The sequence below is a fragment of the Tauraco erythrolophus genome, chromosome 2, assembly GCF_009769465.1.
Source record: "Tauraco erythrolophus isolate bTauEry1 chromosome 2, bTauEry1.pri, whole genome shotgun sequence".
NCBI classification, from domain to species: domain Eukaryota; kingdom Metazoa; phylum Chordata; class Aves; order Musophagiformes; family Musophagidae; genus Tauraco; species Tauraco erythrolophus.
The window spans coordinates 11921979-13070334 of record NC_141466.1 but is presented as its reverse complement, the minus strand read 5'-3'; the positions used below and the strand labels follow the sequence as shown (position 1 = coordinate 13070334).

The 1148356-nt window shown below is 39.2% G+C and overlaps 3 protein-coding genes across 3 annotated transcripts; 2 read left to right on the top strand and 1 right to left on the bottom strand.

The window, feature by feature from the left end:
• Positions 1-66190: 66190 nt before the first annotated feature.
• TRDN (triadin) lies at positions 66191-271907 on the bottom strand. Its single transcript, XM_086632103.1, has 38 exons — positions 271703-271907; positions 264921-264962; positions 258464-258601; positions 256527-256553; positions 242396-242446; positions 234829-234888; positions 232069-232128; positions 230595-230654; positions 227945-228004; positions 226182-226376; positions 221333-221392; positions 202963-203034; positions 191257-191319; positions 190351-190413; positions 167123-167158; positions 164169-164222; positions 150697-150729; positions 150564-150596; positions 149342-149368; positions 142132-142179; positions 139138-139161; positions 136292-136342; positions 135732-135782; positions 130518-130568; positions 128711-128761; positions 128111-128161; positions 118407-118436; positions 105655-105681; positions 104543-104590; positions 99169-99213; positions 96516-96533; positions 93329-93376; positions 92420-92440; positions 88678-88704; positions 87238-87273; positions 86985-87029; positions 85968-86015; positions 66191-66333 (listed from the first exon to the last, which is right to left on the bottom strand). The coding sequence occupies exons 1-38, from the start codon at positions 271905-271907 to the stop codon at positions 66191-66193; spliced, it is 2202 nt and encodes a 733-aa protein (XP_086488229.1).
• Positions 271908-382299: 110392 nt separating this feature from the next.
• NKAIN2 (sodium/potassium transporting ATPase interacting 2) lies at positions 382300-959315 on the top strand. The gene is made up of 6 exons (XM_086632102.1): positions 382300-382353; positions 635148-635285; positions 690268-690348; positions 880918-881118; positions 940618-940678; positions 959230-959315. The coding sequence occupies exons 1-6, from the start codon at positions 382300-382302 to the stop codon at positions 959313-959315; spliced, it is 621 nt and encodes a 206-aa protein (XP_086488228.1).
• Positions 959316-1030854: 71539 nt separating this feature from the next.
• RNF217 (ring finger protein 217) lies at positions 1030855-1091203 on the top strand. The gene is made up of 6 exons (XM_086632101.1): positions 1030855-1031517; positions 1065912-1066145; positions 1073890-1074054; positions 1080691-1080892; positions 1088942-1089013; positions 1091130-1091203. The coding sequence occupies exons 1-6, from the start codon at positions 1030855-1030857 to the stop codon at positions 1091201-1091203; spliced, it is 1410 nt and encodes a 469-aa protein (XP_086488227.1).
• The last annotated feature ends 57153 nt before the right edge of the window (positions 1091204-1148356 follow it).

The window sequence follows — 1148356 nt, the reverse complement described above, 5'->3', positions numbered from 1 at the left end:
TGTGTGCTCACATGTGCACACATATACACACAGAGAAACACATACTGGACAAGGAAAAATATAAAAGCCAATTAAATGTTGTCCTTCTCATAGGAAGCCATATTGCAGCTAGTGTATTGACTGCTGTTTTTTTTTCTCTCTGCAATGCTCATGTAGTGTGCAAAGATAAGGAATATAAGAACTTGGAGATGCTGTCATCAGTCGAATATTTCCTAACTGTAGGAATTGATTTCCCAAATAACATTATGGCTTAGGATTGTGATTTAGCATAAACCATGTAGCATTGTGAAAAAGATAACAGATAAGCTGGAACCAACTCTTTGACAGCTTTGTTGTTTGGCTGTATGGATCTGTGAGGTTTCTTCCTTAACTTTTCATTTACAGTTCGCAAGTAACCTGGCTTATTGCCCTAACCTGGGTGTTGCGATGTGGGCCACATTGGAGTTACTTCTCTTGCGTTTTGGGTGCACATCAAGAATTTTTCCAGAACTCTGTTCTCCCTTGGAATGAGAAAATAGTCCTCTAAATACAGTGTAATAACTGATACTTGAAAGTAAAGCCTGTCAGCAGAGGTTAAAAGTTAATCACTGAATCCTGTGCACTGGGAGACAGGATACATATATATATTTTTACCAATCTCTGACATACAAGGTGACATTGTAGGACAAGTATATTTAATTGAAGGTTTATACAAGAAATCATACCTATTCAATGTACTTTTAGATATATTATAGATTGTATATTGAGACAATGTCATTATTAATATAGTAAAACTTTCCATAGAACAACAGCATCCCACTCCAAACAAGGGTTAATATGATTAAGTTGTAGTCAAACATTTCAGCCTATGTGTTTAGGACACTTTTGTTTTGGTTGTAATGTAACTGTATATATTGAACATGTGCCATAATAGAGAAATACATTTTACCTCAAAAGGGCAAGAGGTTTTGCTAGGAATTGGATAAATCAGCTGAAGTGTGGGGTCTGCGTCGTCGTCGTTGTGTGCTGGCTGATGTGTGTGCAGCCTGTTGTATGCTGGGGCAAGAATGTAATTTCTTATTAGGGCTTAACTCTTCAATGAGAGTGAGAAGACACAGGGTGCCCACCAAGACATCTGAATAGTTACAGGTATTGTAAGAGCATGTCCAGGCCATGCAGATTACGTAAGAATACACTGACCATATATACTGGAGGAGATAGCTCACAGCAACCCCACCTCTCAAGCGCCAGAGTTTGAAGAATTCCTTCCATCACTTCAGTGGTCACTGGAGTTTCAAAGTCACTGGTTGTAGGTCACCTCTCCTGGCCCAGGATGACTACAACTGTTAGATTTAGTAGGCTGGTATGAGTTAAGAGAGAGTGGAGAGTGAAATCTTGGAAGTATGTCATCTCAGAGTTTAGCTGTAACTCTTGTGGTGGCAGCTTTGGTGTTTCTCCGGGCCGAGACAATCCTGCCTCTTCCAGCATCACCCTTGATTAGCCCAGGCAGCACACAGATAGAGCTTTCCTACTTCACAGTTCATTAGCAGCACTGATAAATAGCTTATGCCCCAACATATGATCTCATTGCAGGAACTTGTCTGAACAAGTCATCGCCTTTCTGCTCTCCTGATTCTAATTTTCATGATACGTGTTACGAAATGCAGAGAAAAGATACGGAGCCTGAACATGTTTTCAGTCTGTCCTACAAGTCTTCAGTACTAGAAACTGTTGTAATACTACTTCTATGGTTTGAGAGACTTGAAAGATTGATGAATTCTCATATACTATTTTATTCAGTCCTATATTTCACATACCTTGTAACATCATGCTGAATAAGTGAGATGTGTCTCCAGGGTTTGTATTAAGTGCCATATTTGAATGTGTGCCCACACCTATGGTTAGTAGAATAATGTATTGCCATCAATCTGGTTTAAAAATCCTTTTCAGATTAACATCAGTAGAATTTTCTCCTTGTAAGAGCTTCAGGATTTAGCCAGTATTTCATATGTATGCAAACTGACACAGTGGTGATCAAAATCTTCATGGATGCTTTTGGACACATGGACCAAACCTTGGTGTAAATCAGCACAATGCTGATTTTAGAGTACACCAACCGTCTGGTCAGAAAATGCAAATGCATCTTACATACCCACGGAGCATCTTTGTAGGAAAATGTATCTGCTCAACTGTATGAAGCTCAAAATTTGTTTTGAAGCTTATACATTTATTTTGTTTGCAAATCCTTTATTTATGCACTTAGCTGTAATTTATGTAATGTTTTCTGATGCCTGATTTCAGCTTCAAGTTTATGAGTATTAATATATTTTTTCCAGAAAGTGAAAGTAGGATATAATTATAATTTTGTATAACTGGGACTTCATCTTTCACCAAGAACAAAACTACTTTTTTCAATAAGATCCTCACTGTTAAAGAGTTGGGTTGCAGGTCTTCTTGGCTGCAGCTTTTATTTTGCTGCAACCAATTCTGGCACTGGTAACTGCAGTTGTGACATTGGATAAGAATATGAAAATGGGTAAGAAAAATAATTATCTTTTACATGCTGTCAGTGGCAGCATGTAAAGGCATTTCTATTACATGTCAGGGTACATAAAGGGTTTACACCTTTCCCTTGCTTCTTGTATAAAATCTTTATAGGTAGATCAATTTTTAATAGATTAAATGTGGACTGAAAACTTTTTCCAATCTTTATTATCATAGGAACTGATGTCTAATTTTTATAGCTGAATTGAAGTGCTAAAAATAGAATTCAAATGCTTGGGAGGGATTCCTCTTAATTTCTTACCTTTGTTGTGTATTGGGTAGAATAAACCTTGTTGTAATTATGCATGCTGATATGCATAGAAAAATAATATCCTGCAATATGAGGAACTTAGTGGAAAAATTGGATACACCTATCCAAGCAACTAAGTGGAAAAAAAGAGGGGAGAAAAAAAAAAAAGTAAAAATTGGTAGGTTTAGACCTTTGGCAAGACCTAAAAATTTCCCCTTACATGATATCTCTTCCATGAAACAAATGTTTAAAAATATGTGGAAAAGTTATGGAAACTACCATGCCCAAAGCCTTCCTCCTGTAATTAGAGATTCAATAGTCTCTTGGCTTTATAAAAACAGGTAATCGGTCCCACTAAGCTCCAACAAATACACAGGCTCCCAATAGTTAGTAGTTGCAAAATAGCTTTAAGATGTCTTTACAGAAATGTAAATTTACTGTATAGCATATTTAAAAACATGTTTTATGCTCTGCAAACATGCTATGCCTAGTCGCAAAAGATATTTGCAGAGACATACACAAACTAAACACAGAATTAAAGATAATAGGATTAGAAGGGACCTGAAGAGGTCATTGGTATGTGAAGAAGCAGATTCTCATTAATGTCTCTCTTACAGAATTCTTTTAGCTCAATATCTTGCATGGAATGCTCTTTGTATTATTTAATCACAGTTACAGCAAAGCCTAAGCACATTACTTGACAAAATTGTAACCTGACAGTATTTTGTTCATGCCTTTTATTATTTACCCGTTCTGTTTGGGAAATTAAGGAGTTTGTCAAGCGTCATAAAAACTACCATTTAGAATTATCTGAGAAACACTTTGCAATAAGCTCTGATCATATCCCTATTACTATGTTGTTTCTGTTATTATCAGTGTATGTATTCAAGATTTTTGAAAAAGTCATGTTTGGAAGAGCATGGAAGAGAGAAAAAATTCAAAATCAGGCTGCGGGATTTTGTTTAGAATAGTAAAATAGGATTTGAGGCAGGGCTGAGTTTCTTTTTGATAATCTTTATTTGCTTATGGGGAACGTCTTGCTGAACTATGAACAGCATTGGCAACCAGGACAAATTTGGAAGATAAATATCAATGTGAAAGACAAGAGCAAAGGTCTCAAAGGATTGTACTGAAAAATCACTTAATCACATGACCAACTGTATCATGTCCTTCTAAAGAAACGCCTTTTGCAAGTAGCTTATGAGCATGCATTTGTGAGAACAGTACTTTTGTTCACAAAGTTCAAAGCACACTATGAAATGAAGAAAATAATAGTTATCCCATTTCTCAGGTAGCAAAACTGCAACACAGGCAGTTAGAGATGTTAAAATCGCAATGGAAGACGTACACATTGTGTTTACATATGGCAAAAATGACACTTTGATCACTCAGTCTGGTTTGAACTGCAGGAGAGAAAATAGTGTGTCCCTGTTTTGTGTGGGAAGAATGATTGTTGATTCAGTCATGCCTAGTTTCTTACAAACCTACCTAAACATTTTACCGTGAGACCTTTACAAACCAGGGGTGATCTGCTTTCCTGCGGAGTTAAATCTGAATGTACATTTTGCCATTTCTGCTGAAGAAATGGTAAAAAGGGGGTATGTCCTCCAAATGAAACGCCTTTCTTCCCTGTATAATTGATGGGAAAAAGGTAGTTTACTCTGAAGACCCTAAAAGGAAATCTTGGCTGCCCAGTAAAGAAGTCTGAACTTGATCAGGGAGGATCTCCTTTTGAGGGCCTTGAAAGATAGTTGTTTCCCATTAACTATACAAGGAACATCAGCATTTTAGTTAGAGGCATGCTTAAGTAACCATAAATGAAAGTGCATGCTGGTTAGATAAGGCCCCACATCCTGTATTGCCTTGTAACCTTGAGTGATCCTGTGTCAAGGGTCTGTATTTAGCACGTTGACTTGGACAAACCCTCGAGTCTGCATTTCAGCTTTCAGTCGTGTGGGAATTTTTTCCTATCAGCTTTTGGGATCTTAATTTGTTCCCTTCATATGGGTCCGTTGCCACAAAATGGCATTGACCTCTGTTGGATTGCACAATTTGCAAAGTGATTTTGTTGTTAAAAAATAACAGTTGGGCAGTGGCGAAGTTGAAGCATAGGTCATAAGCTCCCACTACTTTGTCACTTGTTCTCCAGTGTTTTGTGTGCGTAAACTGCTTTGATTGATAACACACATCAGACTCGCAGGATACAAGTTTAAAAAGACAGAAAAAAGAGAAGTTTCTGTAGTGAGTTCAAAATCTGAGTTGATGATATTGCTGTGGAATCGAAATGGAAGGAAAGCACTGCACACAGGTGAAATAGAGAGACCTCCAAGGGAAGATGCTGATGCTTCCTTATGGCACATGTTTTTGTTAAAACACTGACAAAGTATTTTGTCTACGGGGACCCCGGTCAGCCAGCTCTGCTGTTTCTGAATCAGTCACTTACAACAATTCCTCTCTAATAAAGGTGTGACAAAGCTTCCTTTTGCTGTTACCAGAGAACTGGCAGATCTGTCAATTTGCAGCAGACAAACGGCAGGGGTTAATTAGGATTTATATTTGATATGGAAATGCTGCTGTGATTCCTTAAAGAGGCTGTCGCATCATCGGCAGTGCACAGCAGTGCCTCAAGGCAGGCATCTCAAATCAGGCCCCTTGGTTAATACAAATTTAAGGGGAGAAAAAAGCAAGGGAAAAGATAATAGAAGATAATAAACCACAGTAATTAAAATAAAAACCAGAAGTAAGCCTGCAGTGGAAAGCCATATGAATGGCAAAAATGTTGTGAGTGAACTTGTATGAACACTTCCAAGTAGTGAATCAGTAGCCTACCTTGTGTCTCCCATCTACATTGTGAGCAGAGTTCCCATTTTTCACATGATCTACCCTGTCTGGCCATGGTGGAGTTTCCTAAATCTTTAGAAAACCCTGGAGTTACCATGTGGAATTGTAGGTGCAGTAGCTGAGCTTGTGAACATAGTTTAATGGATCAGTGCCTGCCACCAGATCCTCACCTGGAGATGAGCCCTGGGCTGACTCAGACCTGGGTACCAAAGGAATGTGGGAAATGCTGTGTCCTGCCTGGCTGAAGAAGTCATTCAGGGAGAGAAGGAAAGGAGCAGCACACCTGTAAGGAAAGGTGAGACACCTATGGAGAAAACAGTGACGGGCAGTTGAAGAGAACTGATCAATCATTTTAAGGTAATGGTGAGGGAGGCTTCCACCTGCTCTGTAATATAAGAGAGGACTTACAAACCCTACTGCACATCTGCCTTCAGAAAGGAGAGAGAACATCTTTCTCTCTTCCCAGCACCAACTTGGTTTCGATATATTTAAACCTGATGTATATGCCAGAGGTCTCTGCTGCTGCTGTTTCCACGGTGGCTCTTGAGATGTAGGTATCACGTAGCACGCGGGAACTCGAAAGCTGATGATGTTCACCAACCTGCCCATAGGAAGAGAAGGGAAGGATGTGTGCTGCAAGTCTCTGCTGCAGAGATGATTCCATGTGAGAACTCCGCGCTGCTGGGATTAAAGCTTGGCTTGCCCTGACGTCAGTGCGGGTGCCCACTCTGTGCAGAAGGCTGTGAGTGAAAGTGGTGTGGGAATCTGCCCTGCACACCTCGGTGTCGTGTGCTAATTATGCAGCCTTCCAGCTGCAGCCGGTGATCTGTGCCCTGTGTCTTTAAGCAGTTCTGCTGGTGATGTTAATTGTAGCCATGAGTCACTCAGAGTGGAGATGATGTAAAGGAAACTGACAACTTTAAGCATTATAGTTAACATCTAAAAATGTTAAATTGGTGATTGTTACACGTAGTGCCTAAGATTATGATAACTTAAAGCATTTCAGGGTTTGGTTGCATCGTATCTTTGATGGGCCTTAGCGTATAATCACTTTCCCTTAAATATGGTTTTCCCTGAGGTTCATGAGCATCTTTCACGCATCAGTGGCAGAATGAATTCAATAGTAGAAAATGTGATTGTAAAACTATGAATATATTCAGAGGGGCACATACAGAATACCTGACACTGTTTAAAAATAAATTGTTTTGCAGTTAACTTGTGTTCAACTGGACAATAATGTCTCTTTTAAATCGTTTGGTTCTCTAGCTCTTTCATCTTATGGACTGTTGTGTGAAATCTGTCCTACAAACCTTTCCCAGCTCTGCATCTTTTCTTCTCCTACTCCCTTGCATTCAATAGCATCCTGTCTTCTGTACGTACTTTATTCTATGAATAACTGGAGCAAACTGTAAAAAATCCCAGCACCCTGATAATCTGCAGACTGGAGCTTGAGGACTACTATTTTAAATATTTCCCTTATACAAATCTCTGGTAACAGGGTGAAATGGAAAATGAGAGCAACAGCTGACCTCATCAGAGAGGAGTACAAAAAAAGACTCTGGCTAGGAGTCCGCACAGGTGTAGATAGAGAATCATCTGAGACAACTCTTGTGGTTTAAGATGTTACCTTCCCCTGACTGTTAATTATTACTCTTCAGGTAGGGACTAATGCCCCAACATTTAAGCAACAACACATTATGGAAGTAATCCTGTCCCAGTAACAACTCACACTAACTCTGTTGATTCTGCACTCGTGCAAATGTAAAAGCACTCACATAATCTATTAATACAACTCTGTTATGAGAATGATGATTAACAGCTATTTGTGGTGACACCTGAAATTGCTAGATTGGCTATATGTGCCTTAAGGCTCTCGTGATCTGTAGTACTTGCGTAGCAGTAACCACTGAATAATTTTTTTTGGCATGCAATGATGTACTTTGGAGCCTTATGGAAAATACTATAGCACCGTATCAAAAATTAAAAAAAATAAATTACAGGAGTAATTTTGCAAACAGTGTTTGTATCCTCAGGATAAAATTTGTTTGTTTGTTTCTCAGTTCAGTACTGTTAGGACTCAGGGGGTCTGAGATTTGTAAAGCCAGGACAAGTCTATCAATCATGTTCTCTCTATGTATAGTTTCAATAACTACTCTCTTTTCACAACTTGTTGTCCATTTGAATTTTATTCTTCGACCTAGTAAGATGGTTACTTTTGGTCTGTTGTGTTCCAACCTAAAATCTGAAGATTAAACAACTTTGTGAAACATGTCACTATTTATATTGTGTATTTAAATATCATCAGTTCTCTGTGATCAATGGGCTGCTTTGGAGAGTACTACTACTTTAAATCATTGTTGGTTACTGAGGAAGAATGACATTATGTTAAATAAAATATGACCAAATGAAAATTAAAATACATATATATTTTTGTGTTTGTACATGGGAGTGTTTGTCTGGCTTGCTTGTGCTAAAATATGCATGGAGGGCATATTTTAATTGGATGAACTGTATTTCATTTTTATCAAAGTTTTGAAAGAAAAATGAGAAATAACTGAGTGGTGTATCAGCATGTACTTTTTTTTTTCTGGTAACACTGAATGTCTGTTTCCACCTAACAGTAAGTTTTAGAGAGCTAACATATTCCACGTTTACAATACTGTTGTGAGCTGTCACTTCTTGGAAGTCTGCAGGTCATGAATGTCCTCAGATGATGAACACGCAGAGATACAGCACAAGAAAAACTCATTTTCCCCTCAAAGATCTTTCCTACTCTACCACCTCTTAACTTCTTCTGTGCTGTGTTCCCTAGCATCATCTCATGTTCATTGACTTTTCTTTTGATGCCACATCAAGGAGAAGTGATATTAGCTGCTCGCAGAAATGCCCCTTTCTTCAGGGAAATGTTGCTGTTCTCGGAAGAGAGTAACTAGAGTAGGACAAAACAGGCTATGGAATGTGGAAGCAGTGCCTGCAGAATGACCATGTTTCATTCTCAATATTTATTTCCTGGGAGTGAGAGACTCAGTAAGCAATAGTCATGTGTTTATGTGCTTCTCTAATATCCTTTCTGTAGTACTCCTTGCGTTAGGCACAAGGACACTTATTCACATTTTCTGTACATTTTCTGTACATTTTCCATATCTTAACTTTGGCTTACACAAATTAAAAAAAAAACAATAGGCTGCAGTAGCTTTCTATTTCACCCATAATCTCAGTGGTATATTCAGATGCACTCCTTAATACCAATTCTACAAGGTATAGCTTCCCAAGAAGAAGGACAGATTTCTGAACTACCGCGTTGAAAAAAACCTGACGGTTTCTCATCTACATGGAAATGTAGTCCTTCAGCTCTCAGGTGCTCCATTGTTGAATGTGGTATATCAGCCATTGCTGCACAAGGGTGCGTTTCATCATTACAACTGTAACAACATAGTTATCAATACGTCTCTCTGCTCCCTTTGAAATCCCCTCGCTCACAACCCTCCTACTGAGCGGAATTACAGTCCCTGAAAAATGATGTGGTTTGCTGCAATACCTCACTACAGTGCTTTGAGCTACAACCACTATCCATTTGCCTGTTGCTAGGCTGCTTTCCGCTGAAAACTCTGTGATCCCAGCGTGTGCACGCATGTGTGTGGGTACAAATGTCTGCTTGTCTCCTCTCACCTCCCATTTTGGAGCACTTTTACCAGTGTCAGTTATCTTTGGCGAAAAGACAGGGGCCTCAAAATTCACATCTGGCTTGGCATGTGACAGCACAGTGTGACATGCTCAGGTTGGCTGGCCCTGGTGTAGGAGCTGGCTGGAGCATCCTGCATCTCGTGTGCTACTCCAGCACCTTCAGTTCCACCCAGAGGAGAGCAGGCTGAGGGCTGGAGGATCAAGTAGCGGACTTGCCTTTGGTCTGAGTGAACCAGGGTGCAATGGGGACCTACACTAGGGTTACACAGAGAGTTTAGACATGTAGTACCATAGAAGTAGGTATGTGGGCAGAGGAGAGCACTGCTTTTCGCTCGCTGACGGCAAGCAGAGCGAGCCCTTGCTGTTAGGCAGCAGCGTTTCTCTACGGGCAGGAGATCATACATGACTTCCAGCCAAATGTAACTCCCACCAGTTTGGAGGGCACAGTCAGCAGGATGTGCAGGAGTATCGGAGAATTGTCTGGGGAATTAGTTACCTATTATGCTACACAACTTTGGTGCAGCCTACAATAGCACTGGAATGGTGTAGGATGCAGGAGCGGATAGTGGAACTGGGAGCGGTGCTATTTGTTTCAATAGTACTGGTGGTGTTTACACAACTCTGTAAGTGTCTGTTGAGCGTAATATAAACATAGTAAGTGTTCACAAAGCTGAAAGCTCTCTATGACAGTAGAGAATAAAGTATTTCACCTCATTGCCTGCATAGGTCTTGACAGTGCTGGTTTCATTCTCAAGAGCCGAGTAGTGGGGAAATATAGCACTTGGCCTTCTAGACATCTACAGATGGTTGGCTGGTCAAAAGCGCTTCCAGTACCTGAACCCAGTCTGACAGTGTCCCTTCCCCTCTGGATAAATTACTAGGCTGTCAAGAAATCTTTCTTCCCTTCATCCATCAACTTAACTGTTGAAAACTCTGGAGATTAACAGCTGAGAAAGTGCCTATGTAGCAAAAATATGTCACACTGGTCAAAATGGAGAGAATATTTTTTTTTTACACTATCATTCTCTTCTATTCAGAGCTACAATTTTTAAACTTTTTTCTCTTGTGAAAAATTTAACACTGCCTCTTCCTAAATTTATAGAAAAAAAAGTTCCTATTCATGAAATTTCATTTAAATTTTATTTCCAGCAGTATTAATGCTAGAGGAATCAGTTAATTTTATGATTTAATATCAATGTTTTTCATTTCAGTCTCTGGAAATAAGGAATTTTTTTTAGCAGACATGTAATTTCTTCCTCATGAAGAAATGAAGTGGAATCAGACTGATCTTACCATATCTAGTTCCCAGAATCACTGCATAAAGGCTAAGCCCAGTGAAGAAGCTGTGGTTGAAATGCTGATCTTAATAAGAAAAAAAAATTTTTTTTTCCCTTTAGTTTGATGTATAAACTGAAACTTTATAAAATCTGAATATGAAATATAAAGCTTTTAATTAGTTTCTAAATTAACCCAATTTAATGTGAAAAATGACAACATATTCAACAGCTTTACAAATCTTTCTTCTTTTTTAATGCATACAAACTTTTACAGTTCAGATCAAGCTGCCAAAAAACAGCAATAAAATACTCTGAAATCTTAAAGTGCTCAGAATAAAGTATGAGGTACAACCATGTACCATACTATCAACCAGAAATTTTTTTGCTTTAAAGGCTTTACGTTGTTATTACTAAATCATTTTAATGCTTGTAAAACAAAGACTTCAAGGAGAAATAAATTGTCTTGTTTGCAGAAACAAACAAACAAACAAAACAAAACAAAACAGAAAAGAAACCTGGAACTTGCATACCACAGCTTATACTGATTTTTCTTGATTTAATTCCTCATAATGTGACTTTCTTTTCTTCTTTAAAAAAACTGTATCTATGGATCTCAGCCCACATGGTGCATCAGGAGGATCTCACCTGTAACTTGCACATTCTCCCTATTTAAGTGTTGTAAACCCTAATAGCTTCTTACAGTATCGTAGTGTCATTAAAACATTTGATATATTGCATGGTTTTGAAAAAGTTATAGACTAAACTCAATCATGAAATAAAGACACAGCACTGGAGAGAGTGTTTGGAAAAACCGTTGCAAAGACACCTGTCAGGTACGCAGTCTCTTCAAGAAGTATCGTTTGCAGTCACTTTAGGTCATGAAGGTCTTCAAACCCCAGAATTAAAGAAAGGGGAAAATTAATATATTTGCTAGTAATACCTGTAAATCAGCTGAATTAATAAGAGACCATGCTATGGAAAAGTGATTTTAGCCTACCATTAATTCTCACTGTGAGAAAACTGCCTCATTATAAGGCTTTAGTAAGATGCAGAGGCAACTGCAGTTGACTGTGGATTAATTAAAATTCAGACATTAACTGAGGTTGACCTCAAGTCATAATTCCTGTGAGTAACATCCTCCGCCACTTGTTGTTTTTGTGGATTATCTTGTGGAGGTTTTCAGGGAAAGTGGGAATGTGACCTACTACCATTGCTGCTTCTTATTTATAAGTTCTCTAAAGCTCGTTGTGTTTAAATTTCTCTGCTAATGCCCCTGCATTATGAAAGGAAGTAGGTGGATCTACTATATAGGAATTTCTTTAGTCTTCATTTATTGCCAGTTCCCTGCCTTCTGATTTTATAGATGTTGAGGTGGTTTTTGCTTTAGGGGCTTTTTTGGGGAAGATGGGGAGATGAGTCCTTTTTTTCTATTCCAAGGTAATTCATCAAATGATGTTTTCATAACCCTGCAGCTGCAGACATTTATTGTTGACTGTTTGATCCCCCCCAGTTTATTATTCAAAGATCGTCTGTTTGTAATGATTTTATATAAGCATCTCAGAAATGTGTAATGATGCCGATTTTCTGCCTAGTTTCCCTTTCCTAGAAGCACCTTATCAGTGCAATATAAAGCCCGAGATGACAGCAATTTACACCTCTGCAGAGACAATAAAATGCAAATAATGTGGTTTAGCTTGAGCATTTTTTCCTGGAAATAATTAGTTTTACCTTCTCATTATTTTCCCTTGTGCAAAAAAATATGCCCTAATAAGATGACTGCTGTGGTGGTGTTTGTTTTTTTTTTTATTTTTTTTCTTAAGTTCAGATAAGAATTTTTCTATCAAATGCCTATCACAGAAAGCTATCCATTTGTTGGATGCCACCTACGGAAGAGGTATCTGCCTGCTGCCCTTCATCACTGCTTGTTCGCAGAGTGACATTTGTGGGTTTCAGACGGCAGAAGTGAGTTTGTGTTATGGGCCAAGGTCACTAAGTGATGAGGGGCTGTAGAGGCCACATATGGCACAGCTCCTTGATTTGCATTTGAGATACCTCATTATAAACCTCTTCTTTATAAGTGGTACTTTGTATAGCTTTTAGTTTCTGTGGGATTTTTGTCACATAGCATCACTGAGCAAAAGTACTGCACCCTAGGGAGCAAAGTATTGGTGCTGTCGGAGAACTAATTTTGGGAAGGCAGAGAATGTAACTATCAGCTTTTCTGAGCTGAAAGAGTTTCCCAAAGGGACTTTTTATTTTGTGAGGAAAACTACCACAGGCTTGTAGCGTTACTGATATTGATTTTAATGTTCCAGTTTGCAGTCTTTATTTGCAAAAGCATTTTGATTAAAATGACATGTCTTTAATTTTCCTTCGCAAAATGGCTTTGATTTTAAAGATGATTTTATGACAATTTATAACATATAACTACAATTTTTTAAAAATCAAAACCACTGTTCTGATTATTAATATTAAATGACATCATTAATGAGTCTGAATTATTAACATTACACTTTTTGAAGGAAGTCTCAGGTCATGTTTTGTTCTCAGATCGTGTTTCATTCTGTGTCAGAATAAACTCAAATACCGAACTACCACAATTTCTCACAGAAAAGAAATTCTTAGATCGAAGCTGCTCTGTTGCTTGACTTCTGTCAAAATAAGTCATAGACAGCAAATATATATTGGTTCCTTTCATTTATTCACTCAAACAAGATTAAAGAGAATAAGAAGACACTGTAAGTCACTTACTTGCTGATTTACCGAACTTGAAAAATAATCAGATCATTAACTCCCATCTTAAAATGTAAGACTGGTCTTCTGATAAGTTTAGTTAATGCTTGCACCTGCTCTATAAATTTAAGCAACTCATCCCTCAGCTTTATTACCTCCATGACATCCACAGCACAGCAAGGTCCATAATTCCAGAACACTGATGATTGATGTCACCTGATTTGAATTCCTTACTGTAACCCAGCATCAGAGATAATCAGAAACTGCCTGCATCTGCACAATGAGGCAGGCAGGGTGGGGGGAGACTGTTTTAAGATTTTGAATTTTTCCATCATGAAGCTTTGCTTTCATTACTTGCCTGAGTAAGGCTGGTCAGAATTTGTCCAAGAAGCTGTTTCCTGCTGATGATTTTGGATATAGCAAAGTTGAAACACACTTTGGAATATTTCAGTCTTATCTACATTTTCAACGTAAATTTAAAACCAGTTTAAATATATTTATTTTGATACAATTTTTCTTTTGATGATATATTAATGGAAACAATGACATAAAATATTTCTGCTTTGATTTGAATATTTTATTTTATTGAAATTTTTGGGAGTTTTATACTTTGTTATAATTGGACACAAATAAATTTCAAAATCTATAAATTGTTCTGAGGAACAGAATTTCCTTTTTTTTTTTTTTGATTGAGTTAGCTTCTCTAGTTTACTGTAGGTGACTCTCAGAAAGGTCATGATTTGATTATTATATGCTCCAGTCCTTCAGAAGTATACGAATACATTAAAGGTTTTATTCTTTTTTTCCTTCCTCTTCAACTATCCCAAAATTTTTGCCTCATTCACTCTCACCTGAGGACAGTCAAAAAGACCTTTTTCTGAGGTGTGCATTAAATAAACAAGTTGGTGGTTTTCCATTTTTCCTTTCAAAATCTTGTAATTATTGGACATACTCTCTCAGAAGCACTTTCTAATGCATTAACCACATGTGAAAACAAACACATTTCTTGATACTGTGATAGACAAGGAACTCATGTATGCCAAGAAAGCAAAAATAACCACACCAGAGTGACAGGGCATGGGGAAGAGAGGAAAAACTTAGTGAAGATCCAGACCTGACAGTGATGTCAAGGAAGTAAACCATTAGGATAAACAGTGCTGTTCTCAGAGTGTTATTCCAGAGTGTAAGGGTTCCCTTTCCTTTCTGATCAACTGATAATCAGTTTACTTCAGCAGAGAGCACACCACATCGTGTTGCGTTACTTATAAAAAAAATTGTATCCCCTTTTCAGTCTTCTTGGCTGCCATCAGCAGTCACTTTAGAAAATGCAGTTCTGAGCTAGCTGGCACAGAGAGGATGTAATAAAACTAAAAGTTCACAGAGAGTGATAACATAGATGATGGAGTGGTATGTGTGCATGGAGAGTAAATGGGCTAGGACATTTCAGCTCTAAAAATAGTGGTGTTTGAGGCATGATGAAAGCCTTCAGACTTATGAGTGGCTTGGAGAAACTGAATAGCCTTTTTTTTTCTTTGTACAAGAGCCAAGAATCAGTACAAAAAATGATCAGACTGCACATTAAATTGAAAGAGGGCAGATTTTGATTAGATATAAGGAAGAAATTTTTCACTCAGAGGGTGGTGAGGCACTGGAACAGGTTGCCCAGAGAAGTTGTGGATGCTCCATCCCTGGAAGTGTTCAAGACCAGGTTGGATGAGGCTTTGGGCAACCTGGTGTAGTGGAGGGTTTCCCTGCCCATGGCAGGGGGGTTGGAACTAGATGATCGTTGAGGTCCCTTCCAACCCTAACCGTTCTATGATTCTATGATTCAAGATGCACAAGAGGAGTGAAGCTTCATGCGACTTCTGATTAAAACCTTTACCTCATTGCCGCAGAGCACTGTAGATGCTGAAAGCATATATGACTTCCAATAACATATTAATGAAAGAATTATTTATCTAGGGCCATTAAATGCAAAAAAAAACTATGGCAACTGGCTCAGGGAGATCTTGAGACAAGGGCTCCAAGTATTCTGACAGTTCACCAGGGGAGCATCAGTCCCTGCTTGCAGTATTCTCGTATCCTTCCTGGGCATCGGCTGCTGCCTGCTGTCAGAAACAGGACTAGGCGGACCTTCAGTCTTGCTAGTATACCTTTTCCTACTTTCACTAAAAATAGCTCACATGCTACAGATTTATACAGTGTCCCACACTGCAATGGATTTGAGATTTGCTTGTTAAAAGAGCTGTCATCTTCTGTGATTCTTCCAAGGCTGTTATGCTATAGGGGTGGGGAATTAATCTCACCCAGCTTTAGGCATCTATGTGTAAGGTAAGCACCTGGATCGCGATCAGTGGAGAAGAAAATTCATGGTTAGGGTCATCTCACCTAGGAGATGAGCTGTGTGCTATGGAGCCTGTTATTCTCTGTACAGGGAGTCAAACGACTGACTCCCATGTAGACACCTACACTTCAGTCGTTGAAATTTGTATATGTGAATCCCACTAGGTCTGGAACTAGATGATGGTCTAACTAGGAAAACTGAATGTTTTTTTCCCTGTTTTTGAAATCAGGAGATTTCTATTAGCAGGGTCATTGCCCTTGACTGGTGTCCACATTGAAGATAATGTGAGGGGAGAATTGGTAAGGAAGGGAAGTAAGCAGAGAGCTGTATCCTGGTTCTGCTTCCTCTCTCATGAAATAAATTGCTTAAAAATGGAGGAAATGTGGCTTTTTTTTTCAAAGAGAGATTGGTGTATTTTATACAATAATAGTGTAAGGGCAAGCCAGCTGTAATAGCTGTCCGGCATACAGACTTTAAACAGATTTGGAGTCCACAAAGGTGTTAAAGAGAGGCTTTGTTATCCAGAGTGATCCTTTATTTTCTTCTTGAGTGTAACATGTCTGCAGAAGATAAATAAGACTAAAAAAAATAATATTAATTGCTTTATTATTATGTAGTTCCTTTAAAATCACAGTTCTGCAATTGAAAGGGCTAGGACTGAGAAAAATGCATTTAAATCACTCCTGACTCTTAAAAGCTGCATTACAGAAATGATACTGCTCAAGAACGGTGTCAGACAGGAGGTGTACACATAGCAGGGCTTCTGAAGGGCAGCACTAGGAATGGTGGGCAACTATTACTTAGATTCAGAGGAACTGGACTGTATAGCTTCTGGGGGCTGAATTCATGCACGAGAGAATTATGTGCAGGTATATGACACATATAATTTTCAGTATTGTTTCTGTTTTCACAATAGATTTCATAGATTTCATAGATTTCTAGGTTGGAAAAGACCTTAGAGATCATCCAGTCCAACCGTCCCTAATCCTCATTAAACCATATCCCTAAGTAGTTCATCCACCCTTTTCTTAAACACATCCAAGGATGGGGACTCAACCATCTCCCTGGGCAGCCTATTCCAGTGGCTGACAACCCTTTCAGAGAAGAAATACTTCCTAACATCCAACCTGAATCTCCCCTGACTAAGCTTATGCCCATTTCCTCTTGTTCTATCTCCCATCACTAATGTAAAGAGCCCTTCCCCTACCTCCCCACCATCCCTTCTCAAGTATTTGTAGGCTGTAATCAGGTCTCCCCTCAGCCTCCTCTTCTCCAGGCTAAACAGCCCCAACTCCCTCAGCCTCTCTTCATAAGTTTTATTTTCCAGCCCCTTGACCAGTTTAGTCGCCCTTCTTTGGACTCGCTCCAGGAGCTCAATATCTCTCTTAAAGCGAGGGGCCCAAAACTGAACACAATATCTGGCCTTCTGCCCTATGGAAACTTGTTTGTTACCTGAATATTTCCTTATCATTGGAGAAAAACAGCTTCCCAAAGTCTGTCTGATTCAAAAATCCTAGGGTCCTGTGCTGGATCTAAGGACTTGTTGCCTATAAATCTGGACAACAGTTCTTCTGTGGTCAACTAAATATCGTCCGTGAAAAACTCACCCTCTATTCAAACAGCAATGAAGGCTCAAAGCCTTTCGCCTGGAGGCTTTACTCTAAGGTCTCCCTGTCCCTTTTGCTAAGGGGGCATCATCACCCAGAGATCCAAAGCTGTTGTAAGTGGTGTGGTTGGAACTTACCACACTTTTAAATTCTGAATTACTCTCTATTTTTCATAAAATGCAGGAAATCTTCAGAACGGGCAGTGCTTACACATCTAAGATTGCGGTTACTGTAATTTGGGTGATATCAAAATTTTAGACCTTTACTCTGAGCAATGACTCTGTGAATTCGAGCAGTGGCTGAACATTGGCTCAAGTGTGGACAGGGAATGGAGACACAGGTTGGATTCTTGGCCTACTGGTTCGCACAGGAAGGATTATTATTTGCTGCTTGCACTTGTCAGCGGAAAATATTTTTGCACTCGCTTGTTCCGTAATTTAAAAGGACAACTATCTTTATATGTGCAGGGCTTAAAGGAGGCAAAAGAGCAAAAGGGAACTGAGAGATGTCAGGAAAGCATTTAAATGTTAGGATACTTATCTCAGTGTGTGAGTTGGAGCTTTACTCTAATTCTGGAGGCTGCTCTCATTTGGTACGTCTGTAAGCACATCCCCACCCTTTGCCACAGGGTGTTGGAGGCAGCCGGAGCCCTTGCTAGCTGTGCAATCAGGCACAGGCATCTGGAGACGGACCAAGATGCCTATGGCTCTCCTTCAAAAGAGACAGGCTGCATATCCAGAGCCAAAGCCTGCCTGTTGCTGATATATCTGAATTTGGCTATTTTTCAGAATGAGAGTAGCATCAGAAGATTTGGGGGCCTGAAAACCGAGTGCAGCCAGGCAGTGTCTATTTCATTATTAAACGGGACTTTTGGAGGTCTGAGTTCATTTCAGAATGGCAGCTTGCTCCTCTTAGCAATTTAAAAACGCCTCCTTGCTGTCCTTTCATGAAGTGCCTGTGCTTGTAACACATCAAATAGCTCTTACCTTCCTGCAGACCTTCTTCTGGCTCCAGCCTTGCAATTGTCTATGCTTTTGAGTACATGTTGTGCCATTATGTCCTGTCACATTTCCATGGAGGGGTGGATGGCAACAATGATTACTATACAGGTTTGAACAATATTTTCTTGGTTTGTTATGAGAATTTTGTGGTAGGGCCACCTAAGGCTAATGAACAAAAAATAAATGGTGTCAGTAGCGGTTAAAAGGTAGTTTAAAGAATTCACAGCAGGAAAAGAAAATGCTGTACACAAACTAGTTTATAAATTTCAGACTTCCTTCTTAAACAGAAGCAGGTGGTAGCTTCCCTAGTGTGAATCCAAGACTTTTTTATTGGAAATCAATCATTCCTTCCATGGGAATCCATTAGAAACTGTTAATCATAGAAATCTATTATATCTCACTGGTAAGTTTTGCAGCAGTCTGATCTCCTGAACTTGTATTTACCAATGATTTAGGATGGCTGACATCTCTAAAAGACATTAATTAGCTGTACTCCTACTGTGTTTAAATTCCTGTATAAAGACATTGTATATTAATCATAGTTTTCCTCTGGGATTACGGAGAACAAACTTGGTATGTTTAGGAGCTAGCTTGGATTCATGCTAGAGGACTGAGCACATTATTCATCAATAAAAATGCAACTGTGCATATAAGGAGAGGAAGAATTTATAATAACAGCACAGCTTCAGATGGTTTTGCAGTTTCAGACCCTTCTTGAGCATGTCTGCATTATGTTCCCCATCCCTCATGACAGTAAAGTAGTTTTTTTCTGCACATTGCCTCTTGTATTGTCTCTCCAAAAAGGATTCAGGAGATGAGCAGGCTTCATCTTGAGTCTCCAGCTTGGATGGCATGGAGTTTCTTGAAGAAATGGGAAGGTATAGAGGACAACTCAAAACATTCATTTTAAAGAACAGTGGACACTTTACGTTCTTATATGTCTTTAGCTTTTACTGTGATTGTAACCTGCATGCACTTCTCTCTCTCCTTGGATGGGAAGGCAATGCACCATTCCAGCTGGGTGGAGAAGATCCTTCTCTTCTCCTGCCTGTTTTAGGAGGAGAACAAGAGTGTGTGCTTAGTGTAAAGGCATGTCCTTGCCTGCTTTCACACACAGGCAGATCAGATGTCAGATTTTTTTCTGATATGGACATGACCTGAAGTAATCTACCTGTCAGATCTAAGCATATAAGGGAGGATACAGTATTTGTCAAAATTTGATATTATAATACTTGCAAAGATATTTACTAAGACTCTCTTAATACGCGTGCAAGCAGAAAGCAGGTATACTTTTGGGCAAGTATCTAAAAGAAGTTTTTAAGACAGGATTTGGCCCTTGGGCATATAAGAGTATTAAGAGTATTAAGTTTATGTTTTAATTTAAAGGAAGAAAAGGCCATGTTAGTAGACTAACAAGATTAATATATCTTTGATGTATTTATGCATGAGTCTGAAATGCTAGTCTAAGCAATCTAAACTAGTTAATTGGGAAGTTTTAACATAAAAAGTCTTGTAAGAGACTCCTGTGTTTTCTAAGAAGCTTGCAACGTTACTCTTCGGCAAGGCTGTGACTTCAAGGACATTAAACAGTAGATGTATATTTAATAACTTATTATATTCTTAATAGAAATAATAGTTTATGCGTGCTTATTTCATCTATGTAATCTGAGGAAAATAACATGTTGAGGGAGAGGAATTTTTTATAGCATAAATCTGTAACTTGCATTTATCTTGTTTGTAGCAAGCAAAGAGGAACCTTGTGGTTTTAACTTTCTCACTGTTAAGAAGCTTATTTGAAGATGTATAATAAACTTTTACCTTATTGTTTTGCTATTTAAACATAAATATTTCTTTAAGAACATCAATAATGTGGTGTGTTTGAAAAGATTTTTCTTACTGAAAAAATGTAACTGATTTGTGTCTATCCAAAAGTCCTGAAACATGCAGCCATACGTCAAGCCCTGTTGACGAGATAAAGCTTGCATGTATTTTGATTGGAGTAAAGGATGCTTTTCCAGTTGTCATGTAATTGGCAAGTCAATTTCTGTTGACTAAATGCAGTGCATTTTTGGCCTCACTGTACAGCCATAGAAGAGTCAGGAGATTGAGCACATCCTCTAGGAAGGGCTATTAAATCATGTTTTTCACTGCACCTACTCAGGATCCACAGCCTGTGTCCTGCTGACAGGAACGATCTGCACCTTTTCTTTCAAAAACCCAAGAAGATCTTAGCCCTTAAAACTGCAACTGGGTTCCCTGCCTGCTCTTTGTGTACCAGGGTATTCGCAACAAAACCTCCTAAGAGTGAGGAGACTGAGGTTTGACCTGAGGAAATACACATTTCCCATCTCTGTTTTGTACACCCTCTCAGGCTCTGGGAAAACATGGATAAGGGTGTGAGTCAGAGGGAAAGGGGTTGCAAGCGTGGTAGTGCTGTGCTGCCCGGTGGTTACGGCACTCCCCTGCTCCTTAAACAACTCGTACACTTTACCCAATTGATGTTACACAAAGGCAGAACAGCGTGTGATGAGTGACAGGCAGTGAGCAAGGTTGCTGCTTGTGTGAGAAGGTGGTGACAATTCTTGGAAACTACTCCACTAGTATTCAGGTGTTGGCCTCACCAGTGCCACATACAGGAGTACACTCTTGTCCCCAACCTCTGCTCCACTATTTATGTACTTACAGTGACTTCATTAGCCCCCTTTCACCTCATCGTCACTCTGGAAGCTCATCCTGTGTGGTTCTCACTGAGCCCCTGCTCCATATGCAGTATTTAATTTCACAGGCGTAGCCCAGATGCTTTTGTCTAGAGATAGTTGGCATTTAAAAAGACCATTTGTTTGAGTGGACCCAGACTGACAAGTAGGATGTCTTCATCATTATTTGCTATTCTGGCAATCTATGTGTCATCCACACATTTTACCACTAGTGATATTGCGTATTATTTGAGAGCATTAATAAAACATTATTGAATTAATCCCTGCAAAGGGATCATCTTGTTAGAATATTCCTCGCTTCTGTACGACTCTCCATTGACAGCTGCATTTGGGCATCTGCCAATTATGAGTTCTTAATCCATTTAACGTGTTCTCTACTGGTTTGTAAGAGACTAATTTTATAATAAGACTCACGTGGTACTAAATCAAACACCTTCTAAAAGTCAAAATTTACCAATTCCTTTTGTCAAACAAGTTAGAAATCTCATCAAATAAATCCAAAGATATAGTCATCTTGGGGGCTGAGTTACAGAATCTGAATCAAAACATCTACTGAAGAGAAAAATACTTAAGTATTTCTTTAGGGTTAATTTCACTGAGGGAATTTAGAACTGAGAGCTTGAACTGTAACCCAGTGCAGCCTACTTTCAGGTAAGTTCATGAAAAGTGCATTAGTATCAAGTGTAGCATTTTCAGTGGAAGGCAATGAAGATATCTCTTCTTGCTCCTCTCTTGCTGGCAGTTTCCTCCCTGAATACCTTACTACTCAAATTCTTTATCATAGGTTGTGATAGAGGTCTTAGTACATTGTGCTTTTGTACAAAAGGAGTGAGGAACTTGGCCTGCAGTGCACACCCTCTGCTCCAGATCTACTTTTTTAAAAAAGCACTGGGTCTTCCTGATCTTCTGAAAGAAAGATGGCAGCTGCAGGAGAAGATAACTTTCCTAATGGAAAGAGATGTAACACAGGATATACTGTCTAAATTCTTCCCGCCTCTGCTTCCTTTCATCTCTGTTTCTGAATGATTAGTTTAGATGACTCCCAACTCAGCCTTTGTGCAAACCATTTTTAGGTACCTGAGAGGATATCTGCACAGACTGTTGCCTACTGATACGCATGTGCTCTGCCTCAACCTGGGCCTGATGAACGTAGTTCTCCACTGGCCAAGCTGCCATTTTAGCGTGGCACTCTGCTAGAGTCAATACACTTTTCCTCTTCAGAGGGAGCAACATTATATTGCACCTAGCAGCCCTTTCCCTTCCCAGCCCTAAGGCCTGAAGTGAAAATAATAAACTCTGGGCTGTTTGGGTGAAGGTGTCTTTTAGTACATCATTGTGTTTGTGGCTTAGATTATTAGTATTTGGTAATAGAAAGAAAATCTACCTTGAAAGTGTAATATGAGATCATTCAAACTAGTATCAACTTAAACATTTTTTTTATTTTTTTTTAATTTGTCTTACTTCAATAGGTGCCTACAAACTGAGAAAAGTAGCTGCACCAATCTTATAAATATTAGTAGGTCAGAAACAACTCTAAGGATGTTCCATACTAATAGTGATATTATGCAAAATAACAGCATGTGAAGAAAATAACATAGACTTTTGAAAACCATAATATTCTGTCTTTCCAGATCTATCCAGACATCTATATAAAAATTTTCAGATACCATAATTCCCTTGTACATGACATCAGTCAGTTTTATGAGCTTTAGGGTAATTTAACTGTGCAGGTGTTGAAAGATTTAGAGCTACTCTCAGCGAATTCCTTCAGGTAATCATTGTTACTACAGAAGATGGAAGGAAATGGGTTTAAATATAATGATCTTGACAAACTGGAGAAATGATCTAAAAAAACTAGGTTGCAGTTCAACGAAAATGAAAACAAAGACTACACTTAGATGAAAATAATACCAGCACACAAGACAGGAAAAATGCAACTAAGAAGTTCCCAATGAAAGGATCAAGAGTTTTATTATAAATAAAAATATAAATATAGCCATATGGGGTTAGGTCAAAGGTTCACCTAGCCAAGCATCTGTTTCTGACAGTGAACAACATTTCATGCTTAGAGAAGACTACAAGGAACAGGAAGGGCAGAGTGCCATGTCCCTTGATGCACTCTTTGCCCTTCTGGCACTCTGGATTAAGAGTTTACTGAAGCAGAGTCACATTTCCAACATCTTTTTTTTTAGTATACCTTAATGAATCTTCCATGGTTTGTTCAAAAACCTCTTGACCTATTCACATTTATGGCATCCAGATCATCCCGTGGCAAAACGTTCCACAATTTAATGGCGTATCACATAAATCCTTGCTTCCTTTTATGTTAAATCTGCTGCCTTTAATTTCATTATATGCCCTTATATATTATCAAAAATGATATATCAGTGTTCCTTATTTATGTTTTCCATTACACATTTATTTTTAATTTAAAAAAAAAATTTATAAATGTTGATTATGTCTTTCTAAATTTTAAGAAGGAACCTACCCTATGTAATTTGTCCTCAGAGGCCATCACATACTTCTGATAATTCTTGATAAACCTTGTCACGTTTATCGGTGCCTCTTCTGATTCTTTTTTACTAGTTTCTGATATCTGCTATATGATTTCTGATATGAAGTGACCAGAATGGCACACAGTATTTGAGACATAAATTCACAAGACATAAATTCAATGACCTTATGTAGTTTTCTGCCGTTTCCCTTTTTCTGTTTCCTTTTTCCTTTTTCCTGTTTCCCTTTTCCCCTTTCCCTTCCCTAATAGTTCCACATATTCTAATTGTTTTTGTGTTTGCTGTTGAGCACTGGGCTGACATTTTCAAAGAATTGTTCACAGTACCTCCAAAGTCTTATTTCTGAGTCATAAAATCTTATTGAAAGTCTGCTGCTGTACAGGTAGAATTGCAGTTACTTATGCTCATGGGATTCATTTTGCATTTATTGACTGAATTTCTCCTGGAATCTTTTCATGCTTTATCATGATGTCCTTCTGATATTTTCAGCCAGTTTAGCTATGACTAACCTGAATGTGGGAGCTAGTACTGCACCCCAGGTATTAGCCTGTCTCTGACTTAGAAGTGGATCTGTATCAGTCATTTGCCTCTGTGCACAGCCATTCAGAATATAAGTAAGTATGTGTGCAGATACCTGATTTGTGATTACTCAGCTGGCATTTATGCACATAAATCAGGCATCCACAAACATCTGTGTCTGTCTGTCACTGAAAATCTGGTCCTCAGTGAATTAAATGCCATCCTAGTTAAAAACACATCTTCATGCTGCACGAGCACTATGTGTATATAATACAATCTATGAGTCCCAGGACTGAAAGAAAAGTCAGTCATAAACTCTGCATATTGGTGCTATTGGTGCCAAATTCTTCTCAAAAGTTTAATAGATTGCAGTGGAATGGAGTCTGTAAACTGATTAATGACAGCAACAACATTGTGGCCTGATGGGATCTTCTATAGTTTTCAGACAAGGCTAAACTGGAAAAAAAAACGAAAACAAACAAAAAAACGTATGGACAGTGCTGCTGTGTATGTTCTTTGTAGATAAATGTGATTTCCCTTTGTTCAATCTTGTAAGTATTTTATAAAGAATTATTACAGAGCCTTCACCCAAAATACTAAAGGTAAGCAGAAAACTAGCAAAATAATTTTCAAAATGAGGTGTGCCCAATTAGGTGTGAGTTAGCTGAATGCCTGATTGCACACCCAATTGGTACATTAAATTTGTCATGGTTTCTTTTCAGTTTGGGTAATTGTGCATGCAAATGAACAGGTAGTCATGTAACCTGTAATTGCTGTAAGTAATTGACATATTTGCACCTATAATTACTTTCTTCATAACTGAAACTCAAAATTTTGACTACCTTAAGGTTCATCAAGAACATGAGCTTTGGTCTTTTCAGCAGGAAATGAAGTTCAATGATCCACTGACAAAACAGAGTTCACCTCACATTTGCCAGGAACATAACTCCACTCTTTCATTTTAAGCCCAAAGATGTGAAATTGTTCTGGTAAACTAATATATCTTTCTCTGGAATTAAGAAAAGTACAATTGGTTCCAAGTCACATAAAATAAATTATTTCAAAGCTGATAAAAGATGTTCTGCAGATCTGATTAAGAATTTAATCACTGTAGAATCACATGTTCTGATATTAGGAGATGTTTTGGAAATACTCTTATATGTATTAACACAACCTGCTTTCAGAAAAGACAAAAAAACTTGATACTGGTTCTTGTTAGTACTCCTGTATTCTGTCAGTGACTATGGATTATCTTAAAAAATACATTTAGATTCTTTTTCAGTTTGACATTATGACTATAAAACTAAAGATTGTCTTTGGAATATAATAACTTGACAGAAGTTTATTAAGAGTAGTAACTTTTAAATTCTTGTGTGTAGAATTTTGCTTTTGATAACTAAACAAATAAAATACTGTATTTACCTTAAGCACATACATTAAATATTCATTTGCAGAATGAACTAAATAAATATTATGAAATAATACTTTAAAGACTCAGAAATAATACTCAGAAAATTATTCAAAGGTAATAATGCTGAAGGACACTCTTTCAAATACCTTTTAAATTTCACTGCCGTGATTCAATATGACAGGAGACAAACCTCAAAGAGTCTACAGCAGCAGGAGTTTGTGACTTTGCTGTGATCATCTAACCTAATCCAGTTAGAAGGTCAAGTCTGGAAATCATAGTTCTAAGAATTAAAATGGGAGGATTTTTATACATTTACTGGAGCTCCATTGTTCTTTTCTGGTTGCAGCTATAAAGTAGGAAATGGGCATGAAACAAACCTATCATCAAAGGCCAGCCTGCAAATTACTCTTGAAGGCTGAGTGTACTGAAAATAACTTTTCTTCAATGCTATGCTTTTTCTGTAGTTAAACCAGCAGTAAATGATAGCAGCTTTGACTTCTGTACACTTATCCCTAATCTCATGTTGACTCTTTTATTCTCAGTAGAATTCAGTTGTCCTCAGGCCATAAAAAAACTTGCATTCTTATTCACAGTGAAGTTGGGACTTACTGTCATCACATCCTCTGACATCTCCTTTTGGACTGGAGAATTAGAGTCCTGACATGGAGTATATGATAATGAAGCTCTGGATTTTGCAGAATATTGTATGAGAAGTCAAAGTGTGATATGACATTGCTTCATGTGTCTCAAAACCAGCAGTGGGAAAGAAATTTCTCTTTCCCCTGAAAATGAGGACTACCTGTTGTCCTTATTTTTGATATTTGGACATTGCATTTAGACTAAAAATTCCTCTTCTACAGAAGTGTGTGGATATATATTGTATAACCTTCTTATTCAAACAAGCATTTTCCTTAATGGTTTTTATCTTTACAGTTAGTTACTCCCACCACAGTCATATGTTGTGGCAGAATAATACCGTTGTACAGGTGCCTCAGCAGATCTTCTAGGAAATTTGTTGATGTGGAAAGACAAGGTCAGCTACTTCTTTACATTGTCTCCTTTCAGTTCTACAGCAGTTGAAACCATGTTTTGATCTGTGGGGCCAGCGGGGCCGAGGCGCAGGCTGCCCAGGGAGGCTGTGCCAGCTCTGTCCAAGGGGTTTCCAGCTCCAAGGGGGCACAGTCTCGAGCAGCCCAGTCTGACCTTGGTGCTGAGCCTGCTGTGGCAGGGCTGGACCAGGACCTCCCGAGCTGCCCTACAACCTGAGCTGTTTGCGACCCTATGGCATGTTAGTGCTCTTTACCTTCACTTACTGTAGTATTCCCACTTTTTCACTGGTTTCAGACCACATCCCACTCGATAAAGATGAATTTAGGGACAAGACCACATTTGTTGCTTCCAGAATTGTCTATATTAGGAAGAAAGAATTAATCTGAAACATGAAGAACCAACAAGTTCAACGGTTCTGTGATTAAAACTTCACTTTACATGTGAAACGAAGGTTTTGTTATCAAGGGACAGATGAGATCTGTTTCTCTGCATCAAAAGAGATAGTCACTGGTATGAAGAAAAATTTACTCAGGGTTTTTAATTTGAAATCTGAGAAATTAAGAAACTGAATATTTGTCTGGTAATAAAATGATCGTTGAGTATTTCCCTCAGGTGGACACACCTTTATGAGGATGTCTGTGTAGACATTTTCAATGGACTGCAAAGAAGTTGATTCTGAAAAGGTTATGGAGGTCTTTTCTTTGTGTATTGGCATGCTTTTTGCCTCTAATGTTAGGCCTTTCCATGACTTCTCCTTTCCACTGTGGGCTACTACTCATGCAACCACCTGATAAGTCTTGCCCAGCAATGTCTTTACTTTACATTTCAAGAAAGTTGGCCCTTGTCGTACAAAAAAAAAAAAAGTTCAGCTGCACTACTGATAACAATAATAGGCAATATCAGCAAAAAAAAAAGACATTAGATACTAGAGATCACTTAACTCTACCTCATCTAGATTGGCACAACTATATGTGAGCTATAGGAAATATATCACTAGCTTCAGTTTCCTCAGCCATTGAACTGCTGTGTAAGGATATATGATAAAAAAAAATCATAAAGAAAAATTTCAGTTACAGTATTTACCAGAATCACTTTTGTACCAGCACTATTAATAGTGGAAGTGGTGTCAGGGACGGAAGCAGAGGGAAGGGGTGTGTGCCTGGACTAGTCAATGCAGACTTGCTCAGCAGACAATGGAATAAGCTATAATTCATTTATTCTCTTTCAGATACTTGATTTATAAATTGTACCATTTCTCTTTGACAATGCAGACATGTTCTCTGTTGATGAGAAAGGGATCCTGCAGTGACTTGCATCAGATATCCATTTAGTCAGCTGAATCCCCTCTTCCAGCCTCCTATTCTTGGAGGTTTGTGAGTAGCTCTACAAACTAAAATTTGTCTGCACAGATCACAAGTTATCTTTAAACCCTGGATGTTACTGCAGGTAATGGAGGTGTTCTTTGAAATACGTTAGCATGCTCTGCCAGCAGTGATTTTCCCACTGCAGAAAAGTCTATGCAGATTAAGGAATTTTCTCTCACAAAGAGCTTACAGAAACATTATTGGCATTTTATCCATTCCTTTTGTAAGGAAATGGGTCAAATAAAACTCAAATATTTGAAAGAGAGTCAGTTTTTTAGGGACATTTTGGACATGTTGCTATTTGTGTGTTCAGTACTTCACATTTGAACTGACACAGGGAGAAGTGAAGTGACAGGCATGGGTAACCTGGTCTCAATGCAGAATTGTTAATGGCAAGGCTGCTCTCATCTCCCATCATTTCCCTCTGCAGCTATAAGATGATGAGCACTTCTTAATAATTTTTGCCATAGGTCTTGTGATTTTTCTTTACCACACTAACATATCGTATAGGAACTGTACATGGATGTCAATGTTTTGAGAAAAATGGTTCAGCACAGAAGAGGATCCTTGTAGGTTTTGTTTACTTTTTTCACCACAGTAACATAGGATTGCTATATCAGATCAAACCACTGGCTCATCATATCTTGTAGTCTGCCTCTTGCCCTAGCTAGTATTTTAGGGTTAAAAAAGCAAGGAAAAAAAATCCCACAATGCCTGGATTCTCATGCAGTACTCTGAATCCAAGTTGGATATAGACAAGATTTCTTTCTGATCTCTTTTACAAGATATGTTTCCATTATCAAAGATTTTATTATCTGTTACTTCAGATATGTCATTGCTATAGTGATAGAATTCACTCTTTTCTTAAAACAAGTCCATAATATTTGACACAATATAAGGGACTTAAAAAAAATAAATCTACAAATCAATGTGAATCTGCAAGAGGTTTAATTAAGCACTAGTGGGGCAGATCAGAAATCACGATGCTCTTCCGTACAGAGAAAGACAGAAATAGAAAATACTTTATTATTATATTACTCCTTTCTTTCAAAAACAACCCATTGTTTTTATCTCTGATTCTCTGTTACTTGGTCAGGATCTTTTTTCTACAGCTAATATCATAGCGATTTGCTGAATCAAAATAACAGGTATCTGCTGAAGAGGATGTGAATGCATTATCATTATGCTGCTGACCTTTTGTCAAAGATGTAAATACATACTCCTCAAAGACAAAGAAGAATTGGGTGTAACATCAGGGTTTCTTTTGTAAAGTTTTCAGTTTACTGAAGATTTACATTTTTATTTACTATTGGTCCATGTAAAAAAATTTGCTATGCAGATGGAAGGCATCACTTCAACAGGCCTGTTTCTGTAGAAGCTGCAGCTACCATACTGATAATGGATAGCTGATTAATCAGCGAGCTGGCTGGAAACCTGTTTAGTTCAGCTTCCAGATCTCCCACAGACTTGCGTGACCTTGGGTAAATCACCCTTGCTAAATCCTTGCAGGAACATCTGTCATTTTATGCATTTCGCAACTCCTGTGCCCTGAGTAGGAAGCCATATAGCCCAGCTTTGTATGGCCTTCTTACTGATTTACTGTGGTAGGAACCGACCCTGCATTACTTAATGCTATACAGAGCAGGACCAGGGCTGGAATTTTGGCTCGGGGAATCACAGGGCAGCTCTGGTGGGAAGGAAGCTCTGGAGGTCATCTGATCCTACCTCCTGCATTGTTCACAGAGCTGAGCTGTTGTCAAAGTTATACCATTTCGCTCAGGAAAGCAAACCACTTGGCTGGTGAAATTTTGGAAATCTCTGAGGATGGAGCTTCCACAGCCTCTCTGGGCACCTGTTCCAATGCTTACCACTCTGATGGTGAAACTTTTTTCTGTTGCTGGAATTTGTGACCATTGCACCTCTGAGAAGAACTTGGGTTTGCCTTTTCTGTAACTTTAGGTTGTGGAAGATTGCATTTAGATTTCGCTCTTAGCTTTCCCTTCTCCAGGCTGAAAAAAATCTGTTCCTTCAGCCTTTCCCCGTGTACCACAAGCCCCTAACCATGCTACTGGCCCTCACCTCCTCACAAGTGCCAAGCGAAGCAGAAGAATCATTTTCCCCAGCTTGCTTACTGTACTCCTGTTAATGAAGCACAGCATGGTGTTCGCCTTCATCACTGCAAGGATGCGCTGTTGCCTCATGTGTAACTAGTTTCCTGCCATGATCCCCCTGGTTTTTCTGCAGAAGCTTTACCCAGCCAGTCAGGAGTCTGTACTGTTGCATGTATTTTTTCTACCCTGAGGCACTAAAATTTGTCTTTGTTGAAGTTTGAATTGTTGACTGCAACCTTAAGCTAGTTTTTGGTCCAGTAAGTGATTCATCCACCTTGTAGTCTAGTCTTCCAGTCCACATCCCCAAATCTTACAGGTATATTTTTAAAATTAGTTTTCTATATTCCTAGTCCCATTGTTAAAACTTAAAATTTTGCTTACTGAATGAATGAAAGTAAAAACACACAGGGTAAAGAAGTTTCCCCTTTTCATTTAGCAATAAAGAGGATTGATGTTAGTCCTTGAACATGCTGTCAAGCAGAAGCTGTTGTGGACAATGTCTTTAGCACAAATACTTCAATTTTATTGTAGGGAGAGAGGAATCCTGTGTCAAACTGACAGGGGAATAAATGGTGTCCACCTCAGTTAGTGCCAGGGGACACTAACAAGGGTGGACTATGACAGTTCTGATTGAGAGGATGACAGAGGAGTACTGAATATCTGCACAGGATGTCTAGTTCTGGGGACTCTAGGTATGAACATTTTGGCATGTCCTAAATGCAGGAAAATAATTATTCCACAAGCTGCAAGTGGATGCCAAAGATTAATTGTCCCAGCCATCTCATTCACTGTTCGCTCGCTGCCCTGCCTCCCTGTAGGTCAGTTATCATTTTGTGCAGCTTACTGGTTGTGCATTAAACTCCCAGAGGAATGATGCTAGCAGCAGTTAGCACATTCAATTTCCCTGAAGCAGGAACATTGAAAACATATACATGCAGTTCATTAAATTTTGTTCTCATTACAGTTCTATTAAGTATATTTATTTGACTTCTACTGCTATTTATCCTCTTTTCTCTGGAGTCATGCATTTACTGAAGTTAAGAATTAATGTTATCGATCAAATCAATTTTATGGATCAAATTTTCAGTGCTATTCCTACTATATATTTAATTCAGTAAGAGGTCTGACCTCTAAAATAAGTCAAACAAATTTAAGAGCAATGGACTGTTCACTCTAAATGAAAATTAAATATTTGCTGTAAATGAGTAATTTCAACACTATATGTACAATTTCTTGAGGGTGTTTCTATTTCTTCGTAATGGAGAAAGATTAGGTTTAGAGACTACAATGATGTATTTTTTCCTTTGTTAAGGAAAGCACTTAAAAACATCACTTTAGAAGAGGGAAGCAGAATATGTAAAAGCACAGCTGCCTGAAGGAAGAGGCAAAAGGAGACAACCATTAAGTAATTGGATTAACCTCTCTTTGGCCTTTTTCAGCTGAGTGAGTTTTATTTTGATAACATTCTGTTTTTTTTTTTCTTCCAGGTTTGCGTACAATGTAGAAGGTTTTCTCAAAAACTGAGAAAGAAATTGAAGCATGCATCTCAGAAAAAGTCCCTGACTGGGTAATAAAGTAATACATCCTTCAATAACTTGGAATCTGGAACAAGGTTGTCCCAGTAGCCATAACCTGAATAATACACAAATGGAGATATTGTTTTATATACATTTTCTTTCCAAATTGCAGCTGCAGGGATAACCTGGGGAGAAAATGAGAAAGAAAGTTTCTCTCATTTTACTTAAAAATGGATTTACTGAAGAAAAAATATCTTTCTTACATTAGAATAAAGAATCAAAATCTAAGGCTTTGAAAATATGGAAATCCAAAATGTCTTTGATTCAAATAAAATGTATTTTCCATTTTTTAAAAAAAATTTCACTGAGATCTAAAAAAAATTGGTTGTGCTTAAATTGACTGTATTTAGCTTAATTGAAAACCAAAGTTATTTCAAAGCAGGAAAGTGTAAGCTTTTTTTTGTTAGAAAAGATCAAAATAGTCAGTTTTGACAATTTTGAAAGTTAAACCCCCAGATATTTCCTTCTAATATCTTAGCCTATTGTACAGATATATAATTGAAAAATTCTCTAACAAACACATACATTTTGTAGCAGCTGTAGGAAGTGCTTATTTTTCTTACAGCCTCCATCTTAATTTATCTAGTTTCTGCATATTATGCCTGAGGAGAACTTCTGCAAGGTCACAATGCATTTTCCATTTCTGTGGATGAGGTATATCAGGGTTTCCTTTGTCTGCTCTGAACATCGGTCTGGTGTGAGAGAGGTCCAGCCCATGACCTTCAGCTGTGTCCATACAAAACACCCAACCTAACCATAGCAACTGCATCTATTATTGAGATAAGGACTGGTTTGGGGCCAAGGGCTGGCTGGCTGATATTTGATTTGAAAGAGACCACAATACTGGCTATGGGAAACAGCAGGACCAGATGGCAAAGATGATATTACTACTTTTGACTCAGAAGAGGTAAGTAGGAATAAAGTTGGTTCACTGCTGATATTAAAAAATCAGAGAGCTACTACAGAGGAAGGGATCTGGCTTCCCTCCTTGTCTTTCACCTTCATTTAACTAAGTAGTTGGGCTCATTTCTTGAAGTTATGCATTTGTGAGCTATTACTTTCAGCTCAGACTTTGCAATGAATTTTACTAAGGGCTGTGCTTTACAACCATCTGGAGACTGAAAGTGTAACAGAATTCAAGTCTCTGTTCATTAAGAGCACATCTTTCTGGAGTGCACACACGAATGTTTCTGTATTTGTACCATCTACACAGTAGGAAACAAATAGGATTTTGTTTAATTTGTTGGCCAGGGACCAACTTTGCTAAAGTATCTCCTCTCTCCTCAGGCCAATCTGTTATTGCTGTGGTCGAAAGGAGACACATCCACCCCTTGCCTCTGAACAGCCCAGTTGCACACAGAGGACACTGCATTCGGCTGCCTGCCTGGCAGACCCCTGCCTTCCAGGGGTGATGGGCAAGTTAAATGAAGCACAGCCTCTCTCCCTTGCTGAATTGCTACCTGATGCACTTTCACATGTCTTTCCAAACTCCTGGAGGATAGCTACAGCCCCACAAGCTTTGAAATAGTGTCAGGACAAACAGAGGTTGCACAAATACCTTGTCCGAGCATTTGGAATGTCAGAATTTATATGAAACTGGGATAGAAAGTGTCATTGTAATAACTACGAGTCCATTGTCCCGGTATCATGGGGATAACTACAGCATAAAATCTTTTTCATAAACGTGTCAAACTCCATCTTAAAACTAGTTAGGATTTTTTTCCCCTCTCACTATATGATCTCTGGAAGGACTGTTTCAGATCCTTATTCAGTTAAGGTTACTGATGTTGCCTTCTTTCAATTTTGGTTACCCATGGACTGTTGTTAAACAATTGTCCTCCTCACGTTTTCAGGGTCTTTAGAAGTTTGTGTGTTTAACACTGAAAGAATTTTTTGCATGGCTGCTTCTTTATATCTTTTACAGTTCAATCCCCTTCTTTGAGAAAATGCTCTTTTCATCACATAAAATGGTTTGAATCAAACTGATGTATTTTCCTTAGTTAAAAGATTTCTGCTTGAGTTGCCTGAGATGGGATTTCCATGAAAAGTTATAATTTTAGATCCAAAAGATTATAAAATATCTTGAGGTTCATGCCTCCTTTGTGACCTCACAGATTTAGGTATAACACTGAGCAAAGTTAATGAAATTTGCTAAAATTTTTCCACTCTGTAGATTTTCTGATGACACTTTATCCCCAGAAAATGTCACACTCTGGTTTTATGTTGAAGATCCAGTGCTGCACATAGTCTTCAAAGAAAACAGAATGGAAACAGCTCGTAGAGAAAAAAATAGTCCTAGAAGCCAAGTTTAAGATTTACAACTCCTTTCCCTCAGATTTTGTGTACAGAAGAAGCAAGAGAGTAACAATGTAATTAAAATGTCAGAAACATTATAAACAGCACTGTTTCAGACAATACGGTCTCCTATTGCCAAATCGCTGTTACACCTGCAGGAAATTGTACGAACTTGTGTGATGTCTTCCTTTTGTTGTGAAGCAGAGTCTGAGTATAAGCTGTAAAAAAATATTTCCTTATTCTTGTGATTAGTTATGAAGCAAAATCAGATGTAACCACCAATGTGTATAAAGACATACACTAAATAACCTTTCTTCTACTGTCCTTATGCTCTGCATGGAAGTGCTTTGATGTAGGGACAAGAACAGAGAGATCTCTGCCTCTCCCCTGGTTTGTTGCCCTGATGCATTAGGGAGTGAAAATGTGCAGTTTTAGATAAATGTGACCAAGCAGGATATTACCAGGCCCTTTTCCCTAAAGGTCTTTTGTAATGTGCTCTCCATATAATTTTCGCTCGACAGAACCAAGAACTGGAGGTTCTCGTTTAGAGCCCTGTGCATCACATATAGCCCAGATGCCAATGCTAACATTTCACTCTCCATCCTCTTTCACAATTTGGGCTGGAGAACGAATCACTGATGCACAAAGAGAATGAACTGGTCACTTGACAGGAACCAAACATAATTCTCTTTGGCACTCTTGACTACCCTAAATGTTCATTTTTCTTCCAGAATACTGCTACTGACATACACCTATGCTTCTCTCAAGCTAAAGATATCTCATTTCACACCTAAATACTAAGCAGCTAGAAGGTATAGAATAATCTTTACCCTGAGCCTTGACACTCGAGGCAATGGGTCATTTCACCTACTTTTGCTATTGCTGTGAATAAGGTTGAAAAAAAAGACTCCACAAGAAGCTAAGGAGCTGGAGGTTAAGATTTGATAGCTCGATGCTAGAAAGCAGCACAGAATTGTTTGGATGTTGAATGATTTATAAAGAATTTATGAGTTTTCATGAGGCAAGAGGAAAGAGTTTTTTTTTCAGGTAATGTCATACGTATAACACATTTTGGGAGAGAATAAAACAGAGGAAGATCCTTACCAAAATCCTGAGAAGTTCTCACTGGATTAAAATTGCTTGTTTTTTGGTTTTTTTTTTTTTTAATTCTCTCATCAGAAAAGAAAAAAGATACTTCACAGCTGATATCTCCCTAATTCTCCACTGTTTGAATTGATGTTTTTTACAATGTAGTCAGGATATTACTGGTTGAATAATTTATTTTTCAACAGAGGACACGAAGACACAGTGACCCCAGTTTTCACTTGTGAAAGGCTCTTAACAAATAACTGTTTTGAAATCAGTGCAGCACATAGGTGAGATGCCCTGGGTATGTTAATTATTTAAGTTAACTTTAATCATCTTTTCTCAGCAGGCTTAGCAATTTTAACGGTCTTTTTAAGGGAGACTGTGACAAATGTAGTGTCTCCTTTTCACGCTGAATAAGGTGCTGTTTTCTCTCATTTTGAAAATATTTTCTCTAGTTTCAGGAAGAGGAAAAGGATAGGTCTATATCTTAGAGAACTCAGATTGGATTTGGATCTCTTTACAGCTAAGAACTGAATAATACATGCCAGAAAAGATGTTCTGAAAATCCACTAAGAGGAAATTGACTTGAAAGATGTGACCAGGGTGAAAGAAATGCTTTTCTAGCAATTTATTTCCATGATCAAATTGCCTGTCCCTAGGAGCTGAAATCTTAATCATGCTAACAAATTTGGGTGAATTTCCAGCAAACAACAGATAGATTTTAATAGAGTAGGTGATGTATTTTGGGACAGGTGTTATTTACTGTTACAATTTTAAATCTGAAGCAAGTATGTATTCCAGTTAGGTCACTTAATATTTCAGATAAACAGCAGATGTTGATGTTAGGAGAAACAACGATGTCTAAATATGAATCCAGAAGCTGAACCCTTTTCTTTCCTTTAAGGAGTAGAGTGTTACCAAAAAAAAAGCATAATATTTGCTTTACAGCTTGCTCTTTCATCTACAGGGAGATGCATTAATATTTTCACCTAGATACGTTTTTTATGTATGTTCTTATAGCTGCATCATATGGATCATCAGTTCTCCAAACACTAATCCTCATTCTCATGCTTTTCAACTTCCAGATGATTAACTATCAGGTCATAGTCCCTTTGTGAACAACCTTCTACTCTATAGTCTTCAGTTTCATCCCTCCCTATTATTCCAATCTTGAAGATCATCTAGTTCTTTCTTATGCTGCTTGAATTGATAATGTTATTTTTCATTAGGTCTTATAAAAGTTTCATTATTACATTCCTAGTTATTTTGTTCTTCATGATGTTCTTTGGCAATCAAATTAATTTTGCTGAAGAACTTTCTCCTGAACCATCATTTCTGTAAATATACTTCCCAGCCTGACACTAATTTCTGATGGGTTACAAAAGAGATCTTTTTCCCACATGAAAAGCAATTATATTTTCTTTTTAGGTTCCGTCAAAGTCCTTTCTACTAGTGCAGGAATATTCGTAAGAAAAAAATTCAAGTCCTTAACACTAAAGATATCAGACATAAAGTCAAGTTAGTCTCTTTTTTATTTGGATAAACCACATGTTGAAACAATTGCATTATCCTGGGAATAAAGTTAGCATTCAGTCACTTATGTCTAGAACTTGAACTTGAAATTCACGCTGTGATTTATATTCTAATGTTTCATAAGCAGAGATATCAGCTAAAAAACCAAGCTGTTACAGTTACAGGTAGCACAATATTTGAGAAATCTTAGAAGGCAACATGTTGCATAAACATTTGTGTATTATATATTAAATATATGCTATACAGGACTTTTTTAAAAAGTAGCAATGATACTACTGGGATGACAGCTGGGAGTCATTTCACTACATACAAATTTACGGAAAGTAGCTAAAAGTAGCACAGGTTTAGTGCTTTAGCCCTGCTTTTTGAAATTTATCCTAGGGATAATTACACAATTCTATTTGATCCATTTTGGATTGCAAAAAAGTTTGTTTCATTCCAGGAATTATAGATAACATTGACTTATTTCCATTCCAAGTGAAATAGCTGGAAAATTAATTAAAGAAGAAATTCTGAATATTTACCTGAATTTGACTGGTAGGGACAAACCCACTAGGAGAGAGAAAAGGAGAATCATACTCTTCTAATATGTTAGAAGAATCTATCTAGAGAAATAATTTATTATTTTAATATTAGTTAAAATAGTTGTCCTTTAAATTAACTATTTTGTTCCTGCATTTCATGAGACTTATTGAATTTGACAAAGCTCTTGATGAGAAAGGTTTTTTTTTTTTGATCCAAGGGAGACTATCTCCTTATTTCCAGAGGCTGTAGAAAAAGGGAAGGCAGAAAGAGGAAGAGGGAAAAGTTAGAAAGAGGAATCAAAAAGACCTATTACCCTCCTAAATGCTGACATTTTCAATCTGAGAAAAATCATTGTGGGATAAATCTGTGCGGTGGGATAGCATGACATGACATTTGACATGTTTGGCATGTTCAAACGCTTTAATTTCAAATGAAATAAAAATAATATTTTAAACTCTAGATGATGGCTGATCAGCCAGCTTTGCTGATATTCACTAATTACCTATCACAAAATATAACATTAAAATAAATCCTCTGATATTAATTTCTTCATACTTAAGAAATGAACAGGCTTCTGTTCTAGTGATATAAAATTGTACCTTGAAAATAATCTTGGCATTGTTTATAGAAGAGAATTGTTTGTTCGGGCAAATACAATACCTCTGATGCTGATTGCACAGTGTCAATGCATTTCAGCATTTGAAGATGTTGTATTTGATTTCACCTCTATATTGGGTGGTAAAAGTAATTAGTAACTTGACTGAAGTCAGTGAAATATTTATGAAATGACTAAAAATGTTTCTAGTTTGAAAACATTTGTCCTTGAATGATGAGATATAGAAACTTTGTTTCTCCAGTTATTTCAGTGGGGTTATGCCGCTTCCATGTCAGCAAAACTCCATTGAGCTAGCCTGCAGGAGTCATTTTTAAAATTTGTCTTTATTAGAAAAATAGATGATTTTGGTACAGATTTTTGAATCTAGTATTCATATGGCCCTGTATGAAGGAAGACGTACTTCTTTTGTTAGCAATCAAATAGTACTACTTTTACATACTGTCTATTCATTGGTTTTAACATGATATCTGAGCTCAAAATTATGTTACATATTTCTCTGGATCCAGATCTTCCTGTGCTGTAATGTGAAAATTTGTTAGTTGAGAATTGTTTTCTTAAATAACAGCTCCTTGTATACTTTGTTTAACTTTTTTATTTTGTTGACAGACTCTATTTTTTTAACTGGATTTAGATTTGGCCTTGGAGTATTTTCAAAAACAAAGTTTATTGAAGAATGTGATAGTTTGATGTGTGGGGGGGTGTTCTGGTGGCAGGGGAGGGGATTTGCTCCCTGTGCCACCAGATCTGAGTCCCATCCCCCCCGGGGGAGGTTGAGCCAAGGCGGCGCCTCTGCGAATTGCCCTATTTAAGTTGGGACAAAGGGGCGGGAAAAGGCTTTTTGCTCAGGAGCGAGGAGAGAGCAGGAGGGCGCTGCCCTCGCTCCCGGCTCCCGGCCGAGCGGCCGCTCGGGCCCGGTGCCGGCGCCATGTGCTCAAGATGGCGCCGGGGGAGCCGCATGGGGGACTCGGTAAGCGCCCCATTCCCGGGGTGCCCGCCGGGCCGAGCTCCCCCAGAGAGGATTAAGAGCTAAGAGAAGACAACCACAACGACCGGGTCAGCAAAGATGGACCAGGAGGAGGTGTGCTGGAGCTGAGGCTTCCCTTGCAAATCGGTGTGAGATGGCAGGCGGCCCCCCTGCAGCCAGGGTGTACTCGGCGGAGCAGCGACCCACTCGTGGCCCGTGGAGAAACCCACGTCGGGAAGGAGATGCCTGAGCCCAGACGAGGTCGTGGAGCAGGGGATGCGCGACCAGGTACTGTTGATAATGGGGCATGGAATGCACGACGAGGTCGTGGAGGCATCTGGAGACCGTGGGACGACCCACGCCGACGCGAGTGGCAGCAGCTCCCTAAGAGGCCGAGACTGGTAAAGCCCGAACTGGTGCGATCCATGGGGAGGATTGCAATCCTGCGGGCAGGACTTACTTTGGAAAAGTTTGGGGACTTTTTCTTTGTGAGTAGGGGATCCACCGAAGCAAGGGAAAAATGGTGTAAAGACTCCTCCTCCTTTAAGAAAGGAGCGGCAGTGAACAACATGGATGAACTGACCTGTACTCCCCCATTCCCTGTCTCCCTGCGCCGCTGGGGGGAAGGCAGAGCCAGGAACGAAAGGAAAATAGGGGGTGGGGAGGTGTTGTTTTAAGGTCGGGCCTTGTTTTCTCTTTCTCCTCTCAAGTAACCGGTTTCGTTCCCTTTTGTCTTTTGTTTAGTAACTGTTAATAAATTGTTTTGTTTTTAAGAAGAAAGCCCGAGTCATGTTTTGCCCGAGACCATGTTGGTGGGTGCTCCCGCTCGGTTCTTGTCTCGACCCTCAGTCCAAAAAAAAAAACCACGACAAAGAAAAAGAATAATAGTAGTCTCCATAGAAGCAGTTCTTGCAAGCACTCAGAACATTAAGGCAAATTAGGAAAGACCATGATAGTTGTTACTTAGTAAGCCTGGGACACATCTGTGTTAGTATTCTAACCAGGAAGTGCTGTGTTTATCAGTGAAGTAAATATAACCGTCATTGTCTTTCACATTATGTCTTTCTCCATCACTGGTTTTGCCTGTTCCAGTCTTAGACTGGCAGACTTTTCAAAATCTAACAGTTCATTAAAGAAAAATCCCTGTTAGGCTCCATGCTCTATTGGAGAAGACATACTGTATGGGACATAAATACTGCCTCACATCCAGACAGGATGAGAGCTTGTTATTCAGCTCTTTCAGCATCGTTCATGAAGCTTCTGAAAATGAATTTGGTCTCAATTAAGAATTGTCTCAATCTGCTTTTTCAGGTCGGATCAACAGCTATAGAAATAGAGCTAATGGCTGCATGTCTCTACAAACTGTCAGTTTGCCACTCTCTGCTAAATAAGGTGCAGAAGAAGGTAAATGAGATATTGTTAAAAAGCACTCATCAACAGGAATTGTCTCAAGAAAATTTCAGAGGTGAAAGGCTCCTTTGACAAATAGCGGAGTTGGCTTCATTGTCCTAAATTAGAGGAGGGTTGTAATTTATTTATCATTAATTGACTAAAGAAAAGCGAATGCAAAGGTGATATGAATTAATGCAATTGGAATTTGGAAACTTACCAAATGCCCAAAATAAATGGCAGCATGTCAAAGGATAAGACATTTCCACTTCAATAATGTACAGGGAATCAGAGGTCACCCTCCTTAAAGAATTAAAAACTTAAACCATTCTGATGGGAAAACATGTGCCATGTCATAGATCAAGCCAAGTCATATCTGAACTTTACTTAGTATTGCATTACAGTTTTTAACAAAATATTCTAATCCAAAGAGAGCTATACATAGAAGACTGACAATGTGAAAGCGATGGGGTAAGAGTAATATATTATGTCAGCAAAACTTTCCAGTTTGGTGCAGAATCATTACTGAATGACAGGTCTGCAATCTTGATAGATAGGGCTTAGCTACTAGAAAACCTTCCATGAAACAGAGTTGTGTGAACGCTTGTCGTGGGTTAGGCTGAGTCCGTCAACCAAACCCACGCAGCTCTCCCAGTCCAGTAAAATGGAGAGGAGAGAAAAAATGTAATAAAAGAGCTGAGGATTGAGACAGGAACAGAGGAGCACCCATCAACCACGGTCCCGGGCAAAAGAGGCTTTTTCTTAATGCAAAACTATTTATTAACAGCTACCTAGAAAGAGAAAAGCACACAAAAACGGTTACTTAAGAGAATAACGAGAAAACAAGGCCAGGTCTTAAAACCAACACCACTCCCCCCCACCTTTGCCTCTTCTTCCCAGCTCTACCTCCTCCCCCCAGCGGCGCAGGGGGGCAGGGAATGGGGGAGTGCAGGTCAGTTCATTCCAAGTTGTTACTGCCGCTTCTCTTAAAGGAAAAGGAGTCCTTACACCATTGTCCCTTGCTCCAGCGGATCCCCTACTCACGGCGAAGGCGTGAATCCTGCCCGCTGGGGGGCAAATCCTTACCCCATCGGATTTGCCCCAAGTGCGGGCTTTACCAGTCCTGGGCTTTTAAGGAGCTGCAGCCACTCGCTCTGGCGTGGGTCATCAACAAACTTTAAATGTGCTCCGGCGTGGGTCGTCATGTCGACCTTAAATGCGTCTCCGTACAGACTCTGAATGCGTAAAATGCGTAAAATGCGTAAAATGCGTAAAATGCGTAAAATGCGTAAAATGCGTAAAATGCGTAAAATGCGTAAAATGCGTAAAAGTGTCTCTACCTGTGCCCATGATTCACAATAGTCTCAGGCTCAGGCATCTCTTTCCAACGTGGGTCATCCACTGGTTGCGAGTGGGTTTTCTGCTTGCTCCACCGAGGACTGTTTGTTAGAAGGGGCCGCTCACAAGGGGGACTCAGCCGCGGCACACGTTGTTCCGTTCCATCTTCACTGACCTCTTAGCTGTGTGGCCGTTTCTCTTAGATTTCAGTCCTGTCTGGGTGAACTCGGCCCGGTGGGCGCCCCGGCAGCGGGGCTCTCCCCGAGTTCCCCAAGTGGCTCCGCCGCCGCCATCCTCGACGGAGCGGGCACCGGCATGGAGCGAGCCCGGCCCGGGCCAGGCCAGGCCGCCGGCCCGGCCGGGAGCCGGGAGCGGGGGCCGTGCCCCCCTCTCCCCTCTCCTCACTCCTGGGCAAAGGCACACCTTTCCGGTTCCTTTGTCCGACGTAAATAGGGCAATTCGCAGAGGCGCCGATTGGCTCAAGCCCCGAGGGGGACGGGAGTCCGGTCTGATGGGCAGCTTGTGCCACCCGGACCTCCCCCCCCCCACTTCAAACCATAACAACGCTTTTTTGAGACCAGTTTCTTAAGGAAATGAGCTGATCAGACTTTATGTCTATTCATGTCTGTTTTCTTTATGCTTTTGTGAATTGTTAGGTAAATTTCAACCAAGTTTGGCAGAGGAGTTAGTTCTTACACTGAATTTCTTCCGGCAAATGTCACATGAAGTGGTACCTAGGTAGAGGAGAGGTGTCCATGTTGGTGCTTCTTTTTGTGGAAAAGCGCATGGAAATGGTAACAGTGATAAGCCAACCAAGTTGTGGTGCGCATCAGTATATCCTCAACAGACAGTATCTTGATCTGCCTCTTTGCTGAAAAAATGAAGTGTACCATGCAGTTAGGTGACAAGGGGAGAGCTCCTGACACTGTGGGAGTAGGCCATAAGGGTTTGGCAGGACATCCTGAGATATGGAAAGTTACAAGTGTGAAAGGGAACGACTATCATGGAGGTATACAGGGGATTCATTAATTCAGCTGCTGCAGAACAACACTAATTTTTGTGTCTTTTATTTATTTGTTCATTATGACATTAATGCTGCTTTCCTTTATGATCTCAAATATCTATCGCCTTCCTCTTTCTTAGTTGTGCATATGTGCAATGATATTAACTTTCTTTCCATATCTTGGAAATGCACAGACTATTTAAAAAAATGGTTTTGTTATTAATCTTCTGGGAAACATTAGTCCAGGTAAGTCTAATTAAAATAATAGGATAGTGTGCAAGGTCGATCTTGGCAAGGATGTGTCATGAAAATTTTATATGGAGAGAACTGATTTAGTTAATGTGTTGCTGGACTAGTGAAAAAGAAAGTCTGATGACAAAAGTGTTCTGAAAAGAATCTTGGCAATGGCAGTAAACCTTTCATGCTTGGAAGAAATAATGTGCAGCCTGATAGACTTAAGAATGCAGAAGAGTACAATCAGTACTGGAACGAGTGAATAAATTGTGTGGTGTATATCAAATATCAAATTTGATGTGAGACTTACAAAGTTCCAAAAAGCACACTGATGAATCATTAGTATTACTCTTTGAAAGGACCTGCTTAGGTTTATCTAGCACTTTTTGACTGTGATTATTCGTTCATCTACTTCTGCCTTGTAAATAAAAATACAGGTTATACAGTCTAAAAAGGAATTATTATCTTTGGGGACAAGTCAGGAACCTAATGTAGGTATCTAAGTTAGCTAAGTGGTCTGCCTAGGCTACCTCTCTAGTCCTTGGAGAGAGACAAACAGTTTCAGAAGGTGATTCAGGGCAATCAGAATCAACTTCTATCTTAGAAGTAATGGCTACATTAAATGTTTATACACGAATGGAGTAATATACCCCACTCTGGATGTATTTGGTGGGAGACAATCAGTGTAGGGTTCTAATTCCTTGCTGGTGCACTAGAAGATATCAAGGTAAAAAATAGTACAGCTGTTGCACTACTTCTTAATATATCTGATTCCTCATGGAGAGAAGGTGAGCCTGTTGTATTCTGGTTAAAAGGAAAAAAAGCGTTGCTGTGCCAGAGCCATATGAGAAGAAATAATCACTCACTATCTTATTTCTTCTTCAGATTCTGTCAGGGCTTCACTGCTAGCATCTCATGAACAAAGGTTGTTGAAATATATAGATCTTGTTGAGAGTTATTAGTTCATCTCTTCCACTGTGCAAGACTCAATACAGGAACATTACCTACACATGTGTATATTCAGGTGATCAGTCTTTTTTGGCTTCATGTGAATCTGTTGTTCTACAAAACATTTACCATCAGGAAATTTTCCCTGAGACTAACATTAAATTTGTACCAGATTCTAAGGGAGAGTTGACAAAAGCGCTTGATATGAATAAGCACAGCTAATCACTGACAGGCTGTTAAACATTTTGGAGCTTTGAACCAGGATTTTCCAGTAGAAGGGTCAAATGTAGACAGACTTAGCATTGCTCCAGGGGGCTAAAGCTGAAGACACTTCACTCTATCTGAGAACATCAAGATGAATCAGAAGACAAAATCATTTCACCTTGGAGTCTGCTAAAGAGGTGCTTTCCTCCTACAAATGAACATCCTTTTCCTGATAGCATGACAATGCTATCTGTCTTACCGAGGATGCTGGATTTTGGTTTTAGTATACATCTGTAATTGTCCAAATGTCCCCTCTAGCTAGAAATATTTTACTGATGAATAACCCTGGAGAAATGAGGATACACACTGATGACTCAGAAATTGCCCTAGCCAAGCTCTAAGACCAAGTCGACTTTAAACTTTAGGGAAAGGTGAATCTGTATGCAGAGCCAGCATGCACAGAAGAACCTTATCTTAATAGTATACTCTCTCATAGTAGCATAAATTAATCACCTAATATTAACAGATCAATCTCAATCCAGATATGTAGCTTTCAATTTAAAAAAACCTCTAATCTGGCAGTGCACTTTCCAGTGCCGAGCAGGGCGGTCTAACATAGTGCCTGCCCCATAAGCCATGGTAGGTACTGAATTGTAAAACCAATGTGTTCTACAGTGGAGCAGGTATAATTACTTGTAGGCTTCCCAATAGAAGCTAGGAATTTGACTATTCATAAAAGATTTGTTAATGCTATCAGTACATGTGGAAGTTTTACTAGTGATAATCAGCATAGTTATGGCATAGTTATATGCCGTGAGGACTTCCCTGTTGCAGTGTAACTGGTTGATTTTGGTTTAGACTTGATCTCTTTCTGAGAAACATGAGTCTATACCAGATAAGAAAGAGTACACTAAGAAAAGCGAAGATGGGAAAAGAGGGGAATAATGAGACATGGTCCTGGGCAACCGGCCCTACGTGGCCCTGATTGAGCAGGAGTGTTGGACCAGATGACCTCCAGAGATCCGTTCCAACCTCAGCCATTCTGTGATTCTGTGAATAGTCATTCAGTGTGCTTGTTTAACTCGTATTGTAGCTTATTTTGAGATAAGTCTCCTGTGCAAAAAAAGATGCTTAGGCTCATGGTGAAGGAGTAGTTACCGTAGGAAACAAAGGAAAAAACTCAAATATAGATATGCTTAGTAAAGCTTATCAGAAATAAATTGTACTTCATGAATATAACTTTTGCATAAATTTTATTTTCCTTGAAATATTTCAACAAAATTTTCTAATATTTTTCCTTGGTTTGTGTGAAGGAAAATGGGTTAAGAATGTGATCCATCCTATCCACTCCTTTAAAAAAGAAGGAGGGGAAGAAAGAGAAGGGGAAAGAAAAGAAAAGAGAGAAAGTAAAGCATTTCCTGAATGCTTAAAAACACTGAAGGACTGAAGTAAAGTGATGCTGAGCACCAGAATCACACCATGCACTGAAGTGCAGGTGAAAACCAGAAATCCTCCCTCTTCTGTTTGAGAGATCATATCCATCACCAAAAGGAAGCCATAGAAAGAAAGATTTTAATTGCTGCTGGAAGAATGATGGAACAGGAAACATATTTGTGAGGGTCATGAAACGTTTCACTGTGTTTTCATTTTGTTTAGACTTTTGTCTCAAAAATATTAGTATTCTTATTTTCGCAGAGGAAAGTAAAAAAGAATATGCTGATACCATTTGCCTCCTTGAAGAACACAGCAACTTCTGAATTCTCTTGATATACTGAATGTAAGACTACTGTTGCTAGTCTGTTCACACAACCACTTTTCCAATCAGCAGTATTTCCAAATATGGTGTAACTGTATACTTGGAGGCACATTTCATTGTCTTTATTATGATTGAAATGTTTGGTTTTCAAACACTGTTATTAACTCAACAATATTAATTTTAAACTCAGTGATATTTCTTCTGGGAAATTCAATCCTAGATGTATAGTCAGATTATGAAGGTGCTGTTGTCAGTGGTGGGTGGAAGTTGGATGTGTCTGCATATGCCACCAAGCTGGTGCAGAACAGAGTTTAACTGATGTTGCAAAGTTCGCTCGTTGGCTCACCAGGGCAAACTATTCCTTATTTCATTCACTGAAAGAGTAGAGATGGCCTTAAGGCACAAGGAGATTGAAACTGTACAAACTGCGGATGAACGGACCAAGAACGACAAGCAGTGGTACTGGCTTTTGTAATGTGGGCTTCTTTTCTTCAGGAAGTGAACTAGGAAAACAATTGTTTTCACAACTGGCTGCACTGTCATGTGGAAATAATGCTCAGCCAGTAGCAGTCAGGTCTGACTTAAAACCAGCTTTCAGTACTGAGTCTCGATATCCCAGTACTATTCATAGATTCATAGATTTCTAGGTTGGAAAAGACCTTAGGGATCATTGAGTCCAACCGTCCCTAATCCCCATTAAACCATATCCCTAAGTAGATCATCCACCCTATTCTTAAACACATCCAGGGATGGGGACTCAACCACCTCCCTGGGCAGCCTATTCCAGTGGCTGACAACCCTTTCAGAGAAGAAATACTTCCTAACATCCAGCCTGAATCTCCCCTGACTAAGCTTATACCTATTTCCTCTTGTTCTATCACCCATCTATTCCCTTGACCTCTACAGCTGTTTGACTATAAAATTTAGTCAACTAGCAACATGTTCCCTGAGCACCATGGTGTGGATAATGAATAGTTAAGTTTTCAACAATGGTCTGATGACAGGTTATTTTTTGCAGGAGATGAATTGTTCTATTGAATGGTTCTGTTCTGCTGCGCTCTTAGGCCTCATATCTCATCATTCCAACCTATACTGTTTATTTTCACAGACATAAACTTGCTAAATTGAAATACAAGTGTCAACTGTAGTCCATAATTTTTCACATGAATACTTTTTGTATCTGATTTTACCTAATCTGCTAGATAGATACAACAGCTCCCAGGATCCTCCATTTTGGTAGATGGTTGTTATTCTCCATTGTAATGTAGCTGTGCATTGACAATCTGTATGTTGACATTATTCATGCCCTCCTTGATGTTTCCAGACCTGACATATGCAACAAGGCTGCTGTATTTCAGCTTAGTGGCCTTATTGAAATCAAGCCTCTTGGGCACAGTCAAATTTTTGCAAAGAAGAAGTGTCTCTATGGCAATCACTTCTATAACGGAACCAGATGTTTCATTCTGAATTTTTCCAATAGACTGCCCATTCTTAGTGTTTATTGATAAGCAACGGTAACGAAGTAGGTGCTTTTTAATGAAGGGTCAAGCAGCATTACACATCCAGCATCACCTACTATGCTGGAATTTACGCAGTCCTCAGTACACTAACCATGCGTGCTAAAACCCTAATGTATGGTGACCTAAAGATTTATTTTCTAATACCAAGATATCTCCCTTTTTCTTCAGAACTGCAGATCTTCAGAACTCAGACACCAGTTCTCAAACAAACACCTGAACAACACCACCCTCACAGGAATCCGTGTTTTGGATCAATCATTTAAGTATTAGTGGAAAGTAACACAGAGATTTCTTGGCAAATTTTTGTAGATAAAGAAAATCGTATCAGCAAAAGACGTGCATGTTTAATGACACTTTTACTTTTATTCTTACCTCAATGAAACAAAGCAAACAAACATACCCCCTTTTCAACATTACTTTGCTGATGAATGACAACATAGAATTGGGCTCTTCAAGTTGAAAAAAAAGTATGATTGGAGCTATTAAAGAAGACCATGAAATCGGGAGTATCATAAAGGACAGAAATAAGAAATTACTGTACATTCCCTTCTAGTACACAAATGGAGGTAAATCAAATGAAACTAGAAAGTGACAGGTCCAAACAAACAAAAGGCTATGATTCTTCACGCAGCATGCTATTAAACAGTGGAGCCCATTCACTCCAAAACACTCTGGATGCTAATATTATACAGAGTTTGAAAAATGGTTAAACTCATGAAAGAAGATTTTGTTTAAGGTGGCTAATTGGAAAGACAACCCTAGTTCAGGAAATTTATTTCTACATGTCATTGAATTTCCAAGGAAAATATCATTATATATATGCCGTAATCTGGTACTATTTCCTAGGCATCTTCTGCCTGTGACAGACATTGATCTAAACAGAGCAAAAATATGTCCATTTTTCCGTTCCAGTGGAAAAATTGTCTGGTCTGGTTAAGAGATGTGCTGTTTTATCACCCTTGAAGAGACAGTGCTTTCTTTGCCCTGTCTTTGATGTGTATTGAGCAACTTTCCATAGCTAAGCGGTGAGGGAATGAGACAGAAAAAATGAAATCCTTCTGACTTCCCATTCAAGATTGTGTCTCCCAATTCAGTTGTTTTAGGGAAAGTGCGCAGTGAACACGACTCAACAGGAGACAACAGGATCGTGTACAGGAAATAATTTATTCAGAGTATGAAAAAAGAGATGGCAGCAAAATCCAAAAAGTCTTTGGTGCAAACATTTCACTGGAGAGATCTGAAGAGGAATTTAGTGTGATCATAGTGGCAAAGTGAATGAAGTTTGCCTCAGTATGTTGAATAGCAAAGAAACTGAAAAAGCAATGAAAAAGTAGGAAGTTAAAATGGGAGAAAATGCACTAGTCGAAGTTGGGAATGGTCAGAAAATGCCTAGTTTGTTTTGTTGCGGAATGGAGAAGAACCTGTAAATTTTAATAATATGGAAATAAAGACACATTACATCATAGATGCTGTATTGGAAGAAGAATTTATGGTGGTTGAAATGATAGTTAGCTAGATAGACCTTTTATTCTCCACCACAGAAAAAGGAAAAAATGACTTTCAATTTAATTCTTTAAATTGCCTCTTCTTTCTCTGTTGTCCTCAGAGCAATTACGTGCTTGGACATGTTCTTTGAGTCTCTGACTATCTCTTTATTAAAACACACACAAGGAGCAGAAACAAGGCAAAGACAACTTTTAGAGACAGGATGATGAAAAATTTAAGCCCTGAGCTTCACCCAGTGATAGAAGAACTCGTGTGTGATGTCGGCCCTTTTAGTGGTGCTGCAACTGAACGAACTGCAACACAGTTCACCATCAACCCTTCGCATACATGCTTCTTTGAATACACCCCATATGTGAAGTATGTATGGAGAGCCTCAGCAGGATTATATGTTGTCACAAAAATGAATGAGCGTATTAATGTCTACACATTAAAATTTTACATAGTAAAATCTTTCATTTATCACATGCTAAATGAAGCACAGAGAGTATCTGGAAATTATATGTCACTTGCCTGCTTTTTATTAATCAATTGGTGTTTCATCAGAACTGTTCCCTATCTGCAGCATAAAAATGTCAAATAAAAATGTTTTTTGATTTATTGAAGAAGTCTTATTAACTTGATTTCAGTTATAATTTCTCATTTAAGTGAACATTTCATTAATTTTATCAACAAGCTCAAGCACTAAAAATAGAAAACCTTTTAACACTATCACACTATATCTTTATTATGCCTTAATCACTTGGAAAAGGTACCTGCAAGGGAAACATTAAAATCACAAATGTATTTATCATGAATAACTGGAATTGCATTGTTTTTACTCTGTGTTTGTTTTCATTATGTCTTTTCTATGACAAAAATTGTCAACACATGTGATCTCAGTACAAATCCAAGTTTATCTGCAAAGAGCGAGGGAAAAAAACTATTGAAAAGTAAGAGGAAAAAACTGCATATGAAAAGAATGAAGAGAAAGATAAAACTTCAATTTTATTTTCCTATTTTCTGTTTATCAATGGTTCTCAATCTTTCTTTACAGCTTTTTCTTCTGAAATGCTTTAAAGGCTATAATTCATACAAAGAATAATATTTCCAATGTTAAAATATTTTAGAATGGAAAAGTCATTTAATCTGATAAAATAGCATATTTGAATAACTTGTAAATAAAGACTTGAGTAACATATTCAGTATCAGTAACATATTTGGTATTCCATTGGCAAAACTGCATAAATATAGTCTCCATGAATTCATAGTGGCATGGTGCAACGTTTTGGGGTGGGATGGTTGTTCAATTCCACAGACCCATTTAGAGTACACACACACATAATATGTGACCTTGCGTCTAATTGAGTTTCCTGAGGAAGTTGGTTCCTTCAGATCTCCTTTAAACATGCTTAAGAAATGTTGAAAAGAATGTCAACAGTAGGTAGCAATTGAGAGGTATAAGGGCTTATTCAGTACAAAAACATAAAATTCTGGGTTTTTTTTCGGTGTGATTTATTAGACTTTAATGTTTGCAGTATATATGCAGGGTTGAGTCCTGCGAGGACCTTCAGTGCTACTTTGTCTCCTGGAGCTGGATTTGGGTAAGTGAGCATGAAGTACCTGACACAGGTTTTGACATTTTTATGCTTTGTCAGATATGACATGATTTTTTATCATGTTGCAAAAAATCCTTATGTTCTAGATAGTTCTGTGGGGGTGGGGGCACTCAAGGAATATTGTCAAAACATTGCTCAGGGTTTGAGCTGGTTTATGGTCATGTTATTTGAATGCTACCTGGCTGCTGGTTATGGAGCTTTTTTTCATTCCTGAAGAGAAAACAGGAGAGAAATGGAAAGCAAGCTATTGTTTATAGGATCAGGGACTTAGCAGCCAGCCTTGGTACTCAGGTATGGCTTTTTCTTATTTGAGTCTGCAGTAACTCTGTTGCAAAAGTACATATTTTCAACATCTGTAAGCCCTTGTATTCTAACTCCCTCACCTCATTTAACAGAAAAAGACAAAGTCTACAAATTCAAGTTGTGCTTGCTCCACTTTTTGTTCACTAGATACAGTTAAGTAAATAGTGATGGCCTCTGCAAAGTGTCACCTCTTCACTTGGTGAGAAAAAAAATCTAATTAGAAAGTCTAGTGGAAACTTACTCTTGTGACATATAGGTGACACGAAATTAAAAGAGGAGAGGGAATGAGAAGAGAGAAATGACACTAATGTACCAAATCTAATATGAATATTTTTACTTTTGGCAACTAAAAACTGACAGAAATACAGAAAATACACTTTTTCCATACATCAAGATTATGGTCATATACCGAAAGTATGTCCATTCCTAGCTTTAGTATGAGGCACATAGCATCACAGTTATCATAGGTGAATCTCATACACCTTTAGCCTTATGGAAGCTAGAGATATCTGCTCTTAGCTAGTTAAAAATACAGCAAATGAGGAAAGATGCGTTCCCTTCATAGATGATTCATCCCACCTCTCAGATATTTATTGCAGAATAGGTGAACTGTCATCAGGAGTTACCAGTCTCTCTTCATTATTACAGACTTAACATAGGCAGAGCAACTACCTTAGGCTGGACACCTGACAAAACGGAGATAAAGTGAGACAAATTACCTTCAAAGTGTCCTTTGAGTGATACAGTTTTGTATTTACTTTGAGCATTAGCTGTTCTCATTTTCTATAGCAGATCATCTTCACTGCGACCTATTGGAAAATCAGAAATATAGTCTCAGAGCTTGTTCACAGTTTGCTTTATAGATTTATTCTCACAAAGTTTAAAGTTACAGAAATACATAATAGAGCTAAATTTTTTTCCCCCTTCCTCTATGAGTCTACAAATTAGTCCAGCTGCAGGAATCGTAAATAACAGGATTTAATTTCTAGATGTTGGTGCTACTCAACTCAAAGATTTTACCACTGAAGTGAGGTCTGAATAACCAGAAATAAGTTTAAGCTCATTGTTTTCAAAGATATTTGAAAATATGCTGTAGTATTGGATGTCAGAATGCAACTGTCTCGATGAAAACACCTCAAATGATGTTTCGGTAGCTGGTTAACTTTGGGTATATATACTTTCTTGGCATTTCAGAATTTATTGCTACACCAAGAAAAATGTTAAGGATATACACTAACTCAATCACAGCACATAGGGCTAGAATGGACGTGGTGAGGTGATCATCTGGGCCCCTAGGCAGGATCAGCTATAACAGTGTCACTGCTAACACGTGTTTATATAACATTTCTTTTAAAAGTTCTCAAAATTCTGTGGAGTCTACCAATTTTCCACTGATTAACTATCTTTACAACCACAAAGTGGTTTCTAATGTTTAACCAAAACCCTTAAGTATTTCTATTTTTTTCTGATAGTTGGAGTGTAGGGAGATAATCTAATCCTGTCTTTATTTCTGCAGTGAGAGGAGTACGCGCATTTTCTTCTTTTTATCCTCTCACATTGGAATTTTAGTCAGCAACCAGAATCACATTTGTTGAAGTACTACGCCATATAGAGCAGAAGGCATGGTGCCTACTCTGCAAGAAAAAAAGATTTTTTAATATATGAATATTTCTTTCACATAGAGAATTCCTAGTATTGTTATCTGTTATACTTTTGTAGACCACAAAGGCAGAAGTATTAAGCCCAGAGCTGTGGTTTGCAAGAAAATGTAATGGTTAAAAAGACTGAGCTGTTTTCTATTCTATCATGAGTGACTGGCAGAAGCAGGCAATAGAACAAATGTTTCATAGAATCCTGTGGAAGGCTGAAGCAGGAGCTGTGGGAAGGGAAAAAATTTTACTAGTGCGATATGAGACTCTGCACATCTCTTCCTACAACTTAGATAGAAGCTACTTCATTGTCTGATGGGATATTAGTGATATTTTTTTCTTTAACAAAAAAGAACAGAAGCATTATTTAATATTTGTTCCAACAGAAAAAAAAAATGAATGTATGAAGATGCCTTTGAATATATTAAAGAAGCAGAAAAGAGCAAAATTCATGAATTTTGGTATAAACAGTTTTCTGTCAGGCAAAGTTACGAGATTTGGGGCCTTCTTTTTTCCTTTCTTGTACTTTTGAGTGTATAATAGAAATTATTGCTTATTGAAATTGGACAAGGAGATAGAACTTGTTACACTTTTTTGTGGAATCCTACCTATTTTAAAGTTTTAAAATTAGAGAAGCTTAACAGTGGCAACTTTTGTCACTTTTCAGGTTAAGACAAATATTAGCACAGTAGTATACATTGAAGTCATGATCGTTAAAGATCAGACAACTTTAAAATTGAATTTTCATTATCATAGGATTTAATTATTAATATATATTATTACGATGTTAATGTTCACATTAAGAGGAGTGCCAAGCCCTGTGCAAATATATAGAAAATGATGGTTACTGATAGTGACAATTAAGAAAGCATCCAGCCTGGAGGAGTTCAGGAGCACTTTGCCTGGGTGCTCTGTTTGCCATGAGCTAAGGGTAACTACCCTGGCTCTGAAAAACTCATGAAGCAAATGACTCTCAGTCATCACCCACAGGATGAGTCCCATCTCCATAAATACTTTTAAGATTGTATCTGGTAGGTGAGGTAATTATTTGCCTGTGAGGTGCCAGCAGTTGGGTCCTCAGGAAGAGTCAAGGTTTCCAACACATCACAGAAGCAAGCCTTTGCTGTCTAGTAATTATCCAGCACACGATCATCAGTTTTCCAAAGAGGACCTGGATCACTCTGTAGAGAGGCAGTATTTATTTCTCCAGAGGAACTAACAAAATGGTTTGGGGTGATGTTTGTCCATCAGCAGAGGATGGTACAGACAGCTTGGAGTATTTCGGTGCTTGCCAGACACAGAGAGGGAAGGAAGACAGAAAGCTAGTTTTTCAGAGGGTCAGCAGCTTCAGCTACGTGGCTGCAGATTTAGGCTGGCAAGGCCAATTGATTTGATAATGGATTGATATCCATTGAAGCTATTACCAATAATTAGTATTATCAATAATTAATATTATCAATAATTAAACAAAAGCAGACACAGCCTGGTTCTGGTTTGCAAGGGAAATGGATTGAATTCTCTGTTCATAAAACTGAACATGAGCACTGTATGTCCAAAGATAGCTCCTCAGAAATACTTGCAAAATTGAATGCTAACATTCCAGGGAAGAATAGAAAATGCCTGAGGGTACCAAAATTTAACTTTGTAGCAGTGACCTTATGGTTTCTTGAGTTCCGTAACCTCCAAATATCCCAGGGCCTCATGTCCCTTAAGACTTTACTCTCATCTGCTTTCATTGTCCTCCTGCTTCTTATGGTCACCTCCATATGGTCATCCTTCCTGGGATGGTCACCTCCTTGCATATCTGGTCTCTCCTTTCAGCTGGAGAGGGGAAGAATGGAAGAAGGTCTTCCTCAGTAAGGAAAGACCCCACTAACTCTGTTGCACTCATGTTTGTGCCTTCAATCTCTCCTTCTCATGTATGTGATTTTCCACTCAATAGTTTGCCCCCAGGCCTCTTTCTCCCCAGTGATGGGGCTTGTTTGCATCTGTGTCTCATGCAGGTCTTCATGTTAAGAAAAATCTGATTTTCAGGGTCAAATACAACAATAATTGTGAAGCGATTTGTTCAGGTCTCTGCCTCCTGTGGGTCTTCAAAGTAAGAAAAATACAGTTTTGAGAGTCACATATAACAATAGATTGACATAGTTTCATCAGCATCAGTGGGAGAACATTAATGCAAACCATTACCAAAATGACAGCAGTTGTGTTTGTGAAGAGACGAGACAGGGTAGCACTGGAGACTGATACTTCTCGTAAATATGGACAGCATGGGAAAAAGAGAGTGCTTAACCTATAAACCTTTTGTAAGTTTGTCCAAAATGGACTTTAAACAGTTGTGCTTTATTCCAGCTTGAGTTATTAGACTTGATATAAAAGGCCATAAGATGAAATATAAAGGCTTATTTTGGCTTTAAATCCCATGAATTTACAAATGTGTGCTGAGGGAGTGCTTAGCTCTCTGTATGCATGTGTCCATAGGAGAACTTTTCAAGTGATTGGTATTTCAGCCATCAACAGATAAGATGTCATCCACAGTGTGGAAAGCATTAATTGCTAACATCTCAGAAGATATCATCTATGTAATCTGATTTTGAATTTAATTATCGATTGCTATTTTTTAAAAACAACTTTTACGGTTTATGAAAATGCTAAAGAAGGTCTTCCATACTATTATTCAGTGATCTTAGCAAGAGTATCAAACAGACTCCCAATTCAATTTAATTGATTTTCTTTCACTTAAAAGTTTTGGTTGAGATATTTATATGACAAAAGTAAAAGAACAGAAGTGACTGATTTGAAAATGAAACAGAAAACTTGCTTATACTGATAGTTCCATTACAAACCTAAAATACTTGTTTCCAGTCTAAAACTGTTTACATCTTAGCCAATGATTTTATTTTTACAGCATATTAATATTAGATAAAAAATGTTAGAGAATTTAACTAGATTTTGAGGCTCTAAAAATATGTATATATCTAAACAAAAGCAGAGAATGGTACAGTCTGGGAAGCAAAAGACTGACAATGGTTGCATGTGATAGAAGCCCTTTGTAGTAGATGCCTCCACATGAAGGGTGAAGGCTGTCAAATGGGGTCAAACTCAAACCATGTTAACAGCTCTATTGTTGCAATTTTTTTCAGAGAATTTATGATGTCAACTAAATTGCGGAAACTCTTTTTATTGCAGTGTGCCAATCACTACTGTCCATGATACAGCCACCCACTAAAACATAAATCTCTAAAATATTCCTATGAAAAATGTGAATTAGTCTCCCATACCTGGATTAATTTTACAATATTTCTGCTGTTGGTTACATGAACTTACCATTCTCACTAATTATAACCCACTGAAACTATAGGACATCAACAACAGTGCTATAAACTGGAAATACTGGACTATTTTTTCCTTAAATCATGAAGTTTCAGGCAAATTAGAGGCATGCTGTTGATTTTATTTTCTGGAAGCTGAAGCACCCAGATGTTTCATTTTCATGACATTTAACATTTAATGAATTCACTGTCATTGGTATTAACTTTCCAAGTGACTTTTCTGCTTTTGTTTTGAAAAGGAATATGTGAAAAAATGCTTTGGTACTTCAATTTCCTGTTCTACTTTTTAGGGAAGCTTCCAAAATGATTAGCTAAATGATCAATCATTTAAAAAAAACGGATTCAAGGTTGGATCTAAGTGTCCTTAAAAGTCTATAGAATTCTATTAACTTGTATTACTCGTGCCCAGAGATGATAAATAAATTGGCAAGGCATTCATGAGCAAAACATTCTTGACAATTAACTAAAAAGGAAAAAGATTTGCCTGATTTAAACAGTTAAGGTCTTAAAATCCGCTTAGAAAAGCAGATATTTTAATTAGTTTTTCTCTTTTACTTTTGTATTTTTTTTAAACATTTTTTGTGAATTTGAAAAGAACAGTTAATTTTGTTTGACTCACCACTCCAGCTTCCTTGTTCTAGTTTACTAATTTGATCTATCAGAGAACATGTCATTCCAATTGAAATGTCAGAGGTAGATAAGTGAGTATAGTGTACTTAAGTATGCACTCATATATTTATATATGACAGCAGAACACTGTATTGACTTCCACACTCTAAAAAAATCATAGGATCATAGAATGGTTTGGATTGGAAGGGACCTTAAAGATCATCTAGTTCCAACCCCCCTGCCATGGGCAGGGACACTTTCCACCACACCAGATTGCTCAAAGCCTCATCCAACCTGGTCTTGAATGCTTCCAGGGATGGGGCAGCCACAACTTCTCTGGGCAACCTGTTCCAGTGTTTCACCACCCTCATTGTAAAAGATTTCTCCCTTATATGTAATCAAAATCTACCCTCTCTCAGTTTAAAGCCATTGCTCCATATCCTATCACTACACGCCCTTGTAAAAAATTCCTCTCAAGCTTTCTTAGAGGCCCCCTTTAAGTACTGGAAGACTGTTATGAGATCACCCCGGAGCCTTCTCTTCTCCAGGCTGAACAACCCCAGGTCTCTCAGCCTGTCTTCATAGCAGAGGTGTTCCAGCCCTCAGACCATCTTTGTGACTGTTCTCTGGACTCGCTCCAACACCTCCATGTCCTTCTGATGTGGGAGCCCCAGAGCTGAATGCAGTATTCCAGGTAGAGTCTCATTAGAGCAGCGTAGAGGGGCAGAATCACCTCCCTCGACCTGCTGGCCACACTTCTTTGGATGCAGCCCAGGATACGGTTGGCTTTCTGGGCTGCTAGCGTGCATTGCTGGCTCCTGTTGAGCTTCTCATCAACCAACACCCCCAAATCCTTCTCCTCAGGGCTGCTCTCAATCCATTCTTCGCCCAGCCTGTACTTATGCTTGGGATTGCCCCCACCCACATGCAGGACTTTGCACTTGGCCTTGTTGAACTTCATGAGGTTCTCACAGGCCCACCTCTCCAGCCTGTCGAGGTCCTTCTGGATGGCATCCCTTCCCTCCAGCATGTCCGCAACACCACACAGCTTGGTGTCATCAGCAAACTTGCTGAGGGTGCACTCGAACCCACTGTCCATGTCACCGACAAAGATGTTAAATAGCATCAGCCCCAGTACTGACCCCTGAGGAACACCACTCATCACTGGTCTCTACTTGTACATCAAGATGTTGACCACAACTCTTTGAGTGTGCCCAGGTGGCCAAAAAGGCCAATGGGATACTGGCATGTATCAAGAATAGTGTGACCAGCAGGAGCAGGGAAGTGATCCTGCCCCTGTACTCGGCACTGGTGAGGCCGCACCTGGAATATTGTGTCCAGTTTTGGGCCCCTCGCTTTAAGAGAGATATTGAGCTCCAGGAGCGAGTCCAAAGAAGGGCAACTAAACTGGTCAAGGGGCTGGAAAATAAAACTTATGAGGAGCGGCTGAGGGAGTTGGGGCTGTTTAGCCTGGAGAAGAGGAGGCTGAGGGGAGACCTGATTACGGCCTACAAATACTTGAGAAAAGATGGTGGGGAGGTGGGGGAAGGGCTCTTTACATTAGTGATGGGTGATAGAACAAGAGGAAATGGGCATAAGCTTAGTCAGGGGAGATTCAGGTTGGATGTTAGGAAGTATTTCTTCTCTGAAAGGGTTGTCAGCCACTGGAATAAGCTGTCCAGGGAAGTGGTTGAGTCCCCATCCCTGGATGTGTTTAAGAATAGGGTGGATGAGCTACTTGAGGATATGGTTTAATGGGGATTAGGGATGGTTGGACTCGATGATCTCTAAGGTCTTTTCCAACCTAGAAATCTATGAAATCTATGAAATCTATGAGTGTGACCATTCAGCGAGTTCTTTATTCACTGAGTGATTCATCCTTCAAATCCATGTGTCTCCAATTTAGAAACAAGGACGTTATGTGGGAAAGTGTCAAATCATAGAATCATAGAATCATAGAATCATAGAATGGTTAGGGCTGGAAGGGACCTTCAAAGGTCATCTAGTCCAACTCCCCTGCAAGGAACAGGGATATCTCCAACTAGATCAGGTCGCTCAGGGCCTCGTCCAACCTGGCCTTGAATGTCTCCAGGGATGGAGCATCCACCACCTCTCTGGGCAACCTGTGTTCTACAACTCTCATGGTAAAAAATTTTTTCCTAATATCCAACCTGAATCTACCTCCCTCTATTTTAAAACCATTACCCCTTGTCCTATCACAACTGGCCCTGCTGAACAGCCTCTCCCCATCTTTCTTGTAGGCCCCCTTGAGGTACTGGAAGACTGCTATCAGGTCACCCCGGAGCCTCCTCTTCTCCAGGCTGAAGAGCCCCAACTCTTTCAGCCTGTCCTCATAGGAAAGGTGCTCCAGCCCTCTTATCATCTTCAATGCATCAAATGCATTGGTCAAATCTGTTGCTCTTCCCTTATCCATCAATGCTGTAACTCCATCATAGAAGGTCACCAAATTAGTCAGGCAGGATTTGCCCTTAGTGAAGCCATGTTGGTGGTCATCAATCACCTCTTTTTTTTTCCATGTACTTTAGCATAGTTTCCAGGAGGATCTGCTCCATGATATTGCCAGGCATGGAGGTGAGACTGACTGGCCTGTAGTTCCCCTGTCGTAGTTTTTGGACTGAGGGTCGAGACAAGAACCGAGAGGGAGCATCCCACCAACCATCGTCCCGGGCAAAACATGACTCAGGCTTTCTTTATAAAACAAAACAATTTATTAACAGTTACTTAACAGGAGACATGAGGGAACGAAACCGGTTACTTGAAAGGAGAAAAGAGAAAACAAGGCCAGATCTTAAAACAACAACCTCCCCACCCCCCTATTTTCTTCCATTCCTGGCTCTACCTCCCCCCCACGCGGCGCAGGGGGACAGGGAATGGGGGAGTGCAGGTCAGTTCATCCGTGTTGTTAACTGCCGCTCCTTTCTTAAAGGAGGAGGAGTCTTTACACCATTTTTCCCTTGCTTCGGTGGATCCCCTACTCACGAAGAAAAAAGTCCCCAAACTTTTCCAACCTGAGTCCTGCCCGCAGGATTGCAATCCTTCCCCATGGATTGTACCAGTTCGGGCTTTACCAGTCTCGGCCTCTTAGGGAGCTGCTGCCACTCGCGTCGGCGTGGGTCGTCCCACGGATTCCAGATGCCTCCACGACCTCGTCGTGCATTTCCATGCCCATTATTCACAGTACCTCGTCGTGCATCCCCTGCTCCACGACCTCTCCTGGGCTCAGGCATCTCTTCCCCGACGTGGGTTTCTCCATGGGCTGCAAGTGGGTCTCTGCTCCGCCAAGTACATCCTGGCTGCAGGGGGGCCGCCTGCCATCTTCACAAGATCTTAATCCTCTCTGGGGAAGCTCGGTGGGGCGGGCACCCCGGGAGCGGGGCGCTTCCCGAGTCCCCCATGCGGCTCCCCCGGCGCCATCTTGAGCACATGGCGCCGGCCCAGGCCCGAGCGGCCGCCCGTCCGGGAGCTGGGAGCGAGGGCAGCGCCCTCCGCCCCTCTCCTCGCTCCTGGGCAAAAGACCTTTTCCCGCCCCTTTGTCCCAACTTAAATAGGGCAATTCACAGAGGCGCCAATTTGGCGCAACACCCCGGGGGGGATGGGACTCAGATCTGGTGGCACAGGGAGCAAATCCCCTCCCCTGCCACCAGAACACCCCCCCACACATCAAACTATCACATCCCCGAGTCTTCTTTTTCTCTCTTTTCAAAAATGCGGATTATGTTTTCCCTTTTCCAGTCATTGGGAACTTTACCAGACTGCCCGACTTCCCAAATAATGAATAGCAGCTTAGCAACTTCATTCGCCAGTTCCCTCAGAGTCCATGGATGCATCTCATCGAGTCCCGTGGACTTGTGCACCTTCAGGTTCCTTAGATGGTCTCGAACCTGATCTTCTTCTACAGTGGGCAGTTCTTCATTCTCCCAGTCCTTGCCTTTGCCTTCTGGGACTTGGGCTGTGCAGCTGGAGCTCTTGCCAGTGAAGACTGAGGCAAAGAAGTCATTGAGAACCTCATTATTCCCCATACCCTGGGCAACCAGGTCTCCTGTTTCTTTCCAGAGAAGGCTCACGTTTTTCCCTAGGTCTCTTTTTATCACTGACATACCTATAGAAGCTTTTCTTGTTGCCCTTGATGTCCCTGGCCAGATTTAACTCTGTCAGGGCTTTAGTTTTCCTAATGTGATCTCTGGTTGCTTGGACGATTCCTCCCACACTACCTGTCCTTGATTCCACCCTCTATAGGCTTCCCTTTTGTGCCTGAGTTTGTCCAGGAGCTCCTTCTTCATCTATGCAGGCTTCCTGGCATTTTTGTCAGACTTCCTCTTTGTTGGGATGCACCACTCCTGAGCTTGGAGGAGGTGATCCTTGAATATTATCCAGCTTTCTTGGGCCCCTCTTCCCACCAGGGCTTTATCCCATGGTACTCTCCCAAGCAGATCCCTGAAGAGGCTGAAGTCTGCTCTCCTGAAATCCAGGACAGTGAGCTTGCTGAGCGCCCTCCTTGCTGCCCTAAGGATCCTGAGCTCCACTATTTCATGGTCACTAGCAGTGACCTTGCAGTGACTAGCAGTGACAAAATCACCAAACAGTAGTGATTTATCCAGATTTTCTCAAACCAAACTCACACCCGTTGACATCAAGGTCAAAGAGAGAACAGAGAGACTCAGTTGTTTTGAGAAAGGGTGGCCATATCACTTTAACAGGAAGATACGATTTTTACAGAGGCATATAGAAGGTTCTTATCAAGTTGTCTTCGTGTTGCCTTTTCTTCACTGAAATGCTACAGCTAAGCTCTAATCTAAGAGCATAGTACTCAAGACTACTCCTATGCATTGTTTATCATCTGAAAGAAGTAAAGCACAATAAATGTGCATTTATGTCTTTGTCATTCAGCTGGAAAGTGTGTTGGAGTGTTGGGATTAGCAGCTTTATTTTCCCATTTCTTCAATAGGGTCAAAACTGAGAAGATCATTTTGTAATGCCCCTCTGTAGAATATAAAAGCAGCTGATGAAAGTGTTTCTATTTACCCTTTGCCATAATTACCATTTTTCTGTTTGGTGATATGGTTTCAAATTATGTTTGCTTTTTCTGCTACCTGAAGCTTGGTGTGGGGTGGATGGGGGAATAAATGTATTTCTGAGCAAAATTTAGCACAAAAAATGATGAAACTTTAGAATTATAAAAGCAAATATCACACTTACCAGAAAGAAGCTGCTTATTACCTTCATTACTAACCATGTTCAGTTTTTTGCTGGTGCAGACACTAGACAATATTATCTCATACAGTTTCCTATTGATGACTGAGACAAAACCCAAAGGTTTAAGATATGGTCATGCTTAGTACCATTAGATATTCTGAGACAAAATTAAGAGAAAGTTTCAGGTAAAAACAAATCTGGAAAGAACTTTGCCTGTGGGCAGAGTATCCTTTCATCTATAGAAAATGAGACCACTTAGGTTTTTCTTAACACAGAACAAGAACTAAACCAAAGGGAACACAGGTGTCACATTGGTCATTTGAGCAAAGATGTATTTTTCCCTTTGAGAATAAGCAATTTATGAAAAGAAACAGGCTCAAAGTTGTAAACAGATTTTATCTAGTGAGTATTGGTAAAACAGAACCTCCTGTTGCCCTGTATGTAATAAAGGCGATATCTGGATAGTGCATTTTTTGCAATATATTTCAAAAGGAAGCATCACTGAGTAAATTAAATTTGTAGGCTTTTGGACGAGGCAAAATAAAATCAGGTTCTAAAAATTTTACTCATTTCTATCATATCATAATAAAAGAACTGAAAATTGAAGAAAACTCCTGAGAAGTATTCACAGCGATAGCTAACACAGGTCTTGAGATGCAAGTACTGCAGAACAGATTGTTGTGTGGAGGATGTATCACAGCAACGAGCATGCACAGAAATCCATAAAACAAGAGAAAAAACACAAAATGTCATGTTATTTCATTGTTTAATTAAAAGACTAAGACTTCTGTATTCAGAGGTACACTGTGTATAAGGAGGTTTTGCCCACGAGTGAATAACACAACTCAACTATTCGTCTAACTGGGAAATGCTGGAAAACTTCACTCAGGATAAATGGATGGTGTGAAAGCTAGATATCTAGTGACCTTCTCAGGTGTATAAATAATACATGCTTCATATTTTCCTTTGCTTTTGATTTTCTTCCTTCTGAAGAACTAAAACGTAGCAGAAATATCACTTTCTCAAAACAGAATCTTTAGCAAATTCTTCTTCTATGTGTAGTTTCTGCCTTGGAACCCTCATAAGACATTTGATATTTACTCTTATTTCATCAGTTACCAGCCCCTCACACCTTCACTTTCTCCTTCTCCCAGCACTATTCATATTATCCTTTTGCTTTTTTTCTTGGCTTCCAAAATCTTGAATCCTTGGAAAGAAGTGCTCCTAATGGTATGTAACTGTGGGCAATCAGCAGCTGGCTGTCTTCAATCCAAAGCAGCTTAAACAAACAGTGTTCTCCCTAAGGGAGTAAATCTTTAATTTCTCACTATACTGAGTGGATTATACAGTAGGATGCTGAAGTGAAAGTAAAGCATTAAGTAAGATAGGAACGGGAAGAGTCTTTCAGCTGCTCTCTTGAGTGCCTATGTCCTGGCAAATAAAGACATCTCTCTGAAATTGTGCTTACTGCACTTCTGGTATTGTGTTGGATTAAAGCAAAGTGTCATAGAGTTTTTCTGCAGGGAATTTGGCATCTAAACTAGACTCTACTAAGTAGTAGATGGCTGTGTATAGAAAGTCTAGCAGCGTAGTTCTAGAGTTTGGGATCAATGGGATAAATCTTTGCAGTGATGTAAAAGTTATGTAGGTTCTGTCTTGTGTTCTGAGTGGAGACCCTAAATGTGGGACAAATAGCAATTTGCTACCATTTAATAGGAGGTGTATAGGATCTGTGTAACAACCAGCCACGGTGGATTAGCCTTGACTAACAGCCAAACTCCCACCCAGCTGCTTCCTCACTTTTCCCCTCTGGGGAAGAGAATAGGAAAAATCGGAATGAGAAAGCTTGTGGGTTGAGATAAAGACAGGCAGGTGGATTACTAATTACTGTCTTGGACAAAGCAGACTCGGGGAAAAATAACTCATAAAAATGTAATTACTAATTTGGATAGTGGGAAACAGAAAGACAAACATTAAACCAATGTCTTTCCTTCATGCATCAGCTCACTTTTTTAGCAATTGCTGATATAGGCAAGCCATAGTTCCTATGCAGAGATAGGGGAGAAAAATTTCATCAATTTTGCTCTCTCTGTTTCTTGGTGGTCATTTTGCCAATTGTCTGGACTACAAGTTAGTCACTGGAGATTACAGATCTGTCTGTATTTGTTGGGCAGTTGTATTTTAAATAACAACTTTGATGAACATACCTGATTTTGGTACAGATACAGTCCTGTCTTGAGTGAGTGCAGCAACCATTTAGCTTTTTGTATGTCAGAGTGTAATCCATAAATTGTGTATAAAAACTAGATAAGTATTGCAAAAAGCTCATTAGAAATAAATACAATGCCAAATGTTTCGTTTTTGCAGCCTAATTATAAGAAATGCTGTGTCTTTATGTTCAGAAGATTTGTATATAATTAGCAAGGATAGAAAACTTACATATGTAAACCCAGAAAACTTACATATGTAAAGTCTTGTCCTTCACTTTTGGATTCACAGGAAAACATATCACAGCCACTGGAACAAGGTTTATATTCTTTATTTTCCAAAATGGATAACAATCAGCATATGATTTTGCAATATTTCAGACTAATTTGAGTAAAACCAAGCAATTCAAGTAATTTTGTTAGTTTCCAGGTGAATTTAAAGAGAAGAATGTTTGCCACTTTGAGAATGGACTTGTTTCTCCTGTTTTTCGAGGCAGTGACCGAGATAACAGTACTGAAATAACAGTAAATGACTGATTTTATATCACTTATTCAATGATATCAATGGTCTATATACTCAAAGCTTTTGGATATCTAATTGAAACATTATCAAAATGAGATCTGGAACATATTCTTGTCATCTCCCAACTCAAATGGGAAGAAAGGATCAAAGCTAACTATAATGAACAAAATTTATTTTGTCAGAAGAGGCTGAAAAAAATAATGGCTTATAGTATATTAAATTTTTGTCCTGATTATTTGAATTAGATAAAGTCTTGAATTAAATTAACTCATTTTCAGAAAGTTATAAACTCATTTTAAGAGAGCTTTCACAATAAAAACCTAGGGCACTAACATCCTTAATAATATATACAAAATCCGAAGCTGGGAAGGAAAAAAAATCACTATAAATACAAAAAGACCCACTGAAAGAAAATTAAAGATTGTCATTTTACCATAAATATTCTTCATTCACAACTCTGTCTCCAGAGCAGATTTCACAGTGACAGTGGAGGCATTCACCCATCAATAATACTTTTATCTACAGTGTGTTTCTATGTAGGAAGAGCTACTCTTAGGGCAGGACCTGTTCCTACCTCTTTGTCTAGATGACTTGTTGCAATGAGAGTTTTTGCAGCACAGACCCTGTGCAATACGAGAGTGCAATTACAACCAAGAACTCAGTTTGTGTAAGGCCAAGGCCGGTAATCAGAGAGTTCCAACCTGACCCAGCAGTGTAACAGCAAAACTTTCTGAATTGCATTAACCTGTCAAAGACTCAGTTGTCCAAAGCTTGTGAATGTCAATTATTTGATTAAGGTTGTCAGAGGGAGGCGATGGGGGAAGGGGCTGATGTTGTCTTGAACTATGCTAAAAATAAAAGATCTACTGGTGTGATCAGACTCTACATGTAGCTGGGTTGTACAAAGAGCATCACATTGCTTCACCAGGTAACTATATAACCAAGATCACTACTGTACATTTCACAGATTAAATGCAAAAATATAGTAAGGAAATACAAACAAATAGCAGCTTGCAAAAACGCATGATTATTTACATTGCCAGACGTACATACAATGGACATGCCAGTTTTCAGTCATGTACCTTCACATGGATCAAATGCCATCCCATCTCTTTCTTAAGGCAATAAATCCATTTTTTCTACAGAAATGCTCAAAAGAAGTTTGAGCATTGGCGTATCTACTTCCAGTTCTCATCTATAAGATATCAACAGTAGTGTGCTGCGAGGAAGTCCTTTCATTTCATCTAGTAAAATCTGCTACTGGAATTATTTCATATGCTCCTGTTTGTTTTTTTTAAATTTGATTTTGGTGTTTTATTTTTCTTTTGTTCACTGATATAAGATTACATCAAATTGGCATGTTTACCTATTGGAAATTTGGGTTGCTTTAGTTTCTTGAGTGGCATCTCACATCATAGCTTTTCATCTGACTTACAGTAATAGCAAATGGTTGGCTGGTGTATTCCCCATTTACATGATCTACACAGCAAGTCAAACTGATTTACCCACAGATGAAAAGTAAAAGTACTAAGATTATGTTATTTATTTCTTGGGACCTTCATGTTGGTAAAACACTGGTTCTCCTCACCTTTGCCATGTTGTTTCACTTTCTCCGCTCACTTTGGGCTTTAGAAAGTGAGGAGTTTGTATTTCACCAACAGGTAGGGCAAATAGAGCATGCTTTTACTGTTCAAGTTAAATAGACATATTCATCATTAACATGACTTGAGAAGTCAATGTACTGATAGCATATTGAACTGCTCAGAGCAAGTGTGAGCTTCAGGCTACACTGGTCAATGAGACATAAAAATAGCACCAGCCACAGAGCACATTTTCATGATTTAGTAAGGCTTTTTCCTGTCAGCAATTTGATGGAACATTAAGAAGAAATGATTTAGGATCGCAGGTAGTCTTGCAATCTTGCTGATATAAGAGCTATATTCAATCTTTCATTCTCTAGATAAGATTAAATGGAAAACAGACTCACTTCAATGCTGAGCAGGTAAAGAAAAACAAGGAGAGCAAAAGAGGCAGGAAAACACACACACTCACACGCACACGCTCACACACACAATCAGGCCAATGCTTTGTTAGCATTGCAGCCTTTCCTTGAGAAAGGGGGCACTTTTACATTTCTAGCTTTGTCAAACACAGTTTATTACTGCTTGTTTTGCCTCTGCCCCAATGGAAACATTTTCCAGGTGCATGTGTCCAGGTGGATCAAATTCTCGTAATGACAAGAACCACTGTAACTACTGTGGACCTCAGCAGAAAAGATAAAGTGCAAAATGTGAGCGATCACAGGACTCAGTCTCTCTACTGCCCTGGTTTCCTTGTCTTTCTCTTCGAAGTCTTTGAGTGAGTCTTTTCTTCCTTGTTTGAAGGGGGATTAGTGGGAAATTGCAGTCCAAATCCATTGGGTCCATTTAGGAAGACACATTGAAAGTAGCGGACAGGAGCTAGGGAAAAACAAGGAGGAGATGGTTAAAGTTTATGGCTTCCAAACTGGGGCCATGAGTCTATTCCACGTTCTTTCAGAAATCATCTGTATAATTTCATTCCCATTAAGTGAGTTATAACGACACAAATCTTTAGTATGATCAGAAGCCAGGTTCTACATATCAACAAGATTTTAGCTAAAAGGTTCAATGAGACATCTTTGTAACACAAGATTAGAAATTATTAACAAATTCACATATAAATCTATTACTTCTCTCGGTGTTACAGTCCTACTTCTCAGAATATTTGCATTTTGGGATAGTCCCCAAAATTCACACATATATTTTCTGATTTTATATTTCACAGTCACTTTCAGATACATTGAACAGCTCCAGAAGGACTCACATCTAATAGTGATAATGACATGTTTTATTAGGTTTCAAATGAATTGTCTTTTATTCTGAATAAAGGCATCATAAGTGACAGTACCTTTTTCCTAGTCTGTCATAAACAGGGAGCTTTTTTCCTTTTTAATTGTTGAGTATTAGCCCGTGTAGTCACACTTTTTATTATGTTTTAAAAGCTTTCAAGAACACATACTTTAGCACAGATGGAATTGACCTAAGTCAAAGCTCTCAATCCCTTCATCCCCTGTCTGTATTGAGACTGGATGTTGCCCAACCTATGTGCAGGACCTTGCACTTAGCCTTGTTGAACCTTATGATGTTCACATGGGCCCACTTCTTGAGCTTGTCCAGGTCTCCAGATGGCATCCCATCCCTCAGGTGTGTCAATCACACCACTCAGCTTGGTGTCATCTGCAAACTTGCTGAGGGTGCACTTGATTCCACTGTCTGTATAATTGATGAAGATATTAAACAGTACTGGTCTCAATACAGACCTCTGAGGGACACCACTTGTCACCAGTCTCCATCTGGACATCGAGTGGTGGACCACTACCCTCTGAATGTGACCATCCATCCAACCAATTCCTCATCCACTGAACAGTCCATCCATTGAATCTATATCTCTCTGATTTAGAGAGGAGGATGTTGTGGGGGACTGTGTTAAAGGCGTTATAGAATTCCAGTTAGATGACATCCATAGCTCTTCCCTTGTCCACTGATGCAGTCACTCCATCCTAGAAGGCCATTAAGTCAGTCATGTCGGACTTACCCTTGATGAAGCCATGCTGACTGTCTCGAATCACGTCCCTGTCCTCCATATGTCATAGCATAGCTTCTAGGAGGATATGTTCCATGATCTTGCCAGGAACAGAGACGAGGCTGACAAGTCTATAGTTCTCAGGATCCTCCTTTCTACCCTTTTTTTAAAAATGAGTGCAATGTTTCCCTTTTCCCAGTCATGACGGACTTCACCTGACTGCCATGACTTCTCAAATATCATGGAGAATGGCTTGGCAAATACTTCAGAAAATTCCCTCAGGACTCTCTGATGCATCTCATCAGATCCTGTAGACTTATATACATTCAGGTTCCTCAGGTCGTCATGAACCTGAGCTTACAGTGAGAGAGACTTTGCTCCCTCAGTCCCTGTCTTCCAATCTATCCACTCAAGAGGTGAGGGAAGAGAGTTTACCAGGGAAGACTGAAGCAAAAAAGTTGTTGAGTAGCTCAGCCTTCTCTTTGTCCGTTGTTATCAGTCTGCCAGTCTTGTACACTTTCTTTGACCTTCCTTTTCTGCCTGACATACCTGTAGAAGCCCTTCTTGTTATTCTTTACATCCCTTGTCAAGTTCAGCTCCTTGACCTTCCTGACCCTATCCCTACCCGGCCAGGCAGCGTCGCTATATTCTTCCCAAGATACCTGTTCCTGATTCCAATGGCTGTGCATTTCCTTCTCGCCCTTTCGTTTAATCAGCAACTTGTGGGAACTACGGCTGGTCCGCGGATCCCAGGACAGAAGATGAAGAAACTGGCCTTGTAGAAATTGCTGTGTACCCCTGCAGATCTGAAAACTCCCTGAACAGAAGTGGAAAACAACTTGCAGGTGCCTGGGAGAGCCAGGGAGCCATAAGATAAGGAGGAACTCTATGATAAGAGACTGGACTGTGTTTTTGCACTAATTGTGTAATGTAATGAATTTGGCTTAAGTTATGTAGAGTGCGTGATCACCAATCATGTATTAGGCTAAGGCGCGTGAACCGCTGTAGTTAACCAACCACCTAATTGCTTATGTTGCGTGCACTGTCAGAATTAGTATAAAGGCGTGCTGGAACTTGCAAGGGGGGATTAATTAATTATATAATAAATCAGTACTGCTTGAACCTGTGTATGTCATGTCCATCTCAACAGCGACATACAGCAACAGCAACTCTCAACTCAGCCATGCCGGTCTTTTGCCTTCCTTTCCTAATTTCTTACACCTAGGAATTGAGAGCTCTTGCACTCTACAGAAAGTGTTCTTAAAGATCTGGCAACTCTGTTCTGCACCCTTGTCCCTGAGGGCAGTTTCCCAGGGGGTCCTATTGACTAACTCCTTTAACAGATCTGGCAAGCAAGGTTCCAAATGTAGCTACAGAAAGAGGGCATTTTCAGGTTTTGGGTGATAGTCAAATGAAGACCTTTTCTGCTATACTGTCTTTTTAGATTGCTTTTTATTAATTCTCCCTTTACAAAATTACTAATTTATAAAATGAAATTTCATCAGCATGCCTGGCTGGGCTGGATCTTTTATATTTTACTTAATCAAGCAACCAGAGCTTTGAAGCAGACATATTGCAAATGTCTGCTGTATTTTTATTTATTTTTTATATATTTTCTGGAATCTCATATATTGTTTTTCTTCTTTATTGCTGATGAGATTCACACTTTTTGTAAACTGAATGATCTGTCTTTAACATATTCTAACTTGTTAAGCAGAACAAAGTCAGCTGCCCGTATAGTAAGTCTATGCAGGAGGAAATGGTTTCAGAACGACACTTTTTGCTTTGTACCTTTTCACGTTGCCCTTCTTAGACTGCTTTATTATGCTAACCTTAGCTGCAAAACATGCAGATAAAAACTTTATTCAGAAAACACCAACATCTTTGGAACTGAGTCTGTAACAGGATCTGCAACAGTGTTATGATACAAGCCACAGCCAGGAGAACAATTTGAATTTTGGCATGAAATAACTCATCCCATTCTGCCTTTGTAATTCCCACATTCAATGTGAATACAGAATGTGTCTTTTAAACTGAAGACGGTTCTCACTTTCAATGTATTGTCTCATATCTTCAGAACAAATGTTACCAAAAAAAAAAAACCACCAGTAGGAGAAAAATGTGTGATTTAGCACTAGATGTCTTTTGTCAGCTAAGCTGAGACAAAAAGAAGCTATCTATCTGGCCTTATGCTTTTGTTTAGGATGTCGTTTATGAGAATTCATATAATTACTTAAATTTCCTTATGAATATTACTGAGAAAACAAAAAAAAAGTCAATACTGGAAAAATATAGAAATGTGTTTTAAACAAATTGTAATTAATGCTGTTATGTAAGGACATCTGATACCTGAGACTCGTTTCTGAAAGGCTGGAGGGGGAGGATTTACTTTTTTGTTTTTCAGTTTGTGAAAGGAAAGGGCGCTTTCTTCCCTCACAAAAAGATAGAAATCTTTTAAATTATTTTTCATCTTTTAAAAAGATTTTTTGCCTGGATGGAGATCCATTTGGAGTACGAACAGCCAAGATGAGCTCCTGAAATCAGAGAAATAAAAAAACCTCCCTGGATTCAGGGTTTGTATGAAGCTGTTCAGGTCTGGTCAAGAGTGAACAGCTCTCCAATGCTCTCTCATTCCATAGCTATCCAATGAATTATACAAATATTCCTCAGAGCTTATGTGTGCTCTTGATTTCTAAGTGACATGCATCTCACACAGGTTTCAAGAAATGTGAGGAATATTGCAAAAGCACTCTCCTGGTGCTTTCAGTTCTTCAGCACAAAGGAGGAAGCCAGACTGTTGAGATCCCTTTGGATGGCAACATGACCCTCTCTGTGTATTAGCCACTCCCCTCAGTATTGTGTCATCTGCAGACTTGCTGGGGGGTACACTCTACTGCATTATCCAAATCATTAATGAAGATATTAAATAGAACCAACATTGACCTCTGGGTTATCCTGCTAGTTAATGGCCTCCAACTAGACTTCGTGCCACTGATCACCACCCTCTGGGCCTGACAGTTTTCAATCCACCTCACTGTCTGCTCATCCAGCCCATACTTCATCAGCTTCTCTATGAGGATCCTATGGGAGACAGTGTAAAAAGCCTTACTGATGTAAAGATAAGCAATATCCACTGCTGTCCCCTTGTCTACCAAGCCACTAATTTCTTCATAGGTTATCAGGTTGGCCAAGCATGACTTCCCTTTGTGAATCTGTGCTGAATATTCCTGATCACCTTGTCCTTCACGTAACTGGCAATTCTAGGGTTAGCTGCTTCATCACTTTCCCAGGGATCAAGGTGAGGTTTACCACTGTATAGTTCCTGGGTCCTTCTTGCCCTTTTTGAAGACAGGAGCAACATTTGCATTCTGCCAGTCCTCAAGCACCTCCCAATTGCTGTGATTGTTTAAAGATTATTAATTTTGTTTTGGTGATCTAGGTTAACATGTTCTAACTTGTTAAGCAAAACAAAGTCAGCTGCTCGTATAGTAAAAGTCAAGGTGCTGAGACACTGGAAAAGAGTGTGGCTTCCAATGTATTGATCCACAATTTCCAAAGAATGATAGGCTCTAGCTCCACTTAAGCAGGATGTCTGGTTTGGGAATTGATAATTCAGGGGCTAAAGAGGAGAAACAATTTTCATTTCCTCCTTTAGCTGTGTGTGGTCAAGTTGGGAAAATATTTAAACTCCAAGGATGTCCAAGCACCCTGTGATAATTTTCATGAAAGCTTCTCCTGGGTTAATATAATTTAGTATCATTATAAAGAAGACTACTTAGGTGTAGCTTTCTACCATTTAAAGTACCAAACTACCATTCAGGTGCCTACTCAAGCAATTAATGGGAGTTCTGCGTAAGGAATATAAAACTTATGGGGAGCGGCTAAGGGATTTGGGGCTGTTTAGCCTGGAGAAGAGGAGGCTGAGGGGAGACCTGATTACAGCCTACAAATACTTGAGAAGGGATGGTGGGGAGGTGGGGGAAGGGCTCTTTGCATTAGTGATGGGTGATAGGACAAGAGGAAATGGGCATAAGCTTAGTCAGGGGAGATTCAGGTTGGATGTTAGAAAGTATTTCTTCTCTGAAAGGGTTGTCAGCCACTGGAATAGGCTGCCCAGGGAGGTGGTTGAGTCCCCATCCCTGAATGTGTTTAAGAAGGGTGGATGAACTACTTAGGGATATGGTTTAATGGGGGATTAGGGACAGTTGGACTGGATGATCTCTAAGGTCTTTTCCAACCTAGAAATCTATGAATCTATGAATCTATGAATTATGGTGATCTAAACAAACAAACAAAAAGAATGATTTTTTCATTATAGTCTTTTTAAAAAAATAATCTTATAAGGAAAAGAGGTAGGAAATTTAGAAAGTTATAAAATTTATGAATCCTAAAGAATGTAAAAGTGTTCCTGTTTTTGTGTTACAACAGTTAAAATCTCATGTCTACAAGGCTCAGATAGCTGTTTTAAGGCAAGTCACCAAATAAAATATTCATTAAAAAGCAGTAGCTTTTAGCAATAGCAGTTTGGTTATTAGGGAAAAAATACAAGGAATGTGTGAGGGAATAATTTTATTACCAGTGTTTTCTAGTTTGAATCAAATTTCTTTACTTAGAGCCTTTCCTAATAGAATTAAACAATTCAACAAAGCGCAAAAATTCAGGCAATCATAGCATTAGAAACAACTGATTACTAATTACAATTACGTGGAAAATATTAAAAATTGCAGTAATTTCTTTCTGATTGTTTCTCAAGAATGTGCATGCTGTGTTTTTGTTCAGCATTCAAAACTGACCAAGCAAGAACAAAGAAAACTTGTTCCAATGACTGGGGAGCTGAACTTTTTTTCAGTTACTGAAGGACAAAGAAGAGAAGCAGGTATTTACCCCCTTGCTCTACTTCTGTCCCCATCAAAGAGTTTGAGTTCTTTCCCTTAACATTGCAGTAAAATTCTAGTGTGACACACTGACCAGAGAAACCAGAGAGACAGATGGGGAAGTGATGTGGAATCTTTCCTAAATATCACAAAATTTTGCCTCCACACTTTCTAACACAAATAGAAAGAATGAAGAATATTCAAGCCTCATTAGACTTGCTCCTTGTACCAAGCTATTTAAGAACAGTGTAATCTTAAATCATATGATTCTATGATATAAGTGTGGCCAGCTGGTCGAGGGAGGTGATTCTGCCCCTCTGGTCTCTCTTGTGAGACCCCATCTGGAGTACTGCGTTCAGCTCTGGGGACCCCAACACAAGAAAGACATGGACATGTTGGAGCAAGTCCAGAGGAGGGCCATAAAGATGATCTGAGGGCTGGAGCACCTCTCCTGTGAAGACAGGCTGAGAGAGTTGGAGTTGCTCAGCCTGGAGAAGAGAAGGCTCTAAGATGACCTTCTAGCATCCTTCCAGTACCTAAACGCACCTCCAAGAAAGCTGGAGAGGGACTTTTTACAAGGGCATGTAATGATAGGACAAGGGGCAATGGCTTTAAACTGAAAGAGGATAGATTTTGATTAGCTATTAGGACAAAATTTTTTACAATGAAGGTGGTGAAGCACTGGCACAGGTTGCCCAGAGAAGTTGTGGCTGCCCCATCCCTGGAAGCGTTCAAGGCCAGGTTGGATAGGGCTTTGAGCCACTTGATCTAGTGGCAGGTGTCCCTGCCAATGGCAGGGGGGTTGGGACTAGACGATCTTTAAGGTCCCTTCCAACCTAAACCATTCTGTGATTCTGTAAGTCTTTGTGCTTAGCGACACTGTGCAACTGACATTTAATTTAAACTCATTTCTCTGAAGAGCAAAGCGGAATGCAGAGGGCCTATGCAGAAGACCAAATACTGTTTCCTTAAACTCACAATATGGTCCATGTTTAGATACTGGCTATTCAAAACAACATGATTTACTTCAAAAATTATATTTTTTTTTTTTTTGATGAATCTTTTTCAACAACGTGTAGGCAGTAAAGACAAAAGAAGAAATTATCCTATGAGGATACTTATTTTACATCTTATTTTGTGTCTTGAATAAGGAAAGAAAATGGAGAATGGTTGGAAAGTAGCTTTCAAAGCTGTTTTCAAAGTGGCTGTGATACAATGCCATTAGCTGCACATCTTTGCAAACACAATCGAATTTTTCGTATCCATTTATCAGTTTTTTTTTCAGATAGTAAGTTATTTAATAAAAAAGTACTAAAGGTGTTTGAGTAGCAGAGTTAAACACTAGCAACAACATTGTTATTACAGCCATTAGAACTCAGATTGCATGTTCTCTTCAACAGCTCTTTTTCAAGCATCATGGGACTGCAAGGTCTGGAGAAGATGAAACAGTTATACTTTAAAAGTATAAAACCGCCTCATTTCAAAAATAATGCTCAATAGTGAGCAAAAAACACTCAGAAGATTGCTCCATTTCTTATGAGTGTGTGTGGTCCCAACTCACTCAGGAAAATTGCCAAATACATAGATTCATAGATTCATAGATTTCTAGGTTGGAAAAGACCTTAGAGATCATCGAGTCCAACCATCCCTAATCCCCATTAAACCATATCCTCAAGTAGCTCATCCACCCTATTCTTAAACACATCCAGGGATGGGGACTCAACCACTTCCCTGGGCAGCCTATTCCAGTGGCTGACAACCCTTTCAGAGAAGAAATACTTCCTAACATCCAACCTGAATCTCCCCTGACTAAGCTTATGCCCATTTCCTCTTGTTCTATCTCCCATCACTAATGTAAAGAGCCCTTCCCCTAACTCCCCACCATCTTTTCTCAAGTATTTATAGGCCGTAATCAGGTCTCCCCTCAGCCTCCTCTTCTCCAGGCTAAACAGCCCCAACTCCCTCAGCCGCTCCTCATAAGTTTTATTTTCCAGCCCCTTGACCAGTTTAGTTGCCCTTCTTTGGACTCGCTCCAGGAGCTCAATATCTCTCTTAAAGCGAGGGGCCCAAAACTGGACACAATATTCCAGGTGCGGCCTCACCAGTGCCGAGTACAGGGGCAGGATCACTTCCCTGCTCCTGCTGGTCACACTATTCTTGATACATGCCAGTATCCCATTGGCCTTTTTGGCCACCTGGGCACACTGCTGGCTCATATCAAGCCGGTAGTCAACCAACACCCCCAGGTCCTTTTCCGCCAGGCAGCTCTCCAGCCACTCCTCCCCGAGCCTATAGCGATGCTTGGGGTTTTTATACCCCAAGTGAAGGACTCTGCACTTGGCCTTATTAAAGCTCATGCCATTGGCCTCAGCCCAACGATCCAGTCTGTTCAAATCCCTCTGAAGGGCCTCCCTACCCTCGAGCAGATCGACACAGCCTCCCAGCTTGGTGTCGTCCGCAAATTTACTGAGGGTACATTCAATCCCCTCATCCAGGTCATTGATAAAGATGTTAAACAGAACTGGACCCAGCACTGAGCCCTGGGGAACCCCACTGGTGACCGGCCTCCAGCCGGATTTAGCCCCATTTACCACCACTCTTTGGGCCCGGCCATCCAGCCAGTTTTTAACCCAAAGGAGGGTGTGCCTATCCAGGCCAGCAGTTACCAGTTTCTCCACCAGAACACTATGAGAAACTGTATCAAAGGCTTTACTGAGGTCCAGGAAAACTACATCCACAGCCCTTCCCTCGTCAACCAGGCGGGTCACCCTGTCATAGAAGGTGATCAGGTTTGATTGGCAAGACCTGCCTTTCATAAACCCATGTTGACTGGGCCTGATCACCCGGTTAACCTGTATGTGCTCATTAATAGCACTCAAGATAACCTGTTCCATGACTTTGCCCGTCACCGAGGTCAGACTGACAGGCCTGTAGTTCCCCGGATCCTCCTTCCGCCCTTTTTTGTAAATGGGGGTAACATCCGCCAGCCTCCAGTCCAGCGGAACTTCCCCAGTGAGCCAAGACTGCCCAAAGATAATGGACAGGGGTTTGGCAATGACATCCGCCAGCTCTCTCAGGACTCTCGGGTGGATACCATCAGGCCCCATAGACTTGTGGGCATCCAGCCGAAGGAGCAGATCCTTGACCCGTTCCTCTTGGATCACAGGAGCTTCGATCTGCTCTCCCTCCCTGCACTCAGACACCGAAGGCCAGCTCACCTGGGAACTGCTGACCTTATTATTAAAGACTGAGGCAAAGAAGGCATTAAGGACCTCAGCCTTGTCTTCATCCCTAGTGACTAACGTACCCCCTGAGTCCAGTAGGGGCTGGAGGTGATCTTTAGCCCTCCTTTTGTTATTAATATATTTATAGAAAGACTTTTTGTTGTCCCTTACGGAGCAGGCTAGTCTAAGTTCCAATTGGGCTTTTGCCTCCCTGATTATCTCCCTACATGCCCTAACTTCCTCCCTGTATTGATTCCTGGATGCCTGCCCATTCTTCCAAGACTTGTAGACATCCCTTTTTCTTTTGAGATGTTCCCAAATCTCCTTTGTTATCCAAGCTGGTTTTCTACCCCGGCGGCTCGACTTCCAGCACACAGGGACAGCTCGCTCCTGTGCCTCCAGAATTTCCTTTTTGAATAGTAACCATCCCTCCTGCGCCCCCTTACCCTTGAGAGCTGTCTCCCATTGGACTTTGTTAACCAGACTTCTAAACAGCCCAAAGTCAGCTCGCCCAAAGTCCAGCTTGGCCGTTTTAGTGTTCCCTCTCCTAACTTCCCCTAGAATTGAGAATTCTATTATCTCGTGGTCACTAAGCCCCAGGCGTCCTCCAACCTTCACATCTCCCACAAGACCTTCTCTGTTCACAAACAGCAGGTCTAGGGGAGCTCCTTCTCTAGTCGGTTCACTAACCAGTTGTGAGAGGAAGTTGTCCTCCACACTCTGCAGGAACCGCCTAGACTGTTTCCTGACTGCCATGTTATACTTCCAACAGACATCAGGCAGGTTAAAGTCACCCATAAGGACAAGGGCTAGTGAGCGCGAGACTTCCCCCAGTTGTTTAAAGAATAGCTCATCAGTCTCACCGTCCTGATAGGGTGGCCTGTAGCAGATACCCACTACAATATCCGCCTTCATAGGCCCCTCTTTGATTTTCACCCACAGACATTCTACTAGGTCATCCCCAACATTTAACTCTAAACAGTTTAGATCTTCCCTTACATACAGGGCAACCCCACCACCCCTTCTACCTCTCCTATCCCTCCTGAAGAGTTTGTAGCCATCCATGGTAGCACTCCAGTTATACGAGTCAGTTATATCTCTCATATACATGAGAGATACCAACCTATATTGGTGTTTCAATCGGTGGGACAAAAATAGTATCAGTACAAAGTCAGTAGTACATGTCTTTACTAACACTTTCTTGGTATAAACTATGTTGCAAATGTACCGAATCAATAGTGGTAGAAGGTCACTCTGGTCATATTTAATGTCATTAGAGGAGAAAAAAATCCTCACAGTAAAATAATATATAAGATTCCACGAACAGAACTGGTTAAAGCCAGTTATGATTTGTTACTTATCAAAGTCAGTTCTCTTTTTGAAACATAACAACAAACTCAATGAATGAGAGGTTTATTTTAACAAAACCAATTTCTGCAATAAAAGGTTAAATTTATTATTTCTGTCTTTTAGCTTGATTGTGAGAGATGACACCTTACAACCATTTAAAGAAGCAAAAAATTCTGTATTTTGCTAAATGGCTCTTGCATTTTCTTGTGAGAAGACTTAATGGATAAATAAGCTGTATCTTTAGAGAAAACTGTTATTATTCCGTGTTATGGTCACTGCCCACAAACCATGTAACTCTCATATAAATGTGTGAATATCTCCAAAGCGTGACATTCCTCCAATATTCATTAAAAAATTGTTTTTGTTAAACAATAAAACTCTGCAAGATATAACAGTGCAACACGTATGTGGTAATACAGAGACTTCCAAAAAGCACAGCAATTGTCAGAGTAAACAGTTTACAATTTTGCTAACATTGAGTTTTCAAAGGAGTCTAGTAGTGTAATTATGTGTTTTATTAGTGAAACATAGGAGCAAGTGAATGAATTATTCAAGGAATTATATTTAAGAGGGATCAAAAATTAATGCAGGATTGATCCAAAGTCTATTAAAATCCACTGGATTTTTTCACAACCTGCGCTGGTAATTACATGAGACTACAGTGGTATTCGGTGGGCAGCAATACAGAATTGGATTTTATTGCTATTGCTTAATAAACAATCATAGAATCATAGAATCATAGAATGGTTAGGGTTGGAAGGGACTTTAAAGATGATCTAGTTCCAAACCCCCTGCCATGGGCAGGGAAAACCTCCACTACACCAGGTTGCCCAAAGCCTCATCCTACCTGGCCTTGAACACTTCCAGGGATGGGGCATCCACAACTTCTCTGGGCAACCTGTTCCAGTGCCTCACCACCCTCAATGTAAAGAATTTCTTTCTTATATCTAACCTAAATCTGCCCTCTTTCAGTTTAAATCCATTGCCCCACAATGACAGTGTCCTGATAGGAAGCACTGTGTGCCGATCATGTACTCTGGGCATGTTGACGTGACCTGGTCTCTGTCGACTCATTCCTATGGCCAGCATGTTCAGCTAATGTAATTACATCATAGTCCATTAAACTCATTGTTTCTAACAAACTGTCAGTCACTAAAAGATTGGTTTAAACTTCACATATTCATTTATGCACACAAAAAACCATATAAAACCAAAGAAGGTAAAAACAACCAAGGATCTTATGATGTTAACGAGAATGGATATCAACTACCTGATATTTATTCAGCTGTGAAGACACGGGATGGAGAGAGGCGGGGAGGAGAGCGGAGGACAAGAGCGGGAAGGGGAGAGGAGAGGGACAGTGAGTGATAAGGCAGTTAAGCAGCTAATGAGAATGAAGCTGGTGTTTGAATGATACAAGTGCTTTCTTCATTTCAGTTATCATTCTAACTGAAATCTTTATTAAAGAAAGGATTTTTTTTTTGATGTGTGTAGTATTATGTGTACTCATCTGTCTTCCTCAGTGAGAACTTTTCTGCTGGGAACAGCAGCACTTCTTTGAGACAGTAGAAACTCAAGAAGAGACCATACTTGAACTATGCTACTGACAAACTCCGATAGGCTCAAATTCATCCTGCTTAAAATCAGACACCAGAGGCACTACCTTCTGGATTTAGCTCTAGCCACATGACATGATGCTAGGAGGCAATTCAGATTTTAAAGGGATGAGTAGCTCATTGAGACGTTTCTCTCTCATTGACCATGGAACTTGTTCAAATATGCCCTTATTTAAGCACTTATGATTAGGAGGATGGAATCTATGCCTGTGTGCTACTTACGATGAAGGATGAAGCTAATTTAGAACGTCTTCCTCACTCTGAATTTACACAGTTCTAGGAATAAGGAAAATAGAAAGAGACTGTAGGACTTCAATAGGCTGGCTTCTTTAAAGTATTTGATAGCATCTGCTGTCAGTTCTCATCTCACTAATTAAGAAGTGCATCACATAATTATGATTTGTCCACTGGATTTGACTATACTAATGATAATCTGGAAACATGAACTCACTCCAACATCAGGATGCGTGTTTTCCAGCTGATAAACGTGTAATAATGTAATCTATGTTGATAAACAAGTAAGAGAGTTGCTCTGTCCTCTAAGCAATGTCCTGATTCAGCAAGAAGGAATACTACATTAGAAGAATTACTTTCCTAAAGTTCAAGAGGGATTTGAAGAAATGGCCATTCACCTGAAACAAAGAACTCAGAAAACAGCTGAAGAATTACAGTTTGTATAGAACTTTACTTTCATGAGATGTGTAATGGAAATACATAATATGTACTTTTATTTTCTTTTTTTTTCTTGCAGTGTGATTTAAGAAGATATACTTGTCAAACTAAAGAGCAAAACCAACTTAATGTGAAGCATTAAGATTCTGGATATTGATGTTACATTTGTGGTAAAATCATTCAGAGACTTATGGTGAGATATTTATATATTTTTTTTCATTTGGCTTGGCACAAATTTAGTATATATTTATGAATGCTTGGAGTCACTTAGTTTAATTTTAGCAAAATGTTTTGACCCACTTAAGAGGAAGAGAATGAAATAATTGTCCAACAGGCATAAATAACATTACTAATTGGATTCATTTTGCAGTTAGGCAAATCAGATTCTCATTACTGATTTTAATCCAGGATACTAAATAATATATTTTTTCATAGACTTTTTTCCATAGACTGTGACCCTCATATGTTGTTTAGTTAGACTAATTTATCTCTACATTTGTAGAAAAATAAATGTTTCTGTAATAATTTGCTAGGCAAACCAGTTTTAGGCTTAACACGAGAACTCTTCAATTCATTAATTAATTTAAAATAAACACAACTTTTGATTACCTTGTCCGTTGTCAAATTTTGCTTATCCTGTAACTCATGTTTTTGCCAAAGATCCTTTTTGCTTTATTTCTGCTACTTTGAATTTTACCTTAGTGTATTTCCTGATAGAATTTTGCTTGTTTCCTTTTGAATTGAATAACTATTCCAAGCTCAGAGGGTACATTATCAAGTGTAATGGGAGAGGTCCAATAATGTTTGTGGACCAATATTTAGAGTGGACTTCAGACACCTTGAACGAGATTTAGATCAAATGACAACACCTACATCGGAAGTCATGTTCACAAACCAGCTCTTCAATGACAATAGGAAATATCCTTCCACTATGGACTGCAAAGCTCTGCAGATATTAAACTTACTGCTGTAGACGTGCATGAGCCACAAGAGCTAGCTACATGCATTACTAGATACGCCTGATAGTATAAGAATTAGTCCAGATTTTTTTCTAAATTTTGCCCAGTATCCATTTTGAAGTATTTTATGTACAGAGGTTTCTGAAGCAGAAACAGACCTTTATATCATATAGATAAATCTTGTCTATTAACTTCCAGTACCAATGACTCTTATATGTATGCATCTGGAATTGTGCAAAAAATTAAAGAGGAACAGGCAGCTGGTAATAAACCCATATTATTCTGTACTTCAGTAGCCCTACTGCCCTCCTCAGAAGTGGAAGGTATAAAGTTGCATCTGTCCAGGTGAAGAGGGCTCTGAAAGAACATCAGCTAAATCCCTTGGAGAGAACACAATCAGTGCACAAGTATAGAGAAAATATCACCATCACCATCATTTTAAAAACAAAGCAATTACAGCTGCATTTTGTCAAGGGCCTGATGTTGCTGATGGATTATTGTACTCAAAGTATACCTAACAGAGAAGAATTGTTCATCAAGTCTCTGGATCCTTATGAAATTTTTATAGGAACTGTGCAGTCCGGTAGTGTTCCGTGTTTCAGAAACAGAGATGTAGGGGCCAAAATATTCTGTGCTTGCATGGGAAGGTGCCTTATAGATGTGGAATCCTTAAGCTTTATGGAACCTCTTTGATAGACTCTGGGACATTAAAATATTCTAAAATAATGTTTTGGGTCTGACCTTATATTTTGAACACTGGTTTTCACTCTTGGTTGGCAAAGACTGTCTCTGCTCGTTAATATTCATGATTTATCTCTTATGGATTTTAAATGAAAGTCTATTATGGGGTCTGTTAAGCATATTCATGCTTGTGGCACAGATAAGGTTTGCATAAGAAGAAGAAAAGGTTCTCAGTAATTTGAAGACTCTGCTAGTAAAGTTTAAATGCCATTAACATGTAGCTAATATTTAGATGCTACATAGAATTTGAACTGAATCAGCTCTTCTTCATCTGTTCTACGTGGACTGTCTTGCAAGCAGCCTTAGTGCACGGCTCATCCTGCTCTCACGCTGAACACCTGTACTGCAGAGTGATGAGCACCCTGGAAAATCTTAATGAATGAGAATACCCTGCATAGACACAGGACTTGTAAAGGAATGAGCACAGACCTTATATAAAAAATCCTGAAACTTCTCAGAGTACCAGTTCCTTCTATTATTTTCCAGCCAATGGCACACTCATGTCCAAAAGATACAAAATTAGTATTAGTGATTTATTGCTGAATTCTGGTGAGAAAAAAAAAAGAATCTCTACTATAAATTATTTCAAGGATGCTATTACTTTTTTCATTATTACTTTCAGAGACACAGCTGTTAACAGTTAATGGTCTTCATTACTCTATATATCTATTTTGAGAAAGGACATCATATCTTTTCTCCTCAGCATTTTTGTTCGGCTTCTTTGAACTAGTTGCGTTCAGATGGTCAGCTTCAGCAGTATGATCTTATGCAGCTGAAGCTCTGGAAAATACTGCTGGCAGAATACAAGAACCATCATACATCTGAGATACACAGACTGTCTGGGTAGCAAGGAGAGTAGAATATACTGTAATCTGCAGTTCATCACGTATCTATAGATGATAGCTACTTGTCCTGCAGTGGTGTAGTTCTTGCCTTCTCTTTTGAATATTGTGCATTATTTTTAAAGTAGTTCAATGTTTGTATTTTATAAAACAGTACTAATATGTTTCTGCTTAATGAAATTGACAAACCCTGCAACTTTAGAATAATGAAAAGAATTCTTCAAATTCTTCAGAAACAAGGAAAAAACAAAGCAAATTGTTCTCATTCTCTTTGAAAATAATGAACCATGGAAAAAATCTTACACATTGCACTGCTAGCAAGTTTATGTTCCCTCAGCACAGAGGAAACATCCTTGATGGTCCTTCAAATGGCTCTCATATCAAATCTCACATTAAACAGAACTTTCTGCTTTTGCAGATTTGGAGATCACCTTTGCATTGGTAAATACAATGAACCAATCACCACGTGCTAATACAGCCATACAATGAATTCATCCACTGGAGTTACTGGGGTTTTCATGTGGTGATCCCTACGTACCATTGAATACGTTTTGCTGGTAACATGATTAAATGATTCCTTTTTATGATAGAAAACATCTGAGAAACTCTATTGTTCACTATCACTGCAGAAGCAGAGGAAACATCGAGGTGAGAAATGTTTGGAATATTATTGTTTTGTTTATTTTTTTTTTCATAAAAGTGCTAGCATAGTATGATCATATAAATGGTGTTTCAACTTTCCTTAATGACAATTTCAGTTTTCCAAGAGGTACAACTTCTTTGACTAGACAGTAAGCATAGAAGTTCTCAGGTCCAAGAAAGTTTTAAACCTCTAAGAGTGTATGAGGGTAGATGCATGAATTATGTACCTATTTAATTTATGTGATTTCTCTTGACCTTGAGAATAATCCACATATTTCTCTAATTTGACAAATAAATTTATATGGGATTAGTATCAATCTCATTATTTCTCACTTTCATGCCCTTCCATCACAGTCTCTCTTTATTTCTGCCACATTTGCACATCTGTAGGCTTAGATAACTGCACAGTAAAAACATCAACCTCTTAGTTCAACTAACTGTATGACAAATGCAACACACATTGTTCCCTGAGTTTTCAACCATGTTTCAATCAGTTACAAGGTAATTGCAAGAAACATAATTAACTTGATTAATTTAGATTTTCATACACTAGTATAAGTCTTGAAACATACTGGAATTTATATAAAAGAAAAAAGCTGTTCATATAAAGGGTATGGTAGATAGTCCTCAGCACAGAGCTGATTTAGAACACTCCTCAAATTTTACTCCAAGAGTAAAAAAATCTGCTTCTGTGTGCTTGTAACTTTTGTTGAAAAAAACCCAGAGTTCCAATAGTTCCTCCCTTTTTTTTTTTTTGATGAGTAAGTTTTAGTCTGGATATAAGTGTCAATTTTGACATTTAGAACAGCAGAAAGAAGGGGAAAGAATTCTAAGTAATTGTTTGCAACTCTACAGAGGAGTGAAATTTAGTGCCTACTGTGCATATCACCTTTGTTTACGAAAGATAGAATACTGCTTAAAATTCTGTTTAAATGTGGAGCATTCTAAAATTGGAGATACATACAATTTTTTAAATTGCTTATTTTTCTTTATCTGACTGCTTTTTAATATCAGGGAAAGACTGAAGGGATCTGATCAAAATCTAAGAACACATTAATCTACTCTATTTAGCTTTTGAAAGCTGAAAGAAGATTTACTATTTAAATTTTTAGATTAGCTCAGAATGTGCAAATCCTTTTCTACTTCTGTCTATCAGCAAAAAGTATTAGCATTCGGTGCACAGGCGACAATGCACTGGCTTTATCCGCAAATAGGCAAAAGCTATCAAGTTCCAGCTCAAGTGTACATGACCTAGGATTTAGTCTCAACTTTTAAATTCTCAATTTGAGCAATACCAAAGAACAACATTGAAAAAGAGAAATCACTTTGATGTTCTTCTGGAAACCTTTCATCCATTGTCTGAACACTAACTTATTCTTTTCAGTGGACAAAGAATAGTTTGAAACTACTTACATCGTAAGTTCTGTTTGCAAAGCCGGTTATGAAGAACTGTTTGCACAGCGATGCTTATGATCTGAGAAACATCCAGTCAAGAATACTTGCACAATGATAATGTACAATTAAATTAACCAATCATAACAATTACTGTAAATGAAAGTCACAGTAACACAGTTTTTCAATGATGTAAGCTTTGCAGGAATGTCATGTGCAGGAGAAAGTCCACTGCCAGACAAGTTTCAGTAGGTTCCTGTTTTATACTGAATTTGGAATTTTGGTCCATAAAAGAATTCTTTTCTCTCTCGGCAAAAACTTTGGTTTAACTTACTGGTTATTTTTTATTATTAGCATTACTTGATCTATATGAATTCCATAGTAATAGAATAGTAATAACTTTTTGCTAGCATAGATTCTGCCTTCTGTATCTATCAGTTTACAACAGAATCACTAAGAGGAATTAATGTCTATATAGAAACATAGAAGCATGGAATTGTTTGAGTTGGAAGGGACCTTCAAGATCATCTAGTTCCAACCCACCTGCAGTGGTCAGGAGAACCCTCCACTACACCAAGTTGCTCAAAGCCTCATCCAACCTGGCCTTGAACACTTCCAGGGATGGGGCATCCACAACTTCTCTGGGCAACCTGTTCCAGTGCCTCACCACCCTCAGAGTGAAGAATTTCTTCCTTATGTCTTATCTAACTCTGCCCTCTTTCAGTTTAAATCCATTGCCCCTTGTCCTATCACTACCCATCCTTGTAAAAAGGTTTTTACTGTAAAAACTCTCCATTTTTCTTGTAGGCCCCCTTTATACTTCCATGAAAACTGTCATACAGCAAACATGTAAAAAGCCATGCAGTCAGCTTAAACATGTCTTAATAAAAATGTCTACAACCTTTGCCCTTGATTTTTGCTAGCAAAAAGGCATGTTTTCAACACATAATGGCTAACACATGATGTCTAACTCTATAACTCTGTGTTCCTGATTAAAAAAAGGTGGAAAAAAAGTACTAATTCTTATATGTTAATGTAGTTGCCTATATACAGCAGTCTTGTGAGCCATGTGTGCAAATATTTTCATACAAATACGCATGCTAACATGTGAATGCTTGATCTTAGCATTTCATTTGCTAATTCTCTTTTTTTGCTAATTTGCTCTTCTCTTCCTTGATGTCAGTTTCTTCTGTACTTGTTTTATACTTAACTACCTTTAATTCAAATATTTTAAGTTTATACATATGGATAAATAGATATTTCTAAATACATATATACATATAACTACATATATTTTACACACTTTATATCATGTATATAAGACTGTAAAGCATTCTACTTATAGTAAAAGATAAAAAAGTTGCGTACAACAGAACAGTCTGGATGATTAGAGGTGAAATTCTTTCCTCAGTAGTTTAAAAAAACAAAGTTGCACTGGGGGGATCCATATTAATATTTAGTTCATATTTGCGGTGTAAACCATTTACACCTCACAGATGAGATTAAAGACTTTGATCCTTGTCTGTCAGGAATCAGTGCAGTTCCACTGAAGTCATAGGGATTAAATTATATTACTCAAGGATCTGGAACATAATATTATTTTTACTGTAAACCAGGAAAAAACATGGAGATAACTGATAACACAATGCAGGGAGATTTCCTCCTAAGATACCTTACCTTTATTCACCTTTTTTGTTTATGTGGGGGGGGGTTAGGGTAGAAGGCACACTGTGATAGGAGACAATGTTTATTAATGTGAGAGAAAATAAGTTGAACATGCTTCTTCTTATGTGGTTTTGTTATAGAATAGATTTTCTATGAGGAGCATATGTTTGTAAGTAATGCACTGCCAAATTAATTACAGACCACTTGGTTTATAAAGTAATTAGCTGAATACATGTTTAAAAGTTTAGGAAGGTGGTGAAGCAATACCATTTGAGCAAATCATTCTCCACAGGAATAATATTTATGGATTTGATATACCTGGCTTGCCTCACATCTCGTTCCCTTGAGTGAGAATGAGACTTTAATGAGAGATGCGAAGATTGCAAGTGTGATCTCTTTCATACCCGTCCCGTCCTCCCCCCCCGACCCCCCCCCCCCAGTAACCAAAAACCGAAAAACAAAAAGGAAAATTTTGGAAAAAAAGTTCCTTTACGATAAAGGAAAATAATGTACCTGAGGTCAAGTTGTGATGTCGTGGAGCTTCTTTTACTGGTGGGATCCCTAGAGAACAAAACATAGGTGATAAATTAATCTTCAGTTTCAGGCCAAAATATTTAAATAAATTTTGGTAAGAAACATGCTAGCTTCTTGGAATCAATTCACAGATAGGAATCTCTATAAAGTAGATTTTTTTAACTGTGACTTTCCTCATAAATTATTTAAACATAGAAATTCTATGTCTAGTAAACCCATAGGAACAAACTAGATACTAGTTTAGCAAACTTGCACCAGTACTACTAACTAACTGTTACCCATTGAGGTTCCAGGACTTCAATATACAATGCTTACATACTAGTCCCTGTCTTTAACCAATGTAGAGAAGACATAAATGTCCTAGACCACTCAACAAATTAATGTAACTTATTACTCTTAATTGTCTTGAGAAGTATAGTAGAAACCATTACTATAGGTAAGCAATCAAGGCCGTATCCAACCGGTTAGTCAGAATCTAGGGGCCATGAAGTATATCTTATGTGTAAAATCGTTTCTTGTTATCAATGTAGTCATGCTCCAACATGAAGCTGGTGATCTGAAGCATCGCACAAGCTACGGTGGTGGACTTTGCACTGCCTCACTAGGGAGCATAAGAATAGACTGAGTGGGGGCTACTAGATCACCCATCTGTGGATACAGTGCTGGAGGACCCTGCAGACAGGCTAATGCTGTACCAGCCAGGGAGGGTCACAGGCAGGACACTGCTCCAGCCAGATTGGATGTGCTGATGTAATCCTTGACACTCATGTGCAAAGGAGCCATCAGACGTTCAATTACTGGGGATTTACACACGACTTCATCACTTTGACTGACTTGCACATATTTAGAAAGACTAACAAAGCTCCTTTTTCTAATCTCAAGAAAAAAACCTAATGTTTAATAATTTTTTTAATTTAATTAATTTAATTTAATGTTTTAATAATTTTTTTAACCAATTTTCATTGCTGTTTGCAGAGATTCTAATCCCTTTATTACCTTTGCTTTTTTCATCTTTCAGATGTTTCTTCTCAATAGTTTTTTCTAGCAAGGAAAAAGTAACACAGAACAAGGTTGGTAAATTGACTGAATTCTGAATAGATCAGTATATAGAATTTTCAAATAAAATTCTTTGAAAATTAACACAGATCTTTTAGGAGTTGTTTCAAATAGCAATGCATGCAAAGTTGTAATCTCATACTATTTTTATTGTGATCGTCTATATATATATGTACACACAGTAAATTCCTACCTTCTTTTTCCTTAGCTGTCTTTGTTTTTTTCATGGCTAGGAAGATTTGCAAGAAAACAACATTAAGTGACAGACATCAGAAATATGGGGCTCTTAGCATAAGTACATTGCACAAAGCTGATCGCTCTAGTAATTTCCCTGGAATAATAGCTGTGGTAAATGTGTCTCATGGCATGTATACATGAATCTAATATTACAACAGTGGCTGCTACCCTTAGTGCAGTAGCAGTTCTGGGCTTTCTGAACAGTCATTGGAAATTATCTGAATATTACTGTTTGCAGAATAGTCTGGAAACTCTTGATAAAGGCTTCAGGCACTTGAATTCTGTAACTCCCTAACTACTGTCAGAATTCTTTAATTATTGGTGGCCAAAATGCAGTAGGGAAAGATCCCTCTGCCTATTGCATGTTTCTTACCCTCTTTCCTGGAGCAATCTCAATTGTCTGAAACAAATAAACAAAAATCCCCTAAACACAGGATATGGAGCTAGATGGCCCCCTTACCTAAAGGGGGCCTACAGGAAAGCTGGAGAGGGACTTTTTACAAGGGTGTGTAGTGATAGGACAAGGGGCAACGGATTTAAACTGAAAGAGGGCAGATTTAGGTTAGATATAAGAAAGAAATTCTTTACATTGAAGGTGGTGAGGTGCTGGAACAGGTTGCCTAGAGAAGTTGTAGATGCCCCATCCCTGGCAGCGTTCAAGGCCAGGTTGGATGAGGCTTTGGGCAACCTGGTGTAGTTGAGGATTTCCCTGCCCATGGCAGGGGGGTTGGAACTAGATGATCTTTGAGGTCCCTTCCAACCCTAACCATTCTATGATTCTATAATTCTATGACCTTTGGAACCATCAAATGTGACCACTCTGAAGTCCTGCAGCAATAGATTCTGACTTATTTTATTTTATTTATTGCTCTGTAATTGTACATTCACTTAAGACGTGTTTTTTCCTTTTCAGCATCCTTTTCCCCAGCTCCCAAACACGGACTTTTGGTCTGTGACTCCAATCAGCAAGGCAGATTGAAATTAAGTAAGGTGTATTGCTTCAGGCTTCTGAGCCCAGTTCAGGATTCCCTGTTGACTACAGCAGAAAACTGCCAGGCTGCCTTTGAATTGTTCATTTTCGCTTCACATCACCCAATTAGTTGTAAGAACACTTTGTTTGGTGTCTTCTGGTGTTATCTGGCTAACAGCAGCTTGCTCAGTGCTGATCACCTGTGCCTAGTTCACCAAAACGTGCTGCAGAAGGTGAACAGTTAAAAATAACACAATCAGCTGATCAGAACAGTCTTTGGTAGAGAACTGCGTAGATGCAATGCTGTCAGTTTACCAACGCTGATCTACATCAGCATTGTTCATTGTTGATGAACAATATGTATTACTCAACACTGTTATGTTCACTAATTCGTTTGTAAGACTACCAGAGAAATATAATATTTACCTGCTGTTGGGATTTCACCTGTTGTCTCTCCAGGAAAATAATCAGAAATGAGGTGAGAGGAGGGAATGAAAAGAATATGAGATTCAGTAACATATTTTTTTCAAGGCAGGTAACCATTTAAATAGAGCTCTTCATCTGCAACTTTCTGCAGGATATTAATTTGCAAAGAAAGGTGTCTTAACAATGAGCACGTGTACAGAAATTCACACTGAAAGCTAAGAGTTCCACTCTTTGAAGTGCTATAATCCAGCATGCAATGGTTCCTGCAAATGCAAACACCATGCCAATCCAAGCTTTTCAGCAAGCAAATATTTAGAGTTCTTTTAAAATGTGCATTCAAGGTTATAGCTGACTATGCTGTTTTCAAAAAAATATATTAAGTTCGTTACCTCTCTTTTCTTATCATTCACACATCCCAGCCAAAGACTGACCCTGACCTTGAATAGCTGGCATTCACCTCTGTATAGCTTTTTCTACTGCATTATCAGTTTGCTTTGTCTTTTAAGAGTAAAAGCTCTGGAGAGCTGGAAAAATTTTGACTACATCTTTGCACAGCACCTAGCACAAAAGAAGCATATATTCTCATGCTATTTAATACCCATAATATTTAATGAAAATTGATCAATGCAATGAGATAGAAATTCCCTAGTATAAACCATCATTATTCTTTTTAAATCAAAGCAACTAATTAAATTGTGATTTGTAATCTAAGAATTTTTTACACATTGCTACTTCAATAGTCTCAGTTTTATTTTAGAACTCAATTTTAAGGCGCAAGAATAACCTCGCTAGCCAGGTAATACCTTTGTTTTTTGAACCTAGAGCTGGATAAAAAAGGAATGCTGACAAAACATTTCAGTCTCCTTTGATTGTATTATCTCTATATTTTCGTCATGCCAAGTTTTGGCTTCAGATGAAAACAAGGTTCTACAGCTCACACCAAGGTGAAAATGTTTCAGTCAATGCTTTTTCATCAGGAAGACTTAGCAATTAAATGTGGTTTTCACTAGGGCATCCCAGGAAACTTTCATTCAGGTCTTCTTTCATAAGGAGACTCATAAATGTCAGTGCTCAATACTGAGGCATCACAGGCATTCATCAAAGGCCAGTTTTGCTGCTAGTCAATGCTATCATGCTTAAATCCTTTAATGTTTACATGTTTGCTTATGATCACGCTCATAGCTGCTGAAAGCTGACACGTTACTCCATCACAACCCATGGATTAATACCTCTTCTCATTCTCACACACAAAAAAGATTTGCCTGAGGTACCAAATCTAGGAAAGAGGATCATGCCTTCACTTCGTAAATGAGGAGTTCCTTCTCTTGATTGCAAAACATGGTTTGGTATTACTTCTCGCTTGAGTAAAAAATGCCACCAGTTTTGTCCTCTGTTCAAGGTAATTTCTTACAACTTGAGAGTCTTTAGTCAGTATGCAGGGAATAAATTCTGAGTTTCATTACAATTTCAAATTTGATATGGGATCAATTTCTGTCAAAGACCCTACTGCATGGTAAAACAGAAATAGTGAAAAATAAGAGTTTACTAATTACTTTCATAATTGCATGGTAATTCACTTAGCAGGTTACTATAAAAATGTATTTGTTGTTAATTTGGGGACTTTTCAAACTCAACCTTGTATTTCTGTTTATAACCTGTCATTCATTTAATGATACAATCTCTTTACTGATTTAAATCCCATTTTCTTTTACAGTAAGACTGCACAGGGGGTAATGTGTGAATAAATTTGGCCCAGGAAAAGTGTATGGATTTATTTCACATTCCTACTAGACCTGAACTTCAAAATCAGTATTTTCTGCCCATGGCTACATCTTATGCTGAATCACATGATAGCTATGTTCACGTTACGGCAAGCATACTGGACACCTGGCTGAGAAATATATGAAGCAAAGCTCTACAGAGCTCTAGAAATAAAGAAGGCAGTGATCCAACTAAGTGTTCTTTGAGTGGAGAAAAGTAATTTCAAATAGATAGCTCTGGTGCTTAAAATCTTAAACTAGAGAAATTCAAGGATGGTTAGCTCAAAACAGGCAGTGTAAACTGAATTACTTTTGTATATGATCATAGGTCTGCTTGTTACAGTTTCTTCTTTTTTTCTTTTTCATTTTTTTTCTTTTCATTTTCTAAAGGCACTGTTAACCTTTATAATGATTTCAAGCAGCAGGATATAAGCTCAAGAATGTAGCACAAATACCCTTCTGCAAAGGTCAAGGGAAAATATCTTGACTGTTCCTTATATTCACAATATGCCAGGGTAGTATAGCTCTTGATAAAAAAGCATTGTAGACAGTGATTTTGAGTTAAAATTTTCCAATTGTAGAAAGTATGAGGAATTAGTCACTCAGATCTCTGATGGTTCTCTAATAGAAGAGTGCCATCAGTAGGTCTCAGATAAATCAGTGCAGAAGACACAAAATGTCAGTGAACAGATCCAGTGCACATAAGACTGAACAAATCTGAATAATGAAATCAAGTAGAGAAAAATTTACTTAAAATACTGACAAAAATGGAAATATATCCACCAATAGCTTCAGAGGAAATAATGATTTTGTAATGATGACTTGAGAACTGAACACTGCAATTCAGAATTGCAGGAGATCCTTCAGTGTTGGCACATTTCAGATGTTTCATGTTCCCACTTTCCCTTTGGAGCTGCGATTCAGAATATCAGTGTGTCTCGTGACAGGTATTTAAGAGCAAGTATTCATCTCATCTAACTTCAAGAACCTAATGTAGGAGGAGACTAATTTAGGAAGCTTAATGGAATCATTTTGCCTTGCCTTGTTGTCAGCTTCTGATATGGAGCAGGAAGAGGTCTGTGTCTCATGGGGCTTGGCCTTGGTTTTGGGTAGTCTTTACAGATTACTTTGCATCAGAATAACACATAGTTTGGTCTTTACGTGCCAGGCACAGTACAAAAAAACCCCATAAAGATCCTGTGCTAAAGAGGCTACAACTAATTCCCCTGTGAAGGTCCATACTTCCACATCTTCACAGTTCAAAGTATATGATGTAAACACCATCCTTCCGATTGTTGTTTGATCATGATCTGCAGTATGTAACATGCAACAACTTGTCACAATAAGCATAGATCTCGGTCTTTATCTGTTCAGAAGTTTTACTGACCTTAATAAGGACATTATCCAATGACTTCAGTGGAAGTCTTTGTTGTGCAAGAGATTCCCTTTGAATTCTTAAAACTCATCTAAAATGGAAATATTCCTTTCTCTTTAATTTAGTTTTTTATTATTAAAGTAGGGGAAAAAAAGCATATTGACACAAGGCCAAGAATGTGCTTAGCGAACTCATGAAATAAGTTATTTCGAAATGGTTAAAGAAGTAATGAAAAGATTATCTAATTCAGTTTTGTTACATGTCTTTTGTTATTTTTAAAAATCAATGTATTCGCATAAAAACAAATCATATGTCTACACTAAGCGAAAATTACCGGAGCATCAATTATGCTACTAGCGTAATTTCCTTTACTTTTATAAAAATCAAAAATTGCAAACAGAATTTGAGCGTTGCAGCTTCACAATATTAAGTTATAAATGTACTTAATGTTGATGTGTTCAGCTGTTAATAAGCAGACTGTGTACAAGAGTATCTGAAGAACAAGCAAAAAAATAGCATTAACAGGACATAACTGCAAAAATGTAAATTGAGACAACATGCATCTGAAAAGGTTTGTACTCCATAGGAAACAAGACATGATGCATACTTGCAGTGTTTTTCAGTTTGACTGGGAAGTAAAAAGAGGAAGGAAAAATGGTCAGAACAGTCAGGCGGAACATAACGTGGTTGTGGTGGAGAATGGCTTTATTTGCTTTATGTATTTTTTGCATATCAAAACATAATTTCTAGTAATCTCACAGTAATTAATAACAATCTAATGATGGATAATAATGGTAGGCATGTTCTCACCCTCACATGACAATTGCTGTGCTAGAGTTAAGGATGAATAATACCAACAGTAAGACTTCTAATTCTTCACTGATTTCCTTTCACTGAGAAGCATGGAGAAGACATTTTTTAAACACATGGTGATTGTTTCACAGTGAAAGTGAACAGTGCTGCTTCCTATAAATGCAGTAATCTTGCTCTGTCTTGTACAAGTGAGGCTGCATAGGAGCTATGATATGCAAAGAAATTTACCATAGAGAACAAATAGTGCCAGGTCATTATCTGAACAGTACATTGTATAATATCTTCTATGCAGGAAGACTGAACTGTTGTTGGTCCTGAGAAGTTGACTCATACTGTCGAGGTAGGCTGTGAAGTCCAAATAAATGGCAGATACTCACAAATAGATAGCAAAATGAAGCCATTTAAAGGAAGCACTTTCAGAAAATGGTTCAAATTCTTTGCTAGCGTAACTTTTTTAACATCGGTGGAATTACAGAAGAAGAAATTTGACCTTTGAGATATATATCTCATCAGAAAATGACTGCCAGCATCGCAAATACGTGCAGTGCTATTTTAACTACGGTATAACATGTCGAGGCCGTTCAATACAGCAAAATAGATCACAGAGTCAGATTTTTACTTTCGTGATATATAATTGTATTTTGCAATTTCTTCAAATAACAGTTTCAAAAGTAACAAATGCATAAAATGCAAGAGTGCCTACCTGGTTTTGTAGATGGAACATCTTTTTCATGTCTGAATGCTTCATGCTCTAGATAAAAGAAACAGCATAACAAAATTGCCATAGTGTTTCTAAGTCACGTGTTGCATTTTTTTTTTTATACTAAGAAGGATTGCATGTATATTTTACAGGAATAAACATTCATTTGCTCTTGCTTCATGCTGTTATTTTGGAAAAAAGCCACATGAGTAGTTACTAACAGATTATCCACTGAGGGATCTGCCACAAAATCACAAAGTTCAGTAGCACTGCACAGAGCTCCACATATATAGCCACTATTAATGTTGCTAAGAGTTTTATGCATGTGCTTTAAGGAAGAAAGTTAATAGGCTCCCCTCAATTTCTGAAATGTAATTTGTATCTACTCTCCATTTTTGTTATTTGAAAGGAGACTACAGAGCAAACCCAGCAAACATTCACTCAACCTGTATGTCAGATATACTTGAGCTGAATTCCCAAGTCTCAAACATGTCCTATTCCATACGAATAAATTATATCTCACTGTGGAAATTAGAGAACTAACACCGCTTGGTAGGCAATGCATACTTTACCACCACCCCCCCCCTTTCATTTCTATTTCGTAAATATTACTGGAAAAAAATGAGAATTTGTGCTAGGTAGCTGGAAATAGAAAAGATGAAGAAGCTTTGTTTTAAAAACAAAGTCTAGCAAGACATAATTTATACAAAAGTCACACCTGTTTAAAAGAAGTTCAAAAAACCCACACCACAAATCTCACAGCATAGTAGCAGCTATGCCAAATGCATGTAAATAGAGGCCACAATACATTTCAGAGCTGAGGAATCAATGGACAACAATTCTGGCTGTGTTTCCAGGTGATGTTTCCCACAGCTAAAAATCTGTGGGTTAGTTTCTTCTTGAGCAACAAGGACACAAACATGGGCTATAAAATAGAAAATGTTAAAACGGTGAGAAATCCCTTAAAAAAAGGGCAATACGCCTCAGCCCTTCTGCTACTTAGATGAATAATTAAACTCCTAGCAACTGTGATTTCAGGTGAAGATCTATATATATGCCAAGAAATGCCGAGATGAAGATGCGATAGGAAGTTTCAAATGGGAAACAGTCTTATGAAGTGTGACTTAAAACTTATGTCAGTGAAGAGTAATATTTTTCCCATATCTGGGCTTTTTTTGAACATAACATTATTTGAGGACTTAACTGAATATACATTTTTTTACTTTTGCAGTTTACCTTGCATGCTGAAGATACGAAAGATAGGAGGAGGCGGATTGGAGGCTGGCGGATGTTACCCCCATTTACAAAAAAGGGCGGAAGGAGGATCCGGGGAACTACAGGCCTGTCAGTCTGACCTCGGTGACGGGCAAAGTCATGGAACAGGTTATCTTGAGTGCTATTAATGAGCACATACAGGTTAACCGGGTGATCAGGCCCAGTCAACATGGGTTTATGAAAGGCAGGTCTTGCCAATCAAACCTGATCACCTTCTATGACAGGGTGACCCGCCTGGTTGACGAGGGAAGGGCTGTGGATGTAGTTTTCCTGGACCTCAGTAAAGCCTTTGATACAGTTTCTCATAGTGTTCTGGTGGAGAAACTGGTAACTGCTGGCCTGGATAGGCACACCCTCCTTTGGGTTAAAAACTGGCTGGATGGCCGGGCCCAAAGAGTGGTGGTAAATGGGGCTAAATCCGGCTGGAGGCCGGTCACCAGTGGGGTTCCCCAGGGCTCAGTGCTGGGTCCAGTTCTGTTTAACATCTTTATCAATGACCTGGATGAGGGGATTGAATGTACCCTCAGTAAATTTGCGGACGACACCAAGCTGGGAGGCTGTGTCGATCTGCTCGAGGGTAGGGAGGCCCTTCAGAGGGATTTGAACAGACTGGATCGTTGGGCTGAGGCCAATGGCATGAGCTTTAATAAGGCCAAGTGCAGAGTCCTTCACTTGGGGTATAAAAACCCCAAGCATCGCTATAGGCTCGGGGAGGAGTGGCTGGAGAGCTGCCTGGCGGAAAAGGACCTGGGGGTGTTGGTTGACTACCGGCTTGATATGAGCCAGCAGTGTGCCCAGGTGGCCAAAAAGGCCAATGGGATACTGGCGTGTATCAAGAATAGTGTGACCAGCAGGAGCAGGGAAGTGATCCTGCCCCTGTACTCGGCACTGGTGAGGCCGCACCTGGAATATTGTGTCCAGTTTTGGGCCCCTCGCTTTAAGAGAGATATTGAGCTCCTGGAGCGAGTCCAAAGAAGGGCAACTAAACTGGTCAAGGGGCTGGAAAATAAAACTTATGAGGAGCGGCTGAGGGAGTTGGGGCTGTTTAGCCTGGAGAAGAGGAGGCTGAGGGGAGACCTGATTACGGCCTATAAATACTTGAGAAAAGATGGTGGGGAGGTAGGGGAAGGGCTCTTTACATTAGTGATGGGAGATAGAACAAGAGGAAATGGGCATAAGCTTAGTCAGGGGAGATTCAGGTTGGATGTTAGGAAGTATTTCTTCTCTGAAAGGGTTGTCAGCCACTGGAATAAGCTGCCCAGGGAAGTGGTTGAGTCCCCATCCCTGGATGTGTTTAAGAATAGGGTGGATGAGCTACTTGAGGATATGGTTTAATGGGGATTAGGGATGGTTGGACTCGATGATCTCTAAGGTCTTTTCCAACCTAGAAATCTATGAATCTATGAATCTATGATATAGAAAGTTAACAAGCAGGCTGCTTGGTAAGTTAATGTATGGACTCTTTCTTCATTTCTTTTTGACTCAGAAAAGTTCTAGATGCAGTTATACTAAAATAATTTGTGATTAGGCAGAAAATGTGATGATGTCTTTCTTTTTCTCTTTTTAATACAGTAGGAGTATTTATTCATTCCAACTTATTGTTAACAGTAATTTTTAAAAAGCTTGTCACTCCTGTATTACTCTTTTTTGTTGTTGTTGAGACTTGTGATATGGGAAACACAGAATGAGTTGACTCCTGTACTGAAGCAATTTATTATGTTAAATGGACTTTTAAATAGCAATGACAAGACAACATGTTAAATGAAAGCAATGGAAGGCATGGTGATAAAGACACTGTAAATTTAAGCAAAACTAGAATTGCTTAGGGAGAGTTTCCGTATGTTAAAGTCAAGAAAAGCCACACATATCCAGCTATTTTACAGGATTTTTTCTGATCAAGGTAGGTGCCACGTACTTGCTGGCTTTGCCTGGACTACAGAAGACAAAAGAAGGTAAATTTTGATATTTAGATATAAAAAGAAATTCTACTTTTTTTTTTCTTTTTAATATTCAAATATTTTTTATGGCAATCAGTTCTTACTTGTTCTTAGCTTCCCCCACTCATGTAAAGATGTACAGCATTCAGGCCCCTAAAATGCAGGTGGGCTCTAACATGTTTAGACCTTTGCAACTCCCATTAGCTATCAGCTCCTGCTGAAACAATACAGTATCCTGTCATTTAGCACAGTAACACGTTTATGAATTCCAGGACCATTTCTCCCTGTGTAAAAGCGTAAATCAGAAATAGCTACAGACCAGTTGACAGATGACCGGAAATTTTGGGTGGGATCCGATTGATTTGCAACATTGAGAACACATTGGTCTACACTTTTAGTCAGGAGAGCACTATTCATCTCCAGAGGATAATTCACAGCGTTATAAAATGTTAGAGAAAGACGGGATGACTTACCCAGTGTTTGAAGTTGCCTGTTTCAAGCTTAACAGGTATTGATCTGTAAACTTACAAGTTATTTCTGTAGTGGCTTATGGTATGTTGACCAACTTGAAATGCTACATTTTTGGTTTGGTTCCAATGAACAGGAAAAAGGCTTGACAAGCACATGATTCTAACAAATCTTACAAAAAGTAGTCAAGGCATGATATTTCTGGTAGTTTTGTTTCCAACCACTGTTAAACCATAGTTTGAGCCTTCCGATTTTGATTGCAAACTAAGAATGAAACTTAGCCGACCCTAAAAACATAATCATGAATTCAGGTGTGAAAATCCTGTGAATTCAAAGATGTCACTTCTTCCTTCTCCAGTCTTGTTCGCCTATCAGTAATTGCCAGCTCATTAAAAGTTTAGGTTAGAAATATATTGAAGTAGTTTGCAGTAATTTCTCTAAATATATAAACAGAAACATAATTTATATGGTTTTGAACAAGCTACAGCAGTTTATGATCAGATAAAAACTATCAAACCAGTATTTTTATTGGATAAAGAGTGTTGTAAAACATCACTTCATAGTTAACCCATAGATTATCATGAGAGTTCTTACAAAATGCAATATAAACCCACAAATTAAATGAATGTTCACAATTAGAGACAGAACCATACTATTCTGTACATCCATTCTGCTACTGCAGTGAAGGAGAGACATATATGAAATAAGAATGCAAATGAGGAAATATCCAGCAACATTCAGCTTAAAACAAAACAACATTTTATTTTGCTGAAAATATTCATCATCATCATCGTCATCATTATCATCATATCAAATGAAAATCCATTGTTGGCATCATTGTCCAAGATTTGCCAATCTTTCATTTTATATTTGGATCAAGGCTACTCCCAACAGAAATCAAGAGATTGATATCTAGAAATATCTTTCAAAACAGCTTTGTGTAGATTGTCAATGATGATGAGAATGTTCTAACTCCTTGGGTGACCCTTCAGGGTTTCTATAACAGTCAATATTACTTTAATATTTTCTGTCAGCATTATTATTACAAAACCTACAAGGTCTGAGTCATAGAAAAGACCCAAAGACTCAGAGGTTAGTTCCAAAAACACTTTCCCCATGAGAAAGCCAGTTTAAGACCCATCCACGTTTCTGATCCAACTGGCGGCCCATTCCCCTCCATCACTCTCTATTTGGGCACTGGTTTCTGTGCTGTAAATTCAGTCGTTTGAAAGATCTGAGGTTGTGTGCTGGTTTTGGTTGGAATAGAGTTAATTTTCTTCATAGTAGCTAGAACAGGCTGTGTTTTGGATTTGTGATGAAAACAGTGTGGATAATGCAGAGGTGTTTTCATTATTACTGAGCAGTGCTTACACAGAGTCAAGGCCTTTTCTGCTTCTCACACCATCCCACCAGCGAGTAGGCTGGGAGTGCACAAGAAGTTGAGAGGACCATATGATGTCATGCTCAGCGTATAAAGCTGGGAGAAGAAGAAGGAGGCAGGGGGACATTCGAAGTTATGATGTTTTGTCTTCCCAAGTGACTGTTATGTGTGATGGAGCCCTGTGTTCCTGGAGATGGCTGAATGCCTGCCTGCCCATGGGAAGTCGTGAAGGAATTCCTTGTTTTGTTTTGCTTGAGTGTGTGGCTTTTGCTTTTCTTATTAAACTGCATTTATCTCAACCCACGAGTTTTCTCACTTCTAATTTTCTGATTCTCTCCCCCATCCCACTGAAGGGACTGAGGGAGCAGCAGTGTGGTGCTTAGTCACCAGATGGCGTTAAACGTGACAGGTTGAAAAAACCAAAGAGCAATGTTTTTTTTTGCAAAGACCTTACAAGGATATTTGGGATGATTTCAGAGATCTGATTTACAGCTACACTTCATTTCATTAGCCCAGCTCTGGCAGAGAGGCTGGAACAAGCAGCCCAAGAGCTGAAATATCTTAACCTGGCTTCGTCATTGGAAAGGCTTTTCTTAAAATGGTATCTGCAATCACCACACTGCTGGATCTGCTCTAATAAAGTGTTATCATTCACATATTTCAAAACGATGTAAAAAAAATGACTGCAGTGCAAATGTACTACATTAGATGAATACTGAATAGTGTTTAACACCCCCTCTCCCCCCTCCCCCATAAATCAGGAGAGAATGACTTGTTCATACCTGACTTCTCAGTGGGAGTTGTCTTTTGCTGTTTCATTTTGTTCTCTGTATTGTGAAAGCAGCATTAAAATTAGAAATTCAAACTATTAGCATAGGCGCATATAACTGGAAAATATTTCTATATGTGATATTATATATATAGATCACAATGACAAAATAAATTCTTGTCTTTAGCATCACTATCAGCTTTTAGGACTGTAAAACAGCACATAGACATTATGAGTTCTGACTGCATGGTGAGATCATACTCCACGGAAAAAATAAATTACTGGGCCTAATGTCTCAGCCACCAGAAAACAGCCACATACCTGTTAGCATCTTTTGGGCAGGCACTCAGGTGGAAACTGTATTCTAATAGTACAACTGTTACAACTTTGTGAACATCACCTTGCTAAGTGCTGAAGGTCAGCGTTTTGGTATCATACAACGCTGAGAACTTCTGCTCAGATACTACCTAACCACAAATACATATGGACTACATTCTGTGTGTCTGCATGTGTGTCTACATCCTGAAGATGAGAAAGGTACAGAGACCCTCAAGCACATGCTAACTCGTAGAGGCACCTCCACATGGAACAGTGTCAGTCTGAATGCCAGGTCATGCGACCTGCTACTGGACAAGTTTACCTAGATCCAGCTCTGGGTATCTGTCACAAAACCTTAGAGCACCCCTGAGCTTCTGCAAATCTCACAAGAAAAGCTGCCCAAGTTCACAACCTCTTAAGTCGCCTGTGGCTTTGCTCAGCACAGTTCTCAGATGGTGCGAACCCATGTCGACATCAGCCACCAGACCTGAGCTAGCTCTCCTCCAAGCAGGCTGGCAGACGAAGCTTCAGGCAGAGGTGGGACTACACTTTTGTGATCAGATGGTGTTTGTCTTAACTGCCCAATGGCCCAGTGAGGTGGGAATGACCATGTTTGTTTTCACATCTCTACTGTATCCACTTTGATTGACTTGAACTTCACCCTTCCTGATCCTTTCATAGCGCTGCTCCCATTTTGTCTCTTTTCCCATATCTGAATTTAAACTTCTAACTCCTTCCTTTCAACATTCACATACATCACTACTTTTCTTCTTAAATATGTTTAAGACACATTCAGAATGTATTTCCCCTTCCTTTCACTGATGGAAGCAGTTTACAGCCACATGCCTCTGGCCCCTTCTTTTTCCCCAAGATCTTTTCGACACATCAGATTGAAGCTGACACTGGCTGTGTGGAGATCAGGTCAGGCAGGAATGTCTTATCCCTGGAGCCATTCAACTCATCTGAGCTGTAGTTGGCTAGAAACCCTCCATGTAGTCAATCTGTGCATGCACAAAGCTGCTTTGCTCCTGAACAGGAGCTGTATTTCCAGCCTGGCAGCCAAATTTGTTCTTAAACAAGACAATGGAGGGAGGTACTGCAAGGGGAGGGGTGGCTAGAACCACCTGTGAACTGTCAGGTCTCCCGTTTACCTATCATTTTACCTATGCACCCTCAAACTGTCAGCCTCAAGAGTTGCTTCTCTTTTTTTGGGGCTATTTCTTTGGAACGCAAACATCCAATTTTATATGCTAAATCTTATAATCTGCACTCTGACCAAATATGTGAATAGTACAGTATTAGAAGAGCAGACTGTTGAGTGATCTCAACATATATGACATTTCCTTTGAATTTAGCAGGTAACTTCCAGGGCATTTTTTTTTTTTTTTCTGAGGGTAGAGAGCAGGTTTATCTTCTTCTCTATGCTGATTTCTTTTGAAATTAGCTCTCTAAAGTTTCCAGAGGTAAAAAGGCCTAAAGGACATAATGTTTCAAGAGATGGAGAAACAATCTCATTGCTGCACAGTCGATGTTTCTCATCCATAACATGGCAGCATCTAGAAAAGCAACAACGCAGTGTAAGTACGAACATGAAACATATGGCAATTATGGTTTGGGGTTTTTTTGGTTGAGTTTTTTTTTTTTTTTTTTTGGTTTGTTTCTGGAAGAAAATCAGTACTGAGTGGTGAGCAAATACAGGGAGGGATAAAGCTCCATGGTTACTGATCTTTTGTATTCTTTGGAAATAAAATATAACTCTGCATTGCTATGCTTTTCAGTTGTCATCTAGTAGGAGGCGATTTAATTTCTCTTCACTTGTATTAAGTTCAAGGTTTTTTTTTTCCCCTTACTCAGCTATTGTTATTGCCAGCTTCTTATGAAAGCAGAGAATTAAAAAATCTCATCTCCATTTCATGGCTGTCTTTGAAGCTAGAAATGTTTTTATAGCACAATCAGCAGCTTGAAGATGTAACTTGTTGAGAGAAAGTATCTTCTTTCTGCTCTTAGATGAGCTTCAGCATATTAACAGTGCATTTCACAAATTTAGATTGAGGTATTAAGTTTTCTTTGTTACAATACACACACACAAAAAACTTGCTGACTTTAAACATAGGCCCTGTACCATCCACTGGATTAATGACAAGTAAAGTTCAAAATATTTGGAACTTCTCTTTCTTTGGATATTATCCCTGCTCTTTTAAACACTAAATAGGATATTTTTGCTTTTTCTAATTCTGGTGAGAATTTACAGCAATGTTTGCTCTGTAACTCTAGGAGTCAGTCAAATAAGTCTGTGAGTGGATGGCATGTCTGATCTGTTAAAAAGTGTGGGATGGATTTTATTTTCAAAATTAATTCATTCTTGGAAACAAAGTGTCTTGGACAGGCCTGTGAACTTGCATGAATTTGGGAATAAAAGAGTAATTATTTGGTATTCATTCACCTACCTATTCTGCAACCTAACCACACAGTAAATATTGATCTACTGATTCCACTGGAGAATACCCTGACACATTTCCTGGCAGTATCCAGAAGGTGACTGTGTGGCTTTTTCTCTGAGTTTCTAGCCATTGGTTGTAATCAGAAGGAAAACTGAAAGACAAGATTATCAAAAATTAAGAACACGGTACTAGGGAACACACTTCAAGACATCAGGAAGCTTCGCAAAATCATTTTTGTTCACCAAATTCAGTACAAAGAAAAGCAGTGAAAAAAATCTGATGAGGATAATACTTAGCAATTTGGAAAGAACAGAAGAAATATTTCCAATTTCTCATGGACTTTTTGCTTACTATATCATGAGGAATCTGGCAAAAAAAAGAGACATTTTTATGACCTCATAAACTACAAAAAGTCCAAAATAGCTTTTTGTGAATATTTCAGAAAAATTCAGATTTTGTTCTGATTTTGAATAACCAAAGTTTAAAATTCTAAAATCTTCCTTGGAGAGAATTTCTCTCCTCTTCAGAGCTCTAGTCTTGCAGCAATACAAGCATTAATATTCATTTTTTCCCTGATGTATCTAATTTAAATGGAAAAATATAAAGGTGTAAACATTTCTCTGCGTATTGCAGGAAGTTTCAGAAGAATTACATCAGGAATGATTTATTTTTCTTTAGTTACTCTCACATACATACACAAAACACTTTTTAAATTAAACATTCTCCTACAGGATCAGTATATTTTCTAAAATTGTCTGTTTTTTCAGTTCTAAGTCTGAAGACGGGCAGCATAGGAACAATAGTTTGAAGCTACTCTGAATCAAAGTGAAAAAGGAGGCCACTGGTTTGTACAGAATGAGGCTTTTACAATTCGCTCTGTTAACTCAAGAGCACTCACTGGCACACAGCAGGAAGAAGCACTATTACCACCAGTGCTTGCAGATTAATACTTTCAGTCATCAACTGAAACTCAAAACACTCACTGCTCTCCAAAGCGACCATTAATCACCTGAGAAGAGATCTTTTATGCTAAAGGAAATTTAGCAAGCCTTTTTTTATATATATTTTTTTTTGTTCTTTTTTTTTTTTTTTTTTTTCCAAGCATTTAAATTCCAAAGCTTTTAGTCTGGAATATACTGTACTGTACTAGAGTAAGCTCCTAATCAGTCCAAAGTACCGGTTTGTGATATGATGCTTTGATATTTGTAAATGCCTCACGATTGAAATTGATTTTTGTGCTTCTGCCAGGATGACATCAGGCTGATTTTGCAGCAAGACTGATTTCATTTTGCAGGAAAGTTGAGTGGTTGTGACACTTCCCCGGGCAACCCACTGTTTGTCCACCACTGACCCCTCTCAGGATGCACAGACCTGGATAGGGTGGCTTCCTCGCTAGGACATTCCTGTCTTGGCTGAGCCCACCTGCACCCACCTGCTGCCTGAAGCTATCTGCTGGCTGTTAATACACAAAAAATGACAAGACAACACACACAAAAAAAGCTTGGCCTCTGTGTCTTTGAAGGCTGGCGTGAGAAACATTGCTTTTTTTCGCTGTTGACTCAAAACCAGCAGTACAACTTCACTAGATCAGCTACTCAAAGCTTGCAGGAAACCTCAAAATGACTATGGAAATACTTAGCTTACAAGTAGAATATTATGTTATAAAAACAAAAGAGAAAAATAGCAAATGCATAGGAGAAATTGTTTTCTTTAAAAAAAAATCAAGAAAAATAATGTAACGAAAAAAAGGCTGCCTGCTTATCATTGAACACATAACATCTTAAGTGGTTTATCCAATCATTTATACATGAGCACTTCATTTTTTTGAGAAGTTCGAAGAGGAGCACTGCCAGCAAAGATCGATGGAATGTTGATACCTGCTTTTCAGTGCCCACTGTGTCTGGAAAGACTACTCAGAAGCAATGTAAATGGAGCACCAATAGCTGAGTTTTCTTTGAGATTATCCTCTCAGTCTTGTTTCTTCGCACCAAAGCCAGCTGTGGGCCCCTGAGTTCCTTCCTCCTCAACAGGCATGATGAGCCACAAAGCCCCGGTTTGGAAGAGGGACCCCTGTCCTGCTCATGACAGCCAGTGGTTGCTGGTTATTACTTACAGTTTACCCGAGTGCATAGTCAGCCCAGGATTATTATTATTTTTTAAAAATCGTTCAGCTCCTGTTCTTCTGAGATTCAGAAACTAGAAGCTGCCCCTGTGCAGACTGTCATGTATCCAGTGAGATTGTAGCTCCTCCTTTTTGGGAACCAGACTCACTTCATGTAACAAACGGTTTACTGAAAAGGCTGAGATGGGGTAATTCCCAGTATTCTTTGATGTACTGAAAGGCAGTAAGAACTCCTTCCCCAAGCTCTGGAAAATGGGTTTTGCTAATGCTTTATTGGCCATACTGCGCTATGAGAGAGTCACAGGAACGATGATAATCTGTAAAAGCTGAGTCCTTTGAGCTAAATTTCACCCTCATTTTTGTTCCTTTCCCAAACTCTGAAAAAGCCAATGATACAAAACGAAGAAACAATGCCTAGCTCAAGAAAGTCTCTTAAGTTTTGCAAAGCACACATATCCCTATTGAGTGGAGCCTGGCGTAACTGGAAATTAAATTACCAAACCTACCTGGCTTAGTCTGAGAGATAGATTTTTCATGTTTAGCGCGTTCATGCTCTGCAAATCAGAAGAACCCTTACATTAGAAGGATTTTAATTTTTAGAAGATTTTAAAAAGATTCTCTTTATTATTTTAAAAGATGACTTTTCGTTACATATTCACACTAGACTGCAGAATAATTTTTGGGATAAATATCTTTTTTGAGAAAAGGCATTTAATTAATTTTTTCCCTAAAAAAAATAATGTTGAAGAAAATTTTTTAGTTTTTAATGTGGTTTAAAGAATCACAAAATTCAATTCTGTGTCTTTTAAAACTACCATAAAATTTCTGAAATTGTGAAATGCTTCTACTACAGATTTTGATTGCGATCACCTGTCTTTTATAGAGAGAATTTCTCCTTGATATTTAATATAGAAATCATGAGAATATTTTATTACAAAAGAAGTAGGGTTGTCCTGTATAGAATGGCAAATAAAAGTTCAGCATACTGTGAAAAGAAAAAATACCTTTCCATATTTCTGTTACCCTGAATCTCACACATATATTGTGAAGCAGTAGCAATAATAAATATTATACTCTATTAATATATAAGCTTTATGCAATTTTATGCTATTTAAAACCAGTGTGATATCCAAAAACCAACATTACAAGACAGAAAAAAAAAAGCTACGGCATTTCAGAGGAATGTTAAAAATGGGTTTCGGTCTGATTTATAGCAGCTATGCCTAAACTGTGTAGCAGGTGAGGGTTGCAGCATACCAAGAGATAAATCTCTTTATTGCTTGGATCAGTGCCCTAGCCAGAGAATTGCACAGACTCTTCCACATCTGTGTCCCCCTTGTTTTTTTGCCAGTGCAAAGCTGCAATGGAGGCAGAGAGCAGGGGTGGGTCTTATCTCAGCCTAAATTGGTAAATGGTCTACCTGCAAACCAGGACATGTGAAACACATCTGGTCCTGCATTACAGACAGAGTCATTAAAAACCAGTTTCATAAGTCAAAATTTCCTGTGAGCTTGCGTTGATGAATCCCATCTTAAGCTGCTAAAACTTGGACAACATAAAGAAATACCTTCATCCTAACAGCTGAAGTAATAACACTCTTTATCAACTTGATACTTACTGTGTTCATGAGGATTCTCTGAGGTAGCTAGAAGTAAAAAAAAAAAAGTGTGTTTTAATAATTTTGTGACTGTAACGCAAGGCAATGGATTTATTAATGACATTTGTAGATATGTAAAATAAATGTTCAGTGAAATCTATACTAAAATGTGAACAGTGAACATTTTCTTACTTACACTACCCATCCCAGACATTTAACTGGAACACTTAATTAAGGAACACAGGCACTCTAAATTTCTCATTTAGCTGACACTTAATACAAATACCCCTGGAAGGCTCTGCTCCTCCCTGGTGGGCTGAGTCATTCTCACCAGATAGTGACCATATATCAAACCTACCTTGCTAAGTGAGGTGCTCAGTTCCGTGCTCACCGAGAGACAGAGCAAGTTCAGACCATAAGATGCCCAACACTGGACAAAGCCAGACAAATAATTTGAAGTCGAGTGAGGAAATGACACCTAGGGCAGTCTAAGTGTGAGAGTCCCTGACAATTATGCCTGCCCTAGTGAGGTCAATGAATTTCAGTGAGACTCCAAGGAGCAGAAAGACATATTTGAAAACGTAATTAACATAATTAGGGCACATCCAACCCAAAGGATGTAGTATTTCAGTGTCACAGCTCCTAAACTTTGTGCCATTTCATTTTCTACTTTTTTTTTTTTTTTTCCAGAAAAAACAGATGAGATGGTAAAACTGAAAACTGAGCTAATACTTTACACGGACCTTAAAAGAACACTTCTCAGTTAAAGCGAGAGCTCAGGGAGCTGTACCCAATACCATTATTGGTTCTACAGAAGGAAATGAAATGCCAAGGCCTTGCCCACCAGCTGGATTTTTCTTCTTGATTTTTGCAAGGCAGCTGTTGTTTTTAAGAGAATAAAGACTTTACCACCTGCATGTAGCTGTGTGTGAAAGAGCATAATCCCACAGAGAGGTGCAGCAGTGCAGGGGATGAGTTGCCTCTGCAGGCTCAGCAAGACAAGCAATAATTCTGCTGCTGTGAGCTGCCGGGCTGTGATTCACTGAGCTCCCGAGCTCCCACTCGGGGCAAAAAGTAACTGCTGCGCAAGTGGGTTTTTGTTTTGCTTGTTTTCCCTGCAGTATAAAACTGCTCCCATTTTATATCCAGTCTCTATTTAATCCAAGTTGTTGCTGTGCATTTAAGGAGACAGCAACTGGAGATGGCGTGCAGAGCAAAGCAAAAATAATGGAACATTTATGGGAGTAATAAAGACTAAAGATACAAATTAAATGTATATACTTGCTCCTGAGTGAGAAATCAGAAATAAGAAACAGCAGAAAAACAAGGATCCTGTGACAAAGCCACATTCGTTATCTTCACGTGTGTGAGAAAACCTTCTTGCAAATTTAGGCTCAATTGTTTTGCCTAAACACCCCAAAATCCACAACAAATAATTCCCTAAACATGGTAAGCTTAGGTAAATTCCATTGTAACTGAACATCCATGTGATATGTCTGAAAATTAAAAAGGAAATTAATTATATATTTTGTCAAAAGACATGGTGAGATGTGCTCATCTAGCCATGAATTTCAATTTGCAAAAGGAAATTCATGGCAAATATCAAAAAAAACCTGAACTTCAGGGGCTGGTATAATGACTTACATAACTATCATAGAATATTTTGACACGTGACGCTTTCAGTGACCACTGAGAATGATCAGAGTTGAGCCGCATATGACAGTATTAATTTAAAGACTTCTTGCTGACACTGCTTAATGAATTTTAGAAACAAGCTTTTTTTATAGCATCCTTGTCTCAGATGTGCAATTTGTTTTAGAACACAAATATAAAAAAAACCCCACATTATGCATTAACCTTCTAGTGAAGTCAGTGCAGTTATTTCCCTTTTTCTGCTGGTGTATATAAGTCATGGAGAATGTTTGGGGGTTGGAACTCCATGATCTTTAAGGTCCCTTCCAACCCTAACCATTCTATGATTCTATGATTCTAATGTTTAAAGCAATAGGAACTCAGCCCAAATCTGGTCCCTCAAGTTTAGGAAGGTATCTGTGTTGCCCTTGTCCGTATTTTCTATAGAGGTATTAATTAGCCAAAATCTTATACTGTCATTATTCAGCCAGAGCCTGAACACTGAGATAATTTCTATCAGAGCTCTACCTAAAAGCCCAGCCTTCTCTTTTCTGGCGTAACACTCAGAGATATTTCTACTGTGTATTTTGATGAAATAATGAGGATTGTCTAAAGTTAAAAGTTTTTACAGGATGTGTTGGTTATTCTAAACATACCTATATTTTATTGGGAAAAAAAAAAACAACGTGAAATTTTGAGATGGTCTTTAGGCCATAAAAATTTATGTTTTACCAAATCTGCTAACTCTGATTTCTGTCCATTCAATATTAATCCTTCTATGTGCCATATTATCTTATCAAACTTGTAATCAAAATTACAGTAAAAGCTGAAAATGAAATCCCAAGACCCATTGTTTCATTTTTACAGTATCACAATTGTGTAGAACACAGATACCCTGATTTTTAGTCTACTTAGTGAAAATGGGAAGAAGATGAGAGCTAGTCAGTGACCTAGTCAGACTTTCCAGAATATTTAATGACGTATTCTATGATATTTAACCTAAAGGTTGAGAAAAAAACCCCTATATTCTGCTGCTCTCACTCATCTCATGTAGTATCTTGCACTAAAAGTAAAGCAGCTCTATTCAAATTTTGTATTTAAATAATATGTCTTTATACATTGCCTAGATAAGCTGTGAAACTCCATGCTGCAAAATGTGCAGATGTTGAAAATTTTCACGATTTTAAAAAGTGACTGGACAAATTGGAGAAAAATCTACCAAGTGCTTGTAAACATGAAGGTACAGTTTCTGGCTTAGGAACTTCCTAAGCAGAGATCGCGGAAGGTCGCAAAGGGATCTCTACGTGGCTGTTTCATTCTTGTACTCTTCCCCAGATGCTGGCTGGTTTGGACGTTGGTGGAGAGAGGGTGTTGGGTTAGACGAACTCTTCATCTCGCTTCAAACAACTCTTCTGATGTTACTAACTAACAGGACTACCTGTTGGGTAAATAACTGCTTGTTCTTCACAACGTTAGAAAATTTAGTCCTAAGTAAGTACTGTATCTTCATTTGTTTAACACTTAAACTATATTAGAGGAGGAAAAGGGTTAGATTCGGGTCTAATGAAAACAGATGGATCTTTGATGAAATACTTGAAGCTGCATAAGATCTGAACTGAATCAATGAAATTAATCTGGTTCTACCCTCAGCAAAAATGTTTTTGATTTTTTTTTGTGTCATTCTAAATTAAACTCTGTAACCAGGCTTGATAGTTATCTTACTGTTTCTCACATTCACTTCGAATTTTCTTTGACTCTTGCCTGCTATTCTGAATGCCAGAAGGGTATTAATTATATACAGCATATTTTTGTAAATCAGCTTCTGATATGGGTTCAGAAAATAAATCTTCTGGTTTATTGAACCATAAATTGCTGAGGCTAAAAGCAGAAAGTGCTTTTTGATTATAACATGTCTATTTTCCATCTGGATAACCATCATTTGCTGTTCAGACAGCAAATATATTTGTGAGTGTGCACACTCTGTAAGAAAAGAATATGTCACGCAGGAAAAGAAAGCAATGCCAGAGCTATTTGTTTTAGTGAAGAATAACAAAATAATAATACATGCTGTAGCTGAGAAAATTTTTCTAATTGGATAGTTACATGTGTATTCTAAATAAGAAAGGTACTTTCCATTAGGCTAAGTAAGAGCCTGGTTCATTTCTCATTAAAGAGAGCATAAAGACTCTTTAACAGGATTTGAATGAGCATTAGGTGAACACACCCATGACGTTAACCTGTAACAACATTATAGGTCAAAAGAAGAATCAAGATCAACAGGAGTCTTTTAAAGGAATTCTCAAGATTTGCTCCTTAACCTTCTGGTTTAGACATCATGATGAAGGATAAATCTTTGATTTCCTTATTCAAGCTAATTAAGTCCACTCTCCCTGAAAATGAACTCTAGACAAACTAACAATCCGACTCTTAGGCAAACTAATGGACATTCCTCCTTCAAAATTCAGTGGGAATACCGCAGTCTGCAAGAACATAAGATGCTACATCATTCTGCCTAATCATTGATGCGCTTTAAATTTAAGGTTGAATAAAATGGTTTTGTTCTAGTCAGTGTAAGGTTTTTCAGATTGTGGAGCAAATGTGTTATCAAAAAGTCAACCAAAATAAAGCATATTCTTTACACTGGGCCAGTTCAGAATGTCTCAGATAGTAACAAAACTCAGATGACAATAAAACTTTGGGAAAAAAAAGGGATTATTAGGATTTATCACTTTGTTCAAAAGCAGTTCCCCACCTTTGTGAAGTTGTTGTCTGTACTCTTTGTCATTCAATGGAAAAGTCAAATGTTCCCACAAGCGTTCTAGACCAGCAGACCCGATCCCTCGTATCTGCCTGTGTCCTACTCAAGTCCTACTGGCTGGCTGAGCAGCTGGCAGACTGATTGTGAGGGAAAAACAGTCTAATGAGCATACGTCTGAAAAAATGACTTTTCACAAAACAGATTAGCTGCAGCAAGCTTCCTGTAAAGAGAATGGCTTGTGACCACCCTGGCCCCTGCTCTAGGTTAGAAAATTGCCTTGACTGCGTATGGCCAATAGTTATCCTATGGATGGGTCAAAGTAAAGAAAGAAAGAAGAGTGTGGTGGTGGCACAAACAGAGGAAGTTGGTGTATGATCATATTAAAGTGCATGCTTGCAAGCCTTGTCCTTACAGGATTCCCTACACCATTCATTTCACATTTTTAGTTTACTAGCATTTTCCAGAGTATCTGTCCAGGTTTCTACACATTAAGGAAGTATTATCCCACAGGTAGGAAATACTTAGTGATTTACCTAAGGCTATCTGGAAGGTTTGCAAGGAAGCAGAGAACTTGAGCTTCCAGCTAGTGCTCTCACCCTTATTCACTATCAGGGAGCACTCATTTGCGACTGGACAGCACCACAGACTTCCTTGGACCACTGTTTCAGCAGGACTCTGGTGAGTAACGATGATAATAAGGTAAATGGTTAAGGCAAATCCTCCTAAAATGCCTTAGTTTGTCATGATAATTAATAAGTAACCACTGATGTTAGAGCCTATGGGACATTCACTTGCAATAAACTCATCTTTCTGTTGCCACTGTCCACCAAAAATCTGCCAGGCTGCTCTCACAGTTTCTTCCGCCTTATTTCCGTTACTAGAGCAGCCTGGTCCAAGATATCTGCCTTCATACAGTTAGCATGTTTGTGTCCTTGCTGTTTGATTTGCCGAACACCTCGGGGCTGTGTAGTGAAGAATGAGCTGACTCTTGGTTTTGGGGGATTTTGCTGTTGTTCTCTAGAACAACTTGTTTTTCAAGACTTATTTTTAACTAGCAGTTCAAGAGTACTTTATATAACTAGGTAAAACAAAAAATGGTACAGAAAGAGGAGGGAAGGTAGAAACTTTAGCATGGGGTAAATATAGTAGGAGTAGCAAAGAAGTACAGACATTTCCAACATTTTTTAATGGTTTTTAATGAGAGGAATTACTTCAACTTGAATCTGAGATGTATGCCTGTAGGGAGCATCAGTAATGATCCCAATCTTTCTCTGTTTCCCAGTTTGTCAGTTAAACAATAGAAATGCATTGGGAAATGTAAGTCTTGTTGAAACAGCAATCTTGTATGATAGCACTGAAAGCTAATATCTTTAAAGTACTATAAGTCTTAAAATCCCAGGAGGACAAATCTTCCATCGACGGAGCTGGAAAGAATAAAATTTCAGTCAAATGTAGATGAGGTACATGTGCTGCATTAATGCATTTCATCTTTAGGCACGTGTGGCGAAAGACCTGAAGAAGTTCCTCTCAATATCATCCTCGGCTTCTGACGTATTCATGTGCTCTTCCCTAAAATTGTGGGATGGGAACATACAGATGAAGGAGAATATGCTTAACAAGCTTTCACTTTTAGTAATATCAGTTTTACATTTGCATATAGCTAAGACAAAATATAGCCAAGCTCAGGCCATGCTTTATTGCAGCACAAATTATTGACTCGAAAAGGGTAACAGTGAAATCAGGCAGACTGAGGTATATAGGATGTTAGAGTGATGACATTTTTTCCTTAATATTGACTTTAGTTTATGCAAAAATAGTGTTATTCACCATTTTGTATAAACAATTGGAGTCAAAAGGAGAACCTCTTGCAGATGTTAATATTCATTAACATTTGAATCTTCAGTCTATTTTATAATGCTTGTTATTTGTGAAAGATGCCAATCGAACACCTTAGGTCCAGATTCCATGCAAATACTTCAAATATGAACTTCTTTGCTGAGCTCCTTCTTAACTATGACTGGATTTGTAAAAGTATAATCATGGCTGAATATGTATTTACATACGTTATTAAATAAATGTAAAATATTTGTCATTAAAAATAGAATAAGGTGACCTCACGAAAATCTAGAAGAGAAGAATTTTGGGTGATAGGTTAGTTGATATTAGGGGTGGATAACAAAAAAATAATCAGTTTTTGAAAAGGTGGACTTTTCCTTGTGTGCTACCCAAAGTAATACAAATTAAAGCGGAGGGCTAATGACTATCTTCTGGAGGAAGAACATCTTGAGCCATCTTCTTTCCTCTTGAAATGTTACTGATTTTGCTTTAATTACAACTTTATAAGAGCACATTTCTGAAAATGATGTCTGCATAGATAAAATAGAAATGTAGATTACCACTAGAAGAACTGTTAATTCTAGAATTGCATCTGAATAGAATACCTCTGATTATTTGTTTGCAGATATCTTTGCACAGAGCAATAAAATAATAGTTTAACCCAAGGGGAAATTTTTAGCCAATTAACCATGTGTTATATGGATATCCAGGTGTTTAAGCATATTATGTTGATTGACAGGTGAGAGTGTTGCTGACATGATAGCAATATACATGTATTACGTCTAACTTATAGTCACAACACAGCCCACCAAATATACAGATCACTCTTTCTTCAGAAATCACAGCTGTTTCATAATCATTAAAATACTGGTTTAACTGTTCCATTTATTGGTGGCAGGGGCTGAATAAATTATTGTTGTACTTTAAGGCAAGTAAACATGATTAACAGAAGTTGTAATCATAAACGCAATTGAAATGCTATGCCAGGTCTACCAATATGAATTGTTTTGTGGATTTGTGGTTACATAAGACATATGAAAAAGTATAATCTCAGTTTTGCCTTGAATGGATTACAAAGGAGCAAGCTATGACAAGGTTTAGAATAAATCCTGTTGAGAATAAAATTGTGGGTATTTTTTAGAAAACATTGATGCAAGTTAACATCATTAGTTTTACATGCCTCAACTATGGGTACACTGAAAACGAGGTGCTAGGGAGATAAACATGGAGTCTTTAGCTTAATGGTAAGAATTCTAGATTAAATATTTGCATTAGCTTGTCCACCTAAGTACAATGAGAGTGGATATTCAACCAGCTATTAAGATCTATAAATGAGTTGCTACTTTTTCTCACCGTTATTTGCTTTTGATGACAGATTCTTAAAAGAGAAAAATTAATTTAAGGTCCAAGATGGTTGTTAAAATAATTAACAACAAACTATCCTGATTTTCAGTGCCATTTATTTTCTATTTTTGTTACTAAACCTAAACTATGTTCCTTGTTATAGTGAAGTCAGAAATACAGGTATCTCCTGGGGGCAATACTTTGCATTCTGACAGATATGTACGACAGATGAAACACTCTCTGCAGATGCTTATTTCTCTCCATTAACTCTAAAGTGAGACTAGGGTGAATAGCTTCAACATAGATGACTAACTCCAGACATCTAAATTAGTATGAGTTAAAGTTTCTTAATGATTAAATTCATCTAAGGATCTAAAAAAGTTCTTTACATTTATGAATTCAGTGAAAAGTCTTGAGCCCACTATGCTCATCCTTCCTCTGCCTATTTTCTAGTTATATTGAGTGGATACTTTGGAGGATGTTTTCTGGTCGTGTCTTGTCTTAACTGAAATATCTGCAACACATAAAATACTTGAGCTGGGTCATTCAAGATCTGGCCATCACTTAACAGAGGTTGTACAAATCATTAAGTCTCACATAACACTGTGAAATGAATATAAATTATTTATACCCCCCAATATAGTTGAGACAAGGTAAACAGAGGTCAAGCAAATTTCAGCTAACTGATGTAGACTTTTCCATATTTCCTGCAAGTTCTCCGTTCATCAATATTCAAGGGATTTGTTGCTTCAACATGGGAAGTCAAAGCTCACCTATGTATGGCCAGTCATCTATTAAATGAAAAATATCTTTAGGCAGGCGTGCATTTACACTGAAGAATACCTTGCCTGCAGCTTAAGACTCCCGTAAAGTGTTCTTCAGTAAAACCATTTTCTTTCCTTCTTAATCTGATGCGGGAAGGCAATGTTGACCAACCACCTTGAAGATCCTTCGGGCTCCATCTTGTGGCTAATTCAATGACTGTTACCTCTTGAGAGGTGCCTACCTTTGACTACAGTTAAAAATAGCACTGCTAGTTTAAACAGCATAGTAGCATATGGCTGTATTATTTTCTCATACATAATACTGAATTTTTGACACTATTTTAAGAAAATGCTTTAAAAAGTATTTCTACATTTTTTTCTCTGTTTAGGAAGACATATTCTGTTAGGGGGCTACGTAATACATTTTGGAGTTATAGAATTAGGTAGTCTGCCTTCTTATCCTTTGAGACACATTAGAAAACTATTAATGCCCAGTTCTTTTTCAGTTTGGAAAGCATCTTGATTTTTATATACATTAAAAAGGGACGCTGCTGTGCCTTGGCCCGTTTATACCACACTCTGTATGCAGAGCAGCAGTTTCCAAGTGATGGATAGGGTACCGTTACCAGGAGTGATTGAAAGAAATTGTCCTTTACTGAATTGGCAAAAATATGTCAACTGGAGCTGGAATGTACATGCCTTATCGATTTTCCGCATTTGTTTGGTATTAGCTGCACTCAGACTATATGCAGTTTTTCACACCACGATTCGTTTATAGGGAAAAGGTCAAAATGTGACCCTGCATGCTCTCCTGTCAATTTATTATTGATGAAACTTGTCAGTTGAATGTGTTTTTTGGCTTTCTGAAAACTACAAACGAATTTAAGAGCAAGCTGCTGGAGTGATAATGTTGAAAATCAGAGCGGAAGTCATGTTACTGACAGGCAACCAGCTTCTGCATCTCACTAGCTTCCAAGTACTCATAACATCTAACTGCAGGAAGTCTGTATAGGAGATGAGTCTCAGAAGGCAACTACCCTGAGTCAGATGCGCTCTCTGACTTGCTCTCAGAAGCAAGACAGAGCTCTCTGTCATTCATTAGCTGTGGGGAGCCTGGAGAAACTGACTTGCTGGCAACTCAGGTTCGTGATTCATTGTAAGCAAAGTGTTTCTTACACGCATGTATGTGGAGGTGTAACACACAGGGATTATGTGATGGTTAAATCCTGTTTGGGTTCTCTAAAATCATAGAAGTAACAAATCTTCAGACAAGTTTTCCTAAGACTAACCTGGAGAAAGAACTTACTAAGCTTGTTAAGGTTGCTTCCTTGACACGTCCATCTCAGTCCATGCCTTTTTTAGTAAGAAATCAAAAAAGTATGGGAGCTATAAACTGAAATGAGAAATTCCATTTTATGCAGAACTAGGAAACCTTGAAATTGGCTTTAATATGGCTCCATTTCACATAAAGTGTTTTTGGAACTATGTCTAATTATGAAATATTTTTGGAAATATAAAATCACTGGTTTAATTTAATATATTCATGTTCCTTTCCTTTAAAAAGGGCACTTAAAACTGAAAAAGTACTGAAATATTTTGATATTAAAGCTCTGTTTATTGTTTTCTAGAGATGCCTTGAAGCTGATGAGGTTTATCTCATGTCACCAATACCTGGATCTATCATGATTTAGATGAATCGCTACTTGTGGTGCTTTGAATTATCAGCAAGACTTAAAAATTTTCATGTACTGGCAGCCAGATTTGCTCTTGAGGAGTTTTGGAGGTGCCTTTGTCATGCAAAGGGTTGCTACCTCTTGCCCTTTAGGAACTGACAACTTTTTGGACATTTCTATGACAGCTCCTCTGTCCCACACACATTGAAATAAGGCATAACATGATGCTGGAAGCTGAAGCTGACGATTTTCTAGGACTTTGGTCACAAAGTGTTAGAGAGCTAACCTTTTGAATAGAAATGGATAATGCATAAATTTTGTGCATAAATTGTGCCTTAAGGTTCCTGTAAGTATCACTCAAATTTGGAGAAATCAGTGAAATACGTAAGCTTTCTCCATCATAATTTATTTTTTTCTGTCTCTTTCCATCTCCTTCACATCTGATTTATGCTATGCACAGAAGGTATCTTTGATAGAATGTGTCATTACATCATCTTCTCTTTTTATGATGGCTTGTCACTGTATTATTCTTGTTTTTCTAGATGAGGGGTGTGTGCTTTAATAAGACAGAATAATTGGAGAAAACTATGTATACAGTACAGTGCATGTGTGCTGCATGATTCACATGAGAAATGATAAACTGGTATTTGAACTGTGCATGCTACTACCACAAGATATTTTTTTGGATAATGAGCCAGTTAATTTAGAGCACAGTCTGGCTACTTCTATTATTTTTGCAGCTGAGCAAAAAATACTGTCTCCTTAAACAAAACCAGCAAATATTGCTCCTTTTTATTGCCAGCCAGAGGAGTACACATGCAGCCCGGAGCAATTTTTGATGATAACAGCATAAGCAGAAATAAGTAAAATCTGATTATTTTGAGAGTGAGCTAGTAACATGCAATATTTTCTCTGTGGGGCCTGCAAAGAGTGTAAAGCTAGATGAGAAACCAGAGGGAGGTTTAGTGCAAAAACAAAGTTATGACATCAGAAGAACGATCAAAGCTGACTTTCAGTTCACACCTCCATGTTTCTGTGAAGCAGGTTGGTGGTAACCAGCAGGGTGAGGTACACCCTGCCCTGAGCCAGGTGCTTTAAAGTATCCTACCTATACTTGTTGGTAAAATCTTTTCAACAAATTAAGAAATCAGAGGAAGTGATTTTTTAGCAGAAAATATATAAAAAAGAAAATGAAATGGAAAAATTGACCCAAATTCAAAGAACGTTCATTAAAAATGCATGGTTTAATCAGTTTTGTTGGGGAAGATTATGGTTAAGGATGACAAAAATCCTAACCTGTGAAAAATGAACCAAGGGCAAGCAGTAGGTATTTCAAACAAATTCCCTCGATGTTCTTCTGTAGATGAATGGACCCATAACCTGTGGCAAGGCTGACAGAAGTAGCACCCTTAGCAATCACCTCACTCCTTTCTTTCCATTAGGGATGTAACAGTCCATGTGATAAATTCAAGGCTGTGAGCACAGCAGGCATTTTGATGTCTGAAAACCAATGGCTGTAAGCGTAGCTGCCAGTTTTCTGATTCTCCCTGCTTCGTGTGCTACCTTTCATGCCTCAGTTGTTGCAAATGAATCTTTGGACAAAACATCCTGCTTGATACCTATTAAGCGTGGTTGTTTTTGATAACGAAAATGAATTTTATTATTCTGTTAAACACATGAGGTGAAATTTTGGCTCCAGTGGAGTGAATGGGAATTTTGCCACTAACATCAACACAGCCAAGATTTCACTCATGAGCTGTTAAAACAGTTGAGGCTATCATTTTTCTTTCCAGTTCAGTTAACAGCTTGTATAGGGATAACAGAAAAAATAAGAAATTAGCAGATTTGAAAATGTCTTCATGTACAGACAGCAAAGGTTGGCTCCATTGTTCAACTACATGAATCACACAATTTTGAAACCTTTCAAAATGACAAAATACACTCCTCACTCCCCCATCAGTAAACTCCAGAAATAAAGAGCCATTTTTTTTTTATCAATTACTCAATATTAAATTTCAAATAATCCTCTGAAATCTATGGAAAAGTTCTGGAAATGTTCCAGATTTGGTTAGAAAGATATGGTTTATAAACACGTAATAAATAAAATTGAATAGGTTAAAGAAAAGTATCACCTTAGTGCTACTGCTTACTTTTTTTTGCAGTTGAAATAAAATTGACAAATTACAAAAAAAAAAAAAAGGTTCAAGTCAGCAAATCTTATTCCGAAAGACAACACTATAAATAGATATTTAGGGTCTGATAAATACAGTATATTTATTGTTAAACATTTAAAGTAATGTTTTAGGTTCTGATTCAGGGCACATTTTTCTACTAATCTATTAAAATACCAAAGAATGACTTCAGTCAAGCTTACATTCATGCTACACACATATCTGAGAAGAGGAAATCAAACGTCCCTAGGAAAGCACCTTCTGCAAAGGACAAACAAGCCAGGTCAGCATGCACGGAGCACTGCAAGTTTTGTTCTCTTTGACAAATCCTAATACAGTAACAAAAGCCTTTCATTTTCTTCCCAATCAGAATGATGAAGTGTCTGATAGTGGGCTGTGTTGGCCTGTGATAAAAAGGATCTAACAATGCTGGAAATGACAACTGTGTTATCACAGTAGGAATAGATAAAGCCAGCTGATGGTTGCACATGAGGTGGTGCATGTCATCGCAATTGTGTCACTGAATGAAAGAAACATTTCTCACAGTGGTCACAGCCTGAAAGACACTTCAGTCAAGGGAAAATAATTGATTTACCTTTCTTCTCCCCCTCTTTTTTCATCGCAGCTGAAATGGAAATAAAAATACTATATTTTCACAACTGAAGTTAATAACACGTAACATCAATAAAAATAATTCAAACAGATATATGTGAGCCTTTTGTGCACATACCTCAAAACATACATATATTATGCAATATAGGAATAGATTTCTTTGCCGGATGAAAAAAATAATGGTCAGAAAGATGAAGTATTTCCTCACAAACACCTAGCTCTGCTGTCGATGAGGGCAAATTCCAGCTTTCTAGACTCACACTTAACTCTAGTCACAAAGCCACGGTTCCTCTCAGACACTAATACTAGGAGATAGAGGTACAGAGTGAATATTTCAAAATCAACAATGAAGAAGGAGAATAGACTGGAATGGGAAAGCATGAAGAGGTAAGGGGAGGCTAGAGGGAGGTTATGAAGCATCATCTGTTTTAGACAAACATGGGGTTTTTTGCTATTAAAGCTGTAGAGGCACACAAATGTATAAAATAAGAAGTTAAAACCCACCTGAAGTCTTGTTCAGGTTTCTAAGCATTTGCCCAACACGGGGAATTATGAGACCTGATCATGCAGCAGTCCCACTTCCAAATCCCACAGCGTGAGTTTTGTGAGAAGGAAGATTGGACAGAGACAGGAAGGTAACAGCTGCCTATTCCCCAGTTTAAACAACCTGGAGTCTGTTCCCCAGAACAAGCTGTGCTGCGTGACACATTTTCAAACTCTGCTGATAGAATAAGAGTCCCCCAAAAGCTCAGCCTGGCATTCCAATAAAACATGGAATTTATCTGCAACGGGTACTGTGAAAACATATCAAAATTTTACTAAAAGGACTGAGATGTCTCAAATGGGAGGGTTACCTGCCTTTGCAGATGAGTGCTGCAATCCTGATGGAGCTGAGCTAAGCTCATACCTAAGTCCATTTGAAACCCATGCACTACCCATTCCCCAGCCTACATTTATAGGACTGAACCTTCTAAAAATGTAGTTACAAAGGTCACTTTATTTTGAAACACTTCTCCTAGAATTCGTGGTAGTAAGCCTCTGCCTTTAGGATATCATTCGCTGGCAAAAGATGACAGAGGAATTAAAATTCAGAGCCCTTAGTCCCTAGAAAAGAGTGGTTGGCACCAGGCTGCTGGTATGAAAGAACCTGATGTGGCACTGGAACTGGAAAGGAAAGAAGCAGAAGCAGAGCTCTGCCTTGCCTTTGGAGAACATGCCCTGCTGCAGGACAGAAATCAAGGGTCATCAGGGCAAAGGAGGGAGCAGACGCAGCCTCAGGTGTTTGCATTTTGGGTTCAGGTGCCTATCTCTGCCTCTTTAGTGTTCTTAAAATGAAAAGTCCTTTTATTTCAAACTCTTAGTACATTTGGATAAAACAGATCAAAAAGGAAAAGGTTAAACCTGAAATTACTGAAATGTTGTCTATCAATGGTCTGAAGCAAAAGAGGATTCTGATTTCAAAGATTTTTCAAGGTTTCTACCACTTTCTCTCCTTTGAGAGTAAAATACATTTTTAGTATCTCAGGAATGTACTTAGCAGTGGAAAAAAGGTTTCATACCTAGAACTAGTGAAAACCAGGCACAAGGTTTCCAGGGTCTGGTCCTCTTTGCAATCACCTTGCTTTCCCAGGTGATGTGCATGTAAAAGCTGTGAAGCATGCCTTTCACAAAACTGTCATTACAGCACATATATATTATGGTTTGTTTTGTTTTGTTTTGTTTTGTTTTGTTTTCCCCATAATCTGCTAAAGAAGCCTCAGTGGCTTTTGGCAGGCATGCTTACATTGCCCCTTGAAGTGTGTTGGAGGGATTTCCCAATCAGCAGAAATACCCAGTCTCAAGACTCTGAGACTCTGGGTATGGCTTACAAAGGAACATGCAGTGCACTTCTGGGCTCCTCCTGACTTCTGCCCTGCCAGCTTATGGGTTGTGGCTCACCAGGCTTCTGGTCCCAAGGCAAGCACAGAGCAAGGGCCATCCGTGCCTGCCACTGCGCTCACAACTAGCTGATTTCTGTTATTATGCTACTATATGCTGTTGTGACTTCGGTTTAAATTTTCACCTTGGTCACGATTTCTCACATGGAATGTACTGTAAATACTCAACAAATCTTAAGAGACAGAAGAGATTGCCTTCTGACTACTGTTGCCAATAGCATTGCTCTGATCAAATCCTATTATCCAAACTCAAAATGACAAGGAACAAATGAGAAAGAGCACAAACGCCATCATTTACATTGCTCTTTCAGAAGTTAAGAAACATGTTTGTAACTGAAATGCAGGAAAAAGATAGACAGATTAGCCAAGGAATGTGATCTGCAACTGATAAAAAGCCAGATTACCTGCTGAGAAAAATTGTGAGTAATATATTGTAGCTGGGCAGGGAAGGACATGAAATAATGTAGAATGAACAACTAGAAACTGTGATGCTCAGATATGAGAGATGCTCTTGGCTTTGTTCTTTTTTACTTTGATTATTTAGAGAAAGAACAAATTCTTAAGCCAACTTCTTTTTTTCCACTATATTGATGAGAGGTATCATCTTGTTCTTAAATTAGGAATTTGTACCTATAAACCTGTTCAAATAGGACTATATTAGCAGGTTTAAATCACAGTGACTTCAGTTAGCCACCTGTCTTTCTTTCCTAGACCTATCCAATCCAGTCATATATTTCCAGTTAATACAGGCATGATCCAGAGCAAAATATGTTTATCAAGGATACACATCTCATTTTCAGGGATCATGAATCCAGACTGACAACTGTGAGCACCACCATCTTTTATGGTTTGGGAATGGGAAAAATATCATGAAATGGACTCCCAGCAGACCTTGTTCAAAAATTTTTCAGTGGGATGAGAAATAAAGACAAATCTTTCCAGTGGTGGAAAGATCCAAAAAGTGTGGCCATGTAATAAGTATTTTCGAGGAGAGAAAAAAATAATTAAGATTCAGTATGATTGTACTGGTTTCAACTTGTATCAGAAACTTGAATGTAGATCACCAGCATCCTTTAATCCCATAGATAGTGATGGTTCTGAGGGACTTTTTCCTGAGCTGTTCAGCAAACAGAAACATTTCTGAAATCTTGAAAATATCTTGAAAACATAAAAAAAATCTTGAAAACACCATTTCCTACTCAACAATAACCTGTTCCCTGTAGCCTTATAACCCAGTAGTAGGCAGGATCAGATACTTAGATGAATAGTGTCAAAGAAGTTATTTCTTCTACAAAGTCTGCTGTTAAGCTTCTTGTAACAAGCAATAGGTTTCCATCCTGAGGCATGAAATTTAACTTCCCTTCTAAATTTACAATAATTAATTATGAAAATCTGGGCTATGAAAACTGGATTTCCAGATAAATATCCGCTTCCTCTGTGGTGTTTTTGAAGAGTCCTTGACTTAGAGTTGTAATTTTCAAACTTATCATGATCATACTAATTAATCTCAAAGGTAATCTGAATCATTCCTGTTTCTCCTTCTACAAGACTTTTGTTGCTCTTTCCTAGTCCTACGTCAGTGACCCATTGTCATATAAAGAGTTTTGTACTCAACACTCCAGACAAGATGCATCTCTGCTTTATGCAATAGCCTTAAAATACCATACGAATTTTTCCTAATGCATCTGTGTACAGAAGAAAGTTCTTCACTAATTTTTCTGTAGTAATACTTAGGTCCTTTCTTGAATTTATGTAGTAAATTCAGAGATAAATTCTTCTTTTATACTTTCCCCCCCTTTCGCGACACAAAATTCTCTTTGCCGTTATGCTGTCCATTCACCTTGTAAATTCAGTGTACCATAGCCCCTTCTGATCCTGAATTCTTTAACTAATTTGATGTCATCTGAAAATTTCATTACATTATTATTTCTATCTTTTCCTGTTAATTAAGGGATATAATTTGGGTCCGGACATGGAATCATAAACAATTATTCTGTAAAAGGGTTGCAAGATGAAAATGAATCAATTGCTCTCTATTTCCTAATCAGGTACTAATTTCCTTCAACACTATGCCTCTTAGGCAGCACTTATTTAGTTTCTGCAGTAATTGCTGTACTGGAACTTTCCAATGGCTTATTTAAGCCATCCCATAAAGGCCATGCTTATTACCTTATTAAGATGTTCAAAACACTTATTACTAAGACATGATTTTCTTTTGCAGAAACCATGCAGGACGGATCTCTTTCATGTGACACTTGTTTTTGTTTTGATTTTAATTGTGATTTCACCTATTTTCTGATTGATTTTTAAATCTCTGAATAACCCTGGAGTAATTTGAAATACTATGTTTACCTTGACACATTTTGAGGCAGACACTAACTGATTTGTCTGAAGTTGGTGGAAATTTTAACTAAGTTCTTACATTTCTTTTGGTTATAGGCATGTAAACTGTGGTAAAAACAAGATCAAATGCAGGCTTATTCCCCGCATCAGGTACTCTATGATAACTGTTCATATGCATGCTGTTACGCTGAAGTGAAAACCACCTCATGTAGGCAGCTACAGCAAAGCAGCCGGCATTCGCTAAGTTGGTACTGTTGGCCCATGTCCCCATACATTGTCCATCTGTTCATAGCTTGAGAAGAAGGTACCGTTTTAAAATATTTGAGAACCATAAAAAGTTATATTTCTCTCTCAGGTCTTCCTAACAGATATTTTATCTCTCTCATCCAGTCTTTTTGAGTTCAGAATTTCTCTTATCCATGTCAAGAGAAATTTTAATCATCTCAAGAAACCACAGTTAAAAGAACCAGTACAGTGGGCAATGAAGAGGAGAATTTAACCTTTAAATTGGTTGGAGTATCTGTGTTTAGAATGATTCTCAATCAGTAGCACGAAACACCTTTTCTGCCCTTTTCCTCATCTTGTCCAGGTTTTAATGAACAGGTTTGGAGAAACAACTTCTTATTCAATTATCTTCATACTTTTTATTATTAATAGGCAAGGAAGACGTTGCAGTCAAACTCCCCTGCATAACCTGAATATCTCTTTTGTCCTAATTTGTAAGACACAGCTGTCAGACCTACCAAGAAAAATTTAATTCACTAGATAACCCCTTAAAAGTTCACAGTGCTTTTATTACCGGCAATGTTTTAATGAGAATACACAAGCATATTGTCTAGAATGAAAGCAACAGAAGTGTGTAAACTCTGCTTCAGATTATCAGGATTCACACTGTATGGATTATCAGGAGACCTGTATAGTCACTGGGTAGAGGTGGTAAGAGAGTGGATATGTTCCTGAGCAAGACACTTTTTACTGTATGTGGAGTCTGGTCCAGCCTCTCATCGATAACTAAGGAAATACTGACGACTGGCATAAGTCTGACTTCTCCCATACCTGTATGAGTCCTTGAAACTTGGTATCTAACACATATGAGGATTAATTCAAGCACACTCCCAAAGATAGCCACAAATCTCTGTTTGAAAATATCACAAAAGGCCAAGGAGTGAGGCGGAGTTACCCAGATCTCTCTGTTGCATCAGAGGGTGCAAATCTCTCTCTGTCCATCTCGCTTTTCACAGAGAGTGCACAACGTACAAAGCATTTTTGCAGAGGTACAGTTTTTCTGGATCTGTGCAGAAAGAGTGCAATAGGGCCATAAAACGGCAATAAACTAGAGGGAGACTGGTTCTCTCAACTGTTGAGAAACACATTGACCCAGTAAGAGAGACCTGGTTTATGATCTCAAATATTATGTGAAAAAATAATATTATACAACAGATTTTTTTTTTTTTGCATAAACATGTATAAATAAAAAGCTGTAGACATACGTTCAGAGGACTTTTCAGAGTGCTACTATGGAGATCTGAGAGTCCTAGTATGTAGCAGTCTTTATCTCCAAGAAATACCTAAAATTTCAGTAGACATACTTTCATTTACAAACCTGTTTTGACTACTGAATGTATATTTCTACATATATATGCAGATACTAGTTACTCAGCTTGAATATTTTCCTTAAAAAAAAATAATAAAAAAATCAAGTATCAAACTATAAGGGCAACAATACACTTCATAGTTTGCCATAAAATATGCCTCATCTTGAATTTATGTAAGCTGCATTTTGGAACTAAAATTTTATCTCCTTCTTTTTATAAAATAATATGCGTATTATGTATGTTATTTCTGTGCTTTTTCTCTTATTTTCTAACGTCTATTGAAGATCTTTTACAGAGAAGTGCTCACTCACAATGGGAATTTTATACCTCCCACTATGACTCGGTCTTGGTATTTATATATCTATCATTATCTCACTGTTTGACTTTTAAAGCTCTGTTGTTTTCTTGAAGTATTTTTTATTGGCAATGTTCAGCAATGATGTTCTGTGATGGATGGACCATTTGAACTGGCTGATATTGCAATTTTTATGTGTCTAATATATCTACATTACATTTAGGTTCTCTATCACTCAGAATTTTCTATTGCAATTCTATATCCAGCTTTTATGAATTCGACTTTCACATTTCAAAAATGTGTTTACCTTAGCAAAGGGTTTACACTGTGGCTACTTTTATTAATGGAATTTACACTGGATTTGACAGATTTCTGTGAAGTGGCAAGTGCTGATCAAATCATTGCTGTTTCTCAAGGTGTTTTTTGGTTGGATAGTTTAAATGGAGATGTCCACTGAAGAAGGTCTCTGTGTACTCTCAGTTGGCTAAATAAAGTAACAGTGCTCATAAAGGTGACCTGCTGTTTGCACTTCTTTACAGGACAACGGCCACAAAATTTCTGGAACACTTTTCCCTAGAGAGGCTTTTCTCAAACTGTCTGCCTGATCTATGCGACATGTCACTTATCATTGTTAAGAAAGAGAGGTTTAGTGAAGCACAGCGTCCCACATGGATGCTTAAAGCCACTTTATGTAATGGGGTCACACTCTTCTGACAAAATGTCAATGTCTTGTCATACATATTCAGTGTCACCGAGTTAGTTGTATTTGCTTTTGGAAGTACTGCATTCATATGAATCCCAACAGCTAAGAAACGGCTTGTGAAGATCTGTCACATGGAACTGAAAGGACAGAAACAACTTTTAGAAACCTGCAGCTGCTGAGCTGAACTGTCTTCAAAGTCACCTTGTATAAGATTTGTTGTGTCATGAACTTTGGTGACTAGAAAATGACTGAATCCTATTGCAGACACTAAGGTGGCGTCACTCTACAGATGTATACAGCCTGAGAACTTCCCACTCAGGTTGCACTTTTCTTGCAGTCTTGCTCCAGGGGCCTTAAAGGATCTGCGGTCCTGCTCAGAACAGCCACTTTACAGACCTAACTAAGACACACAAGACTTAAGAAGAAGGTACTTGGACTGATCATGCGTCTGACAGCGTCTAATCCAAATATTTTAAGTTCTTATAGAGCCAGCTAGAGTCAAAGAGAAATGCTCTCACTGCTGTGAGATGTTAGCTGCTCTCAGTGAGCTGTGCAAGGAATCGAGTACATCCAGAGGTGACATTCAAGGCTATATACAAACCACTAGGAAAAACTGAAGTGAGTTTCCCATCTCACCTGGGAAGCTGGTAAAGGCTGTGCAGACTTGGCACTATTAGTCCCCACTAAATTATGGCATTGCTCATCCAAATATCCCGCTATTGCTAACAAAAACAATCAGTTCTAACTCAGACTTCATCCAAGCCATTGTTCTTTATCAGAATAATCACAGGTGTATCTAAAGTGACCTTGTACTGCAGTGGAGTTAAACTCAGCATACTCTGCACTAAACATTCAGGTCTTGGTTCTTGTGTTTTGACAAGCAGGAAACTATAAGATTGTAAGATGACACAAATCAAAACCTTTTACATCTCTTGCAGTGTTTTAATCTTTAGGTTAAAAAGTTAGTTCATGTGGAAAAATTCTGTGTGATATGAAAGTTTACTGGGAACTTAGCTCATATTTTCTATTGCTATAGTATAAGGAAAGTCTTGCATGTGTCCTATCAACTGCTATGCGAAGAAGACTTAATTTTATAAAACAAGAGATAGTGGAGTTAATCACTTCTGGGTACTGAGTTTCATTCTCAAAGACACTGAACATGAACAGCTTTATCTGCAGCCAGTGAAATACTACAATGTTTATTTAAACGTGTCCTTTCTTGAAAGAACTAAGTTTTGGAATTCGAAAGGTGTTATTCACTGGTTGTTTCACTGGCTGATCAAACTGAGTTAATTAAGTCCTTTTTAAATAACTATTTTTTGGTATATTTGGGTGGGTGTTTGACACTTCACTGAAGCTAATTCATTAGCAGTGCAGCTAAAAACTCTTACAGATATGTATTGCTGTTTTATAATATTTGATCTTTTGTAAGAAATAGTATTTTACTTTTATTATCACTTAAATGTAAATAAATCAGTCTCCAAACTGGAAATATTTATGGAGAACTGAAGGCAAAAATTAGATAAGAAACTCAATGGGAAGCTCAATAGTCAAATATGTAAGAACCTAATCAATGTGTAACTCTTCATTAAGCTACCTGTGTTTCACAGATATGTTTGCAAGAACCTAGCAGGAAGGTCATAGGCTTTGCTTGCCTGAAGCTCAAAATGAAAAAGCCAAGTTGTATTAAACCAATGATCAATATACAAAAAAATTCCTTGCACTTCAGCACTCCCTGTCTACTAAAGTAAACTAAAAGAAATGGTACAATAACGTATTCTTATTTTTCTAATATCCTTGACCTTGGCCTGACAATCCAGGTTTGTCTACTTTGACTACTTCAGAGAGTTTCAGATTATTTAAGCCCTAGTTCCTTTTGTAGTGTTTAAGACTTCACTTTGCTTCAGAATGATACAACTATGCAAAGTAATAGTTGATTTCTACTATTCTGCTATATACTACCTACATACACCATGTGAAATAACTACACTTAAAAACTTGAAAATGTTATTTTTCACAACTTCATCAGAGAAAATATTGCCTCATTATTTCTAGTGATCGTTAGGGAAAATCTAAATATAGGAAGTAATATTATTCAATTATCTGAAGTAGTTTTCAAAACTGACTGGAAGATTTTAAGATTAACTACTGTATTCCCATGGCTCAAAAGACTGTTATTAGCTAGCAAGTTATTACACATTTTTATCCATTTTAAATTATTTACACATTTAACCTGAGAGACTGCTTTCTAATGAGCAAGTAGTATTTAATCAGTATGCAAATAGTGTCAAAGTAAAACTAAGTTTTGTTTGAATTTAGTTGATATGAATAAATAAACCTGAAAGTAATTGGTTAATTATAATTACAGTTTTATCAGAGCCTAAAAATGCCTAGCATTTAAGAGGTACTATAAATTGTAATTGATTTTTATTTAATGGCTAGTGCTGATATTTCACTGAAAGAAAAGAAAGTAAAGCACAATCAAATAACGTGCTATTGAAGAAAAGTAAAATGCAATCTGAAATGACAAATGTAAATAGAAAGAATGAGATAAAATTTAGAAAGAAGAAAATGAGTTCTCATAACTTTGGGGTCTATAAAGTACCACTGCTACAACTTGCTTGCATAGCCCCATATGTATCTCTCATTTATCAGCCGGGTAAAAAGAATGTCCGGCAGAAAAGGATGCCATTCAAGGATATTTATGGATGGCTAAGTGAAGAAAGTAGGATTTTGTTTGAGAACACTTGCACAACGGATTTATTTTCTTGATTGAATCTTACAATAAGCCTCAGCTCAACTTAGGATCGTTACCTTTTTCCTTAGTCATAGTTGGGGCCTTCATTTCTTTTCCTTTTGAAGAGTCTGGAAAAGATATCAAACACAAAAAAGGAAGGAGAAAGTTAGTAATATAGGTATACATTGTGCCCAACAAACACGCATAACACCAGATCAACAAAATGTGCAAGAGATCAAGTGTTAAGAGTTAGAATTTCTGTTTACTTCAGTAAAAGACTTAAGATTTGAAAGCAAACCAAAAATAATTCCCACTAAATTAGTTTGCAAAGTTTCTGCAGTTCAAATCACGCGCTCATTTCTGTGCAGCTTATCATTTCGGCCTACTATGTGAATTCTGTTACTAATTCACTCAGAACAGACCAGCATTCCCACTGCAATATTGTCAGACAGCGGTTAAAGAACACTGCAATAAAGGTTATGATTTTATTATTTCTGAGATATATCAGATACTGGTCCTTTCAATATATCAGTTCTATTAAGTGAGAAGACCTAGGTCTAGTTCCTTTTCACCAAAAGCCTGTAATTCAAAATATATTGAAACTGAGCTGAGATACCAGCAGACCTTTTCATGAGGACGACTGGTTATTTCCCAACCATATAATGATAAGACATTACCCTTTTCCTTTAAGGCTGCTGGAGGCTTCACATCTTTTCTTTTACCCGTCTCTAGAAAGAAACATTTAACATTTATCACAAGTCGAGTTAGGGAAATAAAATGACACTTGAAAAGAAAGCAAGTCAAACAATTTGATATGCAGAGAGAAAAAAAGATGTGATAATTAAATGAGTTGAATAGTACGGAAATAAAGAACGGGACAAAACAATGAGGTCATTCATTTATCCTTTTAAACTTGGACATGCAAAATAATAAGCCTTCAATACATCATTAATTTCTTCACCTTTTGAGAAAACTGTTAAGCTGTCTCTCAAGTAGGCAATGAAGAATAATAACTTACAAAGAGGAAAGCAACTCTATAGAGCAGTTGGCATCAGTGGATTCTTCTTTTGCTGAACCCAAATAAAAAATTAATTCACTCTGACACAATTAAAATACCAGGAATACTGGTCTTTAAAGCCAGAGGCTGCTGATGAAGGTAAGTGGGAGTTTTCTTTATTCAGGAGCGACAAAAGGACCACTCATTCAAGAAACCATTATTCTTTTAATATCTAAGAGGCCATATGGGTATTGCTTGTGAAAAAGATTTAACTTCCAGCATATATATAGCCTTTTAAAATCATAGGCAAGCTGGGTATAAAGTAAGAGCAGAGCTCATCCTTCAAATGTACATTCATGTATTTTATGTCACAATGTATCTTTAATTTTTTATACCTTTAATTTTAATGCAGTATAGGAAAGGTATTAAAGGAGATGAGGAAAAACATTGATATGCTACTTCTTTCCTTCTTCTGTCCGACAAGACAGAACTCAAGGACAAAATAAAATCCAGCTGTGATCTTATTGCGATGCCCAGGTGAGACGCATGGATTGACAATAGCGAAAAAGAGGAGAATCCTGAGCCTCAAGTGGTGCCCTGGCTTCATTCCTCAGATTTTTCATAAGGAATAACACATTCCTCCCAGAAGTGCATCATTTTGCTGTATGTCTCTTCAGTACTCTGCACTATGCCAGCCATAGTTTGGACTGCATTGAATATCTCCAGCATCCAAAAAAAAAACGGGACTTTGTCACAATTTGTACCTCACATACGCCTTTATAGATCAGGAACCACGCACAGTTCTGCTAGCCTTTGCTGTTTCCCTTAAATTTTTTGAGCTGTTTCAGTACTCTCCAGAAAGTGAATCCTTTAATTCTTTGTAGTAATGTTCAATACACGTCACATTGCAACAAACAGAGTTTTCTCCAAATAGACACTATCAATCTCTGACCTCTGTGTGCACAGCTAGCAGGCCAACCTCCTGTACCTGAAAAGATTAGATATGTATGTGTCCATGTTGCCAGCAAATTAGGAAAAACCCCTGACTTGTATCAGTCACCTTCAAACACCCCTATCTGTCAGTAGCCTCAGCCAGGCTCTTTCGCAGTCAACCACATTCTTGAGCCATAGCCACATGGACCAGATTCAGTCTAGTTCCCAGCAGGAATTTCTCCACTATGGGATTTAGACAACTTGTTTTTGACAGACTAAAATCTAAAGGTGGTGTAAAAATACATTTTCATATTCCCCCAGGATGCAAATTAAAATCTCTGCATTTAAAAGAAGTCCAGGTAGTTACCAGGGATCCTGCTGGGGATCTGTACAGCACAAATGTTGTTAAAAAATATATCACGGATAAAATAATCTGAGCATAAACCAGGATGGGTTTGGTTTTTCATCCTCATATATTCCTACTCAAAAGCTGTTTCTAGCATTGAATAGCTGTTCTGATATTCAGTTCTGAATTTCTTAACTTCTTCACTTACCTTTTTCCTTTGACCCCTCTGGATTCTTGGGATTTTTTCCTTTCAGAGAATCTGTAGGGAGATAATTAAGTTTTTGAGATTTAGAAGATAGGGTTGCCGTTCTACACTTAAAAGAAAAACTACGAAATGTTTAAAAATTAAGACTAAAATTGTGAACATAAATTGATGCTACCTTGACCTGTCTTTACATCCTCTCTAGTGACCACCTTATATTTCTTAAGGAGCAATAATGTTAGGAGCAAATGCAAGAGTAGAAGTTACTATAGATCACTCTGTCTGTAGAGATCTCACAGAAGGGAGAAATTGGAAAAGAAAAGGGGAAAATGCGAAAAATGACACGGGATTAGAAATTATTAGGGCTTTACCCAAAACGTCGTGAAGATGGATAAGATTTTTCTGTTTTCTGTGATGGGCTGAAGCCTAATTTTTTTCCTTCAGTCCTTCAGGGAGCATGCATTCAGGGTCAGCAAGCACAGGAAGAACATACATTATGTTGTATAAATGAGTAATTTATTTATTTATTTATGTATTTTTAAGTAGTAGCCCCTTGACCTCTTAAGTGCATGTGCCAGGGAATATTATGAGGAAATTGTTTTTTCCAAAGTGAGGAAATAATTTCATAGGTTTATGAATGTTTGTGGTTTGAGTGAGAGAATATCACAGCTTGCAGGATGCTGAGTAGACCCAATTGCCCTCCATCTGACAGGATATAGCACTTAAGCATCTAGAAAAAACATACCATTTATTCCAAGTGAAAGCTAACCAAACCTTCTGTGTAACAGATAAAGCTAAAAGAAGTTCCTTTCCAAAATGAGTTTAACTCTGATCGTCCTTCTGGCTGCCATGGTACCAGGAAGCAATCCCACTTATCCATCTGGCTTTAAGCATGAGTTGTAACAGAAAAAGTTCACTTTGAGGGTGGCTGAAGCTGTTGGAGAAATCACACCATTCAGAGATAGGTACTTAAATTAGGAGCCTGGTCTTCACAGCAGCAGGTGGACTCCTTCAGGGGGTTGAGAGAAAACTTCCAGTGAGAAGACTGAAACCCTCTGAAGAAGACTCTGTGTTGACTATATAGGAAGCCTTGTGACAACAGCTACCCAACTTGACCATTTTACTCTTTGTGCACATTTGTGATCTCAGAGATCAGCAGTGACTGTTACAGCCACAGGCAGAAACCATTGCCTTTGGCCTTGTGGATCTGGCACTATATGCTCATGAGGTTTTTATTATCACCTGTATAGCAGGTCTCCTTGAGACTTCCTGCAATTACTAGCTCCTAAAGCAGTTTCAGCACTTTTGACTCTAACAGCTTTTGAATGCAGCTATCAGTGCAGGACACTTTCCGCTGTGTGCCAGCTTCCCCACCCTCTGAGCCAAGGCTACTGAGATCACTAGTCCTGTTTCCACGGAGCAGATTTTCGTCTTCAGGGGTTTAAACAGGGACTCACTGAAGAATTTTTGAACTTCTGCTCTTCTGCTGGTCCCAGAAAGGGAAATGCATAAAGCTGGCTTAAAGACAACATCCATCTTGCTGCTTCCCCCCTGCATCTTACTCCAGGGGTGACGCTGGGTCAGGTTAGGAAAATGTTATAGAAAGATGTAGCAGCAGCAGCATGTGAACTCTTCAGGATAAAGATCTAGTTCTCATGCAAATGATAACAACCAATAAATAGATGAGAATAGGAGAAAATATTAACTGAACAGTGATTGAGTCTCACAACATAACTTTCTACTTTAAAGAAAAAAAAATGTGTGTTATAAGTCACGATAAAAAATGCCACAGGTAAGATGCTATTTCATTTTACTTTTATTTTAAAGGAAGCATAAGCATTGCATAGCAAGCACAAATAAGCACATTTGTTTGTTTAATGACAATATGCTATTATGGATATGGCAAGAAAGAAATACACAATACTGACTTATTTCCCCTACCAATCTGTGCATAAAAATAAATAGGCTTATTATCCACACATAACTGACATAAGAAAAGATACAAAGATAACCCAAAACTGCAAAAGCAAATAAGAGGGAAACAAGAGCATTTGTTTGGAAAACAAATCATGGAACACAGGGTAAGAGTGAACTTACATTATCTATATAGCACAAATGCTGTCACTTTAATAACTCAGCATGGTGTAATTCTGGTGAATTTCTTACAAAAATTCAGTAAGGAGTTATATTTGATATATCATGAGCTTTTAGTGCCACTGTTAGAGAACTTGGATGAATGAGCTTCTAATCTGAATAACTAGGTAAGATATTTACCAAAAAAACACATGGCAAATTATACCTTAGTTTCAGTTACCTCACGTTATTTTACTATGCTTATGTCAACAGAAAACCAGCTTTTATATTCATTATTGTAAGTGGGCTTCTTTACTCTTCTTTATTTCAGGAAAAACTTGAGAAGCTAGTTATAAATTCAGAAGGAGTCTTGAGATGAGATGTCCTTTATCACAAGATAATGCAAAGTATATTCTTCCAGTGTTCTCCTTAATTACTGCTAGTAAAATTAGACTCTAAGATTGCAGACATTTTATTCACCTCATAAAATAGATAAGGTTACATTGTAAGGTTGTGATCTATAGAGAATCCCAGTGATAATTCAAAATTCAGGGATTTATTTTTCCTTTCTCTTCTTTAAATAAAACCACTATGCATCAGTTTATGAACAATAACCTGCTTTATGATAAGGTTTTTGGTCTGGACATCATCCTTGTTCATTGAAACTTAGCCCACTCTTCAAACAAAATGAGGTATGATGATGCCTTTTTTATAGCATAAGGTGCCAGGCAAACATTAATCATTACAAGTATTTAACACCTCATCTAGAATGTTCTTTTATTTAGTTTTACATGAATAGTAACAAACTCCCAAGAGACATAATTAGCATGTCTTAAAAATGCTCACGTCCCTGTGTCCTTCAATATATTTTTATTTGCCAGAAACACCCACTTCAAGAAACAGATTATAAGACATCAAGTTGCAAAGAGTGAAAAGAAGGCCCCAGTAACCTGGTCAACCTTTACAGAGGCCAACTGAGGAAGCTTGAAGAGGTGATGGAGAGGAGAAAGAGTGGCATGCAAATAAGACTTTGATTAATTAATGGGCTATATAGTGTGGGCAATATGGTGACTGAAATGAGGGATTTATAGTGCTAAATATATATTTATGTAGAAAAGTAATCCAGAATGCAATAGGGAAAGCACATATCCCAGAAAGACACCGAGATTTCAAAGGGTTTCTTCCACACAGTTTTATGTGTTCTTCCTATAGAGTCTTTGCTGCCAATATATTTTAAACTGAGCTATTCAGCTCGATAATCAGCACCTGCATTTTTAGACACAGGCACTGAACTGTGAAAGTTTGATGCTTGATATTGGAAATAGCAATGGCTGCATCAGCAAGTGTTCTCAGGATCTGGGGAGGCAGGCTTGGCTGGGCTGGCTATCAATGTTGCTGCAGTGGCTCAGCAGCCTGAGCTGCATTTACAGCTGTTTTCAGCATCGAGCAGAAGGTCGAGATCTTGCTGTTAGCAGCAGTAATGCATCAGGTGTACATAACTGTATTACATGGAGTAAAGAAAGTGGTGTGAAGCTCTAGTTGGTAATGCTTTGAGTAAAATGCTGGAATTTTTACAGAGATTTTGGCCTCGTTTTCTAAAACGCAGGAAATCTGATATAACATGGCCTGTACGTGATGTTTAAAATAAATTCCTGCCTATTCCTTTCTGAAGGCTGAGTGGAGAAGGTCTAACCTTCTCTGTCATGTTAGAAGGACCTGTTAATAAGAGATTGAAGTAGCTGACCTATTGAGCATGATCCCAGGAGATTAAAAGCAGCACCATGGCAGCACTCAGTGAAGGACAGGTTACAGAAGCTTGTTCAGGGCTGACAAACCCATTTTCATTGGTTCTAAAGAAACTCTTGACAAAATGGAAAAATGTTTTGGGTGTCCTCTCTCTTTCTTTGTCTCCTCTTTCCAGTAATACTTTGAAAGATGCAGCAGGCTGAGTGTACCTGCTCCGTGCAAAGGAGGAGGGTGCAGAGCTGTCACTCAAGTGCCTCTTCTCCCATCAGGAAACAACAGATTATAAGCAGTCTGAGGAGAGGGCCATGGGACCCCAGGAGAGTTTGGATATACAGTTCTGGTCCAGATAGTTAAGCTCATGTGAATGGGGCATGTGTACATTAGGAGTAGAATATACATAGAAGAACCATATGTGAACCACAGGATTTGCAGATTATTATAAATTAATTTTAATTTTTGTATAAATAAGTGCTTAATTAGTGATAATCAAATTAAACAACAGTGAGTGAATGGTTTCCAGGATTTTGAAAATATGTCTAGCAATAAGACTACTCCTTTTGTTTTAGATTTTTTTTCATCTTTCCATAATGCTTAAACTAAACTCTTCATTCAGTTCTTTGTTTGAAATAGCATATGACTGTAATTTAGAGTAAATATTAATATGTCTATCTATATGGTAGATCCTTTTATCCTGAGGAACCTAAAGAACATGTCAAGTAAGACTTATCCATAAATCACTTCTCCTTTCAAATACAGCTATCTCTAGATAAGAAGCAATAAGATGGGTAAAAAGCACCCAGCAAAATAATGGATTAAAGGAAATTCAGCTGACTAACCATCTACTCTGACCAAATTAAAAAAGACATGGAAACTATTTGATAAAAAATATTGAATAAAAGAAAGATTCACACCAACTGTCATGTTGCAGGTGGTTGACTGGATGAAGCTACAGGTTTTTAACTATAGCTCTTACAGAGTCCAGAAAACACATTACCCACTCATATGCTCATAAACTTTACTTTATTCCTATTATGTCCATAGATTTACGCAAGCATTCAGTTCAGACTTTGCTAACTGGCTCCTATTAAACACATTGCACTGTTCAGAAGAGGAAGCTCTTGCAAAAGTTCTTAACAATTACTGAGTGGTTTTGTGATATTTACTAAATTAATTTTGAGACTTCTAAACATTAATTAGCTCACCATATTCTATTCTGTTATGTCCTTTTCCCTCCTTTTTTTCCATGCTATAAATCTTGTAGAATATTTTAACCAATTAAATATTGATTGGTGAAGATTGGTGAAGAATGGGAAAGATTTATAAAGATTATTTTAAAATTAATATCTTCATTCTACTTTGTGTGGTTTTCAACAAGTTTTATATTCTATTGTGCATTCTTACCTTTATCTTTTAAAGCTGTAGGATTATTTCCTTCCTTTTCTTTGGCATGTTCTGTAAAAAAAAATTATTAATCTTCAAGGTAGAGTGATAAAAGGTTAACATCTAATACCTCTAGGATAACGATTGATAGAATAATTGGCGGTTTCTAACTGAGCCATGGTATCAATTAAATGTGTAGCACAAAACTGCTTTTCAACAGTTTTAGCATGCTCATAAAGTGAAACCACAATCTTTTCTGAAGTGTGATGAAGGAATAAAGATAACTCACAACTTATTTCACTTTGCAGTTTCTGATAATGAATGTTAACAAGTGTTCCTAAATTCTAAGTTTGTACTTCTAAGTCTTCATGCAGATGCTTCATATTGCCAAGGCTCTATTTGTGCTTCTGATCCAGGTAATGTCAATTAAGTTTTACAATAAATTCACTGAAATAGTATTATGCTTATAAATTCATAACTAAATTATACTGTAAAAAGAAAATGGCCAATGGGTTGCAAGATTTTTTTGTTGATGCAGATAGATCTTAGCGTTTATATACAATTTTGCCCTGCTGTGTTACCTTTGTCTTTTGTAGCAACTGGAGATTTCAATTGTTTCTCTTTTCCAGGATCTGTAAAAGAAAAATTCACACAGATAAAGTGATAGACAGAAGCCATAACTGAGTGAAACTATGAGATTTAAACACAAGAGAGTATGAAACATTGAGATCATACCAGAGACTATAACTGTATGTTGGAAGACATAGTGAAAAATGAAGTGATTGGGAGAGTTGTATGAAATTCATCTGTTCCTGTTCAGAGTTCAGTCCACAAAATATGTTTTATAGATTTAACTATGAAACCCATAAAATTTGCAAACTTCAGCTTAATGTGGGATAAGGATAGTTTTTCAACTTTCTTAACCAGAAATAGAGCTGGCTGTGGCCTGTCCATTCTTCCTGAGTAAGTCCAAGAGTCTCCTTATTGAAACTGTTCTTTTCTAAGGGTCAAATGTGTATCAAATTGAGAAAGCAACACAATAGAGACAAATAGGAGGATGAAGAGTTCTTTTTATCCTGCCTGCAGACAAGTAGTGAAGATGGCTAGGCCACACCATCCTTGATGGATACTGTATGAGGAATGGCAAGTCTCCTGTAAAAGGCCTAAGAAATAATTTGAACCAGATAGAAAGCAAGAATTCTGTTTCACACAAAATGTGAGATCATCATTCTGGGCTGATGAAAGCAAGGTTTCCAAAGCTTTTCACGTTTCCCAAAACAAGCTAGTCAGAAAGAATAGACTTGGATTTTGAATTCTTGCATGTTAAGTGAGTGTTTTAACCATCTGACTACTAGTTGCATTGTTTTATACATGTTATCTGACAAATGCTAATTTACAAGTATTTTCTGGAAAAAAAAAAAATGCAACATTCTCCATCAAATATTAAACAAAAAATGCTTTCTAGTGAGAAACTTGGCAGCAATTCAGTGCCAGAAGATCTTAAAGAAGTCTGTTAGAAGACCCTCACATATGAGAAGAGGTCAAGACTCCTAATGAGGAGGAGGTTGTGGTTAGCAGATAGATATGAAACTTTCAGTAGTAACAGTGTGTAGATGTAGTGATAATTGTTTACTGCCTTAAGCACATACAACTCAAAAATTTTTGCTTTTGTTATAAAAGCATGGAATATGTCCAACAGTAATTGATCATGTTATCAATACAGCTTCTTCTTCATGATTTAGTATTCGGCTCTGTGTAAGACAAACTGATTTCATGGGGAATCTGAATTGAAGGAATGCAGAAATAATAAAGTTTTATTTACAGTGGCAGTAACCATCAAGTGGAAAAACTTATTTATTGTTGACATTAAAATTTCTGTTCTGTTGGGGAAGATGTCAAGGGATAAATGTTTCATTATTTTTCTCTTTCTACACTCTGCTTTTAAAAAGGCAATACTTTCAGATGATATAATTTTTAAAGGAGAGTCTTGGGAAAGGAACTTGTTGAACAGAGTTAAAAGTGTGATTTTATTGTAATAGAGCTGTTTCTTTCCATTTTACTATGTCCCAGACGTCTGCTGCAGAAGCTACTCCTGCTTTCCTTCTTCTACCTTCAGATTTTGTACTCATCAGTTTATGACTCAGTCAGTAATTTTCCAACAATTTACTGCAGATGTCTGTGAAGCCTATAGAGTGGAACCAAGTATCTCTAATATTCCTAATAAAAAGTCAACATCAATTCTTAAATATTAAGTCAATGACAGAAATCTGTGCTAAAAGAAATAAAACTCAGTGAGAAGACTGAAAAACTTGTCCTTCTGTGCTCATGAGTTACAAAATATTCCCCAGAGATATTCCATGTTAGGCGCAATGTTCTCTACAAAAAAAAACAGTGGAAGAGTGGAAGACACAGACCTTTCTCTCTCTTTTTTTTTTTTTTTGGTGATTCACAATTCAAATAAAGATTTTATGTTTATTACAAGAATACATTTAACACAGCTAAATACTACACTATTATACATTTACCAAAACAAATCATTTAATGCACAATATAAACCCTTTACTCTCAGGAGTCTGTCTTTAAGAACTTAAAGTTGTTGTGCACCTCCATTATTAAGAACACAGTTACCAAAACTGTTGCAGAAGATGTTAGCTCAATGATGCATTTTGAAAAAAAAAGAACATTAAACAATTCGGAACTGAAAGCTTAAGTCATTACTTGACAAAACTGACTTCTAACAAACCTCATTTGTTATATCTGCAAACAAGGAGACTTTTGGGAAGGTGTTTCAGAGTCAGGTACCATCTCCAGGAGAAAAAGTAGTCTTTAGGATGGTGTGGCATGTGACACAGATGCTGCTAAAGGATTTAAAAAATGACTCAGGTCTGACTTGGAAATTGGAAATTAAAGTGTAAACAAACACCGACCATATTCTGTAGGACGGAACTTAGAGGACTGTTAGACAGTCTGCCATAACCTGGCAAAATGACAACCTGTAGCACAAATCCCATGACAAGAGCCTTGTGTTACTTGCTCTATATTGATTTGCAGTGTTAAGCTCATATTGACATCAGAATACATAGCTGAGACCTGTAGCAAGCCTAGTAAGTGTGGAGAGAATTTTGTGTGTAAAATAATAAGTATAAGCTTTATAAATAGGTTTTTCATACCGGCACTGCACAAGCCTCTACTTTTTCTCAAGGAGGAATATACAAGGTGAAATTTCTTTTACTTAAACAGACTAGAATTTCTCAACATATTCATTATTACTATTATGGGCTTTGTTTTATCAGTTTGAGTTTGTCTAATCAACCATAATCTACAATTCTGAGTTCCAGCATGAGCATATATTTTTTTTCCCTCATTTATAGATCTGACATTGCTTTATCAGTTATAGGGAGAAGCAATATGTAAAACTATAGCTTACTTCCTTGTTTCATCTTTGGTTTATCTGAGGAAAGAGAAGAGAGGGGAAGGAAAAGTGAAAAGAGAAAAGAAAAAGGAAATATTAGAATGCATGATCACGTAGGAAATTATTTTTAATACAATAAGCTAATGAAAATGTATTTAAATATGTGTTCTCCTTAAGTGCTTCAATATATCTCGAAAGTGATTGCAATCCCATTGTAGCTTGACAGTGTGTGTGAAAAAAGTTCATGATTCCCACCTAGTACCTTGCAGATGTGCAACCAAAGCATAAAAAAAACCCCGGTCTCATATGAGCTGCTTTAACTGATGGTAATTAATTCCTTCGTTAGTATTATTGGATATCACAAGAAAAAATTTTTGCCTTTTCCTCATTTCTTTTCTGTATTAATTCTCAATTATGTTAATAACACACAGTAACTTCCTGGCAACCACCTGACACTTTCTCATGTCATTTTACAAACAAATAGGACAAAGAGTTAAAGCACTACCTTTTTCCAGGCACTTCTGGCAATTCTCTACCTTCTTGCTCTCCTTTTAACAGTTGAAAATGTTACATGCAACTTTGCTTTACTACTAATGAAAGATTATTGAGCTGAAAGGTTACAACCTTTTAGCCCATTTCCAGACCGTAGGGATTTGAGGTCAAAGCTGCAACAGCACGTTTGGTCTCTAAACCCTTCAGGTGTGAAACAATGAACCCATGCCCTGATTGCTAAATAAAAAGGGCTGCCACACTCAAAATTTTTCTGCAAGTTTCCTTATATTTAGTGTTTTCTTTAAATTGCAAATCCTAGTTTTGATCAGGTCAGTCTGTCTAATTTTCCACATGTATCCTGGTGTACAGTAGCTAGCAGAGCGAATTACTCCATTTCAGTCTACAAGGCTAAAAAATCTCTTTCTCTTTTTTTTTTCTTTAAAAACTATTTCCTGTTGCATTCATACTTTCCTGATTGAGACAGTCCTCACTTTTCCTGAGCTTCCAGATACCTGGGATCAGTGAATTAGGTACCGTTTTCTCTTCACTCAAAACATAGCTCAGAGCTACTTCCTTTATCTTATTTGTTTTACTCTTCCATGAGAAATGTACATGCTAATATTCAAAAAACTTCCTGAGAGTTTTTTTTGATTCATTTGTCTTTGGGTGATCAATGTGTTGGCAGCAGCTCCGTACATGGAGGATGCAGAAATGAAAAGCAGAGGCAATTACTGTCTGAAAGCGTTGGTGTTCACTGCTGCTTCCTCAGCAGAGGAACTGAGCTGCTGCCAGTGCTTGAAAGAATCTGCAGAAACAGTTGCGATAGACATTACCTATTGCTCTTATTCCTCTGACTTGCAGAAACTAGATGGCTGCTGGCATGGGGAGACAGTGCTGCTGCTGGTCCTGACTGCTGTCATGGGAAATAGTTTGTCCCCCTTTTGAGCTCTCTGGGGATCACAACCAATGGTTTAGAAATCCCTCCTCAATGCCCACCATGTGAAACTATGGTTTGTACTGCTCATTCTGTGCTTTTCAGGGCACAGTTAAAATATTTCATAGATGAAGGCCCATCTAATGGTGGCACATTGTAGAAGGGACAAATCTTACAGCAAACATCACCTCATTGCTGCGTGAGACAGCCAAACAGAGGGGAAGCAGTGCAGATGGCTGGGGAAGCACTAGTGTGGCAATGGAAAATAGTGTGGAGATACTCAGACGAACCATGACCGAAACCTAGCCCGAGGCCCACCTAATTGTAAGATTTCCCATGGCAACTAAAAAGCAGGTGACAGGTGCTGCAGGGTGCCTGCACTGGCCTGAGTAATGTTGAGTAAAGCTGAAGCTGAGAAACTGGAGAAAAGAAAGGGATAACAGCTCAACTCACCAAAGCTACATTAATAAACATGTCTGACACCTATTCTAAAGGTTACGGGCAAGTTTGGAAAAACTCCGATACGACAAAACTGAAAGCGCCAAATTCATCATCAGAGCTCTAATTGCCAATTTGATCACGAGTAAATACAAAAGTCACCTTGGTAGACAGTAACAAACCACAACAGAGGATGTGTGACATATAAAGGAAGCCAGGGCTGATAAGCTTTGGGTATTTATGCTGGTGTTCTACTACTTTGCTCCTTACCATACTAACCTAAAAAAGTATGGATTGCTTTTAACAATGTACAAGAAGTAAGTAGGAAGGATATAATACTGAAAGTAACAATAATAATAAATATAAGTGTATGTAGTGGGAAAAGACACATCTTTATCTAGATGCTGTAAGGATCCAATCCTTCTCTTTTATCATCATCACTCAATGGCTTGAGCTTTGCTTTAGCCTGGGTGTAGACAGTCTCTTGGTGTTCCTGCTCTGGTTGGCTTGGGAAACTGTATGTAGACTTTGGGACCTTCTGAAGTACGTGCCATCACATGCTATCCTTGTATCCTTTCTTCTTCTGGTGTCCCCGTTCCCTGACATTTCTATTCATGCCACATCCACATCAATCCTAAGCTTTTTTCTACAAACAGCCACAAGATCTGGTCTCAAAAGCTTCTGAATTTCTCTGCAGTGGACCTTCGTGTCTCTTCATGGGGCTAATGTTTCTTTTGGGATAAGAAAGGCAGCTCAGCTGAGTTTAGGGGGCCTCTGCCCCTTTACCTCATTGCAAATCATTCTCTTAAGACTGAATAGTAAAGGCTGATCCCTGCCCAGGCCACAGTAGAGGAAGCCTCTTGCAGGATCTGTGGGACACAAAGTGCCAGCACAGGACTTTTAAGCTGAAGCGGGCTTTCTGCTCAGCTGAAGCTTTTAGGGGGAGTTTTGTGGAAGCAGGACAAAGCCAGTTTCCTGGTGGAAATTCCCTGTTGCTCTGATAAACACAGCAGAGCCCTGGCATATACTAGCAGAGTAATGGATTTAAAGGTTGCTGTCACCCAGCTGTGTGAATCTGAGGTTTTTGTTTCTGCACTATTGTTGTTTAAGAGAGATAATGTCAACATGCTTTGTTTTCTTTTTACCTTGCTCTGCTGCCTTCATTGCTTTTTCTTCCTTCTTTTCAGGTACTGCTGCAAAACAAAGATAAGGTTTAAGTAAGATTTCTAGACAGAAGTGTTGCTCCAACAGACAAAGCTTTTCTTAAATGCTTACAGATTACTTTGAGGCAAAGGATTTCAAAGATTTGCAACCATGAGATACCTTTTCCCCCTCCAATATATGGCTACATAATAAGTATTTTTTACCTATCTGAAAGAGAAAAGAGGAAGAGCAAACAGGAAACTTTTTTCTTTCAGAAAATAAATAGTGGCATTGTCTTCTAGATCTCTGGTGCAACAGAGGCTAAACTGCCGTGTGTATCATGCAACAGAGGAGAGAACACTTTGCCAGCCAGGCGAGGGTTCCCCACGTGAGCGTGGTTTTCTGTTTGCACCAGCAGAAACCTCCACTCTGCATCCCTGACACAGCAGAATATTTCCACATAGCCTTGATTTTGAGCAGGTAGTCAGTCCCAATGAGGGCAGTGGGCCACGGTCAGACTGTATATTACAGGCACTTAACTTAGCTCTTGTGAGAGTTGCAATTTCTGCGTGCAAGAGAGAGGAGTGAACCAACCCACTTGTGCCGCAGGGCTCCTGGGCGCTTACCGACGCCAGGGCAGGCAGCTGTAACAGCCCTGGTCAGGATGTCTGCACATACCCAGTTGATAATTTGTGAGATTTAGCTTGCACAGTTCCTAAATTGATTTGTACAGCTTGAGAGACAAGGGACAAAGATTATTCATTCATTGCTCCACACTAAGGATTAAATGATCTAAGAGGAGGAGGTGCAGGAAGCAATCCCTTCAGACTTTCCTATCTTAGGAAACATACATAAATATAAGTGTCTTTTAGAGTTTCTGACAATTTACGTGGCAGGTTTGGCAACGTACAAGATTTCCTGTAGATTGCTGAATATATTTAGGACAACATATATATTTTCTCATCTAATCAAATTATTCAGGATTAAGTCTTGAAAACATGTAAACACATTTGTTTAGCTATAAATGGCACTGCCAACGCTTCACTTGTGTAAAACCAAGCTTTTGCAGCCATCATTTATAGCTATTATGCTGAATGAGAAGTGTTGCTTTAATTCAGACAGGTATCCTCTTACAGTGTTTGAGACAAAAACGTGGCATCAAGAAAATAAGCTTCACTGTCATTGCCTAGTTTAAAAGTAGTGCAAAGAATAAAGCATAAATGGCAAGATACAAAGCAGAGGGTAAAAATTAATTTACATCAAATGACTGATAAGTATAGAAATGTCTTTACAGCTACAGTTATCAGCACATAACATCCCCTCAGCTTGTTATTTCAGCCTGTCAAGCGCAGAAATAATTTCAACACAATGTTTTATTACAACAAATCACACTTGTAAATTAAGAGCTTGGCTTTTGGAGACAAGGTAAATACTGTGCGTGGGTCATGTCCTGTTATCATTATTTATGTTGAGAAATTCAGGGAATTCAAAGGACCTATGAAGTGCCTCCAGGTGTGTTTACGGTTCTTGGTGAGATGTCCTGGTTGCCCCGCTGGGGCTGGGCTTGCAGCCCAGGCAGCAGGGAAGCCTTCTGAACCTGCTGGGCATGATGACCCAGGCAGCCCAGCTGAGTTAGTATGCTCAGTGGGCTGGAGGTTAAAAGCAGGCTCTTCTGTTCCCAGAAAGAAACCTTTCCTGAGATTCAGTGAAATGTCAGGTATGGACAGATGAACTGCTTCACGTTCACCAGTGGAATGGACCAACTCACACACATCAATCACTCCCCAGTTGTTTTTGTTTATCCCAGGACGCTGTGTGGGGGGTGAGCAGGTATTTCGAGCAAGCTCCATGAAAACAGTTAAATATTGCATCTCTGCACCTCAGTTACCTCAGGTAACTCATTTTATTGAAGATAATCTTCAGTTTGCCTGAAAATCAAGTCTAGGCTGAAAGGATGACAGACGGTATCCACAGAAAAAAAAAAAAGTGAGTACTCAGTTTCTATCCAAGTACCTAACTTTTTATTGGTGTTACTGGACACAGAGAAAGCCAAAGAGGAGCAAAGTCCTTAATATTTGTCATAAATCTCTGCTATTATCTTAATATTATCTTAATCAGCAGAGCTACTTAAATCAGCAATAAACTAGAAACCTACATGCCTAGATGAATCTAGGCATTGAGCCCTGCCACTGAGCAAACCAATATCACAGTGTTTCTAAAAATCTTGCTGAAGTGGTCAGCATCTTGAATAAGCTTATTTTAATATAGAAAAACAGGGTATGAAAAGGGGCACCAGAAACCAGTCCCATATGCATTCCTAAACGTATTTTTAGTATCTAAAGCTGCAAAAGCAGCTATGATAAGAGTAAAATGAATTATTGAGAACTGGTTTTTCCCCAAAAGCAAGTTTATCGTTCTTAGCTAAATTAAAGCAGGTTTTTTTTTGTTTAATTTCTGAAAACCAGAACACTGATAGGATAAAAATTAAAAGTATTTTCTAGATACTGGACTGCAGGGTAGAGGAGCAATACAGCTTTCTGAAAAGATCAGGAATTTAGAGTCATTAAATTCATGTCGCAGTGGTTGATCATGAGTGCAGTTATGATGAGGGAACCAGTCATGCTTGAGAAGTGTTAAGGACGCTATTTCAAAATAACAACTAGTACTATTAATCGTACTCTGGCTATTGGTGCATTCTCAGTAATGCTACAACGCTTCTGTGAGTGTTTGGAAAGAACTTGCTGAGACAGATCAGAGCTATAGTGACTTTTGGGAACTGCCAAGTAGCATCATCTGGACATGGCAGAGCGGTATCTGGAAGGACAAACAGGACATTGCATTATTCTCTTTGCTTTTTGAGAAGGGAGGTGTGAGTCACCTTGATGATGCTAAGAGGTCTTTCATCAACAAGGTAATAGATGTCATCTTAACAGTCTGTATAAATAGAAAGCCTGCACACAAAGAGTTGGTGTTTGGAAAAAGACTCCAAAGAAGGTTTTGTTTTGTTTGTAGTAGAACAGGGACAAGTTTTCTGAGTAGCTCGAGATTTCATCCACTCCACTCAGCATTTTCAAAGTTACTGTCACCTTCGATTTGCAGCCTCAAAGATGATCTATTTGTAAAAAATGCTCCCGTTGCAGGCGTTCCGGATTTGAAAAGCTGATCCTTTATCCATATGACTTAAATAGCATGGATATATTACAATTTTCTTCTCAGCAGAATGTCAGGTGTTAAAAAAAAACAACACAACAAAAACTCCCCAGAAAAACAAACCAAACCAAAATCCTGCCTGAAATAATACAAAATAAAATTAATGCACATAAAGGCAAAAGTAGAAATTTGTCAGGAATCCATATTTTCAGTAAATGCTAGTTCAAAAAATAGATTAAGTAAATGGAGTCTGGACTCTCGTTTATATTTTGGCATTTCTCAGAAAAACTCTTGACAACTTGGCATAATATAGATCAAATGGATGGTTTTAATTGTTTTCCTGATTCCATCATAAGCTTTTTGGAATCAAATGAGAAAGAGCTTAGCAGACATTGTTTTGTGCTGAAAGTAGCCAGGAGAGCAATTCAGCAGTCAAGTATTTCTGCAGTCTCAATAGTTGTAGGCTACAATCAAATTTGTCAGAATATTTTTATCACAAAAGAGTCAGGTTGCATAACTAGCATCCATATCAGCAATATGCATTCAAAAATGTCACTGGTTTTAAAGCTGTTTTGAGACGTTTGCTCGGTGTTAAGGAAAGCTAAAAGAAATCATTCTGACCGGAGACAACAAACACTTCACTCACTGAGCCCCGCGGTCGGAGGCAGGATCTCCTCATCGTGACATCACTAATACCAAGAAATGATGAACCCGAGAAGTGTCTATTATGATGTAGGAAATGTTCCAATTCCCTGCCATAGTGATATTACAGAGCCATTTGTGAAAGAATACAACAAAACTTCATATGACCTTGATAGTTGATCAGAAGTACAAGATAGTGGGAATGGCCCAGGCCTCCTTTTATGCCAGTAGATTGATTTTTTTAATTACCAAAGAGGAGAATTGTGTCAAAAGCCTTGCTAGCTTTCAGAAGGCGACTGTTTACCTTCCATGAATATGCTCAAACATTTTAAAATTTGCCAGCAGCTATTGAATGTTGGAAACCACATTGCACCCAGAGAGGTGCTAAGTCTAAATGGATTAATAGCAGAAAAATGGGAACGAGTAAATAAAAAGCAGCAATAAAGAACAAACAATACAGATTGAAAAGCAATGACTTTGTTCACATTTAGTGAAATGTATAGCTATTACTGACTAATAGAATTTGTCATAGTGAAAAATATATATTTAGAAGAAAATAACAGCATTCTTTTGTGATTCTTACTAAGAGGCAAAAAGAACAGCTGTGACATTTTAACATAAATACAATTTTCTCCCTCGAGTACAGACTATGTTTGAGTTTCAAAATTAGCAACATAAAGTTAAATTTAGATGACTTGTTAACAAGCAATTTTTCACAAATTGACTATTACTTCAGAGCTAACATCACCTATTTCTGTTTAATGGGGATTGGTGACTTATTAAAACAAAAGTCTTATTTACTTAAATACTGGAGAATAATTTTGGGTTCAACAGTAGGCTGATTCTATAGTAAAACCAAGATCACAGAGACCAGCGTTTTCAGTTCTGAGACTACTCTTTTGACAACAGGAAGTAACAGAATGATTCTTGTTTTATATAATAGAAACCTACAATGTTTATTTATCCTTAATGAACTGTGAACTTCCTACAAATTTTTATCAAGTGCCTCTTAATTCAATAATTGATAAGGAAGGGTTTGCTTCCATCCTGCAAAATGCCGGAGACATTATGAACACTTATTACATATACAAATGTTTGCTTCTTATCTAAATATATACACTATTCACTGGAAAGGCTACTCAGCAAGAAAAGATAGAGGTAAAAGCTCTGTTTTTTCCCAAACCCTGCTATTTCTGTTTGTAAACTTTACAAGTGACTTAAAACAACTTTTAATAAAAGGGTAAATATAATCAGTGGGAATAACAATTTCAAAAGGTTCAACATTTCCCAATAGTGGCCAAAGAAAACTTCAAGTTTGCAGAAAGGGACTTAAATCTGAACGAAACAACTGTTTCACTTCTTTTCAGACCCTGATGGACACAGGCTTGGCAGAAATGGATGTTGAAATGTTGACTTCCTATGCATAGTACAGAATTACAAAAGAAATATTTCTGTATGAAAAAGATTTGCACAGAAGCTTCAGGTAGTAGGGGAAAGCTTTATTCAATCACCCATAGCAGCCAGACTACCTTTATTTTCAGCTTTGGCTGTCTAGAATTTGCTAAAAATGCAAAAGCTTAACTGAACATACTGTTTTTTTCTTTAGTTTCTCTGTTTTGTCTGGTGGGAGTATAAAGAGAACAAATGCCCAAATTAGTCTGGTTTCTGTTTGCTCAATACAATTAGCTGCAGAGCAACGACAGCATTATGAATTTAGCCCATGAACCAGGGAACTTAAAAACATCCAATAAAGGGAATAATGTATCAGCTTTGATTTCCTTACATTAATCTCCACAGCTGCAATTCTGCAACCCTTCCTTACGCTCCAGAAGAGCACTCTACTGCCTTGCCATTCAGGCTGACTACTTGTGCCAGTATTTACTGGTTAATGTAAATGAGGCTTTGGAGATGAACTCTAAAGTAAAAGATGATGCTTGAATGATAGCAAAAAACCTGGAAATTCTGATTTCCCTGCCTTTGACTTGCGGTGGACAGCTTGGAGACCACAATTCACAAGTCTGAGCAGTTGATACACGCAGCCCCATTTGTTTGAAAGGGAACGCTTATAGAGCAAGGTGGTCATTGATATGAATAAAAATGGACTGAGAGTGAAGTGCAGTTTGCAATTTGCCATCCTATATTCCATTTGTGTCTAGGATACAACTGGCACCTGTAATGTTCTTGAAGGCAATTTGGAGCTAGTGTCTTGCATTGCTTATATGTAAAGAGTCAAACACTGCCATGAACAATTAACTATTTTGAATCATAGAATCATATAATGGTTAGAGTTGGAATGGACCTCAAAGATCATCTAGTTCCAAACCCCCTACCATGGGCAGGGAAACCCTCAACTACACCAGGTTGCTCAAAGCCTCATCCAACCTGGCCTTGAACACTTCCAGGGATGGGGCATCCACAACTTCTCTGGGCAACCTGCTCCAGTGCTTCACCACCCTCTGAGTGAAAAATTTCTTCCTTATATCTAATTGAAATCTCCCCTCTTTCAGTTTAAAGCCTTTGCCCCTTGTCCTATCAATACACACCCTTGTAAAAAGTCCCTCTCCAGCTTTCCTGTAGGCCCCCTTTAAGTACTGGAAAGCTGCTATAAGATCACCCCGGAGCCTTCTCTTCTCCCGGCTGAACAGCCCCAACTCTCTCAGCCTGTCTTCATAGCAGAAGCGTTCCAGCCCTCGGATCATCTTCGTGGCCCTCCTCTGGACCCATTCCAGCAGCTCCATGTCCTTCTTGTGTTGAGGACTCCAGAGCTGAACACAGTATTCCAGGTGGGGTCTCACGAGAGCAGAGTAGAGGGGCAGAATCACCTCCCTTGACCTGCTGGCCACGCTCCTTGCTCATCTTGAACCCTTTATGTTTCTCACCAGTTCCGGTTCCCTGTGCCTTCTGGAAAGGAGCAACCTTTGGGGCAAACACTGATGCTCCCACACCTCCCACCTTCTCCCATCAGCAGTTCTTTTATGAATGGAAGGCAAAAACTATTTCACTGCAAAACTTCCTGCACTCAGTGAAGAAAACATCTGTTCAGTCACTGGGTTTGTGCTGCAGCTGAACCAGCAAAAAGAGAAATATCACTCTTTGGTCATGTCTCTCTAGAAGATTGGTTGCTTCTCCTTCTTGCCTTTCACAAAAACCTTATGGCTTGAGTTACGGTTAGAAACGAAATTTGATATAGTTGGAGAATTACAGTTTGTTAGTCTATGGACAGCTCAGGGAAAAGACACCTATTCTCTAGAGGTGCTTTGAGGTGCTTCAGGGAAGGAGCCATTATAAATTAAAAGGTCCACTGTGTTTTACATAAGCCACACCTGTTAGCAGTTCTGTCACAAGAAGCTTTTTCATTAACGGTAGAGTTAACAGCAGCATTCTTCCATTTCAATTTTAAAAACAGATAAAGTTACCCACCTTTTGACTTCAGAGTTTCCACAGATGCTGTAAAATAAAACATTCCAGGAAACAAATTTTGCAAATGCATAAAGAAAGTAAGATTAATCCTAACACCTCTTCCCTTAGTCAATATGCTACCTATCCATGCAGAGCAGGTCTTCATTTATTTTTGTACAGAGAAAAACTGACACAAACATATGTTGCCTGTTTGGATAGTCTCATGACAGATGACTAATTGACCTGCAGATTAAAATCAATGGAAAACAAGGTCAATAGTTAAGTTATATATGGAGCTTCAATAGCTCCACTCTTTTCAGGTAATGAGAAGGAGAGAAAGAGTAAAAACACGTTTCAGAATAGGCACGTATCAAACATAGATGGAGGGTATGCTATAGAAATCTTATAATGGTTTTTTAGTTTATTGGAAACTCAAAGCACAGAACTCTTCTAGTATTGATACAGGAGAAGATCCACTTCCGAAAGTCTTCCTTGAACATATATTTTTGCAGTTTAATTTGTTTATTATTCTTTATAATTGCATTAACTAAATCCAAATTGATTGAACTACCTTTCTTCATTATTCACACATTTATTCTGTAGTACTGTGACAGGTTTTTATGCTATAAAAAAGGAGAGATTCATTTTTCTATAAATTGACTGTCTACTGTAGGTATTTTTTGCTCAGAATTTATATCTGAGAAAACAGAGTCATCTGATGAATGAGTCATCGAGCTTGACTGTAAAAGGAGTTGAAAATCTCTATGCTCTCCCAAATTTGGATAAACTGGAGAAGTAGATTCCAGTCAGGAATAAGAAGAGCATCTTGCTATAACAATAAAATGTGTGGATGCTTGGAATAAAAACGAACAAAAAAAACAACCTACGTTTTTCCTCCCCTCCACACTCTGAAACTCCTATTTTCTGTTTTCTTCTCCATCCATTTACTGTAACCTCCAAGCAGGCCCCCTTCCTTGAAAATATAAACCTTTTAAAAGTTGAAGTAAAAAATTTTGAGCCTCATTGTTCTTCTAGCAACATTTGATCAGATCTCAGTTCCAGAAGATAAAATGGCTGCGTATCTGTTCCACAGCCATTCATTTGCTTAAATAACTTTGATTAAACCAGCAAATCTTTATCTCTGGCTTTACTCTTTTTTTGTCCCTTTACCTAATCCTGTCTCAACTTAAAATCAAACCAGATAAATGAGACTCTAAAACGTACTGTCTTTCAGAGGTCTTACCATGTAGTTTTACTTCTTTCTTTGCTGTTTTGGCTGTAAAAACAAACAAACAAAAATGAAACATTGATTTCTGACATGAATTAATTTAAAACATTAAGATAGTTGAAGCGTAAGATAAAAAGAGAATATTCACCAGTTTCCATCATTTTTTCTTTCTTGTGTGGTTCTGAAAAAGAAAAAAATCAAGTATACTTTTCTCTTCTTACAATGCTTTGTTTAGTTGCCCTGGACAATCATTTTGAAGTTACTAGCAGTGGCTGGATGTGGCACATTCCTTTGGACTCTCAGTTCAGGTGAGCCCTTCCCTACTTTCCTGCATGTCAAAATAAAACCTTTGTAGTTGTCATCAGCCTCTTGAGGGGTTTTCACACTGTGCAAACAGGGTCAGATTAGCTGTTAACTATGGAAACCAAAGGATTTAACTCTTTGACTCTTAAGGTGCTAAAAGGAAACTCTAGCTACAATGCAGGTTAAAATATCTGCAGTTTTACTTCAGGGTGGTCAAAAGGGAGACCTGTGAAGCAGCCTTGTGTGCCTCGGGTCGTCTGTGGTAAGGTCCTTGTTTTAGTTCCCAGATACTGGAGAACGAGCAGAGTGTTTTGTCCCGCCACTGCCGCTCTACAGCCATGGGAGAAGAGGGAGGGGGTCCCGGCCAATTTTACATGAATACACAGCGTGCCAGGAGCCATGGCCCACAGGAGCTAATCACCAAAACAGGATCTGGGACTGAAGCTGTAAAAACTTCAGCCACGGTACCCTCTGGGATTCACAAATTTTTAAGGATAGTTTTTGTAACAGCCCTTTCCATCTTGCCAGGATGTCCTTCAAAACCCCTTCAGAGAGGGAGTAGGTGGCCTTCCAGGGGGAAGAGGGAGAGACGCAACGTGTCTCTCAGAAACCGAGTGTGATCTACCAGCCAAAGCTGACGTTCACAGCAGAAAAAAAATAGATAAGCTTTTGCTGTCTGCAGATGCTTTTAAAAAGCATATGGAAAAGCTCTGCTCTGCAGGTTTGGATCCACACAGGAAAATCACCTAAATTCAAGAGTATCTGAGCTGACTGATTACGAGAAAAAAGGCAGTTGCTATTAAATACATGCTCACTGCTTACCGGTATCTGATGATTATATTTTCTCCATGCTCATTATAGGATCTATTTGAATTAATGCTGTGGTATACAGTTGAGGAATATCAATGTTTAAACAGTTTCCACTCTAGAATCAAGATACAAAGTTCCATGTTCAAAGTGATTCTGAATGTTATACCCTCACTAATAGCAAGCATATCATTATATTTGATCTATCCTTGAATTGAATAAGCAAAAAAGAATGAGCACTGCCAATAGAAAATTAAATATCTTGATCAATAACATTGGAAGTGTTCAAGACCAGGTTGGATGAGGCTTTGGGCAACCTGGTGTAGTGGAGGGTTTCCCTGCCCACGGCAGGGGGGTTGGAACTAGATGATCGTTAAGGTCCCTTCCAACCCTAACCATTCTATGATTCTATGATTCTATTAATAGAAGTAATATTCACATTAAATATTAATTTATAATCAATATTAATACGAATGCACAGTGAACATCTAAAAGAGGAATACTCCACGGAGAGCTGTGAAAATAATCCATATAAGAAAGGGCAGACTGATCTGAAATATGAAAAAAACTCCACAACTGCTAAGTTTTAAACAAAATATGTCATTACTCCATGCTTCCACTACCAGTAAATTTATATCAAGCAATGTATATAGCTCTATCTGAAATAAAATATTTGTTTTTATCTGGGTTTTTAAATCTATTTGAGGAGCCAGCTTGTATATATTTTAAAGAAAAATGTAGTTTCTAAAATAGTGTCTTGCTCTGAGTTCTTAAAAAAAAATAAATTGGATTTCTACTTTTCTGTTTTTACTAAAAATATCGATGGAATTTCATTGCAATTTCATAAGCAATATCCTTCAGCCAAACGTACACTTTAAAGCATCTCGACTAGTTGACTGAAATCAGGGACCTTGCTTTAATATGGTTACATAAAGCACATTTTGATGTATTTATTATATAACACACACATATTTAAAATATCATAGGGGCTTTATAGTCGGATTGTATGTGAGAGGTGAGGTTCAGTAGAAAAGGTCAAGGAGCAGGCTGATGTGGTCAAAGCAATGAGCCAGGGATACGATTTTCCCAGTAATACGGAAAAGTGATGAAGCTAAAGAGTGAGTTGGCATTAAATAGATTATTGCCTGAATAAATGTTGCGTTTTCTTGATGGCATCCTACCTTGTGTGGCAACCTTAGTATAGGTGAAGAAGGAGAAATATGGCAAAAAGTGAGAGGACAGAAGTTTGGACCTCAGTAGTTTGGCTGACTCAATGCGCTTAATCATAAAAACAGCTGCAGCTTTGGTTTGTGTAGCCCAAGTGCTCTTCAGAGCATCCAATTTCATACAGATATTTTAGGACTCATTCTGTGAAATGAGAATTTTGATTGGTTTCGTGGGGTTTTCTGCTTTGCTATTGCTCAGGACAGCTTCTTGGAAACTGAAGGAAATGTAATTATGACTTTAGTGGTTCTGAGGCAATTATTTTCGCCTCTCATTCTAAGATCTGTCAGCTCTCATGAGATCAGGGAACAGTATGACATTAACAACACTCAGCAAGTGTTTTTGCAAAGTATAAAATTTTCCATTTATTTAGCTTTATTTCCTGTTTTTCAAAACTGCAAACATAAGGAAGTTCTATAGAGCTTCTTTTATAAAAGTTTAACTTCCAGAAGCATACGAAATAAGATCCTTTCCCATGAGAAAAATTAAAAAAATTAATAACACAGAATTTGACATCATGCATTTCTGAGGAAATCTCACCTGATATGAAATTTCAGCTGATTCCTGCTCTGATATTTTAATGGAATGATTAGAAACCTTTATCACATGAGCCATAAACTTCAGGAAACTTCAGACCTATATATTTTCTTTTTGCTAAAAGTTGTCATTGCTTGATCTCAATGCCTTTTTGTTTTTTTTTCTTGTTATTCTTTACTAAGAAGCAGTTAGTATGACACACGAAAGGACATTGTCAGCTGTAGACACATTAGGCATTTGCCATGACATTTGTCATTCTTTTTATATTTGAAAATTTCTGTATCTATCTGAGACTGTACAGCATGTTTTTATTCAGGAAACTTTTGCTGGTAATATATTATTTTTCTACCATGCATGGAATTGAGATTTGATTTATTTTGATGTTTCACCGCCGTTATAAGCTCTGATGCTTTGAACAAATGGCTTTTCTGAATAAAAATTGGCAAAGTTATGTATAACATGCCCACAAAACTATATAAATGTGTTTTCTGTTTCATTACTAATGACATACTCCTAGACATCCCTGGAGTAAGTGGGATACAGAAGAGAATCTGAACCTGCCTCTGCAGCTCTTCCCTAAGCCATGCTCTTCCTTAAAGCACAAACAGTGCTGAAAAGCATCTAGGCTCGCACATGTGGTGCCATCTTTACTGCCAGGATGGACAGTCACAAACCATGACCCTCTGCCATTTGCCAGGAGAGAACATTTGATATCACATCTTAATTTGTATAGCTGTGTGTGCACATATATGTGTGTGTGTGTGCATGCACCTGTGTTATCTCCTAACTCAGATAAAGTTTTCATGTCCAAGATATGTTCAGAAAAATAAAAATTGAATATGGAATCACATAGACAGGGAAAAGTTTAAATAAATGACATTTCAAGTGGATTTGTTGTTCTGTGATATGCACCACATGTTAAATAACCAACACCGTTCTGTTTGCACTCAGTAGCTGCATAAAAACGATACCACAAGTATTTCAGTGAAGCATACTGTTGTCATATTCCATGCAGTGTCTTGAATACTTAAATTCTTAGACAGCAGAAAGTTAGCCAGGTCTTACAGTCTTGTAATCCTGGTTTTATAGTCTATAAACCTGTCATTTCCCTTCTCAGACCTTCATATCATGTTGGTTAATTAAAACCAAATGAGACAGGGGTGATAAAGCTCTCTAAGATATTCTTTCATTAAGAATATTGTGAACATAAGCAGCTAGATACAGAAAAGATCCCTTTAGTCCCTTCTGTTGAAGGGAAAGGTTGCAATATGAGCTCAGTCACATTGTTAGACCTGAGATAATCAGCCTGAGAAAGTTTTGCATTAAACTAGATTTTTCCAGTTCTCCTGCTCCCGAGAAGAACTTGTTCTGTTATGTTTGACTGCACTGGTTCAATGTAAAAAAATTCACTGCCATCATACACTTTGATTTATAATGATAATGAACTGGAAAAATACATTTAGTTCTGGAATAAGAACACACCAAGGAAACTCTATACTTGTAAGATCATGTCACGCATATACCTGCTTTTCTACAAATGAACATCTTCTGAGGAGGATAGCAAACAGCTTTTCTAATGGATTTTTGTAAAGAAAAGGAAAGCAGATGACAGTTATCTGTATCAGTATCTTTGTATTAGAAATCTGCTACCATGTTGGGAAATGTTTAGGAAAAACATTGTGCAAAGAAAAGAAAGAAGTCCTGGATGAAACGCAAATGCTTTCACTCCAATCTATTGAGTCTGTAGCTTTTCTTCACAGGCAGAAAGCAATGGCACCAAAACTGAGGATGGAAGTCTTCACCACTGAGAAATGTCTCAGGATCCCCAAATAAGGTAGAAACCACCAAAAGTTTTAAAGAATTTATTGCAGAGGATTAAAGTTATACTGTCCTCTTTGGTGATTTTGCTTAACAAAATAAATAAATAAATATTTGTGAGGCAGGAGATGGAGGTATTGCATCATATCCAAACACTTGCTTTCACTAGTTGCCTTAGCTTCATATTAATACAGCTAGTTTCTTGTTTAATACAGTTTAATACAGCTCCTGTATAATTTTTTATGATTGATGCTCAGAGAGGAAGCAAGTATTAGGATAGACACCATCAAATTGACCAAGGTCCCTAATATTGGGTGGATGTGGTCAGTCCTCACCAAAGGCAAGCTAGACACTTGTGTTTTCAAAACCCTCCCACATAACCATATATGAATTTTACTATTAAAGTCGTTATCGGAAAGCGGCTAAACTAGTCATAGCTTGGTAAGCTCCTCTTTATCTTTTAAAGGAGTCAACAGACTCTGTCTTTCCCTCAGAAGGTGTACAGCACCCCCAAAAAATCTTGATGTTGATAACTTTAACAATACATGATCTTCTCTGTTATGTAGACATATTTGAATAAAGATTACTACAAACTTTCATTCAGTTGTAGTACACCTTTTCTGACTCATCAGCAAGCTAGATGGAAAAAAAAAGGAAAAAAAGAAGTGATCAAAATTCATTTAGCATTGTACCTAGGATGTGTATTTTAGAAAGTGGGGTCATTCTTAGATTTCAGATCTTTCTTTGAAGTTGATGGGATCTGTCCTCCCATACTTGAGTAGGCAGAAAGTCTATCATCTCTTTTAAGAATATCAGGTTGTATTAATTCAAGCAAGCGCCTTCTTTCCACAAGGCTCCAGTATAATTATAGTGAAGCTTAAAAACAAAGCTGTCTTAGAAAACAGATAGGTACTTTTTCCTCTCCAGAATCTGAAATGCTCTGTTAGTTTCTGAAAAAGTTGAGATAATCAAGAGAAAAAGAATCAGCATAAGGAGGAAGTAGAAAGAATGCAGATTTCTGATTTCTGTCCTGCCAGCGTTGCAAAACTCTACTCAGAGATAAAACACTCCCTGAGGACTCATATCACATGCAAATAAATCAGTTGCTCAAGTCAACAGTCTTGAAGCGTATACTTATGTAAATATAGAGTGTATTTGATCACTCTTAGGAGAACTAGACTTTCATCACTTTTGCCACATGAGAAGAGGAAGGTGTGGGTCTTCTGGTTTCCCATCAGAAGGAGCAGAACCAATACACAGTGTAGATGTATTCATAGACCACAGATGCTTAATTTCCCATTGGAATAAAAATATTTTTGATTTAGAATCCTTAAAAAGAAAATTAGGTTAATTCTACAATTCTGACTAGGGCACTGGCTGTGTTCAAAACTGATGTACCACCCTTGAAAAGGACTCTGAAATCCTTACATGTTATGAACAGAGCCTTGTGAAAAATCCATTCTTAATGCCTATCATTAGCACTAATTTGTTTTAAGAACAAATTAGCTTCACTAGTCTTAGAATGTCTGGCATGAGCATTCAGGTTAAGGCTCAGGTGGCAAAAAAAAGAAATTTATAAATATGTTGTGATTTTTTAAAGCAGAAAGATCTAGAAGATCTTCACTTGTAAAAAAACTTAACCCTCATTTCCTTTTAAATAGGGATCTGAGGAGTACTTCCAGCATTTTGAGAACTAAGATGACTAAGCTGATCAGGTGCAAGTATTTCCAATCAATCCCCAATGAGCAGAAGAACACTCTATTGGATTTGGAAAAATCCTGCATTGAACCACATCTGTTTGAACCAGGAGCACTCTAGGGAGGTATTTCTACATCACTTCAGGTGGAACTTCTGAAAGGAGGGCAAGCAACATGACAAATTAGTGAGTATGAGATCAGGTGCAGCAGTTACATGCTGGCTCACAGACCACAGCAAAGTGAAAGTAGTTAAGTTTTACTAATTGTCTCTCACTGTGAGGTGGAATGAGTCTTATTACTTTGTACCGATTTATGACGAGAGCATATCCACTGAGAGTGGTCATAGCTTGGATAGTGCTTGGCCATTACCACTTGCTCATGCTTTACTCTACCTTTTTTTGACAAGGAAAGGACATCTGCTTCAAGCTCTGTAACCCATTAAAAATATGAGTCTGGAACAGGTATTTCAGAAGAGAAAGAAAACTCTGAAGTAAGTGTCAGTTGTAGGTTTTGCCTGTCATTAGGCAAACACAATATACAGATTAAATTAGCTAATCCAGTAACAAAAACAACAGACTCTAAAAATTAATGCAATCAGATCCTAAAGGAATAAATTTAATTCAAAGTTAATAAACTTGGAACAGGACCTCTAACTGTAGCACCTGACTTAGAACTGGGTATTGATGTCTGTTAGCCCAGAGGAGTAGGGTAGAATGAGACAGGGAGCAAAAGCTTTGGTATATTTGGTCTCAGAGCACAAATCAAAGGATCATGTAGTTAAATATTTCTAAAGGCTTTTTTGAGTACCTTAATCAGGACAAGCAACTTCTTCAGAAGGTATTTGCAGAGGCAGCATCATGAAGGAGAACATTGACAGAAGGCACTAGGAGAAGTGTGCAGCTCAGGCAGTCAATAAAATGCTGAGAAGAGTCTACCATATGCCTGAAACAAACCCAGCAACCACTATTTCTGAAATAGGTAAAGCTTCAAACTTGGGCACTCCAAGCAGCTGGTATAGAAGAGAAAAAACTCAGATTATTTGTGGCACTCTGCAGACTAAAGTGTTATGGTGCATTGGTAATGACTTGTTTTGTACTTATGATACTGGACTGCAACTTCTTAGCGCAGAAACTTTCAAATCTGTAGTTGATGTAGACCTGTATGACAATGTGAGAAAATTCATATTTAAGAAACATCAAAGTGAAGCATATTGTGTTTCCGCTTGTTCTCTCTCTAAAACATAGCATTGTGATATTCAAGAACATCATAAATTGTAGATGTAATATAATCACATATGGTACAGAAGACTCTAGTCCACACCACTTCTTCCCTGAAAATCAAGTGCCATTTTCATAATGGTCTCAATGATCAAGATGGGGCCCTTTCTGGCAAAGCAAAGGTGATACCACTTCCAAAAGACTAATGCCTGGGAAGGTAATAATATACATAGTGTACGTGGTAGTCTGGATTCAACAAAGCTTAAGCATGCACTTAAATGCTTTGCTGAGGCAAAGTTGAGGATATGCTAAGTGCTTTGCTGAAATTGGGCCCAATTCTTGCCAAAAGCTTACTTAAATCATGAAACAACTTCATGACTATGAAAGATTGCCAGTGTCAGAACAGAACACCTTAAAATGCCTTTTCTGTAAAGAGTGGACACTTAAATAATCCTTTTAGCTCTGATTTGTATTTAAATAGCATTTAGTTTTGACCCTCTTTCATTGTCATTATTGTTACTTTCATGTGTTAAGTAATTTCCTTTCTGTAGTTAACTTGCTCCCCCTGCCTTGCTCTTAAAGTAATGCAATTTTTGTGTTAGTGATACACTGGACTGTAGCATTTAATAATATCTGGTAATAAAAAAGGAAACAAGACTGCATTTTTAGTTCAAGTATCTCCACAGTTCACTATGATGTGAAAGGGAGTATAGGAAATTATTTTAACTCTATATGATCCTGAAATAGAGGATAGCGTAAGGAACGTATAGACACAACAGTGGTATGCCAGGCTATGAGACTGGACATTTCAATATCCTAGCAAAAGTAGCAAAAATACCCTAAATTCTAGGCCATTTACTCAAAAAGATTTTCAAAATTGGTGAATAAAAACTGGATTTCAGATTAGAAAGCTTAGTGTAAAATAACCTATTTTATACTCCATATAAATAAATTCTCTATGTAAAGAATTCAAGGTTGTAAAGTAAAATCTTCTAACATTGGAAAATTCTTCCCCTTTGAGGGTGTATATTGTGACATAAGTCAAGAATTCATTCTTCCTTTCACATTCAGAGTTAGATAATGATCCATCTTACATAATCCTGTGGACATTTTAAGACCTAGTGTGCAATAGTTTCTTAGACTTGAGCTGGGATGAAAATGTCAGTAGGTTGGAATGATTTATGGAATTCGGCTCTATTCACATAACAGATTCTTGCAGATATTAAGAAGCAGCTGAGTGATGGACTACTGCAATAGCAGCAAGGTTTTGGCTGCTGAGGGTACAGTGCATTCCTGGCAGGTCAGGAGCAGAGGAGTCAGCTGCAAGGCTTCACTAAGTCTGTTGGAAGCTCTAGGTCTGTTGGACCAAGGCCCTGCTTCTCCTATCATTCTGCAGGTTGCTGGGTAATGAGATCAGATAATTTTTACCTGCTGTATAAAGAAAGGTAAACTTGTAACTCTTCCTTTAAAACCAGAAAGAAACTGAATAAGTCAGAGAAGAGATGATGTTTAACTTTGCAAAGAGTTAAGGTGGGAGAGAAGAAGAATTATGCTAACTTGGACTGAAAAGAAAGCCTCTGTGATTCAAAAGGACAACAGAATGATCCTGGATGTAAACCCAAGGACCCTGAGCAGCAGCAGTAATACGGGTACAGTTTCATTATTTTGTGTACTGTTGCATAAACACCTGCTACCTGAGTGAAAATTTATTCTGGAAGCAAGCTGCAAAGCCTATCCTTATGCATGCAATAAGTTACCCCTGTCATTTGTCCCTGAAGAGTTAAACTGTAAACCCAGAGAATAAACCTTGAGAATGTCCGTGCTTACATTATGAAAGAGTCTGAAAAGGTTAACTTCAGGGACTAGGAAACTGAACAGACTGTTACAGCTACCAGAGAATTTTCTTGGTAACACCTGTACCACAGAAATATGTGCAGAGATGTTAACCAGGGCAGTAACTGTTTAGAAAGAGAAATTTCCGGGCACACAGAGGCACTCAGACATAAGATCCTGAAGAGGCTGCAAGATGCCAAACTCTACTAGGGCCATGTCCACACACAATAAGAAAGAAAGAGGAAGAAACACTGTTCCTCTCCTTTTCCTCTTTCCAAAAGTACTTATATGGGGGTGTGTAACATACAGTTTACATTGGTTTTCGATGTGTCTTCTCTTGGGTGATATATCTACACAGGAAGAGAATAAGTAGGTGGACCAATGATGCAAGGGGTGTGATGTTGTGAGTAAAATACATCTTTGACATGTGACTTGAGAGAGCTACTTGACTGTGAGAAAACTGAGAAAGAATCGTTGACAATTTTGCCTGTTCCACTGTGTTGGTAAATTATTCAATAGACATGCTGAATTTTATTAATCTTTTCTAACATTTACATGATTTTAGCATTCTTTCTATGTACTTATGTCGTACATGTGATCGTTAAAAGACAACCAAAGAGCCCTACTCCTTAATAAACCTTTCCTCCATTTCAAAGTGTACCTGCTATCCCACAAATGTTGTGTTATTTCTTCCCTTTTTAGTAGAATAGCATTGGTTGTACCATGTGGCAAGTACAAAGATTCCTCCCTGCTGCCATTTTAGTTGCTGTTGTTCACCTTGAACCAAGAATTAAAATCATTTGTCTGTTTAGTAGATACTGCCCATTATCAGTAGAACCAGTAGTTCTTCCTGCATTAGGCAGAGTGATCCGAACCTCTTCAACAGATCCTCTGACCAGGTTTTTCAGTAGAGCCTGCGTGCTAATATTCTGTACTTACCTCATGAACTCATTTCCTAGATAGTGTTTGGTTTTTTTTTTTTTCTTTCTGCTGCTTACCAACAATGGAAAAATCAGAGGCATAATGAAATAACAGTAATTCTAGCACAACTGTCAGAGTTTGAGAGATTGGATGCAGTTGACATCTGAGCACTTAAAACTGGCTATTTGACTGTCATATTTCTTTAATTCTTTCTGGGTCTGAACTAATTTCATTGAATTTCAAGGGGGAAATGGTGCTCAAAAAGCATTTCTGTTATGAATCCAAAGAGACCAATGCATAAGATTTTTTTTGCATGTGTGTGGAGAGGAAGGGAAAAATTAGGCATTAAAAATCAGTAATTAGGCAGTTAAGTGACAGTACAAACTCTTTTAAGCATACTGTAAAATTAAATTAAAAATTGCAAGACCATACCAGGGAAATTCTAAGCTGCAATTAGGATTTAATTTTCACAGCGTTGAAAAGAGTTAGGTCTGATTTTTAAATCAGGCAAGTCATCGGGGAAAGCTCTGTCACCGGTGCCTAAAGAAGGTGCAGGAGCATTACCTACAGTGTGAGGTTATCCCACAAGAGGGGCTCACAGCCGAGCTTTTCCCATCCCTGACCCTAGCTATGGGAGCACGCGGTCGCGGTGGCGCCGAGGCTCCTTGCTGCCTGCTGAGGAACCGTCGCCCTTCTGCCAATTCGGTCGCCAGCGCTCCCTGTGTGCTTTGAACCTGTGCTCCCTTCCCTGCCCTGCGCCGCTGCGCGCTTGCTTCCCTCGCGGTGCCAATGCTGACCCAGCAAACTGACCAAGTCCCATCCTGCTGGCACAGCTGGGGAGGTGGTGCATCGTGGTGAAAGAAGAGGAAATGGCAGAAGGGTTTGGGAGGGGGACATGGTAAGACAGTGTAACTGAAGAAGACTAGCGTCATGAAATATCTTCAACTCTCGTTTCTCCTTTCGGAATAGCATAGCTTGCATATATCTGGGAAACTATTCTGCTTTGAAGCCAAACACTACGTTCTTCAGCCCAGCTTCAGATGGCGTATTCACTTTGAAAATCAAGTAACAGATATTCATTGAGGCTGGTTTCCTAGAGCAGCCATCAGTTTCCAGGCGCAGAAGCTCCCATAGACTTTCAAATTCAACATTCGCTTTGCTTTCTCCATATAAATATATGGAGATGAAAACAGTGCACAGTCTATTAGGAAGAGCTTTCTCCACCAATGACAGTAAGACCAGGAACATATGTGATGTAGGAGCACTGGAAGATGACCAGCTGTGCTCTCAGTCTGTTCAGTCTGTTAATAGGACTAAACCTTCAGCTTTAGGCATTCTGGGGTACAGGTTGTGATGTAATAAGATATGTAGAAGAAAATGAAATATGAAATTGAATAATGTATTTAATTTACTGTGCTAATAGGCAGCAGTCTAGTTATATGTTGCCAAACAAGCATATTTAATATTTTGCTATGATGAGTTATTCTGGGGGTAAATTAATTTTCAGAGAACAGTGCCATTTGGGGAGGGGAAACAAAAATGTAGAAGTCAAAGCCTACTGCTCTTTATCACTTTTAAGGAAAACTAGATATTTAGAAATGTGTCAGAACAGAAAAATTAATTCTATTTTTCCATAAGAAGCCATGCCAGTTTTTCCCCTTTTCTTCATCTTAAGCAGATTACTGTCATCACCATTCTTGCCAACAAGCAGACTCATTGGAATATTTTTCAAAAATTAATACAAATATTGGATGCAAGCAGGTGGAATGAATTAATTATAAGCATATGGTTCTAACATAACGATTTCTGCAGTGTACTGTCGAGACATCTAAGGGTCTAGATATACAACACACTTTGGCAACAAAGCTGCTTTAAGAAATCAGTTACATGGATATAAATGTTTGTGGCGCCAAACTTACTGAAATGATCCAGACTGAACACCCTGCCTCACAAACACACATTTCTAGGATAGTTTTTAGCTCTAAGCCACGGCAACGGTGTGGTTTATGCTGTTCTCCCAGTTGTGTTAGCAAACTGAACATAGAATCAAATAAACACCGCAGGCAGGGACTGGGACCATCCGTGGGGAAATGGCGCTTCGGCCAGCTTCCCACAATACAATGTACAGCTGTATAATATGTCCTATGATAACCTATATCTACTGTAATTCCAGGCTTCAAGTCTTTTTGCTGTAGAGGCAACTGCAAATGTTCCTGGCTTGCACTGATCCTTCACCAATTTCCAATCTCCCCTACTGATGTAAGTTAGTATTCCTTTATTTGGCAGAGGACATCTCTGAGACAGACCACCAAAAAGGTCTGAATTAGAGAAAGACAGCCAGAAAACAATCTTAAAGGAAAAAAAAAAGTAAATAAAAAGATCCCAGATCCACGTAGATCTACAGAGCCACATGCCATTAGCTGGAGGCAAGAAGCAGCAGAGGGACTGGGCTGACCACTCCTGCTACGCCAGCACCAGGCACAGCTCAATAGCACAGAACGTGGTGCATCATTGACCACCTTACTTTAGAGTAGAACAATATTATGATTTTATATAGATCACATTTTCATATTACAATTCCTAGGTTTTTTGGTCATCAATTCAAAATATTTTAAAACTACAAATGTCCTGAATATTTAGATTGTTATTCATTGTATTCAGTTTTATCAAATTGAGCAGAAATGTATCGTGGCATTTTTGAAGATGATTGTGAAGCAGAAGAGATGAGAAATCAATAAAAAGTAGTAGATTTTTACAATACAATCTAAATTCAGACATGGATTTGTGCCATTATTTTGTTTAAAAAAAAAGTTTGCTTGTCTTTTCAGTGCATATTTATGATTATCTAAAAGCTTCATTTTTGGAAAACCTGCTGTGAGATCAACACTTTGAAAAATAATATACACTTCTTAAAGGGCTCAAATACAGCTTCACATTGAAACTCGTTTCTGTAAATACTACTTTTTAAATCGATCTTTACACTCAGATTCATTTTTTGATCTTGAGCCCTGCAGAATGGCCCAATATGGCACCTCGTAGCTGCCATGGGAGGACAAGGAGCAACCATAACATTAAAGATCAGTGCAAAATGCTTTTGTTCTTAGCGAAGATTTCACAAACAAATTATCACAATAATTTAGAGCAAACAGAAAAAAAAAACCAAAACAGTGACTTTTGTATAATCCAGCAGATGGTGCTATGATGCAATAAACTAATTCAAGAATACAAGAAATCCACTGAATGTGAACATTTTACTCCCTTACCTGGTGGTGCTGCTTTTTTGGTGGCTGGTTTGGCTGCAGGAGCTTTTGCTGGCTCTTAAAAAAAGAGAACAAATTAAACCAATTACTACATAGCATTATATCTTTTAAAAAAAAGAGAAATCTGAGGAAAGGCTTCCAATGAGGTACAGTCTGAAGCAATTTTTTCCCTGAAGAGTTAGACAAAGAGATTACCCAAAGACGAAAGAGCTGAGATGCCTTCAATAAACTCAAAGGCATCAACAAAATAGCCAGCTGAAGGGCTAGTAATCTCCTGCCGTTAGGCACTGCATCACTTCTTTTAGCTTTTTCTGTCTAGTAATTCAGTATCTATTGGCAAAGCAGAGCGAAGCAGATATCTAGGAGTTTGGGCACAGCCTTGTATCTTCAGCAGCTATGGACCGAGAGACTCTGCATTTAATCTTACAGCTATGAGAGCTGAAGGTCCTGAACCAGGCTACGGCAGCTGGCGAGGATTCACTGCTGTGATTTCAACAGTGGTGCTTCTTGGGGTCCCACAGTTGTTCAGAGTGTCATCCTTTCCCCTGATCTGAGTCTCTCTCTCATGAGAAAAGGTGAAACCAGGCTACTTCTGTAAAGTACATTTACAAACATGGCTACACCAGGAGTCTCTCTCCATCCTGAGGAATGGAGGAGCATTAGGAGAAAAACTTCATGTTTGATTCTGCACTTGAAAAAGCAACTGCTGGGTTCTCCTAGCAGAGAAATAACCCCTCTTAGGCTGCTTAGCTGTAGTTTTTCTGTTCTTGGTCTTCTCATGAAACATTTGCACTATCATCTTTTTACCAAGGTGGGACATTTCCTTGCAGAATGAAGGTCCAAATGATGAAGGGTATGTGCATCCTCACCAGACTGGGAGAATCTCAGCCCTGGATAGGGGAACCTAATTAGCCTACTGGATTTATTTACTCTTTACTACTGTTATCCTCAGGAACTTAGTGCAGACTGTACTTAAACCACAACAATTTAAAAAATATCCATAAGCTAAACTCCATCGACTTTCATAATGGATTTTTTTTTATATCAACTAGAAGATCCTCTAACTTAAAATTCATATTTCTGTACTGTGAGAGGAAATAATTAATCATTATAATCACAATCTGAGTTACAGAATGCCAAAAAAATGTTAGTTAATCCTTCACATCTGTCACTGTGTTATTACAAAGAAAAAGAATATGGCTAAATCAGGAACGTAATTTTGAGTTCTTCCCCTCCAGTCTTTTGAGAAGTTCATAAAAGATGCATCAGATTGTCTTGTGAAACAGAATGAAAACAAAATATAGTTTGCATGTGTGGGATTGTTTCGTTTCCATCCATTTAAATGCCTGCAGCAGATAATTATATCCTAACTTAGTTATTATCGCAGTATTGTAATTACTTAGGGTGCTCACCCCTCCTTCAGGGAAATGTGTAGAAGACCTTGAAGAAGAATTTACTTAGTATTTCTTTCCCAAGTGCCTATTCTTGCAGAAGAAGTAAGAGATCCAACAAACATATTCCACAAGTGACAAAATGGACTTAATATAAAACTGCAAAACTCCTGCATTTATTCCCTTCTGAGTTCTCAGCTAGAACTTGCTGGCCAGTGAGACTTTTTTTTTACTTTTTGTTTGCAACATCTGTGAAAATGAATTAAGTTAGGGTTCTGTCTGTTCTACCAATATTTTTATTTTCATTTGAAATATTCAATTTCTGGGCAACTAAAATAATTTTAATTGAGGAAAAAAATTAAATTAAGGATATTTTGATGGAAAAAAAATTCTGTAATTTATTTATTTATTTAACTTTTCAGTAGCATTGAAACAAAAGTGCCAAATGTTTTATTGCAGGGCTAATGACTCTGCATCTTTATATGAACAATTTCAGTTGATAATTTCACCCTGCAAATTTCACTCATGCAATAAAGCTGTGAAGTTTTTCTGCAACAGCTGCTGGAGAGTTCTCCCATGAGAGGAGTCATGTGCCCAAATCAATAGATCTTTTAGACCTGCTTGCAAACAGGCAGTTATCTCACTAACAGGCTGTTACTTGTAGAGTAAGTCCATCAAATCTTTTGTTCAATGTTTTTGCAAAATTTGAGTAGAAATCAATGTATAAGCTTTTCTTGATTGCCAAAAGAAGTCTTTTAATAAATTCCTAAAAAACTGAGAATGGTAGGAGATGATTCTGCCATATGGGTCTGGAAAGACCATATATGGAGATGGGAATCAATGCATTCTTTAATCATGAATGTCAATGAGATTTCAAAGCCTCATAGTTTTCCTAATATTACTTATATACCATACTTTCAGAACAGAGATCTGAGCAAATGAAGTCTTACCAGTGAAAGTCTATTACTATCCTTACTGTGTTGAGGCATTGATGCTTGCAAATTTTTAAAAAAGGCAAGAATAAGAGTCCCCTTGTTAACAGTACCATGTTCTCAGAGCATTTTTTTGTTATTTATCCAGAAGAGCCCAGCCTCTACCTCTCTTCTGCCTCAGCAGTCTTTCTGAATCTAAGGTAACTAGATAGGTGGGCCCCTTGTTTTGCATTTGTGAAGATAAATTTGGTGGTCCTCAGCACGCTGGACTCCCAGTCGTCTCAGCCCTTTTGCCAAAATTGCTGCCTCTGAGAGCACATTCAGCTGAGATCTCATTTGACATTTCCTTCCCCATGAAACCTTTGTTTTTGAAGATAGTGATAGAAAAGAGGGGAAGGCAAAACTGTCAGTCACGAAGAGGAGTGTGGAATTAGAAGTAGGATAAGAATGGATTTAGAAAGTAGGAGAGAGCTGAAGTCTAAACATGTCATTTTTCAATTACAAACGGTGTAGCTACTTTCTTCTTTGTATTTTCAACAATTCAATTACTATTATTTTGGATTATTGAAACATGCTGTTTGAAACTATACGACATATAAAAGAGATCATAACCTATGGCACAGTAATTTCTTACTTTTGAGTTCTTTGGACGCAGCAGCTTCTTTTTTATCTGTAAGATAAAAAACACGTATATGCATAAAAACATAGTTAGGAAGGATATAGATAGACAGAAAACCACAGCGTGTGCTTTAGAGGTGATACAGCTTAGGTGATACAGCTTATTTGCTGCAAAGTGCATTTGAATGATGCAGTGGATCAGATCACTTCTGTTTGTTTCATAGCACAGTTGCACTAATTTAACCTTGAATGGAAATGCAACAAAACCTGTGTGAATTTGAACATTTTTCTTTAATTTTGGTGTAGTAATCTGTGAGATTCGACATGTGATTGAGTTACGGTGGCTTACATGTAGTAGCTGAGCCGTGGATGCTGACCACATGCATATTGTTGATTACAGAAGCTCAAGAGAATATGGTCTAGAAGCCTAAGAATAGAGACATGTAATGAAAGGAGTTATCTTCCCACGATTGTTGACAACCATACAACTGAGGCCTAGTTTGGAAAGCTCCGTATAACACCTAGCCAAAACTCCAGGTGCCATGTGTTTCCCACATGCCAAAACAAATGGAAGATTTACAGCTAAAGAGCAGAGAGAGAGAGTCTGAGTTGTCCCTCCAGTCCAGCCTGGAGGAAAGATACTTGCTTTTCCAAACTTTCCCCAATGTGCAGTTAAAGTTCAAGCTAATGCATTTCCTTCGTGTTTGTGAAAATTGGCACATGTGACTCTTGCCAAAACTGAGCCAACATGGAATAGCTCATGAATGCGGAGAAACTCAGTCAATCCTACGTATGGACCATGTAAAACAAGGCAAAATCTGTCCCTGCTTGATTTAAAGGAAGTTAAAATAACTTGGCTCTATCAAAACACCGCATGTCCAATGAGCCTATCAGACGGACTTAATTAAGCTGTTCAATCTCATCTTCAGTTAAGGTGGAATTTTTGTGCCACTTTTTTGTAAGACTTTTTCTGATGGCTGAGAGAAGATTCGGAATCTTTACTAAGCAGATGTAAATAGGCAGAAATTCTCAGTGAGAACTTCTCTCTCCATTATAATTCTTGCTGCTATTCTGCCTCAGGGCTTTTAGTGGGGTACAAAAATCAGCCATTTTTATAACCATATATAAGGCCTTACATAACTTTTTCACTAATCTCACCTGCACAACAAAGAAATGGTTCATGGAGGTTCTGTGAGACTGATAGTAAAGAGATGTATAGAGTAGTGGTAGAAGTTACTCCCCTGGGTTCCCATGAGGAAATGAACATCTTCTCTAGTAATCTATAGTGTGCTTAGAATACAGGCAGGATAATGCTTATGTCCACAACATTTATGAATGATAAATTAATTGTGCTCTTAAACACTAATACAAGAAATACTTTGGGGCAGAAGCTGCCAAAATAAGTAGCTTGCAAAACCAAAACTATCCCATTACTGGTAATAATACGATGTTGCTTCAGTTTCTCTTGCTTTCTAAATTGCTGTGAAGAAGTCGATATGAGATAAGGTAATGCAAATGACTGCCAAGTAGTCTAATAAAAAGTCTTGAAAAATTCAGAAGAAAATACATTTCTATTCGGGTGATGTGCTGCTCTGAACTGAAATGTTTCTAGGTTAATCCTCTGCTTCCACTAACTCTCTGTGAAAGCATGTTTTGCAGGCATTACTTCAAAGTATGATAATTACCACATTTAGATGAAATTAATCATGAGGCAGCTTTCAGCCACGTTATCTGGCTAAGGAGCCTATTGAAGCCTTCAAGAAGTGCCTATTAGTTGCCAGATATGGAAATTTTAAAAGGTGTATATTGCCGCGGTATGACTCATTTATCACAATAATCTTCTATTGCTGGAGGTTATAAAAAAATAAATAAATTGGCAGCATCATTTACAATAACAGACTGGATCTAAATAAAGCCCTCAAGTTCTTTCTTTCCTTTTTTTCATATAAGTCATCATTTGTTAGGACAACATATTTTAATACATTTTAGAGCCATAATTTATGTTAAAAGAATCAATGTGTTTTTCCATCATTTGAAGTACATAATGTGTAGTAAATTCTGAGTAAATATCTAGACAATTTTTTCAGTAAGAAAATCCTATAATTTGTGTTTTTTTAGTGTATTTTTGTTTTGTCGTGTTTTATTTTTTAAAAGCAGAAAAATTACCAATAGCTGATTCCGATAGCACATGTTGATATGAAAATGTAAACATTTTTACTCTTACGCTATTCTTTTCAAGTCAAAGTTTTCTAAAGCTGTACTTATGCAACGAGACTGGAGTGATTTACAGAAAATCCACTGATTGTTATCTGCCGCTGTTGTTTCACGTGGGCACCAGTGATACAGACAGGAGCAGTCTGAGGGGTATCACGAAGGATTACAGGGAAGGGTGACATTATAGTAAGGGTCTGCTACTGGCCACCTGACCAGGAAGACCGAGTGGATGAGGTGCTCTGATAGAGATCTCTAAGACAGATAGGAGCGCTGGTCCTCATGGCGGAGTTTAACCACACCGATATCTTTTCGAGGGACAACATAGCAGGGCATAAGCAATCCAGGAAGTTCCTGGAATATGTCGATGATAAATTCCTTCTCCAAGTGACAGAGCAACCAGTGAGGACAGGTGCTTCACTGGATCTTGTTCTCACCAACAAGGCGGGGGTGGTGGGGAACGTGAAGCTGAAGGGCAGCCTTGGCTGCAGTGATCATGAAATAGGAGTTCAAGATCCTTAGGGTGGTGAAAAGGGTGCAAAACAAGCTCACTACCCTGGATTTTAGGAGAGCAGACTTTGACCTCTTCAGGGATCTATTTGGTCGAGTACCATGGGATAAAGCACTGGAGGGAAGAGGGGACCAAGAAAGCTGATTAATATTCAAGGATCACCTCCTCCAATCTCAGGAGCAATGCATCTCAACAAAGAGGAAGTCGGGCAGAAACACCAGGAAGCCTGCATGGGTGAACAACAAGCTCCTGGACAAACTAAAGCACAAAAGCAAAGCCTACAAAGGGCAGAAGGAAGGAGAACCAGGGATCAAGTTAGGAAAGCTAAAGCCTTGATAGAATTAAATCTGGCCAGGGACATCAAGGGCAACAAGAAAAGCTTCTATAGGTATGTCAGTGATAAAAGGGAGACTAGGGAAAATGTTGTCCTTCTCCAGAAGGAAGCCAGAGACCTGGCTACCCAGGATATGGAGAGGGCTGAGGTACTTCACAACTTTTTTGCCTCAGTTTTCACCAGCAAGTGCTCCAGCTGCACCGTTCAAGTCACAGAAGGCAAAGGCAGAGACTGGGAGAATGAAGAACTGCTCACTGTAGGAGATCAGGTTTGAGAGCATCTAAGGAACCTGAATGTGCACAAGTCAATGGAACCTGATGAAATTCACCTGTGGGTCATGAGAGAACTGGCAGACGAGAATGCTGAGCCACTATTCATCATATTTGAGAAGTCGTGGCTTGCTGATGACACCAAGATGTATGGTGTTGTGGACACGCTGGAGGGAAGGGATGCCATCCAGAGGGACCTTGACAGGCTGGAGAGGTGGGCCTGTGAGAACCTCATGAAGTTCAACAAGGCCAAGTGAAAGGTCCTGCATGTGGGTTGGGGCAATCCCAAGCACAACTACAGGCTGGGTGGAGAATGGATTGAGAGCAGCCCTGAGAAAAAGGACTTGGGAGTGCTGGTGGATGAGAAGCTCAACATGAGCTGGCAACGTGCATTTGAAGACCAGAAAGCCAACCGTATCCTGGGCTGTATCAAAAGAAGCGTGGCCAGCAGGTTGAGGGAGGTGATTCTGCCTCTCTACTCTGCTCTTGTGAGACCCCACCTGCAATACTGCATTCAGCTCTGGAGTCCCCAGCACAAGAAGGACATGGAGCCATTGGAGCGAGTCCAGAGGAGGGCCACGAAGATGATCTGAGGGCTGGAGCACCTCTGCTGCAAAGACAGGCCGAGAGAGTTGGGGCCGTTGAGCCTGGAGATGAGAAGGCTCCGGGGTGATCTTACAGCAGTCTTCCAGTACTCGATTGGGGCCTACAGGAAAGCTGGAGAGGGACTTTTTACAAGGGTATGTAGTGATAAGACAAGGGGCAATGGATTTAAACTGAAAGAGGGGAGATTTCAATTAGATATAAGGAGGAAATTTTTCACTCAGAGGATGGTGAGGCACTGGAGCAGGTTGCCCAGAGAAGTTGTAGATGCCCCATCCCTGGAAGTGTTCAAGGCCAGGCTGGATGAGGCTTTGGGCAACCTGGTGTAGTGGAGGGTTCCCCTGCCCATGGCAGGGGTGTTGGAACTAGATGATCGTTGAGGTCCCTTCCAACCCTAAGCATTTTATGATTCTGTGAACTAAAAGGAAAATAATATCAAAAAATATTTGAATGAGTTATACTAGTGTAATTTAAGTCAACGAACATTTTTCCTCATTCATTCTTGTTTTGCACAGGTCTAGGATTTAACTTTTAAACTTTGGGAATGTGTTTGGGGAATGCAACATATCACAGCAGTTTTTTATAGTCATCATGTCTCTTTTTTAAAAAACAACAACAAGAAGCTCCCTGGCCTTTCAGTGGGCTGGTTATTCAGGTTAGTTAAGAAGAGGAATTTCCAGAAGTTACTTTTTTCCCAACATCGGTGTTAGGCAACATAGGAACATTATTGCACACACATCTTTGCCATTCAGCCTAGGAAGTATTATCTCCAGAGCTTCATGCTATTTTGTCTTTAAAAATTACATCTAAAGCCCTGCAACAGGAAAGGCAAATGTATGACATGAGAACGACGCCTACACTTCTTGGAAGCCATGTAACTTCATTAGGATCCATATAACACATGAACATTAGTCTGGGCCCTCTATCAGCCTTGATCAGTAGTACAGTCAAAAGCATTGTGACTGTCCTTGGTATTGGTGACAGAACTATTTGATACCCAACAACAGGGAATGCATTTTATTTTCAAGAAAAGCCCACTTCTACAACAATGTAAATCAATTAAAAAAACCCCTTTAGTAGACTTACTATAGGAGATAAGACTTCAAAATCTGATGCTTTTCGTACTTTGGTGCCTTATTTGAAGCAGTCAGTTTTTCAAAATTTGAGGACACGTTTGATATTCAGATCTTCTTAAAAGACTTGTTGTAAACCATCCAAATACTGAGCAATCTAAAGGTTTTGGATAACTGACAACCCTAGCCATGGGCTGTTTTTGAAAGCACCTGCAACAGGCTCTAACAGGCTAAGCGCCGTAGCTAACAAAATCATTTGTCAGCTATGGACGGCTGTGAAGCACCCTTTTATTTTTACAGTTATTCTCAGGAGATATTTGAAGACCTACTCTGGGATTTATTCTCAAAAAGTAAGCACAATTGTACAAGCTCTCCTTTTCCTAGGTGAATGAATGAGTTTTTCTTTTACTAACTCTTGAAAAAGATTAAAGTACAGCAAAACTTTTAAAAATTATTTTATTAAAAAACACCAAATATTTAAACAAACATGCTCTGACTTTGTTCTTATCTCTACAGGCTAAAAGGATCAATTCTGAATTCAAGCTAGGAATAAGCATTTGGCAGCCAGCACAGATGCATCTCAGTAGAACAGCAAAGCAATATTTTATTCTTTCACCTCTTTTTAGCACACAGCTCGATCTTTTCCTCAGGTCTCAATCAACATTCTTTTGAAGTAAACTAGCAGTACACAGTAACTGCAAAAGACATCTAAACTACACATGGGGCAAGAAAAAAAATAATCCCTCTAAGCTTATATAGTGCCTTTCATGCCGGTGAGTCCCTAGGAGGTTTGTAATAAGCCATTAGACAAGGATGCCCCAGTGCTTTAATACAGAGCGTGGTTGTTTGAGTTTAAACAAACTTCCATAACGGAATATTTCAAACGTTGCTCTGAAGTGAATTCTAGATCTGGGGTTCACAAAACTTTTACACCCTTTTTAGCAATGGATTTATAACACAGTGTACATTGTAGATCTTCAGTAGCTTCATACAACCTATAACTTTTATATAAAAAAAGAAGTTCTGGGAAATAAATGGGTCTCAAATTGTACTATTTTGAAAGGCTTCTCTATGCTTTTTCTTCCTAGAAATCTCACTGAAATATATATAGGTGTCTAAAAAGTCTTAAATTAAAAGTGTTATTCAGATAAATGAATATTTCAGATATAATATATCGGTAGCTCTGCTGATAATGCACTGTTTAAAACTCCTTTTAATATTGGAAGCATTATTTTATATATTGTATCCAAAACAACCTTTCTCTTTGGAAGCTTACCAAAGAACATGACGATAATATCAAGTTTATAAACAGAAACTAATTTCAACATCAGTCGGCAACCACAGTGTCTGAACTGAACAGTAGCTAATATCCTAATCAAACATTGTGTAACCCAATATCTAAGGTTAAGGATGCTAAGGATGCAAGGATTCCTCTGAACTGGCTGATATGGACTAAGCACCAAGACCCTGAGGAATTACTAGACGCCTCTGAAAGACATGATTCACTGAGTCAAAAACTAAAGTCAAATTTAAAATGTCAAGCAGTTACTAAAGGAGGAATTCTCATCCTAAACCTCAGCTAGCACTGATCATCTACCTTCTCTATATTTTAGCTGATGATCACATACTAGAATGGACTTAACCAGGCCTCACTGTTTGGCTAATGATATACATAGACCAACAGAAAATACGTAGCGTGATGAAGATATCTTGCACAATGTGACCATAGCTCTACCAGCTGACTCAAAGAAGAATGCTGCTAATAAGACTTACACAAATTTTCTGTCACTGCTTGGCTCTTACAATTTATTTTGACTTAATTATTCAATTCTTTTTGTAATTAAAAGCAGGAGAAAAAAAGAGGGCAGGAAAATAAAAGAAAATTCAAGAATTAGAGAGAATTGTGTTGAAAACCAAAACGGTATTTTCCAATGTCTTAATGTCAAAATTATGCTGTTCTCTAGGAAAAAAGGCTCTGGCTGTTATTACTGACCAAAGCACAATTGAGAGCATGATTTGGGAGCTTGATTCTGGCTTTGCAAATGTAATACAATAGCAGAGCTTTTAAGACAATGCACCTTCCATGTACGACAGCTAATGTTCCCTTTGCTGTCTTGAGCAAGAGTTCACAAGACTGAAAATAAAAATGATAGCAGGTGGCATTTGATGGCTGAGAATTTCCATCATGTGAATGAAAAACATAATTAAAGTCGCCTAGAGACCAATCTCAGTACAGTCTGGTCCCAAGCTAGCAGATGTACCAGAATTTAAAAACAATTTATTAAGTAGCAAGATTTGAACTTAATATGATTTACAGTGCTAGAAGAGCAAGACACCCCAGATAGCTGAGCATTATGAAAAATGAGCTGTTATTGAACATATAGTAACTAAAGAAGCATTTTCAAACCTTCTATTGAAAAATACTGTGGGCCAGCATTTATTTTTTCATTTACTTGGCGTTTTTAAGACTTATTTCCACAAAATAGTCTTGATTTCAACTAATATTCCAACATTGTGAGAAGTATTCAATTCTGAACTCTCTTTAAGAATTTGTCACTTATTTGCTTTTTATTTTACACTAACTGTGTGGCATCAACGAAGTAATTGTCATCTTATCAAATCTCAAATCTTTTGGGAGTGTTTTTTGTTTCGATTTCAGTTACTTCTGAAGCAGCAGATGCCCTTGTTTAGGGACATTTTATCAGAGTGTCTACACTTTCTATTGTAATGTCTCCATTTTGCAATTAACATTTAAACAAAACTCGTATTACGGGCAATTAAAACAACACTGTTTCTTCTTTTCAGTGGGCTTAAAATCTAGGAAGGCTCTGTCAAAGCTGCTCATACTAACGTAAGATTCGTTTTTTAATGTACTTTTCCCAAAACCTAAAATGTGACATTGGCATAAAAGAGCTGTTCAGAAATACTAACATTTCTCTCACATGGAAAATTCTGTGTTTGGACCAACACTTGGTTTTGTTCCCTGTCTTAATCACTGAGCATGATATTGCCATATGCTCTGTGACAACTACTGACAAAAACTCCTCTTGCCTTTCCAAAATATCATCTCTTGGTGAGCATGAGAAAGGCATCTCACTGCACCAATAAGGCTGAAAACGTGCACAAGGAAAAGCAAGGTATTGCATCACTACTGCTTCAGAGCTGTTCCCTGACCCATTGAGTGACAGCCATAAGCGCCTCAACCAGAGTTTAACAGGCTTCCTTTGAGAATAACTTGGGAATAACAGGAAAATTTATTGGCAGAGGCCAGAAAACCTGGAATTCCAGATTGCAGGTTTTGCATTTAAATCTCCCCAGGCTGTAGGACATGATGTGAGTGGAAACTGCAGATAATGTTACTATTGCTGGGTGAAAATAAGAGGAAGAGGAGCAAAATCAAGTTTCCTCAAGCAACATGGTACTACACCATATGAAACAATTCTCAAAAGGTACTTATAACCAATGTGGCGTATAAAGAGGTTTGAAGAATTTAGGACTATGAAAAATTAGCTAGCTAACTAACATTTTTCAGTTGTTTAGTACAATAGAATATTTGTGGTAGTAGTCTAAAATTTTAACAGATCATTTTTCACTGAAGATGGAAAAATATTCAAACCCTTCCTTTTACTCCTGGGAAGCGTGCCCTCTGTCCTCACCATAATATCTATTTCCTCCCCACTCACAGTAACAGGCTTTTTGATAATTTCTGAATTCCTTTGGTGTCTCCAAGTGCCTTCTGATCACCAGCCCTTGTGTGTGTTTCTTTCCCACTGCACTGTCTCCTCACACCGCTATGCCCATCACCATTTACAAAGGAGCTCTACATTCTGCGCAGCCACCGAGTGCCTGCAAGCCCTGAGTAGCACAGCATCAGAGGCAGGTAGCAGCCTAAAGCCCACAGAACTTTCCAGAAAGATGTGCGGCAATGAACATAGCTGAAATACTAAATGTTACCTCAAACAGTTTTCCCAAGATCATTAAAAAAGTTCACTCAATAGAGTTAAAAAATAAAGCAAGTAGGGAGGGAGGATGTGAACTAACAAGTGATTCAGCTACACTTGTAGTAAGAAACAGCCTGCGCTTTGGGAATGGCCAGTTTCAACTGTACCAATGATTCATGGTTCCACTAATTAGTGATTTCTCCTTTCGACTTTGTAATTGCTGAAATGGATTCAGTCCCCTTCATTGCTGAGCACGTGGAAACATGTTCCATTGCCTTCTGCATTCATCAGGAGTGGTTTAAAAAAGCAAAACTCCTGAGCACAATGTGAGATCACAGTCAGCCACACACAGGAAGCTGTAAGTGCACTTAATTACACAAGCTGCAGTCATTGAGGGAAAAGGTAATGCTTTGTGTGTGTAGCAAATGCAGGTCACACATTAATTCCTGAAATCTAAGAACAGATCTTTTCCTGGAATAAACTGTCATTTGAACTAGTGTAAATATTGTAACAGCTGAAAATTTTCTTCAACATTTTTTACCTTTTCTTGAGACAGCATGGGGGATGTACTCGCTACATTTTTCTTAAGAAAGCTCATCATCTATACTTTTTGAAATACAAAAGATTTTTTTAGAGTCAGGATAGGCTTTGTCAAGTGTATGTATGCTATGTGTCCTTGTGATATCTCTTTCTGTACTTCTCAACACATTTAAATATCTTTCTTTCTGTTGGATGGATGGATGTACAGATGATATCTGTAGACATTATCACTAGGGTGAAGATATTTTTTGTTTTGAACATAGACGCAGTCAGCATTCTCACTCTGTGAAAGGAAGATCTCGAATAATGTAATGTCCATCCGTTCATCTTTATAGGTGACACACTACTCTAATTACACTCCAGTAAGTGAAGCAAAATCTATGAGAGAGCAGCCTCATGCAGAACCTACTGCAATCAAGCTAAAAATCAATGCATTATAACCACAGCTATGTATGACTCTTCCGTTTAAGAACATCTGCCCATTCTATTATTCTAATCATTCAATAATGCTTCATCCAACTTAGTCTCTAAGAGTTACGTATGGCAAAGCCACAAAGCTGGCTCTGCTTTTTGAAAAACAGATCAAGAGAACAAGCATGGCCATTGGGAACATTTACTGAAAGGTTAAACAATTGTAACTAAGAGTGAAGTGTAAAGGATGCCCGATTATAAGTCAAGGATACCTCTGGTCTATGAACCTTTCTAGAAGAAAGACATCCAAGAGACTGAAGTATGCTTTCAAATAAGTGACATTGAAGTCTTTATCAGACATGTGTTCACTAAAATTTAGTAAAAGATTTTAAAACTTCATTTCAAGGTCAAGGGAAAATTTACTTTTTCTTTTTAAGCATGAAGCAAAAGAAAAGAAAGAAAATCAGCCTAATCCCAAACTCTGAAGATTCCTACTGACTTTATTAACTGTGCGTCAAGCCTTCAACTTGTCTATTGAGTGATAGCAGAAAATAGGTAGCACTGCGTAGGTATGTCATTGTAATCTGGCTGATGTGTCTGTGCATGGATGTTTCACATAGAATAATTATCCTAAGTATCAGGCCTGCTGACTCAGATGTAAATCTTATTTTGAGGGCACAGAAGTGTTTTCCTTCATTAAAAAGATTAACTTTGATTTGTTTGAGGCATAGGCATATTCTAATCCTGTTATTTCTGGATGTGACTGGAAAAATAAACATTACATTAATCCCCAGACCAACATAAACAGGATTGATGCAATAAATTAGATTCTTTAATTAAAACTATGCCACCCAGCTGCTTGCACAGCACAGGTACTTCATTCTACACATCTAAAAGTCCAAAGGCAAACTGATTATTTGGTTACCTGTGTGGACTTTAGATTGAATATGTATCACCTTCAAGCTTGATAATTTCTCGTATCACATTTCCCCAAGAAGTTATTTACAAGACTGACAATGCAACTTCAGAAGAGATTGCCTGTCAGACATCAAAATGAATCCTATGCTTTGCTCAAGGAAGGTTCTCTTGCCAACTCATCAAAAAGTGAATTTGTAGTACAAGCCCAAGCCTTCTTTCCTTTTCTCTGTATTAAAAGGTTGACATTTCTAATTCTTTGCCAACCAGATCTTACCACCACCATTCACCATTTGCCTCTTTCGTATCACTCCTAGCTTTTTGCAGTCAAAGATGGAAAAGAGCAAACACAAAGAAACAAGTCTGGGCTGAACAATACTCAGCACAGCCTCTAAAGCGCTCAACTTGCAGTAGTTAGCAAAGGAGCCACTGAAAGGTGCTTAAAACTCAGACAGTGAATATTCACCTTCTCTTCTAGAGCTTTGTTTGCACAACACATGGAGGCTAGCAAGGATGGGAAGGGAGACAGAGTTTTCTCTAAAACCGACTCAAATGAAAGAGGAGGTCAGTCTTCCACCTCAGAGTTGTCACATCAATTGCAATGGAGAGTTAGTCTTACGTTGAGCCATTTGTTCCTGCAAGGTGAGGGAGAGACAAGGGGGAGGCAGGGGAAGGCAGATCATGGAGCAGATCCTCCTGGCGACTATGCTAAGGCACATAGAAAATAAGGAGGTGATTGATGGCAGCCAACACGGCTTCACTAAGGGCAAATCCAGCCTGACTAATTTGGTGGCCTTCTATGATGAGGTTACGGCATTGATGGATAGGGGAAGAGCAACTGACATCGTCTACCTGGACTTATCCAAAGCATTTGATAATGTCCCACACGACATCCTTGTCTCTAAACTGGACAGACATGGATGGATGGACCACTCGATGGATAAGGAATTGGCTGGATGGTCGTACTCAAAGAGTTGTGGTCAACGGTTAAATGTCCACGTGGAGGCTTGTGACGAGTGGTGTTCCTCAGGGATCGGTACTGGGACCAGTGCTATTTAACATCTTTGTTGGAGACAAGGACAGAGAGATCGAGTGCACCCTCAGCAAGTTTGCAGATGACACCAAGTTGTGTGGTGTTGTGGACACGCTGGAGGGAAGGGATGCCATCCAGAGGGACCTAGACAGGCTGGAGAGGTGAGCCTGTGGGAACCTCATGAAGTTCAACAAGGCCAAGTGCAAGGTCCTGCACGTGGGTTGGGGCAATCCCAAGCACAAGTACAGGCTGGGCAGAGAATGGATTGAGAGCAGCCCTGAGGAAAAGGACTTGGGAGTGCTGGTGGATGAGAAGCTCAACATGATCCGGCAATGTGCGCTGGCAGCCCAGAAAGCAAATCGTATCCTGGGCTGTATCAAAAGAAGTGTGGCCAGCGGGTCGAGGGAAGTGATTCTGCCCCTCTACGCAGCTCTCGTGAGACCCCACTGGGAATACTGTGTTCAGCTCTGGAGTCTCCAACACAAGAAGAACATGGAGCTACTGGAACGAGTCCAGAGGAGGGCCACGAAGATGATCCGAGGGCTGGAACACCTCTGCTATCAAGACAGGCTGAGAGAGTTGGGGCTGTTCAGCCTGGAGAAGAGAAGGCTCCGGGTTGATCTTATAGCAGCTTTCCAGTACTTAAAGGGGGCCTACAGGAAAGCTGGAGAGGGACTTTTTACAAGGGCGTGTAGTGATAGGACAAGGGGCAATGGATTTAAACTGAAGAAGGGCAGATTTAAATTCGATATAAGGAAGAAATTTTTTTCATTGAGGGTGGTGAGGCAGTGGAACAGGTTGCCCAGAGAAGTTGTAGATGCCCCATCCCTGGAAGTGTTCAAGGCCGGGTTGGATGAGGCTTTGGGCAACCTGGTGTAGTGGAGGGTTTCCCTGCCCATGGCAGGGGGGTTGGAACTAGATGATCTTTGAGGTCCCTTCCAACCCTAACCATTCTATGATTCTATGATTCTATGATTCTATGAAAACTTGTTTCTGACGCCTTGCACGTCACCTCCCTTCTAGCTCTTGAACACCGAACCCTAATCATGTCCTGGAAGGACGTAAGAGTTTTGTTTGGTCTTGGTATAAATAACGTTACCATTCCCAGTTAAAGAACTCTTTCAACAGGCAATAAGGGACAATATTTCCAGAAACACCACAGTGACCCTGCAGCCTCTGTACTTTTTTCAAAAGTGGTAGAGGTGTTTAGGACCTCAGTTCTCACAGAAAATCAATGATGAGAGTTATGTGCCTGGCCTACTTTGACATGCTTGTAAATCCTACCAGGTGCCATGCTACATCTGGAGGCACCTAAATATCTTTGAAATCATATTGTCAATCACTGCTGACAATGGGGCATAGAATTCAAAGTCCACTGAGTACTTTGAAACTTTCAAGTGTAGGACATATTTAAGCTGCCTTTTGTCTTGTTTCAGGAGCAGACTCCCTTAACAGCCAGACACATGGAGACCATGGGAATTTCTTTTCTGCTGTGTTTGCATCTCTACTTGCTGTTTTTTTTTTGCCTTGTCACTATGACCTTGGTTTTATTCTATTTTTTTTTTTCCTGTTGGGGAAATACAACTTGATTTTTACTAAATAGCCATATCTGTCTCTGGATGATTTCTGGAAATATCAATTAGAAAAGCAGGCTTTCCTATTTTCCATGGAAGATTGAATACATAGAGGATGACTGTTAGTCATGTGTTCAGTTCACAAAGGCTTATAAAAATAATGCAGAAAGGAATTTCTGTTTGTCTCCAGCTGCATTTCTGCACTGACTCTCTACTGCATTCTCTTTTAGCTTACCACGAGGATCTCTGAGGTATACCTCCATAATGTTCAAGGCTAGAACACACCATCAGGTTATCATCTAGTCTGACATTTTGTTGTGAGAGACTCCTATATTTCAACCAGGCACCTTTTCAGCTGATGTGTATCTTCCATTAGGTAAACAATCATCTTCTGCAGACATCAGGGAAAGCAATATCCACCCTATGTTGTGGCAGTTTATCACTCTTAGTGTTAAGAACATGTACCTCATTTTCAGTCGGGATTCGGTTAGCTTCAGCTCCCAGTCATTCATTGTTGTTAAACTCTTCCTACTAGATTAAAAGGAGCTATAGCAGCTGTTTTTTTTTTTTTTTTTCTTTTTTCTGTGAAGGTACTTAGTATCCACAGTAACAAAGTCACCTTTTCTGAAGTGATGAATAGAATACTTTATTCCTCTCTGTGAAGTATATCCTTAATTTGTAAATAACTTGAGTGAGATTTTTCTCTTCTTTCTCCAATTTGGACACCATATCAACATGCAAGTTCCAGTCTCTCTAGTGCCTTGTACACAGGTGATGTGTGGCCATGGTTTGTGTTCCCTGTTGCAAGGTGTATAATTTCATGACTGTATGAAAAAATATCAACCTCAACTTGCCATTCACCTTGTTAGTTTTAAAGCTACTTTCCAGATGTAAATGTAAGTGGCAATATAACACAGGAGGCAGTAGGGAATTGAGCCCTGGGGTTAGAAAGACTATATTTGGGTGTCACAAGAGAATATAACTCTGAGTAATGGGATAAAATTAAGCAAGGGAAAATTTAGGCAGACTGGGATGAAATACTTCTTAACTGTGAGATCTATTAGGTTGTAGAATAATCTTCTGTGGGAATTGATGGAGGCCTAGTTACTTCAGACATTTAAAACTAAACTGGATAAAGCACTTGAAGATATTCTGTAAGGAATTATCCTGCATTGCCAGAGGGAAGGATTAGATGACCTAGTAGGTCATTTTCATCTCCACTTTCTGTGATTTTGTTGTACAAAACCCACAAACAGGAAATTGTTATCGAAGTCAAGAGATGCCTCTAAACCCTGTCTATATCAGAGAAAGAAGAGTGAATAACATCACCTGCTGGTAACTGTGTAGGAATCCTAATCCAGCATTTCTGTGGGTTAGTAAATACAACCAGTGCTAAGGGCTGGGTGCATAGCTTGTGTCTGAAAGCAGAAGCCTCTACTAATGCAAAAATGTCAGGAAACAGCAGGTGAGTTATGAATAGCATCCAGGAGAGGAGGAGTAGGAAAGAAAAAAATCAGGATGGGCCTGACATGCATAATAGTGTCATGAGCAAGTTATTAGTCAGAAATGAATCAGCCTGTAGTATGGGAGATGAAACCTGATGCTCCAGTCAGCCAGCTGGGAAAACTAGATGTTTTTTATAAGCTTTGATGTACGGGCATTGATTCATATAATGATATTACCAATTGAAATCACAGTCAAGATGAGACCAGAGCCAGGGTCTTTGCAAAAGGTTGTACAAATGCACAGCAAGCCAAGCCATGGCCCCTGCAGAAATGTACAAGTGGATGAACAGTCTAGCAGAGAAAGCTGTCAAGAGAATATTGATAAGTAATACCCTAGAGGAGGATCACACAGTTCTACGGTCTGTAACTTGATCTTCCTTTTCTTGGTGTGTATGCTTTAACACGATTTGTTTCTAAATATTCTTTCAACACATAACACACTGTGGTCCCTTAATTATTGCTCTTATACGTTCATTTGTCTGCATGAGGAATCACTAGGCAACTCATTGCTTATTATTTCTGTTACCTAGTTTTTACATTTGTCTCTCCTCCTTATGTCTCTAAACCTAGCTGCAAATACACGTGAATTAATAGGTTCCTATACTGGGTCTGGCTGGGATGGAGTTAATTTTCTTCATAGCAGCCTGTATAGTGCTGCATTTCTAATTTGTGGCTCATTCATTGTTAACGCACCAGTGTTTTGGCTATTGCTGAACAGTGCTTGAACAGCATCAAGGCTTTCTCTTCTTACCACTCTGCCTGCCCCCACCAAGCTGCGAAGAGGTTGGGAGGGGAAACAGCTGGACAGCTAACCCAAATTTGCCAAAGCGATATTCCTTACCATATAATGTCACATTCAGCAATAAAAACTGGGGGTAGAGGAAGAAGAGGGAAAGGGTGGCCGTTGCTCAGACTGGTAGGGCATTGGTCTGCTTGTGGGAGGTGATAAGCGATTGCTGTTGCATCACTTCCCTTTTTTTCCTCTTTCTTTCATTTATTAAACTGTCTTTGTCTTGGCCACGATGATGATCTGAAGGCTGGAGCACCTCTTCTATGAAGACAGCCTAAGATAGTCGGGGTTGTTCAGCCTGGAGAAGAGAAGGCTCCGAGATGATCTTATAGCAGCTTTCCAGTACTACAGGAAAACTGGAGAGGGACTTTTTACAAGGGTATATAGTGATAAGACAAGGGGTAATGGCTTTAAACTGAAAGAAGGGAAATTTTGGGTAGGTCCAAGGAAGAAGTTTTTTACAGTGAGGATGATGAGGCATCAGGGAACAGGTTGCCCAGAGAAGTTGTAGATGCCCCATCCCTGGAAGTGTTCAAGGCCAGGTTGGATGAGGCTTTGGGCAACCTGGTGTAGTGGAGGGTTTCCCTGCCCATGGCAGGGGAGTTGGAACTAGATGATCTTTGAGGTCCCTTCCAACCCTAACCATTCTATGATTCTATGATTCTATGATTTCTCTACTTTTGCTCTTCTTATTCTCTCCTTTGTCCCGTTGGTGGGTGGGGAGTGACAGAGCGGCTGTGTGGGTGATTAGCTGCTCACCGGGATCAACCCACTACAGTCTATATTTTATTTTTTTTAAAAAAAGCATAGAAACAGTCAGACAGGGTTTTACCCCTCAAAACTCTTACCTTCTACATGTTATAGCAGCCACTCTGAAAACAGGCCAAATGCACTATAACACATATATGTGCACCCCAGTTTCTCACCACTGCAGTTTTCACCTTTTCCTCATACTTTATCTAATAAGCCACAAGAAAAATCATGAATAAACATGCTTTGGTTTCTGTACGTGACCAGCCGCTTTCAAAATACCTTACGTTCTCTTGGTCTGGGGTCACAACTCCAGTTTTTCCTTGTAGGCAGCCTATATTGAAACAGCCTCTACATCCACATCTACATCAGGCCAGGTTGGATGGAGCCTTGAGTAGCCTGGTCTAGTTGAGAGGCGTCCCTACCCATGACATGGAGGTTGGATTAGATGATCTCTAAGGTCTCCTCCAGCCTATGCCATTCTATGATTCTATGATTGTGTGATTCTATGATCTCACTGGCCCTTGCAGATCATGCATTGGGGTTCTTCTGAAAGCACTCATCACCCTCGCATCTGCTGACATCTATCTTGTGACATCTCTCACATTAGGGAACATGAGACACATGGCAGTGCCCAGGCTGGGCTGCTAAAAACTGTCAGCACTTCAGTTATTTCCTAGCTGGAGATACACTCCTGGGAGTGGGCAGGGCAGAGTGAAGAGCTTCAAACTCTGCTCTTGAGATACAACAGAGACGTAAAAAAAAAAAAAAATGTTTTTTTTTTCTAAGTATAAACTTATGTCATAAGGTACATTTTAACTCACAGTTACTTTTCTAGCACTGCTGAAAGTACTGTCGTTCCAAAATGTTTCTTCTGAGAATGGTGTCACATTTGGATGACATTCTAACATCTTTCTAGCCATGAAAACAATAGGATAAGGAGCATATGAAAATAAGTAATAGGTTCATTATTTTGCTAGCAAACTCTTTAAATAGCTACATTTGAAAGCAAGTAACAAAAAAATCAGGCACATAAAATGAAATAAAAAAATAATTGACCACCAGGTGTCAGTAGTTGTTCTCTTATTGTAATGAAAGGATTACCATCAAGACTGCAAGGGTAACTGTTGAGTCAAGGAAGTCACAAAACTAAATGTATTTTTCATTGTTATTCAGACCAGGAATTCAAAAATGATCAGAGGAATTTGTCTTCCTGTCTGTATAGAACACAAGAAAGAACTCACTGTTAGTGTATAAAACAGTGTTTTCCCTCCATTTCTTATTAAATCATTTTTTTTTTTTTTTTTCAAATTACAAAGACTGGCCTTTGAAGCAAAGAAAGTACAGTTGGTGAAAATGGATCTGTGGTCAACTCATGCAAAGAGTCACTGGGGCCTGGTAGGTCTTGTTTGCTCTTGCCTGATCACCTCCACTCTGCCTACCTAGTACTGTAACATCCCTCCTTCAAAGCATTGTTAAGCATCACTGGATGACAGGGTAGCCAGAAGAACCTGGCTAACCTGGTTCTATGGCAGTCATAAGGTACTGGTTTCAATTTTTGCATCTAAGATTAACTTTTAGTTTATTTTTTCATGACTGCAGGGTGAGTTCTCTTGGTTGTTACAGTAACACTGCTAAAATGTGTCTCAGTGTTTGTAACTTAACCCCTCAGAGATTTTTCCTATTCAGGAGGCAAAGATTTACTTTGGTAGCTAAAGAGACATCATTGTTCCTCTTCTGTCCTAACACTGCCTGGTATGAAACATATGACACAGCATCATGCATCAGAGATATATCTTTATCATAGTCATATCTTTATCAATGATCTGGATGAGGGGATCGAGTGCACCCTCAGTTAGTTTGCAGATGACAACAATTTGGGCAGGAGTGTTGATCTGCTTGAGTGCAGGAAGGTTCAACAGAGGGATCTGGATGGGCTGGATCAATGGGCCAAGGCCAGCTGTATAAGGTTCAGCAAGACTGAGTGTCAGGTCCTGCACTTGGGTCACAACCACCCCATGCAATGCTACAGGCTTGGGCAAGAATAGTGGAAAGCTGCCCTGCAGAAAAGGACTGGGGGCATTGGTTGATAGCCAACTAAATATGAGCCAGCAGTGTGTTCAAGTGGCCAAAAAGGCCAATACCATCCTGGCTTGTGTCAAAAATAGCGTGACCAGCAGGACTAGGGAAGTGATCGTTCCCCTGCACTTGGCACTGGAGAGGCTGCGCCTCAAATACTGTGTTCAGTTTTGGGCCCCTCACTACAAGAAAGACATTGAGGTGCTGGAGCATGTCCAAAGAGGGCAACAAAGCTGGTGAAGGGTCTAGAGCACAAGTCTTATGAGGAGCGGCTGAGAGAACTGGAGTTGTTTAACCTGGAGAAAAGGAAACTCACAGGAGATCTTATCGCTCTCTACAACTAGCTGAAAGGAGGTTGTAGCGAGGTGGGTGTCAGTCTCTTCTCCCAGGTGACAAGTGATAGGACAAGAAATGGCCTCAAGTTGCTCTAGAGGAGGTTTAGATTGGATATTAGGAAAAATTTCTTCACCAAAAGCATTGTCAAGCACTGGAACAGGCTGCCCAGGGAAGTGGTTGACTCACCTGGAGGTATTAAAAAGATGTGTAGATGCGGCACTTAGGGATGTGGTTTAGTGGGACTTGGCAGTGTTAGGTTTACAGTTGGACTCGACAATCTTAGGTCTTTTCCAACCAAAATGATTCTATGATTCTTTGATTCTCTGGCTCTATGGTTCTATAATAGATGTGTCCACGACACTGGATGTGCAACTACTGCAGTTCAGCTTCCTGATTTAGACAGAGGCTGCAACGGTCCTTAGTGACGACTTGGATGCTTTGTTGGAAGCATGCATGTACCTACACAACAAAATACAAGTCCAATCATGCTCCCTGATCTGGGCTGAGTAGATCTGAACACCAAAACCTTGACTTGCTTTATCTCTACTGATTAGAACTGCTCAAGGAGGTACCCGGGTTTGACATCCTTAAAACATTTGTCATTGAGGGTCTGAGCCTAGGGATTCCTGAACACTTGCCCAGCTGATCAGGTCTTATGTTTTTAAACAAAAACATTTTATTCCTAAACATTGTTTGCATTAGTTGGTGCCTCTATTTTTTCTTTATGGAAATAATGAAAGCGTATAAAAGTTTGGGATCTTTAATCCAGCGAGCATTGGTTTGGCATTCAGAAGATATGCAAGCCTCATGGAAAACCGGCGTGGGTGACATCTCTATATCTGAATTTCCCTATGTGGAAAGTAGAGGAAAAGGCAATGACTAGCCTTCTAAAGTGTTTCTAAGATTTACTATGAAAAACTGCTGCACAAGACCTAGGTATTTTTATTACCATTATTATTTGAAATTATACAGCAATAAAAGGAAGGCAAGATCATCAATGACAGCTGAGCAGAGCTTTAATTGGAAAATGGTGTGATGATCCAGGCTGACATTTTCTTTGCTTTATAAGCTCATCTATAACCTGTGTCATTTGTTGTGAGAAACAAAACAAAGTGGGAAAAGAGCTTGCAGCAATCAAACTTAAAGACAAAGATTGCGTGTGAATAACAGGAAATTTTAGGAAAACTGGTACAAGAAGGAGCAGAGAAGCTCCAGACTATTGAGAAAGGGGCCATCAGGAAACAGTCTGCAAGCAAACATGAGTACCTGAAAACACCAATCTCTGCATATTCATGAAGGGCTGGGCATCAAAACTTTGAGAGGGTCCCTTTTGCAGCCAGATTGCAGGCTGGACCCCTCTGAGCCAATGTGTCCCAACCACTAGGAGCTTCGGGAGAGCTTGACAAAGGCTCTCTCTGCTGAGGCTCAGCAAGCTCCTTCGTGGGGATTTGGAGATGCAGCTCCTTCTTTATCCAGGGCAGCGCTGGATAGTTTTTCATAAAATGTTTTGAAGTGTGGCTGTGCCAGACCCTTGTGTCTGACAATTATGTTTGTTTAAGCAAGACCTCTGAGTTTGTAACAATGGAATTATCTATTTTTCAGGACAATTAACACAATGTTTTTGTATGAACTGAAGGTCAGAGGATTAATGTGGTTTTATCTACAATGCATTTCTAAAAGCTAATTAAGAATCATTCAGTTCACTCTGTACTAAAGACTGAGAACATTTCACATTAGATGACTCTTGCTCCTCTGCAGCAGCAGAGAGAGAGAGAGGCATGGAGGAAGAGAGGAACAGAGAAAGAGTGAGCTAGTGTGCAAATAAACAAATACATCACAGGGATGCAGTTAATGGAGAGCAATAAAAAATTCCATTCTGGTAACACTAGAGATAAAATTATCTCCTCGACAAAAGGGCTAATCTAAAATATTAACCAGCAAAAATATTCAGTATTTGCAATCACAAGCATTCCTTGTTAGAGGAAGAGAGATGAAGAGGAATAGAGGGAAGTGCTGTTCTTGGAGCATTCTTTTAGCCATGTTTTTATCACCTAGTGCTCATGGAGCTTCTCCTCCTCTCTTCCTCTTCAGTGCCTGACAGCCCGTACATGCCACTGTTCCTCTGTGGGGAAAGCCTGGTTAAGGGGCCTCTGGTCAGAGGTGAGTCTTCTGGGAAGAGGTGCACGAGGGTGAGGAGCAGCCAAGCAGCTGCTCCTGGCAGGAGGATCTGCCTGCTGGCACGGGGACGGGAGCGGGTGGCAGTGGGAAGCAGCGTGCCCCACGCGCACCGTGCCTTTGGGGACCACAAAGGTTGGGGGAGGCAAAATGAGGCACAAAACCAGAGGCGTCCAGAGGTAACGCAGGGATCTGAAAACCAGGGCCAGGAGTTTAATTTTTAATGCAGTGGCCTCTGCCTACCCTTTTAATGGGAAAAGGTAAGAAAATTGGAAGCTGTTCCTACACGCATGCTTTCGGATGCTTATCTACCCAGCTGATTCATATGCTCTGAGGTTCGTTTGCTGTGTCTGCCCAAAGTATGTAAACACTATCAGACGTTGAGGTGCCTCATTTCGAAACTGGGCTACGCACTACTATTCTGCTGATCAAATGTGGCAATTATTTCAGGCTTAAAACCTTTTAGGGATAACAATAGGTGCCGCCAATCAAAGCTAGAAAGTACACACGCATTCAAAGAGCAAGCCGAACGAGGAATAACAGCAACGTGTGTAACTAGAATACATTATGGATTACCATCCTCTTACACAAAGGCTGGTAAACTTCAAAACACAGCAACCTATGGAGCTAATAAAAGAGACAGAAATGTGTGAATGTCTCGGTTTCTCTAATTTGTGTCTTTCTAGCATTGGTAGGATGACTCACTGGATTTAGCAACAGCTTGTGAAGATGAACGTATTAATAACTTTATGCTGCAGCTCTGCCATAAAATGTAATCTTTTACAATTCTGTATTCTCAAGTGAAACGCAAGCTTAGAACTAGAATAAAATTAGAAAAGATATTTGAATTGTCAGCTTATGTTCTTTTTAAATCTGTGTTTATACATTTAAATATGCAATTTAACTTGGAAAAGAGAATTCCCTTTCATCCTCATTCCTTCCCCAGCGTGCCACTCCCTACTATAAAAGGCTGAAGCATATTTCAATATGGGGCTACCAGGAAAGCACTCCAGGATAGTCTATGCCATTCTGTGTGTTTTACATTGTACCGAACACAAATTAACTTTTTTTTTTCCCATCCATAAACACTTGAACAGGAAAGCTTATGTAGACCGTGTACGACTCAACGGCAAAGAAGCCAGGTGCATATTGAAATTTGCACATGTAATCCGCTATGTTAGTAAACAATGGGATACATATCCTTTCAGCTTTTGATAAAATTCAACAGATTTGAATAATTAGATAACAGAGCACAAGGCTTGCCTTAAGAACATAGTAACTATAGTCCTGAATCTTTCAATCCTCTTTTAAACCTTTCTCCATGGTTTTAGGCACTACTCTAGTCTACAGAAGGTTCATCTGAGTACTTGGTGACTTGTAGAAGGTTATATAGAAAGTGTCTGAAAAAACAACAAGTAGAATCAGTGTTTCTAAGTATTAAGATGATGACCAAACTACCAGACTGACCATTCTCCTTGATTTTAAACAGACTTGATTTTAATGAGAGTTTCACAGACTGTGTAACTTACTGGAGATATATTTGCGTTTGTGCATGAAACATATGTGTAAATTTACTGAAATAAAGGGAAAGAAAATTTATGACAATTTTAGTGTAGGCAAGACTCAAACATTAATTTGTAATTTTATTGAAAAATTTATCTATTTATGCTAAATAGCATGTAAAAAGAGATTAGGTTCAGGACATTCACTTTAAAAAAAAAATTTAAAAAGTATTTTCTGGGTGTGGATAAAATCTCAGAAAGATAACTATTTTCTACCATATTAAGTGGTTTGATATGTTGACGTTCCTATTTATTACTTACAAATGAGCCGAATTTGTGAAAAATTCTTGCAAGAATTGATGCACTTCATTCAGTCTTTCCATGCCATGTACCCTTTGAAACTATTTATGCTCTTGATTGATTTAGGGTATAAGAGAAAGCAGTGTTTCTATTGTTTTTGTAAAAATCTCAAGTTCACAGAATTGAGAATTACGTGTATTATATATGCACATATATATAATACACATAAAAGATTATATATAAAATATAATGAAGTCACATTACATTACAGCTTGGATTCTAAAGAGATAATGAATTATATACATCTCTATCTGAAATGCTTAAAACCTGAATGTGCTTACAATAAATAGTCAGATATCTACTGCAGATAATGACAGACTTGAATTTCTTACCTGTTTTTTTAATTTCAGGGACAGTGGTCTTCTCATGAACTTTCTCTTTTTTCCCTTCTTTTTCTAAGATTTAATTAAAGAAAGTAATTTGATATGCTAGAACTCTGAATTATACACTCAAATACGCAGTCAGCCAAGTCCTGGTGAGCATACACTGAAAAAAATGTGACTTATTTGGAAGTTTAGTTCAGATTATTCCCTTATAGTACTTGCACCCAACTAGCCACAGAGCAATCAGCTGAAAATTAAAATTAATCAGCATGCATCAACTGTGGATGATTTGGACCCTCAATAATTCATCAAAGGCTAGGCAAAAATCATCAGTGCATGAATGTGGTACCTTTTAGCCTAAGCTCCAGTAGGAATGAGATCATTAATAAATAACGAATGATATAAATATTTTCCCATGAAAACTAGACCTTAGTGGATTGTAGATGCTTCCAGTGAATGAATGATCCGAAATGCTATTTAGATGGATATCTAAGGCATTACAGTTTGGTCATGGCAAGTTTTGATTGTGATTCTATAAAAAAAAAATTTAACCCCCAACCTTCAGAAAGTGACATACCGTGAATTGAGTGATACCTCCCATGAGTTTTGTGCATGATAGTATCAGTATGTCCTGCTATACATAGAGACTCCATTAAATGATTAACAAGCCCATAGATGGTCACCCAACAGGACTTTTTATTTGTCGGGAAAGGAATCTAGAAAATATCTGACACTGAGCACATTAAGCATCAGATGTCGAAGAAGCAGTAATATGCAAATAGTGACTAAGCAACTAAGAGAAGGACAATACAGAGCCAGAAGCGCAGGATTAACCCAGCAAAAATCAATGGTTTTTGAGTCAGGAGTGGGAGTAAAAGCTGAATGAGGCCAATAAGAAACATTCCCAAACCTTACCTTTCTTCTTAGCTTCAGTCGTAGCCTTCTTTACATCAGTCTTTTTCTTTTCCTCTTTTCTCTCTAAAAAAAGAAATAAAAGTTCATCTAACTATTTTTATGTATAGATATTCATATATACTGGTATGTATGCATGTGTATCTATTTGGTACAGGAATCCTTGGCTAACTGTAATAGATTCTAGATACGGTCACTTATTCAGGAGTTTACTATCAGTAGCTCAGAAATACAGGTTAATACTCAGAGAGTGAATGTAGCACTAAAGATAGAACTGGAACCAGCACATACATCTGATAATTATTCCAGAAATAATGTCCATTAACATGGTGCAACTAAGAGATTGTTGTGGTGACAGTATCCATGTACTTGCTCTGCTGCTTTTTTAAAATCTGAATGACTGAATGGCAGCAAAACTTGCAAGTGATACTTGGGAATACGTGCAGAATGCCATGAAACGCCTGCCTATATGATATATCTTTATAACACTTTTTATGAACTGAACCTTTGAAACTGTCATTACACGACTTCTGTTATTCATAGAGAATTGCAGTTAAAGCGTCATCTACAAAAAAATATAACTTGTTCTTTTAAAAATATCTGCCTCAATTTTGTCAAGTAATTGGACAATGGTAGAAATAAGGATTTGTTAATTGTTTTTTTCACAAAAAGCTACAACAATTTAATTACTTATTCCAATAATATTATTAATTAGAAAATTGAGAGTACAGTAGAGGAAATGAGGAAGTTAGTAATTCCTAATTTTGATGGAGAAGAATACAAGAGTACAAGAATAGTTAATCTGAATGTTTTCTTTTTAACTGCTCATCCACAAAAAGCCAAATTTGTTACCTTCAGGTTGTGCTGCATGGCATTAGGTGTTGATGTAGCTAGTGGAACTATCGTTTTCTTTTTGTGATGTTTTACTGTTATGAATGTGGATAAGATACCAAGTTTTATTACCATACAAAATGGCACAAATACAGGACCATAGGCCTTTAAGTGAGAGTTTTTACTTGAAAAATATTTGAGATATAGGAATATATTCTGAAGCCAGCAGATCCAAGAAGCAAATATGCTATTATCTCTTGAATAAATTAACATGAAGATAAAATGAAGAAACTTACTTTTCACTTCTCTAGCTACCACAATAGACTTTTCTTCTGCATGAAAAAAAATAGAAACAGAGAATGAAAAAAATTAATTGAAATACTGCACAGCATGCTTCCTAAACCAAAATAAAATATGTGTATGTTTGACAGAAAAATTGCTATTTTCATAGAGTACATGAATTCTACAGTCTGTCCGTGGTCATTTCATAAAGTTATTTTGAGTCTCGTGGAGGCAATGTATTTACCAATATCCAGGATCTCCCTGAACCATACTTCTGCTGATTTTCTGACAGTAATGTTTAACATTAAGCATCCTTTTGACATGTTCCAGTTCTTTCTTGTTTTAAATAGATTTGTTCAATGTGTTTCCCTTGTTATTCTCTTGACAAAATGAAGCAGAAAATCCTTGCATGTGTTTTACAGGATGTTTCTCCCCCCAGTGCTTTGTGTGCTTAATTCTCCCTGCTGAAACCCTGAGCGTGCTGGACTTCAAACCTTCCTTTGTGTGGTGAGCGTGCGTTACGATGCTCAGCTTTCTTAACCACGTATAGAGCATCGGAGTAGTGCTCATCTTCCACAAGCTTGTTTGCAGCTTTATTCATTTTTATTTTTGAATATTCTTGTTATTGTCTATCTCTCGGGTTCTCAGGAGTGTCTCTCTCTGTGACATGCTGTTCCAGAGACTTACGATAGGGACCATGGCTGCCTCCTCAAAATGGAAGACTTCAGCCTCAGATTACACACAAGCTGTTCCACAGCTCTACTTTCCTGTGCCACCTATGACTTTTCAGTGTTTCGCTTTCACATGCAATGTACAACTCTTCTAATTTCTAAAAGGTCGTTTAGTTGTTTGCTTACTCTGCCTGATTTAACAGAAACTGTTAATCATATCAAGTCTATCAGTTACTGTCAGAAAAAAAGCTTCCTTCTAACTGTATTGCTTCCACCAGCATCTACTCCTAGTAACCAGAGACTGAAGTGCTGCTGGTACTTCTGTGATTTTCATTTTTTTCTGAGTGGCTCAGTTCTGGTGACACTGTTAACAACTCCTCTCTTGCAGTTAGCTTTTTTTTTTTTTTGCTTCCTTATACTTCTGGTCCTAGGTGATGCACAAGAGTAATTTGTAAGCCTAAGGTCCTTACAATCAACAAGATTCTCTTTAATCAGAGACACATTTCTGCCTGTGATGTGTAGCATGTAGCATGCTTTTGAGGCCTGAATAAGCCACATGAAATCTGCTCCAAGTTTCATAGCAAGGTTCAGAGCCATACGTGTCTTGAGAGCCAGTAGCTGAGACATAGAGCTTTGAGAAGTGGAACTTTGTGTGGAGGATGTACAGGAGGTAGCAGGAATTTTTGCTGCAAGTAGCCTAAAGCACAAGGAGATGACATCTCTGCCTACGGAGTTTTTATTGCTGTCATTCCATCAATTAATTCCACTGACGTAATTTTCTTCCATCAAGCTCTCAAGTTGCAGTATTCAGAGTGTCCAGGGAGCCTAGAGACATCTACATTTGTTATGAATTTTCTAGAGGATGATGACACAGAGGTATTAAAGGACTGTGGCCCCTATTTCCCGTTAGCACTGCCCAATGTAAGACGTGCACTCTTGATCAAGTCTGGGAAAACAATCACAGGGCTTCCATTTGCATCTCAGCTGCATCTAGCCTCATTCATGTCCCTTACAGCTGCTACTGACAAAAGTATATGTAAATGAGACTGATGGACTTGGTAAACGAGTATTATGGAAAGAGTTATTTGTGATTTAAGGAAGTAATCCCATTTCTTGAACAAATTTATTTCCTCTCAATTTGAGTAGCTCATATTTACGCTGTTGCATATTAAGTGTATATTTAACACCAGAAAAATTGCTATTTCTGAAGCAGTAAATGCAGTGGGTTTTCTCCAGATATGTACACAACTAAATTAAGAGGCAGAGAAAATAATTAAATAGGATCTTAGGCAGGTCTTTTGCACCATAAAGTATGAACCCCATCTGTTAATTGAAATTATATATTTTTTTTTTTTAGCAAGGAATAGTAGCAGGACAACAAATGTCCATGGATCAGCTGCATAAAGAGGGATCATAATATGCACAGTGGGTTACACAAGGAAACATAAGGTGTTTTTGATGATTCAGGGTTGACTATAATCATAGAATCATAGAATCATAGAATGGTTAGGGTTGGAAGCGACCTCAAAGATCATCTAGTTCCAACCCCCCTGCCATGGGCAGGGAAATCCTCCACTACACCAGGTTGCCCAAAGCTTCATCCAACCTGGCCTTGAACACTTCCAGGGATGGGGCATCCACAACCTCTCTGGGCAACCTGTTCCAGTACCTCACCACCCTCAATGTAAAGAATTTCTTTCTTATATCTAACCTAAATCTGCCCTCTTTCAGTTTAAATCCATACAGAATTAAAGTGCAATTGACTATTGAAAAATCTATTGCTGTTGTTACATTTTTTGATAACGTACTTAATGCTAATTTTGCATTAGGACCATTAGTCTTGAAACATATCTTTATGTAAAAGGTCTAAGAGATATGCATACAAAAAGACTTCACTTTCAAAAGCCTGCAATGCCTTCACAAGAATGAAAGAGGAATATATGCAGATGGCAGAGTACAAGATGACAGTATCAGTCAGCAAGACAAGCAACGGACTTTGCATTTAGTCAAGATTTTTTTCTGTAGGCTTTATGCAGAAGTGGAGCTTTCTGTAGTACGAGGAGGAAACCAGAAAGAATGAGAAGTGTGAATTAAAGCAGTGATGTACTACTGAATGGGAAATTCAGGTAAAAATATTTTCCTGGGGGGAAAAAAAGAAGCAGCACAGAATAGTTTTCCTGAGAAGTGACTAGAGCAAAGAGAACATCCCCAAAGCAAAGAAACATCTGAGATGGAATTACTTATTTCTCAATAAGTGTTGAGGGACTGAGGACACCAGTAGAAATCCAAGTAAGATTCAACAGAGACCAAGCAAGAGGTGTTTTGATCTGAATTGCCTTTACCAGCTTCAACAACGTCTTTGTGTTATTCTCATGGGACACCAACTAATTTTTGGACAACAGGGGGAGGGGAGATAACAGAAACATGCTAACAATGCCGCACTTGAAAACAGGCCTGGAAAGACCAATGTGATACTGTGCCAGTGCTGAGTGGAAGCTAAATTTAGGGATGCACAGGAGTTACTGGGCATAGTGTCATGGAAAAGCCGCCCAGGAACTGGAAAAGAAAGGTGCTCTAAGTTTCTTCTCCATGTTGTTCCAGATGCTCCATGTGTTTACGATGACACTGATTCTGGGAGGACTCATCAGCTCAACCGATCTCCTCTGAGAAACTGAGGTAAGGAGGGCAGCAAAATATAGCCACCAATACTTCCTGTGGAGAGGCATGGGCATGCGTATAACGAACACTAACTAGTGGGATCGAATGCCAGAAGTTTGGAGATGTTTTGGTTCAGATAAGCCTTCGAAAGTTCATATACTTACACAACGCTTATCTGCATTTATCTAAAATCCTGTTGTCAGGAAATCTCAGGAGAAAAGCTCTTGCAAGAGACTTTGGATATTGCCTAGCTTTGTGAAATACTACAACAGCTTTTCTTGCCTACTGATTCTGGTCCTGGCAGAATTGAGGAGCAGCAGAGATACATGTATACTCACTTACATACAAAATAGAACAAAACAAACTTTAATTTAGCTTTTCCTGAGCAATAATAATTTAAACTGAACATGAAAACTTTATTCCATTTTTTTGCAAGTGTCTCTGTACATTTAAGCTAACAATGGCCTAATATTAAAAGATCATTCCAAAAAAACCCAAGTTGTATTTTTAAAATTTATTTCCTTATTAATTTTGAAGAGATTATGGTTCTTTCTTTGTTTTAGTTGGTGACTGAAATCCTTGCCCTGCTGAATTCAATGGAAGTTTTACTGTTGATTTCCATGGGACCTGGATATCCTTTTAAATGTTAAAATAACTCATTACCTTTCAGGTTTTGGTGACTTTTCTTTCCCCTTTGCATGTTACTTAGGATGGAGACTGACAATGATTGGTCAGTTGCACTTTTGATTCTAAACAATTTCACACACATTTACACAATAAGACCCCTTTAGGGCTACAAACATTTTCAAGGGATTAAAAAAAGGCTAGGAAATTTTTTTACTTAGTTTAAGATGTCATGGAAACTCATACTTTAAAAATTAAATTTAAATTCCAAGTAAAAATTGACCTCAGCTGTCTCCTTGAAAAAAATTCCTTTCTGGGGTAAGTGTCCTTGTTGGTCCAGTTATTTTCTCTATGAGAAATAATTCTGTCTTGTCTCAGCTAAACTGCTGAAAAGTCAAGAAAGATCAAAGAAATCTAAATAATATTAATCTAAGGTTCTTAGAATTGCTTCTTTTCACACACACACACACACACACGCACACGCGTAGACACACACACTTATGTACTCTCTGTAACTTACAAGTGAGGCTTAGGCCAAAATTAAGTGCATTTTTTGCAAAGCTCTGTTTAAACCACACCATTTCATTTCAGTGGAGTAATGCAATACAATTTGTTGTCATATTGAGCAAGTAAAAGACTAATGAGACACACAGGTCATTAGAGATATAGCACACTCTGAAGTCCTAGGCAATCTCTCCAGCCTGATTTTGCTTCTTGAAACTGCTTCACTCTTTTCAAATCCCAATCTGAAAACTGTTTGACAGCTTTGAAGATTGCTTATGGAGACACTTTTGAGGTTTACAGAAAGTATGTGGTAACAGTATCATGCTTGAAATTCCTAGTGCTTTCATGCGACCCACATAAGTGTTCCTCATTTCTTCCTGTAGTGATTATAGGCTCCTTTTTCATGGCTCTGTTGAATTAAGCACCAAAACTGCTCATTAATAGCATGGGGCCATATGTTGCCCTCACTAAACAACACAGTGGGGAGCAAAGGAGTACAAATACCAGGGTAATGAAGCCAGAGCATGCATGCCAAGGGGAAAAAGAGAGGGCATGCCAACTTCCATGACAAGATCAGCAATAGAAACTCCATTGGACAATGGTCAATGGCAAATATAGTGCAAATATGATTATGATGAAGAATTAAATACCCAGGGGAATATTGACTTCTTATGGTATGACCTTCCCTAGCAAGAGTCAAACCAACACAGCTAAGGCAGCAAGGTTGGCTTTGTCTCTCCTTCTGACTGACATTCATACTAGGCAACACGAATTAACAGCATCACCAATTGTGTTGCCAGTGCTGGGAAGGGTTTTGATGATACTTTTTATGGGGCATGTTTTTGACCAAGAAAGTCTGAGGTTTAGGAAAATGGGATGACCAGGCTATGCAGTACCTCTTCTGCAAGCGTTTCCCTTTTCTTCCAAAAGAAACACGGAATTTCTTACTTTGAAAGCCCAGAGAACATTAAACTAGGTAAGCATTTTTCCTTTGCAAATGCTACATATGCAAAAGATTATTGCTTTTTTGTAACAGTCAAAAAACATTTAAAAAACCTTTTAATCTTCAGGGTTATTTGGTTTTGATTTATTGGGTAGATTTTATGTGAATATTTATCTTTCAATGCATAATCTAATATTGTAAATTAGATTATTATTATTAATAGTAATAATGAGAAAACAGTAACATGTCCAATGAAAATATACGTATACTTGTATACAGTTCTTCTACCTTCTAGTAAGCTTTCTTCCTAATGTCTGTTTAATTTTTTCTGTTTTATGCTAGAATACAAGTAGTACAGAAGAGCCTTATGTCATTAAGTAAAATGTCAAGGGCTTTTTGAAACAGTGAAGATTTAGGCTTTTTTTATCATAGCTAAATAATTAGCATTTACTGCTTAAATGTCTAATCTAAATCATTAAATAACTCACTTTGAAACCTTGTACTTATTATTTCCAAGTTTTTATTGTCTTTAGTACAGACTAATGGAGATGTAGGGCCCATATTTCTCAAAAAAAAATGGTTTTATATTGTATATACAGTACCCTATTAAAGCTATCTAAATTGTTTTTTCTAATAAACTAGATTAAAATCTAGTCCATTGTATTATGATGCTTCCAACAGAAACAGTTTTCTTATTTATTTTTATTTTCCTTTGGATTAAAATTTGTCAGAAAATGGATTTTCATCCAAAAATCAATTCAGTATTATTAAAAATGTTCTAAATTTGGAGAAAACTTAAAAATTCTGCATTTTTGAAAGTTTTCTGTTGTTTCTTGAATCACTATCTTTCAGTAGAAGGATTTCTTTCTTAAGGGTAATTGATTTTGTAGTACAAAAGAAAAAAAAGTTTTTTATAGAACAATCTGTGTACAGAAAATATGGCCATTGACAGACTGTACAGAGGCAGATTGATTTGTACAAGATTTGTACTCTTCTATACATCAAGGGCGCTTTGTCAAAATTTATATTGGCTTTAGTAATTTAGATACCCTTGGTTATGTCCCCTAATGTTATATTCATGAACTGAGATATAGACTAGAAATTCTTCTTAGGATAGTCAGATAGCATAGATTCTACACAGCAACAAAGATGGATGCAGATTTCTATTTCAATGCCAATCTAGCCTCCACAGGAGTTTTGGAGGATGTTAAACATATTTCACAGTAACTCACTGTACTGCATTCTGCAAAATCTGTAATTAGAGGATTCAAACAGTAATCTAGAGAAAATGTTTTTTTTTCCTTAGAGATCCTCCAAAGACATTACAGAGATTTTAAATTTTTCTTTTTTTTTTACCTCTTTTAATATCACAAATACCAGTAAGATGGCAAAGAACAGCCTGAATGCTTCAGTCAGAGGAAAGGGATATTCCAGAGCCCATCACAATCTATTAGCAGATCAGAATATTTATGTCGATGACTCTTCCGTGATAAATGCTCTCCCACTCAAAGATACAAGCACAGATTTCTAGGACAATACAACCTGGAAAATCATACTTAGATACAACGCTGTTGAAAGATTTTTTTGTGATGCAATGTTCTTCGAAGTGGTACAAAGCATGCTGTCTGAGATCATATGTAAGATGCATGAAGATGCCTTGCACTGAGAGAAGGGTTTTGTTACAGGCTTCTCACAAAGATGCTGTGATCTTGTGAGAAAGCAAAGGCACGCTATTCTGGAACAATTAGTACTAACAACTAGCTAAGCCTCTGAGCTTAGTTTCAACATTTCTTGTCTAACTGCACTGTCTTCCTGAGAGATTACCGTGCCATGTCAGAGAGCATAACATGGGGGGACAATCAGAAAGGAGAGTCCTTCTCAGGTGAATGGGGAAATGGAGGAAGCTAAAAGCACGTGAGCTGAGCAAAAAGCATCAAGTGTCCTGAGAGAGAGATTCACAGAGAATCAATGTACACTGCAGTGCAGTATTAGGATGTCAGTGGATAACAAGATATAAGAAAGCTAGAGTTAGAAGAGGTGGAGAAGATTACAGTCAGGGAAGAAGCATAATACAATCAAAGCTCAGAGAGCCATGGAGAACGGATCTGTTCAAACTACAGCCAGCACCAGCGTCCTCTCTAGGTGGCAGCATCAGAGTAACAGCCAAGCTGAGAGCACTGCTTCCAGGTCCTTATGAGAGCTCCAGAAAAAAATAAGACAAAGAATTTAAAATTAGTTATTTTACTTCATGGTAAAAAACAAGATTACCAAGCTTGGAATACAAATAGAAGTTAAGTATCAAGGTCCTTCTCTTCACAAATTCTCTTTCTCTCTTTCTCTTGTTTATTGTTATGGGATGTTTTGTTTTGTTTTGTTTTCTGTTCTGTTCTGTTCTGTTATCTTCTGTCGGTGACCTGAAACTTCGGACTCTTCAATGATCTTTGAGTGTAGGATCTCAAGACAGGAGTGCTTTTTGAAAAGGGTCAAATCACTGTGAAATACGCGAGCAATGATCTGTTCTTTTCCCTTCTGACTGGATGGGTATAAAGCATTTTGGTTTCTGCCCAGGAGACATCTGAAAAGTTCAATTCACATGCACGCGCTTCAATACAATTTATTGCATACTCCTAGAATATACTGAACAAAGTGGGATTGTCTTCCATAATCACCTCTTTTCCAAAAGATTTACTGTGGAGGTGAAGGAAGCAAAAATGGCAATGACAAGGCGAGAAAGGTTGAGATTTAATACATAGTAACAATATGCTGTTTTTCTAAGACCTCACGAATTCAGCAGAGCATAATTTCTACTGGGCATTGGATGCTGTCCAGGAAAAGCTTTATCTTTGAAAGTATCAAATCATCTAAAAATGTTAGAGACATCTGGCACATAGACGGCCACAGTTTTCATCTTTTCAGAAATCAAGAATGGACCAAGATTACCTAAGAAGGCCGTGGTGAAACAGGACAATAGCAAAAATATCTCAACCTAGAAAAAGAGCAAAATCTTTTTGGCTTTTACCAGCGGCATGGTTTTGTATCTGGTGTCTGAATATCACTGAGTTGGAAAGCCTAGGGACTAAATAGATTGGTTTCATAAATTATCTGTGTGACAACTGTTCTGTAACTTCCTACGGTTTTACGTTTTTTCAGAGCTGATTGCTTCTGTCAAAGGCTGGGCCAGTCCTTCCATGTTATATAAAGTACATTTCTCAATTAACAAATACTTGTACTTGTTCCATATTCTGAGAACTTATTATACTATCTTCAGCTATATTTATGATAAGAAGAATCTTTTGTTTCAATCTGTCCCCTCACCTGATCAGAGAGGTTTACTGAGGTACCCGCCACAAAGTTACGCAAGCATTAAGAATTTACAGACAGCTGTCTCTTCAACTGCCTCAGAGATTTGAAAATCTCTGCCTACTTCTCTCTTTCCCTTCTGACATTGTGCCAAATATTCCTATAAATTACTTAACTATTTTCCCCAGGGCTGAAATAAAGCTTCAGGGTCTAAGGTTCCTAAAGGTATATTTTCTGCGGCATATTTTCTCGCATGTGGAAACCACACAATAGCACAATATAACAGCTTTTAAAAGCAGCATTTTGCAAATCATTCTTCCTTCTTCATTTCCTCCAACACTCTTGCATGAACAGCATTGTATCCTAGTGACTGGCCTTGAGCCTTAAAGGGAGTTTAGTTGTATGATTCCGAGCAGATAATCTGCCCCCCAATTTGTTTGCCAAATGGGTGTCTAATTTACATTCACAATTACCTCAATTGCATGCATAAATGAGCTAATGAAACACACAAATGAGTAACTGGCCATAAATAGTAATTTTCATGTGCGATTGAAGTAATTGCATGCTCCTCATGATTTTGAAAATCAAGAACTTAATGTTAATTTTATGCTAGTTCATGTTGTATAACAGTTATATTTAAAGATTAAGTTTATCGCTCAGCAAATGCAGCAGTCTTTTTCTATTATGTCTTTTTTTCATTATGGCTAATTGGTGAATAACAGTGTCTAACACTGCAGGAACTTCTTTTTGCTGATAAGCACGGTTCAAACATTTCCTTAAAATAAGCAGGACTGCAAATCTATTTCTATACTATATTTTATCCCAATAACCACAGTTTTATACTTCTTTAAACAGTGTGTTTATAAAGAAATATTCATTTGAGGTAAAAGAGATTTTGGGGAAAGAGATAATAAGTCATGTAACTATTTTTATCCAAACGTTCCGATTCACTATAATCACATTACAGAAATATCTAATTAACTTAACTCTTTGTTTTAGTCACAGGTTCTGTCAAAATCTAACTCTCATTTTCTGTTTCCAAATGTAGGCAAATCTTATAGCTCTTGTTACTTATTCTGCTGCCATCCCATCTGTTTTTCTCTTAGATTGCAATTGCTTTCTGGATAACATAGAACTAAGACCTCTCTGAGAGAGATTAGCAAGAGCCATAGTGTGACTGAATGAGTCCGAAGCATTATATGAAAACTGGGGGACTATATATATACTATATATATAATTACCTGAAAAGACTCACGTGTTTTGTACTATTAAATTTTATATTGTAGAGACCAAGAATGTATATTGCAGTAGTAGTTGAAGTCATTGGACATAGTTCATTTTAAAATTAAAATGCATATTTCAACTATTTTACTGATATGATTAGACTGTAAACAATATAATTCAATTGCAAGAATTACGTTTTAATCTTCTGAAGGCAAGATCTGGCTTCATATTTTTCTTTCAGTGGTTTTAACAATAGGAATAAGGTTGATAAACGCAGAGCCAGAAATATTATGTTCATTATTGCAGATAATACAGAGAAATATGACTGAATAACAATAGCTGAAAGATTAATCCAAAGTATATTAAGAGGATAATGTTGATTATGTTTACAGTTAGATGACAATTCATGGCTGAACACCATCCAAAGCATTTTACAGATTGAGTCTCGATCCTGTAATCTATTTCACTCAGGAAATCCTCTGAGCCATCTGTGGGACTACTATAAGGAATATTTATGTCTTGTCATGCAAATATGATTGTACCTTTCATGTCCCAAGCCTAATCATTTGATCAGTTTTGCAATACAGGTTACATTTATAAACAAAATCCATTAGAACAGAGAGTCAAGTTAATGAGTAGAAGCCAATAAAGGAAGAAAAAACTCAAACTTGCCTTCAATAGCTGCTGGTTTCTTTCTTGGACTATGCTCTAGAAGAAGACGAGGTGGTGCCATTTCTTTATGTCCTGCACATAAGTATACAGGTTAAGAAGCATAGAAAGTGTATTCAGTAACAGGCTGAGTAGATTCACGGGGAGGCTGAGATCCCTTCAGAATTGTTCATGTTTAAAATATTATACTGTGCATAAAATCTATTACCTTCCAGACACCATAGGAAGGAAATGTATTTCTCAACAAATAAAGTAATTTATTTTTAAGAGATAAATTTTAAATCAATGAAGTTCAAGTGACTCAAGCATGTGCGGAAATGCTTCCAGTTCTATTTTTCTTCATTAGACTAAAAAACTCCGAAGAATAATACTGTGATAATAAGGTTACATATTCATGATACCTCTTCTACAGTAAAAGCTTATTTTCTTCTGTCAAACAAATGATCTTCCGTTGTTCCCTCAAGTCCACTTATTATGAACTTCATGAAACACCAGTAAAAATTATTATGTTTCTTATCCTTAAGGATTATTCTTAATTAGCCAATACTAACCAGGTCATGCACTGTAAACACTGACAAGGTTCTGATTCCAGCTGCTGACTGAAACACCTCTACTCTCTCAGTGTTGAACTATACTCTCAGAGTATTGAACTGGGACTTTCTGTACTGTCTTAGCTGATATGCAGATACCATACTTTATCCAAAATATTTTTCACTTAATTTCCCCAAAGATTCACAAACAGTTCTATTGCACTCTTATATTACTCGTGCTTCTTTTCTGGTTGTAACACCTGTTTTCAGTCTCCTTGTTTCCTTTTAATTTCTTTCTCTGACATTTATGCTCAGTAGCTATCATGTCATTGTCATTTGGAAAGCACAATTTGTTGTGAGCTGTGAAATAAAATTAAGTAGTTAAATATAATATTGATTCAGTCATATGCACCAGCATGTATTCACTGCACCGGAGTCCACATGCAATCAGGCTGTTAAATCTCTGCTCCAGCTCCACATCAGAAACTCAAAGCCATGCCTCATGCTTGGTGATACACTCAGAAGAGAAATTAAGATCCTAATGAGCCTTGGAAACTGCACCATCATACTTATCCCTCTCCTTTTACAAAAGTATGTATACTCCTGAGGAACGCATGAGAAAAATATCATCTTGAAGACCGCAGTGAAATTTGAGCACCACAATCTTAATGTTATTGCGTTTCGTCAGCATACGTACGATTGCAGGCAAATAATTTACAAGCATGTAGTTAAGTTCATCCGTCAATTTGTATAAAATATCACACATTGGAGCTGCTCAAACTTGACTCACATGCCTGAACCACTGACAAAGTGTTGACACATTGACAAAATCAATACATTGAAGGCACCCTGCAACAAATGGTAAAAACCTTGGATTTTACGTGTATTTCCTGTCTTGGCAATAGTCACAACTGGGTATTTACCAATATCATCATAGAATGACTCTAGCCTTAAAATGAATGGTAGGCAAACTTCACGAATCCAGATGTCTAGCCATGACTTTCCAAACACTTCTTGTCTTAAAAAAAAAAATCATCTGGAAATTGAAAACTAAGCTAACTAGATGCTGAGTACCATTTGTTGTCAACTAGAATAGAAATGTTATACCCAAAACCTCTGTCAAGATACAGAAACTTCATTCATTGAATTCCTAGTTCAGAATGAAAACAAAAACAGTATGAAAACTAATGGAGAAAGGTAAATAATTTTATTCTTTCTGCTAGCTTTGGTTAAATTCCTAGACTAAAATTCAGTTCTTTTTTTTTCTTTTCTTTGTTTTTGCCTAAACTAGATCCTCTATTCCTAGATGGAAAAAGTGATAAATTTTATAACTTGAACTAATTGTTTTGTGTGAAAGATGATAAAGGGCAGTGGCTCAGAACATTGAGTAGACCAGTAATGAAGAAGGATAGTCAATAATTTGAACTGCAGTGTGGTATCTACTGTGTGAGGCAGTGATCTAACACCTCTAGGTCAAAGTATAGGCTGGCCCCATTATCCTCCTGTTCTTTGCTGTAGCAGCAGTTTTCTAATGATTACACTAGTGTTAGTTAGTATAATGCCAGTGCGATACCACTTATCGCTAATGACTTGTCGAGTTCTATTTTATAGTTTTACAAGTTTTAAGCAAATCATTTATTTCATGCAAATTGACCACATGATCCAATACGAGAGTGTTTTAAGCACCAAAAGCTTAAGCTTCACAGATCAAAAACTTTCCCTTAGGCCAGAATGTTTGTTCTGAGCAGGTTCCCATCCACTCTGATAAAAAGCTTCTTTAATGTTTCCATGTGTTATTAAATGTCTCTCTATTCACTTTGATGGGAATGCAAAGGACAGTAGCTGAATAAATATTTTATCCATTCTTTTGATGAAATATGTTAAAGGGGATATCCTAAGTCAAATTTCTTTTCTCTCCCTTTTTCTTTCCTCTGTAAGTTATAAAGCACAAGTGGCTTTCTGCAGTACAGAGAACTCATAAATAAATGAGGAATTGGTCTCAGCAGATCAGACCATTAGGATTAATGGTGTCTACTATCTTGACTCCAGCAGTGGCCAGTTGGACACATATCCATGATGTAAATGAGAGGAAGGCAGGATGTTTTTAATGATCCCAGTGGACAATCAGATTAGTCCATGAATCATGAGAAGTCATTATCCAGATTGCCACTATTACTATTGGACATACAGTTATCTCGCTGCTTTAAAAACACAGTCATAGAAGAGCACTGAAATGTAATGTCTGCATATTTATTTGCTTCTCATTTCAAATGTAGACTTTATTTTTCTTGTACGAGATAAGCTGAAAAGGTTCATTTGACTCGATTTTGTGGTTTTGTTTTTGTTTTTTATTAGAGTTTGATTGCTCCAAAAGATGTAATTGAGAACACAGAAATGTGCATACATTTCTATGCCTAATCTGTCCATGCAGTTGTGCTACAGATACCTCCTTCATATGAGAAACCGTAAACAGTTATCTGACAACAAATTACAGCCGATGGAAACTGAAATAGTGAAATGTTTTGACTTTAAGCTCATGGGAATGTGCTCACCAGGAGAAAGAGTGTCATATTAAGATATGAGTAGCTTCCTCCACTGCCTGAAAGGAAAGAAATATGCTGCAAAGATGAGTAGAAGGCTTAAGACACTACATGGTAACATGAAAACTTCATTGAAAATAAGCTGCAGTCCTCAAGCTCTGTGAAACTTCTGTCATCAGTGTTTATTAAATCACTTGATATGTCATGAAGAAATTAATTCTGACTTGGTTTATGAATATTTTAGATTTTATATTACATGATAAGGAATACAAGACAAACTTTAATTACCTTACTTTTCTCAATCTAAGAAGTGTCTTTCGACATGTGTCAAAAATGTCATGTCTGAGTATAGAGGATAAATTGATTTCTTATGATAACAGTATATCATGTGGGTTTTCTTTCTTCCCTGATCTGCCCAGTTCAATTTGTCTGCAGTGACCTTAATTGACATAAAGTCTCTAAATTTATCTTTCTAAATCAAAACATCATAGGATAAAATAAAATACTTCTAAAATTATTCTAAAATTATTACTATTATTAAACAACTAAAGGTATTGTAGATGGCTGAATATTCCTATTTGATACGGGGAGAAATAATGCTGCCACAGAAAGCAATAGGTGCAAACTGTTCCTATGAATGCGCACTTCCTCACATCCATGTACCGGTTATCTGAACTCCAGGAATCCTACAATCCAACAGCACCAACACTTTGCTACAGTGTCTCTCAAACAGAGCAGCAAAATGTCTTCAGATAAATCTCGTTTTGCCCAGATGTGACATCTTTCCCTAATGATAGTAGAAATAATTGAAATAAAGTAAGTGTGCTCTTTGCAGAGTCATTTATTATGAAAAGTAAATTCAAATAAAATGTTTCAAGAAGTTTGGAACAAGACATGGATCAGCAGAATGAGGTAAGACTGCCAAATATAATTTTAGAGGATTGAAATCTTAATGGAGTCCCGTCGTTCTGTCCAGGCTTCCAATTTTGACATGTAAGTTCCTTGAAGTTAAAGATGCGCCTCTCCCTTGTTATCAGTCGTTACTTTTCAGACATTAGACTGTGTTTATTCTGAGGAAGGGTTTCTCTGCTTAGTACGTGCACGTGAAGAACTATGAGAAAACTCTTTTTCATTAAGAAAGAATAGCTGAGGATCAAGAGATGAGACTGTGTAACTGTTTTGAACAATGCAAATGCCCATTTTGCAGAAGGAATTAATCGAAATACAGGTGCCCTAAATAGAAAATCTTGTGAAAGAATACATCATAACACGATGGGTTTATGTACACTAGTAAATGAAATGGTGCCTGGGAATGTTACTGGGCTCTGAAATTCAGGCATACATATCCTGCAATATTTTTTTGAATAGCCACTAACAGTTTTGACCTGTACCAAGTAACAATTCCTTGGCTCAGTTCAGGAGTTAGCAAGGGCCAGGGACCACTCCCAATAGACAGCTTGGATGCCAGTGACCTGGTTTGACCTTGAGCAAGTGTAATGGATGCGGATCACTCTATGACAGAAGGAATCACGTTCGGAGATCAGTTGAGTATGATTTATGAATCTAGCTGTGGCCCACAAGTCTTAAAAGTGATAACAAAATTATGTAAAATGTAAAAAAAATAGTTTAAACAGGGTTTTTATGACCTATGTGGAACTCAATTTTTGACAGTAGCAGATGGAATTAATGGATAATAAAATGAGGTTTTTAAGGAGATCTATCCTAATAACCAACATATATTTTGCTTTTTTCAATTACACTCAGGATCTGGCTCTTTATTAAATGGATAATTGCTCAACATACAGTAAAAATCTCATTTTGCATGAGGTTGATATTACCTAAGGAAAAGCACTGTTACAGTATATGCAGCGATTACCAGTAGCAATACAATCCTTTGAATTTTCATATTCTCTTACACTGGTTATCAGTTACTATGATGATGCCTAAGAAAAGAAGAAAAGGAGAGATTACACAGATAATGTCCAATCTATTTGTAGGTTCTACTTGGGTTTAAAATGCATTAAAAATACTACAGATAATATTGGAGCTCTACATATTATCTAACATGTGTAAAGCATGTTACTGAAACATGCTCCTTCAACACACAGAAATCAAAATCAAGCCTATTATTAACACCCTAACAGCCTTGGGAGGCCATCCATCTACTGCAGAAGCAGTTGGTTAATCGTAAAAGTGTAGGAAGGATGGATACAGACTGATAATCTAAATGATTTTTATAACGGAATAGGGGGAAGGATTGAATTTCCCTTCTCAAGGCACCAAGGAAAAAGTAGCAGGAACTTGATAGTCTTCTGTTTTTAATGAGTGGAGATTTTCATTCATCCTTTGTTTTTGATGATGCATTCTTATTCATGTTTATATACATTTATACCTATATAATATATACTACATATCTGTGCATGCATGAGAACGTGTGTACATATGCATGCGCATATATACACAAATACATATAGACATTTATTTAGTGATGCTTCTAAACAGAAAATGCTTTCTCTAGCCCTACCTGATTTGGTAACTGAACAGGTGTGATATTCCATTGGTGTAGATTCCTGGAGATTGTGTGAACTTCAGTGAGTCACTCAGCCACCAAACCCAATTAAAGTCACAGCTGGGAGTTTATTTGATGTATTTTTCTTTTCCTGTGAGTTTGTATCTCACACAATGCAAGTGTGCACAATAAGTGTACAAATTAGGCAGACAAGAGAGGCATGGGTAGAACTATACGTGGAGTTTTTTTGGCTGCTTTAACCTACAGCTGATGCGATTGATTCCAATCAGTAATTTGTGCAACGCACCATAGCTGCACGACAGAGTCATGCAGTGAAATCCATTTACAACAATATATCTGTTGAGATTCTTTTCCAGAGGTTTTTACCACATTAAGGCTCCAGAATCCCTCTTTATCTCAATCCATATCTTGTGAAAGCTGTTCTAATTTTTGTGTTCAAAAGATTGAATTCATTAAGGAGTTAAAAGTTTTAACAGTTTCATCATTACACATTAAGAAGTCACACAGCCTTTCCTAATATTAAAAGAATATTGAACTGAAGAAATTAGAATTGAATTGAATTGTCTTCACTTCCTTCCATTATTTATCATGTGCTTTTAGCGGGGAAAAACAATTCTACATGTTATGTTTAGAAATATTAAAATACGGGTCTCAAAGATCTAAGTCCTAAGACAGTGAAAATGATGGGTTATTGTGTGAGAATTATGGGTTATTTTAGTTATTGCTACATACAGGAGTGCAAAAGGACTGTAAAAGCAGATTATAAAATGAAAAGACATATTCAGCCTTTCTTTCTCTCCCCAAATAACATTTAATAAATTGGTATCATATACAGTGATCTCTAGCATAATTAACATGAATATCGGGAGTTGGTATAGATGTATACTTTTCACAATATGAAGTATCCACAGGAAAATAATTAAAACAGAGAAAAGAAAACACGTCAATTAAATACTTGCTGCTAACAATTAAACAGAATGGAGGGGACAGATAAGCTGTTATGATGAAAGGCAATAAACACTGGCTATGCCATGGGATCACTGCTCAGTAATTTATGAGTTATTTGGATTTGATTTATCTGTACATAGCATCGTTTTAACTGTCATTAGTCCAACTACATCTCAGAAACATTTAGTGCTCATGTCAGAACGTCTAGCTAGACATTACTTCAAGAATGCTAAAACTTTGTAGTGTCTCCAAGAAACAGTCCATATGGCAGGTTTTGTTAAACAAAACCAGCCTAGCATTGATAAAATCAAATTACAGATACTATAATATCTCACAATTTGAGATATTTGTACATAATGAATATGTTTAATATAGAAATTACTAGAAGTCCAACTGAATCCAAATAGCTGTGACCACAAGTCAAGAAGTTTTTCACCTCTGTGAATCTTTTTACCAGAATGAGAGAAATAAGAAGTTAATGATTATGTCACCTACACTTCACAGTCACCTAAGAGGGTGAATCATTTTTCTGAAGTTAGAATTTCAATAATGCAGTTTGAAGTTAGAGGGAAAAGAGGTGCAGAGGTGTTGGCTACTTACTCCTGTTCCTCACTCCAACCGAAATCAATGAGAGCCAAGTATTAGGCACTGAGTACCTAATACCTTCGAAAGTTAGGCTCTACGTAACTAAGAAACTCAGTGAGTTTTCTCTTTCTTCTAAAAGTGCCATGGTCATAATGTTTTGGGAATTACAAAATGATGACATAGTGATAGTAAAAAAATAAATATTAAAATTCAAGGATAAAATTTACGCCCTTTAAAAAATATAGTGTTGTTAGATTCTGTGCAATACTGCTCAGTGGTTTCTACAGCAAGACAAAATACATGGCCTGAACTGTTTCAGGCTGAAACAATTTCATCTAAAGCTGCTGGTTTTGCATAAAGGGTAGGAAGAATTATGACAGATATTGGAACAAAAAATCTGTAATCCTGGAGATAATGATTACTTTAAACAAACCACATCTTGCTAACTTCTGCTGATTCTTTCCTTTTCCTTTTCTGAGGAAAGATCCTCTTTCCTATAAAGAGGCTATTTTCAAGACAAAGAATCATAGGATTCAGTGTCATGAGTTCTAACCCTAGTGCTCAAGGCCTTTTCTATGATTTTTGGGAAGCTGACTTAACTTATCATGCCTTTCTATTCCACCTATAAATGAGTATAAGAGAAATTTTCTTTAAAAAAAAAAGAAATGTTGTAAGCATATAGCAACTAAAAATTTCAAAGCTTAAATTTTATGAAAGTGGAAGCTGTAAAGACTGGGGCTTTGTTCTGATGCTAAAATTATTAAGGCTTCTTTCGTTTGGCACTTTTGCACAGGAAATGTCCTCCATATTTATTCAAGAAAATTTTTCCCTCTACATTTCTTCCTTTTCCCCCTTCTTTCACTCCCTAAATGCTATAGCAATGCTGTTATATAATTTTAAGTGTGCCACTTTTGGTTTCTTGGCTGAGCCAACAGCTGCTCCTAATAATACTATTCGAAATCTTTTAGAAAACTTGTTGTTTCAAGTGTTCGTTTGAACAAAATGCTTGCACGTTTCTAGCATACTTTTTGAATGTATGTAGGCTCTTTCTCAACCAGACATTTGAAAGTTAACTTTTAGACTGCTAAACCTAGATAAGTCACCCGAGGGATCCATTTACAGTCAATGGAGAGAAATTGGTACCTTCAAAGGGTGATTCATCTTTTCTATCTTAGACATCTTTTTTAGGATGAAATTGTCCTCTGGAGGCCTCCATTTCATACCATTGGCTATAAAGACAGCTAAAGGTTAAAGTTTGGCAATTAACTTTTGAGTAGCTAAGCGAGGTGCAATGAATTGCAAATATCTCATTTTGCAGTTCTACATAAAGATGACACTACATGTCACCAAAATATTCCAGAACTAAAATCAATAGCCATGCATGGTTTTTCAAACTGTGACTGCTGTCTAGTAACACAGTGCTCCCCAAAACCCCAGGAATTATATGAATTAATATCACATTTTGATGTCCAGCCTAACCAAATAAAACTAAAGACAAAAACCTTATTTAGGTTTAATGTGTGTGGACATCAAACGCCTTCTGAACTCTATGTGGTGTTTACTCTGACAGATAATACTGAGTGTATTCAAGGACAAAGAGAAACAAGAGGAAGAAAAGTGAAGTACCAGAGGGAAGAACAGCATTTCCTGATGAAGAAAAAATAAATTAATCTTGACTCATTCTAGGTATATGTCAGTAAGTTGCATGTCTTTTTTTTGACAAACCAGATACATGCAGAAAGCAAGTAGATGGTGAAAGAAAGAAGCGCCTGAACAGAGAGCAGTGAAAGGAATGGACCTGCCACAGCTAACCATCACAGTGGCTGTGGACTGGATGCAGAAGGAAGTGGGAAGTGGACATAAGCAAGGCAGGGAGAACACATGCTGCTTAAGCCACAGCTGAACATTCTTCTGTCCTCTGCATTGCATGTTCTTACAGCAGAAGAGGTGAGGGATTATTGCTAAACTGGAAATGCTTCATGATGGAAGCTACCTTGCCAAAGCATATGTAGATCCTGTCTATGCCCTTCTCATCTCTGTGGTATGGTGACTGGGTACCACTTCTGTTGTTAAAATGGACCTTCATGATTTTCCAGCAGAGACAACAGAGAATCTGTATTTGGATGAGGAGAGTAACTTCTCTCAGTCCTACAATGGAGCTAGAGGTTTTGCCTTATTAATGAAAAATTCAGAAGAAAACTGGAAGCCCTTCAATACATACTTTTCCTTCTTCATGATATTTCAGTGTATTCAGCATCAGAAGGTGTTTAAAGGCACATTTGCATAGATCTCAGCTATTTTCCTTTCTATTAAAGTTGAGAGATACCCATTTCATGGTGGTTAACTTCCCTGAGACAGTTTCAAGAGTATATTCTAAAGGTAATGGATTCATTAGGTCACTTAAAATCCTAGAAATATATATGTAAGTTAGAGATATATAACCTGCACTTATACAACTAGCTGAAGGAGTAGATCGTGGGTTGTCATGTCACAACAAAGAAAGATATTTGCTTGTAACCATGAAAGGTTTCTATTTTCCTGAAATGGTTGGCATTTAAGATGTAGGTGGTTGGCTTGGTTGGCTTAAGCAACTCCATGATGGCTTTTATGATTTCCCAGGCATTATGTAAGGAAATTAAGCAATTGCTTAAGCTTTTCAGAGACTATCAGGTTGATAAGTGTTTAAAATATAGATTCTATAGTGTTCAGTGTTACAACACTAAAATCTTTCTATAGGTCAAGCTTGTTCTCCAACATCAGAAAATGACAGAACCAAGAGGTATATATATGTGGATCCATGTGGAGAATCCTAAACTCTTTTTTACCAAACTACTTGCTAACAGGATGTTGCAGAGCAGATATTCCAACTTGTGAAACAAGTAAGTCAAGCCTTTTAGTGAGTCTCGATTTTAGCTACCTTAGCAACACAGAGAACAGTTGAAAGGGAAGGACTGAAGGAGACAAATTTTAAACAATCAACAAAAACTTTCTAAGTGTTGGAAATGGCTGAAACATTTTGCTTAAACTAATCTTTACTGGAAGAAGAATCTGTCATGGCAAGTTTTGAATCCTACCAGCTAAAGTTTGGCAGAGCTGTATGTAGCTGACTTTGATGATAGTATTTTCTACTAACATTGCTTATAATGCAATCTCAGCTCTATCGACAACTGTATCCCACCCCTTTAAATAACTAATCCTATGTGTGTTCGAAATAAAAGAACTGTCAGCAAAATCTGCAATATACATAACCATTGCCTGGGTTCTTCTGCCATATACTGAATTTTAAAAACTAATAAATCTGGGCTTGAAAAGGAGGCTTTTTCTTTTGGGAGTTGTGTTTTTCCCCATGCTTGAAGCCATCCAAATGCTAAGAAAGAAACATATGCTCTTATAGGCTGACATTTGGAACTTACGGTTTTTAGGTTTCTAAGTTGTTTCATTGCCAACTATGCTGCCTCAAAAACATGGATAAAAATACTTTTGGCTTAAATAATTTTCTGCAAATATTTTTCATATTGAATTAACTTCTGTCAATGATATTGAGTACTAAAGAAGGGTTGTGTAGCTCTATAATGTTTCCATTTCTTAACCTACTTGAAACACCATCGGTATTTGTTGTAATAATTCTAACTGGAAATCAATGATAACAAGAAGTCATTAATTGTAATAACTGTTTTACAAGGTCACTGCTTAAACTTGGTTTTACCTTTTTAATATGAAACTCCATTTGTTTATTATTAGCTCTCTTCTTTTGGCATTTAACTTTTGGCTTTACTTTCTAAATAGCTTACTTTCCAAAACTGAAGTGGTTGAGTCTTTTGATGATCCTCTGCAACATAATCAACTTTTCTCAGACATTTTTAATGAGTCTTTTGACATGACTCTTGATTTTGAAACTTGATTACTGAACTATATGAGATAGCAACAACAAAATATAATATAAGTGTGAGAACACTTTTGTTTGTCTAGTCTCCCTACCTTCACAGATTAGATTGATTTCCATTAAAATCAAGGATTTAGACTCATTTGCACAAGCAAAGTTTTAGGTTTTCTTTTGTTTCATGTAAGTCTGACTCCTCAGAGTAGCTTGCAGTGAACTAGCAAAGCGATCCTTTCCTCTCTGCAGAAGAATACCACACATTCCCTGGGTAGCTCCTTCTGAGAGAGTGAAAGTCATTTGAAATTTTTTTGGCAAAGTTACAATAATGTGCCATAAGAGTGTTGACAGATGCAGCTTTGTGTGCCAGCATCTGGCTCTGACTCATAGTGGGTTGATATAAACAGGGAATAATGGATAGCTGTTTTGCCTCTGTGGGATGGTGTCAGGATTGTGTGCTGATAATGTCCCCAGTAAGAGATCAGTGTCATTTCAGAGCTTGACCAAATAGACACAGCTTTTGGGGTGAGAGAGGAGTCACAGTCAAGAATCTCATTAAAATGACGTCAGTAGATGTCTTCTTATAGTTTCACATAACCGAATAGAAATGTAAAGAAACAATATTTAGACTTCAAATGACAGCTAAAACTATTGCAAGTGTTGCACATTGATAAATTAGTTAGAAATTTTTCAATAATTAAAACTTAATTTCCAGTTTCTCATACATATATTTAAAATTACTCTTCATTACTTTCCTTTCAGAGTGTTTGAAAACTAATCAGAACTCTTCCAGGCGATTAGTAGAGGAATAAATGGCCCTGTAGTTCAACCACCTCAAATTATGTCATCAGCAGAAATAAATGTGTTGACAAGTGTTTTATCATATGAACAATTCTTTTATAAACTGATGGACAATTAACTCTCAACTCGGAGTTAAATCCAGATGAGTCTCTGCAAATTTTGAGGTACAGTACTGCCCTCAGAGGGAGAAGACATGTTACTTCTTAGATACCTTCCCTATTTAAATAGTAAGACTGGAAAAGTTTCACAACTCCAAACTCTCCCTTCAATATTTCACTAAAAAAAAAATCTGGTTTGCCTGTTTTCTACTGTAGGTGAGAGGGCTATTGAGCAGGTAGCATCAGAAAACACGTCTCCATAGGAAAAAATAATATTCTCTAGTGTTCTCTCTCAAACACAAAAGCCTATAACTAGGTCCACAGTTTTTCATTCTAAATTTCTCCAAATGAGAAGCAAATAACATGTTATTTTCTTATTTATTATGACTGATTTTTTTAATTACACTTCATCAAATATATGCCCAGAGAAACTGCACTGGCATTAGAATTGTCCCCATGTAAATATAATGTAACAAGGTGAAAAGTGACACCCTGTCATTGATATATCCACAACACATCCTAGTCTTTAATCAAGTAGGAGTGGCACTTAAAAATATTTCAAGAGCCTAAAGCGTTTTGCTATCTGAACAGCAGAGCGCAAGTATTTAACTCCAGCGCTACGGCCCACCCACAACAAATACCGGCATTTTTACTTTCAAAATTAGGCACTTAATGTTCTCAATTTTTTTTTGCGGTAATATGCTTTGTGATCTTGCAATATCGATATGCTTTTATAACAGTATCTCCATAAATCTTTTTGGATATTAAATGGGAAGCATCATACTGACAATGTCTTGGAATTCTCTTACCACATTGTGTAATAACCATAGTTGTTGTTCTTTGGCTGAATACGTCTTGACAATGGAAAGAAGAGACAAGCCATGGAAGAGCATTGTAGACATGAAGGACATTTCAGTTTGTTTCTCTTTTCTGGGACCAAGCAGGCTACAGGGTTCCCTATGGACTCTTCCCACAATTTCCCTGAAATTCTTAACTATGTTTGTCATCCTGATGAATTTCTCCAAGGCAAATATTTTTTCAACAGTGTAAGATTAGCAAAATCATCTACATCATTTTGGCTTTTAGACCCTGGCATGGAAATATACAATAAACACATGAGGGTAAATTGATGAAAGGAAATGGTATGGCCACATTCATTTGCAGTCTAGCTGTTATTTGAAACAGTCATGTAACGATATAAGCTCCATAGGGTTATTGGGTGCTTCAGTGCAAAGATTTTAGATAGGTTAAATCAACAACAATATCACATCTGTGCTCCCACTGTCTTTGTTGGCAATTAGGTAACTGCAAAGATCATCCAGTAGTGAATCCAGTGTGCTGTGAAACACAAGTTGTTTAACCAAAACTAGAACACAGTAAAACTATGCACGTAAAATAAACTTCCAAGTGATCAAAACGAAAACAAAATCTGCCCATAACAATACACTATGCTTGTGAGAAACAAGGGTGCCACATTACGACCAAATACCCAGGATGCTTATCATGCTTAGTTCAGCTGTACGCAGCATGCACAACCACATGCTGGGGTGGGCATGCAAAACGACAGACATGCAAGAATCCACTTCAGGTAGCTGCAAAATAAAAAGGGCGTTTCATTGGAACGACTCCTTGGTCTGCCAGAGTAGTTCAAAAAATGTAAATGTAAAGTGAGATGACAAACATTGCAGTAAAGCAGGGGAGGAGTGGTAAAATGGGAGTATGGCACAGGGGGGATAAAATACAACAGATCCAGTTCACTTAAAGAACCATGTGCTACATGCTAAGAGTGACTAACTAGTGTCCCTGAAATCCATCCACATAGGTGAGGATTTCAAATGCTCTAAGGGCAAAAAAATAGTTATGAAAGTTAAGGTAAAGGTTTCTAATAAAATAGAACCTTTTCCCCTACCAGTGAAATATAAAAACATGAATAAAACCACTAGAAATATTAAAATTAAGGAATATCAAATAAATTATCAAATACATGGATTGGATTATATGGACACACTGGAGGGAAGGGATGCCATCCAGAGGGACCTTGGCAGGCTGGAGAGGTGGGCCTGTGAGAACCTCATGAAGTTCAACAAGGCCAAGAGCAAGGTCCTGCACGTGGGTCGGGGCAATCCCAAGCACAAATGCAGGCTGGGCAGAGAATGGATTGAGAGCAGCCCTGAGGAAAAGGACTTGGGAGTGCTGGTGGATGAGAAGCTCAACATGAGCCAGCAATGTGCGCTGGCAGCCCAAAAAGCCACCCGTATCCTGGGCTGCATCAAAAGAAGTGTGGCCAGCAGGTTGAGGGAGGTGATTCTGCCCGTCTGCTCTGCTCTCGTGAGACCCCACCTGGAATACTCAGCTCTGGAGTCCCCAACACAAGAAGGACATAGAGCTGCTGGAGCAGGTCCAGAGGAGGGCCACGAAGATGATCCGAGGGCTGGAACACCTCTGCTATGAAGGCAGGCTGAGATAGTTGGGGCTGTTCAGCCTGGAGAAGAGAAGGCTCCGGGGTGATCTTATTGTAGTTTCTGGTACTTAAAGGGGGCCTACAGGAAAGCTGGAGAGGGACTTTTTACAAGGGCGTGTAGTGATAGGACAAGGGGCAATGGATTTAAATTGAAAGAGGGGAGATTTAGATTAGATATAAGGAAGAAATTCTTCACTCTGAGGGTGGTGAGGCAGTGGAACAGGTTGCCCAGAGAAGTTGTAGATGCCCTATCCCTAAAAGTGTTCAAGGCCAGGTTGGATGAGGCTTTGGACAACCTGGTGTAGTTGAGGGTTTCCCTGCCCATGGCAGGGGGGTTGGAACTAGATGGTCTTTGAGGTCCCTTCCAACCCTAACCATTCTATGATTCTATGATAAGAATAAAGGTGCCAGTCAGAACCAATGTGTCTCAGCATGTCTTAGAATACAAGTATTCCTCTTTAGGTTTTACAGTTTTAGAAGTAAAATTTGGAAAATTAACCCTAGAAGAAAATGATATCAATTCTTCATTTACAGGCAACCAAAAGGAGCATGAAGCAATTTGGACAGAGCAATTTGTTAATGCTGAGACAGTACTGCCTGTACTTGGCTAAGAAACTTTAGTTCAGGGATAAATAAGCTCAGAAAATCTATCCTTTGGAGGAAAGGTGGTTCAGCAGTCCTTCTGAGAAACTGTCACCTATCACGTGCATGTTAGACAGAAAAGTAAAAAATATTCTCAGGCTCTATACTTCATCAGATAAAATCAGAAAGCAATTTTTTACACTGTATATAGTAGAGTTCCAGAGGGCTATACATGTCTCAGTAGAAGCCAGAGTAGGTCACTGTTGCAGTCATGATATTCATGGGATGGACTTAGAGTTTAGCAAAACCTTTTTATGGCTAAAACTCCACTGATACCTTTTGTAAAGGGCTGAGAACCTCAGGCACTTTTCTTTTATAAAAAGTAAAATAGAAGTCTCAGAAGTTAACTGATATTGATATAATTATTGTGATTTACAGGAAGATCTGCATGAAACTAGTCAGCGTTGGTGACAAATGCTGGCCCGAGAAAGAAGAAAACCAGCTGACGCTTCATGAAGCAGCTTAACAAGAACCCCCTCTTCAACGGTTTCCTATGAATTCACTGTGCACATTTTATGTACATTTCATTCATTTTTTAAAGCTAGGGCTGCAGTAACATGACAAAACTTTGAGTAAACGAGCAACATTGCAGCCTCATTTGTTAAAATCAACGCAAGAACATTAACTGATGTCCAATAGATTGTTTGGGCAACTGTAAAAATGTATCCATTGATATATTTTGAAAAGTGTATCTAATTAATGAAACTCAAGGATATGAGTTTTACTTTTAAATGTTTGGTCACTATAAAATGTGATCTTATATGGTCTGCTTTGCTATAAATTATTGCATAAAATTTATATGAACCTAAAATAATCTAATGTTGCCAGAATGAATACGATTTTTTCAATAATACAAATATTCAAAAAATACTATCAAAGACTAAATACTGAATGGTATTTTTATTATTGACATTATAAATCCATATATTGTGCCTAAGAAATCTAATGAGTAGGACACTGCTCTTATAAACTCAAGAAGACAGAAATTCATATTTGGTGTAAGTAATCCTACAAAAAGCCAATATACCTATGTGAAGGAATTTTCTAAGAGAAAAATGTGGGTTTTTTTCTCCTTCACAAATGATAATATTGTGATTGACAGAAATGATTTCTAGTTTGAAAGTATTGTGGTGTCAGGGTGACTGTAATTAAATCCCTTAGCTGAATGCATTTAGATGTCTTTGTTTGGACAATGCAATTTACCATAAAATATATAAACTGCAAAACGATAAAATATAGCAGATTTTAAAGCTAATTGGATATTAGGATTATTAAAGGAACTTAGTGTGCTGGTGTTTTCCCCACAATTATCTATTCAAGAAAATGAATTACAGTAATATTTCAGCTCACAAAGGCCAGTGTGAAATGAGCACATTGCCTGAGAAAGGCTTTAACAAACACTTACTGAGCAGTGTTTGGTGGCACTCTCCTTGATGATTTCTTTAAAGAACACAGAGCTGGGCATCCCTGGACTTTACCTTGCTTCTAAAAGACAGTCTGGATATTTCAGCATTGCCTTTCACAGCTTGTGAGTAAATTTAACTTGTGAGCATTTGACTTCAGATGTCAACAAATGACTTAGCAGTTCAAAAAGCAGTTGCTTTACAGGTGGAGCCATGGGTGGACTTTTGCAGACCCTAAGTTAAGGGGCTGTCCTCTTCCTTTTCACCTACAAATCAGATGATTTAAGCTGCCTTATGACTTATTTCCACCTTCTGGAGCCTCAAGTTTTCACCTGAGCAGTTCACCTGCAAGGCCAGCTGGCCACTCAATGACCACTGAACATTTTTCAGCTGTTCAACCTGTGATTTCTTAGCACAACTCTGTCACAGTACTCTGAAATGACACAAGGGAAACATTGGGTGACAAGAACAGACAGTCATATCTTTTATCTCCTGAAATTCAAGTAACTACAGACTTCCCTCTCTATCTCCTTGCTCTCCTTCATGATCTTCCCAGTTTCCTCTTAGCTGGAGAGATCAAAACTGAAAAGCAGTCTTCTCCAAAACTCCCTTCCCACAGCATGTCTGCTCTGCCTTGAAAGAGTGTCAAACAAACCAGGGAACCATCTGGAAAAAAGGGCTCTGACATGTCAAAGCTGCTTGCAAATGTCAGGAGAACTATAAGAGAGATCTTGAAGAGCTCCATGCAAGTTTCTGTGTTGTGATTTATTAATAGTACAGGCGCATAGAGCCAGAAACTGGGTGAATTATGTCAGGTACAGGGGGTTATTTTTAAAATGAAATTGTAACTGAAGGTCCCTGGAAGGTTTTACTAACCTTTCTCCCACTCTGAACTTAGACCAGTCCCTCTGTTTATAACTGGCCATCTTTAAAAGTCCTAGAGGCAATATAACACTTTACTCTTTTTTAATAGAAATCCCTGTCTCTCCACATCACTTGTTGAGCATAGGCCATACAAACTTCCTCCCTCCAAAATCCCATCCTTGTTCTTTCCCTCCACAAAATGTTGTGTCCTCCCTTTCCTCATTTTGAGAGTCTCTATTTCTCAGCTACATCCTTAGGACTTACCAGCTCTGACAACCTGGGAATATCAAGAGAGGACCTAAGCCACGAGATAGAGATAAGAAAACATTCAATTCAGAGAAGTACCAGTGGAGAGCTTCATGAGCAAATAACTGACTAAACCAAGCTTGTAAGGCTTAGTGTGTCCTTAAATATCCTATCCTTGACTCTTTTCATAAATATCATTGCTCATCATTCCTAGGATTACGTCCTCTCTATAGTATGTCCTCTTGTACTGGATTTCGGAAGGAAGAGTGTCCATCAAATAAGGTCAGGGTAGATTGATATAATGTTATGAGACGATGCTCAGTCATCATCAGTAGCTCTAGCTTCTTTTTGTGGCTAGGAATTAAGTATCTGTGTTAGAACAGATGAGCACGGAGATGTGGGAAGAGAGAAGATAAAGGTCAGAAGTGATGGATCAGATAATGTATTTTATATACTAAGGACAACAATGGCAGTTCTATTTTTGTAGCATTCTGAGGTTAAGGTTTGCTATTTGTGGGGAAAATAACCAATAAGCTAGTAACAATAAGCTCCTTCCTCTTGCATCTCAGCCAAAAAAAGCATAGAAGATTTTAGCAATTTCTATAGTCTTCTATTGACTCTACTTTTAACACAACCTTAATTTTAATTCATGCATTGTAGACAGAAAATTAAAAGCTTTAATAATACAGCCATTAGGTCTTATGCTTTATTAAGTCTATTTGCACACTCCTTGTTGCACTTGTGAGACCTTTCAGCAATTCAAAACACACTTTTAATACATGAAGGAGCAGAAACTCTCAGGAAAACACAAGAGTATTAGAACAGAGTGCAATGATGTAGGAAAGTACCTGGATAAAAATCGCCTTGTGCAAACATGTCAATCACATAGCGACAGAATGCATATTGATCTAACAGAGCAAAAAGGAAAAAAAGAGTAATGAAGAAAGTAAATTTAAAATATTGTTTCTATTTAACAGTGAAGACAAAGCTTGGCAATACAAAGACACATTTCAGGGATAGTCTTACTTATATGTTTGTTTTTTTTTCCTGGCCTTCAAGTTATTCACATGTTCAGAAAGAGACAATTTATTGTCCAGATCCAATTCAAGCCTCTCAGCCGAGAACTTCAGAGCTACCAGTGCCCCAGAGTTATCAACTGTCCTCTAGGCAGGCAGGGTGCAGGGTGCGCCCCGGCTCAGCGGAGCTCAGCCTCGATTTTGGCGTCGGTCCTCACCCCACACACAAGTACTGTGCAAACTGTTGCCTGGCCACTGGTCCCAAAGACTTTTTCTTCTCCTTGAAGATCCATTTCAAATAGTCGCAGCCAGGAGACAGAAAAATTCAATAAAATTTTATATCACAATATTTTGTTAATATTGTTTTAAGAGTATAATCAATATGTACATTTAGCGAATGGGAATATAAAGAGAACTCTGTGTACTTACACTCCAGTAGCAATGAGATTTTCCACAGTTTTATTTTTTCACTACAGAATTGTTTTCCAAAGACTAATTTTTACAAATATATATATATGTATATATTAAATCTGTATATATATATGTATTAAAACTATGCTATTTAGAAATTAAGTCTTATTAAGGCTTCTGAATATAAATGAAACTCTGATTTCAGAAAAGTTGATTGTCTGTTGATTTATCCTATACATAAGTGGAGTTGAAGGCCTTAATAAAATTTTCTAACGCTAAGAATGATGAAGAAAAGTTACCAATTGTAACCGAGTGCAAAAGAATTGCAATATTATTACTGAATTTTCTAGTTGGCCGGAAAAAATGCACGTTGTCCTGCTGGACTCTAAGGGACATTACCTTTAAACTAAATTCCAACTCTGGTTAGCTAAGTTTCTAACTGCCCTTGAGTTAACCATATTTATCCACCTGTGCTAGACTCTTCTACCACAGTTCCCAGGCTACAGAAGTTACATCTCTTCTTCTCTCCACCTCCTGTTGCACCTCTCTCCTACTCACCTTTAAAGCCACTTACTTTCTCTTTGCCAACTTCAAAACAAAATTATGCAGACTTTGGAATACTTAAAATTTAAAAAATGACATAGCTGTTATATTTAAATGCAAATGACATTCCCAAGTATATATCACTCATTGTATTATTTGCTTTTTTACATAGTTCACTGAAGCATCAGTACTAGTTGATGCTGATGCATTTATATGATTTCTTCTCTGTTAAGTCAACTGCCATAGAAGCTCTTGGGCAGAAAACTGTAGCTTACAAGTCATGATTTCCTATTCAGTTTTTTTTTTTTTCAGCAATTAGGAAAGGATTTACAAGCTCAGCAAATATCCCATTGTTTCTACTAGTCAATAGGAGCCCATACAGCTATTTCCTGTTTCTGAGATGGTGAGGGTAATGCCAGTCAGTATTGTAGAACCTGAGGCAAACCTTTCAGGGTGTACACAGGACTGTGGCTGTGAGCACCACTTTTAAAATCTTTAATAACTATTCATAGTAGTTTCTACTTTCATATTTAAGAATTCAAATTTATCATTCTGGCTGGCTCCAGCTTGGGATTCCATCCTCAAGGAATCTAAAGAATTTGGCTGCAATATCTGCCCTAAGTCTATATGCTAATTTTCTGAAAAAAGTAGCAACATGTGTGAAAAAACAAGTAGATACAGATCTGTACTCTCAGAAGGCCAAACTAAAGCCACTGACAGTGTTTGCACTGACATCAGCACACTTGCAAACAGGGCCTCAGTGAGTCCGTTTGTATCCATAATTAAAATAGACTAATGCCAATTATTTACCCAGAAAGCAAATGGCAGGGTACAGCTCTTGTGTACAAATCTGAGTTTTCCTTACCCGTCTTTGGCCAAAACCAGCTGTCTTCGTCCATGCTGCCCATTGGGAAGAGCCTCTGGACAGTTTTGGGGCATTGTATGGAACACCGCCAGATGGCATGGGACAAAACTATGTCAGGAGACACAAGCTGTATGGACAATCAATGGATAGAGCACAATCCTATGATGGTCCTATTTAGGTTATGATGCAGACATAGCCTGAGGGCCTAGCATCTTACACTATTTCATTGATATTAAAATAATTCCTTTTTTAAAAATAGTGATATCAATCAGGTTTAAAATAGGCTTTGGGTGTTCTGGTTTGGGTTTTTTTTACTCGTTTGGTTTGATTTTGGGGGTTTTTGGTTGGTTGGTTGGTTGGTTGTTTTTTTTTTAATAGAAATGTAATTTGAATAAACTTTTTAAAAAGCTTTAAGCTTGTTTGTACCTAAGAAGAAAGATTTTGTATTAGTCTTCTCATAGCATTTCTTTAGTAACTCAACCCCTGAAAAAATGGAATTTTTTAAAAAATGAAAGCAGAATGTTAAACACTGAATAACAAAAATAACATTTCTGTTGTATGTGAAATAATAAGGTGCACATCCCATTGAAGTTCATGGGAATTCTGCCAATCAGCAAAGATTGAAACAGAAGGAATTTTAAATGAATATGATTTTCCAAATGTCTCTTCATGGCTAAAAATTCATTTTAGTTTAATTCTCTTGTTAAAAAGAAAATTTCACACTATAGTTTTCACCTTATGACTCTGTATCAGTAGCACAGATCTTAATCCGAGTCCTAATAAATAATGCCAAAGTTTGGGACTAGATCCTTATTCATACAAACCGTCATTGATATTTCTGTCATTGGATCTCATCTGATTTACCTTCGGAGATGACCTATCTTTTTTAATTTTAATTTGATTAAGGTATGATGCTACAGCAGGGGCATCATAACAACCCTTCTGTGACTACTACTATATTTTTTTATATTGCTGCAGAAAAGCTGGCAGATCTACTCCCTTAAGCAAAGAAAAGTAAGGATTGCAAGATCAGGAAATCTTGGCAAAACTATATTGACTTCAAAATTGTGTTCACCCTGGGTGACAGTGGGACTGAAATATATAACTGAATTTTCTGAGAGTGTCCAGCTGGGAAGCAACGGCTTATGGTGGAAAAAGGAAGGATGAAAGTAGAAAAGGCAGCTTTCACAGAATGTGTGTAGCCCTATCTCCAGTGATAAGGGTGGTTTAAGAGGCTCCTTCCTTCCTCCACTCCAGCTGCTCATTCCACTTTCACCCACCACAATTCAGTGCACAGTCACACGGTCACGCTCTGAAGCAGACTTACAAAGTGATCTGTTCAAGTTTGATGCTAAGTTGGATCATTTTGCTAATATTTACCAGTTAAAGGGAGGAAAAAAAAAAAAAAACAAAAAAATATCCCCAACAAACAAACCACCACCACTCTCTATTGCTCTCTGTAATCTTTGACCTCTACTTACTTAAAATATTTTGCTGTCAGAGAGTAAAGTGCCTCATCTGCACACCATTGCTTTTTGATAACCTTATGCTGAACAGTATGGAGTAGATCCCACTGTGCACTGAAATTCTGTCAGAGCAAACAAAAACTGAAAGAGATTTGCACCTCCCAAGAGGAGCTCAACAATTTGCTGCACTTTCCCCTTGGTCACAGCAATCAGCATGAAAGATGCTGCTTTGATTTTATGCCTCAAAGGCTCCAATATTTCAAGTAAAACCAAAGTTAACTAGAATACAAATAAAAGTTAGAAAATACTGGTTCAGCAGACTATGCATGTCAGAAAAGAGGTTATGTCACAAAATCACTCAGATTTCTGGAAATGTATGATTTAGGCAACTCCTAAGGGGTCCAGAGCAGATGACTGAAATTCTGAGAGATTCTGCCCAGGCAGATTCAGATATCCAGGCAAGGACGGCTGCTTTGATGCTCAGGCATAATGATTCATCTGTGGTTATCACCTGAGAGGATCAGATAGGTGCCCCACGCAACGCTGAGCTGCCTCTATTAATGTCGGAATAATCCTGTACCTGCAGCGTGGCAATTCATATAGAGAGGCAGGTCATGCTGCCTTCATTCATACAGAATTGTACCTAACGCCATGGAATAGCCACAGGGAAATCAGAGAACCGGTCAGTGCAACTTGGGAGTGGAAGAACCCAGGCTGGCTCTAACAAAGAGGAGCATGTAGTCAACACCTCTGTTTGGTGTCGTTGTACGTTGATTCTTTGTTTTAGGACTTAGTTTCTTTCTTTCACCAGAGTAATGGCATTTCTTTCCTTTTTAGGAGAAATTTGAAAGCTGTTCGTATGAAATTACATCAGGCAGGTATATCATCATGTCATACAATACCTGACAACATGACAATGCCTCATATAATCTGATGTGATGCAAATTATTACACTTCCTTTCCTTTGCTACTTTCCTTATTGTTACTGAGGACGTATGTAGAGGTAGAAACAAAAATGTAATTCCCAACAGTCATTGGACAGTCTGTGTTACCCAAAATAACTTTAGTAGCCATACACGACATAATATTCTAATGAGCAAATCCATGAAATCTTAAGCCTATCTAAAGAGATATTGGTCCTTGGTAAAAAGAGATTTAAACTAAAATGAATCTTTAGCCATGACAAACAGTTAGAACACTCTGGTTATTTAGATTAAACTTCTTTTATTCTTAATAGCCTCCTTCTAGTGGTCTGAGACTTGTTTGGAACTTGTTTGTTCTGCACTTTTTTTTTCATGGGTAGACTTTGGTCCTTGCCAGCTTTAAATCTATTCCCTCTGCTGCTTCCATACTACCTTTTCAAGATCTTCATCTGTTTCCTCCTGGTTTTGTTTACCTTTCTTTTCCGATTTAGTTATAGTCTGAAGAGCTTTCTCCTCCTTAGCTTTTGGTTTGGCCTTTATTAGCCCAACTTCTGTTGTTTTAGTCTCTGCCTGCTTGAGCTTCTCAGTCGTCCTTGCTTCTCCTTTTCCATCCTTCACTTCCTTTTTAACTTTTGCTTCCACTTTAGTGCTCTTTACTTTCTTCTCCTCTGCAGGTAATAAAGAAAAAGCTTTCAGTGCCATTCATCCCCCCCAGAATAATCAATGCAATTTATTTTATCTTGTACGATTACTAATAAGTATTCCTTCATCATTAACACCTTGCTCAGATCTGATGAAAGATGTAATCCCCAAAGCCAGATAGACTTGGACAGAAATGTGAGATGCAAACAAGTTTTGTTCTGAGTCCTGTACCAAGTATTTGGCTGCTACTAAGGATAATAGGCTATGGCAAATAATATGCAATGTTTGTAATGACAATATGTTAGCTTTCATGGTATAAACTAGCGGGGCAATGCTGGTCATGAAAGAAACAAATATAGAAGGTACTTCCAGGCTAAATCTGAGTAACTTCAGGCTTCAGAGATCAGAGCTAAATTCTGTTGTAAGCTGTGTAGATGATTTAAAGTGCGTCTATTTGTAAGGGTTGCTTTTATGCACTGATTCTAGGTCTGTGCCCAAGAAGCCTCGAGTTCTCTATTCTCCCTCTACATCGATTCCCCGGGCTGAAAGATTAGTCTAAGACAGGCCTTGCAGCAGGGTGAGAAGGTTTCCAAGCAGAATTACTGAATTGCAAATATCAGTGACTGAAGCTACACAGAGGTTGGTGAGACCAGGAGTATTCCTTCTGCTCATATGTGTCAGCAGGTTTTTCTCATCTGAGATATGGGTGCTGACAATAGATGTCTTTCTAGTTAACTCCAGTAAAAAATGCAACAGTAGTTTAAAACACTGCTGAATATGATTTAAACTAATCTGTTCAGTGTGATGTTCACACTTCTGTTTTCTTCATAACTCTGAAGGTCATCATCCTTGAGGCAAAACTTGAATGCTACAAAATCCATCTTCTGCAAGGCTCTGGACTTCTATTTCAATTGAGCCATTGAGCTGACTAGATGGATTTTGTCAATATGTAAACCCAATAGTTCTACCTATTCTAAAACAGAATATAGATATTTTTATAAGGGACAATTCCTACTTTCAGAAAAATGCACTGTATGACCAAATATATTGCTGGCTAGTGAAGAAGGAATTTCCTTGACTAGTAATAGTGAGAGCGTGTATGTGAAATCACAGATAGGCTTTCTTCTTTTTCAGAGAAATGGTGATTCATACCTTTAATTTCCATCTTTGAAATTCCAACATGTTTTAAAAGGCATCATGCATAGAACTAGCCTCTGGATGTTTTAAAGACATTTTAATTTGAATTTTATTTTAATATCATTATAGTGTCATGTAGCAATAAGACAAGGGGCAGTGGCTTTAAACTGAAAGAGGGTAAATTTAAATTAGATATAAGGACGAAATTCTTCACTCAGAGGGTGGTGAGGCACTGGAACAGGTTGCCCAGAGAAGTTGTAGATGCCCCATCCCTGGAGGTGTTCAAGGCCAGGTTGGATGAGGCTTTGGGCAAACTGGTGTAGTGGAGGGTTTCCCTGCCCATGGCAGGGGGGCTGGAACTAGATGATCTTTCTAATCCTAACCATTCTATGATTCTATGATTCTATATTTTTAATGTAAATTCTGGTAAAAAAATGTAGTATAAATGAATAAATACCTTTGGGAGGAGGTTTCTTTTCAGCTTTTTCATGTCTTTCAGGTTTGTCTTTTTGAATCACTAGAAAAGAGTACAATTGCATATGAGGAAAACAAAATTGACAAAGAATGAGAAAATATTGCTAAAATACAACAACATCCCTGGAAGTTTCACATTTCTTCATTATTCCTGTTTTTTAATTTGCAAAAATCTTGCTTCTTTTTCTCGGATTTGCACACGTTGCGTTAAAAGCTTCAAAACATCTGTTGAGACTCACCTAACCAGAACTCAAGACAGTCACACAGATCTGAACCTTTGTAGAGAATGTTTATACTGCATGTTCCAGATGACGCAAAGTTGCTCTGCTCAAGCTCTGAGCAGATATGGGCTTGATCTTCTTGTGCTCCAGCCCACAGGAAGCTGTGCGGCTACGTTCATCTTACAGAAAGGTGTTTTTCTTAGCTTGGGTTCACTGTCGTACAAACACAGCCACAAGCCTGGTGCTCACTTCAGAGCCCAGCTTGAGTGAGTTCATGTCTGCACAGGATACACTATGTAAACAAGCACACTGCTATGTCCTAGAAAGGCTGTCAAAATTTCATGTGGAGACTTCTTCTATCTTTCCTCTCTTGGTTGTCATCCAGATGTATTGCCGGAACAAAACAACCTTGAGAGTTAATTATACTTCTTTCAAGTGATAACTATAAAATAGCAACATCCTCTCTAAATGAATTCCAACTTGATATTGCTGCCTACATGAGCCATGATTGATATTTAGACATGTTTTTCTGGGTTTTCTGGTTTGTTGGTTTTTTTTTTTTTTTTTTTTTTTTTTTTAAGATAGCAGTTTCTTAGATGTTGTCTTTAAATAGCATTCATAACACTGAAGCTTTCCGGAGCCTTTAACAGGGGCTGAAGAGGTACCCTAAGTCTTTTTATTGAGTGTAGAGAAAATCTCCTGACTGTGGGGGAAGCACCCATCTGATTTTCAGTACGCCTGCTCCCTGAAGTTGGCCTGGACCTGAGCATCCTCATTTCCTAGGGATTGCAAGTGGTTGAAATGGCCCCTCAGCACTGCTGGCAGCTGATCTGGTTTAGAGCAGACCTCGGACAAAAGAGAGGTGAGCCTGGCAATGGATAGCTCGCATCGCTGGCATAAATGTGCCTCAGGAAGTGCTAAAGGCAACGAGTGTCCTGGTGAACTCAGTCCACCCATAGGGACTCATGTGACATGGATCAACTCAAGAGAGGGCAGCTTGCCTATGTGTCACACCACAGCAGCAAATCTCCTTAGCTGCAAAGTGGCCAAATTCTTCATAAAATTTTCCAGTCTGTGACTGGAGTCATGGCTGCTATTAAATACATTAAAGCTCTAAGTGATTATTTGGTTAGCTAGCAGAAGATAAATGGGTAAACAGACTGGCTGCTCATTAGGAATATCTCAGTGATTCTTGGAAGTTATTTGCTTTTCAAATCTACACAGACACCATGAACATTTATTTTCTCCAGAATATTTCAGTGCGATTTCACTTTATTACAAAAATCTTACACTTTCAAGTTATAAACTGAAAGCAGAAAAAATGAACAACTATCCCTTTTAAAGAGAGACTGGACAATGTCTGCCTTTCTAAGTCTTTCAAGGCTTTGAGGCTTCACTCCTTCACTCCTGCTTTCTGTTTTATGTTTCTCCTTAGAGTGAGGTTAAGTCCAGTAGAGACTGGTTTGTACATTTGAATCTATATTGCCTGAAAAGATTCGAGTTAAACCTAATTAATTAATGTGCCCCATCATCATCAGATTAATCTGAATGCCATAACAGACTGATACTAAGACACATCACATAGGGTTTTTTTTCAAGAGTTGACTGAGTAGAAGTAAGAAGAGACAAAGACTGAAACCTAACTTCATTATAGAAATATCTGGCTTCCAAAAAGCAATGCCTTCAGAGCAAAAACATTCAAATGTCAAGCAATAATAAATATTAGTCCTTAAAAAATAGCATAACCGGGCAAGCTGATTGGATTTTTCAATTATTTTGTCCAAGTCATGGCTAAAGATGGAATTATCAGTCAAAATAATACTGAAAATCATCTTTCATACACAATATTGCTTCAGAATATATATGATAATTAGTAGATATGTAAATCTCAACCAAAGCCACTTCTGCTGTGAAGAACAGCACAAATCTTGTATTGAAATGAAAATGTTACTGCAAAAAAATAAAGGCAAGAAAATGAAAATCTATTTTTGGTTATAATGGAGGACCCAGACTGAGAGTTAGCAAACATTCTTGCATTAGGTCTGCGCCAGATTGAAAACTGATACAGAAGAGAAAGCTGCCTTTGCAGACAAATTACTGAATTCCGGTGTGGAGGAAAAGACATCAAAGAATGAAAATACAATAGTCACAGTCTTATTTCTTTAGCTGCACAAGAATGATTTTTAATTACCTCCATGCATCTAAACAAGATAACTAAGCAAGAAATACATGCCGAGCAAGATTGACTGAGGGGCTGATCAAGACCTGCTCAAGCAAAAGTGAGAGCACCCAAAAATGTACAGCATAGACTGTAAGAGATTAATACTTTAGATACTCATCTCCACACTGTCCCAAACTATAGCACTGCTAAAAATCTAAAACTGTACAACATCTAATGCTAATCTGCATTACCTTTAGAAGGTGCCTTCTTTTCATGTTTTTCTGGCTTTTCAGGTTTCTCTTTCTGAGTTGCTAGGAATAAACAACATTAATGGTTATTAAAAAAGAGAAATTGTTGCATTTTAAGTGAGAAAAGGAGAAAAAACATCAAGAAACACAACTAGACACCATGGGTAACCATCCAAAGAATCAGAAAGATTGATTCAGATGCTGCTGTCTGCTGGTGATGCCAAAAGACGTGATTTGGACTTTGAAACACTCTTCTACCATCCCTAAGGTCTCTGCCATTGGCTGAGGGAGGAATGGCCTTTATGGCACAACTGTAACCACATGAAAGAAGTTAGTCAAGAAGAGTCAGCTTATTTATGTTGTTTACTGGTTCATTTTGTTTTGTTTATACTGTTGTTTATTGGTTTATTTTGGTTTATTTTTATTTTTGAGCTTTCTTGTTTATTACTTTGGTTAATTTCTGAAGTATTTCCTGAACTCCACATAACAACTAACAGTTTTTCCAGCTATGAATGATTAAACGCCATAATTAATTACAAATCTAATTGCAATGGCATTATAACTAATGCTCTTTGGGGCTTTTTGTTTGCTTTTAATTTCCACTTTACAAATTGAAAGAAAGTACACTATAGTGACTAGGTTTCTAGCTCAGGTTTCAGAAGACACCTGAGTTGGGCAATAGTCACTCAGCGGTAGGTAGTCTGGAATATTCTCCTATGTGGCCTCTGCTTTACTGTTCTTTTGCTATTTATGTTTACACAGTAACTTGTCCACAGGTGTGCAGAACTGATAGTTGTATGTGCCCATATCCCCTGAGGTACCCTACAGGGACTAGGTGTGTGAAAACACTCAGCTGCCCATTTGACTCCAGTATATGAGTTTGTACTGAGAACACAAAAATGCATAAGCATTGCTATGCACTCTCCAGCTTTGTCTTGGTATTTCAGAAGAAAGTAAGAATTGTGGAAGATAAAGCAGTGCCAGATACCTATTTATTGCAAGTAACTACTTAAAGAATTAGTCCTGTCCTATTCAATGCCTATGCAACAACCCTAATCAGTATTGTATTTAAAATGTTATTGTTGTTGGTTTGTTTTTTTTTTTTTTTTCCCATATGGCCTGTCTCATTACATTTATTTACAGGTTGTCAGGTGTTTTTCCTGGATGACTGTATTCTCTTAGCAACCATACTTACTGTGAGTGTTGGAAATACTCTGAGTTTACTGGCAGATTGTATTAATCCAGAGTATAAAATATGTTATCTCCCTTCCTCAGAAAAAGACCACAAATATGCAGAAGGAATGCAAAATGTTACTCAGTCTGTATGTCTGCAAACCTTTATATGATCCCATGATTTTTATTCATAAAGTTCTACAACATTTTTTCCAATCAAGGGGATACATAAACAGAAATTGAGTAGACAATTAATTCTGGGGTACCTCAAAATATAAAATCAGTACTGACATTAAATCATTACCTGCATGCCTTTCCTTTTTTTCAGGTTTTTCTTGTCTTTCCAGTTTGTCTTTATGCATCACTAGGAAAGAAGAAATGTGTTCATACGTATTAAAAAAAAAAGTGGGAAAACTTAAGAATTAAAAATAATTCTGCCATGATGAACCTTAGCAGACAAAACGGCGAACTGTGTTACTCCTGAGCTACCTGTGAGTATCTGCACACATCAGACTACGTGACTGTGAGCAGACAACTCTGGCTAACAAATTACTGCTTGCCATCCAAGCCACGGTAGCATGCGTCAGCTATTTACTATGTTAACATCATTGCTTGCAATTATCTGTCCATTCTTGAAGAGAGATTTTCAGAAAACTGTCAAGGACTAGGGTCAGAGCTCACAGTAAACGCTGCTGCCTTCACTAGGAAGAGGACATCACCTGGGCCACCCCGTACTCTGTCGGGCAGAGGCTTGTAAAAACCCTGGAATCAATCCTGTAGCATAAGAGAGTCACATGCACAAATGACATATCTGTCACTTGCCAGCTGGCTCGAAATGGATAACCAGTAATGGATATGGATAGCTAGCAATGGATACAGATAGCTAGTGACGGGCATGAGCTGAGATCAGTCCCTGGCAATGACGATCTGAGCCATAATTAGATGCCCGGTACGTGCAAATTGAAAACTAACATTGTGACAGTAGAAACCGTATTATACTATCCACTCATTCACATAACATGTTCCACTCACTTTTCTTAGGATATTATGCAATAATTTTTCAGACAATGGGAAATATGCATGTGGATTTTAGAGCACTTCACAAAAATCAGCTGTGAAACTGCAAGCTAGCAGTTCCTAACTCATGTGGAGACTTCATCCCAGTTTAGTAAAACTCCCTTTGTCAAATACGAGAAAACAAGGAGGTTCTTTTACAGTACTGTGAATTCCATATCTAACTGCAAGCAAAAGAAGGGTAGGGAATATTCAAGGTCTCACATTTTTTTTTTTTAGCAATATAGTGATGAAATACATGAGAATGAGTTCCTGGCATGGCTGACTGAGTCACTTCTAAGTGACTGAGACACTCCTAATTATTGTCTATGTCATTAGATAACTTCCCTAAACTTCATCACAAAAGTTGATTAGAAATTAGAATAGGATGTTTACTCTCTCTGTTATCTAAATCTTGAAAAGGGAATGAATTTAAAGTAGAAAATAAGCAGCTAAAATATAGGGATGCAGTGAAGCTTTGAAGTCTCTCAGTCACACTACAATGAAACAGGTCTTAGAAAACACATGTATCCAAAATCCTAGTTTTATAATGTAATGTACAATCCGAAAACAATGCTTCTTAGTACTGTGAATACAGAGAATGTCTATATGCAGTAGTCTTTTAGTTGCAATTGCAGCAGTAGTTCACTAAATAAAACTAAGTCATATATTCACTTTAAGATCAAATACAGTTAGGTAGAATATTAATAGGAGTTATGAGAAGTTTAGGCATTACAATAATTCTTCTTCTTCATTGGTTATCTGAGATTAGCTGGTATAATTTTTTTCTGTTCTAAGAAACTTTAAAAGACATTAAATATTGTTCTCATATCAAATCAAACTGAAGAGTTTCCCAAGTTTTCCACAAAATAACAGGACACATCAATAACACATTCATGTTTTAATACGGGACATCACAGTCTTTGCTCTGTCATTTTTCCAAATCTCAGAAAAAATTTCTCTTGTTACCACCATTCCATTTTCTAGTAACAAATATTCATTCTCACAGAAACCTCAACTCATGTGCCTGCAGTTAACCTCTAGAGTCATCTTTCTGACTCAATGTATTTTGAATTATTGATATAAAATGGAAAAGCTCCAATCAGAGATCATTAGAAGGGCCTAGTCAAGCACAGATTTCAGGAAAGTGCACATTCACTTGGGTTGTGAGACTCGTGTTCTTGGTCTGAAATAAATCAGCCTTGGCTGGATACTGGGTCTTCCCTTTTTCGGGTGATTTATCATGTCCATTGGCCTACTTGCTCTTCCAGAATGAGTTTCTTCCTAAAGCCTGAGAATTCATTAATCACATTTTTATGTAAAGGACATGTTCTCAGAAGACTTAAAGTGTTTTGATAAGTGGGTATATTCCAACAAAATTATCTTTTGCCAAAAATTCCCTCAAAAGAGGCAAATTACATTGCAGCTTTTGGAACCCAGAGCTAACTCATGAGTTGTGGGTGGAGAGGAAGCAATATCGTGATTCTGACTCCTACTACAGATGGATCTGTAATTTGTTGTTGGCATACACCAACAGCAAATTAGTAAATCTTCTCTAACACCCTCTCCCCAATGTCTCTTAAATGAGCCTGGGGAAATATTTTTTTCTAAGGCAGGTCTCTGAAGCAGAATGCCTCCAGAGACTGTGCCCTGCATGTTATAGTTTACTCATTATGTTTTGCTCGGAAGTATTCCTAAAGACAAATTTTATGCTCGGATTTATTCAAGAAGAATAAAAAAGGCACCTATTTATGCTCTGTACATCTTTTACATAAGTTAATAATACAGTAAAAACTTATTCATTAATCTCTGAATATAATTTTAGCCTTTCTGCAGAGTGATGACTTCAAAGTGCTTTTAAAATCCTCACTCTCCTTCCAGCTGGCTTTCACAATACCTCCTCCATCCTTAAACATAATTGGGATTTACAAGAAGGGTTTAAGAGTCAATAAATTAGATTGTTTTGAACCACTGGTAAAAAGACAAAAACCATCAAATGCTGAATACATACCCTTTAGAGGTTCCTTCCTCTCAATTTTTTCTTGTTTCTCGGATTTGTCTCTGTGAATTACTAGGAAAAAAAAAACCAAAACCAAACCTAAACCACAATGAATCTATAATCTAGAGGTATTATGTATGCTTATTATTTCACTAAAGTAATTGAGCAAAAATATTTGTAAAATCAAATAATGGATTTTAGCTCTGGATCACAGGTACTAGATGAGGTATAGACCTTCTTAATGTCACTATTTAATTCCAGGTCCAAGAGAAATATTTTTCCTTGAATAAAGCTTCAGATGTTTGCGTCCAGTTCTGGAGCCCCCAACATAAGAAGGACATGGACCAGTTGGAGAGGGTCCAGAGGAGGGCCACGAAGATGATAAGAGGGCTGGAGCACCTTTCCTATGAGGACAGGCTGAAAGAGTTGGGGCTGTTCAGCCTGGAGAAGAGGAGGCTCCGGGGTGACCTTATAGCGGTCTTCCAGTACCTCAAGGGGGCCTACAGGAAAGATGGGGAGAGGCTGTTCAGGAGGGCCTGTTGTGATAGGACAAGGGGTAATGGTTTTAAAATAGAGGGAGGTAGATTCAGGTTGGATATTAGGAAAAAATTTTTTACCATGAGAGTTGTAGAGCACTGGAACAGGTTGCCCAGAGAGGTGGTGGATGCTCCATCCCTGGAGACATTCAAGGCCAGGTTGGACGAGGCCCTGAGCAACCTGATCTAGTTGGAGATATCCCTGTTCCTTGCAGGGGGGTTGGACTAGATGACCTTTGAAGGTCCCTTCCAGCCCTAACCATTCTATGATTCTATGATTCTATGTTAGACCATATTTTTGCAAAATAAGTGATTATTCAACAACCTTAATTTAATCTGTGGGATCTCTTTTGGTCCCATTACACAAGCACCCTGACTTTAAGATTTCTTACAGAGGATATTATTTTCAATCCTCGACAGCATTGCTTTCTATTCTTAACAAAAAATGGATAGCATATTTCTTTCCATGCTCTTTTTTTCTTTATTTTTAGCTGTTACTTCAGCCACAGGATGGACAAACGAAAAAACATCTCTTCTAATCAGAGGGTGACTTCAGGAAGAGCAGCTGTTCAAAACAACCAACTACACATCCTGCTAGAAGCAAGCAGGCAAACAGGAATCCTTATGGACTCTCTTGCCCACCCAACTTTCAGATCATATCTCCAGACAAGATTATATTCCACATCCGAATGATTTAGATAGACAAAAACATTCCTTGTCAACCTTTACTTCTAAAAGACTAGTGTTTGGCAATTTCAGGGGAAAAATATTTGCTTTGCAATATTGAAGTTTCTATCAACAAGTAAATGATAGAAAAAACACAACTATGATTAGAAGACAACTGTGAGCTTTATAAACAAGCACAGTAATGTTTTTGCATAGATTCATTTCACCAGCTTTGCAGTAAATGTAATTTCACAGAGGTGCAAGCATTTTTTTTTTGTTGGTTAAATATTTCCTCATTAAAAAATAGGTCCATGTCTTTAAGAAAAATCTTTCCAAACATACCTTAATTTCATTATGTCTTGTATGGGTTTGCACTATCCAAATACATTTCCAGTCATAACAGGTATATTAATGTTGATAGCAATTTGCAGTACAGTGGAAAGAGATAGAAGCAAGATTTTTCAAAGCCTTTAAGGAATGTGGACAGCCAATTTACACTAAAAATACAGGCTGTGAAGAGAGCAGCAGCACTAGCAGTGTATTGAATGTGGTACAGACTGTAACTCATTCTAGGACATCTAGCAGCATACCAAGGAAAAGCAGTCTCCTTTATCCCTGTACCGTGTAGAATTTAGACTGAATATTTCTGCAGAAATTGTGGCATGTGTTTACATCTTACATTTATATTAGCAGGTGCCAGCTCTATGCAAAGCACTTGACCCAGTGTGCTGTCTGTTTAGGATGGGGCAATAGCACAGTTTTGCAAACAATAGGTCTGCGATGGTCAATGGCAGTAAAACACAAGCTTCTACACAACAGACAAAAACCCTTGTAGTCTCTATGCCAAAAAATATAGCTGAACTATGCAGAACAGGCTGGCAATCAGAAAATTTGATTTTAGCCACAGAATATGTTACTTGTGTAAGGGAGACTGTTGTGGTTTTTTGTTGCCTTTTTTTTTTTTTTTTTTTTTTTCAGATTTACTCCAGTTTCTCCATAGCATCCCCCTATCTCATGCTTTGGGAAAAAATACAAAAAGAGCCTTAAACGACACTAACTGAATTGAGTGCCAGCAGACCTTAAAGCGCAGAAAAAAAATCTAATTTAAGGTTCCTTCATATCATCAGAACAGTACAAAGGGCTAAAATGCAAAGAAATATTAGTATTTGTGTGGATTCCAAGCTAAAAACATGGAAAAGGGATCAGTTGGTTCCTTCTTGAGAAATGAAAGTAATTTGATGTATCTGGGCAGGGAGCCTGGAACGTGGATAAGCAGAGACCAGGCTGGCATAAGCATAAGCTATTTTCCTTTTCCCAGTGATAGGCTGAAGTCTCTGGTTAGTCCAAGAGCCCTACCCTGAGTGTTGATATCCCCATAGCCTCAGAGCTTGCTAATCTCAGATTGGAATGTTTACCGTTACCTCTTACGGACACTGCCAGAGCTGTGGCTTCTGGGTACAACCTTACCCGGGAAGGGCAGGTGTTGCCAAAAATGAAAGGGTTCATGTTTCAGGGCTGTGATGACTGGCCATTTTTGACTCTTCTGTCACAGTGTCGCAGGGACACCTAAATCCACTGAAGCTTTTGATCTGACAAACTTAAATATGATCTTTCTTTTGCATATTATCTTTGTTTTTACCTCCTGAAATGTTTTCATGTTCAGCTTCATGTGTAGTCCTAAAACTCTGTCAGAGAAAATACTTCAGTGCCTAGAGTTCTTTCACAGATTTGGTCACTTGGTTGCCTATTTCTTTGTGAAGGGCTTGACACATGCTTTTTTTCAAGTCCACAGCACTTAGGTGCAAGCATCAGGTTTTAGAAAGTCAGCCCGGCCATACTGCTATGTTTCTGTGAAACAGACTAGAGTTAATATGATTTTCTTTTTTCCATATAATAAACAAAGAGTAAGCACATAAAAATGCTTTTAAGGCTACAAAGTCAAGCGCTCTTCAGCTGAAAAATGCTGGAAGCAAAACTGCTCATTCAGCTTTAATTCAACCATTTTATTGGCTGTATGACGCACTTTGTAATTAAAAGATCATCTCTTTTCTTTTTTTAATAGGATGCTGGATTCATCCAGATAAAATAAGAAGAATAATTAAAACTAGTTTTATGACAATTGTGTATGTGAAAATTTTCCCACAACTTAAAGACATTTTATTGGACTTCCTTGCGAATACCAAAAAACATAAGCTCAGAATGAACTCTTATTAGCATTGGAAAAAATGTAACACCCTAACCTAATTTTTGCTTTCCTCGATTTTGGAAATTGCTGAAATATTTTTATATGACTTTGAATGAAAATTCAGCCTGAGTTAAAAAGATGAGTGCAAAAAATTTTATCCTCAATGACTGGAATGTGGTAAACATAAATAATCTAAAAAAGGAATTCATAATGGAACATTTTAAGGTAATTTAACACTGTATTCCAAACATAATCATATAAGAATATTACCATCTACTTCACATAAAATTAAAAACGAGAAGCATAGCGTATACGTGAGAGACTTTTACAAATTTCAGTCATCTAATAGTATATTTGATTTACATCAAGTGAAGGGGGATGTGATTTAGTTTTACTTCATTAAAGTGTTTGAGACAGAGACTTTCCTCATCCCAAAAAAGCAAGTGCAAAAAAAGGAGATGTAATAAGGAGGTATTAATTCTGTTCCTAAGGGAAGTAAAAATAGTTTCCAGCTGAGTAAGTCTTAAGTCTGCTGCTTAGTGTAAAGCTAGGTGACGAGTGCAATAAGCGTGAAGCAGAGATTGCTTGCTCCAGCTAACTGACTAAGTGCTTTTCTACAGAGCACATCTCAGGAAAGTTAAGATAAATGAACTAATACAATGAAGTTAGAGTGCATTAGTCAGAGAGCATTAAACCTTTGTGTAGATGCTTTTATTCAAAAGTAAAGTAACCTTAGATGGCTATAACTTAATTCTTCTTGAAGAAACTTAAAAAAAAAAAAAAAAAAAGAAAAAACTTCATCTGGAGAGGAGTGAAGGCTTCCAGGTCCAGAAAATTAACCTAAGAAAATCCTAGCAATTAATGAACTGAGGAGGCACCTGCACTCATTACAAACTGTCACAGATACCTGTGAAGGGGGAAAAGGCTTTCCTCTGAGCTTGCCCAAAGCTTCCCAAACCAGCACCAGACATGCCCATGCTGCTCACTGCAGCACCTAACCCTGTGCTGTAAATACAGCACTTCAACACTGAACGTAAATGTCTATATAAAAGTAAGACAATATCTCATGAATTACATGCTTGTAATAAGATTTAATTGCAGCAGTCAGACAGTGTTATATCCATCTGAACTGAGATTTAGGTTTGACAGCTACTGGTGGTAGTCAAACTTCCCACAGCATGGGCTTCACCCTAGGCTGCTGTAACCCCATACAGCTAAATAAATACTTGAAAGCTATACCTGAGCCACTGCAGAAACCTTATTATCTGTACCATGCTACCTAGTTTAAAGTTAACTCAGGTATATGTGTAGTCATACCTCCAGAAATGAGGCTAGACAGTCCCTGTGTCAGATGTAAATATGTCATTTAACTTGCTAAATTTGTCAATATATTTGAGTTTCTAACACCCTGTGGATTTGTATGGTCCAGTTTTATTTATCTTTTTAGCTGTCTCCAATATGTATTATGCGTAGTAAATGAAATAGTTTTGAAGGTCTTGGAATCGATTTGTCAAATCAGGCTGAATTCTAAAAAAAAACAGGCTTGTGCTAATTCAGAGGCACACAAATATCTGTCCTAAAACCACTCTATTTACAGCTATCAGAGATAACATTTCATCATCACATTGTCTTCTTCCATCCCTCACTCCAACAGCAATGTATCAGTGAAGTGTATTTGGGAAAAGCCACACAGTAGACCAACCTTTTCCCATTCCTTCTCAATGTCTGTTGTAATTCCCAGGAATGCGGGCTAATTAATTTCATTGCTAACACTAGTTTTCCATAAAAATCAGAAATTATCACTGAACCTTCCATTAGATATAAATTACATACTTATATTTAATTCTATCTCGACATATTTTAATATTGTTCTTGTTGTCACAGTATCGCATAGTTACTTCTTAGTCATTGATAGTCATAGTAATAACAGTCATAACATCTACTTCTTTAGCAGCCTTCAGCAGCAGCTCAGGACCTTACAAAGTCTGCGTATGTCGCAAGATGAGAGACTCACAGGCCAGCTTTCCCTGGCAGAGCCAGCCCCATCCCTCAGCCCCTCCTATCCGGACAACTGCTCCAGCCGTGACCATTCCAGTAGCCCCACACTGAACTTGCCCCAGTTTATTGATGTCTTTCCTGTACTGGGAGATCCAGAACTGGATGCAGTATCTAGATATGGTCTCATGAGAGCTGAGTACAGGAGGATGATTAATCCCTTGCCTCCACCGACCGGCCGAACCCCTGCTCATACAGTTCAGTGCTTGTGAAAATGCTAATATATCAAATACCACATTGGAAAGACCCTACTTTGTAGTGAATTTGTCCTTATGTATACACATAATCATGAAATAATTTAATTTCAGTGCACTTAAGCATGAGCAAATGCTTTGTTGAATCATTTCTCAGAGTACATCTTCCTTTCTGGATTAAATTGGCTAAGTACGATAATTGAAATAGAATTTATTACTAGTAGTTTATCTAAATATTTAATTAAAAGCAAATTTTAGGGTACAAGTTTGTCTGGCTTTTAATACTGTAAGAATCTTGTAATTTCAGCCACTTCCATCTAGGATTTCTATTCATTTTACATTCCTCATATTTCAGTGCAATCTTTTCAAAATGAGGTTTATGGATGAAGCTTCCTTGTAAATCTTGGGTCTTGGATTCACAGGTTTTGACTACTCAAAAATATACTTTAAATTATTTTTAAAACTCTAGTATCCTCATTTTTTTGAGGATTGAAATTTGTTTTGGATGTTTGCTTCTATTAAAAACATTCATTTTAACTCTAGGTTGTTTTTTTTTTTAAACCAGTAAAAGATTGGATTTACACGTGCTTCCTGCAGGTGCTTTAGAAGGCAACAGTAAAACTCCCTAAAGATTCTTGTCTTTATCATGCTCTAGCTTGAGGCCAGAGAGAATATTTTCTCGTAATTGTTCCTCGTATGTACAAGATGAATATTTGGGACTAAACATGAGAATAAAAAATAGAAAAAAAAAATATTTGTACTGTCCTTCAATAAGTGGTTGTATAATTAAAGACTGCATTATCAGGAATACGCATAAAAGAACTTAACTAATGACACCTGAATGCTTTTTTTCTGGCATCTTATAACTTCTTAGTAATCATTTTTGCAATGTTAATGTTCTTCTATGCAAAGCAATGCACTTCTGTATAGATAAATGGTACATAAGAGACTGTTTTGGTCAAGACTGCAACTTCATTTGTGTTTTTAGAATATTGTACTTGAAAAGACCTTAACTGGGATATGTTGCTAATGAATCTGAGCTCATTATTGCCTGGCTAGCCCACTGATACCTCCAAAAAAATCATTTTCATACAACGTGATTTATTAAGTAGTTGGGAGGCAGTTCTAGGCACTTTAGATGACCCTGATTAGCACAGAACTGGAAAGCTAGCACTAGAGGTGTAAAATACTGTAAAAACATATAAAGAATATATGCAGAAATGAATGCAATTGTGCGAGGGAGGGTGTATGTATATACACACTATTTTTAATAAGCTTCCTTCTTGCTTCTTCCTGCCATTACTAAGGACAGCACTGGCGCGTCAGAGAGATGCTCATCAAATTTTACGTGGCCTAACCTTTACAGAGGAGGCTTTCTTAGGCAAAATATCTGCACATACCCAAGGAAACTTATTTGTTTACTTGACCTCTGAAAACCAGTCCCAACCAGTTCCTCCGTGGATTTTTGGAAAGTGCCGGTTAGAGGAGATTAGAGAGTCTGAAAAAGAGTAGATGCTTAAAATGGAGGCTTTTCTTATCTCTGATACACACCTGGCTCACTGTTAACTATGACTTCCTAACTTGGATGGCACCCACTGGCCTATAAATTTGCTTTCTTCCTTGCCCAACACACTTCATGCCTTTTGCACCAGAGGAAGTTCATCAGCCCTCTACTTTCTTGCACCTTTGCTACAAAAAAAATTCCTGGATAAGTTTGGGCAGCAGAATCTTATTATGAATGTGCATTTACAAACCAGCCACACAAACATAAAAAGACACTATTTGTTAATGCTAAGGTATACGTGAATTTTTGATCATTTACAGTGAATGCCAACTAATCTTTGAATGCTTCTGTAATACAATGGTGCTAACACATATAGTAAACAAATACACTATATATTACATACATATGTGTAAGTAAACAGACAAAAAAATAAAGTTACCCTTCGGTGCTATTCGTTTTTCATGTCTCTCCGGTTTCTGTTTATGAATTTCTGAAAACAATGAAATGTAGAGTCACCAATACTAAAATAATTCTCAAACACAAAAATATCAGATGCATTCTCATAATAAAAAATAACTAAATGTTTCAAATATTATAGCAGAGCCATGGCTTTATCATCTGTATATTCACAATTATATACAATAAAATTCAATTATATATATATATATATGTAGACAACATATATGGACAAAAATTATAACATTAAGTTGGTAGCTTCAACACGCAATAAAAGGTAGACTCGCTTCTGTATACAAATCACAGATATAAAAGTTCCCAGGTTAGGGATTGTTGTCTCAGAGAATGACTCATTTTAATCATGCTGTATACCAACACACTGAGAACTGCCTTGTTAGAAGAGGAAGGGGTTTAGTATTTTCCTGCTCTTTCTATGCCATCTTTTTCAAACACAATTCCTCATCTGTGACACTGATGTTAAGTTACTGCTATATATCCCTGTAACTGAGTTTTTCCTACTGCCCTTATTGTGTCAAAACCAGGATAATATCAAAAATGCAAAATGTTGAATTTGAGAAAAAGCAAGCAAGAATTAAATCGAGCTTACATGGCACTGTTTGCATACAGTGGTAGAAATTTAAAGGTCCTTTATTATAGGTTCGCAAAAGAGTCATTAAGACTATACAGAGTGTCTGGTTTATGGTATTGTGCATATATTTCCTGTGGTAGGAAACTTGTGTTAATTATGGGATCAAATTCATCTTTGACAAAAGCATATGCAAATCTCAATAGACTCTTGGGAGGTGCCTCCTTGTATTTTAGGGTTAGATTTGGTCTGCAGGGTATAAATAACAAGAACACTGACCCCAAACTTAATCCAACTTAGAAAAAGTTACGTATATTACATCTCAACTCTAAGGAGCTACTTTAATGCCTGTTGAAGACAACTGAAATCTTCCACTTACACCCTTAGTTATTTGCTCAGGTTGTAACAAGAAGCGTATTGCCAAATAGATACAGTAGACAATGATATTTTCCCTTCCCAAGACTCTGATCTTTGCATAGGTCCTTGAAAGTAAATACAGAATGTTTTTATTGAAGAGTAATTGTCATCTGAAATAATGATTGTGTCTGGTTTGCAAGGAACATAATTATTCTATGGCATCAGCCTATGCTGTCTTCAGATAGAACATTATTCCACTAAGATAAAGGGTAATAAAGGCTAAAATATATATCACTGTTAGCCACTTACATATGGCAGCATAACTAAGCTAATTATATGATATCATTAAGCTAAAAGGACTTCCTTTTCAGTTTTCATCCTGTTCTTTGCAGCCTGGGTGTGTACTTCATTTATTGTTCTATAAATCTCAGGTTTATAAAGGTTGCGATTAGGAAGAAATCACATCATATTGATTCGCTGTATTTCAGCTGAGCCTGGATTATTTTTCTTTCTGCAACTGTGTGAAGGTTTTTTTCTATTAACTGAGAGAATCTAGTTGCTGGATTTTCATGCTTTTTCTACCTGTTCTGCTTAAAGGATGCATAAACTAGTTTATGTGGCCTAAGTGGTAGAAACGGTGCAAGAGAACAGCTGGAGGATTGCACCCTGCTTCTGAGCACATCTGAGCAGTTCTCCATGCTGCTGCTCCAGACTTGCCTCCAGACTCTGACTTAATGCATTTAAAGAAAGCTGAGTCACTTCCTCTGCATTGCAACATACAGCAGAAATATATCTCACCTGGCCCAAGAGGTCATCCTAAACACAGAGATGAATATGGCCCACCAAGTGATAAATCACATTCTTCAGGCAGTCATCTACATGGACACATATTCCTTACTTGCCTTAAGATGCCTCAGCACTGCTGGGTTCCACCATCTATTATGTGTCTCACTACAGAAAATAGGCCTTATTTTTCTTGAAAAAATAAGTATAAACCTTTATTTTAAAAAGAAAATTTTAAATTTAATGTGGTTTTAGGGAATTTCTTATTGCTAATTTGACTGCAAAATATATATAGAGCAATGACTGTAGAGCTGGCCATCTAAATCAGCCCCACATTGTATCAGCAGTGAAACCTACTTGACACAAATACTTCAGTAAAGAACACTAAAAAATATTTTCTGGACAGCAGCACTGAGAATCTCATCTAACTTGCTGCAACAATTAGGATACCATCCATAACAAAAAATCCTACACAAATTCCTTGAAGTGAAATACATCTTCATAATGCATAAGTGTGTATATATATGTTTTTATATATTGCAAAATGTGCCATCATTAAGGCATCTTCACAAGCTCCCCATTACATTTTGAACCATCATAAAAAATTGCAGCCTAGAACACATCAATTCTGACACATTACAACCTAAATTTTCCCAGCACAAATAAATCTAGTCTCAATATATGCTCATCTTAATCAATTTACAAGACAGAAAGTAGTGACTCTTTGCTAACTCCAAAATATTTAAAATAAAGAAACACCTTAGATTAGTGGAGATTTTTCTTCTGTTCTGAGAGTTTTGATGCTCTCTGCCTCATCCTTTATGACAAATAGCTTTAATTTTCTAGTAATCACATCATATCTTATTGCTGATTTGACAAAGTGGCTATAATATCATAGAAGACTTACATGGCCAGTTTAAAGCATGTAATTTATCTCTATCAGTGTGACACATTGTTAATAAATCCTAAATATTATGAATTCATGTTTAGGAAAATGACAGAATCAAGCAGCAGCAAGGATAATCTTTGTCACCACGGCAACCATCCCAATTCTTTATGAGATGACAGCACGGTTTATTAAATTATTGTAAGGGAGTATGTGTTTTAAAAGCTGTATTTCATTGTTTGTTTCCTTCAATTACCAAGCAACATGAAAAATTATCTTTCCCCTTGTATTTCTTGGGTTTTGAATGGATAAGTACTTTAATTCCTTAAACATGGATACTGCTTGACACCAACTTCTCTAGACCTCAGGTCTTGTGCAGCTATACGGAATATACAGAGTGATTATTTCAAATTGCTCCAAGAAGAGAATCTAGTAGCCCTTCTCACTGACAATTTCAACATGCTGAAAGGAGATATATCGGACTATATTGTTAGCAGGCTGATATATTCATGCACTGTTGATCCAAAGCAGGTCCTCACAATCAGCTGAGAATCGGTATTTCAGGTGGATTTACTGAAAATCTGTGCTGAACACATCATTCGGATGTTAGCTTCCTCCACCCCTCACTCAGCTAATTTTCATCAACAGTAGTTCAGAGTGTTTAACACGAGGTATGCACTACAAAGCACCAGCTCCAGGAAGATCAAGGTGCGAGAAAGAAAAAAATGCAGTTCCTTGAATCCATGTTAGTCAGTGGTGCAACAGCCTGCGGGTTTACACCAGCGCGAATGAAGAGCACAGGACCTCACCGTAGGGCACGAGGGGATTCTCCTGGATCCTGCAACAGAGTTCCCTTCTTCATCTGCTCTTGTGTTTCTGATTTTGATTTTTTGTTATCTCCTTGTTTAACATAATAAGATATATAGTGCTATTCTTAGCTATTCTAACTGCATTGCATTAAGATAACACCTATGGGCCTCAGCCCCCATGAATTGTTTTAGGAACCACATGGAGCCATAACACGATACAGTATCCCATCTCTGTAACACAAGAGTTCAGACTTTAAGAGGGCTACATTTCTTCTCTTAGTGAGAAAGCACAGCCCTGTGTCTTGCTTCCTTAGAGGATGAAGTGGTGAGTAGGAATCTGGCACTGCTAAAAGAGCTCTTGGCCCCCACCCTCTGCTGAGTTTCCATCTTATGATATAAGATACCTTAAAAAAAAAACAACCAACAAACAAAAATGTCAATGAGATGAGAGGAAAAGTAAAAAAAAAAAAAAAAGAAATTATTGTCCTCATCTGAAACACAAGAAGGCTTCACTCAAGGTAAGCCAGGAAGCAAAAGAACTGGGAATTTAACCTTAATCCCTGAAATTCAGTATTTTCCACTCCTAGTTAAAGCCATCCTGTTTCTACTTAAATGCTGTAGTGAGGATGGAACGTATGTTTAATGTATCTACTGTTTTAAGAGTATGACTGAACAGATGGAATTTCACTTGAAATGATAATGCATTGTTCTTTCCAAGCAAATTTTACTAGTTGGTTGTCTTTTTCATAATCTCTTACAGGTAACAGAGCGATATACACCTTCAGTGCTTTGACATTCTTTCTTTTTTAAATATCCAAGTGTGAAAAGGAAAATGAGTGCTATTCAGAGTCCTGGTGAACCAGAGGTTAATAATTTGCTTTTGAGCAGTCAAAACTCTTACAGCTATTGCCAGCAATTTAATGGGGCTATATCCTTGCTAGTTTATCAAGACTAATTGGTATCAGGCAGCTGATTATCATGAAGAGTTGGTGGAAATAGATACCGAGGGCAAGGCAAGAGTGAGTGGTGTTAAGAGCTTTAGAAGATGAGAGGGATGTCATTTCTAATGTGTTTCTAGATGCTGTCTATATGAAGAATTGTAGTCAAATCTCTTGCTGCTGGTATCCTCAGGAGAAATTTGCAGTTGTGCAGCTGATGCCTATTTTTAATCTAGATAGTACCAGCTGGTGAGGGTGACAGTTATCCTTGTGGGGCTAGGAGGAGAATAAAGGAGTTTGTGCATTAAAGCAGCTTCCAGCTAACTACTAATACATCATGTAGCTGTACTCTAGAGGAAAAAAACAAATTTTTGCAACAGGAAAAACCATGGGGGAAAAAAAAAAAAACAGGAAATATTTAATTGGGAATTAAACTGGTGTATTATGTCTATATCCAAAAACCAAAGACGGTGTAACAAAAGACTTCAAGTACCAACACTCAGTGTTGGAAAACCTGAGTGACACATATGGCTAATTTAGGTGGCTTCCCTTCTAGCTTGCTAGTAGCACAGCCTTATCCCCAGTGTTTTCTTAGATCTTGCCCTGTTCTGAGAATTCATAGCAACTTCAGGTTGGGGTGCAGAACCACTTTCCCTGAAGTCGTGTGTCTAAGATCTTTCTTGAGAATGTGACAGGAGATGAATCGCCTCTTACCGATGAAACGCTGAATAGTTTGTGTGCTCATCCAGTGGGTGAGATATCAGGCCACGGTGCATTTTAAGTATGGTTCAAAATTGTTAATCCATCTCTTTGGAAATCACAAATACAATTTAGAGTGAGAATGAAGGTTTCTTTTTTTCTTTTCTTTTTTCTTTCATATTTTGCAGAACAATACAACATCTCTTTCATTTGCTGTATAAGACCACTTTTGACAGAGCTCACAGAAGATCATTTCTCATTCTTCTTGATGAAAAACCTCTGCTCTGGTGTGTATTTACCTAAACCAACATGTTCTAAACTGTAAACGTTGCTGTGAAGTGACGTTGATTGGTCCTAAACCTATTCAGCAAAGCTCAGCTACTTCACCTTAGTTGTCTTTGTTCCCTTGATACTTTGTCCCTTGATTCCCTTGTCTTTATTCCCTTGATAAATACTTGGTATTTTGTTTGGCATCACTATACAGCTATCAGAGACACAGAGAACATGGCCCTCAAATATTTTTGAACAATTTGTCTGGTTTGAGTAGCATATAGCAAACAAGTAGGCTTTATGTTCCCCCAAGAATATGAGGATTTAACATGACCTTCCAGAAATATTTTAAACCTTCTTTATAAAGCCAGAACAGGAGAAAAATAAATAGATTAGATTCCAGTTCAATAGATATTCAATAGCTTCCATGCTATTGTAGTTTCACTAGTCTATAATAAAGATTCGCTGCAGGTGACCTGCTGACATCTGATCACCTTGCTGAGAGGTGATTCTAGGATAAGGTTTTATCTTGTTTTTATTTTTACAAGACTATATAGCAAAAAAGCTGCATTGTCAGGAAGGCATTTTCAGAAGAGTGTGCAAGTTATTTTCGTAACAGGAAAACATCCCAGTCTGTGTAAAGATCTTATTATAAGTCACTCTTTCTTTATCTCCAACTTTCTAAACTGAACTTATTCCACTCCTCCTTTTCACATTATGTTAAAGACAATTAAATATGTATATAGTTTTCCATATTGCAATGTTTGAAATAGCATTCAATTTGCTCTAAAATAAAATACCTTTAGCAACTAATGGTGAGTAAGAGTGCATCATTATATTGCTATATACTTATTAAAACATTTTTATCACAAAATCACTGATTGGTGTAGCTGACCTTTCCCCTTTGTTTTTATATATTTGGGCATTTTTTGTATATCTACCAGGGCTGCTTAAAATCTAAATCCCTCAAACTCTTTAAATTCAAAATTGTCTTTTGGCGAAAAAGGAAAATATTTATTTTTACTGAATAGCTGAGATGAGAGGGAAAGTTTGGTAGAAGTCTTCAAGGCTGAAGAACTAGCTGTAAACATGGGATCTGTTACATAGTTATCTTAAGATTTGTTTCTCTGAGATAAATCCAAAAGTTGTACTATATACTTCATCAAAAAAAAGGAAATGATTGAGGTTAATTCTGGCTTGAAAGCCTCAGTTTATCAAGGCAAATGGAAATTGGCGGTGCACAACCATTTCTTTTATATTCTTTCTAAAGCCTAATTGATTTTATGTTTTGGGTTTACTTTCACCTCTAGTAAGGTTTCCATCTGCAGCAGAAAAGCAGTATCCTAACAGAAAGGTTTTTAAGGGGAGGAGGTACTCCTAATTATCTTTGACTAACTATCCTGTAAGCAGCACTGGCATCCTTCAGGAAGACCATCCACAGATTGTTTTATATGGAGGAATTTTAATGACCAGGCTTTCGAAAGAATTAAAAGTGGAAGATATTAGAAGACCTTCAACCCTAAACATTTTTTACATAAAAGTAATTTTTGTTCCAAGTATATAAATATGTAAATACTATTTTGTCCATTCCCAGACTGCAGTTCTGTAGCTTGGTTCTGAAATGTGAAAGGATTGCTAATTATACTTTGATTAAAAAAAACCCAAACACGACAACAAAAAATAACCACAAAAAAACCCAACCCAAATGAGTTAGAGATAGAGCCATGTGATTGAAAACAGATTTTTCTTTTCTCTCTGTGGAAAGTAAAATTGTCTTGACATGTTTCTCTTTATGGATTCCAGCCTGCAAAGATGTTATTAGACCAGTTTTAAATTATGTTTTTCATAATCAATTTTATAAGAGTCTGCATTTAACTGAATGTAATTTTATGCAGACAAAATGCAGACAAAAATCGTAGACTTCTAAGTAGAGTGAAATGATATATATAGTAATACATAAAATCTCTAATCTTGATTAGCGTCAGAGAAATCTTTTCCCATATAAATCTATTCAACAGGTTTTTTTTTTTTTTGTGAAAAGAGGAAAAATAGAATAAAGAAATCACAAGATTAACCACAGTTCCTCTGCTCAGCTTTAAAAAACGTCACCTCTGCAGATTCTACCTGAATGTATTAGTCTGCAAATATATATTCCTCTAAATTCAATCACTTCTAGATCCGAATGATTTTTTTTAAGGGGCCTGGCACACAGAAGAAACTGTTTCTGCGGGTGATGAGCATGGAACTCCACTTGCTATATCCTCTCCTTGACATAGCAATAACTGTGAGGGGTTTTGCGTTCTCTCAGAAACATGCAGGACCCCCAGTTTTGGTGCTGTGGGTTCAACTGAGTTTTGGATGACCCCTTCACTTACCAGGTAAAGCATTTGCTCTGTCTCAGGTACAGCAGACTCCCAGCCAGTGGAGCATCTGCCTAACCCTCCCCTCTTCTCTTTGAGTGAGAACCTCCCCATTGCTCCACCTCTGGGGCACAAATGAAGATTGCCACCGAGGTAACATGAATAGCTTTGCTTAAGGTTTTCCTGATTTAAGAGGACAGGTTGAACAGCTGCAATCCTCTGTGCTGCTATACTTCTGCCCAGGATTCCTACCAGCCTTGCCGTTCAAAGTTCTCTGTGTATCTTTTAAAAGATAGCTGGCAAGTTTGGATTAAAATGTTTCAACTCAAGTTGAAACCCAGTCCCTATTCTTCAATAGGTAAAAGAACTATAATTGAACATCCCTATTACCTCGTGGTATAGAGTTTTGTTTCATTTGGGTAATATGGAAAATATTTTCTTTATATTATAAAATGCCATTTCATAGTGGATATGCTATTACTGTATTGATCAAAGTAAGACAAGATGAAATTGTTAAAAAGCATATTAATAACAGAAATAGATGGCACAAAAATGCAAAATGCAAAAAAATACATATCTGGAAAAGCAGTTTAACATCTGAGAATTAAATCGATCAATGATTTTCATCTTTTAACACACGGTGTACTTTACACAAAGCTGCACAAAATGCTTTGTAGTAAAGTGTAGCCTAGGGAGAGAGTGAAAGCCTTTTAGAGACATCTATAACAGCAACTCATCGACAGAAAAGTGAACATTACCATATGGCAACATAAAAGAAACCAAATTCAGAAGGCATTACTAGTACAAATAGACATATACTTTAGGGATGAATGGAACTGCATAATTAATTTCTAAGACACACATATAACAACCACACCAACAACTCAGTTTTCAGGATGCACCTATGGTACCCTGAATTTCTTTTCTCTAGTCCATTTTCTTTTTTTTTTGATTGAAAACTATGTTCTGAACATGAATATTACCTCCAGAAAACCCACTTGTTTTCTTTATTTTTCCAGATTTGTTACTGTATAACAAAAGTACTTCTCGTGATAAAAGATGATATTCTAATATCAATATTCTGCCCAGAAGTAAAGTTAGCTGCCATGTCCGCTAGAAATATGAATTTTTCCAGATAGTCTTCTGATATAAACTTTAGTAATAACAATTGTTTACGATCTGATTATACATAACCATATTTATGTGCTTAACAGATAAAAACAATCTGACACACATTATAAATTGCAGGACTAAAACCTTAAATATTTTTCAGTATGTTTTTCCCTAGCAGGTCTGAATATTCAAACCAGTTCTTTTTTAGGCTTATGCAGACCATAATATCAAAACCACTTTTAAATTCAAATTAGCAAATCCCCTACCAGTCGTCTCTAAGCAGCTTCTTCCTACCTCTCCCCTTTCCCAGGCAAAGCTGTCATAGATGTTTTCTTGATCGCTCTTAAAAGATGTAGAAATGATCTGATCTGGGAACTTTTACTTTTGGTAATATTTTCTTTGATTTTGTTAGTGCAGATTAACATCCAGATCTGAACAAAAAAATAGTTTGTGCTGTCTAAATCATGACTGTCTTAACTTTGGGAGGGTTAATGGGAGTGAGTGTCTGGAGTCGGGCCTGGGGGAACTGCACCATGGCCAGAGCTGCTGAGGGTCACTGTAACCGACTATACCTTTAGCAGTTGCCATGTCTTTCAAGCAAAGCACGATGTGTGTGTCTTCAACATATTAGTAGCCAGCCTAACACTCAGGCAACCATATTCTCATTCGAACTGAAGACAGAGGGTAAGGTGTTTTACTGAAAATTTTATTTGTGATTAACAAAGTTTCTTGCAACCTGTTACAAAGATTTGTTGTTTGTGGCTTCTTGATTAATCTATGATTTGTAAACTGTTTTTTTTTTTTTTAAAAATAGGTTTATAGATAAGTAAGGAGAGTAGGATCATTTCCTATAACTATTTTATATATCTTTCTATCTCATACATAGAGTAACTCACAGAACTTTAGAGATCCATCTCTACTTCAAGGAAAACAAGTCTCTTTTGATTGTTGATATAGAATAATCTTATGCCAATAAAACCCTAATTGGTAATACAGAGAGGGTAACAGTGCTTTGTTTCTTACTCTGTTTTCTAAGTCTATTGTATTTATTGAAATGAAAATTATTTACAGGGGGATGTGTGTGAGAGAGAGTTCAAGAGAGAGCAAGAGAAAGAGATAGAGAGAAAGAGAGGCTTTAATCTAAGCCCAAATATAAAATCAAGGAAGGACATATGACAAAAACAATTTGCTAAAGTTCAAAGTATAAAATAAAAAAAAAAAATCTTGACCTTGGAATCTTTTTCAAAGGTTTCCAGCAATTTACTCCTAAGACCATAAATCACATTCATGTTTCCCAGTTAGAACGTATGGGCTGTTTTGAAGCAGACTTTAACATACAATACCTGCTCCTTCTTGTGCACAGCTTTCAGGTGTACTCTGGCTAGCTAAATGAGGAATCCATGTTCAGATTTTAAATTTTCAGTTACCCATATGTAAACTGGAGTGAAGTTCCAGAACAATTTAATAGTGACATTTTTGGCCATGGACGACAATGAAGTGTCTACACTTGCCTATATTTTACAGATTATTATTTCCAATTTTGTGTACCAGGTTTCTCAGCTCTTCTCCGAACTCACAACTGATGCCAGTAATGTCCACCAAAGATAATAAATATTTATCTCTTTTTCTGTAACCATAATTTCTAGTAAAAAGACCAAAATATGAGAAACCATACAGCTGTCAAATAATTGGAGTTGTCTTTAAAGGTTAAACTAATCCTGCAAAAACGAGCAAGATTATCAGTCATAACCATTGTTCTAGAAAGAAATGCAGCTAAAAACACATTAAGCCTGCAAGAAACTGTTATTAAGCTTTTCAATATCTTTGGAGAAAATGCTCTGTGGTTTTAGCATGTTGAGAATATGAATTGTTAAAGACTGTAAAGTCCTCTACAGAATAATCTTTCACTACCTCCACTGAAGAACACTTTTTTTTCTGGGCAATATCAAATGTTCACTCTTTTCCAATTATTAAAGATAAATATTAGTGATAAGACTTGGACTGGCAAAAATATTTCCAATAAAAAAGACACTCAAGAGGTGTTTTCATCCTTTCTAAAGGATTCTGGTACTGATATTAGTCCTGTTGCATGTGCAAGCCTATTGTCATTATTGTACTTCTATTACCTTTACTTTCAATTTACATCTCTAGGAAGGTGATCTTTGCTTTTTTTAAGCTTGTAATTATCACTACTCTTTCCTCCGCTTCCTTCATCACTACAGTGTCCTTACCACTCCCCTTGAATTTTTTTCAATGCGTGATTGCATTGTAGTACTAGTAATCTTATTTTTTCAGTTACTATATTCCATTTGAAAGTAAATTCTGTGCTAACATTTTAGCATTCATAAAATCTGCTAGTTAACAAAGCAAAAGATTGAAGGCTTTTTTATGTACCAAAAATAGATATGGAGATTTTTCAAAAACTCTCAACCATTTCATGAATACCACAATAACTGGGGGTTAGATCCAATACAAATACTTAAAAATCAGGCGTAGCAATCGTAATGCATATTTCCAGGGTGAAATTTGAGAGAAGTTTCCTGTAAATAAGTGCAAAAAGTCAAACTGTTCGTCTTCTGGAGAAGGCAGTGTACTGCGCAATCTCACTGGGTCATTTTTTTGGTTAGGATGTTCAAATGCCACAAGAATAAGAAGAGACACCTAAAGGAGAATAATTCACAAAGCTATAAATAACAGTGCTGCACAGAGTGGAAGGGACTTTGAGACAGGGTCCTTTAAATGAAAGAAGATACTGCTCCAGAGCCTAAAAATTTGATTCTGATTTTGTGGATCTAACTGCTAACGTTTTGATACCCCCAAAGTCTCCAAATTTGCATAGCTGGTCCTCCCTCAGGTCCAGTCCTAACAGCAGTCACATGGGAAAAATCAAGGATATAGTGTCTTGTTTTGTTTGAGAAAGCTTTTCTTCTGGAGCACTTATTTCTGGACTATAGACATGACAGCACACATTAGTTAGGAAAAGCGACTCAAAGGGATGTGCACCTTGTGCTCCGGGGAACAGATTGCGATATCTGTGAGAGTGCTACCTGCACGAGCTCTCCTGAGCCCTCGCCGCACCTCCCATGGCTTTGTCTGCTGCCCTGGGAGTGAATTTCACTGTGCCTAAGCAGAAAAGCTGTTGACTAGACTTTATTACAGACCTCTCAGAAAACTTCTACATATGCTTAGGCCCAGGCAATTCAGCTCCTCGATGTTTACACAATTTTAAGAGAAGCCTGCAAAGAGAGACAGCAGCAGCTCTGAGGAGCTCACAGCTGCCCGTCACTGAGCAGACGTGCACAATGCTCTGCACTGGCATTTCTGAGGGACTGGTGACTTCAGACCACGTGTTGTGCTTCTGTAGCCCCAAAACAGAGGTGACAAAATCAAATATCATCAAGATTGACGGGATGAAATGGAGACCTCCAGTCACCTGGAGATGGTAATAAGTTATCTGAGGGCGTTGCTATGTAGAAGCTTACGGCTATAACCAGAAAGGGTCTTAGACCACTTTCTTATTCAGTCCTAGTCAAGAAATAGCTTTTTGCAAGGATAAAAGGATGACACTCCTTATTCTCTGAAAGACGGAGGGAAGGATCTTGAGCACACACCCAGGAAGTGGAAAAGCCCACTCAAAATCTGTTTTACTGCTCAGGCAGATGAAGCATGTTTGAATTGGAGTCTTTTCACATCCGTGTGGCTGAGTTATCATGTAAGATACCAGCTCCAGAGGAATCACCAACTCCTTGTCCATTTCCTTCACACCAAAGATAGAAGACTCTCAGGCATTTATCTCCAGAGCAGGGTTGTGAGCTTTCAATACTGAGGAAAACATTTCAAGCTGGCAGTTAGATACTCAGCTCCTTGGATGGAGATCTTTTAGGTCCAAACAACCATTTCATCACTTCCAACTGGCTAATTAAAGCAGCTTATTTTGATAGACTAGAAAGAGAATAATAGAATTCTCTGAATTCTATTTCTACAGCCTAGTGTCCCAATGCAAAGTGTAAAGCATGAGTATGTCACCGATTTCCAAAGAAACAAGCATTGCAATGCTGAGCATAGTGTTGTCCATAATGTTTTTATGGATTAAGCCTTCCCAGCAGTGAATTATCTCTTTAGTACTCCCAGCCCGGTCAGCTACACTGGCCCATGGTGAGTAGACACCTTCCACCCATGTACCTGGCATGCCCACCAACAATGTGCTACAGCTTCACACACTTTGCACCCACTGTAAAATTAATAATACTTGTGCCTCTTTGGGAGCAGAGATAGGGCAATGCTGAATATTTTGTGATTCTTACTGATGGAGAAAAAAGATGGAATATTTTCCTACACTGTCTATGAGTTTTCTTCAGTCCTAACATGAAGGTCATCCATAGAAAGATGAATGCTACTGGTCCTCAAGCCTATTAATTCCTTGGATGCCCTACTGAGACTGACAAAATGTGTCATTAAATAGAAGCCTGATCCAGTTCCAATTAACTTCAGTGAAAACTGGATTCTAATCTCAGCAACAACTGAGTTGATAGATTCCTCAATACGGGCATTTACCTGTTGAGACTTTGATGGATACCAAATTCAGACCACATAGGGCTAGTTACACATCTTGTTATTATCAAGCTGTGCTCAATTTGGAGAAAAAAGCACATTCTAGTTTTGAAAAGCTTTACGTCCTATCACCACTATCTCAAGCCTTCTAATACATTTTTATTTTGATTTAATAGAAGTTGAACTTAAGTTTTATGTTTCAGCAATACAATTTTCATATCTGAAAAGATTTATATTATAAATCCTACTTGCTTCACCTGTCAGTTTTAAAAATTCAATGATAACAAAGCAATTTTTTTCAGAAGATTCGTAAGTAGTCCTTATTTTAGAGTTCTGAATTGGCACGAGGTAAAATGCTTTTGCAACATCTCACCATTATTTCTTGCTAAATATTCTTTTGATATTATTATTTCTAAACGTTATTTATATCCAGATATATACATAACTCATGTTGGCATTAATAGGAGTCCCTCATGCAGGTCAGGGATACAGATAATATTTCTGTAATTCTATTGGGCTTTTATGAACATTTTTCAGATTTTCTGAGTAATATTGAGAGAGTCAAGAATTCTCACAGAACAGTAAACAATACAGCAAGTATTATTACTCGAGTTTCTTATTTAATGAGTTTGTTAAAGCACAATTTACATGGTTAGTAGACCGACATGTAACTAATAACAGAATCTACATCAGAGATATACAAGCTAAATCTTAAAATGGTTGTAAAATATTTGTCCTCTATAGTAAAGGCAATCGACCAACCTTTTTTCAGGGAAGATTCCACTTCACCTAAACCAAGAGAAAAGAACAAACATCAGAGAAGAGTTATCATCCTAAAAAAAATATTTTTTTTTCTCATGTTAGCTCATTTTAATTTTTTTAAAAATAATTCTGTTCTTTATATGTTAAGTGGCAAGCACTCTATTCTGAGATTTTTGATTTTTTGTAACGTATCTCTCTTACCATATAGGTTTTCCTGGGTTTGAGGTAGATAAATTCAACGTGCAGTAGTAACCAAGGAAACGTCTAAATCTTTGTTTGTGTTTTTGAATGTTAATTTGTGACTATAATTTACAATTTGCTTGATTTTTTGTGACTATAATTTACAATTTGCTTGATTTTATGAATGTTTCCATGTTTTAAGGAAAGATCCAGCGGTTCCATTTTAGGTCCAAATAATAAAACATATATGCAGGTTAGCAGAGTTGTAAATCTAGCAACACTTCCAGTGAAATGCAAGGTAAAAAAATACTCCATTTCAGTAGAACTATGAGCACTTGATTGTCACAGTGTGTTATTCCACCTCCATGTAGGACATGGAATTTAAAGGAGTCAGCCTGAATGACTGTGACTAGTGTGCAGCCTCAGCTGCACTGACTGCAGCGCACAATGGGCAGGGAGTTCACATGCACTTACTTTTCATGATAGAATGCAGTAATTTCACACTCCTGGTAGATATTGATGAAATTCCACTTGGACTAAAGGCTGGTAGAACCAAGGTTTCCAAACACTTCTTAGTGAGCATTCAGATCTTGAATTTTCGTGTGTCAGGTATTTTATGACCTTTCCTACTTGCAATAACACTTATCCACTTGAGTATTTGAAAGCTTGCAGGTGCTTTGGGAGCTATGAAATGGTAAAAATGAACACTTTTCAAATTTTAGCAAGCTCTCCATATTTCACCTTTTCTGTTTCTCAGCCACATGAGAGACTGGCTTTCTGCTGGTTGTAAGTTGTATCTCAGAATAGGATGCCTAGTTCACAGGCTCACATGTAGCAGCCTGTCTATTAGTATTCATATACGGTGCTGATATAAAAAGCTCATGCACACGTTTAAATGGTAGAAATTTGGTAATATCTAAAGTTTATGAAGAAATAGGTAGAAGTCAGTTTCAGTACATGTTGCTTTTTAATTACACTCTGGTATAGCCAGATAGAATATAAAATAAGCTACCGTGAAATGAAGACGTCACTCCTACACTCACTGCTTGTCAAAATGACCAATACGATGTGACATGATGATCCACTACTACTCTGCTCATACCAAGGAGCTACTTTTTTTATAACAGAGGGATAGTTATTTCCAAACTTGAAATGTTAGCAGTTTACTTTCATTTATCAGATGATGTCAGATGAAGAATGTTACTGTAAAGGCAGAACCAAAATGTATAGTAAATTGAATTATTTGCAATATGCCATCCAAAAGCCCTTTAGTTCGGGCAAAATGTTACATTTTTTTCCCCCTTTTTTTTAATGTTTCAATATATTGTCCTATCATCAATATCTCAAATAAAAAAGTTCTAAGTTTCTTGGTCTGTCTTGCATATTTACTGGGGTTCTTTAGATTTTTACTGATTAAAAGAAAATAGCGATTGCCATTCTCTGAAGCAATATCCTGATGCATATTTTGGTTGCGGCTTTGAAGTCTTGTATAAATTAGCGCTCTTTACTTCATGATGTACTAATGGTAATATTTAATTCTGACAGCTTTTCTGTAATGGTGCATTAAACACGAGATGAAAGCTAACAAAGAGACCAATTTACTGATTGGAATAGCCAGTAGAAGCTTTATTAGCAACAACATTCACTTTTCATTTTCTCTGACCTTCTTGTCTGTGAGGTTAAAAGCTGAGTAAGCCAACATAATGCATGTAAAACAGCAGTTAGAGCAGTTACAGAAATCTTTACATTACAAATACCTTCATCACTGTCATCATCATCACTCCATACGATGTCAGACAGTAAAGAAATAAAGCCATAAAGCCAATCAGTGGATTCTTCCAATGTCTCATGAATGATTCTCAGTGGTTCTGTGCTGAGCTTGTTAACAGATCTTCCTGAGTGCAGAGTTTAAAACAAAAGCAGTTTGAAAAAAAAACCCAAAACTCCTTCAGTGATTAAAGTTAATCTTCATTTTACACAGGACTAATTATACTACTTCCTTAACAGAAACAAAGACTGTGAATGTTAATTTTTATTATTTGAGGATTTGAGGACAGGTCTCCTTCCTGTGCAAGACTGGTCTGAACTGTATCCTTCTGTACTTGCTGTTCGCAGAGTGATTAAGGACTTGGTGGATAATTTGGTCTGTTACTGCGCTCCAAGTTCTGGCTCTCCTTCCGAGGCTTGGTTCAATAAAGTATAAATACAGATTTGATTCTACCTAATATTCATCCTTTTAGATAAGATCTTCCTTTCAGCCCATTTTTTTCCTCTGACTCAAGTGCTCTGCCTCTTGATGCCCGTTTAGGATTCACTGCCATCTGTGTCCCACCCCTCACATCACATCTGACCTTGAGCCCCCTCCTTTACAGAAGTCCTGGCTGAGGAAATTGCCCTGGCTTAACCACACAGACAGGTCATATCATTAGAGCACACGTAAAGGACGGGAAGAAGAAAGCTATGTGTTCTTGGGCCAAAATAAACCTGAATCCAGAATGAAGGGGAATGGAAATCCAAATAGAGCAACCAGCAATGGGTAATACAAATATTCCCTTAAAGTCTTTTCCAGTTGAGATTTTATCAGATTTCTGCCTACCCTGTTTATGCTGGCATAGTCATTCAGAGGAACTTTCCAGCCTCTGACAGAGTGTTTCTTCTGATCTTTCTGTCCAGCAAACTTTTATTTTCTTGAAATCTGTACCAAACACTGCTTAGAAAGATAGACAACTCTCATTCAGTCTATATTACTGTTCACTGTACTTGAAATGGCGGACTGAATGATTGCTCTATTTGTGTGAAGGTTTCCCATAAATGTAGACAACTGAAGGTAGATCACAAATACGATTTTGGTCATTGGCCTAGTCTTATTCCTAGGAGTTTCAATAGAAATATATACACTGAATTTAACAGTATCAAGACGAGAACCATATCTCTGTTTACCATTGCCTTCATGTATGCAAGTATTAGCAGTAGGAGGTTAAATACAAGTGTCTTCAGAACTACTTCTGGTTGCAGTGTTCTGACTCGCAAGCCAAATCTTAGCAGTAATCAGAAGTAGTCTCACATGGACTTGCAGGTTACAAAGACAGGCAAAGTGCAGGCTTGAAGCAACTTCTCTGATGGCAGCAACATGAACAGTTATTTTCTGAAAGTGCTGTAATGAAATACAGAAGTAACCTTACTTGAAATATAAATGTATCACTAAATAATTCCTTTTATTTCTTATTAATTAATCTGAAACAGAAAAGACCAGGCTGATTATCTATTATTTCGTGTCTGCTTATTAATAATGTTGACCAAACAAATATTTTGGTTAATGTTCTTTTGAAGATTGTATTATACAGATATACGCTACTGAACAATCAGGCACATCAAATAAATTAATCATGTGCCACGATGAAATGATAGAACTGAAAAGAAATATGCATAATCTCTTCATTTAGTTTACTATTGTGTGTACTGTTTTATGCACTATTATATTCAGAAATATTGAGTAGAATAATAGAGAATATTTACTTTATTTATCATAAGGCATTTATTTATTTGCATTGGCCTCATGCATTGAGATGCAGAGATTTTGTTTGTACAACTGATTTGCCAAGATTAGTCTTCTCAAGTGTTTACCAGGAGAATGAATACCTATATTTAGGCTCTTAAAAAGTAAATCTGCAACCTGACCACTGATGTAATTTGCACTTTATTCTAATCTAGAGGTGCCAAGGAGCCTAAATGTACTAATAGAACAGACATGGCTAGAGGGGTCTTAGCATAACTGAGGTTTTGATTCACAAGCAGGGATGGTTTAACTTCGGAGAGCTGCCTTGGTTTCCACTCTGGCTACCCATCTACCCTTTACCCACTGGTTGCTTAGGGATAGCTCAGTTGCTTTTACAACTACAGGCTTTTACAGCTGCAGAGACTACAGCTGTAAACTAAACAAGAATTGGTGTTGATTTATTTTAATATACTGGTCTACCAATGAGCAGTTCAAGAACTGCTTCACAGGTAGCAGAGCTGTCCCCCCAGGCAGGCAAGGGAAATGCTCAGAGAAGAGTGAGGTCAAGAGCAGAGGAAATTATTTCAACCACCCCAAGGCAAGCCATCTTTGCTGATGAATCAGAGCCCTCAACGTCATATCCTGGTCTTTAATTCATAACATCTTCATAGCAAACTATGAAAAGGGATTAGAAATTCTAAGTGTCCAGAGGCGGAATTCTCCAGTCACATCTACGCTAACAAGTCCAAGTTGCAAATCCTGTATAACATAAAAAGTTGAGAAAAATCAATTTGGGGCTCTGTAGAGGACAATTTAGTGGTATTTGCAAAGTTAAATTTTGTTTAAAACAGATATTGTGAGATCCACTTGCAGTTTAATGCAAGTGACACATACCTGGAAAGTTGTCTGTGCATCAGATCTTCTGTTTAACTTTTGTTATATTTCCTACATTTTTAGAAGGCAGTTCTAACAGTAACAATATGTCCTAAAATTCTTAAGAATACCACACCAGGTAATGCTGAAGTGAAAAATACTACTGATCAAATCCATGCCTTTAGCTCTCCCCACAACTTTGACAATAGCAGGTTGTTTAGTAGAAAAAAAAACCACACAAGAAACACAGGAAATAAAGCAATTCTGGGAGTAATAAGTAACGAGAAAGATGCCATTTGCCTCACACACATGCAAAGATAAATAACCATTTCCAGAGGATCTGCATGCTCTTGCTTCAAGGGTGAAGCTGAGAGAATGTGGATTTTCATAACAAAGTTCGAGCTTGATATTTTGATATAATTTAGATGGGGTTTTTAATTTACAGATGTCCAGCAAGGGTACAGTATGATAATGTTTTTTTTAGAATATTTGTGGATTCAATACATTCAGACTGTCCTCTCTCCAACTTTTCATTTCTTGGCAGTCCTTAGAATACAAATTATTTTAAAACTAAGCTCTCAATATATTTATCTTGCTAACATATGTTATATAGTATGCGATGTATAATTTGCAACTAATCTATAGTTATAAACTATAATGGATATATGATATATGATATATCACCTGTTGTGGTGGGAGTAGCAGGGGCAGGATCTTGAATTTAAACTGTAAAGAGCCTTTATGAATATGGAGTATTTCTCAGATAGATACAAGCTGTGAAGTTATACCTTTTGCTGAACTTGTAAACAGGGACTAAGCCAGTTGTTCCTCTTAGTTAATGTAGTAGAAAAATATTAAATGTCTGTTGAAGGTGGAAAGAGTAAGGACCAGAAAGGATGCAAATATTTACTCAGCAGGTTAAGCTCAGGGATGGGACATGCAATTAATGTTGAAGACTTTTTGTTGACAGTATGTAATTTCATTTAATCACAGTTTAAGATTAGATTATCCCATCTAGCCAAAGGTATCTGAAAGCCACATGTTGAATTCCTGCTGGTTTCTAGAATCCCTCAAAAGGCAATGCAGAAAGACGTGTTGTGACCTTCAAAAGGCAAGTCTTTTGCCTTGCTCTGACATATTTTTAGGGTTATGTGAATTAATTTCAAAAGATGCACATCGTTATTCATTGGCTAGGAAGGAAAGGAATCCTGAAAACTAGCATGGAAGTGACACCTTATTTTCATATGACTGAGGTATGTGACATGGATCATATTAGTAGTGCTGTTTCATATTTAAATCCTTGTCAATATACACTTTGGCTAAGTACTTAGATTTGTAACTTCACATTCATAATTAATTCCAAGTCAATATGACTATTCACCTCAATAAATTACTTGCACCCCAAAACAACATTGTTACCATCAACAATGCTTTGTTATAACAAATTCCAGAGCTTTCTGGCAAATGCTGAAATTTGGAAGAGTTAAAACTGACAGAGACAGAATCCCATTCAAATTGAAGGACTTCGTGTACTAGTTTCCTCATTGTAGGAAAATTCTACTGAATTTGGTTGAAGAATGTTTATTACCTGTTGTAGATACCTGCAAGAAATTTGGAATCTTGTTTGGATTTTCTTTACTAAAAATATGCACATTTATTTAAAATAATTCTTTAGGAAATAATTTCAGATGTGTTGTAGGTATTAAATATTTCTGAAAACTCCCTGTGGATTTTGAAACTGGCTTTTATGATCATTACATCAAAATTAAACCTCTACAATTCTTTGTAGCTCTTCCACATTACTGATACAGAAACAGTAATTTGATTCAAAATAAGAGAACTAATTTTTTCGGTTTTGAACTCTCCTTGGCTCGCAATTTTAACTTCAATTGATTTGAAAATAGAATTTGTACCTTTAGTGGTAATTAATAACTCACACTTAACCCAGCTTTTTGAAATCAACCAATAACAGACTTATCAGAGTCCTTCTATCAGCATTAGATACATTCTTGGGATAGAAGATAATTTTCACAAAGTGACAAAGCCACTTCAGTATAATTGTGGTATTTTGCAAACAGAGGAAATATTTTTTTTTTTTCACCAGAACTGATAATGGGTCCTTTAAGAGTGGCTTTTGGAAACAAGAATTGATTAATCACATGATATGATTTGTTGTAGCACTTCAAGCAAATTTGGTTACGTTTCATGGTCTGCATCATTTATTCCCATGAAGTGCACAACAAAAAGTGACTAATTGATTTATCTGTGCAAATCACTTCAGTCATTATTCCAGTCTTAATAACTCTGCCGGGAATGTAGTCTCCTATCAATCTTTTTAGCTTGTCAAATAGTCAAATATATGCTCAGAGTTCAACCTGTTCTAAAGTGTTTTTTTTTTCTTTTTAATGAATTGCAGTGAATTACTTAATAGCTGTTGGATTTTCATCAATTACGTATTTTAACTCCAGTGAATTGAATGCAATTAAATTACAAATGATGATAATTATCTGGTGTAAAGATTGATCTATGAGATATAATCTAATTCATTGATACTGACAAGGTAGGGCTGATGAAGACAGAATTTCTGTCATGTTTGATAAAATACAAATCCTAACACTAATTTGTGATAATAAAATATATCCCAGTTTTAGTAAAATATTCTTTTATAGATTTAGAGACACCTGTATTTTAATTTGAAAGTTTATATATTTTTAAGGCTTGTTATTATTAGTAGTAGCATATTTCTACTCTGTGGTCTTCTGAAGAGTAGGATCTAACACGTAAAACTCAATACACATATAAAATCTTCCATTATTACTGTTTCAGTTTATCAGTATAGATATCGTTAGATCTTGTCTTCCTATTTCATAGACTAACATTTTTTTTATGTTTACAGCACTGAGCTTCAGGACAAACTCTGGTGGCTATAATTGATTTATAAGTATAAAAACAATAATTTCATTTTGAATTATAAACATATTGAATTATATGTATAAAAACAATGCCAAAGAAAACTCTGACTCAACACCACCCAGTAATTTTCCATTTTATAGGTACTTAAATTGCAAATATGAAGACTACAGTCTGTTGTATAAATCTTCCCTGGCTCTTTTGAATATCAGCTTTAGATAATTATATTGAGGTCAAGTCCATAGAGAAAACCTCACCTGAAAGTGGAGAAAGACATTTTACCCAAAATGAGAACAAAATAGTTATAACTAGATTCTACTTGCTAAAATTTGGAAAGAAATTCGGAAAGTGTCAAAAAGTATCAAGTAATTTCAGGTACTTTTGATATAGGCATACACATGGACAGGAATGTAGGTTTAGGATGGGCTTTACATGTAATTTATATGAATTGATTTCATATCAGCTGAAAGGCTTCCCATTTGAGGGATCAGACCCTAATTAGGTGGTGTTTTGTGAAACAGCCAGATTTTTCTCTAAAATGATTTTAAGCCTTGTTTTTTCTCATTCTAACAAATCATCTCTCTCTAAGTAAGAACAGAGATCTTAACCTCGGATTAAAAAGACAGTGTTGTTAAATAACTGTACAATGGCATTTTTAAAGGGCATTTGTGAGGCTAAAAGGAGTATCTCCCAGCTTGCCACCATTTCCTGCGAACCTCCTGCCTACTGGCAGATCTATTTCAAGCATGATGTGAAAATCAGGAGGAGGCTATTGCACGGAACTCAGCAGCCCCAGCCAGCCAGATGTGGGGGTTAGCAGAGAAGCGGTGCTGCCACGTCCCGGCACTCTGCCCGTGCCCGTGCGTTGTTATCTCCGGCCGGCAGACCGCAGGCGCGCACATGTGTTCGGAACACTGCAGGCAGAACATCTTTACCGGGTGGTAAACAGGGATCATCACAATGTTGTGAATAGGTGGCTATAGCGGGTGGCAACAGGATGAACCCCAGAAAGGCCAATAAAAAAGAGGAAGAAACACCGTTAGCAATAATGAACATCCTCAGCTGTCGCTTGACTAAAGGAAGCAGTTACAGAGTGAAGCGAGGAGTTATTTCATCTCTGTGGGGCTGCTGTTGTGAAGCAGAAATTGGAGTTCATTAAAAAGAAAAACAATACGCTGTAGGTGTGAGATAATACAGTACGAACCAGAGCAATGTAAAACCATGGTTAAATAAGGCACAGGTATTTTCACAAGTTGCAAACATATTCTACTGCTGAAAAGAATACATTATACAGAGTTGATTCCGGTTGAATTATTTTGATTTCTTCAACAGCAAATAACCAAAGAATTACATTACTGCAATTGTTATTGAAATGAATATAAGGTTTTGTTTGTTTGTTTGTTTAAAATTAGTAAGTTCACAGATACCATTATGGGCCGGAAATCTGGTTTATGTTTTATATCCCATGAAGCGCATTTAAGCATGCAAGACATTTATTTTCTTAGATTCTTCCCTATTCATTGAGGCAGTTTCTGAAATTTCATATTTTCAACTTCATGACCTCATGAACTTTGATCTATCGCAATTTATCATCTTGTATATGGTAGACCATTTGGGACGAATGCAATACTTTCAGCACCGCAGTACTTCATAGACTGTCATTCTTTCCAGTATAAACTCATTTCTAGAGGTTTATAACTCAGCTGTAAGATTTGCTTCAGAGTGAAACATGGGAAATAAGATGTCATTTAGGCAGCCCTTCTTTAAACTGGAATTGAGTTTAAATCCCTTTAATGTTTTTATCATTATGGAAGACAGTGAGAAAAATTGTATTGTAGGTTTGGGGTACATTGGCAGAAGTCCCATATAATTGAATTAAGAATTTCAATAAGAACTTTGAAATGCATAAGCTGTTTACTCATGCTCTGGACTGACACCTGTAAATACAGTAAAATTGTATTTCACAAGACTATAGCACTGTTTTGGTAAGATCGAAGGTGAGCACAGTAAAGGCCAACAATTCTTTTTTACATCTCACTCCTTTGTTCTGTGGGAGATTTGTCTAGGGTTTTGCTTGTTTGGAGAAGCTTTATTGCAAAGGTATTATCAGTTTAAAACAGGTGGATATACTGGCATAAAATACAAGAGTAAATATAAGTACACTCCTCTTTTGCAGTTCTTAATAGTTTTCGAGTGAACGTGAACCCAGCCGAATGACTACAACCATGATCATTCCTGGATAAAAATGGATGAACATATTCCTAACAATAGCAATTATCACACACACACACAAAAAAAAAAAAAAAAAAAAGAAAAAAGAAGGAAAAGAAAAACTCAGTAGAATAACATACTTCGCTGACTTCCACTTCTCTTATCGGTGAAACAAACACTCTGCACCTAACAGGTTTTGCACCTTACAGTTTTACCATGCAGGAGACTGGGAAATAAAGTTCTGTGTGTCAATTATACAGTATAAGTTGTTTGGAGTCCAGTTCTTTACCTTCTTGTGTCTTTTTTTTTACATGTGGATATATGTTCCTATGTTTTTTGTTTTCTTCTGCTGGAGAATATTAATAGGTATAGCATTCTGACCACCCAGGGCTCACTGTATTATACGTGTGTGTGTGCTATATTTTCACTTAGGTTATTTTGTAGATAGTTTTGGGCTTCATAGATTTGGTGAGGTTTCATTAGGTTTGATTTAGTCTGGCCTTCAGGTGACTGGCTAAATCACTATCAATTTACTCTGAATATTGAACACTCTGGATCTGAATTAGGGTGGTGTTAATTAGCTGTAATTGCTCACAGAGATGGCAGGGAATTCTGAACACTTTATTAGCCCATTAGCAAACGTGGATTCCTGGGCAATCAATCTTTAGGACTAAAATAATCTTAAATTATTTAGTTACATTTACCAATTAAAATATATAATCCAGTTATGTGTACAAGAAATGCGTGAAATACATTAATGAATTATGAAGCCAATTGACAAGGTATATTTTCTAACACAAAGGAAGGTAATAATAACAAACTGCTGCAAAGCACACATCAAACCAAGATGAATGTTATTCTGATTTTCTGAAAACTCTGGGAATATATAAGAGATCTTCCAAAGTGGTATATTACTTATTGCATATTCATACATGCTACATACTGCATGAGATTCATAGTTTCTTATCTCAGGCTTTTGTAGTGCATGTCACCTTCATACCACGTTAGAAATATTTCAGTCATTTTTATAGTTGTACAACACAACACGATAGGAATGCAAACTTTCATTTCTCTCCTCAAAGGAATGAACATAACATGCTAAAGCGAAACACTGCAAAATTTAATTTCCTTCTTCTGAATAGATAGAACAGAGGCGAATCTTCAGCACTGATCTAATTCTTGGCTCATGCTTTCCTCAAATTCCACTGCCAAGCTGACTCTCAGGTCCCATCTCTCTTCTAACCTCTGAACAAACTGATATATAACCACCAAGGAATCAGAGCTTAACACGTGCACCCCGTAACACAGGGTCCGCCTACAATATTTTCCATCATAACCAGCACCTCCTGAATACTACAGAGTACTACAGAATTTAGATGGATGTGTAAAAATTCCACAAAATATATCATAAATATTTTATGAGTGGAGCTTGAATCATGTCATCTATCTTCAGCTTCCTAAAACCTAAATGTTATCCTCCTTCAGTTTGCTTCTAGTTCAAAAGGCTCCTTTTCAGACAGTGAACAGAGAGGGCCCCCCCAAAAAGTAATTTATCACATCTATTACGGGATGAAATCAAACACTTCATTTTCATATAGTTACTCATGGCACAAATTTAATTTTGTATAAATTGTCAAAATTCCCAAACTTGATAGTTTATTTCTAAAGGAATGTGAAACCACAGTAATCAACAAAATCTATGAGTTGTCACTCTATAATCATAGAGGCAACGTGAAGTTTATACTGATAAGTTAAAAGAATATATAAAAGCTAATGTACATATACTAATACTATATGTATTTTTGGAATTATGCACTTTAAGATAATGACAGCAAAATTGTTAATTGTTCAATTAAGAAAGCAATGCTTGATTTCAAGTCTAAAATGCTTCCTAGTCTGCTGAGGTAAATTCTGTTATGTTTCTACTTAGGTCCACGAATCTCTGTGTAATCTCAGAGTGCATCTAGACAAACTCATAATTTAGGACGTTGCACTTCCTTTAGAGGCTAGCTGCTTTGTCGTGTAATCAGGAGGAACAAATCTGTTTATATTCCTCAGGCACACAGTTCTCAGCCTGGTTTACAGTGTCAGCCCTCTCCTGTTTCTGCTGCAGTCAGTCCTGTACAGTACAGTCACTACTAGTGGCTTTGTAATGGAAATGGTCATTTCTGGCACAGAAATGTAGTGGAAGTGTCTGGTAGGAGCCCATAGGTCAGAGCCAGCCCCAGTGTGGAGATGTGTGGAATTTTGCCCAGCTCTCCCAGAGCTCTCCCAGCTCAGGTCCTTGCTTCTTGCAAATCTAGCAAAGGACTGGCTCTACAGATGGGCACAGTATGGCTTTTAAGCCATCCCACTAGGAATCAAAGTGAAACACAAAAATCAGCAGGATTAACTCTATGAATGAATGAGCGAAATTCTGACTACAGAGGTCCACAGAAACCACTCCTCACATGAGAGGATGGGAGAATCTGCCTTTTAGATGTCTTTGTGTCTCCACTGAGATCTCTGGCTAGGTGCTTCCCTAAATACTTTATGTGATTCTAACAGATGTTTCAATGAAATCTTGCCATCACATAGATGTTGACATTTCTAAAGTTCATCTAGTGCAATCCCTCTCAGTGAGTGACTGTTGCCAACACTGGATCCAGATGACCATGGCCATCTGGCTTAGTCTTGAACACTACCGAGGATGGCGAACCTGCAGCCCCTCTAGGCAACCCTGTTTCAGTCCTGCACTGCCCTCCTGATAAAAATTTTTTTCCTCCACCAGTGTTCAACATGATACTCTCAGGCAGCAATTTCTGGCCATATCTCCTTTGTTATATCACCTGATACAACAAGGACATCATCTTAGTAACTGTCCTCTGTCTCTAACTGACCTTCAAAAAGCTGCAGGACTGCTCTTAGGTCACCCCTCAGTTTCTTCTTCTCTAGACTGACTAAGTTCATCTCTCTCAGCTTACCTTATTCATATGCTATGCAAACTTGAACTTCATGGAACTTCAGCTAAAGAAATGGGAAAGAAATTGAAAACATTGACCCTATGAAAGCAAATGCTATTTAAGGAAAAAATATGCTGAATATTCTGTGGTTTATAGATTAAAAAAATATACAGGTGAATTTAATGTCTTTGATATCTTTCATTTACATTTAAAAACTAGGAAATTAATTTTAATCATGCTTGAAAAACTAAACTTACAGTCCAGAAAATATCTATTCACCTTTTTAATGCAGTTCTGGTTGTTCAAAGAGCAGTGTCAAACCCATGAGAAAATATCACTTGGTTTTAGATTTGAGGAGTCACTTAAAAACATGTTCCAAATTCTACTTTTCTGTATTAAAAGAAGGCATTACCTCCACTGGAGGCAAAAGGCCAAACTGTCAGAAGGTGAAAATCATTCTAATATCAATAATGCCACTCAGGTGGTCCTATGTGAAATCTTCAGCTTTTTCCATGGAATTTTTATAAATCAGTGGATTTCACCTGGAAAAATCAGATTAGGAACTCAGGAGTTGAAACCAGGGGTCATGATAAGAGCTATGTAGCCATTGTCATATTTATGTTAATACAGAAAAACAGTCTAATAAATCCTGGTTTGAAGAAGCACAGCAGCTCCTTCTCTTTATTTCACCGTTGAGACCTGATTTAAATGCTAGCTTAATTAATCACTTGGGAACAGAAATATCTCTGGGAAGGAAAAGAAACAAACTGATGAACTCGAAATACTGAAGTATCATCTCTCAGAGATCTCCAGAAATACAAACTCACCCCGTAGATTAAATTTACATATTTTATTTCTGCAGCCTGGTCTGAAACGTCAGTTTCCATCAACACCTTTGGGATTTAAGCTCATTTAACCAATACAACATGAACATTAGATTTCCATCTGTCTTAGAAATTTTCCTTCAGTCTCCAGTACAAGTAAGAGTCTTATTGCCTTGACGTTACCCTGACTGGTATATGGAGCATGCATGAGCTGACAGCCAGTTCAGGAATTACCCAGTTCAGGAATTTTGCCTGAGCTGTGCCCTGGTTCCTGACAGCTTATTGAAAACATATTAAGAATTTGATTGATTGATTTACAGTTAATATGAAAATTAGAAGTGATTTCTCTAGAAAGAAATATGGTGATTTCTCCCTCGGTTTGCATTTAATGTTGTAACATGAAGTGTGTTGTGTACAAATGAAAATCTCATGCCTGTTTTGGGAGGATCACTCAAAATGAGCTTCATGTTTCACTGTGACTCAAGTGAATTCCTTCTGAAAACAAAGGCAATGAGAGCCCAAAAATTTCAGAGAAGTTTGTGATACGTTTTCTCTCCACATTTTGAGCTTCTGTGTCATCCATTGATCCAGGATCGGTGGGTATCTTTCAAGCTCCTTCTAGGTCTCAAAAGCTTTTTAAGTAAATCTTGAGGTCAATATTGATATAACAGGACAAAAATCTATGGATTTATCAGTAAACTAATAAAGTCCAGGAAATTAACTTTGAAACATCAACTCAATTTGTTTTGAATTAAAAGGCAGAAGTCTGAGTTTCAATTCCTAGTTAATTATTGTGACAGATGCGATAACTCTAGATCTAGAGTTCTTATTTAAGAAAGAAAATGACCCTAATTATTTGTTTTCTGCTTCACTTACATGTTTTCCAGTCATTACAGCCTGGTTACCTCACAAAAGTCTTGCTGCCAAAGTGGCTTGCTAAACGCTATACACCCTTTACAAACATAGGCAATTAATTTATTTTATTTTCCATTATACCTCATTGCCAGATACAAGGCATAAATAAAGTAGCAATGAGGTAATTTTTGTTTCCCATTCCTTTCATCGAATTCCTCAACCACGATCTCAGCCCTTGTACCACACACTTCATTTTCCTCTTTGCCCTCAGTAACCAATATGTACCCCAAAACTTGATTTTACTCAGCCAATTCGCCAATCTTAAACTAAGCTAGAATTATTGCCTTGTTGAAGACAAGGGTGTGACTTAGTTGATGTTAAGAATCTGATCCTCTGTGCTTGTGGCTTATGAAGATCAATTTAGGATTCGTCTGATTAAAAATGACCTTTTGCATATTTTTTGTCATTGAACTCTGTAAGCAGATGTCAAAAGACTCAAAGCAACTATGGAAGATTTTAAAATATATTTCAGAAAATGTGAATTAAGAATTAATTTTATTTTTCTTGAAATAATTTTATATAGAAATGGCAAAACAAAAAACTGAACACGTATGCTCATATACATATTATATTTCTGTCAACACACACATTTTCCAGGATAAAGAGGGGCTGCAAAATAGAGAGATTTAAATTATAAAGACGCACGAAGTGTAAACTAATATGTTCTGACATTTCTCACAATATCTCCTGTCTTGGTAAACTCAGCAGAGACACTGTGCTGGCTCCAAGGTGGTGAGACACATGCAAATTTACATAATACACAGTCTTTAATAAATTTTTAAATTTTAGTATACAAGACGTCAAACAGAATATGCTGAATTTTACCTGCAAAGTCTTTGTAATCCACCAAGTCAAACATTACAATAGCTACTGCTGACCAGGTAACAATCAGAGCAACAACAAGAAGCCATGCTGCTGGTGAGCTGAATGTTGTCACGAGGTCTTCCGTAACTGATTTCTTGCCCACTTTCATGGATGATGAGGGAACGGATCCGTTCTTACCATCTATTATCGTTGTGGTTGTAGACATACGTCCTAGGCAAATAGTCAAAGCAGAGGAAATAGAGTGTAACACTTGGAGCCTAAAACCTGAGAATATGAATGCTGTTTTGAAATCCTTCTGTACTCAGATTATTTAAAATATATGTAAATATTGCAATATTATAGATAAGTTCTTGTGCTTTCTGGAAGAAGTTTTTCCTGAAATGAGGCCACTTTTAGTAAAGTTAGTTTGGGAGCAAACATAATGAAATAGCCACGAATGACCTTTTTGATTATACTACGACATTTTTAGTCTGCCACGAATAGCTACAGAGTTAGGAGAGTGATTGATGGAAGCATAAAACATCATTACTCTCCAAAGGACTGTCTTGTTATGGGCTGTAGGCCAGATTCTCCAGTGATACGATTAAGTGTACTTCCATTGCCTGTAATGGAGCTAATGCGACTGCTCCACTCGAGGTTTGGCTGGACTTCTGCTGTCAAGGACATGTATCGATGGCAAAAGGAATGCATATACTCCATTTCATCTCACAGAAACATAAATGACTTACATGTCTCATGTCCTTATAAGCTGCAAAGAAGCTTGTAGCTGATTTTTAAATACCTTTGTTTGTGATTTTTTTTTATTTAATGCAATAATCTCCTAAGAAATAAGAGTTAACAGTGCCATAGCAGACTTAATTCCGGAAAGCGTAGGTTTGGTACTAGAAAGGTGGTAGGAAGGTGACGATGTACATTGGTTAAGTAAACAGTTGGCACACATTAACTGTTCAATGGACAGTTAACAGTAGTGACTTAATCTACTTCTTCCTGAGGTATTAAGAAATGTTAATTTTGGACACAAACAAAAACCGTGGCAACTGAAACCTGACAACATTTGCAAATTCTTGTATTAGTCTTCCTCACAAAAGAAAGTGATAACCTAAACAATCTTGGTTGATATTTGTTTTCCAGTACATACAATAGCAATAATAAAAATATTCTTAACTCCGCAGTCAACAACAGTAGAAGAGCACAGTAGCTGCGCTTCGCTTAGTTTACAGTATCTGCTTGTAAGCTCCTGTTAAAATATTAAAAGATACATCACACATGTTCCTGGTCTGGCTGACAATACCAACTCTCATAAATTAATGTCAGTGATTTCAGGGACCCTTGCCATAGAGATCTGAAATTTCAAGGAATCAGGTGATGCCTTGTTTGCTCATACTTTTGCTTCTCATCCTGAGATTACCTATCTTCTGTCACAGCTGATACAAACCATAAAGCTGATAATTTTCTAGACGGCAGAGGTAAGGAAAGTGACAGAGCTGCTCTATACAAAGATAAACAGATTTAGTTTCACTTTTCACATAAAAAATGACAAATATGCCATTGGAAACTTATCAGTAGAGCTAAGGTATAAGGCTGTTGAAGACTTTCAGATACTTGCCATCACAACAGGTATGTAGCCTCTAAAGAAATAAATGAAGAATTAGATTCTTGATATTACTCATACCCATAGATACATATTTATCTCTGAAAAAAAGAAGATGGTATAACGAGTCTTCCAGTCCTCAGGCTAATGAATATTGATTTTGTTTCTTTTTCTGTAGAAAGTGAGAGCAATACTCTAAAGCGATACTGAAGTGACCTTTATGTGTCTCATACACATCTGTAGAACAGGGAATCAGAGGTTCCCTAACTCTTAATCTGTCATATGTGCAGAGTGTTCAAATTCATACCCTGATTTATTCTACATTTCCTTTATTATGTAGTGCATTGCATTTGTGTGTACTTCCCTTAGCTCTACCCTTTAAGCTTGCTTCTGCGCAACCAATCTGACACTGATCAGTGCCTCGTTCAAGCCCTAGAAAGCTGCTCTGTTAAACAGCAGTGTTGTGTAAGTAGAACAAGATTGGCATATTACATGCTTTTTGTAACTTATTTGAAATCTAGTTTTATTTATGGAATGTTTATTCTGCTTATGAATAATGTCTATCTACTAAGATAGAATTTATGCTCTTTTTAAAAAATATGTTATAAAACCATCACTGCTTACATTTCTCCAAACATAAATTTTGGATCAAACATTTCACAGCAGGAGGGAAAATCTGCCAAGTGACAACTAGCAATAAAGATCAATTTCCTAAAGTCAAATTCAAAATCAATAGCATTTTGTTATCCTGCTGCATACAAAATGCAAGTAATTTGTGCATGCAACAGGTCATAAATGACACATTATGCATTTTTTTCCCTTGGGGATATCAGTCAAAGTTTATGATGTGTAAGAGAGAATAGAAAAGTACTGTCTCATCTTGACAAATCTGATTAGTATCACAGCATATCTTCAAGGACATACTAATAGTAGATATTTGCACAGTTATAATACAAGCAATTAAAACTCTATGGTGTATATGGATATAGACATATATATAATTATCATTCAAAGGATCATTCCTCTAGGACATTTGCTATGTAAATGTAGTTCCTTCTTATTTAGTATACGCAACTTTTCAAATTCAGACTGCTATGTGCCTTCTTTGGTGAAGAATGATAGATGATTTCCTATGATTTATCAATCTGAGCAACACTGCAGAGATCAAATTCAAGTATGCTAGAAGGTTATCTATTGAATGCTTTTGCTGTTGGTGTAGCCAAGTCAGATTTCCCTTGAAAAACTCAGAATGTTATCCAATAAAATCACTACCATTAGATTCATTAAACTGGGAGTGAATAGCTATTGATGAAAATTTGTCTGGAAACCAGGCTAAGAAAAACGTTATACTGCTAGAGATTCCTGATGTAGATGCTTGCAATAAGATTCAGATGCCTAAGAAAGGTCTCCAGAGTTGTTATAGGTGCTTTACAGCATTCAGAGACAACCTCACAGGACTGGCAAGCATCTATAGGACAATAACTTCTGAACTGCCTAGAGGAACCCAGACAGGATGCCCTAAACCACTGAAAATAGAAATTAGATTCTTCTGTCTGTAGCTACTAATGTAAACAAAATTGGAGGAGCTTATTTGAGGACTACTGAGGAAGACCTTTTGCTGCTACATAATCTCATGTGAGGTGGATTGTATATGAATACCATTGTAATTTCATGACTTCAAAAAGAAGAGGCAATAACACCAAGACGGCTGCCCTCCCCCTACAACCACTCCGTCATTGCAGTACCCATGGTGCTTTCCTGATGCTTTTCTCTGCCTGGTCCCTGCTTTGCAGTGCTGAGTTGTTGCGTGCATTTTTGTCTATCTCCTGTCAGTGTTAACCTCCTCCCCAAACTTACAGTGATGCTATTTGCACAGCTAGATCAGTAGAGAAAGAAGGGACCATCAATTCAGCCAGCAGTAATTCTCCTCTTTCTCAGAAAAGCGCCAAAGTGAAGAGGAGCTCCTACCCAAGAGGTCAGTGAGTCTTTAGGTGCCCAGTGAGGGAATGAGAAAGATAGGAATTTTTGGTGCTTTGAAACCACCTGATGAAGCCTATAAATTTTTACTTGTAAAATTGGCAGGAGTCATTCAGCGACAGGTTAAAATCAGATTCCTGAACTTCCCCAGACATTCTCGCCGCCCATATAATACACATTTTCTCTCCTAAGACAAATTTCACTGTCTATATTATAGCCAACCAGAATCCAAGTCAGTCATCTTTGGTATACTGGGATGAACACTGCAGTGGACCAGGAGATTCATAAGCAGATCAGTTGTCCCTGCTTTGGAGAGGCAACATCCATCACAGGAGTGAAGGGTGCAGCTGAAGGCTGTTACAATTTCAGCCATCCAATTTTAATCCACCACCACATGTCTGCTAGAGCCTCCTGGCACTTTGGGTTGTGATTGCTATTGATTTTCAATGAGGATAGGAACTTAAAAAAGTTATATATACATTCTATAAAAAGATTACTCTGAGGATATATACCTCTGACTCCACATCACAATTTCTCATGTGCACAGAACTGCCCCATCAGGTCACAAATGTCACCTTTACATCAACAGATTGATTTGCTAAATTCCAAACTGCTAAAACTCTGAGATTCTTACTATTCCTCCGGTTTCAGAGTTGTCAGTTAGGATATATCTGAAGACCCACAGGGTCTCATAGGTATAAATAAATCTTGTCAATTGGTGACAACTTTGAGGAGAACATTGTGCAGCTTTCAGAGTCCAGGGTGAGCTTGTAGTCCTGGCAGCTTAGATAAAATACCCTTTGTATTGTAAGCTGAGCTATCCCTAAGGCATAAAAAGCATAGGAGTCCATGGTTAAGGATGGGCACTAGATTTTTCAGTTCAGCAGCTATACCTCCCACTACTTTAGAAGCAAACAAAAAAAAAAAAAAACAAACAAAACACAAACCAAAACAAAAAATACCCATACTCCATTCAGACTCATGGAAATGTAAAATAGTAATTTTCTGTATTTATGTAATTACATCATTTTTTATGTATTACAGTCTTTGTTCTGCCAATAGCACATAAAAATGTCAAGTCATATTTAATGTGAAATGCCCTTTTAAGGCTGAGCATTTTAAAAGCAGAAGGCTAGTCATGCTATTAAAAAAAAAAAAAGAGGTTGTTCCCTTTTAAATAATAGCTGTTGCTAGGGCGATTCTGTTGGGATGTGAGAAGCCTCAGTGCAGTCTGTTCTAAATGAGAGAGCTGGTAGATTTTGACTTGTCTGTTCCACTCCTCAGATGAACACTCCAATAAATAGGCTATAGAGTATTCTGGATTCAGGTCATTAATGGCTCCTGTTCGACCTATTCCACTTCACTTGGAATATTTAAATACTAATTAAGGGAGCAGAAAAGAGAAAGAATCACTGTATAAATTGACACTGTATGTTAAGCACCACCTTGAGCCTTGGGCTTTAACCTGGTGACCTCCTGCAAACAGGCAGGCAAGATCTCAGCTTACAGTAAGGAGGGTACCACAGGGAGAAGAGGACAGGGATTAGAACCCTTCAGTGAAGGACTGGGTAATGGATATGTAATAAGCATCCGCTGCAATTTTCAGCATCAGCATATCACCTTTCGTGAGCCCACAGACCTCAACATCTCTCACAGTAATCATTCTTTTCCCATGCGGGGAAAATGCCTTCTAAAAAAAAAAAACCTACATCTATGCCTATTGTTCAGGTGATACTGATGCCTGACTATGGAGTTGTTCCCTTTTAATTTCTCTACTCTGGTTCCTGCACCTTTGGTTTATACAAGTGGAAGTTGTATAAAAAGAATTTCTGCTGTGATTAATAGTTAGTAGCTTGCAATAGAATAACTGTAGCAATATTCTTTCCTGAAATGATCTAATGACTGTTATCCAGAAAGCACTTGCTTCATCGTAAGTATGTAGCCAATTTTCCAGCACTTCCGTAGGCACAGGAGTTGGAAACTCTTCACTGGACTCATGTCTTTTGCCTCCTTTATACATCTATATGGGAACTAAACACTGAGCAGAGAAGAGAGAAACAACTCAGAACTCACTACACACACCTGAACAGAGAGCCTCCCATCATCTACACCAGAGGCGAAGAGATACAGATAGTGGTCAGTGAGAATCAGAGTGCAGAACAGCTCAGAGGAAGAAGAGCAAGAGGAGTCCAGCTGGGCAAAACCTTTTGCTCTCCTCCAAATGCTGATAAAGCATTACAGCAGATTTAATACCACTTACTACAGAGGATCTGTACTCCTGGTAACTGCCAATAGGTTAGGAAACTAGATAGATCCACTAATGTGGGTCATGTTTTCTTTTGGACAAACATGATCATATAAAGGCAAGACTCTTCCTAACACTGATAGAGATGCAGATGGAATCAGAGAAAGACAACTTAATTAGGCTAATTCAGCTTGACTTTGAAATCTCTCTCTCACTATTATCTGCACCAGGCTCTGTGAGCAGGGCAGTGATCTACAGTTCAGCCCTGAAATGGGTGGCGAGCCCTAGTGTAGGTCTTCTGAGTATGAACAAGCTTCTGCAAGCTGTTGAGCAGAAATGTGACAATTTTAAGAAAAAATATTTTTTTTAGAGCTGCAGCATAAATCTTCTCTTGAGATGGCTTCAATCCAGCTATTTCTTTTCTTTTGTATCATATTACACCACTGTACATATGAATGAATGAATGTAACTGGAATAACTAAATGGGAATGATATATAAAAAGTTTCACAACTGATATCAGAATTTACAGGCTTCAAAATTCATCGCATGGAGTACTGAAGAGTTGCTCTACCATTTATGTAACTAAAGCACAAAGAGGAAAACCTTTCAACATGTATCATGTATATATTGGCAAACTTTTCAAAATTAAAAGGTAGTCTTTCTGCAGACTAAAGGCTTAGAAAGCTGTGACTGGGACTGCCTATGAGGGAACATTTACAGATTAATTTGTGACTGATAGTTATAAAAACGTAATATTCTTTATGAAATGTGGAAAATAGGGTTAGAGATTATGCAGCAAACAATTCTACATGACAAAAGAAATAGACTAGAGATTATGGAATATGGAGAGAATGATGCATGAAAATTAACTGAACAATTGAATTCAGAAAAGGCGCTTGTAATTACATATGGTGCTGTGTACTTTTTTAATTTCCTTTTCTGATATTATATCTGTATTGGTTTTATTTTTGTTCAATAGAAAGCATCTGATAATTTAAAGAAGTAAATTGTATTGATCTTTCTTATTCATTCTCCTAGAAATTATGTACACCAATCTTTTGATCTCATTGATTTCAGTAAGAAGTTTGTAGAATAAAAGATGTATCCTATCAAGACATTTCATTATCTAATTCAAAGAAAACATACTTCATCCAGTATCAGTAAATAATACTAGTAGCAGTACCACTACTAATAAATTCTATGAGGTGAAAATTAGAAGTTTTTTTCTTTATTTTGTGTTCCTAAATGCTGATTAAGTATTCTGGCAGGGCAGGAATTAAGCATTTAATATCTGAACTCATACTTTTCCTCAGCCAGTGGCTGCTGCTGAAGACAAGATAATGCACCAGCTGGACCAATCATCGGACATATTGGTTGTTCTCATGTTTTGCTGACCTTATTTTGATCAAATAAATACCAAATAAATATTGAAGTCAAAAAAATGTACATTCTAAACAATACTTTATTTCTGTTATTACTTCTCCATTGCTCTTTATTGTACAGAAATAGAATTTTCTCACTTTAAGACTCTGCTGCTTATACTCTACTTGCAGTCATAATTCATCCATTGTGATATTACAACCAATAACATGTCAATCTATTGTGAGGATTATGGTGATTCCAAATGGGAAGGAGCAGCAAGAGAAAATGAACTTTTAAGAAATAAATCTATTGTTTTTATGCAAACGTCTTGTATAATAAAAAGGAGAAATATAAAATATATGGGAGGATCTTTTTTCCACATGGAACAATTTTTCAAAACCTGCTGTGAAGTGCTAGTGACTCTCAATAAAAGAAATATGGAAAACTCAGAAACTAAGCTCCAATGTTTTTAAATAAGTTCCTTACTATATTTTACTCTTTCTTATATAATGCATCATATACCTGGCATAAATCATTTTTTGAAATAATCGGCTGAAGCACAGAGGTTCTTCATCATACTCCAAGAATACCACATAAAAATACTTCCAAACCCCGCATTTTCCATCTAGCTACAATTATTTGAATGCATGTATCTGATTTTGTTTTTTTTTCTTGAGGACAGCTACAGAGATTACTTTAAAGATACTTTTGCGTATATAAAGATCAGTTGTATTTCATGTGACAAGATGGCATACGTGGTTACCTCCTTGCCATGCAGATTCAAATGATGGATTTGGACCATTGCTGTATGCAAGGAGTCAGAATCCCTTGAGGGCAACTTTGTCTTCACCCATACGGGAGCCCTCCTGATCAAGGGGACAAATCTGAGTAGTAGCAATTAAGGATGCTTTGTTTACAAAAGCGGGACATGGAATGGGATAGTAGAGAAGGAAGTGTTCTACAGTCAGGAAATTCAACTTGCTCTAGCAAAGGTGTAAATGAGAAAAAAAATCTAAAGAAGATTTTGAAAAGAAATAAGGATATATATCTGAGAAAAGGTCTCTTTGCTCCAGACAGATTTCCCCTCTAGAGAAAAGTAGGAACAAAAATCTTACCAAACACTTCCCCCACACACCTAAAAAAAACAAAGACTTGATCCATGCAAACTACAACATGCATGCAGGCAACATTTGCATTTTGAGGAATGCAGTATTGGATCTTGTTGAAGAAATACTGATACTAGCTATTACTTGTTCTGGAATAGGCCAAGGTGTGAACTGTAGTAGTAGATAAATTACATATGAAGAAGAAGAATTCTACATATTAGTACAAATGTCTTGAAGCAATGAGAACTTCAAGGAGGGGAAGTGGAAACAAGTTTCAGTCAGACTCCAATTATATTGTGTTTTAAAATACCATCAGCAATAAAATAAGTCAACTTGCTCTCAGCTGACGTATTTCTAGCCTTTGATTTCAGACACTTCAGTTAGGTCAGCAGAAGTCCGCAGGATTTAGGAGCCCACATCCCATTGAAAATTCATATACAATGAGTCCTAAATCACTTGAAAAGTTGAACTTCAGTGATTTGGAGCCGAATTTCCATATTTCCTTACATACTTGAATTTCATAGTCTAGTAGAGCGTTGGTCAATGCTTCAAAATAAGTGGAAGAAAATTTGTCTCTTGCACCTTTGCAAGGAAGTGTAAAAAATACCATCACTTTATTCCAAAATTACTTATAAAGAACATTATGCTGATACGACCTTTAACCTTCTGTCTCCATGTAGTTGTTTCTTGTGCATGTATGTATTTGAAAGAGCTTTTACATTATTCTGATTATTCAAGTACAACAGACATAGAAGGGATTAGTGGTTAGTTACCAGTTAAAGATTGTCTGCGTTGTTGAGGCTGATGAAATAGTCCTATATGACCAACTGTATTGTGAGCCTCTCTGCAATAATTCATACCTGAAATGACTTTGGAGAGAAAAGTAAAGGAAGCCCTAAGGACGAGGTTTAAATGATAGCAGTTTTATTGGGAAATTTTATATATCATTTTACTTACAGCTATATCACTTTGTGGAGTAATTTCTTGGGAACTTAGAAGACCATAGAGGTTAACAATAATCAACACAGAATAAATTACTTCTATAAAATCAAAACTACAGGAGCTAACTTGATAAGAACAAGAAAAATGCCATTTACTGCACTTTAAACCAGAGACCAAAAGTAGTAAAGGGACATAGAGCTGCTTCTTTTCCAAAAGGCAGTAAACTTTGTCTTTTCATGACCTGGGAGTTGGATATTTAAATTTTTCTCTTTGAAATAACTCTTCAGTTTGATATATTTTTATATTTTCTTTTAGAAATGCTGAGATTTGTTCAAAAATCAAATCATAAATCATAGAATCATAGAATGGTTTGGGTTGGAAGGGACCTCAAAGATCATCTAGTTCCAACCCCCCTGCCATGGGCAGGGAAACCCTCTACTAACCAGGTTGCCCAAAGCCTCATCCAACCTGGCCTTGAACACTTCCAGGGATGGGGCGTGTTTTACTTCCAGTTTCTGAATTTGAACATGCAAAGCTAAACTATCAGCACCCTGAAAATCCATTGTTTGCTTGGTTCCACACTTGAATTATTTTATTAATCAGTAGTAGTATCTTCCCTTCTTTGGAAACAAACTGTGCTCTAAAACAGTAAAAAGTTTTACCTGCCTGTGCATCTTAGAAATGTGACATTTCTGAAAGAGATGCCAAAGGGACATTTAGACATACTTGTGAGTTGGTATACAGCTGAGAGGTACATCTTATCTTTTAAAATGTCAAAATGAAGGTTGGAGAAAATGGTTGCCATTTATCTTTAAATCGCATGAAACCCTCTGCCAGCAAGAGCACTGTATACATTCCCTTTGTTATTTGTTTTTGGAAACTCAACTCTACACATCCCTGCAACCTTCAGGAGGATTAGAGAAAAACACAGATTTTTTTGTTGTTGTTATGGAAAAAAAAAAAAAGAAAATCTGTTCCTATCTGTAAAATAATGATAGCATAAAAAATATTGAAAATCACTAGGATAAATAGTAGGTTACAAATACCTCTGTCTTCACTCCAGTGAATTGTACCATATAAAAAATCTCTGTAAAGAATCACAGAATCACAGAATATTAGGGGTTGGAAGAGACCTCAAAGGATCATCTAGTCCAAATTCCCCTGCCGGTAGCAGGACCATTCTAGATCACACAAGAACGCAGTCCAGGCAGGTTTTGAACATCTCCAGAAGAAAGAGACTCCACAACCTCTCTGGGCAGCCTGTTCCAGTGTTCTGTTACCCTTACTGGGAAGAAGTTCTTCCTCATGTTTAAGTGGAACCTCCTATGTTCCAGCTTATATCCATTCCCTTGTCCTGTCATGGATGCCACTGAGAAGAGCCTGGCTCCATCCTCATGACAGTCATCCTTTACATATTTATAAACATTAATGAGGTCCCCCCTTAGTCTCCTTCAAGCTAAAGGACCCAGCTCCCTCAGCCTTTCCTCATAAGGGAGATGCTCCACTCCCTTAATCATCTTTGTGGCCCTGCGCTGGACTCTCTCAAGCAGTTCCTTGTCCTTCTTGACTGAGGGGCCCAGAAATGGACACAATATTCCAGATACAGCCTCACCCAGGGCAGAGGAGAGGGGAAGGAGAACCTCTCTGACCTACTACCCACAGCCCTTCTAATACACCCCAGGATGCCATTGGCCTTCTTGGCCACAAGGGCACATTGCTGGCTCATGGTCATCCTGCTGTCCACCAGGAACCCCAGGTCCCTTTCCCGCTGTGCTGTTCCCCAACAGTTCATTCCCCAACTTGTACTGGTACATGGGGCTTGTTCTTACCCAAATGCAAGGACTCTACACTTGCCTTTGTTGTATTTCATTAAATTTCTCCCCGCCCAACTCTCCAGCCTGTCAGGTCTCTCTGAATGGCAGCACAGCCTTCAGGTGTTGTCAGTCACTCCTCCCACTTTAGTGTCATACAGCAAAATTGCTGAACATGCACTCTATTCCCTCATCCAAGTCATTGATGAATATGTTGAACAATACCGGTCCCAGTACGGACCCTTGAGGGACTCCACCGGATACAGGCCTCCAACTGGACTCTGTCCCATTGACCACTACTCTCTGGCTCTATCCTTCAGCCAGTTCACAATCCCCTCACTACCCGATCATCCAGACCACACTTCCTCAGTTTAGCTGTGAGGATGACCGTGGGGAGGACTGTGTCAAATGCTTTACTGAAGTCAAGATAGACCACATCCACCTGCTCTACCATCATCCACCCCACTGGGTGATGTCCTCATAAAAGGCTATCAGGTTTGTCAAGCACGACTTCCCCTTAGTGCAGCAATGTTGACTGCCCTAATGACCCTCTTATCCTTGATATGCCTAGAGACAGCACCAAGGATAAGTTGTGCCATTGATCTTCCAGGGATGGAGGTGAGGCTGACCGGTCTATAGTACCTGGGTCTTCCTCTTGCCCTTTTTGAAGACCGGAGTGACATTTGCTTCCTCCAGTCCTCAGGCACCTCTCCGTTCCCCACGATTTAGCAAAGATGATGGCGAGTGGTCCTGGCAATGACAATCCGCCAGCTCCTCAGCACCCGCAGGGTGCATCCCATCAGGACCCATGGACTTATGGATGGCCAGGTTGCTTAACTGGTCCCTAACCAAGTCCTCATCAACAGGGTAGACTCCTCCTCTATCCTGACTTCCTCAGGAGACTCAGGGTTCCAGGGGATCATCAGGATAGCCTCCAGCAGTATAGACTGAGGCAAAGAAGGCATTCAGTAACTCTGCCTTCTTCTTATCCTCTGTCACCAGGGCACCCTCCTCATTCACCAGTGGGCCTACATTGCCTCTAGTGTTAGTTTTATCTGCAATGTATTTGAAAGAAGCCCTTTCTGTGTCCTTGACCTTTCTTGCAAGGTTTAATTCCAAGGAGGTCTTAGCTTTCCTAGTTGCCTCCCTACATCCTCTGACAGCAGACCTACATTCCTCCCAAGCGGCCTGCCCCTCCTTCCATGATCTGTACACTCTCTTTTTCCACTTGAGTTTTGCCCAACAGTTCTCCATTTAACCATGCAGGTCTCTTGGTACCCTTTCTTGACTTCCTACCTGTTGGGGTGCAAGGTCTTGAGCTCGGAAGAAGAGGTCCTGAAGACTAACCAACTATCTTCGGGCCCCTTTACCTCCTAGTAATCTATCCCATGGGATTTCTCCTAGCAATTGTTTGAAAAGATCAAAGTTGGCCCTACTGAAGTCCAGGGTTCTAGTTCTGCTAGGTACTCTCTTCCTGCCATATGAGATCCTGAACTCCACCATTTCATGGTCACTACAACCAAAGCTACCCTCGAACCTTCAGCACTTCAACCAGACCCTCCTTATTAGTGAGAATAAGATCCATCAGCGCTCCTCTCCTAGTAGGCTCATCCACCATTTGCATCAGGAAGTTATCATCAATGTACTGAAGGAACCTCCTGGATGTGGATGGCTGGCTGAGTAGGCCTTCCAGCAGATATCAGGACAGTGAAGTCCCCCATGACAACCAGGGCCTGCATTTGCGAGACGCTGTCAGCTGCCTGTAGAAGGCCTCATCAACCTCCTCATCCTGATCTGGTGGTCTGTAATAGACACCAATAACAGTATCACACATGCCAGATTGTCCTTAATTCGCACCCACAAGCTCTCACCTTGCTCCTGATCCTCCCCTGGACAGAACTCAATGCACCCCTAGTTGCTCCCTCACGAAACGAGCAACTCCACCACCATTGCCTGCTGGCCTGTCTTTCCTGAGAGGACATAGCCATCCTGAACCACTTCCAGTCATGCGAGCTGTCCACCAAGCTCAGTAATTGCTACAAGATCATAACCCCTGATGGAACACAGATTTCTAACTCCTCTGTTTGTTCCCCATGCTGCGTGCATTGGTTGCACAGGCATTTTCAGAGAGCCAGCTGAGCAAGCGATTTCACCCTGGGGGGGTGGGAGGGTGTTATTCCCTGAGCCTAGTTTACTGAGCCTAGTTATATCCCCTTCCCCCTTCAAACCTAGCTTAAAGCCCTCTTGATGAGCCCTGCCAGCTCATGAGCAAGAATCCTTTTTCCCTTTTGCGACAGCTGAAATCCATCATTTGCCATCAGACCCAGTTCTGTGAAAGCTACCCATGATCAAAGAACCCAAAATTTCTGTTGGTTGCACCAGCCTCTGAACCATCTGTTAATCAGGTGTGTTTTCCTGTTCCTATCTGTATTCTTTCCTGCCACTAAAGGGATTGAGGGAAAACACTACCTGCGCTCCTGACCCTTCACCAAACGCCCAATGCCCTGAAGTCCCTTTTGATGGCTTTGGACGTCTCTCTGCTACCTCATCAGTTCTGACCTGCATGACCAGTAACGGATAATAATCAGAGGGCTGTATTTTGCTATCTCTAGTGGAACTACCATTTTTTTCTCAAATAAATTTGGTCTAGGAATGATTAATAAGATAATTCGCTTGATTTCATTTATTCCAAGCTAACCTGACACTGGAGGTATGTCTTAACGGACTGATCTCTACAGACTGAAAATGCAAGTAGTTCAGTATTGTCTCCACAACTTACAGCGGAAGCGGTGTCTCACATTGCAAGTCTGCCAAGTCTTCCATATGGAGCTATCCAGTCATTACAGCACTCAAACACGGAGATCACCACATGCGTACAGTTGAATATATATACACGTCATATTGAAGAGACCTGGCCCCAGCTGTCTTACCAGACAGAACAGAAAAAGGCCTTTTTACCAATAAGCATATAGAAATCACTATTATAAGCATTATGTAGTAAAAAAAAAAATACATTGAAAAGACTTTGCTGAGATACGGAGAGATAAAATTCCTCATCTGACAAAAGGGGAAAACTAAATAAGTGCTCATGGCAAGTCAGTCATCTGTGTCACTGATATATCTCATCTGTAAATGCCAATTTATTATGAAACTATTACAAGTCATGCTGTCTGGGAGAGGGAAAACGGAGAGATCTGCTGAAGAAAGCTGTTATGTGGCTTGCAAAAAAGTGTAACCAATTTCATGAGAGACAGTAGTTAGCTATAGTTCATAGTAACAGGAACAGACGAACCAAGGTCTATCTTCTGTCAGGGAGTTATTTTGTAATAAGTATGAGAGTACTCCATCTGTGTGCTTACAGAATTGCTAAAGGCAAGTCCGTTACGTAGGGATTTAAAATACTAAGGAAACAAGGTTTTCTAAAGCTTGCTTGAAATTTATGGGGCTATCAAAATATGCCCCCAAAATGCTTTCTGATAAACTATTTGTATTAGATGTGTGTTCCCATAAGAAAAGATTCTAGGAAGCAGTGGCAGTCATGATAGAAATGGCTCCTCTGAAGTTTTTTTTTTCTTTTTTTTTTTTCTTTTCTTCTCTTCCTTTTTTGGTCTGAAAGAATCCTTTGGAAAATATCCTTCAGTTTTAGGGCAACAAGAGGGCTCTTGAACTGACACTGAGGAATAGGATTCAGTGTTTAGGTAAAAGTTAATGTTGTGTTTTGTAATTTTATTTTGCAATATTGATTCCAAAAATGATAATCTGAAATTGAAGTTTAACCTTGATAGACTAAATTAATATTATGTTTGTCTTTGATCTTTATTGGAATAGGCGTGATCTCTATGGGCCAGCTGAGACACATAGGACATGCTGTCTCAATGAGGACAGTTGATCTTTGTTGAGTGTACATATTCACAATACACCTGTTACCTTAAAATGTGTTCGGAGATTCTCGGGAGCTGGGAAATCTTTACACTATCATACAAAAGTTTCTTTGTTAGAAGCTCATGCCAGATACTCACGTCTTAGAAGACAATTTGTTTCAAATGAGTATTAAGTAATCTGGAGAAAGGGGATGTTTTTGAGGCTATCGAGACCTGTTCTAAGTAGCAAATATTTGACCAAGTAGGAAAAAGTCACTATACTCTCCCTTACTCACAGTCATTCCTGAACCAGCTACCACCAATTAGCCATGTCTTAACCCATTTTATTTAGGATATAACCTGGCCAAGTTTTGGAACATGTGAAAAACTTTCAATTCAAGTTTGATGAGAAAAGATCACTACATCATATTCCGTACAGGTACAGAGTCTTTTCTTTTATCCCTATCTTTTCTTTTCTCCCTATGCAGATATTTTTATGGCACCTCATCTACAAACTGAAAAGAAGGAAAATCAACAAGATTTGAGATTCCTTGAAGGTTACCTGAGGAAAAAACAAAATCACTTCAGTAATCAAATCCTTCCTCTGCGTTCTAAGTAGCAAAATATTTGACCAAGTAGGAAAAAGTCACTATACTCTCCCTTACTCACAGTCATTCCTGAACCAGCTACCACCAATTAGCCATGTCTTAACCCATTTTATTTAGGATTATAACCTGGCCAAGTTTTGGAACATGTGAAAAACTTTCAATTCAAGTTTGATGAGAAAAGATCACTACATCATATTCACGTACAGGTACGAGTCTTTTCTTTTATCCCTATCTTTTCTTTTCTCCCTATGCAGATATTTTTTATGGCACCTCATCTACAACTGAAAAGAAGGAAAATCAACAGATTTGAGATTCCTTGAAGGTTACCTGAGGAAAAAACAAAATCACTTCAGTAATCAAATCCTTCCTCTGCATCCTTCCTCCTGTCAGCCCAAATCAATCGACATCCGTCAGCAGAAACAAGGTCATGATCAGATTTTAGAAATTGATTTCTGACCTTTACCCACAAGTAAATTAACAAACAATGAGACTATTGGTGAGTCTGTCTTATACTCATACCTAGCCCAGAGGACTTCTTATATTGCTAATTTTCACACTACCACATTCTGAACAAAAGAAACCCAGAAGAGTTGCTCAAGAGTGCAATGAATAGCCTACAGATTCCTTTAGGGGCTCCTGCTTTTGTGAGCTGGAAATCAGGCTTACAAATCCTCCTCATGTAATTTTAGCTGTTAAAAGGACTGTAGATTTACCTGCAATTTAAATCTTCCTATCACATTTCTTCAGATCTCTGCAGAACAAATGAGATAAATAATAACGACCTCAACTGAACAAACAGATATGAGATCAGAATGGTCTCTAATTTTTCCTAGTGATAAATGTCAAGAAGTGGTTACCTGGCTCCAGAATGAAGTCATTGTCTATAATAATTCCTAGAAATATCCCTCGTTAGGCAGTGAGATATCCATGTGGCGTGTAAAATGAAACTTGAAATTACAGGCAAGTCTGGATAAAATGTATGAAGTACAGTTCCATACCTCTCCACTATAACTGTCTGAAGAAAACATGGAATCTAAATTCAGCTTTTAGGGGTCAGCTATGACCTTTTCTTTCAAAAATGAGTGCAAGAAAAGCAATACTTTGATGCATGTACTTAAAAAGGCCATTTGTTTTATTTCCAAATTACAAGTGAAGTTCTAACTTCTACATCAACTCTAACTTGAAACGTCATGTAAGATGTATGATAGCCATGGAAATATGCATGGAAGATACCAAGTAAATATTAAATATTTTTGCATGTCTTATATTAGCATTATTATATGGGAAGGATATTTTCTTTGCTTAGTCTTTTCTGGTGTATAACACTGATATATTAAAACTCTTGTGATTTACAAAGACAGAATTATCAACTGATGATTGTAGCTCAAGATTTTTCTGTTTACTACAAAAGATGTTAACTTATTTTCCTACTTGGCAGAGTAAATCCACATCTCAAATGAATGCTTTTTTCCATGTATATATGCCACAACATTCTGTATTAATAGTTTCCACATAAAGCAATAATGACATAATTTTAAAGCAACATATTTTTCACTAAGCACAAAAAATTGCCAGTGCTAGTACAGAACATGTCCTTAATGTGGTGAACGCATCTATTTTTTCAGTATTCATTTGCTGAATCATAAAAGCAAAAATGGCTTTTTCTCTGCCTCCTTGAAAATGTAAATAGTTATCCACATAAAAGCTATAACACCTGAGAAGGATGGTTTTTGTATAGGATTCAGGCCTTAGAAAAGCAAAGAGAATTTTGATCCATAGTTTAATTGTTAAGTGACTCAGAGAAGTGACGTCATAATCTTGAAAATGATTCATACGAAAGATTTACTTGCAAGCTAACAGTGCTTTAAACTTATTCAGTGGCAGGTAAATTAAAAATCTTCTCTGAATTCAAAGACATCTAAAACAGAAGATGATTTTTTTTAATATCTATCTATCTAGAGTATGTCTAAAGTATTAAGCTTCTAAGCGTCTAACCCAAAACAGGGAGAATGCATTAATGATAAGCTTGTATATTTGTAATATACATGAAATAAAAATAATTGAGAGACGTATTTGTGAAATTATTTTAACAATATAACATTTCAAATTTTAGAAAAATTCAAATTACACATGCTTATGCAGAGGACAGGATGCGGCAAAATTATCATTAATTTTAATACACTTTTATCACATTTTTCTAATCAGCACTAGCATAGAAATGGAACAAAAGTATTGAAACATCTCTGAGTTGCCATTTCTGGGCACCTCTCTGCCCTATTCATGGATCAGGCATCCATTTACTTACAGTTTTGGAATGTGAACGTTTCTGAAGTTAATAGCCTTTCTCAGTTCCTGTGTCTGCATTAAAAGATTAAACACTGAGACAAATAAGGTTCCACCTTATTTGGTCATGGAAGACTAATTACATCTAAGCAGACTCAGCAGAGAAGTCTTCAAATCTCAGTGATACATCTTAGAACAGAGGAAAACCTTTCCACTTTCTTAATGATATAATCTGTCCAAAAAGCATTCATGCTGAAGTCTTGCCTCAGTGCTGTTTAAAAGATTTTATTATGAGTTAAAAAAAGCCTCTATCTCAAGGTGGCCCCTCCATGTTGTTACTGCTAACTGGAACAGAAAGTGAGCTACACCAGGGAAAAATTTTGACCTGGCTGGAATGATAGTTTCCTTATTTCCTCCCATGGATTTTAATCAGATTTATTCATCTGCTAAACATGCACGAAGTCATCGCAAAACCATTCAGCTCTCTTTCACAAGCTGTAACACCTCCCCACGTTCTCTGTAAGAGCAGATCCATACAGTAGGAGCTCCAGTATTCCTAGCCCACAGTAACAGCAGGTGCTGCAGTTTCTGCCCGGCTTGCATGCACGTCAGACACTTGCAGAACCTCTATAATGTCCCTGACATCCTATCCCACCTTAGTCTTTTGTGATTCACCCTCTGACTCTCACGGTGACAGGAAAAGAGAAGAACAATGTTGCATACCTCAACAAGTATGTCTCAAGTTCAGCCATGATTCCTGAAAAGGGTATTTACTCATATTGGTCCTGGTTTCATCCCACTCTCCTTCATCCAGCAGAAAAACCCTTTTGTTCCATATCAGTGAAATAGGGACAGCTGCTGAAAGGATATTTTTCAGCCTGGTATTGCTTTGCAAACTGCCCGTGCTATATCAACAAATCTAGTGGTGTTCAAATATGTCCACATAAACACAATGCTTTCCTATTTACTAAACCTTCACATAGTCTCAGGTCGTATTCAAAATGTGCACTTGTGTTCTGGATATTTTTCTAGATTTTCAAATCTGGATTTATTTACCCCTAGTCTTCTAACATCTATCTTCCCTCCAGCTCACCCTCTGACAAAAGGCCATACTATTTTCATTCGAAAGAAAGGAAGTGATGGTGCAATTAAGTGAAGAGCAAAGGCCATACTGGAAGTCTGGCAGGAGACAGACCTGAACCCAGGCCTCCTGTTCTAACTTCTGGCTCATCGGTCCTCTGCATTGTCTAGTGTTTAAGCTAAATATACCACAGGCTTCTTCTGAGTGTAGATGTTCATATTCTTTGCCCATCTTTTCAAGCCATTTATACATATTCAGTATGTATATAAAGTTTCTCAAAATCTTTCTATCTTGCATTTTAAGAATATCAAAGCTACTGCTACTTCTCATTTCAGGAAACTTTCAAGCAATTCTCTGAAGTTTCTTTAATATTAATATAGCAGTCTCAACTCATAACTTTGTCAGTATAATGAAAAGAGATAGAGATGTCCTCTACAGATGTAGAAGTTGATAGTCATTTCTAAATTTTAAAGAAAGCTTTCGAGAGCTACTTAGTTATTCTGTATACATTTTTGCAAGATTTTGCTGGCTGTTATATTCTGGTCAAAGGCCTATCCATCATCTAACCTTTCTTTATTAATTTCCTTTTCTATTATATCAATAGAGCGCAGCTTCAGCTGTAATTAGATAAGTGCTAATAAATAAAAAATGCATACTTTCACATTTATTGAAGATGAACATTTGCATTACAGTTGATATTTCAGCCTTACAGCTTACATTGACTATATACTTATGGTTGCATAACTGATAATCTTTCACTCACTAACACAATTCATCCCCTCAAAAGTACAATGCCTTCAGAATGCTATTGAAGTGTTATGGTGGAAGACAAGAATAGACACAAAGTGTATCTAAAAACTGAATGACTAATAATGAATAATATTCACAATATGAAATAGAAGTAGGGCATAAGACATTGTACTACACTTGCTATAACTTTTCTTGGCTTTTTATTTAAGGTAGTGCTTCATTTAAACTTTAGGCCAGGTGCCACATAGGACGAAACTGTACAGGATGATGTTCTTAAAGAACTCTACCTACCTACTGCACAGCATCCCATGTACATGCAAGATACTCTTGACAGGTAAGTGGAGAAAAGCTAAAGTGTCTTTAGGGTGCTTCTACCATTGGGGACTGCAACAAAAAATTCGCAACACCTAAAAAAGCAAATAAGATTTAAATAAAACATCTGTCTTCTTTACAGCTGAGCTTGTTTCCAAGTCCGAATCAACAGTTCATTCCTGCTCATCCTGCTGATTAGGGCAGGAATGGTATTGTTGACTTGTAAGTGACATTCATGAGATATCTGTTGTGGGTAAGAGTTGGAACATTTTCCTTGTCACCAAACAGCTAGGTGCAAGTTAGACTTTCTTTCTTCCCTCCAGTTCCAGAAAGGTTCAGACCGAGCAGATTACAACCTGACAGAGTCCCTTGGGTATTCATTTCTCAAGAGTGCTATTCCCTAGCAAACCACCATGCAAATGTACTTGGAAGACCATTAAACATCAGAAGCCTGTTAAAGTCACCGTTCCTGTGATCAAATGCTGAAAAAGTTGTTAACAAGTCTGCAAGTATAAGAAAGTGTGAGATCTACTTGTCATAGAAAATATTTTCAGGATTTTATCATGTGCAATGTAGTTCTATCTCAGTTGCTATTCCAATTCACATCACCTTTAGTCAGGAGCTACTCCTCTGCAGAAAGAAGCACAGATTAAAAAGAGATAGAGTGCTGAAGCACTTGCAGATTCAGATAGTGGAAATTTAGGCAAGTAACTTTATACAAAACAAATTCAGATGATACCTTCGGAAGCACACAAGCCATGAAAATGGTATTGTACAAGAGATCCACAGAAAATTAATAGTCCATGTGTTGGGTAGTTCACATTATTCATATCTGTGTCTGAAAAAGTGTTTATGAAATGCTGGTTATAAAATCAATGAAGAATAAAGTAATTTATGATTTCCTTATCTTCCCACTTCATTGCTCTAGCATTTAGGCAAGTTGGAAACACAAAACAAAAGAAATGTTTCTGCAACCAAAAATAAATCAGCAACTTATTAACTGATAATAAAGGACTAAAAATATATGCTCTTTCACATAGAACGTGCTTTTCTTTTTCAGCTGATGAGACATTACTGTAGTTCTAGTTTTATTCAAAACCATTGAAGATATTCTCTCCAAGCACTGTGAGAATAAAAGGTAATATTTTTATATTTAATGTAGCAGAAAAGTTTTATTCTTCCAATTAAAAGAATGAAAGGCATAAAAGAGGAAAGATTGAAAGCAAACATAGATATGAAGTCCTGACTGCAGTTGAAAACAAGAGAATCTTTTCCAAAACCAAATTCAGAGATTTAGCAAACTTCATGTAGGCAACTTTCATTAGAGACCTAAGTAAGTGTATCTACTTTTTGAAGACTTAAAATTGTTCAATTTGACAAAGAGAAATAATTCTCAACTAAAACTTAAAGATAACAAGGATTGTGTTAGTAGTAATAGCAATAATAGTGATTTCAAAGGTATTGACTTGACATATTCATAAGTCCACAAATAGAAAAGAGTTTAAATAAAGCAAAAAATGGAATAAAAACAGGACTGAGATAGAGAAAAAGGTGGAATGGTATCTTCAAGAGCATGTGTAGAGAATGTATCCTGTTAAAGCATGAACAAGTTAGCTGAGTTTTCATTCACACTAATTTGAACCAGTGAATCTGTGGGAAGGTTGTTTTCACTTGTGTATTCCTTAGGGACAGCTGAAAAATGTTGTTTCAGTGAGGAAATTACTGTGACAACTATTATAATAAAATATAAATTCAAAAGTACACTGACATTCCTGACGTTTACATTAGGATTCTGCAAAATCACAGACTTTAAGAAAGGGTGTAGCTCTTCACGAAGCACACTATGCCTGAAGATTTTAACATCTCCATTTCTCTGGCTGCAGAATGCACAGGCCATTCTATTTTAAAGTGCATTCATGTTGTATCTCACAAAGCACACTCTAAAAAGAGTGTACATACATTTACATTCAAAGATGAGAACTGAGAGGAGAAAGAGGAACACGGTGTACAACGAAGACTTCACCGGCTTTTGCAAACACTCCGTTTTTTGGCACATTTTAAACATTAAAAAAAAAAAAATTGTGGGTTTTGATTGTTTGTTTGTTGGTTGGTTTGTGTGTTTTTTTTTTTTCAGACTAGAGACTGATGTCCACATTTCAGAGAAAACTACAGGCTGTTGACCAGGTATCTGGGAAAATGAGTAGTGCAGTGTGGGAAGAAGATCTAGGAAATTTTCTAGGGACTTACTAATAGAAGTTTCATTTCACTGTTCCTTTCTAATTCTTAACGCAAAGATCTAATATTAATCATAACCATTTGTTATGTCCTGTGGGCCTACATGACCAGGAATTCAGATTTCTGCGCAATTTTTTGCAGACAACGTACAGGACAAGAAATGTCTCCCTTCCTGCTTATTCACATAAATATAGAAAAACAGGGAGAGGTGGAATTGACTTAAAATGAGATTGCTGGGCAAGAAAACAGACACATAATAGCATTATAAGGTGTTTTTTTTTTTTGCTAGTTAAATAATTTCACCTGGAAAACAGCTACTTCCTCCAGTGGGATATGTTTGACACTGGAATTGCTCCAATGCAACTGATGTACATCTATTTTCAAAGGCAGATGCAATCCATATCTGACTACCTGGGTGTTTTCAGGAAAAGAAGGAACATCTGGAAGTTAAAATTGTGTTCACATTTGAGAAATGTCAAGAGGATGTAAACAGTGAATGAAAGAATAAAGGGGAAAGGAGTTGAGTCTGCAGATACAGGGAATCCATGGTTTCAATTCGATGCTGTTGCATTCAAAATCTCTTAGAGCAGCTCAGGGCCATAGAGAGAAGAATGAACACAGGTTAGTTGAAATTTTACATGATGATTGCAATATCTAAGGAAAGGTCGCATTATGAAAGAAATCTTGGGCCTCAGGCCTAGAAAGATACTTATCTAGTTTTAAATTTAGACACCTGTATTCCAGGGTCTGAAGCCTTATTGTTAAAACCCCTCAAGGTGAACATATATTTAAAGATTAATTTTTGCTACAGTGAAAAATTCTTTCAAAACATGAAGATTTCTGAGACTTTGAGAATAGACTATAGAATAGTCTCTATTCTCTATAGAGAATAGATTAGGGGGACAATGAAAGGTGGGGAAAGGGACAGATACAGGTGGGCTGGAGAGATGTGTGCCTATGGGGAATATGGGCTTGGCCAGCCTCCTCTCTGCACCTGGGGACGTGGGACCACCATAGCCATCCAGCGCTGGGAGGAGAGATGTCCCACTGCAAATGGCTCTGGTCGGGGGGCAGTGAAGAAGCTCATGGGGCCTGAAGCCCACTAGATCTGGCCGTCTCCAGCAGAGTGGAGAGTGGAGTAATCTCTTTTCTTCTTGTTTGGGTTACTCATGTAAAAAACCCAGTCAGCAAGAAGAAAATGTAACGTGATTTATATACCTGAATAGAGCGGATGAGCACTAGAAATACTCTGAAGAATTTCAGTGTTCACTTTTGGAGAGTTGTGTAGTTTAATATTTGCTTTACTAGATTACTAAAGGTTAAAATTATTACCAAGAGGACTTTATTCTGTAAATATTAAGGAAATCAAAGAACCCTTACAAGGTAAAATTACTGTAAGATTCTAGTGTAGAGACTGTTTCAGTAAATAATAATAATAAAAAAATTATCCAATGCCACTTTATAGTTCTGGCAGCCTCTGCAGAAGCAGCATGATTTCTCATTTTCTATCCTTAGGATGACACACTGAAGAGTGGATAGGAACCACGTTGTAAAACTACCTTAGTCATTTGTATCTCTTTTGCGAAACTGTCTTTAGCACTTCACAGTGTGAAATGCATCAGCCTATACTGGACAACAAATGAAATGATGGCAAATGTGTTTTAAAACTAACTTCCAGCTAATTAGTTCTTAGCACAAAAACCCAGCCCTCTTTGTTGCTTTACCTGTATATTTGAAATTATCTTATTTCATTAACTCACACAAAATTGCACATTGTGCCCTCTCTCCTATACACGAATATCTGCATATGCACATCTAATTCACATTCAATTTTCATTTGAAGCAAGTGTTGAAGCCTCATCAATATTTGTAGCTAACCTTGCAAATCGAAAAGGCTTTACTGAAATTGCAGTCTCTTATATTTGTAGCTGTTTTTTTCATAATTGCCAAAGTTACTCATTTCCCTTTCTTCCAGAATAACAGCCACCTAGTGAAGTTTCCCTTGTGATCTTTCTTACATGAGCTCAGTATAAATTACTAAAAGAAAACAACTACAAGTCACTGGAAACTTCTGGCTCAATAGCAACTTGCAGGCAAAATAAAGTTGTATTGATAAAGTTGTATTATAAAATCTATGGGTTTCTCACTTGAGATAAATGCAGGAAATAGTCATGGAGGTGCTTTCCTGGGCAGGGACCCCTGCTGCACTGGTTTCTGGAAGGGGAAGGAAGAGAGAGAGTAGGTTGGGAAAGAAGAGTTTTGGCTGTTACTGATGTGGAAATTCGTCACCTCAGCTGGTCTGCTAACAGCAGAATAGAGCGTTACATTCTCCAGAGCATTTCAGGCAGCTTTTATGTAATCAATATAAAATTACAATGTCTAGAGCAAGAGATGTATTTTAGGATAAATGTATCTCACGCAGATTAATTCTGTTTGGGTGTCTGATAACAGGGCTACTCTTGCTACAAAAAAATGCTTGTATTTAGTTCTGAGATCATGTCTCTTACTAAAGTGATAACTTTATCAAATATATTTGCAGATTAAAAAAAAAAAAAAACAACAGAAAAAAGAAAGCTTTTTGAGCCCTTTTCTGAAGCAAAAGAAAACCTTGTGTCCTCAGAATTCACTCTCTACTACCAAAGTAACATCTTCATTGACTTTATAGGTTGTGACACGAATTAAGAATAACGTATTAGCGGTTCTGCTCCAAGTGATAGGATGTAGGCAGACATCTAGTACTGCAGCAGTCCCAGGCAAGCAGGGGTCACATCGAACCTCTATCACACATCTTCTGCTATAATTAGTGTTATAATATTCCTGATAAAAAAAAACCAAAAAGACCCAAGCCAACAGTAAATATTTTAAGGGGTGAGTGTAACTGTGGATATCTGCTCCTCAAATGCTCCCTTTTTTTAATCCTATCATAGAATCATAGAATCATAGAATCGTTAGGGCTGGAAGGGACCTTCAAAGGCCATCTAGTCCAATCCCCCGCAAGGAACAGGGATATCTCCAACTAGATCAGGTTGCTCAGGGCCTCATCCAACCAGGCCTTGAACGTCTCCAGGGATGGAGCATCCACCACCTCTCTGGGCAACCTGTTCCAGTGTTCTACAACTCTCATGGTAAAAAATTTTTTCCTAATATCCAACCTGAATCTACCTCCCTCTATTTTAAAACCATTACCTCTTGTCCTATCACAACAGGCCCTCCTGAACTGCCTCTCCCCATCTTTCTTGTAGGCCCCCTTGAGGTACTGGAAGACGCTATAAGGTCACCCCGGAGCCTCCTCTTCTCCAGGCTGAACAGCCCCAACTCTTTCAGCCTGTCCTCATAGGAAAGGTGCTCCAGCCTCTTATCATCTTCGTGGCCCTCCTCTGGACCCTCTCCAACTGGTCCATGTCCTTCTTATGTTGGGGACTCCAGAACTGGACGCAATACTCCAAGTGAGGTCTCACGAGGGCAGAGTAGAGGGGGAGAATTACCTCCCTCGACCTGCTGGCCACGCTCCTCTTGATACAGCCCAGGACGCGGTTGGCCTTCTGGGCCGCAAGAGCACATTGCCGGCTCATATTGAGCTATCGTGAATGGTGATGCAACAAAATCTCTAGGAATAAAAGGATTTGAAGTTTTCCATTAAAAAAGAAAAATGAAATTATACTAAATTGATGTTACGATTACAGTTTAAATATTGGGGTTATAAATCTATGAAACGTGTATAGCCTGAACTGTGTCATATACATGTGATATTGCCTCTTTGGGATGTTAAGTTGTATTCTGTATCATGTGTGCTCATGTACCCATTCAGCTGACTTCAGTAGGAGTTACAGAGCGAGACTCAAAGTCAAAATTAAGCTCCTACCTGTTATAGGAGGAAAAGGTCAAAGCAAAATGAGGATCTCAACATTTCAATAGATGTATTAAATTATGCCTCTAAAAACACTAAAATAGTAACCAGAAAACTATATTTATGGTAATTGTGTCAATTGTGAATAACCTCTAAGTGAAGATTGAAACAAGATTTAGCCTTCCTGACATGCAGAGAGAACCACAACTTAAATCTACATAATGGAATATAGGGAAAAACTGAGTTCATTTACATACCAAAGGAGGCTACAAAGGCTTAGATTCATTGTGCCTTTGACAATTTGACTCCAGGCAAAGGTACAGAGATACTTTTGAAGTTGTGAGAACATAAGCATGTACAGGGAGTAGCAGGTCTTTACTCATTACATATTTGTAAAGGATTTTCTAAAATTATCTTTGAAGATAGAAAGAGGAGACTTCTCCAGTGAGAAAGTTCTTCTGTGCCTGGCATTTTTCATTTTCCTTTCTTATGGTAAATGCCTTCGCGTGGCACCAAGCAGAACTTTTAGGCCAGAGACAAGTTCATACTGTGCTGTAGAACTGATTCTGAAAAACCCTCAGATCAGCCACAGGACTCAAGCGAGGCTTATTCAGGACTTAAAGTCACAGCTTTTTCATTCTGATTTCTAAGGGCAAAACCCAGCACTGACCATGATTTTGAGCAACTGAACCGATTTGACTGAAATTGTAACATAGGTGGACTTTAGCATATGAGATAGTTTGGGATGAAAAAAACATAAATCAGTATCTTCTACAGCTTCTCTGTTTAGCCTCCTGTACATTACATCATTTATTTTATTAGCTCAGCTTTTTCCTCAAAATCTAATGAGTCTGAAGAATAATGTAGCTGCTTACTATGTGCTTTACCATGTTCTTCTGATTATGTTTTACATTTAGAGAGGGGACCAGACTTACATCATCTTCTGCATATTACTTGTAGTATTATCTATTGGATCTTGGAAGAGGGAGGGGGAAAAGAAAGAGAAAAGGGAAAACTATTACAGAGAAAAAAAAAGCATCAGAGGCTATGAGGAAAAGGACAGAATGTGGGACAGGACAAGATGTGTTGGCAGTGTCATCTGGTATCTCTGCTGCTACCTACTGGTGTCACTATCTCTACCTTTAGTTAAATATTTGGTAGCCATATACTTGCTTCATAATTCCCAAAATAGACTTACATAAATCACTGTGCTGTAGGCACATATTAGGAACAAAACTACAAGCTAAATCTTACTAGTCCCTTTTGGCCACATTCTGTTTAAGCACATTCCCTCTCAGGGATCTAAGTCTCAATGGTCATGTTGTACTGCACCGAAGCAAGTTTTATATAGACACAGGGCTAAGACTAAAATATATAACTATCATTTCCAATGAAAATGTTTAAAACTGACAAAAGAACATGACAGTGAGATCAAATGGATGAGTAGTGTAACTAGTCTTTAGATTCAGTGACTTCACAGTTCAGATCTGCTTGTCTACTTCATGTTCCGTGTTATCATCTCATCTGCCAATGTAAAGCTGCAAGGATAGTAAACCTCTACTTCTCTGTAGAGTTCTCTTTGACCCGTACCTTTGGATTGGTACTAAATTAGTGTGAAAGTATTATAGAAAAACCAGTGTTGCTGGTTTACACCTATTTATATATCCGTAACAACTGAAAACATTTCAATATTAATCTTTAATAATCCCCTTTTGTAAGCCGCCCTCAAATGACACTGGGGAAGGGGAAAGCAGGGAATGTTATTGTTGGTGCTTTAGAACCACAGATCTAAGTTTTTTTTAAATGCTTTTAAAAATGCACCTTTAAAAAATAAATATTAAATTAAGAAAACTACGCTAAGGACTACACTTTTACATTACTGAAATCTCTTGTATTTAAACAAAAAGCTATAATCATGTTGCTACAATTGTGAAGAAAGTTAAAGAAATCACTCAGGTGTTGGAAATCACTGGCTAAGCAGATGGAGTCAAATTAGGCTAGCCATTTTTGAGAGTATAATCTGTTGCAAATACAAATAATATGATCTTAATTTTCATTTATTTTACTATTTGAATTAAATTAAAATCTTATTCTATGCCAAGAAGTAATCAGGATTTTCTAAATAGTAGAAAATATGTTATCTTTCTCTAACCTTTAAATAAACATTACGTGAAAGAAAATGAGCTGTATCAGTTATATATTCTGTAGGATGCAGTGGCCCAGAAACTAAATTACAAATAGTATTATAGTTGTTTAATAAATCACTTACTTAGCTTATCAAAACAAATTCTATTTAAACTTTATTTTTCCCTTAGTCCAGTACATTTACAGTACACAAATAAGCAATTTTAAAATGCTGACTTTGTACTATTTTAATTCCAATTTCCTTCCTAATGAAGCCTGACAGAAATCACAAGTAAAAATGAAATCATTATCTAGTCAAAAAGAAATGCACGATTTATCGTTCTCTGTCATAAAAACTAACAATGTAAAGACAAGAATGTGAATAAATGGCTCCCTAAACTATAGAATTAATAGATAGACATTTAGATTAGCTTTTGCTCCAAGAGTAAAAGGCACAAATTAGCAAGAAAGTCTATATTCAATCACTATGTTATTAATCAGCCAACAGGAATCAGTGCTCCTCTTCCATTCTTTTGAGAAAAAGAATGATAAATGACATATGTAAACAAGATTAAATCACTGTTTTCAAATCCAGGTTTCTTGTTTCCTGATTTAAATCATGATTAAAGTTGGTGATTTAAAAGGTTTTTCAATCATTTTTGGTTTAAAGCAATCCACCCTCGACTGCTTTAAATGCAGTTTAAGCTGGTAAAATGAGCGCTGTCTGCTAGTTCAATCTGCTTAAACAGAGCAGAAACCAGGGAATATCAGCATCAGAAAGAAAAGGAAAGCTCCTCCGTTTCTGTAATCAGCTGACCTGCCTCAACGAGGGCAACTCTGGTTTCTCCGTCCTCAGCGTGTCCTGGACTGAAGCCAGACCTGTGTTATGAAACATGTTTTAAACTAAAGCAGTTTCTTCTTTCCAGAGCAGAGCTCTGAAAACAACTTGAATCTACCTGTTACTCAGTGTTTATATTGTAGGCAAAGGGTAAAAGTACTTGAAATACTTACAGGCTAGATTTTTTCAGGGAGTAGGTACCTGAAAGGGTAGATTGGGACTTTTGAGAATCTAAGTATTTGCACAGGCTTAATTTTGAAATCAGTAGGAAATGATCACCCTAATAACTTGAAAATTCTTCTAGGCTTTTAAATATATTTCTCATTGTACAAGTAACCTTGAAGTATGTTTCAAATACTTACAAGATTCTTTTAGAAAAGTGAATAAATGATCAGATCTACAGTCCAGCTGTTTGCACACAAGTGAAAATGAGTTGGAAACACATTGAAAATGTTGTGTTTGCACACAAGTGAAATGAGGGCTGGAAAATAAAACTTATGGGGAGCGGCTAAGGGAATTGGGGCTGTTTAGCCTGGAGAAGAGGAGGCTGAGGGGAGACCTGATTACAGCCTACAAATACTTGAGAAGGGATGGTGGGGAGGTGGGGGAAGGGCTCTTTACATTATTGATGGGTGATAGGACAAGAGGAAATGGTTATAAGCTTAGTCAGGGGAGATTCAGGTTGGATGTTAGGAAGCATTTCTTCTCTGAAAGGGTTGTCAGCCACTGGAATAGGCTGCCCAAGGAGGTGGCTGAGTCCCCATCCCTGGATGTGTTTAAGAAAAGGGTGGATGAACTACTTAGGGATAGGGTTTAATGGGGGGATTAGGAACGGTTGAAACTGGATGATCTCTAAGGTCTTTTCCAACCTAGAAATCTATGAAATCTATGAAATCTATGAGTTAACCCCACACACACACTTTTAGCCTGTCATGGTCTAGCATCATGGCTCATCAGCTTAAATAGCTGGTTTGTAGGTTTTAAGGCTCCCTGTTGTCCATAGCTAGTTGTCTTTCTAATGGGCTACCTAAGGTAACGATATGTAAGAGCTTCTCTGTACCAACTGAATATGCATAGATACTGTACCAGCTGTCTGTAGCATGCCCACAAATTCTTAAACATAAAACTTAAGGTAACTTTTGGCCTCGTGCTTGCTTGCCTCAACAGGCTATGAGAAAGCACCCAGGCTGCAGCCAAAGTAACCAGCTTGGGTGTCCAGGCCCACAGGCACGGGGGAATCCAAGCGTTGTGGAATTTCAGTGAGAATTTGGAGCTTTTGCTCCGCCGAAATGCTTGCTTTTTTAGAGGCAGTCCTGGGTTTTCTGACTTCTTGCCTCTCCAGTTAATTAGGCTGTTGACCTGACCTGATACTTCTGAACAAGAGCAGACTGATTCTTTAAAAAAATAATTGCCAAAGCGGTTGTATTTTCCTTAACTTGCTGCAAAAGGTATACTATTTGCTTCCTTGTAAATACTGAAAATCAGAAAAGACACTCTAATTTTCAAATTCACTTGTTGCAAATAAATTCTATAGGAACCTCCTATTTCAATGCCTAAACAGGAGTCAAACTGAAGACTACGAAACACCTCACATGCCTTTAGGCATCAAAATGAATCATCTGATCTTATTCATCCAGACCCCTTTTGCAGTCGGCACAACTGGCACCTCTAGCAGCAACTCATGAATTACCATGAGAAGCAGCCATCTCCCTCTTGCCCGTAGTGTGACTTCGCTAAACTTTTTGCCAACTGGAAACTGCTGTTAGCTTCTGGCCATCACACTCATGAAGTCGTTATGATTTTACCCTCTGGCTCTTGCGTGCTATTTCTTGTACCTTATCAATTTCATGTATTTTTTATCTTTAGGCATGAAGATCGTGTTAAATCTGCTGTTTGAAATGATCTACATTCTAAAACTTTTCATAGTTATAAAATAGCCTGAGAAGAGGACTGAAATCCAGAAGCTAATTTTGATTTTGTCACTGACAAGCTGTGCGTGGCCCCGGGGCTAGCCTGTCTCCTTGCAGCCCGCTCCGCGACAGAGGACACGTGCAGCTGCACAACTCTCAGCAGCAAAATAAGGACCAAATTGTGACTCGTTGTCACATTTCTGTTTGACTCCTTCCTGCTTCTCTCTTGCTCCACTGGGGAAATAAGTTGTGACAGAGAAACAGCTGGCATAGAAACCTTGTCTTTCTCCTCTCCTCACCTCCTCAGATTAGATCAGTGCAGTCTCCGGAGCATTGCAGCAGGCAGAGCAGAGCCTCTGTTCATTCTTCCATGTGCAGGAGGATAAAGTGCCAGGCGACAGCCATCAACCTTGCACTGTGACCTGCAGTACGTTGGACTAGAAAGGACCAACTATAGGGCTGCTGCTGGAGCTATTGTGCACATACAGATTAAGCTGTACATTGGTAGAAGCCATTTCTCAGAGGTGCCAGGCTTTTCGTATTTGTATTTCAGCGGTGGCAGCTTTAACTACATCTGCCATTGAGTCCAGTCCAATCTCCACGTTCATAAACACAGCAGAGTGGCATAACTAGATACTCGTGCTTTCTAGGCAAGCTCTTAAGTGAATCACTGTAAAGTCCCTATCCATTACAGAACATTCAGTAACAGATGAAATGTATTATTATTATTATTATTATTATTATTATTATTATTATTATAGATCCTGAAAGTGTAGCAAAACAGAGTACTTAGTATCTGTACTAAGATTTTTTTCTATGCAGTTTTAAAGACTTCCACGTTTTAATAGTACATTTCTGTGGTTGAAATTACATGTAATATGAGGATGATGATGATAATCCTTTGGAATCTTCTCCTAAATGTTAGCCAGCAGGAGATCCAGGTCCTGCCAGCTTTCTAAGGACATTTATAAATTGCCGTCTTCAGAGATCTCCTTTTGCCTTTTACTGGGTACACTTCACCAGCGTTTCCACAGATAACAATTTGTAGCTGTGGAAATGAATAGGCAGTGTGAGTGACTTGCAATGCAAGTAGAAGGGCCAGGGTCATTGTTTGGTGGCTACATTTTTAAACTTAGTCTCATTGTCATTACCGTGATGTTGAACTGAAAGAGTACCCCATCAGCCCCGTGCATCTGTCTCTGAATAGATTGTGGTATTGACATGGGCCGTCAGAAGAAGATACCTTGAGATGTGCATCAACAGTATCGCTCTGCCAGGGCTGGACCATCGCTGGCCATGGCACTGCTGAAGCCTGCATCGCTGTTGTGCCATGCTTTCTGATGTGTCAGCATGACACCCCAAAAGGCAAGGAGCCCAACAGCCTAGCTGATGCACGGCTGACAGTGCAGAATAGAGTTAAGAATACTTGCCACAAGGATGAAGCATTTTAATCCTAATAAAGCCACAAAGACCCCAGAAAATCATGGTATGTGGTAGACAAAATAAAATTGAAATGGAGTTGTGTGAAGAAAGAGGTATTTTAATTGTTGTGGGGTTTTTGTCCAAACTACATATTGCTGAAGTTTCAAACTCTCAGGCTGCCTTGTGAGTGCCAGCAGTAGCCCCAGAGGAAAATAAACTGCAGTGAATCATTAGCCCCAGGCTGAATTCTTAGTTTTCTGCCATGAGTAATTTCCAGCTTGTGGACCCTGAGTTTAAAAATCAGCCAATAAACATAAGTCCATTCCAAATATAAGAAAACAAAACAAAACTAATCATATGGCATATTCACCTGCCATGCCGAAGGTCGCATTACTGTGGAGCTGATGCCCCTTATCATCTGAAGTCTATTGCTTGCACAGAAAAAACACAGAAGATGGACACGCAATATGACAGCTAAGGAAAACTCGTAAAAACACTATAAAAGCACTTTAAAAATATTTTCTTTTTTTTTTTTAATTTTAAAGTCTTTAATTTTCTTTCTTTAATAAGCTAAATGATTGAAAAGTCACTTCCAGACTGCCTGAAGTGTCTTCTATTTTGCTGTTAAATTTGGACTAAAAATCTTCCTAGTTTGAGTTTTTTTTCTTGGAGAACCTTGCAAGAGGTACTTTCATACTGATTCTCTCACACAGGTGGTATTAATGCACATATTTTGGAAGACAAATATAATTTCACAAATTTCCCTGATAGTAGCTACAAAATAACCAACATTTCCAACAAACCTAGTTAAGAATATCCAAATAAACTAGTGTTAGCATTTAGGTTAGGGCTGTCAGTCTGAGCCACCTGTTTTGGCAGTATTTGCTGCCAGAAGCAAATTATAGATCCATCCAACTGCTTATTAAAAATCATATGCACATCGTCTCCTTGCTGTGGCTAACCAGACACCAGGCAAGGATTGTACAATTTGACACAGTCCTAACACGAATCCTTTAGAAGACAACAGGCTCACTCTTTAATAGTGTTTAATGCAGATCCTCTTACAATATTAACAATGAAAAACAGAAGATGAACAGTAAAACTTTCGTACACTGAAACGTCCCATAACCTTGACAAGTAGAATAAAAATAACTTTCAGACAACTGTTTAAAAGCATTTTTTTTTGTACTGTCATTATTAACTTGGACAAACAGTGGAGTAATCCACACTGGAAAAAAAAGGTTCCAAGGGAATTCAACTAAAATATTCAATATTAAATTTAAAGAAGGTTGCATTTTAATATATCCCCTGTCTGACCATAGTTGATAAAATATTGTTATGCATCTAAAATGTTATTTAAATATGAATGGTCAGGAAAGATTAAAGTACATGAAATATTTATATTTTAGAATATGTATTTATTGGTTAATACAATTGCCTTTCATTCTTGCAGGCCTAGCTCTGGCGTACTTATTTCAGCACAACTTTCACTGGGTCCTTTAGAAGTTACCTGAATAAAGATTGCAGAGTTGATAGCTTTTACCCTTCAGTAACTTCATTTACAGTTCACAATACTCTGTGCTCCTTATGGAAAAACCAGGGCCACCAAACTAAGCTATTCTGACTCCAGCAAATCTTGGATTATAAGGGACTACCAAAGCTTTACCTGAGCAAAGGGTTGAGGGTGAAATCACCTGACATTCAGACTTTCCCCTTCTTGTATCAGACTAATGGAGCTGCCTAAGCAGTGTTGTTCTGCAAATGAGACTCATGCTATTTTTAGAGGTGTACAGAGATCTAGCTTCAGTAACTGGTAGAAACTCAGGCTACAGGAGTGAAAAAGAAAAAAACAGGAAAGAGAAGTAGAAAGCAATCTAAAAAACCAAAACGAAATGATCCTGGAGTGAAAGCGTTATTTGCTAAGAGCAATAAATCATATTGACATGCTAGCTCAATTACACTGTCAAAGCACATATCATTTTTGGTTAGTTATATTTGAAAATAGTTACCGTACCTTCTGCTGTAAACTCGGCCATGATGATGATGGTAAGAGATACTCTGTTAAAAAGGTCAAGATCTACTGTGGCAACTTAGATAATACTTCTGGGTCACTGGCTCTTGCAGGAGCTGCAGAATGAGAAGGAGGGAGGTCCTCTGCTTTTCTAATTCTGTTCCTTCTTCTTTTGCGCCTCTCTGAACTTTCTGTTTCCTCGGCAGACTCCTGCCCTCCAAGAGCAACCTAAGGCCTTCCAGAGGCAACACTTAAAACTCAGTCTAAAGTATCAGCTTCTAACAAAATAGCCATGCCTCACAGTGAATCTTCAGCATGTTTCTTTCCAATATCCTAAGAACCACGCACACTATAAGGAAAAAGTAAAAAGGCCAAGCTCTCAACAGGACAGGAACACATGGAAAGGCAGCAAAAAGCAAAAAAACTGGGAAAGAACTGTTTAACGCTCCTGCAGCCTGGCTAGCATAATTGCAGTTCTTTGGGGGGTATGTCAGGAAACATGAAATATAGAGTTCAAAGTAACCTTATCCATCCCAGCTCAACTTATTCTTAGCACACTCAGTGCTTAGCACATTCTTCCTGGCCTTATTTGGCTTGGGGAGGGCCCTATGAAGCTTACCACTAAGTAAGGGGGAGGGTAAATTTAGGTGATTTTCTCCACTTTGATTCTTAGTCACAGCTCAGAGCCAGTGAAGACACCACTTTAAACCTATGAAATTGATAACTTCTTCAGTTTGGATTCTTTTAGTACTGGTCTGATTTTCTGCAATTCTCACACATATCTGTGAAGTTCATCTAAGTATTACAGAACATTGCTAAAAATGTAAATAGTAACAATTTATATACTCTAAATGAATGATGGTAATATGCAAAAGGGTTAAGCAGATTGGATTTTTTCTAGGTCTGATTCATGGAAACAAACAGTTCAAAAATCGGTAGTTTTAAACAGAGTTTTATAAAACTGAAAGCAAGTAGACTTTTAAAACAATTTAGAGGAGCAAAAGTATTAACAATTTAAATAAGACTAATAATTTTAAAACCTGAGCAATCTTTTCATTGCATTGCTTGCAGTTTCTGAGCTGTGGAACTATGCACACGTGGGCAAGAGCTTGAAAACGAAATTAGGAAAAAAATTGCCCTCAAGCCAGCATACCTCTACATAAATGTCATCGTCACATGAAATCAGAAACCATCTTAAACAGATCTTACTAGGGAACCTATAGTCAGCTCGTCTCCGCTACATGGGCTGGCATTTGCACTTCTCATCTTCCCCCAGGAGATATAAGCACCTGGCTCCGTGGCAAAGTACAAAGAAAGAAATCTGTTTATCCAGTGCACAAGATGCAGAATTGAAGATTCCCTGAACAGTTTACAGTCACCACCAGGATTTTTCTCTTCCCTCTACTCTAACACCCTTCAAACCTGCCACATGTCTGAAAATGTTAGCTGTTTCTACCCAAAGCTTACACTCAGTGCTTCATGCCCTTTCTTCTGCAGCTCCACTGACCAAATATTTTGCATTGACAAGTTTTGATTACTCAATTCTCAGTAATCAGTATTTTTCTGATCATCCTTCTAACCGTCCATTTGCTCCTTTACCCTGTCCTTCAGAAGATCCTTCTCACTAAGGCTGATGAAAAGATTTAGACAGAACCTTCTTCCTTCAAAAATACTCTTTCATGAATGTTGAAGCATTCTGTGGAATCATATTCACATTAACAAAACAGCTGCCCGCTCAGTGGTTAGGAAAGGGTTCCAAGATGTGTGATAGTAAGCCAAAACCTTGTCCTTAATTACTTCTTTCTCTTCTGCTGAAGCAGTGCCATTTTGCATGAACAGTTAAATATTTTGGGTCATCCATATTTTGACAGCTATGCTACTCGCTTGAGATGTCAGAGATATCATCTCAGCTGAATACCCCAAGCACAGAGCTAATCAATATTGCAAAGTCAGGATTGCTTTCACTTGTATTAACGTTCAAAGTGAAATAAATTAATAAAGGCTCAGTTTGGGTATATAAGAAGAGAGAATGGGAGAAAATATTAATATCTGAATTTTGTTCTTGTTTTATGCAGTAAGATCCTGAGAATGTGGCCTATACCCAGCCGTATCTCTTTGTATATGTATGGTTGTCTGTCCCTCACTGTTTCCATTTCGGCTTCTGTCACCTGCCCTCTCACCTCCATGCCTTACTTCCTTAACTGCTATTTATGCTCACCCTCAATTGTGGGCTGATATCTGAAACCAAAATATAAGAGCAGAGGAAGTGAGAGAATCCAACTGGGAGTAGATTTCCACAACATCAGCACAGTGGCCAGAAAGAGAACGGCTTGGTAGTCTCTGCATCCCTCGTTCATGAAAACATTCATTCTGAGAATCAGTCTAAAGCTGTCATATGCACAAATATCTTACAAGTATAGCTCTAGGAAAACTGTATTGGAAGTTACACAGTTGCTCCCCTTAAGAGAGGCAAAGTCAAGGGAACTGGATATCATATTTACTGGAGATGATCACAGCCTTTGCAAAAATACACAGGATTAAGGTAAAAAAAAAAGTTCTGCTTTTGTGTATGTTCATGTACTTTTACTTTGAAAAATGATCATTACCATCTGATATTTCCACAGAATGTTATATTTCTTCTTTAGGAGTCTAAACAAGGAAAATCCTCAAAATTCTGTTTAGGGCTGGTTAGAAGTTTTTTTAGAATCTGAAGTTTAGCACCTGGCTTAAGTTTAGGAGCTTCTTATACACTAATCTATGAAATTTGCATTATGCAGAAGGCCAGCACAAAATCTGTACAGCTTTTCATCTGACAAAGTAAAGATTAATTCCCTGACCTAGCTTACATATTGAACCTGTCCCAGAATGCATTTCATGGGAGCCTTCTCTGTCAAACGTGGTAGGAATTCTCCTTTTGTAAAATGTTTTTTCTCTCTCCTTGTTCATATTTCAAATAATAATAAACCAGAAAAATTTAGAACTACTTTGGTTCTTGCAAGCAATACACAAATCTGGTCATGCATAATTTCTCCTCATTTCCTTCCTATCAGGTCTCAGATGCAATGTGAAAATGCTCTTGGCTTGAGTTAACCATAGGTACTCCCTTCCCACTCCAGGGGTTGCCTGGTAAATGAACTGGGATCAGATCTCACATTTGGTGGTGATGGAGGGAGCTGTAGCATCAGGTGAAGTGTCCCTCTTCACAGCAAATTCCTCAGATATATAAGTCTGTGTTAAAGAAAATAAAATGAAGATTCTCTTTGCTCTGGAGCTGTCTAGATAGGGAAAAAGTAAAAATCTTATGAAGAGGGGAAAAGGAAGTACTATATGCTGCTACAGATGTCTATGTGTAACCATCTGGCTTGATCTCAGATAATGTGTATTTCAGTGAGAATCCTAACTGGTGAATCAAACAAAAGCAATTATTTGAACATTTTATTTTAGGAAAATGTCAGAGGTTTACTATTTGACAGACTCTAACACAAACTCCCCCTTTTAGATGAAAAGTTGTGTTGTTCATATAATCAAAGTAGGAGTGTACAAGTACTCCATGAGCTGATTTCTGGGTTGCCTTGATGAAATTATTAAAAAGGGAATAGGGAAAGACAATAGATCACTTTGAATTACTAGATAATGAGAGGAGAGACTTTCATACTGATGCAAGGAAACATTTGAGGAATTGAGTAAAACCGCCAGTCCACAAGAAAGTGCTGAACAATACTTGAGCTTGTCTGCTAAGACATTACTGAGGAATTCTCAGAATTCAGTCCTATAAAATCAAACTAAGCAAAAGAAAAAGGCTTTGAATGTCAGTGCATGCTCAGCAGCACAGCAGGGTCAAGGAAAGGAAACTTAACCTTAACTCCAATATATCTGATAAATCCTGGGAGTATGTTGTTATCAGAAACAGCCAGTAATCAACTGATAAGAACTAAATATATGATGGCAATATAATGCCAGGGAAAGGGTGAATGGTACTGAATCCAGTAAATAGTGAAGACACATGCAGAAGCAGATATAGGATTAGAGTGATGTCTGTCACTTAGCTTTGATGTACATATGAAGAAAATTGCTGATATTTGTTAGAGGCATCAGTTGATTTCCACTGAAACAAACATTTGCACTCCTTTTTTGTTTGATTTTTTGTTAGGAATATTGTTACTTATAGATGAGATTTTCATTCAGTTCCAGAAGTAACACTTTCATATTCTGACGCCCTTGAAGTCCTGATCAGTCAGAGGTGTAGCGTGACCTTATGTGGACCATTACACAACTCTGAAGTAATTGTTTTCCATTTGTGATTGTTATTTCATGAAGAACAGTTGCGAGATTTTTTGAATCAGCATGATATACCAAAGTACACCCAAAATACAGAACTAAACAAGACCTAGGTATCATATCTGATCTAGGCTAAAGCTTGGTATAAGTTTAAACATTCTCATAAATCTGTCTGCATCATTTTTCAATTAGAGTTGCATACATAGTACCTTTAAACAATATCTTCTTTAATATGTAGGATACAGTTAATTGAACTCCGTAGTAGATCCATCCTACATTTAATGCAAACAACTGACAGGCAGTTAAGAAGCCCTGTATCTGTAGGCAGACTGGTCTGAAGGCAAATCAGCCTCTGCCTGAGGACAGCTGACGAGCACACTGGGGTTGTATCACCTTGGCACTCTGAGCTCATTAAGGGGCATTTGGTGGGTTAGGTTTCACAAAAAGAAATTAATTCAAAGCTACACAGTAGAAACTCAGCAGGTACAAAGGAAAATATCTATGATATTGAGTATTCCGCTTCACCATAGACAGTACTCCTGATTAGACATCATACTGCAAAACTGCTGATGTAACCGCAGTCTGGGTGTGCGACTGAACAATGAGCCGTTTCTAACATTCAAAAGGCCCAGTGATTATAAAAATACTTCTAGAAAACAAGGATGTTACAAGATATCCTACTTGGTCGTCTTGCAGACTGACTGAGTAGGTGGTTAGCAGAGGCAAATCGGGCTAAAGCAGCCTCCTTTTTTAGGAGAGTGTTTTTTTCAGTGTTCTTTGCTCTAAATGTATCAAGTGCTGCTATGAACAAGGTGCAGCACGTCAAGGTGGTCTGCATTTGGACGAACTCTAGCAGCTCCATATTACACTTTTTCTTTTGCTTTGATCTACTTTATTCTTGTTATTCTTAAAGAGCATTGTTTTATCAGCATCCTTGTGGCTTTACTTTCACATCTGGGAAATTTCTCAGATTGTCTCACAGTGAACACAACCTCCATGATACTAAAGAAGCGATATCTGGAACTGATCCTTTTTAAGAAGTAATGATGAAAAGTCTACCTTAATTGTCCTTTTCTTCAGGACAAGCTTCAGCCAAGGTTGATGATGTACCGAACATAATAAGTAGCCAACTAGTTAGTAGAGATGGGGCTTGGTTCTGATGTAGCACAAATTATCCCTGTCAGAAATATTGACTGAGAACTGTTCTAATATCCTAACAAGCTTGGTGTGCTGGCTGATGAAAAACGTTCTTTCAAAACAAGATCACTTCACACCTGATGAATTTTTCATTGAGAACAGGATTTTTTTTTTTTTAAATGAATACTTTTTCAAAATTTTGTTTTAAACCAAGTTTCTGTGCTGGAAGAACAAGACTCAGAAATATATGACACAAATACATGTAGCAAAAGAACTAAATTGTTCCTGAACTTCAAATTTCAGACCCAGCTTTGAATTTCCACTGATATATCTCAAGTTTGTCTTCGGGCCTTACTCTTAACAAAAGTTTGAATAGAAATCAGCATATAGATTTTTTTTTTTTTTTCCCAGATATGAGCATAGTTCAGCACACTGCCTAAAACTGATTAAAAGAAAGACAATTTTGGACAAAAGTCTGATGTGAAAAGACAAAGAGATAAATGTTCTCATGCCAAGTACTTGGGAAAAATTATGGGGTAAAATTAACACTCCAAGTATCTTTGCTAATTTGAACCCTTTCTGAGATGGTTAAAAATCTGCTCAGCCTGACCTTCACAAACAAGGGGAAATCTCACTTTCTTTTCAGTTTAATCACTCATTCTTCTGCTTGTTATGTTATATTATGTACCACATATTCCTAGGCACTGCAGCTTGACTTGACAGGACTTCCCATAGTCACATTAGCAAAGGATTCCCCTTATAAATAACACCAGTCAAAGCCTCAGGAGGCTCATCTGGATTTTGTCTCCTGTGTAGCTTATCTAAGAGCAGACACTGGAGATCCAGGCACAGTAAATAAAAGCCACTTCCAAGCTAAGCACCATTTGTTTGGAAATACAACAGCAGTGTAGAAACAGTCTTGGACAGTAGAAGGTCATATGTACTAGTCCTTTCTTGCAAGTTTAAGTAGGCCTTTTTGTTCTGGGTATCTCCATGTGTGTGATATAGTTGCATCTCTAAGAGTAATTCTCCCCCTCTACTCTGTTCTTGTGAGGCCCCACCTGGAATTCGTTAGCTCTGGGGTCCCCAACACAAGAAGGACATGGAGCTGTTGAAGCAGGTCCAGAGGAGGGCCACAAAGATGATCCGAGGGCTGGAGTATCTGTCCTATGAAGACAGGCTGAGAGAGTTGGGGCTGTTCAGCCTGGAGAAGAGAAGACTACAAGGAGACCTTCTAGCAGCCTTTCAGTCTCTAAAGGGGACTTAGAAGAAAGCTGGAGAGGGACTTTTTACAAGGGTGTGTAGTGATAGGACAAGGGTCAATGGCTTTAAACTGAAAGAGGGTAGATCTAGATTAGATCTAAGGAATAAATTCTTCACCCTGAGAGTGGTGAGGCACTGGAATAAGTTGCCCAGAGCAGTTGTGGATGCCCCATCCCTGGAAGTGTTCAAGGCCAGGCTGGATGAGGCTTTGAGCAACCCGATCGAGTGGAAGGTGTCCCTACCCATGGCAGGGGGATTAGAACTAGATGATATTTAAGGTCCCTTCCAATCCAAATCATTCTATGATTCTATGACAATGTGTGTCTCCAGTTGGATTCTTTGAACAGCAGGTTTCTGTTATTCCCAGGTCTCTGTTTGCCCTGGGATATTAAGACCTGCTTGAGAAATGCATTTCCACAGATGGGATAGATATCAGCTCTCAGCAGTGGATAAATCATTCTTTGACTCCCAAAATACAAAAGTCTGTAGCTGGAATTAACTCTTTGTGTACCACACTCAGTCACCCACCCACCAAAACAGAAACCTATGATGCAAAATATTCAAGAAAAACTGGCATCTGTCATTTGTCACAAGCATACAGAGAGACAGATACAGAAGAAAGGAGCCAAAAATACAAAGCAGGCAAAATATTTCAGCAATTATCAGCTATAAGAAAGAAATCACACGACAGCAACTAGATTTATATAAAAATATGTTTTTTTCAACAATAGCTATAATTTTTCTTTGTGTTTCTTATTTCTTTCTCTCTCATTCTAGCCACAGTCTTGGACGGATCAAAGTCAGAATTGCAGATGAAGAGCCCAATTGATTATTATTATTATCACTATTTAAAAATATCTAAATGGGAAGCTTTTTCATTAGGTGATTTAGCCTCTTTACAGAGTGCAAGTGGAAGATATGAACTGATAAATTCAACTTTGTCAGTGCTGACAGCTGCAACTGTACTGAAAAAAGTATTTCTAAAAATAAGAATCTTTTGAAAGCAGAAATAAATTCGAGTACTAATATCTTTACCACTAATCATAGCAGATATTTCCTAATTTTCCTTGAATAGTACATCACCATTTGTCAGTGTCAATCACATTAGATTCCTGTCCAAGCTCCAACATATGTCCAAAGTCAACTTCCTAGTGCAAACAGTAAAGAATATTTGCCTGCAAAGCAGTTACTGAAAAAGTTTGCTACGTCTTTCTTACTCCTCCACCTCTCTCCCTGAAAAAGCAGAACAGAGATAGACCAAATGCAGCGGAATACAATGATCCTAAAGGGACAGTCAAACCATTTATTTTCCCCAATTCTCAGTTTAAATGAAAATAAAAGTATTACCCTAGAGACACAGAGTAGAAGATCCTCAGCTGCGTCCCCAGAGCTCAGGAGGCAAGGCAAGGACATTGGGGACTTTTGGAAGCTCCCGGCTGCATTCCCAGGGCCTGAGGAAACTGTGCAGCCCTGGTGCAACTGGCACAAACCGCAGCTGCCAAGGAGCTGTTGGCAGTTGTCCCCGGTGGGGTGAAGTGGCTGTGTTGCCAGACTCAGCAATGCAGCACGTCCAGTCCTTGTGCCACCGTAAAACAATCCAGATGGGGACAGAAGTATTTTCTGCGTCAGGGGGATGTGGCCCTCAGTATAAAGGTTTGTGCTTGAGATAATTTTGTGGTTTTCGGAAATAATTATAACTGTAGTTATATTTTACTTTCATAGACACTTTTTGAAGTGGGCATTGGGTTATAAAATCCCATTTTATATCCCTAGTGCCTTAAAGATTTTCCTCTCTGATCACTTATGGTTCTTTTCCTTTCCTGAGCCACCTGGACAGTTCAGGATTTTGCTCAAATTCATGCCTGGCAAAAGTTTTTATGAAGCAAAGGTAACCTGGATAGTTGGATTCCATTTCACCTAACAATGCTACCTTATGATCAACAAGGAAAAGCCATGTTTCTTGTTGCTTAGGTAACAGAAAATTGATAGAGGAGGGTGGGTTTTTTTTTTGTTTGAGAGAGGGAAGGTAGCTAGGGTTTTACTTAATCTCTGCGGAAGGCAGATTTAACAATACTCCTATTCCCTAAAAAAAAAAAAACACAAAAAGTGTTATCTATTCCACAAAAAAGGAAACAGAGCATGACAGTTGGGGAAAGGAACCCTTTGGTTCAGCTGCTCTAATAACAAAAGCAAGACAGCATCGAAACCACTCAGATATAGGACTGGAAGTACAACCAACCAGAATGTGCATTTTTCGCACATCACCAAATTTGAGCTAATGTTCGTGGTCATGTTTATGTCCCATATAGTGCAAAGTGGTCCAGACAGAAATCTGTGTGCTGTGCAGTCCTGGGGGAGGTTATGGGCAGAGGCAGAATGCAGACAGTGAGAGGTGCATTCCACAAGCAGGATTATAGTCCCAATCCCCTTTCTTTGCTACCTGATTTGACAGACCTACTCTGAAAATGACACCATCCCGCTTCTTCTACAGCATTTGTTAAATGAGTCCTTCTTACCCCGGTCTCCCCATAAGTGAACTTTTTTTCTTAGTTAAAAAACAACTCTTCATTTGTCACAGTAGTGCCCTGACAGTGACCAGCAAATGATACTGGCAGACTAAGCCCTAATAGTCTTTTTAAATCACTCAGAGTAACGTTACCAGTTCTTCCACTCCATACTAACATAAGTGGGCTGGTAAATAAATTTGTTCCTGCTATTTCCTCCTAAAAGACTGCCATCAACACATATTAGGAGGAGAACAATAGCTCTTTTCCCTTGTCTGGCCATGCAAGGTCTATCAACCCTTTCATCAGAGTCAAAAGGAGTGGAGGATTAGGCAGTTAAAGCCGACAGTCCTGAAGTAAATTCCTGTCTTGAATACTCCGGGTGTTTTTTGAGAGGTTAATTTAAACACACCTGTCACTCCTAAGTACAAGGCAGTTGGAGGATATTAATATTCTCTTGAATTATTTAAAAGATATGACTAATGCTTCATGTACCATAAGACTGTTATCTGCAAAAACAACGCCTGTGTCAGTCATTGCTGGGCAGCTAGGATTTCATAACTAACATTTATCAGTACTTGTGAGTCCTGAGTGTGAAGGATTCTGCCGGGTTACCAGCTTTCTTACACCTTCAGGTGTAAAACCCAACCTACAGACTCCTTCACATTGTTTCTTTTGATCAGGGATGAATTAGACAAAGGTATGGAGCCTCCTTCATGAGTAGAATCTCATAGAAAAAGATCAAAAATATTTCAGAAAGATTTCTGATAAACTATTTATTTTAACCATCAAAGACCGTGGCGTAGATAAGACAGGCAGTCTGGCATGATATAAGCCTTCTTTCAAGAGGGCAGAAATTGATCCTACAAAATTTTTGTCGAAGACCTGAAGAAGGGCAAGAGTATCTAATGCGATATCTCAGGGAACTAAACTGAATACAATCTACTAACTAAAGTTCTCACAGTTTATGCTAATAAATCTCTCCTGTGGTGATGGTGACGTGGCCAGGTATGTATAAAACAGTCTTCACTTGCACACCAGTAATGAACCATCACTAGGAGGAAAAATGAGAGAGCATTTAAAAGTATGAAAAGCAAATTTTAGTTCTTTCATTCAGCGTACCTGTCTCCCATGATACGTGTATGATGCCAGATGAAGAACATTTTGCTGTGGAAGCCATTTCTGAGAAGTATCTGGTTCTGTTTCGAGCAGTTCACAAAGGAGACGGTTTTTGCATATTGTTGCTTCCAAATGGAATGGCACTAGCAGAGCAAACCATGCACCCCTTTAAAAGTGCAGCTGTCTCAGTCGTTCATCAGACAAAAGTCATGTGTGAAGTACAAGAACATTTCAAAGAAAGCAGTTCCTTTCCTACTACAGCATGAATGGAAGAAGCTTTTTATTGCCTCTTGCTTATGCATTACAGGAGAGGTCCCGGCACCAAAGAACCTCTTACTCTTGCTCACCCAACTCAATCAGTCACAGCTCAATTTTCACAGTGTCAAAAATCTCAGTTAAAGCAAGTGAGAACTACTGGAAATTTCAAAATCAAAACACAGGCTATTTACTTGTATTGCATGTATACTTGCATTGCATATGCAGTCAATAACTGTAAACATAAGTATTTAATGGAAAGCACGTATATGCTATGATTATACTGAAAAACAATATTTTTTTTTCAAGTCATCAAAAATTTTGCAGTCAGTTCACCATTTGTCTTTCTTTAAATACAAAACAGCAGAGAATTTGAGTCAGGTTGTGGAAGGAACATGTGAATGACTGACTGAATAGTAGTCACAATTTTTAAAGATCTAGTCCTGTCTTATTTGGTGTTCTCAATGTAAAAGGACATGTAACATCTCTATTACATTTCTTTGTAAACCTTCGTGTCCTCTTTTATTTACTTCTAAAATAACCTTGTAGTACACTCCACAGAATGGAAACTTTATTTCCTTAACAGATAATATCAAGACATCGGCTCTCAGATTTTAGTTTCATTTTGTAAACTTTGTTAATAGTTCATTTTGGACTTCTTTGGACCATTACAGATTTAACGTACAAAACCCTGTAGTTCATGAATAGAGTGTTAGTTGGTAGTCTCACATAGTGGCAGGAATTTACCTCATCATAGTCACAACCAGGAAGAAAATGAACCTCAGTGTGCAAAATACATTCACACACACAGACACATGCACGCACACACCAAACACATTTCCAGAAAACTTCTAAGGATTCAATTTTCACAGTAATATTACACTAATAATTTTCATTTAGGTCTTGGCTAGATTCCGATGTGTTCCATGCAGCCAATGTATAAGCCTTGTGTTACTGTGCGGATGGGAACAGATCTGCCTAATGTCTAGTTAGAGTTTTTAACTGGGCCTGCTGTTAACATCTGGGTTGAGAGGATGCCTAAAAATTTCTGTTGGCACTTTCTGGAGATGTCCTGGGAGAGGCTGTCTTATCATGGTTGGCTAGCTGTGTGGCAATCTGGTCATGTAAATCCCAAGTCAAAATACTGGAAAATTTTGGGACTCGAGTTTGAGCAGAGGCATAAATAGCCCCAGCTTGAACAGCAGCAGCTCTGCAGTTCCTCAGTCTGTGGCTAGGCGTGCCTGAATCATAGAATCATAGAATCATAGAATGGTTAGGGCTGGAAGGGACCTTCAAAGGTCATCTAGTCCAACCCCCCTGCAAGGAACAGGGATATCTCCAACTAGATCAGGTTGCTCAGGGCCTTGTCCAACCTGGCCTTGAACGTCTCCAGGGATGGAGCATCCACCACCTCTCTGGGCAACCTGTTCCAGTGTTCTACCACTCTCATAGTAAAAAATTTTTTCCTAATATCCAACCTGAACCTACCTCCCTCTATTTTAAAACCATTACCCCTTGTCCTATCATAACTGGCCCTCCTGAACAGCCTCTCCCCATCTTTCCTGTAGGCCCCCTTGAGGTACTGGAAGACCGCTATAAGGTCACCCCGGAGCCTCCTCTTCTCCAGGCTGAACAGCCCCAACTCTTTCAGCCTGTCCTCATAGGAAAGGTGCTCCAGCCCTCTTATCATCTTCGTGGCCCTCCTCTGGACCCTCTCCAACTGGTCCATGTCCTTCTTATGTTGGGGGCTCCAGAACTGGACGCAGTACTCCAAGTGAGGTCTCACAAGGGCAGAGTAGAGGGGGAGAATCACCTCCCTCGACCTGCTGGCCACACTCCTCTTGATGCAGCCCAGGACGCGGTTGGCCTTCTGGGCCGCAAGAGCACATTGCCGGCTCATATTGAGCTTCTCGTCCACCAGTACTCCCAAGTCCTTCTCCTCAGGGCTGCTCTCGATCCAATCACCACCCAGTCTGTATTTATGCCTGGGATTGCCACGACCCAGATGTAGGACCTTGCATTTGGCCTGGTTAAACTTCATGAGGTTGGTACGGGCCCACCTCTCCAGCCTGTCAAGGTCCCTCTGGATGGCATCCCTCCCTTCCAGCGTGTCAACGGCACCACACAGCTTGGTGTCATCGGCGAACTTGCTGAGGGTGCACTCCATGCCACTGTCCACGTCACCGACAAAGATGTTGAAGAGGGTCGGGCCCAACACGGACCCCTGAGGGACGCCACTCGTGACCGGTCTCCACTTGGACATTGAGCCGTTGACCACTACTCTCTGAGTGCGGCCATTGAGCCAATTCCTTATCCACCGAGTGGTCCATCCATCAAACCCATGACTCTCTAATTTAGAGAGAAGAATGTCGTGCGGGACAGTGTCAAAAGCTTTGCACAAGTCCAGGTAGATGACATCCATTGGTCGACCCTTGTCCACCGATGCTGTCACCCCATCGTAAAAGGCCACCAAGTTGGTCAGGCACGATCTGCCTTTGGTGAAGCCATGTTGGCTGTCACCCACCACCTCCTTGCTCTCCAGGTGCCTTAGCATGGTTCCCAGGAGAATCTGCTCCATGACCTTGCCAGGCACAGAGGTGAGGCTGACCGGTCTGTAGTTGCCCGGGTCCTCCTTGTTCCCCTAAAGTGACATCTGCTGCTACAGCAGACCTGGAGGAGGCACGGTGAGGATCAAGAGCTGCTCATCTCTCCTTCTAGATTGTGCTAACCTTCACTGGAGGAGGTATTTGAAATAAATATATTTCTGGGACAGTAAACAGATATGACTTGTCCCAGTTTTCACTGGGACAGAGTTAGTTTCTTTTTCTGGCAGCTAGAAGAGCTCTGTGTTTTGGTTTTAGTCTGGGATCCACTATGAGAAGATCCTTGATAACACACTGATATTTATAGCTGGTACTGAGACCTCAAAGACTTTCATCTTGCAGTGTTCTTGCCAGTGTGCAGGAGCACAACAGGCTGGAGGGGAGCATGACCGGGACAAAGGACCCAAAACTGCCCTTATGATTTGAACTTGGATTTCGGATTGAGGGCCAGATTGGCCAATGAAGTATTCCTTATCATGCAACATCATGCCCAGTATATAAAGGAGGGTTGACTGGGAAGAAGGGCTTTTGCTCTTCCAGGAACTCCCTTCCAAGGACTCTCTAGGACTCTCAGAGTGCTCTCTCTCTCTCGTTCTCTTTTCGGTCCTCTTGCTCTTCCTGGATTGCAGTGCCAGGACTTATCTGTTTCGGGATCATTTTCCAGGATGGGACAGATATTGGTCACCAACTTGTGAGCAATTACACTGTGTGACACTTGCTTGTATATGTTATTATCATTATACATATATATATTCATTTATTTTTATTATTATTATTTTTATTATTATTAAATTGTTCTTACCTCAACCCACAAGTCTCCTTCTCTTTTCCTCTTTAATTCTCTTCCCTGTTCTCCAGGGAGTGGGGGAAGGTGAGTGAGTGGCTGTGTGGTGTGTAGTTGGCTTGGCTGAACCACAACGGAGTATATCAAATAATTTACGAATGAAAAGTGCTGATCCAAATGTGTTCCCATGCCCTGATCTTGAGAATTGTCTTCTGTCATGTTTTTGAGATTAGACAGCAACTTATGTCCACGACTCTAAAGAAGTCAAGTGCCTCATTTGAATGTGTCTCACTTAGTTGATATACTTTTTACATTTCCATTAGCATGATTTCTGTTGTGCCAAAGGTGTCTAAAATAAAACATGTGAAATATAAATGATTATTTTACAACCTTTGCAAGAACCTGTAACCCAACATAAGTTTACACCTGCGATCGCCTACTGTGTCTGTTGCTCAACATCAAAATAACATAGGGAATATTCGTCTGTCACTATTAACAAGAAATAAAACAGAACTATTAAAATGTAAGCTCACCATGAGAATTTTAAATAGTTTGACACGTTTTTATAAAAAAAACACTTAAAAGGTATTTTTCAAGTGATTAACACTGATTAATTCACCACTAAAAAGATTATTTGCATAATTTTTAGGATATATAATTAACACTGTGATTTGTACGAACTCTTTAGTCTTGAAAGAGTTTTTAAAGACTTTCCTTTCAAATCAAGCTGTTATTTTTGAATTCACAACCAGTAGGGCAAAATTAAATATATATGCCTTGCTCTTTATACTGTCCATACCTCTGTTACACAGAGAATAAGAGATCGTATTTTGAGGCTGTTCAGAAGGAGCTGCTGGTAATGGCAATACTGTACCTGAGCCTTCTGACAGCTACACAATACAGTGTCCTTAAGGCAGAGGAATTCCAGTGGCAATTGCAATTTTATGGGTTGTTAGACCAGATCACTGCTGCTCACACCTGATTACTGCTGAGAGAAAGCCCAGCATTTTGTACTTTGTTAAATTCAGAAGGGAAGAACCAAACTTGTATGAGAAAGTATGTTTAGAAAGTGTGAATGCCAAAATGCAAAACCAAAAGGACATGATATACCAGTATGTGCAAGATGAGGATGGTACACTTAGTTTTCTCCTGTCATTTCTGACTTGGAAAAAGACAAAATAAATGCAGAACACTAAATTTTCTGTGTTATCTGCCCACCTCTTTTAAGATAATCTAGCGTTAAAGCCCTTGTGATCCCAACAGGCGAAGGCAAGCTGGTAACAGAAAAAAGTTCATTTCCTTTGCTTATTTAATCTTTGGCTGCTGTGAAGGTCGTATACTAATTTTGCAAAGAGAGAACACACTCAAGAATACCCTAACTAAGAGAGAAGCAAAGCTACCCATTAGTTCAGCACAGTATGGAAAAAAATTGTCTGTCCGTATCCACCAACAAAGTACCAAAATGGCAGAAAGTACCAGAACAACAGAAAAAAGGATATTTGATGTGAGCAGACTGCTGTTTTTCTACTGCTGCTAGAAATAACGATCTGTAGCCAAAATGCCAGTTCATTGATCAGATTGTATCAATAAATTTCAGCTACTTCACAGATCAATATCTAATCTACATTCCTTTCCTGGCAAATTTGAAGACCTTCACCATATTTTGGAGGATCAGAAAGTCTACTGTCACTATGCTTGATGAGTTGTCAGCAGAAGGATTTGTCTTTTTATTGCAAAAACAGACACACATATACTTGATCGCAAAGATTTCCTTTAAAAGTTACTTATAAAATGACAGCCTCTTTCTCTCATTTCCCTCTGGAAAATGTAGGATTTAAAAATTTCATCTTTTGTCTTCCAGATTTTCAAACATCTCCCAAATCTTTACAATGTCAGATTGATTCTGTCATTGAGTTCGAGATGAAGTTAGTCTCTTCTTGATATCCTTATTTCACTATTCTTTCTCAAAGTCTTTATTCAAAAACCCTTGCACTAATCATTTATTCCTATATCCTTGGAAATTACCTAACACAAAAGAAATACTGGAACAAAATATTTCCCCCGGTCTTTCTCGCTCAGCTACTCCCATCCTCCTCTGGCACTTCGTGTACACTGCAAGGACATATAGACTGTCCAGAGGAGACTGGCCAGCCATTCTACCTGATTCTACAGACCTGCTTCGTCTGGTCCCATCAGGTTTTGTCCTTCCTCATTTGGGAGCACCAGTACTGGTGGCAGTTGATACCTGTGAAGAACTGCCGGACTGCTACCATTTGAGCCCTGTTGTTCCAGTGACAGCCTTCCACTACCCAGACAAATCTGTTCCTTAACTGTGTGGAAATGAGGTGGATTCCCACTTAAGCAGGCTGATGAATAGTAATGAGTTGCTTTGTCTTGCAAGGACCATCAGAAATAAGCTGTACAATTACCCTTGGCATGGTTGTTTAGACAGAAGATGATCAGTACAACACAAAACATCTCCAAGTAGACGAATAGTTAGACTAAACCAACTTTTTCTTGGTGGCAAAAGAAATGAATTAATTTCATGCCGTTCATTCAGTCTCTATCAGCGAAACTTCTGTTACAGACATTCACCAGATACGAGCAACACCAGCCAAAGGCCTTTTCTCCTCTCGTGAGTCTCCAGGTACTATTTCTTAACACATAGAACCTTCACCTGTCACTTGAGGCAGGCATTTTTTTGTTACTTGGATACACTTTATGGCATCAGATCATTATTAGCCAGCTGGACTGAGTTAAAGATAATGAATTAACTAATTAACTAACTCAAGGTACCGATCCTGCCTACAAGAGGCAGGCCATTTCCTCCTGGCTGCGGAAGATGCAACAGCATCCTTGGTGCCGCAGCCCAGGCTGGTGAGCAACAACTGGTGACCCCGACGTGATACATCCACGAGACCCTGGGAAGCCCCGACTCCCTTGCCGGAGCCGAGAGCCCGAGCCGAGAGCCTGAGCCAAAAGAGCCAGAGCCGGAGCCGGAGCTGGAGCTGGGAGCCCGAGCGAGAGTCCTTCGGAGAAGAAGGTAAAGCCGCAAGCCCCGACGTGGTATTTGCGGGAGGGAAGCGTGCTGGAGTTGGATGAATGGGCTGGGTCTCTGCTCACCTTAAAGCCTTTGTGAAAACAAAAAATGGTAAAACAAAAAGGGGGAATTATGGCATCAGATCATTATTAGCCAGCTGGACTGAGTTAAAGATAATGAATTAACTAATTAACTAACTCAAGGTACTGACCCTGCCTACAAGAGGCAGGCCATTTCCTCCTGGCTGCGGAAGATGCAACAGCGTCCTTGGTGCCGCAGCCCAGGCTGGTGAGCAACAACACTTTATCAGGAAATATAGAGCCAATTACTGACAAATAACTTCTCTCTGGATGACCAGAGCACCAAGTAAGAGAGCTGGCAGCTCCACGTCAATGTCTTTATGGTTACAGTGTTCTCATATAGAGACCATAGTTTCTTTAGTGACTGCAGAATCTCTAGTAACAGTTAGAGATGAAAGGCTGAATATAAGCAACAGCCAAAATCAGAGGCCACAAAATACCAGTTCCCTCCATTTCCAGATCTGTCTCTTCTTGAAAAAGAAAATTATGGAACTAGTAATCCCTTCCATCCTTTGAGACCTTCACTATTTTCTCACACCTACCTACTTTCAGTTGATTTGACAGCTTGCCTAATTTATGAGACAGTTGCATCGATGTTTCTACTCTTTACATTTTAGTGATTCAGCACGCTCACCTCAGTGCTCCCTGTCAAATCTCCTTAAGGATCAAAACACAGAATGGAAGATATGGACATCTCTATATTTCAAATTTAAGCCTATAGTGGAAACTAAAAACTAAATAAAAGAGAGTCAAAATTCAAATTAAAATTTACGTAAGAAGGAAAGATATATCATTCTGAAACAAGTGTTGGAGCACTGATGGTCTGTGATGAGGACGAGTAAAAAATTCCATGGAAAAGTTTTGCTGTAACACCACTAGTTGGCTATACAAAGCTATGATGGTCTTTCATTGCAAAGACTTAAATACAGTCTCATAACAAAACATAACACTGCATATCAGGACCAAAGGGATCTGTGAATCTATTCCTTCGCTCACTGTAAGGAGCTGAAATGTATCAGGTTTTAACTTTAATGTGGATGAGTCGTGCTATTAATGTACGTATGTGTCATGGTTTGACTCAGCTGGCAACTAAATGCCATGCAGCCGCTCGCTCACCCTCCCCCACTCCCAGAGAACGGGGAAGAAAATTAAAGGGAAAAAGGAAAGGAGACTCGTGTTTTGAGATAAGAACAATTTAATAATCATAATACAAAACCAAGAATGAGAAAATGGTAATATTAATATTTTAATATATAATAATAATATATACAAACAATTCATGTACGGTGTAGTTGCTTACCACCCAGTGACCAAGCCTGTCTCATTCTGGCAAGCAATTCCAAGACAGGTAAGTCCCAATGCCACAATCATGGACAAGTGAGGGGCTTGAAAAGAGAGCAAGAGATGAAGAATCCAAGAGAGTGCCCCCAGAAGAGAATTCCAAACTTCGCAGTCAAGCCTCCTTTATATACTGGACATGATGCTGCATGATATAGAATACTCCATTGGCCAGTTTGGCCCTCAATCCTAAATCTAAGTTCAAATCATAAGAAGAGTTGTGGACCCTTTGTCTCAGCCATGTTCCCCCCCAGCCTGTCGTGCTCCTGCACCCTGGCAAAAATACAACAAGCTCAAAGGTCCTTGATGTCTCAGCACCAACTATAAACATCAGTCTGCTATCAACATTCTTCTCTTAACAAATCCCAGACTAATCCAAAACACAGAACTCTTCCACCTGCTAAAAAGAAAACTAACTCTGTCCCAGCTGAAACCAGAACAGCATGTGACACTTCACTGCAGTCCAACACTTTTTTGAAAGAGGGAAAAAAGCTTTTATGAGAATTATGGTAAATAGAAATATTCCATTCAAAATAGTCCTGTGGCTTTGTCCTTTGTTTAAACCTTCTCTCAGGACTCCGGATTCTTACATGTAGTTTACCCTTGACTTCAATTATCCTCTGTCTCAGAGCATACCAAAGACACCTCTGATATTGACAAGGTTCATTTTTGAAGTTGTATTAATTATTTTGTCAGTTTGCCTATTCCTGAAATCACTGAAGGTTTCAACTTGACATGCGTTTCTTTGCATCGAGATAGAATCATAGAATCATAGAATGGTTAGGGCTGGAAGGGACCTTCAAAGGTCATCTAGTCCAACCCCCCTGCAAGGAACAGGGATATCTCCAACTAGATCAGATTGCTCAGGGCCTCATCCAACCAGGCCTTGAACGTCTCCAGGGATGGAGCATCCACCACCTCTCTGGGCAACCTGTTCCAGTGTTCTACAACTCTCATGGTAAAAAATTTTTTCCTAATATCCAACCTGAATCTACCTCCCTCTATTTTAAAACCATTACCCCTTGTCCTATCACAACTGGCCCTCCTGAACAGCCTCTCCCCATCTTTCTTGTAGGCCCCCTTGAGGTACTGGAAGACCGCTATAAGGTCACCCCGGAGCCTCCTCTTCTCCAGGCTGAACAGCCCCAACTCTTTCAGCCTGTCCTCATAGGAAAGGTGCTCCAGCCCTCTTATCATCTTCGTGGCCCTCCTCTGGACCCTCTCCAACTGGTCCATGTCCTTCTTATGTTGGGGACTCCAGAACTGGACGCAATACTCCAAGTGAGGTCTCACAAGGGCAGAGTAGAGGGGGAGAATCACCTCCCTCGACCTGCTGGCCACGCTCCTCTTGATGCAGCCCAGGACGCGGTTGGCCTTCTGGGCCGCAAGAGCACATTTCCGGCTCATATTGAGCTTCTCGTCCACCAGTACTCCCAAGTCCTTCTCCTCAAGGCTGCTCACGATCCATTCTCCACCCAGTCTGTATTTGTGCCTGGGATTGCCACGACCCAGATGTAGGACCTTGCACTTGGCCTGGTTAAACTTCATGATGTTGGTACAGGCCCACCTCTCCAGCCTGTCGAGGTCCCTCTGGATGGCATCCCTCCCTTCCAGCGTGTCGACGGCACCACACAGCTTGGTGTCATCGGCGAACTTGCTGAGGGTGCACTCCATGCCACTGTCCACGTCACCGACAAAGATGTTGAAGAGGGCCGGGCCCAACACGGACCCCTGAGGGACGCCACTCTTGACCGGTCTCCACATGGACATCGAGCCGTTGACCACTACTCTCTGAGTGCGGCCATTGAGCCAATTCCTTATCCACCGAGTGGTCCATCCATCAAACCCATGCCTCTCTAGTTTAGAGAGAAGAATGTCATGCGGGACAGTGTCAAAAGCTTTGCACAAGTCCAGGTAGATGACATCCGTTGGTCGACCCTTGTCCACCGATGTTGTCACCCCATCATAAAAGGCCACCAAGTTGGTCAGGCACGATCTGCCTTTGGTGAAGCCATGTTGGCTGTCACCCACCACCTCCTTGCTCTCCATGTGCCTTAGCATGATTCCCAGGAGAATCTGCTCCATGACCTTGCCAGGCACAGAGGTGAGGCTGACCGGCCTGTAGTTGCCCGGGTCCTCCTTGTTCCCCTTTTTAAAAATGGGGGTTATGTTCCCTCTCTTCCAGTCATCGGGGACCTCGCCAGACCGCCACGACTTCTCAAATACAATGGCCAGTGGCTTGGCAACTTCATCTGCCAGTTCCTTCAGGACCCGCGGATGGATCTCATCAGGTCCCATGGACTTGTGCACCTTCAAGTTCCTCAGATGTTCCCGAACCTGCTCTTCAAGTACAGTGGGCGGTGGTTCATCCTCACAGTCCCTGCTAGTTCTTTCCACAGCTTGGGTGGTAAGACAAGAGGCTTTATCAGTGAAGACTGAGGCAAAAAATTCATTGAGTACCTCAGCCTTCTCTATGTCCTGGGTGACCAGAGCACCAGTATCCTTCCGAAGGGGGCCTACATTCTCCTTGGACTTCCTTTTGTCCCCTACATACCTATAGAAGCATTTCTTATTGCTTTTTATATCCCTTGCCAAATTCAATTCCTTCAGGGCTTTAGCCTTCCTCACCTGATCCCTGGTCACTCTTACAGCTTCTCTGTATTCCTCCCAGGCTATCTGTCTCCGCTTCTACCCTCTGTAGGCTAACCTCTTCATTTTCAGTTGGTCCAGGAGCTCCTTGCTCATCCACGCAGGCCTCCTGGTCTTTTTGCCCGACTTGTTCTTCATCGGGATGCACCTCTGCTGAGCTTGGATAGAACGAGTAGATAGATAGATAGATAGAACGAGTCCATGAATCAATTTACTTCTGCTGTATTTCTTCCTAAAATAAAAATATGTAAGCTGTCTCCCTCTCTCTGCTTTAAATATGCACAGACCACTTGGCTGAAACTGCCTTGGGATATCTGAGAACTGAATATAAATAATTCTATTAATTTTCACTGACTAAAGACTAAATCATAGGGTTCTCCTCCTATCCACTATCTACATTAGTCTTTGGTGGTTAGAAGCAGACTGAACTTATAGATAATACATCATTATCTTATTTTTTTTATTGCAACTATTAGTGCAACTAAAAAGGAACTAAAAAGTTACATGGAATGAAAAGGAAAGTTTGAAGGCAAAGGACTACTTTTTAGCTGTCTCCTGTCAGGTCACTGTTGAGTGGCTCAAACCTAAACACTCTAAAGAGATTTAGGGTTTTGTTATCTTTGTATTGCTCAAAAGTCCAGAAGGATGGTGCTCAGTGTTTCAGTAAAAAAGTGAGTTTCACCACCCTGCAACAAAGCCCCCGTTTCTATACCTGACCTCTCAGAGAATATGAGAAAAGTACAGAGGGAACAGACAGCAGAAGCTTTCATCTCCAGAAAAGAAGAAAATAGAGGAAATAACATATGCAAAATTTACTCAGAAAAAAATCAAATGTAACTCTAAGATATGTTTCATTGGAGCTAAAATCCTGTTTTATAATGGAATTTCTAAACTTGGCTATGAACAAGGATAACGTAAGAAAAGTAAGCTGAGAGATCTGAGCAAGGAGCCATTGCAAGGTACTAGGCTGGTGCTAAAACACTGTCCTCCTTACACATGCCTATATTTTCTTAAAGAGTCTGGAATACTTGCATTAGAAGGCTAGTTTTGTTGATCATTCTCTAGTGAAAGAAAACACATTTGTATCCTTATTAAAATGATTTGCCAGAAACAGTGAATATCAACTGTTTCTCCCTAGCAAAGGATGATGTGGCTACTTAACTGTTGGCTGATCAATTAATTTTAAATGTCACACACTAGTTTTCACTTTACCCTTACAGGAGTTAGTTAGAGATCAAGAGGAATAGACTTTCTCTGACCTCATTAAAGTTTCGAGTTGTAAAGCATGTCATCAAGTTGTACTTCACAACTAAACTTCCATAGATTTAAAGAAAGACTTCAAAGAGGTTAGAAACAATTTATTTCAATGTATCAGGACTGACATTATACTTTTTAATCATTAGAGAAAGTAAGGCAGCAGCACCATTACATGCACTTCATGGCATTTGTTGCTGGGAAAGGCTTCAAGAAAGGACTAAATAAAAACAATATCTTTAAACTTGTTAAAGTCAGATTGTAGGAAAGTTTGAGAAAACAGTGGGAGATACCAACAGGAAATGTGATAACAGGGAGCAATGGGAATTCATTTTGGAGGTAAGCTGCTGTATCCTCCATCTGTACTGCCATTAGAGAAAACCATCTTAAAGTTGTTTACTACAGGCATCTCATGCCCAGAGGTTCAGTGAAGACTGGCTAGGAAAGATGGGTTAGAACTTGTTAAGGTTGGTAAAAGGTGAAGGGTTTATGGTGCCTGAAATACAGTAGGAGTGTCCAAATGTCATTTCTAAAGTCAACTCTTTTGCATCCCGAATTAAACTGTATTTTTTTTTACATTGGGCATTTCTTAATATATTTTTAGTTTTTCTAGTAACAGAAGGTAACAGCTTGAGTAATAACAAATTCATTTCTCATGTGTTAGTGACAACCAGATGTTCAGTTCTAGGCAGCTAGAAAAAAGAAAAGCAATGGCAGACACGAAAATAACCATCTCCTTAGAACTTCGAGCACTCTGATTCCTCTTGTTCTGCATATATCACAAAAGTGTCACTATTCCATGTAGACACTTTTGTGATATATTACTTAGGCAGCAAAGAATAGAAAATACCTTATGTAACATTCACTAAAATACACTTGAAATGTATTTGAGCCTGGCAACTTTGAAATAGTGATTGTTCTTTGAATGTGCAAATGCAACAGATATAAAATAGAGAATTTTTGTTATCTTTTCCCCCCAAATATTAAATAACCATATCACAACTGCGTTCTTTTGCTATTTCTTGCACAGATAATGGTTGATCTATCATTTTACATTAATAACTATAACTTCAAGTCTATAAGAACCTTATCCTTACATCCCAAAGGAACAGAATCAGTCTAAAGAAAAGGGAAAACATGAAAAAGAGAGGATGAGTATTTTGCTATGAATGAGATGAATATCTCTACTAGGTGTTTTCAGTGCTCTAAACTCTGAGAATGTTTCGGTACTGAACATTTCTTCCACGTTAGATCAAAGTTGTACATATTTTCCATTTACTGCTCAAGAGTAGAATACTGAAGATGCGTTAGCCTTTAGTAGGTGACTGCATTTATTCACTCACACTGGATAACAGATTGCATCACTCACTGTTTCTTCTCCCTGCCAACTCATTTCACAGTGCACCGGTACAAAGAGTTTGTTGGTGGAAATAGACTTTTGCCAAAGCGGTCATTACTGGCCATCAGCATCTGCTCACTGTCCTGCACACAGGCTAGAGAAAATGAGGGAGGGAATTCCAACTCCCTGTCGCAAATACGCAGTTCAGCTTGCAACCACGCATTTCACAATGACCACTTGTATTAGACACATTGAAAGATCCTCTGTGAATGGGAAAACTAGGAAAAAACAGTCCTTCTTCACTTTATTTCTGTGTTTTGAGTCAAGGGCAGGATGAAGTGTAACTTGGAGTGGTAATTCTCGAGTAGAAGGGCCAGTACTATGGAACCATGGCAGGTAGCTTGATACTGAGTGATCCTTCCCAGCCCTGTAACAGAAGGAATTGACGTGATTTAGAAAATGGTGTCCCCTTACCTCCAGATTGGAATAAGGATCAGGGTTCAAGAAATGCTACAGGAGCCTGAGAAGGGAGGATTTTCTCTCCTCAGCAGTCGTGTTACACACTGCAAAAGAACAGCACTAGTATATATGTTCTGGAAGTCTTTCCAAGGACTAACTACTAGAAATGGTATGGAATTAATGACTGAGTGTCAAATTCTGAAGAAGACTAAAAATCTTTATGGAGATTCATGGCAATTCTATTTCCAGCTACATACTAATCTGAGGATTTGTAATAGCTAATAATAAGCCCCTGAATACCTTTGGCACCCCTAGAAGATAGCCTAAAATGATGTCTGCCCATCTCCGATGATCCCTACCATGGATAGAGGGAAGGCCCAGACATGCCTGCCATAACCTGCCTTTGTCCCAGACACACCTCACGACTGCTGTAAAGTTTGTAAAAAACCTGTTTGCTTCTGTTTTCCTTAGTTTCCAGGAATCTTCCTCAACTGGGACCTGGAGTTTTCATAGCCCCTATACATGGCTAACCTCAGTCTCTACCTCAAAATCATTGAACTAAAGTGGGAGAATACTCATGCTAAATAGCCAAGATTTAATTTTCTTCTTTTGTTTTTCTTGATTATATTTTTTTTTTTTCATTTAATACATAAAGGAAATAACATTCATAGACTGGAAAATGTCATTTTTGTCATCATTAATTATGTTAGATTAGCAGTTTCGTACTATTTGCTATATATTCATGCATTAACTACTCTCATTGCTAATTAAAATCAAATCAAACCAAGTGAAATACAAGGTAAAATAGATATAAATCTCAAAAAAATATATAGAAACGTCTAAATAAGAATGCAAGAAAAGAAAACGGAAAATAACCTTTAGAAAACTTCCTTAAATTTAAATATCAAAAAAGGAAAAATAATTAAGCAATGACATGCAACAGGGAGTTTTATTATCCCATGATAATAATTCCCCCAGGCCTTCCCAGCAGTTTTCAATCCAAGATATAAATAGCATCACAGTAAATGCTAAAGGCTGAGTTTCACATTCATTTTCTATATTATCACTGTGCAGATTTTAAGGGATGCATTCCTGACAATGTCCATCATGCCCTTCTGCAAAATGAGCAGAATTTCAGATGGAGATCTGAACAATAGGTTTTAGAAAGAAAAATATTCAGATCTATTTTTTAAAAAAGTTTGAAATAGGAGTTGTTATTATGGAAAATCTCACACCTTCTTTCCAATACAAAGTGTAAAAAAATGCATTTCCACCTCTGTATCATATTTATGAGAATACCAGAACTCTAATAATAATCTTATTTCCATTAGTGCTTATATTTTGTACCCAGATTACAAAATAACATTGTGTGGCAGCTGGTAAGAATACAGATTAAAAATGCATTAAAGTAACTCACTGGGTCATCAGTAAGCTTTGGGAATTCTTGAATCAAGAAAAATTAGTGAGTTTTTAGTCAATTTACAAAAACTGATAGGAAGAGGTAAAAGATTTTAATAGCTGGAAGGAATAAGAAACGTTTGCCATTAGATAAGCAGATCTCAGAGAAAGTTTTATTTATATACAAAACATGTTTTAGTAGTTTTCACTAATGTATATTTCCATCCTCAGATTCAGTGCTCTCAATATAAATAACAAGTTAAGGCAGCCATACACACATACTGGGAAGGCATCATGACAAACAGGAACTCCTTAGAGGCACAGCTTACCTTGTGTGATCAAACTTGACGTATCCTGATTAATATATAGTCTCAGTAGCTTTCAGAGACAATGTTCGACAGGGTCCAATGGTCCTGTTATTATTTTTCAACTTGCATCTCATGAATGGAGATACGAAACATGGCTCCACTTACTTGCTTGAAGTTTCTTCTTTCAGCAAAGATGCCAGAAGAGACTACTTCTTCCTATTCCGAAATTATAATTTTGTACGAGAATGGAAGCCCCCCTAGAAACAATGTTCCTAAATAACGGTATGTAATTTATGAAGATGTTTTGTATTCTCAGCCAAGACAAAACACGGAACATTCATGATTCACAAAAAATAAAGTGTGGAAAATATGCAAACATTGGCCATAATTTATGTCTCTTACAGGTTGCTTTTCACTGGTAGTTCTCAAAGCTCTGTATCATGAGATAACATTATTGACTGCCATTTTCAAGCATGAGAGAAAAAATCAGAGAGGAACATATATTTACCAAGACCATCAGTTACTAAACAACAGAATTCAGAATACAAACCAGATTTCTTTGGTCTCATACCATCACACTGTTTCTAGTGATTTCTTTGATCACTTCTATACTCTTCAATAAACATTTAAGAGAAATGTTTTACTGTCTATGTTATAGATTATCCAGTAAGAATTAAGAGTATTTGATATTTCATTGCAGTGTTAAGCTTGTCACTGGATCAAATCCACTCACAATTATTTCCATTTCTGTTTTTCCTCAAAACACATTTACTTTCCTTTGTAAGTTTTAAAGAAAAACAATTCAAAAATATTCAGAAAATAAATTTAAATAATCACAGGAGGAAAATAATTTCCTGTTGCAAAGACATCCACTTACTTTCAGTTATTCTTTTTTCTTATAACACGCCAGATGTTAATTTGGCTCACAAACCCTTGCATACAGCCCTGTTGCAACTTTAATCAAGTGATTAAGAGAGCTGTTATTTCATTAGTGCATCCTTTTACTGATCATTGTGACACATTAGTCATAGACAAATTGGATACCAGAGTCTTTCTTCAACAATCGTGCATTATGGTTTCAACTGCAACACTTTTCTTGCTTTGCAACCTGCAAAATTGTCATTGCTCTAAACAACCTGGTCCGGCAAGTCTTCCGTCTCTGTATAAAGGGCGTTTCATTATAGAGCAATAACTATTGCAATAGAGCAATAACTAATATTTACAAAAAAAAAAAAAAAAAGAAAAAAGAGAAAGGATAAAGCAATGCAGATGAGTATTTTATTTTGTTATTTTCAAAGGCCTCTTGACACGAGGAAAAGACTTGTTAATAATAATCACTGAGTTACCTCCTTCATTACTTGTTGTAAAATTGACCTAACTAATTAAAAGCACTATGCCACAGTTTTCTGGCCCATGTATGCAAACCATTCAGGGGAATGGATAAGAGAAGCTAAGTATTTTTTTTGTAATGGATTCTAATAAGAAATGGACTCCATAGTGCAACCAAAAGTTTATAGGGACTAAAGCAATGCTATTAGTAGTAAGAATTAAAGTATTTGTATTACCAAACGTCCTTTTTTTGAGCTGTGTGAAAAATTCAGAAATTTCCACACAGATAACGCAAAGACAAAATATGTAAAACTTCATCCTTTTGTGAATGTCATATACCTCAGATTTTAAAAATTCAGAAGTCTGTGAAACGCATCCTATCTTCACAGATTTCTTCAGCTTCCTACTACAGTGACGTAATTCAGCATTCACATGCAGTCATGGTTTTGCCATTTGGGAGCGTACTGACCAAGAGTTCGGGGCTTAGCAGCCCTGCAGTTGGCTCTGGTGTCCTTCTCAAAGGCCACTCCACAGCCAGTGTCTCTTACTTCCCCAGGGTGGAACCCGCGACTCTTCTACTGCCTTCGTCTACAGAAATCAGATTCGGCATGACAATGAATGGGCCACTGAAGAATTCCCTGCCATTAATCCTTAAAAGATGTGGTCTGGGAAGGATTTTTAGTAGTGGAAAGAAATTGTTTTTTTCTTCCTGTACTATCAGCTACACAGGTCAGAGACCAGTGGAAAAAGTAACAGAGTTTTTTATCCAAAATGGAATATGATCTAATCTAAGGAGTATGCCAACTTCCTTCACCAGAGAAGCCGGCCTTTTAATTTTCAGCCAGCAGGAGGGACTAATTGAGCAGGTCAGTCTTTCTCCTCGATTTCAACCAGAATACGTAAGATAAACGGATTTGTAAATAGTCATTCATTCCACCAAGAAAAGATAGCTTTCAGAATCGCTATTAAAGAAGCATTTGACATCCTGTTATTACAGTCTAATTGCTGCACACATTCACAATGCCGTAAGATTGTGAAAGGGTATGCTGTTACTTTTTTGCTGGCAAGCGTATTGTGATGTAAAATGTGTGGAAGTATAGGGTATGAAAGAACTATAGTGAAATTCAATTACTGTAGCATACATATAAGCTCTGAGGAAAATGTAACAGGAACATGCAGCTCTGCGTTACTGACAGATAATCAAAGTACTGGCTGCTTTTCACGAGTGTTGTAAGAAGGGATTTTCTATTAAAGTTTCTTTTTTTTTTTTTTTTAAGTAGAATATGTACTGCTTCTTTAAAGATTACACAAACAACCAAACAAAAGCCAAAAGAATGAAATACATTAACAAAAATCGCATTCAGTCTCCTGTAAACCTTCCTGCCTCCAAAACAAGTGCAGGATAGCCCTGCATTTTATTATAGGTTTCAGCAGTAGATTCAGATCCAGAGCTGTGATTAGGGCCTGAAAATCTTCGGCTGAAACTGAAAGATGCACTTCAGCTGCAAATATGTAGCAATTACCATGAAATGAAGTTCATTCCACATTTTAGCTAATCACCATGGAAACCTATATTCATTGGCTCCTAATTGGAAATGTTCCAGACCTGGAAAACATTGTAGGCTTAAGACTGCATAATTTCTTATTTAAGCAATTGTACTCTTCTGTGTTTGTGACAGTACACCACGGCAATTTTGGCAATAACTCTAGAGAAAATATATTTTTCTGAGAAGCCTGTCTTTGCAAGTATTTTTCGCACTTTGCTGAGACTTCTGCTCCTATAAGATTGCTTCATCAAGCCACTTCTGTCGTTTGTGACATTACTGCCTGAATATCCAGACACGAATATCATAGAAGGCTGCTGTTCCAGTAACTCCAAGTTAAAAATTAGTATTTGAATACTGCTAAAACCAAAAAGTTGTAAAAATCCTTTTATATACTTTTACTGATCATTTCTAATAGATTTAATGCTAAATTTTCAGACTTTAATGTCAAATGTTAGCTATCTTGAATACAATTTTTAGAAAAATGTTTGGACTGACTTTAGCAGAGATGACACACTGACTTCCATTGATACATTCTTAAATTTGTCCTCCAGATTTGAAAATGTTCTAATGATTATAACTGATGAATACTTGTAGGTTTCATTAATATTGCTAGGACCCATGCAGACTTCTACAATCAGATTTTTCAGTTAAATCTTTCATTTTCCATCACCCCTTTATCTTACTTTCCTGACTATTTTGATCAACAACATGATTCACCATTTTATATGCATATCTTTTGTGTGTGTCTGTATGTATGATCTCAGTTATGTAATTTTTATTAAAGATGGCCATGAATTCCAGTTGCATGAGACATTTCAGAAAGAAGACTTTTATTTACAAGTTCCTAGATGATTACTTTCTGTTATGAACTATGCAATTACACTCTCTGGCTTTCATTAGGGCTGCAGCAAGTAATTTTCCCTACCTTTCAAAATGAAGGGCTCAAGCAAGAGTTGTTTTTCTGGAGAGAAACATTCACTGAATTTGTAGGTTAGCTCACTTGTGAAGTTTCCTTCTTTTTCATTCCCAGAAATACGTACATAACAGCTCACATATTTCTTCTCAATTCAGTTTGTATAATTGTGCCCTTTTTGGATGGTATAGATGTAATTTTCTTTGTAGTATCTTGTACGGTGCTGTGTTTTGGATTTGCGATGATGATACAGGGATGTTTTGGCTACTGCTGAGCAGTGCTTATGCAGAGTCAAGGCCTTTTCTGCTTCTCATGCCACCCCACCAACAAGGAGGCTGGGGATGCACAAGAGCTGGGAGGGGACACAGCCAGGACAGCTGACCCCAACTGACCAAAGGGATATTCCATAGCATGTGACGTCATGCTCAGTACATAAAGCTGAGAGAAGAAGAAGGAAGAGGGTGACATTTGGAGTGATGGCGTTTGTCTTCCCAAGTAACCGTTATGTGTGACAGAGCTCTACTTTTCTGGAGATGGCTGAACACCTGCCTGCCCATGGGAAGTAGTGAAGGAACTCCTGGGTTTGCTTTGCTTGCGCACGGCTTTTGCTTTATTTATTAAACTGTCTTTATCTCAACCCATGAGTTTTCTCACTTTTACCCTTCCAATTCCCACTGGGGGAGGAGTGAGCAAGTGTCTGGGTTGGGCTGAGCTGCCCACCAGGTTTAACCCACAACAATAATGAAGGCGGTATCTTTCTGTTTGAAAGAAAGCTGTGGTCCAGTGAAGGTGTTGTGGACACTCTGGAGGGAAGGGATGCCATCCAGAGAGACCTTGGCAGGCTGGAGAGGTGAGCCTGTGAGAACCTCATGAAGTTCAACAAAGCCAAGTGCAAGGTCCTGCGCGTGGGTCGGGGCAATCCCAAGCACAAGTACAGGCTGAGCAGAGAATGGATCGAGAGCAACCCTGAGGAAAAGGACTTGGGAGTGCTGGTGGATGAGAAGCTCAACACGAGCCGGCAATGTGCACTGGCAGCCCAGAAAGCAAATCATATCCTGGGCTGTTGTCCTAGTTTTAGCTGGGACAGAGGTTTTTAACAGCCAGAAGAGCTCCGTGTTTTGGTTTTACTCAGAGGCTCACTCTGAGAAGAATGTTGATAGCAAGCTGATGTTTGTGGTTGGAAGTGAAACTCCAAGGACTTTTCAGTGTGCCGGAATGTAGGAACACGGTGGGACAAGGGGAACACGATTCCCCTTGTGATTTGTGGTGGAACTTAAGACTGAGGGCCAAACTGGCCAATTAGTATTCCATATCATGAAGCGTCATGCCCAGTATAAAAGTGAGGGGCAGCCGGGAAGAGGGGCTTTTGCGCTTTGGCTCTTTTGCACTTTTGCTCTTTTGTGCTTGCTGCGCTGTTGCTCTGCTGTTTTTCTTTCTTTTTTCTTTCTCTCTCTCTCTCTCTGCCCCTCTCTATTTCGGGGCCTCGCGTTTGTCCGGGATTGCAGCTTCGGGACGAGACGGGCTTCGCATACGAGGGGGTGGTGAGCATCTACACTGTATTAAATCATCTGTATTAAATCATTCTTATCTCAACCCACGGGTTTCCCGTTTATCCTTTAATTCTCTCCCTCATTCCTGGGGGTGGGGGAGGGGGAGTGACTGGCTGGGGGGGGGGGGTGGGGTGTGGCAGTTCAACCTATCCCACGACAGCTGTATCAAAAGAAGTGTGGCCAGCAGGTCGAGGGAAGTGATTCTACCCCTCTACTCAGCTCTCGTGAGACCCCACTGGGAATACTGTGTTCAGCTCTGGAGTCCCCAACACAAGAAGGACATGGAGCTGCTGGAGAGGGTCCAGAGGAGGGCCACGAAGATGATCCAAGGGCTGGAGTATCTGTCCTATGAAGACAGGCTGAGAGAGTTGGGGTTGTTCAGCCTGGAGAAGAGAAGGCTCCGGGGTGATCTTATAGCAGCCTTTCAGTACCTAAAGGGGGCCTACAGGAAAGCTGGAGAGGGACTTTTTACAAGGGCATGTAGTGATAGGACACGGGGCAATGGATTTAAACTGAAAGAGGGCAGATTTAGATTAGATATAAGGAAGAAATTTTTCACTCGGAGGGTGGTGAGGCAGTGGAACAGGTTGCCCAGAGAAGTTGTAGGTGCCCCATCCCTGGAAGTGTTCAAGGCCAGGTTGGATGAGGCTTTGGGCAACCTGGTGTAGTGGAGGGTTTCCCTGCCCATGGCAGGGGGATTGGAACTAGATGATCTTTGAGGTCCCTTCCAACTCTAACCATTCTATGATTCTATGATTCTATGATTAGAAGAACTCATACAAAAAATGTTCTCCAGGGATTATTCAGTTTGCCACAGCACAGTGTGCCATTAGACAGGAAGAAGTAAGCACAGGCTGGAAAAAAAACCCTGTGTAAAGTAACTACTAACTTAGAGTCATGTGGTTAGACCAAGCTCAAGAGCACTGGTACATTACAGAGATATTGCTGTCTGAACTAGCTGTTTTTAAATCAGTTCTGGTTCATCTACAACCACACTGTTAGATTGCAATGTAAATGCTTCCCAGGCTGCTATCAAAAGCACTCTACAAATGTGTTTATTTTATCTGTTGTTATCTTCAAGAAGTAGAAACGAATCTTTGTTAAGCAATTATAAAAAGGGCACAAAATACTTCAAATTATTGGAAATAGTTCTGTTTTCTTTCCTTTCTGTGACTAGAAAGATTTAGCATTCCTATTCTCCTTCCTCCCTGAAACTCACACAAAATACACAAAGAGCAGAGCAATATCCGGATACTTACACCCTTATATGCATACATACAGTTGTCATACAGTGGCCATTAAAGAGAACATTTACCAGTGAGTTCCATGGAGCCTGTTATAACATTAGGTGGCATTAGTCTGTACAAACTGATAGCATTAGACTGCTGGCATAGCTTAAATTCATACAGTCTGATTTTTCACAGTGGAGTGCTATTTCCTTCTAATCCCTGTTTTCTGCTAGAAAATTACTTACATGATGAGTCAAAAGAACATACTCCTCAGATTTACAAAACTAAAGTGAAACGTGATTGTATATTAAAGCCATAAAAATCTTCAGATGGAGTACTGTATATTTATTTGAGTTTCAGATATGCCTTCAAGTAATTAAACTAAGAAATACACAATTCTTTTTCATTTCCACCGTAATAAGATTTGATCTTATGCATGTTAACAGGGCGGCAAGCAACAAATCCATCGGTTTGTTTTTTCTCTGTGTCAAATCCACTTTCTGGATTCAACCTCTCTGACAGTGGGACACATGGAGAAGGAATGCAACTGTTCCAGTGTCTAGTGAAAAGTTCTTTGGATCAGCTACAATGAAGATGTGGAAGCGTATGGAAACATACCTTTACTGTGTCTGTTCTCAGCTCTTGGTTTGGCCTTTGACTCTCAGTCCATACACCCCTCACCTCACCTTCTGCATTTCACTCTCAGGAGCTGCTGAGCATGAACTCCCATCTTTACAATGCAAACTGCTTGTCACAAGGAGCCTCAGTACTATCAGGTTATTTGCAGTATATATTTAATTCTCCGTTTTTCTTGCAATGGAAAAATTGCCTCAAGTTCATGTTCAGTCTTGAGTGGTTTTGCCTATCAATGCTGCTGCTGCCACAGATTAGCCAGGGCCAAGTCCAGGGCTTCAGGGTCCCTGGCAAACAGCACAGCTGCTCCAGTGCAAAAAGCTGCTGCCAAAAGCCGCTCCTGTCCATTCCTCCTCCCATTAAAGACTGCAGCCTCCTGTTGTCGCTCTTGCAAAAGCAACTTCTCTCTCTTTTTTCCAAGTCTTTCTCATTCCCTTAACCCTTCCTCTCTCCCAAAGAATAATCACCAAATAATCCTGCCTGCATTTCCTGCAGTGATTCTGTGGGCATGAGATGGTAGAAGTGCCTATTTCCTACTAGGACAGGGAAGGATGATGTGTTAAACACCAGGGCAGCACCGTTGTGTGAAAAGCTGATACTCTTTTTCCAAGAGTGGCCCTTGTGATACCTTTTGAATGACACTGCTCTAGCTGATTTGCTAAATTTGAGTTTTCACCTGGGTTTTGCTACCTCAGCAGCTAAAAGATATGAAAAATATTTCTTTCTAATTTGTTCTTTCAGAGAAGCAAATAATCTTCCTGTTGGCTGTTAAAATCTTAAAATTAATATTTTACACATCTGTTACAATGACTTTAAAACCTTCCAAGTTTTAGGAACGATTCTTATTAAACATCATGACCCAGCATACTAATTTATCTGTCATTGAGAGAACCTTTAAATTTTGTTCTAGCACTCCTTCGAGTTTCACGTGTTGGTATATCTGAGAGCTAAAGTTTGGATACATAAGGCTTCTCCTGCTATGTCTCCTGAGAACCTCACGAATAAGCAGTCTTCAGACTACTAAATGTATTCACTCATTTTATAAATGCTTCCTATATCTGACTACCATTCTTTCTTTCATGCAAATGTTTGGCAAACTTTGAAGCTTTTTGTTATTCCAGCACTTAAGAGAGTTCAGGGAGTGTTGCTAGCTTTTGCCGAAGTATTCTTCTCAAGTCTCCTTATTGCCCTCAAAAGAGCCACTTCTGTATATACTTACATGATGAATGAATGCATGTTTACTGCTAGTTACTTTACAAAATGAGTATTTTTTGAGTTCATGCTTTGAATTCTTGTTCTCTGAAAACCATCCCCATAAATGGAACTCCAGAAAGACCGATGGTGCTAAATTAGAGTACATCTATTTTAGATCCGATTGCTCTCTTAATGATTACATTCCTGTCAATGTCTTCTTTTCTATATGCTTACCAGGTTGCTCTGTTAGGATGGCAAAGGGAAGGTTGGGATGGCGAAGCAGGGGTTGGGAAACAAGGGTTTTTTTTCCAACTTCAGCTGTGCAGAAAATGAATACAAGAAATTAAAATTAGGTTTCATTAAATCAAAAAGCAAAACAAAATAAATTCACTTCAGGTACAATAATAATAAATATTTATTATTAATTATGTTCATCGTTAACAGCAGGGTAATAGATATTGTTTTGTCAATTTACATATAAGAAATGTAAATAAAGGTCTGGTTTGGAAAAAGTGGTTGTGGTTGCCATCTTTTTCCCAGAATTGACTTTAAATCCCAGTCTTCAGTGATTTAAGCAATAAAGCCCAGACTGGGATATCCAAGTTTAGGGATGATAACCTGGGAAGTTTTCAGTTTTTGTGCCATACCTAACATGCCATTTTGCCCCAAGTACTTGAATATTTATTTAACTGCAGACAAAAAGACCAAACATTGTCTTTCTCATTTTAAAAGCCATCACAAATATCCAGGTTACATCATTCCCCATCTCAGGATTTTCTTCCCCTCAAGACCAACTGGGCAAGCACTTGTCTTGGAGCCACTGTTGTCCAGCTGGGAGCAGGTGCTAGAGGTCATTTTCAGAGGGGAATGTTTCTCATTAGAATTTAACTTTTTGAGACCAAGGACACCACCAAAAAAACCCAGTGAACAGTTAACTGAATCACAAATAATGTTTATAAAAGGAAATGGCTCCGTGCTTTCCAGAGTATAACCTTCTTTATACAATCTTCTGGTGGTTAATCTTTCTGAGCATAACTGAGTTTGATTTATGTTAGATACATCTCTTCAAATAATGAAACTTTCCTAAAATCAGCATTTTATTTTCTGAAAATCACTTCTGGAGATAAAAAGTTGATTTGTGAACAAGATACATGTGTATCTAACTAAGCCAAATCCTTTCTCCTATGGTGGACAAAGAGATGCAGACCAGGGGATTGAAATCAATGGTTTTTTTTGGGAGAGGAATTAATTTTAAATCTTCCAAAGAAGAGATAAGAGAAGACATGTATTAGCAGGATTCTGAAAGCAGAGAAGACACTACAATTTGAAAACCTTAAAATATCCATTTTATAAGGTTAATTTATATCCAGCATGTTATTAAAGTCATTTAATGGCATTCTCTTTCTAAAAAGACTGTTTAGGGGCTTGGATAGTACAATGACAGATACTAATAGAAAGCCTAGAAAAATGCAGTAGTGCTGCTTTAATTCAGATGGAATAGACTGCCTGGGCTTTACAAAGTTGTTCTCATAACCCTGTTATGAGAACCTGTGAACAGCTAAGTAAAGTTCAGAATTTGAGTACCATGATAAAAAACGTTATCCAAAATCTTTTAAACTTTTATTAAAGATACAGGAATGAAAAGAGAAAACAGTTAAACTTTATGACAAATAAGGAACTAAACAAGGCTGATTTTAAACAGTATTTTTTTCTATTACTCTCTGCTTTTACTCTAAAGCTTTTAGAAATAGACTTCTTATATCCCAGCTTTTAGATGGTAATAGCTGTCCATTTGGGAAAGAGAAAAAAAAAGTAAAAGCAGTTTAGATAGATGATGATGTTGCAGTCTGTGTCCTTCAGAACAAAAGAAGACAAACACAAATAAAAAGAAGATAAAAAGAGCAGCAGAAAAAGGAAAATGCAGCTTCTGCTTCTGAGCTTCACTTTTGAATTATGGTCTAGAGTTTAACAATGTTTTAACTATGATGAAGGCCATGCTCTGTTTTCGGCTAACCTGAGGAGGGCACATTCCTCTTTTGAGCATGCATGACCCAGTGCAAAACTCAAGGCCTGTGTTGGGGTTTCTCTTCCCCAATTGTTTTTTCACAAGGTGTTTGAGAATGGGTAAGTTTCTTTGCCTATAATGAAAAGAAGATCCTGTGGTCTGGACAGAGGCCATGCTGTTCTGCCCTTCAGAAAGATGATGTGAATCTTCTAAAATATGAAGGTTCCTCAAAATCATTAGCATACTTGGATACAGAGAGAGCTGAGAGGCTGCTCTAGCTAATCCAGGAGGTCAGGTCACCCTACCAGAGACACCTGTCCTTTGCTACTCACAGCTGTGCTGCCTGAAGAGGTTACTTCTGTCAGCTAGAAGAGGATGAAGTATTTGCTTGGCAGATAGTCTCTATGGAGGGTTGGGAAAACCTCTACCAGGAGCAGATTGTTTCAGAACATTTCTTTAGCAACCTCTATGAGGCAAAGATGTGGCTGGCAAAACCAGGCTCTTTTTTATACAGAAGATCAAAAGAAGAAAAAAAAAAAAAAAACAGAAAAAGAGAAAGGAAATAAAAAGACGTGAGGGAAAGAGGGGTGGTAGTAGGGCTTTAGCTCATACTGTAAAGCTGGCATTTGCACTAAGTTATCTCCATCTGGCATGATTTGTTAAGGATATTTCTCTCAACTGGCTGTGAAAGTTTTGAGTGTTACAATGGAATCCCAAAGATCTTGGATGCTGGACCCTGGGGACATGGATCTCAGTTCTTTCAGTAAAGAAACTGGTTATGACAGTAGGAATATCCTATCCTCTCAGTTTTTTTCGTCCATCAAGTAAAGCACAGTAATTTTTGGTCCCACACTCTTGTTTGCCAGACATGATCTTAGCACAGTCCTCTGTGGATAATTTTGTGATATTTCTATTTTTTTTTTTTGAAGAAAAGAACAGCTTGGCACAGTCAGTATAATGCTGGCTTAACAATCTCTGTATGAGATGAATTCAGAAAGTCACAGAATTTGCATAGTAAACCAACTGCAATAATTACATTGACAAACCAAAACCATTAATTGAAGAACCTGTGTTTGAGGACAATGCCTTTAATTATAATGAGGTTAAATATTTCTGACAAAAGCGGATCCTTCCAATGGCATGTGAGTTGGGAAGAGAATGGTAATCCACATTGAGTTGTATGGCTGCAACTTACTATTCTTCATAGACTCAAACATGCAAGCAAGCTATATGAGAACTTGCATAATACTGATCTTTTTACCCTTGACACTATTGCAAATGTCTATCATTAAGGCAGCTACAGCTAGCCAGTCAGTTAGTGTCAATCAAAGCCTGTGAGGCATTTTACAAATTAGTCTCTGTTGATATATAATGATATATGAATTAAAAGCAAGAGATGGAACCATTTGTCATTGTAACAGCTAAGTTTCCAATTAGCCTGTTTAGCTACTTTTATTGTATATGCCATGTGTATGCCATGCATTTTTTATTGCTCAATGCATTTTAATTGAATAACATAAATGCTTGAAGGAGCTGACATTAAATCAGAAATCTTTGGGCTTTTTTAATCTACTGTGTGCATGGAGGAAGGAGGAAAATAACATCTTATTTTATTCATAACTTCATTTTGCCTACATTATTTACTTCACATTTCTTCACACAGAGAGACTTAAGTTATAACCAAAGCCTGTCTGACGATATTTTGGGTCCAAACTTGGCGACAGCAAAAAGTAATAGAGTACTTTTGGACAGAAAAAATCCAGAGTAGCAATGTCTATCTCAGTGATGTAGACCAGCTGAAATGTTATGATGATAACTGACCTGCTGAGATGAGAAGCTAATCCATGTTTTCCAAACAGTTCCATGGGCTTACTTTGGCACACCTGTAATGAACCTAGCTGGAACTATATTCCTTTACAGATGTGTTGGCATACCCCAAAATGCATGATCAGTTTACTCCCCAGGATATTTGACAGGGAATGAGGGAGCAGAAGTAAAGGTCGAATGACATTCTTGCAACTGTACTGCAACATTTCTCTATTCCCTGGCTAGGCATCACTCAAAGCATAAAGAATCAATTCAGCAGGTGGCTGATAAAATGCAGGAATGGAAAACTGATGCTGTGAAAGGAGTTGGTTTTCTCTAGTCAGAGTAGGAAACTACTATTTTAATTACTCTGTATGCTCCAGGTTTTAAGTGGTGAAGTATCTTTGTTTATCTCAATTTCTAAAATGTAGCTCTTTCACATGTAATATTCTCTATCAGAACAGTAATCCTACCAAGATTATTCTTGAGTTATTTGCACTCTACATGCAGATTTTTGTACATCAGATCTTAAGTATTTTAGACATAGATTCATCACTTGTTTCGCCCCTTGTACTCAGAGAATATGATAGTTCCATCAAATTACTCTTGGATAATTCTGAATTTTAAAGTGACATAATACCATAAAAAATAAGATGCTATTCAAAGAATAAGAATAAAAGAAACCTCAATTTATTTTTTTTTTTAAAAAAGGAAATTAAGCATTTTACATAACGATATCGAGTAGTTACACAAATCCACTAGAATATGGAAGGATAATCATAAGTAAAAGAGAGAATTGTTAGAAACTTTCTCTTCTAGAAGATTTCTACTCCAAAGCTTCTTGCCAGTCACTCTGTTTTGAATTTTCAAAAACAGTCAAGGGATTTAGACGTTAAAGTCCCACTGGAAGTGCCTTTGAAAGTCCTCCCTAGGAGAACAGCCTGAGAGGAATTTTATGCGAGGAGTAATTAGGAGACAGTGTACACCTGTAAGCAGAGCAGATGCAGAATAACACCATCTGTATAGCAACTCTAATTCTGCAGAGAATTTAGGCCCATAATGTCACCCTTCTTTACTTATTAATCTGATTGTCCTCATTCACCACTGTACTTTCCGCTGTGTATACTCCATCTACAGGAAGAACAATTAGAGTTAACCGACTACATTGTTTTTTTAATTCTTAAAAAAACTCTCTTTAATGAGAGTTAAATTCTATTTACTGAATTAACAGTGCTTGTTTTTCGTAACATCTTGCTACTACTCCATGACATGAGGCTGAATATTATATAACCGTGGTGAAGCACAGGTGCTGCAGTGTACAGACTGACTAAAAGGTAGAAACAAAGGCAGGTAAGAGGGGACTGCAGGGAATGTTAAAGCCATGGGAGACTGTAGAGAAATAAGCAGGACAAAAAGAGACAAAGGAATCAATATGAGGCAAACTCCTTCGAGAAAGCTGTTTAAAAAACGTTTTACAGGTATGATCTACCTTCACGCTAGACAACTCTGAACTGCTATTAGAATAATGACAAAATTCCTCAAACAGTCTACAGGAGATCTTTCTTTTGCAGATATAAATAAAGAATAAATGTCATTAAAATCATGAGGCTGAGAAGAGAGCTGATTGTTCCTTCACAGGGTAAATACAAGAAAGGAATAAGAGTGATTTACAATGAAGGACAAAACTGGCATTAAACAAATCAGTGTATATGGGTAAGGAATGAATTCAGCCTGGAAGTCAGAAGCTATCCAGGCATCTCGAGAGCAGGGTTCCAAAAGGCTCAGCATGTGGGCCCAGAAAAATAATCCATTTTATGCTGGAACATGAGAAATTTATAAGGGTAGTTGCATGATAGTTTCATATCTTAGGAAGTGATTAGAAAGTGAAAAAAAAAAAAAAAAAAGACCAAACCCCTCCTGTCAGCTGTTCAGTTGGCCTGCTGTTTATCATTACATACTTAAACTTTAAGCAGCAATTATCTTCTCACTACATATTTGGACACAGCTAAGAAGAATCTGAATCAAATTCAGCTTACATAGTAGAAATAATAGCAAAATAACATTGAAGTTTAAAGAAAGCTGTTTAGGGAAAAGATTAAATTAGGATAATATCTTCTATAGAAAATTTCAGTAAATCTGCCAGAGTCAGGTAAGTTCAGAATCACTGAGATGAGGCTATGACCACATTTGTTAGATAGAAACGGACCGTGTGAATAACTCTGTAAGTGGGGAAAATCAAGGAAAAAATGGAAAATAGCTTTTCAGAAATATGAGAACTTGGAGATTACTCAAGACAAACATTCTGTGTTTTCTTTCTAAGCACAATAGTAGGGTTAAACTCCTTACTTTGCAAGCACCAAATTATCCTAGATGTATCTTAAGCTTCAGATTTACATAAAAATATTGGTGCTGTAGCCAAGTAACAAGAACCATATAACAAGGAGCATCTCTTCTTTGAAAATAAATGTTTCTGTGTGCCTTTACTATTTATTCAAATGCCTTAGCATTCATGTAGAAGCAAGAGACTATTATCCTCTGACAATGTTGTGTTTGATTCATATTATCTCTTAGTTAAATTAATGTATGCTATATTGCAGACTCTTATCATAGTAATTGTTTGTGTAAAGCCAGGATATCATAGATATAAACATTCCAGTCATCCTTAAATGATTCAGAGACCTTTGCTAATCATAGAATCATAGAATGGCATAGGCTGGAAGGGACCTTAGAGATCATCTAATCCAACCTCCCTGTCATGGCAGGGACGCCTCTCAACTAGACCAGGCTACTCAAGGCTTCGTCCAACCTGGCCTTGAACACCTCCAGGGAGGGGGCATCCACAACTGCTCTGGGCAATTTATTCCAAAGTCTTACCACCCTTGTACAGAAGAATTTCTTCCTAATGACTTACTTGAGTAAAAATCTGGATTCAACTTACCCTCTGTGATAATAACTTACTAGAAATTGGGCCACATTATTATGCAAATTCTTTACGAGGCTTACAAATCTAGCTAAAACTATGAGAGGAAGATTAAAAGAAATATTTTGCAATTCTGAGGTTCGGTGATCCTATTTCCAGACTTAAATATCTAGGCAAAGCTTTAATTCATATAAAGCAAATATAAGTAAATGAGTAAGAGCACTGCCCCCTGCCTCAGAACTCGATATAATAGATACTCAGAGACAACTTCTATTCTGGAGTCATGAACCTGCAAATTCACAGTGGGCATTTGACTCAAATTCATCAATAGCTTTGAGATCTTCAGTACCATTCTGTGACATAAATTTACGTGTTGTACCTTTGTCTTTAGCAGGGGACTTTCCAAAACAATGACATGGAGAATCACCTCTTTATTTTCTGCTGTTCCTCTCCCCACAAGGCATATCCGAAGTGTCTGAAGATGAATGAAAAAAATGTTAAATTACACCATAAATTTGAGGGGAAACAAGTGATTTTCTCTGCATGTAGAAGTTTCCTCCAACAGCTATTAACTTGGTAATGTGATAGTAAGTGAAGAATCGTCATGACATGTTCTGAATAGTACCGTTTAAGAAAGCAATGATACTATTGTCTTGAATATCACCTCAGACATCTACTACATACAATGCTTAGGAACCAAAATCAGCCTTTGATTGAACACTTTTCATTTTCACTGAAGTGGACACTAGTTGTATGGATTCCTGAGCTGAACTTGCCTTACTGATGTCTTTTATGCCGCCTTGATAATAATATTAGTCAGATCCCATCTTCAAACTTTTGCAAGACCAGATCTAGAAACACACCATAAGTCTATCACTGCTAAATTATACTATCGGGGGAAATCCCTGCAATGAGAAAGAATAAAATAAAATACTGTTTCCTCAGACATAGACATTGTACCTTAAGTCATGCTGAAGATATAGAATTTCCTTTTCGTAACAACTGCCTTAACACAGCCAGATGTATATTCCTGAAGTTTAAGATTTTGCTGAACAGCTCAACTGGCTTTATAATGAAAGGTCTTGCACATGGTTGGGGCAATCTCAAGCACAAATGCAGGCTGGGTGGAGAATGTATTAAAAGCAGCCCTGAGGAGAAGGACTTGGGAGTGCTGGTGGATGAGAAGCTCAACATGAGCCGGCAACGTGTGCTGGCAGCCCAGAAAGCCAACCATATCCTGGGCTGCATCAAAAGAAGCATGGCCAGCAGGTCGAGGGAGATGATTCTGTCCCTCTACTCTGCTCTCGTGAGACCCCACCTAGAATACTGTGTTCAGCTCTGGGATCCCCAACATAAGTAGGTCACGGACCTGTTGAAGCGAGTCCAGAGAAGGGCCACGAAGATGATCTGAGGGCTGGAGCACCTCTGCTATGAGGACAGGATGAGAGAGTTGGGGTTGTTCTGCCTGGAGAAGAGAAGGCTCTGGGAAGACATTCTAGCAGCTTTCCAGTACCTAAAGAGACCTATAAGAAAGCTGGAGAGGGACTTTTTACAAGGGCGTACAGTGATAGGACAAGGGTCAATGGCTTTAAACTGAAAGAGGGTAGATTTAGATTAGATATAAGGAAAAAGTTTTTTACATTGAGGGTGGTGAGGCACTGGAACAGGTTGCCCAGAGCAGTTGTGGATGCCCCATCCCTGGAAGTGTTCAAGGTCAGGTTGGATGAGGCTTTGAGTAACCTGGTGTAGTGGAAGGTGTCCCTGCCCATGGTAGGGGGAGTGGGACTAGATGATCTTTAAGGTGCCTTCCAATCCAAATCATTCTATGATTCTACAGTTCTATAATACAGGAAAAAAACCCACATGAAATTACTTATAAATTGTGGAATTGGCTGCCAACCTGGGAAGAGATTGGTTGCTATGGCTGCTGCTTGTGAAAGCAGCTGGCTTCTTCAGCATCTGATTATTGTAATATATTTAGTGGCAATCTTCAAGGATTAGAATTAAAAAAAAAAAATAGAGATTTAAAATAAAACCTTCATAGATAACATTAGGGAAAATGTTATCTATTTGTATATTCCATGTCTCTACATTCCTCTATCTGTAATGTTTCAGTTACTGGGCTCAGCCAAGTATATTTTATAAGACTTGATGGACAAATTGTCTCTTTCAGTATTGTAAATTCTATGCTTCTACTTCTGATAAATTCAAGTTGATGTTATGACATATACTTTCACTCGCAAGGAAAGGTAGGATAATTCATTCATATCTATTTCAACTGTTATTTTCTTTTTTACCATGAAACTCTAAAGAAAAAAAGGAAAATGAGGGATTATCTGGATTCAGGGTTACAATATTCTTAAATTTGAAACAAATTATGAATTGCTATTATCAACCTATCTTTTGAGTAACTTTTGCATACCATTCTAAACCAGTCTGGTCAATTTTTCTTTAGGTAATTTCATGGGTCAAAGAACCAATTGCAAAGAAAAAAATGAACCAAGCATGTTGCTCACCAACACAGGCTGCGGCTCCACGGCAGGTTGTTGCATCGCCTGCAGCCAGGAGGAAATGGCCCGCCTTTTGTAGGAAAGGCCTAAACCTTAATTAATTACGTAATTACAAATTCATACCAGTTGGATACATATCCATAATTCCCCCTTCTTCAAGGGTCAATGGCTTTAAACTGAAAGAGGGTAGATTTAGATTAGATATAAGGAAAAAGTTTTTTACATTGAGGGTGGTGAGGCACTGGAACAGGTTGCCCAGAGAAGTTGTAGATGCCCCATCCCTGGAAGTCTTAAAGGCCAGGTTGGATGAGGCTTTGAGCAACCTGGTGTAGTGGAGGGTTTCCCTGCCCATGGCAGGGGGCTTGAAACTAGATGATCTTTGACGTCCCTTCCAACCTTAACCATTCTATGATTCTATGATTCTGTAATAGATAGAATAGCCCCAGCTGGAAGAGATCTTGAAAGACTATCTGTTTCGACCTTCCATGAGAAAGGAAGAGGGAGCCTAGATGAGAACTATTCCATTCTCCTGTTAGCCTGCTTAGATATGACTCATTGTCTTATTTTTTGTTTTATTTTATTTTAAAATTGGAAGCGTCACAACATCTAGAAAAGACCTGTAGTCTTGCAGAAGATTGATAGTTATGGACATAAGAGTAACATTTTCTCAGAGAAAGATGTTTTATAACATAGAATGGTATGGGCTGGAAGAGACCTAGAAGATCAGGGCAGGGACACCTTCCACTAGATCAGGCTACTCAAAGCCCCATTCAGCCTGGCCTTAAATACTTCCAGAGATTCAGCATCCACAACTGCTCTGGACAACCTGCTCCAGTGTCTCACCACCCTCAAAGTGAAGAGTTTCTTCCTTAGATCTAACCTACATCTACCTTCTTTCATTTAAAATCCATTTCCCCTTGTTTTATCACCACACATCTTTGTAAAAAGTCCCTCTCCAGCTTTCTTGTAGGCACCCTTTAGGTACTGGAAAGCTGTCTTCCCAGAGCCTTCTCTTCTCCAGGCTGAACAACCCCAACTCTCTCAGCCTGTCTTCATAAGACAGATACTCCAGCCCTCGGATCATCTTCGTGGCCCTCCTCTGGACTTGCTCCAACAGCTCCATATTTTTCTTATGTTGGACACTTCAAAGCTGAACACTGTGCTCCAAGTGTGGCCTCACAAGAGCAGAGTAGAGGGGCAGAATCATCTCCCTCGACCTGCTGGCCATGCTTCTTTGGATGCAGCCCAGGACACAGTTGGCTTTCTGGGTTGCAAGTGCACATTGCTGGCTCATGTTGAGCTTCTCATCCACCAGCACCCCAAGTCCTTCTCCTCAGGGCTGCTCTCAATCCATTCCGTACTGCTGAGTCTTATTTCTTACATTTGAAGTGCAATATAGCAGCCAGTAAATGTATGTAAGAACTCTTTTGTATGACAGGGGGTGAAATCCTACTTCCCTTAATCGTCAGGTAGAGTCCTTCGGAAGCAAAGATCCTGACTACTAATTCTGCTTTGAAATGGAAAACTTGGAGAGCAGAAGATTTCACCACTTAAAAGAACAAGGTATACTGATATCAGTCATCTTACAATTCAGGAGGCTCCTTGTTGCAAAGGTTGTGCTAAATATAGGAATGGTTTTGAGCTGAGGAAGAAAACCTACAAAAATCTCCAAAAAATCCTCATATAGAAAAGGTTTTTTTGCTTGTAAGACTTCTCACATATTTGAAATTAAACCAATGCTTCATTAAGGCCGAATTAGACCAGTTTACAGGAATCTTTGCTAGACCAAAATCTCATGATTTAGGAGAATAGTAGAACAATAGTTGCCAGATTTGGCTGATTTGTGCTGTGAGTCAGAAAGTACAAAAAAAGGAATAGTGTTCCTTTTTTTCTGCAGTCATACCAATGCTCTTTCTCTCCCAGCTTGAGTGTTAGCTGGAGAAGCAGAGAGAGAAAAGGAAAGTAAGTATACATCTAGAACAAATTTAATGAGGTTTTTTTTTCCATAAAAACAGGTTAATATTTTTGGCAACTTACATTTTTCCCTCTGTAGCTGGAATTCAGCAGCTCATAGCTGTCTGCCAAAGCAGATGCATAATCTAGGCCACTGCCTCACAACTGCTTTTGTGAGTGTTGTTAAAGGAAGCACTTTCTAGATAAATACTGTAGGAATCTTAAAATTAGAGAGTTTGAATAAAAATGATGGTATTCACTTGTCCAAGTTGGAATAGAGGATCCAGCTGCTTGAATAATTTAAGTATGGAGATTATTTTTTTTTCCGTTCTAATAAATACACATTATTATTTCCTCCCTAACTACCCATAAAATAAAGATCTAGCTGGTAGTTCTAATTCAAGGGATGCTGTATTGATGAAATCAAATATTTTTTCATTCTATCTTATTAATATGAATGCAATTATGGTGTTATCTTGAATTCGGGAAGAATTCAGATACCAGAAGGTTTGTCTGTTCACAGTCCCAAGGATTCTTCAGCTAGAGTTCTGACTTTATAGCTTTCTTTTCAAGTACACTTACAGTGCTGGGATGATACTTTTCTCTTCCTTTATAATTTTGCTACTTGCTACTCCAATTGTTCTGTTATTCCCTCTTTTTCTCTGTCTCCACACAGACATATCATGCACATGCATATATGTGCCTATTCAAGAAAATAGTCAGCAATGCCCTCCCATTTTTCACCTAGGTGGAAATGAGTGGTTTTTGTTGGGGATTTAGATACAGCTATTTACTCCATTGTCTCCTGTGAAAGCATCCCCATTAATATTCCCAGTAAAACAAAACCATTAAACTAATCAGTTTCAATAATATTCTATCCAATATAATATTTTTATAGTTCTGATAGAGATCTCCTTCAAATCAGGGCAATTTTGTGGAACTGTCATCTGCTACATATAATTTAAACGTTTCTGCTTTCAGGTCTCCACCTCTGGAGATCATCTTTGCTCAAAGTACAGGCAGCTTACAGCAGGTTGTTCAGGGCAAGATTTCATAGCCCTTCTGGGAAACCTGCTCCAGTCTTTGATTACGCACACTCTGGTGTTCTTTCCAGTCTATACTCAGAATTTCCCCTATTGTAACTTGTGCCTGTTGTCTCTTGTCCTTTTATTGCTGATTTTCAAGAAGAGTCTGGCTTTTTTTTTTTTTTTCTACACATCCTCATTAGGTGGTTGAAGACAACAGTAAGATTCCCCCTTAGTCTTCTCAAGACTAAAGAAACCCATTTCTCTTGACCTTCTTTCATACATCATGTGCTCCAGCCTTTAATCATCTTTGTGGTCCCCAGCTGAATTCACTGCAACCAGACACAGCACTTTTTTTCTTTTTTTTTCTGCAATGATGTTGTTGGAAAATCCAGCACTGTAGAAAACTCCTGATTGTGAAAGTCACAAGGTTACTGCTTCTCACTCTTCCACAAGTTCTATTCTATCTGTCTGTTTGTTCCAGCTTATGGAACAGCTTTTTAACTAGGGACCTTTTAGGTCCAGAAACAGTCTGGCCTCTGCATAGCATGGTTCTCAAGCTGATACTCCCTCCCAGCATCAGAACAGCTGAGGACAGTGATACAGATAGGTCCAATCAGCTCCATGTTGGTCTGGGAGAGTCTGGAAAAAACTGAAGCTGGTTAGAGCTTCCCAGTAAGAGCTGGTATTTCATGGAGTAGCCAAGTTTTTTCTTTGCTATCAATTCCTGTTCTTCTGAGGAAATGGCTGCAGAAGCTGTATGGGCTGATCAGTCATGTCAAACCTCACCCATTCTCCATTAAGTCAGTTGAGGTGCTTCTATACCACAGATGGTGAACGTCTGATATCTGCACTGTTCAATAGTCATTTTCTATAGATATGTAGATTCACGTATCTGCCTATCTACACATGTATCTATCCCATGGTTTACAGAATTACAGTTAATGTAGAGGAAAAAAACCCACAACTCAAATCACTGAATTACTTCCTTGTGGCCATCAATAGTGAGATATATAGGACATTAGGTGTGAATTAAACGTCATCTGTTTGCCATCTGATGCAAGGATGACTTTGGCATCTACTTTGTCATGCTTTTCATGCTAAAATATTAATTCTGTTCAGACACAGTGTATGGAATGACAGAGAACTTTTATTCTAAAAGACTCAGTGAGTATTCTCAAAAAGCTACCCTAACTAACAACTATTCCTGACATTGACTGTGGAAAGAGTCAATAAGTTTTAATGGAATATCATCTCTGAAAAAGAAAATAGTTAAATGCACTTAGTCCTGTATCATGAATAATGTCATCGTAAAAGGAAGAGGGAGGAGAGGAGAGGCGAGGCGAGGCGAGGCGAGACGAGGAAGAAAAACCCCAAAACTTTTAGATACCAAGTTAAAAACTTTTTGGTCTCTAACCGATACAGGACTATCAGGGAAGAAGTCAGAAACTCTTGAGTACGGTACTAGGTAAGCCGTAAGTACATATAACAGAGCTTGTTGGTCAATTTCATGGCTGCATTCATCAAGCTCCTTTCTCAAGCAGTATTGTAGTTAACATTGTCTGAAGTCAAAAAAAAAAAAAAAATTATCAACCACAGTGGTCATTGCTTGAGATTTTTATATTCCTGCCATGAAGACAGATGTGTTCCTTTTGTACTGCCTGATACATGTATCCCTGAAGCAATAGCCACATGAGGTCACTGTTGTTCATACATGAGTCATAAGCTTGAATCATGATATTTTCAGTTGACTGAAGCAAAACGTGTGACTGGAAAATAACATTCTTTGTATTATACGTTCACAGTTTGCAGAAAGAATTAATTAACAAGGGATATATTAAATGTAAACATTAATTGCATAAAATACATAATATAAGTTCATAGTTTCTTTTACAAACGGTTAAAAATTATCTCAGAGTCACTGAAAAGAGGCAAGGGTATTATCTGCTATATTTGCTGGAACGTTCTCTGTAGTAGTTACTCTCCTCTGTACCTGCTTTTAGAACATGTGATGCACTGTGCTGGCATAAAAAGACCAAAAGAATTTTGTAGAATTGTAGAATCATAGAATGGTCTGGGTTGGAAGGGACCTCAAAGATGACCTAGTTACAACCACCCTGCCATGGACAGGGACACACTCCACTACACCAGGTTACTCAAAAGAGTTTCAAGAAAGAGTTACTAGTTTGCAATTGTTTAATTGTTTATCTTTCATGAGAGAGATTTCTTTTTTTCTTTTTGCTTTTACACGTGAAATTTAGTGTCTTCAAAGGTATGAAACCATAAAAAGCTGAAATACTATGAGCAGTGTGAGGTGCTCTGGCACTAGTGGAGGAAGCAGTTCGAGAAGCAGTGTTACAGCAAACCTGTGTATTAAACTGTGGTGTGAAGTCATTCTGACTGTAAATTTGCTTACCATTTTTTTTGTAAATTCTTATATTATACCTATCATGCTGATAGAGCATCTCTGAATGATTCACCCATTGATGTGATTATATCAACATACACTATCATAACATCTTCTCTTAAAAGATTACATAATATATATGATGAACTCAGTGTTATGAGATTTCAGAGAAGATATATTTCTTTCTCACTAAATTCTTCTATTTAAAAAATAAGGTGTCATATTCACCAATGTTGTATAGTCATGAAATTAAAAATCTTATTGTGATTAAAATGATCAAGAGAATAGAACTGAAATAGCAATCAAAAATGTCAGCTGAATTTGTAGAACCACATAATTAAAATCTCCCTCTCCAAACCGACTCAAATTCACATTCATATGTTGAGATTCTTTCAGTAAGACATGTTTTTATGCCAGTGTATTTATCAATGTGCATTTAGATGCAAAAGCATGACTTGTTCTACTAATAAAATAAAAGACTTTACTTTAAAAGTCGATTAGTTTTTGCAACCTCTTTTGTCAAAATACCATGCATATTAACTAGTACATTTAAGCATAAAATAACCCTCTCTACATAACGTGTAAAACCCCCACTTTAATAGGACATTAACATAGCAAAAAATCCAGTCATCTCTTCAACAGTTCTTGCATTTATTTCTTCATCTTTAAGCAGGTGAGCAAGTACAATTCCTTATGTTATGCAATTATTTCATAACTTTGGATTCCCACATGGGATTTAAGAGACCATAAAGATAAACTTAAAAATTGAACACATTCATATTTGGTAAAAGAGGAACAAAATAATGAATCTTAAAGGACAGAGCCTGTAAAAAATGGATTAAAAAGTAGGTCCATACAGGACATTGTCCCAGATTTCTATTGACAGTGTATTGCGTTAAAACTGCAAAAAAAAAATTATCCTCATAATTAAATAACCATTAGCTTAAATTCTACAGTAGATCTGACTACACATAATGCAACCTCCATGTTTATAGAAACAAAACATAGTATAATTACAAAATATAATTAACTGTACTAATTAAGCTATAAACCAGCAATAATTCTCAGTAAGTATATCAGTACAGTTTGCTGCTTAGCTGAATTTATGACTGCAAAGGAAAGCTAAAAGGACTAGATGCAGGAGTGAGCAAGAGTTCCTCCTGCCCAAGAAGTCAACTAGATTAGAAAATTTGTTGGAATAGTTGGTGAAATATCAGTAGCAACAGCATGTGCAGCAGATGGTTGTTCAACAGTGGAAATGATTTTGAAGTTTTGTTTGTGCAAGGCTGCAAGAGCTCCTCTGGTAGCTAGTGGCCCTACTGTGATCTGAAAGGACAAGAAGGGGTTTACCTAAAGGTTTGTTAGCTAGGTCCCCAAAACAGCAGCTTAGCCAGCACTGCTCTCAAAGAGGAGCCAAACCACTATGCAGAGAAATGTTTGATTGATGGCAAAGCAATAATGGGGTGTTTTCACTTCCAGAGCACAATATATAAAATTGCTTGATAGAGCCATCATGCAGGAGGAGAGAGAAACCTGTTGCACCCTCAGACTCAGATCACTGCTACAGAACAACTGAATACTGTTGGTTCTTATGTCCAAACAGGTCTTGAATTATTGTACTAACAATTGTCCTAACATATCTGACCTTTTAAAACATACCAGCTGACAATTGTTGTACAACATAAATATATGAGAGGTATTTTCAGGAACAAGCCAGACGACAAACAATTTCAACAGTGTTGCTTAGGTGTTTATCAAGTAGTGAGTTGCTTCTTCCTTTTGCTATTTTTTTCTAATAAAGTATTTCTGCCTAAGCAAGCAAACAAGCTAACATACCTCCCGCTACCTTGCCTTTACTCTCTGTAAGAAAAATCCTTATTGAAAGAATTTATCACAGGGTAAGGAGCATAATTTTTGAGTGGAATCCCTTCAAGATGTTGGCAACACATCATTGGATTCCGCAGAAAAGAAAAGAAAAAAATCTTCTTTACTAGAAAATACGTGGTTTAGTGCCAGCTACTATTCCACCTGAAAGATCAACAACCCAGGAGACTACTTTTGATCACTGAGTGTTGTTGCCCAATGTGTCACTCCAGCAGATGATGATGGGGCACTTCTATTCATTTCTTTCAAGTTTTAATTTATTCTTCACCTTTCCTTTCCCTGAGAACTTCTCTCCCTTGCCTCAGTAACCTACTTCACTCGGTGTGTCTGCCAAACCAGCGAAGAGGAGATGGGATAACATATTTTCGTGTGAGTCATATGCTGGTGATGGTCTGAGCTATTTTACTGTCTGAAGTAGTGTAGCTCTTTCATCTTGTAAGTAGTTTTACCACTACTGGTTAAAGGTTTAAAGGAATGTATGGCCAGTCTATCAAAGGGGCAGCTGACACACAGTCAGAAACTACACTGGGGAAATTTTAGATCAGTGAGGTTCAAATATCATTTAGAAGAAGCAAGCAAAAAAAGCCTTTCAGCACAGCCCTGTGATCTCGAATGTAGCTTTTGTATTGTATCTCTACAGCTTGTAACTTATATGGATTGGATTTGTAGCATCCTTTAGAGAAATTTTCGAGTTGTTCTAGACTGCATTTATAAAAGAAAAATTAGCACAGTTGGTGTCAAACCACCCATAACTCTTTTATAAGAATACAAATCATTTAAACAAACGTATTATGAATTTTGCCTTTGTTTTTCAACAAATTCATCATCCATCCATAGAGATGCAGAGATTCCTGCTGACATAGGCAAATCAGGACATGAAGTAATTCAGAACTCTAAGAGGATATAATAATAATAATAATGATAATAATAATAATATCACAATTATCACTATAATTAAACTTGTGTATAACATTAATATAAAGTAAAACAGTTTGTTCCAACTGTTACGCAGATTTTTGGTACATGTTACTCTGTACAAAATTTTTTTCTTCCAAAACATGGAAGCCAAGGTTCAGAGTCACGAAATATATGACATCTCCTATCACCAGAAAGTTTGACCACATTCCTGGGGCACATATATCCCTTGTATATACCTTCTTTTAAGTGAGTGTGGTTTTTAATCTCCACCTTATCAAGACACCTGGAACATGTAAATGTGCAATTAGTAATCAACAAGGCATTTTTGTAATCCATTTTTTCTTGGGAAATGTGTGTGTGCATGTGTGCACATTTTTGTGTGTGTAAACAGGGTCACAGAATAATTTAGAGTGGAAGAGACCTCTGGAGGTCATCTTGCCCAGCCTCCCTGCTCAAGACAGACATATATTCACTAATTGGGCTAGAAAGAGCAATTTATTTATTTATATTAGCATCAGGAGAGCTATGAAAGAGACGCACATTCGTGATAAAATAACCTAGTAGCTTGCAATTATGTACATTAAGCAAACCATTTTTCAGTTGCCTTTCTAACATACAGACATTTCTCTTCACATGCATATATATATACACACACATACCACATACACACATACCAGATACAAATACATAAGTTGGAAAGATATATGAAAGGATGTGTAAATATATATATGTACCAGAAATTCCATTTGTAAAAAGAAATATGCTTACTTGAAATATTCTAAAATAATGTTCTTTTCCTCCTGAAATAAAGGCAGAGCCACAGAGCCTTCTAAGAGAGCTAAAAGAGGTCAGAAGATAAGACTGCTTGTCTTTTACTTAGACCAACATTTTAAAACAAAAGTATCATATAATGGAGCCTGGATACAGGATGTGACATTTTGAGAGCACATCAGTTGCCCTTCAGTGCATTCCGTATGAGCTTAACAAGTCAATGCCAACCTGGGTGACAACTAATTAAGACACTACTAATGAGGCTGTAAAAATTGAGGTCCTTAGAGATTTCTGATTACTGACATTTATTGCTCTTTGGTCATTATATGGGGAGAAACATCCCTGAGTGAAAGTTTGAATGTTTTAGATAGATAGGTTTTCCAGAGCACAGCTTTCTGTGGTAAAGAGAAAACAAATGTAGTTAATCATGCAGATATCAGCAAAACATGGAACATTATGCCTTTGTGTTCATGCAGAAAGAAAATGTGTCTGATGTAGATGTTTAGCTTTATAATAGCTTAATAGAACCAATATTTGGCATATTCAAATACCGAACTACAAACAAATGTGCTGTCACTCTGAAAGCTTTCATATGGTTGCAATTTTCAAATTAGCAAACTGAAACTTATCTAAAAGGCAACATATTGTTATACTCTAATGGGCCATTATGGCATAACTTATTTACTTATTTAGTTATCTGTTCCAGCTTAAATTCAATTTCTCCAGATTTTGGACCCGGAAACCCCACAAGGTTTTTACAATTTGGCTTCTGCAAAGCCTACTCCTTTCACAAGATGTAGACATTTTCTTCTGGACTATATTAAAGGAGCATGAATGCTACAGGGCTTGGAAATATATCTGAGTGAATGTGACCTGTGTAGGTATTTTTTTCCTGTATTTACCACCCCTTTTACAAGAATAGTGTAATGCAAAGACTCCCTTGCCATAGTATACCCTCTGATACAGCAAAGCAACAAAACTGACCTGCACCTATTCAGAGAGAAAATATCTGATCTCAGATCATAGGGAGAAGTTGAGTGAAGCCAGATTGCAGGCAATTGACCTGAAAGGAAAACATCCAAGCTCCTATATTAGTTCTGTTGATGCTCTAAAGACTGAAAGGCATTTATATTCACGATGATTTCCTTATTTCTCCTGACATTTTATTTTCCTAATTTTAAAGCAGAGAACATGAAAAAGATAGCCTTCTTTATCCCACATAACATATCTTTATCCCATACATAACCCTAACTCAGTAATGCTGTTTTCCCAGACTCAGCATCTTTCCCTGACCTAAACTTTAAGTACCCACAATGTAGATGTCTGCATACGAAATAGTTGCTCTAAACAAATTGGCTTTACAGTCAATGGAAAGCTAGTCTGTATAGTCAACACAGCGTCTACTTGAGGAGGAAATGCATCTATAGCCTCTTTTCTCTTTAATTACCAGGTCTTTGTTGACTACTGAGATACTGCAGTATGATTTTTCAGAGATCCTTTTTTTTGTCAGATGAATCCTGGAATTACCTCAATTTGTGCAATAATAACCCATTGCTCAATGTAGTTACATGTGGAAAAAAAAAAAAAGAAACATTGAAAACTTCATCTCAATCCTTTGAATTTGTCTAAAGGGCCATTTCTTTAAAACACCAGATCTTTCACTCTTACGTATCAAAGTGACTTTCTGAATTCATTTTGATCTTCATTTACAAAATCAGAGTATACACAAGTGAGGAGGTAAAGTCCTCATCCATGGAACTCAGATATAATCACAGTTGGAATATTAGATTCAAATCTAATTCAATATTTTTCTTTTCTCTACAAGCATCTAAAATGTTCAATTCCATTTTGGAGTTTTATGCAGAGTCTACTGCAGTCTGTTGAAAGATTTGCATCAATGTCCACACTTACTGGATTTAGGTTCCAGATATTTAGATTCTTTAAGTATTTGGGGAAAAAAAAAAACTGAATTCTAAGTTAAATGTGGTATCTCTGCTGGTCGGATTTTCAGTGCTGCTCAATGATCTGGATATCCTTATTTCTACATGCATACTGTATATGATCTTTGACTTTCTCTTGGCGAGTTTTCTTCCAAAGCTGTCTGAAAACTTTTTAAGATTCTTCTCAGAGCTGCCTTCAATGTTCTTTTCAATATATTCCTAATATAGAGATGCCTGGAACTGGTCACAGTATTTCAGGTGTAGCCAGGACAGGAGTAATTATGTCCCTATTAATGCACGTTCTTTACATAAGTCAAGCAAATATTTGTTTCCCTTCGTAGATGCAATATTAAAATTATGTATCTGCTTTGCTGCTTACTGGCACCCTTCTGCCTTTGAAGAATAATGATAATCAGGTTATTACCTTCCACGAACTATGTTGGTGTCGTGGGTTAGGCCGATCCGGCAACTAAACCCCACGCAGCTCTCCCACTCCAGTAAAATGGAGAGGAGAAAAATATAATAAAAGAGCTGAGGGTCGAGACAGGAACAGAGGAGCACCCATCAACCACGGTCCCGGGCAAAAGAGGCTCTTTTCTTAAAGCAAAACTATTTATTAACAGCTATCTAGAAAGACAAAAGCAAACAAAAACGGTTACTTGAGAGGATAACAAGAAAACAAGGCCAGATCTTAAAAACAACACCACTCCCCCCCCTTTTTGCCTTCTCTTCCCGGCTCTACCTCCTCCCCCCAGCGGCGCAGGGGACAGGGAATGGGGGAGTGCAGGTCAGTTCATTCCATGTTGTTACTGCCGCTTCCCTTAAAGGAGAAGGAGTTCTTACACCATTTTCCCTTGATCCAGTGGATCCCCTACTCACAGGAAAGCATGAGGTCCTACCCGCTGGGAGGCAATCCTTCCCCATCGGATTGCCCCAAGTGCGGGCTTTACCAGTCTTGGACTTCTAAGGAGTTGTTGCCACTCGCTCTGGCGTGGGTCATTATACAGACTTTAAATGTGCTCCGGCGTCGGGTCGTCATATCGACCTTAAACACGTCTCCATACAGACTTAGATGCATAAATGCGCCTCGACCTGTGCCCATGATTCACAACAGTCTCGGGCTCAGGCGTCTCCTTTAACAAAGCACCTCCCCATCGACGGGGGTTGTCCTACGGACTCTAGATGCGTACCGTGCTCAGGCTCTGGCATCTCTTCTCCACGTGGATCCTCCACAGGCTGCGAGTGGGTCTCTGCTTGCTCCACCGACGACTGGTTGCAAAGGGGCCACTTGCAAGGGGGACTCAACTCAGGCATAAGTTCCATTCCATCTTCACTGACCTGGTATCTGTGTGGCCGTTTCTCTCAGATCTCAGTCTTTTCTGGGTGGACTCGGCCTGGTGGGCGCCCCGGGAGCGGGGCTCTCCTCGAGTTCCCCAAGCAGCTCCGTTGGGGCCATCCTTGACGGAGCAGGCACCGGCCTGGCCCGGGCCACCGGCCCGGCGGGTCGCCGGGAGCAGGGGCCGTGCCCCCCTCCCTTCTCCTCACTCCTGGGCAAAGGCACACCTTTCCGGTTCCTTTGTCCGACGTAAATAGGGCAATTCGCAGAGGCGCCGATTGGCTCAAGCCCCGAGGGGGACGGGAGTCCGGTCTGATGGGCAGCTTCTGCCACCCGGACCTCCCCCCCCGACTTCAAACCATAACAGTTGGGTTATACTGTTCCCCATATGAAACTGTATATGTTCTCAGTGGTATCTGCAAAATGTAATGTGTCTCCTACATCATTAATAAGCCTTTTATTCTTCTTCTAAGCTTTTATTTTAGAAAGAAAAAAAAAGACTGACTTGTCACTGATTCAGTAGGAGTCATCTTACTAACTTAGGTGTTAACAATGTAGATAACCTTTTCAGTTCACAGTTATATGATATTTCTCTTATAAAATCATTATATGATTTTATTTATAAAATTTATTTATTTTATGATTTTATTTATAAAATCATTATATGATTTTATTTCTCTTTTCTTGTTTCAGAAGTAATTATATCATGTCTATTAAGAAAAAAACACTGTGATCATATTGAAGCTATTTTCAAATTATTTAGACAGGGGTTTGTGGTCTCTAATGTGAAATTGTAGTTGAAATCCAGCACAGTCCTCGGGATAGAGTTGAAGATTTTGACCTCCCTGCTCCCAAGATTGTGTATTTAATAATAGGATAAAATACACCGACAGCATTTGGAGCAGGAACCTGAAGCTGGAAGTATCCTCCCTCCCCGAAAAAAGACTCTTGTCAATGTGTTATCACAATTGGCCTTCCCCTTTCCGCCATCTCTTTGCAGAATGGCTCATTTTTATCACAAACGTGAGAAACATCTTACTACTGTGGTATAACTGGTGATTAGGACAGCTTCCTTGACAACAGAGTAGTACATAGCCGTTTCTCCAGATTAGTCACCCAAGATCTAGTAGTTAGCAGCTACAGTACAAACTTTGTGATTAACAGGAGGGAAAAAAGTTATTTATCCGCACTATGAACAAGAGAGGTTCAGTCACATTTTCCTCATTGGTTCACACTTTATGGACAGCAATGGTCCATTATACCTTTCTAAATTAAATTCATAAAAGACCAATCGTGGAAGAACATTTTTTGATTCTCTGTTTCCATCTTCAAATATGTGCCAACTGAAGACTGCAGGGAAGGGACTATTAGCAAGATTTCAGAGAATCTATTATTTGTAGCACTTCCTGTTGACTTTTATTCACATGAAAGATCTAAGAAAACTTTGCTTATAACTATATGACATGATCTGTACACAGACCACCTCTTTCAGACTGTTTACTGAGGCCCTTTTTGAAGCTATCAGTGCTCTCTACTCTTGGAGGTAAGGCACTGCAAATAAACACTCTCAATTAGCAGCCCAGGTTGTTCTCCCTGGTCACCAACATCAAGACAAAACAGAGCCATGAAATCGTCAGACAATAACAGCACAGCCAGACTTTTCAGCATGCTGTCTCACCTACACTTGCAACTCCCTAAAGCCCCCTGCACAGGCATGACTTAATGACTTCTCTGGAGTGTATCTTTGCTGCCTTCTGCTGCACAGCATGCTGAGCCCTGAGGCCGGCAACGTGCAGGCTGGTATTGCTTGGAGTGCATTACAGATCCCATCCGGAAAGCGCACAAAGATTTCTTTTGCAGGGAAACTGGAGCCTGTGGAACTGTGGAAGTGTGAGGAGGAGAAGAAAAGCTTGGAGAAGAGCTGGTGCATGCCCTTATCTTGCTGCACCAGGATAACCTGATGCATCTGTGCTTGGGCTTTGCTTTCTGTAAATCAGGACTCTAAGCCTACGTCATAACGCAGTACTCATGACTTGTACCTTATTATTCATTGCTTTCTGCCAATGGAAACTTTTAAGCTTTTTAATATGTATTTCATTTTAAGATTGGCCTGAGAATTAAAATCCTGGAGAAGCCCCAGTGGCATCCTTTATTACGTTGATATTCTGTATTTTATCATGCTAGATTTGCTACTGTTTTCCTTTCCTACATTAAATCTTTTAATCTCACTCAACTGTAAGTAATTTATCACACAAAATGCACTGTTATTCACTATGCCAAGAAATAGAATGCAAGTATTTTTCAGTTTGGCACATGGAGTACTTGTCACATCTTGTGACCAAATAACAGCAGCACACTACAAATAAACAAGATCAAATTCCTTGACAATGTATCAGTCATCAGTTACCACCTCGCTCTCAAGACAGTATAGTATAAAATTGGTTAATACTCACCTGTTTTTTGTTTTGTTTTATTTTTTTAGAATGAATAAGCCACAGTTAAAAGTCTTCTCATTGAAGATAAAATGTACTCCTCCACTATTTTCTCATCATGCCTTTTCCTCAAAGAATCTTGTGAAAAGTGGTTTTGGCCTATTTGAACAAGAGTGTGTTTCACTAATATATCTTTCAGCATCCCATCTATGAGGGAAGTTTACAGAAGTAATCAAAGAGGTTTTCATGTTCTGTGACTTTGACCCTACCTGTTGGAAGGTTAAAAAATCCTGTTCAAGAATGCAGTTTTTGGAAAAAAGCAACGAACCAGATATACTGCGGGGTAATTTTCTGAGATGTTATAAATCTTTGCATTGTTTGTATTAGGACATGAATAGAAGGAACACTCTTAAACATAAATATAATGTTTGTAGACATTTATATGGCAGGTCAAATGGAAAAATTACTCTGTTTTATTGAGATAATGATTACTTCTTATGACTAAATTTATGGTCTAGACAAGTGGTGTGTGTGCTGGGTGGAGAATGGGCTGACAGGCTGCTCCCAGAGAGTGGTGGTAAACAGCTCCTTTCCAAACAGGTAGCTTGACTTAAGTGAGGTCCCCCTGGGATTGATATCAGGCCCAAAGTTGTTTAATATCTTCATAGGTGATCTGGATGGTAGGATTAAGTTTACCCTGATGAAGTTGGCTGATACCAAACTGAATGAGGAAGTGGACACTTTCAAAGAGAGAGCCACCCTGCAGGATGACCTGGATAGGCTGGAAAAGTGAGATAACAAGAAATTTATGAAGTTTGACAAGTACAAATCTACAGTATTGTACCTGGGAAAACATAGTCCAGGAGTGCAGCACAGGCTGAGATCTGCCCGGCTGGGAATCAGCTCTAGTGGAAAAGGACCTGAGGATCCTGGTGGACAACAAGCTCCATATGAGTGAACAATGTGTTGCTGTGGCAAAGAAAGCAAACAGGATGCATCAACAAGGGCATCACTAGCAGAGATGATGAAGTCATTATTCCACTCTACTCAGCACTTGTCAGGCCACACCTGGAATACTGCCTTCAGTTTTGGTCCCCACTAGACAAAAAAGTTATGGCTGGAGAGAGTGCAGAGAAGGGCCAAAAAGATGATCAAAGGACTGGGAAGCCTCCCATACGAGGAAAGGCTGAGAGAACTGGGTTTGTTCAGCCTCGAGAAAAGAAGGCTTAGGGGAGACCTTATCACCATGTTCCAGTATTTAAAGGGTGGCTACAAAGAAGATGGAGTTTCCCTTTTTACAAGGAGTCACATGGAAAAGATGAGGGGTAATGGGTACAACTTACTCCTGGGGATATTCTGATTAGACACAAGAGGACAATTTTTCACAATGAAAATGATCAGCCATTGCAATAACCTCCTGTCGTGGTTTTAGGCTGATCAGGCAACTAAACTCCACGCAGCCGGTCTCTCACTCCAGTAAAGTGAGAGAGGAGAAAAATATAATAAAAGGACTGAGGGTCGAGACAAGAACAGAGGGAGCACCCACCAACCATGGTCCTGGGCAAAAGCGACTCGGCTTTCTTAAAGCAAAACAATTTATTAACGGTTACTTAAAAGGACAAAGGGAAACAAAACTGGTTACTTGAGAGGACAAAAAGAAACAAAGCCAGATCTTAAAACCGACACCTTCCTTCCCCCCCCACTTTCCTTTTCTTCCTGGCTGTACCTCCTCCCCCCAGCGGCACAGAGGGCAGGGACTGGGGGAGTGCAGGTCAGTTCATTCCGTGCTGTTACTGCCGCTTCTCTCTTAAAGGAGAAAGAGTCCTTACACCCTTTTCCCTTGCTCCAGGGGATCCCCTACTCACGAGGAAAAATCCACAAACTTCTCCAGCATGAGTCCTACCTGCAGGATGCAATCCTTACCCCATCGGATTGCTCCAGTGTGGGCTTTACCACAGTCTCGGATTCTTAGGGAGCTGTAGCCACTCGCTCTGGCGTGGGTCGTCACGCAGACTCCAGATGCCTCTCTACCTTGTCGTGTGTCCTAACACGACCGTCCTCAGGCTCAGGCATCTTCTCTCCATGGGCTGTGAGTGGGTCTCTGCTCCACCGAGGCCATCCTGGTTGCAGGGCGGCCGCCTGCCATCTCGCCACTGGCTGCAGGGGAAACTCGGCTCCGGCACACCTCCTCCCGCTCCATCCTCACTGACCTGGTGTCGATGCAGCTGTTTCTCTCAGATCTCAGTCCTCTCCAGGTGAACTCAGCCTATTGGGCACCCCGGGAGTGGGGCACTCTCCAAGTTTCACAGCCAGCTCTGCTGCCGCCATTCTCCGTGGGTGAATGGCGGCGCCGGCCCGACGCAGGCAGCCGCCCGGCCAGGAGCCAGGGAGCGGGGGCAGTGCCCTCCTCCCTTCTCTCCTCACTCCTGGGCAAAGCACCTTTTCCGGTTCCTTTGTCCCAACGTAAATAGGGATATTCGCAGAGGCGCCGATTGGCTCAACCCCGAGGGGGATGGGAGTCCGGTCTGGTGGCCAGAACCAGGTCAAACCCTGTTCCAAAACCAGGGAGGTCACAGGGAACAAAGTCCCTCTCCTGCCACCAGAACCTCCCACCCCACATCAAACCATGACACCTCCCCAGGGAAGCGATGGATTCCTCAACATTGGACACTGTTAGGATTCATCTAGACAGGATGTTGGCCCATCTTGTCTAGACCATGCTTTTGCCAGGAAAGGTTGGACCAGATGATCCTTGAGGTCCCTTCCAACCTGGGACTCTATGATTTTACGGTTATTCACAAAGATTTGGGCAGACATTAAAATAGTCATTACCAAGGGGAGGATTCTCCTTTCATTCTGTCTCTGTTCCTTCACATAAAAGAACATATTGCAAATGTAAACACACTTTGAGCTGAATATATACAGTATTTTTAACACTCTTTCTGGTATCTTGCTAGCAGATGACTCGCTGTGATATATAAAATGTTTTTGTGACAATTGTCTTATGCGCTTTTTACTGAAACTTTCTTCTGATATATGTGCTGTCAGAATGCACATGCACAACATATTTATGCTCTGATGACTATCCATATTTAAAATATACCAGCTAGATATAGGTCAATGAATGCAGCCAATCTCAAATGTCTATGCATTGCAGCTCTGTAAATTGAGGAAATTCAGGTAGTTTTTAAAACTTACACACCTCAACTCCTCTGTGTTTCTATTTTTTGTCCATGTCTATTTACTCGATTTGGTTGAACAAAAAAGAAAAAAAGAAACTTGCATAGGTTATTGTTACAGTACACAGCTGGGGTACCCCCTTTTAGCCCAGACATCCCATGAAGAGCCCCTAAAGACAGTCTGCTTCTCTGAGACCCAGTTTTTTACTCATTTCTCTATGCAGTCTTAGAATCTGTATGTGGTACAGGCAAATGTTAGCCTATACCACCAAGAAGTCACTTTTCCCCTCTGCTGGCTGTTCATCTGAGCTAATCAAAAAGCCCGTGAACCAAGGAAAAGCAGATGCCAAACTCTATCTCCATGCAGCCACGGACAGGATATCTGGGAAGCCAAAGTCATGCCCACCGCAAGTGCAGAGCCGCTCTCTGCTTCCCAGCACATGAAGGCATAACTGTTAATCAGAAGTTTCAGTTGGCTGCAATGTTGTTAAAAATTGTGTGGGCCTGCATGAAAGGAATAATCAAGATAGAAAAGAGGTGGGAGGCTGAGCTCCATTTACATCTGTGAAATGTAAAAAGAAGGTCTTACTCCTTTGCGAAAGCCACAGCCCGCAGGGGAGCGGATTATTGCTGTGCCATTGATGTATCCATAAGCCGATTGCATGGTGTGTGGGGTGGATGTGCAGAGATACGAGGGAGAGAAGGGAAGCCGATGGTCTTACAGACTGGATACGCTTCTGATTAGGTAACGGTTCTTAAAACAGTCCCACTACGTTGACCGAGATGGCGGCTGCTGTATGTACGCTGTAAAAAGATCACCTTGAGTGAATCATCCAAAATAAGCACATCAAGGAGAGATAAAGCAGGCAAATTTGGAGAGAAATGAATTCAACTCATACAAGCCGATGTTAAAAAAAAAAAAAAAGTAACACTGATCATATTCCTTTATTCGTGATGATTTGCATTATCCCAGTCAGCTCTATCCACTCCTAGAATCTTGTTTGATGAAATGAAAGTCGTTTTAGTAATATAGTTTGCGGAGGGCATGGAGAATAGGATTGTTTATTTTTATGTTATAACTTTATTACTCTGCATATTTGCAGGAGAAGTTGCTTACTATAAGGAGAAAAATGAAGGATTATAGCTTGGATATTCACTTCTGATATTTGGTTTTTTTCACTTATATTTCATTTCCCATATGATTTTTAGATAATTAAAAAGAAAGCTAAAAATAGAACCAAGTTGAAGGCTCACTTACAATATGGAACTTTGTCAATGTCAAAACCTGCATCACTTCAGTATTTTAATTTCTTGATCTATTTTCAATATTTTTTTGTCAAACTGATATAATGGGAAAATAGAATAACAGAAGTGGGAAGATTTCCAGTTATCTGTGAAACTTCTGGTTTACCCCGTAGCCACATGTTGAATGTAGAGCTGCAGAGATTTTTTTCCCCCAGTGCTGTTCTAGTAATGATCAGAACACCCCAACTAATGTTTTGAGTGTCAAGAAAAACAAATAAACGGGAAAGTAAGTCCCAGGGCTAGCAAAAAGATCACCTTGTGAGTTTCCTGTGGGAATTATCTGCAAATGAACCACAGAGTTTGTAAGAAAGTTTGGGGTATGGAAGCGATTTTAGCGAGTGAATAAAGAACTTCAGTGAAGTGAAGAAAGCTCACTGACAAAAGCAACACCTACAGGCAGTGAGAGCAAAAAGAAAGTGAGTCAATATGTGTGAAAAGAACAGTGTCAGGGAGTAAAACAGCTGAAGAAAAAGTGATAAAGGAAAAAAAAAAGAATAACAGAAACATGAATAAAATGTGATTGGAGAATATAGTTTTACTATGGATGATTTATTTATGCAAAATCTTCCTAACGAGTAGTGAAAGATTATCCAGGCTGATTAAACCTTCTTAGACAAAATAATCCCGAGAAACAGACTGAAGAGGAGATTCATTTTGGACTTGTACTAAATATCATAGTAGAAATAGTGTGGAACTCTCACCCTCAAAAATAAATGGTCTTGTCTTTTACATCACTTACCATCTTATTCCCTACCATCTACCACACTGTTTCTTGAGGTTCAGTCAAAGGGAGAAAGTTTTTTTATTATTTCCAGAGTATTATAGGAGAATTCTGGTAAAATTCATGTTTGCTGAGAAGTCTTTAAGTCAAAGTTAGTCTACCTCGGTGTGTGGTGCTTCTAGCATGGGTGCAAGGGATAGTAATATTCAGCAGGTGGCTGGAGGCATAGATGAGGAACATCTGGGAAGTACATATGTATTGCTAGGTGAGGGCATAAGGAATCGAAATGTACCTCAGGAACTTAAATACCGAACAAGAAATAACACTTGTCACTTCCTAAACACAAAAATAGAGGTAGATGATTTGCATCCACAAAGAGAATGAAACAGGTCTTTCAAGGAGGATGGCTTTCTCCAAAGAGGAATGTAAAGAAATACCCTGGACCATCAGCAAAAGGCATAGGGAGAAGGGAGCAACAACAAATCTTAAAAGAAATATTACAAAATGTAGGAACAACCACAATAAAGCCCCAGATCTCGTGGCTGCAGGAATTGACAAACCTTTCTTGTTTAAATCCAACCTCAAGGCAGAACAAAAAAAAATTGGAAAAAGCATTAATTGCAAGAAAACTGAGCTAGCTGACACCTGCCACGGCTATAGAAAAAAAAAGAAATTAAATCCCTTTGAAATACTCAGTGAATTTAAGAGAAACTGAAAAAAATCTGCAATAAATCTTAACAGGACACACAAAATAGGAGCTTAAAGGACACAATTCTTTAGTGTCCTAGCTTTTTTAATGTTTACTTTTTAAATGCCCAAATATATTAAACATTTTATGACACAGTTAAAGGCCCAATCTCTGTCCTGAAGAATTGAAGAATTTCAATTGCCCAATCTCTGTCCTGAAGAATTGAAGAATTTCAATTTAAAGTACAGCTCAGAACAAAAGTATTTCATAGAAAGAACTGGAATTGGTAATATCAGACTACACTGTTCAGGTGGTTGCTTGTTAAGCTTACGTGTGTCACAGTGGTTTCTGAAATCCATGCTTCATGTTGGAAAAAACATGTCAGAGACTAATTTTAAAGAAAGGTTTAGAGAAGGAGAAGCTAATGGGATGAGTGAAGGAGAACAAAATAGACCCTAAATTTCTAAAAATAATCAGAGACTGTTACTTCTAAATAATCAGCTTGGTGGAAACTTCAGGAGCCCATTACTATAAAGAAAAAAGAATCATAATTAAAGATCAAAGCTTAATCTGTCTTCACGGCTCTCTGGTAGGTTGGTGGTAGCAGAGAAGAGGTTTACTTCACAGTTTTTATGATGAGATGATAGTTTTTTTACAGCTTTGTTACAGCTACCTTCCACCAAAAGATCTAATTCCTATCCTGAGGAACTGTTTGACCTAAACTTTCATTATTTCACTCTGACAGGAAAAGAAAATAAATCTAAAAAAAATACATATTGTTTGTGGGTTATTATTATAATTAAAATAATATACATTCAGTGGTCTGAAAGGTTAATATTTTTCCAACATATATCCTCTTCTAGCACAATAACATCTTGCTGCTATCATCTCCACGTATTAAATCTATCACAAATCTCTGTGTCAGCTATATAGTTGAAGAAAGTCACAATTCATGAAAGATAAATGGAAAGGATCTTCTCTAAGTAGCACGTATAAACCATATCATAGTTTGCTGTTATCCAAATGCTGAGACACAAAATGTGACACTGCTACTTGAAAAACTTTTTAGCCAGTGAGCAAAGCCTGATCCATCAAAGCCTTTCCCCTACTGAGTTAATCACATAGCTGGAAGCTGTTCCTGTGCTCCTTGTATCAGTTTCCCGAGTGCAGGAGAGGAACACCATCACAAGAGAGACCTCTTTGTCTATGTCTTCCCCATTGTATAGTGCTCAGGACACCTGCCTAAGAGCCAAGAGGCAAATTCAGATGGTAACCCCGAGAGCTGCTTTCCTCCAGCTCAGAAGGGCTCTGCAGCCACTGCACAGAAGGGAAGGCATGGCTCCTGCCTCTGTGGCTCTGACCAGGGGACCTTTGGCAGCTGACCCTGCCACTGCAGAGCTGGGGAAAGGACTACCAGGGGCCCAGCTCCCACCTGCGTGCTTGCTGTCCTCGTCTCCTGCAGACCTTCCCACTCCCCTAGCCTGAAGGCAGGGGAGGGCTTTTGGAAAGCTGGATTTCTTCACAGCTCTGATTTACAGCCTGATTCCACATGTTGCTATACAGCATCTCTGGGGAGGTTGTCAGTCGTCAGTGAGGCCTTGGTGAGAGGGGAAAGCAGGGACTTCTTCACTTGGTCTCACTACTAGCAGAAACATATTGGGAAATGACGTCCTAAAAGACATTTAATGGATGTGAATCATGGTGGAAGAAGATGCCTGATCCTGGAGAAATTCCAACCACCTATCTTTGATAGCACTCTGCTCTTGCCATTGGGAATTCGCTTTCAGCCTCTTGACATGTGTTGCACTGGGAACATCCAACTTATACGGCACATTTTACCAGGCAGCAAGGCACCAGAGTCCTTTTGCAAATCTTGCCTGAGGATGATAAACTAATAACAAAAGAGGAGGACAGAGGGGGAAGGGGAACAGAGCAGTCATTTAGCACAAAATCAAGACACTAAGAACAAAATTAATCAAAACTTCAAGGATTGCGAAGAAGAAAAAAAATCTTTAATTGCCTATACTCTGAGGCAGGGAGCCTGGTTAATAAACAAGAATTGGAATGGCTCATTTATGAGCATGAATTTGTCCTTATTGGCATTACTGAGACTTGATTGGATGGTCTTGCATGACAGGAATGCTGAAATCACCAGTTGTAATCTATTTAGGAAAGATGAAGTGGGGAGAAAGAGTGGAAAACGACACTTCATGTCAAAAATGGCACTACCTCTTTCCAAGTGCTGACAGTGTAGAAGTGATCAATATTGAAGGTATACAGGTGAATATTGAACTGCCAAAGTGCAAAGTACCAGCCAGGATTTGCTGCAAGTTACCGTATCACAGCAGGAAGCCGGGTGCTCAGTTGAGTACCTGTCTATAATGCAGGAGGAATAAGCGGCTGTGCTACCAGAGGGACTTCAGCCTGAGTGACATATGCTGAGGAACTTCTGATGCCAATGTTAAAACTTTTCTAGAATTTCAAAAAATTATAGGTGAAAACTTCTAACATATTACTAGGTAAACGATTATGGTTATATTTATGCAAATTTCTAGATTTGCTGTTTGCACAGAGAGCAAAGCCCAGCCAGCACTGTTTATGTATTGCTTTAAAAGGGTTGATTTCAGTGAGTTGATAGCAATTAAGAACCAAATTAAAATGGAGGAAAAAAAAAGAGTACCGCAATATATTAAGCATACATTGAAGCAGGAACTGGAGAAAATAGATAAAGGAAACAAAAGTAAAAGAATACACAATTATTTTAATAATGAGCCTCACCAGATCCAAGTATATCAAGATGAATCAATTACAAAAGTGAAAAAGCAATAAGACCTGCCATGGCTGCTAAGGTCAATAGGAAAAGAGACTATTTGGGCTTTTTAAAAGGATATTAAAAGCAAATAAAAGAGAAGAACAATATTGGCTTTGTACTAGCAGATGGGAATCACAGAATAAAGAATAATAACGCAGGCAAGCCACGTGTGCTCAGTGCACAGCTCCATTCTGTGTTTCGAAGGGGAAAAAGTAGAAATTTTATCATAAGGTAACACTAAAGTACTTTCAATTCCAGTGGTCACTCCAGAGAATTAAAAGGCAGTTACTAAGAGCAAACATTTCCAAATAAAAAGGTCCAGATGATTTTCATTGAGGAATTTTAGAAAAATCTGGCAAAGAAATTCTCTGGACCATTAATGTTGATTTTCAATAAGAGTTGGAGCACCAGAAAAGCTCCCGAGGAAAGGAGGAAAGCTAATGTTGTGCCAATATTTTAAAGGGGTAAATGAAATGACCTGGACAATTATATACCTGTCAGTCCAACATTGATCCGAAGCAAAATGATGAAATAGCTGATATAAGACTCAATTAATGGAGGATAATATAATTAATGCTGATCAACACGAGTTTATGGAAAACAGATCTTGTCAAGCTAACTTGATGGCTTTTATTGATGAGATTACAAGTTTGGATGATGATGGTAACTGTGCTGCTTTAAAAAGTTTAGACTTTTGTGATCCCATTTTACGACCATTTGATTAAGAAAACTAGGATGATGAAATGTCAACATAGAGCATACTAAGTTAGTCAAAAATGTAGCTAACTCTTACATCTCAAATTGTAATTTTCAATGGAAAACAACCACTGAATATGTCAATAGCACTTTATAATATCTGGCATTTTAATTATTTTTACATAAAAGGATAAATAAGAAATTGGTATGAATATACTTTGAAGATGAAAAATAACTTCATCGGCTACAGCATGCTATGTTGTGAAGAGGACTGGCTACTTTCTATGCAACTCAGGTAACTTGGCAAGTTGAACACAAAGACACGTATTTGTCTGAGCAGAGCAGAATGCAAAGTCCCACAGCCAAGAATAGACAAGGTAGTTCAGAGGGAGTCTGTGGAGGAGCCTGTCCCAGGAAAGAGAATCAGAGAAGGGGCCCTGGAAGTCATGGGAAATGTCCAAGACGCATAGAACCTCTCATTAGGATGACATAAGCAAAAATGCTACAAGACCTTTTGCATTTGATAATGCCATATTCCCTACTAATATACTGTATTCACTTCCACTGCCCACATTTCTAGAAAATATTGAACAGCTAGGGAGGATTTCAAGAAATGTGAAAATGATTGAAGGATTAGAAAACCTACCTGGTACTATAAGATACAGGGAGACCAAGATCTTTAGCTTATCAGAATGAAGATTATGTATTGAAATTATAACAGTCTAGGCAAGCTTCAAGAGAGAAGAAAAATTTTAACTTTTTTAATTTCTGAAGGCAATTCTTCAGAGTTGCAGGCAGAAGTTGAGCGAGAATCAGTTCTTGAAAAATAAGCATTAGACTAGAATTAAAATGCAAATTTTTAATATTATATCTTCTACTGAATCCCTAGGGTATATTACATAACACTTTGTGCACTCCTCATTTTCAGCAAATTTTGAATCATGAGTGGATCAGCATTTCCCCAAAGTTTAGTTCAATCAGAGCTCAGTCCAAGGAAGACGTTTGAACCCTTCCAGGAGGCCGGTCTGGGTAAACAGAGGAGCTCCATTTCACCTAGAAAGCCATCGAAATGTTATAAACGAACATAATCAGGGTTATTTTTCTCTATGATCTATGGCGTGAGTTTCAAGTCCACTCACACTCTTGGGTAAACGAAAGTTTTCCAAGATCAGAGTCCAGAAGAGACCGTAGGAGCCGCTGCACCTCTTTCACAATTCCTCCTTACATTTCGCTTTTCACGGAGCCCCTTAACCCGCTCGTGTGACAGAGCGAGACGGCGTTGGGCACCGGCTGCCTCCCGTGGCTTGATCTCTCTGCCCCCGCTGCCTCCGTTCCCCGGGGGCAGCGGGGCCGGCAGCGGGGCCGGGAGCGCGGCGGGCGGCGGGAGGGCAGGAGGAGCCGCTGGCTGCCCGGAAACCTCTGCCTCCTCCACCGGCACCGGGGAGAACGGGAGGCTCCGCCGCCGGGTGCGGTGTCTGTGCATGAACGCAGTGCCCTCTTTTGACGGGTTGCGCTTTAGAAAGAGCATCGAGAAGAGGAATATCGAGGTTGCGCTGTGGCTCGGAGCTGCTCGAGCTCTGCCCGCTGCTCAGATGGGGACGAGATCTCTCCACAACGGCCCTACGAGGGTTCCTTCTATTTTTTCTATTTGCCCATCGAGTTTCTTCTTTGCAGATGAGCCTTTCCCCTCCCTCTCCCTTTTTCCCAGATGACTTCCCCCCCCCCCCCCGCCGCTCCATTTCTAAGACTGTAATCACACTTCTGTCACAGCTTCAGCATAGAAGAAAATATCCTTGTGTTTTTCAGATGTCGGGATTTTAGTTTCACTGATAATCAAAATATTTGCTGAAACAGAGCCCGTTTATTTCAGAGTAAAAATATTTTGTTAAATAGATTATGCTAAAAAAACACCCTTAAGAAATGAAAATCAGATTTGACGTCGGCTTATGGAAAAGGCAACTTTCAAGCATATTAATAGTAGAATGCTTAAAAATATGTTGTTAATGGAACACATCCATGATTCCATGACAATGAAGCAAATAGAAAAAAAACAATGGTCACAATGAATAATTTGACCTCCACATTAGCCAATTTTAAAAGTGAAAGGAAATTTTAATGCTAGGAAAATGATTTCTCCCTTGTGTTAGTTACCTTGCCGTGGGCAAAATGAGAACTTATTTATTTTCCAGATGAAGTATATAAGAAGCAGAATGTTTAAGTGACTTGTTAAAGGTTACACAAGTTTATAGGAGACAGATAACAAAAATATACTATGTGAATGTCCCAAGTACCTAACATATGAAGTGTTTCAAATCTCTGCACTAAGATCTACTGAAACATGGGATCAATAATATTCATTTACCTATACAATGCTTTAACATCCACAAGTGAGACAGCATCAACTGAAAATAAAGTAGTGATAGCACTATAAGACTCTTAGTTTTCCCCCAGAAAGGCTAATAAAAGCACAGAAAATTATGGTGTCAGTTAAGAAAAACATTGTGCAAATTACGTCCACAGAGAGAAGTGGTAAGCCTCCAGGGTGACAATTTTGTTATCCCCTGCCCCTGTGTGAAGCAACACAAGGCATCCCTCCTCCCCTTCGATTCCTACTTTTTCCCATTTACCCACAGATGGTGGAGCTGTCTGGGAATTTCCAGAGCTGTTGCATCCTTGCTGTCTCTTCAGACAGGCTGGAGAACAAACTCAGCAGTGAGGATGCAGTGACAAGCACTTGGCTGCTATTGTTCTGCGGTCCCAGAGTAGGTTTCTGCCACTTGTGGTGTGCTGCAGTTGGTGGCCCAGGAAGGTCAAAGATGCCCTTGGCATTGCTCTGCCGAGCTCTACCCACATCTAATGGCAGCCCTGTGCTTCGTCCCAGAGTAGGAGGTCAGCTGAGCATCTGGCTACAGCACCTTTAAAGGCAGGCTCAGCATTCAGCCTCATGTAAAATTTACTATTATCTTCTACTAGCATTCATAATGGCAGGTACGTGATGGTTACATTGTCTACAAAGTCAGTGTATGACAGAGTGCCAGGGACACATCAATCTCTTCTTCAATCTAACAGCTTGCTGAGCTTCCCCATCCTATTCCCTTCAAATTTTGAAAACGAGCTTGTCCTTTGCCCATGCACAGGAGGTTAGAATACTATTACTGCTACTTCATCCACTCATTAGAAATAATAAAATGCCTTGGAAAATTCCCTAACTGGTAAGGATTGCTAGGTAGAAATGGTATATCACATTCAAGAAATCATATATAACACTCAAGAAACTGAATACATTAAATGAATGGATTGTCCTTATTACTTTTGTTACTTATATCTCATCTAAAGTATGGGTATTGTAAAATAAGGAAGTTAAATCTTCGTCTACTCTTCACAACAGTTCCAGTGACCCAACATTTCTGCACAGAGGGGAAAGGGATCCTGTTTTTCTCTCCAGTAGCCAGAGTGCATGACATGGTTTCAGATCTCCAGCACAGGTTGGTAGGAACAATAGGTTTTCCAAATAGGAGTCAAGCACTTTTTCCTCTTTGCAGCAGCCAGGATGTATCACTACATTTCCTACCTCTGTCCTTAATTTCATTCATGAAACGATGCCCCTCCTAATTTGCCTCACCTTCTGTCTAGCTGTTGTCTGATGACTTTTACAAGTCCTAAATTCATGCCTGAAAGAGATAATATTGGTCTTCTCATTCAGTTAAAACAAAGACTTGCTTAGAAAATGTATGCATTTAAACCCACCTTAATGTTTCAAATATCATTATTTTTAGTAGAAACTGCTTCTTAGTTAAATGGCTTTCAGGCATCAGACTATTATATGACAGACGATTTTGTCACTATGCAAAATGTGAAACCTGTAATCAACTTGTTATGGCATTTCACAAAAGTATGTGACAGTAAAATAAGTAAACTGTCATTTGGGCAATCAAGTCTTGAAATCCTGCAGGAGGAAAAAAAAGTACCTGACACTCAATCTTCATGGTGGGGATGAGGTTCAAAAAATAATTTAATACTGCTACAGTCTTACAGGTTTGAATAGAATTCTTACCACAGTGTGCTTCAGCCTGCAATAATTTTGTATTATGTTTTAATAATGTATTTTCCCCCATAATTGATTTTTTCCCCAGATAATGTATATGCACGTCACACAGCAAGGTCTGCTCTGTTAACAAGGTGTTGGTTAAATTGAAACAATATTTTCCCTTTACTATTGATGACAACGTTATCAGTTACCAAACACTCTCAGACTGGGTTGATATTAGAATGGATACAGTAGGCACGAGCCCATGCTGATTTACCCGTGGCTGCAACCAACTGGGTGGACGGGGTGCTGGTGGGGAAGGGCAAGCTCTTACATGGCTGGAATGCTTGGGATGAAGAGCCGCCGAGCCTGCGCTGTGCTGGCTTTGATGGAGTTCACATAAAAGTTTTATTAAAGGAAAAGGATATACAAGCTACGGTTCATGAGACGCTCGTGGCCCTTCATGCCGGTTCATTTGGCCTGCAGCTTGTTCTCGGAAGTCCTTGTCCTCCCCTGGGGATGCAGGTTTGAGACAGCGGGCTGGCAGCTGCAGCCCTCCCCGGGCTGTCTTCTGCCCCAGGCGCTCCCCCAGGCCCAGGGAAGGAATAGGTGAGGGACAGGCTTACAACCCATCAGTAAGTCCTGACAAATCACTGGGAAGGCACTGTGGGGGATACAGGCTTTCTGCCATTATGCCATTGAACGGCGTGTACCTCGCTCCCCCAAAGGAGCAGACACCATGGCTGTACAGGCACTAGCAATAAGCTCTTATAACTGGGACTGCAAAACGAATCTGTAGCCTCCTGTTTCCAGTCATTGCTGACGGTCACAAATTTTGGAATTGATCTCTTCCCAGAGATGAGTTACAGAAATAAGAATAAAATTGCACTTGATTATGAAGAATGAAGGGAAACGGAAACCTATTTTTACTTTTTTTTTTTTTCTTGTGGCCTCTTTAGGGTTACAAACCAAATGGTAAAACCATTGAAATCTGCAAGTTAATATTTTGCATGTAATATCCTTCAGTGAAGGGCACTGTACAGCCTGGCTTCGCAGAAAATTGGTTTTGTTTTGACAAAGTTATGAACGTTTGGAAATTACTCACTGAGTACACACAACAGGCCTTTTGTTAAGTCTAACTGGGAACCTACAGAACAGTATTACTGTATGTACACAGCTGACCTCGCTGCACGCTGGAGCTCAGGGGCCCCAAGAACAGGCTCAGATGGGCCTGGGAAAGGCCCTGAGCGTTTGACCTAACGAGAGCTGAGTCTGGTTTTCCTGAGGCTCACCTCGAGTGCTCAGGGAGCAGTCTCATAGAGATTCAGGGGTAGCACTTTAGTCATCCTTCCCCTGCCTGCTCCACAAGATCATACCATAACTTTTTTTTCCCTCCCAATATATAATTTGTAGCTTCTCTAATTGTGCAGAGCAAGCAAAGGCAAGCCCGCAGCAAGCCTAGCTGTGAGGAGTCTGTTGGTCACAGAGAGAAGGAATCCTCTTTGACACCTCAATGGCAGGCTATGGCTGGACTAGATTACCCAGATCAATCTAGCTTAACTAGATCATTATTTTATGAGAAATCTTTCTCTAAATTTAGAGAATCCAAATGTCACTGTTGTCAATGAGATTTACCAGAGACGGAGGAATACCTTTTTCTTTAAATCTCAGTTTTTGAGAAGGTTCATGCTTGGAAAGGTAGAAAGACTGGAACAGCAGCAGGGGGAAACAGAGACAGAGGCAGCACCAGAGCTCAAATAGAGGTCAGGGTACAAAGCATTTCACACAATTGACTTCTTTGACTTCATTTGTCTCTGCTGAGTTCTTATTCTGCTTCTAAGAGGGCCCTTATCAAGCAGTTCTGGCCAAAAGCAGAGACAGGACAAAATGCAATCGATATCCATAGGGATATGGAGCAGCATCCGATATTGTGGGACAGTGAAAAAGGCTACACAACTGCTGGTGAAAAGTGGGGCACAGACAACCCAGAGAAGCCCAAAGAAAGAAGAGGTTGAATGGACAAGAATGACATGGAGAAAGGCGGCTTGTGTGGAAAGGTAAGCCATGGACCAGGAGGAACTGGAGAACAGTGGCAGAAAGAGACACGTTTGCTTTGAAGCTCAGAAGGCAAACAAGGAGAGATTTCTACTAAACATCAAAGCTATAGGAGAAGGTGATGAGAAAGGAAAGGATCAGGAAGCTCTGGGAAGCTATAGAAGTCCATGGAGATCATCCTTTTGGACTCTGTCACTAATGCCCACATTTTCCTTAGGAAACCTCCCACTGTAATATACAACCAGATCGGTTATGGACACACAGAGAGCACTAGTGTTAGCTTCCTCTCAGGAGTCTAAATGAGCACAAGTTGCTCCTTCTCCTGCTAGCTTCCCAGCTCCTGGTCTCAGATAATCAGATACATTGTTCTTGCCACTTTGGCAGTTTTACCAGGAGACAATCACTGTGGGTAAATAAAAAGTGTTTTCCATTGTTTTTTTGGCCACTCTGACTCCTCAGTCAGGCAAGATTCACTATACCAGAAGAGATGAGTACACAAAGGCTAACATATCTGAGGTGACACAGAAGTAATTACACAGCAACTGCAGAGGCTACTGCTCCATCTTGTCTAGTTCAAATCTGAAGTTCAAACAACCATAATGCCAGTTAAGACCTGCACACTGACACCGTTTCTGTAAAATTGCTTAAATAGCATGCAGAAGAAGTCAAGACAGACTATCTGAATTCAGAGGTACCTTGAGCTATTCTCTGACACTTGCTGAACGTCTCTGCTGTCTCTGAGACTCAGCAGCTCCACAGCTTTATGTGTTCTCAGATACAGAGAAGCTGTTGCCTCCTTATGTCCTGAAGTGAATGTGGTCACTGTGTTTGGTACTCTGCACGGCCAGCGATTTGGCAGGTCAATACTGTTTCTGATAGCACAGGAGCTGACAATCAGAAGGGTGTCCTTACGCAGCAGAGGACAACTAGTGTCACCTTTGTGTGTGTTTTGCTCCCCTGTGGAGTGCTCATTATGTTATAAGGCATTTTAGGAATCATAACTGTTCATTTGACAGCCTGACAACTATTTTGGCTAACCTGCTCGGAAAGCGAGAGACAAACTACATGGAGTTCTAAGTTTCCAGAGAGCTTCCAGTTTCACAGAGTATTTGTTCTGCAAACAACCATCCACATGTGCTCAGAAAACCTAGCAATGTTCCTCCAGTTCATAGTTGCTGATGTCACTGCTAAAACTACCTCTGTTAATGGGCAGCTCAGCAAAAAAAAGTGACCTGGCCCAAATGCAATGTCAAGACTGCTGCTGATGACACAGCAAGTAAAAGCCTTCGGAAGCTGACTGACAGACTAGAATTTGACATACTATTTCCCACCAACTTTATGCGTTCTAGATGTTTTTGATGGCAGAGAAAGGCTGGACCACGCCACTAGGTACAAAGGTTCCTCATGGTGATGGTGAGCAGAACCAATTCCCTGAAACCAATTTTTCTAAATTTGCCTGATCTTGTCCTTTTCCTGCCCTCACCCTGGCAGATATCAGCCTCTCAGCCTCTGCTCCGGCTCCCTCCCCGTCCTCCAAGTCAGTCTCTCCTGACCTGCCCCCACCCCTGCTCTCCCTGGGGTGCGAAAGAGACTAGTGCGGAGGGCAGGGTGAGGGTCGCCGTCCCCCTCCCTGGAGGTCCCCGGGAGCTCTCCCCGGTGCCGGCCGGAGCGGCGGCAGCAGCAGCGGAGGAAGAGCCGGCTGGGGCGGCTTCTCTTTGCACCGCCGGCCGCGGCCCGGCAGGCGGCAGCAGCGCGCCCCGCCGCGGGGCTGTGGCCGCGCCGGCTGCGCTCCGCTCCGCGCCCGCGGGCCGCGCTCTGCCCCGCTGCCCTGCCGTGGCTGCGGGCTGCGCCGCGCTCCGCGCCCCCGCTACCGCCCCGCCGGCGGAGCGGCTATGTCTGGGCGGCAGCGGGACTGCGGCGGGCGCCGGCTGGGGGGCGCCGTACGGGGAAGCCCCGGGAGGGGTGGGCGCGGAGAGGTGTCCCACCGAGACAAAGGCGCCCGGGAGGGGGAAGCCGCCCTCGCCGCGTCCGAGCACACAAAACGGCAGCCGCCCGTCCGCGCCGCTGCACCGCACCGAGCCGAGCCGCCCCTCCGCGCCCTCCCGCGAGAGAGGCCCCAGGCGAGGGGTTTCCACTGCTAGGGATGCCTGAGCCCCACCGGGAGGAAGAGGAGGAGGAAGGAGGGTGGGGGAGCGGCTGTGCCGTGGGCAGGAGGGAAGCCGCTCTCCGAGCGTGAATTGAGCTCAGCAGCACCGCCGCCTGCCTCGCCTCGCCTGCCTCCCCTCCCCGTCCCTCCCTCCTCCCCTCCTCCCCCCCGCCCCCCCCCGCCGCAGACGGCTGCGAGCCCGGATGGTTTGCGAGCGGAGTTGAGGGGGCAAACTTTGAAGCCCAGATGCCTCTGGGGCTGCGCGGCAGAGCGCGGCTGCTCCTGCAGGCACCTGCCGCCGCCCTCCCCCCGGCGCTGCCGCCCTCCGCGGGGGCGGCCGGCCCAGCTGCCGGCGGCCGCCGAGGCGGCGGGCGCTGCGGCCGCGGCTAGGGCGGGCGGGCGGGCGGCGGGCGCGCCCCCATGCGGGTCCCGGGCTGGGGCGCGCCGGCGGCGGCAGGCGGGAGCCGGGCGGCGGCCGGGCGGTGCTCTCCCGCCGCCTGAGTGGGCGCGGCGCGGGACGGCGGCGCGGGGTGCCGGGAGCCATGGGCTATTGCAGCGGCCGGTGCACGCTGGTGGCGGTGTGCGGCGCGCAGCTGGTGAGTGGCGGCGGGGGCGGCCCGCGGAGGAGCGGGGGAGGGAGGAAGGGAGGGAGGGAGGGGGCGGCGGGGCGGCTCCCCCGCTGCCCGGAGGGGGAGCCCGGAGGGGGCGGTGAGGGGGGTGGGTATCGCCCGCGGTTTGGGCGAGGAGGGGGCGCGGGGGCCGGGAAACGCGTGAGGGAGCAGGGTGGGAAATAGGGGCTGCGTTACAGGTAGTTTGGCGGAAGCTTTGCCAGGGCGGCTGCGGTGGGCGCACGGCGGAGTTAATAAACTCGGGCAGTTTTCCCAAGCGTTGGCTCAACTTGGTACCTGGTTTCCTCTGGCTGGCCTTATGTAAAGCAGGGACGCGGCCGTGTCAGGGGTGATGCATAGCTTGCACGCAGTTTGCCATACAGGTGTGTGTGTGTGAAGTTGTGATGCTCGAGTTCTCTTGCAGATGTGTTTTGGGTTTGTTTGGTTGTGTTTTTTTTTTTGTTTTTTTTTTTTGTTTTCCCCTTTCAGACTTATTGGCCAGTGTATGTTAACATTGTATCATTACCTTGTTACAGAACTAAAACAATTGTGTGTTTATACTTACCTGCAGAGGAGACATGTGGCAGCACTTGTAAGCTCAGCTTCCAGCCAAACTAGACTGAGTTTAAAAAGTAGGCACCGAGATCCAATAACAAAGAGGCTGCCTAAAAATAGATCTGCTTAGAAAGCCATTTAGACTGTACGATTGTATGGTGGCACTTTAAAAGTGGCTGGGTTTAAAGTTAAGAAACTGAAGAAACGACTCTTCCTGTAATATATACATGAATTGTTTTATTGTTGTCAAATCAGATACGTGATGTGTAGAATTCCTGTGGATTTAGATGCAGGGACACACAGCTAACGACCTATCAATGGAATATGCCCCATTTCTTATTTTCATTAGACCGAGTGTTCGTGTGCTAGCAGAACAGGTGCTGGAAGCACCTTTGTAAGCAGTTAACCTTATAGCAGGAAGGAAATAATCCATGTTACTCCATCCCTCTACCTCTTACTGAATAGTTTTGCTGAGAAAGTGTTAGTCGGTGTCAATAGCAACCAGCATTGTTGCCAATTCCTCTCCTGCAAACAGGTACTAAGAGAACTACGAAAGAAAAAACCCCGTAGATTTCAGGGACCAAAATCAGCAAAATGCTACGTAGAAAAAGGAAGATGTGTTAGCAGATCAGAAATTCAAAATGCCAGTGGTCTTTCCATCAGTTGTAATCAACCCTTACTTTTGTTTTGTGGAAAACACTTTATTTGTATATGCTGTTCTTCACATAATTTATCTGATTTTTTTTTGTAGCTGGATATATGTTATCAGATGTGATTTATTCATGCATGCTGTCTAAAAAAAAGAATCTTGAATAGAAGTAGTGAATCTTCAGTGGAATGGTAGGAATGTAACCTTTTCCAGCAATTTGGAAACATAAATGGATCTGAAGAACTTCAGTGATTAATTTTAAGTTTCAGAGTCATACTTTTATTTTTTTTTGCTGCAAAGGGAACAAAAAATGGTTTAAATTGTACCTATTATGGATAAAAGGTTGATTTTTTTTTTTTTAAATGCATTCAACGAACAGGAGGTTATGATGACTCTGGAATGTGCTAAGATGTTAAATTTTATTGTTTTGAAAGTCTGTGAAAGAACACATATTTATGAACTCATGGTGACAAAAATACATACAAAACTCATAGTAAAAACATCAACAGAAATGCCCCATAGGAACGTGTCAGCAAGTGGATGAGCAGGTAAGCTTATGTAGAATTGTAGCATTACCATAAGCTATTTCAAAGTGGTTGTAAACTACAGTGTCAAATATATATATATATATATTTTTTTTTTTTTTTAGAAGTAAAATTATATTCTGGAGTTGCTTATGTGAACTTTTAACATATTTTCGTAAACTGAAAGCAAACTTGGAAATTTTTCCTGAGCAGGAAGAGGATGTGCTAGCAGCAGTGCAAACCTCTGAATCACGCTTGGCCTATGTAATGATGTTTAGCTAGGTTCAAAGCAGAAGTAATCATCTACATGAGAAAAAGTAGTTGGGAATGGAAAAAGTTATCTCTTTGCACTTTATTAAAATCACTTGTCATATTCCTTCATGTGCCATATACTGTCAGATGGGAACAGGTCATGAGTTTTAAGTCAAGGAGACTTAACTTTCCCTAGGAGGCCTATGGGTGATGGATCAGTTGTCACTACTTTTTAGGTAAAGGCTACTTAAAGGAGCAAATGCTGTCAAGATTCATCCTCGAACTAGCAGCCATGTTAATGCAGATGGAAATCAAAAACGAAGGATGAAGAAGTTATCTGATCTGAGGAGATGATAACCATACTTTAAAAAAAATTGCGTAAAACTTTTAATGTGAAGATCTTTTATTACTGATACCTGGGTTTCAGTTTTAAAATGGTCATGTTCAAAATAGAAAATATACTTTTGTTTGAGGAAAAAAAAATGTAAAAAGAAAGGTTTCTTCCATTTTTAAGAATGGAAATATTTTCTTCCATCTCTGCAGAGCTAGGGTGTGGTGGTCTAATTGGTCTTTGTAGGCACTGTGCAATAAATAGTATTCAAGAATACTGCAGTTCAGTAGAGAAGTTGTTGCATATTGTACATATATAAATGATGTAGGTTCCTGCAAATGGGCAAAAAAGGTGATTGTTTCAAATACTGGTGCGGGAATAGAGCTACATCAACTTGAGAGTCTCTGTGCAAGCAGAATTATTTTCATAAATGCATTTTAAATGCTTATAGCTGGGGCAACATACTGCACCATCAGATTATCAGAAAGCTCAAGGAATGTTTCTGCTCTCAAGGGCATACCGATCCTTGCTCCCCTGCTTATTAACATACATATACCTTCCTGTTTGTGCCCTCATTTGTACTATGGAAAACAACCTTTGACAGCTCATTTTCCTGTGCATTTGTAGCCAATGAGAAAAATTAACAGCAAATAAGAACTAATTTTGCTGATGTTAGGAACAAGGCATCGCTTTCGGTATACAAAGCTAATTATCTCAAAGTATCTTTTTGGTTTTTTAAGATAATAATTTGTTCTCCCTGTCCTTTGTCCTTCCAAAGAGAACCCTGGGCATAGGGGCTCTGGTGGTTTTTGTCGTATGTCAACCATCCTGGTTGCATTGAAAGAATTCTCTGCTATTGCAATTTGTCCTTTAAACCTCTTTATTTTTGGGTGTCTCCTTTTCTGTTAATACTGTACATCAGTAATGCTAATATCTTGTTGCTTAGACTTTTTAACAGTGAGAGCAGCAAGGGTGAAACTCCCAAGAGTATTGTTGGTTCGGGGCTTTCTGGAAGGCTTCAAGAAGAGCCCCGTAGAAGCCGGTTTGAAACTTTACATGCCCTCTATTGCTGCTTGGGAAAGCTCAGAGCAGTGGCAAACCAGTAAAAAGTACTGCATGTTTTCAACTTAGGAGCTCTCTTCCCAAGTGCAGTGATGAGAAAGGACAACATTTCGTAAGGAAATTTGAAGTCTTCGGAAATCATTGCTTATTGTTTCTATCCATCAGGCAAAGATAGACACACTCCTGAGGCTAATTAGATGACAGATAATTCAGCCTTTGCGCTGCCTTCTCTGTTTCCATCTGAATTTATTTGTATCATTCTTTTTGTACATTTAGCCTGTTGTCTTTTTCTTTTTTTTTCTTTTAAAGTAAATTGCAATACAGTTCAGATATTCTAGTTAAGTATTAAAAACTGTGTAAAATTTGTAAACAAGCTGCATATGTGTCAAGGCTCAGCTAGTGATTCTGGGGTATTCGGTCTGATACTCTACAGAAACATGTATTATAATGGGCACAAACTCCCCAATTTCTGAAAATCCGTGTCTTTCAGTGGCATCAACATATGACGTTTGCAGTCTCTCCTTTTCCTCACTAACACCTCACCCTTTGGGGCATAAGCACACTGACAACGCAGCCTGGCTGTACCTCTCTGCAACCTCTTCCAGTTACAATTCTGGCTGAATCCACTGTCCAAGCGTGTCATTGTGGCCAAACAGAACAACAAAGGCACCCAGATTTGATTGGTTTTGCTAATGTAGGCCCAACCTTTATCTTTGCTTTGAGCTAATGAAAAAATGATGATGAAAATGCTGACAGCTTGTACAGAAATGTCCCCATTCTGTGCTTTTCCACAAATGAATAGTGTAAATTAAGAGAAAATTCAAATACTTTATTTCAAAAACTATATCAGCTGAGGTAATTCTATACTTTCTGGTGATACTGGTATCCATAAACATGTATTTCGTTGCCTTGTTGCACATGAAGGCACATACTTGGCTATGGCATATAAAGTGATGGAACCACAGAAATCCAGGAAATTAATTACGTACAGACTGGGAAGTAGTATCTAATGTATGTCTTCTGTGATGACTTCTGATGTCATGGGAGATGCCCATAATCTGTAAGACTGAAGTGTCCCCTGTTCTCTTCCAATTCTCACATGCATTATAAAACAATGGTACATATAACTAGAGAGAACAGAGCTTTGGTTCCTAGAGAAAAAGTTTGCTTTGGTGATCAGTACTGTAAAATTTTGGTTTGCCTTTTTTAAACATGAACAGCAAACATGCTTATGCTCATTCATACACTTCAGGAATGATGATCGTGGCAAGTTCTAGGCTATATCACAAATCTACCTACAAGGTTTAGCACAGTTTAATACTGTGAATATCCTTGCTTGGGGACAAACTCATGTTTTAACAGTTTGCAGATTGACTTGTCTCTAGTCCTGCAGGGAGTGAGGTTTGCCAGATTAGAGGTGGGGTCCCTCTGAGAGCAAAGCAAAGGCATTCACACCAGCTACTCCCTAGGATTAGCTACTCTGCAGTTTTATATAATAAAGAACATCTTTTTGTGAATATAGGCTCTTACACCATGCGTATCATCAGAGTACTTTCCAATAGCACAGCAAACTACAAAACTAATGTATGTAGCGTGTTTGGTGGGTTTTTTTTGGTTTTTTTTTTTTTTTTTTTTTTTTTTTTTTGCTATAAGGAAGCAGTAGTGAAATTTTTGGTGTTTGCTTTTAATTGCTGGGTTTTGGGAAGGGTTGTTTTTTTCTCTTTGCGTGTGTGTTTTAATTGTGTTTTATTGTTGCTGTTGCCAATGGTTTTCAATAGCAGCTTTAGGAGAGAAGTGTCTGCAATGGAAAATTCTGATGACATGTACATGTTCCTACGTTTTCTGCTAGCAAAAGGGGAATTAAAGAAGTAGGTTTTTCATGTGGAGTGGAAAGCGATGTTGTTACTGCTCTTGGCCTGTGGATCTGTAGGTTTATCAATCTAGAAAGAGAGTAGAAAGAATTGGTTTCTGTGTTTTGTATAGTACTTAAATATAAGTGCTGCCTTTGAAATTGTGACTACATCAACAACTTGTGTCTGTACCTTCTTTAAAGTTCTGCTTCTTGCTTTGTTTCAATTTTGATGGGAAAGAAAGTGGAAGTCTTAGTTTCATTGTATCCAAAACCATTGTGATCCTACTAGCAATGAAAAGGAAACAATCCTGTGAATAGCAGACTTTCAGCAGGTGTATGTTCGAAAGCTATTGTATAATACTAAGGAGTAGATTTTGAGGTGTTTCTGGGAATATATAAACCAAGGACTTGATCATGAATTCAGAGAGCTAACATCTTTTGTTGCTATGAAAGAAATATGTAGCAACCTTTTTAGGTTTAAGTGAGACCTTGGTAGAAAAGTAAACACTCTTTTTCTATTCTGTTTTTGAGATAAAATACCAAAGATTCATAACCAAACTGTTGGGTGTTTTTTTTCTGATAACTTGAGCTCAAAACCAGTCGTGCATACAAAAAAATGGATGTCAGAAGTAAGACTCCATTATGTCACTTAATTTTAGTGGCTTGACTTTCACTATGAATGGTAGAGCATGATTTTTTTCATAGAAGTGTGAATGAATAGTAATAATTGTGAATAATCAATCATGCCCTTCAAGAAAAGCAGAGTATGTTGTTTTAAGTTACTGGGGTACAAAAATTCAGACCAGCTGAATAGCAAGTCTAATTCACTGTTTTTTGAAGCTGAACTCCTTTAGAGTTCAGTGAACAGACTCAACATTCAGATACTGTGATGATAGGTAGGAGGGAAAGGTTTAAATAGATTGAGAGAAGAGGAGCTGAATAAAGTACCTGGATATAGAGACATAGAATATCTAGCTAAGTTACTCTTCTTGTATAGCCATGAGGCAAATATTTGGCAGTAGAAATTAATTTCATATTGACAGAGATTTGAGTTAGCACCTTGAATGATGAGCAGCAGGTGTTTGTGGCTTTTTTTTTTCTTTTTCTGTTTCTTGACAATAAGCGCTAAGTACGTATTTTTAAAAGACACTAACAACTCTCTGTAGTCAGTGGAGGGAAATCTCTTGTTCTGCAGCCAACAGAAAGGAACAGGCTCCGTTGCAGAATGGTTCGAAGCAGAAACATAATGTTTTGAGTTGATAGTGACACTGCTGTCCTAGACCGAGCTGTGGGAATGTATACAATGCAAGTGCAACATACAAGGCTTGTAAATGAGTACTTGGTGATGTAAGTGGATTTGTTCCAGGAAAGAGTATAAATCCAGTTGAGAACTTTGCAATGCCCTGGTGCGTCTGATGACATGAGTCTCAACATCTAGTTTTAGCTAGCATGAAGTTTTGAGAAACTGCCCTAGGCTCAGGGACTGGTGAGATTCAGCCAGTATGTGCTCCGGAGCCTGGTGTCAGTGCCCAGTGAACTGCCTGGATATTCCCATACGCTCCAAACTGCCTTTTTAGTCCCATGGTCCACTGAGCTCGGTAGATTATCCAAGGTGTACAGTGCCAAAAGAGACAGCTATACCAAGTGACATTTTATAAGAAAGAGGTGTGTCAATGGATTTCTCCAGGATTTACGTAGGTTTTTGAATTTAAGTGACATTTAGCAGAGAATAACAATAATGACTATTTTCATATTTGGGTGGGGCAAGGGTATCGATGGTCTGACTGAATCAGGACGATCTCTCTAGGCTCCTTCGTGGTCAGAAGAGGGACTCCTTCAGGGGGCAGGTCAAAGTGCCTAATGTTGTTTCCTTCCCTAAACTGCCCTTTAGACTTGTGTCTTGAGTGAAGTGGTCCTTCAGCTTAAGGAAGCTTTTTGGGAGGGGCTGAAATCACAGACCCATTGTAGACTACCCATTGTAGACTTTTGCCATCCACAGTACTTAGTATTCACATTTTCCTTCCTCTTGCATTTTACTAGTCTTTTTACTGAAGACTTTTTGATGTTAAGGATTGCCTGTGATCTACAGATTGAGAAATACTGTTTTGGAAAGGTATTTGTCACTTTATTGACTGCAGAAGGAGGAAACTAAGGAGCCTGGTTTCACCAGAGCAATGTCAGCTTTTGTACATTCTTCCCTAAAATCCCCTAAAAAAAACCCAACACCCCTCCAGAAAAAAAAAAAAACTCTGAAAAGTTAGTGCTTTCCATTCTTCTGTAACCACTCAGTGATGCTAAAATCAAATTGATAAAACCAATTTATGCTCACTCTGGTTTTTAAGCTATTTTCTGTAGCTTCCAATGGCAGTGAGGAAGGCAGAGACCACTATAAATAATATGTGATCATAAAGAGTATGCTGGAAAAAATGATTTTAAAGCATCAAATAGTTTATTGTCATCCAGATTAATCTTCATTTATTTTTTTATTATGATGAGTGAAGGAGAGGGGCTATTGAGTGCTACCTGGCTTGTAAAGTAGAATGGACACAATAGTTGAAGTGATGTTTTCTTGCCCCTGTGGCAGATAAACATTTCACAGTTTGTTATGTTATCCCCACTCCCCAGATGTGTATGTACCAGCTGAATGGCATCTGAGAATTGTTTCAGCGTTTTATCAGTCTATAACCCTCTGATAGAAATGACATTTAGAAGAAAAATTACTGATTTCTGTGTTCACTGGAAAGTAAACATGCATAGCTAATAGTTCTACTCACCACAGATCATACTTATGCATTTTTAATACAAACTTGATTTTAATTCATACATAACTTATGAGAAATGTTTATCAGTTTAGGGCTCTGCTGATTCCCACTTAAATGTTTACATATATCCGGCTACCTTGAAAATGTCTTTCATTTGATGTTCAGATTTACCTTTTATACACAAACTTGCTTCTCTGCTGCCTACGTAATGATGTAATGTATGAAAGAAATGCTGATTATCGTACTGATTGCTAAAATCAGTAAAAGTACCGGTTATATGACATAAATGAATCTCAGATTTTCCTATGCTGTTTGAAGTAACAGCTTTCTAACATCAGGGTTTGAGGTTTTTTTTTTTTTAATTTTCGTCTCAGTTGGGATGTTAGACTGCATCTCTAGTGGCAAGTCACCAGTTATGTGAATGGGAACAGGAGAAGTCTGGCATATTCTATATTCATACTATAACAGATTGAGGTCTGATTTCCTCACCCTTCTTTTCTTCTGAAGGAATTCTCATTAGCAGAGTTTTGTACAGAAGGCAGTGTGTGAGGTTAATTCTATTGTTTCTGAGAGGCTTGTCGAAATGAAGATGCCTGTCATATTTATATGTCATGTCACCTTTCAGAAGTCAAAAATGCAGGACCATTTGCAGATGGTGGGAGAGAGATTCATGCTATCTCATTTAAGCGTGTAACGAATAGCCTCTGAACCACCTTCAGGAGGTGGTTGCCTCTTTCCGTTGGCTATATAGGGATCTTTGAGTTGCTGTCCAGTTGGGAATGAAACTCCAACCTCTCTGCTGCATGCACTTTTGTTTAGTTCATTATGCAGTTAAGCCTTCTCATCTTTGATGGTATCTTTGTACTAAAGAAGAGAGGATAGACTGTGAAACTCTTGTTTTGTAGAATTTAGGCAGAATAAACATGAGTGATGCATAATATTTCTTCTGGATGAATGGAAGTCGTGCTAGAGGCTTAGAACAAGGGTCAGAGGGCTGCCCCTGTTCACCTCGAATAACATTTACTGTCTCTTAGTGATCCCACAGTAGTAAATGGAATTGGTCTACAGAAACAAGATAATATCGAGAGACAGAGGGCCTTGAATCTAAGATACTGACTAATATTTGTGTAAGAAATCTTAACTGTCTTAGGAAATGATGTAATTCCTTTCCAGGTGACTCACACCATGGGTCAATTTACTAATTAAAAATTCCTTTAAACGTATTCATAGATGGACTACTAATCAGCCCTCAACAAGGATATTCTTCTCGTTCGAAGATTAAAAGCTTTTGCAAGGAAAGGAAGATAGATGCTACGATGTCTCTTTAGAACAATGCACGGATCTTTGAAAAGCCATTCTTCAATAATTAAACAAAATGTGAAGTCTGCAAATTTTTGCCATGACCAACAATGGCCCAGCATTTTTCATTATTCTCTGGTCACAGTCTCTGTGGCAGGCTGTTCTATTACAGAGCACAGAAACAAAAGGAGAAAAAAGCCCGTTGTGTGTCACTGCAGCCTTCACAAAGCCACAAATACATTAAACTCAAGATACTGTTCATTGTGCACTTGAGCCACCAGTGACAAAGGTGCTGTGAGTACCACTGAATATCAGGCAGTCATATGTCATTACATCACTGTTCAAATTGGTGGAGCAAATGACAGTAAAACAAATGAAAACCTTAGCAGCTAAAGGAATGCAAAAGAATAGGAGGCTTATCTGAAAAAAAAAGAATGGAAAATATAGATGTTATTTTTGCCATTAGCTGTAAAGTTGATTTTTTCCTTTTTTCTTTCTTTTTAAAAATTTATTTTTAAGTTCTGGGCCATGCCAATCTCATGCCCTTGAGTCCCTTTAGCTTTCTTTGACACTAGTAGCAGCCACAGGCAGTGACAGCAGCAGCTGGTAAGAAGCCAGATGATGGCACTGGTAGTGTTAACATAAGACATGGGCTTCAGCATATCCTGAAAACAGAGTTCATTGTCTTGGATTTTATCAAACTGGCTTTCCTGAGCGCAGAGCTGGCAGTAAATTTGGTGCTTGCAGAGGAAAGACCACAATAAACTGGGGCTGGATGCAGTATTCAGCAATAATACCTAGTAATGCCTGTTTCTGGTACTAGCAAGCTCCCAGACTATTTAGAGGGGCTGCTGTCTCATATAATCTTTTTTTTTTTTTCTTTCTTTTTTTAAAATGAAAACCGTCACCCTGCTTGTAATGGCAGGTACAGAAGAAAGTTGTTGGCCTAAGCTGCTGGAAGAGATGGTGTCTATTCTGCTACATGCTAAACTGTGCTTTTTCAGGTGCATAATAAAAGTTATTTATGGACACCGATAAAGTGGTATCCGTTGTATAATATCACAGATAGGCATAAGGACAATAACAAAAGGCAGCTGGTTCAGTAAGTTCTATTTGCTGCAGAAATGCGCTGTTCTTTGCAAATTGAAATAAAAAAAGTGGGGGGAGAATATCGTGGTTTTTTTTTCTGGTTCCTGGCTTTTGCAATCATTCTTGCTTTGCAGTGTGCTTATAAAGACAATTATGTGGGTCCCATGTCAGTATTATATTTGTCATGACTAGTGCCTTATTAGAGGACAGCTGCTCCTTTCTGCCCTGCACATATAAGGAACTACCATTGACGATAATAGAAGCTATGAGTGTAGCCCTCCTCCGCGTGACACTGATGGGGAATGCCGGAGCTCTCATGGTTTCAGTTAATTAACACAGGTGCAAAACCAGGAATGAAGCAGTGATGGATCTGGGACTATTCACATGCTTGTTCAGAGCACAGTGCCTGTAAGGAGGCTTTGAACTTCAAGCAATTATTACTTGGCCCTTGTAACAAGTGAGTAAGAAAGGCAGAGTCTGAAACCATGACGTCGTGAGACTCTCAGATCATGCTGAGTGCCATCACTAGAAGGCCAAACTATTAATCTTAAAACTGAAGCATCTACTCCAGACAGTTTTTTTACTAATTTAAGACAAGATCGTTATACAAAGGTACAGGGATGAATGGATTGAACAGTTAATATTTGACATTTGAGTTTATGATTATACCATTTAAAAATAGTGGGCTTTTGACACACTGCTAGTATGTTTTTATATGAATTAGAAAACCTAGATTTATAGTAAATTCCCTGTTACCTTTTGGTTGAAGACTCTGGAGAATGACTACATCAAAGATCCTTGCTGCTCTGATGTTAAGCGTTGACACATTCAATAACAATTGCTCAGGGAAGTGAGGATGTTCATTTGCCCTCACAGCTGGACTGATTGGGTGATGGAGAGAGAAATAGGGAATAGCGGCACGGTCAGTGGTAAACTTTAAATAAATAAATAAAAATTGTCATTAATTGTCTGAGCTGTATTAAATCTCTGTAAAAGTGAAAATTGGTGATATCAACAAGTGCCAGAAGAGTACTTTAGAACAGCCCACTCCGAGGCAGTTTGGAAGGTCTGTCTGTCATAACTGAAATATACAAGAGATGCAAAGCTTGTATTTTAACCTCCCCAGATTCAGGAGAACTTGATGGTTACCTCTGCACCTGAAACCCACCTGCACAATTTAGGACAAGATTTTGTCTGGTCCCATAGATGTCTCACTGTGTTGGCAGTGCCCAGCTGCGGCTAGGATTTGAGAGAGACTGGTGAGTGCATAATTGGTGTCCTCTACGTAAGCTGTGAGTGGTGGCAGCCGGGGGGCTGAGCCATGGTGGTACCATTCCTACCCCAATGCAGCGATGGCTGCTGAGTTGGTCACATTCTTTCAGTGTTAAATGATTTCACAGTGAATTGCATCAATTTCTCACCCATATAGTCCATCAGGAATGTGAAGGAGAAGGCTTGTGCTCGTGCAGAGACCTGAGGCTCCAGCACCAGGTTGTGTCTGATCCTCTAGGAGCCTTGTAGCTTAGGGCTTTTACCCCATTTATTTTGAAGATGTGAAACTTGTTGAGAGCAGTGTGCTGAGGTATGCTTGCTGAGGGAAGGGATGGGTAATCTTCCAGGAGCATTTGCATGTAAAGTGTCAGCTTGTGTTTGTGAGGAACCCGTCTTGACGAATGATGTGGTCCCTGCCAGTTCTGTCTTCCTAATTATGCAGATCTTTCCTAGAGTGATGTGGGTTTGTGCTGCCTCTTATGTAAGGTTCAACCTAGACCCAGATGATCAGTGTGTGATGGTGGGTAACTATTCATTTCTACTAAAAGTATTGTGCTTTACGTCATAGCCATCCGAGAACTCGGACAAATTGTATAGGTTGTATGCTAATGCAGCCACCTGAATCCCTTTAGAACATCAAATCTAATAGAGATAAAATGTGCTTAGTGAATATTTTTTAAAAGGTCAAAAAGTAAAGACGATCTATTTACTTCAATTGAAATTCAGCAGGTCTTAGGTTAAGGTGAGGGACGAAGAAAATAAATCTCGAGAATTATGTTATACTTGACAGAATATGGATCAATAATTGTCTCAGCAGGAGCTGATGGTGAGCTGCAAAGTAGTTTCACAAATTTACATAAATATTTCTGATTGGCGCTTCTTTTTGTTACATTGCTCTGCCTAGATTTTGGTTCCACACTTTGCCTCCACATTAATGTTTCAGGAATGTTAAACTATCCTCATTTTTGATTAAAAATAGGTTAGAAAATCCTGTATTTCAGTTAATGTTCCTATGATGTAAGAAGATAAATACTTGATTTGACATTATTAGCTTACTAATTTCATGAAGGAGAATGTTTTACACCACGGTGGTTTTGCTGGATACCCCACACTATGAGCAGTGCTATCGTAAGGAAGCTGGCCTTGGAAAGGAAAGCACATCCATGGGCATTTAATAATCACTCAGGGAAGACGTGTGTCTATGAAATTCTTCTAACAAGAGCACTCGTTTTTGCAAAATATAATACCATCATTTTCTTTTATAACCCCTTCCTTGTTGTGTCTACTTTACAGTCTCCCTATGATTGAAGAAGTAATACCAGCTCTTTCACTAGCCAGCTGGCATAATCTTAAAGTAGGTATTTCTAGTGTGTGTTATTGGAGATCTGTGTCATTTTTTCTACCTCTTTCTTTATTCGCTGTCATACTTTCCCATCCATGCAAGCACCTGAAAGGAATTCTCACCAGGTACCTCAGGGCCTAGGCTGCCTATTAAGATGATGGAGGCAGGCAGGTGTCCCTAGGCAGGGAATTCACTGTTCTTTGTTAGCATTTAGCAAACTTAACTTAGGTGCTCTAAATCCTGCTCTGGAAGAACCAGTATCTCTGCCAACTTGATACAGAATATTGGGTCCTAAATTGGGTGCCTAGAGTACACAGAGTACCTATGCTCTTTTTGCCCCCGTGTACATCTGGTGTATTCTTCTTTGTGCTAAGTGTAGAGTATGTTAAAATACGGAAAAAACTTTTTACCGTTTTTTTTTCCTTTCTTTTTTTTTCCCCTCTGTTTTTGCTTTCAATGCCTTCGTCTTTGTAATCAGCTGTGCAACAGCACAGGCAAGCTCTCCTCATTAGGCAGCCTGTGATTTGCCTGGACCAGCTGTAGGGCCCTAGTCTCTTTTGGTGGCGTGCTGACAGAGGATCTGGAGAATAAAAGACTCCTTTGCAGAGGCTGTTATCACTTACCCTGGCAGATATGCTGCGTGATGGAGTGTGCTGCTTCTGAAGCAGGCCTGGTCTAAAGCAAGGTAGAGTTGAAAGGCAGATACTCGCACAGTTCTCCTCTGCCCCCTCCACACTCACATGCACGGGTGCATGCATGTACTCTGCCAGAACCAGATTTGTTAAATTATAGTGTCTCCTTATGGATCTGCACAAAACATCAGGAAAAACACAAACAAAAAAGAGGCTATTTCATCAGGCTTGCTTGTGAGATAAGATGGATATAATTGTAAACAGGAAAGCTGTAAAGTAGAGTTAATAAAATTCATCCTTATAAGGACTATTTACCCTCATAATGGTGACTGAGTCTCTGCTTTTCAAGGGCTGACAGGCACTAATGGAGTATGTGAGAGCAGTTTTATTTCATACCCTCTGTTTGTCACTGCTCATATCTTCTCACTACTTGGGTCATACTTGTGTTACTTCCTTGAAATGTCTTCGTAGTAAGAAAAGGTAGATAGAGCCACTGCTTTGTTCATATTTGTTGTAGTAGCTTGCCTTCTGCTGCTGCTATGAGGGATATTGCTTGTATAGCTATAAACAAAGCTATATAAGCAGCAAGAGTTGCCTACTGAGTAGCTACTAATAAACATGAAATGTTTGTGGATGAACATGAGCCAGCAATGTGCGCTTGCAGCCCAGAAACCCAACCATATCCTGGCTGCATCCAAAAAAGCGTGGCCAGCAGGTTGAGGGAGGTGATTCTGCCCCTCTACTCTGCTCTTGTGAGACCCCACCTGGAATACTGCATTCAGCTCTGGAGTCCCCAACACAAGAAGGACATGGAGCTGCTGGAGCGAGTCCAGAGGAGGGCCATGAAGATAATCCGAGGGCTGGAGCACCTCTGCTATGAAGACAGGCTGAGAGAATTGGGGCTGTTCAGCCTGGAGAAGAGAAGGCTCCGGGGTGATCTTATTGCAGCCTTCCAGTACCTGAAGGGGGCCTACAGAAAGCTGGAGAGGGACTTTTTAAAAGGGATATAGTGATAGGACAAGGGATATAGTGATAGGACAAGGGTCAATGGCTTTAAACTGAAAGAGGGTAGATTTAGATTGGATATAAGGAAGAAAGTTTTTACATTGAGGGTGGTGAGGCAGTGGAACAAGTTGCCCAGAAAGTTGTGGATGCCCCATCCCTGGAAGTGTTCAAGGCCAGGTTAGGTGAGGCTTTGAGCAACCTGGTGTAGTGGAAGGTGTCCCTGCCCATGGCAGAGGGGTTGGAACTAGATGATGCCTTCCAACTCTAACCATTCTATGATTCTATATGTCATTGAGGCTTTGTGAATCTTCTTGATTGCAGTTAGTCAGTGATCTGTTTGGTGACAAGGCAATGTGTAGTCAAACGAATCTACCTACATTTCACTGGACTGTCGTCTTTATTCCCATAGGTAACTATGGTTAAAAATGTGAGGGAATGTCAGTTCTGCCGCAGCAAAACAGGAGAAAAAGAGGCAGAAAAGTTCCCAAGAAATACTGTGCATCTTGGGGAAATGCATCTTTAGTGAAAGAAAATCCATTGACAATAAGTGAATGGAATGACAGTAAAGCTTATTGAGTTCAACAAGTGAAGTTAGGAGAATGAGAACTGGTCTCTGACACAGTAACAGAACCACCATGAGATGTGACGATGAAGGAATGGGGAGAAGAGACGGACGAAAGAGAAATGAAAGAAAATACATCAGAGGCAGGATTGATTTTGAAGAATTTAATTTCACAGCAATGTCTTTCCCCTAGTCCAACCAACCTCTTTTTGTACTGCTCTGAAATCTAAAAGGTCAAAATGAATAACAGTTTTTCAGGGATTCATGGTTCAGATGAGATAACGGAGACGAAGAAAGCGTGCCAGTTTGAAACATTTATTCGATATATGTATACATATATAGGAAATGTGTGTGTGTCTATCTAACAGGAAAAAGATGAGTATGTCTCAGTGATGTGTAAAGACATCATATTTAACATCAAATTCGTATTTAAAGCAGCGATGTGTCTGGTACTGCAGGTGTACTTCAGCGCATACATGGTGACACTTAATATATCATAGAGTGGGGGACTTTCAAAGCAAAACTTGTGTACCTCTACAGCTTGAGTTGAAAAACTGGGCTTCTTGGAGAAAAGATTAGTGGATGTATTTTAGGCACAAGCAGAGTCTTAAACAATATGTTGAATAAAGGGTACGTAGAAGCAATGGATTACATGTCCATTTTCAGCTCAGTGTTGCAACAGAGGAGACAGCAGCTTAAGCAAATATGCCTGAATGAAGTCAGCTCTGAATGTGTGTGCTGTTGAGTTTTTAAAATAGAATCCTGTTGAATTGAATAGAGTTATCTTCTCCTACGCTGCATGGGTGGTACTCAAGACTTTAGGAGAATGGATGATAAATCTGATACTAATGGAAGCATATTAGAAAGAGATATGAATTTATCTTGATGCATGTGTCACAGGTGAATTTGTCTTTAGCAGACCTACGAGCTGAGAAAATGATAAATGTTTCATATTTATGTCATTGAATTAAATGGGAAAGGTCAGTCATTCTGCCACTTCCTACTATTATTATCAATGCTAGACTGCTAATTTGGGAGAAAGAGGAAGGAGAGCAGAGGAAAAGAAAAAGTAAGCTGGGTAATGAGTGGAGGTGGCAAAACCCAGGTCCTGCTGGGAACACAGAAATACAGAACTCCTCTTCAGAGCTGGTATAAACTCCAGAAGCGGATACAGATGCAGTGTTCACCGCTGGATCTTGCTGACCGGGGATCTCCTTGGTTCCGGCCATTCTTTAGAGGCTTTAGAAGAGCACCCTGGGGAACGGAGGGGTCTGTAGAGACAACGGGAGCGGACAAACTGTCATGCACAGACAGGGCTGTCTTTGTTATGCCAGAAACCAGTAATGCTGACCATCAGAACTGATGTTTCCTTTGATGGAGAAATACCCTGCGTTTCTGTTCATTCCAGTCACCTGTGGCTTCCTCAACCTAAGAGAGAAGTCAGCTGAGCCATTTGAGTGGTGTGCGTGGAAAAGACAGTATTTTTAGCTTATGTCTCTAGCAGCAAGCACACACTCTTCAAGTTCCTTTTGTAAAAAACTTAAAAATATGCTTAACCTAGTAATATAAAAGTTGTAACATAGTCTGTAGTTTATATTGAATATATTTAGGAAGTCTACTAGAATTCAAACTTCAGCTCAGATTTTACGATAAAGAAATTGACGTAAATTGAGGACCCTGCATAATGTCAGCGAGACAAGCTTTTGTTCATAAATTGTATAAATGTTGATTTTTAAAGCAAAACTAAGCCCACACTAACAAGACACATGATAAAGGAAAGAACACATTACATTTGAGCAACCATAGTATTTTTAAGACTACTCACAGTGAGAGACCTTTTGACTAAGACAAGGTGGTAGTTTGCAGGTTTCTCCTACTTCTGAAACCTGTTCTGTTTTGCTTTTTCACTCACTTAACTTACAAAAATATCAAATAATTTTCCTTTTCTGTTTTTCTTTTCGTTTTTTATCAAGCAGTACATGCTTTGTAGTTGCTGAATGGATTAAAAAATTGTGCTATTTTCATTTTGTGAGGGATTAACACTTACTGATGTGAGCTTTTAACTTTGCTTTTTCCTAATTTGATTTTAGTAGCCCTTTGAAGATATCTGTGTTTGTTTCCTGCAGCTTTTGAATCACCACAAAAAAATTCAATTCAAAATTTATTTACTAAAGTCCACTGAAACTTTACTGGTGTGATATTGGTATGCCTAGGCTAAGTTGTTTTCCCTTAGTTTGCTCTTCTGTACTTACTCTTCCAGCTTACCTTAGCTGCTAGTCAGGCCTGAAGACAACACGCTTTTACTGTTTTAGCTACTTGGTAAGCTAAGAAACAGTCAATATAGTGAAAACTGTTTAATTTAATTCCATGGACTTACCTCAGGTCCTAACATAGGCTAGTTGTTTGGTTTCTCTGCAGTGAGCAGGGTGGGCAGAAGTACTCTTGGGGTAATGCTCAGGGTGGGGAAGGGGTCTCATCTCCCTTTCTGGCTGAGTTTGTCCACCCACTGCCCATGTTAGGTACCTGTGTGGGGTTGGGATCCGTGTTTGCCAGCCTGTGCTGGAGTCGGACACGGAAATTGCTCTTTTGGTACCGAAGGAGGCTCGATCCTTTCTGTCACGATGTGCGTGGAGAAGGACTGGTGGTATCTATAGTGCTGCCCATTTTCATACAGTGATTTGTTGGTTTGCGCGCACAAGAGAAAAGCATCCATTCATTGCTCTCTTGAGGAGACTGGGGCTGAAGCCTTTGTTTCTCAGCCATCTTGAGAGAGAGTACCCTTGCCAGCAGCCTGGGAGCAATGGGAACAGCTACCCATCTCTTATTCAGTCTGGGGCAGGAACAGGACAGAGAAAGGAAAAAGAGGCCTGTGCTCCATATATGTGAAATGGAAGAGTTCCCTAAAGAAATCCCTAAAATTCCTAGGAACTCCCTAAAGAGTTCCCTAAACCTAACTTGATTTTACCTCATTGGATCACTCTATATGTTTTTTTTGTCAGAGATGCATAAACAGTATTAAGAGCAGACCTATACTGGGAATTTGTTTAGTGTGCCCTTGACTATGTAGAAATAATCTCAGTCACTTGCCCAGAGTCATGACATCGATCAGTAGGAACTGGATCTGAGCTGTAACCCTTGATGCTTTCCCTTTCAGGAGTGATTTCATTTAATTTCTTCTTTACTAAATTGGCTCAAAGATTAGTTGCAGGTCTAGGTAACTGGATTTTGACTCATTGCTGTTACCAAAAATCCTGATTCAGGCCCCAAGACAAATGCCTCTTTGTGAAACCAAAGGTTTTGTTAAAAACATTAACTAAACTCTGAAGAAGATTCCTTATAAAAACTACTTCTATTACAACACCAAGTTGCTTTGTCAGGAAAAGCAGGATTAAGGTAGAAGGATCAAACATAATTTTTTATTCCCTTTTTTTTTCTTACACTCTAAAATATGGTTGTTTCTATCATCATTAGTAGTTATCTAAAAAAGCCTTGCCAAGGGGAATTTCTTAAGCTTGCTTTCTTCTCCTAAGTTACTGGTCATGGTCTGATTTTATTCAGTGAGACTTTAAAGCCAGTTTCAACAGTAGCAAATAATGAGTGTACTCCTCATTCTCTGTGCCTAGGAGAAATACTGAGTAAGTCTAAGTCTGGGCACCCCGATAATTGTCATGGCATCGCTCTCTTCAGTTCATTCCCTCAGCTCTGCGCCCTCTCCGTGCGTGCGTCACCCGCCGCAGGCTGAGCTGTAGGGTCCCCTTCAGACGCGGGATGCCAGGCGTGAGGGGCCGAGGGCAGCGCGCAGAGCGCTGGCACTCTTCACCACGTTGTGCTCTTTTGCCTTTGAGTATCCCTCTACGGCCTTTTTGTTTCTCTGAATAGCTCCTTACAGCAATTTCCCGAACAGCTGAAGATACTCTGATGTTTGAATTGAGATTATTTTGTCTGGAGTAATCTTTCCTGTGTGCTCCTCTCAATGTGCCCAAACCGTGTTTTGCACAGAATGGAGTTTCTGCTGACCGTTTTCCTGTGCTTTACGTCCCTGGTGTCCGACAGGCAGCGTTGACCTGTTCTTTTCCTAATCTGTCCTTCTCTTTGACTGCGATGTCCTTTAAATCTGGGGGGAAAAAAAAAACGATGTTGTGGTTTTTATTTGTTGCATATCCATCTGATTACTGTTGAACTTACTACCATCTGCCAGACAAGGAAAAAAAAAACCACCACCAAAAATAACCCTTACAGTTAAAATGTGTTTATTTGTGACTTACTGTCTTTGTAAGTACAGTTGGGTACTGTCAGATGGGTGGTGTGCTTTCTGGGCTTACCAAAGGTCAGTGATGTTTCTTCACATTTCTGGTGTCTTTCAGTTCAAGCAAGTGAGCTTTCCACAGACCAATTCTGAGTCTGTGAAAGCAAGACTGAAGTTTTTGAAAGGTGACCCTGTTTTCAGTCACCCAAATCTGTTAAAATTTAAATACTAAGTGGACATCCAAATGCCTTTCTGGCAGCTTTGAAAGTCTTAGCTTATGGGAGCTCTGTTGCAGTTGCCAGAGTAACAGTCTATGAAACCTATATGTCAGCCAAGTGATTCAGGGAAATTATTGGTAGCCACCATTATGGTTTTGTTTTCATTGGCAAAAACATTAATGTAGTAGCTTTGCTATCTTTCCTCAGTTTTTCATCCAGACTGCTAGTAGTAAAAAGTATGATTGCTTCATTGGAAATGTGCTGCTTGCTATAATTCTTGGAATCTTCTCTGTTGTATTTTCTTTTCTGTCTTGTTTTTATTTCTCTTATATGTTTAAAAATTAATCAGATGATGATGTTTGGTGTTTGTAAAGCTTCGACTGTTTCCTATATTTGGCAATACAAAGCTCAATTGGGGATCTTTTCCAGTTTTGATTACTTTTGAATGTAATGCCTCCTAGTTTTTACCTCCCTCTTATTCACCTGTATTTGCAATTTTAAATATTGTTGAAAATGAAGAAATATAGTAGAAACCAGTTTCCTGACTACTTTTTCATTTCTCCGTTTTTATTTCCATACCATCCCTCAATAAAATTTTAAAGCATATGTATCTAACTGACTTCCTTTTCTATAGGAAGTGATTAAATGTTATGTTAAATGTAATCTATAAACAGATGGGCAATTATATGCATGATATCAGATGCTATCTCAGTATCTTTAAAATATATCCTTATATGAATGTTTACTTATGTACAAGTCATTCCTTCTTTAAGGAACACTGATAAGTAATACTAATAGCTAGAATTTGTTTGTGAGGAAACATTCATTTAAGAAAGTCTTAAAGCTTAATTTTTGTTATATTCAAAGCATGTTTTCCTTCGGTTTATCTAGCACAGGCACAAGACCAGTTAAACTGACTTTGTGATTGACTGCACTTCATGTTATGACGACAAATGTAGACAGTGATTATCACTGGGTCTAAAGAAAACAAAAATAGTTATGGTGAAAAAAGACATGGATTATTTTCAATGTTTGGGGACGCCTATCCTGTTGATTTGTATGGCAGTACAGAAGTTAGACTACAGCTGCGTTCTCCTAGTCACCATGTAAAAATATCAGATAACATAGACCCCTGTCTGACAAAGCTGTCAGAGTGTTTATGATTGTATGCAAGTTTGGATAAATTATCAAAGATTACAAGCTTTCCAGTTTCCTAGTTGCCTGGAGAAATATAAATATAGGCTGGAAGCAGTTATCACTAGTGTTGTCTCCTTAGGTGGCCATGGAGAAATCTCCTCCTTAATCCTGAAAGCTCTTCCAAGAACTGGTTGGAAAGTGAAAGGATCCTGTTACTTTGCCATTTATGTTGCCTCGTCTTTTGCAGCCTAGAATATGAAAGATTTATGGAAAACGATGAAGTATTAATGATCTGCTTTTATATATTTTATTTTTTTTTAAGGAGCATACTTTGCTGCCAGTGATAATGCCTGCTGAGATGGAAGTTCAGTTGCTAGTGGTATTGAAAACAGAGTTGAGAAGGCGTCTTGGCCTTAAAGTGGTGGTCCTTTAAGTGGAGGTCCAGTGAACAGGTCATTTTATCTGTTCATTTTGGAAATCTGTTGAAGGGTCTCAGCTTATTATTGCTAAACTCTATCATAGCGTAAAATGGATTTGTTCTACTACTAACTATGTAATGTTTTTACTGTCTTGTAGAGTTTAACCTCTTGGGGCCAATCCAGAAAAATATAGATTTCTGTGGTTATATGTGTATACTCTTACAGTGCATTGCATCTTCCAACTCTTTTACAATGCTAAGCTATCTCATAGCCATATTTCGAGGATGACAGTCTCTCTGCGTTTCACACCAACAGAAGAGCTGAGGTTGCTGCACCGTCATTGATTAAGCAGTAATAAATAATTGTACAGAAGTATGGTGTCAGCTTCGTATTCAGCTCAACTGATTTCAGAATGCAAAACTTTCCTCTGAGAAGTTTTTTCTTCAATGCTAATATGATTTTTATTTTCGATTCAGCTTCAGAAATAAATATTATTAGAATGATTAAAATGAATCACCCATGTTTTCCAGTTAAAACAAATATTTGGAAATGCTCATCACTAAGCTATGCGTGGATTTGGTCTAGTGTATTAACTTTTGAAAAATATTTTATACTGTGAGCAGGCATGTTTAATCAAGAGCAACGGTGATCAAACCAGTAGCTATACTGGTAGCGGTACTCAGTCTGGATTAACAGCTTTATCTAGGGTTAAATTCAGTCCATCTTTTCCAGGAATCTCTACAAGGATAGTGTTCAGGTTTTAATTAATCATAAAAATTGCAGTTGGTAGAACGAATTTTATTATGTACTTTATTTTGCTTCACCTGATACTATGTGTGTTTAGCTTCAAATATTTTCAGTTTTTCATTTGTTCCTTGACTTTGTCCTAGAAAATGTAACACATACTGTAAAAGTTGTAATTGATTAATACTATATTCTTTTCAATTACCACTATACTTTAGATACTACTTAGCTATTCTTACCAAATGATTATATACTGTTCGTAAAATATTTACTTTTTTCAGTGGTTGGAGTGGTATTCAGGAAAAATTTACATATAAATTACATCTCTTGCTTGAAAAATGGCAGAATAAACAGGATGAAAATAGGAAAAAAGTGATTCCCCAGGTTTGCACTTCTATCAAAGGTGGCTTTCAAATTTGTCTTTGGCAAGTGCCAACTTTGCAAAAAAAATTTAGACTTTGGAACAGAAAGGTGGTTATTTATGCTACGAGCTCTTACTTTTTGAAGAGAGAATCACTACAGAATTTTGTAAACAAAGAAATTTTTTGATAATTATTCTGATTTTTTTGGTAATTATTTTGGATAGATTCTGATTATTTATATGGCATGAAATCATTCACGCCCTAATAAATGTGTTTTTTGTCCTCCTGCCTATGCTGTAGGAAATCTAGGCTCTTTCTCATTAGAAAGGAGAAGCAGGATTTCAGGCCCACTTCTTACACAGATTTACACCCCTGGACAGTGTCTAGTTTAGCTCTCTCCATTTCTTTGTATCTCGTTATGCTGTGTAGTTCCTTGTACTTAACTGCTGCGTGAGTGTTGGTGAGGACTCGAATGCTGTTGGCTTGCTGTACAGGCTAATGCAGGGTTCCACTGTCTCAGGTTAATTCCTGTAAAGATACTTTTTTTTTTTTTTTTTTTTTTTTAAATTCCCTAACAAGATTCTGTCTTTAAAAAGTAGCCAGAGCTTTTGATAACACGAGGATACAAGAATAACAGACTTCTGAAGCAACAATCCAGAATTCTGTCTGATTATTTCTGCTCTTAGGTTATTTTAACCACAATTTTTTCTACCTACATTTAGTCTTTATCATTTTTGAAATATGTGCTGAGAGACCTGTGTGATCATATGATTAAAGACAGTATCATAATGCATATCTTAAAGGCATATCCTAAGGTCAGAAGACTAAATCTGCAGAAGCTGCCTCTTGACATTTTTCTAAATTTACATGTGCCTTTTCTCCAAACTTTCTTATCAAAATTTTTGCAATTTTTCCTATTAAGAAGCGCATGCTACACACATGCACACAAAGAAAAGACACTAAATTCCTCCATTTCAAACCCTATTAGCTGCTGGTTGAGTCTGCAGAGTCACTGATAGCTATCCTAGGCTCCTTGTCCTCCCTTTTGTCACTCATTAGTAGTGTCTAGTGTCTGCAGAATGCTTTGTGGATGAGTTTCACAGCTATGTGCTGACAGCAGAAGAGCATTGAGACATGCAAGATGTACGGTTCCTTTGACTCCGGGTCATGCAAAGGTGTCTATCCAAAGCCAAAGGGTGCTTCTGGCCAAACCTGGCTCTTGACCCTAGAGTTGTTAAGTCTTTTACCATTATCTGCTCTCAGCAAGCAGTTAAGATACCTTTTGTCAAAATGTCTCATCTACAGAAATCGTTGCTCAAAACAGCAAGATCTTGCCGTCAATTACATGCTATGTTCGTTCTTCTGGCTGTCATATGATCTGCTGTTAGTGGCCTTCTAACCTCTCTTACAAATGTAGGGATTGAATGAAAACTTGGGATGGGAAAGAAAGCTTCCGTCTCCTGGATAAGCTTTCCTATTATGATTCCAGTTTCCTGAGTCATCAGCATCTTCAGGGTCTAGAGTGATGCTCAGTGTATTGCCAGCACTCTGGAGGACAGCTGAACTTCAACACCAGCTTCTCCTGTGTCATCATAAGACCTACAGTATCCAGACCATGGATCCTGCCTCACGCTGCATCAAATGTCTCCCTCCTTCATCTCACTGTGCTGCACAGAGTGTCATTTTTCCCTTCCCACTTCTGTACTAGGTTTGTCCACATCCCATCTGTTGTATCCTTGCAACCCACCTACTCTTTACTCACTTACTTTCCTAATTTGGCCCTCTTAAAATAAAAAGGCAAAGAGCTCTGCTCCAGTATATGGTTCAATATTAGAAGTGATAAACTATGATGTCTCTCTCTCTCAGCATCAGATTGCTATACCTGAACCATATCATCTGAGCCCTTTTTCATGCCTCGGTATACCTGTACTGCTTTTCCTACTTTCCCCATTCTCTCCCACTATGATCCTTTCCATTCCCTCAGGCCTCCTCTTTATTTCAGCCCTCCCTCATTTTTTGTCTTGCAACCTGTTTCCTTCCCTGTTCCTTGTTCTGCTTTGCGGGAGTCAGGCTGCCAGTTTCTTCATTTGGCATCATTTGACATGACTGAAAGCAAGTAAAAACATCATTTTATTTCATTGACACAGAAAAAAACCCAAGTGGATTGACGTCAGGTAGTGCTCTCATCTGTCAGCCTCTTCTGGATTTTGCTCATCCACCTCAGAGACGTGTTTGAAGCAGTTCCTGAGTTTCAGTGTATACAGGCACATCAGGTGGTCTGTATGCTGTAAAGATCCTGATACTGTTTCAAGTGAGGTCTGATGTCATCACTAGGTCACTAGCTAATGGATGGAAGAAAGAGGTGGCTAGTGGAGCAGAAACCATGTCAGATGTCCAACGTTTCATCATAAAGCAACACTTAAAACGGAAAATGCATAATGTCTAACCTGATAATGTTATAGCTAAAGAAGAAGGTTTGACTGGTGAGAGAAACAATGATTTAGAAGCAAGAGGAGTCATTTCTGATGTGTACTTGTAGTCTCTGGCATGTGATTTTCTTCCATATAAGAAATGTGTTCTTTTAAAATATGAAACAAGCGTGTGAACTTAAGCTGTGAAACCTTGAATTGCATGATTAACCTGTGGACAAAAATGTAATTGCTGGCATATATTTTCATCTGACTTCAAAAACTGTTAGGCAACCTTCCAGTCCAACATTTTGAAATTAAGATTCCTTTACTGCTTTCCAAATAAGTCAAATGTAAAATTGGAAAAAGCTTGTAATGTATTCTGGTAGTTCCTCTGCTGATTATCCTGACAGTGTGATTAATAAAATCACTATGTGATTTTACATCGTACAGTCTTGAATAACAGCTTTTGAAGGAATGCTTCATTCCTACTCAAATTGGAAATACCTCTGTGTGACTTATTGTACGCCTTATCAGAGAACTTCATGTGGTTTCTTCTATCCATTCTTGACTGCAAAAGCCACTGGTTGCACTAAAGAAATTGTAAGAACACTGGATTTTGTAAAATATTGGCAGTCAGATCAACAACCTCTTTTAATGGACTGGAGTGACAGACATGACAAGTATTTGTTATTCTCCCTGGCATTTTCTGAGTCTCAGAGGCGAAGGGCTTTAATGCTGCTGACGCCAAGAGAAGTCACAGTGGACGTGTTCATGGTGGTGGTGAGACATATTCTGTAGGGTCCCAATGTGTCTAGCTTTTCATTGATATAGATGAGATTAAGGCTGGTTGATGAAGGAGTTACGTAGTCCCTGGGGGTGCTGTTTTTGGAAGAGCCTGGACACCACCTGGGACACTGACCTGGCAGCATGGTAGCCATACAACAGTACTTGAGTCTCATTGTTGAAGTGATCGGTCTGGATTCTGGGTGAAGAACATCCTGAGTACAAAATTTCATCAACAGGCACAAGGTCTGTACTCACAGTCCCTCTATGAGTCACGCAGGGGTTTAAGCAGCGACGGAATTACAGAGCAGTGGCCACAGGCAATACTGCAGCTGTCACAGTGTCTGAATATCATGGATTCATTAATCACAAAGTTTGTCATAATGTGATTGTCCCTGATCTGGGGGTGTGTGGTTGCCAGCAAGATCATCAGGATTGCACTTTGACTCCCCATGGAAATAGTCTTTATTTACTGTATAATTAATTGGTAAGTTAAATGGCTGAATAAAACAAGGCCTGACATCAAGTTTGATGCTGGTTTTCTGGCAGGCCCTCAGGGCAGTGCTCTCCCTCTCAGTGTTCCCAGCATAATTAAATATCGTTCATCTTTTGAAGGACTTCCCAGGTAGGAAGGAAAGAAAAGAGAACGGCGGTAGCAGGGAGGATGTAGGGGAAATAGGGCGAGCTGGGTGAGGGACCTTCGCATGGGGGAAAGAGGGAATTGGGGACAGGATAGGGACAGCATTTGGGGCAGGTGGATGTGGTTAACACAGGTCCTTCACTTGTAGCTGAGAGCACCTGAGGAGCTCAGGTGGTTCAGAAACACAAGCAAGTTATGGTATCAGCTGATGCACTGTAATATACTCTGCATATTTAAAAACACTCATCCCTTCAACTTTCCGGTACTTTTTTTTTTGGTATACTTGTAAGTGGTAGGAAAATGTTTCAGAAGGATGGGGGACTGTGTTTTCAGATACCTCAGTTTTAAATGTATAACCTGGAATACCTCAGGATGTAATTTCAGTGGTTTGTAGCCATAGCTCCTGTTCACTGTACTTTGAATTTTGGATACAAATTTGTGGGATTTAAACCACAAGTTTCCTTTGGATAGGATCCATGAAATTGTTGTTCCCCTGCAAAAATACTGGCCCAGAGTGATTTTCCAGTCCCCATGTGATGGTGTTTGCAAAAAACCTACTAGATTCTGGGTGCAATCTGTGCATTTTATTCAACTCTGAAAGAAAGTAAAAGAGGTATTATACTGCAAGAAGAGCACACGATGCTAATTTGCAACATCAGAAATTTGTTCCAGTGGAGTTTACAAGTTCTGATTATGGGACTGTAGCTAATAGAAGTTAAAAAGCATTTTGTAGTTTATGAAGTAAGTTAAGAACTACAGATTTGCAGTTTTCATCAAGAATCATTGATGATAAAGAGGGTAGAAATTTACTCTTAACTGAAGGCCTATGACTAATTCAGGCTTTTTTTTTCTCTCAGCAGGGATAAAAGGGAAGGCAATGGGTGGCTCAGGATGTAATGAATTAAAAAGTTAACAATACAGAAGTGAGTGCAGAATGGGCCCTAGGGTAACAATCAGAAAGCATTCAAAGAACAAGTCTGTTGATGACTTTCTGTCTAAAAGGTAGGTACTTTGTAGACAGACAGATTAGATAAGGGATCAGATCCTGGAGCTCGTGGATTTAAACTAGCTGAGTTTCTAGCCCAGGGGGACTGCCGTTCCTTGAGCGACCTGTTTTGCCTCTATTCCCCAAACATTACCTCTCATCAATTACACTGAATAATTGCCGTTACTAAGGGCAGCACGCGGCAATCCTGGCAAGGCTTTGGTAATAATTTTATGGTAACTTGCATTTTCTGCAGCTTTGCTGTTGTCAGCCTTCATGTGTCTGTGGAAAATACCCGATTTTCACTGCGAGCGTCAGCGCTCGGAGCTACGCTGGGGCTGACTGCTGCCACCGCTGGGGGCGGGAGGGCCGCGGAGCAGAACGCTGCCTTTTTGGCCGGGAAGCTTGCCGAGCACCATCTCCGCAGGGAGCCGCAGCCCAAGGTCTGCGGGGCCCCGAGAACAGCACGGCAGTGCCGCAGCTCCCGTGCATCTGTCTCCGTGCCTTGCGGAGCGTGATCCGGAGCCGGGGGCAGAGGGACCCTCCACCGGCTCTGGCTTTTCTTGCTTAGATACCTCCCTCCGTTTCAGAGTTCTGACCGAGCATCAGCTAAACGTTGTGCGATTTGTTTATGATGCTGTGTGTATTCATTACGTGTGCAGAATAAAGGACATATACAGCGAGTCTGTGGGGAAAAGAAGTAAATATCGGTGAATCAGTAGCTGGAGAAGCACTGTTATTAGGCTGTCAGCTGTTCTCAGCAGAGACTTTCAGATACATGGCACAGCAAACTTCAGCCAAGTGACCTAGAAAGGCGTATGCTTTATCTAGATGTCAGCCCACTTCTCGGGCAGTAAAGCATGGTGAGTTAGCGGTGGGTGGCTGTGTACGGACCTCAGCTGGACCTGCCCTGCCACAAACAGGTTCCTGCTCTTGCCCCGCCTCTGCTAATAGGCAGCACAAGCTCTTACAGCTCACCTGCACAGTGGAGGAATTATTTCACTGGGACGATTTTTATTTGTCAAGCCTCTTTCCTATCTTTCCATCAAGCTATTGAGGCTGTTGCTGGTTTAGCAGCAGGTAGGCTGAGGCTGCAGTCTGCTGCCCTGACCGGGGTTATAGCTGCCTGTTTCACTGAAGTGTCTTGACTGTCTGTACCCTTCTGCTATCTTCCATATGTACCATATGCTCTTTGGCTTGTATTCTGTGTTTGCATTATGCCAAGTTGACTTGGATTTTACACATTAAAAGAATACCACTATTACTACAGTCTTCCTTATATAGGAACTGTTGTAATTGCCTCTCTGTTTAAGGCTTCATTTCCAGAGCAACACAACAGTATTTAATGCTTTGAAATTAGGCTAATGGAAATGTGGATACCACCAGCTCATACCTCATAAAATCATTAATCCCGAAGCACTGCCAGCAGTAAAAGCAGCGAGGAAAATATTCAAGGTATCTTTGATAGGATGTGGATTCTTCTAGCTCACCTCTTCTGTTGGTTTCTAAGCACAACAGCAATTCTCAGATCCTTCAGAAATTCAGACACGACTGTAAAATCCAGCACAACCCCACACTTTTCAGAGAAATAAGATATTACTAGTCAAAATACCTTGATGTAGGAATTGGGGGCTGCTTTGCACCCAGCCTACCGTCTGGTGCTCTCAGCATCTCAGTGGGACCCACAGCCTTCTGAAGGCATGCATTTTTTCCAAAAAATGTTGTTATATTCAAAGACATACGAGTGCTCTCCACACTATTTTCTACTGACCTGCTTTGAGTGCTAGACATGGTTTATCTTGAGCACTCCAGAGGCCCCCTGAAAGGATTATAATGCAATTAATTAACTAAAAGGAATATCATAATGAATAAAGAACAAGATGTTGAGGTTTCTTTACATGTGCGTCTCCTAGCTTCGTAGTGTGTGCAATCTGCGTATTCATTTAATATAATTTTTCAGTGTACCTCATTTTTCAGATTTCTTCACCTGACTCCAGAAAGTTCATAATTAAGAAACATAACGAGGCCCACATGTTCATCAGTACTATTGAAAGCTCTGATAATTCAGAGCAGGAGAAGGGTGTTACTGTAAATGCAGATGGACCACTAGTGGTAGACTGGGCATACATATTGCCAGCAGGTTTTTGAAGATGCAGTATTAATGGAATAGAGCGAGTCGGAATTCTCTCTGATGGTTTTGAGGGGAATATGTGGTAGCATTTGTAGCTAAGAGCACCAGCCAGCGAAACTCACTTTGCTCTGTAAAGAAAGAATGTAATCAATAGTGTATATCAATACATATAGACATATAGATGCATAGAAACACATACATCTGGCCTTGAACCCAAGCACTTTGTTCAGCTTATGATGATATTTCCCCGCCTCCTCACCCACCATTACCCATCTGGATATCAGCAAGGCTGTAACATTTCTCTTTTAAATTTGACGTTTGATTAATTTCACATGGACAGTTTGGTTTTGTGATATAAGAATGGATGTTTTTGCTCCCATTTTAGTTTTGTAATTACCTCCCTTGACTCGCCTAGTCAGCTTGTTCCTAGCAGATTGGTTCCTTATCTGCCAAGGAAGAGGCAATCAAAATTACGCAGAACTTCTCTTTACAAACTGTATTAATATTGCACAAAGCTCAAGCTTTCTGTTTTATACAAGATTTACTCCCACAGCCTCTTGCTTCCCAAACTTTATTTGTGGGACAGGCAGGCTTGCTGAAAAAAAAAATAAAATCCTATCCTACATTACCCTTTTAAGTTAATTCCCTGTTGCCTGTGAATGACTGAGGCAAATAGTACTTATATTAAAATCTGTAGCCCTGTGAGTTCTGATGATTTCAGAAATCTGTTCAGTGCACAATCCTGGGAAACCATCACATCATCCTCCTGGGCATCAACCTTTAGCAGATTTGTTTACTGTTTTTCTTAGAATGAAAACTTAAACAAGGATTAAATGACTTCCTTGGAAAGTTGGCCATCTCTATTAATACACTTGTAGCCTTTGGGCTGGCCTGTACAGTTCCATAAAAATATATGTTCTACTCAGTTGTTTACAATTACAGGGACATTTTGTGAAATTTCTAAACTGAGAAGCTGGTACTGCTTATCGGTTCTTTCTTGCTCAATTGGGTTGGTCTGTTTATTTGTTTTTCCTGGAAGCTTTTAGCTGTGTAGAATGTCACCTGGTTTATTTGCTTCTGGTAAATTAAGTGCAAAGGTTTCTGATTTTCAGTCTCCCTTATTCTTTAATACTGCCTTCCTTTGTTTCCTGCTTCCTGTGTGCCAATGTTTGATTTTCATGTGTTTTTCAGGCTTACAACTTCTGTGCTTGTCCTTTCAAATTCTTTTAAAACTACTCTTCCACGTTGTCTTTTCTGGATAGTACTTAAACGCACTTTCCTGTAGAAGTTCATCTTTTCTAATCTGAAGCCAGATAGCATGGTTTGGGCTTGTGGGTTTTTGTTTTTTTTTTTCCCTGGGACAGGCCTGATCGCTGGCTCTTGTGCTCTTACCACTATTTGTGGTCATATTCCTATCACTGGACTAAAATAAAGACTAAAATAAAATCTTTGAGCAGGTTTACAATGAAAGCGTTTCTGTTGTCTCTGTCCTCACGTACTACAGATGAGAACAGATAATATGATTTGCTCTTTTTAGTAGTAACATGCAAAGAGACATTGGAACAAAGAATTATGTTCAGGGTAGTATCAATTTCCTGGTTGTTTTGTAAAAAGATTAAGGGAAAGGGTGAGAGGAGGCCATTCTACCTCCACTCCACCTCTACTCCAATTTATGACTATCTCATGCACACCATTACCGTGAAAGAACATAAGATGGAGAGAGGTGGCTGAGCAGAAGAACAATAAACTCCATTGACTGGTGTTGTTAAGAAGCTGTTCAGTTTTTGGAGAGCTTCTCCATGAAGTACAGTTGGACCAGGTTAGCACCTTAGTTATCAATCCTTAATTGAAATAAAATCCCCAAACCATGAGTGATTTCGAGCATTAAGAACAAACGAGGCGGAAAAGTTAATTACCAAGAAGGGCATGCTTAGAGTAAGATGGAAGACTGATTGTCTGTATATGTGTTGGTTTTGTGTTTTTTTTTTCTCCCTAATGGAGGTGATAAAGAGGTTAAGATGAAGTTTAGGAGCAGATAGGATGAGAGAGGAAAAAGGGCAAGTGTGGATTTTGTTACTGACATTTTAAGATCAAGGTCTAGGAGAAAGATAACTCTTGACAGGTTATGAAATGGTAGCTTCTCAATATAATGTGTTTGATATATTAGTTAAAATATATACATTTATACATTTTGACCCATAATAAAATTGGAATGTGAAAATACTAAATTTGGGACTTACTCAGTATTAGATTTTCCATTTGAGGCATTGTGTTTTAGAAAGCAACTATAAAGTGTAATTATAACATCAAGTGTATTCTTATGCTAGTTTCCACACTCAATTGATTTGTACATTGCTAAGTAAATGGCTATCATGGAGGATTCTGTATCAAACTGTTGTGTTTTAAGTTTGGTGAAGCTTTTGTTATGTTTTGCTTTCAACTTTTAATTGTGGCCATTTATAATTCGTCCTTCGTATGATAATGCATGAGGATAATCCACTAAGAAGAATATTCTTCTTCAATTAAAATTGGATGGATGGTGTTTTCTTGCTTCTCTGTAGGATCACCTATAGGATATGCAGGAAAAGCAAATAAGTTTATCTAAAATTTAGCTAAACCTAATATAATTAATGTAGTTACTAGCTGCTTCTAACTTCTGTGAAAATGCTTTCACTCCAGGCTATTTTAATGTCAGCTTGCTTTTTGGGGCTGATTCTGAATGTGTGATAAACATATTGTGTACAGTGAAAAAGCAAGTACAAAGTACACAAGGTAGGTTTGCTTGATATCCTGGAATGACTTACTCTTCAGTTTTGCTTTGTCACTTTCTCTTTTCATATATTTACAGTTTATACAAATAATCTGTGGCTATGTTTCTTTGGGCTTGGTCTTCCAGAGAGAAAGAGGAAATACAGTCTGTTTACGTGAGGGAAATAATTTTCTTTTCAAGAGGAAAGCAACTCTGCTAAGGTGGATGACAGCGAAAAGCCAATTTTCTGAAAAGACCATAGTCTCCTGCAAGCAGCCCACAGGAATTCTAGTTCAATTTAACAAGAAGAGCATAAACACTTGAAGCCAAACTAGAGCAATGGTCTGTTTGTGAGTGTGTGCACACTTGTCAAGCAGTGTGTTTGAGTCTTCATTGAACTTTGGATCCAGCACATGGTGACGGAAAACAGACTGTGTTGGCCATCTACAAGCATGATTCTTCAGCTAATGAGCATGTAAATGTGCCCACTGTGTTCATTTCATGTAAATCATCTAGACAAACGATGTAACTGATGGTGGAAGAGGGTCCATAGAACTCATTGTTTAATAACATGAATTGATAAAGAGCTCCACCTTATTGACAGTCAAACCACCTTCTCAAATAACTGTAGTAAATCAAAGTATAAAACCTCTCCTATGTGTTACTTCTAGCCTTCCTGTACTGGAAGTGTTGGATTTTGTGCAGTTCTGATTTGAAAAGCAATTCTCTGAAAATGACATAATGAGGTTCCATTTTATATCATCTTTTTGCCTTTTGTAAGTGCACAATTTACAAGCAAAGCAGTTGTGGTTTTTTTTTTTAATATATATATATATTTTTAAACCAGCTACCAGCATACCTGGGACTGAGGACCATGGACTGTTCATAGTCCTAAAAGGTCTTCAAGATGAATCATGTGTTCAGTACCTCCATATTTGCGTGTTTATAATCGATCAGAATTAGTAAGCAGTTCTGTTGACTCAGGAATGAAAAGCTCGAGTTTGTGCTGTCTGTGTTAGCTCAGGAGGGCTGAGGGGACTAAAGCGCAGTTTTCATTTTCATCTGGGTTTATTACATGTTGCTCTAGTACACGTGAAGTGTAGTACAAAGCTGCACCTCAGTTCTGCAGTGGTATTTCTTTAACATTTCCCTATGGAAAGCCAAGGCCTGCCTTCTGGCCAGGTAGCTGCCCGGAACTGGGGTGGGCTGGTTGCAGCTGATTCCTACCTGCAAAAGGCACAGAGTGGCATGAAGCTACTGGTAGAATGAGTATACTGGAGGAGTAAAGAGACTACAGAAAATGGAGGGAGAGGGATGATGCAAAAGACAGGGTAGAGACAGATGTCTTTGTAGGATTCACAGGGCTGAACTGTGGTGCAGAGCGCAGTCATGACGCTGAATACTGAAACAGAATGGACCTGTTGAATAAGAATTTTCCCACAGACAATCAGAGTTTTTAAAGGTATTTAGGTGCCGACCTAATACTGATTTTACTAGGAGTTAAACGCTTAAGTAACACATCTGACACACACTGACGTCTTTGCTGTCTTGTATGCTACTATTATCTGCACTGGCATCTAAATGGTAGGAAGTGCTGTGCAAATAAAGATACGCTGAAAGAGAATATCCTCATTCATTATAAAAATGACCTTTGGAAAATACATGATGTATTAAAAAAATTGCTGTCAAGGTAATATGACCTACTACACCCATGCTAGACACCAATTTAAACAGAAATCCTGGTTAAATTGCATTTTAGTACCAATGTCCTTTTATTCCTCCTTCTCCTGCGTATTTATCAAGCAGTGATGTACAACTGACAATACTACTCAATGGCAGATAATTTTGTTGTTAAGCATCAATGTCCTGGCTAGGATTCTACATTTTCCATCAATCTTTGTTGTCAGGTTATTATAGATTATCTGTGGTTGTTACAGTGTTTCTGTTACTTAATGGCATGTGGTAGGTATGACATGATATCTGATATGACGGTAGACACATGCATTTGTGTTGTGCATTAAACATCACTACTGTCTGACAGTTGAGCTCTCTCAGCATCTGGTATGCAAATGTTACTGGCCAACGTCTTAAATTAATGTGAAGCTATCCTAAGTAGGTGTTCATTTAAATGTCATTACATTAATTGGTCTGCATAGACTTATGGCAAAATTATTAAGGCTATTGTAATGTTGCAGAGGAGCAGTAGGTTGAACACACTGCTTATAACCTGTGACTGTAAACGAATTCCTAAGCAATTACAAAAGATATATAGTTCTGGGAGTTAAGATAGAAGTCTACTGTGATCCCTCAAAGTACTTGAATTATTATAAAGCCAAATCACCCATAATTTGAAAATTGTTGGGAGAGAAAAAGGGGGAAAATCTTTTTTTTTATTCACATGAAGATTAAGCTGAATTCTTCAATAAAATGCATTCTCCTCCCTCTGTGTGGTGGTACTTGCAAGTTAAAAGGAAATCTTTGATCCCAAACCACGGTTCTTCTTCAAGTAGTGTTTCCCTGATGTATTCTTAAGGATTTTTCTGAGTTCCTAGAAAACATGAAGTGTTCACTTCAGTGAGTAAACAGGATTTTGCTGTTATTTTAAGAATATGGACTATGATATGTTTTAATTAAAATATGAAGAAAGGAACTGAAATACTACTTTAAATTTTCCGGAACTGTGAATTTTCTGCCACTTTTACAGCATGCAGTGTACAAGCATGTAGAAGAAGCATTTTGTCTGATGCAAATTCTTTCCAAATGGTTCTCTGAAGGCACGTGAGTGATGGCAATCAAACCTAAATTGGTGATCTTCCCTATGTGGCTTTCACATATGAAAAATGCATGGTTGGTCCCATCCTTAATGGATGCTGTTCTTTTTTTACTGCATGTTTTATCCACGGACAACTATGTCAAGCTAATACAAGTTCAGTTTCAGGGCATTTTCCATCTATGTGATACAACCTCTTAAAAATTCAGATTTAAACTTCTACATAAGGAAGGGATTAAACAGGCTATTTTTGCAGCCAAAGTTTGTGATTGTTGTGGGACCAGAGTAGAGCAGCTGTAGCTCTGGACAGGGAAATGTACTTCACAGATAGAGAGGTGAGTCCAAGACACATCTCTAAGGATGCAGCCATTGGGGTTCCCTGTTGACTTAGCTAAAAGCATCAAGCTATTTAGGTTTTAGCCAAACTTGGGCCTAAAGCCCCAATATTTAACTCTCATCTGAATTCTGGAATGGTAGATGAAGGTATTCATCTTGCGTTGCTTGATCACTTATGGCAGAGAATTTCAGAATGACCTTTTAAAATTTTTTTTTAATTTAAATGTTTTTAAAGTATTTTGCTTAAATATCCAAAATATTCAATTGACATCTTATTTTGTCGTCAGTCTATATAAATAGAGTCTGTAACTGTGAGCTTTTCAGCTTATGCATTCTGTAGCTGGTAGTCCTTAGTGGCTGTAAAGGAGCTGTAATCATGTAAAAAAAGTAATTAAGGAATTTTTTTAGAAAAATACATGTACTTTTTTTTTTAGATCGCCCATAATGGCTCCAGTGTGTAAACATGTAATTATGGAGTTTTCTTAAATGCTTACTATTTACTCAATAGGCCGTGAGGGCTACAGAAGGAGCTCTTTATTGCTTTGCAGATCATTGAACTTATAGACTGCATAATAGCTCCTTTGAAGCCAACATGCGCTATTTTAATGTGGGTGCTGTGTGGAGTCCACATGCCCACATCCCATTTTAAAGAGAGAATAGTAAAATTATGTTCTCCTAATAGAAAAAGCAGTTGTTCCGCAGTATGGGAGACTTCAAATGTTGTTTTGAAGAGCAGAAACCCTTACTGATTCAGGGAGAATTGTTTAGGGTTTTTTTTTAAGTATTTTATGACTTTTATTTTTAGGCTGTATGACCCAGATCGGCATTTTTGCAGCTAAATAGTGGCTAACTGAATACAGAGCTTCATGAAAGAAAATGTTTCCATGATTTAACATTTGAGACATGAACAAACCAATTTTAATCTTTAGGAATCTGATGCTGTTAGGCTTTTAAGTGCTGGCATGGGAAGGCTGCCAAGCTGGGGATCAGGAAGGGCAGGAATGGTATTGAGTGTATATCTCTTCTGCCTATTGTTACTGGTGGTAGTCAACAGTGCTTTCCTCCTGTTCAACTTCCCAATTTCGTTCCTGGAGCTGCTAAACGAGGTGCCTGACATGCAGACCACTGACTCTTTGAGGCCATGCCCATAATAAGCCTAAGTAAGTCTCATTTGAGGCCAGAGGTAAACAGGGAGAAGGCAGGAGCAATTTTCTGCGTTAATCATAGAATCAGAATCATCAAATGGCATAGGCTGGAAGGGACCTTAGAGATCATCTAATCCAACCTCCCTGTCATGGGCAGGGATGCCTCTCAACTAGATCAGGCTACTCAAGACTCCGTCCAACCTGGCCTTGAACACCTCCAGGGAGGGGGCATCCACAACTTCTCTGGGCAATTTATTCCAAAGTCTTACCACCCTCGTACTGAAGAATTTCTTCCTAAAATCTAATCTAAATCTGTTCTCCTTCAACTTAAACCCATTTCCCCTTGTCCTATCAGTGGACACTCTTGTAAAAAGTCCCTCCCCAGCCTTCCTGTAGGTTCCCTTCAGGTATTGGAAGGCAGCTATTAGGTCCCCCCGAAGTCTTCTCTTTTCAAGGCTGAACAATCCCAGCTCCCGCACCTGTCCTCGTAGCAGAGGTGCTCCAGCAGCCCCTGGATCATCTTTGTGGCCCTCCTCTGAACACGCTTCAAGAAATCTATGTCTCTCTTATGGTGGGAACACCAGAACTGGACGCAGTATTCAAGGTGGGGTCTCACAAGAGCAGAGTAAAGGGGGAGAATCACCTCTCTTGACCTGCTGACCACACTTCTCTTGATACATCCCAGGATGTGGTTGGCCTTCTGGGCCGCATGAGCGCAGTGCTAGCTCATGTTGAGCTTCTCATCTATAAACACCCCTAAATCCTTCTCTTCAGGGCTACTCTCAGCCCACTCTGTGCCCAGTTTGTATTTGTGCCTAGGATTGGCCCGACCCAGGTGAAGGACCTTGCATTTTGACTTGTTGAAGCTCATGCGGTTTGCACTGGCCCATTTCTCAAGCCTATCAAGGTCCCTGTGGATGGCATCTCTTCCCTCAAATGAGTCCACGGCACCACACAGCTTGGTGTCATCAGCAAACTTACTGAGGGTGCACTCAATGCTGTCATCCATGTCGCTGACAAAGATGTTGAACAGCACTGGACCCAGAACAGACCCCTGAGGGACACCACTTGACACTGGTCTCCATGTAGACATCACACTATTGACCACAACTCTTGAGTGCGACCATCCAGCCAGTTCTTTATCCACGAGAGAAGTGGAGATAGCTCAGAAGAAGCAGGGCAATGGGGAGAAGGACAGTGTCTGAAGCACTTGCCAAACTGGAGGGTAAATCTGTGACAGGAAGAAAAGCATCCCGCAGGTGGTATGGAGACAAGGGTGGGAGCAATGAAACACCTTGTTAGTTCCTCAGGAACCATAGTATGGTTGTTGCTTTGTTCTAAGAACTGGCAGCAAATATAAGTTAGTTTAAAGAAACTATTTCTACATTAAAAAGGGGAGAAAACGCACAGTGTTGTGAAGACCTCAGTAGTGTTCCTGAGCAGTGTGGGAAGAGAAGATGAAAGCTTCCATTTTCACAATTTCACTTAACTTCTCTGATATGTAATTAGCTACATCCAGATGCCCAAGAAATTACATCTGAAGAGTAAAAGTGATACGAGTTCTGAGTCTGACAAGACTAATGAGCTAAAGAGCAGTGTGATGACTAAGGGGGTATTGTTCTTTTCTTTCGTAAGAGCTTGTGTCTACTGGGTGTCTCAAAGCAGAATCAAACTCCATCTCAAAACAAATCTTTCTGCAAGGGAAAAGAGGTGGGTCATTTTAATAAGTGTATAGTAAATTTCTTAATTTCATGTGCAAGTTTAAATAAACAGTTGATCACAAATGAAGAATGTATGAATTTGGAGAATGAAAATAACTGTGCCTAAATATAAATGCTAGTATTCAAGTTAGAGAATTTAATTAAGATAGGAATTCTTAACTCCAGCAATCTGTTGAGATGTTTGAGACAAGTGTATTCTGAATTAAGAGTTTGCTGTAATGTCAACATGCATGTCAAAGTTAGATACAGCACCATGAATTAGGAATAACAACACTGTCAAATTTTATGTATGTCTTTCATTTTGTTTTCATGATGTAGTTTAATGATGTTTTGTTAGCTGACTAATGTGTTGATGTTCTACTGTATACAAAAGGGCCATTAGATACACCAACCTAAAAACATTTCCTATCAGTCATTCACAGAAGAGTTTTATTAAAAGGCAACGTTGTGAATATCTGATTGGTTTCTAATCCAGTTCGTAGTTTGTTACTAGTGGCACTAATTGGCATTGGCTTGGTAGAGATGAATAACGTTCTCCTCAGCCCTTGAATTGGCTCCTAGAACGGTCAAATCAGCATACAGGTTGTACTACTTTCAGCGTTTATTGGAACTTTTGCACTGATAAGACAAGTCATTACAGTCTAGAGCTTTTCAGAATTGCACTCTTTGAAAATAGGTATCACAATCAAATATGCAAGTAAAATATAAAGAAGAGAGATAAAAGAAGGCAACTACTCTTTTGCTCAGCTTGTTTTTCTCCCCTTGAACTGAAAATTACTGGGATTGAAAGTGAAAGTGGTAGAAACAATGACATTTTAGTCCTCAGACTTCTAAGTCTATATCTCATAGGCGCAGGTGGGTAAACGACTTCAACATGAACTATGTCCGCATTCTGAAGAGCCCTGTTACAAATATTTTGTGGAGAGAGGACCAAGAAAAGCCAAAATCTCCCTTTCCCTAGGAAGCGATGTGTAAATAGGGCTACACATTTAAAGATGACCCATCAAAATAAAGCTACTTACATCTGTAATGGAGGAGGAAGAAGGGAGTTTTCCTCCAGAAGTGTCTGTCCGGTTCAGACATCTGTCTTAGGTTGAGATGGATTGTCTGTCCACAGGATAAACCTATTTGTTTCCACTCACCACGAGCAACATAGAGTTTCCAGTTTAGATATAACCAACTTATTTTTAGAGGTTTGAGGTCAGACGATACAGATGTTGCCATGACTGTGTTACATATGAAAGCCCTCGTGTGTCACTTTTAGTGCAATGTTTATTGAATGTATTGCTCAGAAATCTCCATAATCTTGAGTACAGCAGCTTCTAGAAATGAATACTGTTGTCGTTTGTAAGGCAAACAAAGAAAATGACTGTGTGTTCAGGATAAAGCCTCCCATCTCAATGTAGGCAACATTTCAAAATGCCTCTCAGTAGAACACGTATCAGTAGAAAGTATATGGGAAGCCTTTCATCCTAGCAACTAACATTTTACTAATCTATTGTTTATTCCCACACTGGTTCTTTCTTCAACTACATGGATAAAATCATATTCTGTTCCCCATCTCCCAACTCTGTTAATCCCTTTTGTTTTGTAAGCAGCTCCCATCAAAGAGAGAGAGTTGTATTTCCAATATCACTTAAATCAATCAGTGTTGAGAGCTGGTGTTTGGGGATTCGCTATTAAAAAATACAACAAAATGTAACATGTACAGGAAGATCACATTCAAAGTCCTCAGGCTGTGCCTAGTTTCAAAATACTCTTGTTTGCAGCATATATAAACACCCAAACCATCTCTGAATTCTTCAGCTATGAAGTTTTGTGCTGGTGAAGGGTCTAGAGAGCAAGTCTTATGAGGAGCGGCTTGGGGAACTGGGGTTCTTTAGCCTGGAGAAAAGGAGGCTCAGGAGACCTTATTGCTCTCTGCAACTAGCTGAAAGGAGATTGTAGCGAGGTGGGTGTCAGTCTCTTCTCCCAGGTGACAAGGGACAGGACAACAAGAAATGGCCTCAAGTTGCACCAGGAGAGGTTTAAATTGGATATTAGGAAAAATTTCTTCACTGAAAGGGTTGTCAAGCACTGGAACAGGCTGCCCAAGGAAGTGATTGAGTCACTATCCCTGGAGGTATTTAAAAGATGTGTAGATGTGTGTCCTCCCATCCCACTGGGGGGAGGGGAGTGGAGTGAGCGAGCGGCAGTGTGGTAGCTCAGCCCGCAGCTGAGCTAAACCACAACAATGTGGCACTGAAGGACATGGTTTAGTGGGACTTGGCAGTCCTAGGTTAATGATTGGACTCGATGATCTTCAAGGTCCCTTCCAACCAAGTGATGCTATGATTCTATGATTTTACTAAGGAGTATTTTTTCGCAGAGGGAGAAAATGTCTCTTAGATGTAAAAATCTTTAATATCTCCACCTCCAGGTGTACGCAGGTGGAGCATCCTCTGCAGCGCACTTCATAAGAGATTAGTCTGTCAGAGGGAAAGTGAGCCATGCCATCAGGAAATGCCGGTGGCCTGGAAAGCGCCAGGACGTTGGACAGCACCTGAAGGAGAGCTGGGACGGCAGCTCCCCTCTGGTGGAGTGCTAATCCCAGGCCACAGGGCACCCCAGGAAAACGCTAACGGTGTGTTGGTAGAGTGGTTCAGTCAGACAGACTGACGTAGTGAGGAGAAAGGCTGTCATTAAGGATGCCAAATAGTGTCGTGTAAGCTGGGCGCGTGTATCGAGGTTCCTTCTTTCTGTTTGTACTCCCTCCTGCTTCCACCCTGTTTTCCTTTAGTCCTTCTCCTCCTACTAGAGAGCAGTGGATGATGGATTGGAGGAAGTAGTTAGGGAGTGTCAGTCAGTTCATAGAGAGCTGAGATTCAGCATCTCAATGCAGTTGATAAATTTTATTAAGCTGAAGTTTGGAGAGCTTTTCTTCCCTGGGCTATGCACAGAGATTCGCTGTGGTGATTCTGTTTCCATTTCTGCTGCATGCCCAAACTTGTGGATTTTCTTGTACAAAGTTGTTTGTGTTTATTCTTATTTTACTTTAAGCACTACTGAGCACTACTTTATTCTTTCTCTGATTCATCCTTGTCTTTCCAGGCCTACTGATTTTGAAAATGGCAGCATGCTGCTGAGCTCCAGCCATACATCAGATATGTGTCTCTCTGTTGATGACTTACAAGCCTGTGACTTGCCCAGGGTTGCCAAGAAGCTAAATATATCAAGTGATCATTTCCTTCTGGGCTATAATTCTCATCGGTGCATACTGGCATTTTTATGAACTTACTAAAAACCCAAGACAAAGAAATCTGAACATGTTCATGGAATAGTGAGATTAAACCCAGTCCTCAGTAAATAACAAAAAATTGTAATCAGCCTTTCTGAGTACCTTAAGAGTCTTTAGGGAAAGGACATACAGTGTGGATTGGTTAAAAAAGAGAAAGAATTGGTCTTCCAGTCACATTACGAAGGCATTTTGGAACTGCTATTAATGGTATTAATGGGTCTCACGATCAGCTGCAAAACTAATCATATAGTTTGCAGCACTGGGGGAAAAAATAGTGATGAAGACATTGTGGAAAGAGTCCCTTGTCTTAATATTAGACTAGGAATGAAAAAGAGATAGATTTGCAAAATGTTTTTTTTATAAACTGGGCTATGTGAATGAACATCATCCAGACTGGCAGTTATGTATGTCAGTTTATTAAAGGTAGATTGGTTGCCAGTGGGTTCTTATGGCACTTTTGTCACTCTGAGTTTAATTTAGTGGTCTAGATCCTCTGTGACATTTTAGCTCTGATGACAGAAAGCTCTAGGATACAGTATCATCCAAGCCAGTTGTGAATTTCCTGCAATGTGCCCAGCAGCACTGACTAGGCAATAAGTCATGGTTTGGAAGTACCAGCAATACATCTGCACAGACATTTTCTGTCAGAATGTTTTTTCCAAAAAGATAACGCTTCATCAGAATCCTAGTTTGGGTGAAATTTGGAAAGTGAACCATATACAAGCACCCACACTTTCTTATCCAGATGCCTCTTCCTGGCTTAGCCAGTGTTGGAACACCTCCATAGGAGATGAAACTCAGGTTAGCGTCTCTGCTATGCTTAATTTAAAGCTCGTTCTCCCAGGTCTCGAGGTGTTCAGATCTCAAGATTATTTGCTGTTCAATATTGTTGCTTTAATTTGTTTTAAGATTTTGGTTTAGTTCCAGTGCTGAATGTAGAAAGATTTTGAAACCTTGATATTTTTGTGGGAGTAAAGCTCTGGTTCTCTCCCCACTCTGCGTTTGCCAGCTGGTATACGGCAGAGTGGTCCCAAAGCTCTACATACAACTAGTCAGTTGGAGCACCAGTACAGATTTCAGCAGTCCTTCCCTTCTCCTGAGCCACCTGGAACCTGAGGACGGCACAGATCTCCACCAACACTGTTGTTAATGCTCTTGAAGAAACATACAGATTGTTAACTGTGTTTTGAGATTGTATGAGACTGAAAGGAGTTGTAAACGCTACTGAGGGATAGAAAATGATTAAAAAAAAGAAAAAGAAAAAGCAATGGTGTCATCATTCAATTTGACAGGGGAACAGTGATTTCATTTTTGAGCAATGTATGGAACAGTTGTCACATCCTGGCTCAGGAAGGTGATAGTTCGATTCTGCATATGGAGTATTGGGGCATGGAAACATTTGACAATGCTGCTTAATTTATTGATGTATTTTAACAAGCTTGTCAGGGAACTCCAAAGCTTGAAGTGGGAAGGGTTGCAGAATAGTGAACTTTTGACATAAAAACTTGTGCAACATTGCTGAGCAGCACACAGAACCCTATCCTCAGTTTTTGGCACCTGAGAAATTTGTAAACATTCTGATGCAGCATCACTGGTTTTGTTATTTTTTTTTAATCTATTTTTATTTTTTAAGTGATTTGTGAAAACAGGATAGAAAAGTTAAATGCTATGGGCTTAATCTTCCACTTGCAATGCATAGAAGTGGAACTATTACAATTAATGAGTGACATAAATTTACCACTAATGTGCATTCTGGTCTGCATTTTCTTACCAAAATTCCTGTCATTAGACTGGAATGAGTTTTGTCCTTACACTGTTTCAAGTAGGACTTGAGTGACTCATAGGCTTTGTAGTGATTCTATGCATGACTTGATTTCACCTCCAACAGAGAACAGAGCATAAGTTAGATAGCTAGATGACCTAAACAGGAGCATATGGAAACACTGTTCTGTAAGTTTTAAGGTGGGTTCTTAGTCTCCAGGTTGACAGAGGTGCAGATTATTATATGTGGAAGACAGCTAGGGAAGGAACTGGGTGGCTTCTCTGAGAAACAGATGGTCGATCATGCCAGAATGTATCTTTAAGACCCTTTTTTCAGTTTGATCTCTTCTATTTTCTCTATCTGTGCTCCAAAATATCTACAATAGAATCTATGAAGAAGTCAACATCTTTTTTTTCCCTTTTCTTGTATTTCTGTTACATCAATCATGAATCTCAGAAATCTAACTAAAATAAGAGCAAAGTATCATATGATTCCAGTGAAAGATGAAAATTTCCATTCCCTTCTTCAGTTTTAAAGTTCATGTTGCTTTCGTGTGGTAGATCTCTGATCCTTTCAAGTGTTTCAGAATTTGACAATAGAAACATTTACCTATAAGGAAAGAAAAAAAAACAACAACCAAACAGCAAACTCCCAAGACTTTAGCTCCTTAGGTGACATAAAACTTAATAGAAAAGATCAATGAACCTGACCCAGGGTCTTCTTTAATAGGATGCGGTTGATCCACCCTATCCAAAAGACATTACTGTGCCCAGTGTCTGCTTTTAGGAAGATTGTTATACCAGTTGTTAGGCATTTTCTGTTGAAAGAAAAGTATTATGTTTTAAAATCTTTCAGTCTAAACAAGCTGCCAGTAGTCATAAAAGAGTTTTGCCCTCTTCCTCAACTCTCCGTCTCTGTAATTAGGATTGAGTTTGAAAACTAAATGATTTGCTTTGGAATTTGTGTCAAATCACAGGAGGAATAAGGTAAAATAATTTTATCCTGCCGAGAAGCATTGTCTCAAAAACAGTAGACAGCTAACGAAGTGCTGGTGAGACTACTCAAACTGAGAGTCGGGTGAAATTCTTGAGCTGCATAAAATCATGTTTGGTGTAACGCTGCTGTGAGAATTATAGCATGAACTTCAGCAAGAAGGTCAGATGGGCACTACTGCGGCAGACTCTGGGTCAGGAGGCAAAGAGATCTGTAATAAAAGGATCTATCTGAAACATATATGGACTTCTGAAGAAAACATAGGAGTATATGTCCAAACAGCTGACAACTGTTATAGAAGATACAGCTGGGACAAAACCTGCACCTTATTACTGATATTGCAGCCTTCCAGTACTTAAAGGGGGCCTACAGGAAAGCTGGAGAGGGACTTTTTACAAGGGCATGTAGTGATAGGACAAGGGGCAATGGATTTAAATTGAAAGAGGGGAGATCTGGATTAGATATAAGGAAGAAATTTTTCACTCAGAGGGTGGTGAGGCAGTGGAACAGGTTGCCCAAAGAAGTTGTAGATGCCCCATCCCTGGAAGTGTTCAAGGCCAGGTTGGATGAGGCTTTGGGCAACCTGATCTAGTGGAGGGTTTCCCTGTCCATGGCAGGGGGATTGGAACTAGATGATCTTTAAGGTCCTCCCTGCCAACCCTAATCATTCTATGATTCTATGATTCTATTAAATATTCTATAAGGAAATGTTGCTCTGTTAAAAGAGAAGTAGGAGCAAACGCTTGAAACTGCTGTATTATTCAGAACGAAAATGAGCTAATGAAATATAATATATATTATGCAAGGAGTTTAATGAAAATCTCATAACAATTTGTGTAACTTGGCTAGATAATTTTTCCCAAATGGAAGAAAAGATTATCCTCTAATAGTTAATTAAAAAAAAAATAATAAAAATTGAAATAAATGCAAGATATGTCCAGGAACTGTGCAAAATATCTTAATAGACTATTGCAGTGAAGAGGTTATGTGGCATATACTTAGAACAGTTGTACCTAAGTAAACAAAGGCATGCATTTCTAGCTCACCCTCCAGAGATTTTTGTCTGTTCCGGATAAACCCTAGCTAATATTTGCACATTGCTCTAAGCATGACAGGGACTAGATGTAATTTTTGAGAAATACTACAACCAGAATGAGACATTAAATGCAAAACAGCAATGAAGGCATTTGCAGTAACAAAATAAGACAGTGAAACTTCTCACTTTAAGAAGACAAGAAAAGTGGATTTGACAAATACAGTGAGATGCTCCTCATTCCCAAAAAGAGTGGTCCTTCTCTTAAGAGAAATTACTCCACTGCATTTGCAGAGTGATTTTATTCCACTAAGGGATTAAAAAAGGGTCAAATCCATGATCCATACAGAGAACACTAAACCAGCAATCTTATTGATTAAGACTACATTTCCTTTTCTCTTCAAATACTTGAAGTAATTGCTTGGAATAGATTTTTTTGAGAGCTCAATAAATTAAATATAACCCCCTACACCTTAATAACATAAAAAACTATGACACAGTAAAGTAATAGAAATCTCATCTTTTTAATGTGTCTCATCGTATTGTCTAAACAAACATGGCAGTGAAGTAAGAGATAAAGTTAAAATGTGTTAAACATGGAATGTTTCGAATATTGGATGTGTATGCGGAAGAACACATACTGTTCACAGTTTGTCATGTATATATTTTAAGACACGCTGTTGAACCAGCTGGAAAAGTTGCAACACACCTTTGCCAGATTGCAAACTTTACTGTGTGGACTTTTCACTAAGGATTTTGTAACATTAAAAAAAAAAAAAGGGTTTCCACTTGGTATTTCAGTAGGAGCTGATTAAATGGTCGTGAAGTATTAAGCATACAACCAAAGTGTTAAAAGGCTTCTATTTAGTCAGTAACTATGCCTTCTAACTTCCTGCCATGAAAAAATGGTGCAGAAATGATCATTACTTTTTCCAGTTTTGGAGTAAACCTTGTTTTTAAAGTAGCTTAGGTTTTTTTTTTAATTATTCTGTCAATGATATCAACACGGGGTCTCAATTATGTTTCTTGGTTAATTATTGCTTCAAAATAGGCGAGTGATGAGCATAAAACATCTTTGTGCTTAATCCAGAGAGGTGATTTTGCAATAACTATAATTTTTCAGTGACAGAGCAGTAGGTATCTTTTAAAAGCTACTGTGATAAATACTTTCTATGGCCTTTCTATAAATGTCCCTTCTTTTAATTTTTGGCAATCTTTCAGCAGTGATTTAAACAGAATTTGAACAGAACTGGTTAAATTGAAACCTTCCAGAGCTGTCTGCGAGTTCATATTTTCCCTGCAAAATACTGTGTGCGAATCCCTACAGATTCTTTAGCTTTCATCCTACTGAAGTGAAGCAAATAGGAACCATATATTCTGGCTTCCAAGACAAATCAGCAGAAGATCTCTCTAGCTCCGTGCAGACACCTGACATCTTCTCACAGTTTCCTAATACCTACAACAGGATATAACTAGATTTTTGGTCAGCATTACATTGAAAGTAGATAAATGCAGATTTAGAAATGGAAGGCACTCCACAGCAGTACGTCATTATAAATGTGTAACAAAGCTGCTTCTTTTTCATGCTGTGTTCAACTGTTTTTGTAGTTGTCAGTTCCTCTTCCTTTCCTTCCCCATATATAAGTTCAGTAACTTGACTTAGATTCATGCACAGAAATCAATCTCTGCTGTTAATGTTCTCTTCACATCTACTTCCACCTCTTTGTGGATATGCGAATTTGAGAGTTTGACTTTCGTAAAATTTTGGTCGTAATATGCATTAGCAATCCATTAGCCTTAATCATTTGTTTAGCCCAAAATGAGTTCCCATTAGCACCCTTGTGGAAACTAAAATGGAAAAATGATTTGCTCATAAAAGGCGGAAAAGGAGAAACTCAGAGAGATGAGTGCTTTCCTGACCTGTATATCTTTCTGATCGGCCAGCTGGAAAATAGGACTAAAATAAGCATGATCATTGCAAAAATCAGGATCGCAGACTACTCATGCCGTTTTCCCACAGGTCTCTGTAGAGGTTTCATTCCTTGATTTCAGAATGATTTCTTATAGAATGTACTCATGACATGTAATTCGGTAACAAGTCAGCCACTCAAGTTTAACGTTCTAGAAACACAGTGTGGTGGCTTAACCCTGGCTGGATGCCAGGTGCCTGACAAAGCCACTCTAGCATTCCACGTCCTCAGCTGGACAGGGGAGAGAAAATATAATGAAAGGCTGGTGGGTTGAGATAAGAACAGGGGGAGATCATTCACCAAGTACCATCACGGGCAAAACAGGCTCAACTTGGGGAAATTGGTTTGATTTATTACCAATCAAGTCAGAGTAGGATAATAACACATAAAACCAAATCTTCAAAACACCTTCCCCCACCCCCTCTCTTCTTCCTGGGCTCAACTTCGCTCCTGATTTTCTCTACCTCCTCCCCTGCAGCAGCACAGGGGGATGGAGAATGGAGGTTGCAGTCAGTTCATCACGCTTTGTTTCTGCTGCTCCTTTCCTCCTCAGGAGGAGGACTCCTCACACTCTTCCCCTGCTCCAGCGTGGGGTCTCTCCCACTGGAGACAGTTCTCCACGAACTTCTCCAATGCGAGTCCTTCCCACGGGCTGCAGTTCTTCACGAACTGCTTCAGCATGGATCCCTACCACAGGGTGCAATCCTTCACGAACAGGCTGCTCCAGCGTGAGTCCCCCGTGGGGTCACGAGTCTTGCCAGCAAACCTGCTGCAGTGTGGGCACCTCTCTCCACAGGTCCACAATGTCTGCAGAGTTGTTTCTCTTACATATTCTCACTCCTCTCTCTCAGCTGCTGTTTCCAGAGCAGATTTTTTCCTCCCTTCTTAAGCATGTTATCCCAGAGACACTACTACTGTTGCTGATGGGCTTGGCCTTGGCCAGCAGTGGGTCCATCTTGGAGCCGGCTGGCACTGGCTCTATCGGACATTGGGGAAACTTCTAGCAGTTTTCTCACAGAAGCCACTCCTGTAGCTGACCCACTACTGAAAGCTTGCCACGCAAACCCAATACACAGTTATTCTTTTACAGTCAATTGCCAAGTGAGTTTTGATTATTGAAGATGAATAAAGAATTTCATTTGAGACAAGGATTTACCAGTCTTTCAAAGGGCTTGGAATTTTTTTCTTTTTCACTCTTAGACATTACTTCTTTTTATTTTTTTTTTTTTTTGTCGTATTATATAAAACGATCCAGAATCCAGGAGTTCACAGACATAAAATGGAAAACATCTACTCTCAGGTATACCATAGCCTAATGGTTTTCCCTTCTAAGGTCTTATATATTGTGATATCTAATGTTTTCCTTTGCCTATTTTCATGTTCTTATTCCTTATTAAGCATCCTTTGTCAGAACTAGTCAGGGTACTTAGCCTGTGTACTCGTTTTTCTCTACAAGCTATATTGAATCCATTTGTAACAGCGTTTAAATTTGCATCAGGAGTGTGCTTTTGGAGTGAATCTCCTGTTCGTTTCTACTTCAGAGCTCATTCAGAATGAGGATTTCAGCTGGATCCCGTTTGGATCAAACTGAACCAGGATTGCCAGGAACAAACCTCACATGCTCTTTTTACAGAAGTAAACTCAGGCCTTGGAACAGGATCAGGGTTAGTTGAAAGTAAAGTTCTCTGTCTCATAAGTATTTTCAGTTTCTTCTCTGTATTCTTACTACTGTAGCAGTAACACACTCTGTAGTGTTACAGATGCGTTATTTGTAAGGAGAAAGATTGCAGGGCTGTATTATGATATTGTCAAGGATCTACAGGTACTATTACTTTCCCCTCCTTTATTTCATTATAAACATTTTTATCATTTGTCTTTCATGAATATTCTTAACATCTCTACTGTAGGTTAGAACTGAGACTCAAGAAACTTACACTTGAGGTCAGGCTGTACCATGGGCCTCGTGGGTGACCTTGGCCATGTCATTTACTGCTTTATGTGACTGTTTCTGAATCTCTGAGAGAAATAAATATTTTTTGCCCAAATTTATTTAGTTTTGAGATGTATAAATTAAAGTGCAGGCAAAACTTTGATGCCTTAATTACTAGTGATTTTCGACTGCCTTGTTGAAGTTATTGTTTTCGTAAAATGTAAGAAGATGACTTTTTATAGTAACCTGAGCAAAGACATAATATTAAAAAAAATCATGAAATGTAAGCAACTTACTACATTGTTGTATTTATCTGACTCCTCTAATTTTTGTGGTTTTTTTCCTCTTCTGTGAGGATGGATTAGAGATATTAAGTAGTCAGAGAGCAGTTCTGATAAGGCTTCAAAAAGTAGTATCAGACATTAGCAAAATTGTCTGGAAGAGGATTGCAACTTTGCTGAAAGAAGTAGAAATGGATGCTTCTTGGTCAGTAGACTTTGCTTTTCTCTGTTAGCGCCTAGGCAGAGAGAGAACTATGTAGGTAGAAATGGTAGAAACATGGTAGAAACATTGTAATCTATGTGAGTATTTCCTGTGGGTTTTTTTTGTGTTTTTTTTTCCCTCTGTTTGTTTTTTTTTTAATACATACTTTATGAAGTTAATGGCATAATTTAATATAAGTCCTTGCTTTTATTTCTGTGGTGAAGGTGGAGCTGACTGGAAATGTTACCGAACTTAGGCAATGCTGAAATAAAGCAGCTGACACTGGCAGAAACAAAAGCAGTTCTTTTTTTTTTTTTTCAGTTGAAATAGCTGGTACTGAAATAACATTTAAACAATAAAGCATAAAGGTGATATGCAGTGGGAGATCATTAAAAAGTATCCTGTCACTTGAATCAGACCATGTATTGTAATGCAGATTATATTGATTTGCTGCATGTTTCAGACTGAAACTAGAGTTTCGCCCAAGCAAGCACAGGTACTAAAACTCTTTGAATTATGGTGGCAAGCAGCAGGGTAGTTGGTACAACGTCTCTGTTACCAAAACTTGAGATCCGAAGGTTATTAGCAGGAGGTTTTCAGACTTCTTTCTGAAAGCTCAAATAAATTATTAACCAACCATATTCATACTATTTGCAGTACTGCCGATGGATAGTTTTTTTAAATAGACCAGTGCTGTGCTTTGCCTTTATTTTTGTTGTAAAGTAGAATATTATTCATGTTGTTCTTTTCAAAGATTAAGAGACATTATCTCAGGTAGAGGCAAGATACCCTTTCCCAAGATCTAAATTCAAATCTTCCACGTTATGGTTCCCTGCAATTACCAAGGCTGTAAGAACATTCCTTGTTGTTGCTTTTTGAAAATGTCCTAACTTTATCAGTTTTACCTTTGGTAGATACCATATCCCATATCCTCAAAGGATGTGAGCAGGAATAGGAAAAGCCATAACAGAAAGGCATGTCAAGACTGTAGATGAGGCTGCTAGAATTATCCTCTGAAATGATCCGCTGTGACATTTGAAAGTACTGAATGCAATAGCAACCTTCTCAGCGTTAATCTGATCAGTCTGCATCATGCAAAACAGAGGTTTCCTCCCATACAGGTGCTGTGAGCTCTCATTCATGTCCCGCCACCTGAAGCCCATGGCGGTACAATCTGTCCCAGTTTCCTTGATGAGACACAAAAGGTTCTGTGGGAACATGTACAGTGGCTAATACCCTGCTTGGGGAGCTGAGGGACAAATGACTGAGTAAATCTGCTTCTGCTGAAGACCAGTAGCAAGAAGCCTGATTCAGTTACATTAAAGTCTCTTTAGGTTGCCCTACTAGCATGAAGCTACCTGATGGTCACAGAAACAACCTCTGTGTGCAAGGAGTAGCCTACAGCCAGAGCAGAGAGGGTCGTACTGTGTGAGTCTGCTTACAGCCCCTAAAGGGCGATGTCCATCAAAGACTGAACTTAGCAAAGGAGAGGCAATTAAAGAGAGAATGAATCTGGGGCTGTACTGGGCACCACTTTTGCAGCCTCTGACAAGGAGAGGCCAATTGTTGAGGAGAACTACAGGAAGCACAGCTTCAGGCAGCCCAAACCCCTACTGACTTTTGCTGCTGAGGATGCGGTCTCAGCCTGTGTCAGAGTGCTGGAGTACAAAATATTGGTGATTCGACACTCATCTCGTCTTTCTCAGCTCTTTCCTCTGTTGGAAAAATTACATATCTGAGAGCTGGGACTAGAGAGTGGAATAAGATCAGAATTGCTCAGTAGCTGATGGTGATACCTTTGAGGATCACGCTACCAGTACTGAAAACTACTGTAGATTTTCATCACTTTTCAAAGAAACTGCATTCAATTTCTGCTTTGCCTTGATGTATCATATCAGATCTGCCAGATTCTGTTTCACGTTAGATCTGGCTTTGAAAATATTATTTTATCATTTCTTTCCCTGAAAGACTTTCCAACTAAAGTGAAGGAGCATGTTGTGGTTTTATTTTTTAACTTGATAAAGTACTCTGGAGCAGGCTCTCTCTGTATTTGTATATTCTTCCTGTTACTGAATTTAGCCCTTGTGGAAGAATAGCCTTTCAAACTGTGTGTCCCTGTTGCAGAAGAGATACGACATGAGCATCTGCTTTCCTTCCCTAGCATTACTCTGTCAGCATGTTCACCTTCTGTCTCAAGAAGCCCTCCTTAATCGTGAAGAATATTTCTTTCTCAGAGATCTGTTTCATCTTGAGCATTTTTGCTGTGCCTGTTGTGATATTACAAAGTTTTAGAGGTGGGATTTTTCTTGTGGCATTTTCTTAATTGGGTTTTGGACTGAGTATGCTATCTTGTGTCAAATTAACTGATGAATATGGAACATGGTGCAGGCAGTTCAAATCATCCTGCAACCTTAAGTAGCCAATTTCTGTCAGTTCCTGTCAAAATTATACCTTTTATGATTTTGGAAGGATTTCTTACACTAAAAACGTTGCTGACCTGTACCCCCATATTGCGCCAGAACTTCAGCTGAATGTGTGTTGCTTTGTACTAATACGGTGATTTTGCATAATTTGTGGATTTCCAAGGGAAGGAGGGGAGATGTCTGACCAGTTGCAAGTCTGAAAGCCTTTCAACATTGTGAAATTACTAGTATTTCAGTACAGGCTGATGAACATTGACTGAAAGGAAGTTCAAAAGCATTACAGGAAGAACAAAATCTAAATTGCGGACCTTAAGGTAATAGGTTTGTTCTTAACAGGTGTGCATTTTTGTGGCTATAATGACATTCATGAGGTTACACCTTTATAAAGCTTCTTGTCTGAAAAGCTTTTCCTCTTAAATTATGCAGTTTCTTGCAAACACAAAGAAGAGAGAATTAGTACTATTTGAAAATGAGCATTCATGATTTTGACTTGTCTTCTCGTATGTGATATGCTGTGTCCCTGTTTGTTTCACATTGTTTTTATTTTCTCCAATGTTCAAAATCTGCTGGAGAAATATTCTAGCTCTTGCTTGTTTTTGGGTGTCTTTATCAAATGTTAGATTTTCAGCACACTATGGGATCATGCCAAAAGTAATCATTGCCTTTTTCAGTGTTTGGATCCCAGATTTCAATTAATTGCTGTTATGTTATTTATTACTGTCTTTTGGAAGACTTAGTAATACATTTGTACCATGCTGTAGCACTTCTGGAGTAGGGCTAAATTAATGGCAAATTCATGGAAGAGAGCTAACTGGCAAGAGTAACCAATGAATTTATCAGTCGGAATTACAGCTTAGGAAGGATTGCTCAATGAGGAGTTCCTGCGTAGCGGACTTAGATGTGCCAGTGGAACAAATGGCATTAGGGATTTTTGTTCAGTAATTCTTTGATGTTTTAAAAGGTCAACTTGATCTGCACAGTTACAAGATATAAATTCATTTCCGTAATTAACATTTTTTTGTTGTTTCAAGCTCTCACCCCTGATAGCGTGGAACTGCATTGAGAAAGAAGCTCATATTTTAGATTCCGTTTTTTCTGGAACGTATCCCTATCAGCTGGGGTCACATTTGCCTCCTTTTCAGACATCTCAACTGAGATTCTTTTAACCCAGTAAATGCTAAAAGCTAGTCATCTCACCCTACGTGACTCACTCCTTTTACCAAATGGAGAGAAACAGCTACATCAAGCGACGGCAAGTATCTCACATCCTTACAATGAAACAAAGCACACTTCAGAGGTGCCTCTTTCTCTCCATAGTCTAGTGCTCTAGGTCCTAGTCTAGAGCACAGCTAGTCTTAGCTCATCTGTCAATGCCTAACTTAGGCAGAATGATTGTACTCTTGGTCCTTACTTCTAAGTTCATAAGTTGTCGCTGAAGCTTCTCAGAAGACCTGAACCATGCAACCAAGTTGCAGGAATGTTTGACAAAAAATACAAAAAAAAACATGCAACTGGGAATTGAAAAGCACTTCCTTAGCTGGAGTTTAGGCATGTCCCCATTTGAACTCTTCCTTAAATATAATTAAGCTCTGGAAGCAGTTTTTGACAAATAATGTTCTTGAATTGCAAGACCTGCACCATATTGCTGTAAGAACATGTAACTAAAGTGACAGAACTGGAAGGAAGTGACAGAACTGGAAATTCTGAGGAAGACCTCAGAACTTACTGTGAGTTAGCTGTTGGGTCACTTGTTTAGATCAAAAGAGCCATAGGGAGCCTTTATAGACTGGAAACCCACCCAATAAAAAAAGGAAAGACAAAACCAGTCAGTACAGTCACAATGGCATATCTTGGTTATTAATGACCCTTTAGTAAAAGATTCTGTCTTTGTTCTGTAGTTCTTTTATTCTTTCAGTTTAGAGTGTTAACTGGCAAAGCGTGTGAAGATAGGGAGCTTTAGGAAATGGTTTTGTACTCAACAGCAGTTTTGTTCATGAGATGACCTCCAGTTTTAAAAGGAATGTTTTAATTAATAAAGCAAAGGATACAGTTTGTCAGCTAAGGTACTAAAGCTGCTTTCTAAAGATAGAGTCTATTTTGAAGAAGAAATTAGGCAGCTTGGTGTACAGTTGTACATATTTTTGAAAAGGTAGAGATACAAGAAGTGTGAAAGCCACAATGCCTTTCCTAATGTATTCTGACAGTTAAAATTGCTAGACTCTAAGAAATCCAGGATAGCTTATTTTTTCACAGACTAAGCTTAAGATGTTCTTTTACTTGGGACTCATAAAACAATCTGCATATTGATAAATGAGTAGTGCATTTTCACAGCACAGTTGCTTTCTATAAATAAACAAGCAGAGTAGCATTAAAGTATGGTAATAGCAGCACCAGAGTTTTACAGTGACTTTTCCTCATTCCATATCTCTTTTCTTGCAGTAATTGTACACCACATTGCTTAGTTATATACACAATGAAATCTTTGTTTCTTTATGTTTCGAGAAGTCATCATTGCATTTGCTATTCCACCTATACTGGAAGGTTGCCCTTCCAGCATTAACTAAGCTAAGTTTTCTCACTTATTTCATACTGGAATTAGTTCTTCACATTTACCCATGCAGAATATGCTTTTAATACTGCCAGAAACCTACTAGAAGAATGCCCTCACCTACAATTCTAAAAAAGTAAGAACCTCACTGTCATTCTCCCCTAAAAAACACTCAAAAAAACATAATTGAGAAAAGACATAGAAAGCCATGGTGTTTTACAAGCTTTTCATATTTTAACTTCTGGATTGCTTGTCAAGAGGCTGACATGTTCTGCAGGGAATTTCAGCAGGCAGCCACCACAACCGAAAATTTAATTGACAACCAAAGAATCAATCTCGTCAACTTCATTTGTGTTTGAAAGGAGTTGATATAGAAGATCTCTATGCAAGCTTAGGGAATTCTACAACTTTCCTTGTTGTTTGTTATCTACTGTACAAATACTTTGCAGTTCATCTTCCCTGTCTTGCCAATGTTGTAATGTTGGTGTCAGTAGCAAGGTCAACCAGAACTGAGAAAAATTTGGGAACAAAATCCTAAGAATTTCTACATAGCAAAGCAATCCAGCGTAAGCATATTGGCAAGCTCTGCATGACGTGGGTTTGGATAAGGTTTCATGCAATAAAGGAGTGTTTCGTGTTTGATGAGCGGAAGCAGTGTCAGTGCTGCTGTGATGCTTTGTCTCAGTTACTTAGAAGAGTTTCGAAGTGCAGCCCTAATCATAAAAACCATGTTAATTCTTTGTGACAAATTTGGAGCTGACTAAATGTTTATTTACTTTACAGGACATACAAAGAAGCTGTGAGTGGCTATCATTTATCCCAAAGAATTCAGAAAGTACGGCAATCACAGGAAAGCAAGCAAAAAGAGAATGTTAGAGGAAAAAGGCAGAAGGCAGTCTCAGCCTTCCTCCAGTATTTTCTAGTCTTCCTTATGATTCATATAATCGTAGAATTGTAGAATGGCTTGATTTGGAAGGGACCTTCAAGACCACCTAGTTCCAACTCCCCTGACATGGGCAGGGACACCCTCCACTAGTTCAGGTTACTCAAAGACCCATCCAACCTGGCCTTGAACACTTTCTGGTGGCTGTTCCTGTTTCTGTCTCAGGGAGGGCAGAGCATAGTTCCACCAGTCTGTCTCTTTTTCAGGTTCTGTGATGCTCCTTAACCTTTCTACTTCCCCTCATTACTCTACCACCATGCTGAGCAGATCGTCCACCTGATCACATCTCACACAGCTGTTCTCACTACTGCCGTCCCCTACAGTGAACGGCTGTGTCACTCCCTGCAGCCCAAGACCTGGACGGCTGCATGTTTTAATGGAATTCTCTTTTACTTTCTTTTTTTAACCTCTTCTCAGCTTTCCAGTGATATCTTCATACTCAGACCTATGTAATTTCTACCAGCATTTACTTAGTCCTTTGCTTTAGCCCTAGGTCTTTGCTTTTAGTGTGCCCTGTTGCAGTGCAGACAGTACAGGTTGCTCAGTTTTGGGAGAGGACTTCAGGCATGACAACAGGCAGAGTTTGAACTCTCTACTGCCTCTTTTATGAAATGCATCACCTATAAAAGAGGTAAAGAATATAGCAATTTGTTTATTCAGAAGGGGATATAACTGGTTCATAGACACTATTCTGTGCTATTCAGAAAGCAGCTGTCAGACTGAATACAAATACATGATAAAACATACTTATCTTTCAAATTGATTTTAATCTAGCTGCATCCAGCCATAAAATGCTCCCCATTGACGATATGGCAAATAGTGTGAGTGCAATTAGTTAGCAATTCAATGTGCCTTCCAGAAAACAGTCTCCAAACCTTCCTGGAAATAACTTTCTTCTGTCATAATGAACAAAAGGGTTTTTTTTGATACATATGAAACCACCTGGTTTTAGAATCTCTTCAAATCTGTATTCTGAAAATTTGTGTGGTCTTTCTGAAATTAGTACAAAAGCTTTGGTGAGTGAGGCAATGGATACTAGTTTTAAAGGGAAGTAAATAACTGTGGCATGTTCTAGCGAGTAGATACTCTTCTGAAAACATTTATATTTTATCTTTTGCCAATCAGAGTGCTCTGCAGAACTGTAATAACTTGTTTGACATTGCCTTAAATATACAGTTACCATGATCTGGAGATGGCATTCTGTTTGTATTTCTAATTTTGTAGTATTTTGTGATCAAAAGGAATAGTATATTACAATTGCTTACTAAATAACCAAACCCACAAGTGGTAATCAGTCCGTTAGTGTACCGCATGCCATACTTAAGTGATTCTGGAGCATCCTCTGGTTAAAGGGAAAGACTTCACTGAACTTCTCTGCTTCTGATACAGATACTGCTGCTTATCTCAAATTGATTACACAGATTATTCTTTTTGCATTGGATTAGAGGCTGATTTTAAACATCCTCAGCTATATGAAGTCCCTGCCCTCAGCCACTGTGCAACCCTGCGGTAGTTGTTTCCTCTTGATCATCCGCACATTATCTGCTGCACGTTTTGCTACATTCAGGAGGGCAAACAAGCACTTCCTAACCTATAAAGACAAAACTAAGATCAAGAGACCAAAAGCTATGACTGAGAAGAGCATGGAGGTAAGTGGAGAGTGACTGCCTCAGGTTAGGTCCCTTCTGTTTATCCACCAACCCACCACCTTCCTTTCTGCAGTGCAAATAGCTCTGTCATTGCTGATGACGTGATAAGCAAGAGCTTTTAATTTCCAAGCTGATGCATCTGGATTTAGATTGTTGGATGACTATTATTACCGTTGTTCCTTTTTTTTTCCCCGAAGTCACTTTGGCTAATGGGAGTTATATGGAAGCATGAAGGCACAACTGTCATTCGCCTGTTCTTGGCGGGAGATAGACTCCTCCCAGGCTCTTACTGAAGTGTCGAAGGAAATTGTTTCCTTTGGAGTTTTTCTTTTACTGTGATTGCCTGAGTGGCTAATGAAATGGCTCTACAAAATGACCAGAAATGAGTAGAAATCAGACACCCAGTTCTTCCCAGTGCGTGTAAAGATTACGCCCAGTTTTACAGCTGCTTCTGTGGTTCCCATCAGTTTCTAACAGACCAGTACCAGGCTGCAGCTGATTCTCCTGGTACGTTTTGGGCTGGTACAGGAGCTTGACCTCTGGTTATCTCATTGTTTTTGTGTGGGATTGAGGTACCTGCCTTGTTGTTCACTGTGCTTCAGGGGCAGCGTGGCCCTTGAAATAACCCTGCTGCATACATTTTGTTGCCTTGTACTTTGGTGTACCTGAAAGCCTGCTTGGTTACTGAGCCTACCTTGGCTGCAGACTGTTTCTTCCCTGCTGTCATCAGAGGGAAATACCTCTTGATTATTGCTTAATCTCAGTTGATTTGCACTGCAACATTTGACTCTACTACAACAAGGTTTGAAATTTACTGGAAAACTCTTGAGACTTTTTCATCAATGAGCTTTCACAGTAGAGTGAATCTATTTCACTTTCTCAGCACTTACTAAGATTTCTTGAGCCCCTGGTTTCTGGTACTTTTAAGATCATGTAATATTGTTCTCTTGAATAAACCAAAGACAGTTTAGTCTATATATTTCTCCATAGTTGTCATTAATTTCAGTTGTGCTTTATATGTAAGGGAAGGTAAGACTTCCCTTGGTTCCCTAAATTTATCTTTATGGAGGAGAAGTGAAAGACCTTTATTAATGTGCTAATATTGCACATTTTTCCTTTTCAACAAGTTTCTTTGAAAGTAGAGTTACAGGCATAATATATTACTGTGACTAAGCATAATGAAATATCAGTTTAAGAAAAAAATAATTTTTAGTTGTCACTTAATGATCCCTACCTTTAGTTTAAGTACTCTCTATGGAATAACATGAGATTATTTTTGCCTGAAGGCTATTTCTATTAGATATATGAAAAATACCTATAATTTATATAAGCTGGCTTCTCTCTTTATTAATAATTTTTACCTATAGGACTTTTAGCACTTTTACGTACTTCTTAAACGTATGGATTCATTTGACATCCTCTGGAAGTCAGATATAGTTTGAAAAAAATTTGAAAGTGTTTGCTTCCTGGAATAATCTTTTGAACTGTAGAAAGAATGCAGTGCTCATGCTAGAAAAAAAAAATCTGATTATGAATCTAATGAGGATTATATTGCTAAGTGCTTCTGTCTCCAAAAAGGCAAGAGATGGATAGCCACAATATGACATCTTAACACCAGTGAGTAAGTGTAACCGACAGCTTCGTTCCTCTGAGCTTTGAACTGTTGTTGAAAGCAATGAGACACTTTGCATGTTCTGTGTAATGCAGCTTCTTGGGTGGAAAAATGAAAATATGGAAATGGAAGGTATTTGAGTCTAAAAGCATAAATTTCCACTAGGTCAGCAAAACTACAGAGCAAAATTGACCATAGTGACTACATATAGAGTGCGTTTAAGGGCTCAAAAGAGCCAGAACTTACTGCTTTTTTTTTTTTTTTTTTTTTTTTTTGAGATGGAAATAAAATCCCTTCGCTAATTCATGTAAATGTTTTTTTGGTTTGAGTTTTTTGGGTTTGTTTGCGTGGGCGAGTTGGAGGTTGTTTTTTTTCTCCTGTAGCAGTAGGTAATAGATGAAAAAGAGTACTAATTATTTCATGAAGCAGAGCTCCTCCCCTGTCTTGCATGGCACTTAGTGCCCATTTTTTGTACTACCCATGTGAACTTAAAATGTGAGGAAGGAAGATACAGTATGAGATATGATTTATATAAGAACTGTTCCTATTCTGCTAATTTTGTAAGTTTATACAGATGAAAAACTTCATTTTCTGAGGACAAATGAAAGGAGTGGAATGTTGATTTTATGGGAGTAACTACTCTAGTTGAAGACAAATGTATTTGATTTTTAGTAGATCTAGCAGTGTGTATTTATTTTAGATTTATTTGACACATTAAAAAGAACCCATCCAGGGTTGGAAATGCCTTTGACATTTATCAAAAATACAGCCATACTTTAAGCAGTTGTTGATTCTTTCCCTAATTATAGAGCTTAGGACTCAGCAAAGCATGTATATAACTTTAAGTACACACTTAAATGCTCTGATGGATAGGACAGCTTGGCTGCTACGTGGCAGTGAGGAAGAAAGAAATGGAAAGGTCATGTTCTCTTCTCTGTTTGAGCCAATCTGCCAGGGCAAAGAAACCAGAAATTGGACAAATTTTTCTATGTGGATGTGGCACTAGCAGAGCCAGATTTTGTTTCACTCTCTCTCAGAACAGCACTAGAGAAATGTGAGGAGGCATGTGGCAGGAACTTGTTAGCCTGCAACACATCCTATGGCTGTTAAAACATCTGGTGAAAATGAGATCAGACAGAGAAAGGAGAAGTAAAGACCTAAAATGCCCTATGAGATCTTAGGAGCTGAGCCCGATAGGGCAGTTGCAAAGAATGTCCTTATCCTTGTCTCAAGCATAGCTCAAACAAATGCAGTGTTACAATATTCAAAGTTAGGAAAATATAGATAATTTAAAGATTTTTTTTTCTCTCGGATTCATTAAGAAGAGACTGCACTCTGGTTAAATTGATGGATTCTTGAGACTAGTTTTACTGCTTCCACAGCCTCTGTTCAAGTAGTCTTACTTAGATGAATGGCCCACTTAAAAAAAAAAAAGGCAAAAAAATTTTCCTGGTATGAATCTCTGTAGATCTTGCATATTCTTAGTGACCTACATAAATTTTTTCTACTATTTTATGCCTTTATTATATATAGAAACACTGAGCTTTAGGCCTCTTTCTGAAAAGGAAATGCTGCTAACAAAAGAGCAAAGGTACTCCTTCTGTTACAAGTGTCTTGTTGCAGCCATCTGAGAGGATAAAGTGAACAATGGGATTTCCTTAATTATCATTTTTAAGGAGAAAAACATAGGTAGCACAGTTTTAAGTCACAACTTAAAACCGTGACTCTGAAGCGTAGCAAACTGGCAGCCCCATATTCAATTCAAGCTTTAGATGATAATAATAATGAGTAATAATAATAAGTTCACGTGCCTGAATTCTCACTAGTTTCCTAGTAATCACTAAATAAGAAATCTTACTTAATGGGGAGAGAAACAGAGTAAGTTTTGTTAAAAACTCTTTAGTTAGGAAAATACCTGTCCTTCTGTGCTTTGAAGACAAAAAAGATTGGTGTCAACAGGACTATCTACAGGGGCTTGTTATCTGAAAACTGAGGAATCCGTAGGTGAATCTCACTCCTAAGGTAATGGAGCCTTCCAGCACATGCTGTGCACATTGGTGTTGGATCACAGGCTCTGACTGCTTTTAGTCTAGAACCGGTCAAGGCTGAAGCAGATGGATTCTGCTGAATAACTGAGCTAAGCACGTGATGTGTCGCAGTGACCCAAAAAGTGCAGATAAATCTGCATCCATGTGGGAGGCTGACATCTGGTTTGATAGCTCTAACCAGTCTGTATAGAAAATAAATAGCCTTACAATTAAAGAAGGAAAAAGAAAAACAGACTCTAGAATTATGCTCTAATTTTATTGAGAAATTTGTAGGTCACAGGATCCTACAGCATAGCCATAGTCCTCCTTGACAGAAACCCCTTTCTTGAAAGTGTGTTTTTAATACAAAATTTTACAGATTTTCAAGAATACATTCAGCTCTAGCCCTTTCAAGGAGGAGGAGATGGTGCAGGCTGTCTTCAGTTTATAATCTCTTGCAAGTAAGGTGTGACCAAAATAAAGAAGTGTATGTCAGAGATCCTTAAAGTTTTTTTTCTATGGGGATTTCCTGACTTCAGGCTGCTTTAAATTTGATTAGTTCCTACTGTATAATTCAACCTACCCTCACGTGTGCAGAAACACAAAAGGATATTGAAATTCCAGCATGATACCAAGAAGTTCATTGAAATGGCAGTAACTGATACTTCTAAAATGATAGTATTAGTATTTCATGTTGGACTCTCATGTTGCCGGGAATATTTTCTTAGGAATGAACACTGAGACAAGAACTCACACAATATATAACTTGTCCAATATTACTCTATTGTATTCATACTAAGCTGCTTGAAAGCAGGTGCTGATGTACCTACGTACTGCCCTGCTCTCTAACCACATTTGATCTTTGTATCTAAACCTACTTTCTCTTGAGGATTAGTTTGAGAATTTTCTGTAAACCTCCTTGAGGTTGATGTTCATATTCCTTTACTTTTGTGGGTTTGTTTTTGTTTTTTTTTTTGTTTCATTTCGTGGCAGATGTGTACCACTATGGGCTGAAGTAGACAGTAAGGACATGTAGTCATGATAAGAAAGACAGACATATTATTAAGTATTGGAAACAATAAAACATGAAACTAAAGGAGACAGAGGAGTTTGATAAGGGACAGCCATGGGTAATTTTGAGGGTTAGTCATGATCTACTCATCCAAAAATGTAATAGGCAAAAGAATTCAGGAAATGGTACTGGGAGCCCTTCAAGATTCTATAGTTACAGAAAGATCTTAGTGAGAAATAGCTATTTGGATTTCTATAAAACAAAAGTACATTAAAAATAATGGTCTCCAAAATTGGGATATAAAGTCAAAATTTTTACTCTTTTTCATAAAATTAAACTGTTCTTGATTTGAAATAAAATAATTCTATAATATCATTTCAATTTTTTGTACTTTTACATTGCTATATATAGATTAATTCCCTCACTTCCCCAATGTTATTTTAAATCAAAGACTGAGTTTTTCAATCTAAGAAACAGTAAACAAAATTTTAGCTTTTTTCCTGGTGTTTTAAATGTCAAAAGCTGGCTTTTAAAAATGGCCTTTTCTTTATAAAGATGCTATGTAGCATCCTAGCTAGATTTGCAAACTTTGGTGCTCTGGAATGAATCTGTCCTATGTTCGTCTTAAATGACATATCAGATTGACTTTATCAGAAAACTCTGCCTCAGGTGTTGGTACAATACTTTCATTTGTTAGAAAGATTAAAAGAACAGGTCGCAACTCAAGCAGAGAATCTGAGATGCAGAGGAGTAAATACTGGATACCAAGAAACAAATCCAGAAAACAAATTACAGAGATAAGAATCCTTATACTAGAAATTTTATATATCTGGGCTTTTTCATTTTCATAAATATAGACATAGCTTCAATAGTATTGATATTAATAAATGGAGACAATTGTATTCCAGTATGTCAAAAGCCTGAAAGCATTCCCTTCCCCACCTCAAATAACATATTGACAAGAAAGGAGAAAAAAGAATAATGTAGTTTTTGAAATACCTTGGAATGTTGAGGAGACTCCAGGTACTGGACTTCCGTTATTCATTTCATGAAATAAGTTATTGCCTATGCATCCATTACAGCACAAAATAGAAATAACAGCTTAATTGTTACACAGAGTAGGGACTAGATAGCATAGTAGAAGCTGAAACAAAATGAGAGGCTGACTTAGAACTCTCATGCTAGTGTCAATGCATATTGCCACATGGGGTAGATTACCACAAAACTATATCTTAGCAGTGTTTTTACTTGCTTTATTTTACCCTTTCCTTCATCGGTTTGTTTTTATCTTTCAGTGGTGTGAAGTGCTCTTGTAATGCTGTATCACTTTCCTCTTGACATTATCTGCTGTCGCTGGAAGTTCTTATGAGTGGGAAGTATACATGTTTTCATGGAGTCTCGTTGTCTAGTGTTTACATGTAGAAGAAGTATGCTAATCCCCCTCCTGTAAACTTAGCTCTTTAGATCCTTAAAATAGTCTCTATAAAATAGGCAGATGCAAATACTCCAGAGAAGTGCCTATGTGGAAAGAGGAGAGTGGAATTATGCCACCCCATTATATAGACTTGGCAGTGGCTATATAGCTGCTACCAAATTTACCGCAACAAATGTGTTTGTGAAAGTTGCAAAATGGGAAAATAGCTGAGCTCAAGAGAGGAAGAAGTTTATTATAAACAGTATGAAAGTGACACAGATATTTCTCGTGTTGTCTGACAACTTAGTCTCAGGTGATTCTGATATACTTACTGTAGGAGAACAGAGGTGGCCAGAGCTTTCATGGATATCTGGCCACATCTGTTCCTTCAAATGAGCAACTCAAAACCACTAAAGGTGAGTAGCACTTGAAACAGAGAAAACTGAAGATTTATTGATTGAGATGGCTTAAAATAAAGGGTTTAACAGCAGATCTCTCTTACCCCTCCCAGCCCACTGTGTTTGTTGAGTGGATGCTGTCCTGCTGTTGTGCCAGCAACTTTCATCAGCTTTCTGAGCTGCAACAAATTCTGCGTTGTCTCTTCTGAACTGCTGTGAAAGTATCTTTTTTATCATCAGCTCTGAGGTTTGGCTCTGAGCCTGTTCCCTGCTTGTCTTAGGAGTCTCTTAATCTCTGCTTTTGCTGGAGGCTCCTAGCTTGCTGTGTTTCTCGATCATTCTGTCTGCTCCATCCTGCAATCAAACACATCTGCTCCAAGACGAGCATCCGCTCCCATGCAGGAGACTCCACACCCGTTCTCAGCAGAGCATATGTGGTATTATGTGCTGCAACTGGCAAATGCAGGAACCAGAACGGATGGCTTTCATCAGCCTCCTGTGGGCCACCTGAGCGATGGGGTAACATGGCAACACTGCAGGAGAGGTAGCTGCGCTGTGAATTTGAGGAGCCTGGTGGTACCCAGAGTCAGAGTGGCTATGAGGAGAAGAACTCTTGAGTGGAGTTATAGCCTGCTGTGTTACCCAGTGTTTAGGAAGAGGTGGAAAGACAGAGATAACAACGAGTAATTAAGGAGACAGACCTGACGGTCTGTTTCCTTTCATAATATATGAATATAGTATCAATTGTTTGTGTTACAGGGTTTTGACTGTCATTCCCTGCAGATTTATTGAGTGTGGGAGGCCAAGCCTCCTATTCCAAGCCATGCCGAATGATGAATGACTGCTACCAGGTAAATTCTTCCTCCCTCAGATGACAACAAAAAGGACAAGAATGATGTGTAGAGTCTGTCACTTGGTGATATGATTTTATTAAATAAACAGAACTCTTCATCTATCTTTTGAAATGTAACATATAATAAAATAACTGAAAAGAATCAAAATAAAATGTTTGTCAGCTTGATTGCTGATTATCTAGCTCATTCGCATTGATAAAAGCCTGGAAAGGAAAAAAAAAACCTGAAAAAGAGTAGAGCCAGCCATCGTAGAATAAAGTATAACATGATGAAAAAGAAATTTTGAGTGAACAAATTTACAATTGACCAAAGCATAGCTGCCATCTGTCCTTCAAATAAATGAGAATGCAGCTGCTCAATGATGTTACATTAGACTAATGTACCAAGGACTACCAGACTAAATGATGACATCTGAGTCATTTGGCATATATGAAGTAGACATTGAAATAAATCACTGTCCCGGAGCAAATATCTCTTTGAAAACAAATGATCCTGGCTCAGCATTTATTCTTGATCATTTCCTTGTCCTCACCTCTGTTCTGTAGTTGCAGCACCAGTTGCGTAGCCACACACTGTAGAAAGGCGTGAGCGTAAGTGTCCCACACAGGCTGTGTAGGTTAAGTGGAGGCACATGATTCACTAAATGGCAAAAGGACTTAGTGACTTAGTCAAAACCAGTATGAGAGTGAACGGGTCACTTTTAGACGTTTGACAGTTCTGGCTTTGTAAGTAGGTCACAGCATTGGAATATTAATGTAATACAGTGAACTTAATTACACGGAACAGCAAGATTGTAGGAAAAGGATTTTAACTGTAGCTTCTGGATCTGCATTGAGTTCTATAAGCACAGAAAAGCTGATGATTGATTTCCTTTCTTGTTTTCTTTTGTAAAGGAGCCAAAATCGTTTTATCCAGAGCCCTTTTTATTTGGATGTATAGACTACAGATATCATTTTATAATGCTTAGTCTTAACAGTTAAGTGGAAGATGTCTCGTTGAGTGTGTGCCTGTATAGTTGGTTTTGCTGCTACATTACTTTCTGAAAAGCAAAGGGAAGTAATTTGAGAGAAAGAAGATGTCACAGAGAGAACTTGACCTGGACTTCACTTAAAAACACAAACCTTGTGGAGAAGATAAAATCTGTGCTTTGAAAGATCTTGCTTTAAAATGCAAAGCTTTCTCCCACATCGATGTCACCGACAGAGAGCTTATTTCACAGAGGGTTCTGCTTTTAATTGTAAGGCACTACATCAAATTCCAGAAGATAAATGAACGCGGAACAAATTTGTACTGGCTCTGTCAATAACTAATCTGACATCAGCATTTTAGCTTTTGGACAAAAGGAGTTTTGAGATCCAGAGAAGATGACAAAAGGGCCTTTTCTTTGTGTTTAATTCAAATGTTAAATTTCTATCAGCTCAAGCACTATGTTATTAATTAAAAAAAAAAAAGAAAGAAAAAAAGAAAAGGAAAGAAAAGAAGCTGATGTTTGCTTTTTTTCCAGAACGTGCACACATGCTGTTTTACTGAGACCTTTACAAGCTGCTGTTGGCTAGCCATACACTCCTGAGGCTGTTTTATTATTGTTCACCCTTTCTGCAGAAAACAAAATACAGCAACTTATGCCATGACATTTTGTGACATTTCCAGATATGAACATCTGGGAAGTTTAGTGTGACAGTGACAGCAAAGCTGACAATGATTTTCCAGTGCCATGTACAGCCTGGGCATCTGCAGTCATTGCCTTTTCATTTTATTTCCCTCTCCCTCCTTCCTTCCTTCTCCCACCCAAATGCTTAATACAGCCCTTCTCTGTTTTGGCCTTGGAGATAGAATAATATCCCATATGTATTTCAAAGCTGTGCGTGGAGCATTGTACATCAAGTGCGTTACAAAGCGATTTAGAGCAAAAGGGAAGTGCATTCCAGCTAGCAAGAGGAAGCACAGCTGCACAAGTTGGTCTAATTGCAGACATTGGGTGGATTTGATCATCAGATGTCTACTCTGCATGAAATGGAAGTTAAACAGCTAAACATTAATTACTTCTATTATTGCATTTATATATTGAGATGAAAGGGAAAAAAAAACCAACAACCCACACATCTTGGGTAGTAAGCCAAAGGGAGAGAAGGGAAAAAAACAACAACGAAAAAACACCAAACAGTTGCTGCATTTAAATGTAAAATGTCTGGTTTGTGTGATGAAAGGTACACTGGAGGAAGGTAAGGCTTTTACAAATGACTCAATCTGCAATGCTAATATGGTTGGTTAATAAAATAATGTAAACCAAATCACAGTACACTGCAACTTTTGAGAAGTGTTATCAGGATCATCTCAAATTAAAATGCCATTGATAAACATTGTTATGGGAGACTGTAGGGAGTTAGAGCTAACAAAAGACACGGCTGTGCTGTGTATGTTCCTGTTGGATTTAAGTGCTGCATCTAACAGGACGGAGGAATTTTTGATGTTGTGAAATTATGATTTGCTGTGACCTAATGGTGTGAGGCTCAAACACTTCATTAACATGTTGTTATGCCAACTTCATTTTCAACTTAAACTATTTATTTGCATTTTCTGGTCTCTTAGACATCTACAGAAATTGTGTTTTGCAAGGAACAGTCTTTCTGTTGCTTTGAGAGACAATGCTGAGTGGCATTGGTGAAAACAAAAATGGTATAACGTTATCTGGTGTGTTGTAGCATTTGCAGCCATAACATCGTGTGAAAACCTCAGAAAAAATGTAGCAATTGGGCCTTAAAATTACGTAGTGTCTTTTAAAGATAGCTTCAAAGATGAATGACTCAAATAAATACCTCCCTATCTTAAAAAATATTCAAATGGAAGATTCAGTATCCACCTTAAGTTTCACGCTGTGAGAACCTCTACTTCAGCACAGGGTGACAATAAAATAGTTTATATGTCATTATTTTTGTTTGGATTTACTGCAGCCAAACACTGTCCTGTGTTTGGCTGTATTTAGACACAACTCTGACCTTACACACATTTTCCCTGTAATGAGCAGCCTTGAAATATTCATAGGGTTGCTTTAAAAAAAAGTGCTAAGATGAAGAAAAAGGTAAGGTACAGAAGGAAAGAAGTAATGTCTGTTAGGTGAGCATTTTGTTCATATCCTTTAGGAAAATTTATATTCATTTTTTCAGAATTGTTTATTGGGAGAATAGAATCAGCCATATAGAGTCCAGTCCACTTTTCTGTCCCAGAATGGACAGTATTATAGAATCATAGAATCACAATGTCACCTTTCCTGAATGGAAAATTATCTTCGTAGTCTTTACTATCAGAGAACCCCTGAAACACAGATTTTCTTTTCCCTGAGAAATACTGCATTTCCTCTGCTCTTCTTGTGAAAATCTCCCTAATAAACTCATTTATTAGAATATTCCCTGAAGGCGAATGCTAAAGGAGTGCGATAGCAGAGTGCAAAGGCCATAACTTGTTAATTGAAAGCAGAAAAGTGGCAGATTGGGCCCAGAAAGCAATTCCTTGCTCAGACCAGAGAAGCTGGAGCTCCTGGAGGACAGGCTGAGCTGGAAGATGTTCCCGTGTTGCTTCCTGGTGAGTGGCTGCCTGTCCACGAGGAAGCAGTGGCTTCCCCTAGCTGGGTGATCTTCTCCCTTCCCCTAGAAATGCATATAATGAGTCAGAGAGAATGTCTGAGTTTTTTAGACTGCCATTAGCCAGTGGTTGTTTCAGCCTGAGACAGTCCTGATTGAAATGCAGTCATTTCCTTCCCCAGCTGAATGTATTAAAACAAAGGAGATTATAATAATTGTAACTGGAAATTGGCCTGATGAATCAGATTCCATAAAAGGTTTTTCTTTTACCTCTTCCCCTTTTCCATCCTCCTCTTCCCTCAGCTTTCTCTTCATTTGAAAGGCTTGTGCATCTTTCTTTTACTTTTCAAGACCTTTGTCTTATTTTGCTTTGCCCCTTTTTATCCCGCTGCAAACCTAAGCAAATTGATAGAGCAAAGCCCAAATACAGTGTCAACAGCCCACAGAGAGGTTTCCTTAGAAGACAGCAGGCAGCAGACTTGTATTTTCTGCTTCACAGTATGGGGATGTAGCAAATATGACCAGCTGTTCCGTGGAGAGTGTTGGCACAGAGAAACTATTTTGTGCAATGATGCTCTGGCCTAGCCCCAAACTTTCTTTCTCCCAAGCTCCCTTTATACAGTGTACTGGAGAGCTCTATTGGATGGGGGATGCAGTGTGCCTCTTCCTCCCACCCCACCCCCTACGCATCTCCTCTGCAGTTTGTGCTACCTGCGGAGAAGAAATATTCTTTCTATTGCTGTCTGTTGCTTTTGGCCCTTGCACATGGGTATCAGAAACATAAGGTTCTTTGTGTCCATTTCCTTGACTGGTGGATGGTTCACAATGTTGCATCGTCTAAAACACCTACTCTGCATTTTGACTTGGCTAAGTGACCTTCCCTTCACCCTGGCCTTTGCTTCCTCCTCTTGTGATGAGAACAGCAAATTCAGTCTTGCTTACTGTAGCTCTGTTTCTTCCATTCCTAGGCATTTCTCCTGAAATTTTCACCTCTGTGAACTGGCAAGTACTTTGCAACATATCTAGAGATGTTACTGCTCGTACAGCATGTCTTTTTCCATCTGTGTTAATGGTTGGAATCTGTTCATAGAGGCATCTTTTCAGTTGCACTCTGAATGAATTCTCAAATTGTTTCTCAGGTTTTTGTGAGAATGTTGCTACACAAACTCGGCTGAATTCCATGTGACTACTGTGCTGTAGTTGAGCTGAGGACTAGTTTATGCATGCATGTTGGTGGAAGTTTAAAGAATCCTAATAAATGATTCTTGCATCTGTTACGGTCCCTGGATACTACCATAGCAATGTGTGGGGTTTATGGGTACCCATGGGCGACCAGGCTGTAATGCTGCCAGCACAGACACTGTTTGAAATCACTTGAGTTGCTGTTGAGTTGCTGAAATCACTAGGAAGTTGCCATCCTAGGAAGTACCAGTGCCAACAATATCTTGAATCCCAAAGTAGGAAATTGAATTAAGTAGGAAATACCTCAAGCATTCTGGTGATGGAATCCCAGCCAATGTATCTCAAATGGATCATGGAAATTTACGGAGTCAACCAAAATATAAAGTGATGTTAGAGGATATTCTGACATCTGGTGGAGTCTGAAACTGAGAAAATTCACTTAGGTTGTGACCCTTCTGCCACACCTTCAGGATGCTGAGCACAGAATTTTACATGACTCTAACCCTTTAACTAGTTTTTTGTGCCTCACTTGTAAGAGAGAGTCCCACAGATTATTTGTTTGTTGATGTTGGTTCTATCCATCCTGCTCCCCCCCAAAAAAATAATAAAACCCACACAGAACGGTACTAAAAGTAGGAATTGCATCACAGTGCTTATAAAACTACATAGAGTCTGTATATATTTTAAAGTAGATTTGTTAAGTAGCTTGAACGTGAGTTTTGCAAAGAATTTAGCAAAATGTATAATATGGAAGAAACAAGAATATTGCAAAAATTAAGGAAAGTTTAAAAAAAAATCGGCTTTGTGTTTTTTCAGACCATAGCACAGTGACAACTGTTAGTTTGGGTTTGTGTGCTTGTTCCATCAATCCATCTATTAGAGATTGGAGCTGTCTTACTGAGCCCCTGCCTGGGACTGCACACGCACTGTTACACTCTTTGATTTTCCCTCTGACACGACACTAGCTTTCACCCTGAAGCTCAGTATTATTTTATGCCATGTGTTAATTTCTTGCATGAATGCCTTATTTACCTTCATTTAGAGTATGCTGCAGGTGGAAACAGAACAGTACTTACTGGCAATATTTTTGGTGGCAAAAAAATGAAGGACAGCTCAGGGTCTTGCATAGCTCCAGGGTATCACCACTGTGAAAGCAATTTGAAGGTGTGATTTGTCATTAAGGAGGACGGATTTCTTAAATACTGGTGCTTTATAGGACTAACCACGAGTATGAAGTTTTGCAGTCTCTTTAAATCAAGCGTATCTTAACAATTTCTGGGATCCATCCAAAAGCCACTCTAGTCAATGGGAGCCTTTCCTGGAATTTCAGCCCATATTTGATCAGGCCCTCAGAAACGTTTCTTTTTGTTTGAAAGTGTCTGGTAAGAACATCTGATCTCTTGGTGCTAAAATTATGAATTAGGTAATAATTGAGTGAGGTTCTGTTACTAAATCGCTATGAGGTATCAGTAGCTATTCTAGCTACATTTTTTTTCCCCCTTCTTGTAAAATACAGTATTTACTGCACATTGTCCTGTTTTATGAGTATTATAGAAGTTGTATCCGTATGATTTATATCAGTTTTCCTATAGCTCAGGTGCACTGATTTTAGTAGTTGTAGTTACAGTGTCTTCAACAAGGGTAGTTAGATATATGTATTATACTTTAAGACACTTTCACCCAGTGCAACAAGCTTTGTAGAAGATCCATTCAGTACTGTATCATACATTCCTTTTTGGAGTTTCTCATTTTCCGTTGTTACTTGGGTAGATTTGATTTTCAAAGAGATCTTTTAGACACTTGCTCTGCTTATATGACTTTTGAGTCCTTTTGGAGGTTTTGTATCTGTTTTGCTCTGCAGCCATTTGTTCCTCTATTAATGATCTTCCAAACAATGGAGCTGGTATTTTCAAAGTAGTAGGCTACACATTTGTTGAGTTAGTTTTAATGGCTAAATATATGGCTAAATTCCCCAGGCTGTTTGGGCAATGTACATTTAATGTCTATATTTTTCCTTTTTCTCCTTCATTGTTCTCTTCAAAGGGTAATAAAGCTGCCTTTCAGTGTTTAAAAATGTATTCAGCAATAGAGATTTTTAATGCTTATGTCTGTGTGTGTTTATGTGTGTTTGTGGTATTGGGTGATTATCAGAAATAGATATTCACATGTGTAAGAATGCATGTATACATACATAAATATATATATATATATAAAAGTTTAAACCATAATTGCGATAGAGTAGAAAAGGAACGTAGCTAGATGTAAAGTGTTAGGTTTTAAGCTACTATGTCATGTGCTTCTCTTTGCTTCTTCTTCTAGGAGTGCAGCAACATGGTTTGCATTTGCCTTGAGGATGAATGCAGGAGCTGCTTGAATTGCAGCTTCCAAAACTTAGTACCTTTGCATTTCAAGAGCAAAAGTCCAGCAAAAGTAAAATCACAAGGAAATACCTTTAAAATTAAGCATATACAATAATAATACACTAATACGTTTAAGCAGTATAGAACTTGCTGTCATAAGGTGCCATATGAGACGAAAGTTTAGTACAATTTCTATGAACACTCAAACTTCAGGGCATAAGCTGACTCCTAAATTCAGATTTACGAAGCAACTTTGCTTATTGAAGAGTTATTCCATAATTGCCAATTTCATGGTTTCTTGCCCTTTCCTCTGAAGCATCTGATGCTGGTCACTATCAGAAAGAGGATATTGGACTAGATGAATGGGTCTGAATCACTGTGACAATGCCCCTGTATTTGTTCTTGTGAGGAAACGATCATTTCTGCTGGTGTCTTACCAATAAGGGCACTTCTAACATGTAGGCGCTAGACTGAAACAATCTGTGATAACACACTTACACGTTGTGGTGGTTTTAGAACGCACAACCTAAAAATGCGAAATTGCAGACCGATCAGCAGGTTTTTACTAGAGAGGAATTAGTTAATGCCTTGTACCTTTTTAAAAAGAAACATAATCCAGAGTTCTGCTCAAGCTAATGAAAGCTCAGAGTTAGCAAATAATGTACAATACAGGATGGGTGATGTATTTCAGATGAGCAGCTTATGACCTTTTCAGGACAAAAACCCTGAATCTTCTCCCAAATTTCAGACCTTTATCACAATGATTTCTGGTCTATAACCTGGGCTTCTAGATGATATGGTAATACAAATAATAAACTGTAATACCAACCCTGGTAAAGATGATATTTTTTCCTGTTGTTTACTTTTCCTCTTAGTTTCAGTAGTAGTGGCAAAACTCATACTCCTTCTGAATTAATGAGTGATAGATCAGAGAGAAGCAGATACACTTGATGGGAAACTTTTCTGCAGTAGGTTACAAGGAGAGCTTTGGCAATTTATTTTTTTTTTTATTTTTATTTTCCTCTTCTGTAAAATCTTTCTCCACTAGGTGTCTCGAGTACAAAGAACGTAAGATTCATGTCTTCTACTTTTAAACACTGACCTTTTTTCCCAAATCAAGCATCCGTGTTAGGTTATGTTCAGTGTTCATTTTGCTTACAGTTAAAGGAATTACTGTGTTCCAGCCTAAGTACTTTTATAAAAAGGATATGAAAAGCTACAAACGGGAGACTCAGGATGCTTTTATTAATCTTGTTCTTGATTTCTAGCTCTTATCCATGTAAAGTTGACCTCCAGGACATCACTGAGACCTCTGTAAACACTTAGCTGCAGGACTCCATAGAGTTGAAACAAAGAGCTTCGAAGATTTTTGTTAGGGCTATCCTTAAGGCTTAGGAAAGAGAAAGATTCAGTCCTTGTCTTAGAACACAAGCTGATCCTTCTGGTACCTTTGCATCAGATAATGCTTAAAGTTTCCAGAAATTTGTGAGAAAGAGAGGCAAATTACTTCAAACTTGGCATAAGAATATGCACAGAACCTGTAAATTGTTGGACATGCTGCATACTTCTGTGCTGTGGAAAAAAACACTTCCATTAATGAGGCCGCACTGGAACCTGCAAAAATATTGGGCAAGGACCTTGAATTGTCATTGCAGATTCAAAGGCAGCAGACAAAATATACATATGCTGTGTGCCGTTTTTGAGGACGGAACAGACTGATACAAACTCCTGCTGAGAGAAAGCCAAGATGATCAGATCTGCTTGGTCATAAAAGTTATTCACTGGCAAACTTGCAGTTTAGAATGTCAAATTATTAGGTCCTTTTGGCGTGTTATGATTTTCTTAATTGTAATAAGTTTACAGATTTTGTTGATGAGGTCACCACAGGAGCATAGGAAAGATTTTAAATTCCTAATTGCTGAGGGACAGTTTGCAGCAAGAGCACCTTTACAAACAGCTCTGGATGCTGCACTTATCACGATATAGTCTATGGAAATATGTGTGGTAATGAGCCGTTCTCTTCTTGGCTCTGGAGTTCTGAGATCCCAGGAGCAGTGTAGTTATCAGAGGAGGATCTTCTGTTTGGATGATGGGAATTAGTTCTGCATGAAAAAGGGCAATGCCCTTCACACTTTGGAGGATTCTTTTGCAGCCTTTTTTTTTCTTTCAATGTGTATATGACTGCAGAAAAAGAAAAAGAAAACAAAATTTTCGGATAGCTGGTCCATGTACAGGGTAGGACAAAACGTTCTTTGAGATGACAGAAGACTGTGGTGACTACTCAAGGTATTATGAAATACTCTGTTTCTTAATGATTTTATCAAGTAACAATCCTTCTGAAAAGACTGTTTTCAGTTACCATTTTGCCATACTTACAGATTTTTGTCAATTTTCCTTGCTTTGTAAACTTTCTTTTCTCATTCTTGATATTGAGGTACTCAACAACATGGACTGCAAGGTCAGATAACATTGTAGGTTGCCTCATACCTGTCCTCAGCTGTTTTATCTTCCCCTTAGAATCCAGTTTTGTGAGATTCTGTTGCCAGAATATCCGAACCTCTTAAAAAATGTTTCTTAATAAAATGTATTTCTAAAGAAATAGCCATTTCAGGAGTGTTCTCCTGAATGTGTTGTAAAACATAAAACGTTTTACAGGATGAGCGTGGTGATTATAGCAGTCATTGTCAAGGCGTAAGGTACTCTAACTTGTGTGTCAGGATGCTAGCTAGAATTTTTAAGAAATTAAACCTTTGTGTTGAATTTCAGCATAAAATACCATATAGTAAACAGAATAAAAACTATTACTGATTTTCAACTGATAGGTGATTTACTCTATGCAAATTAAGTATCATACTTAAAAAAAAATAATAGAAAGTTATGCCTCCATTAATCATAATGTTATTGGTTCATTTCATCATTTTCCTATTGTATTGTGATGCATTTCAGAGCTTATAGGCATACCAGGAAAGGCAAACTGCAGAGGTCAGTGGAGATTGAAACTCTTCTAAGTGTGGAGACAGATAATCAGGAGCTCCAGCCCCTGAGAACAGGACAGCTCGTTCCAAGATATTCCTTTGGAGAGAAGGACGGTGCAGCTCAGTATCACATTCAGCAGCTGTTGTTCTGGAACTGACCATCTAAGACAAGTGGGATAAAATACCTGCTTCTACAGGGATGTAAAGACAAGATCAATTGGAACAGAGTCAGAAATGTATCAGCTTTCAAGAGAGGTTCATATTTCAAAAAGAAGGGGGAAAAAGGCTGTGTGGAAGGCTGTAAGCTTGTTGAAAACCTTTTTTGGAGCAATGCAGTTATGTTAAAGGCATGGGTCTGATGTCTTAAGAAATGTAAAGCCAGATGTATGCCCATCTCCCCTTTCACAGTTCTGTTGCCTTAGATTGCAGCTATCACTTTCAGCAATTGAAAATGCATGTTGGCAATTGTAAATCCGTATGTGACATTCTAGTAAGGAAAGACAAAGCTGTAAAAACATAGTGCCATAAACGCACTGACTTGCCTCCAGTGTCCCATTTTCAGCAGCAAAAGGAAATAAGTCTTAAAACTGTACGTAAAGCTCTCCTGCCATATATTGCTATTATCCCTGATTCATTAAACACTTTCTTGGTATAATCAAACTTGTGGAAAAATGGCCATAGAACAAATGTGGAAAAATAAAAGCACAATTGCTTGTGCATTATTATTGCTATTAATCAGTACTGTGGGACTTGTACAGTAGTATGATGTTTCCATAGTATATCCTACATGTTCATAAGCAGTACTTCATCTATGTAAAGTGTTACTGACAGGATAGCAATGAGAGAAACCAAAAAAACCCAGTAATTGTATGTAGATAGGTATTTCAGCTGGGCCTCAGTTCAGTGCGAAAGCATGTTCAATATTTGCTGGAACAAACCTCACATTGTGCAAACAAATGGCTATGCATACTTGGATGGTCACCCAGAAGATATCTGTGCTGTAATGGGGCAAAAGGCCAGAACTTTTGGTAGCCTAGCAACAATGCTATTCTGGACCAGAACCACCAGGTCATTGCCAGGCCTCTGTGATACCAAGCTTAGAAGCCTCTGAGCTGATTACGCTCGAAGCCCCAGTGGCAGCTGAGGAGTAGGGAGTCTCCTAGCCCAGTAGCTGGCAGATCTCTACAATCTTAGCTCATACTAAGAAGCTAAGCTCTCATGAAAAAGCAAAGGAGTGAAGTGAAATATTTTAAGCACTTCTGCCCTACCTAGCTTGGAAAGTTGTACTTTGGAAATTGAAGACTGTAAGTTTGCTAAAATTATGGAAATGACTCAAGTAAATGGTTCTGCTGAATAAACACCTTTTCTCTGTGGGCTGGGGCTTTACATACACTTCAGAAGGAGACATGGCTGAATGACATCAATCAGGAGCAAGAACCAGAAGCAACATAGGATTGGTCAGGAGAACAAATATTTTTTTTTCAGAAGTTATTTGTGCAATGGTTGCTGTGGTATCAGGAGATTAAGGATCCAGAGAGAGACATTAGTCTTTGAGTCAGTAAGTCCATAAATATAAATTATACTCTTATGGCTCTTCACTTTGTGTGTATAGCACGAGGAACATCTGATTACAACAGGTGAAGAAAGTACAAGATTTAAAGGCTTTTCTCCTACTTTGATTTAGGATTAATTTTCCTGATTAGTTTTGGTGTGTCTTCACTCCATATTAGTCTAAGTAATTTGTGGACGGGGGTGAAGGTGTTAATTGACCTTTGTTCAGTGCCAGCAGAGGTTATAACAGAGTTACTGTGTTGCTGCTGTGTGGTAGGTGAACTGCTGGTGCGGAGGGCTGTTGCTTGTGGTATTTTGTACAGCCGTTAGTGCAGGTGTTTTGAGTGTTTCCTGATAGATTATAGAAGAGCTAGTTTGTTCTCCTGAGCTTGGAGGAAAAGAAGTGTTTCGGAGAGTTATTCAAAAACTCTCAAGCCTTCAGTGATTTAGTTTCATCTTCACAGAAACTAGACTGGTTACCAGTCTGAATGAAAACAGGACCTAAAGGCTATGCCATACTTCCAGCGTGACTAAAAGCTCCAGCAAATTCAGGTTTGTGAGTTTTCATGTGAGAGTGAGAAGGGTGAGATGCTGCAGGTATGTAAGGCTAGCTTTGAAACTGTGATAATGTCATCGTGTTATAAAGGATGTTGCAGTGGTCAAAGGTTTAAAAAAGTTGCAGGTATTTATTCACCTCTGGTAAGGGTGAGTGGTTTGTATGGGTGGGTGGATTAAATTAAATTCCATTATGAGTTATTCTTTTATCCCCCCTTCTGTAGCTTTCTCTTATCGTCTCAGGTCTGTTACTCAGAGTGTGTGGGAAGATGGCTGGAGTAAGATTGCTTTTTCTATCTGAGTGTGGGAGGTTTACCACTGGATGTGGTTATTTTATGAGTCTTTTCTGTGGTAGAAGGTTGATGCGGGGGAACAAAGAGAAGCTTGTTGAATCTGAAGGTAAATGCAGGATTAAGGACTTCAGTAGGTGTTATTTTCCAGTGCCATCTTCCCTATAATCTTGTAGTGCTGACTTGCCATGGGGAGATTGTGTTAAAATAAATGCTATCCTGGGATGAGAAAACTAGAGAAGATCTTGGTTAATAACTGCTGCTGAGGCTTTAGCTTGTCATGGAAGTTGCTATTTCAATCATATTCTTATTGACAAAGACTGCAGTTGGACTAGTACTCTGATCTCTTGAGGCTCAATCAAGAGTACTCAATCCTTTGTATTGGGAAATCCTGAAACAGGTAATATAATGGTCCTCAGAGTTTCAATTGCAAGAACTTTGATCCTCCTATAGTGGTAGGAGGATCATCTTATATACTTACACATCTATATGTATAGATGACTATAAAGCAAGAAGTGTCAGTGAAGTATTGTGTCCTTATGTTCACCACTAAATCTCTGTGCCATTAGACAGTAAGGAAAACTATCCATATTCTATGCAAACATCTAAGACTAAAGATCTATTTGTCTTGAAACTCAGTGTTTATGTATATGACAGTCTATGTACACATAGCATAAGGCTGGTTTATTTGTTTGTACAGGCTCAAAACCTGTCTCCTTTGAAGCCAAGGGAAGAAGTTTCCCTGATTAGTACAATTAAAACTTTGTTATATTATATAGTCTTTGAGTGTTCAAATACGTAAAGATAACCATTTTACATAAAGGTTTCTGTGTGGTTTTTAACATAGAGCTGACATATTTTGAGGGGAAGGTTTGCTTTCTAATAATTAGTCGCATATTTAAAACAATACTACACTGGTAGATGAAGCAGTCGACTTGTTTCTGCAGCAGCATGACTATTACAGTGTGAGTTTGCCCATCATGAGAGGTCAGATTAGGCTTTGGAAAAGCATAGACTAGATGTGTCTGGTGACCCAAATGATTTCTGCATACAGAAAAATGCCTCACGAATATTTCACCTTTTTTAGCATCTGCTAGTTTGGGTGTATGTTAGCAGTAAGGTATGTTTTGTTGATGCTTCTACTATAAAACCTTTCTGGTTTTCAATGTGAATTTGTAAATACCCTTTTCATTGTCTTTTTTTTTTTTTCGGCAAGTGAACTCAGGAAGGGCGCAAAACCTTAGTTTCATCAGAAGCAATTTTGTTCTATGTTATTAGTTGGTTATATCTTCAAGGCTGAGTGAATCATGGATCAGGTTTAAGTGGCAGGGAAGAGGAGAAACATATATAGTTGGACCTAAGATTTCACTTGGGAGCAAGAAAAGATCAATATAGAATTCCAGCTAGGGAGTTCTAGACTGTGAAAGATGTGACCATGATGTCAGTTATTTGATGTAAGGTGATAAGATTTTTCATTTTTAAGAAACTGCCCAAAGGCTATTGTAATGAAAGCTCTTCTTTTAATAAGGAATTGCTGGATGAAATTCCTTGGCCAGTGTTCTGCAGTACGTAACTCTAGTTAATCTCACTTAAAGCCTGTGAAGCTGAAGACATTCTTTCTTCCTTGGATTCTAGCTAGTAAAAATATCCTTGCTGAGGATTTAGAAAGTGAGCATTTGTGTACAGATTTATGGTAGATTTTACACTGAGCAGAGACACAAGAATACTTCATTTTGCATTATTGAATTCTATTGACCTAATACCTGCATTGCTGGTGGTCTAGAAGATGATCTGAAGAAGTCTTCAGATGGAGAACTAGATAGATTAAGTAAAAATTTCCAGCTTTTATGACAAAACTAGGAATGCTAGGGCGAGGAGGAAGAAATACTTCTGATCAGTTTTCAAAACAAAGAATATCTTTGACAACAGAAAAGATCAATAGAAAACTATGAAGTACAAGACAGTGTTAAAAAAAGAGTTGTCAGACACTGAGGAGAAGCTGTGGAACAACGGAAATGTGGGCAAGCATAGTTGGAAAGACGGTCTTGGTTAAGAACTTTGCTCTTTCTATCTTGCGTAGCGTTGTGAAATAAAAGCAGCCCTGCAAAACAGAAATTTGCAATGTGATCTATATTAAAATGAAGAGTGCCATGCTTTCAGAACTTATTTGTGTATGCTAGAACACAAAATCAAAATGCTAAAAGTCTTCAATATAAGGTGGCTCATTTGCTAGTCAGTCACTCTAATGTAGCTCAGCTGAAATCAACTAGTGTAAATCAGTCTCCTGTGTTTACTTGTCAGACTGGGAGATGACTGCTTTTTTTGTTTGTTTGTTTTGCTTTATGTATAATTGAAATGTTGAATTTTTTTTGAGAGCATTCTAGTTATAGCTGTAAAACATTTTGCGGGGCTCTGGAGTTAGTGTTCAAGTTGATTCATTACACCTAAGATGCATTTAGGATTAAAAGGCTGTGTTTTGAGGAAGTAAATGACTATAGTGCCATTTAAATCTGCAACAGTGTTTACAATATAGAAGAAAAATATTTGGCGTTTGTTGTACAACTAGAAACTAAAGCTTTAGAAGGCTTTATAGCAATACATGTTCCAAGACAAAACTGTATTTTTATAGCTAAATTCCCAAAGTGGGAGATGCCTAACTCTCCAAATTATTACCAGAGCTAAAGAACTCTGAGACAGGAAGAGTAAAGTGGTTGGAAAATTAGGATGATTAACAGAGCTACATTTCTTTGTGTGTGTGTGTGTAGTCTTTAATCAGCCTTAGGATACATACACTTTACAGTATTATTCAGCCCATATTAATGTACATTAGTATTTATAATCTGACAATAATGAAAGATTAGCTGTAACTGAGAAGTGTTGGTCTTAATGGCGACTCCATTCAAACAAAGGGAAAAGCATCTGCCCTTCTGTACTGGACCAAGCTTAATAGCAGTGCGGGTGGTTACCCTAATGCTGTGGGTGTTGTGGCTTTCTGGTTTCCATCTGATTGCTTGATCATGCTCTTTACTCTGACTATTGTTCTTTTCCATAATAATAAAGTGATTACACATACAAAGAGGAAAACAGGTAACATATTCTTACTACTTTTTACCCTTTGCTTCCTGAGTAGGACCAGCTGAAGGTTTGACTGTTGTCAGCACTTTGGGGCGGGCCGGGCTGATGCACCTTCTGGTAGCTGAAACGAGAAGAACCCTTGTGCTTTTTAGGGCTGATTGGAGGTGCCAGAAATATCAAAGAACTGATACTCACTTGTATTTAGGAAGCGAAATCGTAGCTGATATGATTACAAGTGCTTAAGCCCTATTTGGAAGTCTGGGCTTTGTGATTTGAGACATGTTCTTTCTCCTCTCATAAATACCATGTGTTACAATGGAAGAGGAGGGTAAAGCATCCTCCTGGAGATGGATGGGGAAATCGGCAGAATGGGAGTCTCTCCAGTAACAACATGGTGAATTGAATGGATGTAGCATTAGGGAGATAACAGCTGGCAGGAGAAGTGAGCAGGAAAGCAAAGCCGTGTACTCTAATGCTTGATGTGAACTATGTCTGCTGGAGTTCTCTGCATTGTCTTGCTCCAATTCCCCCCTCCAGTTAATTGCTGAGGGAGAAGGACCCAAAAGTAAATTAGCTCTCAGGATGAAAAATTTAGACCAGTGTAGATTGTTTCATTCAAATCAATGAAATTGCAAAACAAAATGTAGAATTCTTTAGAATTTAGCTTTCAGTGCTGCTGTATTTCCCAAATTATCTAAAGGTCCATCCTGCCTTTTCAGAGAGAGAGTTGGTAAGAACAGGTGATCAAGATGATAAATAGGACCATTGGTGTTTGTATGATTGAGGTTTTGGGGAACTAGAAGTGTTTTCAGCCATAGGGTTTGCATTTTCTGAGGCTATTTCTATTTACCAAACAATTAATTCTGTGCTGTTCTTGCTGTTTCTTCTTGGGAAGATACTTGCAGAAGAGTGCCTGAATGAGTTCTCTTTCAATCCAACTCTGCCAAACCCTTGCTGTCTTTATAATCAGGATAGAAATTGTCTACTGGAGAAGCCTAGATTAGGCATTGAAAGATCCAGAGGACTGACTCGTTTGGGTTTTTTTTAGACTCGGATTAGTTGGACACTCTGTTTGGTCATTGTGAGGGTAGCCAAGAGGTTGAGGTAGTTCTGAAGTGCCAGAGGAAGGGTATGTATAATAGTGCCGGTGCACCACAAAACCAGCCAGGATCTTGACCCTAATTTGAGACATGGTCCTGAAAGTGGGGTTTTTTTTGGATAATGTGAATCAAAAGCTTGAAGCTGCTAGGAATGCAGTCCTCACTCTGAAGCAACAAAACCACACCCTGCATTTGGATGCTAATTGACAGATGGATGCTGGTAGTTGAGTTTTTAGTAAATTATTTGAATAAAACCCAGAATAACTGACCATCTTCTAGTTCTGCCAACCTTGACCTAGATGATAGGACTACCACTGAGACAACAGGAAATTCAGTAGCAGGACAGTAACTGGGAAGCCAACAAAAGATTGGTTGTGCTTTGTCTTGCTCTAGCCAAGATTATTGTGTGACTTCCAGTCTATGAAGGCTATCCTTGTCATACTTGGATCTCTTATGTATTTAAATGCTCTGCAGGATCTTTAGAAAATTTTCATCCTGGTTCCTACTTGGTAGTTAACACAAAGCTCCTTTTATATCTTTTGCTGGTATTAAACTATAGTCACCCCATTGCCTGACTATACAGGAATTCACTGTCACAGTTTGGAGGCGGTTATTGCCAGTAGTGGGCACCAACTACAGCAGATAAACCAGTTTGAAAGAACTGTGGAAAAACTTCGAAGTTTCCTCAACAGCCTTAACATCCGCTTTCATTTCTCATATTTGCTGCCTGTAAGCTTCTTGCTGGCTGAGAAAAAGAGGGTATTGTCTCTCATCAACAGCAGGACTGTTTGCCAGCCCTTTGACTCAACAGGAGAGTTTTGAGCTTTTGCAAAATTTGCAGTTGAGCAGATGGACGGCACACAGGAGGCCAAAGTGGCACAAAGGGAGCCCTTAGATTGTAGAGCACAGTTTGGGTCTGTCTCTAGATTATCAGCTTTGTGTTCTCTGCAGACAAGGCTGGTACAGAGAAAAGAGTACAGGACTGAAACTGAAAAAAATCCTTTGCGATGAGTGAGAGCACAAAATGTGGGTCAAGACTTTTATACCTCCTCCCTAGTTCTACAAGCTGGATAGAGAATGTGAAAATTGCAAGACGGATGCGCAAGAAGCTTTGCTGTCCTTTCTTAGTCAGCACATGCCTTACAGTTAGCAAACATGCAGAGGTTTTTGTTTCTGCCAAAAATGTTGAGGCACGTCATTGTGACCTAGCGAAAGATATAGGGTCCCTTTCTAGTACAGCTTCACTTTAGATTTTCTGAGCAGAAAGAGCTTAATGCACTAGCAATGCAGAATCTCACTCAGACTTCACACAGTGACCCCGAAAAAACGATTAATGCAAGAGGATAGCCTTTCCTCTCCAGAACTAGGAAAAGAAAAGAAATTGAAGTCATAGGAAAGGGAAGGAATAGGAGAAAATAAGAAAAAAAATTAAGAAACACGCAAAGGCTTAAGAACTCACCTACTCCTTTCCCTCCTCAAAGGTTTCTTCCTTTGTTGGAGGCTGAGGCATTGGCACTTGACCCACAGGACTTTAAAGAAACTCAGGACAGATTGTTCCCAAAGGATTTCTTTGATACTGTGGTCAAATAGTCATGAAAATTTCAGAGCTGCAGCTGGCAAAGGTGGAGCGGGGAAGTAGGCTGAAAAAGGAGAAATACTGATGGTGAAAGGAGTCTGATTCTTCCCCCTTGGGACAAGACTTGTAGATAAATTCAGAAGTCCTTGAAGGAAAATTCTGAAATGTCAACAATGTAGTGTTAAAAAAATCAACGTGCAACCATCCACTGATTTTTTTTTTTTTTTTTTTTACTAAACCATTGCTCTTCTTGTGTAATGTATTAAAAAATAAAAAAATAAAGGGTTAATTGGCACTGTATTAGATCTCACCCTAGCAGTAACTCTCTGCTTAATGCTCTTCTGGAAGTAAGACATCAGCAGTGGCCTTGGCAGTGAACCATTAACCCTGCCCTCAGTGGTGGTGTTCCTGTAGCTCCAGAAAAATAAGGTCTGTTGGAAAATATACCTGTTAAAAGGAAAACAAAGTTTAATATAACAGTACACAAATGTCTAAAACATGATCTTTTTTTTCTTTCAGCCCAACCATGCAATGAATGATTACCAATATACCAGGCAGATATTAACCTCAAGGGGACAGAGGTTATATGTATATATATACCTTGTATATGCTGGTAAGGACTCAAGTTCAGACATTTTCCCTACTGTCCAGGTGCATGGTATGGAGTTTACCAGTTAATGCAAGGTGGTATGGATTTTGCACTATCAGTTCCTGGGTAGTGCCTGCAGCTCAGGGGCGGACATTCTGTAAAACTGAGTTACACGAGGTTGTGATCTTGTGTGTATCTAACAACAAGGAGTGCAGATATCACTGCACACAATGTTTTCTCTCTTGCCAGACTTCTCAAACAACTTTATCACTTGAAAAGACTTGAGAATGAAATGAGCCTGCTTAGGTGATTTTATTAAACAGATTTGTTAATGGAACAAAAGACTTTCTTGTTTTAGGGGAAAAAAGGCAAAATACATTATTATTATTTATCATGTTCAATGATAAAACCTTCCTTAGTGGCTCTGGTGTCAAGGATAGTTTAAGGAGCTGGGTTATTCTCTACTACAACCGTTCTCCACACTGATGTCCTCTGACGACTCATTGGAACTGTGGTTTTTCTGTTCATACTGTGGAAAGAAGTATTGGGGCCACCCAGGGCAATGATTCTGAGCAGGAGTTTCCCTAACCTAAGCTAGAATAACCTCCTTTGTCTCTGTGTGTGTTTGCCCCTAGTTTGTTATGGTTGAGTTGTGATGATGTTGCACTAAGTTGTTATTTGGTCATGATGATAGCAAAAGGGAGTGAAACTACTTCCTTCCTCAGCCTTCCTCAAGGCTAACACAGATGTTGTAGTTAAGAAACTTTCATGCTTTAATAGCAAGCTGATGTAGATGCTCAAAAGTTGGGTTTATGAGGTTTTAAATATTAAGAACATCTACCCACTTTTTTTTTTTTTGTCAGCTGAGATTTTTATGTATGCAGTCATTTACTGCTTACTACTTCTGGGTCCCTCTGAACTGCATAGAACCCATTACAATTCTCAAGTGAAAGATCCTCACTGCGGGGGAACATCCAATATGTAATGATACAATTTTTCCAGTATTTTTGGCCATATCATTCATGTTTTTATTATCTTTACCTAAATTGCGGGGCTTTTCTTCAGTTTTAGGAATTAATTTCTATCGAAACCCAAAAGACCTATACTTAACATATAATGTGCAGTCCTCTATTCACAGAAGCTTCTAGTTTAAATCTGTTGATTATTGCCTTATACAGCTTGATAAATGCAATATATCTATCTTCCTTTAATTACAAGTTCATGAGTGTCTTGCCAATTCGCCTTTTATGGTAAGTGTTTGACCATGGTGGAACAGGAGAGGGATAAAGAATGAGAGAGACTCTGTTAGAGGAATTGAATTTGAGATTAGAATTTGGCACTGTGCTGCAAGTTTAAGTGTATGGTGATTAGACACCAGATTAAGAGATAGTTATGCAATGACCCAGCGTTATTTTTGTTGTATTCATGTAGTGCAAACGACAGGTAAGTGATGCTGGCTTAAGGAAATATAGATCTCCTACCTCACCTTGGCAAAAATAACTATACATTGAGGAATATTCTCCTGTTAGGCCTACGTTCTTGTAGAAGCTGGAAGAATACTTAAGGCAGCCTTGCTTTGAGGAGTAATAATATATATATAGCTGAAGTTATAAAATGGCAAATGTCGTGAAAATATCGTTATATTTTCATCATATGCTACTCAAGATCAGTTTCACACATGTGCTTGAAATGTAGTTGTGCGTTTAGAACCTTATGAAACTTTCAAGTTGTAGTGGTACTGCCTTTGCATTAACTATCTAAGAGCATGGATGTCCTCAGTTTGGTTATTGCTTCTGTTGAGAGTTCAGATGAAGATTCAAATAAAGAACAAGTCATTGTGGAGTGCATCAAACCTGAATTATCACAGGGTTTCTGTGCAATTTATGAACAAGGGTAAATGCCTCTAAGTGGAATTTATAAAAGCAAGGTGCCTGTTTACCACTCCTGACCTTTTTCTTGTTCTCTCTCTGAATTGATTAGGTATGATTATGCCTAAATGAAAAGCAAGGCTTTTGGACGGTGGAAGACCTTAGTTATATCTCTTTTGAGACCTGAGCAATAGTTCAAGACAAGCTTTACTTGGGAAACAGCTGTCAGTATTTCTAAAGCTGACCAGTAGGTTTATTTACAGTGGTGCTTTAGTTCAGGTGAAGAGAGTGCTTTCTAAAGTTAACTTTTTGATATATCCACTGATGTTCTTTGGTTAACAGGGTGAAAACTGGTTTCCTTTTGGATGAAGCAGACCTAGGAGACGTGCACTGTCACAATAACTGATGTACTATTGCTGCTAATGGGCACCTAGTCCGTGGGACCATGCTGCAGCTACTTTGAAATAAGAAGTGCACTTAACATCCTTTGTTTGACTGTATAAGTCTTCTCTTATTGGACTGCAGTATTTGCTAACGTAATTGTAGTAAATGATGCCAGCGCTGTCATTGGAAAACTGGGACTATTCACCCAGACTCCAAGGAAGATTTTACTACTAATTGCTCTTATGTCAGCATCTCTTGAATCAGATCCAGCAGTGAAACTTCTAGATCACACACAGGGGCATCCATGCTGATGCCCAGAGGACTCAAAATGGGTTTAATCTCAATAATTCTAGACATCTATAATGTGAAGATTTGTCTGTAACAACTGATTTATTGAAAGTTTGGGCAATCAAAATAAATTAATTCATTGGTATGCAAATTGCTCTATTTTAAATGCCTACTCTAGGATGAAATTAGTTGTTCCCAAGTAGTACCTGTTTATCTTTCTGACTTCAGAACAAAAATAAATCCCCAAACCTGAGGTGAGCAGCTTAAATATAGTCAGCTACAATGACCTACAAAATAGGTTTCTTAAATTGATGTGTTTCTGAGATTGAAGTCAGTTGTGTTCCTTATTGACGCAGGTAAAAGGTAGCTCCAAAGTTTGTTTTGGGGATATAAACTTTCTATTTTGGCACTACAAGGACAGACATTCAAGGTCTACCATGGATGGAATTCAAAATCTATGCCCCAAGTACTTGCAATGTAAGACAGCAGTCCTATAAATACACGCCCAGCTTGGTATTTTATGTTGTCAGGATTAAATAGATGTTTTAATCTGGTCAGCAAAAAATCTCTTAAGAGCTTACTTTCCCAATTTATTTGAGCTGAATCTCCATAAATGCGATGTTTTCATTTACAGAATGTACTGTTGTATTTTCTGAGCTGGTTTATTTCTGAGAAGCGCATGGTAACAATGCTTTTGCTGGCCTCTTGATATCATGGCCACATGTTTCTCAAGCAGGTGTTTGTATGCTGGAAATACTCATTTAAATTGATTATCAAATCACTTCTCCTTCACAGAATATTGGGTACGAGTGTGTTATTGTAGCAAGAAATGAGTCAACATTTATGATGATACTGAAATACTGTTTCAACATATTGTGTTAAATCCTCAGCGACAATAATACCACATTACTTGGTACTTGCAGTTTTGGGTCAGGGCCAATGCCTGGTGTTGATCTGTACAATGCATTCTACATCCCAGAAGTTGTAGGGAACAAAGTGATTGCATCATTTGTAATTCTTCCTAAAAATCTTTGTGAAAGCTTAGTAAAGTGCTAAGGCAATTAGAATAGCCTTTAGATTTACTGATTGTAGTTAAGATTGTGTGAACTACGTTTTCATTCCAAACTTCTGGTCTGTTGCTCACAAACTTCTGTAAAATTTTGCTTTTCTTGCTGGCTTTTTCCAGTCCTCTTTCTTGCCAGAATGTGGTTCTGGTGGTGTTTTATTGTGGGCTTTTAGTAACAGTAACAGTTCTGCCATTTTTAAGCATATGAAAGCTGGGGAAAAAGCCTTTCCCCTTCAGTGACTCTTTGGATCCATATTTAAAGTGCTCCACTAACCAATGAGGTGGGAGATAGAAAGCTGAAATAGCTTTTCTCTACTGTGGAAAAGCAGATTTTAGTGTTCTGGTGAAATCTGGTTTTAGTTTGAGCAAATGAGGAGGAAGCTGCAAAAATACACACATGCAGTTTTTGTGTATTTTAAATAACTATTTTAATGTGATTTTTATCACAAAATATGCTCAAATAACTGTGGATATTAACCAAGGATTTAGCAATGGAAAAGCTGTCAACTTTATAACCCAAAGAGCACACTCAAATACTGAGCAATAACTTTTTGCTTACAGCATTTCCGTAGGTCTTATTTTATCAGTGGCAAATAGATCACTATGTTTTCAATATGTGGTTGTTCCACATTAACCTTGAATGTAATCAGGCAACTAAGGTTTGTACAAGAGGAAAAACTAGTATGTGTTACACCATGTCTAATTTTCATGTGAGTTTACATGTATGTTGCTCTTTCTGAGCTAGAAAACAAGCTTCTTTTTAAATTTTTGTAGACTTCAAATGTGACTTTTTCTTAGATTTTTTTTTTTTTCCATTGGAAAAATATTGCAGCCTTTCATTGGTTGTACAGTATCTCTAAATCTTCCTGAATGGTGTCTAAAGTTGATGGCAACAAGGTTGTAGAAATTGACATCATGTGACTGATGTGAATTCAGCTCCTGTGGTAATGATCTTAAACTTTTAGCTCTTTGGTATCAAGGGAATTGTAGTGGAAACATTAGTTAATTGTTGGAAAAAATGTAATGATATTAGAAGATACACACCAATGTTCTGAAAGCTGGTGGTTTTTATTTTGTGTAGTGCACTGATGAAAGATGTATTGTTTGTGTACTTAAAAATCCATGTTATGAAAAAAGATACTCAAAATCAGTCTTGTACAGGCACAGTTAATATATTGTGTCTGGGATTCTTGGCCTGTGATCAATGGTGTGTTTTGGTGTTTTCCTGAAACGGAGGCTTGAGAATTGGTGAAAGAAGCATTGTTTATGCTCTCTGTCCTGGGGGTTCTAATTCTGTCCTAGGGTTTCTGATAACACCTATGACAGTAACATTTGGTTTTTTAAAATGCAATAGCTTTCTATGTATCACTTCAATATGTGTGTTCAACTAAAAAAAGGATCAAATGGGGAAATAACTCCTTATGTATTAGCTGGATCTTTTGATGACAAACATTTTTCGCAGGAGTAGGAGGTGGCAGGGGGAACGGGAGTGAAACTGGTCCAAAATATTCTGTAGAAATGAATGAGTGTGTTATAAGGCAACATTCATCATTGCTGACCTACAATTGAATACCCATTGTCTCTCATTAACTTCAAGAAGAAATTGAGACATTTCCAAATGCCACCAAAAATAAAGATTATGAATTGGTTGATACAGTATTTTGAAAAATAGAGTGTAAAGCTGTTAATGAGCTGTAGTGGCTGCCTTCTCTAAGAAAGAGAAGTTGCTTTAATCAGAAAGGTCATGCATGTCAGATAGCATTATTGTATCCTGTGTTAGCTTGACTCTATCTCAGTCTGGAGGAATTAAGATTTCAATGAACATAACTAATAGTTAAGACACATGTCTGGGGATGTGGATGCTTCTGCATTCAGCTCTGCTGAAATTTCACTTTTGATTTATTGGCATTGCTGTTAAATACTGCTTAAATACAACCAGCTTATATGTGTCACTGAAGCCCCTAGAGTCATGCAAGTGTTAAATTTATAGCACAGAAAATAGCTCAGGGATTAGTGAAGCACAGCTAGTTCCAGCTTGGACTTGAATGCTAAGAGCACCTTCATCATCTCTAAGGTTCCAGTGATGTAGCCATATTTCTTAGATATGCTGGAAAGAAAATGGAAGGGTTGTGATTCAATTAGGCTGAGACTCGATTCATTTGGTAGGTATCTGTAGCTAACAATTCAATGCAGGTGGTCAGGCCCTCCTAGAGGCTTTCTACTTATTTGGTAATCCAGAGGGTTATAGAGCACCTGTTTGGAGAGAGTATCCCAATTCCTTCCCCCTCCTTTACATTCCTTATTTTTGTGGATGTGTAAGCTGTATTATGGCTAGCGACTGTTAGTCACGGCGTTAAAAAAATCAGTGCGAATATAGGCAAATACCTTATTTTCAGGTCTGTCTTTATTTGATGTAAAACGTCAGTTTCTCCAAGTACATTAAGCCTTCTTGACACACTTTTCTAGTATATGGTCCAACCCTGCATCAGACAAGTTTACAGTTTTCAATGGAGTGCTGATGGGGGACTTGTGCAAGTTTTCCTTTTCACAAGATAGTGGTTGTCTGGATTAATTCCATCCTCCTGAGTGTCAGCAAATGTTTTCAGGTTTGATACTCTTTGCTATCCAGTCTGATTTTTGTCATCTGAGTCATGCGCTAGGATTGAATTTCCCTGATTTGTGTGATTCAACCTGTGATTTCTTAGGCAACCCGAAGGGCTTTTTGGGAACAGGAGATCATAAAATAGAATCATAGAATGGTTTAGGTTGGAAGAGACCTTGAAGATCATAGAGTCCAACTATAAACTGAGCACTGCCAAGTCCACTACTAAACCATGTCCCTAAGCACCACATCTACACATCTTTCAAATACCTTCAGGGATGGTGACAACTACTTCCCTGGGCAGCCTGTTTCTAATGTTTGACAATGCTTTTGGTGAAGAAATTTTTCCTAATATCCCATTGAAACCAATCATCATTGTATTATACATGTGTATGCAAAAAAAAAAAAAAAAAGGATCTGTTCATCCATTAGGAGCTGATGAAACTGGAATGAAAGTAAAGTGGAGGGAAAAAAAAAACAACCCACCATTCATCAAACTTGGAAGTGTTTGGGGAAATGTATCCCAATAAGTGTTTCACCAGTACTGGCCAGACCATCTTCATGCAAACTCCTCTAGCCAGAGCAGCAAGGAATCTGAGGTTCTACAGGAATACCCGTCCTAGCAGAAAGAGTACCGTTGCTGTCTCAGTGCTATTGGCCTGCAGTGATGCTAGACTGTACAGAAAGTCCTTTATTGCAGCTGGAGTGGAAAGGAGAATAGTCATCTTGTATGTAGCTATAACAGGCACATACAATTCACTGTAGGAAAATAGGGGCAGAAAAATAAGGTGAAAATATCTTTAGGTCATTACTGCTACTCTAAACCTTTTTACTCAAGGTCAAGGTTCTGCTCTGTGGCTACAGGAAAGACCGGTAGAGGGTAACATGGGAAATGATTGCTTTCAGAAATTGCTTGACAAGCTTGCCACGTTGATTCTTCTCATTGCCTGGGAAAGACTGTACTTTTTTTTTGTTCATACGTTGGCGGTATTTTCTCCACTCTGATTCACTTGAGTGAAAACTGGAGACTTCCTTTGATTTTATTTTATTTTTTTTTAACCTTAACGTTTATTCTGGTCCCCTATCTAAGCCCTTTCTTCAAGTGCAATAAAAGTTAGGTATTTTTAACTTGACTCTTGAAACCCAGGTTATAGAAGCCAGTTTGGTGGTACAGGAAATGAGATGAATGTCCAGATACTTGAAAAAATAAAGTTTAGAACAGGGTCAGTGCAATTGTGTAGGAGGAGTATAAGTGTGCACACCAAGCGCTTATTAGAAATCACACAAATTGATACAGCCTTTACCTGTGGGACCTATTCTGCCTAAGTGAGATGTGCGTCTAAAAATTACTGACCTTGCATTCAGCATCCCTTTTTAAATAAGAAGCATCGGTCAGCACTTCTTGCCACTGCTTCTGCCTGTGCAAAGGCTGTGGAGAATACTTTTCAGAGATAAGACTGTGCTCAGCAAGGTAGTTGTGGGCTGGCCAGGAGTACAGCATCTTTCTCCTCAAGAGCTATGATATACAGGAAGGCCAATATGCTTTTCCTGGTGTGATGTCTTCCATTCCCATTTGAAGGTATTCTCAAATATGTTTGAATACACAGCCAAGATGATTCTCCTCCCTTTTAAAAGTCTCTTATCTGAGCAATTTGCAGTTCTAATGGAGATCTATAGTCTCTATAAAAACTATTTTTCATCTCTCTTCATCTTCTCCAAGAAAGATGGAGAAGTACCTGTGCAGCCACTAATTACAGCGTGACTAAAATAGACTTCTCAATAAAAAAGGAAGTTCAGCACTACTTTTTCAAGCCAAAACAGATAAAGAAGCTGACAATATTAGGAATTACAGGCCAACTGAGAACAGCAGCAGCAACAACAAAAAGCAGGGCCAGCACAAATTGTCATAACTGTGTCAAAGACACAAAAAAAATTCCCTTTTAGATGGCGCAGAGGCAACAACATCTTTGAATGTGCTACTCAATGCAAGGGCTGTGCACATGGGTTGTGACAACTCTGATTACATTCAAATGTCAACAGTGTTTTAGCATGTCAGCTCATTCCTGTTTCTAATGTGACAAAGCTCTTTGCTGAAGGAAATCTAGGAAATATCTACATTAACACTGGCCAAGTCTAACTCTCCCTAATTGAGTTTTGATTCTGAAGAAGAGAACAAGAAAAGCCATACCAGCAAGCATGGTTATAAGTTAACTTTTGGAAGGTGAAACTTTAAATTGTGCTTTGACAGAGTGAAAACTTGACACTTGCCAGTATAGATGCTGTAGATTATGAAGAAAAGGGAAGAAATCATAAACCTCTTCCTCATGATGTCTTATGCAACAGTGGACTGGCTTAAATGCTTAATGAAGGAGAAGGTTGAAGATTAGAAATATTAAAACCTTTCAAACCTTTTTTTTTTTTCTTTTGCCTTTACTTGTATTTGTATTTTATAAGTGCCTGGTGATTAAACCAGGGCATGCTATTCAATAGCATTTCAAACTTAGTCTGATTCTCACCTTTACAAGGGAGGTGCCAAAATGCCACTGTTAAATTTCTGTAGCCCTATATTATGATGAGACAGAGAGGAGGAATAGCAGCATTTTACAAGTTGCCTGAGAACTTCCCTCGGGGCACTTGAGGTGCTACAAGTCAGATTGGACTTGTCCCAGAAATCAAAACCCTGAACCTGATACTTGTGCTCACACCCACTCAATCTTCTACCTGTGTAACAGAAGTGATTAGGAATGTGATCTATTTAAAATGTAATTGTCCCTTCATGCCCTCTGTCTTCAGTGCAGCCATTATTAATAATATATAGGTGCTTATTCTAGTGGACCATGATCCCTTTTTTCAAAGCTTAAATAGTTACTTTTTTAGATTTCCTCTTATGTCTGCAATTGTCTACGCTGTACGAGTTATACTTTATTACAGTAAAAAAGTAATAATAATGATAATTCTGTAAGCAAAAGCCCTACTAATGTATATTCGCACTCTAGCTAAATTACATTTGCATCCCTCTTGTTACTCCTTCTATCCGTCAGACTTGTCCAGGGCACCTTTGGTACAAATGTGGTACCAAAGTTGCTGCCGGAGACCTCGAGCATAAGGAGCTCGTAGTGCTTCGCTTGCCCTCTAGTGGCATTTTAATGGCTTGGGGATGCCCGTTGGGTGACGCTGCTGGCATCCCTAATCGTGGGTGTGTTTAGTCAATGAAGGTGCAAAGCCAAGAGGTTTTGTCAGCAAAGCAGCTTCATTCTGCGTTGTGTTTAAAATCGGAATCTATAAGGTGAAGGATATAGTACAAATGCAAAGAGCTTCCTGGTCTTGCATGTGTCCAAGAAAATGCTTTGGCTGAAAGGGGGAAAGCTGTTCTTCCAAGTAATGTAAGTTAGTCTGTTTACGGGAATGCTCATCACATTAGAGCCAGAAAATTGCAATTGAAACTGTTATGAACATTGTCTCATTCTGGTGTTGCTAGAAGACTTCTTTAATTTTATATTACTGACATATTATTTTTTTTAATCGACGTTTTCACTTCAGTGATTTCTGTAGAATAACATTCATTACAATTCATTAACTATTTTTAATTTAAAGACATAATGAAATGTCAATTTACTTTCATCTCAGAAAATTCCCTTAGCTTATTCACAAAAGAAACAAATATTTGTTAATTTGCCTTAATATAGTATCCTTTTTCTCTAAATTGTGTTTTGGTATGTTTGATAGCTGAAACTGTCTTCTGCCACCCACACTTAAAACTTTGTCTGCAGTGAGATGGTTACACCCTGTTTTCTAGAACAATGATCAAAATGCCAATTCAGATTGCAATCATGCAGCTGAGTATCATTCATTGCTCTTATGTGTGGAAAAAGTCATCTGCAGAATAATGCCTTCCTTTCATTGCTCTTTGGCACTAGGTACCTTTTGCCACTGCTACATATACTGTTAACTATTGTTATCCTTCAGTTACTCTTTTATGAGAGATGATGCTCACTGTGCAGGTCTGAAATCTTTTAAGTTCTGACTTACCAAACTTCCCTGTGAAATTAACTGTATGGCGTTCGTCCTGCTCCTTTAACCAGCACAGATGGTGGTCTGTACATGTGCAAGACGTGCTCTTAAAGACTTTTTTTTTCAAATAAGTATTTCTCAAACAAAATATTCAATTTCAAGATGTTTTCAGCCCATTGTTTCTCTGCAAGTTCTTGTACCTCTACAATTAAGCATGTGATCAGATGCTTAGGGTTTTTGGAGCCATTCTTGCAATAAAAATGTAGTCTGTTTTCTTCTGATGTAGCAGTTTTAGACATTATAATGGACATAGCAGCACTTTCAGTTGAGCTTTTAAGTTGATAGAGTGTCATTACATACCATTTCATTCATGTTGACACTTTAAAATGATCCACGTTTACCAAGTATTAGCATAAAGTAAAAAGAATTGGATGCTTTTGTACTAGTTAATTACATAGAAAACATCAAATCTGCAAAACCAGCCTTCAAACGCTTTCATGCTGAAGTAAATTCATTAATCTCATTTTATTAGTGAAGGGTAGAGTGTATATATAGCAGGAAAGCCATAACCCATGAACAAGAGAGTGGAAGTGCAGGTGACTGTCCCTGTGCTGTGTTCAGGAGTTCATACTTATCACAGAAGACCCATATGTCATACTCTTTCATAGGCTTTCTCCTCTACCTGCTGGAACCATCTTGCTAAAACACAGTAGTGGACTAAAATGTTCATTGATGCTCCAATGATAGAAAAAGCTGACTTGGTAAGAACCTTGAGGCTGTACCAAACTTGCTTGTGCCCGTCGAAGTTAATATTTTTTTAGGATGGATGCTATGATTGTGTCTATAATAAAAATAAATTCCCTTTCTTTGGAACAAGAACATGTATCTCATTACAATGTTTACGTATTTTCAAGTGCTGCTGTTGCCTGTAACAGCTAGCATGCTCAAGTATTTGTGTGTGTGTGCGTGTACAATTCGGGAGATAAGATGCTTGGATGAACGTTGCCAATGTGCAGTTTGCATGCAGTCACTCTGTCCCAGTAAGCCAGGAGTTTATTGGGTAGGTTGCTTGGTGTGCAGGAATGAGTGGCATGTTGTGTTTACTAGTATGGATATAGCCAATAAGAATCTACCTATATTTTCTGTGATATTAATTAGTAGCTCATTAGTTTGAGGTTGGTAATGATGAACCCAAAACTTTGTGGTCTTGGTCTTTTCTCTATAGAAGCTCAAAGAAGAAAAAAAGTGCAGCTGAGGTGTGTTTAATTCCCCTGTCTGCACTGGAGAAGGGAGTGGTATTTCCATGTCATTTCAGAAGAAATACACCTGTTTTCTTCAAGAAATAATGGGGGAAGCATAGCAGAACAGAAATAGCTTTTTTTTTTTTCAGCTGGTATGTTTTTATATATGCCCCTGAAACACAAGTTTTAATATCAATTCCAAAATTTTGGTTATGGTCAGGTAACTAGAGACTCCTTTTAATTCCTGAATAATAAAATGCCAGCTCTTTTTTTGAATCTGCTCAGAACTTCTTGATTATTTGTAACCAGGATGAGAGGTGATAGCAGACTATCTAAGTTAACCTATCAAAGGATTGTTGAACCTTTGTTAGTCACCAGCAACAGGCTACCTGTCTCTCCTGAACCTTGAAGTCTTCAGTCACTTGTCAGCTTGTGTGTTACCAGGAGGCTATAATGCAGTAGGTCCTTCAAAAAAATATAAAAAACAATCAGATTGGTTTGTAATAATGAATTAGGTAACACTTTGTAATGATGAGGATTTAATAAAGCCTGAATTGTTCCTAGTGAATATACACATAAAGCAGCGCTCAACGCTTTCTTTTTTTGTTCGTTGTCAGATCACCTCTTTTTCTGGGTAGTAGGTGGTGATTACCTGTGAAACTGAGTGTTGCCACAAACCCAGCTTTTCCTGTATTTGGGAAACTAATATGGAAACTCGATGGATTTGCGTTTTTTGTTTTGTTTTCCGAGGCTCTTGTATGCTTGATTCCTAAATAAAAATTCATTTATGTGCTATACTGTTAAATTACTCTTTGAAAAGAACATAAATATAAGTGCAGAAAAATGCTTTATGATATTGCATATCTTGACAATATTTTGCTTCAACAGTGTAGTACTCCTGTATGTCCTCATTTTTCAGAGAGCTTGCCCTTTGTGGCATAAGGCATAGTGCTGAGTAAGACTTAGTACTGAGGAGTGCAAAGAGATTGGTATGTAGGAACTGAAGTTCCCACTAGAATTATTTAGAATGACTTTTTTCGCCACTCCTATAATCTGAGGAATATGAGAGTTAGCACTTTTTTCAGCTTAGTCAAAGGGAGATGCCTCTTAGAAAGCTTTCCTGTGTCTCCCTTTAACTAAGCTGAAAGAAATTTGGAGCCAAAGGTAATGGATGAGCTCTATCTGTTTAAGTAGGAGCCTCCTCCTTTTAACTTATGAAGGTTTATTAATAGACAGGGGACTGATATTGCTCAGTTCCTCAGAACCAATGAAAAGTTTTATTCAATTACTTAGTCATTTGTCAATCAAGACTAGACCTGCAAGTAGTTTTAAGTATGTGCACAGGAAGGATGTGGAGTTGAAAGGTAGTTTCAAGGTGTTGGTTTAAAATACGTGACTCGATGTAGCATTACGTTCTCCCACATCCACACTGTGTGCCTTCTGCTAAAGCACATCCATGTTTCAGTCTTCTTCATGGGCATATAGGATAGAAATAACAAGATAGCAAGGTTAGGTAGGTAATACAGTCCTTACTGAAGACCTTGATTAAACCTAATGACCAGCCCAAGGCAGCTCTCAATTGCTGTAGTTGCACCATTGTCAGCATCTGCTTGGCTGGATAAGAGTTAGCGTATATACGTGAGCTGTAACTGCGTTTTAGTTATTGTATTGAGGTATTCCTGAACAGTCAGATCACTGGAAAAATACCTCTCCTACTTGTTTTCAAAGCTCTCAGTACAGAGACTTCTTGGAAAACCTTGGAAATCCAGGTTTATGGAAAACCATGTATTTATTGATAATAGAAAGCGTATAGCAGAACTCCTAATCTGATTTACTAGAATCATAAAATCATCTGGTTGGAAGAGACCTTTAGGATCGAGTCCAACCATTCACCCTGCACTGTCAGGGTCCCTAAACCATGTTGCTCAACACCAAATCCACACTGTTTTTAAACACCTCCAGGGATGGGGACTCCACCACCTCTCTGGGCAGCCTGTTCCAATACTTCACAACCCTCTCTGTAAAGAAATTTTTCCTGATACCTAACCTAAATTTCCCCTGGCGCAATAGCATCAGATCCAGTGGAAGTGAGCCTGACAGGATGCATATGACTGTTATCCTGATTATCAGTAAAATACAACTAGAAGAAGATAATCCATTTTGATCCAAAGATCAGGAAGATCGTGCTGGAGACTCTCAGAGGGATGGTCACAAAGAGTAAGTTTAGCCTATTAGGTTGAGTCTCCCTAGATCGCCTGTTTGACTGATATGAGTAGGGTAAAGTTTACAAAGATCTGTTTCAGTAGGCAAAAGTTAGCCTTCTGTGCTTAGTATTTTACTCTGTCTCCTCTGGGAAGTATCTAACAGGTCGAAATCAAGAAAGGGAGATGACCGGTAAACTTCATTAACATGGACAGCCTCCAATACTGCTACTTAAGTCATCAAAACTCATAAAGGATTTTCAGCAGGGCCTCTGGCAGACGATGGGTAACAAACACCTTTGCTTCAGAAACCGTTATTTCTTCACGATGCCCTGGAGCTACCTTTCTCACCTTGCTAGCATTAATGTCGTACGTTGCCACTGCAAAGCAGCAGCTCTGAAGGTAAATGGGCAAGAAGCCTAGGTAAGTCAAAAAGAAAGGAAGGCCATGTCGTTGCAATACACACTGAGTAGCCTGATTTGGAGGGATGGAGGTCTTATTTGCTTAGTATCGAGTAGTCAGGCTACAGAAACAAAATCTCCAATGTGTAAAGAATACTTGGCTATAAAGAATGTGAATTGATGTATATTGATAATTGGAGAATTTCCTGTAAAGAAAACAAATTATCTAAAATATTTCAAGCAAACCATGAAATGAAATACAACATATGGTCAGCCCTGTGGGAATTTCTCTTGACTCTTTACGTAAAACCTGGAGTGTCCGTTATTTTTGTGCTAATTTATACAGAATGGCACCTGACTGGATTACAAGTTTAAAATAATTTTAAATATTTCTCTGAACAGGTTTCTCTATTTTTGTAGCTTTGCCCACAGTATGTGTTCTGAGTATGAAGAAGTAAGGATAGACAAGGAGACAAGTAGTGTTTTCACGTGTGGTCTCCACAAACTATTATTAAAAAAAATGCTTAACAGTGATGCTTTTAAACTTTTTTTCTTTAGAGGGAGGAAAAAAAAGAGACTTAATTTGAGGTTATATGTTTACATCACATCTTAAAATAAAATCTGCATAGTAAGAGAGATTTCTTGAATATGTTTTACTGCTGAGGATTGAGAGTTTAGTCACTTTTAAGACTTGAAAGCATTTCAGTTTCTGAGATGTAAATAATGTTAGTGTTTTCACGCCCACTATTTAAATAGGTTTAACAACCACACCATCAAAACTGCAGTTACTATGGCATTTAATATTGAGGCTTCATGTAAGATGAGATTTTTATTTTCAGTTCTCTCATAAATTAGCTTTTATCTATCATGTGATTCTGCATCTCCAGGGAAGTCTGTACAGAGTTTGGTTCCCTCAAGAAAGAAAACATGGATTTTGAGGTTTTTTTTTTAATATATTAAACTAGATTTTCTAGTCATCAGAGTTAGTGCAGGACCTCCTAGATCTTGTTACCTCACAGGAGTTTTTAACATAAACTAAAGGACAAAGGTGAAGATTATTGTGGGTCTTATTTCTATCATATTTTTTTTTATAACATCATGAATGAAGCAGGATTTCAAAGAAGTGGAAAACCAACATTTAATTAACATGAGACTGGAACGTTCATAGCAGTTGCTAGCTGTTAGTCTGAGTCGTTAACAATTAACCAGATATAAAAATCAGCATTATGTAGAAATCCAGTTTGAAATGCATGAAAAAATTTGAATCAGTCACAAAGTTTGAAGGCACGCAAACCAAAACAGTTACCTTTTCTTAATAGTAGTGTAATTCATTAGCAGCAAAACAGTGCTACGTCTTCATTTCCTTTATGCTTATTTAGAAAGTATCAGCTTGCTAGTTTGTTTTTTATCTTTTTATCTGTGTCTGGGTAGAATTCGAAGTGTAATTCAATATGCTTAAAAAAGCAAAACAACTGTATATAGCTATGCTACTCTGCAAAACCAACAATAAAGACTTCCTAGAAAACAACAATAGAATTGATGCTGGCCTTTGTTTTCCTCTCCAAATGTCATGAAGTTCAATAATACACACTCTGAGAAATCAAGTAGGAATGTATATTGGGGGGGAAATAGCAGAATAAATGGTTTCTAAGAGGCATTAAGGACAGACCCACAAAAAAGGCCTAATTGAAACGGCAACATAAGTGTCCTTTGAATACAATAGCTGCAACAGCTTTTGAGGGCCAGCTAGTATGTCCAAACTCTAGCAAGCCATTAGCTGAAAGGACAAACATATGAATTTTTAATGTGCCTCATTTGGATCCTTCACATCCTGACCAGCATTTCTGCCTCCCTGAAAATAGTTTATGAAGCTGTTATGGCATTTTGTTTAAGAACATCATGTCTGCTTGGAGAAAAGCCTCTGAATAGATCAAGAACATTCTTCAGGTCTTTTTAAGAGGTTGCGGATAACGGAAGGAGTTGAAAGCGGGAACTTCAAAAAGTATGCAGATAACTCTGCATGAGTATTTTCTTAAAGTCTATCATGACTCAGTTTGCAGCTGTGTGTGGTGTGTGTACATTGTGTTTATTTTTGCTGAATGTCTTCGTCATTGACATCATGTTATTTTAGTCACTTTGCAATGGCGGGGCGGGAGGCGAAGAAGCTCAACCCTCTTTTTACCGTCTCTGAAAATCTTTACAAATGAGAAAACAGCAATCACCAAATATATTCATAATAATATGACAAAATCCTGACCCTGCTGAAGTAAATAGAAATTTATAAAGATTACAGTAGTATCAGGATTTGACTTTTAATTATCAGTACTTACCGTATGTTCACACAATGCTCTCCTAGTATAGATTAGTAATTGCTTGCTGCTTTGGAAGTCTGTTCAATTATATCTAGGAGAGAAAAGTTCCCCAGAGCAGCTGATATGCAATGGTCTCTTTTATAGAAGCTAACCACTGTTGCCAAGGATTTCACTTAAGCTATCAGGTCAGATTTTTAAAAAGGATCAAAACCTGGTGTGATAATCGTGTTAATATTTGGTATTGAAATGGAGCTGAATGTATCTGAGAATCTTGGCCTGGGTTTGAGATGCAAACCCTCTTGTGAATTGTGTAGGTGAGAAAACTATCAAGTGAGATGAATAATCTTAAGAAACTAATGAAATGAACATTCAGGAAGAAGCAAAAATATCTGTATTGCTGTATTAAAACTAATATTTTACAAATGAAGTTAATCTTTAAAACACTGATGTTTTTTTTTTCACAAGTTATGAACATTATGTATAATGTTCAGTTTAATAATATTTTTATAAAGGCAAGAGATGTGAAATCCTACCTTGATAAAGTGAAAGGGAGTTTCTTACATGTTTTGTAGGAAACTGGGATTTTTTTCTTTCAATCTTCAACTAGGGCTTTTTGAAAAGCGGGAGGGGGGAGGGGGGGAAGTGTTTGGGTTTGGTTTTTTTTTTTTAATGCTTTTATTTACTAGAATGTAAAAGAGAAGGGAAAATCAAAAATACAAGATTGCTTTTGATTTATTCCAATAACAGCTTTTCTTTTCCAGGAGGTTGAATGCTGTTTTTAAAAATGTGTAGTCACTGAAACCTAGATATATGTGAATACCTGTATGTTCACTCAAATGACTCGAGTGGTTACTTGGGTGCTAAATGAAAAGGAGAACATAAAATATTCCAGGCTGGAAGGTTAAAATATTAATGAATCATGAGTTCCAACATCACGAGAGCTCTAAAAATATCTAGATGTTTTATTCAGGTTCTGTTAAAAGGATTTTAGGTGGAAAGTCTCTTTCTTGCCTTTGGTGCTCTCAAAGTAACTATGGACATATGTTAACTCATATACTATCTTCACAAAACAACATACTCAAACCAATAGTGAGTCTCTGCTTGAAGTTCCTGTTCCAAATAGGGTCTTCCATTTTGGAGACTTCCATAGTTATAATGTTTGTTGGGATACGATGAGTTGAACATCTAGTGTTGAAACTTTTGTTATTACTTTGGGTTTTGTTTTTGAAGCACAGTAATTGTGAGGGAACAGAGGAATAAAGTTAAGGATGTCTGGAAAAAGTTGACAGCACCTGGTTTTATACTGAATATGAATTCACAAGCCCACTGCAGATGAGAAGGTGCATTCAGTTGGATTATAAATAGACTGTAGTTAGCTTTGAAATGCATCCATTTTATTCTGAGCTTCCAGCAAAGTCCTACAGATACGCAGCTCCAGTGAGAGCTCTAAAGTTGGTAATAAAGAGAAAATGACAGGGGTTTTATCTGAAGTCTTCTGACAGCTTTGGAAGAAAAAGAAATCCATACATTGTTGTGCCTTTTTTTTTTTCCTACAAGGAGTGAAGGAGTAGATAAAAAAACTTTCTGTTCTCAGGAAACAAGTCCTTGTTCCGAGAGAAATGTGCTCTGTGTGTCTGGAAATGTATACAGTTCCTGAATGCTTTTCTTCACTCTGTCCTTTCTTATGCTCAGATGCAGCAATCACACATACACTCCAGAAGAAACCAGGTGCTGTTCTTGCGGGGTTTTTTTTGTTTTTTTTTTTTTTTCTCCAGTCTAATGGAGGTGGGATGGCAAGACCTTTGCTTTTGCATTTGCCAGCTAGAGCATGAGATACAGACCCACAAGCTGGTACTCACCTGAACGTACTGTTCAGTATAGTGCTTTCTGTGATGCCAGCATTAAAGACAGTGCTATGTGCTGCCCAGCCTGAATTAATAAGCTTTGTCTTGTAGAGGGCGACTAGGATGACTTGAATCTAAGGGCTTGCAGGGTCTTTGTTCAACTAGAGTACCTGCAGAGTAGACTATTGCACAGTGTAGCCTTGTCCTAGGTGAAGCAGAAGCAATGTACCTTCCTAAACGGTATATAACAACAAGCGTGTTACTCTTTGCATATTAAGAATAATTCTTTGTGGATCTCCCCTCGTTACCACCTGAGGCAGAACTATGTTTCTTCAGCCTCTTTTTAAGTATAGATTTTAGTGACTGAATGGGCAGCATGTTCTTCTAGTACACATCTGGAACATGTGGGAAGCTTTGAATTCAGACGGTCATTTTTAGCTGTTTAGAATGTGACTGAAACAGGCGATCTCTGTCCCATCACCAAACATGAAAAAGGGTAGTGTGTGTTTGCTGCTAAACAAAATCAGAGCACAGCCCTGTAGATTCTCCAAGTAATTTGATGTTGCATCAGGAGACAGATGGCAATAATAAACCAGCAGAGAGCTGAGAGTCTTCAGCTTGCATCAGGAGCATGTTGGTCTCATAATTGTCACTGGTTTTGGACTCTATCTAACCATAAGCTATTCTTAGAGAGGAGACAAGGATGAAAAGGAATGCAATTATTGCCTTAACATGGAGTGCAGAGGTCTTCAGCATACCCCTTTGCACAATTTATCTTCTATGCAAGAGCTATGATGGGTTTCCTCAACAGCCATATATATGAGTGCTTGAACACTCTGGGATTTGTCTTTGCACAAATAAGAGATAAAATGAACACAATATACAGTTTGATATTGCAGATAGTTTGTCAATGGAACAGGGAAAGGATAAGCTTGTGCAACTCTGGTGATCAGCCCAGGTCATTAAGGGAGGACTTCTAGGCAGTAGGTGAGCTGGTGTATTCCTAGGTTGACGCTTCCTGACAAACTCTGGTTCTTGTGGACGTTCTGCAATGCTGATGTAGTCACTTAAGCATAAAGTAGAAACAGGTGCATCTTTTAATCTGTAAAAAGGAGAGACTAGTGCTGTTCCTGCTAAGAATTTATATACTGGGTAACTGTACAGTTAACTGGGTATTTATGTAACTGGGTAACTGAGGCCAGGAGAGCTATTCATCCCTTGATACGATCACTTGTTATCGCTTTCATGCAGCTACTGGGTTTCCTTCATAAAATAACTAGATAAACTATGTAATTTGCTGCGCAAACCTTAAATTTTGCAGTTATCTTAGTACTTTTTGATGGAATTCTCGATCATAGTGCTACATTCATGTTAGCTTTTGGGTTTAAAGGCACTTTTATTATTCCTAATTCCTAAGAGCCCAATTAAGAGCTTGTCTTGGCAGCTTTCACTTGCAACCTTGCTTGTTAAGATACTCTACGACTGAGCCTGCCAGTTTTTGGATGGCCTATATTTTTCATGGCAAGTGACTGCCCTCTATCTTCTCTTGAGTTGGATGTGTACATCTCACTGCTAGAAAGTGAACTCGGATCTTCAAAAGTCAGTGCTGTATGCAGTGGTGGCATTACAAGTTATGAGACATGTTAGGTCACTTGACAATGTCCAAACTGGCTAGAATATTTAGGCAGAGCCAAGCTTTAGCAGGGCAGAAAGAATTCTTGTGGTCCCTGTTATGTGTTCCCAATCAAGGCACTATCATCATGTACATGGCTGCCACTCCAGCAGAAATATTTGGATTGGTCCCACAGTTTGATCTACATCCAACAGATTATTTTCTTGTTGCTTTTGTTCATAGTAACTTTTGCAGTAAGTGTCTGAAAGATGTGATAGCAATTAAATAAATAAAGCCACCATTGTAATTGGAAAGGAATTTTAAGTATCGGATTGCTTTTGGCACTATTGTAAATTACTTGGTGTTCATAGATTCTCTTTTGTTTATCCAAAACCAACTGCAAAATTTGCAGTTCTCTGGGTCATAAAATCTCACATCACTATATGAATCGAATTATTAGACTTGTTAATAGCAAACTAACATGAAACACTACAAATCTAATACTGAACAAAACCTAGCAGTAATCATCTCTGTTCTTTCACCTCTCACTGCATTCTGAGCATTTTTCTTACTGTTTCTCAAGCTTCCAGGCACTGTTTCCTTCCAAGAAGTCCAATCTCCATTCTCTCTGGGTGTTTATCAGTCTCTGTTCTGGTGCTTGTCTCTCTGCCTGTCTCATTCGTAACAGATACCAGTGCTGTGACTTTAAGGCAACTGCACTCATTGTAGTTGATGAAATGTTTTGTGGCAATATCAACTCTCTCATGCTAAAGCAAGAATACTTTGTTCAATTTTCTTATCACAAAACACTGAGAACAAAAACATACTATTGTTGCAAAATATTCTGCCAGTCTGTACACAAGGTCATATTATCTTGAGAGCATGCTGCTTGTGATTATTTTCCAAAATTAATAACCATTTTATTTTGCATACTCATTTTTCCAGTGTGACTGTTCTAATGCCATTGTGCCACTGCTGAGTGTAGTGCACATTTACATAACAGCCTCCCTTGTTGAGTTTACATTGCTGGAAGTTAGACAAAAAAATATTTTTTTATATGTAAATTGAGCATGTTTGGTCATTGAGATACAATAAGCATAGAGCATAATGATGCCACTTTTATAGTCACATTTCAAAGTACAAGTACACTTCATCTTTTTGACCCCTTTGTTCTTATGCTGGAAATAGATGTTAGCTGCTGAATGGTCTTCCATAATGTCACATGTGAAGTTTTTTAATCAAGGACCTGAGCATATTATTCCATTGAACAAAAATAATAACAATTCTGCAGGAGGACTGAAGCTTTAAGATTTTTTTTTCCTGGCTTTTGCAATAATTAATTGCAGCGGGCATCAAAAAGTTTCTGTTTTGCAGTGTGCAAGGAGCTCTCAGCTGTCATTCAAAGCAAGTACTGAATCCATATAGCTACATTGCAATAACTGGCATGTAACGATGACAGATATTTTCTCTGTCAAAATATGTTTGCTCAGCTTTAGAAAACCTCGTCTCCTCCTAGGAAAAAATCATACTATTTTGGGGTCCTTTCTTTGTTAGCATGCATAACAAGACATTTGAAAGGAAGCAGATGTCCAGAGTGGGATGGAGAGTTAACAGTTCAGGTAGTGAGACTTCTTCTTATCTTGGGACTCGTATTCATGAACCTTAGACACTTTCCCTACCATCCAAGTACTGGATGGTACAAAATCCAATTGTTCTGACTACTTGTAGTATTTCTCTTCTCAGTGTGTGGCTTATGGACAATATTTTGCATTTCCCATAAATTCCTCCCCTCTACATGTGTTTCCTTTTTGCTTCTTCAAATGGTGACAATAGTTGACTCATCCATGGTGACAATAGTTGACTCATCCCAGCACTGTTGTTTGCCTTTTCTAACAAACAATCTCTCATCAAATGTGTAGAGAAATTCAGGAAAGAGTTTGTAAAACAAACAAAGAAACAAAACTCCACAGCCCAAAACTGTAAGCATAGAGTAACTTGCTTTAAGGTGCTACATAAGAAATAGAATTTAAGGCTGGCTTATAGATGCTGTGACTCTATCAGCATCTATCATATGTCTGTGTGTATATATGCCTATTTCTTAAGTGTGTAGTATACTGAATTTCATTTTAGTGGCATTAATTCTCAAAATATCTCTATTTAAAACTGAAAGACATATCTTTGAAGAAGTTTTTGTTCTTTGTTTCCCACCTCTTCTCACCAGGAAACTTCTTCACCCAGGCCTCCACCTAAGTAAGTGAAATATGCAAGGCTTATGTGCATTTTTGTTTTAAGTTATAGATTCTCTTCTGTCCTGTTTTCCATCTTTTAAAGATGGCAAACAGATGCAGAGAAAGGTTAAGCTGTTGGTCAACAAGGGAAAATACATAGAATCATAGAATCATAGAATGGTTAGGGTTGGAAGGGACCTTAAAGATCATCTAGTTCCAACCCCCCTGCCATGGGCAGGGAAACCCTCCACTACACCAGGTTGCCCAAAGCCTCATCTAACCTGGCCTTGAACACTGCCAGGGATGGGGCATCTACAACTTTTCCGAGCAACCTGTTCCACTGCCTCACCACCCTCAATGTAAAAAATTTCTTCCTTATATCTAATCTAAATCTGCCCTCTTTCAGTTTAAATCCATTGCCCCTTGTCATATCACTACACGCCCTTGTAAAAAGTCCCTCTCCAGCTTTCCTGTAGGCCCCCTTTAGGTACTGGAAGGCCCTAAAGCCTTCTCTTCTCCAGGCTGAACAGCCCCAACTCTCTCAGCCTGTCATAGTTACGCTTCATTGAATTTTGCATGGTGATGTTGCATGATTTGACCGAGCTGTTATCCAATTGAGTAGCCTAGGTATCATCAACAGCCTCTGATACAATCCTCTGATACAAGGGCTTTAATCTGTTTGCTTTTTTCTCTTCTATCTAGTCAGAAATGACCCAAATGTTCCCTCCAGAACGTTATTTATTCTTTCTTTGGCCTAGGCAAATTCTAACAGCTTCAGCAGGAAGCTGAATCCCTCCCAAAGTACCTGATGGTAACTAATCTTAAGTTCTCATACGCTTATCTACTCATAAGCATGCTTACCTTTAAACATTTGTGATGCTTAAAGTGCGATTTCCTTTCAAGAAGGCTATTTCTGTAATTTGTCCATTTTATACTGTTTCTTGTTAATCTTCTTCATCTCTTCTCTGCCTTTGCCTGATAACCTATTGCAATTCCTATCATTACTATGACTAGCCCAGGATGGTATGTCTTCCCTGATTTCTCTTACATGGTTTATGCGTTTGTAAATACTGTAAATACTTGCTTGCTTTGTGTTTTATCTGATAGCATTCAGGTGTGAGGAAAAAGCCTAGGTGGTTCAATCCGTTTACTAGCTCTTGCTCGTGCTCTAATATTATTTTCTTGCCTATTTTATTAATATACAACTAACCTGACTGTATTTATTAGAAAACAGTTTTGATATTTTTTTAACCTATAATTCTGCTATATTATAATCATTGAGTTATCTGAGACTATAACAGTAATGCCTGACCAAAGCGTTAAGGATGTGTTCAGGATTTTCTTTATATTTTTCAAGTTATAGACACAAAAAGGGAAAACGAGGAACAACATCAATATCTGGAAAGTATAATTATGAAATTAGTAGCTAGATAATTATTTCACACTGGTTCTTGGAAAATAAACTTGGCGGTCTAAGGAACCTGTCTGTAAAATTTATGAGTTGGATCATCATGTTTTGTGTGGGTGGAACATGGGACATGTTTTATTTCAAAATGAGTGAAATATTCTGAAGGCCATTTGTCAATTTTAGCAAAATGGAGATTTTTTTTTTTTGGCCTGAGGGTATGACATGTAAGCAGCTCAGTCTGAGGTGCTTAAAGTACTTACTATACTAAACCTAAGACATCTTGAGGAGACATGTGGCAAAAAGCCTCCAGAACAAGTTTTCATCTGCCCTCTTGGTAGTTGCTATTGAGTCTTCATTTCCAGAAGACAGTCAGTGCTCCTTTCTCATTTGTGAAGTGGCCTGCACAGCATTAATCTCCTTTGTGCTCTGCCACAGGCTTGAGAAATATGCCCACCTGTGGACTAATTTGGGCACAAGCACTAAATCAGGGTGCTTATTGGGTTACAGTCCAGGACTCTGGCCTGGGTCACTCTCCCAACCTACACCTCGTTGTAATTAGCTCAGAAATATGGACACTGCTGCCAGAAAGAGCCCAGCTGGACTTCCTTAAACGTCTCAGCCGGAAAAGGCTGGTAGTTAGAAGGAGGCTCTGATTTATGTCGGGAACCAAATTTTGTGTGTAGTCACTAAAGAAGAATGATGCAAACCCTTTCCCTCTCTCCACCTCCCACTGTGCTTTCTATGAAGTTAAGAGCAATAAAACATTTTAAAGCTGTCCTCAGACACCCTCATTTGCCTCACAAAGCTTTTATGGGTAAGTATCTGCTGGCTGATACTGTAGTTTTGCAGGCTGAGTTCACTGTACCATAGTAGACTGAACAGCATCTTGCATATATGATGTATCACCTTGATGCTAGTCAGCCTGTCTCGTAAGTGAAAGTGTTTTACTGGTTGATTTCATAGTTCATTAAAAGACTTGCATTTTCCTCCAACAGCTGAGTGGCGAATGAAAACACTACTGGGTTGCAGAGACTGTGTTACTAAGTAATTCTAGCCTAACTGGCCATGCCTCTAGTAAGTGGTAAAATCGTTAACTGTGACAGCTCCATTATTAATGACGTCTCATTCATCTCATATCCGTGTTCCTTGACTTCAGCTGCTTTTTCTTATGCATATTATTTAACGCTGCTTTAAATTACTCCCTAAAAAAGAAAAGGGAATGGATTTAATCCATCTCCTTTTAAAAAAATCTCTGGTGCTCTGTCTCCAAACAATTATGTCCTCAAAATTTAGACAGAAAATAAAACTGAATAATTCACTTATTTCCGAAAGGCATTCTTATGCAAGGCTTGATGTACTTTGATTAACATAGCAATTTGCCACACATTTCAAAAAGTGTTGCAAGTATTTTTAGCTCAAAATAGATTTAGATACCTTAGATTTTCCTACTATATCCCATCAATGCTGTTTAGACTTCAAATGCTATTTAATTTTTCCAGGTACGATAAGTTTTAATTTTAAATAGATTTTGATATTACTTAACTTCATAGAATCATGGAATCATAGAATGGTTAGGGTTGGAAGGGACCTCAAAGATCATCTAGTTCCAACCCCCCTGCCATGGGCAGGGAAACCCTCCACTACACCAGGTTGCCCAAAGCCTCATCCAACCTGGCCTTGAACACTGCCAGGGATGGGGCATCCACAACTTCTCTGGGCAACCTGTTCCAGTACCTCACCACCCTCATTGTAAAGAATTTCTTTCTTATATCTAATCTAAATCTGCCCTCTTTCAGTTTAAATCCGTTGCCCCTTGTCCTATCACTACACACCCTTGTAAAAAGTCCCTCTCCAGAGTGACCCAACTTAATCAATGAAAAGATACAGTGTTAAAGCTATGTTTATTCATTTTTTTAGCAACACTTCCTTGGTTAACCCCTTTGAAATACATTTTTTTTTAATGTAAGTAATGTGAGTCTTATGAGGTAAATATCCTTTCCTCCTTTTCCCTGGAAGTGTTTAGGGGCAAACTCAAATGGTGTAGGCAAAATGTTGGCTTCATGATGTTCACTAGAAGCAATCAATGCAAAAAACTGAAAACATAAGTAACAATCTGAAGTAGACCGTTAGCTTTGTTTTTGAGTAAGAATAATAGGATTTGGTTTTATTTTTTGTTTTCTTCTTTGCAAAAAAAAGTCTGCTAAAATGGCTTTCAGAGATCATCAAACTAAGTGTTGCTGGTATGAAATTATAGAATTAAATAGTAGAGATATTTTGTTTTGTTGTTTTTACTAATTCCACTTCTCCATATAGCGCTTATAAAAGATTAACTGAGAACATGGTTACAGCATTTCCCAGGACCATGGCTGTACTAAGCGCTGTTGCAGTGTAAGTCTACAACACACTAACAGTTTGGGAAATTTCTTCCGCAAATAGGAACGATCTCTGTGCCCATTTTCAAGAGCAAGCCTTTGACTGTCCCTGGAGGTTGTGCAAGGCACACAAGTTACAGCATGGCTCTGAGTCCAGCAAGTTTTTTTTCATGTGTTCTTGGGAAAGTAGTTTGTTTTGTCCTAGGGTCACCATCCTTTCTGAAGTTTTCCTTTTTACAATAAACAAACAAATAAAGTTTGGTGAAAGCAGGTAAGCATCAATGCAAGAAAATGGTGCCAGCAATTTAGAACATAACAAAAGAAAAAATAGCAGCAATTTCTCTCTTCCTCTGGGAGTGAAAACAAAAAAACCAACCTGCTAACCAAACAAAAATCGGCTCAACAGATAGACTTTAGGGCAAGCCAAATGTTTGTTATGAGGTTTAAAAAGAACAAAAGAAAGAAGCAGACACACCTAAAGTCTTAGTTCCCAATATTTTTCCTTTTTTTTGTTTGTTTTTGAGAGAGTGTAGAAATATAACTGTATTGCAAGTATAAACACGAACTATCGTGACTCTCTGTCCACTGGTTAGTCTTAGTTGGTCACTCATCTTCAGAGACACTAGTCCTTCCAATGTGCATGTGACTGCCATACAAACGAGTTGTCTCTCTAATCTGGCAGGTAGGTAGATTTGGTGCAATAGGGGCTGGGTGTTTTTTAGGACCACGTACAGTAGCACATCACTTGTTGAGTCATATCTGTACAAGCATGGGCAGCAGTAATGATTAGGAGCTGAAACAAGCCACTGGATGTCTTTGCTTGCTCCTTTGGCATTGGTTTGTTTAATAATTGCTACTCTGAAAACTTTCATAGGGGCAAAAGTGAGATTGACACAACAGCTCTGACTATTTCTGGATACTAGGCTTTGAAAATGAGCCTGTTAGAAAGCTGGAAATAAGGAAGGAAACAGCAGATATCATTTATCACAGTAATTTATCTTCTTTTTAGGGAAACATTTGACAAATCACTATACAGCAGGTTAATCTGTGAATAGTGTGTTGTATTTTTTTGGGAAAATACGGTGACAACCAATTAAGCGATTTCTGCAGGGACTAAAAGTTGACTTCAGGTAGGAGTGGAAGCACATCTCCCAAATGGTTGGATGTAAAAATAAGAATCATAGAATAGTTTGGGTTGGAAGAGATCTGTAAAGGTCATCTAGTCCAACCCCCCTGCAATGAGCAAGGAGATCTTCAATTATATCAGGTTGCTCAGAGCCTTGTCCAACCTGACCTTAAATGTTTCCAGGGGTGGGACATCTATCATCTCTCTGGGCAATTTGTTCTATTGTTTCACCACTCTCATTGTAATAAATTTCTTCTTATATCTGAGGCTACTCACTTTTAGTTTTACCCCTTGTCCTATCACAACAGGCCCTACTAAAAAGTCTCTCCACATCTTTATTAGAAGCACCTTTAAGTACTGAAAGGCTGCTAGAAGGTCTCCCTGGAGTCTTCTCTTCTCCAGGCTGAAAAACACCAACTTTCTCAGCCTGTCTTCATAGGAAAGATGCTCCATCCTCTGATCATTTTTTGAGGACCTCCTCTGGACCTGCTCCAACAGGTGTGTCTTTCCTGTACTGAGAACTCCAGAACTGGATGCAGTACCTCAGGTGGGGTCTCACGAGAGCAGAGTAGAGGGGATGAGGCACTGAAAAATGTAGTTTGCCATAGGAGAGTTGATATATTGTCAGAAGGGTAACTTCAGCCTTGTTCATTGTCAGTGTTTACAGTGTTATGACCAGATTGTATGAAACAGAGCTCCACTGAGTGTGTAAAGGCTGGATACAAAAGTGTGTGTTTAATTCCTGTAGGGCTTTTTTTACAAAGTGGAAGACAGCCTGGCAGGGACAGCAGCCGTGCGCTTGTGGTAGTAGCAAGCAGAAGTCACAAGCAAGGTGAGATCTGAAAGAGAAGCCAGAAGGAAGCTAGCAACTAAACAGGATATCATAGGGGAAAAATAAAACAGTCATCTGCCATAACTTTTATTGCTTAGGAAAGAAGGCAAATGGCGATATCGTAGAGATGGGAATCATTCTGTATGTAACTGATGCACATGCATAGCTACAACGGTGATAACAGTCAAATAGATGAAAATTATGGGTAATGTACTGTTTCTTAGGTATTCTTGAACCTTTTTTGTTTCAACCTACTTCTGCAGGTGATTAACTTGATTTTTTTCTGATTAGACATGAAAATGTTTAAAAATTATCCAGAAACAGAACTGCCACCTAGATTCAAAAATATGAGTAGAATCTGAGATTTTGGGTTTGTGTTATCTTTAAATGGTTTATATTGAAATACTTAGATTTTGTGACAGTATGAAACATCTCATGCACATTTTCATAGACTGCAGGTGTATTACACAATTTGCAGTGGCTACAGTGTATGTGGATCAGGCTCATGGTGAATAAACTTGGCAAAAGATCTATAAAAGCAGTCAAACACACTTTATGTGCTTTTTAAAAAAAAAAAATATTAAAAAAGCTCTTTCTATACATTTCTAAATTAGTTTTCTTGTTTAAGCCTCTCAAGTTTTTGCTGCATTTTTTTACTTTAGTATAAAGCAGGCTTTAGCTTACATTTATTTTAGTAAACAATTAAAAGCAAAATCCCTCCAAGAATGGCTCCTTTGTCCTATTTTTGTTATGTAGTGTGCTACTTCTGCTTTAACTCACCTGTTTTTATTACTAAATTGAATGTTTTAAAAAAAGGTAGGTTTTTATGGTGCTATCCTAGTTCATTAAACTGCATCTCTTAGTTCACTGTCTATATAGAAAACTTAAAGCTGTTCCTGGGGTTATTCTATCTTTTCGCATGCTCTTAAAACAGTCTATCTGCACTTGAGAGGTTTTCTTCTAGAGCTCAGCCTGGGCTACCTGCCTAGGAGATAAAGTACATTTCCTTAGGCTCAAAGTCAGTTTCTGATAGACCGTAGCCAAACCTCATTTCTTATAATTTTTTCAACTTAATTTTTCCTAATGTTTCTCCATATCATGATTTTTCTCATTAACTCCTCTCCTAATGGTACTACACCACCTGAGGTGCTTCAACACTTCATTTCTACTTGGGCTGTGTATCCTGGTTCAGTGATGCAGGTTGATTCCCATTCATCACTAGCACAGTATTATGCCTTCCTGAATAAATCCCCTACTTTCCTAATGTACCAAATTACTGAAACCAATTTTGGCCGCCTCTTCACATTTCTTAGACTGATCAGTGACTCTTGAAACCTCTCCTTGGCTTTACAGAGCAGCAGACCTTGCTGCCTAGCCTTTTAAACAGGCAAATTAGATTGAAAGGGAGCAACCCAGGTGCCTAAACAGGGGCATCAGAAGAATACACAACATGGTATCTAAGACCTCAGCAGAGGCTGGGGAGGGAGGATGTGTGATTAATGGGAGACGCTTCTGGAATAGCAGCTGGAGAACACACAGAATACTTTAAAGCCCTAGATGCCTGGCTTTAGGTTCCCAAATCACTGCCCAGAATTATTGCTCTGAAAGAAATTGTTATTGTAGTTTTTAAAAAAATAAAAGTACTTAATCAAAAATACGCACTTGATTTTTTTTTTTCCAGTGATTTATTTTTTTTTTTTTAATGGTCATACTTGCAATGTATAAAGCTGCCAAAATGTGTATCAGGTTCTCTAAAAATCACAATAAATATTTGAATAAATATGTTGAAAAGGAAGAAATTAAGACACAGAGTGTCTGCAAATAGCCTGTTTGTTCCAGCGAACATGAAAGAAAAAACTTTTAAAGGCAGTAATTGTTTCTGAATATGCTGCTGTCATGCATTGGAAGCAGGGGGGAAAGTTGTTACTAAAATACATGCACATATCCTTTAAGCTTTACTTTTTTTTTTGTTGCTTTATACTTCCTTCAGCCTGAGGAATGAAATAGCGCTGAACCATTCACAGAGAATTTCATTTTCTAGTCTTTGTACTGCTGGACTATTTTAATTTCCTGATAGTAGCAGAATATAGCCACTTTGAAATTTCACTTTAATTTTCTTAAAATTGTGAAAGCCTTTTTTTTTGGTAGAAACCAGGCTTTTGGAGGTTCTTTTTTTCCCCTTACAGAAGATCCTTATCTTGAAGGGGGTGTGGTAGGGGAATGAATATCCACTTGCATTAATGTTGAAAATAATGTAAGGGTGAAGTATAATTTTCTTTCAGTGAGGCAGTGAAAATGAGAAAGGATGCTTAAAAAGTGCTAATGAAGGACTCAATTATGGAGAAGCTGCAGAACTCAAAGAGCACCCAGGAAATTGCCACTTATTCATATTGTGGTGAAACACATTTGGTCCTATTGGGTAAAAATTTTTTCATGAGCCGAAGACATCATTATTTCAGCTATTGCATAGCCTTGACTCCCACACACAGCTGCACTGGTATTTGGGTTTGGGCATGCAGGAATAAGCATCAGTGTGGCAAACATCTCTTCTTTACTCTAAATGGTTGGAAAGGGGAAAGACAGAACCTTCTGTATCTCAGGAATACAAGGAAAATAAGTAGGAAAAGATTCCTTAAAGAGTCCAATGCACAGTGCCTTCCTTGCTCAAGGCTTTGAGTGCTGTCTACCCTTATGTGTTGTTTCATCTGCTCTGCTCAATGGAGAGATTACATAAAAAGAGCAAAGCCTTATGCTGCTTTTAATAAGTTCTGTGTCAGTGAAGTGACAATTCTTTGCTGGAAAAAGCCCAGTAACAATGGCAATTAGCTGATAACTCTATACTAAGTATTTTCACATCCGAGTTTGAAATAAAACAGCCCTCAAAAAGGATAGAGCAACTAATGATAACTCGAGATGTGTTCAAGGCATAGTCTCGATGAGAGCAGAGCTCTCGTACTTTGTTTTTACTGTGATTCCAGGCAAAGACAGCTGAAGAGATTTGGCTAATGTGATGAATGTGGTGTTACCTCACACTTGTCCCATTTAGGAAAAAGATGAAGAGCTGTTTGCTGGTGGCTCTATCATTGATGACAAACACCAGCCCACAAAAGAAAGAAACATCTAAATTATTAACTGCCTGATCAGCAACTCAGTTGGGAATTTCATTGGGTTATGAATGCTGGCAGGTTGTCAGGGAAACGGGAATAACTTAACCAACTGCTTATGTTTGTTGAAAGATGAAACCTTTTTACGTATTTTTGGTGGCTAATAGCTGAGCTGGATTTGCAAATGGTTGCTCAAAGGGAAAACACAGTAATGTTTTTGATTCAATACAGACAACTTAGACAATTTAGATTTTAATTTAAAGTCTTGATATATGGGTTTCTCTTTTGATTCATGAGAAACTCCATGGATTTTCATCATTCTCCCCCTCTCACCTTTTCCCTGCTCTAACCATTCATCAATACCCATGCATGGAAGTGTCTTTATCTTGGGAATTTGCAGATATTTGAATTGAATCTGAAGCCCGCTTTAGATTAGCTTCCTGAATATGATGAGCCAAAATTCCAGGTGGTTCAGGTGCCACCATTTCTGCTTAACATTTTATTTGAGGCTGGCTCCTTTGCCAACCATATGCCCTTCAGGACCAGCACTGGCTACTTGCAATGGTTGTGAGGCAGTTTCCCTTCGTTCCGGATAATAAAACAACCACCTGGAAAGGCAAGTTGAAACTCATAGGCAAGAGAAAAGCTGTGTTCAGCTGGGAGTTAAAGTAAGATTCAGTCTATGATTTGGAGAGATGGGGGGCTGTTCTGGTTGGCAGGAGGACTTTCCTGCCTGCAGTTAGGCTGTAGTAAGTTGTGAAAGAGAGTCTACGGCTCTGAAACTTTCAAAATTCCGTGTGACAAGCTCATTAGAATTGATTGCTAGTCCATAGAGCTTTCCCATTCACCTGAGCATTTGCTCATCCGGAAAGCATCCTGCTGGGAGGAGAGAAAACAACTGTTACAGGAGGGATCTCTTTATTCCAAAACTTTGCTAAAAGAATTGTTTCCTCTTCATCTGTTTGTTTCCTGGTTCTTAGCATGTATGCTAGCACTGGTCAGCAAAAATAGGCAAAGAGTTTTCAGTCACTGAATCATATGAATAAGGGTACCTGGCTGCTGTAGGTGACATGAAATTCGTTTGACCCCTGCTTAGATACTTAGAGCTTAGACAGTATGTAACCATCAGTGACTATAGTCAGTATTCACCAAATATTAAAGGATCTATTATTCAGCAATTGATCTTTTGAGGTTTTTTGTGCTAAATAGGAGCAATCATGAGCAATCATGCCACTGAATTTTACTAAGAATACAGAAAAAAATTTTCAAGTCTCAGAGTGGTCTAGCTTTCCTGGGACAATCTGCAAGAATAACAACTGATGGGAAGCCTGGAATCAAAAGGCATGCAATAATCTCTGACCAACAAAATATCAAAGCTGAGGCTTTAAAATATTAGCTGTCTTCAGGATTTCAGGTTAAGCCGTGTTACTGTTACAGAGCAGTCCTATGGTATCTGAAGCCAGATTTTCATGAATTTTCATCATTTTAGTAGAGTAACTATCAAAGTAATTTCTCTTTTCCTCATTCATTTATGAACTGTTGCAGCAATCTGATATTCTCAAGCTGTATAGATGAAAATATATGGGGGGAACTATGTACATAGTGCTGATCTTCACCATTCAAATGTGCAAAAGAAAAATATATATTACTGTTTTGACTATTCCAAGTCACCGCTTCTTTCACTTTTTATGAGCTCCCATCCCTTTACAGGGCTTGAAATGGCATCGCTTGCCATTAGAATTTCTGCTGTATTCCTAGGTCTGAATGCTGCACTAACAGGGAACAACTCATCTCATTTAGCTCAGCTAGTTGTCTAGACTCACGTTATACTTACTAGAGGGAAACAAACACTTTAAGCAGTTTGCTCCATCCTACAATGTAAATTCCTGCTTTTGGTGTGAGTCCGTTGACTTCATGGAAATGCGTGTTTCCTTCTGTTGACACCAAGTAGAGTCTGGACAATCAGCTCAGATATCTGAAGTGTTTAAATCTATATCTGGGCTGATGAAATGCACTAAGATGACAGAGGGTAGATAAAATTATAGCTTATATTTGGATATGAAAATAAACCATTTCTCAATCAGATTTTCTCAGATCCGAAAGCATTTTCCTGCTGGTTAGGATGCTGGAATAAAAATTATTCTCCAGGTAGCAGTCTAGTATTTTCCATGACAGAAATTTCCTTCGGTATGTATTGTGATATGTACATCACTGACTCTAGTTCCAGCTGGGTTTTTCGTTTATGCTACAAACAAAGTTATACTGTGCATGCTCATGAGAGAAAATGTCACTTTCTTGCCCAGATTATCAGAATTTTCTACTCTAGAAAAAAAAAGTACTTCCTCTCTTTTCTTGTTTAAATGTAGGAACAACTTTCCTTTTACCTGCGCTAGCAGGATAAAAAAATTTTCAGGCTCCTCTTGCTTATGTTTTTGTTTGTTCTTTTACAAGTAAATCTTTTACAAGTGTAACAACAGTAAAATAAACTCTTTGCATTGCCTGTTAGTAAAACAGAGAGGAAAAATTATACCCCATAGTATTCAGCATCGTCAAATCCATTTCTTCTCTATTTCAAAGTAGTGGGATTTTTTTTAACTGCTAATGAAAGCATTATAAAGATTGGCTTCTGAAGGGAGAAAAAAGCTTTTTTTTTTTTTTCCTTCTAATATTCTCTCTACCATCCAGTTATGGTTCAGAAAGACAACTTTGCTCTTCAGGACTAAATTCATTTGATGCACTATCAAAGTGCATTCAAATTATCAAAGTCTTATTCTTGCCCTAGAATATGATATTGAAGTAAGAACACTGATCTGCTGGCATTTCATGGATAGCTTGAAAATATCAAGCTAAGAAACTGCAGATGAAATTATTCATAGTTTCTGCTTGTAGGTGATTACCTGTTTTCCCCTCCTACCATGTATTAAAACATTATTTCCCTGTCGGTTGATTGTTTTCCCTCTTACCATCTAGTCAAAAGCTTCAATTTGTTATTCTCTATAGTGATCACTTAAACTGGGGGCACTGAAGTTTTCACAGCTGAAGAGCTACTTTGATATCAAATACAGTTAGAGGAAGCCACAAAGCTTTGCATACAATAGAGACTCAAAGAAGAATACAAATGTATTTATTAGTGAATTTTAATGAGAACTGTTATGGTAAATGAAGATCAGATTATCAAATGAAATGTGAAATTTTTTTTCTAAGTTGTACTGTCACTGAAATTTAGTACATGCCACTCGTACCAGCCTGTAACTCTGGTGACCTCTGCAAAAAGTCTGGATTAAAAAGAAGAGGAGCTAGACTATATATGTATGTGAGAACAATGAGGTCATCAGCTTTCGATGTTGCTCTAAAATCTTCGTGATTGTCTGCCCCCTCAGGTTTTCCATGCTCTGCAGAGGTATTGCTCAGCAACTGGTGTACTGGTCCTTGCTATTCCAATACCCACCATAATATCATGTTGTCGTGGTTTAACTCCAGCCAGCAGCAAAGCCCCACGCAGCCGCTCGCTCACTCCTCTCGCAGGGGGATGGAGGAGCGAATTAGAAAAGTAAAGGTGAGAAAACTCATGGGTTGAGATAAAGACAGTTTAATAGGTAAAGCAAAAGGCACGTGCACAAGCAAAGCGAAACAAGGAATTCCTTCACTGCTTCCCATCGGCATCCAGGAACGCAGGTCTCCATCACATGTAACCATTACTTAAGAAGACAAACGCCATCACTCTAAACGTTCCCCGCTTCCTTCTTCTCACAGCTTTATATACTGAGCATGACATGTTATCTACGTTGTTTCCAGTGCAAATCCAAAACATAGTCCCGTACTGAAGAAAATTAACTCTGTCCTAAACAAAACGAGCACACATGATATTTCAGCTTGTGTCAGTAGTGTCTGAATGGTAAAATGCTTTTGTTCTATGTAAATTAATGACTTGCATGGCTTTGGTGTCCTTCATGCTTTGTTTCTAATACTCAATCTCTTACTAAAAAAGGCAAATCATTAAAAAGAACAGGTTAATTAAAAGAGAAAAATGCAGAAGTTAGTAGCTAATAAGAACTAGTATTTTTTAAAAGCAGATAAACGCGTTCCCAAGATTGAGAACTTCAGAGATATTTAGGCAACTTAATGCCACTAATATAGTCACTTGTAAAGCAGTCAAGTATTAGTGCTCTTGTGTCAATTACTGATGTCTCCAAGCATGTCTCTCTGAACCTCTTTGTGGTTTTGGTTTGTTTGGATATGGGTCCAAAACCAATGGTATTTTCTACCTCTTTTGACAAAGTGGCTTACTGTCCACTGATGGTGGTTTGTGTCACTTTAGTAAAAAGATTATTGTCATATCAAGTGATACCAGCTACTCAAGAGTAACTGGTAATAGAAAAAAAAGATCTTTATTTAAAGAATATGTTTTAATAATAATTTACAAAATCTTTTTATATGTGTTATTAGATCTGGCTGGATGATGCTCCCAGAAGAATTTTCACATTTTTTTTTCTGTCTAGACATTTGCTGCAAAACAAAGAGAAGAGACTATGAAGTACAAATTGATGGTTAGAGGTCTTGCAAGGTCAGCATGAAAAGCCCAAGATATGATTAGCACAAGGATGTTTTGCGTGAAGTGTAAAGATCAAATGCTAAGTCTGAATTTTGGGTGAAAAAGGTCAAGACATCACACAGACGAAGAGACATAACTACACAAAAGAATGTTTTCTGTTCCAGCATTTAATAAATGGTTACGAGTGCTTACAATCTACCAAACTTTCTTAGAATGGACAATATCTCTTTTCCAATTCTGAAAAAGGGAATGGTGCTTTTAGGTCACAGCTCAAAAGATGAGTCATCAACAGCTGGAAAGTTTCAAAAGAAAGCAATGGTATCTGGCAAATATTTGGATTAGAGGGACCATTGGTGCCATGATCTGTGTGTGCTTACTGCAGAAAAGGCTCCCAAGAGCTTTTCTTGTGCATACAAAACCACTGAAAATACTTTTATTTCTATTTCATACAGCCTAGGCAAAATAGAGAAATAAGAGTTTTACCAGGTTTTATGAGTTATAATTTCCGTATTTATAGATTAAACTCAATAATTAGGTATTTATATCATCTGCAGTAATTAATTTTGTCTGCCTAGCATTGTAAAATATTCACACTTGACATGTTTAACATCTTTTTCTTATGACTAATTAGCAAAGCGACAATATTCACTTATTTCAGCTTTATGCAGGGAAGTGGCATTATGGTAAAATGGTCGTTTATCATTAATATGTGTAGTTGAGGAAGCTGTTTCTTCATTTTATAATCCTTTCAAATTGCATATTAAATTATATTAATAACATGTTACACTGGTATTTTTGCAGCTCTTTCTGTGCAGTTAGTAGACATCCCAGTTTGCAGTCCATATTCCACTTGATCCTTGGCACTCATTGAATGACTGCTGCTTTTACTGGAACTAATTTGGAGGTTTGAATGGATCAGGATCTCTGCCATCGTTTGTTTTACCATATTTAAGGATAAATAAGTGAATAAAATTGTGCTCTCGTGGTTTTCAATACAGACTGCTATGAAAGTGACTTGTTCCTTGCTTCTGTCAAACTTTGGAAGTCTTCTTTATCTACTAGAGTTTCTTAGCTGCGATGTACGTCTAGGCCAATAGTAGGAAATTTTTGAACTGTAGCTTGTAACTTAATTTGTTGACTTTTTCGCTGTTTTGGCTGAGGGTTTTCTCACTTGTATAGAAAATACTATAGTGTATTTCTTAAAGCCTTTGAGAAAGCTTTTTGACTTCTAGTAAGAAAAAGAATTTCTACTTTTGACTTAAGTAACTTGTTTTCTGGTGCTTCATGTGCTTCCCTTTATTTAATTTTCTCTAAGTTCTGAGAGCTCTGCAGCCTTTAGAAACTGAGGGTGTATCCTACTGAGCAGTTCTTCTTGCTTTTAAATTCAAATAGTTTGTTGTTGGTTTGGTGTTTCCCCCCTCCTTCACTTAGGGTGTGGCATGCGTATTTACATTCTGCTGCCTTTCAAAAGCAGCTGGTGGCCCTCGGTCTGGCTCCATACAACAACCTCTTTAGCATTTGAGAGGGACAGCCTCTGGATATCAGAGACCACCTCTGTAAGATACGATATTCCTCTACATCTGCCTTTTCCTCTGTAGATGCCCTTTCTTATATCTGTAATTAGCTAAATAGTGACAAAGCGGAGTCAAAAAGTGAGGTACTTGTTTTCCCATACCATACAAAAGGAATATACTCTCAGATCTTAGGGCCAGATCTCATGGCCACACTCATTAAATGACAAGGGACTGGCCTGTGGGCTTTCTCTGTTCAACAGAAAGCCAGGGTTGGTTCATGATGGTGCTTGGTAGTGGTGAGATATGGACTCGTGGGAAATATACTACAGTGCTAATGGTTTATCGCAAGCTTGTCGAAAAGATTAAATAATATTGGCAACAAATTTCATTCTTTGGGTTGTGTCTGTTTGAACGCTTATAAAATTAATCAATTTCCACTTTTTCTTGTCATACATGTTTGCCCTTGTCTGAACAATCACTGCAAACCTCAGGCACAAGAACTTAATTCTTTACTGATAGAGAACAGGGATGGTAACCTAGTAACCTTTGTCTCATTCAGAGGCTTAAAAATGAGGCTAAGTGGTTTTTTTCATCATGGTAGTGATTATAGTGTTTCAGCTTATTCTTTTTAAATTACATTTAACTCACTTTTTAAAAGTCAGACTTGATATAATGCAGTTTTCAGAAGGACTAAACCAAAATCGAGGTTACTACAGCTAAATCCTTCCTCTTTTTGCCCACTCCTCCCGTCCCTCCAATATATAAGTAGTATATAAAATGAACATGTTCGCATCTCATTGCAAACGTGATAGATGACAGATTCCAGCCAGTGGGTGCTCTCATTCCTATAGATATCTAGATACAGTCAGAGAACATGCAATAATATTGTTGCTGCTTCCTCAAACTTTTAATCCTTTTGTTTGTACAAGTAGTTCATGGTTTTCTTGAAACTCTTTTGCAGAGTTTGGAGTCTTAGCCAAGTCTCATTCAAGACAACAGGATGACTTTAATGAATTTCAATAGCTACACAATCTTTCATCAGTATTACATTTTGGAAGAAACTCCTTGCTTTTATTGCTAATGAAATTTTCAATACAAAAGTTTAAACTACAAATTCTGTCTACCAAAATGACTCTTCCTTAAAGATGAAGTCCTATAGTAAGGCAATGCTTTTACGAAACGTAATTAGAAAAAAAATGTATCTTAACGTGCTTTGCTGAGAAAAACATCTGTTTCTGGGAAAAGAGATTAAAATCTTCCAACAATCATCTGCACCTACCCGTTTTGTTGTGTCATGTTGGTAGAGTTGCTGAGAGGTATGAAAGGAACATGAGAGTAGAAAAGCTCATTTGAATACTTGAGTTTGGGATTTTTTCCTCTTTGCCCATTGCTTGTTAGACAACAGATTTTCTTCGTAAAGATTAAAAGTTTTTTCTTTTTTACATTGGTAAATGGTTGAGTATCATCTAGAGATGAGTTAATAGTATAAATAGAAGGATTAATTTGGTAAGGTATAGCAACCCATTATTTTCATTGTGGAGTTGGGGCCTCTTTTATTTATGAGTGAAGACCTACAAGTGGAGATCAGGAGTTACTTCCTAACAGATAAATAAAATAATCAAGTAATAGATTTAAGAGTATATATATATTTTTAAGGCACATTTTAGCTACTCATGCATTGTTTAACTTATTTAGAAATGCTGAAAGGTTACCTCTCCTCCCTCCTCCCACCCTGATATGTTAGTTATGTTAAAAATGTTACTTTTGCAATGTCGAAAGCACTGTGAGATTAATAGGTTTTCATTACAGTATAATTCTAAAAGTGATTAGAGAATTCTAAGGAAACTTTATAGCGCAGTCAAAATAATAATTCTAATTTATATGCGTGCTTATGTACTTGCTAGGAAAAGTCTCTGCTCGTAGGTAAATAACTTGCTTTTTAGACTTGAATGAATAATAGAAGCTGCTGTGAGAGTGAATAAAATTAAACAAAGACATTCACTACACACTGAAGATAGGGAGCAAAAGTAATTCATCTACTGTAGGTCATAAAGAGGATAACCATATGTAGAGAGCAGTAACAATGCTAAGACCAGTAACCTGATTTTACTTGTGAGACAAGTAGTGTCATAAAACCTAGCAGAGCATAAGCACACGGACACTAGAAGTGTTCAGTTTAAAGCAGTATGATATTTTATTTATGGAGAGTACAAACCCTTAAGAGTCTACTTGGCCTTTTCTCCTGCTAGAGCAAGACTGTGAAATCTTGATGAAACAATACTTTAGTAAAATAGTCCAACGTTGAACCTCAGTATTGTGAATTACTACAAGATGGGACAATAGTAACATATTGTTACATAGTGATGTAACAATAGTTCTACAAGATAGAGATTCAAATTTGTCTTCTGTATATTATACAAGGCTAGTAATTTTTCCAGTAACTTTAGATTTTACCGATCTTATTTGTGTTTTCCTTATTTGCTTGATGATAGCCCAGTCAATAGTAAAGGAAAATAGATGATAGTTATTAGGCAGCCTGTGTGTCCTTGAAAAAAAACACCTAAAACGAAACAAAAACCACCACACCAAAACCATAAACAAATAAACCCCCCGTTAAAATTGTAGGTTTCATTTTTTACTAGAAATTATTACCTTACAATTCTTCAATACAAATTAGACATCTGACTTCACTATAGATTCCTGGGCATTAAAAATATTTTTGAAATGAAGTAAGACCAACTATGAAATTTGAATAAGATGTGAAGGAGCAGCCTTACTTTCCAGATCCTGCAGAGCACTGAGTCCAAAACAGATTCTGGGAAATAGCTGGGAAACATGCATGCTTGAAGGTGTTTTCATGGAGGTTGATTTTTTTGTTAATATATGTTTAATGATTATGCACTACTGGGTAAGTATTTGTGAATTTACCAGTTCGTAAGGAACTGGGATAATGGCAGTGATTAATGTGCTTTGTGTAATTATAAATCTGTTTGGATCTAGAAAAAGAGAATATAAAGTGGTTCTTTATGGGAGGGACCTCTTCTGAGTATATGAGATTATTTTATAGAAGGAATCATGTACATATTTATTAATTTATCAGAAGGAGAAAATAAACAAAAGAAGTTATTTCTGTGAAAGGCATTGAAGATGTTTGTAGTTTTTTTTTCCTCATGTTTGAATCATGTTCAGAAGGGATGATGCTGGTTAGACTTACGGAAGCTCTAAGACACAGAATTATTATTTCCACATGCATATGTAGTGGAACTAGAGGTTTAACTTTTTTTTTTTTTTGCTAATACATTGATTTTACTGGACTGAAATACAGCAATGACTTCTGAGTCATTAAGTGGAGAACACTAAATGTATAACAAATATATGCTACTCTTTCCAAGCAGATAATTTTTGAGTGGCATCACCTTGACTGTCCTACAAGCATAGCTGCTGTCAGTCTTTGGACTATGTACATTTGTAACATTCAAGTGGGATGAATAACCAAATACTTTCTAAAGATCTATTTTAAGTTAATTCTACACTTCAATGGATGTGATAAAGGATGTTTGTATGCATATATAGAACAGATACTGAGATGGGCTTCTTGGGTATTGAGACAGATAAACAGTTTGAAGTATGAGTAATCTAGTGAAAGTGTAGAACCCCTGACTGGGTGCAGAGATCTTCCTACTGTATGCAGTGGCAGGGCTGCTATGATCAGAAATAGAAAGAACTAATTTCAGAGATTTTAAAATCTGAAATAGGGACTATTTAATTCCACTTGCAAATTTCTATAAACTAATCTGTTGAAAGAACCTTTGTAAGAGGTGGATGTCAATACTAATAGTAATAACAATAGCAGCAATACAGATATAACTGTGCATGTGATATAACTGAAACAGTGAGATAATACGTGACTGTGCTTTAGTCAATGGCAATATTTCCACTGGCTTCCGTGGTTTCTGAATGTAGCCTTCTACGTTTGCCTTAAATGCTGCATTGGAATAATTTCCAATTTTTCTCATTATCTTAACTTTCTTCGTTTCAGAAGGGCAGATCACTTTGGACCTCATGAACTAATGGTTTCGTTATGGATCAAATTAACGTTTCTTGTCACATAGCTCACTTGCTGAAAAAGGCAAAGACCTTTTAAGACGAATAAGATCAAGCATCCATCTAACCTACCTTATGGGCAGAAATCACCTATCCTCAGTCACATACAGCTCTTACAACATTTCTGAACCTTAAATATTTCCCTTTGTGTGAGTTTGGCATATTAAAGCAATGTGGCTGTAGTATTTCTCAGTTTACAGATGTAGGTGCCACGTAGAAAGTTACATTTAAATATTGAAAACCTTTCATAGCCTGTCTCATTTGAAGTTCAACTGTGTAGTCAGCAGATCCATATGGATTCTTACAAAGAACACTGATAGTACATCTTCATATAGAATAAGCTCAGTTTGCTGTGCATTCAGAAAGTGTATTGGGGTGAAAAGGCAGAGGGACTATAAATGTAGAATAAGCCATTTGTACATGTTAGCAATTCATACAGAAAACATCTGCGGTCACTTTCTCAGACAGCTTTTGTTCCCAGGATCCTTTGGCTTACTGCATTGCGTGAGGTTTGTTCCACCTCATAGTTAGGGCTGGGTGACAGTGCTGCTGACACCCTGGCAAAGTGCATTCGTAGTCTCTTTGCCTTCACCTGAGGGAACCTGTCTTCTCCAGGTATTGGACCGTTCAGCTAGCATCTGTCCCTATGTGTGTCGGAGTGAAAGAAAGATCAGAAAGATCCTACTACTTGCAGTGTTTTAATCTATTAAAAAATACAAAGTGCAGTGGTGGTTTTCCCCCTTTTCTTTCTGCGTAGAATATGCTATGCCTGAAACAGGCAAATAATAACCGTGTATCATTAATCATTAATAGGCTAGCAGCAAAACACAGGATCAACTTAATCCTTTTGGACATTGATGAGTGCACACTGCCACTTTAAATAATAGCATAAAAAGCATCATTGCTACCCAGTATGGATTTACCATAGTAAATGAGTTTGAGTTACTGTATATATTTTGTACTCCATACCCTGTTATCAATAACAGTCCTCAGGCCTCACAAAGGGCAACACGAGCAGGAAAAGAATAATTGCCATTCTGCATGGAGCCAGTTTATTGATGAGGTGGACAGAAGTAATATTTTTAGCCTGCTGGGTGTCCATCTGTAAGCAGTTTCCTGGAGCTGCCACTTCTCCTTTCTCTGGAAACTGTTATGGCTTTGTCTGCCCAAGGAAAATAATGAGATCCATCTATCAAACAGAGAACAAACAATAAACTCTATACCTTCCAATTAATTTGTTTTTCACCTCTGTTTACCAATGTGCATGCAGTTAACTATCCATCATATTATATGCATGTAAAGAAGTACATTTTTCAAAAGGTTGAATCTATTAACCCTTTTGCTAGCAAAATATATCTGCATGCCCTCCAGCTAAACAGAAGACTTGGAAAAAAATCAATCCTTTTGAAGTGCTGGAGCCTAACAACATAGCATGTAAAATCATGCTGTCCAATCTTAAGTCTGTATTCTCTGTTATGTCAATAAGTTATAATCCATAAAAAAATCTTTTCATGCAAAAAACTCCTAAAACATTTCAGTCTGGCCTAAAATCTGCTGTAATGATTCATTTCAGTATGTTGTATGTCTATATTAAATACAGAGATCCCTCAGAAAATGTGTTGAGCTGGTACTTGAAGCTGGAGTGGCTTCTTACCACATTATGATAATTTACTTCTTTGTTCTAGCTGTGCTTCCCTCTCTTAGGTGGTTTTCCATTGTTCTTGTACAGGGATTTTCAAAGACTGTGGGAATGGCCATAGCAGATGCTGACCAAGCTATGTAGTCATTTTGCCATTGGTATGATAATGTGAGAGCTTGTGGATTTTTACTGAGAACAGTAGTCCGTTATGGGATTTTGCTTTCGTGTCTACAGTCTTGCCATTTACATAATTAAGAAGCACTTGCATCCAGGTATTATTCATCTACTTAGAGATTTGTGTGCTATTTCCATGTGTAAAACATGTGAGTTCAATTTTTCAGAACACAGATGGCGTATGAAAAAAAAAACCACCTGAGAAGCCAACTAGACAGAAACATAAAAAATCTGGCTCTGTACCACCACACACACTAAACAACTGAGGATATCAGCTCCTAGGAATCAACTTTTTCCTAATATTTCATTAGCATTTAATGCCTAAAAGGCTTGAATACTGAAGATGATTCGAAACAGTATAGTCAGTCTTAGAATATGTCTGGGGAAATGCCTAGTGCTAAAAAAGGAGTGATGCTTCAGATCTTGGGAATCTGGCTGGCTGACTATGAATAATGCTGTATGAATGGCTCAAACACTGTATCATTGCCATTAGCCCCTCTGAAATATAGTAAAATTCCACTGGGGAAGAGCTTGCTTGCTTTTTAGAAAGGAGAGGAATCTATTGTGAAGGAAAAGGTTAAAAGGCTTCAGAACTGCAGTGTGACGAAAGGAAAACAAGATGAGAAAGAGATAAAGCCAAGAAGAAAATGTTTTCCTATGCATTTCTCTCTAAATCAAATCAATTTCTAGCTGCCCTAAGTTAAACAATTGGTGGATGACATTTTATGCAGATGAATCAACATGTTCCCAATTATAGTTGTATATACAATATCCAACACGCAGTTAGCATTTTAACTAGTATTTTTTTAGTGAGCTGCTCTGAGCTCACCCACAAATATGTCACCGAGAGAAGTCTGTACATTCTGAGTAAGTGTGAATTAGAGAGGCAGATGTATAACCTGGGAAGACTTCCAGACACATCTTTCTTAAAAAATGGATGTGTTCAGCATTGGCTACACTGATCAGGATTATTCTCTGTGCCACGAGCTGTCATCAGCATGATGATAATTCAGAAATAAGCCCCAGCTCACAAACAGATCACATGTTAGATTGGTCCTGGCCTCAGCCGTAGGAATTGGTAAGTCTTAAAGGAAGGAATGTCTAATCTGGTGCTCTTCTGTTATTTCTGTCAGATATTGGGCAGCCAAATACTCAGCTAGTGTAAATTGGCACAGCTCCATTCAATTTAATGCTTAGCTAATGGTCTACATAAAAAACACAACACAGCACATTATTAGTCATGAATTTCTTATTAAACATCTGAAATTATGAAAAGTTCTCCTGCACTTCCCTGCGTTTTTGGCTTTTGTTCTCCTATCTGGTTGTGCAATGTTGGTTTTAAATTCTATCCTTTATTTACTTATGCATTGTTCATTACTGCTGTCATGGTTTAGCCCAGCCAGCAGCTTTACTCACTCCTTCTGTGTGGGGTGGAGAGGACAAACATGTAACAAAAGGCCTGAGAGTCCAGATAAGAACAAAGAGACATCACCCACCAACCATGGCCCCGGGCAAAACAGACGCAGCTTGGGGACAAATCAATTTAATTTGTTGTCAGTTCATTCAGAGAGCAGAGTGAGAAACAAAGCCAGATCTTAAAAACACATTTTCCCACCCCTCTCTTCTTCCCAGCTCTACCTCCTCTCTGCAGGGGGACAGAGAACAGGGGTTGCAGGTCAGTTTGTCACATGCTGTTTCTACCATTCCTTCTTCAAGGGGGAGGACTCCTCATACTCTTCCCCTGCTCCAACATGGGATCCCTTCCCTCAGGAGACAGTTCTCCATGATCTTCTCTGACGTGAGTCCTTCCTGCAGGATGCAATCCTTACCATTCAGATTGCTCCAGCACGAGCTTTTCCCATAGAGTCACAGCTTCTTCAGGCACAGTGAGGAGTTCCTTTACATGGACTGCAGATCCATCTGTGCTTCACTGTCAATTATCAGCAGTGTAGGATCCGTTCGCACAGGCGACAGTCCTCTACAACCTCCTTCAATCACAGCCACCCACTTCAGTGTGAGGTTCTCCGTGGGCTGTGGGTGGGTCTCTGCTCCATTGTTAATCTCCATGGCTGCAGGGGGGCCGCTGCCATCTCACCGTGGGCTGCAGGGGAACCTCAGCTCTGGCACACCTCCTCCACTCCATCTTCACTGACCTTGGTGTCTGTGTAGCCATTTCTCTCAGCTCTCAGTCCTCTCTCCACTGCAGCTGCACTGGGCCCAACGAACCTCACCAGTCCCAGCAGGAATAAACTCTGCCCCGTGGGCGCAAAGTGCTTTGAAGCACTCCAAGCTGTGCTGCCGTGGCCATCTCCAGTTGAATGGAGGCCATGCCTTCTGCCTCCCCCCTCTCCTTGCTGCAGGTCCTGCCTGCCACAGGTTCCTTTGTCCCCTTTGTAAATATGGCATTCACAGAGACACCCATTGGCTTGGCCCTGGCCAGAGGCACGTTCAACCAGACCAAAGGCTGTTCTGACTAGTTTTGGAGCCAAGGAGACTTCTTACAGCTTCTTACAGGGGCTATTCCTGCAGCCCCTCCCGTGCTACTAAAACCCCACCACACAAACACAGCACAAGTGCTGCTCTGCCTTTATCTCTGAAGCAGCAACAATTAGGTATATAAAGCTGCTACATAGTCCTGGACCCCAGTGTAGTTAATTTAGTCTGAATTTCGACAAAATTCCTTTAAAAGCCATCCATATGAAGTGCTTTACAGTAGGATCATGCTTTTATTTCAGTAGGGCTAGAATTGTTTGATAATGTTGAGATATACATACCACTTCACTATGGTATCTCACATCCATTGCAGTGCACCACAAGGGATTTTAACATTCATTACCATTGTTTTAGTAATGTCTCCCTGGGTAGAGGTTGCTAATAACACAAAGTGCATGATTACAACAGACTGGCAAAAGGCCATTAAGCTCAACAAGACTGTTGTGGAAGAGTGTGTTTTCAAGCAATAGATTTGGGGGTTCCAAGTACTCCAGTCTTAAAGTTTCAATATCAAATGAGGGGGATATAATTTACTGAATTTACTTGTATAAACTAAATAAAGTGTGAGTTCTTGTAAAATGAAGACTAGAAAGTAAATGTTGATGAGACTCTTTTGCCCATATAGGGGACTACAACTGAATTAGGCAAATCCTATTGAAAATCTTGTTCAAAAGAAAAAGATTTTAAGACCTGACTGTCAGATGAAGTAACTCTGAAGAACTTCACCAAAGTCTATAGAAGATAAATGAATTTATACTTTCCCAGAGTAAGATCTACATTTTATAAAGGCTTACAATATGATATGGTGAAATGAGAAGACTTTGGCTTAAGATATTTCTGTAAGATCGGTTTCACATGGTCAGACTTCTTAAAGCCACAGTGTTTAACAATCTGATTCTCTCGCTATTTATAGTTCACTTCAGACCATAGTCATCAAGTAATGACAAGCGGTTTTTCCTGAGTTACTCTGAACTGGCTTTGGTTGCCAAGATATTAAAGGAGTTTTGACACTTGATGAAATTTTACCTCATGATGTTTTTATATCCACTATTCAAGAGGCTGACTAAACTTGCATGCATCTACTGTTGAGATGTAAGATTGATAACACTAAGTATATGTTGCCACAAAAAAAAAGAATATTTAGTGTAAGTGGTGTTTGTTTTGTTGTTTGTTGTTTTTTTTTTAAATTGATAATTTAAAGAAATAGTGCTGCACTGCTGCCTAGAGACAGTATGTAGAAAGCATAGTATTTGTGTAAGTGTTGTCTGAGGGGAGAAGTGTGTTAGTCTGAGTAATGTAGGCTCATTTCTGCAAGATTATTATGGTAAAGGCTTTGAGAGATTTTTAACATGCATCATGTACTTTCCAAAAGAAGGCTTACTGTGATAGACTGGAATAGCTTGATGTCTCCAGGTACTGTAATATTATGTAGTGTTTTTTTTTTTCCAAGTGCTTCAAATATTGCACAATTGAATAGTATGACTGATAAGTGACTGATAGTTTGAGACCTCACCTGGAGTACTGCGTCCAGTTCTGGAGCCCCCAACATAAGAAGGACATGGACCAGTTGGAGAGGGTCCAGAGGAGGGCCACGAAGATGATAAGAGGGCTGGAGCACCTTTCCTATGAGGACAGGCTGAAAGAGTTGGGGCAGTTCAGCCTGGAGAAGAGGAGGCTCCGGGGTGACCTTATAGCGGTCTTCCAGTACCTCAAGGGGGCCTACAGGAAAGATGGGGAGAGGCTGTTCAGGAGGGCCTGTTGTGATAGGACAAGGGGTAATGGTTTTAAAATAGAGGGAGGTAGATTCAGATTGGATATTAGGAAAAATTTTTTTACCATGAGAGTTGTAGAACACTGGAATGGGTTGCCCAGAGAGGTGGTGGATGCTCCATCCCTGGAGACGTTCAAGGCCAGGTTGGACGAGGCTCTGAGCAACCTGATCTAGTTGGAGATATCCCTGTTCCTTGCAGGGGGGTTGGACTAGATGGCCTTTGAAGGTCCCTTCCAGCCCTAACCATTCTATGATTCTATGATTCTATAAACTTCTGCAAGTAAACATGTAAAAGGCAGATTTCCAAGCAGAACACAGATCCTTCAAACTCGTCAGGAGATAAGCCACCTGGCCTCAGTCCACTAAAGCACTTAAGTATGTATGCAGCTTTAAACACCTAACAGTCTCATCATCTCACATTTTACATATTAAACCACTTGCATGACTGAGACTATTTGGGTACATAAGCTTATTAACATGCTGAAGTTGTTTTGCTAGATCGGGATAGGTTTGGAGAACTAAGGCCAAAAAAAGTGCTCTCTTTAAGGAGAATGTTTTGCACTGTGGGAGGGAGATGCGGCCACATCTTGGATCACTGTGTCTCCAGAATGAAGTAGAAACTCTCTGTGGATGCTACAGCAAGAAGCTCTGTAGGAAAAACAGATCAAAAATTGAAAAATGGATGCACCTGCTGTTCTTTCTTGTTTTAGTTTGATCCTTGTATGATTTTAATTAGTTTTTTCTAAAGGATACCTTAAAAAAGCAACATGAATGGTCCTTAAGCAATATCTATTCATGGCTGCATGATTAATACATTTCTAAACTAGAAGATTAGATATGGTGCCCAATGTGTGATGGACTGTGAATTGTCAAGAGAGAGAGCCTTTGAATAATAAAAATATGAAAAAGAGCACAATTTTTTATGAAGAATATTCAGATCTGGTTTAGATAATATCACGGTATATTAAGAAAAAGATAGAAGTACAGCCATCTTGAGCTACTATTTCTTTCTTTACAACTTTGTTTATTGGAAATAGAAAATATCCATCTGTTGGAGAAATAGATTCATTGAAAACACCAATAGATTGTTCTAGGAAAATGGAATCTGTTTCTGATCTCATTTTTCTAACGCTAATTGCAATGTTTCACTTAAAGTGGGGACTCTCAAGAGACACTGGACAGCCATGGCCCACAGCGTATTGGAAGGAAACTGAGGAAATCTAGCAAAGAACAAAAAAATCAGCTGAAAAGTTTTGGCCAGTGGAGAAAAACTTACAGCATTTTGTAAGAAGATGTAGATCTGGAGAAAGCATGACTGTTAGGAGATGGGAACCAGGAGTTCAGGCATCAAGTTCAAGATGGCACAAGGCAGGCTTTGCAAGATGGAAGAAAATGATCAAACGTAGGAGGAAGTGCCATGTCTTTATATTCTTTTATAATATTTTGACTTTGCATGTCAGTTGATACAAATATTTTAGGGAAATAAAATCCAAAGTAAACAATACTTGTAAAGATAAAAAATTGCTTTAAGCCTATTACCCTGGTACTATGTACATGACTTAATTCCATTACTGACATGATTTATTAAGTATTGTTACAAGCCTACGTAGGTATACTTACCTTCTGCTTTTAAATCTTAAATCTTTTTTCAAACAAAAATATTATCATAATATGCAAGTGTTCACAAAAGGAACTGCATAGGTATGATACAGAACCTGAAATTCACACTTTGCTAACACAACTTTTTCTTGCAGAAAAGCCCTGGTTAACTTTATAGTAGATGCTAAAATGGCACAGTGAGACAGGTTTTGTAGCTATGATTTCATCACCATTTAAGCAGGATAGATTATTTTCAAATCAGTCCAAACTGATACAAAACAGTAATATCCTTCTAAGCAAAAGTCACAGGAGAAATCATGAGCTTTACCAGACAAATGGAAAGGAAACGGGCATAAGCACACAGACAAAAGAACATGTATTTCTTTAATGATATTAGAAGCAGAAAGTCAAGGAGAGGTGCTGGCTAACAGCTCTGCAGTGTCCTTACTTTTCTTACTTGCTCATTACACTTTGGAGTAGCCAAATCCTTGACCTTGCTCAGTCTTCACCACAGAGGATGGTGAAGACAGACATGCTTGCTGTTAGGTGTTTCAGCTAGTAGAAATGAAGCACAAACAGACACCAAAGCCTTAAAAAGAGAAGATGTTAACCATTTCAGTTTAGGCTTGGAGCTTACTGGTGATGATTCACTAGTAAAAGGAATTTGTCACAAGGAATGAAGTTGGTAAGATGCTACAAAAATCAGATGATAGTCTTCTGACTTGCTTAAAAGATCAGAAGACATCACATGTTGCATTTTTTTTAAAGAGAGATATTAACAGTTAATCTATTAATTAGACTATTTTAAACCTTACTTCAGTATTTCTGAAAGTATTCAGAAAAAAACACAACCAAACATAATTTTAATAGGAGAGTTAAGTTCTTTACTAATGGAACTATGATGTACAACTTATACTGTTCAGATTAATTTAAGGCAAGTATATTTATAAGCTGTGTATGATCAATACTTACTGAAATAATTTCTGACAGGGAAAGCAGAAGTAAAAAAAAATTCCATAGTTACAAACACAAATGCTTAACTTCCTGTGATGGAGATCAGGTCTAGTTTCTGCAGCTGTTGTCTGCAGATGTAAAAATAAACATTGCTTGGTTTATATGTATAATATTTGTGTTCTTGAAAGAATTTAGAAATCAAATTTTTCCTCTGGAGGTGCTAAGCTTTGCCTGCTTGGTTAGCAGAAGCCAATGCCCCAGGTATTCCCACCAGGACTCAGGTTCCTGCTATTTGCCTCTTAAGGCAATTAGAGTTTCTCATGTTTACATCTGAGACCTCAGACACAGAAATGAATTTATCCTTGCAACATCCCTGTTGAGATCTGGTGATCCAGACCTGAGCTTACCCCCAAATCATTGTATGTGTTGATCTGCAGGAGCCCTGGGAGACTAATCCTCCCTTCCTGTGCAGAGGAACCATACTGCTTCTCTTGCCTGTCAGGTTTTATGCATGAGAAATAGGGCGAATTTTACCCATAGGGTTTGCCTTTTTACTTTTTAGAAAATAAGATGAAAACTTGTTACTGAGCATATTTTAAAGTCATCCTTGTATCCTTTTTCTGAGGTATATTTTTCCTGTACAAAGCAAGTGGTAATAAAAATTTCACTTTGAAAGAATGTTATAGATGTGAAATGGTGCCAATAATTTCAATGTTGTGTTACAGGGTTTTGAAAAGTGAAATAAGATTCTCAAAGCAATTAACAAACATCAGATTTCCGTTCTAGATGCTGAATGTGATTAGAAACTGTAAATGAATAATGCTTCATTCCAGCTGTTTTGGGAGCAGGTTTTCATGCACCATAGCCATACTAAGCATAGCTGTACTTCTATTTATTTGCACAGTCCATCAAAATACTATTTTGATTAATGGGCTTTACTCTGCTAGAGAATTGCAGAGTTATAAAGTGAAAGTCTCTTTATTGTAACAGAGAAGACTGAATCTGTGATATATGGTAAAAGTTGCAGAGATTCTGTTTGAATCAAAAAGTCTTTGGAAAAAATTTGTATTAAGGTTGTACTTAGCAATAATGTTCCAAGGTGCATTTTGTTCTTTGTTTCATGGAATAGACAGTTTTTATGTGTATAGTCTGCAGTAGTAATTGCAATAGGAGCTGAAGTTTATTGCCTTCCAATTCTCTAGCATAGTGTGTTTTCACTCATTTAAAAGTTGGGGGTGTTTTTGTAACAGTTCCAAACCCTACTAAAGAAAAAATGAAAATCCTCTGGCAATTTTTTTCATAGCGAAGACTCTCTGGCTTTGCTGCCAGTACACTGAAGAAGCTGTTTTTATTAGGCAAGTAAGGAATGTAACATTCTTATAAAAACAAATCATGGACAAGCTCTTGGCGTTGCCTGAGATATCTCAGACTTTACTGCTAATCTTATGGGAATTCTTTTCAGTTAATCACTAGCCACACCTTAGTGATAAACTCATTGTAACTGTGGTGTTTTCTTTCCTGTTGATTATGTGATACTTAAACTATCAAAAACTATATTCCTGTTCAAAGTAGTGCTGTCAGTTTGGAGATGAGAGTTAAAGGTCTTCCAAAGAATTTTTCCCCATGTACTTTTTCTTCATGTAAATTGTGTAAGAGTGCTTTCGTCCGAATGTGCTTCTAGGGCTTTAATCATTCACGTGCTTTATTGGAAGCAGCAGTCTCTTACTTGATCATGTATTATCCAAGTGACGTTAATGTTCATATTAATTTTTCCATTTGCTTACAATAGTTTTATGAATGACTGTTGTGTTGCTTCTCCCCCACCGCCTTCTTTTCCTTCTCCGTATCCTTCCTTTCTTTTTGCACAGGGGTTAGCTGAGAGCCTGCCTCCTAACACATGCTCTTTATGCTGCTCCAGAAATAAAGCTAGGGCTTCCCCTTGTCATCTAAGCTGAACTTTTATGTCATTAACTGCTTCTGCTCACTGATAGATGCAGTAAAGAATTGCAAACTGCTTAAGATCTCAGCATCCCTTTATGCTCTATACTAGGTCTTGATTCTCCATTGCATTGTTCCCTTTGTCATCTGTTGCATCACAGCAAATGGGAAAGCTGTACGATTCCAAATGGAAAAAGTTTTTTAGTTGTGTAAAGTCATTGAAAAAGGGGAGTAAAGCTCATCTGGTCAATCATTCTATCGCTGGAAAGCATCATACCTTCATCCATCTTACTTGCAAGATCTTAAAAGCCTCTGATGATGGAGACTATATTTGCAGGCAATCTATTGCAGTACTTCAGTGTGTTTGTCAGTAGAACATGCATCTATCTATCTATCTATATGATCATATATGTCCAGGCAACTTAAAACTCCCTTACAGCAATTAAAGGCCCCCTTGCTGCTTGTCCTGTCTACTGTGAACTCAGAGAACAATTAAATCTCTTGCTTGCAGCAGCCATTTACATGTTTTGATCTTTTGTTATATCTCCAGTTGACATCTTGTGAACTGGCCAGCCCCTGTTCTCTGTATCATTTCATCACAAAGATAGAAGCACTGGAATATGACAGAGTTTTAGGTTTCAAATTGTGTCGTGGTTTTTTTTGTAAAAAGATAAAATAATAATAAAAAATATTTATCTATTAAAAGAATATTTTAATCTTAATTATTAAAATTATTAATATAATTATTTTATCTTTTTACAAAAAAACCCCACATCAGAACCCCAAAGAGTGTGTTTTTTTCCCTCATGTCTTTTCATCTGCATTTTGTTTCTGCTACCAGCCTTACTCAGTGCAGCTTTGGGAACTATTTTTAATTAACTGCTGCTTCATCGAGGGTGAAAGCCCACATACAATTGTGCTTTTGTGGACAGACATCAAAATGGAAGCTTGTGTTTTATTTTCTCTGCAATAATATTGCTTTGCTAGGAAACAAGGTCATTAGGTGGTGATTATATAATCTCAGATACATCTTCATACATTCTGAATTATTTTAGTACTGCTTCTCTAAAAGCTGTGCTACATTATAATAATTTGGTATAAAACACTGAAAAGCTAATTGTAAAATTTGACTTTAGTAGTAACAATATACAGGTTAATCTGATCAAATCTCTTGTGGTTTTTTTTTGGTTTTTTTTTTTGAAGAGATTCTACTTAACTTGACTATTTAATTATATTTGCAAAACTTAGAATTTTATCACAGAGAATAATTATATAGAATCATAGAATCATAGAATGGTTAGGGTTGGAAGGGACCTTAAAGTTCATCTAGTTCCAACCCCCCTGCCATGGGCAGGGAAAGCCTCCACTACACCAAGCTGCCCAAAGCCTCATCCAACCTGGCCTTGAACACCTCCAGGGATGGGGCATCCACAACTTCTCTGGGTAACCTGTTCCAGTGCCTCACCACCCTCAATGTAAAAAATTTCTTCCTTATATCTAATCTAAATCTCCCCTCTTTCAGTTTGAATCCATTGTCCCTTGTCCTATCACTACACGCCCTTGTAAAAAGTCCCTCTCCAGCTTTCCTGTAGGCCCCCTTTAGGTACTGGAAAGCTGCAGTAAGATCACCCCGGAGCTTTCTCTTCTCCAGGCTGAACAGCCCCAACTCTCTCAGCCTGTCTTCATAGCAGAGGAGCTCCAGCCCTCGGATCATCTTCATCGCCCTCCTCTGGACTCGTTCCAGTAGCTCCATGTCCTTCTTGTGTTGGGGACTCCAGAGATGAACGCAGTATTCTGGTGGGGTCTCACAAGAGCTGAGTAGAGGGGCAGAATTACTTCCTTGGACCTGCTGGCCACACTTCTTTTGATACAGCCCAGGATACGATTTTCTTTCTGGGCTGCCAGCGCACATTGCCGGCTCATGTTGAGCTTCTCATCCACCAGCACTCCCAAGTCCTTTTCCTCAGGGCTACTCTCAATCCATTCTCTGCCCAGCCTCTACTTGTGCTTGGGATTGCCCCGACCCATGTGCAGGACCTTGCACTTGGCCTTGTTGAACTTCATGAGGTTCTCACAGGCCCACCTCTCCAGCCTGCCAAGGTCCCTCTGAATGGCATCCCTTCCCTCCAGCGTGTCCACAACTCCACACAACTTGGTGTCATCTGCAAACTTGCTGAGGGTGCACTCGATCTCACTGTCCATTTCTCCAACAAAGATGTTAAATAGCACTGGTCCCAGTACTGACTCCTGAGGAACACCACTCATCACTGGCCTCCACGTGGACATTGAACCGTTGGTCACAACTCTTTGAGTGCGACCATCCAGCCAATTCCTTATCCACCGAGTGGTCCATCCATCAAAACTATGTCTTTCCAGTTTAGAGACAAGGATGTCGTGTGGGACAGTATCAAATGCTTTGGATAAGTCCAGGAAGATGATGTCAGTTGCTCTTCCCCTATCCATCAATGCTGTGACCTCATCATAGAAGGCCACCAAATTAGTCAGGCAGGATTTGCCCTTAGTGAAGCCATGTTGGCTGTCACCAATCACCTCCTTATTTTCTATGTGCCTTAGCATAGTGGCCAGGAGGATCTGCTCCATGATCTTGCCGGGCAGAGAGATGAGACTGACTGGCCTGTAGTTCCCTGGGTCTTCTTTTTTCCCCTTTTTAAAGATGGAGGCTATGTTTCCCTTTTTCCAGTCATTGGGAACTTCACCAGATTGCCATGACTTCTGAAATATGATGGATAGTGGCTTAGCAACTTCATCCGCCAGTTGCCTCAGGACCCGCGGATGTACCTCATCTGGTCCCATGGACTTGTCCACCTTCAGGTTCCTTAGATGGTCTCGGACCTGATCTTCTCCTACAGTGGGCAGTTCTTCATTCTCACAGTCCCTGCCTTTGCCTTCCGTGACTTGGGCCATGCCGCTGGAGCTCTTGCCAGTGTAGCCAGGTCCCCCGTTTCCTTCTGGAGAGGGCCTACATTTTCCCTAGATCTCTTTTTATCACTGACATATCTATAGAAGTTTTTTTTGTTGCCCTTGATGTCCCTGGCCAGATTTAACTCTGTCAGGGCTTTAGCTTTCCTAACCTGATCTCTGGTTGCTCGGACAATCGCTCTGTATTCTTCCCAGGCTACCTGTCCTTGCTTCTACCCCCTATAAGCCTTCTTTTTGTGCCCGAGTTGGTCCAGGAGCTCCTCATTCATCTATGTGGGCCTCCTGGTGTTCCTACCTGACTTTCTCTTTGTTGGGATGCACCGCTTCTGAGCTTGGAGGAAGTGATCCTTGAATATTAACCAGCTTTCTTGTGCCCCTCTTCCCTCCAGGGCCTCATCCCATTGTACTCTAACGAGGAGATCCCTGAAGAGGCCAAAGTCTGCTCTCCTGAAATCCAGGGTAGTGAACCTGCTATGCACCCTCCTTGCTTCTCTAAGTATCTTGAATTCTACCATTTCATGATTGCTGCAGCCAAGGCTGTCCTTGAGCGTCACGTTCCCCACCAGTCCTTCATTGTTGGTGAGAACAAGGTCCAGCAAAGCACCTCTCCTCATTGGTTCCTCTACCACCTGGAGAAGGAAGTTATCATCCATTCATTCCAGGAACCTCCTGGATTGCCTGTGCCCTGCTGTGTTGTCCTTCCAACAGATATCACGATGGTTGAAGTCCCCCATGAGGACCAGGGCTCGTGAACGTGAGGCAGCTCCAATTTGTCTGTAGAGGGCCTCATCTACCCAGTCCTCCTGGTCAGGTGGTCTGTAGCAGACCCCTACTACTACGTCCCCTGTCCCTGCTATATGTCTCTTGGCATTTGTTTATACAGACAGTATGGTGTATATTGCTTCATTTCATATTAAGTTGGACATTTAGTGAGCTTAAATTGAAAGAAGCATAACCTATTTGCTCCTTTCTCAAAAAGTTAGTGATAATATTAAACACAGGCACCTTGTCCCTGGCAGTGTCTTCAGCTGGTGCAGCAGACAAGGCACCAGACTCTGCTGGACACGGGGTTTCGGAGCGCGTTTGCAACACCCTGTTTCCTTGTCAGGCCCCTGCTCCTCCTAGGATCCTCTGTGCCCAGGATCAGAGCCAACAGCCCTGGGCAGAGGGAGGGGGTATCAGTGGGGCTGTCTGCGAGGTGGAGGAACAGAGAACACGCACATCACTGCTGTGTTCAAACACCTCAGCACCCAACTCCCCCTAGATGACATCCTTTTACTGCATGAAGAATTATTCTTCAGAGGCTTGCCTTTCTTCTGCTAATCAACAGAACTGATGTTGTAGTCTCCCTTTTTTGCTTTTATCATCATCCACTTGGCTTTTTTTCCTCTAGCATCAAACTCTCTCTAGCTTTAATTCATCTCTCACGCAGATAAGTCAAAAGCTGCAATTATTTACAGTGTGTGAGGAGGAGGGAGGGAGTGTATTAATTTATAAATCATTTTCAATTTACTACTCATAAAAGGTGGTGTATGGAGAGCTCTGATCTCCATCCACTCAGCTTAGCCAGAAAACAACAGACCTGTGTAGTCAGAAGTAGTGGCAACTATTCCTGTCTCCTACAACAGCCTCGTTCTGCAGGGAGTACCTGAAAGATGAGAGATCTGCCTTTCCCTGACCCTGCACAGTTCGTGGCTTTGCTGCTGGAAAAGTCAATATCCCTTCTAGTACTAATGCTGAGACTTTTTCCCTGCCAGGGGACTGAGTTGTGACTGTTGGCTTGTTTTGCCTAGATCAGAGAAGCACTTCAGTGTGGCTTTCAGAGTGGTGTCTGGAGAGTGATGACCAGCAGACAGGCACTGGGATATTCTGTACAGGGTATTAAGGTTCAGTTAGAACTGTGGGGAGGGAAAAAAAGAAATTATCTCAGCAGATGTTCTGTATGCCATTAAATTACATAAGACTGGATGAGTAATTTTCTGAGATCAGCAACATGTAAAGAACGTATATGAAAGGAAGAATACATGAATACTACAAGGCTCTTCTCAAGATACAGACCAAGCAGCAGAGTGATGGGAATAGCTATGAAAAATACTTGTTAATGGCTGGTGAAATAAATGCTTCAAAGTTACAAGTGAGCAAATATCCTGTAACTTAGAGAAGAAAATGAAGAGCTTACAAAGTAACCCTTGCATAAGGAGCACAGGTGGATTGAGATGGATAGCTGTTATCCAGCTAGGCTTCACACAAACTCCAAAAGACATCAGTGAAATTATATCATGAATGTTCATCACTCTTGACATAGGCAGTACGCTTATATCTAGATATTTATGTGAGCTTGTGCAAAAGATTGATGACTCATATGACACATGCAGAGGAAATGCCAGGAACTGGATGTCGTGATACCCCATAAAGGATCTGTGCCCTGTTGGCACCTCTCTCGGGCTGAGTTCCGGTTCTGGCAGCAGCTGGTGGCAGGGAGTTGTCTGCCAGCTCCACATCCCTGTGTGAGGACGTGCTGCACAGTCAGATCAGAACCTTGAAACATGAAATGTGCGACAGCAGCTCTGGCGTTACTGCTGGGGATCACTGTGACGCTCCTGCTCCTCCTTCCCACCTCTAGGTCCCCGCCGAAACAAGTTTAAACTATTGTATTTGCTTTGTGGCAGTCTTCAATGGCACAATGCCTCAGTCTAGGCTGCCGGTATCTACCCAGTTTTTAACGGAGATATTTAGTTTCTGCTTGAAATTCAGCCTTATTTTAAATGTCTTTTCTGTCCCAGCCTTTCATGTGGGTGGTGGTGAGGAATGGCCAGGGCCATGCTCAGTAGCAGTTAGAGTTAACTTTTAAATTACCTGAATTTGCCACGTTTCGCCTCTAAAGAGCCTTTGAAATTAATACAGGGACAGGTGCCGTCTTCCAAATTCAGCTGAGTTCACTGCAGACAGTACAACCCAACTGTGAGTTGATGCCAAATTTTACCACCCTTAAAGCTCTACAGTTTAAAATTAGCTGAGCTGGTTCATTTGTGTCTGCTGATGAAGTAAATGAGGTGTGCTGGGGAGATCTCTCCCTGCAGAGTTCTGAGCTGCGGAAAGGATCTCTAGGCAGAAGAAGATAAACATGTATGAATCCTTCTCCAGCTTCAGTCCACATGCACTTATGGTCTCCCACTCAGATGTATCACCCTATGAGCAGGGAATTCTCCTTGTTCCATAACTGAGGGATGATGTACGTTTATCCCATATGGTTCTGAAGCTGGTGCTTTTTGTACTGCCTAGAACACGTGTGGAAGCCCTTGAGAAAAGCAGTGTAAAATAAGGATCATGAACAAGCAGTGCTGAGACTTAGTGGTACCACTCTCACTGAGTCAGTTCTATGAAAATAGATTTCTGTGGTACATTCACTGCAAGAAACTCCTTTGCAGCTACACTTTAATAACTCTCTTCCCTCTTTCCCTCAACAAGAGCAAAATTTGTAAATAATGCTCTGTAACATGGAGCAGTGGATTTTGTGAGAGTTTTACGCCTAGATATCTGATGCAGAAAGGGAGCTTTGCAGCTTACGCAGTGCACCACACTTTTGTAAATGAGTCCCTATAGTGTTATAGTAGGAAATGAATGACCTGCAGTGGACAGCAGGGGTTTTGCATGAGGTTTAATACTGCAGCCCGTAACTAGCAGTATTTTTGGAATGCTATTAACCTCAGTGAGAGCACTTGCATGCTTGAAGTGCAACATACTCTTAAATATTTTGCTGGAGTAAAGGGTAGTATGCTCAGCTCTAGTGGATTAGTGCTAAAGTTATACAAATCCTTTTGTTTAGTTTGAGTATTTTGAGTTCCAGACTATTTCTTTGCAAGGATGTGCACAGGAAGTCATTTAAGACCTGTGATTTGGGAATTGTGCATTTGTTTTAATAATATGAATGCTGAAGTGCAAAAGGACTTACTTGGAAATGAGTAAATAAATGATGGGCAAGTCAGAATATTTTATTTTCTTAATTAAAGTGAGAGTTTATGGTGCAAACGTGTAGTTAGAAAACACCTAATTCTCAGGTGACAGGATTAGAATTTCCATAGAGAAACGTGCATTAAAGAGTGTATTTTACTGTACTATTGCAGCTTCTTATTTTGTAAATCAAACTAAATTACTATCACTGGTCATCTTATAAATACAGTTAGAGAATTGCTGTGGTAGTACTATTACTATTTTTTTTTTCTGTTAGGTGGTAATCTTTGAATATAGCTAAATATCAGCCATAGTGGAAGAGAATAAATATCAGAGATAGTGGAAGAGGGGGAGATAAGTCTTTTGGTGTACACAAGGACCTTAAAAAGTTACTGTACTACTTTTGATTTTAGCTAGTTCATCTAGATCTGGAAGTTATTTATGTCAACGCACAATTGGTCTTAGAAGCATGTAGTGATGCCCACTAGCAGGAACTTCAGGAGCAAAGCTGAAACACTGCTTACGTTGTAAAGGAATGGACTCCCTATGGTTTTATGTATTTCAAAATCTAAGGTGATGACGTATGGAAATATGAAGATTGTATTTTATAACTAATTCTACTGAGAACATCAATTGTACGGAAGTGTAAGGTGGAAATCTTACTTGTCTGAGTAAATGGAAAGCATATTATAAAATTTAAAAAGTCATTAAATTTGGAGCAAAAAGCTAATTGACAGCCAACAGTGGAAGCATTGGTTTTAAAATACCGGACCATAAATTCTGAAGAAAAATTTATATATACGGAACTCAAATTCCTTACTATCGGGAGTAATATAGAATTATAGAATGGTTAGGGTTGGAAGGGACCTCAAAGATCATCTAGTTCCAACCCCCCTGCCATGGGCACGGAAACACTCCACTACACCAGATTGCCCAAAGATATAGCAAGATATATATAGCAAGTGTGTATTACAAATATTGCCCATTAATGCTAGTTTCTTATCAGTTTTAAATTCAACTTCCACAAACTAACCATAAATAAGTGCAAATGGTAAATACAAAACTATCCAAGTTTTTTAAAAAAAATATTAGGAGGAAACTCCATTTTTAAAGTCTGTATTTTTAATCATATAAATAAAATAAATGCATGCTCTTTAAAGGGTTTGCCAAATCAGGACTTATCATTTTGCTTATGTGAGCAGTTAAGCCAAATGAATCTACTCCTGAGTAGATTTTATCCATTAAGACTGATTTAATCTAACAATTCAAAACTACTTAAGGGGTAGGTGATTTTTCTCTGTCCCACTACCTAAATCCTATGCCTGGTGGTCCTTCTCCCTTGTTTACTCTGGAACTTACCGTATGCTTTGCTGGGCCAATTGAGATCAATAGCATTGTACAAAATCATACACTTGAGTTTTCCAAATCACTATTATTACTTTTAATTTAGAAACATGAATCAGACTGGGACACAAAGTGGCAGAGAGTGAGGAGAGATGGAAGTATAAAAATGGTAAGAGCAAGACCACTTCCTTTCAGAAGCTCACCATGGCTCAAAATAGGATGTGTAATGTCATCTTGAGCAGAACAGATGCTCAAACTGTGTGATATGGTCTTCAAAGTCTAGATCTTTGCAATTTTCTTCTTAATTTTGGAAGCTAGTTAAAGAATAGATAAAACAATATATAAATAGCCTTTCAATATATAATGGGGGGCTCATAGGAAAGATGGAGAGACTTTTCACTAGGGTCTGTAGTGACAGGACAAGGGTTTTAAACTGAAAGAGGATTGACTGAGATTGGACATGAAGAAATTTTTTTACAGTAAGGGTGGCGAGACACAGGAACAGGTTTCTTAGAGAAGTTGTTGATGCCTCATCCTTGGAAGTGTTCAAGGTCAAGTTGGATGGGGCTTCAAGCAACCACATCCTAGTGGAAGGCGTCCCCGCCCATGGCAAGGAGATTGGACTGGGTGATCGAGTTCTCTTCCACCCCAAACCATTCTGTGACTCTGAAATTCTGAAATTTTAGAAGCTGGAGTTTTGGGTTTGATTTTTGGTTTGGTTTGTTTTTTTTTTTCTCCCTCTAACATTTTTGAATCTTCTAGCCCTTTCTCTGCTACTACTGTGTAAGTTTATAACTTTAAGTGTTGTCTGCCATACAACTCCTTGGTGTTCTGAAGCATCCCTGAATTTGAGGAACCAACTTATATTCCCTTCATAGGCTTGCTTGAGCTACTGTTGCTATATTGTCCCTTGAGCTACTGTGTTTTAATCTGTTGAGTATAAACAGCATTTGGAAGAGCATCTCTGAGTTTTGAGACTCATTCCTGAGGAACATAAGCTGTGCGTAATACCACTTCTTATGGAAAGGTTTCAGGAGACGCTGATCTGGCACTAGCTCACGCATTGCTCAGCTGACTGAATGACTCGCTACCACCATACGGAAGAAGTCTTTCTTCCCACTCCTGGCTGAGCTGTCCTACCATGTGGGCTGTGCTGGTCCCAAAAGTAAAGCAGCAGAAATTTTACCTGAGGAAACATGGCAAATTTTAAGGGTGGATGGATACACAGAGTTCAAGTACTTTATTAAAAAAAAAAAAAAGAAATAAAAATAAGTCTCAGTAAAGAACAACATTTGTTGAGGTGTGAGGAGGCGAGTGGGGATGCAAAAGGCAGGTGGAAACCAAGCACAGTGCCTTTCCATGATATAGAGCCATTAGCTCAACTGTGGGAGGCACTACAGCTGAAGAGATGGTCCAGAGCTCTTGCATCTCTAAAGCAGTGCTTTGCTAGGTAGCATGCTCACTATTCGGGAGGCAAAGAGAGGATTAGAGACCCAAGAAATCAGAAAAAAAAAATCATGCAAGTTAAATATTTCCTGCATGTTTACCATTCTGAAGCAACCAGAATATTTTTTTGTCAGTGGTTGGAGGTACCCAGACTCTCCAGTCTCCCTGTTCATGCCTCACTTGCTATGTCTTTACGATGCTATCTGTGCAGATCTTGTACCTCAAGGAGTAAAAAACCCTTCTCTTGGACTATTATATTCTCTGAATATTGCAGTAGCTACAAGGACTTATTTTGGTAAAAGTGTGAGGAAAGAACTGGGAGCATTTTTGTGTCCATTTGCCGTCTCTTTTAACTCCCTTTTTTTTCTTGTTTTCGATGATGATGATCATCTAATGTTTTAAGCTTACTCATGCAGCCAAATTTTATATGGGCTGTGCTCTCCCATTGTTTCAGGTTTTTTTGTTGTTTGTTTTGGTTTTTTTTTTATTTCAAAGAGTGACCATTCTGATGAATCACATTCATTGTTCCATGTTGGGAGACAATGTGGCACAAGATCTTTTGAAATTTGGGGACTGAAATAATGGCAACAGAGACCCTTGAAATTAAGACAATGAATGTTCAGAAACAGAAATTGAGTTTGCAATTTTATTTTATTTATATGTGTATATATATATGTTTGTGTGTGCATGTACATATTTGTATATATACACATAATTTTAAAAATATATGCATGAACACCATACACGTACACATGGAGCTGCTAAATTGTAACACATCTTAATGACTTGACATGGTCAGCAGCGAAATATGACCTCCAAATCACTATGGCTTACTTTATGATATTCCTCTTCAAGTAAACCAAAGAAAAACACATTTACAATTGGAGGTTACTGTTTTCACAGGAGCTCTGGGTGAGCAGCACCTCTGAAATTTAGACTGGAATGACTTGATCGTGTCTAATGATAGATTGAATTAGTTTAGTTTAGGTATTCGAATTGGAATATTTGTCTTAGTCTTCCTTTATCTCTCTAAGATATATACTTCAGCACACTTTTCAATTAAAAAGAAAGACTCTAGGGCTGAGTTGCTAAATTTCAGCATAAAATTTTATTCTGAAGTTATAAGCCCCCAAAAATAGCAAGGGGGAAGATTATAACTGTCTGACACTACCTTATCTATATAGCTGAGAACAGCATCACTACCATAAAAGAAGATAGCAGTGTCTCCCATTGATTGTTGTTTGATGAATGTAAAGCAATTTACTGGAATGCAATTAGCATTCGCAGTCGCATTACCGTGGGGAATTTTTTTATGCTGGCTTTGAATTGAAAATCTATACATTTTCTGGCCATGAGTCACTTCTAAGGAAGCTTTCTTTCTTGTGTCTTTTTTTTATTATTATTATTTTTAAAGTTTCAGAGCTATAATTTGTGGAATGCTGAAAGGAAGTAAACCTAGAATTTTTATGTTTAAAATATGCTGAAGGACAAATTGTACAGTATATCTACTGCTGTAGATGACTTGGATAAAATTTGCAATGCTGTGCATTGCTGGGGAATTAGTTTTTCAGGATTTTTATATAAAGGAACACATCTCTTGAAAAACAAATTACTTCTATATATGGATATCTTAGCAATAATTTTATAAATGTATGAATTAAGAAGCTTGAAATATTCAGACTAAATAAGCAAAGCAATATGCTGAAACAGTAAGATCTGTGTAGGATGGCAGAGTAATGATACTGCAAGAAGTAACAGTGCTACCTCTTCACAATCATCCAGATCACCCACAAGAAACGTACATGTGTGCAAGTGCTTGGTTGGACACACCATTCTGTCTGCACTTTAAATAGGTGTAAATTTCATTATGTCCTAGTCGTGATTATTTCTGCATCACACAGAAATTATATAGAGATTTTAGAAAAAATACATATTGATATGTTGACTCAGTTTGAATTTTCTGTGGACATGTATGTGAATGATTGTTGGTGTTACTGGTCAAATCTCAGCTGACATGCAGAGGGGGATCAGTGAAAAATGTGTGTATGCTGTAGTGGGCTGTCAACAACCTCCTGATGATGACACATGAATACAATAGCAAAAGTAATCTGTATGGTGCTTTTTAATGGCTTCTGTAAGTTATGGACCAAGTGCTGCTCTCCTAGCACAAAGACTACCAACAGAGAATTATTTCCATAGAGAACTAGCTGTGAATGCCTGTTGTTTTCAAGATACAGTTATTTTTAACACTCTCAGTTAATGTTGTCTTGCCGTAACGGCATATAGCGTACCTCAACCACTTTAGGAAAAGCTTCTCTTTTGTGCGTTTGACCTTAAAGGTCCTACAAAGTCCCATTCTCTATTGCACTTTGTATACCTTAATCTCTGCGAGGTCTAGAAAGAATTGCTACCGGATTCCGGGATACTATATTAGTTTTCCCACTGGGACGTTATCTTCTGAGCTTTCAAAGGATATATATATATTTTTTTTTTTATGAAAACCTCTAAATAAAGCATAACAGATAGGAACAAAGGAATCTCTGTATTTATAAATACAATACAGTGCTAGATCCCATCAGTTCTTTTTTCCCACTGAAATTTTCCTTCAATTTTAATGGTAACAATGGCGTTGTAACAGTAACCTTAGTAACTGGCGTTGGCATTAATATTTTAATGAAGTTAGAATAGTCTGTGTGCCCCATCACTGCCTGGCTTAGGAAAAAGACTGCTGTCCCCACTTATCCCCATTCACTGCTGCTGTCGGGCTGTGCACTGGCATGTCTGCCATCTTAAGGAGAGACTAGAGGCTTTGGGACACATCTTGTGTTGGTAACAAGCAAACATCATTGAGGAAGAATCACTGGGATAGTAATGCAGTCCCTACTTCCTTCAGAATTAACTCTTTGCTGCGTTTTCCTTTAACATTAATAATCAGTGAATGACTTCATACTTTCCACACTTTCTTTTTGGGGAAAAATTCTAGATACTTGTCATATCGGCACAGCCTCAAATTTGCTGTCACTTAAATTATATGAAGACCTAAATCAACTGATATGAAATGCAAGATGCAAGGAATGAGGTAAAATTGTGAGTGTGTGAACAATAACCTTAATAATTTTCGGAAAAAAAAACGCACAAACCCTCCAGAAAAAAAAAAAAAAATTTCTATTTCCCAGAGACTTTGTATTGCTGAGTTTCAAGGCTGGATACATTCCAAATATACTTATTGCAAGCAGTTTTCTTGAGTGGGGAGATTTGTGTTCTTTCTGTATTAAACTTTTAAAGTTAGCCTCTTTATACATTTCCTATTCTGTATCACTGTCTTTCTCAGACCACAAATTGCATCGATGTGCCCTAAGTTTCCTCACCAAACAGTCCTAAGGCTAAAAGCAAATAGTGGCTTTGTCCTGTATGGGGCAAAATATTTTTTTAAGTCTGTGGTGTCATTTTGTGCTTGTAAGGCTGGTTGGGCACTTTCATCCAAATTCTCTCTTAGCCGCTCTTCTTCTGGTACGTAGTATTTCCTGGGTTTCAGTGGAGTTCAACATTTCATCCAGAAACTGCTGAGACTAAAGGGTGTGTGCAATACTTGTCGTTGAGTGCAGAGTGGTATCTGCCCTGTGCTCAGACTGAGGAAGATGCTGTGCTGCTGCTGCTTCTATTCTATGAACAGAGACATATTGTGGCTGAGGGACAGGCTGGCCCAGGAACCATCACCCAGCACGGAGGCAAGAGTGTGCCAGGCAGCTGTTTAAATTACTCTACTCCTGTGTGATCAATGGCTCCTGGCTCTTGATAACTTTAACTTAACAGGAACCAGTGCACAGCAGGGAATAGGAGCCGCTGTTTGTTGTGTTATTGATTATCTGATTAGTGTTGTCTTGTCTCGGTAAAGGCAATGGCTCCTGTTTCTTGAAAGGATAGGACTTGTGGCTTCACGCAAAGCCTTCTCACAGGGGCAAAGGCTGGTCCCTTGCCCTGTGGAAACTCACTGCTGTTGTGGGAGCCTCTGCCTGTCTTGAAGGAAAGCAGTATCAGTGAAAGCCCAGAGCCTTCATTTCACATGGAGACAAGAATATGAAGATCATATGGGAGGGAAAATGAGAGGCAATTGCTCCTATATATACGGAAATAAGCAGAAAACAGGAGCTCCTTCACAGTAGAATTTGGAGACTTCAGGAACTCATAAAGTATCTTTCCACTTCATGTGACGTAGGCATCCTAACTTACCAGGCTTAGGTGCCACTTTCCCTCCACCCACCCCATGTCCTTCAAGTATTATGTACAAGAATCCTTTTGACTCTTTTGGTTTTATCTTTTTAAGGACCTTTGCCAGAGGTAAAGGGTGACAGCTGTTAAGCAGAAACTTTGTGGTGCCCTTGTGAGAAGATTAGTCTGTGCTGAGCCTGTGCAAACTCTGTGCAGTGCTCTCGTTTTGTTTTGACCCTGGTTTTAAATTAATGGGAAATTACTCAGGGGAAAGAATGTATTTTGGAGATCTTATGTCTCTCTACCAGCTATTGTATGCTGCCCAAGCCATGGAAGGCTATTGTACAAGTACAGTTACTGCAAGGGAGGTAGACCAGCTTCATGTGGAAGCTGGAGGACTTTCATTCAGACTAAGCGATGAGTGCTCAAGACATGCCAGTGAGTCTGAGTGTTTTGGGAACAGACTGCAGCAAACACAGTTGGCTTTGACTAAATACGCAAGGAAGCCTCTTAAATAATGGACATGGGTAAAAGTTGGAAGATCAGGAATTGCTTACCTTTCTGGGGTTAAAAGACCAAATTGTGTATGTTATTTTCACCAGTGAGAATGGGAGTAGACAGGAGAAGGAGTCATAATAGGTTAGAGCTACTTAGAAATGGTAAACTGTACACATTTAAACCCTGATTTAGTGCCACTTCTGATACAAAGGAGGTAGCCTGGCCCCTCTAAAAACATGTCATTATCACTGTGGAAAGTGGGATTCATTTATAAAAATAAATAAATAAACCGCTGTACAGATTGGCATTACCCATCAGGAGGACAGAGCAAAATTGTCAGTTCAGCTCATCAAATCAAATACAGGATTTGAAAAGGGTACACTAAGGAAGAGATCGTGGAAGCTTCAATCACAGCATTTTGCCCAGAACTGAGTCTTGGGAGTAACTTGGAAGAGAAAACTGAGCTCTGTCTGCCAAAAGTGATGCATATCTTGAGGTCTTATTTGCATCTTTTTCCTGGTAAAGAACTTTACAGGCAGCTATCAAGAACAGAACAAGAGCCAAAAGAACCACCTCAGGATTTGTTAGTTAAAAGTCCTGGATGGGAACAGTAGGTGCAATTTGTTTCAGAAGTATATTCTCACCTCATGTGTGTTCCTCTGTTTCTATCAACTGCGTTTTGTTTGGTGCTGTTGGGATTACAAAAATATAGTATTAATTCGTAGATGAAAAATAGTTTTAGCAACTTGGTATTAACACATTTGAAAGATACAAAGCAGAGTAATAACAGAAGATGGAGAACAAAGTGGAGGCAGGAAAGTGGTGTCCTTTGAAACCACTGTGTGCTCAAGTCCTATCAATAACTGAAGCAGCGGGAGTTTTTCTCAAGGGATAAAGTGTCTCAAAATGTAGTTTCTTTTATGAATGAGATAAATGAACTAATGGCCACAGTTGATGAAATTAGGCCATAAATGCAGAAATTAACATATTAAAGTTAATTGTTCAAACAGATAAGAGAAGCACATCTGGGAAGAAGAGTCTCGCCAAGGATCATGGTATATACCTTTTATGGAGATGCTTATGAAACCCCTTCAGAGTGAGAGATATGGCCATCAGGCTCCGTGGAAGGACGTCCAAAGAGCTGCTCTAAAGGGGAATGCCAGTGCCTCAAGAAAGTCTGATTCAGTACCTTGCAAAGAAAATTGCTAGGTAGAGGGACAAATCTGAGAATGCATTTAACTTCTAAGGAGTAATATGTACTTGGCTTTTGAGTAAGAAGTTACAGATAGGCAAGGTCTAAAGTGATTGATAAAATGGAAATTTCCTGAGGATTTTTTGAAAATTCTTATTAGCACGCATATTCCTTATAAAGGATGGACTGAAGTCATCTTTAATTTAGAAACAATGACAGCATGATCATGTTGCAGTTTAACCTGGCCAGCAACTAAATGCCACAGAGCCACTCGCTCACCCTCCCCCACCCTCAGGGAATGGGAAAGAGAATTAAAGGGGCAAAAGGAAGGAAACTTGTGGGTTGAGATAAGAACAATTTAATAATAAAATAATATAATAATATATGATAGTATATGCAATGATAATATTATAAATAAACAAGTGATGCACAGTGTAGTTGCTCACCACCCACTGACCAATGCCTGTCCTGTTCTGGCAAGCAATCCCAAAACAGTTAAGTCCCGAAACCATAATCCCAGACGAGTGAGAGACCCAAAAAGAGATAGAACTCAAGAGAGAGATAGAACTCTGAGAGTTTGAGAGAGCCCCCAAATTTCCTGGTCAACCCTCACCTATATACTGGGCATAACGTTGCATGGTATGGAATACTCCATTGGCCAATTTGGCCCTCAATCCTCAGTCTAAATTCAAACCATAAGGGGAGTTGTGGGCCTTTTATCTCAGCCATGCTCCCCCCTATCCTGTTGTGCTCCTGCATGCTGGCAAAAACATGGGAAGCTGAAAGTTCCTAAAAGTCTCAGCACCAACTATAAACATCAGTGTGTTATCAACGTTTTTCTCATAATGAATCCCAGACTAAAACTAAAACACCGAGCTCTTCTAGCTACTAAAAAGAAAAACTAACTGTGTCCCAGCCAAAACCAGGACAGACCATTTCTGTAGTACACAGAATATGTGAAAGGAAGGTAGATGTTCAGATATTCAAAGATACCTTAAGGACAGGGAATCTAGGAGTGGCTATCTGGGAAGACTGGTCTTCCTAATCTGCTTTACGTTCCCCAAATTCACATCTCCGTTGCATTGTTTTATATCTACAGAGCCTACTGCAGTCTGACCAAGAGCTCACTTGGTACTAGTGACTGTTACAGTCTTCCCCTATTATAGTTTATCTTCTGTACCTCCTTTACTACCTTTAGGAACCTTTAGGAAACCAAGAATGTCTGACTGTGTCAGAACACTAACTGCAGCTAAGAAGTATTATTAACTTCGTTTAGGAAGGTTGAAGTTTCTGCCTTTAAGTTAGGCTGCAACTGACAAATGTCACCCTTACCTCCACAATCCGTCACGCTTTATAGCCATAACAACCTGCTAACCTATGTTTTCACTTCTGCAAGGCTGAGTGCTACAGTACACTGGTGGGTAGAAGAATTACCTGACTGCAGCTTTGAGAGCAAAGGGAAATCTAATACTGTGCTTTATTCATTATTCTCCTCTTGATGTGAGGGAAATTATGTATGACAGAGAAATGAATAACGGATCTTTTAATGTTGCGTAACATCATTGGGCATACCATAAAGTGCCAAGATATCTTGGCTAATAGCTATTGCTACCAACCATCAGCAGTAAAAAGCTTCTCCATGGACATTAAAGCTGCCATCAAGCCTATTACACAAGAAGATAGCTGAATACTACCAAAAAGAAAATCAACCTGTTGTAAAAATGTTTCACCATAAATCCCAGATCACAACAGATAATTGTAGATACTTCTCTAGCTTATCAAGAGAACACATGAGACTGGTAAATACTCCTCATCGGACAGGAATGGGAAGGACTATCTTTGGGAAAAGATTGTCTACTTTTCTGTGACATCAAGTAATGAAATCAACTGTAACTGACTAAAATGTACAAATGGAGTCAAGTCCTTGAAAATAGATTGTGGGTTTAATAACAAAGTAAATAATCATTGTGAAACAGGTTGTAACATATCAGCCACAAAGAAGAGACCAGAAGTTTGGACACAAAGTGAAACAGTCAGCTTTACACGGCAACCAGAAGTGGTGTGTTTGCGATGTATTTGCTTGACACCTGTTTCTTTCTTACCCATTCATTAAGAACTCTTAAAAAGCTGGAGGAATGAACAAATGAATATACCTTCTAGGGACAAATAACACTTATACAGTATTCAAGTGAAAAATACAAAAAATGGTCTTATTTCTCTCACTTCCATTTCAATAACCCAGATAACCTGCATTTCTGAAATATCAAGCACGCTTTGCTTCGTTCTTATTTTATTTTATTTTTCCCTTGCAGTAGAACCTTCCTGGATAAAATAAGATTAAAAAGTTTTGTGTTTGTTTGTTTGTTTGTTTTTTAAAAAAAGAGAAAACAAGCACCACAAATCCAGGGGAAATTAGTAACAAGAGTGATCCAGAACACAGAAGAGACTTCAGGAATAGCGATTCTGGCAACAAAAATATATGGTGATATGAAAATCTCACATAGCACAGGAACTGTGAATTGAGAGATAAAAGTATTTCATCTGGCTCTGGGAAATGAAACTGCACCAAGTAGCTCACAGGAGAAGTTCACAAAATGGAGAAGTATGTCTTCTGACCACTGAAAAAAGAACCACCAAACTTCTGATGCTTGAATATTGGGACACCTAGCTATCAGCATTTTAGTGCTTTTGAGGATCATGGAATTGTATTTTACTCAAGACTTATTATTGCATCTTATTCAAGACTGATTTGATACTGATAAATGGTACGATGCTGATCTGTTATAAATGTTTTTCTAAATCAAAGGTCTGATAATTGTGAGTAATTTATCAGAATGATTTGGTCATTTTTTTTAAAAAAGTAGTTTCCTCTATACCCATCGACTTCTAGAAAATATACTTGAAATGTAGTATGATTATATTATTAGTATATAGGGAGATTAAACTGTTCAGGACAGATTATCCTTTTAGAAGGTGGAATTACAGCTGCCATCATGCTTAGTATGGACTAAAATGAAGTAAGATGCACACACATTCATATTGTCAGTGGTAGAATTTGTAAGGATCAAAAGAGAAGGAAGCACTTCTGAACTGTTGTTTCTTAAAGGATTGTGAAACTTGTGGAAATCATGAATGATTGAATAAATGAATGTTAGTGTGAGCAGTAATGCAAGAATAATATTGCATCATGTGTGAGGGGGAGGCAGTGGCATACAGAATGCTAGGACCGTATTTGACCTTCATACATTAGGTGCACCCGTGTCTGCAGAGGACATGGAAGGAGACTCAAGGTGTGCTCCCAGAAAATGAGGAATTTTTTAGGAACTTAGTTACAGTGAGGATTCCTTGAATTCTTGTATTTGGATCGTAAAACAATGAGAACTCAGTAGTAACGCCGAAAAAACTGCATGTTTGCTAGATTTTTATAATGAAATATCTGTAAACATGGAAAGATGCACTAATCTGACCATAAACAAAGACTCTTGACAGGGATACAGCTTCAGAAATGTTAAGAATGAGAATTGTTAAGAATTAAGGATGACTGAGATAATCTTTGATGTAGTACTGATTTTCTCATGGTTCCCAGGGTAAAAGTTCCCAGGAAAAATAAAATAATGAACTTTTTCCTTGTACCAATATAGTCAGTTAATCATTAGAACTTCAAAACATGTTTAATCCTCAGTTTGTGTTGGGTTTGAATTTTTGTGGGGTTTTTTGTTTTTTTTTTAAATATCAAAAGCTCTTCACAACTTCAAAAGTTTTAGGGCTTAGTTTTGATTATTGTAAGGATTACTGCTTTTTTGATCCAATTTGAACTGTATTTCATATCTTAATTAGTCAAAAAACATGTGCCTTAGCTATTCTTGATCTAAGGAGTATGAAACATGAAAATGTATGTATCACTCTCCAATGTTCACTAAGATTAATCACTGTGTAACAAAGAAAAAAAAAAGTTAAAGTCCGAGAACTCGTGCTTCTGCAGAACTAAAAAAAATAATTTCTATCTTGATTACAAACTAGAAAATTCTGGTTCCTTTGGACTTTTATACTTCATTCAATGTAACCCAGTTCTACAAGACTGAAAGATCACACCCCTTAAATTGTGTTTGTTTTTTGTTTATTAGTTTGGTTTTTTTGGTTAATATTAAAAAAAAAATCTTGTTGTGTTCCCAGGAGAAAGAGTATGTGGATTTTATTTTGTATACTCTCTTGAAGAAAATATTTAACATGTGGGAACTCTTCTGGGTGTAAAAGGTGCTATGAAGCTGTTCAGTGATTTGAAATGTTAAAACATCTCTCATGGGAATGGGCGTATGAGCAGTTGATTTGATCAGGCAGGTAGGAGACAAAAAACGTACAGATGTGGTTAATTTGTTCTAAATGCACCGATATCCTCAAGCATCTACTACTAAGTTAGTGCTGTCTCTTCTGAATTTGCACTGTGTTATGTAAGAATATGTACATATTTTACTGAAAATTCCTTCTTTTATAAGAGTAGTATGGGCTATAGTAAGCATTCAGTCTGTCAGTATACAGGAAGCAGCTCTTAAGGACTCCAGTTTTATTTTCTTCCTTTTGGAAAAAGAGTAGGAAGTGATCATATTTTTCAGCAAGCTGCTTTGTATTAAACATCAAATTCAGTAGTTCCCATGGGTACTATTAGATGTACTATCATAATGTCTGCTGTACGTTTTGAAATAGCAGTTGGTGAAGCTACAGCATACATGCAACAACATGAACATTCCTGTTTGTGTGAGCTTGTGCACATTCATATCCATGCATGAACATTTTTCAAGTCTCTGTTCATTCTTTGATCATATTACATATGTATTATTACATTATATATTGGTTATTTTATTAGTTTATGAACCAGACAAGGTCATTCGTAGGAATTGGAAAGGCTTTGTTTGGAAAACACAAAAGGGAAAGAACTACTCCATCCAGAAAAAGCCACAACTTGAAACAAGTAAGCATTTATCTAATTAAGTAAACAATAGTGTTTGCATGAATAAGTCATTACTCTGTCTATCTGTTAAACAAATTGACAGGGAAATGAAAGTGATATGCTAGAGTTGCAGCATTCCCCTAATGTCTTACAGCCCTGCATTAGATCATGATGGCTTGTAGCATAGTCTTTGCAAACTCTGCACTCTTTGCAAAGTTGCTTGAGTTGTTGTCATTGCTTAATTAGACAAATTAGGATACAGAAAGTGATGAACAACTGTGTAGCTCCACCTGCCTGTTTATTCCGTTTAAAAAAAAAAGATCCTGATGACTCAGCAAACAGCTCATGATAGCCTACATTCACAGCTGTTTTTTTAATGGAAACTTGCTTTATACTAATTGTCTTGGTGTTAGAGAGGTCAAGCTACTGAATGGATGAATTGGATGTTTTATAACATTAACATGATCTTGTTGCCTTTTTCTGTGTCATGCATATCTTCTTCAAATATGTTGCCCAGCATGTTCATAGACACCATCACAATTGTTAGAGTCTGTATGTGGTGCAGCATTTCTGTGAACAGTCAGTGGTTTTGGCCTTATTTCCTATTTAATGACCATTTAGTGTCTGATATGCTGCCTAATTTGTCATTTTAGTTTTCCTGTCTGCAGTTGAACTTGTTTACCTTCAGATGCTTTACAAGCACATCATTATTTTACTGTAGTCATTATCTGAAAAGTTAAACTGTAGTCGATTTGTTCTTCAGTCTGTGAGGTTTTCATACTCCTGTTTTTCTAGATATAATTCATAATGTTTGCAATTAAAAAAAAATATATATTTCTTAAAAAAGAAAATACACATGGTGTTTCTTCTCTTAAAAAATGTGTACAAGCTGCAGATGAGGTATGGTGTCATTTCATAATCTGTCCTTCTCAATTGTGCTGAATTGGCATTATCTTGCATCATAGTCGTGGTTGCACAAGCAGGGGCTGTATCGTAAGACGTGCAAGCAGTGGGCAAACCAAGTCTCTGTGCTGATAACTCCAGTTGCACATCTTAGTCTCTCTCATATTTTATTGGTATGGCAACTGTCTAATTAGTATAATTAGTGAGTTGAATTTGAAATGATAAACATGGTATCGTTTAGGGGGCTCTTTGTTTTCCAGAAATGGGGTTACCTTCGAGGTGTTTCTGGTGGCTGAGACGGCTGTAACAGTCCCTGACAGCCTGCCTTGCTCAGTTCTTTCCCTTGAGCAGCAGCTACGCTGCTGCTGTCATCCTCTATGAGGGGGTAGGGGTTTTGTGCTGATTGAAGGCCTGGTTTTGCAAAGAAAATGCACTAAAAATCTGAAAGCTGTTTGTCTCTCTTCTGCACCTGGTGTTTTAGATTTCCACTGAGTAAATTGCAACCTTTTTTGCTATGCTTTTTTCCCCCTTTTTTTTCCCCAAAGGCTTAGCCTTTTGAATTTTAATAACAAAAATCATAGAACCAATTTGGCAGTGTCAGAAAAAAATTGTAGAGTCTACAAAATGTCTACATTCGCTGTAAACCACCTGTAATTGCATAAATTAAAGTGACTGTAACTGCTAGTAGTTATTCTAGTAAAACAGTCATTTTACTATAGTTAAATTACCATTCTGAATATTTAAGAGTTGTGTTGTCTTTAAAGTTAAGTCTTTGGCAGAAGCTAATGCCTTAATATTAATTTATATTTAAAGAGTAGTATCTATAAGTAATAACTATAGATTATATCTGACTTCTCTGGGGCTTCAGAGATTAGATCAGAAGAAGACGTTGCTGTACTTTAACAAGCTTCAATGAAAAATCCATCCTCCTTACTTCTGTTTTGACAAGGAAAAAAAAAATAATCTAAAGAACCCCAAACCCGTACTTAATCTTTACGTTATCCTTGAAGGTTACAGTAAAAGGCTAATTTTCAGCTAGCCTACACAATTTTTCTCAGATGTCCTCCATCCTTGCTAAGTACTGCATGTACACTCCCTGATTTCTGTGTAGCGTTGCTCCCTGCCTGTGATAATTGCACGGTGGTTTTGGTTTTTTCTGTAGCGCAGACCTACGTTCCTGGTCAAGTAACTGAGATGCAGTGAAATTTGTGAACGAGTGGCAGTTCTGAGATCCTTCGTGCCTCTCAGCAACTACTTTTACAACTAGACTACTGCTTTTGTTTAAATTATGTTTCATAGCTTACTTTAGGGAACCTCAGTGTTTTAGTGCTGAGAAAGCTTTTACACCTGATCTGGAGATGGCACTACACTGATATGACTTCATGGAGCCTCCAATTGGATAGACCAAATGCAATCATGTAATTACAGCAACAGAGTTTCAGTTGTGATGGTGTTCTGAGAAAAGGGAGAAAAAACCTCTCTCACCCAAAGCTTAAAATGGCAGCGTACATAACTGCCGGAGTATGAAAAGCATGATATACTAGAGCCATCAAAGAACAGACATCTGAACAGATGAGGAGAAAGAGTAAATGTCACTGAAATAGAACAGATAATGGCTTTTTGCTGCCACATAAATGCTGAGGCCACAAGGTGAAGCAGAAGACATTTCGAAACAGGCAGCATTGATCCTGTGATAACAGTGCCATTACCATGATTTTATTTCTTTGACACTACTTGATTGATACAGATGTAATCATTTTGTTTCCCAGTTGCTGGGACAATAGAAGGGTGTTTCCTTAGTATGTGCATGATACCCCTTTCCTTGCACAGAGCTTCCACCCCTGTCTCTGTACCCATACTAGCATAGCAGGACGCAGCCTGATGACAGAATATATCTGTATTTTGCTTCAAGGCAACCATGTGTAATTGTGTGTGGTGTTTTTATTACATATTTTTGCAGATAATCTAGATGCTTCCTGAAGTTTCATAATCCTAAAGTTGCATTGTTAGTAAATTATGCATATGCATCTAGTAATATGGTAAGTCATAAATACTCAAACTGCTAACAAATGCAAAGCATTCGTTTCGTCAAAGGCAAAACCAAAATGAAATCAAGACCTGTTTTCAAATGTAGGAAGTTAGTTAAAACCAGAAAACTCACACCAAGCTATATGAATTCTGCTTACTCCAAATCTAGCCCTAAAAATTTTGTGGTTGTAGGATATTTTCTGTCTGTATTTTATCTTAAGAAGTCAAAAAATAAGTATTTTCTTTCTAAGAAATGTTTGTGTTAATAAGGAAAGTGCTAAACATCTAACAAACGTTTAGAAGGAAAATGTACTTTATGTGTGTATGTTTGTTTTTTATGGAGTGATTAACAACTGTGTAGCTGTGATTGTTTAAGTATGTAAGTGGGGAAATGCCTGTAAGGAATATATATTTTATTAGAGCAACTGATATAGTTGGAGGAAGGAGACAGACAAGATTCTTGGCACACAAATGCTTTTTCCTGCATATGTTTGTTCTGTCATTCAGGAGTGCAGTTCAGAGACTACAAAATATGCCATATGTCTTTCCCAAAGTGTTTGTGTCTTTAAAATTAATTTCTCTAACTTGTGCAGACGTATTTCAAGTTTTGAAGAAGTTCAAAGTATAAAAGAGCTTTTCAGTCTTACAAGAATTTATTTCATAATTTGCCTTATCCAAATGACTAGTACTACTGTTAGGAAAAAAAAAAAAACCACACCACAATTTGCACTTGTGCAATTATTCTGCAGCTCCTATTTCAGATATTTCTTTAATGTGTTTCTGCAGATATTCTGGCTGGTCTCTTCTTGTCTGTTTGAACAGTAATAAAGATCAACGTGCACTGGAACAGGACGAAAAGAGAGATCTGGTTTTCAGTCTCATTTGCACCATATATCTGACCTCCCCAGATAGCATCTTAGTCCCAGTCACTACCTAAGTGACTCCTAAGTAGCTCGATAGGTACAAAATCAGAATATATAAAGAAAGAACATGAGCTAACTTATAGGTAACATGAGTGTACCTGGTTTGTCCACACTTCCCTTGTTAGAAAGGAAGTCATTGGGAAATTGGACCTCTATATTTTTTCTCTTTTTTTCCCTTGCAGTGAGGAAATGCTTAACTGCTGCATCTGGGGTATTGTCAAGATTAATTAGTTCGTGTTTGTTCAGCACTATAAAGAGTATTATTGGTCTTAACCAAGCATGAGACGATTGAAGTTATTTAGCACTGCTGTTCGCTAGAACATTTACAGAGGGAATTTACTGTGAACATATATGTTCACTTAGGGTTAGTTCTCATTCATTCTGGACAAACCAATCAATGAAGAGAAGATTTAGCTGTTTGACGTGTCAGAGATTTTGTTGACACTTTCACACAAGAAAGTTGAAGTTAAATCACAGTCTGGATTTTGATGCCCATTTGTTCTGAATATTTGGCATCTCAAGGACTATCTATACCTCAATTTATTACTGGAATTGATATAATAGAGAAGGCAAGAAAAGATTATCAGAAATAAAACTCTCACTGTCCAGGAAATTCTTATGCCATGGTTTCCATTTCATATGAGACCTCACTTGCTCTTGGCTTTTTACGCGTCCTTGCTGGTAACTAAACTTGGATTCTTTTTTTTATACAAATACCAACCTGACCTCAAAAATAAATATGACATCTTCAAGAAATTTGGCATTATTTCATCAGGGACTGGGTCTTCTCTTTTTACCATATCCATCTGGACATAAAATACTGACCAAACACTGAATTCAAACATCTTGGAATATAGCGTGTATCAAAAACAGTGTGGCCAGCAGGAGCAGGGAGTGATTATTCCCCTGTACTCAGCACTGGTGAGGCCACACCTGGAGTACTGTGTCCAGTTTTGGGCCCCTCACTTCAAGAAGGACGTTGAGGTGCTGGAGTGGGTTCAGAGAAGAGCAACAAAACTAGTGAAGGGCTTAGAGAACTTGTCCTATGAGGAGCGGCTGAGAGAGCTGGGCTGTTTAGTCTGGAGAAGAGGAGGCTCAAGGGGGACCTTATCACTCTCTACAATTTCCTGAAAGGAAGTTGTAGAGAGATGGGGGTTGGTCTCTTCTCCCACGTTATGAATGACAGGACGAGAGGGAATGGCCTCAAGTTGCGCCAGGGGAAATTTAGGTTAGGTATCAGGAAAAATTTCTTTACAGAGAGGGTTGTGAAGTATTGGAACAGGCTGCCCAGAGAGGTGGTGGAGTCCCCATCCCTGGAGGTGTTTAAAAACCGTGTGGATTTGGTGTTGAGCACTATGGTTTAGGGACCCTGACAGTGCAGGGTGAATGTTTGGACTCGATGATCTTGAAGGTCTCTTCCAACCAGACGATTCTATGATTCTATAATAGCCCTTTATGCTGGATACAGGCCACCCTCTCCCTTGCCACCCTCTCCCTTGTCCTTTTTTTTTTTTTTCCTCTTCTCCACTACATTTCGGAGCTTATTAGAAAGAACATTTCAGTAGATTCTACCTTCCAGACTAAATCTCTTTGTTCCTTGAACAAGACTCCTTCCATCACTACAGTCCCCATTATGAGGGGACTTGTCTAGATGCACCAACCCAAGAGCGACAGTAAGGAGTGCTTGTTTTTCCACAAGTTGTGCTGACTGCCCTCAGTTCTTCCAACTGTTATCTTTTCTCTGTAACTCTGTCCAGTGCCATAATTCCATTCAAGACTGTGCATGGTCAGAGAAACGTTGTTCCCACAGTTATCACCTCCCACAGTCTTGTTAGTGATAGTGTGAGTGACGGGTGACAAATCTTCTTGCAGCCTTGCAGCTATGCCCATTGCTTATGGTCACTTGCATGGAAGTGCCTTTGAGGTTTGGCCCTATCTGAGGTAGCTGAATTACATACACTTGCTGAAATTTATCAATTGTAAAATTATTTTTCTCCCTACTCATTAACAGAAATTTTACTCAGAAGATTTGCCATATAATTATTAAGTATTAAAGAAAAGCACTAACAAGAAAATGAAATGAAAACAAAGTATCTGTCTTTTCCTCTGATTCATCATCTAAAAAACTTTTCTTCTTCTAGTTGAGCTAAGAATTATCATTGCTTTCTGCAGTAAATGTGCTACCTGTTCCACATTCACTTTTAATTGAATTTGAATTCTTAGTGAATTTGTGCAGGTACACCTTTGGAATTTAATTCAGTAACAACTTCAGTCACTGTAGGTTGTTCAATGAGAGAGAAGAATGTGAAATACTTTAGCAGAATTTACCACAAGAAACCAATTAAAAAGGCATGTGGCATCCATTTTTCTCTAAATTACATCTTTTAAAAGGAGTTTACAATTCTTGGTGTAGTCAAAAGTTAACTTTAACTCAGGTTCTTAATTTTTCTTCTGGTGAAATCCTATATTTATCTTTCATCTAATTCAGATTTTATACAGATTCTGCAGCTTGATTCCCAAGACCACCGTGTCCTAAAATGCTCTTTGCTTCATTGTTGCCATGACATTTCAGGGACTGGCATTAAGTCTTTTTGCAGAAGTAACTAGAACACCTTTTATAAAAGGGGCTTTATTCAGTTAAGAACAGTGTAGAAAGTGTTGAATTGTGTATGCATTTTCAAAACCATTGTTCCTGGTTTGCAGAAATAACAATTAATATTACAGTTATTTGCAGCATTCTCTTAGGAGAATCACTGAATTCCCAGACACTTCTAGAGTATTCCTGTTACCGTTTTCACAGAAATAGCCTGCCTGTTATTTTATGTAAATCTGAAAATATGAGTTTTATAGTATCGTTATGTGGAAATTATTATTATACTATGTGTAATTATATAACATGTATTATTATGTTATGTGTAATTATTTTAGTATTATTATGAGGAAACACTAGTTTTTAATAATATTAATGGGAATTACATAGAGCAAACATCTAAATTGTTTGGAGATCAGCCTCTAAACATAAAGCAGGTTCTGGTCGCTTAGAATTAATGAAATGTGTAAATCAGTATGTTGCATCACAGACTCTGAACGTGATGAAGTATTTGCTGAGTTTTCATCTAATCAGTAGCAGAATTTTCGGAAGGAGGTGGAGCTTCGAACTAACATCAGGTTTTGTTCTGCATGGCCTTACCAAAGACAGTTTAAAACACTTGAAGAAAACAGGTTTCCCAAAGCAGTTGTGGATGCTCCATCCCTGGAATCGTTCAAGGCAAGGCTAGGTGAGGCTTTGAGCAACCTGATCTAGGGGAAGGTGTCCCTGCCCATGGCAGGGGGGTTGGAACTAGATGATCTTTAAGGTCCCTTCCAACCCAAACCATTCTATGAGTCTACAGAAAAGTTAAAACGTTTCTGAGGTATACCATATTAAAAGTATTTCTGGTTTAATACTTTTCAGGATATTTTCTGCCTGATTTTTAAGACAGATGTTGTGTTTTAGAAGATAACAAGCATAAGAGATACTCTGCAGAGCATGGTTGCCTACATAACAAAGAGTGAAAAATATGTTGCCAAGTCTGCTATTATTTGAGGTAACTCTCCTATTATGAGATTTAAATTTTCCCCTGACCCTAAGCTCATATACTGCTCAAATCCATACTTAATAGAATCAAGGAAAAGTTGCCAAATTCAACGTATCTCACTAGCAGAGCTCTTTCTACTTCTAGACCATTAATTTACAGGAGAAAAAAAAAAGTAGGGAAGTAAGCAATAATTTTCTTATAGCTGAAGTATTTCAGAGAACTGGTAATGCCTAATTTGTTTTGCTTGTTTATGACAAAGTCTGAGGACAAAGAAGTCACAGGAAACCAGTAGAGTAAATCAGTCTCAAGACTGCTGTAGTGCTGAGCCTGCGTATGGATGGGTAGGGTGAAATTTGTTGGAATAAAACCTGTATCTGTCTCCTTAAGCTCGCTGTGTTTTGGTTTTATTCGTAGTACTCTCAGAGAAAGATGTGTAGTGTTGTTTTGTGGTTTTATTAATGTTAATTATTAATACGAAGAATGAGCTCATTTAGGTAAAAGAGTAAATTTTTCAACAGTGCAAGAAATTTTTCCCACCAGTGATCAAAGTACTGTGTTTAACCAGGGTATATTAAGTTCTTTTTATGCTCGGTGTGTCATTTAGGACCATGTCATTTAGGACCTATGAAATCTATGAAATGTTTAGAATATGATACAAGATCCCAGTTCTGTAGATATTATTTTTATAATGTGGCCTATTGCACTGGTTAAGTGCTCAGGTAAGCAGGTTCCTGGTTTTGATGATACTAGGTTTTTAAGTTAGTATCTGTATGGGTTGTGCTAAATGGGTGTATATGTAAATCCAAATACATAATGAAGTATACAAGCTTCCTTCTTTATAATCTATATTTAAGATCTCCTTTACTTCATGAAGACAGGTTTGCTGAATTGCTATTTATAGTGGAGTTGAAAACTTATGAATATTCATGACATTTAATATGTCTTATATCTGATTATTCTGAAAGAAGTGCAGATCCCATAAATAAATATTCGAACAAGTGAATGAACTGCAATACAAGTATAATGCATATCAGTGTTATCCAAAGAGAAGTGAAGTAGGTACTTCTAGTGAAAGAGAAACCTCTAAATAAAACAGCTTTTTTTTTTTTAACATATCTCTTATTTTCTGAATAGGAAAGGAATACATCATATGGAGGTGAATATGACTTGTCTAATTAAAAGGTGAACATAGAAAAGTGGTGTAGAATCACATAAATAGAAAGAAAACATTATTTCCCTGAAAAGTCCTGAACATGATTTGAAAAATTTTTATTCACCATGATTTCTATTATGCTTCAGGATGTATCATAGTTTACATCATAAGGAAGAGTTGCATGAAGTTTGCTTACCTTAATATACTTTAAATGCAAATATTCAAGACCTAGTGGGAGATGATCTCCGGAACCGTAAATTGAAAGCAGATGAATGTTTCAAAGTGTAGTTGGAAATAAAATTAAAAGGAACTAAATACGTGGTTCTCCCATTCTAAAGTAGTAGAGAAAGGCATTTAAGAACAATTTAAACAGTCAGTTTGTAAAAGCTTTTTCAAAACTTAAAAAAAAGTGGATGTGGGAAAGCTGAGCAAAGCAATTATGTTCTTGTGGGTGTTTGAACTGCTTATGGTTCTGGTGGTGCATTGCAAATTCAACTTAGATATAGTTCCTATAAATGCTTTCAGATCAAACAAACTTGAACTAATGGCAACTGCAAGTTATTTTTATAATCCTTTCAGAGATAACCATGCACACCACACTTCGATAAAATTTCTCTTCTTCTTGGTACTTATGAGAGATGTTTGGAAAAACTCATGGTTCGAGTTTTGCTTCTAGTGAATCAAACAAAGTTATGCTCCTTTTTGCTATAGTGACTTTAAAATGAAGCAGCTACACCAGCTTCAGAGGGTTTGGGGTGGGGTTTGCTTTGTTTCATGTCCACTATATCTTCTGAATGGGATTGGCATCAAGGATGCCATGGCTGAATTCTCACCATCCAAATTGATTTACTGAGGAGAAGCAACTTTATTGTTATTTGTATGGAGTCTGCGCTGTACTACTCCTTAGCAATACATTGCACCTTTCTCCTGAAGATATTACCAACTGCAAAGAGGAAATTAGAGGCTGGGGGCAGGTGCCCACCAAACAGCCAGGTTGGCAGCTCCTGGCTGTGCTGTTCTCAGGGAGGTGCTGATGGTGAGGCAGTCTCAGAGGTGCCCACCTCACTCTTCCAATGTCCCTTTTACTCTTTTAAGGGAAGTGCTCCCTTCTCAGCTTGGGATGTTAAGGTGCTTGTAGGACATTCAGCCAGGAGTCCTCCCATCTCTGCCTCATTTGACCCAGTTGTCTGTGAGGATCAAGCAGACGCCATCTCCAAGGCAGTCTCTCCAGGATCCCTGGTGCAGGTTGTAACTTCAAAGCCACAATCTAGCCTGTCGTGCACATGTACCAACGGCTGGGTTCCTCCAGACCACAGCATTGCAAATGAAACACTACAGTTTAAACATGCCCAAGTTATGCTGTGGGTTAGAGTGCATGTAGACACACCAGAGACAGTGCAGTAAAAGCACGGATTACTCATAATTAAGACAGGGAGAATGAGTGAACAGCGTACTAATTACAGGAGCCTGAAATACCAGCCTTAGTATCTCTTTGCAGTGACTGGCAACTTCCAGTTCAGAGTGCTCAGTGGACAGCCTGAGCAAAAGCCATGAGTATGTACAAAAATTAATTTGATGAATTAGTTTTTAGAAAATCCTTACTTCTGCTAGCCACATCTGTCCGAAATGTTTTTGTGCTATTGCTTAGTATGAAGTGTCCTTGAATCTTTTTTACTGTTAGCTTAAGGCAATTTACCTAGTATCAATCTAAAGACTTTTGCCAAATATAATAATTAGAAAATGAGGAGCTAGTTCAGTGATAACCTGTTTTAAGAAAGCAGTAGTTTTTTCCTCCTTAAAGTAGCAAAAGCACTTGTTTGTTAATATGGGAGAGAAATCACCCTTGAGAGAGAATAGTTTTCCATACAAGTTTCAGGAAGGTTTTATGAGAAAGTATTATGCAACACAAGAAGTGATCACTGAACCTCTGAACCTCTGATGCCAATAAAAGGGTCAATTTCTTAGTTCATATCTTCTGCCATATTGCTGCTCTCTGCATCATATCAACTCCTTTTGTCTCTTCTGTTCAGTTAGCTCTGGGATTATGACAGCTTGCAATGCCTTTTACAGACTATGCCTGCCCAGTTGTCTCTCATTTGATACTAAAATGTCAACTGACTCATCCGATTAGCCCCGTTTCCAGAGTCCACTATTTTTTAGATGATCATCAAAGGAAGTACCTCCTATTAAATTCTTTTTTTCCATGCAGCCCTTCGTATCTGTGCTAGAATTTTGTGTTTTAATATAGTTTGTCTTAGTTTTGTCAGAGAAGGAAGACACAATACAAAATTGGGAACTAATACAAAAAGCAATGCTTTTTAGCTTTTATAACTTGGTTTTGTTTTGTTGATGTTCAAGACTTGGAACTTGCTTCCTTCGAGCTGATTGAGCAAACAGGACTATATTAAACCACAGCCATGGCCTTGGGTCTTGTCTGAGAACCTTAAGGACAGGATTCATTCATCTGACTTTTACCAAGTGCTCCAAACTAGTCCTCTAGGCAGCAACTTATTGTTGAAAAGACTAGAGCTTCCAGAGGGCAATTTGATTCATGTATTTTAGACGTCAGATTTTTGGATTAAATGAATGTCCCCGTAGAGGTCCCTGTTCCTTTCTCTTGGCCACAAAGGGAGCCCAGAGGTCTAGGTCAGAACAGATGCCTCTCTAGGAGAGGTGATTTTAAGATCACTTTGCTAATTTTCTTTAATATTCTCTCTTTCCTGATGAGTCTGTCTTTAAGCTTAAAATACTGACATAGGGGTAAGGGCAGTTTATTTTTATTAATGGAGATGTTTTTAAGAATCCAGGCTCTTCTTCTATATTTGATCTCTCTTAATACGGCAATTGTTTGACAAAGGTAGAAAAGTTGCATAGGGTGGCAGAGACTGGTGTTAGTGTTGGCTCAGTGACAACAGGATCTTCAGGGAGAAACCTCCAGCACCCCATCCTTCCCTGTAAACTGTGTCTTTCACACTTACCTGTGTTTTTATTGTAACAGCAGACATCTAATTGTTCTTTTAGCCATGAGCTCTGGATGTCACTACTGCTGTCACATCACTCCAGCTCCTTTTTAACATGTAGCTGTTAATGACTTTTCTCTTATTTGTGAAAAGAGTCTCTCTTTTCTCGTCACAACTTGCCTTTTCCATTTCCTGTTTGCTTCTGTCGCTTTTAAAACATCTTCACAGTGTTTATTCTTTTCTTGGGGTTTTTCTTTTGTGTTTTTTTTTTAATGTGTTTACATATAATTCCCAGTAATATTAAAGACTTAATATTACTGGGAATTATATGTAAACACATTAAATATAATGTGTTTACATATAATAATATAAGTAATATAATATGTATATTACTTTTCTTAACAAGGAATGTAAAAAAAAAAAATTTGGAATATCTTCCTGCTCTTGCTTAAGCTTATCTTTTTTTTTTTTCATTTGATTCTGTGATTGCTTTAAGATATTGTTTTTCTTCTTGCTTTTTAAAGCTAAATGCAGCTGTCTAATAGACTATGTTACCTTTTCTTAGTACTTTAATTGGTATTATACCTCCTTGACCTTAGAAGAACAAGGGCACTTTTTCTAAAGCAAGCAAATTATATACTTCAGGTTGGGTAGCAACATGGTGCTGATGAGCAACTCCTTTAAAGGAGTTCCGTAGAAAGCACTTTCAAATTACAATATACTGAACTAATAACATCTACGTTTTTTAGTATGGTATTCTTCTGCTGCTGTTAACAATGCAAATCTAATCCCATCATTAAAGTCAGTGTAGTACAATTTTCTATACCTAAATTTAGATCTAAACCATTTCAAATCATTTCCAAAATATTGTAATAAGAGTAATTATTATTAATCTATTATTTTCATTAGTTAAAATCCAACTTGGTTATATTAAGAAAGTGAGATATAAAAAAAAAAAAATAGACCTAATTAAAAATAGAGACAAAGATAAGTCAAGCTACAGAGTACAGTTTCTAGAAATTATCAAGCAAAAGATATCTTCTTGTGCAATTAGAAGTGGAAATACATGTAAACCTATGTTTCTTATTTAAAGTCTTCAGCTGTACGTGTGGAATAAAAGCGATGTTGGTTAATCTCAAAACTTTGATGTAGCTGAATGTCAGAATTATGCAGCAGTGTTAGAGTTCAAACCATCTCTTAAACTCCGTGGGGACTGGGGTGGTAATTAAAGTCCCATTCCATCCCTCCGAGGACTAACCATTAATTCCTCTTTCTTTCCAGCAAGGGCTAAGATTCTCCTTCATGCTGTTCATTGCCACAGATCAGCAGAGCTTATGGTTTCTGTAACCAGGGACTGGATGTAGGAAAACAAGGGCTTTGGCCGCTGGAATAAATTGGCTGCCAGCATGGGACTGTAATTGAAGCACAAAGCCAGACAAAGCTCACCTTCCCTCTGCCCAGCAGAGAGTCATTTGCAATGCTCTGTGTCACTGGCACAGGCGTGGAAGAAGATGTCAGCCTCACCTTTTTTAATTAGGTGCTGAAGGCTAAAAATATTCTCCTTGTATGCGATAGAAAGACAAGATAAGGTACACACGCTGACTCCCACATGCTGCAAAACTAGTAAGGCTGCGTTTGCTGAATGGCAATTGAGTTAAAACCAGGAAAATGTAGCTTCAGTGCAAGCTTCAGATGGGAAAGCAGGAAAGAACCATACCTTTTACTTGCCTACAGAAAACTTCACCTCCCACACACTGAGCTCTAATAGCGGCAGCGTGTCCTGGTCCAAAGCTGCAGACACGCACGGGGTCAGGCAGTTCTCTTGAGCTCTCTCCAACTGCAAACCATTGAGAGCTGAATAGTACCACAAAGGAAAGAAAGCTATAGTTCTGCTAGAAAAAAACATTCTGTCACCTTTTGAAACTGTATCTTCCTGTAGCAATTCAGAGACACTTTAAGCTGGGAAATGGTATATGTATTTTAGCAGGAATTAAACTTTCTGAAGAAGATGTAGAGCATTAGACAGCTAGCAAAAAAAAAAAAAAAAAAAAAAAAAGAGAGAAAGATATTTCAGGCTTAAATAAAGGCCAAAATAATTGTGCTACAAAAAGTCCCTTGGCAAAAAGCTGTTAGCACTTTCTATTATTGCTGAGTTTTGTCTAGTTTAAAACCATCTCAGCTGCTCTGTATTGAAAAGTGCTGCCATGCTTAAACTTGAATGTCGCTTTATTTCCATTCTTCTCAGAGAGGACCCGAATCAAAAGCAGTGGGAAAAATACTGGGCAGAGCAAAAGATATAAAAAAACAAGTCCCCTTCTCTTCAGTTATATTGATTCCTGTGGCAGAGTTAAGTAGAGTTATGAAAAATTAAATGTGTTGATGGTGATCTTTTCCCTTTCCTGACACCAGCTGTCTAGTTACATCAGCGTAGCTGCTCTGTCAAAAGGGTGCTGAAGTATGTGGTCTTTCAGGTCAGCTTTCCGGTAGAGAAGTGATGACATGAGCTTCACACAGTTCTCATCTTTAATATAACTTATTTTATTTGCACACAAATATCAGTGTTTGACCAGAGGTGGCCCATTAGGATGCAAGGCAATACTTTCCTCTGGTTACCTCAGACCTACACTATATGAAATAGTCATAGAGACTAAAGCAAGGAATAAATTCTTGTTTTGGTATATCCTTCCCATGCAGGACAGTGTATGACCCAGCCAAAAACCACTACATGCCTTCCCTCCAAGGATGAAATCACTAAGCAATCAAGAAAATCAGACTATAGTTGTCTTCATCTGATGTTGCCTCCCAGATTAAATGTTACAGCCCAGTATCTGCAGGTTGCTTTTCTCATGGGGATGGCTGGTATCATCAATCCCTGTTATATTTCCTACAAAAAAATACCATGTTTAATTTGGGAGGTTTCTTTCCACACAGATTAATAAAAGCACTCAGGGCTTAAAATTAGTCCTTCAAGAATCAGATAAACCTTAAGTCATGTACAAAGTGGAAGCAATGGTGTCCAAGGGGTTGTAGTCAGTAAAAGGGTAAATTGAGGATGCACAATACCTCTTCATTTATTCAACACAGAGATAGCAATGAGAAAGGTGGTGGAAAGATTTAGAGAAACTTTCAAGATGAATGGTAGATTTTCCAGTAATTTGAGGTACATGGATGATAAAAAATTCTTTACTTAATAAGATGATGAATGAAAGACTGTAGTTAATGAAAAGGATGGATCTCATAGGAAAGTAATATAGCTTTGCAGTTAATATCCAAGATAAAGCAGGTAAAACAAAAAGGAGCAAGAATGTTGTGATAGAAAGGGAGAGTGTTTTATTTAGATTGAAAGTTTTGTATATGGGCTTGTTTATTATCCAAGAGAGTAAAGAAAGCCCTGGCAGCTTTATCAAGGAGAGTTCAACTTTAACATAAAAATCTATCTTTTGGAGGCTGTAACACAACCAGATTTTTTTTTTAAATTTTATTTTATTTTTTAAAAAGACATTTGAACCGAGGTCTTATAGACAATTATTTAGAGTTGTATCACCAGTGAAGAAGTCTAATGGCTGGGTGAGTTTCATAAGGAGAATTGTGTGGCAGAAAATCTCATCAACTAGAAATTGAGTCAGCAAACTGGAATTTGTGAGGAGATAAAAGGCACAATCATCCAAGGATGCCTGGACAAAGAAGAGTACAAGTGCAAATGAAGAGGAGTGAATGAAATTGATCACCCATCACTCAGAAAGATTAGGATAATTAAACCACTGTCAGGAGATCTGATTTATCACAATAACGAATATCAGAGCAGTTATGGTTAGTGATTAAAATAATAGTTAGCAAAAGTAATGTTTACCTTTAGGAAATCATTGACATAAATTATATCAGGACTCTTGCTAGTTGATGGTGCTCTACATGCCCTGTGTCTCATCATTCCAATGTCTATAATTTGTGTCTACAGTAGTGACCAATGCCGCATGAAGAAGGACAACATTTGTCATTTTCTGTTACTGTTCTAGGAGTATATATCTGTATTTTGAGTTTTCTGGCAATGAATTTGATGCTAGTTGCTAGCCTTAGGTACATAAGATGAATCTGTATCCAACAGATGACAAAAAGTAGGTTTCTGTACAGCCATCCCAGATGACCGTCCCCATTGTACATGCTGTTACTGTTAGAAATTCATGCATACGTAGTGAGTGCACTGCTGGAAGACCTCTGAGAGGATGTTTTTTCCTCCTGAGGAAGGCACTCTGTGTCCATATAGCACGTGGAGGCACTCTACCCTGGCATATTACTTCAGCCTTGGTCCCACCTGAGGAGAAAGCATTTCAAGGGCATTTCAAGGTGCAGTTGAGTTCATACCGTATGACTCAAATATAGATGCAATACAATTCATTTCTATCGCTTTGCAAATGAACTGGATGGTTCCAGTGCACTAAGTGGGTTCTGTAGATGCACCCTGTGCAGCGTGCGTTCCTGCTGCACTACCACTTTCTTTGTCTTTTTACCGGTCTTTCCAGATAAATAATTAGGAACCCCTCTGGTCAGTGTCTGGCCTTAGAAAATATATTGATTGCCTGCAGAATGGAAGTTTTCTTGTTCTTCTGGCAGGCCAATTCCCAGTTTTGCATGGTTTATGTGTAGTATGCTATATTCCATTTTTTCTACGTTTTACCATAAAAGTCTATTCAGTGAAGTATCAAGACAAGATGAAGGACAGATTTGTTCTTGGTATGCTAAACCAGATTGTATTGACAGAGATATGAGGATAAGGGGTTGATTCTCTTTGGCATGTGCAATATTTAGCTATGAATGGCAACTTGAACATGTAAGCCTCTCATCTGTGATTGCTTCCGTCTGTGGCATGACATGGGTTTCAAAAAAAGCAGTACAATATTACCAAAGTTCTAAGTATATAACTGTCCTCATTCATTTTGTGGATTAAGTCTTTTAATGTATGTGTGTTTGTGGTGTCTGTTCCACATAAACGCTTTCCAGACTAAAATTCGCATTTTGAAAATGGCGTTGGGCAGAGGGAGAATCTCGTACGCATATACATATTTAATCTGGGGAGCGAGTTCATTTGTATCAGGTTTATTTTTCCCCAGGGTGTCTATCCACTGTCAGTGATTTGTTTAATGAATGCATTTTAGCTATTGCTTCAAATCTCACAGGATTAGAGTTCTTAAATATTTTAATGTCATTAGCTACCACTGGAAATCTCAGTATAATTTTGAATAAGATAGTTGTATCAAGGTGTTCAGTGTTCTTTTTAGTCATATATATTTTTCCTGAATGTATATTTTAAAAAGAGTTCTCCTTCTCCTATGTACACGTTAGAAATTTGATGGCTTTCTTCTCAACACACAGTTATATTCCTTAAGACAAAAGATAGTAAATGCTGGTTGCAATTGCTCTGTATGGACGATATTTATTTAATGTGTCCTTCCTATCTGTTTTCTGTTTTATTTTGCTGTGTGGATTGTTTAGAATTTCTTCTTGATCTAATCCTTTATATTTTTTTAGTGGATCTTTTCTTTTTTTCCATGTAGGCCTTTGCAATAATTTTCTTGAAGAGCAAAGAATAATGCTGCCCATGATATTTCCTGCTGCTAGTTCCTATGTTTGCAAGCATGCAGCCTCACAAGATGATTCATTTCATTGAAAGATTTCAGTCAGTCACCGATGAAGCCTATAAAGGCAGTGTCTTTGAGGAGTCACAGTTGAGTAGTATCCACACCAAGGAGATGTCTCTGACAGGAGGAGATACTTATACTGACATCTATGCATGTTGATACTGTTGATCATCTTCCAAAGCCAATATTTTCAAATTCTACTGCATTTGAAGATGTTAGTGGTCTTTCTTTAGATAAGTAGAATAAGAGGTTGAAAACGGTTGTAGTTGTAAGAAACAGGAATAATGCCTCTCTTAATAAATCTTTAACCACGGGGATAAACATTTTTTATCTTTACTTGAGGGACTGACTATACCTGTGCAGGGGATGATTATTTGAGTTTCACGGATGCCCTGATGAGAGTTATTGGGTTTTCTGTCCTTTTTTTTTTTTTTCCAATCGATTCAACAAAGAATTTGTGGAGAACTTGGGTTTGCTTTCCTTGACCTCCAAATACCAGATAAGTTTTATATGGCAAGCTGTGCTCTCTTGACTCAACACACTAAATATCCTAGTTGAAGTATACTTGATGTTCTTCTCTGTATCATTGGGTAAGTTCTTCAGAGCTGTAAAGACCAGAAATCCCTCTTCTAACTTAAAGCAAATGTTAAGTTGTGAGAGGTATACTTTTCTGAGCTAGCACTGGAAAGCATTCATCTGTAGGTACGCAGGTCGATGCTTCCTTGTCTGCTTGATAAAGCACTTGAACTGTATACTAGTACTGAGTGATGCTGTAATTCAGGAAGTTTTTTTATGCTACTGTACAGCTGTGGTCTGGATGTATCTAATTAGTCCAGCATAAGTACACAACTGTTCTATCTTCAGATTCTGTCCATGAATTTCCTTCAGGACAGGTTTTCTTGATATAGGGTATTCTCTTTTCTTCTGATAGACAGAAGATCATATAGCCCCTGAAAATTACAAAACCATGATGGGCTGGGGAAATTCATGGGAGGAAGTAGAACAGGGAGAAAAAAATCAATATAATTCCAAAAAATGTTAGCTACATACAAGTCTTTCAAAAGTATTGGAAGGATACTTGCAAACATAGTACTTCACCATATTATTCTTTCTTTCTATCTCCGTTGATTATATATGTAAAAAAAGTAAGAGCCACTTTTTATTTTGACTTTTGTGAACATAATTGGTGAGAACTATATGCAATATTCAGGATTGAGTCTTGCCAATACCTTTTAGACTGTCTTCAATATTTTCTTTACCAGAGCTACAGTTTCATTGCTATTTTTTGTGCGCGTGTTACATTGATCACTTATACTTTACTAATAAACCTAGTTTTTGTCATCTTCTGTTCTTAAATTTTGAATTTGTGGCAGAAATTCTATTAGTCATTAGTTGATCTTGCACTTGTTGCCATTTTTATTACTTCTGCTTTTATGATCAAATAATTTTTCTCCTCTGATACTCCAGTTCTCCTCTGATGGTTATTCTACTTGAGTAGAAGACATTGCCTGTTGTAATTTTTATCTAAATTGAGATTCTGGGAGGAGGAGGAGGACAAAATAAGAAAATAAGTGACCCTAGATATTCTTGGTCCTTTCTTTTCCAAGTCAATGTCCATACTTCGGTTAAAAGCGTGTGAGGGATTGCTTCTGCCATCCAGAGAGCTCTTTTGATGGTGCATAATCTAATGCAGTCCAGTTTCTTAAAGTAATAAATATTTTTATTACCATAAGGCAAAAGCAAATTAAGACTGCAGAGAAAATTCTGATTTTAGTCTTCTGGATTCTAATTTTAAAATCTTAGTTGCAAACTGACATGATTTTTGAAACTGATCGTGTTGCTGATAATGAAAATCATTCAGCATCTGGCAAAGTTGATCCACTTGTATGCACTTAATGTTTCATTTATGGATTCATTTGTTTTATTTAATTATCTGGGCTCTTGTACACATTCCCCTGAAACACTGCAATGTAATGTTTATGGAAGCGAATGTGACCTTGGCGATATACTTCTAGCCATTCCGTTGTCTTCTGAGAATATAAAATCCATATGGTGCTCTCCAAAAGGAAAGTGTTTTTGCTGCCTTGATGCCAAATTAGTTGTCATTACATTTGAATTAAAGGTGAACAGTTTGAGGCAAAATCTAATTATCATCTATTGCTGCCTATATTCTTTGTGCAAATTGAACATTTACATTTTTTAATAACAATGCAGAAGATCAAAGTACATCTTTGTCAATTTTGCTTATTATTGCCATCTATGCTGGTGTCATAAACTCTGATGCTGACAGACTGACTGACAGACTAGCTAGAGAGCTAATTACTTGAAATAGGTTTCATGAAAGCTATTAATAAAGTGTCATCCCAATTATCACATGTGAAAACATGAAGAGAGTGCTGTATTGGAGCACTGTTTCTGTTGAAGAATGAACACAACTTGATTGAAACTATTTACAACCTTGTAACGAATTTTTCATTCAAAATAATTCATTAAGAAAGTGGATAGCTTACATTTAATGAAGGAAAAATTTTAACTTTTCAGCTTATAACATTTCATTTCAAAATGCACTTTTAAAAAATGATTGACATTACTCACAAAAATCTACTTCTAAACCAAACAAAGTGCTCGACTTTTAACTAAGTAGTCAAGTTTTGTGTGATATGAACTGGTTACTTGAACAAGCACAACTGTTTCAAACTGATGTAAAAAAACCTTCTTCTTTTTAAGCCTACTAAGCAAACCAACATTGTTAGAACAGAATAGTATTTCAAAGGCTAAGGATGTTCTTGGAAGAAATGTCAAAATTTAAGAATACCTTTGATCAATAGTAATAAAATTAAAATAAAAATTGGTAGGATCAGAAGGTTGTAGGAGACTGTTAAGCAAGTCTTTAAGTTCAGTACTTTGTAACAGCAGATGGACATCAGGCAATTACACAGTTCATGAGAGTCCACAAAACACCTGCACCGTACAAAACAGGCCACAAAGCATTTTCTGGTATCTTATACCAATTCCAACACTTAAAGGACTGAACATCAAAATTAAAAAAAAATTAGTGGGCCAGAGAGGAGAGAGAGAAGAGATCATAGGCATTGTCAATGTCCTAACTGCCTCTGGATGTGTCATTGGAAGGCGGATCCTGGAGACAGCCCCTGACATGACCAAGGCTGACATTCCATCCTGTCCTCAAATCCGGAGATCAAAGACCTTAATCATATGATCTATACATCAGCTAGATACCTGGGAGAGCAGAAATCATGTACCCTTTATTTTGTATATCTAGTTGCCTGCCAGTTTCTGGAGCGCTTGATGACACTAGACAATCGCACAGTCTGTGAATTGAAACAAAAAATTTCCAGATTATAAGGATCCTTCCTGGTCATACTGGTACTCTTAAATATTTGGAAGAAGCAAAAGGATACAGTGAAGTTCAATGCACTATCCGATTCAAACAAATATTTGTGGAAATATTTTCTGTTCTCAAGTCAGCTCTGGCCAAAAGAAAAATATTTTCATTGACATTTGAAATGATGCATTCAAAACATTTCAGGGTCAGGTTTCTAAGCTCTCAGTATCTGTTTGTGGGTCATAGAGCTTGAAAAAGTTAAACGCCTGTTTTCAGTTTATCAAAAGCATTTCCCATGATGACACTGACAACCAAATTTTTCAGAGCTCAGCAGCTGACGTGGATTTTCCCTTGAAAATCCTCTCTTGTCTGTGGTAGTTGGAAAATGCTGGCCATGGTGTGCTCCCCATAGGATGCACCTGCTGAAGCTTCCAAGCAGAATTCAGTTTGAGGGATTTTTACTTGTATGTAGGCTGTGTCGAAAGAAGATTTCTAGAGTGTGTCGTGTTCACAGATGGTTTCATCAACAGCTACATTAGTGATGAGTAGACTTGATATCCTGTTTGGGTGTGCTTTCACGTTAGGACAATATATTTCTTGAGAGGAGTATGGCTGGACCTCTCTGTTCTCACATAGCTGAGAGAATTTTCAAGCTGAGTATATGTTATGTGAACGTCAAATAGTCAGCTGCCAAGTAATGACACTTCTGAAATTCCTCAAGCTTGTAACACATAAATAAATTTGCAAGTAAAAACAGAATTTTCTTGGTAATATTAGATAAACACTATCTTCCTTGAGCTCCTGAAAGCCACATTAATATCTTTTACATGTAAAATATGTGATTGGAGTCATTCTTAACATCTCAAATACAACCTTGTAATTTAAATGGATTTTTAAATGTGTATTAATTTTAATGAATGACTGGGAGGTTTATTGTAAGGAGGGAGGTAAAGCAGTGTCTCTGAAGCCTCACTGGCTAATGAAATTGCTATAAAAAACCTTTGATAGTCTGAGCTCCTACCCCTAGACGATTTCTCTCATCATCATCCAAGACGTTAAAGAACTGACACCTGCAGAGGTTTGCTTTCAGCTGTTGGGAATGGCCCTGAATGTAAATCCTCCTCCCACAGCAAATACTTTCCAGTAGAGGTTTTTTAGTATTGTGTATTTGCCAAATATTTGTTCTGTGTATGTTTGGCAATGAAACTCATCTTACTTAAACTGGCATAGCCTGGCATTTATGCTTATGCATTCGTCGATCACGGAAGGAAAACCAAGGGGAAAAAAGAGAGCACCGTTGCTCAGAGGGCTGATTTGTGCTTGCTCCATGCAGTCCATGCAGCAAAATAAACTTTCGTACAACTCTCATAGAAATTTCAAAGGGAATGCAACAAAAGGTAGGACAATGCAAAAGTGAATCAGAGGTATATGGACTGGAAGACTTCTTTCCGCAGCTAAATGTTGCTGAGAGCGGCTATCAATCCCTCTACATGAGCTCCAAAATCTTTTCTTCTTCTTTAAAATAGATCAGTACTACAATTTGGTTTTTCAGCAAGAAACTAGATAAATGTGAATGCGAACAACTGTAGTTATGGTTTCAATTTTGAAAGCATGAGTTTGACACCAAGAAGTTCATTCAGTTGTCCAAAACAAGGAGAAAAAAAGTCAATGTGAAAGCTGGCCAGGAGTAGGAATCATTCAATCATAGGTCCTACACATATGTAGACAACCAACTAATTTCACTCCTAGTTTCTACCTTCTTTATCTTGGATCATTCTGACGGACCACAGTCTGGTCCTGTTTAGATTATGCATTTGTTCTCATTGTGTTCATGGCAGTATGTGATTTACATCTACTTTTTGCCATATATATGTTCATACTTTCTTGAAAATGCAACTAAACCTAATAAATATATGAGCACATGTATGTATATGCATGTGTGTACATTCACATTTCTGTGCAAATACAAAAAATTGGGAACTTTGGTTGGATCACAGCAGGTTCAAAGTAGGTCAAATTAAGTTACAGCTGTTGTATTAGTATAACATTAAGGTGTTTGATCTTTGGAATTTTACTAGTTTAGGCCCAGAGTCACAAAGCTCGCTCTGTTTTCCTAGCTTTTTTTGCACAGTCTCAGCTGAGAAATTAGGTATTGAGTGGGCTACAGCACAGGAATCACCTGTGCCCAGTGCAGATAACAATTTAAAATCAGAGATATTTTGTACTAGTGAACAAATGTAAGTTGATTTGTATCAACAGGGCGTGTAAAGGCTGTTCTGCAGTTTGGACATCATCTTAGTATAAACTGAGAGTTTAGTGGTCTAGACATAAAGTTAGAAAACAAAGTCTTTTTATTCACACATATCTATCTGAAAAAGACAGGGAAGATACAAACCTGTATTGCAATTGCCTTTGTGACAGCCTTGGAGTTGAAACTTTGAAATGTGCAGTTCCCTCTGGTCAATATAGACACTGTATTTCCCAAGAAAGGTTTCAAAAATAAGTTTTCCCTGGTGTACCTAGTTAAATGCCTTCCTTCTCATCTTGCTTTGTTGTGTACTGGGCTGCACACCAAATTGGCTGTATTTCAGTGCTGCCAAATGTGTACAGTTTGATAAGCACGTTGTAGCAAATCTTCAGGACGAAAGGCACCGTATAAATGTCAAGTTATTTACCCATTTTAAAGCATTTTATCCTCCAGAGCTGTAAATCCAGTACCATTTGCTAACACAAAACTAGCTTTTTAATGCTGTAGGACTCTCCAACACTAACACGTATAGCAATGTCCACATCCTCGCTGGCAGAGAGGCCGAAGGTTGATGTGTCTAGAAGGTAAAGCTTCAGCAATTCAAGAGCTTTATTCACACTGGATTTAGAATCACATTAATAGGCCATGCCAGGTCTCAGTTCAGCAGTTCTGTCACCCTGCTTTCTCTTACAAGCAGTTTGGACCAAATATGCTCACGTACATAGAGTCACCACTCAGCGGGAGCAGTAAGCACAGAAGCAAGGGCAGAACAGGACTCCAAGTTCCTTACTGATAAAGTCAGCATAGGATGGCGCATCGTTTCTGTCTATTACTATATTTTCTTCATAGAAGATTTATGACTTCTTTTTCAGCAATTAGTTGTGGTCGCCTGAAAACTTGAAAAAATGGCAGAAAGCCTCCTTGTTTATTTCCAGGCTGGTGATGTATTACACAGCTTGTGTTTTATCTTTGTTGGTGTTCCATCGTGAATTACTTTTTTTTGTCAGACTATTTCCTTCAGCTTTCTGTTGCCTAAATTTGTCTTACTACTCTCATGTCCTTTTCTTAGAAGAAACAATCAATAGAAAGTGCTTTTAGCAGTGGCACAGCACTGTGGTTTACTGCAGTGTAGGTGCTGGGTGGTGTCAACACTGCTGACCTTCTGTGTATTGGGACTTTGGTTAAGCAGCAGATACCATGTGGTGCTGCTTTAGTAAATGTCTTTATGGTGCCTGAGCATGTATGGAGCTGGGCTTTGTTAATGCAGGTTTGCTTTCGATTCTGAAAGAAGACCTAAGACAGAATCTTATTTACCTTTTTTTGAATACTTCTCAAAGAGTATTTGTTCACATGTAAAGCATTTATATCAAAAATAATATACTGAGAAAAGAGAACGCAAAAATATCAAGTATGAAAATACATTCTATCTTCACTCAGTTTTTACTGTTATTGACAGTGTGTCAGGGCATTACTGCTTTTTCCTCATTTTAGACTTGTAGATATACTTCATATGTTACAAAGCCTTGGGATAAGGTCAATTTCCCATTCAAGCCAGTATGCATGAGATTTAAACTCTTGACACTTAAGCTCAAGAGAGAAATTAGTATGAATTCAGAACTATTGCAAGTCATAGTCAGGAAATATTTCCTTGCTTGGCAATGACCCTAGTGCTCGTACCCCCAAAGAAGTGCAATTTGTCAGAGAAGAATGGGAGCCACAGCCACATCCTGTGAAATAATGGAGGTTTCTGTCTCGGATGCAAGACCTCAGCTCTGGGCTTTCTTCAGCTCTCATGGACCTGAATCTGTAGCATACCCAATTGCCCCAGCTCTCCCTGTGACCATGCAGTTGTGGGCAGGGGGAAAGCGTGGTCCACTCCTGGCTAGAATTGGGCAGTGTGCAGCTGGGACTGTAGGAAGCAAAGGGCGAGGAAGAGAGGAGCACCAGGGAGCCTGGCTTCAGCAGGCTGCAAAGGATCTACCAGGAATTGGATCCTAGACCGGTGCCTGAGGATAGGTGTACACTTGACGTACACTCACTTTGAATGGAGCAACAAACCACTGTCTCCTCTGCATCTCATTAGTTGCTTCTCCACAGCACAGATAGGCAGATTCTTGGCTTTCTTAGAGACATCCAAGAGGACTTCAGAATCAGGAAGGAAGCCTGAACTAGGGTAATAATGTAATATCTGATTTTAGTCTGGTTTGTTTGATTAACTCTGATTTAGACCATGGCTTTCATTACCTGCCTCGGGAAACATTTACGCACGTGGGCAGCAGAAGGTAGGTGAGGGCAGCCTGTCATGGCACCTGCACTGCTTACATTGTTTTTTTTCCAGGAACTGTTCAGTGTTGAAACTCAAGCAGTCAGGCTAGGTTCTCCTGTTGTGAGAATCTCATCTGTCTTCTACTCAGTTCATCCTCTGCTATTACACTTCTTTTTTCTTTTTTTTTTCTTTTGTATAATTATAGCAACTAAATATCTTTTGTCTTCCTTTAAAATTGTAACATTTGACTGAAATAAGGAGACGTCAGTCTCCAGATGGTTTGAGATTTTCACAGGCCTAAATTAAATTGCAAGAGAGAGAATTTTTTTAAAACATTGTCTTAGAAACGCAAAATAGGGTGCAGTGGTACTACACCAGATCTAATTTTTCTTTAGTAAGGAAGATGTAGCTTGTCACAAAGCTGTGAGATAAAGGCTCACAAATTCTAGAGCCTTCATGCTTGATCTTTTTTGTTGCTGAAGTTACCTAGGATTGATGTCTGCAGAGGCAAACGGTAGAAACAAAGAACCTGAATGGTAACTAGAGGATTTCAGGGAGGTTCCAGGATGAAAGCTATAGGCTATTTCTGGAACAAAATAAGTGATGATAATGCAAATAAAAATGAATACCTGAAGCCATCTTTTAAACACCTTATGAGAATTAATGTAAATTCATTTGGGAGTTGTTTTTTTTTAATTACTTAATATTATCTTTCTGCGTTTTTACTTCCTGCCTAATGAAGATAGCTTGGCTTCAGAAACTTTACTAAGTGCATTCTGAACAGATATGTGGGAATACAAAGAATTTGAAGACATAAGAAAAAGCCACGTTAATGAAATGTCTAATATAGATAAACACAGGAAGTGCTGTTTTGCATTTCACCTGCTTATTTGTTGTTCACAGAGACAAGTAAAGGTCATCTTTTGCTAATGGCATCATAACCTTGGCCTCCTTGGTATCAAAATGTTAAATATTGTAAAGAAATGTATTTGTGAGAGGAGGATTTTAGTTATAATAAATCTTTATGTTTTCATTTTAGCACCAGTCCATTTTCTTTCCATACTGAAGTTCTCAGTAATTTATTCATGACCTTTAACTGCTTTTAAGAAATGTAGATTGGGAATTATTGCTCTCCTCACCATTGGAAGTGCCAAGGCAGGAATGCCTTGAGAAGCTTCAAGGGATTTTATTAATGAGATCCACTTCTCACGTTAGAATAGAACAGCTGAAGCTGCTGGTTTTGCTCATCGTGTTGTATATGTGGAAGACCAGTGTTTAAAATCACATGGAGATTTTTGATCTAAGATAATCAAGTGGCCAGACAACACAAGGGTATGCAATTTATGATTAATAATCTGATTTGTTTAGGATTAGCTTTCAGCCTTGTGATTCTGACTTCCCTCTCCCTAAAACTTGAGATTGTAAAAAAACAACAACAGCTGAGTTCAAAGACTGAGTAAGAAAAGAAAAAATTTCTCCATATATACGAACATATGAGTAGGAGTATATAGCGTGTCTACCCATGTATATGTAATATATTTTCAGAAGCGCAGATGTAAAATGTATTTCTTCCCAAAATAGCTTCATTACAATGAAGTAACGCTGTAGACACAAAATCCAAAGAAAGGTTTAGGAAGTAGATGCCTAGGAACTCTTAATATTTCTCCATAGCTTGCTTTGTCTCTAAGCAAAGCCTGACAAGTTGGCAGGCTGACAGTACTGGGAAGCTCATGAACTCTGTCTCCTTTGTAGTTTTTTTACTTCCCATACCATGATCTACTCTGGGTATCTCCTCCATCTTCTGATGGGAGTAGGCTTGGAAACGAGAAAAAAAGGGCAGGGAGAAAGAGAGTGATGCCAACTGACTATGTGAAGATAGAGGCCATGAGAGGAGCAAGGAAGACTGAGAAGCAGGCATTCAGTTTATGGACCAAGACTAGAAGGGCAAGCAGTCACGTCTTCAGAAATTTGAATTTGCATATGGTAAATTCTTCAGCATTTTCATAGGTGTTGAGAGCACCTCCACCAAGGTCTGAAATAGCTGTGTGCTCCTTACAACTGCGGTGCTCACCACATGTAGGAGTGCTGGGCATACAGGAACTGAAACACTGGGATTCGTGTCCCTAAACGTTCTTTGCAAGCTGCCAGATGACATGCGTCAGGAAACAACTTTAGTAAGGTTTTAATGGATGTACCAGATTTCAGTTATAAACCTTCTTTGAAATAATGAATTCATATTAGGGACACTCGACTGCATCTGCGCTTGCAGTGGGAGCCTGACTGAAATTTGGAAGTGAAGATACCCGAGAAAGATGCTGGAACTCAAAAGGGAGAAAGACATCAGGAAGGGCTAAGCGAGGCATATGCTATCTCAGGCCCTTTATGTTAGCAAATAACTGTGAAATTTTGACAAAATATGCATCTTTCTCAGAGGCAATGACATAAAGTGGCAGTCTCATGGTTTACTTGGTTCTGGCAGGACGTTCTGTCGTGGATCTGTACTGTCTAGCCACTTTGATGACCTGTACCTCGTACTGACTATTTGAGTTTGCAAACTTAATATTTTATTTTTGGAGATGAATGATTTTAATTATTACCAAATACAAGTTTAGATCTCTGACATTTAACACATTCTAGAACTGGCAATCCTTTTTAGTATACTTAATTTAATAATGTAGTTAACCTGCCTTTTTAACTTCATTTACTCTTATTCTCTACCTACTTACTACTTTGCAGTAAAGTAAAATAATGTTTCAGAAACCTCTTCTTCAGCTCACTTCAAATTTTGTAGAAAAATTTACTTTGGTCCCAGTTATAATCTACCACTGCAAGAATAATGCACTTTTAAGAAGGATTAATTTAGGCTTATGATAAACTCAGTTGTAACCTTTTTTAGGGGAATGACTGTTACTGGTATGTTTTGTTAGAGGTCATAAGAAGCTCGTGTCCTATTTCTTTTCTAACGACCAAGTGATATGCTCCTTGCAAGCAGTAGAAATATTTTTTTCAAGTATATTATCTTGTGGCTAAGGTACAGTTTTATTATTTTATCAATGTAAGGTGTGATACAGTGGAACCAAAGCGCAAGGTTTTGATCTCAGCAATATAAATTAATAAATGTATTGTAGAAAGACATTTATTGAGATGTGCTTTAGTTCCTAAATATGTGTATGGCTTCTCTCCATTTATGAATGCTTTTCACAACAGGATTACCTGTGCATCTTTGCTATTGACAATAAATATTTCAGCTCTTCTGAGGAAATCCTTAAAATTGTAACAAGTTCTTGAACAGCATCAGACCCATACAATGCATCCCATTCTCAGTTGCGAAATTTGATTTGACCTTCTAGATTATAATACTTGCCAAGTGTGCTCAAATTCAAATGTACAACTCTGAATCATTTTTACACAGTCAGTTTTTACTGTATTGTATGCAAGACCAGTGAGCGTTGACCATTAGATGCCTGACATTTAACATTAGAAGATCTGATGACTAGTTATTTGGCAAATGTGTCCTGTTTAGGTTTAAATTTTAAACATTTTAAATGTTTAGGTTACATATTTTAAATGTTTAGGTTTAAATTTTACATATTTCCACTGATAGGACAAGGGGAAATGGGTTTAAGTTGAAGGAGAACAGATTTAGATTAGATCTTAGGAAGAAATTCTTCAGTACAAGGATGGTAAGACTTTGGAATAGATTGCCCAGAGAGGTTGTGGATGCCCCCTCCCTGGAGGTGTTCAAGGCCAGGTTGGACGGAGCCTTGAGTAGCCTGATCTAGTTGAGAGGCGTCCCTGCCCATGACAGGGAGGTTGGATTAGATGATCTCTAAGGTCCCTTCCAGCCTATACCATTTTATGATTCTATGATTCTATGATATTAGCGAATCCCTGAAAGAAAATCTTATCAGAAACTGGTTGTACAAAAATCAGTATGCACCAAGTGGATGGAGAAAACACAGGGGAGTCTGCAGATGGAAAGGAGGAAACTGAGACAAAGGGTAAAAATTGAAATTAAGAAGGAGGACTAAGACATTCCTAGGAGCAGGACAGGGAGCAAATGAGGAAAGGAGGAGCACAGAACTATCAGGGCTAGTTCTGGCAAGGGGTGGATTTCAGTGTTTTGGACAATGAATTACTAAGGACAGTGGTTGAAAGGTATCTAGGGTCAGGAGGGAAAAATTGAGAAAACAGGATGGGTAAAGTGGGTAGTATTTAACACAGGTCAGAGAAAATGAAGTGAGCTTAAATGAGTTTAGATATTAAAAATAACAGTTCTGTGGTAAAACGCTTCTCAGAAGGAAGAAATACCCCCTGCAGAGCACTCAGTATGCTTCTTCTATTAAGTTGGCTGCTTCAACTTGCTCTATTCCTCAATACATTACGTGGTATAGATAGCCTAGAATTCAGTGTCTGAAGGAGCATGCTAAGGTCGACTGAGTGAAGAAACTTGAAACTGACTTGATAGGCTTGTACAGGTCCAGTTTAGTCAAAAAGCAGGACAGAGAAAATAAATAAAGATTAGAAAGAAATAGAAACGAGAGAAGAACAGATAGGAAGAAGAAGAGAGGAAAGATCAGGCCTGGGAAGATCGGGCAGAAGAGTCTGTTTCCCTGATGGTCAGTGCCTTGGGATGGCCTCTGGGGCTCCTGAGCACAGCCATTCTTCTCCTAGCTTCAGGGCTCCTGAACACAGCCATTCTGTTAACTGTAAATGTTTCTAAAAATCTCCAGCAGACTCTGGACTGATGTTTCAACTGATGGTGATCCAACAGTCACCTGCCTGCTACTGCTGTTATTTACTCTGCTACCTCAAGTAGGAAAACTATGTGGTGGATCTAAAAGCTGCCTAAATAGCTGGTGTTGGAATAGTGATGTCAGTAAAACATCAAATGATGGGGTTTGTTTTTTCACTCTGCTTTTAAAATTAAACTAAACAAGTAAGAAATAATTTACAGAAATAGCTTAAAAGGACACAACTGAAGTGATGGAGCAGAGCTTAACTTCTGAAAATGACATTGCTCTGGATGCTTTTGCAACTTCAGCTCCTTCCCCTTCTAACGTACTTGTAAGGTTTTTTCTTGTTTATACTTCAAACAAAGAGCAGAATGGGCCTACTCTGGGAATCCATCAATAGTGAGTAATTAAAAGAAAGCATTTCTTCAATCTGACTTCTATCTCACTAGTTGCAAAAGTTGGAAAGTGTACACTTTAAGTAGGCAAAGGACTGCAGAAGAAAAGGGATCATTTTGGGATAGAAGTAGTTGCCACTTGCTCTGAGAAATTTTATTCTAAGTCTGCCAATGACATGGAGTTCATATCTTATGCCTGGCAGGTGATTAAAGCAGACTTTTCCTAGTTTGTATATTGGTATTTTCCTAGATTTTATATTCCTCGTTTTTAAGATTCCTAGCCTAAGATTCAGATTTGCATGTGTGAAGCTTGTCTCCTTTCTTGGAAAATGGGCCTCAATGTATGAATTGCTGCATGTGCTCACAACCTTGAAATTCTGGTCTTAAGTGTCTCGTCCTGATCCTCAGGAAATAACAGATGCCTTGACCTTAATCTCTCTGTGCTACAGTTGTAGTAGCCAGTAGCATAACGGCTGTTGTGAAAATAAATTCATGAACTTTTCAGAAAATCGTATGAAATGTGGAAAGATGCACCAGCAAAGTAGCTCTAAGAAAATTAATATCTCTTGGAGGAAACTAATAACTCTTTCTTTAGAGCAGGACGTGAATAGTATGGTGTAGGTAATGCATAGAGCCACATGTTGAACAACAAAGAGAAAACAAAATATTGAACTATTACCTAATTAAGTAGATACTGTCCATCAGAGCCTCGAATAAGGTGGAGATTATGCAGAAAGAAACAGCATGCAGTCAAGAACATAATTATACTGTATATGCAAAAGGGGCTATGTGAAAGTTGCACAGTCAGCCTCTGGAATGGCCTTACATTTGAGTACTCAACCTTGCAACCATTTTAATGTACTTTGATTAGAATTTTGTTTCATAAAAATCATGTGCACATAAATCTGTGTATATTTCTGCACAAACGTTTATTACACAAATTCTAATTGGGTGATTACATTCTGTTTCTGTAACAGACTAGATTTTTCCTATTAAAGCTTTAGTTTTAGTAGACCCTAGAGGCCTAATCCAGGCTTGAATTTTACTATTCAAGTATCATTATAACAGTCTTTTCACCATCAGTGTTAATACTGTTATAAATTATTTGGGATTAGCACTCGATATGTTTTGGACTAAGTTTCTTAATTACATAAGTCGATTTTCTTAGTGTTTTGACTGTTAAGGTCTTGTCCTGCAACTAATGGTAACATTGTGTATACCAGACTACCTTTTGTGGACATTTTGAAGTCTCTAGTTTATAGGTTAGTGTTATGCCTTACCCCACTCAACTTGTACAGGTTAAAAAAATGAGCTGTGAGACGTCAAGGTAAACCTACGTTCAGTACTATTGCCATGTTTGTCTGTGGATTCCTCCAAAAAAGTGATTCACATGAAGTATAGGATTATCCTAAAAGCCACATTAAAAACTCACACAGGATTTGAACGTAGATTGGCTTGTGGCAGAAGAGCAGCTGTCTTCGGTTTGAAATAGTGTCAAACAAAGGAAACGGAAAGTCGTTCTCCTCCGCGCGCGTCTCGGGGGCGTTAGTCTGTCTGTTACTTTTCTCAGTGCAGAAGGGATAGGAAGAGCTTGATTTGTGCAGGTGATGCAGAAGAAAGCGTGGGCCCCACTGTTCCAAAAAGTAATTTAGAACTGGAAAAAATAAATATTTAAATTGTTGTTGCTGGAGGAGGAGTTACCCAGAGAAAGGAGCATCCTGGCCTTATTTTGAAAACATCGCAATCCCGTCTTTTGCCAACGAGTTGCAACTGCCAGTTAGTGCAGCCTGCTGGAAACGCATGTGGGCTTTCCAGCTAAGTCAGTGGAAGGTTAGCAATTGGTGTTTCCATACATTTTCATTCCCGTTGTCAGTACGTCTTATAAAAATGCCTAATAGCAGTACAATGTTTTGATTTTTAGAAACTGACAAAGTCCCCTGCAGTGACCGCAATCTCCTCTTGACATAGATTCTGAAGAACTTGGAAAGCTACTCCGTCTAGAATTGTAACTAACTGAAATTTCTGTTTTCCAGAGTTTTCTACAAAGTCTAAATTGGCAAGCTTCAAAGTAAGAAAATTGAAATTAAAATTGACATAAATATTAAAAAAAAAACATAATTAACCTTAACAAAAGACATTTTGCTGTAACATAAAAATATGCTTCTGAAACAAGAAGCTCATTCTGAAATTAAAAAGTGTTCCTTTTCCAAAATGAAATTTTATCAAAAAATGTACACTGCTGTAATAAGTTTCAATATCGACAACATGCCTTTCTGTGTAGTTTTTCCAAAATCGAAGGTACTTTCTGATGGAAAATTGTTCTGTTAAAAATTTGCTAATCTGTTCAAGTTGTACCACCCTTTTATCTAAGCCATAGGAATAAATGTATTTCTTTGATATGGAAATTCATTTCTAGCTAGGAATAAGAAGTCTTTCTGAGCATACAACGCTTTCATTAAAAGTTATGTGAGTTTAGCAGTTGTGCATGTTGATGTACTTGAGCACAGTTTTCTCAGTCCTATCAAACTGTATGACAAGATTATAAGATTAAAATATATATGAAGTCCTGTTTTAGTGACAAATGTTCGATTTTCTTGTAAAATGAATGGACTGTAATGAAGTAGAAATATTCAGAAAGGATTTTTTTTTTTTTTTTAAGTTAGAGTTCATTCTGATTTGGAATGAAAGGTAAAAAAAAAAAAAGAGATGTAATTTCTGAATACCTGAGAGCAGAAGCACCATTCCCTGTTTCAGATTCACAAGACAGGGAGAATCCAAAAGTGGTGGGCTCCACACGGCCTTGAAGTCTTGAGTTTGAAAGCATGTTCCACATGCTTCCACATTCCCCAAAACTCCTCCTTGGCTTTTTAGCTAGAGTATAGGATAAGCGCAAGCTTTTTAGATGGCTCTTAGCATCTCAGCTCTTGTCTTCCTTTCTGCCTACTACAGTGTAAGGCCTGGAAGCTCAAGATATTCAGATGAATATTTGAAGCTGACAGGTTGGCTGCGAAAATACGGGTTCTCTTGTAAATTGACAGAATTTGAAAAATCTCCATGAATCACTATTTGAGTGAACCAGTATTCCCTACAGAAGACATAGATTATAGAACCTCCAGTGACGTCTTTCTTCCATGGCACAGCTGTTTTGGCAAAGCTGTCTGCTGAAGCCCTTTTTTAGAGCAGGAGAGCTACAACTAGCCAAATGTCTCAGTGCTCCAGCTTTGTTTCCTTGGCTCTGTCAGATGTGTCTGAGTAGAAAAATGAGACCATTTTCAGAATGCACACTACTGAAAACCAACGGTGACTGGAAAAGATCTACGGAGAGGCGCGGCAGTGCCACATGAGTGATTAGCTCAGTGATTGACATACGTCATAGCTGACAAGTGAAAGTTAGGGCTCATTGGGAGGCGTAATTCGAGCTAACCATACACATTGATGGGTTCTAACTGAGCAGTAAAGACCTGACGTTGTCAGAGATTGTTCAATGACTGCAGCAGGAAATGGAAAAGCAAACAGGGTGTTGGGATGTTTAAGCAGACAGATAGAAAATAGTGCTATGTTGCACATAAGTCAATTATAACCACTCAGCTGGAATATGACATTCAGTTCTGGTCAAAAAAGATAATTTGGAAAACAGAGTAGGCATATGAAGGAAGGCTGAGTAGAAAGACTTCCATCTGAAGACTGAACATATTATTTTAATTTATAAAGGATTAAAGAGGAGGAATGATGGAAATATGTAAGTAGATACACACAAGAAAGATAAAGCACACTCTCATACGTACCTTTTGTTATTGTATAAGAAAAAATGGATAACTGAAAGAAAATAAAGAACAAAAACTTACTTTTGTAAAATATAAATTTTGTAAGCACAGACTGCGTGTCAATCTTATTTTCACAGTCAGGATAGAATTGAGGCCAAGATCTTAATACAGTTTTTCAATGAATTAGATATTTGCATGCTTCTTTTGCCTTTGTATTATATTAAATAAAGATTTTTGTAAGCAATTTGCCTTTCAGGCTTAAGAGTTAAGAAGAAACATCCCCAATAGGCAGATTATTCCGTAACTGTTCATTACTTTCCCAAGGCTTCTTGTCATGCTGTCTGAGACAGGCTACTGAAATAAACCAGTGTTGCAACTTGTTAATAATAAGTATATGGTGCAGTATTCTGAATGCAGTGGGTTTAATGACATTGGGCCTGGCTGTGCTTAAGCACTTTTCAGACATTGTGACTTAAGCTTTGAGAAACATACAGACATTCCTATAAATTCTTACCATGGCTCCTATCAAAGACGACTTTCTGCTCTAGATAACAGAGAATACAGACAAGAAGCAATACAGAAAACAAGAAAAAGGTTTGTCAGCCAAAGGAACTATAACTCAATATATAGTTCAATGACTGACTTGACTTTATAGTCCTTCCCATTTATGAATCTTCTACTCAAAACTAATTTTGAACTCTAACAAAGGCTCTCAAATGTTTTGTAGATGAAAAGGTCATTTTTAAAAGGTTGTTGTTTTAGCACTTCTTTTTCTTTAAAATTCAGCTGAGAAAATAAAAATATTATTCACCTGAAACATCAAGGCAACCAAAACATTCAAAAACATCATGAAGCATTTAAGATACTTATGATTAATTAGCCAATCAATTAATGAGAGACTGAGGAGCAGTCAGAAATATTTGAAGTGTGCTTAATTAATAGTTTTCATGATCCCTTGTTTTCTCAGTGTTGTTTGCCATTTCACACTGTGAAATCAAAGATTTATGTGCTTGTTACACTTTGCACATTGAATTCTGCAGTTGCTCATGTGAACTGCAACACAAGAGCATAAACTGCTGTGGTCTGGGGCCTTTCACAGAAATAAACTCTCTGTACTCAGGAAAGTAAGGTCTCTACCTTGTTCATGCTTCAGTACTAGATATAATAAATAAAATTTTGAATTAATTCCTGCCTTCTAGAAATCAGTTGAGTGACAGTTTTGTGCGTCACATCAATGAGATCAAGATTAGAACAGAGATACTCTAACCTATTAGGCTAGTCTCTACTGATAACCAACTGTAAATGGATATAAAGTCAGAGTAAGCTTGTCATAACATATCTCCAGAATATTATCAGCTGCTAAGTTTAAGCTGTTACCTTCATATTTACTAGCTGTGATAGCCCTTTCTCTTTTAACTTGCCCATCTCCCCTTATATTCATCTAAATTTTTATCATCCACCTACTCCTGAAGAAGTATTTCCACAGCTCAACTAAACATTGCATCAACATCTCTCTTCTTTGCTACCTCCTAGGTTTCATTTGATAACCACTAGTTCTTGTATTTTAAAAAATGGTGAATGGCATAACACTTTCTACTATAGTATAGCATAAAGCAAATTAGACATCTCACTCTTGCTTTTCTCTGATAGGAGCAGATTGATGTGGTTCTGAAAGGAAAGATACAAGTTGTCCCACCGAGTTTTAAGTTGAACTTATCACTGCAATAGAGCATTTTACTCTATTATTTGTGATATGATAGACCCTATAAATTCCTTTTATTAAAAGAAGAAAGGTCTTAAAGCTTCCAAAGTACTTGTTTTAATTATAATGCAGAACTTTTCTTTAGGGAGGAATGATAAAATGGAAAGTACATTTATGGAATTACACTGAGCACAGGCAGGAGTTTTGCTGTGCCCAGACCCTTAGCATTTGTTACTGGTTTGCTGTGGGTAGCTCCTCTGTCAACACACTGGTTCTTGCTGATTGCTTACCTGGAGGCCCCTAATTTTCCTTACGTTTTACAAAGGCCAAAGAGGCAGATAATACTTTATTTAACATTTCACGTGGGTGGCCAAGAGAATAAATTTAAGTGTTGAAACACTTTAGATAACACCTTTAATATCAAGGTGGTCGTATTCATTTGATATCTTTCACTAGCGTGAACAGATCACCAGCTGCGGGACTATGGCAGAAGGTGGTAGGACAGTGTAGAATTGAAAGAACAGAACTGTGGCAAAATTAAACTTCAGTGCAAGTTCAGCCTGGAGAAGAGGAGGCTCCGGGGTGACCTTATAGCGGTCTTCCAGTACCTCAAGGGGGCCTACAAGAAAGATGGGGAGAGGCTGTTCAGGAGGGCCAGTTGTGATAGGACAAGGGGTAATGGTTTTAAAATAGAGGGAGGTAGATTCAGGTTGGATATTAGGAAAAAATTTTTTACCATGAGAGTTGTAGAACACTGGAATGGGTTGCCCAGAGAGGTGGTGGATGCTCCATCCCTGGAGACGTTAAGGCCAGGTTGGATGAGGCCCTGAGCAACCTGATCTAGTTGGAGATATGCCTGTTTGTTGCAGGGGGGTTGGACTAGATGATCTTTGAAGGTCCCTTCCAGCCCTAACGATTCTATGATTCTATGATTCTAAGTTCTCCAATGTGTGAGAAAGAGTTAAAGGTGCCATGCCGTAATATTATGGCAGACTGATATGAACTGGATACAGATATTCACCCATGCAGAATTCACAAGATGATGTGGGTTTTAAGACTTGAATGTTGTCTCTCAAAATTCAATGGGAGTCCTCCCACTGACTTTAATGAAAATTAAATGAGGCTGCTCTTCAGGAAGGTAGTTAAGAACAGGCCTAGCTTTCAGGCACATGAGTAATTGACTTCAGAGGGACCTGGTACATGTGTAAGTATCTTGGTGAATTGAGACTATATTGAATGATAGGCTGTCTGTTAGGACTAACTAGGATGTAAGACCATAAAATCTAATGGAAATTGCAATATGAAAGTAGCAGACTTTAGTCTCATTAAATTTTTTGCTAAACATGCTGCATTTGATTTCTTCATTTCCATCCAGGAAAATCTTCCTTAAAACTCTGTCTTCTAGTACTCAAATGTATTGTGAAATGGTTAGTATTATTTTGACAGAATTGAATATGCTCTTAAAGGTCCAAAAGCAAGCATGTTTCAAAACCAAAACACACACGAATGATACAGAACCCAGTTCTTACTACCCCAAAAAGGTACACTTTTTACTACCCTTTGGAGTTTGTGTCATATTGGTTTGAACGGTTAAAAAATGTTGGAAAAGATATGCTTTGTAAAAAGTTAGCACGGGAGTGAGGTGTTGTTTAGTGCCTGTTTTTATAGTGCCTGTTTTTATACTGCCTGCATTCGTTTCTGTTGTAACTAAACAATGGAATACAGTATCTGTAATTATTCAAATAGGCACATTTGCAGTTGTAATTCATTCTTTCACATGCAAAACTATGATTTAAAAATGAGAGGGAACAAATAAGCTCTTGATGGCTTTAAATGAAAAAGATCAGTTAATATGATAAAGCAATTTATAGTTGTCAAAAAATTGAAGTTTTTTCTTTTTATTTTGCTGGTCTTAAGTTGATTTAAAAGTATCAGCCAACTAGTAGCAACTGAATTTAAGACAGTAAGGGTGATTCTGTTATTCTATTCTTTTTTATTAATATTTTTTTAAATTGGAAATACTTATGCCAGTTGATTTAAAACATTGGGACAAAAGATCTTTCTTCTACCCTGTGCAACTCTTACTGGCCAGAGCTTTTAGACATTTCATCATAGCTGGGAAGCCTTCAGCTAGCAGAAGCCAACAATTTCTATTCCATCTCTTTTTCTGTCTGTCAGGGCATGCTCGTGTAGTAGTTTGAATGCTCTGGTTGTGCTTGTACCTGATCCTGTATTACAGCAGCTCTGAAGCTGCTCTAAAATGCCTAATAACATAGCGTTTGTTACCGAAATTCAAATGCTAGAAGCATAATAGTTTCTAGTGTTACAGCAGTGTAATTTTATGCAGTGATAGCAGCATAAAACTTGAAGAACGCAGCAGTGATGCAAACTCCTCTCATAAATAAGTTTGTAAGAAATAGATGCTGAGTAAAGAGGTGTTCATCCATAGTTTTTTTATTCAGTTTAAAGTAAACAGTTCCATTGACTTTAGCTTTCCATAGGCAATTATTAACTGTAGGTGGTGTCAGTTTCTGAGAGTTATTTTACAAAAGTCTGGAATTAACATGTTAGGCCTTGTTTAATAACAGTTTTGTATTGTTTACTAACCATCTGGGCATCTGATTAGATGCTATAACAATCATTTGGTTTGAGCTTCTTTGCTTGTGCTAACAGCTAGTTATAAAAGATAATGACTTGGAAGTGAAAATATACCACTCACATGGGTAGCACAAGCAACTCTTTTAGCTAGCCATGCTATTCTTTGTATTCTCATGCTTCATGTTCAGAGAGGAATAAACCCTCAAAGTCTCATACTGTACAAAGAACCTGATGTACAGTGTGTGAGGGTTTGCTTGGCTTTGTACGATCTGCATGACCAAATCTGCAAGAGCGAAACAAAGATAAAAGCTTTTTTCTCCTGAGCATTTTGTGTTCATAGAGACTAATAGCCAATTAAGAAAAAAAGGAAATATTTGATGGCTAAAATCCAGTAATATTATCTGTCCCAGGTCAATTTGACATTTAATATGTTGTTTCCTCTTCAGCAATTTTACTGCAAGGGCCAATTTAAGCATTTAAAGAGAGGGAATGAACTGTTTCCATCTTGCATAGTTGTGTTTTTTTACATAGGTAGTGTTTTATCATTACAGCAGTGACGTTTATTTAAGTATATAGATGCTCCATAAAGAAGATTAATTTGTATACTAAGGGCTTTATTAAGACTAAAAATTACCTCCGGAAGAATTATAATTATTTTAAATAGTTTAAGGTATTAAATTGTTGGATTCTTCTTTCCAGAGCTATGAGTAAAAAAGGGGGGAAAGCAGTTATACCTTTTTGTATGTCCATATGTTTTGGTAGATTACTACAGGATTATTGAATAGCTTTGTAATTCAACAAGAATACCTAAGTTGTCAGCAATAACAATGATGTAGACTCATGAATGATCAATAACTAGTGAAAGTTTTGATTTTTAGTTAAATAATTTCTCTGAATCATTGCAAATGCTTGCATGGCCAGTAGTCACAATAAGTATTTTTTTGATGGACTGGTACGCTGAAAAAGAAAAATAAATATCAGCAATTGACAATTTTTTTGTAATGGTTTAATAATTACTTTAGACTGTTCCTGAGATATTTTTTTAAAAGTGTTATGTATAAATACCAGTCACTTTTCAAAGCAAAAGCCGCAAATGGTAACCATTGGGTTAGAATCAGTAGCTGTAGTCGGTGACAACCAAAACCTCCTCATTTTGAAGTACAGGCAGGCATTTTCACTTCATCTGGTATTACTGTTCCATATCATCTTTTATAGCTAATGACTGGCAAGGAGAAACCATCTTTTTGTTTTGTTCAGAGAACACCGTAACATAGCTTTTTTTTGATAGCGTATTTTTCTTGGTTTCAAAAAGCAATTATGTGTTATCATGATGAAAAAAAAGAAGAATCACTAACACAATAAAAATACCAGCAGACACAAAATGCATAGACCCTGATCTCTAGTCTTCTGGAAGCCCAGAGGGTATACGAGAGGAAGGGTCACTGCACACTGCTCCTGCTCTTAGACTGTTCTCTCAGCATCAGCCACAGGGCCCTTGTCCAAACAGGGATAACAAGACAGGCAGGCCTTGGTCTAGATGCACTGTAATTGTGTTTAATTATGCCTTATTCAATATGGGCCTGAAGAATATCTCCGGAAAATTATAGGGAAGGTCATTGGCAAAAAACAAAAGGACACCTTCTTCTCTTAGTTCTCTACAGAGGTCATCAAAATCTTTGGCAGAAATTTGCTTTACAGGAGAATCCCTCTAAATAGGAGACTTTCTTGAAATCCCTCCCTGAAACATCCGTCATCTCCATTAGCTTTGGTAGATTCTGCAAATATTCATCAGCTCCCACCCCCTTGTTAGACTATAATTACTAAGTAGAGATTGCAAAAGTTAAGATGTATCTTTTGCCCCACGTGCAGCTGGAAGTGTCTCTATTACTGTTGAGTTATGGACCTAGAATTCCCTGGCCACCTTCTTCCGTACAGGTAAGGATGTGACGTACCCTGTTCTAATATTCAGCATTCTCTGTAATCCCTACATGTGTTCCCTACCTTAAATCAGATTCCTAGTCCTGCCTTTCCTCAGGCTTTCTTACACAGTCAAAATGGTTTTTAACTGGTTAAAATCCTCTCGGCTCCTGTGGTTTGCATTGCAAAAAACGTTGCTTGTGGAGTTCCCTCTTCAATAGTTCAGGTCTGGTTTACAAAAGCACCTCTGCTGTTTCCCATTACAGACTGAAAAAGAAAATGTACTCAGCTAAATCTCTGTAAATATAATGATTAAGTAATTCATATATATAATCCATGAGTTGGAAATGCTGGCTTCAGTCCTGCAAATACAGATGTCTCTTCAGATGCATGCCTTTTGTTTGTTATGCTTCAGTGATTGCATTCCTGTTGCAAAATATTTCTTCATCCTGGGACAGCGAAAAAGACTCTTCTGTCTTAGTGCTTCTGTCTAATTTTCTCTCCAGTATAAACGAATTATTTGGAGCATCTTCTTTTGATTCTATCACTTGTGCTTATTAATACTGAGTTATGAGAGCAGAGCCTGGGAACAAGACATTTGCAGCCTCCCTGTCTTGCCCACCTGTTACAGAGGGCTTTACATGCTTCCTTCTGAATCTTTTCTCTTGATAAAGCAGGACTGACAACTATTTTGGTTCTCTTTGGATTTTGAAAGACAAATCCTCATGCGCATTCAGCATTACTTGATGTATTTGTGAGATACGAAACGGCCATGGTACTGTTTCCCACCATACTAAGGAAGATCCTCACCACAGCAGCGATGGAGGGAACATGTTCAGTTCTGTGCTAGAGGACTCTTGCAGATCCTGGTTAGCACGTCTCAAGGAAAAGAAAAAGTGTCAATAGGGCTGGAGCTATAACACTTAAATTTTCTGCAGTTTTTGTGCGCCTACTGATAGTAAGTATTGGAAGCCCTACCTGAAAAAAATTCTTCTCTTCTACCCAGGTTTATCACAGGTTAACCACAGCTTTCTGCCAAGCCCCCAGCCCCGGGAGGACAGTGATATTTTACAGGCAGGCTTGCTTTCGATTCCTCTGGGGTGCTGAACATTTTGCTCTAATTAGGGAACAGATGCTTAACTCAAAACACCGAAACACTTTTATTTATATATGTTTTTATATATGTTTTGTCAGTCTTTGCTCAAAGCTTACATTCTCGGTCATGCATGAGAATCCTATTGTACCAGGTGTTATATAAACATGGCATGAAAGTATCGCCCTTGCTCAAGGAGGTTGTGAGAGAAGAGATGGCAGGTTGCTACAGACAGATGGGGAAGTGGGCTGAAACAACGAGACAGAGCTGCTCAGCTGAAGAGGCAGCATTACCAGCCTCCCAGTGACTTAATCACTGTCAGGCAGCGGAAAGTTTCAAGGAGGGATTTAAAGGAGGTTAAAGAGGAGCCATTGTGGATGCTTACAGGGAACCCCTATTAGACATTAGAGGCATCTCTGAAGACTTTGTTAGTTTGAAAATACAGCTAGTAGCAAGCAATACAAATGTCATAATTTGATCAGGGAGCGAAAATGTGGCAAATGAAAAAAATATGTAGGAAAGGAATAGGCTATATAATGCTTTGAAAATTGAATGAAGACAAGTTTATGCTTAAATGGGCTGCATAGTGGTATGATCAGCACAGTGCCCTGGGAAAGTGATCCTTGCAAAAACAGTGGATACTTGAAGGATGCGATTGGCTTTGTGAAAACAAGACTTTAGTGCCTTCCTGGATAGCTCTTTATTGTTACGAAAAGGGTCTCTACTAAATCATGTATGAAATGCAGGAAAAAATCTGCATCCTTCTTTTTTTTTTTTTTTAATACAAGTGCAGTTCACATAATTGTTCTTATTTCTATCATCTTTCAAATCAAACATCAGTTATTTTTCTGTGTTACATTAATTTGATGGTTTTAAGTATTTAGGTTTTTCCCTCATACTTGTATTCCACTATGACTAAGGCTATAACGGAGACTTCCTTGTCATTCAGCTATTCCTACAAGATCAGCATGAATACTTTCATAGAGCTATTTTGCACATACTGTATAGGAGAAGTAGTTTTCTGGCATACCACCTTCCATTGAGGCATGAATCTCTGACTGAGGTAAAAAAATTTGTATTGAATTTAGCAAATGGTTTTGACTAAAAGGATTTGAAAACTAAACTAAACATCAAACTAAAAACTTGTCCAGAAAAAAAGTATTCCCATTTCTCATCTCAAAATACTTTTTTTTTGAAATTAGTCTTTTATTTGTTAATTATTTAACAAAAAAGTGATTTTCAGGTTAAATCAAATGAAATATTTTCTTGACCTGAAGCATCTTTGTTGTTTTTTTTTGTTGTTGTTGTTTATTTTTAATCTAACGATTTTTTGGTCTAGTTTGTTCATCAGGTTTAATAATGAGGCCTTTTCTTAAAAAAAAAATATTATAATATAAAGTTTTGTCAAATGTGATAGTGTGATGGTGGCTCAAATTTACATTGCATGCAGAATTGGTATGTATACTGTCTAGATTCCTACTGCATCTTTATGTATATACTGGATTTTAGGTGACCTAGAAGTTGCATAAAGCAATGAAAGGCACTTGTGTATCAACTGTGTATTTTTATCTTCTTGTTTGTCTATCATGAGAATTCTTATGCTACCCCCAACAATAGGAGTGCTTCATAGCTTTTAATCTTTAATTCACCACCATATGGAATATATATTAGCCAAAATTGTCAATGGAAAAAGTGTAAATTTTTTACAGGACTACTTTTTTAATCATGAAATATATTTTAGAAAGTCTGGCAAGGATCCACAAATCTATTTTTGTAGAACTAAGGGATTTTGTAAATGATATGAGAAAATTGAAGCAGTGTAGACCTGAGTACTATTTCTCACGTGTAGCTCACACACTACTAACAACTGTGGAAAAAATGTTTCACTCATGATGCAAGTTTACCTCACAGCTCTGCAACAAGAAAATAAGCACCGGTCTCTGTGTTTTTAAAGCATCCACATTATTTCCAAATTATTCTCTTGTGCCAAATGCTGAATTGCTGCAAAAGCTCTTTGGAATGGTGGCGTAACCGTCTTTGCTATTTTTTGCTGTCTGTGAAGATGGTTCTGCGTCGTCTAAACAATGCACATGTGTAGAGCTGATGTAGTGGGAAAAAGGAATGCCATGTCTGATTCATTAGTTGCAATTACTTATCATTATTCATTATTTATTTTGATTTATAATGGATAAGAAGAACCTACCCAGGGCCATTTTAGCATGAATGATAAATGGAGTCTCATAAAACGATTAAACTGGCAACTACTGCTTGTCTCTTAAGTGGACAATAATTAATGTAAGATTGAGAAAATTCCAACCAATGCTTGCCTCAGTCTTTTTTATGCAACTCTAATTACAAAATCTGGCCAATCTTCCCCAAAGCTAGGAAACTTCTGGAAAATTTTTAGCAGATGAAGAAACAAATTAAAGCCTCGTGTACAATCAGGCACTTTTCTCATCACAGTCAACAAAACTTATTCTTCAATGTCAGCAGTCAATTCAGTTCAGAGTCTGCAGGGGACTAAAAACCTGTCGTGGAAAGATTTGAGTGAAAAATGCTTTTGTTCTTGCTAAGGGTGTCTGTCAGAAGATCTAGGACCTCTTCTACAAGCTGGAAATGGTCTTTCATGATTCTAACGTAGTACAGCTACGCTTTGAATAATTAGAATTCCCCACCAAGAACAGGAAAGGACATAGCTTTTAGGATTCCAGGACATTGTTAAATGCAATAATATAGTATACCAATCAATTCAGTGTTTCCTAAAGCAATTATATTGAAAAATTCTATATATGTGCATATATACACTAGTATTTTTCAACAACTTATGTCAGAATTATGCTGGAAAAGGAAAGTATGTCCATAGTTCACATACTTTCACTGATTCTACTGCTGTTGAGCATTTAGGTGCTACAGTATTTCAATTTCTGTCTACCTAGTAATGCTATTAACTTTGCTGTCCTTTCTAAAAGGAAATCTTAGTGCCAAGGAAAGCCTTGCAAATGAAAACATAAGCAAACATAATTGGGCTTGTGGTCACCAAGAAAGCAATTCTAAATACTTTTGATTGAAAGATAAAAAGTTTAATTTACCTATCATTATGCAAGTATTCTTTCTCTCTTAGGAGCAAGAATTTCTTGAAAAGGGCTGCCTGCCTGTGCTGTGACAGGCGTATCCTGATGATATGCTTAAAGGAAACGAGCTGTCTATTGCTAGTTGCAGTAATTTGCGAGCACAGCAGTTCTCTGTATTGTGACTTTCGGTGCATATAAATGTGAAGCAGGATTTATCCTTGGCAGACAGTCTTCAACGAAGCCAGGTCTCGGTAGTTTGTGAACTTGGAAGAGCTGGAGGTCTTCATGTCTATGCCTTGAAGGGAAATGAAATTTAGTGATCAATCATCTGTGGAACATTGCTTTAGTAAGATCTGCACCATGGAGTTAGTGTAGTTGTAGGTAACAGGAGTACGGGTATTTTTGTTCAGTAAATATTGCAAGGGACACCATAACCCCTGGTGCCTCCTGAGTCTTTCTGTTGCCCAATGCAGTGTTTAAATGAGAATTGTAGGAGCACTCCTCACTTTGTGGGAACACCACAAACACCTTCTTCTCTGGCAGTCACACAGCAAAAAATGATGTCTTATTAATCGAGATTATCTGAGGAGGTATACACATCAGCTATATAATAGCCCATTGAAAGGCTTCTACTCAGCCACCTGGGAAGGCGGTGTGTCTTGAGCATGCTAGTGAATATATGTTAAGTATAGTACTCATTGTTCTATCAGCTATAGAAATAATGAGAGTGCCTGGTTTCCTACAGACTTTTGTCCTTTAATCTCTCAGATCTGTCTTCCATGGCAATAACATCTGTTCCTTCCTGGGTCTGTCTGTGACACCCCCGCAGATAAAGCATTTTGTCATTAGTCTGCAACTAGATATGTGCAGATTGCCTGGCCCAGCTGCCTTCAGATGGAGTATGTAGTTCTTACGTTCTGCCTACCTTCCTCTTAGGAAATTGTATCTCAGGATGTAGCTGTGTCCACAGTTATCTGTTTACCACCCCTTTTTCTAGCCTCCAATTTTATAACATCTTTTAGGAAGTCAAATTCTCTTTGAGCCTTCTACCCCTTTGCTAAATCTGTCTGAAATTGGCCTACTGACTTAAAAGTTATTTGGGAGATGACAGGGAAAGACGAGCAGATAGCATAAACCTTCTCTCCTGAGACATTTTTAAAGTAAATTTATTTCTTGGAAGTCTAACATTAAATACATAGCTGAAATATCTTAAACTTATTTGATAAAATGTGGTAATATTTATTTCTATAATGGATAAAAGAAAAATAATTTGTATTCAGTACATTCACAAAAATGTGTAGGATCCATTGTATACTTTTTAGTCTGCAGTCTTTGTTAGTGTTAATCCTATGAGTAAATTTATGAAACTCACTTTCCCAGAAGTAGCACAGTATTTGAATAGATTTTTTAAGCCTTGTCTTGGATTTTTTTATTAACATTTATCAACCCACAAATAGGATTTTGATTAACATACACAATGCCAGGATTTGCACGGAGCTTGTGTAAAAGCAAGAGCGAGTGTGATGACTTGTGTCCCAGAACCATTTCAGAAGAGACACTCAGACCTCTGCTTTTTTATAGCTTCTTGCAATGGTTTCACACTTAGGACTCCTCTGTGCAAAGGCTGATGATGTAGATGACTTCTCAGTCACAGATTTTGCTGTATAAAGAGTATAAATTGGAAAGCTGCTAGATTTCCATTACACATACCTAAAAGCACAGATTGTAGAGCAGGTAAAGAAAACACTAATGCATCTGAGAATAACTGGCTTTATTTAATACTAGATACATTTTTCCCCCCTTCTGAATTAAGAGTTAAATTATGCATAGACAACATAACAGATTACTCCCCTCTGTGCCCTGACACTTCATCACTTAATGGATAGATAGGTGGAACTTCAGAAATAAATTATTACCATTAAAAAAAAAATAATCAAGTGTAAGAACTTGATTACCACTGCAAGATTTGTGCTAATATTAAGTCTGTGGCGTGTGCTGCATATAAATCCCTGGTTTGTGTGGTAAAGGGCACGACGGACGGCTCTGCTACCATGTGCTTACTAATTAACCAGGACTGAAGATAGCCTTGTCATGAGAGAATAGTCATCTCCAGTAGAACCAGGCAGCAAATAGTTTTGCTACTTAGACCAAAAGATGAATACAGAAGCAGGCTGGATGATGCTGGAACAAAAGGAAAACGGCTCACAGAAGACTATTAGGTGCCAAAGACACTATTTCATTCTGCATCAAGAGTCTGGGCACTATAACATTACTAGACTTACAGGTTTTTTACTAGTAGCCCTAAACTGAATGCACAATGAAAAAGTGAAGCAGAGGGGAAGAGCTTAAGCAGACAGTGCTGCCAAGGTCCATTAGTTTTATTCTTTATAATCAATTTTCTGCTATTCTTCCAACGTCTTATTTAATGCTTCCAACACTTGCAATAACTTTTCCCTGTGCCTTCTCTTAAAATGCATATATTTATATGCAACAGTGAAAATAAGTTAGGGAATTGTTAGAAAATGAGTGGTTTATGATCAGTTGTGATAATTCTGTTTTGTTTTATTTTATTAGAACAGCCTTAGCTGAAAATCAGACAAATGTAATACAGTTCTCCCAGCCAGTCTTACTTTCCTTACTGGGGCTACGAACACATTTGTATGCAAACACCTGTTTTTAATAAATAATTGAAGCCGCTTTTCAGAAGTGTCACACTTAGATAACTGATACTGGAAATGTACTGTGAAGCAAGCTTTAGATTTTAAGCAGCCAGCTATTATGATAACTTTTAATAGGAATCATAGCAGTTAAAGGAAATTAGCTATCTATTGTTGGTGGCAGTAATTTGGGAGTGCTGCAGTTCTCTGTATTATGACTCTCAGTATATATAACTGTATTTCCCACCATTTTTATCCCAGTCAGCTGATAAGGCTAAGTCATTGAAAATGAAATAATACAATAAATTTCTACTTGTAGAAAATATAAATAATTATTCTGTTTTGGAAATCGCAAAGTATTAGAAAGGATAATATTTTAATCTAATGAGGATGCAGATTGTAATGATAATTCCTAGAATAACTGTTGTTTCTCTTGTAAGGAATATGGATCCCTCAAGCAAAGAAATAGATAATTTTATTTTTTTCTCATGACGGACAAAACAAGTCTTTTTAGCGCACAAATATCGTTCATTTATTGACAGTGTAATGCCTAGGCCACCTAGTGAGAAACTCACAGCTCCTTACAGAGCAGCTATACCACATGAAGCTCTGCCCATGTCTGGGAAGATCTCCACTGACAACAGGGATGTACTGCCAAGCAGCTCTTTCCAGCCTAGTGGGTTTTATTTGCTAGAATTTGTGCACAGTTTTCAATGAACACTTAGAAAGAGTCTTTAGTAAATGTGTAATATTGTGAACTTAATAGGGAAAGGATAAATGTCCTTAGGCCCAAGATACTAGTTATTTTTATTTGTGTAGCAGTATGGGGAAAATTTTTGGCAGTAGGAAAATTGCTCACTAACCCTGCCTACAGTATAAAAGAGAGGCATACAGTCTTCCTATGAACTCTCTCTTCGCTGTCACAATTAAATATCACAATCTTTTTTTCATTTACAATGGATTTTAATGCTTCTTGTATTGGTATTTACTCCTGAGTTATTCCTCTGTTTCACCCTGCCCTGGCTTTGCACAGCTGATATAAGAGGTTGGTTGAGCTATGTGTCCCCACAAAGGATCTATGTATGTGTCCTCTCTGTATCTTGACTTCCCAACAAGGTGGGATCAACATGAGTATCAGCCACACATTTCTGAAGACAGAAAACTTGGGTTCATCAGCCATAAAGGATCCATGATGTGATCTGTCCAGATCTCCAGTTTCTACGATTAGGGGACCAAAATAGAGAACCGGTCTCAGAGCATACAGCTGCATCTTAGTCTAGATAGAGCCTTGGAGAAATTTGGCTTAGCCCTGTTGTTGTTATTATTCATTACTTTTTGAAATGCTTGTTCTGCTCAAAATAAATATGATAGTGTCATGGGTTAGGCCGCGCCGGCAACCAAACCCTACACAGTCGCTCACTCACCCTCCCCCACCCCCAGGGATGAGGGAGAGAATCAAAGAAGTAAAAGAAAAGAGACCCGTGGGTTGAGATAAGAACAATTTACTACTACTGCTACCAATATATATATGTATGGATATGTTCAAGGATAAACATATACACACGAGTGATGTACGGTGTAATTGCTCACCACCCCTTGATCGAGGCCCGTCTCTTCCCAAAGCTGCAATCCTGAAACAGATAAAACCCGATATCACAATCCCAGATGAACGGGAGGCCCGAAATAGAGAGAAAGAGAAAGAAAGCACTCTGAGAGTCCGAAAGTGAGAGTCCTGGAAGGGCAAAAGCCCTTCTTTCCGGCTGACCCTCACTTTTATACTGGGCATGACGCTGCATGATATGGAATACTAACTGGCCAGTTTGGCCTCAATCCTAAGTCCAAGTAGAAATCATAAGGAGAGTCATGGACTCCCCGTCCCGGCCATGCTCCCCCCTATTCCGTTGTGCTCCTGCACACTGGCAAGAACACGGCAAGCTGAAAAGTCCTTGAGACCTCAGTGCCAACTATAAACATCAACTTGCTATCAATATTCTTCTCAGAGCGAGCCTCTGAGTAAAACCGAAACACAGAGCTCTTCTAGCTGCTAAAAAGAAGAGCTAACTCTGTCCCAGCTAAAACCAGGACAGATAGAATGGTCATAGCAATTGATAGTAATCAGGGATTAAAAATCTTCAGCAATATTTACAGTGGAATCATGATCACTCTATTACAATCTTCAACTAAAGTTTATAATTGTTATGTGATTTCTAGACAGCTAAACTGTAAAATGGCAAGCACAGAAGTATTGCAGGTGCAGGTTACACATCATATAAATACTGTCTAACTCCTGAGAAACAGTCAAGAGAAGAATAACCACATAAGAGCCCTATGAGTTTAATGAAAAAAGGCTTCCAACTCCTGAAGACATGCCATTCATGCAATTCAGGCAAGAAGAGACTCAGCCCAGTCCTTTTTAGGTCAGATATCTAGCTCATCACTACAAGTATAGAGAGCCAGTAGTCAGTATTTGGTGCATGTCTCCTTGAGCTTTATTTTGCATGACCTTCTGCTGTGGATGTGCACCTAGTGGGGTATGGGTTGTACCCACACTTACTACTTTATCACTGCTACTTGTGACCTCCTTCACTGTTTGGCAGAGAGAAGCCCCACATGTGAGGAATCGCAACCTGGGCTCTTGGTCCTATTCATTTCAAGAAAGATTGAACTCATCATCTTAGGTACTAGTTCCTATTCTGAGTGAGCATGCGCTCCTCTCTCCACGTTATGTCACAGTGAGTTAGAAGCACAGAAGTCATGATGGGTAGCTCATTGGAGGGGGACAAATCTCTCTTTATGTTCAGGGAACTCAGGATGGGCACTATGGGGTTCCAGGTCAGACTCATGAACAGGACTCTGCTTAGGACTGCTTTAGACAAAGAACTAGCACTGCAGCAGCAGCCAGGAGCCAGCTCAGTGCCAAACACTTTGCTAGGATTATGTTTCCTCATGCTCCTTATGGTCTTCTGGCTCTTGACTGCTCCATGCCTGGCTACCCACAATCTAGCTGAAAGAAGGAGGGCGAAAAACACATTCACCCCGAGTTAGAAAGTGGACTATATTGGTGTGGACCTAGATGAATTTGAGGTACTTAAACAGCAATTTAGGTAGGCGGATCTGATTTGTTAAATGAGCATGGAATGATGACTTCTCTCCCACACCTGGAAATGCATCTACCTGAACAGGATTACAGCTGCTGCCCACACTCTCTCCCTTCTTTGTCAATGATAAGGAACTCTTCAGTCCTGAGCAGATGGTCTAATACCTTGATGGATTGCTGAATTAATATTTACCTGAATATTTAATCTGCTTTTCTAACTTCACCAAAGTTTTATATAATGTCCTGTATTAGAAACAAAATAAACGTATTGGCAGGTTAAGATTAGATTAATGTAATCTATTATTAATAAAAGGACTGGTTTATAGAAAATAATCGGGAATTTATAGTAGCTGTATGACATGATAAACAGTTTTCAGTCATGAGACTCTGAGGGAAAAAGAAAATAACATTGATGTTAAGGAAACCAGAAAACACAATAGCTAGGGGATATTTTAATTCAGGGAAACATTTTACATATTTTTTTAGTTATTTGTATATATGAAACAGCCTTTGTGTTACAAAACACACATAGTAAATCTTGTAAATCTCACATAGACTTTTGTGTACGTTCCTCCATGTTAATGCATTCTAGATAACTGTTTGCACAAGTTTTTGGTTCTTATTTCCTTATACACTTGCCATGATTAGCATACTAGGGAATCAAACATGTCACTCCATTAATAATACCAGTGAAGTAAAAAAAAAAACAAAGAACTAGGTGTTTAAAGGTATTTAGATACTCTTTGCTCAGAGTGTGCCAAAGCTATTGGTAGCTTAAGCCTACCCAGTTTCTTTGACATTGGTAAAGTTGCATCTGATAATATCAGCAGCCATCAGACTTCCATCATTTTGCTGAGAAAGGCCAGCAAATATCAGTTTTGGCCTAGGCATTAATATTTATTATTGCTGTCATTCCAAACTATTGTTTCTAGAAATCTGGAAATTGTATCCCCTCAGTATATGTCTGATGATTACAACTTAAAGGAAAATCTGAGGGAACTGGCAACTCTGTGAGCGTATCTGGGTATTGTAGGTGGAGTTTCACACCTACTGGAAGAGATTGGTTGCAAATCCATTTGTTGCATTATTCTGTGTGATTATCTTGAAAAGAAATACCCTTTAAATTAGTTGGGGTTTTTTGTTTGCAAATTGTACTAAATTTCTTTCCTTTAAGCCTGTATGAGAGCTCCAGAAGATAAGGAAAATGTACAGAACAATCCCAGGTAACACATAGGTCAAATTGCTTAGTGCACAGCTGTAAGTGAGTAAAGGTGCTTACCAACTATGGTGAAAATGATTACAGAAGAACTACAGAGGCTAGTGCAAACTAGAACAGAGGCACCTGACAAAAATTAACACTATACTCAGAAATGGCAGCATGAGAGAAAGCCACTGTCTTGGGTTCTTATTCTTAGGTTAGTCAGATAGTTACAGTAAATATTTTTCATATTTGTCAAACTAAAATGCTGCGGAGTTTATTTTTAGAGTATTCATGGTTTATTTAGAATTAGAACCTATAATTTCCAGCAGCTGTCGTTCTCAGGATAAGGATGCCAGTGCTTGTGCCCAAGTGGCAGTCTCATTAACAAAAGCTCTGGTAATTTGCATATCAGCATAAATGTACTATAAATCGTCTTTTGCTGTAGTCTAGATAACATTTTTAAAAGACTGTTGCTATCTTGGGCAGGGGAGAAAATTCTTAAAGAATGATCTGTTGGGACCTGTAACCATGGTAACTAGAAAGCCGACTTGCTATAATTTGTTGTAATTTAAAAAATCTAATACTGATTTACTTTTTACTTCACAAAATATAATGGAATCTCTGAAAAAAAGAATCCATACTAAAAAGTGTAGTGCTTCTATGTAGTGTTGAAATTCACTAAAATCGTATTTTGGAAAAATAATGTGATTTATCTGTAATATTTAAATAAGTTTTTTTTTTCAATTGTAAGTCAAAAGATTTTATCACGATGATACTACCTATAAGTTAAAGTATATAGATGTTAGTCCTTCCTAGTGAGTATCTAGGAAATATTTGCATAGGGCAGTTTTAATAACACTAACCAAAATTCCAGCTGTATGTGCTTCCATGTTCTCCTTCCACCATTGACAGTGCCGTATCCTTCCATGCTGTTGGTATATCTCCATTTCGGGCAGCTGGTTTGCACTAGTACCTAAGACCTACATCTGACATATCTAGAAAGGATAAAAACTAGAAGCTAGCATGCAAAGCAACCCTACCTCCCCAAGCGCTGTTTGAGGAGCTGAATGGGAGCTGAATGAATGATTCCTCCAAATCAAACCTCTTTTGAAAAGAGGGAAAGAAAACATAAATGTTAAGTCAACTCTTCCCAGATTGGAAGAGAGAGTTGCCCTCTCTAATTACAGTTTAGAATTGGAGAACTTTGAAGTTAAAGATTAGCAACCTTCCTACTTTGGGATTTAAATAAAATATCTAATTAACGCCTAAGAGAGAAAAGGAGTCCCATGGCTTTATTTTATGTTTCCATGACCTCCGAGGATTATGAAGGTTTTGTTTTGGAAGTAAAAGACTGTTTTGTGGGAAACTGGAACTCAAGGGGATTCCTGCACGAGCTGATTAGAACCTGTGATGTCTTTGTGCAGAGATTGACCAAGTGCCGATTTCTAAGAATTAAGGCCGAGATACCTAAGGAAAATGACTTCTGTCAAATGCTTTGGCTCTCAGTGCATGCTGAACAAAACATATATTCTCCATATACCTTTCAATTGTAGTAACTGCCTTGTTCAAGTAAAAACATTTTTATATTTCCTCATATTTCCAAGGCAAGGATTTCATTTATCGTTAATTCTTGAGGGAAAGACAAATTACAGTCTCTTCTTGTGCTATTCCTTCCTCTGACATTCTTTGCAAGATCTATCTTCTACTGCAGTTGTGAAATACCAGCCTGTTTTGGTATCTGAACTTCACAGGTGAGTTCAGACAGCATATGCATAGCCCTTAATTCTAATATTTGCAAATTTCATGGAAAAAGCTTTTGAATACACTCAGTTAAAAAAAGAATGAACTTCATATCACTATTTGTCACGTCCATATCAGTAATTGATGGCAGTTTCAGAAACCGCCATTAACTTAGAATATCACAAATGAAATGAAGAGTTTTCAATATCAATCAAAATTTCAATATAGGAATAGATTAAATAGTTTCTATGTTGGAGCCTATCCATTTGAAGAATCACCCAAAAGGCAAGCTGTCTTTTTATAGAATTTATGTTCTTTGAAGCATCTTTCTTTCTATCAAGACAGAATACATGATATAAACTCTGAAAGATCTGTTTCTGTGAAATACAACTGAATTTTATGAAAGAGTCATAATGGAAGAAAACAAAGTGATGCAATTAGTGCAAATCAATCAGCCTGAAGCTAGAAGAACTAAGAATATCTTCTACCCATATTTCTGCTCTTCAAAATTTAGTACTTTCTCCAACACAGTTTCATTTGGGATCTCCTTACAAATGAACTTTGAAGTGTAGTTCCATCTTGTAGATGACATTTTGTCAATAAATATCTTTGAAAATCAGTATGACTGTGAGAGAAAAATGTCAGCAGGATTTCTCCTGCAGGTGCATATCTGCCATTCTGCTAAGTTCTAGCTCTTATTGGAGTTTTTCTTTGAATTCCTGTTTTATTATGTTCTTTTGGAGGAAAAGGCTTTCTTCTATGGTAATTATAATCTTGAGACAGTTCAAAATATTGAACTGGTTTAAAAATAACACTCCCTTAATAAAAAGACCTGAGTCAAAGGGTAGTATATCATTATGTAATTAAAAGGTATATAAAAAATTCATATGCACAAGAGATACGACTTCAAAAGTTCAAATCTAACTTTTGAATCCTTATTTTTGATGAGGGAAAATTAATTTTGCATGAAAGTAGAATCTTACATGGAACTTAACTTAAAGGAGAAAAAAAAGTAATCTCCGTTGGCCTTTTTACAAAAATACCTGGAGTTCCAGATTTGAGGGCTTGGTTTCATTTATATTTTTTAAACCATCTTAGTATATTTTTATATTATTCTTATTTCCTCTGTGGGTGCATGGTTAATTTAAAGTGAAATTGTTCTAATTTAAAGTCAAATTGCCCTCCTTTTCTTTATCATGATAAAGCCTCTCTGTCTCATATAACCTTTCTCCAGAAGAAAGCTTTTACATTGTTGTATTTCAGTTGTGAGCCTGGCTCCATACAAATGAATCATTTGAAACAACAACAACCAGAAGCTTCATAAACTACTGAAAGTATAGATTTTTCTACAACGAGAGGGGAAAAACATGTTTTCTATAAATAGTATTCAAAGAATTTATTTTTTCTGCTGCTCTTAGCTGGAATATATCTTAGTCCTGACAGCATTGCACCTGAAACAAAATGCACTTGGATAATCTTCTATACTAGGTTTTACCATAATTAGTTTAATAAATGATAATCAATTTATAGTTCTGTCTACCAATTATCGCTTTTTCTCAAAGTCTAGGAGAGTACATTCTCTTTGAAAAAGCTACTAGTGTCTCCACAGGGTGCTGTCTTTGATGTATTTGGACCAACCCACCATCTTCCCTTCCTCTCAGTTTTCAGGTGACAATATCCACTCAAAAGCTATGATATGTTATCAGTAAGGTAAATATCAGAAACAAATTCAGGTGAAATTAATATGGATAGTAGTAAAGGAAGTTTTAATAGCAGCACTGTTTTTTGTAGTTGTGGACAAGGTATATGGGAAAGGAAAGTTCAGATAGGGTGGGGGAATGTGAACTCAACATGAAAAGTACTGGTGTCAGGAGCTAGACATATAGATCAGGAGGCAAGAGGAAGAAAGCTTCAAGCATAAGATAAAAATATAATCAGCAAAACCAGGAGTGATTGGATGGTGTGAATGCTCAGCAAGTCTACAGATGACTATACACTGGGAAGAATAGTTGAACAGATGGAGGGAAGGACTGCCATACAGAGCGACCTCAACAGATTAGAGGAATGGATTGACAAATCACATTCAAGTTCAACAGAAACAAACGGAAAGACTTGCTTCTAAGATGGAATAACCCATGCAGCAGCACAGTCTGGGGACTAATTGGATAGGAGCAGCTCTGCAGAAAAGGAGCTGGGGATCTTCATGGACACCAAATTGACTGTAGTTCAACAGTGTGAATTTGTGACAATGAAAGCTGACACCATAGTAGTAGCCCAGTGTAATAAGAGTCCATATTAGCAAGAGTGGAGCCAGCAGATCAAGGAAAGTGATTATTCATTTCAACAAAGTACTGATGGAATTACATCTAGAGTACTGGTTCCAGTTTTGGAACTCTCAGTACAATAAAAACATTGACAAACTTGAGATAGTCCAGGGGAGGATCACTAAGACTGTTAAGTGACTGAAGGAGCTTGTTGCTCACCAGCCTGGGCTGCAGCTCCAAGGATGCCATTGCATCTTCCACAGCCAGGAGGAAATGGCCCACCTTTTGTAGGCAGGGTCTATACCTTAGTTAATTAATTCATTAGTTTCAATTCATGCCAGCTAGGCAATAACAGGATACCATAATTCCCCCTTTTTGTTTTTAGAGGAAAGTGAAGGCTTTACAGTGAGCAGAGACCCAGTCCATTCATTCCAACTCCAGCACGCTTCCCTCCTGCGAATACCACGTCAGGGCTTGGAGCTTTACCTTCTTTACCAAAGGACTCTCGCTCCAGCTCCTCTGGCTCGGGCTACTCTGGCTCCAGCGAGGGAGTTGCGGTCATCAGGGTCTCTCAGACATATCACATCGGGGTCACCAGATGCTGCTCACCAGCCTGAGCTGCAGCTCTAAGGACGCCATTGCATCTTCCACAGCCAGAAGGAAATGGCCCACCTTTTGTAGGCAGGGTCTATACCTTAGTTAATTAGTTCATTAGTTTCAATTCATGCCAGCTGGGTAATAACAGGATACCATAGGAGCTGTGTTTGTTTAGCCTGAAGAAGAGAAGAGATGGGGAAGGAGAATATAACTCCACTCTTTACTCCCAAATGCAGATTACAGACAGGAACAAACTCTTGCAGCCCAGAAGGCCAACCGCATCCTGGGCTGCATCAAGAGGAGCGTGGCCAGCAGGTCGAGGGAGGTGATTCTCCCCCTCTACTCTGCCCTCGTGAGACCTCACCTGGAGTACTGCGTCCAGTTCTGGAGCCCCCAACATAAGAAGGACATGGACCAGTTGGAGAGGGTCCAGAGGAGGGCCACGAAGATGATAAGAGGGCTGGAGCACCTTTCCTATGAGGACAGGCTGAAAGAGTTGGGGCTGTTCAGCCTGGAGAAGAGGAGGCTCCGGGGTGACCTTATAGCAGTCTTCCAGTACCTCAAGGGGGCCTACAAGAAAGATGGTGAGAGGCTGTTCAGGAGGGCCTGTTGTGATAGGATAAGGGGTAATGGTTTTAAAATAGAGGGAGGTAGATTTAGATTGGATATTAGGAAAAAAATTTTTACCATGAGAGTTGTAGAACACTGGAACAGGTTGCCCAGAGAGGTGGTGGATGCTTCATCCCTGGAGACGTTCAAGGCCAGGTTGGACGAGGCCCTGAGCAACCTGATCTAGTTGGAGATATCCCTGTTCCTTGCAGAGGGGTTGGACTAGATGACCTTTGAAGGTCCCTTCCAGCCCTAACCATTCTATGATTCTATGATTCTTTGTCACTGTGAAAGAACAGTTGCAGGTTGCACCAATGGAAATTACAATAAGTTATGAGAAAACTAGGTCTCACTGAGAGTGGTTTAACAGTGAGACAAGTGTACAGAGAAGCTGTGTTATCTCCGTCCTTGGAGATTTTCAAAACTCAGCTGGAGACTGCTCTGCACAACCTAATCTAACTTTGAAGCTAGCCCTGCCTTGAGCAGGAATTTGAACTAGATGACCTTCAGAGGTCCCTTACAAATTACTTTATCCTATGTTTCTGTGATTCCGTCATTCTTCCCCCTGTCCCCACCAAAAAAAAAAAAAAAAATTTTTTTTAAAAGTTTATCAATTGTAATTGCAAGCTGTAACTCTGTACATATAAGAATTCTGTTTCTCAGTCAAGTCAGAGGTGCGGGCTTTAGTATGTGTGCCTTTGTATTTTTGACGTGCTACAAAGCAGTAATTGGAAAACCTACTTCAGAAAAGCTGAAACACCTCTGTGTTTCTATGATGGTACGTTTTAGTACTCTTTGCCTGAAGTGTTTAGCTATTGTAAGCAAATTATAATCTGCCCAGGGCATAATGACTGTGTATGTAATAAATGTTTTGCTGACCTGCTATTTGACTGTAGTTGGCAGTCACAGCTGGCACTGCATTTCAAGGAGGAATATCATGGACATCTCAAGTTTTTGACCTATTGGAAATTTTCTTTAAAAGATATTAACTTGCTTCTTTACATTATAACCGACCACACAAAAATATTTCTAGAGATGAACTTTTACTAAGTTAATAAAGTAAAAACGGGCAGCTGATTGTCAGGTTGCAGTGGGATACACACATCACTGGCATTGGCAACTAGACGAGCTGACATCAGTGAGTCCATGCACACTGTGGACTAATCTGCTGTAGAATTGTGACTATAATGAAAGCAAACTAGTTCACAATTTTTTTTTTTAAATGCCTGCTAAACCGAAATTCGTTTAGAACTGTACAAGTACCTCTGACTCATGCACATTCTTAGTATGTATCACTTATGTACACTTTACTAAATGAAGCCATTATCTGATTTGGGGGAAGGTCATTAGTGGTTAGGAGTAGATATTCTTCAGGGAAGTGAATGTGGCTCTTCCAGGGGAAAACAGGTTTTTCTAGTACTGTAGAGTAGTTCCTAGAGGACTGCTGTATAATAATAACTTCGTGCTGTGTTTTGTTTCTGGTGGAATTGTACTGCTCCAAGCTTCTTTCCTACTCTGACTTCCTGTCTACTCTGAGACATTTAATGATGCAGCAACTTCGTACCCTCAATTAGAATTCTACTTGCATATAGAGAGATTCCCTGAATTGTCATATCCTCAAATCGCATCTCCTCTGTTACGTAAATGAAGTGTAAAAATGGCTTACAGCTCCTGCAAGATGCACTGCTGTACAAAGAGCTGCTCATAAAATTACTGAATAGAATGAATGGATTAAGAACATTCACGCTGTTACTTTCAGTGGATTAAATCTCTGTGCTTTTTATTTCAAGTTAATCAGCACTTTGTACTGCAGGACGAAAAACCAACAACCCTGTTCACTAAGCCTCAATAGTAGGAGTCATTATCATGCCAAAGAACTTTCATTGCCATGAATAAATTGCTGAACTTTTAGAGATGCCAAATTGTACTTCCTAAGCATGTACTATTTCTGTTCTCTTTAAGTGAACATAGAGGTTTATTAAATGATGTATTCAAAAGTTTAGAGTTGAAAAAGTTTCGCAAATAATCTAAGCCATGTTATTCATTCTGTCTAAATTGTAGTACGCACTGTATAATACATCTTAATATACTCCCACACAAGATATTAATTTTTGCTGAAGGTGGCTGGATGACATAGTGTGGTTTTTTTACAAATTGCATGTCTTAATAAAGAAAGAGATTTTGGTTTTGACTTACTGAGTGCACAAAAATCCTGTAGTTTACCCTACAATGTTTAAGCGGCTCAGGAATATTTTCCATAAAGATAGAAGATGCACAAATGTGAAACCATAATAGAAGCCCTTGTGCGTCATTAACTCTGATGTGCTACACGAAGTGCCTCTCATAACTATTATATCTTATACATATTGTAACTTTTCAATCGTAATGTGTATTTACAAACTGGAGGCAGTCTTTTGAAAAATATGTACCTGCTAGTTTTTCCTAGCAGAAATATAACATTGACTGACCCGTTATTAAAAAAGCATAATACACTTAAACTATTTTCTCTAATGAAGGCTCACAGATGTGCCACGTCAGTGTCAAAACCTGAAGAATGATAGATGATTCTAAACAAGTATCCTGTGTAATACCAATTGTATTAAAGTTTGCTGGCTCTTTTCAGGGTATTACTTATTTTACCAGACTATATTAAGAAGAGGGCTGAGGGCTTTTAGGAATTTTAAACCAAGGTATGTTTATGGCAGCTAAGGCATTTTGGAAATGCTATGAGAGTTGGCATCATTTCTGCTTCACCCATGTGCTTTATCCTGCTTTTCAACCCCTTCTTTTAGAAGTAAATGTTTCCCTTGTCAAACACCTTGTCAAACACCCAGACAGGTGATGTTTCTGCTGTCAGTCTGTACCTTAAGCCACAAAATAGAAGACAGCAGTGAAAATCCACACCTGTTTTCCTCACCATGCATAAGTAGTTATTTCAAATTACACTGGGTAAAGTTGTGGGGACAATAAACCATCCCAAAACTCTCATTCAGCTATTACTAGCTGCCCTCCCCAGGTAAGTCCTTCCCCCTTGCTCCTTGAAGTGAAATGTTGCTTATAAGAATGACCAGTTACTGTCAAAGCTTGTGTAGGGCCAAAACTAACTTTTTTTTTTTTTTTACAGTTTCTGACTGTATTGTATTTTATTTAGAGTATTTCCTTACCTTGAAAACTAACCTAGGCTGAAAAAAAAAAATAAATCTATAAATCTTGGACTATTTTATATGTAATCTGAAGAAAGCCCTATATAGGTCCATAATCTAGATGCTGGAATTGCAAATGTCTGTCAGTCAAACTAAGGGCTACTGTAGTGTCATAATAATGGTGTGACTTCTAGCTAGGCATGAAGTATTAACAAATGGTCTACCTAGAAACCCCATACACTTCACACATTTGCTGTATGAGGCATGGCATGAGACTACTGGATGTTTGAGATCACATTAAGCAGAGTTGAGAACAGATCTCTCAATTCTCTGTTCAGATTGGGTATTAGTTTGCTCTTGTGACACAACTAGCTAGTACTAACGTGGGGGCACGGTGATCATCCTTTTAACCCCAGCTTATCCTCAACAAACCTCTGCACGGAAGTGTAAACAGCTGCCAAGAAAGATAAGAAGAGAACACATTTTTCTGGCTTACAGCTCAGTGTGCTTCCCTTAGGCTACGGGGAATTTATTTCTTGGAAACATGTAGCTGAAGGATACTAATTTTGTCCTGACTAGCCATACAACAGACAGTAGGATTTGATTGAAGACTTGATACTTCCAAATTGTGAAAGCCTTGGTGTATCTTTTGCTCCTAATCTTTAAGCGCCCATGTTGTGTTAAGCACAATTAAACTCTTGAGATTTTTGTCTTCATCTGTGTTTGATGTAGTATTCTGGTAAACATTTCCATTTTGGATGGGAAATAAGGATCATAAGTAGGAGGACCTCATATCTGTTTCTTCTGTCTTCCTAGGCAGTGGTAATGTTTACTTTTTTTTTTTCCCTTTTAATTTTATTTTATTTAAATTAGTATTCCTCTAATGTTCTCTCTCTAGTGCATCTCAAAGGTTACAAATATAACAAATAATACAGAGTGGGTTTTTATCTATTTGATTTTATCTTATCTTTCTGAATTTGTCATATCTCTCTCTGTACAATTACTGTTAAAGTCATGACAGATGGGATCCATTAAATTCCCAAATCTGTGGAAGGTCAAAATTACCCTGAAATTCTTTATCATTCTATTGCAAGTCATAGTGTCATCATCACTGAAAGGTGTTAAGTCAAAAAGTCAGTCCTGTTGTCCCTGATTTTAGCATCTGTATCTAGGTGCAGGGTAATTCTTCTCCCTTGCCACTTCCCGGAGGCTTCTGTGCTTTTAGATCTGCCAGCATGGCAACATAGATTGTTGCTCTATAACCCATTTTTATCCAGATGAGACAGCATTAACACTAAGGCTGCATTGGACCAGGCCATGCTGGCCAATTTAAGAATGACAGCTTGTGCACTTACATTTGGTGGACGAGAAGCTCAATATGAGCCGGCAATGTGCTCTTGCGGCCCAGAAGGCCAACCGCGTCCTGGGCTGCATCAAGAGGAGCGTGGCCAGCAGGTCAAGGGAGGTGATTCTCCCCCTCTACTCTGCCCTCGTGAGACCTCACTTGGAGTACTGCGTCCAGTTCTGGAGTCCCCAACATAAGAAGGACATGGACCAGTTGGAGAGGGTCCAGAGGAGGGCCACGAAGATGATAAGAGGGCTGGAGCACCTTTCCTATGAGGACAGGCTGAAAGAGTTGGGGCTGTTCAGCCTGGAGAAGAGGAGGCTCCGGGGTGACCTTATAGCGGTCTTCCAGTACCTCAAGGGGGCCTACAGGAAAGATGGGGAGAGGCTGTTCAGGAGGGCCAGTTATGATAGGACAAGGGGTAATGGTTTTAAAATAGAGGGAGGTAGGTTCAGGTTGGATATTAGGAAAAAATTTTTTACTATGAGAGTGGTAGAACACTGGAACAGGTTGCCCAGAGAGGTGGTGGATGCTCCATCCCTGGAGACGTTCAAGGCCAGGTTGGACAAGGCCCTGAGCAACCTGATCTAGTTGGAGATATCCCTGTTCCTTGCAGGGGGGTTGGACTAGATGACCTTTGAAGGTCCCTTCCAGCCCTAACCATTCTATGATTCTGTGATTCTATGATCCACAGATCCATGCTGCACTGTGTTTGTGATGAAGGGCAGTGGGGGCTGTATCCCTTTAACCTGGTTCAGCTCTAGGCAGCATAGAGCATCCTACCATAGCCTGAGTGATCACAGCTTTTTTAACTTTCTGTTTGCATGTGCACTTCAAAGGTGCCCCTGGACTTATGGTATGGATTACAGCAGGTCAAGCAATGCTTAACTGAATCGCTTCTGCATCAGTTCTTCAGTCACTGGATAGAACTGACAGTTCTTTACCAAAACACCTAAGCACGTTTGTATTTGAGAACAGGAGCTCTGGGACATCATCCAAAAGCCATTAGGTCCTGGAAGGTCCTGTTTACTTCAAGCTTGAAAAAGTCCCTAATAGACATTCCGTGTTGGTGCCATGGTGTTGATGAGACACGGGAAGAAGCTGAGCTGTTACAGATTAGTCAGGGCAGCTTTGGTCTTTATGCTTCAGAGCATGGATGCAGTTGCCAAACTAATAGAAGAGGTCTTTTTTTTTTTTTTTTTTTTTACTTTTTTGGTAAAGGACAAGCTGCTAGAAACAAATAGCTGGTCAAATTACAAGGTAAGCTAAGCATAGGAAAGTTGTTAGCACAAGAAGTTTCTCAAATTTTGCAAATACTGTGTGGATTAACCTAATGTCCATCTTGGAAAAAAATATATTCTTAAAAGAACTTTTTTTTATATATTCAATGTTAAGAACAGAGCTTGGTTAATGTTTGTAGTAATTCTTTAGTTTTTAGTGCTATTTAGCTGAGTCAGTGTTTGCTCTGATAAACATTGGTGGTATAGTGGCACAAGTAACCACAAGCAGATACCACAAGCAGATACCAGCACCCAGGACCTTTCCATTCTGCTTGCTGCTGCATGGACAATTTATTTAAATGATTTGGTCAAAAATACTTCCCAGATAATAAAGAAATGCCGTGAAATATATTGTCTCAAACACAATTACTTTGTTTTAAAGTGTTTTTGTACATTCCACCCAACAGAATTAAGCACCTTGCGTTCATCCAGAACACTTCCCCTGCTCTGCTGTTATAGTTGCTTGTGTGGCAAGAACTGATCAACCCATGTCCTGCTTCCCCACTGCTGAACTCAGCAAATGGTCTGTGCAGAACTCCAGCAGATGGGCATATTCTCTTCTGACAATGCATGTTATCTTATGGACCATTTTATAGCTTGTGCTTGTTCAGTTCGTACTTTAATAGATACACTAATTAATAGACTATCCATGTAGTTCAGCTCTTCCCTTCAGAAAGGTGAAAAGTGTCATGAAAAATAAATAACTAAAAAGAAGATGAGGCCAAATGCCTTGATTTCAGTGAGGCCATGGGAGATTTATGCCTGCTGATGTATACATTTTTTCTACAGCATCCCCAAATAAAGAATGGTATATATTAGTTTAAAAATAAACTCTTTTATATTCTATTAAAATACGTCCCGATATAACTTACAGTCCTAAGCTTCAGCCAGATCCCTTATCCTGGATGTACTGAGTTCCATTCTGTTAGCCCTTTTTGGGGGAGTCTCTGAGATGTGGATTAAGCTCACCATGAGACAAAAATCTTAATAATTTATAAAAGCAATTAAATGTTACTTAAAACCACTATTCAGGACAAGATTTAGGTAAGACCTATTCAGGACAAGATTTAAATTGTAGTCATCTTGCTTGCTTCTGTGGTCAAATGTAAGTGTCCTTTGCAGGGAAAGGATAACAATGCTAGGGAACTTTGCACAGTAGATATAAACCAAAGAGATTTGGAATACAGTAGCAGCTAATAAAGAATAGAACAGGAGTACAAGAGAAAAACATGCAGGCATCAGCTTTAGAGAATCTCACCTCAGATATGCCAAGCAAACAACAACAAGATTATTCAAATTTGCATACATCTCTGTCACTCAGAATATTTTAAAGTATTTAAAGCAATCTTCTCCTGTTTGAAAACAGAACAAAACAATGTGAATATGTTCCTGCACATTCCAAGCACTATTGTTTGAAATAATGTCTTCAAGGATACAGCAAAAATGGATTAGGCATCTCTTAATTAAAGCAAACTTTGAGTGAAATTATGTTTTGACTCTGGGTTTTGTGATAGCAGGGCTGTGGGCCAGGATAGAGGTTCGGGGACTTAGTAGTTCTGACAGCTCTCTAGTAGCTACTGTAAGCCCTGATTGATTCTGCTTTGCTAGTAGGGATGTACTTCCATCACTTGATGTTAAAAAAATAGTCCTGTAATCGGCAGCATCCATTGTCTGAGGACGTAGAGGGAGGAATTTTAAATACATCTCTTCAGGCTAAAAGGATACTCAATGTTTGTTCAATTTTAAGAGATACACTTACAGGAGCCTTTATTCTAATGTTGTGGAAGATTAATCTTTTTTAAAAATATCATTATTTTGGAGGGTTCAGAATGCATTCCGGGTATGAGGTAAAAGCCCACAGCCTTGTTCGCCATGATGTATTCTGGTTTCGTAGGGTGTGGGAAGTTACTGGGAGGCTGGAGTGAACACTCTCTAGGTCTCTGCAAGACCTCCATAATATTTGAATCTATGCAGGTATGTCTCTTGATTTCACAAAAGGCAATAATTTTGTTCATATTTAACCCCTAGACTCATCTAGTCTGGTATCTTAAAATCAGGGAGTGCGAGGACACACACAGGGAAAAGTCTTTGGGTCTTTCTGAAAAGCCCCACCGATACTGCATGGTTCAAACAGCATTTGTTGTAAAAGAGCTTCTTGGGTGCTCCTCGCCGTGCTATGTGGCTGCAGCTGGAGCAGGAGAGAGGAGCTGGCATCCTTTCCCTTTCTCCCAACTGTCAAAATCCTCCTACATCCTTGTGTTTTCGCCAGAACTTTCTACCACATACTCACCCATCACTCGGCCTCTGCAGCATATGTCCTTCTGTGTATTATGGACTTTTCTTGGCTTACTAAATCTTTTCATGTTTGAAGCAGAGGTACCAACTTTTCTACCTTTCTAGAACAATTTTGACAGCTGTAATATTCTATCAACTGCAAGAATACAAAATATAATCCGACCTGAATCAGTGACAATCCCTGTGTGCATAGAGAGAGAAAAAAATATGCCTGTTTAAATACCAAAATCTTTGGTAAAATGATGTGAAGGGACAGTTTGAAGCAAAAAAGTCAAACAGGATAGAGTAAAAAGCTTTTCAACCTTTAATCCTATAAATGTATTTCTGTATTTTGGTTGACACACAGCAATGTATTGCTATGTAGTGGTGTAAATCAAGAATCAGGTGATTTAGTCAGAAAAGCAATAACTGATCTTTCATTTCTTGATTTCCATTTTTTTCTTTTTGTGCTTCAAAGAAAAATAAATAAATGAGGAAATTTGAAGAAAAACATTTTAAGATAAGAAGGTTGCACACTTTGTTATTAGGTGGTTTTTTTACTCTGTATTGGGCAAATAGGGAGGTAAAGATAAAAAGAGAAGAAGAAATAACAGAAAGAATGATTGTTAGATTAATAAAGTCCCTTGTATACCCACAGGAATGCTTACGTTATGCTCATCAGCCCACTAAACCCAATAGCCAGTAAGGAGTCCATCTTCTCATAATAGCTTATTGACTAAGCTCTAGCATCCTCATAATGGAAGTGTGCAGAAATGACCAAAAGGCAGATAAGTTGACAGAATGACTCAGAAAATCCTCACTTTGTTTAATTTGTCCTAGAAAATTATCTCTCTTCCTAAAAATGGTCAGTGCTAGTTTAAAGCCATTATTTTCTCTGAATTTGAACCAAGCATGATTTGAATGGGTAATTTGGTAGCAGATACCAATCTTCCAGACCCAGTCTCGCCAGTTGTTCTTCTTGGAGTTGTACAAGTATGTATATTTTCAAGATACCCAATGTTGAAACATCAGCTTCAATAAAACATTGGGTTAGCTAAATTCACCATGCAAACCTTAAGTTTTGAATATACTGCATGTTTAATGTGGTAGCTGTATAATAACTTTTCCCAACAATTTCCTAGTGAGATTTGGCCTGCTGGATCTTGGATCATAGCAGTCAATCCTATGAAACTTAAAATTCATCATGTTTTATCAGGATACAGAATTTTACCATCATTTCACCTCAGACTTGCACACTCTAAAGGAAAACAGTGCTGTTCACAGAAATGCCATGAAAAAACAGTGAGAAGGGTAACATGGTGAGGGTAAAGTTTTTCTTGATGGGAAATTATCTACAGAAGATTTCACTGTTTATCAGTTTGTGAGGGATTCCAAATTCAACTCGTCTGTTCTGGAGTTGTGTTTTGCTGCCAATCATTCTGACACTTGTTATGTGCTAGAAAATATCAGCCTGCAGATCACTTATGAGGTCCTCTCCTGTGGGAAGTGCCTCCAGTATTTGCTATTTGCAGTCTGTGGTTAGCATGCTAAGTCATATGGTAATTTTCTGCTATTTAAATATATATAAAAGATTGGACACAGTGTCTCTTCCCTGAAAAAAATATATATCAATGCTTCTTATTGGCTTGGATAAGAATAAAATTAGATCAAGTAACTACTAGCTCTATGACTGAAAAAAATATAATAGAAATAAACAGATTTGGGGAAGGCTCTTCTGTAAACTCTGCTTTTGTCTGTAGAATCATAGAATCACCTAGGCTGGAAGAGACCTTGAAGATCATCGAGTCCAGCTGTTAACCTAACACTGCCAAGTCCACCACTAAAGCATGTATCGCTAAGCACCACATCTACACGTCTTTTAAATACCTTATTTATTTATTTGTTTATTTAGTAAATAAGTAAAAGTGGTGACAACCACTTCCCTGGGCATCCTGTTCCACTGGTTGACAACCCCTTCCATGAAGAAATTTTTTCTAATATCCAATCTAAACCTTCTCTAGTGCAACTTGAGGCCATTTCCTCTTGTCCTGTTGGTTGTTACTTGGGAGACGAGACCAAATTCCCCACTTCACTACAACCTCCTTTCACATAGTTGTAGAGAGCGATAAAGACTCCCCTCAGCCTCTTTTTGTCTGGGCTCTAACAACTCCAGTTCCCTCAGCTGCTTCTCATAAGACTTGTGCTCTAGATCCTTCACCAGCTTTGTTGCTTTTCTTTGGACATGCTCCAGCACCTCAATGTCTTTCTCGTAGTGAGGGGCCCAAAACTGAACACAATATTTGAGGTGCAGCCTTATCAGCGCTGAGTACCAGGGACAATCATTTCCCTAGTCCTCCTGGCCACACTATTTCAGATACAAATAGTAGTACTACAGAGAATTCCTGTGCGGGTGCTTAATATTACATTAGGATGAATGGAACTCTTAGGGTTTCTATTTTTTGTCTGGTTTTGCTGGTTTTATTCATTCTTTGTTTCTAATATTTTGTAGAAGACCTGGTCATGGCTTAGGACTCTCTGTGTGAATAACAAAAAATGATAGTCCATACCCCTAAAGTCTGACTGCATGTCAGGAAACTACCCCATCAGAGGTGAGAAAAGAGACAAAGCTGATGAGTATGAAAGACAATATGTTAACAATCCAGCTGTTATCAAATTTTATGATGACTTCAGAACAAAGACAAATTTTAGGAAAGGGCATGAAGGAGAATAATAAGGTAGTTCTGCATGTGTTTACAAGGAAATCTTCCAAAATTTGAAGGGCAAGACAGGAGAAAAGAAACGGATGTTTTTAAATGTAGTAAATGGATAGAGGCTTGGATCATCAGCTAATCAACAGGAAAAGTCAGTCTTTGCTGCTGATGAGAGAGAAATGATCTTGATATTAGAGGCTGATATTTGAATCAACAATGAGGGCAACAAGTGGGATGGAGTGAAATGGATGCCCCTGAGCATCCTTTGTTTCACTGGAAACAAAGATCCTTGCAACAGTGTTATGAACAGAGATAGTAGAGCAAGTTCACATGCATCCAGGTCAGAAAAAAAAGGATGGTACTGTGATTGAGACTTCAGATGACAAGAGACAATTTTTTATTATATAAAATAATTTTCATATGCATGTGCAGGTGGAAAGGCAAAAAATATGTAAAATGTTACGCAGTGAGAATCTGCAAGTTTAAAGCTAAGTGTAAGTACTTAGGTATTTGCAGGATACTCTCTGATTTAATATCTTAATTAATGATTTTAAAGAACTAAATAGCATGTTAATGAAATTCATAGATAACAAAATTTGACAGGAGATGCAAACATATTTAGGAGAGAGAAGGTATCCAAAGACTGGAAGAACTGGTTAGTGAGAAAATATGTAAATCCAAATGTAGTAAAGCAGGATTGTTTACAAGGTGCTGAGGTATTAGCAAAAAAGGCTCGCCTTCATTAAAAATTGAATATCTTTAGGTCAAGATATGCGCCAGAAGTGTGCAAAAGATTCAAAGGTCTAATTTGGGAGTTTGTTAGAGATTGACAGTGTTAGTTTATAAAAAGTTTGGTGTAGTATTATTAGTATTACAGGAATAAATTTCCTTTGGGAGATTTGAAGTTGCCTGATCAAGGAACAACTGCTGTAAATTATCATAGGTTTTACATATTTTTACACCACATAATCAATCTACCAACAAAAGAGTATTTGATATTGTACATTGGTAAGTCATTGCGTAAGACCTGTTGCTTAAAAACAACCCTGCATGTGAGTGTTCCTAAAATGGATCAATTTGGTGGATTACTCAAAGAATACATAAAATCTATCCAAGGCTCTTAATTTTAGAAGAGAGAATGTGAATAACTATTTAGCATCTCTAGAGAAACTAAGTGGAATAAACAGTTCCAGAATTTAAAAATCATGAATGCAAAAGATAGTTGAGCTAAGAGAAGATATTTAATCAGAAATAGTTCAGATTCACAAGATAAATAAATAGTTTGGTTGGGGTTTTTTAAGTAATTGAATGTAAGCAGATAACTTTTTTTTTAACTAGTGAGTACAAAAGCTACATATTAGAATTCAGTCCACACTAGGAGTGTGAGAATTGCCAAATATCAAGCCAAGCTACATCATACATAAACTAATCAAAACAAGAGGTCTTTGACCATGCAAAATTGAGAAAAAAAAAAAGAAAGAAAGGGGTCTTTATTCAAGGAACAGTCAGATGTTAAAAGTGGCTTATTTGCCCCTGATTCTAAATAAAAGTCTTGTCAAAACTTTCAGTAAAGGCAATGGTGTGGATTATAGATAAAATTATGAAAATGAGAACATGGAAATGTGATTTACTGCTTCATAGGCTTAAAAAATTCTATGTGATCCAGACGGGGGAGATTAAATATTCCTCACTGCAGAATTTTGAAAGAAACATTTGAAACCACAGGTCTGTTCAATCTGCCTATCCCTAGTCAGCCTTTCTCAGCTGATACCATATATTCAGAGAACAATGGTCAAGCCTGCATTGGAAATTTAGAGGGGGACATTAAGTGATTTGGGATTCATCTGGCCTTAATCGTTTGGCAAAGTTTTAGAACAAATTCCAGTTGAAATTATAATGAAATGTATGAAGGCAATTAGAAATGGGACAAAACGCAACATGTTTTTAACTGCAATTTTTCTTTGATAAATAATTTTCTAGGCAAATGACATGCAGTAAAGTTCATCTGGTTAGACTTTAGTTAAATATTTGATACAGTGCCAAAGATTAAATTAAAAATAGGATTACTACAAGAATTTTAATGTGCTTCAAGGAAATGACTAAAGGGGAGAAAACCATGTGTGATATTGAAACAGATAAGAGACACTACAGGGGAAGGGGGTTATGCAGGAGACATTTAGCATTGGTTTGTAAGGGTTCTAATTTAATACTTTCCTTAATGATCTTAGTCATAAAGGTAGGAGGATGTCATTGGTTATTTGTCTATGGTATATGCTTAGAAGGATTTCACCAATTCAAAGAAAAACTGCCATAGGAAAAGGAAAGAATTAAAAAAACTTGAAGACTAAGAATGGGAACATGGAATTAAATTCATTAGTGCAGTGGATAGTCATAGATTTAGGGACTGTTGTGAATTTGTGCAATAAATTGGGAGATATTCAGTAGGCAAAGAGGAAAAAGAGTTGGTTGTATGAGGTGACTGAGTCACCAAAATCATTCAGACGTGAAGAACGCAAACTCAGTTGAGGGGCTGGCTCTGAAAATGAAAAAACTACTAATGTTGTAGCATAAGAAAGTATTAACGCCTCCTTTGAAAAGCCTTGTAAAATTGAGGTTACTAAGTCCAAGAAAAAATGAATTTACAGTGTAACTGGTGAATGAAAGCATACCAAAAGAATCAAGCAGGGGAAAAACAACCTAGTAGAAGATAGCAAGAAGCTGAAAAAAGCCAAAGCTGAGAGCAGATATGATTGTTTCCTATAAATCCTCCACAAGGATGAACACAGGAAAAAAATTATGAAGTTAGAAAGTAGTTATACCAAGAGAATTGGATATAAAATGTCAGTTAATTATTTTAAGCTGGAAATTAGAAGATTTCAACCACAACAACTTTGTGTTTAAAGCTTTCCATCAGAAATAGAAAAATAAGAAACTAACTTCTTTTAAGATAATACGTATTTACTTCACAAAATAAATTACATGGAGTAGCACTATATTAAAGTCAGTGAGCCATAAATTCTTTTTCAATCCAATGTTTCTTTCATAACCAAAGGAAAACATGATACAACTATCTGAAAGATATTTAATTTTTGCTTTCTGTTATTGTTTTTAATGTGGTGCATAGTGATAACATTACTGTAAGAGCACTGGAATATAATATCAAAAAGGATAAAATTCCTCTTTTCCTTTTGACCCTGAAATAGCTCTAAGAAAAGTGATGGTAGCTTCATCTCTTGAGGCTTTTAAAACCAGATTCAACATGCTAAGAAATATACTGTAGGGAATAAACTGACAGTGAAAGGAAGAGGCTTAATAAGCATTTTTCCCCTCCCTGCTTCCTGGAGAGCCAGCCCTTCTGCTGTTCTTTGCTCTGGTGTGGCATCTCCAGGTCTGCACGCAGTGCTGCTGCCCTTCTGAATGTGGAGATTAGCGAAGTAGCTGGCGCAAATGCTCAGTAGTTATTTTCAGATTTAAGTCATTTTCTGTTTCACTTTTTTCTTTTAATTACAATAACCGCTCGCCCGTAAATTGTGCATACCCTTTGATTGTTAATGGGAGATTTAATTTTCTGGTTGAATATTCTGTTGAATATTCATTCTGATTGAATATTTGACTCAAAGAAAATGGCAGTTACTGGATACTAATAGCATATATCTAAGAACTATGGAGAAAAATATGGAACTACAGAAGTCTTGGCTTTTCTTTCTTATTTTTTTTACAATGAAACAAAAACATGGGCAAACTTTTTTGTGAAAAATAAGTACATTCAATTTTCTGTGAGAAACTTTACTTAGAAATAAAAGCAAAGCAACTTCTAAGACTTTTCTGAATGTAATCAGTGTTGCTTTGGAAGTAGAGTAGAAGAAAACCCAGACTGTCACATCAGAAATATCTTCTTTTACTCTCACAGAGAGAACAGTATTTAAACGATAAAATATGCCATGACTGTAGATTTCTGGAGTCATTGTCTTTTAGGTAAAGCTAAAGTTTCACAAGTTAAAACATGCAAGCAGACCATTCAACATTCATGGAGTTTTTTAGACTTAATAGTGTTTTATCAGAAGCCAAACAGTCCATATGTACATTTTAGCTTTCAGAAGCATTTATACTGTGGGGAACGATTCTGCGCTGGGATGGAAAAGGAATTAAATCGTAACCGAACGATTATTGTTATTACCAGCCCCTTTTCCTGAATTTGTACAAAACCTTTATCCCATTGGCGCAAGGTTTTATAATACATCTTTTTTTATACTTCAATAAATTAAACAAGTTAACAATTTACACTAGAGTGATTGAATTCTCACTCTGAAGGTCCAATTTTAAAAGAGAAAATAAATTGATTGTGAATTTTGTTAACACTCATTGGGGGAAGAAGAAAATTTCACTTCCTGGGTCTAGCACAGAACCACTGAATTGCCCAGTTTAATTTTCCAGATGTCTTTGTGAGTTAATAATCTGGCATAAAACAAAAGCAAAACTTAACTCTTGCTCTTACTGCACCTGTTACCACGGCAGTATTCTTTCCTATCTTGAAAAGAATGTTACAGTTTTAAGAAAGCACTTACTCTGGCCTTGTGTTTAAAGTCTACGCTGTTCTTTAGAGATGTGTGATGTAACAACGCGAATTTTTATGTTCTTTATAGAGCACTGAGGAGTTCATTGAGGTCAACAGGAAATAGTAGAGTTGCTATTATTTAATGGCACCGTTTTCAGTAGGACCGGGTTGCTAGGCAAAGTATTGTTAGGTGTACTATAAATTTAACAATAACATAGTATTACATGTGTAAATGGCCTAGAAATACTCCATTTAATAAGTACATCTTGTTAGTTGACACACAATTATGTTAATGCGATAGAATTGGAAAGTAATTTAAATGTAATTATCGTTTTAGGGCTTAAAAGATAAATCGTACAGAACATGGAACTTGTTCTGAGAGTATGTCTGAAATAGCGCTTTGTCTTTCAAATTCATTTTTTGCAAATGGAATAGAATAAGAGTAATTTGTAAATCAAAATACAATCATGCTGCTCTGTGCTTCAGTTCAGTTCCAAGTTTAGACTTGCAAAATTAAGACAATCACAAAACATATCCATACTGAGGTTCAGAATAATCATATGTGTATCATGGCTCCAGTTTTTTTGTTGTACTAATGCATGACCTAATAAAAAATAATACATAGTTTATCTGCATTTGTAACTCCACATTAAATTTCTTATCAAGCTTGCTTCAGTAACTATCTTGTCTATCTGTCTGTCTATGTATATATGTTCATGTCTTTCATTTTTATAGAGATAACTTAAGATTCCTTCACTGGCACCAATATTGTGATAAAGCAAGTTTTGGAAAAAATAAATAATAATAATTCTGGGTTATTTATTGATTTCACTAGATCCTTGTTTTTTTAATGTTGGTATTTAGAAATTAGATTTTGTTACGTATTTAACTATTATGATATCTATATTTATTTTTTACATTTCATGTCTTGTTTTGTATTTAAAACTTTTCTCTTCCTTTTTAGAATATCTTAATAGCAGTGGTTTTTTTTCCCCACATGCATTTTTTATCACATTAGCCACATATTAAAATCAGGCACAGCGTGGCTAAATTTAAGATGCTGAAACTCTTAATATTAATTTTTTTTTTGATGAGTGAGTGCTTAAATTCTCAACCTTAGCACCATATGATTATTAATTCTTTTTTTCACAGAAATAGGTAATTAATTATGGTCAGTCTTCAAGGACCACTTTTATTTGCTTTGATCTTTTTACTAATAGTTCACTAGTGAATAGTTTCACTAATTGTTGTGGAATATGTACAATGGTTTATTTTAGGCTTATCTTCCTTGAGGAATCAATTTCTTTTCTAAAGTATTCTTGTTATTGGGAATACATTCTTTAATATTCTGCTTAAATTTTCCTTGCATACTCACAGGCTATCACTCCTCCTTCCTGTGTTCATACATCCTTCTTATATTGTCAGTTTGAATATATATCTAGACTGCAATCATGATTTTTCTTTTTGTGGATTATAAATTTAAGTTTTTCACCCTTGGCTAGTTTTTCTTATACTCCTCACTCAATAACATTTTTTTTTCTGCTCCTTTTCATATTTTCCCATGTTTTTCTATGTCCTTCTTACACTGAAGAGCCAAGAATGCAAGATTTATGAAAAAAGAATGAACAAGAAAAAATACACACACAGTTATTGTTATGAAGACACACCCTCTGTCAGTGAGGACCTAAAAATTTATTCTTTTTATGGCAGTCATATGATTATGCATTAGAAATATAATCCTCTGCATGCCTGGGATAGAGACACGTTTTCCTTCTGTTTTCTGTCTCCTGTCCTCAGGTTTTGCATTTCCTGGATTAGTGACCAATAATTGTTAGGCTGTTATATAACGAGGTGAGGGCTGCCACCAAATCCACAGTTACTTTATCCTTCCTGCCATGTTTTTTACTAGAAGCAACTGAACTGATGTAGTTTGTGCTGATCTCTTGGGTCTTTAGGCCCTGAACACTCCCATGGGACCCGGCACTTCATGGGATTTAGACACTTGGTTTGCAAGTCTGAAATGGACTGGGCCAAGAGAGAGGCATAGATTCACTCACCTCTGCCAAGATTGTTATGGCACTCAGTATATATCATGGTAGAAATTCAGCTGTCTGGGTAATTTTATTCAAGAAGGTGTAAGCGCTTCCAGTCTTTCAAACTCACTTTTTTGATTTTATGCATTTAGACTTAGCGCAAAACCTAATCTAGTCTTTTAAATACCTAATATTAACTTCCACCACACATCAAAACTTTAGGTGTGTGTCTCAGGTGTCAGTATAGTCAAAAGTTGAGTAGCATCTCTAGCTGCCAGAATGACTACCTAAATTCGTTACAAAGTAGGTGGCAACAGGCTGATGACTCTGAAGACCTGCAATGTTGGTATGGATGCTTTAGGCTGCCTAATGTGAGTCTTTTCTCTGTTTTGGTCATACATCTGACTTAGCCAGCTGCAGAAGGCAGCACAGGTTACTTAAGCTAATTAATTGCCTGCCTTTTATGCATGGTGTTTATGAACCTGGTAAAAAAGCTTAGTCATCTCCAGGCTATCTTCCTTGGATTCCCACCTTTTCTTTGCCATACAGCTTGAGCAGGAGAGAGAGAGTTCTTACATTCAGGATACTACCAAATAGCTCTGCTCCGTGTAGCATGCTTTTGGAGACCACCAAAGTCTGTAGGCAGCTTAGAATGAACATTGACTGCTTTCTGGATCAGTGCTTATCCACTAAACAAGTATTAAACAAGTTATAAGCTCCAAATCCAGCTTTTTAAATGGAATTTAAGCAGCTTTCATGTCTGTCTGCCTGATTCTGGAACCCAATGGAACGTTTGGCAAGAAATGTCACACACACACCACCTCCCCCCCCCCCGCCCTTTGAGGAAATTTAGAGTGTGCGCAGATGAGTAAACAGGGTAAGACAACCTGGTTACTTTAACCACATTCAGAACTAGTCTGTTGGAAAGCAGATTTGTTGGAACTTAGTTAGGAGACCACATTTGGTTTTAGGCAAAAAAATCTAGCCTTTGCTGCCAAGGCAGCAAAGTGGCATCCTAAGCATTTTTTCTGAAAATTCCTCAAATATCTCTGAATCCACAGATTTTACTTTCTCCGACTACACACTGACAGAGTAAAAGAGCAGTGCAAGGGCCCACCCCACAGTTTTGACAAAGCTGCATTGACTCCTACAGTCTTCAGACAACTGACTATAAACACAGTGAAAAAATACCAATTTTATTGTTCTAAAATCCTTAGAATACTAAGCAAGATCTTCTTAATTCAGAAAAAAAAAAAAAAGAAAATTTTTAACAATTATGTGAAGTTATACTATGACAAATGTTTCAAAAATCCAGAAAATTTGGGCAAAATCCTCAGCCTGATATTAAGGCTTCTCTGCTCTGTTTTGTTTTAAAAAATCATTTGCGCCACATCTTGTTTGGTAAACGGAGACTTCGTCTTGTGTGTGACATTCCTGTACGCTTTTTTAAGCAGCAGGGATCTCTGGCTGTCAGAATGGTCTATAGGCATAAGTGGTTTTCTCTAAGGGTGCTGGCATTATTCCAGCCATCTGTTCTAGAATAAATTCCATCCAGTATGACTTTTTAATATCGGAATGCTTTTTACTGTTTTGGTTCTGTTTGACTGAATATTTTATTTGAAAAGTGTCCACCACTAAGTATTGGCCAATCAGCACAAGCTGCTATTCTCCTCAGGAAAGCCTGGTCTGATTCAGGTTTCACACTGGAGTAGATGTAAAAATGAAGTTTAATAATGAACTTTTACAGAATCTGAATTGTATTTGGAATGTATTGTTATGGAGGAGGTAAGAAGAAGGAAACTGCAAGAGAAGCAATCCAAAACCAATTTAATAATCCCAATGGCTTAGTACAAGCTCATTCAAATGACAGAGCATCTTTTAAGGGATATAAATTAACACTGTACATGAAATTTTGAATTCTGTCTGAGGTGCAAACCTTGTCTTGATCTGCTAATTATAGCTTTCTGAAGCATAAAGCTGTCTCCATAAAGTGTCCTTGAAAAGTCACTCAGAAAAATTTACCGTCTTAACAACAGACAACACAGAAAACAATTTAAAAAGAAAGAAAACAAAGAACTTCTGAATGGAAACTAAGGCTTATGGAGGGAAACTAGTTTGGCACAGGGATAGTTTATATAGAGTGGCAGGGGGTGGAGGAATGAAATTGGAGTGATATAGCTTGGCAAGCACCTGTTCCTCCACGATTCTGAACAAGAGGTGTTTGGTTTTAGATGACAAGTTTAAAAAGACTGCTGACATTCTTTAATATTTCTTAAAACATTATCATCCTCCCTCGCACGGCAGTTACTGTCTCAAAACCAGAAGAGAACTTGCACATAAGGTGCTTTCAGTTCTCCAATGGAACTTCTATAAATAGCTTATATGTATACGATGTAATGTGATGTAGTGGATTTGGTCAGTGCTGCCTAAAACTCATGTTTACTTCACACATGTATTTCCTGTATTTCTTAATTGCTTACTTTTTTTTTTTTTCATAATACAATATTTTCCCTAAAAGAATAGTGTAATTTTTGTGAAGTTGTGACTGGGCGAAGAGGAAAGACGTTGAATTAGTGGCACCATTGAGGGCAAGTCAAGGGAATTGAGGGCAAGACTGCAAGGGAATTTAATAGCTATCATGTTTTTTCTGATCACCATTTGACCACAGTATACTGGCAGCCCTCGGTGCACATGTGACTCAGAACCACCACAGCGTTAGTGTCTGGACATACTGCTGAACAGTCAGAAGGTCATAAAGGACAGGACAAGGAGCAAGGCTATTGTGGCAGTGGTGGTTTAAGGATGGTGGTTTAGATGACCTGCCCATCACTACAGCTGGTCATATTTAACATCTACATACCAATCCTTTTGCTCTAGGCTGGAGAAGTCATGCTGAAGTGCCTGGGTTTCACTGGGGCAGCAGTGCGTCACAAAGAAACCTGGGCTATGACTGTCAATGCAGCAATGGACTCAAGGATGTATCAATTCATCTTGTGTGCTTGCTAAGGCAGCAGGTTAAGCCTGCTTTAGAAAACTCCAAGATAAGGATGTTCTGGTTACCTTTTTTCAAATCTATGCGGTAAAACCAAGTAGATCTTATGGATTAGGAGACTACTGAAATGCTTGGCTGAGGGCTTACCAAAGGTTCATTGACCCCAAAGTACAATTACATTATGACATTATTTCAACACAGATTATTAAAAAGTTGACATTTTTACTTTATGCAAAAAATATACCAGGAAAAAAAACCAGCATAAACCTTCCCTTTTTTTTGGAGTCCTATATCTGTTGATCACAGGAAGAAATCAGAACTGAAAACTGGTTTCATGATGCGTCATTCGAAACCATTAATCCTTTTTTTCACTGTGACATATTTTCTTAATCACTGAAAGGGAAGAAAAAAAATTGAAATGCATTCTTTTCACAAGAAGAGCAAGACAACAGGCTTTCTTCTGTTCCCTTTTCAGAGGCTAGGTTGATTTTGTTGCTTCATTTTCAGGAAAAGCAGAGACAATAACGTCCACAGTATGAGAGCTACAATTATCCTCATTCTTGCAGTTCTGCAAGTTGATAGAGCGATCTGTATCCAGAGAAATAAACTATAAAAACTATTCAGGAAATGTTTTTCTAAAGGAGCTATTTCAAATCCAGAAACTTCAGTTTGTAAAGAAAAGCACCACAAAATTGTCTAATTGTTATGCCACAGATTTCTTTTTATCTCAGCTCTTTCATCAGTTTGTGAGTTTGCTTTTTTTTTTGTTTTGTAACAGTACCATTTTCAATCTCTTCTTGTCTTTTCTCCTTGGAGAGTAATACTCATCCAGTTTGACCTTTTGCCAAAGCGCTTTGTAGTCTATAAACCCTTTTCTCTCTCTCCTACCTTCTCCAGAGTGATAGCTCTCTGGTAAATGTAGTGCTTCCTTCCCAGCCTACCAGGACTAATCCAGTCAGGGATGCCCCTCTCCTTACTAAGACATGTGGAAGGTGCTGCAGGCATTTAAACTGGAATGTGCTTCACCCTATTGACAGTTTCTTGGTTTGGCGTGCGGGAATGATCATCGATTTATCTCATTCAATGTTCTGCCTCTGGCAATGGCTTATAACATACAATGCCAGAAAGGAGATCATACACATGGCACCTGCACAATTGGGTAATTCTGAGTGAAGTAGGATGAATTGATTCTTTCAACTTGAATGTGAATATTTTTTTCAATTATTTTCTTAACTGTTGTATCTATGACTGCAGCATTCCTGAGAGCCCTTTGGCTGGAGTTCCTTTGTCTGAAATAGAAAAAGTGAAGAGCTGGCCCTATATGGTGACATAGGGTATTTTGGAGAAAGCCAGGTAGGAGATATAGGATGAGGTACAAACAGAGCCCGCCCTCCATGCAAGGCACAGGGAGTGGACTGTCTTTGTCAGAGTCCTTCGCAGTCACAGCATTGGTATGAAAAGCACTTTCAACTAATTAGTTTGGAAGGATAACCAGTGCCTAGTACCATGTTGAAATTCATCACAGATATGAGAGATTAAAGAAAGGAAATGTCCAGATCCTTCTTTCTTTGGGATGTGTTTAAAGATACAAGAATTTATCTGTAATAAAATATCTGACCAGAACAAAAATGCTGTTAGCATGTCTGTATTTGAAGACATTTAATCATTTCATACAGCTGCACTCAGAAGGATGTCCAAAACCAGGATAATAACTCGTAAGCATTGCACACAGTAGTCACATATGGATTTTTCTGATTGCAAGTTGAAGGTTGTTTTATGTTTACATACAAGTCAGATTTTGATTTTGGCTTTTTTTTCTGTTATTTAATCTTGTCATTTGGGACCTTTAGTAGAAAACACGGCATCATGTTTTCAAATGTCATAGGCAGAGGTGTTTTTTTTAGCTGAAGTTGTTTTTTTGGAGGGCGCAGAGAGATGGGCTTAGGACTTTACTAATTAAAAGTGATTTGTTTTCATGATCTGGATGAAGTGTTTTTGCCAGATGCCTAAGATACCTCTGAGATTCAGGCAGAATTTTGTCGCATCATCCAGGAAATCCTTATCAAAACACAGCTTGGATCTCTGGCGGCACTGGGTGTATGGTTTGATAAGTGAGTCCTATTTTCTTGTCTGCACACCAGTCCTTTGTAGCAGAGGGCATTTATTAAGGAAACAGATGGGGAAACATCAGTTATCTTTTGTGCCTTCTGTTTTCTATAAAGGCCAGCAAGACAAGGCAAGCTCAACCAAAATAATTGAAGGCTTCGTAGAATAAGTCAGGTAAGTCAGGAGAGAATAGATTCACTACAGCTCCAGTAGCAGTATAGTTCCTGATAAAACAAAATGGTTTTCATGTAGGTTAGTAAAACATCTCAGATTTTGAAAACCTAGAGACCTTGTTTTTCAAAGAAATTTTGATCAATGAAATTACATTATACTGACACAGGCTGTTGTGCTAAGCATAGATGTAACTGGTACAAACCAATTCTGAACAAAGGTTATTTAAAAATTGAGGGCCTCAGAGGTGGTGAAGCACCATCTGCAGTTTTTATGGACCTCCATAGAAATGGTCAATAATTATAGAAATCCTAAGATAGTTATCTTTAATCATAATCATTAAGAGCAATATTTTTTGTCCAATAAATAGCTTCTGTAGTATTAACTCAGGTCTAATGTGTTTCTGTTTTCTTTTAGTTTTGTGGTGGGTCAACCTTGGCCGGCTGGCAGGCGCTCACCCTGCTGTTCTCAGATGTATTCCTCAACAGGACAGGGGCAGAAAACAGGATGAAAAAGCTAGTCAGGCAAGATAAAGGCAGGGAGATCACTCGCCAATTACTGTTGCTGACACAACAGACTCAACTTGAGGAAAAATTAACTTATTGCCAATTAAAATGGATTTGGATGGTGAGAAACAAAAACTAAACACGTCCCCCCAGCCCTCTTTTTCCCAGGCTTCAACTTCACTTCTTCATTCCCAACTCCTCTCCCTCCTCGAGGAGCACAGAAGGATGGGGAATCGGGGCTTGGGGTCAGTCCACGACAGCTCCTCTTCACCGCTCCTTCCTCCTCACACTCTTCCCCTGCTCCAGCCTGGCCTCTCCAGGGAGTGCAGGGGAATCTCTGTCCAGGCATCCGGAGCTCCTCCTCCTCCTGGTCTCCCCCTGGGGTTCGCAGGGCTGTTTCTCACACGTTTTCCCCTCACTCATTGCTCCCAGGCAGGGTTTGCCTTCCTTATAGCTGCGTTCCCAGATGGCAGCGCATTCCCAGAGGCGCTGCCATCATCGTGGCTGCGAGGCTCAGCGGTACCCTGCGGTGGGTCGGCTGGAGACGGCTGGGACCAGCTGTGTCCAGCACTGGGCAGCCCTGACTCTCCTCACAGGAGCTGCCCTGCAGCCCCCTCAGCCAGTGCCTGGGCACCCGCACCCAGCACGGGTTTACGAGTAAAGTGGGAGTTAATTAACAACACTGGAGTGGAAACAATATGGCGTAGAGACGATTTCTTTCATCCGAGCTTTGTTTGTGTCTAGGCTTCACGTTTCTGATAGCTATGAGGTTTATACTTTTGTTCACTAATTATGAATTTCTTAATTTATAGTGTTGAATTAAATAATTACCAAAATCTGAGGTGATTTCTTATAAAAATCCTCCTGAGAAGGATGTCAGGGAAAGTGAATAGTACGGGTTAATATGACTTCTCTCTGTTTTTTGAGGCAGTCTCTGCTAGATACATGCATGGAATTACAATAGTTTAATTGGATTTAGTAATCAAACGCTGCCCTAGCAGGTATTGTGCAATCACAGAACACTGTGTTAGGGAACAGCCCATAAGACAGGCTCTGGAAGGAGAACATGGGGTTCCTCAGCTCATGGGGTTCCTCAGTTCATGGGGTTCCGCAGCTCATGGGGTTCCTCAGCTCATGGGTTCCGCAGCTCATGAGGTTGCTCAGCTCGTGGGGTTCCTCAGCTGTACCTCTTGCCGCCAGGGAAGGACAGAGCGCGGAGTGCCGCGGCATGGAGAAATGGCACGAGTTAAGAAACACAATGAGAATGAACAATATCACATTAACATACACGGTAACACCATAACTCTTTTTCTTTTTAATAATTTCTTAATGCTATCTCAAATGTTTGTGCAAAAAATTTAATGATTTTTTTCTACAGTGTGTGTGTATATTAGTTCGTATTATTTTGACTATGCTGTGATATCTGATGATGTTATCCCTCAGAAAATATTACTGGGTTGCCTGCTACAGTAGTCACAATATCTAGATACAAGTAGAATTATTTTTCATGTTGCCTACATTAATGACCCAAATGGTTAAAAACACTGAGATAAGAAGCTCAGACTTATAGTCCATATTAGACATGTTTATAAGTAACCTTTTTTGCAAATACTGTGTCAACCTAGTTCAGCTTACATCCATGTTTACTGGCTTTAAATAACATGAAAAGAAGGTTGATTCCCTACGTTATTACTTTTTGTGTCCAGATCTCTGCCTTTTTTATCATTGCTGTTTGCTGTTGGTATCACTATTCCTTTCCAAGGCAAAGAAATTGTCGTATCTTAGCTACAATAACGCAATTTATCTATAGACTTCTGATAGCAACTGGCTGCGTACTGCTTGTGTTCTCTGTTATCTCTAGTCATTCCCCTTTGTGGATTCACAAGAAGAAGAAAGTGCTGGAATCACAGTTTGGAAGTCTCTTAAAAATAATCTTTTTTATTTTTTCTTCTTCTAAGGAGATATGTCTTGGCACAATGTAATTATCGAAAGTCAAGGAGCTTAGAACTCATCGCTACTTGCATCTCAAGGGAACTGCGCGAAGTCCTAACTATATGATACAGGAAGGAAACTTCCTTATCCAGCCTGTTTGCCACCATCATTGGCATAAAAATAAATGGCTTATTCATGTACTGCAGCCCACAGCAAATAGATTGCTAGTTTAGGTATGGAAAACTTCTAGGTGGAGATTAGGTGTATAGGAAGACTTAGAAGGCTAGTTAGCAACAAAGTCTTGCTTGCCTTGCCCACCACCCATAGCAGTTACCCCCACTATTTTCAAACAAGAACTCAAATTTCTTATGCTTAGCGTAATCTATTCATCAGCACCCGAAATTGCTACACTGTACGCTCACGCCAGCTTCACCTTCCATTTTCTAACTTAATAAGGTGTAGCCTTACTAGCCACCATTCAGTGGCTGGCAGATGGCTGATGAAGCACTAAGTGGAGTTTTCCATCTGCTGTTCCATTCTTCCTATCCAGGCTTCGTAGGGCATGTATTTTCTCCTCAAACATTACACTTTAAGCTTGCAAAAGAATTTTTTTGTCTTGTGCTCCAGCTTGCATGATGTTGCACTAATCTGCCATATCTGAGTGATATTTTTTCATTTGAAAATACATTTAGTGATTTATTTTTATTGCAGTGACAGTTTTGAGTGGGGGTGTACCTTGTAGCAGTTATCATATGTGTCACCTCTTGGTGCTGTGCCAGCTAGTCTTCATCCCAATAAAGATCTAATTAAAATAAGGAAGTGTTCGTATTTTGGATGTCTTTAAAGCATAAGAAACACCATCAGCTTATTGCTAATGTACCTTACAGTCTCAGTTTTTCATGGCGTATATTATTAGAGCCAGGTAATAATAGAGGTAACAGATGTTTATTCGAAACAGCTAGATGGATCTCTTCTTTTGCTTCTTGAAAATGAAAGGAAAGTGCCACCTAACAGTTGTCTTCAGTGCAGGCAAAGCCTGTGTCCTGGTTAGGACTTTGAGCAGGACTGAGGATGTCAGCTATTCTCCAAGTTTGAGTACTCAGCTGTTGTTTCGGTGAGTAGTAGTTCTCTATCCTTCTCATATTTGGGTAGTTCTCTATCCTTCTCGTTCTTCTGGTCTTATTTTTAAAATCAAGATAGTGGTGCTTCATGTCCTTTTGGAAGAATCTTTGAACAAAAGTCAGAGTAACAGACTTTGAATTTATTAATTTAAGCTTGCTAGTGACCATAGAGGAACAGAACAATTGAAGAGGAATAGCTCAGTAGGATCAGCACATCAATACCTGTCCCAGGATAGACAAAAGTTACCTGTCCCAAAGGACGGATAAATCCAAACTGGGCCCAAGGTTTCCTGTAGTCTCATTTTATCCACAAATACTTGACTTGTGCCTCAGTTTTGCCCTCCTCTTTTGCCCCCCTGTATCTTGACATGTTAGTAAGTGGAGCCTTTTACAATATTTTTCAAAATTTTTTACTACTGTTGTTTAACATCAACATTATATAATGTGCAATGAGATTAAAATGGAAACAAATTGATAAGGAGTTGTAAATAAAGGAAGTGATTTCATTTTATACCCTCCTAATTCTTGGTCTTTCCTATTGCCACTAGAGAGCAGATTTTTACAGAACCTAAGTAGATATTACTGTCCTGCAGCATTACTGAATTTTAAAGGTGGGATGTCCCTGAAATGATCGTGTTTAAAAGTCATTTTATAAATAAGTTTAGACGATATAATTTTAGATCATATTGGTTTTGTTCCTGACCCAATTTAAATCTTAGCACTTTCAAAAGTCTGAAGGCATAATATTCTGTGACTGAAGTATACATATCCCTGTATGCTGTCAGTGGGCATAATTTTAATATGATTTGTGATTTTGCAATAGTTTCCTTGTAATTTAAATTGAAAAAAACCTGTAAGCTGCTTCAAATGGAAGACAAAAAGCCATAATAGATGAGAAGATCACCTAAACACAGAAATTTGCCTCAAGTGGCAGCCAGTAACAGTTGCCTCGTGAACAGTGCAGGACCGTGTTCAGCATGGCCGTTCCTTCAACTTACCATCTCAGATTTCAGCAACTGGTAATTATGTGACTTCTTAAAGCAAAGGCTGTGGCCGGGCCATTGTTTTTAACTGTTCTCAATGGACTAATTTGCTATAAAATTATCTAATTTTTTTCTGTCTAAAACACAAAGGCTGTGACAATATTTTTACCGGTTTCGTTATTTACCCTGTGAAAAAATGCTTCCTTTTTTTTTGCTTGTTTTCAGTTTTTCTCACATCATTGCAGCTGACTGCTTCTATTGCTAGTACTAAGAGAAATAATAACACTTGTTCCCTACTTATAGACTTTATATCATCTTTGATTTTAAAGACTTTTTCATATACCCCAACAGCTCTCTCTTTACTGACTTCAAGAGTCCTAATTGTCTTAGCCTGTCCTCAGTAGAAATCCGCCACCGTTCTGAGCATCCTCATTACATTTCTTTGTACTTTTGTGGTTTTACTGTGTCTACTACTGTGAGTGTGGTGGTCTCTGCGATAGTGCAGTTCCCTGATATTTTTTGCTATCCGGAATAATTTTATAATTTCCTGAGTAGTAGTAGCTAATTTAGAACCATTCATTGTGTATATGAAATATTCTTTCCCAGGGAAGTACATCATTTTGCTTTTATCACCAATTAATTTCATCTGCTGTTTTGATGCCTAGTCGCTCAATGTTGTGATATCCTTTGCAACAATTTGCTGTCAATTTTAATATTGTCTACCTTGCAAATTTGGATAGTCGGAAAACTTCAGCACTTCCATACATAACCTCTTGCAGCATACTTTCTTCGAGTGTTCAGTATTGCCAAAGCTTTGTGGGACATACTGGGATATACTGAGAAGGTTTGGTCACTGATTCTTAACATCCTTCAGCAAAAGTAGTGTTGATTCTCACACAACAAATTATATTCGTCAAAATGTTTTCCCAATCTAACCTAATTGCAGTCTGCAATACAGGAAGAGAAGAAACTGATTGAATAGCATTTGACCAGATTTATACTCCGTCACACTGACTGTTGATAGAACAGTAGCTGGTGACACCTCTGGTTCCCGATCTCCTTTTACAAGGGTAGAAGAGAAAGTCCAGTGTATAATAATGCTGAAAACTAGTATTTATCTTTCAAGACTTTTCACTGTACAGATTAAACTGATACACAGGATAAAATATTCAGAAACATTTAAATAAGATAAGAACTTAATAATTGGAGAAAGTCAATGAAATCTACATTTCCAAGTGACTTTGTCTTGAAATCAGGATTTAAATACTGCCTATGTATGTTACTCTGAAATTAAAAGATTTTGTCCAAATTCCGTGAGGAATCTGTGGCAGTCCCTGGAACGGCATACAGCCTGACAGTTTATGCATGGCGTATCAGCTGTGTGAATTAATTTAGTAATAATTATAACTCTTTTACATGAAATAGATGGATCAGATTCGGTTTGCCTCACTTGGGTACCTGCACTTAATCAGACCAGGTGTCCCTCTGGAGGTCTTTAGAGACACATTTTTTCATTAGTATATCAGAAATTTGGTGGAGGTTCAACACCTAAAACACAGACAGAAGGCAGGGTCCTAAATTAGATAGACTGGAACTCACCTCTGCTTTCTAAATAGAAGTTATGACTGTGATGGGCCAGTGTCTTCGTTCCTTGGAAAATAGGGTCATTACATGGGGAAGGTTTATTTGCTCACCTGTTAAGGTTTTACATCCACGTATGTGGTGAAACCTAATTCCTGGCAGGAGATGAAGGAAGAAACTTGATTGCAGTTTAGCAACATTCACCACAGCAGGGAAGGCTGTTTCATATAGAGGAGGGCAGCCATGCAGGAAGCAGTTGTTCTTACCCGAGCTTCTCACAAAGCGAGAACATGAGCATCACTTCAAAAATATCATAGATACTGGCAACCATTGGCAACTCTGGGCAGAAAGCAGCTGGCACTTTGGTTAGCTGCCTACAACACAAAGCTATCTTCACCCTGAAGTTTTGGTTTTTGGCATTATTTTCTTTTATAGTGGGAAATTAATATATAAATTAAGGGAAAATTTGGTGACTCCTGTTTTTCCTTTATATTTTCCCAGATGTGTACAAGCTTTATCTATTCCTTTCTTCTCTCCAATGTAGAACCTGTCAATAGCAGGGCATTTTGAATGGGCATTGATCCTGTCTTTCCTTGGCTGCAGTAACAGAGCAGCAGGAGTGAAAGAGGTTGACTCTGCTTTGGTTATTTTTTTTTTGGTTTTTGCTTAGAAAGAAGGCAGTTCTCATTAGCATAAGTTCCTTTTCCACCCAACTGTACTATTTGCCAGGGAGGTCAGTTGCCTGCATCTTCATTGTAGATGGAGTTCTAATCAGTATGTCATCGGGCTAGAGAGAAACCACAGGGTAAACCATTACCCCAGTCAAACCAGTGCCATACAACACAAAGCAGGAACCAGCAGATGCAGCATTCATTGCATAAAGGCATGCACACACAATATTATCAGATTACATTTTCCTGAGTTAAAAATACTCTCTCTAGAGAGGTCACCTATAGCAGTAAGAAACGCGCAGACATTTGGTGTTATGTAAATGTTATTTTTTCCTATTGTTTCATTAATAATAAGAGTCTGCTTTGAAAAAGATATCATAGTTACCCTCAAATAATTGTATTAAAAGCTACTGTCTAGCAAAGGTTAGAAAGTCAGTAGACATGCATCATTTAAAACACTGAGTAATATGATTATTGGAAAAAAGCTCAATTGTTTGATTTTTTACAATCTTGTGTAAGATAGCATACGTTATGAAATTAAATTGAACACTGTTGGCCTTCTTCTCCTAGTCTAATCCACACTAAATTGGTCAAAAACAATTATAAACACCTCTTTTTTGACAGGTCATGATTGGATAGATGATTTCTTTTGTATAATTCGAGGAGGTCATTTACTAACAAGCCAGAGCATTTTAAAGGTTACATTTAAGCAGCTAACCTAAAATTGTCAGCTTTTTTTTTGTTTTTTTTTTTGTTAGGCACAGTATAAGAGTCTGGCTCAGGCAATTTAATTTGCCTTTCATAGTCTATCACAAGGCTCATGATTATTTCTTACAACAAAATATTCAGTGCAACAAATTAGTAGATTCTGCTATGTTGGTTGGGCTGCATTCCAATTCCTGCCTTAGTGATGCTGGCTGCCTTCAGCACTGCCAGCACAATAATTATTGCTGAGTTTTCTAGACCTCATCAAACCAGCAAGGTGATCACCCCTTGGAACAGCTGGGGATATGAGGTATAGAAAAGTGGAAAGCAATCGCTACGACTCTGTTCTATCATGCCAGCAAATGCCACTTGAATGATGGCAGCTGTTGGCAGGGGTAGGGCACTGCTGGACGAGAGTTTGCAGCAGTTCTAGATTGCTGCTTTTGCTGCTTCCAAGAATTGGTGTGGGCACTGAATTAAAGAAAGCAAATTGGGGAAAACGAAGATCTGAAGGCAAATGTAGAAGGGGAGGTGCTGATTTGTGACACTGAAGCAATTTTTGGTTTACTGTATGTGACTGGCTCTTTTATGAAGCAAAAAACTTCCACAAACACCATAATATCAGTTATGCAGGTTTATTAAGCAGCCTTCTCCAGCCTTCATCACATAATTAAGGTTCCAGCTGATGCCAGCAAACTGATGATGTTCTTGTTCCAGTGCAGAGAAGAATACTACTACTATTCATCAGTATTATACCATATGAAGTACAGAAGCAAAGTTAAAAAAATAAAAAATCTGACTTTAGATATTTAGCCATATTGTCGTCACTAAAATACCTGCTGAGAGACTGCTACTGTGCTTGAGTACATATTTTGGATAAACAAACGGGTTTAATCCAGGACACTCAGCACTAACCTTTACGCAAAATAAACAAACACCCTGTAAAAATCAGAGTTTGGCCTCAAATTAGTTAATGTAAATTATCTCTGTGTAAATCAGAGAAACATTATTGACTGCAGTAAACATTTATGCAAACAAGAAGGCCCATTATATCCCTCGTTAGTCTCTCTATTTCCTTTCCTGTTTCTCCTTTTTGTTTAATGTTTCAGTTTTGATCCAACTGTATTTTATTTTCTGGACAATCTACTTGCACAGAAACGGGATATTTTGACACCATTCTCATCACTGGAATACAGTGGCACCTATTACCACTGTGGGACATAGCGAGCATTCGTCATGTGTGTTTCATCTTTTGTCAGAGCTTTGCATCTACCCTCTTCCTCGTCCCTCACATTTTTAACTTTTGAATCTTAACAGACTGGGAATAGGCCTTCGTGATTCACTATCTCTTAAGCCGGATCTTTATTATAGTACTCCCATTTTTCACTGTTTGTTACCTTGTAGGTTGATACGTCTTGGCTGCAAAGAGATAATATTTCAGACAAAATGTACTTAAGGAGATATTTGTATGCATACATGAATTAACATACTAAAAAGAGGTCAGCATACAGTGTTCGTACATTAGTCATTACAGACGAGCTTTTTATTCATTACATTTGTCATCAGGGCTAGGGAAAAGTAATGGCTAGTCTGCCTTTTAATTTTATTATAACTTTGATGTTGAAAGAGGCAAGAGAATGTACTGCTTGCTTGTATCACAGAATCACAGAATCCCAGAGTGTTAGGGGTTGGAAGGGACCTCAAAGGATCATCTAGTCCAATCCCCCTGCCTGAGCAGGACCACCTAGATCAGATCACACAAGAACGTGTCCAGGCAGGTTTTGAACATCTCCATAGAAGGAGACTCCACAACCTCTCTGTTACAGAGGTTGTGCTTTCCCGGGACAGGTGATGGCTTTTGTATTTCTTTAAAACAGAAAGAGTCGGGTCCCGCTCACTTAAACATATTATTTCGTAAAACCAGAAAAAAAAAAAATAGTGTTTTCCTTGAAGTGTTTAATGGGATCTTTTTGAGGGCAACGTCTGACTGACTCACTCTAGCTGTCCACAGGGCCTGGAATGGGGACCCCTACCGCAATTGCTCATTGACCTTGGGTTTTCGTGCAATTTCTGTGACAGCATAGAGTGTTTCATATGCTGCCTTTCTTATAGTCATATTCCAAAGCAGATTGAATACAAACAGTGAAATATTGAAAATTGCTGCAAATTGGCTGGCTCGAGTCAATGATTCTGGAATTGAATCAACAATCTTGAACTAGCCTATAAGAATACTTCATTTTGTTTACAAAAAAAAAGCTTCACCCTTAGGATAGATATTTCTGTTTGTGGAACTGGGTTGTAGACAACAGTTGGTGTTCCCCAGCTGTGGTTGAATTTAAAGGTGCTGCACATGGATCGCTGGGCATCTGGAAGATGAGATCTAAGACCTTGTGCTTGTCCCTGGGACTCTGATGCAGAGAGTAGATGACATGTCTGACTCTTAAGGTGGCCATGTTGCAGACAAGATGCATTGCTGTCTTTATCACTACCTGGAGCTCCCTAAGGACCAATGGCTTTATACATGGATAACAGATAAAGTTTAACAGCTACAAACGTTTCTGACTATAACTGATGTCAATTAGCTTTCTTCTATAAAGTGATCTGCAAAGTTTAAATGTCAGTTTTCAGGTTATGCCAAGGCATGAAAATGGAGTAAGTGCTTCACATATTCTATATAAGAATAATGGGTATTCCAGAAGGACTATCTTAAGAGAGATATTTCTGTTAGGTCAGAGAAAGTCAGCATCCTGCTTATCCAGGTTTAGTTGTGGAATGAGTGACTACAAAGCAAGGAGCCCTCTGCACCTTATAGTTCTGACATGGATTAGTTGTCATTCTCTCTCTTGCTTTGTGGACACTCTTATGTGCCTAAATACAAGTAAAACGACCACAGTGACTTTAGGATGGCTATTTTCACTTGGTATGGTCCTCCAAATGCCCTGTTCTTATTATCACAAGGCTCAGTCCTGATGAGATTGTGAGTCTTCTCTGGCAATACCACTCACAATTATTTGGCTAATGAGGTTTCTTACAGGTGTGCCTTTCCTGCTGAGGAGTAGAAATTAATTTATTGTTATTAGAAGGTAGGGGTTTTTTCAGATATTAGGCCACATTCTATTTTTGACTAAAGAAGCACACACAGGAGATAGTTTCACTACCTTAAGTTAAGATATACTAGCATTATCACATCTCTGCTGAGTTTACAGATGTAGTATGCTGTGATTTGAATCACTGTGTAGAAACTAGTTGTATCTTTGTGAATGAAAATGAGACCTGTTTTATTGTCAAATATTTCCAGAAAGACAGAAAATATTAGATAAGACTAATCTTTCTGAATGCTGAATGCTTGATTTTGCCTTCAGGCTTTACTGCAGGCAAATTCAGATTGTGCAATTATAAAATATTATTAAAGCTTAATTCAAAAGTATTTTTATGTTCAGAACTGGCTCAAGGCTTCTCAGTAGTGTCAGCAAAATTGAACTTTGCCACCTTAAAGATGAGGTGTGAGGGCCTTGATGCTCTTGCTAGAAGGATGCAAAGGAGGGAGACAGAGAGAAGAATAGGGCTAGGGCAGGCAGGTGGAAGGGAAGCTCTGAGAGATCAGTCTTGATCTTCCATGCCAGTCAATGGCAAAATGGAAGAAGATGGAGTTGAGCGTCTTGGCAGTGTTTGAACTTATTCCCACCAAAGATCACCAACACATCTATCATGACCCCTCCTTTGGCCACAGTCACAGCTAGCCTGTCTCTGTAGAGATTTCATATACGCAAAATAGACATCAAACCCAAAACAATGCTCATGACCTACCTGACTTTGTACCAAGTAGTCATCTGAAGCTAACAATGTAGAGCACTGCCTCCAGTAAATGCTAGGTTCCCAGTATGTTTAAGAGGTTTTGTTAATCCTTGATCCTGTCTTAGCCTTGCACCAGTAAACTGGCACAGATTTTGTAGCAGGGTCCTGTAGCTGGGGCAGGTCCGATGTTGCTGTACTTCTTCCAGGCCTGAGCTGCCCCTAAAAAAGGTGTCAGCCGTGTCTACCCTGCAATCTGTCGTTTCAGAAGCACTGTGGGAAGAGACAGTGCTCCCATCTCTGCCCCTGTGATACAGGCCTGCACTCTGTAAATCTCACCTTCCAAAAGTAAAAATCACATCTAAGTGATTTTAAGTATATTAAACTCTTCTTATATGCTATATCTTCTGTTACCAATGCTTTGTTAATAAAGATTTTATTTATTTATTTATTTATTGTGGGTGTGTGCAGCTCATCTGATGCCAAATGTTCCTAAAAAACGCATGGGCAGGTTTTAGCAAATGCTTATTTCACTCTTAGCTGGGACCTGACAGCTGAGTATTTTGTGTTATAATATTATCTTGGTTTTAAGGTAAAAATGAACCTCATAACTTGACCCAATTTATCAGTTTGAGTTGGAACCCCTTTTGGACACATTTAGTCCTTATCTTCCTGGTTTTGGTGGAGTGTAAACATGTCTTATTAAAATAATGCAAAAATTGTTATGACAAGTGTTCGTGAACAGGAAATAAAATACTTTACAGGGATCTTAGCACCCCTAAGTTATTATTACTTAAGTTCATCCTGTAGCGGAAATACTAACTTCATGATATTTAGCCTCATGGGTAGAACAGTTTACGTGAGACTGATTTTTCAAATTTTCTTTCAGGCATGCAAGAGGATGTGGTTCTGATACATATCTAAGTCTTCTTACTGTTGACCAGACAGAAATAAGAAACTGTAGTCTTAAATCATGACATGTGCACAAATACACGCAAAAAATTTACTGTAACCTGGTGTAAAGATTTGAAATCTAAATCGTTGCATGAATTTAAGACCCCAACCCATTTAAGGTAGTCATTGGGATCAAGTGTGCAGTTGTACATAAAACTTTGCTCTGAAGACAAATGAACTGAAATACTCTTCTGGTTTCAAGAGTATTGAAATCTACTATACATGACAAATTTGGAATTTTTCTTGTTCTTTTAAGTTATCAGCAAAAATTAATTTGTTCTTGTGCAGTAAAAAAATCTATAGACATCTGAGACACAATTATCTCTACATCTCTTCGTAACTATGTAGAATGTTGCCATGAATTCAAGTATTTGCTCCAGGTTTCAAAAGTTTGTGTGTCTTAAGTGCAACACTGATTTAATTAGTTTTTTATCAAAATTTGTCATTTTTTATCAAGGCCAGGTTAGATGAGGCTTTGGGCAACCTGGTGTAGTGGAGGATTTCTCTGCCCATGGCAGGGGGGTTGGAACTAGATGATCTTTAAGGTCCCTTCCAACCCTAACCATTCTATGATTCTATGATTCTATAATTCTAGCAATATGATTCCGATAAGATTCTTTGAAAAATATTTTTAGGAACAAGTATTAAAGATACTAAAACATTCAGTGTAAAATTAGGGACGTCCCCCTTTTTTTCCTATCATTTCTCTCTTTCATGGATATTGATGTTTTATAACTTTGTGGAGAAAGTATTTTGCAAGAATAGAACTTGTTGATCAAGCATTTTGCCAGCAATTTCCTCTATTTTTCTGCCTGCTCACACAGGAGGTGATGCTTTCAGGAAATACTGGGAAGATAGGGGTTTGATTTTGTTATTATTTGAGTCACTGCATCTCCATGTATGTATGGTGGAGTCTAAATGTTTATAAATCGTTTCTATAATACCCTGAAGGTATGTTCAGTGCATAGTAAATCTTTTTTTTTTTTCAGTAATAATAACTGAAGTGTTATTCAGATAACAGTTCTGCTAACAGTTCTGCTTCTCATTGCTATGTAACAGGAAACCTACTGTAGAAAGCTGGTATTTACCAGTTTTTTATTATTACTATGTTCAGTTAGAGAAGGCAACAGCTGAGACTTAAAATACGCTCCGTACCCATGGAGAGCCCTGTTGTCCTCAGCAGGTCACAGCAGAAATCCACTTGCACGCCATACGATGAAGGGATGCGGACCTACACAGGATTTTTAAGAACTATGATTACCTTCTTATCAAGCGTGGTGAAGGCCTATTCATTCTCTCAGCAGCATCAAACAGATTAAGGACGGGGGCTTAGTATTACATACGTGATTCCTCTAAGGAACCAATGGACAAGGGGAAACTAATTCCTTCTTGATTTTAGCTTGAATTACCTGTGCTTGTGATGGTTTTTATTAGATGTGCTGAGAACGCCATTGTGTCCACAGCTCTTCACAGAACTTCATTTTAGTTTTGCCTTTCTTCTTACAATAAAAATTCAATAATTTTTTTTTTCTTTCCCTGCTGTCTGGCAGTAAAGGACTTGACTCACATGCACAAGCACGCTTGCAGATGTGTGGATTTGACTTTCAATATATTATTCTGTTTTTCTACTGAGTAGCTGTGGGGAATTCGCTGGCCCCTCTATCTCAGGACAGATAGCATCTGAAATTTTGATGAAAAAACAAGTGAACCTCATCCTGCCTCAAAATCATGGAAGTGCTGGGGGCAGGTTAGCTGGGGATGTTGTACATGGTGCAGGTTGGCTTTAGCATTAGAATTCTTTCATAAGCCCCAGGCCCAAAATACTTGTATTTATTGGGCTCTGTTTAACTTTTTATGCCATAGAACCAAGAACTGAAAGTCATTAAAAAACTATATGTCTAGCTTGAAAACACAAGCAAATTATTAGAAGCTGTGGGCATCTGATGCAACATAGTTGAGCTGAGGCGACTTAGTGAGTTACTACTATAGCTCATTCTTAGCCTGCACCAGTCATGATACAAACCACAGTTGCTTAGTTCTCCTTCACTGCAATCTAAGCTAATGCTCTCTTCTTCCTTTGGAGTGAATTGAGAGCCTCTAGCCATGACTCAGCTGGTGAGACCATCAGTTGAGCGTGACCCTGTCCCAGGCGCCAGCATGCCGGGCTGGTGGGGGCCATGCTTACCGTGTGTCTGTGTGCACTTTAATTTATAGCAATGCAAAGTTTTGATTCTGTATCATTGTGAAGTAGTCCTGGTTGAGTTTCTTCTCAAGGAGCTTTCTGAGGAGAGGCACTTTGTCATTTTCCATTTTGTAGTTTGTGTTATAAATCATCTTTTGACGGGTTTTTCCTTTGTGGTTCCTTTCTGAAATTTTAGTCCAATCATATACTTTAAGAATCATCTCAAAATGGTTTTCTTTATCCTCTGGAAATTCAATTCTTAGATCCCTCAAGGTCAGTAACACTGTTAACCTATTAACAATCAGCCTCTGACAAGAATTTGGAAATAGTTTGAGCTGTTCCAACTTGACAGTGTACAGCCTGATTTTATTTTGCATTTAGTTTTAAAATGTTGGCAGAAGTCTGGAAAAAAATCATGCATTAGTAAAAATGGTTCACTCTTCTGTAATTTTATCAGGGATTACATAAAATAATCTGTCTATGATATTTTATTTATTTGGAAGCCTAAGAAGATGATGTGGTGAATGTTTATTTTCTAACATTAGGAACTGACTCTCTCTAACCCTACAGTTTGGGTTCACTACATTGTTAAAATGGAGTTGTATTAAAACATATTTTTCTTTTCTTACTATACTGTACTTTTTCATCCAAATCATCCATTTTTCCTCTCTCCTGTTCTCATTTTAAACTCTTGTTTCCAGAAGAAGAAAGAAAATGGACAATTCTTTGTCTATTTTTTTTTTTTCTCTGTAATGTCCTTGAAACATCATTAAACATTTGAAGCTGGTGGATATGATACTGAGAAGAAGTGCAGTTGTTTAACCAAAAATTTTAAATTTTTAAAGTAAAGGAGAAGAAAAATCTTTCAAAATCGGGTCTATATTTTCTCGTGCTATGTAAGGAAATCCCTTATGATTCTGGCATCTGTGGAAGAGGAGGAAGCTACATAATACTGTTTTTAATAGATTTTGTCAGTACTTTGTCCTACTTTTCATTTTTCCACTTTTAGAAACACAGACCCAATGAGATTTTTTTTTGTTAGTAACCATATGTAGTAAGTCCATATTGTTTTTCTTTTTGTTTATGAATTGTTGTTTTTATTTTCTCTCCACTTCATCTCTTCAGGAAGTGGGAATGAAGATCTAGTTCTGTCCTATATTTTTCATTTGCTACATCTGCAATGCACTTTGCTGCGGTAGTCCGATCTTCTAAGGAACAGCAGCTGCATTTCTGCAGCATTTTATCTTTGCACAACCTACCAGAATGCTGCCATTTCACGTATCCAGCAGTCGCCACACACAGCTGATTCCTTGGAGTGACAGGAGAAAATGTAATAGCAAGTCTGCCTACGGCAAACGTGAGGTAGATACAGGGACAAAGGTGGTGCAGACTCATCTTCTTGTTCTGCACAGCCGATGTTTATCCACTGCTTTGTGTGCCATGTGTTCCGGTAGGTTCCCCCACCTGAAGTTTCAACACGACCACAAATTCTGAGGGAGTAGTTGCTTGGTGCTGCAGAAATTGCTGGTCATCGAAAAAGAAAAAAGCAGTACATTGGTGTGTGAAAAGTGAAGATTTGCTCAGAATAGGCTTTTATCCAGCAGAGCACCTTGAACAAGTTTTGGTGGAACTACTGCATCTTTCACTCCCCAAAAAATCAAAACGAAATCAAAACAAAACGTACTTGATGCATGATAGTGCATTTTACTTTTAACGTAAGGTTGCAGCAGGAATATTAGGTTTTCTGCTTTTTTATAATTAACTACGGTGCTGCAATTTGCCTCTGTAATTGACATACTTAACTGTATGATTTCCTGCTGCTTGAAGGATTTGCTTCATCCCTTGTATTTTTTTGCTTGTTGAATCCCTACTGTTGCTATTCTAGAAGTTTGTATGGTCTAGACTTCTTTTGCTGTTGCTTTACTATTGTCATTTACTCTTTCCTCGGCAGATTAAAATAAGAGCTTTGTGCTGAGTGAACATTTTTCCTTTATTACCTGTTTAATAACACTTAAGATGTAGCAGGTCTTTTGCTCATACCCTTAGTAGACTTCACACAAACCCACATAACACAGCTTTGTGCCACATGTTGGTCTTTTTTATATAAATGACTACGTCAGTAGTCAAGGAATTATTTCTTAATGATAAACTTAGAAGCACAGGGACTCTGAGATTTCATGAAGTTCCTAATACAGCTTGGACTTCCTTTTATTTCTTCATCACATTGTCGCCATTAGAATATTATGTCTTGGGATTCTAGGAACTCTTCCATGATGTTACTTTGCTAGGGAGAGTCGTAGGATAGCACAAATCAGTTCATTAGGATCTTGGATGATGCAGGACCATAATCTCTTTCTGTCAATAAATCTGTAAAATAAAATGCTAGGCAAAATAGCAAGACTAGCTATAAGCTGGATGCACTGTGTGGAATGAGTCTTTGCTGCAGAGAGGAATTCAGTGGTTGATATGAAACTCTGAACTTTCAAATTTGAAATGATACGACTGACAAACTTTCCCAGTGTTATTTTGAGAATCCCTATCTTAAAGTTCAACATATGCCGGTAAGTATTATATAATAAACACTCTTTACATCTGCAATACTAGGTTTAAGTGTAGACTGTCTTTTTAGTGGCAAGTTTTCTTATTTAATTTCAAAAAGAAATTGTTGGTGTGGCAGTGGACTGCAGCATGAAAATAGAAAAACTCTCCCATAGCTATATCATGCAAGAACAGTGGTGAACAGTAGTTATTTATTCATTTAGTACTTGATTTCAAAAGGTGTTATTTTTTAAATGAATGGAGTGTGTGGCAGATATACCTAATTCAGTTTATCTACAGTGTAGTATAAACTGAGTAGTCACCTGTCATTTAATGAAACTTTATACAGAAACAGCCTGCTTTTTCTTTTTTTCTTTTGTGTGTGTGGTGATGGTGGTGGTGTCATTATTATTTTTATTTTATTTTTACCATTTGCATTTTCACGAAACTCATCTATTCACCATTCTAGTTAGTGAAATCGTTGGAATGGTGTCAAAGAAACTCCTCACCCTTTCTGTCTAAATTCACTTCGCCATTATATTGCCCTCTAATAATCACATCAATATTATTTGTATCGAAACGGTACATTCTGCCTTAGGTTGGGGTGCAGTGCTGTATTTTCATACAACGTCTGAACAGCAATTAGGGAACATGTACCATTTGAATTCTGAAATTATTTACTGATACTGTTAGAAATGCAGTTTTTCTGCTTTCTGATCTATCTGCTTGGAATGGTATCACTTGAAAACAGTTGTCAACAACCCAAGATTGTCCCTTAATTCACTTTTTAAAATTAAGTATCTAGAGAATTGGGTAACAGCTTATACTTCAGCTGACGTTTGCGACAGTAGGAGGAGGTAAACTGGAGTCATTATCAGTAGAACCAGGTCAAAAAGTTGCACATATTTTGTGACATGTAAAATCCCATTGACAGTCTAGCTGGGGATAGAGGGAAGAAAAAAAATCTGAACGTAGAGAAATAATGAAAGTAAAGAGACAGGACTAGGCTGAAGGGTGGTGTTTGTGAATGAAAGCAAAGCAGCTGAGAAGATGTTATAAGCCTGACACTTATTTTCAGCACCGATACCTTAGAATATTATACCATTTGTTGGTATATATAACAAAATGATTTATATTTCTCCTCCTGCAAACATACCATCCTAGTGAACAGTTTAGTATCTCAGTAGAATTGCCCACATGAATATTTTAGCAAACTGAATATAATTCAGTAAACTGTCAGTGAGAAATGCAGCTTTCATTAAAACAAGAAGGTGAAACATTGCAAACTCATTTAATTTTACTGCTGACTGATGTCTTTTTTTAACTCGGGGCAATTATCTTGGGTGTGGGAAGGGGAAATGCCCTCATAGATGTTTTCTGGTCTATTCTAATCTGTTTATGTTTTTGCTTTTTAATCATAGGTTTCTGTGCTCGAGAGGCAGATATTTGACTTCCTTGGTTATCAGTGGGCACCCATCCTGGCAAATTTTATACACATTATTATAGTCATACTTGGCTTATTTGGAACCATCCAGTATAGACCTCGTTACATAACAGGAGTGAGTATTTAATTTTATTTACTTATTTTGATATGCATGTAAAAAAAAAAAAGGCATTCCAAACTTTATTGATGATAAACCAAATGGAAATCTTATCTGGGTTTAACTTTCTTCTGTAATATTTTACATTTACTTATTATGCTTTTGAGATACCTGTAATAATTAAGTGGTAATCACCTACAAAAGTCGAAAGTCAATACAATCACTAACTACATTACGATGTGAACTTGCAAGAAGTGAAGTCAGTTTAAACAATTACAGCCCTCAGAATTACAGGGATTTAGAGCTGGAATAAATGCTAACCATAACTTTCCTAGATACACTGGACCACCCCAACAGATCCATGATTTATCATAGCTACTCATTATTGTTATTAATCATCATTGCTGAAGTGCCTGTCTGTGATGTATATCCCTCCTAGAAATTATAGTCCGAGTTGAAAATAAAGTATGAAAATATAGTAAGAAATGCAGATTTGATGGTTACAGAGTGAGGGCTCCAGAATAAAAGTAAGGATTTGAGCTGTTATATTTTTAATACAATTCTTTTCCTTATTCAGCTACCCCTCATACATAGACTCAGTATTTCTGTACTCTCTTATACAATACAGTCTTAATGAGATCCTCATTTCCTACTCTGGGTTTGTTTTTTTCCTTATTTGTCAGTCTATAAAGACTGTAAAACAAATTTGAAAGCCATCGTTCAGAACACCTTTTGTTAGAAATAGATTTGCATAACAATGTATCTATCAAAATTGACTGCTAATTCACTTAAAACTTGTATACTTTTAAGAGACAAACAGCAGTTGAAAAGATTCACCCATACACAACCATATTTTCGTGCCAAAAGAAAATAACCCCACTGAATCTGTACCAGCTTCTGTAAAGTCCTGTTTCCTCATATACCAGTAGTCGCTCAGGAGATAGAAGGGTTTTGCTTCTGCCACTATGCTACCAACCATGTTGCAGTAGTGTGATCCTAACAGTAGTACGTTAACATTTGTGTCTCTGTTTCTATCTCCGTGGTTTCCTATGTGCAGAAAATGTGTGTCCACATGTGTAATGACTTTATGCCTGCACATAATTTAATGTATTCTAAAACATATATTATCAACATTGAAAAATATATTGCAAGCCTTAAATAGTCAGAGTGTTTCCTTCCAGTCACAACTCTGAGAGTCACAATGTGAACTGGAGTTTTCTTCTTCTATTTCTTTTGTTTTCTTTCTTCTGTTTCTTTTCTTTTTCTTCCATCTTTTGTACTTTGACCAGCACAAAAGACTTAAAAATAAAAACCCAGAATTCAAGCATCACTTGAAAAAAAACAAAACCAGTAAAAAGTTCCATCCCAAGACTATTCCAAGGCATAAAAATGAGCATAAGCATAAAATGCTTAGCTGAGCTGAAATAAAGCTAGATTTAAATGGCCTTTACAATAGGAGTACAGAAAATTCCCTGCTATAATGACGAGTGCATTGTGAACGGGGAGGAGTACCAGCCTTCTGAATAGGTACCATTCACATGAGTTTCTGGATGATACTGTTTGTGCCACATCATCCTACCAATTTTCTCACATATCTTTTCATAGAGCTCCCCCTCACCCTCTCTGTGTAGCTCATCTGGTTTTGTGGGTTTGCCTCCCTGCATCCGCTCATTGAATTGGATAGAACCTATCTAAGATCCAATTGTTTGTCTTGCTCGGATTTTGTAATAGACACTTGAATCTGCCATCTATCACTGACTGCTTTGATAAGGAAACAGTGATGAAACTTTCATCCTTCATTTTGTTGTGTCAACAGAGGAGCACTGTAATTATTTTATTTCTACTGCTGCTCTCTTTGGAGAGTATCTAAAGTCAGGATGGGGGAAATGGTACTGGTCACTGGAGAGGGAGATAAGGTAACTGAATCCTTTTCTTTAGTTCTACTCAGCCCAGAATAAGCACCTTGTTGAAGCTGGGTAAAACTCAGTGGTGTCATCTGACATCAGGAGTTAAGTTATGAGCTCAAAGGCAAGAAGACAGACAACAGCCTATAAGCCTGCGAGTGTGTAGCTATGAGATTTTCAGGTGAGTGCATGTAGAAACTCAGACTTCTACAGATTCTGCAAGGGTCAATCTATCTTGAGTGGACCCTATAGGACACTTAATCCACAGTCACATTAGTACTTCAAGTATGGCTTGCTTCGACAAGACTACAATAAATTTCCTTTTTACTGTGCATGCTTCATAAAGGATATCACAAAAATGTTTTCCAGAGGTTGTGAATCATAGGTTAAAGAGAGCAGGGCGGTTTTAAGGTGAGATTTAAAGGAATGATTCAATGGCTTAGGGAGAAGAGGAAATAAGTTTTAGACAGATGGGACACCACAAGTGAAAGTGTGACCTTGAACTCACAAGAGTCACAGGCAAGTTTAGAAGTGAGTAAGGGGAATAGGTGACTGTGTGGTTTCAGGCCTTGGAAAGTAGTTCAAATTACATGGAATGGAGGAGTTGTGGTGGACAAAGACAAAAATTGAAGTTTAGTATCACCAGAGGGGTTAATTTTAATATAAGTTTGGCAATAATGCATTAATTTCTGCTTGTAAACCGTAACCATTCACCAATAAATGAAGAATCGATGCAGGAAGTGAAACATCTGTTCTGAGAGTGGGAATGAGTGTCTGTTCAAAGATGTCTTTTCAAAAGATAATTATTAAGTAATCCATTTTTATTTGTGAAAACAACAGTGATAAAAGGAGTGCTTATCAGCACTGTGCTGAAACAGAGAATAAGGATTTCAGTAGGAACAAAGGTTAGCCAGCATAATGACTGAGATATAATGTGTTTTTTTATCATGATTCCATCAATGCAAATAGTGAGAGATAATACCAATGCACATTATTAAGGGTTCTGGAAGGAAGCAATGATCTTCACCTGGATAGCTCTCTGCCTCAAGCCTCAGTTTCTCCCCGTTTCTTCTATAGAAGGGTTCCAGCTATGCTGATATGCTCAAAACATATTCCTCACCCTCCGATGGATTATTAGTCACCTGACTAATCTAGTGACCTTTTACAATGGAGTAACTATATCAGTAGACAAGAGAAGAGCTATGGATGTAATCTATCTAGACTTCTGTAAGACCTTTCATATGGTCCCCCACAGCAATCTGGCCACTAAATTGTAGAGATATGGGTTTGACAGGACTGCTAGATGGATAAGGAAGTGGCTGGATGGCTGCATCCAAAGAGTCATATTCAATGGCTCAGTGTCCAAATGTAAACCAGTAACCAGTGGTGTTCCTCAAGGGTCTGTACTGGGACAAGAATATTTAATAGTTTCATCAACGACATAGACAGTGGGACTGAGTGCACACTCAGCAAGTTTGCAGATGCCACTGAGCTGAGTGATGCAGTTGATTAGCTAGAGGCATGTCATCCAGAAGGACCTTGACAGCCTTGAAGATTGGGCCCATGTGAATCTCATGAAATTCAACAAGGCCGAAGCTCAGCATGAGCCGGCAATGTGCACTGGCAGCCCAGAAAGCCAACTGTATCCTGGGCTGCATCAAAAGAAGCACGGCCAGCAGGTCAAGGGAGGTGATTCTGCCCCTCTGCTCTGCTCTTCTGAGACCCCACCTGCAGTACTGCATTCAGCTCTGGAGTCTCCAACATAAGGACGTGGAGCTGCTGGAGTGAATCCAAAGGAGGGCCACGAAGACGATCTGAGGGCTGGAACACCTCTTCTATGAAGACAGGCTGAGAGAGTTGGGGCTGTTCAGCCTGGAGAAGAGAAGGCTCCAGGGTGATCTTATAGCAGCCTTCCAGTACTTTAAGGGGGCCTACAGGAAAGCTGGAGAGGGACTTTTTACAAGCACAGGTAGTGATAAGACAAGAGGCAATGGCTTTAAACTGAAAGAGGGCAGATTTAGATTAGATATAAGGAAGAAATTTTTCACTCAGAGGGTGATGAGGCAGTGGAACAGGTTGCCCAGAGAAGTTGTGGATGCTCCTTCCCTGGAAGTGTTCAAGGCCAGGTTGGATGAGGCTTTGAGCAACCTGGTGTAGTGGAGGGTGTCCCTGCCCATAGCAGGGGAGTTGGAACTAGATGATCTTTGAGATCCCTTCCCACTCTAACCATTCTATGATTCTATGATTCTACTGTTCTCTTAACATTTCTTTAAAGCATTCTCAGTATATATAATGACAAAAAGTCCCATTTGTACTGAATGTCATTCTCTTATCCAAACAGAGGAATCCACCTGACAAGTGAAGCCCACCTTATGGTTCTCTGGTGCTACAGAGGTAGCACTGTAAAATTGACTACTTTGTTTCTTCACTGCCATGAGAAGAAGATAAATGAATGTCTATTGGAGCTTGTCAGTGACATAAACAGAGAGAGAACACCTTTGAAGTGAATTATGAAATATAATAATTTGAGGAAAATCATGTCTCGGAGGTAGATTCCACTGTAACTTCCACTGCTTATTTATACCTTCTAGACCTGTTATATTTACTTGTCCTAGAATTAGAGCCTACAAAGTCAGAATTTTGGTACAGTTTTATAAGATATTATTGAGTAGTCTTATAGACAAAGCAAGAGTGAGAAGAAAGTGAAAAGGCATTTGCACTGAAAAATAAATTCTTCTGCCTTGAGCATAAAGTGAAGATCCAATACCAATAAGAAAGATAAGTTTTAATCCAGAAGGATGAAAACCTTGTTTCAAACCTGTGATAGTAGGAGATTGTACAAATTTTCTTGTAATGGCCTATTCAATGTACAATTAAAGTGGACTTTGGTTGTGTGTGAAGGAAAATTATGCACTGGACAACAATGTTACTAACATTTTCCAAGGGATTAATTTATTCTGTTCTAGTATTTCCTCCTCTTAAACATAACAGTAACGTCCTCTAATAATAGTGAACATAACAAGGATTTGTACAGACCACAATATTCTAGCAGAAGAGAACAAGGATCTCAGTTTGACACAAAGCAAATTTGCAACCTTTAAGAGCGAAAAAAAACTTGTACAGGATAATACCTGGTCACATTAAGTCTGGGAGAAAAGGATAGATTATTACTGGTACATTACTTAACACGGAATTGCTGATATATATTAAAAAAGAGAAAGAAGCAATTACCTTATGTCTGAGCTTCTTGCAGCATCATCAGTCTGACAAACCATTAGGCCCCAGAGAGTGCAACTGAGTTAATCTATGTCTTTTAAAGACTAGACATTGTCAATGGCCTCAGCACCCCTAGTGGGAGCTACTTAATGCATTGTATGACAAGTACCCCTGAGTCTACCAGATCTGTTTCGGAGTATTTCAGTTGTATATTGCAATTTAGTTATCGTCTTCCATGTTTTTTAATGTTTAAGGTAGTATATGAAAGTATGCAGCAGTTCAGTTGTCATGTGTGCATACCAGGATACTATCAAACAAAATTAACCATGCCATAGAAAACTGGAAAGCCAAGAACAGCAGGGAATCTGCAGTTCTAGAGCCATGCTCTCTGAGCTACTTTTTTGGATTTTAAAGACGGGCTCCATATAGTTAATGATTTGACCAGCATTTTTGGTAAGAAAATATTTCAGGAGGTTGTTTTGATAAACCTTGTAAGAGAATCAGTTTTCAGATCTTTTTCCTGATGCAACAGTTATTGATAGTAAAAGAAAAGGATTCTTATGCTTGACATTTCTTAATAACTGATTTCTTCTGAGATTAATTTACCTTATTGACCTAATCCAATTTAAAGATACTTGTTTTATTTAAAATAAGAAAGTGTGTATACTCGAGCTGTGTGAAGGAATCATTAAAAAATATATTTTACTTCTGCTTTCTTTATAGCTGTTGGGAAGCAAATATATATAAACCCATTTAATAAAGTGGAGGACAAAATGAAATGGAATTGTCATTGTAAATTCTGGTCAGTCTGCAAGGCATAAAGTTCTTTAAGTCTAGGAAATCAGACTCCTACCTGTAACTGCTCCCTGTAAAAGGGTTTCTCAGGAAGTACTTTTGTCTCCATTTTGAGACAAATCATTCAATGTTTTACTTTAATTGTACTTGTGTGATGATTTGCTGTGTTGTAGCTAAAATGTAGACGTTTGTTTATAAAAGGAGGCACATAGTCACATAAGCTACTTCTATGCCCTACACAACTTTTCAGAGCAATGATAATTTGGGGACATAAGCAATAATCTTCTGCATAATCATTTTGAGTTAATGCACAATAATGCTATAAGTACAATTAAGTAAATAAAGACCTTGAACATTTTAGTAGCAGGTCTGTCTGTTGGCTGTCACAGAAGACTGTGAATCAGGATACTGATTCTGTTTCAAAATGTGCCATTGGCAAGATGTTTTGTTTGCTAACATGTCGTTCAAGCACACATAATGATATTCCTCAGTTTGTTCCTTGATTCAGTAGTTTGCCATGGATTATAATGAATGTGAATGTTTGTTCTGTAGTTTGTATCTGTGCTCCTTCAATGTATTCAGTTACTGAAAATAATATTGCTAATACCAACATAGATTTCTGGTAATTTTAGTTGTAAATGAAGTAACAAAACAGTTAGATATATAACTAAAAACATATTATATCTACTTATTTTTCAAAGAAGACCAGCCTCTTGAACTCGTATTTCTGGCACAAATGTGTTTGAAAAAAACAGAATTTCCTTTCTGCAAATGTCACTAATACCAGCAACAGAATGTTTATACTTTTTGAATATTGTGTCACTGTATTTACTAAAATCTTTGCTGAATGTGAACCAGAAAGCAAGCTGAACAAGACTGAATTAAATCTACTTATAATTGGAAATGATACTTGTAGGAAACATTTTTCATTATCCACGCTGTTCTCAGTGTAAAATTTTCAGGATTTATTGGTTTCAGTCAGACTGGAATATCGTGACACAAGTTGATTTGTATTTTTGTACTTACAGGCCAGATCAAATCCAGGATGTGTGTGACCACAGAGTTTGTATTTCCATGTTAGCAGAAAAATCTGAGTCAGTAAAAACTTAAGTAATGACTAAAAAGTCAGAGGTAATCTGAATATATATATATACATACCTACTGGAAAAGTTTGAACAAGAGGGGTGTCTCACTGAAAAGCAATGAAAAGAATGTTGACAAAATAATTTCCTCAAATAGTAGAATTCGAGGAGTTAAACACTGTATAGTGAGTGTGTGCCTTTAAACAGGGAGGGCAGAATAGCTATTTTATTTGGGAAGTGCATGCGTATAAAGAAGTTTTTACTCTTGGGAAAGGAATAAGTGGAGGTACTCATCCAGTAGTTTCAAGTCATGGCATTGTAAGCACAATACAATTACTTTTTCAATCAGAAAGATCAAAAAGATTCAGAAAATACAAACTATACAAGATGAAGGAGGTGATAGCATCTCACAGAGTGGTCATGATGGAAATCTCTGTCTACACCTAAATAGAGCAAGTGCTCAGTCAGGCCAAAATTTAACAAGAGTTCCTCAATGCTTGCTCATTTTATTCTTGGGGCTGTTAATTAAAAATTAGTCACACAGAAAATTTGCCTTCAGTGGAAAGTAAATCAGATGAATTGGTTAAAAATAATTATATCCGAGTCATCAAGTAATAATGACTACGATATCAGTGGTCACTATGCCTCAGGAAATATCAAGAAACAAACATTTATTCCTAATCCTTATCTTGGTGAAAAAATCGAAAATAAAATCTGGATCATAGTGTAAGATTCCTAGAGACTCCCAAATTAAAAAAGAGACAAAGCAAAGGAGAAACAGCACACTCATATGGCTACTTAGTAGAGATGATTAACTAAAATAACCATCTCCATGAGAGTTTGTATCTGATGAAGTAAATTACTAAAAATTACTAAGATTACAATATGATTTAGGATTGTGTAGAAGTAAGAAAAAAGCTTTAAAAAGCAAAGTGCATGACCAAGAGTATGAGGACAAACAAAAAAGTTCAGAATAACAATAGAAAACTTAGAAGGAACTAGTATACCTTCAAAATAAATATTGCACAACCATTTTGGGACAGTCCAGTAAAGCTCCAAAGCATAACACGAATTAAGACTCTTACAGGGCTGGAGCATCCACCTCAACCCTGAATTAATCCCAAGTTTCATTGATGGTTTCATTTTCATTATGCCAGATAAATCAATGCTAAATGAAGCACCAGTATTTTATGGTATAGTAATTACGGCATAGGGGCACTTTCGTGAAATGCTTTCCGTGCCATAAATGGCAACATGGATTGTCCTTAGTGCCTTCCATGATAAGTATTCAATATCATTAACATTATTTTAATTACAGAATTTATACCAAATAGTTTAGTTGAGGGATGCTTGCTGTTTGTCAAAGCTCATCTTCCTAAAAAAGATCTTTTGTCTCGGTCAGCTTTTCGGTAATCCTCTTTCAGGTCTCGTCAGTGTTTTCTGAAATATCTCCATGTTCAGAAATACCTGCAGCAAAAGCATTTTATTACAACTTTTTCTCTTAAAAAATTCTTATAAAAGATTACTGGTAATGATTTGGATGTCATAGAAGAGGAGAGTTTGGGATTCTTTTTATAGTCTGTCCTTTCACTACTAGATGCTACCTCCATAAGAACGACCTTTGTAAACTTTGCTAACTGCTATTTTGTCAGAGAATTTTGCTCACTTCTGGCAGATGCTGTGAAAAATCAGTAGAGATGTAAGTAGAAGACTGCCCTTTGGACTTTAAACAACATTTCCTGAAAGGGGTTTCAATTCACAGGGAAGTATGCTGTTCTATAGAGTGCTTTTGCCGCTGTTGTGTTGAAAGATTAGATTTTAGTATGTTGTGGATTTAAATGTGCTTTCATTTATATTTAAAAGGACAGGCTCAGCAGTTTACTTTTGAAACTGAATCTACCCTACTTTATGGTAGGGTGGGAATGTGAAGGGAGTAGAAGTTTGTGAATAGCTTGCTGGTCAGTGTCATAGCTGTAGGGGTTCAGCTAATCCAAATTATGAGTCTAGCACCTTACACACATAGAGAACTTGAATAAATAAAAGCTTAAGTATTCCAATGGTCAAAAAGTCATTCTTTCTTTATCCCTATTGGTTGGTTTATTGATGGACTACTAAACGTTCAATTTTCCACTTGAAGTCCAAGAGGCCAATGATGAGTGGTGTTCCTCAGGGGTCAGTATTGAGGCCAGTGCTATTTAACATCTTTGTCGGCGACATGGACAGTAGGATCGAGTGCACCCTCAGCAAGTTTGCAAATGACATCAAGTTGTGTGGTGTTGTGGACACATTGGAGGGAAGGGATGCCATCCAGAAAGACCTTGACAGGCTGGAGAGGTGAGCCTGTGAGAACCTAATAAATTTCAACATGGCCAAGTGCAAGGTCCTGCACGTGGGTCGGGGTAATTACAAGCACAAGTACAGGCTGGGCAGAGAATGGACTGAGAGCAGCCCTGAGGAAAAGGACTTGGGAGTGCTGGTGGATGAGAAGCTCAATATGAGCCAGCAGTGTGCACTGGCAGCCCAGAAAGCCAACCGTATCCTCAGCTGCATCAAAAGCATCCAAAGACACATAACCAGCAGGTCAAGGGAGGTGATTCTGCCCCTCTACTCTGCTCTCGTAAGACCCCACCTGGAATACTGCGTTCAGCTCTGGAGTCCCCAGCACAAGAAAGACATGGAGCTGCTGGAGCGGGTCCAGAGGAGGGCCACAAAGATGATCAGAGGGTTGGAGCACCTCTGCTGTGAAAACAAGCTGAGAGAGTTGGGGCTGTTCAGCCTGGAGAAGAGAAGGCTCCGAGGTGATCTCATAGCAACTTCTCTGGGAACAGGTTGCCCAGAGAAGTTGTAGATGCTCCTTCCCTGGAAGTGTTGAAGGCCAGGTTGGATGAGGCTTTGAGCAACCTGGTGTAGTGGAGGATGTCCTTGCCTATAGCAGGGAAATTGGAACTAGATGATCTTTGAGGTTCCTTCCAACCCAAACCATTCTATGTGTCTATGATTCTAAATACCAGTTTAAAACACATTTTGCTTTTTTACCTGATAATCAGTTCAGACTGTTAGTCTAGGCTTCGGTTACACTAGGTTTTTTGATTTTGACTTCTCCTTTTAGAAATATTTTGATAACTTGCAAAAGATCTTGACAGCTCTCAAATTCTGCAGCCCTTGGGATTCAACTGAGCCTTGCACAAATATGTCAGAGAATGACCTCCAGTATAATATAGAGTGCATCTGTCTTGACTGTATGGAAGTAGATGAAAGAAGGTTGCTCACCGTAAATTTCTCTGACATTTTCTGCCTTTTTTGTCTCTTGACTTTAAAATTTTCATACTATTTAGAATAAAGACCACACAAAGTTGTTTTTTTTTCATAGAAATTTTCTATGTAAAATTTCTGTACTTTCATCTACTCTCTTCACTGGGACATATTTAGGTGAGAGGCATTGAGGTACAAAAGGATTAATGTGAAGGAAATTATGAAAAGGACATTTCTTCTGTATTCAGAAAACCTGACCCAACTTCTTCTAAGAATGTATAAAATATTCTTTCAAGATTAAAGAGTACCCAGACAGTTAGTGTGCCGGCTCTGGAGAAACGTAAAGGAAAAAAAAAACTATTGATCAGAGAACTAGTCAAGACACAAAAAGGAAACGATCTCAGTTAAGAAATCCTAAGTTTCTGACTTATCTAAGTTTTGGATAGGACATTACCTTTTCATAAGTCCCCTATTGTCAGAAAACAGGGTTCTAAAGAGCAAAAACATACCAACCCTCTGGAGTTTCATTGTAGATAACTGAGTGAGAAGCTGAGAGACTCCAAGAGGCCTTTTAAATAATAAGCATTTAGAAAACACAATAAAGTCTTCTTACTTATTTGAGCATGAAATCTATTAGGTTCTTAGAGCCACTGCATCTTGAAAATTAATTTAGGATGTTTTCAGAAAATATGATGAGAGACACCTTGGACAAGACTCCAGGACAGAGTTCAGTACAACAACAATTCTGCTTGGAGTTCTGTTTTCTTTTAGATCAAGGTGAATTTTCATTAATTTTCAGTGGTTTTTAATTTTTTCATTATAACGAATCCTTTTAAAGATACTTAGCTAATACTGTTTTTTTTTAAGTGATATATGTGCTGAATATTAGAAGATGAAAGATTATCATTTGCATTATATAATGAAGTACAGCATTGATTTCCAGGAAATTTTGTGCAGAACCTTTACAGTGCATGAAGCTGTCTGATATTTTAATTTAAGTCTTTAATTATTAGTTTCATAGCAGGTTTAACTGGTGTAGCATTCAGCTACATTCATCCCTTCCTATTGCTTTTATCCTCTTTCATTGAACCATATTCACATTTTAAAAGTAGCCCTTCTAAATATCTCATCCTCATCTGTTCCACAGAAAAGTACGATGGTTTTCCAGGGGGTCTCCACTAAGGAGTACAGTTCCTTGTAGAACTGCTAATAACTTACAACGAATGTGGTATTTTCTTTTCGTTCATACCAAAGAGCTCACTAAGAGACCCTGGAAAGGTGCCAGAACATGAAATTCCTTTATATTTCATGTTCTCTTTCATTAGAATAGATCCTTCCATTTGCCGCTATAATGATGAGTGGGTTTTATTCTACAGTTTTTTGTGGGGTTTTTGTTGTTGTTTTTTTAAGATCAAGCAACACTTTCTGTTAGAATAATGTCTAATTGGCACTTTGTAGTTGAAATACTAAAAAAAAGCATGGATAACAAACAGTTTCGCTGCTGATGTCTTCAACAGGTACTCAGAGGATGAGATTAGAGGGAAAATCCATAGGTTTTGCTACCGCTACCTAAACTGCAGTTGAAAGCATTAAAATTCTCTCAAACACCCAATAGCTCGGGCCAGCTAGAGATAATTAAAAATCAAGCAAGGATAAGCGAATGTTTCCACTGCTCTAAGATGACCTCTGCAGTTCAGTGCCAAATATTTCTCTTTATCTGGAGATTATATTTCCCATAGCTGCTCCTATACCTGTTGCTGTGGATTTCCACATTGTTTATTCAGTACTTTTTCCAGCTGGCATATATCAATTACTGCTGACATTCGCTTGTCTAAGAGGTTATAGCTCTATCTTTTTATCTTGTATCATGGAGCATCTGTCCACTTCAGAGCTTGTGATGTCTCTGTGCCTGTGTCGCACTACCGAAGGAGCGGAGTGCTCCCCGCACTGCTTTACAAAGTGCGAACCAAAGCACTGAAGGACAGATGTTTCTCAACACCAGAGGAAAAGCTGTGACAGATCAACACGAGTCTGTTTTTCTTGGGTTAAAAGCATCCTGCAAACACAGACATGCCCCAGACTCTGTAAATCTAGGAATAAAGATTGGGATTGCAGCTACAGTGTGGAAGACTTCTGTAAGAAAAAAGAAAAATAAAACAGTCTTTGGACAGTATCTCTCTCACTGAGGGGAAAGTCTGCTGATGCCTCAAGCTGTCTTTGTGACAACTCTTTTGTCAGACTCAGTGGCTGTTACGGTGGCGGCTGAGACCCGTAGTTGCACTCCTTCCAGGAAGAGATTAATATATTTTAATTAACAGCTTATACCACAATAAGACAAGCATTAGGAAAGAGCGGGAAACATTGCCTCTAGTCCCAACTGCCTATCCGACTTTCACATTCCGCTGCTCTGCTGCCTCTCCTTACAATGGGCTGCAGGTTCAGAGCTTGTTCTGGAGTGCAGTCACATAACAACAGCTCTGCTGCTGCTCCTCTTCCTATTCCAGCTCCTTCCGTTCTTCTGTCTATGTCTTCCTCTGTTCTCTTCACCTTGATTCAGCCAATAACGTCCACACATATATTTAAAATGGCGTTGTACTACATGTAGCTAAAATGAAGCTGTCCGTCTTAAACTAAATGAAGTCTGAATAACAGCACTTAGCAATACGTGGCACTGAAACTCAGTTGTTGTTTTGGCCAACTGATAAAGATTTAGGAAATTTCAGTCATTCAAGTGAAGCCAACTTTAGTTATACTTGGTTTATATATCTGCACAGGATGACCTGTCAGTACCTAGAGTCCATCTTTATCTTTTTTCCAAGAGTTTTTCCTAGGTAATGTAACTGATTCTCCCCTTTTGTGAGTTTCGTTGTCACCCTGAGGTTATGCTTCAGGAAAGGCGCATTGAGAATCACACAGAACTATACTACCTTATTCATTTACAAATCACCATTTCCAATTTTGAAGGAAGTTGGAGATTATTTTCTTTAGTCATGTTCCAAATGTGGCTGCTTTTTTTTGCCTTCTGAACAAGAATCTACATAAAAATCATTCTGTAAATCTCCTTGTCACAACTCTTCATTTCGGAACTTGAGATATTTCTCTCTTCTCATCTGTACTTACCTTTTTCAATTTTTAATGTTTTCATTATGATTTTCAGCTCCTCAAGCTCCATAAGAAAAGGGACACGTTACTTTTTTCAAGCTTTGCCTGTTGCTATGAATACGATTACTAATGAAGATACATTTTCTGAATGACACTGAAAAGCAAGATAAACAATGAGTAGAGCTGTAAAATGCACTATTAAACATGTTCCAAAATTTCCATTGCTCCCTATTTCTATAATTTGGCTGCCAAGGGCACTATTCATTTGTAGATTGTTTTTATGGATTATTGTGTTATCGTGTGGGCATAGATGTTAATGCCACATACCTTCGTGTTGGATAAACTCAAGCATAAGTAATAAATAAATTTAAAATAATAAAGATCATAGTGAAGCAGCATCTTATGTGCTGTGAAGTCAGCAGGTATGATTTGAATTATAAATTCCTCTAAGGACAGAATTTTGCATATCAATATAAATTTTATTTCTAAACAAGTCTAGTAAAGTAACATGGTAGTTTTGCAAGTAAACACTATGATACCCTCTATACCGGTTTGAACTATCAATGGTGCTGCTGCTCAGTTTGGTTCCTAGCTGCAGTTTCTTAGCTATTTCCAATCATATGTATCATGAGATTATGTCTGTATGTCTGTATGTCTGTATTTATTTTATGAAGCTCTGCAGCTGTTTTCATTCATTTCAGTATCAACTGCCACTTAAATATTCTGTGGTGGTTCTACTCTGAGACCAATGCGTGGCTTTCCTTTTCTTTACTTTACGGGTCAAAAAAATTAATTTAACTGTGGTGGGTTTACTGTCCAACCAGAAAAATACAGCACTTATTAGAAATAGCTACAGAGGCTTCCAAGTTAATTAAATCATCAGCTTTGGGAAGTGCCTAGGTATTGGTCTGTGCTGGTTTTGACTGGGGTAAATTTTCTTCACAGTAGCTAGTATGAGTCTATATTTTGGATTTATCTTGGAAACAGTGTTGATAATACAGAGATTTTTTATATTACTGAGCAGTGCTTACACAGAGTCAAGGCTTTTTCTGCTTCTCACAGCAGGCCACCAGCAAGCAGGCTGAGGGTGCACAAGAATTTGGGAGGGGACACAGCTGGGACAACTGGCCCCAACTGACCAAAGCGATATTCCATACCATATAATGTCATGCTCAGTATATATACTAGAGGGAAAGTTAGCTGAAGGGACATGGCTCAGTGACTGACTGGACATTGGTTGGTTGGTGGTGAGCAATTGTTTTTCATTGCCTCGCTTGTCTTTCTTGAGTTTTATTCTTATCTGTCTTGTTATTTTCCTTTTAATTACAATTTATCATTACTGATATTATTATTGTTGTTATTATTTTATTCTATTTTATTTCAATTATTAAACTATTTGTATCTCAACCCATGGATTTTCTCACTTTTACTTTTCCAATTCTCTTCCTTCCCATCCTGTTGGGGGGTAGGTGAGCGAGTGGCTGTGTGGTGTGGTGCTTAGTTGCTGGCTGCAGTGAAACCACAACAGTACTTTTGGGGTGCCAAATGTGGGGATCAAAGGGTTTGAGATAATAACAAAGTGACCAGAGCGTATTAGAAGAGATTTGTGTCTGTTAACAGTTGCGGGTCACGATATTGATTGGTCTGTTCTCAATATTAGTTTATCTGATCTGCGTCATGCTCTTTTTTTTGCTGTACCTGTTAGAAGTTGGTGTTGGCTTTCGCACTTTGCTGTGCTCTGTAGTGATTAGTGTTTTTTTGCCTGGGAGATTTGTTGTTAAAACACTGACCTTCAACTTAATCTGGTATCTGGGCTCTGTACTGAAGCCATTACTGTACTTTGGGTACCATCTCATGGAGACAATAAACCATTATACTTCTTCCTCTGAGAGGTTTTTGTGGAAGAAATACAGAATGGCACCTTTGCTACCTTCTTCTGTGATGTTTTCTCCCTCCTTACAATAACTTCTCAGTATCTTAAACATCCTTGGGAAGTCGAAATTCTTCTATTGGTATTTCTTAAAAATATTGCTTCGGTTCCATCTAAGCAATTTAGGAGTATGACCCAGGATCTGCGAGAGTATGATGATGGCGTGGCATGTGGAACAATATGGGCAAGTATCTAGAGAACTTCTCGCCTCCAATGGTCTGGAACATCACTGCCAAACAACTACAGGATCCTGATGAAGCAATAGAATGTTTGAAAAAAAATGCCGTGGCTAATCCAGAGGCAAAACTTACCACACTGTGCTGGGCCCTGTCCAGCATCTACCAAACACTGCTCAGTACTATGCAGCACCCTCAGGAAGAAGAGAGGGAAAACAAACCAACAGACACTGTGGCTAAACCAGATATTATATCAGTTGCCTCTATAGCTAAAAAGAAACAGTGGAAGTAGAAGTCAGCTCGTTTAGAAAGAGACAAAGAAGCTTCTCCTAAGAGGGAGCAGAAGAAAGAATCAGAAGAGGCAGCCTCTTCTGCAGCAGAGAAGTCACAGTAGCAGGAGGTGGAAGAGACTGAAATCATAAATGAGACAGAAATCAAATGATCCCTCTCCCTAAGTGAGCTGCAAGATATGTGAAAAGATTTTAGCCATCAATGAGATGAGCTAATCCTCACCTGATTACTCCAGTGCTGGGATATTGGGGACAGTAGTCAGCAATTAGAGCATGAGGAAGCCTGGCAGCTAGGATCCCTTACTAAAGATAAGACCATTGACAAAGGGATTGAAAAAAAGCAGGAGTCCTCAGTCTTTGGTGGTGACTCCTGTCAAGTGTGAAGGCCAGGTATCCCTTCAAGGAAGAACTTGAAAATACCTTAAGAAAATGGACCAACATTGAGGGAGGTATCCAGTAGCTGAGGGAATTAGGCATGTTGCGGGTGATCTATAACAACTAGGCATCCAAAGATCCGGATGAAATCCAGTGCACACGGTCCATGTGGCAAAATTTGCACTGATGTCATACACCCACAACCTAGTGATAATAAGCTGGACAGACACGGAGGCACCAACTATAGATGAACTGACTAGACAGCTCTGAGAATATAAAGATAATCTTGCTCCCTCCATATGTGCCTGTGTCTTGCTGTGGACAGACTGACCCAAAAATTGTTTGAGCAAGCTGAAAAGAGTAGGTTTTCCTCACACACTTCAACTGAGGCCTCGATTGTTAAGAGTCAGCCTTTTTATGTTCAAGGGAAAGGGTACCGGTGGCACACACCACATGCAACCCTGTGGTTCTTCCTGCATGACCAGGAGGAGGACATGAGTAAGTGGGATGGTGAACCTACATGGAGACTAGAAGCTCAAATACAGGAACTACAAGGAAAAAGAACAGCCAAAAAGCATCCATCCAGGAAATTATTACTCCAGTGTCTTTTGGGCAAGGTAGAAGGGCTGATCGTACTTTTGACTCTGATGAAGGCACTTGTGTTTTGCAGTTAGAAAAATCAAGTAATGAAGACTCTGACCAGGAGTACAGGGGCCCTGCCTTGGGCCACGTGAAAGAAAGGGACAACTGGGTTTACTGGACTGTGTGGATTTGATGACCTGGCACGTCAGCCTCACAGGATTATAAAGCTCTAGCGGACATCAGTGCAAAGGGGCAGAATCCACCTGTATTTCTGAAGCAACAGGAAGATCCCAAAACCAATCTGCGTTGGGGACTGAGGCAAGCCTAACAGGGAATGAGTGGCAAAAGCATCCTATTGTGGCTGATCCAGAGGCTCCGTGTATCCTTGGGATAGAATACCTCAGGAGAGGGTACTTCAGAGACCCAAAAGCGTACTGGTGGGCTTTTGGTATAGCTGCTTGGAGTATGGAGAAGACCTAAATGGTTGTCTAGCTTGGATATTCTCTTGAAGGATTCATCTGTGGTGGGGTTGCTGTGAGTTAAGGAATAACAGGTGCCGATTACTACCATGACAGTGCACCAGTGACAATATTGCACCAATATTCACTATTCACACTGCCTTTGCAGCTCCTGAGCAATGGCCAGATATGTAGATACCTGGCAGCAGCAGAGTACAGGTGTTAGCACCAGCTGGAGCTCAGGATTGCTCTGGTGACACACAGAGAGAATTATGGCAAGATATTACTGCTCAGGTAGGGAACTTAGTTGTAAAAGTACGTCACGTAGATGCTCACATACCAAACAAGAAAGTTGTAGGGAGATGGGGGTCGATCTCTTCTCCCATGTTATGAATGACAGGACGAGAGGGAATGGCCTCAAGTTATGCCAGGGGAAATTTAGGTTAGATATCAGGAAAAATTTCTTTACAGAGAGGGTTGTGAAGTATTGGAACAGGCTGCCCAGGGCAGTAGTGGAGTCCCCATCCCTGGAGGTATTTAAAAACCGTGTGGATTTGGTGTTGAGCAACATGGTTTAGGGACCCTGACAGTGCAGGGTGAATGGCTGGACTTGATGATCTTGAAGGTCTCTTCTAACTAGACGATTCTATGATTCTGTGATTCTTTATGACAACATGACATCCTTGAAAGAGTTGAATCTCACAAGGGGACTCATTTCCAAAATAACCTCATAAACACCTGGGCCAAGGAGCATGGCATTGACTGGGTGTATCACATCCCCTATCATTCACCAGCCTCTGGGAAAATCAAACGATACAGTGGACTACTAGGAGCAATGAGTGCTGGGACATTTAAGTATTGGAATACACATTTACCAGAAGCCACTTGACTAACTAATGCTCGGGGATCTGCCAGTCGACATGGTCCTGCCCAATCAAAACCCTTATGCATTGCAGAAGGAGATAAGATCCACGTAGCAAACATAAGGAACTTGTTGGGAAAAAGTCTTGAGTTGCTCCTTCCTCAGTGTCATGGTTTGATGTGGAGGGGGGGGTGGTTCTGGTGGCAGGAGAGGGGTTTTGCTCCCTGCGACCTCCCCGGTTTTTGAGCCGGGTTAGGCTTAGTTCTGGCCACCAGATCAGACTGCCATCCCCCTTGGGGTTGAGCCAATAGGGCGCCTCTGCGAATTGCCCTATTTAAGTCAGGACAAGGGAACCGGAAAAGGTGCTTCGCCCAGGATCGAGCAGAGAAGGGAGGAGGGCACTGCCCCCGCTCCCTGGCTCCCGGCTGGGCAGCTGCCTGCGTCGGGCCGGCGCCGCCCACGGAGGATGGCGGCGGCGGAGCCAGCTGGGGAACTTGGAGGCACCCCACTCCCGGGGTGCCCACTGGGCTGAGTTCACCTGGAGAGGACTGAGATCTGAGAGAAACAGCCGCATCGACACCAGGTCAGTGAGGATGAAGCGGGAGGAGGTGCCAGAGCCGAGTTTCCCCTGCGGCTGATGGTGAGATAGCAGGCGGCCCTCCTGCAACCAGGACGGCCTCGGTGGAGCAGAGACCCACTCGCAGCCCGTGGGGAGAAGATGCCTGAGCCTGAGGATGGTCGTGTTGGGATGCACGACAAGGCGGAGAGGCATCTGGAGTCTGCGTGATGACCCACGCCGGAGCGAGTGGCTACAGCTCCCTAAGTATCCGAGACTGTGGTAAAGCCCACACCGGAGCAATCTGTGGGGAAGGATTGTTTCCAGTGGGCTGGACTCACGCTGGAGAAGTTTGTGGATTTTTCCTCGTAAGTAGGGGATCCATTGGAGCAGGGGAAAAGGGTGTAAGGACTCCTCCTCCTTTAAGAAAGAAGCAGCAGTAACAGCACGGAATGAACTGACCTGCACTCCCCCAGTCCCTGCCCCCTGTGCTGCTGGGGGGAGGAGGTAGAGCCGGGAGGAAAAGGAAAGGGGGGGGGGGGAAGGTGTCGGTTTTAAGATCTGGTTTTGTTTCTTTCTGTCCTCTCGAGTAATCGGTTTTTGTTTCCCTTTGTCCTTCTAAGTAATCATTAATAAATTGTTTTGCTTTGAGAAAGCCCTGTCTGTTTTGCCCAGGACCATGGTTGGTGGGTGCTCCCTCTGTTCTTGTCTCAACCCTCAGTCCCCTTGCTTTTTTTTCTCTCCTCTCTACTTTACTGGAGAAGGAGAGACTGTGTGAGTTTTAGTTGCTGGATCAGCCTAAAACCACGACACTCAGGAAAGGGTAAAACTATTTGTGGGATTGTTTTTCTCAAGGACCTGGGTGCACTTGGTGGGTAATGCAGAAGGATGGGGGAGTCCAACGTGTACCTCAAAGTGATTTAATCTCTGGTGAAAATAATCCATGATTTGAGTTGTATGTTATGGGACTTGCTATAGCTATAACCCCTTGTTGCTAGCCAGGGTGGAAGCAAAAGGAGGAGTGCATTGCGATGTTAAAGGCTATATCCTGGCCCAAAGAGATCAAGGGTGGAGATTGTAAGGGAAATACCTTTAAATTGTTATAATACATGATTCGAGTTATAGGAATTATTATAGCAGGAACCACCTGAACCAATGGAGGACAGGTCTTACAAAAAGCAGTGCCAGTGCAGCAGTGACCTGACCAGAGCTGACTTGGGTGCTTAATAACTCCAGGCAACACACCGCCTCTCCTGTCCTGAGTGACCACTGTAACAGATGGAGCCCAAAGTCATGGACTAAATGAATTTAATGGACATTTAATGGAAATTTGTGGACATTTATGGACATTTTACAGACATTTCACGGGAGTGGTCCATAGATGAAGGGAATTATATCTGTGTATTTTATTATATTGTATCAAATAATGAGAAGCGGGGGTGGCAGTTAATGAGGAAGTATTGGACAATGTGGGACCTGAGCATGACGTAAATGGTATGAACTAAGGGATGGAGAAAAAGGTTAAAATTTTTATTAAAAGGATAGCATTCTGTAACTAATGCATAAACAAGCACAATTTATTGCATGTTTTCTTAATCAAATGTTTTGAATTGGTGATAAATCTGAAAACGAAATCATGAGTTTTAAGGTGGCATCATTTACTTTAGCAGTTTGCTGTTAAGCAGTTTGGAATTTCTAGTTTAGATCTAAAGTAATCTTCTTCAATACCTTTCTGTCATGTATAAAAGTCAAAAAGTTAGTCATAGCCTGTGGCACTGGGCAGTCTGCATATCTCACCTTAATTATGCATCAGCTTGGAGAGCAAGTTCCTGTTTGAAATTTAGTGTTGAAACTAGTGTGTCACTGGTTTTACCACCGTTTTCTGTGAAACAAGAAGCGATCTTCTGTCTTTAGTCTTGTTGAAATACCTATTCATAGATTTGAAATGGTTTTGGTGATATATAGTAAAAAGGTTCTAGGTTCTACACCGCTTACTCTGCTAGTTAAGCCAATTTTAGATTTTGCCTTGATATGCTGTATTGTTTAAAACATTTAGATCCTTTTCCTGTCTTGAGAGACTTACCCTTGTAATAAATTTAATTACTAGCAATATTAGTGGTTTTGCCTGCATGTCTTAGGTTGATTGACAGTGCTTTGCCCTCATAAAAATGTCATTGTTAAATTCACATAAGTATAGACATAGTGTGAATAAGCAGCCTTTTGTGACACATGTCTGTTTCTAAGATACATCACTGTTTCTGTGTCAGAAGTATCTTTTCATAGAATTTCATAGAATTTCATAGAATTTGATAGAATTTCTAGGTTGGAAAAGACCTTAGAGATCATCCAGTCCAACCATCTCTAATCCCCCATTAAACCATGTCCCTAAGCAGTTCGTCCACCCTTTTCTTAAACACATCCAGGGATGGGGACTCAACCACCTCCCTGGGCAGCCTATTCCAGTGGCTGACAACCCTTTCAGAGAAGAAATTCTTTCTAACATCCAACCTGAACCTCCCCTGACTAAGCTTATACCCATTTCCTCTTGTCCTATCACTAATGTAAAGAGCCCTTCCCCCACTTCCCCACCATCCCTTCTCAAGTATTTGTAGGCTGTAATCAGGTCTCCCCTCAGCCTCCTCTTCTCCAGGCTAAACAGCCCCAATTCCCTCAGCCGCTCCTCATAAGTTTTATTTTCCAGCCCCTTCACCAGTTTAGTCGCTCTTCTCGGGACCCACTCCAGGAGCTCAATATCTCTCTTAAAGCGAGGGGCCCAAAACTGGACGCAATATTCCAGGTGCGGCCTCACCAGTGCCGAGTACAGGGGCAGGATCACTTCTCTATTCCTGCTGGTTACACTATTCTTGATACACGCCAGTATCCCATTGGCCTTCTTGGCCACCTGGGCACACTGCTGGCTCATATCAAGCCGGTAGTCAACCAACACCCCCAGGTCCTTCTCCGCCAGGCAGCTCTCCAGCCACTCTTCCCCGAGCCTGTAGCGATGCTTGAGGTTTTTATACCCCAAGTGAAGGACTCTGCACTTGGCCTTATTAAAGCTCATGCCATTGGCCTCAGCCCAACGATCCAGTCTGTTCAAATCCCTCTGAAGGGCCTCCCTACCCTCGAGCAGATCGACACAGCCTCCCAGCTTGGTGTCTTCCGCAAACTTACTGAGGTTACATTCAATGCCCTCATCCAGGTCATTGATAAAGATGTTAAACAGAACCGGACCCAGCACTGAGCCCTGGTGAACCCCACTGGTGACCGGCCTCCAGCCGGATTTAGCCCCATTTACCACCACTCTTTGGGCCCGGCCATCCAGCCAGTTTTTAACCCAAAGGAGGGTGTGCCTATCCAGGCCAGCAGTTACCGGTTTCGCAACCAGAACACTATGAGAGACTGTATCAAAGGCTTTACTGAGGTCAAGGAAAACTACATCCACAGCCCTTCCCTCGTCAACCAGGCGGGTCACCCCATCATAGAAGGTGATCAGGTTTGATTGGCAAGACCTGCCTTTCATAAACCCATGTTGACTGGGCCTGATCACCTGGTTAACCTGTATGTGCTCATTAATAGCACTCAAGATAACCTGTTCCATGACTTTGCCTGTCACCGAGGTCAGACTGACAGGCCTGTAGTTCCCCGGATCCTCCTTCCGCCCTTTTTTGTAAATGGGGGTAACGTCCGCCAGCCTCCAGTCCAGCGGAACTTCCCCAGTGAGCCAAGACTGCCCAAAGATAATGGACAGGGGTTTGGCAATGACATCCGCCAGCTCTCTCAGGACCCTCGGGTGGATACCATCGGGCCCCATAGACTTGTGGGCATCCAGCTGGCGAAGCAGATCCTTGACCCGTCCCTCTTGGCTCACAGGAGCTTTGATCTGCCCTCCCTCCCTGCCCTCAGACACCATAGGCCAGCCCACCTGGGATCTACTATCCTTATTATTAAAGACTGAGGCAAAGAAGGCATTAAGGACCTCAGCCTTGTCCTCATCCCTAGTGACTAATGTACCCCCTGTGTCCAGTAGGGGCTGGAGGTGATCTGTAGCCCTCCTTTTGTTATTAATGTATTTATAGAAGGACTTTTTGTTGTCCTTTATGGAGCAGGCTAGTCTAAGTTCCAGTTGGGCTTTTGCCCCCCTGATTATCTCCCTACATGCCCTAACTTCCTCCCTGTAATCCTCCCTGGACGCCTGCCCATTCTTCCAAAACTTATAGGCATCCCTTTTTCTTTTGAGGTGTTCCCAAATCTCCTTGGTCATCCAAGCTGGTTTTCTACCCCCGTGACTCGATTTCCGGCACACAGGGACAGCTTGCTCCTGTGCCTCCAGAATTTCCTTTTTGAGTAGTAACCAGCCCTTCTGTGCTCCTTTACCCTTGAGAGCTGTCTCCCACTGTACTCTATCAACCAGACTTCTAAACAGTCCAAAGTCTGCTCTCTCAAAGTCCAGCTTGGCCGTTTTAGTGCTCCCCCTCCTAACTTCCCCTAGAATAGAGAATTCTATTATCTCATGGTCACTATGCCCCAGGCATCCTCCAACCATCACATCTCCCACAAGACCTTCTCTGTTCACAAACAGCAGGTCTAGGGGAGCACCTTCTCTAGTCGGTTCACTGACCAGTTGTGATAGGAAGTTGTCCTCCACACACTCCAGGAATCGCCTAGACTGTTTCCTGACTGCCGTGTTATACTTCCAGCAGGCATCCGGTAGGTTAAAGTCACCCACAAGGACAAGGGCTAGTGAGCGCGAGACTTCCCCCAGTTGTTTAAAAAATAGTTCATCAGCCTCACCCTCCTGATAGAGTGGCCTGTAGCAGATTCCCACTACAATATCCGCCTTCATAGGCTACCCTTTGATTTTTACCCACAGACATTCTACCAAGTCATCCCCAACATTAAGGATTCTAGACCTTCCCTTACATAAAGGGCAACCTCGCCACCTCTCCTACCTCTCCTATCCCTCCTGAAGAGCTTGTAGCCATCCATGGTAGCGCTCCAATCATACGAGTCATCCCACCATGTTTCAGTGATGGCAACTATGTCATAGCTTCCCCGGTTAACGAGGGCTTCCAGTTCCTCTTGTTTATTGCCCATATTGCGTGCGTTTGCATAGAAGCACTTAAGTTGGACTCTCGACCCCATCGCACCCCTAGGGGGGGTAGTTTTAATTCCTAAGCCGTTATTTATGGGATTTTCTTTTACCTCAATGCAACTTGTGTGTTTCCCCTTACTACACACACCACCCCCTACAATCACTGAGGTGGCAGGCCGAAAGTACCTGCCTACACTCTTCTCATCAGACACTGGAGGGCCGTCCTCAGCTGTTATTCCCCCAAGTCTGGCAATGGCCCCCACCCCCTTCACATCTAGTTTAAAGCTCTATTGACGATCCCAGTTAGTTCTGCAGCAAGTAGCCTTTTCCCCCATGGAGACAAATCCACCCCATCCCTGGATAGAAGGCCCAGCCTTGACAAGGTCAGCCCGTGATTAAAGAACCCTAGGTTTTGTTCCTCACACCACTTTTGTAGCCAAATAGTTAAATCCTCACTCTTCGTTTTCCCTCTCGTGTCATGTCCCGAAGTCGGTATGATAGAGGAGAATATCCCTTGGGCCCCCGATCCCTTCAACATTCTTCCCAAAACCCTGAGGTCCCTCTTAGTTGCCCGAATGTTTCTTTCCCTAGAGTCATCATTTCCAACTTGGAAAATAAGAAGGGGATAGTAATCCGTGGGCCTGACTATAGACGGGAGGTTTTTTATCACATCCCTAATTGTTGCCCCAGGAAGGGAGCAGACCTCCCTATGTAAAGGCTCCGGTCTACAAATCGGGCCCTCCACTCCCCTCAAAAGGGAGTTGCCTAAAACAATCACCCACCTTTTCTTCTTAACTGAGGATGTCTTTGGGATGACTTTATTGACACTGACTTTTTACCATTCAATAATTGAATTCTAGCATAACTGATTCTAAAATTGTGCAGTTTCATTTATGGCCACAAAAAGTCTGAAAATGTACACTGGTCAACAGGCTACATTTCAGCTTATATGCAGGTAAGACCATAAGTAAACAAAACTGCATATATTTTTCAGAGATCTAAAACTGATATTTAGGTTTATTCAAGATACTTCACAGGAGTTTGATTTACCACAGAAATTCAAGAATCAATATTTTAGTTTAGTAAGTGCATTCTCTAATCAAAGTGCAAAAATGTAAAATGACAAACAAAATGCAAAATGGCAACAAAATTCAGTCCACCCATTGGAAATATATTTATCTAAGTGGTTTAAAAATTCATTCTTATCCTACTTAATTTGTTTATACTGCGTGGTTGTGGCTCTCTCAATGTCTTGGAGTTTTCCACTATTCCTGCCTCGTCTGCATACAAAGGGATGGATCTTCCATACCTGACTTTATCTTCTATAAAAAGGGACAGGCAAAACATTGCAGTAGTGTAAAGCACAAACTGACCAACTGAAAAATGGTTGTGAAGACAATAATTGTGGGATCAGTGAACAGTTCGTAAGTTCTTCAAAGTATTCAAATAATCTTTTTCTGAAAATTCATTTAAGATATTTACACTGCAGGCAAATTAAAATGCTAAAAAAATTAGTAGGGCTCACATAGATTTTGCAACAGGTTTCATATTTAAGTGGTGCCTTGTCAAGTAGGAGTGAAAAGAGTAAAATCATAAAGAGCAAATTAAAAAGACCTTGGTAGCAATGAAAAAGTACAAGCGCAGCAACTTCTGTGCATATTTACTGTAAAGTATATGAATGTTTTCCTAAGTTATTTAATGTTATCAGCAGTTATTTCTTTCTCTGTAGGAAGCATTTCCATGCTTATGTCTCATGATTTCAAAATAGGAACTGTTCCTAAAAGAAAAAGAGACAGACAGAAATGTTAGAGTAAAATTTTATTTTCTTCAAAGCAAATAAAATAGAATATGGGCTTAATCACACCGTGTTATTCTTGGCCTTGCTTCTCTGTAGAAAATCTTCATTTAGTGTTACAAACCTTGGTGAGCGCTCTCTCCTTGCCTTTCATAGAGCTTAGCTCTCTGTATTAGATCTTGTGTTCCTTAACGTGTGCTGTGTCTGGGCAATAATTAGGTAGATACTCTTTCATCTCTGGGCTCCCAGGCGGAGCTGTGGTTCAAATCCTCTGCTCTGTTCCCCTTCTTGAAAATGGAGTTTGCACAGTTCTGCTGATTATGGACTAGTGCTCTATTTAACCTATCTGTAAAAATTATCCCTCTGAGGTTCAACTCTTTGAGAGCTTTTTTTGTCTTTTCAGTTCTTCCAAGTTCCTTTTAATCCTCTTATCAGCCTTCATATCTCTGTCTGACTTTCTTACTAGATCTACCAGGCAAAACAAGTCCCTAGGATAAAGGAAAGCAATTTTTCAACATCTTTTCGCATCTTCTCTTGCTGTATTTCGGAAATTCGAGTTTTTATTCCTATCTCTACAAACAAAACAGGATAGCCAAGATTGGGTTTTTTTGTTTGTTTGTTTTGACTTGGCTGTCTCCTTGGCATAATTACTACTTCGTAAGGCTAGGTTATTCCCTGCGAATTTGCTTTGAGCCCCATTTAGATAGGGTGGTGTACATGTTGAATAGACTGATTCCAGTTCCACCTCTGTATATAGTCTTATATATTCCAGACAAACCACTAGACTCCCCAAGTTTCACATATACATATTCTTCAGACCATTAAAACTATGCTGATGAGATGAGCTGCAAAATATTGGCCTAGTGATCAGAGATCTGGAGTGCTCCAGTCACAGACTCCCAGGGAGTTGAGGGTACATTAAGGAACAGTATATTGGACTGACACTATTTTTGAGTGAGTTGCTTAAGAGTACATAAGTATTTTCCCATTATTTGAATGACAAAGCATTTCAGTATGTTTCTGTGCTTGCAAAACATTAACTCAGATGTCCAGTATCAACTTTAATATCTTACAACTATACAGGTTTAGCCCAATCGATTTGGCTATTTACTTTCATTACCGGTAACGTACATTTTCACAGAAACTGGCAATTATTAACATTAGTGATTAGCACTTACTTACATCAGCCTCTCTGTGAAATCCAAGTAGAGATAGGAATCCTTCACGCTGCGATTGACTTTACCAACTCAACCATGAGTTGACCTGATGACAAAAACAAAGTAGCTCACATTCACTGGCATTTTTCAATGGGTGTGTTGCTGTTGCTAGAAGCCCAATTTTATTACATGGAAATATATTAGTTTTTACAATGAATTACTTTCTACCATGATATTTCAAATCTAGCTATGTGGAGAGGGTGGTAGGTGAAAGTAGAATAACTCAATACATTGGTGACTGCTTAACTGAGATAGGGAATAAGATTTAAGGTCCTATAGGCTCTGAGTTGCTCCTGCTTATTCTGTGCTGGTGCTGTATCATAATGCTGTTGTCTGTTCTTGACTTCTGTTTAGTTGTTAACTTTTTAAGTGTTTCATATTTTTTTTCTCCATACACTTTGAAAACAAACGTGAAATGTCAAATCTCATTTTGCGTAATGGGAAAGTTTTTTTCTAGGCAGCTCTAGGTGGGGCATATTTTGCTGGTTTAGGTTTGTTTTTTTTCAATGAGGTCTTAGACTAGGTAACTATAATATTTGACGCTTCCCATCTCATTTAAATCTATCAAAGCAGTCACAGTCAGACTCTGCTATTACTTGAATGGGGGGACAGTTTGCATTTCTTTATAGTGTAACCTTTATCGTGAGGGAGCAGAGAAATGTAAGCCCTCTTCCTGTAGAGGTTGGCTCTCGGTGAATAATCTATCATCTGTATCTCCATCTATTTTATGTAATCTATTTGAAGCTCCACGTTGAGTGGTGAGTGCTGAATGTCGATGACAACTGTGTTAAGCCAGCCAGGAGTACTCATGAATATGCTTGTGCATAGTTTTCTGTTTCATTTATCTGATATTTAGAACTACTTCTACTCACTTATTAGGAAACATTTATAATTACCAACGTTTACTTGAGAAGTTAAATATGAAAAGCAAAGGGATTTTCGAGAATTAGTGTTTTAGTCAAATACTATGTGTTTGTGCCAGTCTTCAAAGGTCCAGTGCCCATTAGGACTAGTTAGCTTATCAGTCTAGCATAGACAAGGTATGCTATTTTCTTAGACAATAGCACGTGAAATAGTAGTGCAATACTATCATTGTATCTCTGTTTTAATTTCTCTGGGCCAAATGAGCAACTGTTTCCTTAAAATTGGGTTAATTCAGAAAGTCCTTCAAAGCAACTTAGGAGTGAGGCATGGTTTCACCGCTTTTTTTTTGTTAGCAGAATGCCTTTAATTGCTGAATTGTTATGGCTCAAGGCTCAATAAAATTTTGAAAGCAAACCAAATGAAAAAGTACATTTCATGTTCAACACCAGTTTAGCAGATGGGTGCCACTTTTAAACAGAGTTACAGAATTAGTTCACAGTCAACACTTCCTTTGAACCTCCAAATTCTTCTAAGACAGTCATTTGGAGTTTTCCTACAGCTCAACAGATGTGTGTTAAAGGCTTTTATTTTATTGGAGAGAAAGAGACGAGAGAAGACTGTGACCATTTTCTGTAGAAAACCTCTACAACAGAAACAGCTTGTAAAAGAAAATAGGAGCATGGGCATGTGAACTGCAACATACAGACAGAATCATGAGGCCATAATACGGCTGGTATAGTACAGAATCATACAGATGTTATGGTTGGAAGGGACCACAGGAAGTCTGTGGTCCAACTTCGTGCTCAAAGGATGGTCAACACTGAACTTATATGAGATTGCTACAGCTGGGTCTTGAAAACCTCCAAAGATTCACATTACTTGTTTTTGGTCTTTTATGTCAAAAGTAAAAAACCTTTTCAAACTATTCTAGTTGGTTGAGATTTCCACCAACTCTTGTGAAAAGGTTATTCCTGTAGTTTTAAGGACAAGCTTGTAGCAGGATGGGTAAAGATCTGGATAATACAGACATACCGAATCCATAATATGCCTCCCTTTGAAGCTAGACTGCACTGCAGTCTAGAGGTATAACTGCAGTTATACTTCTAATTACATACAACAGGAAGACCATATGATGAGGGAGCATTTAGAAAGTCAAGGCATATCATAAATGTGCTATACTGCAGTGAAAACTGTTTTCCACCCTTGTAAGATTTTCCTGCTTTAAAATTTCTAGGAGGAGTAGCATGGTAGGAGAATGGAGAATGATAGTGTTAACAGTTTAACTATTTGAAGTTTTCCCAAGCTATAGATGAAATATTTATACCTACCAGAGGGAGAAATGCTATTAATCCATTCCTCATGAAAGGCTTCTAGTCAATAGTTGTGTGCACGCTGTGGTTGTCACCAGTGAAAATGGAAAGCTTTTAATATACATAACGGATAACAGTTGTAATTGCAATTCTTTTTCTTTCACTAATCCAGGGAATAAACTGTATCTTAAACAATAAATAGCTACATTTGGGCTAGCTACTTATTTTAAAATGCTTCTCCAATTGTAAGTTTCCTCTCACCATTTATGTAATTCTATATGTTCTTCCAGAATAAACACTTGTCCAAAAAATTTGCCTCAGCTTTTATCAAATTAGGAGACTTTCCCTGTAATTAAATTATATATCACTTCTATTTGATTCTAATAAAAATTGCAGCCCACAAAATGCAAGGCATAACTGAATATTCATTGCTAACTTTTTCTGTAAAAGTTTAAGTACTCTTTTGGTAGCAAAAACGGGTACAGAATATCACTATGTCATTACTTCGTACAGTCTTTAGCAAGTATCGCAAATATTGTGAAAAGGTACTAAAAAAGTTAAGGGTAAAAAGGTTAATGTTGATGCTAACGCTAGATCTGATCAGGAGTTTTTCATTTCATTCGTTTGTTAAAGTATTTGTACTACCTACTGTTTGATTTTCTGTGAAGAGACAACTGTGTGGAGTCACGAGAGGCTTGCTGAAGTGAACAAAGGTATTCAGACAACTAAGGAACCAATCCTACCTACACCTATGTGCATGTTTTCACTTTTTACGTATCAGTAAAACACTGAAGTCAGCAGGACTGCTTAGGCATAAAGATAAGTATGAACATGTTGGAGAACGGTGGCTATAAATTCTGATCTGCAATATGATTGACTGAAAGGAGGATTTCCACTGGAATTTGCCTAAAAACAAGGCAGCAAAAACAACGTCTCTTTTTAAATTAGACGAAATTTAAAGACAAATCTACAACTTGAAAGGATTTTAGCCTACTGCGCTTTCTAGGCCTCATAAACAGAATGATGACATTGCATTTCAGATCTATGGAGGATGTGCACTTGCAACAGGAATTTTGTAAACATCTTACCAAATAAATGTATCTGGTCAAACTTGTGTAATCATGTACATTTGAATATTTGTTGAAGTTGAATGCAAATTCTACATTCAAGTATAATATTCTTAATTCACTATATTGATTATTCAGGTAAGTAAAGCAGCCATGCACACATATAATTTCATATGATTTATGAAGCAGTCTAAAGAACAGAAATACGTTCTATCTGCACCAAAACCAAACAGAAGATCAAAGTATTGCTGTCAAGCTAGGTATCTAGTACCCAATGCATCAAGAAGTTTTCTTATATGATGTTGGAGGCAACCTTTTGAGTAATAATGTGTTTACATAAATATCTTTTGATTAATTGTGAAATAAAACGGTCCAGTTTACAAAATTTTATTTCTATGCAATTGCAATTTTGAAAATGCATTTCTGAGCATTATCACCTGCTTATGCAAGTAATAAATTATACATTCTATGGAAAATTGCAGACTAATTTCACACCGTTTAGTTTAACTAAGCTTTGTTGGCAGAATGATGGGATTTGAATTATCACCCAGTAAAATACATGGTCTGAAAGCTTGCTACTGTTAATATCATTATTAATCACTTTTGTTACAGTAATTTCTGAAAGACAACCAAGAATGTGCTCTGTTGTTCTAAACAGCGTACAAATACAGCAATGGTGGGATAAGATAGTAACTTGGAGAGAAAAGTTAAAAAGTAAGGAGAGAAGAATGTAGTAACCACAGTGACAAAGACAAGAGTAAAGCTGTGAAACACTTCATGTGTTTTATGGCAAGGACATACAGTGGCCATACAGCAGACTCCCATTTGGAAAGGGGTCCCTCATTTAGATGCTGGCACCTAATGACCATGCACTAAGTCAGACTGCAATTTTGTTATGGTTTCCTGCAGGTGGCAAACTCCTTGGAGGGCCTGGGAATGGGACCGTCACCCCATGCACACCCTCAGCATGCTGAAGGACACTGCTGGAACAGAAGAGAAAAGCAGGGCCATGCAGAAGCTTAGCACAGGGCAGTCCAGTCATAACCAGAAAGGTCTCAGAGGCTGATGCTCCCTGTCTGGCTTCTTTCTGTGATTGCTGAGGCCAGAGAGTCTTTCTGAAGTTTTGCCTTATTTGCCTGGGGAACAGAGAGGAATCACTGTGGCTCTGCTTGTCCAGTGTCTGCTGTTTGAATGCTGCCAGGATACAATTATTATGGAAGAGTTTATTGATTATCTTAAAATAAGAGCTTGCAGATAAGTGTCTTATCAGCTGCGTCTCCTTTTCTAACAAGATGACACATTAGGTGCCATACAAGTTATTAAATGTCTAGCCTGTATCAGATACAGGACATCACAAAAAGATCACACAGTTATCACAGGCCAGCAGACGTGAGGATTTAAAATCCTTGTCTGGATTATAGCCCTGGTGTAAATACGTGGGAAGCTATTGCTTTCAGTGGACCTTCCACTGAATGTACTAGCTAAAAATTTGGTGTTAAGGGCTGAAAGTAACATTGATGAGATGCTTTTTTCCCCACGGTAAATGAAAAGAGATAACAACAGCAACAAATCAACAGCAAAACTGTAGGATAATTGTATTAGAGCCTGAAAATAATCAGTGTCTATTTTGTCAACACCTTCCTCCCTTTCAAAAATCTCATGATATGCAAATGTAGAACTTAGTTGAGGTGTTGCTTTTTGGTTTTATTACATGGATTTAATTCTCATGGAAAGAGGCATCTTGACAGCATTAGAAAATTAAGTCATGTTTTTAATCCACTGAACAGACACAAGCATACTGTAGTCGACATCTGTGTTAGCATCTGCATTATAACCTGCCAGGTAGCTCGTCCTAGGCCAATAGGTGAAGAATAGTTCAGTTCCAATATTAATGTATGTAAATTTTCCGTGACCAAATATTTCAATCTTTGGCCTATCTGCCACATATAATCTAATCAAAATAGGTATTTTTACAGCACTCATTACTGTAGTTTCTGAGGGCCTGACAAATATTTTGTATTATTAGCATTTTAAAAATGAGAAAATAAGGTTCTATTTCTATAAAGAAATATAAAGATATAAAGACAACATCTTTCTTCCAGTATAATCTTCTGCTTTAAGTTTTTTAAACCTCTTTGTTTAATCTTTTTTTTTCTTTTTCTTCTTCTTAATCTATTGTTTTTATAGTGGAGATTTCATAACATCATTGCAAGCACTGGTAAGGGAATTCAGTTTTGATAAATACTGTCTGTTGGATACCCACTACATTTAATAAAACCAGACCTCAAAGTTCACTCTTCAATAGGATTACATTTACCATTATATTTTGTTCAGCCAGGTATCTCATGCTCAGTGAGTACTTACATTCCATTGATTCCAATGGACTCTGCTTGAAGTTAATCATATATGTTTATATGTATTTTTAAGTGAGGATTAAATTAATCATGCTAAGTTAGAGCATTAGATCTCAAAGAAATGTAGATTTCTCCCTATGCAATAGGTATTACCTGATGACAACCCCAGGATTCCTTCATTTCATAGAATCATAGAATGGTTAGAGTTGGAAGGGATCTCAAAGATCATCTAGTTCCAATCTCCCTGCCATGGGCAAGGACATCCTCCACTACACCAGGTTGCCCAAAGCCTCATCCAACCAGGCCTTGAACACTTCCAGGGGTGGGGCATCTACAACTTCTCTGGGCAACCTGTTCCACTGCCTCACCACCCTCTGAGTGAAAAATTTCTTCCTTAGATCTAATCTAAATCTGCCCTCTTTCAGTTTAAAGCCATTTCCCCTTGTCCTATCACTACATGCCCTTGTAAAAAGTCCCTCTCCAGCTTTCCTGTAGGCCCCCTTAATGTACTGGAAGGCTGCTATAAGATCACCCTGGAGCCTTCTCTTCTCCAGGCTGAACAGTCCCAACTCTCTCAGCCTGTCTTCATAGAAGAGGTGCTCCAGCCCTCGGATCATCTTCATGGCCCTCCTCTGGATTCGCTCCAGCAGCTCCATGTCCTTCTTGTGCTGGGGACTCCAGAGATGAATGCAGTATTCTAGGTGGGGTCTTACGAGAGCAGAGTAGAGGGGCAGAATCACTTCCCTCGACCTGCTGGCCACACATCTTTTGATGCAGCTGAGGATACGGTTGGCTTTCTGGGCTGTCAGTGCACATTGCCAGCTCATATTGAGCTTCTCATCCACCAAGTCCTTTTCCTCAGGGCTGCTCTCAATCCATTCTCCGCCCAGCCTGTACTTGTGCTTGGGATTGCCCCGACCCACATGCAGGACCTTGCACTTGGCCTTGTTGAACTTCATGAGGTTCTCACAGGCCCACCTCTCCAGCCTGTCAAGGTCCCTCTGGATGGCATCCCTTCCCTCCAATGTGTCCACAACACCACACAACTTGGTGTCATTTGCGAACTTGCTGAGGGTGCACTCGATCCCACTGTCTGTGTCACCAACAAAGATGTTAAATAGCACTGGTCCCAGTACTGACCCCTGAGGAATTTATTGCTGTTAACTGAAGTTAAGTTGATTGATCCTGTCACAGAAGATACATGGTAAAAAAGTCTTTAATTTGTCCTGAAATCTTCATAGCTTTGGACCTGGATTTAGAATCCAGCATGAATTTCCTGAGTGCTCTCAGTAAATGTTTTCAGTTCCAGCTTAATATTTTCCCACTTTACTTATCACATAGCAAATATACTGTCAAATTTTGCACTGTGTGAAGCTTGCTAACCGGGAAACACAAATGGACATGCAGGAGTAACGTATGGCATGCACACAGAGAGAGTGTAAACATTAGTAAACAGGTTCCACAGCAACCCCTCTATAGGTCATTAAGAAATGAGAACTTTGCAGGGAGCTCTCACTAAATTGTAGCATTGTGTCTCTATATTTTAGCCCTTGAAACCAATGAACTGTGAGTCAAGTTTAATTATTAACACATTTGAGTGGTAGAGGGGAAAATACTGAGGGATAAGAAATGAAACAAAACAAGTGACTACTTGTGTGGGTGGTGAGAAATAGCAATGTTTCTGTTATGAAGGTAGAAACAGTCGTCATAGATACAGAGAGAGCTGGTTCCGGAGCCATTTAAAATGTCCATGGAAAGTCAACCAGTATGTGACAATACTGCTAAAAGTGAAAGGAAAAGGGTAAATATATAAACCCAGTATGGTGGAGTTCACAGTCTACAGCTATCCAGTTTTACTTTCAATGACAAACATAGCAGAATTATTGCATCTCTGATTCCCAAGAATTTGTGAACTCATGATTTTGCCTAGAGCTGTATGTTCTAGGAACAGAACAGACACCAGGACCTGAAGTTCCTGGGTCCTGAGCTAACACTAGAGCAACAAGTGTTGCAGTTGAAATAACTGCAAACATTTTAACGGTCTTCAAAAATTCTTTCAGAGCAATAACCTTTGCTGACTTTAGAAGAGGTTTTAAAAATTTCTGCCAGGAAGTATCATACGTTGATGCTGAGGTTGTTGTTTGGGGTTTTTTTTTTTGATTTGTGGAATCTGTTGGAAAATATGGCAACATATTTTCTGATTCTTGTGCTTGCAAATGAGTCAATAAAGCCATCAAATCTTCTCAGAGACTTGGCCACAAAGCAACAGGAGTTTAAAGACTATAGATTTTTTGGTAAGGAAATTACAAGAAGAAAATAAACAGATATCATTTGGGGGGGTGGGGGGGGGAAAGTAGTTACTATGCCAGGGAAAACATTGATGACTGCTTACCTGATCTTTCTTAGGATAGCAACACAAGGCAGGAAATCTCATACTACTGGGAAATCTCTAAATATGCCAGAAGCAACTGACAAGTGCAAAGCTATTCTTGAAGTACAGCAAAGCTACAAACAAGCTAAAGAACATTTCAACAGTATGTCTAACAACAGAATCAAAAAATTAAAGACATAAGTTCAGTTGTAAAGTCAACCTTGAACAGAAATGGTGTTAGGCTGAAATAGGAGTTTTCTACCTGCTCAGGTGATGTTTGCATTACTTGCTGGGTATGTTTGCACAGTTTTCATTGCATCATTCAAAATGAATCTGATATAAAACAAGAATATCTTTATAAATAATATTGGAATTGGAATTGTGTAGTGGTATCTATAATTATTTTTTTTAAAATCACATTAACTGGGAAGGAGGACATCATAGTAGTGAAGTAGCGTTTATATTGATGATCTAACAGCAGTCATGTAAATGTAGTTAGATATATTTTGCCCTTCAGGGTCTCAAATATTTACATTAAGAACAGAAATTGTTTGTAAAAATTAAAATTTTGTTAAAACACTTATTTGAATATTGGAGTTAAAATCCTTCTTTGTAACTATTGTAAAGACAGAACTGTTTTTCTCCTTTTATTCTTGCAGTGCCGTATGCACATTTAGAATTTATTAATGTTTTGAAGTTTGTTCTTCTGGCTAGAAAATGCTGATCACAGCTTAAAATGTCATCATGGGAGGGCTCTGAGTAAAACAGCATCCTTTTTTCTCTGGAGGCATCTAAATTGGCTGTACAGCTCTCCCACTTGAGGATAATATGTAACAAGCAGGAATAGAAATATATTTTTTTTTTCACTGGGATCAAATCTCCAACATGTTCTTTTGTGTTATTCGTTATTTTTCTATCATCTGCAAAACAATTTTTCTTTTGTTTTGCCTTAGACTTTTAAGCCTTGATTTGAAGTCTTCAGAATTACAGAAGCTACTGCATAAGACTTGTCCATCCATAAATTGCCTTCCTTAACATTTACCCTGCAATAAGAATGATCTTATCCAGATACAGGATAGTTAACCTTAAAATAAGTTCATTTTAAACACTTAGACAACTGATCTTTTACATACATTTTTCACAACTGATCTTCAGTTCAAGAATCAGAAAGTGTTATTCATATCACCGCAATAGGTTCCTGTTACGGATCTATTTCTGAAAGGGTGAGACCAGGTCTACTCTGCATTGTTTGAGAAAGTTTTACCTCTCCCTGAACAATCTTCTTCTTGATAAAATGCCATTTAGAAGTACTATGGATGTCATAGCTATTTCCAAATCAAGACTGGTTTTCACAGAACTGTTCTTTAATAAATGTTTGTCTGTGAAGGTGCCACAACCCTTGTCAAATATCTTTAAAAAATACAGCTATGCGGATAACAGTCTTGGTGTCTTCCAGTTATGAAACTAAATGAACCCAAGCCTTCTTTTCTGCTTTTTAATTCCTAAGAACAAATATCTAAGGAGAAAATTAGCCATAATGCCAACTTTTACAGCATTCAGTTACATACATCTCTGTGTCTCAGACGTGCTATAATTTACGTATCTGGTTTAGGGTCCACTTCTGACTCAGTTTCTAACATGTAGAGAGTGAAGGAAGCAAAGTAATTTGCTGGGCAGCACATTATGTCTTTCAGTTGATTTTTTTTTTCCGATTTCTTTATTGCTATATTAAATCCACAAGATTTGGAATAGGTTGGGTATCAAAAGGGGTATGGGAAGGAGCTGCAGACTTGCTGCACTGGACAGATATTCTCACTCAATCTGTCGTAGCAGTGATTTATATATGCTGGCTACAGATAATTTTCAGGAAGGATTCTGAACAGTGTAATTCATGCCAGAGTCACGAATTTAGAGGACTAAGGTGTTTCTTAAGACAAAATTTCAGGGCTTTCCTGTAGTTAGGCAGATGTTCCCTTATCTTCCTTTCAGCAATAAAAATGTTGCACTGTAGGCTTTTTAAGGCTTAATTTCTGCAGGTTTATATATAGTGGTCTTTCAGTTTCCACAACAAAATAAGGTATTAAGACAGAAATCTCTGCTGAATCAAAACAATTGTACAGATCAGCCTGTGGTTTCTTTCCAGTGAGAGTTAGGGGATCACATCGGCAATCTGCACTTAAGACCTTTTGTAAGACATGCCATTTATTAGTTTGAATGTTCTGCAAGAATATCCCATGAGATAACTAAAAAAAGATCCACTTCATTGCTTCCTAATACACCTTCAGCAGGCAAAAGCATCATCCCACTTAGAAGAACAGTTCTGGGGTAAATAGGGAATGTGAGGTGTCAGTTAGATATCCCAGCTGCACAGCAGCCGCTTATGATGCTTCATGTGCTTTCTGCAGCATTTTGTTCCAAAATGGGTGCCATGGGAATGTCATCATGACAATAGGTTCTCACTTAAACCAGAAGCAGATAAGGTTGCCGCAGAACTAATTCAGCCAAAGACACTGCAAATGTTGGAGCTGAGCAGAAGACAGGGATCTTTTTCTTCCCATCCATTCACACCCAGGAAAATGTGGTCTCAGTTTGGGTGAAACAATCGAGTGTTCAGTAACAGGAAAGGACAGAGATGTCTGAGGAGTCACCTCTTCCTAGGTCCGCCTGTTGCTTCTCAGCCCTGTGAACACAATGAGCATTTGCATAAGCCCTGAGATGAGTCCATGTTGATACTGCTAAGCCAAGACTTTCCTATTCCTTTGGACCAGTGCTATCTGGTGGGGGATAGTTGGTTTTCTAAATTTACAGCTAGATCTATGTGACAAGTCGATGGGTGTTCTAGCTTTCCATCTTTTCATTTTAATGCCAAAGTGCTTTGCGGTTACTTCTGATGCTTTTCTATGGAAGTGTGGTCCTGCAGCTAAGAGATTGCAAACATAAGCTAATTGTTCTTTTATCTTTCTTGCCATTTCATTAGTGTTCTGGGACAGAATCCAACTGCCATGGAAGTTTTCTTAATCCTCCAACTCTAATTTCTTGCTGACCACTACTGACCTGATAATGATACTCTAACATTTTTCTTCTCTTTTTTTCCTTTTTTTTTTTTTTTTTCCCTTAGAGATTTATACTTCTCTTTCTGGCTTTTGTTCCCAAGTGCTTATGTGAGGCCCAGATCCTGTATATATTTTTCTTCTGCCAGTGAAATTACCCTTTTTATGCCTTAAAAATGTGACCATATTCTCCAATGACCTCTTGTGGCTTATGTATTTGAACATTATCTTATTTACTTAACCTTTTACTCACTTCTTTCTGTATTGAGACTTTTTCTCTAACTCTCTTTGCAGTATTATTATTCTTATCTTCCTTACCCTCCTTGCTTTGTAAATTCCTCTGTTTGTTCTCTGTATTACTACTGCTATGTGATGTCTGCGATGAAGGAATGAGGGCAAAAGAGTTTCTAACAATGAGGAGAGATGACCAGCAAAAAGCATCAAGATTCAGGTAATCCACTGAAATATCTTACAGACGAAAGGACAGCAGAGCTTTTCAGTGAGACTGTTTCTTTTGAAGTATCATCAAAGAATGGGGACATATCTGCTGAATATTACTGAAGTCCCAGCAGCGTGTTTACTCAATGTCTGAAGTTCTAAAGGAGGATGAGGAAAAAGAAATGACTGGATCTATTTAATGATTTACCTAATGATAGTCAGGTTTGGCAATAAGTGTTTACACATAAAGTTGTTTAGCATTTTCCATTACAGGACCTTGATATTTAACCACTTTTATGAGTGAGCTACAGTTAAGCCCTTCAAGCTGGAGTTTTGCCTAAGTCTATTTATTATTTTACAGTTAAAGCATCTCACCCTTTCTGATCATTTAGATCAATGGAATTAAAAAGAAAAAAAAGATCAATGGACTTTTCTTTTTTAACCATTACACTAATGAGTTCTAATAATTCTTTTCTGCAATGTCAATGTGACATTTGACATGGAAAGAAAGAGGGATGAGATGCCACAGGGCATCATTTCAGGCTGTCATTTCTCCCCATTGCAAATTCATCTAGCTTTGTTTGAATGGGCAGTGGTTTCAAATTAGGGGATGGCAGCAAACCCTAGGCAAGAGAGCCAGCGAGCAGCCGTCCATCCTGCAACTGAGCCACGGTGCTGAGGAAGCAGGCTCTGCTCCTGCTGAACAGACGGATGAACCCTGGGGGCTGCGTGGGCCCTCGCTCTGCCCCTGCCTGTCCTGGCTTGGGCAGCTGGCATCTGTGTGGGATAGAGAACAAAAGGGTCCATCTTTTCTTTGCACCAGCCATGTGGGGGAGAGGAAGGAATCCATCGTTCACTGCAGGGAAAGGGAGGAGGCAGAGCACAGAAGCCTCTAGCTCATATAGTTGTGTCTGGTGGGATGTTGCCTCCTGTGATTTTGTTACCTTGATTGACAAAGGTCTGTTCTGAGAGGCTGAGGGTCTCTAATGGCTCATGTGTAGATCAACATCTCTCTGTAATAGTGTTTTAGTGTTTCTTTTTGGTTTTAAGGTTTCCTTTAAAGAAACTAGAAGTATTTATGCCTATGTATTAACAGAAGACTTATCTGGGAGCTGAAAAGAGCATTATACTCCTGCTATCATCAGCTCTCGTGGAGGACACTGCTTATTGCACCTTATTAGCTGTGGCTACCTGACTGCATAACGCCCACTATCCACAGCATGAGCACAGTTGTGAAAATACCTACACACACACTTTTACGTGCACTGGAATAAGAGTCTATTAAAGTTGCAAATGCAGCACCGGAGACTGAGAAAGTTCCAGAATTGAAGCTGCCTCTGTGACCTTTATTTAGCCACCTGTGTTTTTGAGTTATGTTACAATCTTTAATTGCGTGATCAAAGTGAGCATCTCCTTATTAGTGCACAACATGGGTTTCTCTCACTAGTAATGAATAATGTGGTTGCCTTCAGTGCCCCAGACTCATTTGCAGAAGAAATTTCTCATCTCTAACGTGGGACTAATAACTATTACCCTTCCCAGCCAGGGTCTCAGGGAGGTAATCCGTGTTTAAGATGTACTCAGAAGCTGCAGTAAGTCAACTTCCCTTAGAAAATCCAACAAACAACTGAATGTGAATGATGTTCAGTAAATAAAGCACAAGGTTGGACTGGGTGATGAAGGTAAAATGAAATGTTGAACAGCAGCATCCAGTGTACCTCTGGTGGGATACATGAAGAAGAATTGGATGTTGGTGTAAATTAACATGGGTATCTTCTCATTCTCACCGTTCTTAATTTTCCAGTATTTTACTTAAATTTCCTTTGAATGCTTGGAAGCATCCTTTTTTTCTTTGTGTGAAATACATTATTGTGCTTGGACAAGAAATTATTTTTGAAACATCCAAGCAATCAGGCCAGCAGCATATTCTAATTTAATTCAAGCATGAAATATAAGCATGAACTTTAGCTTGCATAGTTACAAATTTTTTCAACGGTTACAAAGTTATCCTGTTGATCTTAAGGCAATAGCAATTAAAAAATGACAGTATTTTCCTACTGGGTGTTTCAGTACTTATTTCCGCGTACCGGGAGGAGTCTGTCCTTGGTCTGGCACTCTGAAATGGAATGAGAGAGTGGGAGAAACCTGTTCAGTTTTAGTTATACCTTACAGAATTTGGAGTAATTCAGTCCGGTCTCTTCAAAAACGTATTGCTTTTCCAAGCAAAGTTATCAGTCTGTCATGCTGTTGTCTCCTATCATAAAACTGTTACCACAGTCTCTCTGACGTGGCAATGCTGGAAGCACTGGTGAAGATTCTTGGCTCAGTGGTGCTCAGATTTTGCATGGCAAGCTAGATTGCTGCAATGAAAGTCACATGGCTCTTCTGCCACAATGTGGGAGCTACCATGCCTTTCACTACTAATGTCATCAAATACCATCTTGACATCTGGATATATTCCCACTCGATTTGAAGTATCAGCTGTTTATTCCCTCACTGTTGACTTTTCTTGCATCCTTATAATTTGTTGAGCTATCATCCTTTCAACAACCTGGTTTTTTTTTTTTTTTTTTCTCTGAAAAGTGCTGGGAAAGGGTCTGTATAACACTGGGTGTTTATTGAAATAATGAGTATGCTTTTCCATCTGAGCTGTGCATGAGGTCGTAATGCCAAGAAAGATCTGTAAGAATCAATGAATCACAGGAAAAGCTGGGATGGGAGGAACCCTTGAAAATCATCTTGCCCAATACCCTTCTTTAAGCAAAGCAAAGTTGTGTAATCTTATGTTTCAAGGCAGCTTTTGGACTCTATAGTCATACCGTTGGGTTTCTTGACTGTATTTGCTATATTTAGGATATTTGCTATATTTAGGATAGGACAAGGGGAAGTGGATATAAGCTGGAACATAGGAGGTTCCGCTTAAACATGAGGAAGAACTTCTTCACAGTAAGGGTAACAGAACACTGGAACAGGCTGCCCAGAGAGGTTGTGGAGTCTCCTTCTCTGGAGATGTTCAAAACCTGCCTGGACGCGTTCTTGTGTGATCTGATCTAGGTGGTCCTGCTCAGGCAGGGGGATTGGACTAGATGATCCTTTAAGGTCCCTTCCAATCCCTAACATTCTGTGATTCTGTGATTTCTTAATGTTATTATATGAGAAATTATGCTGTAATTGATTGTATTAAAGATATATGACAAAATCATATGCATCTTGTAACTTGCAAGTCAGTTTAATTCCCTCATCATTTAATTCTCTAATTTTTTTTAAAGCCTTCTTTAATTTAAAGGTTAAATAATCTCCTTAGACTCCAATTTGCTGAGTTAGGACTGCTATCAAAAGAATATGTAGTCTAGCCTCATCTTGAAATAACATTTATGCTGAACAATGATTGTTTTCAGGTGATACATCCAAACAGAACTGTAGCTATACTTAATTTGATTTTTGACCCTCTCCATATATTTTAATGATGAATTTACAAAAACTTTAGAGCACTATACTCCAGAGGTTTGGGGTTTTTTTACCTAAATCTTTTCCAATAAGTCCTCAGCCTTTGTGTCTTTCATTAATCACCAGTTTTTGTAGAAAATAATCTTCTGAAGTTGCAAATGTTTCTTGCCAGAGCTATTTTAACTAGCTGATTTCTCTTTGTAATCAGTACTTTGTACAATTATTTTTTTTTGTTTCATCACAGGCAGTAAGTAATGTTTCCATGAACCATTTTCCATTTAATTCCTCTTGAGAACGTGAAAATGACAGACTTTTTATGCCTAAAGAAATAATGTAATTTATTTACTAGGGAATACTCTGTTATTAAAGGTTCACTTTCCAAATAGCTTCCGTTTGTTTTACTTTTATGTGTATATCCAATTTTATTCTAGTGTAGATGTTAGTTCTGATGCAGTTGTGGTCTGCATGCAAGTTTATGACCCTGACTCATGCGATGAGGGGAAAAAAATTTTTAAAATAATATGTTTCTTAATTAAATATTGACTAAACTACTGATAGAAACTGAAAAGAAAAAATTCATTAAATTTCTGTGGGAACGGTGTATCATCTCTGTAGGACAAACTCGGGCTATTTAGAACATCTGAGCTATATGTTGCCATATAATAATCTGAATTCCTCTCAGTGTGATCCAATTCCTGCATTTGCAAAGCTTTCCTTGTTTCAAAAGGTGTAAAATGAGGTGAGGTTTTATTTTTGCATGTTTTTTTTGTCCTTTGAATTGGTGGCATATCGTGCACAATACTTATACTCCTAACCTGCTGTACTCCCTGAATTTTGTCTCACAAAGGCTTTGTTCATCCATGTCTTATCTGTAGACACTTTCTTTCCCTTTTCCTACCAGTACCATATCTTTCTTTGTAAAAGAGATGTAAAAATGGTTTTGGCAAAACCCATCTTCACTGAGTGCAAAAAAAAATGCACAAAGACGTAGTCTATTAATTAGTATCTCAGCACTGACGTTTCTTCCTACAAAAGAAATGGCACTTTCAGGGTTATACAGTCTACCCATGTAAAACCTTGATTTGGCACCTCCACGTACTGAAACTGTCCAACGAGCTGATAAGCGGGCACCATGCCACTGAAGCAGATGGGCATAGCTGTAGAGAGCCAAAAGACAATGTATGTGCATCAAGTGTGGATGTTGGTGGCAGGCTTCCCAGTCAGTGATGTCTTAACGATTAAATGTCCCGAGTTTTTTGCATCTGTAGTTACTGAGATGCCAGCCTTACTCCTGGATGGTGTTCAAAAATCTCTCTTGTTTTATTTTTAAATTATAAAGAACTTTTTTGATCTAGAAGGTACTTGAGACAAGAAGGTTAACAGTAACAAAAATAGTAACAGGTCTCACCCAGAACTGAGATGCAAACTGGAGTTCCAGACAAAGGAGAGGGAAAGCGTTATTTAGGGTATTTGAGATATGTGGTGGAGTGAAGCAACAGGTACTTTCAGAGAAAGAAAATCAGACGCAATCAGAGAAATGCAATTACCGTAATTCTACCAAAAAAAGAAGGATTTGAAGGTTACGTCGTGAATGAAAAGGACTCAAAGGCATGAATAAGGAACATTATGCTATTCTTTGATTGTAACACATTTAGGGAAATAGAATTTGAGCAGTCAATGTATATTAAGAGGGCTGGACCACAAAATTACCTAATTACATCAGCAGTTTATTCTCAGAATTGAAAGAACCTAATGCATGCAATATTTTTAGCTAATGTTTTTTGGTGCAAAAATTTTTTTTTGAAAGTGAAGGAAAAGACTGTTTTCTTAAGGTACTCTGAGATAAAGTCTTTCTTTGATTCCTGAATAATGCAGAGCCAAACATGCACACAGAGCCAGGTATAAACCTTCCTGAGGAAGGCCATAATTCATCCAACAAACAAACATAGTGTGATGTGTTCTGGTGATTTGAGTAAAGTCAAATATTGATTGACTGATAAATGAGGAAGATATTTTCAGAGTAGTACTTCCTTTGAATATATGCAATCTGGTTTCAGTGTGAAATGAATGGTTTTTAGACACAGATAGTCTTAATTTTGCCTGAGGAAATTAGAAAATGAAGTCCATTTTGCATTTTATGCTCTTTTAGAATGAGTGATGTTTGAGTATCTACTTTTATCTTATTATTGTAGCTTCAGATTTCTTTTTTATCTCATTGAATACATTCAAGATTGAAAAATATTGAAAAAAAAAAAAAAAGGCCATGTTGTATTAAAACATACTGATCTTGTTAAATCATCCAGCCTTACCAATCAGATGTACTGGAACGGAATAAGGGAAGTATGTTCTTTGTCTTCCTCTCTTCCCTTCCTGTGGCTCATTAGCATCACTCAGGGAGTCAGTCGCACTCATGTGGGCATGGTGTCAATCTCACAGGTATGTATCCCCTACAGAAGGAGATTACTTCTGACCCTGTGCTCACAACAGTTTCATGAACCTAGTTTTTGTGCCTCTAGAGTTTGGCTCTGCCCATTCCAGCTGTCTTAGCCTCCTAAGCAGAATTCAGTCTGGCTCCATTATACGGTTGGCTCTAAACAGTTGTGCTAGTTGGGGTCCCTTCAAAGGTGAACACTGCAGATCCAGTTTATGTCTGTTTGTTGTCTCCAAAGAATGGGAAGTGACCTGTGCAGTTGACTGGTACTTTTGAAAGAGCCACCAAGTCCGTGTGCTCTGTTCCCCAACCTTGAAATACAAACTCTCCTAGTGTCTTAGCCACCTCCCAGTTTTCTTAGAAAATTTTGGAATGTTCTTAAGAATTTTTGAAAATTTGTACTTTATAAAACAGTTCAGAGAGAGGTAAGAAAGCACTTGATGGTTCTCGCTTATTTTTCCTGTGACAGATATATGTTTAGCTTAGATTACATCTCCTTTGGAATATGAATACCAAGGACCAAACTCAAAGCCCTGTGAACTGAATGGCCAGACTCCTCATGGCTTCGACTGTTAAGGTGTTAAGTCAAAGAAAACAGAAGGAAGAGAACAATACCTGGGAAGCTGAATGCAAACTTCTTAATTTATCAAAAAGGTCTTATTGTAAATGGCTTGGGTTTAGCAGGAATTTTGATATATTCACTGAGGGAGATGGATTCCCCTTATAAATAGTTGCAGTTGGCACTCAAATAGTGAGACATCAATGAAAGAATCTAGATAAATGTCAGTAGAGTTCTGTTCCTAGCAACAGTATCTATTGATTTTATTTTTTGCATTCAGTTAAAAATGAACACTGAAAGAATTCTGAGTGTCCTGATTTGTATTTTTAATAGGGAATTTAAATGGGCACAGCTGCTAAAAACTCCCTTAAAATAAACTGTTCAGTGACTGAATTATAATCAAGATTTTTCTTTCAGGGAGTTTCTGAAAAGGCCAGAGATACCAAGGAAACAGTCAATACTTGTGTATTGCTGATGTCTGAAGCAAATTATGGCTTACCACCTTTCCAGTGGGAAGCCCTTCTCATTAGATTGCAGCAAGAATATATTTCTTATGCTTATTTCATCTGGACAAAACCACCTTGCCTTCCTGGCTGCACATTGTCCAGTTCAAGCAGGAGGGAGAGACAATGTTCCCACCCAGGTCTGGTCACTCAGCGGAATTGATAGTTACCTCCTAGGGCTGCCTGAGGTTGGAAAGAACCTAGAGAAGTGGTCCTCAGCTTGGGTGAAATGCAAGCATATGGCAGGGTGAGCACAGCACAGGGTCTACATGGAGAAGCACTTCTACCCTGCAGAGGGGTTGGGCAGTCAGTGAGGTTTGTTGGACTGCTGTCAAGAACTGGTACCACCAATGGACCCTCTCAGTAGGATGGTGGTTCCTAGACTGGGCAACAGCAGGGAGGGAGCAACACCACTTCTTGTTGAGGGACTATTCACACATTTTGCAGAAAAGCAATCACACAATCTATCCTGAAGCATTTTTCCAAATATTTTGTAACAACTGAGGCAGACTTGAACATACAAAACCATTCTTCCATCTATCACTTTTGTGCTAAATGTATGAGATTTTTTTTTGCAGTGGTTTCATTCCATAGTAAGAGTTGCTCTCAGGTGAAGCAGTAGCAGTTTATAGTAGCCAGTGATCTTGTTCATGCTTCTTTTCGTTGATAATTAATTGGTAAAATGTTCCATGATGTTACAAGTTATATTGAAATTTTGCAACAACAATTTCTGCAGTTTTCCCTTAAGATTTAATAATAAAAAATATCTATAGAAATATTGAATTCTTGTGAATGCAATTTCTACGCTGATCACCATGTACGAACTCTGATTAAATCCAGGGCTTGAAATGCTTAGGGTTTGGAAAAATTCTTTCAAAATATGTCTAGCCCTTGCATTGAAGAACCAAATGACCTCAAAATCACATGATCTTGATTTCTATGTTTATTTATTTATATGCCAACTATAATATGAATTTAACAACTGATAAGAACTGCTCAAAAATAATGCCAATTCAAAGCCATGATTTCAAGTTTTTAGATCTTGTACAGCATTGATTTCTAGTGCTAGTAGCTCTTGTAGATCCTGGTAGATTCATACTGGAATTGAAGCAGAGGAGTAGAAGATCAAAACAGCACTATTTTAAGGTTCACTATTACCTGGCCAGCTCAAGTTATGTCTTGAAAATTAGAAATATTACTAGAATTCCTATATAAAGAAAGCATTTTGAGTTCTATTTAAGTGAGAATTATCTGTATATCATTTTCTTGTTACTTACATTTAATTAGTCATTTCCATTTTGACTTTATAATCTCATCCAAAAACCAAGAACGCAGAAAAAACTATGGAAGTAACATAAGAGGGAAAATATCAGTCTATCTGCAAATATATGCATGTATATTTACTGGGTCTGCAGCTGGGTGGATATGTACTGTGTTGCAGTAAATTGTATATTCAGATATTTGAAGTTGCTTCCTGCTGGTAAATGTTTCACAACAAAGATATGATCAAAAGAAATACAGGAATTGAATCATGAGTGAAGCCAAACCAATTAAATCTCTACTGATAAATCAAAAAGATAAAATAAATATGTGCTGATAAAATTTCTGCTTTACCTTACTTTCTGTAGTCCATAAAACTCACTTTTGTTAATAAGGTCATGAGCTTTAACATATGCATGCAGAAGAAACCTAAAAAAACAACAAAACAAAACAAAAACAAACAAACAAACAAACAAGCAACCACCCAAACAAAGCAAACAAAATTAAAAAAAAAAAAAAAGAAAAGAATTTGAGGTGACAAGAAGAAAATTTCTCTCCATTTGTAATAAGAATGACAGAAATATTGTCTTTTTAAAGAAAACTCTTATTAAAGTAACTTCTCAGTTACAGAAAATTTTCATTTGGAGATATAGAATATTTGTAACACCCTGGTGTAACATAGTAGATTGACTGAACAATGCTAAAACGTAAATAATGTATTTCTATGTGCCTACTTTTACATTTTGCCTTTCAGCCTTATAGCATCATATGAGAAGAAATCAGTAAGAACAGAGTGACTACACTGAGAAAATGTTGTGAATCCAAGAAATAGAAAATGAGCAAATGAATGATTCAAGCTTAAGCATTAATGGACCATCACTGTGTGTAGGATACAAGAGACTGCAGTTCTCAGAGGATGTCTCTTCAGCTGTTATTTGGGGATATTTTACACTGTTTACCTTTAAATGGCTTTGTTCTTTTTGTTTATGTGGAAAAAAGGGAGTGCATATATGCACAGTGCAGTGTTACTACCTCATTTTTGATGTCACTGGTGCAACATATTTAACGGGCTCTGTGACATTGGGCATTTTGCCTTGGAGTTTAGCTTTCCAAAAGCAAGGGTGGAGTGCTCTGTGTCAAGCACTGAGAAATGAACTGAGCCCTGGAAGTGCCTTTTCCTCTCAGTTGACTGTAGTGGGAGTCCAGACACTGCTCAGAGGAGGACATCTGCATTGCAGACATTTAAATGTAGGCAGATGGATACCACTCCAGCAGTGGTATTCTCTGTAGAAATCCAGCTTCTCTTACGTGTAAGGAATTGGAGCTATCTATGTCTTCAGAAAAAAAGTAAATCTCTGCTGTGAGTTCTGGGCCCAGCATAATTGTGACACACAAGAAAATGGAAACAAAACACAAGAAGACAAAAGAAAAATGGATCCTAGTGAGTCACACCCAAGCTCTAACTATCTGGCTATGAATAGATTGAGAGGTAATGCACATCATAGCAATGTGCTGGGCTCTGGACTGTCCTTCCATCCATTTGTGACCTCACCAGAACGTGCCTCAGCTTTTTTCCTGCCTTTTATGCTTATGAATCCTTCCACACAATTCAAGGGGAAAATAGAGTTAATACACTTCTATTTAAAATCAGGGCTTATAACTGAGCCCAAGAAGCTTGAAAGGCACATAGCCATTGAGTGTATAGAAGCGTCTGGGAAGAAATTTTAAGCAGCACTTGCTCTGTATCTGCAAGCAGTGATTGCTCAGGAGTAAAAACCCAATTCAACAGTAATTTTCTCTTTGGTAGTGACCAGTTCTGATGCACTTGACAGTTCAGCAGCTTTCAGTCAGTTTTGGCAAAGTACACTAATTATTTAAGTGTAATGTGAAGGAAGTACAATATCAGAGAGATTTTTTATCTGAGCGAAGAGGAGAAAATATATATACATTTGTGACTGATGAAAGGCTGAAGGCCAAGGACTCACAATGTTAAAAAATTCCTTGATAAAAAGGGAAGGGTTAAAAAATTCCCTGATAAACACAAGCAGACAAACTAGGCTGTCATTGTAATTTGTGACAGAAGAGTCCAACAACTCAAAAATGGATCATACAAAATCAGTCCATATTTGTTTAGAAACAGAAACCCACAAAGATGGGCAGTGCTCTGACACTATAGCCATGATTGATTAAAAATGTTATAAAAAAACAACAACAAAAATATCAAACAGAAAGAAAAGATCTAAGTCCTAATGATATGAAGAATTCAGCAAAACTAGTGCAAGCTGCATGCTGTGACAACTAACAAGCAATGAAAAAAATCCGGAGGATTATGTCATTCTGCAAGAGCTTCGCAGTACATTCAAGAAACTGAATGAACATTTATTGGAGTTGATCTGGTTGCACAAAGCCCTCTGCTGCCAGGAACATTGTTATTTGTTGTCGAGGCTACTGGTTTTGGCCCTGAGCTCTCTCCCATTCAGGTCTGTAGGTAACTACTGGGCAGGGAAGACTTTCATCTGGATCATTAAAAGCAAAGCACGATTGCTCTTTGTGTTAGGTTGCTGAGAGCAGCAGTTCTGCTTAAAACAGCTGGTCCTCAATAAGTGAATCTCTCCTGGGCATGAATTTGGCTCCTGATTCCTCTTTTTGAGTCAGTCTGTGCTTTCTGATCCTGCTCTGCACTGGAGGCTTCCTGCTGAGATGTGGTTCCTGCTGGCTTCTAGAGCTGGACTCTCCACCACACTGAGCTGCCCACACCTCATCAGCTCTCAGGGAGAAGCCTCAGACAATGGGAATGGGAAGGACACAGCAAAATGTGCAGAGAAAATTAGAGGATGGTGCCTACTAAGGGGCCACATAAAGTCATCCTGTAAATTAATGTCCTTGCCACTTCAGCTGGACTTATCCAAGCTGGGAGGCTGTGTCGATCTGCTCGAGGGTAGGGAGGCCCTTCAGAGGGATTTGAACAGACTGGATCGTTGGGCTGAGGCCAATGGCATGAGCTTTAATAAGGCCAAGTGCAGAGTTCTTCACTTCGGGTATAAAAACCCCAAACATCGCTATAGGCTCGGGGAAGAGTGGCTGGAGAGCTGCCTGGCGGAGAAGGACCTGGGGGTGTTGGTGGACTACTGGCTTTTAATGATCCAGATGAAAGTCTTCCCTGCCCAGTAGTTACCTACGACCTGAATGGGAGAGAGCTCAGGGCCAAAACCAGTAGCCTCGACAACAAATAACAATGTTCCTGGCAGCCCCTGTACTCGGCACTGGTGAGGCCGCACCTGGAATATTGTGTCCAGTTTTGGGCCCCTTGCTTTAAGAGAGATATTGAGCTCCTGGAGCGAGTCCAAAGAAGGGCGACTAAACTGGTGAAGGGGCTGGAAAATAAAACTTATGAGGAGCGGCTAAGGGACTTAGGGCTGTTTAGCCTGGAGAAGAGGAGGCTGAGGGGAGACCTGATTACAGCCTACAAATACTTGAGAAGGGATGGTGGGGAGGTGGGGGAAGGGCTCTTTACATTAGTGTTGGGTGATAGGACAAGAGGAAATGGGTATAAGCTTAGTCAGGGGAGATTCAGGTTGGATGTTAGAAAACATTTCTTCTCTGAAAGGGTTGTCAGCCACTGGAATAGGCTGCCCAGAGAGGTGGTTGAGTCCCCATCCCTGGATGTGTTTAAGAATAGGGTGGATGATCTACTTAGCGATATGGTTTAATGGGGATTAGGGACGGTTGGACTGGATGATCTCTAAGGTCTTTTCCAACCTAGCAATCTATGAAATCTATGAAATCCCAGAGGAGTCTAAGTGAGGTCTTTTGCTAGTTCCAGGAAGGTGGAAACAGGAGGCAGAACTTTTGCTCTTTGTTGCTGAGGAGGTTCAAACAGGCAACACCAGAGAAGATTATGACAATTAAACCATGGAATTCACTGTTCAGGAACGGTTGACTCCACCAAATAGTTGTTTCTATATCAGAGGGGCTTTTCAAAGGCCAGCAGAGCTGTAGGCACCTCAAAGATTAGCTGAATGTTACCAGTAAGTTTAGAGAGTACTTTGGTGCCAAGTGTTCAGAATTCCACTTGTTATCAGATTTGATGGGCAAAAGAGAAGTTTGAAAATTGTATTTTAAGTGATATATCTTCATAGACAGGAAATTAGGGGAAAATAATTATAATTTTGGACAGTTGTTACTGTGTTATTAGAAAGAAGAGCTCCTTTCCAGACAGGCTGGGTTCAACGTAATCTTTGAATAACTCAAATACTGTTGCCCAGATAGCATAAACAATCACATTTTTAGTTACTATGGCAAATGTAGTAATTATCAATTTAGAAATGCATTTATTTTCTTTTTCCTGGATGGAGCATGGGAGGGTCTTGGGCATAATATTTTCAGATTTGAAAGAATCTGAAGCTATAATTGTGTACATTTCTAAAAAGAAAGTAAGTGGCAAATAACTAATTACAACAACAGTTCCATTGCTTTGAGTTGCACAAGGTAATATTTTGTAGGTCTGGAGCTCTTGTATCTCTCAGTCAGATGTGATTACAGTTAACTCACATATCTAAAAATAATTTGAGAGAAGAGAAATGCCATGTAAAGGTCTGTGAAAAAAAATGCTTAAATTTAAAATGCTTATAGCTATCAGAGTTGCTCACTATTTATACTCGAAAGGCATGTGACATATTTCTCCTTCAAGTAAAGTGACAAGAGTTATTAGATGTGAGTTCTGGTGACCAGGTTTATATCAAAGGCAGTAGTGGGCTACCTGGACCTTTGGTTCTTGTGCCCTTGTGATCATTTTTCTATTGGGCTGTGGAGTTAAAGTCATTTAATTTCTTTGACCTTCAGTTTCCCTGTTAGTAAAATGGAGATAATGCAATTTCGCCAACTTCGAGAGAAGTGTGAAGAGGGATGTATGGATTCTTAGCAGTCAGAAGTATTTTAATATTTCAGTTTCCCATTCCCCAAGAAAACAGACCTGTTTTACTTTGTGATGATTCATAGCAAATTTTCAAACTTGAAACTATACAGTGTCAGTAAATCATAAAGTAGGTAATTTTTCTCATAGTTCTTTGTAGAAGGTTATAAATTCATGTTCACTTGAAGAATGGTAAGCATATTCTATCATATAAGAGCTGCAATTATATAATTTATTTTACAAAACAAAAAAAGTAACTTTTACTGATTGGCTACAACTTGGCAAAACAGTAAGTATTTCAATCTTCAGTCTTAGCCTTCCAGTTATACCTCTTTCCAGTGTGGATTTCCATAAAAATAATAAGCTGCATTGTCATTGCTATGCCTCCTGTCAGTATCTCCTGCTTGGTCAAGTGTGTGTTCATAAAAGTTTTTGTCTTGTTGATATGTGACTGCTGTAGCATTGAGGTGGCTTCTGTCAGATAATGCAGCTGTCTTGAACTCCCACACACGAGAAAAAAATACAGCTATAGCCCTTTGAAGAACTCTTATAAAATGTGTTTCTAATTAGATACATATAATAGAGAGTACCGGAGGGATTTGTTCCTTGTCACAGACCTTCAGAGCTGAATTTCCGCGACATTTTGCTGAAGCACATAGACAACAAGAGGCATTTATGACTGCATGTGATCCAGAGATAAGAGATGTGCTAGATCTGAAGCATCTGAAATAAGAAGCAGTGGGAAGCAGAAGCATCCTTGAATTTCAAGACAATTATACTCAGTGTTTATCCGCAGAATTCAGGCAGCAAACACTTAATATAACATTTTGAATGGAAGCAGTTTAAAACATACTTTTAAAAGACATTTTTAAACCTTATCTGTAGTCCAGTAACAGCAGATGCTTGTTAAAAGAGTGTATCTAAAAGTCAGATAAATTTGTCTTTTTTTTGGTGAGAGACTACACAGTGAGAAAGAGAAGTTTCAGTTCTTCATGCAAGCATAAGGCACTCTGCAGGGACAAGCAGCTCCAAAGTGCCTTGGAGTGTTCTGCTGGATGTGCTGCGCATAGGGAGCTTTTTAATCAGCTCTTGCTTACACACAATGTGACAAGTTGTGCCATGAACAGCCAGTCTAATGAAATCTAGTTTCCAATGGCTCTCTCCCACATTTTTTTCTCCTTCATGTTGACTGATAAAAAATGATCTTGTAAGTCTTTCTTTGTATGACGTCTTTAATAGAGTATATCTTCCTATTTGTAGGACTATTTTCCTGAAAGTTTTTGTGAAAAGGTATCTTTGAATCTTCCAATCTTTTGTCCAGTTTGCTTAAAATTGCTCAAGAGCATGGAAGTTATTTCAAGGGAACAGACATCGCACATGGATATTACTGCTGAAGTCTCATTTCTTTGGGACACCAGTCTAAATGCAGCATCTAGAATTTTCACTCTAAGAAATCCAATTGTCTTCAAATGTCAGAAAAAGTGCTTGTATTAACTCCATCAGTCTATATGTATACTTGTGTATAACATTAAAATATTAAAATAATTGGCAAACCTGAGCAAGTTAAAATGCTGCAAAGTTAGAAAAAAATGCCAAATTAAAATTATTGAATAACAATTAATGTTTCCTTCTCTTGTTCTGGTAGTTATAATGCTCCATGTTATATACGAAGCTAGCTGTGCCATGAGCAAGCTACAGGAAAATGAAATGCTCGATATGCTCAATGTCTCAGAGTCAGATTTAGGGGAAAAAAAGGAATGTGTTAAGACCATGCATCTGAATTAAGTTACTATGTTCCAAAGTTTTATGAGCAGCCTATGCTCTAAGAGTAGATGTGCACTATGAAGGCCATGAAATCTTGATCCCTGGAGATATTCAAGCCTCAGCTGGACAAATCCCTGCACAACTTGATCTATTCTGGTCGTGCTTTGAGTGGAGTTTGGACCAGGTGACCTCCAGAGCGTCCCTCCTGACCTAAACAAATCTGTGATCTGTGACCAGATCTATGGACCAGAAAGAGCTGTCTATCTCTAAAGTATATGTAATCTGTATGCTTTAAATTACCAAAAATTACTTCTATTTAAAGCAATTCAACCTTCAAAACTCTATTAGCTTCCATTGGATCAAAACAATATTTATCATAACTCTTTAAAATCTGTACGTGGTCTATCTAATACCTAGGCCTGTTAGCAGCTACTTGCTTATCTATAAAAGTAGGAAAAGTTTTACTCATGTTGGATGTAATCTCACTTTAGATCCCCTGAGAAAGAGCAGAAATGTATTATTTTCACAGTATCTAGAAGATTAAGTAGAAAATTATGTGTTGAATGATAGACAATCTGATGCAAAACAGCACTTCCAAAAGAAATGCAAGAAGAATCCTGCATAGGTTGTTACTGAATTTAGAGAATGAGACTGTCATTCTTGACAAACAATGGTTTGTCATATATTTTTTGTAAGGGATGGATAGTGTACAGTCTGCTTATTCAGAAGGTGATATAAACAGAGGTGTGCGGAAAGCAGTGTTTCCTGATTTGGAAAAGTAGTTTAACAAAATTTGATGAGTACAGTTTGGAGAAAGGACAAGAAAACAACAAGAGGAAGTCTGTAAATACTTGAGAGAAACGGGTTGGTGATATAAAAGGAGGAAATAACCCTCAGCTCTAGCAGGTAGGAAATAGTGTTGTGTCTCTGCTGTATTTCACACATATGCAGTGCCATGAGTCTGTGGAATGAAATTAGTAAACATGCAGAATTCAATTGTAAACAGCTAGAGGATAGTTACAACAGCCATTAGAAAAACAGTTGTAGATCCTAAGGTTTATTAGATGATGGAATAATTTGTCAAGGGAAGTTCTCAAGCACAAGCATTAGATAAAAGTAGCAACAGCAGGTCAAACCTTATTATACAAGATCCTCCAGCATTACAGCAGGGAAATGTAGTCTCCAGTCCTAGCACATAAGATCTTATGAATACAAAAAAGAAGTAAAGTAGTAGACAAAAGGAGAGAAAATGTACTCCATTACTCACATCAGATACGTGAATAAGAAGTCTGACAACCACCAACGAACAGATATTGCTTAAGCATGAATACTTCTATACACTGTAAAACAAAACAGAACATAAAAAAAATACCCCAAGAAATTGGCAATTTAAAATACAGTCTGCCCCAATGGTGTTTAATAATTACAAACCGTGCTTTGAAATGTGACAAAATATATTGATAGAGGCCACTGTCATGACCAAATCTCTCCATATATTGTAGAAATACTGCAAAATAACCTACACATATAGGTTTCATTTCTTGAGACTAAATTCAAAGTGTTGCAGAATCCAGTTTCTTCTTCAATTAGATGTTATTATTTAGTGAGTTATATTCGTATAACCATTTGAATAGACAGCTCTGCATTTCTCATATATAATTGATACTACATGCCTCTCTTGGTATTGCAGTATTCCCCATCTGAACAATAATAAAAGATCCAGATTAGTCCCGAATTCAAATGTCAGATCTATCAACTGTTTTATCGGATAGAGATTTTCTGGCGTGACTGAGCACTCACTAGGTCACTCTAGATTGTATCTGTGAAAGGGAACAGTTCATTCTTGATTCTCTATTACATATAATATTGTTATTCGTATGCACCATATTTATAGTCTGGTTTTGTCTTGGAATGGTCTAATCTAAGTTTAACTCAGTTGATAGTGAAATTATTAACGCACTGTTTCTCTCTTCCTCCCTGCAGTACGCTGTCTGGCTGGTCCTTTGGGTTACATGGAACGTATTTGTTATCTGCTTCTATTTGGAGGCTGGGGACCTTTCAAAGGTAATCTGCCATTGGATGCATTTAAGAGAGCAGCACTGTGTTAACATGCCCAGTTGACAGGCTGTGTTCTGTTCTACTCATCCGCTCAGTGTTATTAGAATGAGGATAGTATGATGGAAATTTGGAGTGTTCTGGGTATGTTAGAAATTTTTAATCTAGACAGTAATAAGTATATACCTTCTGATGCCCACAACGATAATGTTATATATGTTTTAAAAGAAAATTACCTCTTTTTGCCCCTTCAGTAATAATGCAATGCGAATTTCCTCTATGAGAGACATTAATTAGTGATTTCATGAATACAAAAGATTATCATCTCAAGGGTAAACAAATATTTTTTGTGCCATTTAACTTGCTATTACATATCTGGATTCCTTTCAGGGATCTCATACAACAGCATAATAATTGTAAAACAAGGTGTCTTTCATTAAATTAAAATGTAACCTGAGGTGGCAGAATAGATTGCCATTTGGCTGCAGCAGTGTTTTTTAACTTTGTGCTTCTGGTAGGAATCTTATGATTGAACACTTATACACAGTCAAAATCCATAGGAAAAATACGTTTTCCCAAGAATTACATATTTATAGGGTTTTGTTGACACTGTAAGTGATAACACATAAAGTGGCAGTTGGTAATGGGCTCAAACCAACATCTTAAATCAAAACTCCTACTTTCTAAGACGTTCCCAGAAGGCAATTTATGGGATAAAAGATTAGCAGTGGTAACAAAATATGTTGTTAAAGTAATAAGCTTCAACTGAGTCTAAATATTGCTGTCACAATGGTGTAAACTGACCATCAAGGAGAATCCCACATGTGAAAGAGATCACATTCTCTTCTTGACTAAGATATTTAATTGCCATTCCTGATTAAAGGGAGTTTAGCCCAACCATAAATTACAGATTTAATTCTCTGATCCTTTGTGAGTTATGGATATGTTATGATAATTGTAAGTTAAACACAATTATAAGAAGAGTAAGTGAAGAAAAGATACTTCCTTACCTATATTTTCTTTCAAATCACCCCCAAAGTACAAAAGATACTACAGACTGGAATATTTCATCCCATGTATTCTGTTTCTTCGAAAGATACAGACTTCAAAAGGATCAGAATTTCATTTCCTGAGGGTTTAAAGCAATTTTCTGCAGGTAAAATGTTACACTTCCTGGGTTTTATGCCTTCAGACAGGCCCAATCTCATTAAAAGCTTGGCAAAAACACAGTAAATAAAAGAACTTGCGTATATTATCTTTTATTTGGTTAAACTGTTTTCTGTATTGCTAAGTGAACTAATGTATATAACAAGCCTGGCACCTGTTGTACAATTATACTCAACCTACTCCACCCTCTTTCCACCTGCTTGCTTCAGCCACCTGCATTCCTAAACTTGTAAATGTGGGGATGTTTATCGTGTCTGGGGAAGTGAAAGGGGCTGGGAAGAAAGGAGAAGCAGCTGTTGGAGCACTGTGTTTTAATGGATATAAAACCAGCTTAACAACGCTAGTAAGCGCTAGCTGGAATAAAGATGGGTCAAAACCAGTATCTAAACGTGGGAATGTTTTTTTCTGAATTCTAGGTCTGTCTCATCTAGAGTGTTTCCCAACCAACCGTTTGGTTCAGGCTTATATTTGGATGAAGTTAAAATTTTTATTTTGTCTTTAGAGGTATTTGTTCCAGTGGTGTGGTCTACCTTGAAATACCCAATAGAGTATATTCCTTCCATTTCAGCTGGTTTTCACACCAGTAGCTTTGGTAAAGATAGGGAGAAAAGGAAAAGTTCCTAGAAAATGGATTTAAGAAATAGGTACAGATCGACAAAAGGTCTAATTCATGCATGGTACATAATTCTCCTCTCCTGTCCCTTTTAACTGTGCGTGGTACATCAAAACTTCCCCATATGATCAAATCTTCTGCAAGATCTAGGGCCTAGAAATATATGTCTAATGTTCAGATACCCAACTGTTTGGGTGGTAAAACTTATCCTTCTGTTCTAGATCCTTCAGACGCTCCAACTGTTTTACAGATGGAGGTATCTTACAAAATGGGTCATTTTAAGTTTTTATGTCTCTCAGTCACAAGCATACATCTTGCACTGAAACTTCTTTATTATTTATATTTTCATCTGGGAACAACTGCAACTTCAAATCTGTAATGATACTCCTGTGTATTTTTTTTGTGTTTGGAATGGCACATAGAACCTTGAAAAAAGCTCTGGCTCTGAATCGGTTCTAAATAGAGAATAAAAAATAACCTTTAGGTAAGTACCAGAGGGATGCCTCTGAGGTTGTAAACTATGAGAGAGGATCCTGCACAGCATGGCTTTAGGAATTGATAGGTTAAAATTACAGCCTAATAATAGTTCAACTGGGTATAGTTTATTTTTATATGTATAATTTATAGCTTTCTACCAAATAAAATAAAAGAAAGGCTTTTTTTTAAAGTTTTGAGAACAGCTTTTATTCTATGTGTATGTAATATCAATTTTTCCATCATCACCTGCTGATATAAGGGAGAGGACATATTTCAATTAATATACCTTATTACAAAAGGCTTGCTGGCTTCATCCTTTTTATTTAGGTGTGGGGGTGGAGGTCATGACATTTTTACAGCTTCTCCTTACTAAACTGAAACAGGCCTGCAAAGACTCAGAAATTTTTAGAACAATGAGGTAATCATCTCTAAAGAGATTGAGGAGGCTCAGGGATTATTAGTGAACAGCCATGGAAATCTGTTTGCATTATACACCATCACAATCATATATATCTTGTGGAAAATGGCATCACACTAAGTATTTTCTGTCCTTGAGGCACGGTTGTCTTTGCTGAAACTCTTTCAGAGCAAGCTGGAATATTTATGGCTTTGTAACAAAGGTTTGTAACAAAGAGGAACTGCAATCACTTGTTCTTATCTTGGTTGTTACGTGAATCTCTGAATGAATGCCTAGAAAACCCACTTCTCAGACTTACATTTCAGTATTACTCTTCAATAATGTTTAATTAGTCTGTGTGTTGTTTGAGTTGCTGGTGAGTACCATACTCAGCATAAATAGGACTTTAAGGTTCCAGGAGTGGTAATATTTATTTTGGCCTGTGGCTAAGCAAAGTAGTGTACTAAAAGCATAACCTCTTGTCTTGAATGAGGCACATCTGAAGTACATTAGTGAAACAAAGAAGTAAACATAACAGAAGGCATCTCTGAGAAAATGTAATATTTCAATGATTTGTTTAAATATACCCAAAAAAAAGGACATGAGGAAATAGATTCAACCATCTTGGAACAAAGAAAAAAAAACCTGACAAAAAATAAACAATCTGTTTAGCATTTTTTACCTTCTTCTTAAGACAAAACTCCCATTTACATCTATGGGATTCAGCTGCAACCTCTGAATAAAAACCCTCAGTAGAAAGAGTGCTGTAAATGCTCATGTAATGAAGAAACAGCCCTCTTGCTTCAAGGCATTGAAAAGCTTCCCCTAACGATGTCTAAGGATCCCACAAGGAGAATAGAAGCAGAACAAGAACTTACTAACTCCCATTTTTAGTTTAAAAATGAGTAACCATTTTCTCGCTGTGAAAAACACATGGCTGAGGTTGCACTGGTCCCATCACCAGTGTGGGAGTCTAGAGATGCTGCCGCTGTTAGTTACTGGGAATCAAGGCAGAAGCTGGACTTAGGGTGCTGGACTAAGGGGACCAGCTAGGGTTCAGAGTCCTAAGCAGCCCTTGCTGCACATAGTCCCAGCCTCGTGCCAGTTCTTTTGGCCCTCCTTACACCCTACTTGTGCAACCAGATACAAGAACTCTCCTCTCACTGCTGCCTAGCCAAGCTCCAGTATTGCTTTCCTGTAGTCCCTACAGTACCATGTGAATGTGACCAAGAATTCACTTTTTAAACTCTTTTTAACTGTCAAAATTGGCTTGGTTTCTATTTGTGTGGCATTCTTGACATCTTCCTTATTTATGCCTATTAACATACAAAGGTTACATTTAATATATTAAATCATAAGGTTGTAGTTCTATGTCTTTTGACACAAAAATTAGGTGTTTGAAAGTCAAACACTCCAGTATCAAGAAATGCCAGAATTAACATTACTTGTATAACCATAATTTAGCACTCCTTGTACATTCATTTTCATATAACTTTTAATTATGTAGTCACAACTGTATTTTTTTCTTTTTCTTGATCCTTTCCTTAATCTCTATACAGCATGGCCTGTTATAGTGACGGATTAAGTCTGGGAATTGAGTGAGGCTGCCATACTGGATCTTACTCCATGTATTGCAGCAGTCAGAAAAAGCTTAATAAAGGGGCAAGGAAAAAAGATAGAAATTATGCTTTTATTATCATGCGTGGCCATTACATATTTTTTTTTTTCTCCTCATTGGCTGTTCTATAATGAATTTATATACTTCATACGTAAATCCTGTACTTCATTTCTGCTCTGAAAACTTGTAGAATAATACTAGGAAAGCTTATGTGCAGAATCGTGGCACCTAGGAACTGTAAGCACAGTGGCGATAGTATGTACGTAGCTCACCATGTGTAGATAAAGTGCAGTTCCTCATGATTTGAGCCCTCATTCTACAGATCTGAGTTGCAAGCCATGGTTTGATTTTTTGTTTGGTTTTTTTTTTTTTTTTACGTTGCTATTTGCATTCAAATGAGTTTAATTCCTTTCCTATATTGTCCTGAGCTGCAACAGGGGGAACATGACAGAATAGGAAAGATTTAAAAAATACAACTATTTAAAATTGAAATTATTAAATATGATACAAAGAATCAAATGTATCATAGCTATTAAAATGTAAACTAAAGAAAAACATGTAATCAGGTTGTTTTCTGCCAGAAGTTTTAAAGGAAATCAAATGTTTCTGAACACATTTTCTCCTACCCACCCCGAATATCTGCACATACAAGATAACTTAGACTCACAAAATCACAAAATAATTTCTGTTGGAAGAGACCTCTCAAGGTCTTCTGCACAGAGCAGCACCAGCACCAAATTCAGATTTAGATCGAGTTTCTCAGATTTTTAGCCAGTCAAGTTTTAAAAATTTCCAAGGATGGAAATGTCACAACCTCTCTACTTAACCACTCTCATTGCAAAAAATTTTCTCCTGATATGCAGCTGAGATTTCCTTTGCTGAAATCTGTGACATTGCCTCTTGTCCTTTCACTGTGTATCTCCAAGAAGAGCTATGCTCCATCTTTTCTAACACCCTCTTTAGGCTTTTAACTTAAGTTCAGTACTTCAGCTTTCTTTTTGTCCTTTCTGCAATTGAATTCCTATTTCCAACCTCACACAGCTTGTTGCACCTCACAAGAAAAAAGGTAATTATCATGTAATAAATAATCAGTTTGCTTTTTACAATTTTACCTGCTTTTCTGAGGAAGAAAAATGAAGAGTCTTCACATATATGTAAAGCTATATATCATCTTAAGTAAAATGTGGAAAGATGAAGGTTATCCTTGTTATCTGGAAGAAATAATAACGCATTTAAAAATAATTAGAATCCTTTACTTCAAGACAATTCAATTTATATCAATATTTAAGTTGTCTGATATTATATTTAGGGAAATACTGGAAACATTGCATGTAAACTTTGCAGTCAAAAAATGCTGAAAATGTGTCACTCTTCCCCTTTCATGCTAAGTATGAATCAAGGTTAACTCAAATTTGGTGAAGTCTCCCAGTAATTGATAGGGAGCAGGAGGAAGGCAATATAACGGCATTGCTGGGGAATACCCCTGGGAAGAGAGACAGCTCTGAGAGTGCAGAGGAACTACTGGAGAAATGAAGCTTTAGGAAGAGCTTGCTACTGTTTTATTATCTGCAAGTATTACCCACTCTGTAGCTGAACTGCAAGTTTGACTGTTTTCCACGTAATGAAAGCAGAGTAATAAAGACAAATGTAAGAAATCACGTATGTGGGATTCCCCAACTGCCAATGTGTACTGTGATTAAAAACAGTGTTTTCGTACTCATACTCATGGTTCATAGTAAAGTAAGGCCAGGAGGGACTGCAGGATATGGCTAGTGCATTCTCTTGCCTCCAGCCAGGCTCAGCAACCAGATAGGACTATGAGAGAAGACTTGATGCAAAAGATCTTAAGGAGGAAATGAGCAGTTTAGAAATCCACCCACAGCTGACATTCATCCATTAGCAACTTTCACCACTGGTAAGTCCACCCTGGGGACTACCACCTACCTTGGGGCATCCACAACTTCTCTGGGCAATCTGTTCCAGTGCTTCACCACCCTCAGAGTGAAGAAGTTCTTCCTTATATCTAACCTAAATCTACCCTCTTTCAGTTTAAAGCCATTTCCTTTTGGCTTATCACTACATGCCCTTGTCAGAAGTCCCTTTCCAGCTTTCTTGTAAGCCCTCTTTAGGTACTGGAGGGCTGCTAGAAGGTTTCCTCAGAGTCTTCTCCAAGATGAACAACCCCAACTCTCTCAGCCTGTTTTCATAGGAGAGGTGTTCCAGCCCTTGCTTCATCTTCATGACCCTCCTCTGGACCCGCTCCAGCAGCTCCATGTCCTTGTGTTGGGGACCCCAGAGCTGAACACAGTACTCCAGATGGGGTGTCACAAGAGCAGAGACCCCAGTAGCCTTAGCACTTCCTGCCAACAGACAAATTAACATCAGGCCTGCATTGCTGACGGGGATAAATGGAAGGGCTGGGAGGAAATATGGAGCCCTTGTTTCCTCCTACTATTTCCATTTGTCTCCACCATCTTGTCCAGCAAAGTTATAAGGACCAGCCAGAAAAAAGCACAGGCTAGTATTTTTCTACTTGAATATCCCAACATTGAGAAGCACACCTCCACCTGTGCATATGACTTTCATGTGCCACTGCTTGGATTGATACCTAGTTGGTCTGAAATGCAGTTTATATCCATATGCAAATTAGCTGCAATAATGCAAATTACTTGGGGATATGATTTGCATAGCTTGTCACTCATGATGCTTAAAAAACATGCTGGCTGTGAGTGCTGAACACTTTTTACAGCTAATATACTCTAATTTTAAAGGGACAGTTTGATAGCTAGATGAAGCTGGTGAAAGAAGGAAACAAAAGAAATGGTTCATTCATGTTCAGTATAACTCAGCTGTAGCAAAGCAATGAGCTTGGCAACAGGACTGAACTTACACCAGTTACACATTCATTCTACATTATTTCATGTCCGTTAGTGTTATCGTTATACTGCTTTGATTCCACATTTACTAATTATTTTTGTAAGGCGGTGGTCGTTAACAGTTAAATGTCAATGTTGCACATACTCTAATAAAACAACCTGCAGGATGTTTAATTTTAAACATATTACTTTCCTTGGATGTTGTTTTAACAGATGTCCTGTTAAGATAACAGAGAAATTAAATTAGTTTTCAACTCAAAGCATCTGGTTAACTTTGTAGGTAAATGCCTTTGAGCGGTAAATCTGACCAGGGTTTTCAGATAAATAGCTATCAGAATGTTTTAAGTAAATTACTTTATTTTTTCACTTCTATTACTCAGGGCAGATTTGACATGCTTGATCATATATCTAACAGATGAAAATTGAAAATAGTGCTGGCAACCAGCAGTGTTAGGTTATTCTGAGGGTAGTTTCATGGGCAGATACTATTAAGCATGCTTATGGTTTCAGACAATTTAGTTTTGCAGCAATTTTTAAACCTCAAGATCTTTACCAGCTAGAAGATAACTGATTGTAAAATTTAAACTGTTTATTACTCTAGACATAGCATATGGTGGAAAACATTTAGAGAAAAGGGGAATTTTTCATCTCTTTAATGGTGAAGCAAATTGTGATAGGAAATCATTCAAAATACAGAAAAATATGAAATATGGTTGTATAGATTTTGCTTATTGTACAAAGCTTGTCTTTGAAAACTGAGATATATTTTGAGTTCATGAATAAACATACATCTGCATATTGATTTATATATGCACACATTTCCCATAATCTAATAGTTATGCATTGAGTACAGGAACACATGAAAATGACTAAGTGCAGTGACTGATCAGATGATAATTACATATAATAATTTGCATATGAGTGTACATATTGTATAAATACCATGTATGTGTGTACCTAAGTATTAGGTACCTTAGTTATGCTGTTGAGATCAGTAAGATACATTTTAGTATATACCTTACAACCGCGTATATTATAGTCACATGAGGTTTTAGTATATATCTAAAGGCAGAGTCATGAATATTTCTGCAAGTCTTTCAAATGCTGCAGCCAAGACATTGGAGAAAAAACAGATATATTTATGAGATTACTTTTTGATATTTATTAATTATATTGCAGTACCATCTAGTGGCCCCAATTTGATATCAGGGTGCCATTATACTATGAGCCCTAGACATATAAATAGAGCCTGTCTTAAATGGAGTGTAGTCTTAGTATGTGATGAAACAGAATAAGAAGTGGGAACCAGCAAGTAGGACACTGCAGGGAGAGTGCAAACCAGTGTTATATTGTCAAAATTCTTCATGAAGTCTGGATTTTCTGAACTTTCTCATCAAGTTTTCCCTATGTTCTCATCCCTGTGAGGAGGAATAGATAACTGACACAAACCCTACTTTTGATTGGGTAGCATTTCCTGGTCCCCGCCGTAAGGAAATAACTTTGGAATGCTATGGTGCACCATTGCTAGCATTTCACCAATTGTTTAAAGTACTGGGGGCAAAACTGTTGATTTTGCTTAAAATGAAAAATCAGAACGTAATTTTTTTCCAGTGAAGCAAACGCTCAGATCACAGCTTCAGAACATGTGTTTGCTATGACAGCTCTTCTGGGGAGTTGTCTATGCCTCTCACAGACAAGACCTTTCCTATAAATCAGTCTCTGAAATCAGCTATGGACAAGGGCTGAAGCATTATTTACCATAGTTGAAAGCTGGACACTCTGTCAGAGAACCCGCTCATCTTTTGTGAAAGTATGAAAATATACCAAAATATGTTCTGCTTTTTAAAACCGAGTTAAATTTCACTGTCGTAGGCTGTCAGCTTTTTGTTTCATTATTTATTCTTTTTGAATGCATATGCTATACTCTAAGATAGTCCTTAATAATTTGTTGTTCTAAATGTATCATAGAATCATAGAATCATAGAATGGTTAGGGCTGGAAGGGACCTTCAAAGGTCATCTAGTCCAACCCCCCTGCAAGGAACAGGGATATCTCCAACTAGATCAGGTTGCTCAGGGCTGTAGGCGCAATGGCTGGGATATACGTTCTCCACAATTACTTGTCCTCTAAATATAAATAAATAATTGACCATCTAATTATAATCTCTCAGATAAGCTCCATCTTGTGAACTAGGGTCTACCAGAAAATTTCAAGGCAACACTAAGCCCATGCAATTTCTAAGGAGCTTTGTATTGCTTGGCATTTCTGAAGGAAACCATTCTGATCCTTATGTCACTGAAAATTATTCCAGTGTTAATCCAATAGGAAATGAGAATTCTATATTGCCTTCAGCATCTTTTCACATATGAATAAGCATTTAATGAACCTGAGAAAGCAACGTGAGCTGTGAAGCACTCTCCATTTTTGATCCTGGTCAATATTGTCCGCATCCCATAGAATGGTGTGAGTGCAGCCAACAAGCAATGCAGTGTAATTTTTACCGTACTCCTTTCTCCCCACCGCGGTGGTAGTAGCGAGCTCACAGACCATAAGGCCATGCACTGAAAATGGCTGCGGTGGCTAATCATCCCTTACAGTGGTTCATCATCTTATAATGCTCAGTATTTGCAGTTGCCCTTCTGCTGGAGGGTCCCACTGCCATGGCCCTGCCTGAGGACTGAAGCACCTTGAACATTCCTGGTCTATCTCTGGGCTAAAATACACAGGTGTATCTTAAGCCACTCCTAGCAGCCACGTAAAATACGTTCTTCCATGCAAACCCAACTTTGCTCTGGAGCAGGTGAGTAGCTCCTAGAGAAGACACTGATAAAAGCTAAGGAGGCAGTATTATGTTTAAATTGTCACAAATTTTTCAAAGTGAATGTCTACCCTAGTTATAGAGCCATGCTATGCTTTCTGCACCCCAAGAGAATTTACGCTCACTGGATAAATCTACTTAAACATATAGACAGATATTTCCAGAAATATGGTACAATTTAGCTATTCAGGATACAAAAGAAATTATTTTTTCCTCCTGTAAAAATGCTACCTCAAAACTGCGTAATTAATTTTAAGTATTAGTAATATTGTCTTGTCATTTTCTTCTTTTCTCGTTCCAATGAAAGGAATGTTTCCAAGACTGCTACTGAAAGGCAGCAATCTGTGGTATATGGATAAGTGAATTAAGTACTGTCAACTTTGATAACTTTGTAGGGTTTGATGATGAATTTTTATTAATTGTCCATAATAAACCAGAAAAATTGTTCTCTGGCAAAGCCTTGTTGACTTCAGTGCTGTCACACTCCAGCTGACAGCACACTCTCAGCTTGTTTTGTTTTGTTGATTCCATATGCTCGGAATGAAGGACTAACTATGAAAAATATTTGTTCTCCTTTTCTAATTATCCACTAGACTCGATTATTACTTTTGTGAATTTATCCCCAGAGTATGAGTTCGCTCTAGTGTTGATGTTTTCAAGAAAACTTGCTGCTGCTATCTCAATGACATTAATTTTAAGGGGCATCCTATCTATTCAGGAGTAGACTGCTGTGCTTTGGCATTATATCCCACTTATCAGACTACCACAAACGCCTGTTTGGGTAGAAATTGGATTCTGTGTTTTGAGGATAGGATTTGATTGATTAAATATCCTTACGAATTGAACAAAAGTGTGGTTTATTGTAGGTTTCATTCTAAAAGCCTGTTCTTCAGCAGGCCACAGTGTAACTCAGCCTATTTTTCTTCCATGCTACAACAGTTGTCTAATTCAACAGTAATGAGGTGATAAGTAATGTGCCGTGCCTGAGTATCTCACCAGTATCTTTAAACTGCCAATGAACCTTTTTGTACAAAACTGCTGTTTGCAATGTAAAGGGAGAGTAAGATCAGTGTGCTTAAAACTGTGTGAAAAAAAAATAGTTCCTCCTCTACAGATAATTGAGGCGCACCTCACTACTCAGATGAAAAAAAAAAAAAAAAAAAAATGTTGGATTTGTCAGGCTTTTGACCATATCTTAAAAGTGAAGGTCTCCCCCTGTCTATATAAGGGTCCTGTCTATAACTTCCAATCAGATGCACACAGCAATCTCTGTCTTCCTCTTTCTCTCATTTCTTGGCAAGTTTATGTTTGTCACTCCTCTCTTTTCCTCCCTCAGATTATTAAAGCTGAATGCTTTTTTTTAATCTCGGCTTTGCTCACCACTGGCCCATTCCTCTGATGCTTAGCACATCCAAATATATTCTAGCCGGTTTTGGCTAAACTGGCAAGTTTTATTTTGCTTTGGAAGTTAAAGGAAACGCTGTATTGGAGTGCAGTCTCGTTCAAGTATTTCTCTTTAATTGCCACTTACAGAATACACTAAATGTTTTAATTCTGTACTTTGCTGCCCGTTGTAACCACATGCACCTGATTCATAGTTTTCCCACAGTTCCTAAAACTCCAGTACAAGACATCTGTCCTGCAGCAGCAGCGATGGGGATTGATTTGCAGTAGGTAGAGAAGTTAAGCAAGTGGAACTGATTTGCTTCTCTTAACGTTTGAATTAAGGAAGTTTTTAAAACTTTTTTTCCCTCATTAGAATATTCAATATCATGTTTATGTAGGTGCATTTGTTCTTTCATATGACATCATAATATAAATTTTAATGAAACTTTTAAAATATATTGCAGATATAATCTAGATAATCTACAATATAAAAATATTACAGAAGTATTCACATAAGAATAATGTAAACTTGGTGTTTGGGTTATGCAAAGGTTATCTGTGAACACTAGCATCTACCCAACTGCAGTCAATCCTAGGTGTTCAAATTAGTCACGGAAGAAATACTGCTTATGGGCAATACTGGAAGGAAATTCCTCCAATTGGAAAAGCTTCTCCTTAAGCTAGGGAACTAACCACTCACTTTTTTTGAGAAACAAACATTTACATACATAACATGTATATATTTGTTCAGTGTTACCATTTCTTTTGACAGCACATATATGCCGTTCTACATCTGATTCTTTTTCTTTAATATATTTTTTTTATTTCTTTATTTTTATGGACCTTAATTCTACAAAAAAAAAAAGCAATGTTGTTCTTAGCTCTTGTTTGTTTTACTTTTTTTTTTTTTGTTATTTTCAATATGTTTCATGTTTTCGTGTATAGTGGATGCCCTGGTTTATGTTGTGCCAAAATATTCCATCTTCTTGTAGTTACTCTGTCTTGAATAGTTCCTATCCTATGTGCCAAATACTATCAGTGACTTTGTGAATGGTTTAAAGGGTTTCAATCACATAAGTAGTTGCAACTCAGCACAAGGATATACAATGTAGCATAATTTGTGTAGAATCAGAAAGCTTTGAGCTTCTAACTGTGCATTTTTCATGGTTGACAAACAATAATGGGTTTCAAAGCATGAGATGTTTCCTAAAACTATAAGTTCTGGCTGTTGTGTTTGCCTTCCTGAATTCTGTGGGTTTAATTTTTAATAAAGGAAAAAGTTATGAGCTTAGACAGGTGTTTGGAAAAAGAGGTTACAGGAGTGCTTAGCAACAACAGACTATGATACTATGTAATTAGTTTTTTTTCTCTTCATTAGCATATACAACTGCTAGAGAAATGAGAATGTAATGATAATTGCCAGACTCTTGGTTTTCACACTTGGAAATAGTGTAAAGTACAAATCTGAAGTAATTGGGATTCTTTCAAGAAATGTCCCTCTCCACATAGTGCAAGCAGGAGCTTATAACAGACTATGGAGGCTTTATATGATGTTATATTTCTGGCAAAGCATCTCCAGGAGATAACAGTACTTATCCTGATTCAGGTCTCAAAGTGAAACAGTATGTAGCATTAATGATAGATTCTGCAGAGGAGGAGGTGCCTCTACATGAAAAGTCACTGAAGACTCAAGTTACTGTGAGAGTTTACATGAGAAATTTCTTTGATCCTCTACTCATTCTGTTTGGCTTCAGCAATGTTTTCATTTGTTTTCCACGGGCACAAAAATGTGTCCATTAAAAAGAATACGTAGAAAGTACACCGATACCAGTGTGTACTGTGTAAGACAGTACTCCCTTGTCTCTTATCACAAAGAAGCATGCTTTCAAAGTGGAGAAGTATCAGTACCATCTCTTTCCATGTCTCATACAGAGGTAGTGCAAACTGTTACAAGCATGAGGGGCAAATTGCTTACAAGTAGAGTTATTTTAGATATTACTTAGGTCTTTGTCATGGTTTAGCCCGGCCGGCAACTAAACGCCACACAGCCGCTCGCTCACCTTCCCCCACCCCCAGGTGGTGAGAAAGAGAATTAAAGGGGAAAATGGAAACAGACTTATGGGTTGAGATAAGAGCAATTTAATAATAATAATATATGTGTGTATATATATGTATAATGATAATAATATATACAAACAAATATAGTGTAATTGCACACCACCCGGTCACCAACACCTGTCCCATCCCAGCAAATGATCCCAAAACCGATAAGTCCCGACACTGCAATCCCGGATGAGTGAGAGGCCCGAAAAGAGAACTCCAAGAGTCTGAGAGTGAGAGCCTCTGGAAGAGCAAAGGCCCTTCTTTCCGGTCAACCCTCATCGATATACTGAGCATGACGTCGCGTTATATGGAATATTTCATTGACCAATTTGACCCTCAATCTTAAGTCTAAGTTTGAATCATAAGTGAAATTGTGGACCCTTCGTCCCGGCCATGCTCCCCTCTAAGCCTGTTGTGCTCCTATACCCTGGCAAAAACATGGAGAGCTCCAAGGTCCTTCATGTCTCAGTGCCAACTATAAACATCAGAACGCTATCAACATTCTTCTCGTAACAAATCCCAAACTAAAACCAAAACACAGAGCTCTTCTAGCTGCTAAAAAGAAACCTAACTGTATCCTAGTCAAAACCAGGACAGTCTTCGATAACCCAAACTCTAATAATCTGCTATTTATTTAAGATAATGGGCTATAGGCATGAAAACACGGATTCAAGGAAACCAGCAAGCGACTGTGAGTCCAGAGGCTGATCTTGTGACTTCGTCTCCTTCTCAGCAGAACATGTCACTGTCTGCTGCCACCCTCCACACCCATTGTGACATGGCCCTTCCCATGCGTAATTCTTCAGTCTCCTCTCACTCCTTCTATTACACTCCCCCTTTTTTCCTAAACACCTATCTGATGCGGGTGGTGATAGGCTGAAAAACCTTTCGGAGATCCCCTGCTTCTCTGCTTAGACTGCCAACATAGCTCAGAGTAGATACCTGACTTCTAGAGAGCTAAAGTTAAATGAACTGAATTCAACCTTAAGAGCTTATCACCCATTGAATTCATGGTAGTTAAGCACAATGGGGATGCCTTCCTTTAGCACCAAGCTTCTAATATATTTAAAAATCTGGTGCCATGGAGCCTAGATTGCATCTAAATCGTAATTTGAGTGGTTAGTCTGTTCTTAATTTCTGAAAATGGGATTTTAGTCCTAGCAAAAAAATCATTATACTTTTTTGAAAATCCTGCATTTATTAATTTACCTTCAAGAAAGGAGAAATAATGGCAATGTAAAGTTTTCATTTATAAACTACGGAAAAGCTGCTGCATGTTTTCAGTTGGAGTTGCATAGTTTATTTGATTCTCCTCCTTCATTGAGTATCATTTCGTCTCAGAGTAAGCCAGTGGTGCTGCACATGAAATAAATTGAAAACCTGCTACCATGTCCATGAAACAATGGGAGTTAGTTTTGAAAACCTTATACAAAAAATCATAGCAACATGCAAACGAATAATAAGCATTCGGGCTTTCAGATCAGAGCATGGAATAGTTGAATTTCAAAAACTGAGATCCTTAAAAAGGCAAATGAACTAAGTGCATGCTTCAAAGCAAAGAGCAATGTCAAGAATTTGTGACTCTGTATTGATTAGTACTATAGAAGACACTCATAACAAGAAAAATGGAAAGATTGCATGAAAAATTCAAAGCAAAAAGTCTGATCTGAAAAGTTCAAATACTGAGCAAGGGATATATATTCAGCCTACTTAAAAATTAAGGGTATATTTTTATTAATGGCTGTTTCTTTTCTGTAGTATTTTCCTTGTGATGGGCTTCATGGTACATGTTAGATAAGGTAAAAAGAGGGTAAAAGGCAAACTGTTAAATATGAAAGTCCTTGAGCAAATAATGTTTTATTTTACTTTTTAGAATTAAATATTAATCCGTAGAAATATGGAACTCCTGTATTTTATATAGAGAAAGTCACATAGCACTATGTTAAGTCTAAAGTCCTTTGGGATGATGATTTATTTTATCATTAGTATGAAAAGAAAATAAAAAAAAATAAACTAATTGCATATTATATGTTGCTGATGTATTTAGCAAGATATACCCATGAGTCAAGACTGTCCTGTCTCTTTTGCTCCTGTACTTAGGTGATGCTAAATTACCTGTAGTAGAATATTAGAATCATAAAGATGGAAGAGATCTCCTTATAAGATTTCTTGCACATAGAAATTGATAATAATATTTAATCTGTCTTTAAAACTTGGTTAGCTGAGGGTTTCTTTGTGAACTAATAAAACATATTGCATATCATTACTAAGAAGCCTGTTTTTACATGCAGGAAGTTTTTCCTAGTATCCAACCAAAATGATTTTACTGAATGTCTTTGACCTTTCCTGAACAGCAGGACAAACATTCTCTTTGTTATACCATCTACATATTAAAAGACTTTTGTCATGCAGATTCTTCATTTTTTGCTCTTCTCTAGGCAAAGTAGATACATATTTTTCATGTTTCCTTGTTGCTCATATTTTCTAGGTCTTTTATTCTTATTGTTCTCCTCTAAATTCTCCTATATATTCTGTAGCTTTTGTAGCATGAAGTATCAAAAAAAAAAAAGGATATTCCAGCTGGGACCTCACAACACTAAGTAAGCAGACCTATGGGACCTCTAGTATTTTATGTATAAAGCCGCCATTAAAGCTTTACTATATCAGATTTTCTGGGTTTTGCACTGCACTACAATGCCGATTCTAATTTCTGAATCACTCTTACAATCTTCTGCAGTTCTCTTTGCCTTTTTTTCTGCCTTAGCCAAATGTTACTTACTTCCAATCTGTCTGATTTCTCCTGCCTACAGGAAGTACTTTGCTCTTTTCTTTATTATTTATTCAATTTTCTGATATCATGATATCATTTGGATTGCGGTCCTGCCCTCTTGCAGTGTTTGCTCTCCTTCTTCTGCATGATATAAGCAGTGTTCAATTTTATGACCCAAATAATTCGTGAAAATACTGAGTTGAATCTGGAGTGGATACACACCTTCCAGTTCAAACCTTTCTCAGCTTAACAACCAAACACTGATAAATACTTTTGTGAACAGGTTTTAAACGAGCTGTGCAACTGGTGCATGGCTGTTTACATCCTTTATGCACTTTCTTAGTTTTCACGTGGGTGACATCACACAGCCCAGTGTCAGAAGCCAGAATGAAGACAAGTATGTCCTAATCTACTGCTCCTCCTCCCCAAAACTGCCAGAACCAACTCACCTAACACAGCTGAAGAAGGATATTGCTCTGGGAAGCTCATATAAGGATCTTTTTCATCTTACAATTTCATAAGAACAGAGGGCTCGATGGATTAACAATTTTGTTACAGAACCTCAGGATCGAATACAGACTCACTATTCTAAAACTGTAAAAAAAAAGTCTATCTGTCTTTCTGATTCTCTGTGGTTGCTCCTTCAGCTTTTTAATTAGTTCTGCTTTTTTTTTTTTTTTTTTTCCTTTCGCAGAAAACTTCAGGTGAAATCGTGGCCCTGTTGAAGTTAATACATGGGGGTTTTTTTATCCCATTGACTAAAATGAGGACAGGAACTGACATAGACTCTTCAAGGGCTTCTCAAAATGTCAAGTCTTTTCCCTAAAAGCATGATGATGTCTTGAGAATTCTGCACATCAAAAACAATTTCATAATAGAAGAGAAGATTTTAGTTTCATTGATATGGAAATCATGTTATGGAGCATGCATCGTGCAAGCATTCGGTGTCTAAACCAACACTGTGTCAGGCATGCACAGATAATTTCCATCTTCACCAAAATGTTGTTAAATTAGATTTAGTAAAAAAGACATACTGGTATTTATCATTGCAAAATACAGATCAACATATGAGTAATTCTATGAGTTCTGAGGGGTTTTGGGCTTTCATATTTCAACGAACTTGGAATATAAAAGATGTGCAAATGTTAGGGGATCTGAATCTGTACATGAAGAAGTAAACATTTATTAATCTATTAAATATCATCTGCTCACTGAATGAGCCAGTTGTTTAACTGCAGAAAAGAAACATGGCTGTAGTTCAAATCACCTGACTGAACCTTGGGCGATTTGAGTCCATTTTTCAGCTCTGACCCAGATTTCTTGTAAATCAAAGCTTCTGCCTCAACTTCTGCTCTCAGTTCTTGCCACTGTAAAAAAAAGATGATTTCAGCTGCCTGCATGAAAAGGACATCACCACTATGACATTAAACACAGTATTCCTCCAGTGACTTGCAGCACTAGTGAGACACCTTGATCTGATGGTTCACCATGTGTAGTCCTGTTCACTTTGTGGAATTATTTGAAGCCTTGCTTGTAGAAATGGGTCCCTTTAAGTTTTCTCATGTATGAATTGTTCCCTTCATCAATGAAATTACAGCCTACTGCTAACATGACAACTAGTCATCAATACATTTAACCTTTCTTCTTCTAACTACAGTTATCATACCTGCATATTGGAATTATTTATAGAATTTTATGTGGAAAAAAATTCTCTTATTAGAAACTGTTCACTTCACGACCTAACAACTTACAATCAGTTTGGCCCACAGATATTTTTCTTTTTACTGATGTGATGAGTATAATTGAATTAGATGAGTCTATTGACATATTGAGTTTCCAAGCTACAGGACATTTGCTTTCTTTAAGAAGCTAATGAGAGTAACCTGAAAGATAAGGAAAATCAAAAGCAAAATTAGCCACTTTAACTTCTTTCTGTATAATTTTTTTTAAAAAAGTGCTATCATGAAAAATCACTGATGAAAACTAAAGAATTCAGGGTTCCTGAAAGTTGCATACCTACCTTTTTTTAAATGATATTTTCTAGGATTTTGCTCACTACTTCACAACAGTCAGTGAAAAAATATCAGTAGGAAATGTGTGGCAGAATCCTTGTAATGATTTCTTTTGTCTGGGTTTTGAGAGAACAGATTTGGAAAACAAACCTGGAGAATAGATCACAATTCATTCTGTTCTATATTAACTAAACACGGTTGTAACTGCACCTTCTTTTATTAGTTATCCTTGGGTTTGATGCTATAGAAGCCATATGAACAATGTTTTTCTGGAAATAGTATATTCACTCAATTAAAGATAAAAACATCACAATGCAGACTGCCAGTTTAAATGAGTCTTTGCATCTATCTATGTTTCTTTTTTTGTGGCACAAAGGAAATGTGGAAAAAGAGAATGATAAACTGAACAAGTTTCTTTTAGAATTTCAGTGACAATTGCTTAAAGGTTATTCCTATATCTCTTAAATTATTTTTATTTTGGGGATTATGCAGGCTAAACATTTGTACGATATTCTAGGTTCCTAAAACAATATTCTGGCTTAAATTATGAAGATTAACTCAATGCATTTAAATGAATACTGGTGCACTGAAAGCTTCTGTTTGTCATAATTTAAGGTGCCATATTTTGCTACAGAAAAGGTGGTTGTCCCTGACAAAAACTATGGAAAATCACTTTGAGTAAAGAAAGTTTAATAGTCATTCCTATGGCATGAATGAAATACAACTGACTTTTTTTGTAAGAATCTCAGGGAAAAAATGTCTGATAGAAGTTTAGGCATCACGTTACGTTTTGAAGTATCCAAAAAAAAATTTGTAATCAATAGATGTAGGAATCACATCATCCGTAGCTGAACCATAGCGGTAATGAAGGTGGAGGTATGAGCAACAGGTTTTAGATCAAAGAAGATGAGAAAAGGGATATTCTAAAAAAAAAAAAAAAAAAAAAAAAAAAGATATGCAGACTGTGATTAAATCCTTCTGGTCATCTACTTAACATGGAGGCCAATGCCTCTCACAAAAATATGATGGGACCTTTAGCAATCACAAACACTTAAGCATTAGACAATTCATCAGAACTATCAGTAAAGGGAAATCTATCAGAAAATGATTATTTTTCAGCCCAGTGTGGCCTCTACATACAGCTACCCCTCCAGGAGACCTGAGGGCTTTCTGTAGGAAAGAACAACATGCTGAGAGTAATGTCATTTCCAGTGATGTGAATGTCATCGAATAGAAAGCCAGGGATTTTGCTATAATATTCTGTCAGTAAAATGCTGCTAATTTCCCTTTTAACTTTTTTTTTTACAGTAAAATATTGCTTGATAATCAGTAAGCATATAGGAAACAAAAGACAGAAAACAAAGAGAGAATTTTCATAAGGGGAAAACTGGCCAATGTATCCTATCAGGATTTGTGCTAGAACCTTTGTTCCAGCAGAATACTCAGCATCGGTCAAGCAAAAATGATGAATAAAGTGAGATGACAGAAACAGCTGAGTATTCAGAGAGTTTCAGATTAGTCAGTTAAGACACTGAGTAGAAATGCAGACTGATCTCGCAATCTTTGCATTTTACAAAGTGGCACTGATAGGACAATTTGGCCCTGATGATGAACACACAGTGATAGGCTCTAAATTCATAGAATCATAGAATCGTAGAATGGCATAGGCTGGAAGGGACCTGAGATCATCTAATCCAACTTCCCTATCATGGGCAGGGACGCCTCTCAACTAGACCAGGCTACTCAAGGCTCCATCCAACCTGGCCTTGAACACCTCCAGGGAGGGGGCATCCACACTTCTCTGGGCAATTTATTCCAAAGTCTTACCACCCTCGTACTGAAGAATTTCTTCCTAAAATCTAATCTAAATCTGTTCTCCTTCAACTTAAACCCATTTCCCCTTGTCCTATCAGTGGACACTCTTGTAAAAAGTCCCTCCCCAGCCTTCCTGTAAGTTCGCTTCAGGTATGGAAGGCAGCTGTTACCACTTAGGAATTAGGTCTTACCACTTAGGAAAAAAATATATCATGTGACTAGTTCTCTGAAAGCATCAGCTCAACCCTCAAAAACAATGTTAGGACCTGTTAGGAAAGGAGAGGATCATTACGCGAGATTGTCATACTACTGTCAAAAAAACATTGTGAACCCCAGTATTAACTGCTGTGTTCAGTTCTGTTCATTTGTATCAAAATGAATAAAATTGTTCAAAAAGAAGGAACAGGGATGCTGGAATGGTTGTATGAGGGGTGAATGGCTGTCACAGCTTCTTGGAGTAAAGAACAGTTTCCTCCAGTGTCTGTTTTTACACTTGCAGGTCAGGGCTGTAGTTTGGCTTAGGCTATGGTTCCCCTGCTTTTTGTTTTCAGGAAATATGACATGTTTTCATTTGTTACTTGTAGATATTGCCCTCCTAAAAACAGCAATGAAGAAAAAAATCCACAATAAAAAACTGAGGGACAAAGACAACTGGCCAAAATTCTTTAGGAATTTTCTTGTAATTACGTGGTTTTGCCTTTGTAGCTGGTGAATCACTCTGCCTACCTTCCTTCCCTCTCTTCTTCTGCTCCAGTAGAGCAGAGAGGAAGACAGCGGTGATAATCCTCTTGGACTGAAATATTTTACACTTGTTTGGTAGGTGATAAATGCTGCATTCCAAGGGGATTAGCACAGTGAAACTTCACTAAAGGAGTGAGAGTTTCTGTATGCACACTAAACAATTCAGAGCCTTGTTGGACCAACAGTAATATCCATACTTTTCCATACTGAAAGCTTCAGCCACTTGAAGTTAACCAGAAAACCATTTTTTTAATAAATTATATTATTCCACTGCAGCTACTGTGCTGTGAACACATTTAATTGTTCTGGGTTGTTTTTTTTTTTCACCAGTTTACACTAATTTGTAACTTCTGTTCAGATTAAATCTGAACTGAGTTAGTAACATGTATTGTGTCTTCTCAGGAAAGGAAGGCAATTTTAGGCAACTTAATGTTCTAACCCAGATGAAACATGGTAATGATCAACATTATAACCACCATAAAACCTAAATAAACATATATCCTAATAAATGCAAAGGGTATAATATTGCAAGTGAAACATTTCTACTTTTAGTGATTCCCATAATTTCTTTAAGCATTTCAAATTCATTAAAACAGTCCTTGAAAAGACATGCTGAATTTTCAAGAAAGGCAACTGAAAGAGCATTTTACATTTCCTCCCCCAATCTATAGGCATTTCAAAATACTGTTGGAGCATTCAGATTTGTTTCTTACCCTAGTGAAAATATGTAATAAGTATGGGATGCTTAAAATGTGAAATCAATTCGATTATTACAAGCGGTTTAACTCCCTTCTTATAGATATGTCAAATTTATGGTTTAAAAAATGTTATTGCTTGGAATTTCTCAAGTCTACATAAAATAACAAGGCAAATAGCCTATTCTAATGTTGAATCCAGACAATATGAGATTTAAAGGACCGTATGGAAAGAGCAAAGTGAAATTATGTTTGGTTTCTTGATGTTTAAAATCAGAATGCAATCAAAAGCCTTATGGAAAAATGTTTGTTTATGGATATTTATATTTTGACTTCATTTTTTCCTATTCTGTCGTGTACTATCCCTAGTCACGTCCTAATTCCCAGGCAGAAGGCTGCAGTGGAACACCATGAAAAAAAGAACCCACTAACTCATCTAATATCAGATATTTCTACTCCCAAATGGTATTATATGAATGAGTTTAAATTGTGAGCTTTATGCTAGAGCAGAGTACTCCATCTGTGGCAGACTTCTAGCTACCCAAGATGGAAATGCTGCTTTTCATCCATTTCCTTGATAGATTAGATGCATTATTTTTAAAACCGCCATGCTTTGAGCATAATTATCTTTACTTTGAAGCACCATTGCAAGATAATGTCCAGTGGAATTGATGACAACAGATCGAGATGTGCTGCTCCCACTTAAGATTACTTGTCTTTATAGTCTTTGCTGTACCTGATCTCAATATTTAACGTATTGGGGAGAGGGGGAGATTTGCATAATTATGTTTTATTCCCTTTTAAAATATAGTTTATGCAGTTACTCTTCAACGACATAGGATACAGGCTAAGAAAGTAGCCACCTTACACGAACCTGTTGATATTTGATGCAGTGAAGATGAAGGAACGATAGGCCAGAGTGATAGAGAGCATTCAGCCTCGATGTGAAATGATTACTGGGAATTTGGTATACTTCCTTGATTATTGAGATAATTTCCCTTCACCAGTCCCTTTTGCAGGTTTTTTTCTTCTAATGACTTAACAGTGCACGAGTGCTCAGGCTATACCTACTGTAGGCTGTTTCAGGAGAAATCTCACTTTTTTTATAATAATTTCATTGAAATGTTAAAAAAAGAACTAGCGAAGGCAGAATTCAGGAAATATTGAATGTAAGAGTGTTTTCTGTCTTAAGCAGCCTTGACATGGATTACAGGGTTTAAATGATAGGCAATGCATTTAAATAAATGTTAAGCTAGGAGAGGAAAATCCTAATAAGTCGCACTACTTATTTTTCTGAAGAAAATGTGATTTTTACTCTTTGAAAAAAGGTACTGGTGATGACTAATTAGACCTTGAATTTAATGGTAAAAGATTGTAATCTGTTTTTAAGCCTTCATACGTAAAAAAACAATCAAAAACTGCATTTGCAGTGCTTGGCTTAGAAGAGGTTTATTTCATGGTTTTGTTCCGACTCTCCAATATGAAATGCACTTGTGATGGCAGAAGATAAAACGATGCCTCCTCGCTGATTTAGGCCATAAGCATTTAAACACTGCGGTAATCTGGAAAAACTGTCTGCATCTTAGCAGTAATTGTTAGTAATTGTTGGACTGCTAGAAATCTTCTCGACACATGGCAAATAGAAGAATAAAATATTCTACGCTAGTGCTGCAACACTAAAAATATGTAAATATTGTCGGAGAAGTGATTTGATAGTTAACACCAAAATTTTTCCTTTTCATGGAATGTAAGTTTTTAGCACTTTAGACAAAATAATACTTGTGGCAATAAAATCCAGAATATTGGAAAGTCCATTGAATTATTTCCATTTAAATGAAATATTATGTGACTTTTTACTTTCAGATTTGTGCTCCTAAAAGTGCAATAAATTTTTTTAACATAGAACGATATCTCATAGCCAAGTTGCGCCTTAGTCACCAATCTCAAAGCTGGGAATGTTCAGTAGAATTAGTCAAAATTTTCTTAAAACAAGTCCTCTAGAGGTTTACGTTTCATCTCTTTGCTTAAGACACATTTCTAAGTAGTTCAAATAATAGATATAGGATTTGGAGGTGGGGAGTTTGTTGTTGTTTTTCAGGGCTGATTGTATAAAATTCTCTGGAGACTGCATAAGGACTGTCCTCCGTGTGTGGGAATGCTCAGGGGTTGTGTATGAGGTGACTTTTGTGCAGTACACACACCAGCACAAGCAGTATACAGATGGCAGGCTCAAGATAATAAAATCTGGTATAAAAACGATTCTGTGCAGAAAAGTGTGAATATCAAAAGCATTTTTCCTCAATAGATCTGATATGTTGGGGCATTCCTGTTTTATTGCCAAAATCAGTGTTTCTTTCTTTTTGTTGCCTCATTACAGTGTTGGTACAAATATGAACTGGCAGGCAGGTTTTTTAAGTCTTTCTCTTGTCTAATCATTGGCAGTATTTAGTGAGTTACACTTTTAAACCCCTTTGGCGGTTGCTACATACCATTCTTCAGACACATTTAATGACAATTTAGAGCTATAAAAGACAAATTGTCTCACCAAATCCTTGCCTGGGTAATGGCATGGTAAAAGAAGACACTGCTTGCCTTCAAATCCTATACTGAATTGTGTATTTCTGTATTCTTTCATCTGGAAACCATTTAGAAAACATAAAATTGGAGCCATGTATTTAAAGTCTCTTGTAGTTCTAGGATCACATCTTAAGAGCTGTGGTTGTAGTAGATACATGCATATCTGTTGTGGCAAACCATTTTGCTGAAATGCTCTAGCATCATCCTTTTACCTTGAGAATCACAGAAAGTGGTGTAGTTTTCACCAGAATAAGAGGTACAATTTTTACTTCTGAGGATGAAAAGTATGATTATTAAATGTGATCATCAAATAATGCCTTCTTTTTTTTTGTTTATACGTTTCAAAGGTTGCAGGAGTGAATTTAAATTGAGAATATTCTTATTAATTATAGTATGATGATGCTAATAAGGGATGTTGTAATGTGTTTTAATATGTACAAAAAGGGTAAGAATACTGTGAGCTTTCATCTGCCTGTGAAAATTTTACCATGTGAAAAGGAAGGAAGGTGAGGAAAAAGTGGAGTTGGAAGTGTTACAAGAGAGGTTGGATGCTTTACAATAAAAGCTATAAAATATTTTTAAATGAGAAAGATGCAAGTTTTATTGTTACTGTAAAGATAATATATTTAAGTAACCCAGTTTAAAAATAATGTGACTTGTCTTACCAGAACTGCGATATTCATGAGTTTCTGGTGCTTTTTAATGGGAAAATCTTTTCATTCAGTCCAACTTTGCATCATCAGATACGTCCTCTGGCGGAAAAAGTCATTAAAACGGTAACTCCTGCTGAGGAGAAATAGAACCGTATTTTGTGGGGGATTGTAAAAAGGTGAAAGGTATTTCTTGAAATGTTATGGCAATTTCTCCTTTATACTTGCTATGTACTCCTCTGTTGAAAATTACGTACTTGTGATCAGAGATGTAAGTAATCCATTTTAGGACTGTGAGAGCCTATTATGATCCTCTAGTTTGATCTTTTGAATAACACAGTCCTTGAATGTCACTGAGTAATTTTTCAAATTCTGATGGAGTTTCTTCTATCTTATGCAAAGAAATTCATACTAGTCTAAAGATTTAAAGTGATGGAGAATTCATTGTTCTAGATGAGTTGTTCTTCTGAGTAGTATCTCTAGTGTTAAGAAATTGCTTCTATGTCATAGGAATTCATTTAGCTTCTACTTCCAATCTGTACATCTTGCTATACCTTTGTCCAGTAAATTTAGCATCTTCCATCATCAGAAATTTTCTGTTTATATTTATATTGTCTTTCTTCTTGCACCACTCATTCTGTATCACCTTTGCCAAGCTTAAACTATAAAGGTTAGTACTGTTACACTACTAGGCTAAATCAAAAAGATTGCGACTTTTAAATCTCTCACTATAATTCAGGCTTCCCAGATCCAGAATAACTTTTTAAGTTCTTCCCAGAACTCTTTTCACTTTTTCAGTCTCCATTTGAAGATGAGACATGAGAATTGTTTCCCAGTAATAGTCTTAACAGTGTCAAGAATGCATAAATGTATAGTCCAGTTCAAAGACGCACATCCTACATATATGTTCAGGGACTGCATCTATTCTCTTCTCCCTGATTTTACTCTGGGAATTCTAGTTCATTAACTGCTATAAATGTGAAAATCCTGTCTGAGAATGATTTTCCAAAATACAGGCATTCATCAGAAAATCTGTGACATGCATTCCTTATTCCTCATTGTAAGATATTAAAATGTATTATTTTAAAAAGTCTACCTTACTCTGTGATCTGGTATACACGTAGCACATCTACTGCTTATTACTGTTCATCATTCCACAATTTTGTATCAACTGCGTGTTTTTGCTAACATCAAACATTTTGCTTCTGGATAAGTTAATATTGGATAGTAATTGGTCAAGATCTTTGCACTAGCCCACTAGAAATTCCTCTTCACGCAATTGTCTCCAATTAACAACTGTTTTCTGAGATTTACCAGTGAACTAGTTTTTCAAATGATGAGCATATGCTAAAAGGAAATTGTATAGTGCTAATTTTGATCTGAATGTTGTGCAGGCAAATGCCATTACAGAAGCTGTGTTATGTCAACATACTTTCCTTTATAAAGTGAACTTGTCACTTCCTCAGAAGTTTTGACAAGATCTGTTTTCCATAAAATTGTGCTGATTGGTACTAATTATTCTCCCATCCTTTAATTCTTTAGTACATTTATGTTGCATCAGCTTTTCTGTGACTTTACCCAGAATGGAAGTTCAGCTAACCAGACTATAATTATCGGGGTCACCATGTCTACCCTCTACAAAATGTGCCACAATAGATAATTACCGGATTTTTTCCTTTACATTATCTTATATAAACATAGCCTTAGATCTCCATGCAGAATGGAAAGTACAGTTTTGTGTAGTATGTCCTTGAAAAGGCCTTAGATTTGCAGGCCACAGAACAGACTGTCCCACACAGGACAGAGTACCTGCAATGTATATGGAGAGGCAGAATATTGCTACTTTTCACATGACATAGAGTGCGTACTGATGATGCTACTGGAAAGGTTACAGTATCTGCTCCACTAAGTCACCCTGTATCTCAGATAATCTCTTTCAGTGGTATGCTTTTAAAGCTTCTGTCACAGTTCAGTATCGTTATCCCAGTCCTGTCTGTTATGGCAGCACATCACAGAATATATGCCCCAGAGAGACCATGAAGATGGATGAAAATCACTACATAGAATGCATTGCTTTCAATGACGAAGGACCAGATGGACTTAAATGTATTTAGAAAAGGCACCATAGAATATTTGTTGATTCTGGATCTTTAGCTCTCAGTCTTCTGATCCTTATGCAGTTATAATCTCAGGGCCAGATCCTCAACCAGGGTAAAGCTCGCTAAAGCGTCAACAGACAATGCTCTGTTGAGTGCAAGTCTTATGAGGAGCAGCTGAGGGAACTGGCGTTGTTTAGCCTGGAGAAAAGGAGGCTGAGGGGAGACCTAATCACTCTCTGCAGCTGCTTGAAAGGAGGTTGCAGTGAGGTGGGGTCAATCTCTTCTCCAAAGTAACAAGCAAAAGGACAAGAGGAACGGCCTGAAGTTGCACCAGAGGAGGTTTAAACTGGATATTAGGAAAAACTTCTTCACTGAAAGGGTTGTCAACCACTGGAACAGGCTGCCCAGGGAGGTGATTGTCACCATCCATGGAAGTATTTAAAAGACATGTAGATGTAGCAATTAGGCACATGGTTTAATGGTGGACTTGGCAGTGTTCAGTTTACAGTTGGACTCAATGATCTTCATGATCACTTCTAACCTAAACAATTCTGTGGTTCTATATGACCATGATGCCACTCTGATTGCTACAGCAGCTGAGGCCGTCATCTTCATTCTGAAATGGCATTTACACAGTATTTGCTTTTACTCATGCAGAACAGCTTCAAGAGTTGCATGGCATTACCAGAAACTTTTCTGATGTCTTTAAATTTAAGTATTTATTATGCATTTGGAGTGTTTCCAATTTTTTTTCAGATTAATACATCAAGCGTCCTGTATAGTCATGCTGAAGAACAAAAAATGGTAAAGTGGCACAATCAGAAGAAAAAACACTTCAGAAAAAAAACATCTAAAATATTCGTGCCTGGTCTTGCCCCTGTGCACTTTTAGGAAACAAAGCTTAATTCTTCACTCTACAAACCCAGCCTTCTCTTGTGCAATAAACAAGGTTGGCATATGTAAAGGAAGTAGCTATGATTCGTAATGTTATTTCCCAGCTAATGAGATATATATTTTGTTGCCATCTTGATCTTAGAAAATAATTGGAGGACGAAGTGTTCTTCAAATGTGCCAGCAAAAATATTATGTTGGAAGTCCTTTCGGTTTGAAGTTGCACTGCAATCCACTAAAATCAACAAAACTCCGTGTATGCAGGAATTGAAAGTAAAGTACAATAACCCTGGTTTCTGTGTGGAAGAAGAAAGTGTAAACAAAATCTATTTGATTATCCAGATTTATAAAAAGTTGATTAAAATGTATAAGAGGCATAAATAAATTTGGGAAAAGGTAAAATGTGATCTGCATATTATACCACAATTGATGATTCATGGCAGGTGTCACCTTGAGCAACTGCTAGTCCATGTTCATGCACATGTACACATACAAAGCTTAATCAAGTTAGTTTTACAGGTAAAGATACAACCAATTAAAAATTTATATTGAAATTATATGAGATTACACGGAATAACTTTTATTTTTGTAGTTCAAATTACACTGCAAGGAATCTACAAACTGTCATCTCTGATCCAGAATTCTCCTAAGGAGATTTTTTCTTAGGAAATTTATAATGCTTATTGCTATTCGGAATTGAACAGGTCATTTTCATCAGATGTTTCTGTAAGTTTACTAAAATAAAATAAATAATAAATTATAAAACCTCACACCTATTCTGGAAGCAATGTATTTGCATTTGATTCCATGTCCAGGGAAATGCTCAGATATGCTTTTTAAAATGTTATTGTAATTTGTTTGCAAATTCCTTGAAATAGATTTAAGGTGTTTTCCTTTTAAGATAACTCAGTAAATGCTAATTTAGTAATTTTGCTATTTATCTGTCATATTTGTTTGTATAAGTAGTCTTCCAGTCTTGAACAACATTGATTTATTTGTGATCTGTGAACAGCATATATATTATCTGTTACCTGGACCAAAGTAACTTGAAGATGAATGGAGACTGATAAGCTTGAAGCATAATGATTCCACTCCCAAGCTATGGAAATTTGTGATTATCAGCTAAAGAATCCATTTCAGCTTTCTGAATCTGATACACAATTTTTCTTTAGCTTATTCCTGATAAAATACTGTAACACGTGGTGGAGAAATTCAATTTCTAAATTATAAAATGTCTACAAGTCATTGAATTTCAACATTTTAAAATCAGTGTGTCATACTGGTCAGTCATTAGAGAGGTTCTAATTGTTTCACACTTTTAGCTGAGACCTACTTGCCAGTTACTCTGTCTGTAAGTTATGTTTGCTTTTCATGGAGAATTAGTCTGCGGTTAGTACTGCTTATCTGTAGTCAGAGGCTGTTGTGAATCCTTACTAGTAGACCTTAATGTGATGCCTGACTTCGTGTAAGTGTTCTTTGCATTTCAAATGGGTGGTTTCATGTTTTGAAGACAACTATTTAACTTGGAAATCCAAATATAGTCTCATCCTGGCCAACTTGATCCAGTTTGTATCACCTGAAACTGTCTGTTCTCTATGGAAACTGTCTGACTAAATATTGTTACTTTATGCTATAACAATCTGCTTTTTGTAGAAGTACTATTAATGTATTAACCTTCATAATCATAATCATCATAATGTAATGAAAATGATGTTTTGTCTGCAACCAACATGAGAGAGCCATGTGTTCATATGGTGATGAGGTGATATATGAATTTTGGGAGGCTTTTATTTTTATTCTTTAGTTTTACTTAGCTTCCTTTTACTATTTTATCATTTGCTTGTGCTGCAAATTTCAGGATTATGTAATTAGAAAATCTGTCCTGTTTTAAACAGAGTCCCAGTTATGCTTACTGGAACCTTAAGCCACCTCGCTATCTAAAACTAGGTTCCCAAATTTAGAGATAACTCTTGGAAAATTCCTAATGTATCACTTGTATTTTAAATACCTTTTAATTTCAGTAATCTTGATGACAGCTTTGAAAGCATCAGCTTTGGACTCTATTGGTACAGAGCCAGTTCGTCTCTGTAAATAAGAAAGGGAAATAGGACACAAAAATAAAAAGGGTTGTAACAGTCCCCAGTACATTGCTGATGAAACTGCGGAGAGGGATGAAGAACCATGAGCCTATAATATTTTGCTTACTGAATAACTAGATTTAGTATTACGGAAATCTGCTCCTTTGTTTAGACAATGCAAAAATGCTAATCTGCATTTCAATAAACAAAAGATGTTTTAAAAAGTTCTTTTTAAAGACAAGCCTTTCCTGACTCTAACAATATTATTAAATTTAATCCATATAGTCCGCAGGATCTGAGACTTCTATAGTGCATATTTTAATGCAGTTTCTCAGGGACCAACAGAGGATATAAGCTATTTTGACTTTTAGCTATTGATATCATCCTGGCTGTGAGGAAACTTGAACTCGCTGAAAGCTCTGTTGATCAAAGTCTAGATACAGTTATCACGTTACAGTTATCATATTGATGTATAATTATTTAGAAAATATGAAGGTAGATTAAGCAATGACACTGCATATACTTCTGTTTAAAATTGCTCACAATATCCATGTTTTCAGGCAGACAGCTATAGTGGAAAATAGATACATTTTATTTATTCAAATTTGTTTTTAGACTGAATAACTAAGGAAAGAAGTTTTATGTCACAGTGCTGTATCTCAGTCCTCTTTCCTTTCTTTATTTTGTTTCTCAATTCCAAATGAAGGTGAAAACAAAACAGTCTTAATCAGTATTTTTCTTCCCTTCCCTTTTTATCTCGAAAAGTTAAACAAACAGGAATATTAGCAATGTAGCATAAATAAACCATAGGTATTGAGATCCTAATTTTAAAGGTTCTGGTACTGTAATAAAAAGTAAGGGAAAGTGGAGAAAGAGCTATTGCAAGCAACAGAAAATTCACCATGGATAAAGTTTTGTGTGTCAATGTAGAAAAGAGACAGAAGATTCTTGGACGTTTTAGATACGTGTGTATAAGACTAGTTTCTCTTAAGTAGACTAGTTTTTCTGAAGTCTAATCTATTTTCAGTAGCGGTGGTTGGAAAATCTGATGAAAAGCTGCATTAACAAAATTAATACTTCAGAATTGCCCACAAAGAGTTAAAAAGTAGGCCTATGAGTTGAGTAATTTCCCTAAGCTACTGTGCTCATTTTTTTTTAAATAATTAGCTTCGTTTTTATAGTTAGACTTATGTTATTCTTTAAAGACATGAGGAGGAAAAAGTCTCGTACCATGTTTGGTTTTTTATAGATAAAAATTAAGAGTGCTTTTCCTCTCTATTTTTTTTCAGTAGAAATTCAGTGTTTAGAAGATATTTCAGAGACTTGACAGCATTATGACATAATAAGTGTGAAGGAATTGAGACTTAATTAATTAAGATAGCATGAGTTTTATTACTCTGATTTCGATAATATCTGTTTAACCACTTCAGATGAAAAGTGAGGGCTCATCATGTCTCTTGGCTCCATATTCAAGGACAGGAAAACATATCAGAGAGTTTTGAGGGATGAAGAGAATAAAAGCACAGAGACGAAAAAAAGCAAAGGACACATTGCAAATAATTGGGAAAAAGTGGTATATCAACAGGCATTTTTTTCACAGGTACAAAGTTAAGGATTCTTTTCCTTACTTTTATTCCTCTCCATATTTTATTGTGTTTGGAATCAGTTTGTAGCTGTTGGAACAAATTTTATCATAGACTGCTATATTTTTGTGTCATAAACTGAATTATATTTCACTTTGTGAGGTGGGAAGAAGTACAAGGAAAGCAGGAGAAAGTGAAACACCCTTAGTGCTCATTGTGAGTGAGAGGTCTTTAATCCTGAGCTTATCTGCTATCCAGTTTCTGAAGATAATTTACAGGGATGGAGACATTTCTTTTACTGAGTCTTGGGTAGATCAGAGGGAAGGAATTCAGCTGTCTTTAATTTCATTTTTTGTGTTCAGTGGAGAGCAAGAGCAAAGAGAATCATAGAATGGTTTGGGTTCGAAGGGACCTTAAAGATCATGTAGTATCAACCCCCCTACCATGGGCAGGGACACCTTCCATTACACCAGGTTGCTCAGAGCATCATCCAACCTGGCCTTGAACATTTCTAAGGATGAGGCATCTTCAGCTTCTCTGGGCAACCTGTTCCAGTGCCTCACCACCCTCAGATTGAAGAAGTTCTTCCTCATATCTAACCTAAATCTTCCCTCTTTCAGTTTTAAAGCCATTTCCCCTTGTCCTATCACTACACGTCCTTGTAAAAAGTCCCTCTCCAGCTTTTCTGTAGGCCCCCTTTAAGTACTGGAAGGCTGCTAGAAAGAAGGCTCTGGGGAGACCCTCTTCAGGCTGAACAACCCTAACTCGCTCAGCCTGTCTTCACCGGAGAAGTGCTCCAGCCCTTGGATCATCTTCATGGTCTTCCTCTGGACTTGCTCCAACAATTCTATGTCCTTATTAAGCTGGGGGACCCAGAGATGAATGCAGTACTCCAGGTGAGGCCTCACGAGAGCAGAGTAAAGGGGCAGAATCACCTCCCTCGATCTGCTGGCCACGCTTCTTTTGATGCAGCCCAGGATACGGTTGGCTTTCTGGGCTGCCAGCGCACATTGCCGGCTCATGTTGAGCTTCTCATCCACCAGCACCCCCAAGTCCTTTTCCTCAGGGCTACTCTCAATCCATTCTCCGCCCAGCCTGTACTTGTGCTTGGGATTGCCCCAACCCACATGCAGGACCTTGCACTTGGCTTTGTTGAACTTCATGAGGTTCTCACAGGCCCACCTCTCCAGCCTGTCAAGGTCCCTCTGGATGGCATCCCATCCCTCCAGCGTGTCCACAACACCACACAACTTGGTGTCATCTGCAAACTTGCCGAGGGTGCACTCGATTCCACTGTCCATGTCACCAACAAAGATGTTAAGCAAGAACAATCACGTCAGGGCAGGACTCCTTTTTTACAGGGTGACTTCCCATTTTTCAGCTTTTGAGATGCAATTGCTCAAAGATGAAATTCCATGATGTATATGCAACTTAGGGATTAAAAATGTTACAATTCCAGATAGTTTTAGTACCAAGGAAAGTAATTAAGTAATTTTTCTCTTTCACTTTTTCTTTGATTTTAATAAAATGACAAGCCTGTTTAATTGTAATCTCTTTTTATGAGAGAACCACAAATATTGCTATTTTTAACTAACCAGAGAAAATGGAAGGTATTTGAACTTTTTGAGGAACCATCAAAAGACTCAGTAACTCTTTCTACAAAAATGGTACATCTTTGACTGTCCTAATACAAATACAGACCAACATGTATTTTGAGGAAGTGCACATACAACAATCCTTTCCTAATGTAACAGCAATAATACTGCCAAAACACAATACTCTGCTGCACATTTATATCTCATTTTCCTCTTCCTGAGGTCAAGAAACATGTTGCTCACCAGCCTAGGCTGCAACTCCAGGGATGTGGTTGCATCTTCCACAACCAGGAGGAAATGGCCCACCTTTTGTAGGGAGGGTCTAAACCTTAATTAGGAAATTCAATCAATTCAACCCAGCTGGGCAATCTGGGCAATACCCACAGTTGCAATAGCCATAATTCCCCCTTTTTGCTTTACCATTTTTGTTTTTAAAGGAAGGTGAAGGCTTTACAGTGAGCAGAGATCCAGTCCATTCATTCCAACTCCAGCACGCTTCCCTCTTTTAGGCTTGCGGCTTTACCTTCTTTACCAAAGGACTCTTGCTAAGGCCCTGGCTCCGGCTCAGGCTGCTCTGGCTCCATCAAGGGAGTCACAGTCTTCAGGGTCTCTCAGACATATCACATCAGGGTCACCAGTTGTTGCTCACCAGCCTGGGCTGCAGCTCCAAGGATGTGGTTGCATCTTCCACAGCCAGGAGGAAATGGCCCACATTTTGTGGGCAGGGTCCCAACCTTAATTAGGAAATTCAATCAATTCAACCCAGCTGGGCAATCTGGGCAATAGCCACAGTTGCAATAGCCATAAAACACATAGGTAGTTACATTGCTTAGAGTATACTCAACATAAGAATCAAGAAGTGTGGAAAGGTTAAAATTATGTTTAATTTACTTCTCCCTGAAGAAATCTTTCTGTAATATATACATATAATTTTCTCTTCAGAAAAGAAATCTAGAGAAGTGACGGATTCATGAGCCTAATGATAATTCATGCCTTAAATACCTGTTTTATCTAACTACGTGTCACTTTTTCATACAGATAGTTTCTTCTGGTACTTGTACATGGAAAACACATGTACTCTCCATGCTTCCCTTTCAGTCTGTCCTGAAGATTTGTGCTCACTATGTTTCTATCAAATAAATAGTCTGCTAAATTTTAAATGCAGGATACATTATAATCAACATTTATATTCAAAAATTTCAGTTCCATTTACATATATCTCCAGAAACAAACATGACCAACCCTACCATATTTGAAGGGATGCTTTTGAATTTTAAAGACAAGCATTCAGGCATTTGGAAAGGGAAGTCCCAATTTACTGTCCTTTTGTGAAGGTGGTATTACACAGAATGTGAATAGATGGTCATGCACAACATTTACAACAGACCCACTGCCTCATTTAGTGGCACACATCATCACAGAGTGATCGTTATGGTGTAAAATAGTGGCACAGTATTTCTGTTTGTGACATAATTTAATTATTACACATTATTGAGTCTCTGCATAGAGTAAGAGCAGTATTCTCTTGAAGGCTGCCTTTGTAAGTACAAATTTTCCTTCAGAACAGTCACCCCTGATAAAAAAAGAGTATGTATATATGTATAGTGCTTAGGCTTAGTAAGGTCACTTTTTTTTCCCTCTCTGATGAACTTTCATTTGCAAACAATATAGTAATTATGAATTAAGACTCATTATATATCAGAAACTAATGCAAGCCAAGGTACTCTGCTGAAACATCACATGAATAGATCAGAAATAGTTGTTCAAACTGCATTCTGACAAGGCAGTCCAGTTTTCTTTGCAAGTGGCTTACCACAGGCACAGTATTAACAGGAGGACAAATCAGGCATTTCAACTCCCTGCCTGTTCTTTGTTCTGATGGGATCTGTTCTGTTTATCTAAATTACATATTGTAAGGGTGCCTTACAATTACACTGCATCTAAAAATTCTGGCCTATCTTCCTAGGAAGAAGGACAACCTTAGTAACAATAATCCAGAATAATTTTCAAGAATTGTCCCAAAACATGTAAGCTTGTGTGCTCTTGTTGTTTCTTTGGTGCTCTGAAATAGTCTTTAGGATGGCATGTACCAAATCCTCCCAGCCAGCACAGCAGTTTACCTCACAAGCAAAATCTTGGATTTATATCCCAAAATGCTATTTTACCTTTTCACATTGCAAGAAGTTCCTCAGATATTTCATAACTGCAAGTCTTTTCCATACTTATATGTCTCCCCTGGAAGCTGGCACACTGAGTTACCGAATGGTTTCTCAATATTATGCTGAGACATTGGTCTGCTACTGAACAGAGGGAAGAGTGCCAAATACTGAATCACCAGTGCTACTTTCCTTAGCACCTGGGATTTTCTTTGGAAAGTTCCCAATCTATTATTATGCAGGCCAGAATCTGCTTACTTTATGAGAGCTGACAAGATCACAAACTGAAGAGACACAGATGGTAAGGCATTCCCATCATCACCAGCATCCACAGGCAAATGAACTATTTTCTGTTCAGACCTGCTTCCAAGAAGACTTAATATTTGATGGATATAATTATGATAAGCGAGGCTGAATCGAGGACTAGATATGGAATTATATTTGCCTTGCATAGACAGTATATCTCAGGGATATATGACAGTTCTAATATCTAAAATAGGTGTACACAGCAAAGGGGTTCCAAAGGATGATGTGTGAGAACTCTATAACTCACTATTTTGTTGGCCATCAATTAGAGGATAAAAACTAAAACCAAACAGTCCTACCAAAGGAAAAAAAAAAAAATTTTATAGGGGGATTTCAGTACCTTTCAGAGAACTTGGAAAGAGACGTGCATATATTTATCTATATTTATACATTAATTCAAATGCTACGGACCTGTAAGAGTCATGGGAGAGATACCAGTCTCAGTATCAGAAAAACAAACTTTAACCCAAATGTCCTCTCTGAGACAGCTGAAGTGTCAGTGGAGCCCATGAGAGTGGTTCCACTCAGAAGGCAGAGGAGAGACGAGACACCCTATGATAATGTGGGAAGCCTAATCACAGGGTTGTCAGAGTCATTCCCACTTTCATTTCTGACTCAGTGAATATCTTATGATTTTACGAACTGGAAGAGCTTCCAAATACAGACTTATAAGGAGTTACTGCTACTAGATCTGCCCAAAATTTCAGCAGGTGAGGCTGAGAGACTTGTGTTTCAAAACACTTTATAGCTGACAAAAGATGGTATTTATCCGAGTGATGGGAGAGTCTAAATCAGACCAAGGGGGTTTAAACCTCTCACATTCATTTCAAATCGTCAATCACTATACTATGAAATACAGAAGATGAAAAAAAAAGAATCTCTTCAATTTTACAGGTGATGTATCATAACATTATGTTAGGAAATGCTGGAATCAGTTGTTTAAGCATGCTTCTCATTTGGTGACCTGCAAACATGGATTCTGCAGCAAAGATAAAATGCAACAAATGAATTAACAAGACTGAAGAAATGCAATATGCGACAAGTGAAATGTTACTGTCCAGATTACGTATACATAAAGTCAAAGATTTATACGATCTGCCTTCTCTGGTTTTGAACCCCAGATATTTTTGAATCCGTCTTTTCTGACAGTTGTTGCTTTGAAGTTCGTTAATCTTTCCAAAATCTCTCTGGATTTTCCTTTTTTTAAAAGATCTATTTTCTCTTTCACAGATGTCATTTTGCAATTCTCTCCCTCCATATCAATCTGCCTTTCTCATGTAGTTGAATTGCAGTGCTTCAGTTCAGAAATTTTACAGTCCTTGACAATGATCACAACTCGTGACCCTCATGGAGCGCCTGCAATTCATCTACAGCAACAAAGACGAATCTGCTGTGATATCATTTACCTGCCTCTTTTTTCTGGTAGCTTTGTTGTTCTTCAGGGCTATCATTTTGCCAGCAGTGAAACTGTGTTTATAATATACGTAGTTCTATCTGGAATGTAGATGAAAGGAAAATCAGTCTGATTAATATGCTAAGAAATGTTATTCTTCTGACTCACTTTAGGGTGGGAGCAGGCGAGTGTCTGAAGAAAGGCACTTTTTGTTTCTCTTGTGTGTTCTCCAATCCATAAATAAATACAGGGAAGAATATCAGCTACCCAAAGGAAGAACACTCCCCCATAAAATCCTAAGACAGTCTTGCGTGCATACCATTGTGTGATAGTCATTATCTCAATCCTCTGCAATTACGATACCATTTTGCTTTACAAAACTGCTGCAATTAGCATCTTTAAACATACGCCTTTCAAAGTATGCTGTTTAGCTCATTTTTATCAGCATTTTCATTGTATAAAATTCCATCTTAATAATCCATGAAGGTCAAGCTATTAGCAAAACACATACAAGCTCCCAAAGAGCATGCCTGAAGCACAGTGGAAAATTCATGACACTTAAGTGACTTGCCTAGGATTCCTTTTCATCTCAACAGCCCTGGAAACTCTCCACATGAAAACAGCAATAACCTTATGACAGTTGCAGGGCAGTGTGTTTTCTGGACATTTGCTCATTTGACTTTTTTTGAACCTAGGGGTAATGTGCTATGTCAGCATATTTGAAAGAAGTTAAAGGCAGAAACAGACTTCAAAACTGCAATATTTTTTCATAAAAGCCTTACAATATTTTTTAAAAATAGACAACTATGTAGATGCACTAAATTTGCATATGTGTAGTGTTTTCTGTGGATAGTCTGGATTTTTATGAGCAGAAAATAAAATCCATTTCAGTTTGTACATCCTTTTTTATGCCCTATGATATTATTTCTTACAAATATTTGTTCAGCTGCCTTTCTGAAATTGTTTCTTCCCACAGCTCTGAAGTCTGCATGAGGCTGTGAACTTTATACACTAATTTATCTAAGAGGAGAAATCCCATCAGGACTATTTTAATAATTTGTGTTTCAATAGTAAGATCTGAAATCAAAGCATTTCACCACAAGTGCTCCCCGAGTTTTAATTTTCACTATGTAAAACAGAGAAACAAACAAACAAACCAAAACAACAACAAAAAAAAATCCCAGACACTTTTATACGTACTCTTCCTCTCCTGCAAATACCACCTTTAAGGATCCAAATGCATTCACATTCAATCCACTCTTGGTTTAGGTTCATGTCATGGATGTAAATTGCCTTCTCAATGCCTTTAGCATTGGATTTAGTAAGAAATTTTTGAAACACTTCATGAAGTACTATTTATGGCCCTAATCTGATCTCCCAGGGATCTGCATATTTTATTTTCAGTTTACATTTAATTCAGATTTATCTCAGATTGTTTTTCTGCATACTGTGTGCACATTCTTCTAGCTTACTGATCCATCAACTGTGCAAAAATCCATGTCGTTAGTAGAGTTAATGGGGCAAGCAAGTGTCTGTTGTCTAATGATACATGCACCCTGATACAAAACCAAATGAAATAACATTTAATGGAGTTTAATAAGGAAAGAAGAGGGAGGTTTCTGCTGCCCAGGTCAGTGTTAAGAATGACAGTAGTCAGTGCTGAGGGAGTAGAAAACAGGCAGCTGATGTCAGTATTCAACCATTTAAAATAATTAAGTAAGGCACAATGTCATTACCTGCTGTGTTACAAGTATCAGATTCGAACAACTTCTCGCTTGCAACTTACTTTTTCTAACATGCCTTCTAAGGGGAGCAGGTTGGTGGCTTGTGACATGAAATTTTTGCTCTTGGAGAACCACTTTTAAGTTAGTTTTAGGCATGCACTACATTGTGGCCTAAATGTTAATGACTAAATGGTTTCGGTTTTGAGCCATATTATCTACTGCGCTGGCTTTAGTTTATTATTTGTTATAGAATGTTTTCTACTGTGAATTTTGCCATAGTGCAGCTGGTAAGTAGGGAGATCTGTGTGGTCAACCTCCATAGAGTTGCATCTGGCCAAAATGAATGCAGTGACCAGGGAACATGTTAGATCATGTTGCTTCATTGTGTCATACACCTACAGAAATTATTGCCGCCTGTCCTGTCACCTATATAGAAGGGTTTACATGCTTGACTACCTACCCACAGGGATCAAGAAAATCAAATTTTATGTAATAACTTCAAAAGCTAAAAATAATCAGTTGGAGAAATTCATTCATCCTAGAGCACAAAAGAAACCAAAATCCAATCATTTCAGCTTAGGTCATCTTCTGTGGTCCACTTCGAGGGGCCCAAGGAGACATGTTTCAGTTCAACGTAATCAAACAAAAAAACCTGACTCCTAGTTGTGATCTGTATTCCTAGACAGTGGTCATCAAATCCCTAATCGTCCTTGAAGTTATAATGAATAAAGTCAGAGGTGTAAGTCATTCTATTTTACAACCTTACGTATATTTCTAAGTGTCTCTGTCCTTTGTTGCTTCATGTAGAGACTTTGTGAGCCTAGCTTGTTTTTTTGGTAAAAATTTTTAATAGAGATAGCTATTTGCTTAAGGACATCAAATTCTTCAGTGCTGAAATTAATGAATAATATTTACATAGCGCATATCAACTTACAGAGGATTTTGAAAGAAGATGAATCAATAACTTAACTCACTGTCCTACACTAACTAAATAGCTTCCACATCATGTAATTCTGATTGTTGATGATTGTCTTTCATTTTTCTAAATAATAAATTCATAAAACCATTCCAAAATTAGAGCAGCGATCTACCTAAATACTTTTAGTATACTCACCCTATCTTTCTATTTCACACTTTATTGAGAAACAAAGGAGAACAGAGAGTCTCTTCTCCACTGAAGTAGTATTGTGTAATGAAGGATTTTATTATTTTTTTTGGCCAGGGAATGTATTATGAGACCTTAAAGTCAAAATAAGGCATTAAATTACCAAGAACTGAAAGTAAATGTAAGTTGTAAGTTCACAGGAGTGATGAACTTAGATTATTTGCCCAGTAGGAGTCAGATCAGCATTCCCTCTCTGTCACCACGTCAAGTGTTTGTGTGTATACGTGTATGCATGTGTCTGGTTAGTGGAAGTCAAATTGCAATTTTTTATGGGAATGTTAAACCTTGCAAGATGCAGTGCTCTCCAACAACAAGATCATCTGTGATTCTTATTTCTACCACCAGCCTCTATGACTTCATATAAAATTCCAGAATTCTGATAAACTGTCAAGGGTAAAAATGATAAAGTGATTTATACTCAATTTCACTGGAAGGGAGAAATGCAGAGGCTGTCAGTCTGGGTCTTCAGAACAAATGAGTTACAGTTCATGAGGCAGCTCAATAAGGCTATCATTTCCCATCAGCTCCTATCACTGACAGCCACAGATTTACTGGATGGGGAAAGGGAAAATGGCTGAGTTTTGGTGCCAGGTGAGTCGACATTATTACTCCATCAACCAGACTTGTGTAGACAAGAGGCTACCATGAATATTTGATAGAAGCTTCTTCCCAGAAGTGCCTGTAGAAAGCAGTAAAGCTGTTTTTTCATTTGTGTTAAAAAAGCTCTCTGTCTCTCTGTTTGAATCCTGTTGAAAATGTCCATTTGTAAACCGCTAAGGTTTCTCTGATTTATTTTGTGTGTGTGCATTTGTTTCATTCAGCAGTCTGTTTTGTGCCACATGGCTTATTTATAGCTCTTTCAGAATGAAACAAAAGAATCCTCAATCTGCAGGGATTTCATATACAATGCATTTGTCACTCTGTCTCACAAAATGGCAATACGAACACAGCCTCAGAGCCACCTGTGCATGCCCAGAGGAAAGAGGCCTTTGATCTGCTGCAATTGCAAATCGTTGGAAGTATGTATGTTCCACTTCCAGGCAGAAAAAGATTCAGGTCAACGCTGAAAACTTACTCTCTATATATTCATGATAAAATAGATCAACATAAATGACTTCTATATTACCCCAGCTTCCTGTTGCACAAAACTTTCCTGGCAATTGTTGGCATTTGTTCAAAGAGCTACTATGTATGCTACCTGAGTTTTTCTGAGGATGTTTGCACAGCAGGATTTCTTAACAAAAATCCACATTTGCCTCGCTGATACTCAGACGCTGAAACATTTAGCTTTTTTTTAATCTTAATGATCAGTAATGGATTTGGTCCCTAGATTTCAGCATTAAACATTCTCTTAGGCTGGATCGTTATGCTACAAAGGTGGGATAATACCTGCAGGTGTTATTGCCTGTTTGCTTTTTAAGACAGAGATATATACTTCCAAAGGAGAATTTAATATGATAGTTGGAAACAAGGCTGTGATGTTCTCACCCACACTGGTATACCTAATTCTATGTGCAAATCTAAGTTGTAAGTCAAACACCACTGTGCCTGAATCAGTCATCAGAACTATTTCTCTATCTCATAATTAACTGCAGAAATGAGATATTCTCCAACCTTTGGCTTGTGTCTGTGGCTTAGACAAAATATTTTTTAAATATCTGTTGAGTTACAGAAAGTACTTCCATCACACATTCACTCAGAAAAAAAAAGGGCTGAAGAGTTCATAAAAAAAGAATTCAAATTATTATCAAATACTACTCCCATTAAAAAAAAAAAAAGCAAAATCACAACCAAACAAAAACCCCAACCAAATAAAAATCCCCAACATTAAATATCACTTATATAGTTTCTCAAAATCCTCTATGCCACGTATTCAAGAGACTCTTATCTATTCTGGTCTGTTAATCATTCCTCCCACATCTGCAGTTCTTTTCCCACATAATAAATATATAAATAAAACCATTATATCCTCTTAATAACTGTGGACTGTCTTCATTTGTGAGGGTGTTCCTGAATTTCCACAGGAAGCTTAATTTATTATTTTCATTTTTAGAATCTGAGAAGGCTGTGGCAAGGATATCCAGGCGTTGCAGCTATGACTAACCTAGTGCCCAAAGTGTTAATGATGTCAGATTTAATTTGACACAAACGTTTTTTGTCTTGCACTGAAGATTCAGAATAACCTTAAACTTTTCCACAAAAATGGAAAAGTACAGCTACACGTATGTTGCTAATGTTAAAATGATGATTTCTTACCTGAATTTTTAAACCAGTGCTAACTGTTTTGGTTTGGTTTGTTATGTGTAGAAACTAAATGTGCTTCAAAAATATTCTTTGAGTAGTTTTTTTCCTGCATGTTTGAGCCTTTCCCATCATTGCTAATAGGTACTATTTCTTTCTTCAAATACTGTTCTGCTTTCATTTACTTTAATGATTGAAAGCTGTGTGCCATCTCTATCTTTAATCTTTTTCTCTTAAGCTTCTAGATTCTCAGTAAATACACTTTCTAAAATAGAAAAAAAAAATTTCACAGTCCGATCAGATTAACAAGTTTGTCATTTCATGGACCATTTTTTATTTAGAAATAATAAGTGCAAAGAAATATTTTCTGATTCATATTTCATTCTCCTGGAGCTATAGATATAGACTGATGAAAACAAAAGTGTGTCATAAATGGATCAGACTCTGTGTAGACAGAGTAAGGAAAATGCAGGAAGACTTCAGCCATAGAGTCTTCATGTTGTTGTATTTGTCATCTCGCATGTTAAACTCTCAGAGTACATAGCAAAATACACACTAACCTAGTCTGGGAAATCCTAACATCTATTGCCATGTTTTTCCACTCCTTTTTATTATTATTTTTATTTATCTAAATGCAGGAGATAGTGACGTTATGGCAGAGCCTCAAAATTCTCTGTGTAGGGAGCAGGAGCTCCCTCCATCACTTCAGTTTTTTTCTACTTTACATTCACATAGCTGACCATAAAAAGGGATAACAAACCAGGATACCAGGGCTTCATAATCCTTATCACTGCAACAGTTCCCTGTTCTCTGCAGTGATGGAAGCATTGAGTATGAAGAACTGCATTTTTTCAGAATGTCGGATGATTTTTCACAACCTGGAGCACCCTGTGTCTCTGTGAGTGAATATCTCGCACTCACTAGCCCTTCTCCTTGTGGGTGACTTTTACCTACCGGATGTCTGCTGGAAGTATAACACGGCAGTCAGGAAACAGTCTAGGCGATTTCTGGAGTGTGTGGAGGACAACTTCCTATTGCAACTGGTCAGTGAACTGACTAGAGAAGGTGCTCCCCTAGACCTGCTGTTTGTGAACAGAGACGGTCTCGTGGGAGATGTGATGGTTGGAGGATGCCTGGGGCATATGAGATAATAGAATTCTCTATTCTAGGGGAAGTTAGGAGGGGGAGCACTAAAAAGGCCAAGTTGGACTTTGGGAGAGCAGACTTTGGACTGTTTAGAAGTCTGGTTGATAGAGTACAGTGGGAGACAGCTCTCAAGGGTAAAGGAGCACAGAAGGGCTGGTTACTCCTCAAAAAGGAAATTCTGGAGGCACAGGAGCAAGCTGTCCCTGTGTGCTGGAAATCGAGTCACGGGGGTAGAAAACCAGCTTGGATGACCAAGGAGATTTGGGAACACCTCAAAAGAAAAAGGGATGCCTATAAGTTTTGGAAGAATGGGCAGGCGTCCAGGGAGGATTACAGGGAGGAAGTTAGGGCATGTAGGGAGATAATCAGGGGGGCAAAAGCCCAACTGGAGCTTAGACTAGCCTGCTCCATAAAGGACAACAAAAAGTCCTTCTATAAATACATTAATAACAAAAGGAGGGCTAAAGATCACCTTCAGCCCCTACTGGACACAGGGGTACGTTAGTCACTAGGGATGAGGACAAGGCTGAGGTCCTTAATGCCTTCTTTGCCTCAGTCTTTAATAATAAGGTTAGTAGTTCCCAGGTGAGCTGGCCTATGGTGTCTGAGGGCAGGGAGGGAGAGCAAATCGAAGCTCCTGTGATCCAAGAGGAACGGGTCAAGGATCTGCTTCGCCAGCTGGATGCCCACAAGTCTATGGGGCCCGATGGTATCCACCCGAGGGTCCTGAGAGAGCTGGCGGATGTCATTGCCAAACCCCTGTCCATTATCTTTGGGCAGTCTTGGCTCACTGGGGAAGTTCCACTGGACTGGAGGCTGGCGGATGTTACCCCCATTTACAGAAAAGGACGGAAGGAGGATCCGGGGAACTACAGGCCTGTCAGTCTGACCTCGGTGATGGCCAAAGTCATGGAACAGGTTATCTTGAGTGCTATTAATGAGCACATACAGGTTGACCAGGTGATCAGGCCCAGTCAACATGGGTTTATGAAAGGCAGGTCTTGCCAATCAAACCTGATCACCTTCTATGATGGGGTGACCCGCCTGGTTGACGAGGGAAGGGCTGTGGATGTAGTTTTCCTTGACCTTAGAAAAGCCTTTGATACAGTTTCTCATAGTGTTCTGGTTGAGAAACTGATAACTGCTGGCCTGGATAGGCACACCCTCCTTTGGGTTAAAAACTGGCTGGATGGCCGGGCCCAAAGAGTGGTGGTAAATGGGGCTAAATCCGGCTGGAGGCCGGTCACCAGTGGGGTTCCCCAGGGCTCAGTGCTGGGTCCAGTTCTGTTTAACATCTTTATCAATGACCTGGATGAGGGGATTGAATGTACCCTCAGTAAGTTTGCAGACGACACCAAGCTGGGAGGCTGTGTCGATCTGCTCGAGGGTAGGGAGGCTCTTCAGAGGGATTTGAACAGACTGGATCGTTGGGCTGAGGCCAATGGCATGAGCTTTAATAAGGCCAAGTGCAGAGTCCTTCACTTGAGGTGTAAAAACCCCAAGCATCGCTATAGGCTCGGGGAAGAGTGGCTGGAGAGCTGCCTGGCGGAGAAGGACCTGGGGGTGTTGGTTGACTACCGGCTTGATATGAGCCAGCAGTGTGCCCAGGTGGCCAAAAAGGCCAATGGGATACTGGCGTGTATCAAGAATAGTGTGACCAGCAGGAGCAGGGAAGTGATCCTGCCCCTGTACTTGGCACTGGTGAGGCCGCACCTGGAATATTGTGTCCAGTTTTGGGCCCCTCGCTTTAAGAGAGATATTGAGCTCCTGGAGCGAGTCCAAAGAAGGGCGACTAAACTGGTCAAGGGGCTGGAAAATAAAACTTATGAGGAGCGGCTGAGGGAGTTGGGGCTGTTTAGCCTGGAGAAGAGGAGGCTGAGGGGAGACCTGATTACAGCCTACAAATACTTGAGAAAAGATGGTGGGGAAGTGAGAGAAGGGCTCTTTACATTAGTGTTGGGTGATAGGACAAGAGGAAATGCTCATAAGCTTAGTCAGGGGAGGTTCAGGTTGGATGTTAGAAAGAATTTCTTCTCTGAAAGGGTTGTCAGCCACTGGAATAGGCTGCCCAGGGAGGTGGTTGAGTCCCCATCCCTGGATGTGTTTATGAAAAGAGTGGATGAACTGCTTAGGGACATGGTTTAATGGGGCATTAGGGACGGTTGGACTGGATGATCTCTAAGGTCTTTTCCAACCTAGAAATTCTATGATTCTATGATTCTATGATTATGGCAGAAAGGGAACACAAGGAATGGAAAGGAAATGGAGAAGGGGATGAGGAAAAAAGGGGAAAGTGGAAAAAGCAGGAGGAAACGGGAGGAAAGGGGAAAGGAGGAAATGGAAAGGGAAAGGGAAACAGAAAGGGAAAACCATACATGGCAGAAGGTTTCTCAATTAGCAGGCAGTCCTCAAAGAATTTTATATTTTCTGACTCTTTAATTCTAACTTGAGTTGAAGTTATTGTCAGAAGCTAAATCTCTTTGAATTTCACTCAAATTTTAAATTGACTTTTGTTTCTTGTAGCCTCAGCTGTGAAGCATGAGCTACAAATCGTAAATTCATGGAGTTTTTCAATATTTGAGGTGGCTTAAATTTCTTGTTTGAGTCAAGGTCTTATCTAATTTTATCCTGTTTTCCGCTTCCCTAAATACGTGTCCATCTCAACTGAGAGTGCTAAGAAGGTATTTTTCTCATAGTTTCCCTCTCATCTTCCTTAACTATATGACTGTCAGACAAACCAGAAGTTAGAGATACCTATCCTTTCTGAAACATTCTTCAAAAAGCTCTGATGCCACCTGGTACACCTTCAATTTGTCATATTTTCTAAATGAACCATAAATTTTCTGGGCTCTTGTTTCAAAGAAAGACTTGCAATGCAAAAGCAAATGAATTTTCAGTTTTAGTCCATAGTTCACATTTGAAATCTATTTGTATCACCAAACCAGTGTTAAAGCTGGCAAGACTAACAGCAGAATAAAACCAGAACTGAGATAATCAGGCATGATTATTGTATAGCTGAAGACTATCACATGGGAAATTTCCACATTGCCTGCCTGTCCGCCTTCCCATGATTTCTGCCACTGGTTCTTATATTTCTTTGAAAATCTGGATGCATGAGAGTCTTATTCTCCCCTCTGATTTGCTCTTCTAAGGACAAAATAGCCAAATATGTGGGTTTTTAACCAAAGTCTGTGGAGAACCAAAGGATTTGGAGTTAGTGCAACAATACCCTGTCTTCTGTACTTGAAGCAGTCCTTCTGTAGAAATATTGCATATTAAAATTATCTTCAGGAAGAAGGAAGTGTCTTATGAATCCCTCATTTACAGTTTTGCAGGTGAATATGTGCATGATTATATGACATTATCTTCATTTTATTTTCTAGTAAAACCATAAAAGCTGTTAAAGGTAGAGAGCCTGTGAAAAAAAGATAAGAACTTACTAGAAGGTATTAATTGCTATCACAGTTATTCATGAATGAATTATATAAATTCTACTGTAAAACTGGGCTTGTTAGAATGCAGCTGCTCAGCCGTTTTCAAGCTATATGCAGTTATAGAGCTAGTGATGGATGAATCTGGCTATTTGCCAAATTGCTTCACTCAACTTTTCTGACCTATGTTAACATGGATGCCATTTTTTTACAGGATGTAAAAGTGTTTATCTTGCTCAGAGATCAAATAACTTACTTCCTAGTAGTTGAACGACCCCTCAGATTTCTTTATTATGTTCTCCAATAGAGTGCTGTTTCTCTATAGCAATTCAATGTGCAACACCTCAACTTTTCCATTTCTTGAAGTAAAATCATAATAGTGTTTTAACAACAAAAGATGGACTTAATCCATGGTCCAGCTACATGAGAACCACAGTAGGCAAGATGTTGCTTTATTTCTTTGAGCCTTAGTATTCTGAATTTTCCAGTCCTGTTCAAGAATGAGAATGGAATCAACAGTGAGGAAAGACTTAAGTGTTAATAAAGTTAATTCAAGAAGTCCTTAGATCATACTAAATTATCACTGGTGCCAGCAGAAGCCTTGAATGTTAATCTGGTAACTCGGAAGGAGACTATAAAAATTACTTTCTTTTTATCCCCAAGAAAAAAATAAAACTAAACAATAATTAACAACTGACAGATGTTAAAGACACATATTGACATGGATAACTTTTGTAAGGGTGCCTTCATCCTTATGGCAGAGAAAATTTCAGAGAAAGGACCATTTTTGTTCTGTCTTATCCTCATCACCAGGTAAATGAACCATAAGGAAATTACACAGGACTACATTTATTAAATTCTTATTATATGAAATCTAGCCATATATACACCACTCCTCAGACACAATGCTGGCAATAGCTAGAAGGGTGCAAATCTTTATGAAAAACCTGTTTGCAAGGGGTAATTCACTTCAACATTGCAATGCCATACACACTACAACATCTAATGGATAAAAGTCAGGGTCCAAAGTAGTGAAGTTCAGATCTCTCAGTTACATTTACTGCTTAGGCTAAGATATAATTTTAGGAGATAAAATAAAGGATGCTGATCATCACCAGGAGGCAAGGGACAATTCCTTCTGCTTCTTTTACCTAGTTTCAGAGGTGCAGAGGTAACAGGTGCAGATGTAATAGCAATGCCTCCACCCCCTCCTATCTCCAACCTCCTTGCATCCCACAACACCCAGCCTCCGCTGCCCCAAACTGGTTGTAAGGCCCAGTCAATCACCCCTCCATGTAAAGATCTCAGTCCTCAGCCTCTCTGTTTTCTGGAGGCCACAATCCACCCCAGCCCTTCCCTCCCTGTGCTCATCCATCACTCTCTCACTTGAATAGCCCCTGTCCTCATATCTATCCCGTATACCCAAACTATCCAGGACTTTTCAACCTAGTTCCCTGCTGCACAAATCCAACCGCTTCAGTATCTGTCCCAGCAAGTGTTGCTTGTCGGCCATACCCTGTGGCCGCCTTAGGGCTAACTCCCTGCTACATTTCGGCTGTCTGTCAGCTCTGCTGATGCCTTCCTGGTAGCTGCTGGAATTGGCCCACCCTCCCTATTGCATGGCTCCACCATGTGTCCTGCTTTCTTGTCCTCAAGAACTTCTGCTCATTCAAACATATGGACTGACCTAATGCACATCAATAGACAGCTCGGATAAAAAATATGGAATGTCTGGCAGTTCAACACAATGCCTGGCAGTAGGCTCCTCGGAGCATGATTCAGATATCACCAAGGGGAGAAGCGAGAAGGGGAACTGCTGTAATATCGATGATGGGCTGGAGAGGAGGCCACACGTCACTACAGCCTTGCTGTCAGCTGCTGCTGTGAAGCGTGGGCCACCCTGGACAGTTCTCACAAGGTCAAGGAGAGAGCCAGCCCACAGGGGCATTGACTCTTCGTTTTGCACAGTGGCACTGGGATTACATAGGTGACATGGCAGTCACCTGTCATGAGGGAGATTTCAAGTTTTCTTTCTGTTCTGGGAAAGTCAACCCTAAACATCCAACCATACTAGAAAGTGATTTGGCAGCAATGTTCTTTTTAGAGATAGTAATACATCTGATCCTTGAAGCACAACCTGTTATACATCATGGAATTCAAGATTGTTTAGACTTGAGAGAGTAGAGATACGGCCTGTAATTCAGAACATGGGGACCAAGATTCTCAGATGACCAAAGGAGGGTTCAGGGCATCTGAGGAGCTTTGTCTCCCTCCTTATTTTCAAAAGCCTCAGTGGAACTTGGCGGGTTTGTATGAAATATCTTAATTTCTTCAAATTAATGTTTGCCACTGGCAAACATTTCATTTGGTGAATTTACAACCAGCTCTCCTTCTCTGCGAGATATTGAGAAAAATCTGACAAGAGATCAAATCTGTGTCAAATTTCTTTTGTAAATGGAAATCTGTCATTTCTGTTGGCAGCAAGGACTGGTGATTTGATTGTCACATAGAATCACAACAATCCAGTTCCAACAACCTGGAAAAATCACTAACATGCAACACTTCTTTTTCTGCCTAAACATACAGATATATACAGAAAGCATTGATGCACAGCAAATTCCATTATTTCATTTTCTCTAAAATATATGTTTAAAAATAAAGAGAGGTGAAGGATTGAAAGTCTTGCTTTTTCCACAAAATGACAGCTATCACATCTAGTTCTTCACTGGCTTAATATTTAGCATGACTTATTTCCTTCCTAGTTGCTTTTAGAAATAATTTTTTAATGCTAATCATACTATTTTTTTGAGAATTATTTTGAAGTTTTCTTAACTAAATTGATTTCAACAATAGCATAGTGCCTCTGCACATGCTTGGCCACATTAATATATACTGTCAAGTCTATCGAAGATCTTACCTGAAACAATTAAAACTGTTCTTGCTTGTAGCTCTTAACTATTTTAAAAAAGCTTTTGATCTTTAGAAGTGGAGTCATGGGTTCTTTAGAAGTTTGGTCTATTCCTTCTTAGAAAGCTTGCTATGCATAGTATATATTACCAGAGCTGTGAAGGACAGGGAATTTCAGTGCTTCCATAAATACTACATTATTAATAATTTGTTTCACTGGAAATAGAATAAGAACATTTAAAAATCTTTCTTTTTCAGTTAACATTTTGCTCTCTGTTACAAGTTGTTTTTTGTGGGGTTTTTTTTGGCAATGATTTGCAATACAAAACTTCAAGAGCATTTAAAAACAAATAAATATAAAAATATTTTTATTTGTGTCTAAAGCAAGCTACCCTGAATCTACCAATGTTCTCATGGAATATTTTTATCATAGTAAATGGACATTTCACAACAGGAAATATTTCCAAAATCTTGGTATGTTTTTAATTGCCTTTGTGCATTTCTAGCTGTGTTACAACATTTTGCAAAATTCCTCCATCTTACTCTGAGCTTTTGATGATCCCTTCATGTTCTGTTTCGACTTTGTTATCCTACACTTTGAAGGAATGAGTGAGGTAGAATAACACTCTTGTTTCCAATGAGTTAATTCTCTGCAGTTTTTACTGATATTTTCCATCCATGTTTTTGTGGCTGATGATCAGGGTCTTTATACTAAACCCATGTAGTTTCTTTATGATGTGTCTTTTGCTTTTCTACTTGTATTTTCATACTGGCTTTATTACGCTTTACTACCTTTACTGCTTTCTTCTTCTTTAGCTTTGCTTTTCTTTCTTGTATTATCACACTTTTAAAAAATTATACATATCTCTTACTATGTCATTCATTCATTTTCTTTATGATTATTATTCTAGGCATTTCACTTTTCTTAATTCATGACACTTTTCTCATTAAAGGATAAAACTTCACTACTAGTACTAGACAGAGCAATTGATGCAGTGCGTTTGGGAAGATAAACTGTGCTTGTTTAATATGCTTGGCTTGTAGTAGTTGGAGTTTTATTTTTCTGATTACATTGGCAGCGGAAAAAATCAGTATTAAATCTTCAGTGTAATGTCAGATTTCACTTCTTTTTTATTACGTGTATCTTGCCCTATCCCTTATATAAGAAAAAAAGAAAAATGAAGTGCATGCTATTGGACTATGTTAAAGGTTGAGAGTTTGGGATTTTTCCTCTTAGTGTGATCTAAGCTATCATTGTAGGTGGCCTAGTTGCTCAGCATACTATTCTCTGACTCACAGAGCAGCTGATTGAATGAAATTGTATGAATTTTCATCCCAGTACTATAAGACTGTTTCAAAAGTGATATAAAATGGGCATGTCTGCTCAGAGGAGCTCCAGGAGTTAATTTTTTCCGTGTAGGAATCAAACAGAAGCTCAAATAAAGCTTGTCATTTTTTCTTTCCTTAATTCATGTTACTTTCTTCCCAGTGAGATGGAATCGTTTTGTCCAGTTCTTTAAGGGAGAAAATAGTTTCGTTTTCCTCATTGGAAACGAAGGCCTCCATGAATGCCTAAGCTTGAATGGGGCTGTGAATCGTGCTCCGAGAAACTTATAGCCCTATTTTGGACTGACTTCAGGGAAAGGCAGCACATTTCTAAGATTTGTTTCAGTGCCCTTCAGATCAGAATCTGGATCATCCTAGTTTTTAGATTTGGAGGACCTCAACACATAGAATCACAGAATCAGAGAATGGGCAAGGTTGGAAGTGACCTCTAGAAATCAACTAGTCCACCCTCAACCATATAGCTGTAACAGGACATCCAGGACCACATCTTGTTTTGAGTATCTCCAAGAAAGGAGATTCTTAAGCCTCTCTAGGCAACCTGCACCAGTGTTTACCACCCTCCCTACAGCAAAAAGATGTGTTGTGTTCAGATGCAGTTTCAATTTTAATTCATGTCCATTGCCTCTTGTTCTCTCACTGGGCCCTACAGAAGAGAGTCTGGCTCTCTCATCTTCATTCCTTTCCACCAGGTAAATTCCATTCCTTGCTTTGTTGATGAGGAGTTTCCCTCTCCCCTGTTGTTTCTCAGGATTGCTGTGAGGAAGATGGGTCTCCATCAATGCTTAAGCTGATCTGACACTGAGAATCAGACTTTAGGTAATGGTTAATGCATAGTGGGTAACTAAGAAGCACCAGTCTCATAACATAGACAGTGCCTTTTGGAAAAAAAAAAAAAAAGTAGCAAGTGAATCCTTTTATCTGAAATTTGAGCAGGTTATAAATATTCTCAGTGAGTCATTGCTCTGTAACTCAGAAATGATAAACATTAATAGAAAGTAGATTTAAAGAATCTGTGACAGCATCAGCTTGTACTTGACTCATCCTAAACCACCTGTAGTAAGTTCCTGTTCTTTAAAGTTGATTTCAAATTGTGAACTCAAAAACATGTCCGGAGCTTAAAAGAGTGGAATTTCTCTTAAAATTAGGTCACAGGAAAAGAGATATGAATCATTAAATGGTGCTATGCATACCAGAAGAGGAAAATCGGAATCTTATTGTGTACTGTTCCAGACTTTTAAGAGCTGAAACCTGAAGCTGCATTTTAGTTATCTGAAAATATCTTTTGAATTTGCAGTAAACCAAAAAACAACTGTCAGCACAAAAATATGAATCTTTGATAAACTCATCTCTCAATCTCTATCATATTCTGCACTCAATGCACACATAGACTTCTCAGACTTTCACACAAAGGTCAAAGGAGTATTCACTGCAAAACCTTCAAAGATATATCAATTTATTTCACATCATTGAGCCCAATAGTTCAAATGGTGAATATTCTGATGTGTATTTAGTATAAAACGTGTCAGAAAATATCCACCTAGATGGTGAAATCAACTGAGAGAAATATTATTACTGATAGAACATGAGTTTTGTGATGCAAAATGCTTTGGAGAAAACATTGGGGGATTGTTAGCAGAAATAAAAAGGGAATGGGGAAAGCATAGTGGGATGAAGACATAATTTTTCCAAGATGTCAAAAGTTGTTTTTGTAGGATGGATTGTTAGAGAAAATAAAATATTTATGCTATTTATTTGGTGATTTGCTGTTTCCCAGAGTTTCCTTCAACCTTTTGCATTATAAAAAGGTGTCTACAACAATATTTTTAATTGAATCTACCTGAACCTTTTATCAAAATCACTATACTTCTTAAATGGCCTTATGATGTTTTAGGACTTAAGGTGTATATGTTTCACATTGCTTAAGGGTTGGAAATCTGCCGCTTGGAAGCACAATGTAGGAGTTTGTAGTGATACATGAAAAATAGATGTAGTCCAGCTGTGAAGCAATACAGGAGACAGCTAAAATACGTGTCAGCAAAACTGGAAATGGGAAAGCCAGTTAAAATCATGATATCCTTTAACGTAACCTCAATTTCTCTGTGTAGTAATTTTATTGGGATTTTGCAAGTTCCCTCTACATATATATATTCATTGAAATGAAATCCAGTTATGTTCAAAAGTAGAACTGTTATGTTTGGAGTTTTCCACAAATTATGATTTATATATTTATATATATTTCTTTATGCTGACATATCATTTTCATTAATGTATATGCAACCTAAACAAAGCTCTCTGTTCTTTTTACCTCTTTGCTGCTACTTGACTTTGGGAAAGTCATGTAATACTTTGGATAAAAAATTTTGAAGAAAGGGTCTCTGAAGTTTGGTTCCTACATATTTCAGTTTTTAGAGCTATTGAGTACATCTGTTTGTTATCAAATCATATCATATTATCATTTTTATCTCTATGGAAAATTTTTACATAAACAATCTGTTTACTAAAATTCACAGAGGAGTGTTTTGTCTTCCCAGTGAGGGACTAGAAATATGACTTTTAGAAACACTGGTTTTGGTTGAAAATCTGGAGAGATTTCCAAGGAATACACTTATAGATACATTTAATGAATATGTTAGCCTAATTAAAATTATTCTTCCAATTAGAAGAGTTTAGGGGATTGTTTACCATGTCTGTGCTTTGATCGGTCCAACAGCAACTATTGCTCTCTCTTGGCTGGGTTTTTCTCTTATATGGAAGGAAGTATGCAAATAATATCAACATTATGACTGTGCACTTTGTACTTGGATGATTTCAAAAGTCTTGCGTGTTTCAGAATGCTGTCTGCTACAGGGGCTGGTTGAAGGCAAGAAAAGGAGGACATAGCGCAAAAATACAATGACATTCCCTGCCTCTGTCTTTCTTAACACAGATTCAGAACAGTTATAATCCAATGACATATAACAATGCAGTAGAAAGTCTAGTTAGCCATACTTCTGCAAATAATGTTTTACACTGTGCCAAAATTAATTGTGTATGTAAATGTGAATACTGTAATAATGGTATAGTAGATGGAGCACTGGCATGTCACATCTACAGTCATTTAAATCTAATCTGAGGTTTTAACCACATTTAGAAGAGGATTTTTAGGGTTATTACCTGCTAGACAGTAGTCCCCTCTTACCTTTAATAAAGAAAATATAATTTATCACAATTAGGCTTAATTGGAAAGTCTCAGTCTGTGTTCAGCAGAATATCAGGACTGAGACAGCATGGACAATCACTTCATTCCTTCCATCCCCAAGGTGATTTTCCTCAGGCCATTTCCAAGCTCAGTGATAAACAGTACAAGGATCTCATTTTGAAAGATCAAAATTATGAATTCTATACCAGTAGCTATCGCAGATGTCATTCTTCCCCAAGTTAGACATTCTAGACAATTCCGTTAGCAGACAGGACACTTCTGTCAGAAGATATCTCAAAGTGTATGATATTAGATCTGCAGAAATAAAAAAAAATATGCTTTACAATGCTTGCAATCATGAATAAGATTATATTGGCGAGTGCTGTTGAATATCCTGATGGCAAGTCTTTGTATGTTTAGAGACAATAAATGAAAGCTAACATTATTTTGAATTTTGCACACTAGCGTGTCCACCACTCGGACCGTATTTCTGGAAAAGCTGTAACCCCATTCAAGCTTTTTCCTCGGTTCTGGAATTTTTGAAATCCTATTCCAACACTGCTGAAAGTGTTACAAAACTGCAGCTTATGCACAAATGGCTCAATTGACTTGAGTGCATTTGTTTATCTCAGAGGACATCCTTCCTTATCAGCTGCATTTAACTTTCTCCGATTATCTGCTATAGCGAAAATATTTTTTTGCAGCAATCTCTGCCACCCAGCACTGACAAACACTGATAAACACTCGCACGCAAAGAATCATCTCTGGCACACATCTGCCTGTCATTTAGGCAGTTGCTTCATGGGAACGAGGGAAAATGTGGGAAAATTAACAAGTCTAGTTTTTATTCCTTTTATGTATGTAATTTCTGTGTTTCAAAATCCTGTCGAATGTTGTTGTTCTAGATCAATGTTAGGGTGAAGCGAAGAATCATGGTTCTATTTCAGAAAAAAAAAAAGTAAATTCCTGGTCAGGCCTATGGTATGTTTAGATTGGACTAATCTAAACGACAACCATATTCCTGAGAAAATTACAATAGATGTAGACAAATAATTACCTTTGTATTACTTGAAATGTAGTAATTACCTTTTTCTGGAAAAATTAACGTGAATTGACTTCATGGTATACAGGACTTGCTTACTGAATTTGGTATTAAAGATATCTATGGATAATGATACCATGGTATGAGGAACAATAAAATCTGCCACCCCTTCCTCATAGCAAATGCTTAAGCAAGAGCAATATTACATCTCAGGATAAGTTTTGTGTTCAAATTATATGATTTTTAAAATTTTCTTTCAAATACAATGCGAGACCAGAACAGAATTCAGGTGTTTGTGTTTGTGGGGCTTTTTGTTCTTAAAAGAAACAATTAGAAGTTATAATTCCTTCTTAGGATTTACACACAGTATTCAATTCCCGATGCTGTTCTCCCTAACAATCCATTTCCATTACAGCAGCATCAACTCTTTTAACCTCTGTAAGTACACTTGTTCAGCATCAGAAACATACAATCGATCCTTAAGAAAAGTAAAAATAGATGTGGATTGGGAAATGTAACAATATATTTTTAAGATTATAAAATATTATAAGCCAGAATTTATTGTTTGTAAACTTATAGAATGAAAAAGGAATGTTCTACCTCAAAGCACACAAATGCAAAGTAGTATGGTGTCTGAAGAAATATATACAATGAAGAATCAATATTTTACTCTTTCACTTGAAATATAAGATCTACGTCTTGAAATGTGCTCGTTTTGACCTATGAGCAATGGAGAATTTAAACAGTCTCTTCAGTGCAGTTACAGCACAATACATTTGTCCGGCGTCTTCCTTAAGAGTCATAAGGGGCCTATTTATGATCTTTCAGCACGTCAAACATACTGGCTCTGACTAATTTCTAGTGTGGTGAAAGGAAAAATGAATGTTGTTTAGGTCTCCAAGACAACAGTCTGTGCCTCAAAAGTAAACTATGCAGTAGGTATACATTTAATTCAAATCTGTGATTCAGTTTGAGAGGGAAAGAACATGAGTATCCGGCATCTTTTGCCTGGGCTGCTTCAAAGGGACAAATAAAACTCAGCCAGGCTTCAGTATTATTCAGTTCTGACAGTATCACTTTTTTTTAATAGATATCTAGACAGAAATATTTCTCCTCCATATTCCTTATGGAAAAATTAATTCCATTAATTTTAATGTATTGATCTTTCTTATAACAGTGATGTTTCTATTCTATTTACTAAGTGGGCAAATGCTCACTATAAACCAATAAATAGTGATGCATTTCTTAGCTGCTCTTTGGATATTATTTTTAACAAAACATTATTTTCCATGTTTTTAGACCTCTATTTTCCCTTATGCATAGTTTAACTTTCCTGGTAGGTGTCTGCTATCTTCAATTGCCAACCCAGGTACTATGGTAATACGAATTAGACTGAAATTTTTGTACCAGGCTACAGAAAGGGGAATATTCTCCACAGAAAGTAACAAAGTAGTAATTAACAGTGCTTTCCTATATGCTGATGATGACATCTTTAAAACCACAATTATGAAACAACCTCAGTGTGATTTCTAGCATATATATGTTATCATTTATAAACATCATTTTGCAGGGTTGATTTGAACAACACTGGATGGATTAACTAACTACATGAACTGATTTTCAGCTGCATCAGATTATAGGTGAAATTCCAATTAGCTGAGCCAAATTTAACTAAACCTTTTTTCCAGGACTACTCCTTGGGGAAAGAGGAAGGGAATCACAAAATATCCTAAATGATAAAAGATGTAGACAATTCTTCAATGATGTTTTATTCTGAAGAAATAAACGTTCTACATGAATTGTTGAATTTTGGCAGTGGAAATTGGTTCAGAGGCTCCACTCTGCCTATTAAATAATGCCAAAGTAACATAAAAGAAAAAATTATTTTCCATGAAAAATAATGTTTGAGGTCCCCCAAATTAAGAAAAGCATTTTATGATAGTTTGCCTCCACACTAATATTGCTTTCCTCTAGCAGGCAAAATAATTAAGTTTGTGTATTTATTCTTTCGCTGTTTTTAAAATTTGTCATAGCCATAACCACTAAAGTTTAAAAATATTAATTCAAGAATCCATAAAATTTTAATTATGCCTTGATAAGATTAGATGGGCTTGACAAGTTATTTTTCACTTTAAATACTATATGTGAATATATAAGTAGATATGCTGGTTTGTAAATTAAAATGTAGCACAGATAGACATTTTAGCAACTAGTCTGAGTAGAAAACAGATCTCTTCTGGTTGCCAGTCTATATTCTCTCATTCACATTCAGAAGCAAAAACTTGCCATATTTACATGTCTGCAAGAATTCTCATGTAAAATATTTAGATAATTGTAATTAACAGGTATCTTTTTTCTCACATTAAAGGACTTGATATGTCTTTCTAGAGCAGGTGTTTGGCTGTCAAAATTGGCCAAGTAGCTTTTTGCTGTTAAGGAATGATTGCAGGAACCATTTTAATGCTGAAAATAGCTTGAAAGTTCTTTCAGCTATTTCATCCCCATGTTAACTGCAGCGTAGTTATCCACAGGAAATAAATTTAAATTATTTGGTATATGGCATTTTAACTGGAAAGTATGTACACTTTAAGATGAGAAATGAAAAGATAAAGTTGGAATAAGAGATAAGATTTAAGCCAGGTAAAGCAGTTGATAGTAAATCACTAGTACTTTTTCAGATGAGGTCACTTTAAAACAAATGTATAAAAATTGACTCTTTTCTTCCCTTATATCGGCTTTCATAGCAGTGTCATTCTATGTTATTTGGAGGATTTTTATAAAATCATATCTCAAGCCTCTGTTCTCTAAATCCCTGACATGAAGAAAAGAAAACCCTTGTAACTTCAGCGGGACTCTCTGCTGGTATTCTGATAGTGGACTGCATTTGCATGGGGAAGGGGTGGGGAAGGGTAGGATGTAGGATCAGTGCCTAAAAAAGAAGAGCATCTAGCCCAGTGAATTAGACAATACAAAGGATGACAGACTGTCAAAACTGACAGTTTTCTTGTTGCCCCTACCTTATGGGAGAGCCATTGCCTGAGCTGGAGCATACAAATACTGTGCATTCTTCTACAGTTTCCAAGTTTCACAGCAGCTGATCAGAGGATGGTACACTAGAGCAGGTCAGTCTGTGAGCTGCTAACTTCCCACCAGCGAAGAATAACTGGATATGCGTGTGCACATGTTCTCTGAAGCTTCCAAATCTGGTCTGTGTCATGAGAAAAGACACCAAACGCTCTTATGGTTGAGTGTTGTATGGATGAAGAGGGTTTGACTCATTCTCTGGGAGTTGAAAGCTCAAAGCAATACTGCATATTCAGGCACCAAAATGCTATTCAAGGCTTTTTTAAGGTAGAAGGCTTTGCAGTGGTACAGTCTTCATGTCATATTGGCGTGACTTAACTTTTGTCAGGTTATATTTAATGACAGACTGTTAGAAGAACTTCAGAGTACACATGGTTTAAGCACTGACATTTGGCTACAGATGCCACTATGAGATCCCAAATTGCCATTGCAAATAGCTAGAGTATTAATGGAGAATTAAATCTCTTCCCAGTAAAAGATGGAGAGAACATCTTCTTTTATGCTTCCCTGCCCAGTCTGAACTACTTCCCTTTTATAACGGCTGCATTTCTGCCAACTGCCTTATCTTTGCAGCCAGGAACTATAAAAGCAAAGTGTCCTTGCCATTTGGGAAAGATGTTGACAGGAGGTAGATGCAATGATCCCCTGCATACTTATGGCATCAATTCTTTCCCAGTAGCATTGCATATGAATAAGTGTCTAACTGCCAAATGCCATTCTCTGGAATTGAGACATTTAGATGGCACTGGAAAGCGTAGTCTGGATCCGTAGAACAACAAAACTCAAGTTCTTATCTCTGCATGAGAATGAGCTTAATTGGTATTAAAACTGAGTTTATTACTAAACAAAATCGGCTTAAATAAGGCATTGAAATGAGTGTTCAAACTTTACAAATAAACTTCTATGATATGTATGATGCATAGAATGATGTAAATTAAAGCATTGTATTCAGCAGTAGGTTGGCCATTGAATTTAATGAGAATATAATTTGTTTTCCAAGGCTAAGAGGACAGCATGGATCCATCTTTGGTCCTGAAAGTTAAGCAATGCAATTCAGGTTCATTTGACTGCAGGAATTCTATTAAAATTTGTGTAAGACTTCTAAGTCTTCCCGTGCCTAAGTAAAATAAATCATAGAATCATAGAATTATTTAGGTTGGAAAAGACCTTTAAGATCATGATATCAGACTATCCACTATCCTAATATGAAGTGAAGATAAATGCACTGAAGTGATCTGGGTTTTCAAACATTACGGTATAGACCTGGTAAGTACCATCTACAAAGCAAAAGCTGTGTTTTCTCAATGCTAAATTTGGGCATGCAATATGTATGTAACTGTAGTGCTTGACACACAAAGCAGATGGTAAAACAGAGCTCTGCAGGTGTCAGTATATGGAATATATAAGGATGGTTGATCTAAACGACTGAGAGCTCCTGTGACATCCAGGCAATGAAGCAGCACATGAGTTCTTCAGGTCATTGTACTTAAAAAAAATGTAGTATGGCTTTATATTAATAATAGCCTCTTTTACATGGATGAGCGTAATGCAAATGATAACATTTGGAAAGTTATATTGTAATGTAGGTGCAGTTTCCATGGAGGTCCTTGAAGCTCGCGTGTTATTTATTAGGAATTATTGAACAGCACATGCCAAGCAGTGCCTACCAGTTTTTAGGCAATTCAAATGTCACTGCAGAGACAGCTATTTGAGAAAAACAAAATTACGATATCCTTCAGCCCCTCAAACTGAAATTATGGTTGCCCACTGGAAGCAAGTTCACTCTCCTTATAGGAATTTGTTTAGCTTCTCTTTCTAGACATAGTGTCACAAGGTGTCAAAGCTAAAACTCCTCCCTGTTCTCGCTGTGTAGCCTGGGTTGCCTCTGTAACTTTTCAGTGAAGAAAGAAACACATCTTTAGAAGACAGGTTTTAGAAATAAAAACTGCAAACATTTCACACTGTGTAGAGGTGTGATATGTTACAAGTAATCTTGGAAGAAATGGAGTAGTGAGCAGAGTGCAGGTGGAGTGTTCAAAGCTGCATGTATAATTCACACTTAGTGTGGTGGGTGCTATAAAAAAAATCAATACATAAACTCAAAGGCAGATGGAATTTATCACATATCTCTGCTGTTTGTCACCTGAATATCACTAGTATGTTTAGATGCATCTATATAATTTAATCTTATTTTCCTTCTAGAAACACATAGTAAATGCGTATTAATTGCTGTACACAGATCTAGAAGAGTTCAGTGTAAAATATGAATCGGATGTTGTGAGGTTTTAGCTGAAGATAGCTTGTGTAATGCCAGAACAAAATGCTTCTTTTCCAAATACCCTGTTTACTCCTCGATGAGAGATCTGTCACATCAGTGCTTCATTTTGGATGGCTCATTCTGTTGAAATGTACAATACTTACTTAACCTGTAACAAAATATGACAGGACAACAAAACCTATTAACAGTGACAACAATTATAGCACCCTAATTAAATACAGTATGCTTCATTTCCATAGCTAGGCCAAACGCTGATTTCTGACAAGTAGATTTGATTGAGATCTGCAGAGTAAACCTAAAAGAATGAGGAATGAATGAGATAATCTATATATGTTCTTTCTATGGTAAATAAAAAATGGCCTTCGGGACTTTGATATGATATTGAAAAATGACCCGTTAAAGGGGAACAGTAGGAATTTGAATTACAATATAGAATTTTCAGTTTTCTGAGAGGGACCTTCCTCCTAGTTTAAATTGTAAACACCTGGAAATCCAGTGTAAATTGATGTTATATTTACTGTGTAGCAGTCACTTTAATATGCTTGCCTTGAAGCCTCAAAAGCAAAATCCTGTGTGTTAATACTACGACTTCAGAAAAGCGGGGAGAAAAATAACCGTTGATGCTTATAAATATGAAGCCTGCAGAGTATAAGCAAAAGAAATTTATAGAGAAAACCTTGAACAATTCCTACAGCAACGTCAGCCCAGCTTCATTCTGAACCGTTGAGCCAGAAATGTGAGAAAATGAAGTGACTGAAGCCTGTCAGAAAAGAAAAACAGCTAGTGGAGTGATGATATGAATCCACAGACGGCAGCATTGAATCCACTATCTTCACTGCATTTGATTAAAGACTGTTACAATTCAGGTGAATTGAAACCTTCACTGAATCCATGGTGGAGATGAGCACAATAAAAAGTTGTTTGTCATTTGTAACCCAGTAGGACTCTGAAATAAGGAACTGATTTCTTCTTTTTTTTTGGCTTCAACTAAGTTATATTAGATGGCTCACGGAAAAAAAATATATATGTTGTGTATGTTTCTTCCCATAAATACTTTGGTTGATAGTACGTGTTAGCAATCAGCTTAGGTAAGATCTGCAGCAAGGCTAAACTTTCCAAATATAGCACTACCTCGTTGCTATAGCTTATAGCTTGAGTTCATTCAGTTTGCATAAAACACTGCATCACATTTAGCCTCATTTGAAGATTAATCTGAGCCTTGCAAACACCCCAGGTTTCAACATGCGCTGCTCTCTCCTGATCCAAATTGAAATTGGTGTTTCATGCCAATTGCAACAGAAAACTGTTAGACCTTTTTCTTTACAGAAAAGATTTCAAAATTTGTTCAGCAGTTGAAACTTAAGAGTTTGGATTTTTGTGAGAAGACAGCAATTTTTGTTAAACTTTCATCTTTTTAGCATTTCACAGCTTGAGGACAGATTAACTGATCAAAGTCAGAGACCTCATCCCCAGGATACTCCTGTGGCCCAGATGATTGCTGGGAGGAGGCATTTACATAGAGCTTTTTTCCTGACTCAGAGCTGAGTACCTAAGCTGAGTCTCCCACATTTCAGTCACACCTCCTACGGGTACAGCCACTTGGTTCTAGTAGTAGGTTTTCCCAACAACTTGCGTAGGAACTGCTCCATTTTGAATAGACAGTTCAGGAGACCTATTTCAAAAGTTAAGTGTGATCTGATCTGCCTTCATTTCAATGAAGATAGTCTTCTTGCTATAAAAAAAAATATATTTTAATACCATTATCAAATATATTATTCATGACAGACCGGGACCTGTAAACATGACGTATGTTGAAAATGCCCAAACAGCCCAGAAGAGTTATCCAATATTGGAGGCTTGTCAGGAGTTTGATATTGGTTTAAATGAGATTCAGCAAAATGCTATAATAAAAATTTCTACTGCATTACATGAAATAAGTCCTGTAGTTTATAGCATACCACAAAGAATGACTTGGCTATACTGTCAGGAACACATTAGAGCAAATCTCTGTTCTGTCACTCATGTATGCATAGTAGAAGAAATGAGATAAAGAGCATTCCCTGAACTTTAAGGGTAAAATAATTATTTCCTCCAACTGTTCTTAAATTAAGTTGGCATTATTTTAAATCCATGAAGTTAAAGTAATTCAGAATCCTTTTTATCTCTGTCAGTTATAAAGCCAAATATAAATTTTGTTCCTTATCCCTCAAAAAAATGTGAAAGGGAACCAAAAAACCTTCTAATTTCTGTGAAACTGCTTTGAAATATGACTTAAATAGTATAGCATCCTCAGCCTGAAAAAATCAACAAAATCAAAATAATCTGCTATGTTGTTGTCTTGCTTCTGCTGAAAAGCTTTCAAAAATCAGTGAAGAAATCCCTAGTGATTTTACAATATAACTTCCTTTTGGCAGCTGAAAACTCAGTTTTTTCTGTGTACTTTATCCCCTCAGTATTTTTTTGCCATCACTGAGAAGAAACCTGAAACTTTCAGGAGCTCTTTGTTGAACTGTTAGAATATGAATACCGTGATTTGAGTTTGCAATATGAAGTTATAAAAATCAATAATCATTTAGGGCTTTGAGTGGAAGAGTTTTTGTTTCAAATGACATCAGCTAACACTACCATATGATTTCAGTAAACTCACTCTTTGTAGAATGAAATTGAGTAACTCAGCATTCTCTGATGTAAGTTCATTTAATTAAATATGATCATTTAGAATTTAAGTTGTGTTTAAGAAAGCTCTCTATAGCATTTTGTAGGTTGTTGAAAAGTTTTTCTCTTTTGCTATTTAAAATTGTTTATATCATTCCAGTTGACTTTATGCATCCTTACACAAAGATTTTAAGTATAGCACAAAAATGTCAATCCTACTAAGGCAAATTCATATATTAGGCATAAAGCCAAAGCTAACTGGCTGTTGCGTGTTCCTAGTTTAGATCTAGTGCACCTGAATGTAATTAAATGCAAATTGTTAGTTTAAAACAAAATACTGATGAAAAAATATCCCTTCAAAGTACTTTCCCTAGTCACAAAATTGTGGGTTTTCGCAAGATCTTCAAGGTGTAAAATGGCCAAAAAGAAAGCCTGATCAGGCACTCAGGTCTGCTTTGTTCCTTCCGCATGAGCTGACCTTGCTTTGTCAATTTAAGAAACTCATTACCGCAGTGAGTTATTCACGTGGTAGGGACAGATAGCGTAAGCTGGATTGCCAGCCTTCTCAGTCAGCTGGAATGTCCAACATATATTTCAGTGGTTCTGTGCATTTTCCAACAACTACCAATTAACCTTAAGGTGAAATTCAAGGTGTTGGTACATAATCCTAACTGTTTAACATCCCATTTCCTGCAAGACAGCTTTTCAGTCTCTGCATACCATGTTTCCTATGTTTAGTTACCCATCCTGTGGGTAGCGAGGTTAGAAGTCACATGCTATTTGTAGTGCTGGGCTCGCTCTTCTGGAATTGATCCTTGCTGGATAAGTGTGATTACTTTTAGAACATGTCATATGCTGAGGAGCTATGTTCAAGTTTTCTGCTTTGCATCTTGTGCCATTTAGATTGCTGATAATTTCTTTTCAATTCTTTGTTCCTTCCAGGGAGTTAGTTCACTTGTTGCAAGGGATCACACAGTAAAATATTCCCCATCATAGAGAAAATGCCCCTTGCAGTTTTCTTCATGTTTAAATCCTATAAGGATCCCAGATCATGGAATGGGAGTTTTACGAATGTACATCTTAATAAATACAATTAAAATTCATTAGGATCTATGCTGCTGTATAAGTTTAGGAGGAAAATTCTCTATGCATGCTAAGCAAGGAGAAAGAACGAGTCAGTCACTGTATGGGTAGTGGGGAAAAATGGAAGTTTCTTTCACAGAAACGTGAATATTTGATGTGATCAGAAGCAGTTACTACAAGACTTTGAGAGAAATGCTTACTATTAGTAAGCCCATCCCAACCACGGTTATAATACTCGTACCAGTGTGTGTGATGCATTGCAATAGCTTATGTGGGAAAGAATTGAGAGATGACAGCATTCTATATCTTCCAAATTTGAGCTTCTTATCATCTATAATTTGGTGATGATTTTCATTTTTATTACTTTACTTTTATTTACCTGGTATAAGATATAAGAATAAACAAAAATCTCAGCAAATGTACATTTTCTCTGGTACTATGTCTGTGGTTAGGCAATGAATATTACAGCAAAACAAGTAGACTTATTTCTCCTTGTGTATCTTCTCACCTTCAGTTAATCAGTATTTTAAGGACTTTCCAAACAAGAATTTGCATCTAGTTTATTTTGTTCAGTAGCCTATAATGAACCTTTCTTCCTTAAACTTCTGTGGTGACTTTTCTAGTCCATTTAAAATTCTAGGATTCAAAGAACCTGACAGCAATGAATTCCACAATGGAAATGTGTGGAGCATAAAGCTCATCCTTCCTTTTTTTTTTTTTTTCAGTTCTCTATTTTATTTAGCATTTCTAGCAGGAGAAATAATGAAAAAAAAAAAAAAATTCCTATTCACTCTTTTATCCTGTCTGTCATTGCATATAAGTTTATAGCCTTATCTTCTCCAGGTTGTGGAGTTGTAGGCTGTCAACTTTTCCCCTCTACAGTTATAGCTTCTTCTCTTATGGAAGCCATTCCACTTGTTTGATCAGCCTTATCTCATTTTCTGCATCTTTTCAAGTTCTTTCAGTTTTATATATTTGAAGATCAGGCAAGTAGAACTGTGCATATTATCCATAGGAAGGCTGCACCATGATTTTAAAGTGGCATAGTGCCATTTTGGTTTGTTCTCTATTTCCTTCTAATACTTTCTAGCATTTTGTTTGGCTTTTAAATACCTCTGAGTATTGAGCTGAGATTTTTTCAAAGCTATCCCCCAAGTGCTCTTTCTAGACTAGAAGGACTAGAAATACCCATGTTAGAAGCTACCTTCAGGTTTTGTCAACAGTGAATTTCAAATTTCATCTGTTATTTCATTGCTCAGTCATTCAGCTTTACAGTATGTTGCAATGCTGCTGTGCATCTCTATTCTAGTTCTGACTATCCTGAAGATTTTTTTATTATGGAAATTAGGAAAAATTTTGAAATGTCAGACATTTGCACATACTGCATGTATTCATTCTTCAATGAATGTAATCCAGTTCAGGTTATTTGTTTCTATTCAATTTATCATGTATTGATTTACTTTATCAGTTTATTCTAAAACATGTTCTACTGTCTTTTCAGTCTATGACATTTTAGAATCATGCCCAAAAGAAAAAAAAAAACAAAAACACAAAACCACAAAAATACCTCAAAATTTAAAAAAAAAATACATTTAGTGAGCACCATTAGGAAGAATTAGTCTAGTTTTTCTGCTGTGATCTTGTCTTCTTTGAGTGCTCATACAACACACAGATCATCTATAGGCGCTGAAGACTTTTTTTGCGGTTGAACTGATCTAAGGAGTCTAGAATAAAAAGATGCTTTTCTGAGTTTAATGCATTTACGAAGTACTTCCTCACACTTTTTGGCCTCTGTTGTCATGTTTTTGCATTTAACTTCCCAGATATTATATTCTTTCTGTTCTTCTAGTATGTACATTATAATTTCTGAAGAATATCTTTTACTGCTAATATCTCCTTTTATTTTTGCTGGTTCACTTAAAATCTTACTGATGAGTGTTTGTTGTTCTGACCAGCATACTCTTTTTGGGGCACACAAAGCCACTAGAATTTGTGTAGACTTGGAAAATGGACAGCAACCCAAGAATGAGTCACACCACAGCCCCTGGGTCGATGCACCACATCACTAGCTAATATAGAAACCCTCACTGATTAGTCTGAATCCCCTTGCTGTGTTTTGAACACTACCCATGATAACAACAAGCATTATATCTTTTAAGCTTTCCCTTTTAATTTGTTTCTAACAAACATCCTTGCTTTCTCTTTTAGAAATTAAGTATTACTCTGTGCTCTGTGGATTTTATTTTTTGAATGTATTTCCTTCAAGGATGCAGAAAATGAATATTTTATTGACTATTATAAAAAGGTTGATAACTATTATGCCTTAAATCAGATTCTACACAGCTGTACTATTTAACACAAAATGCTAAATAGAATAATATGTGTCTATATATACATGACAACATATATAAAATAAGAATATAAATAATTAGAAAAAATAATTTACTTAGCAATGGAATATTTCAAAAACTGAGGATTCCACATTGAAAAATAGCTATAAAGCCTGTTAAGATGACAGAACACCCTCAAAGAGAAGCATTTTTAATAAAAGCATTTACACATTCGTCTACTACAGGCAAAATCCTAAATCCGTCATAAATATAGCTGCTATTATTATATGACAGAACAGTGAAAAGCAGATGGACTTTATTTGCAATAATGTAGCTGGGCTGAAGGTATTTTTCCACCTCTCTTCCTGCATTAATAATGACAGGTGGTGGTGGAGATAATTTTAACCAGATTACGATGAGCTGTAGTTCAGATTCAAAGACTTTTTTTCCAGCTTCTCATGCTTGATATACGACTGAACATACTTTTAAATGCAATTCTTCAAAAAGAGCATTTGAAGATTTGTGTGCGTGAGAGCTGATGAGGTGCTTGCCTTTTCTGAAAAGAATTCTTTGAAAAATTAAAAGGACATGTTTCAAAAAAAGATTCCTCTGACTTTCATGTGAAGATACCTATTTTGATATGAAAATGCTTGTAAGTGGAATTTCCAAATAACAGATTCCCTCCTGAAAAAAGGATCACAAACTAGATGAAAACCAAAAAAGAATCCTGTGCTTATTTTAGACCTTGCAAGCTAACAAGGTAGTGTATTAATTGCAAACTGATTGCATGGTAGTGTTTCTTCTTTCTAAGAAGGAAATAAGTATATAATTTTATGTGGTACTTGGTTTACCTTGCAGCTCAGAGAGTTACTTTCAAAGCTAGCTCAGCCCTTGAGGAGAATTTCAGTTTCTTAACTCATATTCTTCAAGTTTCACCTTCTGTGCTATGTGTATTTATGCATATGAATGTATGCAGATATGTGCAAATGGCTGCATATGTTCAAACTTTCTGTAGTTGTTTAGCTGTATGTAGTAGAAAAATAAAGTAGAATACTGCTTAGACTATAGTTTATAATTTAAGTGGGGGAAGAAATTATTTGTGAAAGGGTTAATACACATAACAGCAGCTGAATAAAGATACCTATTAATGAAATATTAAATAGAGAACTTGTGCTTTGTTTGTTATGAAAAGCAAAGTCTGATTTCAAACGTATGAAACTAAAGATACAAACAAAACAAAAAAAAAGACATTGAGTCCAGCCACAGATTTATTTTGAATGACATCTGAATTACGAGGCTGCAATAGTTGAAAAACTGGTAGCTACAGATATCTGATCATTTCAAAAGACTTCATTTGTTTGGGAAAAACAGTATGAAGAACAGTGGTAATTGAGCATGTACCCACACATTGAGTCTGAATAATTGCTGCTTCTGTGAATGTTTGTTTGTTCTGCCTGCTGAGGCTAAAATTTGAAGCACTTTGATTCTGCCATCTGAAGTCCCTCTGCAAAAGTATATATCATTGCAAATACATTAGAGTAATAATATGATACTGCTTGAGTATGTGTTTGAATTCGTTTTTGTCATCAAGGAACTATTCCTGTCCTGAGGGAGAGCTGGTGGAAGATTCCTGGGAGCCCAAAGCTGCAACTAAGGTCATGGGCTCCTCCTTTCTTCTGTTTGAACATAAAGTGACTTTCTTTGCTGACTGTTTTACCCAGCTGAATCCTCACCCATACTTGCAGCAAGCTTACAATCTGTTTAAAAATGCAGTTTAAGCAAGAACAGATCACATGAGTAGTGAGTCCTCTTCACCTCGGCTAGGGTTGTACATAGCCATGACTTTAGCGATTCCTTAGAGGAGTCATGGTAGTGTTTGCCCTTCTCCATGTGAGCTCACTGAGACCACTGGAAAATGATTCAGAAAACAAAAACATTTCTTCCAAACCAATTCCCTGTCACAAAGAGGATCTGCATAAGGCTCAGTTTTCCTTTAAAACACCTTGATGCATTTGAGGTTTGTTCCAGTCCAGTATTTTAACTTGTTCTTGGTATGAAGCGTTTGATAGAACCTTGTAGCATGCTGTTAAGTCTCACTCAAGCACAGTGCTGTTACTCTGCACAGTAACCCTTCTCAGACATGGGCTTTGTTAGTTACTGCTCAAAGTAGCAAGATAATTAGCAATACCAGCAGACAGCTGCTGCTAAAATTGATAAGCTTACCAGGATACATGGTAACTTTAAATTTCAGCCTTGAATCTGTGATACTGTTATCTTGGTTCAACCAAATGGAATAAATCTAACTAATTTAACTAAACCAGTAAATGAAGTTGTGCAGCTACTTTTATTGCAGTTTAAATGAGGCATTTTTCAATTTAGCATAAATTGGAATCTGTTTAAGCTAAACTGAAATAAACTGCTTTTAAACTGAGTTATACATCCACAATGGAGTTTAACTAATTCACTTTATAAAAAAGCTTAAGTTAATAAACAGCAAATCTCTTGTGTGAACAGAACTTTATTCTTCCTGCACAAAACTGATAAAAAGACTGTTAAATAAGGTTTCCCTGCCTTAATAGAAAAGTGTAAAAGGAGACATATTTGACACATGGTAATCAGATCGCATCTGTACTTTGCTGAAATATGCCCAGATAGAAAATAAAGATATGAAATAAAAATTTGGCTTTATTAGAATACAACAGTAAATGTAAACACTAAAAAAATGTGTGAGGAAATATAAATAGATCAATCACAACTCTCTGAAAAGCAAGTGCTTGTATCATTAGGGAGAAGAACAAAATTAACAAAATGTCTTGTTCAGGGCTGGATTCTTCACTGTAATGAAGACAGTGGAACTGTGATGATTTATTTATATTATCTAATGATCTACTTTTTTCTAATACACTGCTAAAATGTGACTTCTTTCATACACAAACCTGAATACAGGCCAATAAAGTTTTTAAGAAAAACATTTAAGATAAACAGTTATTAATCATCAAGCATGTGCTTCAGTTCTATCAAACTCCAGAGTAAAGAAAGACTTAGGCACATAGTTATGGACTTCTTCCAACTGGGACTCTGCACCGCTATTAGCTCTAACTATGTAAGAACAGGCTCTCTGTGTCATAGTGGAGTATAACTGGAAATAGAAATTGCTTTTGACTTCAGAATAACAGAGTACCTTGGAAATATTTTTATTAGAGCAGCCTGAGGCCTCTCAGTGGACAACAGGGGTCTGGAGTAGTATAGGTCTGCTGCAAAAGAAGAGCACGATCTACTTTATGTAGATACTAGGATCATACCTATGGGGAAACTGTATTGAAGATTACTTTAATCAGTCTTTGATATTTTTTATAGATCTGAATTCAATGAACTCTTCCTCAGCAAAAAGCACCCACATTTATGCCAAGCTGCTCAACATGCACTCTCACGTGCCAAAGGCAATGAGGTGAATCTCCTCACTATGACACCAGAAAAGGAAAAAAGAATGAGAAACTCCACAAAAAAATCACGAACACTTCATGTCTGTAGCCATGGAGTGATTCAGACATGATTTATTCATGACTTACATTTATCTTGAATCCTATACTTGAGCAGCCCTGCCCTTGCTGAGCTCTCCAGATCTTCTGGAGCTAAACCACACTGTTTGCACAAGCAAAATAGAGAGAAGAAAGTGATGGACACCTTCTCACCAAGGAGAGAGTCTTCCCTTTAAGAGAAGAGCCTGCCCTTGAAGATATATGCAGCTGGAGATTGCACCAGGAGACTTAAAGGGAGAACTGTGGCTGTATGATGTGATTGTCATAGATTCATAGAATCACAGACTGATTTGGGTTTGAAGGGACCTTAAAAATCATCTACTTGCAATCCCCCTGACATGGGCAGGGACAACTTCCACTAAAGCAAGTTGCTCAGAGCATCATCCAACCTGACCTTGAACACTTCCAGGGTTGGGGTATCTGCAACTTCTCTGGGCAACCTGTTCCAGTGACTTACCACCCTCAGAGTAAAGCAGTTCTTCCTAAGATCTAATCTAAATCTTCCTTCTTTTGGTTTAAATCCATTGCCCCTTGTTCTATCACTACATACCCTTGCAAAAAGTCCCTCTCCAGGCTTCTTGTAGGTCCCCTTTAGGTACTGGAAGGCTGCTAGAAAGTCTCCCAGAGCTTTCTCTTCTCGAGGCTGAATAGCCCCAACTCTCTCAGCTTGTCTTCATAAGAGAGTTGCTCCAGCCCTCTGATCATCTTTGATCCTCCTCTGGACCCTCTCCAACAGCTCCATATTCTTCTTAAGTTGGGGACCCCAGAGCTGAATGCAGTACTCCAGGTGGGGTCTCACGAGAGCAGAGTAGAGGGACAGAATCACCTCCCTCTACCTGCTGGCCACAATTCTTTTGATGCAGCCCAGGATACGGTTGGCTTTCTGGGCTGCCAGTGCACATTGCCAGCTCATGTTGAGCTTCTCATCTACCAGCACTCCCAAGTCCTTTTCCTCAGGGCTGCTCTCAATCCATTCTCTGCCCAGCCTGTATTTGTGCTTGGGATTGCCCCAACCCACGTGCAGGACCTTGCACTTGGCCTTGTTGAACTTCATGAGATTCTCACAGTCCCACCTCTTCAGCCTGTCGAGGTCCCTCTGGATGACATCCCTTCCCTCCAGCATGCTGACCACACCACACAGCTTGGTATCATCAGCAAAGTTGCTGAGGGTGCACTCAATCCCACTGTCCATGTTGCTGACAAAGATGTGAAACAGCACCAGACCCAATACTGACCCCTGAGAAACACCACTCATCACTGGTCTCCACTTGGACATTGAGCCGTTGACCACAACTCTCTGATTGCGACCATCCAGCTAATTCCTTATCCACCGAATGGTCCATCTGTTAGTTCTGTGCCTCTCCAGTTTAGAGACAAGGATGTCGTGTGGGACAGTGTCAAATCATAGAATCATAGAATCATAGAATCGTTAGGGCTGGAAGGGACCTTCAAAGGTCATCTAGTCCAACCCCCCTGCAAGGAACAGGGATATCTCCAACTAGATCAGGTTGCTCAGGGCCTCGTCCAACCAGGCCTTGAACGTCTCCAGGGATGGAGCATCCACCACCTCTCTGGGCAACCTGTTCCAGTGTTCTACCACTCTCATGGTAAAAAATTTTTTCCTAATATCCAATCTGAATCTACCTCCCTCTATTTTAAAACCATTACCCCTTGTCCTATCACAACTGGCCCTCCTGAACAGCCTCTCCCCATCTTTCTTGTAGGCCCCCTTGAGGTACTGGAAGACCGCTATAAGGTCACCCCGGAGCCTCCTCTTCTCCAGGCTGAACAGCCCCAACTCTTTCAGCCTGTCCTCATAGGAAAGGTGCTCCAGCCCTCTTATCATCTTCGTGGCCCTCCTCTGGACCCTCTCCAACTGATCCATGTCCTTCTTATGTTGGGGGCTCCAGAACTGGACGCAGTACTCCAGGTGAGGTCTCACGAGGGCAGAGTAGAGGGGAAGAATCACCTCTCTCGACCTGCTGGCCACGCTTCTCTTGATGCAGCCCAGGATGCGGTTGGCCTTCTGGGCCTCAAGAGCACATTGCCGGCTCATATTGAGCTTTTCGTCCACCAGTACTCCCAAGTCCTTCTCCTCAGGGCTGCTCTCGATCCATTCTCCGCCCAGTCTGTATTTGTGCCTGGGATTGCCATGACCCAGATGTAGGACCTTGCATTTGGCCTGGTTGAACTTCATGAGGTTGGCACGGGCCCACCTCTCCAGCCTGTCGAGGTCCCTCTGGATGGCATCCCTCCCTTCCAGCGTGTCGACGGCACCACACAGCTTGGTGTCATCAGCGAACTTGCTGAGGGTGCACTCCATGCCACTGTCCACGTCACCGACAAAGATGTTGAAGAGGGCCGGGCCCAACACGGACCCCTGAGGGATGCCACTCGTGACCGGTCTCCACATGGACATCGAGCCGTTGACCACTACTCTCTGAGTGCGGCCGTTGAGCCAATTCCTTATCCACCGAGTGGTCCATCCATCAAACCCATGCCTCTCTAGTTTAGAGAGAAGAATGTCGTGCGGGACAGTGTCAAAAGCTTTGCACAAGTCCAGGTAGATGATATCCGTTGGTCGACCCTTGTCCACCGATGCTGTCACCCCATCATAAAAGGCCACCAAGTTGGTCAGGCACGATCTGCCTTTGGTGAAGCCATGCTGGCTGTCACCCACCACCTCCTTGCTCTCCATGTGCCTTAGCATGGTTCCCAGGAGAATCTGCTCCATGACCTTGCCAGGCACAGAGGTGAGGCTGACCGGCCTGTAATTGCCCGGGTCCTCCTTGTTCCCCTTTTTAAATATGGGGGTTATGTTCCCTCTCTTCCAGTCATCGGGGACCTCGCCAGACCGCCACGACTTCTCAAATACAATGGCCAGTGGCTTGGCAACTTCATCTGCCAGTTCCTTCAGGACCCGCGGATGGATCTCATCAAGTCCCATGGACTTGTGCACCTTCAAGTTCCTCAGATGTTCCCGAACCTGCTCTTCAAGTACAGTGGGCGGTGGTGCATCCTCACAGTCCCTGCTAGTTCTTTCCACAGCTTGGGTGGTAAGACAAGAGGCTTTATCAGTGAAGACTGAGGCAAAAAAGTCATTGAGTAACTCAGCCTTCTCTATGTCCTGGGTAACCAGAGCACCAGTATCCTTCCGGAGGGGGCCTACATTCTCCTTGGACTTCCTTTTGTCCCCTACATACCTATAGAAGCATTTCTTATTGCTTTTTATATCCCTTGCCAAATTCAATTCCTTCAGGGCTTTAGCCTTCCTCACCTGATCCTTGGTCACTCGTACAGCTTCTCTGTATTCCTCCCAGGCTATCTGTCTCCGCTTCCACCCTCTATAGGCTAACCTCTTCATTTTCAGTTGGTCCAGGAGCTCCTTGCTCATCCACGCAGGCCTCCTGGTCTTTTTGCCCGACTTGTTCTTCATTGGGATGCACCTCTGCTGAGCTTGGAGGAGGTGCTCCTTGAATGTGGACCAACTTTCCTGGGCCCCTTGTCCCTCCAGGGCCGCCTCCCACGGCACTTTGCCCATCAGGTCCTTGAAGAGGCCGAAGTCCGCCTTCTTGAAGTCTAGGGCACAGAGCTTGCTGTATAGTTTCCTTGCTGCCCCGTGGATCTTGAACTCCACCGTCTCGTGGTCACTGCAGCCAAGGCTGTCCTTAAGTTTCACATCGCCCACCAGTCCCTCCCTGTTGGTGAGCACAAGGTTGAGCATGGCACCCCTCCTTGTCGGCAAGTCCAAGTAGATGACATGAATTGCTCTTCCCTTATGCAGTAGTGCTGTAACCCCATCACAAAAGGCCACCAAATTAGCCAGGAAGGATTTGCCCTTAGTGAAGCCATGTTGGCTGTCACCAATCACCTTGTTTTTTTCTTTGTGCCTTAGTATATTCGCCAGGAGGATCTGCTCCATGATCTGGCTGGGCACAGACGTGAGACTGACTCGCCTGTAGTTCTCTGGGTTTTCGTTTTTTCCCTTTTTAAAGATGGGGGGCTATGTGTCCTCTTCTCCAGTCATTGGGAACTTTGCCACACTGCCAGGACTTCTCAAATATAATGGATAGCGGCTTAGAAATTTCATCTGTCAGTTCCCTCAGGATCCACGGCTGCACCTCATCAGCTCCTTGTGCACCTTCAGGTTCTTTAGATGGTCTTGAACCTGATCTTCTCCTACAGTGGGCGGTTCTTCTTTCTCCCAGTCGCTGTCTTTGCCTTCTGTGACTTGGGCTGTGCAGCTGGAGCTCTTGCCAGTGAAGACTGAGACAAAGAAGTCATTGAATACCTCAACCTTCTCCATACCCTGGGTAACAGTTCTCCTGTTGCTTTCCAGAGAGAGCCCACGTTTTTCCTAGTCCTCCATTTATTACTGAGGTACTTATAAAAGCTTTTCTTGTTACCCTTGATGTCTGTGGCGAAATTTAATTTTGATAGAGCTTTAGCTTTCCTAATCTGACTCCTGTCCCCCTTCCACACTCTGTAGGCTTCCTTTTTGAGTTTGAGTTTGTCCAGGAGCTCCTTGTTCACGCATGAAGGCCTCCTGGCATTTCTGCCTACTTCCTCTTTGTTGGAATGTGCCACTTCAGAGCTTGGAGGAGATGATCTTTGATTATTAACCAGCTTTCTTGGGTCCCTCTTCTCTACTGAGCACACCCCCAGACTGTCACTTGTCTCTGCCCTCCCTTTAATCCTGACCTATAAGCTCTTGGTCGGTTCCTCATTCATCCCCAGACAGAGCTCCATGCACTCCAGCTGGTCCTCAACATAGAGGGTGACAGCTCCTCCTTGTCTCCCCTGCCTGTCCGTCCTAAAGTTCCTGTACCTTTCCATTCCAACACTCCAGTCATAGGAGCCATCCCACCATGTCTCCATGATGGCAATAAGATCATAGCCCTGCAGGCGTGCGCACACATCTAACTCCCCTTGTTTATTCCCCATGCTAGGTGTGTTTGCAGAGAGACATTTGAGCTGGGCCCCCAATGAAGCTGAGTTACTGGCTGGAGTGACTGGAAGTCAGGTGCTCTCAGCTAGTCATGGGCAAGCCTGATATTATCCCCCTCCCCCTTCAAGTCTAATTTAAAGCCCTGTCAATCAGCCCCACTAGCTCATGAGCAAAGACCCTGTTCCTGCTTTGAGAAAGGTGAATCCCACCTGGTACCAGCAAGCCTAGTGCCGTGTAGGCCATTCCATTATCAAAAAAACCAAAATCGTGGTGGTGACACCAGCCACGGAGACATGTATTAATAGACTGGGCACATCTGTTTCTTCCAGTGTCGCTGCCTGCAACTGGAAGAAGAGAGGAAAAATAAGTCCTGTAACACTGCATCAGACAATACAGAGAAACAAGTCTGAGGCCATAGGTAAGATCACAAAGAAATTTTGATTGATTAGTCATGAGGAAAAAGAAAAAAGGTCAAGATCCATCTTAAGTAGGTACTGTGTTTCCATAGCAGAAGGCTGATGTGGAACCTCTAACTCTTCTTAAACTGTGTGTTTCATTCAGGATAAAATGTTGCCAGAATTCAGTTATTTAAAAATAAATAAGCAGCAGCTTGAATGCAGATAAAGGTATCCAACTCAATTAGGAAGGAATTTTTTTTTTTTTTTTTTTCAAAATCTGAAAGCAGGCATTATCCTCCTTCGACAGAAAAACACAGCTGTGCAGAGCTGAGATACTAATGCATTCTGCATTCAGCAGATTGTAGAGAAAACAAGCATTCTTATTTTGGATACAATTCAAACTTTTGGCAGTGTCTTCCAGCTTCTGAGGTCATTTACATCACTTCATTACAATGCACACACATTGTTCATACCTTGTTACATGCCGATTGACTAGAAGTAAGTATTTGCATATTATTACTCCACAGCTTATTGAGAGGCATTTCATTTCAGAATTTTAAATATTTAGTGACCAGGTGTTTAACTGCCAAATACAAATTATCATGTCTGTTTCCTATGAGGAAACAATCCAACCAATCCAGTAAGACATTCTCAGTACCCAACCAGTGAAGTATGTAAAAAAAAAAATGTAGTGAGCTAAATTTTCTTCTCATTTAAAACACCAGAAATGTGCAATTATTCCTCTGAAGCAAAAAATACACCACAAGATATATTTGATTTTAATTAAAATTAGAATGTGGGCTCTAGTGTATCAGTATGTTAGTGATATTTTATGTTAAAACACAAATGCAATGGATGGAATCATTGGCCATGGGAGGAATAAAGAAAACAAAAGAGAAAACATACTTTAAGCTTTTTGCCCATTGCTGTTTTCATGTTTTTCCAGTTACTCACATTTCATATTTGTTCTGCTTTGTTTTCAGTGGTTTTGGTTTGGGTTGTTTTTTTTGTTTAGTCGATGGCTGAATGTTAGACTCTTTAACATGTACCTAAATGAAAGTAACTTGGTTTTCAAAGTCATAAAGCATCTCGTGCTTTTCTTGATTCAGTAGCTTTCATTATTTGACCATGGAGTGATTATTAAGGTGAATGTAATGGGATCATAAAAAAGACAGATGCAGCCCTGGGTTATGTCAGGTAAAGAATTTCCACTAGAAACGAGGAGGTATTGAAGCTATTTTAGAAGGCATGGCTGAATCTTCATACAAAATACAGGATATAGTCCCAGTGTTTGAATCAAAGAACTAAGTATTCAAAAGGAACAGATGTAAACAGAAGCTATTGGGATGATCAGTTTAGAGAGCTTGCAAGAACTGACTAAAAGAGTTCAACTTATTCAGCTGAGTACAGAAAAAACTGTAAGAAAGAGGGCAAGAGGAGAGTGTTCTTTTCCTGGTATCTCTTCTTGTCTCTGTGAATTAGTGTATTAGAGAATTCCTGAGCTGTGGAAAGCTGTTCCATCCTTATGACTTTATGTGTACTGTGACTAGTATCATAATCTTGTGTCTGACGTAAGTGGCCTGAAGTGTGTACACGGTATTCGAGATTTCCATGATTTTGTATTTATATAGTGACATAATTATGTTTTTCGTTTTGTCCGCTTTTGTTTAGTTTCCTATTTTATTAAAAAATAATTCAAATTTTCTATTTGTCTTTTTATTGTTATTGGTGTTTTCAAATCTGTAATCATTCCAAAATCTCTTTCCTGGCTGGTAATACCTAATTGAGAATCCATCAATGAATTTGTAGAATTAGAGATTTTTTTTCCTTGTGTGCTTTGCTTTCCATTACTTGGCACTGAATTTCATTCACACATTATTTATCCAGAGAGTTAACTGGTCCTGGTCCTGGTCTGCAAGCTACATCTATATTACAAGACCTAAAAGGATTCAGGGAGGGACTGGCTCACTGACTCAAGTCTATACCCTTGCATTGTTTAGGCAGATCCCTGACATATTTTTTGTCCTGCGCCAGCCAATGGCATTGGTTGGCCCAGGACAAACGATGTCTAGACAATTGACAAACACCATTTGGAAAAGAGAGTGATCAAGAGGCTTTTTAAATGCATCTGTAGGATAGGATATATGTAGTAAGTAAGTTTAGCAACATGTGCACAAGCTACACACTTTCAGCTGTCCTCTGGGCCACAGAGCAGGCCCTGGTCTTTTTGATTTACTGCTATACACTTTGTCATAGCAAACAGGACTGCGAGAGACCCACCAAATGAAGATGAATTTTGCACATGAAACTCTTGACAGATTCTTGTGTGTGTAGCCTAGTCTTAAATGTCCAATATTTTTACAATCATTCGAATTGAGTTTTCAGATCATGACTCCATAGCTTAGCTTTACAATTAAAAGAGATTTTATGATATTGAAGGAAAATCTGCTTTTTCTTCTTAAAACTGCTACTTTTGTCCTATTCTCTTGTAGAAGTAACAGATCATAGAATCAGAATCATAGAATCATAGAATCATAGAATGGTTAGGGTTGGAAGGGACCTCAAAGATCATCTAGTTCCAACCCCCCTGCCATGGGCAGGGAAACCCTCCACTACACCAGGTTGCCCAAAGCCTCGTCCAAGCTGGCCTTGAACACTTCCAGGGATGGGGCATCTACAACTTCTCTGGGCAACCTGTTCCAGTGCCTCACCACCCTCTGAGTGAAAAATTTCTTCCTTATGTCTAATCGAAATCTGCCCTCTTTCAATTTAAATCCATTGCCCCTTGTCCTGTCACTACACGCCCTTGTCCCTCTCCAGCTTTCCTGTAGGCCCCCCTTAAAGTACTGGAAAGCTGCTATAAGATCACCCCGGAGCCTTCTCTTCTCCAGGCTGAACAGCACCAACTCTCTCAGCCTGTCTTCATAGCAGAGGTGTTCCAGCCCTTGGATCATCTTTGTGGCCCTCCTCTGGACCCGCTCCAGCAGCTCCATGTCCTTCTTGTGTTGGGGACTCCAGAGCTTGCCTCCCCTCTGATTTGCCTTTAAGTTGCCAAGAATCTTGAACTGTTTCCTCAGAATTTCATGACTGTAGCCCTTTGTCTCTGCTTTTCTACAGGCATCTTTGCCTGCCCTGAACTTTTTTGGGGACAAGTGCCCAGAACAACTGTTTGAAATGCTCCAGTTGAGTCTCTGCCAGTGCTGGGATGAGAAAAAGATTGCCTCACATGTCTTGCAGAAGATAATGCTCTTTTGCTTCTTGATATGGTATTTGCTACTTCTACTGCTGTGTGAGAAAAAACTTATCTGTTGGCCTCATGATTCTGAGACATTCACCAAAAGTAACATTCGTTTTCTTTGCTTCCTTTAAATCTCCCAGCCATTTTAAAGAGAAGCGTCCTGCTAAACTCTAGATGTCAAAACAACTGTTATACGTAATTAATTACTTAGGTCAGTGCTTCCTCTGGTTCTGTCTACCTGTCCTTCCTGAGTTAGCTGCAACTGTTGGCATTAGTCATTCCAATCAGTGTCCTGCTGATTCTCAATTATCGTACGTTTGACCACATAATAGAATTTCCAGTTCACCTGCATGTTTCCTGTACCTCTAACCTCACCATACAGATATCCACCAGTGAATTCCTTACTATCCAAGCCTGTGATGAATAATGTAATCTCACCACTACCACAACTACCATAACTTCAGCATTCCAACCGGCAGCCAGTGTTTATACTTACCTATAGGCTTTCGTCACTGGCCACCACTACCGGTTTTTGTTAAAAGTTGCAAGGTAGTGTGATATTCTCAAGGTGAAGATATTCTTCCTCTTTTTCATGACATGACCTCTCTCCCTCCTTACCAGTTCATTGAACTGTATCCCAGCATCAGAGCAGCCAAAGTATTCTTGTCAGCATCGTTGCACAATTAGGTATTCATCTCCACATTTCACTTTCTCCTCACTGCATGTCTTCTCTTCTTATTCTTTCCTAGCAAGTAAGGAGAGACCAAAATCTCAGAAAATGTAGCCAGCATTGTGAATTAAATCATCAGATCTTCAGGTCCCCATTTGTTAATCTTGGTATAGCCTTTTGTAAAAAGTAATATACAGAGAATAAACGTAACCTACATGAAGTCAAGTAAATGCATAGGACTGACAGGAAGCCAATCCAGCCCTCCCCTCTCCCATATGAGAAAGATTGTACCAGTGATACTTAGGAAATTTATATGCTTTCCCTAACCTGAAAATGTTTTTCTTCAGGAATATTCCATTACAAAAGCCCTTCAGAAGATGTACAGAGACAAAACAGTTACCCACTGTATTTCTATGTTTGCAGTATAGCTGATTCCTACCAATCATCTCCAAGATTTCTCGGTGCCAAGACTATAATTTATTTTAAGCAGTCTGGACAATCTTAATCAGATGCCTATATTTCATTACAATGTATAGGCATGCCTTCTTTATTCATGGACTTTGAAAGAGAATGATTGATGAATGGAGGTTCTTAATCAGAGGTAATGATTAAAACTTCAGCTTTTAATACTTACTCTAGATTATGGACTCATTTCTTTTACTATTTTAACTTAAAGCACTGCAGTCATAAATGTTTCATCAGACAAGTTTAGAGGATCTTCAGACTAGCAAAGTATACTTTTAGGTCTGACGACAGCTAAAAGTTTGAAGAATCTCTGAAGTGCTGAGGGCTGTTTTATGTGCCTTTTCATAGAATCATAGAATCATAGAATCGTCTGGTTGGAAGAAACCTTCAAGATCATCGAGTCCAACCATTCACCCTGCACTGTCAGGGTCCCTAAACCATGTTGCTCAACACCAAATCCACACGGTTTTTAAACACCTCCAGGGACGGGGACTCCACCACCTCCCTGGGCAGCCTGTTCCAATACTTCACAACCCTCTCTGTAAAGAAATTCTTCCTGATATCTAACCTAAATTTCCCCTGGTGTAACTTGAGACTATTCCCTCTCGTCCTGTCATTCATAACGTGGGAGAAGAGACCAACTCCCATCTCCCTACAACTTCCTTTCAGTAAATTGTAGAGAGCAATAAGGTCCCCCCTGAACCTCCTCCAGACTAAACAGCCCAGCTCCTTCAGCCGCTCCTCATAGGACAAGTTCTCTAAACCCTTCACTAGTTTCGTTGCTCTTCTCTGAACCTGCTCCAGCACCTCAGTGTCCTTCTTGAAGTGAGGGGCCCAAAACTGGACACAATACTCCAGGTGTGGCCTCACCAGTGCTGAGTATAGGGGGACAATCACTTCCCTGCTCCTGCTGGCCACACTGTTTCTGATACATGCCAGGATTCTGTTGGCTTTCTTGGCTGCTTGGGCAGACTGCTGGCTCATGTTCAGTCAGCTGTTGAGCATCACCCCCAGGTCCTTCTCTGCTGTTCAGCTTTTCAGCCACACTTCCCCAAGCCTGTAACGCTGCAGGGGGTCGTTGTGGCCCAAGTGCAGGACCCGGCACTTGGTCTTGTTGAATTTCATACAGTTGGCCTCGGCCCATCGATCCAGTCTCTCCAGGTCCCTCTGTAGAGTCTCCCGACCCTCAGGCAGATCAACACTATCTCCCAATTTAGTGTCATCTGCAAACTTGCTGAGGGTGCACTCGATCCCCTCATCCAGATCGTTGATAAAGATGTTCAAGAGAACAGGCCCCAACACTGAGCCCTGCAGAACACCACTGGTGACCGGCCGCCAGCTGGATTTAACTCCATTCACCACCACTCTCTGGGCCCGGCCGTCCAGCCAGTTTTTGATCCAGTGAAACATACATCCACGCAAGCCACAGGGAGCCAGCTTCTACAGAAGAATGTTATGGGAAACAGTGTCAAAGGCTTCACAATCACGATGTCTTTTGTGTCAAAAGGCTTTTGCATCACAATGTCTTATTTTGGCTCCTTTTTTCAGCTAAATAAAAAGCACATTTTAATCTCGAAGACTTCTAGACATAAGAAGGACATGAACCTGTTTCAGTGAGTCCAGAGGAGGGCCACGAAGATGATCTGAGGGCTGGAGCACCTCTGCTATACAGACAGACTGAGAGAGCTGGAGTTCAGCCTGAAGAGAAGGCTCTGGGGAGACATTCTAGCAGCCTTCCAGTACTTAAAGGGGGCCTACAGGAAAGCTGGAGAGGGGCTTTTTGCAAGGGCATGTAGTGATAGGACAAGGGGCAATGGCTTTAAACCGAAAGAGGGTAGGTTTAGTCTAGATCTAGGAAGGAATTCTTCCCTCTGAGGGTGGTGAGGCACTGGAAGAGGTTTCCCAGAGAAGTTGTGGATGCCTCATCCCTGGAGGTGTTCAAGGCCAGCGTGGATAGAGCTTTGAGCTATCTGATCTAGGGGAAGGTGTCCCTGCCCATGGCAGTGGGTCTTAGAACTAGATGATAACTTTAAGATCCATTTCAACCCAAACCATTCTATGATCTACGATTCTATGATTTTCTTTCCTTTTGTCTGAATCATTGAGGTAAAGTAGAGAGGAGAGTGTGTGCAATATAGGAGTCACAGAATCATAGAATCATAGAATGGTTAGGGTTGGAAGGGACCTCAAAGATCATCTAGTTCCAACCCCCCTACCATGGGCAGAGAAATCCTCCACTACACCAGGTTGCCCAAAGCCTCATCCAACCTGGCCTTGAACACTTCCAGGGGTGGGGCATCCACAACTTCTCTAGGCAACCTGTTCCAGTGCCTCACCACCCTCAATGTAAAAAATTTCTTCCTTATATCTAATCTAAATCTCCCCTATTGCAGTTTGAATCCATTGCCCCTTGTCCTATCACTGATGAGTTCTTTGCAGAATAGGCAACCCCTCTATGAATTGTAGCCTAGTAAGTATGACCACTAATCATAGAATCATAGAATGGTTAGGGCTGGAAGGGACCTTCAAAGGTCATCTAGTCCAACCCCCTTGCAAGGAACAGGGATATCTCCAACTAGATCAGGTTGGTCAGGGCCTTGTCCAACCTGGCCTTGAACATCTCCAGGGATGGAGCATCCACCACCTCTCTGGGCAACCTGTTCCAGTGTTCTACAACTCTCATGGTAAAAAATTATTTCCTAATATCCAACCTGAATCTACATCCCTCTATTTTAAAACCATTACCCCTTGTCCTATCACAACTGGCCCTCCTGAACAGCCTCTCCCCATCTTTCCTGTAGGCCCCCTTGAGGTACTGGAAGACCGCTATAAGGTCACCCCGGAGCCTCCTCTTCTCCAGGCTGAACGGCCCCAACTCTTTCAGCCTGTCCTCATAGGAAAGGTGCTCCAGCCCTCTTATCATCTTCGTGGCCCTCCTCTGGACCTTCTCCAACTGGTCCATGTCCTTCTTATGTTGGGGGCTCCAGAACTGGACGCAGTACTCCAGGTGAGGTCTCACGAGGGCAGAGTAGAGGGGAAGAATCACCTCTCTCGACCTGCTGGCCACGCTCCTCTTGATGCAGCCCAGGATGCGGTTGGCCTTCTGGGCCGCAAGAGCACATTGCCGGCTCATATTGAGCTTCTCGTCCACCAGTACTCCCAAGTCCTTCTCCTCAGGGCTGTTCTCGATCCATTCTCCGCCCAGTCTGTATTTGTTCCTGGATGTTTCCAAAATGTTCTCCTGTATCTTCCAAACATAAGTGAGGAGATATTTTGTTATCATGAAAATTATTTTTCTACAGTGTTTAGATCTTTCTTTTCTCACTGCGTTCAGTTCTGGTGTCCCCGCCATAAGAGAGACATGGATCTGTTGGAGCATGTTCAGAGGAGGGCCACAAAGATGATCCAGGGACTGGAGTACCTCTGCTACGAGGACAGGTTGCGGGAGCTGGGATTGTTCAGCCTTGAAAAGAGAAGACTTTGGGGGAACCTAATAGCTGCCTTCCAATACCTGAAGGGAACCTACAGGGAGGGACTTTTTACAAGAGTGTCCACTGATTGGACAAGGGGAAATGGGTTTAAGTTGAAGGAGAACAGATTTCAGTTAGATCTTAGGAAGAAATTCTTCAGTATGAGAGTGGTGAGACTTTGGAATAAATTGCCCAGAGCAGTTGTGGATGCCCCCTCCCTGAAGGTGTTCAAGGCCAGGTTGAACGGAGCCTTGAGTAGTCTGATCTGGTTGAGAGGTGTCCCTGCCCATGACAGGGAGGTTGGATTACATGATCTCTGAGGTCCCTTCCAGCCTATGCCATTCTATGATTCTATGATTTTTTATCTGATTTTGCACTTCTTGAGAAAATATGTATGTTTAAATCTTCATCTGCTGAAAAGTAGTAATCTGGTTTTATAACACAGGTGCTAGCAAAGAACATTTCTTTAAGGTAGGAATGCCAGTTGTTTCTTGTTAGCTTATTTATAGCTGTGTCTTCTACTATCAGTATTGCTTTTAGAACTTCCAGTGTTCTATGTTTTTACATACTCCAGTTCCAAACCAAAAGATTTCAATACATTATTTTTTTTTTAATTTAAAACAAATTTAAAAAATCTTCTGACGTCTTATGCTTTGATTAACAGCAAAACAAATCTAAAACTGTCAAGTTATAAGCAATTAAAAAATAAGATGAGCTTGATAAAGGATCCACAAGAAAGACTGTAAAGCCATTGAACACTAAGCTGCTATAACTTAATATATATTGAGAATTATTATTTCCAACATTTTTCCTGAGTTTCCTGTAGAAAACAATTGCTCTTATACATTTTACTTACCTAATTTTCTTTATTTTTTAAATGCACAGTACTACAATCTAAAAATAGATGTTACTGGATTCATCTTCATGCTTCCTGTTTTCCATACATTTAGAAATTTGTCATGCGTGTATTGCCACACACACTATACACAGATGGATAGAGCAGCTCTGCCTCACTGGCTGAAGGCAGTTTGTTTGAACTTCCGTAAAGTTTTCTGCCTCTTCCATGACAAGTCATTCAGAATGGTCTTTTTTAAAAAGCTGCCTTTTCATGAGAAAGCTTGAAGTAAGTCCTGTGCATATTTTCACTAAAACTTACATCTCACATCTTACCTTTTAAACTTCAAACTCCAGATTCCCAGCATTCATTAGCCTCACAGGGGAAAAGGAGGTGCCCTTCTTTTAAACTAAAACTATTAGGATGCAGTATTGTAAATATCAGACTGTCAAAAAAGTGATTCTTTCTCTGCTAAGCCATTTAATGATCTTGATTAAAATGATAATTGTTTCTGAACCTTGACATATCTTAAGTAGTGTAAAGGATCCCATGAAACCATCTCCAAGCAGAGTTAAGATAAATTGGCTCAGAAAGTTGTTCTATGACAACAGATATTGTTCTTACGTATTGAGCTTACAGGAGTCCTGCTTTGAGATGTTTTAAATTGTGAATGTCAGCAACTGCTCACGTTCACAAGATATTAGAATATTTATTTGAAAAACAGAAAAATATGTTCACATTTGCTGTTCTTCTGCTTTCCTCTCTATAAAGCTTGTAAATATATCAGCAGGTATGCCTGGGCCTCACTTTAGCTTCTGGTAATTCATTTGCTGTTGAGCTGTTATTTATGTCTGCTTGATTGCCAAAATAAAGAGGATGCCCAAGTTAGGTTATGTTTTATTTTTATTTTATTAACTCCAGCCTTGGTCTCTTGTTCCCTTTTTCTTGCTTAGTGTCATTACAGACATTTCATTTATGAGTACTATCAGCAGTTATGAAAGAGCAATAAAAATGATTGAGGGTCTGGAAGGGACTGATTTATGAGAAAAAGGAGAAGAACTAAATATGGAGTGCCTGTCTAAATAATGATTCATGAATGATGTGCTAAATATCTGTGAGTGTTTTAAGAAGGTAAATGAGAGAGAAATCAGGTAGGGTGGTTCAAAGAGAAGTAACCAGGAGAGGCTGAATGGAAGTAAGTAAAGGAGAGATTTAGGCATATTTTTCTTTATAGTCATATTTTTCTTACAGTAAAACTAAGTGCAATAAGAAACAATCTCCCAGGGGTGCTTAAAGCAGTGCTACAACTTGACTGGATCAAACATACCATCAAGATGCTTGAAGAAACCTCTCTTCTTTGAGTCAGTAATAGCTATAAGAGTTGCTTTTCTATACATATCTCAAAGTGCTCTACAACCAGTACTTAACACCTCATGACACCTTTTGTGTCAGGTGAGGAAAGAGTGTTAGTGAGCAAAATCAGTCTAGACGCAGATGTTTACAAATTTTGACATAAATCACTCATGACTTTCATCTTAAATGCTTTAGTTTGAATCACAAAATTGGGAAGAAATAAATGCTTTGCCTAGCAGCCTAGTTACAGTGATCAGAAAATGTTGGCCCCTGATTCCGTCCTCTATTTATAGATATTTGACATTGTTATTTCCTAGAGGAAGGCCCCGTCACTGATGTATCTAACAACCACGAGTTTTTTGAGGTGCATTATTCCTATTTTCAGCTAGTTGAGCTGTCCCGCTTCCTAGAAAATTCTTCTGCATGAACTGCAGAAAGGCACTGATAGTCACTCTGCAGCATGAAAACCCTGCAGTCCTCTGGAAGTTGGACAATATGTTTCAAGTTTCCCTGAGCAGAGGAGGGAGGGTAACTTTCAAAACCTGGCGAATATTCTGATATTGGTCATCCTGGTCATATCACATGGATATTCTGAGATTGTGTAAAAGGAGCCTGGGAAACAAAAATGTTTCACTCATCCCCAGCAACACTTTGTTTTCTATTTTACATGTAACATGGTCTTCATTTTGATCTGCATTTTTTTTTTCAGTTTTGTCAGTTCAGCTTCCAAACCAAAAAAAAAAAAAAAAAAATCTGACTGACAGCTGCCAATCATATGCAAAAGTGCTGCCATTCCCTTAAAAGTCGCAAACATCCTTCTACCTGTGAAGCTGGATGACCTAGAAAAATTCACAGCTCTAAGATTAGTGAGAGAAAGCCAACCACTAAATATCGCAGAAGAATACCAGTGAGACAAACAGGAGAGGGAAACTTTGAATCGTGGGAAGTTACTCTTCTCTTTTTAGAAGATCCAGTATGCTCTTGTTTCTGCAGTGTGGAATTAGAAAGACAAGGAGTAGTGAATGTGTTCCCCCTACTCTGAAATTTTATAACCTTGTTTCCCTACTAGAACATCCTGCTGGGTAGTAATGTTCAAAAAATATAGTTCTGTCTCAGCCCTTTCATAAAATGCACTTCTCAGGAGATGAGGAAATGGTATAGAATGTTGTCTCTGCAACAGGACATGGAACAGGATTGCAGAATCACAGAGTGGCTTAGATTGAAAGGGATTTCTGGAGGTCATCTGGTCCATCCTCCTTGCTCAAGCAGGTCCACTTACAGCTAGTTGCCCAGGACAATGTCTAGACAGCTTTAGAATATCTCCAGGGATGGAGACTTCGCAACCTCTCTGGGCAACCTCTGCCTGTGCTTGGTCACTCTTACAGTAAAAAAGTGTTTCCTGATGTTCAGAGGGAACCTCCTGTGCTTCAGTTTGTGCCGATTGCCTCTGGTCCTGTCACTGGGCATCACTGAAGAGAGTCTGGCTCTGTCTACTTTGCACCCTCCCTTCAAGTATTGATAAGATCCCTCTTAGCCTTCTCTTACTCAGGCTGACCAGTCACAACTCCCTCAGCCTCTCCTCATATGAGAGATGCTCCAGTCCCTTAATAATCTTTGTGATCCTTCGCTGGACTCTGTCCACTATGTCCATGTTTACCCTTGTACGGGGGAGTTCGAGAACTGGACCCAGCACTCCAGGTGTGGACCCACCGGTGCTAAGCAGACGGGAAGGATCACCTCCCTCGACCTGCTGGCAGTGCTTTTCCTATTGCAGCCCAGGATACCATTGACCGCCTTTGCTGAAGGGGCGTACTGCTGGCTTGTATTCAGTTTGATGTCCATCATGATCCCCAGGTCCTTTTCTGCAGATGCTTTCCAGATGGTCATCCTTCAGTATATGTACTGGTGCCTGGAGTTATCGTTCCCCAGGTGCAGGACTTCACAGTTAGTTGAACTACAGAGGTCAGGGTAATGATGCTCAATTTTTAAAGGAAAGATATATTTTTTTCCTATCATTCCTTTTTACAGACATCTTCTTCTCAATTTGCACTTCAATTTTCATCCTGCACCATTACTAAGGAATTTCTCTTTTCACAGTTGACCTGCCAACATATAATCATTCAAATCTTGTCATAGATCCTGCCAATGTGGACTGGACAAGACCCAGTCAAGATCTGTGAGCTGGTCAAGAATCAATATGTTTAGTCTGATTTTCAGTTTCTTTAGGGAAACCTGATATCTGAAGATCTTTTGATTCTTAGCATGTGAGCACTATTAACTTTCTCTAATTTCATGTCTTGCAGAAAAGACTCTCCATTTAGTTTCATATTTTTCTGCTTTTGCATCATACTTCTTGCGAGAACTAGAGGAATTTTTATTACCATAACAAATTATCTCTAACAGTATCAATGAAACAACTTTGAAGAGAATAATTTATTTTTTTTTAACATCCAATCCTGAATCCGAAAAGCTATTTTGAACTTGCATTGTTTTATGTACCACTGTTAATTATAGAACCAAGTACTATATTAATATTTTCTTTCTAAAATACAGTGCGTATAGAGGTTGCACCGTATATCATTTGTGTTCACAGACATGTATGACTAATGAAGTGTACCTCAAAAAAAAATCTATCCTGAGGTACTATGCATGAGTCACAGAAGCCATAGTATTATATTTAGAATAATAATCACACAAGAAATAACAGACTTCCAAGATTTAGTAAGGCCATTTAGTAAAAAAGTGTATTCCTAGTTTGTGTCAAGTTACAGGCCAGTGTTATATGTGCTTAGCTCTTTTTCTTTTTTTCTTTTAAATTCTTTTAAACAACCATGTGCAATGGAGCTATAAATTACCATAACATTAGTCCATAACTTAACGAGGTAATGTGAGGTGTCTTCAGTTTTGTTTTGTAATCATATTGCCTGCATATTATAGGAATCATTGTGGTGAAAATAAACATCTCTAATATAGAATGCCTTATAGATGAGTAATCCTTATTGTATCACTGTGGGTGATAGAGGCAACCTATTAAAAAAATAAAAAATGCTTCAAAAGCAGCCAATTCCAGATATGCAAATACAAGATTTACCTTTTAAAAAGATCAGGACTCAGCAAAGGTGCATTGCTTCTACCTTGTGCTTAGAAGTAATGATGGGTTAAACACCACAGGAGCTCCTGTCATGGATTCCTCTCAAATGACAGTCTCGTCCAGTTTCTGAGCTACTCCTGGAAAAGGGAATTCAGGTTCTAGTAACTTAAGTAAAAGAGCAGGTTACAAACATAATTCCTGTTCTTTGGAGGGTTAAGGTGTGGTTTTTTTTCATTTTCTTTCTGGAGTAGCACAGCTTGTGAAGAAAGGGTGTTTTGAATTAGTTGCTTCTCCTGTCCCCTATATATACATGAAAAAACTCTCTTTTTCTTTTTTTTTTTTTTTTCCCCAAAAGGTACAAGAGAAAAGTAGTGAACTGCCAAGAAATTAATATAATTTTTTATTATAAGCTGCAGTGACATGTTCTTTCAGCTTGGTTTGTACGTACCTCTAATGCGCAGGAAAAGCAAATACTGCAAAATCCTGGTATTTTGAACTATTAGTGAAATTTTATATGCAGAGGAGATGTAGGTTTATTCAAGAACATGCTTTCTGAACCACAAATAATCCACTATGAAAGAAAAGGCTCTCTAAATGTTAATGTCATAATTCTTTTATACATTCCATAAACTCAAGGACTGTCAGGCTACAGGGCACCATGTAGGATTATTGAAGAGACAGTCTCTTGCCATAGAAAAATAGAGATATTTCAGCACAGGATTTGAAATAACAATGGGGAATCTTTTTTCACTGCTCTTTGTTTGTTTGCTTTTTGTTTTTCTGAGATCTCTGTCATCTGTTAGTAGCTTAACCATACACACAGGCAACATAAATTAATTATCCTAATATTTCAGTTGCAAATTATATTCTTTACTGGTCCAGTCCTGGAGCTAGCTGCTAGTCCTGAGTTAGTTGACACTGTTAGCTATTATCTAACACTGAAGAATTGGACAAATTACTTCAAAAACAAACAAGCAAGCTAAGCAAAACAAACAAACATCCCGCAGGAAAAAGGAGAAAGAGGGTTTTTTCTAGAAAGGTTTTCTATTTAGGTCATTAATTACCTCCTAAAATAAATCTTAAAAAGTCACCCTCATGATGTGGTGTTTGCTATCTTTGACAATAGACAGGCAAAAACAAGAGGTTAATTTGAAGATTTTTGTTTAGGACGCTCTGCACTTTGCACAGTACACTAGATACACAGAATCTGATTTTATCATGTAGCAGAAAATGAAATGCATTAGCATTAAGCAAAGTACTTTGCTGATACTTATCTTATTGAAGAAGAGAACTTTGGATTGATGCCAGCACGTTTGGTAATTAATTGTGGTGGTCAAAAATCATGATGCTGTCAAAGACTCTCAACTTCTATATAATGCTGGTGTGTTTTTATCCCCCACAGAGATAACGATTGGGTTGCTAGGAAACTTATTTGAGTATAACAAAGACTAATGTAGGCATCTCATCTATGGAAATGATGCAGGCGCCAAAAGCTGTGTTACCTAAGGAGCTGCTTACCCTAAAATGCCTTTATTTTGGGGGCTTTATGAGTGGGCAGGTGCACCTGTATCTTCATAAAAATGTTTTCATGTATTCTGATTCATTAGAGTATATAGATGTGCCTTAATCCAATCCAAAGTGCAGACTTCCTTGAGACTTGGTGGGATCATTTCGTTGCCAAAAACACACAAGAGTTCAAGCTGTAAGTATCAGCGAAAGAACCAAGGGACCCTGCTTGCCTTACCTGAGTCTGTCTCTAACAAAATAAATGGGCAAATCTATCACCATGTAAGCAAAAAGGGGATGGAGGAGAGAGTTATTCTTTGGATTTATCCTTTAAGAAAGAGAGCCTTAGTTCTGGTTCTCTTTGCCTTAGCCCTGAAGACTAGTCTGTCTCTGTGTGTTGTTTGGTGCTGTCCCTTCACCTATGCAGACTTTCCCCTACAACTGAAGAAAAGGCAGCTTCAAAAATGTTCTTGTGCCTTCCCCACTCTGAAATACAGTAATCCCCAAGAACATTTAGACAATTCCAGGTGCAGGAGCCTCACCTAGATGAGAGGGTCTCTTAGATGCTGCCTCCATGTTAATGTCAGCCTTTCACAAGCTTTAGGAAAGGTTTCTGTTCAAGGTTGGACCTATATGAAGCAGTGAAGACACTGATATACCTCTCTCCTTACTCTAGGGACATTTCCCACAGGCCACAGCTTCACTGATTCATTCCTGTTACCTGCAACTTTAGGCAGACGTAGTCAAGGTGATAATCTGACTTTGTAAATTTTTGCTAAAAAAATCTATAAAAGCATTCTGTATCTTGGTTGAATGCTATCAGTTTTATCCTTTTGGAATTGTATTAAAATTTTCTGTGAGCTTTCTGTTCTCAGGGTAACCATGGCAGCATAATTACCTTACCTGCTATTTCCTTCTTTCCCCTGTTGTCAATATTTTTTCTAGGGGATCATAAGTATGCATAGAAATAACACCCCACTTTAAAATAATGTTAGGATGCTTTGCTGACATTTCTACCCTCCCGGTTTTATGATCACTGAGAGTCGATTTGCTTTTGGCAATAGGAGTATGACAGCTATCACTTGCACTGTGCAGGCCACTTTAGCGTTATTGAAATCATAGAAATAGCATCAAAAACTGATGTCTGATGCTCTTCAGTAGAACAATTTATTTCTATTTCTTGCTGTCAAAATAATAATGATATAAGTTTAAAATAACAAGTCAAAGGGAAAATGAAAACAGACCTTATGGGTTTCAGCTTATTTACCAGATTCCTCACAGTCAGCATCTGAAATCAGAGACATTCAGGATATTGAATATGGGTTCCAAGTGTGCTGGTGAATATAATTTTCTAGTTTTAAGTATCACTTCAGAGGGAAAATTATTCCTCTAAACTTCATTCAAAAGTACTCATTTTATTTATCAAACTGATTTTCCTAGAGACTTTGGAAATACCTCTGTGGAACTTGAATCACAAGCTTCTTTCTGTGTTTTTGAGTATGTGCTGGCATTAAATGTATGTTTTGGTCAGGAATAACTCCTTATAGAAAAATTATTTATAGAGACAACAAAATTTATCTGAAACAGAGTGTTAGGGGAGTAGTATCCAGTCCTCTGGCATCCTATAAGAGGTAAACATAAGATTCTAGAGAGATTGTAATCTATATAGAAAAAAAAAAAAAACAGAAAATAAAACTGTGAATGTAATGAGAAGAGCATTTTTAATTTTATGAAAGCAAATGTAGAACTGAGATTTGATTAAGAAATCCTGACTATAAGAGAAGAATCTGAAAAGATGAGAGAGGGGAGACTTGTGAAATATTGGAGGATTAAATCTGGTAAAATCAGAAAGGTCCTCTGAAAGGTGAGCAGTTTTTATCACACCACCTATCTGTATGCAATGTAGTCTACACCATTACTCAGATTTTATGCTATAGGAATGTAAATGTTCTGAATGCAAAAGCAATAATCAATATTGTAAATGCAATTATTGTTCATTGATTATAATAAAAAATTAATTGGTGAATTTGCCCATTCATGCGGATTCTTGTTTTGAAGAGATCTGAATTAAGAAATGCTGGTTCCTTCATGAGACTGAAAGAATTAACTGTTGAACTCAAAAAGCACTGAAAATTGGTTTCTTCAGATTCTTCAATATCAAATGTGCCACTGAGTGAAATTTTGTCTAGTGATGAGCAGAAAATTGATGAGTCTGATGATCCTTCAAAAGAGATATTTTTATTTCATTGTCTTCATTGAAACATACTCACAATGTTAATTGATGCTTCTTCTCCAGAGCTTCCAGCAACATTTTAACGGCTGCTATATTCAGGAGTAGTTTTAATTCATTTCCAGCATCCAAAACACTGCAGAGATCAGTCTGTGCTGTATGACATAGAACCAACTGAAAGGTAAAAAAAAGCTTCAACTTGATAGAAAAGTTAAATTTTCCCTTTATATTAATAAAATTGCCTTCAGTTGAACAAAAGGGGCAATGGGTTTAAACTGAAAGAGGGTAGATTTAGATTGGATATAAGGAAAAAATTTTTACTCAGAGGGTGGTGAGGCAGTGGAACAGGTTGCCCAGAGAAGTTTTAGATGCCCCGTCCCTGGAAGTGTTCAAGGTCTGGTTGGATGAGGCTCTGGGCAACCTGGTGTAGTGGAGGGTGTCCCTGCCCATGGCAGGGGGGTTGGAACGAGATGATCTTTGAGGTCCCTTCCAACCCAAACCATTCTATGATTCTATGATTCTAAAATCAGCATTAAAAACAGTGAATGGAAGGTTTACATTCAGACATTTGCTAACAAATTTGACAAGCAGAAAAAAAATATATGTAGTGATAAAGGAAGAACTAAGGCTTAGGTCTTGTGAAGACTGTGATCATCTAAAACACATATTGAGAACCAGAAGTGCAAACTGTAACTTAAAAAAAATAACTATTATTCAGGTTCATCTGACTATGAAGACATCCTGAGACGCATCACTGACTTAAAAATTCTTTAGTATCCAATGATCATGCACATGTCCAGAACTGCCATCATTTGAGGATCTTGTTTCCCACCTAAAATCTATTATTGATATGCCTGTATTCTCTAAAGAACCCAATTTCTAACCTGATATAAACTGAATTTTCATGGCAGTCTCGTGGCTAGATTTCTTGTCTAGGAAGCAGGTCATCTGGATTCAGTTCTTTCCTTCTCATAACAGCATTCAAAAAAAAAAAAAAAAGTCTTTCAACTCCTAGAAAAGACAACTTAGTCAACAAGCTATGCAGAAATACTTCAGAGTAAAAATCTCTCCACCATTTTGAAGCAGAGACTCTGCAGTGAACAACTCAAGAGAGGAAGTGTATGAAGGAGGGAGCATGATCTACAGCGTTGTGATCAACACGTTCATTTTATGAGAAATATATACTAGTTCTGTTTGTACATTTTGTGTTTCAAAGTCACTGGCTAAAAGATTGAATAACATCTCTTAGAAAATGGATCCAAACCCTGATCTCTCCTCTCCTGATGAGCATCTTATTGCTGTACTTCCTAAAACCCTGTGGATCCGAATTCTTCCCTGCAGTGATACAGCTTCAGAAAGATAGTATGAATGTATCTCTAGCTTGAACAACAAATAGGGTAACATCTGCTGCTTTTTCTGGAAATGCAAAATTTAAGTTGGAGTCCCCCTCACTTTTGCGTTCAAGACCTGAGAGAGGGGGTTGGATACCAAACAGAAAAAAAATTACTTAACATAGTAGTGAATATTAGATTGATATAAGGCATTTTTTTCATGTAAGGCCTTTTTTTATATAGCTTAACATTACTGGCCAGCTTGTTCACTGTGTGAGACTTTTAGTACTTAGCCGAGTAAGTTTGAATTTCATTCGGGATCAACATGCTTAAAATTTAAACTCTCCAACACTCAACTCATAGTCATAGAATCATAGAATCATAGTCATAGAATCAGTCACTTAAGTAGTTCATTAGAGCTATCACTACATAACTCAATAACTATAGAAATACCAGATGGTTTATCAGACATGACGTCTGGTCTGAAAATCCATACAGTCATCCATACAGTTAAATGTTTTTGTGTTTAAAATACTCCTTGCAGAACTCTGTCCAGGTTGCTAAGGGTGCAGTTTGTAAACCCAGGGGTTGCAAAAACGGCTCAGTGCTAATTTGGCACTACCACTCCATTAGCCACAAGTGCAGTCCAGTAGGAGAGATTTTTAGAGCAAAGCTGTTGGTGCTGAGGACCTGACTTACACACTATGGAGGGTTCATGGTTGGATCCCATGGATTAAAGGCCTGCAGCAGTGGGAAGTCATTGGGAGGTTCCTAGAGTACATTTAGTTTATTTTGCCCAAAAGGACTCCCTTGCAGAATTTCTGGGACTGCCCTACGGTGTCAACCGAAGCACAGAGAGTGGGGTGATCTGCAGTCTTGTCCCAAACTGAGCCACTAAAATAGTCTTACCCTGGTGATGTGAAAAGCCTGGAAAATTGAGAGATTTCAAATCAAAGTCTAAAAGGATTCCTGGATCTCGAGCCTTCTACACGAAACCATGTGGCCTTAGTAATGCCCTGAGGAGTTTGTTTTACCCTTGCAGACCAAGCAGCTCTGAAATTGGCCCGTGAGAGGAGCACCCATCTCTGCAGGAGCAGTTGCACACTGGGCAGCACAGCCCAGGCTGGATCAGCACCTATGTTAGGGAAACCCTACCATCCCCTTGGCTGGCCTTTAGTTCAGTATTAAGGCACCAGAATTTAGGTACCTTTTATACATAGGTGTCCTGTGCGCCGTGCTATGCAACTGCACTGTCAGTATTGTGAATGGACACGCAACACTGTGGAGCGCACAGTGGAGTTGGAGCAAGTCTTTTCATCCAAAAGTAGATACCTACCATCTGGTCATCTGAACCACTCCTTAGGCTCCATTGTCTGTATCTCCATTGACTGCAGCAAAGCATTATAGACCTCTGTAACGGGAATGCAGATACTTATCACCCAAGCAGACACCTATGTGAGAAACGAAGTTAAGTGTCTTAATCTTCCACTGGATTTGTTTCTTGAAATCAACTTGGCCACACTGAAGTTCCCAAAGAGCTTTATAAGCATCAGCAGAGTATTCTTGTTCAAGTCATTCACATTAGAATTATTGAGCTCAATATGAACCTTCATAAATGTTGAGCCTTTATGAAGGAGTAGATTTTGAAAGGGCAAATGACTTCAGCAAAAGAATGTCAGTGTCTCAGAATAGACCCGAAAAGCTGGCTTCCATTCACAGTGAAACTATATTACTTAATATTGTGTGTTATTTGTAGAACGATGAGCATTTCATTTACAACATTAATTTATTTTTGGTTTGGGAATAAATATGCTTATGGAGTAAATTTAGGATTTTCAGTTCTACAGGATTTCAGTAAGACAGTAATTTTTAGAAACGATCGATTTGCAGGGAAATCTTGCAGCCAATGAAAAATTCTTCCTCTGTTTTGCTGCTGTTATTCATTCCTCTCCCGCAGAAGAGCAGTAACTCATTTCTCCATGTACTGAGGGACAGATTGTTCCTCTTCACACACAACAGATACAGGCAGTGCCTCACAGCTGAGGGGCTGGGGTCATCTCACTATACATAAATCACTTCTGTTAGCTTCACAGGTCTTGCTTTACTCCATCCGCTTTCTTTTGCTTCCTTCTTCTACATCACTCATCTGGAAAATGTAGGACAAGATCTCCCTGCTTTACAGAGGCAGAAGTCCTTCTGCAAGAGGAAAAGAAAAAATTTAGAGCTATAGATGGGAAAGGGGAGAAAGGCTGGAAGATGGTAAGCAGGAACATCTGTGTTTTAAGAATGAGCCTAACTGTAGGAGAATCGAACTTCAACATGGTATCATTGGAAGGCTAACTGCAGAATGAAGGTGTTTCTTAAAATGTAACTGATATGGAAGTGTAGCATTCGAAAAGAAAAGCTGTTTCAGACACAGAAAAAGGAAATGTTTTGGAAGAGATAAAAGTGATAAAGAGGGTAAAACGCTGAAAGTTTTTTGGAAAGGAGGCAGACGAGTCAAAATACAGATGGTGGTATATAAATAGCAGAAAATCAAATCCACAACATCCTTACATCTTTTTTGAGGAAAAATGCATCAGTAACCCCCTGACAGGAACATTCGTAATGAATGGGCCATGTACATATGGGAGAGGGGAGAAAAAAGTGAACGTGGTTTTGTGTATGTGTGTGCATGTGCTTGTATTTGAGATTTTGTTGTATGGCTAAAAGTACCCTTTCTTTCTTCTCCAAGTTTGTCCTTTTTACTGGGGGATAAAAAAAGCTTTTAGTAATTAAAAGCTCTGAACCAGAAATAACAAGTTGTGATGGATACATTTTACCAGAACTACTACTTTAACACTTGAAGAAATGCTGAATGTCTTTCAAAAGCTTTGATTGCCCTCAAGCCTTGATATAGTACTGTGATCTCATACTCAGAAATCACTCGTAATTTTTATGGAAAATCTGTATATGCTAGAATGAGAAGCACTCATTGCAGATCCATCAGGGTGTTTGCATTTTTAACACAAAGTGTACTGTTGTAACAGAAAAGTGGACTCATTTTTTTTCTCTGCTGTTTTATATATATTATGCAAACCATGATCTACAGCAGATCACTGCTGATATAATTGGCACAGGATTTAGAGAGAAAGGGCCTTCCCTGTTGTCTATTCCTGAAGATCCAGACTTTCATTTCTAACAAATTAAGAAGTTGAAATATTAATTTGAGATAATGTTATGTTAAAATTGTTTTCAGAATTAAATTAAACTAATTTTAGTATTGAAGTTATAGCTGAGCAGTTTTGTTTTTCTCATTAATTCATATAAATTTGTTGAAAGCTGCAGTTTCATGGTCCAGATATAGTCAAAGATTTGGGTCAAAATAAGCAAATTATTTTCATCAGGAAAGAGCAAAATGTCATTTTGTAGTGACATTGTTTAGGTAATTGTTTTGACTTTTCTCTTTGAAAAAAAGAGGTTTTTTCTTTGAGCAATTCTAGAGTATGTTTTCAGAAGATTTAATCAACCTTTTAATATTAAACAAGGGCTTTTTATTTAAATCATATTAAAAAGTATAACAATGATTAGGGTTTGATTGTTAATTCCATTTTTGGTGACAAAAATCAAAGAAATTACATTTGTACAAATTGAACCATATTTGCGTACTTCATTGATGTTATTGTTTGGCTACTGATTGGAGAAGTACTTTTTAATTTATTTTTGCAACTGAAATCCATGTATAAAATACGTTCTCTATTTTTCTTAGTTCTGTGACCAAATAGTAGAATGGTTTCACTTCAAAAAAATGTTTCTTTTTCAGAGTGCAATTACTTCAAGGTATCATTTTTTCACTTTGCATGTATAATAGGAATGACTAATACCATTCCTTGCTTTCAAACACTTCATCTGTGCTTGACATGGAGAAAATGTCATTTATTACGTGGCTGCTAACACAGTTTCTGTTCATTGACCCCAATTATATGAGCTATCACTGCTCAGGCTTAAGAAAGCACTTAGGCACACACTTGAGTTCCATTAATGGGACTTGTTGGACGGCAAAAGGCAGACACAGGCTTGAGTGCTTTACGGAATAGGGCCCATCTTAGGCACTGGCCCTGCCAGCATTAACATCTCGTGGTACAAGAGCAATCTCATCGATTCCAGCAGGGCAGCTCACACAATAAGAGGTCAAAATTAAGCACGCATCCGAATACTGGAAGAAGCAGAAGCTCAATGTCTGTCTGTGTAGTTAACTGCAGATAACTGCAAGCTAGCCTTGTCCATAGTGCAAACTGGCCACATATACACTACTTCAAATCCTATGACTGTGGTGGTATGTCTGGGAGGATACTGTTAGACTTTTTCATGAGCAGCCACTCTGTCTGCCACGTTGGGCCGTCGTACACGATTGCACAACGGCAATGCAAAGCGCAGGTTTGGTTCTAGGCTGTAGGAGGGGGAGAAGCCCTGGCAACAGAGTTGACAATGCCTCTGTATTAAGCACCTATATCTCAGACACAGCCTATGAAGCTAATAGAGTGACTGAAAACATCATTCGCAGTTGCACAGTTCACGTAGAGCTGTCGGAGGTAGGACATTGGAAACATCTCCCCAGCTCTCACGTTGGACAGTGTTTCCCCAGTAAGGAATTCCTCATGAGCCGCTCACTGGCGTTAGGGGCCAGGGCCAGATAGGTGCTTTCGCATGAAAAGGAGAAATGATGATGGTGGCCAGGGGAAAACAGGAAATTAAACTAAATTTATTGAAAGTTTATTTTTTCTGCAATATACAGACATTCCAAAGAAGAAGGGAAGCTAAGAGTAAGCATCTATGGTTACAAAAAAACTTGTGTCTGCACAGAGCACGCAGTTTTCAGATGGGCAAGGAATTTATATGGAGAAGGTATCTGTAATTCTGCACCAAACCTGTCCTTTCCTATGAGGACAGGCTGAAAGAGTTGGGGCCGTTCAGCCTGGAGAAGAGGAGGCTCCGGGGTGACCTTATAGCGGTCTTCCAGTACCTCAAGGGGGCCTACAGGAAAGATGGGGAGAGGCTGTTCAGGAGGGCCAGTTATGATAGGACAAGGGGTAATGGTTTTAAAATAGAGGGAGGTAGGTTCAGGTTGGATATTAGGAAAAAATTTTTTACTATGAGAGTGGTAGAACACTGGAACAGGTTGCCCAGAGAGGTGGTGGATGCTCCATCCCTGGAGACGTTCAAGGCCAGGTTGGACAAGGCCCTGAGCAACCTGATCTAGTTGGAGATATCCCTGTTCCTTGCAGGGGGGTTGGACTAGATGACCTTTGAAGGTCCCTTCCAGCCCTAACCATTCTATGATTCTATGATTCTATGATTCTATAAGCTAAATTTACAGTTTATTATTCGCTTCACTTTGAATATTCTATGTTCTTATTGCTGAAGTGGTTTTCACTTTCACATGGCAGTCTGTTGAATTTAACGCAAACATCTAACTCCTGTTGTTCTTGACAGACTCACCCAGCCTTGTAGATGGGATTGCACAAAACAGCCTTTCTCTCCCTTATGTCACTATGAAAGCAATGCACTGGTGCTTCAGGTGCAGAACTTGTTGCTAAAAATATAACCTGCCAACAAAGAAACAAATGTATAAATTGCCTTTGGCCGGCCATCATATTTAATTGTTTTCCTGAACTGTATTACCTCCTAGGCACATGCTGCAACACTCTTGTCTCCGTACAGATAATACTGCATCATGATTTTTCAAAGGGAAGAAAGGGATTTTAATGAAAATGCCACGTTTAATAAGAAAACTCAATAATATTCAGTCTTGGTTGTTCCAGTTGAGATATTAATGTCTTGCACTTCTTTCTGGAATTCAATAACTGAGAGGGAAAAGGGTAGAAATGGAGAGTTAAAAAAAAAAAAAATGGGTTGTGCTAAACATATAAGGTCACTGGAAACATTGGTGGAACTGATCTAACAGCACTTGCTCTTTAAAGATTTTTCACACTATTTTTCAAGACAGCTAGAAGGGAACTCCTCATCTGCCTAAAGGCTAAAAAAAATCGTGCACTTGTACTGCAAGGCAGAAGATGTATCACACGCAACTCAAGAAAATTCTGAAACAATTTGGAGTACAGCGTCTTTGTACTAGGACCACCTTGAACACGGGGACAATGACCAAATGTAACTGCCCTTCAAAGCCACAGGCTAGAATTATGGAAGACCTGGTAGTCAGATATTGAAACAAGCAGGTTTGCATTCACCAGCTGTTTTCTGCTTTAAGATGCTCTATTTGACCTAAAAAGCCCTGTAGAGAGACCTGCTGACTAGGCACCCGTTCTGTGGAGTTATGTGCTTAATGTAACAAACATGAGCAGACCCGTTCACTTTCATGGCTCTGTCCTGTGCATAAAATTAAGAATGAGTGCTTTTAGAGCCCAGGAGATGAAGTCCATTATTGTCATGTATAATTGCGATCAATAGAGATGTTTCAATTAGAGACTCGTGTGAATTAGGAGGGTGTCTGCTGAGGAGGTATTTGAGAGGGACTGACTCCTTTTCACTACATGCCCCTCAATCCAAAATTGCCAAGGTAAGATTATTGCATATGCAGCAAATCCCCACATGTCAGAAACTGTGGGCAGCAGCCGAAAGGTATTTTGATAGGAATTTTAGCAAGTGGGACTTCCTAAATTTCCTTATTTTTCCACTGAAGCCACGCTACTTTTGATGTCTGCATTTTTTAAAAGACAGTTTCCCGATACTTGGAAAGACCCATGTTTTGTTTATTCTTTTTGTCCCCTTTTAATGCGTAATGTGAGGTAGATTTTAATACTTAAATTAATAAAAGAAAAAAAAGAATAAAGAAAAAAAATGTTGACTGAAAGTGAGTAAATCTTTTCATCCCAACATTATTTTTTGTTTTTGAATAGGAGACAAAATTTACAACGCTACTGTTTTTCATATATCATTTGCTTTACAAAAATGTATCAGTTTGAACAGAACAAGTCTGTACATTTTACAGTGGCCAGTTTTATACTTTCAAAAGGTAAATCTCCAGCTTTTTCTTTTGAAAGAGTTTTTCATATTATACCCTTCAATTCTAAAAGTAAAAATTAAACAATATAAAAAGCCTGGATATTTTAAATTACTTTTATAATCCAAATTAATGTGTTTCTTCTAACCTGGGAAAGAAAAAGTTTTTAAAAAACAACGCAGTAGAAAGTAAAAAAAAAAAACTTCTGTGGAAATGTAGGTTTCTAATTCAGAGCTGAACATTAAACATCACAGTTTATTCAAGCTGAAGTGTACAGAATTTAGGTAAATGCCCAATGGACCACACTTCATTCATTTTAAAAAGACAGCTGCTGGAAAAGGATATTTGGGTAATGAGGAATAGTCTTCATCTTTTACAAATAGTGCAATAATTAGAGCATTTTCTCAGTCAACATAAAATCTGAGTTGTAGGTCTCTGCATCAAATTTCAGGGTTTCGAATCCTGATCTCCTGCTTCTGTGGGAAATTTCTCTAGTAAGTGAGGCACAGAACAACTGGGAAAAAAACAGGAAAACCAAAGCTGGGCCACAGTGCAACAAAGTATACAAGATTTATGAGACCAAAAAGACAACACAAAAACATCTAACTCCATAATCAAAAGCTTAGCTTACTCCTCTTGAGGGGGGAAGACTCAGTTCAAGTCCTTGTCCCCAGGCTGTTTTATGTATTATTCACTAGAGAACTGTTGTATTTAATACGAAAATTAGGTATGTAAATCACTGGAAGACAGATAGGCTACTTTGAAACAAAAAGTTGTTATTTTCAGTAAATTTTTTATTATTTTTATTTTTTAAAGAAGAGAAAATACTTGACTGTTTGTTAGATTGGCATTGCAGGATGGCTTGGCACCCATGTTGATGTTGCGTTTGATCTCCTCTCATACTGTCTTCAAAGATAGTTATCCATTGGATAAGCACACTTTGGGGTTTATCTAAAAGGTACATAAATAGAAACAGTTTGAACGACCAAATTACAGAATAACTCAGTTTGGAAGGGATCTTTGGAAATCACCTAGACCATCCGCCCTTCTCAAAGCAGGATCAGCTACCTGTAGCAGGTTTCCTAGGACCATGTCTAGATGAGGTTTCAATATCTCTAAGGATGGAGACTCTTCAATCTCTCTGGGCAATCTGTGCCGGTGCTCAGTCACCCTCACAATGAAAATGTGTTTCCTGATGTTCAGAGGGACCCTCTCGTGTTTCAGTTTGTGCCCATGTCCTCTCGTCTTGTCACTGGGCACCACTGAAAAAAGCCTGGTTCTGTCCTCTTTACATGCTCCCTTCAGGTGTTTATATTCATTGATAAGACCCCTCTTAGCCTTCTCTTTCCCGGACTGAGCAGTCACAGCTCCCTCAACCTCTCCTCATATGAGAGAAGCTCCAGTTCCTTAATAATCTTTGTGACCCTTCGCTGGTCTCTGTCCAGTATGTCCACGTTTGCCTTGTACAGGGGAGTCCAGAACTGGACCCAGCACTCCAGGCGTGGCCACTCCAGCTCAGAGCAGAGGGGAAGCATTACCTTTCTCCACCTACTGACAGCACTCTGTCTAATGCAGCCCAGGATACCATTGACCTTCTTTGCCGTGAGAGCACATTGATGGCTCATGCCAGGACGCCAGGTCCTTTTCTGCAAAGATGCATTCCAGATGGTCATCCTCAAGCCTGTACTGGTCCCTGGGGTTGTTCCTTCCCAGGTTCAGGACTTTTCCTTTCCCCTTGCTGAGCTTCATCAGGCTTCTGTTCATCCCTTTTCTTAACCATATAAACAAAGTATGATTATACTTTAATTACGGCACTTAATCTTACGTGATTGCAACTTTCCAAGTATTTGAAGTAATAATTGCTCAGGTAGCAATAAACCCTTGCTGCAATGTTGCAATTGATGTTTATTTTCTTATTGAGATCTCAGTTGTCTCAAAATAGAGCCGCTGAAAGGTTTTGAGCTTTTCAAGTACATTGTAGTGTTATGGATGTCTCCTGTTGGCTGATTTAGAAATCACATAAGCAGAGAATATCTGCTTCTTTTTTTGATTTAACTGTCTGTTGTATCAAATACAATAAATAAATTGACTTGTCTGTAGCAGTGAAAATCAAGGATCAAACTGGAGTTCTTGTAATGATGACAAGCAGAGTAGTCATTGAAGCAGAAAGGCTCCCCTGCCCCTATTGAATCGTTTGTACCTAAGTAGCACTGTCACTCTCCTCGGGATTTCATATTCTAGTGTAAGTGATTCAGCTATGGTGGCTTAATCAACCCCATCTTGACATCAGTCTAGTTTTATGAGCTTCAATAAATATATTTCAAAAACAGATGTAAGATTCCTCATCTTGTTATTCCCAACATCTAGGCCAGCATCCAAAGTGTACGCACAAGCATCTTGTTAATGTTGGACGTGAGCAGCATGCTGAAAGTTTGAGTGAAGAAGCACCAATTGAAGAAAGAAAGAGGTTTGGAGGAGGAAGCAGGACACCAGTCTGTGTGCACAGGGCTAGGATTCCTCCTGTAATTCTACTGCTATTGTAAATAGCTCTTATAAATAAACAATTCAGATTTATAAAGCACAAGTCCTCTAATGTAATTAGGTAGTGCACAATGCATGAAGCAAAGTGGAAGAGAACTGTCTACTAGCACTGACAGTTCAAGTAGAGAGAGTGATTAATAGGAAAAGAAAGCAACATATTGGAACAGAGCAGCAGGAAGCATTGAAAGACTCAGACTACCTGTAATCCTTATTTCCAGGAAAACAGAGCAACCTTGCATAAACAGGAAAGTGGTGGTAACAAGAATTAAATCTGTCTTTGTCACCGATTTGGGGGACGAGTGTATAAAAACAAAAATATGAAGACAAAGTTCATTACTACCCCTTTTAAAGGACAGATCAGGAAGTCAGTGAGACAGTGTGGCTAGACAAAACTTTCTAAATATCAAATGGCTGGCACACACTTGTGTACTGCCACATAGGAAAGAACAGATTGGATATGACCTGTCTTTTAGGGAAAATTGATCTGCATCCGACATCGGGTGCCCAGTCTAAACATAAATCACTCCAGACTTCCTCTGTAGTGAATAGAGAGAAACAAAACTTCTCTCCAGAAGCATTTCATCTCATCCTAAAAAAGAGTCAAAGATTATTTTTTCTCCACTTTTTATATAGAAATCTTCAATTAGTTCAGATTTGAATATGAAACTAAAAGAATGAGTGAAATAGATTTCATCAATAAAGGTTAAAGTGATATCATTTTAATAAGTTTTTTGGTTTACTTTGGAACCAGAAATGGGTCTCAACAAATTATTTGTCCATATAGCTGCCACAAGGCTGTACATAGCAAATTTCTAACGTTTGTCAAATCTGTTAGTTTTTCAGTTTGTCAAATCCGTTTATTAGTTTTTCAAGCACCACCACTGCCCTAGATAATTTTTCCCAATTTTCATTACCTTTAACATGAAAAGGCTGTTATCACGGAAAAGAAATTCTGTAAGGCTTATTGAACACATATAATCCACTGTGCTGCAAGAGTATTTCAGGAATTAAAGGCAATATATTTGCCCCTTATCTACCTCTCTATGCACCTGCTTCTGGCCATTGACAAGAGACAGGACAGAAGGTAAGATGCAATTTTGGCCTGACTCATTACAGCCATTCCATCTTTCTAATGCTGCTCCTTACTTTTCTCTTCTTAGTAAGGCTACACAGCATCAGTTGCTTTGGAAGAATACAAAGTTAGTTTTTGAGACGTACCAGAGTCAAAATCAGTTGTGAGATCTGTAACGCCAATTTCCAGGAGGGATTATTTCAAAGAAACAGATTTAACCATGCTGAAGTGACTCCAAAACAAGGATGACCCAGCTACCCAGGGTAAAAGTTAAAAGGTGACAATCCCTGCTGGAGAACAAGAGTGCCTGGCTAAGCTTCAAGATTTCAAGCAGCAGGACAGAGACACTAAGTGTTTAGGCATGCAATGTCCAGTACAGATATCATTAAGATCAGCATGATTAGAAAGAAAATATTCACTCCCTATCCAGCGGTGGAAAGAAGGTGAGAAATAATGCTAGCCATCCCTTCAAGGCTTCTTGTATTCTGATTATCCCAGCAGGCCTGTGTGAGTCCAGCATCAACGGCTCTGATCCTTCTCAGGCAGTGTCAACGTTGCCCAGGGATGGCCGGGCTTTTAGAGCACAGTACAATTTGTTCAGAATAAAAGAACAGAGGAAATAGATCACAGAGCACTAAGCAGCTTACAGTCACGCCTTGCTTTCCTAACACTGCCTATTGCACCTGTAGGAAATAATTCTCTTTAGTTTGGGATTTTTTTTTGTTCTGGTTTGATGTCTCCTATCCTACCAAATCAATATGTATTATGTTAATCTCTATCCGAGTTATGGATGAATTATAGAACAGGTAACACCCGTGTACTGTAACACACGTATATGCACAGAAACATGTATAACATTTCCAGCACATCAGTACAACAGTTTTTTAATATTTCATGTACCCATAGCATCTGTTCTATGTCAATAGAATGCTCATTATTACATGCTTCCAAAACATCTCGTCTGTTACAAAAGGTGACATCCACTCTACTGCTGCATTTTGCAGCTATGCTATTAGATCAGTGAAAGATTTGATTCCAGCTGATTTATGGAGGCTGTTGCAATGTAACCTCTGCCACACTGAAAAGCTCAAGTATTGTACTGAAGGAGTATGACCAAGTGAGTGTTTTAGAAAAAGAAAACCTTCTGAGGCCAGTGGCCAAATGCAGTAATTCGATAAGAAATTCCTGAGAAAGAGAAGGTTTATAGATGCTTGCAAACATTAGTGGCACCGAGTGCTAGGGAGTTGGACAGAGAAATCCATATACTTAATTTCAGTGCAGCACCAGAATATTCTCAAACTGAAAGAGAAAAAGTACAAGGGGTTTATACAGCTTTCAAATAGATATCAAAGGCAGAGTGGTAGGAAATAACCACTAAGATAGGAAGAAAAATGTGAAGTAGATCCTGAAGTGCAACACATGAGACTACAGTATGCAGCAGTTTTTAATAAAGCCTGGAAGGAAGAAAATGGCAAATCTGTAGAGAAAAGGCAACACTGGCCATGCTGAAACTTGCACAGCCTTCTAGGAAACAGTGGGAAACTCACATAAAGTTAGGTTCTGTGCTGCACCTAAAAGATTTCTCAAAACGTGTAGAAGATGTCATTGTGAGTCTAGTGATCATGTTCACACCTGTCAGCCCATCCAGGAAAAAGTGTTCTCTGTGTGTGACCAAACAAGTTTAGTTGGGAGGTAAGGTGGTCCAAGAAGAGGAGAATAGCCTATAAACACAGAAGGAATATTGGAAAAGCTCTACAAAGTCTGTCAGGAATGACCAAAAGGGCAAAACATTTTCTCATGCCAAAGAATATTGTGCAATGTCCATCAGAGGAATCACAGACAGTACAAAGAAGTTGCAAGATTATGTCAGGCTAAGCAGACACCTTTTAATAGCAAAGGAGCTGAGGATCTGAGATGGAGGAATCCTGTTTGGTTCAGCCGCACTCCAGATAAAACAAGTGGAAGGCATCAGGCTGAGCCTCAAGGGATTCTGCTTATGTGACAACATCACACATTAAAGGATGAAAATAAGAAAAACTGTCCTAGATTGGGAGCAGTCCCTCATCAGCGGCAATAACACAGCAGACAAGAAAAGGGATATTGTTTTGATCAGCATAGCTGAAGAATGATCTTGATTATTAAAGGGGAAAAAAAATGAGAGGGAAGATCATTTTGCTAAATTAACTATATATATGTATATCCGTTCTCAGCAATTTAGTCAAGAAATTTTAGAACAGAACACATTTTCAGGAGTGAAGAGAGGCAGAGGGTAGGAAAAAGGATTGAAGGAGTTGCCTGGAAAACAGTCTACATGTTGTAAACTGCTGTAATGGTAAGCAATTGCAGTATCCTGTAAATAGATTTTTTGTATGAAACTTTAGGATTTTTTTTGTATGTGTACTTTAGTCATACACATTCTTGTACAATGCAAGCAACAAACATCGAGACAAAGCTGAAGACCTTCAAAACATGAGAGCATTCAGGTCTTCTCTCAACCTCATGCTTTCCCATAGACAAACTCTGCCTGCTCAAACTGTCATGGGAGCTGGATGAGGGAGCAGCAAGAGCAGGACTCCTCTGATGTGGGGGGATGAGCAGAGGGAATGACCACAGTACAGGCAGTGCCTTCAGGACCTGGGCGCAGTCTCACAGCTCTAAGCAGGGTCCACATGGCAGCAGTGACAGGGCTTGCTGACAGTCTTAGGCAAGAAGAGGTAATGGGTCAGGTTCAGGGTCCGTCCAGGTGAATGGCAGGACATGGCCGGAGTCAGGGCTGGAGACGAGGCTATCCGGTTTATAACTCAACAAAAGCAAGGCTTAGATGTGGGCTGCCCTGCCTCTAGTGTGGATTCAGTCTCTTGTAACTTAAGGTATTTTGCAATAGGACTATGGTCATTACTCTAGAAATGTTTCATTCAATGTTAGCAGTGCTCTGTTTTCTAAATGCACAGGACCACACACTTAGGATTCAAACCACCGACAGACAGTTCTACTGTGTTTTATGAAATTTTTTGAGCTGATGAGGATACATTATTTAGAAAAATGTAGTCAATAATTTATAACAAGTCATGTGGTATTAAAAGACCAATGTTGCATTAGTGCATCAGAAAGCTTTGCTTTCCATGGGTTAAAGTAGGAGAAAAGTGTGTTTTATTAATATTTAAGAACTGTTCTATAACTGGTCAGGTTCTTATTGATAAAGGGTAGCAATATCAGTTATACGGGGTAAGAGTCCTCAATGTATTCTGGAGTTTGTAATATTAGAACTGTGGGGTTTCAGTTCTGTGAGATTTTAATATAAAAGAGTGACCTTAAATCATTTGAAAACTATGAAAATGCACAGATTTACAGTTTTGCATAGTTTTATGGTTGGTACAGATTAGCAAAGTGAAAATCAGAGAGATTCCATTTCATAAACACATTCATTTGTATAGGTGGAAAACGCAACCGAAGAGACTTCTTGGGGGTATGTGGAGATTGTGTTGAGTCAGTGGAAGCCTCTGACTTTCCCAGAAGAGGAAAGGACTGTGAAGTGGTACAGTTACCATTTCTGGAACAAGCGAATGGGAAACTCAGTATTATGCAAAGATGTGTACAAAGATTTGCCTCTATAATCACATAAAAAGTTATTTCTGTCTTGTATAGCAGCCCTGCAAATGGCCCTTTACAGTTGGTTATAAAAATAGTCTCCAAACAAGTATTTTTCTCATGCTGCATGCTGGAGCAGCATGCTTTCTTACCACAGTTTACACAGAAGTTGATAATCTCTTAATAACTTTTCTCTTTCTTGTTTCTAAGGCACACTGAATTGTACATGAAGGCTGGATTAAACACTTTGTTGGAAATTAGAGCACCCAGCAGTAATTTCTTACTTTGAAAGCAAGATTCTTTGTCTGGACTAAATTCTTTCCAACAGGAATTACCATTGATTGTATAAATTACTCTGGATGAACAAACTTGCAGATAGTAATAATAACAATAAATTCCACTAATGCACCTTAGCATTGAATCCCAAAAAGCACCACAGTGGGACTTAAACAAAAGAATACAAAATTAGCTAAAGTGCCAAGCTGGTCACTTGTTAAAGAATTATTTGCTTTCTTGTCTGACTGAGCCTCACCTACCCTCCTTTCAGCACTAGACATGTTCGCTCTCTTTCTCTTACCTCGCCCTCCCAGCTGAAATAAGGATTATAGTTATGTGCTTAGAAGATGAAACCATCGTGTGCTGCAGCACTAGGGAAAACATCTATGATGTTGTTAAAATATTTATACAGCTGGATTCAGTTAGATGTAGCATCTCCTTTTAAGTTAACAAGCTTCTGTCAACTGCTAGATAGAAAAAAAATAAAAGACACTTTTAGAGCTAAAGCCCCCTCAGACAATTTTTGCAGTAATCTTATGAACCATGTAATTCACAACATCATTTAAAACACTGTGCCGTGCCACATCCCAAATACAGACCAGAATACACACATTAGTGCATGCAGAAGACACATACACTATTCTTAAGTCTCCGTGCTTGGAAGGATTTTGCTTTAGTTCTAACTCTGGGAAGAGAAAGCACATCCAAGGGAACAGGAAAATAATTTGATCATTGTGCAGGTGAAACCAAAGTCACCCATTTGTTTCTGTGTACATACGTTCTAGCTGGTAAGATTGGAGAAAGCATTTTCCTCATAGTAGCAGTCAGCGCTGGATTGCTTTTATGTGTCTTAGATAAAGGTATTATGCCACGAGTAAATTAAAGGTTAATATACAGTATTTATTCCGGTCAGCCATGTCCTTATTTTTGCACTGGCAATAATGTCTGAAATCACTGATTTGAAATCACTAATTTAGAAAAGAGAAAAAATTATATATGCACAACCACAAGACCTTGCTGCTGCTGTGTAATATTGTTGACATATTTCAGCACGCCCAGACTAGCTGCTCGTACAGAAAACCTCGAAAACAGGAGCAGTGCAGGCTAGCGAGCCGTGGGGTGAAGCAAACCCCCTTTCCCTCGTGGTTTGGGAAACTTCATTTTCTGTGTGAGCAGTTGGGAGGAGACTGCCTTTCTGGACAGACCCTGGACAAGCCCCTGTCCTGCTCTGGTCCAACAGCAGGCAGCATTCGAGGCCCCTGCCCTCTCTTTCCTCTCCAACGCAGAGCCTGAACATCACGGGCTGTGCCCGACCGCTCCTGCAAGCCCCTGGAAACACCTCATGCCCCAAGGCAATTTCCTAACAACCGCTCAAGATCAGCTTTTCATTTTTAACTCCATTGTGTAGTTCTGGCAATGGGGTCCAAACAGTGCTAGTGCCCAGAGCTGCCCATGGATTTGTTTGCAGGAAAGTTCACCTATTCCACAGAAGGGACGATACAGAAAGCCAAAGGCAAGTGTTTGTGCAAGCTACCCTCTCTTTGCGGTTGGACCATGCTTCCTATTTTCGACACTGAAAGGTTGTACAAATTTTGACTTTGGGCTTTAGAGATGATTTCACAAAAACATAATTGCGTTTGCCCCTTCCTGATATTAATGAAGCAACTACACCTATTTTTTACAATTTTAAGGATGAAAATAGGTGGACACTCAAGAAAATGATGTTCCTGACAGTTTTACTGTAAACAGTGATATGACAAAAATGTCAGTTTTATTTAAAAGCCATAAGGGGTCATTTGTGAGGTCAGTGGCCTGGAGCAGACCTGCCAGTCCCATGTCTAATTTGGACACGAGCTGGGATCTGATTAGGACTGAAACTAAATTATAAGCAAACAAATAAAATTCTCAGAAACTGAAAAAAAATGGGTTTTGGCTAGCTCGACTGATAAATAACGACAGGGTCAAGTCAGCTTTATGGATTAATCTGAATTGCTTGGTGAAGCAGGCTTATTTGAAAACACAAACAATACCAAATCCAAGGTTGTGCATCTAGGAAAAAAAAAATGCAGGTTATTCCTGTGAGACGAGAGAACATCTTGGATTGCATTGATGCTGGAAAGAATTTGGAGACATAAGAGGTACGGGGAAGTCTCTGTTAGATGCTGTAGCTCGAAGATAATAGTGACTTATGGATATAGGATATTGCATTTGTAAACTACTGTTAGTCTCCTGAATGCAGTCTTTCTGATGACATTTTAAAAATAATAACAAACAACAAGAGAGGAGCTGGAAAAGTGTGATTAATAAAACAGCAAGACATTTAGGACACTCAGTCTATTCAGTATGTTCACAGAAAATAAAAACAATCTGGATAATGAGCAGAGAATTTCTAGCAGGTATTTCTTTAATCTAGGAGAAAAGGAAGTTGCAGTAAAAGCTAATGATTGAAAATTTTAGGTAGATAAATTCAAAGTTCTTATTTATAAAACAGAAGTAATTAACCTTCCCTAAAGAACTGGAGGAGCCCTTATCACTCAAAGCAGTTAAGCCAAGATTGTATGCTACTGTGAATTCAGTACAAAACACCACTGGACAGTATCTTTGTACTTGGTGAAACTGTCTGGAATTCTCTGTCCTACAGAAAATAAAATATCACATTAACGCTCCCCTCTGACTTTAAAAACTACATTTCTGGTAATTTTGAGCTTTCACTCTAAGGAGCTCAACACTTTGCAACTTCCTGAAATTTTGGTGGCATTTAGCATCTCCTACTTCCCCTTGTGTTCTGCAGGCTAGTGAATAAAATGGTGATCAAATTCCACAGAAGAAGCCTTGATTGTATGCACATTTAGAGGGAGATTTTTCTATGGATGTGTATGACAAATTAGGATATACAGCTGTTTTGAAATCTTACCTAAACCCCTGAATCATTGTTCACTCTTCATATTGAGGTCTAGTCTGCAGCTATCTGCATTCAGACAGGAAATAATTACATTTACATATGCAAACGAAATCATCTCCAGTAACCTAGGTCTTAGAAGCAAGGTCATTGTATTAAACTGATTACTTTTAACAAACCATCCTTACAGGGAGTGGAAAAAAAAAAAAAAAAAGAGAGAGAAAAAGAGAGAGAAAGAACAGACTTATCTGGGCTTCCATAACTCTTCAATCAGTGCTATATTTAGAAGCAGGGCTCACAAAGTTTGAGTGTGTTTTACATGGTTGGTTGCAGAGTCTGAATCCAATTGCTTCTGCTATCTTGGTGATGCTTTTGATGAAGTGAGGCATCACTCATCACAAGCAATAGTGCCACAATTATGCATTTCAGCAGCAGAGTCAGCAAGGAGAATTATCCATAGCCCATAGTGAATAAAACTTTGTCTTTTTTAGACAACTATATTGACAAAAAACTGGATTTGAGGCAAGAATTTGAATCACAGAAGGGGTTTTTGCCAGATTTTATCAGGACTTTGGAAGCTGGAAGGAAAAGAATAAAAGAAACCAGTTGTAAAATACTCCACAGATTAGCAAAATTTGTTTATTTGTATTTACTAATAAAAAAGTAAACAGACTTGCTTTGCTATTCTTGAGCACAGAGACCCTTGACTTTGCATCCTTAGCTAAGACTTTGAGCACAGCAGTGGCCTCAGGCATGTGACATTTTAACTTGTGTTCATTTGATAAAAGTATCAGACTTCAAAAATGTGTTTCTTCAGAAATGTTAGTAAATGATTTAACGTTAATGAAATGTTACAGTTTTCATGTTATCTTTATAAAGTTATAACATCCTGTCATGCTGTCCTTTATGGATTAGAATTTCAGAACTGTAAGCCACCCATACATTAAACAGCCTGGCTCACAGCAAGGTGTTCAACTTGACATTTTGAAGAGCATGGATATTTCTATCCCCTGTTTTTTCAGCTTAATGCATGATAATTATGCATTTTAAAGCATTTTTACTCTAATTTATTGCTTTCCTTCCAAGTAGTATTGCTCTTGAGTCTCATAGAGCATATATTTCATGACAAGTATAATTAATATTTTTTTCAAAGCGACTCCTTTGTGTGCATTCTGTTGCATCCAGGGTTATATCTCAGAATTTAATATAGGTAATTTAAAAAAAAATACTCCTCAAGCTCTTGTTTATTTCTTGCTCTATACATACCATAGAAACAGAAATACCTGTGCTTCTGTGAGAATTAGTATCATATATAATGCATGTTTTTCAAATGCACTGTGTACTATAAGGTATTCACAGTATGTGTTTATGAACGATGTGGGTCTGGGCTTCCTCTGTAACTCAGACTGTGGAAAAATTCTGATTATCTCTCTTCTTGACTATATAGGGGTTCTCTCTTCCTAATTTTAGGAACCTGAGTTAGTCTAAAATAGCCAGCAGAATTGAACTCCGAATCTATTAGAATTGGAGGTTCAGAAACAAGATATTTGCCTGAATTCTGTGACTATGTCCGCTGATTTATTTCAGTCACACTCACAGTGATTTTATTCACAAACATTTTTACAAGGAAGACTTTATTCATCAAAATAGTCAAGGAGAGGGAATGAATCATGAATAGTAGATTTATAGAGTATTCACTGCTAATAGAAGGAATTGCGGCCCTTTATTAAAGCCTCTTTTTGCCTTTATCACAAGAGGCAGCAAAAACTGTGAATATTCACGTACAACCCATTAACAAACAAAGCATTTTTCCTTTTTATAATACATAAGTCATCCGTTCTTGGAGCAGAAATAAAACCATCTGATTTTGGTGATTAATGAAAGTGCACGGAGTAAGTAGGAAATAATCATACTGAGCAGTGTGTTGGGTTTGTGCAGTGGGGTTTTGGTAGTGGGGAGAGAGGCTTCCCCAGCTTCAAGTTGGACCCATCTCTGGCCAGGGCTGAGCCAATCAGTACCTCTGTGAACAACATATTTAAGAAGAAATCTGCACCAGGCAGGACCTGCAGCGGCAAGAGGGGGAAGGCACGGGCAGCTGCCTGCGCTGGGTGGCCGCCACTTGCCAGTCAGTATTGCTGTGACTGCCCCCTGCCCAACCAACTTATTTTTCCACAATACTCCCCTTTTCCCCTTCGATGGTCTCCAGGAATAACCCTCAGGCCTTCCCCATATCCCTACCCTCACTTCTCATCTGTGAAAATACCTGTTTGCCAACCAAAAAATGAAACAAAAGCACTTAGACAATGCTTAACACCTTGTCACCCTGTTTGCTACCTACCTTCTTGGGCAAGAAATGCCGATTGTGCTGAGTTGCAAGCTACATTTGTGCTGGTTGCCTGGTCCAGGTACATGTGATGTCCAGTTTGCTGCCAAGCCACCCCACAGAAAAAAAATTGGACAGATTTTAAGCTTTCCCTCAGTGGATACAGTAATAGCTTGTCTCTCCTCTGTTTCCTCTCTTCATGAAATTCATACGATTTTAATATCTAGATGTCTCTGTCAGACTTGGTTAAAATCTGCCAGCAGGCTCAAAAACTACGTAAGTGAAGGAAAGGAGTTATACAGAAAAAGAAAAAAAATAACAGACAGGCAGTAGGATGCTGGAAGCTTTTTTTTTCCTTAGAAAACTAATCTAAAGAAGTTCCTATAATACATAGTTAAATAGAGAGCTTTAAATATTTATTTACTGGTTAATTAATACACAAGATATGCTATTCAAGACACACACATCTTTTATGTGAAACACTAGCTGTAATTGAAAAGAACAGTTTTCCAAAGATGGATGATGTTGTGCAGGATATGTGGCAGGTCTCAGCAGGCAGGTGGTTAGTATGAAGTATGAAAAGCCTGCAGAAATAGTAGTAGTCAACTATGAAACTCTCATTTAATCTTCAGACTGGTGGGAACTCGAAGTGGATGGCACATTTAGCTTTGATGGTTTTTCATTGCTTGGCAGTCAGGAAGCCCAGGAGAGACATGAGCAGCCCTGGTTATTGAGAGCACACACGGACACAATAGATCTGTCAGATTCTCCATCTCTGTGCTGAGGTGTCCTTTGATGCCATCAGTGAGGTGCCTGCCCATCTCTCCATTACAAATGCCTGGGCATTTCCTGAAGGAAAAAAATACCAAAACCAAACCAAAAAAAACCCAATCCATTCTGTTACTGGAAATGTAAGTAAATGTTTCTGCTTCTTATAAGAAATCACCTTCTGACTGTTGGAAATGCCAACCAGTGTTCACACGTAGCATGCAGAGAACAGGGAGAGTGTTTTGCACCTGTGATAGTATCTTTCAAGTTTCTTACTGTTCAAAGAATAAAAATACAAAATAGAATAACCTCCTCTTCTGTTTCCCCCAAAATAGCCGAGAACTCCACCTCTTATGAATAATAAGTTAGCCAGATGCTTTTTTATTAATGACAATTCTTCTTTGTGTAAGCATATCGCCTAGGAGTATCAGTCATCAACCAAGACTTTCTCTGCCAAGTGCTGCACAAACAGAGGACAGGAAGATAGTTCCATGCAAAAGTGCTCACTATTTAAAATACAAGACAAAAAAAAACACCCTCCCAAAGTCTAGGGAATGTGAGATCACGTAAATGCTAGAGGTGGGTAGAGTTAACTTTATTTAGGATACTTTAACTCTATAACTCTGTGCTTTCCTGTTTTTCCCATATTTCACTTTGGCTTTAGTTTGTTCGTTGCTTTCGTCTAGTTTTTCTAATATTTGTGGGCTTAAGACTGCAGTATTCTTGTATTTGTTTCCATTTGTTTTACGGATACATATTTACAATCACTCTCAATTTTAACAAAGAGTTGGGAGACAGAGGTTGTCCAAAAGTAGTATTTCCTTGTGGTTTGTGACTTGTAATTCTTATCCACTCCCAGCCAAGGACCATTTTCTCCTCAGGCAGCTATCCTTAATATCTTCCATGAAAAAATACTGCATGCTTGCAAGAGAACAGCATATCTAGGAATTAATTTCCTGCACACAGGATTTAGTACAAAGCCTCTTTACCTTCTCACACTGTGTCTTCAAAGTACAGAAGCCCATTAGCTTCCGAGTGCGATTCTGTTGCACCACCACCTGCCTCCTTTGCTCTCGCAAGGACTACAGTAAACACAGCACTAATAAAGGTGGTAGATCGTTTTTATCCACCTCGAATTTAGATTTTCATACTTGTGGGTTTTAAACTAGTTTCTCTCCAACGTACAAAGTGTTTGTGTTCTTTGTGTGTTCCAATTTTTCCACAGAGCTAGACAAAAGGAAGAATGCAGGATGGGTATCATACAGTATATTCCAGTGTTGCTTCCCAGTGCAAGCAGTCACATTTGTTGATAACAAAATGCATTTATCTTCAGTGGCATTTTAGATATCTCCACAACCCTCTGCATATTCTAATGAAACCTGTATCACTACCAATTAGACACCTGCAGAAGAAGTGGGCTGTGCAAATGCCTTGCCCCCAAATGCTGTTTTCCCTCTCTCATTAAGCTTTCAAACTAAATTATATCACAGTTAATGGCTAAAGACTTTCCCCTCAAATTTCAGCTTTGCATGGAATTTAGTCAAACATCTCCCAACGGTTTTAAGGAGTTGTGTGACGGCAAGTCTTTGACAATGGATTTGCGTTGCTTCCCACATGCCTAACCTAACCCGGCACCTGATCACCTTCCTCTCCTTGCACACATGCACAAACAGAAATGTACTCCTTCCTTCCCTCCCACCCTTCTTCCTCCCGCCCTCCACCACTGCGATAAAGTATTCTGGTGGGCTTTGCAAACTGTAGATTACTGTTATGCTTTTCATCTCTGGAGGTCCTTGAGTTCAAATGTGACTAGATGTAAGTCATGCTTGCTGTAAACAAATATTTGTTGGTTATATACTCAAGGTAGAGAATAAATAGCGGGTATCTCGCTTATGAGGTTGTATTTCCGTCAAGGGTTTCCAATGATATCATAAACCATGAGAGAAAAGCAAATGTGATTTATGAAGTTGCCACAAGTCCCAAGATAGAACTATGTCTTGGTAATTCACACTTACCAGTTTGTTTTATGTGAATCTCAGGACCTGTTCTAATCCCTGCCTGGGATACAGTCCCCGTCTTTCTCTCACAAATGTTGCATTAACTTTTTATCTGCTCCTTGCTCCTGCTGTTGCTGCCTCATATTCCACTTTGAGTCCTGCCCTGGTTGCTTTCATCTCCTTCTCCAGGGTGCTCTCTGCTGAATACCTTGGCAGGAGCTGTAAGCATTACCCCCTATCTTTTAATTACACATGCAAGCATATTTCTGAAAGCAAGCTGTGCGTTCATAAGTCAAAATTGGATTATGAGATGCCTAAACAGTTTGTGCTCACAAGTGAGTATAAATACGTGATCATCTCTGAAAATGTGGACAGCACAGATTTGGTAGTAGGCTTTAGATGCCTCCTTTGCAATTTTAGCCATATCATTTTAAGCATTTCTTGAAGAAAAGTATCTCAAGAACAGCTAAACAGAAACTTAAAATCTGATTTACAAAGGTAGAAGGAGGGTAGTGATAAAGTATTTTACTGAACCCTGACCTATCACTTAAACAAGATCCTCTTCACATGTCATTAACTGTAACAGACCACAGAAAAGCCATCAGTGCTCTGCAGAAAGAAAATGTATGTCTTCCCAAGTTGGGCTATCCCAGCCATAAAAGTGAGGATTAATTCATTTTTTTCTATCTGCAGTTATCATAAGGATTGAACATGCCTATGACTTACAATTTTTTATCGGACAATTTCAGTGAGACCAGTTGCAAGAACATCCCTGGTTTGTGTAAATGACAATGCAAATTAATGTTGTTCTATGTTCATGCACATTTTTGTATTCTAAAGTCAGAAAACGGAGGACAGCTTCATTTCCTACGTATAACTTCATATTTTAAGTCGTATCCAAAGCTAGAATGAATTTAAGGCATTTTACCACACTTTAGCTGAACCTAAAACAAGTAACATTATGGTTCAACCCCAGTGGGCAGCTCAGCTGTACCCAGCCGCTCCCTCACTTTCCCCAGGGGGTTGGGGAAGAGAATAAGAAGGGTAAAAGTGGGAAAACTTGTGGATTGAGATAGAGACAATTTAATAGGTAAACAAAAAGTTGGGCACACAAGCAAAGCAAAATAAGCAAAACATGAAGAAAATTAACTCTTATAGGCTGCCCAGGGAGGTGGTTGAGTCCCCATCCCTGAATGTGTTTAAGAAAAGGGTGGATGAACTACTTAGGGATATGGTTTAATGGGGATTAGGGACAGTTGGACTGGATGATCTCTAAGGTCTTTTCCAACCTAGAAATCAATGAAATCTATGAACTCCATCCCAGCAAAATCTAGTACAAACGTGGATCTAAAATGTAAGTGAAATATATATATATTACTTTATATATATATATTCCACTTACATATATATATATAAAGTAATTTATATATAACAGGATTACTTTTACATCGTTATCTGCATTACAGATGTATTTAATTATAAAACATATAATCTTTTAAAACACAGATCTGTCTAACAGTTATTATTTTTCCAGAAAAGAGGAAAAAATATTTTTTAGGTTTGCATTCAAGTTCTTATTTGAGCTTTTGCCTTTTTATTCTCACTATGGTATTATTAAAATTTTTCCAGTTCTAGTAGCTTTGAAAAATATGGGCAGAAGATTGGACAGAAGTATTACTCTGATAGAAACATCAATAGTATATGTCTTTCCAGTTATCTCAAAAATGGCAAGAAATTTGCACTGTAATGTTAACTACAACTATTGCCTCTAGCACAGTTCACTGTAGCTGGCTATAAAGTAAGCATTTACAGTGTGAGTTTATCTTTATCACAGAGACCCTTGCCCAAGGGGCAAACTCTGTGAAAAGGAATGTCAAACGACTATTTAGTGAGCAAGGCTTGTGTTTATTCTCTGGATGGGTTTTTTGGTATTTCTTTTGTTAGCTTGCAGCAACACCTGTCTAGGTCACAGAAAACATTTGAGTTTGCTGTATTTGCCATTGCTCACAAAACCTGAGATTACAAAAATGTGCAATTATTCTGAGTCTTAAGAAAGTGAAAATTTTCGATACTGCAAGATACCCTATTGCTCACCTGCTTACCTTGTACAATTTCCTGACAGCCTGTAAGATTGTCCTGAATCACAAACGGGCATTATTGTCTGTCTCCGAATAAAATATCAATTGTTCTTGCTTAAAATGTGTTTCTATTGTTAATTCAGTGTTGAGGAAGATATATTCCTTTTAAGCTTGTTTTGTGTGTAGTCTGCATAAGAGTCTGAGGGAAGTTTAGGACATTAGTCTGGGTGGACTGTTTTTCCTATCACAATCCTAGTCAAAAACCCAAGGCAGTGAAGGAAAAGTTTTAAACTGCTGCTTTGTAGCAAGAGCTTCAGCCTCTTTCAGCTGTCAGTGTAGAGTGGCTCAAATTCCTAAAAACTGCAAAAAGTTGCAGTTTTATCAGTTATTTCTGTAATATTTAATGTTTTGTTTGAATTCCTGTTTCTGCAGTCAAGATTCACCATGCAGATATCCTTCTATCATATGAATATCATAATGGAAGATCTCAAAAATATTAATTAAAAATGTTTTCATTACAACCCTCATATTTGAAACACACCTGTAATCAAAACACTTCAGAAATCAACAATTATTTTTTTAAAAAAGCCCTAATGTTTTTTAACTTAATCTTAGGATTCTGAGAGACAGGCTCAAGATTTTTGAATGTTTGAAATTGAAAGCCAACCCAGATGTAAGGGGAAAAAATTGGGATGGACCCTTTTTCTCACAGTTATTCTATGTCTGTCTTAAGCCAATACGTGTTTCTTCCTAAGAATGTTTAGGGTGCACCAGTAGACAAGGAGAGCAATTCCTAGTCCACGTGGAGTCATCATGCTGTACTGCAGCTGTATATGAGAAAGAGATGATCATCCTGCTACAGGAGCTTTTCAGCAATCCTTTTTGGCTCCCTTATAAGTCTTTCCCACCTTCTCCCCAAAATATTTAGTCATGCACAGATTAGTAGTTCTGTCAGGGTCCCTTTGGGCTATCTGGGGTGCTATGACCTGCTAGAAACCATCAAAATACTAAGACTTCTCTAGTCATTGACGAAAGACCAGCATCTTCAGAAGGTTACTCATTTCATCTGCCTTCAAAGCCTATCCATTACCTTCTGCAGGACAACTGGCTAAGAAGGGAGCTTAGGTGATAGACTGAAATCTGACTTTGGATGTCTAAAATTAGGTGGGCTACACCCAAATCTTTGTTAGCAGCATCACATAATGATTCCATATTAAGAAGTGTTTGGTGCTGTTCCTGTACAGCCAATATTACTTTATAAATTTTTGTTTTGTTTTATGGAACAACTGAAGGATTGTTTTGACAATACGCTATTGATCTGGAAGAATCACAATCAATAAGTATTATAGCTACTCAGTGACTAGATTATTAGAAAATAAATTAGGAACTATCCTGCTTGCAAATAACCATTATTTCACATGATAGGTTGAAAAAATTGTATACATGTCATGACATACTGTTCATTTGCAAACACGGAGAGGCCTTTTCTAATGTTATAAATTTCATTTATTGATCAGAGATCATGATAAAGCAGTTTCTTTTGGAGTTCTCTTTGTCTAAGCCCTCCCTTTTAAATTAAGAATCTATTTTACATTACCACAACGCAACATAAACGCTATGTGCCTGTATGTGTACAAGCAAGTCACTTCTCTCTCTTCTCTTTCAACATAACCAACTTGGCAGCCCTTCTTATAAAGGAAAAAAAAAATAATCTGTTTCCTATTGTGGCTAATGCTACAGGCGCCTGACATTTGCATTTGTACATCATGTGCATTTTGAAATAAAGAAGCGGCAGCTTATCTCCGTGTTGAAAGCAGAAGACTTTTGTATTGGTATCGCTCTATAGTTCGTTGTGTTGTTTTGCTTTGTTTTGTTTTGTTTTGCTTTGCTTTGTTTCCTGTGGAAGATCTCACAATCTGCTGTGAAGAATTTTGTTGTTAAAAAGGGAAAAAAGAAGTATGAATCCCACAGAGAGAAAGTAGTTGGTGCAGAGCAAACTTGTCAAAAAGCACCAGACACTGATAGAGATTCAAGCCTTTGGGTCCACAACAATAGAAATACACCGAGGCAGCTGTAGATTCCCTATAGGGGAATTTGCCCTTTCCAAGTACACCTCTCATGTTGTGTTGATCAAGGAATGGCAAGGTTTGAAAATACAACTGCTCATCCTTAAACAAAGTAGAAAGAGGTTCTGATGGAGAAATACACAGAAATCAGTGTACAGAAAGAGGTTTCCGAACTGTGACATGCACAGGTCTGGTCTCCTTTGTAAATAGCAATAATCAAAGGCATCTGGCTGCCTGTGTGTGTGCATTTGCCTCACTGGGTACTAGGCAAATGCCAACTCACAGATAATCACATGCAAACAGCTGACAGAATTAGAAGTAAGTGGATAGAGGCAGAGGGATGAGAATGGGTTTCTGGAAAGTGGAGAAAGCATGGGGGCTGACACTGGAACAAAGGAGAGAGATGTTAGGAAAAAGGCTTAAAGGACAAAATAATCTATATGCTGTTATTTTCATGAGGTTATTTTTAATGTGAAACTGTCTAAAAATTCAATACCTACAACATAAAAGTTCGGAAGCCAAATCAATACAAATCATTGCTACTCAGGTCTGCCTCAGACTCTCACTGAATGACAAGATGAGTTGAATACTGAACCCGAGCAGGGCATAATGACTGCCTTAGCTTAGTTATAAGGAAATGCTGGGGCAGAGAATTAATTAATAAATTACCACAAGGTTTAAAAGAGTTGAAAATATTAGGCTAACCAATTCTGAATCTTATCATAATGAAATCTTAAGACTAAAATTATATGTCTATGGTACAGAGAGGGGTTGAGGGCAAAACTGAGGTACAAGGAAGCACAGCGCCTCTCCTGTGTCAGCCTGCATGGCTCAAGGTCTTCACCCTGTGTCAAGCACAGGAGTACGGTGCTGGCAGCATGGCCAGCGTTGACCAGTCCTTTCAGTAAGTGGAGCAGATGGACCAGGAGTGCTGTAATGTGCTGAGAGGAGACCCTTTGAGTTCCATTTCCTCACAATGGGTGCAGCTGACCCCTGAAATTACAAGTCCCACCAATTAAGAAGCATGACATTTCAAAATTTGATCTGGAAACATTGCCTTCTTCCTGTTCTCCCATCCCTTCCACATCTGGAGCTGGAAGAGTTTTGTTAGAACCAGCATGCTCTTGACCCTCTTGAGTGAGAAAGACAAACCTTCAGCCTTGAAACATGCACTAGACTTTTAGTTCCCCTTTTCGGCTTGCTCATGTCTAGCCAGATGCATGCATAGCTATCCCACCAGTTCCTGCACGCCTAGTAGGAAAACCGGGGAGAAAAGAGAAGTTTTTCTGCATTGAGCAGCAAATGTTCCACAGTATACCTTTAATATATGCTCTCCCACTTTATGGCTTGCTGTTACTGCTATGCTAACCACTTTTTGGCAACATGGAAGAAATTTTCTTCCCACTTCCAAATAAACATTTTCTCTCAGACTGCAGTGACTTGATAGGCAGGTTCAGTTACACACCTCTTTTTTTTCCGGTTAGAGAAGTGTCCCATGACAGTGCCCAGAGAGAGTTTATGAAGTACCAGATTCATTGTTGCCTTCAACAGACATTTGCAGACATTCTTTGAAGTAACAGAGATGAGCTTGAGGCACTGACAAAACCACACCTTTGCCATGGTCTCAGTGATCATCCAAGGGTGAGCCAGGGGAGCTGTGTTGTCAGAGGGCCTGAGGACAGCATTCGTACAGAGCAAGGGCAAGTCTACTGCAATGCTTAAGTTACAGCCAAAGAGTGCTCATAACATGATGCTCGCAAAAATGTCAGGGTGTTTATACATCACAAAAGGTTTTCTCCTTCTTTAGGTGGTTTTCATAGCACAAATGCAGGATTTTCTATTTTTCTCCCCTTGCTAGCTTAAATCTTAATGTTTTAGTTTGTGGCACTAATGTATGCTGTAAAATATGCAATATGGCTGGCTTAATATTGCTTTTGATATATGATCTTTAAGTGTACATCTTCAAAAATTTAACTCTACATTAGTTCTAGTTTTTTGAATTTAAAATACAAGACCTCGTTATGCAGTATTTTGCTGGAAAATAATTGAATGTTTGGTTCTTTCTGTAGAGTCAATACAATTTAAAATTTTTTTTTAGGTCTGCATATTACATCATCATTCTTTTTGAATTGAGTGTAGCACTCAGAAAATGTTCCATGTTTCAAACCTACAGAATAATACAGGTAGTATCTATTTTCCAGTCTACAAATTTCCTCCTCCAGGTTTTCTGAAAGTACAGATTCTGGAGAACAGGGAAGTAACTCGTTCCCTGTACTGATCCAGTCCCTGGCCTTGCGTGTAGTGTTAAAATCAACTTTCACAAAATACTTCTTCCTTCCTCTTTTCTCTGATAGATTCCATAAAATAAGTCTGTGGGTACTGACAGAAAACATCCATAAGGAACTAAAGAAAAAAAAGATCATCTTCTTTTCAGCATTTTAACAAATGTAAGCAAGGAGTGAAGCAGAATAATATGAAAACATAAAGACACTTTGAGAAATGCTGTTCTCTACTGCAGAAAAGTACACGGTATCCTGTTTTTAAATAGTACTTTGAGGTGTTCAACATATGTGACTAAACGTCATGTAATGATCAAGAAGAGAAACAGGTGAACCTGAGATCTTTTTTATGAAAATCTGTGTTTTAACTTGTAAAGACATAAACGGCAGATGCTAATGATTAGGTCCAGTCACCACCTCCCCAGCTCACCCTGACTAACATTCTTATCTTTAAAAAAAAGCCAAGCCCAAACCTTCCAGGAGATAGCATCTGCCCTCTGGAGAATTTTATTTCCTTTAGAAATAAGATTTACAGATACTCTGCATCAGCACAAAACTAATGTCTTCTCCATTCCCTCTGCTGCTTCATCCATTTCCCACTACTCCCTGCAGGGGAGGAGAGGGCAGGAAGTGATTCCTGCTATCTACCTCCAGCCTCCTTTCTGGAACACCGCATCCTCGCAAACAGACTCTATCTTTCCTGTGTTGCTGTGAGATAAGAGAGTACTATCTCCTGTTTAGGAATTGACAAGTGAGGGAAAGAGTGGCAGGGTAGTGTTTTTCCCCAATTATTAGTGTATTTTTACCAAATTGTGGAAATCTGCCCAGATCTTTTGCATCTTGTCCCAGTGCTCCTATGAACCACATCTAAACCCAAAATCCAGGTAGCATCGTGTTTGCTTGCTTAGTTCTTCTTGCATCCAGTAAATGCCAATATACTCTGGGAAAATATAATACAGTGGGGAATGCATGGTCTTTGAGAGCATGCAATGGGAACATTTCTCTTCTAACCTACATATTCTTTTCTAACAACTGAGTACTACAGAGACCATCAAAGTGAGAGTCTGCATGCCGAGAGCAAACGTGTTGTACAAGACACTAAATAAAGACAAATCCAAAACTGCAGTGGATAAAGCTAGTTTTGTAATGAAATACACTGCCAGAAGAATTAAACCAAGTCATATTTTGTTCCATGAGATGGCCTCCTTGGGAATCCTGCGGAAATTCCATAAATTTCCCTGAAAAGCAGATCTTGGCAATTGAATACATGGATTACAGCTCTGCAATACTTATTTATAGCAGCAGAACTCAGTCTATAAACAAGCACTACACTCCATGTCATTTGTTACTTTATCTGTATTTTACTGTGATTAGGAGAAACAGCCAGATCAGTCTTACTTCTTGTATTTACAAACTAGCCCGATAGATAGTCAATACGGCACTTTTCTGTAAGGGATAAGGACAAACTGTGTAAAGCAGGCTTCTCCCGCCCCCTTTTCTCTCTTTGATCATTACTCCTTTCTTTCATGTTGTTTTCAGCCAAAAAAGCACCACATGACCTTTGAGAAATGCCAGGAAAACATTATTTTCTCTGCGCCGCTCCAGCTTGCAGACGTCAGGTACATCCTCGCTCGGAGCCCTGCTCAGCGTAGCGGCTCTGAGACAGGTCGTGCTGAAGTGCCTCTCGCCGCGCTCTCGGGGATGCCGCACGCCCCTCCTGACCTTCTCCGACTGCGGAATGCGGCGGTGGGAGTTGGGCTAATGAACAGCATCGCACCCTCCGTTGGGCTCCCACCGCTGCCCCTCCTTAGGGCGAGGGGGGAGCAGCAAGCAAACGCTGGTCCAATGCCTCCATCTGACTTACAAAACAATACAGCTGCCGCTCCTGTTTGCTGCCTTTATTTCTCTTTCCAAAATGGCTCAGGTGCATTCTTTTTCAGACATATCCCAAAAGTGTAGAAATTTTAATTGTATGTAGTAGAAATAAAATAATCGAAGTATATATGATAGGAGTAAATAAAGGAAAATTCAACCAATTAAAAACTGTTGCTTTTCTGCATGCATGACTTTGTATGCAGGTGCCTGTGTCTTTAGAATGTGAATTTCAAACTGGATAAATAGTTCACTGTGAATAATTACAAAAGTGCAGGTTTAAGGTTTTTATGATCCCACAAGTTTTGACAGCTGATTCTTTAAAAAAAAAAAATCTCTTGGGCATAAATCGTGTATCAAGGCTTTTACATTGCACTCATTCAGTCAAAAAAAAAAATGCAGATGTATTCCATTATCATGATTGCACTTCCTTTTAAATTCCTTGGGACAAATACTCTCTTCTTTCTTCTCCATATAATTGCTAGTATATTTTTACACCGCTATAATACAGCATTTGGCATTTTGAGGTGCCCTGTTCCAGAAATACACATTTTATCTTGCACTTCGTGATAGAAGGCGAGATAATGATTTAATATGATATGTGGACTACTCGATCTTTATCTGTACTAAGTAAGGTACTGTCATTCTGTAATTATTTTGCTTGGCCCTTAGGCAAGTGAAGGAAAGTATTTCTTTCTCGGTGTTTTCAAAGGGAAATATAGAGGACTGGGCTGGGTGCCCTCTCCTTTCTGATGAATGCAAAGTTGCTGCACTCCCTGTGGAGCAGCCTGGAGGGAAGTCGTGGCATAAAGCATGCATGCCGTTACCGGTACTGATCAAACCATCCCCACTCAAAATAGCTGTGGTCGCATCTGATGCCTCTCCTGCGCACAGTTTCCTTGTCTACTGTCAGCAATGCCTGCCTTGGCTCCATGGACACAAAATGGCACCGGGCTCAGGTCACCAAAACCCCACGTTGATGTCAGCCTTGAAGTCACAAAGGGCAAAGCTGCCTCTCTTCTCCACTGGGCAGGGCATGTCCTAGGCGAGGTCTCTGCTGACATCCAGGTCCTTCATCAAGCTACCCCTTGCTTGGCTTTGCCCCTGGAGCATCCTCAGATCATCCCATGGCAGTTCGAACGCTCCTCCATGTTCCCACAGCCTCTGAGAAAGACAGAGCTCTTTTGGGCCCTCTGCAAAGCAATGTGACTCCTTTTGTAGGGCAGCACAGTGCAAAGAGACATGAGGAAGAGAGGGCAGAAATAAAAGTCTTCCTCGTCCCAGCCTCTTCATGTCTCTTTTGGTCACAGGTGTACAGATGAAAGCGAAATAGCAGCTCTGCAGAGCAGTTTTTCCTGCTTTCCAGGGAAATGTAGGAGGCTAACGGTAACAGGGAAGCAATGTTTTGCCTTTCTAGTAGGACCGGAGTCTCAGCTGGATTAGGTCGTATAGGGATATATTTTTCCTTGCTTTCTGCAGGTGTGGGTAGATAGTTTAAAATAGGCAGAGCCATGACTCCAGTAAAAGAAAATACAAAATGGAAACAAACCACAGGACTAACCACAAATAAAAATCTTGTCTTGATTGTGCCAGATACAGTCAGAGACATGAAAGAGATGGTATTTAGTTACGTCTCTTACTTTCTGATGATGTGTTTGCTTCCTGCTCTGCATTTTTTTGAAGCTCTTTATAGGGTTGAGTGTTGTGCGAGCCAGTGGGAGCAGATGCCATGCTTCCTTTGCAAGCAGCTACGTCAGTGACAGGATTTGAGCATATCAGGCAGATGTTTTATTCACTAAGGCTAAAAAGCCATTTTCTGTGAAGTTGAATATCGAATGATGGAAGTGGTATCTTGTGTTAATATTATATTTTTTTTGAGGGGTGCCAATAAAAGATCAAACCTGTTTTGGCACATAAGATACAAGAACAGCTGCGTTTTGATAATAGTGCAATGAAAGAGATGACCATATTAAATTGTACATCTCCAAATCTTCCAAAGCAAGAAGCACATTTATGTTAGAAGAATACGGAAACTCAGTAGGTTTTCTTGGATTTTTATTCAGTCATGTGCTTTCCGACTATTAAAATCCTGTCCAGTGGACATGACATTGCATTATATACTTCAAAGCTAGAGCCTAGGCTTCAGGCACTATCATAAAATGATTTATTTGGGAAAACAGTAATGGCAAGACATCATTTGCAGACTGTTCACATGAAAATTCCTACACACATCTCTTTGGGCTTGATTCAAGATCCGTTAAAAACCTGGTTTAGTGCTCAGACCTTGTGAAGAGCCCTGACTATTGTAAGGAACGAAGCAGGAGGAATAGAGAAAATAAAAAGAAAAAGAAAAGATTAAGTCACTGCAGTTAGACTAAGTCTGCATTTCATATAAAAAGGCAGAAATATTTCATTTGTGACTGATACTGACAATTAGCAGATTTTGGTGGTTTAATTTTTTTGATTTAATTAAAAACCGTGCAGTTTTATCTAGACTTATAGATTTCCCAGGGGAAAAAAAAAAAAAAACAAAACCATATATGGTCTTTACACTTGCTGCACACAAGACAGATAATTTAATCAATCCCCTTGTCACCTGCATTTGTCTGTCTAGAGGGAAAAACAGTGATACCATCAGCAGTTTGAAATAATTGTCATTTAAGTATGAGTTGGATGAAAGTTCATTTTATTGATGATACGTGCCTAGTGCTCTTACTGTTGCATTGACAGCAGCGTTAAATTCTTTTTTGTTGTTGTTGCTTGGATTAAAAGAAGGAGCAGGAGCAAGTGTAAAAAAACAGATCACAGGACACAGGACTCCCTCCTCCCCTCTGCCTACCTCCTTTTGCTTCCCCAGGATGTGAATTAATGGCCTCAGCCAGAAGAAAGTAGTGCATCTTTCCTTTCTTTCTGTGACACCAAAAGGACCTGATCTATGCAGCAGCTTTTTAAGCTGCTGTGGTGAGATCTTATTTATGGTTTCCAGCTCTGATGAAAAATCAGACCTCCAAGAGCTTTGGCCCTGCAGTGGGGAGCTGAGCAGCACCCAAGACGAAACACAGGCCTTGTCACTGAGATGGGATCTGTTGTGTTAGCAGTCACTCAACAGCAAGCTCTTTACATAGCACTGAGCCTGCTGTGGAATAGCGTTAATAAGAGAGAAGACCAGAGAAGTTATTTAAACAGATATATCAGGTTTATGTAGCAAACAAAATGTACTAAATTCTCTTAGCTGAGTAAAGATTTTGTTTTAAAAAAATTATTTATACGGTAAATAAGATACTGAGCCAAAAATTGCATTAAATCTATATAAATTGTGGAGTCCTGTTCAAATAAAAGGATTTATGCAGGTAATTCTATTAATGGTATTGATAGCTATCTGCATAAATCCCAGCTGTTTCAACAGGAAAAAATGTTCCTTCATTTAGAAAGCACCTGGACATTAAGTAATGTACTGCTGTAATCCTTACTTTAGATTTAGTTAGGAGGAGAAGGGTGGTATTCTGCATGTAATTATCATATACATTTTCAAATAATGCAGCAAGATATTTTTTGAGGATTTTTTAATAGAGTGAAAAATAAGGCCTTTGGTTATCTTTCAGAAAGCCAGAGCAAATCTGGAATATGAAGTCTCATTTTTTTCTACCCAAATTAGAAATTTAAAAATCCCTTATTGAGATGAGTTCATTCATTTTTATCAAATAGGAATGAATTTATGCAGAAGAGATACTGAAGAATTCTTAGATACATTTCTTAAAAAAATATGAATTCTGCATACAACAGCTAAAATAGGTGTGTGGATTTTGATAATTGCTTATGAGTATTCACTGTACTAAAGCTCTGGCCAAATAGTCAGGAGAGAGGCTTTTATGATACAATGGTAACATTTGTTTAAGTCTCTCTAGAAGTTTTTCTTGGTATTGGATCAGAATCCTGCCTGATTAAACCTGGAGGAGGGATGTGTTTTCGGAAAATGGGGGAGAGATGGAAGAACATTCATTATTTCGTCCAAATATCCTACAAAAAAAAAAATGGTTTGTAATTTGCAAGTTGTAGATCTGAACTCAGAATTGGAAGGAGCACCTGAGTCTTCATCAACCTTATCACAAATCTCCTAATTTAGCAAATGTTTGTACTTTCAGAAAAGATGAATGTCCCCATAATGATGTAACTGTACTGGGCAGGTGTACACCTCTCCCACAGCCTGTGTTTAGCCAAGTGACCCACACCGAGTGCTATGATGCTGCAGCTCAATGGTTAACCAAGCTAGCTGAGACCTGCTCGAATCTCTGCATGCACTGCAGCTGCATCGCTGACGTACCCTCAGAGGGCCTGGAAGTCCATCTAATAACATTGCATCCAGTAGCAAATCTCCAGCTCATTTCCATGCAGAGAGACTCATGCCCGGCTTACTTTTTTCTTGGTATCACATGCTTGTCTCTTGCACTGATTGCATTTTGCCTTTTAGGCTGTAAACAGTAAAAATGCTATTCTTGATGATCAGTTGCTATGGGGACATCTAGAGATGCACTCCTCAGCACGATATGTTTCTCAGTGGTGGATGTCAGGTCTATGAGAGCAGGAAGAAGAGCAGCAGGTCCTGCAGGTCCTGCCACTGAGATGCTGAGCACTGGCTAATGCTCTTGGTGAGAGGTGGAGCTTGCTGTCCCAGGTGATGCAGTGTGCCAGGGGGCTCCTCGCTGCGTGGGTGTACCTGCTCAGGTGGGCATTAACACCTACATCACTGCGTATATTTTTTGCCTAGAGAAAAACTACCTTTTACCTTTTACTTGCCTAGATAAGGTCTCTTCAATACTCCTACACATGTTTGGCTAGAGATTTGGAGCATTTTTTCAAGGGACTTTTGAGTCCTATTTCTGCTACATTTGCTAATGGAATATCTTGTGTTATGTCTTCAAAAAATATTTATTAGTTTTAGTATGACCAGAACAATTTCATTGCTGTTTTATGTCAACTTGGAGATAGTAATAAACCAAGTGTTGAAAATTACTCTTTGCTGAGGGGGTGAAAACATAGTGACACCCAGAAATGCTGGCTGACTGCTGGTAGAGGTGGGCAAAAGAAGCCCACTATTTTATAGCCACAGACATCTTCTGACTCTTTACTGTACAGAAAGAAAATTTTCACAGTAGCTGACAGAATGAGAAAAAGTATTGAAACTCTTGTTAAGGATTATGTTTATTCCACTAGGATTTAGAGTACATTTTCTTTTATAACATATTTTATTAAAAGCTTTGATAGCAGTAAAATATACTATCAATTATTTTGCAATGGTCATTTATCTCTAAGGAAATTGTCAAGGCCAACTCTATTATGAAGTATCTAAACAGAAGAAGAATGCAGAAACTGCAAATACCCATATGTGAAGTAGCAAAGGGTTTTCAAGACTACCTGTAAGATGTCTATTTCACGCTGGGGAGATTGTTCACTATCTCTGAAGAAATGGTGCGCTTCTCGAGTAAGACTTATCTGTAGAGGTGTAACAGGAAAAAAGAGCTTTCTGCATTCCAGATGTTGGATTTCCAGGGGTTCACTCATGACAGCGCTGATTGTTTGGTTTCAGAATGGGTGAAAATTACTCCTTCGGGCAGTCTGTAATCAAAAGTCACTTACTGCATTCAAATCTACCTTAAGCTCCCAAGTGGGGATTGTTACTGATATCCTAAGTAACATGCAGGGAGCAGTTTTGTTTCATTTATATGTAATTGCCTGTCTTCCCAAAGCTCCAAGAAAGACTTCTGGAAAGTTTAAATACGAGGCACAAACTTCAGAGGAAGAAAGCAAACATGGTACCCTACCTCCCATGAAGACCTCTTTCAGAATAACAACTGTGCTGAACTGTACCCACTGCTGAGCAAACACATGCCAAAGTCTCACTTTGTTCACTCAAAATTGCTTTGGGGTTGGGTTTTTTTCTCAATTGTTTTGCACTCCAAAATTAGAGCAGGATACATGGAAGCCAACCCCAACCAAGCCTTGCTATCAAATGTCACATCAGGGTTTCATCTTATGGTGCAACAAAGGGAATAATTTCTGATGTACTTTAATACATACTGCTTCATCTGCTCTGAAAAGGCAGTAGTCTTATGAAATTTTACAGGAAAAAATATATTTAATTATCTCATATCTACTAGGGAATGTACTAGACTGAATAGATGTAACGTGTATTCAATGCTATTTTAAAAGATAAAAACAGTATGTAGGGGGAAGATTTATATTTAAATCATATTTCAATCAACCTTAAAGTTGCTGTTTACACAGTAAGGGTATAAAATGTTAGCTCATTAAATATGCACGATGTTTTGCATCGCAGAAAGGATGTGGATTGTACTTTCGATTTCCAAGCAAATTAAACCTGCTGTCAGAAAGCACACTGTAGCAGGATACAGTGGGCTCTGTGGAAACCAATTTAAACAATTTATGCTAGTGCTTAAAAGTTGGGTGAATTGGATTTCAGATAAATTCTCAGTGACAAGCTTAGGTTCCTCTTACAAGAGTAGAGAGAATCATCATCTCCTGTAGGCTTGGGATATTTCCTCTTTTTTTGATCACAGGTTAAGGGCTATACTTTTTACTTCTATGCAGAGTTTCAACCATGGGTTGAAAGAGCTGGAGTGGGAGATCCTACATAGAAGGCTCAAAAAATGTAATGCAGTGAGACAGCCTCCAGGACTTAGCAGCAAGTGGCTGCGTCTTGCCATGTACATGTCAGGGCTTGATCAATTAACATATGTAGCTTGCAGACCAGCCCACTCATCCATTTCCTTCTTCTGTGCAAATGTAGCCAGCTCAGTCAGTAACCCAGTGTTATCCTAGTTTCCTTTCTCATTTCAGTTCACAGCCACATATAAGATTTTTCAGGCCTTTGAAGGCTGCATAAGGGCACAGAATGTGCATCTTCAAAAGTAACTTGTTCCAGTCAATTTACGTCATCATATGATTTTCCTTAATCTCTGTGCTATGAAAAAGAGGAGGGCAAATCCTGCCTATTCAGTGCCTTGTGTGGTTTCCTTGTAAGACGCAATTAATAAACCAGAACGCAAATGCGGTTCTCAAACACCAACTTTCTGCTCCTTTCCAATACTCTAATGAACAGACAGGGATATATTTTCACATACAACTTTTTATGGTATTCGCTGTGCTTGCAAAAGATATGCTAAGAACTTTCCAAACACTGATTCATCATTCAGCTGAGAATGCTGAGAATTCATCTATTGGGAAAAATGTTTATGATAAAGATGAGGCCACAGAGTAACTGCTGGCATTTAATTGAAAAGCATCTCAAATAACTGTATGTGTAACATAAACCAAAACAAAACAATTTTGAAGATAACCAAATGTCTAAGGTAAGATAATGTTATTGAACAAGTATAATTCCTTAGTAATAATGCATTTATGTCTTTTTGTTAGAGGATTCTAAAGCCCTTTACAGACTGCATGCACTGTCTTCACTGTATTCATAAAAATAAGCAAAAAGTTCTAGATGGTACTGTTAAAAATTAAATGACTTGGCAAACTCCTTTTATGATTCTTTCTCGAAAAGAATTTAGGAGGCTTTATATTGCCATCATATCCTTCCAGTCAACATCTTGTTAAATTGCTGCTGCTACTGAAGAAATTGGGTTCTGTTTGTACAACACCCAACCATTTTTTCAGCCATCTTTTCTCTGGACAACTATCGCAGCGAGTCCAATTTCTAGCCATAAAGTGTATTTTTCCAAAAGTGGCATCTGTCTCCCAAAAGACTCCCATCAGACACTTCTGTTAGCATCCTTCAAGTTTCCTCTGGATGAATCTGTCATGCAATTAGGTTACTGATGGGCTGCCGTGACAAATAGGTTGCTGTTTGCCTTTTGATGTACTTTTGATGTTGATGCTTTAAGTATTTTCTGCTTCTAAATACTGTCTTCTGGGAGCTGTACCCACTCTGTTTTATGTTTTGAATGAAATACTTGCAGCAGCATCTTTTCTTCGTGAGTCCAAAAAGCAGACTATACCGTGTCATATTTTTCCCAAGAGTGAATTTTATTTTGACAATACTCATTGTATTGTGGAATAGTCTCTAGACTAAAGAGCATATTTAGTTACTGGTTTTTCTCTGGCCTGAGAGAGTTAGCCAATAATTTGCAGTCCACTACTAATAGCGTGCAACTGATTAAATAGGCAATGAAATCTTTTAGTTGGTAAAATAAATGTTCTCATTTTTCAAAAATAGAAATGTTTCCTGTGCAGCCTTCATTTGGCTCTGCTGCCTGTGGCTTACGATACCATCTTTAATTATTCTACGATTTACTATTTTTCCTCAAGATCTCTGCCTTGTTCACTGCACAGTGGAATGGATCTGCAGATAAATCACATCTAAGCAATGAAAGAGACTGTTGTCTGAAGGACCTCCTTTGCTGAAGTTGGAATAGTAAGGCAGGAGCCTGCAAGATAGGGAAAAACTAAAACAGTTATTGCTGCCCTGGAGGACTAGGTTCTACTCCCCTCTTTACAGCCTGAGTTTCTGAGTTATGTTACTGTCCGCTTTCTAGCATAACTTTGGCCTAGTAACTGTATTTTTTTTTTATTGTTTCTTTTCTTTTTTTTTGCATTAATTAAGTTTGCACTGAGATATTTTTCTGAGAAAAACAAATAGAATGCTATTGTAAAAATTCAAAAGATGGAAGGTCAGATTTATCTTATTATTATTTGAGGTTAAATTCAGCTGCTAGTTCTGACTGCTTTAAGCTGTATTGGAAGAGTACTAACTAAGCAAAGCGTGACAGTCTTTAAATTGAGTTATAGAACTGCTTTACTGTACAAGATCAATGCCAAACAATTATAGAATACACTCCCAGTTTCTCACTGATGCAATTTTCCAATTTCTTCCTGTCTTTTTTTTTTTTTTTTGCCTGGCTTTCCCTACACCAGTATGGAATAATTCAGGTAAAAGAGACTTAATTTGTTGTTAAAATTATTTATTTAAATTCCAATCAGAATGAGCTTTAATAAAACTAACTTCAAAACCTTGCGCATTGCTACTTTTCATTACTGTGTTTAATGAATAAATTATGAATGCAGATTTTAATGACATAAATGTGAGGATATTGATTTCGAATTCTGCGACACATCTAAAGGCAAAGAAATAAAATAGCCCCTTAAAAGAAACGTGGATACACAGTTCCTTAGCTCTTCCGCACACGAGCAGTGACTGCTCCTATGTTTAATTTTTTGCAAATGCATAACACAATTCAGGATCTGCTCCCAAACAAGGCAACTGATCTGCAAATAAATTTGGGTTGTGTAGTGAAGAATATTATTGTCTTAGGGCTCCGATTCCAGTTTTATTGTATTCTTTTTCTAGTTTTATTATATTCTTTTTCAAGTTTTATTGTATTCTTTTCTCTTAGTTGCTTAACATCTTTGTAACTTAAAAAAACAAATTGCCTTGGTGTTAATGAGGCATAATTACTTCCACTTTCTAAACACTGACTAATTTTTTTTAAAGTTTCTTGGTAAAAGATACTAACACTTAGGAATAGTCTACATTCACACTCTTCATTTAGGCATTTAAAGGATGTTTTTTCCCAAAGCAATTAAGTGATTTAGGAATGCAAGTCCTACTAGTTTTAAATGAAAAGCCCTGGTCAGCATAAAGTAACATAAATGTTTTAGAGCTCTTGATGCACTGGAAGCCAAATGTATCAGAAGATGTCTATCACCTAAAAACACTTTGTCAACATCCGGATTATAAAATAAGAAGAGATATAGATTTAGAAGTAAAAACCATAAAATAATAGAAACTAAAATTGCAGACTTTACCCAGGATGGCCTATATTCCAAATTCTTCTCACCAATCTTTCTTAAGTATGGACGTATCCTACTTTATTTTTATGCTGTCATCTTTCTATTGCAAGTAGGTAATTAACTCTCCAAAAGACGAGTTTAAGTTAAAAGATTAAATACTGAAACTTAGGAGAGAAGAAAGACCTCTAAGTTTTTTCATACAAATCTTGACTTCTCTGTGAACTTGTCTTTAATACTGAAGCTGCTCCCTATTTCATCATTATGTTTGCCAACGTGTTCAATGTCTTCTGCGCACTTTATATTATCAAAACACTATTACTTTTATGAGATAAGGAGGCATAGGTAATTATAGTGCATACTACTTAAAAGGGGTTTTTTTTTTCATCTACAAGAAGTTGCAGACTTTATGGATTAAGGATGTTGCCTTTGTACTGCATGCTAAAGAAAAGTTGTGGAAATGATACTAACTAGCAAATATAACTGCTTGTTCAAATATTAATATATTCCCCATATAGTCATTATAACTAAAGGAAAAAATTGCTTTTAAGCATTTCATATTCATCAATAGTTCATGAAAATACATAACAAGTTATGACACATCTAATAAAGATGAAAGGGATGAAAATCCTTGTGAATTTTTAATATGGATAATAAAAGGCATTAATACAGCTTAATTATATCGATAAATAATTAAAATTACTTTTTAAACTACGTTTTATTTTTATTTGAAATAACTTTATGTAGTACTCTTGGAGGATTTATATACATGGCATTACAATACCAGCCTCTCTACAAGGGGAAGTAAAAGTTGCTCTATTGATTATCTGGGTAAATATGGACATTTAATACATTCTTAGGACATTCCAGCCAAGATGCTGTATCTTTTTAAGATCCTTTTAAATCCAAAGTTTAGATAAACATTAAATAGCTATGAAAAAACTCAGTGGTCTGTCCTGAGGTTAGATGGCTGATCGGGCTGCCACTCTTAAGGCAAATCAATTTCTGTACACATCATCATACCAAGGAATAATGTGGCTGCCTTTGCGGGGGACACATTTGGTTTTCCATCAGTTCAGGAACAGGTGAGTTAAAGGAAAGATAGGTATTTGATTTAAAACCAGAGGCTTAAACCAAAGTTCAATACTAAGTCCCTAACTTTATCCCAGTGAATTACCACAACTTTATTGCCACAGCAAAATAAGCTAATATTTCTTAGGAGCATTAACTACTTAGCAATTCAGGGTTGACATATTTTTAACAAGATCCATACCAAACACCCAGGATGAAATTTGTCTTTTTCGCCTTTGCTGCATTTTCACAAGAGTACACCAGAGCACCTCCCTTTTCTTCTTTCCTGATCTCTGTCTGCATTCCCTAGCTGGAGCCTGCTGGCACTCACCTAGAATGATAGAATCATAGAATATCTCAAGATGGAAGGGATCCATAAGGATCATCAAGTCCAACTCCCTGCTCCTCACAAGACTACCTAAAATTAACTATATGACTAAAAGCATCGTCCAAATGCTCCTTGAACTCTTATAGGCTTGGTTCTGTGACCACCTCCCTGGGGACCCTCTTCCAATCACCAGCCACCCTCTCAGTGAAGAACCTTTTCCTAATGCCTGATCTGAACTTCCTATCACACGGCTTCATTCCATTTCCTCATGTCCTACCACTGGTCACCAGAGAGAGGAGATCAGCACCTTCCCCTCCACTGCCTCCCTTGAGGAAGTTGTAGACTGCGATGAGGTCACCTCTTGGAGATGTTCTCCTCTCCAAGCTGAACAAACCAAGTACCTCAACCGCTCCTTGTAAGTCTTGCCCTTGAGACCTTGCACCGTCTTGGTCACCCTCCTCTGAACACACTGTAGTAGTTTGATGTCCTGCTTATACTTAGGTGCCCAAAACTGCAGTGCAGACTGGGACAATCACCTACCTCGACTGGCTAGCTGTCCTGTGTGTGATGCAGCCCAGGACACGGTTGACTCTTTTGGCTTACAGGGCACACTGTTGACTCATATTCATCTTGCCTTCAACCCAGATCCCCAGATCTCTTTCTGCCAGACTGCTCTCCAGCCTCTCATCTCCCCGTTTGTATGTGTAACCTATACAACTTAGTATCATAACAGGGGTGGGCTTACCAGCTACCTGAGTTTCCCCCCTTATGGTTCTGAGAGCCAGAGAAATTGTTATTACAGCCACCTGTATCAGCCAGTGTAACAAATTTTTACAGGGAAATTTCTATTTATTTATTTATTTTTAAAAAGAGACAGATGTATTACTTGCAGTGCTGCCACTTGATGACAGCTTCGACATATCTAAGTTTCTCCAAAGGGATTTAATGTCTAAGACAAAAGTGAGGCTGATTTCTGCCTTCTCCTCCTGAAAAGTTCCTTGGAAATCTGGCAGAGGTGTTTCTTAACAGCTCTAGAGACCTTTAGTCCTTCTCTTCAAAGTACTCTTCTGGTCTCAGCAGTGATCAGACCAAAGCCTCAGCGTTACTAGTTGTGTCCTGTCCTGTGCATGAAGGAATCACAAGTGTTCACTGACAGATGACTGTCTTGAACTATCCCCATCCTCCTGTTTGACAGATCCCTACAGACAAATACTTCAACTGCAGCACAGGAAACACTATGCCAATAAGCAAGCCAACATCTATATTAATAAAACATCGTAATCCCTGCATGTTTATTGCAACCTCCACATAGTTAACTTTTGAAATATTTAAGTGCGTAATACTTTGTGGAGTTGTCTGTATTCTTTTATTAAAAAAAAAAAAAAAAAAAACACCAAAACTAATCCACGTCCAAAGCAACGGATGCTGACAGGAATTCTGAGCTTTTGGTAGGACCCAGACTTCATCTTTGCAACTGGTCAGCAACACCTGCTTTCAAGAGAGAGAGTGTGACTAGTGCACTTCTTAGCCCCCAGGAAACACCACCTCCATGGCCTCCCAGCAGAGTAAAGTTGAGAATTAATTTTTTTGTCCTGTCTACTTACAGCTGAGGGTAATTGAATAAGTCACAAAGACAAGAGAAAGGGAGAATCTCTCACTGGCCAATAATCTCACAAGTCATGAAAAACTTAAAGGAAAGAAAAATCCACCACAGTTGCCTGGAGGATAACAGCTCCATAGACATCTATAAACTCTCCTCTCTTGTGTAAATATTCAAGGGAATTATTTAGTCATGTATTAGAATAAAATAAGCCACTACAGCTGAGGTAAAAGATTTAGTGTCAAGGTTTAATAATTTTATTTCACAAAAGATTTTTAAGTTCAAAAAAATGCTTGCATTCAAATTAAGAGGAAAAACACACAAAAAAACGTACCTAGGAAGCATACAAGAAGAGGCAGAGAGGAGCAATAGCTGTCCTTGCTTTTAGAAAATTGAAATCTTTCATCCAGAAACACTTTAATTTGAAAAGGAGAAAGGTGGCAGAGTGTGTCCACTTTAGTGAAAGTGGATCATGTCATTTCAGACTCTCATCTGGCTGCCTTTGCAGCAGATGACCTCTGGAGGCCCCTTCCAACCTCAACCATCTATGAAAGGACGTGTCATAGAATCATAGAATCATAGAATGGTTAGGGCTGGAAGGGACCTTCAAAGGTCATCTAGTCCAACCCCCCTGCAACAAACAGGCATATCTCCAACTAGATCAGGTTGCTCAGGGCCTCGTCCAACCTGGCCTTGAACGTCTCCAGGGATGGAGCATCCACCACCTCTCTGGGCAACCTGTTCCAGTGTTCTACAACTCTCATGGTAAAAAATTATTTCCTAATATCCAACCTGAATCTACCTCCCTCTATTTTAAAACCATTACCCCTTGTCCTATCACAACAGGCCCTCCTGAACAGCCTCTCCCCATCTTTCTTGTAGGCCCCTTTGAGGTACTGGAAGACCGCTATAAGGTCACCCCGGAGCCTCCTCTTCTCCAGGCTGAACAGCCCCAACTCTTTCAGCCTGTCCTCATAGGAAAGGTGCTCCAGCCCTCTTATCATCTTCGTGGTCCCTCCTCTGGACCCTCTCCAACTGGTCCATGTCCTTCTTGTGTTGGGGGCTCCAGAACTGGACGCAATACTCCAAGTGAGGTCTCACGAGGGCAGAGTAGAGGGGAAGAATCACCTCTCTCGACCTGCTGGCCACGCTCCTCTTGATGCAGCCCAAGATGCAGTTGGCTTTCTGGGCCGCAAGAGCACATTGCCGGCTCATATTGAGCTTCTCGTCCACCAGTACTCCCAAGTCCTTCTCCTCAGGGCTGCTCTCGATCCATTCTCCACCCAGTCTGTATTTGTGCCTGGGATTGCCATGACCCAGATGTAGGACCTTGCATTTGGCCTGGTTGAACTTCATGAGGTTGGCACAGGCCCACCTCTCCAGCCTGTCGAGGTCCCTCTGGATGGCATCCCTCCCTTCCAGCGTGTCGACGGCACCACACAGCTTGGTGTCATCAGCGAACTTGCTGAGGGTGCACTCCATGCCACTGTCCACGTCACCGACAAAGATGTTGAAGAGGGCCGGGCCCAACACGGACCCCTGAGGGACGCCACTCGTGACCGGTCTCCACTTGGACATCGAGCCGTTGACCACTACTCTCTGAGTGCGGCCATTGAGCCAATTCCTTATCCACCGAGTGGTCCATCCATCAAACCCATGCCTCTCTAGTTTAGAGAGAAGAATGTCGTGCGGGACAGTGTCAAAAGCTTTGCACAAGTCCAGGTAGATGATATCCATTGGTCGACCCTTGTCCACCGATGCTGTCACCCCATCATAAAAAGCCAACAAGTTGGTCAGGCATGATCTGCCTTTGATGAAGCCATGCTGGCTGTCACCCACCACCTCCTTGCTCTCCATGTGCCCCTTACCCAAGGAGACCTCTTGTCAGAGGGAGATCGAGGTGCCTCATGGGCCAGACTGCCTGCTGAGTTGGCCCTGAGGACACGGCTCAGAAGCCTTTTGTAAAACAAGGCACACGTCCGTGGCATAGTTCATCAGCTCCTGGCTTGTACCAAGTTTGGGTTGAGAGAGAGACATGGGCTGCACAGGTATTAAATGTGCAAGGTTGCTGCCTTTCATCCAACTCCGCCTCAATCTCTTCTGCAATTCTCCCTTAAACTTTTTAAATTAGACCCTCGATGTTCGAGGCTCTTCTGTGACACTTGTAAATGATTACACGGTCTTCTGTAACCATGGAAGTCATTCATGTTCTTCTCTTCTTTTATACCTTTAGAAAGACCTTGAAAAGGCTCTGAGGTTTTTGTTAGGCACAGAATAATTTTAATGGAGGAAAGCAGTAGTGACAACAGTCAACACTACTCTGAAATTGCAATAAGGATAAGACACGTGTGTTTTGGTGTTTCTTCAGAAATCCCTCCTAGCCCCTCACTGACTGTTGCTTATGGAAGTTCTCACATACTTGTCATGCCTTTGCATTGTTCCATTAATTTCTACATTTGCCTTTTAAACCTACGTAAACTTGTCCTGGAGGTCAATATATTGCAGCAATGAGTTCCGCAGCTGAATTACAGTTTGTTTTACAACAGTTTATCTTTGAACCTTTAAATACTTTTTTCAGAACACATTTCAACACAAAGTGTTCAGGGGTCCATGCAAAGCTGGAAGTTAAGAGGGTCACATCTGTTGATGAGTTTCCTTTCCTTGCTACTCAGACGATCTTCATAGCTTCAAGCCAAATACCAAAACAACCTTCTTTGATATCATATGCTTTCAAATTTGTGCTGATATAAAGATTGATGTTATAATAAAGAAATTATTATTTCTTTGTCTGGACCCATGAACAGAACTTGCTAAGTACCATTCAGTATTCAATTCCTTAAAGACAAAACTATATTTTAAAATTATGTAAAGGATATAAAACCTTGTGTCAAAACATTTTGATTTTTTTCTTACTGAAGATCCATCTTAACAGAGCATTTATCTAAGATTTCGAAGACCTTATGATTTTCTCACTGTCTTCAGTATTTAATTTAAAAAAAAAAAATGTCTCTTTTGATGAATGTCTGGACAAGAGACAGCTCCAAGGAGATCTTATAGCGGCCTTCCAGTTCCTAAAGGGGTCCTACAAGAAAGCTGGAGAGGGACTTTTTAGAAGCGCATGTAGTGATAGAACAAGGGATAATGACTTTACACTGAAATAGAGGAGATTCAGATTAGATCTAAGGGAGCAATTTTTCCCCCTGAGGGTGGTGAGGCACTGGAACAGGTTGCCCAGAAAAGTTGTGGATGCTCCATCCCTGGAAGTGTTCAAGGCCAGGTTGGATGGGGCTTTGAGCAACTTGATCTAGGGGAAAACGTCCCTGCCCATGACGGGGGGGTTGGAACTAGATGATCTTTGAGGTCCCTTCCAACCCAAACCATTCTATGATTCTATAAATTTGCTCAAAACATAACTACACAGTTACCATGAAAGGCAATCTCCATCTAAGATATGTTTGCAGTTTGCTCATGCACTTGCACACCTTACAAACAATTCAGCTAGGTGACACTAATAACTACTGCTTATGGGAGAAGTTCAAAACGACAACAGTATATAAAGGAATACTGCCAAAGCAATAAAGGAGAGCAGCGTCAGTAAAAGTTACATAAAGCCAATACAATTTTAGTTCTTTGCTAATAATATTCAGCATTATCACACCTTAAAGAAGAATGTATTTCTCAGTGCACTGAAATTGAATCTGTTCTTTAACGAAAAATACTTGATCTTATAAGCGGCTATATAAAATAGTATTATAATACCTCTGCTGACATAGTAACCTATGTAATCTCTCCTTTCTTTTCCTGTTTTATTTTGCTTTTTTGAGCCTGTCTGTAAGAAATACATATCAGTCCATAGATAAAACAAAGCATTGCTTGGATTATTCTGAATCATTTAGTGCACTGCAAAGGTCCAGATTTGAAGGAGTTTGAAATTATTTACTTTCTTTTGCTGGATTTTGAGCTGAACTATGGGTACCTAGAACACTGAGAGAATGATGTCTTTAGAAAATATCATCTCATAGTGGACAGTTAGGAGACTTTTTCAGAGTATTCAGACATACCAGTGATTAGATGTATCTCAGCTAAAATCTATGCTTCTGAAAACAATGAGCACCTATGTGTTTTATGCAGATTTGAAACATCTAACTGTAAACACCCATTGCAAAATATAAAAACCTTGCCTGTTTCTTCTCAAGATTGTTAAAGCTATGTTAACATGGCATATGTGACCCAGAGTCATAGCCCCAGGCTCTCACCTGCCAGATCAGCTGTCACGGCCCATTTATGTCCGTAGCTTCATCCCCAGCTCGGTCTCTCTGTTCAAACAGTGCAATTCAGGCCCAATTCTTCTCAGCAACCGGTTGCTGTTAAGGAGTGGTGATTGGGTTCAGTCGCTCACAATTATTTTCCGGAGTCCAGGCACAGCCCTTGCCAGAAGGGAGCTTTGTTTTTCAAAAGAGAAAGAGGGGTTCAAGGTGAAGGCTTAGCTCTTTAACTTGCAACTAGATGCTGCTTGGTCAGATGAGAACTTTAGCCAAGGATCAATCTTACTAATTGTATTCCTTATTCCTATCACCTAATGGTAGTAGGCTGACATTTTACCTCATTGTGTTTCTAATAACAGTCTACTGTTTTGGTTTACCGGTTTAAATAATATTTGTTATTTTATGACATCCTATTTGGTTGTGAACTCTGTTTTAAAGAAAAGTGAGGATAATCCAACAAAGAGTAGCCCTTAAACTCGGAGGCTAACATATTCAAACTGAGTAAATTGCTTAGCTCCAACTCACCCACTTATGCTACCCCTAAGGGTAACACGTGCTTAAGGAAATAAACCTGGGGTTTAATATCTAGCCTAAACAGTATAAAATATACTTCTGCAAGTGAGAGGTATAACCTTCCCACCACGAGAAAAAATCAAGCATAATCAGTGTGAGGTTGCTGGAAAGTGTTGAATGTGAGGGCCTTGATGGGACAAACTACTTTGAGTTGTACGTTATAAAATGCAGTGAATAATATCCCAGTTATGCTCCCTAAGAGCATTTTTGAGGAATTGTGCTTTGGATTCTGGTGAAAGTGAAGCATTGCATCACTGGCTGACCTATGTTGGAATAGCTCTGACCAGAGCATACGCTAATGATTCAAACCTTTACAATATATCCTGACATGACTAGGATTATACAACTTACTCTTTCATCTCTTTTCTTTTTGCTCATTAAATGTAGGCAAGAAGAAATTAAAAAGTATCTTTTGGGCAATGTGTAGCAAAAGATTTCAACATAAAGTAAGAGAGAAGACATGAAAGAGGGATGCTGAGCAGCTAGATTCACCAGCAGAGTGTCTTTTTGTTGGTATAGAGAAGATTAAAAGCACATGAGATCTGAAAGTGAGAAAAGCTGTAGGATTCAGGAACCCGGTGATTAAAAACTCTGAAAGAAAAAAAACGGAGGGAAATTCTCAGTCAAAAATTTAAACACCTGCAATGAGCTGCAACTAGAAATTAGCCTAAATGGAAACCAGAATCTTTAGATAATTCCAACCTTTGGGAGGCAGATTGTGTCTTCTCAGTAAAATATTAAATCTCTATTCAAGTCTTTCAAATGCTTTCCATGACCAGGGAAAAAAATTTGAATTTTGAGCCTTGTTTGAATCTAGGAGGTTTTAGAATGTGATTTCAGTTTCAAACTTAACAGTGCTGACTACTTTCCAAATGTGAATTGGGTTCATGGACTTGACTTATATTTTCCTTAGTTCTTAGACTCAGTCTGCTGCAGCTGTGTCTGTGTGTGCGGGAGTGGGTATGTGCGTTTTAAATAAGTAACTTAAACCTACAAGGGAGGGAGTGTTTGTCTCTGTTTAGTTCTGTTAACTGCTACTTTAGTCTTGAATATTTATTGTCTTGAAAATTAAAATTTGAGTTTAAAATTATCATTTCTTGAACGTATTTGTTCTCATTTGTTTCCATTTACCATCATGTTTTCTCCTTCATGAGAAGAGTTTAACCTGAGAGAAATAAGTTAAAATATTCTACTTTTGTACTTTGACTGAAGATAGCAGAGCAAATTTTGCAGAGAATTTGGCCCTTTATCATATGAAATGGAAAAATTGTTATCAAGATTAAAGCAGTAAAATAAACAGAAATGCTTTCTTCTCTTTCCTCAACCTTCGTCTGTTTAGGAGTTCATCTAAGTCATGCAGCCTTAGTCAAAAGTAATATCAGGTTCCTTTTTATTATTTATTTTTTCCTTTGAGGAGTCTGTAATCATTTTTCAAATACTGCACTCCTGAATCCTTTTCTGAGACAGGCACCCTTTCTCCTCTGTAGCTCTTGAGAGAGTTGAGCCTTCTTCCTCTCCTCACATGTATTATTTATGTGAGTACACAGGAAAGCTGAGAGGAATAAATTGGCAGATCCACCATTGCACAACATTCAACAGAAAGGTTTGGGTGCACAACACTACAAAAACTTTCCAGATTTTGTTGGGCATTTTGAATATTTTGCATTTTTATGGGCAAGATGTCTGGCTTCTGCCAACATACCTGGGAATTAACCAGGACAACATATTCTTTGTAAGACCTGTACACTGCAATAAATGAACTCAAACCATAGCTACAATTCAGAGCACACAAGATTTTCCTTTACTGCTTTTAAATAAGAAAAAAAGTCTAGTAAAGAGAGAAAATGCAAAGGTAGACTGTGTTTCAAGTAAGATATTTTGCGCAGATTATTCATATTTTACATCTTCCCTAAGCAGATTTTTCTCTCTGTCTAGCCACTATGTAGAAAGGGGAGGGAAATAGCTATTTGGGGAGTTTTGTCTACACCTGTTAACTAGGTGACAGGAATGGTGGGAACAGTAAACTTCTATGAATGTAGGCCAGTAGTAAGTTGTCAGCTTTCTGCAGAGAAAGAGGAGAGTATTAGTATAATCTCTTCCCTGGGAGGTTCCTGAAGTGGAAGAGCACCATAACATCTGCTGGAATAGGCACTCCCGCACAGCTAAAAAGCTGCTTAAGTAACGCATTCAATCCTAGCAGTCCTAAAAAACCTCCTTGACCTAGTCTAACTCTAGGCAACTGCAATTCTAGCCTACAACCCAGCACAATATACAACAAGCCAAAAAGAAATGGATATCTGAGCTGAACTACCAACCTGAAGGTGCAGAACATTGGTATGTGCAGCTGTGAAATCCCTGAGTCAAGGAACAGAGTGGCTATTATCTGAAAAAAAGCATGTTTCTAACAGGAATTATGCACACACAGGTACGCCGCAGTAGCCATAGTTCTTCACAAGTGTTTATGGTCTCTTTCACTGTGTTCTCATTCTTTACTACTATCAGTAAGAGAATAATGCAACAGTGATATTTTATGAAGGAGAGAGAAAGCTCTATTTACCACAGATGATCATTTAAAAATGGAAAGTTAGAAGATATATGAGAAGACTTCTATGAGCATCTCTATTGAAGAGTTTCTCATCTTTAATGATTGCCTTCTGTATTCATAGTCTCCTTCTGAGCTTTACATGCCATTTAATTCAAGACCACTTCTGCTAGACTGTTGTTTGCTGATAATACTTTACTACTATTCATGTTCCGAGTGTTGTACTAATAGCCTATCGATCTCTATCAACATGAAGACTGCATATTTCTTATGTGCTTTACAAACTCACATAAAATGCAAATACAACATGACTTCTCTCTTTGTTTGAAACAAAACACTGACAATAAAGTTTTTAATTATAGTTTTTGTCACTGTCAGCTTCTCATGTTTTTCTTTACAGTTTATTCAAATGTTTTCAAGTCATAAATTAGATAGGACAAAACCCTAGAATATCATTTCTGCACTGGCATGTAAATAGACCTGCACAGTGTATTTTAGCTAAAGCTTTCTTCTATAGTTTGCATTTCCTCCTGAATCTGACTACAAAGTAAAACTGTGGAATGGAAATTCATGTTTTTACTCCGTACTACTCACTCTAAAAAGTAATTTTTCTAGATTACTGAAAGCAGAAAACTAAGATGGAGAAAAGATTAAATTATGATATGTTTTACTGCTGTGTCTAAAGCTATTTGTGATGGAGCAAACTAAAAAGTGAAGTTACAATTCAAATTCCCTGCTCATAGTACACAGTTCTTGTTTACTGACTTAATGAGTCTATAAAGCTGAAATTTAAAGAGTTGTCATTAATTTAAAATCAAATGTTGGTCTTGGATTTCTTTGCAAACTACTGATGTAATGGATACAGGATTGTGCACAATCTTTGTATATTGATTTTGGACTTTTGCTGCTTGCAATGTCTTTTTTTCTCTGTATAGTCAGTTATTCAGTTGACTTTGTCTGTTACCAGTTCACTATTACTTTTGCTGTAAGTTCTAGCTGGATGTGGGAGAAAGGTTTGTTAACCAGGGCAGGTGGCTCACAGGATTTAGCAGGGCATCCCAGGTCATTGTTATGTGCCATGCTCTGACCACTACAATTACAATTTCCCTGTCCTGAAAAAACTTTTCCAACTGCATGTATTTTCTCATTTTTACATTGGATGAGAAAAACTTATGGTCCTCCGTTCTACCTGTGGAGAGAGAGAAATCTGCATGCTAAGAGAAAAGGCAGAGAAAGGACAAATAAAAGGAAAGAGATGCATGTTGCTTTTCAGCTACTGCACACTGAGAGATTCATCTTCCCTAGTGTCTCCATCTGATCTATTTATCCAGATTACCATTCTAAGCCAATGTAGAGAAAGGTACGTCTGGAATACGATTTCTCTGCCCTATGTTATATAGGGCAGACACCTACACATATATAAAGGAACAAAATGTATTTACATCTACAAGGACCTGTTTCTTTTAATTGTAAAGGGTTTCCAAACATCTTGCTTAGCTTGGCTTCATTAGGCCAAAAACAGTTACATTTTAGATGTATAAAAATAGGTGAGACAAATCCCACTTTAAGTGACTAGAAAAGAGTTAAATGGAAGCAAACCTTCACCTTACTTCAGTCCCAGTAACTAGGTCGAGTAAATAAAGCCTGCCTATATGACACTCGGGTGGGATTCGAGTGGTGGCAATGCATAACTACGTTTAAGTCAGTCAGTTTTCTCTCCTTTGACAGTTACTGAAATTATATTTACTAGCGTTAATGGGCTCTAGGATACAATTCATCTCATCTACAAGTAATCATCTAATACAGGTCGTATAAATCACAGCTTAAAAGTGAACGTTTGCCTCCACTAGCTGTAAAATTGGAGTTTATAATGCAGCAGTGAAGGAGGAGCTAGCACGGGGGTGAGAGCACCAGGCTTGTAAATGTCTGGCTCCCAGAATGCAGTCCACAGTTTTGGTTATGGACCAAAGCTACACTGTATGGTCAAGCATTAAATAGCCTAGAAAAATTATTTATCCTGATGTCTTCTGTTGTCTTCACCCTCATTGATTCATTTAAGCTCAGTTATACTCTCTCATAATTAATTGGGCTAAAAGCATGCTCACAGACCCTTGTAGCTGCTTGGCTGACAGGAGGCAGCTTGTTAAGTCACCACAATTCAGTTGTGCTTGATTGTACTGCTATAACCTGAAGCTTTGGCTTTCCTCTGCTGTGGGTTTAAATCACAAGTAACTTCCCTGAAGACATTAGATTTATTTCACAGAATAAAACCAACACGAGAAGAGAATCAGGGCCTCAGGCCACCCAGCTTATACAACAATAAAAGGGAGAAGGGGAATTTACAGATGACATCAGCAAAGAGGGTCATAAAACAAAACTCACAGCTTGCAATAGCTATACTAATTAAGAAAGTGGATTGCAGAAGTTAGAGATTGTAATGTAGATAACCACACGGTACAAAACCATAAAGAGTGAATTTTTCTTTTACTAGAAATCCAACTGTTGAACAATAGCTAAAATCCACATGAGTCTTGAATCACGAGCGGTTTAACTTAATCAGAGGCATAGGTGTATATATTCTGCACAATGGAAACATACAGCTTAGACAGATCACTTAAGTGAAAACGAAGCCTTCAGGTACCTAAAGCAAGTATTTCCTATCATATTGGGGTATCTGAGGCATGAACATGATTTGATTATTCAGTTAAATACATTAAAAAGGAGAAGCAAAACCAACACACCATACTGTTCAACATTACAAAACAATTATTCTATTCAGCCAGTGCTTTAAAAACAAACCCATTCCAGAACAGCTGGAAGCCTGCAAGTGACATTTATAACAATTGCAAGTGGTAGTTAACATAATGTAGTAAAATAAAAGATTGACTCTTTTGGTCTTTTTTTCCCCACGTATTTTACTTTTAAATTCATATTTGGGTTATGATTTTCATGTAATATCTTGCCTATTCTTTTGTCTCCCCTGAAAAGTTCTAATTAGCAATTCTCACTGGCTTTGGTGCACCTGTCACTAGAATTCCTCTTAATGCTTTTTAACGTGCCCAAAGTCTGGTCCAGAGTGCTTTATACCAGTATGTGTATTTTGCTTGCTTGTTTGTTTCAAATTCAGATACATTTCTGTAAGCTCAGATTTCTGTACCAAGATGAATTATGCCAGGTATGCTGGTATAACGACACTCATAGCTGATGAATTACTTCTAAATGTGTATGTAAATAAAGAGGCATTTCTATGTTTTCTCTCAAATCTTGACAAGTGACCTCTCATGGGTTTGTGCTATTTAGGGCAGATGTCAGTAGAAAGCAAGATAAGCCACACCAAAGGCATTACTCCACAACGATTCATGCCTGAAGAAAAAGAAAAGCATCTGGGAGCAAAATGTAAATGCTCAGTTTGAAAGGCTCTAGCCTGTTCTTGTTATCTCAGTGAAGATGAATCACTAGACTGGCAAATACCAAAGCAGATCAGTTCAAACTCAGATTCTCAAAACCAGAAATGACCCACTGAACTGTATTTACTGTGCTAATACATCAAGACGTGGTGCTGAATATGAATGCTCCTGTAAGCAGTGTAGTAGTATTTTACTTAAATGACCAACCAGAAGCCATAAAGTCAGACCAATGAATGAAAATTATTCTTTGATGAAAGGCCAAAACACATCATAGTGGGTGGTCACACCTCGTGCATCTTTAGCCAACAAAATTAATGGGCAGAGAGTTAGGAGCCACATTTACTTAGTTATCCAATGGACTTAAGGAATGGAGAAGAAAGGCTGAAGCTACTCTACTGCACAGAAACAGCTCCAAAGCCAAGTCTGGCCAGATTCGGCACTTGCAGATCCAGTTCTAGAATTGCCTTACCAGATCTGCAGAAAATTGAGGTAATACTGCATGCCTTACAATGCACCTCAGCTTCTATTTACCTGCCACATGGGTAAGCTCCAGACTTCATCCATCTCATCTGCTGTTACTAGGGCTTTTACGCAACTGACATCAGATGGTCATGAGGTGCTAGCATGTGTCCTAGGGAAGCCCTGTGCTGCTTGTCTATGAAACACAGGCTGCTCCAAGGCTGCCTGCACAAACGATGTAGGAGCAAATTATCAGGTCTTGGGGGTGCTCAGGACTTCAAGCACTCAAACCAACTGGCTTGGCTGCCCTGTACACATCCCCATAAGCTTTTTCATAATGTAGTTGTAACACCTAAGTAAATCTCCTGCTCCGAGTGTCCCTTTAGAGGTTTCGGCCACACTCCGATGACTGCCGAAGAAGTGTGGGGAGGCCAGACTTCTAAATTAGACACTTCAGCCTGATTCCCTAGTGCTGGGCAATGAGAATCTCCACCACCATGCCCATGCTGTCTGATTCCCAGCACCACAGGGTGCTGGAATGAACTCATGCAATAGTTACAAATGAATTTTAGCTGTTGCATGCATATACAAAGTATTTGGTGAGTTTTTTTAAACCTCATATTTGAGGGGGAGGGTACATTGGGGTTTTTTTGTTCATTTTCCACGCATTCTTTCCAGACCCTCAAAGAGGCATACCAGACTTCTGATTTCAAGACAGCAGGATAGTGATAGGGGCAGCCCTAAAGCACCATGTAGTAGTACTTTTATTCCTCCCAGTTCTGCATGCAATTCAGCTCATCAGAGCAAGAATTGATTAGCGTTTATAGTGCTCCATCCACATTCTATATGTAGACATTTTCAGAGGAAAAGACAACCAATGAGAGTGCATTGGAGAGATCAATAAGAAGATGTTTTTAGAAATCTTTATCCCTAAATAGATTAGTACAAGTCTAATATACTATTAAAAGATATTCTGAAATCTGAGTGAATTCTCACTTCTCGTGTTGCCAAACCAAGAGCTTTTAGTTGCTGTGACTTCCCTGTTGTACAATTTTGTTTTGCTGCTGGATCTAGACTGGACTGTCCCCTGTCAGTCAGGACAAATCCAGCCATTAGCACTGGTTGAACAGTTCTCATGCTGAAAAAAAGAAGAGTCATTATTATAGGCATTGTTGTGGCATAGACTATATTTTAACATATAATTTTCTGTCCTGTAACACCAATTCATGCCATCCAAAGCTCTTCAACATATATGAAGTTACAAGTGAATTTTACAAATTTGTATAAATGCAAAATATGGTACTTCATTGATGAGATGGTTCCAGTTATTTAACAGTAAGGGTAGGCATGTCTGCGTTTTCATATTTGGTTTTGTGGGATGGAAAGGTCCAGAGATCTTTTCTAACAGTGTTTAAACAAAAAAGAGAATAAATCCACTATTTGACTTTCTGACTTTTTTTCCTTCTTGTGACCTGTGTTAGGAAGAGTGAGACACCTTGCAGCTTTTAACAAGCCTTTGGTGGTCAGTTTTAGCCATAGAAGTAACTCAGAATTTATTTCCTTGCCTTTTCATTTTCCAAGAAAATAGTGTTAAAATGAAAAGAAAAAAATAATAACTGAACTTTTTCCCCATGGATTTTAGGATGGTATTCTTGAAAATTCCTTTTTTTTTTTCCTCAGCTTAATAATTATGGTTGGGAGCTTGTTTCTTCACTCCTTTCACACACCTGACAGAGTAAATTATAGAAATTGTTACCAGTTCAGATTTTACTGTAGACTAAGCCTTGTCTGAGTTTGTTCATCCAAAGCACAGCTTTAACTTGTGACAGCTTCTGAATCTGTATAATCTGGGTTTTATTTCAGACATTTGGGGCTGTAAGACTCTCACATCTCACTGAACCTTATCAAAATTAGTGTTGATGTCTGTAGTAGTCAGAAAATGAAGGAAAGGTCAATACCATTAATTCAGCTTCAACTGAGGTCATGCCAACATCCAAGACTGATCCTCGTATAAGATATGATGACTCATCTCCTTGAAGAAACTTGCAGCGTGGTTCATTTCTTGGTTATTATAGAAAGATGTATTTAGTCATCAAGGTCTGCTGCTGTCAAAAAAGGAAAAGAAAATGTTGTCTAACTCTCAACTTTGGGAACAAAGCTGGTTTAATTCTCCATCAGCAGGCATCTGTATACCTGTCTGGTCACAAAGCAGGAGTTGTTTATTCAAGGGTGTGATAGGTCTTACTGAACACAAAAGTATCATGCATTTTATCAATATAGACATGTTCAGAGCCAGATAATGCTGTATACAATAAAATCAGGGAGGAGCACGCAATACCTCGCCAACAGAATCTACAATCCGATAGATAAAATGCATACAGAAGTGAAAAAGAAGGAAAATAGTCAATACAACTTTGACATTTGGCATAATGCATTCTTTTCTATTGTATCTTTCTCTCTTTTAGTAAAAGTTTCTGGGCAAACCTGCTGGCCCCAGAAGTTATGACCCAGAGCATACAAAGGCCACCTTTCCAGAGAATAACCTACACAGGGGTCCCTTCCACAGAATGATGACCCTGAAAGCTGTGGGAAGGAAACGTCTGAAGAAAGCTTTAAATTCTAGGAATCAAAAGAGCTGCTCTCAAAAATGTCACTCTTCTCTATTTCAAAGTTGCTGGTGGTTACCTAATGTACCTATAGTCAAGTAACCTGGTTCAGTATGTCCCTTTATTCCATGTGCCTGTACAGATTTAAAGAATAATCTTTTCTTTTTGTCTGTAATCGCAAGACAGACTCAGATATTGAATAGGAAGGACACGTAATTTGATATAACAATGCAATGTATAAGAGTACCAAATATTTTGTGAGTTCTAGTCCATAGTGAATTAATTATATTTAAAATCATGACGTGAAACAAAGTATTTCCTATCAATAAAAGTAAACTTTATTGAGAAGAAGTAAGGTCTAATCATTCAATATATTTGTGTTGTGTCTAAAGAAGACAATAAGGCATTAGAAGCCTGGAAACGAAGGCAAGGCATATAGATAATGAAATTGGTGAACATGCAGCATGTACTGAGGAAACTCCATTGATCATTTGATAGTTGGTACTGTAACACTTTGCAGCTGTCTTTTGTTCACAGTCTTGAAAGACTGCTACTAATGCTGTGAAAGTCTGGCGTTACTTGAGGAGGAGTCACCAGCTGCAGCTGTCTGACAGTGAGTTGTCTAAGGCAAAGCTAATCAGCTTGAGGCAATCATCTGAGTAGGTGGGATGATTCATCCACCGGAGATGGCAGTCACTCCTCAGTCCTGCCAAAGGAGCCTAAATGGCTAGCTTACTCTAGAAACTTAGTAATTAGCCAAAGATAGGTGAGATGAATCTTAAGATCTGAAGATAAAATTACTCCTCTCTAGTATGAAGCTATCCTCAGTCACGGAGTGCCTTAAGATGACAGATGCCAGCCAGCGCCTTTCACTGAAGAAGGTGCAAGAGTATTTTAAAGCAAGAGTGATTCAAAGCTGTGCTAGGGGAGGTTTAGACTGGACATTAGGAAGCATTTCTTTATTGAGAGGGTGGCCAAAAACTGGAACAGGCTTCCTAGAGAAGTGGTCGATGTACCAAGCCTGTCAGCATTTAAGAGCAATTTGGACAATGCCCTTAACAACATGCTTTAGCTTTTGGTCAGCCCTGAATTGGTCAGGCAGTTGGACTAAAGGATCATTGTAGGTCCTTTACAATTGAAATTTCTATTCTATTCTATTCTATTCTATCCTGTTGTATTTTCGATTCTATTTTCAGTCATGAACTTTCTGTGAAGTTGGCATTTTACTGCAAAAGGCAAGCAAGAAAAGCTCGGGGTCTTGTTAACTGATGATTTTTGCAGTTTTTAAATGAAATAATTGGTGATGATCCTTAAAAGAGTTATAAATTAGTCTCTTAGGAGCCACAACTTTTCTAACAAGCTACTCTTGTTCTCCCAGTTTGCATGAAAATCCTTGGGCAGACTGAGCCAAGGAGCTCAGATGTTTTTAAGTTCGTAAATTTTATTTATTTTGACCAGTCATCTTAAAATGAGAATATATAGTAGTGATTTATCTGCTCAAATTTGTAGATAATCTCCCCCTAGCAAAGAAATAAAAATGATAATGATATGTGCTACATTGTTTTTTTATCCATCATCAGCCTCTGACACCAGCTCTGCCTTACTACATTCCTCTGGAATTTTCCCTCAGACATGTCCCACACCCCGTTGGGCAACTACTGGCATAATTAAGAGAACTTTTGTCCTGCTGTCTGTCCTGCTGTATGGTCTGCATCACCTGGCAAAATCTGTAGGAAAAAGTCAAGCTCTATCATTAATTACAGTGCCTTGAGAAGACTAAATTCTGTTTGTATCATTTGTCTTGGAAGTGCAGGTGAATATGAACCTGTGTAAATCCTACGTTAGTGGACAGTTTTACATTTCAAATAGACTTTTCTCAAAAGATCCCTGGGGAAAAAAATATATTGGGTTTGGATACACATCTGAAATCAAATCCTCAAAGATTTTCAATCTTTTTCATTGCACTTCTCTTCCTCACCTGTTTTCCAGGGACAAAAAGGGAGTAACAATGTGAAGCAAATTATATAATCCATTCTGTAATTTGTTCTGAAAACTCAAATTTCTTTTTAAGCAGGTGTAGAAAAATGGCATGTTTGAATGTAACGAAAAATAACTGAGCATAAAAAAGATAGTTTTCATTGTGAAATTGCTTTTTTTGTAATTATTACTGACTTGTTGCTGCTTTGATAAATTAGCCAAATTGGTAAGAATTAGTGATGGTGAAAATTACAGTTGAAGAGGCATGTACTCTATCAGCAGTACAGGTTGATTTTCTTTCCATTTGTAGTTGATATATTTTTCTGTCTGTTCTTCACCCAGAATCTGTTCATATGATTTCTTCTCCATATACTTAAAAGTCTGCCATGCATGCATGTGGGTCGGAAGAATAGTGCCTTCTATTTTTTACGTTACTGTATAGATTGCACATCTAGATTCATCTAGTTTCAATATTTGCAGTGCTATCGCTCCAAGGTTAAGGTTAAAAACAGTTGATTTTAGAACAAATAGAGGCATTGTTATTAGCTTCCAGAAAGTATTAATTTCTATTGGGATATTGGGCAGCAGCTAGAAGAAAATAAGGTAAGATATTATGGGTCTCTATAGAGGACTTTGTCTTTTCTGATTGTGAGCATCTACGTGTATTGAAAAGTTTCTGTGAATACTGAAAGTGTCTGCGTGGGAAAGGATAAGAACAAGCAGTGGAGTGGAGCTGAACTGTCTGCTTAAAGAACCTATTATGTCTTCCTACATTCATTTGTGGAGCTACATAGCTCTACTTAGCTTCCACTGAGATACCCAGAAAAAACTTTTTTATTACAGCTCAAGGTAATTTAATGCAATTCAGGGTGTTTTCTTTTAGAGAGTTTTCAACTGTCTCCTGCACTTTGAAACTGTGGAAAAACGTTAGAGTAGGAGTAGTCAAATGCTTATATGTTAAGAAGCTTTATATGTAATACAGCTTTGTCATTTCCATCAGTTTCCTAAAGTAAAATACCATCTATATTAGCTGCCAGATAGAGCTACAGGTAAAATCTATTTTCAAAGATCAGCTTGATGGTCTTTTGTAAGTTACCAAGGTCATTAAACCTAGACCTGATGTTAGAAAAAGCAAACTTGGAGATAAACAGAGATCCTACCAGCCTGGAATTGTATTGGAGCTCTTTGATTCTATTTCATGCATCACAGGCTCCCTGGTGTAGCCCTGCAGAAATCTGTTCTGAAATGAGCCTCAAGGACCATGAAAAGATTGATCATTCATATAAAATAATGTTCTTTTTCTGGTTTATTCTGTTTGTGCAACCACCAGAAAAACATTTCCTTTCTTGACAAAAGCATTGTTCACCATCTGACAAGTCTTATGAAGCTAAGAGAAATATTTTATTTTGCACTAGTAGATAGAATTCTTCTTAGATATTTTGCCATTATCTTAAGTCATGTTCTGTGTGCCTCTTGGCTTCTAAATTTTTTCTTGCAAAGGCATATTAATTGTATCTTCTTCTCCTGTACAATGGATACAACCTGATGTGAGGATTTATAAAAATTCTGATACATGTCAAGTGTATTAAACAGAGTTTGACCCCTTAAGATTACCAAGACCACAAGTCAGGCTGAGGTTTGTTGGAGTCCTAAGTACCTTACTTATCTGAGCCTCTGAACAGAACATTTTTTTTTATAACATAATAGTTTTGTTAACATAAATCAAGCTTAAGGAATTCCAGGTCTTCATGAATGGTTTTGATCTCCTCCATTTCTGTGGAAGTCACCACTGGCCATCTGCAGCAGTTAAAGATAGTGGAGAAAGTTCGTTGCAGAGTTTGACATTTTAGCAAAAGTGCTAACAAATGAGTACTATTTTTCTGATGCAGCAAATCCTCTTTTCTCCAGCAATACAATTCCTTTTGATCTTTAGGTGAAATGTTTACACATTTGTAAACAAAAATCTAGTGACGTGGATGTCTGCCTGGGATAGCAGAAGTGATATACACTATGCTTTCTTTAATGGTTTATATTATTCTCATGAACATACTCTCAAACTCTTTAATAAATTGACTTCTAAAAAGTAATCCTATTATATTAACTAGTAAAACTACAATTTTCCACAAGACCAATAAAAAAAAGCAATGTAGTCATTTTTTACTGTCATAACTCTGATGCTATCATGAGAAAGGATATCTTGACTCTTAAAAGGTCATTTCTCTTAAGCTGCAGGAGGACAAACAAGCTAATTATAAATCTAGCTGAAGGGACTCGGTCCATAATTATGCATATAATTCATTGTTTTTATTCTGAAAGGACAGTGAGCTCAATGGAATCTACTGGGATTTAAGGCACTGTGCTTACACCATTAAAATAAATCCTTCACACTGTTCCCTAGGATTTCAGTTATTATTTTTTCCTATATAAATCAGGTTAATCTTCATGAAGAAATTTTGTTTTAATTATTTATTTATATCAAACACTTAATGATGCAGTTTTGTAATAAAATGTATTCTAAAGGTTATGTGCATTTCAATATATTAAAGGTATATAAAATTTGACCTAGATTCAAGGGAGGACATGCTGATATTTTGAACCCAATAGAAAAAAACAGATGTGTTCAGCTATTTCCTGGACTAGGGCTCTAGTTGCAGCATAGAGGAAGAATAATGGGATTTGCAAAGGGGAATATTTCTCCCCTACTGCAAAATGACTGGGAAAATAAAAGGAAAAGAATTGAACCTCAGAAATTTTGATAATAAACCTTAGAAACAACATAGAAGATGAATTTGAAAGACGGCATTTTAAAAATTATTTTTCAAATATAAAAAATAATCTTTATCTTCTTTTCATTTTAAAGATTTTAAAATCATATGAATTACCTTTCTATGTACAATCAATAGTCCCTGAATATGTAAATTATGATTTCTAATCAATATATAGGAATAAGAATTAAGATAGAAATATTATCATTGACAAATATATCCCCTTATAGCTGAGAAAAAGTGGAGATGAAAATTTATTTTTCTGAATATAACCTCATAGTAAATTTTTTCCCTTCCAATATAAATTAGTGTTTGATATTGAAGGACAAAATTAGATTTGAGAAATACAGGTACAATAATTATACTAAAATTAATATCAATATGAAAGATACTAAAATGTACTAAAGTAAAAACACTTCTTTTGAAGCCTTAAACTGCAATTCAAGATGCCTGTCATATTTATTGTTTGATATGGGATGACTACAGCAAAAGCTTTAAAGTATGAAAACTTTCTTGAGGAATAACATGCAATTGTCAATAAACTGAGTTTAATGCCCTTACTTCATCCTGAACAACGCTTCCTTTTGAAAGAAATTCATGTAATTTGATCCATTTGTCAGGCTGACTAAGACTGAGCTCTCCATTAATGTATCAAGCAAAAAAAAAAACTCCTACGAAGAATTGGACATGTTGACACAAATGGGTGGAAACAAGCTTTGTGATTTTATTGAATATGTAGAATTATCAAACCAAAAAACAGAATTTGAGATAACTTTATATTGTCCCAAAATGTTTTATAGAATGCAAATGTGAGAGGAAGCTTTGAGATACTATTGAACTACATGTCCCTGGTTATTTTACAAAGTCTAAAATTTCCATTCAACAACATGGCTTTTGTCCAAAGCAATTTCCCTACATAATCAAGAAAAAACTTTGCCTGTGCTAACACAAAGGTGTAATACACTTTCTGTATGTAGACTAAAAAATGCACTGAAAATAATACTAGAATTTGTTCTGTTTTCCCTGACCCGGCAGAAAAGTTCAGAGTTTCTTTTTATTAAGATGCATGTTTGACCTTGGATTATTAAGTAGGAAAACGATTGAGTATATATAAAAAAAGTTTTATTTTGATAGTCTTTCTGTTCTTCAGCCTGTCATCCAATAAAGCAGAACGTTTAAGTCTTACTATCAAACAGCTATAACTACTCTGTCAAGCGTGACTTTTTCAACCTGTCAAACACTCATTCCTTTTCCGTTGCAAAACATCTAACTTCAAGCTTCCTAGCCTTCTTCCCAAACAAAAGTTTCAGAAAAATATGCAGTAAAATCCCACTTTATAAAAACCTTCTTACAAACTCTTATTCAAAGACACATCCTGAACGCCGCTCCAATTAACATTTCTGATCAGAAACTCAGTTAACTGATGTTTCTGCACTGAGGTCAAAGCAACTTCTATAAACAATAGTTCAATGGGGAAGTGTGTGAAATAGCTAATATTTTGGGCCATTGGGTACCACCTGTCAAGAATTAGAGTGGTATTTTGTCAAACTGTCAAAATTTGATTAAAAGTTGTGTTCTTTAGTTGTAGCACAGGTTGTGTAATTAAGGTGTTGTCTTTCTGTACTGCTATCTCAGCAGGAAATTCTAACATAAAATCTCCATTATTAATAAGCTACTGAAAATAAATGAAAGTGACTTTCTCTGGCACTGGATAGTGTCAGAAATTTATATATGAAGCTGCCTGATACATTCCACTAAGAAATCCCAGTTTTCAGCAGCTTACAACTTTGCCTTAAGTCAACTTTTCATGATGAAATTTTTCATACTTGCTTCTCAGCTTCAGGCTTTTCTTTTTCTTTTGGGGAGATCGGTGTTAAATTTCAGCAGAGGTTCAGGTACGTCAAAGAATGAGAGTAGATGGTAGTTTTACCAGAGGGAATTCCCACATCTGACTGTTCATACTTTAGAACAGCATTTTGGCAAGAGAAGTGAAGACTGGTGTTGGAGATATGCATCTCTTCCCCCTTTGAAAGTCAGATGTGGCCAAATTAGAGGAGTCTTAAAATTTCCTGGTGCACCTGTTCAGTGAGTGCTACCAGGATTTGCCGCCATCCCCTGTGGGCAATCCAGGCACCTTGCTCCTGCTCTGGTCCCACAGTGTACTGACTGCACAGAGCCCACCAGAGCCCTCCCAGGAACAGAACACACATGCTAGAAGCAAAGAGGCTTAGGATCAGCAGCTCCTTCCCATGTGGCTTGGGGCAACAGAGACTTGTGAGCCAGAATTCCTGTTTGCATGCTAGTCTAGCTTTCCCAGGAATAATAGATTACAGATATATACCTTCAACTCTCTTTATGATTTTATAGGAGCTCCTGTCGACTACTATGTTGTAGGCAGACAGGAAACATTGCTTCTGTATCTTACAAAAAAAGAAAAAAAAGAATTGCACAAACTTTCTTCTGGAACATCTGAGGCTGTCAATCCATAATCCCAAGGCAAATTTTCTCTACTTAGCCAGGGAACTGTAAGAAAAAGTGAACACTTTCAAGAAGATCCTTTCAAGAAATAAACCTGCTTATTCTTAACTGAGAATGTGCTGCTTCTTGAAGATCAAAAGGCTAGGTAAAAAGTAGCAAAGAGTCTTTATATACATTTCATTTTCATTGCCATAAGAAGTGGGGACTGTCCAGATGTGTCCCCAGCTGGGGTCAGTTCCAGGTTGGGACATTGCACAATGCTCCCTCAATGGCAGAGAGTACCAAACCGCTGAAGCTTCTTTTCACATAAAGAAATTGATATAGTTTTGTGAAGACTTACAAAGCCATATGACAAAAGGGACTAAAAGGTTCTTCATGGCTGGATCCTCAGCTTTGTTCTAGTTGTCCTCTGAGGAGAAGGTGCTAGGAAAAACAAGTAAGAAAAAAAAAAGCCCAAGCCCAATATCATTTGTCTCTCGACTCAACCTCTCTAAGCAACATTTCTGACCCCTATATCACCTTCATAAGCCCAAAACCTTCTACCTCAGAACTGCACTGCCATAAGCTTTGTCTCAGGACCCTGTGATAACTAAAAGGAGAGAGCACAGTGAATGTGCAAACCGAACTAAAATTACACAACCATTTTGTCCACAGCTTGAGTACAACAGTTATGGTTCTAGAGAATAAGAGCAAAGAGCTCTCTTAAAAATCCTGCTCACCCTCACTTCACATCCCTCAAAATCTTGCCTTTGGGGACTTAACAAAGTATAACAATGTATGAAAAGACATACTTGGCTTTAGTGATAAGAGTTTTCTCACAATACAGAGTTTTTCTATTTTACCAGTGTGATAAGTTAACTATTCCCATTGTCTTTTACAAAAAGTAGACATGAAATCAACCTACACTGTTTTCTGAATACCACAGTGAGCCCTCAGCTGAGTTTGTGGCCATCTTTTCACAGGTAACAGAAGAGGACAGGTAGTGACTAGTGACTGATATTTGGAATCAGTCAGACATCTACATTTTTGAAGTTTCCCCCTCTATTTCATTGGAAAAAAACCACATATTTTGAGATACAAATGGCCCCAGGAGACTTCAGTTCTCAAAGTAGACTTGAACTTGGTTATTGAAATAAGTTCACACCATATCTCTATAGTTCTCCAAGACGCTTTTGCTCCTCTTTAAAAAGCATACTGTATGTGGGCAAAGGCAATATTGATAACATTTTTCTAAAGCATAATGAAATCTTCTAAAAAGCCCAGTAACATGAAATGAGCAGAATATCAGAAATAACATGTATCATTTCAAGTGTGCTTTGCGAAGTATCTACCTGCAATTTCAGAACCGCTGACAGTGAGTCAGAGCAGGGAGGCGGGTTTCTGCATCTGCTATAAAACTGGGCAAAGCCTTTTGCTTTGTCCTGCTTGACCATAACATTTTTAAGGGCTGGTTTTAATAGGATTACTCTGAGTAATTAGTGGAGCAGGATTTTCATCATTGCATAGAGCAGCACCTAGGAAAGAAAGATTGCAGATCATCCCAAAATGTGTCAAAGCAGGAATGTTTTCCCTTGGAAAAGGAGTACAGTGTATTGTAAATACCAAGTTCAAAGCAGTTTTACTGCTGTGGTCAGATATCCTAAGACCAGTAAATACAATGCACGTCATAGCATATGCAATTAAAATTATTTATACACACAAGTAGAGAAAAAAAACTTACTTTATACCCAACCTTTTTCCCTCAAAAGAATAGGAAAGGAAACAAACCACATATCACAGATACGAGTCATGTTGTTTCAGTCACTACTGGAGAACAGCCAGAGATTACAATGATGAGATCAGTATAAGGCTCTATATTGAATGAAATGGTATTGCTTAGCGACAGCAGAGAGGCTGAATTTGTGACAGCAATTCTGGAGACTTATACGGAGCACAGAGCAAGGTGGAACAAAGTGATCATAAAAGCATCCACAGCCATGTTTCAGCTGCATAGCTGGTATCAGTGGCAAGTTGTTTTGCTTTGGTTTAGGTTAAACACAAAGTCTGTCTACATGATGATTCTTAAAAACTTCATGAAGGTGGATGAAAGCATCAACCTATAACTGGAGAACTTAGTAGAAACACAGAAAAGAAAAGCTCCTGACTTTAGAAAACAAAAATATCTTTTTGCACTTTGTACTGAAATGCAAGACACAGACAGATTTCATAATGTTATAGTACATGTTACAGAGAGAAGAAAGAAGCTGTTAAAATACCAGGCCATTCTCACTAAGTCTCTGGGGCTAGTATGAAATGATTTGCTGGCTTTAGAGTGCTTTGTAGATTTTCATTCACAGTGAATGTCTGAATTTGCATATAATGGTTAGCTCTTTGAATTCTCTTTGAAGCGTCTTATTATTCTCTAATCCTTTACTTTTCTAAGAAATTAAAGTGCCCTTTGGTAAACCATTTGCATCAGAGAGTTGCCTTTGCAGATATCTGGGCTTTACAGATTGACACGTATTTCCTAGACTCATACAGAAACAAGCACCTCCAAAATGATAAAAAGACAATACCAAACCATGTGTCTAAAATATATTACTATTGGGTTTCAAATCAATTCTGTGTAGGATAGTATTAAGACCTTTCTGAAAAATCCACATTATTCACTAAGCTGAGCACACAGTGCCATTGAAATTTATGTGGTTCATTCTTCAGCTTCTCCATCGGACAAAGGCAGCTAGGGTAAAGAATATGACTGTATTGTATTTGGAGGATAGATACAAATGAAATATGGAGCAAATGGTCTAATGAGTTGCTGAGAAGACAAGGTCCAATTCATTATTTTTAGTGTCACTGAAGACATCCTAACAACACCACTTCTGGATTTCTCTGAGATCGAATGATAAAATGGTATATTTTATCTTTGTTCTTGGATAGAAAAAGGAGCCCCAGGAATGGAACAACAAATGCAGAACAAACTTTATTTCTGAAAATTTTTAAGATGATAGTTTAGTTATTTTAAAGAGTTTTATCCTTACAATGAAAAATGTTAACATTGCATTCAGATGAATTCAGTGGCAGATTATATTCTAAAGGATTAGTCTAAATAATTTTCAAAAGCTGAAGCTATAAAAAGTGGTTTTATAATTTTGTGGTGCAACATGATTTTAGGCAGTTCTAAGGTTAAGAATAACTGCCACACATTTTGGTGTACACTCTCTATTAGTGTATCTTATTCATACACATATGCAGTCACAGAATTTAGTTTTCTTGTTACTTTTTGGTAAACTCAAAAAAAAAAAAGAAATTTATTTGAAAATAATTGTTTTCTAAATGCTTTCTCTACAAAGTTAAATAAGATTAAATTCTAACCATTTCCTTGGAAGTAATCAAGTGTGCAACAAGTTTACTAGTTACAAATCTTGAAGGACAATTTTCGTTTATGCCCTCATTATCCGGCTCTACCAGGCAGATCAACGGCCGAAATGCAGCAAAAATCGTGTGCATTTTGGCTGATGAAAAACCTACCTGCATGTGTTTAAAGCACACTGCATTAGAACATCGACTGTTTCCTTGTTGGCAGTAAGAGTTTTGTTCTCTCTATACAGATTGAAATTCTTGTGTTCAAGATATAAGACAGTACATAGTTGCCAATGAAAATAAGAAGGTATGTATAGCAGGAGTTCTACAAAGGAGCAAGTAAACTCACATGGGAGTGCTCTGTGCTAAAGCATAGGTGTATTGCTAATTAATTTTAAAACATAAAAGACAGTAACTACTGGTCATGATCTTTTCCCCATGGTTTCCAAACTTCTCGTAAATTTCTACTCTTGTGCCTCTCATTAATGTTATGAGAGTTGTCTCTTATGATGGGATCTTTTCCCCTAGATGCCCAATATGATGATTTGAGGAACCCGCGTATGTACAGGACTTCTGAAGTTGATTTCACTTTATGCAATGTCTGTAGGGTACCTTCTCTTTTAACATAATGTTTCACTATGAACCCTCAAAGCTTTTCAGCATGTGATGGACTCCAAACGGGATGTCTGTGAGGGTCTGGGGCTGTTCAGGAGATGGGACTGACCTGGCAAGAGGATATGTCTGAAGCAGCATGACACTGCCTTCCCATGCCCCTCAGATCTGAAACAAACCTTGCACTCCTGGTTCTTAAACACTTCTCATTGTCAAAATGATGGGCATCCACAGCATCTTTTGTACAGCAATGGCAGCATCAAATGTCTGGAGCCACAGACATCATGGAACAGCACGTCCAACCCAGCCCAGGGCCATATACAGGGAATTTCCTTTTGAAGTAGGGTTAGGGACTCCCCAGTCTCACAGCATGCAATAACTGGAGGAGTTGAAGCAAGTGGTTGAACACTTGTCCTTTATATACCTCAGAAACTTAAATTTTGTTCCAGCTCTTCAGAGCCTGCAGTAAATATGATATATCAGAAAGGCCTGTGGGAGGACTTTGGCATAAAAACATCTTTGTGTCCTTTCACCAAGTAACAGTGAAGATCTTTTAGCAAAAGTCTCTTCATTGCAGATTGTAAAGCTATACAAGAAAATAAGGAACTTCTCCCTAACACATTTGTACATACTTTCTCCCTAGCATTAAGTAGCAATTTGTAAGCTTTTGAAAATTTGCTGTAGTACTTGCAGTCTTAACTTCATTCTTATTCTATTGCTGCTATTATATTGCTCTCTGCAAATCCGTCATAAGTAGGAAGAGAAGCTTCTTAAGCTATATAGTAGAGCAACTTCCTTTTTCACAGAAGGGTAATATGAGGGGGTTTTAATTATTTCATTACTACAGGCTTTTTTGCTTTTATCCCTATGGTAGACATACAATTAAGCTTGATATAATAGAAAAGTTTTGTTCATTATTAAAATATTGTCATTGAATGAGTTATGTAGTTGGAATAAAATTAAAAAGACATATCTAGTAAAAAAGTTAATAATAAGACTCAGTAACTGTTGTGTTTTTTTTCAAGGACTGGTATGATAGAAGAGCGATAAATTTCAGTTCTATGGAGAATAAGCCAAAAATTGTGTTAACAAGCACAATAATATATCTCTGGTTTTAATGTGTGTGTGTCAACATACTTTTCAGCCTCATAGTGAGGTGAATAATGTTGGTTTTGCCATGACTGCTGGTGGAAATGTGGTATAGAGGATCCTCAGTTTAGAAGGAGAGTTTGGGATCTGGAACCTCTTACCAAATAGACTGAAAAGGCTCACTTTGTTCTCTGAATGCACTCAACAGTATTCAGAAAAAAAAATGAGCAAGAGAAAAGCGAAACAAAAAATGGGAACTAAGGGAATACTGGATCACATAAACATAATTGCTACATCACACTTCAGCTACAAACGTGCCATGAAGCATTTTATTGCACCTCGCATCCCAGTTCTGCCTGTGAGGTTTGTGCAGAAAGTACCATTCCAGCAGGTTTTGTCATGCAAGTGCACTTTTGTGTCAGTAATTTGCTAACGCTGTCACCTTACAGAATGCGGCAGCATTAATCTTAGGAGTAGCACGTTAACATTCCCCAAATGATCACAGTAGTCGGAGAACCTGCATCTCGTCTCTGCCTGCTGCTAGTGCCAAACCCTCGTCTCACAAAAATCATCTGCCTTTTCATCTTAGGTTTGGTCTGAGAAAGAGAGAATTTCTCATTAGTGGGGTGATTCCAGCACAAGGTTTCTGGCTCCAACAGGTCAAAAGCTCCAAACTGGCCAGCACATGATTATAAATCTTAAAAATATCGGTCTTGTTGTGGGCTTTCCAAATGCATTTACACACTTTTTTATAGGGGTCTTTTATGTGGGTGCCTAAGCAGTGGCACTTTTTCAGTGAACTGAAGGGAATGTCATTAGCTCCAGCTGACCTCGTGCATATTTCTATCAACTGCAAAACCTTTCTTTCTATCCACATCCTGGCTACATACAGCCCTTGTAAACACTTGTTAAAGCCTGGCCCTTAAAAAGCATCAATCACTTCCCAAAAGGATCTAAGCCTCATAAAAAATGGATCTTATATTCCCTTTCATATAAAGGTAAAGATCATGATTCAATTTCTAATCATACATTTTATTATTTTAGGTAGGGTTGCCAGATGTTTTTCTTTGATAGGTAGAAAGGTAATTAGAGTGGAAAGAAACATTAAAAAAAAAAGCTGAACAACATCTCTTAGTAAATATCTTTCTAAAGCTTGCAACAGTGAGATCATATGCTTTACTTGTGTTATACAACTGATGACACACATAGCTGCCATACATCAAAAATCTGAAATCCACAGGGCTGTTATAGGCTGAGTTGGGATCAGCAACGTGATCAGCACACATGCTAGTGGCATAGAAGTAAGCAAACACTGTGCCTAGGTGGGGAACAACTTTCTGGATTGGGCATCCAGAGCTAATTTCACAAGTATTCATCACTTTCTGTAAATTCTAGAAAAGACAACATTCCGCCATGACTCCATGAATCCATCCATAAATTTGGATTTCTACAAAAAAATAAAAAGTCTGCAGAACAGATAAATATACCAGAGCAAAAGCAGATTTGTGGCCTGTCTTAGAACATGTGCTGTAAAATATTGAGACAAAACCACACAGCTTTATGAGTTTAGAACTTTTCTCTTAGATTTCATAGCTACACCACTGTAACTTGGAAAAGCTATAAAAAGTTGTCGGAAGCTACATTTCTATTTATTTTTTTGTGTCCTTTACATTTGTCACCAAAATTCGTATAATTCTGAAAAAATGCAGAGCTTTTTTAGCAGATGAAGATTCACAAACTGATGTCTGGCAATATCTGTGTATGCCAAAATAAGAACTGTGAGGTGTATTTCCATAAAAAAAAAAAATCCATGTCTTTGTGAGGAATGATCTAATAATGCAAGATAAATTAAAAAAAAAAAAAAAGACGACCTTAGAATTCCTTTACTATTTATGGAGTTTTTTCACAGCTTCACATGAAGTTTTCACTGGTATTAGCTAAATCATATTTAGGCTGCTGTGGTGGCATGCAACTGAGAAAACTGCACCACATGAAGGTTACATTAATAGTTTTCATCTTGATAGAGTTGTTAAATTTGCCTTGTAAATGTAGCTAGTAATTGATCTGGAATAGTAAAATATTGATTATTGTTCTCATTTCCTCCATAGTGAGGGTTTTCATACACTCAGTTAGAACCAGGTACAAACACAATTCATTTGGCATTCAGCACTGTTGATGGAGCAGAACTGCTCACCAGGCAGGAGTGGTGGGAATTGCTTATGGTGGTGACACTTCCACCAGAGGAGGAAGTTTTTATAAGCTCTGAGTGTCTATCCCTTTGCAGTGCTCATTGTTGTGGTTTAGTTGGAGGAAGATCAATTTGGGGGCTAGAGGCTTGCGGGCTGACAACTGACACTTGTAGCCACAGATTGATAATATATTGTCATTAATATAATAATTGAGCTGTCATCTGTTACTTCATAAGCAACATGGAGTATAAAATAGTCTTGATGCAGCAAACTTTCTTTTTTCTGAACTGTAAGTGAGGTGGTATTGAAGAAACATGTTACTGCGCACTGTACGGAAGAGCTTACAATTATTTGTGATAGGACAAGGGGTAATGGTTTTAAAATAGAGGGAGGTAGATTCAGGTTGGATATTAGGAAAAAATTTTTTACCATGAGAGTTGTAGAACACTGGAACAGGTTGCCCAGAGAGGTGGTGGATGCTCCATCCCTGGAGACATTCAAGGCCAGGTTGGACGAGGCCCTGAGCAACCTGATCTAGTTGGAGATATCCCTGTTCCTTGCAGGGGGGTTGGACTAGATGACCTTTGAAGGTCCCTTCCAGCCCTAACCATTCTATGATTCTATGATTCTATGATTTATACTTACAATGATATATATTTTTCAAGTAGTTTGGCAGCTTAAAATGCAACATGGTTTTCTGACATGGATCTAAATGAGGTAACTCACAAACATGCAAAAGATAACACAGTAGTTTATAGTTTGGGGATTTTTTTAAGGAGGGAATTCTTTTCAGGAGGGCTTTTCTCTTGAAAAATATTTTGTCAGAAGATGTTGGAGTAAATTCAGACAGTATATTCTCCTTTGGAGCAAAGCTAATTCCTCTAACATTAGCAGAAATACTGCAAAGGGCAATTTAGTTACCCTTATGGGTATCTAAGCATTAGTGACAATAATCTAGAAATGTACAATATTAAAGACTTATGTATTCACTGACATCCTCATAGATGAGGATTTAAAAGTAAGTCAATGCTTTCTGCACAGAATGTACTTTTCTAAAAGCATTTTGTTTACAGCACCAGAAAAGATGATAGAGATTGTATTAAGACCCAGTCAGGCTCATGAAAAAAAAAGATTTCTAATTGCCTAAAATATAATTTGAATTTACTCCTTGTTCAATTGTATTAATTGTTAATGTAAGAAAAAGATAAATTGTTCTCGTCTTTCTCTTCTGAAAGGAACTTTTAGATTATCGATAGCTAAAGCAAATTCTAATCTTGTATCTTCATTAAACAAAATAAGAGAGGGAGGGAATCTGGTCTAATGGCCCAAAAACAAAGTTAGCAAAGAATAGCTCTTCAGTCCTAATTTGACAAAATCAAGTCACTTTCCTGTCTCAGTTTCTCCACCTGTAATGATTTTACTGCTGCCACTATATACCTCATGCTATTCATTAATTCTAAAGTACTTAGAAAATATAAGAAGTCAAATGTTGTTATTAAGTCACTAAACAAAATAATTAAACTGTCTAAACACAATTACAAAGAATAATTAACAATTAAACAGGATGCTATTATCTGTGTCGTGTGATGATGAGAGCAAAACTAAGAGAATGCAGAACCCACCTGAATGCAGAAGAAATAAGCAACACTGAAAACTTATGTAAGTTTTAATTTATTAAAATGCACCTAAATGACTTCTAAATGTATTTTTGTCGCATACTAAATGATAAGATTTCAGACTTTGAAAATCATTTTCCTTTCTATTTAAAAATGAATTTTGTTCAGCTTCAGCTCTACGTGATCAAGCAGAACTCCTTCCTGAAAGTATCAAGCCTCCAGCAATTTCATCAGTGTCAGTCATAACTAGTTAGAATATATAGGTAGCACCAGATCTGTAATATATCCTTAATCTGTGTGTTCTTAAAACCAAATACTCCCTTTAGCTACATGTGTTCATATCTTAATGGAAACAACTGGGAATTGCATCTGACATCTCTGGGCAGAAGATGACATTTATTTTAGAAATATGTGCTTTTACAGTTTATAAGTAGACAGGTAGATTGTTGAACACCATGTCATTGCAATGGGTGTATTGACAGAAGAAAAAAAAAAAAAAAAAGAAGATACAATCTTCAACTCTGAAAAAAAATCCAGCAACTATCTCAGTTATTATTCTCTTAAAAAGAAAAAACTCATTCTCTTTGGGTGAAAAACAGGTGTGATTTTCTGCATGAGTGTGGTGTCCTTTTTGAATCGTTCTATTGAAAGTAGTAGTAAAGTATAACATATATGTTTACAGAACCAGAAATTATTCCTAGGAAGTCCATTTTGAGAGTAAAATCCATCAAATTCTTAAATCATCAAGCTGGGATCTGGGAGGCTGGTTCAGACTTTTCCACAAGCTTCATCAAAGTCTCTTAGATCCAGACTTTTCAATGGATTTAAACGTCCATCAATATGGACGTGGGCATTTAAATGCCATGGAAATTCTGGGCAATTCTCTTTGCAATTCTCACTTCCCCACAGAGAAAAATGTGATAAAAATATTATTCTACAAAGACAGGAAGCTGTGAGCATCATAAATACAATATCTTGATTTATTCAGACATAACAACACTACCTAAGATAGGTGAAGATGCAGAATCACATGCTGTTCTCTGCAGTAATTGTGAAAATACCAATATTTCTGTGCTGTCCGAAACAATAGACATATCAGGGAGCTGCAATGTCAATAAAGAGATGCAAATACTACATAGTTTGCATGTAGAGTCAGGCTGCAGGAAATTCAAATGAGTTGCTTTATAGAGGCACCAATTTCCTGATAGCTCAACAAAAATGAGGAATGTGGAGGAGGCATTCAATTCGCAATGCATTTTCTCTTTTAGAAGCTTTTCCAGATTGTAGTGTCATCATTAAACATGTAAAAACAAACAAACAGAAAAAAGGTTTCTTCCTTTGAGTACAGCAGAGAGTGGAAAAAATACAACAGGACATCTCTAGACTGTATTTTCAGGTAGGGTAGGTTCAAAAATATTGAAAAGGAAATTATTTGGTCAGTTGACCTGATAACCAACACAAGATAATAATATTGTACAAAGCAAAACTTTGTACATTTCATTTCTTAAAATAGAATGTTAAAATCTATCTTAGTTACCAGTCGTAAGAATTATCAGGTGAAGGTCCATAAAAAACACGGTAATTTTACAAAAGCACTTGTGACTTGCTGAAAAATTCTAATTTCACAAGTGATCTAAATACTCTAAGGACTTTCTCTGAGATGCTCTAATAAAAGCATATTTTGTCATTTAATTGAACATCCCAGGGAATCTCAGGAGAGATTTAAAGAATATTTAGAAGTTAACACAAATGTGCAATTACCTATAAATCCCAAGAAACAAACAGGAAATATTAGTACTTTTTAATCAGAAACACACATGATTTAATAAGAACTCTTAGATGAATAACTGTGATCTGAAGTGTCACTTTTGAGTCGTTCACCAGTTACTCTAGAGACTAGTGGAAGAGGCATAAAGGTGAGTTCCCTCACTTTTTTAGCATGTTTTATCATACCATGCAGACATCAGATGGTCCCAGCCCGGGCAGTGAGAACCAGCGAGCACACCAGTGAAGTGATGAGGCAGAGACAGCACAAAGGCAGTGAAGGGAATCTCAATGCACTATCCAAGGGAGACAGTAAAAGTGCTGTCAGGGCTAAAACTGGAAATGCTGATCTGGCATTCAGGAAGCTGGATATGTGAAAAGTTCTCATCAGAGACGTGTCTTGGGGAAGACACGCAACCATGAGTGAGGTAGCACAGGGGAAAGGCATGAACTAGGAGTAGCAATAGATTGATGGAAAGAATCCTTGTAATGATCTGCAAGAGGCAACCAATGATTTTGCTGGATGTGCTATCTCTCAGGTGCCAAGCCAGAACTCTAGGAAACTGACTGTCACTGCTGGTTGACAGATGCTGGTAGTTGTCTGATAACTGGTCAGAGCACTCAAGATATTTCTGTTTCTTCAAATTAAAAGACAGATACTGGTCAAGGTTGCATCCTTTTATTATTGGGCTTAGGGGCTGCATGAGGTTGATTGGCTTTGCTTAACCATCCATGTTCAGCCATGGTTATACCACATGGGTCTCAGCTGCCCAAATGTGCTCCATCATCCAACCATCTGCAAAAGTTTATTGTATCCTCATGAAGTAGTAAATGGATTTCAGTTTAAGACAGACAGATAAGTTTGAAGAATGTAACTAGCTGGTCTTTGGTAAACTGACTGGATAAGGAATTGGCTCAATGGCCGTACTCAGAGAGTAGTGGTCAACGGCTCGATGTCCAAGTGGAGACCGGTCACGAGTGGCGTCCCTCAGGGGTCCGTGTTGGGCCCGGCCCTCTTCAACATCTTTGTCGGTGATGTGGACAGTGGCATGGAGTGCACCCTCAGCAAGTTCGCCGATGACACCAAGCTGTGTGGTGCTGTTGGCACGCTGGAAGGGAGGGATGCCATCCAGAGGGACCTCGACAGGCTGGAGAGGTGGGCCCGTACCAACTTCATGAAGTTTAACCAGGCCAAGTGCAAGGTCCTACATCTGGGTCATGGCAATCCCAGGCACAATTACAGACTGGGTGGAGAATGGATTGAGAGCAGCCCTGAGGAGAAGGACTTGGGAGTACTGGTAGACGAGAAGCTCAATATGAGCCGGCAATGTGCTCTTGCGGCCCAGAAGGCCAACCGCATCCTGGGCTGCATCAAGAGGAGCGTGGCCAGCAGGTCGAGGGAGGTGATTCTCCCCCTCTACTCTGCCCTCGTGAGACCTCACTTGGAGTATTGCGTCCAGTTCTGGAGTCCCCAACATAAGAAGGACATGGACCAGTTGGAGAGGGTCCAGAGGAGGGCCACGAAGATGATAAGAGGGCTGGAGCACCTTTCCTATGAGGACAGGCTGAAAGAGTTGAGGCTGTTCAGCCTGGAGAAGAGGAGGCTCCGGGGTGACCTTATAGCGGTCTTCCAGTACCTCAAGGGGGCCTACAAGAAAGATGGGGAGAGGCTGTTCAGGAGGGCCAGTTGTGATAGGACAAGGGGTAATGGTTTTAAAATAGAGGGAGGTAGATTCAGGTTGGATATTAGGAAAAAATTTTTTACCATGAGAGTTGTAGAACACTGGAACAGGTTGCCCAGAGAGGTGGTGGATGCTCCATCCCTGGAGACATTCAAGGCCAGGTTGGACGAGGCCCTGAGCAACCTGATCTAGTTGGAGATATCCCTGTTCCTTGCAGGGGGGTTGGACTAGATGACCTTTGAAGGTCCCTTCCAGCCCTAACGATTCTATGATTCTATGATTCCATGATTCTATGACTGTTATCAGCAGAACTGGTTTTGATTAAATGTACTATGGAAGTGTGGAAGTCTTCAGCCAGCCCAGATCCAGTGGAAAAAAAGGTGTATCTGAAGTCTGCCTTACTTGCTGTTTATTTTGTTATTAGATTTGATATAATTGAATTCAATTCACGGAGTTCTAAGATATTTTTAAAGGTTTTCAGGTGCATGCAGATCAGTATTTTTAATTTTCATTTGTTTAAAAAAACCCACACAAAACTATAAAAAATTAAACTTTTAAACAAGTAGAAATAAAATTCTATGTTAAGCTTCCCTCTTGAAAGATAATCCCTGAAAAGCATTAGGACAAAATGCATTACAGCTTCAAGAAGCACAATGACATCAAGAAACACTAATGCTATACAAATGAATGATCAAATGTACTGACTAAAAGCATAAAGTCATAGTAACCCATGCCAGCTCAGCCTTCTTGCACTGTATCTTCCTGTCTAGAATATGCACACTGTGAAATACAAAAGGATGGACAGAAATAAAGGATTCATTTTGTCCCATTTATTAGTCACCTCCTGGTTTTCTGGATACTGCTCAATAATAAGGGAATATTCTCCTCTCTGTTGTGAGTTACATTACTCAGATTAATTTCACATGTTTCATAGAATTGTGCCCGAAGAAAAAACTATTACACGAAGTTCTGAACTGAATACTGATGTGGCATTAACAGCCTTTACAAATAAAGCTTAGGGGTTTAGATGACAGAGTAAGCTAGGTCAAGTCACACCAAACTAAGCCTTTTAGCATTGTGTATGTTCAAGTCAAATTTATTAGTTTCTAATGAAAAAAACGACTCAAAAGATCGGAGGGTTTTCTAGTGAGTAAAAATAAATGAGCATAGCCTCTCAAAGCCAGAAAGATCTAGTTTAAATCCTACAAAAGAACACTAGAAACAACCTGCCAGAGGGATCAAAAAATGTTTAAAAATAGTAGTGACAGTAGCAATCCACTTTATGATCTTGATGTACCAGAGAAAGCAAGTTTAGAATCAGTACCTTCAAATAAATGAAAAAAAAAAAAACTGCAAAAATTCTGGAACAATATCTGTAGTATAGCTTTTATCCCTATAGTTGATGAACAACCAAGAAAGTCTAGCAAATGTTTGCAGAACTTTGTATGGTATACACGTAGGACTACTCACAGCCTACATCCATTGGAAAAACACGTGGGAAGTTGAAGTGTCGCATATTTGGAAACCCTGGAGTTTTGTTACACAGCTGCAATTCATTCCTTATTGTACATGAGCATTATAATATGGTTCTCATGTAATGTTCACATCCTAATATTTTCTGCAAAAGTATGTCTTACACCTATGTTCACACACAGTACGGAGCATTAACTTAGTGCTCATCTGTTCTTTTTTTTTTTTTCCTCTTTGTTCACTAGGTGTGTGGTGATGTAGTTATTTTATGCTACTCAAAATCCGCTAGTTCTGCCTCAGTGGAAGGCTATCAAAAAGAGGGAAGAGTGAAAAAGAAATGGCAAGACATTGGGCCTTTTGTTTCCTCCTTGCTAAGCATGTTGGCTCAAATACATAATCAAGTTGCTTCAGTCATCCTTTCTACGAGGAAAAGGGTAGTACTATACTACATGCCAGAGCAAAGGAAGTAGAAAATGAACTATGACTCTAAAATATCATTTTAATTGCAAGGAAGACGTGAGATGCCATTTTACGTAGTCAGAACCATGACAGCTTTATTTTGTTTAGGTTAAATACTGCTAGCCAGATAGTTACTGCACAAGCCCATTTAGAGCCTCTAAGCAAGTAGCTTAATTATTTTATGCACCTTCTTAATTAATATTGTTACATAAAATTAGTTAAATTAAAACTAACCAAAGCATATACATCTAACTTGCAAACTCACACTGAATTTCAGTGTCAGAAGACAAATTTTTCCTCTTTGGGTGGTTTAGTTAGCGTGAGTCCTCATATAAAGCCCATGCTGAAATAACTCATATGTCAGTTTGTAACGTAATTATCATAATGACTAGAAGATAGATTGGATTCTAGTAGAGATTATAAAACTAAATATTCATAAGACCAATTGCAGTATGGTTATCTAAGAAAACTCAAGGTCTGGATCAGTTAAAATAGAATTTACTAATTTTTTTATATGAAATTTCCTGATTACAGAGGAATCTAGAAGATGTACTCAAGATTTCTGAAAATAAATATTGCTTATGCAGTATGATGCTAAAGGTATTGAAAGGAGTGGTGTTGAATGGTAAAGATTCCACTCTGAATTTAACAGATGTGTTGAAGCTAACATTATATAGACATGTTATTTTTTTCTTGTCCATAGTTCTTTTATAGAGAGGCCCCTGGTCTTTCTACTCTTTGTTTTCAGTGTACGAATTGCATGTACAACATACGTAGCAGTATGATCTGTTACCTTCCTCTTCTTGGTCAGATTGCAATGTCATTTTATGAGACCTGTGGTTTTCTAGGCCAGTGTATACTCCTATACTCAAATGTTACTGAATTGAATGAAGCAGAAATAGAAGTCCTATTTTAAAGAGATTTCCCATTAAATTAGACTGTTTTCTTTTTACTGATCCAATTGTGATGATTTGAACAATATATTAGCATTAAATAGTTTGCTAATAAGTATTTTCAATAAGCTTTATACTCTTTCTGCATACTAAGCTAAGGAAATAAGTTCATTATCTTGATAGATTAATTTGAAATAGATTCCTAACTTAGACATCAGATAAATGAAGATAGCTTTGACTATGATTTGCTGACAATAGTATAGTAAGTAACATGTTAAAAGATTACACTCTTCACAAATTCCATACTGTTCATCCTTTTCTATCCATTTTTTAAAAACCTTGATATAATGAATGAAAATGTTTCAGATATGCTCTTGATCAAAGGAAATATTGTTTAGTTTTTGTTTAAGACAAATAAATATGTACTTGTCTTTTCCTTCTATGGGCAGATTAAGACCAGTGCATAGAGATTTTAGGGTTGATGTTCACTCATGAATAGCTTTAATGAGGCTTTAAAGGAAAGTGCCTAATTTATACTAGTCTAGATAAAGCCATCTCTTTTGAACTCAGAAAATCATAAGCAATTAAAAAGCATAAAACAGAATTTTAATATTTATCTCAATATAACCTATATGTAAAAACATGTACAACAGAACAATAGTGGCTGTTACTTTTACAAGATGAATATGGAACACACAACGTACACACACAAATATACAAAATATCCTTAAATTAACCGAGTGTTTATATGTAGTCATGTACTCAGCCACATGTAAACTGTATACATATCTGTTAGGATACATGTCATTTATTTTGGTTCATTTTCAGGAAATCAACAAAAAGTAGGCATTTAGGAGTGCAAGGAAAAGATTTCAATATTGCAATGAATGGAGCTTAATTTAAGTATATTTACATTAATATGAACTTTTCCCCTCATATCAGTAGACTTTGGATAAGGCTCTCTTCCAGCTAAAGGATATTAAGTAAAACAGTAAAAATAAAAATTATCTTGTACCTATTTGAAGTTCAGGTATTTAGATTATGGTAGTCATCTAGGCCAGTGGAAAACTGTTGTTTCCATACTTTATTGCAAATATCTTTGGCACCTGTGAAAACAGGAGGGTTAACAGTTGCCTTCTAACGCTACCTGCTCCTCTCCATTGACTGTAACTCAACCACGGAGGTAGCTTTGACTAGATACCTAACTTTTAGAGGGTTAAAGCTAAGTGAGTTTAATCCTGCCCTAACTTTTATTACTATAAATTTTAGGGGAATTCTCTATATTTGTTATGCTCATTAGTAGCCTAATATTGAAGTTATACAAAACAGAATCGTATCTGGTAAAAGATGTAATTAAGATATAAGTAAGAGAAGCCCTAACAAGAGACTGTGATCTATTCCCTCACATAGATTATTGTACCAAGAGGTTGAAATCACTGACACAGGACAGGGGTTATCGTCCACTGGTTTCTCTCATTGCCTCTCCATACACATAGAGAGAAAATGAGTGTATGTGGATACATACTCACTCACATGTATATAGGCAGTGATATTTATCTATATGCATGTATCTCTGCATCAGTTCATTTCTGAGAGTTTCTCCTGAAAATGTTTAGACCGAATGGCATAGAGATAGACTCAGGTAGATTTTCAGTTATAATATGCAATTAAATATGGCAGCTTAAAGAACTTGATGCCATTTTCTAGCAATGGGCAGAGTCCTTCTTATATCCTATTTCTGCAATCCATATTTTTGGTGTGAATGATTAAACAATGTGCAGGGCTTGATAAATAAATGAAGCTCTAACTCGATAAAATATATCCAATAACTACCCCCTCACTGATAAGATTTTCCATGTTGTCTGATCAAGGAATTTGCAATCTTCCGTTCGGGTTTTATCACAGACTTAGTTCTATCTTATTATAGATCATTTCCATGTTTAGTCAAACTGTCTGCTCTGTATCAAAGGAATAATATACCTCTAAGAAAGTAATAACTGGATTTTAATAGGAAATGTAAAGTATGATTGTTCATTCTACTTCATGATTCAGTGGTAATATCAGAAACTTCATTTCACAGAATTATATCCAGAGATCCAAATTATATCACTACCAAGCAAACATTGCCACTACTGACTGGTTTAGAGAGCTGAAATATTGAGCAGAACATGGTCCTTGCAGGTGGACAGGAATCATAAACTTTGATCTGCTCTTCTGATCCAGTGATCAATATCTAGTTTGAAGCTAGAAACAGGAGCCTTGCCTGCTGATATTTCAAAAGCATGTGAACTCTGTGTAGGGATCAAGAGCCACTGGATCTAATACATCCATAGGCATGTTACATGAGTGTCGGCTGGTAATTACAGCTAGTAGAAAAAGACATTAAGTAAAGACTGGAATTATTCAGGATAAATATCACAACAGGTATGATGGCACCTAAGAAGTGCAATAATACTGAGCAGGAAATTAGCACTTAACAGATATGAAAATCATCATCTGAAAATGGAAACTAGGAAAATTACTTTCACGTTCACACAAAGGAAGCAAAACTTATACACATGGATACCTGTCTCACTAACCGCAGATTAAATTAATCACAGGTAGGCTTATCTTCGCGAAACCTAGAAGATATTAAGGGCCACTTGGTTTGCAAGTAGATTTAAGTTTAAAGATTCAAAATCAAGTGAAATCGTATTTTAATCTTCTGAATAAAACATCAACCAAACATGCTCCATGCTATTACAAGATATTTCTGATTCCAAAATTTTTCATTTATGTTACTATATTTAAAAAAATTATTTTACGATTACAGTGAATATTAAGAGAAGCTAAGGTTCAGGAAGTGCCAGTGACTTCAGATTTCGGTGGGAAAAAAGATTTCTGAAACCTATTTTATCCCTATTCTGCCCATTTAATCAAAACAACTTGTCAAACTTATTAAACTTTATTTTTTAAAGTCTGACTGTGTCCCAAATAAAATTGATGCTGTTCCTCTCTCTAAATGGTTGAATACTTGTTCATAGCATTATTTTTCTGCCTACTATAAATACCTTAAATGTCTTTTTTTCTGCATCTGAGAGTTTTTTATAACAGCATTCATTACTTCCTCTTTCTCTTTGTGGTAATTAAACATTTGTGTTCAAGCTAACACTGTCAAAAAAAAAATCCCAGGTCCCTTAAACTTCCATATTGTCTTTTTTTACTGAGTCTGTAGTTTTCAATTCACAAACCAATTCTTCTTTACAGAATTAGGTAAAAGTTAGTTCCCTGCAAAAGTTATTGCTTTTTTAATTTTTTTTACTGGTCTTGTGGCTACTTAAATCAACTTTGTCACACCAAATATGAATTCTACAGAAAGGTTTTATATTATTACAAATACAGTATCTCTCATCTTTTTTCCAGTTTTGGGATGGGATATCAGATGCTTTTCAGAGAAGTTGGTGGTTAGTTCCAATGAGAAAGTTTGCAAGTTCGGAGTAGCACAGCCATGGCAAAATGCTGGCAGAAGGCTAAGAAATGCCTACGGCACTGTCGTAGTTCCCAGAGGTCACAGGCACCCATCAATAAATTGTTTAGTTGATTGACCCAGAAATTAGTTTTCCGGTATCACAAGCCCCCAGGAACCTTGTCTCAGAGTCTTCGAATTTCTCAATCTACAAGAGTTCATAGCTGTTTAATGTCAAGTTTCCAAAAAGCTCAAGAAGTTTTGGAGTTGTACATATGTGTCAAAGTAAATCATCTTAACTTTCAAGCAAAATTTCCGTATTCTTCCGAAGGAAATTCCAGGTTATACATTTAACTAAAGCAAATTTTTATGCATGCAGGGATTTCCAAATAATATTGAATAATTGTTCTAATATGAGGTATTTCTAGTTGAAGTGCCTTCTTAATACATCTAACTGCAGAAAACATGCATGTGGCTCACAGGTTATATATATAATATTATTTATTTTTCATCTGATTCATATGTATACCAGGATATCTATACTTCTGATTTCATTTCTGAAGTATATGGATTTGAATTGAATGCAGACATCTACTTTTGGATTAGTATCTAAATCTGCTTTAAAGCCAAAGGACTTGCAAAACAAAGGACTTCTTAAGGTGTGATTCACATCATATTGAAGAAGACCTTTACAACTGGTGAGATGAGTCACATCCTAAAATGTCTTTTCAGCTCCATAGGTGACTAGCTCAGAAGTAGAGAAACACATTGCAATCATTACAGGTCGTACTCTGTTTCAAGAGGTCCAGAATGGACTGTGCAGTACTATAGGAATCATTCTATCAAAAGTTGGGAACCTAAGAATGAAGAAAATTTTTATAGAGATTTATTCACTCACAATTACTTCTATAAACAAGGCTTCATTTTCTCGTATTAAAATTACTCATATCTGTTAGAAAACTCCAGGGAAAAGTGTTATATTTAAATTCAGTTATGTTTATTCTTTACATGCTGGGTACTTTCAATTATTATATTAAATGCATCAAATCTCAGTGGAATGACTGGTGATAAGTGTTACATATTTATAAATATTATGTATTCCCAGAACCATGCTTTCAGTCATTAGAATCATAGATTCACATTGCTGAATGACTCAGCAGGTCAATTAGCCCATGTCCCCAGCCTAACCATGTATGAAAACGTGACAGACATTTGTCTACCCTCTTCTCAAATGCCAGCAACAATAGATCACATAGACTCCCCAGGCAGCCCTTTCCAGTGATTTCCTCTCCCTTGGCTTCTGAAACTTTTTTCTCCAAGATCTAATTTGCATCTTCTTTGCAACACAGTCTAGTTCCTGGGCCAATGGTGGATGTCTCTCCGTTAGAGGCATGGAAACAGCTTACTCTGTTCTTTTCAACAGCCTGTTATGTTCATGGTCTTCTCTTTTCTGTGCTAGGAAATCCCAGTTCCTTCTATCTTTCTTCATAGGTCTTGTTTTCAGACATCTGCTCATTCTAATTGTTCCCCTCTGGCTCCTCTCCAGTCAGTCCACAGTTTTTCTTGAAGTCTTTTGAGTTGAAGTCTTGCCAATACCAAGTTAACATGAATTGCATCAGTGCTGCAGACTGCCCTCCTGCCTATACAACTGGGAAGGATGGCTCCTTTTCTGCAGCAACACGACAGCATTGACTTCTACTCAGTTTGTGAACCGTGATAACCTTCCTCTCCCTTGTGAGAGAGCAATGCCCAGGCTGTTGTTACCCATACTGTGTTAGCACATTTAGTTATATCCACCTAAGTGCCATATTTTCCACTCTTCTCTGCGGAATAGGACTTTCCAGGATAAATCTCACGTTTCTCAAGATGATTTTGAATGCTACTCCTTTCCTCAAACATACTTGCAGTCTCTGAGTATTCACTTAATAAATCTTTTCTCTTTTCAATCATTCATGTAATTAATCAAAATATAATAGTGTTGGACCCACAACAGACCACAGCATAGCATCACTTGATAATTCTTTCTATTATGACCATGAACTATTGAAATTTCTCTCTGGTTACAGTTTTCCTTTTTGCAAAATGCCTTATGGGTAGGTCAGAACAAAAATGGTTTTGACAATATTAAACTTAATCTCCTATGACATTCTCTTCAGTGTGCTAAAGAATCACAGCAGATTTACCAAAATCAGCAGGAAAACCATACCCAGAATGAAAAATCTACCCATGTCACCATCAATATGGAATGATATGTTAATGGGTTCAGTGTACACCTTGGAAAGTGTTTATCTGAATGTCTGGTCTCAGTGTAACAAATTTAATCTCATGTACTGTGAGAGTCCCATTAATTTAATGGAATTATTGGCAGTACAAAAAATAAAATAAATTCTGAAGTTATCTTGGATTAAGTTGTAAGTCTCTACAGGTTGAAAGACTGAAAAATATGTGAGGGAACTTAATGATGAAGTTTTACAGGATGCTATGTGCTCAGCTCAGGTGATAAAATAGTTTATAATTAATACAATATTGTAGTGCCGAGGTGCACTAGAGCAGAACCAAGGAGTTTGTCATTTCCTAACCTTTGAGGAATAAACTATGTAATCTTTATTTTCAGGCTTAACTCTGCCATTCATTTTTGAGATTAGATCCCTTTTTTATTTGAGATGTATATCTTAAACATAATAACACTTTATAGATCACTCTGTCAGATTAAATCAGCATTTATTTTAGGTTGGAAGCATATAGAGCTTTACTACTACCTTCTCTGGGAAAATTCAACTTCAGTGAAGTCAGAATTGCACTAATATACTTCTTAGAAAACTGCTCTGGTACTAGGAATTCAGGGAAGCTTTAATACTTCCAACCCTTTTGTTCAAGAAAGAAAAAAAATCAATGATGTTGATGTAAAAGCTATGTGTCTTTGTGTAAATAAAAGATCCCTCTTTTAAGTATTTTATGAGAGTTTTACTCCAAAGAAAGAGACAGATTACATGTGGTAAATTGCTGGCACTTCACAGTGAAGTGATGATACTGTGAAAATGGATTATTTATTGAAGTTTATATATTTTTCCATTGAGCAGATATACAATTCCTTGAAAATATTTTTACTCAGTCTATATTTAATAAACCAGATATACTGTGTTTATTCCTCAACCAAAAAATAATGAACTCTACTTCTTAGAATTCACAGTGTTTTGTAATATTCTTAAGCATCAGAAAATCAAAGAAGAGCTCTTTGTATCATTCTTCCCTCTGCGACTGTTTTGTTGTGTATACCAGCTTTCCAATTCAAAGAAATAAAAGCATCGATCTTCTAACATCTTGACAGTGGAGTTCCTCTAATTCTGCATTAGCACTAAACACAAACGAAAAATTTAGTATAAGCAGCCCCAAGAGACGCTTCAACCAGATTTCTGCATTTCCCTGGGCTAAATCAGCTCCTGAAAACTTAATTTAAGAAACTGACACAGACACTACAGTTAGAATGGTAAATCTACTCCCTGTCAGTTTCTTAAATAAAGTTTTCAATCATTGATTCAGTCTACAGAGATAGAACTCTGTTCTAGTTACTCCTCTCAAACTACCTTCATTAAAGATCCTTTCTCCCAGTGTTTCATCTTAATCCCGGCTGGTCTTTGGATACAGAGCTGGATAGTAAAGAGATTTTTTTAAGTAAAATTTTAGCTAGCGAGCATTAAATGCTTGCAAATAAAGTACGCACACCTAAGTACTGTGATGATATGATACAAATAGAATAATGCAAGAGACAGAAAACCTTTTGAAATAAATTTCATAGATTTTTGAGCACTTTCATTTTTTTATTCCTGGTTACTTCTGATATTTCACTGACAAGATAGAGAAGAGCCCTAATTGTAGCTGCATCATTAGAAAATCTCTACGAAATCTTTGGGGCCAATATTTATGCCACTCCAATGGCACCTTTTCCTTCCCCATGTCACTGAAGGAGACACATCTGGGTTGTATTAAGGCAGAAAGCATGTAAGTTAAAAATCTACTATTCTTTGTTCCTGGAAGTATGTTTTCCCGGCAGAGCAGTGTACAAGTCGGATTTGAGTTACTGTGCTTTTACTACTACCATGCTTGCCAGTATGTTATAGCAGGATTTGAGGGCTACCCCATAGATATTCACGCTGCAGGAAGACAATCCATTCTGTAATTGTTTTTTTTTTCCTCTTGTCCTTCTGCTGTGGACCTCTGAGAGGAGCCTGCCTTGCCTTCCCTAGGCCCTCCTGTCAGGTAGTTACAGGCAGCAGTACCATCTGTACAAGCTTTCTGCTATTAATGCTGAACTGGCCCTGCTCCCTACTAAGACATCCTCTGCTCCAGTCCATAATTAGCTTGATGGCCTTTGCTGGACTGGCTCCAGCGTGACCATGTCTCTCCAGTACTGGGAAGCCCCAACTGGACCCAGTCCTCCAGATGTGCTCTCACCAGTGCCGAGCAGGGACAAAGGATCACCTCCCTCGACCTGCTGGTGACACTCCTCCATCTATGCTTTAGCAGCATTGCATGCCGCAGTCACCACGTAAGAGTGACAGGCTCTTCAGCTATGGATTAGTACTTTAACTGGTTTAAATTGCTGTAGTTTCTTTTGCAGTACAGGAGGTACTTTCCTTCATACGAGCTAAAAAGTCTAGAGTGGCATCATAATATTATTCCTCAGGGTGCATTTCTGAAAACTTAATAAAAACCATGCATTTACCAAAAGTTACGCACTGAATCTTTTAAAATGGCTTTGAATTGTTCTTAGGAGGCCGTAGTTTACTAAAGTGGTGGGCATTGTCAAGTCTTAGCAATAGCTCGCAAGAGGAAAGGATACACACTTGAAATGTTTGCCAACATCAGCTTGTTTGATATTGTAGTCTGTTTATTAATGTAGTTGACAAAGTTTCTTTTTGTTCTGTTTCCATGAGACTTGTAACATCAAAATAGGAGTTTCTGAATAGCTTATTTTTCATTTCCAAAGCAAGGATTTGAACCCATATCACCTACGCTGGATATGTGGCAGGGCTAACATTTTTCAGTTCACAAATGCAGCCTAAGCGCCCTAATAAGTGAAGTCTGGGAAAGTGTAACAGTTTTTCCTGAAAATGTTGAAATATACTTTTTGCAGTGTTGTTCACATCCTTGTTCTTTTCATTTTGAAAGTCAAAACTATCTAAAACTGGAATTCCTGAGTAGTCTCACTATTCAAAATTATTTCTGAGGAAAAAAAAGAATTATCATCTCTAGAACAGGAGAAACTGTGCACCTTGGTTCTTAGAAATAACTCTAACCAATGCAGAAAACAGTCAATATATAAAACATCTGTAATTCACTCTGTGTTCAAGATAAGTTAGATTATTTCTGTACTTAGATGACAGCAGTGGATGATCAAATTAGTTTTACTAAAACTAATCTGTGGTCCATGCTGAGTGACATAATATCACCCCACAAGAAGAGAGAGCAATTTCACCTAATGTTAAATTAATTCCTGTATGCAAAATGAAAAGAGTTTGATTTATCAAATCTGAATATAGCCTTAGGTATTCTAATAACCCTCGTCACCTGCAAGGACATGAATGAACTCTTTATGAACTAAAGTTTATCAGAGTCATGTAACGTGTTCCTCTGACAAATGTCCTTTTCATTTAAAAAAATAAATAGAACCTTCCAGTCAGGAACTAATGGTCATTTTCAAAATCTGTGGGGTAAGTATAGCTCAGGCAAAAGGAGCTCTTGCCGCACATGAACACCGAAAACCAGGACGCAGATTTTCCTGTGTTGCCTGATGGAGTTGAAGCTGTGCAATCCCTTAAAATTGGTAAAAGTCACATGTAGGTGTGAAAGGTGTCAAATGGTCAGAAATGTCCTCGCTATAAATATTCAGCAGTGTTGCAAAAGAGAATGCTACACGCAGGCTTTGTGCACGTCATGCTGAGCGTGCGTTGGTGTGACTTCACTGATCTGGCCTGTTTTACTGGCCCAAACTTGAAAGCTATATAAATTCTGTAGAGTTTCAGATCTGAATCTAATTCTATGGATGATGACATCTATCAGCCTGGTCAATAGTGAAATAAGTTATGGTGAAAGAGCCTGAAATAGTCGATGCAGGATAGTTATTCCATATCATTTCTTGAACAGGGCATAAGGGCTACATGGAGATGGCCCATACTTCTGCCTCCGTGCTTCCTTACTGTCAGTGTCTGTGGCTGGCTTCCTGCTCAACATCTTTTCTCGGTTCTCCAAGCAACTTTTCAGAGTCCTTCAGGAATCCTTAGCACTCCCTTTCAACTGGATCCTTTCTATTGTCTGCAGAGGAATTCAAACCATTTAAATCTGGCTATTTTATTTTATGCTGAGGATGCAAGTGGATTGTGAGGACTAGCTACACATTTTAAATTGATGCTTTAGCTCATTGCAATCTCCCCACAGAAGTAAACTCTTTTGAAAATATTTACCAAGGCTGGATTTGAATCAGACTAAGATGGCTCCACGTGCTTTTTTGGTAATTTCCCAACTTGTCCAGGCTTCTTTTTAATTATTCTGATATCTTAATACGTATAAAATCACTGCTGGCTAGAAATGCTTAGACAACAAAGCACTATGTACAACACTTATTTATGCTCAGCCTGGTATTTCATGAAGATCTTCTGCATGACAAAGATCTCGTGTTTCCTAAGACCAATTCTGGGATGACAACATTGTTTCTGTGGTCTGAGAACTCTGTTCAAGCCTACTTACTCTTTCGTGCACGCACTACAGGTGGTAGATTTTTCTAAATCTGACAGCAGAGGCTGATTCAAAAAAAAAAAAAAAAAAGTTTGTTCACTATAGACGTGAGCTCCACCCTAGGATCATGATGAATTGGTTTGTTTAAAGCAAAAAAGAGTTAGACAAGATAACTATTTACATTTTCATAGAGAATAAAAAGTCATAGGAAACAGAAAACAAAGATTTGTCGCTGTATACATGCATTTTCTTTTACAAAACCTAGCGCTCTGTAATAAGCAACACCAAGGGTCACTGAACAAAACACTTCAGCTGGAATCTCTGCATGCACTCTATAAACATATTGATGTTTAATTTCTACATCATACACTTCTGCACCCTTCCTTGCTAAACGTTGGACTATGCCAAAATTTTGCCTTGGTCAGAGATGATCAAGCAAAGTATTCTTGAGGTCATCCAGCAACTCAGTAAGCTATTTATTCTAGTAGAGGGAAGCGTTTTAAGGATATTCATTTCATTCTGTTATTTTGCTCAAGGCCTAGGGTTTTCTGTTTGCAACCTGCAGAACTGTGTTCCCAGCTCACTGGAGGCTCTGCATAGACTTTTGGATATTGTCCAAATATAAGATGTCCTTGTACTTAGAAGAGTTTTATTTAGAATTAAGAGGTTATTTATATTTGTGTCTGCAAATTCTAAGCACTATTGATCTGTGTATTTGCCTGGGTAAACTAAGACAAGAGACGTACCTACTTTACCATTTAAAAAGAGGAAAAAAATCAGCCCCAAGAGGTTAAGGAACTTCTTTAAAAGCGTTATGCCTTTATCATAAAACATCATAGAACAACATAGATCACCTGAGACTGGAAAACTGCCCAATGTACATCCGCATTAACAAAGTTTTGAGGCAAGCTGTTTTCCTCAAACAATGGCAACTTGTCAGACCAGAAACTTTTCAAAACAAGGTATATTTAACTCAATTTTCTTCAACAAATTTTCTCAATTCCAGAATGATATCTCTGATTACCCCACAGTGACAAATAAATAAGATTCCACAGAGGTGACTACTACTCTGACATGTGAGCACCTCTGGCCAGCTGCCTCTTGCGATGTATTTTATCATTACACAAGCTTAAATCCTCCAGAAAGTAATTTTCCAAGAAAATACAAAAATTCTAGAGCTCAAGATCTTCACTAAATATGTACAAGAGCCAAATTAAAATTTCTGCATGATAGCACTGCAACTTCTCAGTCCTGATGATAAGTGACATTGGGCCACTGAGATGGGTTTAATTGTCTTGTTCTGCACCAAAAAAAAAAAATTCTTAGTCTAAAAATATTCTGTTTAAATATGAAATATTCATGGAATAGTAATAATCATTTTAACCTTGCATTACAAACTGAAAGTTTCTATTTTCTTTGTGTGATATTTTTAATTGAAGAACTATATAGATAGATACTTTTTGAATAAAGATGTTAATGAATAATGTTGATGCTGCTGAGCTGATGAAATTAATATTCTGGAGTTTAGTAGGTGTCTTTTTTTTTTTCAAGAGTTGAAACAGAGAAGAAAAAAAATTGTTAGGTTTGTCAATGTACATATTTCAATACTAGAAAAATATTAAGATCTTAATTAAGATAATATTGATTGTAACTCTAGCAATTTCTTGAGATTATTGATAGGAATCATAGCAAAGAACAGTAAGTGACAAAGTTAATCTCTGTATAGTAGTACCTATGCTTTTTGAGGACTATTTTATAGTATTTTGTTAATCTAACACTCCAGTTTCATTTTAGAAAAGAAAATCAGGACACCTGAGTCATCTCTTTCTTTCATGCTGATATCTTTATAACTAATATATTGATTTCTTCAGAAGTACATTGAAAATCACCTAATACGTCTTTGGAACATTTGCTTCAAATGAAAACCAGACTTTTGCTGGTTTTCATGAATGAACTTCAGAAGTAGATCTGTTTGTAGATTCAGACTGGTTAAATCTTGCCTGAGTAATGACACATATGTAAATCAAATTTGATGCCCAATTTGGAACTCTTCTGGTACAAAATTTTTTTGTAAGAGGAAATTAAAGTCTAAGATTCTGAGTTACTGGAAAACAAAAACAAACAACAAAACAACAACAACAACAAAAAACATTCAAATAAAAAGGAAAGAGTCACACATACAAAAATGTGAAAAGGCTAAAAATCATTTCAGATGCAACAGGATAAAAAAGATCAACAAGGTTAAATATCCATGATCCCTACACAATTACACAATAATTATTTCCTGTATATCAACCATGAAATTAAAAAGCAAAAGAAAAAAAAAAAAAGAAGAAAGGAAATACAGCCACCAAGCTCTATTTTGACCCTTCAGTGAGGGCAGATTTTTCTTTAGACAGGAAAAGGTCTGCTTACATGAGAAAATGGTATTGCCTGATGGGAGCTAGTTTTAGTGGAAGAGTGAGATAACAGAAGAAAAAAAATGCCTGTAGAGGCCTCTGTGCATCCCAGGCATCCGGAACTACAAATGCTTTTAGACTCTAATCTTTTATCACTGAAACCTTGTGTGATCATTCAGTCTCCAAGCAGCCTGTTCTTGCTAGTTTGAGTCTGAAAAATGAAACAACTGGTTACACGGTTGTGTTTGACAAAACTTGTACAGAAGCTTGTCAGTTTTGCACAGATTTCAGCAACTCCTAATTAGAAAAATGGAAGAAACTTATTTCCCATAGCACAGCAAGCCACAGCCATTGAAGTCAGTACAATTTAATTTTTCTGAGTCTGCGAGATCTCCTGGACTTTCAAAGAGGATCACTCTGAATCATTGCTGCCTCTTTTTCCTCTCGGCACAGTGTTTGGGATCAGCTCCTCTAAGCTGCACCTAACAAAAATTATTGAAACAGTAATATATTGTAATTATTACATAGAGATAATATATTTACTAATATGTACTAGTAGAAATAGAACACACAAAGAGTTATCTTCATTTTAGGAATTGACGGCCTCCTGCTGCTTCGTAATGCGAAGAAGGTTGTATTCATATCTGGCAGCTCTTACAAAGCTTTCTGCCGCCATGTTCTGTCATCAGCTGTCCTCAGGCAGAATATGTTATGTACTGTGCAGTTAACCCCAGCAGAAGTTGCTCATCTACCAGATTAAACATAAGCGCAAAACCATCAGAGCTCCATGTTTCTTACAAACTAAGCTTAAATAAAATTACAGACTTAATTTGAAAATGTCTCAGTTTCTAATCTCTGAAATGAGTCTCTGAGACCTCCGAATTCTAGCCTTTGTCTTATCCAGCAATACTTCTCCTGACCACCACAAATATCAGCACATCTCAAGAATGTCAGCAAAGATGTCCTGCTAAATATTTTCCTCTGTTTTTTTTTTCTCCTTGATGAATCACAAAATCTACTTTAATGCACCAATTTCCATTAACAGGCTTTACAAATACCAGCAGGATTTACAAAAGCAGCTCTGTGATCATCAATAAAGCTCATACAGATGTATTTCTGTGTCCATGAAGGAAGCAGCTGTTTGTTGAATTTAGGATAATGAAATCTTCCTTGACATACAGACTGCGAACACCACCATATCGGCATGCCCAATGTATATCAACAGTTCTTGTTAGGTTTCATGGCCTCAAGGCTTATCAGACCATTTCTCTGCATTTCCCTGCACAATGTTTGAGCCACAGATGTTGGAAAGAAAACAGATGGCAAATACACTGGAGAGTACAACAAATCCCCAGCTTCCAGTGTAGACTTTGTCCACTAAAACTGTATTCAAACAGTGAATAAAGTAAATAGCAAGTGGAGTTTTTCCAGAAATAGCAAGAAATGTTTTCAGCATAAGAGATGTTAATGATAGATACATCATCCCCTCCTTGGCTTGCACAGTTCCACAAGAATATTCAAGTCTTTATCAGTTTTCTCACTAAGAAAGACGACTTCTTTGTAGGCTGGGTGACCTTCACTACTAAACAACAAGAACAGCTCTGCTTACATGGTTGCATAGAGGGGGACATGGTTGGAAGGTTATAGGCAAGTTCAAAACCCATAAATATTTATACCTGAGAACTAACTGTGCAACAGCTGACTTTGCAGTGAATAGGCTCTTTCTGCATTTATTCTTATCCCACATATTCTGGGGATAGGAATTTACAGGGTTTAACTTGGGTGCTTACTTATGGAAATCTGGCTTCATTACCATTCTTATTCCAGCTGAGTTTGACCTGAGCCATGGATGATGTCTAATCTTACCAGAACCAGATTTCACTTCCACTTATTATTTTGCTTTCTAAAGTTGGCTTTGTTTATTAATTGATTCCATGCATAATAGCTACACTCCTTGAAAGCCTTCTCAACCGCACTATTCAATGTTCTTTAAGATTTGAAGTTGGGGTTTTCAGTAAGATTTATTTGTTTTTACTAATATGAAGAGTTAAGGAATACAGCATTTCTGAAACAGCTATCAGGTCTATTGTACACAAAGAGGAAACAAAACAGCGTTTTACTGATCACTTAGAAATAGGAATAGAATATATATCTGATAAAGATCTGTAATTTTTTACCTCTAAGCACTGGAAGACTATTCTTGAAAAAAACAAGATTATTTAGTCCTGACAACTGCTTTCAACATAACTGCCAAACAATTATTTGAGGGCAAGGGAATTTTCTAAATACAACAAATTAATTCAGAAAATCGTCTAGGGATAAATTCAGGGATGGAAGAAAGCTGGGCTTTGTAAAGTTTTATTTACATAGGTCATTATAACTATTTTAATGTGATTAGATTTCCTATGTAGCTTGGAAATTTACTTGTGCTTTTGTCCTGTAAAGCTTTGGATTACTGCACCCTTTGTAAGCAAATATAACCATCTCTAGAGCAATGATGTTCTAACTGGGGAGAACAGTTTAATCTTTATGTTTAGCTCCTTCTGATCCATTTTAACTTCATCTGGCAGATGCGTAACAAATACTCAGTTCCTGCAAGCCAGTTTATCCCTTTTTTTTTCAATGAATACTTTTTTCGTACCTTGCCTGCACTTTGTAAAGTATTTTTAGTCTGTCAAGATTCTACTCAAGGTATTGGAAAATACAAAATCAAGTCAAACAATGAGTCCTATTCATTCATTCCATGTCTTTGATAAGAGAATAGAGGTTAAGAATTTTCCATGGTAACTTCTGACAATAACATGATGGATTCCAATTTTAGTCTTTCAGGATCAAATCTATTACTTTAAGCAAAGTTATTCCAAAGATACCCATTCTTCAACTTCTTACACCAGACGAAAAGGCCAGTGGGCTACTGAGGGGCTGTAACAGCCCTGACTCCAGAAAGAAAAATAGTTTTCTGGCTTGGATATAAGGTAAAAATGTCCATTTCCAAGAAACATCTGGCAGGCACTGGACTAGCAGCTTTGGTAGGGAGGGTTCCAGAGAAAGGAGAAGTTTGTTAGGCATGAAGACTTATAGCTGTAGGTAAATATATATTTTTTTGGAACATTTGCATTAGTTATGCAAATGTTCACTCTTGATATGATACCTTTGAATGCTTGAAGTTCGTTGCATGACTAAATTCATGTGAAGCATCATACATTTACTCATATAGCTTATTATTTGGTGGATTGAGCTGTTGTGAGAATGTAGGGTTCATTGCAAAAATATTTATGGTCCTTCCTGCCATCTGATAGCTGCATATACTTATACAGGCTAATATTTTTATTTATTTTAACATACAAAATTTCTGCACTTTTAGACAAGAACTGCAACTTAAAGAAAAAACATTCAGCTATACTACAGTGTCAAACATAATCACAGATCGATTGACATGTCAGTCATGACATTATCCAAAACCTCTCTGGGTGAAGTTACCTTTACATAAGTTAGTGCAAAAAGGCAAAATAAGTGAGATGATTGAAAAAATTACTATTTTTGAAGGGAGGGAAATGTGGACACAAGATATCTGCTACAGAATGGCATTCTATTTATTCCTTTTGGCACTGTAAACCTAATTAAATAGTTAGATTTTAAAATCTTTATGAGAATCTTAATTATTAATGTCATCAACAGGCTGAAAAAAATGTAGGTTAGGTGTGGGGAGAGTTTGGCTCTGCAAAGACATTACTTAAAAGCAATTTTTTTTTGCATGACTGAGCACATGTGCACATAGACTAGATAGTCACACTTTACGATGAGGTTACACTTATAAATAATTTATAAAGGGTTGGTAAACATTGTAGGCTCTTAAAGAATCCACAAATTCCGTAGTTTTGTTGTAACAATATAGAACACCCTCAAGTAATGTGCAACCAAGTATAATTTATGAGAGTCATATCCCTAGTATTGTTTATGATATATATTAATCATTTATTAATCCTTTATGAACTATTTATAAATGCAATCTTAATGGAAAACATGGCTGACTAGTTACTCCATCGCGCTAGCTACATGTGAGTTAAAGGTTGCAGGCCTCTTTGCCCCTCCTTTTTAACAAGCTAAGCAGTCCTTAGACAAGGCAACACTCACTAGCTGTTTCCTTACAGTTTCCTCGGAAGATACGAGTCGGAAAGAGGCACTACAAAGAGGCTATACTTGTAAGCAAATGTACAGAATCCCTTTTTTACATCTTCTCCAAGATTTCAGCAGAGCTACCACAGGTCTGCCTCACAGGGTCCATGAGACAAAACATGTTGCAGATGATCCACACATATTGAAGTCTATGAAGTCTTGGTTCCTGAGGACTCTTGCATAGTTTGGTACATTGGACCACCAAAATATAAGTCATATTTCTAGGAACTGAGCAGAGAAGGGTTGCTGTGTAAATGTGCGACATCCATCAGTCCTCATGGTTTCCACAGGAAAATGGGCAGTGCAACAGAAATGGTTGCTCCAGTCTAGGCCACCATAATGTCTAGGAACAGATCCTGGCTTGCAGGACTGTTCTTCTGCTCTGAAGCAATTCTGCTTGCCAAGACACAGCTACTTGCACTCGCTGCAGGGAAGCTCCACTAACTTTCATGTGACAGTGCAGCTTTATTGCTGCTCTTTGCTTCTTTATGCGTCCCGTGAAATCTCTTGCTGAGGCATTTGATACCAGAGTACAATCCCAGAGCATTAATTCTTCACTTGTTCTTTTGCAGGAAACAGATCTTATTCTGACCTTTAACATCTCGATGCATCGTTCTTGGTGGATGGAGAATGGGCCGGGCTGCACCGTGACCTCAGTAACCCCAGCCCCAGACTGGGCACCGGAGGATCATCGTTATATCACTGTCTCGGGGTGTTTTCTTGAATATCAGTACATAGAAGTGGCTCACAGTTCTCTTCAGATCTTCCTAGCAGTAAGTGTTTACAGATAGCTTCATTTCCACCACCTTTTCTTTTCTCTTATTGCAGAACGTCATTACCAGAATAGTTGAGCATCGTGCTATTCGTTCACAGACGCTGGCTCTAAGTGTTAGTTTTGTTATGAAGCTCTGTTGTCTTACAGCTAGTTCAGGATACCTGTACATGAAAAACTCCAACATACATGTTTATTGATGTAAGAACTGCTGACACGACACACTCTGTTTTCCTGACCTCCATTTTGACCATTGACCATGCCACAAATCATTTATAGCAGGTTACATTCAAATTACACTACAGCATATAAGTTGTGGCATAATAAGAAGTTACAGGTATTGCTACAAAAGCCAAATTGAATATAAAAGAAAAGCCAAAATGAAGGAGAAATTTTCAACAGTAAAACCAGATTCACTGATGTCGTGGGTTAGGCTGAGTCCGGCAACCAAACCCACGCAGCTCTCCCAGTCCAGTAAAATGGAGAGGAGAGAAAAATGTAATAAAAGAGCTGAGGATCGAGACAGGAACAGAGGAGCACCCACCAACCACGGTCCCGGGCAAAAGAGGATTTTTCTTAATGCAAAACTATTTATTAACAGCTACCCACAAAAGAGAAAAGCACACAAAAACAGTTACTTGAGAGAATAACAAGAAAACAAGGCCAGGTCTTAAAAACAACACCACTCCCCCCCTTTGCTTCTTCTTTCCGGCTCTACCTCCTCCCCCCAGCGGCGCACGGGGCAGGGAATGGGGGAGTGCAGGTCAGTTCATCCCAAGTTGTTACTGCCGCTTCTCTTAAAGGAAAAGGAGTCCTTACACCATTGTCCCTTGCTCCAGCGGATCCCCTACTCACGGCGAAAGCGTGAATCCTACCTGCTGGGGGGCAAATCCTTACCCCATCGGATTTGCCCCAAGTGCGGGCTTTACCAGTCCTGGGCTTTTAAGGAGCCGCAGCCACTCGCTCTGGCGTGGGTCATCAACAAACTTTAAATGTGCTCCGGCGTGGGTCGTCATACCGACCTTAAATGCGTCTCCGTACAGACTTTAAATGCGTAAATGCGTAAATGTGAAATGCGTAAATGTGTCTCTACCTGTGCCCATGATTCACAATAGTCTCAGGCTCAGGCATCTCTTCCCGACGTGGGTCATCCACTGGTTGCGAGTGGGTCTCTGCTTGCTCCACCGAGGACTTGTTTGAAAAGGGGCTGCTCGCAAGGGGGACTCAGCCACGGCACACGTTGTTCCGTTCCATCTTCACTGACCTCTTATCTGTGTGGCCGTTTCTCTTAGATTTCAGTCCTGTCTGGGTGAACTCGGCCTGGTGGGCGCCCCGGCAGCGGGGCTCTCCCCGAGTTCCCCAAGCGGCTCTGCCGCCGCCATCCTCGACGGAGCGGGCCCGGCCCGGCCCGGCCCAGGCCGCCGGCCCTGCCGGGAGCCGAGAGTGGGGGCCATGCCCCCCTCCCGTCTCCTTGCTCCTGGGCAAAGGCACACACCTTTCCGGTTCCTTTGTCCGACGTAAATAGGGCAATTCGCAGAGGCGCCGATTGGCTCAAGCCCCGAGGGAGACGGGAGTCCGGTCTGATGGGCAGCTTCTGCCACCCGGACCTCCCCCCCCCACTTCAAACCATAACAACTGATCAGTTCACAGGACTCAAAACCGATCAATTTGTCTTTAAACATAGTCGATATGCACTTGAGGTGAATGAGAAAGGTTCTTCCCTAAAGAATAAAATATTCTACTTGTATGAAAATCAAAACTGGAAATCTTAAATCTTTTTAGGAGGATAAGAATCCACTGTTATGCTACAGAAAAGTTATAAGGAATGAAAAGGACTTGTTTTGGGGGAAATTGATAGGTTTATCAACCATATTTACCTGTACTAATAATTTTGACTTGTATTATCTCTGACTTAGGTGAAAAGATGACATAAACACTGAATTGATTACATTGAATGGCAATCTGCATTTTTAGGTTTGCTCTAGTGATACAAATGTGTGTATGCGCAGGTGGAGAGAATATATGACTGCAAATAAAACTGTTACTATACATCTAAATTTGGACCGTTGCCTGGGTACATAGCTCCCTCTATATAAATTTTTTGGCCAAGAGATTCCAATGCTTTGTCCAAAGAGGGACTGTACTGGCAAAAGAGAGAGGAAATCTGGTTAGCCAGAGCCAGAAGTTAATGTAAGGCAGTTGGACAGTCCATAATATATAACGCAGCCCTCAGCTACTCAAAAAGTGAGCAGCTTTTCCATCTGTCTATTCCCCAGCCTAGCTGTAAGTGGCCAAGGACCAGGTGAGTTTGGGATGATACATCTCTGTGTCAATAGATCTCTGTGTGGGTTCTGCATGTTAATGGTTGGTGGCTGATTCACCTGACAGCCCAGCTACCTCTCTTTAGTGGAGCCATCCCAGGTCTCCTCCATGCTCCTTATTTTCATAGAATGGCATAGGCTGGAAGGGACCTTAGAGATCATCTAATCCAACCTCCCTGTCATGGGCAGGGACGCCTCTCAACTAGATCAGGCTACTCAAGGCTCTGTCCAACCTGACCTTGAACACCTCCAGGGAGGGGGCATCCACAACTTCTCTGGGCAATCTATTCCAAAGTCTCACCACCCTCATACTGAAGAATTTCTTCCTAAAATCTAATCTAAATCTGTTCTCCTTCAATTTAAACCCATTTCCCCTTGTCCTATCAGTGGACACTCTTGTAAAAAGTCCCTCCCCAGCCTTCCTGTAGGTTCCCTTCAGGTATTGGAAGGCAGCTATTAGGTCCCTCTGAAGTCTTCTCTTTTCAAGGCTGAACCGTCATCTTAGTTGTTATGTTTAAGAGGTAAGACTTTCAGACATTTCTTTTTTTTTAAGGAACTGTCATTTCAGCTGTGCAGCACTCTTAGAGGAGCATATGTGGGAAAGTAATTAGTGAAATTCTCAGTGTAATTCTCTCCTTAGCTCACTATGTTGCAGCAGAGCAAAGGGACTCTGACCAAGGAGGTAGCAAGGCAGACACTAGCTAGGTCTGGAAGACAAAAGCAGCCTTTTCTCCAGGATAGTTCACACCTGCAATTTTGACAACCTAGAGCTGGTGCAAAAGAGACAAAGATTAAAGTGAAACAAAATCAGCATGAATAAGTAAATAAGATTAAAATAGCTTTACAGTTTTATTTACAATTTTATTTATTTATTGTTATCACTCAAGCTTGGCTCATAGAATCGTGGAATCATAGAATCATTTAAATTGGAAAAGACCTTTAAGATCGTTGAGTCCAGCTCTAAAACTGGCACTGCCAAGTCCACCACTAAACCATGTCCCTAAGCACCACATCTACATGTCTTTTAAACACCATCAGGGATGGTGACTCTGATTGAGTCTGGGCAGCCTGTTCCAATGCTTCATAACCCTTAGAAATTTTTCCTAATATTCAATCTAAACTTCCTCTTGTGTAACTTGAGTTTCTTTTCTCTTGTCCTATCCCTAGTTACCTGAAAGAGACTGACACCCACCAAAGTCTGCTTTCAGGTATTTGTAGGGAGCGATAAGTTCTCCCCTCAGGCTAAACAACCCCAGTTCCCTCAGCCGTTTCTCATAAGACTTGTGCTCTAGAACCTTCACCAGCTTCTTAGCCCTTCTTTGGACACACTCCAGCACCTTGATGTCTTGTAGCGAAGGGCCCAAAACTGATCACAGTATTCGAGATGTGGCCTCACCAGAGCCAAGTGCAGGGGGCAGTCACTTCCCTAGTCCTGCTGGCCACGCTATCTCTGATACGAGCCAGGGTGCTATTGGCCTTCTTGGCCACCTGGGCACACTGCTGGCTTGTGTTCAGCCAGCTGTTGACCAACACCTCTAAGTCCTTTTCTGCTGGGCAGCTTTCCAGCCACTCTTCTCCAAGCCTGTAGCGTTGCATGAGGTTGTTGTGACAAAGCCCAAGACCCAGCGCTTAGCCTTGCTGAATCTTGTACAACTGGCCTCAGCCCAGTGATCCAACCTGTCCAGATGCCCCTGTACAGCCTTTCCATCCTCAAGCCTTCCAAAGGAGATATCCAGGCTTATTCTTCTGCCGTATTTTTTGTATGTAATGAATGATGAACAAGTAACTCAAGGAATATGCAGTTCAAGTTCCATTCTGTTCCTGGTGCAAAAAGGTTTTTTGTGTGTCTGTGCCTAAGCAAAGCTGTGTTTCTAGATAAGGTCATTCTTTGTAAGCCAGGGGAATGGTTCAGAATAGCAAACCATTGGTAATCCACTAGCTGTAGCCAACTACAAGTGTTTTTATATTTCCATTCATGTTACTGTAAATGTGATTATCATAGGTAAAGATCTACACAGTATAAGTATGGGTCAATTTTCCAAACCTAGTGCCTGCAACTTCAATGTTTACATCATTTTCACGTTTCCAATTGTGCACATGGGGTTCTTTTTCTAATAGAAATGCTAGCATAAATTCACTATCATATTAAATGTGATGAGAAACGGAGGAATTACCTGGTACTGCTCAGTGACATACAACACCAAGTTAGAAGAGCAGATATTGCTTGGTTTTAAGCAAACTAGCTTTCAACAAACCCAAACCTTAGATCAGATTTATCTCTATTTAGTAGAAAGAAATTAATCTTTCCTTTCCATTTTCTTTTTATCAGCACTTAAGTGGATCTTGCACTTTAACTGTAAAACCGTAAATTGCAACCTACAAATTGGTTACTTGCTTTCTGTTTGTATTTCTGTATGTTCACGACAATGATCAAGCCAGTGCTGATCTTGTCTTTTTCACAGGCTGGTGGCACTGCAGCATATTTTTAAGGATGTTTTCTACTGTCTGCTGATAGTTACAAAAGCATTCAGCTTCACTGAGGACCACTTCTATCAGTCTTTGAAAACATTATACTGAGTGTATTTTGTGCAGCTTGCCAGTAAGCTCACAAGGAATCCAGCTCCAGAATGTTAGGCTTCACATAGATGTGATATTTGCTGAATTACTTAGTGGAAAGAATATGACAGCTAAGATAAAAACTATAGAAACCCCATGGTTTATACTTTCTAAAAAGCAAGTCTCAAGGTGGAATATTTCAGGGATTGCAGACAGATACTCTGCTGAGGAGATGCAGAATACTCACGGTCTCCAAGAGACCTTCTCTCTCCAGAGGAACATGTCCTAGAAACAAACAGCACCAGATTGTGAACCACACTAATGCTGCTACTAATTTTGTGCAAGTCACACAGATTTAAGTTTTTTTGAGAGAGAAACTTTGGAGAATTTTAATTTTTTTCTACTGCTTAAACAAAGTAGTATTCAAAGCAACTGTAAGGTTAAATGATCCCAATGGTCAGGAGAGTCCCCAGTGTGCAGAGTGGTCGTGTTCATCACATAATACCAGCCTTAGAGACTAAAGAGAGACAGATGTGATGATGCACAAATATTTTGTCAACATCTCCTGAGGAGTTGATTTTGCTCAGGATAAGCAAACAAGTAGACAAAATTGCTAGCTGTCGTGATTTAGCCCAGCAACTAAATGCCACACAGCCTCTCACTCACCCTTCCCCATTCCCGGGTGATGGGGAAGAGAATAAAAAGGAAAAAGGGAAGGAGACCTGTGGGTTGAGACAAAAACAATTTAATAATAATACTAATATATTAATATATATGTATAATGAAAATAATATATACAAACAAGTGATGCACAGTGTAATTGCTCACCACCCAGTGACCAGAACCTGCCCTGTCCAGGCAAACAATTCTGAGACAGATAAATCCTGACACTGCAATCCCAGGCAAGTGAGAGGCCTGAAAAGAGAGAGAGAGAGAGCATTCTGAGAGACCAAGACTGAGAGCCCCTGGAAGAGCAACAGCCCTTCTTTCCAGTCACTCCTCATCTATATACTGGGCACGACGTCACATGATATGGGATAATTCATTGCCCAATTTAGCCCTCAATCCTAAATCTAAGTTCAAATCATAAGGGGAGTTGTGGGCCCTTTGTCCCAGCCATGCTCCCCCCTATCCTGTTGTGCTCCTGCTCCCTGGCAAAAACAATGCAAGCTGAAAAGTCCTTGATGTCTCAGTGCCAACTACAAACGTCAGTGCACTACCAACATTCTTCTCATAACGAATCCCAGACTAAAACCAAAACACAGAGCTCTTCTAGCTGCTAAAAATAAGAACTAAGTGAACTAACCCTGTCCCAGCCGAAACCAGGACACTAGTGTGACTCACACTGAAGAAGTAACAGACAATTCCGTTTGGTGGTCTCTATCCTTTGATCAGCTAAATGCTCGTGATGTAGAAAATCTTCAAAATGGGGAAAGATTATTTGAGAACTACTGTGTGCAAGAAAATGCTCTGATAAAACAAGGATTATTCCAATTTGGGTACTCAGCATTTATGCATGCAAAGCAGGGCTGGAATAACCTGCAGTGATAATACGGGCTGCAAAGCAGCCATACCTGCTCCATCGTCCCACGACACAGAGCACTTAGTGCTTTGAGTGATGCTGGTGGAAGACTACAGCCTCCGTAGAGCCTATCAGTAAATCAATCCTTGTATCACAGATATTAAAAAACGACCTTATAAAGCACATTTATGTCTGTTTTGTAGCCATTCCCATGTCAGCACATTACTTCTTGCTCAGCCACTGTCTGATCTTTTTTCATATTTATGGAAATTATTTTGAAAACTTCCACTGATTTTTCACTCAGTTATTGTGGTTGTTGACTCTCTGAAGTGGTACACCACCAAAATCAGTGCCACACACAATGCTTGTCAGTTTTTGCTCTGTGCTCCATACCGGTACTTCCCTTTTTTTTCTTTTTTGCAACTGAGACACATTACTATCACTTCGTCTCTACATCTCACCATCTTCTTCCAGCAAGTTAAAAAGAGAGAAGGGTTCAGAGTGAAGAAGGGAGAACGCGAGGAAGGGGAATCTATTTCACTCTTAAGTGCAGCTTTGCAGCCTGCAGTGCAGCAAAATAAACAAACATATTTTTAGGGCAGCACCTGCAGCACACAGCTGTATGGAACCAAACAGAACTGCTAAGGGTGTGATTTGTTCTGCATTGTATGAAACCCTGGGGTCTGCGAAAATGTGGGGAAGGTACTTCTATGGAACAACTCCCTCCTTTCCTGCCCTCCCCCGTTCTTAGTGAATCTCATAGCTGAATCTCTAAAGGCGAGATCTTAGCTTCCTTGCACTTTGTCAGCAACAGGAACGTCTTTAATGCTGTGCTCATACATGGAGAAGAAATGCATAATTTTGGCCACAGCTAATTTAGGCTAACCCTCAAAGCAGCCTGTGCTCACACACTGTGCAAAATTCTCCACTTGACTCTTGTCTCCCAGGGAAGTCCCATTTACAGAGCTATGACATCTTGAGCACCTGGACCATCTAATGTGCTGTGCAAGGACCACAGCTCTGCCTGTCCTTGATGCCTACATATTACCAAAATGAACTCATCTGGTGATGGCATGACTTGGATACCCATATGTTTTATATATTAAAGTGTCCTTATGGGTTTAATGATTATTGATTCTTGCTGCTTACATCAGAGAAGCTATTTCATTTTCAGGACTACTACATTATCAAGGATAGATATATTTAAATTACTGATCTCTGGAGAGAATTGTTCCAGGTAAAAAATGAGGTCAGTGGTACTAATGGAGATTTGATTTGCTACTGGTTTGTGAAATTTGAGTTACATTCTGTATAATATTTACAGAGTGGAGGCTGAATGAAAGTTCCCACCCATCCCTAAATAACAGGAGGTATAGCTGCCACTTCGCCATGGGGAGGGCAGTGCCTGGGAGGGAACCAATGCAGAGTGTACACTCCTGCTAACCTGGGCATGCAATGTCAGTGCTTAATGTGGTCATTGGCTCTGCGTATAAACAGTGTGTGCATCCTAGCTTTTTGGTCACACAGCTAAAAAGGGGTCACAAACTCACAGTTTCACAGGCACACACACCCATCAATGTCTAACTCTAACTACAGATCCTACATACAATTTTCTTCATTTGCACTTTTGATTGAATTCCTGTCTTATAACAGAAGGTGGAAATCTTTTCAGTTCAAGCCCTGAGCTGTGGTTCAAGTTGGTGGGTTCTGCTTCCAGGTCTACCACAATGTTCTTGGGAAACTCATTTCATCTCTCTGTGCCTCTTCTCGAGTGCTGCAGAGAGGAAAGCATGCCTAAATTTTTAATGTTCAGTTTATAAGACACTGTACCGTTTGCATAGATAGGGATGTCTCGGATCTCTCAAAAAGCCTATAAACGTGGACGGCACCCAGTACAGTAAGGCCTTTGTGTGATACAAGGAAATTATAATAATGGTAATTGCATTTCATACATAACTGGAGCTCATATTCTCTACATCTTCCTTCTGCCTGTATTTTACTATTTGATTATGCATGACCTGCCCCCACTCCCACAAGGCAGTTCTTGCAAAAGTCGACAAATTAAAACCCATTTGTAGATCAAAACTCTGAAAATATGCAAATAAAAGATCAGCCTTGGAGATAAGTGTGACAGAATTGCATATCTATTTGCCAACGCAGGATTAAAAGTATTTATTATGCTTGTCTTTTACTCCTCACTTACACACTCACAAGTCTATTGATTTTAGTGGAACTAAGTGCCTGAGTTATGGGAATAAGACTAATGTGAAGGCATCACCTTAGCCAATTTGGTTTTTAGTTATATAGCCCTCAAAAAGATGAACTATGTAATATTATTCCAGTAAAATGAGTGGGGAAAAAGCATTTCTTATGTATTGTATCTACATTATTGATGCTGACTTACATACCAAATAAATAAAACCATAAGTAAACTGTTACATAAAAGTATCGACCATTTTCGTAACGATCTTGTCCACTGACTTTTATGAGCTGTATATTAGCCTTAATTCCTTTTTGTTCCTTCCCATATTTATACTTTACTATATGCTTCATGCAATCATTAAAATTATTATTTCATGCTTTAAAATTTGTAATATGTAATTATCCATCCATACTAGTTATGGTAAATGTAATCTACTTGGGATTCTGCAAAGTCTGCGTCATGCATAATACCTTTCAAGCTCTGATGCTGTCAGATTGATTTAAAACATCATGAAGCAAAACTGTGTTATTAAGATGCAATAATACAGCTATGCAGTTAGGACGCCAGCTTCAAAATCTCTGCGCTGTTGCAGACTTACAGTATGACCTATGGCAGGGTGCTTAATTCATGCCAATTATTGTCTGTACTGTACAAACAATGGTTCTTAAGTATTTCAGAAAGATGTTGCCAGGATAATTCCATTAAACATTGCAAGGTAATCAAATATTACAGAAAGGTGGTCCGTGTATGTATTTAAACACTTAGAACAGAAGAATAGCATTAATGTTCCCTGCTTCTCTCAAGGATTAATAATAATTAGAATAGAGTACTCTTAAAATCCTTAATGCTAGCATAGAACAGGTGACATTAAATAGTCTCGTGCCCTTGTGGAGAGACGGGAGTAGCAAGTAATCACATACTCTCATAGGAATTTCTTTACTAGACTGCCTATTTGTGCTTTAGACCCACATACTCAAATATATTTCTAACAGTATCTCACTTCAAAGCCCCCAACAGTGCTAAGGACAGTATGATTGCAAAGCAAAGCAGCAGTTCCTGTCCAAAAGAACCAACCTTCAAAGTACAAAACAAGCCAGCCAACCCATACAGACAGAAAAGAGGGGAAAGGCAGGAAAACAGAGAGCGAATACTAGTTTGCAGTTTCAGTGCACCTTCTGTTTAACCATTGTCAGATTATTTGTAGGCATGATAGAAAAGCCCTAAAAAGGGCTATGAACCAGAATAATATATAAACTTTGCATTATCTGGTGGAAAACTCTCTTGAAAGGCAGCAAAAGAGGAAAATGTGTGAAAATTTGAAATTTATCAAGTGGCTGACAACTGCTGGTGGCTCATCAGCAGCGCACTCTCATATGGACAGGAGGGGACAAGCCAGGAGAGCCTTGCAGGTGAATGGAGAATTGAATTTCACTGGAAGAAACTGAGGAGAAGAAATGGAGAGATTAAGTAAGCTGTGGAAAATCATCTCTGCAGTAGCCTTGCAAATGGGCTCAGTCTAGACTGAGACAATGGTCAGGAGCAAGGAGAGGATGTGGCACATGTAGAGGCAGGATGCTCCTCTGAAGCTGAGACTCACTGAGAGAGAGATCAGAAAGGCATCTGCAGGACAGCAGAGGTTAAAGGAACAGAGAGCTTGTAAAACTCTTTCTTCTTTTTCCTTTTATTTTTTTTTTTTTAATTTGGGAAGATATTGGTGACACCTGAGCAGAGAAAAAGACTAGCAGTTCCTCCAGAGACACCAGAAAAAGAAGAGCAGGACTAAAGGAAGCGAGCAGTGGATGTAAAAGCATGTGGATGTATCAGCAGGACAGACTTCGTCATAGGAGGATGGGCAAAAGAGTGAAGGCAAGGGAGATGAGAGAAGGAGTCAGAGGAATGCATGAAAAATAAAAGCTGCCTAACTGATGATGTCATTAGGAATGAGGCAAACAGCAAAAGGGGGTTTCTGTGGGCCCTAAAATATGCATGAGTGGAATCAAGCAAAACATAAATCAGCCCGGACTTGCCCAGGTTGGAATGCTATAAGTAAGCAGTCAGGTCCTTTTGTCAGAGCTACAGACTCAGGGCAAAGAACAATCAAACAACTTGTACTGTATTAAGGGTCTGCACTGAGTTCAGATGGATAATGCTCATCTTTTAGGAAGTGTCACCAGTTGACGTAGGCTTTGGGTTCTGCTAAGAAACCAGCATATACCATTCCTGTGCTCAAAATACATATAATGTTATATGCCAAAAAAAAAAAAAAAAAAAAAAAAGATTAGATCTACTTGCTGCTAATGCAAAAAGCCAAAGCTCTTGCAAAACACCTGACTCTCAAACGTAGCAGTAAACTAACGCTGAATTCTTAATTTTCCAGTCTTCAGGCCCTATGTGCTGACCAAAAGTGGCATATAGTACATCTATTTGCAGTAATAAGCCTGGTGCCATTTTCCCTTCTTGCCAACACAAAGGTCTTCAGTTGTGCAGGAAGCACATCTTGCTCCTAAAAGCCCTGGCTCAGATTTGCCCTTGCTAATTTTGTTTCCTCACCTCCCTTTTGACAGCGACCTCCAACTCTTCCACACATATGCACTCATACACATACCTTGCACATCGGCTGCCTCCTGTGCTTGCAGAGAGCTGAGAATATTTATACGTGAGAAAGGAGACAAGAGCTCACGTAATTAAGTTTTGACTCTTTGAACCTAATGGGGAAAAATAACATTATTTAATTAAGGTGGAGTTCCTTTCTAGGGCAACACAGTGACTGAAGGAAAACTGATTCTTAATGATATAGGTTGGTACTTTAGAAAGACTGTTTTTTCACTGCAGGACTGGGCAAATTCAGCACAATGGGAAGAGGGTATGAATCGTTGTAAAGTGCTAATTTAATAATATTGTTGTGCCGTGTTAGCAGAGGAATAACATCTGGTTCAGGCCTCTTTGACGCTGCCTCAGAGCACAGCATATTGCTATTTCTCTGTTTGACGATAACATTAGAGCATATGTCATCAGTGTTTTGAAGGATTACTATAAGAAGAGATTTCTTTATGCCTACACATGTCATCCGTTGTTGCTTCTATCAAATTTTACCAGCATTTCTTCACTACTCCTCACAGAAAACTGAATTGTACACATCAAAGCATAAACAGTTTTTTAATGAGCAGGGAACTTAGTCAGTAGAATTGTATTCATTCATTTCACTAAAAGCTTCCCTTCGTAATGAACTGGGCTCATATAAAGCCAAGTTATATGATAATTGTCTGAAAACAAGTTTGCTCTGACTCCATGGAGACAAGTCAGCTTTAAATAAAGTTACCTGACCAACGCACAAGGATTGCCTCTGAGAGGTTCATTTCCCTGATGGAATGAAAGGCAACAGCATGAGCTGAGACTGGAAGAAACAGTTCTGCCTTTCACAGATCTTCTTGCACTAGCAAAGGCAAATAGTGAATGGGATTTTTTTAGGAGTGATTGGAATTGTGATAACCAAGAGCTGAACATTAGACTCATTACTTTGAGGCCTGAGGGAAGTTTCCTGAGAATCTGTTCTGACCATCTCATATGTATTCCTTCACACAGGGGACTCTGATTCTGGCTGACCCTGTAGGATAGATAGCTATATGATACAGCAATGAGATTACGATTCTCCAGGTTCAGTGCCTCATGGCTGTCCTGAGGCTATGTGATGCTGCTGGTGCTGGGCTAACTGGTGATGCTGGCTTGCTGACTTGCTTCCTCCCACACCTGGGATTTAAATCATTCTTTAATTCCAGTATTAGCACAGTACTGCTACCATTATTATGACATTTTCATATCATAAGAGCTGCATATGAACACTTTCCAGCTATACACTGGAACAGGTTGCCCAGAGAAGTTGTAGATGCCCCATCCCTGGAAGTGTTCAAGGCCAGGTTGTGTCTTAACATAACAGTGTCCATGAGCTTCATTTAAAATGTAAGTAAGTGACAATTAACACAGCATCTGGTTTCCTGCTAGATTTCTCAGTTGGCTGTTCAAGGTCTGGACTTTCATGGTACGTTTATACTTGGACAGGACATAACCTAAAATCTGCAACATAATTATGGGTAATGTTTAAATTTTGCTACAGTCACTGCCTTGCATTTGGCCCAGATCAGATATCACTGTCCCTGACATTGGTGAGGCATGGGTGCAGGGGTAGCACAAACCAGGGAGCATCTGTGATAGCCAGATCTGCTCACCTTGTTCCAGGGGACAAAAAGTTTATTTGTGTCAACACAAGCTGTGCAATACCAGTTGGCCTTGAGGTCAGAAGAGAGTCTATATACATTCCTGTACATCCATAATGCCATGGTAATTACATGCTTAGAGTCTGTGTTCCCTAGAGATGTAGTAACAGCAACACTAACCAGATCTCTAGCTAGTGTTTGAGTCATGTTGTGGCGCCACAGCTTGAAGTCCAGGAAAGGAACATGAACTGTAACATAGTAATGTGGGAGGAAAATTCTTTATCTGTAGGAAAAATCCTATTTTTTTAGTGCTTACGTAGCATGCAAAACAGTGTATGCAATAAAGATCCTCTGTAGGCATGTCCAAAGGATTCTTAGCTCTCTGACTTCTGCAGTGCTGCAATTCTAAGGAGAGTGGAGCTTGAGATAAGTTTTTGTCATAAGTTTGCTGAAGCTTCTACCTGACGCTTAGATTTTAAATGACAGGTAATGTTCATTAGTGAAAAACATCGTTGTTCCATCCAGCTGAAGAAAATGACTCTCCCTTGAAATTAGAGGCAATCTGTTCTTCGCACATATTCTCAGTAGACTTCAGCCAATTCTCACCACTTCTTTAACAGATGTTATCTTCAGCACTGGTTGGACAGGTAGAGAGCACATTCGTGCACCGCTGATGTGTTTGGGGGGCTTTCAAGTTGTGCTCCTTAGCAGCACCATTCAGTTAAACTGCAGCACTATTGAGATATCAGTTTTTCAGTGCCCAACTGCTTGAAACTGATTGGCATAAATTGATTCATGTTTTCAAAACCAATAAAGCAGATTTTTTTTTTTCCCAGCAGGCAGCATTCTTTTAACTCTACCCTTGAGCTCTGCCAACTTAACCTCCGTTCTTTTCTGAACATGCTAAAGGAAACAGCTATTTCTTAATGTATACCAATTAATAATGAAATGTCAGGACTCTTTCTCTGCTTTATTTTATTTTTGGATATCCAGGTTTTCTGCAAACAGATCGGTCATGTGTGCATAGTCACAACCTGAGGAAAAAAGGCATTTGCAAAATCACAGGAGCGTTTATCTACTGGTAACGATTGTTGCCATAGATGGGAATTCAACATTGACAGGACGGAATTTATTTTTCCTTATATGTAGACAATGATCAAGTAGTGACATCTGGAATCTACTCCAGAGATTCAAGTCAATAAAATATTAATAGCTGCCATTTCCAGTGAGGAGGGTGTAACAAGAGCACAGCAGAGGAATCTCAGACATTTTTGCACTTATTGTTCTTCCTAATTAGTTAACTGTTTACCCTTCCACATACTCTTCTCCTAAAGATTAGGGAAAATAAATCTGGGACTAAGACTCAATTTAGGTAAACTGCTGCTCCAATAGCCCTGTTTTCTGAGTGCTCTTTTGGGAAGTGGCTACTAACAGGGGACTGGATCCTCTGGTCCTCCTCGCTCCCACTGAAGCTGGGAGGAGTGCGGACTGACCTCAGCTGATTCACAACGAAAACCAGGCACAGAAATCAAGGCAATACTGGGGAGTCTCATGTGAAGTACTCACCATTTTACCAGGAGATTACAAAGGCTTTCCTTAGTAATTGAATTCAGTGTGTTCCGTCAAGATGAGCAGGGAGAGTAGGTGGAAGAGAAGGACTGTCGAGCCTTGATTCAGACAATCCCGTTCTTCCTGTTCCTCTCATTCAGTGAGTAAGTATTAATAGTCACTTATGCATAAGAAGAAATAATGAGGTTTAATGAATCTCCAAAGATCAGCTACTTCATAAAAGCAAATGCCACACTTTTATCAGTTAAAGGCCTCCAAGTTTAACATCAGCAGCAGAGGGAATTTTTATTTTAAAGAAAATTGCACCCAGTTTCGGTAAATTATCATGGAATGATTACTCGACTTTTACCCAGTCAATGTTATGCCTCCCTAGCGAATTGCTTTATTGTCAGTATGCCTGCTTCAAAACATGTCTTCCCTAGAAAGCACTCCCTCATTCAGCTTCTGCTGCTGGAAGCAGGCAACAGCTTGAAGCTAGCAGCTGCTCTTGAACAAAGCAGGTAGAGATGCAGAAAGGCTGCCGAATCCATAACAATAAGCACATCATGACATAATTACAGTAAATCTCCTGAGTGGTCTATACACACAAAATGCCATATGTTTTGGGTAGAGAAGGTGTGCATTAGTAAAAGCATAGTATAACATAAGCATTTTCCATAGTAGTTGTGTTAGCATGAAATTGATTTTTTATCTCGAAAATTAGCATTGACAGAACAGAGGATAGTGTTTGAATAGTCAGCTAGTCAGACTGGGGGGGTATAATTAATATCCTGAAGGGCAAGAGCAGGTGATAGCAAGGTTTGGAGGGATTTTCCAGTTGTAACTGCATGTAATCTAGTAGCTGGTGCATCCATTTAACCTTTATTTGATATAGTCTTCTTTCGCCACTGCATGTAATAGCTGTTCTGTTTTCTAAATGTCTTCATTTGACTTTGAACAGGTTAATAGGATTTACTGCTTCTGCAGGCTGCCTATACAAAATAGGTTGTCAATACGGACAATACTTCGTGGTCTGTCGGGGAATAATAGACTGCTTTCTCCATCCCTGCTTTTAGGAAGTGATTTAGTTTCCTGAAGATTTAGATACAAATGGGAGAAGAGGGGGGAAGGTATTTTTTCTGCATGAGTCTAGCGTGAGCTGGCACTGCTAAATAGCCACTTGGCATTTGCTGTATCAGCTGGTGGTGCTTGCCTCATTTTCAGATGGCAGTTTCCTGATTCTGCATTAGAGATGTCTGCACAAATTTCAGTGTGGCAAGATACAAAATGCATAACCCAGATACATTTCAAAGATTGCAGTGGACTCTTGCAAACATTTTCCATTACAAACTGCATAAATTGATATCGTCTTCAAAAACATTAATCTCCTAAATCATTGTTTTGTGATCTGACTGAACCTGCATTTTAGGTTTCAGTGGCTTTGTGTTTTGTAAAGACGTTTCTAAAATCACTGTTTGTCGTAAGAAAAGGATTTTTCCCCCGACTGTTAGCTCTTTTTCCCGTGATTATTGCTTCCTGCTGCAACGATCAGAATATAACGATGCAGCAAATTTCTCAGGAATGTAAACTGCATGAACTAAACAAATCATCATTTTCTAAAGTGTCAGGTCCTTTCCAAATGCTGTCTGTGCATTTACACCTTTATGAGTTGTGAAGCTCTGACTGATGGAAAGGTTAGTACCATTAAAAACTGTGATACTGGCTACACGTAAGTATGCAGTATGTGCTGCGTTTTCAGTCTCTTTTTGATTTTTGGAAGCAGCACTGCTGATGGGAGGTTCGCTGGGATTATAAGAGCCTAAAAATTACTAGATGTAGTAGTCATTTAATCGTGTGATTTTTAAATATCGAGAACGAACCAATCCCATTGCAGCACATTGTATTTTCTCTGTTCTGAAATGCTCCTTTCATGTAGCTCTTCAGCTTCCTTAAACTTGCTGATTCATTTTAATTAAAACAATCCAGAAGAACATGAACAAGAAAAAGGAATGAGTTTTTTGTTTCCTACTTGTGTAATTGTCCGTAAACTAAAAAAAAAAACCCAACAGATTTGTTTACAAATTCATACAAAAATATTATTCTTTTGCACGCTTATTGGGAATCACCTCAGACGGTGGGAAGTGTATAATCTCAACTTCAATACTAACGAGAGTTGATGTACTTCCAGAATAACAAAATTACTCCTGCCTACTTCCAGACAAGGGACAGCCACAGATGACAGTTGCCATCGGTGCACTGACCTACCACCGTGCACTTCAGCATCGTTTAATCTGGGGAGTTTGATCTCAGACCACCTCTGAACTTTGGGCTGAACTTTGCAAAGGCTCCTTCTCCAGCACTTGCACACTTAAGAGCAACAGGCTCTGTCTGATCCACAGCTCCTTAGAGAGTTCAACTCAGTGCAGGAAGCTTTGAAGAAGTCTCAGGGGGGATGTTGAAGAGGGTATGAAAAGCATTTAGATCATTAACCACCCCATAGACTGATTCAGTGGCATTTTTGAATTAGCTTATGCAGCTGCATAGATCATTCAGGAGCTTTCCTCTAACTTCAGGTGTTTAAACAAAACTGCACTGGAATTAAAAAGCAGCACTTCTCCAAAAGGCTGTTACAAGTTTTTTCTGTCCCAAACAGACTTCCAGCTGGAAAAGTACAAGCAGTGTTTGGAGCCTTTAAAAATACAGTAGGATCTAGAAGGATATAGTTGCCATATTTGAACCTTTAGTATCTAATACACACTAGCTTAACGTTTTATGTCTTCTAAAACAAAGAAGGTCAAAAGCTTAACTGTTGTAACATTACAGAATCTTTACTCCTAATTTGTGAACTCCTAATATGAACGCAGAGGATAGTTTTTAATCAGGTTTGAAAAGCTAACTTTTTTTTAAGTTTATTTTTAATATCTTAGGGAAGCATACAAGAACCTGTCATTGTTTTTCACTGTCTACAATAACCTTCAAAAATCCATTCTTCAGATAATTTTCAAAATGGGTTTTAAGAGTCTGTGTGATTATATATGAAGAATTTTTTTAATGAATCCTGGAATCCAGTATTTTTCTATACATAACAGTTAACAAATCAAATCTATGGCTTGCCTACTGAAATTTCAAAATGTTACCTTAGTTCAGTTAGCATTTGCTTATTCTAAATTAAAAGTTACTACTAGTGTTATTTGTTGCAGTTGCTGGTGCTGTTTTTACAATTTGATTTTGTCATGTATGATTATTGTCTCTCAATTTGATCGCTTAGAACAGCAAATATCGTTTAGAGTGAAATCGGAAACTAAGTATCATATGCTGCCAGATTGTCCTTGTAGAACTGCCATCGTATGATATAAATTTATGTTTGTTTATGAAAGCTACCTTAGCATTCCAGATTCGTGACATAGCATCCCTTGAACATTACTGAGCTTTCACAAGTTACCAGAAAACAGTACGCTTGTTTGATTTTTTTTTTACCCTCATCTAACATATTTGGCACAAAATTGTTAATATAAACTTAGGCATCATTCAGACACCCTCCACACACAAAGCTATTCTTCATGCAACATGAGGCCTTTGTTTGCTCTCCTTCCTGACAAATGACAGCACTGAAGCTACAGAGACAGACAGACTGCCGTGGAAGAGCATACAGCAATTTGGAACCTGCACGGGGCTGGATTTTTTCAACGCCATCTCCATAATAATCCACCTGTGACTAAAGCAGGTGATTGGAAGTGGAGCGGATGCATGCAGACAGATGGATTAAGACAGTAATAATTGTACTTTCACTTGATTATAATATTAACAGGCTCCAGGTGATTTCTATTTTTCATAGCGTCACTCATCTCAACAAATCCCAGCAGGCTTGGAAGGAAAGTAGAGATGCATCCTGCTTTTCACATGAACCTGTTTCCAGCGTGAGCACTTAAGAGAGTTCTTCTGTCGAAAAGCAATTAGCTTCTGCAGTCTAGGGTGCCATTTAGAATATCCAGGCTCATGTGTTTCATCATAAAATTGACCTTTTTAATTTTTTATGTCTGAGATTTCCCACTAAAAGAGTAAGCATTAAAAAAATACAACCCTAGAGAAAATACTGAAGGCACATGCAGAATTTATTAAAGGATGCCTGGCCCTGAAGTGCTGCAGATAACAACTCCATCTGAATATAATAAACATGAAGTATGCAGTATTGTGCGCTTAATTTTTAAATAATTGGTGTCATTAGGTAGCATAATGATACCGATTACATAAAAAGCATAAGAAAGCAATATGTGCTACATTTACAGACTCACATTTTTCCTGTGGTAATTACTTTTCCATACAAACAGTGTCTGCTTGTTGATACCTTTGAATAACTGTGTACTAATTGTCCTAACGTTTCAGAGTTTGTTTTGTTTTTTAATAGCATTGCCTATCTCGGAAGCATACTTTTTGACAAAGTTTTGCATCATTTTGATGTAGCAGAGACTTTCAAAAGACATTGACATTCAGGATAGGCAAAAAACCACCTCTTCTGCCCAGACAACTCAAGTAAAAATATTGCCAGCAATAGTAACATCTTCCCTCCATCTCTGGGAACTATCAAGTTTCCATGGAAACATTAGAGAGTTTCAATAGTGCAAGAGTACTCAAGATTTAAAGTACAAATAGATGTTAAGCATTAGGAATTTCTGACAGAAGCTGACAGCTTTAGACCAGTCCTTCAGTACTTTTGCTCTAAAATTTAGTAGCAAGCTTTGCTTGCATCGCTACTCCTTAGAAAGAAAGAGGACATGACAGAATCTTTAGCTCTTCTTGGAAGTGATTTGAGGTCAGCTAAAATTCTTGATGCTGACATCTCTTCCTGCTTATGATCTAGTATTCAATATCCCTATAAAATGATCTTCTGGTACAGCAGAGTAGAGACACTGCAGAGAAAAGTAAATTCAGAAGGAAGCAAGAATATACATATACACAATATACATACATGTGTATGTGTGAGTGTGTATGTGTATAATGATGTCATAAAGTTTAATTTGGCTGACTGCCTCATAGTCAAAGTATTTCTTAGAAATGAATGAAGCAGAACTCACTGCAGTCTATATAGAATAGATCTTCTGATGATGTGCTGTACAACATAAATATGACATGTAAAGAAATTATCAAGATTTGTGGCTTGTGTTATTATTCATTTGGTTGTATTCAGCTTCAGACCCAGTCTATGCTGTCTGGATACTAAGTTGTAGAAATTCAGCAAAGACGTTATTGTATAGGCAATATATAGACAACAGCATAACTCAGTGGTCTATCAACATCAAATCTAAGAGATTCTTAGACTGCCAATGAACAGTTTCAGAAGAAACCATAAGGTAACCCAGTTCCCATAGTGAATTAACTAGGTAATATTGTACACTGGTTTGAATGTTGACACATAAACAGTTTTTTCTTGAGGATGGGCCATCCTTTAAGAAAGTACCAAATTGCTTAATTTTCCAGGAGGAGGGGGGTGGGGAGGTGGGATCACCCACACAAGAAAACCCATCTATCCTGTGTTGTTTAGTCTCTTGAAAGTCCCCTGCTTCTCACCTCTGAAACTTTTCCATGCAGCTCACCAGGTCACTTTCTTTTATTTCTTCCTCTGCTCATTGTGAACGCTCTAGCTCATTAAATTGTATGACCTCTTTCTCTTTTTATCATTGGAACAGGCTGCCCAGGAAAGTGGTTGAGTCACCATCCCTGGAGGTATTTAAAAGATGTGTAGATGTGGCATTTAAGGACAAGGTTTAGTGGTGGAATTGGCAGTGTTTGTTAGGTTAATGGTTGGACTCGATGATCTTAAAGGTCTCTTCCAACCTAAATGATTCTATGATTCTATTTCCCAAGAGCCCAGCTTTGCACTTCTAAAACTGGTTTATAGTTACAACTTTATTTCTATAGCTTTCCTCTTGTCTTCCTTGCTCTTCTCACCAAACGGTGCTGGTTTTCTTGCACCCTCTTTTTTGATGTTTGCTGAATAACCCTGAAGCCTTCTGTTTTGCCTTAAAGCTTTTCAAACATTTGAATTTATGTAAATGGCTCTGACTACGATCACTCTAACCTTCTTCCTAGTCATGCAACTTATACTTCTGACAACTCCTCCCCAGTTAGCAACTTTTCTCTGTTCCAGAACCCTGTTTGAAAATCTGTTGCCTTGTTCTCATGGCAAATCCTTCTTCTTCTCAGTTTTTACCCCATGGTGTATGTACTGTGTATGTTTGTTTTGTGTTGTTTAGACACTAATAAGACCTTTAGGGCACAGGGTGTCACTTCATCTATCTATAATACACAGTGTAAAATTATTACCCTCTGTAAAGCAATAGCGAGGGCACAATTATTGACTGATAAATCAATTTGAAGGAAAGCTTCCAATGATTAATGGATCTGTCATATCAACTAGGACACCTGCTAATTGTTTTTGGGGTACTGACAAATATAACAGTTGTTAATTATACTAACCATATCCTGCTTAGTACTCAGGCAAAGTTTTACTACTGTTCCAATGGCAAGGAGTCTCTGAAAGTTACTTTGCCATCGTTTCCTTCCCTTCTCAATACCTGCTGTAATATACTTGGCGTTCTGGATTTTTCTTTTTAATGAGTTCTTTAAGCTTAAGCTCCCACAAGCCGCGTTGTGAGGAGGAGCACCAGCAAAGATGGGAGACTGAAGCAGCCAGCAGAAGAAAGCACTGTACTTAGAAAACTAATTTTCCTCTAAGTATGGTAGATTGCAGCTCCCTGAAGCAGAGTCCTTGCTTTCAGAAAACCAATTTCTGACAGATTGCAGAGGTTATTCCCCTTTGGTTTTCCAGCATCAGACAGGAGATGGGAATGGAGGGCCCTCTCTCAGGGGGCTGGCAGCTTCACAAAAAAACAGATGGGACCTGACAGGCTATTTCCAGGAGATGGAGTCTCTGAAGCACGAAGCAGGGATGCCTGAGCGACTATGGGGAAAGCTCCTGCTTTTAAACTGGGTGAAACAAGGGCTCTTTTGACAGGAGGCAGCATCCTTTCACAGGCTACCAACTGTCCTGTTTGTTATGTGACAGTCTTATCAGTCAAAGGTTGTATTAAGAATTGTGAAATATTTGGCGAGAGTAATGCCTGACCTGTGCAACACCAGCTGTCTCTACTTGTTTTTGACAAGAACTATTTGATTTGCTTCGTTAATTTGCGTCCCTCCCTTAATCTCCAGCCTCCATCATGTAGAAGACCTACCTCACAGATAACATCGTATCTCCTCGCCCTGTGCGGTTGTTTAAGTTTCACCCACAAGGAACTCAAAGAATCCCACTTTTTCTAATTTCTTACAAATGCTTTAAAACTATAAAGAACTTATTTTCTGAAAATACCTGAAATTTAAACAGTTAGATACCTGCTCATGACAAACTTTGAAATTCTAATCTCTCATCTTGAAAATGTAATTGAGTGTTTGCAGAAGCTGAACACTATGTCTGTCGGAAAAGGGCTGTCCCTGAGGAGTTAGCTCTGTGCTGCTCAAGCTTGCAAGCAGGTACTCTTCTTCACCAGCTGCAGGAAAGTGTGCCAGCTTGCTAGAAAATGATGAGAACAAGCTTCTGCAGGAAAAAAAAAAAGACGACTGGATGAGAAGGGCTGATAGGTAGGTCCTGATCTAGTCTGACAAACAAGGGTGCTAAGTTTGTAAATATCAGAGAAAGAATATAGAAAGACAGATACTTCAGAGGGCTATTCAGCTCTTAGATACATGAGTATCTGCTTCAAACAGAGGTATACTGAAAATGCGGACATAGTTTTGGGACATGGTTTGTGTGCAAGACAATGTGCATGGGCTCTTTCTCAGCGCAGGAAAGGACCTGGGAAGAGCAATTGAGGTCTCGTATACAAGGGGGGTGTGAAAATCCACATGAGAACCAGTGCTCATTTCGAACAGTTCTCTTGGAGCAGGTGCTTCCCAGCCTTGGAAAATGGGAGACAGCAATAAAATCTCACCAACACAGGAGGCAGGAATCTAAATACAGCCTGAACCCAAGTGGTGAAAGTTATAGCAAAGGATTAAGAGTCATGAGTCCATGCAATGACTCTGCAGCTTTAAGTCACCTCCTGTCTTCCTGCTCCAGGGCTGTGGCATGGTCTTATGTGACTTACGTTGAATCTATGGGTGCCCCTGAGAGCTGGTCTATAGGTACAACACGTGCAACTCTGTGCCCCATGCTATCATTTACACCTATGGGATTCTTAGAAAGCACCTTTATCATCGCACCTTGCACAGCTATTCCTGGGGATCCCTTCTTCACCTTGGTCTTTGACTCAACCAAAAGAAGCTATTGTGATCAGACATCATTATATCTTGCACAGACATTGAATAAGTTTTTAAGTAGCTTTCTGTCTTCCATCCTAACATGGTTAATGCAGTTATTGCTTGTTGCAATATTAGGAACAGGTTTCTAATATCTTTTGCCAGCATAAACATGTATTTCAATGAATTTCAAATGTGCAGGAAATTAAATCTGGTGTAATGTGAACATTATGTAAAGCTGGATTTTTGATGCACACCAATGTATTTGCAGCGGCACACCCATTCACATAACAAAGATATGCATATGTTCATTGAGTTTTAATTAATCGAGTCTTTTCCACTTCTTCTTTAGACCTTTATTATCCTCTTCTTTTAATGTACTTCATTCGTCACTTTTAAAAATTAGACCAATTTAGTAACATAATTTGAATCCATAATTGAATTTGCTAGCTACTCTCAGACTTTACAAGTTAATCAAATGGCATAGTTTTAAACACATTTTCAGCACTTGAGAAAAACTATGTTAGTGACCAATCAGCCCATTTGAAATGGGAAACTCTTTATCTCATTCTCAGCCAGGTTCTGTACTGATTAAACTTTCTTTCCTCACAAATAATAGACTAGACTTTCTCTGTTCCCTGATAAAAATTAATGACATCAGGCTATGCGGAAGGATGAATAAAGTATAGTTCTAGTTAAAAATTAGAAATGACAAATAAATGAAAAATGCTAAGTGAGGTGGAAGAAAGATGTGTAATTGAGCAGTACTAGAACCATATGTCAAATGCCTTAGCAGGAAGAGGCAGGAAAGGAAAATCCCAGCAATAGCTCTGTGAAAATGGCAGAGCAACTGCTTCACTTTCTTAGCAGAGTACTGTGGGCTCACCAGGGACATCTTACCTGGTCCAGCATTTGACAAGTCAGCGCCTCTGTTTACATGTGCTGTCACCCAGACAATCTTTTTTTTCCCCTTCCTTTCTCTCTCTAGGCCTAAAAAAGCTATTCAAATTAAGCTATAGGAAAGTAACTCAAGCAAATTAAGCTGGACCGACTTGCATCTTCTATCAGAATGAGTCAATATATCAGAAAGTTGGCTTGATTTAAGCCCTGCTATGTTTGAATTGTTGCTTTTATCAGATTTGCATGGATTTGTGTCAGACGTGATTGGAAAAGTCTGGCAAACAAATATATGTGTGTATATATATATGCAACATGATTCTGAGGATGTGCATGTGTCTGGAATAGGAGAAAAGAAAATGCTGGATCTTCATGGAAATATAAATGGAAAATAAGGATTTGAAAATTCATGCAATGCTATTATGAATGTCTTTAGAACAAGTTCATTTTCTTGCCTTCATCCATATAACTTTACTAGCAAAACATAGATGTTCATGCCTTTATTCTTGAAAATAAGAAACCTGAAATCTGCTACGAAAATGGCTTAAGCCATAGCAGCAGAAAACTGATATTGCGAATATATTCTAGATCTCTTTTAGAAACTTTTGCTTATGTGGCTGTATTGATTCTCAGTGCTGATATATGCTTTCATTTTAATATTATCTCTCTGCTTTTTCCTTCCTTTGTTGGCTTGTGGGCAAAAATGTTGAGCAAATGATACAATGCAAGCAACGTAATCCTTTGCCCTTCCTCTCAACAGAAGAAACATTTTTCGTAGAGCATAAAATGTATAACTTCTGGCAGCACCAGAAAGTCTCACAAATGGCACGTTGTGACTTTGCAACGTATCTACTACTAACTCTCTGAACTCCTTTCTTAACAGCTTTTCTGGGCAGCCCATAAAGCTACTGCAGCTAATGACACATAGGCAGCACGGCTTCACTGGAGACAACAGGCAGTGAGCCCTAGAGAACAGGCAAAAGAAACTGGAAAAGGAGAAGCCAAGTGCTGCCAGTGAAACGAGAGACATTTCTTGCCACTGCTCTTACTCTTCTTTCCTTGTTTTTTTCCTTTGCTGGTGGAATCACCCAAATCTTTTCATGCCACTTCCTCTTTCTTTTCCTCCTATTGCAAATTTAACAGAACAAAATGACGACACATCTGCCTAACACATGCACAGTCAAATCTTCATTTATGGGAGAAAACATTCAACCCTTCATCAGCTTCTGAGCTGTTAGGCTACCTGCCTCTCAGAGCATTAACTTCTTTCAGGGCTTTGGTATACATTTGATACTGGGATGCAACAACTGTGATTGTATTGCTAAACCATACAGACACTCTCCTCTGTGCATGCGGTTACATCTGTTGACTACATCACCTCACTCAGCATTGTCATGAACTCAGGAATTGTGCTACTGCTTCTTCAGCAGGAAAGAAAATTAGTAGAGCATCATCGCACAGTGATGTTTCACCACGTTTCAACAAGTCATTAATTTGGAAAATCCCTAAAATAGTTCCAAATCACTGTATTGTTAATTTAAATGTTTCTATATACTTTTATCCTAAATAATTATAAATATACATGATTATATCAGATATAATGAAGAGTACTAGGATTCTTTGTTGCTCTTCTTTTCCAGTAAGTAATTAAAATTGGGAGAAAATTACGTTTAAATTCCCCTTTTTTATTTAGCAGTTATTTTAAAGTCTTTTAGAATAACTAGTCTTCCTGGTACTATTGATCCTGCGTAGCCCATGACAGAAAGAGGCAAACTAGTAAACTGAGTTAGTTATAATAAGCTAGTTTTTCTAGCTTATTTTCAGTCCTCACTTAGGATTTTCAGTAAAGATCCTAGAAATATTGTGCTAATTTTACCTTCAAATAGCAAGACAAAAAAAAAGACTGAGAGCATTGATTCCTGTAAAAAAGACCATTTAATTCTCTGTGGGTATCAAAGTAAGTGAAATAGTACTAAGGGCTTCAATTAACAACATTTGACTAAAGGCCAAAGAAAAATTAACACAGATCCAGAATATACTCCTCAGACTGATTTTTTTTCCTGATAGTTATACTTTTTAAAGTAAGTCCTGCCAGACTCTAACTTTCCAAAACTTGGGCTCATTTCCAAATTTAAACTTGAAGATTTATTGCATTTCCACCCTCTATTCTGCTTCCCAGGCGCTATCTGCTTTCAGCAATTAATACAAACGTTATGGGGTTTGATTTGCTTCACTGCAGCGTGTGAACTCAATTTCTTTTCATTTGTAGCTTTGAAATAGCATAAGCCTCTTTGTGACAGACTTTCACGTTGCACCGGTAGTGCTTACTGAGCCATGGGCTCACACCATCAGAGTCAGCTGTACAGACTGCATCCCTTTTGCTTTAGTCTAGGTACGCTCGCTTTGTGCCATGTCAAGGCAGGAACTTAGACAGACAAGTGTTATAACTGGGTTGGAAATGGGTTTTTCAGCCCCCAGACTAATGGCACACAGAGCTTTACAAGGGTGAGGATGGAAGTGGAGGAAGCCCCACAGCTAAGAAGATTACACAATCACTTCTGGGTTTAGAGCTTCATTTATTTTTATTGTGCAGAATGATATTCCTGCAAGGACTCTGAGATGTCGTATGTTTCAGGTAGTTCCCACGTTCATTTGCTCACACCCTCGGTTACAGACTAGCAAATGTGTCCCAATGAACCAAACTTTATAAAGATCAACTCTGACCAAACTTCCACTGGTGTCCGCCACTAGCCATTACTGCTGCACCTCCTCTGGGAAATAGCTGGTGTCTTTGATTGTGGCAGGAACAGATACCAACATCAGATTTGAGCTGGTATGAGTGAATCCTATAGAGGTACATTCAAACTTGTTCCCTTCTCAGAATTTCTACTCTGAAAGAGAAGTGTCCATTGGATACAGAAAGGAAAACTGACTGATCAAATGCAGTTGAGAGTACAGTCATCCCATGTACACAGATATATACAAAACTCCTAGATGGTCTAGAGCCAACCTGTTCCAAGACACAACTGAGAACAGGCTGGAGAGCTTGGTCACCAATGTAGCCATCAATAACTCTCAGGGCTGCAGCAGCAGCTGAGCACAGGGACAGCTGGCCATCCCAGAGCTGAAGAAAGCATCCTCCTGACATGGGCTGATAGGATTTGTCAGCCACTTTGATCTGGCCCACCAGTCCCAACACATGCATCAGGTATGATAAAATGAAAAGTACACCTGTTGTCCTTAAAATCAGTCTCTCATTCCTCTCTGTTGCAGTTCTGAATGAGTTGCAGGAGTTGACTCCTGTTGTGTTGCAGCATTCAAAGATGACAACCATTCCTCCTTCATCATCAGAGTGTTTCTTATCTGTATCAATCCTCACAAGACTTTTCAACAGGCTGAACAAAGAGTAATTAATGATACTTAAGCTGGATTAATGTAGCTGCATCCCTTTGTGCTCTCCTTTATAAGAATGAAGGGATCATCAGTCCAGTGTTATGGGAGCGGTAAGGAGGAAATGAGGAACTTTAGATAAAAAGTACGTCTACCTCACACAACAGAAACCTTCCAGAAATACCCAAGCTAGCCCTGAGCAGCTTAGTTCAGAGGCTAGAAACGCTGTGCTCTGCTGAAACTATTTGCCTGAGACAACCATTTCTTTAGCCCAGCTGCAGTGCATTTTAAATTGCACAGCTGTTACACTCAAAGTCTTAAACACTTGGTATATGCAGCTAAGAATTTGTTCAGACCAATTAAAGATTTAACAGTCTTATCAAAACGCAACAGTTATTTTTTAGCCCTGTTGCAATGATGTTCATAGTCATTGTCTAGATTATCCAATTATTAGAGGAAAAGCTGGTTAACAATGCAGTTAAAATTGTTATGCAAAAACTTTCCAGTACCTATCCCTTTCCTTGGTGTTAAACCCGTCCTTCCAATGTTCTTCTAGGTGTTAAGGCCGTGATGTTAGTTTTACTAACATCAGATGTATCACCATCTGAAAAGAATGGTAGCTGAAAACCATCATCCTTTCTCCTAGAGCATCCTGCTGTTGAAAAGACAAGCCTTATAATTAAATACACTGGAAATATGGAAATTTGATTGAAAGAGTTAGGTGTGTTCCCAAGATAATTTTTTTCAGAGGTGACCACTTTTCACAGCCTTTTTTGCAGCCTGCTAGGGGAACAAAACCTCCTTTTATCCTATTTTCCTCTGAGTAATGAAAAGGTAGAAAAGGCAAGAATGAAGAAAGCTGAGGGAAAAAAAAGCCCAAGATTAAAATATATTATTTATGTGACAATATGTGATGAAAATTAGACATTCTTGAAAATTAAACAAAAATGTTTAATCTTCCATTCATCTCTACCATTAACAAATACAAATCTAATGGTGGGAAAGAGATCTGAAAATGTAAACTTTATCAAAACACAATAACCCAAATACCATGGAGAGTTATCAAAGATGTAGATTATTCTCATATCTAATCTTCCCTTAGATAAGGCACATGGAGAGCAAGGAGGTGGTGGGTGACAGCCAACATGGCTTCACCAAAGGCAGATCGTGCCTGACCAACTTGGTGGCCTTTTATGATGGGGTGACAACATCGGTGGACAAGGACTGTGCAAAGCTTTTGACACTGTCCCGCACGACATTCTTCTCTCTAAACTAGAGAGGTATGGGTTTGATGGATGAACCACTCGGTGGATAAGGAATTGGCTCAATGGCCGTACTCAGAGAGTAGTGGTCAACGGCTCGATGTCCATGTGGAGACCGGTCACGAGTGGCGTCCCTCAGGGGTCCGTGTTGGGCCCGGCCCTCTTCAACATCTTTGTCGGTGACGTGGACAGTGGCATGGAGTGCACCCTCAGCAAGTTCGCCGATGACACCAAGTTGTGTGGTGCCGTCGACACGCTGGAAGGGAGGGATGCCATCCAGAGGGACCTCGACAGGCTGGAGAGGTGGGCCCGTACCAACCTCATGAAGTTTAACCAGGCCAAGTGCAAGGTCCTACATCTGGGTCATGGCAATCCCAGGCACAATTACAGACTGGGTGGAGAATGGATCGTGAGCAGCCCTGAGGAGAAGGACTTGGGAGTACTGGTGGACGAGAAGCTCAATATGAGCCGGCAATGTGCTCTTGCGGCCCAGAAGGCCAACCGCGTCCTGGGCTGCATCAAGAGGAGCGTGGCCAGCAGGTCGAGAGAGGTGATTCTCCCCCTCTACTCTGCCCTCGTGAGACCTCACTTGGAGTATTGCGTCCAGTTCTGGAGCCCCCAACATAAGAAGGACATGGACCAGTTGGAGAGGGTCCAGAGGAGGGCCACGAAGATGATAAGAGGGCTGGAGCACCTTTCCTATGAGGACAGGCTGAAAGAGTTGGGGCTGTTCAGCCTGGAGAAGAGGAGGCTCCGGGGTGACCTTATAGCGGTCTTCCAGTACCTCAAGGGGGCCTACAAGAAAGATGGGGAGAGGCTGTTCAGGAGGGCCAGCTGTGATAGGACAAGGGGTAATGGTTTTAAAATAGAGGGAGGTAGATTCAGGTTGGATATTAGGAAAAAATTTTTTACCATGAGAATTATAAACACTGGAACAGGTTGCCCAGAGAGGTGGTGGATGCTCCATCCCTGGAGATGTTCAAGGCCCGGTTGGATGAGGCCCTGAGCAACCTGATCTAGTTGGAGATATCCCTGTTCCTTGCAGGGGGGTTGGACTAGATGACCTTTGAAGGTCCCTTCAGCCCTAACGATTCTATGATTCTATGATTCTATGATTTTCTTAACACTAAATTATCTGAGTTACAAGCTTCCTCTTAGTATCATACTCTTATCTGTTCTCATTGATAACACCTGAGAGTTAACGGATTTATGTCTGTAGTTTACAGTAAAGATTTGGGCAACCTGATGTAGTGGAGGGTGTCCCTGCCCGTGGCAGGGGGGTTGGAACTAGATGATCTTTGAGGTCCCTTCCAACACTAGCCATTCTATGATTCTATGATTTTTGCGCTCACCTCAGCGAGTGGTGTTGTTTAGATTTGCCTCTATACTGAAGGACTGTGGAGCTCTTTCAGCCACACCACTTACAAGTTCTTCTAGTTGGAAAGTAAGCAACTTGGTTTGCTTTTTGAATAAGTGAACACTTGCATACTCAAACCCCATAAGCATCACTGCAAATATGGATGTGAGATGAAGAGCCAGAAAACTGGTCTTGTCCACTGAAGTACCAGAACTGAAACTTGAGTTACAAAATACTTACATAGCAATCTCGAAAAAAAAAACCACATTTATGTTAATTGAGTTTTACAGGAAACAACTAACAACAATTTCTATAGAAGCAACGTAAATGTCCACTTTTCAGGACTGCAAGATAGACCTCAGCTCCTGTCTAAACAGTCAGTATAACTGGCTCAATAAGACCTACTGAGAAAGAGTCAGACTCTCTCAGCTCTTCACATATTTCAGAATATCCAGGCTGCTAGAAAAATGGATCTTAATGTCCAAAGAAGTGTGAGTAGGAGCCCTGCTGTGAAAATTTTTTTATCGTAGGTTGGAGCTGACATTTATAACAGCAGTAAAGCAATTGTTGAAGCTTAATAGCATGATGCATTCTCAGTTACTGCTATGTACACATATCAGCCAAGATAGAATCCGCTATCAGCCAGTATCATCCAATCTAGGTTAGCAGTCAAGAGACAATGATGTGTCATCTTGTCACAGTTAAAAATAATTCTGTGAAACTTTGGGTATCACACAGTTTGTCGAGTGTACTTAATTGAGTTAAAGCAGCTCAGCCACTGATCAAATCCCTGTGGTATCATAGTGACATAATAGGCAACAACACATGACAGTACGAATTATGGAGAGTCTTAAATGATAGGTAAATAATTTGAATTACAAGAATGGAAGTGCATCAGGGGCTGCTGGGAGTGCTATAATAAACCCTAAATGCAATGCTCCAATAGTATCACATTGACGTGCATTCTTGATCTTGTTCACAGTTCCTTTTATGTACTGATGAGATATACATGAAATTACAGGTTCCAAATGAGCCAATTTGTTTTGTTCTTTTAAAATCTAAATACACACTGGGGTGATTTCTATGTGATGCCCATTTTCAGTTTACCACAGGTATTTTAACGCGCCTCATTTCTGTGTTTCCTGTTTAATGAGACACATACCACACAGTGGTAAACTGTGAGCTGGCATTGTTTTTCAGGTTTTATTCAGCTTTTTTAAAAAAAAGTCCTTGTCTGATTCTCCCCACCTTGCTTTTGTATTGCCACTGTTCGCTAATTCTCCGTGGGGCCAACTAGAATAGTAAGACTTGTCACATTCTGCAGTACAGAGAGTTTTTCCTGGATTGCATCTACTCTGAAACACAAGACCAGAAAACAACTGCCATTATTGCTTTTCTGTAAGTTAGTAAGGAAAAGAAAAAGAGTCCTAAAAATTATAATGAAATTCGTATGAGTCCAAAGACTAGGTGCACATCTGGTAGGAGGAAATAGTTCCTAAGCTAATTTTATTATCATCTTATGCAATTTATGGTAAGTTAGTATTAATTTATTTCAATTCATACTCGTTCATTCTTTGACAATTTAGTCAAGCCCATGCATGGAGACATACTACCTGATGTCTGATGTAGGTCATTGATATCTGCATATCCAGTCACATGACCTGGATATTTAAACCATCAAAGATGCTATGGAGACTTTTCCTGATGTGCTGATAAACCAGGGCCAATGGCAGAGCGGGGTGGAGAAACTACCATTTGTCCTTTTTGCTCAAAGGATTAAAAATACTTTTTTAACCGTGGGAAATTGAGACTCAGAAAATTGCACTATTTTAGGAGGACTGTCTTTTGGAGCACTGATAGATACTATGGGTAATTCCCCTATTGCCAATTCCTTCCCTCATTTCAAGAAATCAAATGGTGCTAATGAGCTCAGTAAATATGCCAGCTTTCAGTGATATTAAAGACAAATACAGTTACATCTAGTTCCAGTTGCTAGTAAAGCATTGTTAGTTGCTCCCATTTCACCCACAACGTAAAAAAACAATAAAGAAAGATAAATTTGTGTGTCACATCAGATGGTTTCACCCCTTCCAACTCAATGAGCTACTAAATCATCCAGACACTCTTTAAGAGCCTTCAGTAGGAGGTCTTGTAATTCCTCCTCATCTTCAAAAAGAGATATTTTTTCTTTCATTTACTCTTAGTTTACTAAGTATGAAGCTGAAATCTTATTTTCTGGTATAGGGAAAGGATTTTAGGAGCACATACACCCCATAGGTTGTGTTTCTCTCTGCTTCTGTAGCTGGGCTCAGGTTGAAGAAGTAGTTCTTTTGATCTTTGAACAAGTTATGCTCTTGGAACAGCTGCATTTTTCTGGTTCTAGACTATCAAGTAGATGCAGGATGTACATCAATTGCACTTATTCCCATGTTAGCTGTCCTCTAGCATAAGTCAAAAAAAAAAAAAAAATGAAGCAAAGTGGCATAAAGGTAAGAGGATTTTTCTTCCTGATTTTTATATTGACTGTATTGTGCATATAGTCTCCTCCTGTGATAACCAAACAACACAATGAATATTTATCTGGCCCAGCATCTGGCCTCATGACATCATAGTTTAGATTTTTCATTTGTTTTCCTCTAAGAAAGTGTTTTCTCACATGAATAAATTATTTAGAATAGAAGTCCGACAGCTTTGTAAGATACTCTATATTGTCCCTCTTATCATTTGGAATTTGCATTTGTTTTTCATTAACTCATAAGGAAAGTTACCTGCAAACTGATAAATATTTGCATGGAAGTTTGACTGGTATCACGGATTTTATCCTATTTCTTGTGCTTTTAGCTACAGTATGTTTATCATAGCTAAAAATATTCCTTCTCTCACTTTTTCTAATAGGCTTTCAGTTGTGGTGTCTACCACAACTTTTCATTTATAGCCTGCTAATACAACACTTAGAAAAATCACTGTCAGATTTCACTCCTCTTTTTTCAGTGTTCAGACTCAGAGATAAATGAATATGAATCATGTTGATTATTTTTATCACTCCAAGTAAAAAGGTCTAAGGCACTCGAGACCCTCTCTCAATAGAAGTCTAGAGAGGAAATACTCTGCGTTAACAGATTGTGAACAGCTGTTGAACAAGCGTGCAAATCATGTAATCATATCAGCACTTAAACCAGTGATAGCTGGTTTGTAATGGAGAACAGGACAAGACATTCCTAATGCCAGAGACAGGAAGACATGTATTGCCTTCATAAAATCTTGTGTTCACACGGGTACTTAAGTACTCTTTAAATGTAATTCATCATCTTAGACAATACTGTAGGATGATATCAATACCTGCTACATTTTTCTATGCACTTTCAGTTTCTTCCCTCTGAACTAATTTGTATCTTCATACTCAGTTGTTTAACATATTCATTTTTATCTGTTTATCAGCTATAGTTGAAAACAGTGAAAGGACATAGCAACTGTGTAACTACTGATATAATAAAAAAATAGAAGATTATTTCAAAAAATGTAACAAAAAGATATATGAGTGGAAATCAGAAGAAAACTTTTTCCTTTTGTTTTTTTTTTCCAAAAGCAATAGGATTTGAATTTTTCTCTGATACAAAAATAAATTGAGGAAGAACAATATTGCTGTTTGCAGTCAGATTATCTGTGCTGGAATAAGAAATATCAGATACAAATTCAAGCTACCACTGTGCTGAAAAACAACTTTGTATGAACTGTTTTATCAGATCTTGAATAATAATTTTGCCAAATCCAGAGTAAGTATATAAATATTGTTTTATTTGTAATCACTGGTATTCTTTATTAGTATTTATCGTATTCATTTTGGAAGTAAACGCAAGGTGCTGTAGAACTTCCAATAAAACAAGGATTTGCCCCAGGATGTTCACAGTGTACAGAAAGATAATTATCAGAGGACAGGTCAAGATTATGTTTGCTGCAGCACATTCAGAATTGCAGTTATTTGTTTTTTCAGGTTCCCTTCAAAGCCAGGAGAAAGGAAAGGAAAATATTTTGTTTCATTCATAATTTTATTTATTGCTAAAAACAAAATACTGTCTTTAGAAAATTATATGAAACATTTTTAGAAAATAATTAGCTGAAGCAAATCCAGTGAGCTTCGCACAAATTGGCCAATAGTTTCAGTCAGTTTGAATCTGTATTCTTCTGCAAATCCAACACGAGAATGAAAACACTGCTGAGCTCTACCACTCTTCCCAACATAGCTAACGATTTTTGCTAGTGCTACTGGAACAACTACACCATCTGTTGATGGAAGGTCACAGAAGTGCTGAAATTTTAGTGCTGAAGTACCTGAAATCTTTTCACAGAAATAATACACCTAGCATAAGGTTGAAACATTACTGATCTCTCGTAGGTTTGCACAAGCGACAAGGGAACATAGTCATGGAGACAGAAGAACATTCAGATCGACAGTCAGTCAGTCTCATGCTGTGCCTTTAATCTTAGAATGTTGAAGTGTTTTCTCTTAAGCATCCAAAAGACAGTAAAATTCAACTGGGTCTAGTAGCATTCAAGGCTAAAAGAAGTCTTTTACTTACTTCCCGATAAAGGACAACTGTCTCTCACAATTAAACTAGATTTTCAGCACATTCAAGAAATGTTGAGGACCAGAACATTGATTTGAGCCTTAACCAATTTACAACTGCTGAAGCATATCGGGATGATTGCAGGCTCACTCGTCTGCAGTTTAATTGGCAGCAGTTCTCTAGCACTGGTGTCAAGCAAAAAAGGGAAGAATTGCATGTTCTCAAGCCACATATTACAGAATATTTTTTATCAGTAAACAAGTACTAGTATTCTGTCTGTGCTAGGCTCAAATCCTGGACAGAACATTACTGTAAAGGTAATGCTGTACATGCTTTGCTGTGCTGGGGAATACTATACATTAGAGATGGAGTGTTCCCATAAGTCTATAAAAACCTTTAAAAGAATTGGTTTTCTTTTTGACTAATAGAGTAGATTTGTAGTTGCCATCAGCGCGTCTAATAAACTACAACAATCAGTGGCTCAATGATTTATTATACAATTTATTCTATGGAACCGTTTTGAAGTACAAATACCATTTCTGCAGTCAACAACAGAAAAAAAAATAAACATGAATTTATATTATTGCTGCTTTCACTATTACTGCTATTTTCATAGGACCAGCTCTGGCAGTTAGGTCTACAGAGAGAATAATTGTCTAAAGGGGAGCTTTGGCAGAGTAAAGCTATTCATGTTTGATTAGTGAGATTCAGACTATGTCAAATAAAATGTGAAATCCCTTTACAGACACTGTAGAGAAGGCTCAGAGGTGATTCAGAGCATCAGTCAGATGCCCATTGTCAGACAGCATGATCAACTATTTGCTGCCTTTGCTCAACTGGTGTCTCACCCTACGAGTGCCTGGAGCCTGCATTTGCCTGAGCTTTCACCAGTAGACTCCCCTTAATGTATAGTTTTTTGGTTTTGCTCAAAAGTATGAATATTGCTGCCATTGAGGAATTTGGTAACTGTGTTTAGTCTGTGCCTCCCTGGCCTCTGATTTTACAGTTAACTGCAGGTGATATCTGCCTGTGAAACATAGTTCTGATCATCTGCTGACCCCACAGTGCCTATCCCAGGCACTTGAGAGCCATGCAGCTGAGGAACAAATATAAGGGCTGAAAACTGACCCTGCAAAGAGAAAATGGTGGTGTGTTTGCTTCTGACTTCACAATTCCAGCGCTTACTAAAGGTGGAGGCAAAAAGGCTGCAGTGAGCCTGATGGCAGCCATGCTAGAATCACAAGGTGCGAGCCCAGACTCACCTCGAGTCCCGCACGGGGCCCTACACCGGACACAGCAGCTGCATTCAGATCAAGAACCAGAATCCAGGACTCTTCCCTCTCCCACCTGCTTAGAAAATTCACATTTCAGAAGTGAACACTAGAAAGGAAAATGAGAATAAACTTTTCAGTGACAAATTTTACTAGGGCAGCAAATCTTGGGTTTAAATTGCAATGAGGAAGATACAGAAGAAGCATAGTACTTCTGTGCTGAACATAGAAGTAGGGAGCTGCTGGCATGGATCAACTACACGAATCAAAGAATTGCTACCAAGGGAGGTTTCTAAGATGCTTTTCCATTCCTCCAGCAAAACATCTATCAGGAACAGTACAGGTAGAGCTGACTCTGCCTTGAGGTTGGAAGAGGCAGTAGATGTGATTCCCACCCTTTTATCATATGATCTCAAGTGTTCTTTAAAAATGGATTATAAGCCTGAAAGGTGGGATCTGGGAACAGCTCTGCACATATACACCCATGTGAAAGAGAAGAAGGAAATTTATGTAATTATGAGAGCAAAAACCTTACATCACCCTATGACAGGGGACAGGTCAGAGTTTAGTACAGTGGTTGCCAGTCTTTTTCTTAGACTATCCGTAAGTTCCTACTATTGCTTCACTAGGAGATTTCTCCAGGCTCCTCCCGTTGGCTTTCCTTTCCACCTCATTTTTGGACACAGCGCGCTACCTTCAGGACAGTCAGCACTGGACCTGGATGGTGGATAGGTAAAGATATACAGAGCATAATCCATCTCAACCTTTCTCTGCTTGGCTTCTGCATCCCATTAACAAATCATTAATGGGGGGGTCTGGGTGGAGGACAGCAGATCAAGGGGGGACAAAGACAACCGAGGGGATCCATAGGGTGGACGTGAGGAGAGATCACTTTCAAGACAGATTATACACCATGGCTGTACTTGAACACAATCTTTCTTGAGTTGAAGAGACAGAAGTAGCACTGAAGGGTTAGGGAAGATCAGGGCAAGAGATGAAAATGAATGGAGCATAATCCAATTTGCAGCACTGCCTTTTCCTTCCCATACTGCCCTTTGACCTGTAGTGCTGCCTTGCATTAAAGAAAATATAAAGAAAAGCACTGGCAGTCACAAAAGGGACAGACCTGCTACTACCACCTCTCCATACTTTCATGTTGTCAAACCTCACTAGTTAACACACCTGGTCTAGAAGAAAATATTGCCTTTCTGCTGAAGACAACATGGAGTAGGAAGCAGAAAGGTTTAGAGCTGCTAAGGGAAAATGAGACAAGTATCTGGGCTGGAACTAATGGAGGGAAGAGGAGATCTCACTTTTTAAAGGAATATGTTGTCACTCACCAGGATCTGCACAGAGCAGCTTACCCATCATCACAGGGAGGGGATAGTTCTCGGGGATATTAGGAGATGGGTTGAAGCTCGGTACCACTTGCAATTGTACTGAATGAATCTAGAGCAAATCCTACAGGAACTAGTGCCGGTGGTGCAAAACCTAGAGTCCCAGGCTCTTGGTGCATGCCACAGCCACCAGCTGCAGTCCTGACAACCCCCAAAGACCACCAGCTAACAGGGAGTAAGACACCATAACATCTCTCTCTCCTTTCCCTCCCTGTGGCTAGTAAACTCCCACCTGAGCTAGAAGACATATAGAGAACAAGTGTAAGGTTATTTTCTGGACTAAATTAGTCATTACTGTATTTGGGTTAGTTTCTGAAGGGAAAAAAATCATCTTCCTCAGTGTTCAAAATGAGAGTCTTGAAAGGAAAAGTGCTCACTTTTGAGGGCGGTGCTAGGAAAAAGCTTTCAAGAGTACAGGCGTGGGACACGGGTCCCATGCTAAAGAGAAGAGGTGATGATGCTGCAGCGTAGCTAGAAAAGGAAATGACATTTTGGCAATCGGATTCAGTGTGCACCATATGCACTTAAAAGACGTCATGGCCTTCTTCCCTGGTATTCACACACACACACACACACACACAAAAAGCTGCCACACGGCCCATTTATTTTAAAGCGCTGCTGCAGTTTAGCACTGATTCCAACTCCAGTGGAGCAATGCTAAGTAATAGATTGGTAGTTTTAAAGGCACTACATGGGAAATATGTCCAAGGGTTTATGTATATAACTCCTCTGTACTGCTCTGAGCATTTCAACCCTAATGGCTCTTATTCACTAAACTGTTTGTTTGGGTTTTGTGCAGCACAGACATTCAAAAACCCAACACTGCTAGCATGTTTATCAAGTAGGGTGGCCAGATGTTCAGAAACACCAGCAAAGACTGAGGTTAAATATCTCCCTCAGGGGTTCCTCTTCTGAAAATATTTTATGGCTGAGGGTTATTCTGGAGAGTATTGAACTGCCTTTTTCTGTTGCCTTCCTGCAACATCACACAAAGCACAGGGAAACAGGCGGAATGACAAACAGGGAAAACGAATGATCAAGAAAGGGCAGTTCTTTACATTACAGAAGCATCTTATCATTTATGTTAATATAAAAGACTAGAACCAGAAACAGGAGATAAATACTTATAGTTTAACATACAATATCATGTTATAATGTAAACTGTCTCTTAGCCTTAATGCTTAATTGAGTTATGATGTTTAGTTGAATGAGCTTCAGCCTAAGTTACAAAAAGATTAAGACAGCTAATGTGAATAAACACAAATTTCTTCAGATGTCCTATTAAAAAAACAGGGAAAAAAAAGAAACACAGAAGGACTTTCCGGAATTGGAAATTTTGTTTTGTTTCAGGGTTTTTTGGTAGCTAGTTATGTATTTTCTGTCTTCACATATGTTCCTTATATATGTCTGTACTCCTACTCTATGATTATTCACATTTTCACCATCGGGTATAGGGTGATCATTTTGGTGTGGCATAGACTTTCTGGCTGAGAGAAGTTTCAGCCATGGTGAGGTAGCTGTCCATTAAGAAACGTCCTCCCTCTTGTTTTACCTTTAAAATGTTTCCAAAATTATTTTACTAAAAAAGAGATTTCTTTCTTTCTTTTTTTTTTTTTTTAAGCTTGTGCTTTGGGGTTTCTTCCAAGAACACATTTGCAGTCATAATTAAGAAATGTGTTAAACCTTCTGTCAATTAGCCTAATTGATGTAAAAACCTGATTGGGTCCTGAGAGAAATGAATTTCCCCAGCTGAACCTTATCAAAGAACAGCTTAGTGCTAAATAAGGAAGAAACCAAAACATGCAAGACTGCCAGAAAAAAAAAAAACAACAAACTTGTGATATTTTGAGATAAGGTGAAAGAAAAATTTCTGTGTGCTGATTGCTGTGTAGGTGTTTTAAAAATAAGTCAAGTGTTTTTAAAATGCTTTCCTTTTAGTGCATAGGCCTAATAAAAAGCCTTTAAAAATAAAAGTAGAAATGAGGAAGAGATGCCTATGAGATAAAAGATTTATCAGGAAATAATATCAGAATGTGGAAAGAATGGGAACTGTAAAAAGACAGTTGTTAGCAGGCCAGAAAAGTGACTTGCTTTTTTGTTTCTCTTTTTTTTCTGGAAATGCCTATTACAGAACACAGGGAATACAGAGTGGATAGGGGGTGTGATGACAGAGGCTTTAGCCTTATGATGTTGTCAGCAGAACTATATGTACACTGGTAAAAGCACAGGTCACCGTGAGCATGTGAAGCTCGAACTTGAATGAGAAAAAACTGCTGCAAACTGAGTTGTGCGTGTGTGTGCTGGAAAACTCTTAGTCAAATAAGCAGCTGAACTGCCAAAGTATTTCTGAAATATTCCAAGTTTCCCTTAAGAAGACCTTTTTTTTTCCTTCAGGTCTGATGAATTAAATATTGGCTGAGAGCCAGGTACTAATGAGTTTCAATTTTGCTGATAGAAGAGTTTTATTTGTACCTGAAATTACACAGAAATTCAGTCTCTGAGTTAGGATTAGTGCCTGTGTTCTTAAATTCTGCTCAGAGTACGAGGACACAGTGACCTCCTGGTAAAACATCTCACTGTATCTCCCATTCCGCACTTGAAAAGGGAGGTAATAAGTTACCTGCTACTCTGTTATAACCTTGCTGTAAATTCCTTGGCTTATGTGGAGGGAAAAAGAGAAATTCACTGGAATTACTTATTTTTGTTGTCTTGAATGTCTATGTGCAAAAGACAGTTCAGAATCATCAACTCAGATGAAGAGCTGGACAAGTGGTGCTACATGCAGACCAGCTTTTACTGAGCAAGTTTTACTGTATTTAACCAAGATCTCAAAAATGGTTCAAGAAGTCGCTGTATTATTTTGTGTGCTCTGATTTCTGTGTACTCTTTCACTGCCATAAAACACCTATGTCACATCCATTTACATTTTTCCCATAGTGAGGACAGAAAGGTTAAGCAGACACAGCAGGAAACATTCTTTTTGATGCTAGTGAGCTTTCCTCGACCCTGTGTTTTAATATTTCATTAACTGGTTACTAAACTGAAGCTGGACATAAAGCCTAGATGACGTTAATGCTCAATGTTGTTGCACCATGATATTGGAGCCTTTAAAGAGTGATGATTAGATGCTGTCAGGCTGTGTCTCCCATAACATCTTTTTCACCACAGTTAGTCTGAAGAGGAAAATACATTCCCTGTATGTAGAAACTCATAAATTGTAAGAAGCAGGGAGAATGAAGAAACAAGTACGACCTGTCTGCACAAAAACCTCTCCTCCCTCATATGCATGTGCACACACACACATGCATGTATCCTTTGCAGAGAAATATTTTAAAATATCTAGCAAGTACTTTCATTATTTTTTCATCCTCTATTGAAAGGTGGTAGTGGGGAGGAAGGGAAGAGATGTCTGGAAGGAAGTCTTAGCATTCCTGGACAAAGAAGTGGAGGAAAGAAACACTATGATTTTTAAGGAGCACCCTGTATTTTATGCACCGTACAAACAGCTCACAGAGTAAGATGAATGCAGATGCTGGAGACCTAACTTTCAATTGAGAGAGGGGGTATGTCCCCACACAGATGCAAGGAAGATCTTAAATATGGTCAGTGGAAAAATGTGAAGGGAAACTAGGTTCTTCATCTGTTTGACTGGTTCCAGTTGTGCCACAATTGCTTGGACTAGTTCGTATTAATATTCAGGAGACTGTTAACCTCAGAAAGGCTGTCTATGGGAAGTAAATACTACTTTAAGCATGGAGATTTGCAGAATAATAAAAATTATTCTAACAATCTGTGCTTCGATTATGTTGGCAACCCTTTGGATCATAGATGTTGAAAGGCTTAAAAAGTGAGCGTACTCAAAGAGCACATCTGTGGTCATAATAAGAGAAGGACAGAGAAAGAGAGCAAGCACTGGACTCCTGATAAACTACATTACTTATTTTCCAGTTTACGCCCTTCTTCCGTTCTGAGTACTCCCACAAGCATTTTCTATGACAGTACATGCACACATTTCTGGAGATAGCTCCTTTCAGTGACCTCTCCCAAAAGGCAGGATGGATAAGACAGCACCATGTTTAGCTACTTCAAGCTTACACAGTTTCCCAGTGTTATCCCCAGGTGTTTTGACCCCTCAAGCACCCCCTCATACCTTCCTGCTACATCCAAGAAACATGACACAATCTTCAGTTTTGTGTCCAGGAGTAGTTTGCTGTTAAAGTCAAGACAAAACCAAGGGAACGTCTCAACTCAAGACATCAATATCAAACAAGAATGTTTTCTGCCGTCTTTCCTCTGCCTTGCCACCTTCACTATAAGAAAAACTTGGATGAATGATACAAAACAGCCATTTTATGGTACAGCAACAGTATACTAGAAGGCAAAACCTCGCTCTGTTGGGCTGTGACACAGCCCTCACTGTTTCAGACACTTTGAACTGAAAAAACAGGCAGAAAAGATGCCTTTACCTCAGAGTTTTAAGTCTTACCACGTAGGACTCATAGGAGTCTCAGTTAAGCGCTATGCAGCGTGCGCACAGCCCCTGCACTCTAGCTGGAGCTGCACCGAAGCGATGCAGACAACAGCCAGTCTACACAATTTGGCCTTGAAGCCAGAGATTGGCCCTTGGCCCTTTCCTATTTAGCAACATAGCCATAGCCAGAGTATCTTTCCCTGCACTGTTAATTACCCAGGTCCCAAGAATGTACTCTATTTTATGAAGATAAAATATCTCCAGTTCTTTAGGTAGCGCGATGCCTCTGCCTCATTAGTGTGGCCGTATTCCATGAGACACTTGATTTATGTCACTGTACAACTTTCTGTCATTGCTATCTCTACAGTTCACTTCTTTTAATATGTTTCATGAAGGCTACTTGCCGATGAGGGAGGGCTCCACCAGCGGTGTGCTGCCCCAGTGTACTCGTAGCCTTCAGTCTCTGCACCTGATCATTTCGTAAGAGCAGATGTCTGGCACCGTGGTTATATGGTGATCGGTGGAGAGGAGCTGTGTTTGCCTCAGGCAACCTCCTGCCAGCGGTACAAGGCTTATTTTGAAATTTTGTCCCTCTGCACACTTCATAGTAATCCACGGCCCCCTGTAGAATAGAGAAGTCAGGAATATTATGTTCCGTAAAAAATGAAAAATTAAAAGAAAAGGAAGAAGTGAAAGGAGGAGTCAAGGTGACATGTTCCCTCTCTCTCTTCTCTTTGCCCTACTCCCAAGTGTTCTTTACCTTCTTTAAATCCTCTTCATTTTGTTTCAGGCGTATAATTTAAGATATTATATTCTTCCTTTTTGGAGATTTCGATGCAATTCCTGACGTAAGGGTTGAAGCTTTTGAAGTGTGCCGTCTTTCCCCATATTTCTATATTAAATATTAAATGGTTACTCCTCTCCTGGGATTTCTTGGATTTAATTCAGCTCTTATATAAGTAGCAATGCAAATTACATACCTAGTGAATTAGGTGTAGTAATAATGGTGTAATATGCACTGTGCTACTTATTACTGAATGTGCAAATCAAAGTTAATTTACTCAGGAATACAATACTTTTACAATAGTAAAAGAAATCATAATACAGCTGAAGGTAATTGTACTCTGCTGTACCTAAGCGAGCTAGATACTAATTACAAATGCTTTACTATCACTGCAAGTTTCTCTGCTATTCTTCCACTAAAGCAAAATGTTCTTTTTTCCCCATTTGCAGAATTAATTTCTTTCAGAAATACTACTATATACTAAAATTGTTTCATAGCAATATTGCATGCACCATATTAGAGTCACAAATCATGAAGCCAGAAGAAAATACTGCAATTATCTAGTTTGACCTCCTGCATAACACAGGGCATAGAGATTCCCTGAATTAATTCCTGCCTGAAGTACAGTTAAAAATACATTTAATCTTGATCCTAAAATGTCCTATGATGGAAAGCTCACCACAATTCTTGTTAAAATTTATCTTCCACTGTCCTGTCATTAGCAGCATTTTGCTCCTTGTTTTTACAATTTTTAATTAAATTTAATCTCCTTTGCTTAGGTAACCTGCTTAATCTCCTCCCTACTTTGTTAACTTGTTATATTCCTCATCCTCTAATCGTTCTCACAATTCTCTGAAACTTCTCCATTATTTTCAAAATCCTTTTTGGTGTGTGGACATAGAAAAATATTTTGAAAACTAGTATGAATAGCACCACTGTCAAATACAGACAAAATGTAACATTCTCATTTAGACTCACAGTTCCCATTTAAATAAACACAGAGTATATTACCTGTTTACCTGCTGTGTTAAACTGGGAATCCACGTTGAGCTAATTATGCTCTCCAAACCACAGGTCTGGAGTCACTACCGCACAGGCACCACATCTGTGAGCTGGGCTTTCCTGCCTCTCTGTGTTTAAACACTTTATTTGCTTGTACTTGGAATAACAAGAGGTCCAGATTGCTCTGAAGGAGTGTCAGTCATCTAGTCTTTGCATATTCTAAATTCAGTTGATTTTTAAGACTGTTGTAGGCATATAGAAACTCTGAACCTCCTACTTTGTTCTGCTAGAGTAGGATTATCCTCAAATCACGAGGTTTCAGTTATCTAAAATTTAGTATCTAGCTAAAGCTAGACAGCAATGAAGCTTCTTTCCCAACCATGGAAAAAACAGACACTTCTAGAGAGATTCATCGCAACCTAACTTAGATAATTCAGGGGCCTGAAATAGGTGGGAGGATTTATTCTCTCTATAGGTACCTGTCTCTCACCAGTGACTACACAGGAATGCTAGACAACATTTGTTTTTGCATTCCTGGGGAAAAAGGGGAGATAACTATAATTATCGTCAATTATGTTCATGATTCTGGAGGTGAAAATTTCAGAAACTGCTAGAACAATGTTGAGCAAGTGAAACTTGAGGGCAAAACTGAGATCTGAGTTTCTATCACGTCCATTCCCCTGTGTCACACAGAATGAAGCAACAAGCAATACTTGTCTGTTAAAAGAAGCATCAGTACATTGGTATTCCATTAACCCCTCACTAAGCAAAGACAGTGTAACTGGAAAGTATTTCAAAGTTAGTATGCGTATCACAGTCATTGCATTCAAACAACATGTTACGTTAAGGTTAGCCGTAAAAACTGCTGCTAATTCAGCGTTACAGCTTACTATACTATACACATCTTCCCGTGTGTGATATAGTGGTTGACTGTGGGAAGAATGGAGTTGATGGAAATAGCACAAGAATTCAGTAGATAGATGGTTAATGTAAACTATATGACCACAATTTTTGCTGCTTGATAGCAGGAAACAGAGTAGTTGACCTATGGGAGACAAAAGATATTCTATTAGAATATAGAACCTCCTCACGATAACATCTGTCAAAAACAATGTCAGTGCAAAGAAGCCATAGATAATGAAAGCATGCAAAAGGGTGCATGTGAACGATGCAAATGATGACCCTAAACTGATTGAAAAAAATATTGTTATCAGGGAAGAACCTCAGTAGTGAAAGACTGTGCCTGACTGAGGCAGCAGCAAGGACAATGAAGACAGCTGCACTGCTTAGTGGGCTCAATAAGACCTCAAGATCAAGTAAATCAATATGAGAATGAAGAAAAAAAGATGCCATCATCAGGTCCTTCATACTTGGTACACGAAGGTAATGACCTAAAAAGAAAGCTAAAAGGGATTTGGAACGATATCTCCTAAGGAACACAAAAGAGTGTTAGGATGACTCGTGTCAGGTTCAAATCAGACAGGTGGGAACTCATTATTCAGATTCTGTGCTGAAGTTGCATGAGATAGCTTGACCAAATGGAATGGTCAGAATGAGAAACGAAAGGATCTCAAAGCAGGCTTTTGTGCTAAATGCCCTCCTCCAAATAAAATAGATATCTTCCCAAATCATGCAATTAACATCTCACTGAATAGAATCATAGAATCATAGAATGGTTAGGGTTGGAAGGGACCTCAAAGATCATCTAGTTCCAATACCCGTAGGGCTTCACATTTGTATGCTACCCAGTTGTATAAAGCCTTCCTTCATGGCTAGATTGCTGCATGCTGAAGATCAGAGTGAAATTCAGAGATAAACACCTGCTAATCAGACACATATTAAGCACAAAGTCTAACACCTTGTCATGGAGTTAGGCCTTTGGTGGCAATTTCGAAGACTTTTCATGAGAAACTTGTGAATACCCAGGCTTTCTGGGCATATAATCAACCACCAGCTTCTACAAATTTGTGCTTTCATTGCAGAGGAACGGCAGGCATCTCAAAATGTGAATAAAGGACTTGAAAGCTGTGAAAGATTTCTGCTCTCATGTGCCCAGAATGAGCTCAGAACTAAGCACACACTTACCTCCTCCTTCCTAATGTCCTGGTTTCCACAAAAAAAAAAAAAAAAAAAATCTGGGCACATGTGCTAAGAAGAAGCCATGCTTGTCCCAACCAGGTCCCCAGTCATTCAGGTGAAGGGACCAAGACCATCAGACTACAGAGTTTTAGCCAAATTGGTCATTTAGACACAACCTGTACCACTTTTGAAAATTGGATGTTTCTGCCCTAACGAATTTCAGGTTTGAAGTTTGTTGGTATTTTGAACTATAATTTTAACCTGTTACTTCCATATTATTAATGTATCTAATCTGCTTCTGTTCGTTGCGAAACAGAGAGCTGCTGATTGGGCCTGTGTCAACTCTGGTTTGTAGAAATCCAAGCAAAGGACCTATTCTATTTGGATAGCACATTCATATGTCAAACCTTGCAAATTGTACCTTTTATCTCTAATAAGGCCTGCTGCCACTCCAGTCCCTGTTCACTAAATGTTTGGATGCTTTCATTAGTCTTGGCATAAAATGTTGGGTTTTTTCAGTCTCTGTTTGCTTTTCCTCCATTTTCTACAACTCTGAATTTATTCTGTGATGTCTCTGGCCTTCCACTGGACTTGCATACCTAATATGTTATACCTTGTACGTTTCCATGTTCATGCTGCAGACTTGTGTTACTGCAGATTGATGATTTATTGCACATTAATACTGTGTCATACATTTTCCAAGAGCTATGTATCTCCTTGAGCATTCAAAAGATAGTCTTGGTGTTTTACTGCACTGAAGATGAGTGAAAAACCAAACAAATCTATGAGTTTATGAAAATGTAACAAGAACCTTCACAAAGATATGTTGGTTTATTTTAAATCTGAGATCAAGCAATATATTAATGCATATCTTCAGAATTGCAGTAACCTTCCCAGTGATGTGCATGGCATTTAACAAAGTAATAAAGCATAATAGGGATGTAATTATTAAAAGACAATTGTTTTCCTCCATAGTGAAGGGTTCCAGAATCTTTTTACCTGATTAGCTAGGATTATTAAGAAATGTTACAAACTGACATTTTCTTGAGTTTGTCTGTGTGGACAAAATACAACTATCACTTTGCATTCACTGCTATCAAATAGGATAAAATAAATGCCTAAAGTGATATGATATTTATAAAAGCTAAAATTTTGTCAAAAGCTCTCAAATACCACTTAAAAAACTCACTCACGCTTCCCTACCTAAAGGTCCTCAATGAGCTCCTAAGTCCCTTGGTCAATTTAGAAATGAGGCTTCTATGTCAGGTTCACTTCACACAAAATATTTGTCCACTCTGCACAATATTTTTCTCTTATGTAGGTGTAAGTGTGGAAGAACTTGCTAAGCTTTCTGTCTAAATCACAAAGCAGAATTTGATAAAATGGATTGCTAGTTTCCTGCAAATACATGGCCTATAGGAGTAATCACTTTTCACAGTGATTCGTAACAGCAGGACATACATATTTTTGCTTCAGTTATCATCTCTGGCACCTTGTCACTGTGGAAGGCAGAAGTCCAAAGTAGCGGGTAAGGGCTGTTCGTGAGCTCAAAGCAAGGTTTTTCCACAAAGCATCATCAAATGTTTGTCAGATTCTGTCTTCACTCCCCCTAACGGACAACTATTTCCATATTTACCTGGCAATGCAAAGGTATTTAAGAATTATAATTTTTGGATATGTTATATTTCAGATGATTAAGGAAAGGTTTGGTTTGGAATTTTTTTACTATTTATTTGTTAACTTCACAAATTATCATGCAAAAGGCATGATCCATGGTGCTCCAGATGTGACATACACAATGGCACAGGGAAAGATGAGTATGCTGAGGTTTGCCAGCTGATGAAGGCACCTAGTTTTCTCCGTTCTGTAGAGTAGCCTGGTTTCAGAAATAAATATCCTCACTCAATAATGTTATAATTCCCTAGCTATTGACCTGATAATCACATAATCATTCCAAATAACTAACTGAACCTCCTAACCCATGAGTTTTGATGAAGCAGAATTTCTTTATGCTGTACCAAACTACGCATCTAGATAATGGGTGTCCAAACTGTGATATCACTTGTGTATCAGTCGATGATTTAAGGTGTCCATGATTAAAGGATAAGTAACAGACAGCTATTAAACAGTATGGACACACCTCCTAATTCCCAGTGTTCTCTTGTTCACGTTAGATGAATATACTCTACCATTAGGGCGTCAGTGAAAAATGAAGCGCAGGTGGGCATGCCTGCGTGCATCCAAGCAACAGGCCTCTTTTTTCATTTGTGCTAGAAACAATTCCTTTCCCTCTGGCAACACACTTTATGCCTTCAGGTACTGTTTCGTTTTTCTCCAAGCAGTTCTCCTGTGCGTTATACTGCAATTAATGGTTTTCATCTTCTTTTGGAACATTCCTAGTAGATATCACTTTGTTAGCTGCTGGCTAGCATCATGTAGCTGGATATTTCAAAATGGGCTAAATCACAGACAGAATTCCAGACAAAACCTCTTGAATTGGAAACATGATCAAAACTGACCTGTGACAACAGATTTTTTGTTCCTTCTTCTGAGAAGTCTAACTCAATCACTGCACGTATTTTCCCTAGAACTCTTATAACTCTTTCATTAGCTTTTAAAGGTATCAGCAGAACTTTGCCCACTTACATGAGATATATAAGAAACCAAGGGAAAAATATCTCATTAAATATGACATAGTTTGGCTTTACACTGTCTTTAGTATTGTTATTCAGCTGCACAGCTCAGCTGTCTTCAAAGATGGCTGTGCAATTTCGACCTCATCACACAGTGTCTTATCGCATTCCCTCATGTCTCATCAGTTAAATTATCCTCCCTTCCCTTTATTCTGCCAAGGCAATAGAACCAGGTGAAATAAGGTCACACTTCTCAATTTTGGCACTGAACTGGTGATGTAGAAGAACCAAACATCTAAGAATTATTTCTTCTCTGACCCTCAGTAGGATATAACATTTTCTTTCATTTTTCAAAAATTTAGTGCATCTGTTCAAGTCAATAACACCAAATCTCTATCTACCAAAGATTCTCTGCCAGAGCTAAGTCTGAGAATCACAGGAAAAATGGTACTATAAACAGCTGGAATACAAAAATTAAATATAAACAGTATTAGAAATAAAGCATTAACACATTGCTGTTATTCTTCACAGAGTACTCTAATATAATGGATTAATAACAATGTAGAATAGAATATATAGCTGTAGCACTTTTCATCAAAAATCTCAAACCAAAAGTCATAATGATGACTGGAACCTTACAGTGCCCTGGTGCAACAGGCACTATTATCTCCATTTTACAAATTTTGTAAGAAAGAAAAAGAGAAAAAAAAACCAATAAGCTTGATTGCATTGTTTTGAAGCTCATGTTAGGGAACACTATAGCTCTGCATGAGAGAAGTAGGAGTTTCTGGAGGCAAGGAGAAAGGCAAAGAGTTTTCAGGGACAAAGAAGCAACACAGCTGCTGTACCAGCATGATGGCTACTGTGTGTGCTGCTGCCAGAGCAGAAGGACAAGGCCATGGCTTTTTCTCTCACTTCGTGCAGTCAATTGCCAGTGTGGGGGCTGGATGGAGATTGTCCTTCTCTGCTGGTGCAGAAGCTTCCCCTCACCTCTCCTGCAGGGGCCAAAGCATCCCAATCTGCCACTGGATGGGTTGCCCTGAGTGGCTTTTGCCTAGAAAAGGTGACAGAGCTGCAGCCTTCACCACATGTGGGTTAAAAATTCACAAACCTCACATTTTTCAGGAAGACTAACATGTCAAAGTACTGCTGTCACTTGTGCTCTTCCTACCAAAGCAGCTTCAGCATCAGCATGTTAAATAGCCTCTTACTGAGACCTAGGGAAGAAATGTGTGCTGGCTGCTGAGAGCCACACAGAGCTTCAGAGCTTCAAGCTGACGATCACTGCTTTAGAGGATAACGAGAGACGTGCCCAGTTCAGATGAAACATTTGGTTTTAAATGGGCATCTGATGTCTGTCGATGGCAGAGGTCTAATTTAGACTTCCTTGATCACTGTGGCTGGCATACTCCCAGGTACTGCATTATATTAACAAGGTTCATAAACTGTCAGATATAACTCATCCACTTAACTCTCTGCAATGAGGCACAGACTCCGAGGACACGGCCTTTCCGAGAATGTTCTCTCTTTATAATTCGTCATTCTCCTCAAATGTCTTATGTGATATGATGTTACTGGAATCTTCAGCTAAAAGGATCGAGTTTATTTGGTCACACATAGTGCAGAATTTATTCATACATATTCTGCCACCCGGGGCGGTGACTGAGACCTTTGCTATCAAGCTATTTCCATTCAGATCAAGGAGATCGCTATTTTTCATGCTGAATAAACAGGGGATTGATCCCCTGCCCTTCAGCAGAAGGGCTGTAAGGGGAAAAAGTGCCTTTGGCCATGGAATTCAAACTGTCCTTCTGCTTGGAGGGTCTAGAGGGTAATCTCTCTTCGTACTAGCCTAGGCTGTGTGGTGTGATATTTCTTTAAATGTTCCAGTGGTTCTCCTTTTGCAGGAAAGGTTTCGCAAAGAGCTTTGGCATCTGCTTTTTGAAGCCTGCTTAGCTGGTTTTGCTGAATGGAAAAGGTAGCACTGAAACATAGCTTTTTATTATAGATTACAAAGGTGGAAAAAGCCTGCAGTAGGCTAATGCTGAGAAGAAAAATAGCGTTGAAACATGAGCTGAGTTCAGTTACTTTAAACATTAGATGCCACAGGAAGAAGCTTTATTGACCTTGAAACCCCCTGACACTTGATGCTGTTGTATTGTGCATCTAGAGCAAAATGTTTGTGCTAAGCAATGCATTTGCTTGATTTATGGATCCTAGGGAGATGCAGTGATGTGGAGCACCCCATGCAGACTTCTTTGTATTTTCACTGATACCTCTCTTTCCTTACTCCAGAGCATGAGGCTTGAGGGAGCTATTTGGTTAGGATGAGTTCACTCTTCCTCATCTTTCTTGCATGCATTGCCAGAGAGAGAGGCTATCCTGTCAGATATCCCACATTCCCATCTTGTGCATGGGCACAGACAGCCAGCGAGCACAGGCAAAGCCTCCTTCTGACTTAGTCACCTTCCTGGTTGCTGACAGCACTGTCAAATACATCTTTCTATTCCTCTGATGTTCGTCCACAAATCCCACTTGACTTCTGAATTACTATTACTGCATTTTAATAATCAATGAATGTTCAGGTTTTATCACTTACGGCCCTATTCATCCAGATCATACCATCTAGAGGTTTTCCTATGAATGCCTTATTTGGCATATTTGTTTAATAAACTTGACTGTTCAGGTTGCTGAAAAGCTGCTTCAGCTGAGCTGTGCACTTTGCATACAGCACATCAATCTGCCTTGTCAACACCACTATCACCAGCCATCATAGGAGCCCTTTGATCAGAGCATTATTAGGCTGTTACACCATGACCACCACCATGAAGCCAGTGCAGTGCCAAAGCTGTCATGTACCGTGAAGCTTCCTGACCCTACGACTGCCATCAGAGCCTTCAAATAAACAGCAATTCATCACGGGAAAAACAAATAGCATCACAGGGAAAGTCAGTTGTTACCAGAGAGTCTCTCTCACCTCTGATGAAATGTACTGGCTCTTGCCATTTATGTGACAGCATTGCTCTAAGTTAATCTAACATGTAGTGATGGAAAAAAGCAAATTACCTGTGCTTCCTTTCTGAACTTTTTCTCAAACAGTTTTCATGGTTGGCCACAATTCTGAGAAACTGGCAGACACAACAACATATTACTCTCTTTCTCATCCTCTACTCACTCTCCTCTGAACGCTTCTGTTTCCCGGATCCGAGGGCCCTGTGTTCACACTCACATCATCAAGGTTCACTTGCCATATGGGTGCCTCAACATGGAAGGATGGGTTTTCACTGAACAGAAGCACTCATATGTGTTTGTTTATCAGGAATTCAGAGTTCTCTTGTACCATCAAAATATTTCCCCCTATATAATCTGCACAAACTTCAAATATGCATTTTCTTTTCCTACTGCCCCTCAAAAGAGTGAGTAGCATTGATAATCGACTGTTTCATCTAATGCAGTTCGATTTAAAATGCTAGGCATTCATTTGGTGGGCTGTGAACAGTCTGTGGCTTTCTTAGATCTGCAGCATAAAGAACCAATTTTTCTTATCCTAATCCTAGGCTGTCTGGAAAAAGTGACATACAGTTAGACATAATTATAAGAAAAGTTACTGCTGCCAAAGGCAGTAAGATACCAAAGCCAGATGATTAAACCATTCCAAAGCATTCCCAGAAGACAAGGGGGGGGAAAGTCCAAAGTTTTTTGCGTAGAAGTTTTCTTGCTATAAAACATTCAGAGCAAAGCCCACATACAGACACATACACCCTTTTGCTTTAATAATCCATTCCTATTATTACCAGAATGACCAGGGTGCTGCGTATTTTAAAGCCTTTTACTTTGGGGTTTTTTGTTTCAACTTCATTCTTTTTTTTGCTGTTTTGCTGTTGCCGAGTGGATAGAGGCAGCTGGCCTTGTTTTAAAAATAAATGGGGTGATTTTTCCCAATCTACACAGCTCTAATGGCTAAATCCCTTCGATGTGAACAGCAGTCACTGTACACTGTTGACCCCTGTACAACCAGAGCTCTGTTCTAACAGTGACAAGTTGAGTATCAGAGCTATGCCACAAGGCAAAACACAACAATAGGCTTTTCCATTCTCAGGGCTTCCTATAGCCTCAGTTTGAATGGAATTAACTAAAACATGTAATCAAATATGTTTTTTAACCCTCATCAAGCAAAAAAATATAAAGCTGAGACAATTCTACACAAGCAGAAAAGCAAAAATTAAAAGTCCTCTAGTTTTAACAGGGTGTTTTTGCAGCACTAATGCCTTCAACTTGAACTGAGCAATGCACACTTGAGCTGCACCCAATATCTCCAAAATGTAGCTGATGGAGAATTTCCTTCTGGCTTCCCAGTCTTATCATTATTCTAAACTGTGATCAGGAGATCAACACAGATCAGCCTGCTGTGGCCTCCCCTCTGCCACTTGAGACATAGAATCATAGAATCATAGAATCATAGAATGATTAGGGTTGGCAGGGACCTTAAAGATCATCTAGTTCCAATCCCCCTGCCATGGACAGGGAAACCCTCCACTAGATCAGGTTGCTCAAAGCCTCATCCAACCTGGCCTTGAACACTTCCAGGGATGGGACATCCACAGCTTCTCTGGGCAACCTATTCCACTGCCTCACCACCCTCAATGTAAAAAATTTCTTCCTTATATCTAATCTAAATCTACCCTCTTCCAGTTTAAATCCATTGCCCCTTGTCCTATCACTATACACCCTTGTAAAAAGTCCCTTTCCAGTTTTCCTACAGGGCCCCTTTAGGTACTGGAAGGCTATTGAAAAGTCTACCCAGAGCCTTCTCTTCTCCAGGCTGAACAGTCCCAATTCTCTCAGCCTGTCTTCATAGCAGAGGTGTTCCAGTCCTCGGATCATCTTTGTGGCCCTCCTCTGGACTCGCTCTTACAGCTCCATGTTCTTTTTGTGTTGGGGACCTCACAGCTGAACGCAGTATTCCAGGTGGAGTCTCACGAGAGCAGAGTAGAGGGGCAGAATCACTTCCCTCGACCTGCTGGCCACGCTTCTTTTGATGCAGCCCAGGATACAGTTGGCTTTCTGGTCTGCAAGCGCACATTGCCGGCTCATGCTGAGCTTCTCATCAACCAGCACCCCCAAGTCTTTTTCCTCAGGGCTGCTCTCAATCCATTCTCCACCCAGCCTGTACTTGTGCTTGGGATTGCCCCAACCCACATGCAGGACCTTGCACTAGACCTTGTTGAACTTCATCAAGTCTGCATAGGCCCACCTCTCCAGCCTGTCAAGACCCCTCTGGACGGCATCTTTTCCCTCCAGCGTGTTGACCACATCACACAGCTTGGTGTCATCAGCAAACTTGCTGAGGGTGCACTCAATCCCACTGTTTATGTCCTGCCTGCTTCAGCTTTCTGAGGGAATCCAGCAGAATCCCAGATGGGGCATTTCACCCATAGGAGCAGGAATGTAAAGTTCAGTACCAAACCTGAATCTACAAGATGCTCCATAGTTAAGTTAACATGGAGGTCGGCAATAAGAGACCCTTAGTTCCATCTCGTACAAGCTGGTAGCTTGGACTTTCTTTTCTTTAGCTGTGAGATGAAATCATGGCAAAGCACCAAATATGGTGTGGTTATGAAAAGCATAAATCACACTGAAATATCTAGGAAGAGGGAAGATTTGTGGAAAGTTTTAGGTCAGATTTGCAGAAAAGTCTTGCTAAACTTTCAGGAAATTTGGGTCAAGCCGAGTGTCTGTAATACAGCTTCAAAACAGGTAAGTATCTCTTGCTTTCTACCCTTGTTAAAGGTTTGCACAGCTCTTATCTGACAAGCCACAGTGCTGTGATTTTCAGTGCCCCTGTGGTCTCTTCAATTCGTCAGGTGCAAAAGCTTGCCAGGGAAGATGCGTAGGGAACGGCCGCCCTGAACAAGACAGAACCGCTCTCAAGCACCCAGCAGCATTTCAAACGAAAGCATTCTAGCTGGTCTTCACAGTGATCTTCAAATGGTTATACAAAAAGGAAATCTCCAGAAAATTGAATAGTCCACTGAGAAATAAAGAAAGACTTTATGCTAAGCACCTTCTAGACAGCTGATATAAAAAAGATTATGATGCACTAGCTGAAATAAATGCAATTTTTATCACACTTCTATTTTCCAGTGTGTCTAGATTTATCTATCTGTATTTATGATTCATGTTTTTACTGTACCTGCTTAAAAAAAAATCAAAAACCTCTGAGGCAGCTTTCAGCTTAAGGAAAGAGAAATAATTTGGCAACTGCATAGGTTAAGAAATTACAGTTTGGTTTTGGTTTGGTTTTATATTTCATGATTGCCCACTAGATATTGTTGTAGACATGGCAATTTAACGCTGATTTAACTAATTCTTTAGTAATTATTTGATTACAAATAATAAAGCTACTTGGCCATACTAATGAATTATTCTTTCCAAACAGCACATAGGTAGTTAAGTCTGTAGAATAATGGCTGCAAGGCCACACAGCCTACATTCCACATCAGGAATCTAGCCTGATATCAATAGTTTTCCAGTGCTCCTTTTATGATGAAAGATAGTTAAACCTGGAGGAATGACAGAGTTCCCGTAACGTTAAATGTAAGCACAAAAAAAAGCCTACATCAACAGAGTAGTTTCCATAGAACATAGCTTGAGTTTTATAGAAACTCCGGCAATGATATTCACTCGCTGACACAGCACTGCTGCGGGCAGTGAAACCCGTTTTTGAAGGGTTTTTGCAGGGGGCAGCTTTAGAACCCCCATGACACTGACTTAATTCTACAGCTATTGAGAGAAAGGTCTCGGTCTCACCTTTTCTGCTAAATAATGAGTATGATTTTTCTGAGAATCAATACCCGGGAAGCTTTCTAGATAGTAATTCTCCAGTTCTTCCGTTGCTCATAATGCATATACATCTCTCCAGCCTCCAAAAATCCATTTTAAAGAAACACCATTCATTAAATGCACAGCATTACAATGCCTTCGTATGTGCAGCCCTCTGTAAGCCTAAGAAACATGATTAAATTGCACATGGGTAGACATGTAACATCTCTACTGTGCAATATAAAGTTCCCAGGGCCAAATTAACCTCCATGTAATTCTGTATTATTATTGCTTGAACTAGCCCATTTTTTCCTAAGGTCTTAAAACCACCGTGTTTGTAGATTCCTGTAAAAACTTAATAATGCAAAGTAAACACACAAACCTCAGCTGTTTCAGAAGATGCTATAGCATCTTTTCACAGGAAAACACAATGGTTTTGTGTTTTTGAAGTCTAAAGTCCGTTTCTCCTGACAAAGATCAATTATAGAATAAAACACGCTCATTCAGTGAAGCCAAGACCATGTACTATTTCCATAACCCTTAACTCATTCATCTTCATCTTGAGCCTTTTCCTTATCACCTTATCCCACTCAGGCCTTAACCACTTTTAGTTTTTGTTTCTTCCTTGCTCTCATTCTTTTGTTGCAGGTGTCCGGCTTAATAAAGATAACTCCTAATAATTATCTATATAGATATTGCTTTAAAAGAGGGAAGAGTGGGTGCCTTGACCAGAAGTGATGGGTTTTCACATAATAGCCTTTTCCCCAAATCTGGTGCTATTTGCAGTACATGAAAACATTCATCTCCATAAAAGAAGTGAGAAAAAATAACAAGACAGGATTTTGATCAATACCGATTCTGATTAAGTTTGATCACGGCACTTGACATTTTGAGCAAGTCTGGAAGAACACTCACAGAAAACTCAGGATCTGCTAAGAGTCTCTAGCAGTGTAACGGGACATTGCTGACTCGGGTAGGGAATATCCTGTCAACTTTTTTGTTTACCTTGTATGGCTATAATAAGAAAATCAGATGCACTAACTTAATTCCATAATTAATCTCATTGCCAAACCTTCAGCAGTGCTGTTACATTGCTGATTTATTTAGGCTTTTGCTTGCCTTTGTTTTATCAAGGTGTTCATAGTTTAAAAAAAAGCTAAAAATATTTTAAAAGTATTTGAGATCATTGTATATAAAAATGGTCATTAGGTGCGAGTAACACCCAGGGAGCTGGTGCAGGGATGGGCAGTGTGTGATTTTTAGAAAGAGCAGAGTTCATTTATACTCTTATATGGACATATCAGGGCAAGTTGTAAAGAGCAGATTTTCTCAAGCTGCAGAAAATGAGGTTCATAAAAACATACATGCACTAATCACTGTATATATAAATAAACAGGAGTGTTGTTAACAGTTCCTTCTCCTCTGGAGGCCTGTACTATAGCATTAAAATGTGAATGGGACAGATGTAAACATCTAATCTGGATGGGTCTGGGATCCAGATTTGATCTTCTGTTCATTGCACTTATTTCTTTTTATCACTACATGGTTTATAAAAGAAAGCTTGGTTAATAATTTTTTTTTAAAAAAAAAAGCAAAGCGGTAAGAGATTCAAGCTGTCTTTCCTAGTTTTAAACCGATTTTCTGAGGCAGTCAAGCTCCTTCTCTTCTTCATCTCTGAGGACTCATTCCTTTCTTTCTCGCATAAGACAAAAATCTCCCTGAGATACTGAATCAGGAAGACTCTGCTCTGTGTAATTCTCATACTGCACTCAGCACTGCTGTGTTTGAGGGCTTCCCGGAATATATTAAGCGATGTGACTAACCTCTATCATTTTGGATTGGGTTTTTTTCTCTCATCTTCTTCTCCAGGGAGAGGAGTGTGTTCAGTGGAGTGTTTTGTTTGGAATTTATTTTATTTATTTTGTGCTGTACATAAGTACGTCACAGTGTGTTTTTCTTAGAGAAACAAGGTCAAACAAATGCATCTTGCACTATAACAAAAGTGATAAGTTTTGTTGAATGCCCTTCATCCGTGCGGAAATTCATTAACAATTTTAGCTGACTGGTCTCCAAGAAATCTCTGCTCTGTGCATAGATGAGCTGTACCCTTCCTACAGGAGATCTGAGTCCACCAAGGAGGAGGGATGTTCCTGGTCTCCAGCCCAGAAGTCTCTGTAGTCACCGTGGGCTCAGTCCTTTAAGCATCCTCAAAACAAAACCTGCTACTTTCTGTTCGGAATCTCACCTCTCAGGGAATGCCCTTTACTGCTGATGCAATTAGAAGATAAATCTTGAATGGCTATCACTGAATCAGAATTGATAAATTGCTTGTTTAAAAAATGAGAAGAAAAAAAACAAACAAACCTAATGTGATGTTCAAATTAAAACAAAATCATTATGTGTACCAAGAAAAGGGTTAGATAAATGTGGGAGAAGAGGAGTTTTGTTTTATGAACTCTGACTATGTCATGGGAAACAAACTTCCATTTGTATTTAGAACAAAACAATTTCTAGCTTTGAGGCACTCTTTTAATCAGCAAGCTCATCTGATGAAATGCTGTAGGATTTACTTATATATCAAAGGAGTTCCCTAGACATTTAAGGGATGCAACTGAATACAATTAAAAGATCAGTTGTAAGCACAGTTTGTGAAATAGTTTGTTTACTGGGCTTTGTGAGAGAAGTTTAGTTAATAGCATGTGAACTTGTGATGTTTTAGCAGATAGTAAAGTATTAAACTGCATTGCAAGAAAAGCTTTACCACTACGGTCACCTACTAGAGATGCAACTATTCAGCTATCTTGGATCTCATGGTCTGTAAAAAGAGAACAGATGAACTATTAAGCCAAGGTTCACATCCTAGAATGGAACCATTTATGAATGACCTTTCTCGGCCTAATTCTTTGCTGAATTAAATCTCATGTAATGTCATTGAAGTCAATGGGGTTATATAGGGCTTAAGTCAGTGGAGCAAATTAGGCCTCTGTCTTGAAGCCAAGAAACCAAAGGAAAGAGTGATCCAATAAAACAGAGATGAAATGCTGATACTAGGTGAGTGCCACTGTTCTTGGTGCAGAGCATTCTTTATGTCCAGAGGTGAATATTTCATCCTTCACAGGTGGAAAATCTTCCCAGCAGTACTACGAGGCAGATTTATAATAAATGACAAAATTAATGATTTAGTTCTGTTGTAATGCAGCTTCTGGGCTCCCAATAGGAACTCGAGTTGCTAGCAGACAACATCTATGCTGGCTGCAATGTGATCTCCATTCAAGTCTTGATCTCTTTAGAAAAATGTCGGGGCTGGCATTTTTTTTTCCCTTTAGCCATCTTTCACCTATACAGATGTTAGAAGATAGAATTCATAGGTATGGCAAGCTTTCTATGCAGAAAACTGACAGAAATACCAGGAAGATCTGTGTAAGAGTTGGAGTAAAGTAGGCACAGTCACTGCCTCTGGTATGAAGGCACTATGAAACAGAATGGATTTGTTTGTATTTCATGTTTACAGGTAATATTAAGGGCTCTAAGAACCAGGAATATTGCAGTGACTGAAGGCGTGCCTTGGATCCATGAAAAAAATCCATCTGCACTAACCAACGTGCACAACAACACAAGATCTCTCAGATTTCACCCTTTTTACTGTCTGACCCACCGATTACTCTTCCTGAAATTAAGAACATCATCTCCCTCAGCTGGAGATTATGAGTTTTGCACCACACACACAGAGAGCTCAGTCCTGGCTGAAGCCTTTAGCATTTTTATTATCCACTTAAGGATTCCCAAAGTCTACAGTTGGATTTGCAGCTCATGAAAAGATCTCTGTGAGGTGACCTGTACAGAATAACACATTTCGACAGCACAGCTCACTTTTCACTACAAAGAGATCAAACAACCTGAATTCTTTTGACGTCCTACTATGCAAACTTCAGTGACAAGCTGAAGGATGAAAAACAGTTTTTTGGCAACCAGTAGAGAAAACTCTCCAGACCTAGATGTAAGAGAAGCCGTGTAAAGAATGTGACATGTGGCACAAACTGCTGCTCTAGTATTTGTTCTGTTGTTTCTGGTGTAACTTCTCAGCAATGACAAAACTTGGTGGAGGGGCTAGCAGAGGACTCACATGATGCTTGACCCATGGCATGTGTGATATTGGCCGTTTATACCCTTTTTTTATTTTTTCAGGTGATACTGTAAGATAGGCAATCTGCCGTGGTACTAGGGAACCTCTGAAGATTTTCATTTTCTTTAAATCGTGTTGCTTCTGTTTACAGTTCACTTCTGGGCATGATCTGAGGAGAGGAATGAAGGGAACAGGATACAAATTTGTCAGGTGCAGCATGAGACGCTGCTGTAAAGACATCCAGACCTACCCAAAGTGCTAGATATGTCTTGAGGCTTGGGGGCAATTGCAGATATGGGAACAAATCCCACTCATTCACAGCCCCGATTTCAAGTGATAAAATATCACTATAAAGCTGTTTTGCAAGTGCACTGAATTCATTCTTGGTTTAGCTGGCAAGACTCTGCTAAAAAGAGTTCTGCTAGAGGGTCATGTTTTGTTGGGTAACAGATCTGATTTTGACAGAAATATTCACATTTTCAATGTCTGAAAGTCCACCCATCCAACCACTCATTTGGTTTTGTGCTTTTCAATAATTAAAAATAAACCAATCTGGTAACAAAAAATTCTTGATCAATTTTTGGAAGTTTTATTGAAGGGTGCAAGAAAGATGCAAAATTCCCCTGATGATTTCCAATTAAAATTACCAAACTGTTGTGAAGAATTGTCATTACTTCATCAAACACAGTCTGGTTAATTTTGTTATTTCTATTTCTGTTGTTGCTTTTCTAAAACCAACTCTTGTTTTTCTGTTATATTTGCTTTACACCTAACACTATTACATTTTGTTTCAGCTGGCGGGCTTCATCTATGCCTGTTATGTTGTGAAATGTATTACTGAAGAAGAGGACAGCTGTAAGTACTAAAGCTTTATTACATAAAAAATGAATTCTTTTTCTTTTTAAATCACCCCTCCAGTATGCTGGCTCTTGCTGACTTCAACCTAAATGTCTTCTTATACTGTAGCCAGACCATGCTTTCTGTCCATCCTTCTTGATCTAAAATTTGCAAATGCCTGAAAGACAAAGGAGTCATGAAATGCAGCTTAAAAAATACATACTCCTTTCTTCTGAAAAGGTCATTGCAATCTTTTTTCCTCACTGCTTAGCTTAAGACATAAAATAAAAATTAAAAAAAAAAAAGAAATAAAAAATAAAAAGGCAAAACTCCCAATTGCCAAATACAAGCTTGGGTTTTTTTCCCCAGATTGTTATTAACTACCTTCACAGTAATTGGTTACCACTGAGGATATAGCTCTTCTGTGTTGACTCGTGTGTTGGCTTGTAAAAGCACTTCTGGCAAAAAAAAAGCTTTAGATCATTGCAGGACCTTCATTTATGAGAGGTGAAACTGCAGAGCTCCTCTTTGTTCCTGTTGCTCCCAGGGTACAATTACAAGGAGCGAAATGATTTCATCTAGATGTATGTTTGTGTTTCTTCTGCTTATTTGTATCAATAGAAGCCTGTTGAGCAGAATTTGCTCTTATTACATGCTATGGAGTCAAGCCATTTCATTTTTTTTCCTACTCTAACCTTGATTTTTTAACAAGGGCCACTGCAGCATTTCAGTACATCTTGGGATTCATACTAAAGCACTTTAGAAACAAGTATCAGAACCTCATGTAACTTTGATAAAATATACATGAATCCTAGAGAGAGCTCTGCAACAGGAAGCTAAAGGGGGTTTATTTGATTGAGAGCACTGCTAGGGCTGGTGGGGGCTCCTTTGTGTGTTCTCCTGCATAGAAAATAGCTGCAACCATGTAATCTGTTGGCCATACAGTGCTACTGTGAGCCGTCAAGGGGAGGTTTAGTGCCGAAATCAAACCAGACCAGAGAGATCTCCAACTATGCTTGTTTCAGCCGTCTTTGTGTTTCTGTGGAGGTGAGGTAGAAGGAGTTTGGGATAGGTGTGTGGCGCAAGGGTATGCTAGACATAGGTCTTGTCTTTTCAGGGAAGGACCTAGTCATAACGCTTTCTCCTACTCTCCTGTTAAGTGCATTCACTGTCCGCAGAGCAGGTGACGAGTGATTCCTTACCCCACCAAATGAAATCCCTGTTAATATCATTCTGCCCTCTCCTCTAAGAGCTTAAATCTTTTTTTCATTCTTCTATCATGCTTTAGGGCATGATATAAGTAAGAATTGAGGAAGGGACTTGTGAATTGGCTCACCAAATAAGCACAGAAGTCAGAGAATGTTTGAGAGATTTCTCCTGTGGTCTGTAAAGTGGCATTCCTGGCAGCAAAGCACCACAGCCAATATGATATTTTTTTCTGCTCACTGTGGCAGGAGCTCCCTGTTGTTCAGAAGCCACAGATCATCACACTTCTTTGAACTTTTTCTTGCCATCATCTTGCCTATTTTGAGGCTTTTATTGCTTTGCTAGTACACCTCAGCCAGGCCTCCTCTTCCAGCCAAAGAGCCATCTTACCCATTTGTGAGCATCTCTCTGAGGTACTGAAGCAAATCTCCAGCCAGCGCAAGGAAGCCGGTGCAAGGCCCAGTGCCACAGCTTCACCTCTGGTGAGGTCTGGAAGCGTGGCTGGAAAAAAAGGGAAAAAGAACTTCTGTGGCTGAGTTGTCCAAACACTGTAATAATGCTCAAATTAGATTTGGCCCTTCAAGGTATCATAACATTAAAGCAGGTTTAATTTCTACTGAGACGCTGCTTTTAGCAGAGAGTAAGAAAGATTCTAGCCCCCTCTCTTCTCAGACATCCACTGTGACGTGCACCAAATGCTTGCTGTGACAGCCAGGGTCTGCAGTCTGTACAGATGCCCTCTACTCAGGTTTAATTTTAGATTCTTTTATTTTCATTTAGACATGTTTTCTCACCTTTTCCCTCCCTTTTGGCAACACATGCATCTATCACGCTCCTCTGAGAAGCAATATATCCCTTGTGAATGTCATGCTATTTAATATTTTTGCTCCAGAGGAAGATGCCCAAGCATAACTTCCTCAGTACATTCACGGATGGGGTCATCTCGTGTGGGCAATCGAGTAAATGCAAAGGAGAAAAACTTTCAGGAAAAGTGGAATATGTCCCACAGCCATTGCTAAACCTTCCCACATACGCAAGTTTTTGGTGTTGAAGCCACTCCAGACACACTAGCTGTGCTTCTCTTTCCATAGTCATTTTTTTCACTTTTTCAGTTCTTCATCCTTGCATGCTGCTATGGAGCAAACTCTGTGGCACAGAGGGATGAAGACAGCCCTCCTGCCTACAGTGTACTTTCTCCTCCAGACTTGCTGGACATCTAGCATAGCAGAAAAAAAGCTTTTCTCTGCTGCCCACCAATGCCTGCCTAGCATCCATACCTGGTAAGGGGGTAAGGCTGGGCTTGCGCCTGCATGCTATTTGGCAGCTGGTGTTCCCTCTGAGTGCTAAAGATGTATCAGCTGTGAGAGATCCTCTGATAAAACCAGTCACCACAGAGCAGCTCTCCCACATCACTGCCCTGCTTTCCCAGCTTCTGAAGCGGTCCGTGAAGAACAAGAGAGGGACACTGCCATCTTCTTACCTGCCTCTATATTCACAGACATCAGAGGAAAAATTTAGATCTCTGGTTTTCAGGACCACTTATGCCTGTAAAAATGAGATGCCTCACTGTCAATCATAAAGGACCATAAGGATAACCATATTGGGTCACACCAAAGGAGCATTTGGCCATAAGTCCTGTCTGATGAGACAGAGTCAATAGAAAAAGCCTTTCTGATGAGACAGCCAATAGAAAAAAACCTTTTGCTTCTCACGATGGATGTGGTGAATACCCACACACTCAATTCCATTTATGCTGCTTTGCTAATGGGCCGTGGGAGCAACAGCAGTCCAGAAGAAGAGCAAAAGAGGCAGAAACACTGAGCCTAGCAGGAGTGGTCAGCAAGGCATGAGACTAAAGGAAAAAGTCGTGCAACATCCAAGAGCCAGACATGGGCACATTCCAGATTTTAACCAGAGGAGCATATCAACGCTGCACCAGAGCAGAGAAGGTGCCTCATCTTCTGTTGGCACAGAGCCTCAACTGTAGAAACACAATCAAGTTGCTCTTAAGCTGCTTCAGCTGAATTAGCTTTGCTCTCAGAGTAATTGGAACAAGCTGAAAGAATTACTATTTCTCCATTCTTTATGCAGATTTTATTAAGAGAACAAATGAGCAAGGGTAGAATTAAGCAAACATTTCACTAAGATTAACCTGCTCTAACCTCACTACAGGATTAAGAATGGAACAATACAGTGATCAAATCAGGGTCATAACTATGGTTGAATCAGCAAGTCTAGAGGTTTTAATTACTCGCATGCCAAATAAATCCAGTGGCAGACCACCTAAATCAAAGCACAAGTCCGCGCTGCCTTTCATGAGAACAATCTGCTGTGGGTTAGTTCTGTATCAAGGATTAAAGAGGAAGCTGCTTTCCCTCCCAGTACAGTCCCACCAGCACTCCGACGCTGGGCACAGCGAAGCCAGACTGCAGCACTCATCTCCAAGGGTCATAGAATCATAGAATGGTTAGGGTTGGAAGGGACCTCAAAGATCATCTAGTTCCAACCCCCCTGCCATGGGCAGGGAAATCCTCCACTACACCAGGTTGCCCAAAGCCTCATCCAACCTGGCCTTGAACACTGCCAGGGATGGGACATCCACAACTTCTCTGGGCAACCTGTTCCAGTACCTCACCACCCTCAATGTAAAGAATTTCTTTCTTATATCTAACCTAAATCTGCCCTCTTTCAGTTTAAATCCGTTGCCCCTTGTCCTATCACTACACACCCTTGTAAAAAGTCCCTCTCCAGCTTTCCTGTAGGCCCCCTTTAGATACTGGAAAGCTGCTATAAGATCACCCCGGAGCCTCCTCTTCTCCAGGCTGAACAGCCCCAACTCTCTCAGCCTATCTTGATAGCAGAGGTGCTCCAGCCCTCGGATCATCTTCGTGGCCCTCGACAAGTCGGACAAGGGTGGCTTCCCTTGTCGTTGGTTTGTCACTCCCAAAGGTCCCATCTGCATCCTGTCCTCTGTGGCTGCGTAGGGAGGAGGACCTGTGAGACTTGGAGCACCTCGGGTCTTCGTCTGGGAAAGAGGAGGCAGGATGGATGCCCAGGGCGGCTGCTGCTGACTCATCGCTCTCTTCACTATCGCCACTGGCATGCCTAAGTCATTGTCGTTCTCACCTCATTGGTATTATTAGCTGCGGCAATTAAAAATAAAGCATGAAAATGTCAGCAACGATCATTACTTGGAGGCATTCAACGGCTGTAAACTTATTGGAGCTCCTCATTTGTTTTCCAAAATCGTATTAGACCTGCATTTTTCAAAGGCTGCACATTATTTTTAATAGCATTGAAACATTCGTTTAATGTGCATTTCCTCACTAGCAATTTGGCTGCCTGCTATAAGCTGTTACTGCCTTACTAAAAGAAAATTCAGTGTATTTTTGAAAATGTTATTAAATATCCAGATATTCTGTGGAAAACTCCGGAATGTAAGCAATAAAGCAGCATCCTCCTAAGGCTTTTTATCTGTAAGCAATTAAAAAAGAAACCTGGGTTACTGAAGTGGGAATTCTGAGCTCACCTAGCGCTTCTGTCGAGGGAAAGGGGACTGACTGGCTTATTATTAGAGGGACAGCTTTGGCTGGGAAGGAATTCCAACCTAGAGAAAATCACCAATTCAGTCTGTGTCCCACAGTGAAATCCTAATCCAGAAGGCTCCCTTGCAGACCCAGAAGAAACAGCATTTGCCTACCATAGCACAACACCAAGGCAATGAGAGTATGAATATGGCCAGCCTGCCTGTTCCCTGAGTACCACGAGGTACAACCTTTGTGCTATCTCACACTAGCAGGGATCCAACTTGCACGTGCACTATCTTCTTTTCTTTCGGCATTGTTTCCAGGTAAACTGCAAAGCAAAAGAAATTGCGACTGGGTCAAATAGATTTTTGCTGCATATTGCCTTGAGCCTAACTTTTGGGGATGTCTGGCACAGAAGTAAAGCTCTAGATAACACTTTAAAATTATTTCACGCCCCTCATAAAAGCTTGAATTCAAGATTCTATTTGAATTACTGAAAATGTTCAGGAAGACAATACCCCAGATAGGGGATATCTGCTGGTGAGCGATACAGCTTAGCAATTCTGTGCCAATAAACTCAGCGCCAAACAACAACCCACTCTGAGATCCTAGACCTGGGAAGTACAAAGGTGATGACAGATTTTCATTTAAAAGACAGTATTAAATTCATTAGTTGTGAAAGGTGTGAAATTTTGATAAACATATGGGATAGGTAGAAAAGCCTTTTATTTTTAGCTCTGTTACAGGCTGCCTTCCACCTCTGGGCAGGTTATTTAACCTCTCCATACTTCTATTTCCCATATTTTAAATGGAAAGTAATGATAGGGACAAACTCACAGGCATGTTGCTTCATGACTTTGAGCTTCCAGGATGAAAGGCACTATTGAAGTGCAGAATATGCTCAGGTATCACTTTATTTCTGTGCCAACTGCTTTTCACAATCTGCTTAGCAAGACATTACAGAGAAGTAATACCTCGTCTTCCGTCCCTGCTTAAAAATCTCTAAAACAAAGACAAAGAGAAACCAGTAGCAATTGTTCAGCTGTTAATTCTGCTTCTTTATTTCCCTTCCCATTTTCTGGTGAATATGGCTGTAAATTCTGAGACTACCAGGACAAGAGAAAGATAGGAAGGAAACAGAAGCTAAGGCTGAAGGAGATGGCTGAAGATGACTGCAATCATTTTTCTGCATCAAGGCTGGGCTTGAATGCATCTCTGGAGGTGCTTGTACTGGGCAGCCTGACAGGTCTCTCTTCTGTCACCAGAAAGGTGACACCAGAGCATCAGTGTAAGCTGCAGCCCTACCAGCGCAACTGTACAAGACAGGAGGTACCAGGTCTATCCAGCCCAATACATCCCGCAATGAAGAACATCTGATGCTTACTTCCATATCTGTTTGCTGTGTAGGCATGCAAGAACACAGCAGGTTTGTGGTTGCCCAAAAATCCTGAAAGTAATTTGCGGTTAAGGGACTTCAGAAGCCTGAAGTAGTCTCGTTGAATTTCATTGCTCACAACGATCTCTTCTTCCTGAAAGTGTACTCCCATTCTTGAACAAGGAACATTTTTATCAAACACAGCCTCCCAAGAGAAGGAGTTCCAGAACCTAGCTACACATTTTGTTAGTTTTGCACCTACCATTTGCGTAATGTGTCCTGTGTCTTCCTCTAGAAAGGAAGGTCTTCCTTCCTTCCTTCCATCATCACTTTTTCCTCACTGCCACAGGTTTTGTAGACCATCATCAGCTGCCTCTCTCAGCCTATATGGGAATTCCATTGAACTTGTGGTCGTTTTTTGGTAGGTGGGAGGTAATTTCTGCATCTTCAAGCCCCTTACATCATTGAAATAACAGAAGGATGGTATTCATATCGCATACCTACAGCCATGTGTAATTAGGCCTGTGGTTTAAACTAACAATCAAGATTTCCACCACAGTCAGTGGAGGCAGAGATGCAACTCCAAAGAGCAATTTGCCCTGTCTGCGGTGGGCATCTCTCACAACGGAGTGCGACTTGTCTGACCTTACTGGTCTGACTTGTGTGGTTCGTGCTAAGGACAGCCTAGGCAGTCTGCAGAGAGAACATAGGAGCAAACAAGGGTAGGGACAAATACAAACCGATATTTAAAACATAGTTGTTCTCCAGCTGTTGAACAGGTCATTCATGAATGAGAATTCAATGAACAGGCTACAAAAGCTGAAGCTACAGCTTATTTTTGCTCAGCTGCACTCTCCAATTTACAACCTGTGGCTAAATTAGAAGCTTTTTCCATTTACTCGTTTAATTTAGTGTGGTGGCTGCTACATGAACTAAGTAAACCAAAGGGAGGGAAACGGGATACCTTCAGCTGTCAGGATGCTGATGGAAGTGTGGAGTGAGAGAAGCATTTGAAATCCTACGGTACTACCTCATGCTTGTCATCCTAAAGAGAGCTGTCTTGGAGAGCCACAGTGCCACCAGGAACATTTAGGAAATTCCTTGCAATGCCTGTGCAGCGTCAATCTTTTTCACATATCAGTAGCTGATTCCTGTGTCATTATTTCCAGTCGTGTCCTGTCTTGGAGGAGATCTTTCACAGAGCCGAAAGCTGGTGTTGAGCATCTCCTTCTCACCGGTGCAGAGCACAGGCACTCGGCATCCCACAAGGCGTGCTCGACGGGTAGAAACCACAGGCTGAAAATGCCTGAGCCACAGAGAGCAGGGCTGAAGCGCAGGGGGAAAAGCCTACGGCGGGAAGATATGACAATTGAAACCGGCTGCGTTTGAGATGCAAATGGACCTGAGCAGTCCAAGGTGTCACAGGGCTTGGCAGACGTTAGGCAGCCTGGTCTGTGATCATTTGGCGCTGTGCTGCAGAGAGAGAAACAAACTTAAAGCTCAGAGGAGGTGCAGTTTGGTTAAATAATAGCAAGTAATTAGTCTGAAGACAAAATCAGTGATGGCATTTTATAATTACAATTAATTTAAAGGTTAATTTCCTTTGGTGCTAAAATCTTACTTAAAACATTTACCAGGAAAGGAAATTAGGATGTTACTATCTAGATGCATAGAGTGCTTCTGGGAATCCATGCCTATTATCACTAGAAAATTAGGTTAGACTCAAAGTGGGAATTTCAATTCATTTTAGTGTATAATAGATGGTGGTCAGGGCCTTAAGTCAGAAGGGTTGCTTAGGATAGACTGTACTATTTGCATTTTCTTTGTTTGTGGGATTAATTGCAAATGTTTCCAACAAAAGGGCTGGGTTTATACATGAACAAGCTTGACATGAAAAGAAAATTGGTTATGGATTGCTGCCTTCGTAACTAATGAAGCTGATGTTCAAGGAATCCCTAGGAGACAGGGCTGTGGTATGAGGCAAATATATAAATAAAATCACATGGGGAAAAATAGTGGTGTTGCTGGCTCCATCTATGATAATTTCTCTTCTCCCTCACTGTCTTCCCTACCACTCCCCTTGCATCCATCACCACCTCCTGTGGGGATTGTCAAGCTCAAGTTTAAAAGATGTCTAAATAACATAACGTAGAACTTGAAGGAAGCAACATTTCCATTCCAGCAGCTCATCACAATGGGATACTGCTTAATAAAATCAATGCATTGTAACAGTCAGGGAGATTTACTTACATTGCATCATTTTTTTTAACTATTCACTACCCATATTTCATCTTTTCAAGACAGACAAGTTATAGAAATATTGGAAAAGACCCACACATGTGAAAAGGGAATGAAGAATTAATGCCTCTTTCACAAAGAAAGATACATTTCATACCAAAACACTTTGATAATATTACTTCTCTTGTCATGAATTAGACAAAGAAGTCCAGATCATGAAACAATGTCCCACATGGTTGCGTCAAACCAGTAGCCAAAATGAGGTAGCAACTAGTGACGGTTCTGACAACAAAAGCCACAGATGATTTGAGGAGATGCTCAGGTTGCTGCTGAAGCTGCATAGGACATGATCTTCCTGGCCATGGAAATGTTTCAACACTTAAAATTAAACAAAACTCATATTCAAAATCAGGAAAAATCAGTAAAATTTGAGACTCTCACAAGCTGAATATTGCATGGAAAACGATTTCGGGCAGATTATCGTGTTTTGTTTTGATGCTGGTAAAAGACTTCCTTTTGCTGGGAGCCATTTATCACCACTTTGGGCTGACTGTGGAGGGCAGGCACTGGAGGCAGACACTCCTGCGCCGTGCCTGGGGGACCACCTCTTCTTTCGCCCCAACGGAGGGAGGGCAGCTCGGCCCCGCCAAGCACGGGCGGAGGAGCAGCCCGCATGTGGCCGTACGGGGCTGCCAGCCCCCTTCCGCACCAGTTTCCCAGCCTCGGAGAGCAGCTGGCTTCCCTCTCAGGGGTTCAGCCAAGACGAGCGGGGGTACTGGGACAGGTCCTGGCCAGCTGAGCTCAGTCTGGACTGGAGGACAGCAACGTCGCAGAGAGGGGCAGTGATGAGATGCTGTGGGTGGACTGGACCCGTTAAGCATTTCCAATGGCCCTGAAAAGGATACCTGCCCACAGCCTCTTAGTGTCTTCCCCACTGAGGCAGTCCACGTGAGCTCCTCACAGTTTCCTGCATGCCCAGGACATAGCTTTGACCTAAATTATTTTTATCAGCATGCCTTCTGTTAAAGTTTTCCTTATTACTTTTTCTTTTAAATATCTAGATAGGTCTTCATTAGCGTTGGATTGTTAACTTTCATAGATTCGGGCCTTAATTCTCCACTTTGTTGCACCTACTAATGACTCTTATTCTAATTTATTAGTGTAGTGGTCACACTTGGAGGCCGCTGCCCCAGGCATTTTCTTTTTTCCTCCTTTTTCTTTTTTCCTCTCTTTATTGCTTGCCTCTAGCAATGATCTGACTAAGAATAATTTTTCCTAATGATTCATTTGATAACTTCTATGATAATTCAGTCTACCCCACATTTTCTTTAGTTCTTGGAATGATTTGTCAGTCAAAAACTATTCCAGGGCTATATTATTTTGCTCAGTACTCAAGCATGAAAATTTGAAAGCAAATGACAATTATCCAGCAGTGTCCAGGTCTGTCCCATTTAGAAAAATAATATAGTCTTCAGACTATTAATGTTCTCATAGCTGAGTGGAGGTCTTTTACAGACTCTTTACTGACATTGGACAAGCCCTGCTGCAAGCTTGGACGAGCCTTGCCAATCCTTTCCGGGTTCAAGCGGCAACTACTTGACTGCAGCTCCATTTCCAGGTCTATAAGCTTGACAGGTGACTTGCTGCATTCGTTGGATGTAAAAGACAGCACTGATCACTATTCACTCCAGGATATCTCGTTGCTGCAGCTATGTTCCAGCCATTTCCTCCTGGCCTCTGGCTCTTGTTCTTGCCTGGCCTGTCCCTGGTCCCTGTTTCTGTCTTCAGCTGCCAAAGCCTCACTCGTGCCTCCCAGCCCTTGCTTAGCTACTCCTGGTTGCTTTCACCCTGGCTACTTGCTGCTCAGCCATGACAGTGGTTTCCACCTCCCTGACACGTTTCCTGCTGCTGGCCAGCCTTGCCTTGCTGAGGTATTGCTCCACAGCATGGTCTTCCTCATCTCCTGCCCTGAGGCTCTGTTGCTGACCAGATCCCTTCTCCACCTGAGAGTCTGAGATGCCTTTTAGCTTCTCTAATTTCTGGACCCTCACCGTCATTCATCCTGATGTTTTCTGCTGGGTACAACCATGAGGTGGGCTCACCTTGAATGCAATATCTGCATCTCTGCTTGGTCTTAATTATAGGGAGTATCAGACTGAGATCCCTGTCAGTACCTCTGTGAGAGTGGTGACAGCAGGTAGTGCTTATCAGAATTCACAGACCTGCATACATCCCCAGTCCTACATCTTATCTCAGAAGGGCTGATAAAAGAATTAGCCAGGGGATCAGTAACAACAGAGACAGAAGAAGATGCTGAAAGCAAGCCCTTATCCAATAAGAAACATGATAAGAGGAGGAAAATCTGTAGGAAAAGCACCTGTGAAACAAAAAATTACGGAATAATTTTGACTGCAATAAAAGTAAACAGCATGGAAATGGTGGCACTGAGGCAGAATCTGAGCTGAGAAACTCCGCTGAAATTTGTGTGGGGGTTTCCCTTTGCTGCTTCTGTGGACATCGTAGAGCTCAGAAATGTCATGAGGTTACGGTTTAAAAATCTGAGGTTTTAGTTTCACCTTGCAAATGGGTGAACTAACAGCACTCAGGCAGTTACTTGCTGTTTGACAAAAATGCAGTTCATTGCACTGCAAGAACCGGACCGAGTGCCCAAGTCCTTACGCCACTTCTGAACCCTCCTGTGCCGGCAGGAAGGGCACAGCCTCACGTATTGGCAGATGCTCTCCTCCCCCCTGCTTTGGGAGGGTTTGGCTCTATCCCATTTTGAGAGTCGAAATCACTGTGCACTCAGCACAAAGACCAATAACGTTTGATTATCATTGTAAACAAACTTTATTGCAATTGTATTCTAGCAAACCTCCTCCTGTGTGCTGTATTGCAGAACAGCCACCAGGTCATGCTCACAGTGTAAGAGGAGTTTGGACGTGTCTTCACCAAACAGCAAAGCAGTATCAGGATACTGGCAAAGCTGCAAGAGCAAGGGTGTCCCCATATGTTCTTTTATATTCTTTCCCACATGTCCTTTCCAAAGCTATTAAAAACAAGCTTAAATTTAGTCCTCTCCATTTTTTTCTGAGTTTGGCCAGTTTTTAGCTACTGGCATGTGCGCACAACTCTCTCTTGCCTCCTATACTGACTTCTGCACCTACAGTGCCTCCAGTGATGTTATCAGCTGCAGTTTGTTTGCCATCTCTATTCCTCTTGTGCAAAGGAATGCCTTGCTGTGGCACCGAAATTTAATTGCTGCGCCTCTGAGGCCTGAGTCCAGGGGGCCAAGTCTCTGGCCTCCAGAGCTGGTGTACTTAAGTTTAAGACCTCACATGTCAGATGTTCATGTGAGAGCCACATGTTCTCTCTCTGCTGTACCACACGGGAAATATGGTCAGTCATGACAAGCGTGCGCAAGAAGCATCCATGTGTACATGCACATATGCTTCCCTGGTCGTTACCACTTTTTAAATGGTACCATCTATATCATAGGTAATCATAATTGTTTAATATTATTTTAGTGCTTTACAATCATTAATATATTTAAGAACTACCAAGATGTCAGGCGACCAACATGAAGCCAGCCCTGTTTCTTGGAGCTTGTAATCTATGTATTAGAAAATAGACAACTGGTGGGCACAGGCAGAAAGTGAGCACAAAGAAACTATGAGCAAATATTATTCACTGTGGTAGACAGGAATATAAGAGCATTGGCAACCTAATTATTGCCAGTAGAGAAAAGAAGAGTTTTAGGGAAAATGATGAGAGAACTGTTTGTGAGTACATTCTCACAAGGAGAGAAAATGTTTAGAATTTCTACAAGCATGGAGGTCAAGTTGGCAGCACAGGGGCAGAAATTATCTTTTAGAACTGGGAGGAGGAGAGACTGATGTGGGGTCTCTACAAAAGGCTTTAAACATAAAAAGATTTAACTTCTACTTGATGTAATATAGAAGATGAGACCAGTAGCAGGATGCAAGGAAGAGCAACCTAACCAAAAAGATGAGTCTTGCAGCTTAAGTCCTCTTAACTCCAAATTTGAAGAGTTCAAAAAAAAAAAGGAATAATTGTGGTGTTTGGCACTGAGAGCCCTGGGTGAATGTTATAGCTGTGTCAACACATAGAAAAGTTTTCCTCCTCAATATGCAAAAATAATCTTCAGAAATTAAATCTTGCACGGCCCAAACCAAAGTTGATATCTAACTTACGTCCTCAAGCGACAGGCAGACTTGCGGATACAAGTGCCGTCGTTCACTATAAAAGACAGCAGAGAAGGTTAGGGAGGAGCAACTAAGAGTTCTGTTTTAGCCGTGCTGAACTGGAATTGATGTTTAATTATACGTGGGTAAATATCACAGAGAGAAGCTGAGATGTCAGTTGTCTTAGAAGGAGCAGAGCGAGCAGAAGCCAGGCACTCCGTGACACCTCCAAGAGCCGGCGGCAGCAGAATTTGCGTTTGCAAGTGCGACTACCCGACTTACAGGAGGTGGAGAAAAATAAAAGTCAGAGGCTAGCTGCTTATGGAACTCCGGCAGCATGCTGGAGGGACAACCATAACAAAAGAGATTAATGATGAGAGGAGGAGTGTGAGTACCTGCAAAGGAGAGACCAGAGGCCAGTGAGGCAAAGGCTTCAGGAAGAAAAGAGCAGCAGCTGTGTGAAAGATGGCTGGATGACCACGGAGAGGACTGTGTGTGCTGGGTTACCAGTATCCACATTTGGATCGGAAGAGGTGATCTGACTGAGGTTCCAGCTGCACACAAGGAATAGAACATAAGATGGGAGAAAATTTTATACAGAAATGGAGGAAAGTAGCTGCCGAAAGCGTTTGAAACCATCAGGAGAGAGAGAGAACAGTACAAGCAGGGATAAGGGTGGGGTTGATTTTTTTAGGAGAGGAATTCATGTGTATTTGTATTGTGAGGGAAATGCAAAAAAAAAGTGAACAAGAGGAAGAATTGGTCACTAGGACAACTAGAAGTTTTACGGGACAAAATTTCTGTGACGGTATTAAGAAAGAAGGGGAAATGAACTGTAAAAGGAGAAGTGAAAAAGGCTGGCATACTGAAGAAAGGAGGACTACTTTATCAGTTTGCTCATACAAGATATGGGAGAAATGGTGTGCAGAGAAACAAGTAGAGATGGGAGGAAGGAAGCAGAGGAGGAGGTGATGGGATGACTGGGATGGAATTAGTAAAGCTGGAGGATCCAAGCAACTTCATCAGGGAGAAAGACAAACTGAAGGAGGAGAGGAGGAATCAGTAACAGAAATCACCCTCGTTACAGAATATACTACCAAAGACATTTTCACTCTTAAAGACGGAGCCACAGGCAGGAAGCGGATGCTGTGGCGAAGGCAGGGTTGAGTGCTGGCGGTACATTCACCGCTATGAGAGGCAGGGCCTCACCCATCAGGGGTAGAGGTGAGATGATCAGCAAAACAAACAAGAGCAGCAAAGGAACAAAGTAAGGAGATGATTTCAAAGCAGTTAAGAAGTCACCCATACTGCGGGTTACAAGTTGGCCGAGTACATGGCTGTTTCCCAGCCTTTACCTTTCCTTTTATTTGCAGATAAAGCCACTCGTCTCCCTCTCCATTCCTAAACTGTATATCCTTTCATGTCTAGTGTCTATTGATTTTTGCATGCCTACTAAAATGCAAGGAAAGCCATAGCGTTAGTCACATTTCTATACACATGTACCCTAAATGACTCTTTGGGTCAGATTCTAAGCCAACATAAATTATCATTGCTTCAATGAAGTCACTGAAGCTAGAAATATATATATATATATTATACGTTATATGTTATATATGTTATCTCATATGTTATATATTGTATACTATTTAATATATTATTTATTATTTATTTTATTGCATATATTATATATATTCAGCTGTGGACCTGAATCTTTATGTTTCTGTACTTATGTCTTACAGAGGAGAATTTCTATAAGGAAAATAGTGTCTAGTCTTCTGGTTTCTATTCACTATCTTTTCTTTTACTTTCTACAGGAAAATGTTATTGCTTTTATTCCACACTGTTTCCTTTCTCTTTGTCCATCTGTTGATTTCATCAGTTTCATTGTTTCTCACTGCTAATTTTCTAGAGAGTCTCTTCTCCCATATGCACATTCATGCTGATGGGGTCTTATTTGTGCATCCCAGTTTAACAGTCCCTCTATACACCACAAACTTCCAGAAATTAAAAATGAGAAACCTGTTTATGCCTCTCATCCTGTCCTGATACACAACAGAGAGAGTGGGGACTGTGACTGTGAGCGACGCCTGAAACTTCACATCCCTGTGGGTACTTAGTAATAGAAAATATGTCCCTATTTTGAGCCATATGCTCTGTTTTTGTTACAGTTGAAAACACAGTCATATGCCTCACAAGACCCTTAACACCAGCAAAGGAAGAAAACGCTCTGCTTGAATTTCTTGTAACACATTTTACAAATAAATAGTACTGTTGCTATCCCATTCAAGTCCAGCCAGGAAAATAAGCATCTCAGCACCCAATATTTCAAAGGAATGGGATTTTGTGTTTGTATATGCACATGTGCCTTTACTAAAGCAAAACATGACAAAAGAGCCACTTCTGATAACAGTGACATGGTAAGATGAACGCAAAACAGAATAGCAAAAAACGTGTTTGATGGATGAGGTTAAGGATGGAAGTGTCCGTTGCGATTCAGCTAATGAGCCTTGTTTTATTCATCTCATGTTACTGCTGCCAGGAATGTATCAGTCGTACGACACTTTTAGTGACCTTTCAGGCACAGCCAGGATAAAATGCCTGCAGAAAGGGCAGCATTTTGCATGCTTTAAGAAACTAGCCCAGAGTCCACAGGGAGCTTTTAGCACAGTCTGGACACCGCAGGCTTTGCAGTGCTGAGAAAAACTGCCACCATCAAGAAAATTTGCTACAAAGAAATTACTGAAATCCTTTTGTATCGGAGTTCACTTTCTATTACCTACCTTTACCGACCTTGCAAAGTTTGTTGTTGCATGTAAGAAGTCATTGTATGCCTACAACAAGGTCACAGCAGTACTCTCTGCCCTATCATCATTTGGTTACACACGTGGGAACTTCCTCTGTCAGTCGAACACAGAAATGTCTCTACAAGCTTGCCTGGTTCGTCACTTGACAATCTGGCTTGTTAACACTCTGTGTTTACTCTGTGCAACAGGGCAAAGGCACGATGCATGCAGAGATATTCATCAGGCATCTTTTTCCCGTGCCCATACAAACTCATTTTACTCAAAGAAATCTCTTAACACATTAGTTTATCTTTCTGAAAACAACCCCAAAATCACCCTGAAGACCTTTTGCCCCATGACTGCAAAACACAGTATCTATGCCTGCAGCCTTCTAATAATGGTTTACCAGTTACTTGAAGGGTCTTGGGAAGTACACAAGAAATGCTAAGCCAGACGAATGCATATAAGCAACATCCTTGAAGTGACATAAGTTGACACCAGTGAGACACTCAGTCCAACACAGATATTTTCTGACTTGTGTTGTCAGAGGTCGGGTGAGAAAAAAATAGAAAACTGGGCAAAAGAATGGCAAACTATAGCTACAGCAAAAATACGTCCATTCTTTTTGCTGCAGTCTTTGAACAAAAAGGGTCTTATTTCCTCCCAGCCTAGTACTTCACTCAACAATATTCCGATAGTGAATTCTTCATTCTGCAAAGAATGAATATGCTTGCAAAGACATGATCACATTGTAATAAAGTTATTCTGATGGTTACAGACAGCAACATCAACAACAAATGGCATTTATCTTGATTTTAGCAAGATTTTGACCCTATGAAAGGTCTGTAAGCAGGCCAGGGAAGCACTGTCCAGATGCAGTCATCATAGGTTTTGTGCAGAATTGTTTAAAACTCTATTTGAAATTTAGTTATCAACCAGCTGGGATGACATTTCAGATGGGATCCCACTGGGACCTCGGCTAGGGAAATTATTCTCTTCATTATTTTTGTTAACAGCAAGGATAATAAAGGAGAGAACATTCGTAAAAATTTCAGATGAAATCAGACTGGGAGGGGTACAAGCACTTGTGAAGATAGGATTAGAAGTCAAAATGATCTTGAGAAGTGGTTTGAAATCAAGAAGATGAAATTCAATACAGACAAGTGCAAAAGAACTCCTGTGGGGAAGAATCAGTCAAGTGTCTTCAGATAAAAAATGGGCTACTTGGCTAGACTACAGCTAGAGTCAAAACATAAAAATTAAGATCTGGTTATTAAGCATTTGTATGATGCTGCTGAAAAACAAAAGGGCAAAAAAACCGAACTAAAACCCCACCATGGTATTCCAGGTAATGTACAGAAGACCTACATGGCCGTTGTTCCAGTTAGTAATGATTTGTGCACCACACTGTAAGAAAATCATAAACAGACTCAAGAAGGATCTTCAGGCTTGGAAATTTAGAGGCTTGGGAAACGGGCTGTGAGAAAAATTTGAAAGCACTAGATATTTTTAAATCTGGAAAAGATGGATAGCATGAAAATACTTTTTGAAAATGCTTTAAAGTAGTTATAAAATGAAAAAAAAAAAGGCTCATTTGTCTTCATATCCATAGAGATAAAAGGCCAAAATGTAGAAAAGTAGTTAATTTGCAGGAAACTACATTTAAATTAGATATTAGGAAGTTAGGTGCAGGGAAAGGCAACACAGAGAGATTATAAAACCTCCTTCATTAGAAATGTCAGGGATTAATTTAGTAAAACTTCGTTCTGGAATAAAAGTATATGTAATGTTGCCACAGAGCACAGAATCGACTAAATTATTTGTGTGGGGGCCATTCTTGCCAGAGAAGAATGTGGATGACAGGTTCCACATGTCTGTGGTTGCAATGGAGACATACTGTACTGGTCCAGTGAAATGTTTTAGTGGCTCTTTGCTTGCAAAGTAAATGGTAGACAGAGACTTACCAGAATTTGATTTTGTAACGTTTGGAATGTGTGGGATAAGTGCATAGATACGCGTGGCACAAATTTAGGAGTATCTTAGTATAAAATAACCTCACTAATGCAAGTTTTAAGGACTCAGGCACTATGAAAGTTCTCAAACCAAGGGTTATAAATTTACATTTTGTGATTTTTATATGAATGTTGCTGCATTTTAGATCCACAAGAAGCTATCCTCTATCAAAGAACCTTTTCTTTTTTTTTTGCTTTTAATGTACACAGAGCCAGTCTGTCAGTAACAGAGCCCAGACTTGTGAAAAATTCACTTCCATACCTGAACTCTTTGGGTATTTTTTATCAAAGTGAAGTCAAGTTCACATCTGCTATGTAAGAGACACTATTTCAGGGATGAGAGCTGCCCGCCAATAACCCCCAAAAGCCAATAGCTGGGTCTCCCAATGCACAGGAAGCAAAGGGTGTGCTTTTACCTGTGTAAAGCAAGTGTTATAGCAGAGAAACAAGGGTCTCAGGCTCAGATGAGATTGAATTGCTCTGGAAATTGTTTAAAATAAACATGAGAAGACCATTGGGAACTGGCAGTGATGTGAATTAATAAATAACTCCCACCTTGCAACCTTCCTGTAGACCCTCCAGTGCCTTGAGAGAAATGCTGGTTCTCTTAGATCTGTGAAGCCTCATCTCTGAAGCTCAGATAAATTGTTCCAACCCTCTGTTTGTGCATTTCGACTCAAATGTCAAAGCAGGGAATCAGAGAAACTTCTGTCTCAGACAGAGCCGGATCAATGTGCTCTCTCCTCTACATCACTGAACCACAGTATGACAGCAAGCCAGACACAGTAATCACGGTCAGAAGCAATGCATTCATGCCAATAAATAAATGGTTTTCAACATCTGTAATATCTGAATAGCATGTTGTTTTGTACTCCAGTGAGGTGGTCTGCCTGAAAAAGAGGAATGTGGGGCTATTTCTGATAGACAGATGGCTGTTATAAATCATAGAATCATAGAATCATAGAATGGTTAGGGTTGGAAGGGACCTTAAAGATCCCTTATTATCTTTCCATGATTTTAAAATTAATTTGATTTAAAAAGGGACTTCACCTTTCTACATTTTTTTCATGCTTTTTCTGCATCTCCACAATTAACTGGTCTAATTTTAACAGATTATTAGGGGGTCCGTCAAAAGTAATCTTTGTGCTGGGTGGTTGTTGAATGATAGTGCCTATCACTTCTGAAAAGATGTTGCTAATGAAAGCAATTTTCCCCTCTTTCAGTTGATTTCATAGGTGGATTTGACTCTTACGGCTATCAAGGTCCACAGAAGACATCTCATTTACAGCTACAGCCCATGTATATGTAAGTATTTAACTTCTGAGATTTTCTGCAGAGTGGCAGGCTGGTATTAAAGGATCATTAAGCTGAAAGATGACATGACTAAAAGATTCAGAATAGACAGAAGCCTTTTTGAGAGACTGAATTCATGCTACACTTAAGCACCATCATTACTCTTCTGTTGAATTATAATGATTTCTTATGGCAGGATACAATGTGTCACAGTTGTTTAAATAACATCCGCTTGATTTTCCCCCACTTTCATTCAAACGGTTTCCACTCAATGACTATGAAAATTCGCTTTAGTAAAAATAGTCAAATACGACAAAACTTGGTTGCAAAAAAGTGGGTTTTATTAAATTTTATCAAATTTCAGCAACTTGTTAATTTAGTGGGTGCATTTAGCATTTGTCTTACCAGCACATCTGTTCACTGAGGCTCCTCTGTACCTTATTTCCAGTCTCCACATTAAAAACAAAACAAAACCACACACACACACAGACACACACACACACAAACCCAAAACACAAATGTAACAACATAAGGCCAGTTTGGATAGAAGACAGTATCCTACCTAACTAGTGAGAATGACAACTCCATCCACTGCCTAGAAGTGCAGCCTGATATATTTGGGGATTAAATGAGTAACCAAATCTCAGCACCTACACACAACTGGAGTACATTCACACTAGAGGTAACATCCAACCATAGACCAGTCTAGGAATAATCATCTCCAAATATTTCTTGTACTGATGCCAACTGCAATTCAGAGCAGTCCTGGCTGCCCTGATAAATCTTGCCTCACTGCTGCAGCCTTTTGAAATGGTTTTTATTTACCATTACCTGGGCTACACAGCACAGAACAGCTCACTGAGAGGCCACATTTACTTTTTTCCTTTGCTTCTCTTTTGAACATCTGAATACAGGCAAACAATATCCATCCCAACACACACTTCTATTGACCCTTGAATGTAATTTCGTTTCTTCTGATTAGTAGAAATAAGTCTGCTAATGGATTAGTGGATTTTTGCATGGAACTGGCATTTACTCTTTTATCAGTGGTACAATCAATTCTGCGGTAGTGCTTAGGATTGGGCCCTTTGGGAGCTTTGCTAGGAGCTTTTTAATAATCTCAAATTACAATAGTGCATATCTCCAATGCCATCTTAACTTCAGCTTCCCATCTGTCTGCGCTCAAGTGCAGATTTTTCACCTGCACTTTTGGCACAGTGCTGTGCATTTAGAAAATGTTATTTTCTTCCTAGTATTATGTGTGGCTCATAGGCACTTAGAACAATTCTAATCCTATTTCTTTCTCAGTATACCATACCTTGTCATCAACATATGGAGCTCTCTAGCTGAGATATTATCCCATTCTTTTTATGCTCTCAGTGTTTCTTCCAGAACAGTGGATTGCATTTGCTGAGCATCTTCATACTGACTGGAAAGAAAGCTAGACCTGTGGAAAAAAAGAAGGCAATATTTTTAAGCTTGTAGTCGAGATGAAGAGATATATGATTAATCCATGTAAACTGTGTTCTGCCTTATTTCAATGCTGCATTCTCACTGGTGTACAGGTGATTTCGCTGTCTTACGTGAGAGACAGAAATCAGTATGTAAGCTGACGTTTTGTCCAATCAACCCACAAAACTACTGCCATGTCTTGGCCGCAGTCAAATAAAGACACTTCGTGTTTCCCTCTGACTATATAGTATGTGACAAGGTTCTCTAGAATTGCTACAGTCTGTCTTTAAAAGGCTTTTACAGCATTTAGGAATACCTTTCTGTTATTTACAGCTGAGACCTACCAGGAACACATGCATATGTATTCACACCGCAATTGCTCTGTAAATGTAGGCAGACCATTAGGTAGTGGAGTGACAAATTCGAGTGTCAAATTAATCAAGCCATGATTTGATCTGCTTGTAGCACTATTTACAACAATATTACGTACTGGAAATCAAAACACATTGATATCATAACAGCAAGCCAAACTCGATGTTTTAAAGCTTTATTTGTAGGGAAGAAGGTTCTGGTTCCCTAGAGATCTTGTTGACCAAACATCAGTGCTAGCCTCCATAGTATTCAAGGAGGAAAAAAAAAAAAAAGGACTTTACATTACTAGCTGGCCAGTGTCACCTGCACTTTACAATGCTCATCATCTCTAAGGGATGAGTAAAAGATAAGAATCATTTAACACAGAAAGGCAGAGGACAGGACAGGATAGAAGAATAGAATAGAATAGAATAGAATAGAATAGAATAGAATAGAATAGAATAGAATAGAATAGAATAGAATAGAATAGAATAGAATAGAATAGAAAGAATAGACCTTCTTTATGGAGTCCATTGCCATACTTTCACCACTGTCTAAGGTATAATCATATCCATCCAGGACACAACTATATCCATACATATCCATATAGCTATATTCATATATCTATTTCCACTACTTTATCAACTGCTACAATCTGCCTTTGAATCCATAGGCAGTGGAGGATATATTAAGCATCATCCTGTCTAATTTCAGCAAAAGATGAAGAAACTAGAAAGACAGCTAGCTGTCACCTCCGCATCCTCTACTATTCAGGCTCACATCGAGTGCAACTCATGTGGAGCTCTGAGTTTACATGAGAAACAGGAGATAGTTGCCTTTAATTCATCTGGTTACTAACTATTTTCAAAGACACAATAGCACCTCTTTTTGTTGTCTATGGTGTGGCAGCACCTGTTGGTGTGCTAGGCATGCTACAAAAGTGGAGAACATATGGCCTCATCTTCAAAGAGCTTACCAAAACAGTATCATCTTCTAATGATAGCACTGATTCTGATAAAATGTGACTTTTAACATGTATTTCAGTAATAAGCACAGAGAACCCCTCATACTCTTACCAGATTGGCTCGTATACAGAAAAATACCACAAAGATGATTAAGGGAGTGGAGCATCTCCCTTATGAGGAAAGGCTGAAGGAACTGCATCTCTTTAGCTTGGAGAAAAGGAGACTGAGGGGGGACCTCATTAATGTTTATAAATATGTAAAGGGTGACTGCCATGAGGATGGAGCCAGGCTCTTCTCGGTGGCATCCAATGATAGGACAAGGGGAAATGGATATAAGCTGAAACATAGGAGATTCCGCTTAAACATGAGGAAAAACTTCTTCACAGTAAGAGTAACAGAAAGAACACTGGAACATGCTGCCCAGAGAAGTTGTGGAGTCTCCTTCTCTGGAGATGTTCAAAACCCGCCTGGACGCATTCTTGTGTGATCTGATCTAGGTGGTCCTGCTCAGGCAGGGGGATTGGACTAGATGATCCTTTGGGGTCCCTTCCAATCCCTAACATTCTGTGATTCTGTGATACAAGTACGTAGTACAAATCTTAGAGAGCTGTGTGGCAGCTCTCAGTAATCATCCACATACTGCTTGCTGATGTGAATTGATTTAGTGGATTGCAATGACAGAATTCCATCAACACAAACTTTTATTTCAATTCAAGCCATACAGATTCACATCCAAGTGTTTTAAATCAATTTTAACTGTTTTATACAGTCACAGTTTAATTATTATCCTGAAGGAATGCTGGGTTTAGTAATTGCTAACTGTTAAGACATACTGTTTTGCAACCAGTTTCCTCCTGTGTGCTAAACTTAACACTCCATTTTCATAATTTGGAAGTTACACTGACCCTACACAAACTTACACATTCAATTAAATAATTATACTCATTTATTCAGGCTCCTCATGTTTACATTTTTATTGTGTCAGGACTTTCTTAACTAAAGAATTATTACTTTTGATTTGTGATATCAATCAAGCTCTACTTATAAGAACAATCGAAGTAATTTTAGATGCTTACAGTACGTCTGCGTGGAATTTCATCAGTTATGCAAAACTACCATAAATGAACAGGATACTGAATGAAAAAAATAATATTGATTTATGAAAAAGAAGCGTTATCTGTAGATAGTAAATTAAGGTTTCTGTCTCTGGCTACTGTTTCCTTAAATAGTGTAGAATTATTAGATTCAAGCTCACTTTGTTTCTTTTATCTATATTTTAGGCTTTGAATTCCAGTCACAACTCTCCTTATCATCTCTTCCAATTTCATATTTAATTTAAATCAGCTTATTTTTTAGAGAGAAAAATATATTACATTTAAAATTATGTTTTTATATGAAACACTGGTGTTTTGGGGGAGGATTCTTATCATGACATTTATCTACCTGTTATAAATGGCTTTTTTTATTATTTAAGTGCCAACAGTGTGCTCTATGCTGTACAAGCCAAGAAGCCCAGACAGTCCCTTCAAAACGAATATGCTTTTTAAACAGAATGGGACAGAACCGATGCTCATGTACCTCCTTGCAGTGTGACCACAGCTGATGTCCTAAAAAGCAGCTTCCTGGCATTCTGTGTGGGAGATGCCAGTGCTCATTTCCAGACCATGGGACAAGAACACAATAAGATGGTGGAAATCAATTGTCAAGAAAAAATTCTGCTCTTGGGAGGTGACCAAGGAAGGTGACTAAACATTCTATGGCACTGATTCTGCTGCACGTGAAAAAAACACAGCTATGGCTGTGAAACAAGACTGCACTGCATGATCACTGCTCTGAAAACAAGAGGGAGGAAGGAAGGAGCAGAGAGAGATTTCACTTTACATTTTTCACAATAAACTTGTTTGCTCAAAAAAAGAAGTGAAGCAAAGAAAAAGCATGCATGTCTGATGCTGATGCCTAATAACTGGAGAAATTACTCAAAAGCAGTTCAGCCACACGTGAAGCTTACTTTCCTCATATTCTGTGAAGTCTGAAAATCTTTGCATTGTATGTGTACATATATATATACACACATACTATATATGCATAGAAACATAACTATATGCACACAGACCTCTTTATATCTATGTGTGTATGGATATATGGCCACTTCAGTGTATTCTGTTGGTAGGCATTGCTTTTCACTAGAAGATGCTTGTAACAGCTTCTGGCTAATGGGATACTACCTTCCACCAAATGTTAGGGGGATTTTAAGTCAAAAACTTGGGAATGGAGGAATGTGGGAGAGGTTAATGACTTGGTCTCATCTTTTCTCTCCACTGTATTTACATGTGCATTATGCTGGTCATGGTCTCCTAGCCTAAGGCTGCAGGTATTTGTCTAGATAATTGAATATAAGGAAGGTATATACTTTACCATTCACTTGAAGTATAAATGAAATGTAAGCAAGACACAACAAACAGCACCCAGAGTACAACCACTGTGACACTCAGCAAGTCCGTGCAGTACAAATCTGCTGCGTTATTGTCTCCTCGTATTTGTGGAATCCAGACATTCAGACATTTCATTTGAATAAACTACCAGCTAAGCTTTGTCTAGAAACCAGCAACATCTTGTCTGTTTTAAACTGAAAGCTGGAGTTACAAAACACGGGTTTGGGACAGCGCTGTTCAGCAGTACAGGGCTGTGACACTCACACACACGCTCTGCTTTGCAAGCGAGCCTCGTGTGGCTTTCCCAGGCACCTGCCACTCAGCCCTTCTCTCCTCATACTGTGTCACTTCTTGCTTTTACAAAGATAGCTATGTTTCTGGTCGATTATTATAGGTCAGGTCATCTTCCAGCTGACCCATGGATATATAGATAAGATTATAATCAAATATCACTCCTGCCTAGAATGGTTTAGAAAACCTGTGCTGACTTCTCTGACAATGTTCCAGAGAGAGCCAAGCAATCGCCTGAGCAAACACTTTGTCTTTCTATCCTCTTCATCCCACGTGTAGCTGAACTGTCCCTGGTTGGAAGCTTAGGCTTGCTTGCGAAAGGGCAGCAGAGCAGCAGGGCAGTGATCAGATAGACATATGGTGGATTATAAGTATCGCTCTTTTCTGTCTTTCTTCTAGGTCAAAGTAAACATGGGGACTATTCACACAAGCTGGAGGACCTGTCAAAGAAATTGTTTCAGGATGGCCTCCTGGTTCTTCAAAGAGGAAACAAAAATCCAGTTTTTGAGCTAAAAAAAAAAAAAAGCTGATTGAACAGCGAGACAAAAAAAAAAAAACCTGACACCTTCAGCCCCTCTTTCTAACCGGTACTAAGGGAGATGGCCTGGACCTCCACCTTGGACCTCCTGTCTCCCAGAACCAGAGGACCAGAGAGGAGACGTCAGAGCCAACTGCTGGCTCTTTCCCGCCCTGGCCACCGCCAGCGTGGCCCATCTGGATTAAGAGATGAAACCAGCCAATTCGGTGCTTTTGGAGCCCCCTCCGCACTCCTGGCAGCGTCAAGTCTCCTTAGTCAACACAACACTAAAAATACCAGGACGACCTTGCAGCAGAAGTCAATAGACAGCGCGTTGTTTGCCCTGAAGGCTGTACAGTTCATACTTGCCTTAACCCAACCGCGTTGCACATCAGAGAAACTCAGTGCAAGCTTTCTGAAGGAACATCCTTTAGGCTCAACGTGCTGCTGTTAGTTCTGAACGATTTCTAAGTCAGTGGTTTTCTTTCGTTTGGTTTTGTTTTGTTTTCATGTCAGGGAATAAGGCTCTGCTGCTCCATGGCTCCAGAGCGACCGAGTAGAAAACTGCCAGCTGTCTGAGAAGTGCTTTACTTTTGAGGCTCCACAGTGGTCAAGAAACAAACGGTTTATAATGATTAAAAAAAAAAAAAAAAAGAAATGAGACCTTCTGGGGGCCGGGGTGGGGAAAGGGGTAACATAAACTAATAATTGAACCTACTGGAAATAAGCAGCAGAAACAGTGCTTCTTAATCCCGCTGTTTTTATTTATCGCACTGTAGGTGCTTTTATAGCTATCTCTAAATGTCTTTTACTAACTACAGAGACATCTGCAGATTTCTATCAACAAAGGCCAACTGAATATGTACTAGCTACGTTTACTCTTTTATATCTAATTTCAACTGAAAACTCTCTGTAAGTGAGCTTTTTTTTCTAATTGCACCATAAGGGATCCATATATTTTATTTTTTGGTTTCAACTGGGGAGGGCAGGGAGGGACTAGTTGAGTTGAAGAAATATTGAAGACCTTTTTGTGGTATATTTGGGGGATCTGTTGTGTGTTAGAACGTGTATTTTATCTTCCTGTATTATTGTGGCTGAAAAAAAAAACTGTGCTGTTACGTAGTTGGCAACAAGATGCCTTTGGGAATTTTGCTAGTAGGTCAATGTGTATATGAAATACTCTGAACTCCTAGGAACATATGTTTTGTTCTACATCTGATCTGTATTTTTGAGCATTTAGGTGACTTTCATTAAGAGAAACCCAATATTTTGCTCAGGCTTTTCAGAAACTTGGATTGTCATTGTTTCTTTGCTCAGACCCTGCACAGGCAAACGCACGCCCCTGCCACACCTGAGGTGACCACGTAGCTTTTCAGGGTAAGAGGGAAGGTCAGCACTTGGAAATGCTCGAGATGCCCCCGAGTGACTCCCTTTTCCTTGCTGGCCAAACCCTCGGGCCCACGGCCTGTGCGCTCACGCCACTCATCCATCCCTGTACAAACCAGTGCCCTTTGCTGTGTCTGCATGGATGTACAGTGTCACAAGCAGCAACTCTGGACAATGACAGAGGAACAGGCATTCACCAGTGAAAACAAGATACAGGACATGTTCAGGAACTATACTTGCATTTATTCAGTGAGGTTTTTATATATATATATAGAGATATATATATGTAAGTGTATGTGTGTGTGTATGTCTATGTATATAAAATACACAGTAATGACTATTGACAGGGGCTACATAACCCGGGGAGATTCTGATTCAGGTGGCCAAGGACTCCAGTCCCAGATCCTGCTAGGGATTTCCTGCTTGGATTAGGCACGTCCCCTAGGCCTGATCCCGTAAAGCTTTCTTTGCTGATTTGGATCTCAAATTTAAGTTTTCAGACTTGGCTACCTGAAATTCTGAGTTCATTCTGAGTAGAGCTGCTTTTCACCCCCTGGAAAATCACACAACTTGCAAGTGCCAGGCTGAAATTTCCCATAACCTGAAAAATTTTGAAAGTTTCTACTTTTATGTAGTATTAAATATAGCAGATGTACAGTATTAAACACAATGTAGAGGTTTAAATGGAATGAAAATGTCATAACAGGGTATTTTAGCTTTCCCTGTATACCAGTTAATCAAAATCATATTTCTATAAAAATCATTTTTTAACATGAAAAGAAACCAGTTTAGGCACCTAAGCAGCAATCCAATTTTCAGAAGATAATTTTTCATGCCTTTCAGTGATTTCCCATGGAACGGCAGTTACTGGTAGTTAGCAATTTTAGAAGTCAGACAATTTAATGAAGTGTCTACATGTAGCTTTTAGGCCTGATTTTAATTTAGAAAATTTTGGCCTTAATTTCTCTGTGTCTTAGTCTTCCCATCTATAAAACGGGAATAACATGTGCCTCACAGGCTTTTTGTGAGGTCTGAATTGTTGCTGTTTGTAAAGTGCTTAGGAAATAGGAAGCACATCTGACTATTAACGATTACGATATAAATGCGTATTCATGTGTTACATGTAGAGTAGATATACACACACTCACATACACACAGTATACATATATATACACATACATACCTATGTGAAGTTGGTATTCATAACCCTGCTTAAGTTACAGTTAGAGCACCACCACTAAAAAGAAATTAGGACTGTTGACTACTAAACTAAATGATTAGTGGACAGATCTCTTCTGGAAGCAGTTTAGAGCACAGTAATGTGAGAATATCTGGATGACAATTTTGATTTGTACAGCTGTATCCTCCTCAAAATCCAGTAAAGAATGTTATTTTTCTAGGCTGGGCTTTTGTTATAAACTTAAATATTCAGAAGGCAAGAGATACAATCCAAATGTGTCTTTTTTTTCTTTTTGGCATTTGTTAATTCTGAATGTATTTTTAACAAAAGTGATTTTTTTGACTTACTAGTGTAATTTGCATTTAAAAAAAAATAAATGGAAAAATATAGGTTTCCAAGCTATTCATGGCCCCCTGCTGCTATTCACAACTTACAGGAAACTTAGAATTACTGTTCCCAGCTGAGCAAACAATGCAGGATAAAGAATCCTATTACATTTACATGATGACAATCCTGATCTGTGCAATGCATGGATGTGACAGCACCGAGTAGAAATTGCCGGGTCATGACACCATTTTAGCTCTGTCATAGGTAGCAAGTATTTTCATTATCACTGACACTAAAAGGTTTCTTTTACAAGGCTGACTGCAATAGACTCTTCACTTAGAAAATGGGGCTTTTTTGCCCACTCATCAGGAATTTTAAGCCTATGATGCGTTTACAGTTGCCAACAGCGTTGAGTATTGCAAAAGTAATCCTTGTTAAGAAGGAGCTATGTAACATGGATATTTCCACTGCATTAATATTATTTTATATGCTGTTCATTGTCCCTACACTGAAATGATGAAATCCTGTCCTAGGCAACGTCTTTATAGAGCTCACATACATTGACAGCTTGCCTCAGGTTATTTAATAAAGGCGGAGCAGAATGGTATACATTTCAAGATACTTGGTCATGCTCTCCTAAGGCTATTTCTTAGAAAGAGAGTTCATTAATTATTGTCATTAGGATTTTTTATGCCATAATTACAGTGCAAGTGATACTTTTCAGTCAGGTAAGGAGAAACAGTTTGTGCTCCACTTGCTTCATTTAAGTACTGGTTGCAATACTCAGCTGCCATACAGCATTTTGACAAAGGCTAGTGCAGTAAGTATTGATCCCTGGGTGTCTCCAGATAGGAGTGGCTATTAACTCAGTGTCTAAAGGTTTTGATCACTTCCACTCTCACCCTCTAGTTGAGCACACTGAAAGTAGGCAAAGCAAAACTCCATACACCATGAATCATTCCAGATTGTAATATTTTCATTTCCAGTCCTCTGTTTTATTTTTTGATGCAATTACTCAGAGGATGAGGATTTTTCTCACAAAGATGGAAAGCCCACAAATAGTCTATGTGTAGGTATTGCGTGCTTGCTTCCTACTGGTGAGTCTCTTCAATGGAGATGAGACAAAATTGATAGATTTTTTGAGTTTGTTTTCTAGCTAATCTGAATCTGTCTTCTTCTCAGTGCATGTGGACTGGTGACAGACACTAAAGGGGAGCCAGGCTTTATTGAAGAACCAATGCATAGAAATACTGCAGACAGCACTGTGTCCACTGCTCCTTGGAGAAAGATGTAGACAGTTGTTATGCTAATCAGTCTGCTTCAAGCTATGTGCAATATTAAATGTAATTACCATGCATAAAAGAAACGGCCCTTTAGACTGCAGTTATTCATTCACGTATAGAAGTGGCACAGCACAGAATGAGTCAGTAAAAGATATTTCCTTCCTGTAGTCACTAATACGCTTCATCCCCAGCCATGTACTGGAGAAATCAGCTCTGTTTGGTCTTCTGTCCTGACAAGTTCCTCTGTTCAGATCTTCACCAAGACGGGCAATTGCAGCCAGTCAGATTTGTGACCTTTGCATAGCTGAGTGGGATAGAAAGAAAGATATTGTACCAAATGTGGAATTTTAAGTAGCATCATACATGCATTTGTTGCACATCTCTCTCTGTATATACAAAAGAAGGGTCTTTCAAAATGAACTCTTCTTTTCTCTCTCATAAATCAACAGAGACAGAAAATGTCTTTTACAAGTGTCTTCCAAACCCTGCCAAGATCACTAAAGAGTTTTTTCATCAGGTCCAATGAAACCATCATCTTTTCTGCTCTCTGTTAAGTACAAGACTTTGCTCTTGGGACTTCCAAACAGCTTGAGATTATTGTGTTGGATAGATAGGAGCACTATGAAACTTGTGAATTAGACAAATTACTTGTGGTTTTCTCTGATTCAAAATTAAATCATAGAATCATAGAATGGTTTGGGTTAGAATGGACCTTAAAGATCGTCTAGTTCCAACCCCCCTGCAATGGGCAGGGACACCATCACAACTTCTCTGGGCAATCTGTTCCAGTGCCTCAGCACCCTCAGAGTAAAGAAGTTCTGCCTTAGATCTAATTGAAGTCTACCCTCTTTCACTTTAAAGCCATTGGCCCTTGTCATATCACTACTAGTCCTTCTCCAGCTTTCTTGTAGGTGCCTTTAGGTACTGGAAAGCTGCTAGAAGGTCTCCCAGAGCCTTCTCTCCTCTAGGCTGAACAGAATCATAGAATCATAGAATCATAGAATGGTTAGGGCTGGAAGGGACCTTCAAAGGTCATCTAGTCCAACCCCCCTGCAAGGAACAGGGATATCTCCAACTAGATCAGGTTGCTCAGGGCCTTGTCCAACCTGGCCTTGAACGTCTCCAGGGATGGAGCATCCACCACCTCTCTGGGCAACCTGTTCCAGTGTTCTACCACTCTCATGGTAAAAAATTTTTTCCTAATATCCAACCTGAACCTACCTCCCTCTATTTTAAAACCGTTACCCCTTGTCCTATCATAACTGGCCCTCCTGAACAGCCTCTCCTCATCTTTCCTGTAGGCCCCCTTGAGGTACTGGAAGACCGCTATAAGGTCACCCCGGAGCCTCCTCTTCTCCAGGCTGAACAGCCCCAACTCTTTCAGCCTGTCCTCATAGGAAAGGTGCTCCAGCCCTCTTATCATCTTCGTGGCCCTCCTCTGGACCCTCTCCAACTGGTCCATGTCCTTCTTATGTTGGGGACTCCAGAACTGGACGCAGTACTCCAAGTGAGGTCTCACGAGGGCAGAGTAGAGGGGGAGAATCACCTCCCTCGACCTGCTGGCCACGCTCCTCTTGATGCAGCCCAGGACGCGGTTGGCCTTCTGGGCCGCAAGAGCACATTGCCGGCTCATATTGAGCTTCTCGTCCACCAGTACTCCCAAGTCCTTCTCCTCAGGGCTGCTCTCGATCCATTCACCACCCAGTCTGTATTTATGCCTGGGATTGCCACGACCCAGATGTAGGACCTTGCATTTGGCCTGGTTAAACTTCATGAGGTTGGTACGGGCCCACCTCTCCAGCCTGTTGAGGTCCCTCTGGATGGCATCCCTCCCTTCCAGCGTGTCGACGGCACCACACAGCTTGGTGTCATCGGCGAACTTGCTGAGGGTGCACTCCATGCCACTGTCCACGTCACCGACAAAGATGTTGAAGAGGGCCGGGCCCAACACGGACCCCTGAGGGACGCCACTCGTGACCGGTCTCCACTTGGACATTGAGCCGTTGACCACTACTCTCTGAGTGCGGCCATTGAGCCAATTCCTTATCCACCGAGTGGTCCATCCATCAAACCCATGACTCTCTAGTTTAGAGAGAAGAATGTCGTGCGGGACAGTGTCAAAAGCTTTGCACAAGTCCCAACTCTCTCAGCCTGTCTTCACAGAAGAGATGCTCCAGCCCTCTGATCATCTTCATGGCCCTCCTCTGGACCCACAGCTCCACGTTCTTCTTATATTGGGGACCCCAAAGCTGAACACAGTACTCCGGGTGGGGTCTCACAAAAGCAGAACAGAGAGAGAGAATCACCTCCTTTGACCTGCTGGCCACACTTCTTTGGAGGCAGCCCAGAATACAGTTGGCTTTCTGGGCTGCAAGCGCACATTGCCAGATCATGTTGAGCTTCTCATTAACCAACACTCCCAAGTCCTTTTCCTCAGGGCTGCTCTCAATCCATTCTCCACCCAGCCTATACTTGTGCTTGGGATTGAGCCTACCCACGCGCAGGACCTTGCACTAAACCTTGTTGAACTTCATGAAGTTTGCACAGGCCCATGTCTCCAGCCTGTCAATGTCCCTCTGAACGGCATCCCTTCCCTCCAACATACTTGCTGAGGGTGTACTCAATCCCACTGTCCATGTCACTGACAAAGATGTTAAAAAGCACCAGTCTCAATACTGACCCCTGAGGAACACCACTCATCACTGATCTCCACTTTGACATCCAGCTGCTGACTGCAACTCTTTAAGTGTGACCATCCAGCCATTTCCTCATCCACCGAGTGGTCCATCAGTCACATCCATGTCTCTCCAATTTAGAGACAAGGATGTCTTGCAGGACAGTGTCAAATGCTTTGGAAAAGTCCAGGTAGATGACATCAGTTGCTCTTCCCTTATCCACCAATACTGTAACCCCGTCATAGAAGGACAGCAAATTTGTCAGGCATGATTTTCCCCCAGTGAAGCTGTGTTAACTGTCATCAATCACCTCCTTATTTTCCGTGTGCCTTAGCATAGTTTCCAGGAGCATCTGCTCCATGATATTGCTGGGCACAGAGGTAAGACTGACTGGCCTGTAGTTACCTTGCTCTTCCTTTTTTTCCTTTTCAAAAATGAGGCCTATGTTTCCTCTTTTCCAGTCAGTGGGAACTTCACCAGACTGCCATGACTTCTCAAAGATGATGGATAGTGGCTTAGCAACTTCATCCACAAGTTTTCTCAGGACCTGCAGATGCACCTCATCAGATCCCATAGACTTATGCACCTTCAGGTTCCTTAGATGGTCTCGAACCTGATCTTCTCCTAAGGTGGGCGGTTCTTCATTCTCCCAGTCCCTGCCTTTGCCTTCCGTGATTTGGGCAGTGCGGCTAGAGCTCTTGCCAGTAAAGACTGAGGCAAAAAAGTAATTGAGTAAAGACTGAGGCAAAAAAGTAATTGAGTACCTCAGCCTTCTTCATATCCCATGTAACCAGGTCTCTTGTTTCCTTCTAGAAAGAGCCTACGTTTTCCCTAGCCCTCCTTTATCACCAATGTACCTATAGAAATGCCTGTGCAAAAGGCAGACTTCTCTATTCACCAGTGGAAGAGGATATTCCTCCCGGCGACTATGCTAAGGCACATAGAAAATAAGGAGGTGATTGGTGACAGCCAGCATGGCTTCACTAGGGGCAAATCCTGCCTGACTAATTTGGTGGCCTTCTATGATGAGGTTACAGCACTGATGTATAGGGGAAGAGCAACTGACATCGTCTACCTGGACTTATCCAAAGCATTTGATACTGTCCCACACGACATCCTTGTCTCTAAACTGGAAAGACATGGTTTTGATGGATGGACCACTCGGTGGATAAGGAATTGGCTGGATGGTCGCACCCAAAGAGTTGTGGTCAACGATTCAACGTCCACGTGGAGATCAGTGACGAGTGGTGTTCCTCAGGGGTCAGCACTGGAGCCAGTGCTATTTAACATCTTTGTTGGAGACATGGACAGTGCGATCGAGTGCACCCTCAGCAGGTTTGCAGATGACACCAAGTTGTGTGGTATTGTGGACACACTGGAGGGAAGGGATGCCATCCAGAGGGACCTTGACAGGCTGGAGAGGTGGGCCTGTGTGAACCTCATGAAGTTCAACAAGGCCAAGGGCAAGGTCCTGCACGTGGGTCGGGGCAATCCCAAGCACAAGTACAGGCTGGGTGGAGAATGGATTGAGAGCAGCCCTGAGGAAAAGGTCTTGGGAGTGCTGGTGCATGGGAAGCTCAACATGATCTGGCAATGTACACTGGCAGCCCAGAAAGCCAACCGTATCCTGGACTGCATCAACAGAAGCGTGGCCAGCAGGTCGAGGGAAGTGATTCTGCCCCTCTACTCTGCTCTCGTGAGACCCCACCTGGAACACTGTATTCAGCTCTGGAGTCCCCAACACAAGAAGAACATGGAGCTGCTGGAGCGGGTCCAGAGGAGGGTCATGAAGATGATCCAAGGGCTGGAACACCTCTGCTATGAAGACAGGCTGAGAGAGTTGGGGCTGTTCAGCCTGGAGAAGAGAAGGCTCCAGGGTGATCTTTTTGCAGCCTTCCAGTACCTGAAGGGGGCCTACAGGAAAGCTGGAGAGGGACTTTTTACAAGGGCATGTAGTGATAGGACAAGGGGCAATGGCTTTAAATTGAAAGAGGGTAGATTTAGATTAGATATAAGGAAGAAATTTTTCGCTCAGAGGGTGGTAAGGCACTGAAACAGGTTGCCCAGAGAAGTTGTAGATGCCCCATCCCTGGAAGTGTTCAAGCCAGGCTGGATGAGGCTTTGGGCAACCTGGTGTAGTGGAGGGTGTCCCTGCCCACAGCAGGGGCGTTGGAACTAGATAATCTTTGAGGTCCCTTCCAACCCTAACCATTCTATAATTCTATGATCTTTGTTGCTATCTGTTACCTAACCACTATCCTAGCTTTGCCTTTGCCCTGCTGGGAAATATGTTATATGGAGCTAAACATGAAGAAGCATGTTCATATTCAGCTTATGCTCTTCAACAGTCTTTTGTTCTGCCACACAGAATGCTATTTCATACATTTTTTATTTCTTTCTCCCTGTCACCATCTTCTTGTCCTATTCTCACCCTCCCCCTCTGCCTGAACACAACCCCAAATACCCTCCCAAAATTACGTACTGTTCTTTGTCGCGTCCATTGTTTCAAACTGTTCACATAATGACGGTGATGACAGACATGGAGGACAGTGTCACTGTGCAAAATATGTGCAAAACTGAAAGAAGAGAGAGCACAAAGGTTATGTGCATCCTCCAAAGGCCCCAGACACAGAGAGACACTTATCAGAACAGTAAAGTTTGGCAGTGTTACAGAAGCCATGAGGTACAGTGAGCCCTAGTAGGAATCATTTTCAAATGTGTAATTACATTTGTAAAGCTATAGTTCAGTGAGTACACAGAGAGTCATAAATATCCAGAGCTACAAAAGGCACAGGTGAACTAGAAGAAAATTCATAGAAAATGTGTTTGTGAACACATTGACTGAATCAGATTCACATTTCAGTCTCTTCAAATTTGTCTCAGGTGTTTTTTTTTTCATCTTGCAATCATTTGGATGGTTGTTTTCTCTGCCTGCAGGTGAACTTTTTGTTCCTAGGAGAACATGTAAGTATGTGCAATTTCATCAATTTACATGGCATTCTCAGTATTCACGCATCTATGTGCATTTGTGCTAAATGTTGGCTCATTTACCTCTGTCATATGTACATACACACATACATATCTGTTATGTGAATATATTTCATGGTAGGGATACAAAACCACACATATAATTTCCTCTTTTCTACTTAGCTTCTCCTATCCCTCCTCTCAAGAGATTCAGAGTCCCAAGTGTTTACTTTTCAGATGGACATTCAGTATACAAAAATTACAATTTCTGATACTTAATGGATGTACAAGCATGGTGCAATCTATCAATACAATAAATAAGACAGTCCTTTCTGCAAAGAGTTTATATTTTAAATAAAGTAAGTAAATGAGAACATTTCAATTAAAAAAAAAAAAAAAAGGAAAGAGAAAAATATGATCTCACCATCCAACTCTGCTGTAACATTTTGATTAATCAAAAAAGTGGGAGCCAAAAACTTCAGGAAAAGGCAAAGGGCAGGGAAAAGGGATCTTAGAGTGTAATTACAAGGCAATACAGTTGGTTTAAGCATGTACACATGAGAGTTGAGCAAAAGAATTGGCCAATTATATTGCACTAGAGTATCCAGTTAATTTATGATCCTCCACATAGATGTATTATATCATATCCTACATTTTAAAGACATCTAAAGCAGTAGCTATGGAGGAGGAACATCAAAGGGACTGCAAATTGATGCCATCACAAAAGGTTGATGGATTGATTCAATTAATCAGTAAGTCATTTCTAAGAGTTCTGCAGGGATTTATTTACCAAACACTTACATTGTTTATTTTGCTCTCTGGAGGGTATGTGTACTGTCATTTTTCTTCATTATTCTTCGTGCTTCATTCGTCAATTTCTGACAAATATTTTCATGCCAATATGTGGCATGTTAGGCATGTAAATTGTCCACATTTACTGATTTAAAGCAATACACTTTAAGCTTCCAGTAGCCAGGAACTTTTGTTTACTTCCCTCGGGTCCTGAGAAATACTAGCCATCTATAATTAATGTAAAGACGTGTTTTCCATTTAATCTTTGCTTTCACTGTCTGCCCAACATGACAGGGTTGTAAGGTCTTGTCTAGCGTAACATGTGCGTACCTGCTTAAACTTTAGATAGAAACTTACTATGAAAAACATTTTGAACACTGTTGACATTAAATGAAATAACTGTTCCATCTTTGGATTGGCTCTATATTTTGCAGTTCAAATCCTGGAAACATTGCAAGAGTGTTTTAATGTCAGCAATTTCACTATGTTTTCCATAGGTTTAGATAACTTTTCTAGTTTAATATTGTCATAGTATGTGCTTCAAAGTCAATACACAGAAATGGCCAAATTAGATCAAATCACAGATTACAAAACAGCATATGCTGGGCACAACAGAAGTCTACGAAGAGTGAAGAACTGAAACAGAAAGGAAACCATGCTTTGAAAGTGTTGAGTCTCAGTTGAACAAATATTTTTATTTTAAACTACCCGGAACACTGAACCCCTAAATAAAGAAAAAAAAAACACATATCTCGTGTTCATTGCATGCATACGTGCAGTGTGGGTGTGATTTTCAGGCATTGTCAGCACTAGTCAAAATATGACCCCATTTTTAAGTGGCTAGAAACAACTTATCAGGAAAAATAAATGATCACAGTCCCAGTGACAAGAGCCATGGCAGCCTGCATTTTGTGAGGACCTTCCTCAGTGGATTTAGAAAACCCCATCCTGTCTACTAAACTGGAGGGCTTTAGAGGGACGGAGGCAAAAAAATGAAAGTATGAGATCTAACGACTAATGAAGATGTCAGCAGAGTGAAACCATGGTACAAGTCTGATTGCAATCAAAAGTTTGTGGTGCAAATGTAATGGAGGAGATGACTGCAAAACACAAGGATAAGATGTCAGAGGAAACTGTGTCAGCTTGAATGAGGGGCTAAGCCCTGTATCAGATACACCTGGCTGACTTACAGGAGTCACAGTGCCTGGACTGCATAAACAATGATGCTGTGCTGCTCCTTGTGTCTGCAAAGATTATTTGGGATCAAGAAAGAGAGCACATGGTCTCACTGTAGGTGGTGACACCACACAGGCAATGATTCCACAGAGCCATGTAACATATGGCCAGCACCATTTGCCTCTGTCTTCCCATTTTTCTCTGTCCACAAGTTTTTTTCTCTTGAAATTGTTTCCAATAATGCAAATACTTGCTAGAATTCTTGTTCTTGGCTTCGATCAAAAGCTATTTCCTTCTTCTTAACAAGTTTGAAAATTACACCCCTTAAAATAAAATGAGCCGTAGTCTTGGATACAAAACATTTAATTCTATCCCCAGGTCTGGTTTATAACAGACAGATGGAGGTAGATGCTTCTCAGTGGTGCCCAGTGACAGGACCAGAGGCAATGGGCACAAACTGAAACACAAGAGGTTCCCTCTGAACGTCACGAAAGACTCTTTTAGTTTCACGGTGACTGAGCACTGACACAGGTTGCCCAGAGAGGTTCTGGGGTCTCCATCCTTGGAGATATTCAAACTCTGACTGGACATGGTCCTAAGCAACCTGCTGTAGGTGCCCTGCATGAGCAGAGGGGTTGAAATAAACGATCACCAAAGCCACTTTCCAGCCTCAGCCATTCTCTTATTCTGTGATTCACCTCTCATTTAAGCTGCGTTTCTTTCCCATCATAAATATTCCTAGTATCTCAAAAGGATGCAAAAATTTTGCTTGTTGTGCTGAGGGAGTCTCAGAATTAAACTTTATAGTGAAAATAAAAGGTTTATGTATAAAAAAAAAAGATTTCGGGGAAAACCATCAGTTTCTACAATGTGGTGGTTATTATTTTTCCCTTCTTTGAGTCTCCTGCAGTTTGCTATCTGGATGAAATCCCAGTTCCATTAAGGTCAGTAGGAATTTTTCAGTTTGTTTCAGTGAGAATTCACTTTTTCACTCTTTGCAATTAAGATACCTATTTGCTTTGCTTGAAAAACAAAATCCCGCAGCAATTACCCCCCATAATTTTTAAATGCCTCTACAAAATTTCAGGGTTTTTTTTCCGCTTTCATGCTCAGCATTTGTGAAATGCATGGTCTGATGATATAAAAATCTATACTCATTTATGCTGACCTGCATAACTTGCTCATTGCCACATTTATGCCAGTAAAATCTTTCCATCATTCCCACTCTTTTGTGTATTTCATTTCATGTGAATGAATATCACCCCAGGGGATTAGCACCCTGGGAGACTTTCTGCAAAACATGAGTATTAGTGAGGAATCAAAAAACATTTGCATAGCTGTTTGGCCAATGTGATAGTGGGAATCTGCTACCTAACCTCTTTTCCCTTTATAAATAAATGTTAAATATTAGTTGTAACCTACAATTCTCAGTCTAAGTATTCCATGTCCTTCTAGCTTCTTGCTCAATTGCACAGAGCTCTTCAGACTTGATAAGTTTTCCATTGAGCAAAGTAATTCAGCAGCAGGGCCATTTTTGCACACAAACAGAAAGATAAAGCACAATCTCAAAAGACGGGCTAATCATATCCAGTGCTTGTGGAAATCCAGTACTTTTGCCAAAAGCATTGCTCAGACTGGAGTTTCTCCTGTGCAAAAAATGTCTCTTTCATCAATTCACAGTCTGAAATGCAGTTCCTGACAAAACTTTGCCCAAGTGAGACCCCAACCTTTACAGTCACTGACGTGCACAATCTCATATTCTGCTCTGTGAAAGGAAATACATGAGAAACTAGCACTGCTTCTTCAGATCTGTTCCCTGGAGCTTGTCTTTCTCATACCTGGATGCTTGAGCCCCGTGACCCATGATAGTCCTAGTTCTCATGAGCATGTTGGGTAATTAAACCAAACTGCTGGTGAGCAAAAATTAAAATTTATTGTGATCTCTATGACCTTAGTGACAAAGCACTCAGTGTGTCAGTGGTGCTGTGCCACCTGAGCAGGGCCAGCTCCAGGCACACGTGGAGCATAGAAGCCCTTCAAGCAGGAGCAGCCAGGAAGGGCAGCAAGATCTACCATCCTGTTCTCTGCTCCCTGCTCCTGCCAGAGACCCAAACACCCACACCCTGCACGGGCACCAGCACCAGCTATTCCCAGAGGTGACCAATGGTACCATCCATGAGGCCGCAGCTGCCTGGCACCAGCAGGAAAAGCAAATCTGGATCTGCAGAAATGTCTTCCCAGGTCTCTGTTTTAACTCAGATCATGCTTTTCTTGTAGGAGCAGCAGTCAGACTTTTGTCTGGTTCTAGCTTTTTATATTTGAGGTGACAAAGCTCTGCCTTACTTCACTCCTCAGAGACTTTGCACTTGCTAAAGAGTTAGTTCAATTAGAGGTGGGAGTTTTGGCAGACGTGGACAACACTCCAAAACTTTTGCTTTAGGAAAGTTATAGATCAGGTGCACTTCTGAAAAATAAACTTTGGGTGAAAAAAGCCAAGTCACTGTTTGAACTTGAATGTATTCAAGCCTCTTTTATGGATGTGAAGATAATTTGAGTCACATGCATAATTATTTAGTGTCATTACTTTTATTACTGCTTATTGATATACTTATTTGCTTTACTTATTCATTATTTTATAATTCCCTATTTCAATGGGGAACATTTTACATTTAGAAGTGTATTTTATATTTAGAAAAATCAAAGGAAATAGCAGGAAAAATTGACATGAAAGTGTTATACAACACCAGAGGACTGCCGTGTCAATCATCAGGATCAATCTCAAAAGCCATCCTCAAGCCCAGACCTACAGACCATTTAAACTGAAAAAAACTTCTCAGTCTTGGAAGCCATCCAAATTATCGCCAGAAGCTCTGTTTAACTCAAGTTGTTAAATTCTGTTTAACTGGGTTGACTGATCACTCCCTCACATCATCTCTCAGTCTTATCATCTTTGCCATAGCTTGCTCTCTTAAGGACTCCAGGCTTGTGAAATGGAAGTTCAACACTCAGTTTTGTCCTTGAATTATTCCTGTTCCGCACTTCATCTTCATCTGTATTGTCCGTAACAGAACCTGGAGAGAGAGAGACCAGACAGATTCCTAGAAGGACCTGCTGACACATAAAACTACAGGACCGTATTCTGGGCTGCATCAAAAGAAGCATGGCCAGCAGGTTGAGGGAGGTGATTCTGCCCCTCTGCTCTGCTCTTGTGAGACCCCACCTGGAATACTGTGTTCAGCTCTGGAGTCCCCAACACAAGAAGGACAAGCAGCTGGAGTACCTCTCCTGTGAAGACAGGCTGAGAGAGTTGGGGCTGTTCAGTCTGGAGAAGAGAAGACTCCGGAGTGATCTTATTGCAGCCTTCCAGCACTTAAAGGGGGCCTACAGGAAAGCTGGAGAGGGACTTTTTACAAGGGCATGTAGTGATAGGACAGGGGGTAATGGATTTAAACTGAAAGAACGTAGATTTAGATTAGACCTAAGGAAGAATCATAGAATCATAGAATGGTTAGGGTTGGAAGGGACCTCAAAGATCATCTAGTTCCAACAAGAAATTTTTTACTTTGAGAGTGGTAAGGCACTGAAACAGGTTGCCCAGAGAAGTTGTGGATGCCCCATCCCTGGAAGTGTTTAAGACCAAGTTGGATGAGGCTTTGAACAACCTGGTGTAGTGGAGGGTGTCCCTGCCCATGGCAGGGGGGTTGGAACTAGAACTTTGAAGTCCCTTCCAACTCTAACCATTCTATGATTCTATGACTTTCTGGAGAAATACAAATGGAGAAGGGTCCCTCAGGCTGAGCTTCATCAGACATTATAGCTGGGCTGCATCAAGAGGAGTGTGGCCAGCAGGTCGAGGGAGGTGATTCTCCCCCTCTACTCTGCCCTCGTGAGACCTCACCTGGAGTATTGCGTCCAGTTCTGGAGCCCCCAACATAAGAAGGACATGGACCAGTTGGAGAGGGTCCAGAGGAGGGCCACGAAGATGATAAGAGGGCTGGAGCACCTTTCCTATGAGGACAGGCTGAAAGAGTTGGGGCTGTTCAGGCTGGAGAAGAGGAGGCTCCGGGATGACCTTATAGCGGTCTTCCAGTACCTCAAGGGGGCCTACAAGAAAGATGGGGAGAGGCTGTTCAGGAGGGCCTGTTGTGATAGGACAAGGGGTAATGGTTTTAAAATAGAGGGAGGTAGATTCAGATTGGATATTAGGAAAAAATTTTTTACCATGAGAGTGGTAGAACACTGGAACAGGTTGCCCAGAGAGGTGGTGGATGCTCCATCCCTGGAGACGTTCAAGGTCAGGTTGGACGAGGCCCTGAGCAACCTGATCTAGTTGGAGATATCCCTGTTCCTTGCAGGGGGGTTGGACTAGATGACCTTTGAAGGTCCCTTCCAGCCCTAACCATTCTATGATTCTATGATTATCATTATCAAACTGCTGTTTGCAGTTGTAAAGAATTGGACCTTGTCCCTTCAGGCACCTTATTTCTGTGGTGTCTGAGAGCAGAGTTAACCTCAAACCAGATCCCCAGTTTCACTGAAAGTCAGTGGATCCTAAACTCTTTTCGGATATTTAACGTCTTAAGCCTTTTTGAAAGCCTCATTAATGTTTACTTTCATTTTCAAATTCCTCTGAAATGGAACAGAAGGACCTTTGAAAATCAGTGCTCTGTGATTAGACCCTGTGGACAGGTGCCCTTTGCTCATCAGGTTAAATAAATGCAGTAATTTCATTCAGCCCTCGATTTTCAGGGTTCCACATGTATTACACTCTGCTAATTTCCCTGAGAATTTCACAGCTTGTATGCAGAGAGAAATAGAAACTTCATCCACATCTGCACCGATACTTTTATTTTGCCACTGGTGAATTTTGTTTGAGCTCCCGATACAACGGCTGCATGTCAGTAACAGCAAAAATAGCTGATCTGCAACAGCCCCCGCACTGCCACAGTTTGTACAATACTTTGTTACCCTCTAACTCCCTGCTTCAGAATTCTTTCCTCTCCCATCTGCCCTAAACAAGTGGGAGAGGCTTTTTGCCAGAAAACGAGTTTTTTTAAGTACCTCTCTGGAGGATAGCATAACAACTCCGCCTTAAGAAAAATGTTGTTAGCCCTTCCTGTGTGCCAGAAGAGAAGCTGCTACTAATTATAACTAAGATCCTGTCAGTTATCTGAATTCGCTGGTAATTCTCATAAGATCCTGAGGAAAGTGAGCAAACACATTAACAGGAATGTGCCAGCAGCGAGTCACTGTAATTCCCTTCCCAGCTTTCTAAAACCTACTGCGGGCTTACGGCAGCCACGGCTTTGTGCCGCAGCCCACGAAACACCCGGGGCCAGTGCAGGCAGCCTGATCCAGGCTTGCAGCTGTCTCAAAACAGGCACATCCATAGCAGGTGAGCAGTGCGATAGCTGACTGGTTTTATGACGTATCTAGAGCATATTGGAGATTTGGACAACAGAGGGAAAAATCTATCACTGAGGCTCCTTTACCTGACGAGCTAAGTGGGAAAGAAACCCTCCCTAGTCCTGCTCTCCTGAGTAAAACAGAGTGTGCATTAAAGCATTGCACCAACCTCCCTGGGGGTTTCGGTATGGCTGGTTATACTGTGCTCTTCGTAGGATCCAGAAGGATAGACATTTTTTTTGCTGAGATGCTTCGGTACGGTTGATGTCTTTGCAGAGCCAAGTCTTCCCCAGGGATCATTCCTGCAAGCCTGGGCACAGAGGACACGTGTAAACCAGAAAGGATTGCTTCACGTTAAATGATAATCCCAGTCATCTTCATTGCTGAGACCTTCTCATACCTCTCTGGGCCTTTAAGGGAGTGAGAGTGTAAAACACATCCCGTCTGAAGGCTCCTGCACTTGCTAAAGGAGTACAAAGGGGACTCAGTGAAAATGAGAACCCAGTCCAACGCTGAGCAGAAGGGCAGATTATATACCTCCCTTCTTCAAAGATGAATAACAGGTGCAGCAGCTGATTTTATTTTTTTTTCCAAAATGCACAGTAATGTTTATTTGGCGAGTTTTTGAAAGACAGGATTTCTGAAGCCGAACGCAACCATGGAACCTCGCTGGCGGGTGCTGGAGCGGAGCAGCTCTCTTAACCTCACCAGAGTCTGATATAATTCACATTCCTGCATAGAGGGCAAGAGAATTAGGGGTGGGGGAAGAGTAGCAAAGATTAACAGACAGTGAATAATGCAGTATATTCAGTAAAAGCTTAATGAGGGAATCCCATGGTAACCGTCAGGCTTTGGCTTTTGTGTGCAGCTATCAGCAGAAATGCCACCGGCACGTGTGTGGTTTGCTGCCGACACTTTCCTTTTAAGAGAGAAAATTTGTGAGAAAGTCTAGATTACTCACAGGCTTGGCAACGGGACATAAAGCTAGGGTGATGGCACATGTGCTCAAGCATGGTGTCCTGGAGAAGATGATTTCAAGGTACCAGGTAGTATTTACAGGAGCCATAGTATGGTACGGGCAGCTAAAACAGAAGACAGTGAGCTTAAACTGCTTCTTTTAAAACAGGATTTTTTTCTGCTATTTTCAAAGACATCTTTTGTAGAATTAAAATTTTTAAAAAATAGCTTCAGAAGCCTCTAACATTTTTTACTGCATATATAGCATTTTATTTTTCCAAGTAGCAGGTACCATTTAATATCAAGTACCAGGCAATTTAGCAGCTGTCTGGACTAAGAGTCCAGAGTCTCTTCTCTTATTTTCTCATCTTGAACAGCCTAACTTCACACTAACTTCCATCCAGGCTTTAGTCTTATCTGCACTGAAAAGAATGGAAACTGATGATGTTGCATAGGAACATACCATCAACCCATGCAACGACAGGCTCAGAACAAACAGTCTCGCTGTCCTACCTATGGCAAAGGCTTTTGGGAGCAGTGATCTAAGATCAGACTAGTCTGAAATAAATGTAACAGGCTTTCAAATTAATAAAGACTTAAATTGCTATTAGCAATTCAGGGTTGGCATATGTTGAGAGCGACCCAGAAACACTATTTAAGGGTATAGACTATAGGGTATACACTATTTTAGTGTACAGAAACCCAGTGTCATGAATTACTGTCATACAACTGTAGTCTGTCATGCTCTGCCATAAACGTGAAATCTGAGTTGCTGTGGATGAACCAGGGTGGCAAGTATTACGTGGGGAGTTGGAGAGTCTCAGTGCAGAACCTGGGAGTTTGGGGCACTCAGGAAACTGTCGCTGAGGAATTTGCTCTCTGACAAAGGGTTTCTTTACATGTCCATGGTGGGTTCGCAGGTCTGAGTCACACCACTGAGTCATGCTGTCAGCTAGAGTCAGTACAGACGCTCAGCTCTCAGGGCTTCTCTGCTGCTTCCTCCCTGCCTTCGGCTGGTAGCAAGGGATATTTCTAGCCATCAACTTGGCAGCCTGTGTTGCCATTTCTTGTTGGTTAGTAGAGAAGTGCCCTGGATACAAATGGCATCTTCCAGGGACCTTTCCCAACCTGAAGAGTAAAATGATGAATATTTATCAGGCCAGTCTGAAATAGCTCCTGAAATGGAAGAAAACATAATGTTAAAGAGGATATATACACTTTAGAAAAGATGGATAAAAGTCATGGAACTATTTATTGGCTTTGGAAGTGAGTACAAAAAAATGCAATGACAGCACACCTTAAAACTACTTCATGTGCTGGCTGAGTTTTGGGCTGTGTTGTCCGATTTGCTCAGCTGGCAAAGCTGACATGACAGTTTCACACTCATCAGAATTACGGACTAATTCCTTAGACAGATCACCTCTCTTGGGTATTGTCTTTCCAAATAAGACCCTAAGCTGATGTAAAAAATCTGCTGCTGTGTCTTCTTATTCACAAAGAATCCCTTGGACTAAAAACGCATCCCTTCCTTCATCCCATCACTTGTAATTTTGGTAGTTAATTGAAAATTGTGATACCGGCTCTGACATTTCTTGTTAATGAAATGCTGTCTGTCACAACATAGACCTCTAATACGCAAAGCTGCTTCAGAAACCCAATGAGAAACAGTCCTGGCCAACCTGCTGTCGGTGACCCTGCTCAGTCATCTCGACGCACCTTACCACCTCAGCCGTTCTGATTAAGGGAAATGTGTCTTCTTGCTGAGTAGCAGCAGGCATCCTTGGCAGCCAGCAAGCAGAATTTTTCATATAAGACTAGCATGGCTCTTCTTACAAACTCAGAGTCTACATACTTCTCTGTTACAGAAATTTAAGCATACAAAGCTGTAAAACGTGCTGTGCCAGAATCACTGCTTGTAGAAGATTTAAATCGAAACACAGCGCAGCACCTACCTTTAATGCACAAATGGTGATAGGATACTATTCAAGCCTTAAGACATTAAGGCATTTGGAATAGATAGTAACCCAAATCCTGCCTGTGAGATTTGGAGGACCTCATCACAGTGAGTTGCTAGATCTTGAGCTTCTATGTAGGCTGAATTCTCCTGGACACTCTGAGGAGTTGGCTGGTGCTGTTCCACTTCTTTCTTAAGAAAGGTACGAGAAGGGTCATCAACAGCTAAACAAGGAAGGCAAGTGCTAGGAAGGAGATGTGTGCATGGCAGAGGAAGATACTTAAAGAATGAAGGAGTTTTAGAGCAGGTGGAGAACCAGGTGAGTATATTTCATATCAAGAGAAAGCCTGGTTGGATTTTATAAGATCAAACCATGAGTTGCCTCACTGCTTACTGAGACGCAGACGGACACAACTTTTGTTTCAGTTGATGTGGCAGCGAAGTTCACCCCCTCCATGGGTAACACAAGTCCAGGCATGGAACACTGCATTTAGGAAGCTTGCTATGTAGAGTAAATGTCTGATCTTGTAAATAACTGCATCTTTGGAGTCTCTGAACAAAAGCTCTGTATGCATGCTTTCCTAGGGAAGATGAAGCTGAAGGAAAACACAAGGTCTAAACCAGGATTAGGATGCTAGAAATCAGAATGGTTAAGCCATGGAGAGGAGACGCCTCAGCAGGTGCTGTTGGATATTTGGATGTATCGAGGTCTGTTCTGTGCATTTCTATGAATTGCCACTAGGTCAGCCGTGGAGCTTGTAGTCTGTGAGCTGTATTGTCTGTTTTGTCCCAGAGGTAGGTGGCTTGCTGGGAATCGCCTTGCACATGTTACAGGGCTCGTGTGGTCATCACCTGCTGTGCTCATGCTGGTAAAAGCAGGTCCTAAGCATCTGCAATTTCAGCCAGAGAAGAACTCCTTTGGCTCGCTAACACCCAGCCCAAGGTGTTCAGATATCTCACTGGAGTGGCTCTGGTCCTTATAATCCTATTTTGGAAGAGATTTTGTATACTGGTATTTTTATCATGAATAGTATTTCTACCATTTTCCGTTTGTTCATTCAGCTGGTTTATTTCACCCCCACGTGAGGTTTTGAAAAGGAAAAGACTCTTTTCACAGGGATTACTGCTTTGCGCTGCCTGCTTGCTAGAGCCTATGAAGGTGAAGTGTTTGACTCCCAAGGTGCATTTTAGCAGCTTAATAAACAAAGTGGCACTCTTGACCACCTTCAACAGTATCAGAACCTACTTGCTGATTTGTGTGCTCTTCAGCCAGCCCCTGGGACAGAAGGCAGTGCTGATGGCTGGTGCTGGCTCTGCCTCTGCTTGTCTGTGTGTGCCTGCCTGCAAATGAAACACCAGGGCTTCGAAATTCTTCAGACGTGCCCTGTGGTTCGTGGTGTGAAGCGAGCTCATTATTGCTGCTTTTGCTGGTGAACATCACCTTTGTTTCACCCAGTCCAGAGATCAGCGATGCATTGTCTATTGGAGTTACTTCAAAATATTTTTGTAACCATAATCTAGCATCAGGTTAAGAGTATCCTCTAGATCAATTATCCATTGTTCCTGAGCTCTCTAAAGTACATCATCTGTTAGTATAAAAGCCTCTGCTTCTGCCTCTAGTAGTTTCCATAACGGAAGTACCTATTAATTCATTAATGCAGATCAGCTTATTCAAATGATTCAAAAGTTGCCATACATATTTTACAGCCGTATGAAAGAAAAAGATACAAAGCATCAGCATGTACTAACCATGTCTAGTCTTTCACACACATTTGGGACAGGTGAAGTACGTTTGATCCTCAGACTTCCCATAACATCATTGTCAGATTCATAAATCTTTTCAGATGCCCAGAAGGAGTTTTCTTTAGTGTCACTGCTTTCTTTCCTTTCATTTTCCAGGTTAACTTTGGTTTTTTACACTCCATAAGTCCTGATACAGCAGGAGAACTTGGTTTTGGGCAAGTCATCCTGACCTATTCTTTTGAAAGATTCATCACATTGATGCTCTCTATTTTTCCTCAGAATTTCTGCTCCTTTTTTTTGCAGACACCAGTACATGTTGCTACAGGAATTTCTCTTCTGGGCTTGTATTTCACTTTGAAGTCATGCCTTTGTAGGTTTATGATCATGTGTGAAGTCTAGATGGTGCAGAAGCTTAAGATTTGTCAAGAATATCCCCTAAGGTTTGTGATCTATTTCAGCTATGCTGCACAGTATGTACTGACATACAGTGACAGTGGTAAATTCTTTTCTATTTAAGTATAATTTTCCTGAGATAGTTCTACACTCTCAATCCTAATGCCCTGAAAGCGTCTCCAGCAAAATACTGCTTCGTCCACTATTTATGGCATATCTACCTTTTCAGTGTTGTGACCTGAATTTCTAGGAACATATCCTGGAACTGTCATAGTTTAGGCCGACTCAGCTACTAAACTCCACATAGCCACTCTCTCGCTCCTTCCCCAGTGAAATGGAGAGGAGAAAAATATAATAAAAAGACGGAGGGTCGAGATAAGAACAGAGGGAGCACCCACCAACCATGGTCCCGGGCAAAACAGACTCGGCTTTCTTAAAGCAAATCAATTTATTAAAAGTTACTTAGAAGGACAAAGGGAAACAAAACCAATTACTTGAGAGGATAAAAAGAAACAAAGCCAGATCTTGAAAACAACACCTCCCCACCCCATTTTCCTTTTCTTCCCAGCTCTACCTGCCCCCCCCAGCAGCGCAGAGGGACAGGGAATGGAGGAGTGCAGGTCAGTTCATTCAGTGCTTTTACTGCCGCTCCTTTCTCAAAGGAGGAGGAGTCCTTACACCATTTTCCCTTGCTCCAGTGGATCCCCTACTCACGAGGAAAAATCCACAAACTTCTCCAGCGTGAGGCCTATCTGCAGGATGCAATCCTTCCCCATTGGATTGCTCCAGTGTGGGCTTTACCACAGTCTTGGATTCTCAGGTAGTTGTTGACACTCGCTCCGGCGTGGTTCATCACAAGGACTCTAGATGTCTCTCTACCTTGTCATGCGTCCCATGCTTCACGACCATCCTCAGGCTCAGGCATCTCTTCTCCAACATGGGCTTCTCCACGGGCTGCGAGTGGGTCTCTGCTCCACTGAGTCTGTCCTGGCTGCAGGGGCCACCTGCCATCTCACCACCAGTTGCAGGGGAAACTCAGCTCCGGCACAACTCGTCCCACTCCATCTTTACTGACCTGGTGTCTGTGTGGCTGTTTCTCTCAGATCTCAGTCCTCTCTGGGTGAACTCGGCCCAGCTGGCACCCCGGGAGCGGGGCTCTCCCCGAGTTCCCTAAGCAGCTCCGCCACCACCATCCTCAGCGGGTGGCACCAGCCCGGCGTGGGCAGCCGCCCAGCTGGGAGCCAGGGAGCAGGGGAGTGCCCTCCTCCCTTCTCCCCTCACTCCTGGGCAAAGCACCTTTTCCAGTTCCTTTGTCCCTACTTAAATAGGGCAATTTGCAGAGGTGCCGATTGGCTCAACCCTGAAGGGGATGGGAGTCCGATCTGGTGGCCAGAACTGGGTTTGACCCAGTTCAAAAACTAGGGAAGTCACAGGGAGCAAATCCCCTCTCCTGCCACCAGACCAGCCCACCCCCACCCCCCGCCATCAAACCATCACATTCCACCCCTCGCCTCTGCGAATTCCATATTTAGGCACAACTTCTGTTACAACATTAAACAAGAACACACATTTCACAAACAATCCACTCCTCGCCCCTTCACCAGTCACAGCAATCTAAGTTTCCCAAGGTTCTTCTGTTTTTCACCACTGTGGAGCCCATGTTTTGCCTGTTACCTCTCTCAAGCACTATTCTTATCTCGAATTCCTCAGCCCCACGTTGGGCTTCATCCACTATTTATGGCATATCTACCTTTTCAGTGTTGTGACCTGAATTTCTAGGAACATATCCTGGAACACATCCAGTGACTTTGTTGCTGCCATTTATTGTTGTCATTTATTGTGGTTTCAAAATGATACAGCCCCTGTGTTCTCACAGTTCCCACCAAATTTCCACAAAAAGACATGGTTTTTTGCTTTTTATTTTGGTCTTCATAGCAGGGATGTGTATTAATGTGTGCTAGGCAAACCATTGTGATTATTATGGATTCTGATTTTTCCACCAAGAACTTGGAGATTTTAAAATGCTTTATTGTTTTTACTTTGTTTGAACAGGTCCAGAGGCATTTTTTTCCAAGGTCTGATGAAAGTAACTCACACAAAACCAATTTTTATTTTGCTATGATTCAGTTTTAGATGGCACTCCATCTCATGAGTAGTGCTATTAGGTATTTGTTGAGTGTCTCTGTATACTAGTCAACAGTAAGGACTCATACCCCATCTAATATTTCACTGTACTGTTTCTGGACTGGTGCAGATGCTATAACAGAAGACATATTCTGGAAGAGCTGTTTTCTAGACAGACAAGTGGGTGTAATTCGACTCCTTCTTTGTCCAATCTGGCAGCGTCCAGAAGCAGACTGTAATTGCTGAAAAGGGCCTGTAAGTGATGTCCTCTAGGGTGGTTAGACTGTGGCTGGGCTGTAGAGAGGAAGAAAAGACAAGCAAGACACTTGTCCCTAGGGTCGTGTCCTGTGTGATCACACAGTCTAGCAGAAAAAAAGGAGAAGAGTGGGAGCTGCACAGTAGCTCAGGCTCAGCAGAGACAGTCTTCTTACTTTTGATACTTGATTTTGGTAGCTACAGAAGGCCCATGCTCACTTAACTCGTGCCAGTGTTGGTTATCTCAACTGTTGAGGTTTCCCCTTTTTTCGGTTATGTTCAGCCATATGTTGCTGTCCCCTGTCACTAATGGCAATCATTATGGCATGTGTGCTAGTCACACTGCATTTGGAAGGAGCTGAACCCTTGGAGCCTAGGAGGTATCAGGTATCCTTTACAAGATCCTTATACACACCAAGAAAAGCTTCCTCGATCTTTTCTGCTGGAAGACAAGTTCATAGGGATCCCATAGACTAAAAAATTGATATCGTGCTTCCTGATGCTAAGGCAAATGTCCTTAGGAGTGGCTCTGCTGTCATAGCTGTTACACAGGCATCAAGATTTGTCCAAATACTTACATCTAAACCTGCATTTCCCCAGTACGCCTTCATGACATTATCAGCCTTGCTGATATAAAATATATGAATGCTGTGGCTTTGACTCGACATTCCGAGTTGTTCTGCCTATTCTGGCAGACCAGTTCAGGTAACATAACCGTGTGGCATAAGTACATTTCCTCATACTGCATTGCAGCAAAAGTGAAAGGGGCTGTGCCGCTGCTAAATTCTCCATCCCTGCTTTGCAAGGACCTGGACTGTATTTTTCTCCGTGCCTAAGTTGTGCAGAATGCTTTGCTCTTACACACTTCATGAATATCCTTATCTAACAATACTGACACAGCTTTCATCTCTATTGATTCTTCTACCTTCCAGAAAAGGATGAGTTTGGGCTGGCAGGTGTCCTGAAATCCTAGACAAATGGTCACTGTCCACACACAGGGTAACTTTGTCTCCTCTTTAGAGCAAGTCCAACATAACTGAAGTTCACAAAAACCACTGGGCATGTGCTGTTCAATTGATCTGCACATGCACTGCAAATCTGGGCAACCAGTGTATGCACAGCCATTGCACAGCACATGCACAATGTGTCAGATGCTTGCTGTTGATATACCGCATCTGTATGCTTCTTGTCTGGGGACTTTTGATCAGAAAAATGCGAGGCTCCTAGCCAGCAGCAAATTTATTTGGTCTTGGAACATCAACTGTTTGGCAAGAAGCCCTGCTTGGGGCATTTTTCTTTGAATGATGTGGTCTGGCAGACACTACATGCTTCTTGTGATTGTGCTCTATCACATGCTTTCCTTCAACTGCATTTCATACCTTGATGTTGTCTTCATACTTTTTTTTTTTCCCATTTATACATCTGGTTTCTGGCTATATGGCTCACCATCATAGAAATTTCATGAATGATTCTTGTGACCCAGGAAGTCATCTTTGGCTCCTTTCCTGTCCTCCTCTGTTCATGTATTCATTGTGTCCTCCCCCATCAGAAATTGCTCTCTTTTTTCTCTTAGAGATGTTTCATCTGACTACTGTAGCTGTTGTCACTTCATTCCTTCTATACATATTTTCACATTTAAATTCATCTGATGCCTGAGAACCGCTTCTTTTGCATATCTCTTTGACTCTATCTCTTAAATTGTTCCAAGAAGACTCTTTGCATCACCTTCAGATTATTTTCTTTTCTATCTCCTATACAAAATATCACCTTGCTTGTATGTGCCAAGCAGTTGGTCTCCTTTCCCACGGTTCAATTCTGCTCTGTCAACAGCACTCGTCTTCATTAACTCTGACTAGACTTTTGTCTCATCAGCACCTTTGTACTTTCTTCCACCCTAACCCTTAAGTTTTGTATGGACATTTCCAAACTTAACATCAAGTCATTTCTTTTCTTCTACCAAGCCCTGCCTAAAATGATGTTGTCCTAGTCATGAATGGCTAATTGGATTCTTATTCTTTTTTAAAGGAAAAAAATTAAACTGTTTCTTCTGACTTATGTAGATGTCACCTTATGTTATTGTCATTTTCCAGTTCTTCTTCCTTCTCCTTGACTGCACTGCTTTTCACTTGTGCCAATTTTAGTTTCTGCACCCTTTCAAAACATTTCTGTAGGAAGCATTATGCTTTGTATTGGTGGACTTACAGAAAAATTAAAATGACCTACCTATGCACAGACGACTTTTCCAAAAGACCACAATTTAGTGAAATGAAGATGAAATTTAACTAGTCTTATGCAAAGTCAGTTCTCTTTGAACAGGAGTTTTGGTCCCTGATGAATTTCAGTTCTTTAATTCAGTGGAAGAGCAGCTCAAACTTTAGCTCAAAACTGGTCGTCACCAATAAACTCATCACAGCTACATTGACACTCTCCCACTAGTTCAAACATCAGTTAAGGAAGTCTTTCTTCCAGAGAGCCATACAAAAGCAAATTCCAAAGTCTCTCAAAGCAATTAGGACACATGAAAGCGTGAGCTGAGCAGCTCAACTCTGGTGTATGCTGGTTGCTGTTACGATGATTTAATGGCAGGAAAATTGCTCAGATTTCTCTGTAACCGTGGTAATATAGTCTGTACAGCTGATTACCAAGTTGTCATCTTTAATGAAGTTGAAAATATGCTGACAATTCAGTAATGTTTTCTTTTCAGCTGTACCAGTACTGTGGCAACAGATTACAGCTGGATTGTAAGTACTTAACAAGAGCATTATAAAAAGAAAAGAATAATTGGGATGAGAAATGAAAAGGGAGAAAAACATGGAAATAAATTAATTTAATTAAAAAGAAATACTTTTCGTTACTCTAATATTTGGAACAACAATAGCAGAAAAACTAGTCCATGACATATTCCCCTTACTGTTTTATGTACTAATTTTAAAGCTGTCTTTCTGCTTTTATTTTTCTTTCTCTAGAAGAAAAAGTAGACAAATGAACTTCTGCAAACTGTAACTGTTAAATAGAATAACACATGAAACATTTCACTGGCTGCATTTTAGTTTAATGTTGCCATTATTCTGAGTTCCAGCATAACCCATAGTACTTTAATTTTGCTACGGTGATGTGTACTTTGGAGATTTAAAAGTCTGTCTTGAGGTCAAAGATTCTTGTGGTTACAAGCACAAACCTCAGCTCTGATTTGCAGTAAAAATTTAAAAGCAAAATTTAGTTAAATACGTTTCTACTTTCGTGGAGGTATTTTCACCTCAGAAGGTGAATAAAGACATTCAGTGCAGGATACAAAGTAAGAACAATGCTTACACAAAAAGATTTTGAAAATATCTGCAGAAATTGAGTGAAGGTGTGTGTTTGTCCATTTGTGCATGTGTATGTATGTTGCAGGGGAAAGGCAGTTAATTAATAAAAGTATTGTAGATAACCCATCTATCAAGAGTACAAGTCATCTCTCATCTCAGTGCTGTCCAATAGCCAGTCAAGTATATAGATCTTTTAAAAGGTTTGCATGGAATAGGATATAGATCCACAGTCTTTATTCTAGCTCCTAGTATAATAGGTAAAATAATCTTGCCTACAGGAATGCTTAGGATACCTACACCAGTTTCTCCACCCCTGCTTTTCTGGTCCTTTCGTGATGCCACCGACCAGGAAGCAGGTACAAATACCGTCTCTGACTTTCCTAGACTATCTCTACCATTGTTGATCTGAGTTTAGAATAGAAAGTGTTCTTGGAAGCAGCTAAACAGCTCTACAATGAGTATATGTCATGTTGTGCAGAAGCGCAGAAGAAGTCTTTCATTCCAATAGGCAAGAAAAAATGGCCAAGAAAAAATGAGTATATGACTCTCCTGTCTAAGCTGCTCAAAACAGCTGCCACGCTGTGCATGAACAGTTTCTATAAGGACACAAAAAAATTTCCATGCAGTTGTCCAGCCATGTATGCATCATGCTAGCAGTTTAATCAGGTTCTACATCAGCAGTACCATGGCAAATACAATAGAATCCTCCATTCATTTGGGGCAGTTACAGTGCAATAAATAATGAAGTAACTGGTTGTCCATATGTCAAAATGTCCTGCGTGTCTATCAAGGTCGTTGAAATGGAATTCAAACCATGCACATTAAAAAAACAAAACAAAACAAAAACAACACAGAGTAGACATCGTAACAAAAAATGTTTTCTAGAATGAAGAGAATGGTCAATTTGGGGCATAAATGCAAGGAGAATACAATACAGAAGGCACTTGATTAATGTTGTTTACATAAAATTAAACAGAAGTTGCTATGCTGTATTTCCCATTTTCTGTTTTAAGAGTGCTAATTGTAAAGTATATTTACAGCAGAAAGCTAAATATTCTCCTTCCATCCAACCAAGTGAGCAGGCAAATTACCATGCAAGGAGAGTTTGAAGTTCTGGTGCGCTGCTATTTGCTATGAATCATACACAGTCTTACTATCTGACACCCTGTAAACAACTACTTTAAAAACATCAGCAGCAGTAAATACATTTAATTCCCAGAAGACCCGCTACAATTGCTTTGCTTAGTGTCAAGGAGTTTGATTCACAAAAGAAAGAGTTGGTATTTATCTGTAAATCTATTTAGCACGAGAAGACAGGCCACCGTTTCAAGACTTGTTCATCAGTTTGATATCAGATTTGTTCAACCTCTTTGGATATCATGGCAGGGAGAAGAGGGCTTTCTTGGGTTTTTCTGAATCATCCATCTACATGGCAAGCACAGGTGAATGCAGGACCTGCTGGCTTACTGCCACCCCATCACCAGCCTTTGGAGGAGCAGCTCCCACAAGCTCTGCGCTGGCAGCAGCACCCGGGGCCAAAGGGGCTGAGATCTCAGTGCCGGTGGGGGACAGTCACAGCCACCTTCGTGCCCAGTGTCACCTCCAAGCAGCTTCAATCACCCAGTCACCTCTTTTCTCCTGGCTAAGGGTAAGACATCTGGACCATGAGTTCAGAGGCAAGTTCAAACTTAGGCTGTCGGATTTACAGTGCAATGTCATGTGCGTTTGCGGGTTGCAAAATAACTGGGAGAAGAGTTTGTTATTTTTGGAGTCATCCAAGGGCCTGCTTATAAATGCACTGTGTTCAGGTACTTCAAAGTTAGTATCTCCTAATACTCTGTCCCATAATACATTTTCTAATAACGGCTCCCCTGCTATTTTGTACAAGATTGCAGTTTAACACAGCCTTTGGAGAGCTCCATGTTTAAATGGCTCTGGCATAAATCAGTGAGAAAGGGTTGTCATGTTATGTTGTAGCTCAGGTTAAGTAATGTCAATCAGTCAGGTCTCTGACCAAACGGACCTCTGTCATACTCCTTGGCTCTGCATGATTTCTGAATTTTCAGGGCAATTTGCAGGCATCCATAAGCAAACTCTGTCCATGCTGCAAACTGAACAAAGGCTACGTAGTTGTGATCTACTGGTCCTTCAGCTGATTTGTCTTCCTCAGCTCCTGTCTGCCTGCAGAATCATCTGGAGACACATGCATAGTTCATTTTTGCAGTTTGTGACCATCTTTAGCCTACTTACCTCAGAAAATGAGGCTTAAGAAATTCTGCAGCCTACGTTTAAGTGAAAACTTTTGATTTTGTTTGAAATACACTGGCCAGAGGGGAAGATATCACAGTTCTAGGCAAGTCCTATAAGGGTGGGTTTTGAGTGGGAGATATTTCTATCTAGAGACAGACAGTTGCATAGGCTTAAAAAGAAGTTGAGGGAGTGGCTAATATCACACTTTAAGTTGGCATAAGCAATGAAGACAGACACTAAATCCAGGTTTTGTCAGTGCTCAGAGAACAAGTTCTTGGGCCCCTGCAACATTAGACACGTACCTGAAGGATACAGCTGGAGGCTGTGATACAAGGGTGATAAGCACATGTTGCAAAATATATTATGTAAGTTTAGCATATCGTCAAAATTTTACTTTATATATTTATTTCAGTAAAAAGTTGTTGAGGACACTGTTTTCCAGTGATGATTTGACTCTTCACAGCACCACAAGATGCTCAGAGCACCAGGATGAACTGTAACTGTAAATGACTGTAAAACCAGTCATTTCATGAAATGCCTGAATGTTTGTCGTGGTTTTAGGCTGATCCAGCAACTAAAACTCACACAGTCTCTCCTTCTCCAGTAAAGTAGAGAGAAGAGAAAAAAAAAACAAAGGGACTGAGGATTGAGACAAGAACAGAGGGAGCACCCACCAACCATGGTCCTGGGCAAAACAGGCAGAGCTTTTCTCAAAGCAAAACAGTTTATTAATGATTACTTAGAAGGACAAAGGGAAACAAAAACCGATTACTTGAGAGGACAGAAAGAAACAAAACCAGATCTTAAAACCGACACCTTCCCCCCCCGCTTCCTTTTCCTCCTGGCTCTACCTCCTCCCCCCAGCAGCACAGGGGCAGGGACTGGGGGAGTGCAGGTCAGTTCATTCCGTGCTGTTACTGCTGCTTCTTTCTTAAAAGAGAAGGAGTCCTTACACCCTTTTCCCCTGCTCCAATGGATCCCCTACCCACGAGGAAAAATCCACAAACTTCTCCAGCGTGAGTCCAGCCCACTGGAAACAATCCTTCCCCACAGATTGCTCCGGTGTGGGCTTTACCACAGTCTCGGGTACTTAGGGAGCTGTAGCCACTCGCTCCGGCGTGGGTCGTCACGCAGACTCCAGATGCCTCTCTGCCTTGTCGTGCACCCCAACACGACCATCCTCAGGCTCAGGCATCTTCTCCCCACGGGCTGCGAGTGGGTCTCTGCTCCACCGAGGCCGTCCTGGTTGCAGGGGGGCTGCCTGCTATCTCACCACCAGCCGCAGGGGAAACTCGGCTCCGGCACTCCTCCTCCCGCTCCATCCTCACTGACCTGGTGTCGATGCGGCTGTTTCTCTCAGATCTCAGTCCTCTCCAGGTGAACTCAGCCCAGTGGGCACCCCGGGAGTGGGGTGCCCCCGAGTTCCCCAGCTGGCTCCGCCGCCGCCATCCTCCGTGGGCGGCGCCGGCCCGACGCAGGCAGCTGCCCGGCCGGGAGCCAGGGAGCAGGGGCAGTGCCCTCCTCCCTTCTCTGCTCGATCCTGGGCAAAGCACCTTTTCTGGTTCCTTCGTCCTGACTTAAATAGGGCAATTCGCAGAGGCGCCCTATTGGCTCAACCCCGAGGGGGATGGCAGTCTGATCTGGTGGCCAGAACTAAGCCTAACCCAGCTCAAAAACCGGGGAGGTCGCAGGGAGCAAAACCCCTCTCCTGCCACCAGAACCACCCCCCCCTCCACATCAAACCATGACAATGTTTTACACATTTTAAAAAATGAGTGTCTTGAAATATGAGATATTCAGCCTAGAATACACCTTGGTCATTTTATGAAATTATTTCTTTCACAACTGCACTGTCGTACAGGTAGCCTGAACTTGTGAGACTCTGGCAGCAGTACAGTTTTGCTGCCTGCCATCACTCATGAGACTCTTTTAGCTGTGGTGCATTCCAAATTTCTGTGTCCCCCTGAACATGGTTTTTAAAAGGGCATGTAGTGATAGGACAAGGGGAAAAGGCTTTAAACTGAAAGAAGGCAGATTTAGGTTAGATATAAGGAAGAAATTCTTCACTCTGAGGGTGGTGAGGCACTGGAACAGGTTGCCCAGAGAAGTTGTAGATGCCCCATCCCTGGAAGTGTTCAAGGCCATGCTGGATGGGGCTTTGAGCAACCTGATCTAGTTGAAGGTGTCCCTGCCCATGGCAGGGGGGTTAGAACTAGAAGATCTTTAAGGTCCTTTCCAACCCAAACCATTCTATGATTCTATGATATCTCAGCGGTATACATACTATCCATGTAACCCATTGCTGCATGGAAGATAAAAACTCCCCTGGTACTTCAACTTGCAGAGTAGATGAGTTGTTTCCAGTCCCCATCTACAGTTCAGGCTGCATAGCAACCTCATGTTTTAACCCTAGAGACTCTTTGTTCCAGTTCTGAGTTTCAGCCGAGAGATGATTATAACCTTTGCTCCTCACTTCAGCTTATTCATTGTTAAATGACATCAATCCTCAGAATCGCCACGAGCCTTTGGCTTCGAATGGGGTACATCTATATTTACCGTCACCCTTTGTTTACAGTATTGCAGTCAGCTTTCAATCTGCATGACGAGTTTCCCTTTCCAACTCAATTTGAATTAATTTTGAGATTACAATTTTGCGCGACACCGTAATTAAAGGCGGGAATGCAATCCAAACATAAAGCATCTACAGCTTTTCCTTCACTCATGAATGCAGTGATTCTATTTTTAAAAGCAGTTAATGACTGTGGCAAAGTGCATTTCTTCAAAACTAAGACTGCTTGTTGCTTGTAGCTCTTTTATACAGGAAGAAGAGGGGAAACAGACCCAGCAAGTATAAGCAAAATGATGCTTTTTTGATCTCCATCATTCATGATAGCATCAGAGTGTCATCAATGTTAAATCATAACGCAGCAACAGTCCCTAGCACATACTGTAGATAGCAGCAGCTGGGACAAGGAAGAGTTATCTCTCAGCCCGGAACAGCATACATTTAGACAAACCAAAATGCCTTGCCTTACTAAAATGGGAAAAATAGATAAATGTGAAATTTACGCCTTCCATTGAGCTCTTCATTGTTTGATTCCAGGTTCTTTTGCACTCATTGCACAGCATTGTGCCTGTGATCTGACATGCAGTCAGGCTCCAACACTCAGATTAGACTGCCCTTGAGAGCAAAACGTATGGGACAGTCTCATCAGAAGACATAAAATCAGCAGCCACTCCTAGTGTTATGTGTTAATCTAGTTTGGGTGAAAAGTAAAATTAAATTTGCCTTAATAATTTTTATACATAAAACAAGCTTGCATGGATAAAATAGCTTTGGATCATTAACAGAGCTCTGTGTATGCAGTCTGCTGAGACAACAGCTGCGTCTGTTAACAGGCTCAGGCTAAACAGCACTTTTGTACCTTGTGCATCAGACACAAATAGAAGGGTCTACTCCCATTGGCCTTATTGTACTTTCTTTTGGGGTTTTGATATACTTTATCTTGATCCCATCAAGAAATCTTAATCCTGGTCTGTAAATGTTTTCTACAAGAGCTAAAAGTACCTTATCAGCTCTCCCCTTGCTTTTCTTTAACAATCACACAGTTACAGAGTGAATGAGACATGCTGCAGAGGGATTAACCACTTTGACCTGATGGAAAAGCTGCGGAGTTACAGGTGAGATTTTAATACTCATCTCTTCTCAGAAAGCTGGTGATACCATGTCTGCTCACCCTCCTCATCACATGTAATAGATTCACATTATTCATGAGACCAGTAATTCATGGGGTTCCCCCACTATCACTTTTTCCTTTTGCCCTCTCCCTCACAAGGTATTTTCCAGTGTACACCATTAAACTGGAAAATGTAGCATGTCAGTAGCCTCCAAGTGTTCCTTGCAGCTCAGAATAACACTAAGGAGCTTAAACTGAAATTGTGGATATAAACAAAATTCAAGCAAATCAAGATTGCGCCAGAGTTTTCACAGAGAAAACTACCATTGCAGACCATGAGGCTGGTGCCATCGACGGAAATTTGGTTTCTTTGATCATGGGGAGGCTTTTGCTGAACCAGGTCTGATGGCACCGGATGGGACCTGCCTTTCTCAGAGGGGAACCAGGGTCTTAGCTCAAAAGCTAGCAGGGCTCATTGGCAGGGCTTTAAACTAGATTTGAAGGGGGAGGGGGGGAATATCAAGAACGGTAAAGAGATGCTGGAAGTACCTGTAGAACAGAAGAAGGGAATTTCAGCCACTCCAGCCAAGAAGTCAGATTTATACCGCTGTCAGCATGGCACCAGTGCCAGCACCGAGGGTCCAGAAGCTGAGGAAGGATCGCAGGTATGTTCGAACGATCTTACACTGCCGTCCAAGAGAACCCCTGTCGCTCCAGCCAGCGAGTCGGCTTTGTCGGAGGCCCAGCTGAAGTGTATGTACACCAACGCACGCAGCATGGGAAATAAACAGGATGAGCTGGAGATGCGTGCACATGAGCAGGGCTACGACCTTATTGGCATCACGGAGACGTGGTGGGACGACTCCTATGACTGGAGTGTCAACATGGAGGGGTATAAGCTTTTTAGAAAGGACAGGAAGGGGAGACAAGGAGGGGGTGTCGCTCTCTACGTCAGCAACCAGCTGGAGTGCGTGGAGCTTTGCCTGGGGTTGGAGGAGGAGCTGACAGAGAGCTTATGGGTCAAGATTAGAGGACGGGGACGGAGAGGTGATGTTACAGTAGGGGTCTGTTACAGGCCACCTGGCCAAGAGGACAGAGCAGATGAGGCGCTTTATAGCCAGATAGAAGCAGCCTCGCAGTCACAAGCCCTGGTCCTCATGGGGGACTTCAACCACCCTGACATCTGTTGGAGAGACAATACGGCAGGGCACAGGCAGTCCAGGAGGTTCCTGGAATGCGTGGATGACAACTTCCTCCTGCAGGTGATAGAGGAGCCGACAAGGAGGGGTGCCATGCTCGACCTTGTGCTCACCAACAGAGAGGGACTGGTGGGCGATGTGACACTTAAGGATAGCCTTGGCTGCAGTGACCACGACACGGTGGAGTTCAAGATCCATGGGGCAGCAAGGAAACTATACAGCAAGCTCTGTGCCCTAGACTTCAGGAAGGCGGACTTCGGCCTCTTCAAGGACCTGATGGGCAAAGTGCCATGGGAGGCGGCCCTGGAGGGACGAGGGGCCCAGGAAAGTTGGTCCACATTCAAGGAGCACCTCCTCCAAGCTCAGCAGAGGTGCATCCCGATGAAGAACAAGTCGGGCAAAAAGACCAGGAAGCCCGCGTGGATGAGCAAGGAGCTACTGGACCAACTGAAAATGAAGAGGTTAGCCTATAGAGGGTGGAAGCGGAGACAGATAGCCTGGGAGGAATACAGAGAAGCTGTACAAGTGACCAGGGATCAAGTGAGGAAGGCTAAAGCCCTGAAGGAATTAAATTTGGCAAGGGATATAAAAAGCAATAAGAAAAGCTTCTATAGGTATGTAGGGGACAAAAGGAAGTCCAAGGAGAACGTAGGCCCCCTCCGGAAGGATACTGGTGCTCTGGTTACCCGGGACATAGAGAAGGCTGAGGTACTCAATGACTTTTTCGCCTCAGTTTTCACTGATAAAGCCTCTTGTCTTACTGCCCAAGCTGTGGAAAGAACTAGCAGGGACTGTGAGGATGAACCACTGCCCACTGTACTTGAAGAGCAGGTTCGGGAACATCTGAGGAACTTGAAGGTGCACAAGTCCATGGAACCTGATGAGATCCATCCGCGGGTCCTGAAGGAACTGGCGGATGAAGTTGCCAAGCCACTGGCTATTGTATTTGAGAAGTCGTGGCGGTCTGGCGAGGTCCCCGATGACTGGAAGAGAGGGAACATAACCCCCATTTTTAAAAAGGGGAACAAGGAGGACCCGGGCAACTACAGGCCGGTCAGCCTCACCTCTGTGCCTGGCAAGGTCATGGAGCAGATTCTCCTGGGAACCATGCTAAGGCACATGGAGAGCAAGGAGGTGGTGGGTAACAGCCAACATGGCTTCACCAAAGGCAGATCGTGCCTGACCAACTTGGTGGCCTTTTATGATGGGGTGACAGCATCGGTGGACAAGGGTCGACCAACGGATATCATCTACCTGGACTTGTGCAAAGCTTTTGACATTGTCCTGCATGACATTCTTCTCTCTAAACTAGAGAGGCATGGGTTTGATGGATGGACCACTCGGTGGATAAGGAATTGGCTCAATGGCCGCACTCAGAGAGTAGTGGTCAACGGCTCAATGTCCAAGTGGAGACCGGTCACGAGTGGCGTCCCTCAGGGGTCCGTGTTGGGCCCGGCCCTCTTCAACATCTTTGTCGGTGACGTGGACAGTGGCATGGAGCGCACCCTCAGCAAGTTCGCCGATGACACCAAGCTGTGTGGTGCTGTCGACACGCTGGAAGGGAGGGATGCCATCCAGAGGGACCTCGACAGGCTGGAGAGGTGGGCCCGTACCAACCTCATGAAGTTCAACCAGGCCAAATGCAAGGTCCTACATCTGGGTCGTGGCAATCCCAGGCACAAATACAGACTGGGCGGAGAATGGATCGAGAGCAGCCCTGAGGAGAAGGACTTGGGAGTACTGGTGGACGAGAAGCTCAATATGAGCCGGCAATGTGCTCTTGCGGCCCAGAAGGCCAACCGCGTCCTGGGCTGCATCAAGAGGAGCGTGGCCAGTAGGTCGAGAGAGGTGATTCTTCCCCTCTACTCTGCCCTCGTGAGACCTCACCTGGAGTACTGCGTCCAGTTCTGGAGCCCCCAACATAAGAAGGACATGAACCAGCTGGAGAGGGTCCAGAGGAGGGCCACGAAGATGATAAGAGGGCTGGAGCACCTTTCCTATGAGGACAGGCTGAAAGAGTTGGGGCTGTTCAGCCTGGAGAAGAGGAGGCTCCGGGGTGACCTTATAGCGGTCTTCCAGTACCTCAAGGGGGCCTACAGGAAAGATGGGGAGAGGCTGTTCAGGAGGGCCTGTTGTGATAGGACAAGGGGTAATGGTTTTAAAATAGAGGGAGGTAGATTCAGATTGGATATTAGGAAAAAATTTTTTACCATGAGAGTGATAGAACACTGGAACAGGTTGCCCAGAGAGGTGGTGGATGCTCCATCCCTGGAGACGTTCAAGGTCAGGTTGGACGAGGCCCTGAGCAACCTGATCTAGTTGGAGATATCCCTGTTCCTTGCAGGGGGGTTGGACTAGATGACCTTTGAAGGTCCCTTCCAGCCCTAACCATTCTATGATTCTATGATTCTATGATTCTATGATTCTATGCTTACAATCTTAATTAGAGTCTTCATGCCTACCATTACCAGAGCTCTTTGTCAGAACCACCAGCTTATTGTTACATCTTTTGTCCTTTATAACTAAGAAAACTTTGAAAGAATGCTAGAATCTGTGAAAATATGATCTTAAGCCGTATAATTTACACAGTACTGAGCATTGAAACAGTCTACTAACAGATCAAAAACGTCGGGAACAGACATGGCTCTTGCTTAACTGCCTAGTGCCATCTATTGATGAAAGCGTAAAAGTTGAAGGCATTTGTTGCAAAGTGTACGAATGCCACGACCTTCAGCTAGACAGCACAGGAGGGGGGAACTGGCTGCAGAGCTTTCACAGCACTTCTGCTGAGTTTGGCCTTTATGCCTGTTCCTCTTCCCAGACTTGGAAGATCCCCTGGGAGCTGCAGGAGGCAGGAGCTGTCCTTGTTACTCACCATATGCCTTCATACAGGCTCGATATCCACCTGATTCCTGGCAGCATTTCTCCCTTTTGCTCAACACCAGTAGTGAATCAAGGGGTCAGTACTCCCCCAGGATCCATTTTGGATGGCAGGAGGCTTTTCCCACTCCACACAGGAGAGAACTGCAGTCATACAGCTGTGCTTCATTTCTTCATTATGAGCATTCTCATAATCAGGAAAGAAGCATTACAGGTATGAATCAGTTCCAGATTAGGAAACCTATTTAAGCCTCTACACATGAGATAGCTATGGGTAGAATTCAACGGTTCAGTACTTTTGCTGAAACATTTGTGTATAGGGTCAAATACTACACCCAGGAGAGCCTCACTGGCCTCCAGCTGCCCTTTCAGAAGGGTATGGGTTTCTACAGCTGGTGTGTCATCTCTGACAAACCATTGCAGACATCTCAAGTGACAGGCTCCTGTGCTCAGACAACTGAGTCAAGGCACTAGATGATATCATCATGGAGTTTTTTTGTTGATTCTTTGCCCCAAATGAGACACCGGTGTTTGCTCTGTTGAACGACACTCTAAACACCTCTGAAAAGAGTGGAAGTATAGACACCAGGCTGGTGTGTAGACATTTGAATTTAGATGCCTTCATCTAGAGCTGTACCTGAGCTCATATGTCTGAAAACCATTCAGCCACTAAATTCTATGTCACTTGTTCAGCACCTCCATTTTATTCTTTCCTTGACACCTCAGTGTGACTGCTGCCCTGGCTCTGGTCAGAAACAATGAATACCTTCACTAAATTATTAAAGCTTCCAATCTGAAAGGTTTTATTTATCTATTAACAAGGGAGAAAAAAAAGTTTTGGAAAGATAAGCATGAAGGCTGTGGGATTTCCAGAGTACATTTGTAACACAACGCTGAGAGCTATTCAATTCGCAGCCCTTTCACTCTGTGTCCATCACATCACAGGACTTGTTTACTGTTGCTGGAGCTAGTCATTGACAGCAGAAGGCTATAGACAGCTAGGTAGTGGTGACTTTATCTAAATGAAGAGATCAAAGGACTGGGATATGTTTTAAATTATAAATTCCAGAGCAAAGAGACAATTTTGCCATTACGTAAGGCAGCATTCAGGGACTCAAGGCTTTGGGAAGTGAAAGCTTTAAACTAGGAGTGAATGTGTGTGACCTTATCGCTTGAAGGTCTGTGATTTTGTGTAATAAATAATTATGCAATAACTTTTCTTTCTGAAGGAAAGTTATTGCTCCCAGGGTATTGCAGGCATGACAAATAAGTCAGACCTCTTATGTAACCACAGGGGCATAGGAGGCAGCAGTCCAGAGTATGATCTGAGAGCAGTGCAAGTCTCTTGTGAGAGAGACATTGATAGACATTGAACTGGGAATGCACTCTGAGCGACCAAGACAGATCAGAAGAACCGTTTAACCTCACCACTGCGATATTTAGACCCACGTAGAAAATCACTGTGGAGACAGAGGAAGCCAGGCAAGGGCACAGAGTCAGCTGAAACTCTTTCTGCAATAGCCACACCAAGCATCCGCAGAGCAGGAACAGAGCAGTGGATCAGCTCTCCTAATCCTCCACTAACCCAAGCAGTTGAATGGTTAGCAGACTCCTTAAACTGGTCAGATTGTTTTGCTGCCAAAACATGCTGTCTCTGAACCTTTCCACTCACATAATTAGGCCCTTTATACTAGTTGAAAACCTTAATCTATTCATGGACAGCTTTTTCCTGCCTAAACTGATTTTGTGTAGTGGTAAAATATAACAGATACTTCTTTTCTGAGCTTTTAACTCTGCTTCTGTCTTTGAATCACTATAAAGACTCTCAGCAGGTATGAGAGTCCCATTGAGCTACATACCCCACTGGGATCATACATAACAAAACTCCGTCTCCAAGTTTTAGTGATATGCTACACGCAAGATTATATATTTGACCCAGACCAGGGTCAAAATGAGCAGTTGTCAAGGCAGAACTTGGTTAATGAGGTTGTCATTCCAGGAAAATAAGATAAAGTGTTTCCTCATATTTCTGATTCCATAGAATCAGCTTCTAATAGCTACTTTTGTATAATGATCAGAGCAGGGTAAAATATTGTTAGAGATTCAGAAGAACAAAGTAATAAAAGGGCTTGAGTAGCTTGGAGGGAAGCGAATGCACTGAACTTTCAAAGATAATTAATGCATCCAAAATAAGCTAAGATAATATTATATACAGTTCATGTAGACTCTCATAAGAAGCACTAAGAAGAAGAGAGTAATGGTTCATAAGAAAATAAAAACTAAGAACGATAAAAATACATATTTGCCTTTTTTTCTACCTCAAACCTCAATAAAGATCAGGAAGGTGTCCTAAAATTGTACCCTCCAAAAAAACCCTGTGGTACTTGTTTGACAAATGATAAAGTCTTTAAAATGTTCCTAATGCTACATTTCACTGCTCTGTGCTTTTTTCCCTGCTAATGAATATCATGATATCCAGAACGTATAGTGATATTATTTTCTTTATATACATGAATTATTTGTCCAATTGGTCAGAAAGTTTTAACAGTATAAAGATTTTTGGTTTTACAATGGCTTTTCTCCCAAGCAGTGATTTTTAAAAGCAATAATTGAACAACTCCACCCCTCCAAAATATAGTACTTTCACTAAAACTGAAATTTGTCCCATATCTTTTTCTCCTTTAGTCATAACATAGAAAAGAAGAAGAAAATATTGGAGGAGGAGGAGAGGAAGGAAAATCAGAAGAAATACAATAGGGATTGATGTTGACAGAGGAATCCCTGGGTTCCCATCTCTCCTTTGAGCGCTCTCTAGTCATGTCATTCGTGCCTATATGTTACACAGTATGAAGTCAGTGAGCAGTCCTAGGAGCCAAGAAGGGAAACCACTGGGTTATCCCAAATGTTCAGCTGTGAGAGTGCTCTCTTTGTCTTCTGATTCCTGTGAAGTACTTGTCATTTCATGGGAAGCAGAGCAACTTCAAGAGGAGGGATTTAGGTTGTTCTCACTGGTATGCTACCACTCCACAACCCGGGCCAGAAGTTCCTGGAGGTGGGGAGCTTGTGTAGCATCCAGCAGAAAGGGCACGCGTTTGTGTCCCAGAGCACCCTTTTAGTACTAGATAAATGAGAGTGTTCTCTTTGATTTGATTTTTAAAGTAAAAGCAGGCTAACCAGTGTACTTCTTCTGCAACCTCCCTGGAGATCATCGATCAGATTAGCTTCATCAGGGCAGGCATACAGAGGAACACCTCACTTGGAGGTTTCCTGAGGATGATAGATGGGACGGAAAATGAAAAACTCCATCCTGGAAAACTCAACAGTTCATGTCCGGTTTTTGCCTAAAAAATATTGACTTAAATCATGTTCTCCAAAATAGTTTTGACTCCAAATACTAACCAGAACATCTCCGAGCTGCAGTAGGGATTCCTGAGGTGCACAGTACAGGAGAGAGCTGGGTCATGGGAGGGCACAGCAGGAGGATGCTCAGTCCACCAGCCTCATGGCTGGCTGTCTTGCCAGCTACCCAGCAAAGCTGAGTTTGGGGACCCTTTTGCTGTGGTTGTGAGCAGCAGAAGTGACCAGGCCCCGGTGTCAGGGAGCAGCACCATGGTAGGAGCTTCCAGGCCACAGCAGCTTCCTCCTGGCTGCCAGACCAGCTGTTAGCATCAGCTGAGCTGTCTTAGCACTGACCACAGTTTGTCTTCATTGGCACTTAGGGCCATGGATGAGTCAACAGCAGTGGTGACAAACTGGTTACCAACAACAGGTAGTAAATCACTTTTTCACGGCCACAACAAGGCTTTTCTCTACCTTGGTGTTTTCCTAAACTGAAATGTCACTTTGCAGCTCTTCATGTAGATCCATACGTACTAACGGTGGAGTCACTGTCAGGGTGTCCTACACCCAGGCTCAACACAGGTCAAGATTTCCCTCTTTTGAAGCGTGGAAGTCCGTTCTTTGCAATCACATCTGCTGCCGCAGAACAGTACTGCCCTTCTGCAGCAGTAGGAAATGTGAAAAAAAATCGTGACAGTGTGGGTAGACTTATGGTTGCAAACCACATATTGCAAGCTGGGATAGCTCCAGACCTGAGAAGGCACATGGCATCAGGTCTATGGTATAGATCTGTATGTCACACATGGAAGCATCCCATGAAAACAATGGGAGAATAAATGATGCAGGAAATTGAGATGAATTTGGTACATAAGAGAAGCTTCAGCCAGGGAACACAAGGCTCCACCAGTTATCAGCTGGCCAGGAGTTTGCCACTGTTGTGCTGCCTACTGCCCTGCCTGGGCCAAGGAAGCTGTGGTGACAGTATTGACCGAACCGTGTGAGACAGAGAGGTCAGGCTCCCTGGCAGATGCAGCTTTTGAGGGAGAGCCATCATCACAGTAAATGCAACTATAAAATTAGCTTCAGCTTTTACCCAAGGAATGATAGCTTCCTGATTAAATCCCTGGTTTAATCTCTGATACTACCAGGCAAGTTCTGATTGTCCTTTGAGTGACAATGAAAAATGAAATCCTGCTCTCAACTAGTTTAATGCCTCCAACAGAGCCTAGACACGCAGCTCTACTCCAGCAGACTTTCAAGGACGTTTAGAAGCCCTGGGGCGAAGGCTGGCAGTCAGTCAACAGACAAATAAGCATATACAGGTTCTAATAAACTCCCTTTGAAAATTAGATACTTACCCAGCTCAGGCATTTCTGAATGATCAGGTGCTGATCTGTATCTTCACGAGTTTTGAAAAATGTAGCTGCTTCCTTTTTAGCTGCTCACTTTAACAGTACTCCCCTAATGTACTGAGGTGCGTGACTATAAATTCAATACTAGCTATGAACTGTTCAAACCTGAAATAATGAGTAAACTTTTAAATCCCTACATAACCGTGCAATAAACAAATGTTCTGTAGAGCTGACCGAATTGCTGAATTTCTTGCACTGATGATAAATGCACAGGAGAGGGGGCTGTAGGACCAGATTGATTTTCACTAAACGAGCCTTAGCGAAGCTGAACACACTCCGATGGCTGAAAGGGTGACAGAAATAATGAGAAAATAGCTTGAACTTTAATGGCATCCTTTTTTAAAAAAAAAATGTTTCTAAACATTTTTGTGTTATATGTAGCCAAGAAATATGGACTTTAACATCAACGAGTGCTCTTAATCTCACCTGTATGTTCCAACTCCAGAAATGTCTCACAAAGATTCTTGACTGCTTTGTGTGACGTTATCACCTTCTAGGATTATGAGATCAGTGTGACATAAGTGTAGGTGAGTGCAGAAGGGCCAATCAAGTGGAAAACAGGCTCCTAGAATTGCTGAGATAGGTCAGCTTGAAAGATGGAATTGGAGAGCAATCAGGATATTTTACGTTCATCCAGTACAGACATAGAGTTCAGAGATAAAAAAGAAAAATAATTTTCCTGCCCTTATATGACTGTCCTTGTCACTTTGTTGTATGCACAAAGTCCAGTACAGATTGCTTCTCTTTACTCTTTTTTAAACTTAATTTGCAAATAGTGTAGAAATAATAGTTTGCATCCCCCAAGAGTTAAAACTTTTGTAAGATTATCCTTGATCTGATTACAGTGGCTCAAACATAGCACCATGTGGCACCTTTCCGAAAGATATTCTAAAAACTGAACCAGGAAGATTATTTGAGCAGCTTTAAACCCAGAAATCCACTATAGATGCTCCCTCAAGTATAAAAGAGCTAGTAAAGGAAAGCTCCCAGCACCATCTGCTAGGAGTACCAATCTAGACTTTACAAATTATCTGAACTGTCATCCAAAACTGTAAAATATGTATTGATGTTTTGTTTCCCACAGGCAGAGTACTTTGTCTTGTTCAGACACTGTGTACTTTCTTAAACTGAGCATTTGGAGGCTGCCTCTTCCGTAGTGCCCGACTTGGAGACTCTAATGCAGCCTTGGCATTGCATTTCAGATGCCTCCGATGCCATTAAGAGAGTTAAATCACATATGCTGATATTTATGATGTGTTTGGAATCACTGACATTCCGTCTTTAATGTCAGAAAAGACAGAAATGTAAACATCTTTTTCCATAGAAAACTGACCCTGTGGAATTGTATTTGTGCAGGTTTTATCACTGTATCTTCTATGATAATGAGAAGCTGGTGTTCTTGATTGAAGGGTTTTGCCAACAATCAGTTCATGGAAGTGGATTGGATTTTTTCTGTCTCAGAGTGAATACTTGAGGATTTTTTTGCATTTTTTCCTAGAGACCAGTAATGATTCATGGTTGCTTTTTCTCTGACCATTATATCTTTCAGCATGTGCACACTTATAACTCACGATGAATAACCGTGAGACCATCTGAATAGTGGACATATAGCATCAGTGAAATTCTATGCATAGAAAGTTAGTCCTGGACTTGCTGTAAGGGAAAGAGACTGGCACAAGTGAAGAAAAGTGGGCTCCTCCTACCCCATCCTTGAACAGGGACTTGGATGAGAGAGGATGACTTTGCCTTCCTGTTTCAAGGTATTTCACCATTGAAAGGGAGAAAGTCAGGATTAGACCAGATGCCTTCCTTTTAAGTGATCACTGTTAGATGAAATTAAACACCCAGTCAGAACTAAATCAAATCTTGTTTGAAACGAAATATTCCCTACATATTTTTTTTTGTAACCTAGGTAAATTTTGGCGCTTACTTTCCTCTCAAGCCTTATTATAAGATGAGACAAGCTATATCCCTGAAGGCTTGACTAAAGCAGATGTCACGGTTATTTTCATTAAAAAATACAGTGGGAGGAGGAACTATACCCAGCTTTTACACAGTAGGTAACTTATTAGATAGCTCACTCAATATGTGGGGATCCACACCAAAAGTGATTCAGTGGGAAACAGAAAAGCAAACAGGCAAAGCTGCCATCCCTGACAGTGTGATGACTATGAGTACAGCTCTGTTAAGCTGCAATTTTGATGTGGCCAAGTGTTCATAGAGTATGATTAAGACAATCAAACACACCACAAGACAGTCGAGGACACAGATCTCTTATTAGTATTTGGTCCTGGACATAACTGAGGACACTGGAGCTGCTGTGGGCTGTGACTTGCCTTTCTACATCAGGGTGAGTAAATCCTTTAATTTCACTTTTAAATCCACTGTCTGCGTTCCTCTGTTTGCAAAACGGTTTTGCAGATGTAGGACCGTCCTGGCTGCACTTATACTGCCTGAAAGAGTAAACTTCAGACAACTGAAGACAGGACAAGCTGTGGGCTCCTTGCCCACCTTTTACACAATCTGCCCACCTCCCGAGACAGCCAGCAGTGCAGATGAAGCCAGCAGACTGCTCGTCCCCAGGGACTCCAAAAGACACATGCCAGCTGCCCTGAGCTCAATCTGGCCGAGTCTCTGTTTGAAGAGGAGCCTTAATAATCAATCTATGACTGGCTACTGAATATACCAACATTTTTTGCTGGCAGTTTCTCATCTTAGGCTCCCTATTCTCTACTTTTATGAAGCCCTTGTCATAAAGCCTCAATGTAAACTGTGCACAGATGATGTTTGCAGAAAAATTTAAGTAGCCTCACAGTATCCAAAAACGGTGCTGAAATCTCTTGCATGCAATCTCCTGGCACCTCATCTATGAGATCCCTAACAGATACAAGCAAGTTAAGTGAGGCACGATCTCCTGTGTTAGACCAGCTGGTAGAGCTGCAGTAAACAAGCAAGCTTTCAGGCACAGAAGCCCTTCTTCCCTAGGGAAAAGCTCCTGATTCAGAGTAAAGAAAGGCCTGTGTGTCCCGGACAGAGATGTCTGTCCAAGCCAGGAGGAAGGATTGTGTGCTCAAGGCCACAGTGCTTGTGCTCCAGCACTGCTTGATGGGTTTTGCTGCTGTATCAGTCAGCCTAACAAAAGGTATTATTCCTTCATCAAAAATTGCTGCTTCTATATCCTTAGACTATCACAAATACAACAACATTGCCATTTGTATAAGATAAAACCCTAAATCATCCCACTAACAGGGAGCAATTTGTTCTCTGCCTCTGTCGCCTTTTGTCTTTCAGTGAATATAACCCTGTCCCCTATTGCCCAATTCTGCATCCAATGGATGCTGAGGGAGCACCTCGGGAAATTACAAGTTTCTTTTTGGAAACACCCACCTTCAGTGCTCACGCAGGGTTTGTTTTCCTCCCTCCTCCAAATAGCAGCTGGAGAAAATTTTAAAGGTCTGTTTAACCTTCAGCATTTTCACACAATTCTTGCATTAAGGAGAGAAGAAGGCAGGAAGACAGGAAGGAACAGTAAGCAATATGCTACCCATGCTCATGGTTTATTTTGTATAATGTTTGCTGTGTAACAGTCCCTCTAGCCCATTGCACTCTTGCCAAAAGTAGTCATAAAATATTGCTCAGGGAAGAGTAAGAACAGGACAGGTATGTGCAATGCATACCTCTAATGCTCTTCCAGCCATCAATTATTTCCAGCTTGGCGACTTTCAGGGCAAGATATAGCTTCTATGCATTTAGTGTCTCCTCTATGTTGTTCCAGCTCCCCTTTTAACATCTGCTTCTTTTGGCTGAGAAGTTAGATCCATAGAATCATAGAATCATAGAATGGTTAGGGTTGGAAGGGACCTTAAAGATCATCTAGTTCCAACCCCCGTGCCATGGCCAGGGAAACCCTCGACTACACCAGGTTGCCCAAAGCCTCATCCAACCTGGCCATGTCTCACAGTGGAAAGAATCACCTCCTTACTTTACATGTTCATACACTGAACTTCATCTGCCATTTTGCTGCCAGGTCGGTCAGTCTTATGGAGTCTTCCAGCTTCCCACAATTAGCCTTACTATCTTAAGCCAATTAGGGTTATCCACGATCTTTCTTTGCATGGACTGAACTATAGTTGTCTATGAATATGCTGAACAGTACAGATGTCTGGATGGATCTGAACTACATCAGTAAAATTCTCTTGCCTTCAAGGACTGACTGTTTCCTCCAATTCTGTTTCCTGTTCTTAAACAAGTTTTCTTTTCTCTTCTATGGTAGCTACCTAGTTACTGTATTTTAGATATTTCTATATATTTTATATTTATATAAATATAAAAATAAATAAATAAAATATAGTTTTATATTTATATAAAATATATAGAATAAATTTTTCTATAATATAGAATATATAGAGAATATATATAGAATATATATATTTAGTCTGCTGCTAAACCAGAATTATATGGCAGTCAAAGTAAAAGATGGCAGAATATACAAGCAGGTATGCAAGCACAAGAGCAAGGTGAGATGACAAGGTTGATATGATCTCCTGGGCTGTCTCTCCCAGTGCTTTCAAGATAACTTCTGCAACTTCTGACTGCATCTAGCCACCTGCAGACAGAAAAAGAGCATTCTATCTTGATTATTGGGAAAAAAAAAAAACTTAAGGGCACCTAGTCCTCCACCTTCTGAGGTGGTCTGCACACCCTCCGGGCTTAAGGAGTGATAGAAGTTCAAGTCCACTGAAGGATCCACAAAGCAGCACAGCCTGGCCAGTCTGGGTCTGCACTTCAGCACTGCTGCTGCTCACACGTGCTGAGCTGATAAGCTTCTTGCATGTTCTGCTCTGCTCACCAGAGCTGAGCCAACACGGTCTTCTCACCAGTGATGGGCTATGGCCAGAGTCGGGAGGTGCCTCCCCAACACTGTCCTGGCAGACACCTGCCTTGGTAGTGTGGTTGCAATGGCTGGACTCTTCTCAGCTCCTTGCCTCACACATTCAGCATCTCCCCTCCCTTCTCCATCCAGAGCTCTTCTCCATTACTGGAGCCAACAAAATCTCCCTGGCAGCCAGTTTCAGCAGAGCTGGAAAAGCTCTAAACAATAAGATCATACCTCACTGGCTGACATCCCACAGTGTGTGCATCTGACTCTAATTCAGTTCCAGGGCAACTCCTTGTTTTCCTTTCCTTCCCACCCCCAGCCCAAAGGAAAATAAAAGTCAATGGAGATTATTCTAGCCAGCTGGCCACCTTGAACAGACACCAGCCCTGCTCATAGCCCAGATGCATGTATACTCAGAGACAATTCTAACATGCATGGTTTCTATCTAGATACAAAATATTGTCTTGTACCTACCACGATGCCCCACTCCACTGCCACCAGTCTAAGTGCCACCTACTATCAAACGCTCTGTTCTTCTCATCCTCACCACCCTCTTCTTCCTCCACTGGCCTTTGGTAAGGGTCCTAGTGTGCTCCTGAGCATGACCATCACACCGGCATTCCTGGGAGCGAAGGAGTCCTCTCAGGCAATCAATCTTGTTCTGGAGAGCAAGGACATGTACAGGATATATGGCAAATATAGGGGATGTAGGGAAGCAGGTTTTGGACCATACACACTGCTGACACAGAGAGCAGAGCCCTTGTCCTGGGAAGCCTTAAGGATGGCATCCCTCTAAAGGCTCCGTGTAACAGAGGGTTTAAAGCATCTGCTGGAGAAGAGGTGAAGACAGGGTGGGTCCAGAAGGCCCTTCAGGAGGTTTGACAGGTCCTGGTTTCCCCAGGGGACCCTGCGGTGCTGCTGGAGGCAGTTGAGGGGGGCAGATGCCTGGGCTGAGCTCCCCCACATCTCATGGAGGCTGACCAGGTGGGTTGGAGTGGAGGAGCGTGGCTCTCCTGCAGCCGAGGGAGGCTTCTTCAGAGGCCCAAACCTGGAAACATGTTAAGCCTAAGGCCTGCTCTGTTTTTTGTTAAATGACCCGCTTCAGGCTGTTCTAGAGTTGTTCAGCAAACAGGCTTTTGTCAAAAGCATCTGGCGTGACTTCTGCACCACCCTGGGGCATGGAGCCTGCAGGGAGGCTCCTCTCTGCAGCATCAGGGACATCTTCTTCACCTCAGCTTCTGTGGGAGAAAAGAACAAAGTTATTTTGGGAACTGAATAACAAGAACAGGGTTTGGCTCTTGCCAGAAACAGTGCACAGCATTTGTCTCCTGACTCACTACCCTGAGGAGAGGACTCACGCTCGGAGCCCCAGCCATCCCACGCTTACCCTGCACGTAAACCAAACAGAGGTGTTCACAGTCACGTTCCTGGCACTGGTCAGCTCTGGCTGGCCCAGGTTTGGGTATACTTTTAGGAGTGATACCAGGTGGGGTCCCCTGGGGTATGAGAGGGATCCCACAGGTCTCTGGTTCTTGAGCTTTCAGGGGGACCGCTAGGTTTGTGAAGCAAGTGCTCACCAGGAGGAAGTACAGACAGGTCCTGAGAAAAACTCATGAAGAACAAACCCTCCCAAGATCCCGAGTTTCTTCTACCAGTACCAAGGAAAAAATGGTGCCAGCAGAGGTCAAGCAGAGCCAGTTCTATAGGTGGCACATTCAGCTATGTCCTGACATTGTTGCAGACAAGTGTTTCTCTGTATGAACCAGGTTGACAAGAACATCTGGTAGCCACAACAGCACTGAGTCCAGTTGGACATTTTAATGCAGCATAAAGATCATAGGACAGACATGGATGTTTGTGCCTGGATACACATGGCACATGCTCGATGATATTTACCTACACTCATAAAGCAATTTGAGATTTACTGCGAGCCGCAACATTCAAAGTCTTGACAAAACTTTGAATTACAAAACCATTTTCTTTTCATTTCTAAATAAAATAGCAGCACCGCTTAGCAAAACTGTTCTGGTCAGGTTGATCCTTGTACGACTCTGTAAACTTAAACAAGGCATAACTCTAGCTCTTGGACTATTTAGTAAGTTAAGATAAACTCTAGCTATGGTTCTTTCCAATGTTTAAAAAACAGAACAATTTCAAATTGTTAGTATTATGTTTCTTCTTTTCCAAATTGAAAGAAAAGAAATCAGGACATTTCTAACTGGTAGCAAAGAAAAATAAAATTAAACTATGTTCTTTTCTTCCAGTGATGTAGTGACAATTTTTTTTAAAAAAAAGACAAACTGGTTGTTTAGTAAATAAAAACTTAGGTAAACTTGTCTATTTGATAGGTAGCAATAAATAAATAATCCATTTATCCATGTTTCTCCTTGGCTACTCCATGGCTCTCCATCTTGGCCTTATACTCAATACATAATCAGATATTTTCACTACAGACTCGTTTATTCTTCTTATTCTGTAGCTAGAAGCACACCACACGTGAATTTAGGTACTACTGAATTTCACAGGGAATGGAAAAACAGACAGAAAACTCGGATTACTCACCATTAAGTCTCTTCCAAACAATTTGGCAAAAGCATTCCACATTTTCTGTCACTAAATAAACAAAGCGAAGACAAACATTTTGAAGTTTCAGTCACTAGAGACCCCTGGCGACGTTAATGCTCCTGGAATGTCATTTGACTGGTTATACCAAGTGGGTTGTTTTCTTTGTCCCTGAATGGAGCTTCTCCTTTAAATAAAATAGTAAACAATAATCATCGTTCTTCATAAAACAATAATTCTTCATAAAACCTTCTAAAATGAAATATTAAGATTTTACTCTCTGGTGTGCTTTTGAGGACGTTTAGCTACATGTACAAAACAGAAAATTTCCCCACAAAGCAGAAAACACACCAGGGCCAAGGGGATGCTGAGTGTAAAAGACTGAAAATCATCTGTCAGATCCTAACTAATACTTCTTCGTAAAAGGCCCTTATAGCAGAAAAATGATAATGGAAACCATCCTCCCTCTGTCCAAATCTGTAGAAAAGCAGGGGAAAAAAAACATTTAACTGTATCTGCAGCAGGAAAAACAAGGTGCAGTACTTCTCGCTTGTGCCACATGAGCAGTGATCCAGAAACTTGATGTACCAAGGAGGTTCCAGACCTTCTCCCATATGTGTACACACTATCTATCCCCTGTGGTGCACTTAGTGTCTCTCCCATCACAGAGTAAAGTGAGGTGGTAGAGCTTCACCCTGCTCCTCATTTAGGTCCTTTCTCTCTCTGTCCTCCCTGTATCTGGGAGGCTGGGAATGACCTGGAGGCTGATATTGCAAAGTAGGAAAATGGGGAAGTTCCAAGTTAACAAAAAACATTTCAGAAAATTTACAGTTGAAGAAAACGTTAAAGTTCCATTGAAAGCAAAAGGACTGAAGAACATTTTTAAACCCAATTAGCTTCAATGAGAATTAAGTGATTAAAGGTAAGTGCATAATTTTGTGAATAAGAATTCTTTAATGACCCTTTAATCTACAGCTGTCTCATCAACATTATCTAGAGAGGAATCAGAAACTATTTCTAGTAATCTGAGACTAAACTACTTGAAAATTAAACTTTATGATGAGAAAGGGACAACGATTCATGTTAGAGATGTACATATTTCTCTCTTCCTGTCAGTTAAAACTGAACTTAAATCTTCCTCTTGCACACACAAAATCCTTAAAGGTTTTTATTATTGCCCATTTTTATGACTTTATTTGTAGTTTTTATTTTCTTTCTAAAACTATATAGAAGTTATCTAATAACTATGCTTGCCTGGATCAAGACTTCATAAAACCCTCTTAAAAATTGATGGTCTCATAAAGTAGCAGTCTAACATGCAGAAATTGTATTTTTCACAGCTTAACTGAGCAAATCGATAAAAGAAAACCTATCTAGCTTCAAAACATCAGCAGCATCACTACATGTAGGTGTTGCACCCCACAGTGTCCCATCTGCCAGAGCAGAGTCAGACACTGCTGACCCACAGCACCGCTGAGCAAGCTGAGGGCCATGCGTGGGGCAGGTGGCCACATGGACAATGCCCAGAGGTTGGCAGCTGCACAGCCCTGGTCCTATGTCCCAGTGGCATGTGGAAAACGCCCCAGATCACAGACACAATAGTCAAGGTTCTGTATGTACAAGCAGTGCTAATCAATCGTTTCATAGAGCTGGTTTCTTACTCAAGTCAGGTCTTTTCAGGATGCTCACTATTCCCTACATACTTGTTGGAAGCAAACTCTGAGGGGAAAAAATCTGATCTTATAATCTTTAACAACTTGACATTCCATGACTATACTAGTTTTTCTTTTCCCTTTAAAATTGCAAGGCAGGACTAGAACTGTATCTCTGGTCTGTCTTTTTTAATTGTTTCCTCATCCCTAAGCTTCATTCACCTTCTGAGATACAGAGATCTGCTAATAGACAAAAATTTGCAACAGGAATTTTAAATTTATTGAGTGTTATGGAGTTTTTCAATAAAATAAGAAAAATCTAAAGAATGTTTATACATTTACTATTTCTTGCCTTTGCTCTTGTACTCTACTTCTTTTTACTCTGATGAAGAGGGAGAAAGACTTGCACTACAGAATGAGAAGTCATTAGTATATTTTCACTTCCTAATCTGAAAACTGAATTTTTTTTAATTATTGTTCTTAAGGAGAAAATTTGCTTTTTCTTCTGAATCATTTGTCATATTCTACAACTTTCTATTCCATAGGGTTGTATGCTTTTATATTGTGGAAGTCTGACTTGGTTGTCCCCTAATATTCTTTTAGTAGTTCTTACCTTAAACACAAGATGTCAGGTTTTCAGCCCAAACATCTTTAAGCAGGTCAAAAATGGTTTTGGCATTGGATAAACTCCAGTATTACTGGAAAGAATAAAAATACTAAAAAATTTGGCAAATAATGACTGCACAATTTCTTTGACTGGTATGACAAGACTTTGGCCATTAGTTTTTTGTGACTCTAAATCACTGCGATGCTGGAGATGCCAGACTAGGAAATTGGATCTCACTGTCCACATCCTGAGACTGGCTAAAGACAGAACACAGCACCATCATTTGATGTTGGAAAATTTTATTTAATCACTGGAGGCCTGCTGTGTCCCTTCTATGTCCTTCTGAAAGACTGTACAAACAGGAGACAGACAAAAATGTTAATGTGGAATTAAAGGTTTGGAATAAAACATAAAATCTTTCTGTTTAGATAAACTCCTCTCTGAAAGCAGAGATTTTTTAAAACAGGCTCTTGTCCACCATACAAAAGTAGACATGGTTCTGAGGCATGAAGCAGGATCTAGACCTAAATGTTCCCAAAGCTTAAAGCTTTTAACGTACAACATTGTAGATCAAAACTAACGCCATAATGGAAAAGTGCTTTTGTTTTCAATCTTATGGTCTCTGATCAGATCCAGCTCTAAACACACACGACCTGGCTGACAGCTGAAGGAGCAGGTAGTCCTTCAAGGAGCATATTCTTGGTTCAAAACTGCAGAATGACGCTTATATGCATCAAACTTTCTTAACAACTACTCGGTAGCTTTTACTATCGCATGCATTTAATAAAATCGCATTTTGCATAAGCTCCATGTTGATTTTACACGGGGTCCTACATTCACTAAAGGTTTTTTTCTAGTCAACTGATACGTTTCACTGATGATTTTGAATTCAGATCTCAAAGCCCATAGGGAAGGGAATTCAGCCTTATAGATACTGACTTGGTAGGTGAAAGAAAGTTCTCATACTGAATTTTCATATATTGTTTATAATATAATCAAGAAAATATTAACCACAGTACTATATATGTAATAAATGCATTTTAAAGCAAACGTTAAATCCTTCTGTGTTTGGTTTCCTCAAGGATACAGCCAAAGTTATTTGAATGCTTTAGGACTTGAAGTTACAGTATCCTCCTGTCTGTAGTGGAAGCTTTTTCCCCCAGCCCAGAGGAGAACAGAATTAAAGCACTTACAGTGGTTCCTTACTTTGGTGCAGAGCTTAAAAGTGATCAGTGGAGGAACAAAAAAATATGAGTGCTACAAGTAAATTCTGCAAAGCAGAAATCCGCAGCAGACAAAAACATAATCAACGAAGATATGGCACGATACCAGGAAGGAGAATAACGTCCTGGAAACCTCCACTTTCAAAAATGGAGAAATAACATTGAGAAACAAAGAGATCTGTACTGATAAAGTCACAGAAGTGGTGATTCAGGAAGCAAACCTGTAGAGAGGCGGAGGCAGGACTTCCAGAAAAGAGGGACAGAACAGGCAACCTACTTGTTTTCCTCCTGAATTCTCTGCAACAGGATTTCCTCGTCACATCATGTGGAGCCATGTAAATATGCCCCCTTTGGCTACGTGACAGGAATCATTTCCTCCACCGTGCTTGCAGGGAAGGAAAGCAAAAAAGAGAGGTCAGGATCCTGGGGATTTGTATTAGCTGATAGCACTTAGTCAGGAAAGGGATAAAGATTACAGGGGAAGTAGTGCTATTGGTCTGTAATCCTCTTCTGCCACACATACCTTTTTATAATAACCATAAGAAATATGTGGAAAAAATTGATCTTCACTATTCTTCACTTTCAATTTCTAATTAGTGCTTAATGCGAGGTGTAAAGATTTCAAAATGTACCTAGACCAAGCTCATGAGCTGAAATTTTCTTAGCACCCACAAATGTGAAAGTAAAAACTTTTCTGCTCAAGTTTTCAAATGCTTCTCTGCATATCTCACCCCCAAAAAAGGTAAACATTGGGAAAACGGGCATTTTAAATGATAGCAAATTTATTGGCATAGTCTTAGCTGTGTTCTCTCAGCTTCACATCTTTAAATACTGAATAGTAGCTTAGATTAGACAGTCTAGCTTCAGCATTACTGAATATCATACCAAGCAACCAAGGAGAGTTAAAATGGTGTGAATGTGTGCCTAGGTCATCTTTTCACTTTCTGAACTGAAAGTTCAAGGCATTTCTTTTCAGCACTGTAAGAAGTGTGGCCCTTGCCTAAATGAAAGCAAGGCAACAGCTGCACTGGAATCCTTTAAGTGCTGTAACCCCATTCACATGGACTCAGTTTTGCCAGTTTAAAGGCTTAAGCTGGTCTGGTTTATTCCCAAACAGGAAAGAGAAAAGACTGCCCCAGTATAAAAGCATCCAACATATCTACATCCACACTAGAAACTGCATCAGGCAAAAAAATAATCACACCATTTAACCTGGAAGAAGCACAGAGGCTTCCTTAATGGTCTGTTTGCTGGAATTGCTGTGATTCTTCCCAATAACATTTCTGTGCATGCCAGTGCTCCAGCAGAGCTGGGACCCTAATTCATGCTTAACACAACCACACAGAAAAAGGCCAGACTCCTGCAGCAGCACCGTGCCTAAGCACTCAGGTGACACGAACAACTGGGTTTTTTTAGGTGTGGACAACATGCAGAAGTTTCATTGGTTACAAATGGATTCATAAAAGCCAACACCAGAAAGGACTCTTCTGACACGTGTGAGTCTTATTTCCTAGCTATGTAATATGTCCAGAGTATACATAATGCATGTCTGACAGCAAGATAATGTCTAGAAAAGCATTCATCCTTGAAGTCTTGAAGCACTACAAAATATATCTATTGAGACACACTAGTTTATTTTTTATTATTTAAAAAAGAAAAATTAATTGAACAAGAATAACACACTAAACTCCTTTGCACAACTGCTCTGTCCTTATTGTTAGTCACTGTATTTATTTCCACCCTGCTTATGAAATTACTGAGCAATGGCAGGACTCACACTAATCCCTATTGAACTCTGCTGAAAACAGCCCCACCTGATGATCCTTTCCTACCTGTTGTTACTTCTTGATTTCAGTTACCAGTTTTTCATCTATTTTACATGCATACTACTTCAGTTGCAATATGATGTGTTTTAAAACAAGAATATCATGCAGCATTAAGAAAAACGCTTCGCCCATTTTTAAATACATGCACAATTAGTCAATTTCAGAGATTTTAGACCAATTTCTTGTCCTGTTGATGTGACTAAGGAAGCTGGGTAGACACTATGTAGAGGTACATGATGTTAACTTACACTCCTAACTGATTTATTTAAATAAACATGTCTTGTTTTGGGCATGGTTTCATTGGCACTGATGCAAGTTATACCAGTTTACCTTCACTGGCTCTGAATTGCATCAATTTAAATTCACTGATTTAAAATCATGCTGTTAGTGCCATGTTCAGATAAATTTTTAGCTTACAGAAATTTACCATATACCTTATAGTTGTATCCTCAAGGAACCACAGAGAAATGTTTTCACTGGAAAACAAGAAGCAGTCAATAAATGCACTTCATTAGCGTCAGCAGCATAAAGCAAGCCTACAGGTGTTCCACATACGAATTGCTTAACCAGTAGTCTTCTAGCACTAGAGCTTTTCACATGCAAAAAGTTCACAGGCAATAAAAACTTAAAAGACAAACCTGATGTCAATTACGTAGTTATATGTTGATCTACCACAGTTGCTCTCTTTATTTTTATGCTCTCTCTTATAAGCAGATCAAATGATTCCAAGTAGCAGGTGAGGTCATCCTAAGTCAAGCAGTCATAAGTCAGATACCCCCTGATCTAATTAATATAACGAACACACTTTTTTGCAATTATATTTACTTTTTATTTTATAAAATCTGCCACTGTTAATGTGACAGTGAAACTTCTGACTTGGTGCTGAAGAATACGATGGTGAGAATTTTCTCCATGACTCTGATTTGGGTTTGTCTGAGGTTTGAAGTTGTATCAATGCTTTTTATTCTGGTGCTCTGAAGCTACATCAAGTGAGTTAGTCTTGGTTGTTGTCCTCACAAACAGAGATTCATGTAGCAAGAACTCATCACGATTGTTGGCTTCCCAGCAGACAGGCATAAGTGGCTCCTTGGGAAGGCTCCTGTGACAGCTTGGCATTTTTGAGATTTTTTTTTTTTTTTTATGTTGCTGATAAGCATACCAGATCCACAAAACAAACTGCAGGGCTTTCGCTGCAACCTTGGCTTGCCAGCAGTCTCAGATTCCACTCTGACAGCCTAAGAATTTTGGTTTCTGTCCAGACAGTATCTACAAACGTTACATTTTTTTCCCCCAGTTATGCTTTCCTAGGATAAGAGGTTTATTGATGCCCTGTCATTACTCCAGGGATTGTTTCAACATCTCTTTTTCTTTTTATAACTCCATCCAGGACTTACTCTGCAAACCAGGCAACTAACCTCACCGTTAGAGCAAGGTGTACTAATGTTGCTTCTAAAAAGTCTGCTAAAAAAACCCTTTTGTAGTTAGAGTGCAAACCATTTCTCGCCTATATTTATCAAGTTCCTAGCTGAACTTTTCTTTTCTGTAAAAACAGCTTTCTATTGCAGTCTTTAGATCGCCCTAGCTGGCTGCACTTTTTAATATTATCATTTTTGGCTCATTTTAAAACAAGACTTGTTAGATAAGAGAATACAGAAAATTACTTTTAGGAACAGTTTTTTCAAGATTGCTGAGTACTACATGCTAAAAGACGTGATGTTGTGTGTAGATTTATTACTGGCCTATATACAAACTTATGGCTGTATTCAGCTGTATACAGTAATTCCCAAGGCAAAATGCATGTCATTTACCAACACTTTTTTCAATGCATGCAATGAAGTCTTGCATACTCAGCCTTTAGCTTAACTATGGGGGAGCAAGGAATGCCCCATGCAAATAAACAACGCATAGCAAAACTTGTGAAATTACCTTTCAAGGACACTATTTAAGTGATTCCCTGTTAATTGCTGTGTCTTAGCCCTTCAGAAAAGACATGCCATTTGACACTGTGTATGTGTTGCATCACATATTGGATGTGTACTGCAGCAAGTAAATTGTTAAGTTTTGGACAAGGCAATTTGCTGCCTGTTCCCATTTCTGATGCTTCTCAATCCTCATTGCAGTGCACTATAGTCAAACTATCTATAGAATAATCAATACAACATATAGAATAATCAATATACCACTACTTTAATTTTGCAGAATCATAATTCAGCCTCCTTTTTCCATCCGACTGTGAAGATTTTCTGAGCATGGCACCTTTACAGTGAAGCTAGCCTTACAGGCTGGAAAACGCAAGGGATTTGCAAATTAGGGTCAAAGCCATTAAATGAACCTTTATTTTGACCCATGATGGTATGAAAGTGGCATCATCCTATTCTGCAGAATGACTTACCGAGTGTAAGCAGACATTACTTCATGTGGCAGTAATGAAAAGAAGTTTATGAAGTGGAGTTACAGTATTTTGCTCCTGCTAGTGAACTAGGTTTTATTCTGGCCTTTCTTTCCCTGGAAGAATTGTCACACATGTCCTATCAAATATTTGCTTTGGTACATGAGGTACAATTCCACTGGAAATCTGGACACATTATCTAAGAAAGGGAAAACCTTTAGATTCCTGCCTTCTTACACAAAAAGACTGTGAGGCTGAAGGTGGGTTAAATTCCTGGTGTTAGCTTCTGCGTGTGAAACTCTCACAGCACACACGTGCCATTCAGTGATGACTATAGCCCAGCAGAGAAATTCTCATGAATGTGCTGCTCCCCAGATGAACAAAGTAAAAATAGGGAGAAGTATCTGACTATACATAATTTTACTTTTAACTGTAAAACGTGCTATTTAATTAATTAGCTAATTCCACATGACATGCTGGATGTCGGAATGACCACGTTTTGTCTGCATTATGGCAATACCTCGAGTACCAGCCAAGACCAGAGGATTCACCGGGCCATGCAGTGCTGCAGCTGCAAACGCTCCGCGTCACACACGGCTTACAGCCTAAATAATTGAGACAGGCGAAGGGTAAAAGGGGAAAGAGAGATATAGGAGTATCTCGTCCAAGGTCACACGGCTGGTCAGTCACAGAGCTGAGATTAGAAAGGGGCCTCCAGGCCCCCACCCCAGTGCCCTCGCCGCGAGACCATGCTGCCCATCGCTGCTCGGCTCACGCAAGCAGCTCCATTTGTTACAGCAGCCCCTTGCAGAAGTGATAAGTCTCAGCAGAGTCACAAAGCGTGTAATGGGAGCCTCTGCCGATAACGGCGGGCTTTGCTGAATTACAGAGAGGAGCGTAAGGAGGTCTTCAAAATCATTCTGAAATTTGGCTTTAAGAAGTAAAGAAGGATAATTAAAAAATAGCTAATTTGAATAGCTCTATGTATCCCCACTGTCTGATGAGGTTAATTACTTAATTTGATTATTTTCTAAAATCCTTTTAAATTATTAACAGTGGAAAAAAATCCTCTAGTACAAAATGATAAAGGCATAATTTGATAATCCTGTAATAAGGGTAGACGATTGTTTTAACAAATGTTCAACTGCTTTTCAGGCCTGAAGCTAAGAAGGAAAAGATAGAAATTTGCACATCAGAGAACTACAATATTTTTGAAAATGTAGCTGCTAAGTCTTTATTTTACAAAACATTCTATTTGCGTGTCTCTCTGCATAGCTAATTAAAACATTAATAGCTATAAAACGTATTTGCCCTTCAGCAGAATTTACTCTCGCTATGCTGTTGTCAGGTAATCCTGTGGCCAGTTTTTACTATAAAAATAACTTTAATGGCATATTAATAAAAATAATGCAGTAACAAAGATTTCTTTCTTTGGAAGAGTCTAAAAACACTGACGTAGTTTGGAACGGTCTCATGCCTGTACTGCTGCTGATGGTGGTAAATAACTTCAGCTTCCTCAAAATGACTGCCTCGCATCCAGGCTGTGCATCGAGGCATTTCATTCCAGATTAATGCTGATAAATGATTCGGGTGTTGTCTGCTGTTAAGGAGAAAATCAGAGATTGTGGGATACAGGGAGTGTAGCTCGATTCAGGTGTGGTTCTGGGACTAACAGCAAATAAGACCACCTGGGGAAGCAATCATCTGTGGTCCGGAGATTCCCAGCTCAGTCTCTCAGCTTTAAACTCAAGAACTTGAAAATACATGCTGCTGCTCTATGAAAAGTTTGATGTTTAAGTACCTTGCTTCACTCAGGTGGTTCTTTGCATTTGCTCAAGATGAGTGTGATTCACAAGTTACAAACCCAGGTGACATAAGGGATGATAATGTGCTAAGAAAGTCAAGAAAGAATAAAAGATTTGGGTGAGGAGGAGTAAGTAATTTCCATCAGCTTAAGCTGCTGGTGAGTCTAGCCCTCAATGGGAAATTGGATTCAGCAAGATCAGGAACAGAAGCATGGTCATGAGTCCATCTACAAAGCTTTAGGCAAAACATGGAGATTTGCGGAATTTTTAGGAAGAGAAAGATGTGATAGGAGAACAGAGAAAGATACTAAAAATTAGTGATTCAGGAAGAGAACTAAGAACAGAACAGTGTCACAGGTGTAAAGGAGGATTTTGAAGAAGTGTGTAGGATACATTGTTCTGAAACAAGAGAAGTATTAAGGAGGATGCATCGGGGTTGTAGGTACCCTTTAAAAGATGACTTCAGACATTGATAAGATCTGTTTGGAAAGATCTATAAATTTCAGAAAAGCATTATCTCTCCCTAGCCCAGATGTGGAGAGTAAGCACATATGTGGTCCAAAAGGTTTGATTCGTTTAGGCAATGCTTTCTCTGCCTGAAGAAACCCACATACATGAACATATCTATTTTGAAACTCCAGCAATGTGCCGATGACTGTGTTCTCCCAAAGGTTTCTAGTGAATGTATATGCAAAAGCTATTTATTGGAATTTCTGGTACTTTCAAGGTACATAGTTTTCTTTTGAAGGTTGTTTCCATAGTGCTAGATAGAAATAATGGCTCAGACTGTTTTCAAAATAAATACTGTAACAATTACACTAGGCACACAGTCATTCTTCCTGATTTAATTAGGATGTTCATAAGAAATTACCCCAGCACATGCCTTTTTCTAACCTACGCTTTCTGTAGACCATACATGACTCTCACCTCACAAGACGAACAGAAGCTCAAGGAGATAACTATATTTTCCTTCTAGCTGCAGAAACATACTGCAAAACTATTAAAACAAGTACTGTCAAAAATACTTTCTTTTGCATACTGTAATTCGGATGCTAGGAGGATTTTTCTAGGAGAGTTGTACATCTGCATCTTCTTTAGCACCAAATAATTTGTGCCAATGTATCCCACCTAAATTCAGAACTGCAGATGAAGGAGAAGCTTTAAGAGTTCTGTTCGCACTGAGAAGTCTCAGAAAACTGTTGCCTTTACTGCTACACCACTGCCACAAGCTTTTTTTTTTGTCATGGAAGCTTATAGATGTTTTTTGGTGAAAGCTGTCAAGCCAGCATAGCCAGTTTAAAACTTTTGAAAGCAGGACCATTACCAGCGTATAAGTGGTATATATGGGAGATGCATTCTAGAGAATGGAAGACAATATATCATATATGGAGTGTACAGAGTAGTGAGAAAGACAAAATTCGAGGGGCAAACATGAGAACTTGAATTTTTATTTCATTTTCAAAAAAATACAAAAATTCAGTTAAAGACATTTCATAAAATACTCCGAATACATGTGAAATGGTAGGCAAAACAGAAAATGAAAATTTTGAATACTTTGAAAATCAAACACTTAATAGCAAGGTAAAAGAGAATCCCCCCCCCTAAAAAAGTAAGTTCTATACCCAGTGACCCAGTACCATGCTGCCAGTTAGTTACTGCTACAGACAGGAAAATAAATCTTCAAATTTCCTCAGAGGCCAGCAACATAAGCCCAGAAGAATGAAGGTTGATTAATCATCCTAAAAATATTAATTATTTTTAGTAAAAGTAATTTTCATGAAGTCTCAAGAACTACAGCCTTGGGAAATTGAGTCCTCCTTTTACATATGTATACACACGCACATACTGAAATATACATATGTAGATACATACACACAGCTGGTACAGACACCACAGCCTGCTTTAGTTCTGCTATATTGCTAAAGGTATCCAATCAGTTTTTAACTTCACTATAGAATTGCTTCAGTGATTGTTGTGGCTGTTCAGCCTGGAGAAGACAAGGATCCGGGGAGATGTCATAGCAGCCTTCCAGTACCTGAAGGTGGCCTACAGGAAAGCTGGAGAGAGACTTTTTACAAGGGCATGTAGTGATAGGACAAGGGGCAATGGATTTAAACTGAAAGAGGGCAGATTTCAATTAGATCTAAGGAAGAAATTTTTTACATTGAGGGTAGTGAGGCACTGGAACAGGTTGCCCAGAGAAGTTGTGGATGCCCCATCCCTGGAAGTGTTCAAGGCCAGGTCGGATGAGGCTTTGAACAACCTGATCTAGTGGAGGGTGTCCCTGCCCATGGCAGGGGGGTTGGAATTATATGATCTAAGGTCCCTTCCAAACCAAACCATTCTATGGTTCTATGATTGTGCGTAGTAATGATCACTGCAGCTTGCTTATATGCTGCATAGCCTAGTACTTTCTTTCAGTGAAGTTTTATGTAAGCTTGTGCTCTTCAATTAAAGCAAAGAAAGGAAGGGAGGAAAGAAGGAAATGAGCGAAAATAAGGAAGGATGGAAATTTTCAGGTAACACTTTGTAAAACTTTACAAATTGGGAAAAAAATTAATTCATTGATGCAATAGCCAACACAACGTCTTAATCCAGTGTGAATTAAAAAACAACAACAACAACAACAACAACAAAACACCACACCAAAATTCAGGCATTGCCAGAACTGTGGCAGTCAATTACATTTATTGTTTGAAAATACAAGTGTCTTCTCTGGATCTCAGCTGTGGAATTTAAAAATCAGGCAGGAGTAAAAGGACCATCCACAAACACACCTATTCAAACCAAACCCTCCAATAGTCTTAACAGAGATGAAAAAAATGACAGACTTTGCTGCATTTCCAGAGGTAAGCAAATCCAGGGTCTGGTGGATGGAGGTGGATAGGGCTTTCCAAAATTGGGGATCCCTCGCAGAGAATGAATGCTCTGCCAGCTGTTTCCTCATACTTCATTTGCAGAGCTCAAACGTGTGAATCTCTGTGAAGCTGGACTTGGTGGTGTATCACAGGGAGAAAAGCAATCTTTCAAGCAACCAGACTCAGTTCAACACAACTGTGCTTAAACACAATTAAGTTCTCGTAAACCAAACAGTTCAACAAGAAAAAGGTTTATCTCTGTAGGATAATTTATTTTAATCTGTTGTTTTATGCAAATCCAGTAGTGCTGCTATCGTTTTAATATCTTCCATAAGGTTTTATTGCAAGTTTTGACATGCTCTACAGAGAGTGTAAAATGTGTGGATCCAGAATCACACTTTAAAACAAGAAGGTCATCCTGAATGCAAATCTGACTCATGGTTTCTCAAAACCCAGGCAACAGCCAGCCCAAGATGCATCATGTAAGCTGTCAGTCAGCAGCAGAGCAGCCTGTTTGGGAGCTACGCGTCCAGCCTTGTTCGAGCTCCTGCTTCATGTGCCCAACCACCTATCAGCAGCGCACTGAGCCGCAGAACCAGCATCCCTCACAGACTGCTTGTTCTCTCACCAGCTCTCCTGGGGAGCAACCAAGTCCATGCAACACAGTGTCCTATATTGTCAAATTGTTAGGGGCTTGTGAGGGCTTTGGTGTCTTTTTTTTAAATCCTTCTTCCTTGAGGTGGTTCTAATATGGATCTGTGTGAAGGCACGGTGGGAAAGGCAATTGGTTTGTACATGACTGACTAGGAGGTCATGTTATGTTTACCTCAGTCCAATATTTCTATCTACTATTATATAATTTCATACTTTTTTAATATGCCTGAGAGAATATATACAGAATATGGCAAAGACTTGTTGCAAAGCATACATACATGAAAGACCCATGCAGCCAGTGGCTCCCTGCAGCAGGGAGTGGTGAGGTTGCCGCAGGGGCTACCAGGCAGCACCTCACCAGCCGCCAGGGCTGGTCCCACCATCCCAACCAGAAGCAAGGCAGGACAGGGGGCACAGGGGGCAGCTGCGGCCAGCACATCTACCCATGGTTAATGGTTGGGACTAGCAGGACCCATGCCAGGCACAGGCCACTGAACTGTCCTCAGTCCACAGTCTGGCAGGGCACGGACAATTCTGCAACTCATATTTGCCTAAGGCTTCCCTTCAGCTGAGTACGATCAGCATTGCTGTCCTGAATTCCCCAGGACCATTTTTCCTCTGCTGTGCTTTAGCACGCACATTTCTGAATTAGCAGTTTGCTCTTGCAGTGACGTTGTCTTTCTAGATTTTTTCTTTAAGCTCCAGCTTCTTGAATGGCAGGGTTGTAGGAAATTCTGATGTTTATCCATTCATCAGAAGTTTTACACTTTGTATTTTCAAAGTACACTTTGGGAGCACACGCTCTAGAGGCTCAAATCAGAAAAGCTAAATAAACGTATTGTTTAAAACAAATAATTCCTCTATATGATTTTCCTGCAGGGTTAACTACAGTCTGACATTGCACAAATTCATTCACGCTGACTTTCAGGTCAGCTTAGGTCTGGAAGAAATAATGTATTTTCAAGCCGAAGAGACCCCAAGCCAGCAGATGTTGCCAGTTGCCACACAGAAGAGCCTGGGGTGCCGCCATTTCCAGACTTTGGCAGGGCAGGGCAGGGCAAGGCAGGCTCCCGGTGTGGCTTTCTGGGAGGCTCAGCTCCTCTCCAGAGCACGCACAGGGCCCTCTGAAGCTGGGCTGGCCCCATCCAGTGTCCTGGACACCCCGTACTCTGGGATGGCTGGAGGGCTGCCGAGCTCCAGCACGGAGCCAGACAAACACACGGAGGTGCCCCAATTCCTACGGGGCCTGTGTGGGCCCGAGCTCAAGGGCTCGCTGGGGCTGAGGTGACAGCCCCTGGTATCCCCCCATCACCTCCCCACTCGCAGACCTCCTCCTACTCGTTAGCCGAGCCTCGCGATCTCCCAAGCAGAGCAACTGATTAACTTCCATTAACACTCCAGACAAAGTTTGGGATAGAAACCGCACAGTCCCTGTTAAGTTACTCTGCTACTGTGGGATCAGCTTCATGGCATCTGCCCGACGTGATGATGTAACTGCTGATGTCAAGGTCTGGAGGTACTGTCTTCAAGCAGAGGGACTGGCAGACTGACCAATGTGGATCCACCTGTTTTTAACCGCCGAAATTACTTCTGTGAATGTCACTGTATCGCCCGTTTTTGGCGCGCGGCTGTTACGGGCACGGCTTGTTCCTCCGGGCACACGGCAGGGACGGCGCTGCGCCCGATCTGTCTCCGCCGGGACGGTTTTTAACCGGACGCCCCACGGGCTGCTCCGAAGACGCCGCTCTCGGAGCACAAAGGCGTCACGAAAGTCCCACGGGGGTTTGCTTCCCAGCGCCCCTCCTCACTTCTCTCCCCGTGCTTTCGAGCGGGAGGCGACTTCTGGGGAGCGGCGGCCAACGGGACGACAGCCCGGCCGCAGGTGCGGGCACGCGGCGCGGAGGACGGCCCGGGGCGCGGGGGCACGCGACCAGCCGCAGCCGCGCGGCGGCACGCGGGCAGGCGCGCGGTGTTTACGGTCGGACGAGGGACGGGCAAAGCGCGCCGCGTCAGCGCGGGGCGGGGGCGGGCAGGGGCGGCGGGGGGCGGGCGCGCCCGGCGGGGCGGCCGCCGCGGGCGGGGGGCGGTGACGCGTGGGGCGGGCCGGGGCGGCTGCGAGGCGCGGCCGGGCGCGCTGCCCCGCGGCATCAGGGGCGGCTGCCCGTGTCCTCCCCGGCATGGGGGTCGGGCTCCGGCCGGGACCTCGCGGGGGGCGCTGACCTGAGCGGCACCCGCCGCTCTCTCCGCGCAGCCCCGCAGGGAAGAGGCCGGGCGGCGGCGGTCGGCGCCCGCTGGCGGGCGAGCGACGCGGGGCTCGGCGCGGCGGGCCGCGGCGCGCGGGGCTTGGGACCCGGAAGCAGAAGCGGGGCCGGGAGGCGGCTGGATGGGAAGGAGCGGCGGCGGGCGGCGATGGGGGAGCAGCAGAGCTCGCTGAGCGCCCCGCGGGCGGCCGACGCCGCGCCGCCGAGCCCGACCGGGGACCCGCGGGACCCCGGCCCGGACGAGCCGCCTCCGCCGCGAGAGTCGGCCCTGGGCGGTGGGGTGGCCGGGCCAGGGCGAGGCGGGGAGCCGCCGCCTCCCGCTGCCAGCCCCGAGCGGCGAGGGGCCGAAGAGGAGGAGGAGGCGGAGGCGGCGGCCGGGCCGGAGCAGTCGCCGGCCGCGGAGGAGCCGACGGCGCTGGCGGAGGAGGGGCCGGGACCGGAGGGAAGCAACGGCCGCCGCCGCCCACCCCGGCGGCACGTGTACTGTACCGTCTACTGCGTGGAGAACGACCGGCCGGCGGCGGCCCCCGCCTCCCCCAGCAGCGGCCCAGGCGGCGGCCCAGGCGTGGGGCAGCCCCCGGCGCGGCGCGGGGTGGCGACGGGCGGCGACCCACTGTCGGCGGGCGGCAGCATCGAGGTGGTGGACTTGTACCTGCTGCCCCAGCCCTTCTCCGGGCTGATCGCGGGGGAGTTCGGGCCGCTGCTGGTGCTGAGCTGCCGGGTGTGCCTGGAGGAGAAGCCCATCAAGCCCTTGTCCTGCTGCAAGAAGGCGGTGTGCGAGGAATGCCTCAAGCGGTACCTCAGCTCCCAGGTACGGCCGGCGGGCGCCGCTAACTTGTGCCGAGGGGGAAGACTGTGAAACGGAGCGGTCGCCGCTCCGGCCCGCCGCTGAGGCGTGAGCATCGCGCCGGGCGCGGAGCTGCTCGCCGGTGGGGTGGGGTGGTGCGGCGTAGGAAACCTTTCCCATCCCGTACGGAACACGTTTGGCAGCCGCCTGCGCGAGAGCTGCTGATTTAACGACCGTTTGTTCCCGAAGTGTTTGCGCGTTGTTAGGCAGCCTGTCGGGCCGGCCGCTTTTATGTTTTCAGGCTCTTGCCCATCTTTTAAAAACGATTCCCTTTGAATTCTCAAACTCTTGCTGTTACGTGGCCGGCACCAGCTTCCTTTGACGAGGAGTGCGGAGAACGATAAGGAAGAGAGTTTGGGAGCGTCAGCTGCTGCCTCTGAGGCGCCGCCGGGAGCTGGGGGCCGGGAGTTTGGGCCGCCCTCGGTGGGCTCCGGCCTGCTCCTCCGAGAGTGCTGCGCTTCGGTACGGTGTCAGTTACGTAGCAGTAAAGTCGTGCCGGGGGGTCTGTGTGACTCTGTGTGAAGAATCACAGTTACAACAGTAAACAAGAACTTGGTGGAGGGGGGAACAACACCAAAACACAACAACTTTTCCATCCTGGGCAGGTGGTTATCCACCCAGGGTGAGCAGCTCTTCACTACTTGTATTTTTATCGCTGTTTTGTCAGTCAGAACTGCTGTTTCAAACTGAAATTAGCAGCTTGAAAGCGAAGCTCTGTTTTCGCGAGTGTTTTTAGTAGCTCGTTTAGCATCACAAAACACTCGTGCATTGTTTGTGCCGCTGGTGTAGGCATGTCCTAAACCCAAAGAGCAATGGGAGAAGTATGGGTATATGGGGAAAAACAAAACCAAGTCAACCCTTTGCTTACTACCTTTATCTTTCCATTCAACAGAAACTTTTGGGACATGCTCAGTGGAGACGTGCTGGTTTGGTGGTAGAATGAGTTTTCACATCTATTGGGCTGGGATTTGTACTGGGGCAGCCTGTGCTCCTGCTGGGCTGCCTGTGTAGGGACGGGATGGAAGGCTACAGCTACCCCCGTGCACTATAAATAGTTGTTGGGCTGTTCTGACCAGGGAACATTTCACTGCTTGGAAATTGCACGTGCTGGCTGAAGTGAAGTGTGCTCCTCATGTGCTCCTGTCTGGGCATCGGTAGCCTGCATAGCATTTACTAGTGCTGGTAGCGTTTGTTTTGGCTAGTAGTAAACTCAGTAGTGTTTTTATGGACCACCTTCTTTATGTTTAGATAACAGGGAAGGGCTTAACGTGGGAACTTGTGAATGGGAGAAGTGGAGTTGTGTTTTTTATGTCTCCTGTAACACTGAAACTCAGGAACACTTAATAAGCCTTCTCGACTTCGTGCACAGAGCCCAGAATGGCTTAATTTGTAGTTAAGTGATGGACTGCAAGCTCTCAGTAAGCTTGTAGAGTATATTGCCAGTGCACGTTTGTGCCACCTTCATATTTGCCACTGAGGTCACGTGTCAGAATATTGCCTTGCTTGGAAGCTGGAAATTGCAAAGTGGTGTGATGTCGGGGTGGTCTTCTTTGACTTCTTGCAGGTACCTGCAGCCTGCTCTACAAGTTGACACAATGTATTGTGGTAGAACAGGTAGTAAAATATTTCAGAGAATGACCAGGCAGGGTCAACAGTGATCACCTCAGGTGATGAAATTCAAATGCCTGCAATGTAGGTATAAATGCTGAATTTGGTTACCTAAGCCCCTTTTTAAAGGAAAAAAAAAATAGTGATGAAAAAGAGGTGGGTAGGGTATAATTTGTTTAAAATAGTAGAAATGCTACTAGATGTGCCTGTTCTGTCCTATTTGTTTCCTTTGAGTAAGAAGGGGTGTAGGATCTTACAAGGTTTAGGAAAAAGTTGTATGAGAACAAGATTCTGCCCAAACCCGAAATAAGTGCAGTATTAACTGTGAGCTAAAGCGATATAGAGAGTAGCTTACAGTGATCTAATGGAAGTTAAGTGATCCGGTAGCTAAAGCCATACTGAAGAACTCTTCTCTGCTTTAGACTGGACTCTTGGAGGATGATCCAGCAGCTTGGTGGCTGGAACAGCTGGCTGGCCTGGGAGGCAGGTATATGCCCCATGAAGTGGGTTTAGAATTGGGTGGCTCTTGGATGCAGATGCAGGGATGCTCTCTTTGAGGAAGCCACTACTATTGCTGAGCACTCTGCAAAGGCTATCCCAGCAGCTATTAAAAGGTCTGCTTGGCAGATAGACGTATGGATACTTACTCCCAGTTATAAAAGATGGGACAGGGGTACGGATGCAGAGAAGGGGATAATCTGCAGCAGGGATACTGATCTTGAGAAGGGAGCAGAGCGCTTCTGTGGGCATGTTGTTACAGATGCTGTTATGACCAGGCAGAATTTTAGTTGCTTGATAAATTTGTTCAAGGTAAAAGGAAACAAAATACCGTCATATTAAAGTCCAGTGTGTTCTTCCCCTATCTTCCTTTTTTAAAAAAAAAAAACAAAAACAAAACCAGAAAAAAAACCAAGAAAGTGATATTTCTTTGAGAAGAACAAGAAGTGATGTATCTTTCCTTTGTGCTGTGGAAGGATCCTGTGACTCATCCTGAGGAGAGAGAAAAAGGCTTCTCCATGTCGGTTATGTTAGAGGAGTTTCTGGGAAGGGTGAGTGGAGGGCAGTATAGGTTAGAAATAGTCTCCTTTCATCTTTGAGACTTAGCACTTCGTGTAGCGAAGAAAAAAACAACTATTGCCAAAGGTTTAAAAGGAGTAAATACTGAGAAGCGGTTTCTGTTGGAAAATTTTAACAGATTTTCAGTTTGGGCACCATTTGATTTAGGAGTGTACCTGAAATTGAAAACAAACAAAAGCAACTGAAAAACAAAACCCCAAGCAGCAATACACATTGTTTGGATCTGGTTTCCTTGTCAGAAAAGTAGCAATCTGTGCCCTTTGTTTGAGAGGACACTGACTAAGTCTCTGGAGAAGGAGTGGTCTTTCATGCTGAAAATGTGGAGTATGTTGGCAGAAGTACTATGCTTAAAAATGATTCATGTTGCTTTTAATGTCTCTGCATGTTTTCCCAGTGAAGAAAGCTGGGTTCGTGATGACGGTTTCACTGTGATTTCTGCAGTGGTGCTTAATGGAGTAGCAAAGTAAAAACCCTGTTAATGCACTCTGCATTTTCTATGCAAACATGTAACAGCATCAAAACTTCTGCCTTGAAGCCTTTTATAGATCAGAAAATCAACTGGAGTTTTAGACGTGTTTAAAAAGAAGATGAAAATACTCCAACTGCAGAATTTCCTCATAGGGTTACCGGCATGCTGGAAAATGAGGGTAATTGAATAAGGAATGTCACATCGGAAGGTCCTTGGAGGTCAAATCCAGCCTTTCTTATCACCAGCACCTTGCTGCATAATCCCTTTCAAAGATTTAATGGCTGGCACAGAAGCTTAGCAGAGGAGCCCGGAGCTCCAGGCCGATCTGGAGGCTGACTTTTGGTAAATTGCGTAACTTCACCTCTGCCTCAATTTAGCTGTTCTTTCTCCTGGTCTAATGCTCGCAGACTCCTCAGGGCTTTTCTGACTACGACCAGTTTATCTGCTGTTGACAAAAAAAAAAGTCTGTGACTTCATTCTCTTGGACCCAGAGAAATCAAGGGAGGGGTAGGTACAGGTGATGCGTTAGCATGGAAGAGGTTGTGGTTCTTGCACCTCAGGACCTGGTGTGGATCCACAGAGCCGCCTGGGTCAGGTCCCAACAAGCCCTGTCTCCAGGAGTCGATGCAACCCAAAGCTATTCTTCTCAGTTATGTTTAATCATGAAGGTGAAATGGATAAGGCTGAAAGTGTGAATGTTTGACATGTCAGTGCTCTTCCAGGACTGTGGTGCTCACAAAAGCCGTTTCCATGGGCTCTCACACGTGCCAAGCGAGGTTGGGGTCAGAAGGGTGGAACAAGCGTGTCCCCTTTGGCTAGGAGCTGTGGGCTTCTACACTCGTGCATCCAGCATACAAACTGGGCATGGGGGAGGAAGAACTGGGGTTCACATCTCCTTCAGTTCCCATCTTCCTCTCCATTTCACATGGCACCAAACCCAGGTTATTCCAGAAGCTGCTTGCACACATAGCTTTGCTAAATGAGTGATTCACTTCCTAACCTCTCCCGGCTGCTTGTGTGTCTGAGTCAGAGGGAGTATTTGTACCTGGTTTTGCTTTTTGTCCATTTGTGTGTCTAGGAGGTGATGGGGGTGGGGTTTGTTTGGAAATTTTCTTTATAAACAAACAAATAGGTATGGGAAGAATTTTGACTTGAGAGGGAGAAGACCTGAAGTTTAACTAGGTTTTTGTATTTAACTTATTTCGTACTGGTAAAGAGGCTAAGGTTTATATATGTTTTCTCATCTCCCTAATCTGTAAACCTGTCAAGTGCTATTCAGAACAAAAATCTCACTTGTTTTTTAGCATGTATTGACTAGACCAAAATAATGTTTGCTGTTTCCCAATATCTATAAAATACAATATTTTCTCTAATAAATATTTAAAGCTATAGATATAATTGTATCTATACTTGTTTCACTTTTTCTGTAAAGTGGCTGTAAAAGTTTTAAAGAAACTTGGTGATTTGGCTGCCTGCTTTTTCTACATGCAAATCAGGAAACTTGATAATCCAGTTTTGATCCACTGCTTGTTAGTGATGCTTTATTTTGTAAAACTTATAATTCTCTTGGAACAGTCATTTTTACATTAAAGGACTTTGGGTGAGTTAATTTAAACAGCATACTATATTCTTGATCAGATATTATGGTGCTTTAATTATAGGAACTCTAATGAGATTAGTGGCCATGAGTAAATCAGAGGGGATTGTTGGGGGTGGGGAGAGGCTGCATCGAACCGCGTTTTGTGCATGGATGGTTTTGGTGGGACTAAAATCTTACTCTCTTCTCCTCACCGTCAAATGTGGAGGTTGTCTTCCCTCTGCCTGGGACCTGTTACCAGTCTTCCTCTCTCTGTGGCCTGAGATCATGGTTTTGACCTCTTTGTTTTCTGTGCATGATCTCTTTGTGGAAGACCTGGGGGGAAGAAAGTAGCAAACTGTTAGTCAGGATTTTTGTGGGGAATGTGATTATAAAGCCACGTAGTGAAGAGGATAATTTAGGAGCAAGCTGTGTTGCCTAAGACGAGTACTGGCTTGGAGCTGGAGGGACTTGACACCTGTGTGCCTCTTCAGGTGTCTGATTGTATCATGTAAATGATACACCTTCAAAGCTGTAGTCTGGTTGCTGATGAAAACCAGCCAGCAGAAATGGAGGCACCAAACACTGAATCATCTGATGGTTAATGAGCTGCTTGTGCCCTGAGTCAAACTAGAGCTCAGAAGAGCCACTGCCATTCAGTGGGGGAACAGCTCTGTGTTTGCAAGGGTTATTAATCCAAAAACATGCTCTAACGCTAGCTAGGGAGTTGCTGGGACGGCTGCAGGCTGGCTACCAGGAGGTAATGGCAGGGTGAGTGACCAGCCTCCAGTTGACATTGCAAAAACACAGAAGTTTCCAAAGGAGGAAGAGAGGTGCAGGAGAAGACAATATTATTATTACCTGCTAAATTACAGACTTTCTAAACCAAACCAGCCACTCCAGCCACTGTAAGGTGGCTGTGTTCCTGAGTAGAAAGAGAAGGAGGCAGGTAGACGTGACCCATCAACCGTGAGCAGCCTGGAAGCTGCAGGAGCACCTAAACTTCTTTACTCTCATTTTCAGCAAACAGCTCCTGAAGGACTGTCCTGTTCTTCTGACTTGAATGCAGTGCCAGTGCTGAAATGGTGCTGCATAGCCAGCTGCCCAAGGGTTACTGTCACGGTTCAGGATGACACCTGAGTACTTTTAAGATTGTAAGCATTAAAGTTGACTAGGCATAGAGGTGGCTTTCAGTCCCTCTTGAATGCTTGCTGATGGATCCGGTTTGGGCCAAAACTCAAGTTTGGAACAAAGTTTTACAAAATCAAGTGTTGCTGGAAATAATTTTAAATTCTTTTTAAAGAAAACTAATTTTGAGCAATGTTCTTGAATGATAATACTGCCCAGTTGTCCTAGTGTCCTTAGAATCTCTTGTCAACATACCACCGCTTTGTGATTTCCTCTTGTTTGGATAAGTCTTTGCCAGATGCAGAGCTGCAATATGTGGCCATCATTTCTTAGCCATGCTGTTATAGAAGGAAAGGGAAAAAGAGTAGCTGTTTTTCCAGTGAAGATGATTTCCATTAAAACGATCATCTGTAGGATCAGAGATGTTGGGGATAGAAAAGATAGCGTCACCTTTGAATAGTTGCAGGAAGGGTTTTGCTCATGGGGGAAAGCCTGAATTCCTGTGGTGAGGATAAATGGTGTCATGAATTTGTTGATGTTGGTAGCAAGGAGAGAGGGTAAATGACGAATCCTACAGTGGTGCCATGAATTTGTTGGTGTTGATAATAAAGTTGATTTTGAAGGGTAAAGACTTCCTATGAATGCGAAATCACAGTGAGAGATGAAGGAGAACTGCTTTTGTTTTAGCTTGAGTTAAAATCTACTTTTGAAAATCTAGGATTTCGGTGAAGCAGAAGCCCTGCTTGTCAGCTGCCTCCTGCAGCCAGTGTGTTGCACTTCACTGGTCTGTCTGTGGTGTTGGCATTGAGGACCATAGACAGGCTGAGCCATGGGGAGATCATCTGCCACGTGCCATCCCTCCTACTGCTTCCACCAGGCACAGGTATGGACTCAGTCCAGGGATTTTAAAGTGAAATAAGTTGAAAACTGAACTGTTGGTTTTTAATTGCCCAAACAAAGAGAAATGAAGGAGTTGAATGGGAGTTGGGACGGCCTTCAGCTCACCTCTGCCCCATTCCTCTATTTCTCCACCCAGAACAACTGTTCTTCCAACTGCTCTGGGGCCTCTTGGCCCTTCATTCCTCTCTTCTTCTTATACAAATATCTTGTTTCCTGCTGTCTAAACCAGCCAGGCTTGAGGAAAGTATGTATCTTACAAGGCCAGGATGTAAGTACATTGTCAAAATGATTAGGTTGTAAGGGATATAATTTCTTCAAAAGCGTTTAAACTGGTGAAGACAGACATTACTTACCCACCCAGGCGCACTGGTTTATCTGTCTTTGAGTATACTTTAGCTGCTTGCACTCATGTTTCTCTTGCTTTTTTTTTAATACTTTCTTTATGAATTATATTTTAAAAAGTAGTCCTTGTCTATAGGATTCTATTAGCCAAGTATCTGTGACTTTTTCTAGTATAGAAAATGTGACAAATTTGTGTAGTGATGAAGAGGTTATTTAACTTTTGAGTCCATTTCTAAGTACTTGAAAAATTTCTGGTATGGCAAAGAAATTAATTTTATTTTGAAGTTAACGTGAACATAAAAATAACAGCATTCCTGATGAATAGCCAGTTCTTAAATGTATGTTTTTCTGCTATGACGCACATAAATTTGTTTTATAGGTAAATAAGCCTTGTGAGAGCAGTTGCTTAATGTAAGTGAAATAGGAAAAAATTAGGATGAAAACCAAATTCAAGACTTTAATCCTAGAGAAGAAAACTTTATGGATTTCACTGCAGAAGGTCAGATGCTTAACAGTAGTTTAAGCCAGTTTTGGAACCAGAATTGAAATGGCTTTGGAGTCCACATCTGTCTTAGTAGATACCTCATTGCTTCAATTTAAGATCAGTGTATCTTTTCATTGACAAGCCTGTGGGGATGTACGGTTCCTCCTGTTTGTTTACTTAATTGTGAGAAAGGCTGTGTGCTTCCTAGATTACAATTTCATGAAAAGATAAATTTCTAAAGCTATCCTACTTCCTTACAAGCTTGCTAGTAGACTGTGTAGTGCAGTTGTAAAACGGCAAATGTCTCTCTTACTTTTATTATTTCAATGTGATATTCTTTGTATCTTTATCTTTCCATGGTTTTCTTTCCCCAGTGGTGTTTTTAAGAACAGTACAAACTATATTGGATATTGTAGTGGAAAATGTAAGGGGCAAAGTTGTAACTTTCTCAGGCCTGGTCATGCTGGTGCTGTTGTGTATTATTTTCTACCACTGACGTGATATGAATGGCAGCAAAGGCATTTACCTCTAGTTTAAGTGGTGTGGCTTCCTGATCTCATAGGAATGGTGTTTTATCAGCTCAGGGGTGTAGGATGGGGATCTGAATGACTCTGTCCCTTTAGCTTGTAGGAAAGGGAAGTCCTATCCAAACCATTTCAGTTGTGATGTGGCTCTGTGGGGTTGCTCACACAATACGAGGAAGGAAGAAGAGTAAGAAAATGATTACCAGGATGGGAAGGGCTTGGTGATGTTGTAAGAATCGGTTTGCCCCAGAAGGTGGATTTGCTCAGGATAAGCGGTCCTAAAACAAAAGGGAATCAAGACGACTGGTAACCTCCATATATGAGGTGGATCTTTTGCCTGTCTTTAAACCTGCAGCTAAATACTAGCCAGTTATTATGATAAATGGTGGCCAGGTCTATTTCTGGTTTCCTTTTGGAAGGGGGCGGGCAGGAAATAAATCTAACCTTAAAAAGCAGAAAAAAGTAATGGATTTTTAACGCAGTTTAAAGCATGGAACTTCTAGGAAAATAATGACTTAGTGTTTTGCTGGCCTGCTGGAAGACTTCTGTACGCTATAGGCAGCAGAGAGGGATGGAGTAGGTAGGTGCAGCATGCCATCTGTGACATGGTTACAGAGGTGCATCTTTCCTGAACAAGCAAGAAGTGCTTCACTATTGTCAATACTATTGCTGCTGTATGGGGGCAAAGAAATGATAGGGAATGGCTGCTTAATGCTTTCAGCTGTTTTAATGTTGCTTGCTGTAGGAGTGTGCTTTGGGGAGAGGACACCTTGTGCCTTTCCATTCCAGTGCACCTGTGCAGTGCCAGGTATAATTTGTCTGCTTAGAAGTACTCCTTTAGAGGCCTTACGGAAGCAAGTACGTAAACTGCTTAGTACTTTTTCAAGTGCATGTGCAGCTCAGTTGTGCAATAGCTTGGAAACTCTGCTCAGTTAATTTTACAGTATTAGCGTGCAGCTTAAAAAGGGGAAAAATGTGCAACTTTAAAGTTTTTTGGAATGGACAAATCCACAAAAGGGCATTCAAATACTATGGGGCATGTTTGCTAAGTGTCGTGTACCAACTACAAAATGTAGATGTTAGAACTCCAGACAGAATTGTGGTGGTGATAGTATATTTTATTGTGGTGAACTAATCTTACTCAGATTAAGGCAGAAAATCTGTTGTAAAAGGCTGGAAGTTCTGTCTAAATGTTGTTGCTGTTAGAAACTTGAGGTTATTGACATATACATAGCCATCTAGCTCTCAAAGTGGCTGAAGTGAAACACGTTATTAAAATCTGGATATTTCAAAGTATGCATATATCTGTGGTTCCTGTTTTCCTTACGTAGGGGCAGTGGAAATTAAGCAACCTCAGAAATTTTCACCCATTTGTATAATGGAAAGCACGTTCAGCCTTGCTTCTCTTGTATTTCTCAGTAATACTTAAAGAGTAATTTTCAAACTTCTGGAGATGCCCGTTCTTTTAAGGCATTATCTGGAGTTGTAACTTTATTTTAAATTACTAGAATCTTCCTAGTCTCTTAAGATTTAAACCTTCCTTGCAGTGAGTTGTGACTATTACTGATCAACATTGCTGACTTTGAAGTAGGTATTTCATGTGAGGGCTTGACTTCTTGTTCGTTTTGTGAGGGTAACTCTGCAAATCCTACCTGAAGTATGCCAGAGTGTAATGCTTCATGAGGACCCCACCCAAGCCAAGACAGGTAGTGAGGCAAGGCCAAGACATCACTTCTGGTAAATTAGGGATCTAAAATGAGTTCTAGATCTCATTCATTTTCTTTCTAATTCAAGAAAAGCAGACCTTGTTTAAAGATGAAGGTCTGCAGTCATTTTAGCTAGCAGTGCTGCTCACCCCAACCTGCAACTTGCTCCCTACTGTTTCTGCATCATCTGATCCACCTGCAGAAAAAAAAAATCTGGTTTAAAAGTGACCTTTCACAATGATTTTTTAATTTTTTTTTTTTGAGTCTTGTTGAGTTCCTAATTGTCTCATGCACAGCGTGGAAATGTTTATTCCACCGCAACATGGTACCAAATAAGATGTCCATGACTAAGCAGGGCCATTTTTTTTGGCAACTGTGACAGCCTGTCAGAACAAAACGACTGAAAAAGCACGAGGGAAGGGGACAGAACATGCTCAAGATGTTCTGCAGCTGGAGCTGCAGCACATGGAGGTTTTCATTGGAGCTTGATGAAATTAAACCTACAAGTTGGTCCTGTTGCTGCATCATTTCCTCTTTCAAAACCCAGACAGAAGTCATGGCTTGTCCAGTGCCCGAAGGTGTGTCTGCACCCGCAGCTCTTGGACAGGCACGGTAGCATGGTCCAGAGTGTCCGTTTGAGCTGCTCACAGCACAGAGGTTCCCCATCCAGCCCAGGCTGGTACCCACTGGTCTCTACTGCCTAGGGCTGTATTAAATAAGAAGCTGTGAACTAGCTGGAATCTTAAAGCATCCCAGAGTGCTTTATAACATAGAACAGATTTATTCCTAAGGCAGTTTTACAAGTAAAGTTTTTCATATGAATATTCTTGCTGATGAGGAACCTCTTTTTTTGATCTTGCTTGTTTCAACAGCTTTAGTTTGTGCAGCCAAGCAGTGCCAAGTGTCAGCATTATTTTTTAAAGAGAAATTTTCCCTGCACCGTAGAGTTCTCAAAAGAAGCTCCTTGTTGCTTCTTACCTGTTTGAATAACAAGTGAAAAAATGCAGAGATCAAAATGGTAGAAGAATTTTTGGGTTTTAATGTGGGGGTTGTGGGAGCTTTTTTGGGGGTAGGGGGTTTGTTTTTCTATAAAGATAGACAATGGCTGAAGGCTGTTATTAAATGTGATCTGATTTTAAAACTGCACAACAGAACAAGGTGCAGCACTGTCATGGAAGAACTGGTGTGCATCATCTTGAGATCTTTGCTGGTGAAGGTTCTTTTTGAACTTGGCCATGCTATTTGTTGGTACAAGTACAAAGAAACCCATGTTTTTTTGAAGAAGACAACCAAAATCAATGAATTATTATTCCAGTATATTCTTTTCCACTCTAATTGACTATGTTTCTGTAGATGTACTGCTTTTGACTACTAAAAATTTTAAGCCTATTTTACAATGAATATACAATCTTTTTAAGCTGTATGTAATCCACACTTTCACAAGCTAGAAGCGTGTTTCTTAGAGAGAAGCATTGAGATGTTTGCTTGGGTTTGTTTGGGGGAAGGGGAGGAGACAAGGAGAGGTTCCTGTCTCCTTGCTTCGATAATGAACTGGCACTAGATGATAAGTTTTCTGATACTAGCTTACCATTAGCTTCTTGTGTTGAGTTTTGATCTAGGGTAATTTTTATCAGTCCTTATAGTGAAAAGAAAGAGCAAGAGGTTTTTTGACTTGCATTTTTTTTCAAGTAGGAGCTTGTGCAATTGTTAGAATGTTAGTAGGAGGCAGCAGATCTGGGTTAATGATGGATGACAGCTGATGTGAGTGGCTAATGATGATGGAACTGCTAAAAAGGTGAGTGCAATTTGAGGATGTAGTAGAGAGAGGAGAGCAATGGCACTGTTGTATGTGGTGAGGCTTTCTTTGGAATCTTGGGCATCAGGGTTTAAGAAAAATGGCAGGAACCAGGAAGGACCACAAGGAGAAAAGCACTGTGGCACAGATGCAGAACTTTTATTTTAGCACAAGGAAAACTGGGAGGAGAAATGACTGCTCTCTATAAACACAAGAGGGAGTAAGTTGGGTAGGCACTTCTAAGCAAGTTTTGGCACAAGACAACCTATAAAAATTGCGATGAATTAAGTTAGGCTAGAGATCAGCATGAGTTTGTATATTTGGGATAGAAGTGAGGGACCTGGGAGAGCCCTTCCAGTCTCTGAATTTGTGAAGAAGGGCACAGCGATTCTCAAAGCCAGCACCTTCGATGTGTCGAAAGGACTTGGTATATGGCACCAGTACGTGCTGAATTTGGCCCGATTGGATGGGAAGGCTGCCTGCACTTCTCAGAGTATGCTCTGTTGAGGAGAAGCTTGAGTCCAATGAGGAATGGTAGAAGAGTTTTATTGTTTGGTGTTATTCTTTTCTTTTAAACCCTTTAAAAACAGCAAAGGATTTTTCTAATGCCCAGTGTGTACCTGTAAGCAGTGCACTTGAAACTGTTCTGCGTGTCTGGCCTTTTTGGTCTGTAAGGAATCTGAAGTCAAATGTCTCGCACTGTTTTTAGGAGAAATGACTTTTGAATAAATTTCAAATCGGTGTTTTTGAGACTGTTTTTGGTTAGACTGATCTGGCTGAATCAGAGCAGTTTCCAAGTGGTCCCCTCCTTACGCTGGTGGAAGAGAGACTGCATTGCCGTTACCCGAGTTGACCTAGGCTATGGAGGATGCCTTTGTGAAATAACTCTCTCCAATGAATTCGGGCTGTTGTATAAAGAAACTTGAGAGAAAGAACAATTAGCAAAGACAGGTGATTGTTTTAGTTTCCACAGATTGCTTTTATATGAAAACAGTGAACAGAAGAGATGGTTAAGGTACCAGAGAAAAGCTATGTAACATTGAAAAACAGTTTCTGAAATTGGGTGGTTTGGGCATGGGGTTTGTTTTGATTGGGGTTTTTTTTGGTGAAACTATACAGTTACCAGCTGGGCTAATGTCCTGTAGATTACTGGAAGGTGGTAGCTGGTTGTTGTTGAACTTCCTTAGCTTTCTGTTAGTCTTTAGTTTAGCTGTATCCTTCACTTGACAGGCTGCAGCATCATTAGTCTGGATTTACCTCCTGATATTCTAAGCGCTTTTTTTTTCCTTCCAGTTTTTGATAGCAATATCTGACAAGTTTTGTGGAAGGATTTTAGCCTCCTTAAAGTACTTATGTTGGCTGCCAGGTAGTCTTTTGGTAGCTCAGGGTGGTTGCAAGGTGATTTATTGGAGATTCTGATGAAATCCATCCTGGCTCTGTGCCTGACCACGTGTACATAGGGAGGGCTTTGCTGCTGAAGTGCAAAAAATGTCAAGTTTCTGTATCCATCACAAAATATGCCTGCAAGCTGCTGAATGAACTTGTTGAAGCTGTCGTTCTCACTGTAGCTGGAATATGTTGATTTTTCCCTGTCGATCCAGATTCTACAACTCTTGCGCAGAGGTAGAGGCTGGGTAGCCAAGCACACGTCTTGCATCTTTGATGTCCTGTATGTGTTTGCTCTTTTGAAGACTGTGTAGCATTAAAGAATATTTTTATTCATTTCTTATTAAGTTAGATTTGTACCAGACTGAACTGGTCTCTTTTAGGGTTTTAGTTTCACATGGTGTCTCTGAGTTCACCAGTGAAGTCAGTCTGGGAAGATAAATTTAATGGAAGCACTAATTGATTTAATTTTGTCTCTGAAATCAATATCAAGCACTAATCTGATCACACCAAACCTACTTCTGGATTTGAACAAATCTTACACAAACATGAAGACTGATATATGCTGACACCAACAGGCATTGAAACATGAAAAACATTTCTGAAACATGTAGGCTTATTTTTAATGGATTACTTCATATATATAAACTGTGGTGGAAAAACTGATGAGAACTATATCTGAAATATATCAAATAATAGTATATCTTGGGTAATGGCCTATTGAGACGTGTGAAAGTTGCAGAAGTACTACTCAAGGAATACAAAAAGGCAGATGAAACAAAGTAATTGGCTGGCTAATATGTATTTTGAGTGGGTTATAAAAACTTTATTTATGGCAGGAAGTTGAGCTTCTTGAAAAGATATACGCTTATCTAATGAGTGCTGTAAAGATCCTGGAGAGTGACCTCTGTTCTCACTAGCTTCCAACTTTTGCGCTCTTTCTTCTTCCCTTTCCAGGATGAGCTTCCTTTCCATGATCAGGAGCTTTTTTAAATGGTATTTCCTTGCCATAGTGATCCTTTTACTTAGAGTGTTTGCAGTCATGCTCTGAAAAAGTAGAGGTTTATACAATTTAAGACTAACTTGGTCATGTTATAGACTATTCATCAATGCCATTAAAGTAAAAATTTTGTATTGGAAGAAATCATTACTGTGTGATTTTGGTGGAAGGAATTGTTATTCAGCCATGGACTTTTCTTATCTCCTTTGGATCTTTGGAGTGTTTGTCTTGTTTTTCTTCCTGAAAATGTATAATTGACCAGGAGAGAAAGACCTCCTTCCAGGAGGATCTTTGTAATCAGATGTCACATCCTTTTGTCTGTCCAGCTGTTTTTGAGCAAGTATGATCCAGGTAGCAGGTTTCTCCAAGAGCTGGCCGTGCTTTGTATTGGTGGTGTCATGCTGTAGCGTTGAACCAAGGTATTTAAGCCAAGGCTGAACCTTCATGACACATCAGTTACAGCTGGCTTAAGACACTATTCACCATTCCTGGAGCGGGGGGATGAACTATGTTCACATCAGTGAAATTACAGCTTGCTTGTTTTCTTCTTCACCAGCCCCCCTCCCGCCCTTCCTCCTTACTGCAAAGTCATGGGAAGCTTTGTTACTTGTGGCTTGGAGGACCTGGAATTTGTCTCTTCTGGACTAGCTTATGTTACTCTGTTGTTCAACAGCTGCCTGTGATTTCAGCATGCTGACTTTGAAGATGAAGCTTGATAGCCTTGTGCTTCTATTATGCAGATATTTTTGGTCGTGAAGTGGAGCACTTGTGAGTTTTGGAAGTATAAAAATTGTAAAAGCTCCTTACAAAAAGCTTTTTGTAAGACAACTTCACCTGCCCCAGGTAGCAGAAGTTATTGATTTTGTTGTCCCTTTTCTTACTTCTCTCTTAAGCTCTAGAAATGAGAAGAGGGTGGAGTAACCATGAGATTAAGATTTCATTTGTCTGCTTTTCCTCCTTTTTTCCCTCCTCCCTTTCTCTTTGAGCAAAATTAGATTGGAGGTGGGAGAGTATTGGGAAAAGCAGTTAGTCTCTCTGAAGCAATACAGTTCCTATCCAGAGTGTTTTGCAGGTGACACCCTTATAAGTGATGGTACAGGGGACAGGTTTGCTCAATTGCAACTTTAATGTTTCAGTTAAACCTGCATACTGTGTTGGATATAATAAGAGGTGTTTTGATTTTTGCATAGGTGATCAAGTGCTTGTGCAGGAAGTGACTAATACAGCTGGGCAGGTAGGGCTGCGCTAATGAGACCAGAATCATAGAATGGTTTGAGTTGGAAGGGATCTTAAAGATCATCTAGTTCCAACCCTCGTGCCACAGGCGGGGACACTAGATCGGGTTGCTCAAAGCCTCATCTAACCTGACCTTGAACACCTCCAGAGATGGGACATCCACAGCTGTTCTGGGCAACCTGTTCCAATGCCTCACCACCCTCAGGGTGAAGAATTTCTTTCTAATATCTAAACTAAATCTGCCCTGTTTTAGTTTGAAGTCCCTACCTCTTGTTCTATCACTACACGCCCTTGCAAAAAGCCCCTCTCCAGCTTTCTTGTAGGCTCCTTTTAGGTATCAGAAGGCTGCTAGAAGGTCTCCCCGGAGCCTTCTCTTCTCCAGGCTGAACAACCTCAACTCTCTCAGCCTGTCTTCATAGGAGAGGTGCTCCAACCCTTGGATCATCTTTATGGCCCTTCTGTAGACCCGTTTCAAGAGCTCCATGTCCTCCTTATGTTGGGAGCCCCAGAGAAAGAAAATGGGCTTTATTTGAAAAAGAGCAACTGTCACTATCCAATTGAGAGGATGCATCACATGGCAGTAGGACATTTGGTGTTGATTATTCGCTTTTTAGAAATTATATTTTTGGGAGTTTAGTATTTAAAGAAATTACCTGCATATATCATGTCTTGAGTTGTACAACAGATACATTAGTTGTGCTAATACTACGTGTTACAAACCCAAGCAAATAAAATTGCTCATAGGTTTTTTTAAACTGGAAAAATACAAAATTGGGATAGTTGATCAGTCTTAGCTGTCCTATAGTGACCACAGTGGAAAAACCTTGGATTCATGCCTACCTGTCACTCCCATTTAAACTACCTTAAAAATCAGATTTGGTTCACCTTTTGTGGGAAAGGATGATGGGTTTTGGTATGGTTTCATCTGAAACTGTTTGCAAACTTGTAAAATTCTAATAATGCCTTTTTTCTGGAAAACTAAATTCGGAGGAGTGGTACCTAATTGTTGACATTTCCTTAAACCTGTAAATATTGTATGGAGTGACACTGACCGCTGTAACAATACAAATATTTAATAATCGTTAAACCTTTGTACTGAAGTTAAGCTACAGATTCCTCCATGAAAAGAGGAAATATATACGTCTTGCATAGTTTCCTTTCTACTTTCATGTTTCCTTTTGGATTTTTATGTTTGGACTCTTGCTATTAGTTTCCTTCTGAACTTGCATGCCACAGGAAATTGTAATACTCCTGGAATACAGGCAGAATTGTGATGTTTCCATCTTAATGACAGTTAAATAAAACAGTCCTAGTGTTTTCTCTTGGGCTTTTCCCTCCTGTTTGTGGGTTTTTTTTGTGGCGGAGTGGAGGCGGGGGTGTTGTGCTCCACTTTTCTGATTAGATCTCTTGAGCAGTTTCTGTTGGTTGGCCAGATTGTCTTTGCTGTACTGCACTTGAACTTGTGGCTCAATGGTTTTACTTAAGTGCCTCTTAAAAGTACTTCTGTTGTATGGTAGTCAGTACCGTATGAATGTATGTAGTTTGTCTGGTCCCAGTAGGACATGAATTCGCCACCCTCTGACATAAGATGTTTATCTGCTGTCGAGCTAAGGAGGAAAATCATTGAAGTCCCATGTGAATTCAGCAAGTGCGTTTTTTATTGAGTAAAAGTATCTTCCGTGTGTCACAGTTTGAATTTATTGTCTGCTGTTAGGATCGAGCAATCCTAACCCAGATTTCTAGATTTTCTTGGTTTCTTCCAAATGGAAATGTTCCATCCTACTTGAATCTGTGAGGAAGATCCTAGCAAGGAGTTGGTTTGGACACCTGAGAGTGAACTTTGGAGGAGCCCACTTGTTTTGTTGTTCTTGCCAGTATATTAAAAAAAAACCCAAACAAACCACATATAGGCTATTTCACTTAAAGTCTTTAGTGTTTCATCGATGGAGTAGGGAACTCAACATTGCAGGATATTTGTCTTTGTGTTTAGAAATACTATCCACAGGGAATCAAATGAGACATGATAAAAAACTGCGATTAAACGTGCAGATTTTTTGTTAGACAGCTTAACTCACTGGTAATTCTGACAGCATCAAGCTGTACCAGTCCTGTGGGACTTGAGCAACAGTCACTCTTTGTCCATACTGGCTATTTTAGACTCCTGTAATATCCTGTGGTGATCCTGAAGCACGGTGGCATTTTTCTGGTGTGCGTGCGTGTTCCTTTCCTGCCATCCAGGAGGAGTGGGCGAACTGAAAAGCAGCAAGAACAGCAGGATGGAGGTGGCAGCGGAATTAAATTGAATCGGACAGAAAGCCTTGTTTCTGGATGCAGTGCCACAACGTGGGAGCTGAAGGCAGCCTGGATGCTGATGGCAATCCTGTAAGGCTTCTTATGCAGAGGACGAAGGCTAATCAGGGCTGGCTTGGCGGAGTAAGAACAATTTGGTGTGGAGAGACCTGGTGCACAAGAGATGGGGGCAGGGTAGGGGAGAGGCAGGGTGTCTGCTGCCTGGGGCAGGCTGCAGGGATCTGCTGGCTCTCTGCATTTGCTCTGCCTAGGATGACATCTCTCCTGGCAAAGCTCCGTCTAGCAGCTGATCAGCATAAAATCACTGCCTAGTACTGCTAGTGGTTATTCCCTGCATCCAAGCATCAGGTTTTTTGTCTTTATATGTGACAGTTGACTTCCAACTTGCTTACAAAGTACATAGAAGCTGATACTCTCCCATACAACTGGTTTTGAGGAGCAGGATGATTACAGCTTTCGTGAGTCTAGAAGCTATGAGATGAGAGAGAATAATGTAATAGTTAAAGTAGAACTGCTTTGTTGTTGTTTTTTCCTGGCAGTATTAGAGCCTTCCAAGGTGATCCTAGCTAAATCCCCTAATCCACACTTCTCACAGATGACCATTTACTGCAGCGACTCAGTTTGTGAACTCACCTTTGGCACTCAAAGTCGCTAGGAGCTATGCTTTGAGGTAAATCAAGGTGATGTTACGAAAAAGACATTCTTATTTACAAGATGTTCATATACTATAACAAGAAATTAATAACTTTCTTTAAAGATTTTTGTGTGCAGAAATAGCTAAGGATGCACATTAACAAATACTTTCAGGATCTCTGTTTATTTTATCATTCTTCCTGTGTGATGAAAGACTTGCTAACCTGTTCTTTCTTACTGATTACAGTTTTGCGAATGAGAAATTAAATGGAGCTGTAATTTGCACTTAATTTTAAGCATGGCTATTTGTACTTTGGAAATTTAGCGCAGCAGACGTGCATGGTATGTGGAAACTAGCGCTAGTGTGGGTTTTCTTATTTTTTCCTAATTTTACTAGTGTTTACTGTTTTCCTGATGTATATAACTTTACCAGACTTCCTCATACATATTAAGTTGTTCATTGTGCGAAACTTGCACAGTTACTCTGCATGTGAAAGCCTGAGATGCAACTGATCACTTGGGGGTATCATTGATCAGGTGGAAGACTCAGCCCTTTTCTGTTCCACTTAAAGTACTCTAAGTCTTTCCTTCAGTCTTCTATAGCTTGTAGCATACTTACATGTTCAGTACAAATATTCTAATGTATTTCAGTAGGGGCTGAAAGTAGACTCCAGAGACCTCACTATTAGAAATGGCTTTATAATTAGGATACCCTATGCACCAGAATACAAAAAAGGATTAATTTTGCCTTTAATAAAAGAGGTTTCATTAAATCTAAATAATTTCATAAAATGTTCTTAAACTTTCCCTCAGTACTGCCTTACTATTGCTTGGCAGCAAGTGGCTTGGGGATTTAAGTGTACGCATCCTTTGACTTTTTCAGATTGGTCATTTTTACCTGAGTGACCCAGTTTTTAAGGATTATATTTTAAAGTAAATTTTAACAGATTCGTTTAGTTACTTTTTTCTTGCTATCAGCTAAACTACCCTGTTCCCAAATGAAGTTTGACAAAAAAAATTAGTCTTTTATATGCTCTTTCAGCCATTTCCATGATGTCACCTTCAGTTTATGTAGGGAATACATATGGACAGAGGAAAGTTAGAGACTTTCACTCAGTTGACCACTGAATGTTGGTATCATTAAGTAACATTAAGTGAAATTAACATTCTAACCCCCTGCCCAATGGCGGGGGTCTGGAACTAGATGATCTTTGAGGTCCCTTCCAACCCTAACCATTCTATGATTCTATGATCATTAGCTCCTTGATACTAAAAGTTTCGTAAGCCTGTGTGTTTGTAAGAAAGAGAGTTGCACAGGCACACAGTGAGACGTTTGTTGATCATACCGGGCAGGGAGGAGCACCAGGGACTAGCTCTGGATGGGTGCTTCTGCCATCTCTCCCTATCCAGTTGGGAATAAGGGGATGGGACAGTCACTGAGACTGATCTGTTGCCACCAAAGAAAGCGCTGAGATGTTTTAACAAGTACTAGAAATCTCAACCAGTGGGGAAAGTCCTTTTTGGGGACTGTCAAGCTATTTTTCTGTCCTACTGATGCTGCCAGAAATTCTTGGCTTTTATGATATCTGTGGTTCAAAAAGCTATAGCATATTGGAGTGGTGGTGAGGAATCAAAAGTAGGCACATATAGACAGAAATTCCAAAATTGCTGTATTTACTAGGAAACTAACACAGCCATGTTTGTTCTCATGCAGCAATGGTTTGATTCTTTTAGAGAGATGTCTGTACAGTTCAGAAGTTACTTCAGCAGCAGGTTGCCACCCGTTTCCCTTGCTGCAGGCAGCATTCTGATGAAAAGCACATAACAACCACACTGCTTATCTTGGTGTTTGGGTGCGCTCCCAAAACCACAGGAGTCACAAATACAAATATCACTGCCTTTCTCTTGCACAGAAAATCAGTGTGCTTTGGGGCAGCAGTTGCCTGGGCGACAGCAACAGCAGTTTGCAGCGGCAGTTCCTGCTGTTTGGTACAGGTGCAGGTTGAAAGGAGGCTTTACAAGTGCAGAACCTTTCCTGGATGAAGGTGTGGGGCAGCAGGAGCAGTTCAGAGGGTAACCATCCTTTGCATGAGTGTGTCCTGGTTTTAGCTGGTTATTAAAGGGAGGGAAATTAGGTGGATTTGGAAAATTTTGAAGAGTAGGCCTTTTTTTTCCCACCTTGTACGTCAGGCAAGAGGACATTGTGTTCCAGGGAAAAACTGTAGGAGAGAAAAGATGTGACTTCTGGGAAAGGCAGACTTCCTAGGAAAGGCTGAAGTGGATGCCTCTTCTTTCTTTTCTCTGAATTTTTCCCTTCTTGTTGTCATCCTCTCCCTAAACAAGCTAGAGCAGCTGTGACTGCTTTCCCCATTCTGACGTAAACCACTTGTATTGGTGGCACATGATCATCAATGGTTGCTTAACCATAGAGGGTAATCACAGTTTGCAACTACTAGGTAGAAGTATTTGCTCTGGAAGAACTGTTGGGTTATTTTTCAAAAAAAGAAAAAAAAATAGTAGTTTTTATCCCATTAAAAATCTAAACCAAAACTAATATTTTGAGAGAGGTCATATTTGGATAGACAGATCAGTGGTGTTTAACATTGTGTAGTATGCTTCCATTTCAATGAAAATACCAATGAAACGCTAGATCAGATATGTTTTAAAAGTTTTCATCTTCTTGCTAACAAACATTGTATTTATTTTCTGTCTCTTTGTCACAAAAGCTTTCAATCCTTGCAAAATCCGTTCCTGGAGAGGTACATGTCCTTGTATACAAGCCCTCTTGTGCGTACTCCGTTGCTGTGCTTTGTAACAATTGCTTTCTCCTCCTGTGCTGCTTCAATTCCTACTTGTTAACCTCTCTCCCACTGAGGTCTATATATGTTCTTTGGAAATAATTAATGAAACTAGGATTTCCTCAACTAGTGTTGAATTCAATTACTAATGGAGTCTGCGGTTTCAGAAGTGGAGATGGATATAGTTGACCTGATACTTCCTTCACCTCACTCACCTGTCCATGTCCAGGTCCCCAAGCTGGCAGTCCTTACTGGTGGTGGCTTGAAAACTCCAATACCTACTGGTAAGAACAAAGCTGCTGCTGTAAATATTCAGTGTGGCAATCCAGTTTCTGGAGCCCTACAAAAGTTTAATACTGGCAGAAGTGACGTTTCAAGATATCTAACAACCTTTATCTAACAACATCACTTTACAAACCCTCATAGTTAGTAATCCTTATTTTCTTTTCTCTCTTTTCTTTTTTTTCCCATGGAGAAATAGTGATTTTCTTCCATCTGTAGGCATTTTTTTCCCTACTGTAACTGATTTTAAGTTAAAGTCTCTGGAGGGGATGTGTTTACTCTTGGAACAGAACAATGAAATGTTTACTGAAAATTCTTTGCAGTGTATGTCAAGTTAATGAGGTGTCCTGTTTGTAGTGTATCTTTTATACTAATTGTTTTATTTTTATAGTCAGCTGCTTCAGTGTTTTGTAGCATGTGTGACATTGTTGATAGAGTTCCTCTGTGCTTCTTGTTCAGAAGTTGCTGAAGATACCTATTAACTTAGTTGTTTCATTACAAGTTATGCATTTCTTCATCTTAGAAAGCCTAGTTACTTCATAAGTCTTCCCTTCGCTTTAGCTTCACAGATAAGACTCTTGTATCCTCCAGGGATACAGCTGAGAGGAGAGCAGAAATAGTGCCAACAGAGAATCAGAAAGTGTGAAGACCATCTGAACACCCATGGGGTGAGTGTCAGGGTGGATGCCAGGTTCAGACCTGAAGCTCAGTGAAGGATTTCAACACATGCTGTTTAGCATTTTAAGTACTTGTACAGAATAGGAAAATATACCTTGGTACTCATAAACCTAATAATCACCTAGCTATGCCAAAACACAGGCTGCTTTCTGAAGAACAGTAATTTTAGGACGTGTGTGGAAAACACTGATGCATAGATTCGCGTGGAGAAGGGATGGGGTGCAGCCCTCCAACCTTGGTACTGTCATTACCATTAACTGTTTTTACTGAGGGGAGCTTTTGGTCATATTTCAGGCTTGTAGCCTTCTTAAAGGTAAGCAAAGTTAACACGAGAAGTACCTGGCATGTGATCTGAAGGTGTAGATTGACATGACAGGTAAGAAGACTGGTGGCCAGCTACCTCTGCAAGAGTCTCTCTCCTTGACCATGTGTTTCCCACTTTTCTCTTGGGCTGTGAACTAGTGATCATATGTCACAAAGAGGATTAATTCAGCTGCCTGATCAATTAGGAAACTAATCTAAAAACACCTCAGTCTCCTATGTTAGCCAGCTGAAGCTTCTCTCCTTGCAGCCTCGCGATTGCTCTCTAACACAGAGATGGCGAAGGGAAAGCTGTATTGACATCTTCTGTAAGTCTTTAGCTTTAGGCAGGGTGCAGTCTGAGATACCAGCGGTCTTGGCTGACTGTGACCTGTGGAATGGCTGAAGAGATCTGAGACCTGGGGAGGGATAACTGGACTAGCTGATATGTGAGAGGTCTGGCTGAACCTGCACCCCAAATGTTTCAGGCCTGTTAGGTGTTTTGATCACATAACTGGAGACCTTGGTCTAAATTCCTGGTGATACAGGGTAAGCCTGACATAGCATCCAGAAAGAGAAGTATGGGTAGAAGTTGTCTTTTTTCTTTCTGTTCCACGCTAGTCTCTTTAACCAACCAAAAAAGATGTTTGCAGGGAACTGAATTCAGTGATTACAACAGTTACTTCTCCCTTTCTCTTCATATTCAGGCACTGGCTGGAACTGTTGTTATCCTCAAAGGAGCAAAAGTGATTAAAAACATGAGGAGGTAGGGAAGGGAAGCCTTAATTTTACATTGTGATTTTTCTCCTACATGCAAGTATTTCCAGAGCCTTATCTGATCTCAACAGTGTTTTTTTAACAGTCTAATCTCTTCCTCACTGTTAACTCCGAAATTTTAGACACCAAGGCATTCTGACTTACTGTACCTCTGTGCTTCACTTTTACTTCACAGTAAAAGCAGGCTTTCAGAGCACACCACTATGTGCAACAGGTTCTTCAAATCCATAGCAATGTTTTGAACTGGTAAAGGGTTTGTAGTGAAAGTCATATTATGTTGTTTTAAATTTGTGTCTAAGAAAAGTATATGTATAAACAGCAGATGAATAAATAGTAGTGTTTAAGTTTTTTTGGTGTGTTGTTTGGGATTTTTTTAAAAGAGAATTTGGAACAAATGGGAAATTGTAGTTTCTTCTCTTGTGGCAAACCTGGTGTGAAAATGAGCATTTTAACAACCTAATCAGCTGATAGAACTGCCTTCAGGAATTTAAATGAGCTTGCTTCGTGTTTTCTTTATGAAAAAGCAATAAGCAGAATATGTCATTCTGAACACAGTTATGATTTGTTTTTCTTGATATAAAATATCTGCCTTGTCTGCTTCTCCCCTTGTTTTGCTATTTCTAATGATTTTGCGATGTTGTAAAGATTCTAGCTGCTTGTCACAAACAAAGTCTGCAGCAATCAATACATAAATGCTTTCTTGTTAATCCAGGTGAAGACTGTATTTTGCCTTCACATGGGACCCAAGTCTGGCAAACTCTCAGGGAGACTGACCTGACATGGTAACAACCCCCAAATTACAGCCAGAGTTTGTTCAGCAGGAGAATTAACTCTGATAGTTTGTCTGTTAAATACGTTGTTTAGAAATCACTGCATGCTGGACCAGTGCAGCTCTCTACTGGATTAGATCAGTTCTGGGGCAGAATTTTTCTTTCAGCTTGTATCAGAGGATTTTTCTTCTGTGCCATACTCTTATGTGCTGAGATGTATTAGGTAACAGTTTGACTATTTGATGATGGGTAATTTGCTTCTACTGGGGCTGCACTTCTGCTTTGCTTTCACTTTTGCTTCTCCGAGTATGGATCACAGCCACTGCTTAGACTTTTGCTTCAAACTGTTACCTGGAAAAGGCTGTGTTTGCACATCTTGGTCTTGTACATTTACTCCTTGTTGTGGCTGTATTTGTCATTGCATTAAGTGTGCATTAGAATGTGGTTTAAACTTAAAATGCATTACGAGAAACATCTCTGTGAAGTCATGTGAAACTGGAGCTTTAGCACAGTACCTAGGGTTTGTCCAAATGATGGTGAGTGGGGAGAAGCTTGGAAGTCTATTCTGTATTAGCCTTTCCTAGGAAGTATTTATCCCTAAAAATGCGTCAACATGCACACTAGTCCTTTTATTGCTTGAGCTATGTAAAACTTACCAATTTGTTTCATCTTGCTTTTCACCAGAAGCAACTTTGTTTGTTGTGGATAGGTACTGGTATGCTGACATAGGTCTCTCTTCAGGAAGGCAGAGCAAAACAACTATTTAGAATTAACCATTTTGTGACAACTTCAGTGCATAAACAAATTTCTTTAAGTTAGTTTGTAGGGGGAGCCAAGTATTTTAACCTCATATTCCACCTTGAATGTTACTATCTTTCCTGGTAATCATCTGCCAGATAAAAAGTACTTTTCAGGCTTTCTTCTGTTTTTGTTTGCACCTTATGCAACTGCTGTTCCTATATGATTTACCCAGTAGAGAGGGCACAACTTGGTTTTGTGTCTGATGAACAAGAATACAAACATTGACTATTAATATGTGCACAAGAAAACTCATCTACAACCTCAGACCTAGCAAAGACATGGAAATGGAATAGTTGTAGATAGCTTTCTTAAGGAAAGCAGGACAGTTTAAGAATGGCTGTAAAGTGCGTGTCCGTTTTTCTACAGATTAGGGAATGTAGATGATCAGAGTGGTCAAGAGAATAGTTGAGAGATTTGTGTTAAAAGTTCTTGCTGGTTGAAGTGATCACCCACATCCATGGCAACTCTGTTAGGTTTGGTAGCCATCTTCTGGGATGGAGCAGTGAGACAGGTGGGAGCATACCTCCCCTACCTCCTTCCCTCAATTATGAGACCTTTTCTTTATTTTATGCTAAGCGCCACTTTCAGTTGGGAAAATATTAAGCACCCTGAAATGTTTCTGTAGGTACAACAGTAAAACATAACAACAGCCACTGCTGGCAAAACCAAAGGGTCAGTTAACTATTGCTGATGATACCAGCTGGGATAATTTAGGTTAGAGGCTAGGTAGTACAGATTACTGAATCGGTTTTGCACATGTATGATGGTTTGGGCCCTACTTTATTTGAAAGGGAAATGCTGGTTGGCAAATATGAACTCAGTAGCCTTTTCTGGTTTTTATGTCTGGTTGGGACCCTGTCTGCTAAATAGTAGAAAAATGAACTATGGATCTCCCCTTTTTCAGCATAAATAGTTGTAAGATAAATTGTCACTGTTGTTGATGGGTTTTGCTTGGTTCCACCTGAAGACTGTAGTGATGTTTCCCAATGAAGATTGAGACCATGTATTCTCACTCTTCTGTACTGCTGTTATGAGTGCTAACTTTTTGTCCATCTTTAAGTAATGCATGGGAAAGTATTTATTTGTGATACTAATTATTGTTAATAGTTAACAGTATTCCATTGGAATTGATCTGAATCTGGGTTAATCCAGTTTGAACCCAGAGGAGGTCAGAGTTTGACTGTTCAGGACTTTCTGTTGTACACAAGACAAGGAAATGGCTACATTCCTTTTTAAGCATTGCTCCTGTAAGAGACTGGAATATAGATAAAAATTACTTGCTCCAGTAACTGAGCACACTTTGGTTTAATCTTCTTAATTGGGAAGAGAGAATAGGATTTTGGTGGGGGTTTTGGGTGTTTTTTCTTCTAATTTATTATTTTCTGAGATGAGAATTTAAATGAATTACAGTAAACACTCACATAATGACTTCACTGCTTTTGGGAAGTCAGGTCCCTGCATGCTGAAAGCGAGGGAAGGCTCCCACTCTGCATGGCCAGTGTCTGCTGCCGTGCCTGCGTCCCGTCCCGCTGGACCTGTGCACTTCTCGCCTTCCCGGGGGGTCAGCCTGGGCTCTCGCGGTTTTTCTGTTCCTTACAGAGAGCACTTGGATGGGCAGAATAGACCCGGGTTAGGCTTGCTGGTAATGAATTCAAATGCAGGCAAGAGTTTCTACAAGTCTTATGCTGTCTGTAGGAGGCCAGGCTATTCTCCTTTGAATTAAAACCTGCTGATTAAAGAGTTAACTGATTGATTTTTATCTTGGTTATTTTACAAGTATCAGCGTGTGAGCTGGTTTGTTTTGGTTCTGTGCTATTTGGCTGTGGTGTTTTTATTCTGGTGCTGGAAGCTCAACAAACCATTACCTTACAAAGGTATTGCTACTTTGCTACTTGTATTTCCTAGTGCTACTGAGCCCCTGTGAGCAGGGCTCACTCCTGAGATGGCTGGGTTATTCGAGCGTATCGTGGCATGCGGATGGTCTCCTGGTCTGTGCTTCATTTCTGTAATCCCTTCCCACACCTGACTGGTTTTAGTGTGGTCTTTTGGTCCTGCTCCTAGGCAGAAGCAGCTGCTCTCAGGGCTTGGATGTATTTGCCTCTGTTTTCCACTCCAAAAAGGGCAGGTCCCTGGCTTGGTCTGTTATCCTCAAAGTTGTCCTTCCATGAAGCTTCTTCTTTGGGTCTCTTAGTAAAAGTGGATGTGTCTTCTAAGGAATAGAAAAATTACCATACCCATTCTTAGCTAGCATCGGTAATATGCACACCTGGACAAAATAAGAAAGCTCTCATGCATTTCCTTGTTCCTTTTAATGAATGCTGAGAGATCTGTGGGTTTGGGTCAGATTCCTCCAAGGCTGACAGTTCCTGCCACACTTCCTCCGGAGTTACCTTTCTCTGCCGGGATTTCCCCTTCCCTCTGTGCCCACACGTGTCTCCAGAGGAGAGATGAAAGATTGCTTTATCTTGCACGCTCCAGCGCTCCCAGAGATTATGAAATCTTTCTGCAAGACGGTCTCTTGGTCTAATTCTGGTGTGCCTCTATGTGAGAGAGGGCAGCTCAGCGGGCAGCCACCCGGGCGTACCAGCCCTGGTTTTGTCTGGTTGCGGAATTAACCATTGCCTCTGCTGTGGGTTTCAACTCAACCATGGACACTCAAAAACCAGAGTAGAAAGCATGTAAACCTCATCTTGCTGATGACACACACTAGTTTTGATGAGTAGTAGCAGGCAGAAACATGACTTAATGCAGTGTGTTTTTTTCTAAATGCATTACTGAGGTAAAAACCTTCTTTTTTTTAACTTGATGCTAGAGAAAGTAAAGGAGATGAAAGGCGGAGAGGGAGCTAGTGCAGGTTGATTACTTGTTTACATCTTGTGAAGGAGAGTTTTAGTGTTAATTTGATTTTCAGCTCTGGGGTCCCCTACATAAGAAGGACATGGAGCTGCTGGAGCGACTCCAGAGGAGGGCCACGAAGATGATCTGAGGGCTGGAGCACCTCCTCTATGAAGAGAGGCTGAGAGAGTTGGGGCTGTTCAGCCTGGACAAGAAGAGGCTCTGGGAGACCTTCTAGCAGCTTTCTGATGCCTAAAGGGGGCCTACAAGAAAGCTGGAGAGGGAGTTTTTGAAGGACTTATAGTGATAGAACAAGGGGAAATGGCTTTAAATGAAAGAGGGGAGATTTTGATTACATATAAGGAAGAAATTTCTTACATTGAGGGTGGTGAGGCACTGGAAGAGGTTGCCCAGAGAAGTTGTGGCTGCCCCATCCCTGGAGGTGTTCAAGGCCAGGTTGAATGAGACTTTGAGCAACCTGATCTAGTGGAGGATGTCCCTGTCTGTGGCAGGGGGCTTGGAGCTAGATGATCTTCGAGGTCCCTTCCAACCCTAACCATTCTGTGAGTCTATGATTCTGTAAGAATTTTCTGTAGATGCTATTCCTATGTAAGCAGAACAAATAGAAGCTGAATGTTGCCATTGACAGCAAATCCATGTAAGCAGGTAACACCTGGTCCTGTGGAAGCAAGGGAAAAGGAGTAGAGCTTCATGCCAGCATGTCATCAAATCACAAAGCAAATCAAGAGGCCTTTAAGAGAGAGGTTTTGGTTGAGTTTAGGTGTATTCTGAAGAATATCTTGCTAGCTTGTCCTCACAGTTCTTTAGATGAGTCCTGTATGTGTCTCTGAAGGAAAAAAGAAGAGTTTCAATGGAGAACAGCATGGTTTGGGGTTTTGCTTCAGGCTACGGAGACCAGTTTTGCCAGTTAAGGTTTTGGTTGGTTTCTGGGGCTGAGGGCTCTCTGGTCACTGCCCCCGTGCAGGTGGTGCTGGTTGTGGCTGCAGCATCCTGAAGCGCTTCGGGTATGTGGGTTTGTGTAAGTGCATTCCCTGAAGCAATCCTCAGGGTGTTATGGATGAAGGTGGAATCCCAGCCTGTGGCTGAAGTTGTAAAAACTACATGAGCTTTGAGAATTTAAATTGATGCTACGTTTAAATATGTGTTGTAAAGCATTCAGAAGACATGCTTTTGGAGCAGAAAGGTCAAGCCTTTAATGTACTGGTGGTGATTGGATTGCAGTTACACACGCTGTGATTCTCTCCCAGCTTCTTACTTTTGCATGCCTTTCTCCTGAAGGATGAGATACTAACATGTTCTTCAAAGGCCCTGAAATTTTCCTTTTTTTGTGTCTTTTTTTTGGTGTTGACAATATTATAATTAATGCAAATCACATAACAGTGTGACTAGAAGAGGTGGTGTCTGCTCACATCTGCAATGTTTGGGCCCAAATGACTTTCTCGTTCTGAATGTGACATGAAGCAGGAACCATCATTGTCATTGCTTCATCCAAATACGTGGTACCAATACGAAAGGAAAACAAAGATTTTGTGTCCTCAGAGGACACATGAAGGTGGGCATCACGATGGAGCCTTTTAGGGTTGGTCTATGTGAGCTGTGACACAATAGAAATCTGAGGATTTTTTTATTTTTTAACAGAAGTGTCTGGTGGTACTTTTATTAATAATAAATGGCTTTTTTAAACACAACTTAAAATGGACACTGTCACAAATATAAATAAATTCTTTGGGTTTTTTGTCTTTGAATATCTGTCAGGCATTGGTGCTGGGAGAAGTTAGTTTTCTTGAGCTACATTTAGTCCCTGAGGTGGGGAAAAGTGGGATTTTTTTTTTTTTTTTTTTTTTTCCTCCTAGGCATCTTAAAGGTGCTGTTGACATTTGCCACCTTCTTTGAATCACCTCCGTCACCTCCCTCATTCTGCACTGGCTATAAAGACTGTTTATTCTAGTTGTTTTGGTGGTCACTTGGATATTTCCTGGCATAGCAGAAAATATGAATTAAAACTAAAAAACCAATAATTCTGATTTCCATGCCAATGTGGAAGAGATCCTCACCGTTTTGAGCTCTGTCTTTTTGAGGTCAGCAATATACACCCCACTAAGGGCTAGTCAAGCCCGCCCTTCCTAGGGAGGGGAGTGACAGCTTTCAGCTGAAGTGAGGTTCCAGGTGGTGTTTGGCAAAGACAACCATGGGGTGACTTAATGAGAAAGGGATTCAGAAAGTCATTTATTGCAAGTCTGCTGTATTGAGAAATGAATAAAAAGGAGAATAAAAGTGAAACATACCTCGTGGAGTATGGTTTGTGAAGTAATGAACAACAGCCAAGATGTTGTATGAAGATGTCTGGTGGAAGAGGTGGCATAGAGGAAACCCAGTCTGTTTTCCTGTTTCCTGGTGATAAAACTGAAGTAGCCTCTAATCTAATTACTGTTAGTTCTAGCTGTTCGTTCTTGCTTGCCTTGCAGCACTGAGGATTTGTGCCGTTTGACAGTAAGGAGGGAGGACAGATGGGCTGAGAAAGAGATTCTGTTTCATAGGGTGTTTTTTTGGTGAAAGGAGTTCGATGGAGAATGCCAGGGTATCACTGGCACAAATCGGAGGTAGGGGATCTGGACTGCTGAAGTTTGTACTCAAACCACAGAAATGGTCATGGAACCACAATCTTAAAGGGAGGTGCAAAATGCTTAGTAGAAGTTTGCATTGTCTTTGGTTTGCACTTGCTGAATCATGTCTGCTTGGATTTCATTTGGTTAGCACCTACCACTATGGAGTCCTGAACCATGGTGAGCCCTTCCAAGTATTTTCCAGAATTTTATTTAAAGAAAACAAATTCACAATGACACTCTACACTTCCTAAACCCACAAGAAAAGTAATTCTTCACTGATTTGCAACTAACCAGCAAAAATGAAAGAGCAATGTTACCAGTGAACTAGAAAGCAATGGAATTTTGTTTATAAATAAAGGGAACATTAATCCATTTGTTTCTTCCCCTGTAGATCAGACTATGCCTTGACTTGCATCTGTGCATTTCCAAAATATTTTTGTGTAACATCCTTGGTAGTTTACAGGGCAGAATTTGGTGCACTAGTAGAAATTTAATTTCTCCACAGAGGTGGAGATTAGACATGGCACTGTTCACTTTTCTTTCAGCATTAACAGGTAAGAAGTAAGCAGAATTTACTGGTTTATTTAGCATATGCATCTCTGAACTAAGAGTAAAGTTTCAGTTAGAAAAGTGCTCATTTGTATATATCTGTTTTGAAGTAGAATGGCCCCTTTTTAAGGAACAGAGCTGTAATACAGCTGCTTAAGTACCGCGTGCACAGGTTATGCTACATCCAGCTTGGGCCAGGCTAAATGACAGGTATAAATCAGTGCTTGCTGTGTAGTTTGAACTTTGCTTTCTGTGTAGTTAATACAGATTTTCTTTAAAAGAAAGCTCGGGGGGTGGAAATAATTTTCTGACTTAAAGTACCATGCCATCTGTTTCTGTTTTCTGTTGCTGTTATTGCTGCATTTTGGAGCAGTAAGTGGACCGGTGTAGAGTCTGGGTCCGGTCCCCCCCATTCCACACACACCCTCCCCCCTTCCAAATCTTTTCAAATAAAACATCAGAAAAATTAGAAGGGGAAGGTACGTGTATCTCTTGATAGTTTAAATGTTAGCTTTCTGTAGGATGAAAGTCGCAAGAGACTGCTTTCTCCCTGTGAATTGTAAACAGAGCTAGCCCCTCCTGAGATGCTTTACAGAAGTGAAGCACAGCTGGATGTAAAAGCTGGATGATGCTGCCCGACATTTAACACTGCTGCAGCTCAGCTGCTTTTAGACATACCTGAGTCGTTCCTCCTGCTGTGAAAATACACCATGCTATTGTGTATTCCCAGAGTTCTTAAGTTCTTAATGCATAGTGGTATTTTGAAATTCAAAGACTCCTTAAAACTTAGGGGGGTTGACACTGTGATAAGCTGATATTGAAGGATAAGGCTCTTCAAAATTCTTTATTCTTTTCCTAAACTTTTTTTTTTTAAAATAGTTATTTTTACCCATCTTATTAGCGGTTTTTTTCTTCCCCATTCTGTAGCACCTCCTGCGTCTGCAGCAGCAGGTAGCCTAACAGGCTACCTCTAAAGCTGTACTTACATCAATTGCTGATGCTAGTGCACAAACAAAGATGGACTGTTTTGGTAAGACAAGGCTCCATTGAAGTTACTGCTAATAAGCAAACCAGCTCTGTTCACTTCAGTCCCATTCAAAACACAGGAAAAAGATCAATCTTTGCCAGACTTGAAAGGCTGAAACTATTACAGAGGATAAAAATGATTTACTGCAAGTGGGTGTAAAACATATTTTCAAAATAAACACTGAAACTGCACTTGACTCTTACCACATATATTAATCATATTCTGTGTGGGCATGAAATCCAGAAAGTGTTCAGCTTTGTATTCCTTCGTTTTATTAATGCAGGTTTGTTCTAACAAGCATTTAATATAAGCAGTGCTTCTTAAGTACCAGCTTAGATGCCAGATACAATGTGCCTTCTCACTGTGAAGTGTTGCTCCACTGTAGCTTAGTTTACTTAGGGCTTGCCTCTTTTAGTATTTTACTAATGCTTAAAAAAACAACAACAAAAAAACCACCAAAAAAAACCTAAAGTAGTTGCAGATGGGTTTAATTTAACTGTTTGGTTTTAAATCGTTGTACCTACACTTCTTTAAACAGAAGCTTATACTAGTCTTTGCAGTAGTGAAATAACTTTCTGTATTTCTGTAGGAAATTGTTTTCCTAGTTCATCATGTTTGAGTACTCTAGTGCTGGATTGATCATCTGCTTTTTAAGCATAGCTTCATGATATACTGGATGATTCTTCCGAGAAGAGTCACTCTAGTGGTGTCATATGCTTGAGTTCAACTTTTACATGCTGCTACAAGTGCATTGGTGTCCTATAGGAAGGAAATGTGGACATTCCTCAGCGTGTAGTTTGTGTGGTTTTGCACGACTGTTTTTTTAATACCTTTGAGTACATACTCCTCCTGTACTTACACTGGTCCATGCAAAAGCCGAAACTGTTTGAGCCTAGCCTTGTTTGCATGTGGTAGAGCTCTGCTCACCTTTCAGAGCTGGAAGTGAAATTCAGGGAAGTTCCCTCCTAAGAGTGGGTGTATTGCTGGTGGAGCTGCCTCTCCTCCATACTGCAGGCAGGTCTGCTTGCACCCTGAACTGAGGCTGCTCAGGGCACTGGGGCAGTCATTGCTTGCTGAGGTCTCCTCTGCCGTGCTCTGGTCTGGGATGGGCTGCTGCTGTCCTCACTCTGCTTTTCCTCTCTCTAACATATACCTAACCTCTTTGTTCTGCTTGGGTTTAGCTACAGTAGCTACAGTGCTGAGAGAACAAAGATAGTGTAATAGAGATTATTTTTTTTTTAAATCAGTATGAGCCTTGAGTTTTATTTGATTTTGTTATGAGTCTTCTAATCCTCTGGCTCCTGACTAATTATCATTCGGTTAGAGCCCTTATGGCTCCCTTGCTGAGGCAGCAGTGACAGGGTTGTGTTGGGTTTTAGTTATTTTTCCTCCTTTCTTAACTTAAATACTGCATTAATGGAGTGTCTGATGTGTCTTCTGGTACCACTATGCAGCATTGAAATCCATGTCCACATCTGAGGTGTTCCTATCATATTTAGTGTATTGTTTGGCAGATTCCCATAATGGAGCACGTTAAAGAATAAGCAGTCTAAGGGAATCAAACTTGCCAACCCTGAAGGAGTAATTCCTGGAAAGAGATGCTGGTTACACCACTAACCCCCATTTTTTCTGCATGGAGATAGTCACTAAGGAAGGAATTGGGCTGGTGGTCAGCTCCACTTGTACAGTCAACACTGGTTCATTCATAATTGCTTGAGGCAGACACAAACGTGCTCAAGCCAGGTCCTTGCAGGCTCTCACGGTGCAGCAGGGTTTAACAGCTCCGGCTCAGTGCCAAGCAAACGCTGCTCTGCTGCTCCCAGACCAAGTAGGATCTGCTGGCTTGGCATGAAGTCTGAGCTGTTGGAGCCTGCCAAGTGTGAAGAGTGCAGACCTGGGTCCCGCGCTGTTCTCTTATCCAGGAGCTCTGGAAACGCGTTGCAGATATCTGACCATATGGATCAGCCTGGGACCGTCGGGGCTCATTAGATCAACAATAGTTTCAGCCCTGTTAAACTTGAGCATGCTTCTGCACATGTTAACTTGTTCTGGTTGTCTTTTTGGGGGCTTTTTTAAGGGTTTTTCAGGGGTTGTTTTTGAACTCTAGCTCTGAGTTCTGGGAAAATGTATTAGCTTGGTCAGCTCCAGGCTCAGCTAACGCTTTCTGCTTATGCAGCATGGCATATGAGGAGCTTCTTGGAAGCAGATTGAGCTTTGCTGAGCAGGAACCAGCTCAGGGCTAGCACTGAGTCAGAGCTGCTAGACTCTGATGATCCTCAATAGACTGTAATTTCTCTGTGCTGTGATTCCCAGCATGTTTTGCAGTGAAACAGTACACAAACGTTTCCACTGCCTGCTTTCTCACAGCCTGTGTGAGGCATGGTAGTGGAACGCTGACCATTACACACAAAGTGTGGAGTGCTGGATGGGTGCTGCTGGTAAGGACTGGTGTTTTGGTTTTGCAAAGTACATAGACATGGTACGTACACTGAGACTATACATTTAATAACTGCAGTTGTCATAAAGGTAGTTAGCTTTTCTATTTGGATTTCAAAATATTCTCTCGGAAAAAAATGTGGCATGCTTGGACTAAGTCAAAATAATTTTAAGACTATATGCTTGATAGTCTGTGAATTGTTACAATACTTGAAATTAAATTTCCTCACAAAATTCATAAATGCTTGCTTACCTTTTTCCAAGCAAAAGGTCAAACAGCTATTCTTGGTTTTTTCATATGCAGGTGCAGCTGGGACAAGCGGATATAAAATGCCCAATCACAGAGTGCAGCGAACACCTGGATGAAACAACTGTCCTCTATAACCTGCCCCACGACGACATCATCAAGTATAAATATTTCCTGGAACTCAGCCGCATTGACTCCAGCACCAAGCCATGCCCTCAGTGCAAGCACTTTACAACCTTCCGGAGGAGAGGCCACATTCCTACCCCTGCCAAATTGGAGAACAAATACAAAGTGAGCATGCTTGCCGGGGCCGTGGGTTAGATGGTGACGCAAGAGGAGGACAGCATTTGGTGGGCGTTAAATGAGCTTTCTTGCATTGCTGGGGCTGTGTGCAAGCTGTGATTAGGAATATGAATCTATAGTACATCACTGATGAACTACTTAATTGATTTCTAACAGGTCAAGTAGTTGAACTTCAGTCCTTGTTTCTTTGTCAGGTGGCGTAATTTTGTCCTGACATACAATTGAAAGAGTGTTTTCTCTCTGACATGCAAACAAAATATAGTCACGATCAGAAGAGGCTGGGGAAGGGAAGTTATCGCTGTAACGGATAATTTTAGACACACAACTCCAGTAAAGATAAGTTTGCCCAGAAACTCTGAGCAAATGAATTCTGGGCATTTATGGTGTTAGACTGTTGCCATGCTTCTTCCTTAAAACTAGACCTCTTGTCTGTCCTGCTTCTTGGTTTCGATTTCTTCAGTCCCTTTACAGAGGTTATACATTATTGTAGTCTCATCACTCAAATACAGCAAACTTGAGAAATAGGCAAATCCTCACTTGTCCAGCATTCCTTTTAGATTTGCTTATACCGTGATTTCAATCAAAGTTAAAAAGCAAGAGATGACAATTAGAAGAAGCTTTAAGCTGCTGAAGATCCATCTCACTTCCAGAACACGAAGGTTCTATCTGCAGCATCATGCTCTGTGTTATTTTCAGTCCAGTTATTAGGTTTGTTGTGGTTAACTTCATGATAGAGCTGGCCTTTCCTGGACAAACCAGTTCTCCTCAGTAGGAGTTTAGATGACTGTTTAGATAGCCCTAATTGCACAGCACAAGATTCAGCCTGGTGTGGAGATGAAAAGGTAGAAGGCTGTATATCCAGTGGAGTCGAAACCTTGGTAAAGCTAACTCTGAGTTATGAGCTCCTTATGTATATCTATGCAGTGCATGAATCGCATGCCACGATGTCTGTTGAACTCAGCGTTTTCAGATTTTTGGCATCTTACACGGAGGTGGAGAAATTCAAAACTGTGGGTAAAATTCCTTCTGCCCACAGCCATTCTCCTTCACTCATCCGCTTAGCATTCCCTCAGGTGTAGACAGGGTGTGTGGTTCAGGGTAGATCAGATGTCCTAACGCTTCTGCAGCAGCCTCTCCTAAGGTGCCAGAGGCTGTTACTGTCCCGCTGGTGTGGGTCACAGTTGGAGCAACTGTTATATTGTGGGATGCCAACTCTGAGAATATTCCTCAAAGCACAAAATGGGTCGTTCTGCCCACCAGTGCTCTTTTATGAGTTAAAATGCTGTAGTTAAAATGTTCCCACCACTTCCCTACAAACCATAATCGGAAGGAATGGGAGGCTGTGTGATGCATGAAGTGCAGGCCAGAAGCAGTTACCTGGTCCTGTGGTGATGCATTGTGTAGCTCTGATCTGCAGAGCTCAGGTCTGCTCTTGGGAACAGATTCTGGCAAAACGTGTTCTTTGAGCTGTGGCCAGGTGTTGCCTGGAAGAATGTCTAGTTGATGCAGGTCAGAAATACAATTAGGAAAGTGCTAGCAAACAGCATGGACAATCATGGTCCAGCACTTCGGTCTGCTCCCAGAACCTTTGTTGTTCTCTGACGTAGGTACAGTTTTAGTGACTTATTTTAAGCTTAGCACAAGAATGAATTTTGCTGCAGGGATAAGATTTAGAAGGAGGACTATGCATGAGATTGTGTATGTGTGAGTAAATACATACATAGCTATGGACCATTATTGTCTCAGTTTTCTTAGATTCTCGTGTGATTGTTTGTATAATAACTTGCCTGTGCCTGGAATTAAAGGCTCTTCGGCGGTATGGACTCGTTTTCTTCTGCATATAGCATCGGAGGCATCTGGCTGGAGACTAGGAGACTCACATATTCACATGCAAGCAATATAAACAGCAATTGCACCAGAGGAATTCTGTGCCAGCGCTGGAAGTGCTGCCTTCAGAAGAACTGAGTCATGCCTGGGGAAAGTCTACGCACAAGCCTACTAGTAGGATCACTGCACACGAGGGCTCAGTGCCAGTGTCCTCACTTTCCTGTACGCTGCAACAGGAACACTGTAAAATCCGAGAGTACATTTGAATGGATGCTGTTGAAATGTTATTAATAGCATTCCTAAAATTTGGTACACGAATTAAAATTATAAATAAACTTAACATCTAAATTTAAAGAGGTAGCAAAGTTATTAGATTAATTTTCCTTACTATAGCTGTTTCATGTCAGCTAAACTGATCTAAGCCCAGCAGTTCAGTTTACTGCTGCTGTTTTTCGTTTCTAAGATAGAAGTCTTGATTTGCTAAGCCTAGAAAGTTACCTGGTGCATGTCTGTTAAGGAGGGGAAGAAAAGGGAAACTTGTTTTCCAAACCTTTTTCTCCCATTAGTGTTACTTAAGACAGCACAATACAGCAGTGTGACATTGTTTCCTGTACCAAATATTTGTATCACAAATGGATCCAGCTTTAAATAAGGAAATACCCCTGCCCCCTCTCTTATGACCTAAATTGGAAGTATAAGACTTGTTTGCAGAGAAGATCCTGATAAACCTTTGGTCAAAGCTGGTATGCCAAACTGCAAAGGAAACGGGCACAAATGGGAAAATTGGTAGTTCCTATGTATGGAACAGATGAGTTTCACAAGAGTGAGTATGTTGGCTTGTTCTGTGAGGGGTTTTTTGGATTGGGGTTTTTTTTAATTTTTTTCCCCTAAACCCTGGATTTCAGCTGTTATTTTAATGTTAGTTCTTTGACCTGCCACCTCCCATAAAGAAGCAGTTCTTGATTTTTTGGACTCGATCTCTGCCTTATTGGTTAACCTGTGAGGTTCATAATGAAGTTTCCTTGCTCATTTCTGTCGAGATACACATCGCATAAAAGAAAGGCTTGAGTGCTTGGCTTTGGAAATATTAAATGTTTTTTTCAGTGTAGTCGTTATATAAACTATCTTTTGTTTGAACTACTCGAGACGTTCTGAAACTTGTTATGCTAGAACTAGTAAGAGTCTGTACCTGAAGGGACGCTGTGAAAGAGTGGATCTGTGTGGTTCATATCAATCAGTTCCTCCCTTTTTGTGTCAGATTTTAACCTTGAGTAGCAGATATCTTCGTGGCTGCACATCACTTCAGTCTGCCTTGAGGCTGAACTGCTGTGGACGTGGCGATTTTGCCGTGCTCTCCCTCTTTGCTCTTAGCTGTTCATTCCTGCCAGCTTGCTTTTGCTCATGTTGACGCTTTGATGTCACACTGGGAGCTGGATCAAAGATCAGCTCCAATGCGATACAAGATTGGTTTGGTTTGTTGTTGCTTATTTTCAGCTGGTACAAGAGAGAGGACGGGTTGGTGATGAGGAGACGGCAGCTGTTTTGACAGAAGCCCATACTTATTTTGGATAAAGTGACTGTATAGCTGTAGCTAGAGATGGTAATTCATGTAATCAGTTAATTGCGCAATTAATTCAGCCATCCTATTATATAGCTAGCATTCCACTAAGCAGCAGAAAATCCTCCTAACTCTTTGCAGCTTCAGGCTGTCACATTGATCTTTTTTTAATGTGCAGTCAGTTATAGTTATCCCACATCAAGCAGTGTTTTGTGTTGCTGTTACCTACCTAATTTTGAAAGGTCTTTTCCTGGGAGGCGAGGAAAATGATAGTTAGAATAGTCTGCAGTAAAGAGGCTGGCTAAGAAAATGGAAAATGTTAGCCTCAAAGGTCAGTGTTTCAGAAAGCTGAGAACCAAAAGGGTTAGTATGAGAAGTTGTGTAATCTTTTCTATTTCAAGGGAGACTGACCTCCAGATGGCATAGAAGTTTGTGTATATATCCATCCTCTCAATTCTGATCAACTGAAATGGAAGTCGTAAAATAAATGGAAAAAAGTTTGTGTGAGGAAAAACGTATTTGAGAAAACACTAGATTACTGTTTGGTGTTTTTTGAGATATTATAGTCCAGCAAAGCAGACAAACTATATAGTTTACTGCTTTAAATTATATGTAGATAGCATTTCTGTGTTCTTATTATGATGATTTCATGCACTAATACTGAAACATAAAGCAAATATTACTTGACTTTTTTTCTTCCAGAAAAGCAGAGAAAGAATAGAATAAGAATCTGAAAGACTGCTCTGATTGCACTGTTGTGTTCCTGTTGAAGTGCACTGGTGTCACACTGTATCCAAGTTTGAATAGGTTTAGGGTTTTATTTTGTGGCCGCTAATTCCAAGAAAAATAAGGTTCATAAGTACTTTAAAAAGAACATACTTTTCTTTGCCTGCTTAATGTGTGTTCAGACAGTATTGAACAACAGAGAAGTCAAGTGGCCCATTCAAACTGTAAAAACTATTTACCAGTTCGGTTTTGTGGAAGATGCTGTCAGGGGTGGCAGGTGGAAGAGGAAACTAGGAACTCCAAACCTAGTAATGAAGTAGACAGTTCCCACTAGTTTACTTCAGTGAGTCAGGGCCATTCGTGGTAACAAATGTTATTCTGAGTTCATGCGGTTATAGCCTCATCCTGTATTTCAGTACTTTCTAAGTAACGTATTTGGAAACATCTGATGTCAGTGTGCATTTATAAGATTCAATATATATCCTGATGGATGCTATATTTCTTGCAGTTATATACGTGCTATAGTAGAAGGATGGAGCCTGCAATGAGTTTGTGTCAGATTTTCAAAAAACAAAAACAAACCCACAAAACTTGTGTTTCAGATTATGTTGGCATTTCATTTAAGAAGCAAGCTTTAACTTGCAGCTTCCCAGATCAGTTGGTTTGGATTTGCATTTTTTAACATTCTTGTTCCATCTCAAATGTCTGAATACTGCAGCTGATGAAAGCTTTCCAGTTGGAGAACACTTAATTGTGGCTACAAGCTTCATCTTTGGCTGAAATATAACAAATACTGAGTAATATAACGTGATGCATGCTATAATCTGTTTTCCCAGCAGTAGGTCACTGTGACATGCAGTATTGAAAAAGGTAAATTAGAAGCTGGGGGAGGACAGGAGGAGACAGGGAAGAAGGAAAAAAAAAAAAAAGATATGGAGCTGTTGGGTGGGACAGTTGCTAGTAAGCTAATATCTTGTGCATATTAATTTCTAAAGGATTGTGGAAACGTAGATCAGTGCTCTGTGTTAGTTTGGTTAGTAGCAATAAATATGCCGTTGTTTAGGTTCTTCAGAGTGGGAATTTTCCTCTTTCCTATTAAGTTTTTTTTATTAGGAGAATTCATCTGGGAAACAGAGGTCCAGGATAGTGTATTTCCTTTGGTGTAGCATCTGGGCCAGCAGACCAACAAATCACAGAAAGGGCACTGGTTATGTTTCGTATTGCTTTTGTTTTATCCTGGCCTTAGACATTACTGTGTTTTCATGCAAAAAGCTATAATGTTTGTAATCCACACGTTGCAGCTTTAACATGTTGTTTCCCTGCAGTCAAGTTTTGTTTGTTTTTCTTTCCTGGTTTTGTGCTGCCTACTTGTGTCTTCAGTAGCTTATCACATGCTTCCTGTCAATGAAATAAGCGTAGGTTTCTTCTGTGTGAGGTGTCTTACTGTGTGCCTTCACAAAAACGTTACTTTTAGCTATAGAAAGCAGTAAGTAAGTTTTAATATTATACTCTCTTTAAGTCTGCTTGAGATGAAGGAAATATATGTATTCTAACACTTTAATGCATGTAGGATTTTTTTTTACAAGGATAACAACTAGTAGATGGTAACTGACTAAAAGGTTAATGTGTTGTAATAGGAAGAAAATCTGTCTACTTCTTGATGTTGCTTCCCTTTGCGCTTTATGCCTTATGCCCAGGGAAAGGATCCTGGAGGGGGAAATGCTGTCTTATGGATAGTGAGAAAATTATTAATTCTCTTGACTACTAACTCCCATTCTGGCATTTGCTGATCTGTATTTGTGGATTAGCATAAAGAGGTAAGCTGAAGTGATGCGTTGAGCAAGATATCGTATAGTCCACCATTAAAAGTTAAAATACTTAGTTAAACGGTGCTGCACAGACAGAGGCACATCAGTTTATACAAATGAAACTGACTGTTACACACTACTGCAGTGTTTTTTAAAAAAAAATTTTACCTTCTACAGGTGAAGTTAAAGACAGCTACTGAAAAGTGGATCAGCTAGGGTCATAAAAACGCTCAACTTGAGCCATTGTGTCAATTAGGGTTTTAAAGTGAAACATTAAAGGCAAAAAACTAAATGCTACCTCTCTGTCTAGAACTTGGGGAATAGCATTAAGGGTAGCAGATAGCTCTTGGTCATGCATGAGAGATCAGCTTTGTGTTAGCATGCTGGTAGTGATAGATGTAGGAATTGCACATGAAAATAATAATTCTGGCTGCCCCCCAGCAAAATACTTGAGGGAGCACCTACTTTGGACTCTTAACTGGAGCTGAGGCAGCACACTAACAGTCGATGCCTGAGCAGAGGACACAGCAACTGGTGGGAGCGAGGACTTTGAAAATATGTTTTGGGGCCGTCTAATGTGACTGCACCCTAGGATGTAGTTTCCTGAACAGCATCCTCATACCATGCACGACCAGCACAGACATCCGTGGCTCGATGGTGAACCAAGTCTGGACACAGACAGAACCAAAGAGCCTTTTTTTGGCTGGTTGAATTCCTCAGTCCTGTCTGTCACCTCGTACAAAGCCAGAGCAGTGCCAGGCATGGACACAAACTGGAGCTGGTGGACAGGACTCAGCAGTCGCTTGAGAGGAGTGTGCCTTCCCGTCACTCAGGCTGAGATGTTTTGCTGCCAAACACAGCAGAAGTGAGGATGTTGCAGGAGCCTAGATATGCCTGTGTCTATTGTGGCTTCTAATTCGTGCTTTCCTTAGTCACAATCCAGGCAGGAGGCCTGTCTTTTATCAGATAAGCATCTGCAGCGTGCCTGCGTTTAGTACTTCTGTAAACACAGCAGCTGCCATACCGTTTTTCGAAAAAATAGCCAGGCTCTGGAGGAAGACATGGTGACCATGGTACTTGTTTGACGCAATGATTTGAAATCCAGGGAGTGGGAAGAATAGATTCTTTGTCAATTTAAGGAGCTTGACTTGTGTTTTCTGCTGTTAGGTGTCATCTGTAGCAAGTGGGCTGTTTGGCACAGCCTCACCTTGCCCTTACGCAATCACGAGCAAAAGGAGGCACCTGACTTCTGGGTGGTAGTTGTGGCACTGGATTGAGACCCTTCTTCTTGGTCCCTTTTTCCCAGGACCATGTCCAATATAAGCTTCATAACCCATTCTAGGCTCTGTAGAGCCCCCTCAGAAGACCAGGTACTCTGGTGGTAGCCTTGGCAGTGAAGTTTATAACTGGAAGACTGAGATCCACCACACTGAAAACTGGCTGCTAATTTTTAGATGATCTGACACATGTATTGAAGGCAACTGAACAGGGTTCCCGGATTTTACCTTTTGGTATTTGAGCCACACAGTGAATTTGGAAAGCAGTTCCTATGCTTAAACCAAGTTACTTGTGCTTTGTTTGCCTTTACAGGGGCCTTTCCTGGCTTTAGCAATTAGTCCTGTATTTTTCTGTCTTTTTTTAAAAAAAAAAAAGTTCGCTTCCACAACTTCATGCATTTTTAAAACAGACATTTCAACATTAGACCTTTGCTGGGCAGCTACTCTCTTGGTTTAAGAGCAGTGGTTTTAAAACGGGCTTTCCAATTGGATTTGCGCCCAGCTTGCAAACGTGTGGTGTTTTCTCGTTTATACAGATCCAGTGTCCATCTTGCCAATTCGTCTGGTGTTTCAAGTGCCACTCTCCCTGGCATGAAGGCGTTAACTGCAAAGAATACAAGAAGGGAGACAAGCTGTTGCGTCACTGGGCCAACGAAATCGAACACGGGCAGAGGAATGCCCAGAAGTGTCCAAAATGCAAGGTGAGCTGCTCTCCCTTGACTTGCAGGTAGTGGCTTCAAACCATTTAAATACGTATTTAAAGTAAATGTTTGTAGCTTCTGCTCAGCGTTAGAAATCAAATTCACACTTGCTGTGCAGATTCCTGTCAGTGACCCATTGACAAAAACCAGTCAAATGTCTGTCTTACTGGTTCCCTCACTGATTCTGTAGAATCTCTGCATGTTAAAGAAATTTTATGGAATTCATAAGAGAGGGCTTTGTATGCCTATAATGAAGGTGTGTTACAGAATAAATTATTCATAAAATAAAGCTTTAAAGAAATGTAAAGCTTTGGAAAACCTGACAAAGGGCACCATATTTCTCTAAAGACCTTGGGTGAATTCAGTTTCTGAGTATGGCAGACAGTACTCTATCAACAGGACTGAGGGAGACTTTAAGATTTGGCAAAACCAGTTTGCCAAAGTATTTTAGGATTAAATGTCAATTCTTCACAAACCTTTCTCATTAATTAGTTTAATTTTCAACACTGAAGTGTAGTCCCACACCCTACAAATGACATTAATCTTTTCCAGGATAGGAAATACTTCCTGCTACTCAAATGAGATGCAACAGCCCCTCGCACCTCTGCCCCAGCCGCCCTTAGTGAAGGTGGCCAGCGTGTTTGTTCCCTTTTTTTTTTTTCACAGCACTTATTTCCAGCTACTGACAGAGTAGTAAATCAAATCCTTGAGAGCACCATGGTGGTGGGAGACTGTCCTTTTTTTTGAAAGGGAGTATCTGATTTGAACATATCTGTTGCTCTACATCTACTTCATGGAAAGGACAAAGTAAGGAAACTGGAACATTTGGTAGGAAATGAATATTGAATGGGAAGATTTACTTCTAAATGTCCAAAGTATACTTTGGTCACACTTTGAGCCTTACCCTGAGCAAATAAGAGAATGTTTATCCATTTATTAAGTATCTTATTTTGGTCTTGGGGAAAGAATTGCCTGTGATGCCATAGCTTGAAATTGAAAGATTTCAAAACACTAAGAAAAATTAAGAAAGCTCTGAGTTCACCGGTCAGTTGTTTACTCATCCAGCACACACCTGATATTTGAACTGAGTTTTAACAGCTTGCTGTTTGGTAAGAGTTGGTAGGTTTGAGCCAATTCTAAAAATGTTCACTTTCTGGAAAGTCTTAACAATAAAATCCTTTTACAAACTTTGTTCCTTTCGGAGTGGGAAGAAGTATCTGTTTTGTTTTTAATTCTTTGTCTTGTGTCCAGATTCAGATTTTATGACAATGTGAAAGATGTAACTGTTGAAATAGAAGAAAAAAAAAAAAGAAGAAAATGCACCAAGCAAAAAAGTATAAATGAGGAAAAACAGAAGAGTTAACTAGAAAGAGAAAGGAACTAAAACTACTAACTCTAACGTGTTTATCATCAATAAGTTTTAAATGTGAAATGCCAAACGTACAACTGTTTTTGCCAAGTTCAAAAGAAAAGGCTGGACACGTGAAACTTTATGCAGGTTAAGTCACTAATTTTGAAGCCTGGAGTTGCATGAGTTTGGCAATTAATTCTAAAAAGACTTTAGATTTATTTTCTTAATCAAAAGAAAATAAAACCTTCTGCATGGTATGGAAAGTTAGGAAGTTAGCACAGAAAAAGAACCTCTGTTAAGAAGTCCTTCCCGGTAATGTGGTATTATAAGTGAATATCAAAGAGGGAGTTAAACCCTTTCATAAATTGTATTGCTACTCCCACTCCTGATAGGTTTTTTTTTTATTCAGAAGTGAGTAAAATTCTTCCTGCCTGCAACCTCCAAAATGTTTATATCAACACATTGTTTTTAAATCAAATCTATAACTTGCAACTAGTGGTAGCAACCAGTGGTTAGTGTTACTGTAAAAAAATACATCTTATGCAGCATTCTTCATCAAAACATTAATAGATGTCTGGGCACATGGGCACACAACATACCAACAGTTAACAACCTGGACTCAGGAGGGGTTGGACCTAATACTTTGTCTGCCTCTCTCCAGCCACTCTCTCAAAACCTCTATGTAAAATAACATTGAATCAAATGACTATCATATTTCCAAATAAAATAGAAAAGAGTGACAGAGAAAACAGAGATGGTAACATACTATTTTATTTATCCTCTTCTAGATCCACATACGCAGTGTTTCAGGTGATAACACTTTGTTCTGATATGTCCATATATTCTCTTTAAAGAACCTCTTTTATGTTTTGATTAAAAAATTCGCAGCAGCCAAAATCAGCAAACTGAGGGAAAAGCCAAGATTAAATTGTGTCAAGATGTTAGTATTTAGTCTTTAGACTAAAGCTGAAGCTAACGGAAATTAAAGGTAGAAACTTCAGTACAGGTAGAATTTCTTTACTGAGATAATTTGGAGAATTACTGGTAACCTTTGAAGTGTGATACTGGTTACAACATAAACTGACCATACTCTACAGATATCTTCTGGAGATAATTCCATGTACACACAGATTCTTTCCTTAAGTAGCCATACCCCAGAGAAGTAGAATGCACAATTATCTTGTCTGGGCGTGCAGGTGAGAAAATGGGAACGCTCTTACGGTGTATGTATATATAGGCAGATCCTTAGGCAAGTATTCACAAGTTTTGCAGTGGTTTTGGTAAGTGCTTTGAAAGAATGTAATCCTTTGTAATGTGAATACTAGCGGCACTGTTAAATATATTTAAACTTGATTATTTTTCCTATGGGTGAACACAGCTTTAGTGCACCAAATAGAAATAGCTTATATTTTCCTGATCTCTCTCAGAGAGAAATACCTCATGTTGTTGTTATCTTACTACAGATTTCAAAAGCAACACTCATTGGGGAAACACCAAATAGGGACTCTAGCTTTAGAAGGTTTTGAACAGCAGCAGAAATTTAAGTAAACAAAGATGTCAATGCAAATCAAGCAGTATGTACTTCTTATCTGTGGGTTCACTGTTCTGTTTAATGTAAGCGTTATCAAATAACTTGTGGCATAGTTTTTAAAGGTGGTCTGCAAATTATTTCTCATCCTCTGGAGGAAGGAGAGGCCTTGCTTGTATATGAAGGGTTAAAGCTGTGCCCAGGTGTTCTTCAGGAGTCAGAGGGGAAGAAATGGCCACTCTCATCCTCTGATCTCTTGGAAGCAATTTTACTGGAAGGTTTCTGTGAGAGGGCATGTAACGTGCAGAGGGTGTGAAGTGAGGGTCTGAGTAGCCACTGTGCTACTTCAGCTGTTTCCTTAAGGCTCTGACCTATGTGTGCTTTGCTGCTGGTGTGTGATTTTCACCCCTCTTGTTATGGGAGCTGTTCTTGGGTTTCTGAACAACTAAACTTTTTTCCCCATGAGGTTGAGGGTACGTCTTTTCGTTTGAGCTGGCTCTGGGTGCAGCATGAAGCCAGTAATGCTGCTTGAACGCTTGGAGCCAGAAACTGAGCTTACAGTCCCCGTGCCCTCCCCTTGCCGCCTCCTTCACCCGCACCCCGCTGCTGGGGAGCCTGCAGTGACAAGGCACCCAACCCCGCTCGGCCGCAGCTAACTATAGCAAGTCACATTCCCGGCCCCACGCCTTCCCCCGGCTGCCTGCTGCGAGCCGCCGTAGTGCCAACGGAGCAGGAACGCTTGTGTGATATCTGACCCATCAGTGACTGCTTTCCCAACCTATAGATTTGTAATCCATCTCTGTCAGTGGATTATCCTGAGGGGAGCGAGGCATGTCCGTGTGAACCAGAGCTGAAGTTGATCTGGTGAGATGTTGTGTCTTAGGCTTGAAAGCAGCCCGACCGAGTCATACAGAGTTCATCTGGCATTGTCAGTCTGCATGTGTATGATAGGGATATATCCAATCCCCACATCTAAGGTTTGGGTTTGGTTTTTTTCCCTTTTTTTTAATGAAGTCTCTCCTGACTAAAAAAGGGAAAGTTTTTTGAAACAAGGAATATAGGTAGGTTCAACCAATTGTTCTGAATTTGGAGCTTTTGAAGACAGTCATATATGTGCAGATAAGTATTCACTAAAAATTTTTCAATACTTTACTTTTTGAAGAAGCAAAGATAAAGTACGTGTAATTGCAATATGTGTCTGTAAGAAAATAAATCCTATATCAATTTCTTTGTTTTAAAAGGACAGTATGTCTGGAGAACTTAGAGCAGAAACAAGTAGATTTAGGAGTGACTGGAGTGGTCCCTAGCTAACTGGAGCTGGGATGCTTCTAAGAAAGCGTGGATAGAAGGGTGACAGGCAGTGTCCAAGAACGGGATATTTCTGAAAAGTGTTCAGGGTAGAACATACAGAGCTGTTGCCAGCAGCTCCTTGAAATTCTTGCTACCAAGTAAAATTAATTTATTTTTGCAATGTGAAGAAGTTTTGGTATTAGTATTTGCATCTAGGCTTTTCATAGGCTCCAGGCTTGCAAAGATTTTTCATTAGGATGGATCGTACCTTAATAAATTGGGTTGGTAAGTTGAAGATAGAGGAGAGTTCAACAGTCTTGACCTTAATGCAAGGTCCTACATCTGGGTCATGGCAATCCCAGGCACAAATACAGACTGGGTGGTGAATGGATCGAGAGCAGCCCTGAGGAGAAGGACTTGGGAGTACTGGTGGACGAGAAGCTCAGTATGAGCCGGCAATGTGCTCTTGCGGCCCAGAAGGCCAACCGCATCCTGGGCTGCATCAAGAGGAGCGTGGCCAGCAGGTCGAGGGAGGTGATTCTCCCCCTCTACTCTGCCCTCGTGAGACCTCACCTGGAGTACTGCGTCCAGTTCTGGAGCCCCCAACATAAGAAGGACATGGACCAGTTGGAGAGGGTCCAGAGGAGGGCCACGAAGATGATCCGAGGACTGGAGCACCTTTCCTATGAGGACAGGCTGAAAGAGTTGGGGCTGTTCAGCCTGGAGAAGAGGAGGCTCCGGGGTGACCTTATAGCAGTCTTCCAGTACCTCAAGGGGGCCTACAAGAAAGATGGGGAGAGGCTGTTCAGGAGGGCCTGTTGTGTTAGGACAAGGGGTAATGGTTTTAAAATAGAGGGAGGTAGATTCAGATTGGATATTAGGAAAAAATTTTTTACCATGAGAGTTGTAGAACACTGGAACAGGTTGCCCAGAGAGGGTGGTGGATGCTCCATCCCTGGAGACGTTCAAGGCCCGGTTGGACGAGGCCCTGAGCAACCTGATCTAGTTGGAGATATCCCTGTTCCTTGCAGGGGGGTTGGACTAGATGACCTTTGAAGGTCCCTTCCAGCCCTAACGATTCTATGATTCTATGATTCTATATCTTGAGGTGGGAGGCTTCGGTTGTCCCTGAGCTTTCAGCATCTCTGGTGCTTGCAGGGCCACTGAGTGCTGATGTCTTGTCTTCGCCTGTACCACCCAGCGAAATAAATACATGTAGATACAGATAAGAATTTCAGAAGGCATTCATTCATCTCAAGTTTGAACAAGTAAAATTCCAATTGAATGTAAGGGAAAATATTCCCAGGGAGGACGGGAATATTCCCAAGTGTGGGACAGGTTGCTGAAAGAGACTGACATACCCGTATTAGGAAATATTTAACATCTAGTGGGATGAGGCCTGGAGCACTGATCTGACTTAGAAGTTAGCCCAGCTTGGAGCTAGAGGTTAAAATAGATGACCTCCAGAGGTCATTTCCAAACTCAATTATTAGGTAACTTGATCTGCCATTCCATTGTGGAGCATGGTCTTGGGACCGGGAGGGGGTGTCTTTAGCAATTTTGTGAGCTAGGAAAGGTGCGTTTGCCACCTTGCTAGCTACAATTGGAGTTGACAAGATTTAGAAGTAGTTGTGTAATTGTAGCTGATTTGGTGAAATACTCAGTCCTAAGACCTACCCTCTCTCCTAAAACTCTCAGAACTGTAAAATAAAACTGAAGCCTTACAAAATCTGTGCAAAGTAGGTAAATGTGCCAGTTTTGCGGAAGAGTACATGGAGATACAGGAATGGAGTTATTTCATGTATGTGAGCAGCAGAAAGATGGATGTAGAACCTAGGCAGCCCAGCTTGATCCTGTACTGCGGGCATTATGAAAACTTGGTGTAGTTCCTGTATATGGTTTGTGGAATCTTTTTTTACTAAAAAAAAAATATATATATATACTTTTCAAATCATTCACTCTAACAGCAGAGCCTTCCTGGCATTTATTATGAAACACCAAATCAATTCTTGATGGTAGTGGGAAAGGGAGTGGGGCCACAGGTGACATAAGAGGGAAACCCACCTGTGGAGGAGTCAAACAGAATTCATAACTATTTACTGTGCTGCTCTTGTTTTTAATTAAGTTTGGTGCTAATGTGTCTGAGTAGTAGAAACAAGTTTTCCGTAAGGGTGGGGATCGCTCATTCTCATCTGATACAAACAGTGTTTAAACAAAGAAGGAGAATTACGTAGAAAATATGTATGGAAGTCTGGAAACAACTATAACTCATATTTGATGTTCCGAAACATGCCGTAGAAAAACATTATTGTCTTAGGACAGCTGCAGTATTAATTAATGCAAATGCTGAGTTAAGCAGGGGATTGCTTTTCATCTGATGCATGGACTGTGCCAGGTAGTGCCTACTTTCCTGTGCTTAGGGAGGGGAAAAAAAATAATACTTTCTTTTTTTTTTCTGCTCATAAAGATCCACATCCAGAGAACAGAAGGGTGTGACCACATGACCTGTTCACAGTGTAACACTAATTTCTGTTACCGTTGTGGGGAGAGATACCGCCAGCTCCGCTTCTTCGGAGATCACACGTCAAACCTCAGTATCTTTGGATGCAAATACCGCTACCTCCCCGAGAGACCACATTTAAGGAGATTAGTGCGAGGCTCTGTCTGTGGTGAGTGGATAAATATTCCTTGTGGAGAGCTGCACAATGAGGTGATTGGAGGGAGGTGGCGTGGTGGCCAGTAGTAGTTAAAAACCCAGTGGTTTAAAGTATTGGATGGGCAACCTGTTGTTTAGTTATGTGAAAGGTGGTTTATTAATTGCACTCCTTAGACTGTATGAGAGTAAGTATTGTGTCATCTTCTGATAACTTCTGTTTCCTAACCCTTTTTAATAATATCATAGAATGGTTTGGGTTGGAAGGGACATTCAAAGATCACCTAGTTCCAACCTCCCTGCTATGGACAGGGACAACTTCCACTATACCAGGTTGCTCAAGGCCTCATGCAACCTGGCCTTGAACTCCTGCAGGGATGGGGCAGCCACAGCTTCTCTGAGCAACCTGTTCCAGAGCCTCACCACCATCAGAGTGAAGAGTTTCTTCCTTAGATCTAATAGAAATCTCTCCTCTTTCAGTGTAAAGCCATTGTCCCTTGTCCTATCACTACATGCCCTTGTGAAACGTCCCTCTCCAGCTTTCTTGTAGATGCCCTTTAGGTACTGGAAAGCTGCTAGAAGGTCTTCCCAGAGCCTTCTCTTCTCTAGGCTAAGCAATCCCAACTCTCTCAGCCTCTCTTCATAGGAGAGGTGCTCCAGCCCTTGGATCATCTTCATGACCCTGCTCTGGACTTGCTCTAACGTGTCCATGTCCTTCTTGTGTTTGGGACCCTAGAGCTGAACTCTGTACTCTGGGTAGGGTCTCACGAGAGCAGAGTAGAGGAGGTAAGAAAGCTGGAAAAATACTTTCAATATGCATGTTGCTGGCTGTGTCCATTATTCTAAAAGCATATAGGAGAAATGGATCAGAGCAGGAACCTTTTTTAAATGAACCTCTGTGTCAAGGATCATCTGTTTGAATAAAGCGTTGTTTGGATTTGAACCCGATCTGGGTTTGAAAAACCAAATCACTCAGATTTACCCAATTAAATAGGACACTTATCTTTTAACCATTAGCTTTGTCAGATAAAATCCAGTTTAAAACAAAATACAACTGTATACATTAACTTCTGTGACAGAAATATGATGCCAAAAGCTTGAATCTTTTAACTAAAAAAAAAAAGGCACTCCTAATTTGCTTTTGAACTAGAAGTATGTCAACCTATAGAAGCACAAGAAAAGTAGATAACAAAGTAGGTTATTACCTTATGTGGTATCTTACATATACATTAAGTTCAGTCATTGTAGTGAGTTTACAGGGTGTAAAGCTATCTGTAACATTATAGGAAATGATTCTTTTAAATGTCAAAAACTGAGGACCTATTAAGGAAAATAGGACTTGTTGAATTAAGGCACAGAAATTTGAGATGACTTGGAATTCACCTAGGATTGGGAAATGCTTTGAGCTTATCAATGAGTGACATTGAATGTAGAGGTAAAGGAAAGAGACTGAATGAACCTGTAGAAATAGAAGTAAGCAGACCTGTGGTGAAACCTACTTCTGAGCCAAGCATGTTCAAATAAGAAAAGGAGGTGACTTCCATTCGGAGTAATACAAGAGCTGGCACACAGACTCATAGGCCCGTTAATAAGAATGCCGATCGTGCCGCTCTGCGAGGTTGTGGGTGGCCCGCAAACCCGGAATGCTTGTTTAGCAAATGGCAATAAGTCAGGCCCATTAGTTTGTCCTCAGGAACTTGCAAGGCTTTAGAAAAAATTTTAAGAGGTGAATTAAAAACACAGAAATAAGTAGGAGAGTGGATAAAAATTCAGAATGTTCCTACTCTGATACATTTTGCAGAGATAAATTCCACTGCATGAGAAGATCCAGTGTAGATTACAGACAATGCTGGCACTAGAGCACATGGGTATAAACTGTTCATGAATAAATTTAGGCTTAAAATTCAAGAACTGTTTCAAAGTACTTAAGATTTTGGAAGAGCTTTTAGTAAAAGCCACAATGGCAAACAGTGTAAGCTGTTTTAAAATGGATCTTGGTACATTCAGTGGAATTAGTGTCTGTGACAGCAAGGGACTGTGCTCAGACACGTTACTGAGTCTGTGCTGCTCACACGTGGAATCATGGGTAACCTTCTTCCAGAATGAAACCAATATACAATAGAAATACAAATGTAAAATAAGTGGGTTTTATCGCAACATAGATTTGTGAAAAACTACGTTATTATTGTCTTAATTTTCGCAATGGTTTACATGTAAGGTATCTAAATACGCAGTTGGCTTGTTTTAATGCCACAAAGTCCAAACTACAGGTGCGTGCACTGCATGTGCATAACTACTGTAAAAATTATTTTCTGTTTCTTGTGCTTGTTGTTTTAGGAAACAATAATACACAACCTTTTTCTTTTTTAAAAAAGAAACGGCTTTTACTGGTAAGAAAGAATTAGTTTAATCGCAAACAGTGACTTGGAGGCAGTAAAGAAATGTGGAAGTATACAGATGAGTTAAGGTTCAGTGCTGAAGGTGTATGTGTTCGTATTTATAAAAACAAAGTATAAGGCATTTTACTCTCATTTCCTGTTTGCAAGTGTACTTATGGTTTGCCTTAATTGGTAAACCAAGGAAGGGTTCAGCTTAAATTTCTCATAGGGTTTTCGGTTAAAATTTTCTCTCCAGGACTACTTCTGTCACACAGTGTTATTTCTCACAGGAGTAATCATCATTTGAATAGGGACAGAGCTCGCTGAACCTGCCAGCACACGTAGTAATTGCCCTCACTTTTACAATAGCTTGTTAACACCCAAACTGATGACTCAAAGAATTCTGCATTGATACTCATGACCTTAAATCTCTGTTATCTCTAGAGCTGTAAATTTTAATATCGCTCCTGATACACTTTACGAATAACTATCAGAACACTCCAGAGCTCTAACAGAACTCACCCATGAAAATCAAAAAATAAAAGTATTAAGCCATTTACATTAGATTAAAATTCAGGAATTCAGCTCACTGCTCTTTCTCTGTTGGATTAGATTTTAGCGATGATTGGCATATGTGAGCCAGTCTAGATTTTTTTAATTTTGTTGCTATAAAAGCACATATGTGGGTGTGCACACATTTTTTTAAGAAGGCATTATATTGTTGTAAGATTAGATCTCCTGACGCTTTTGTTTTGAGACAGTGTGATCCCTAGCTGTGATAGTGTTGTTCAGTTTGTGGATTCTGTCTTCTTGAATGGTTGAAATTTGGCAAGATCAGCTCTCTTTGTAAAACTTCAACAGGATTGATCTATGCCTGGTAGTTGGGCAAGTGTAAAGGTCTGCCTAATGAGTTTGTCCCCAGCAGCGGCCAATTAGAAATAAGATCTCACTCTCAGTCTATTTCCAGTAATCATTGTTTTAGACACTACCTTAGTTAAGGTTTATATCTGAACTTTTGCTTAATAACTATCAATAGATGTATCCTTCACCATTTTATGTAGTTTTTAAGTTTTGGCTTCTACAGCATCTCTGCTGTGGCAGTAGGATTTCATTATGTGTTGTGTGGAGAAAGTATTTCCGCTCCTCTGTTGGTTTTTTTTAATTGATTCCTGGTAATTTCATTAGTTACTTCTTTTGACATGAAATTGAGTAAATAATAATAGCTTGTGTACCTTCTCTTATCTATCTTTTATAGACCCTCCATCAGGGTCTTCTTTGTCATGATCTTGATTTTTTTTTCCTTTTTTTTTCCTGTTTTATTTTGAACTGAAGCTTCCTAGTCTTAATCATTTAAGATCAAGTTGAAAATCCAGAAATGTTTAATTCTAGTTGGAGATCTTGCCTAGGCTCAGAGATGTCCCAGTAGCTACAACTGTAAATGTAAATACATTGAGGCTTTATCAGGCAAGAAGGGAGCATTATCATCAGTAGGTGTTATTGTACAAGCCTGGGATTTGATTCCATTCCGAGAGTCCACAGAAGACATTAGAAAGAGGAGATAGTAGCAGAGAGACAAGCCATTAGAAGCATAGTCTCTAAATTTTAGTAACATGCAGCAAGAAATAAAGGTTGAATTTCCTGTAGTAAAATACCTTTGCTAGTTAGCTAAGTAGTGGAAATTAAGAGGATATTATCTTGGCTGTCAGTGGGAGACTGGTGAGGTGTTGCTAGATACATTTTCTTCTGTGACTTTTCTTACTTTCTTGCTATGGAGAAGAACTACTTATTTATGTAAATGTGGTGAGTTTGTAGCCTTGTGCATTGAAGGTTTTTTGGCTTGTTTCTGCTAAATCTGGGTGGGTGAGGTGTGTAGAAAGGAAAGAACACTTCATGGCAGGCTGGCATGCTATCATGGTTTCTGTTGAGAAGCAAGTGTTTGTGCCTACAATCACAAACTGTTCTGTAGTAGAAATAAGGGAAAAGCATTTATGGCAGCATACATTTAAACATACTTTTCTTCATAAACCAATAGTTTTGTAAAGGTAATAGAAATCACAGAGAGAAGATAAACTGGGAGCAGAAATGGTCTCTGAATTTGACATTTCTTTCCCCTCTTCAGCTAGCATAATTTTTAGAAAACTTTGTCCTGTGACCAGTACTGTGAGGTGAAATTGCTTTTATCCTTCAGTCCCAGCAGACTTACAGATTTCATTCTCATAGTAATTATTTAGCTACATTGTTGAAAGTAGTGTTTGGTTATAACTGGAGTTAGTGATGAATCACACAGAAAGGAAAAACATGTTCAGCTGTCTTAAACGTCCTGAAGATGCCACTTTTAAGTACCACCTGAATTCAGATGGGTGAATTATATTCAAAGTCAATTGCGAGGTACTTCATGGATACATGACAGGATGCAACGTATAATAATGCTATTGAAGCAAATGAGATTTTTTTGTGTAGTGAACAGCATTTCGAATAGGATCCTGAAAGCAGCATGTTTTCAGATCTGACTGACATGTCCTCCAGTCCCAAGACAGAGTGCAAGGTCACTTTATGTATGCATGGCTTTGAGCACCGCAGAAGGAAGCATGCATTTCTAGGATCCAGTCTTCATTAGCAACTTTATCGATAATTTAAGTTGTTTTGATTTGTAAGAAGTCTCCTACATACACCTGATAGGACCCTTTAAAAACAGATGCAAACTTGTATTAGAACTTAAATCTACGTAGATATGACTGCTTTGATTTGTAAGTAGATAGATTTAGTGGCTCTGCTTAAACATATAATGATATTTAGACTTGGAAGATAAAACTTTTTATTTATCATATACTAGTGATTAAATTTGTTTTCTAAAACTAATATATTAATTTTTTACATGACAAAGAGTTCTCCAAGGATTTATGGCGTTTTGTATATACCACAAACCGTAAATACTACAACCAACCCGAAAGTTATGCAAGGCAAAAATATTCTGTCATGGTTCTCTAACGCTTCCTCATTTTGCAGAAAAGCGTCATTCTGTACATGACAAGTAATGCAACCCCTCTGAGATACCTGCAAATACAGCTATTAGATTACTACAGATGTCTAATTCTATATGTTGAGTAACACAGTAGAGAGATTGTCTACCATTAATTTGAGTAGAATTGTAAAAAGGTTCCCTTTTTAGCCTCGTGCTATTTACAACCATTTGTTTTTAAGTTATCTTTTAAAACTAGCTTTGAACGTTACCAAACTGGCTGTCATAACCTACTGCTGAAGTCACCACATGCAGTAATGACCCAAGATTTTTTCAGCTCTGAGGCATGTTTTACATTTGTACTCTCCGCTAGCAGTCTCAGAGCTAACAGATGTGGGACGATAGATCTTTGGGAAGTTTAGTGCCTGCAATAAACATCCTTAGTCTCGGCAGCATTTCTTTGTGTGTCACAATTCCCTCTATGATTAAGAGCCTCGTAATCCTTCACACTACGACAAATGATGTGTGTCAAACTGGAATTGAGTATAAAGTTATATTTAACTCAGACATGTAAAATGGAGCATTTTATAATTGTTTCATACAACACTGATAAAAATGATTGGAGTAAAAGGTACATATGGAGTAAAAGGTATATATCTACTGCTTTGCAGTGATTGCTGCTCTTTGTACTCTTGCCTGATGGGAAATTGTGCAAGTCTTATTCACTTCATGTGAACTTGTTCCTTAATTTTAGTTTACAAAGGTAAAGAAAGGTAAAGGATTTAAGTGTGGTGGATACATAAGGAGAAAAGGTATCTTGTTTTGTTTTTAAAATATAACCTTTAGAAAGAATGCATTGATAACCAAAGGAAGATAGTGTCTCATGACGATGAAAGGTCGCTTTATCCTATAAGATCTTGGAACTGTACAATGCTCTGAATTCCATGTTCACAGGCAGAGGAAAAAGGCACTCACTTATGCTTTATTTCAGCTCTGAGTTAGTTTGTCAAATGTAAGTAAACAAGTTTTTAAATTTAATTAGTTTAGGAACCATTCTTTGTGTCTGCAAAGATATGACTCCAGTGAAAAGCTAGCTTAGCCCTTTCTGCAGATTCTGTTTCTGTGTACTTAGTCACTGTTTGAGTGGTTTAAGTTTTTAATAATTTGATAACAAATGTCATAATTTTCTAACATTCTAATTACGTAGTTATTAACAAAGTAGAGAGTTCATACCTTGAAGCAGTATTTTATAAGCTTTACTTTGAAATTGTTAAAGGCTCTGGTAATTTTAAATGTTTTTAATCGCTCATTTTTGGAGTTTTTCATCCAAAAAAAAGAGGCTTTCCATCATTCTACATTCCTCCTTCTGTCTACACTTGAATAACTTACCTGACAACCTCTGTGTGTATATAATGCAGCACAGTGGAGTTCCAAGAAGGACCACCATTAGGATGCCTAGCAACTAGGCTAATACCAATAATATTTGCCAATTTGTTTCTTCTAGGAATTAAAGTTTCCCACCCACAACACTCCTATGAAATGGAAAAGCTATCAAAACAGAACATGAAAAGGACCAATTCATTTAACTGCTGTAAATATTTCCAAAATATCACATTTTTCCTTTAGACTGCCCAAAGAAGTGGCTCAGGTTATGGAGAGGCTTACATCATTATTGAATGAAGTAATCCATTTACAGAAATCTGATACAAGTGACTTGAAAGACAGAAAGACAGGGAAGAGAGAGGTAATGAACTCGCTTTTCCTCTCTTTCTACAGGTGATCTTTCAAACGCATGCTTAACTTAAAAAATTGCTTAATTTCAAGTCCCTGATCAGACTGCCGATGCATCAGTAAAAATGCCTGCTCTGCTGTGTTTTGAAACAGCTGAGACAAAAGACATCTTTGATCCAGCTGCTCAGCCAACATAGCCAGGGAAGATTCTGCCATTAGTCGAAAGCATGCAACGAAAGAAAGATAACTTGGATTCAAAGTTCAGTTTCAACTGGAGTGTTTCAGAAGGAACCCTGCCTTCCCTCCATGCATTTCTACACATCACGAACTCAATAGAAATAAAGAACATGAGCATGTTTTATTGGTTCTTAGAATCTCAAGCTCTAGCCAGTGTGCTGCACAACCTTACTGCCTTGCTCGTATAAGAGCAGCAACATGTCCTTTTGAACGTTGATCCAAAATAGACTTGGCTGTGGTTTGATTTAGGCCTAAATCGCCACTGCGCACGAGGACTTCACCATAGCCTTTCAAAGCAAGCAGAAGCATATTTAGAGGTGATAGTCTCATTGCCTTGAGCTATCCTAAACTCTCCAAGGTGCTGGTTTGCCCGGCATCTTTCCAGGCTGGTTGCTGTACAGTAGGATTCCAGAGAAGCCAAATGATGGTAGCTTTATAGCTATCACATTTCCTGTTGATGCCTGAGGGATTTCAGAATGGAAACAGAAGTAAATGCAAGCTAACTGTTAATGTACAAAATGAGCTGTGCTCAGAGAGTTGCAGTGGGTGAAGAGGGCAAAGAGAAATGTGTGCAGGGAACTGGCTGAGAGGTGATAGCTCCTAGCTGGATTTGTAGGATGAATTTACAAATAGGAATCGTAGTAAAGTATTAAAAAAAGAAACTGACTTTTGGGAACCTGATATCAAAATACTTATGGATGGTTGAAGAGGAAGAAATAAAATGCCTACTTTGAATTGTTTAATGAATTTTGCATTTCAGCTGGAAAACTACTCATTACACCGCTAATACTGGTTCTGGGACTGGCACTGGGAGCCATAGCTGTTGTAATAGGTAAGAGTTACATATGAGAATGAGTCTGATTTTGCAGTGACTGTCTATATGACATCTCAGTATTTTCATCTCAAAGATAACACAAAGCACAAATTTCAGAGATACTGTTTTAACATAAAGCGCGTGACTTTTTTCTAAAAAGTGTCTTTAGAATATTTGTTTTCTTACTTGCATTTTGTGTCTATTACCACGTCACACCCCTCCAAGTATTTGGTTGTTAAGGCTTTTCTGAACTAAAATCTTTAACTGGTATTGTTAAACTAGTGAAAAGACCAGAGTAATTTAATTGTTTTGCTGGGGGCTGGTTGAGTTGGACCCTCCCTTTAATCACCCAGTGGATCACAATTCTAAGATGTTGGCCATGTGCATGACGAGATTTTTGGGGCACTAGGCATATTCCCAACAACCCTCCAGCTTGAAGATGCAACAACAACAACGACAACAACGCAGCAAATTGAGAGGAGTAAATCTCAAAATCTGGTTCGGTGCATAGGCTGCCAAACTGGATTCCATCACAAAAAATGGTACTGTGAACTCATTTAACATAGTATCAAAGCTCTGTTAACATGATTGTATTAATGTGGATGTAGTTATTCTAGCAAATCTACTCTTAGCCTGGCTTAACTGAATTCTCCCGCAGAAATTAAATAAGCTGCAAGGATATATGTGTAATTTTGCCATGTAAGCGCATATCCACTATTTATGTTGGCAGTAATAGGTCAGTCAGGAATCATCCTGCTTCACAACTCTTCACCAAACTACAGATTTGCACTGTGTGCCCAGCCCTGAGGGCATGTTGGGATGTGGCACCTTTATTTCAATATAGTAAAGCCAAAATATACCAGGATAGTTACCTTCATAGGATTGTACATGTCCAGTCAACATATAGCCAAAATACCATTGCAGCTTTTCTGAACTACATCTGGCCAAATAAGGAATATTGCTATTAGTCTCAGTATTTAGACTAAGAATACGTGTCTTTTTCCTATATCAGTGTTCAGAGTTGGATTATGAGTATAGATATCTATCTTAAATATGTATTCTTTTTAGTGGCATTTGTATACCAAAAATGCGGGCAATAGTGGTTTCTTAATGCCAGTAAAGCCTTTTTTCTTCAGCAATCTGGTATAGTCTGCGCTGGGAAAAAACCCACTCTTTTGCTGATATTAAAAATGAAGAAGGTTATGCAGTAATACAGCAGCAATAATAGCCAGTATGCTGTTGAAGTCCCATCCTAGGTATGGCCAGATAAGGTAACAATCAAGAAGAGCAGCATGACCAGTTCCAAAAACATTGGTTATTTATAGGAAAGTTTTGATGTAATTACAGCAATATTTACTGCCAACACAACTGTTAAAGTAATCTTAGTATCATAGTTGGAAACCATTTTACACCATTTACAAGGCTACTGAGAAAGCAAGGACCCTGGTGACTGTAGTTGTTTGTTACATGCTGTTACTGTAATGGTGTCTGAAAAGGAAATCTGTCACCACTTCAGTCAGCTGATGGCGAGAGAAAGGGGGAGATGCTTCTCAGTTGGGTTTGAAAGAGTGCCTCTTGTGACAAGCCATTTTTCACTTTAAGCCTGATTGATTTATTTATTTATTTTTCCTTTTGCAGCTTCCTTTCTCTCAAAAGACTTTTAAGAATAAATAGTTCCCTGCTCAGGCAAGGATAAACATTTGCTATTACTTCACAATAGGTGAAGATCTTTGTAAAAGTAAATATAATTTTAAAAAAAAGTAAAGCTATAACATGCTGTCCCTATTGCATGTGAAAGTGATTGAAAACTAGTTTAGTTAAATCAGCCTTGGATTTAGATCTAAGGATTGCCAAAGTGCTTTTAAAAGTTTTAAGTTTGTATCTTACACAAAACAGCGTGGTTCAGGAATTAATTTGTCAGAGATGGGAGCAGGGTTAGCCAGCACTTGTTCTAAAGTAAACAAAGTGTAACTTAACTCATTACCAAAGAGACTCTTGCAGATGAATGTTTTTTCTGCTTGTCCAAATTCTCTTGAGCTGCATCTGAATACTCTATGTACCTTGAAAGAACACAATGCACGCGCAAAGGATTGCATTTAATTATGGTTTTCTTCTTATTTTCTTCTTTTGGCAGGTTTATTTGTGTTTCCTATCTATTGCCTTTGTAAAAAGCAGAGGAAAAGGTCACGGACAGGTATGCCCTGGTAAGGATGGACCTTACTCACCTGAACTGAGCTGGTCCTGCAAGGGCTATACGCGCTTTGTGCAACAGAGCAATACAGTGCTGGTAACAGCATCAAAGCCACCGCCTTGGAAGAAGAATGAGCGATCTCCTGCCTGTCTTCCTGCGGCCGAAAACACTACTGCAGACCAGAAAGCCTCCTTGCTCTGGTGCACTCTGAACAAGATGGGCCCCCTGACTGCTGCTTTTTAAATGTTTTGGGGTTTGTTCTTTCTTTTTTTTTTTTTTTTTACTTTGGAGGATTGTTTTGAGTCTAAGTTTCTGAACTAGACAATCAAAGTCTGTATTGTAGCCACAACTCTACTACCGATCTGGCCTGTGAAGAAAGCATTTAACTGCTAACATGTGCTCCGTTTAACTTCGATGTCGGCCTTTAAGGGGGAAATGCTTAGAAGTGTTTGGACTCTTACTGTATACTGAGCATACTACTTTTGGTATTAAAAGCTACTTCTGTAAATAACTTCCATCACACAGCATTCTGTTCAGCATACTGAAACCCCGTCACATGCCAGAGCACGACAGCTGGTTATCTTCCGAGTCCTCCTGCTAGTGGGCAAGAGTGTAGGTTCCCACCGCCAAACTGCAGTGCCTCAGAGGGAAATACTCTGACTATTGAAGCTCCCTGATATTTACAAATATGCTGATTGGTTTCACTTTATTTAATTTATGGTAGTCTATTGTTTAAATTATGGCAGTCTGTGTTGATTGGGGGGGGGGGGGGGGGGGGGGGTGGGTGATGGATTTGTTAGAGTACAGCATTTTGAAACTCTCCCAGAACAGAAAAAAATTTGGAAGTTTAGATAACAACAAGTATCCGTGGCCTGTTCTGTCCCAAGATATCCCTGAAGCATCATGCAGAACATACAAGGAAATGTGTTTGCAGGGAAGCTGGGAACCTGCTCCTCTGTTCTGAATTAACATATAATACACATGCTACTTGTGTGAAGATCGAGTTGATGAAATTTTATAACTGAAGTAGCAGGTTTTGTTTGTTCATTTTAAGTAGGCTACATAAGTCTTAGAGCATCCACTGATGTCTCATGAGGAAAATCTGTGAATTTTAGCGAAGGGGAGAGGTCATGAGTTCTTAAGAGACTATTCATTCTTGTTCCCTGCTTCTGGTGCTTCTCTTCCCGGCACGTTACAGATCTGAAGAGAATAGCTATCCTTGCTCTCTTTTCCTAACTTCAGAGTACCCCTGTTTGCTACCAGATCTCTTTCTCAGCACATGACCACAAAAGCAATGCAATTCAGCATTAGGAATCAGCTACTCAGATTTTTTTCAATTTTAGTTATAAGCCAAATTTATTGTGCAAATATAACTTAAAGGAAAAATATAGAATAAAATAAATTTCTGTAGGCAGAACACTAACAATAAAGAAAGGAACTGAATAAGAGAAGTATCTACTTTACACTTTAAAAATACAACCTGATCTTAAAAGGTTAGATTTGTACTGTGAGGGTTCTTTTTTTTTTTAGTATATGTGTGTTCGAAGATACATATATATGTGTGTGTATATGTATGGGGAGAGGGGGAAACAGGGAGATGAGCAATGTCCTAAAGGGTATACAAACTTCGAAATTCAGACCTGCAAATGGCATATCATTTGAGAGGATGTACTTTGCACCGCTTTCTTTGAAAATTGATATTAAATGTGAATCTAGTTGTAATTTTTAAGTAAATAGTATTCTTCCCCACCTACGTAATACTGTTACAAGATCCTCATTTAAACTTCAAAGCCTCAGTGGAAAAAACTGATGAGTTTCGTTTACCTGGAAATACAAATACCAGCTTACTGTAGTTGGCTAGTATGCTTGTTTTCTGTCAGCTTCTGGTTTAGTTTTCTTGGTTTTTTTCTTGTTGAAACAGCATGTAGAAGCACACCATAGTAGTCAACAAGTACTTAATATTTCCGTTTGAATTTAAGGACGTGTTGACCCTGTTGTCCTAATGGAATAGAAATGGTACCTTTCTAAGATTTGCAAATTAAGCTGGGAAGCAACGACATTTAGAAGTAAAGTTCAAAGCATATTGTCAATGCAAATCCACTCATTAATTAGATTTCTTCTTCTGTCACATGTCAGTTTTCTATTTGTGTTCTATCTGAGGTTGGAAGCTGCCTTAAAATCGATCTTGTTTTTGAGTGTGTTTTCTGAGGCTATACATATCAGTTGTCTTTGGCTTACTCAGGGATTTTTATTCCTTTCTTTAAATGTCAAATAATGAAGATATTTTTGTATTATTTAGAAAAACCTTCAGACCTCAGAGTGAGAGAGAGAGAGATATAGAAACAGATAGATTTGGGTTTGCAGTGCAGTCTGTAATATGGTGTCAAAACTATTCTGCTTGAGAATATTTTAGTACCTGAGATTATCTGTAATTAACTATACAGTGGATTCATTTCCCTTCTTTTCCTGGTTCTTTATAAATATGTGAGCTATTCTTACAGTCTTTGTAGCTGTTTTCACCCTACCGTGTTTGCCACTTTGAGTTTCTGATGGGATTTCACTAAGATCAGAAATTAAGATGCTAGAATAAAGAGCATAAAAGGGAAGATAATAGATCTGCACTTATTTATATTCAGAAAGCATATCATTATGGGTGGAGGAAAGGAACACACATTTCAACTCCTGTATTATCATTTCATCTAGGCCATTTTGATTTTATCGGAACAGATTAAATCAAAGGGAAATGGTTCTTCATTTTCTACACATAGCAAAATGAGGCATCTTTGATGTTGTAAAGATGAGAGAGTCTAATCTGACTTTCCCTGTAGGGAAAATAAAAATAGGAATGACAATTTTTGCTTTTCTGTAGAACAGGAAAAAAAATTCAAAAGCCAGGCAGGGTGGAGATATGGAAGTGTTTTTTTTCCCATCCATATAAAAATATCCCCACTTGAATAGTACATAAACAGAAATTTTCATCAATATTATATAACATAACCAACTGAAATATGAAAAGTAGTTTAGCACAAAACTTCATTCGATAAAATGCTAGCTTTTACACAGTTCTTCTCATAGCATAGGAAATCTTACACACATCGAGGTCATGTCATTTGTTTTACAAGCATTGATTTATCAGTTTGAAAGAAATGGAATGAACTTTGTTGTAAGGAAATTCAAGGATGTTTTTCTTTTATGTAAACGTTTTGATTTTTTGTAACTGGACTCTAAAGAAACCCTCAGACTGTTTTGCTCCATCTTTATTAGCAGAAAACTTCATCAGGCAGCTGAATTAACCTGCTCAGGCAAATTTCCTGCTACTGTATGCTGATCATTGGGATTGCTTTCACCACATTTAATATTTAAGATTATTTATCCCTGTTAGAATTTGTTGCTCACTGATATCTGTATTTACACTAGGAAATGCTTAAATCCATTCTGCATCAGCCTTCTATTCCTAGCTTGCCTGGAAATGGATTTGCCCACATGCTCAGGCTTCCTTGCAGGCATGCACTCAGGGCTGGTGCCCTCCCAGTAGCACCGTGCTGTGTGTGCCCAGTCCCACTCCTGCTGGGGAGGGCTGGCTGGACGCACGGGTCAGGGGAGGGGCTGCTCTCCCTTTCTCCACTAAGAGTAATTAGTTGTATTTCATTAATTAGGTCAAGTCTCAGGGCTGCTCAGCCATGCCAGTGGTAGGATGATTCTGACTGCTGCAGTCTCTCAGAGCAGTTAGGCATATTTGCAGAGCTTACCCAGGAGCTTACGACTGGAAAATAATTGTGCTTTTCCTTGTGTCAGTCTATTAACCAGTGAGAAGAAGAAACTGAGTAAGAATGCAAGCGAGAGGCAGAAGTGGAATTCTGAGTAGCCTCGAGCTGTAGTTGACCCATCAATTCCATACAAAAAAGTCTCTTAGTCTTCAGTTGTCACCCCCTCTATAATAAACAGTATATTCATATCTCTCAAATGTCGATAAATACAGTGCACTTTGATCTATTATCTTCCTTTGGTGCAGTGCACATGCGTAAGTAAGGGAGGATTTTGATGTTACTAGTGCTGACTTAGTGACTCTTCCTGGTATGCTAGGGTTTTTTTAATTTACATCTATTTATTGGTTCTGAAAGTCTGATCAACATAAAGTTTTACATTATTAAAAATACTAATTTGCAGGGACTCTGGCTAATTTGACTAGAAGGTGGTGTGGATCACCATCAGGTATTCTTTTTAGCCAAGTGGCTTTCTGCTCTTCCAAAGACTGCCATATCTTGTGTGATGTTAAACGGTTCTCTAGTGATTGAAAAGTTTCTCTTGCCAGCTAGATCTGAGAAACTGTTTCCTATTCAATGGCCAAATAGTTTGCCATTTATAGAGTTTTTTTACTTTAGTTGTGTTGTTTTGTTTCTTGAGCAAAGCTTTCATCATTCATAATGCTTGGTGTGATAATTGTGTAGTTCCAAGTTGTGGGTAAGAACCATGAATTACTGTTACTTTTATAATCTATATTAGATCTCTGATTTGCTGATAGAAAGAATCCTACCTGAGGAAACTATTAGAGAGATAATTTCTTAGTTTTCTTTAATTTTGCAGCCTTATAGTTGTAACAGATCGGCTGCATTCTGACATCAGCCATAGCCCCATTAAACCAGAGAGGTAATACTTATTTCCATGCCAGCATGGAATTCGGCCCCAAATACTTTGGGGAATTTTTGGAAACATTATTGATAGCTATTGTGCAGCAACTTGAAAATCTGGTTCACTTCTGAAGTAGTGGAAACTACTATGGAGCTGGTCTTGTCACTCAGAGTGATGCTAGTGCTGTTTAAAAAGTGCAGGAGAGGGCAGGGAGTTGGGAAGAATTTCCAGACAACATTCTTATTAAAGGAAATGGCCAGGGAAAGGAAAGCTAGCTTTTAATGAAATAGAGACCTTAATGCTTTGAGTCACCAGTAAAGTTAGAAACAACATCCATAGACAGCGTTAAGTATAACGTATCTTAAAATTCTGCTTTCTTCAGTGTAACACGTGTTAGCACAGTGTAAGAATTGGAATTACAGCTGCTCAGTATTTTTGGACTTAACACATAAACGCACAACATAGAGTCACGTTGCTGACCTATTTGGTGGCTTGTCTTGCTACTGTTGTATGAAAAAACAGCTGATCCTTTATTCATCTGCAAAACTAGCAGTGTTTTCACTTAAGTACTGCTCAAGCTATAACATAATGCCCCCAATTAATAAAATGCTTGTTGCAGTTACACAGGACTGTAGTTTCCTGGTTGATTCTTCCTTATCATTCTGTGCATAAGGGCTCAGGATGTATACATTCCCTCTCCAGTTAAGGAATGGAGTGCTCATGTTGGGCAATTAATCACTGATGCTCCTCTTAGCCTGACATTGAAACACCATAAGGTAGGGAAATGAAAGCTGATCTTAGAGTGCATGCTCTGATTTCAAAAGTAAAAATGTGTAATAAGCTTTAATTACATACTCACTAGTAAAAAATAAATACGTACATTTCTAAGCATAATTCCAACTGTTTATTTCTAAATACATTTGTTAATGATAAAAAATAGTTATAATAGTAATTAGTTTATTAAAAAAAGGCATATTGTGCAAAAGAAAACCTTTTTGGAGCTTATTTGGCTTATCAAAACTTGTAAAATTAATCCGAAGTATTTTGGATGGATCAAAGTCAGAAGAGGAGAAATTTATTGTGTAAAAATACTTTATATTTTTAGCGTAAACTTGGATTTTGCACATACCTGCTTAAACACAGTTGCATGCTAACCCCATTCAGTGTTTATCTTGTTGAAAACCTGTCAGACTGAAAACAGTACTGTTGAAATTTTAACCTGCTGTCACTGAGCATGATGTTACTAATACAATGCCATGTTTACCTCATTTTTAGAAGGAAAATTCACTTACAGAATCCAAACCAGCTGTTCAGATATTTTAAACCTGTCCTGTAAAAGTGCTGATGCAGTCAAGAAACATTTTCATGCCTTATGCAAGTTCTGGGTAAGCAGATGGATTCAGTCTTTAGTCATGGACTATCTTTTTGCAATTCTTCATATCAATTTACATTCTGCTGCTTTGCGTCCAGAAATGGCAAGGACAGGAGTAGATTTACATTTCACTGTGTTTGCTATCTCATAATAAAATGTTTACCATATTTCTGTTTGTTATACGCTTTATTTCTAGTGCTTTGTTTCCTTTCAAATTTCATGATTTGAAACTGTCTTGTGAAAATGGCTGAAGATGAAATTGGACCTGGGAAATGTGATCTCATAAGAAGTCATTTCAGTAATGCTTTGCTGAGCTATACCAGCAAAAGATTAATTCTGTTGTATTTAAATTACTTAAATGCAAAATACTGAAATCTGTTTTTCTTCAGGGCTTTTATTTTTGCATTTTTTAAAAATATAATTAAACAGCACAGTCATCTTTGTTATGTAACAGACCATCTGATTGCAAATAACTTTTTAAGGTATTTGTTCATTCTTTTGACTATGGTAGAGATAAGAATAATAGGTGGTGAGAAAAAGAAAACATGATCTCTGTTTCTGAGGAGGTTGCTCAAGCTGAACTTTATCTTAATTCCATGACAATTCAGTGAGAAATCTTCCCCTGCCTCCCTCTCTTCTATATATTTTAAGATGAAGAATTCCATTTAAATTAGAGTTAATTTGAATGGAAGGAGGACAGGGTAGTGGGATGATAGATCATGTCCTTTTTAGTGTACAGGCTTCTGGCAAAACTAGAGTGCTGGCGAAAACACTACGGCTTCATTAAGAAAGCAAGTTCTAACTCCACATTTGGGCTGTATAAAAACTAGATGCATCAGTGATTAGAACTTTCTGTAGTATATTTATTTGATGGCTAAGAAGTTATAAAAACTGGAGGTAGGCAATACCCATGTGGTCAACACTGAATTGCAGTATTGAGTGTGTTTTGTATAATGAGGAATTTCAAATGTGTAAGTGCCTTATTTCTTGGTGTTCGTATGAAAGGTGTTCGTTCCCCTCCATAGAGCAATGTGGCAATTTCTGTTCCATGGACTCCTGCAGACAGACATGTTAAGCCAAAGCAGCCAATACTAGTTTGCTTAGAAAGTTGAAAAATGTTGTGTTAGTGAAGAGGTTATCTTTTTACGAATTATAAAAATAATCTGACATGCCTGTTTTAATTCTGATGATCTTGATCTCATTTCTGAGTTTTTTTTAACTTGCTGTTCCTCCCTGCCACACACCCCCATCTCCCTTCAGGCTTCTGCAGAAATGCATCTTGTAGGTGGTGTTGAATGAGTTTGGTCTTCCAGCATAATCAGCTAGGAGTTTTTAACCACTTACAGAAATGGAACTTTATGGAGAAGATAATTCAACTGAAGTCAGCATAGACCACAACCTGTGGTATGTATACCTTAAAACTCCAGGCCTCAAACAGCCCATGTTCATGCTAATTCATGAAGGTGGAAGCACTGAGGAGCACGGCACACAGAGGTGCACTGTAGCTAGGTTGGGACTTAGAGCAGTTCAACAGCATTTCAGTGGTATCCAACTTGAACTAACATATCCTGTTAATATAAGTTGGTAATTCTTCTGGGGTGGGTGTCTTGATGGACTAAACCATCAAACAAACTTGGTGGAGCAGCTCTGGGATCTCTGCCCAGCCTTTCATTGCATGATGGGGAGGTATGATCTGAAAAGTAGTATTTGTTTTACTGTCTTCATATAGCTTCAAAAGGGATGCTGTAGGGTTTATTTCTTCTTCCAGGATTACTTCCTTTCCTAGAAGACAGTGGAATTTTACCTTTTATGATCTAGATTTTCTAAAGGACCTGTTTTTTCTTACTAACGTTGCTCCCACTTTTGTCCATCTATTGAAAGTCAGGTGCCAAGAATAAGCTACTTTTCTAAAATTATCTTGAATTATATGAATTTGTTAGAAATCATCTTTTGAAAATATTGGAAGCTATAAAAAGGTAATTATCAGAAGGAAATTTAGTGGGTGTAAGATGAAAAATGATGCTTAGAAGGTCTATTTATTGAAGATTCATGATGATAAAATGGTTTTAATGTGTTCAATTTCCTCCACTAAGAATTTGTGAAGGAAGAAAGGAGAAGAGGGAGAAATAAAGATGAGAAGAGTATCTCTTGAAACCTTTTCTTCTGAAATTCTTGAGTTTTTCAGAACTGTAGGAGAGGCTTTTTTTTCCCCTCGAGTTCTTAATTAATAATATAGCTGTCACTTGCAGTGTTATTTCTTCATGAAGCATCACACGTGAGCGTTTAATCAGCTTGCATGTCTGAAGTTTTTGGTGATAGGGAATTCAATTTAGAGCCATACTGCAATAAATTTGTAAGTGTATTATCATTCTTATGGATATTGGAACTTCTATTTCAGTACTATCCCCAGTTTTTAGGCATTAACCAAGTCATTCTGTAACCCATTGAATAAGAGGCACCACGTATCAAAATATTTCTTCAATCTTATGAGTTACTGTTTATTTTAAAAAGTTATTTCCTTAAATGAAATTCTTCTCTCTTAAAACCAGCAGGCACACAACCAAAATGCTGGTAAGGCTTTTCCATTATCTTTGTCTTGCATTTAACTGATAGCTGTATTTTTTTGTTGCATAGGGTTGCAGCAATGGTCTTCATGCTGTCATAACTTGACGAAAATACTCAGTAGTCTTGAGCAATATTTTACAAATAATCCATCTTCAAGTTGGTATTTTAAATGTATACCAATAAGTATAAGTTGAGTGTGCTACCTTTGTGGCTGCTTTAGTTTTTTTTGTCAATGTTTTGTAAGGATTATTTCTTGCTACCCTCTTCAGAGAGTGCCTTTTAATTTAGGAGGTCTAGAGACGGTTCACTGAAGTCTTCTGTTGAATCTACCATGGTAATGTCTGGTTTTTAAACTTGTCCTGATGAATGTATGACTAAAATCCTGTTCTTTAAAAAGCTGTAGTAGACACAGGTTGTATATGCACATGTAGATGCATGGATACAAGGGAAGGTGTTCTGCCAATGTTTGTCCTGCTGGACAGGACCTTTTGAAAGTAAGTGAATTTTTTAACAGTTTTATTTTCAAAATGTTACCTCACTAGTGTTCAGTAGTAGATATGTCTCTGTACTGCTTCACTTTGCTAGATACAATCACAGTCATGGTAGGCAGTTTAGTTTAAAAGACTCTACAATGAATCTCGTGTCTGTATTGAGAATGAAGTTTGTAAGTCAGAACTTACGGTACTTCATTTCCTTTAAAGGCATTCCTTTTGCTTACACTGATATCCCAAGCCCCTGTTACTGACAAACTGAAAAAGTGCTTCCCCGTGATCAAATGGAAGAATGTAAAGTAGCATTTGAATGCACTCCACCTGTCTTAGAATCAATATTCAGAAATAGGGGGGGTTGTGGATTTAATGAATTGTGGGAAGACGTGTTGTAGAGTTCGTTCACTTGCACACAAGGGGTTTTACAATGTCATCTAGTAACGTCTGCCGAATAAAGTTTTGAAAAAGAAAAATAAAACTTGTCTGAATGTTTAACTTTTTCTTGAAACGATTGTATGTAAGAATGATAGTTGACCACCTCCAAGGAGTCTTGCTTAAATCTCTAATCTTTTTTGTTTCTTACATAATCCTGAAAAAATCCCACTGAATTATTTAAATGTCAGAATCTTTGTGTTCACAAACACTGTATTATAGTCACTTCAGTCTAACTGCTTTAACACTGAGAATGACACCAGAGGTAAAAAGCCAGATTACTGTGATGAATATTTTTATGTAAAATACTCTCTGCCATGTGGTATCATCTCAGGGCTACTGTTTTCATTTGTAAAACATCTTAATGTGCAACACAAAATTTTACCTTCTCATTAAATGTTAAAATGTTAACTTAAAACTAACGCAATACAAAATGAGGAGAAAATACACTGGAATCCAATTTTTCCATTCCCTTGTTAGGACTACTTCCTAAAGCTCTGTCCCTTTCAAAGACAGTTTTCAGAGAAAGCAGTCTGTAGCTGTAAACTTGAAACATGTAATCCATTAATTGAACCAGGTGCCTTTTTCTGGAAAGGAACCGTTTTCAGTTTCCAGGCTTTGTGAACTGACAATATTGATGGAATGTTTTGTCGGATGGGTTGGGGATTTTTAAACAGTATGCCTAATTATGAAATTGCATTCACCTGTTCATGCACAGGCAGACAAGGTAGCACACTCACCTACAGTTTGTTGCTGTAAGAAATAAAGCTGGAAAAGAATTCACTGCAGAGAAATACAGAGCAAAAATCTTGAGACCCATGCTAGGTGCCTCTGGCCAAGGACAAGCCTTTCAGCTCTCTCCCAGCCCCCTCCAAAACAGACAAGTTTTGCAACCAAACATGAAGGGCATCATACCAGAGGTTCTTTATCTGCAGGAATTCTAGCATGCAGTCTGTAGCAGTGGAAGGATGGTCAGGAGGCCGAAGAAATCAATACTCCTAGAGCTGAAACTGAAGTTAAACGCTAACTTCTCACTTGCAATTTCAAACTCTTTGACAAAAGACAGAAAAGCAGACTTTGATTACAAACATGGTATTTCTCTGAGTAAATAGGACTAATGTGCTCCACAGAGATTACAGATACACAATCGTAATTTTTAGATGCTTCCCTTCAGGTGATTGATGTGCTTTTGCAGGTACTTGAAATAGTGGTTATAGGAAGTAAAGATAGGCATTTTCCCTAAATCATTAATGCATTTGTGCCTGCTTATAGGAAATTGCATTTAGCCATTAATAATTAAAACATTAGCATTCAAAAACTTTTGAATGGATATTTGAATTTCTCACGCATTTCCTTAGTAGTTCAGTTCAGCAGCAAAATGTGGCACTGGTGTATTGGAATGTGGACTATGAGAAATACTGGCTAATGGGAACAATTAGCATTGGCAGCCACATGGGTAAAGCTGTCATGCTTTGGAGAAGTCATAATGGCTTTTATGAAGGAGTCTTGCCTTACCAACCATGAAGTTTATTTGATAGGTCAGCAAGTTACCTCCTTTATGTAGCCTATTTGAAATTCTAGAAATCTTTGTTGGAATGCCTTACAATAGCCTCAAATTAAACTATAAGTAGGCATGGGCTAAGAAAGAGGATCTCACATGAACAACGTGGATATCGTATTGTCAGAAGATACAAACCAGTTGGAATAAATAGCTTTTGCAGTGAAGGGAGGATATCAGTTGAACTCTGCAGAGATCTGTGCTTGGACTTTGCTCTTGAATGTATTTGCAAATGATGTGAAAAGCAAAAGGTAAGTGATGGAGTAACGAACAATGCTGATGATGGAGAGTTATCCAGGATGGTAAAGATGAGAGCTAGTAACAATGATCAAATTAATGGTTTTTGGACAATGAACAACGAAATAGAGGAAGACTCTTCAGCATGGGAATGATAGAACTGATACATAATGGTTACCATGTTTGTAACAAAGATCTCTGTATTGGAGTGATGCAGGAAGGATAAAACGGTGACTGAGTATTCCTTTCTCTGAAGAGATGATGAACCAGAGAGCATCACATGAAGCTAGTGGCAGCCGTAACAAAAAAAAAAAAAAAAAAAAGAAGAGAGAATCTGTATAGAAACAGCAAAAGACTGGTGGAATCTCCTGCTGAAAGGTATTGTAGATGCTGAGGGCTGAAGTGGAAACTGGAGCAGTTTACAGGAGAAAAATAAGTTTGTGGAAAGTCACCAAATGTATAGATACCCTGTTTGGCCCAGGAAGTCCTTTAGTCAAAATCATTTGGGGGCTTGGACAGTAGTAGATGGTAGTAGTTGGTAGTAGTTGTTTGCCATATCTTACATCCTTCCCCAGACACCTGATTTTGCTTACTATCAGAGATAGGATATTGAGGTCCCTGAAGCGTTGCCCTCTTTTGGATGCACTCATGGTTACCTCAGCCTTTTCCAGGCTGTGTGTTCCCTCTTCGTTTAACACTTCCCCTACTGGAATACCAAAATGGTCTGAAGTTAAGCTTTGTTTTCATGACCCTGGAAGTGACAGATACATCTAAGTCTACGTTCTGTGCTGCCTCAGACTTCGCCTCCTTGACTGACTTGCTAGAAACACTCAATGAGACAGCTGCAATTTTGGGTACCCATTGCCCACATTTGTCCGCCTTCTGTCTCATCAATTCCATTTTGTTCTGCAAGTGATGGTTTCTATTTTGTTCTCTTTCATCCTAAAAAACGCTGCATTGTCTCCCAAATCTCCTAGCAGAGAGGAGGATCAGTGCAGTAAATCCCAATAAAATCATAAAGCCAGTTAAGCCTGGAAAGTAGCACTGTGTGGTTAAACCGGACTCTGCTAGAGTCGCACAGCGGCTGCAGAGCTGCTGTGGGGAGCGAAGGGGTGGTGGTGGCGGGATGGGATGCAGCGGGATGGGGCACGCCGTTGAACAGTCCCTTGGCGGGGTGAGGCTGGGCAGCAGCCTCGGGTGTTCACACTCCCAAGGGGAGCTTGGTCGGTTGCGAAGCTGGGCAACAGCGCGTCTCCCCAGCGCGGCCCTGGGCCAAGGTGCACCCTCGCCAGCGGCTGGCCTCGCACGGTGTCCTTGGAGCAAGGAGGAGCTGATGGCTTCTCTCCTGGTGCCCGCGCATCGTCGAAGTGGCTGTTCCCAGCTGTCCTGTGTTTGCCCCTTCCTGCTTAAAAACTGCGACGCAGAGTCTTTTCTTTTAACTCCTGTCTTGTCAAACAAAGTAATGGCAGGCTCAGGTCCTCGGTGCATCACACGGGGATGCTTTGCAGAGCAGAAAACGTTCGCTGGCAGAGGGGTCTGTGGGGAGGACGGCGCATCTGCTGAGCACCTCCCGACCTCTGTGCTGGGCTTCTCACAGCTCTCCCCAAGCCGCCTTAATTTTAACTTTTTTATTTTCAAACAACGTGTATTTTAACCCTTAGATTGACCATGTGTTTATTAAAAATACTTTCAGAAATGTGGCTTCGTTTTAATTTCATCTGACTTATGAAGGCGATGGGCAAGTCCAAGCTAATAATAAACTGGCTAGTGGCAAATCTTTGCCAAGTCAAACAAACGTTAATTCAGCAGAGCTTTCCAATAACTCCTTCAGTGTTTTTGACCTTCAGTGTCTGCTGTTACCTTTTTCTCAAATTACAACAAGCACTTTATATCACCACTCCTCTTCTGATGTTATTTTTAAAAAACAAGTTACTTAGATGACAGGCAACATATAGCTTATCATTTACTAATTCACTGTAATCTTAAATTAGCTGTTTTGTGGCTTCAGACCTGAGAAATGAGTGTAGTGTTGTCATCAGGTTGCCCAGAGAGGTGGTGGATGCTCCATCCCTGGAGACGTTCAAGGACAGGTTGGACGAGGTCCTGAGCAACCTGATCTAGTTGGAGATATCCCTGTTCCTTGCAGGGGGGTTGGACTAGATGACCTTTGAAGGTCCCTTCCAGCCCTAACCATTCTATGATTCTATGATCTTTCCTGAAGCAGGAAAAGGAGACGAGCCAAAGAAAGGCTGACTTTCTCTCTCCCACAAATGAGCATTCAAGGACTAAACATGACTGTCAGAATTGTGCTTCGTAATGACCAGCCTATGTTGGGACCCTCTGTCAGCCTGATCAGGGGATAAGTGAGGAGCAGCTCCCTCTGCCAAAGCTATTGGTTCAGCTGACAGCCCAGCAGATGAGTGCTTCAAAAAAGGTGGCTGAACATGAGCTAGTCATGACTTTGGTTGTGGCAACCTGTCCTGAGCTGCCATTTTCCCCAACTATTTGAGAGGTCAGTGCGGGATATGTGCACGGAAACTCAGCAGGTCCCAGCGCTCTGGACTCAGTGTGCCTGTGTAGGGTGCGTCCTCCCCCTGAGGAAGAAGGTACGGCACCCACTCCCGCCATATGCATGAAGGTAACGTATTACTGAATGTTGCATTTTGGACTGTCATCTTTTCAGAGCAATATGTAGATATGAAAAAAGGGTATCCTTTAGCACAGTTTGTCTGCTGTAAAGTTAGCTAACAATTGTTTTCTAAACTATGGATTTTAGAAGAACACATTTGCATGATGAAGTTCATCATGCATATGCCTGATCATATTACTACGATGTGAAAGCTTTTACTCTTTTACTTCTTAATATATGTAATATGTAACAATAATTTATATATTATAACATAATAATATATATAATTATGTCATATATATTCATAGATAGATAGATAACAAGGGCAAACCAATAGCATTAATAATTCCTTGCTGGTTTGTCATGTTACAAAGCAAAAGAATTGCAGTGAAATAATTTTAACTGCTGCCCGCTTTCTTGTCCATGTACACTTCTAGGGGTGGGGGGTTTTGTTATTACTATTTTGCTAATTTGCTTATCTCAACTGCATTCTTTGGCACTGAATTATCTACATTCCAGTGTGGAAATGTTTTTCTTTGATTCAGTAATTTCCATTTTATATAATTATTATCTACCACCTTTAAGATAAGAACAAGGAACTGGGATATTGTTGTGGAGGCGAATGTGTGTATATTGAAAAGTGAAACAACAACCGAGAAAAGGCTTTGAGGTTGTAAAGACGCTGGTAACACAGGATTAGCAGGAAAGGAGAATGACTGTTACGAAGGCACATCTGATCAGAATTTTATGTTGTTGTTTAGGTTAGAGGCTGACTGTGTTAGACTGATGGACCTGAAAATCTTATCATAGAATTTATCACAACTCACTGATGGAAAGCAGAGTCCAGTCATTGTTTCTGCCAGTTCTCATATTTGTTAAGGCATACAATATTTAAAATTAGTCATTCCATGAACAGAAAGATTAATGAAGTCTGGTTTCTTTTGGATTTATTTTCTGTGCTCTTCCACCATAACCTGTCTTCACCTGGTGCATCCTTTATAAGCACACTCCTTCCCATTAAGTATCTCTAGTTCAGCCTTATGTTCCCTAAATTCTTACCCGATGCTTTCTCCATCTCTCTCGCCAAGCAAGAAGTAGCACATGCTCTACCTTCTTCTGAAGTATGTAGGTGCTAATTGATCATTTGCTACAGCTGTGCTGGTTGCCAGACCAATTTTCAGGAGCTGGCAGGCTGGCTGGCCTCCCACCAGGTAATGGTGACCTGGTGCTTCACCCTTTCTCCCAACTGAAGCACTCCTAGTTTAGTCACTCTTGTCCAGGTACTGATTTTCAAAAATCATGTAGGAACTCGACATGTTTGAGTGTCATTACTCTAGGCCACCATGCAATATGGTGTTATAAGCCTCAATTCTTTAAAATCCCAGGATAAAGTGCAGATTTTTCACATATGCATATATAAGCTTCTCCCTTTAACTTAAGTGTGAGATTTCATTTTTTGAACTTTAGTATTAAAGCACAGCAATGGTAAGTAGATCATTGAAAGTGTGCCAGCTGTATGCTGGATACTGCTGCTAGCAGGGGGTATGAAAATGTATAAAAACAAGGAGAAGTAGTACATAGACAAACACAGAATAAATCCAGAGCTAGGAACAGAAGTTAAAAGGTACTGATGGTTTTTGCCTGATTGTTCCTGATTATGGAGGCTATTTCTTCAAGCATCGAGTCTGAATGTATCAAGAATCTGCAGCAAAAATTTCCTAGAACTGGAATTTTCTAATTCCTTTGTGGTGCTGTGTGTGTCACCAGCCAAACAATTGCAAGAGAAGGATGTCAGACAAAAACTGCTAATAAAAATACATTATATTGCTTTCCATTTTTTGTTAAATAAAAATATTTTTTCTGTTTTAAGTTTTTAAAAAATGTGACATTTATATAACTTTCAATCGTCACTGTTGCACAGACAAAAAAGTCGTGGATCATCAGCCATAGATCATTTCTGAAACTGCACAAATGTTTCAAAATCTCCAGATAACTTTTTCTCAGTCATTTGAATTTATTAATTGTAAATAACTGAATTGATTAGATTTATTCTGTAAATGCTTCAGCCTTAAATATTTCAGTCATGTTGTTTTAGGGTTTTTTTAATAGAAAGAAGCTGTTTTGAAAGGATGTCAAATTCTAGGAACCTGTTAAAATAGTTTCAAGTTACTGCTCTTCCACTAAGCTTAACTGTGTGTTTTTATCATTCAGTTCATCATATTATTTAGATCAGAAGCAGAGACTTCTGAATGAATAAGGCTTTGATCTGCAAAGATACCTGAGCAATTGAGCTACCTGTGATGTTGTGCTGTGTATCTGTGTACAGGTAAACATCCATGTACAGCTATTGTGTACCTATAATAATTAAATATACACATAAAGATTATACAAAAAGACATGCCAAATGCATTAAGGGGCCTACTTTCATTTTTTTTTCCCCTGGAGTGTTTTTGTTGTTATAAACTTAAATGCTACAAATACTCTTATCAATATGTATGTTTCAGCTTTCTTAAAAATAATTTTTCTACCATCATAATAGTTTCCCCTCTGAGGTTTTCCCACATTGGAGACAGTTTTCAGCTATCTCACTTGACCATGTTCAGTTAAGGCATTGCTCTAAATAAAAGAACCACCCAGAGATAGTAACTAGGGACTTAAGAATCTCAGGACAAAGCAATAGGCCAGCATAGCTAAAACAGAACAGTTATGCTGTGATAGCTGTGCTGATGTAAGTGCTCCTTGTGGCCATTCTGTTCTGAAGTTAAGTTACTTTATCTTGGAAAAATCCCTGCATTTGCTTTCTTGGAATACCAGTCTAGAAGCAAGTGCTCACTCACATGTTCCTTTCTGGCCTGGTGACAGTGGAATGACTAGTTGACTATAACCTCACCTGTTGTTTTGCCCTACTAGACAAGAATCCACAAAATTTTGGTTCAGCAGGAGCCGTGCAGTTCACCAAAGTCTGTCTCCCTACCTAGGTGGAGGCTAAAATCAGAGAGGTAAAGAGTTCACTTTCAAAAGCCCCAATGTAGTTCGATATAACTATATATGGAAAAAGCTTTCTTATTAAGTCTGGTTATGTTGGCAAAGACGTGAAGCCTCCCGAGACAAAGCACTTCATTTTGCTGAATCTCTTGTGTTCATGCCCGCTCGTTTCATTGGCAGCCCACCATGCCAGAAAAAGGAAATGATCAAGTGGGTTAAGAGACGTGACATTAGATTTATTGTGTGTTAGTGGTTTACATCATGTTTAAGTAATATTGTATGACACACTCTTCTGTAACCAGGCACTTAATGAATTTGTGCAGGAGTTAACGAAAGTTAAAAATGACCCGGTAGAACAGCACGTCAAGCATATTCGTTATTATAAATCAAATCAAGGCATTTTTATGAGACATTTTGCATGTAATGAAAAGGAAAAAATGCAGCCATTTCACTGAATAAGAGTATTGTGCTCTTTACTCATGAACAGAAAACTAAATTGCAGTAGACATAATCACTGGAGCACTGTTCAGAAATGCATTGAAATGGGATGATAGGGTCACTATATGACTGACCTCAGTGGGTTTGATGGATTTGAGGTATTTTTGTAAAAGGTGCCATGTACTTGGGACCCCAGCGTCAGCCTTTATCTGTTTGAAGAATGCTGCCGAACTCACATTTTAAAGCGGAAGGAACTGTTTTAAAAATGGGTGGTAAAAGCATGCATCTTTGAAAGACTTTTGCAAAATAACGGACTATAATTATGTTTTCAAAATAGATTTTAGCCAGATACATACTCTACATTTTGTTGTCAATGAGTTTAAAGGTAGTCGAAGTTAGAATTACCTCCCTTTTCTGTGCATAACTGCACCAGAAAGATATATTCACCCACCACATGATTCTGCTGACCTCGCAGAGACTTTTATCAAAGGCAGCATGCCGTGTCTTGCACAGTCCTCACTGTGTCACTGCCTCAGCACAGAGGCTCTGACTCTCTGCAGACTTCACCTGGTCCATCACAAACAAATTTTTGCCTGCTTCACTTCTGGCCTCCTGTTGTGGTTTTAGGCCGATCCGGCAACTAAACTCCACACAGCTGGTCTCTCACTCCAGTAAAGTGAAGAGGAGAAAAATATAATAAAAGGACTGAGGGTCGAGACAAGAACAGAGGGAGCACCCACCAACCATGGTCCCGGGCAAAACAGGCTTGGCTTTCTTAAAGCAAACAATTTATTGATGGTTACTGAAAAGAATAAAGACAAGCAAAACCAGTTACTTAAGAGGATAAAAAGAAAACAAGGCCAGATCTTAAAAACAACACCTCCCCATCCCCTTTTCCTTTTGTTCCCGGCTCTACCTCCTCCCCCCAGCAGCACAGGGGGCAGGGACTGGGGGAGTGCAGGTCAGTTCATTCCATGTTGTTACTGCTGCTCCTTTCTCAAAGGAGGAGGAGTCCTTACACGATTTTCCCTTGCTCCAGTGGATCCCCTACTCATGAGGAAAATCCACAAACTTCTCCAGTGTGAGTCCAGCCCACAGGATGCAATCCTTCCCCATCGGATTGCTCCAGTGTGGGCTTTACCACAGTGTCGGATACTTAGGCAGTTGTAGCCACTCGCTCTGGCATGGGTCGTCACGCAGACCCTAAATGCGTCTCTACCTGTGCCCATGCTTCACAACTGTCCTCAGGCTCAGGCATCTCCTCTGAACAAAACACCTCCCCACCGACGGGGGTCGTCCCACAGACTCTAGATGCGTACCGTACTCAGGCTCTGGCATCTCTTCTCTGACGTGGGTTTTCCACGGGCTGCAAGTGGGTCTCTGCTCCACCGAGTCCATCTTGGCTGCAAGGCAGCCACTTGCCATCTCGCCACCGGTTGCAGGGGAAACTCAGCTCCGGCACACCTCGTCCCACTCCATCTTCACTGACCTGGTGGCGGCGTGGCCATTTCTCTCAGATCTCAGTCCTCTCTGGGTGAACTCGGCCCGGTGGGCACCCCAGGAGCAGGGCTCTCCCCAAGTTCCCCAGCCGGCTCTGCCGCGGCCATCCTCAGCGGGTGGTGCCGGCCCGGCCCGGCCCACCACTCCGCCAAGGGCCAGGAGTGGGGGCAGTGCCCTCCTCCCCTCTCCTCGCTCCTGGGCAATGGCACCTTTCCGGTTCCTTTGTCCCGACGTAAATAGGGCAATTCGCAGAGGCACCGATTGGCTCAAGCCCTGAGGGGATGGGAGTCCGATCTGGTGGGCAGCTCCTGCCACCAGAACCTCCCACACACACATCAAACCATGACACCTCTGAACGTGTTTCTAAGCCAGAGAGCCACAGCATAAATACTGCATCCGAGAAGCCTCAGCTATCCATTGAAGTAGTTTGATATGGTGTGCATAAGCAAAAGCTTTTCCACGTGTGAGTTGTGATGAGCCACACCAGAAGTGTTCAAGTGGTTTAAAACCTAAATGAATCCCATTCCTACTCACCCTGAAGATCCAGGATCTTTCTAGAGCAAGTCATAGGAGCCAGGAAGGGCTCTTAGCTGGGAGCTGTGTAGGATCAGCTGGGAATAAAAAAGCGTAAGAGTCGAGACCAGCTGAAAATGGTCCAGTATTCTTAAAACGTGAGGAAAAAAATTACATACCACTCCATTATTTTTATTTATTCTAGAAATTGCCTGGGTAGCCAGTAGTTTTTAGACTGATGTGTTCAGATGTTATGTCTAAAATTACATTTTTAGATAACTAATACAACTCACAAACAGCAATCTTTGTTTATATGTCACATTTTATCAATCTAACTAGTTAAAAATACTTTAGTTGAAACATTACTGCAGGTGGTACAGAGGCTGAGACCAATGTTATGTACTCACAATGTGAAGTTTTAGCATGTCTGAACATACTGCTTTCAGCAAGAAGGTGATGTTGACTCTATGGAATGCTATCAGGCACTAAGCATGCAAGTTTCTATCTGAATGTGGTTTTTTATATGGATTTTTGTTTTTATTTTTTTAAGATTTATTAGTTTGACCTGAGAGACAATAAGGCATGTTTGCATGGAAACATTCAATTAAAGGGATGAAAGAAACTTTCACCACAGAACACTCTACTCATTTTCTTCTGGACATTATGATCTCAAGTTGGGGACTTCTATTTGGATCTAAAGCAAAAGAAAAGTGGTTTAAATATTCTGCAGAAGGAAAGATGATGTGTTAATAACCAGAGTGAAATTGTAGGTGATCATTAATTTTTTCAATCTCAACTAATGCATTTTTTCGTTACCTCTCCCTTCAACCCCCTGCAACTTGACAGACCACTTAGAGTTTTGTATACTGATCTCTCCGCTGATCGTAAATATCCTCTTCTTTGCCCCCAGAGGGGAACATATTTATTTCCAATCCTTGGTCACTCACAGGTCACTTTTCTTCTAGATTTTCAGTTCCTTTCTACCTCTCAGTAGGACATGATCGATATGTCACACCAAACTGTGGACATTAGGACATCACGGGCAGAACAAAGTGAGAACAGCCACTCTGAGGCAGATTTCTGATCCTCTAGAGGTTGTAGTGTTCAGCCAAGCAATGGCTTACCTCCTCACTCACAACAGTCTACCTGAATCAGCTACTTTTGTACTTGAGAGCTTGTGTGAACAGTTGTGCTGGATCAGACAGAGTGACAACATATGACTTGAGTACTGTAAGAACTTGTTAAGCACTCTTGGAGACTCTTCTGGAAGATAAGTGATATTGTCATATTTCATTGGCCTTACAGGTAATTTTAAATAAAATTTCCTAGTCATTTTTGAATAAATGCAAATTTTCATTAATCACAAAATCCCATGGCAGGGAGGTGCACATCTTAGCACACATTACTTGAATCAGTATGTCCTCATGATTGTTAGGAATTTGGATTTAACGCTAGGCACCAATTATGTGTTGTATAGGAACAGACAGTGAGCTATCAGCCCCTGCTCACTCTTGAGACTTCTGTGTCCCTGCTGTATGTATCATTAAGTAAAATTCTCTCCATTCTCCCTTGCCTAACACGTCTCTTCCGAGCTGAGAAGCCCTAGCCTGCGAGGTGCCCGCACAACAGAAATTACTCCAAAACTTTGACTGTCTTTATTGCTGTTCTCTGTTCTTTTTCCAATTCTGTCAGGTCTTTTTTGAGATGGGTGGTATAGTACAGAGGTCGATGAGACAGGCCCGTGGTCCTGAATATCTGGGAAAATATAGACTTGTATAATGGCTTAATCATTCTTCATGTATGATTGGCTTTTTTGACTGCTAATAAATAAGGAAGTGAAAGTTCTTTGAAAATATCTGCTATAACATCAAGGTTTCACTCCTGAATCCTAGTTAGTCTGTACTAGGTTGAGATATGGACAGGTTCCTTAACACAGTGAAGAGACACTAGAGGTAGGAGGTTGTTTCAGTTTCCTTCTTGATTGCCTTTTTTTTTTCCCCTTGTGGAAAAGGAAGAAAATTAGTTCTGACACCATTTTTTTAGATTAAATTATTTGTTACTCCATGTTTCACCAAATGTAGAGTTTTTTTCACTTTACAAGGCTATATATATGTCCTGTCTTCCCAATATTATGATCTGAAGAATAGCTCTAGTTGATTATAACAGTTTTTCTTTCTGTTTTAGAATACTGTCTCCAGCAGTCCTCTCCATTATTGCTTTCAAAAGAGCTGCAAGAAACTAGGCAGATGCTAAATAATCTGGCAAGAGAAAAAATCTTCCTTCTAAATACCAATAAGTAAAATACTGATATATGCCCAGATGGAAAAGGGCTTGAGTTCTTCCCAGTCCTTTTTCACAGTTCTAGTATTCTTGTATATTCAACCAGTTTTCAAACCCCACTTGTCTCTTACCTACAGGGATAATCAATGTTTTGTTTAATGGTTCAAAATGTTCCCCTTTCACCTATCCTCCAACTTCTTACGCAGCCTTAGAACTAAAGGGCAGGTTTTTTTCCAGAAGGAAAATTCCCTGCTTGCTTTCTCCACCCACATTAGGAAGTTAACTCATCGGAAAAAATTTTAGCCTGCTTATGGACATTGTGGACATAGATGTATAGCCAAACACTTAGACTGAGAGATTTGTTTTGCTTTGATGGTTATGTAAAATAGTAGAATAATGAAATAGTGTATTTCTTATATGCAGATTATTTATCCCTCTAGCTTATATACATATATATGCATTAATATATGTTGCAGTATTAATTATTAAAGCGTATGTTATGTATGTACATATTATATACATATGTATGTAACTTGAATCTTGTTAATTATTGAACTTATTTTAATCCTCTTCATCTGATTGCACTAGATTCGTACATAGTTATGTTAATTCTCACACACATGCTTAAGCAGCAGCAAGCGTGATGAGGCACATATGCTAACCAAGGATCCCATCCCAGCTCAGCAGGTGGGTGCTGAAAGGGAGAATTGGGTAGGAAAGCAGTAACGGTTGCAGTCTTTCACAGAACAGAGAGCAATGTTCTTTCAAACAAAAGGCAGAGTGGCAAAGCCTCAGAATTGAGCTTTTCATTACTATGTGCTATTTACTATAGTAAAATAGTTCTATGTACTATTTTCAACAGCACAGCAGTTGAAAAACTGGAGCTTACTGAGCAGTTGGAAGCAAGAAGTGTTTTCCAGGGAAGACTTACCTTGAAAAGTGCTTTGCGTGCACACTGGAGTTGGGGAGGCAGCCATGTGATTTTGCAGTTTGATTCTAGTTGTGCCCTGACAGGCTTGTATCTTTAACGCCTTGGGTTGGGGCAGTGGCTCAGAACAAAGACTCTTTAATATGATTTGATCAGACGTTTGTGAAGCAGTTTAAAAATACAAAAGTAGCAGGTAGACACTGTGCATAACAGCAGTGAGATTATTGTGCCAACTTATGTTTTGCAAATACTCCAAAAGTTGTGTAAGTTATTGGCATTTTCGAACGTGTTTTCTGATACCAACATCCCACCCTGATCAGAAGTTAATCAGGAGTAAATATGATTGCTGACAACGTGGCTGAGACACTTCTACCATAGCACAGATGTCAGAAAGCGTAGTTAAATCCCTTCCCAAATTGCAGTCAGTCACAAGACATCTTTCACAGGCCTAGTAGAAAATTTTCCATGTGCACAGAATGGTGCACACTCAACAGCTAGGCCTGCACCTCAGTGAAACATTCTTGAAGCTAGACAGCATCCTAACATCTTCAAAGTGTCCTCAAGACAGGTGCCTTCTGCACTTTCCCTCCTTACATTGTTTTTCTTCTGCACTCACATTCAGCATAACTTCCACATTTTCCCTTTACAAATCTACCCTGGTGCACATTTTTTTTCCCTGCCTCTGGAGACAAAGTAGAGCCACAGAGGGCACATGTGCTGGTGTGCAAAGGGACAAGATGATTCTCCATTGAGTTGTCCCCTTGGTGCTGTGGCAGAAGGGTGATCTGAGAAGGCATCAGGCTGCAATCTCTTCTGCTTCTCCACCTCTGGAGTTCCTATGCATCCTGTATGTCATCCTACCTGACTCCATATTGAAGACTGATGACATGCTCTTTCTGGGCATGTGGTTGCTCAGCATCTTTTGTAGGAATCAAGACTGTGCAAGTGTCCTCCCTTGGCTGGAAGTGCCAGGACTGGTGATGATGCCTCAGGAGCTCAATGAAGGCCGGACATATGTTTCAGGGAGCAAGAATGGATTCTAGTGGAAGGGTATGGACCCAGTGGTGTTTCTGAGGCACAAGAGCCCCATGCATGGTGGACCAAACAGATGAATAAAAGTTCATGCAGTTAGATTCAGCAGGTCTGTGGGGAATTATTCCATACTTTCAGCAGATATCTCCAGACTTTGTTAAGCATATAGCTTAAACTCTCTGTGGGCTGTAAAGAAGACCTGCGCAGGATGCTTACTGCAACTCTCATCAGCCCTAAGGGAGATCATGATGAGTATTCCAGTGAGTTTGTAAAGGCACAACATATTGTTCATGTTCATCTTGAACCAGAACAAGCCAGTGGAGACCTTTTCTCTGAGGCTTAAAAAGCGCTATGTGCAAAAGGTTAGGAGTAGCAGCACCTGGGTGATCTCCTTCCTGTAACTTCTCCAAAAAACAGCCACACTACAGCAAAATGTCAGCTTACCTGTAAATTCTGATTCCAGCCTCCTTAACATAAATATATACAAGCGCCTTCTCTCACATCATCCTTGCAGTCTTTCACCACATCCAAGACATAAGAGACTGAGCATGGATCCCCACCTGTATCCTTTCTAATTGTTGATGGCGACATGGACAGTGGGATCGAGTGGCCCCCTCACCAAGTTTGCCCATGAGACCAAGCTGTGTGTTGCAGTCGACATGCTGGAGGGAAGGGATGCCATCCAGAGGGACTTTGACAGGCTGGAGAGGTAGGCCTGTGAGAACCTCATGAAGTTCAACAAGGCCAAGTGCAAGGTCCTGCACATGGATCAGGGCAATTCCAAGCTCAAGTACAGGCTGGGCAGAGAATGGATTGAGAGCAGCCCTGAGGAGAAGGATTTCGGGGTGTTGGTTGATGAGAAGCTCAGACATGATCCAGCAATGCGCGCTTGCAGCAGCCCAGAAAGCCAACCGTATCCTGGGCTGCATCCAAAGAAGCGTGGCCAGCAGGTCGAGAGAGGTGATTCTGCCCCTCTACTCAGCTCTTGTGAGACCCCACCTGGAATACTGCGTTCAGTTCTGGAGTCCCCAAGACAAGAAGGCCCTCCTCATGGATGGGCCATCATCACAAAGATGATCAGAGGTCTGAAGCACCTCTGCTATGAAGACAGTTTGAGAGAGTTGGGGCTGTTTAGCCTGGAGAAGAGAAGACTGGAGATTGTATAGCAGCCTTCCAGTACCTAAAGGGGGCCTACAGGAAAGCTGGAGAGGGACTTTTTACAAGGGCGTGTAGTGATAGGACAAAAGGCAATGGCTTTAAACTGAAAGAGGATAGATTTCAATTAGATATTAGAAAGAAATTTTTTACAATGAGGGTGGTGAGGCACTGGAACAGGTTGCCCAGAGGAGTTGTGGCTGCCGCATCCCTGGAAGTGTTCAAGGCCAGTTTGGATGAGGTTTGAGCAATCTGATCTAGTGGCAGGTGTCCCTGTCTGTGGCAGAGGAGTTGGAACTAGATAGTTGTCACAGCAGGAAGGCTTCAGGTGGCTCCAAGCAGACCAATGTTCTAATGCGAAGGCTTCAGGCTCTACTCTAAGGAAGGCCCACACTCCTCCAAGGCTCAGGAGGAAATGCCTCACCCTTAGGAGTAAACGCCCTGCCTTAAATAGTCAGGAGTCACATGATTTGCTAGATGGGTCAAGGCTATTGGTCACTTGACCATCCATCTCCCAGAGTGATTGGCTGAATGCTACAGCACCTGTTTCAAGGTAACTTTCCCAGTGTAACGAGCTACAGGTGTTTCTTAGTTAGCCTGCATAGGGAAAGAACTTTCACAGGATGCTGCAGCAGCCAAAAGGTTTCTCCACAATCCCCCCTTTTTGTTTTAAGATTAGTTTAAATCAAGCAGGGAGATTTTTCAGCAATACCATGGGAGATACATCTAGCAAACCAGTTATACATTCAGTTATTAATTCTAACATTCTGACTCTGACAGACTTGAAATTTAGTCTCTGCTTGTGGAAGGAACAGGTTGATGGCCGATGTCATTATTTCCATTAGAAGGGTCATTTGATGGATGATCTCCGTTCTGGCCATCGTTCGGACGTTGCCTGTTCTGTTTCTGATGTTGCAGGTCAGGGCGGACGCATCTTGCGGGTAGCCATCGTATCCCAGTATCTGTGGAAACACAAGCATACCCACGACCCCAAGCAATAAGCTCAATATGGGCCTTCCCACGTCTTAGTGAGTAGGTCCCATATCCAGACTTTTGCTCGGGGCAGGTGCATCTCACCTGAAGACTGCAACAAAAGAAAGTGATTCAAAATAACAGGATTATTTGAATTTGATGGCACCATAAGATGGTTAATTGCATATAACGCTTTTTCTAGGCGACTCTGTGGGGTTTCTCCATGCATTCTAATTTAGAGTTCACCCCTTGGAGCCCCATGTACAGAAGCATGTACCTTCAGATCTTAGTTGCAGCTGGATCACATCAGGGTCACCTGTTGTCACAGCAGGAAGGCATCAGGTGGCTCCAAGCAGACCAATGTTCTAATGCAAAGGCTTCAGGCTCTACTCTAAGGAAGGCCCACACTCCTCCAAGGCTCAGGAAGAAATGCCTCACCCTTAGGAGTAAACGCCCCGCCTTAAATAGTCAGGAGCCACGTGGTTTACTAGATGGGTCAAGGCTATTGGTCACTTGACCATCTATCTCCCAGAGTGATCGGCTGAATGCTACAGCACCTGTTTCAGGGCAACTTTCCCAGTGTAACGAGCCACAGGTGTTTCTTAGTTAGCCTGCATAGGGAAAGAACTTTCACAGGATGCTGCAGCAGCCAAAAGATTTCTCCATAGATAATCTTTGAGGTTCCTTCCAACCCAAACCATCCTATGATTCTGTGATAATTATAAAGACTGTTTTTCTTCTAAAGCTGAATTGCGCCTAAGCCCTACTATCGCTCACTGTCCCGTATCAAATCTATCCTACAGATTGCACTGTGCTAACCTAAGCTAAGAGCCCCTCCTAACTCTGCTCGTAGTGATGCTAAGCCACGGGCGAGAGTCAGCCTCCTTCCGCTGCCAAGTGAACCTGCTCAGATAAGCTAATTTTATCCTGGACTCAAATTAAAATGAGAGTCCTGAGAATGGTGAGGACGTGATGCTGATTTTGGAAGGGAGATGACTGTTGGGTAGACACTCACACTGCCAGGGTTGTGTATGTGCAAAAGAGGCATATCAGGGACCTGTAGGTGCCAAGTTGTCCTTGCCTACACAACATAAACACCAAGTGGGTGGGCATCTGAGAGGAGGCAGCCAGATGAATCCTTGGCAGATACACTTTAAATACACACATTTAAAACAGTTTTCAGTGCTGAAGCTACAGAACGTGACTGATCTTCAAACATCCATGATATCAAATGGTAAATGCATGTTTCCTATGAAAATGAAATACAATTCAAGCTTCAACTTAAACTGCTTTTCAAAAGGTGACCTGGTGATAAAGTGTGTGCTTGTAGCTTGAGTCGTGTGTAAAACATTTAGCACCATCAAGTGGTAAAACGGTGTACTGCTTATTCTTGGCAACTTTGATAATATAAAAGGGGCAATTAAATAGTTGCGTGTTATAAACGTGCCTAAAAAAATCTTTGAATACATTTTACTGAGGTTATTTGAAAAAGATATTGAGGTTTTCTCAGGAAAAGTACCGGATTTAAATGTTGGTTTGCAGCAAATCTAGCTTGGATCAGTCATTGTTTCAGCTCGAATGTATCATGGTAATCAGTGTTGGTGTTTTTCCATCTAAAGTAGAGAGGTTGACTTTATGCCCAGGCAATCAACATGAAAATAACGTTCATTTTAGGATAAGGGCTGATATAGACTTTTCTGGTTTTCTCCTTTCTTTGTCACACCTTCAGATTGTTAGTTCTGTAAAGTAGAAGCACAACTAGTAGCCTGCACTGTTACTAGGCTTGCTTAACTTTTCCTCACTGGCCATTCAACGGGCTTGAACGGGGACAGCCACTGGTAAAGGCAGCCTGCAAAACAGACAACTGTAGGCAGACAGAGTAGGAATGAGACATGGAATTTAAAAGAGCACAATTAATTTAGGTCTAAAAGAACAACAACAACAAAGTCCTTTGCTAGGCCCAACTCCATTCTGCAATCTGAAGAGTTTTTGAATTATGCAGTAATCATGCGTCATTTCAATTAGCATCAGCCTTGGTACAGATAACACTTAATGTATGCATAACTTGATTAAAGAAATAATTGACCTACCTGTGGGGTAAAATGATTTATAATTATCCTGGTTGATTGTTACATAAATGTTTGTAATTTTGTCACTGCGCGCTTATCGAATAAGGACAAAAAAAGACCTTTTTGTTCTAGGAAAAAAAAAAGAAAGAAAAAACCTTGCTCCCATTAAAATAACCTTTTTTTGTTACTTAAAAATTTATGTTAATGAGAAGCAGACTTTAGTGGATGAGATCACACAACTGAAGAGAAAGAAGACACAGACAGACGAGCTGATCTCTCAGAAGAAAATGGAGATAATTTGTGCCAGGCAGGAATTAAAAGAGCAGCAGACCAACCTGAATAACAGTGAACAGAAAATCCTCATGTTACAGTCAAAGATATTTTTCCTGCTATCACTGAATAACTCAAAACATTTATTTGGATTGAGTCTTCATGGTTATCTGAGGAGAAATATCTGATGCAGAAAATGTTTCTCCATTTTGCTGTGGATACAGGAGGTGGAATTCAGCTTATCAGAAAAGGAAATTGTTACTGTTACAGTTTAAATTCCTTTCCTTAAATCTACTCTTCAGTCCCATAAGCACAATATTTTAGTAACATGTGAAGACTTAATTATCTACTGTTTATTTGAAATCAGTGTTGACTGAGTCTAGGATTCTGATAATGGGAAGTAAAGACCATTTGCATACTTTAGTTAGGCTCCTTGAAAGGATGCTCAGCATCTTCCAACATCCACAGCTCATAACGTTACACTTTTCATGTCTCTCTTGGACTTCCAAAAAGGGGCAGGAAAATTTGAAGAGCCTTTTGTGAGATCTTGACCAAATTTTAGGAAGTTACATGCAGAAAAACAAAGCCTGAACAATATTCTTTTTAATACTGGATATACTTAACTGCAGTAGCTTGTCCAGCTTCAGGAAGGGAGAACGTGGTCAGAGAGAGACAGGCCTGTGATTCCAGCAGTAGGCAGAAGTGCACAAACACCCTCTCTCAGTTTGTCTCAGTATTAGGTGCTAGAATCCCAAATACAAATACAGAAATATACATGGTATTGAATTAAATGGCACTCCTTAATGATTAATCAAGACCAAAATATGTAAGAGTGCCTCTGTCAAAGTATCATGGAAGAAAGACAGACAGACAGACACCTTTCAAAGAACACTGAGGACAGAGACAAGGCAGATACGCTCAGTTTTATAAAGCCTACAACAATTCTTTTGTGTAATTCCCTGTATAGACCTCAGCCACTCATCGTAAGAGCATGATTGATAGCAGCAGTCTGCTGTCATCCTCCAAACGCAGCACTTAGCAGGGAAGAGGAGGGGTTGCTACAGGCTCTGTTGTCAGCGAGGAAGATGATCCAGGGACTGGCAGCATGGTGGTCTGCAGACAGAGGAGTCTCAGCTCCACCCAAACACCAAGCCAGCTCAGAAACAGGAGCGATGTATCCCCACAGTAACAGAGCACAGAATCCAAGCTGACCTACGTTGCCTTCAGCTCCACTTTCTGGCCGAGGCTCTGTGTAGAGCTGGCTCGTGGGCCTCTGAGATGGAGCACAGGCAGACAGCACTGAAAGGAAACCTGCTTTTCATGTCTGCCTCGGAGACCTTTTGTAGACATGCTCTGGAGTGATGGAGTGTTTCACTTCAGGCCTCTGAGAGGAGTCTGCTCTATAGATCACGCATCCTTTGGCTTGATCCTCATGTCAGCTTGAGTCTCCCTGAATTTAGAATTTGCGACACCAAAGGAGTAAGCAGGCATGTCACTTTATCCCATGAATAAAACCATGGCTTAACAAATGGTACTTGGTTTAAAAAAAAAAAAGGCAAAAGTGCACAGACATGTCAAAATAAATATGTAGTCTGTGATTTAATTATATTTATAAATGAGGTGAAAAATGAAGAACTGTTAAAGTCTTGTTCTGTTTCTAATGGCTCATGATTAAGCAAAAGATGAAATCAGAACGTGTGGCAGATTTTCAATAAACAAGCTACTTTTTATCCCAGAGTACTGGCATCCCAAATTAGTGGTATGTTTTACAGATAAGCTGTCAGTTAACCAAAATTTGAATACTCACGTTGATGTTTCTTTGCTTCCTTGTATGTGTACCATTTCCAAGCTAAAGCAATGTGCTAAACAACCAACAGCTGTAGAGCAGCTGCTTTCTAAAAAAAAAAAAAAAAAAAAAGAGAGGTTCTGAAATCACAAATGGCTATGCCTGACATGGAAGGGAGAATATTTTTAAAAATAGCGATGACGTGGTGGTCCAAGAGCAGATAACGTGTTATGAGCTGATTTGGTTTATGGTAGCTGGGATTTTGAGGGCACAGGACTCAATTCTACCCTCTTTCTATTTCCAGTCATTGGTTGTGTTCTTAGCAAGGTTGAAGTCACTCTAACTGGGCACCCAGTCCTGTGAATGCACTCTGCTCATCCTGATGGATTGCCATCAGTTCTTCCTTATTCACTGAAAATTATTGCACTCTGTGGCCTTTTCAGCAGAATGGCACAGATGAAAAAATACTTTTTTTCTCGTTCCAGTGGTTAGTACTTTCAGGTCAGGCTTGATGACTTCAAATAGGGAGACACCTTCCAATGTGCTTTTTGTATTTAGGAAATCAATATACGGGCAAACTTGATTAACAAGTGGTGGATCTGCTTTGATAACTTAGTTTTTAAAATAACTTGGGGGTTTTGTTTGGATTTTTTAAAGAGGAAGAAATAATGAAACAGTATTCTGATCTTTGCTGATTCTGTAATTGATTCTGCAGAGGCATCCTTTCTACTGTGAACCCCTTTTAAAGAAATCTTATCTTTTTTCCATATTTTAGAAGGACTTCAACCACCCTGACATCTGTTGGAGAGACAATACGGCAGGGCACAGGCAGTCCAGGAGGTTCCTGGAATGCGTGGACGACAACTTCCTCCTGCAGGTGATAGAGGAGCCGACAAGGAGGGGTGCCATGCTCGACCTTGTGCTCACCAACAGGGAGGGACTGGTGGGCGACGTGAAACTTAAGGACAGCCTTGGCTGCAGTGACCACGACACGGTGGAGTTCAAGATCCACGGGGCAGCAAGGAAACTATACAGCAAGCTCTGTGCCCTAGACTTCAAGAAGGCGGACTTCGGCCTCTTCAAGGACCTGATGGGCAAAGTGCCATGGGAGGCGGCCCTGGAGGGACGAGGGGCCCAGGAAAGTTGGTCCACATTCAAGGAGCACCTCCTCCAAGCTCAGCAGAGGTGCATCCCGATGAAGAACAAGTCGGGCAAAAAGACCAGGAAGCCCATGTGGATGAGCAAGGAGCTCCTGGACCAACTGAAAATGAAGAGGTTAGCCTATAGAGGGTGGAAGCAGAGACAGATAGCCTGGGAGGAATACAGAGAAACTGTACGAGTGACCAGGGATCAGGTGAGGAAGGCTAAAGCCCTGAAGGAATTGAATTTGGCAAGGGATATAAAAAGCAATAAGAAAAGCTTCTATAGGTATGTAGGGGACAAAAGGAAGTCCAAGGAGAATGTAGGCCCCCTCCGGAAGGATACTGGTGCTCTGGTTACCCGGAACATAGAGAAGGCTGAGGTACTCAATGACTTTTTTGCCTCAGTCTTCACTGATAAAGCCTCTTGTCTTACCACCCAAGCTGTGGAAAGAACGAGCAGGGACTGTGACCGTGAACCACCGCCCACTGTACTTGAAGAGCAGGTTCGGGAACAGCTGAGGAACTTGAAGGTGCACAAGTCCATGGGACCTGATGAGATCCATCCGCGGGTCCTGAAGGAACTGGCGGATGAAGTTGCCAAACCACTGGCCATTGTATTTGAGAAGTCATGGCAGTCTGGCGAGGTCCCCGATGACTGGAAGAGAGGGAACATAACCCCCATTTTTAAAAAGGGGAACAAGGAGGACCCGGGCAACTACAGGCTGGTCAGCCTCACCTCTGTGCCTGGCAAGGTCATGGAGCAGATTCTCCTGGGAACCATGCTAAGGCACATGGAGAGCAAGGAGGTGGTGGATGACAGCCAACATGGCTTCACCAAAGGCAGATCGTGCCTGACCAACTTAGTGGCCTTTTATGATGGGGTGACAGCATCGGTGGACAAGGGTCGACCAACACATATCATCTACCTGGACTTGTGCAAAGCTTTTGACACTGTCCCGCACAACATTCTTCTCTCTAAACTAGAGAGGCATGGGTTTGATGGATGGACCACTCGGTGGATAAGGAATTGGCTCAATGGCCGCACTCAGAGAGTAGTGGTCAACGGCTCGATGTCGAAGTGGAGACCGGTCACGAGTGGCGTCCCTCAGGGGTCCGTGTTGGGCCCGGCCCTCTTCAACATCTTTGTCGGTGACGTGGACAGTGGCATGGAGTGCATCCTCAGCAAGTTCGCCGATGACACCAAGCTGTGTGGTGCCGTCGACACGCTGGAAGGGAGGGATGCCATCCAGAGGGACCTCGACAGGCTGGAGAGGTGGGCCCGTGTCAACCTCATGAAGTTCAACCAGGCCAAATGCAAGGTCCTACATCTGGGTCGTGGCAATCCCAGGCACCCATACAGACTGGGTGGTGAATGGATCGAGAGCAGCCCTGAGGAGAAGGACTTGGGAGTACTGGTGGACGAGAAGCTCAATATGAGCCGGCAATGTGCTCTTGAGGCCCAGAAGGCCAACCGCATCCTGGGCTGCATCAAGAGGAGCGTGGCCAGCAGGTCGAGGGAGGTGATTCTCCCCGTCTACTCTGCCCTCGTGAGACCTCACCTGGAGTACTGCGTCCAGTTCTGGAGCCCCCAACATATGAAGGACATGGATCAGTTGGAGAGGGTCCAGAGGAGGGCCACGAAGATGATAAGAGGGCTGGAGCACCTTTCCTATGAGGACAGGCTGAAAGAGTTGGGGCTGTTCAGCCTGGAGAAGAGGAGGCTCCGGGGTGACCTTATAGCGGTCTTCCAGTACCTCAAGGGGGCCTACAGGAAAGATGGGGAGAGGCTGTTCAGGAGGGCCTGTTGTGATAGGACAAGGGGTAACGGTTTTAAAATAGAGGGAGGTAGATTCAGATTGGATATTAGGAAAAAATTTTTTACCATGAGAGTTGTAGAACACTGGAACAGGTTGCCCAGAGAGGTGGTGGATGCTCCATCCCTGGAGACGTTCAAGGCCCGGTTGGATGAGGCCCTGAGCAACCTGATCTAGTTGGAGATATCCCTGTTCCTTGCAGGGGGGTTGGACTAGATGACCTTTGAAGGTTCCTTCCAGCCCTAACCATTCTATGATTCTATGATTTTCTTCCTGTTGGTTACAGTTACTTGTTAAAGAATTACATTTTTGTTTTGATGATCTAGATAGTAAATAGGCAAGAATGTTGTCAGGTTGGTTCAGTCACTCCTAGTCACGCGGCAGGATGCACTTCCTCTTCAGTCTGGAGATATAGGATCTAAGCCCCAGGAATGGGCACTACAGCCAACAACACAGCAATAATTAAATGTGCTAGGCTTTCCATCAGTATCAAGAGCACTTCAAAGAAAGAACTCCCTTGAGAGAATGAATTAAATGCTTCTCAGCAATAGTATGTGTACCAGCTTCCCATTGCAGACATACGTAGATGAATGCTTTCTAATCCAACAGAGTCTAAACAGTCTTAGTCAAGAGTTCCACTTCAGAGCTATATGTGAAAAATAAATTGAACTCTTGCTTTTAGAATAGCATCTTACCTTTTGGATATAAAGAAAACATTCTAAGAACACACAAGTAACTGTATTAGTTCTGCTGAGTTAAAATTAAATCACATTGGATCTCTCATGATTATTTCACCCGTGCCAGAGATTGGTTTTGACCCATTAAAATTTTAATCATCATAATATGGATTCACCAAATCGACTTCCATAATAAAGCATCATTCTGAAGCATTTTTCAAAACTGAAGGTTTATTGCACATGACTAGATAAACGGACAGAGAGGTCGACTGAAAATTGGCTGAACTGCTGGACTCAGAGAGCTGTGATCACCAGCATGGAGCCCAGCTGGAAGCCAGTTGCTGGTGGTGCACTGGGCTGCCTGAGGCAGAGCAGTGCCAGCAGGTCCAGAGGGCTAATCATTCCCATCTAATTTGTACTGATGAGGTCATACCTGTAGTGCTGGGTCCAGTTCTGGGCAAATATGGACATGCTAGGGCAAGTCCAGCACTGGGCCAGGAAGATCGAGGGACTGTCGTTTGAGGAAAGGCTGAGAAGATTAGGACTGTTCAGCCTGGAGGCTCAGGAGGGATCTTATCACTAGGTATAAATACCTGATGCTTGCAATATTACTGGGGCAGCCTCTGGGCTTTGGGTGGTGCTGTGGGACACAGGCAACGCCGTCTGCCAAAATGAAAAACCTGAAAAAGACGTCTATGAAGAATGCGTGCATGGGGACAACACAGACAAGCTCCAGAGGGATTCCAAAAACAAACCGTGTGAACTAGAAGAACCAGCTGATGGGCCTGTGAATCAGAAATGACGCTTTTAAGTGTCACAGCGGCCGGTTGGTGGGGGACCTCCCTCTGCTCACGGCTGTGGGGGATCTTACAGCTACCTGTGAGTCTGTCACAGGGTGCGGACTGGGCTCTGGCTGGCTGTATTTCCTTATCCTCAGGCCAATGTCCTTGTACAAAGTTTTTGTCTGCGTGAGTTAAACTGTTGTCCAGTGTTTCATTTCTGATATGTGTAGCAGCAATGTGTCAGTGGATGTGTCTAAGCCACCCACTCCTGTGGAAAAAGTATTTACTATGCTCTTGGGGAGGTGGGAAGCTTTGGGGATTTAAATCCCCTTTCTGAAGCTGCTAAAAAGTTAATTGCTGGTCTGAACAAAAGCCTAGTGGCAACCTGACTTACAAATCAGGATACTTACAGCTTACACAATGGGGCAAGAATGTCTTTCAAAAGAAAGGTGATTGTAGCAGAGGTGGATGCACAACAGCATGCAGTCTTGGTGAATATGCAGCAGTTCTCCAAACACAACACGGGGTTAAGTACATCTTGACAGTGACTCTTCTACAGACCTTTAGCTCACATCTAGCTGTAGAGAGCAGGATTCAGTTGTCTGAAAAGAGGCTCTGCCCTGTCACTTCAGGTATTGCAAAGACTCTCACCTGGCCTGGAACTGCTGCTCCACAGCAGTGCAGGCATGGCATCAGGGCTGGGCTGCTCTTCTCTGCTTTATTGAGATGTCTCAGACCCACTAGGAACTCCCAAGTGGTGCTGGATGTTTGTCTGTACAGAATAATTGAAGTGCTTCAAGTTAAATGCCTAGTAGTATTTTAGATAACTTAGAGTGTTCTGTCTGTCCCAAGATGCCACTTCACAGACTTCCCACAGATCCTATGTCATACATGCCAACTCATGTGGGTATCTTGGGTCTTCTGGGACACCTAAAATGGTTCTACAAATGTATGTTTAGGCGTTTTAATGGCCTTTCTACATTTAGACACCTAAGTTTAGTCATACGCCATCTGGTGCTGGAAGATACCGTAAGGGATTCAACTCTGCAATCCTGCAGTTGCAGTTCATCTGAACCATTCCACAGCTCTGTGTCAGGATGGCATGAACCTACGCCTACAAATGCTTGGTTTCTTTTGTACTTTAACATGAAAGATGACCCTTGATTTTGACAGAGTATTTAATCTCATAAGTTATAATTATATGAATGAATGGTGGTGTTCCTCAGGGGTCAGTACTGGGACCAGTGCTATTTAACATCTTTGTTGGTAACATGGACAGTGGGATTGAGTGCACCCTCAGCAAGTTTGCAGATGACACCAAGTTGTGTGGTGTTGAGGACACACTGGAGGGAAGGGATGCCATCCAGAGGGACCTTGACAGGCTGGAGAGATGGGCCTGTGAGAACCTCATGAAGTTCAACAAGGCCAAGTGCAAGGTCCTGCACATGGATCAGGGCAATCCCAAGCACAAGTACAGGCTGGGCAGAGAATGCATTGAGAGCAGTCCTGAGGAGAAGGACTTCAGGGTGTTGGTTGATGAGAAGCTCAGACATGATCCAGCAATGTGCGCTTGCAGACCAGAAAGCCAACCATATCCTGGGCTGCATCCAAAGAAGCGTGGCCAGCGGGTCGAGAGAGGTGATTCTGCCCCTCTACTCAGCTCTTGTGAGACCCCACCTGGAATACTGCATTCAGCTCTGGAGTCCCCAACGCAAGAAGGACATAGAGTGCCAGAGTGAGTCCAGAGGAGGGCCACGAAGATGATCCGAGGGCTGGAGCACCTCTGCTATGAAGACAGTTTGAGAGAGTTGGGGCTGTTCAGCCTGGAGAAGAGAAGGCTCCGGGGTGATCTTACAGCAGCCTTCCAGTACTTAAAGGGGGCCTACAGGAAAGCTGGAGAGGGACTTTTTAGAAGGGCATGTAGTGACAGGACAAGGGGCAATGGCTTTAAACTGAAAGAGGATAGATTTAGATTAGATATAAGGAAGAAATTTTTCACTCAGAGGGTGGTGAGGCACTGGAACAGGTTGCCCAGGGAAGTTGTAGATGCCCCATCCCTGGAAATGTTCAAGGCCTGGTTGGATGAGGCTTTGGGCAACCTGGTGTAGTGGAGGGTTTCCCTGCCCATGGCAGGGGGGTTGGAACTAGATGATCTTTGAGGTCCCTTCCAACCCAAATCATTCTATGATTCTATGATTCTATGAATGTTAAATTGCTTATTGCAGTATACATGTCTTTTAGAAAGTCCTAAAAGTGTCATGACAACAGAATTGCCCTGGAGGAAAAAATAGTCTCAATGCTGCAGCAACAACATAGCAATTTTCCTCTTAGGAAGGAAAGATTAATTTGTTTCAAAATAGACTGATTTCAGGCAGTCACACTGTGATACCCACAAATACCAGGATGTGTGTAAGCAGTTTGCTGAGCACGCAGGCACTGAGGCGCTCTAGCCAGGCAGCCTGTCCATGATTGCTCGCAACGACATGAGGTACAAGGGGCATTAGGTTTGGAGCCCCTCCCCACGCTTCTAGGTTCTTCTTAGGACCATGCTGATTTGGGATGTGTCTTATCACACCTTTCAGGAAATCATTGTGATTTATCTATCTTGTCCTATAGGTGTCAGCAACATAGGCCATTTTAATAGCCCCTCTCCTGCTGGTATTTTGCTCTCATGCATTCACTTTCGTTCTCCATTCATATCACTATAAAGGTTTTTAATACAATTTTCCACAACTCTGGAAGATTCTTGAGCTTCTGTTTTCTAACAAATTGTAGGCACTTCAGTACCTCCTGGCAAAAATGACAGCTTTTGTGAGTCCTAGGTTTTCTTCCCAAAGTCTTCCAAACTTCTGGTGTTGCCTCTCAGTATTTCAGAAATATATTATGATAAACATTCCAGTTTCTTGGCCTAAAATTAAAAATTAAGATTACAATTCACTTACTTCTGTGCAATCACTTCATCTATAAATTCTAGTCTGAGCCAACCTTCACATTCTATCTCTCTGTTTTGTTGGATTCTGGTGAACTGTCTCGTGTGCCTTCCCTCTTGCTCAGCCTCCATTATTCACCTTTCATTATCCCTTTTCATCCCAGACAAACTGGGAAAAAGTTTGAGAGGGGAGGGAAGAGACACTTTCCATTGATAAGAGAATCAGAAATCAAGTAATGGAAAAAAGTATTTATTTCACTTCTCAATAATATTCTGTGAGTTGTAATATTCTGTATTACTGTCACATTACATATTTGTCAAAGACTATGTCAGTGGCTGATCAGAACTTCATAGTTATAACAGAGATGTCAGCTGGCATCAGATAAAGATCTTGATCCAGGTTATCTATGTAGCATTTACAGTTGGGAGCAGCTGCTAAATTTCTCCTGAGATTAGGAGCATAGTGATCAATGCCAGATAGCTAATATGAAGTTCAGTTCCACAGATCCCTGTTATGAGAAAGTCAGGATGTCCAAAGGAAAACTGAGGAAGGATCAGGGAGACATTTTTAGTTCATATTAATAACAAGAAAATAATATTCTGCACTGTGTCCGGGTGGGTGCCTTACCATAGATTAGCCCTTGGCAATTGTAGTGTTATCTGTCTCACCTGAATCCGCCTTGAGCCCAGAGGTGGCCATCACAAGGAGACACATCAGTTACGATAACCACTGGTGGTTATTACTTGAGCAGGATTACAGGAAAAGGTCAGGTTTGGAGCAGGGAGAAGCACACATCGCAAACTGAAGAAAGACTTTAAGTGTGTAGAGAACCTACAATTCATTCTCCAGTAAGTCTCTTTCAAAGTCATCCTTAATTTGAGACTACAAGTTAGCAAAGAAGTGGAAGGATGATGTTATTCCCCTCACCAGTGTTGCACATGGACTTACACTGTGTGTGTACGGCCCCAAAAGTCTGGCTTCTTCGAAGATTTCAGGCTCCTCTGACAAAAGCGTGTGTCCCTTCAGCATATGACATCCTGATAGAGTATCTCAAAGAACCAGAGTTACAGTTTCCTCTTCTCTGTTTTTTGGTTTTATATTTGGTACCTGCCTTTGTTAAACATCTAGAAAAGACCTATACTCAGCTATTCAAGATTTCAGTAATACCTCGTGAATATCTAACCTTTTGAAGATTTAGCAGTTATATAAACTATTAAACTAGAATTGTGTTGAAAAATGTATGACCGAAGGCCCATCTTAAGAATATACCAAGAGTAAAGTTTTATTACAAACAGAATTTTAAGATAACTGAGTAGGTAGCATCTGCAGAACCAAATATTTATATGTACTAGATTAAAAAATTGCTATTATTCTTTTAATTTGGTGTGTGTTTTTAAAGGCAGATTATTTTAGTGCCTTTGAACATTTGCAACAAGCAAATTATAAGAATCTAAAAGTATAGGAGAAAAGATAACTGATTAACTGTCTTTGGCTAAGATCCTTACTCTTTTTTCTGGATCTGAGTTTTATCTTCTTTTTTTTTTGTTTGTTTTTGTGACAGAGTAGCTAAAATGTGTTTCATGCAGCTAGTTGTTCACCTATACTTACCAATTCAAAATGACATTCATAAATGAAGCACATTCTGATTAGTTATATTTCTTTCGGCATTTTTTTCTGTAAGAAGACTCACCAAACAGATATTTACAGGAGCTCCGTCCTGTTGCTACTTTGAACAGCCTGTGGGATTGTGAAATATGTTTCGTTCCAGCTGGAAGTGGGGGATGCTGACCCTCTCTAATTGTGTTTTCATTACTTTTAAAGTAGTTGTGCTTTATAATGTATTTCAGGAAAGGGCACTCAAGGAAGTCAATTACTCAACTCACTCTACCACCATTAGTCAGCTGCTCCCAGTGAAGGGTCATGAAGATTATGTTCAGCATGAGATAAAGAGGTTTTGCAGCAGGACTTCGAAGAAATCACGGAAAAGGTTATTTGAGACTAATATGACTTTCCAAAACCACTCCTATTGTTTTCTCAAAGATGAGATGTCTGATTCTTTTCTAACAGGAGTGGTTTTAGGGGTGGTTAAGTCCAATTAGATCCCTATCAAGGTCTTTTGACACCAAACTCTTCAACGAAATTAGGTTCACAGTGGTCTTTTACTCCTATGTATTGAAGAATATCAGATGGAGTATTAATTTTCCATGGTCACTAAAAATATATTAGACTTTTCAGTTCAAGTGAAGATAGTGGAAACCAGCTTCAAAAGAAATGATGATCTCAAGTACCAGGCTATAAATCTGTGGAGCCCTCTGCCAAAGGATGCCCCTTAAAGGGCTCTAAAACTTGTGGGCCCATGTTCCTGGAAAAGAAATCCACTGAGATTCATGTCCTTAAACTAGAAGTGGTTGGAAGCTGGGAAGTGTAAGGAAAAAAGCATGGGTTTAAATAAGCATTGTGCTAAGTTGGTCTTTCATCTGACCCAGTACAATTGTCTTGGGTTCACATATCTTGAGAACACATGACAGAAAAAAGTCTTCTTCAACCCTCAGGCTACATCTGAGACCCCTGTGCAGAATAGAGACAGAAAGATCTAGGAACATTCTGTGCCTTCAAGCATTTCTGATGTTGGATATCCTAGTGACGGCATAGACATCACTGTTCGTAACATCCCGGTCTTCCCAAAGCTCAACTGGCAGGTAATACATCTTCCCTCATATTGACATTTATCAATTCCAATATAGAACTGGAAAGCATTAAAGGAGCTTATATGGAGAAACGTGTGTGTGTGTAGCAGATGTCAAATGATGGAGATAAATCCGTTACTTTATCTCTTGTACAATAACAGGTTCATAATGTGGAGAAAGGAAGCAAATATCTTGACTTAAATGTTGCAACAAAGTGCAGTTGAACAGATGAACTGAAAGCTATGTTGGACAAAGTGAACACAGAGGATATTGAACTGCAAAGAGTGTTAAAGCTTTGTTGATGATCTTATATCTAATTTATAAAACAAGGTAATGTCTTTTTCAAGGTAAGTGATAGGGAAGCCATAAAAGAAAATACATGCAACTTTCAATAAATGCAATAAATTCATCTTTCTTTGAAGTGGGTGAAATTCTTGTGCTTAATACTTAACATATTCTTTCTACAGGCTTCTTTCATGAGTTTTTGGGATGATTTAGGCAGAGAGGCACACATTTCCTCTTACTCAAGCACGGGTAGAAAATGGAGTTAAAAGTATTGCTTACTGTTAAGAGGTAAGGTGTAGCGAGTGTAATGTTGTTCTCTGATAATATAATTGTACAATTTATCTTATTGTCATTTTTTATATTGTTTTGTATTATTCTAGTACCTTTAGACCTATAGAACCAGAACCCCACTATATTAAGCTGCAGACTAAACTGAAGTCCCTGCCTATAAAACTTACAATGCAAGTAGCATCTTCTTGCTGTTGTGGGCTGCAGTGACACTGGCATTTTACACTTTTAAGTTTTAAATTGCAAGATTGCCCTAAATATTAAGAATACATAGAATGAGAGACGAAAATCAAAAGGACTTACTAAAGGCTAAGAAAAGCACTGTGAAATAATATTATATTTTCGTTTTCAATAATTCATTAAAAAATTGGAACCGACAACATGCCAAGAATTGAACATTTAGCATACAGCATTTAGCAAGAACTCAAGAACTTCTGAATGGAGAGAAATAAGTTGTAATGTCTGGTCTGAACACATGACAGTGATTTTCCCACCTTTTAATGAAAAAAAAGAAATACAGCATATCCTTGGCCTTTCCATGGTGTATTACTAGAAAGTTTTAACCTACCTGTTGCTGGGGGATTTAACTTTTTATCACAACTAGAATGTTGTGCTCACTGAGGCCTGCCATTTTTCTTACAAAATGCATGTATGCTTATGCTGCAGTTTATCCTGCTAAACAATCATTCAGCTTGAAGGAGCAAAAATTTCCTCCAGTATTTCACAGACTATTTGCACTTTCACGAATTATTCAACACCGTTTTTCCTCATTGTTTTCCACACGAATTCAGTAAGAGTTTAGGATACTCAGCATCATGCCTCGATCTCTATCTGCAAATGCATATATTTATTCCCTACGAGCACAGAGAGACCCACTGAAGTCTGACACTAGATTGAACGGTTTCGCTTCTGTGTTGGAGGACAAAAACCAGTCTGTAACACTATAAACATAATAAATTTATTTGATGCCTTTTACTGTTGTGTTGTGAAAATGGTGTAATCTGAAGTGTACAGTAACACATAAGTATTTCAAAAACCGAATAATTTGGCTTTTGTTTTTTTCTCTCTGACCTCTTAAGGAAACAAACAAAACCCAACTGTCTTTAATTTCAGCATGATGGGAGAGACAATGTCCTTTCTCAGGCAACACCAAGCTGCTACAACTTGATCGAGACCTTCCAAGACAGAAAACAAAGTCTGAATTATCTCAATCTCTTCAGACAGAAAAGTGGAACAAAATCTCTCACAAGGCAAACTCGATGAGGAATCTCACTAAATCAGTGATATATGTGGAACAATATAAAGTGGGTTCTGCTGTACTGTAGGTAGAAAATGAATCAGCTACTTTACAATTTACTTTACAATCAAATGACATCATTTCAATGGGATATTAATTTTCTAATCAGATTTACCTTTAAAATACTGATCTCCTAACTGTGTTATAGGAGAATGTTAACTTGTAAATGAACAATTTCTTTTCCTATGTCACATGCCGTGAGTTGAACATGTTACTACAGATCTCATAAAGAGCATAGGTTTATTTCTCTGAAGATATTTATGGATCTCTCAAAAGTAGAACTAGTTTCGTTGATTGCTGATACTGGTTAGGTAAAACACTACTTGGATTTTCTTTATAGAAGATTGTATTTCTGGTGGAAAAATATGTAACATGTATGAATGTAAAGAATAAATCAAATATGGCATCTAAGATTTTAGTAACATTTTCTGTTTTTCAGTAATTTGAACAGAACATGCCCCTGTGAGATTTTTTATTATGCTTTTACACAAACAGTGGTGGTAATATTGTTAAAGCCCTGTAAGTAAATTGGGTGCTCAGTTTTCATTATGCTTCACAGAAACTGGTCAGGCTGCTTTAAAAATCTCTACCTACATTTGGAGAAAAGTACGTGTTCTAATTATACTGATAGTTTCACAGGTTGAGAGAAATTTCTCAGCTGTTTCATGCATTTGTGGCTGGACTTGGGTTTGGTTTTTTTCATGTAGAAGTTGATGGCATTTCTGAGCTCAAATCTTGTCACGGTAGGATGTCTCTTTATTTGAAATGATACAAGTACAGGAATTCATTCTTCTGACAGCCTCTGTTCTGCTTTTGTAAGTGATGAATTCCAGCCTAAGGAGATGACAAATCACAATGAAGAGAGGCTCGTGTAAAAAAAATAATGATAATTCATGTTTTACAGTAATTCAAATTCAAAACCACCAGCGTGTGCATATTAGAGCAAAACATCATTAGATGTGTACAAATTAAAGCTGCCTTGGCCTTAATTTTCTAATTTGTTAGAAAAGCAAAGTTGAGAAATAAGTAAATTTGACACTTTGCTATGCTTTACAATATTTTAAGGAAAACAACTTATTTTCTACCTATAGATGTTCTTTCTTGCTTTAACCTCACTCCATAATCATTTCCTTTTGGATTTGTTTTTCTTCAACTAAAATATTACCTGTTTGTATAGCTTCAAAACCAAATATCCAATACTTCCTTCATCTGCCTTTACTCTCTTGCTTTGTTATTTTCAGTATTGCAGGCCTCGAGAAGCTATGCATCCTCCGTGTGTCCTGGAAGGCATTCAGTAGGTATCATATACACAAATTAGGTATGGTGTCTGACCGACAAATACACAGATCATCAGCCATGGTGAAGGCAGCATTGCTAAAATGAGTATTCTGGATCTTTCCACAAGTGAGCTTAACATGGAGTGGTAACGAAGCGTGGAAGTTGTGTTGGCATGAGAAAAACCTGGAGTAGATCTGCACTGCACTGTGAACTGCATATCGTCACCCCAGCTTCCAGCGGATAGTAAGATACAGACCTATGTACTTGAAAAAACTTCAGTTTTACCTAAACTGCTAAATATACATGACAGTTTAGGCGCTGCCAGTATTCCTTTAAACGTATTCCCATGCTTCTACCATAGGAGGTACAGCTTGAAACCCGCAGGTACTCAAGTAAGCCAAACGCTCACTGCAGCACTCGACTGCTTCACCGTGCTGCTGTTACACCCAGTACGCCTGTGTGCCTGCTGCCGCTGGTGCCCTGGGGCTCCTGGGGGCTCCCCGGGGCACCCTGGGGCTCCCTGCTTCCCATGGGGAGAAGCCCCAGGTGCCCTCCCTGGGCAGGGGACAGCCGTGGCCTGAGGCGCAGCGCAGGGGAGATGGTGAAGAATGACTTGCAGCGGAGGAACGCGGGTGATGGCGAGGGCCAGCTGAAGGCTTGGCCCAGGCGAGGGGCAAAGGCACCATGGGGCTGTGGGAGAGGCTCACCGGCACCAGGTTTGTCCTTGGCACAGCGCAGTCCTCTGTGGGGAGGTAACATCTCCTACCTTTGCTACTTTTGACACTTAAGCCAGAAACTTTGCTTGTGCTCTTGCCTCCGAGACCAGCATTCAAGACTAGATTTTCATACTAAAAGAAGCAGGAGACCGTCCAGCCGGGCGGCGGGCAGGGGAAGGGCACTGAAGAGGAGCTGCCCTTTCTCACACCTCCCCGGCAGGCATGGTGCTCTTATAACCACGGCAGATGCGACCTTACCCGACGGGGCGTGCGGGCACTACACGGATCGCTCTCAGCCCGCCCCGGGAGGCTGCGGGGAGACGCCCGTCTCCCGGAGGGCGAAAGCGCCGCAGATGGGGCGGCTCTCCGCGCCCCGAAGGGCTCTTCCTCGCGGCCATCCCCCAAACATAGGGATAATTACCGTGACGGGTCCCACCTCCCGCCCCGGGACGCCCCTCGCCAGGACCGGCCCCGGGGCCGGGGCGGCTCCAGGTGAGCGCTGCCCGCGCTGCCCGCGCCTGGCCGGCAGGTGGCGCCGCCCGCCCCGCCCCGCCCCGCCCCGCCCCGCCCGCCCCCTCCCGCCGCGCGGGGGCGGAGACCGGCGGCGGCCGCGCGGCGCCGGCTGTCAGCGTCGCGCGAGCCGCTGGTCCGCGCGCGGGGCGGACGGCAGAGCTCCCCCCTCCCCCCCGCCTCCGCCCCGCCATGGAGCCGCAGGCACAGGGTGAGTCTCGGCGGGACAGAGCCCTGCGGGGCGGCGCGGGGGTCCCGTCCCTTCCGCCGCCGGGGTGCTGCCGCTGCCCCTCGGGGAAGGGCCGAGCCCGCGCGGGGACGGCGTGGAGGTGCCCCGCGGCGGGGGGAGCCTGAGGGCGAGCCGCCGCCCGCGGCACCGCCCGCCTCTCCGGCGAGGGAGCCGGTGAGAGGAACGCGGGTTGAGGTACCCGTGAGAGCTTCCCCGGTTCCGCGCCGGCGTTCGCGGCCCCGGGTTCCCACGGGGAGCGCGGCCCGACCCGCGGAGCGTCAGGGCGTCCTCGCCGGGCGCCCCGTCCGCCGTGCCCCCCCGGGCTCCCTTTGGCTTTCCTCACTTTATTACGTGGCTGGGACGGTGACGTCCATTTTCTCCTTCTGCTGGTTTTGAACGTTTCACAGTCAAGGAGCAGGGCTACAACTTTGCGTTCAGTTAATTTGGGAAAGGGGGGGGCGGGGGGGTGGTGTTGGTAGTAGGTTTGTGTGCAGCGTCCTGCCCCCTGCCCGCCCGGGGAAGCCGCCCGCTGACTCCGGCCTCTGCCCCGCGGGCAGCAGGCGGGTGCGGGTCCGTGCCGACATCGCGGCCGCCTCCCCGGGAGGCCGCCGGCCTGCGGGAGAGCCGCCTCCGGCGGAGGGGACCTCACGGCTGGAGTCCCGGCAGAGCTCTCCGCTGGGATCAGCTTGGAATTGGGTGCGCTGAGGCGTGTCTGCAGTTTTGCGGGCACGGCTTTCGTTAATTCAAAGTGAGGGTTTTCTGTTGCGCCGGTTATGATTGTGTTAGCTCTGCGTAGCTCTCTCTGGGTAAAGTTAACTGTCCTCCAAAGAACAGAAGAAACTTCTCATGTAAGGTTTAGGTGATGTTTGGGTCAACCGAAGGTATTTAGCGTACACGGGTCTTGCTCAGCTTTATGGTCTTGCTTCTGTTTTCTGAAGAACCTTTTATGACTTACCCACACATGTCCGTAAGTCAACAGTGCTAAGCAGGTGGTACAAATATTTCTGCGAAAGCAGAATGTTTAGAAAACATTTTGTGTCATCTATGAAATAGAGATAAAGTAAGGGGGAGACAGATGCTCATTGAAATTAACGGGCAAAATAGCCTTCCAGAATAGTTAAATGCTATCTTAAACAAATGCACGTAGGCAAATGGTGATTGCAAATATGGTTGTGTGTAAAGGAATACGGTGGGAATTTTGAGTTCATGATGTTCGTGAAGGAGAAACACCCTGCTTTTGCTGGTAAGGCTATGTGCTGTCCTAATGGACACACGGCTGAAGCTGATTGGCAAAAGAAATAGATCTGTTGTTCAGTTTCTGGGTTTTTTGAAAGTTGTTATTGAGACTATAGCATGAGACTGTTATTTAAACTAATTTTCCAAATACATGTGTATAAATACTGCGATGAGAGCTCCTGTTCTTTAAACAGGAACTTCATATGGTAAAGGGTTACATCATTTCTTGTTTTGTAGAACTGGTGAAAAACAATATCTGATTGTAATTAGTCAGATAGTGGTATACATGCATGTAAATTTTTACCTTCCCTGACTAGTAAGATGAGTAAATATGTCCTTAGTATGTGTTAAAAATTCAGACAAATAAATGTGTTTTTCTTGTGTATGTTTTGGTCAGCAACTGCCACAGGTGTTAAATAAATTCTTCTTCTGGGTGAAAATCTATTGTCTAGTGAGACAATACAAAAACATTTTGCATTGCTTAACTTTATCTAATTAGGAGTTCTCAGCCCTTTATTCTTCTGTGTGCAATGCAGGAGCTCAAGACTATTTCTTTTTTTTTTGGTAATCTTAAACTTAGTTGACGGAAAGACAAATACGAGACTTTTCAAGGGGCTATACTCAATTCTTAAGTCACTTTTTTCTTCTATTTCTCACTTATGTGTTTTATTTCTACAGTTTTTCAGAACAGTCTCCTGTTACTTAAAAAAATATCTTTCTTTGATACACCAGCAGTACAAGCTAAGATTTTTGTGGTAGGTGTTTTCATGCCAGCAAACCTTTGTTCCAAGATGTCCCTCTTTCCTTCTAGACTTAATTCAGTGCATGCTACTGCAGTTACAGGGCCTTAAAAGGAATTTAACCTGTATGTGTCTAATGCAGTTGGATTCAATGAAGTATATCTAAGCACTGGCCAGAAGTCTGAATTTTTCAATCCCACTATGCAATTTACAGAACGTAGTTATAGGAGGTTACTAACAAAACAGTAGCAATTTGCTTGGAAAAAAAACCCACTTCAAGTATCTGCGTAAGCAGCAGGAGAAACGTTATACATTTTAATGAGTTTATGAATTGCTTCTAAGGAGCCTTTAGATGCCCACAGAGAAATGAATCTTGAATGGTTTGTTCCAGTGTGGTCTGCTGGGGGATTGCATTCCAATCGAAATGATAGAGTAAAAGCTATGAATTTGAAAGTGCTCTCGAATTTCTCTTATTTAACACTTTAAAGATTTTCTTCAAAAGGATTTTTTTATATAATTGTGTTGTTTGTGCCATTTTATATTGTCCTGAAGGGAGGCTGTGCCTGAGTAGTACAATTCATGATCAAGAAATACACATATGCAAGTATGAAATGTAGATTTCTTCAGAGCATGAAAATAACTTTTGTCAGCATTTTTACACAGCTGCCTGAATCAACTTTATGTATCTTAATGCAACAGCTAACAAAAAAAAAGTATTATTTTGTGCAGCTGTACCAAGGTGCTGCAGAGAGGTGACAGCTAACATCAGGGGTTTCTGTGTGGTTCAAGGCACAACGTAACATCTGTCCATGCCCCAAAGACTGTGAAAGTTAAATGCTCTGTTATTGATCTTAAAGCAGTACAGAGATTTCATGGGCTGAAATGGAATTACTATTATTCTTAAGTGTATTGAATATGTCTTGCAGTATTCATGCTAACTACATGAGACAGTTAACCTAACAGAGAATAATAGTCATTAATGTTAAAATATTTTCCAAAGAAATGACCATATGTTCAATGTAAACAAATTCATAGGTATAATAATCATAAATTGTACTTTTTATAGATTGTACCTTTTAGCCTCTGGGTGCTTTTATCTTTGATTACTTTTTCCTCCTAATGGTCCCAGAGCTAGTTGATCCTGGGAACACACCAGCTATGCTTATGCAACGTGCTGAAAATTCCATAAGACCATATTTGTTTTCCTTCCTGTGGCTGTCAGTCACTTTTAAAGTGAAAAGTTTGCAAGTCTGAAGAACACTGTTTCTCTCTGAAAGACAGGCAGATCAGAACTGAGTATTTGCCTCTCATGATACTCATTCCACTCCAGGTCCAGGTTAACTGACAATCCTGCGTAGTCCTGCTTTCTAGTTTAAAACTGTGAATGTCTGCTAAAAGCGACAATGCCATGGCTGCCTTCATCTCAGAATCTCATGTGACTTTTAACACTGGAGCTTTGGACTTAATACATCTCTCTTCTTTTGCAAGACTTGTATCTCCCTGTCTTAGCAATTCTTACAGCTGTTCCTGCCAGATGTTCTGCATGCTCTGCTAGTTGTGCGTTGTAGCCACAGTACCTTACTGTGGCTATGTATACGCCTGTAAAGTGTGGTGGTGGGAGCTGTAGTTAGTTCAGATGTTGGGTTCCTCAAGGCCTGTGTCTCGCAGGCACTGCAGCACTGCACTGCTTTCCTCTGCTCTGTGCAGCTGACGTGCTCCATCTGTGATCCTCGGGTCAGTCGCATCTGGTGTGTGAGGTTACAGAGCAGAGAGGCAGCACCTGGGCATCTGTGGTTTGGCTGGAGCTTATGATCAGAAGAAAATCATTAGAAGTCGCAGCATTAGCTCAGTGGCCTCTCCCTGCCACAGTGGCACCTGTCATCTCACAGTCGGATGGTCTGAGGTCTTCCGTGGTGGGAGGCAGTGGTGAGGAGGTCTTGTATTACCTGCGATATGGTGTACAAGATTCACCAAAACACGGCATTGGCAGCTTGATCAGCATTCTCTCTTTTTTCCTCACTCGCTACTCATGTGGTTACTAATACAGATATGAATCTGGACAGAGTCAGTCTCGCAGTCGGAAGGTGGAGATAAGGAACATACGGAGATGTTACTTCACTGCAGCAGCAGTGCCATGGCCATCGCACCAAAGCAGTCTTACTGGAAAGGACAGCATCTTCCCTAGCCTCATGTTTGTGGTTGGTGGCTTTACCAAGGAGCACTGACTGTTTTGTTCTGTGTTCACCTTTCCCCTAAGGGCAGAGTAAAACCAGTGGCTTGGGGCCGATTTAGTGAAATTGTTCTATGAGAAGAAAACCCCTTTGCTTGGGTGAGTCTATAAGCAGGTGGGTTGGTCAGTGGGAGAAAACGGGAAGGACAAGGCAAGGGGAACCATAGTTTTCTTGCCCAGCAGCAGCTGCTAGTTCCTTCCATTGTGAGAAGTGCATTTACGTTCCCCACCTCTCTTTGCAAGGAAGGTGCCTGGCTGCACGTGCTTCTGAGGCTTCAAGATTCACTCTTGATTCACTCTTGATTCACTCTTGATTCACTCTTGATTCACTCTTGATTCACTCTTGATTCACTCTTGATTCACTCTTGATTCACTCTTGATTCACTCTTGATTCACTCTTGATTCACTCTTGATTCACTCTTGATTCACTCTTGATTCACTCTTGATTCACTCTTGATTCACTCTTGATTCACTCTTGATTCACTCTTGATTCACTCTTGATTCACTCTTGATTCACTCTTGATTCACTCTTGATTCACAGCACAGGGGTTTGTGCTGTCTCCTTGCTGTCCTCTGGAGCTCACCGTGGCCCCACTGTGGAAAGCAGGAGAGAGGATGTCGCAAAGGATCGGGAGGAGATTGGGGTAATTGAACGAGCCAGTGGTACCTGCATATTTGACTGCATGATGGAAGTCTCGGCTGCCTTATTAGTAAGATCACATGAAGATGAGGTCAAGTGAAAATAGCAGGGTTGTAATTTGTGATAGGATTCTTAAATGTTTAACAAGAGTGCCCAGAGCTCGAGATAATTACTCTTTCATCCTTTTTGTACTAAAAGGAGGGAAAATATATGCATGGGATGAGTTATCTGGTATATCAGATTTTAAGCAAATAAACGTCTGAAATCAAATGCAGTGCTTGTGTTTTACCCTTTTGAACTGGTACTGCTTTCAGCTTTGTGACATGTGTCGCAGGGTGGAATTCAGTTAGCTGAGGCTGAGAAAATATGAGTGGTTTCATGCTACATAAGAGAACTGAGATTAGAATATGGGGGGATGTGGAAAACAGATGTAAAAGAGAGACCTCCTCTAAAATCTAGGGCCAGTCTTGTGAGGCATTATAACTTTGCCAGTTTTACAACCATGAAGATATAAAATGCAGAATACGCAAAAGCAAACACATCAAACCCTAAAACATGTTTTTAAATTCCCGCTCTATTTTTTTCTCCTGTATCTTCTTATTTTCACAGGAGTGCTGGTATGAGTCCTGCTGTGAGGCAGCACAAGTCTGAGTCTGCTCTCTGTCAGTGTCCGAAGTGCACTAGTGGAATCATGAGTCTGCCGATGCTGTTCCGATGTGCCTCGCTGACTTGTGCAGTACAGTACAGAAATGTGTGGAACTTTTAAGGTGCTTTGCTTAGGCCATGTGCTGCTTGAAGATCAAGGATGTGGCTTGGCAGAAGATTGCAGAGGGGTTGAAGTATGTTCTGTGGGGCCGTATTGAGAAATTTAGGTATTGTTTAGTAGCTTGTTTTAGCGTAATCCTGGAATTTGGGTTTAGAAAGGATGTAGTCAGCCTTTGTTTCAGAAAGTGTTTTAAGGGTAAAATCAGATCTTTCTTACTAATCAGAAAATGTCTCTTGGGGTAATATATACATATGAGATCTGCGCAGGCTAGTTTTATCTGATGTTATTTGTATCTCATAGAAATGCACAGTGGCAATGCCAAATTTTAGGAATGTAGTCTGCTGTAGTCATATTGCTCCTCTCTGAACAAGGCATTTTGACTGCTGCAGTCTCTAAACCTGTCGTGTATGAGAAATGGTGTGAGGGGGCTGACAAATCTGGGTTCTAATACCAGATGTCACACTGACCTTCTCCAAAACCTTTGGGTGTATTAGCTGATTTTTTTGCTGCTCTAGGACAGAGGTAGTGCTGCTTAGCCATCTTTGAGATCCGTGGATCAAAATCATATTATAGCAGCTAAATAGGCTATCATCATTACACTTGTGCATACGTGGCATGGTTAAGTGTTGCCGGTGGATAACTGTAAGAGACACAGTCATTTAATAAGTGTTTATACTGTACTTTATCATTAAATCACCTTTTCTTTCTCTTGTGCCATCTGTCATTCCCTCTGTCTTTCACTTCATAAAAAGAATGTCAGCAGTGAGGATCCTTCTGCAAATGCTCTTATCTGAAAGTGTAAAGCAAATTCAAGAACGCGACATACGTGAAGTGATAGTGCCTCAAGTACCATCTCAGCATGGCGATACGGTCTTGCACTGAGTCTCCTGTTTTCCCTGTCCCGCTTGGCACATTTTACCTTTTCTGTGCTTGTAGGACTTCAACTCTTTGGGTAATAAAAAGGGCTTCTAAAAGGCTGTTCTGATTAATTGCAAGATTTCTTGAACTTTTTGATTCTTTTTCACTTATTCCAGTAAAAAGGTAGTGTCTTTATATTAATAGCATTGTGTTAATGGCATGGTAAAGTGGAAGATCCACTGTTGGGTCCCCAAGCAGACAGGAAAGTTCCCACTGCGGATAGTTGCATAAAATACTCGGAGTTTCGGTATTCTCTCCACACTATCTGTCATTAAGTTTTCTTATGTAAGGCTGGTTGCTGAGAGACATCTCATTTTTGTAGCTGAAAGCCAGGGCTTTTACAACAAGAATAATACAGCAATAAAATTTCTAAAGACAGGTTTGCAGAAATAAGGAAAAAGTCATGGTTACATGTGTTTATCCTCTGGCAGATACAGTAGCTTCTCTCATTTAGTCTGTTGTCCAACTAAGTGACTTTTAGATGATTGCGGACTATGTAGTCAGGGGTCCGGTTCTTGGGTGATTTTTGCATCTTTGTGTTTCTAGTCACTGAAGGAGAATCCAAAGAGTTTGCAGAAGCAGGTAGTGAGTATAAAGATCAGAAGGAAGTCTAATGTCCTGGATCCCTTCCAGAAAAGGGAAGGTAACACTGTGCCTTGAGCAGGCAGTTCCTTCTGAAGCAAGGAGGGCTATCAGGAAAAATGCTTACTTCTGGGTTTTTTGTTGAGTTTTCTGGGGTTTGTTTTTTGTGAAGTTGTCACCCCTAATTTACCTTAGCATGCAGTTGTCCTTGCTGTCCGCCAAGAACCTAGTCAGTAAAGTGTTTTAAAGTAATGAAAGTACTTAAAATGTGTAATGGAAAGCAGTCACTTTTCAGTTTTGCTGTTCTAAAGGCAAAATTAGACTTCAGATGTTTTTGTAAGATAATAAAATTTTAAGTACTTTTAACAACAACAAATTCCTTATAATGCAAACTCAAGATTCAGCATTTAGTGAAACACAGGAACTAAGGCTCTAGTGGTGTTTTTCACAGAGAGACATAAAGTTACATTCTGAAAACATTTTTGATATTCATGCAAGCATAAAGTGTCTGTAGATACGGTGCTGGTTTTCCCAGTAAAAAGTGTTTGTACAAAGTGTAGCAGGCAGTGCAGTTTATTTTTATGTGCTTTCTTGCTGAAAGGACTACTTTTGTTTGCTGGTCAGTGAAGTCGTTATTTGCTTTCCCAGGCTCCAAGGGACCAGATCCTGCCTAAACTATTTCTTCCTCTTCTGAGAACCATTCTTTCTGTTTTTTTTTTTTTCTTTCTGGGTTTTGCTTTAACTTGTGAACACCATTCCTCTTTAGCCATCCAAATACGTAAGTTGTCTCTCTTTAGTACCTGTGCCACACTTTAAAATTGTATTTAATAATTGAAGTTGCTAATATAAATTGTAAGTATGAAAAGCATGATTAAAAACTATGTATGGTGTGGACTTAAAAAGCTCTATGATTTATATTCTGTAAATATTTATTAAAGGTGGCTTTCCATGTTTGCTTCTTCAGTAAAGAGTTAGGTTTTTCTGTGTTCATCTATTTGTTCAGGTGTTCTCTTTTTTCCAGTTTCTTCACCAGGAAATTGCCTTGTCACCTGGGTGGAGCTAAGGTGGTGCAGGTTTGTGGTTATTGAAAAGTTGGCTATAACTATCTTGAAGTTTTAAAATACTTGTGCATAATTCCCTTGGAATAGTTGTTTTCATTTTGGTTTAGGTGGCTTTAGTAATAAATTGTCATGCTGATGTTGGCTCAGGCATTTTAAGTGCCTATGTAATTCCTATGTTTCACACTTTAATGAAAATGTTCTTAACTCTGCTGAGTAGATCTCAGATGGGTCACTCTAGGAGATGTCCACAGATTTTTAGAGAATGATTTGGAGCAAATGTGTTTAGTTAGAATATATTCTGAAGGCCTTGAATGCTGTATGTTCTTTCTCTGCTGGGTTGGCGCATGCTAAATTTTTATTAAAAAGTGATCAAAGATAGTTGAATTTAAACACAACCAGATTTTCCGTAGAGACAAATAAAATGTAGGTACATTACAGAGTTAGAGGGGCAATTATGCCAGGAACAGAAGATTATCTTCTGCTCAAAGTATTTTAATAGGCAGATGGCAGCTATTAACTTATTATTGTGGGAGGAAGGAATCAAAGTCATAATCAGGGAGAATGATGTTGGCCATGTAATTAAACTATCTAACCAATGCTGTACAGGGTTATGTGTGTATGAGGATGCCAAAGAACCAATGAAGCCATGTGGTCTCACAAGGGTAAACCCATCAGTCATGTTGTGGGTCAGATGGTGCAGAACTTTGGTAGCAAAGAAAAGATGATGATGAAGGAGGAACAATTACTTGAACAGCCTGACTGATTTAAAAAAAAAAAAAAGGCTGCTGAATCATGTCATTCATATAAACTGAATCACAATGAGGTTTCAAAGATTTAAATGAGGTCTTGGCAGAGTTAAATAACAGGTATTGTCAGGAAAACTGGAAGTCAAATGCTGCAGGTAAAGGGGAAAAAAAAGTTTGCCCTTGTGGCTTTAAATTGCTTCAAAAAATAGAGAAGCATAGATAGCGAGTGCCATAGATGGAGTCTGCATTAAGCACAGGAATACAGAAGAATATGTAGCGATTATAGTTTGTACCCATTCGAGAGAGGTTCAAAGAGAGGAACTAGATTTGGACCTAGATCCAGAGTTAGAAGGCGGCTCAGTTGTGTCCAGTCTGCACAGAAATACGAAGCAGGGACACGTCCCAAAAGGGGAGCAGCAGTATTCCAGTCAGAGTTGCCTGCTGCATGTGGGAATCAAAGGCAGGGGAAAGGGAAGAGAGAATAAGATTTTAACAATGAAGTTGAATAGGGATGAAGAAGTGTGTGGAAGTTATTAGCAGAGATGCAAGCGTTGGTATACTGGTTTATTTTGGAAAAGTACGTTGTTATGTCCCTCCTGCAACAACATCCTCAGAAGAGTCTTACATAAGGTAATAGAAGAGCGAAGGGAAGACAAAGACTGTCCTGTGTCCTCTTTCTAGACCTTCTTAAGGTGCTGAAGTTACAATAGTCGTGATAACAGACCGTGCGATCTGTATGGAGTCAGTTGCGGGTGTGAGTGATGTTCCTGCCATCCAGTGTGATCTAATGCAACCTGGAGGGAGTGGCAGCTCATGCCATGTGCTTAGCCAAACTCCTTCCTTCTCTTACCAGTTGGCCTGCCCTTGCCTGTGTCCAGAGCAGCTGTCAGAGAAGCTGACCCTTTTTGGTTCAGGGCTATTCTTCCCTGCTGATCTTCAAGGAGGAAGAAAACACACTCTGTCTGTGACGCCTGCCGTTTTGGCTGATACTTGAGGGTATATCAGGGACCTCAAAGACTGAGACTGTATGGTGTGTCTGAAGTGCCAGTGTCTGTCTCCTGGTCTGATGAATAGCCTCCCCTCCTGCAGCATGGTCATTCATGTAGCTCAGGCCAACTGCAGAGGTGTGCCTTCTGCCTTCAGACCCTATCCAACAGAAGGAAAGGCCCAGAAACCTGTTTCTATGGGAACTTCACAGACGTTCATGGCCCTAAACCCCAGATGTCTCCACCCACAGCCTTGCTAAGCAAACACGTTTCTTCGTGGTGGCATGCTACCAAACACTGAGTAGGCAAAGCCACAGAATTAGTGGTGCCAAAACCTCTGAAGCCTTAACATGGAGCTTAACATTAAGAACAGAATAATAAATACTTCATTTCACAGTTCAAGGTACTGGCAAAAGAACCTGGAGGGAAAACAAATGAAACTTGGAGTTGAACAGGCCCAACTAGATTCTGCTATTCTGGTTGAGAAGTATTTTCCGTGGCCTATGTCCAGAGAATTAGTGTCACACTAACTGCACATTCCAGGTTTATCAGAGCAACCTGCTGCGGCTGCCCAGCTGCGAGGCAGTGCGTGTGCAAGAAACAAGGTGGCACAAATTAGAGCTGCTTTTCAATATATTTGGAATATGTGTTTTAACAAACGAAAATTTGTTTTATCTTAAACTAGGGGCCTGTGCAAGGGAATACATACCCTTTGTCTCTGGTAAAATGGATTGTTTTCAAATAATATTCATATAAATGAACTTTATTTTTATTGGTTTTAAATGGAAATGCAATTATGTTGCAGGTAGATGCATCCAAGAGTAGGTCACGTCTGTTTAGGGAAGCCTGGAGGAGGTCTACACTGTCAGATAACTTGCCTTAGGAAGGCAAAAATCCAGTGGTGCTAAGTAGCTAGTCTTAATTATGAAGGAGTTAAGGTGCATTGCAAACTGAAGCAGGTGGTGCTTAGAAGTTGTGGGGGAATGTTGGACACAAGACGTGCCTGCTCTGAGGAGCATGTTGATTCACTACCCTTCCTTGGTAGCCAAGAGCTCTTATGTAGTCTAGCGTAAACATGTAAGAAAAACTCTGGAAACACTGAACTTTGCTTTTATCCCGACTTAGCGAGTGATTTATTGTTGTTAATTTGTAATCACGATGCTGCCTACAAAGCTTAGTCACAGATCATGGACCTTTTGTGCCAAGCAAGTATGCAAAAAGACAGTCCTGGTCCTTAAAAACTGTAATTTTTACTCTCCCAATGTGAGAGATTGAGCAGATGTAGGGAAGGATAATCTGTCCCTTCTCTCTCAGCATTTCTGAATGTGTATTTTAGTACATTTAACAATGCTGAGACATTTAATCTGTATTAAAGCAATGAGAATAATGAATTTGAGCCTGAAAAGAATAAAGAATCTGTCAAGTGCCCAGTTAGATTTGTCTCCTGTGTGTTTTCCCTAGTAAGTTTACAGGATCTAAAGTGACACATCTGCCTTACGTGTTGAGATAGCTGGATGGGGGTGTGGGGAAAGCAAAGCAACGTGCTGGCTGAAGCGAGATTTTGCTCATTTTCAAATTAGACTGACAAAGATCGTGTTACTTAAGTGTTTTGTGATCTAAAGGATACAAATTGTAGCTACTTGAAGAATTTATTTTTTAATTAAAAAATGTAATTTTATCACTTCTTGCAGCCCAGATATTTTGTTGGAAGTTAATTAAGGAGGCTTGTGAGTTTTAACTGTAGTGCAGTTAGATTGCTATCTAGTGATATTCTTTTGCACCTGGCTTTAGAGAAGTACAATAAACTAATCCTTTCTTAGGAGAGAAAGGTTAAATCCTGCCATTAAGTTTCTGTGATTTTGGTTCAGTGAAGCAGATGTGTGAGCTTATTTATGCATTTGATGGAATCGCAGTCACTTCTACCAGCTGAGGATGGGACCCAAGGTGCCTGTCTATTCCGAGATTAGAAAAATGTACCTTCGTGTATTTTTAGTATGAAAGGGCGGGTTTAAGAAATTTGATTGACAACTTCCACCTCTAACTGCCAGCATTTCCATGTCATAGCTCTTATCTTCCCCTGCGTTGGTTTTTCTCTGGTCTGATTATGTATGCGTTCTTCCTTCGTTTGTTTTATGCAGTCTGTTACAGTTTCTAGAGTACCTTATTTGTAGAGAACAAGTCTCTTTTGTGACTCAGTGTCATCCACTTTCTCATTCCCTATTATTCCATCGTGACTTCATCTTTTTTTTTTTTCTGTTTGCCTAAAGAAAGAAAAAGAGATGATAACCCTTCCACTTGTGGCATCTTTTTCTTATCCTTGACCTCACAGAAAGTTGTACAGAATGATCAATAGAAAGCACAGTAAGTGGTACAATACTGTCATTACTTCCAGGATTGACATAATAGGAAGAAGCATCTGCTGTCTTTAAACTGTTACAAAGCAATTGTTGTGAAATGTATTTCCATAGCTGCAACTTAGAAAGCAGTGTCGCTTGCTCTTGTCTTCCCCAGGCAGGCAGGATTATTATTTTGTACCAAAAGAGCTAACTATTGGATACAGTTTGTAAGATCATGCCTAGCAAGCATTTCTGGATGTTTCAGATGTGGTGTTTTGTTTTTTTTTTTGAAGATCAGTTCTTGGGTTGAATCTTGGTACCTACTTTTAGTAAGCGATACATGTTTTTATAGTGTGATTTCTCTTCTTCACTTTTATCCATTGCACTTCTGTCTTTGGGATGATTGTCAAACTCCTTACCAATGCGTGTGGCTTCTTGGTGCAGTGGTCAAGCTGT

What these genes read in the sequence shown, in the direction of transcription:
- TRDN (XM_086632103.1), bottom strand. Translation starts at nt 271,907, where the DNA reads ATGTCTACAACCACAACGATAATAGATGGTAAGAACGGATCCGTTCCC. An exon ending in AAAAAAGGAAAGGCATGCAG is followed by an intron (nt 230,655 to 232,068) that starts GTAATGATTTAA and finishes GTTTATTCCTAG; the next exon opens with CAACTCAGAAAGAGAAACCT. An exon ending in AAAGAAGGCACCTTCTAAAG is followed by an intron (nt 228,005 to 230,594) that starts GTAATGCAGATT and finishes ACTCTTTTCTAG; the next exon opens with TGATTCAAAAAGACAAACCT.
- NKAIN2 (XM_086632102.1), top strand. Translation starts at nt 382,300, where the DNA reads ATGGGCTATTGCAGCGGCCGGTGCACGCTGGTGGCGGTGTGCGGCGCG. An exon ending in GACCTCGTTACATAACAGGA is followed by an intron (nt 635,286 to 690,267) that starts GTGAGTATTTAA and finishes TCCTCCCTGCAG; the next exon opens with TACGCTGTCTGGCTGGTCCT. An exon ending in AGGCTGGGGACCTTTCAAAG is followed by an intron (nt 690,349 to 880,917) that starts GTAATCTGCCAT and finishes GTTCTTTTGCAG; the next exon opens with GAAACAGATCTTATTCTGAC.
- RNF217 (XM_086632101.1), top strand. Translation starts at nt 1,030,855, where the DNA reads ATGGGGGAGCAGCAGAGCTCGCTGAGCGCCCCGCGGGCGGCCGACGCC. An exon ending in AGCGGTACCTCAGCTCCCAG is followed by an intron (nt 1,031,518 to 1,065,911) that starts GTACGGCCGGCG and finishes TTTCATATGCAG; the next exon opens with GTGCAGCTGGGACAAGCGGA. An exon ending in AGTGCGAGGCTCTGTCTGTG is followed by an intron (nt 1,080,893 to 1,088,941) that starts GTGAGTGGATAA and finishes TTTGCATTTCAG; the next exon opens with CTGGAAAACTACTCATTACA.